This window comes from Calliopsis andreniformis, unplaced genomic scaffold, assembly GCF_051401765.1.
Source record: "Calliopsis andreniformis isolate RMS-2024a unplaced genomic scaffold, iyCalAndr_principal scaffold0001, whole genome shotgun sequence".
Taxonomy (NCBI): domain Eukaryota; kingdom Metazoa; phylum Arthropoda; class Insecta; order Hymenoptera; family Andrenidae; genus Calliopsis; species Calliopsis andreniformis.
The window spans coordinates 26,271,947-27,425,379 of record NW_027480422.1 but is presented as its reverse complement, the minus strand read 5'-3'; positions in this window follow the sequence as shown (position 1 = coordinate 27,425,379).

The window sequence follows — 1,153,433 nt, the reverse complement described above, 5'->3', positions numbered from 1 at the left end:
TGAATGTTATGGTCATTTCTACGTTCCGGGCAACATCGGTTTCGCTATAGGGCGTTGGTCCACCACATCGAATAGTTAGGGCCTTAGAAGTCAATGCCAGAAGAATAAAATTCAGTATATATACAACAGTTTTTCCATTGTATAGAATGAATAATTGCAAACAGTGTGGAAGTAATGGTCATTTCTACGTTCCGGGCAACCTAGGTTTCACACTAGGGCGTTGCTCCACCACATCGAATAGCTACGGCCTTAGAAGTCAACGCCTGAAGCATAAAATACAATAGAAATACAACAGCTTATCCATCGTATAAAACGAATAATTGCAATCAGTATGAAGGTTATGGTCATTTATACGTCCCGGGCAACCTAGGCTTCACCCTAGGGCGTTGATCCACCGGATCCAATAGTTAGGGCCTAAGAAGTCAACGCCAGAAGCATAAAATACAATTTAAATACAACAGTTTTTACATCCTATACCTGGAATAATTGCAACCAGTGTGAAATTTATGGTCACTTCTACATTCCGGGCAACCTAGGCTTCACTCTAGGGCGTTGCTCCACCAGATCGAATAGTTAGGGCCTAAGAAGTCAACGACAGAAGCATAAAATACAATATAAATACAACAGTTTTTATATCGTATAAAACGTATAATTACAACCAGAATGAAAGTTATGGTCATTTCTACGTTCCGGCCAACCTAGGCTTCACTCGAGGGCGTTGCTCCACCAGATCGAATAGTTAGGGCATAAGAAGTCAACGCCTGAAGCATAAAATACAATATAAGTACAACAGTTTTTCTATCGTATAAAACGAATAATTACAACCAGAATGAAAGTTATGGTCATTTCTACGTTCCGGCCAACCTAGGCTTCACTCGAGGGCGTTGCTCCACCAGATCCAATAGTTAGGGCCTAAGAAGACAACACCAGAAGCATAAAATACGAACTAAATACAACAGTTTTTCCATCGTATAACAGGAGTAATTGCAACCAGTGTGAAAGTGAATGTCATTTCTACATTCCGGGCAACCTAGGCTTCACTCTAGACCGTTGCTCCACCAGATCGAATAGCTAGTGGCTTAGAAGTAAACGCCAGAAGCATAAAATAAAATAAAAATACAACAGTTTTTCCAATGCATAACAGGAATAACTGCAACCAGAGTGAAAGATAAGGTCATTTCTACGTTCCGGGCAACCTGTGCTTCACACTATGGCGTTGGTCCACCACGCCGAATAGCTACGGCCTTAGAAGTCAACGCCAGAAGCATAAAATACAATATAAATACAACAGTTTTTCCATCGTATAACAGGAATAATTGCAATCAGTGTGAAAGATATGGTCATTTCTAAGTTCCGGGCAACCTAGGCTTCACTCAAGGGCGTTGCCCAACCACATCGAATAGCTACGGCCTTAGAAGACAACGGCATAGCTATAAAATACAATATAAATACAATAGTCTTTCCATCGTATAAAACGAATAATTGCAACCAGTATGATAGTTATGGTCATTTCTACGTTCCGGACAACGTAGGCTTCACCCTAGAGCGTTGCTCCACCAGACCGAATAGCTACGGCCTTCGAAGTCAACGCCTGAAGCATAAAATATAATATAAATACAACAGTTTTTCGATCGAATAACAGGAATAATTGCAACCAGTGTGAAAGATATGGTCATGTCTACGTTCCGGGCAACCTAGGCTTCACTCTAGGGCGTTGCTCCACCATGTCGAATAGTTAGGGCCTTAGAAAACTACTCCATACGCATAAAATACAATAAAAATGCAACAGTTTTTCCATCGTTTAACACGGATAATTGCAACCAGTGTGAAAGTAATGGTCATTTCTACGTTCCAGGCAACCTTGGCTTCACTCTTGGGCGTTGTTCCACCAGAGCGAATAGTTAGGGCCTAGGAAGTCAACGCCTGAAGCATAAAATACAATATAAATACAACAGTTTTTCCATCGTATAAAACGAAATATTACAACTCGAATGAATGTTATGGTCATTTCTACGTTCCGGGCAACATCGGTTTCGCTATAGGGCGTTGGTCCACCACATCGAATAGTTAGGGCCTTAGAAGTCAATGCCAGAAGAATAAAATTCAGTATATATACAACAGTTTTTCCATTGTATAGAATGAATAATTGCAAACAGTGTGGAAGTAATGGTCATTTCTACGTTCCGGGCAACCTAGGTTTCACACTAGGGCGTTGCTCCACCACATCGAATAGCTACGGCCTTAGAAGTCAACGCCTGAAGCATAAAATACAATAGAAATACAACAGCTTATCCATCGTATAAAACGAATAATTGCAATCAGTATGAAGGTTATGGTCATTTATACGTTCCAGGCAACCTAGGCTTCGCCCTAGGGCGTTGCTCCACCAGATCCAATAGTTAGAGCCTAAGAAGACAACACCAGAAGCATAAAATACGAACTAAATACAACAGTTTTTCCATCGTATAACAGGAATAATTGCACCAGTGTGAAAGTGAATGTCATTTCTACATTCCGGGCAACCTAGGCTTCACTCTAGACCGTTGCTCCACCAGATCGAATAGCTAGTGCCTTAGAAGTCAACGCCAGAAGCATAAAATAAAATAAAAATACAACAGTTTTTCCATCGTATAACAGGAATAACTGCAACCAGTATGATAGTTATGGTCATTTCTACGTTCCGGACAACGTAGGCTTCACCCTAGGGCGTTGCTCCACCAGATCGAATAGCTACGGCCTTCGAAGTCAACGCCTGAAGCATAAAATATAATATAAATACAACAGTTTTTCGATCGAATAACAGGAATAATTGCAACCAGTGTGAAAGATATGGTCATTTCTACGTTCCGGGCAACCTAGGCTTCACTATGGGACGTTGCTCTACCACATCGAATAGCTACGGCCTTAGGAGTCAACGCCAGAGGCACAAAATATAATATAAGTAAAACAGTTTTTCCATCGTATAAAACGAATAATTGCAATCAGTATGAAAGTTATGGTCATTTCTACGTGCCGGGCAACCTAGGCTTCACCCTAGGGCGTTGATCCACCGGATCCAATAGTTAGGGCCTAAGAAGTCAACGCCAGAAGCATAAAATACAATTTAAATACAACAGTTTTTACATCCTATACCTGGAATAATTGCAACCAGTGTGAAATTTATGGTCACTTCTACATTCCGGGCAACCTAGGCTTCACTCTAGGGCGTTGCTCCACCAGATCGAATAGTTAGGGCCTAAGAAGTCAACGACAGAAGCATAAAATACAATATAAATACAACAGTTTTTATATCGTATAAAACGTATAATTACAACCAGAATGAAAGTTATGGTCATTTCTACGTTCCGGCCAACCTAGGCTTCACTCGAGGGCGTTGCTCCACCAGATCGAATAGTTAGGGCATAAGAAGTCAACGCCTGAAGCATAAAATACAATATAAGTACAACAGTTTTTCTATCGTATAAAACGAATAATTACAACCAGAATGAAAGTTATGGTCATTTCTACGTTCCGGCCAACCTAGGCTTCACTCGAGGGCGTTGCTCCACCAGATCCAATAGTTAGGGCCTAAGAAGACAACACCAGAAGCATAAAATACGAACTAAATACAACAGTTTTTCCATCGTATAACAGGAATAATTGCAACCAGTGTGAAAGTGAATGTCATTTCTACATTCCGGGCAACCTAGGCTTCACTCTAGACCGTTGCTCCACCAGATCGAATAGCTAGTGGCTTAGAAGTCAACGCCAGAAGCATAAAATAAAATAAAAATACAACAGTTTTTCCATCGCATAACAGGAATAACTGCAACCAGAGTGAAAGATAAGGTCATTTCTACGTTCCGGGCAACCTGTGCTTCACACTAGGGCGTTGGTCCACCACGCCGAATAGCTACGGCCTTATAAGTCAACGCCAGAAGCATAAAATACAATATAAATACAACAGTTTTTCCATCGTATAACAGGAATAATTGCAATCAGTGTGAAAGATATGGTCATTTCTAAGTTCCGGGCAACCTAGGCTTCACTCAAGGGCGTTGCCCAACCACATCGAATAGCTACGGCCTTAGAAGACAACGGCATAGCTATAAAATACAATATAAATACAATAGTCTTTCCATCGTATAAAACGAATAATTGCAACCAGTATGATAGTTATGGTCATTTCTACGTTCCGGACAACGTAGGCTTCACCCTAGGGCGTTGCTCCACCAGACCGAATAGCTACGGCCTTCGAAGTCAACGCCTGAAGCATAAAATATAATATAAATACAACAGTTTTTCGATCGAATAACAGGAATAATTGCAACCAGTGTGAAAGATATGGTCATGTCTACGTTCCGGGCAACCTAGGCTTCACTCTAGGGCGTTGCTCCACCATGTCGAATAGTTAGGGCCTTAGAAAACTACTCCATACGCATAAAATACAATAAAAATGCAACAGTTTTTCCATCGTTTAACACGGATAATTGCAACCAGTGTGAAAGTAATGGTCATTTCTACGTTCCAGGCAACCTTGGCTTCACTCTTGGGCGTTGTTCCACCAGAGCGAATAGTTAGGGCCTAGGAAGTCAACGCCTGAAGCATAAAATACAATATAAATACAACAGTTTTTCCATCGTATAAAACGAAATATTACAACTCGAATGAATGTTATGGTCATTTCTACGTTCCGGGCAACATCGGTTTCGCTATAGGGCGTTGGTCCACCACATCGAATAGTTAGGGCCTTAGAAGTCAATGCCAGAAGAATAAAATTCAGTATATATACAACAGTTTTTCCATTGTATAGAATGAATAATTGCAAACAGTGTGGAAGTAATGGTCATTTCTACGTTCCGGGCAACCTAGGTTTCACACTAGGGCGTTGCTCCACCACATCGAATAGCTACGGCCTTAGAAGTCAACGCCTGAAGCATAAAATACAATAGAAATACAACAGCTTATCCATCGTATAAAACGAATAATTGCAATCAGTATGAAGGTTATGGTCATTTATACGTTCCAGGCAACCTAGGCTTCGCCCTAGGGCGTTGCTCCACCAGATCCAATAGTTAGGGCCTAAGAAGACAACACCAGAATCATAAAATACGAACTAAATACAACAGTTTTTCCATCGTATAACAGGAATAATTGCACCAGTGTGAAAGTGAATGTCATTTCTACATTCCGGGCAACCTAGGCTTCACTCTAGACCGTTGCTCCACCAGATCGAATAGCTAGTGCCTTAGAAGTCAACGCCAGAAGCATAAAATAAAATAAAAATACAACAGTTTTTCCATCGTATAACAGGAATAACTGCAACCAGTATGATAGTTATGGTCATTTCTACGTTCCGGACAACGTAGGCTTCACCCTAGGGCGTTGCTCCACCAGATCGAATAGCTACGGCCTTCGAAGTCAACGCCTGAAGCATAAAATATAATATAAATACAACAGTTTTTCGATCGAATAACAGGAATAATTGCAACCAGTGTGAAAGATATGGTCATTTCTACGTTCCGGGCAACCTAGGCTTCACTATGGGACGTTGCTCTACCACATCGAATAGCTACGGCCTTAGGAGTCAACGCCAGAGGCACAAAATATAATATAAGTAAAACAGTTTTTCCATCGTATAAAACGAATAATTGCAATCAGTATGAAAGTTATGGTCATTTCTACGTCCCGGGCAACCTAGGCTTCACCCTAGGGCGTTGATCCACCGGATCCAATAGTTAGGGCCTAAGAAGTCAACGCCAGAAGCATAAAATACAATTTAAATACAACAGTTTTTACATCCTATACCTGGAATAATTGCAACCAGTGTGAAATTTATGGTCACTCCTACATTCCGGGCAACCTAGGCTTCACTCTAGGGCGTTGCTCCACCAGATCGAATAGTTAGGGCCTAAGAAGTCAACGACAGAAGCATAAAATACAATATAAATACAACAGTTTTTATATCGTATAAAACGTATAATTACAACCAGAATGAAAGTTATGGTCATTTCTACGTTCCGGCCAACCTAGGCTTCACTCGAGGGCGTTGCTCCACCAGATCGAATAGTTAGGGCATAAGAAGTCAACGCCTGAAGCATAAAATACAATATAAGTACAACAGTTTTTCTATCGTATAAAACGAATAATTACAACCAGAATGAAAGTTATGGTCATTTCTACGTTCCGGCCAACCTAGGCTTCACTCGAGGGCGTTGCTCCACCAGATCCAATAGTTAGGGCCTAAGAAGACAACACCAGAAGCATAAAATACGAACTAAATACAACAGTTTTTCCATCGTATAACAGGAATAATTGCAACCAGTGTGAAAGTGAATGTCATTTCTACATTCCGGGCAACCTAGGCTTCACTCTAGACCGTTGCTCCACCAGATCGAATAGCTAGTGGCTTAGAAGTCAACGCCAGAAGCATAAAATAAAATAAAAATACAACAGTTTTTCCATCGCATAACAGGAATAACTGCAACCAGAGTGAAAGATAAGGTCATTTCTACGTTCCGGGCAACCTGTGCTTCACACTAGGGCGTTGGTCCACCACGCCGAATAGCTACGGCCTTATAAGTCAACGCCAGAAGCATAAAATACAATATAAATACAACAGTTTTTCCATCGTATAACAGGAATAATTGCAATCAGTGTGAAAGATATGGTCATTTCTAAATTCCGGGCAACCTAGGCTTCACTCAAGGGCGTTGCCCAACCACATCGAATAGCTACGGCCTTAGAAGACAACGGCATAGCTATAAAATACAATATAAATACAATAGTCTTTCCATCGTATAAAACGAATAATTGCAACCAGTATGATAGTTATGGTCATTTCTACGTTCCGGACAACGTAGGCTTCACCCTAGGGCGTTGCTCCACCAGACCGAATAGCTACGGCCTTCGAAGTCAACGCCTGAAGCATAAAATATAATATAAATACAACAGTTTTTCGATCGAATAACAGGAATAATTGCAACCAGTGTGAAAGATATGGTCATGTCTACGTTCCGGGCAACCTAGGCTTCACTCTAGGGCGTTGCTCCACCATGTCGAATAGTTAGGGCCTTAGAAAACTACTCCATACGCATAAAATACAATAAAAATGCAACAGTTTTTCCATCGTTTAACACGGATAATTGCAACCAGTGTGAAAGTAATGGTCATTTCTACGTTCCAGGCAACCTTGGCTTCACTCTTGGGCGTTGTTCCACCAGAGCGAATAGTTAGGGCCTAGGAAGTCAACGCCTGAAGCATAAAATACAATATAAATACAACAGTTTTTCCATCGTATAAAACGAAATATTACAACTCGAATGAATGTTATGGTCATTTCTACGTTCCGGGCAACATCGGTTTCGCTATAGGGCGTTGGTCCACCACATCGAATAGTTAGGGCCTTAGAAGTCAATGCCAGAAGAATAAAATTCAGTATATATACAACAGTTTTTCCATTGTATAGAATGAATAATTGCAAACAGTGTGGAAGTAATGGTCATTTCTACGTTCCGGGCAACCTAGGTTTCACACTAGGGCGTTGCTCCACCACATCGAATAGCTACGGCCTTAGAAGTCAACGCCTGAAGCATAAAATACAATAGAAATACAACAGCTTATCCATCGTATAAAACGAATAATTGCAATCAGTATGAAGGTTATGGTCATTTATACGTTCCAGGCAACCTAGGCTTCGCCCTAGGGCGTTGCTCCACCAGATCCAATAGTTAGGGCCTAAGAAGACAACACCAGAATCATAAAATACGAACTAAATACAACAGTTTTTCCATCGTATAACAGGAATAATTGCACCAGTGTGAAAGTGAATGTCATTTCTACATTCCGGGCAACCTAGGCTTCACTCTAGACCGTTGCTCCACCAGATCGAATAGCTAGTGCCTTAGAAGTCAACGCCAGAAGCATAAAATAAAATAAAAATACAACAGTTTTTCCATCGTATAACAGGAATAACTGCAACCAGTATGATAGTTATGGTCATTTCTACGTTCCGGACAACGTAGGCTTCACCCTAGGGCGTTGCTCCACCAGATCGAATAGCTACGGCCTTCGAAGTCAACGCCTGAAGCATAAAATATAATATAAATACAACAGTTTTTCGATCGAATAACAGGAATAATTGCAACCAGTGTGAAAGATATGGTCATTTCTACGTTCCGGGCAACCTAGGCTTCACTATGGGACGTTGCTCTACCACATCGAATAGCTACGGCCTTAGGAGTCAACGCCAGAGGCACAAAATATAATATAAGTAAAACAGTTTTTCCATCGTATAAAACGAATAATTGCAATCAGTATGAAAGTTATGGTCATTTCTACGTCCCGGGCAACCTAGGCTTCACCCTAGGGCGTTGATCCACCGGATCCAATAGTTAGGGCCTAAGAAGTCAACGCCAGAAGCATAAAATACAATTTAAATACAACAGTTTTTACATCCTATACCTGGAATAATTGCAACCAGTGTGAAATTTATGGTCACTTCTACATTCCGGGCAACCTAGGCTTCACTCTAGGGCGTTGCTCCACCAGATCGAATAGTTAGGGCCTAAGAAGTCAACGACAGAAGCATAAAATACAATATAAATACAACAGTTTTTATATCGTATAAAACGTATAATTACAACCAGAATGAAAGTTATGGTCATTTCTACGTTCCGGCCAACCTAGGCTTCACTCGAGGGCGTTGCTCCACCAGATCGAATAGTTAGGGCATAAGAAGTCAACGCCTGAAGCATAAAATACAATATAAGTACAACAGTTTTTCTATCGTATAAAACGAATAATTACAACCAGAATGAAAGTTATGGTCATTTCTACGTTCCGGCCAACCTAGGCTTCACTCGAGGGCGTTGCTCCACCAGATCCAATAGTTAGGGCCTAAGAAGACAACACCAGAAGCATAAAATACGAACTAAATACAACAGTTTTTCCATCGTATAACAGGAATAATTGCAACCAGTGTGAAAGTGAATGTCATTTCTACATTCCGGGCAACCTAGGCTTCACTCTAGACCGTTGCTCCACCAGATCGAATAGCTAGTGGCTTAGAAGTCAACGCCAGAAGCATAAAATAAAATAAAAATACAACAGTTTTTCCATCGCATAACAGGAATAACTGCAACCAGAGTGAAAGATAAGGTCATTTCTACGTTCCGGGCAACCTGTGCTTCACACTAGGGCGTTGGTCCACCACGCCGAATAGCTACGGCCTTATAAGTCAACGCCAGAAGCATAAAATACAATATAAATACAACAGTTTTTCCATCGTATAACAGGAATAATTGCAATCAGTGTGAAAGATATGGTCATTTCTAAGTTCCGGGCAACCTAGGCTTCACTCAAGGGCGTTGCCCAACCACATCGAATAGCTACGGCCTTAGAAGACAACGGCATAGCTATAAAATACAATATAAATACAATAGTCTTTCCATCGTATAAAACGAATAATTGCAACCAGTATGATAGTTATGGTCATTTCTACGTTCCGGACAACGTAGGCTTCACCCTAGGGCGTTGCTCCACCAGACCGAATAGCTACGGCCTTCGAAGTCAACGCCTGAAGCATAAAATATAATATAAATACAACAGTTTTTCGATCGAATAACAGGAATAATTGCAACCAGTGTGAAAGATATGGTCATGTCTACGTTCCGGGCAACCTAGGCTTCACTCTAGGGCGTTGCTCCACCATGTCGAATAGTTAGGGCCTTAGAAAACTACTCCATACGCATAAAATACAATAAAAATGCAACAGTTTTTCCATCGTTTAACACGGATAATTGCAACCAGTGTGAAAGTAATGGTCATTTCTACGTTCCAGGCAACCTTGGCTTCACTCTTGGGCGTTGTTCCACCAGAGCGAATAGTTAGGGCCTAGGAAGTCAACGCCTGAAGCATAAAATACAATATAAATACAACAGTTTTTCCATCGTATAAAACGAAATATTACAACTCGAATGAATGTTATGGTCATTTCTACGTTCCGGGCAACATCGGTTTCGCTATAGGGCGTTGGTCCACCACATCGAATAGTTAGGGCCTTAGAAGTCAATGCCAGAAGAATAAAATTCAGTATATATACAACAGTTTTTCCATTGTATAGAATGAATAATTGCAAACAGTGTGGAAGTAATGGTCATTTCTACGTTCCGGGCAACCTAGGTTTCACACTAGGGCGTTGCTCCACCACATCGAATAGCTACGGCCTTAGAAGTCAACGCCTGAAGCATAAAATACAATAGAAATACAACAGCTTATCCATCGTATAAAACGAATAATTGCAATCAGTATGAAGGTTATGGTCATTTATACGTTCCAGGCAACCTAGGCTTCGCCCTAGGGCGTTGCTCCACCAGATCCAATAGTTAGGGCCTAAGAAGACAACACCAGAAGCATAAAATACGAACTAAATACAACAGTTTTTCCATCGTATAACAGGAATAATTGCACCAGTGTGAAAGTGAATGTCATTTCTACATTCCGGGCAACCTAGGCTTCACTCTAGACCGTTGCTCCACCAGATCGAATAGCTAGTGCCTTAGAAGTCAACGCCAGAAGCATAAAATAAAATAAAAATACAACAGTTTTTCCATCGTATAACAGGAATAACTGCAACCAGTATGATAGTTATGGTCATTTCTACGTTCCGGACAACGTAGGCTTCACCCTAGGGCGTTGCTCCACCAGATCGAATAGCTACGGCCTTCGAAGTCAACGCCTGAAGCATAAAATATAATATAAATACAACAGTTTTTCGATCGAATAACAGGAATAATTGCAACCAGTGTGAAAGATATGGTCATTTCTACGTTCCGGGCAACCTAGGCTTCACTATGGGACGTTGCTCTACCACATCGAATAGCTACGGCCTTAGGAGTCAACGCCAGAGGCACAAAATATAATATAAGTAAAACAGTTTTTCCATCGTATAAAACGAATAATTGCAATCAGTATGAAAGTTATGGTCATTTCTACGTCCCGGGCAACCTAGGCTTCACCCTAGGGCGTTGATCCACCGGAACCAATAGTTAGGGCCTAAGAAGTCAACGCCAGAAGCATAAAATACAATTTAAATACAACAGTTTTTACATCCTATACCTGGAATAATTGCAACCAGTGTGAAATTTATGGTCACTTCTACATTCCGGGCAACCTAGGCTTCACTCTAGGGCGTTGCTCCACCAGATCGAATAGTTAGGGCCTAAGAAGTCAACGACAGAAGCATAAAATACAATATAAATACAACAGTTTTTATATCGTATAAAACGTATAATTACAACCAGAATGAAAGTTATGGTCATTTCTACGTTCCGGCCAACCTAGGCTTCACTCGAGGGCGCTGCTCCACCAGATCGAATAGTTAGGGCATAAGAAGTCAACGCCTGAAGCATAAAATACAATATAAGTACAACAGTTTTTCTATCGTATAAAACGAATAATTACAACCAGAATGAAAGTTATGGTCATTTCTACGTTCCGGCCAACCTAGGCTTCACTCGAGGGCGTTGCTCCACCAGATCCAATAGTTAGGGCCTAAGAAGACAACACCAGAAGCATAAAATACGAACTAAATACAACAGTTTTTCCATCGTATAACAGGAATAATTGCAACCAGTGTGAAAGTGAATGTCATTTCTACATTCCGGGCAACCTAGGCTTCACTCTAGACCGTTGCTCCACCAGATCGAATAGCTAGTGGCTTAGAAGTCAACGCCAGAAGCATAAAATAAAATAAAAATACAACAGTTTTTCCATCGCATAACAGGAATAACTGCAACCAGAGTGAAAGATAAGGTCATTTCTACGTTCCGGGCAACCTGTGCTTCACACTAGGGCGTTGGTCTACCACGCCGAATAGCTACGGCCTTATAAGTCAACGCCAGAAGCATAAAATACAATATAAATACAACAGTTTTTCCATCGTATAACAGGAATAATTGCAATCAGTGTGAAAGATATGGTCATTTCTAAGTTCCGGGCAACCTAGGCTTCACTCAAGGGCGTTGCCCAACCACATCGAATAGCTACGGCCTTAGAAGACAACGGCATAGCTATAAAATACAATATAAATACAATAGTCTTTCCATCGTATAAAACGAATAATTGCAACCAGTATGATAGTTATGGTCATTTCTACGTTCCGGACAACGTAGGCTTCACCCTAGGGCGTTGCTCCACCAGACCGAATAGCTACGGCCTTCGAAGTCAACGCCTGAAGCATAAAATATAATATAAACACAACAGTTTTTCGATCGAATAACAGGAATAATTGCAACCAGTGTGAAAGATATGGTCATTTCTACGTTCCGGGCAACCTAGGCTTCACTATGGGACGTTGTTCTACCACATCGAATAGCTACGGCCTTAGGAGTCAACGCCAGAGGCATAAAATATAATATAAGTAGAACAGTTTTTCCATCGTATAAAACGAATACTTGCAACCAGTAAGAAAGTTATGGTCATTGCTACGTTCCGGGTAACCTAGGCTTCACCCTAGCGCGTTGCTCCACCAGATCGAAAAGTTAGGGCCTAAGAAGTCAACGCCCGAAGCATAAAATACAATAAAAATACAAAAGTTTTTCCATCGTATAACAGGAATAATTGCAGCCGGTGTGAAAGTGATGGTCATTTCTACATTCCGGGCAACCTAGGCTTCACGCTATGGCGTTGCTCCACCACATCGAATAGCTACGGCCTCAGAAGTCAACCCCAGAAGCATAAAATACAATATAAACACAACAGTTTTTCAATCGTATAACAAGAATAATTGCAATCAGTGTGAAAGATATGGTCATTTTTACGTTGCGGGCAACCTAGGCTTCACTCTAGGACATTGCGTCACCACATCGAATAGCTACGGCCTTAGAAGTCAACGCCATAACTATAAAATACAATATAAATACAACAGTTTTTCCATTCTATAAAATGAATAAATGCAAACAGTGTGGAAGTAATGATCATTTCTACGTTCCGGGCAACCTAGGCTTCACTCTAGGGCGTTGCCCCACCACATCGACTAGCTACGGCCTTAGCAGTCTACGCCTGAAGAATAAAATATAATATACATGCAACAGTTTTTCCATCGTATAACAGGACTAATTGCAACCAGTATGAAGGATATGGTTATTTCTACGTTCCGGGAAACCTAGGCTTCACTCTAGGGCGTTACTCCACCACATCGAATAGCTACTGCCTTAGGAGTCAACGCCAGGGGCTTAAAATACAATATAAATACAACAGTTTTTCCATCGTATAAAATGAATAATTGCAACCAGTATGAAAGTTATGGTCATTTCTACGTTCCGGGCAACCTAGGCTTCAACCTAGGGCGTTGCTCCAGCAGATCCAATAGTTAGGACCTCAGAAGTCAATACCCGATGCATAAAATACAATAAAAATACAACAGTTTTTCCATCGTATTACAGGAATAATTGCAACCAGAGCGAAGGTGATGGTCACCTCTAAGTTCCGGGCAACCTGGGCTTCACTCTGGGGCGTCGTTCCACCAGATCGAATAGTTAGGGCGTAAGAAGTCTACGCGAGAAGTATAAAATACAATATAAGTACAACAGCTTTTCCATCGTATAACAGGAATAATTGCATCCAGTGTGTAAGATATGGTCATTTCTGCGTTCCGGGCAACCTAGGCTTCACTCTATGGCGTTGCTCCAGCAGATCCAATAGTTAGGACCACAGAAGTCAACGCCCGAAGCATAAAATACAATGAAAATACCACAGTTTTTCCATCGTATAACAGGAATAATTGCACACAGAGTGAAGGTGATGGTCATTTCTAAGGTCCGGGGAACCTAGGCTTCATTCTAGAGCGTTGCTCCACCAGATCGAACACATAGGGCCATAGATGTCAACGCCAGAAGCATAAAGTACAATAAAAAACCAGCAGTTTGTCCATCGTATAACAGGAATAATTGCAACCAGTGTGAAAGTAATGGTCATTTCTACGTTCCGGGCAGCCTAGGCTTCGCTCTAGGGCGATGCTCCACCACATCGAACAGTGAGGGCCTTAGAAGTCAACGCCAGAAGCATAAAATTCTATATAAATACAACAGTTTTTCCATCGTATAACAGGAAAAATTGCAACAAGCCTGAAGGTAATGGTCATTTCTACGTTCCGGGCAATCTCGGCTTCTCCCTAGGGTGTTGCTCCACCAGATCGAATAGTTAGGGCCTAAGAAGTCGACGCCAGAAGGATAAAATATAATAGAAATACAACAGCATTTCCATCGTATAACAGGAATAATTGCAACCAGTGTGAAAGATATGGTCATGTCTACGTTCCGGGCAACCCAGGCTTCACTCTAGGGCGTTGCTCCACCATGTCGAATAGTTAGGGCCTTAGAAAACTACTCCATACGCATAAAATACAATAAAAATGCAACAGTTCTTCCATCGTTTAACACGGATAATTGCAACCAGTGTGAAAGTAATGGTCATTTCTACGTTCCAGGCAACCTTGGCTTCACTCTTGGGCGTTGTTCCACCAGAGCGAATAGTTAGGGCCTAAGAAGTCAACGCCTGAAGCATAAAATACAATATAAATACAACAGTTTTTCCATCGTATAAAACGAAATATTACAACTCGAATGAATGTTATGGTCATTTCTACGTTCCGGGCAACATAGGTTTCGCTATAGGGCGTTGGTCCACCACATCGAATAGTTAGGGCCTTAGAAGTCAATGCCAGAAGAATAAAATACAGTATATATACAACAGTTTTTCCATTGTATCGAATGAATAATTGCAAACAGTGTGGAAGTAATGGTCATTTCTACGTTCCGGGCAACCTAGGTTTCACACTAGGGCGTTGCTCCACCACACCGAATAGCTACGGCCTTAGAAGTCAACGCCTGAAGCATAAAATACAATAGAAATACAACAGCTTATCCATCGTATAAAACGAATAATTGCAATCAGTATGAAGGTTATGGTCATTTATACGTTCCAGGCAACCTAGGCTTCACACTAGGGCGTTGCTCCACCAGATCCAATAGTTAGGGCCTTAGAAGACAACACCAGAAGCATAAAATACGAACTAAATACAACAGTTTTTCCATCGTATAACAGGAATAATTGCAACCAGTGTGAAAGTGAATGTCATTTCTACATTCCGGGCAACCTAGGCTTCACTATGGGACGTTGCTCTACCACATCGAATAGCTACGGCCTTAGGAGTCAACGCCAGAGACATAAAATATAATATAAGTAAAACAGTTTTTCCATCGTATAAAACGAATAATAGCAATCAGTATGAAAGTTATGGTCATTTCTACGTTCCGGGCAACCTAGGCTTCACCCTAGGGCGTTGATCCACCGGATCCAATAGTTAGGGCCTAAGAAGTCAACGCCAGAAGCATAAAATACAATTTAAATACAACAGTTTTTACATCCTATACCTGGAATAATTGCAACCAGTGTGAAATTTATGGTCACTTCTACATTCCGGGCAACCTAGGCTTCACTTTAGGGCGTTGCTCCACCAGATCGAATAGTTAGGGCCTAAGAAGTCAACGCCAGAAGCATAAAATACAATATAAATACAACAGTTTTTATATCGTATAAAACGAATAATTACAACCAGAATGAAAGTTATGGTCATTTCTACGTTTCGGCCAACCTAGGCTTCACTCGAGGGCGTTGCTCCACCAGATCGAATAGTTAGGGCATAAGAAGTCAACGCCTGAAGCATAAAATACAATATAAATACAACAGTTTTTATATCGTATAAAACGAATAATTACAACCAGAATGAAAGTTATGGTCATTTCTACGTTCCGGCCAACCTAGGCTTCACTCGAGGGCGTTGCTCCACCAGATCCAATAGTTAGGGCCTAAGAAGACAACACCAGAAGCATAAAATACGAACTAAATACAACAGTTTTTCCATCGTATAACAGGAATAATTGCAACCAGTGTGAAAATGAATGTCATTTCTACATTCCGGGCAACCTAGGCTTCACTCTAGACCGTTGCTCCACCAGATCGAATAGCTAGTGCCTTAGAAGTCAACGCCAGAAGCATAAAATAAAATAAAAATACAACAGTTTTTCCATCGTATAACAGGAATAACTGCAACCAGAGTGAAAGATAAGGTCATTTCTACGTTCCGGGCAACCTGTGCTTCACACTAGGGCGTTGGTCCACCACGCCGAATAGCTACGGCCTTAGAAGTCAACGCCAGAAGCATAAAATACAATATAAATACAACAGTTTTACCATCGTATAACAGGAATAATTGCAATCAGTGTGAAAGATATGGTCATTTCTAAGTTCCGGGCAACCTAGGCTTCACTCAAGGGCGTTGCCCAACCACATCGAATAGCTACGGCCTTAGAAGACAACGGCATAGCTATAAAATACAATATAAATACAATAGTCTTTCCATCGTATAAAACGAATAATTGCAACCAGTATGATTGTTATTGTCATTTCTACGTTCCGGACAACGTTGGCTTCACCCTAGGGCGTTGCTCCACCAGATCGAATAGCTACGGCCTTCGAAGTCAACGCCTGAAGCATAAAATATAATATAAATACAACAGTTTTTCGATCGAATAACAGGAATAATTGCAACCAGTGTGAAAGATATGGTCATTTCTACGTTCCGGGCAACCTAGGCTTCACTATGGGACGTTGTTCTACCACATCGAATAGCTACGGCCTTAGGAGTCAACGCCAGAGGCATAAAATATAATATAAGTAAAACAGTTTTTCCATCGTATAAAGCGAATAATTGCAATCAGTATGAAAGTTTTGGTCATTTCTACGTTCCGGGCAACCTAGGTATCGCTCTAGGGCGTTGGTCCACCACATCGGATAGTTAGGGCCTAAGAAGTCAACGCCAGATGCATAAAATACAATATATATACAGCAGTTTTTCCCTTGTATAACAGGAAACATTGCAACCAGTGTGAAAGGTATGGTCATTTCAACGTTCCGGGCAACCTAGGATTCACTCTATAGCGTTGCTCCACCAGGTCGAATAGCTAGGGCCTTAGAAAACAACTCCAGACGCATAAAATACAATAAAAATCCAACAATTTTCCCATCGTATAAAACGAATAATAGCAACCAGTGTGAAGGTAATGGTCATTTCTACGTTCCGGGCAACCTAGGATTCCCTCTAGGGCGTCGCTCCACCACATCGAATAGATGCGGCCTTAGAAGTCAACGCCTGCAGCATAAAATATGATATAAATACAACAGTTTTTCCATCGTATAACAGGAATAATTGCAACCAGTGTGAAAGATATGGTCACTTCTACGTTCCGGAAAACCTAGGCTTCACTCTAGGGCGTAGCTCCACCAGATAGAATAGCTAGGGACTTAGAATTCAACGCCAGAAGCATAAAATAAAATAGAAATACAACAGTTATTCCATCGTATAACAGGAATAATTACAACCAGTGTGAAAGTAATGGGCATTTCTACGTTCCATGCAACCTAGGCTTCACTCTAGGGCGTTGCTCCACCATGTCGAATAGTTAGGGCCTTAGAAAACTGCTCCATACGCATAAAATACAATAAAAATGCAAGAGTTTTTCCATCGTATAACACGGATAATTGCAACCAGTGTGAAAGTAATGGTCATTTCTACGTTCCAGGCAACCTTGGCTTCACTCTAGGGCGTTGTTCCACCAGAGCGAATAGTTAGGGCCTAAGAAGTCAACGCCCGAAGCATAAAATAAAATAAAAATACAACAGTTTTTCCATCGTATAACAGGAATAACTGCAACCAGTATGATAGTTATGGTCATTTCTACGTTCCGGACAACGTAGGCTTCACCCTAGGGCGTTGCTCCACCAGATCGAATAGCTACGGCCTTCGAAGTCAACGCCTGAAGCATAAAATATAATATAAATACAACAGTTTTTCGATCGAATAACAGGAATAATTGCAACCAGTGTGAAAGATATGGTCATTTCTACGTTCCGGGCAACCTAGGCTTCACTATGGGACGTTGCTCTACCACATCGAATAGCTACGGCCTTAGGAGTCAACGCCAGAGGCACAAAATATAATATAAGTAAAACAGTTTTTCCATCGTATAAAACGAATAATTGCAATCAGTATGAAAGTTATGGTCATTTCTACGTTCCGGGCAACCTAGGCTTCACCCTAGGGCGTTGGTCCACCGGATCCAATAGTTAGGGCCTAAGAAGTCAACGCCAGAAGCATAAAATACAATTTAAATACAACAGTTTTTACATCCTATACCTGGAATAATTGCAACCTGTGTGAAATTTATGGTCACTTCTACATTCCGGGCAACCTAGGCTTCACTCTAGGGCGTTGCTCCACCAGATCGAATAGTTAGGGCATAAGAAGTCAACGCCTGAAGCATAAAATACAATATAAATACAACAGTTTTTATATCGTATAAAACGAATAATTACAACCAGAATGAAAGTTATGGTCATTTCTACGTTCCGGCCAACCTAGGCTTCACTCGAGGGCGTTGCTCCACCAGATCCAATAGTTAGGGCCTAAGAAGACAACACCAGAAGCATAAAATACGAACTAAATACAAAAGTTTTTCCATCGTATAACAGGAATAACTGCAACCAGTATGATAGTTATGGTCATTTCTACGTTCCGGACAACGTAGGCTTCACCCTAGGGCGTTGCTCCACCAGATCGAATAGCTACGGCCTTCGAAGTCAACGCCTGAAGCATAAAATATAATATAAATACAACAGTTTTTCGATCGAATAGCAGGAATAATTGCAACCAGTGTGAAAGATATGGTCATTTCTACGTTCCGGGCAACCTAGGCTTCACTATGGGACGTTGCTCTACCACATCGAATAGCTACGGCCTTAGGAGTCAACGCCAGAGGCACAAAATATAATATAAGTAAAACAGTTTTTCCATCGTATAAAACGAATAATTGCAATCAGTATGAAAGTTATGGTCATTTCTACGTCCCGGGCAACCTAGGCTTCACCCTAGGGCGTTGATCCACCGGATCCAATAGTTAGGGCCTAAGAAGTCAACGCCAGAAGCATAAAATACAATTTAAATACAACAGTTTTTACATCCTATACCTGGAATAATTGCAACCAGTGTGAAATTTATGGTCACTTCTACATTCCGGGCAACCTAGGCTTCACTCTAGGGCGTTGCTCCACCAGATCGAATAGTTTGGGCCTAAGAAGTCAACGACAGAAGCATAAAATACAATATAAATACAACAGTTTTTCCATCGTATAACAGGAATAATTGCAATCAGTGTGAAAGATATGGTCATTTCTAAGTTCCGGGCAACCTAGGCTTCACTCAAGGGCGTTGCCCAACCACATCGAATAGCTACGGCCTTAGAAGACAACGGCATAGCTATAAAATACAATATAAATACAATAGTCTTTCCATCGTATAAAACGAATAATTGCAACCAGTATGATAGTTATGGTCATTTCTACGTTCCGGACAACGTAGGCTTCACCCTAGGGCGTTGCTCCACCAGACCGAATAGCTACGGCCTTCGAAGTCAACGCCTGAAGCATAAAATATAATATAAATACAACAGTTTTTCGATCGAATAACAGGAATAATTGCAACCAGTGTGAAAGATATGGTCATTTCTACGTTCCGGGCAACCTAGGCTTCACTATGGGACGTTGTTCTACCACATCGAATAGCTACGGCCTAAGGAGTCAACGCCAGAGGCATAAAATATAATATAAGTAGAACAGTTTTTCCATCGTATAAAACGAATACTTGCAACCAGTAAGAAAGTTATGGTCATTGCTACGTTCCGGGTAACCTAGGCTTCACCCTAGCGCGTTGCTCCACCAGATCGAAAAGTTAGGGCCTAAGAAGTCAACGCCCGAAGCATAAAATACAATAAAAATACAAAAGTTTTTCCATCGTATAACAGGAATAATTGCAGCCGGTGTGAAAGTGATGGTCATTTCTACATTCCGGGCAACCTAGGCTTCACGCTATGGCGTTGCTCCACCACATCGAATAGCTACGGCCTCAGAAGTCAACCCCAGAAGCATAAAATACAATATAAACACAACAGTTTTTCAATCGTATAACAAGAATAATTGCAATCAGTGTGAAAGATATGGTCATTTTTACGTTGCGGGCAACCTAGGCTTCACTCTAGGGCATTGCGTCACCACATCGAATAGCTACGGCCTTAGAAGTCAACGCCATAACTATAAAATACAATATAAATACAACAGTTTTTCCATTCTATAAAATGAATAAATGCAAACAGTGTGGAAGTAATGATCATTTCTACGTTCCGGGCAACCTAGGCTTCACTCTAGGGCGTTGCCCCACCACATCGAGTAGCTACGGCCTTAGCAGTCTACGCCTGAAGAATAAAATATAATATACATGCAACAGTTTTTCCATCGTATAACAGGACTAATTGCAACCAGTATGAAGGATATGGTTATTTCTACGTTCCGGGAAACCTAGGCTTCACTCTAGGGCGTTACTCCACCACATCGAATAGCTACTGCCTTAGGAGTCAACGCCAGGGGCTTAAAATACAATATAAATACAACAGTTTTTCCATCGTATAAAATGAATAATTGCAACCAGTATGAAAGTTATGGTCATTTCTACGTTCCGGGCAACCTAGGCTTCAACCTAGGGCGTTGCTCCAGCAGATCCAATAGTTAGGACCTCAGAAGTCAATACCCGATGCATAAAATACAATAAAAATACAACAGTTTTTCCATCGTATTACAGGAATAATTGCAACCAGAGCGAAGGTGATGGTCACCTCTAAGTTCCGGGCAACCTGGGCTTCACTCTGGGGCGTCGTTCCACCAGATCGAATAGTTAGGGCGTAAGAAGTCTACGCGAGAAGTATAAAATACAATATAAGTACAACAGCTTTTCCATCGTATAACAGGAATAATTGCATCCAGTGTGTAAGATATGGTCATTTCTGCGTTCCGGGCAACCTAGGCTTCACTCTATGGCGTTGCTCCAGCAGATCCAATAGTTAGGACCACAGAAGTCAACGCCCGAAGCATAAAATACAATAAAAATACCACAGTTTTTCCATCGTATAACAGGAATAATTGCACACAGAGTGAAGGTGATGGTCATTTCTAAGGTCCGGGGAACCTAGGCTTCATTCTAGAGCGTTGCTCCACCAGATCGAACACATAGGGCCATAGATGTCAACGCCAGAAGCATAAAGTACAATAAAAAACCAGCAGTTTGTCCATCGTATAACAGGAATAATTGCAACCAGTGTGAAAGTAATGGTCATTTCTACGTTCCGGGCAGCCTAGGCTTCGCTCTAGGGCGATGCTCCACCACATCGAACAGTGAGGGCCTTAGAAGTCAACGCCAGAAGCATAAAATTCTATATAAATACAACAGTTTTTCCATCGTATAACAGGAAAAATTGCAACAAGCCTGAAGGTAATGGTCATTTCTACGTTCCGGGCAATCTCGGCTTCTCCCTAGGGTGTTGCTCCACCAGATCGAATAGTTAGGGCCTAAGAAGTCGACGCCAGAAGGATAAAATACAATAGAAATACAACAGCTTTTCCATCGTATAACAGGAATAATTGCAACCAGTGTGAAAGATATGGTCATGTCTACGTTCCGGGCAACCCAGGCTTCACTCTAGGGCGTTGCTACACCATGTCGAATAGTTAGGGCCTTAGAAAACTACTCCATACGCATAAAATACAATAAAAATGCAACAGTTCTTCCATCGTTTAACACGGATAATTGCAACCAGTGTGAAAGTAATGGTCATTTCTACGTTCCAGGCAACCTTGGCTTCACTCTTGGGCGTTGTTCCACCAGAGCGAATAGTTAGGGCCTAAGAAGTCAACGCCTGAAGCATAAAATACAATATAAATACAACAGTTTTTCCATCGTATAAAACGAAATATTACAACTCGAATGAATGTTATGGTCATTTCTACGTTCCGGGCATCATAGGTTTCGCTATAGGGCGTTGGTCCACCACATCGAATAGTTAGGGCCTTAGAAGTCAATGCCAGAAGAATAAAATACAGTATATATACAACAGTTTTTCCATTGTATCGAATGAATAATTGCAAACAGTGTGGAAGTAATGGTCATTTCTACGTTCCGGGCAACCTAGGTTTCACACTAGGGCGTTGCTCCACCACACCGAATAGCTACGGCCTTAGAAGTCAACGCCTGAAGCATAAAATACAATAGAAATACAACAGCTTATCCATCGTATAAAACGAATAATAGCAATCAGTATGAAAGTTATGGTCATTTCTACGTTCCGGGCAACCTAGGCTTCACCCTAGGGCGTTGATCCACCGGATCCAATAGTTAGGGCCTAAGAAGTCAACGCCAGAAGCATAAAATACAATTTAAATACAACAGTTTTTACATTCTATACCTGGAATAATTGCAACCAGTGTGAAATTTATGGTCACTTCTACATTCCGGGCAACCTAGGCTTCACTTTAGGGCGTTGCTCCACCAGATCGAATAGATGCGGCCTTAGAAGTCAACGCCTGCAGCATAAAATATGATATAAATACAACAGTTTTTCCATCGTATAACAGGAATAATTGCAACCAGTGTGAAAGATATGGTCACTTCTACGTTCCGGAAAACCTAGGCTTCACTCTAGGGCGTAGCTCCACCAGATAGAATAGCTAGGGACTTAGAATTCAACGCCAGAAGCATAAAATAAAATAGAAATACAACAGTTATTCCATCGTATAACAGGAATAATTACAACCAGTGTGAAAGTAATGGGCATTTCTACGTTCCATGCAACCTAGGCTTCACTCTAGGGCGTTGCTCCACCATGTCGAATAGTTAGGGCCTTAGAAAACTGCTCCATACGCATAAAATACAATAAAAATGCAAGAGTTTTTCCATCGTATAACACGGATAATTGCAACCAGTGTGAAAGTAATGGTCATTTCTACGTTCCAGGCAACCTTGGCTTCACTCTAGGGCGTTGTTCCACCAGAGCGAATAGTTAGGGCCTAAGAAGTCAACGCCCGAAGCATAAAATAAAATAAAAATACAACAGTTTTTCCATCATATAACAGGAATAACTGCAACCAGTATGATAGTTATGGTCATTTCTACGTTCCGGACAACGTAGGCTTCACCCTAGGGCGTTGCTCCACCAGATCGAATAGCTACGGCCTTCGAAGTCAACGCCTGAAGCATAAAATATAATATAAATACAACAGTTTTTCGATCGAATAACAGGAATAATTGCAACCAGTGTGAAAGATATGGTCATTTCTACGTTCCGGGCAACCTAGGCTTCACTATGGGACGTTGCTCTACCACATCGAATAGCTACGGCCTTAGGAGTCAACGCCAGAGGCACAAAATATAATATAAGTAAAACAGTTTTTCCATCGTATAAAACGAATAATTGCAATCAGTAAGAAAGTTATGGTCATTTCTACGTTCCGGGCAACCTAGGCTTCACCCTAGGGCGTTGATCCACCGGATCCAATAGTTAGGGCCTAAGAAGTCAACGCCAGAAGCATAAAATACAATTTAAATACAACAGTTTTTACATCCTATACCTGGAATAATTGCAACCAGTGTGAAATTTATGGTCACTTCTACATTCCGGGCAACCTAGGCTTCACTCTAGGGCGTTGCTCCACCAGATCGAATAGTTAGGGCATAAGAAGTCAACGCCTGAAGCATAAAATACAATATAAATACAACAGTTTTTATATCGTATAAAACGAATAATTACAACCAGAATGAAAGTTATGGTCATTTCTACGTTCCGGCCAACCTAGGCTTCACTCGAGGGCGTTGCTCCACCAGATCCAATAGTTAGGGCCTAAGAAGACAACACCAGAAGCATAAAATACGAACTAAATACAACAGTTTTTCCATCGTATAACAGGAATAATTGCAACCAGTGTGAAAGTGAATGTCATTTCTACATTCCGGGCAACCTAGGCTTCACTCTAGACCGTTGCTCCACCAGATCGAATAGCTAGTGCCTTAGAAGTCAACGCCAGAAGCATAAAATAAAATAAAAATACAACAGTTTTTCCATCGCATAACAGGAATAACTGCAACCAGAGTGAAAGATAAGGTCACTTCTACGTTCCGGGCAACCTGTGCTTCACACTAGGGCGTTGGTCCACCACGCCGAATAGCTACGGCCTTAGAAGTCAACGCCAGAAGCATAAAATACAATATAAATACAACAGTTTTTCCATCGTATAACAGGAATAATTGCAATCAGTGTGAAAGATATGGTCATTTCTAAGTTCCGGGCAACCTAGGCTTCACTCAAGGGCGTTGCCCAACCACATCGAATAGCTACGGCCTTAGAAGACAACGGCATAGCTATAAAATACAATATAAATACAATAGTCTTTCCATCGTATAAAACGAATAATTGCAACCAGTATGATAGTTATGGTCATTTCTACGTTCCGGACAACGTAGGCTTCACCCTAGGGCGTTGCTCCACCAGACCGAATAGCTACGGCCTTCGAAGTCAACGCCTGAAGCATAAAATATAATATAAATACAACAGTTTTTCGATCGAATAACAGGAATAATTGCAACCAGTGTGAAAGATATGGTCATTTCTACGTTCCGGGCAACCTAGGCTTCACTATGGGACGTTGTTCTACCACATCGAATAGCTACGGCCTTAGGAGTCAACGCCAGAGGCATAAAATATAATATAAGTAGAACAGTTTTTCCATCGTATAAAACGAATACTTGCAACCAGTAAGAAAGTTATGGTCATTGCTACGTTCCGGGTAACCTAGGCTTCACCCTAGCGCGTTGCTCCACCAGATCGAAAAGTTAGGGCCTAAGAAGTCAACGCCCGAAGCATAAAATACAATAAAAACACAAAAGTTTTTCCATCGTATAACAGGAATAATTGCAGCCGGTGTGAAAGTGATGGTCATTTCTACATTCCGGGCAACCTAGGCTTCACGCTATGGCGTTGCTCCACCACATCGAATAGCTACGGCCTCAGAAGTCAACCCCAGAAGCATAAAATACAATATAAACGCAACAGTTTTTCAATCGTATAACAAGAATAATTGCAAACAGTGTGAAAGATATGGTCATTCTTACGTTGCGGGCAACCTAGGCTTCACTCTAGGGCATTGCGTCACCACATCGAATAGCTACGGCCTTAGAAGTCAACGCCATAACTATAAAATACAATATAAATACAACAGTTTTTCCATTCTATAAAATGAATAATTGCAAACAGTGTGGAAGTAATGATCATTTCTACGTTCCGGGCAACCTAGGCTTCACTCTAGGGCGTTGCCCCACCACATCGAGTAGCTACGGCCTTAGCAGTCTACGCCTGAAGAATAAAATATAATATACATGCAACAGTTTTTCCATCGTATAACAGGACTAATTGCAACCAGTATGAAGGATATGGTTATTTCTACGTTCCGGGAAACCTAGGCTTCACTCTAGTGCGTTACTCCACCACATCGAATAGCTACTGCCTTAGGAGTCAACGCCAGGGGCTTAAAATACAATATAAATACAACAGTTTTTCCATCGTATAAAATGAATAATTGCAACCAGTATGAAAGTTATGGTCATTTCTACGTTCCGGGCAACCTAGGCTTCAACCTAGGGCGTTGCTCCAGCAGATCCAGTAGTTAGGACCTCAGAAGTCAATACCCGATGCATAAAATACAATAAAAATACAACAGTTTTTCCATCGTATTACAGGAATAATTGCAACCAGAGCGAAGGTGATGGTCACCTCTAAGTTCCGGGCAACCTAGGCTTCACTCTGGGGCGTCGTTCCACCAGATCGAATAGCTAGTGCCTTAGAAGTCAACGCCAGAAGCATAAAATAAAATAAAAATACAACAGTTTTTCCATCGTATAACAGGAATAACTGCAACCAGAGTGAAAGATAAGGTCATTTCTACGTTCCGGGCAACCTAGGCTTCACTATGGGACGTTGCTCTACCAGATCCAATAGTTAGGGCCTAAGAAGACAACACCAGAAGCATAAAATACGAACTAAATACAACAGTTTTTCCATCGTATAACAGGAATAACTGCAACCAGTATGATAGTTATGGTCATTTCTACGTTCCGGACAACGTAGGCTTCACCCTAGGGCGTTGCTCCACCAGATCGAATAGCTACGGCCTTCGAAGTCAACGCCTGAAGCATAAAATATAATATAAATACAACAGTTTTTCGATCGAATAACAGGAATAATTGCAACCAGTGTGAAAGATATGGTCATTTCTACGTTCCGGGCAACCTAGGCTTCACTATGGGACGTTGCTCTACCACATCGAATAGCTACGGCCTTAGGAGTCAACGCCAGAGGCACAAAATATAATATAAGTAAAACAGTTTTTCCATCGTATAAAACGAATAATTGCAATCAGTATGAAAGTTATGGTCATTTCTACGTCCCGGGCAACCTAGGCTTCACCCTAGGGCGTTGATCCACCGGAACCAATAGTTAGGGCCTAAGAAGTCAACGCCAGAAGCATAAAATACAATTTAAATACAACAGTTTTTACATCCTATACCTGGAATAATTGCAACCAGTGTGAAATTTATGGTCACTTCTACATTCCGGGCAACCTAGGCTTCACTCTAGGGCGTTGCTCCACCAGATCGAATAGTTAGGGCCTAAGAAGTCAACGACAGAAGCATAAAATACAATATAAATACAACAGTTTTTATATCGTATAAAACGTATAATTACAACCAGAATGAAAGTTATGGTCATTTCTACGTTCCGGCCAACCTAGGCTTCACTCGAGGGCGCTGCTCCACCAGATCGAATAGTTAGGGCATAAGAAGTCAACGCCTGAAGCATAAAATACAATATAAGTACAACAGTTTTTCTATCGTATAAAACGAATAATTACAACCAGAATGAAAGTTATGGTCATTTCTACGTTCCGGCCAACCTAGGCTTCACTCGAGGGCGTTGCTCCACCAGATCCAATAGTTAGGGCCTAAGAAGACAACACCAGAAGCATAAAATACGAACTAAATACAACAGTTTTTCCATCGTATAACAGGAATAATTGCAACCAGTGTGAAAGTGAATGTCATTTCTACATTCCGGGCAACCTAGGCTTCACTCTAGACCGTTGCTCCACCAGATCGAATAGCTAGTGGCTTAGAAGTCAACGCCAGAAGCATAAAATAAAATAAAAATACAACAGTTTTTCCATCGCATAACAGGAATAACTGCAACCAGAGTGAAAGATAAGGTCATTTCTACGTTCCGGGCAACCTGTGCTTCACACTAGGGCGTTGGTCTACCACGCCGAATAGCTACGGCCTTATAAGTCAACGCCAGAAGCATAAAATACAATATAAATACAACAGTTTTTCCATCGTATAACAGGAATAATTGCAATCAGTGTGAAAGATATGGTCATTTCTAAGTTCCGGGCAACCTAGGCTTCACTCAAGGGCGTTGCCCAACCACATCGAATAGCTACGGCCTTAGAAGACAACGGCATAGCTATAAAATACAATATAAATACAATAGTCTTTCCATCGTATAAAACGAATAATTGCAACCAGTATGATAGTTATGGTCATTTCTACGTTCCGGACAACGTAGGCTTCACCCTAGGGCGTTGCTCCACCAGACCGAATAGCTACGGCCTTCGAAGTCAACGCCTGAAGCATAAAATATAATATAAACACAACAGTTTTTCGATCGAATAACAGGAATAATTGCAACCAGTGTGAAAGATATGGTCATTTCTACGTTCCGGGCAACCTAGGCTTCACTATGGGACGTTGTTCTACCACATCGAATAGCTACGGCCTTAGGAGTCAACGCCAGAGGCATAAAATATAATATAAGTAGAACAGTTTTTCCATCGTATAAAACGAATACTTGCAACCAGTAAGAAAGTTATGGTCATTGCTACGTTCCGGGTAACCTAGGCTTCACCCTAGCGCGTTGCTCCACCAGATCGAAAAGTTAGGGCCTAAGAAGTCAACGCCCGAAGCATAAAATACAATAAAAATACAAAAGTTTTTCCATCGTATAACAGGAATAATTGCAGCCGGTGTGAAAGTGATGGTCATTTCTACATTCCGGGCAACCTAGGCTTCACGCTATGGCGTTGCTCCACCACATCGAATAGCTACGGCCTCAGAAGTCAACCCCAGAAGCATAAAATACAATATAAACACAACAGTTTTTCAATCGTATAACAAGAATAATTGCAATCAGTGTGAAAGATATGGTCATTTTTACGTTGCGGGCAACCTAGGCTTCACTCTAGGACATTGCGTCACCACATCGAATAGCTACGGCCTTAGAAGTCAACGCCATAACTATAAAATACAATATAAATACAACAGTTTTTCCATTCTATAAAATGAATAAATGCAAACAGTGTGGAAGTAATGATCATTTCTACGTTCCGGGCAACCTAGGCTTCACTCTAGGGCGTTGCCCCACCACATCGACTAGCTACGGCCTTAGCAGTCTACGCCTGAAGAATAAAATATAATATACATGCAACAGTTTTTCCATCGTATAACAGGACTAATTGCAACCAGTATGAAGGATATGGTTATTTCTACGTTCCGGGAAACCTAGGCTTCACTCTAGGGCGTTACTCCACCACATCGAATAGCTACTGCCTTAGGAGTCAACGCCAGGGGCTTAAAATACAATATAAATACAACAGTTTTTCCATCGTATAAAATGAATAATTGCAACCAGTATGAAAGTTATGGTCATTTCTACGTTCCGGGCAACCTAGGCTTCAACCTAGGGCGTTGCTCCAGCAGATCCAATAGTTAGGACCTCAGAAGTCAATACCCGATGCATAAAATACAATAAAAATACAACAGTTTTTCCATCGTATTACAGGAATAATTGCAACCAGAGCGAAGGTGATGGTCACCTCTAAGTTCCGGGCAACCTGGGCTTCACTCTGGGGCGTCGTTCCACCAGATCGAATAGTTAGGGCGTAAGAAGTCTACGCGAGAAGTATAAAATACAATATAAGTACAACAGCTTTTCCATCGTATAACAGGAATAATTGCATCCAGTGTGTAAGATATGGTCATTTCTGCGTTCCGGGCAACCTAGGCTTCACTCTATGGCGTTGCTCCAGCAGATCCAATAGTTAGGACCACAGAAGTCAACGCCCGAAGCATAAAATACAATGAAAATACCACAGTTTTTCCATCGTATAACAGGAATAATTGCACACAGAGTGAAGGTGATGGTCATTTCTAAGGTCCGGGGAACCTAGGCTTCATTCTAGAGCGTTGCTCCACCAGATCGAACACATAGGGCCATAGATGTCAACGCCAGAAGCATAAAGTACAATAAAAAACCAGCAGTTTGTCCATCGTATAACAGGAATAATTGCAACCAGTGTGAAAGTAATGGTCATTTCTACGTTCCGGGCAGCCTAGGCTTCGCTCTAGGGCGATGCTCCACCACATCGAACAGTGAGGGCCTTAGAAGTCAACGCCAGAAGCATAAAATTCTATATAAATACAACAGTTTTTCCATCGTATAACAGGAAAAATTGCAACAAGCCTGAAGGTAATGGTCATTTCTACGTTCCGGGCAATCTCGGCTTCTCCCTAGGGTGTTGCTCCACCAGATCGAATAGTTAGGGCCTAAGAAGTCGACGCCAGAAGGATAAAATATAATAGAAATACAACAGCATTTCCATCGTATAACAGGAATAATTGCAACCAGTGTGAAAGATATGGTCATGTCTACGTTCCGGGCAACCCAGGCTTCACTCTAGGGCGTTGCTCCACCATGTCGAATAGTTAGGGCCTTAGAAAACTACTCCATACGCATAAAATACAATAAAAATGCAACAGTTCTTCCATCGTTTAACACGGATAATTGCAACCAGTGTGAAAGTAATGGTCATTTCTACGTTCCAGGCAACCTTGGCTTCACTCTTGGGCGTTGTTCCACCAGAGCGAATAGTTAGGGCCTAAGAAGTCAACGCCTGAAGCATAAAATACAATATAAATACAACAGTTTTTCCATCGTATAAAACGAAATATTACAACTCGAATGAATGTTATGGTCATTTCTACGTTCCGGGCAACATAGGTTTCGCTATAGGGCGTTGGTCCACCACATCGAATAGTTAGGGCCTTAGAAGTCAATGCCAGAAGAATAAAATACAGTATATATACAACAGTTTTTCCATTGTATCGAATGAATAATTGCAAACAGTGTGGAAGTAATGGTCATTTCTACGTTCCGGGCAACCTAGGTTTCACACTAGGGCGTTGCTCCACCACACCGAATAGCTACGGCCTTAGAAGTCAACGCCTGAAGCATAAAATACAATAGAAATACAACAGCTTATCCATCGTATAAAACGAATAATTGCAATCAGTATGAAGGTTATGGTCATTTATACGTTCCAGGCAACCTAGGCTTCACACTAGGGCGTTGCTCCACCAGATCCAATAGTTAGGGCCTTAGAAGACAACACCAGAAGCATAAAATACGAACTAAATACAACAGTTTTTCCATCGTATAACAGGAATAATTGCAACCAGTGTGAAAGTGAATGTCATTTCTACATTCCGGGCAACCTAGGCTTCACTATGGGACGTTGCTCTACCACATCGAATAGCTACGGCCTTAGGAGTCAACGCCAGAGACATAAAATATAATATAAGTAAAACAGTTTTTCCATCGTATAAAACGAATAATAGCAATCAGTATGAAAGTTATGGTCATTTCTACGTTCCGGGCAACCTAGGCTTCACCCTAGGGCGTTGATCCACCGGATCCAATAGTTAGGGCCTAAGAAGTCAACGCCAGAAGCATAAAATACAATTTAAATACAACAGTTTTTACATCCTATACCTGGAATAATTGCAACCAGTGTGAAATTTATGGTCACTTCTACATTCCGGGCAACCTAGGCTTCACTTTAGGGCGTTGCTCCACCAGATCGAATAGTTAGGGCCTAAGAAGTCAACGCCAGAAGCATAAAATACAATATAAATACAACAGTTTTTATATCGTATAAAACGAATAATTACAACCAGAATGAAAGTTATGGTCATTTCTACGTTCCGGCCAACCTAGGCTTCACTCGAGGGCGTTGCTCCACCAGATCGAATAGTTAGGGCATAAGAAGTCAACGCCTGAAGCATAAAATACAATATAAATACAACAGTTTTTATATCGTATAAAACGAATAATTACAACCAGAATGAAAGTTATGGTCATTTCTACGTTCCGGCCAACCTAGGCTTCACTCGAGGGCGTTGCTCCACCAGATCCAATAGTTAGGGCCTAAGAAGACAACACCAGAAGCATAAAATACGAACTAAATACAACAGTTTTTCCATCGTATAACAGGAATAATTGCAACCAGTGTGAAAATGAATGTCATTTCTACATTCCGGGCAACCTAGGCTTCACTCTAGACCGTTGCTCCACCAGATCGAATAGCTAGTGCCTTAGAAGTCAACGCCAGAAGCATAAAATAAAATAAAAATACAACAGTTTTTCCATCGTATAACAGGAATAACTGCAACCAGAGTGAAAGATAAGGTCATTTCTACGTTCCGGGCAACCTGTGCTTCACACTAGGGCGTTGGTCCACCACGCCGAATAGCTACGGCCTTAGAAGTCAACGCCAGAAGCATAAAATACAATATAAATACAACAGTTTTACCATCGTATAACAGGAATAATTGCAATCAGTGTGAAAGATATGGTCATTTCTAAGTTCCGGGCAACCTAGGCTTCACTCAAGGGCGTTGCCCAACCACATCGAATAGCTACGGCCTTAGAAGACAACGGCATAGCTATAAAATACAATATAAATACAATAGTCTTTCCATCGTATAAAACGAATAATTGCAACCAGTATGATTGTTATTGTCATTTCTACGTTCCGGACAACGTTGGCTTCACCCTAGGGCGTTGCTCCACCAGATCGAATAGCTACGGCCTTCGAAGTCAACGCCTGAAGCATAAAATATAATATAAATACAACAGTTTTTCGATCGAATAACAGGAATAATTGCAACCAGTGTGAAAGATATGGTCATTTCTACGTTCCGGGCAACCTAGGCTTCACTATGGGACGTTGTTCTACCACATCGAATAGCTACGGCCTTAGGAGTCAACGCCAGAGGCATAAAATATAATATAAGTAAAACAGTTTTTCCATCGTATAAAGCGAATAATTGCAATCAGTATGAAAGTTATGGTCATTTCTACGTTCCGGGCAACCTAGGTATCGCTCTAGGGCGTTGGTCCACCACATCGGATAGTTAGGGCCTAAGAAGTCAACGCCAGATGCATAAAATACAATATATATACAGCAGTTTTTCCCTTGTATAACAGGAAACATTGCAACCAGTGTGAAAGGTATGGTCATTTCAACGTTCCGGGCAACCTAGGATTCACTCTATAGCGTTGCTCCACCAGGTCGAATAGCTAGGGCCTTAGAAAACAACTCCAGACGCATAAAATACAATAAAAATCCAACAATTTTCCCATCGTATAAAACGAATAATAGCAACCAGTGTGAAGGTAATGGTCATTTCTACGTTCCGGGCAACCTAGGATTCCCTCTAGGGCGTCGCTCCACCACATCGAATAGATGCGGCCTTAGAAGTCAACGCCTGCAGCATAAAATATGATATAAATACAACAGTTTTTCCATCGTATAACAGGAATAATTGCAACCAGTGTGAAAGATATGGTCACTTCTACGTTCCGGAAAACCTAGGCTTCACTCTAGGGCGTAGCTCCACCAGATAGAATAGCTAGGGACTTAGAATTCAACGCCAGAAGCATAAAATAAAATAGAAATACAACAGTTATTCCATCGTATAACAGGAATAATTACAACCAGTGTGAAAGTAATGGGCATTTCTACGTTCCATGCAACCTAGGCTTCACTCTAGGGCGTTGCTCCACCATGTCGAATAGTTAGGGCCTTAGAAAACTGCTCCATACGCATAAAATACAATAAAAATGCAAGAGTTTTTCCATCGTATAACACGGATAATTGCAACCAGTGTGAAAGTAATGGTCATTTCTACGTTCCAGGCAACCTTGGCTTCACTCTAGGGCGTTGTTCCACCAGAGCGAATAGTTAGGGCCTAAGAAGTCAACGCCCGAAGCATAAAATAAAATAAAAATACAACAGTTTTTCCATCGTATAACAGGAATAACTGCAACCAGTATGATAGTTATGGTCATTTCTACGTTCCGGACAACGTAGGCTTCACCCTAGGGCGTTGCTCCACCAGATCGAATAGCTACGGCCTTCGAAGTCAACGCCTGAAGCATAAAATATAATATAAATACAACAGTTTTTCGATCGAATAACAGGAATAATTGCAACCAGTGTGAAAGATATGGTCATTTCTACGTTCCGGGCAACCTAGGCTTCACTATGGGACGTTGCTCTACCACATCGAATAGCTACGGCCTTAGGAGTCAACGCCAGAGGCACAAAATATAATATAAGTAAAACAGTTTTTCCATCGTATAAAACGAATAATTGCAATCAGTATGAAAGTTATGGTCATTTCTACGTTCCGGGCAACCTAGGCTTCACCCTAGGGCGTTGGTCCACCGGATCCAATAGTTAGGGCCTAAGAAGTCAACGCCAGAAGCATAAAATACAATTTAAATACAACAGTTTTTACATCCTATACCTGGAATAATTGCAACCAGTGTGAAATTTATGGTCACTTCTACATTCCGGGCAACCTAGGCTTCACTCTAGGGCGTTGCTCCACCAGATCGAATAGTTAGGGCATAAGAAGTCAACGCCTGAAGCATAAAATACAATATAAATACAACAGTTTTTATATCGTATAAAACGAATAATTACAACCAGAATGAAAGTTATGGTCATTTCTACGTTCCGGCCAACCTAGGCTTCACTCGAGGGCGTTGCTCCACCAGATCCAATAGTTAGGGCCTAAGAAGACAACACCAGAAGCATAAAATACGAACTAAATACAAAAGTTTTTCCATCGTATAACAGGAATAACTGCAACCAGTATGATAGTTATGGTCATTTCTACGTTCCGGACAACGTAGGCTTCACCCTAGGGCGTTGCTCCACCAGATCGAATAGCTACGGCCTTCGAAGTCAACGCCTGAAGCATAAAATATAATATAAATACAACAGTTTTTCGATCGAATAGCAGGAATAATTGCAACCAGTGTGAAAGATATGGTCATTTCTACGTTCCGGGCAACCTAGGCTTCACTATGGGACGTTGCTCTACCACATCGAATAGCTACGGCCTTAGGAGTCAACGCCAGAGGCACAAAATATAATATAAGTAAAACAGTTTTTCCATCGTATAAAACGAATAATTGCAATCAGTATGAAAGTTATGGTCATTTCTACGTCCCGGGCAACCTAGGCTTCACCCTAGGGCGTTGATCCACCGGATCCAATAGTTAGGGCCTAAGAAGTCAACGCCAGAAGCATAAAATACAATTTAAATACAACAGTTTTTACATCCTATACCTGGAATAATTGCAACCAGTGTGAAATTTATGGTCACTTCTACATTCCGGGCAACCTAGGCTTCACTCTAGGGCGTTGCTCCACCAGATCGAATAGTTTGGGCCTAAGAAGTCAACGACAGAAGCATAAAATACAATATAAATACAACAGTTTTTCCATCGTATAACAGGAATAATTGCAATCAGTGTGAAAGATATGGTCATTTCTAAGTTCCGGGCAACCTAGGCTTCACTCAAGGGCGTTGCCCAACCACATCGAATAGCTACGGCCTTAGAAGACAACGGCATAGCTATAAAATACAATATAAATACAATAGTCTTTCCATCGTATAAAACGAATAATTGCAACCAGTATGATAGTTATGGTCATTTCTACGTTCCGGAGAACGTAGGCTTCACCCTAGGGCGTTGCTCCACCAGACCGAATAGCTACGGCCTTCGAAGTCAACGCCTGAAGCATAAAATATAATATAAATACAACAGTTTTTCGATCGAATAACAGGAATAATTGCAACCAGTGTGAAAGATATGGTCATTTCTACGTTCCGGGCAACCTAGGCTTCACTATGGGACGTTGTTCTACCACATCGAATAGCTACGGCCTAAGGAGTCAACGCCAGAGGCATAAAATATAATATAAGTAGAACAGTTTTTCCATCGTATAAAACGAATACTTGCAACCAGTAAGAAAGTTATGGTCATTGCTACGTTCCGGGTAACCTAGGCTTCACCCTAGCGCGTTGCTCCACCAGATCGAAAAGTTAGGGCCTAAGAAGTCAACGCCCGAAGCATAAAATACAATAAAAATACAAAAGTTTTTCCATCGTATAACAGGAATAATTGCAGCCGGTGTGAAAGTGATGGTCATTTCTACATTCCGGGCAACCTAGGCTTCACGCTATGGCGTTGCTCCACCACATCGAATAGCTACGGCCTCAGAAGTCAACCCCAGAAGCATAAAATACAATATAAACACAACAGTTTTTCAATCGTATAACAAGAATAATTGCAATCAGTGTGAAAGATATGGTCATTTTTACGTTGCGGGCAACCTAGGCTTCACTCTAGGGCATTGCGTCACCACATCGAATAGCTACGGCCTTAGAAGTCAACGCCATAACTATAAAATACAATATAAATACAACAGTTTTTCCATTCTATAAAATGAATAAATGCAAACAGTGTGGAAGTAATGATCATTTCTACGTTCCGGGCAACCTAGGCTTCACTCTAGGGCGTTGCCCCACCACATCGAGTAGCTACGGCCTTAGCAGTCTACGCCTGAAGAATAAAATATAATATACATGCAACAGTTTTTCCATCGTATAACAGGACTAATTGCAACCAGTATGAAGGATATGGTTATTTCTACGTTCCGGGAAACCTAGGCTTCACTCTAGGGCGTTACTCCACCACATCGAATAGCTACTGCCTTAGGAGTCAACGCCAGGGGCTTAAAATACAATATAAATACAACAGTTTTTCCATCGTATAAAATGAATAATTGCAACCAGTATGAAAGTTATGGTCATTTCTACGTTCCGGGCAACCTAGGCTTCAACCTAGGGCGTTGCTCCAGCAGATCCAATAGTTAGGACCTCAGAAGTCAATACCCGATGCATAAAATACAATAAAAATACAACAGTTTTTCCATCGTATTACAGGAATAATTGCAACCAGAGCGAAGGTGATGGTCACCTCTAAGTTCCGGGCAACCTGGGCTTCACTCTGGGGCGTCGTTCCACCAGATCGAATAGTTAGGGCGTAAGAAGTCTACGCGAGAAGTATAAAATACAATATAAGTACAACAGCTTTTCCATCGTATAACAGGAATAATTGCATCCAGTGTGTAAGATATGGTCATTTCTGCGTTCCGGGCAACCTAGGCTTCACTCTATGGCGTTGCTCCAGCAGATCCAATAGTTAGGACCACAGAAGTCAACGCCCGAAGCATAAAATACAATAAAAATACCACAGTTTTTCCATCGTATAACAGGAATAATTGCACACAGAGTGAAGGTGATGGTCATTTCTAAGGTCCGGGGAACCTAGGCTTCATTCTAGAGCGTTGCTCCACCAGATCGAACACATAGGGCCATAGATGTCAACGCCAGAAGCATAAAGTACAATAAAAAACCAGCAGTTTGTCCATCGTATAACAGGAATAATTGCAACCAGTGTGAAAGTAATGGTCATTTCTACGTTCCGGGCAGCCTAGGCTTCGCTCTAGGGCGATGCTCCACCACATCGAACAGTGAGGGCCTTAGAAGTCAACGCCAGAAGCATAAAATTCTATATAAATACAACAGTTTTTCCATCGTATAACAGGAAAAATTGCAACAAGCCTGAAGGTAATGGTCATTTCTACGTTCCGGGCAATCTCGGCTTCTCCCTAGGGTGTTGCTCCACCAGATCGAATAGTTAGGGCCTAAGAAGTCGACGCCAGAAGGATAAAATACAATAGAAATACAACAGCTTTTCCATCGTATAACAGGAATAATTGCAACCAGTGTGAAAGATATGGTCATGTCTACGTTCCGGGCAACCCAGGCTTCACTCTAGGGCGTTGCTACACCATGTCGAATAGTTAGGGCCTTAGAAAACTACTCCATACGCATAAAATACAATAAAAATGCAACAGTTCTTCCATCGTTTAACACGGATAATTGCAACCAGTGTGAAAGTAATGGTCATTTCTACGTTCCAGGCAACCTTGGCTTCACTCTTGGGCGTTGTTCCACCAGAGCGAATAGTTAGGGCCTAAGAAGTCAACGCCTGAAGCATAAAATACAATATAAATACAACAGTTTTTCCATCGTATAAAACGAAATATTACAACTCGAATGAATGTTATGGTCATTTCTACGTTCCGGGCATCATAGGTTTCGCTATAGGGCGTTGGTCCACCACATCGAATAGTTAGGGCCTTAGAAGTCAATGCCAGAAGAATAAAATACAGTATATATACAACAGTTTTTCCATTGTATCGAATGAATAATTGCAAACAGTGTGGAAGTAATGGTCATTTCTACGTTCCGGGCAACCTAGGTTTCACACTAGGGCGTTGCTCCACCACACCGAATAGCTACGGCCTTAGAAGTCAACGCCTGAAGCATAAAATACAATAGAAATACAACAGCTTATCCATCGTATAAAACGAATAATAGCAATCAGTATGAAAGTTATGGTCATTTCTACGTTCCGGGCAACCTAGGCTTCACCCTAGGGCGTTGATCCACCGGATCCAATAGTTAGGGCCTAAGAAGTCAACGCCAGAAGCATAAAATACAATTTAAATACAACAGTTTTTACATTCTATACCTGGAATAATTGCAACCAGTGTGAAATTTATGGTCACTTCTACATTCCGGGCAACCTAGGCTTCACTTTAGGGCGTTGCTCCACCAGATCGAATAGATGCGGCCTTAGAAGTCAACGCCTGCAGCATAAAATATGATATAAATACAACAGTTTTTCCATCGTATAACAGGAATAATTGCAACCAGTGTGAAAGATATGGTCACTTCTACGTTCCGGAAAACCTAGGCTTCACTCTAGGGCGTAGCTCCACCAGATAGAATAGCTAGGGACTTAGAATTCAACGCCAGAAGCATAAAATAAAATAGAAATACAACAGTTATTCCATCGTATAACAGGAATAATTACAACCAGTGTGAAAGTAATGGGCATTTCTACGTTCCATGCAACCTAGGCTTCACTCTAGGGCGTTGTTCCACCAGAGCGAATAGTTAGGGCCTAAGAAGTCAACGCCCGAAGCATAAAATAAAATAAAAATACAACAGTTTTTCCATCGTATAACAGGAATAACTGCAACCAGTATGATAGTTATGGTCATTTCTACGTTCCGGACAACGTAGGCTTCACCCTAGGGCGTTGCTCCACCAGATCGAATAGCTACGGCCTTCGAAGTCAACGCCTAAAGCATAAAATATAATATAAATACAACAGTTTTTCGATCGAATAACAGGAATAATTGCAACCAGTGTGAAAGATATGGTCATTTCTACGTTCCGGGCAACCTAGGCTTCACTATGGGACGTTGTTCTACCACATCGAATAGCTACGGCCTTAGGAGTCAACGCCAGAGGCATAAAATATAATATAAGTAGAACAGTTTTTCCATCGTATAAAACGAATACTTGCAACCAGTAAGAAAGTTATGGTCATTGCTACGTTCCGGGTAACCTAGGCTTCACCCTAGCGCGTTGCTCCACCAGATCGAAAAGTTAGGGCCTAAGAAGTCAACGCCCGAAGCATAAAATACAATAAAAACACAAAAGTTTTTCCATCGTATAACAGGAATAATTGCAGCCGGTGTGAAAGTGATGGTCATTTCTACATTCCGGGCAACCTAGGCTTCACGCTATGGCGTTGCTCCACCACATCGAATAGCTACTGCCTTAGGAGTCAACGCCAGGGGCTTAAAATACAATATAAATACAACAGTTTTTATATCGTATAAAACGAATAATTACAACCAGAATGAAAGTTATGGTCATTTCTACGTTCCGGCCAACCTAGGCTTCACTCGAGGGCGTTCCTCCACCCGATCCAATAGTTAGGGCCTAAGAAGACAACACCAGAAGCATAAAATACGAACTAAATACAACAGTTTTTCCATCGTATAACAGGAATAATTGCAACCAGTGTGAAAATGAATGTCATTTCTACATTCCGGGCAACCTAGGCTTCACTCTAGACCGTTGCTCCACCAGATCGAATAGCTAGTGCCTTAGAAGTCAACGCCAGAAGCATAAAATAAAATAAAAATACAACAGTTTTTCCATCGTATAACAGGAATAACTGCAACCAGAGTGAAAGATAAGGTCATTTCTACGTTCCGGGCAACCTGTGCTTCACACTAGGGCGTTGGTCCACCACGCCGAATAGCTACGGCCTTAGAAGTCAACGCCAGAAGCATAAAATACAATATAAATACAACAGTTTTACCATCGTATAACAGGAATAATTGCAATCAGTGTGAAAGATATGGTCATTTCTAAGTTCCGGGCAACCTAGGCTTCACTCAAGGGCGTTGCCCAACCACATCGAATAGCTACGGCCTTAGAAGACAACGGCATAGCTATAAAATACAATATAAATACAATAGTCTTTCCATCGTATAAAACGAATAATTGCAACCAGTATGATTGTTATGGTCATTTCTACGTTCCGGACAACGTTGGCTTCACCCTAGGGCGTTGCTCCACCAGATCGAATAGCTACGGCCTTCGAAGTCAACGCCTGAAGCATAAAATATAATATAAATACAACAGTTTTTCGATCGAATAACAGGAATAATTGCAACCAGTGTGAAACATATGGTCATTTCTACGTTCCGGGCAACCTAGGCTTCACTATGGGACGTTGTTCTACCACATCGAATAGCTACGGCCTTAGGAGTCAACGCCAGAGGCATAAAATATAATATAAGTAAAACAGTTTTTCCATCGTATAAAACGAATAATTGCAATCAGTATGAAAGTTATGGTCATTTCTACGTTCCGGGCAACCTAGGTATCGCTCTAGGGCGTTGGTCCACCACATCGGATAGTTAGGGCCTAAGAAGTCAACGCCAGATGCATAAAATACAATATATATACAGCAGTTTTTCCCTTGTATAACAGGAAACATTGCAACCAGTGTGAAAGGTATGGTCATTTCAACGTTCCGGGCAACCTAGGATTCACTCTATAGCGTTGCTCCACCAGGTCGAATAGCTAGGGCCTTAGAAAACAACTCCAGACGCATAAAATACAATAAAAATCCAACAATTTTCCCATCGTATAAAACGAATAATAGCAAACAGTGTGAAGGTAATGGTCATTTCTACGTTCCGGGCAACCTAGGTTTCCCTCTAGGGCGTCGCTCCACCACATCGAATAGATGCGGCCTTAGAAGTCAACGCCTGCAGCATAAAATATGATATAACTACAACAGTTTTTCCATCGTATAACAGGAATAATTGCAACCAGTGTGAAAGATATGGTCACTTCTACGTTCCGGAAAACCTAGGCTTCACTCTAGGGCGTAGCTCCACCAGATAGAATAGCTAGGGACTTAGAATTCAACGCCAGAAGCATAAAATAAAATAGAAATACAACAGTTATTCCATCGTATAGCAGGAATAATTACAACCAGTGTGAAAGTAATGGGCATTTCTACGTTCCATGCAACCTAGGCTTCACTCTAGGGCGTTGCTCCACCATGTCGAATAGTTAGGGCCTTAGAAAACTGCTCCATACGCATAAAATACAATAAAAATGCAAGAGTTTTTCCATCGTATAACACGGATAATTGCAACCAGTGTGAAAGTAATGGTCATTTCTACGTTCCAGGCAACCTTGGCTTCACTCTAGGGCGTTGTTCCACCAGAGCGAATAGTTAGGGCCTAAAAAGTCAACGCCAGAAGCATAAAATACGATATATGTACAACAGTCTTTCCATCGTATAAAATGATTAATTGCAACCAGTGTGAAAGTAATGGCCATATCTACGTTCCGGCCATCCTAGACTTAACACTGAGGCATTGCTCCACCAGATCGAATACATACGGCCTTAGAAGTCAACGCCAGACGCATAAAGTACTATAAAAATCCAACAGTTTGTCCATCGTATAACAGGAAAAATTGCAACCAGTGTGAAAGTGATGGTCATTTCTACGTCCCGGCAACCTAGGTTTCGCTATAGGGCGTTGGTCCACCACATCGAATAATTAGGGCCTTAGAAGTCAATGCCAGAAGAATAAAATACAGTATATATACAACAGTTTTTCCATTGTATAGAATGAATAATTGCAAACAGTGTGGAAGTAATGGTCATTTCTACGTTCCGGGCAACCTAGGTTTCACACTAGGGCGCTGCTCCGCCACATCGAATAGCAACGGCCTTAGAAGTCAACGCCTGAAGCATAAAATACAATAAAAATACAACAGTTTTTTCATGGTATAACAGGAATAATTGCAGCAAGCCTGAAGGTAACGGTTATTTCTACGTTCCGGGCAATCTAGGCTTCCCTCTAGGGCGTTGCTCCACCAGATCGAATAGTTAGGGCCTAACAAGTCAACGGCAGAAGCATAAAATACAATAGATATACAACATCTTTTCCATCGTATAAAATGAATAATTGCAATCCCTATGAAAGTTATGGTCATTTATACGTTCCGGGCAACCTAGGCTTCACCTTAGGGCGTTGCTCCACCAGATCCAATAGTTAGGGCCTAAGAAGTCAACGCCAGAAGCATAAAATACAATAAAAATCCAACAGTTTGTCCATCGTATAACAGGAATAATTGCAACCAGTGTGAATGTAATGGTCACTTCTACGGTCCGGGCAACCTAGGTTTCGCTCTAGGGCTTTCCTCCACGAGGTCGAACAGTTAGGGCCTTAGAAAACAACTCCAGACGCATAAAATACAATAAAAATACAACAGTTTTTTCATCGTATAACAGGAATAATTGCCACAAGCCTGAAGGCAATGGTCACTTCTACGTTCCGGGCAATCTAGGCTACCCTCTAGGGCGTTGCTCCACCAGATCGAATAGTCAGGGCCTAAGAAGTCAAGGCCAGAAGCATAAAATACAATAGAAACACAACAGCATTTCCTTCGTACAAAACGAATAATTGCAATCAGTATCAATGTTATGGTCATTTATACGTTCCGGGCAACCTAGACTTCACGCTAGGGCGCTGCGCCACCAGATCCAATAGTTAGAGCCTAAGAAGTCAACGCCAGAAGCATAAAATACATAATAAATACAATACTTTTTCCATCGTATAACAGGAATAGTTGCAACCAGTGTGAAAGTGATGGTCATTTCTACATTCCGGGCAACCTAGGTTTCCTTCTAGGGCGTCGCTCCACCACATCGAATAGATGCGGCCTTAGAAGTCAACGCCTGCAGCATAAAATATGATATAACTACAACAGTTTTTCCATCGTATAACAGGAATAATTGCAACCAGTGTGAAAGATATGGTCACTTCTACGTTCCGGAAAACCTAGGCTTCACTCTAGGGCGTAGCTCCACCAGATAGAATAGCTAGGGACTTAGAATTCAACGCCAGAAGCATAAAATAAAATAGAAATACAACAGTTATTCCATCGTATAGCAGGAATAATTACAACCAGTGTGAAAGTAATGGGCATTTCTACGTTCCATGCAACCTAGGCTTCACTCTAGGGCGTTGCTCCACCATGTCGAATAGTTAGGGCCTTAGAAAACTGCTCTATACGCATAAAATACAATAAAAATGCAAGAGTTTTTCCATCGTATAACACGGATAATTGCAACCAGTGTGAAAGTAATGGTCATTTCTACGTTCCAGGCAACCTTGGCTTCACTCTAGGGCGTTGTTCCACCAGAGCGAATAGTTAGGGCCTAAAAAGTCAACGCCAGAAGCATAAAATACGATATATGTACAACAGTTTTTCCATCGTATAAAATGATTAATTGCAACCAGTGTGAAAGTAATGGCCATATCTACGTTCCGGCCATCCTAGACTTAACACTGAGGCATTGCTCCACCAGATCGAATACATACGGCCTTAGAAGTCAACGCCAGACGCATAAAGTACTATAAAAATCCAACAGTTTGTCCATCGTATAACAGGAATAATTGCAACCAGTGTGAAAGTGATGGTCATTTCTACGTCCCGGCAACCTAGGTTTCGCTATAGGGCGTTGGTCCACCACATCGAATAATTAGGGCCTTAGAAGTCAATGCCAGAAGAATAAAATACAGTATATATACAACAGTTTTTCCATTGTATAGAATGAATAATTGCAAACAGTGTGGAAGTAATGGTCATTTCTACGTTCCGGGCAACCTAGGTTTCACACTAGGGCGCTGCTCCGCCACATCGAATAGCAACGGCCTTAGAAGTCAACGCCTGAAGCATAAAATACAATAAAAATACAACAATTTTTTCATGGTATAACAGGAATAATTGCAGCAAGCCTGAAGGTAACGGTTATTTCTACGTTCCGGGCAATCTAGGCTTCCCTCTAGGGCGTTGCTCCACCAGATCGAATAGTTAGGGCCTAACAAGTCAACGGCAGAAGCATAAAATACAATAGATATACAACATCTTTTCCATCGTATAAAATGAATAATTGCAATCCCTATGAAAGTTATGGTCATTTATACGTTCCGGGCAACCTAGGCTTCACCTTAGGGCGTTGCTCCACCAGATCCAATAGTTAGGGCCTAAGAAGTCAACGCCAGAAGCATAAAATACAATAAAAATCCAACAGTTTGTCCATCGTATAACAGGAATAATTGCAACCAGTGTGAAAGTAATGGTCACTTCTACGTTCCGGGCAACCTAGGTTTCGCTCTAGGGCTTTCCTCCACGAGGTCGAACAGTTAGGGCCTTAGAAAACAACTCCAGACGCATAAAATACAATAAAAATACAACAGTTTTTTCATCGTATAACAGGAATAATTGCCACAAGCCTGAAGGCAATGGTCACTTCTACGTTCCGGGCAATCTAGGCTACCCTCTAGGGCGTTGCTCCACCAGATCGAATAGTCAGGGCCTAAGAAGTCAAGGCCAGAAGCATAAAATACAATAGAAACACAACAGCATTTCCTTCGTACAAAACGAATAATTGCAATCAGTATCAATGTTATGGTCATTTATACGTTCCGGGCAACCTAGACTTCACGCTAGGGCGCTGCGCCACCAGATCCAATAGTTAGAGCCTAAGAAGTCAACGCCAGAAGCATAAAATACATAATAAATACAATACTTTTTCCATCGTATAACAGGAATAGTTGCAACCAGTGTGAAAGTGATGGTCATTTCTACATTCCGGGCAATCTATGCTTCACCCTAGGGCGTTGCTGCACCAGATCGAATAGTTAGGGCCTAAGAAGTCAACGCCAGAAGCATAAAATACAATATAAGTACAGAAGTTTTTCCCTTGTATAACAGGAAAAATTGCAACCAGTGTGAAAGGTTTGGTCATTTCTACATTCCGGGCAACCTAGGCATCACTCTAGGGCGTTGCTCCACCACATCGAATAGTTGCGGCCTAAGATGTCAACGCCAGAAGCATAAAGTACAATATAAATACAACAGTTTTTCCATCGAATAAAACGAATAATTGCAACCAGTATGAAAGTAATGGACGTTTCTACGTTCCGGGCAACCTAGGCTTCACCCTAGGGCGTTCCTCCACCAGATCGAATAGTTAGGTCCTAAGAAGTCAACGCCAGGAGCACCAAATACAAAATAAATACAACAGTCTTTCCACCGTATAAAACGAATAATTGCAACCAGTGTGTAAGATATGGACATTACTACGTTCCGGGCAACCTAGGCTTCTCTCTAGGGCGTTGCTCCACCAGATCGAATAGCTATGGCCTTAGAAGTCAACGCTAGAAGCATTAAATACAACATAAATACAACAGCTTTTCCACCGTATAACAGGAATAATTGCAAACAGTGTGAAAGATATGGTCATTTCTACGATACGGGCAACCTAGGCTTCAGTCTAGGGCGTCGTTCCTCCAAATCGAATATTTAGGGCCTAAGAAGTCTACGCCAGAAGCATAAAATACAATACAAGTACAACAGCTTTTCCATCGTATAACAGGAATAATTGTAACCAGTGTGTAAGATATGGACATTAGTACATTCCGGGCAACCTAGGCTTCACTCTAGGGCGTTGCTCGGCCACATCGAACAGCTATGCCCTTAGAAGTCAACGCCAGAAGCATTAAATACAATATAAATACAACAGCTTTTCCACCGTATAAGAGGAATAATTGCAATCAGTATGAAGGTTATGGTCATTTCTACGTTCCGGGCAACCTAGGCTTCACTCTAGGGCGTTGCTCCTCCAGATACAATAGTTAGGACCTAAGAAGTCAACGCCAGAAGCATAAAATACAAAATAGTTCCAAGAGTTTTTCCATCGTATAACAGGAATAATTGCAACCATTGTGAAAGTGATGGTCATTTCTACGTTCGGGGCAACGTAGGATTCACTCCAGGGCGTTGTTCCGCCAGATCGAATAGTTAGGGAATAAGAAGTTAACGCCAGAAGCATAAACTGCAATATAAATACAACAGCTATTCCCTTGTATAACAGGAATAATAGCAACCAGAGTGAAGGTGATGGTCACATCTAAGTTCCGGGCAACCTAGGCTTCACCCTAGAGCGTTGCACCACCAGATCGAATAGTCAGGGCCTTAGAAAACAACTCCAGACGCATAAGACACAAGAAAAACACAACAGTTCTTTCATCGTATAACAGGAACAATTGCAACATGCCTGACGGTAATGGTCATTTCTACGTTCCGGGTAAGCTAGGCTTCTCTCTTGGGCGTTGCTCCACCAGATCGAATAGATAGGGCCTAAAAAGTCAACGCCAGAAGCATAAAATACAATAGGGATACAACAGTTTTTCGATCGTAGGACAGGAATAATTGCAACCAGTGTGAAAGGTATGGTCATTTCGACGATCAGGGCAACCTAGGCTTCACCCTAGGCGTTGCTCCACCAGATCCAATAGTTAGGGCCTAAGAAGTCAACGCCAGAAGCATAACGTACAATAAAAATCCAACAGTTATTCCATCGTATAACAGGAATAATTACAACCAGTGTGAAAGTAATTGGCATTTCTACGTTCCGGGCAACCTAGCCTTCACCCTAGGGCGTTGCTCCACCAGATCCAATAGTTAGGACCTAAGAAGTCAACGCCAGAAGCATAAAATACAAAATAGATACAACAGTTTTTCCATTGTATAAAACGAATAATTGCTACCAGTGTGAAAGGTATGGTCATTTCTACGTTCCAGGCAACCTAGGCTTCACACTAGGGCATTGCTCCACCACATCGAATAGCTACGGCCTTAGAAGTCAACGCCATATCTATAAAATACAATATAAATACAACAGTTTTTCCATTGTATAAAATGAATAATTGCAAACAGTCTGGAAGTAATGGTTATTTCTACGTTCCGGGCAACCTAGGCTCCACGCTATGGCGTTGCTCCACCACATCGAATAGCTACGGCCTTAGGAGTCAACGCCAGAGGCATAACATACAATATAAGTTCAACAGTTTTTCCATCGTATAAAACGAATAATTGCAATCAGTATGAAGGTTATGGTCATTTCTACGTTCCGGGCAACCTAGGCTTCACTGGAGGCGTTGCTCCACCAGATCCAATAGTTAGGGCCTAAGAAGTCAACGCCAGAAGCATAACGTACAATAAAAATCCAACAGTTTGTCCATCGTATAACAGGAATAATTGCAACCAGTGTGAAAGTAATGGTCATTTCTACGTTCCGGTCAACCTAGGTTTCGCTCTAGGGCGTTGCTCCACCACATCGAATAGTTAGGGCCTTAGAATGCAACTCCAGACGCATAAAATACAATAAAAATACAGCGGCTTTTTCATCGTACAACAGGAATAATTGCAACAAGCCGGAAGGTAATGGTCACTTCTACGTTCCGGGCAATCTAGGCTTCTCTCTAGAGCGTTGCTCCACCAGGTCGAATAGTTAGGACCTAAGAAGTCAACGCCAGAAGCATAAAATACAATAGAAATACAACAGTTTTTCCATCGTATAGCAGGAATAATTGCAAACAGTGTGGAAGTAATGGTCATTTCTACGTTGCGGGCATCCTAGGCTTCACTCTAGGGCATTGCTCTACCACATCGAATAGCTACGGCCTTAGAAGTCAACGCCATAACTATAAAAAACAATATAAATACAACAGTTATTCCATCATATAACAGGAATAATTGCATCCAGTGTGAAAGTAATGGGCATTTCTACGTTCCCTGCAACCTAGGCTTCACTCTAGGGCGTTGCTCCACCAGGTCGCATAGTTAGGGCCTTAGAAAACAACTCCAGACGCATAAAACACAGGAAAAATACAACAGTTCTTTCATCCTATAACAGGAACAATTGCAATATGCCTGAAGGTAATGGTCATTTCTACGTTCCGGGAAATCTAGGCTTCTCTCTAGGGCGTTGCTCCACCAGATCGAATAGTTAGGGCCTAAGAAGTCAACGCCAGAAGCATAAAATACAATAGAAATACAACAGTTTTTCCATCGATTAACAGGAATAATTGCAACCAGTGTGAAAGTAATGGTCATTTCTACGTTCAGGGCAAACTAGGTTTCGCTCTAGGGCGTTGCTCCACCACATCGAATAGTTACGGCCTTAGAATACAACTCCAGACGCATAAAATACAATAAAAATACAGCGGCCTTTTCATCGTACAACAGGAATAATTGCAACAAGCCAGAAGGTAATGGTCATTTCTACGTTCCGGCCAATCTAGGCTTCTCTCTAGAGCGTTGCTCCACCAGGTCGAATAGTTAGGGCCTAAGAAGTCAACGCCAGAAGCATAAAATAAAATAGAAATACAACAGTTTTTCCATTGTATAACAGGAATAATTGCAAACAGTGTGGAAGTAATGGGCATTTCTACGTTCCGTGCAACCTAGGCTTCACTCCAGGGCGTTGCTGCACCACATCGAATAGCTACGGCCTTAGAAGTCAACGCCAGAAGGTTAAAATACAATATAAATACAACAGATTTTCCATCGTATAATACGAATAATTGCAATCAGTATGAAAGTTATGGTCATTTCTACGTTCCGGGCAACTTGGGCTTCATCAGAGGGCGTTGCTCCACCAGATCCAATAGTTAGGACCTAAGAAGTCAACGCCAGAAGCATAAAAAACAAAATAGATACAACAGTCCTTCCATCGTATAACAGGAATAATTGCAACCAGTGTGAAAGTGATGGTCATTTCTACGTTCCGGGCAACCTAGGCTTCACTCTAGGGCTTTGTTCCACCAGATCGAATAGCTACGGCCTTAGGAGTCAACACCAGAGCCATAACATACAATATAAGTACAACAGTTTTTCCATTGTATAAAACGAATAATTGCAATCAGTATGAAGGTTATGGTCATTTCTACGTTCTGGGCAACCTAGGCGTCACTCTAGGGCGTTGCTCCTCCTGATACAATAGTTAGGGCCCAGGAAGTCGACGCGAGAAGCATAAAATACAATATAAATACAACAGTTTTTCCCTGGTATAACAGGAATAATTGCAACCAGTGTGAAAGGTATGGTCATATCTACGTTCCGGGCAACCTAGGCTTCACTCTAGGGCGCTGCTCCACCACATCGAATAGCTGCGGCCTTAGAAGTAAACGCCAGAAGCATAAAATACAATATAAATACAACAGCTTTCCATTGTATAAAATGTGTAATTGCAAACAGTGTGGAAGTAATGGTTATTTCTACGTTCCGGGCAACCTAGGCTTCACGCTAGGGCGTTGCTACACCACATCGAATAGCTACGGCCTTAGGAGTCAACGCCAGAGGCATAACATAGAATATAAGTGCAACAGTTTTTCCATCGTATAAAAGGAATAATTGCAAACAGTGTGAAAGTAAAGCTCATTTCTACGTTCCGGGCAACCTAGGTTTCGCTGTAGGGCGTTGCTCCACCAGATCGAATAGCTAGGGACTTAGAAGTCAACGCCAGAAGCATAAAATACAAAATAAATACCACAGTTTTTCCATCGTATAACAGGAATAATTGCAACCAGAGTGAAGGTGATGGTCATTTCTAAGTTCTGGGCAACCTAGGCTTCAATCTAGAGCGTTGCTCCACCAGATCGAATAGCTAGGGCCTTAGAAGTTAACGCCAGAGGCACAAAATAAAATAAAAATACAACAGTTATTCCATCGTATAACAGGAATAATTACAACCAGTGTGAAAGTAATGGTCATTTCTACGTTCCGTGCAACGTAGGCTTCACTCTAGGGCGTTCGTCCTCCAGGTCGAATAGATAGGGCCTTAGAAAACAACTCCAGACGCATAAAATACAATATAAATACAACAGTTTTTCCACGGTATAAAACGAATAATTGCAACCAGTATGAAAGTTATGGTCATTTCTACGTTCCGGGCAACCTAGGCTTCACCCTAGGGCGTTGCTCCACCAGATCGAATAGTTAGTTCCTAAGAAGTCAACGCCAGAAGCATAAAATACGATATATGTACAGCAGCCTTTCCATCGTATCAAACGAATAAGTGCAACCAGTGTAAAAGCAATATCCATTTCTACGTTCCGGGCATCCTATACTTAACTCTAGGGCGTTGCTCTACCAGATCGAATAGCTACGGCCTTAGAAGTCAACGCCGGAAGCATAAAATACAATAAAAATACAACAGTTTTTCCATCGTATAACAGGAATACTAGCAACCAGAGTGAAGGTGATGGTCACGTCTAAGTTCCGGGCAACCTAGGCTTCACTCTAGAGCGTTGCACCACCAGATCGAATAGCTAGGGCCTCAGAAGTCAACGCCAGAATCATAAAATAAAATATAAATGCAACAGTTATTCCATCGTATAACAGGAATAATTACAACCAATGTGAAAGTAATGGACATTTCTACGTTCCGTGTAACCTAGGCTTCACTCTAGGGCGTTGGTCCACCAGGTCGAATAGTTAGGGCCTGAGAAAACAACTCCAGACGCATAAAACACAATAAAAATACAACAGTTTTTCCATCGTATAACAGGAATAATTGCAACCATTGTGAAAGTAATGGTCATTTCTACGTTCCGAGCAACCTAGGTTTCGCTCTATGGCGTAGCTCCACCACATCGAATAGTTAGGGCCTTAGATGTCAATGCCAGAAGCATAAAATACAATATAAATGCAACAGCTTTTCCATTGTACAAAATGAATAATTGCATACCGTGAGGAAGTAATGGTCATTTCTACGTTCCGTGCAACCTAGGCTTCACTCTAGGGCGTTGCTCCACCAGATCGAATAGTCAGGACCTAAGAAGTCAACGCCAGAAGCATAAAATGCAATATAAATGAAACAGTTTTTCCCTCGTATAACAGAAGTAATTGCAACCAATGTGAAAGTAATGGACATTTCTACGTTCCGTGTAACCTAGGCTTCACTCTAGGGCGATGCTCCACCAGATCGAATAGCTATGGACTTAGAATTCAACGCCAGAAGAATAAAATACAACACAGGTACCACAGTTTATCCATCGTATAAAATGTATAATTGCAAGCAGTGTGAAGGTAATGGTCATTTCTACGTTCCGGGCAACCTAGGCTTCACTCTAGGGCGTTGCTCCTCCAGATCGAATGGTTAGGGCCTTAGATGTCAACGCCCGAAGCATAAAACACAAAATAAACACAACAGCTTTTCCATTGTATAAAACGAATAATTGCAACCAGTGTGAAAGTTATGGTCACTCCTACTTTCCGGGCTACCTAGGCTTAACTCCAGGGCGCTGCTCCTCCAGATCGAATAGTTAGGGACTTTGAATACAACTCCAGAAGCATAAAATACAATAAAAATGCAACAGTTTTTCCATCGTATAACAGGAAAGCTGCAACCAGTGTGAAAGTACTGGTCATTTCTATGTTCCGGGTGACCTAGGCTTCACTCTAGGGCATTGCTCCACCAGATCGAATAGCTAGGGACTTAGAATTTGACGCCTGAAGAACAAAATACAACATAAGTACAATAGTTTTTCCATCGTATAAAATGTATAATTGCAAGAAGTGTGAAGGTAATGGTCATTTCTACGATACGGGCAACCTAGGCTTCACTCTAGGGCGTTGGTCCACCAGATCCAATAGCTAGGGCCTGAGAAGTCAACGCCAGGAGCACCAAATACAAAATAAATACAACAGTTTTTCCATCGTATAAAACGAATAATTGCAACCAGTATGAAAGCTATGGTCATTTCTACGTTCCGGGCAACCTAGGCTTCACTCTAGGGCGTTGCTCAACCACATCGAATAGCTACGGCCCTAGAGCACAATGCCATAACTATAAAATACAATATAAATACAACAGTCTTTCCATCGTATAAAACGAATAATTTTAACCAGTCTGATAGTTATGGTCATTTCTACATTCCGGGCAAGCTAGGCTTCACCCTAGGGCGCTGCTCCACCAGATCGAATAGTTAGGGCCTTAGAAGTCATCGCCAGAAGCATAAAATACGATATATGTACAACAGTTTTTCCATCGTATAAAATGAATAATTGCAACCAGTGTGAAAGTAACGGCCATTTCTACGTTCCGGGCATCCTAGACTTAACACTGAGCCATTGCTCCGCAAGATCGAATACATAGGGCCTTAGAAGTCAACGCCAGAAGCATAAAGTACATTAAAAATCCAACAGTTTGTCCATCGTATAACAGGAATAGTTGCAACCAGTGTGAAAGTAATGGTCATTTCTTCGTTCCGAGCAACCTAGGATTCGCTCTATGGCGTAGCTCCACCACATCGAATAGTTAGGGCCTTAGATGTCAATGCCAGAAGCATAAAATACAATATAAATGCAACAGCTTTTCCATTGTATAAAATGAATAATTGCATACAGTGAGGAAGTAATGGTCATTTCTACGTTCCGTGCAACCGAGGCTTCACTCTAGGGCGTTGCTCCACCAGATCGAATAGTTAGGGCCTAAGAAGTCAGCGCCAGAAGCATAAAATGCAATATAAATGAAACAGTTTTTCCTCGTATAACAGAAGTAATTGCAACCAGTGTGAAAGCTATGGTCATTTCTATGTTCCGGGTAGCCTAGGCTTCACACTAGGGCGTTGCTCCACCAGACCGAATAGGTATGGACTTAGAATTCAACGCCAGAAGAATAAAATACAACACAGGTACCACAGTTTATCCATCGTATAAAATGTATAATTGCAAGCAGTGTGAAGGTAATGGTCATTTCTACGTTCCGGGCAACCTAGGCTTCACTCTAGAGCGTTGCTCCTCCAGATCGAATAGTTAGGGCCTTAGATGTCAACGCCCGAAGCATAAAACACAAAATAAACAGAACAGCTTTTCCATTGTATAAAACGAATAATTACAACCAGTGTGAAAGTTATGGTCATTCCTACTTTCCGGGCTACCTAGGCTTAACTCCAGGGCGCTGCTCCTCCAGATCGAATAGTTAGGGACTTTGAATACAACTCCAGAAGCATAAAATACAATAAAAATGCAACAGTTTTTCCATCGTATAAAACGAATAATTGCAACCAGTATGAAAGCTATGGTCATTTCTACGTTCCGGGCAACCTAGGCTTCACTCTAGGGCGTTGCTCAACCACATCGAATAGCTACGGCCCTAGAGCACAATGCCATAACTATAAAATACAATATAAATACAACAGTCTTTCCATCGTATAAAACGAATGATTTTAGCCAGTCTGATAGTTATGGTCATTTCTACGTTCCGGGCAAGCTAGGCTTCACCCTAGGGCGCTGCTCCACCAGATCGAATAGTTAGGTCCTAAGAAGTCATCGCCAGAAGCATAAAATACGATATATGTACAACAGTTTTTCCATCGCATAAAATGAATAATTGCAACCAGTGTGAAAGTAACGGCCATTTCTACGTTCTGGGCATCCTAGACTTAACACTGAGCCATTGCTCCGCCAGATCGAATACATAGGGCCTTAGAAGTCAACGCCAGAAGCATAAAGTACATTAAAAATCCAACAGTTTGTCCATCGTATAACAGGAATAATTACAACCAGTGTGAAAGTAATGGTCATTTCTACGTTCCGAGCAACCTAGGTTTCGCTCTATGGCGTAGCTCCACCACATCGAATAGTTAGGGCCTTAGATGTCAATGACAGAAGCATAAAATACAATATAAATGCAACAGCTTTTCCATTGTATAAAATGAATAATTGCATACAGTGAGGAAGTAATGGTCATTTCTACGTTCCGTGCAACCTAGGCTTCACTCTAGGGCGTTGCTCCACCAGATCGAATAGTTAGGGCCTAAGAAGTCAACGCCAGAAGCATAAAATGCAATATAAATGAAACAGTTTTTCCCTCGTATAACAGATGTAATTGCAACCAGTGTGAAAGCTATGGTCATTTCCACGTTCCGGGCAACCTAGGCTTCACTCTAGGGCGTTGCTCCACCACATCGAATAGTTAGGGCCTTAGAAGTCAATGCCAGAAGCATAAAATACAATATAAATACAACAGATTTTCCATCGTGTAAAAGGAATAATTGCGACCAGTGTGAAGGTAATGGTCATTTCTACGTTCCTGGCAAACTAGGCTTCACTCTAGGGCATTGTTCCACCAGATCGAATAGTTATGGCCTCAGAAGTCAACGCCAGAAGCATAAAATACAATATAAATACAACAGATTTTCCATCGTATAAAAGGAATAATTGCAACCAGTGTGAAAGTAAAGGTCATTTCTACGTTCCGGGCAACCTCAGTTACGCTGTAGGGCGTTGCTCCACCAGATCGAATAGCTAGGGACTTAGATGTCAACGCCCGAAGCATAAAACACAAAATAAATACAACAGTTTTTCCATCGTATAAAACGAATAATTGCAACCAGTATGAAAGCTATGGTCATTTCTACGTTCCGGGCAACCTAGGCTTCACTCTAGGGCGTTGCTCAACCACATCGCATAGCTACGGCCCTAGAGCACAATGCCATAACTATAAAATACAATATAAATACAACAGTCTTTCCATCGTATAAAACGAATAATTTTAACCAGTCTGATAGTTATGGTCATTTCTACGTTCCGGGCAAGCTAGGCTTCACCCTAGGGCGCTGCTCCACCAGATCGAATAGTTAGGGCCTAAGAAGTCATCGCCAGAAGCATAAAATACGATATATGTACAACAGTTTTTCCATCGTATAAAATGAATAATTGCAACCAGTGTGAAAGTAACGGCCATTTCTACGTTCCGGGCATCCTAGACTTAACACTGAGCCATTGCTCCGCCAGATCGAATACATAGGGCCTTAGAAGTCAACGCCAGAAGCATAAAACACAACACAAATACAACAGCTTTTCCATCGTATAACAGGTATAATTGCAACCAGTTTGAAAGGTATGGTCATTTCTACGTTGCGGGCATCCTAGCCTTCACTCTATGGCGTTGCTCCACCACATCGAATAGTTAGGGCCTTAGAAGTCAATGCCAGAAGCATAAAACACAATACAAATACAACAGCTTTTCCATCGTATAACAGGAATAATTGCAAGCAGTGTGAAAGACATGGTCATTTCTACGTTCCGGGCAACCTAGCCTTTTCTCTAGGGCGTTGCTCCACCACATCGAATAGCTACGGCCTTAGAAGTCAACGCCAGAGGCATAAAATACAAAATAAATACAACAGTTTTTCCATCGTATAACAAGAATAATTGCAACCAGTGTGAAAGTGATGGTCATTTCTACATTCCGGGCAACCTAGGCTTCACTCTAGGGCCATGCTCCACCAGATCGAATAGTTAGGGCCTAAGAAGTCAACGCCTGGAGCATAAAATATAATATAAATACAACAGTTTTTCCATCGTATAACAGGAATAATTGCAGCCAGAGTGAAGGTGATGGTCATTTCTACGTCCCGGCAACCTAGGCTTCACTCGAGGGCGTTGCTCCACGAGATCGAATAGCTAGGGACTTAGAAGTCAACTCTAGAAGCATAAAATAAAATAAAAATACAACAGTTTCTCCATCGTATAAAACGAATAATTGCAACCAGTATGAATGTTATGGTCATTTCTACGTTCCGGGAAGCCTAGGCTTCACTCTAGGGCGTTGGTCCACCAAATCCAATAGCTAGGGCCTAAGAAGTCAATGCCAGAAGCATAAAATGCCATATAAATACATCAGTTGCTCCACTGTATAATACGAATAATTGCAAACGGTGTGGAAGTAATGGTCATTTCTACGTTCCGGGCAACCTAGACTTCACCCTATGGCGTGGCTCCACCAGATCGAATAGTTAGGGCCTAAGAAGTCAATGCCAGAAGCATAAAATACGATATATGTATAACAGTTTTTCCATCGCATAAAATGAGTAATTGCAACCAGTGTGAAAGTAACGGCCATTTCTACGTTCCGGGAATCCTAGACTTAACACAGAGCCATTGCTCCACCAGATCGAATACATAGGGCCTTAGAAGTCAACGCCAGAAGCATAAAGTACATTATAAATCCAACAGTTTGTCCATCGTATAACAGGAATAATTGCAACCAGTGTGAAAGCTATGGTCATTTCTACGTTCCGGGCAACCTAGGCTTCACTCTAGGGCGTTGCTCCACCACATCGAATAGTTAGGGCCTTAGAAGTCAATGCCAGAAGCATAAAATGCAATATAAATACAACAGTTTTTCCACTGTATAATATGAATAATTGCAAAGAGTGTGGTAGCGATGATCATTTCTACGTTCCGGGCAACATAGGCTTCACTCTAGGGCGTTGCTCCACCACATCGAATAGCTACGGCCTTAGAAGTCAACGCCTGAAGCATAAAATATAATATAAATACCACAGTTTTTCCATCGCATAACAGGAATAATTGCAACCAGAGTGAAGGTGATGGTCATTTCTACGTCCCGGGCAACCTAGGCTTCACTCTATGGCGTTGCTCCACGAGATCGAATAGCTAGGGACTTAGAAGTCAACGCTAGAAGCATAAAATAAAATAAAGATACAAAAGTTTTTCCATCGTATAAAACGAATAATTGCAACCAGTATGAATGTTATGGTCACTTCTACGTTCCGGGCAACCTAGGCTTTACTCTAGGGCGTTGGTCCACCAGATCCAATAGCTGGGCCTAAGAAGTCAACGCCAGGAACACCAAATACATGATAAATACAACAGTTTATCCATCGTATAAAACGAATAATTGCTACCAGTATGAAAGCAATGGTCATTTCTACGTTCCGGGCAACCTAGGCTTCACTCTAGGGCGTTGCTCAACCACATCGAATAGCTATGGCCCTGGAACACAACGCCATAACTATAAAATACAATATAAATACAACAGTCTTTCCATCGTATAAAACGAATAATTGCAACCAGTGTGAAAGTTATGGTCATTTCAACGTTCCGGGCAACCTAGGCTTCACACTAGGTCATTGTTCCACCAGATCGAATAGTTACGGCCTAAGAAGTCAACGCCAGAAGCATAAAATACAATATAAATACAACAGCTTTTCCACCGTATATAATGTATATTTGCAAACAGTGTGAAAGTAAAGGTCATTTCTACGTTCCGGGCAACCTAGGTTTCGCTGTAGGGCGTTGCTCCACCAGATCGAATAGCTAGGGACTCAGAAGTCAACGCCAGAAGCATAAAATACAATAAAAATACAACAGTTTTTCCATCGTATAAAAGGAATAATTGCAACCAGTGTGAAGGTAATGGTCATTTCTACGTTCCGGGCAAACTAGGCTTCACTCTAGGGCATTGTTCCACCAGATCGAATAGTTAGGGCCTAACAAGTCAACGCCTGGAGCATAAAATATAATATAAATACAACAGTTTTTCCATCGTATAACAGGAATAATTGCAGCCAGAGTGAAGGTGATGGTCATTTCTACGTCCCGGCAACCTAGGCTTCACTCGAGGGCGTTGCTCCACGAGATCGAATAGCTAGGGACTTAGAAGTCAACTCTAGAAGCATAAAATAAAATAAAAATACAACAGTTTCTCCATCGTATAAAACGAGTAATTGCAACCAGTATGAATGTTATGGTCATTTCTACGTTCCGGGAAGCCTAGGCTTCACTCTAGGGCGTTGGTCCACCAAATCCAATAGCTAGGGCCTAAGAAGTCAATGCCAGAAGCATAAAATGCCATATAAATACATCAGTTGTTCCACTGTATAATACGAATAATTGCAAACGGTGTGGAAGTAATGGTCATTTCTACGTTCCGGGCAACCTAGACTTCACCCTATGGCGTGGCTCCACCAGATCGAATAGTTAGGGCCTAAGAAGTCAATGCCAGAAGCATAAAATACGATATATGTATAACAGTTTTTCCATCGCATAAAATGAGTAATTGCAACCAGTGTGAAAGTAACGGCCATTTCTACGTTCCGGGAATCCTAGACTTAACACAGAGCCATTGCTCCACCAGATCGAATACATAGGGCCTTAGAAGTCAACGCCAGAAGCATAAAGTACATTAAAAATCCAACAGTTTGTCCATCGTATAACAGGAATAATTACAACCAGTGTGAAAGTAATGGTCATTTCTACGTTCCGAGCAACCTAGGTTTCGCTCTATGGCGTAGCTCCACCACATCGAATAGTTAGGGCCTTAGATGTCAATGCCAGAAGCATAAAATACAATATAAATGCAACAGCTTTTCCATTGTATAAAATGAATAATTGCATACAGTGAGGAAGTAATGGTCATTTCTACGTTCCGGGCAACCTAGGCTTCACTCTAGGGCGTTGCTCCACCACATCGAATAGTTAGGGCCTTAGAAGTCAATGCCAGAAGCATAAAATACAATATAAATACAACAGATTTTCCATCGTATAAAAGGAATAATTGCGACCAGTGTGAAGGTAATGGTCATTTCTACGTTCCTGGCAAACTAGGCTTCACTCTAGGGCATTGTTCCACCAGATCGAATAGTTATGGCCTCAGAAGTCAACGCCAGAAGCATAAAATGCAATATAAATGAAACAGTTTTTCCCTCGTATAACAGATGTAATTGCAACCAGTGTGAAAGCTATGGTCATTTCCACGTTCCGGGCAACCTAGGCTTCACTCTAGGGCGTTGCTCCACCACATCGAATAGTTAGGGCCTTAGAAGTCAATGCCAGAAGCATAAAATACAATATAAATACAACAGATTTTCCATCGTATAAAAGGAATAATTGCGACCAGTGTGAAGGTAATGGTCATTTCTACGTTCCTGGCAAACTAGGCTTCACTCTAGGGCATTGTTCCACCAGATCGAATAGTTATGGCCTCAGAAGTAAACGCCAGAAGCATAAAATACAATATAAATACAACAGATTTTCCATCGTATAAAAGGAATAATTGCAACCAGTGTGAAAGTAAAGGTCATTTCTACGTTCCGGGCAACCTCAGTTACGCTGTAGGGCGTTGCTCCACCAGATCGAATAGCTAGGGACTTAGATGTCAACGCCCGAAGCATAAAACACAAAATAAATACAACAGTTTTTCCATCGTATAAAACGAATAATTGCAACCAGTATGAAAGCTATGGTCATTTCTACGTTCCGGGCAACCTAGGCTTCACTCTAGGGCGTTGCTCAACCACATCGAATAGCTACGGCCCTAGAGCACAATGCCATAACTATAAAATACAATATAAATACAACAGTCTTTCCATCGTATAAAACGAATAATTTTAACCAGTCTGATAGTTATGGTCATTTCTACGTTCCGGGCAAGCTAGGCTTCACCCTAGGGCGCTGCTCCACCAGATCGAATAGTTAGGGCCTAAGAAGTCATCGCCAGAAGCATAAAATACGATATATGTACAACAGTTTTTCCATCGTATAAAATGAATAATTGCAACCAGTGTGAAAGTAACGGCCATTTCTACGTTCCGGGCATCCTAGACTTAACACTGAGCCATTGCTCCGCCAGATTGAATACATAGGGCCTTAGAAGTCAACGCCAGAAGCATAAAACACAACACAAATACAACAGCTTTTCCATCGTATAACAGGTATAATTGCAACCAGTTTGAAAGGTATGGTCATTTCTACGTTGCGGGCATCCTAGCCTTCACTCTATGGCGTTGCTCCACCACATCGAATAGTTAGGGCCTTAGAAGTCAATGCCAGAAGCATAAAACACAATACAAATACAACAGCTTTTCCATCGTATAACAGGAATAATTGCAAGCAGTGTGAAAGACATGGTCATTTCTACGTTCCGGGCAACCTAGGCTTTTCTCTAGGGCGTTGCTCCACCACATCGAATAGCTACGGCCTTAGAAGTCAACGCCAGAGGCATAAAATACAAAATAAATACAACAGTTTTTCCATTGTATAACAAGAATAATTGCAACCAGTGTGAAAGTGATGGTCATTTCTACATTCCGGGCAACCTAGGCTTCACTCTAGGGCCATGCTCCACCAGATCGAATAGTTAGGGCCTAACAAGTCAACGCCTGGAGCATAAAATATAATATAAATACAACAGTTTTTCCATCGTATAACAGGAATAATTGCAGCCAGAGTGAAGGTGATGGTCATTTCTACGTCCCGGCAACCTAGGCTTCACTCGAGGGCGTTGCTCCACGAGATCGAATAGGTAGGGACTTAGAAGTCAACTCTAGAAGCATAAAATAAAATAAAAATACAACAGTTTCTCCATCGTATAAAACGAATAATTGCAACCAGTATGAATGTTATGGTCATTTCTACGTTCCGGGAAGCCTAGGCTTCACTCTAGGGCGTTGGTCCACCAAATCCAATAGCTAGGGCCTAAGAAGTCAATGCCAGAAGCATAAAATGCCATATAAATACATCAGTTGTTCCACTGTATAATACGAATAATTGCAAACGGTGTGGAAGTAATGGTCATTTCTACGTTCCGGGCAACCTAGACTTCACCCTATGGCGTGGCTCCACCAGATCGAATAGTTAGGGCCTAAGAAGTCAATGCCAGAAGCATAAAATACGATATATGTATAACAGTTTTTCCATCGCATAAAATGAGTAATTGCAACCAGTGTGAAAGTAACGGCCATTTCTACGTTCCGGGAATCCTAGACTTAACACAGAGCCATTGCTCCACCAGATCGAATACATAGGGCCTTAGAAGTCAACGCCAGAAGCATAAAGTACATTATAAATCCAACAGTTTGTCCATCGTATAACAGGAATAATAGCAACCAGTGTGAAAGCTATGGTCATTTCTACGTTCCGGGCAACCTAGGCTTCACTCTAGGGCGTTGCTCCACCACATCGAATAGTTAGGGCCTTAGAAGTCAATGCCAGTAGCATAAAATGCAATATAAATACAACAGTTTTTCCACTGTATAATATGAATAATTGCAAAGAGTGTGGTAGCGATGATCATTTCTACGTTCCGGGCAACATAGGCTTCACTCTAGGGCGTTGCTCCACCACATCGAATAGCTACGGCCTTAGAAGTCAACGCCTGAAGCATAAAATATAATATAAATACCACAGTTTTTCCATCGCATAACAGGAATAATTGCAACCAGAGTGAAGGTGATGGTCATTTCTACGTCCCGGGCAACCTAGGCTTCACTCTATGGCGTTGCTCCACGAGATCGAATAGCTAGGGACTTAGAAGTCAACGCTAGAAGCATAAAATAAAATAAAGATACAAAAGTTTTTCCATCGTATAAAACGAATAATTGCAACCAGTATGAATGTTATGGTCACTTCTACGTTCCGGGCAACCTAGGCTTTACTCTAGGGCGTTGGTCCACCAGATCCAATAGCTCGGCCTAAGAAGTCAACGCCAGGAACACCAAATACAAGATAAATACAACAGTTTATCCATCGTATAAAACGAATAATTGCTACCAGTATGAAAGCAATGGTCATTTCTACGTTCCGGGCAACCTAGGCTTCACTCTAGGGCGTTGCTCAACCACATCGAATAGCTATGGCCCTAGAACACAACGCCATAACTATAAAATACAATATAAATACAACAGTCTTTCCATCGTATAAAACGAATAATTGCAACCAGTGTGAAAGTTATGGTCATTTCAACGTTCCGGGCAACCTAGGCTTCACACTAGGTCATTGTTCCACCAGATCGAATAGTTAGGGCCTAAGAAGTCAACGCCAGAAGCATAAAATACAATATAAATACAACAGCTTTTCCACCGTATATAATGTATATTTGCAAACAGTGTGAAAGTAAAGGTCATTTCTACGTTCCGGGCAACCTAGGTTTCGCTGTAGGGCGTTGCTCCACCAGATCGAATAGCTAGGGACTCAGAAGTCAACGCCAGAAGCATAAAATACAATAAAAATACAACAGTTTTTCCATCGTATAAAAGGAATAATTGCAACCAGTGTGAAGGTAATGGTCATTTCTACGCTCCGGGCAAACTAGGCTTCACTCTAGGGCATTGTTCCACCAGATCGAATAGTTATGGCCTAAGAAGTCAACCCCAGAAGCATAAAATACAATATAAATACAACAGATTTTCCATCGTATAAAAGGAATAATTGCAACCAGTGTGAAAGTAAAGGTCATTTCTACGTTCCGGGCAACCTCAGTTCCGCTGTAGGGCGTTGCTCCACCAGATCGAATAGCTAGGGACTTAGATGTCAACGCCCGAAGCATAAAACACAAAATAAACAGAACAGCTTTTCCATTGTATAAAACGAATAATTGCAACCAGTGTGAAAGTTATGGTCATTCCTACTTTCCGGGCTACCTAGGCTTAACTCCAGGGCGCTGCTCCTCCAGATCGAATAGTTAGGGACTTTGAATACAACTCCAGAAGCATAAAATACAATAAAAATGCAACAGTTTTTCCATCGTATAACAGGAAAGCTGCAACCAGTGTGAAAGTACTGGTCATTTCTATGTTCCGGGTGACCTAGGCTTCACTCTAGGGCATTGCTCCACCAGATCGAATAGCTAGGGACTTAGAATTCGACGCCAAAAGAACAAAATACCACATAAGTACAATAGTTTTTCCATCGTATAAAATGTATAATTGCAAGAAGTGTGAAGGTAATGGTCATTTCTACGAAACGGGCAACCTAGGCTTCACTCTAGGGCGTTGGTCCACCAGATCCAATAGCTAGGGCCTAAGATGTCAACGCCAGGAACACCAAATACAAGATAAATACAACAGTTTTTCCATCGCATAAAACGAATAATTGCTACCAGTATGAAGGCAATGGTCATTTCTACGTTCCGGGCAACCTAGGCTTCACTCTAGGGCGTTGCTCCACCAGATCGAATAGCTAGGCCCTTAGAAGTCAACGCCCGAAACATGAAGTACAATAAAAATACAATAGTTTTTCCATTGTATAACGAGAATAATTGCAACCAGTGCGAAACTGATGGTCATTTCCTCGTTCCGGGCAACTTAGGCTTCACTCTAGGGCGTTGTTCCACCAGATCGAACTGTTAGGGCCTGAGAAGTCAACGCCAGAAGCATAAAATACAATATAAATGCAACAGTTTTTCCATCGTATATAACGAATAATTGCAACCAGTGTGAGAGTAATGGTCATTTCTACGTTGCGTGCAACATAGGCTTCACTCTAGGGCGTTGCTCCACCAGATCGAATAGTTAGGGCCTTAGAAGTTAACGCCCGAAGCATAAAATACAAAATTAATAGAACTGTTTTTCCATTGTATAAAACGAATAGTTGCAACCAGTGTAAAAAATATGGTCATTTCTACGTTCCGTGCAACCTAGGCTTCACTCTAGGGCGTTGCTCCACCACATCGAATGGCTACAGGTTTAGAAGTCAACGCCAGAGGCATAAAATACAATATAAATACTACAGTTTTTCCATCGTATACAATCAATGATTGCAAACATTGTGAAAGTAACGGTCATTTCTACGTTCCGGGCAACCTCGGCTTTACTCTAGGGCGTTGCTCCACCATATCGAATGGTTAGGGCCTAAGAAGTGGACGCCAGAAGCATAAAATACAACAAAAATACAACAGTTTTTCCATCGTATAACAGGAATAATTGCAAACAGTGTAAAAGTAATGGTCATTTCTTCGTTCCGTGCAACCTAGGCTATACACTCTGGCATTGTTCCACCAGATCAAATAGTTAGGGCCCAAGAAGTCAACGCCGGAAGAATAAAATACGATATGTGTATAACAGTTTTTCCATCGTATAAAACGAATAATTGCAACCAGTGTGAAAGCAATGGCCACTTCCACGTTCCGTGCAACATTGGCTTCACTCTTGGACGTTGGCCCAACAGATCGAATAGCTAGGACCTTAGAAGTCAAAGCCAAAAGCAGGAAATACAATAAAAATGCAACAGTTTTTCCATCGTGTAAAACGAATAATTGCAACCAGTGTGAACGTAATGGTCATATCTACGATCCGGGCAACCTAGGCTTCACTCTTGGACGTTGCCTCACGAGATTGAATAGCTAGGACCTTAGAAGTCAACGCCAGAATCATAAAATACAATATAAATACAACAGATGTTCCATAGTATAACAGGAATAGTTGCAAACAATGGGAAAGTGATGGTCATTTCTACGTTCCTGACAACCTACGTTTCACTCTAGGGCGTTGGTCCACCAGATCCAATAGTTAGGACCTTAGAAGTAAACGCCAGAAGCATAAAATACAATATAAATACAACAGATTTTCCATCGTATAACAGGAATAAGTGCAAACAGTGGGAAAGTGATGGTCATTTCTACGTTCCTGACAACCTACGCTTCACTCTAGGGCGTTGGTCCACCAGATCGAATAGTTAGGTCCTTAGAAGTCAACGCCCGAAGCATAAAATACAAAACAAATCGAACAGTTCTTCCATTGTATAAAACGAATAATTGCAGCCAGTGTGAAAGGTATGGTCACATCTGCGGTCCGTGCAACCTCGGCTTCACTCTAGGGCGTTGGTCCACCAGACCGAATAGTTTGGGCCTAAGAAATCAACGCCAGAAGCATAAAATACAATATAAATACAACAGCTTTTCCATCGTATAGCAGGAATAATTGCAACCAGAGTGAAAGTTATGGTCAGTTCTACGTTCCGGTCAACCTAGGCTTCACTCTAGGGCGTTGCTCCACCAGATAGAATCGTTAGGGCCTTAGATGTCAACGCCCGAAGAACAAAATACAATGAAAATGAAACGGTTTTTCCATTGTATGACACGAATAATTGCGACCCGTGTGAAAGTGATAGCCATTTCTACGTTCCAGGCAACCTAGGCTTCAGTGTAGGGTGTTGCTCTACCAAATCGAATAGATAGGGCCTTAAAAGTCTACGCCCGGAGCATAAAATACAATAAAAATACAACAGTTTTTCCATCGTATATAATGAGTAATAGCCATCAGTGTGAAAGTGATGGTCATTTCTACGTTCCGGGCAACCTAGGCTGCACTCTAGGGCGTTGTTCCGCCAGAACGAATTGTTAGGGCCTTAGAAGTCAACGCCAGAAGCGTAAAGTACAAAACAAATGCAACAGTTTTTTCATCGTATATAACGAATAATTGCAACCGATTTGAAAATGATGGTCATTTCTACGTTCCGGGCATCCTAGTCTTCACTCTAGGGCGTTGCTCCACCAGGTGGAATAGTTAGGGCCTTAGAAGTCAACGCCCGAAGCATAAAATACAATGAAAATGCAACGGTTTTTCCATCGTATAACACGAATAATTGCAACCAGTGTGAAAGTGATAGTCACTTCTAGGTTGCGGGCAGCCAGGGCTTCACTCTACGGTGTTGCTCCACCAGATCGAATAGCTAGGGCCTAAGAAGTCATCGCCAGAAGCATAAAACACAATATAAATACAACAGCTGTTCCATCGTATAAAGCGAATAATTGCAACCAATGTGAAAGTGACGGCCATTTCTACGTTCCGGCCATCCTAGATATAACTCTGAGGCGTTGCTCCACCAGATCGAATAGTTAGCGCCTAGGAAGTCAACACCAGGTGCATAAAATACAATAGGAATACAACAGTTTTTCCATCATATAACAGGAATAACTGCAACCAGTGTGAAGGTAATGGTCATTTCTGCGTTCCTGGCAACCTACCCTTCACTCTAGGGCGTTGCTCCACCATATCGAACAGTTAGGGCCTAAGAAGTCAACGCCAGAAGCATAAAACACAATAAAGATACAACAGTTTTTCCATCGCATGACAGGAGTAATTACAACCAGTGTGAAAGTGATGGTCATTTCTACGTTCCGGGTATCCTAGCCTTCACTCTAGGGCGTTGCTCCACCAGATCGAATAGTTAGGGCCTAAGAAGTCAACGCCAGAAGCATAAAATACAACGTAAATACAACAGTTTTTCCTTCGTATAAAACGAATAATTGCATCCAGTGTGAAAGTTATGGTCAGTTCTACGTTCCGGTAAACCTAGGCTTCACTCTAGGGCGTTGCTCCACCAGATAGAATCGTTAGGGCCTTAGATGTCAACGCCCGAAGAACAAAATACAATGAAAATGAAACGGTTTTTCCATTGTATGACACGAATAATTGCGACCCGGGTGAAAGTGATAGCCATTTCTACGTTCCAGGCAACCTAGGCTTCAGTGTAGGGTGTTGCTCTACCAAATCGAATAGATAGGGCCTTAAAAGTCTACGCCCGGAGCATAAAATACAATAAAAATACAACAGTTTTTCCGTCGTATATAATGAGTAATAGCCATCAGTGTGAAAGTGATGGTCATTTCTACGTTCCGGGCAACCTAGGCTGCACTCTAGGGCGTTGTTCCGCCAGAACGAATTGTTAGGGCCTTAGAAGTCAACGCCAGAAGCGTAAAGTACAAAACAAATGCAACAGTTTTTTCATTGTATATAACGAATAATTGCAACCGATTTGAAAATTATGGTCATTTCTACGTTCCGGGCATCCTAGTCTTCACTCTAGGGCGTTGCTCCACCAGGTGGAATGGTTAGGGCCTTAGAAGTCAACGCCCGAAGCATAAAATACAATAAAAATGCAACAGTTTTACCATCGTATAGCATGAGTAATTGCAACCAGTGTGAACGTGACGGTCATTTCTACGTTCCGGGCAACCTAGGCTTAACTTTAGGGCGTTGCTCCACCAGATCGAATAGCTAGGACCTTAGAAGTCAACGCCAGAAGCATAAAATACAATATAAATACAACAGTTTTTCCATCGTATAACAGGAATAATTGCAAACAGTGTAAAAGTAATGGTCATTTCTTCGTTCCGTGCAACCTAGGCTATACACTCTGGCATTGTTCCACCAGATCAAATAGTTAGGGCCCAAGAAGTCAACGCCGGAAGAATAAAATACGATATGTGTATAACAGTTTTTCCATCGTATAAAACGAATAATTGCAACCAGTGTGAAAGCAATGGCCACTTCCACGTTCCGTGCAACATAGGCTTCACTCTTGGACGTTGGCCCAACAGATCGAATAGCTAGGACCTTAGAAGTCAAAGCCAAAAGCAGGAAATACAATAAAAATGCAACAGTTTTTCCATCGTGTAAAACGAATAATTGCAACCAGTGTGAACGTAATGGTCATATCTACGATCCGGGCAACCTAGGCTTCACTCTTGGACGTTGCCTCACGAGATTGAATAGCTAGGACCTTAGAAGTCAACGCCAGAATCATGAAATACAATATAAATACAACAGATGTTCCATAGTATAACAGGAATAGTTGCAAACAATGGGAAAGTGATGGTCATTTCTACGTTCCTGACAACCTACGTTTCACTCTAGGGCGTTGGTCCACCAGATCCAATAGTTAGGACCTTAGAAGTCACCGCCAGAAGCATAAAATACAATATAAATACAACAGATTTTCCATCGTATAACAGGAATAATTGCAAACAGTGGGAAAGTGATGGTCATTTCTACGTTCCTGACAACCTACGCTTCACTCTAGGGCGTTGGTCCACCAGATCGAATAGTTAGGTCCTTAGAAGTCAACGCCCGAAGCATAAAATACAAAACAAATCGAACAGTTCTTCCATTGTATAAAACGAATAATTGCAGCCAGTGTGAAAGGTATGGTCACATCTGCGTTCCGTGCAACCTCGGCTTCACTCTGGGGCGTTGGTCCAACCAGACCGAATAGTTTGGGCCTAAGAAATCAACGCCAGAAGCATAAAATACAATATAAATACAACACCTTTTCCATCGCATAAAACCAATAATTTCAACCAGTGTGAAAGTTATGGTCATTTCTACGTTCCGTGCAACCTTGTTTTTACTCTAGGGCGTTGCTCCACCAGATCGAATTGTTAGGGCCTTGGAAGTCAACGCCCCAAGCATAAAATACAAAATTAATAGAACAGTTTTTCCATTGCATAAAACGAATAATTGCAACCAGTGTGACGATTATGGTCATTTCTACGTTCCGTGCAACATAGGCTTCACTCTAGGGCGTTGCTCCACAACATCGAATAGCTACGGCTTCAGAAGTCAACGCCATCAGCATAAAACACAATATAAATACAAGAGTTTTTCCATCGTATACAAAGAATGATTCCAAACATTGTGAAAGTAACGGTCATTTCTACGTTCCGGGCAACCTAGGCTTCACTCTAGGGCGTTGCTCCACCAGATCGAATAGCTAGGCCCTTAGAAGTCCACGCCCGAAACATGAAATACAATAAAAATACAATAGTTTTTCCATTGTATATCGAGAATAATTGCAACCAGTGCGAAAGTGATGGTCATTTTCACGTTCCGGGCGACTTAGGCTTCACTCTAGGGCGTTGTTCCACCAGATCGAACTGTTAGGGCCTAAGAAGTCAACGCCAGATGCATAAAATATAATATAAATACAACAGTTTTTCCATCGTATATAACGAATAATTGCAACCAGTGTGAAAGTAATGGCCATTTCTTCGTTCCGTGCAACATAGGCTTCACTCTAGAGCGTTGCTCCACCAGATCGAATAGTTAGGGCCTTAGAAGTTAACGCCCGAAGCATAAAATACAAAATTAATAGAACTGTTTTTCCATTGTATAAAACGAATAGTTGCAACCAGTGTGAAAAATATGGTCATTTCTACGTTCCGTGCAACCTAGGCTTCACTCTAGCGCGTTGCTCCAACACATCGAATGGCTACAGCTTTAGAAGTCAACGCCAGAGGCATAAAATACAATATAAATACTACAGTCTTTCCATCGTATACAATCAATGATTGCAAACATTGTGAAAGTAACGGTCATTTCTACGTTCCTGGCAACCTGGGCTTGACTCTAGGGCGTTGCTCCACCAAATGGAATAGTTAGGGCCTAAGAAGTGGACGCCAGAAGCATACAATGCAATAAAAATACAACAGTTTTTCCATCGTATAGCATGAGTAATTGCAACCAGTGTGAAAGTGATGGTCATTTCCACGTTCCGGGCAACCTGGGCTTCACTCTAGGGCGTTGTTCCACCAGATCGAATAGTTAGGGCCTAAGAAGTCAACGCCCGAAGCATAAAATACAATATAAATACAACAGCTTCTCCATCGTATATGATGTATATTTGCAAACAGTGTGAAAGTAAAGGTCATTTCTACGTTCCGGGCAGCATAGGCTTAACTGTAGGGCGTTGCTCCTCCAGATCGCATAGTTCTGTAGATAGAATTTCACGCCAGAAGCATAAAATACAATAAAAATAAAACAGTTTTTCCATCGTATAAAAGGAATAATTGCGACCAGTGTGAAAGTAATGGTCATTTCTACGTTCCGGGCAACCTAGGTTTCACTCTTGGGCGTTGCTCCACCACATCGAACAGCTACGGCCTTAGAAGTCAATTCCAGAAGCATAAAATGCAATATAAATACAACAGCTTTTCCATCGTATAGCAGGAATAATTGCAACCAGAGTGAAAGTTATGGTCAGTTCTACGTTCCGGTCAACCTAGGCTTCACTCTAGGGCGTTGCTCCACCAGATAGAATCGTTAGGGCCTTAGATGTCAACGCCCGAAGAACAAAATACAATGAAAATGAAACGGTTTTTCCATTGTATGACACGAATAATTGCGACCCGTGTGAAAGTGATAGCCATTTCTACGTTCGAGGCAACCTAGGATTCTGTGTAGGGTGTTGCTCTACCAAATCGAATAGATAGGGCCTTAAAAGTCTACGCCCGGAGCATAAAATACAATAAAAATACAACAGTTTTTCCATCGTATATAATGAGTAATAGCCATCAGTGTGAAAGTGATGGTCATTTCTACGTTCCGGGCAACCTAGGCTGCACTCTAGGGCGTTGTTCCGCCAGAACGAATTGTTAGGGCCTTAGAAGTCAACGCCAGAAGCGTAAAGTACAAAACAAATGCAACAGTTTTTTCATCGTATATAACGAATAATTGCAACCGATTTGAAAATTATGGTCATTTCTACGTTCCGGGCATCCTAGTCTTCACTCTAGGGCGTTGCTCCACCAGATCGAATAGGTAGAGCCATAGAAGTCAATGCCCGAAGCATAAAATACAATAAAGATATAAAAGTTTTTCCATCGTATAACAGGAATATTTGCAACCAGTGTGAAAGTAATGGTCATTTCTGCGTTCCGGGCATCCTAGGCTTCACTCTAGGGCGTTGCTCCACCAGATCGAATAGTTAGGGCCTTAGAAGTCAACGCCCGAAGTATAAAATAGAATATAAATACAACAGCTTTTCCATTGTATAAAACGAATAATTGCAACCAGTGTGAAAGTTATTCTCATTTCTACCATCCGGGCAACCTAGGCTTCACTGTAGGGCGTTGTTCCACCAGATCGAATAGCTAGGGCCTATGAAGTCAACGCCAGAAGCATAAAGTACGATATATGTACAATAGTTTTTCCAACGTCTAAAACGAATAATTGCAACCAGTGTGAAAGTAATGGCCATTTCTACGTTCCGGGCAACCTGGACTTAGCCCTAGCGCGTTGCTCCACCAGATCGAATAGTTAGGTACTTTGAATACAACGCCAGAAGCATAAAATACTGTAAAAGTGCAACAGTTTGTCCATCGTATAACAGGAATAACTGCAACCATGTGAAAGTACTGGTCACTTCTACGTTCCGGGCAACGTCGGTTTCACTCTTGGGCGTTGCGCCACCACATCGAATAGCTACGGCCTTAGAAGTCAACTCCAGAAGCATAAAAATCAATATAAACAAAACAGCTTTTCCATCGTATAAAATGAATGATTGCAAACAGTGTGAAAGTTATGGTCATTTCTACGTTCCGGGCAACCTGGTCTTAACCCTAACGCGTTGCTCCACCAGATCGAATAGTTAGGGACTTTGAATACTACGCCCGAAGCATAAAATGCAATAAAAATACAACAGCTTTTCCACCGTATAACAGGAATAATTGCAACCAGTGTGAAAGTGATGGTCATTTCTACGTTCCGAGAAACATAGGCTTCTCTCTAGGGCGTTCTTCCACCAGATCGAATAGTTAGGTCCTAAGAAGTCAACGCCAGAAGCATAAAATACAATATAAGTACAGCAGTTTTTCCATCGTATAAAACGAATAATAGCAACCTGTATGAAAGTTATGGTCATTTGTACGTTCCGGGCAACCTAGGCTTCACTCTAGGGCGTTGCTCCACCTGATCGAATAGCTAGGGCCTAAGAAGTCAACGCCAGAGGCATAAAATACAAAATAAATACAATAGTTTTTGCATCGTCTAAAACGAATAATTGCACGAGTGTGAAATGTATGGCCATTTCTACGTTCCGGGCAACCTAGGCTTCACTCTAGGGCGTTCCTCCACCAGATCGAATAGTTAGAGCCTAAGAAGTCAACGCCAGAAGCATAAAATACAATATAGCTTCAGCAGTTTTTCCATCGTATAAAACGAATAATAGCAACCTGTATGAAAGTTATTTTCATATCTACGTTCCGGGCAGCCTAGGCTTCACTCTAGGGCGTTGCTCCACCAGATCGAATAGCTAGGGCCTAAGAAGTCAACGCCAGAAGCATAAAATAAAATAAAAATACAGCCGTTATTCCATCGTATAATACGAATAATAGCAATCTGTATGAAAGTTATGGTCATTTCTACGTTTCGTGCAACCTAGGCTTCACTCTATGGCGTTGCTCCACCAGATCGAAGAGTTAGGACCTTAGAATTCAACGCCAGAAGCATAAAATACAAAATAAATACAACAGTCTTTCCATCGTATAACAGGAATAATTGCAAACAGTGTGAAAGTGATGGTCATTTCTACGTTCCTGGCAACCTACGCTTCACTCTAGGGCGTTGGTCCACCAGATCCAATAGTTGGGGCCTTAGAAGTCAACGCCAGAAGCATAAAATTCAATATAAATACAACAGTTTTTCCATTGTATAAAACGAATAATTGCAACCAGTGTGAAAGTTATGGTCATTTCTACGTCCGGGCAACATAGGCTTCACTCTTGGGCGTTACCCCAGCAGATCGAATAGCTACGGCCTTAGTAGTCAACGCCAGAATCACCAAATACAAAATAAATACAACAGTTTTTCCATCGTATAAAACGAATAATTGCAACCAGTGTGAAAGTAATAGTCATTTCCACGTACCGGGCAACCTAGGCTTCACTCAAGGGCGCTGGTCCATTAAATCCAATAGTTAGGGCTTAATAAGTCAACGCCAGAAGCATAAAATACAAAATAAATACAACAGTTTTTCCATCGTATATAAAGAATAATTGCAACCAGAGTGAAGGTGATGGACATTTCTACGTTCTGGGCAACCGAGGCTTCACCCTTGGACGTTGACCCACGAGATCGAATAGCTACGGCCTTAGAAGTCAACGCCAGAGGCATAAAACACAATATAAGTACAAAAGTTTTTCCATCGAATAAAACGAATAATAGCAACCTGTATGAAAGTTATGGTCATTTCTACGATGCGGGCTGCCTCCGTTTTGCAATAGGGCGCTGCTCCACCACATCGAATAGTTAGGGCCTAAGAAGTCAATGCCAGAAGAATAAAATACAATAAAAATACAACAGTTTTTCCATTTATAGCATGAATAATTGCAAACACTGCGAAAGTAATGGCCATTTCTACGTTTCGGCCCACCAATGCCTCACTCTAGGACACTGCTCCACCAGATTGTATAGCTAGGACTTTAGAAGTCAACACCCGAAGCATAAAATACAATATAAATACAGCAGTTTTTCCATTGTATAAATCGAATAATTGCAACCAGTGTGCAAGTTATGGTCATTTCTACGTTCCGGGCAACATAGGCTTCACTCTTGGACGATGCCCTACCAGATCGAATAGTCAGGACCTTAGAAGTCATGGCCAGAAGCAGAAAATGCAATATAAATACAACTGTTTTTCCATCGTATAAAATGAATAATTACAAACATTGTGAATATAACGGTCATTACTACGTTCTGGGCAACCTAGGCTTCACTCCAGGGCATTGCTCCACCAGATCGAAAAGTTAGGACCTTAGAAATCAGCGCCAGAAGCATAAAATACAATATAAATATAGCAGTTTTTCCATAGTATAAATCGAATAATTGCAACCAGTTCGAAAGTAATGGCCATTTCCACGTTTCGGGCAACCTAGGCTTCACTCTTGGACGTTGCCTCACGAGATCGGATAGATAGGACCTTACAAGACACCGCCAGAAGCATAAAATACAATATAAATACAACAGCTTTTCCATCGTATAACAGGAATAATTGCAACCAGTGTGAAAGAGATGGTTATTTCTACGTTCCGGGCAACCTAGGCTTCACTCTAGGGCATCGCTCCACCACATCGAATAGCTACGGCCTTAGGAGTCAACGCCAGAAGCATAAAATACAATATAAATACAACAGTTTTTCCATCGTATGGAATGATTAATTGCAATCATTGTGATTGTAACGGTCATTACTACGTTCCGGGCAACCTAGGCTTCACTATAGGGCGTTCCTCCACCAGATCGAATAGTTAGGGCCTAAGAAGTCAACGCCAGAAGCATAAAATACAATAAAAATACAAAAGTCTTTCCATCGTATAACAGGAATAATTGTAACCAGTATCAAGGTAATGGTCATTTCTACGTTCCGCGCAACGTAGGCTTCACTCTAGGGCGTTGCTCCACCAGATCGAATAGTTAGGACCTTAGAAATCAACGCCAGAGGCATAAAATACAAAATAAATACAACCGTTTTTCCATCGTATAAAAAGAATAATTGCAACCAGAGTGAAAGTAATGGCCATTTCTACGTTCCGGGAGACCTAGGCTTCACTCTGGAGCGTTGGTCCACCAGATCGAATAGTTAGGGCCTAAGAAGGCAACGCCAGAGGCATAAAATACAAAATAAATACAATAGCTTTTGCATCGTCTAAAACGAATAATTGCACGAGTATGAAATGTATGGCCATTTCTACGTTCCGGGCAACCTAGGCTTCACTCTCGGGAGTTGCTCCACCATATCGAATAGCTACGGCCTTAGAAGTCAACGCCAGAGTCATAAAATACAATATAAATACGCCAGCTATTCCATTATATAAAACGAGTAATTGCAACCAGTGTGAAAGTCATGGTCATTTCTTCGATCCGGGCAACATAGACTTCACGCTTGGACGTTGCCAGTCCAGATCGAATAGCTAGGACCTTAGAAGTCAAAGCCAGATGCAGAAAATACAATAAAAATGCAACAGTTTTTCCATCGTATAGCATGAATAATTGCAACCAGTGTGAAAGTTATGGTCATTTCTACGTTCCGTGCAACCTAGGCTTCACTCTAGGGCGTTGCTTCACCACATCGAATAGCTACGTCCTTAGAAGTCAACGCCAGAAGCATAAAATGCAATATAAATATAACAGTTTTTCCATCGTATACAATGAATGATAGCAAGCATTGTGAAAGTAACGGTCATTTCTACGTTCCGGGCAACCTAGGCTTCACCCTTGGACGTTGCCCCACCAGATCGAATAGCTAGGACCTTAGAAGTCAATGCCAGAAGCAGAAAATACAATAAAAATGCAACAGTTTTTCCATCGTATAGCATGAATAATTGCAACCAGTGCGAAAGTAATGGTCATATCTACGTACCGGACAACGTAGGCCCCATTCTAGGGCCTTGTTCCACCAGATCGAACAGTTAGGGCCTAAGAAGTCATCGCTCGAAGCACAAAATACAAAATAAATACAATAGCTCTTCCATCGTCTAAAACGAATAATTGCACGAGTGTGAAACGTATGGTCATTTCTACGTTCCGGTCATCCTAGGCTTCACTCTAGGGCGTAGCTCTACCAGATCCACTAGCTAGGGCCTTAGAACTAAACGCCCGAAACATAAAATACAATAAAAATACAACAGTTTTTCCATCGTATAAAACGAATAATTGCAACCAGTGTGAAAGTAATGGTCATTTCTACGCTCCGGGCAACCTTGGCTTCACTCTAGGGCGTTGCTCCACCAGATCGTATAGTGAGGGCCTAAGATGTCAACGCCAGAAGCATAAAATACAATAGAAATACAACAGTTTTTCCATCGCATTGCATGAATAATTGCAACCAGAGTGAATGTAATGATCATTTCTACGATTCGGGCAAGCTAGGCTTCACTCTAGGGCGTTGCTCCACCAGATCGTATAGTTAGGGCCTAAGAAGTCAAAACCGGAAGCATAAAATACAATAAAGGTATAACAGTTTTTCCATTGTATAACATTAATAATTGCAACCAGTCTGAAGGTGACGGACAATTCTACGTTGTGGGCAACCTAGGCTTCACTGTAGGGCGGTGTTCCACCAGTTCACATAGTTTGGGCCTAAGAAGTCAACGCCAGAAGCATAAAATACAATATAAATACAACAGCTTTTCCATCGTATAACAGGAATAATTGTAACCAGTATGAAGGTAATGGTCACTTCTACGTTCCGCGCAACGTAGGCTTCACTCTAGGGCGTTGCTCCACCAGATCGAATAGTTAGGACCTTAGAAATCAACGCCAGAAGCATAAAATACAAAATAAATACAACAGTTTGTCCATCGTATAAAACGAATAATTGCAAGCAGTGTGAAAGTAATGGTCATATCTACGATCCGGGCAACGTAGGCTTGACTCTAGCGCGTTGCTCCACCAGATCGAATAGTTAGGTACTTTGAATACAACGCCAGAAGCATAAAATACAGTAAAAGTGCAACAGTTTGTCCATCGTATAACAGGAATAACTGCAACCATGTGAAAGTACTGGTCACTTCTACGTTCCGGGCAACGTCGGTTTCACTCTTGGGCGTTGCGCCACCACATCGAATAGCTACGGCCTTAGAAGTCAACTCCAGAAGCATAAAAATCAATATAAATAAAACAGCTTTTCCATCGTATAAAATGAATGATTGCAAACAGTGTGAAAGTTATGGTCATTTCTACGTTCCGGGCAACCTGGTCTTAACCCTAACGCGTTGCTCCACCAGATCGAATAGTTAGGGACTTTGAATACTACGCCCGAAGCATAAAATGCAATAAAAATACAACAGCTTTTCCACCGTATAACAGGAATAATTGCAACCAGTGTGAAAGTGATGGTCATTTCTACGTTCCGAGAAACATAGGCTTCTCTCTAGGGCGTTCTTCCACCAGATCGAATAGTTAGGTCCTAAGAAGTCAACGCCAGAAGCATAAAATACAATATAAGTACAGCAGTTTTTCCATCGTATAATACGAATAATAGCAATCTGTATGAAAGTTATGGTCATTTCTACGTTTCGTGCAACCTAGGCTTCACTCTATGGCGTTGCTCCACCAGATCGAATAGTTAGGGTCTTTGAAGTCAACGCCCGAAGCATAAAATACAAAATGAATAGAACAGCTTTTCCATCGTATAAAATGAATAACTGCATCCAGTGTCAAAGATATGGTCATTTCTACGTTCCGGGCATCCTAGACTTAACTCTGAGGCATTGCTCCACCAGATCGAAGAGTTAGGACCTTAGAAATCAACGCCAGAAGCATAAAATACAAAATAAATACAACAGTCTTTCCATCGTATAACAGGAATAATTGCAAACAGTGTGAAAGTGATGGTCATTTCCACGTTCCTGGCAACCTACGCTTCACTCTAGGGCGTTGGTCCACCAGATCCAATAGTTGGGGCCTTAGAAGTCAACACCCGACGCATTAAATACAATAAAAGTACAACAGTTTTTCCATTGTATGAATAGAGTAATTGCAACCAGTGTGAAAGTAATGGCCATTCCTACGTTTCGGGCAACTTAGGCTTCACTCTAGGGCGCTGATCCATCAGATCCAATAGTTAGGGCTTAATAAGTCAACGCCAGAAGCATAAAATACAAAATAAATACAACAGTTTTTCCAGCGTATAAAACGCATAATTGCAACCAGTGTGAAAGTTATGGTCATTTCTACGATCCATGCAACCTAGGCTTCACTCTGGGGCGTTGCTCCAACACATCGAATAGCTACGGCCTTAGAAGTCAACGCTAGAAGCATAAAATACAGTAAAAGTAGATCAGTTTTTCCTTCGTATAACAGGAATAATTGCAACCAGAGTGAAAGTATTGGTCATTCCTACGTTCCGGGCTACTTAGGCTTCACTTTGGTGCGTTGGTCCACCAGATCGAATAGTTAGGGCCTAAGAAGTCAACGCCAGAAGCATAAAATACAATATAAATACAACAGTTTTTCCATTGTATAAAACGAATAATTGCAACCAGTGTGAAAGTTATGGTCATTTCTACGTCCGGGCAACATAGGCTTCACTCTTGGGCGTTACCCCAGCAGATCGAATAGCTACGGCCTTAGAAGTCAACGCCAGAATCACCAAATACAAAATAAATACAACAGTTTTTCCATCGTATAAAACGAATAATTGCAACCAGTGTGAAAGTAATAGTCATTTCCACGTACCGGGCAACCTAGGCTTCACTCAAGGGCGCTGGTCCATTAGATCCAATAGTTAGGGCTTAATAAGTCAACGCCAGAAGCATAAAATACAAAATAAATACAACAGTTTTTCCATCGTATATAAAGAATAATTGCAACCAGAGTGAAGGTGATGGACATTTCTACGTTCTGGGCAACCGAGGCTTCGCTCTAGGGCGTTGCTAAACCGGATCAAATAGCTAGGACCTTAGAAGTCAACGTCAGGAGCATAAAATACAATAAAAATACAACAGCTTTTCCATCGTATAACAGGAGTAATTGCAACCAGTGTGAAAGAGATGGTCCTTTCTACGTTCCGGGCAACCTAGGCTTCACCCTTGGCGTTGCCCAACCAGATCGAATAGCTAGGGCCTAAGAAGTCAACGCCCGAAGCATAAAATACAATAAAGGTACAACAGTTTTTCCATCGTATAACAGGAATAATTGCCACCAGAGTGAATGTGATGGTCATTTCTACGTTCCGGGCAACCTAGGCTTCACCCTTGGACGTTGACCCACGAGATCGAATAGCTACGGCCTTAGAAGTCAACGCCAGAGGCATAAAACACAATATAAGTACAGAAGTTTTTCCATCGAATAAAACGAATAATAGCAACCTGTATGAAAGTTATGGTCATTTCTACGATGCGGGCTGCCTCCGTTTTGCAATAGGGCGCTGCTCCACCACATCGAATAGTTAGGGCCTAAGAAGTCAATGCCAGAAGGATAAAATACAATAAAAATACAACAGTTTTTCCATTTATAGCATGAATAATTGCAAACACTGCGAAAGTAATGGCCATTTCTACGTTTCGGCCCACCAATGCCTCACTCTAGGACACTGCTCCACCAGATTGTATAGCTAGGACTTTAGAAGTCAACACCCGAAGCATAAAATACAATATAAATACAGCAGTTTTTCCATTGTATAAATCGAATAATTGCAACCAGTGTGCAAGTTATGGTCATTTCTACGTTCCGGGCAACATAGGCTTCACTCTTGGACGATGCCCTACCAGATCGAATAGTCAGGACCTTAGAAGTCATGGCCAGAAGCAGAAAATGCAATATAAATACAACTGTTTTTCCATCGTATAAAATGAATAATTACAAACATTGTGAATGTAACGGTCATTACTACGTTCTGGGCAACCTAGGCTTCACTCCAGGGCATTGCTCCACCAGATCGAAAAGTTAGGACCTTAGAAATCAGCGCCAGAAGCATAAAATACAATATAAATATAGCAGTTTTTCGATAGTATAAATCGAATAATTGCAACCAGTTCGAAAGTAATGGCCATTTCCACGTTTCGGGCAACCTAGGCTTCACTCTTGGACGTTGCCTCACGAGATCGGATAGATAGGACCTTACAAGACACCGCCAGAAGCATAAAATACAATATAAATACAACAGCTTTTCCATCGTATAACAGGAATAATTGCAACCAGTGTGAAAGAGATGGTTATTTCTACGTTCCGGGCAACCTGGGCTTCACTCTAGGACATCGCTCCACCACATCGAATAGCTACGGCCTTAGGAGTCAACGCCAGAAGCATAAAATACAATATAAATACAACAGTTTTTCCATCGTATGGAATGATTAATTGCAATCATTGTGATTGTAACGGTCATTACTACGTTCCGGGCAACCTAGGCTTCACTATAGGGCGTTCCTCCACCAGATCGAATAGTTAGGGCCTAAGAAGTCAACGCCAGAAGCATAAAATACAATAAAAATACAAAAGTCTTTCCATCGTATAACAGGAATAATTGTAACCAGTATGAAGGTAATGGTCATTTCTACGTTCCGCGCAACGTAGGCTTCACTCTAGGGCGTTGCTCCACCAGATCGAATAGTTAGGACCTTAGAAATCAACGCCAGAGGCATAAAATACAAAATAAATACAACCGTTTTTCCATCGTATAAAAAGAATAATTGCAACCAGAGTGAAGGTGATGGTCATTTCTACGTTCCGGGCAACCCAGGCTACACTCTAGGGCGTTGTTCCACCAGATCGAATAGTTAGGTCCTAAGAAGTCAACGGCAGAAGCATAAAATACAATATAAGTACAGCAGTTTTTCCATCGAATAAAACGAATAATAGCAACCTGTATGAAAGTTATGGTCATTTCTACGTTCCGGGCAACCTAGGCTTCACTCTAGGGCGTTCTTTCACCAGATGGTATAGTTAGGGCCTTAGAAGCCAACGCCCGAAGCATAAAATACAATAAAAATACATCAGTTTTTTCATCGTATAACAGGAATAATTGCATCCAGTGTGAAAGTAATGGCCATTTCTACGTTCCGGGAGACCTAGGCTTCACTCTGGAGCGTTGGTCCACCAGATCGAATAGTTAGGGCCTAAGAAGGCAACGCCAGAGGCATAAAATACAAAATAAATACAATAGCTCTTCCATCGTCTAAAACGAATAATTGCACGAGTGTGAAACGTATGGTCATTTCTACGTTCCGGTCATCCTAGGCTTCACTCTAGGGCGTAGCTCTACCAGATCCACTAGCTAGGGCCTTAGAACTAAACGCCCGAAACATAAAATACAATAAAAATACAACAGTTTTTCCATCGTATAAAACGAATAATTGCAACCAGTGTGAAAGTAATGGTCATTTCTAGGCTCCGGGCAACCTTGGCTTCACTCTAGGGCGTTGCTCCACCAGATCGTATAGTGAGGGCCTAAGATGTCAACGCCAGAAGCATAAAATACAATAGAAATACACCAGTTTTTCCATCGCATTGCATGAATAATTGCAACCAGAGTGAATGTAATGATCATTTCTACGATTCGGGCAAGCTAGGCTTCACTCTAGGGCGTTGCTCCACCAGATCGTATAGTTAGGGCCTAAGAAGTCAAAACCGGAAGCATAAAATACAATAAAGGTATAACAGTTTTTCCATTGTATAACATTAATAATTGCAACCAGTCTGAAGGTGACGGACAATTCTACGTTGTGGGCAACCTAGGCTTCACTGTAGGGCGGTGTTCCACCAGATCACATAGTTTGGGCCTAAGAAGTCAACGCCAGAAGCATAAAATACAATATAAATACAACAGCTTTTCCATCGTATAACAGGAATAATTGTAACCAGTATGAAGGTAATGGTCACTTCTACGTTCCGCGCAACGTAGGCTTCACTCTAGGGCGTTGCTCCACCAGATCGAATAGTTAGGACCTTAGAAATCAACGCCAGAAGCATAAAATACAAAATAAATACAACAGTTTGTCCATCGTATAAAACGAATAATTGCAAGCAGTGTGAAAGTAATGGTCATATCTACGATCCGGGCAACGTAGGCTTGACTCTAGGGCGTTGCTCCACGAGATCGAATAGCTAGGAGCTTAGAAGTCAACGCCAGAAGCGTAAAATACAATAAAAATACAACAGGTTTTCCATCGTATAGCATGAATAATTGCAACCAGTGTGAAAGTAATGGTCATTCCTACGTTTCGGGCAACCGATGCTTCACTCTAGGGCGTTGCTCCACCAGATCGAATAGCAAGGGCCTTAGAAGTCAACGCCAGAAGCATAAAATACAATAAAAATACAACAGTTTTTCCATGGTATACCATGAATAATTGCAACCAGTGTGAATGTAATGATCATTTCGACGTTTCGGCCATTCTAGACTTAACTCTGAGGCATTGCTCCACCAGATCGAAGAGTTAGGACCTTAGAAGTCAACGCCAGCGGCATAAACTCCAAAATAAATACAATATATTATCCATCGTCTAAAACGAATAATTGCACGAGTGTGAAAGGTATGGTCATTTCTACGTTCCGGCAACCTAGGCTTCACTCTAGGGCGTTGCTCCACCAGACCGAGTAGTTAGGGCCTTAGAAGTCAACGCCAGAAGCGTAAAATACGATATAAATACAACAGTTTTTCCGTCGTATAGCAGGAATAATTGCAAACAGTGTGAAAGTTATGGTCATTTCTACGTTCCTGTCAACCTATGCTTCACTCTAGGGCGTAGGTCCACCAGATCCAATAGTTAGGGCCTTAGAAGTTAACGCCAGACGCATTAAATACAATAAAAATACAACAGTTATTCCATCGTATAACAGGAATGGTTGCAACCAAAGTGAAGGTGATGGACATTTCTACGTTCCGGGCAACCTAGGCTTCACTCTAGGGCGTTGGTCCACCAGATCGAATAGCTAGGGCCTTAGAAGTCAACGCCATAAGCATAAAATACAATAAAAATACAAAAGTCTTTCCATCGTATAGCATGAATAATTGCAACCAGTGTGAAAGTAATGATCATTTCGACTTTTCGGCCATTCTAGACTTAACTCTGAGGCATTGCTCCACCAGATCGAAGAGTTAGGGCCTAAGAAGTCAACGCTAGAAGCATAAAAAACAATAAAAATACAACAGTATTTCCATCGTATAAAAAGAATAATTGCAACCAGTGAGAAAGTAATGGTCATTTCTACGTTCCGGACGACCTAGGCTTCACTCTGGGGCGTTGGTCCATCAGATCGAATAGTTAGGGCCTAAGAAGTCAACGCCAGAGGCATAAAATACAAAATAAATACAATAGTTTTTCCATCGTCTAAAACGTATAATTGCACGAGTGTGAAAGGTATGGTCATTTCTACGTTCCGGGCGACCTAGGCTTCACTCTAGGGCGTTGCTCCACCAGATCGAATAGATAGGGCCTTAGAAGTCAACGCCAGACGCATTAAATACAATAAAAATACAACAGTTACTCCATCGTATAAGAGGAATAATTGCAACCAGAGTGAAGGTGATGGACATTTCTACGTTCCGGGCAACCTAGGCTTCACTCTAGGGCGTTCTTCCATCAGATCGAATAGTTAGGGCCTAAGAAGTCAACGCCAGAAGCATAAAATACAATACAGGTACAGCAGTTTTTCCATCGTATGAAACGAATAATAGCAACCAGTGTGAAAGTTATGGTCATTTCTACTTTCCGGCAACGTAGGCTCCACTCTTGGACGTTGCCACACGAGATCGAATAGCTAGTGCCTTAGAAGTCAACGCCAGAAGCATAAAATACAATAAAAATGCAAAAGCTTTTACACCGTATAACAGGAATAATTGCAACCAGAGTGAAGGTGATGGTCATTTCTACGTTCCGGGCAACCTAGGCTTCACTCTAGGGCGTTGCTCCACCAGATCGAATAGCTAGTGCCTTAGAAGTCAACGCCAGAAGCATAAAATACAATAAAAATATAACAGCTTTTACACCGTATAACAGGAATAATTGCAACCAGAGTGAAGGTGATGGACATTTCTACGTTCCGGGCAACCTTGGCTTCACCCTTGGACGTTGACCCACGAGATCGAATAGCTACGGCCTTAGAAGTCAACGCCAGAGGCATAAAACACAATATAAGTACAGAAGTTTTTCCATCGAATAAAACGAATAATAGCAACCTGTATGAAAGTTATGGTCATTTCTACGATGCGGGCTGCCTCCGTTTTGCAATAGGGCGCTGCTCCACCACATCGAATAGTTAGGGCCTAAGAAGTCAATGCCAGAAGAATAAAATACAATAAAAATACAACAGTTTTTCCATTTATAGCATGAATAATTGCAAACACTGTGAAAGTAATGGCCATTTCTACGTTTCGGCCAACCAATGCCTCACTCTAGGACACTGCTCCACCAGATTGTATAGCTAGCACTTTAGAAGTCAACACAAGAAGCATAAAATACAATATAAATACAGCAGTTTTTCCATTGTATAAATCGAATAATTGCAACCAGTGTGCAAGTTATGGTCATTTCTACGTTCCGGGCAACATAGGCTTCACTCTTGGACGATGCCCTACCAGATCGAATAGTCAGGACCTTAGAAGTCATGGCCAGAAGCAGAAAATGCAATATAAATACAACAGTTTTTCCATCGTATAAAATGAATAATTACAAACATTGTGAATGTAACGGTCATTACTACGTTTTGGGCAACCTAGGCTTCACTCCAGGGCATTGCTCCACCAGATCGAAAAGTTAGGACCTTAGAAATCAGCGCCAGAAGCATAAAATACAATATAAATATAGCAGCTTTTCCATAGTATAAATCGAATAATTGCAACCAGTTCGAAAGTAATGGCCATTTCCACGTTTCGGGCAACCTGGGCTTCACTCTTGGACGTTGCCTCACGAGATCGGATAGATAGGACCTTACAAGACACCGCCAGAAGCATAAAATACAATATAAATACAACAGCTTTTCCATCGTATAACAGGAATAATTGCAACCAGTGTGAAAGGAATGGTCATTTCTACGTTCCGGGCAACATAGGCTGCTCTCTTGGACGTTGCTCCAAGAGATCGAATAGCTAGGACCTTAGAAGTCAACGCCAGAAGCATAGAACACAATATAAATACAACACTCTCTTCATTGTATTAAATGAATAATTGCAAACAGTGTGAAAGAAATGGTCATTTCTACGTTCCGGGCAACATAGGCTTCACTCTTGGACGTTGCCCACCAGATCGAAAAGTTAGGGCCTAAGAAGTCAACGCCAGAAGCATAAAATAAAATAAAATTACAACAGTTTTTCCATCGTATAACTGGAATAATTGCAACCAGTGTGAAAGTGATGGTCATTTCTACGTTCCAGGCAACCTAGGCATCACTCTAGGGCGCTGCTCTACCAGATCCAATAGCTAGGCCCTAAGAAGCCGACGCCAGGAGCATCAAATACAAAATAAATACAACAGTTTTTCCATCGTAAAACAGGAATAATTGCAGCCAGTGTGAAAGTAATGGTCATTTCTACGTTCTGGGCAACATAGGCTTCTATCTTGGACGTTGCTCCATGAGATCGAATAGCTAGGACCTTAGAAGTCAACGCCAGAAGCATAGAATACAATATAAATACAACAGTCTTTCCATTGTATAAAATGAATAATTGCAAACAGTGTGAAGGTAATGGTCACTTCTACGTTCCAGGCAACATAGGCTTCACACTTGGACGTTGCCCCACCAGATCGAAAAGTTAGGGCCTAAGAAGTCAACGCCAGAAGCATAAAATAAAATAAAATTACATCACTTTTTCCATCGTATAACAGGAATAATTGAATCCAGTGTGAAGGTGATGGTCATTTCTACGTTCCGGGCAACCTAGGCATCACTCTAGGGCGTTGCTCCACCAGATCCAATAGTTAGGGCCCAAGAAGCTGACGCCAGGAGCATCAAATACAAAATAAATACAACTGTTTTCCCATCGTAAAACAGGAATAATTGCAATGAGTGTGAATGTAATGGTCATTTCTACGTTCCGGGCAACCTAGGCTTCACTCTAGGGCGTTGCTCCACCAGGTCGAATAGTTAGGGCCTTCGAAAACAACGCCAGACGCATAAAATACAATAAAAATACAACAGCTATACCATCGTATTAAAGGTATACTTGCAACCAGTGTGAAAGTAATGGTCACTTCTACGTTCCAGGCAACATAGGCTTCACTCTTGGACGTTGCCCCAGCAGATCGAAAAGTTAGGGCCTAAGAAGTCAACGCCAGAAGCATAAAATAAAATAAAATTACAACAGTTTTTCCATCGTATAACTGGAATAATTGCCACCAGTGTGAAAGTGATGGTCATTTCTACGTTCCGGGCAACCTAGGCTTCACTCTAGGGCGTTGCTCCACCACATCGAATAGTTAGGGTCTTAGAAGTCAATGCCAGAAGCATAAAATTCAATATAAATACAACAGTTTTTCCACTGTATAATTTGAATAATTGCAAACAGTGTGGGAGTAACGGTCATTTCAACGTTCCGGGCAACCTAGGTTTCGCTCTAGGGCGTTGCTCCACCAGATCGAATAGCTAGGAACTTAGGAGTCAACGCCAGAAGCATTAAATACAATAAAAGTACAACAGTTTTTCCATCGTATAAAAGGAATAATAGCAACCAGTGTGAAAGTAATGGTCATTTCTTCGTTCCGGGCTACCTAGGTTTCACTCTTGGGCGTTGCTCCACCAGATCGAATAGTTAGGGCCATAGAAGTCAACGCCCGAAGCATAAAATACAAAATAAATAGAACAGTCTTTTCATTGTATAGATGGAATAATTGCAACCAGTGTGAAAGTTATGGTCATTTCTACGATCCGGGCAACCTTGGCTTAACTCCAGGGCGTTGCTCCACCAGATCGAATAGTTAGGGACTTTGAGTACAATGCCAGAAGTATAAAATACATTAAAAATGCAACAGTTTTTCCATTGTATTACAGGAATAACTGCAACCAGTGTGAAAGTACTGGTCATTACTACGTTCCGGGCAACCTAGGCTTCAGTCTAGGGCAGTGCTCCACCAGATCGAATAGTTAGGGCCTTAGAAGACAATGCCAGAAGCATAAAATACAATATAAATACAACAGTTTTTCCACTGTATAATATGAATAATTGCAAACAGTGTGGTAGTAATGGTCATTTCTACGTTCCGGGCAACCTAGGCTTCACTCTAGGGCGTTGCTCCACCACATCGAATGGCTACGGCCTTAGAAGTCAACGCCTGAAGCATAAAATATATATAAATACAACAGTTTTTCCATCGTATAACAGGAATAAATGCAACCAGAGTGAAGGTGATGGTCATTTCTACGTTCCGGGAAACCTAGGCTTCACTCTAGGGCGTTGGTCCACCAGATCGAATAGCTAGGGTCTTAGAAGTCAACGCCAGAAGCGTAAAATAAAATAAAAATACAACAGTTTTTCCATCCTATAAAACGAATAATTGCAACCAATATGAATGTTATGGTCATTTCTACGTTCCGGGCATCCTAGGCTTCACTCTAGGGCGTTGGTCCACCAGATCCAATAGCTAGGGCCTAAGAAGTCAACGCCAGGAGCACCAAATACATAATAAATACAACCGTTTTTCCATCGTATAAAACGAATAATTGCAACCAGTATGAAAGCTATGGTCATTTCTACGTTCCGGGCAACCTAGGCTTCACCCTGGGGCGTTGCTCAACCATATCGAATAGCTACGGCCCGAGAAGGCAACGCCATAACTATAAAATACAATATAAATACAACCGTCTTTCCATCGTATAAAACGGACAATAGCAACCAGAGTGAAAGTAATGGTCATTTCTACGTTCCGGGCAACCTAGGTTTCGCTCTAGGGCGTTGCTCCATCACGTCGAATTGTTAGGGCCTTAGAAGTCAACGCCAGAAGCATGAAATACAATATAAATACAACAGTTTTTCCATTGTATAAAATGAATAATTGCAAACAGTGTGAAAGTAATGGTCATTTCTACGCTCCGGGCAACCTAGGCTTCACTCTAGGGCGTTGCTCCACCAGGTCGAATAGTTAGGGCCTTCGAAAACAACGCCAGACGCATAAAATACAATAAAAATACAACAGCTATACCATCGTATTAAAGGTATACTTGCAACCAGTGTGAAAGTAATGGTCACTTCTACGTTCCAGGCAACATAGGCTTCACTCTTGGACGTTGCCCCAGCAGATCGAAAAGTTAGGGCCTAAGAAGTCAACGCCAGAAGCATAAAATTCAATATAAATACAACAGTTTTTCCACTGTATAATTTGAATAATTGCAAACAGTGTGGGAGTAACGGTCATTTCAACGTTCCGGGCAACCTAGGTTTCGCTCTAGGGCGTTGCTCCACCAGATCGAATAGCTAGGAACTTAGGAGTCAACGCCAGAAGCATTAAATACAATAAGAGTACAACAGTTTTTCCATCGTATAAAAGGAATAATAGCAACCAGTGTGAAAGTAATGGTCATTTCTTCGTTCCGGGCTACCTAGGTTTCACTCTTGGGCGTTGCTCCACCAGATCGAATAGTTAGGGCCATAGAAGTCAACGCCCGAAGCATAAAATACAAAATAAATAGAACAGTCTTTTCATTGTATAGATGGAATAATTGCAACCAGTGTGAAAGCTATGGTCATTTCTACGTTCCGGGCAACCTAGGCTTCACTCTAGGGCGTTGCTCCACCACATCGAATAGTTAGGGTCTTAGAAGTCAATGCCTGAAGCATAAAATACGATATAAATACAACAGTTTTTTCATCGTATAACAGGAATAATTGCAACAAGCCTGAAGGTAATGGTAATTTCTACGTTCCGGGCAACATAGGCTGATCTCTTGGACGTTGCTCCAAGAGATCGAATAGCTAGGACCTTAGAAGTCAACGCCAGAAGCATAGAACACAATATAAATACAACACTCTCTTCATTGTATTAAATGAATAATTGCAAACAGTGTGAAAGAAATGGTCATTTCTACGTTCCGGGCAACATAGGCTTCACTCTTGGACGTTGCCCACCAGATCGAAAAGTTAGGGCCTAAGAAGTCAACGCCAGAAGCATAAAATAAAATAAAATTACAACAGTTTTTCCATCGTATAACAGGAATAAATGCAACCAGAGTGAAGGTGATGGTCATTTCTACGTTCCGGGAAACCTAGGCTTCACTCTAGGGCGTTGGTCCACCAGATCGAATAGCTAGGGTCTTAGAAGTCAACGCCAGAAGCGTAAAATAAAATAAAAATGCAACAGTTTTTCCATCCTATAAAACGAATAATTGCAACCAATATGAATGTTATGGTCATTTCTACGTTCCGGGCATCCTAGGCTTCACTCTAGGGCGTTGGTCCACCAGATCCAATAGCTAGGGCCTAAGAAGTCAACGCCAGGAGCACCAAATACATAATAAATACAACCGTTTTTCCATCGTATAAAACGAATAATTGCAACCAGTATGAAAGCTATGGTCATTTCTACGTTCCGGGCAACCTAGGCTTCACCCTGGGGCGTTGCTCAACCATATCGAGTAGCTACGGCCCGAGAAGACAACGCCATAACTATAAAATACAATATAAATACAACCGTCTTTCCATAGTATAAAACGGACAATAGCAACCAGTCTGATAGTTACGGTCATTTCTACGTTCCGGGCAAGCTAGGCTCCACCCTAGGGCGTTGCTCGATCAGATCGAATAGTTAGGGCCTAAGAAGTCAATGCCAGAAGCATAAAATACGATATATGTACAACAGTTTTTCCATCGTATAGAATGAATAATTGGAACCAGTGTGAAAGTAATGGTCATTTCTACGTTCCGAGCAACCTAGGTTTCGCTCTATGGCGTTGCTCCACCACATCGAATAGTTAGGGCCTAAGAAGACAACGGCAGAAGCATAAAACACAATATAAAAACAACAGCTTTTCCATCGTATATAATGTATATTTGCAAACAGTGTGAAAGTAAAGGTCATTTCTATGTTCCGGGCAACCTAGGCTTCACTCTAGGGCGTTGTTCCACCAGATCGAATAGTTAGGGCCTAAGAAGTCAACGCCAGAAGCATAAAGTACAATATTAATACAACAGCTTTTCCATCCTATATAATGTATATTTGCAAACAGTGTGAAAGTAAAGGTCATTTCTACGTTCCGGGCAACCTAGGCTTCACTCTAGGGCGTTGCTCCACTAGATCGAATAGCTAGGGACTTAGAATTCAACGCCAGAAACATAAAATACAACTCAAGTACAACAGTTTTACCATCGTATAAAATGAATAATCGCAAACAGTGTGAAGGTAATGGTCACTTCCACGTTCCGGGCAACCTAGGCTTCACTCTAGGGCGTTGCTCCACCGGATCGAATAGTTAGGGCCTAAGAAGTCAAGGCCAGAAGCATAAAATACAATATAAGTAGAACAGTTTTTCCCTTGTATAACAGGAATAATTGCAACCAGTGTGTAAGCTATGGTCATTTCTACGTTCCGGGCTACCTAGGCTTCACTCTAGGGCGTTGCTCCACCACATCGAATAGTTAGGGACTTAGAAGTCAATGCCAGAAGCATAAAATACAATATAAATACAACAGTTTTTCCACTGTATAATATGAATAATTGCAAACAGTGTGGAAGTAATGGTCATTTCTACGTTCCGGGCAACCTAGGCTTCACTCTAGGGCGTTGCTCCACCACATCGAATACCTACGGCCTTAGAAGTCAACGCCTGAAGCATAGTATACAACCCAAGTACAACAGTTTTACCATCGTATAAAATGAATAATCGCAAACAGTGTGAAGGTAATGGCCATTACTACGTTCCGGGCAACCTAGGCTTCAGTCTAGGGCGTTGCTCCACCAGACCGAATAGTTAGGGACTCACAAGTCAACGCCCGAAGCATAAAATACAAAATAAAGAGAACAGTTTTTCCATTGTATAGAACGAATAATTGCAACCAGTGTGAAAGTTATGGTCATTTCTACGTTCCGAGCAACCTAGGCTTCGCTCTATGGCGTTGCTCCACCACATCGAATGGCTACGGCCTTAGAAGTCAACGCCTGAAGCATAAAATATATATAAATACAACAGTTTTTCCATCGTATAACAGGAATAAATGCAACCAGAGTAAAGGTGATGGTCATTTCTACGTTCCGGGAAACCTAGGCTTCACTCTAGGGCGTTGGTCCACCAGATCGAATAGCTAGGGCCTAAGAAGTCAACGCCAGGAGCACCAAATACATAATAAATACAACCGTTTTTCCATCGTATAAAACGAATAATTGCAACCAGTATGAAAGCTATGGTCATTTCTACGTTCCGGGCAACCTAGGCTTCACTCTGGGGCGTTGCTCAACCATATCGAATAGCTACGGCCCGAGAAGACAACGCCATAACTATAAAATACAATATAAATACAACCGTCTTTCCATCGTATAAAACGGACAATAGCAACCAGTCTGATAGTTATGGTCATTTCTACGTTCCGGGCAAGCTAGGCTTCACCCTAGGCCGTTGCTCGATCAGATCGAATAGTTAGGGCCTAAGAAGTCAACGCCAGAAGCATAAAATACGATATATGTACAACAGTTTTTCCATCGTATAGAATGAATAATTGGAACCAGTGTGAAAGTAATGGTCATTTCTACGTTCCGAGCAACCTAGGTTTCGCTCTATGGCGTTGCTCCACCACATCGAATAGTTAGGGCCTTAGAAGTCAATGCCTGAAGCATAAAATACGATATAAATACAACAGTTTTTTCATCGTATAACAGGAATAATTGCAACAAGCCTGAAGGTAATGGTAATTTCTACGTTTCGGGTAACCTAGGTTTCACTCTAGGGCGTTGCTCCACCAGATCGAATAGCTAGGGACTTAGAATTCAACGCCAGAAGAATAAAATACAACATAAGTATAACAGTTCTTCCATTGTATAAAATGTATAATTGCAAGCAGTGTGAAGGTAATGGTCATTTCTACGTTCCGGGCAACCTAGGCTTCACTCTAGAGCATTGCTGCTCGAGATCGAATAGTTAGGGCCTAAGAAGACAACGCCAGAAGCATAAAACACAATATAAAAACAACAGCTTCTCCATCGTATATAATGTATATTTGCAAACAGTGTGAAAGTAAGGGTCATTTCTATGTTCCGGGCAACCTAGGCTTCACTCTAGGGCGTTGTTCCACCAGATCGAATAGTTAGGGCCTAAGAAGTCAACGCCAGAAGCATAAAGTACAATATTAATACAACAGCTTTTCCATCCTATATAATGTATATTTGCAAAGAGTGTGAAAGTAAAGGTCATTTCTACGTTCCGGGCAACCTAGGCTTCACTCTAGGGCGTTGCTCCACCAGATAGAATAGCTAGGGACTTAGAATTCAACGCCAGAAAAATAAAATACAACTCAAGTACAACAGTTTTACCATGGTATAAAATGAATAATCGCAAACAGTGTGAAGGTAATGGCCACTTCCACGTTCCGGGCAACCTAGGCTTCACTCTAGGGCGTTGCTCCACCGGATCGAATAGTTAGGGCCTAAGAAGTCAAGGCCAGAAGCATAAAATACAATATAAGTAGAACAGTTTTTCCCTTGTATAACAGGAATAATTGCAACCAGTGTGTAAGCTATGGTCATTTCTACGTTCCGGGCTACCTAGGCTTCACTCTAGGGCGTTGCTCCACCACATCGAATAGTTAGGGACTTAGAAGTCAATGCCAGAAGCATAAAATACAATATAAATACAACAGTTTTTCCACTGTATAATATGAATAATTGCAAACAGTGTGGAAGTAATGGTCATTTCTACGTTCCGGGCAACCTAGGCTTCACTCTAGGGCGTTGCTCCACCACATCGAATACCTACGGCCTTAGAAGTCAACGCCTGAAGCATAGTATACAACCCAAGTACAACAGTTTTACCATCGTATAAAATGAATAATCGCAAACAGTGTGAAGGTAATGGCCATTACTACGTTCCGGGCAACCTAGGCTTCAGTCTAGGGCGTTGCTCCACCAGACCGAATAGTTAGGGACTTACAAGTCAACGCCCGAAGCATAAAATACAAAATAAAGAGAACAGTTTTTCCATTGTATAGAACGAATAATTGCAACCAGTGTGAAAGTTATGGTCATTTCTACGTTCCGAGCAACCTAGGTTTCGCTCTATGGCGTTGCTCCACCACATCGAATGGCTACGGCCTTAGAAGTCAACGCCTGAAGCATAAAATATATATAAATACAACAGTTTTTCCATCGTATAACAGGAATAAATGCAACCAGAGTAAAGGTGATGGTCATTTCTACGTTCCGGGAAACCTAGGCTTCACTCTAGGGCGTTGGTCCACCAGATCGAATAGCTAGGGTCTTAGAAGTCAACGCCAGAAGCGTAAAATAAAATAAAAATACAACAGTTTTTCCATCCTATAAAACGAATAATTGCAACCAATATGAATGTTATGGTCATTTCTACGTTCCGGGCATCCTAGGCTTCACTCTAGGGCGTTGGTCCACCAGATCCAATAACTAGGGCCTAAGAAGTCAACGCCAGGAGCACCAAATACATAATAAATACAACCGTTTTTCCATCGTATAAAACGAATAATTGCAACCAGTATGAAAGCTATGGTCATTTCTACGTTCCGGGCAACCTAGGCTTCACCCTGGGGCGTTGCTCAACCATATCGAATAGCTACGGCCCGAGAAGACAACGCCATAATTATAAAATACAATATAAATACAACCGTCTTTCCATCGTATAAAACGGACAATAGCAACCAGTCTGATAGTTATGGTCATTTCTACGTTCCGGGCAAGCTAGGCTTCACCCTAGGGCGTTGCTCGATCAGATCGAATAGTTAGGGCCTAAGAAGTCAATGCCAGAAGCATAAAATACGATATATGTACAACAGTTTTTCCATCGTATAGAATGAATAATTGGAACCAGTGTGAAAGTAATGGTCATTTCTACGTTCCGAGCAACCTAGGTTTCGCTCTATGGCGTTGCTCCACCACATCGAATAGTTAGGGCCTAAGAAGACAACGCCAGAAGCATAAAACACAATATAAAAACAACAGCTTTTCCATCGTATATAATGTATATTTGCAAACAGTGTGAAAGTAAAGGTCATTTCTATGTTCCGGGCAACCTAGGCTTCACTCTAGGGCGTTGTTCCACCAGATCGAATAGTTCGGGCCTAAGAAGTCAACGCCAGAAGCATAAAGTACAATATTAATTCAACAGCTTTTCCATCCTATATAATGTATATTTGCAAACAGTGTGAAAGTAAAGGTCATTTCTACGTTCCGGGCAACCTAGGCTTCACTCTAGGGCGTTGCTCCACCAGATCGAATAGCTAGGGACTTAGAATTCAACGCCAGAAAAATAAAATACAACTCAAGTACAACAGTTTTACCATCGTATAAAATGAATAATCGCAAACAGTGTGAAGGTAATGGTCACTTCCACGTTCCGGGCAACCTAGGCTTCACTCTAGGGCGTTGCTCCACCGGATCGAATAGTTAGGGCCTAAGAAGTCAAGGCCAGAAGCATAAAATACAATATAAGTAGAACTGTTTTTCCCTTGTATAACAGGAATAATTGCAACCAGTGTGTAAGCTATGGTCATTTCTACGTTCCGGGCTACCTAGGCTTCACTCTAGGGCGTTGCTCCACCACATCGAATAGTTAGGGACTTAGAAGTCAATGCCAGAAGCATAAAATACAATATAAATACAACAGTTTTTCCACTGTATAATATGAATAATTGCAAACAGTGTGGAAGTAATGGTCATTTCTACGTTCCGGGCAACCTAGGCTTCACTCTAGGGCGTTGCTCCACCACATCGAATACCTACGGCCTTAGAAGTCAACGCCTGAAGCATAGTATACAACCCAAGTACAACAGTTTTACCATCGTATAAAATGAATAATCGCAAACAGTGTGAAGGTAATGGCCATTACTACGTTCCGGGCAACCTAGGCTTCAGTCTAGGGCGTTGCTCCACCAGACCGAATAGTTAGGGACTTACAAGTCAACGCCCGAAGCATAAAATACAAAATAAAGAGAACAGTTTTTCCATTGTATAGAACGAATAATTGCAATCAGTGTGAAAGTTATGGTCATTTCTACGTTCCGAGCAACCTAGGTTTCGCTCTATGGCGTTGCTCCACCACATCGAATGGCTACGGCCTTAGAAGTCAACGCCTGAAGCATAAAATATATATAAATACAACAGTTTTTCCATCGTATAACAGGAATAAATGCAACCAGAGTAAAGGTGATGGTCATTTCTACGTTCCGGGAAACCTAGGCTTCACTCTAGGGCGTTGGTCCACCAGATCGAATAGCTAGGGTCTTAGAAGTCAACGCCTGAAGCATAAAACACAAATAAATACGACAGTTTTTCCATTGTATAACAGGAATAATTGCAACATGTCTGAAGGTAATGGTCATTTCTACGTTCCGGGCAACCTAGGCTTCACTCTAGCGCGTTGCTCCACAAGATCGAAAAGTTAGGACCTAAGAAGTCAACGCCAGAAGCATAAAAAAAAATAAAATTACAACAGTTTTTCCATTGTATAAAATGAATAATTGCAAACAGTGTGAAAGAAATGGTCATTTCTACGTTCCGGGCAACCTAGGCTTCACTCTTGGACGTTGCTCCAAGAGATCGAATAGCTAGGACCTTAGAAGTCAACGCCAGAAGCATAGAACACAATATAAATACAACAGTCTTTCCATTGTATAAAAGGTACAATTGCAACCAGTGTGAAAGTAATGGTCATTTCTACGTTCCGGGTAACATACGCCTCACTCCTGGACGTTGCTCCAAGAGATCGAATTGCTAGGACCTTAGAAGTCAACGCCAGAAGCAAAAAATACAATATAAATGCAATCGTTTTTCCATTGTATAAAATGAATAATTGCAAACAGTGTGAAAGTAATGGTCATTTCTACGTTCCGGGCTACCTAGGCATCACTCTAGGGCGTTGCTCCACCAGATCGAATAGATAGGGACTTAGAATTCAACGCCAGAAGCATAAAATACAATAAAAATCCAACAGTTTGTCCATGGTATAACAGGAATAATTGCAACCAGTGTGAAAGTAATAGTCATTTCTACGTTCGGGGCAACCTATTCATCACTCTAGGGCGTTGGTCCACCAGATCCAATAGTTAGGGCTTAAGAAGCCAACGCCAGGAGCATCAAATACAAAATAAATACAAAGGTTTCTCCATCGTAAAATAGGAATAATTGCAACCAGTGTGAAAGAAATGGTCATTTCTACGTTCCGGGCAACATAGGCTTCACTCTTGGACGTTGCTCCATGAGATCGAATAGCTAGGACCTTAGAAGTCAACTACAGAAGCATAGAATACAATATAAATACAACAGTCTTTCCATTGTATAAAATGAATAATTGCAAACAGTGTGAAAGTAATGGTCATTTCTACGTTCCGGGCAACCTAGGCTTCACTCTAGGGCGTTGCTCCACAAGGTCGAATAGTTAGGGCCTTAGAAAAACAACGCCAGACGCATAAAATACAATAAAATTACAACAGTTTTTCCATCGTATAAAAGGAATAATTGTAACCAGTGTGAATGTGATGGTCATTTCAACGCTCTGGGCTACCTAGGCATCACTCTAGGGCGTTGTTCCACCAGATCGAATGGCTAGGGACTTAGAATTCCACGCCAGAAGCATAAAAAGCATTAAAAATCCAACAGTTTGACCATGGTATAACAGGAATAATTGCAACCAGTGTCAAAGTGATGGTCATTTCTACGTTCCGTGCAACCTAGGCTTCACTCTGGGGCGTTGCTCCACCAGATCCAATAGTTAGGTCCAAAGAAGTCAACGCCAGAAGCATAAAATAAAATAGAAATACAACAGTTTTTCCATCGTATAAAACGAATAATTGCAACCAGTGTGAAAGTACAGGTGATTTCTACGTTCCGGGCAACCTAGGTTTCGCTGTAGGGCGTTGCTCCACCAGATCTAATAACTAGCGACTTTGAAGTCAACGCCAGAAGCATAAAATACAATAAAAATGCAACAGTTTTTCCATTGTATAAAAGGAATAATTGCAACCAATGTGAAAGTAATGGTCACTTCTACGTTCCAGGAAACATAGGCTTCACTCTTGGACGTTGCCCCACCAGATCGAAAAGTTAGGGCCTAAGAAGTCAACGCCAGAAGCATAAAATAAAATAAAATAACAACTGGTTTTCCATCGTATAAAAGGTACAATTGCAACCAGTGTGAAAGTAATGGTCATTTCTACGGTTGGGGCAACCTAGGCTTCACTCTAGGGCGATGCTCCACCAAATCGAATAGTTAGGGCCTTAGAAGTCACCGCCCGAAGCATAAAATACAATAAAGGTACAACAGTTTTTCCATCGCATAACAAGAATAATAGCAACCAGTGTGAAAAGAATGGTCTTTTCTACGTTCCGGGCAACCTAGGCTTCACTCTAGGGCGTTGCTACACCATACCGAATAGCTGGGGCCTTAGAAGTCAACGCCAGAAGGACAAAATAACATAAAAGTACAACAAATTTTCCATCTTATAGCATGAATAATTGCAACCAGTGTGACAGTAATGGTAATTCCTACCTTTCGGGCAACCTAGGCTTCACTCTAGGGCGCTACTCCACCAGATCGAATAGCTAGGGCCTTAGAAGTCAACGCCCGAAGCATAAAATGTAATAAAAATACAACAGTATTTCCACCGTATAAAACGAATAATTGCATCCAGTATGAAAGTTATGGGCATTCCTACGTTCCGGGCAACCTAGGCTACACCCTAGGGCGCTGCTCCACCAGATCGAATAGTTAGGTCCTTAGAAGTCAACGCCAGAAGCATAGAACACAATATAAATACAACAGTCTTTCCATTGTATAAAAGGTACAATTGCAACCAGTGTGAAAGTAATGGTCATTTCTACGTTCCGGGTAACATAGGCCTCACTCCTGGACGTTGCTCCAAGAGATCGAATTGCTAGGACCTTAGAAGTCAACGCCAGAAGCAAAAAATACAATATAAATGCAATAGTTTTTCCATTGTATAAAATGAATAATTGCAAACAGTGTGAAAGTAATGGTCATTTCTACGTTCCGGGCTACCTAGGCATCACTCTAGGGCGTTGCTCCACCAGATCGAATAGACAGGGACTTAGAATTCCACGCCAGAAGCATAAAATACAATGAAAATCCAACAGTTTGTCCATGGTATAACAGGAATAATTGCAACCAGTGTGAAAGTGATGGTCATTTCTACGTTCGGGGCAACCTATTCATCACTCTAGGGCGTTGGTCCACCAGATCCAATAGTTAGGGCTTAAGAAGCCAACACCAGGAGCATCAAATACAAAATAAATACAAAGGTTTTTCCATCGTAAAATAGGAATAATTGCAACCAGTGTGAAAGAAATGGTCATTTCCACGTTGCGGGCAACCTGTTCATCACTCTAGGGCGTTGGTCCACCAGATCCAATATTTAGGGCCTAAGAAGCCGACGCCAGGAGCATCAAATACAAAATAAATACAACAGCCTTTCCATCGTAAAACAGGAGTAATTGCAACCAGTTTGAAAGAAATGGTCATTTCTACGTTCCGGGCAACCTAGGCATCACTCTAGGGCGTTGCCCCACCAGATCCAATAGTTAGGGCCCAAGAAGCCGACGCCAGGAGCATCAAATACAAAATAAATACAACAGTTTATTCATCGTAAAACAGGAATAATTGCAATGAGTGTGAAAGTAATGGTCATTTCTACGTTCCGGGCAACATAGGCTTCACTCATGGACGATGCCCCACCAGATCGAAAAGTTAGGGCCTACGAAGTCAACGCCAGAAGCATAAAATACAATAAAAGTACATCAGCTTTTCCATCGTATAAAAGGTATAATTGCAACCAATGTGAAAGTAATGGTCACTTGTACGTTCCTGGCAACATAGGCTTCACTCTTGGACGTTGCCCCACCAGATCGAAAAGTTAGGGCCTAAGAAGTCAACGCCAGAAGCATAAAATAAAATAAAATTACAACAGTTTTTCCATCGTATAACTGGAATAATTGCAACCAGTGTGAAAGTGATGGTCATTTCTACGTTCCGGGCAACCTAGGCATCACTCTAGGGCGCTGCTCCACCAGATCCAATAGCTAGGACATAAGAAGCCGACGCCAGGAGCATCAAATACAAAATAAATACAACAGTTTTTCCATCGTATATAAGGAGTAACTGCAACCAGTGAGAAAGTGGTGGTCATTTCGACGTTCCGTGCAACCTAGGCTTCACTCTGGGGCGTTGCTCCACCAGATCCAATAGTTAGGGCCATAGAAGTCAACGCCAGAAACATAAAATAAAATATAAATTCAACAGTTTTTCCATCGTATAAAACGAATAATTGCAACCAGTGTGAAAGTACAGGTGATTTCTACGTTCCGGGCAACCTAGGTTTCGCTGTAGGGCGTTGCTCCACCAGATCCAATAACTAGCGACTTAGAAGTCAACGTCAGAAGCATAAAATACAATAAAAATGCAACAGTTTTTCCATTGTATAAAAGGAATAATTGCAACCAATGTGAAAGTAATGGTCACTTCTACGTTCCAGGCAACGTAGGCTTCACTCTTGGACGTTGCCCCACCAGATCGAAAAGTTAGGGCCTAAGAAGTCAACGCCAGAAGCATAAAATAAAATAAAATAACAACAGTTTTTCCATCGTATAAAAGGTACAATTGCAACCAGTGTGAAAGTAATGGTCATTTCTACGTTCCGGGTAACATAGGCCTCACTCTTGGACGTTGCTCCAAGAGATCGAATTGCTAGGACCTTAGAAGTCAACGCCAGAAGCAAAAGATACAATATAAATGCAATAGTTTTTCCATTGTATAAAATGAATAATTGCAAACAGTGTGAAAGTAATGGTCATTTCTACGTTCCGGGCAACCTAGGTTTCACTCTAGGGCGTTGCTCCACCAGGTCGAATAGTTAGGGCCTTTGAAAACAACGCCAGGCGCTTAAAATACAATAAAATTACAACAGCTTTTCCATCGTATAACAGGAATAATTGCAACCAGTGTGAGAGTGATGGTCATTTCAACGCTCTGGGCCACCTAGGCATCACTCTAGGTTGTTGCTCCACCAGATCGAAAAGTTAGGGCCTAAGAAGTCAACGCCAGAAGCATAAAACAAAATAAAATTACAACAGTTTTTCCATCGTATAACAGGAATAATTGCAACCAGTGTGAAAGTGATGGTCATTTCTACGTTCGGGGCAACCTATTCATCACTCTAGGGCGTTGGTCCACCAGATCCAATAGTTAGGGCTTAAGAAGCCAACACCAGGAGCATCAAATACAAAATAAATACAAAGGTTTTTCCATCGTAAAATAGGAATAATTGCAACCAGTGTGAAAGAAATGGTCATTTCCACGTTGCGGGCAACCTGTTCATCACTCTAGGGCGTTGGTCCACCAGATCCAATATTTAGGGCCTAAGAAGCCGACGCCAGGAGCATCAAATACAAAATAAATACAACAGCCTTTCCATCGTAAAACAGGAGTAATTGCAACCAGTTTGAAAGAAATGGTCATTTCTACGTTCCGGGCAACCTAGGCATCACTCTAGGGCGTTGCCCCACCAGATCCAATAGTTAGGGCCCAAGAAGCCGACGCCAGGAGCATCAAATACAAAATAAATACAACAGTTTATTCATCGTAAAACAGGAATAATTGCAATGAGTGTGAAAGTAATGGTCATTTCTACGTTCCGGGCAACATAGGCTTCACTCATGGACGATGCCCCACCAGATCGAAAAGTTAGGGCCTACGAAGTCAACGCCAGAAGCATAAAATACAATAAAAGTACATCAGCTTTTCCATCGTATAAAAGGTATAATTGCAACCAATGTGAAAGTAATGGTCACTTGTACGTTCCTGGCAACATAGGCTTCACTCTTGGACGTTGCCCCACCAGATCGAAAAGTTAGGGCCTAAGAAGTCCACGCCAGAAGCATAAAATAAAATAAAATTACAACAGTTTTTCCATCGTATAACTGGAATAATTGCAACCAGTGTGAAAGTGATGGTCATTTCTACGTTCCGGGCAACCTAGGCATCACTCTAGGGCGCTGCTCCACCAGATCCAATAGCTAGGACATAAGAAGCCGACGCCAGGAGCATCAAATACAAAATAAATACAACAGTTTTTCCATCGTATATCAGGAGTAACTGCAACCAGTGAGAAAGTGGTGGTCATTTCGACGTTCCGTGCAACCTAGGCTTCACTCTGGGGCGTTGCTCCACCAGATCCAATAGTTAGGGCCATAGAAGTCAACGCCAGAAACATAAAATAAAATATAAATTCAACAGTTTTTCCATCGTATAAAACGAATAATTGCAACCAGTGTGAAAGTAATGGTCACTTCTACGTTCCGGGCAACCTAGGTTTCGCTCTAGGGCGTTGCTCCACCACCTCGAATGGTTAGGGCCTTAGAAGTCATCGCCAGAAGCAGAAAATACAATATAAATACAACAGTTTTTCCACTGTATAAAATGAATAATTGCAAACAGTGTGAACGTAATGGTCAATTCTACGTTCCGGGCAACCTAGGCTTCACTCTAGGGCGTTGCTCCACCAGGTCGAATAGTTAGGGCCTTCGGAAACAACGCCAGACGCATAAAATACAATAAAAATACAACAACTTTTTCATCGTATAACAGGAATAATTGCAACCAGTGTGAAAGTGATGGTCATTTCTACGTTGCGGGCAACCTAGGCATCACTCTAGGGCGTTGGTCCACCAGATCCAATAGTTAGGGCCTAAGAAGCCGACGCCAGGAGCATCAAATACAAAATAAATACAACAGTTTTTCCATCGTAAAACAGGAATAATTGCAACCAGTGTGAAAGTAATGGTCATTTCTACGTTCCGGGCAACATAGGCCTCACTCTTGGACGTTGCTCCAAGAGATCGAATTGCTAGGACCTTAGAAGTCAACGCCAGAAGCATAAAATACAATATAAATAAAACAGTTTTTCCATTGTATAAAATGAATAATTGCAAACAGTGTGAAAGTAATGGTCATTTCTACGTTCCGGGCAACCTAGGCATCACTCTAGGGCGTTGCTCCACCAGGTCGAATAGTTAGGGCCTTCGAAAACAACGCCAGACGCATAAAATACAATAAAAATACAACAGCTATTAAATCGTATTAAAGGTATACTTGCAACCAGTGTGAAAGTAATGGTCACTTCTACGTTCCAGGCAACATAGGCTTCACTCTTGGACGTTGCCCCAGCAGATCGAAAAGTTAGGGCCTAAGAAGTCAACGCCAGAAGCATAAAATAAAATAAAATTACAACAGTTTTTCCATCGTATAACTGGAATAATTGCAACCAGTGTCAAAGTGATGGTCATTTCTACGTTCCGTGCAACATAGGCTTCACTCTGGGGCGTTGCTCCACCAGATCCAATAGTTAGGGCCAAAGAAGTCAACGCCAGAAGCATAAAATAAAATAGAAATACAACAGTTTTTCCATCGTATAAAACGAATAATTGCAACCAGTGTGAAAGTACAGGTGATTTCTACGTTCCGGGCAACCTAGGTTTCGCTGTAGGGCGTTGCTCCACCAGATCCAATAACTAGCGACTTAGAAGTCAACGCCAGAAGCATAAAATACAATAAAAATGCAACAGTTTTTCCATTGTATAAAAGGAATAATTGCAACCAATGTGAAAGTAATGGTCACTTCTACGTTCCAGGCAACATAGGCTTCACTCTTGGACGTTGCCCCACCAGATCGAAAAGTTAGGGCCTAAGAAGTCAACGCCAGAAGCATAAAATAAAATAAAATAACAACAGTTTTTCCATCGTATAAAAGGTACAATTGCAACCAGTGTGAAAGTAATGGTCATTTCTACGTTCCGGGTAACATAGGCCTCACTCTTGGACGTTGCTCCAAGAGATCGAATTGCTAGGACCTTAGAAGTCAACGCCAGAAGCAAAAGATACAATATAAATGCAATAGTTTTTCCATTGTATAAAATGAATAATTGCAAACAGTGTGAAAGTAATGGTCATTTCTACGTTCCGGGCTACCTAGGCATCACTCTAGGGCGTTGCTTCACCAGATCGAATAGATAGGGACTTAGAATTCAACGCCAGAAGCATAAAATACAATAAAAATCCAACAGTTTGTCCATGGTATAACAGGAATAATTGCAACCAGTGTGAAAGTAATAGTCATTTCTACGTTCGGGGCAACCTATTCATCACTCTAGGGCGTTGGTCCACCAGATCCAATAGTTAGGGCTTAAGAAGCCAACGCTAGGAGCATCAAATACAAAATAAATACAAAGGTTTTTCCATCGTAAAATATGAATAATCGCAACCAGTGTGAAAGAAATGGTCATTTCTACGTTCCGGGCAACATAGGCTTCACTCTTGGACGTTGCTCCAAGAGATCGAATTGCTAGGACCTTAGAAGTCAACGCCAGAAGCAAAAGATACAATATAAATGCAATAGTTTTTCCATTGTATAAAATGAATAATTGCAAACAGTGTGAAAGTAATGGTCATTTCTACGTTCCGGGCAACCTAGGCTTCACTCTAGGCCGCTGCTCCACCAGATCGAATAGCTAGGGCCTTAGAAGTCAACGCCCGAAGCATAAAATGTAATAAAAATACAACAGTATTTCCATCGTATAAAACGAATAATTGCATCCAGTATGAAAGTTATGGGCATTCCTACGTTCCGGGCAACCTAGGCTACACCCTAGGGCGCTGCTCCACCAGATCGAATAGTTAGGTCCTTAGAAGTCAACGCCAGAAGCATAGAACACAATATAAATACAACAGTCTTTCCATTGTATAAAAGGTACATTTGCAACCAGTGTGAAAGTAATGGTCATTTCTACGTTCCGGGTAACATAGGCCTCACTCCTGGACGTTGCTCCAAGAGATCGAATTGCTAGGACCTTAGAAGTCAACGCCAGAAGCAAAAAATACAATATAAATGCAATAGTTTTTCCATTGTATAAAATGAATAATTGCAAACAGTGTGAAAGTAATGGTCATTTCTACGTTCCGGGCTACCTAGGCATCACTCTAGGGCGTTGCTCCACCAGATCGAATAGATAGGGACTTAGAATTCAACGCCAGAAGCATAAAATACAATAAAAATCCAACAGTTTGTCCATGGTATAACAGGAATAATTGCAACCAGTGTGAAAGTAATAGTCATTTCTACGTTCGGGGCAACCTATTCATCACTCTAGGGCGTTGCTCCACCAGATCCAATAGTTAGGGCCAAAGAAGTCAACGCCAGAAGCATAAAATAAAATAGAAATACAACAGTTTTTCCATCGTATAAAACGAATAATTGCAACCAGTGTGAAAGTACAGGTGATTTCTACGTTCCGGGCAACCTAGGTTTCGCTGTAGGGCGTTGCTCCACCAGATCCAATAACTAGCGACTTAGAAGTCAACGTCAGAAGCATAAAATACAATAAAAATGCAACAGTTTTTCCATTGTATAAAAGGAATAATTGCAACCAATGTGAAAGTAATGGTCACTTCTACGTTCCAGGCAACATAGGCTTCACTCTTGGACGTTGCCCCACCAGATCGAAAAGTTAGGGCCTAAGAAGTCAACGCCAGAAGCATAAAATAAAATAAAATAACAACAGTTTTTCCATCGTATAAAAGGTACAATTGCAACCAGTGTGAAAGTAATGGTCATTTCTACGTTCCGGGTAACATAGGCCTCACTCTTGGACGTTGCTCCAAGAGATCGAATTGCTAGGACCTTAGAAGTCAACGCCAGAAGCAAAAGATACAATATGAATGCAATAGTTTTTCCATTGTATAAAATGAATAATTGCAAACAGTGTGAATGTAATGGTCATTTCTACGTTCCGGGCAACCTAGGTTTCACTCTAGGGCGTTGCTCCACCAGGTCGAATAGTTAGGGCCTTTGAAAACAACGCCAGACGCTTAAAATACAATAAAATTACAACAGCTTTTCCATCGTATAACAGGAATAATTGCAACCAGTGTGAGAGTGATGGTCATTTCAACGCTCTGGGCTACCTAGGCATCACTCTAGGGCGTTGCTCCACCAGGTCGAATAGCTAGGGACTTAGAATTCAACGCCAGTAGCATAAAATACAATAAAAATCCAACAGTTTGTCCATGGTATAACAGGAATAATTGCACCCAGTGTGAAAGTAATAGTCATTTCTACGTACGGGGGAACCTAGGCTTCAATCTAGGGCGTTGCTTCACCATGTGGAATAGTGAGAGCCTTAGAAAACAACGCCGGACGCATAAAATACAATAAAAATACAACAGCTTTTCCATCGTATAAAAGGTATAATTGCAACCAATGTGAAAGTAATGGTCACTTCTACGTTCCGGGCAACATAGGCTTCACTCTTGGACGTTGCCCCACCTGATCGAAAAGTTCGGGCCTAAGAAGTCAACGCCAGAAGCATAAAACAAAATAAAATTACAACAGTTTTTCCATCGTATAACAGGAATAATTGCAACCAGTGTGAAAGTGATGGTCATTTCTACGTTCGGGGCAACCTATTCATCACTCTAGGGCGTTGGTCCACCAGATCCAATAGTTAGGGCTTAAGAAGCCAACGCCAGGAGCATCAAATACAAAATAAATACAAAGGTTTTTCCATCGTAAAATAGGAATAATTGCAACCAGTGTGAAAGAAATGGTCATTTCTACGTTGCGGGCAACCTGTTCATCTCTCTAGGGCGTTGGTCCACCAGATCCAATATTTAGGGCCTAAGAAGCCGACGCCAGGAGCATCAAATACAAAATAAATACAACAGCCTTTCCATCGTAAAACAGGAATAATTGCAACCAGTTTGAAAGAAATGGTCATTTCTACGTTCCGGGCAACCTAGGCATCACTCTAGGGCGTTGCCCCACCAGATCCAATAGTTAGGGCCCAAGAAGCCGACGCCAGGAGCATCAAATACAAAATAAATACAACAGTTTATTCATCGTAAAACAGGAATAATTGCAATGAGTGTGAAAATAATGGTCATTTCTACGTTCCGGGCAACCTAGGCTTCACTCTTGAACGTTGCTCCATGAGATCGACTAGCTATGACCTTAGAAGTCAACTACAGAAGCATAGAACACAATATAAATACAACAGTCTTTCCATTGTATAAAATGAATAATTGCAAACAGTGTGAAAGTAATGGTCATTTCTACGTTCCGGGCAACCTAGGCTTCACTCTAGGTCGTTGCTCCACCAGATCGAAAAGTTAGGGCCTAAGAAGTCAACGCCAGAAACATAAAACAAAATAAAATTACAACAGTTTTTCCATCGTATAAAAGGTATAATTGCAAACAGTGTGAAAGTAATGGTCATTTCTACGTTCCGGGCAACATAGGCCTCACTCTTGGACGCTGCTCCAAGAGATCGAATTGCTAGGATCTTAGAAGTCAACGCCAGAAGCATAAAATACAATATAAATAAAACTGTTTTTCCATTGTATAAAATGAATAATTGCAAACAGTGTGAACGTAATGGTCAATTCTACGTTCCGGGCAACCTAGGCTTCACTCTAGGGCGTTGCTCCACCAGGTCGAATAGTTAGGGCCTTCGGAAACAACGCCAGACGCATAAAATACAATAAAAATACAACAACTTTTTCATCGTATAACAGGAATAATTGCAACCAGTGTGAAAGTGATGGTCATTTCTACGTTGCGGGCAACCTAGGCATCACTCTAGGGCGTTGGTCCACCAGATCCAATAGTTAGGGCCTAAGAAGCCGACGCCAGGAGCATCAAATACAAAATAAATACAACAGTTTTTCCATCGTAAAACAGGAATAATTGCAACCAGTGTGAAAGTAATGGTCATTTCTACGTTCCGGGCAACATAGGCCTCACTCTTGGACGTTGCTCCAAGAGATCGAATTGCTAGGGCCATAGAAGTCAACGCCAGAAGCATAAAATAAAATATAAATTCAACAGATTTTCCATCGTATAAAACGAATAATTGCAACCAGTGTGAAAGTAATGGTCATTTCTACGTTCCGGGCAACCTAGGTTTCGCTCTAGGGCGTTGCTCCACCACGCCGAATTGTTAGGGCCTTAGAAGTCAACGCCAGATGCATAAAATACAATATATATACAACAGTTTTTCCATTGTATAAAATGAATAATAACAAGCAGTGTGAAAGTAATGGTCATTTCTACGTTCCGGGCATCCTATGCTTCACTCTAGGGCGTTGCTCCATGAGATCGAATAGCTAGGACCTTAGAAGTCAACGCCAGGCGCATAAAATACAATAAAAATACAACAGCCTTTCCATTGTATAAAATGAATAATTGCAACCAGTGTGAAGGTAATGGTCACTTCTACGTTCCAGGCAACATAGGCTTCACACTTGGACGTTGCCCCACCAGATCGAAAAGTTAGGGCCTAAGAAGTCAACGCCAGAGGCATAAAATAAAATAAAATTACAACAGTTTTTCCATCGTATATCAGGAGTAACTGCAACCAGTGAGAAAGTGATGGTCATTTCGACGTTCCGTGCAACCTAGGCTTCACTCTGGGGCGTTGCTCCACCAGATCCAATAGTTAGGGCCATAGAAGTCAACGCCAGAAACATAAAATAAAATATAAATTCAACAGCTTTTCCATCGTATAAAACGAATAATTGCAACCAGTGTGAAAGTAATGGTCACTTCTACGTTCCGGGCAACCTAGCTTTCGCTCTAGGGCGTTGCTCCACCACCTCGAATGGTCAGGGCCTTAGAAGTCATCGCCAGAAGCAGAAAATACAATATAAATACAACAGTTTTTCCACTGTATAAAATGAATAATTGCAAACAGTGTGAACGTAATGGTCAATTCTACGTTCCGGGCAACCTAGGCATCACTCTAGGGCGTTGCTCCACCAGGTCGAATAGTTAGGGCCTTCGGAAACAACGCCAGACGCATAAAATACAATAAAAATACAACAACTTTTTCATCGTATAACAGGAATAATTGCAACCAGTGTGAAAGTGATGGTCATTTCAACGCTCTGGGCTACCTAGGCATCACTCTAGGGCGTTGCTCCACCAGGTCGAATAGCTAGGGACTTAGAATTCAACGCTAGTAGCATAAAATACAATAAAAATCCAACAGTTTGTCCATGGTATAACAGGAATAATTGCAACCAGTGTGAAAGTAATAGTCATTTCTACGTACGGGGCAACCTAGGCTTCAATCTAGGGCGTTGCTTCACCATGTGGAATAGTGAGAGCCTTAGAAAACAACGCCGGACGCATAAAATACAATAAAAATACAACAGCTTTTCCATCGTATAAAAGGTATAATTGCAACCAATGTGAAAGTAATGGTCACTTCTACGTTCCGGGCAACATAGGCTTCACTCTTGGACGTTGCCCCACCTGATCGAAAAGTTCGGGCCTAAGAAGTCAACGCCAGAAGCATAAAACAAAATAAAATTACAACAGTTTTTCCATCGTATAACAGGAATAATTGCAACCAGTGTGAAAGTGATGGTCATTTCTACGTTCGGGGCAACCTATTCATCACTCTAGGGCGTTGGTCCACCAGATCCAATAGTTAGGGCTTAAGAAGCCAACGCCAGGAGCATCAAATACAAAATAAATACAAAGGTTTTTCCATCGTAAAATAGGAATAATTGCAACCAGTGTGAAAGAAATGGTCATTTCTACGTTGCGGGCAGCCTGTTCATCTCTCTAGGGCGTTGGTCCACCAGATCCAATATTTAGGGCCTAAGAAGCCGACGCCAGGAGCATCAAATACAAAATAAATACAACAGCCTTTCCATCGTAAAACAGGAATAATTGCAACCAGTTTGAAAGAAATGGTCATTTCTACGTTCCGGGCAACCTAGGCATCACTCTAGGGCGTTGCCCCACCAGATCCAATAGTTAGGGCCCAAGAAGCCGACGCCAGGAGCATCAAATACAAAATAAATACAACAGTTTATTCATCGTAAAACAGGAATAATTGCAATGAGTGTGAAAATAATGGTCATTTCTACGTTCCGGGCAACATAGGCTTCACTCATGGACGATGCCCCACCAGATCGAAAAGTTAGGGCCTACGAAGTCAACGCCAGAAGCATAAAATACAATAAAAATACATCAGCTTTTCCATCGTATAAAAGGTATAATTGCAACCAATGTGAAAGTATTGGTCACTTGTACGTTCCTGGCAACATAGGCTTCACTCTTGGACGTTGCCCCACCAGATCGAACGGTTAGGGCCTTTGAAAACAACGCCAGACGCTTAAAACAAAATAAAATTACAACAGTTTTTCCATCGTATAACAGGAATAATTGCAACCAGTGTAAAAGTGATGGTCATTTCTACGTTCGGGGCAACCTATTCATCACTCTAGGGCGTTGGTCCACCAGATCCAATAGTTAGGGCTTAAGAAGCCAACGCCAGGAGCATCAAATACAAAATAAATACAAAGGTTTTTGCATCGTAAAATAGGAATAATTGCAACCAGTGTGAAAGAAATGGTCATTTCTACGTTCCGGGCAACATAGGCTTCACTCTTGAACGTTGCTCCATGAGATCGACTAGCTATGACCTTAGAAGTCAACTACAGAAGCATAGAACACAATATAAATACAACAGTCTTTCCATTGTATAAAATGAATAATTGCAAACAGTGTGAAAGTAATGGTCATTTCTACGTTCCGGGCAACCTAGGCTTCACTCTAGGTCGTTGCTCCACCAGATCGAAAAGTTAGGGCCTAAGAAGTCAACGCCAGAAGCATAAAACAAAATAAAATTACAACAGTTTTTCCATCGTATAAAAGGTATAATTGCAAACAGTGTGAAAGTAATGGTCATTTCTACGTTCCGGGCAACATAGGCCTCACTCTTGGACGCTGCTCCAAGAGATCGAATTGCTAGGATCTTAGAAGTCAACGCCAGAAGCATAAAATACAATATAAATAAAACTGTTTTTCCATTGTATAAAATGAATAATTGCAAACAGTGTGAACGTAATGGTCAATTCTACGTTCCGGGCAACCTAGGCTTCACTCTAGGGCGTTGCTCCACCAGGTCGAATAGTTAGGGCCTTCGGAAACAACGCCAGACGCATAAAATACAATAAAAATACAACAACTTTTTCATCGTATAACAGGAATAATTGCAACCAGTGTGAAAGTAATGGTCATATCTACGTTCCGAACAATCTATGCTTGAATCTAGGGCGTTGCTCCACCAGATCGGAGAGGTAGAGCCATAGAAGTCAATGCCCGAAGCATAAAATACGTTAAAGATATAACAGTTTTTCCATCGTATAACAGGAGTAAATGGAACCAGTGTGAAAGTAATGGTCATGTCTACGTTCCGGGCAACCTAGGTTTCGCTCTAGGGCGTTGCTCCACCACGCCGAATTGTTAGGGCCTTAGAAGTCAACGCCAGATGCATAAAATACAATATATATACAACAGTTTTTCCATTGTATAAAATGAATAATTACAAGCAGTGTGAAAGTAATGGTCATTTCTACGTTCCGGGCATCCTATGCTTCACTCTAGGGCGTTGCTCCATGAGATCGAATAGCTAGGACCTTAGAAGTCAACGCCAGGCGCATAAAATACAATAAAAATACAACAGTCTTTCCATTGTATAAAATGAATAATTGCAACCAGTGTGAAGGTAATGGTCACTTCTACGTTCCAGGCAACATAGGCTTCACACTTGGACGTTGCCGCACCAGATCGAAAAGTTAGGGCCTAAGAAGTCAACGCCAGAAGCATAAAATAAAATAAAATTACAACAGTTTTTCCATCGTATATCAGGAGTAACTGCAACCAGTGAGAAAGTGATGGTCATTTCGACGTTCCGTGCAACCTAGGCTTCACTCTGGGGCGTTGCTCCACCAGATCCAATAGTTAGGGCCATAGAAGTCAACGCCAGAAACATAAAATAAAATATAAATTCAACAGCTTTTCCATCGTATTAAAGGTATACTTGCAACCAGTGTGAAAGTAATGGTCATTTCTACGTTCCAGGCAACATAGGCTTCACTCTTGGACGTTGCCCCAGCAGATCGAAAAGTTAGGGCCTAAGAAGTCAACGCCAGAAGCATAAAATAAAATAAAATTACAACAGTTTTTCCATCGTATAACAGGAACAATTGCAACCAGTGTGAAAGTGATGGCCATTTCTACGTTGCGGGCAACCTATTCATCACTCTAGGGCGTTGGTCCACCAGATCCAATAGTTAGGGCCTAAGAAGCCGACGCCAGGAGCATCAAATACAAAATAAATACAACAGCCTTTCCATCGTAAAACAGGAATAATTGCAACCAGTGTGAAGGTAATGGTCATTTCTACGTTCCGGGCAACATAGGCCTCACTCTTGGACGTTGCTCCAAGAGATCGAATTGCTAGGACCTAAGAAGTCAACGCCAGAAGCATGAAACAAAATAAAATTACAACAGTTTTTCCATCGTATAACAGGAATAATTGCAACCAGTGTAAAAGTGATGGTCATTTCTACGTTCGGGGCAACCTATTCATCACTCTAGGGCGCTGCTCCACCAGATCCAATAGCTAGGACCTAAGAAGCCGACGCCAGGAGCATCAAATACAAAATAAATACAACAGTTTCTCCATCGTAAAACAGGAATAATTGCAACCAGTGTGAAAGTAATGGTCATTTCTACGTTCCGGGCAACATAGGCTTCTATCTTGGACGTTGCTCCATGAGATCGAATAGCTAGGACCTTAGAAGTCAACGCCAGAAGCATAGAATACAATATAAATACAACAGTCTTTCCATTGTATAAAATGAATAATTGCAAACAGTGTGAAGGTAATGGTCATTTCTACGTTCCGGGTAACCTAGGCTTCACTCTAGGGCGTTGCTCCACCAGGTCGAATAGTTAGGGCCTAAGAAGTCAACGCTAGAAGCATAAAATAAAATAAAATTACAACAGTTTTTCCATCGTATATCAGGAGTAACTGCAACCAGTGAGAAAGTGATGGTCATTTCGGCGGTCCGTGCAACCTAGGCTTCACTCAGGGGCGTTGCTCCACCAGATCCAATAGTTAGGGCCATAGAAGTCAACGCCAGAAACATAAAATAAAATATAAATTCAACAGTTTTTCCATCGTATAAAACGAATAATTGCAACCAGTGTGAAAGTAATGGTCACTTATACGTTCCGGGCAACCTAGGTTTCGCTCTAGGGCGTTGCTCCACCAGGTCGAATAGTTAGGGCCTTCGGAAACAACGCCAGACGCATAAAATACAATAAAAATACAACAACTTTTTCATCGTATAACAGGAATAATTGCAACCAGTGTGAAAGTGATGGTCATTTCTACGTTCCGGGCAACCTAGGCATCACTCTAGGGCGTTGGTCCACCAGATCCAATAGTTAGGGCCTAAGAAGCCGACGCCAGGAGCATCAAATACAAAATAAATACAACAGTTTTTCCATCGTAAAACAGGAATAATTGCAACCAGTGTGAAAGTAATGGTCATTTCTACGTTCCGGGCAACATAGGCCTCACTCTTGGACGTTGCTCCAAGAGATCGAATTGCTAGGACCTTAGAAGTCAACGCCAGAAGCATAAAATACAATATAAATAAAACAGTTTTTCCATTGTATAAAATGAATAATTGCATACAGTGTGAAAGTAATGGTCATTTCTACGTTCCGGGCAACCTAGGCTTCACTCTAGGGCGTTGCTCCACCAGGTCGAATAGTTAGGGCCTTCGAAAACAACGCCAGACGCATAAAATACAATAAAAATACAACAGATTTTCCATCGTATAAAAGGTATAATTGCAACCAATGTGAAAGTAATGGTCACTTCTACGTTCCAGGCAACATAGGCTTCACTCTTGGACGTTGCCCCACCAGATCGAAAAGTTAGGGCCTAAGAAGTCAACGCCAGAAGCATAAAATAAAATAAAATTACAACAGTTTTTCCATCGTATAACTGGAATAATTGCAACCAGTGTGAAAGTGATGGTCATTTCTACGTTCCGGGCAACCTAGGCATCACTCTAGGGCGCTGCTCCACCAGATCCAATAGCTAGGACCTAAGAAGCCGACGCCAGGAGCATCAAATGCAAAATAAATACAACAGTTTTTCCATCGTAAAACAGGAATAATTGCAACCAGAGTGAAAGTAATGGTCATTTCTACGTTCCGGGCAACATAGGCTTCACTCTTGGACGTTGCTCCATGAGATCGAATAGCTAGGACCTCAGAAGTCAACGCCAGATGCATAGAATACAATATAAATACAACAGTCTTTCCATTGTATAAAATGAATAATTGCAAACAGTGTGAAGGTAATGGTCATTTCTACGTTCCGGGTATCCTAGGCTTCACTCTAGGGCGTTGCTCCACCAGGTCGAATAGTTAGGGCCTAAGAAGTCAACGATAGAAGCATAAAATAGAATAAAATTACAACAGTTTTTCCATCGTATAACAGGAGTAACTGCAAGCAGTGAGAAAGTGATGGTCATTTCTACGTTCCGTGCAACCTAGGCTTCACTCTGGGGCGTTGCTCCACCAGGTCGAATCGTTAGGGCCTTCGAAAACAACGCCAGACGCATAAAATACAATAAAAATACAACAGCTATTCCATCGTATTAAAGGTATACTTGCAACCAGTGTGAAAGTAATGGTCACTTCTACGTTCCAGGCAACATAGGCTTCACTCTTGGACGTTGCCCCACCAGATCGAAAAGTTAGGGCCTAAGAAGTCAACCCCAGAAGCATAAAATAAAATAAAATAACAACAGTTTTTCCATCGTATAAAAGGTACAATTGCAACCAGTGTGAAAGTAATGGTCATTTCTACGTTCCGGGTAACATAGGCCTCACTCTTGGACGTTGCTCCAAGAGATCGAATTGCTAGGACCTTAGAAGTCAACGCCAGAAGCAAAAGATACAATATAAATGCAATAGTTTTTCCATTGTATAAAATGAATAATTGCAAACAGTGTGAAAGTAATGGTCATTTCTACGTTCCGGGCAACCTAGGTTTCACTCTATGGCGTTGCTCCACCAGGTCGAATGGTTAGGGCCTTAGATAACAACGCCAGACGCATAAAGTACAATGAAAATACAACAGCTTTTCCATCGTATAAAAGGTATAACTGCAACCAATGTGAAAGTAATGGTCACTTCTACGTTCCAGGCAACATAGGCTTCACTCATGGACGTTGCCCCACCAGATCGAAAAATTAGGGCCTAAGAAGTCAACGCCAGAAGCATAAAATAAAATAAAACTACAACAGTTTTTCCATCGTATAGCAGGAATAATTGCAACCAGTGTGAAGGTGATGGTCATTTCTACGTTCCGGGCAACCTAGGCATCACTCTAGGGCGTTGCTCCACCAGATCCAATAGTTAGGGCCCAAGAAGCCGACGCAAGGAGCATCAAATACAAAATAAATACAACAGTTTTTCCATCGTAAAACAGGAATAATTGCAATGAGTGTGAAGGTAATGTTCATTTCTACGTTCCGGGCAACATAGGCTTCACTCATGGACGATGCCCCACCAGATCGAAAAGTTAGGGCCTACGAAGTCAACGCCAGAAGCATAAAATACAATAAAAATACATCAGTTTTTCCTTCGTATAAAAGGTATAATTGCAACCAATGTGAAAGTAATGGTCACTTGTACGTTCCGGGCAACATAGGCTTCACTCTTGGACGTTGCCCCACCAGATCGAACGGTTAGGGCCTAAGAAGTCAACGCCAGAAGCATAAAATAAAATAAAATTACAACAGTTTTTCCATCGTATAACAGGAACAATTGCAACCAGTGTGAAAGTGATGGCCATTTCTACGTTGCATGCAACCTATTCATCACTCTAGGGCGTTGGTCCACCAGATCCAATAGATAGGGCCTAAGAAGCCGACGCCAGGAGCATCAAATACAAAATAAATACAACAGCCTTTCCATCGTAAAACAGGAATAATTGCAACCAGTTTGAAAGAAATGGTCATTTCTACGTTCCGGGCAACATAGGCCTCACTCTTGGACGTTGCTCCAAGAGATCGAATTGCTAGGACCTTAGAAGTCAACGCCAGAAGCATAAAATACAATATAAATAAAACAGTTTTTCCATTGTATAAAATGAATAATTGCAAACAGTGTGAAAGTAATGGTCATTTCTACGTTCCGGGCAACCTAGGCTTCACTCTAGGGCGTTGCTCCACCAGGTCGAATAGTTAGGGCCTTCGAAAACAACGCCAGGCGCATAAAATACAATAAAAATACAACAGATTTTCCATCGTATAAAAGGTATAATTGCAACCAATGTGAAAGTAATGGTCACTTCTACGTTCCAGGCAACATAGGCTTCACTCTTGGACGTTGCCCCACCAGATCGAAAAGTTAGGGCCTAAGAAGTCAACGCCAGAAGCATAAAATAAAATAAAATTACAACAGTTTTTCCATCGTATAACTGGAATAATTGCAATCAGTGTGAAAGTGATGGTCATTTCTACGTTCCGGGCAACCTAGGCATCACTCTAGGGCGCTGCTCCACCAGATCCAATAGCTAGGGCCTAAGAAGCCGACGCCAGGAGCATCAAATACAAAATAAATACAACAGTTTTTCCATCGTAAAACAGGAATAATTGCAACCAGAGTGAAAGTAATGGTCATTTCTACGTTTCGGGCAACATAGGCTTCACTCTTGGACGTTGCTCCATGAGATCGAATAGCTAGGACCTCAGAAGTCAACGCCAGATGCATAGAATACAATATAAATACAACAGTCTTTCCATTGTATAAAATGAATAGGTGCAAACAGTGTGAAGGTAATGGTCATTTCTACGTTCCGGGTATCCTAGGCTTCACTCTAGGGCGTTGCTCCACCAGGTCGAATAGTTAGGGCCTAAGAAGTCAACGATAGAAGCATAAAATAGAATAAAATTACAATAGTTTTTCCATCGTATAACAGGAGTAACTGCAAGCAGTGAGAAAGTGATGGTCATTTCTACGTTCCGTGCAACCTAGGCTTCACTCTGGGGCGTTGCTCCACCAGGTCGAATCGTTAGGGCCTTCGAACACAACGCCAGACGCATAAAATACAATAAAAATACAACAGCTATTCCATCGTATTAAAGGTATACTTGCAACCAGTGTGAAAGTAATGGTCACTTCTACGTTCCAGGCAACATACGCTTCACTCTTGGACGTTGCCCCAGCAGATCGAAAAGTTAGGGCCTAAGAAGTCAACGCTAGAAGCATAAAATAAAATAAAATTACAACAGTTTTTCCATCGTATATCAGGAGTAACTGCAACCAGTGAGAAAGTGATGGTCATTTCGGCGGTCCGTGCAACCTAGGCTTCACTCAGGGGCGTTGCTCCACCAGATCCAATAGTTAGGGCCATAGAAGTCAACGCCAGAAACATAAAATAAAATATAAATTCAACAGTTTTTCCATCGTATAAAACGGATAATTGCAACCAGTGTGAAAGTAATGGTCACTTCTACGTTCCAGGCAACATACGCTTCACTCTTGGACGTTGCCCCAGCAGATCGAAAAGTTAGGGCCTAAGAAGTCAACGCTAGAAGCATAAAATAAAATAAAATTACAACAGTTTTTCCATCGTATATCAGGAGTAACTGCAACCAGTGAGAAAGTGATGGTCATTTCGGCGGTCCGTGCAACCTAGGCTTCACTCAGGGGCGTTGCTCCACCAGATCCAATAGTTAGGGCCATAGAAGTCAACGCCAGAAACATAAAATAAAATATAAATTCAACAGTTTTTCCATCGTATAAAACGGATAATTGCAACCAGTGTGAAAGTAATGGTCACTTCTACGTTCCGGGCAACCTAGGTTTCGCTCTAGGGCGTTGCTCCACCACCTCGAATGGTTAGGGCCTTAGAAGTCATCGCCAGAAGCAGAAAATACAATATAAATACAACAGTTTTTCCACTGTATAAAATGAATAATTGCAAACAGTGTGAACGTAATGGTCAATTCTACGTTCCGGGCAAACTAGGCTTCACTCTAGGGCGTTGCTCCACCAGGTCGAATAGTTAGGGTCTTCGGAAACAACGCCAGACGCATAAAATACAATAAAAATACAACAACTTTTTCATCGTATAACAGGAATAATTGCAACCAGTGTGAAAGTGATGGTCATTTCTACGTTGCGGGCAACCTAGGCATCACTCTAGGGCGTTGGTCCACCAGATCCAATAGTTAGGGCCTAAGAAGCCGACGCCAGGAGCATCAAATACAAAATAAATACAACAGTTTTTCCATCGTAAAACAGGAATAATTGCAACCAGTGTGAAAGTAATGGTCATTTCTACGTTCCGGGCAACATAGGCCTCACTCTTGGACGTTGCTCCAAGAGATCGAATTGCTAGGACCTTAGAAGTCAACGCCAGAAGCATAAAATACAATATAAATAAAACAGTTTTTCCATTGTATAAAATGAATAATTGCAAACAGTGTGAAAGTAATGGTCATTTCAACGTTCCGGGCAACCTAGGCTTCACTCTAGGGCGTTGCTCCACCAGGTCGAATAGTTAGGGCCTAAGAAGTCAACGATAGAAGCATAAAATAGAATAAAATTACAACAGTTTTTCCATCGTATAACAGGAGTAACTGCAAGCAGTGAGAAAGTGATGGTCATTTCTACGTTCCGTGCAACCTAGGCTTCACTCTGGGGCGTTGCTCCACCAGGTCGAATCGTTAGGGCATTCGAAAACAACGCCAGACGCATAAAATACAATAAAAATACAACAGCTATTCCATCGTATTAAAGGTATACTTGCAACCAGTGTGAAAGTAATGGTCACTTCTACGTTCCAGGCAACATAGGCTTCACTCTTGGACGTTGCCCCAGCAGATCGAAAAGTTAGGGCCTAAGAAGTCAACGCCAGAAGCATAAAATAAAATAAAATTACAACAGTTTTTCCATCGTATAACTGGAATAATTGCAACCAGTGTCAAAGTGATGGTCAATTCTACGTTCCGTGCAACCTAGGCTTCACTCTGGGGCGTTGCTCCACCAGATCCAATAGTTAGGGCCAAAGAAGTCAACGCCAGAAGCATAAAATAAAATAGAAATACAACAGTTTTTCCATCGTATAACAGGAGTAACTGCAAGCAGTGAGAAAGTGATGGTCATTTCTACGTTCCGTGCAACCTAGGCTTCACTCTGGGGCGTTGCTCCACCAGGTCGAATCGTTAGGGCCTTCGAACACAACGCCAGACGCATAAAATACAATAAAAATACAACAGCTATTCCATCGTATTAAAGGTATACTTGCAACCAGTGTGAAAGTAATGGTCACTTCTACGTTCCAGGCAACATACGCTTCACTCTTGGACGTTGCCCCAGCAGATCGAAAAGTTAGGGCCTAAGAAGTCAACGCTAGAAGCATAAAATACAATAAAAATACATCAGTTTTTCCTTCGTATAAAAGGTATAATTGCAACCAATGTGAAAGTAATGGTCACTTGTACGTTCCGGGCAACATAGGCTTCACTCTTGGACGTTGCCCCACCAGATCGAACGGTTAGGGCCTAAGAAGTCAACGCCAGAAGCATAAAATAAAATAAAATTACAACAGTTTTTCCATCGTATAACAGGAACAATTGCAACCAGTGTGAAAGTGATGGCCATTTCTACGTTGCATGCAACCTATTCATCACTCTAGGGCGTTGGTCCACCAGATCCAATAGATAGGGCCTAAGAAGCCGACGCCAGGAGCATCAAATACAAAATAAATACAACAGCCTTTCCATCGTAAAACAGGAATAATTGCAACCAGTTTGAAAGAAATGGTCATTTCTACGTTCCGGGCAACATAGGCCTCACTCTTGGACGTTGCTCCAAGAGATCGAATTGCTAGGACCTTAGAAGTCAACGCCAGAAGCATAAAATACAATATAAATAAAACAGTTTTTCCATTGTATAAAATGAATAATTGCAAACAGTGTGAAAGTAATGGTCATTTCTACGTTCCGGGCAACCTAGGCTTCACTCTAGGGCGTTGCTCCACCAGGTCGAATAGTTAGGGCCTTCGAAAACAACGCCAGGCGCATAAAATACAATAAAAATACAACAGATTTTCCATCGTATAAAAGGTATAATTGCAACCAATGTGAAAGTAATGGTCACTTCTACGTTCCAGGCAACATAGGCTTCACTCTTGGACGTTGCCCCACCAGATCGAAAAGTTAGGGCCTAAGAAGTCAACGCCAGAAGCATAAAATAAAATAAAATTACAACAGTTTTTCCATCGTATAACTGGAATAATTGCAATCAGTGTGAAAGTGATGGTCATTTCTACGTTCCGGGCAACCTAGGCATCACTCTAGGGCGCTGCTCCACCAGATCCAATAGCTAGGGCCTAAGAAGCCGACGCCAGGAGCATCAAATACAAAATAAATACAACAGTTTTTCCATCGTAAAACAGGAATAATTGCAACCAGAGTGAAAGTAATGGTCATTTCTACGTTTCGGGCAACATAGGCTTCACTCTTGGACGTTGCTCCATGAGATCGAATAGCTAGGACCTCAGAAGTCAACGCCAGATGCATAGAATACAATATAAATACAACAGTCTTTCCATTGTATAAAATGAATAGGTGCAAACAGTGTGAAGGTAATGGTCATTTCTACGTTCCGGGTATCCTAGGCTTCACTCTAGGGCGTTGCTCCACCAGGTCGAATAGTTAGGGCCTAAGAAGTCAACGATAGAAGCATAAAATAGAATAAAATTACAATAGTTTTTCCATCGTATAACAGGAGTAACTGCAAGCAGTGAGAAAGTGATGGTCATTTCTACGTTCCGTGCAACCTAGGCTTCACTCTGGGGCGTTGCTCCACCAGGTCGAATCGTTAGGGCCTTCGAACACAACGCCAGACGCATAAAATACAATAAAAATACAACAGCTATTCCATCGTATTAAAGGTATACTTGCAACCAGTGTGAAAGTAATGGTCACTTCTACGTTCCAGGCAACATACGCTTCACTCTTGGACGTTGCCCCAGCAGATCGAAAAGTTAGGGCCTAAGAAGTCAACGCTAGAAGCATAAAATAAAATAAAATTACAACAGTTTTTCCATCGTATATCAGGAGTAACTGCAACCAGTGAGAAAGTGATGGTCATTTCGGCGGTCCGTGCAACCTAGGCTTCACTCAGGGGCGTTGCTCCACCAGATCCAATAGTTAGGGCCATAGAAGTCAACGCCAGAAACATAAAATAAAATATAAATTCAACAGTTTTTCCATCGTATAAAACGGATAATTGCAACCAGTGTGAAAGTAATGGTCACTTCTACGTTCCAGGCAACATACGCTTCACTCTTGGACGTTGCCCCAGCAGATCGAAAAGTTAGGGCCTAAGAAGTCAACGCTAGAAGCATAAAATAAAATAAAATTACAACAGTTTTTCCATCGTATATCAGGAGTAACTGCAACCAGTGAGAAAGTGATGGTCATTTCGGCGGTCCGTGCAACCTAGGCTTCACTCAGGGGCGTTGCTCCACCAGATCCAATAGTTAGGGCCATAGAAGTCAACGCCAGAAACATAAAATAAAATATAAATTCAACAGTTTTTCCATCGTATAAAACGGATAATTGCAACCAGTGTGAAAGTAATGGTCACTTCTACGTTCCGGGCAACCTAGGTTTCGCTCTAGGGCGTTGCTCCACCACCTCGAATGGTTAGGGCCTTAGAAGTCATCGCCAGAAGCAGAAAATACAATATAAATACAACAGTTTTTCCACTGTATAAAATGAATAATTGCAAACAGTGTGAACGTAATGGTCAATTCTACGTTCCGGGCAAACTAGGCTTCACTCTAGGGCGTTGCTCCACCAGGTCGAATAGTTAGGGTCTTCGGAAACAACGCCAGACGCATAAAATACAATAAAAATACAACAACTTTTTCATCGTATAACAGGAATAATTGCAACCAGTGTGAAAGTGATGGTCATTTCTACGTTGCGGGCAACCTAGGCATCACTCTAGGGCGTTGGTCCACCAGATCCAATAGTTAGGGCCTAAGAAGCCGACGCCAGGAGCATCAAATACAAAATAAATACAACAGTTTTTCCATCGTAAAACAGGAATAATTGCAACCAGTGTGAAAGTAATGGTCATTTCTACGTTCCGGGCAACATAGGCCTCACTCTTGGACGTTGCTCCAAGAGATCGAATTGCTAGGACCTTAGAAGTCAACGCCAGAAGCATAAAATACAATATAAATAAAACAGTTTTTCCATTGTATAAAATGAATAATTGCAAACAGTGTGAAAGTAATGGTCATTTCAACGTTCCGGGCAACCTAGGCTTCACTCTAGGGCGTTGCTCCACCAGGTCGAATAGTTAGGGCCTTCGAAAACAACGCCAGACGCATAAAATACAATAAAAATACAACAGATTTTCCATCGTATAAAAGGTATAATTGCAACCAATGTGAAAGTAATGGTCACTTCTACGTTCCAGGCAACATAGGCTTCACTCTTGGACGTTGCCCCACCAGATCGAAAAGTTAGGGCCTAAGAAGTCAACGCCAGAAGCATAAAATAAAATAAAATTACAACAGTTTTTCCATCGTATAACTGGAATAATTGCAACCAGTGTGAAAGTGATGGTCATTTCTACGTTCCGGGCAACCTAGGCATCACTCTAGGGCGCTGCTCCACCAGATCCAATAGCTAGGGCCTAAGAAGCCGACGCCAGGAGCATCAAATACAAAATAAATACAACAGTTTTTCCATCGTAAAACAGGAATAATTGCAACCAGAGTGAAAGTAATGGTCATTTCTACGTTCCGGGCAACATAGGCTTCACTCTTGGACGTTGCTCCATGAGATCGAATAGCTAGGACCTCAGAAGTCAACGCCAGATGCATAGAATACAATATAAATACAACAGTCTTTCCATTGTATAAAATGAATAATTGCAAACAGTGTGAAGGTAATGGTCACTTCTACGTTCCGGGTATCCTAGGCTTCACTCTAGGGCGTTGCTCCACCAGGTCGAATAGTTAGGGCCTAAGAAGTCAACGATAGAAGCATAAAATAGAATAAAATTACAACAGTTTTTCCATCGTATAACAGGAGTAACTGCAAGCAGTGAGAAAGTGATGGTCATTTCTACGTTCCGTGCAACCTAGGCTTCACTCTGGGGCGTTGCTCCACCAGGTCGAATCGTTAGGGCATTCGAAAACAACGCCAGACGCATAAAATACAATAAAAATACAACAGCTATTCCATCGTATTAAAGGTATACTTGCAACCAGTGTGAAAGTAATGGTCACTTCTACGTTCCAGGCAACATACGCTTCACTCTTGGACGTTGCCCCAGCAGATCGAAAAGTTAGGGCCTAAGAAGTCAACGCTAGAAGCATAAAATAAAATAAAATTACAACAGTTTTTCCATCGTATATCAGGAGTAACTGCAACCAGTGAGAAAGTGATGGTCATTTCGGCGGTCCGTGCAACCTAGGCTTCACTCAGGGGCGTTGCTCCACCAGATCCAATAGTTAGGGCCATAGAAGTCAACGCCAGAAACATAAAATAAAATATAAATTCAACAGTTTTTCCATCGTATAAAACGGATAATTGCAACCAGTGTGAAAGTAATGGTCACTTCTACGTTCCGGGCAACCTAGGTTTCGCTCTAGGGCGTTGCTCCACCACCTCGAATGGTTAGGGCCTTAGAAGTCATCGCCAGAAGCAGAAAATACAATATAAATACAACAGTTTTTCCACTGTATAAAATGAATAATTGCAAACAGTGTGAACGTAATGGTCAATTCTACGTTCCGGGCAAACTAGGCTTCACTCCAGGGCGTTGCTCCACCAGGTCGAATAGTTAGGGCCTTCGGAAACAACGCCAGACGCATAAAATACAATAAAAATACAACAACTTTTTCATCGTATAACAGGAATAATTGCAACCAGTGTGAAAGTGATGGTCATTTCTACGTTGCGGGCAACCTAGGCATCACTCTAGGGCGTTGGTCCACCAGATCCAATAGTTAGGGCCTAAGAAGCCGACGCCAGGAGCATCAAATACAAAATAAATACAACAGTTTTTCCATCGTAAAACAGGAATAATTGCAACCAGTGTGAAAGTAATGGTCATTTCTACGTTCCGGGCAACATAGGCCTCACTCTTGGACGTTGCTCCAAGAGATCGAATTGCTAGGACCTTAGAAGTCAACGCCAGAAGCATAAAATACAATATAAATAAAACAGTTTTTCCATTGTATAAAATGAATAATTGCAAACAGTGTGAAAGTAATGGTCATTTCAACGTTCCGGGCAACCTAGGCTTCACTCTAGGGCGTTGCTCCACCAGGTCGAATAGTTAGGGCCTAAGAAGTCAACGATAGAAGCATAAAATAGAATAAAATTACAACAGTTTTTCCATCGTATAACAGGAGTAACTGCAAGCAGTGAGAAAGTGATGGTCATTTCTACGTTCCGTGCAACCTAGGCTTCACTCTGGGGCGTTGCTCCACCAGGTCGAATCGTTAGGGCATTCGAAAACAACGCCAGACGCATAAAATACAATAAAAATACAACAGCTATTCCATCGTATTAAAGGTATACTTGCAACCAGTGTGAAAGTAATGGTCACTTCTACGTTCCAGGCAACATAGGCTTCACTCTTGGACGTTGCCCCAGCAGATCGAAAAGTTAGGGCCTAAGAAGTCAACGCCAGAAGCATAAAATAAAATAAAATTACAACAGTTTTTCCATCGTATAACTGGAATAATTGCAACCAGTGTCAAAGTGATGGTCAATTCTACGTTCCGTGCAACCTAGGCTTCACTCTGGGGCGTTGCTCCACCAGATCCAATAGTTAGGGCCAAAGAAGTCAACGCCAGAAGCATAAAATAAAATAGAAATACAACAGTTTTTCCATCGTATAAAACGAATAATTGCAACCAGTGTGAAAGTACAGGTGATTTCTACGTTCCGGGCAACCTAGGTTTCGCTGTAGGGCGTTGCTCCACCAGATCCAATAACTAGCGACTTAGAAGTCAACGCCAGAAGCATAAAATACAATAAAAATGCAACAGTTTTTCCATTGTATAAAAGGAATAATTGCAACCAATGTGAAAGTAATGGTCACTTCTACGTTCCAGGCAACATAGGCTTCACTCTTGGACGTTGCCCCACCAGATCGAAAAGTTAGGGCCTAAGAAGTCAACGCCAGAAGCATAAAATAAAATAAAATAACAACAGTTTTTCCATCGTATAAAAGGTACAATTGCAACCAGTGTGAAAGTAATGGTCATTTCTACGTTCCGGGTAACATAGGCCTCACTCTTGGACGTTGCTCCAAGAGATCGAATTGCTAGGACCTTAGAAGTCAACGCCAGAAGCAAAAGATACAATATAAATGCAATAGTTTTTCCATTGTATAAAATGAATAATTGCAAACAGTGTGAAAGTAATGGTCATTTCTACGTTCCGGGCAAAATAGGTTTCACTCTAGGGCGTTGCTCCACCAGGTCGAATGGTTAGGGCCTTAGATAACAACGCCAGACGCATAAAGTACAATAAAAATACAACAGCTTTTCCATCGTATAAAAGGTATAACTGCAACCAATGTGAAAGTAATGGTCACTTCTACGTTCCAGGCAACATAGGCTTCACTCATGGACGTTGCCCCACCAGATCGAAAAATTAGGGCCTAAGAAGTCAACGCCAGAAGCATAAAATAAAATTAAACTACAACAGTTTTTCCATCGTATAGCAGGAATAATTGCAACCAGTGTGAAGGTGATGGTCATTTCTACGTTCCGGGCAACCTAGGCATCACTCTAGGGCGTTGCTCCACCAGATCCAATAGTTAGGGCCCAAGAAGCCGACGCAAGGAGCATCAAATACAAAATAAATACAACAGTTTTTCCATCGTAAAACAGGAATAATTGCAATGAGTGTGAAAGTAATGTTCATTTCTACGTTCCGGGCAACATAGGCTTCACTCATGGACGATGCCCCACCAGATCGAAAAGTTAGGGCCTACGAAGTCAACGCCAGAGGCATAAAATACAATAAAAATACATCAGTTTTTCCATCGTATAAAAGGTATAATTGCAACCAATGTGAAAGTAATGGTCACTTGTACGTTCCGGGCAACATAGGCTTCACTCTTGGACGTTGCCCCACCAGATCGAACGGTTAGGGCCTAAGAAGTCAACGCCAGAAGCATAAAATAAAATAAAATTACAACAGTTTTTCCATCGTATAACAGGAACAATTGCAACCAGTGTGAAAGTGATGGCCATTTCTACGTTGCGGGCAACCTATTCATCACTCTAGGGCGTTGGTCCACCAGATCCAATAGATAGGGATTAAGAAGCCAACGCCAGGAGCATCAAATACAAAATAAATACAACAGCCTTTCCATCGTAAAACAGGAATAATTGCAACCAGTTTGAAAGAAATGGTCATTTCTACGTTCCGGGCAACATAGGCCTCGCTCTTGGACGTTGCTCCAAGAGATCGAATTGCTAGGACCTTAGAAGTCAACGCCAGAAGCATAAAATACAATATAAATAAAACAGTTTTTCCATTGTATGAAATGAATAATTGCAAACAGTGTGAAAGTAATGGTCATTTCTACGTTCCGGGCAACCTAGGCTTCACTCTAGGGCGTTGCTCCACCAGGTCGAATAGTTAGGGCCTTCGAAAACAACGCCAGGCGCATAAAATACAATAAAAATACAACAGATTTTCCATCGTATAAAAGGTATAATTGCAACCAGTGTGAAAGTGATGGTCATTTCTACGTTCCGCGCAACCTAGGCATCACTCTAGGGCGCTGCTCCACCAGATCCAATAGCTAGGGCCTAAGAAGCCGATGCCAGGAGCATCAAATACAAAATAAATACAACAGTTTTTCCATCGTAAAACAGGAATAATTGCAACCAGAGTGAAAGTAATGGTCATTTCTACGTTCCGGGCAACATAGGCTTCACTCTTGGACGTTGCTCCATGAGATCGAATAGCTAGGACCTCAGTAGTCAACGCCAGATGCATAGAATACAATATAAATACAACAGTCTTTCCATTGTATAAAATGAATAGTTGCAAACAGTGTGAAGGTAATGGTCATTTCTACGTTCCGGGTATCCTAGGCTTCACTCTAGGGCGTTGCTCCACCAGGTCGAATAGTTAGGGCCTAAAAAGTCAACGATAGAAGCATAAAATAGAATAAAATTACAACAGTTTTTCCATCGTATAACAGGAGTAACTGCAAGCAGTGAGAAAGTGATGGTCATTTCTACGTTCCGTGCAACCTAGGCTTCACTCTGGGGCGTTGCTCCACCAGGTCGAATCGTTAGGGCCTTCGAAAACAACGCCAGACGCATAAAATACAATAAAAATACAACAGCTATTCCATCGTATTAAAGGTATACTTGCAACCAGTGTGAAAGTAATGGTCACTTCTACGTTCCAGGCAACATAGGCTTCACTCTTGGACGTTGCCCCAGAAGATCGAAAAGTTAGGGCCTAAGAAGTCAACGCCAGAAGCATAAAATAAAATAAAATTACAACAGTTTTTCCATCGTATAACTGGAATAATTGCAACCAGTGTCAAAGTGATGGTCATTTCTACGTTCCGTGCAACCTATGCTTCACTCTGGGGCGTTGCTCCACCAGATCCAATAGTTAGGGCCAAAGAAGTCAACGCCAGAAGCATAAAATAAAATAGAAATACAACAGTTTTTCCATCGTATAAAACGAATAATTGCAACCAGTGTGAAAGTACAGGTGATTTCTACGTTCCGGGCAACCTAGGTTTCGCTGTAGGGCGTTGCTCCACCAGATCCAATAACTAGCGACTTAGAAGTCAACGCCAGAAGCATAAAATACAATAAAAATGCAACAGTTTTTCCATTGTATAAAAGGAATAATTGCAACCAATGTGAAAGTAATGGTCACTTCTACGTTCCAGGCAACATAGGCTTCACTCTTGGACGTTGCCCCACCAGATCGAAAAGTTAGGGCCTAAGAAGTCAACGCCAGAAGCATAAAATAAAATAAAATAACAACAGTTTTTCCATCGTATAAAAGGTACAATTGCAACCAGTGTGAAAGTAATGGTCATTTCTACGTTCCGGGTAACATAGGCCTCACTCTTGGACGTTGCTCCAAGAGATCGAATTGCTAGGACCTTAGAAGTCAACGCCAGAAGCAAAAGATACAATATAAATGCAATAGTTTTTCCATTGTATAAAATGAATAATTGCAAACAGTGTGAAAGTAATGGTCATTTCTACGTTCCGGGCAAAATAGGTTTCACTCTAGGGCGTTGCTCCACCAGGTCGAATGGTTAGGGCCTTAGATAACAACGCCAGACGCATAAAGTACAATAAAAATACAACAGCTTTTCCATCGTATAAAAGGTATAACTGCAACCAATGTGAAAGTAATGGTCACTTCTACGTTCCAGGCAACATAGGCTTCACTCATGGACGTTGCCCCACCAGATCGAAAAATTAGGGCCTAAGAAGTCAACGCCAGAAGCATAAAATAAAATAAAACTACAACAGTTTTTCCATCGTATAGCAGGAATAATTGCAACCAGTGTGAAGGTGATGGTCATTTCTACGTTCCGGGCAACCTAGGCATCACTCTAGGGCGTTGCTCCACCAGATCCAATAGTTAGGGCCCAAGAAGCCGACGCAAGGAGCATCAAATACAAAATAAATACAACAGTTTTTCCATCGTAAAACAGGAATAATTGCAATGAGTGTGAAAGTAATGGTCATTTCTAGGTTCCGGGCAACATAGGCTTCACTCATGGACGATGCCCCACCAGATCGAAAAGTTAGGGCCTACGAAGTCAACGCCAGAAGCATAAAATAAAATTAAACTACAACAGTTTTTCCATCGTATAGCAGGAATAATTGCAACCAGTGTGAAGGTGATGGTCATTTCTACGTTCCGGGCAACCTAGGCATCACTCTAGGGCGTTGCTCCACCAGATCCAATAGTTAGGGCCCAAGAAGCCGACGCAAGGAGCATCAAATACAAAATAAATACAACAGTTTTTCCATCGTAAAACAGGAATAATTGCAATGAGTGTGAAAGTAATGTTCATTTCTACGTTCCGGGCAACATAGGCTTCACTCATGGACGATGCCCCACCAGATCGAAAAGTTAGGGCCTACGAAGTCAACGCCAGAGGCATAAAATACAATAAAAATACATCAGTTTTTCCATCGTATAAAAGGTATAATTGCAACCAATGTGAAAGTAATGGTCACTTGTACGTTCCGGGCAACATAGGCTTCACTCTTGGACGTTGCCCCACCAGATCGAACGGTTAGGGCCTAAGAAGTCAACGCCAGAAGCATAAAATAAAATAAAATTACAACAGTTTTTCCATCGTATAACAGGAACAATTGCAACCAGTGTGAAAGTGATGGCCATTTCTACGTTGCGGGCAACCTATTCATCACTCTAGGGCGTTGGTCCACCAGATCCAATAGATAGGGATTAAGAAGCCAACGCCAGGAGCATCAAATACAAAATAAATACAACAGCCTTTCCATCGTAAAACAGGAATAATTGCAACCAGTTTGAAAGAAATGGTCATTTCTACGTTCCGGGCAACATAGGCCTCGCTCTTGGACGTTGCTCCAAGAGATCGAATTGCTAGGACCTTAGAAGTCAACGCCAGAAGCATAAAATACAATATAAATAAAACAGTTTTTCCATTGTATGAAATGAATAATTGCAAACAGTGTGAAAGTAATGGTCATTTCTACGTTCCGGGCAACCTAGGCTTCACTCTAGGGCGTTGCTCCACCAGGTCGAATAGTTAGGGCCTTCGAAAACAACGCCAGGCGCATAAAATACAATAAAAATACAACAGATTTTCCATCGTATAAAAGGTATAATTGCAACCAGTGTGAAAGTGATGGTCATTTCTACGTTCCGCGCAACCTAGGCATCACTCTAGGGCGCTGCTCCACCAGATCCAATAGCTAGGGCCTAAGAAGCCGACGCCAGGAGCATCAAATACAAAATAAATACAACAGTTTTTCCATCGTAAAACAGGAATAATTGCAACCAGAGTGAAAGTAATGGTCATTTCTACGTTCCGGGCAACATAGGCTTCACTCTTGGACGTTGCTCCATGAGATCGAATAGCTAGGACCTCAGTAGTCAACGCCAGATGCATAGAATACAATATAAATACAACAGTCTTTCCATTGTATAAAATGAATAGTTGCAAACAGTGTGAAGGTAATGGTCATTTCTACGTTCCGGGTATCCTAGGCTTCACTCTAGGGCGTTGCTCCACCAGGTCGAATAGTTAGGGCCTAAGAAGTCAACGATAGAAGCATAAAATAGAATAAAATTACAACAGTTTTTCCATCGTATAACAGGAGTAACTGCAAGCAGTGAGAAAGTGATGGTCATTTCTACGTTCCGTGCAACCTAGGCTTCACTCTGGGGCGTTGCTCCACCAGGTCGAATCGTTAGGGCCTTCGAAAACAACGCCAGACGCATAAAATACAATAAAAATACAACAGCTATTCCATCGTATTAAAGGTATACTTGCAACCAGTGTGAAAGTAATGGTCACTTCTACGTTCCAGGCAACATAGGCTTCACTCTTGGACGTTGCCCCAGAAGATCGAAAAGTTAGGGCCTAAGAAGTCAACGCCAGAAGCATAAAATAAAATAAAATTACAACAGTTTTTCCATCGTATAACTGGAATAATTGCAACCAGTGTCAAAGTGATGGTCATTTCTACGTTCCGTGCAACCTATGCTTCACTCTGGGGCGTTGCTCCACCAGATCCAATAGTTAGGGCCAAAGAAGTCAACGCCAGAAGCATAAAATAAAATAGAAATACAACAGTTTTTCCATCGTATAAAACGAATAATTGCAACCAGTGTGAAAGTACAGGTGATTTCTACGTTCCGGGCAACCTAGGTTTCGCTGTAGGGCGTTGCTCCACCAGATCCAATAACTAGCGACTTAGAAGTCAACGCCAGAAGCATAAAATACAATAAAAATGCAACAGTTTTTCCATTGTATAAAAGGAATAATTGCAACCAATGTGAAAGTAATGGTCACTTCTACGTTCCAGGCAACATAGGCTTCACTCTTGGACGTTGCCCCACCAGATCGAAAAGTTAGGGCCTAAGAAGTCAACGCCAGAAGCATAAAATAAAATAAAATAACAACAGTTTTTCCATCGTATAAAAGGTACAATTGCAACCAGTGTGAAAGTAATGGTCATTTCTACGTTCCGGGTAACATAGGCCTCACTCTTGGACGTTGCTCCAAGAGATCGAATTGCTAGGACCTTAGAAGTCAACGCCAGAAGCAAAAGATACAATATAAATGCAATAGTTTTTCCATTGTATAAAATGAATAATTGCAAACAGTGTGAAAGTAATGGTCATTTCTACGTTCCGGGCAAAATAGGTTTCACTCTAGGGCGTTGCTCCACCAGGTCGAATGGTTAGGGCCTTAGATAACAACGCCAGACGCATAAAGTACAATAAAAATACAACAGCTTTTCCATCGTATAAAAGGTATAACTGCAACCAATGTGAAAGTAATGGTCACTTCTACGTTCCAGGCAACATAGGCTTCACTCATGGACGTTGCCCCACCAGATCGAAAAATTAGGGCCTAAGAAGTCAACGCCAGAAGCATAAAATAAAATAAAACTACAACAGTTTTTCCATCGTATAGCAGGAATAATTGCAACCAGTGTGAAGGTGATGGTCATTTCTACGTTCCGGGCAACCTAGGCATCACTCTAGGGCGTTGCTCCACCAGATCCAATAGTTAGGGCCCAAGAAGCCGACGCAAGGAGCATCAAATACAAAATAAATACAACAGTTTTTCCATCGTAAAACAGGAATAATTGCAATGAGTGTGAAAGTAATGGTCATTTCTAGGTTCCGGGCAACATAGGCTTCACTCATGGACGATGCCCCACCAGATCGAAAAGTTAGGGCCTACGAAGTCAACGCCAGAAGCATAAAATACAATAAAAATACATCAGTTTTTCCATCGCATAACAGGAACAATTGCACCCAGTGTGATAGTGATGGCCATTTCTACGTTGCGGGCAACCTATTCATCACTCTAGGGCGTTGGTCCACCAGATCCAATAGATAGGGATTAAGAAGCCGACGCCAGGAGCATCAAATGCAAAATAAATACAACAGCCTTTCCATCGTAAAACAGGAATAATTGCAACCAGTGTGAAAGTAAAGGTCATTTCTACGCTCCGGGCATACTAGGCTTCACTCTACGGCGTTGCTCCACCAGATCGAAAATACAAGGGCCTAAGAAGTCAACGCCAGAAGCATAAAACAAAATAAAATTACAACAGTTTTTCCATCGTATAACAGGAATAATTGCAACCAGTGTGAAAGTGATGGTCATTTCTACGTTCCGGGAAACCTAGGCTTCACCCTAGGGCGTTGTTCCACCAGATCGTATAGTTAGGGCCTAAGAAGTCTACGCCAGAAGCATAAAATACATTATAAATACAACAGCTGTTCCATCGTATAACAGGAATCATTGCAACCAGTGTGTAAGATATGGTCATTTCTACGTCCCGGGCAACCTAGGCTTCACTCTAGAGCGTTGCGCGACCACATCGTGTAGCTATGGCCTTAGAAGTCAACGCCAGAAGCATTAAATACAATATAAATACAACAGCTTTTCCACCGTATAACAGGAATAATTGCAAACAGTGTGAAAGACATGGTCATTTCTACGTTCCGGGCAACCTAGGCTTCACTCTAGGGCGTTGCTCCACCAGACCGAATAGTCTGGGACTTACGAGTCAACGCCCGAAGCATAAAATGAAATAAAAATACAACAGTTTTTCCATCCTATAAAACGAATAATTGCAACCAGTATGAATGTTATGGTCATTTCTACGTTCCGGGCAACCTAGGCTTCACTCTAGGGCGTTGGTCCACCAGATCCAATAGCTAGGGCCTAAGAAGTCAACGACAGGAGCACCAAATACATAATAAATGCAACAGTTTTTCCATCGTATAAAACGAATAATTGCAACCAGTGTGAAAGCTATGGTCATTACTACGTTCCGGGCAACCTAGGCTTAACTCCAGGGCGTTTCTCCACCAGATCGAATAGTTAGGGACTTTGTATACAACGCCAGAAGCATAAAATACAATAAAAATGCAACAGTTTTTCCATTGTATAACAGGAATAACTGCAACCAGTGTGAAAGTACTGGTCATGTCTACGTTCCGGGTAGCATAGGCTTCACTCTAGGGCGTTGCTCCACCACATCGAATAGTTAGGGACTTAGAAGTCAATGCCAGAAGCATAAAATACAAGATAAATACAACAGTTTTTCCACTGTATAATATGAATAATTGCAAACAGTGTGGAAGTAATGGTCATTTCTACGTTCCGGGCAACCTAGGCTTCGCTTAAAGGCGTTGCTCCACCAGATCGAATAGCTAGGGTCTTAGAAGGCAACGACAGAAGCATAAAATACAATAAACATACAACAGTTTTTCCATCCTATAGAAGGAATAACTGCAACCAGTATGGAAGTAATGGTCATTCCTACGTTCCGGGCAACCTAGGCTTCGCTCTTGGGCGTCGCTCCATCACATCGAATAGCGGCGGCCTTAGAATTCAACTCCAGAAGCATAAACTACCATATAAATGCAACAGCTTTTCCATCGCATAAAATGAATGATTGCAAACAGTGTGAAAGTTATGGTCATTTTTACTTTCCGGGCAACCTAGGCTTAACTCCAGGGCGTTGCTCCACCAGACGGAATAGTTAGGGACTTTGAATACAACGCCAGTAGCATAAAATACAATAAGAATGCAACAGTTTTTCCATCGTATATCAGGATAGCAGCAACCAGTGTGAAAGTACTGGTCATTTCTACATTCCGGGTAACCTAGGCTTCACTCTAGGGCGTTCTTCCACCAGTTCGAATAGTTAGGGCCTAACAAGTCAACGCCAGAAGCATAAAATGCAATAGAAATACAACAGCTTTTCCATCGTATAAAACGCATAATTGCAACCAGTGTGAAAGATATGGTCATTTCTACGATACGGCCAACCTAGGCTTCAGTCTAGGGCGTTGCTCCACCAGACCGAATAGTTAGGGACTTACAAGTCAACGCCCGAAGTATAAAATACAAAATAAAGAGAACAGTTTTTCCATTGTATAGAACGAATAATTGCAACCAGTGTGAAAGTACAGGTCATTTCTACGTTCCGGGCAACCTAGGCTTCGCTTAAGGGCGTTGCTCCACCAGGTCCAATAGCTAGGGCCTAAGAAGCCAACGCCAGGAGCACCAAATACATAATAAATACAACCGTTTTTCCATCGTCTAAAACGAATGATTGCAACCAGTATGAAAGCTATGGTCATTTCTACGTTCCGGGCAACCTAGGCTTCACTCTAGGGCGTTGCTCCACCACATCGAATAGCTACTGCCTTAGAAGTCAACGCCTGAAGCAGAATATACAACCCAAGTACAACAGTTTTACCATCGTATAAAATGAATAATCGCAAACAGTGTGAAGGTAATGGCCATTACTACTTTCCGGGCAACCTAGGCTTCAGTCTAGGGCGTTGCTCCACCAGACCAAATAGTTAGGGACTTACAAGTCAACGCCCGAAGCAAAAAATACAAAATAAAGAGAACAGTTTTTCCATTGTATAGATCGAATAATTGCAACCAGTGTAATAGTTATGGTCAGTTCTACGTTCCGGGTAGCCTAGGCTTCACTCCAGGGCGTTGCTCCACCAGGTCGAATAGCTAGGGACTTAAAATTCAACGCCAGAATAATAAAATACAACTTAAGTACAACAGCTTTACCATCGTATAAAATGAATAAACGCAAACACTGTGAAGGTAATGGTCACTTCCACGTTCCGGGCAACCTAGGCTTCACTCTAGGGCGTTTCTCCACAATATCGAATGGTTAGGGCCTAAGAAGTCAACGCCAGAAGCATAAAATACAATATAAGTACAACAGTTTTTCCCTTGTATAACAGGAATAATTGCAACCAGTGTGTAAGCTATGTTCATTTCTACGTTCCGGGCAACCTAGGCTTTACTCTAGTGCGTTGCTCCACCACATCGAATAGTTAGGGCCTTAGAAGTCAATGCCAGAAGCATAAAATGCAATATAAATACAACAGTTTTTCCACTGTATAATATGAATAATTGCAAACAGTGTGGTAGTAATGGTCATTTCTACGTTCCGGGCAACCTAGGCTTCACTCTAGGGCGTTGCTCCACCACATCGAATAGCTACGGCCTTAGAAGTCAACGCCTGAAGCATAATATGCAACCCAAGTACAACAGTTTTACCATCGTATAAAATGAATAATCGCAAACAGTGTGAAGGTAATGGCCATTACTACGTTCCGGGCAACCTAGGCTTCAGTCTAGGGCGTTGCTCCACCAGACCGAATAGTTAGGGACTTACAAGTCAACGCCCGAAGCATAAAATACAAAATAAAGAGAACAGTTTTTCCATTGTATAGAACGAATAATTGCAACCAGTGTGAAAGTTATGGTCATTTCTACGTTCCAGGCAACCTTGGCTTAACTCTAGGGCGTTCCTCCACCGCATCGAATAGTTAGGGACTTTGAATACAAGGCCATAAGCATAAAATACAATAAAAATGCAACAGTTTTTCCATTGTATAACAGGAATAACTGCAACCAGTGTGAAAGTACTGGTCATTTCTACGTTCCGGGTAGCCTAGGCTTCACTCCAGGGCGTTGCTCCACCAGATCGAATAGCTAGGGACTTAGAATTCAACGCCAGAAGAATAAAATACAACTTAAGTACAACAGCTTTACCATCGTATAAAATGAATAATCGCAAACTGTGTGAAGGTAATGGTCACTTCCACGTTCCGGGCAACCTAGGCTTCACTCTAGGGCGTTGCTCCACCAGATCGAATAGTTAGGGCCTAAGAAGTCAAAGCCAGAAGCATAAAATACAATATAAGTACAACAGTTTTTCCCTTGTATAACAGGAATAATTGCAACCAGTGTGAAAGCTATGGTCATTTCTGCGTTCCGAGCAACCTAGGCTTCACTCTAGGTCGTTGCTCCACCACATCGAATAGTTAGAGCCTTAGAAGTCAATGCCAGAAGCATAAAATACAATATAAATACAACAGTTCTCCACTGTATAATATGAATAATTGCAAACAGTGTGGAAGTAATGGTCATTTCTACGTTCCGGGCAACCTAGGCTTCACTCTAGGGCGTTGCTCGACCACATCGAATAGCTATGGCCTTAGAAGTCAACGCCAGAAGCATTAAATACAATATAAATACAACAGCTTTACCACCGTATAACAGGAATAATTGCAAACAGTGTGAAAGGCATGGTCATTTCTACGTTCCGGGCAACCTAGGCTTCCTTCTAGGGCGTTACTCCACCACATCGAATAGCTATGCCCTTTGGAGTCAACGCCAGAGGCATAAAATACAAATAAATACAACAGTTTTTCCATCGTATAACAAGAATAATTGCAACCAGAGTGAAGGTGATGGTCATTTCTACGTTCCGGGCTACCTAGGCTCCACTCTAGGGCGTTGGTCCACCAGATCGAATAGCTAGGGACTTAGAAATCAACGCCAGAAGCATAAAATGAAATATAAATACAACAGTTTTTCCAACCTATAAAACGAATAGTTGCAACCAGTATGAATGTTATGGTCATTTCTACGTTCCGGGCAACCTAGGCTTCACTCCAGGGCGTTGCTCCACCAGATCGAATAGTTAGGGACTTAGAATTCAACGCCAGAAACATAAAATACAACATAGGTACAACAGTTTTTCCATCGTATAACAGGAATAATTGCAACCAGTGTGAATGTACAGGGTATTCCTACGTTCCGGGCAACCTAGGCTTCGCTTAAGGGCGTTGCCCCACCTGATCGAATAGCTAGGGACTTATAAGTCAACGCCGGAAGCATTAAATACAATAAAAATGCAACAGTTTTTCAATCGTATAAAAGGAATAATTGCAAACAGTGTGAAAGTAAAGGTCATTTCAACGTTCCGGGCAACCTTGGCTTAACTGTAGGTCGTTGCTCCACCAGATCGCATCGTTAGGGACTTAGAATTTAACGCCAGAAGCATAAAATACAATAAAAATGCAACAGTTTTTCCATCGTATAACAGGAAATCTGCAACCAGTGTGAAAGTACTGGTCATTTCTATGTTCCGGGCAACCTTGGCTTAACTCCAGGGCGTTGCTCCCCCAGATCGAATAGCTAGGGACTTAGAATTCAACGCCAGAAACATAAAGTACAACATAAGTACAACAGTTTTTCCATCGTATAAAATGAATAATTTCAAACAGTGTGAAAGTTATGGTCATTTATACGTTCCGGGCAATCTAGGCTTCACTCTAGGGCGTTGCTCCAACAGATCGAATAGTTAGGGCCTTAGAACTCAACGCCATAAGCATAAAATAAAATATAAATACAACAGCTTTTCCATCGTATATAACGTATATTTGCAAACAGTGTGAAAGTAAAGGTCATTTCTACGTTCCGGGTAACCTAGGCTTCACTCTAGGGCGTTGCTCCACCAGATCGAATAGCTAGGGACTTAGAATTCAACGCCAGAAGAATAAAATACAACATAAGTATAACAGTTTTTCCACCGTATAAAATGTATAATTGCAAGCAGTGTGAAGGTAATGGTCATTTCTACGTTCCGGGCAACCTAGGCTTTACTCTAGAGAACTGCTCCACCAGACAGAATAGCTGGGGACTTAGAATTCAACGCCAGAAGCATAAAATACAACATAAGTACAACAGTTTTTGCATCATATAAAATGAATAATTACAAACAGTGTGAAAGTAATGGTCATTTATACGTTCCGGGCAATCTAGGCTTCACTCTAGGGCGTTGCTCCACCAGATCGAATAGATAGGGCCTTAGAAGTCAACGCCATAAACATAAGATACAATATAAATACAACAGCTTTTCCATCGCATAAAATGAATGATTCCAAACAGTGTGAAAGTTATGGTCATTTCTACTTTCCGGGCAACCTAGGCTTAACTCCAGTGCGTTGCTCCGCCAGGTCGAAAAGCTAGGAACTTTGAATACAACGCCCGAAGCATAAAATACAATAAAAATGCAACAGTTTTTCATCGTATAACGGGAAAGCTGCAACCAGTGTGAAAGTACTGGTCATTTCTATGTTCCGGGTAACCTAGGCTTCACTCTAGGGCGTTGCTACACCAGATCGAATAGCTAGGGACTTAGAATTCATCGCCAGAAGAATAAAATTCAACATAAGTATAACAGTTTTTCCATCATATAAAATGTATATTTGCAAACTGTGTGAAAGTAAAGGACATTTCTACGTTCCGGGCAACATAGGCTTAACTGTAGGGCGTTGCTCCACCAGATCGCATAGTTAGGGACTTAGAATTCAACGCCGGAAGCATAAAAAACAACATAAGTACAACAGTTTTTCCATCGTGTAACAGGAATAATTGCAACCAGTGTGAAGGTAATGGTCTTTTCTACGTTCCGGGCAACCTAGGCTTCACTCCAGGGCGTTGCTCCGCCAGATCGAATAGTTAGGGACTTAGAATTCAACGCCGGAAGCATAAAAAACAACATAAGTACAACAGTTTTTCCATCGTGTAACAGGAGTAATTGCAACCAGTGTGAAAGTACAGGTCATTTCTACGTTCCGGGCAACCTAGGCTTCGCTTAAGGGCGTTGCTCCACCAGATCGAATAGCTGCGGCCTTAGAAGTCAACTCCAGAAGCATAAAATACAATATAAATACAACAGCTTTTCCATCGCATAAAATGAATGATTCCAAACAGTGTGAAAGTTATGGTCATTTCTACTTTCCGGGCAACCTAGGCTTAACTCCAGTGCGTTGCTCCACCAGGTCGAAAAGCTAGGAACTTTGAATACAACGCCAGAAGCATAAAATGCAATAAAAATGCAACAGTTTTTCCACCGTATAACGGGAAAGCTGCAACCAGTGTGAAAGTACTGGTCATTTATACGTTCCGGGCAACCTGGGCTTCTCTCTTGGGCGTTACTCCATCACATCGAATAGTTACGGTCTTAGAAGTCAACTCCAGAATCATAAAATACAATATAAATACAACAGCATTTCTATCGTATAAAATGTATAATGGCAAGCAGTGTGAAGGTAATGGTCATTTCCACGTTCGGGGCAACCTAGGCTTCACTCTAGTGCGTTCTTCCACCAGATCGAATAGTTAGGGACTTAGAAGTTAACGCCCGAAGCATGAAATACGAAATAAATAGAACAGTTTTTCCAGCGTGTCAAATGAATAATCGCAAACAGTGTGAAGGTAATGGTCATTTCTGCGTTCCGGGCAACCTAGGCTTCACTCTAGGGCGTTGCTCCACCAGGTCGATTAGTTAGGGCCTTAGAAGTCAACGCCCGAAGCATAAAATACAAAATAAATGGAACTGTTTTTCCATTGTATAAAACGAATAATTGAAACCAGTGTGAAAGTACAGGTCATTTCTACGATCCGGGCTACCTAGGATTCGCTTAAGGGCGTTGCTCCACCAGATCGAATAGCTAGGGACTTAGAAGTCAACGCCAGAAGCATAAAATACAATAAAAATACAACAGTTTTTCCATCCTATAAAAGGAATAATTGCAACCAGTTTGAAAGTACTGGTCATTTCTATGTTCCGGGTAACCTAGGCTTCACTCTAGAGCTTTGCTGCGCCAGATCGAATAGCTAGGGACTTAGAATTCAACGCCAGAAGAATAAAATACAACATAAGTATAACAGTTTATCCATCGTATAGTATGTATAATTGCAAGCAGTGTGAAGGTAATGGTCATTTCTACGTTCCGGGCAACCTAGGCTTAACTGTAGGGCGTTGCTCCACCAGATCGCATAGTTAGGGACTTAGAATTCAACGCCAGAAGCATAAAATGCAATAAAAATGCAACAGTTTTTCCGTCGTATAACAGGAATAACTGCAACCAGTGTGAAAGTACTGGTCATTTCTACGTTCCGGGCAACCTAGGCTTCACTCTAGGGCGTTACTCCACCACATGGAATAGCTAGGGACTTAGAATTCAACGCCAGAAGAATAAAATACAACTTAAGTACGACAGTTTTACCATCGTATAAAATGAATAATCGCAGACAGTGTGAAGGCAATGGTCGCTTCCACGTTCCGGGCAACCTAGGCTTCATTCTAGGGCGTTGCTCCACCAGATCGAATAGTTAGGGCCTAAGAAGTCAACGCCAGAAGCATAAAATACAATATAAGTACAACAGTTTTTCCCTTGTATAACAGGAATAATTGCAACCAGTGTGAAAGCTATGGTCATTTCTACGTTCCGGGCAACCTAGGCTTCACTCTAGGTCGTTGCTCCACCACATCGAATAGTTAGAGCCTTAGAAGTCAATGCCAGAAGCATAAAATACAATATAAATACAACAGTTCTCCACTGTATAATATGAATAATTGCAAACAGTGTGGAAGTAATGGTCATTTCTACGTTCCGGGCAACCTAGGCTTCACTCTAGGGCGTTGCTCGACCACATCGAATAGCTATGGCCTTAGAAGTCAACGCCAGAAGCATTAAATACAATATAAATACAACAGCTTTACCACCGTATAACAGGAATAATTGCAAACAGTGTGAAAGGCATGGTCATTTCTACGTTCCGGGCAACCTAGGCTTCCTTCTAGGGCGTTACTCCACCACATCGAATAGCTACGTCCTTTGGAGTCAACGCCAGAGGCATAAAATACAAATAAATACAACAGTTTTTCCATCGTATAACAAGAATAATTGCAACCAGAGTGAAGGTGATGGTCATTTCTACGTTCCGGGCAACCTAGGCTCCACTCTAGGGCGTTGGTCCACCAGATCGAATAGCTAGGGACTTAGAAATCAACGCCAGAAGCATAAAATGAAATATAAATACAACAGTTTTTCCAACCTATAAAACGAATAGTTGCAACCAGTATGAATGTTATGGTCATTTCTACGTTCCGGGCAACCTAGGCTTCACTCCAGGGCGTTGCTCCACCAGATCGAATAGTTAGGGACTTAGAATTCAAAGCCAGAAACATAAAATACAACATAGGTACAACAGTTTTTCCATCGTATAACAGGAATAATTGCAACCAGTGTGAATGTACAGGGCATTTCTACGTTCCGGGCAACCTAGGCTTCGCTTAAGGGCGTTGCCCCACCTGATCGAATAGCTAGGGACTTATAAGTCAACGCGGGAAGCATTAAATACAATAAAAATACAACAGTTTTTCCATCCTATAAAACGAATAATTGCAACCAGTTTGAAAGTAATGGTCATTTCTACGTTCCGGGCAACCTTGGCTTAACTCCAGGGCGTTGCTCCCCCAGATCGAATAGCTAGGGACTTAGAATTCAACGCCAGAAGCATAAAGTACAACATAAGTACAACAGTTTCTCCATCGTATAAAATGAATAATTTCAAACAGTGTGAAAGTTATGGTCATTTATACGTTCCGGGCAATCTAGGCTTCACTCTAGGGCGTTGCTCCAACAGATCGAATAGTTAGGGCCTTAGAACTCAACGCCATAAGCATAAAATAAAATATAAATACAACAGCTTTTCCATCGTATATAACGTATATTTGCAAACAGTGTGAAAGTAAAGGTCATTTCTATGTTCCGGGTAACCTAGGCTTCACTCTAGGGCGTTGCTACACCAGATCGAATAGCTAGGGACTTAGAATTCATCGCCAGAAGAATAAAATTCAACATAAGTATAACAGTTTTTCCATCATATAAAATGTATAATTGCAAGCAGTGTGAAGGTAATGGTCATTTCAACGTTCCGGGCAACCTAGGCTTAACTGTAGGGCGTTGCTCCACCAGATCGCATAGTTAGGGACTTAGAATTCAACGCCAGAAGCATAAAATGCAATAAAACTGCAACAGTTTTTCCGTCGTATAACAGGAATAACTGCAACCAGTGTGAATGTACTGGTCATTTCTACGTTCCGGGCAACCTAGGCTTCACTCTAGGGCGTTGCTTCACCAGATGGAACAGCCAGGGACTTAGAACTCAACGCCAGACGATTACAATACAACCTAAGTACAACAGTTTTACCATCGTATAAAATGAATAATCGCAAACAGTGTGAAGGTAATGGTCATTTCTACGTTCCGGGCAACCTAGGCTTAACAGTAGGGCGTTGCTCCACCAGATCGAATAGTTAGGGCCTTAGAAGTTAACGCCCGAAGCATGAAATACGAAAGAAATAGAACAGTTTTTCCAGCGTATCAAATGAATAATCGCAAACAGTGTGAAGGTAATGGTCATTTCTACGTTCCGGGCAACCTAGGCTTCACTCTAGGGCGTTGCTCCACCACATCGAATAGCTACTGCCTTAGAAGTCAACGCCTGAAGCAGAATATACAACCCAAGTACAACAGTTTTACCATCGTATAAAATGAATAATCGCAAACAGTGTGAAGGTAATGGCCATTACTACTTTCCGGGCAACCTAGGCTTCAGTCTAGGGCGTTGCTCCACCAGACCAAATAGTTAGGGACTTACAAGTCAACGCCCGAAGCAAAAAATACAAAATAAAGAGAACAGTTTTTCCATTGTATAGATCGAATAATTGCAACCAGTGTAATAGTTATGGTCAGTTCTACGTTCCGGGTAGCCTAGGCTTCACTCCAGGGCGTTGCACCACCAGGTCGAATAGCTAGGGACTTAAAATTCAACGCCAGAATAATAAAATACAACTTAAGTACAACAGCTTTACCATCGTATAAAATGAATAAACGCAAACACTGTGAAGGTAATGGTCACTTCCACGTTCCGGGCAACCTAGGCTTCACTCTAGGGCGTTTCTCCACAATATCGAATGGTTAGGGCCTAAGAAGTCAACGCCAGAAGCATAAAATACAATATAAGTACAACAGTTTTTCCCTTGTATAACAGGAATAATTGCAACCAGTGTGTAAGCTATGTTCATTTCTACGTTCCGGGCAACCTAGGCTTTACTCTAGTGCGTTGCTCCACCACATCGAATAGTTAGGGCCTTAGAAGTCAATGCCAGAAGCATAAAATGCAATATAAATACAACAGTTTTTCCACTGTATAATATGAATAATTGCAAACAGTGTGGTAGTAATGGTCATTTCTACGTTCCGGGCAACCTAGGCTTCACTCTAGGGCGTTGCTCCACCACATCGAATAGCTACGGCCTTAGAAGTCAACGCCTGAAGCATAATATGCAACCCAAGTACAACAGTTTTACCATCGTATAAAATGAATAATCGCAAACAGTGTGAAGGTAATGGCCATTACTACGTTCCGGGCAACCTAGGCTTCAGTCTAGGGCGTTGCTCCACCAGACCGAATAGTTAGGGACTTACAAGTCAACGCCCGAAGCATAAAATACAAAATAAAGAGAACAGTTTTTCCATTGTATAGAACGAATAATTGCAACCAGTGTGAAAGTTATGGTCATTTCTACGTTCCGGGCAACCTTGGCTTAACTCTAGGGCGTTCCTCCACCGCATCGAATAGTTAGGGACTTTGAATACAAGGCCATAAGCATAAAATACAATAAAAATGCAACAGTTTTTCCATTGTATAACAGGAATAACTGCAACCAGTGTGAAAGTACTGGTCATTTCTACGTTCCGGGTAGCCTAGGCTTCACTCCAGGGCGTTGCTCCACCAGATCGAATAGCTAGGGACTTAGAATTCAACGCCAGAAGAATAAAATACAACTTAAGTACAACAGCTTTACCATCGTATAAAATGAATAATCGCAAACTGTGTGAAGGTAATGGTCACTTCCACGTTCCGGGCAACCTAGGCTTCACTCCAGGGCGTTGCTCCACCACATCGAATAGTTAGAGCCTTAGAAGTCAATGCCAGAAGCATAAAATACAATATAAATACAACAGTTCTCCACTGTATAATATGAATAATTGCAAACAGTGTGGAAGTAATGGTCATTTCTACGTTCCGGGCAACCTAGGCTTCACTCTAGGGCGTTGCTCGACCACATCGAATAGCTATGGCCTTAGAAGTCAACGCCAGAAGCATTAAATACAATATAAATACAACAGCTTTACCACCGTATAACAGGAATAATTGCAAACAGTGTGAAAGGCATGGTCATTTCTACGTTCCGGGCAACCTAGGCTTCCTTCTAGGGCGTTACTCCACCACATCGAATAGCTATGCCCTTTGGAGTCAACGCCAGAGGCATAAAATACAAATAAATACAACAGTTTTTCCATCGTATAACAAGAATAATTGCAACCAGAGTGAAGGTGATGGTCATTTCTACGTTCCGGGCTACCTAGGCTCCACTCTAGGGCGTTGGTCCACCAGATCGAATAGCTAGGGACTTAGAAATCAACGCCAGAAGCATAAAATGAAATATAAATACAACAGTTTTTCCAACCTATAAAACGAATAGTTGCAACCAGTATGAATGTTATGGTCATTTCTACGTTCCGGGCAACCTAGGCTTCACTCCAGGGCGTTGCTCCACCAGATCGAATAGTTAGGGACTTAGAATTCAACGCCAGAAACATAAAATACAACATAGGTACAACAGTTTTTCCATCGTATAACAGGAATAATTGCAACCAGTGTGAATGTACAGGGTATTCCTACGTTCCGGGCAACCTAGGCTTCGCTTAAGGGCGTTGCCCCACCTGATCGAATAGCTAGGGACTTATAAGTCAACGCCGGAAGCATTAAATACAATAAAAATACAACAGTTTTTCAATCGTATAAAAGGAATAATTGCAAACAGTGTGAAAGTAAAGGTCATTTCAACGTTCCGGGCAACCTTGGCTTAACTGTAGGTCGTTGCTCCACCAGATCGCATCGTTAGGGACTTAGAATTCAACGCCAGAAGCATAAAATGCAATAAAACTGCAACAGTTTTTCCGTCGTATAACAGGAATAACTGCAACCAGTGTGAATGTACTGGTCATTTCTACGTTCCGGGCAACCTAGGCTTCACTCTAGGGCGTTGCTTCACCAGATGGAACAGCCAGGGACTTAGAACTCAACGCCAGACGATTACAATACAACCTAAGTACAACAGTTTTACCATCGTATAAAATGAATAATCGCAAACAGTGTGAAGGTAATGGTCATTTCTACGTTCCGGGCAACCTAGGCTTAACAGTAGGGCGTTGCTCCACCAGATCGAATAGTTAGGGCCTTAGAAGTTAACGCCCGAAGCATGAAATACGAAAGAAATAGAACAGTTTTTCCAGCGTATCAAATGAATAATCGCAAACAGTGTGAAGGTAATGGTCATTTCTACGTTCCGGGCAACCTAGGCTTCACTCTAGGGCGTTGCTCCACCACATCGAATAGCTACTGCCTTAGAAGTCAACGCCTGAAGCAGAATATACAACCCAAGTACAACAGTTTTACCATCGTATAAAATGAATAATCGCAAACAGTGTGAAGGTAATGGCCATTACTACTTTCCGGGCAACCTAGGCTTCAGTCTAGGGCGTTGCTCCACCAGACCAAATAGTTAGGGACTTACAAGTCAACGCCCGAAGCAAAAAATACAAAATAAAGAGAACAGTTTTTCCATTGTATAGATCGAATAATTGCAACCAGTGTAATAGTTATGGTCAGTTCTACGTTCCGGGTAGCCTAGGCTTCACTCCAGGGCGTTGCACCACCAGGTCGAATAGCTAGGGACTTAAAATTCAACGCCAGAATAATAAAATACAACTTAAGTACAACAGCTTTACCATCGTATAAAATGAATAAACGCAAACACTGTGAAGGTAATGGTCACTTCCACGTTCCGGGCAACCTAGGCTTCACTCTAGGGCGTTTCTCCACAATATCGAATGGTTAGGGCCTAAGAAGTCAACGCCAGAAGCATAAAATACAATATAAGTACAACAGTTTTTCCCTTGTATAACAGGAATAATTGCAACCAGTGTGTAAGCTATGTTCATTTCTACGTTCCGGGCAACCTAGGCTTTACTCTAGTGCGTTGCTCCACCACATCGAATAGTTAGGGCCTTAGAAGTCAATGCCAGAAGCATAAAATGCAATATAAATACAACAGTTTTTCCACTGTATAATATGAATAATTGCAAACAGTGTGGTAGTAATGGTCATTTCTACGTTCCGGGCAACCTAGGCTTCACTCTAGGGCGTTGCTCCACCACATCGAATAGCTACGGCCTTAGAAGTCAACGCCTGAAGCATAATATGCAACCCAAGTACAACAGTTTTACCATCGTATAAAATGAATAATCGCAAACAGTGTGAAGGTAATGGCCATTACTACGTTCCGGGCAACCTAGGCTTCAGTCTAGGGCGTTGCTCCACCAGACCGAATAGTTAGGGACTTACAAGTCAACGCCCGAAGCATAAAATACAAAATAAAGAGAACAGTTTTTCCATTGTATAGAACGAATAATTGCAACCAGTGTGAAAGTTATGGTCATTTCTACGTTCCGGGCAACCTTGGCTTAACTCTAGGGCGTTCCTCCACCGCATCGAATAGTTAGGGACTTTGAATACAAGGCCATAAGCATAAAATACAATAAAAATGCAACAGTTTTTCCATTGTATAACAGGAATAACTGCAACCAGTGTGAAAGTACTGGTCATTTCTACGTTCCGGGTAGCCTAGGCTTCACTCCAGGGCGTTGCTCCACCAGATCGAATAGCTAGGGACTTAGAATTCAACGCCAGAAGAATAAAATACAACTTAAGTACAACAGCTTTACCATCGTATAAAATGAATAATCGCAAACTGTGTGAAGGTAATGGTCACTTCCACGTTCCGGGCAACCTAGGCTTCACTCCAGGGCGTTGCTCCACCACATCGAATAGTTAGAGCCTTAGAAGTCAATGCCAGAAGCATAAAATACAATATAAATACAACAGTTCTCCACTGTATAATATGAATAATTGCAAACAGTGTGGAAGTAATGGTCATTTCTACGTTCCGGGCAACCTAGGCTTCACTCTAGGGCGTTGCTCGACCACATCGAATAGCTATGGCCTTAGAAGTCAACGCCAGAAGCATTAAATACAATATAAATACAACAGCTTTACCACCGTATAACAGGAATAATTGCAAACAGTGTGAAAGGCATGGTCATTTCTACGTTCCGGGCAACCTAGGCTTCCTTCTAGGGCGTTACTCCACCACATCGAATAGCTATGCCCTTTGGAGTCAACGCCAGAGGCATAAAATACAAATAAATACAACAGTTTTTCCATCGTATAACAAGAATAATTGCAACCAGAGTGAAGGTGATGGTCATTTCTACGTTCCGGGCTACCTAGGCTCCACTCTAGGGCGTTGGTCCACCAGATCGAATAGCTAGGGACTTAGAAATCAACGCCAGAAGCATAAAATGAAATATAAATACAACAGTTTTTCCAACCTATAAAACGAATAGTTGCAACCAGTATGAATGTTATGGTCATTTCTACGTTCCGGGCAACCTAGGCTTCACTCCAGGGCGTTGCTCCACCAGATCGAATAGTTAGGGACTTAGAATTCAACGCCAGAAACATAAAATACAACATAGGTACAACAGTTTTTCCATCGTATAACAGGAATAATTGCAACCAGTGTGAATGTACAGGGTATTCCTACGTTCCGGGCAACCTAGGCTTCGCTTAAGGGCGTTGCCCCACCTGATCGAATAGCTAGGGACTTATAAGTCAACGCCGGAAGCATTAAATACAATAAAAATACAACAGTTTTTCAATCGTATAAAAGGAATAATTGCAAACAGTGTGAAAGTAAAGGTCATTTCAACGTTCCGGGCAACCTTGGCTTAACTGTAGGTCGTTGCTCCACCAGATCGCATCGTTAGGGACTTAGAATTTAACGCCAGAAGCATAAAATACAATAAAAATGCAACAGTTTTTCCATCGTATAACAGGAAATCTGCAACCAGTGTGAAAGTACTGGTCATTTCTATGTTCCGGGCAACCTTGGCTTAACTCCAGGGCGTTGCTCCCCCAGATCGAATAGCTAGGGACTTAGAATTCAACGCCAGAAACATAAAGTACAACATAAGTACAACAGTTTTTCCATCGTATAAAATGAATAATTTCAAACAGTGTGAAAGTTATGGTCATTTATACGTTCCGGGCAATCTAGGCTTCACTCTAGGGCGTTGCTCCAACAGATCGAATGGTTAGGGCCTTAGAACTCAACGCCATAAGCATAAAATAAAATATAAATACAACAGCTTTTCCATCGTATATAACGTATATTTGCAAACAGTGTGAAAGTAAAGGTCATTTCTACGTTCCGGGTAACCTAGGCTTCACTCTAGGGCGTTGCTCCACCAGATCGAATAGCTAGGGACTTAGAATTCAACGCCAGAAGAATAAAATACAACATAAGTATAACAGTTTTTCCACCGTATAAAATGTATAATTGCAAGCAGTGTGAAGGTAATGGTCATTTCTACGTTCCGGGCAACCTAGGCTTTACTCTAGAGAACTGCTCCACCAGACAGAATAGCTGGGGACTTAGAATTCAACGCCAGAAGCATAAAATACAACATAAGTACAACAGTTTTTGCATCATATAAAATGAATAATTACAAACAGTGTGAAAGTAATGGTCATTTATACGTTCCGGGCAACCTAGGCTTAACTCCAGTGCGTTGCTCCGCCAGGTCGAAAAGCTAGGAACTTTGAATACAACGCCCGAAGCATAAAATACAATAAAAATGCAACAGTTTTTCATCGTATAACGGGAAAGCTGCAACCAGTGTGAAAGTACTGGTCATTTCTATGTTCCGGGTAACCTAGGCTTCACTCTAGGGCGTTGCTACACCAGATCGAATAGCTAGGGACTTAGAATTCATCGCCAGAAGAATAAAATTCAACATAAGTATAACAGTTTTTCCATCATATAAAATGTATATTTGCAAACTGTGTGAAAGTAAAGGACATTTCTACGTTCCGAGCAACATAGGCTTAACTGTAGGGCGTTGCTCCACCAGATCGCATAGTTAGGGACTTAGAATTCAACGCCGGAAGCATAAAAAACAACATAAGTACAACAGTTTTTCCATCGTGTAACAGGAATAATTGCAACCAGTGTGAAGGTAATGGTCTTTTCTACGTTCCGGGCAACCTAGGCTTCACTCCAGGGCGTTGCTCCGCCAGATCGAATAGTTAGGGACTTAGAATTCAACGCCGGAAGCATAAAAAACAACATAAGTACAACAGTTTTTCCATCGTGTAACAGGAGTAATTGCAACCAGTGTGAAAGTACAGGTCATTTCTACGTTCCGGGCAACCTAGGCTTCGCTTAAGGGCGTTGCTCCACCAGATCGAATAGCTGCGGCCGTAGAAGTCAACTCCAGAAGCATAAAATACAATATAAATACAACAGCTTTTCCATCGCATAAAATGAATGATTCCAAACAGTGTGAAAGTTATGGTCATTTCTACTTTCCGGGCAACCTAGGCTTAACTCCAGTGCGTTGCTCCACCAGGTCGAAAAGCTAGGAACTTTGAATACAACGCCAGAAGCATAAAATGCAATAAAAATGCAACAGTTTTTCCACCGTATAACGGGAAAGCTGCAACCAGTGTGAAAGTACTGGTCATTTCTATGTTCCGGGTAACCTAGGCTTCACTCTAGGGCGTTGCTCCACCAGATCGAATAGCTAGGGACTTAGAATTCAGCGCCAGAAGAATAAAATACAACTTAAGAATAACGGTTTTTCCATCGTATAAAATGTATAATTGCAAGCATTGTGAAGGTAATGGTCATTTCTACGTTTCCGGGCAACCTAGGCGTCACTCTAGAGCGTTGCTCCACCAGAACGAATAGTTAGGGCATAAGAAGTCAACGCCAGAAGCATAAAGTACAATATAAATACAACAGTTTTTCCATCGTATAACAGGAATAACTGCAACCAGTGTGAAAGGTATGGTCACATCTACGTTCCGGGTAACCTAGGCTTCACTCTAGGGCGTCGGTCCACCAGATTCAATTGTTAGGGACTAAGAATTCAACGCCAGAAGCATAAAGTACAACATAAGTACAACAGTTTTTCCATCGTATAAAATGAATAATTTCAAACAGTGTGAATGTAATGGTCATTTATACGTTCCGGGCAATCTAGGCTTCACTCTAGGGCGTTGCTCCACCAGATCGAATAGTTAGGGCCTTAGAAGTCAACGCCATAAGCATAAAATACAATATAAATACAACAGATTTTCCATCGTATATAATGTATATTTGCAAACAGTCTGAAAGTCAAGGTCATTTCTACGTCGCGGGCAACCTAGGCTTAACTGTAGGGCGTTGCTCCATCAGATCGCATAGTTAGGGACTTAGAATTCAACGCCAGAAGCATAAAATACAATAAAAATGCAACAGTTTTTCCGTCGAATAACAGGAATAACTGCAACCAGTGTGAAAGTACTGGTCATTTATACGTTCCGGGCAACCTGGGCTTCTCTCTTGGGCGTTACTCCATCACATCGAATAGTTACGGTCTTAGAAGTCAACTCCAGAATCATAAAATACAATATAAATACAACAGCATTTCTATCGTATAAAATGTATAATGGCAAGCAGTGTGAAGGTAATGGTCATTTCCACGTTCGGGGCAACCTAGGCTTCACTCTAGTGCGTTCTTCCACCAGATCGAATAGTTAGGGACTTAGAAGTTAACGCCCGAAGCATGAAATACGAAATAAATAGAACAGTTTTTCCAGCGTGTCAAATGAATAATCGCAAACAGTGTGAAGGTAATGGTCATTTCTGCGTTCCGGGCAACCTAGGCTTCACTCTAGGGCGTTGCTCCACCAGATCGATTAGTTAGGGCCTTAGAAGTCAACGCCCGAAGCATAAAATACAAAATAAATGGAACTGTTTTTCCATTGTATAAAACGAATAATTGAAACCAGTGTGAAAGTACAGGTCATTTCTACGATCCGGGCTACCTAGGATTCGCTTAAGGGCGTTGCTCCACCAGATCGAATAGCTAGGGACTTAGAAGTCAACGCCAGAAGCATAAAATACAATAAAAATACAACAGTTTTTCCATCCTATAAAAGGAATAATTGCAACCAGTTTGAAAGTACTGGTCATTTCTATGTTCCGGGTAACCTAGGCTTCACTCTAGAGCTTTGCTGCGCCAGATCGAATAGCTAGGGACTTAGAATTCAACGCCAGAAGAATAAAATACAACATAAGTATAACAGTTTATCCATCGTATAGTATGTATAATTGCAAGCAGTGTGAAGGTAATGGTCATTTCTACGTTCCGGGCAACCTAGGCTTAACTGTAGGGCGTTGCTCCACCAGATCGCATAGTTAGGGACTATGAATTCAACGCCAGAAGCATAAAATGCAATAAAAATGCAACAGTTTTTCCGTCGTATAACAGGAATAACTGCAACCAGTGTGAAAGTACTGGTCATTTCTACGTTCCGGGCAACCTAGGCTTCACTCTAGGGCGTTGCTCCACCACATGGAATAGCTAGGGACTTAGAATTCAACGCCAGAAGAATAAAATACAACTTAAGTACGACAGTTTTACCATCGTATAAAATGAATAATCGCAGACAGTGTGAAGGCAATGGTCGCTTCCACGTTCCGGGCAACCTAGGCTTCATTCTAGGGCGTTGCTCCACCAGATCGAATAGTTAGGGCCTAAGAAGTCAACGCCAGAAGCATAAAATACAATATAAGTACAACAGTTTTTCCCTTGTATAACAGGAATAATTGCAACCAGTGTGAAAGCTATGGTCATTTCTACGTTCCGGGCAACCTAGGCTTCACACTAGGTCGTTGCTCCACCACATCGAATAGTTAGAGCCTTAGAAGTCAATGCCAGAAGCATAAAATACAATATAAATACAACAGTTCTCCACTGTATAATATGAATAATTGCAAACAGTGTGGAAGTAATGGTCATTTCTACGTTCCGGGCAACCTAGGCTTCACTCTAGGGCGTTGCTCGACCACATCGAATAGCTATGGCCTTAGAAGTCAACGCCAGAAGCATTAAATACAATATAAATACAACAGCTTTACCACCGTATAACAGGAATAATTGCAAACAGTGTGAAAGGCATGGTCATTTCTACGTTCCGGGCAACCTAGGCTTCCTTCTAGGGCGTTACTCCACCACATCGAATAGCTACGTCCTTTGGAGTCAACGCCAGAGGCATAAAATACAAATAAATACAACAGTTTTTCCATCGTATAACAAGAATAATTGCAACCAGAGTGAAGGTGATGGTCATTTCTACGTTCCGGGCAACCTAGGCTCCACTCTAGGGCGTTGGTCCACCAGATCGAATAGCTAGGGACTTAGAAATCAACGCCAGAAGCATAAAATGAAATATAAATACAACAGTTTTTCCAACCTATAAAACGAATAGTTGCAACCAGTATGAATGTTATGGTCATTTCTACGTTCCGGGCAACCTAGGCTTCACTCCAGGGCGTTGCTCCACCAGATCGAATAGTTAGGGACTTAGAATTCAAAGCCAGAAACATAAAATACAACATAGGTACAACAGTTTTTCCATCGTATAACAGGAATAATTGCAACCAGTGTGAATGTACAGGGCATTTCTACGTTCCGGGCAACCTAGGCTTCGCTTAAGGGCGTTGCCCCACCTGATCGAATAGCTAGGGACTTATAAGTCAACGCGGGAAGCATTAAATACAATAAAAATACAACAGTTTTTCCATCCTATAAAACGAATAATTGCAACCAGTTTGAAAGTAATGGTCATTTCTACGTTCCGGGCAACCTTGGCTTAACTCCAGGGCGTTGCTCCCCCAGATCGAATAGCTAGGGACTTAGAATTCAACGCCAGAAGCATAAAGTACAACATAAGTACAACAGTTTCTCCATCGTATAAAATGAATAATTTCAAACAGTGTGAAAGTTATGGTCATTTATACGTTCCGGGCAATCTAGGCTTCACTCTAGGGCGTTGCTCCAACAGATCGAATAGTTAGGGCCTTAGAACTCAACGCCATAAGCATAAAATAAAATATAAATACAACAGCTTTTCCATCGTATATAACGTATATTTGCAAACAGTGTGAAAGTAAAGGTCATTTCTATGTTCCGGGTAACCTAGGCTTCACTCTAGGGCGTTGCTACACCAGATCGAATAGCTAGGGACTTAGAATTCATCGCCAGAAGAATAAAATTCAACATAAGTATAACAGTTTTTCCATCATATAAAATGTATAATTGCAAGCAGTGTGAAGGTAATGGTCATTTCAACGTTCCGGGCAACCTAGGCTTAACTGTAGGGCGTTGCTCCACCAGATCGCATAGTTAGGGACTTAGAATTCAACGCCAGAAGCATAAAATGCAATAAAACTGCAACAGTTTTTCCGTCGTATAACAGGAATAACTGCAACCAGTGTGAATGTACTGGTCATTTCTACGTTCCGGGCAACCTATGCTTCACTCTAGGGCGTTGCTTCACCAGATGGAACAGCCAGGGACTTAGAACTCAACGCCAGACGATTACAATACAACCTAAGTACAACAGTTTTACCATCGTATAAAATGAATAATCGCAAACAGTGTGAAGGTAATGGTCATTTCTACGTTCCGGGCAACCTAGGCTTAACAGTAGGGCGTTGCTCCACCAGATCGAATAGTTAGGGCCTTAGAAGTTAACGCCCGAAGCATGAAATACGAAAGAAATAGAACAGTTTTTCCAGCGTATCAAATGAATAATCGCAAACAGTGTGAAGGTAATGGTCATTTCTACGTTCCGGGCAACCTAGGCTTCACTCTAGGGCGTTGCTCCGCCAGATCGAATAGTTAGGGCCTTAGAAGTCAACGCCCGAAACATAAAATACAAAATAAATAGAACAGTTCTTACATTGTATAAAACGAATAATTGAAACCAGTGTGAAAGTTATGGTCATTTCTACGATCCGGGCTACCTAGGATTCGCTTAAGGGCGTTGCTCCACCAGATCGAATAGCTAGGGACTTAGAAGTCAACGCCAGAAGCATAAAATACAATAAAAATACAACAGTTTTTCCATCCTATAAAATGAATAATTGCAACCAGTTTGAAAGTAATGGTCATTTCTACGTTCCGGGCAACCTTGGCTTAACTCCAGGGCGTTGCTCCTCCAGATCTAATAGTTAGGGACCTTGAATACAACGCCAGAAGCATAAAATACAATAAAAATGCAACAGTTTTTCCATTGTATAACAGGAATAACTGCAACCAGTGTGAAGGTACTGGTCATTTCTATGTTCCGGGTAACCTAGGCTTCACTCTAGAGCTTTGCTGCACCAGATCGAATAGCTAGGGACTTAGAATTCAACGCCAGAAGAATAAAATGCAACATAAGTATAACAGTGTTCCCATCGTATAAAATGTATAATTGCAAGCAGTGTGAAGGTAATGGTCATTTCTACTTTCCGGGCAACCTAGGCTTTACTCTAGAGCACTGCTCCACAAGATCGAATAGTTAGGGCCTAAGAAGACAACGCCAGAAGCATAAAATACAATATAAATACAACAGCTTTTCCATCGTATATAATGTGTATTTGCAAACATTGTGAAAGGTATGGTCATATCTACGTTCCGGGTAACCTAGTCTTCACCCTAGGGCGTTGCTCCCCCAGATCGAATAGCTAGGGACTTAGAATTCAACGCCAGAAGCATAAAGTACAACATAAGTACAACAGTTTTTCCATCGTATAAAATGAATAATTTCAAACAGTGTGAAAGTAATGGTCATTTATACGTTCCGGGCAATCTAGGCTTCACTCTAGCGCGTTGCTCCAACAGATCGAATAGTTAGGGCCTTAGAACTCAACGCCATAAGCATAAAATAAAATATAAATACAACAGCTTTTCCATCGTATATAACGTATATTTGCAAACAGTGTGAAAGTAAAGGTCATTTCTACGTTCCGGGTAACCTAGGCTTCACTCTAGGGCGTTGCTCCACCTGATCGAATAGCTAGGGACTTAGAATTCAACGCCAGAAGAATAAAATACAACATAAGTATAACAGTTTTTCCACCGTATAAAATGTATAATTGCAAGCAGTGTGAAGGTAATGGTCATTTCTACTTTCCGGGCAACCTAGGCTTTACTCTAGAGAACTGCTCCACCAGATAGAATAGCTGGGGACTTAGAATTCAACGCCAGAAGCATAAAATACAACATAAGTACAACAGTTTTTGCATCATATAAAATGAATAATTACAAACAGTGTGAAAGTAATGGTCATTTATTCGTTCCGGGCAATCTAGGCTTCACTCTAGGGCGTTGCTCCACCAGATCGAATAGATAGGGCCCTAGAAGTCAACGCCATAAGCATAAGATACAATATAAATACAACAGCTTTTCCACCGTATATAATGTATATTTGCAAACAGTCCGAAACTAAAGGTCATTTCTACGTTCCGGGCACACTAGGCTTAACTGTAGGGCGTTGCACCACCAGATCGAATCGTTAGGGCCTTAGAAGAAACACCCGAGGCATGAAATACGAAATAAATAGAACAGTTTTTCCAGCGTATTAAGTGAGTAATCGCAAGCAGTGTGAAGATAATGGTCATTTCTACGTTCCGGTCAACCTTGGCTTAACTCGAGGGCGTTGCTCCACCAGATCGAATAGTTAGGGACATTGAATACAACGCCAGAAGCATAAAATACAATAAAAATGCAACAGTTTTTCCATTGTATAACACGGCGAACTGCACCCAGTGTGAAAGTACTGGTCATTTCTATGTTCCGGGTAACCTAGGCTTCACTCTAGGGCGTTGCTCCACCAGATCGTATAGCTAGGGACTTAGAATTCAACGCCAGAAGAATAAAATACAACATAAGTATAACAGTTTTTCCACCGTATAAAATGTATAATTGCAAGCAGTGTGAAGGTAATGGTCATTTCTACGTTCCGGGCAACCTAGGCTTTACTCTAGAGAACTGCTCCACCAGATAGAATAGCTGGGGACTTAGTATTCAACGCCAGAAGCATAAAATACAACATAAGTACAACAGTTTTTGCATCATATAATTGAATAATTACAAACAGTGTGAAAGTAATGGTCATTTATACGTTCCGGGCAATCTAGGCTTCACTCTAGGGCGTTGCTCCACCAGATCGAATAGATAGGGCCTTAGAAGTCAACGCCATAAGCATAAGATACAATATAAATACAACAGCTTTTCCACCGTATATAATGTATATTTGCAAACAGTCTGAAAGTAAAGGTCATTTCTACGTTCCGGGCAACCGAGGCTTAACTGTAGGGCGTTGCTTCACCAGATCGCATAGTTAGGGACTTAGAATTCAACGCCAGAAGCATAAAATGCAATAAAAATGCAACAGTTTTTCCGTCGTATAACAGGAATAACTGCAACCAGTGTGAAAGTACTGGTCATTTCTACGTTCCGTGCAACCTAGGCTTCACTCTAGGGCGTTGCTCCACCAGATGGAACAGCTAGGGACTTAGAACTCAACGCCAGAAGATTACAATACAACCTAAGTACAACAGTTTTACCATCGTATAAAATGAATAATCGCAAACAGTGTGAAGGTAATGGTTATTTCTACGTTCCGGGCAACCTAGGCTTGACTGTAGGGCGTTGCTCCACCAGATCGAATAGTTAGGGCCTTAGAAGTTAACGCCCGAAGCATGAAATACGAAATAAATAGAACAGTTTTTCCAGCGTATCAAATGAATAATCGCAAACAGTGTGAAGGTAATGGTCATTTCTACGTTCCGGGCAACCTAGGCTTCACTCTAGGGCGTTGCTCCACCAGATCGAATAGTTAGGGCCTTAGAAGTCAACGCCCGAAGCATAAAATACAAAATAAACAGAACAGTTCTTCCATTGTATAAAACGAATAATTGAAACCAGTGTGAAAGTTATGGTCATTTCTACGTTTCGGGCAACCTAGGCTTCACTCTAGGGCGTTGCTCCACCAGATCGAATAGTTAGGGCCTTAGAAGTCAACGCCCGAAGCATAAAATACAATGAAAATGCAACGGTTTTTCCATCGTATTACACGAATAATTGCAACCAGTGTGAAAGTGATAGTTACTTCTAGGTTCCGGGCAACCTAGGCTTCACTCTACGGTGTTGCTCCACCAGATCGAATAGCTAGGGCCTAAGAAGTCATCGCCAGAAGCATAAAGTACAACATAAGTACAACAGTTTTTCCATCGTATAAAATGAATAATTTCAAACAGTGTGAAGGTACTGGTCATTTCTATGTTCCGGGTAACCTAGGCTTCACTCTAGAGCTTTGCTGCACCAGATGGAATAGCTAGGGACTTAGAATTCAACGCCAGAAGAATAAAATGCAACATAAGTATAACAGTGTTCCCATCGTATAAAATGAATAATTTCAAACAGTGTGAAAGTAATGGTCATTTATACGTTCCGGGCAATCTAGGCTTCACTCTAGGGCGATGCTCTAACAGATCGAATAGTTAGGGCCTTAGAACTCAACGCCATAAGCATAAAATAAAATATAAGTACAACAGCTTTTCCATCGTATATAACGTATATTTGCAAACAGTGTGAAAGTAAAGGTCATTTCTACGTTCCGGGTAACCTAGGCTTCACTCTAGGGCGTTGCTCCACCAGATCGAATAGCTAGGGACTTAGAATTCAACGCCAGAAGAATAAAATACAACATAAGTATAACAGTTTTTCCACCGTATAAAATGTATAATTGCAAGCAGTGTGAAGGTAATGGTCATTTCTACCTTCCGGGCAACCTAGGCTTAACTCCAGTGCGTTGCTCCGCCAGGTCGAAAAGCTAGGAACTTTGAATACAACGCCAGAAGCATAAAATACAATAAAAATGCAACAGTTTTTCATCGTATAACGGGAAAGCTGCAACCAGTGAAAGTACTGGTCATTTCTATGTTCCGGGTAACCTAGGCTTCACTCTAGGGCGTTGCTACACCAGATCGAATAGCTAGGGACTTAGAATTCATCGCCAGAAGAATAAAATTCAACATAAGTATAACAGTTTTTCCATCATATAAATTCTATAATTGCAAGCAGTGTGAAGGTAATGGCCATTTCAACGTTCCGGGCAACCTAGGCTTAACTGTAGGGCGTTGCTCCACCAGATCGCATAGTTAGGGACTTAGAATTCAACGCCAGAAGCATAAAATGCAATAAAAATGCAACAGTTTTTCCGTCGTATAACAAGAATAACTGCAACCAGTGTGAAAGTTATGGTCATATCTACGTTCCGGGCAACCTAGTCTTCACTCTAGGGCGTTGGTCCGCCACATCGAATAGCTACGGCCTTAGAAGTCAACGCCAGAAGCATAAAATACAAAACAAATACAACAGTTTTTCCATCGTATAAAACGAATAATTGCAACCGGTGTGAAAGTTATGGTCATATCTAAGTTCCGGGCAACCTAGTCTTCACTCTAGGGCGTTGCTCTATAACATCGAATAGCCACGGCCTTAGAAGTCAACGCCAGAAGCATAAAATACAATATAAATACAACAGATTCTCCATGGTATAAGTGGAATAATCGCAACCAGTGTGAAAGTTGTAGTCATTTCTACGTTCCGGGCAAACTAGGCTTGACTCTAGGGCGTTGTTCCACCAGATCGAATAGTTAGGGCCTACGAAGTCGACGCCAGTAGAATAAAATACAATATAAATACAACGGTTTTTCCATCGTATAAAATGAATAATTGCAAACAGTGTTAAAAAGTGATGGCCATTTCTACGTTCCGGGAATCCTAGGTATAACTCTGAGGCGTTGCTCCACCAGATCGAATAGTTGGGGCCTAAGAAGTCAACACCAGGAGCATAAAATACAATTTAAATACAATAGCTTTTCCATCGTATAACAGGAATAACTAAAACCAGTGTGAAGGTCCTGGTCATTTCTACGTTCCGGGCAACCTAGGCTTCACTCTAGGGTGTTCCTCGACCAGATCGAATAGTTGGGGCCTTAGAAGTCTACGCCCGGAGCGTAAAATACAAAATAAATACAACAGCTTTTCCATCGTATAAAACGAATAGTTGCAACCAGTGTGAAAGTTATTGTCATTTCTACGTTCCGGGCAACCTAGGCTTGACTCTAGGGCGTTGCTCCACCAGATCGAATAGTTAGCGCCAACGGAGTGAACGCCAGAAGCATAAAATACAATATAAATACAACAGTTCTTCATTCGTATTAACGAATAATTGCATCCGGTGTGAACGGGCAACCTAGGCTTCACTCTAGGGCGTTGCCCCACAAGATCGAATAGTAAGGGCCTAAGAAGTCAACGCCGGAAACATAAAATACAATATAAGTACAACAGTTTTTCCATCGTATAAAACGAATAATTGCATCCAGTGTGAAAGTAATAGCCATTTCTACGTTCCGGCAACCTAGGCTTCACTCTAGGGCGTTGCTCCACCAGATCGAACAGTTAGTGCCTTAGAAGTCAACGCCCGAAGCATAAAGTACAATAAAGATACAACAGATTTTCCATCGTATAACAGGAGTAATAGCAACCAGTGTGAAAGTGATAGTCATTTCTACGTTCCGGGCAACCTATGCTTCACTCTAGGGCGTTGTTCCACCACATCGAATTGATAGGGCCTTGGAAGTCTACGCCAGAAGCATAAAATACAAAACAAATACAACAGTTTTTCCATCGTATAAAACGAATAATAGCAACGGGTGTGAAAGTTATGGCCATATCTACGTTCCGGGCAACCTAGGCTTGGCTCTAGGGCGTTGCTCCACCAGATCGAATAGTAAGGGCCTTAGAAGTCAACGCCCGAAGCATAAAATACAATAAAGATACAACAGTTTTTCCATCGTATAACGGGAGTAATTGCAACCAGTGTGAAAGTGATGGTCATTTCTACGTTCCGGGCAACCTAGGCTTCACTCTAGGGCGTTGCTCCACCAGATCGAATAGTTAGTGCCTTAGAAGTCAACGCTCGAAGCATAAAATAGAATAAAAATACAATAGTATTTCCATCGTATAAAATGAATAATTGCATCCAGTATGAAAGTAATGGCCATATCTACGTTCCGGGCAACCTAGGCTTGGCTCTAGGGCGTTGCTCCACCAGACAGAATAGTTAGGGCCTTAGAAGTCAACGCCCGAAGCTTAAAATACAATGAAAATGCAACGGTTTTTCCATCGTATTACACGAATAATTGCAACCAGTGTGAAAGTGATAGTTACTTCTAGGTTCCGGGCAACCTAGGCTTCACTCTACGGTGTTGCTCCACCAGATCGAATAGCTAGGGCCTAAGAAGTCATCGCCAGAAGCATAAAACAATATAAATACAACAGCTGTTCCATCGTATAAAGCGAATTATTGCAACCAGTGTGAAAGTGACGGCCATTTCTACGTTCCGGCCATCCTAGATATAACTCTGTGGAGTTGCTCCACCAGATCGAATAGTTAGGGCCTCAGAAGTCAACACCAGGTGCATAAAATACAATAAGAATACAACAGTTTTTCCATCAAATAACAGGAATAACTGCAACCAGTGTGAAGTTAATGGTCATTTCTACGTTCCGGGCAACCTGGGCTCCACACTAGGTCGTTGTTCCACCAGATCCAATAGTAAGGGACTAAGATGTCAACGCCAGAAGCATAAAATACAATAAAAATACAATAGTTTTTCCATCGTATAAAATGAATAATTGCAATCAGTGTGAAGGTAATCGTCATTTCTGCGTTCCGGGCAACCTAGGCTTCACTCTAGAGCGTTGCTACACCAGATCGAATAGCTAGGGCCATAGAAGTCTACGCCCGGAGCATAAAATGCAATAAAAATACAACTGTTTTTCCATCGTTTAAAATGAATAATTGCAATCAGTGTGAAGGTAATGGTCATTTCTACGTTCCGGGCAACCTAGGCTTCGCTCTAGGACGTTGCTCCACCTGAACGAATACCTAGGGCCTTAGAAGTCTACGCCCGGAGCATAAAATAAAATAAAAATACAACAGTATATCCATCGTATAAAATGAATAATTGCAATCAGTGTGAAGGTAATGGTCATTTCTACGTTCCCGGCAACCTAGGCATCGCTATAGGGCGTTGCTCCACCAGATCGAATAGTTAGGGCCTAAGAAGTCAACGCCAGAAGCATTAAACAGAATATAAATACAACAGCTATTCCATCGTATAAAACGAATATTTGCAACCAAATTGAAAGTGATAGTCATTTCTACGCTCCTGGCAACCTAGGATTCAATCTAGGGCGTTGTTCCACCAGACCGAACAGTAAGGGCCTAAGAAGTCAACGCCAGAAGCATAACATACTATATAAATACAACAGTTTTTCCATCGTATAACAGGAATAATTGCATCCAGTGTGAAAGTAATGGCCATTTCTACGTCCCAGGCAACCTAGGCTTCACTCTACGGCGTTGCTCCACCAGATCGAACAGTTAGGGCCTTAGAAGTCAACGCCCGAAGCATAAAATACAATATAAATACAACAGTTTTTGCATCGTATAATATGAATGAATTGCAAACAGTGTGAAAGTAATGGTCATTCCTACGTTCCGGGCAACCTATGTTTCGCTCTAGTGCGTTGCTCCACCAGATCGATTAGCTAGCGACTTAGAAGTCAACGCACGAAGCATGAAATACAATAAAGATACAACAGTTTTTCCATCGTATAACTGGAATGATTGCAACCACTGTGAAAGTGATAGTCATTTCTACGCTCCGGGCAACCTAGGCTTCAATCTAGGGCGTTGTTCAACCAGATCGAATAGTAAGGGCCTAAAAAGTCAACGCCAGAAGCATAAAGTACAATAAAGATACAACAGATTTTCCATCGTATAACGGGAGTAATTGCAACCAGTGTGAAAGTGATGGTCAGTTCTACGTTCCGGGCATCCTAGGCTTCACTCTAGGGCGCTGCTCCACCAGATCGAATAGTTAGTGCCTTAGAAGTCAACGCTCGAAGCATAAAATAGAATAAAAATACAATAGTATTTCCATCGTATAAAATGATTAATTGCATCCAGTATGAAAGTAATGGCCATATCTACGTTCCGGGCAACCTAGGCTTGGCTCTAGGGCTTTGCTCCGCCAGATCGAATAGTTAGGGCCTTAGAAGTCAACGCCCGAAGCATAAAATACAGAATAAGTACAACAGCTTTTCCATCGTATTAAACGAATAATTGCATCCAGTGTGAAAGTAATGGCCATATCTACGTTCCGGGCAACGTAGGCTTGGCTCTAGGGCGTTGCTCCACCAGACCGAATAGTTAGGGCCTTAGAAGTCAACGCACGAAGCATAAAATACAATAAAGATTCAATAGTTCTTCCATCGTATAACAGGAGTAATTGCAACCAGTGTGAAAGTGATGGTTATTTCTACGTTCCGGGCAACCTAGGCTTCACTCTAGGGCGTTGTTCCGCCAGAACGAATTGTTAGGGCCTTAGAAGTCAACGCCAGAAGCGTAAAGTACAAAACAAATGCAACAGTTTTTCCATCGTATAAAACGAGTAATTGCAACCGATGTGAAAATTATGGTCATTTCTACGTTCCGGCCACCTAGGCATCACTCTAGGGCGTTGGTGCACCAGATGGAAGAGTTAGGGCCTTAGAAGTCAACGCCCGAAGCATAAAATACAATGAAAATGCAACGGTTTTTCCATCGTATTTCACGAATAATTGCAACCAGTGTGAAAGTGATAGTCACTTCTAGGTTCCGGGCAACCTAGGCTTCACTCTACGGTGTTGCTCCACCAGATGGAATAGCTAGGGCCTAAGAAGTCATCGCCAGAAGCATAAAACAATATAAATACAACAGCTGTTCCATCGTATAAAGCGAATTATTGCAACCAGTGTGAAAGTGACGGCCATTTCTACGTTCCGGCCATCCTAGATATAACTCTGTGGCGTTGCTCCACCAGATCGAATAGTTAGGGCCTAAGAAGTCAACACCAGGTGCATAAAATACAATAAGAATATAACAGTTTTTCCATCAAATAACAGGAATAACTGCAACCAGTGTGAAGGTAATGGTCATTTCTACGTTCCGGGCAGCCTGGGCATCGCTATAGGGCGTTGCTCCACCAGATCGAATAGTTAGGGCCTAAGAAGTCAACGCCAGAAGCATAAAACAGAATATAAATACAACAGCTATTCCGTCGTATAAAACAAATATTTGCAACCAAATTGAAAGTGATAGTCATTTCTACGCTCCGGGCAACCTAGCATTCAATCTAGGGCGTTGTTCCACCAGACCGAACAGTAAGGGCCTAAGAAGTCAACGCCAGAAGCATAACATACTATATAAATACAACAGTTTTTCCATCGTATAACAGGAATAATTGCATCCAGTGGGAAAGTAATGGCCATTTCTACGTCCCAGGCAACCTAGGCTTCACTCTAGGGCGTTGCTCCACCAGATCGAATAGTTAGGGCCTTAGAAGTCAACGCCCGAAGCATAAAATACAATATAAATACAACAGTTTTTGCATCGTATAATATGAATGAATTGCAAACAGTGTGAAAGTAATGGTCATTCCTACGTTCCGGGCAACCTATGCTTCGCTCTAGTGCGTTGCTCCACCAGATCGATTAGCTAGCGACTTAGAAGTCAACGCACGAAGCATGAAATACAATAAAGATACAATAGTTTTTCCATCGTATAACTGGAATGACTGCAACCACTGTGAAAGTGATAGCCATTTCTACTTTCCGGGCAACCTAGGCTTCAATCTAGGGCGTTGTTCAACCAGACCGAATAGTAAGGGCCTAAGAAGTCAACGCCAGAAGCATAAAGTACAATAAAGATACAACAGATTTTCCATCGTATAGCAGGAGTAATTGCAACCAGTGTGAAAGTGATGGTCATTTCTACGTTCCGGGCCACATATGCTTCACTCTAGGGCGTTGTCCCACCACATCGAATTGTTAGGGCCTTGGAAGTCAACGCCAGAAGCATAAAATACAATACAAATACAACAGTTTTTCCATCGTATAAAACGAATAATAGCAACGGGTGTGCAAGTTATGGTTATTTCTACGTTCCCGTCAACCTAGGCTTCACTCGAGGGCGTTGCTCCACCAGATAGAATCGTTAGGGCCTTAGATGTCAACGCCCGAAGCATAAAATACAGAATAAGTACAACAGTTTTTCCATCGTATAAAACGAATAATTGCATCCAGTGTGAAAGTAACGGCCATATCTACGTTCCGGGAAACCTAGGCTTGGCTCTAGGGCGTTGCTCCACCAGATCGAATAGTTAGGGCCTTAGAAGTCAACGCCCGAAGCATAAAGTACAATAAAGATACAGCAGTTTTTCCATCGTATAACAGGAGTAATTGCAACCAGTGTGAAAGTGATGGTCATTTCTACGTTCCGGGCAACCTAGTCTTCGCTCTAGGACATTGCTCCACCTGAACGAATAGCTAGGGCCTTAGAAGTCTACGCCCGGAGCATAAAATGAAATAAAAATACAACAGTTTATCCATCGTATAAAATGAATAATTGCAATCAGTGTGAAGGTAATGGTCATTTCTACGTTCCGGGCAACCTAGGCATCGCTATAGGGCGTTGCTCCACCAGATCGAATAGTTAGGGCCCAAGAAGTCAACGCCAGAAGCATAAAACAGAATATAAATACAACAGCTATTCCATCGTATAAAACGAATATTTGCAGCCAAATTGAAAGTGATAGTCATTTCTACGCTCCGGGCAACCTAGGATTCAATCTAGGGCGTTGTTCCACCAGACCGAACAGTAAGGGCCTAAGAAGTCAACGCCAGAAGCATAACATACTATATAAATACAACAGTTTTTCCATCGTATAACAGGAATAATTGCATCCAGTGTGAAAGTAATGGCCATTTCTACGTCCCAGGCAACCTAGGCTTCACTCTAGGGCGGTGCTACACCAGATCGAATAGTTAGGGCCTTAGAAGTCAACGCCCGAAGCACAAAATACAATATAAATACAACAGTTTTTGCATCGTATAATATGAATGAATTGCAAACAGTGTGAAAGTAATGGTCATTCCTACGTTCCGGGCAACCTATGCTTCGCTCTAGTGCGTTGCTCCACCAGACCGATTAGCTAGCGACTTAGAAGTCAACGCACGAAGCATGAAATACAATAAAGATACAACAGTTTTTCCATCGTATAACTGGAATGAGTGCAACCACTGTGAAAGTGATAGTCATTTCTACGCTCCGGGCAACCTAGGCTTCAATCCAGGGCGTTGTTCAACCAGATCGAATAGTAAGGGCCTAAGAAGTCAACGCCAGAAGCATAAAGTACAATAAAGATACAACAGATTTTCCATCGTATAACAGGAGTAATTGCAACCAGTGTGAAAGTGATGGTCATTTCTACGTTCCGGGTAACCTATGCTTCACTCTAGGGCGTTGTTCCACCACATCGAATTGTTAGGGCCTTGGAAGTCAACGCCAGAAGCATAAAATACAAAACAAATACAACAGTTTTTCCATCGTATAAAACGAATAATAGCAACGGGTGTGAAAGTTATGGTCATTTCTAAGTTCCGGTCAACCTAGGCTTCACCCTAGGGCGTTGATCCACCAGATAGAATCGTTAGTGCCTTAGATGTCAACGCCCGAAGCATAAAATACAATGAAAATGCAACGGTTTTTCCATCGTATAACAGGAGTAATTGCAACCAGTGTGAAAATTATGGTCATTTCTACGTTCCGGGCCACCTAGGCTTCACTCTAGGGCGTTGCTCCACCAGATGGAATAGTTACGGCCTTAGAAGTCAACGCCCGAGGCATAAAATACAATGAAAATGCAACGGTTTTTCCATCGTATTACACGAATAATTGCAACCAGTGTGAAAGTGATAGTCACTTCTAGGTTCCGGGCAACCTAGGCTTCACTCTACGGTGTTGCTCCACCAGATCGAATAGCTAGGGTCTAAGAAGTCATCGTCAGAAGCATAAAACAATATAAATACAACAGCTATTCCATCGTATAAAGCGAATTATTGCAACCAGTGTGAAAGTGACGGCCATTTCTACGTTCCGGCCATCCTAGATTTAACTCTGTGGCGTTGCTCCACCAGATCGAATAGTTAGGGCCTAAGAAGTCAACACCAGGTGCATAAAATACAATATGAATACAACAGTTTTTCCATCAAATAACAGGAATAACTGCAACCAGCGTGAAGGTAATGGTCATTTCTACGTTCCGGGCAACCTGGGCTTCACTCTAGAGCTTTGCTGCACCAGATCGAATAGCTAGGGACTTAGAATTCAACGCCAGAAGAATAAAATACAACCTAAGTACAACAGTTTTACCATCGTATAAGATGAATAATCGCAAACAGTGTGAAGGTAATGGTCATTTCTACGTTCCGGGCAACCTAGGCTTCACTTTAGGGCGTTGCTCCACCAGATCGAATAGTTAGGGCCTTAGAAGTCAACGCCCGAAGCATAAAATACAAAATAAGTAGAACAGTTTTTCCATTGTATAAAACGAATAATTGAAACCAGTGTGAAAGTTATGATCTTTTCTACGTTCCGCGCAACCTGGGATTCACCCCAGGGCGTTGCTCCACCAGATCCAATAGTTAGGACCTAAGAAGTCAGCGCCAGAAGCATAAAATACAAAATAGATACAACATTTTTTCCATCGTATATAATGTATATTTGCAAACAGTGTGAAAGTAAAGGTCATTTCTACGTTCCGGGCAACATAGGCATAACTGTAGGGCGTTGCTCCACCAGATCGCATAGTTACTGACTTAGAATTTAACGCCAGAAGCATAAAATACAATAAAGATGCAACAGTTTTTCGGTCGAATAACAGGAATAACTGCAGCCAGTGTGAAAGTACTGGTCATTTCTACGTTCCGGGCAACCTAGGCTTCACTCTAGGGCGTTGCTCCACCAGATCGAACAGCTAGGGACTTAGAATTCAACGCCAGAAGAATAAAATACAACCTAAGTACAACAGTTTTACCATCGTATAAGATGAATAATCGCAAACAGTGTGAAGGTAATGGCCATTTCTATGTTCCGGCAACCTAGGCTCCACTCTAGCGCGTTGCCCCACCAGATTGAACAGTTAGGGCCTAACAAGTCAACGCCAGAAACATTAAATACAATATAAATACAACAGTTTTTCCATCGTATAACAGGAGTAATTGCAACCAGTGTGAAAGTACTGGTCATTTCGACGGTCCGGGCAACATAGGTTTCGCTCTGGGGCGTTGCTCCACCAGATCGAATAGTTAGTGCCTTAGAAGTCAACGCTCGAAGCATAAAATAGAATAAAAATACAATAGTATTTCCATCGTATAAAATGAATAATTGCATCCAGTATGAAAGTAATGGCCATATCTACGTTCCGGGCAACCTAGGCTTGGCTCTAGGGCGTTGCTCCACCAGACCGAATAGTTAGGGCCTTAGAAGTCAACGCCCGAAGCATAAAATACAATGAAAATGCAACGGTTTTTCCATCGTATTACACGAATAATTGCAACCAGTGTGAAAGTGATAGTTACTTCTAGGTTCCGGGCAACCTAGGCTTCACTCTACGGTGTTGCTCCACCAGATCGAATAGCTAGGGCCTAAGAAGTCATCGCCAGAAGCATAAAACAATATAAATACAACAGCTGTTCCATCGTATAAAGCGAATTATTGCAACCAGTGTGAAAGTGACGGCCATTTCTACGTTCCGGCCATCCTAGATATAACTCTGTGGAGTTGCTCCACCAGATCGAATAGTTAGGGCCTAAGAAGTCAACACCAGGTGCATAAAATACAATAAGAATACAACAGTTTTTCCATCAAATAACAGGAATAACTGCAACCAGTGTGAAGGTAATGGTCATTTCTACGTTCCGGGCAACCTGGGCTCCACACTAGGGCGTTGTTCCACCAGATCCAATAGTAAGGGACTAAGATGTCAACGCCAGAAGCATAAAATACAATAAAAATACAATAGTTTTTCCATCGTATAAAATGAATAATTGCAATCAGTGTGAAGGTAATCGTCATTTCTGCGTTCCGGGCAATCTAGGCTTCACTCTAGAGCGTTGCTACACCAGATCGAATAGCTAGGGCCATAGAAGTCTACGCCCGGAGCATAAAATGCAATAAAAATACAACTGTTTTTCCATCGTTTAAGATGAATAATTGCAATCAGTGTGAAGGTAATGGTCATTTCGACGTTCCGGGCAACCTAGGCTTCGCTCTAGGACGTTGCTCCACCTGAACGAATACCTAGGGCCTTAGAAGTCTACGCCCGGAGCATAAAATAAAATAAAAATACAACAGTTTATCCATCGTATAAAATGAATAATTGCAATCAGTGTGAAGGTAATGGTCATTTCTACGTTCCGGGCAACCTAGGCATCGCTATAGGGCGTTGCTCCACCAGATCGAATAGTTAGGGCCTAAGAAGTCAACGCCAGAAGCATAAAACAGAATATAAATACAACAGCTATTCCATCGTATAAAACGAATATTTGCAACCAAATTGAAAGTGATAGTCATTTCTACGCTCCTGGCAACCTAGGATTCAATCTAGGGCGTTGTTCCACCAGACCGAACAGAAAGGGCCTAAGAAGTCAACGCCAGAAGCATAACATACTATATAAATTAAACATTTTTTCCATCGTATAACTGGAATGATTGCAACCACTGTGAAAGTGATAGTCATATCTACGCTCCTGGCAACCTAGGATTCAATCTAGGGCGCTGCTCCACCAGACGGAACAGTAAGGGCCTTAGAAGTCAACGCCCGAAGCATAAAATACAATATAAATACAACAGTTTTTGCATCGTATAATATGAATGAATTGCAAACAGTGTGAAAGTAATGGTCATTCCTACGTTCCGGGCAACCTATGTTTCGCTCTAGTGCGTTGCTCCACCAGATCGATTAGCTAGCGACTTAGAAGTCAACGCACGAAGCATGAAATACAATAAAGATACAACAGTTTTTCCATCGTATAACTGGAATGATAGCAACCACTGTGAAAGTGATAGTCATTTCTACGCTCCGGGCAACCTAGGCTTCAATCTTGGGCGTTGTTCAACCAGATCGAATAGTAAGGGCCTAAGAAGTCAACGCCAGAAGCATAAAGTACAATAAAGATGCAACAGATTTTCCATCGTATAACAGGAGTAATTGCAACCAGTGTGATAGTGATGGTCATTTCTACGTTCCGGGCAACCTATGCTTCACTCTCGGGCGTTGTTCCACCACATCGAATTGTTAGGGCCTTGGAAGTCAACGCCAGAAGCATAAAATACAAAACAAATACAACAGTTTTTCCATCGTATAAAACGAATAATAGCAACGGGTGTGAAAGTTATGGTCATTTCTACGATCCGGTCAACCTAGGCTTCACTCTAGGGCGTTGCTGCACCAGATCGAATAGTTAGGGCCTTAGAAGTCAACGCCCGAAGCATAAAATACAGAATAAGTACAACAGTTTTTCCATCGTATAAAACGAATAATTGCATCCAGTGTGAAAGTAACGGCCATATCTACGTTCCGGGCAACCTAGGCTTGGCTCTAGGGCGTTGCTCCACCAGATCGAATAGTTAGTGCCTTAGAAGTCAACGCCCGAAGCATAAAATACAATAAAGATACAACAGTTTTTCCATCGTAGAACAGGAGTAATTGCAACCAGTGTGAAAGTGATGGTCATTTCTACGTTCCGGGCATCCTAGGCTTCACTCTAGGGCGTTGGTCCACCAGATCGAATAGCTAGGGACTTAGAATTCAACGCCAGAAGAATAAAATACAACCTAAGTACAACAGTTTTACCATCGTATAAGATGAATAATCGCAAACAGTGTGAAGGTAATGGCCATTTCTATGTTCCGGCTACCTAGGCTCCACTCTAGCGCGTTGCCCCACCAGATTGAACAGTTAGGGCCTAACAAGTCAACGCCAGAAACATTAAATACAATATAAATACAACAGTTTTTCCATCGTATAACAGGAGTAATTGCAACCAGTGTTAAAGTACTGGTCATTTCGACGGTCCGGGCAACATAGGTTTCGCTCTGGGGTGTTGCTCCACCAGATAGAATCGTTAGTGCCTTTGATGCCAACGCCCGAAGCATAAAATACAATGAAAATGCAACGGTTTTTCCATCGTATAACACGAATAATTGCAACCCGTGTGAAAGTGATAGTCATTTCTACGCTCGGGGCAACCTAGGCTTCAATCTAGGGCGTTGTTCCACAAGATCGAATAGTAAGGGCCTAAGTAGTCAACGCCTGAAACATAAAATACAATATAAACACAACAGTTTTTCCATCGTATAACAGGAATAATTGCAACCAGTGTGAAAGTTATGGTCACTTCTACGTTCCGGTCAACCTAGGCTTCACCCTAGGGCGTTGTTCCACCAGATCGAATAGTTAGGGCCTAAGAAGTCAACGCCAGAAGTATAAGACAGAATATAAATACAACAGCTGTACCATCGCATAAAACGAGTAATTGCAACCAATGAGAAAGTGATAGTCACTTCTACGCTCCGGGCAACCTAGGCTTCAATCTAGGGCGTTGTTCCACCAGATCGAACAGCTAGGGCCTTAGAAGTCAACGCCCAAAGCATAAAATACAATAAAAAGGCAACAGTTTTTCCATCGTATAAAACGAATAATTGCAACCGGTTTGAAAGTTAAGGTTATTTCTACGTGCCGGGCAACCTAGGATACACTCTAGGGCGTTGTTCCACCAGATCGAATTGTTAGGGCCTTACAAGTCAACGCCAGAAGCATAAAATGCAAAACAATTACAACAGTTTTTCCACCGTATAAAATGAATAATTGCAAACAGTGTGAAACTAATGGTCATTTCTACGTTCCGTGCAACCTAGGCTTGACTCTAGGGCGTTTCTGCACTAGATCGTATAGTTAGGGCCTTAGAGGTCAACGCACGAAGCATAAAATGCAATAAAGATAAAGCAGTTTTTCCATCGTATAAGTGGAATAATTGCAACCAGTGTGAAAGTGATGGACATTTCTACGTTCCGGGCAACCTATGCTCCACTCTAGGGCGTTGTTCCACCACATCCAATTGTTAGGGCCTTGGAAGTCAACGCCAGAAGCATAAAATACAAAACAAATACAACAGTTTTTCCATCGCATAAAACGAATAATAGCAACCGGTGTGAAAGTTAACGTCATTTCTAAGTTCCGGTCAACCTAGGCTTCACCCTAGGGCGTTGTTCCACCAGATAGAATCGTTAGTGCCGTAGATATCAACGCCCGAAACATAAAATACAATTAAAAATGCAACGGTTTTTCCATCGCATAACACGAATAATTGCAACCCGTGTGAAAGTGATAGTCATTTCTACGCTCGGGGCAACCTAGGCTTCAATCTAGGGCGTTGTTCCACCAGATCGAATAGTAAGGGCCTAAGAAGTCAACGCCAGAAACATAAAATGCAATATAAGTACAACAGTTTTTCCATCGTATAAAACGAATAATTGCCTCCAGTGTGAAAGTAATAGCCATTTCTACGTTCCGGCAACCTAGGCTTCACTCTAGGGCGTTGCTTCACCAGTCCGAATAGTTAGGGCCTTAGAAGTCAACGCCAGGAGCACAAAATACATTATAAACACAACAGTTTTCTCATGGTATAAAATGAATAGTTGCAAACAGTGTGAAGGTAATGGTCATTTCAACGTTCGGGGCAACCTAGGCTTCACTCTAGGGCGTTGTTCCACCAGATCGAATAGTTAGGGCCTAAGAAGTCAACGCCAGAAGTATAAGACAGAATATAAATACAACAGCTGTACCATCGTATAAAACGAGTAATTGCAACCAATGAGAAAGTGATAGTCACTTCTACGCTCCGGGCAACCTAGGTTTCAATCTAGGGCGTTGTTCCACCAGATCGAACAGCTAGGGCCTTAGAAGTCAACGCCCGAAGCATAAAATACAGAAAAGATACAACAGATCTTCCACCGTATAACAGGAATAATTGCATCCAGTGTGATAGTAATGGCCAATTCTACGTTCCGGCAACCTAGGCTTCACTGTAGGGCGTTGCTCCACCAGGTCGAATAGCTAGGGCCTTAGAAGCCTACGCCCGGACTATAAAATACAATAAAAATACAACAGTTTTTTCATCGTATAGAATGAATAATTGCAATCAGTGTGAAGGTAATGGTCATTTCTACGTTCCGGCAAACTAGGATTCACTCTGGGCCGTTGCTACCCCAGATCGAATAGTTAGGGCCCAAGAAGGGAACGCCAGAAGCATAAAATACAATATAAATACAACAGTTTTTGCATCGTATAATATGAATAATTGAAAACAGTGTGAAAGTTATGGCCATTCCTACGTTCCGGGCAACCTAGGCTTGACTCTAGGGCGTTGCTCCACTAGATCGAATAGTTAGGGCCTTAGAAGTCAACGCACGAAGCATAAAATACAATAAAAATACAACAGATATTCCATCGTATAAAACGAATAATTGCAACCAGTGTGAAATTTATGGTCATTTCTACGTTCCGGGCAACCTAGGCTTGACTCTAGGGCGTTGCTCCAACAGATCGAATAGCTAGGGCCTTAGAAGTCTACGCCCGGAGCATAAAATACACTAAAAATACAGCAGATACTCCATCGTATAAAACGAATAATTGCAACCATTGTGAAAGTTATGGTCATTTCTACGTTCCGGGCAACCTAGGCTTCACTCTAGGGAGTCGCTCCACCAGATCGAATAGCTAGGGCCTTAGAAGTCTACGCCCGGAGCATAAAATACAATAAAAATACAACAGTTTTTCCATCGTATAACAGGAATAATAGCACCCAGTGTGAAAGTTATCGTAATTTCTACGTTCCGGGCAACCTAGGCTTCACTCTAGGGCGTCGGTCCACCAGATCGACTAGTTAGGGCATAAGAAGTCATCGCCAGAAGCATAAAATACAAAATAAATGCAATAGTTTTTCCATCGTATAAAACGTATAATTGCAACCAGTGTGAAAATTATGGTCATTTCTACGTTCCGGGCAACCTAGGCTTGACTCTAGGGCGTTGCTCCACCAGATCGAATAGTTAGGGCCTTAGAACTCAACGCACGAAGCATAAAATACAATAAAGATACAACAGTTTTTCCATCGTATAACTGGAATAATTGCAACCAGTGCGAAAGTGATAGTCATTTCTACGTTCCCGGCAACCTAGGCTTCAATCTAGGGCGTTGCTCCACCAGATCGAATAGTTAGGGCCTTAGAAGTCTACGCCCGGAGCATAAAATACAATAAAAATACAACAGTATTTCCGTCGTATATCTGGAATAATTGCAACCAGTGCGAAAGTGGTAGTCATTTCTACGTTCCCGGCAACCTAGGCTTCAATCTAGGGCGTTGCTCCACCACATCGAATAGTTAGGGCCTTAGAAGTCTACGCCCGGAGCATAAAATACAATAAAAATACAACAGTTTTTCCATCGTATAAAACGAATAATTGCAACCGGTGTGAAAGTGATAGTCATTTCTGCGTTCCGGGCATCCAAGGCTTCACTCTAGGGCGTTGTTCCACCAGATCGAATAGTAATGGCCTTAGAAGTCAACGCCCGAAGCATTAAATACGGTAAAGATACAACAGACCTTCCATCGTATAACAGGAATAATTGCATCCAGTGTGATAGTAATGGCCATTTCTACGTTCCGGGCAACCTAGCCTTCACTCTAGGGCGTTGCTCCACCAGGTCGAATAGTTAGGGGCTTAGAAGTCAACGCCCGAAGCATAAAATGCAATAAAGGTACAACAGTTTTTCCATCGTATATAATGTATATTTGCAAACAGTGTGAAAGTAAAGGTAATTTCTACGTTCTGGGCAACCTAGGCTTCACTCTAGGGCGTTGTTCCACCAGATCGAATAGTTAGAGCCTAAGAAGTCAACGCCAGAAGCATAAAATACAAAATAAATGCAACAGATTTTCCATCCTATATAATGTATGTTTGCAAACAGTGTGAAAGTAAAGGTCATTTCTACGTTCTGGGCAACCTAGGCTTCACTCTAGGACGTTGTTCCACCAGACCGAATAGTTAGGGCCTCAGAAGTCAACGCCCGAAGCATAAAATACAATGAAAATACAACGGTTTTTCCATCGTATTACACGAATAATTGCAACCAGTGTGAAAGTGATAGTTACTTCTAGGTTCCGGGCAACCTAGGCTTCACTCTACGGTGTTGCTCCACCAGATCGAATAGCTAGGGCCTAAGAAGTCATCGCCAGAAGCATAAAACAATATAAATACAACAGCTGTTCCATCGTATAAAGCGAATTATTGCAACCAGTGTGAAAGTGACGGCCATTTCTACGTTCCGGCCATCCTAGATATAACTCTGTGGAGTTGCTCCACCAGATCGAATAGTTAGGGCCTAAGAAGTCAACACCAGGTGCATAAAATACAATAAGAATACAACAGTTTTTCCATCAAATAACAGGAATAACTGCAACCAGTGTGAAGGTAATGGTCATTTCTACGTTCCGGGCAACCTGGGCTCCACACTAGGGCGTTGTTCCACCAGATCCAATAGTAAGGGACTAAGATGTCAACGCCAGAAGCATAAAATACAATAAAAATACAATAGTTTTTCCATCGTATAAAATGAATAATTGCAATCAGTGTGAAGGTAATCGTCATTTCTGCGTTCCGGGCAATCTAGGCTTCACTCTAGAGCGTTGCTACACCAGATCGAATAGCTAGGGCCATAGAAGTCTACGCCCGGAGCATAAAATGCAATGAAAATACAACTGTTTTTCCATCGTTTAAGATGAATAATTGCAATCAGTGTGAAGGTAATGGTCATTTCTACGTTCCGGGCAACCTAGGCTTCGCTCTAGGACGTTGCTCCACCTGAACGAATACCTAGGGCCTTAGAAGTCTACGCCCGGAGCATAAAATAAAATAAAAATACAACAGTTTATCCATCGTATAAAATGAATAATTGCAATCAGTGTGAAGGTAATGGTCATTTCTACGTTCCGGGCAACCTAGGCATCGCTATAGGGCGTTGCTCCACCAGATCGAATAGTTAGGGCCTAAGAAGTCAACGCCAGAAGCATAAAACAGAATATAAATACAACAGCTATTCCATCGTATAAAACGAATATTTGCAACCAAATTGAAAGTGATAGTCATTTCTACGCTCCTGGCAACCTAGGATTCAATCTAGGGCGTTGTTCCACCAGACCGAACAGTAAGGGCCTAAGAAGTCAACGCCAGAAGCATAACATACTATATAAATTAAACATTTTTTCCATCGTATAACTGGAATGATTGCAACCACTGTGAAAGTGATAGTCATATCTACGCTCCTGGCAACCTAGGATTCAATCTAGGGCGTTGCTCCACCAGACGGAACAGTAAGGGCCTTAGAAGTCAACGCCCGAAGCATAAAATACAATATAAATACAACAGTTTTTGCATCGTATAATATGAATGAATTGCAAACAGTGTGAAAGTAATGGTCATTCCTACGTTCCGGGCAACCTATGTTTCGCTCTAGTGCGTTGCTCCACCAGATCGATTAGCTAGCGACTTAGAAGTCAACGGACGAAGCATGAAATACAATAAAGATACAACAGTTTTTCCATCGTATAACTGGAATGATTGCAACCACTGTGAAAGTGATGGTCATTTCTACGTTCCGGGCAACCTATGCTTCACTCTCGGGCGTTGTTCCACCACATCGAATTGTTAGGGCCTTGGAAGTCAACGCCAGAAGCATAAAATACAATATAAATACAACAGTTTTTCCATCGTATAAAACGAATAATTGCAACCAGTGTGAAAGTAATGGCCATTTCTACGTTCCGGGTATCCTAGACATAACTCTGAGGCATTGCGCCACCAGATCGCATACATTGGGCCTTAGAAGTCAACGCCAGAAGCATAAAGTACAAACAAAATCCAACAGTTTGTCCATCGTATAACAGGAATAATTGCAACAAGCGTGAAGGTAATGGTCATTTCTACGTTCCGGCAACCTAGGTTTTGCTCTAGGGCGTTGCTCCACCACATCGAATAGTTAGGGCCTTAGAAGTCAACGCCTGAAGCATAAAATACAATAAAAATGCAACAGTTTTTCCATTGTATAACAGGAATATCTGCAACCAGAGTGAAAGTACTGGTCATTTCTACGTTCCGGGCAACCTAGGCTTCACTCTTGGGCGTTGCTCCATCACATCGAATAGCTGCGGCCTTAGAAGTCAACTCCAGAAGCACAAAATACAATATAAATACAACAGCATTTCCATCGCATAAAATGAATGATTGCAAACAGTGTGAAAGTTATAGTCATTTCTACCTTCCGGGCAACCTAGACATAACTCTAGTGCGTTGCTCCACCAGATAGAATAGTTAGGGACTTTGAATACAGCGCCAGAAGCATAAAATACAATAAATATGCAACAGTTTTTCCATCGGATAGCAGGAAAGCTGCAACCAGTGTGAAAGTACTGGTCATTTCTATGTTCCGGGTAACCTAGGCTTCAATCTAGGGCGTTGCTCCACCAGATCCAATAGCTAGGGCCTAAGAAGACAACGCCAGATGCATAAAATACAATAAAAATGCAACAGTTTTTAAATCGTATAACAGGAAAGCTGCCACCAGTGTGAAACAACTGGTCATTTCTATGTTCCGGCCAAACTAGGCTTCACTCTAGGGCGTTGCTCCACCACATCGAATAGCTACGGAATTCGAAGTCAACGGCTGAAGCATAAAATATAATATAAATACTACAGTTTTTCCATCGTATAACAGGAATTATTGCAACCAGTGTGAAAGACATGGTCATTTCTATGTTCCGGGCAACCTAGGCTTCACTCTAGGGCGTTGCTCCACCAGATCCAAATGTTAGGGCCAAAGAAGTCAACGCCAGGAGCACCAAATACAGAATAAATACAACAGCTATTCCATCGTATAAAACGAACAATTACAACCAGTATGAAAGCTATGGTCATTTCTACGTTCCGGGTAACCTAGGCTTCACTCTAGGGCGTTGCTCAACCACATCGAATAGCTACGGCCCTAGAAGACAACGCCATAACTATATAATACAATATAGTTACAACAGTCTTTCCATCGTATAAAACGAATAATTGCAACCAGTCTGATAGTTATGACCATTCCTACGTTCCGGGCAACCTAGGCTTCACCCTAGGGTGTTGCTCAAACAGACCGAATAGTTAGGGCCTAAGAAGCCAACGCCAGAAGCATAAAATACGATATATGTACAACAGTTTTTCCATCGTATAAAATGAATAATTGCAAACAGTGTGGAAGTAATGGTCATTTCTACGTTCCGGGCAACCTAGGCTTCACTCTAGGGCGTTGCTCCACCTCATCGAATAGCTACGGCCTTAGAAGTCAACGCCAGAAGCATAAAATACGATATATATACAACAGTATTTCCATCGTATAAAATGAATAATTGCAACCAGTGTGAAAGAAATGGCCATTTCTACGTTCCGGGCATCCTAGACTTAACTCTAGGGCGTTGGTGTACCAGATGGAATAGCAACGGCCTTAGAAGTCAACGCCAGAAGCATAAAATACAATATAAATACAACAGTTTTCCCATCGTATAAAACGAATAATTGCAACCAGTATGAAAGTTATGGTCATTTCTACGTTCCGGGCAACCTAGACTTTAGCCTAGGGCGTTGTTCCACCAGATCAATTAGTTAGGACCTTAGAAGTCAACGCCCGAAGCATAAAATACAATAAAAATACAACAGTTTTTCCATCGTATAACAGGCATAATTGCAACCAGTGCGATAGTGATGGTCATTTCTACATTCCGGGCAACCTAGGCGACACTCTAGGGCGTTGCTCCACCACATCGAATAGCTACGGCCTTAGAAGACAACGCCTGAAGCATAAAATATAATATAAACACGACAGTTTTTCCATCGTATAACAGGAATAATTGCAACCGGTGTGAAAGGTATGGTCATTTTTACGTTCCGGGCAACCTAGGCTTCACTCTAGGGCGTTGGTCCACCAAATCCAATAGTTAGGGCCTTAGAACTCAACGCCAGAAGCATAAAATACAATATAAATGCAACAGTTTTTCCATCGTATAAAACGAATTATTGCAACCAGTATGAAAGTTATGGTCATTTCTACGTTCCGGGTAACCTAGGCTTCACTCTACGGCGTTGCTCCACCAGATCGAATAGTTAGGGCCTAAGAAGTCAACGCCAGAAGCATAAAATACAATATAAATACAACAGTTTTTCCATCGTATAAAACGAATAATTGTAACCCGAGTGAAGGTGATGGACATTTCTACGTTCCGGGCAACCTAGGCTTCACTCTAGGGCGTTGGTCCACAAGATCCAATAGTTAGGGCCTAAGAAGTCAACGCTTGGAGCACCAAATACAAAATAAATACAACAGTTTTTCTATCGTATAAAACGAATAATTGCAACCAGTATGAAAGCTATGGTCATTTCTACGTTCCGGGCAACCTAGGCTTCACTCTAGGGCGTTGCTCAACCACATGGAATAGCTACAACCCTAGAAGACAACGCCATAACTATAAAATACAATATAAATACAACAGTCTTTCCATCGTATAAAAGGAACAATTGCAACCAGTGTGAAAGTAATGGTCATTTCTACGTTCCGGGCAACCTAGGCTTCACTCTTGGGCGTTGCTCCATCACATCGAATAGCTGCGGCCTTAGAAGTCAACTCCAGAAGCACAAAATACAATATAAATACAACAGCATTTCCATCGCATAAAATGAATGATTGCAAACAGTGTGAAAGTTATAGTCATTTCTACCTTCCGGGCAACCTAGACATAACTCTAGTGCGTTGCTCCACCAGATAGAATAGTTAGGGACTTTGAATACAGCGCCAGAAGCATAAAATACAATAAATATGCAACAGTTTTTCCATCGGATAGCAGGAAAGCTGCAACCAGTGTGAAAGTACTGGTCATTTCTATGTTCCGGGTAACCTAGGCTTCAATCTAGGGCGTTGCTCCACCAGATCCAATAGCTAGGGCCTAAGAAGACAACGCCAGATGCATAAAATACAATAAAAATGCAACAGTTTTTAAATTGTATAACAGGAAAGCTGCCACCAGTGTGAAACAACTGGTCATTTCTATGTTCCGGCCAAACTAGGCTTCACTCTAGGGCGTTGCTCCACCACATCGAATAGCTACGGAATTCGAAGTCAACGGCTGAAGCATAAAATATAATATAAATACTACAGTTTTTCCATCGTCTAACAGGAATTATTGCAACCAGTGTGAAAGACATGGTCATTTCTACGTTCCGGGCAACCTAGGCTTCACTCTAGGGCGTTGCTCCACCAGATCCAAATGTTAGGGCCAAAGAAGTCAACGCCAGGAGCACCAAATACAGAATAAATACAACAGCTATTCCATCGTATAAAACGAACAATTACAACCAGTATGAAAGCTATGGTCATTTCTACGTTCCGGGTAACCTAGGCTTCACTCTAGGGCGTTGCTCAACCACATCGAATAGCTACGGCCCTAGAAGACAACGCCATAACTATATAATACAATATAGTTACAACAGTCTTTCCATCGTATAAAACGAATAATTGCAACCAGTCTGATAGTTATGACCATTCCTACGTTCCGGGCAACCTAGGCTTCACTCTAGGGCGTTGCTCCACCTCATCGAATAGCTACGGCCTTAGAAGTCAACGCCAGAAGCATAAAATACGATATATATACAACAGTATTTCCATCGTATAAAATGAATAATTGCAACCAGTGTGAAAGAAATGGCCATTTCTACGTTCCGGGCATCCTAGACTTAACTCTAGGGCGTTGGTCTACCAGATGGAATAGCAACGGCCTTAGAAGTCAACGCCAGAAGCATAAAATACAATATAAATACAACAGTTTTCCCATCGTATAAAACGAATAATTGCAACCAGTATGAAAGTTATGGTCATTCCTACGTTCCGGGCAACCTAGACTTTAGCCTAGGGCGTTGATCCACCAGATCAATTAGTTAGGACCTTAGAAGTCAACGCCCGAAGCATAAAATACAATAAAAATACAACAGTTTTTCCGTGGTACAACAGGCATACTTGCAACCAGTGCGATAGTGATGGTCATTTCTACATTCCGGGCAACCTAGGCGACACTCTAGGGCGTTGCTCCACCACATCGAATAGCTACGGCCTTAGAAGACAACGCCTGAAGCATAAAATATAATATAAACACGACAGTTTTTCCATCGTATAACAGGAATAATTGCAACCAGTGTGAAAGGCATCGTCATTTCTACGTTCCGGGCAACCTAGGCTTCACTCTAGGGTGTTGCTCCACCAGATCCAAATGTTAGGGCCAAAGAAGTCAACGCCAGGAGCACCAAATACAGAATAAATACAACAGTTATTCAATCGTATAAAACGAACAATTACAACCAGTATGAAAGCTATGGTCATTTCTACGTTCCGGGTAACCTAGGCTTCACTCTAGGGCGTTGCTCAAACACATCGAATAGCTACGGCCCTAGAAGACAACGCCATAACTATATAATAGAATATAATTACAACAGTCTTTCCATCGTATAAAACGAATAATTGCAACCAGTCTGATAGTTATGACCATTTCTACGTTCCGGGCAACCTAGGCTTCACCCTAGGGTGTTGCTCCAACAGACCGAATAGTTAGGGCCTAAGAAGCCAACGCCAGAAGCATAAAATACGATATATGTACAACAGTTTTTCCATCGTATAAAATGAATAATTGCAAACAGTGTGGAAGTAATGGTCATTTCTACGTTCCGGGCAACCTAGGCTTCACTATAGAGCGTTGCTCCACCACATCGAATAGCTACGGCCTTAGAAGTCAACGCCAGAAGCATTAAATACAATATAAATACAACAGCTTTTCCACCGTATAACAGGAATGATTGCTAACTGTGTGAAAGATACGGTCATTTCTATGTTCCGGACAACCTAGGCTTCACTCTAGAGCGTTGCTCCACCAGATCGAATAGCTGGGGGCTTAGGAAACAACTCCAGACGCATAAAATACATATAAATACAACAGTTTTTCCATCGTATAAAACGAATAATTGCAACCAGTATGAAAGTTATGGTCATTTCTACGTTCCGGGCAACCTAGGCTTCACTCTAGCGAGTTGCTCCACCAGGTCGAATAGTTAGGGCCTTAGAAAACAACTCCAGACGCATAAAATACAATATAAATACAACAGTATTTCCATCGTATAAGACGAATAATTGCAACCAGCATGAAAGTTATGGTCATTTCTACGTACCGGGCAACCTAGGCTTCACCCTAGGGCGTTGCTCCACCAGATCGAAAAGTTTGGGCCTAAGAAGTCAACGCCAGAAGCATAAAATACGATATATGTACAACAGTTTTTCCAACGTATAAAACGAATAATTGCAACCAGTGTGAAAGCAATGGCCATTTCTACGTTCCAGGCATCGTAGACTTAACACTGAAACATTGCTCCACCAGATCGAATACATAGGGCCTTAGAAGTCAACGCCAGAAGCATAAAGTACATTAAAAATCCAACAGTTTGTCCATCGTATAACAGGAATAATTGCAACCAGTGTGAAAGTGATGGTTATTTCTGCATTCCGGGCAACCTAGCCTTCACTCTAGGGCGTTACTCCTCCAGATAGAATAGTTAGGGCCCAGGATGTCAACGCCAGAAGCATAAAATACTATATAAATACATCAGTTTTTCCCTTGTATAACAGGAATAATTGCAACCAGTGTGAAAGTGATGGTCATTTCTACGTTCCGGGCAACCTAGGCTTCAGTCTAGGGCGTGGTTCCCCCAGATCGAATAGTTAGGGCCTAAGAAGCCTACGCCAGAAGCATAAAATACAATATAAATACCACAGTTTTTCCATCGTATAACAGGAATAATTGCAACCAGAGAGAAGGAGATGGTCATTTCTAAGTACCGGGCAACCTAGGCTTCACTATCGAGCGTTGCTCCACCAGATCGAATAGCTAGGACCTTAGAAGTCAATGCCAGAATCACAAAATAAAATAAATATACAACAGTTATTCCATCGTATAACAGGAATAATTACAACCAGTGTGAAGGTAATGGGCATTTCTACGTTCCGTGCAACCTAGGCTTCACTCTAGGGCGTTGGTCCACCAGGCCGAATAGTTAGGGCCTTAGAAAACAACTCCAGACGCATAAAACACAATATAAATACAACAGTTTTTCCACGGTATAAAACGAATAATTGCAACAGGTATGAAAGTTATGGTCATTTCTACGATACGGGCAACCTAGGCTTCACTCTAGGGCGTTTCTCCGCCACACCGAATAGCTACGGCCTTAGAAGTCAACGTCTGAATCATACAATATAACATAAATACAACAGTTTTTCCATCGTATAACAAGAATAATTGCAACCAGTGTGAAAGTGATGGTCATTTCTACATTCCGGGCAACCTAGGCTACACTCTAGGGCGTTGCTCCACCAGATCGAACAGTTAGGGCCTAAGAAGTCAACGCCAGAAGCATAAAATACAATATAAATACAACAGTTTTTCCATCGTATAAAACGAATAATTGCATCCAGTGTGCAAGTAATGGTCATTTCTACGATCCGGGGTACCTAGGCATCACTCTAGGGCGTCGTTCAACCAGAGCGAATAGTTAGGGCCTCAGAAGTCAACGCCAGAAGCATAAAATACAATACAAATACAACAGCTTTTCCATCGTATAACAGGAATAATTGCAACCAGTGTGAAAGGTATGGTCATTTCTACTTTCCGGGCAATCTAGGCTTCACTCTAGGGCGTTTCTCCACCACATCGAATAGCTGCGGCCTTAGAAGTCAACGCCAGAAGCATAAAACACAATATAGATAAAACAGTTTTTCAATCGTATAACAGGAATAATTGCAAACAGTGTGAAAGGTATGGTCATTTCTACGTTGCGGGCATACTAGGCTTCACTCTAGGGCATTGGTCCACCACATCGAATAGCTACGGCCTTAGAAGTCAACGCCATAACTATGAAAAACAATATAAATACAACAGTTTTTCCATTGTATAAAATGAATAATTGCAAACAGTGTGGAGGTAATGGTCATTTCTACTTTCCGGGCAACCTAGGCTTCACTCTAGGGCGTTTCTCCGCCACACCGAATAGATACGGCCTTAGAAGTCAACGTCTGAATCATACAATATAACATAAATACAACAGTTTTTGCATCGTATAACAGGAATAATTGCAACCAGTGTGAAAGCTATGGTCATATCTACGTTCCGGGCAGCCTTGGCTTCACTCTAGGGCATTGCTCCACCACATCCAATAGCTACGGCCTTAGAAGTCAACGCCATAACTATGAAAAACAATATAAATACAACAGTTTTTCCATTGTATAAAATGAATAATTGCAAACAGTGTGGAGGTAATGGTCATTTCTACTTTCCGGGCAACCTAGGCTTCACTCTAGGGCGTTTCTCCGCAACACCGAATAGCTACGGCCTTAGAAGTCAACGTCTGAAGCATACAATATAACATAAATACAACAGTTTTTCCATCGTATAACAGGAATAATTGCAACCAGTGTGAAAGGTATGGTCATCTCTACGTTCCGGGCAACCTAGGCTTCACTCTAGGGCATTGCTCCACCACATCGAATAGCTACGGCCTTAGAAGTCAACGCCATAACTATGAAAAACAATATAAATACAACAGCTTTTCCATCGTATAACAGGAATAATTGCAACCAGTGTGAAAGGTATGGTCATTTCTACGTTCCGGGCAACCTAGGCTTCACTCTAGGGCGTTGCTCCACCACATCGAATAGCTACGGCCTTAGAAGTCAACGCCTGAAGCATAAAATATAATAAAAGTACAACAGTTTTTCCATCGTATAACAGGAATAATTGCAACCAGTGTGAAAGACATAGTCATTTCTACGTTCCGGGCAACCTAGGCTTCACTCTAGGGCGTTGCTCCACCACTTCGAATAGCTACGGCCTTAGGAGTCAACGCCAGCGGCATAAAATACAAAATAAATACAACAGTTTTTCCATCGTATAACAAGAATAATTGCAACCAGTGTGAAAGTGATGGTCATTTCAGCATTCCGGGTAACCTAGGCTTCACTCTAGGGCCATGCTCCACCAGATCGAATAGTTAGGGCCTAAGAAGTCAACGCCAGAAGCATAAAATACAATATAAATACAACAGTTCTTCCCTTGTATAACAGGAATAATTGCAACCAGTGTGAAAGCTATGGTCATTTCTACGTTCCGGGCAACCTAGGCTTCACTCTAGGGCGTTGCTCCACCACATCGAATAGCTGCGGCCTTAGAAGTCAACGCCAGAAGCATAAAATACAATATAAATACAACACTCTTTCCATCGTACAACAGGAATAATTGCAACCAGTGTGAAAGACATGGTCATTTCTACGTTGCGGGCATCCTAGGCTTCACTCTAGGGCGTTTCTCCACCACAACGAATAGCTACTTCCTTAGAAGTCAACGTCTGAAGCATAAAATATAATATAAATACAACAGTTTTTCCATCGTATAAAACGTATAATTGCAACCAGTATGAATGTTATGGTCATTCCTACGTTCCGGGCAACCTAGGCTTCACTCTAGGGCGTTGGTCCACCAGATCGAATAGTTAGGGCCTAAGAAGTCAATGCCAGATGCATAAAATACGATATATGTACAACAGTTTTTCCATCGCATAAAATGAGTAAGTGCAACCAGTGTGAAAGGTATGGTCATTTCTACGTTCGGGCAACCTAGGCTTCACTCTAGGGCGCTGCTCCACCACATTGAATAGCTACGGCCTTAGAAGCCAACGCCAGAAGCATAAAATACAATATAAATACAACAGTTTTTCAATCGTATAACAGGAATAATTGCAAACAGTGTTAAAGATATGGTCATTTCTACGTTGCGGGCATCCTAGGCTTCACTCTAGGGCATTGCTCCACCACATCGAATAGCTACGGCCTTAGAAGTCAACGCCTGAAGCATAAAATATAATAAAAGTACAACAGTTTTTCCATCGTGTAACAGGAATAATTGCAACCAGTGTGAAAGACATGGTCGTTTCTACGTTCCGGGCAACCTAGGCTTCACTCTAGGGCGTTGCTCCACCACTTCGAATAGCTACGGCCTTAGGAGTCAACGCCAGCGGCATAAAATACAAAATAAATACAACAGTTTTTCCATCGTATAACAAGAATAATTGCAACCAGTGTGAAAGTGATGGTCATTTCTACATTCCGGGCAACCTAGGCTACACTCTAGGGCGTTGCTCCACCAGATCGAATAGTTAGGGCCTAAGAAGTCAACGCCAGAAGCATAAAATACAATATAAATACAACAGTTTTTCCATCGTGTAAAACGAATAATTGCATCCAGTGTGCAAGTAATGGTCATTTCTACGATCCGGGGTACCTAGGCATCACTCTAGGGCGTCGTTCAACCAGAGCGAATAGTTAGGGCCTCAGAAGTCAACGCCAGAAGCATAAAATACAATACAAATACAACAGCTTTTCCATCGTATAACAGGAATAATTGCAACCAGTGTGAAAGGTATGGTCATATCTACTTTCCGGGCAATCTAGGCTTCACTCTAGGGCGTTTCTCCACCACATCGAATAGCTGCGGCCTTAGAAGTCAACGCCAGAAGCATAAAACACAATATAGATATAACAGTTTTTCAATCGTATAACAGGAATAATTGCAAACAGTGTGAAAGGTATGGTCATTTCTACGTTGCGGGCATACTAGGCTTCACTCTAGGGCATTGGTCCACCACATCGAATAGCTACGGCCTTAGAAGTCAACGCCATAACTATGAAAAACAATATAAATACAACAGTTTTTCCATTGTATAAAATGAATAATTGCAAACAGTGTGGAGGTAATGGTCATTTCTACTTTCCGGGCAACCTAGGCTTCACTCTAGGGCGTTTCTCCGCCACACCGAATAGCTACGGCCTTAGAAGTCAACGTCTGAATCATACAATATAACATAAATACAACAGTTTTTCCATCGTATAACAAGAATAATTGCAACCAGTGTGAAAGTGATGGTCATTTCTACATTCCGGGCAACCTAGGCTACACTCTAGGGCGTTGCTCCACCAGATCGAACAGTTAGGGCCTAAGAAGTCAACGCCAGAAGCATAAAATACAATATAAATACAACAGTTTTTCCATCGTATAAAACGAATAATTGCATCCAGTGTGCAAGTAATGGTCATTTCTACGATCCGGGGTACCTAGGCATCACTCTAGGGCGTCGTTCAACCAGAGCGAATAGTTAGGGCCTCAGAAGTCAACGCCAGAAGCATAAAATACAATACAAATACAACAGCTTTTCCATCGTATAACAGGAATAATTGCAACCAGTGTGAAAGGTATGGTCATTTCTACTTTCCGGGCAATCTAGGCTTCACTCTAGGGCGTTTCTCCACCACATCGAATAGCTGCGGCCTTAGAAGTCAACGCCAGAAGCATAAAACACAATATAGATAAAACAGTTTTTCAATCGTATAACAGGAATAATTGCAAACAGTGTGAAAGGTATGGTCATTTCTACGTTGCGGGCATACTAGGCTTCACTCTAGGGCATTGGTCCACCACATCGAATAGCTACGGCCTTAGAAGTCAACGCCATAACTATGAAAAACAATATAAATACAACAGTTTTTCCATTGTATAAAATGAATAATTGCAAACAGTGTGGAGGTAATGGTCATTTCTACTTTCCGGGCATCCTAGGCTTCACTCTAGGGCGTTTCTCCGCCACACCGAATAGCTACGGCCTTAGAAGTCAACGTCTGAATCATACAATATAACATAAATACAACAGTTTTTCCATCGTATAACAGGAATAATTGCAACCAGTGTGAAAGCTATGGTCATATCTACGTTCCGGGCAGCCTAGGCTTCACTCTAGGGCGTTGCTGCACCACATCGCATAGTTAGGGCCTTAGAAGTCAATGCCAGAATCATAAAATACAATATAAATACAACAGCTTTTCAACTGTATAATATGAATAATTGCAACCAGTGTGAAAGGTATGGTCATTTCTACGTTCCGTGCAACCTTGGCTTCACTCTAGGGCATTGCTCCACCACATCGAATAGCTACGGCCTTAGAAGTCAACGCCATAACTATGAAAAACAATATAAATACAACAGTTTTTCCATTGTATAAAGTGAATAATTGCAAACAGTGTGGAGGTAATGGTCATTTCTACTTTCCGGGCAACCTAGGCTTCACTCTAGGGCGTTTCTCCGCAACACCGAATAGCTACGGCCTTAGAAGTCAACGTCTGAAGCATACAATATAACATAAATACAACAGTTTTTCCATCGTATAACAGGAATAATTGCAACCAGTGTGAAAGGTATGGTCATCCCTACGTTCCGGGCAACCTAGGCTTCACTCTAGGGCATTGCTCCACCACATCGAATAGCTACGGCCTTAGTAGTCAACGCCATAACTATGAAAAACAATATAAATACAACAGCTTTTCCATCGTATAACAGGAATAATTGCAACCAGTGTGAAAGGTATGGTCATTTCTACTTTCCGGGCAACCTAGGCTTCACTCTAGGGCCTTGCTGCACCACATCGAATAGTTAGGGCCTTAGAAGTCAATGCCAGAAGCATAAAATACAATATAAATCCAACAGTTTTTCAATCGTATAACAGGAATAATTGCAAACAGTGTTATAGATATGGTCATTTCTACGTTGCGGGCTTCCTAGGCTTCACTCTAGGGCATTGCTCCACCACATCGAATAGCTACGGCCTTAGAAGTCAACGCCTGAAGCATAAAATATAATAAAAGTACAACAGTTTTTCCATCGTATAACAGGAATAATTGCAACCAGTGTGAAAGACATGGTCATTTCTACGTTCCGGGCAACCTAGGCTTCACTCTAGGGCGTTGCTCCACCACTTCGAATAGCTACGGCCTTAGTAGTCAACGCCAGCGGCATAAAATACAAAATAAATACAACAGTTTTTCCATCGTATAACAAGAATAATTGCAACCAGTGTGAAAGTGATGGTCATTTCAGCATTCCGGGTAACCTAGGCTTCACTCTAGGGCCATGCTCCACCAGATCGAATAGTTAGGGCCTAAGAAGTCAACGCCAGAAGCATAAAATACAATATAAATACAACAGTTCTTCCCTTGTATAACAGGAATAATTGCAACCAGTGTGAAAGACATAGTCATTTCTACGTTCCGGGCAACCTAGGCTTCACTCTAGGGCGTTGCTCCACCACTTCGAATAGCTACGGCCTTAGGAGTCAACGCCAGCGGCATAAAATACAAAATAAATACAACAGTTTTTCCATCGTATAACAAGAATAATTGCAACCAGTGTGAAAGTGATGGTCATTTCAGCATTCCGGGTAACCTAGGCTTCACTCTAGGGCCATGCTCCACCAGATCGAATAGTTAGGGCCTAAGAAGTCAACGCCAGAAGCATAAAATACAATATAAATACAACAGTTCTTCCCTTGTATAACAGGAATAATTGCAACCAGTGTGAAAGCTATGGTCATTTCTACGTTCCGGGCAACCTAGGCTTCACTCTAGGGCGTTGCTCCACCACATCGAATAGCTGCGGCCTTAGAAGTCAACGCCAGAAGCATAAAATACAATATAAATACAACACTCTTTCCATCGTACAACAGGAATAATTGCAACCAGTGTGAAAGACATGGTCATTTCTACGTTGCGGGCATCCTAGGCTTCACTCTAGGGCGTTTCTCCACCACAACGAATAGCTACTTCCTTAGAAGTCAACGTCTGAAGCATAAAATATAATATAAATACAACAGTTTTTCCATCGTATAAAACGTATAATTGCAACCAGTATGAATGTTATGGTCATTCCTACGTTCCGGGCAACCTAGGCTTCACTCTAGGGCGTTGGTCCACCAGATCGAATAGTTAGGGCCTAAGAAGTCAATGCCAGATGCATAAAATACGATATATGTACAACAGTTTTTCCATCGCATAAAATGAGTAAGTGCAACCAGTGTGAAAGGTATGGTCATTTCTACGTTCGGGCAACCTAGGCTTCACTCTAGGGCGCTGCTCCACCACATTGAATAGCTGCGGCCTTAGAAGCCAACGCCAGAAGCATAAAATACAATATAAATACAACAGTTTTTCAATCGTATAACAGGAATAATTGCAAACAGTGTTAAAGACATGGTCGTTTCTACGTTCCGGGCAACCTAGGCTTCACTCTAGGGCGTTGCTCCACCACTTCGAATAGCTACGGCCTTAGGAGTCAACGCCAGCGGCATAAAATACAAAATAAATACAACAGTTTTTCCATCGTATAACAAGAATAATTGCAACCAGTGTGAAAGTGATGGTCATTTCTACATTCCGGGCAACCTAGGCTACACTCTAGGGCGTTGCTCCACCAGATCGAATAGTTAGGGCCTAAGAAGTCAACGCCAGAAGCATAAAATACAATATAAATACAACAGTTTTTCCATCGTGTAAAACGAATAATTGCATCCAGTGTGCAAGTAATGGTCATTTCTACGATCCGGGGTACCTAGGCATCACTCTAGGGCGTCGTTCAACCAGAGCGAATAGTTAGGGCCTCAGAAGTCAACGCCAGAAGCATAAAATACAATACAAATACAACAGCTTTTCCATCGTATAACAGGAATAATTGCAACCAGTGTGAAAGGTATGGTCATATCTACTTTCCGGGCAATCTAGGCTTCACTCTAGGGCGTTTCTCCACCACATCGAATAGCTGCGGCCTTAGAAGTCAACGCCAGAAGCATAAAACACAATATAGATATAACAGTTTTTCAATCGTATAACAGGAATAATTGCAAACAGTGTGAAAGGTATGGTCATTTCTACGTTGCGGGCATACTAGGCTTCACTCTAGGGCATTGGTCCACCACATCGAATAGCTACGGCCTTAGAAGTCAACGCCATAACTATGAAAAACAATATAAATACAACAGTTTTTCCATTGTATAAAATGAATAATTGCAAACAGTGTGGAGGTAATGGTCATTTCTACTTTCCGGGCAACCTAGGCTTCACTCTAGGGCGTTTCTCCGCCACACCGAATAGCTACGGCCTTAGAAGTCAACGTCTGAATCATACAATATAACATAAATACAACAGTTTTTCCATCGTATAACAAGAATAATTGCAACCAGTGTGAAAGTGATGGTCATTTCTACATTCCGGGCAACCTAGGCTACACTCTAGGGCGTTGCTCCACCAGATCGAACAGTTAGGGCCTAAGAAGTCAACGCCAGAAGCATAAAATACAATATAAATACAACAGTTTTTCCATCGTATAAAACGAATAATTGCATCCAGTGTGCAAGTAATGGTCATTTCTACGATCCGGGGTACCTAGGCATCACTCTAGGGCGTCGTTCAACCAGAGCGAATAGTTAGGGCCTCAGAAGTCAACGCCAGAAGCATAAAATACAATACAAATACAACAGCTTTTCCATCGTATAACAGGAATAATTGCAACCAGTGTGAAAGGTATGGTCATTTCTACTTTCCGGGCAATCTAGGCTTCACTCTAGGGCGTTTCTCCACCACATCGAATAGCTGCGGCCTTAGAAGTCAACGCCAGAAGCATAAAACACAATATAGATAAAACAGTTTTTCAATCGTATAACAGGAATAATTGCAAACAGTGTGAAAGGTATGGTCATTTCTACGTTGCGGGCATACTAGGCTTCACTCTAGGGCATTGGTCCACCACATCGAATAGCTACGGCCTTAGAAGTCAACGCCATAACTATGAAAAACAATATAAATACAACAGTTTTTCCATTGTATAAAATGAATAATTGCAAACAGTGTGGAGGTAATGGTCATTTCTACTTTCCGGGCATCCTAGGCTTCACTCTAGGGCGTTTCTCCGCCACACCGAATAGCTACGGCCTTAGAAGTCAACGTCTGAATCATACAATATAACATAAATACAACAGTTTTTCCATCGTATAACAGGAATAATTGCAACCAGTGTGAAAGCTATGGTCATATCTACGTTCCGGGCAGCCTAGGCTTCACTCTAGGGCGTTGCTGCACCACATCGCATAGTTAGGGCCTTAGAAGTCAATGCCAGAAGCATAAAATACAATATAAATACAACAGCTTTTCAACTGTATAATATGAATAATTGCAACCAGTGTGAAAGGTATGGTCATTTCTACGTTCCGTGCAACCTTGGCTTCACTCTAGGGCATTGCTCCACCACATCGAATAGCTACGGCCTTAGAAGTCAACGCCATAACTATGAAAAACAATATAAATACAACAGTTTTTCCATTGTATAAAGTGAATAATTGCAAACAGTGTGGAGGTAATGGTCATTTCTACTTTCCGGGCAACCTAGGCTTCACTCTAGGGCGTTTCTCCGCAACACCGAATAGCTACGGCCTTAGAAGTCAACGTCTGAAGCATACAATATAACATAAATACAACAGTTTTTCCATCGTATAACAGGAATAATTGCAACCAGTGTGAAAGGTATGGTCATCCCTACGTTCCGGGCAACCTAGGCTTCACTCTAGGGCATTGCTCCACCACATCGAATAGCTACGGCCTTAGTAGTCAACGCCATAACTATGAAAAACAATATAAATACAACAGCTTTTCCATCGTATAACAGGAATAATTGCAACCAGTGTGAAAGGTATGGTCATTTCTACTTTCCGGGCAACCTAGGCTTCACTCTAGGGCCTTGCTGCACCACATCGAATAGTTAGGGCCTTAGAAGTCAATGCCAGAAGCATAAAATACAATATAAATCCAACAGTTTTTCAATCGTATAACAGGAATAATTGCAAACAGTGTTATAGATATGGTCATTTCTACGTTGCGGGCTTCCTAGGCTTCACCCTAGGGCATTGCTCCACCACATCGAATAGCTACGGCCTTAGAAGTCAACGCCTGAAGCATAAAATATAATAAAAGTACAACAGTTTTTCCATCGTATAACAGGAATAATTGCAACCAGTGTGAAAGACATGGTCATTTCTACGTTCCGGGCAACCTAGGCTTCACTCTAGGGCGTTGCTCCACCACTTCGAATAGCTACGGCCTTAGTAGTCAACGCCAGCGGCATAAAATACAAAATAAATACAACAGTTTTTCCATCGTATAACAAGAATAATTGCAACCAGTGTGAAAGTGATGGTCATTTCAGCATTCCGGGTAACCTAGGCTTCACTCTAGGGCCATGCTCCACCAGATCGAATAGTTAGGGCCTAAGAAGTCAACGCCAGAAGCATAAAATACAATATAAATACAACAGTTCTTCCCTTGTATAACAGGAATAATTGCAACCAGTGTGAAAGGTATGGTCATTTCTACGTTCCGGGCAACCTAGGCTTCACTCTAGGGCGTTGCTCCACCACATCGAATAGCTGCGGCCTTAGAAGTCAACGCCAGAAGCATAAAATACAATATAAATACAACACTTTTTCCATCGTACAACAGGAATAATTGCAACCAGTGTGAAAGACATGGTCATTTCTACGTTCCGGGCAACCTAGGCTTCACTCTAGGGCGTTGCTCCACCAGATCGAATAGCTGCGGCCTTAGAAGCCTACGCCAGAAGCATAAAATACAATATAAATACCCACAGTTTTTCCATCGTATAACAGGAATAATTGCAACCAGAGTGAAGGGGATGGTCATTTCTCAGTTCCGGGCAACCTAGGCTTCACTATCGAGCGTTGCTCCACCAGATCGAATAGCTAGGACCTCAGAAGTCAACGCCAGAAGCACAAAATAAAATAAAAATACAACAGTTATTCCATCGTATAACAGGAATAATTACCACCAGTGTGAAAGTAATGAGCATTTCTACGTTCCGTGCAACCTAGGCTTCACTCTATGGCGTCATTCCACTTGATCGAATAGCTAGGGCCTAAGAAGTCTACGCCAGAAGCATAAAATACAATACAAATACAACAGCTTTTCCATCGTATAACAAGAATAATTGCAACCAGTGTGAAAGGTATGGTCATTTCTACGTTCCGGGCAACCTACGCTTCACTCTAGGGCGTTGCTCCACCACATCGAATAGCTGCGGCCTTAGAAGTCACCGCCAGAAGCATAAAATACAATATAAATAAAACAGTTTTTCAATCGTAAAACAGGAATAATTGCAAACAGTGTGAAAGCTATGGTCATTGCTACGTTCCGGGCAACCTAGGCTTCACTCTAGGGCGTTGCTCCACCACATCGAATATTTAGGGCCTTAGAAGTCAATGCCAGAAGCATAAAATGCCATATAAATACAACAGTTTTTCCACTGTATGATATGAATAATTGCAAACAGTGTGGAAGTAATGGTCATTTCTACGTTCCGCGCAACCTAGGCTTCACTCTAGGGCGTTGCTCCACCACATCGAATAGCTACGGCCCTAGAAGACAACGCCATAACTATAAAATACAATATAAATACAACAGTCTTTCCATCGTATAAAACGAATAATTGAAACCAGTCTGATAGTTATGGTCATTTCTACGTTCCGGGCAATCTAGGCTTCTCTCTAGGGCGTTGCTCCACCAGATCGAATAGTTAGGGCCTAAGAAGTCAACGCCAGAAGCATAAAATACAATATAAATACAACAGTTCTTCCCTTGTATAACAGGAATAATTGCAACCAGTGTGAAAGCTATGGTCATTTCTACGTTCCGGGCAACCTAGGCTTCACTCTAGGGCGTTGCTCCACCACATCGCATAGCTGCGGCCTTAGAAGTCAACGCCAGAAGCATAAAGTACAATATAAATACAACACTTTTTCCATCGTACAACAGGAATGATTGCAACCAGTGTGAAAGACATGGTCATTTCTACGTTCCGGGCAACCTAGGCTTCACTCCAGGGCGTTGCTCCACCACATCGAATAGCTGCGGCCTTAGAAGCCTACGCCAGAAGCATAAAATACAATATAAATACCACAGTTTTTCCATCGTATAACAGGAATAATTACAACCAGTGTGAAAGTAATGGGCATTTCTACGTTCCGTGCAACCTAGGCTTCACTCTAGGGCGTTGGTCCACTAGGCCGAATAGTTAGGGCCTTAGAATACAACTCCAGACGCATAAAATACAATATAAATACAACTGTCTTTCCACGGTATAAAACGAATAATTGCAACCAGTATGAAGGTTACGGTCATTTCTACGTTCCGGGAAACCTAGGCTTCACCCTAGGGCGTTGCTCCACCAGATCGAATAGTTAGGGCCTAAGAAGTCAACGCCAGAAGCATAAGATACAATACAAATACAACAGTTTTTCCATCGTATAACAGGAATAATTGCAACCAGTGTGAAAGTTATGGTCATTTCTACGTTCCGGGCAACCTAGGCTTCACTCTAGGGCGTTGCTCCACCAGATCGAATAGTTAGGGCACGAGAAGTTAACGCCAGAAGCATAAAGTACAATAAAAATACAACAGCTTTTCCATTGTATAAAAGGGATAATTGCAACCAGTGTGAAAGTTATGGTCATTTCTACGTTCCGGGCAACCTAGGCTTCACTCTAGGGCGTTGCTCCACCAGATCGAATAGTTAGGGCCTAAGAAGTCAACGCCAGAAGCATAAAATACGATATATGTACAACAGTTTTTCCATCGTATAAAACGAATAATTGCAACCAGTGTGAAGGTAATGGTCATTTCCACGTTCCAGGCAACCTCGGCTTCACTCTAGGGCGGTGCTCCATTAGGTCGAAGAGTTAGGGCCTAAGTAGTGAACGCAAGAAGCATAAAATACAATATAAATACAACAGATTTTCCATCGTATAACTGGAGTAATTGCAACCAGTGTGAAAGTAATTGGTCATTTCTACGTTCCGGGCAACCTAGGCTTCACTCTAGGGCGCTGTTCCACAAGATCGAATAGTTAGGGCCTAAGAAGTTAACGCCAGAAGCATAAAATACGGTATACGTACAACAGTTTTTCCATCGTATAAAACGAATAATTGCAACCAGTGTGAAAGTAATGGCCACTTCTACGTTCCGGGCAACCTAGGCTTCACCCTAGGGCGTTGCTCTACCAGATCGAATAGTTAGGGCCTGAGAAGTCAACGCCAGAAGCATAAAATACGATATATGTACAACAGTTTTTCCATCGTTTATCACGAATAATTGCAACCAGTGTGAAAGTAATGGTCACTTCTACGTTCCGGGCATCCTAGACTTAACTCTGTGGCATCGCTCCACCAGATCGAATACATAGGGCCTTAGAAGTCAACGCCAGAAGCATAAAGTACAATAAAAATCCAACAGTTTGTTCATCGTATAACAGGAATAATTGCAACCAGTGTGAAAGTAATTGTCATTTCCACGTTACGGGCAACCTAGGCTTCGCTCTAGGGTGTTGCACCACCACATCGAATAGTTAGGGCCTTAGAAGTGAATGCCAGATGCATAAAATACAATATAAGTAGAACAGTTTTTCCATTGTATAAAACGAATAATTGCAACCAGTATGGAAGCTATGGTCATTTCTACGTTCCGGGCAATCTAGGCTCCACTCTATGGCGTTGCTCAACCACATCGAAGAGTTAGGGCCTAAGAAGTCAACGCCAGAAACACCAAATACAAAATTAATGCAACAGTTTTTCCATCGTATAAAACGAATAATTGCAACCAGCATGAAAGTTATGGTCATTTCTACGTTCCGGGCAACCTAGCCTTCACCCTAGGGCGTTGCTCCATCTGATCGAATAGTTAGGGCCTAAGAAGTCAACGCCAGAAGCATAAAATACGATGTATGCACAACAGTTTTACCATCGTATAAAATGAATAATCGCAAACAGTGTGAAGGTAATGGTCATTTCTACGTTCCGGGCAACCTAGGCTTCACCCTAGGGCGTCGCTCCACCAGACCAAATAGTTAGGGCCATAGAAGTCAACGCCAGAAGCATAAAATACAAAATAAATAGAACGGTTTTTCCATTGTATAAAACGAATAATTGAAACCAGTGTGAAAGTTATGGTCATTTCCACGTTCCGGGCAACCTAGGCTTCACTACAGGGCGGTGCTCCACCAGATCAAATAGTTAGGGCCTAAGAAGTCAACGCCAGAAGCATAAAATACAATATTAATACAACAGCTTTTCCATCGTATGTAATGTACATTTGCAAACAGTGTGAAAGTAACGGTCATTTCTACGTTCCGGGCAACCTAGGCTTCACTCTAGGGCGTTGCTCCACCACATCGAATAGCTGCGGCCTTTGAAGTCAACGCCAGAAGCATAAAATACAATATAAACACAACAGTTTTTCACTTGTATAACAGGAATAATTGCAACCAGTGTGAAAGCTCTGGTCATCTCTACGTTCCGGGCAACCTAGGCTTCACTCTAGGGCGTTGCTCCACCACATCGAATAGCTGCGGCCTTTGAAGTCAACGCCAGAAGCATAAAATACAATATAAATACAACAGTTTTTCAATCGCATAACAGGAATAATTGCAAACAGTGTGAAAAATAAGGTCATTTCTACGTTGCGGGCATCCTAGGCTTCACTCTAGGGCATTGCTCCACCAGATCGAATACATAGGGCCTTAGAAGTCAACGCCAGAAGCATAAAGTACATTAAAAATCCAACAGTTTGTCCATCGATTAACAGGAATAATTGCCACCAGTGTGAAAGTGATGGTCATTTCTGCATTCCGGGTAACCTAGGATTCACTCTAGGGCGTTGCTCCGCCAGATCGAATAGTTAGGGCCTTAGAAGTCAACGCCCGAAGCATAAAATACAAAATAAATAGAACAGTTTTTCCATTGTATAAAACGAATAATTGCAACCAGTGTGAAAGTACTGATCATTTTTACATTCCGGGCAACCTAGGCCTCACTCTAGGGCGTTGCTCCACCAGATCGAATAGCTAGGGACTTAGAAGTCAACGCCAGAAGCATAAAATACAATGTAAGTACAACAGTTTTTCCATCGTATAAAATGAATAATTGCAAACAGTGTGGAAGTAATGGTCATTTCTACGTTCCGGGCAACCTAGGCTTCACTCTAGGGCGTTGTTCCACCAGATCGAATAGTTAGGGCCTAAGAAGTCAACGCCTGAAGCATAAAACACAATATAAATACAACTGTTTTTCCATTGTATAAAACGAATAATTGCAACCAGTATGAAACTTATGGTCATTTCTACGTTCTGGGCAACCTAGGCTCCACCCTAGGGCGTTGCTCCACCACATCGAATAGCTACGGACCTAGAACACATCGCCATAACTATAAAATACAATATAAATAGAACAGTCTTTCCGTCGTATAAAACGAGTAATTGCAACCAGTCTGATAGTTATGGTCATTTCCACGTTCCGGGCAACCTAGGCTTCACCCTAGGGCGCTGCTCCACCAGGTCCAATAGCTAGGGCCTAAGAAGTCAACGCCAGGAGCACCAAATACAAAATAAATACAACAGTTTTTCCATCGTATAAAGCGAATAATTGCAACCAGTATGAAAGCTATGGTCATTTCTACGTTCCGGGCAACCTAGGCTTCACTCTAGGGCGTTGCTCCACCAGATCGAATAGCTAGGTCCTAAGAAGTCAACGCCAGAAGCATAAAATACAATATAAATACAACAGCTTTTCCATCGTATAAAATGAATAATTGCAAACAGTGTGAAAGTAATGGTCATTTCTACGTTTCGGGCAACCTAGGCTTCACTCTAGGGCGTTGCTCCACCAGATCGAATAGTTAGGGCACGAGAAGTTAACGCCAGAAGCATAAAGTACAATAAAAATACAACAGCTTTTCCATTGTATAAAAGGGATAATTGCAACCAGTGTGAAAGTTATGGTCATTTCTACGTTCCGGGCAACCTAGGCTTCACTCTAGGGCGTTGCTCCACCAGATCGAATAGTTAGGGCCTAAGAAGTCAACGCCAGAAGCATAAAATACGATATATGTACAACAGTTTTTCCATCGTATAAAACGAATAATTGCAACCAGTGTGAAGGTAATGGTCATTTCCACGTTCCAGGCAACCTCGGCTTCACTCTAGGGCGGTGCTCCATTAGGTCGAAGAGTTAGGGCCTAAGTAGTGAACGCAAGAAGCATAAAATACAATATAAATACAACAGATTTTCCATCGTATAACTGGAGTAATTGCAACCAGTGTGAAAGTAATTGGTCATTTCTACGTTCCGGGCAACCTAGGCTTCACTCTAGGGCGCTGCTCCACAAGATCGAATAGTTAGGGCCTAAGAAGTTAACGCCAGAAGCATAAAATACAATGTAAGTACAACAGTTTTTCCATCGTATAAAATGAATAATTGCAAACAGTGTGGAAGTAATGGTCATTTCTACGTTCCGGGCAACCTAGGCTTCACTCTAGGGCGTTGCTCGGCCAAATCGAATAGATAGGGCCTTAGAAGTCAACGCCAGAAGCATAAAATACAAAATAAATACAACAGTTTTTCCATTGTATAGAACGAATAATTGCAACCAGTGTGAAAGTTATGGCCATTTCCACGTTCCGGGCAACCTAGGCTTCACCCTAGGGCGTTTCTCCACCTGATCGAATAGTTAGGCCCTAAGAAGTCAACGCCAGAAGCATAAAATACGATATATGTACAACAGTTTTAACATCGTATAAAATGAATAATCGCAAACAGTGTGAAGGTAATGGTATTTCTACGTTCCGGGCAACCTAGGCTTCACCCTAGGGCGTTGTTCCACCAGAGCGAATAGTTAGGGCCTAAGAAGTCAGCGCCTGAAGCATAAAGTACAATCAAAATCCAACAGTTTGTCCATCGTATAGCTGGAATAATTGCAACCAGAGTGAAAGTAATGGTCATTTCCACGTTTCGGGCGACCTAGGCTCCACTCTAGGGCGTTGCTCCACCAGATGGAATAGCTAGGGCCTTAGAAGTCAATGCCAGAAGCATAAAATACAAAATAAATACAACAGTTTTACCATCGTATAAAATGAATAATCGCAAACAGTGTGAAGGTAATGGTCATTTCTACGTTCCGGGCAACCTAGGCTTCACCCTAGGGCGTCGCTCCACCAGACCAAATAGTTAGGGCCATAGAAGTCAACGCCAGAAGCATAAAATACAAAATAAATAGAACGGTTTTTCCATTGTATAAAACGAATAATTGAAACCAGTGTGAAAGTTATGGTCATTTCCACGTTCCGGGCAACCTAGGCTTCACTACAGGGCGGTGCTCCACCAGATCAAATAGTTAGGGCCTAAGAAGTCAACGCCAGAAGCATAAAATACAATATTAATACAACAGCTTTTCCATCGTATGTAATGTACATTTGCAAACAGTGTGAAAGTAACGGTCATTTCTACGTTCCGGGCAACCTAGGCTTCACTCTAGGGCGTTGCTCCACCACATCGAATAGCTGCGGCCTTTGAAGTCAACGCCAGAAGCATAAAATACAATATAAATACAACAGTTTTTCACTTGTATAACAGGAATAATTGCAACCAGTGTGAAAGCTCTGGTCATCTCTACGTTCCGGGCAACCTAGGCTTCACTCTAGGGCGTTGCTCCACCACATCGAATAGCTGCGGCCTTTGAAGTCAACGCCAGAAGCATAAAATACAATATAAATACAACAGTTTTTCAATCGCATAACAGGAATAATTGCAAACAGTGTGAAAAATATGGTCATTTCTACGTTGCGGGCATCCTAGGCTTCACTCTAGGGCATTGCTCCACCAGATCGAATACATAGGGCCTTAGAAGTCAACGCCAGAAGCATAAAGTACATTAAAAATCCAACAGTTTGTCCATCGTATAACAGGAATAATTGCCACCAGTGTGAAAGTGATGGTCATTTCTGCATTCCGGGTAACCTAGGATTCACTCTAGGGCGTTGCTCCGCCAGATCGAATAGTTAGGGCCTTAGAAGTCAACGCCCGAAGCATAAAATACAAAATAAATAGAACAGTTTTTCCATTGTATAAAACGAATAATTGCAACCAGTGTGAAAGTACTGATCATTTTTACATTCCGGGCAACCTAGGCCTCACTCTAGGGCGTTGCTCCACCAGATCGAATAGTTAGGGCCTAAGAAGTCAACGCCTGAAGCATAAAACACAATATAAATACAACTGTTTTTCCATTGTATAAAACGAATAATTGCAACCAGTATGAAACTTATGGTCATTTCTACGTTCTGGGCAACCTAGGCTCCACCCTAGGGCGTTGCTCCACCACATCGAATAGCTACGGACCTAGAACACATCGCCATAACTATAAAATACAATATAAATAGAACAGTCTTTCCGTCGTATAAAACGAGTAATTGCAACCAGTCTGATAGTTATGGTCATTTCCACGTTCCGGGCAACCTAGGCTTCACCCTAGGGCGCTGCTCCACCAGGTCCAATAGCTAGGGCCTAAGAAGTCAACGCCAGGAGCACCAAATACAAAATAAATACAACAGTTTTTCCATCGTATAAAGCGAATAATTGCAACCAGTATGAAAGCTATGGTCATTTCTACGTTCCGGGCAACCTAGGCTTCACTCTAGGGCGTTGCTCCACCAGATCGAATAGCTAGGTCCTAAGAAGTCAACGCCAGAAGCATAAAATACAATATAAATACAACAGCTTTTCCATCGTATAAAATGAATAATTGCAAACAGTGTGAAAGTAATGGTCATTTCTACGTTTCGGGCAACCTAGGCTTCACTCTAGGGCGTTGCTCCACCAGATCGAATAGTTAGGGCACGAGAAGTTAACGCCAGAAGCATAAAGTACAATAAAAATACAACAGCTTTTCCATTGTATAAAAGGGATAATTGCAACCAGTGTGAAAGTTATGGTCATTTCTACGTTCCGGGCAACCTAGGCTTCACTCTAGGGCGTTGCTCCACCAGATCGAATAGTTAGGGCCTAAGAAGTCAACGCCAGAAGCATAAAATACGATATATGTACAACAGTTTTTCCATCGTATAAAACGAATAATTGCAACCAGTGTGAAGGTAATGGTCATTACCACGTTCCAGGCAACCTCGGCTTCACTCTAGGGCGGTGCTCCATTAGGTCGAAGAGTTAGGGCCTAAGTAGTGAACGCAAGAAGCATAAAATACAATATAAATACAACAGATTTTCCATCGTATAACTGGAGTAATTGCAACCAGTGTGAAAGTAATTGGTCGTTTCTACGTTCCGGGCAACCTAGGCTTCACTCTAGGGCGCTGCTCCACAAGATCGAATAGTTAGGGCCTAAGAAGTTAACGCCAGAAGCATAAAATACAATGTAAGTACAACAGTTTTTCCATCGTATAAAATGAATAATTGCAAACAGTGTGGAAGTAATGGTCATTTCTACGTTCCGGGCAACCTAGGCTTCACTCTAGGGCGTTGCTCGGCCAAATCGAATAGATAGGGCCTTAGAAGTCAACGCCAGAAGCATAAAATACAAAATAAATACAACAGTTTTTCCATTGTATAGAACGAATAATTGCAACCAGTGTGAAAGTTATGGCCATTTCCACGTTCCGGGCAACCTAGGCTTCACCCTAGGGCGTTTCTCCACCTGATCGAATAGTTAGGCCCTAAGAAGTCAACGCCAGAAGCATAAAATACGATATATGTACAACAGTTTTAACATCGTATAAAATGAATAATCGCAAACAGTGTGAAGGTAATGGTATTTCTACGTTCCGGGCAACCTAGGCTTCACCCTAGGGCGTTGTTCCACCAGAGCGAATAGTTAGGGCCTAAGAAGTCAGCGCCTGAAGCATAAAGTACAATCAAAATCCAACAGTTTGTCCATCGTATAGCTGGAATAATTGCAACCAGAGTGAAAGTAATGGTCATTTCCACGTTTCGGGCGACCTAGGCTCCACTCTAGGGCGTTGCTCCACCAGATGGAATAGCTAGGGCCTTAGAAGTCAATGCCAGAAGCATAAAATACAAAATAAATACAACAGTTTTACCATCGTATAAAATGAATAATCGCAAACAGTGTGAAGGTAATGGTCATTTCTACGTTCCGGGCAACCTAGGCTTCACTCTAGGGCGTTGGTCCACCAGATCCAATAGTTAGGGTCTAAGAAGTCAACGCCATAACTATAAAAAACAATATAAATACAACAGTTTCTCCATTGTATAAAATGAATAATCGCAAACCGTGTGAAGGTGATGGTCATTTCTACGTTCCGCGCAACCTAGGCTTCACCCTTGGTCGTTGCTCCACCTGATCGAATAGTTAGGGCCTAAGAAGTCAACGCCAGAAGCATAAAATACGATATATGTACAACAGTTTTTCCATCGCATAAAATGTGTAATTGCAACCAGTGTGGAGGTAATGGTCATTTGTACTTTCCGGGCAACCCAGGCTTCACTCTAGGGCGTTTCTCCACCACATCGAATAGCTGCGCCCTTAGAAGTCAACGCCTGAAGCATAAAATATAATATAAGTACAACAGTTTTTCCATCGTATAACAGGAATAATTGCAATCAGTGTGAAAGACATGGTCATTTCTACGTTCCGGGCAACCTAGGCTTCACTCTAGGGCGTTGCTCCACCACATCGAATAGCTACGGCCTTAGGAGTCAACGCCAGTGGCATAAAATACAAAATAAATACAACAGTTTTTCGATCGTATAACAAGAATAATTGCAACCAGTGTGAAAGCTATGGTCATTTCTACGTTCCGGGCAACCTAGGCTTCACTCTAGGACGTTGCTCCACCACATTGAATAGTTAGGGCCTTAGAAGTCAATGCCAGAAGCATAAAATGCAATATAAATGCAACAGTTTTTCAATCGTATAACAGGAATAATTGCAAACAGTGTGAAAAATATGGTCATTTCTACGTTGCGGGCATCCTAGGCTTCACTCTAGGGCATTGCTCCACCACATCGAATAGCTACAGCCTTAGAAGTCAACGCCATAACTATAAAAAACAATATAAATACAACAGTTTCTCCATTGTATAAAATGAATAATTGCAAACAGTGTGGATGTAATGGTCATTTCTACGTTCCGGCCAACCTAGGCTTCACTCTAGGGCGTTGCTCCACCACATGGAATAGCTACGGCCTTAGGAGTCAACGCCAGAGGCATAAAATATGATATAAGTACAACAGTTTTTCCATCGTATAACAAGAATAATTGCAACCAGTGTGAAATTCATGGTCATTTCTACATTCCGGGCAACCTAGGCTTAACTGTAGGGCGTTGCTCCACCAGATCGAATAGTTAGGGCCTAAGAAGTCAACGCCAGAAGCATAAAATACAATATAAATACAACAGTTTTTCCATCGTATACAATTAATGATTGCAAACATTGTGAAAGTAACGGTCATTTCTACGTTCCGGGCAACCTAGGCCTCACTTTAGGGCGATGCTCCACCGGATCGAATATTCAGGGCCTAAGAAGTCAACGCCAGAAGCATAAAATACAATAAAAATACAACAGTTTTTCCATAGTATAACAGGAATAATTGCAAACAGTGTGAAAGTAATGGTCATTTCTACGTTCCGGGCAATCTAGACTTCACTCTAGGGCGTTGCTCCACTGGATCGAATAGTTAGGGCCTAAGAAGTCAACGCCAGATGCATAAAATACAATATAAATACAACAGCTTTTCCATCGTATAGAACGAATAATTGAAACCGGTGTGAAGGTAATGGTCATTTCTACGTTCCGGGCAACCTAGGCTTCACTCTAGGGCGTTGTCCACCAGATGGAATAGCTAGGGCCTTAGAAGTGAACGCCCGAAACCTAAAATACAATAAAAATACAACAGTTCATCCATCGTATAACGGGAATTATTGCAACAAATGTGAAAGTGATGGTCATTACCACGTTCCGGGCAGCCTAGGCTTCACTCTAGGGCGTTGGTCCACCAGATCAAATAGTTAGGACCTAAGAAGTGTACGGCCGAAGCATAAAAGACAATATAAATCCAACAGCTTTTCCATCGTATATAATGTATATTTGCAAACAGTGTGAAAGTAACGGTCATTTCTACGTTCCGGGCAGCCAAGGCTTCACTCTAGGCCGGAGCTCCACCAGATCAAATAGTTAGGACCTAAGAAGTCAACGCCAGAAGCATGAAATACAATATAAATACAACAGCTTTTCCATCGTCTATAATGTATATTTGCAAACAGTGTGAAAGCAACGGTCATTTCTACGTTCCGGGCAAACTAGGCTTCACTCTAGGGCGTTGCTCCACCAGATCGAATAGTTAGGGACTTAGAATTCGACTCCAGAAGCATAAAATACAACATAAGTACAACAATTTTCCCATCGTATAACAGGAATAATTGCAACCACTGTGAAAGTACAGGTCATTTCTACGTTCCGGGCAAACTAGGCTTCACTCTAGGGCGTTGCACCACCAGATCGAATAGTTAGGGCCTTAGAAGTTAACGCCAGAAGCACCAAATACAAAATAAATACAACAGCTTTCCATCGTGTAACTAGAATAATTGCAACCAGTCTGAAAGTGATGGTCATTTCTACATTCCGGGCAACCTAGGCTTCACTCTAGGGCGTTGCTCCACCAGATCGAATAGCTAGGGCCTAAGAAGTCAACGCCAGAAGCATAAAGTACAATAAAAATCCAACAGTTTGTCCGTCGTATAACAGGAATAATTGCAACCAGTGTGAAAGTAATGATCATTTCTACGTTCCGAGCAACCTAGGTTTCGCTCTATGGCGTTGCTCCAGCAGGTCGAATAGTTGGGGCCTTAGAAAACAACTCCAGACGCATGAAATACAATAAAAATACAATAGTTTTACCTTCGTATAACTGGCATAATTGCAACCAGTGTGAAAGATATGGTCATTTCTACGTTCCCGGCAACCTAGGCTTCACTCTAGGGCGTTGGTCCACCACATCCAATAGTTAGGGCTTAAGAAGTCAACGCCAGAAGCACCAAATACAAAATAAATACAACATTTTTTTCATCGTATAACAGGGATCATTGCAACCAGTGTGAAAGATATGGTCATTTCTACGTTTCGGGCAACCTAGGCTTCACTCTAGGGCGTTGGTCCGCTACATCCAATAGATAGGGCCTAAGGAGTCAACGCCAGAAGCATAAAGTACAATAAAAATGCAACAGTTTTTCCATCGTATTAAACGAATAACTGCAACCAGTATGAAAGTTATGGTCATTTCTGCGTTCCGGGCAACCTAGGCATCACCCTAGGGCGTTGCTCCAACCGATCGAATAGCTAGGGCCGAAGAAGTCAACGCCAGAAGCATAAAATACGAAATATGTACAACAGTTTTACCATCGCATAAAATGAATAATCGCAAACAGAGTGAATGTAGTGGTCATTTCTACGTACCGGGCAAACTAGGCTTCACTCTAGAGCGTTGCTTCACCAGCTCGAATAGTTAGGGCCTTAGATGTCAACGCCCGAAGCATAAAATACAAAATAAATAGAACAGTTTTTCCATTGTATAAAATGAATAATTGCTACCAGTGTGAAAGTTATGGTCATTTCTACGTTTCACGCAACCTAGGCTTAACTCCAGGGCATTGCTCCACCAGATCGAATAGTTAGGGACTTTGAATACAACGCCAGAAGCATAAAATACAATAAAAATGCAACAGTTTTTCCATCGTATAACAGGAAAGCTGCCACCAGTGGGAAAGTACTGGTCATTTCTATGTTCCAGGCAAACTAGGCTTAACTCCAGGGCATTGCTCCACCAGATCGAATAGCTACGGCCTTAGAAGTCAACGCCTGAAGCATAAAATACGATAAAAATACAACAGTTTTTTCATCGTATATGATGTATATTTGCAAACAGTGTGAAAGTAAAGGTCGTTTCTACGTTCCGGGCTACCTAGGCTTAACTGTAGGGCGTTGCTCCACCAGATCGAATAGCTGGGGACTTCGAAGTCATCGCCAGAGGCATGAAGTACAATAAAAATGCAACAGTTTTTCAATCGTATAACAGGAATAACTGCAACCAGTGTGAAAGTACTGGTCATTTCTACGTTCCGGGCAACCTAGGCTTCACTCTAGGGCGTTGCTCCACCAGATCGAATAGTTAGGGACTTAGATGTCAACGCCCGAAGCATAAAATACAAAGTAAATAGAACAGTTTTTCCATTGTATAAATCGAATAATTGCTACCAGTGTGAAAGTTATGGTCATTTCTACGTTCCAGGCAACCTAGGCTTAACTCCAGGGCATTGCTCCACCAGATCGAATAGTTAGGGACTTTGAATACAACGCCAGAAGCATAAAATACAATAAAAATGCAACAGTTTTTCCATCGTATAACAGGAAAGCTGCAACCAGTGGGAAAGTACTGGTCATTTCTATGTTCCAGGCAAACTAGGCTTAACTCCAGGGCATTGCTCCACCAGATCGAATAGTTAGGGACTTTGAATACAACGCCAGAAGCTTAAAATGCAATAAAAATGCAACAGTTTTTCCATAGTATAACAGGCATAATTGCAACCAGTTTGAAAGTACAGGCCATTTCTACGTTCCGGGCAACCTAGGCTTCGCTCTAGGGCCTTGCTCCACCAGATCGAATAGCTAGGGACTTAGAAGTCAACGCAAGAGGCATAAAGTACAATAAAAATGCAACAGTTTTTCAATCGTATAACAGGAATAACTGCAACCAGTGTGAAAGTACTGGCCATTTCTATGTTCCCGGTAACCTAGGCTTCACTCTAGGGCGTTGCTACACCAGATCGAATAGCTAGGGACTTAGAAGTCAACGCCAGAAGAATAAAATGCAACATAAGTACCACAGTTTTTCCATCGTATAAAATGTATAATTGCAAGCAGTGTGAAGGTAATGGTCATTTCTACGTTCCGGGCAACATAGGCTTCACTCTAGTGCGTTGCTCCACCAGAACGAATGGTTAGGGCCTTAGATGTCAACGCCCGAAGCACAAGATACAAAATAAATAGAACAGTTTTTCCATTGTATAACAGGAATAACTGCAACCAGTGTGAAAGTACTGGTCATTTCTACGTTCGGGGTAACCTAGGCTTCACTGTAGGGCATTGCTCCACCAGATCGAATAGCTACGGCCTTAGAAGTCAACGCCTGAAGCATAAAATACGATAAAAATACAACAGTTTTTTCATCGTATATGATGTATATTTGCAAACAGTGTGAAAGTAAAGGTCGTTTCTACGTTCCGGGCTACCTAGGCTTAACTGTAGGGCGTTGCTCCACCAGATCGAATAGCTGGGGACTTCGAAGTCATCGCCAGAGGCATGAAGTACAATAAAAATGCAACAGTTTTTCAATCGTATAACAGGAATAACTGCAACCAGTGTGAAAGTACTGGTCATTTCTACGTTCCGGGCAACCTAGGCTTCACTCTAGGGCGTTGCTCCACCAGATCGAATAGTTAGGGACTTAGATGTCAACGCCCGAAGCATAAAATACAAAGTAAATAGAACAGTTTTTCCATTGTATAAATCGAATAATTGCTACCAGTGTGAAAGTTATGGTCATTTCTACGTTCCAGGCAACCTAGGCTTAACTCCAGGGCATTGCTCCACCAGATCGAATAGTTAGGGACTTTGAATACAACGCCAGAAGCATAAAATACAATAAAAATGCAACAGTTTTTCCATCGTATAACAGGAAAGCTGCAACCAGTGGGAAAGTACTGGTCATTTCTATGTTCCAGGCAAACTAGGCTTAACTCCAGGGCATTGCTCCACCAGATCGAATAGTTAGGGACTTTGAATACAACGCCAGAAGCTTAAAATGCAATAAAAATGCAACAGTTTTTCCATAGTATAACAGGCATAATTGCAACCAGTTTGAAAGTACAGGCCATTTCTACGTTCCGGGCAACCTAGGCTTCGCTCTAGGGCCTTGCTCCACCAGATCGAATAGCTAGGGACTTAGAAGTCAACGCAAGAGGCATAAAGTACAATAAAAATGCAACAGTTTTTCAATCGTATAACAGGAATAACTGCAACCAGTGTGAAAGTACTGGCCATTTCTATGTTCCCGGTAACCTAGGCTTCACTCTAGGGCGTTGCTACACCAGATCGAATAGCTAGGGACTTAGAAGTCAACGCCAGAAGAATAAAATGCAACATAAGTACCACAGTTTTTCCATCGTATAAAATGTATAATTGCAAGCAGTGTGAAGGTAATGGTCATTTCTACGTTCCGGGCAACATAGGCTTCACTCTAGTGCGTTGCTCCACCAGAACGAATGGTTAGGGCCTTAGATGTCAACGCCCGAAGCACAAGATACAAAATAAATAGAACAGTTTTTCCATTGTATAACAGGAATAACTGCAACCAGTGTGAAAGTACTGGTCATTTCTACGTTCGGGGTAACCTAGGCTTCACTGTAGGGCGTTGCTCCACCAGATCGAATAGCTAGGGACTTAGAAGTCAACGCCAGAAGAATAAAATGCAACATAAGTACCACAGTTTTTCCATCGTATAAAATGTATAATTGCAAGCAGTGTGAAGGTAATGGTCATTTCTACGTTCCGGGCAACATAGGCTTCACTCTAGTGCGTTGCTCCACCAGAACGAATGGTTAGGGCCTTAGATGTCAACGCCCGAAGCACAAGATACAAAATAAATAGAACAGTTTTTCCATTGTATAACAGGAATAACTGCAACCAGTGTGAAAGTAATGGTCATTTCTACGTTCCGGGCAACCTAGGCTTTACTCTGGAGCATCGGTCCACCAGATCGAATAGTTAGGGTCAAAGAAGGCAACGCCAGAAGCATAAAATACTATATAAATACAACAGCTTTTCCATCGTATAACAGGAATAATTGCAAACAGTGTGAAAGATATGGTCATTTCTACGCTCCGGGCAACCTAGGCTTCACTCTAGGGCGTTGCTCCACCAGACCGAATAGTTAGGGCCTAAGAAGTCAAAGCCAGAAGCATAAAATGCAATATAAATACAACAGTTTTTCCCTTGTATAAAATGAATAATTGCAACCAGTGTGAAAGCTATGGTCACTTCTACGTTCCGGGCAACCTAGTCTTCACTCCAGGGCGTTGGTCCACGAGATCCAATAGCTAGGGCCTAAGAAGTCAACGCCATAACTATAAAATACAATATAAATACAACAGTCTTTCCATCGTATAAAACGAATAATTGCAACCAGTCTGATAGTTATGATCATTTCTACGTTCCGGGCAACCTAGGCTTCACCCTAGGGCGTTGTTCCACCAGATCGAATAGTTAGGGCCTAAGAAGTCAACGCCAGAAGCATAAAATACAAAATAAATGGAACAGTTTTTCCATCGTATAGAACGAATAATTGCAACCAGTATGAAAGTTATGGTCATTTCTACGTTCCGGCCAACCTAGGCTTCACCCTAGGGCGTTGCCCCACCACATCGAATAGCTACGGCCCTAGAAGTCAACGCCTGAAGCATAAAATACAATAAAAATACAACAGTTTTTTCATCGTATATGATGTATATTTGCAAACAGTGTGAAAGTAATTGTCATTTCTACGTTCCGGGCAATCTAGACTTCAGTCTAGGGCGTTGCTCCACTGGATCGAATAGTTAGGGCCTAAGAAGTCAACGCCAGATGCATAAAATACAATATAAATACAACAGCTTTTCCATCGTATAAAACGAATAATTGCAACCGGTGTGAAGGTAATGGTCATTTCTGCGTTCCGGGCAACCTGGGTTTCACTCTTGGTCGTTGCTCCACCAAACCGGATAGCTATGGACTTAGAATTCAACGCCAGAAGAATAAAATGCAACATAAGTACCACAGTTTTTCCATCGTATAAAATGTATAATTGCAAGCAGTGTGGAAGTAATGGTCATTTCTACTTTCCGGGCAATCTAGGCTTCACTCTAGGGCGTTGCTCCACCACATCGAATAGCTACGGCGTTAGAAGTCAACGGCTGAAACATAAAATATAATATAAATACAACAGTTTTCCCATCGTATAACAGGAATAATTGCCACCAGTGTGAAGGTCATGGTCATTTCTGCATTCCGGTCAACCTAGGCTTCACTCTAGGGCGTTGCTCCTCCAGATAGAATAGCTACGGCCTTAGAAGTCAACGCCATAACTATAAAAAACAATATAAATACAACTGTTTTTCCATTGTATAAAATGAATAACTGCAAACAGTGTGGAAGTAATGGTCATTTCTACTTTCCGGGGAACCTAGGATTCACTCTATGGCGTTGCTCCACCACACCGAATAGCTACGGCCTTAGAAGTCAACGGCTGAAGCATAAAATATAATATAAATACAAGAGTTTTTCCATCGTGTAACTAGAATAATTGCAACCAGTCTGAAAGTGATGGTCATTACTACATTCCGGGCAACCTAGGCTTCACTCTAGGGCGTTGCTCCACCAGATCGAATAGTTAGGGCCTAAAAGGACAACGCCAGAAGCATAAAGTACAATAAAAATCCAACAGTTTGTCCGTCGTATAACAGGAATAATTGCAACCAGTGTGAAAGTAATGATCATTTCTACGTTCCAAGCAACCTAGGTTTCGCTCTATGGCGTTGCTCCTCCACATCGAATAGTTAGGGCCTTAGAAGTCAACGCCAGAAGCACCAAATACAAAATAAATACAACAATTTTTCCATCGTATAAAACGAATAATTGCAACCAGTGTGAAAGTAATGGCCATTTCTGCGTTCCGGCCAACCTAGGCATCACTGTAGAGCGTTGCCCCACCACATCGATTAGCTACGGCCTTAGAAGTCAACGCCTGAAGCATAAAATACAATAAAAATTGAACAGTTTCTTCATCGTATAACTGGAATAATTGCAACCAGAGTAAAAGTAATGGTCATTTCTACGCTTCGGGTAACCTAGGCTTCACTCTAGGGCGTTGCTCCACCAGATCGAATAGCTAGGGCCTTAGAAGTCAACGCCCGAATCCTAAAATACAATAAAAATACAACAGTTTATCCATCGTATAACGGGAATAATTGCAACCACTGTGAAAGAACAGGTCATTTCTACGTTCCGGGCAACATAGGCTTCGCTCAATGGCGTTGGTCCACCAGATCGAAAAGTAAGGGACTTAGAAGTCAACGCCAGAAGCATAAAATACAATAAAAATACAACAGTTTTTCCACCATATAACAGGAATAATAGCAACCAGAGGGAAGGTGATGGTCACTTCTAAGTTCCGGGCAACCTAGGCTTCACTCTTGAGGGTTGCACCACCAGATCGAATAGCTAGGGCCTGAGAAGTCAACGCAAGAAGCATAAAATAAAATATAAATACAACAGTTATTCCATCGTATAACAGGAATAATTACAACCAGTGTGAAAGTAATGGGCAGTTCTACGTTCCGTGCAACCTAGGCTTCACACTAGGAAGTTGCTCCACCAGGTCGAATAGTTGGGGCCATAGAAAACAGCTCCAAACGCATAAAATACAACAAAAATACAACAGTTTTACCATCGTATAACTGGCATAAATGTAACCAGTGTGAAAGATCTGGTCATTTCTACGTTCCGGGCAACCTAGGCTACACTCTAGGGTGTTGGTCCACCACATCCAATAGTTAGGGCCTAAGAAGTCAACGCCAGAAGCACCAAATACAAAATAAATACAACATTTTTTCCATTGTATAAAACGAATAATTGCAACCAGTGTGAAAGTAATGGTCATTTCTACGTTCCGGGCAACCTAGGCTTCACTCGAGGGCGTTGTTCCACCACATCGAATTGCTTCGGCCTTAGAAGTCAACGCCAGAAACCTAAAATACAATATAAATACAACAGCTTTTCCATCGTATAAAACGAATAATTGCAACCAGTGTGAAAGTAATGGCCATTTCTACGTTCCGGGCATCCTATACTTAACTCTGAGGCATTGCTCCACCAGATCTAATACATAGGGCCTTAAAAGTCAACGCCAGAAACATAAAATGCAATATAAATACAACAGCTTTACCATCGTATAAAACGAATAATTGCAACCAGTGTGAAAGTAATGGCCATTTCTACGTTCCGGGCATCCTATACTTAACTCTGAGGCATTGCTCCACCAGATCTAATACATAGGGCCTTAAAAGTCAACGCCCGAAGCATAAAATACAAGATAAATACAACAGTTTTTCCATTGTATAAAAGGAATAACTGCAACCAGTGTGAAAGTACTGGTAATTTCTACGTTCCGTGTAACCTAGGCTTCACTCTAGGGCGTTGCTCCACCAGATCGAATAGATAGGGACTTAGAATTCAACGCCCGAAGCATAAAATACAATATAAATACAACAGCTTTTCCATCGTATATGATGTATATTTGCAAAGAGTGTGAAAGTAAAGGTCATTTCTACGTTCCGGGCAACCTAGGCTTAACTGTAGGGCGTTGCTCCACCAGATCGAATAGCTAGGGACTTCGATGTCAACGCCAGAAGCATAAAATACAATAAAAATACAACAGTTCTTCCATCGTATAAAAGGAATAATTGCAACCAGTGTGAAAGTAATGGCCATTTCTACGTTCCGTGCAACCTAGACTTCACACTAGGAAGTTGCTCCACCAGGTCGAATAGTTGGGGCCATAGAAAACAGCTCCAAACGCATAAAATACAATAAAAATACAACAGTTTTACCATCGTATAACTGGCATAATTGTAACCAGTGTGAAAGATCTGGTCATTTCTACGTTCCGGGCAACCTAGGCTACACTCTAGGGCGTTGGTCCACCACATCCAATAGTTAGGGCCTAAGAAGTCAACGCCAGAAGCACCAAATACAAAATAAATACAACATTTTTTCCATTGTATAAAACGAATAATTGCAACCAGTGTGAAAGTAATGGTCATTTCTACGTTCCGGGCAACCTAGGCTTCACTCTAGGGCGTTGTCCCGCCACATCGAATTGCTTCGGCCTTAGAAGTCAACGCCAGAAACATAAAATACAATATAAATACAACAGCTTTTCCATCGTATAAAGCGAATAATTGCAACCAGTGTGAAAGTAATGGCCATTTCTACGTTCCGGGCATCCTATACTTAACTCTGAGGCATTGCTCCACCAGATCTAATACATAGGGCCTTAAAAGTCAACGCCCGAAGCATAAAATACAAAAAAATACAACAGTTTTTCCATTGTATAACAGGAGTAACTGCAACCAGTGTGAAAGTACTGGTCATTTCTACGTTCCGGGTAACCTAGGCTTCACTCTAGGGCGTTGCTCCACCAGATCGAATAGCTAGGGACTTAGAATTCAACGCCCGAATATTAAATACAACATAAGTACAACAGTTTTACCATCGTATCAGATGAATAATCGCAAGCAGTGTGAAGGTAATGGTCATTTCCACGTTCCGGGCAACTTAGGCTTCACTCTAGGGCGTTGCTTGACCAGATCGAATAGTTAGGGTCTAAGAAGTCAAAGCCAGCAGCATAAAATGCAATATAAATACAACAGTTTTTCCATTGTATAAAAGGCATAATTGCAACCAGTGTGAAAGTAATGGCCATTTCTGCGTTCCGGGCAACCTAGGCTTCACTCTAGGGCGTTGTTTCAACACATCGAATAGCAACGGCCGTAGGAGTCAACGCCAGAAGCATAAAATACAATATAAATACAACAGTTTTCCCATCGTATAAAACGAATAATTGCAACCAGTATGAAAGTTATGGTCATTTCTACGTTCCGGCCAACCTAGGCTTCACCCTAGGGCGTTGTTCCACCAGATCGAATAGTTAGGGCCTAAGAAGTCAACGCCAGAAGCATAAAATACAATATAAATACAACAGCTTTTCCATCGTATATGATGTATATTTGCAAGCAGTGTGAAAGTAAAGGTCATTTCTACGTTCCGGGCAACCTAGGCTTCACTACAGGGCGGTTCTCCACCAGATCGAATAGTTAGTGCCTTAGAAGTCAGCGCCCGAAACATAAAATACAATAAAGATGCAACAGTTTTTCCATCGTATAACAGGAATAATTGCAACCAGTGTGAAGGGGAAGGTCTAAACCACGTTCCGGGCAACCTAGGGTTCACTCTAGGGCGTTGCTCCACCAGATCGAATAGCTAGGGACTTAGAATTCGACGCCCGAAGCATAAAATACAATATAAATACAACAGCTTTTCCATCGTATATGATGTATATTTGCAAAGAGTGTGAAAGTAAAGGTTATTTCTACGTTCCGGGCAACCTAGGCTTAACTGTAGGGCGTTGCTCCACCAGATCGAATAGCCAGGGACTTCGAAGTCAACGCCAGAACATAAAATACAATAAAAATACAACAGTTCTTCCATCGTATAAAAGGAATAATTGCAACCAGTGTGAAAGTAATGTCCATTTCTACGTTCCGGGCATCCTATACTTAACTCTGAGGCATTGCTCCACCAGATCTAATACATAGGGCCTTAAAAGTCAACGCCCGAAGCATAAAATACAAAATAAATACAACAGTTTTTCCATTGTATAAAAGGAATAACTGCAACCAGTGTGAAAGTACTGGTCATTTCTACGTTCCGGGTAACCTAGGCTTCACTCTAGGGCGTTGCTCCACCAGATCGAATAGCTAGGGACTTAGAATTCAACGCCCGAAGCATAAAATACAATAGAAATACAACAGCTTTTCCATCGTATATGATGTATATTTGCAAAGAGTGTGAAAGAAAAGGTCATTTCTACGTTCCGGGCAACCTAGGCTTAACTGTAAGGCGTTGCTCTACCAGATCGAATAGCTAGGGACTTCGAAGTCAACGCCAGAAGCATAAAATACAATAAAAATACAACAGTTTTTCCATCGTATAAAAGGAATAATTGCAACCAGTGTGAAAGTAATTGCCATTTCTACGTTCCGTGCAACCTAGACTTCACACTAGGAAGTTGCTCCACCATGTCGAATAGTTGGGGCCATAGAAAACAGCTCCAAACGCATAAAATACAATAAAAATACAACAGTTTTACCATCGTATAACTGCCATAATTGTAACCAGTGTGAAAGATCTGGTCATTTCTACGTTCCGGGCAACCTAGGCTACACTCTAGGGCGTTGGTCCACCACATCCAATAGTTAGGGCCTAAGAAGTCAACGACAGAAGCACCAAATACAAAATAAATACAACAGTTTTTCCATTGTATAAAACGAATAATTGAAACCAGTGTGAAAGTAATGGCCATTTCTACGTTCCGGGCATCCTAGACTTACCTCTGAGGCATTGCTCCACCAGATCGAATACATAGGGCCTTAGAAGTCAACGCCAGAAGCATAAAGTTCAATCAAAATCTTACAGTTTGCCCATCGTATAACAGGAATAATTGCAACAAGCGTGAAGGTAATGGTCATTTCTACGTTCCGGGTAACCTAGGCTTCACTCTAGTGCGTTGCTCCACCAGATCGAATAGTTAGTGCCTTAGAAGTCAGCGCCAGAAGCATAAAATACATTATAAATAGAACAGTTTTTCCATCGTATAAAACGAATAATTGCAACCAGTGTGATAGTTATGGTCATTTCTACGTTCCGGCCTATCGAGGCTCCACCCTAAGGCGTTGTTCCACCAGATCGAATAGTTAGGGCCTAAGAAGTCAACGCCAGAAGTATAAAATACAATATAAATACAACAGCTTTTCCATAGTATATGATGTATATTTGCAAACAGTGTGAAAGTAAAGGCCATTTCCACGTTCCGGGCAACCTAGGCTTAACTGTAGGGCGTGGCTCCACCAGGTCGCATAGTTAGGGACTTAGGAGTAAACGCAAGAAGCATAAAATACAATAAAAATACAACAGTTTTTCCATCGAATAAATGGAATAATTGCAACCAGTGTGAAGGGAATGGTCATTTCTACTTCCCGGGCAACCTAGGTTTCACTCTAGGGCGTTGCTCCACCAGACCGAATAGCGAGGGACTTAGAAGTAAACGCCAGAAGCATAAAATACAATAAAAATACAACAGTTTTTCCATCGTGTAAAAGGAATAATTGCAACCAGTGTGAAAGTAATGGTCATTTCTATTTTCCGGGCAACCTAGGTTTCACTCTTGGGCGTTGCTCCACCACATCGAATAGCTACGGCCTAAGTAGTCAACTCCAGAAGCATAAAATACAATATAAATACAACAGCTTTTCCATCGTATAAAATGAATGATTGCAAACAGTGTGAAAGTTATGGTCATTTCTACGTTCCGGGCAACCTAGGCTTCACCGTAGGGCGTTGCTCCACCTGATCGAATAGTTAGGGACTTAGAACTCGACGCCACAAGCATAAAATACAACATAAGTACAACAGTTTCTCCATCGTATTACAGGAATAATTGCAACCAGTGTGAATGTACAGCTCATTTTTACGTTCCGGGCAACCTAGGCCTCGCTCAAGGGCGTTGCTCCACCAGACCGAATAGCAAGGGATTTAGAAGCCAATGCCAGAAGCATAAAATACAATAAAAATACATCAGTTTTTGCACCGTATAACAGGAAAGCTGCAACCAGTATGAAAGTACTGGTCATTTCTATGTTCCGGGTAACCTAGGCTTCGCTCTAGGTCGTTGCTCCACCAGATCGAATAGCTAGGGTCTTATAATTCAACGCCAGAAGAATAAAATACAACATAAGTACAACAGTTTATCCATCGTATAAAATGTATAATTGCAAGCAGTGTGAAGGTAATGGTCATTTCTACGTTCCGGGCAATCTAGGCTTCACTCTAGAGCGTTGCTCCACCAGACCAAACAGTTAGGGCCTGAGAAGTCAACGCCCGAAGCATAAAATACAAAATAAATAGAACAGTTTTTCCATGGTATAAGACGAATAATTGCAACCACTGTGAAAGTTATGGTCATATCAACGTTCCGGGCAACCTAGGTTTCACTCTTGGGCGTTGTTCCACCACATCGGATAGCTACGGCCTTAGAATTCAACGACAGAAGCATAAAATACAATAAAAATGAAAATGTTTTTCCATCGTATAACAGGAATAACTGCAACCAGTGTCAAAGTACAGGTCATTTCTACGTTCCGGGCATACTAGTGTTCACTACAGGGCGGTGCTCCACCAGATGGAATCGTTAGTGCCTTAGAAGTCAGCGCCCGAAGCATAAAATACAATAAAGATGCAACAGTTTTTCCATCGTATAACAGGAATAATTGCAACCAGTGTGAAAGTAATGGCCATTTCTGTTTTCCGGGCAACCTAGGCTTAACTGTAGGGCGTTGCTCCACCAGATCGCATAGTTAGGGACTTAGAAGTAAACGCAAGAAGCATAAAATACAATAAAAATAGAACAGTTTTTCCATTGTATAAAACGAATAATTGCAACCACTGTGAAAGTTATGGTCATTTCTACGTTCCGGGCAACCTAGGTTTCACTCTTGGGCGTCGTTCCACCACATCGGATAGCTACGGCCTTAGAATTCAACGACAGAAGCATAAAATACAATAAAAATGCAACAGTTTTTCCATCGTATAACAGGAATAACTGCAACCAGTGTGAAAGTACAGGTCATTTCTACGTTCCGGGCACACTAGTCTTCACTACAGAGCGGTGCTCCACCAGATCGAATCGTTAGTGCCTTAGAAGTCAGCGCCCGAAGCATAAAATACAATAAAGATGCAACAGTTTTTCCATCGTATAACAGGAATAATTGCAACCAGTGTGAAAGTAATGGCCATTTCTGTTTTCCGGGCAACCTAGGTTTCACTCTTGGGCGTTGCTCCACCAGATCGAATAGCTACGGCCTTAGTGGTCAACTCCAGAAGCATAAAATACAATATAAATACAACAGCTTTTCCATCGTATAAAATGAATGATTGCAAACAGTGTGAAAGTTATGGTCATTTCTACGTTCCGGGCAATCTAGGCTTCACTCTAGAGCGTTGCTCCACCAGATCGAATAGCTAGGGTCTTAGAATTCAACGCCAGAAGAATAAAATACAACATAAGTACAACAGTTTATCCATCGTATAAAATGTATAATTGCAAGCAGTGTGAAGGTAATGGTCATTTCTACGTTCCGGGCAATCTAGGCTTCACTCTAGAGCGTTGCTCCACCAGACCGAACAGTTAGGGCCTGAGAAGTCAACGCCCGAAGCATAAAATACAATAAAGATGCAACAGTTTTTCCACCGTATAACAGGAATAATTGCAACTAGTGTGAAAGTAATGGCCATTTCTGTTTTCCGGGCAACCTAGGCTTCACTCTAGGGCGTTGCCCCACCACAACGAATAGCTACGGCCTAAGAAGTCAACGCCCGAAGCATAAAATACAAAATAAATAGAACAGTTTTTCCATCGTATAAAACGATTAATTGCAACCAGTATGAAAGTTATGGTCATTTCTACGTTCCGGCCAACCCAGGCTTCACCCTAGGGCGTTGTTCCACCAGATCGAATAGCTAGGGCCTAAGAAGTCAACGGCAGAATCATAAAATACAATATAAATACAACAGCTTTTCCATCGTGTAAAAGGAATAATTGCAACCAGTGTGAATGTATAGCTCATTTTTACGTTCTGTGCAACCTAGGCTTCGCTCAAGGGCGTTGCTCCACCAGACCGAATAGCAAGGAATTTAGAAGTCAATGCCAGAAGCATAAAATACAATAAAAATACAACAGTTTTTCCATCGTATAACAGGAAAGCTGCAACCAGTATGGAAGTACTGGTCATTTCTATGTTCCGGGTAACCTAGGCTTCACTCTAGGGCGTTGCTCCACCAGATCTAATAGTTAGGGCCTAAGAAGTCAACGCCAGAAGCATAAAATACAATATAAATACAACAGCTTTTCCATAGTATATGATGTATATTTGCAAACAGTGTGAAAGTAAAGGCCATTTCTACGTTCCGGGCAACCTAGGCTTAACTGTAGGGCGTTGCTCCACCAGATCGCATAGTTAGGGACTTAGAAGTAAACGCAAGAAGCATAAAATACAATAAAAATACAACAGTTTTTCCATCGAATAAAAGGAATAATTGCAACCAGTGTGAAAGTACTGGTCATTTCTATGTTCCGGGTAACCTAGGCTTCACTCTAGGGCGTTGCTCCACCAGGTCGAATAGCTAGGGACTTAGAATTCAACGCCAGAAGAATAAAATACAACATAAGTACAACAGTTTTTCCATCGTATAAAATGTATAATTGCAAGCAGTGTGAAGGTACTGGTCATTTCTACGTTCCGTGCAATCTAGGCTTCACTCTAGAGCGTTGCTCCACCAGATCGAACAGTTAGGGCCTTAGAAGTCGACGCCCGAAGCATAAAATACAAAATAAATAGAACAGTTTTTCCATGGTATAAGACGAATAATTGCAACCACTGTGAAAGTTATGGTCATATCAACGTTCCGGGCAACCTAGGTTTCACTCTTGGGCGTTGTTCCACCACATCGGATAGCTACGGCCTTAGAATTCAACGACAGAAGCATAAAATGCAATAAAAATGCAAAAGTTTTTCCATCGTATAACAGGAATAACTGCAACCAGTGTCAAAGTACAGGTCATTTCTACGTTCCGAGCATACTAGTGTTCACTACAGGGCGGTGCTCCACCAGATCGAATCGTTAGTGCCTTAGAAGTCAGCGCCCGAAGCATAAAATACAATAAAGATGCAACAGTTTTTCCATCGTATAACAGGAATAATTGCAACCAGTGTGAAAGTAATGGCCATTTCTGTTTTCCGGGCAACCTAGGCTTAACTGTAGGGCGTTGCTCCACCAGACCGCATAGTTAGGGACTTAGAAGTAAACGCAAGAAGCATAAAATACAATAAAAATACAACAGTCTTTCCATCGAATAAAAGGAATAGTTGCAACCAGTGTGAAAGAAATGGTCATTTCTACTTTCCGGGCAACCTACGTTTCACTCTAGCGCGTTGCTCTACCAGATCGAATAGCGAGGGACTTAGAAGTAAACGCCAGAAGCATAAAATACAATTAAAATACAACAGTTTTTCCATCGTATAAAAGGAATAATTGCAACCAGTGTGAAAGTAATGGCCATTTCTGTTTTCCGGGCAACCTAGGTTTCACTCTTGGGCGTTGCTCCACCAGATCGAATAGCTACGGCCTTAGTGGTCAACTCCAGAAGCATAAAATACAATATAAATACAACAGCTTTTCCATCGTATAAAATGAATGATTGCAAACAGTGTGAAAGTTATGGTCATTTCTACGTTCCGGGCAATCTAGGCTTCACTCTAGAGCGTTGCTCCACCAGATCGAACAGTTAGGGCCTTAGAAGTCGACGCCCGAAGCATAAAATACAAAATAAATAGAACAGTTTTTTCATTGTATAAAACGAATAATTGCAACCACTGTGAAAGTTATGGTCATTTCTACGTTCCGGGCAACCTAGGTTTCACTCTTGGGCGTTGTTCCACCACATCGGATAGCTACGGCCTTAGAATTCAACGACAGAAGCATAGAATACAATATAAATACAACAGCTTTTCCATCGTATAAAATGAATGATTGCAAACAGTGTGAAAGTTATGGTCATTTCTACGTTCCGGGCAACCTAGGCTTCACTTTAGGGCGTTGCTCCACCAGATCGAATAGTTAGGGACTTAGAATTCGACGCCAGAAGCATAAAATACAACATAAGTAAAACAGTTTTTCCATCGTATTACAGGAATAATTGCAACCAGTGTGAATGTACAGCTCATTTTTACGTTCCGGGCAACCTAGGCTTCGCTCAAGGGCGTTGCTCCACCAGAACGAATAGCAAGGAATTTAGAAGTCAATGACAGAAGCATAAAATACAATAAAAAGACAACAGTTTTTCCATCGTATAACAGGAAAGCTGCAACCAGTATGAAAGTACTGGTCATTTCTATGTTCCGGGTAACCTAGGCTTCACTCTAGGTCGTTGCTCCACCAGATCGAATAGCTAGGGTCTTAGAATTCAACGCCAGAAGAATAAAATACAACATAAGTACAACAGTTTATCCATCGTATAAAATGTATAATTGCAAGCAGTGTGAAGGTAATGGTCATTTCTACGTTCCGGGCAATCTAGGCTTCACTCTAGAGCGTTGCTCCACCAGACCGAACAGTTAGGGCCTGAGAAGTCAACGCCCGAAGCATAAAATACAATAAAGATGCAACAGTTTTTCCACCGTATAACAGGAATAATTGCAACTAGTGTGAAAGTAATGGCCATTTCTGTTTTCCGGGCAACCTAGGCTTCACTCTAGGGCGTTGCCCCACCACAACGAATAGCTACGGCCTAAGAAGTCAACGCCCGAAGCATAAAATACAAAATAAATAGAACAGTTTTTCCATCGTATAAAACGATTAATTGCAACCAGTATGAAAGTTATGGTCATTTCTACGTTCCGGCCAACCCAGGCTTCACCCTAGGGCGTTGTTCCACCAGATCGAATAGCTAGGGCCTAAGAAGTCAACGGCAGAATCATAAAATACAATATAAATACAACAGCTTTTCCATCGTGTAAAAGGAATAATTGCAACCAGTGTGAAAGTAATGGTCTTTTCTATTTTCCGTGCAACCTAGGTCTCACTCTAGGGCGTTGCTCCACCACATCGAATAGCTACGGCATTAGTGGTCAACTCCAGAAGCCTAAAATACAATATAAATACAACAGCTTTTCCATCGTATAAAATGAATGATTGCAAACAGTGTGAAAGTTATGGTCATTTCTACGTTCCGGGCTACCTAGGCTTCACTTTAGGGCGTCGCTCCACCAGATCGATAGTCAGGGACTTACAATTCGACGCCAGAAGCATAAAATACAACATAAGTACAACAGTTTTTCCATCGTATTACAGGAATAATTGCAACCAGTGTGAATGTATAGCTCATTTTTACGTTCCGTGCAACCTAGGCTTCGCTCAAGGGCGTTGCTCCACCAGACCGAATAGCAAGGAATTTAGAAGTCAATGCCAGAAGCATAAAATACAATAAAAATACAACAGTTTTTCCATCGTATAACAGGAAAGCTGCAACCAGTATGGAAGTACTGGTCATTTCTATGTTCCGGGTAACCTAGGCTTCACTCTAGGGCGTTGCTCCACCAGATCGAATAGTTAGGGCCTAAGAAGTCAACGCCAGAAGCATAAAATACAATATAAATACAACAGCTTTTACATCGTATATGATGTATATTTGCATACAGTGCGAAAGTAAAGGTCATTTCTACGTTCCGGGCAACCTAGGCTTAACTGCAGGGCGTTGCTCCACCAGATCAAATAGTTAGGGCCTAAGAATTCAAGGCCAGGAGCATAAAATACAATATAAATACAACAGCTTTTCCATCGTATATAATGTATATTTGCAAACAGTGTGAAAGTAACGGTCATTTCTACGTCCCGGGCAGCCTAGACTTCACTCTAAGGCGTTGCTCCACCAGATCGAATAGCTAGGGCCTTAGAAGTCAACGCCCGAAGCATAAAATACAAAATTAATAGAACAGCTTTTCCATTGTATAAAACGGATAATTGCAACCAGTGTAAATGTTATGGTCATTTCTACGTACCGTGCAAGCTAGGCTTCACTCCAGGTCGTTGCTCCACCGCATCGAATAGTTAGGGCCTTAGAAGTCAACTCCAGAAGCATAAAATACAGTTTAAATACAACAGCTTTTCCATCCTATAAAACGAATAATTGCAACCAGTATGAAAGTTATGGTCATTTCAACGTACGGGGCAACCTAGGCTTCACTCTACGGCGTTGCTACACCAGATCGAAGAGGTAGGGCCATAGAAGTCAATGCCCGAAGCATAAAGTACAATAAAAATCCAACAGTTTGTTCATCGTATAACAGTAATAATTGCAACAAGAGTGAACGTAATGGTCATTTCTACGTTCTGGGCAACATAAGCTTCACTCTTGGACGTAGCCCCACGAGATCTAATAGCTAGGACCTTAGAAGTCAACGCCCGAAGCATAAAATACTATATAAATACAACAGTTTTTCCATCGTATACAATGAATAATTGCAAACATTGTGATAGTAACGGTCAATTCTGCGTTCCGGGCAACCTAGGCTTGACTCTAGGGCGTTGCTCCACCAGATCGAATAGTTAGGGCCTTAGAAGTCAACGACCGAAGCATAAAATACAATATAAATACAACAGTTCTTCCATCGTATAACAGGAATAATTGCAAACAGTGTGAAAGTGATGGTCATTTCTACGTTCCTGGCAACCTACGCTTCAGTCTATGGCGTCGGTCCACCTGATCCAATAGCTAGGGCCTTAGAAGTCAACGCCCGACGCATAAAATACAATAAAAATACAACAGTTTTTCCATCGTACAACAGGAATAATTGCAACCAGTGTGAATGTTATGGTCATTTCTACGTACCGTGCAACCTAGGCTTCTCTCCAGGGCGTTGCTCCACCGCATCGAATAGTTAGGGCCTTAGAAGTCAACTCCAGAAGCATAAAATACAGTTTGAATACAACAGCTTTTACATCCTATAAAACGAGTAATTGCAACCAGTGTGAATATAATGGCCATTTCAACGTTAGGGGCATCCTAGACTTAACCCTGAGGCATTGCCACACCAGATTGAATAGATAGGGCCTTAGAAGTCAACGCCAGAAGCATAAAGTACAATAAAAATCCATCAGTTTTTCCATCGTATAACAGGAATAATTGCAAACAGTGTGAAGGTAATGGTCATTTCTACGCTCCGGTCAACCTAGGCTTCGCTCTAGGGCGTTGCTCCACCACATCGAATAGTTAGGGCCTTAACAGTCAATGTCAGAAGAATAAAATACAATATAAATACAACAGTTTTTCCATCGTATAAAATGAATAATTGCATAAAGTGTGAAAGAATGGTCATTTCTACGTTCGGCGCAACCTAGGCTTCACTCTAGGGCGTTGCTCCAGCACATCGAACAGTTAGGGGCTTAAAAGTCAATGCCAGAAGAATAAAATACAATATAAATGCAACAGTTTTTCCATCGTATAAAATAAATAATTGCAAACAGTGTGAAATTAATGGTCATTTCTACGTTCCGGGCAACCTAGGCTTCACTCTAGGGCATTGCTCCAACAGACCGAATAGCTAGGGACTTAGAATTCAACGCAAGAAGCATATGATACAGTATAAACACAACAGTTTTTCCATCGTATAAAACGAATAATAGTACCAGTGTGAAAGTTATGGTCATTTCTACGTTCCGGGCAACCTAGGCTTCACTCTAGGGCGTTGCTCCACCAGATCGTATAGTTAGGGCCTTAGAAGTCAACGCCGGAAGCATGGAATACAATAAAAATGCAACAGTTTTTCCATCGTATGACAGGAATAATTGCAAACAGTGTGAAGGTAATGGTCATTTCTACATTCCGGTAAACCTAGGCTTCACTCTAGGGGGATGCTCCACCACATCCAATAGTTAGGGCCTTAAAAGTCAATGCCAGATGAATAAAATACAATATAAATGCAACAGTTTTTCCATCGTATAAAAAGAATAATTGCAAACAGTGTGAAAGTAATGGTCATTTCTACGTTCCGTGCAACCTAAGCTTCACTCTAGCTCGTTGCTCCACCAGATCGAATAACTAGAGACTTAGAATTCAACGCCAGATGCATAAAATACAATAAAAATCCAACAGTTTTTCCATGGTATAACAGGAGCAACTGCAACCAGTGTGAAAGTCTTGGTCATTTCTACATTCCGGGCAACCTATTCTTCACTCTAGGGCGTTGCTCCACCAGATTGAATAGTTAGGGCCTTAGAAGTCAACGCCAGAAGCATAAAATACAATATAAATGCAACAGTTTTTCCATCGTATAACAGGAACAATTGCAACCAGTATGAAAGTACTGGTCATTTCTACTTTCCGGGCAACCTAGGATTCGCTCCAGGGCGTTGCTCCGTCAGATCGAATAGCTGGGGACTTAGAAGTCAACGCCAGGAGCATTGAATACAATAAAAATACAACAGTTTTTCCATCGTATAAAAGGAATAATTGCAACCAGTGTGAAGGTAATGGTCATTTCTACGTTCCGGGCAATCTAGGCTTCACTCTAGAGCGTTGCTCCACTAGATCGAACAGTTAGGGCCTTAGAAGTCGACGCCCGAAGCATAAAATACAAAATAAATAGAACAGTTTTTCCATTGTATAAAACGAATAATTGCAACCACTGTGAAAGTTATGGTCATTTCTACGTTCCGGGCAACCTAGGTTTCACTCTTGGGCGTTGTTCCACCACATCGGATAGCTACGGCCTTAGAATTCAACGACAGAAGCATAAAATACAATAAAAATGCAACAGTTTTTCCATCGTATAACAGGAGTAACTGCAACCAGTGTGAAAGTACAAGTCATTTCTACATTCCGGGCAAACTCGGCCTCACTATAGGGCGTTGCTCCACCAGATCGAATAGCTACGAACTTAGAACTCAATGCCAGAAGAATAAAATACAATAAAACTACAACAGTTTTACCATCGTATAAAACGAATAATTGCAACCAGTATGCAAGTTATGGTCATTTCTACGTTCCGGGCAACCTAGGCTTCAGCCTAGGTCGTTGCTCTACAAGATCGAATAGTTAGGGCCTAAGAATTCAACGCCAGAAGCATAAAATACGATATATGTACAACAGTTTTTCCATCGTATATAACGAATAATTGCAACCAGTGTGAAAGTAATGGTCACTTCTACGTTCCGGGCATCCTAGATTTAACCCTGAGGCATCGCTCCACCAGATCGAATACATAGGGCCTTAGAAGTCAACGCCAGAAGCATAAAGTACAATAAAAATCCAACAGTTTGTTCATCGTATAACAGGAATAATTGCAACCAGTATGAAAGTTATGGTCATTTCTACGTTCGGAGTCAACCTAGCCTTCACTCTAGGGCGTTGCTCCACCAGATCGAAGAGTTAGGGACTTGGAATTCAACGCCAGTAGCATAAAATGCAATAAAAATGCAACAGTTTTTCCATCGTATAACAGGAGTAACTGCAACCAGTGTGAAAGTACTGATCATTTCTACATTCCGGGCAACCTATCCTTCACTCTAGGGCGTTGCTCCACCAGATCGAATAGTTAGGGCCTTAGAAGTCAACGCCAGAAGAATACAATACAACATAAGTACAACAGTTTTTCCATCGTATAAAATGAATAATTGCAAACAATGTGAATGTAATGGACATTTCTACGTATCGGGCAACATAGGCTTCACTCTTGGGCGTTGCTCCACCAGATCGCATAGCTAGGGACTTAGAATTCAACGCCAGAAGCATAAAATACAATAAAAATGCAACAGTTTTTCCATCGTATTGCAGGAGTAACTGCAACCAGTGTGAAAGTACAGGTCATTTCTAGATTCCGGGCAACCTATTCTTCACTCTAGTGCGTTGCTCCAACGAGATCGAATAGTTAGGGCCTTAGAAGTCAACGCCCGAAGCATTAAATACAAAATTAATAGAACAGTTTTTCCATTGCATGAAACGAATAATTCCAACCAGTGTGAATGTTATGGTCATATCTACGTTCCGTGCAACCTTGGCTTCACTCTGGGGCGTTGCTCCACCAGATCGAATAGCTACGGCCTTAGAAGTCAACGCCAGAAGCATAAAAAGCAATATAAATACAACAGCTTTTTCCATCGTATAAAATGAATAATTGCAAACATTGTGAAAGTAACGGTCATTTCTAAGTTCCTGGCAACCTAGGCTTCACTCTAGGGCTTTGCTCCACCAGATCGAATAGCTAGGGCCTTAGAAGTTAACGCCAGAAGCATAAAGTACAATAAAAATACAACAGATTTTCCATCGTATAACAGGAATAATTGCAAACAGTGTGAAAGTGATGGTCATTTCTACGTTCCGGGCAACATGGGCTTCACTTTTGGACGTTGCCCCACCAGATCGAATAGCTAGGACCTTAGAAATCAACGCCAGAAGCATAAAATACGATATACGTACAACAGTTTTTCCATCGTATAACAGGAATAATTGCAAACAGTGTGAAAGTTATGGTCATTTCTACGTTCCGGGCAGCCTAGGCTTCACCCTAGGGCGTTGCTCCACCAGATCGAATAGGTAGGGCCTTAGAAGTCAACGCCAGAAGCATAAAACACAATAAAAATCCAACATTTTGTCCATGGTATAACAGGAATAATTGCAACGATTGTGAAAGAAATGGTCATTTCTACGTTCCGCGCAGCCTTGGCTTGACTCCAGGGCGTTGCTCCACCAGATCGAATTGTTAGGGACTTTGAATACAACGCCAGAAGCATTAAATACAATAAAAATACAACAGTTCTTCCATCGTATAACAGGAATAATTGCAACAAGCCTGAAGGTAATGGTCATTTCTACGTTCCGGGCAATCTAGGGTTATCTCTACGGCGTTGCTCCACCAGTTCGAATAGTTAGGGCCTAACAAGTCAACGCCAGAAGCATAAAATAGAATAGAAATACAACAGCTTATCCATCGTATAAAACGAATAATTGCAATCAGTATGAAAGTTATGGTCATTTATACGTTCCGGGCAACCTAGGCTTCACCCTAGGGCGTTGCTCCAAGAGATCCAATAGTTAGGGCCTAAGAGGTCAACTCCAGAAGCATAAAATACAAAATAGATACAACAGTTTTTCCAGCGTATAAGAAGAATAATTGCAACCAGTGTGAAAGTTATGGTCATTTCTACGTTCCGGGCAGCCTAGGCTTCACTCTAGGTCGTTGCTCCACCAGGCCGAATAGTTAGGGCCTTAGATGTGAATGCCAGATGCATAAAACACAATATAAATAGAACAGTCTTTCCAGTGTATAAAACGAATAATTGCAACCAGTGTGAAAGTTATGGTCATTTCTACGTTCCGGGCATCCTAGGCTTCACTCTAGGTCGTTGCTCCACCAGGCCGAATAGTTAGGGATTTAGAAGTCAACGCCAGAAGTATAAAATACAATATAAATACAACAGTTTTACCATCGTATAACAGGAGTAATTGCAAACAGTGTGAAAGTTATGGCCATTTCTACGTTTCGTGCAACATAGGCTTCACTGTAGGGCGTTGCTCCACCACATCGAATAGCTACGGTCTTAGAAGTCAACGCCAGAAGCATAAAATACAATAAAAATTCAACAGTTTTTCCATCGTAAAACAGGAATAATTCCTAACACTGTGAAGGTAATGGACACTTCTACGCTCCCGTCAACCTAGGCTTCAGTCTATGGCGTCGGTCCACCTTATCCAATAGTCAGGGCCTTAGAAGTCAACGCCCGACGCATAAAATACAATAAAAATACAACAGTTTTTCCATCGTACAACAGGAATAATTGCAACCAGAGTGAAGGTGATGGATATTTCTACGTTCCGGGCAACCTAGGCTTCACTCTAGGGCGTTGCTCCACCACATCGAATAGTTAGGGCCTTAAAAGTGAATGCCAGAAGAATATAAAACGATATCAGTACAACAGTTTTTCCATCGTATAAAATGAATAATTGCAAGCAGTGTGAAAGTAATGGTCATTTCTACGTTCCGGGCAACCTAGGCATCACTCTAGGGCGTTGGTCCACCAGATCCATTAGTTGGGGCCTAAGAAGTCCACGCGAGAAGCACCAAATGCAAAATAAATACAACAGTTTTTCCATCGTAAAAAACGAATAATTGCAACCAGTATGCAAGTTATGGTCATTTCTACGTTCCGGGCAACCTAGGCTTCAGCCTAGGTCGTTGCTCCACCAGATCGAATAGCTAGGACCTTAGAAGTCAACGCCAGAAGCATAAAATACAATAAAAATACAACAGGTTTTCAATCGTATAGCATGAATAATTGCCACCAGTGTGGAGGCAATGGTCATTTGTACATTCCGGACAACCTAGGCTTCACTCTAGGGCGTTGGTCCACCAGATCCAATAGTTAGGACCTAAGAAGTCAACGCGAGAAGCATAAAATACACAATAGATACAACAGTTTTTCCGTCGTATACAAAGAGTAATTCCAACCAGTGTGAAAGTAATGGTCATTACTAAGTTTCGGTAAACATAGGCTTCACTCTTGGACGTTGCCCCACCAGATCGAATAGCTAGGACCTTAGAAATCAACGCCAGAAGCATAAAATACGATATACGTACAACAGTTTTTCCATCGTATAACAGGAATAATTGCAAACAGTGTGAAAGTAATGGTCATTTCTACGGCTCGGGCAACTGAGGCTTCACTCTATGGCGTTGTTCCACCAGATCGAATAGCTACGGCCTTAGAAGTCAACGCCAGAAGCATAAAATACAGTATAAATACAACAGTATTTCCATCGTATAAAATGAATAATTGCAAACAGTGTGAAAGTGATGGTCATTTCTAAGTTCCTGGCAACCTAGGCTTCACTCTAGGGCGTTGCTCCCCCACATCGAATAGTTAGAGCCTTAAAAGACAATGCCAGAAGAACAAAATACAATATAAATACAACAGTTTTTCCATCGTATAAAATGAATAATTGCAAACAGTGTGAAAGTAATGGTCATTTATGCGTTCCGGGCAACCTAGGCTTCACCCTAGGGCGTTGCTCCAACAGATCCAATAGTTAGGGCCTAAGAGGTCAACTCCAGAAGCATAAAATGCAATATAAATACAACAGCTTTTAGATCGTATAAAATGAATGACTGCAAACAGTGTGAAAGTTATGGTCATTTCTACTTTCCGGGCGACCTAGGCTTAACTCTAGGGCATGTCCCACCAGATCGAGTTGTTAGGGACTTTGAATTCAACGCCCGAATCATAAAATACAGTAAAGATGCGACCGTTCTTCCATCGTATAAAGCGAATAATTGAAACCAGTGTGAAAGTTATGGTCATTTCTACGTTCGGGGGAACCTTGGCTTAACTCCAGTGCGTTGCTCCACCAGATCGAATTGTTAGGGACTTTGAATACAACGCCAGAAGCATAAAATACAATATAAATACAACAGTTTTTCCACTGTATAATATGAATAATTGCAAACAGTGTGGAAGTAATGGTCATTTCTGCGGTCCGGGCAACCTATGCTTCACCCTAGGGCGTTGCTCCACCAGACCGAATAGTTAGGGTCTAAGAAGTCAACGCCAGAAGCATAAAATATAATATAAATACAACAGTTTTTCCATCGGATAAAAGGAATAATTGCAACCAGAGTGAAGGTGATGGTCATTTCTACGTTCGGGGCAACCCAGGCTTCACTCTAGGGCGTTGTTCCACCAGATCGAATAGCTAGGGCCTAAGAAGTCAACGCCAGAAGCATAAACACGATATATGTACAACAGTTTTTCCATCGTGTATCACGAATAATTGCAACCAGTATGAAAGTTATGGTCATTTCTACGTTCCGGGCATCCTAGATTTAACCCTGAGGCATCGCTCCACCAGATCGAATACATAGGGCCTTAGAAGTCAACGCCAGAAGCATAAAGTACAATAAAAATCCAACAGTTTGTTCATCGTATAACAGGAATAATTGCAACCAGTATGAAAGTTATGGTCATTTCTACGTTCGGAGTCAACCTAGCCTTCACTCTAGGGCGTTGCTCCACCAGATCGAAGAGTTAGGGACTTGGAATTCAACGCCAGTAGCATAAAATGCAATAAAAATGCAACAGTTTTTCCATCGTATAACAGGAGTAACTGCAACCAGTGTGAAAGTACTGATCATTTCTACATTCCGGGCAACCTATCCTTCACTCTAGGGCGTTGCTCCACCAGATCGAATAGTTAGGGCCTTAGAAGTCAACGCCAGAAGAATACAATACAACATAAGTACAACAGTTTTTCCATCGTATAAAATGAATAAATGCAAACAATGTGAATGTAATGGACATTTCTACGTATCGGGCAACATAGGCTTCACTCTTGGGCGTTGCTCCACCAGATCGCATAGCTAGGGACTTAGAATTCAACGCCAGAAGCATAAAATACAATAAAAATGCAACAGTTTTTCCATCGTATTGCAGGAGTAACTGCAACCAGTGTGAAAGTACAGGTCATTTCTAGATTCCGGGCAACCTATTCTTCACTCTAGTGCGTTGCTCCAACGAGATCGAATAGTTAGGGCCTTAGAAGTCAACGCCCGAAGCATTAAATACAAAATTAATAGAACAGTTTTTCCATTGCATGAAACGAATAATTCCAACCAGTGTGAATGTTATGGTCATATCTACGTTCCGTGCAACCTTGGCTTCACTCTGGGGCGTTGCTCCACCAGATCGAATAGCTACGGCCTTAGAAGTCAACGCCAGAAGCATAAAAAGCAATATAAATACAACAGCTTTTTCCATCGTATAAAATGAATAATTGCAAACATTGTGAAAGTAACGGTCATTTCTAAGTTCCTGGCAACCTAGGCTTCACTCTAGGGCTTTGCTCCACCAGATCGAATAGCTAGGGCCTTAGAAGTTAACGCCAGAAGCATAAAGTACAATAAAAATACAACAGATTTTCCATCGTATAACAGGAATAATTGCAAACAGTGTGAAAGTGATGGTCATTTCTACGTTCCGGGCAACATAGGCTTCACTTTTGGACGTTGCCCCACCAGATCGAATAGCTAGGACCTTAGAAATCAACGCCAGAAGCATAAAATACGATATACGTACAACAGTTTTTCCATCGTATAACAGGAATAATTGCAAACAGTGTGAAAGTTATGGTCATTTCTACGTTCCGGGCAGCCTAGGCTTCACCCTAGGGCGTTGCTCCACCAGATCGAATAGGTAGGGCCTTAGAAGTCAACGCCAGAAGCATAAAACACAATAAAAATCCAACATTTTGTCCATGGTATAACAGGAATAATTGCAACGATTGTGAAAGTAATGGTCATTTCTACGTTCCGCGCAGCCTTGGCTTGACTCCAGGGCGTTGCTCCACCAGATCGAATTGTTAGGGACTTTGAATACAACGCCAGAAGCATTAAATACAATAAAAATACAACAGTTCTTCCATCGTATAACAGGAATAATTGCAACAAGCCTGAAGGTAATGGTCATTTCTACGTTCCGGGCAATCTAGGGTTATCTCTACGGCGTTGCTCCACCAGTTCGAATAGTTAGGGCCTAACAAGTCAACGCCAGAAGCATAAAATAGAATAGAAATACAACAGCTTATCCATCGTATAAAACGAATAATTGCAATCAGTATGAAAGTTATGGTCATTTATACGTTCCGGGCAACCTAGGCTTCACCCTAGGGCGTTGCTCCAAGAGATCCAATAGTTAGGGCCTAAGAGGTCAACTCCAGAAGCATAAAATACAAAATAGATACAACAGTTTTTCCAGCGTATAAGAAGAATAATTGCAACCAGTGTGAAAGTTATGGTCATTTCTACGTTCCGGGCAGCCTAGGCTTCACTCTAGGTCGTTGCTCCACCAGGCCGAATAGTTAGGGCCTTAGATGTGAATGCCAGATGCATAAAACACAATATAAATAGAACAGTCTTTCCAGTGTATAAAACGAATAATTGCAATCAGTGTGAAAGTTATGGTCATTTCTACGTTCCGGGCATCCTAGGCTTCACTCTAGGTCGTTGCTCCACCAGGCCGAATAGTTAGGGATTTAGAAGTCAACGCCAGAAGTATAAAATACAATATAAATACAACAGTTTTACCATCGTATAACAGGAGTAATTGCAAACAGTGTGAAAGTTATGGCCATTTCTACGTTTCGTGCAACATAGGCTTCACTCTAGGGCGTTGCTCCACCACATCGAATAGCTACGGTCTTAGAAGTCAACGCCAGAAGCATAAAATACAATAAAAATTCAACAGTTTTTCCATCGTAAAACAGGAATAATTCCTAACACTGTGAAGGTAATGGACACTTCTACGCTCCCGTCAACCTAGGCTTCAGTCTATGGCGTCGGTCCACCTTATCCAATAGTCAGGGCCTTAGAAGTCAACGCCCGACGCATAAAATACAATAAAAATACAACAGTTTTTCCATCGTACAACAGGAATAATTGCAACCAGAGTGAAGGTGATGGATATTTCTACGTTCCGGGCAACCTAGGATTCACTCTAGGGCGTTGCTCCACCAGATCGAATAGTTAGGGCCTTAGAAGTCAACGCCCGAAGCATAAAATACAAAATTAATAGAACAGCTTTTCCATTGTATAAAACGGATAATTGCAACCAGTGTGAATGTTATGGTCATTTCTACGTACCGTGCAAGCTAGGCTTCACTCCAGGTCGTTGCTCCACCGCATCGAATAGTTAGGGCCTTAGAAGTCAACTCCAGAAGCATAAAATACAGTTTAAATACAACAGCTTTTCCATCCTATAAAACGAATAATTGCAACCAGTATGAAAGTTATGGTCATTTCAACGTACGGGGCAACCTAGGCTTCACTCTACGGCGTTGCTACACCAGATCGAAGAGGTAGGGCCATAGAAGTCAATGCCCGAAGCATAAAGTACAATAAAAATCCAACAGTTTGTTCATCGTATAACAGTAATAATTGCAACAAGAGTGAACGTAATGGTCATTTCTACGTTCTGGGCAACATAAGCTTCACTCGTGGACGTAGCCCCACGAGATCTAATAGCTAGGACCTTAGAAGTCAACGCCCGAAGCATAAAATACTATATAAATACAACAGTTTTTCCATCGTATACAATGAATAATTGCAAACATTGTGATAGTAACGGTCAATTCTGCGTCCCGGGCAACCTAGGCTTGACTCTAGGGCGTTGCTCCACCAGATGGAATAGTTAGGGCCTTTGAAGTCAACGCCCGAAGCATAAAATACAATATAAATACAACAGTTCTTCCATCGTATAACAGGAATAATTGCAAACAGTGTGAAAGTGATGGTCATTTCTACGTTCCTGGCAACCTACGCTTCAGTCTATGGCGTCGGTCCACCTGATCCAATAGCTAGGGCCTTAGAAGTCAACGCCCGACGCATAAAATACAATAAAAATACAACAGTTTTTCCATCGTACAACAGGAATAATTGCAACCAGTGTGAATGTTATGGTCATTTCTACGTACCGTGCAACCTAGGCTTCTCTCCAGGGCGTTGCTCCACCGCATCGAATAGTTAGGGCCTTAGAAGTCAACTCCAGAAGCATAAAATACAGTTTGAATACAACAGCTTTTACATCCTATAAAACGAATAATTGCAACCAGTGTGAATATAATGGCCATTTCAACGTTAGGGGCATCCTAGACTTAACCCTGAGGCACTGCCACACCAGATTGAATAGATAGGGCCTTAGAAGTCAACGCCAGAAGCATAAAGTACAATAAAAATCCATCAGTTTTTCCATCGTATAACAGGAATAATTGCAAACAGTGTGAAGGTAATGGTCATTTCTACGCTCCGGTCAACCTAGGCTTCGCTCTAGGGCGTTGCTCCACCACATCGAATAGTTAGGGCCTTAACAGTCAATGTCAGAAGAATAAAATACAATATAGATACAACAGTTTTTCCATCGTATAAAATGAATAATTGCATAAAGTGTGAAAGAATGGTCATTTCTACGTTCGGCGCAACCTAGGCTTCACTCTAGGGCGTTGCTCCAGCACATCGAACAGTTAGGGGCTTAAAAGTCAATGCCAGAAGAATAAAATACAATATAAATGCAACAGTTTTTCCATCGTATAAAATAAATAATTGCAAACAGTGTGAAATTAATGGTCATTTCTACGTTCCGGGCAACCTAGGCTTCACTCTAGGGCATTGCTCCAACAGACCGAATAGCTAGGGACTTAGAATTCAACGCAAGAAGCATATGATACAGTATAAACACAACAGTTTTTCCATCGTATAAAACGAATAATAGTACCAGTGTGAAAGTTATGGTCATTTCTACGTTCCGGGCAACCTAGGCTTCACTCTAGGGCGTTGCTCCACCAGATCGTATAGTTAGGGCCTTAGAAGTCAACGCCGGAAGCATGCAATACAATAAAAATGCAACAGTTTTTCCATCGTATGACAGGAATAATTGCAAACAGTGTGAAGGTAATGGTCATTTCTACGCTCCGGTAAACCTAGGCTTCACTCTAGGGCGTTGCTCCACCACATCCAATAGTTAGGGCCTTAAAAGTCAATGCCAGATGAATAAAACACAATATAAATACAACAGTTTTTCCATCGTATAAAAAGAATAATTGCAAACAGTGTGAAAGTAATGGTCATTTCTACGTTTCGGGTAACCTAGGCTTCACACTAGGGCGTTGCTCCACCAGATCGAATACCTAGGGACTTAGAATTCAACGCCAGAAGAATAAAATACAGGATACGTACAACAGCTTTTTCCATCGTATAAAATGAATAATTGCAAACAGTGTGAAGGCAATGGTCATTTCTACGTTCCGTGCAACCTAAGCTTCACTCTAGCTCGTTGCTCCACCAGATCGAATAGCTGGAGACTTAGAATTCAACGCCAGATGCATAAAATACAATAAAAATCCAACAGTTTTTCCATCGTATAGCAGGAATAATTGCAACCAGTATGAAAGTTATGGTCATTTCTGCGTTCCGGTCTACCTAGGCTTCACTCTAGGGCGTTGCTCCACCACATCGAATAGTTAGGGCCTTAAAAGTGAATGCCAGAAGAATATAATACAATATCAGTACAACAGTTTTTCCATCGTATAAAATGAATAATTGCAAGCAGTGTGAAAGTAATGGTCATTTCTACGTTCCGGGCAACCTAGGCATCACTCTAGGGCGTTGGTCCACCAGATCCATTAGTTGGGGCCTAAGAAGTCCACGCGAGAAGCACCAAATGCAAAATAAATACAACAGTTTTTCCATCGTAAAAAACGAATAATTGCAACCAGTATGAAAGTTATGGTCATTTCTACGTTCGGGGCAACCTAGCCTTCACTCTAGGGCGTTGCTCCACCAGATCGAAGAGTTAGGGACTTAGAATTCAACACCAGTAGCATAAAATGCAATAAAAATGCAACAGTTTTTCCATCGTATAACAGGAGTAATTGCAACCAGTGTGAAAGTTATGGCCATTTCTATGTTCCGTGCAACCTAGGCTTCACTCTAGGGCGTTGTTCCACCACATCGAATAGCTACGGCCATAGATGTCAACGCCAGAAGCATAAAATACGATATAAATACAACAGTTTTACCATCGTATAAAACGAATAATTGCAACCAGTATGCAAGTTATGGTCATTTCTACGTTCGGAGCAACCTAGCCTTCACTCTAGGGCGTTGCTCCACCAGATCGAAGAGTTAGGGACTTAGAATTCAACACCAGTAGCATAAAATGCAATAAAAATGCAACAGTTTTTCCATCGTATAACAGGAGTAACTGCAACCACTGTGAAAGTACTGATCATTTCTACATTCCGGGCAACCTATTCTTCACTCTAGGGCGTTGCTCCACCAGATCGAATAGCTAGGACCTTAGAAGTCAACGCCAGAAGCATAAAATACAATAAAAATACAACAGGTTTTCAATCGTATAGCATGAATAATTGCCACCAGTGTGGAGGCAATGGTCATTTGTACATTCCGGACAACCTAGGCTTCACTCTAGGGCGTTGGTCCACCAGATCCAATAGTTAGGACCTAAGAAGTCAACGCGAGAAGCATAAAATACACAATAGATACAACAGTTTTTCCGTCGTATACAAAGAATAATTCCAACCAGTGTGAAAGTAATGGTCATTACTAAGTTTCGGTAAACATAGGCTTCACTCTTGGACGTTGCCCCACCAGATCGAATAGCTAGGACCTTAGAAATCAACGCCAGAAGCATAAAATACGATATACGTACAACAGTTTTTCCATCGTATAACAGGAATAATTGCAAACAGTGTGAAAGTAATGGTCATTTCTACGGCTCGGGCAACTGAGGCTTCACTCTATGGCGTTGTTCCACCAGATCGAATAGCTACGGCCTTAGAAGTCAACGCCAGAAGCATAAAATACAGTATAAATACAACAGTATTTCCATCGTATAAAATGAATAATTGCAAACAGTGTGAAAGTGATGGTCATTTCTAAGTTCCTGGCAACCTAGGCTTCACTCTAGGGCGTTGCTCCCCCACATCGAATAGTTAGAGCCTTAAAAGACAATGCCAGAAGAACAAAATACAATATAAATACAACAGTTTTTCCATCGTATAAAATGAATAATTGCAAACAGTGTGAAAGTAATGGTCATTTATGCGTTCCGGGCAACCTAGGCTTCACCCTAGGGCGTTGCTCCAACAGATCCAATAGTTAGGGCCTAAGAGGTCAACTCCAGAAGCATAAAATGCAATATAAATACAACAGCTTTTAGATCGTATAAAATGAATGATTGCAAACAGTGTGAAAGTTATGGTCATTTCTACTTTCCGGGCGACCTAGGCTTAACTCTAGGGCATGTCCCACCAGATCGAGTTGTTAGGGACTTTGAATTCAACGCCCGAATCATAAAATACAGTAAAGATGCGACCGTTCTTCCATCGTATAAAGCGAATAATTGAAACCAGTGTGAAAGTTATGGTCATTTCTACGTTCGGGGGAACCTTGGCTTAACTCCAGGGCGTTGCTCCACCAGATCGAATTGTTAGGGACTTTGAATACAACGCCAGAAGCATAAAATACAATATAAATACAACAGTTTTTCCACTGTATAATATGAATAATTGCAAACAGTGTGGAAGTAATGGTCATTTCTGCGGTCCGGGCAACCTATGCTTCACCCTAGGGCGTTGCTCCACCAGACCGAATAGTTAGGGTCTAAGAAGTCAACGCCAGAAGCATAAAATATAATATAAATACAACAGTTTTTCCATCGGATAAAAGGAATAATTGCAACCAGAGTGAAGGTGATGGTCATTTCTACGTTCGGGGCAACCGAGGCTTCACTCTAGGGCGTTGTTCCACCAGATCGAGTAGCTAGGGCCTAAGAAGTCAACGCCAGAAGCATAAACACGATATATGTACAACAGTTTTTCCATCGTGTATCACGAATAATTGCAACCAGTATGAAAGTTATGGTCATTTCTACGTTCCGGGCAACCTCGGCTTGACTCCAGGTCGTTGCTCCACCACATCGAATAGTTAGGGCCTTAGAGGTCAACGCCCGAAGCATAAAATACAATAAAGATACAATAGTTTTTCCATCGTATAAAATGAATAATTGCAAACAGTGTGAAGGTACTGGTCATTTCTACATTCCGGATAACCTAGGCTTCACTCTAGCGCGTTGCTCCGCCAGATCGAACAGCTAGGGCCTTAGAAGTCAACGCCAGAAGCATAAAGGACAATAAAAATGCAACAGCTTTTCCATTGTATAAAACGAGTAATTGCAACCAGTGTGAATGTTATGGTCATTTCTACGTACCGTGCAAGCTAGGCTTCACTCTAGGGCGTTGCTCCACCAGATCGAAGAGGTAGGGCCATAGAAGTCAATGCCCGAAACATAAAGTACAATAAAAATCCAACAGTTTGTTCATCGTATAACAGGAATAATTGCAACCAGTGTGAAAGTAATTGTCATTTCTACGTTCCGGAGAGCCTAGGTTTCGCACTAGGGCGTTGCACCACCACATCGAATAGTTAGGGCCTTAGAAGTGAATGCCAGATGCATAAAATGCAATATAAATAGAACAGTCTTTCCATTGTATAAGACGAATAATTGCGACCAGTGTGAAAGTTATGGTCATTTCTACGTTCCGGGCAACCTAGGCTTCACTCTAGGTCGTTGCTCCACCAGACCGAATAGTTAGGGATTTAGAAGTCAACGCCAGAAGCATAAAATATAACATAAATACAACAGTTTTTCCATCGTATAACAGGAATAATTGCAACCAGTGTGAAAGTGATGGTCATTTCCACGTTCCGGGCCACTTAGGCTTCACTCTAGGGCGTTGGCCCACCAGATCCAATAGTTAGGGCCTAAGAAGTCAACGCCAGAAGCACCAAATACAAAATAAATACAACAGCTTTTCCATGGTATAAAACGAATAATTGCAACCAGTGTGAATGTAATGGTCACATCTACGTTCCGGGCAATCTAGGCTTGAATCTAGGGCTCCACCAGATCGAAGAGGTAGGGCCATAGAAGTCAATTCCCGAAGCATAAAATACGATAAAAGTATAACAGTTTTTCCATCGTATAACAGGAGTAATTGCAACAAGTGTGAAAGTGATGGTCATTTCTACGTTGCGGGCAACCTAGGCTTCACTCTAGGGCGTTGCTCCACCAGATCGTATAGTTAGGGCCTAAGAAGTCAACGCCTGAAGCATAAAATATAATAAAAATACAAAAGTTTTTTCATCGCATAACAGAAATAACTGCAACAAGAGTGAACGTAATGGTCATTTCTACGTTCTGGGCAACATAAGCTTCACTCTTGGACGTAGCCCCACGAGATCGAATAGCTAGGACCTTAGAAGTCAACGCCCGAAGCATAAAATACTATATAAATACAACAATTTTTCCATCGTATACAATGAATAATTGCAAACATTGTGACAGTAACGGTCATTTCTGCGTTCCGGGCCACCTAGGCTTGACTCTAGGACGTTGCTCCACCAGATCGAAATGTTAGGGCCTTAGAAGTCAACGCCCGAAGCATAAAATACAATATAAATACAACTGTTCTTCCATCGTATAACAGGAATAATTGCAAACAGTGTGAAAGTAATGTTCATTTCTACTCTCCGGGCAACCTAGGCTTCACTCTAGGGCAATGCTCCAACAGACCGAATAGCTAGGGACTTAGAATTCAACGCAAGAAGCATATAGTACAGTATAAATACAACAGTTTTTCCATCGTATGAAACGAATAATAGTACCAGTGTTAAAGTTATGGTCATTTCTACGTTCCGGGCAACCTAGGCTTCACTCTAGGGCGTTGCTCCACCAGATCGTATAGTTAGGGCCTTAGAAGTCAACGCCGGAAGCATGGAATACAATAAAAATGCAACAGTTTTTCCATCGTATGACAGGAATAATTGCAAACAGTGTGAAGGTAATGGTCATTTCTACGCTCCGGTCAACCTAGGCGTCACTCTGGGGCGTTGCTCCCGCACATCGAATAGTTAGGGCCTTAAAAGACAATGCTAGAAGAACAAAATACAATATAAATACAACAGTTTTTCCATCGTATAAAATATATAATTGCAAACAGTGTGAAAGTAATGGTCATTTCTACGTTCCGGGAAACCTAGGCTTCACTCTAGGGCGTTGCTCCACCACATCGAATAGTTAGGGCCTTAAAAGTCAAGGCCAGAAGAATAAAATACAATATAAATACAACAGCTTTTCCATCGTCTAAAACGAGTAATTGCAACCAGTGTGAATATAATGGCCATTTCAACGTTAGGGGCATCCTAGACTTAACCCTGAGGCATTGCCACACCAGATTGAATAGATAGGGCCTTAGAAGTCAACGCCAGAAGCATAAAGTACAATAAAAATCCATCAGTTTTTCCATCGTATAACAGGAATAATTGCAAACAGTGTGAAGGTAATGGTCATTTCTACGCTCCGGTCAACCTAGGCTTCGCTCTAGGGCGTTGCTCCACCACATCGAACAGTTAGGGCCTTAAAAGTCAATGCCAGAAGAATAAAATACAATATAAATGCAACAGTTTTTCCATCGTATAAAATAAATAATTGCAAACAGTGTGAAATTAATGGTCATTTCTACGTTCCGGGCAACCTAGGCTTCACTCTAGGGCATTGCTCCAACAGACCGAATAGCTAGGGACTTAGAATTCAACGCAAGAAGCATATAATACAGTATAAACACAACAGTTTTTCCATCGTATAAAACGAATAATAGTACCAGTGTGAAAGTTATGGTCATTTCTACGTTCCGGGCAACCTAGGCTTAACTCTAGGGCGTTGCTCCACCAGATCGTATAGTTAGGGCCTTAGAAGTCAACGCCGGAAGCATGGAATACAATAAAAATGCAACAGTTTTTCCATCGTATGACAGGAATAATTGCAAACAGTGTGAAGGTAATGGTCATTTCTACGTTCCGGTAAACCTAGGCTTCACTCTAGGGCGATGCTCCACCACATCCAATAGTTAGGGCCTTAAAAGTCAATGCCAGATGAATAAAATACAATATAAATGCAACAGTTTTTCCATCGTATAAAAAGAATAATTGCAAACAGTGTGAAAGTAATGGTCATTTCTACGTTCCGTGCAACCTAAGCTTCACTCTAGCTCGTTGCTCCACAAGATCGAATAACTAGAGACTTAGAACTCAACGCCAGATGCATAAAATACAATAAAAATCCAACAGTTTTTCCATGGTATAACAGGAGCAACTGCAACCAGTGTGAAAGTCTTGGTCATTTCTACATTCCGGGCAACCTATTCTTCACTCTAGGGCGTTGCTCCACCAGATTGAATAGTTAGGGCCTTAGAAGTCAACGCCAGAAGCATAAAATACAATATAAATGCAACAGTTTTTCCATCGTATAACAGGAACAATTGCAACCAGTATGAAAGTACTGGTCATTTCTACTTTCCGGGCAACCTAGGATTCGCTCCAGGGCGTTGCTCCGTCAGATCGAATAGCTGGGGACTTAGAAGTCAACGCCAGGAGCATTGAATACAATAAAAATACAACAGTTTTTCCATCGTATAAAAGGAATAATTGCAACCAGTGTGAAGGTAATGGTCATTTCTACGTTCCGGGCAATCTAGGCTTCACTCTAGAGCGTTGCTCCACCAGATCGAACAGTTAGGGCCTTAGAAGTCGACGCCCGAAGCATAAAATACAAAATAAATAGAACAGTTTTTCCATTGTATAAAACGAATAATTGCAACCACTGTGAAAGTTATGGTCATTTCTACGTTCCGGGCAACCTAGGCTTCACCCTAGGGCTTTGTTCCACCAGATCGAATAGTTAGGGCCTAAGAAGTCAACGCCAGAATCATAAAATACAATATAAATACAACAGCTTTTCCATCGTGTAAAAGGAATAATTGCAACCAGTGTGAAAGTAATGGTCATTTCTATTTTCCGGGCAACATAGGTTTCACTCTTGGGCGTTGCTCCACCACATCGAATAGCTACGGCCTTAGTGGTCAACTCCAGAAGCATAAAATACAATATAAATATAACAGCTTTTCCATCGTATAAAATGAATGATTGCAAACAGTGTGAAAGTTATGGTTATTTCTACGTTCCGGGCAATCTAGGCTTCACTCTAGAGCGTTGCTCCACCAGATCGAACAGTTAGGGCCTTAGAAGTCGACGCCCGAAGCATAAAATACAAAATAAATAGAACAGTTTTTCCATTGTATAAAACGAAGAATTGCAACCACTGTGAAAGTTATGGTCATTTCTACGTTCCGGGCAACCTAGGTTTCACTGTTGGGCGTTGTTCCACCACATCGGATAGCTACGGCCTTAGAATTCAACGACAGAAACATAAAATACAATAAAAATGCAACAGTTTTTCCATCGTATAACAGGAATAACTGCAACCAGTATGAAAGTTATGGTTATTTCTACGTTCCGGGCAATCTAGGCTTCACTCTAGAGCGTTGCTCCACCAGATCGAACAGTTAGGGCCTTAGAAGTCGACGCCCGAAGCATAAAATACAAAATAAATAGAACAGTTTTTCCATTGTATAAAACGAAGAATTGCAACCACTGTGAAAGTTATGGTCATTTCTACGTTCCGGGCAACCTAGGTTTCACTGTTGGGCGTTGTTCCACCACATCGGATAGCTACGGCCTTAGAATTCAACGACAGAAGCATAAAATAAAATAAAAATGCAAAAGTTTTTCCGACGTATAACAGGAGTAACTGCAACCAGTGTGAGAGTACAAGTCATTTCTACATTCCGGGCAACCTCGGCCTCACTATAGGGCGTTGCTCCACCAGATCGAATAGCTACGAACTTAGAACTCAATGCCAGAAGAATAAAATACAATAAAACTACAACAGTTTTTCCATCGTATAAAAGGAATAATTGCATCCCGTGTGAAAGTAATGGTCATTTCTACGTTCCGCGCAACCTAGGCTACACTCTTGGGTGTTGCTCCATCACATCGAATAGCTGAGGCCTTAGAAGTGAACTCCAGAAGCATAAAATACAATATAAATACAAGAGCTTTTCCATCGTATAAAATGAATGACTGCAAACAGTGTGAAAGTTATGGTTATTTCTACTTTCCCGGCGACCTAGGCTTCACTCTAGGGCGTTGCTCCACCAGATCGAATAGCTAGGGCCCTAGAAGTCAACGCCCGAAACCTAAAACACAATAAAAATACAACAGTTTTTCCATCGTATAACGGGAGTAATTGCAACAAACGTGAAGGTAATGGTCATTTCTACGTTCCGGGTAACCTAGGCTTCACTCTAGTGCGTTGCTCCACCAGATCGAATAGTTAGTGCCTTAGAAGTCAGCGCCAGAAGCATAAAATACAATATAAATAGAACAGTTTTTCCATCGTATAAAACGAATAATTGCAACCAGTGTGAAAGTAATGGTCATTTCTTTTTTCCGGGCAACCTAGGTTTCAGCCTAGGTCGTTGCTCTACAAGATCGAATAGTTAGGGCCTAAGAATTCAACGCCAGAAGCATAAAATACGATATATGTACAACAGTTTTTCCATCGTATATAACGAATAATTGCAACCAGTGTGAAAGTAATGGTCACTTCTACGTTCCGGGCATCCTAGATTTAACCCTGAGGCATCGCTCCACCAGATCGAATACATAGGGCCTTAGAAGTCAACGCCAGAAGCATAAAGTACAATAAAAATCCAACAGTTTGTTCATCGTATAACAGGAATAATTGCAACCAGTATGAAAGTTATGGTCATTTCTACGTTCGGAGTCAACCTAGCCTTCACTCTAGGGCGTTGCTCCACCAGATCGAAGAGTTAGGGACTTGGAATTCAACGCCAGTAGCATAAAATGCAATAAAAATGCAACAGTTTTTCCATCGTATAACAGGAGTAACTGCAACCAGTGTGAAAGTACTGATCATTTCTACATTCCGGGCAACCTATCCTTCACTCTAGGGCGTTGCTCCACCAGATCGAATAGTTAGGGCCTTAGAAGTCAACGCCAGAAGAATACAATACAACATAAGTACAACAGTTTTTCCATCGTATAAAATGAATAATTGCAAACAATGTGAATGTAATGGACATTTCTACGTATCGGGCAACATAGGCTTCACTCTTGGGCGTTGCTCCACCAGATCGCATAGCTAGGGACTTAGAATTCAACGCCAGAAGCATAAAATACAATAAAAATGCAACAGTTTTTCCATCGTATAAAATGAATAATTGCAAACATTGTGAAAGTAACGGTCATTTCTAAGTTCCTGGCAACCTAGGCTTCACTCTAGGGCTTTGCTCCACCAGATCGAATAGCTAGGGCCTTAGAAGTTAACGCCAGAAGCATAAAGTACAATAAAAATACAACAGATTTTCCATCGTATAACAGGAATAATTGCAAACAGTGTGAAAGTGATGGTCATTTCTACGTTCCGGGCAACATAGGCTTCACTTTTGGACGTTGCCCCACCAGATCGAATAGCTAGGACCTTAGAAATCAACGCCAGAAGCATAAAATACGATATACGTACAACAGTTTTTCCATCGTATAACAGGAATAATTGCAAACAGTGTGAAAGTTATGGTCATTTCTACGTTCCGGGCAGCCTAGGCTTCACCCTAGGGCGTTGCTCCACCAGATCGAATAGGTAGGGCCTTAGAAGTCAACGCCAGAAGCATAAAACACAATAAAAATCCAACATTTTGTCCATGGTATAACAGGAATAATTGCAACGATTGTGAAAGTAATGGTCATTTCTACGTTCCGCGCAGCCTTGGCTTGACTCCAGGGCGTTGCTCCACCAGATCGAATTGTTAGGGACTTTGAATACAACGCCAGAAGCATTAAATACAATAAAAATACAACAGTTCTTCCATCGTATAACAGGAATAATTGCAACAAGCCTGAAGGTAATGGTCATTTCTACGTTCCGGGCAATCTAGGGTTCTCTCTACGGCGTTGCTCCACCAGTTCGAATAGTTAGGGCCTAACAAGTCAACGCCAGAAGCATAAAATAGAATAGAAATACAACAGCTTATCCATCGTATAAAACGAATAATTGCAATCAGTATGAAAGTTATGGTCATTTATACGTTCCGGGCAACCTAGGCTTCACCCTAGGGCGTTGCTCCAAGAGATCCAATAGTTAGGGCCTAAGAGGTCAACTCCAGAAGCATAAAATACAAAATAGATACAACAGTTTTTCCAGCGTATAAGAAGAATAATTGCAACCAGTGTGAAAGTTATGGTCATTTCTACGTTCCGGGCAGCCTAGGCTTCACTCTAGGTCGTTGCTCCACCAGGCCGAATAGTTAGGGCCTTAGATGTGAATGCCAGATGCATAAAACACAATATAAATAGAACAGTCTTTCCAGTGTATAAAACGAATAATTGCAACCAGTGTGAAAGTTATGGTCATTTCTACGTTCCGGGCATCCTAGGCTTCACTCTACGGCGTTGCTCCACCAGTTCGAATAGTTAGGGCCTAACAAGTCAACGCCAGAAGCATAAAATAGAATAGAAATACAACAGCTTATCCATCGTATAAAACGAATAATTGCAATCAGTATGAAAGTTATGGTCATTTATACGTTCCGGGCAACCTAGGCTTCACCCTAGGGCGTTGCTCCAAGAGATCCAATAGTTAGGGCCTAAGAGGTCAACTCCAGAAGCATAAAATACAAAATAGATACAACAGTTTTTCCAGCGTATAAGAAGAATAATTGCAACCAGTGTGAAAGTTATGGTCATTTCTACGTTCCGGGCAGCCTAGGCTTCACTCTAGGTCGTTGCTCCACCAGGCCGAATAGTTAGGGCCTTAGATGTGAATGCCAGATGCATAAAACACAATATAAATAGAACAGTCTTTCCAGTGTATAAAACGAATAATTGCAACCAGTGTGAAAGTTATGGTCATTTCTACGTTCCGGGCATCCTAGGCTTCACTCTAGGTCGTTGCTCCACCAGGCCGAATAGTTAGGGATTTAGAAGTCAACGCCAGAAGTATAAAATACAATATAAATACAACAGTTTTACCATCGTATAACAGGAGTAATTGCAAACAGTGTGAAAGTTATGGCCATTTCTACGTTTCGTGCAACATAGGCTTCACTCTAGGCCGTTGCTCCACCACATCGAATAGCTACGGTCTTAGAAGTCAACGCCAGAAGCATACAATACAATAAAAATTCAACAGTTTTTCCATCGTATAACAGGAATAATTCCTAACACTGTGAAGGTAATGGTCACTTCTACGCTCCCGTCAACCTAGGCTTCAGTCTATGGCGTCGGTCCACCTTATCCAATCGTCAGGGCCTTAGAAGTCAACGCCCGAAACCTAAAACACAATAAAAATACAACAGTTTTTCCATCGTATAACGGGAGTAATTGCAACAAACGTGAAGGTAATGGTCATTTCTACGTTCCGGGTAACCTAGGCTTCACTCTAGTGCGTTGCTCCACCAGATCGAATAGTTAGTGCCTTAGAAGTCAGCGCCAGAAGCATAAAATACAATATAAATAGAACAGTTTTTCCATCGTATAAAACGAATAATTGCAACCAGTGTGAAAGTAATGGTCATTTCTTTTTTCCGGGCAACCTAGGTTTCACTCTTGGGCGTTGTTCCACCACATCGGATAGCTACGGCCTTAGAATTCAACGACAGAAGCATAAAATACAATAAAAATGCAACAGTTTTTCCATTGTATAACAGGAATAACAGCAACCAGTGTGATAGTACAGGTCATTTCTACGTTCCGGGCAACCTAGGCTTCACTACAGGGCGGTGGTCCACCAGATCGAATCGTTAGTGCCTTAGAAGTCAGCGCCCGAAGCATAAAATACAATAAAGATGCAACAGTTTTTCCATCGTATAACAGGAATAATTGCAACCAGTGTGAAAGTAATGGCCATTTCTGCGTTCCGGGCAACCTAGGCCTCACTATAGGTCGTTGCTCCACCAGATCGAATAGCTAGGGACTTAGAAGTCAGCGCCAGAAGCATAAAATACAAAATAAATAGAACAGTTTTTCCTTCGTATAAAACGAATAACTGCAACCAGTGTGAAAGTTATGGCCATTTCTATGTTCCGTGCAACCTAGGCTTCACTCTAGGGCGTTGTTCCACCACATCGAATAGCTACGGCCTAAGAAGTCAACGCCAAAAGCATAAAATAAAATAAAAATACAAAAGTTTTTCCAACGTATAACAGGAGTAACTGCAACCAGTGTGAGAGTACTGGTCATTTCTACATTCCGGGCAACCTAGGCCTCACTATAGGTCGTTGCTCCACCAGATCGAATAGCTAGGGACTTAGAAGTCAGCGCCAGAAGCATAAAATACAAAATAAATAGAACAGTTTTTCCTTCGTATAAAACGAATAACTGCAACCAGTGTGAAAGTTATGGCCATTTCTATGTTCCGTGCAACCTAGGCTTCACTCTAGGGCGTTGTTCCACCACATCGAATAGCTACGGCCTTAGATGTCAACGCCAGAAGCATAAAATACGATATAAATACAACAGTTTTACCATCGTATAAAACGAATAATTGCAACCAGTATGCAAGTTATGGTCATTTCTACGTTCCGGGCAACCTAGGCTTCAGCCTAGGTCGTTGCTCTACAAGATCGAATAGTTAGGGCCTAAGAATTCAACGCCAGAAGCATAAAATACGATATATGTACAACAGTTTTTCCATCGTATATAACGAATAATTGCAACCAGTGTGAAAGTAATGGTCACTTCTACGTTCCGGGCATCCTAGATTTAACCCTGAGGCATCGCTCCACCAGATCGAATACATAGGGCCTTAGAAGTCAACGCCAGAAGCATAAAGTACAATAAAAATCCAACAGTTTGTTCATCGTATAACAGGAATAATTGCAACCAGTATGAAAGTTATGGTCATTTCTACGTTCGGAGTCAACCTAGCCTTCACTCTAGGGCGTTGCTCCACCAGATCGAAGAGTTAGGGACTTGGAATTCAACGCCAGTAGCATAAAATGCAATAAAAATGCAACAGTTTTTCCATCGTATAACAGGAGTAACTGCAACCAGTGTGAAAGTACTGATCATTTCTACATTCCGGGCAACCTATCCTTCACTCTAGGGCGTTGCTCCACCAGATCGAATAGTTAGGGCCTTAGAAGTCAACGCCAGAAGAATACAATACAACATAAGTACAACAGTTTTTCCATCGTATAAAATGAATAATTGCAAACAATGTGAATGTAATGGACATTTCTACGTATCGGGCAACATAGGCTTCACTCTTGGGCGTTGCTCCACCAGATCGCATAGCTAGGGACTTAGAATTCAACGCCAGAAGCATAAAATACAATAAAAATGCAACAGTTTTTCCATCGTATAAAATGAATAATTGCAAACATTGTGAAAGTAACGGTCATTTCTAAGTTCCTGGCAACCTAGGCTTCACTCTAGGGCTTTGCTCCACCAGATCGAATAGCTAGGGCCTTAGAAGTTAACGCCAGAAGCATAAAGTACAATAAAAATACAACAGATTTTCCATCGTATAACAGGAATAATTGCAAACAGTGTGAAAGTGATGGTCATTTCTACGTTCCGGGCAACATAGGCTTCACTTTTGGACGTTGCCCCACCAGATCGAATAGCTAGGACCTTAGAAATCAACGCCAGAAGCATAAAATACGATATACGTACAACAGTTTTTCCATCGTATAACAGGAATAATTGCAAACAGTGTGAAAGTTATGGTCATTTCTACGTTCCGGGCAGCCTAGGCTTCACCCTAGGGCGTTGCTCCACCAGATCGAATAGGTAGGGCCTTAGAAGTCAACGCCAGAAGCATAAAACACAATAAAAATCCAACATTTTGTCCATGGTATAACAGGAATAATTGCAACGATTGTGAAAGTAATGGTCATTTCTACGTTCCGCGCAGCCTTGGCTTGACTCCAGGGCGTTGCTCCACCAGATCGAATTGTTAGGGACTTTGAATACAACGCCAGAAGCATTAAATACAATAAAAATACAACAGTTCTTCCATCGTATAACAGGAATAATTGCAACAAGCCTGAAGGTAATGGTCATTTCTACGTTCCGGGCAATCTAGGGTTCTCTCTACGGCGTTGCTCCACCAGTTCGAATAGTTAGGGCCTAACAAGTCAACGCCAGAAGCATAAAATAGAATAGAAATACAACAGCTTATCCATCGTATAAAACGAATAATTGCAATCAGTATGAAAGTTATGGTCATTTCTACGTTCCGGGCATCCTAGGCTTCACTCTACGGCGTTGCTCCACCAGTTCGAATAGTTAGGGCCTAACAAGTCAACGCCAGAAGCATAAAATAGAATAGAAATACAACAGCTTATCCATCGTATAAAACGAATAATTGCAATCAGTATGAAAGTTATGGTCATTTATACGTTCCGGGCAACCTAGGCTTCACCCTAGGGCGTTGCTCCAAGAGATCCAATAGTTAGGGCCTAAGAGGTCAACTCCAGAAGCATAAAATACAATATAGATACAACAGTTTTTCCAGCGTATAAGAAGAATAATTGCAACCAGTGTGAAAGTTATGGTCATTTCTACGTTCCGGGCATCCTAGGCTTCACTCTACGGCGTTGCTCCACCAGGCCGAATAGTTAGGGCCTTAGATGTGCATGCCAGATGCATAAAACACAATATAAATAGAACAGTCTTTCCAGTGTATAAAACGAATAATTGCAACCAGTGTGAAAGTTATGGTCATTTCTACGTTCCGGGCATCCTAGGCTTCACTCTAGGTCGTTGCTCCACCAGGCCGAATAGTTAGGGATTTAGAAGTCAACGCCAGAAGTATAAAATACAATATAAATACAACAGTTTTACCATCGTATAACAGGAGTAATTGCAAACAGTGTGAAAGTTATGGCCATTTCTACGTTTCGTGCAACATAGGCTTCACTCTAGGCCGTTGCTCCACCACATCGAATAGCTACGGTCTTAGAAGTCAACGCCAGAAGCATACAATACAATAAAAATTCAACAGTTTTTCCATCGTATAACAGGAATAATTCCTAACACTGTGAAGGTAATGGTCACTTCTACGCTCCCGTCAACCTAGGCTTCAGTCTATGGCGTCGGTCCACCTTATCCAATCGTCAGGGCCTTAGAAGTCAACGCCCGACGCATAAAATACAATAAAGATACAACAGTTTTTCCATCGTACAACAGGAATAATTGCAACCAGAGTGAAGGTGATGGATATTTCTACGTTCCGGGCAACCTAGGATTCACTCTAGGGCGTTGCTCCACCAGATCGAATAGTTAGGGCCTTAGAAGTCAACGCCCGAAGCATAAAATACAAAATTAATAGAACAGCTTTTCCATTGTATAAAACGGATAATTGCAACCAGTGTGAATGTTATGGTCATTTCTACGTACCGTGCAAGCTAGGCTTCACTCCAGGTCGTTGCTCCACCGCATCGAATAGTTAGGGCCTTAGAAGTCAACTCCTGAAGCATAAAATACAGTTTAAATACAACAGCTTTTCCATCCTATAAAACGAATAATTGCAACCAGTATGAAAGTTATGGTCATTTCAACGTACGGGGCAACCTAGGCTTCACTCTACGGCGTTGCTACACCAGATCGAAGAGGTAGGGCCATAGAAGTCAATGCCCGAAGCATAAAGTACAATAAAAATCCAACAGTTTGTTCATCGTATAACAGTAATAATTGCAACAAGAGTGAACGTAATGGTCATTTCTACGTTCTGGGCAACATAAGCTTCACTCTTGGACGTAGCCCCACGAGATCTAATAGCTAGGACCTTAGAAGTCAACGCCCGAAGCATAAAATACTATATAAATACAACAGTTTTTCCATCGTATACAATGAATAATTGCAAACATTGTGATAGTAACGGTCAATTCTGCGTTCCGGGCAACCTAGGCTTGACTCTAGGGCGTTGCTCCACCAGATCGAATAGTTAGGGCCTTAGAAGTCAACGCCCGACGCATAAAATACAATAAAAATACAACAGTTTTTCCATCGTACAACAGGAATAATTGCAACCAGTGTGAATGTAATGGTCATTTCTACGTACCGTGCAACCTAGGCTTCTCTCCAGGGCGTTGCTCCACCGCATCGAATAGTTAGGGCCTTAGAAGTCAACTCCAGAAGCATAAAATACAGTTTGAATACAACAGCTTTTACATCCTATAAAACGAATAATTGCAACCAGTGTGAATATAATGGCCATTTCAACGTTAGGGGCATCCTAGACTTAACCCTGAGGCATTGCCACACCAGATTGAATAGATAGGGCCTTAGAAGTCAACGCCAGAAGCATAAAGTACAATAAAAATCCATCAGTTTTTCCATCGTATAACAGGAATAATTGCAAACAGTGTGAAGGTAATGGTCATTTCTACGCTCCGGTCAACCTAGGCTTCGCTCTAGGGCGTTGCTCCACCACATCGAATAGTTAGGGCCTTAACAGTCAATGTCAGAAGAATAAAATACAATATAGATACAACAGTTTTTCCATCGTATAAAATGAATAATTGCATAAAGTGTGAAAGAATGGTCATTTCTACGTTCGGCGCAACCTAGGCTTCACTCTAGGGCGTTGCTCCAGCACATCGAACAGTTAGGGGCTTAAAAGTCAATGCCAGGAGAATAAAATACAATATAAATGCAACAGTTTTTCCATCGTATAAAATAAATAATTGCAAACAGTGTGAAATTAATGGTCATTTCTACGTTCCGGGCAACCTAGGCTTCACTCTAGGGCATTGCTCCAACAGACCGAATAGCTAGGGACTTAGAATTCAACGCAAGAAGCATATGATACAGTATAAACACAACAGTTTTTCCATCGTATAAAACGAATAATAGTACCAGTGTGAAAGTTATGGTCATTTCTACGTTCCGGGCAACCTAGGCTTCACTCTAGGGCGTTGCTCCACCAGATCGTATAGTTAGGGCCTTTGAAGTCAACGCCGGAAGCATGCAATACAATAAAAATGCAACAGTTTTTCCATCGTATGACAGGAATAATTGCAAACAGTGTGAAGGTAATGGTCATTTCTACGCTCCGGTAAACCTAGGCTTCACTCTAGGGCGTTGCTCCACCACATCCAATAGTTAGGGCCTTAAAAGTCAATGCCAGATGAATAAAATACAATATAAATACAACAGTTTTTCCATCGTATAAAAAGAATAATTGCAAACAGTGTGAAAGTAATGGTCATTTCTACGTTTCGGGTAACCTAGGCTTCACACTAGGGCGTTGCTCCACCAGATCGAATAGCTAGGGACTTAGAATTCAACGCCAGAAGAATAAAATACAGGATAAGTATAACAGCTTTTTCCATCGTATAAAATGAATAATTGCAAACAGTGTGAAGGCAATGGTCATTTCTACGTTCCGTGCAACCTAAGCTTCACTCTAGCTCGTTGCTCCACCAGATCGAATAGCTGGAGACTTAGAATTCAACGCCAGATGCATAAAATACAATAAAAATCCAACAGTTTTTCCATGGTATAACAGGAGCAACTGCAACCAGTGTGAAAGTCCTGGTCATTTCTACATTCCGGGCAACCTATTCTTCACTCTAGGGCGTTGCTCCACCAGATTGAATAGCTAGGGCCTTAGAAGTCAGCGCCAGAAGCATAAAATACAATATAAATGCAACAGTTTTTCCATCGTATAACAGGAACAATTGCAACCAGTATGAAAGTACTGGCCATTTCTACATTCCGGGCAACCTAGGATTCGCTCCAGGGCGTTGCTCCGTCAGATCGAATAGCTGGGGACTTAGAAGTCAACGCCAGGAGCATTGAATACAATAAAAATACAACAGTTTTTCCATCGTATAGCAGGAATAATTGCAACCAGTATGAAAGTTATGGTCATTTCTGCGTTCCGGTCTACCTAGGCTTCACTCTAGGGCGTTGCTCCACCACATCGAATAGTTAGGGCCTTAAAAGTGAATGCCAGAAGAATATAATACAATATCAGTACAACAGTTTTTCCATCGTATAAAATGAATAATTGCAAGCAGTGTGAAGGTAATGGTCATTTCTACGTTCCGGGCAACCTAGGCATCACTCTAGGGCGTTGGTCCACCAGATCCATTAGTTGGGGCCTAAGAAGTCCACGCGAGAAGCACCAAATGCAAAATAAATACAGCAGTTTTTCCATCGTAAAAAACGAATAATTGCAACCAGTATGAAAGTTATGGTCATTTCTACGTTCGGAGCAACCTAGCCTTCACTCTAGGGCGTTGCTCCACCAGATCGAAGAGTTAGGGACTTAGAATTCAACACCAGTAGCATAAAATGCAATAAAAATGCAACAGTTTTTCCATCGTATAACAGGAGGTATTGCAACCAGTGTGAAAGTTATGGCCATTTCTATGTTCCGTGCAACCTAGGCTTCACTCTAGGGCGTTGTTCCACCACATCGAATAGCTACGGCCATAGATGTCAACGCCAGAAGCATAAAATACGATATAAATACAACAGTTTTACCATCGTATAAAACGAATAATTGCAACCAGTATGCAAGTTATGGTCATTTCTACGTTCCGGGCAACCTAGGCTTCAGCCTAGGTCGTTGCTCTACCAGATCGAATAGTTAGGGCCTAAGAAGTCAACGCCAGAAGCATAAAATACGATATATGTACAACAGTTTGTTCATCGTATAACAGGAATAATTGCAACCAGTATGAAAGTTATGGTCATTTCTACGGTCGGAGCAACCTAGCCTTCACTCTAGGGCGTTGCTCCACCAGATCGAAGAGTTAGGGACTTAGAATTCAACACCAGTAGCATAAAATGCAATAAAAATGCAACAGTTTTTCCATCGTATAACAGGAGTAACTGCAACAAGTGTGAAAGTACTGATCATTTCTACATTCCGGGCAACCCTTTCTTCACTCTAGGGCGTTGCTCCACCAGATCGAATAGCTAGGACCTTAGAAGTCAACGCCAGAAGCATAAAATACAATAAAAATACAACAGGTTTTCAATCGTATAGCATGAATAATTGCCACCAGTGTGGAGGCAATGGTCATTTGTACATTCCGGACAACCTAGGCTTCACTCTAGGGCGTTGGTCCACCAGATCCAATAGTTAGGGCCTAAGAAGTCAACGCGAGAAGCATAAAATACACAATAGATACAACAGTTTTTCCGTCGTACACAAAGAATAATTCCAACCAGTGTGAAAGTAATGGTCATTACTAAGTTTCGGTAAACATAGGCTTCACTCTTGGACGTTGCCCCACCAGATCGAATAGCTAGGACCTTAGAAATCAACGCCAGAAGCATAAAATACAAAATTAATAGAACAGCTTTTCCATTGTATAAAACGGATAATTGCAACCAGTGTGAATGTTATGGTCATTTCTACGTACCGTGCAAGCTAGGCTTCACTCCAGGTCGTTGCTCCACCGCATCGAATAGTTAGGGCCTTAGAAGTCAACTCCAGAAGCATAAAATACAGTTTAAATACAACAGCTTTTCCATCCTATAAAACGAATAATTGCAACCAGTATGAAAGTTATGGTCATTTCAACGTACGGGGCAACCTAGGCTTCACTCTACGGCGTTGCTACACCAGATCGAAGAGGTAGGGCCATAGAAGTCAATGCCCGAAGCATAAAGTACAATAAGAATCCAACAGTTTGTTCATCGTATAACAGTAATAATTGCAACAAGAGTGAACGTAATGGTCATTTCTACGTTCTGGGCAACATAAGCTTCACTCTTGGACGTAGCCCCACGAGATCTAATAGCTAGGACCTTAGAAGTCAACGCCCGAAGCATAAAATACTATATAAATACAACAGTTTTTCCATCGTATACAATGAATAATTGCAAACATTGTGATAGTAATGGTCAATTCTGCGTTCCGGGCAACCTAGGCTTGACTCTAGGGCGTTGCTCCACCAGATCGAATAGTTAGGGCCTTAGAAGTCAACGCCCGAAGCATAAAATACAATATAAATACAACAGTTCTTCCATCGTATAACAGGAATAATTGCAAACAGTGTGAAAGTGATGGTCATTTCTACGTTCCTGGCAACCTACGCTTCATTCTATGGCGTCGGTCCACCTGATCCAATAGCTAGGGCCTTAGAAGTCAACGCCCGACGCATAAAATACAATAAAAATACAACAGTTTTTCCATCGTACAACAGGAATAATTGCAACCAGTGTGAATGTTATGGTCATTTCTACGTACCGTGCAACCTAGGCTTCTCTCCAGGGCGTTGCTCCACCGCATCGAATAGTTAGGGCCTTAGAAGTCAACTCCAGAAGCATAAAATACAGTTTGAATACAACAGCTTTTACATCCTATAAAACGAATAATTGCAACCAGTGTGAATATAATGGCCATTTCAACGTTAGGGGCATCCTAGACTTAACCCTGAGGCATTGCCACACCAGATTGAATAGATAGGGCCTTAGAAGTCAACGCCAGAAGCATAAAGTACAATAAAAATCCATCAGTTTTTCCATCGTATAACAGGAATAATTGCAAACAGTGTGAAGGTAATGGTCATTTCTACGCTCCGGTCAACCTAGGCTTCGCTCTAGGGCGTTGCTCCACCACATCGAATAGTTAGGGCCTTAACAGTCAATGTCAGAAGAATAAAATACAATATAGATACAACAGTTTTTCCATCGTATAAAATGAATAATTGCATAAAGTGTGAAAGAATGGTCATTTCTACGTTCGGCGCAACCTAGGCTTCACTCTAGGGCGTTGCTCCAGCACATCGAACAGTTAGGGGCTTAAAAGTCAATGCCAGAAGAATAAAATACAATATAAATGCAACAGTTTTTCCATCGTATAAAATAAATAATTGCAAACAGTGTGAAATTAATGGTCATTTCTACGTTCCGGGCAACCTAGGCTTCACTCTAGGGCATTGCTCCAACAGACCGAATAGCTAGGGACTTAGAATTCAACGCAAGAAGCATATGATACAGTATAAACACAACAGTTTTTCCATCGTATAAAACGAATTATAGTACCAGTGTGAAAGTTATGGTCATTTCTACGTTCCGGGCAACCTAGGCTTCACTCTAGGGCGTTGCTCCACCAGATCGTATAGTTAGGGCCTTAGAAGTCAACGCCGGAAGCATGCAATACAATAAAAATGCAACAGTTTTTCCATCGTATGACAGGAATAATTGCAAACAGTGTGAAGGTAATGGTCATTTCTACGCTCCGGTAAACCTAGGCTTCACTCTAGGGCGTTGCTCCACCACATCCAATAGTTAGGGCCTTAAAAGTCAATGCCAGATGAATAAAATACAATATAAATACAACAGTTTTTCCATCGTATAAAAAGAATAATTGCAAACAGTGTGAAAGTAATGGTCATTTCTACGTTTCGGGTAACCTAGGCTTCACACTAGGGCGTTGCTCCACCAGATCGAATAGCTAGGGACTTAGAATTCAACGCCAGAAGAATAAAATACAGGATAAGTACAACAGCTTTTTCCATCGTATAAAATGAATAATTGCAAACAGTGTGACGGCAATGGTCATTTCTACGTTCCGTGCAACCTAAGCTTCACTCTAGCTCGTTGCTCCACCAGATCGAATAGCTGGAGACTTAGAATTCAACGCCAGATGCATAAAATACAATAAAAATCCAACAGTTTTTCCATGGTATAACAGGAGCAACTGCAACCAGTGTGAAAGTCCTGGTCATTTCTACATTCCGGGCAACCTATTCTTCACTCTAGGGCGTTGCTCCACCAGATTGAATAGCTAGGGCCTTAGAAGTCAGCGCCAGAAGCATAAAATACAATATAAATGCAACAGTTTTTCCATCGTATAACAGGAACAATTGCAACCAGTATGAAAGTACTGGCCATTTCTACATTCCGGGCAACCTAGGATTCGCTCCAAGGCGTTGCTCCGTCAGATCGAATAGCTGGGGACTTAGAAGTCAACGCCAGGAGCATTGAATACAATAAAAATACAACAGTTTTTCCATCGTATAGCAGGAATAATTGCAACCAGTATGAAAGTTATGGTCATTTCTGCGTTCCGGTCTACCTAGGCTTCACTCTAGGGCGTTGCTCCACCACATCGAATAGTTAGGGCCTTAAAAGTGAATGCCAGAAGAATATAATACAATATCAGTACAACAGTTTTTCCATCGTATAAAATGAATAATTGCAAGCAGTGTGAAAGTAATGGTCATTTCTACGTTCCGGGCAACCTAGGCATCACTCTAGGGCGTTGGTCCACCAGATCCATTAGTTGGGGCCTAAGAAGTCCACGCGAGAAGCACCAAATGCAAAATAAATACAACAGTTTTTCCATCGTAAAAAACGAATAATTGCAACCAGTATGAAAGTTATGGTCATTTCTACGTTCGGAGCAACCTAGCCTTCACTCTAGGGCGTTGCTCCACCAGATCGAAGAGTTAGGGACTTAGAATTCAACACCAGTAGCATAAAATGCAATAAAAATGCAACAGTTTTTCCATCGTATAACAGGAGTAATTGCAACCAGTGTGAAAGTTATGGCCATTTCTATGTTCCGTGCAACCTAGGCTTCACTCTAGGGCGTTGTTCCACCACATCGAATAGCTACGGCCATAGATGTCAACGCCAGAAGCATAAAATACGATATAAATACAACAGTTTTACCATCGTATAAAACGAATAATTGCAACCAGTATGCAAGTTATGGTCATTTCTACGTTCCGGGCAACCCAGGCTTCAGCCTAGGTCGTTGCTCTACCAGATCGAATAGTTAGGGCCTAAGAAGTCAACGCCAGAAGCATAAAATACGATATATGTACAACAGTTTGTTCATCGTATAACAGGAATAATTGCAACCAGTATGAAAGTTATGGTCATTTCTACGGTCGGAGCAACCTAGCCTTCACTCTAGGGCGTTGCTCCACCAGATCGAAGAGTTAGGGACTTAGAATTCAACACCAGTAGCATAAAATGCGATAAAAATGCAACAGTTTTTCCATCGTATAACAGGAGTAACTGCAACAAGTGTGAAAGTACTGATCATTTCTACATTCCGGGCAACCTATTCTTCACTCTAGGGCGTTGCTCCACCAGATCGAATAGCTAGGACCTTAGAAGTCAACGCCAGAAGCATAAAATACAATAAAAATACAACAGGTTTTCAATCGTATAGCATGAATAATTGCCACCAGTGTGGAGGCAATGGTCATTTGTACATTCCGGACAACCTAGGCTTCACTCTAGGGCGTTGGTCCACCAGATCCAATAGTTAGGGCCTAAGAAGTCAACGCGAGAAGAATAAAATACACAATAGATACAACAGTTTTTCCGTCGTATACAAAGAATAATTCCAACCAGTGTGAAAGTAATGGTCATTACTAAGTTTCGGTAAACATAGGCTTCACTCTTGGACGTTGCCCCACCAGATCGAATAGCTAGGACCTTAGAAATCAACGCCAGAAGCATAAAATACGATATACGTACAACAGTTTTTCCATCGTATAACAGGAATAATTGCAAACAGTGTGAGAGTTATGGTCATTTCTACGTTCCGGGCAACCTAGGCTTCACTCTAGGGCGTTTGTCCACCAGACCGAATAGCTAGGACCTTAGGAGTCAACGCCAGAAGCATAAAATACAATAAAAATCCAACAGTTCTTCCATGGTATAACAGGAGTAACTGCAACCACTGTGAAAGTACTGGTCATTTCTACGTTCCGGGCAACCTATTCTTCACTCTAGGGCGTTGCTCCACCAGATTGAATAGGTAGGGCCATAGAAGTCAATGCCCGAAGAAAAGAATACAATATAAATACAACAGCTTTTCCATCGTATAAAATGAATAATTGCAAACAGTGTGAAAGTAATGGTCATTTCTACGGCTCGGGCAACTGAGGCTTCACTCTATGGCGTTGTTCCACCAGATCGAATAGCTACGGCCTTAGAAGGCAACGCCAGAAGCATAAAATACAGTATAAATACAACAGTATTTCCATCGTATAAAATGAATAATTGCAAACAGTGTGAAAGTGATGGTCATTTCTAAGTTCCTGGCAACCTAGGCTTCACTCTAGGGCGTTGCTCCCCCACATCGAATAGTTAGAGCCTTAAAAGACAATGCCAGAAGAACAAAATACAATATAAATACAACAGTTTTTCCATCGTATAAAATGAATAATTGCAAACAGTGTGAAAGTAATGGTCATTTATGCGTTCCGGGCAACCTAGGCTTCACCCTAGGGCGTTGCTCCAACAGATCCAATAGTTAGGGCCTAAGAGGTCAACTCCAGAAGCATAAAATGCAATATAAATACAACAGCTTTTAGATCGTATAAAATGAATGATTGCAAACAGTGTGAAAGTTATGGTCATTTCTACTTTCCGGGCGACCTAGGCTTAACTCTAGGGCATGTCCCACCAGATCGAGTTGTTAGGGACTTTGAATTCAACGCCCGAATCATAAAATACAGTAAAGATGCGACCGTTCTTCCATCGTATAAAGCGAATAATTGAAACCAGTGTGAAAGTTATGGTCATTTCTACGTTCGGGGGAACCTTGGCTTAACTCCAGGGCGTTGCTCCATCAGATCGAATTGTTAGGGACTTTGAATACAACGCCAGAAGCATAAAATACAATATAAATACAACAGTCTTTCCACTGTATAATATGAATAATTGCAAACAGTGTGGAAGTAATGGTCATTTCTGCGGTCCGGGCAACCTATGCTTCACCCTAGGGCGTTGCTCCACCAGACCGAATAGTTAGGGTCTAAGAAGTCAACGCCAGAAGCATAAAATATAATATAAATACAACAGTTTTTCCATCGGATAAAAGGAATAATTGCAACCAGAGTGAAGGTGATGGTCATTTCTACGTTCGGGGCAACCCAGGCTTCACTCTAGGGCGTTGTTCCACCAGATCGAATAGCTAGGGCCTAAGAAGTCAACGCCAGAAGCATAAACACGATATATGTACAACAGTTTTTCCATCGTGTATCACGAATAATTGCAACCAGTATGAAAGTTATGGTCATTTCTACGTTCCGGGCAACCTCGGCTTGACTCCAGGTCGTTGCTCCACCACATCGAATAGTTAGGGCCTTAGAGGTCAACGCCCGAAGCATAAAATACAATAAAGATACAATAGTTTTTCCATCGTATAAAATGAATAATTGCAAACAGTGTGAAGGTACTGGTCATTTCTACATTCCGGATAACCTAGGCTTCACTCTAGCGCGTTGCTCCGCCAGATCGAACAGTTAGGGGCTTAAAAGTCAATGCCAGAAGAATAAAATACAATATAAATACAACAGTTTTTCCATCGTATAAAATGAATAATTGCATAAAGTGTGAAAGAATGGTCATTTCTACGTTCGGCGCAACCTAGGCTTCACTCTAGGGCGTTGCTCCAGCACATCGAACAGTTAGGGGCTTAAAAGTCAATGCCAGAAGAATAAAATACAATATAAATGCAACAGTTTTTCCATCGTATAAAATAAATAATTGCAAACAGTGTGAAATTAATGGTCATTTCTACGTTCCGGGCAACCTAGGCTTCACTCTAGGGCATTGCTCCAACAGACCGAATAGCTAGGGACTTAGAATTCAACGCAAGAAGCATATAATACAGTATAAACACAACAGTTTTTCCATCGTATAAAACGAATAATAGTACCAGTGTGAAAGTTATGGTCATTTCTACGTTCCGGGCAACCTAGGCTTAACTCTAGGGCGTTGCTCCACCAGATCGTATAGTTAGGGCCTTAGAAGTCAACGCCGGAAGCATGGAATACAATAAAAATGCAACAGTTTTTCCATCGTATGACAGGAATAATTGCAAACAGTGTGAAGGTAATGGTCATTTCTACGTTCCGGTAAACCTAGGCTTCACTCTAGGGCGTTGCTCCACCACATCCAATAGTTAGGGCCTTAAAAGTCAATGCCAGATGAATAAAATACAATATAAATACAACAGTTTTTCCATCGTATAACAGGAATAGTTGCAAACAGTGTGAAAGTGATGGCCATTTCTACGTTCCGGGCAACCTTGGCTTCATTCTAGGGCGTTGTTCCACCAGATCGAACAGCTAGGGCCTAAGAAGTCAACGCCAGAAGCATAAAATACAATATAAATACAACAGTTTTTCCATCGTATAAAATCAATAATTGCAACCAGTGGGAAACTAATGGCCATTTCATCGTTACGTGCATCCTAGACTTAACTCTGAGGCATTGCTCCACCAGTTCGAATAGATAGGGCCTTATTAGACAACGCCAGAAGCATAAAGTACAATAAAAATCCATCAGTTTTTCTATTGTATAACAGGAATAATTGCGACCAGAGTGAAAGCGATGGTCATTTCTACGTTCCGGGCGACCTAGGCTACACTCTAGGGTGTTGCTCCACCAGATCGGATAGGTAGGGCCTTAGAAGTCAACGCCAGAGGCATAAAATACAAAATTAATAGCACAGCTTTCCATAGTATAAAACGAATGGTTGCAACAAGAGTGAAACTTATGGTCATTTCTACGTTCCGTGCAACATAGGCTGCACTCTAGGGCGTTGCTCCACCACATCGAATAGTCAGGGCCTTAAAAGTGAACGCCAGAAGAATAAAATACAATATAAATACAACAGTTTTTCCATCGTATAAAATGAATAATTGCAACCAGAGAGGAAGTGATGGTCATTTCTACGTTCCGGGCGGCCTATGCTACACTGCAGGGCGTTGCTCCACCAGATCGAATCGCTAGGGCCTTAGAAGTCAACGCCCGAAGCATAAAAGACAAAATTAATACAACAGTTTTTCCATTGTATAAAACGAATAGTTGCAACCAGAGTGAAACTTATGGTCATTTCAACGTTCCGTGCAACATAGGCTGCACTCTAGGGTGTTGCTCCACCACATCGATTAGCTACGGCCTTAGAAGTCAACGCCAGAAGCATAAAATACAATAAAAATACAGCAGTTTTTTCATCGTATATCAGGAATAATTGCAACAAGCGTAAAGGTAATGGTCATTTCTACGTTCCGGGCAATCTGGGCTTCCCTCCACGGCGTTGCTCTACCAGATCGAATAGTTAGGGCCTTAGAAGTCAACGCCAGAAGCATAAAATACAATACAAATACTACAGTTTTTCCATCGTATAAAACGGATAATTGCAACCAGTGTGAGAGTTATGGTCATTTCTACGTTTCGGGCAACCTAGGCTTTACTCTAGGGCGTTGCTACACCAGATCGAATAGTTACTGCCTTAGAAGTCAACGCCAGAAGCATAAAATACAACATAAATACAACAGTTTTTCCATCGTATAAAACGAATAATTAATAACAGTGTGGAAGTAATGGTCATTTCTACGTTCCGGGCAACCTAGGCATCACTCTAGGGCGTTGCTACACCGCATCGAATAGCTACGGCCTTAGAAGTCAACGCCAGAAGCATAAAATACAATATAAATACAACAGTTTTTCCATCGTATAACAGGAAAAATTGCAACCAGTGTGAAAGTAATGGTCATTTCTACGTTCCGGGCAGCCTAGGCTTCACCCTAGGACGTTGTTCCACCAGATCGAATAGTTCGGGCCTTAGGAGTCAACGCCCGAAGCATAAAATGCAATAAAAATACAACAGTTTTTCCATTGTATAAAATGAATAATTACAAACAGTGTGGAAGTAATTGTCATTTCTACGTTCCGGGCAACCTAGGCTTCACTCTAGGGCGTTGCTCGACCGCATCGAATAGCTACGGCCTTAGAAGTCAGCGCCTGAAGCATAAATTACAATGAAAGTACAGAAGTTTTTTCATCGAATAACAGGAAAAGTTTCAACAAGCGTAAAGGTAATGGTCATTTCTACGTTCCGGGCAACCTAGGCTTCAGCCTAGGGCGTTGCTCCACCAGATCCACCTGTTAGGGCCTACTAAGTCAACGCCAGAAGCATAATATACAATATAAATACAACAGTTTTTCCATCGTATAAAACGAGTAATTGCAACCAGTATGAAAGTTATGGTCATTTCTACGTTCCCGGCAACCTAGGCTATACCCTAGGTCGTTGATCCACCAGATACAATAGTTAGGGCCTAAGAAGTCCACGCCAGAAGCATAAAATACAAAATAAATACAACATTTTTTCCATCGTATAACAGGAATAATTGCAACCAGTGTGAAAGACATGGTCATTTCTACGCTCCGGGCAACCTACGCATCACTCTAGGGCGTTGCTCCACCACATCGAATAGTTACGGCCTTAGTAGTCAACGCCAGAAGCATAAAATACAATATAAATACAACAGTTTTTCCATCGTATAACAGGAATAATTGCAACCAGTGTGAAAGATATGGTCACTTCTACGTTCCGGGCAACCCAGGCTTCTCTCTAGTGCGTTGCTCCACCACATCGGAAAGCTGCGGCCTTAGAAGCCAACGCCAGAAGCATAAAACACAATATAAATATAACCGCTTTTCCATCGTGTAAATCGAATTATTGCAACCAGTATGAAAGTTATGGTCATTTCTACGTTCCGGGCAGCCTAGGCTTCACCCTAGGGCGTTGCTCCACCAGATCCACTAGTTAGGGCCTAAGAAGTCAACGCCAGAAGCATAAAATACAATAAAAATACAAGAGTTCTTCCATCGTATAGCATGAATAATTGCAACCGGAGTGAAAGTAATGGTCATTTCTACGTTTCGGGCAACCTAGGCTTCTCTCTAGGGCGTTGTTCCACCAGATCGAATAGCTATGGCCTTAGAAGTCAACGCCCGCAACATAAAATACAATATAAATACAACGGTTTTTCCATCGTATAACAGGAATAGTTGCAAACAGTGTGAATGTGATGGCCATTTCTACGTTCCGGGCAACCTTGGCTTCATTCTAGGGCGTTGTTCCACCAGATCGAACAGCTAGGGCCTAAGAAGTCAACGCCAGAAGCATAAAATACAATATAAATACAACAGATTTTCCATCGTATAAAACGAATAATTACTAACAGTGTGGAAGTAATGGCCATTTCTACGTTCCGGGCAACCTAGGCATCACTCTAGGGCGTTGCTACACCGCATCGAATAGCTACGGCCTTAGAAGTCAACGCCAGAAGCATAAAATACGATATAAATGCAACAGTTTTTCCATCGTATAAAACGGATAATTGCAACCAGTGTGAGAGTTATGGTCATTTCTACGTTTCGGGCAACCTAGGCTTTACTCTAGGGCGTTGCTACACCAGATCGAATAGTTACTGCCTTAGAAGTCAACGCCAGAAGCATAAAATACAACATAAATACAACAGTTTTTCCATCGTATAAAACGAATAATTAATAACAGTGTGGAAGTAATGGTCATTTCTACGTTCCGGGCAACCTAGGCATCACTCTAGGGCGTTGCTACACCGCATCGAATAGCTACGGCCTTAGAAATCAACGCCAGAAGCATAAAATACAATATAAATACAACAGTTTTTCCATCGTATAACAGGAAAAATTCAACCAGTGTGAAAGTAATGGTCATTTCTACGTTCCGGGCAGCCTAGGCTTCACCCTAGGACGTTGTTCCACCAGATCGAATAGTTCGGGCCTTAGGAGTCAACGCCCGAAGCATAAAATACAATAAAAATACAAGAGTTCTTCCATCGTATAGCATGAATAATTGCAACCGGAGTGAAAGTAATGGTCATTTCTACGTTTCGGGCAACCTAGGCTTCTCTCTAGGGCGTTGTTCCACCAGATCGAATAGCTATGGCCTTAGAAGTCAACGCCCGCAACATAAAATACAATATAAATACAACGGTTTTTCCATCGTATAACAGGAATAGTTGCAAACAGTGTGAATGTGATGGCCATTTCTACGTTCCGGGCAACCTTGGCTTCATTCTAGGGCGTTGTTCCACCAGATCGGACAGCTAGGGCCTAAGAAGTCAACGCCAGAAGCATAAAATACAATATAAATACAACAGATTTTCCATCGTATAAAACGAATAATTACTAACAGTGTGGAAGTAATGGCCATTTCTACGTTCCGGGCAACCTAGGCATCACTCTAGGGCGTTGCTACACCGCATCGAATAGCTACGGCCTTAGAAGTCAACGCCAGAAGCATAAAATACGATATAAATGCAACAGTTTTTCCATCGTATAAAACGGATAATTGCAACCAGTGTGAGAGTTATGGTCATTTCTACGTTTCGGGCAACCTAGGCTTTACTCTAGGGCGTTGCTACACCAGATCGAATAGTTACTGCCTTAGAAGTCAACGCCAGAAGCATAAAATACAACATAAATACAACAGTTTTTCCATCGTATAAAACGAATAATTAATAACAGTGTGGAAGTAATGGTCATTTCTACGTTCCGGGCAACCTAGGCATCACTCTAGGGCGTTGCTACACCGCATCGAATAGCTACGGCCTTAGAAATCAACGCCAGAAGCATAAAATACAATATAAATACAACAGTTTTTCCATCGTATAACAGGAAAAATTCAACCAGTGTGAAAGTAATGGTCATTTCTACGTTCCGGGCAGCCTAGGCTTCACCCTAGGACGTTGTTCCACCAGATCGAATAGTTCGGGCCTTAGGAGTCAACGCCCGAAGCATAAAATGCAATAAAAATACAACAGTTTTTCCATTGTATAAAATGAATAATTACAAACAGTGTGGAAGTAATTGTCATTTCTACGTTCCGGGCAACCTTGGCTTCATTCTAGGGCGTTGTTCCACCAGATCGAAAAGCTAGGGCCTAAGAAGTCAACGCCAGAAGCATAAAATACAATATAAATACAACAGTTTTTCCATCATATAAAACGAATAATAGCAACCAGTGTAAAAGTAATGGTCATTTCAACGTTCCGGGCAACCTAGGCTTCACCCTAGGACGTTGTTCCACCAGATCGAATAGTTCGGGCCTTAGGAGTCAACGCCCGAAGCATAAAATGCAATAAAAATACAACAGTTTTTCCATTGTATAAAATGAATAATTACAAACAGTGTGGAAGTAATTGTCATTTCTACGTTCCGGGCAACCTAGGCTTCACTCTAGGGCGTTGCTCGACCGCATCGAATAGCTACGGCCTTAGAAGTCAGCGCCTGAAGCATAAATTACAATGAAAGTACAGAAGTTTTTTCATCGAATAACAGGAAAAGTTTCAACAAGCGTAAAGGTAATGGTCATTTCTACGTTCCGGGCAACCTAGGCTTCAGCCTAGGGCGTTGCTCCACCAGATCCACCTGTTAGGGCCTACTAAGTCAACGCCAGAAGCATAATATACAATATAAATACAACAGTTTTTCCATCGTATAAAACGAATAATTGCAACCAGTATGAAAGTTATGGTCATTTCTACGTTCCCGGCAACCTAGGCTATACCCTAGGTCGTTGATCCACCAGATACAATAGTTAGGGCCTAAGAAGTCCACGCCAGAAGCATAAAATACAAAATAAATACAACATTTTTTCCATCGTATAACAGGAATAATTGCAACCAGTGTGAAAGACATGGTCATTTCTACGCTCCGGGCAACCTACGCATCACTCTAGGGCGTTGCTCCACCACATCGAATAGTTACGGCCTTAGTAGTCAACGCCAGAAGCATAAAATACAATATAAATACAACAGTTTTTCCATCGTATAACAGGAATAATTGCAACCAGTGTGAAAGATATGGTCACTTCTACGTTCCGGGCAACCCAGGCTTCTCTCTAGTGCGTTGCTCCACCACATCGGAAAGCTGCGGCCTTAGAAGCCAACGCCAGAAGCATAAAACACAATATAAATATAACCGCTTTTCCATCGTGTAAATCGAATTATTGCAACCAGTATGAAAGTTATGGTCATTTCTACGTTCCGGGCAGCCTAGGCTTCACCCTAGGGCGTTGCTCCACCAGATCCACTAGTTAGGGCCTAAGAAGTCAACGCCAGAAGCATAAAATACAATAAAAATACAAGAGTTCTTCCATCGTATAGCATGAATAATTGCAACCGGAGTGAAAGTAATGGTCATTTCTACGTTTCGGGCAACCTAGGCTTCTCTCTAGGGCGTTGTTCCACCAGATCGAATAGCTATGGCCTTAGAAGTCAACGCCCGCAACATAAAATACAATATAAATACAACGGTTTTTCCATCGTATAACAGGAATAGTTGCAAACAGTGTGAATGTGATGGCCATTTCTACGTTCCGGGCAACCTTGGCTTCATTCTAGGGCGTTGCTACACCAGATCGAATAGTTACGGCCTTAGAAGTCAACGCCAGAAGCATAAAATACAATATAAATACAACAGTTTTTCCATCGTATAAAACGAATAATTACTAACAGTGTGGAAGTAATGGCCATTTCTACGTTCCGGGCAACCTAGGCATCACTCTAGGGCGTTGCTACACCGCATCGAATAGCTACGGCCTTAGAAGTCAACGCCAGAAGCATAAAATACAATATAAATACAACAGTTTTTCCATCGTATAACAGGAAAAATTGCAACCAGTGTGAAAGTAATGGTCATTTCTACGTTCCGGGCAGCCTAGGCTTCACCCTAGGACGTTGTTCCACCAGATCGAATAGTTCGGGCCTTAGGAGTCAACGCACGAAGCATAAAATGCAATAAAAATACAACAGTTTTTCCATTGTATAAAATAAATAATTTCAAACAGTGTGGAAGTAATTGTCATTTCTACGTTCCGGGCAACCTAGGCTTCACTCTAGGGCGTTGCTCCACCGCATCGAATAGCTACGGCCTTAGAAGTCAACGCCTGAAGCATAAATTACAATGAAAGTACAGAAGTTTTTTCATCGAATAACAGGAAAAGTTTCAACAAGCGTAAAGGTAATGGTCATTTCTACGTTCCGGGCAACCTAGGCTTCAGCCTAGGGCGTTGCTACACCAGATCCACCTGTTAGAGCCTACTAAGTCAACGCCAGAAGCATAATATACAATATAAATACAACACTTTTTCCATCGTATAAAACGAATAATTGCAACCAGTATGAAAGTTATGGTCATTTCTACGTTCCCGGCCACCTAGGCTATACCCTAGGTCGCTGATCCACCAGATACAATAGTTAGGGCCTAAGAAGTCCGCGCCAGAAGCATAAAATACAAAATAAATACAACATTTTTTCCATCGTATAACAGGAATAATTGCAACCAGTGTGAAAGTAATGGTCATTTCTACGTTCCGGGCAACATAGGCCTCACTCTAGGGCGTTGCTCCACCAGATCGAATAGCTAGGCCCTTGGAAGTCAACGCCCGAAACATAAAATACAATATAAATGCAACAGTTTTTCCATCGTATAACAGGAGTAATTGCAACCAGTGTGAAAGACATGGTCATTTCTACGCTCCGGGCAACCTAGGCATCACTCTAGGGCGTTGCTCCACCACATCGAATAGTTACGGCCTTAGAAGTCAACGCCAGAAGCATAAAATACAATATAAGTACAACAGTTTTTCCATCGTATAACAGGAATAATTGCTACCAGTGTGAAAGATATGGTCATTTCTACGTTCCGGGCAACCCAGGCTTCTCTCTAGGGCGTTGCTCCACCACATCGGAAAGCTGCGGCCTTAGAAGTCAACGCCAGAAGCATAAAATACAATAAAAATACAAGAGTTTTTCCATCGTATAGCATGAATAATTGCAACCGGAGTGAAAGTAATGGTCATTTCTACGTTTCGGGCAACCTAGGCTTCTCTCTAGGGCGTTGTTCCACCAGATCGAATAGCTATGGCCTTAGAAGTCAACGCCCGCAACATAAAATACAATATAAATACAACAGCTTTTCCATCGTATAAAGCGAGTAATTGCAACCGGTGTGAAAGTAATGGCCATTTCTACGTCCCGGGCAACCTAGGCTTCAGCCTAGGGCGTTGCTCCACCAGATCCACCTGTTAGGGCCTACTAAGTCAACGCCAGAAGCATAATATACAATATAAATACAACAGTTTTTCCATCGTATAAAACGAATAATTGCAACAAGTATGAAAGTTATGGTCATTTCTACGTTCCCGGCAACCTAGGCTACACCCTAGGTCGTTGATCCACCAGATACAATAGTTAGGGCCTAAGAAGTCAACGCCAGAAGCATAAAATACACTATAAATACAACAGTTTTTCCAACATATAAAACGAATAATAGCAACCAGTGTGAAAGTTATGGTCATTGCTACGTTCCGTGCAACCCAGGCTCCACTCTAGGGCGTTGCTCCACCAAATCGAATAGCTAGGGCCTTAGAAGTCAATGCCAGAAGAATAAAATAAAATATAAATACAACAGGTTTTTCCATCGTATAAAATGAATAATTGCAAACAGTGTGAAAGTATTAGTTATTACTACGTTCCGGGCAACCTAGGCTTCATTCTAGGGCGTTGTTCCACCAGAGCGAACAGTTAGGGCCTAAGAAGACAACGCCAGAAGCATAAAATACAATACAAATTCAACAGTTTTTCCATCGTATAAAATGAATAATTGCAACCAGTGTGAAACTAATGGTCATTTCTACGTTCCGGGCAATCTAGACTTCACTCTAGGCCGTTGCTCCACCTGATGGAATAGTTAGGTCCTAAGAAGACAACGCCAGAAGCATAAAATACAATATAACTACAACAGTTTTTCCATCGTATAAAATCAATAATTGCAACCAGTGGGAAACTAATGGCCATTTCAACGTTACGTGCATCCTAGACTTAACTCTGAGGCATTGCTCCACCAGTTCGAATAGATAGGGCCTTATTAGTCAACGCCAGAAGCATAAAGTACAATAAAAATCCATCAGTTTTTCTATCGTATAACAGGAATAATTGCAACCAGAGTGAAAGTGATGGTCATTTCTACGTTCCGGGCGACCTAGGCTACACTCTAGGGTGTTGCTCCACCGGATCGGATAGGTAGGGCCTTAGAAGTCAACGCCAGAGGCATAAAATACAAAATTGATAGCACAGCTTTCCATTGTATAAAACGAATGGTTGCAACCAGAGTGAAACTTATGGTCATTTCTACGTTCCGTGCAACATAGGCTGCACTCTAGGGCGTTGCTCCACCACATCGAATAGTCAGGGCCTTAAAAGTGAACGCCAGAAGAATAAAATACAATATAAATACAACTGTTTTTCCATCGTATAAAATGAATAATTGCAACCAGAGAGGAAGTGATGGTCATTTCTACGTTCCGGGCGGCCTAGGCTACACTGCAGGGCGTTGCTCCACCAGATCGAATCGCTAGGGCCTTAGAAGTCAACGCCCGAAGCATAAAATACAAAATTAATACAACAGTTTTTCCATTGTATAAAACGAATAGTTGCAACCAGAGTGAAACTTATGGTCATTTCAACGTTCCGTGCAACATAGGCTGCACTCTAGGGTGTTGCTCCCCCACATCGATTAGCTACGGCCTTAGAAGTCAACGCCAGAAGCATAAAATACAATAAAAATACAGCAGTTTTTTCATCGTATATCAGGAATAATTGCAACAAGCGTAAAGGTAATGGTCATTTCTACGTTCCGGGCAATCTGGGCTTCCCTCGATGGCGTTGCTCTACCAGATCGAATAGTTAGGGCCTTAGAAGTCAACGCCAGAAGCATAAAATACAATATAAATACTACAGTTTCTCCATCGTATAAAACGGATAATTGCAACCAGTGTGAGAGTTATGGTCATTTCTACGTTTCGGGCAACCTAGGCTTTACTCTAGGGCGTTGCTACACCAGATCGAATAGTTACTGCCTTAGAAGTCAACGCCAGAAGCATAAAATACAATATAAATACAACAGTTTTTCCATCGTATAAAACGAATAATTACTAACAGTGTGGAAGTAATGGTCATTTCTACGTTCCGGGCAACCTAGGCATCACTCTAGGGCGTTGCTACACCGCATCGAATAGCTACGGCCTTAGAAGTCAACGCCAGAAGCATAAAATACAATATAAATACAACATTTTTTCCATCGTATAACAGGAATAATTGCAACCAGTGTGAAAGTAATGGTCATTTCTACGTTCCGGGCAACATAGGCCTCACTCTAGGGCGTTGCTCCACCAGATCGAACAGCTAGGCCCTTGGAAGTCAACGCCCGAAACATAAAATACAATATAAATGCAACAGTTTTTCCATCGTATAACAGGAATAATTGCAACCAGTGTGAAAGACATGGTCATTTCTACGCTCCGGGCAACCTAGGCATCACTCTAGGGCGTTGCTCCACCACATCGAATAGTTACGGCCTTAGAAGTCAACGCCAGAAGCATAAAATACGATATAAGTACAACAGTTTTTCCATCGTATAAAATCAATAATTGCAACCAGTGTGAAACTAATGGCCAATTCAACGTTACGTGCATCCTAGACTTAACTCTGAGGCATTGCTCCACCAGATCGAATAGATAGGGTCTTAGAAGTCAACGCCAGAAGCATAAAGTACAATAAAAATCCATCAGTTTTTCTATCGTATAACAGGAATAATTGCAACCAGAGTGAAAGTGATGGTCATTTCTACGTTCCGGGCGACCTAGGCTACACTCTAGGGTGTTGCTCCACCAGATCGGATAGCTAGGGCCTTAGAAGTCAACGCCAGAGGCATAAAATACAAAATTAATAGAACAGCTTTCCATTGTATAAAACGAATGATTGCAACCAGAGTGAAACTTATGGTCATTTCTACGTTCCGTGGAACATAGGCTGCACTCTAGGGCGTTGCTCCACCACATCGAACAGTCAGGGCCTTAAAAGTCAATGCCAGAAGAATAAAATACAATATCAATACAACAGTTTTTCCATCGTATAAAATGAATAGTTGCAACCAGAGTGAAAGTGACGGTCATTTCTACGTTCCGGGCGGCCTAGGCTGCACTGCAGGGCGTTGCTCCACCAGATCGAATCGCTAGGGCCTTAGAAGTCAACGCCAGAAGCATAAAATACAATATAAATACAACAGTTTTCCCTCGTATAAAACGAATAATTACTAACAGTGTGGAAGTAATGGTCATTTCTACGTTCCGGGCAACCTAGGCATCACTCTAGGGCGTTGCTACACCGCATCGAATAGCTACGGTCTTCGAAGTCAACGCCAGAAGCATAAAATACAATATAAATACAACAGTTTTTCCATCGTATAACAGGAATAATTGCAACCAGTGTGAAAGATATGGTCATTTCTACGTTCCGGGCAACCTACACTTCCCTCTAGAGCTTTGGTCCACCAGATCCAATAGTTAGGGCCCGAGAAGTCAACGCCCGAAGCATAAAATATAATAAAAATACAACAGTTTTTCCATCGTATAAAACGAATAATTACTAACAGTGTGGAAGTAATGGCCATTTCTACGTTCCGGGCAACCTAGGCATCACTCTAGGGCGTTGCTCCACCAGATCCACTAGTTAGGGCCTAAGAAGTCAACGCCAGAAGCATAAAATACAAAATAAATACAACAGTTTTTCCATCGTATAACAGGAATAATTGCAACCTGTGTGAAAGTAATGGTCATTTCTACGTTCCGGGCAACCTAGGTTTCGCTCTAGGGTGTTGCTCCACCAGATCGAATAGTTAGGGCCTAAGAAGTCAACGCCAGAAGCATAAAATACGATATAAGTACAACAGTTTTTCCATCATATAAAGCGGATAATTGCAACCAGTGTGAAAGTGATGGACATTTCCACGTTCCGGGCAACCTAGGCTTCACTCTAGGGCGTTGCTACACCGCATCGAATAGCTACGGCCTTAGAAGTCAACGCCAGAAGCATAAAAGACGATATAAATACAACAATTTTTACATTGTATGAAATAAATAATTACTAACAGTGAGGAAGTAATGGTCATTTCTACGTTCCGGGCAACCTAGGCTTCACTCTAGGGCGTTGCTCCACCAGATCGAATGGTTAGGTCCTTAAAAGACAATGCCAGAAGAATATAATACAATATAAATACAACAGATTTTCCAACGTATAAAATGAATAATTGCAAACAGTGTGATAGTAATGGTCATTTCTACGGCTCGGGCAACTGAGTCACCACTCTATGGCGTTGTTCTACCAGATCGAATAGCTACGGCCATAGAAGTCAACGCCAGAAGCATAAAATAAAATAAAAATACAACAGTTGTTCCATCGTATAACAGGAATAATTACAACCTGTGTGAAAGTAATGGGCATTTCTACGTTCCGTGCAAGTTAGGCTTCACTCTAGGGAGTTGCTCCACCAGATCGAGTAGTTAGGGCTTTAGACGTCAACGCCAGAAGCATAAAATAAAATAAAAATACAACACTTTTTCCTTCGCATACAATTAGTGATTGCAAACATTGTGAAAGTAACGGTCATTTCTAAGTTCCTGGCAACCTAGGCTTCACTCTAGGGCGATGCTCCACCGGAGCGAATATTTAGGGCCTAAGAAGTCAACGCCAGAAGCATAAAATACAATAAAAATACAACAGTTTTTCCATAGTATAACAGGAATAATTGCAAACAGTGTGAAAGTAATGGTCATTTCTACGTTCCGGGCAATCTAGACTTCACTCTAGGGCGTTGCTTCCACTGGATCGAATAGTTAGGGCCTTAGAAGTCAACGCCCGAAGCATAAAATATACAATTAATAGAACAGTTTTTCCATTGTATAAAACGAATGATTGCAACCAGAGTGAAACTTATGGCCATTTCAACGTTCCGTGCAACATAGGCTGCACTCTAGGGCGTTGCTCCACCACATCGATTAGCTACGGCCTTAGATGTCAACGCCAGAAGCATAAAATACAATATAAATACAACAGTTTTTCGATCGTATAAAATGAATAATTGCAAACAGTGTGAAAGTAATGGTCATTTCTACGTTCCGGGCAATCTAGACTTCACTCTAGGTCGTTGCTCCAACGAATCGAATAGTTAGGGCCTAGGAAGTCAACGCCACAAGCATAAAATACAATAAAAATACAGCAGTTTTTTCATCGTATATCAGGAATAATTGCAACAAGCGTAAAGGTAATGGTCATTTCTACGTTCCGGGCAATCTGGGCTTCCCTCGAGGGCGTTGCTCTACCAGATCGAATAGTTAGGGCCTTAGAAGTCAACGCCAGAAGCATAAAATACAATATAAATACTACAGTTTTTCCATCGTATAAAACGGATAATTGCAACCAGTGTGAGAGTTATGGTCATTTCTACGTTTCGGGCAACCTAGGCTTTACTCTAGGGCGTTGCTACACCAGATCGAATAGTTACGGCCTTAGAAGTCAACGCCAGAAGCATAAAATACAATATAAATACAACAGTTTTTCCATCGTATAAAACGAATAATTACTAACAGTGTGGAAGTAATGGCCATTTCTACGTTCCGGGCAACCTAGGCATCACTCTAGGGCGTTGCTACACCGCATCGAATAGCTACGGCCTTAGAAGTCAACGCCAGAAGCATAAAATACAATATAAATACAACAGTTTTTCCATCGTATAACAGGAAAAATTGCAACCACTGTGAAAGTAATGGTCATTTCTACGTTCCGGGCAGCCTAGGCTTCACCCTAGGACGTTGTTCCACCAGATCGAATAGTTCGGGCCTTAGGAGTCAACGCCCGAAGCATAAAATGCAATAAAAATACAACAGTTTTTCCATTGTATAAAATAAATAATTTCAAACAGTGTGGAAGTAATTGTCATTTCTACGTTCCGGGCAACCTAGGCTTCACTCTAGGGCGTTGCTCCACCGCATCGAATAGCTACGGCCTTAGAAGTCAACGCCTGAAGCATAAATTACAATGAAAGTACAGAAGTTTTTTCATCGAATAACAGGAAAAGTTTCAACAAGCGTAAAGGTAATGGTCATTTCTACGTTCCGGGCAACCTAGGCTTCAGCCTAGGGCGTTGCTACACCAGATCCACCTGTTAGAGCCTACTAAGTCAACGCCAGAAGCATAATATACAATATAAATACAACACTTTTTCCATCGTATAAAACGAATAATTGCAACCAGTATGAAAGTTATGGTCATTTCTACGTTCCCGGCCACCTAGGCTATACCCTAGGTCGCTGATCCACCAGATACAATAGTTAGGGCCTAAGAAGTCCACGCCAGAAGCATAAAATACAAAATAAATACAACATTTTTTCCATCGTATAACAGGAATAATTGCAACCAGTGTGAAAGTAATGGTCATTTCTACGTTCCGGGCAACATAGGCCTCACTCTAGGGCGTTGCTCCACCAGATCGAATAGCTAGGCCCTTGGAAGTCAACGCCCGAAACATAAAATACAATATAAATGCAACAGTTTTTCCATCGTATAACAGGAGTAATTGCAACCAGTGTGAAAGACATGGTCATTTCTACGCTCCGGGCAACCTAGGCATCACTCTAGGGCGTTGCTCCACCACATCGAATAGTTACGGCCTTAGAAGTCAACGCCAGAAGCATAAAATACAATATAAGTACAACAGTTTTTCCATCGTATAACAGGAATAATTGCTACCAGTGTGAAAGATATGGTCATTTCTACGTTCCGGGCAACCCAGGCTTCTCTCTAGGGCGTTGCTCCACCACATCGGAAAGCTGCGGCCTTAGAAGTCAACGCCAGAAGCATAAAATACAATAAAAATACAAGAGTTTTTCCATCGTATAGCATGAATAATTGCAACCGGAGTGAAAGTAATGGTCATTTCTACGTTTCGGGCAACCTAGGCTTCTCTCTAGGGCGTTGTTCCACCAGATCGAATAGCTATGGCCTTAGAAGTCAACGCCCGCAACATAAAATACAATATAAATACAACAGCTTTTCCATCGTATAAAGCGAGTAATTGCAACCGGTGTGAAAGTAATGGCCATTTCTACGTCCCGGGCAACCTAGGCTTCAGCCTAGGGCGTTGCTCCACCAGATCCACCTGTTAGGGCCTACTAAGTCAACGCCAGAAGCATAATATACAATATAAATACAACAGTTTTTCCATCGTATAAAACGAATAATTGCAACAAGTATGAAAGTTATGGTCATTTCTACGTTCCCGGCAACCTAGGCTACACCCTAGGTCGTTGATCCACCAGATACAATAGTTAGGGCCTAAGAAGTCAACGCCAGAAGCATAAAATACACTATAAATACAACAGTTTTTCCAACATATAAAACGAATAATAGCAACCAGTGTGAAAGTTATGGTCATTGCTACGTTCCGTGCAACCCAGGCTCCACTCTAGGGCGTTGCTCCACCAAATCGAATAGCTAGGGCCTTAGAAGTCAATGCCAGAAGAATAAAATAAAATATAAATACAACAGGTTTTTCCATCGTATAAAATGAATAATTGCAAACAGTGTGAAAGTATTAGTTATTACTACGTTCCGGGCAACCTAGGCTTCATTCTACGGCGTTGTTCCACCAGAGCGAACAGTTAGGGCCTAAGAAGACAACGCCAGAAGCATAAAATACAATACAAATTCAACAGTTTTTCCATCGTATAAAATGAATAATTGCAACCAGTGTGAAACTAATGGTCATTTCTACGTTCCGGGCAATCTAGACTTCACTCTAGGCCGTTGCTCCACCTGATGGAATAGTTAGGTCCTAAGAAGACAACGCCAGAAGCATAAAATACAATATAACTACAACAGTTTTTCCATCGTATAAAATCAATAATTGCAACCAGTGGGAAACTAATGGCCATTTCAACGTTACGTGCATCCTAGACTTAACTCTGAGGCATTGCTCCACCAGTTCGAATAGATAGGGCCTTATTAGTCAACGCCAGAAGCATAAAGCCCAATAAAAATCCATCAGTTTTTCTATCGTATAACAGGAATAATTGCAACCAGAGTGAAAGTGATGGTCATTTCTACGTTCCGGGCGACCTAGGCTACACTCTAGGGTGTTGCTCCACCGGATCGGATAGGTAGGGCCTTAGAAGTCAACGCCAGAAGCATAAAATACAATATAAATACAACAGTTTTTCCATCGTATAAAACGAATAATTACTAACAGTGTGGAAGTAATGGCCATTTCTACGTTCCGGGCAACCTAGGCATCACTCTAGGGCGTTGCTACACCGCATCGAATAGCTACGGCCTTAGAAGTCAACGCCAGAAGCATAAAATACAATATAAATACAACAGTTTTTCCATCGTATAACAGGAAAAATTGCAACCAGTGTGAAAGTAATGGTCATTTCTACGTTCCGGGCAGCCTAGGCTTCACCCTAGGACGTTGTTCCACCAGATCGAATAGTTCGGGCCTTAGGAGTCAACGCCCGAAGCATAAAATGCAATAAATATACAACAGTTTTTCCATTGTATAAAATAAATAATTTCAAACAGTGTGGAGGTAATTGTCATTTCTACGTTCCGGGCAACCTAGGCTTCACTCTAGGGCGTTGCTCCACCGCATCGAATAGCTACGGCCTTAGAAGTCAACGCCTGAAGCATAAATTGCAATGAAAGTACAGAAGTTTTTTCATCGAATAACAGGAAAAGTTTCAACAAGCGTAAAGGTAATGGTCATTTCTACGTTCCGGGCAACCTAGGCTTCAGCCTAGGGCGTTGCTACACCAGATCCACCTGTTAGAGCCTACTAAGTCAACGCCAGAAGCATAATATACAATATAAATACAACACTTTTTCCATCGTATAAAACGAATAATTGCAACCAGTATGAAAGTTATGGTCATTTCTACGTTCCCGGCCACCTAGGCTATACCCTAGGTCGCTGATCCACCAGATACAATAGTTAGGGCCTAAGAAGTCCACGCCAGAAGCATAAAATACAAAATAAATACAACATTTTTTCCATCGTATAACAGGAATAATTGCAACCAGTGTGAAAGACATGGTCATTTCTACGCTCCGGGCAACCTAGGCATCACTCTAGGGCGTTGCTCCACCACATCGAATAGTTACGGCCTTAGAAGTCAACGCCAGAAGCATAAAATACAATATAAGTACAACAGTTTTTCCATCGTATAACAGGAATAATTGCTACCAGTGTGAAAGATATGGTCATTTCTACGTTCCGGGCAACCCAGGCTTCTCTCTAGGGCGTTGCTCCACCACATCGGAAAGCTGCGGCCTTAGAAGTCAACGCCAGAAGCATAAAATACAATAAAAATACAAGAGTTTTTCCATCGTATAGCATGAATAATTGCAACCGGAGTGAAAGTAATGGTCATTTCTACGTTTCGGGCAACCTAGGCTTCTCTCTAGGGCGTTGTTCCACCAGATCGAATAGCTATGGCCTTAGAAGTCAACGCCCGCAACATAAAATACAATATAAATACAACAGCTTTTCCATCGTATAAAGCGAGTAATTGCAACCGGTGTGAAAGTAATGGCCATTTCTACGTCCCGGGCAACCTAGGCTTCAGCCTAGGGCGTTGCTCCACCAGATCCACCTGTTAGGGCCTACTAAGTCAACGCCAGAAGCATAATATACAATATAAATACAATAGTTTTTCCATCGTATAAAACGAATAATTGCAACAAGTATGAAAGTTATGGTCATTTCTACGTTCCCGGCAACCTAGGCTACACCCTAGGTCGTTGATCCACCAGATACAATAGTTAGGGCCTAAGAAGTCAACGCCAGAAGCATAAAATACACTATAAATACAACAGTTTTTCCAACATATAAAACGAATAATAGCAACCAGTGTGAAAGTTATGGTCATTGCTACGTTCCGTGCAACCCAGGCTCCACTCTAGGGCGTTGCTCCACCAAATCGAATAGCTAGGGCCTTAGAAGTCAATGCCAGAAGAATAAAATAAAATATAAATACAACAGGTTTTTCCATCGTATAAAATGAATAATTGCAAACAGTGTGAAAGTATTAGTTATTACTACGTTCCGGGCAACCTAGGCTTCATTCTAGGGCGTTGTTCCACCAGAGCGAACAGTTAGGGCCTAAGAAGACAACGCCAGAAGCATAAAATACAATACAAATTCAACAGTTTTTCCATCGTATAAAATGAATAATTGCAACCAGTGTGAAACTAATGGTCATTTCTACGTTCCGGGCAATCTAGACTTCACTCTAGGCCGTTGCTCCACCTGATGGAATAGTTAGGTCCTAAGAAGACAACGCCAGAAGCATAAAATACAATATAACTACAACAGTTTTTCCATCGTATAAAATCAATAATTGCAACCAGTGGGAAACTAATGGCCATTTCAACGTTACGTGCATCCTAGACTTAACTCTGAGGCATTGCTCCACCAGTTCGAATAGATAGGGCCTTATTAGTCAACGCCAGAAGCATAAAGTACAATAAAAATCCATCAGTTTTTCTATCGTATAACAGGAATAATTGCAACCAGAGTGAAAGTGATGGTCATTTCTACGTTCCGGGCGACCTAGGCTACACTCTAGGGTGTTGCTCCACCGGATCGGATAGGTAGGGCCTTAGAAGTAAACGCCAGAGGCATAAAATACAAAATTAATAGCACAGCTTTCCATTGTATAAAACGAATGGTTGCAACCAGAGTGAAACTTATGGTCATTTCTACGTTCCGTGGAACATAGGCTGCACTCTAGGGCGTTGCTCCACCACATCGAACAGTCAGGGCCTTAAAAGTCAATGCCAGAAGAATAAAATACAATATCAATACAACAGTTTTTCCATCGTATAAAATGAATAATTGCAACCAGAGTGAAAGTGACGGTCATTTCTACGTTCCGGGCGGCCTAGGCTGCACTGCAGGGCGTTGCTCCACCAGATCGAATCGCTAGGGCCTTAGAAGTCAACGCCAGAAGCATAAAATACAATATAAATACAACAGTTTTCCATCGTATAAAACGAATAATTACTAACAGTGTGGAAGTAATGGTCATTTCTACGTTCCGGGCAACCTAGGCATCACTCTAGGGCGTTGCTACACCGCATCGAATAGCTACGGTCTTCGAAGTCAACGCCAGAAGCATAAAATACAATATAAATACAACAGTTTTTCCATCGTATAACAGGAATAATTGCAACCAGTGTGAAAGATATGGTCATTTCTACGTTCCGGGCAACCTAGGTTTCGCTCTAGGGTGTTGCTCCACCAGATCGAATAGTTAGGGCCTAAGAAGTCAACGCCAGAAGCATAAAATACGATATAAGTACAACAGTTTTTCCATCATATAAAGCGGATAATTGCAACCAGTGTGAAAGTGATGGACATTTCCACGTTCCGGGCAACCTAGGCTTCACTCTAGGGCGTTGCTACACCGCATCGAATAGCTACGGCCTTAGAAGTCAACGCCAGAAGCATAAAAGACGATATAAATACAACAATTTTTACATTGTATGAAATAAATAATTACTAACAGTGAGGAAGTAATGGTCATTTCTACGTTCCGGGCAACCTAGGCTTCACTCTAGGGCGTTGCTCCACCAGATCGAATAGCTAGGGCCTTAGAAGTCAACGCCAGAAGCATAAAATACAATAAAAATACAGCAGTTTTTTCATCGTATAAGACGAGTAATTGCAACCAGTGTAAAAGTTATGGTCATTTCTACGATCCGGACAACCTAGGCTTTTCTCTAGGGCATTTCTACACCAGATCGAGTAGTTACGGCCTTAGAAGTCAGCGCCAGAAGCATAAAATACAGTATAAATACAACAGTCTTTCCATCGTATAGCAGGTGTAATTGTAACCAGTGTGAAAGTAATGGTCAGTTCTACGTTCCGGGCAACCTAGGCTTCACCCTAGGGCGTTGCTCCACCAGATCGAATCATTAGGTCCTTAGAAGTCAACGCCAGAAGCATAAAATACAATATAAATACAACAGTTTTTCCATCGTATAAAACGAATAATTACTAACAGTGTGGAAGTAATGGCCATTTCTACGTTCCGGGCAACCTAGGTTTCGCTCTAGGGTGTTGCTCCACCACATCGAATAGTGAGTGCCTTGGAAGTCAACGCCAGAAGCATAAAATACAATAAAAATACAATAGATTTTCAATCGTATAACGAGAATAATTGCAACCAGTGTGAAAGTGATGGTCATTTCTTCGTTCCGGGAAACCTAGGCATCACTCTAGGGCGTTGGAACAGCAGATCCAATAGTTAGGGCCTAAGAAGTCAACGCCAGAAGCACCAAATACAAAATAAGTACAACAGTTCTTCCATCGTATAAAACGTATACTTGCACGCAGTGTGAATCTAATGGTCATTTCCACGTTGCGGGCAGCATAGGCCTCATTCTTGGACGTTGCCCCACAAGATCGAACAGTTAGGGCCTAAGAACTCAACGCCAGAAGCATAAAATACACTATAAATACAACAGTTTTTCCAACATATAAAACGAATAATAGCAACCAGTGTGAAAGTGATGGGCATTTCTACGTTCCGGGAAACCTAGTCCTCACTCTAGGGCGGCGTTCCACCAGATCGAATAGTTAGGGCCTAAGAAGTCAACGCCAGAAGCATAAAATACGATATAAGTACAACAGTTTTTCCATCGTATAAAACGAATAATTGCAACCAGTGTGAAGGTAATAGTCAGTTCTACGCTCCGCTCAACATAGGCTTCACTCTAGGGCGTTGCTCCACCAGATCGTATTGTTAGGGCCTTAGAAGTCAACGCCAGAAGCATAAAATAAAATAAAAATACAACAGTTGTTCCATCGTATAACAGGAATGATTACAAACAGTGTGAAAGTAATGGTCATTTCTACGTTCCGGGCAATCTAGACTTCACTCTAGGGCGTTGCTCCACCGGATCGAATAGTTAGGGCCTTAGAAGTCAACGCCCGAAGCATAAAATATAAAATTTATAGAACAGCTTTTACATTGTATAAAACAAATGATTGCAACCAGAGTGAAACTTATGGCCATTTCAACGTTCCGTGCAACATAGGCTGCACTCTAGGGCGTTGCTCCACCACATCGATTAGCTACGGCCTTTGAAGTCAACGCCAGAAGCATAAAATACAATACAAATACAACAGTTTTTCCATCGTATAAAATGAATAATTGCAACCAGTGTGAAACTAATGGTCATTTCTACGTTCCGGGCAACCTAGGCTTCACTCTAGGGCGTTGCTCCACCAGATCGAATAGTTAGGTCCTTAAAAGACAATGCCAGAAGAATAAAATACAATATAAATACAACAGATTTTGCAACGTATAAAATGAATAATTGCAAACAGTGTGATAGTAATGGTCATTTCTACGGCTCGGGCAACTGAGTCACCACTCTATGGCGTTGTTCTACCAGATCGAATAGCTACGGCCATAGAAGTCAACGCCAGAAGCATAAAATAAAATAAAAATACAACAGTTGTTCCATCGTATAACAGGAATAATTACAACCTGTGTGAAAGTAATGGGCATTTCTACGTTCCGTGCAAGTTAGGCTTCACTCTAGGGAGTTGCTCCACCAGATCGAGTAGTTAGGGCTTTAGACGTCAACGCCAGAAGCATAAAATAAAATAAAAATACAACACTTTTTCCTTCGCATACAATTAGTGATTGCAAACATTGTGAAAGTAACGGTCATTTCTAAGTTCCTGGCAACCTAGGCTTCACTCTAGGGCGATGCTCCACCGGAGCGAATATTTAGGGCCTAAGAAGTCAACGCCAGAAGCATAAAATACAATAAAAATACAACAGTTTTTCCATAGTATAACAGGAATAATTGCAAACAGTGTGAAAGTAATGGTCATTTCTACGTTCCGGGCAATCTAGACTTCACTCTAGGGCGTTGCTTCCACCGGATCGAATAGTTAGGGCCTTAGAAGTCAACGCCCGAAGCATAAAATATACAATTAATAGAACAGTTTTTCCATTGTATAAAACGAATGATTGCAACCAGAGTGAAACTTATGGCCATTTCAACGTTCCGTGCAACATAGGCTGCACTCTAGGGCGTTGCTCCACCACATCGATTAGCTACGGCCTTAGATGTCAACGCCAGAAGCATAAAATACAATATAAATACAACAGCTTTTCCATCGTATACTATGAATGGTTGCAAACATTGTGAAAGTAACGGTCATTTCTACGTTCCGGGCAACCTAGACTTCACTCTAGGGCGACGCTCTACCGAATCGAATATTCAGGGCCTAAGAAGTCAACGCCAGAAGCATAAAATACAATAAAAATACAACAGTTTTTCCATCATATAAAACGAATAATAGCAACCAGTGTAAAAGTAATGATCATTTCTACGTTCCGGGCAACCTAGACTTCACTCTAGGGCGTTGCTCCACCAGATCGAATAGTTAGGTCCTTAAAAGACAATGCCAGAAGAATAAAATACAATATAAATACAACAGATTTTCCATTGTATGAAATAAATAATTACTAACAGTGAGGAAGTAATGGTCATTTCTACGTTCCGGGCAACCTAGGCTTCACTCTAGGGCGTTGCTCCACCAGATCGAATAGCTAGGGCCTTAGAAGTCAACGCCAGAAGCATTATGTACACTATAAATACTACAGTTTTTCCATCGTATAAAACGAATAATAGCAACCAGTGTGAAAGATATGGTCATTTCTACGATCCGGGCAGCCCAGGCTTCTCTCTAGGGCGTTGCTCCACCACATCGGAAAGCTGCGGCCTTAGAAGCCAACGCCAGAAGCATAAAATACAATATAAATACAACAGTTTTTCCATCGTATAAAACGAATAATTACTAACAGTGTGGAAGTAATGGCCATTTCTACGTTCCGGGCAACCTAGGCATCACTCTAGGGCGTTGCTCCACCAGATCCACTAGTTAGGGCCTAAGAAGTCAGCGCCAGAAGCATAAAATACAAAATAAATACAACAGTTTTTCCATCGTATAACAGGAATAATTGCAACCTGTGTGAAAGTAATGGTCATTTCTACGTTCTGGGCAACCTAGGTTTCGCTCTAGGGTGTTGCTCCACCACATCGAATAGTGAGTGCCTTGGAAGTCAACGCCAGAAGCATAAAATACAGTATAAATACAACAGCTTTTCCATTGTATAAAATGAATAATTACTAACAGTGTGGAAGTAATGGTCATTTCTACGTTCCGGGCAACCTAGGCTTCACTCTAGGGCGGTGCTCCACCGCATCGAATAGCTACGGCCTTAGAAGTCAACGCCTGAAGCATAAATTACAATAAAAATACAGCAGTTTTTTCATCGCATAAAAGGAATAATTGCAACAAGCGTAAAGGTAATGGTCATTTCTACGTTCCGGGCAATCTAGGCTTCACTCTAGGGCGTTGCTCTACCAGATCGAATAGTTAGGGCCTTAGAAGTCAACGCCAGAAGCATTATGTACACTATAAACACTACAGTTTTTCAATCGTATAAAACGAATAATAGCAACCAGTGTGAATGTTATGGTCATTTCTACGTTCCGGGCAAGCTAGGCTTTGCTCTAGGGCGTTGCTACACCAGATCGAATAGTTACGGCCTTAGAAGTCAACGCCAGAAGCATAAAATACAGAATAAATACAACAGCCTTTCCATCGTATAGCAGGTATAATTGCAACCAGTGTGAACGTAATGGTCATTTCTACCTTCCAGGCAGCCTAGGCTTCACACTATGGCGTTGCTCCACCAGATCGAATGGTTAGGGCCTTAGAAGTCAACGCCAGAAGCAGAAAATACAATATAAATACAACAGTTTTTCCATTGTATAAAAAGAATAGTTGCAAACAGTGTGAAAGTAATGGTCATTTCTACGTTCCGGGCAACGTAGGCTTCACTCTTGGACGTTGCCCCACCAGATCGAAAAGTTAGGGCCTAAGAAGTCAACGCTAGAAACATAAAATAAAATAAAATTGCAACAGTTTTTCCTTCGTATAACAGGAGTAACTGCAACCAGTGAGAAAGTGATGGTCATTTTTACGTTCCGTGCAACCTAGGCTTCACTCTAGGGCGTTGCTCTACCAGATCGAATAGCTAGGGCCTAAGAAGTCAACGCCAGAAGCATAAAATACAATAAAAATACAACAGTTTTTCCATCATATAAAACGAATAATAGCAACCAGTGTAAAAGTAATGATCATTTCTACGTTCCGGGCAACCTAGGCTTCACTCTAGGGCGTTGCTCCACCAGATCGAATAGTTAGGTCCTTAAAAGACAATGCCAGAAGAATAAAATACAATATAAATACAACAGATTTTCCATTGTATGAAATAAATAATTACTAACAGTGAGGAAGTAATGGTCATTTCTACGTTCCGGGCAACCTAGGCTTCACTCTAGGGCGTTGCTCCACCAGATCGAATAGTTAGGGCCTTAGAAGTCAACGCCAGAAGCATTATGTACACTATAAATACTACAGTTTTTCCATCGTATAAAACGAATAATAGCAACCAGTGTGAATGTTATGGTCATTTCTACGTTCCGGGCAAGCTAGGCTTTGCTCTAGGGCGTTGCTACACCAGATCGAATAGTTACGGCCTTAGAAGTCAACGCCAGAAGCATAAAATACAGAATAAATACAACAGCCTTTCCATCGTATAGCAGGTATAATTGCAACCAGTGTGAACGTAATGGTCATTTCTACCTTCCAGGCAGCCTAGGCTTCACACTATGGCGTGGCTCCACCAGATCGAATAGTTAGGGCCTTAGAAGTCAACGCCCGGAGCATAAAATGCAGTAAAAATACAACAGGATTTCCATCGTATAAAACGAATAATAGCAACCAGTGTGAATGTTATGGTCATTTCTACGTTCCGGGCAAGCTAGGCTTTACTCTAGGGCGTTGCTACACCAGATCGAATAGTTACGGCCTTAGAGGTCAACGCCAAAAGCATAAAATACAATGAAAGTACAGCAGTTTTTTCATCGAATAACAGGAAAAGTTTCAACAAGCGTAAAGGTAATGGTCATTTCTACGTTCCGGGCAATCTAGGCTTCACTCTAGGGCGTTGCTCTACCAGATCGAATAGTTAGGGCCTAAGAAGTCAACGCCAGAAGCATAAAATACAATATAAATCCAACAGCTTTTCCATCGTATAAGGCGAGTAATTGCAACCGGTGTGAAAGTAATGGTCATTTCTACGTCCCGGGCCACCTAGGCTTCAGCCTAGCGCGTTGCTCCACCAGATCCACTAGTTAGGGCCTACTAAGTCAACGACAGAAGCATAATATACAATATAAATACAACAGTTTTTCCATCGTATAAAACGAATAATTGCAACCAGTATGAAAGTTATGGTCATTTCTACGTTCCCGGCAACCTAGGCTACACCCTAGGTCGTTGATCCACCAGATACAATAGCTAGGGCCTAAGAAGTCCATGCCAGAAGCATAAAATACAAAATAAATACAACATTTTTTCCATCGTATAACAGGAATAATTGCAACCAGTGTGAAAGTAATGGTCATTTCTACGTTCCGGGGAACATAGGCCTCACTCTAGGGCGTTGCTCCACCACATCGAATAGCTACGGCCTCAGAAGTCACCGCCAGAACGAAAAAATATAATATAAATACAACAGTTTTTCCATCGTATAACAGGAATAATTGCAAACAGTGTGAAAGTGATGGTCATTTCTACGTTCCTGGCAACCTACACTTCACTCCAGAGCGTTGGTCCACCAGATCCAATAGTTAGCGCCTTAGAAGTCAACGCCCGAAGCATAAAATACAAAATAAATACAACATTTTTTCCATCGTATAACAGGAATAATTGCAACCAGTGTGAAAGATATGGTCATTTCTACGTTCCGGGCAACCTAGGTTTTGCTCTAGGGCGTTGCTCCACCACATCGAATAGTTAGGGCCTTAGAAGTCAACGCCAGAAGCATAAAATACAGTATAAATACAACAGTTTTTCCATCGTATAAAACGAATAAGTGCAACCAGTATGAAAGTTATGGTCATTTCTACGTTGCGGGCAGCATAGGATTCATTCTTGGACGTTACCCCACAAGATCGAACAGTTAGTGCCTAAGAAGTCAACGTCAGAAGCATAAAATACAAAATAAATACAACAGTTTTTCCATCATATAACAGGAATAATTGCAGCCTGTGTGAAAGTAATGGTCATTTCTACGTTCCGGGCAACCTAGGTTTCGCTCTAGGGTGTTGCTCCACCAGATCGAATAGTTAGGGCCTAAGAAGTCAACGCCAGAAGCATAAAATACGATATAAGTACAACAGTTTTTCCATCATATAAAGCGGATAATTGCAACCAGTGTGAAAGTGATGGACATTTCCACGTTCCGGGCAACCTAGGCTTCACTCTAGGGCGTTGCTACACCGCATCGAATAGCTACGGCCTTAGAAGTCAACGCCAGAAGCATAAAAGACAATATAAATACAACAGTTTTTCCATCGTATAACTTGAATAATTGCAACTAGTGTGAAAGATATGGTCATTTCTACGTTCCCGGCAACCCAGGCTTCACCCTAGGGCGTTGCTCCACCACATCGAAAAGCTACGGCCTTAGAAGCCAACGCCAGAAGCATAAAATACAATAAAAATACAACAATTTTTACATTGTATGAAATAAATAATTACTAACAGTGAGGAAGTAATGGTCATTTCTACGTTCCGGGCAACCTGGGCTTCACTCTAGGGCGTTGCTCCACCAGATCGAATAGCTAGGGCCTTAGAAGTCAACGCCAGAAGCATAAAATACAATAAAAATACAGCAGTTTTTTCATCGTATAAGACGAGTAATTGCAACCAGTGTAAAAGTTATGGTCATTTCTACGATCCGGACAACCTAGGCTTTTCTCTAGGGCATTGCTGCACCAGATCGAGTAGTTACGGCCTTAGAAGTCAGCGCCAGAAGCGTAAAATACAGTATAAATACAACAGTCTTTCCATCGTATAGCAGGTGTAATTGTAACCAGTGTGAAAGTAATGGTCAGTTCTACGTTCCGGGCAACCTAGGCTTCACCCTAGGGCGTTGCTCCACCAGATCGAATCATTAGGTCCTTAGAAGTCAACGCCCGGAGCATAAAATACAATAAAAATACAACAGCTTTTCCATCGTATAAAACGAATATTTGTAACCAGTGTGAAGGTTATGGTCATTTCTACGTTTCGGACAACGTAGGCTTCACCCTAGGGCGTTGCTCCAACAGATCGAATAGTAAGGGCCTTAGAAGTCAACGCCCGAAGCATAAAATACAATATAAATGCAACAGATTTTCCATCGTATAACAGGAATAATTGCAACCACTGTGAAAGATATGGTCATTTCTACGCTCCGGGCAACCTAGGCATCACTCTAGGGCGTTGCTCCACCACATCGAATAGTTACGGCCTTAGAAGTCAACGCCAGAAGCATAAAATACAATATAAATACAACAGCTTTTCCATCGTATAACAGGAATAATTGCAACCTGTCTGAAAGTAATGGTCATTTCTACGTTCTGGGCAACCTAGGTTTCGCTCTAGGGTGTTGCTCCACCACATCGAATAGTGAGTGCCTTGGAAGTCAACGCCAGAAGCATAAAATACAGTATAAATACAACAGCTTTTCCATTGTATAAAATGAATAATTACTAACAGTGTGGAAGTAATGGTCATTTCTACGTTCCGGGCAACCTAGGCTTCACTCTAGGGCGGTGCTCCACCGCATCGAATAGCTACGGCCTTAGAAGTCAACGCCTGAAGCATAAATTACAATAAAAATACAGCAGTTTTTTCATCGCATAAAAGGAATAATTGCAACAAGCGTAAAGGTAATGGTCATTTCTACGTTCCGGGCAATCTAGGCTTCACTCTAGGGCGTTGCTCTACCAGATCGAATAGTTAGGGCCTTAGAAGTCAACGCCAGAAGCATTATGTACACTATAAATACTACAGTTTTTCCATCGTATTAAACGAATAATTGCAACCAGTGTGAAAGATATGGTCATTTCTACGTTCCGGGCAACCTAGGTTTTGCTCTAGGGCGTTGCTGCACCACATCGAATAGTTAGTGCCTTAGAAGTCAACGCCAGAAGCATAAAATACAGTATAAATACAACAGTTTTTCCATCGTATAACAGGAATAGTTGCAACCAGTGTGAAAGATATGGTCACTTCTACGTTCCTGGTAACCTAGGCTTTACTCTAGGCCGTTGCTCCGCCACGTCGAATAGCTACGGCCTCAGAAGTCAACGCCAGAAGGAAAAAATATAATATAAATACAACAGTTTTTCCATCGTATAACAGGAATAATTGCAAACAGTGTGAAAGTGATGGTCATTTCTACGTTCCTGGCAACCTACACTTCACTCCAGAGCGTTGGTCCACCAGATCCAATAGTTAGGGCCTTAGAAGTCAACGCCCGGAGCATAAAATGCAAAATAAATACAACATTTTTTCCATCGTATAACAGGAATAATTGCAACCAGTGTGAAAGTAAAGGTCATTTCTACGTTCCGGGCAACATAGGCTTCACTGTAGGGCGTTGTTCCACCACAACGAATAGCTACGGCCTTAGAAGTCAACGCCAGAAGCATAAAATACAAAATAAATACAACAGTTTTTCCATCATATAAAACGAATAATAGCAACCAGTGTGAAAGTTATGGTCATTGCTACGTTCCGTGCAACCCAGGCTCCACTCTAGGGCGTTGCTCTACCAAATCGAATAGCTAGGGCCTTAGAAGTCAACGCCCGAAGCATAAAATGCTATATAAATACAACAGTTTTGCCATCATATAAAACGAATAATAGCAACCAGTGTGAAAGTGGTGGTCATTTCTACGTTCCGCGACACCTAGGCCTCACTCTAGGGCGTCGTTCCACCAGATCGAATAGTTAGGGCCTAAGAAGTCAACGCCAGAAGCATAAAATACGATACAAGTACAACAGCTTTTCCATCGTATAAAACAAACAATTGCAGCCAGTGTGAAATTAATGGTCATTTCTACGTTCCGGGCAATCTAGGCTTCACTCTAGGGCGTTGCTCTACCAGATCGAATAGTTAGGGCCTTAGAAGTCAACGCCAGAAGCATTAAGTACACTATAAATACTACAGTTTTTCCATCGTATAAAACGAATAATAGCAACCAGTGTGAATGTTATGGTCATTTCTACGTTCCGGGCAAGCTAGGCTTTGCTCTAGGGCGTTGCTACACCAGATCGAATAGTTACGGCCTTAGAAGTCAACGCCAGAAGCATAAAATGCAGTAAAAATACAACAGGTTTTCCATCGTATAAAACGAATAATAGCAACCAGTGTGAATGTTATGGTCATTTCTACGTTCTGGGCAAGCTAGGCTTTACTCTAGGGCGTTGCTACACCAGATCGAATAGTTACGGCCTTAGAAGTCAACGCCAGAAGCATAAAATACAGAATAAATACAACAGTCTTTCCATTGTATAAAACGAATAATTGCAGTCAGTGTGAAAATAATGGTCATTTCTACGTCCCGGGCAACCTAGGCTTCATTCTAGGGCGTTGTTCCACTAGATCGAACAGTCTGGGCCAAAGAAGTCAACGCCAGAAGTATAAAATACAGTACAAATACAACAGTTTTTCCATCATATAAACCGGATAATTGCAACCAGTGTGAAAGTGATGGACATTTCCACGTTCCGGGCAACCTAGGCTTCACTCTAGGGCGTTGATCCACCAGATCCAATAGTTAGGGCCTAAGAAGTCAACGCCGGAAGCACCAAATACAGTATAAATACAACAGCTTTTCCATCGTATAAGGCGAGTAATTGCAACCGGTGTGAAAGTAATGGTCATTTCTACGTCCCGGGCAACCTAGGCTTCAGCCTAGGGCGTTGCTCCACCAGATCCACTAGTTAGGGCCTACTAAGTCAACGCCAGAAGCATAATATACAGTATAAATACAACAGTTTTTCCATCGTATAAAACGAATAATTGCAACCAGTATGAAAGTTATGGTCATTTCTACGTTCCCGGCAACCTAGGCTACACCCTAGGTCGTTGATCCACCAGATACAATAGTTAGGGCCTTAGAAGTCAACGCCCGAAGCATAAACTACAATATAAATACAACAGTTTTTCCATCGTACAGCAGGAAAAATTGCAACCAGTGTGAAAGTAATGGTCATGTCTACGTTCCGGGCAGCCTAGGCTTCACCCTAGGACGTTGCTCCACCAGATCGAATAGTTCGGGCCTTAGAAGTCAACGCCCGAAGCATAAAATGCAATAAAAATACAACAGTTTTTCCATCGTATAAAATGAATAATTGCAACCAGTATGAAAGTTATGGTCATTTCTACGTTCCCGGCAACCTAGGCTACACCCTAGGTCGTTGATCCACCAGATACAATAGTTAGGGCCTAAGAAGTCCATGCCAGAAGCATAAAATACAAAATAAATACAACATTTTTTCCATCGTATAACAGGAATAATTGCAACCAGTGTGAAAGTGATGGTCATTTCTACGTTCCGGGCAACCTAGGCTTCACTCTAGGGCGTTGTTCCGCCAGAACGAATTGTTAGGGCCTTAGAAGTCAACGCCAGAAGCGTAAAATACAAAACAAATGCAACAGTTTTTCCATCGTATAAAACGAATAATTGCAACCGATGTGAAAATTATGGTCATTTCTACGTTCCGGGCAACCTAGGCTTCACTCTAGGGTGTTGCTCCACCAGATGGAATAGTTAGGGCCTTAGAAATCAACGCCCGAAGCATAAAATCCAATGAAAATGCAACGGTGTTTCCTTCGTATAACACGAATAATTGCAACCAGTGTGAAAGTGATAGTCACTTCTATGTTCCGTTCAACCTAGGCTTCACTCTAGGGTGTTGCTCCACCAGCTCGAATAGCTAGGGCCTAAGAAGTCATCGCCAGAAGCATAAAACGCAATATAAATACATCAGCTGTTGCATCGTATAAAGCGAAAAATTGCAACCTGTGTGAAAGTGACGGCCATTTCTACGTTCCGGCCATCCTAGATATAACTCTGATGCGTTGCTCCACCAGATAGAATAGTTAGGGCCTAGGAAGTCAACACCAAGTGCATAACATACAATAAGAATACAACAGTTTTTCCATCATATAACAGGAATAACTGCAAGCAGTGTGAAGGTAATGGTCATTTCTACATTCCGGGCCACCTAGGCTCCACTCTAGGGCGTTGTTCCACCAGATCCAATAGTAAGGGACTGAGAAGTCAACGCCAGAAGCATAAAATACAAAACAAGTACAACAGTTTTTCCTTCGTATAACACGAATAATTGCAACCGGTGTGAAAGTGATGGTCATTTCTACGTTCCTGGCAACCTAGGCTTGACTCTAGGGCGTTGCTCCACCAGAGCGAATAGTTAGGTCCTTAGTAGTCAACGCCCGAAGCCTAAAATACAATAAAAATACAATAGTTTTTCCATCGTATAAAATGAATAATTGCAATCAGTGTGAAGGTAATGGTCATTTCTACGTTCCGGGCAACCTAGGCTTCACTCTAGGGCGTTGCTCCAGCAGATCGAATAGTTAGGGCCTTAGACGTCAACGCCCGAACCATAAAATACAATAAAGATACAACAGTTTTTCCATCGTATAACAGGAGTAATTGCAACCAGTGTGAAAGTGATGGTCATTTCTAGGTTCCGGGCAACCTAGGCTTCACTCTGGGGCGTTGTTCCGCCAGAACGAATTGTTAGGGCCTTAGAAGTCAACGCCAGAAGCGTAAAATACAAAACAAATGCAACAGTTTTTCCATCGTATAAAACGAATAATTGCAACCGATGTGAAAATTATGGTCATTTCTACGTTCCGGGCAACCTAGGCTTCACTCTAGGGCGTTGCTCCACCAGATGGAATAGTTAGGGCCTTAGAAATCAACGCCCGAAGCATAAAATGCAATGAAAATGCAACGGTGTTTCCTTCGTATAACACGAATAATTGCAACCAGTGTGAAAGTGATAGTCACTTCTATGTTCCGTTCGACCTAGGCTTCACTCTAGGGTGTTGCTCCACCAGATCGAATAGCTAGGGCCTAAGAAGTCATCGCCAGAAGCATAAAACGCAATATAAATACATCAGCTGTTGCATCGTATAAAGCGAATAATTGCAACCTGTGTGAAAGTGACGGCCATTTCTACGTTCCGGCCATCCTAGATATAACTCTCATGCGTTGCTCCACCAGATCGAATAGTTAGGGCCTAGGAAGTCAACACCAGGTGCATAACATACAATAAGAATACAACAGTTTTTCCATCATATAACAGGAATAACTGCAACCAGTGTGAAGGTAATGGTCATTTCTACGTTCCGGGCAACCTAGCCTTCACTCTAGGGCGTTGCTCCACCAGGTCGAATAGTTAGGGCCTAAGAAGTCAACGCCAGAAGCATAAAATACAATGCAAATACAACAGTCTTTGCATCGCATTACAGGAGTAATTACAACCAGTGCGAAAGTGATGGCCATTTCTACGTTCGGGGCAACCTAGCCTTCACACTAGGGCGTTGCTCCACCAGATCGAATAGTTAGGGCCTAAGAAGTCAACGCCTGAAGCATAAAATACAATGTAAATACAACAGTTTTTCCATTGGATAATATGAATAATTGCAAACAGTGTGAAAGTAATGGTCATTTCTACGTTCCGTGCAACCTAGGCTTCACTCTAGGGTGTTGCTCCACCAGATCGAATAGCTAGGGCCTAAGAAGTCATCGCCAGAAGCATAAAACACAATATAAATACATCAGCTGTTGCATCGTATAAAGCGAATAATTGCAACCTGTGTGAAAGTGACGGCCATTTCTACGTTCCGGCCATCCTAGATATAACTCTGATGCGTTGCTCCACCAGATCGAATAGTTAGGGCCTATGAAGTCAACGCCAGAAGCATAAAATACAAAAGAAATTCAACAGTTTTTCCATCGTATAAAACGAATAATTGCAACCAGTGTGAAAGTGATAGCCATTTCTACGTTCCAGGCAACCTAGGCTTCACTGTAGGGTGTTGCTCTACCAAATCAAATAGATAGGGCCTTAGAAGTCTACGCCCGGAGCATAAAATACAATAAAAATACAACAGTTTTTCCATCGTATAAAATGAGTAATAGCCATCAGTGTGAAGGTAATGGTCATCTCTGCGTTCAGTTCAACCTAGGATTCACTCTAGGGCGTTGTTCCGCCAGAACGAATTGTTAGGGCCTTAGAAGTCAACGCCAGAAGCGTAAAATACAAAACAAATGCAACAGTTTTTCCATCGTATAAAACGAATAATTGCAACCGATGTGAAAATTATGGTCATTTCTACGTTCCGGGCAACCTAGGCTTCACTCTAGGGCGTTGCCCACCAGACGGAATAGTTAGGGCCTTAGAAGTCAACGCCCGAAGCATAAAATACAATAAAAATGCAATAGATTTTCCATCGTATAAAATGGATAATTGCAATCAGTGTGAAGGTAATGGTCATTTCTACGTTCCGGGCAACCTAGGCTTCACGCGAGGGCGTTGCTCCACCAGATCGAATAGTTAGGGCCTTAGAAGTCAACGCCCGAAGCATAAAATACAGAACAAATACAACAGTTTTTCCATAGTATAAAACGAATAATTGCATCCAGTGTGAAAGTAATGGCCATATCTACGTTCCGCGCAACCTAGGCTTGGCTCTAGGGCGTTGCTCCACCAGATCGAATAGTTAGGGCCTTAGAAGTCAACGACCGAAGCATAAAATACAGTAAGGATACAACAGTTTTTCCATCGTATAACAGGAGTAATTCCAACCAGTGTGAAAGTGATGGTCATTTCTACGTTCCGGGCAACCTAGGCTTCACTCTAGGGCGTTGTTCCGCCAGAACGAATTGTTAGGGCCTTGGAAGTCAACGCCAGAAGCATAAAATACAAAACAAATGCAACAGTTTTTCCATCGCATAAAACGAATAATTGCAACCGATGTGAAAATTATGGTCATTTCTACGTTCCGGGCAACCTAGGTTGCACTCTAGGGCGTTGCTCCACCAGACGGAATAGTTAGGGCCTTAAAAGTCAACGCCCGAAGCATAAAATACAATGAAAATGCAACGGTTTTTCCATCGTATGACACGAATAATTGCGACCCGTGTGAAAGTGATAGCCATTTCTACGTTCCAGGCAACCTAGGCTTCACTGTAGGGTGTTGCTCTACCAAATCGATTAGATAGGGCCTTAGAAGTCTACGCCCGGAGCATAAAATACAATAAAAGTACAACAGTTTTTCCATCGTATAAAATGAGTAATAGCCATCAGTGTGAAGGTAATGGTCATCTCTGCGTTCCGCTCAACCTAGGATTCACTCTAGGGCGTTGCTGCATCAGATCGAATAGTTAGGGCCTGAGAAGTCAACGCCCGAAGCATATAATACAATAAAAATACAACAGTTTTTCCATCGTATAATAGGAATAACTGCAACCCGTGTGAAGGTAATGGTCATTTCTAAGTTCCGGGCAACCTAGGCTCCACTCTAGGGCGTTGTTCCACCAGATCCAATAGTAAGGGCCTTAGAAGTCAACGCCCGAAGCATGCAACACAAAATAAATACAACAGTTTTTCCATCGTATAAAACGAATAATTGCAACCAGTGTGAAAGTTATGGTCATTTCTACGTTCCTGGCAACCTAGGCTTGACTCTAGGGCGTTGCTCCACAAGATCGAATAGTTAGGGCCTTAGAAGTCAACGCCCGAAGCATAAAATACAATAAAAATGCAATAGGTTTTCCATCGTATAAAATGGATAATTGCAACCAGTGTGAAAGTACTTGTCTTTTCTACGTTCCGGGTAACCTAGGCTTCACTCTAGGGCGTTGCTCCACCAGATCGAATAGTTAGGGCCTAAGATGTCAACGCCAGAAGCATAAAATACAATATAAATACAACAGTTTTTCCCTTGTATAACAGGTATAATTGCAACCAGTGTGAAAGCTATGGTCACTTCTACGTTCCGGGCAACCTAGGCTTCACTCTAGAGCGTTGCTCCACCACATCGACTAGTTAGGGCCTTACAAGTTAATGCCAGAAGCATAAAATACAATATAAATACAACAGTTTTTCCGCTGTATAATATGAATAATTGCATACAGTGTGAAAGTAATGGTCATTTCTACGTTCCGGGCAACCTAGGCTTGACTCTAGGGTGTTGCTCCACCACATCGAATAGCTACGGCCTTAGAAGTCAACGCCCGAAGCATAAAATATAATATAAATACAACAGTTTTTCCATCGTATGACAGGAATAACTGCAACCAGTGTGAAAGTACTGGACATTTCTACGTTACGGGCAACCTAGGCTTCACTGTAGTGCGTTATTCCACCACATCTAATAGCTACGGCCTTAGAAGTCAATGCCGGAAGCATAAAATACAATATAAATACAATAGTTTTTCCACTGTATAACAGGAATAATAGCAACCAGTCTGAAGGTGATGGTCATTTCTACGTTCCGGGCAACCTAGGCTTCACTCTAGGGCGTTGCTCCACCACATCGAATAGCTACGGCCTTAGAAGTCAACGCCTGAACCATAAAATACAATATAAATACAATAGTTTTTCCATCGTATAAAACGAATAATATTTCGAGTGTGAAAGGTATGGTCACTTCTACGCTCCGGGCAACCTAGGCTTCACTCTAGAGCGCTGCTCCACCAGATCGAATATCTAGGACCTAAGAACTCAACGCCAGGAGCATAAAATACAATATAAATACAACAGCTTTTCCATCGTGTAAAATGAATAATTGCAACCATTGTGAAAGTGATGGTCATTTCTACGTTCCGGGCAACCAAGGCTTCACTCTAGGGCGTAGCCCCACAACATCGAATTGCTACGGCCTTAGAAGTCAACGCCAGAAGAATAAAATACGATACAAATACAACAGTTTTTCCATCGTATAAAACGAATAATTGCAACCAGTGTGAAAGTAATGGACATTTCTACGTTCCAGGCAATCTAGGCTTCACTCTAGGGCGTTGGTCCACCCGATCCAATAGTTAGGGCCTAAGAAGTCGACGCCCGAAGCATAAAATGCACAAAAAATACAACAGTTTTTCTACCGTATAACAGGAATAATAGCAACCAGTCTGAAGGTGATGGTCATTTCAACGTTCCGGGCAACCTAGGCTTCACTCTAGGGCGTTGCTCTACCAGATCGAGTAGTTAGGGCCTAAGAAGCCAACGCCCGAAGCATAAAATACAATAAAAATGCAACAGTTTTTCCATCGTATATAATGAATAATTGCAAACAGTGTGAAAGTAATGGTCATTCCTACGTTCCGGGCAACCTAGGCTTCTCTATAGTGCGTTATTCCACCACATCTAATAGCTACGGCCTTAGAAGCCAACGCCAGAAGCATAAAATACAACAAAAATACAACAGTTTTTCCATCGTATAAAATGAATAATTGCAAGCAGTGTGAATGTAACGGTCATTTCTACGTTCCGGGCAAGCTAGGCTTCACTCTAGAGCGGTGCTCCACCATATCGAATAGCTAGGGACTTAGAAGTCAACGCCAGAAGTATAAAATCCGTTGTACGTACAACAGCTTTTCCATCGTATAACAGGAATAATTGCAAACAGTGTGAATGTTATGGTCAATTCTACGTTCCGGGCAACCTGGGCTCCACTCTAGGGCGTTGGTCCACCAGATCCAATAGTTAGGGCTTACGAAGTCAACGCCAGAAGCATAAAATACAAAATAAATACGACAGTTTTTCCATCGTATAATAAGAATAATTGCAACCAGTGTGATAGTAATGGTCATTTCTACGTTTCGGGCAACATAGGCTTCACTCTTGGACGTAGCCCCACGAGATCGGATAGCTAGGACCTTAGAAGTCAACGCCAGAAGCATAAAATACGAAATAAATACAACAGCTTTTCCATCGTATAAAATGAATAATTGCATCCAGTGTCAAAGATATGGTCATTTCTATGTTCCGGGCATCCTAGACTTAACTCTCAGGCATTGCTCCACCAGATCGAAGTGTTAGGACCTTAGAATTCAACGCCAGAAGCATAAAATACAGAATAAATACAACAGTCTTTCCATCGTATAACAGGAATAATTGCAACCAGTGTGAAAGAGATGGTCATTTCTACGTTCCGGGCAACTTAGGCTTCACTCTAGGGCGCTGGTCCATCAGATCCAATAGTTAGGGCTTAATAAGTCAACGCCAGAAGCATAAAATACAAAATAAATACAACAGTTTTTCCAGCGTATAAAAAGAATAATTGCAATCAGTGTGAAAGTAGTGGTCATTTCTACGTTTCGGGCAACATAGGCTTCACTCTTGGACGTTGACCCACGAGACCGAATAGCTACGGCCTTAGAAGTCAACGCCAGAAGCATAAAATACAATATAAGTACAGCAGTTTTTCCATCGAATAAAACGAATAATAGCAACCTGTATGAAAGTTATGGTCATTTCTACGTTCCGGGCTACCTCCGTCTTGCTATAGGGCGCTGCTCCACCACATCGAATAGTTAGGGCCTTAGAAGTCAACGCCCGAAGCATAAAATACAAAATAAATAGAACAGTTTTTCCTTTGTATAAAACGCATAATTGCAACCAGTGTGAAAGTTATGGTCATTTCTACGATCCATGCAACCTAGGCTTCACTCTGGGGCGTTGCTCCAACACATCGAATAGCTACGGCCTTAGAAGTCAACGCTAGAAGCATAAAATACAGTAAAAGTAGATCAGTTTTTCCTTCATATAACAGGAATAATTGTAACCAGAGTGAAAGTATTGGTCATTTCTACGTTCCGGGCGACCTAGGCTTCACTCTGGTGCGTTGGTCCACCAGATCGAATAGTTAGGGCCTAAGAAGTCAACGCCAGAAGCATAAAATACAATATAAATACAACAGTTTTGCCATTGTATAAAACGAATAACTGCAATCAGTGTGAAAGTTATGGTCATTTCTACGTTTCGGGCAACATAGGCTTCACTCTTGGACGTTGACCCACGAGACCGAATAGCTACGGCTTTAGAAGCATACTCCAGAAGCATAAAATACAATATAAATACAACAGCTTTTCCATCGTATAAAATGAATAATCGCAAACAGTCTGAAAGTAATGGTCGTTTCTACGTTCCGGGCAACCTAGGCTTCACTATTGGGCGTTGCTCCACCACACCGAATAGCTACGGCCTTAGAAGTCAACGCAAGAAGCATAAAGTCCAATAAAAATACAACAGTTTTTCCATCGTATAAAACGGATAATTGCAACTAGTGTGAAAGTTATTTTCATTTCTACGTTCCGGGCAACCTAGGCTTCACTCTAGGGCGTTGTTCCGCCAGAACGAATTGTTAGGGCCTTAGAAGTCAACGCCAGAAGCGTAAAATACAAAACAAATGCAACAGTTTTTCCATCGTATAAAACGAATAATTGCAACCGATGTGAAAATTATGGTCATTTCTACGTTCCGGGCAACCTAGGCTTCACTCTAGGGTGTTGCTCCACCAGATGGAATAGTTAGGGCCTTAGAAATCAACGCCCGAAGCATAAAATCCAATGAAAATGCAACGGTGTTTCCTTCGTATAACACGAATAATTGCAACCAGTGTGAAAGTGATAGTCACTTCTATGTTCCGTTCAACCTAGGCTTCACTCTAGGGTGTTGCTCCACCAGCTCGAATAGCTAGGGCCTAAGAAGTCATCGCCAGAAGCATAAAACGCAATATAAATACATCAGCTGTTGCATCGTATAAAGCGAAAAATTGCAACCTGTGTGAAAGTGACGGCCATTTCTACGTTCCGGCCATCCTAGATATAACTCTGATGCGTTGCTCCACCAGATAGAATAGTTAGGGCCTAGGAAGTCAACACCAAGTGCATAACATACAATAAGAATACAACAGTTTTTCCATCATATAACAGGAATAACTGCAAGCAGTGTGAAGGTAATGGTCATTTCTACATTCCGGGCCACCTAGGCTCCACTCTAGGGCGTTGTTCCACCAGATCCAATAGTAAGGGACTGAGAAGTCAACGCCAGAAGCATAAAATACAAAACAAGTACAACAGTTTTTCCTTCGTATAACACGAATAATTGCAACCGGTGTGAAAGTGATGGTCATTTCTACGTTCCTGGCAACCTAGGCTTGACTCTAGGGCGTTGCTCCACCAGAGCGAATAGTTAGGTCCTTAGTAGTCAACGCCCGAAGCCTAAAATACAATAAAAATACAATAGTTTTTCCATCGTATAAAATGAATAATTGCAATCAGTGTGAAGGTAATGGTCATTTCTACGTTCCGGGCAACCTAGGCTTCACTCTAGGGCGTTGCTCCAGCAGATCGAATAGTTAGGGCCTTAGACGTCAACGCCCGAACCATAAAATACAATAAAGATACAACAGTTTTTCCATCGTATAACAGGAGTAATTGCAACCAGTGTGAAAGTGATGGTCATTTCTAGGTTCCGGGCAACCTAGGCTTCACTCTGGGGCGTTGTTCCGCCAGAACGAATTGTTAGGGCCTTAGAAGTCAACGCCAGAAGCGTAAAATACAAAACAAATGCAACAGTTTTTCCATCGTATAAAACGAATAATTGCAACCGATGTGAAAATTATGGTCATTTCTACGTTCCGGGCAACCTAGGCTTCACTCTAGGGCGTTGCTCCACCAGATGGAATAGTTAGGGCCTTAGAAATCAACGCCCGAAGCATAAAATGCAATGAAAATGCAACGGTGTTTCCTTCGTATAACACGAATAATTGCAACCAGTGTGAAAGTGATAGTCACTTCTATGTTCCGTTCGACCTAGGCTTCACTCTAGGGTGTTGCTCCACCAGATCGAATAGCTAGGGCCTAAGAAGTCATCGCCAGAAGCATAAAACGCAATATAAATACATCAGCTGTTGCATCGTATAAAGCGAATAATTGCAACCTGTGTGAAAGTGACGGCCATTTCTACGTTCCGGCCATCCTAGATATAACTCTCATGCGTTGCTCCACCAGATCGAATAGTTAGGGCCTAGGAAGTCAACACCAGGTGCATAACATACAATAAGAATACAACAGTTTTTCCATCATATAACAGGAATAACTGCAACCAGTGTGAAGGTAATGGTCATTTCTACGTTCCGGGCAACCTAGCCTTCACTCTAGGGCGTTGCTCCACCAGGTCGAATAGTTAGGGCCTAAGAAGTCAACGCCAGAAGCATAAAATACAATGCAAATACAACAGTCTTTGCATCGCATTACAGGAGTAATTACAACCAGTGCGAAAGTGATGGCCATTTCTACGTTCGGGGCAACCTAGCCTTCACACTAGGGCGTTGCTCCACCAGATCGAATAGTTAGGGCCTAAGAAGTCAACGCCTGAAGCATAAAATACAATGTAAATACAACAGTTTTTCCATTGGATAATATGAATAATTGCAAACAGTGTGAAAGTAATGGTCATTTCTACGTTCCGTGCAACCTAGGCTTCACTCTAGGGTGTTGCTCCACCAGATCGAATAGCTAGGGCCTAAGAAGTCATCGCCAGAAGCATAAAACACAATATAAATACATCAGCTGTTGCATCGTATAAAGCGAATAATTGCAACCTGTGTGAAAGTGACGGCCATTTCTACGTTCCGGCCATCCTAGATATAACTCTGATGCGTTGCTCCACCAGATCGAATAGTTAGGGCCTATGAAGTCAACGCCAGAAGCATAAAATACAAAAGAAATTCAACAGTTTTTCCATCGTATAAAACGAATAATTGCAACCAGTGTGAAAGTGATAGCCATTTCTACGTTCCAGGCAACCTAGGCTTCACTGTAGGGTGTTGCTCTACCAAATCAAATAGATAGGGCCTTAGAAGTCTACGCCCGGAGCATAAAATACAATAAAAATACAACAGTTTTTCCATCGTATAAAATGAGTAATAGCCATCAGTGTGAAGGTAATGGTCATCTCTGCGTTCAGTTCAACCTAGGATTCACTCTAGGGCGTTGTTCCGCCAGAACGAATTGTTAGGGCCTTAGAAGTCAACGCCAGAAGCGTAAAATACAAAACAAATGCAACAGTTTTTCCATCGTATAAAACGAATAATTGCAACCGATGTGAAAATTATGGTCATTTCTACGTTCCGGGCAACCTAGGCTTCACTCTAGGGCGTTGCCCACCAGACGGAATAGTTAGGGCCTTAGAAGTCAACGCCCGAAGCATAAAATACAATAAAAATGCAATAGATTTTCCATCGTATAAAATGGATAATTGCAATCAGTGTGAAGGTAATGGTCATTTCTACGTTCCGGGCAACCTAGGCTTCACGCGAGGGCGTTGCTCCACCAGATCGAATAGTTAGGGCCTTAGAAGTCAACGCCCGAAGCATAAAATACAGAACAAATACAACAGTTTTTCCATAGTATAAAACGAATAATTGCATCCAGTGTGAAAGTAATGGCCATATCTACGTTCCGCGCAACCTAGGCTTGGCTCTAGGGCGTTGCTCCACCAGATCGAATAGTTAGGGCCTTAGAAGTCAACGACCGAAGCATAAAATACAGTAAGGATACAACAGTTTTTCCATCGTATAACAGGAGTAATTCCAACCAGTGTGAAAGTGATGGTCATTTCTACGTTCCGGGCAACCTAGGCTTCACTCTAGGGCGTTGTTCCGCCAGAACGAATTGTTAGGGCCTTGGAAGTCAACGCCAGAAGCATAAAATACAAAACAAATGCAACAGTTTTTCCATCGCATAAAACGAATAATTGCAACCGATGTGAAAATTATGGTCATTTCTACGTTCCGGGCAACCTAGGTTGCACTCTAGGGCGTTGCTCCACCAGACGGAATAGTTAGGGCCTTAAAAGTCAACGCCCGAAGCATAAAATACAATGAAAATGCAACGGTTTTTCCATCGTATGACACGAATAATTGCGACCCGTGTGAAAGTGATAGCCATTTCTACGTTCCAGGCAACCTAGGCTTCACTGTAGGGTGTTGCTCTACCAAATCGATTAGATAGGGCCTTAGAAGTCTACGCCCGGAGCATAAAATACAATAAAAGTACAACAGTTTTTCCATCGTATAAAATGAGTAATAGCCATCAGTGTGAAGGTAATGGTCATCTCTGCGTTCCGCTCAACCTAGGATTCACTCTAGGGCGTTGCTGCATCAGATCGAATAGTTAGGGCCTGAGAAGTCAACGCCCGAAGCATATAATACAATAAAAATACAACAGTTTTTCCATCGTATAATAGGAATAACTGCAACCCGTGTGAAGGTAATGGTCATTTCTAAGTTCCGGGCAACCTAGGCTCCACTCTAGGGCGTTGTTCCACCAGATCCAATAGTAAGGGCCTTAGAAGTCAACGCCCGAAGCATGCAACACAAAATAAATACAACAGTTTTTCCATCGTATAAAACGAATAATTGCAACCAGTGTGAAAGTTATGGTCATTTCTACGTTCCTGGCAACCTAGGCTTGACTCTAGGGCGTTGCTCCACAAGATCGAATAGTTAGGGCCTTAGAAGTCAACGCCCGAAGCATAAAATACAATAAAAATGCAATAGGTTTTCCATCGTATAAAATGGATAATTGCAACCAGTGTGAAAGTACTTGTCTTTTCTACGTTCCGGGTAACCTAGGCTTCACTCTAGGGCGTTGCTCCACCAGATCGAATAGTTAGGGCCTAAGATGTCAACGCCAGAAGCATAAAATACAATATAAATACAACAGTTTTTCCCTTGTATAACAGGTATAATTGCAACCAGTGTGAAAGCTATGGTCACTTCTACGTTCCGGGCAACCTAGGCTTCACTCTAGAGCGTTGCTCCACCACATCGACTAGTTAGGGCCTTACAAGTTAATGCCAGAAGCATAAAATACAATATAAATACAACAGTTTTTCCGCTGTATAATATGAATAATTGCATACAGTGTGAAAGTAATGGTCATTTCTACGTTCCGGGCAACCTAGGCTTGACTCTAGGGTGTTGCTCCACCACATCGAATAGCTACGGCCTTAGAAGTCAACGCCCGAAGCATAAAATATAATATAAATACAACAGTTTTTCCATCGTATGACAGGAATAACTGCAACCAGTGTGAAAGTACTGGACATTTCTACGTTACGGGCAACCTAGGCTTCACTGTAGTGCGTTATTCCACCACATCTAATAGCTACGGCCTTAGAAGTCAATGCCGGAAGCATAAAATACAATATAAATACAATAGTTTTTCCACTGTATAACAGGAATAATAGCAACCAGTCTGAAGGTGATGGTCATTTCTACGTTCCGGGCAACCTAGGCTTCACTCTAGGGCGTTGCTCCACCACATCGAATAGCTACGGCCTTAGAAGTCAACGCCTGAACCATAAAATACAATATAAATACAATAGTTTTTCCATCGTATAAAACGAATAATATTTCGAGTGTGAAAGGTATGGTCACTTCTACGCTCCGGGCAACCTAGGCTTCACTCTAGAGCGCTGCTCCACCAGATCGAATATCTAGGACCTAAGAACTCAACGCCAGGAGCATAAAATACAATATAAATACAACAGCTTTTCCATCGTGTAAAATGAATAATTGCAACCATTGTGAAAGTGATGGTCATTTCTACGTTCCGGGCAACCAAGGCTTCACTCTAGGGCGTAGCCCCACAACATCGAATTGCTACGGCCTTAGAAGTCAACGCCAGAAGAATAAAATACGATACAAATACAACAGTTTTTCCATCGTATAAAACGAATAATTGCAACCAGTGTGAAAGTAATGGACATTTCTACGTTCCAGGCAATCTAGGCTTCACTCTAGGGCGTTGGTCCACCCGATCCAATAGTTAGGGCCTAAGAAGTCGACGCCCGAAGCATAAAATGCACAAAAAATACAACAGTTTTTCTACCGTATAACAGGAATAATAGCAACCAGTCTGAAGGTGATGGTCATTTCAACGTTCCGGGCAACCTAGGCTTCACTCTAGGGCGTTGCTCTACCAGATCGAGTAGTTAGGGCCTAAGAAGCCAACGCCCGAAGCATAAAATACAATAAAAATGCAACAGTTTTTCCATCGTATATAATGAATAATTGCAAACAGTGTGAAAGTAATGGTCATTCCTACGTTCCGGGCAACCTAGGCTTCTCTATAGTGCGTTATTCCACCACATCTAATAGCTACGGCCTTAGAAGCCAACGCCAGAAGCATAAAATACAACAAAAATACAACAGTTTTTCCATCGTATAAAATGAATAATTGCAAGCAGTGTGAATGTAACGGTCATTTCTACGTTCCGGGCAAGCTAGGCTTCACTCTAGAGCGGTGCTCCACCATATCGAATAGCTAGGGACTTAGAAGTCAACGCCAGAAGTATAAAATCCGTTGTACGTACAACAGCTTTTCCATCGTATAACAGGAATAATTGCAAACAGTGTGAATGTTATGGTCAATTCTACGTTCCGGGCAACCTGGGCTCCACTCTAGGGCGTTGGTCCACCAGATCCAATAGTTAGGGCTTACGAAGTCAACGCCAGAAGCATAAAATACAAAATAAATACGACAGTTTTTCCATCGTATAATAAGAATAATTGCAACCAGTGTGATAGTAATGGTCATTTCTACGTTTCGGGCAACATAGGCTTCACTCTTGGACGTAGCCCCACGAGATCGGATAGCTAGGACCTTAGAAGTCAACGCCAGAAGCATAAAATACGAAATAAATACAACAGCTTTTCCATCGTATAAAATGAATAATTGCATCCAGTGTCAAAGATATGGTCATTTCTATGTTCCGGGCATCCTAGACTTAACTCTCAGGCATTGCTCCACCAGATCGAAGTGTTAGGACCTTAGAATTCAACGCCAGAAGCATAAAATACAGAATAAATACAACAGTCTTTCCATCGTATAACAGGAATAATTGCAACCAGTGTGAAAGAGATGGTCATTTCTACGTTCCGGGCAACTTAGGCTTCACTCTAGGGCGCTGGTCCATCAGATCCAATAGTTAGGGCTTAATAAGTCAACGCCAGAAGCATAAAATACAAAATAAATACAACAGTTTTTCCAGCGTATAAAAAGAATAATTGCAATCAGTGTGAAAGTAGTGGTCATTTCTACGTTTCGGGCAACATAGGCTTCACTCTTGGACGTTGACCCACGAGACCGAATAGCTACGGCCTTAGAAGTCAACGCCAGAAGCATAAAATACAATATAAGTACAGCAGTTTTTCCATCGAATAAAACGAATAATAGCAACCTGTATGAAAGTTATGGTCATTTCTACGTTCCGGGCTACCTCCGTCTTGCTATAGGGCGCTGCTCCACCACATCGAATAGTTAGGGCCTTAGAAGTCAACGCCCGAAGCATAAAATACAAAATAAATAGAACAGTTTTTCCTTTGTATAAAACGCATAATTGCAACCAGTGTGAAAGTTATGGTCATTTCTACGATCCATGCAACCTAGGCTTCACTCTGGGGCGTTGCTCCAACACATCGAATAGCTACGGCCTTAGAAGTCAACGCTAGAAGCATAAAATACAGTAAAAGTAGATCAGTTTTTCCTTCATATAACAGGAATAATTGTAACCAGAGTGAAAGTATTGGTCATTTCTACGTTCCGGGCGACCTAGGCTTCACTCTGGTGCGTTGGTCCACCAGATCGAATAGTTAGGGCCTAAGAAGTCAACGCCAGAAGCATAAAATACAATATAAATACAACAGTTTTGCCATTGTATAAAACGAATAACTGCAATCAGTGTGAAAGTTATGGTCATTTCTACGTTTCGGGCAACATAGGCTTCACTCTTGGACGTTGACCCACGAGACCGAATAGCTACGGCTTTAGAAGCATACTCCAGAAGCATAAAATACAATATAAATACAACAGCTTTTCCATCGTATAAAATGAATAATCGCAAACAGTCTGAAAGTAATGGTCGTTTCTACGTTCCGGGCAACCTAGGCTTCACTATTGGGCGTTGCTCCACCACACCGAATAGCTACGGCCTTAGAAGTCAACGCAAGAAGCATAAAGTCCAATAAAAATACAACAGTTTTTCCATCGTATAAAACGGATAATTGCAACTAGTGTGAAAGTTATTTTCATTTCTACGTTCCGGGCAACCTAGGCTTCACTCTGGGGCGTTGGTCCACCAGGTCGAATATTTAGGGCCTTTGAAGTCAGCGCCCGAAGCATAAAATACAATAAAGTTACAACAGTTTTTCCTTCGCATAACTGGAATAATTGCAACCAGTGTGAATGTAATGGTTATTTCTACGTTCCGGGCGACCTAGGCCTCACTCTAATGCGTTGCGCCACCAGATCGAATAGCTAGGGCCTTGGAAGTCAACGCCCGAAGCATAAAATGCAATATAAGTACAGCAGTTTTTCCATCGTATAAAACAGGTAATAGCAACCTGTATGAAAGTTATGGTCATTTCTACGACCCGGGCAACCTAGGCTTCACTCTAGGGCGTTGCTCCAGCAGATCGAACAATTAAGGCCTTAGAAGTCAACGCCAGAAGCATAAAATAGAATATAAATACAACAGTTTTTCCATCGTATATAATGTACATTTGCAAACAGTGTGAAAGTAAAGGTCATTTCTACGATCCGCGAAACCTAGGCTTCACTCTAGGGCGTTCCTCCACCAGATCGAATAGTTAGGGACTTAGAAGTCAACACCAGAAGCATAAAATACAATATAAGTACAGCAGTTTTTCCATTGTATAAAACGCATAATTGCAAACAGTGTGAAAGTAATGGTCATTTCTACGTTCCGGGCATCCTAGGCTTCACTCTGGGGCGTCGCTCCACCAGATCGAATAGTTAGGGCCTTAGAAGTCAACGCCCGAAGCATAAAATACAATATAAATACAACAGTTTTTCCATCGAATAAAACGAATAATAGCAACCTGTATGAAAGTTATGGTCATTTCTACGTTCCGGGCAACCTAGGCTTCACTCTAGGGCGTTCTTTCACCAGATCGTATAGTTAGGGCCTTAGAAGCCAACGCCCGAAGCATAAAATACAATATAAGTACAACAGTTTTTCCACCGTATAACAGGAATAATTGCAACCAGTGTGGAAGTGATGGTCATTATTACGTTCCGAGCAACCTAGGCTTCACTCTAGGGCGTTCTTCCACCAGATCGAATAGTTAGGTCCTAAGACGTCAACGGCAGAAGCATAAAATACAATAAAAATACATCAGTTTTTTCATCGTATAACAGGAATAATTGCATCCAGTGTGAAAGTAATGGCCACTTCTACGTTCCGGGAGACCTAGGCTTCACTCTAGGGCGTTCCTCCACCAGATCGAATAGTTAGGGCCTAGCAAGTCAACGCCATAAGCATAAAATACAATAAAAATACAACAGTCTTTCCATCTTTATAACAGGAATAATTGTAACCAGTATAAATGTAATGGTCATTTCTGCGTACCGCTCAACCTAGGCTTCACTCTAGGGCGTTGCTCCACCAGATCGAATAGTTAGGGCCTAAGAAGTCAATGCCAGAAGAATAAAATACAATAAAAATACAACAGTTTTTCCATTTATAGCATGAATAATTGCAAACACAGTGAAAGTAATGGCCATTTCTACGTTTCGGACCACCTAGGCCTCACTCTAGGACATTGCTCCACCAGATTGTATAGCTAGGACCATAGAAGTCAACGCCAGAAGCATAAAATACAATATAAATACATCAGTCTTTCCATCGTATAACAGGAATAATTGCAACCAGTATGAAGTTAATGGTCATTTCTACGTTTCGGGCAACATAGGCTTCATTCTTGGACGTTGCCCCACCAGATCGAATAGCTCGGACCTTAGAAGTCAACGACAGAAGCATAAAATACAATAAAAATACAACAGGTTTTCCATCGTATAGCATGAATAATTGTAACCAGTGTGAAAGTAATGGTCATTCCTACGTTTCGCGCAACCTAGGCTTCACTCTTGGACGTTGCCTCACGAGATCGAATACATAGGACCTTACAAGTCAACGCCAGAAGCATAAAATACAATACAAATACAACAGCTTTTCCATCGTATATCAGGAATAATTGCAACCAGTGTGAAAGAGATGGTCATTTCTACGTTCCGGGCAACCTAGGATTCACTCATGGCCGTTGCCCCACCAGATCGAATAGCTAGGGCCTTAGAAGTCAAAGCCAGAAGCACAGAATACAATAAAAATGCAACAGCTTTTCGATCGTATAAAATGAATAATTGCAAACATTGTGAATGTAACGGTCATTACTACGTTCCGGGCAACCTAGGCTTCACTCTAGGGCGTTGCTCCACAAGATCGAATAGTTAGGACCTTAGAAATCAACGCCAGAAGCATAAAATACAAAATAAATACAACAGTCTTTCCATCGTATAAAACGAATAATTGCAACCAGTGTGAAAGTTATGGCCATATCTACGATCCGGGCAACGTAGGCTTGAATCTAGGGCGTTCCTCCATGAGATCGAATAGCTAGGAGCTTAGAAGTCAACGCCAGAAGCATAAAATACAATAAAAATACAACAGGTTTTCCATCGTATAGCATGAATAATTGCAACCAGTGTGAAAGCAATGGTCATTCCTACGTTTCGGCCAACCTAGGCTTCACTCTAGGGCGTTGCTCCACCGGATCGAATAGTTAGGGTCTTAGAAGTAACGCCAGAAGCGTAAAATACAATATAAATGCAACAGTTTTTCCATTGTATTAAACGAATAGATGCAACCGGTGTGAAAGTTATGGTCATTTCTACGTTCCGGGCAGCATAGGCTTCACTCTTGGACGTTGCCCCACCAGATCCAATAGTTAGAGCCTAAGAAGTCAACGCCAGCAGCACCAAATACAAAATAAATACAACAGTTTTTCAATCGTATAAAACGAATAATTGCAACCAGTGTGAAAGTAATGGTCATATCTACGTTCGGGGCAACCTAGGCTTGACTCTAGGGCGTTGATCCACGAGATCTAATAGCTCGGACCTTAACAAGTCAACGACAGAATCATAAAATACAATAAAAATACAACAGGTTTTCCATCGTATAGCATGAATAATTGTAACCAGTGTGAAAGTAATGGTCATTCCTACGTTTCGGGTAACCAAGGCTTAACTCTAGGCGTTGCTCCACCAGATCGAATAGCTAGGGCCTTAGAAGTCAACGCCGGAGGCATAAAATGCAATAAAGATACAACAGTTTTTCCATCGTATAACAGGAATAATTGCAACCAGAGTGAAATTTATGGTCATTTCTACGTTCCGGGCAACCTAGGCTTCGCTCTAGGGCGCTGCTCAACCACGGCGAATAGTTAGGGCCTTAGGAGTCAACGCCAGAAGCATAAAATACAATAAAGATACAACAGTTTTTCCACCGTATAACAGGAATAATTGCAACCAGAGTGAAATTTATGGTCATTTCTACGTTCCGGGCAACCTAGGCTTCACTCTAGGGCGGTGCTCCACCAGATCGAATAGTCAGGGACTTAGAATTCAACGCCAGATGCATAAAATACAGTAAAACTGCAACAGCTTTTCCATCGTATAACAGGAATAACTGCAACCAGTTTGAAAGTACTGGTCATTTCTACGTTCCGGCAACCTAGGCTTCACTCCAGGGCGTTGCTCCACCAGATCGAATAGTTAGGGACTTAGAATTCAACGCCAGAAGCATAAAATACAACAAAAATGCAACAGTTTTTCCATCGTATAACAGGAATAATTGCAGCCAGTGTGTCAGTAATGCGAATTCCTACGTTTCGGGCAACCTAGGCTTCACTCTAGGGCGTTGCTCCACCAGATCGAATAGCTAGGGCCTTAGAAGTCAACGCCAGAAGAATAAAATAACATAAAAGTACAACAGATTTTCAATCGTATAACAGGAATAATTGCAAGCAGAGTGAAATTTATGGTCATTTGTACGTTCCGGGCAACCTAGGCTTCGCTCTAGGGCGTTGCTCCACCACGGCGAATAGTTAGGGCCTTAGGAGTCAACGCCAGAAGCATGTAATACAATAACGATACAACAGTTTTTCCACCGTATAACAGGAATAGTTGCAACCAGAGTGAAATTTATGGTCATTTCTACGTTCCGGGCAACCTAGGCTTCACTCTAGGGCGGTGCTCCACCAGATCGAATAGCTAGGGCCTTAGAAGTCAACGCCAGAAGAATAGAATAACATAAAAATACAACAGATTTTCCATCTTATAGCATGAATAATTGCAACCAGTGTGACAGTAATGTTAATTCCTACCTTTCGGGCAACCTAGGCTTCACTCTAGGGCACTGCTCCACCAGATCGAATAGCTAGGGCCTTAGAACTCAACGCCCGAAGCATAAAATGTAATAAAAATACAACAGTATTTCCATCGTATAAAACGAATAATTGGATCCAGTATGAAAGTTATGGACACTCCTACGTTCCGGGCAACCTAGGGTTCACCCTAGGGCGCTGCTCCACCAGATCGAATAGTTAGGTCCTTAGAAGTCAACGACCGAAGCATAAAATACAATAAAGATACAACAGTTTTTCCATCGTATAACAGGAATAATTGCAACCAGAGTGAAATTTATGGTCATTTCTACGTTCCGTGCAACCTAGGCTTCGCTCTAGGGCGTTGCTCAACCACGGCGAATAGTTAGGGCCTTAGGAGTCAACGCCAGAAGCATAAAATACAATAAAGATACAACAGTTTTTCCACCGTATAACAGGAATAATTGCAACCAGAGTGAAATTTATGGTCATTTCTACGTTCCGGGCAACCTAGGCTTCACTCTAGGGCGGTGCTCCACCAGATCGAATAGTCAGGGACTTAGAATTCAACGCCAGATGCATAAAATACAGTAAAACTGCAACAGCTTTTCCATCGTATAACAGGAATAACTGCAACCAGTTTGAAAGTACTGGTCATTTCTACGTTCCGGCAACCTAGGCTTCACTCCAGGGCGTTGCTCCACCAGATCGAATAGTTAGGGACTTAGAATTCATCGCCAGAAGCATAAGATACAACAAAAATGCAACAGTTTTTCCATCGTATAACAGGAATAATTGCAGCCAGTGTGTCAGTAATGTGAATTCCTACGTTTCGGGCAACCTAGGCTTCACTCTAGGGCGTTGCTCCACCAGATCGAATAGCTAGGGTCTTAGAAGTCAACGACCGAAGCATAAAATGTAATAAAAGTAGAACAGTTTTTCCATCGTATAAAACAAATAATTGCATCCAGCATGAAAGTTATGGACATTCCTACGTTCCAGGCAACCTAGACTTCACCCTAGGGCGCTGCTACATCAGATCGAATAGTTAGGTCCTTAGTAGTCAACGCCCGAAGCATAAAATACAATAAAAATACAACAGTTTTTCCATCGTATAACAGGAATAATTGCAACCAGAGTGACAGTAATGGTAATTCCAACGTTTCGGGCGCCCTAGGCTTCACTCTAGGGCGCTGCTCCACCAGATCGAATAGCTAGGTCCTTAGAAGTCAACGCCCGAAGCATAAAATGTAATAAAAATACAACAGTATTTCCATCGTATAAAACGAATAATTGCATCCAGTATGAAAGCTATGGACATTCCCCTGTTCCGGGCAACCTAGGCTTCACTCTAGGACGTGGCTCCACCAGATCGAATAGTTAGGGACTTAGAGGTCAACGCCCGAAGCATAAAATACAATATAAATACAACAGTTTTTCCATTGTATAAAACGAATAATTGCAACCAGTGTGAAAGTTATGGTCATTTCTACGTTTCGGGCAACATAGGCTTCACTCTTGGACGTTGACCCACGAGACCGAATAGCTACGGCCTTAGAAGGCAACGCCAGAAGCATAAAATACAATATAAATGCAACAGTTTTTCCATTGTATAAAACGAATAATTGCAACCAGTGTGAAAGTTATGGTCATTTCTACGTCCGGGCCACATAGGCTTCACTCTTGGACCTTACCGCAGCAGATCGAATAGCTACGGCCTTAGAAGTGAACGCCAGAATCACCAAATACAAAATAAATACAACAGTTGTTCTACCGTATAACAGGAATAATTGCAACCAGAGTGAAATTTATGGCCTTTTCTACGTTCCGGGCAACCTAGGCTTCACTCTAGGGCGTTGGTCCACCAGATCGAATAACTAGGGACTTAGAGTTCAACGCCAGAAAAATAAAATACAATAAAAATACAACAGTCTTTCCATCGTACAACAGGAATAATAGCAACCAGTGTGAAAATAATGGTCTTTTCTACGTTCCGGGCAACCCAAGCTTGACTCTAGGGCTTTGCTCCACCATACCGAATAGCTAGGGCCATAGAAATCAACGAGAGAAGAATAAAATACAATATGCATATAACAGCTTTTCCATCGTATATAATGTATATTTGCAAACAGTGTGAAAGTAATGGTCATTTCTACGTTCCGGGCAACATAGGCTGCACTCTTGGACGTTGCTCCAAGAGATCGAATAGCTAGGACCTTAGAAGTCAACGCCAGAAGCATAGAACACAAAATAAATACAACAGTCTTTCCATTGTATTATATGAATAATTGCAACCAATGTGAAAGTAATGGCCACTTCTACGTTCCGGGCAACATAGGCTTCACTCTTGGACGTTGCCCCACCAGATCGAAAAGTTAGGGCCTAGGAAGTCAACGCCAGGAGCATAAAACAAAATAAAATTACAACAGTTTTTCCATCGTGTAACAGGAATAATAGCAACCAGTGTGAAGGTACTGGTCATTTCTACGTTCCGGCAACCTAGGCTTCACTCCAGGGCGTTGCTCCACCAGATCGAATAGTTAGGGACTTAGAATTCAACGCCAGAAGCATAAAATACAACAAAAATGAAACAGTTTTTCAATCGTATAACAGGAATAATTGCAGCCAGTGTGTCAGTAATGTGAATTCCTACGCTTCGGGCAACCTAGGCTTCACTCTAGGGCGTTGCTCCACCAGATCGAATAGCTAGGGCCTTAGAAGTCAACGCCAGAAGAATAAAATAACATAAAAATACAACAGATTTTCCATCCTATAGCATGAATAATTGCAACCAGTGTGACAGTAATGGTAATTCCTACCTTTCGGGCACCCTAGGCTTCACTCTAGGGCGCTGCTCCACCAGATCGAATAGCTAGGGCCTTAGAAGTCAACGCCCGAAGCATAAAATGTAATAAAAATACAACAGTATTTCCATCGTATAAAACGATTAATTGCATCCAGTATGAAAGTTATGGACATTCCTACGTTCCGGGCAACCTAGGCTACACCCTAGGGCGCTGCTCCACCAGATCGAATAGTTAGGTCCTTAGAAGTCAACGACCGAAGCATAAAATACAATAAAGATACAACAGTTTTTCCATCGTATAACAGGAATAATTGCAACCAGAGTGAAATTTATGGTCATTTCTACGTTCCGGGCAACCTAGGCTTCGCTCTAGGGCGTTGCTCCAACACGGCGAATAGTTAGGGCCTTAGGAGTCAACGCCAGAAGCATAAAATACAATAAAGATACATCAGTTTTTCCACCGTACAACAGGAATAATTGCAACCAGAGTGAAATTTATGGTCATTTCTACGTTCCGGGCAACCTAGGCTTCACTCTAGGGCGGTGCTCCACCAGATCGAATAGTCAGGGACTTAGAATTCCACGCCACATGCATAAAATACAGTAAAACTGCAACAGCTATTCCACCGAATAACAGGAATAACTGCAACCAGTTTGAAAGTACTGGTCATTTCTACGTTCCGGCAACCTAGGCTTCACTCCAGGGCGTTGCTCTACCAGATCGAATAGTTAGGGACTTAGAATTCAACGCCAGAAGCATAAAATACAACAAAAATGCAACATCTATTCCATCGTATTAAAGGTATAATTGCAACCAGTGTGAAAGTAATGGTCATTTCTGCGTTCCGGGCAACATAGGCTTCACTCTTGGACGTTGCCCCACCATATCGAAAAGTTAGGGCCTAAGAAGTCAACGCCAGAAGCATAAAATAAAATAAAATAACAACAGTTTTTCCATCGTATAAAAGGTACAATTGCAACCAGTGTGAAAGTAATGGTCATTTCTACGTTCCGGGTAACATAGGCCTCACTCTTGGACGTTGCTCCAAGAGATCGAATTGCTAGGACCTTAGAAGTCAACGCCAGAAGCAAAAAATACAAAATAAATGCAATAGTTTTTCCATTGTATAAAATGAATAATTGCAAACAGTGTGAAAGTAATGGTCTTTTCTACGTTCCGGGCAACCTGGGTTTCACTCTAGGGCGTTGCTCCACCAGGTCGAATAGTTAGGACCTTAGATAACAACGCCAGACGCATAAAGTACAATAAAAATACAACAGCATTTCCATCGTATAACAGGAATAATTGCAACCAGAGTGAAATTTATGGTCATTTCTACGTTCCGGGCAACCTAGGCTTCGCTCTAGGGCGTTGCTCCAACACGGCGAATAGTTAGGGCCTTAGGAGTCAACGCCAGAAGCATAAAATACAATAAAGATACATCAGTTTTTCCACCGTACAACAGGAATAATTGCAACCAGAGTGAAATTTATGGTCATTTCTACGTTCCGGGCAACCTAGGCTTCACTCTAGGGCGGTGCTCCACCAGATCGAATAGTCAGGGACTTAGAATTCCACGCCACATGCATAAAATACAGTAAAACTGCAACAGCTATTCCACCGAATAACAGGAATAACTGCAACCAGTTTGAAAGTACTGGTCATTTCTACGTTCCGGCAACCTAGGCTTCACTCCAGGGCGTTGCTCTACCAGATCGAATAGTTAGGGACTTAGAATTCAACGCCAGAAGCATAAAATACAACAAAAATGCAACATCTATTCCATCGTATTAAAGGTATAATTGCAACCAGTGTGAAAGTAATGGTCATTTCTGCGTTCCGGGCAACATAGGCTTCACTCTTGGACGTTGCCCCACCATATCGAAAAGTTAGGGCCTAAGAAGTCAACGCCAGAAGCATAAAATAAAATAAAATAACAACAGTTTTTCCATCGTATAAAAGGTACAATTGCAACCAGTGTGAAAGTAATGGTCATTTCTACGTTCCGGGTAACATAGGCCTCACTCTTGGACGTTGCTCCAAGAGATCGAATTGCTAGGACCTTAGAAGTCAACGCCAGAAGCAAAAAATACAAAATAAATGCAATCGTTTTTCCATTGTATAAAATGAATAATTGCAAACAGTGTGAAAGTAATGGTCTTTTCTACGTTCCGGGCAACCTGGGTTTCACTCTAGGGCGTTGCTCCACCAGGTCGAATAGTTAGGACCTTAGATAACAACGCCAGACGCATAAAGTACAATAAAAATACAACAGCATTTCCATCGTATAAAAGGTATAATTGCAACCAATGTGAAAGTAATGGTCACTTCTACGTTCCAGGCAACATAGGCTTCACTCATGGACGTTGCCCCACCAGATCGAAAAATTAGGGCCTAAGAAGTCAACGCCAGAAGCATAAAATAAAATAAAACTACAACAGTTTTTCCATCGTATAACAGGAATAATTGCAACCAGTGTGAAGGTGATGGTCATTTCTACGTTCCGGGCAACCTAGGCATCACTCCAGAGCGTTGCTCCACCAGATCCAATAGTTAGGGCCCAAGAAGCCGACGCCAAGAGCATCAAATACAAAATAAATACAAAAGTTTTTCCATCGTAAAACAGGAATAATTGCAATGAGTGTGAAAGTAATGGTCATTTCTACGTTCCGGGCAACATAGGCTTCACTCTCGGACGTTGCCCCACCAGATCGAAAAGTTAGGGCCTAAGAAGTCAACGCCAGAAGCATAAAATACAATAAAAATACAACAGCTTTTCCATCGTATAAAAGGTATAATTGCAACCAATGTGAAAGTAATGGTCACTTCTTCGTTCCGGGCAACATAGGCTTCACTCTTGGACGTTGCCCCACCAGATCGAAAGGTTAGGGCCTAAGAAGTCAACGCCAGAAGCATAAAATAAAATAAAATTACAACAGTTTTTCCATCGTATAACAGGAACAATTGCAACCAGTGTGAAAGTGATGGTCATTTCTACGTTGCGGGCAACCTATTGATCACTGTAGGGCGTTGCTCCACCAGATCCAATAGTTAGGGCCTAAGAAGCCGACGCCAGGGGCATCAAATACAAAATAAATACAACAGCCTTTCCATCGTAAAACAGGAATAATTGCAACCAGTTTGAAAGAAATGGTCATTTCTACGTTCCGGGCAACATAGGCTGCACTCTAGGACGTTGCTCCAAGAGATCGAATAGCTAGGACCTTAGAAGTCAACGCCAGAAGCATAGAACACAAAATAAATACAACAGTCTTTCCATTGTATTAAATGAATAATTGCAACCAATGTGAAAGTAATGGCCACTTCTACGTTCCGGGCAACATAGGCTTCACTCTTGGACGTTGCCCCACCAGATCGAAAAGTTAGGGCCTAAGAAGTCAACGCCAGGAGCATAAAACAAAATAAAATTACAACAGTTTTTCCATCGTATAACAGGAATAATTGCAACTAGTGTGAAAGTGATGGTCATTTCTACGTTCGGGGCAACCTATTCATCACTCTAGGGCGTTGGTCCACCAGATCCAATAGTTAGGGCCTAAGAAGTCAACGCCAGAAACATAAAGCACAATAAAAATCCAGCAGCTTGTAGATCGTATAACAGGGATAATTGCAACCAGTGTGAAAGTAGTAGTCATGTCTACGTTCCGGGGAACGTAGGTTTCGCTCTTGGGAGTTGCTCCACCACGTCGAATAGTTAGGGCCATAGGAGTCAACGCCAGAAGCATAAAATAAAAGAAAATCACAACAGTTTTTCCATCGTATAACAGGAATAATTGCAACCAGTGTGAAAGTGATGGTCATTTCTACGTTCCGGGCAACCTAGGCTTCACTCTAGGGCGTTGGTCCACCAGATCCAAAAGTCAGGGCCTAAGAAGCCAACGCCAGAAGCATAAAATACGATATAAGTACAACAGTTTTTCCATCGTATAAAACGAATAATTGCAACCAGTCTGAAAGTAATGGACATTTCTACGCTCCGGGCATCCTAGGCTTCACTCTACGGCGTTGGCCCACCAGATCCAATAGGTAAGGCCTTAGGAATCAACGCCAGAAACATAAAATACAATATAAATACAACTGTTTTTCCGTTGTATAAAATGAATGATTGCAAACAGTGTGAAAGTAATGGTCATTTCAACGCCCTGGACTACCTAGGCATCACTCTAGGGCGTTGCTCCACCAGATCGAATAGCTAGGGACTTACAATTCAACGCCTGAAGCATAAAATACAATAAAAATCCAACAGTTTGTCCATGGTATAACAGGAATAATTGCAACCGGTGTGAAAGTAGTGGTCATTGATACGTCCCAGGCAACCTAGGTTTCGCTCTAGGGCGTTGCTTCACCACGTCAAATGGTTAGGGCCTTAGAAGTCAACGCCAGAATCATAAAATACAATATAAATGCAACAGTTTTTCCATCGTATAAAAGGTATAATTGCAACCAGTGTGAAAGTAATAGTCATTTCTACGTACGGGGCAACCTAGGCTTCACTCTAGGGCGTTGCTCCATCATGTCGAATAGTTAGAGCCTTAGAAAACAACGCCGGTCGCATAAAATACAATAAAAATACAACAGCTTTTCCATCGTATAAAAGGTATAATTGCAACCAATGTGAAAGTAATGGTCACTTCTACGTTCCAGGCAACATAGGTTTCACTCATGGACGTTGCCCTACCAGATCGAAAAATCAGGGCCTAAGAAGTCAACGCCAGAAGCATAAAATAAAATAAAACTACAACAGTTTTTCCATCGTATAACAGGAATAATTGCAACCAGTGTGAAAGTGATGGTCATTTCTACGTTCGGGGCAACCTATTCATCACTCTAGGGCGTTGGTCCACCAGATCCAATAGTTAGGGCCTAAGAAGCCAACGCCAGGAGCATCAAATACAAAATAAATACAAATGTTTTTCCATCGTAAAACAGGAATAATTGTAACCAGTGTGAAAGAAATGTTCATTTCTACGTTCCGGGCAACCTAGGCTTCACTCTAGGGCGTTGCTCCTCCAGGTCGATAAGTTAGGGTCTTAGAAAACAACGCCAGACGCATAAAATACAATAAAAATGCAACAGCTTGTAGATCGCATAACAGGGATAATTGCAACCAGTGTGAAAGTAATAGTCATATCTCCGTTCCGGGCAACCTAGGTTTCGCTCTTGGGCGTTGCTTCACCACGTCGAATAGTTAGGGCCATAGGAGTCAACGCCAGAAGCATAAAATAAAAGAAAATCACAACAGTTTTTCCATCGTATAACAGGAATAATTGCAACCAGTGTGAAAGTGATGGTCATTTCTACGTTCCGGGCAACCTAGGCTTCACTCTAGGGCGTTGGTCCTCCAGATCCAAAAGTCAGGGCCTAAGAAGCCAACGCCAGAAGCATAAAATACGATATAAGTACAACAGTTTTTCCATCGTATAAAACGAATAATTGCAACCAGTCTGAAAGTAACGGACATTTCTACGCTCCGGGCATCCTAGGCTTCACTCTACGGCGTTGGTCCACGAGATCCAATAGTTAGGGCCTTAGGAATCAACGCCAGAAGCATAAAATACAATATAAATACAACTGTTTTTCCGTTGTATAAAATGAATGATTGCAAACAGTGTGAAACTAATGGTCATTTCAACGCCCTGGACTACCTAGGTATCACTCTAGGGCGTTGCTCCACCAGATCGGATAGCTAGGGACTTAGAATTCAACGCCTGAAGCATAAAATACAATAAAAATCCAACAGTTTGTCCATGGTATAACAGGAATAATTGCAACCAGTGTGAAAGTAGTGGTCATTTATACGTCCAGGGCAACCTAGGTTTCGCTCTAGGGCGTTGGTTCACCACGTCGAATGGTTAGGGCCTTAGAAGTCAACGCCAGAAGCATAAAATACAATATAAATACAACAGTTTTTCCATCGTATAAAAGGTATAATTGCAACCAATGTGAAAGTAATGGCCACTTCTACGTTCCGGGCAACATAGGCTTCACTCTTGGACGTTGCCCCACCAGATCGAAAAGTTAGGGCCTAAGAAGTCAACGCCAGGAGCATAAAACATAATAAAATTACAACAGTTTTTCCATCGTATAACAGGAATAATTGCAACCAGTGTGAAAGTGATGGTCATTTCTACGTTCGGGGCAACCTATTCATCACTCTAGGGCGTTGGACCACCAGATCCAATAGTTAGGGCCTAAGATGCCAACGCCAGGAGCATCAAATACAAAATAAATACAAAGGTCTTTCCATCGTAAAACAGGAATAATTGCAACCAGTATGAAAGAAATGGTCATTTCTACGTTCCGGGCTACATAGGCATCACTCTTGGTCGTTGCTCCAAGAGATCGAATAGCTAGGACCTTAGAAGTCAACTACAGAAGCATAGAATCCAATATAAATACAACAGTCCTTCCATTGTATAAAATGAATAATTGCAAACAGTGTGAAAGTAATGGTCATTTCTACGTTCCGAGCAACCTAGGCTTCACTCTAGGGCGTTGCTCCTCCAGGTCGATAAGTTAGGGCCTTAGAAAACAACGCCAGACGCATAAAATACAATAAAAATGCAACAGCTTGTAGATCGCATATCAGGGATAATTGCAACGAGTGTGAAAGTAATAGTCATATCTACGTTCCGGGCAACCTAGGTTTCGCTCTTGGGCGTTGCTCCACCACGTCGAATAGTTAGGGCCATAGGAGTCAACGCCAGAAGCATAAAATACGATATAAGTACAACAGTTTTTCCACCGTATAAAGCGAATTATTGGAACCAGTCTGAAGGTAATGGCCATTTCTACGCTCCGGGCATCCTATGCTTCACTCTAGGGAGTTGGTCCACCAGATCCAATAGTTAGGGCCTAACAAGTCAACGCCAGAAACATAAAGTACAATAAAAATCCAGCAGCTTGTAGATCGTATAACAGGGATAATTGCAACCAGTGTGAAAGTAGTAGTCATGTCTACGTTCCGGGGAACCTAGGTTTCGCTCTTGGGAGTTGCTCCACCACGTCGAATAGTTAGGGCCATAGGAGTCAACGCCAGAAGCATAAAATAAAAGAAAATCACAACAGTTTTTCCATCGTATAACAGGAATAATTGCAACCAGTGTGAAAGTGATGGTCATTTCTACGTTCCGGGCAACCTAGGCTTCACTCTAGGGCGTTGGTCCACCAGATCCAAAAGTCAGGGCCTAAGAAGCCAACGCCAGAAGCATAAAATACGATATAAGTACAACAGTTTTTCCATCGTATAAAACGAATAATTGCAACCAGTCTGAAAGTAATGGACATTTCTACGCTCCGGGCATCCTAGGCTTCACTCTACGGCGTTGGCCCACCAGATCCAATAGGTAAGGCCTTAGGAATCAACGCCAGAAACATAAAATACAATATAAATACAACTGTTTTTCCGTTGTATAAAATGAATGATTGCAAACAGTGTGAAAGTAATGGTCATTTCAACGCCCTGGACTACCTAGGCATCACTCTAGGGCGTTGGTCCACCAGATCCAATAGTTAGGGCCTAAGAAGCCGACGCAAGGAGCATCAAATACAAAATAAATACAACAGCCTTTCCATCGTAAAACAGGAATAATTGCAACCAGTTTGAAAGAAATGGTCATTTCTACGTTCCGGGCAACCTAGGCGTCACTCTAGGGCGTTGCTCCAGCAGATCCAATAGTTAGGGCCTGAGAAGCCGACGCCAGGAGCATCAAATACAAAATAAATACAACAGTTTTTCCATCGTAAAACAGGAATAATTGCAATGAGTGTGAAAGTAATGGTCATTTCTACGTTCCGGGCAACATAGGCTTCACTCTTGGACGTTGCGCCACCAGATCGAAGAGTTAGGGCCTAAGAAGTCAACGCCAGAAGCATAAAATACAATAAAAATACAACAGCTTTTCCATCGTGTAAAAGGTATAATTGCAACCAATGTGAAAGTAATGGTCACTTCTACGTTCCGGGCAACATAGGCTTCACTCTTGGACGTTGCCCCACCAGATCGAAAGGTTAGGGCCTAAGAAGTCAACGCCAGAAGCATAAAATAAAATAAAATTACAACAGTTTTTCCATCGTATAACAGGAACAATTGCAACCAGTGTGAAAGTGATGGTCATTTCTACGTTGCGGGCAACCTATTCATCACTCTAGGGCGTTGGTCCACCAGATCCAATAGTTAGGGCCTAAGAAGCCGACGCCAGGAGCATCAAATACAAAATAAATACAACAGCCTTTCCATGGTAAAACAGGAATAATTGCAACCAGTTTGAAAGAAATGGTCATTTCTACGTTCCGGGCAACATAGGCTGCACTCTTGGACGTTGCTCCAAGAGATCGAATAGCTAGGACCTTAGAAGTCAACGCCAGAAGCATAGAATACAATATAAATACAACAGTCTTTCCATTGTATAAAATGAATAATTGCAAACAGTGTGAAAGTAATGGTCATTTCTACGTTCCGGGCAACCTTGGCTTCACTCTAGGGCGTTGCTCCACCAGGTCGATTAGTTAGGGCCTAAGAAGTCAACGCCAGGAGCATAAAACAAAATAAAATTACAACAGTTTTTCCATCGTATAACAGGAATAATTGCAACCAGTGTGAAAGTGATGGTCATTTCTACGTTCGGGGCAACCTATTCATCACTCTAGGGCGTTGGTCCACCAGATCCAATAGTTAGGGCCTAAGATGCCAACGCCAGGAGCATCAAATACAAAATAAATACAAAGGTCTTTCCATCGTAAAACAGGAATAATTGCAACCAGTATGAAAGAAATGGTCATTTCTACGTTCCGGGCAACATAGGCATCACTCTTGGCCGTTGCTCCAAGAGATCGAATAGCTAGGACCTTAGAAGTCAACTACAGAAGCATAGAATACAATATAAATACAACAGTCCTTCCATTGTATAAAATGAATAATTATAACTAGTGTGAAAGAAATGTTCATTTCTACGTTCCGGGCAACCTAGGCTTCACTCTAGGGCGTTGCTCCTCCAGGTCGATAAGTTAGGATCTTAGAAAACAACGCCAGACGCATAAAATACAATAAAAATGCAACAGCTTGTAGATCGCATAACAGGGATAATTGCAACCAGTGTGAAAGTAATAGTCATATCTACGTTCCGGGCAACCTAGGTTTCGCTCTTGGGCGTTGCTTCACCACGTCGAATAGTTAGGGCCATAGGAGTCAACGCCAGAAGCATAAAATACGATATAAGTACAACAGTTTTTCCACCGTATAAAACGAATTATTGGAACCAGTCTGAAGGTAATGGCCATTTCTACGCTCCGGGCAACCTATGCTTCACTCTAGGGCGTTGGTCCACCAGATCCAATAGTTAGGGCCTAAGAAGTCAACGCCAGAAACATAAAGTACAATAAAAATCCAGCAGCTTGTAGATCGTATAACAGGGATAATTGCAACCAGTGTGAAAGTAGTAGTCATATCTACGTTCCGGGAAACCTAGGTTTCGCTCTTGGGAGTTGCTCCACCACGTCGCATAGTTAGGGCCATAGGAGTCAACGCCAGAAGCATAAAATAAAAAAAAATCACAACAGTTTTTCCATCGTATAACAGGAATAATTGCAACCAGTGTGAAAGTGATGGTCATTTCTACGTTCCGGGCAACCTAGGCTTCACTCTAGGGCGTTGGTCCTCCAGATCCAAAAGTCAGGGCCTAAGAAGCCAACGCCAGAAGCATAAAATACGATATAAGTACAACAGTTTTTCCATCGTATAAAACGAATAATTGCAACCAGTCGGAAAGTAATGGACATTTCTACGCTCCGGGCATCCTAGGCTTCACTCTACGGCGTTGGTCCACGAGATCCAATAGTTAGGGCCTTAGGAATCAACGCCAGAAGCATAAAATACAATATAAATACAACTGTTTTTCCGTTGTATAAAATGAATGATTGCAAACAGTGTGAAACTAATGGTCATTTCAACGCCCTGGACTACCTAGGTATCACTCTAGGGCGTTGCTCCACCAGATCGGATAGCTAGGGACTTAGAATTCAACGCCTGAAGCATAAAATACAATAAAAATCCAACAGTTTGTTCATGGTATAACAGGAATAATTGCAACCAGTGTGAAAGTAGTGGTCATTTATACGTCCAGGGCAACCTAGGTTTCGCTCTAGGGCGTTGGTTCACCACGTCGAATGGTTAGGGCCTTAGAAGTCAACGCCAGAAGCATAAAATACAATATAAATACAACAGTTTTTCCATCGTATAAAAGGTATAATTGCAACCAATGTGAAAGTAATGGCCACTTCTACGTTCCGGGCAACATAGGCTTCACTCTTGGACGTTGCCCCACCAGATCGAAAAGTTAGGGCCTAAGAAGTCAACGCCAGGAGCATAAAACAAAATAAAATTACAACAGTTTTTCCATCGTATAACAGGAATAATTGCAACCAGTGTGAAAGTGATGGTCATTTCTACGTTCGGGACAACCTATTCATCACTCTAGGGCGTTGGACCACCAGATCCAATAGTTAGGGCCTAAGATGCCAACGCCAGGAGCATCAAATACAAAATAAATACAAAGGTCTTTCCATCGTAAAACAGGAATAATTGCAACCAGTATGAAAGAAATGGTCATTTCTACGTTCCGGGCAACATAGGCATCACTCTTGGTCGTTGCTCCAAGAGATCGAATAGCTAGGACCTTAGAAGTCAACTACAGAAGCATAGAATACAATATAAATACAACAGTCCTTCCATTGTATAAAATGAATAATTGCAAACAGTGTGAAAGTTATGGTCATTTCTACGTTCCGAGCAACCTAGGCTTCACTCTAGGGCGTTGCTCCTCCAGGTCGATAAGTTAGGGCCTTAGAAAACAACGCCAGACGCATAAAATACAATAAAAATGCAACAGCTTGTAGATCGCATATCAGGGATGATTGCAACCAGTGTGAAAGTAATAGTCATATCTACGTTCCGGGCAACCTAGGTTTCGCTCTTGGGCGTTGCTCCACCACGTCGAATAGTTAGGGCCATAGGAGTCAACGCCAGAAGCATAAAATACGATATAAGTACAACAGTTTTTCCACCGTATAAAGCGAATTATTGGAACTAGTCTGAAGGTAATGGCCATTTCTACGCTCCGGGCATCCTATGCTTCACTCTAGGGCGTTCGTCCACCAGATCCAATAGTTAGGGCCTAAGAAGTCAACGCCAGAAACATAAAGTACAATAAAAATCCAGCAGCTTGTAGATCGTATAACAGGGATAATTGCAACCAGTGTGAAAGTAGTAGTCATGTCTACGTTCCGGGGAACCTAGGTTTCGCTCTTGGGAGTTGCTCCACCACGTCGAATAGTTAGGGCCATAGGAGTCAACGCCAGAAGCATAAAATAAAAGAAAATCACAACAGTTTTTCCATCGTATAACAGGAATAATTGCAACCAGTGTGAAAGTGATGGTCATTTCTACGTTGCGGGCAACCTATTGATCACTCTAGGGCGTTGGTCCACCAGATCCAATAGTTAGGGCCTAAGAAGCCGACGCAAGGAGCATCAAATACAAAATAAATACAACAGCCTTTCCATCGTAAAACAGGAATAATTGCAACCAGATTGAAAGAAATGGTCATTTCTACGTTCCGGGCAACCTAGGCGTCACTCTAGGGCGTTGCTCCAGCAGATCCAATAGTTAGGGCCTAAGAAGCCGACGCCAGGAGCATCAAATACAAAATAAATACAACAGTTTTTCCATCGTAAAACAGGAATAATTGCAATGAGTGTGAAAGTAATGGTCATTTCTACGTTCCGGGCAACATAGGCTTCACTCTTGGACGTTGCGCCACCAGATCGAAGAGTTAGGGCCTAAGAAGTCAACGCCAGAAGCATAAAATACAATAAAAATACAACAGCTTTTCCATCGTGTAAAAGGTATAATTGCAACCAATGTGAAAGTAATGGTCACTTCTACGTTCCGGGCAACATAGGCTTCACTCTTGGACGTTGCCCCACCAGATCGAAAGGTTAGGGCCTAAGAAGTCAACGCCAGAAGCATAAAATAAAATAAAATTACAACAGTTTTTCCATCGTATAACAGGAACAATTGCAACCAGTGTGAAAGTGATGGTCATTTCTACGTTGCGGGCAACCTATTCATCACTCTAGGGCGTTGGTCCACCAGATCCAATAGTTAGGGCCTAAGAAGCCGACGCCAGGAGCATCAAATACAAAATAAATACAACAGCCTTTCCATCGTAAAACAGGAATAATTGCAACCAGTTTGAAAGAAATGGTCATTTCTACGTTCCGGGCAACATAGGCTGCACTCTTGGACGTTGCTCCAAGAGATCGAATAGCTAGGACCTTAGAAGTCAACGCCAGAAGCATAGAATACAATATAAATACTACAGTCTTTCCATTGTATAAAATGAATAATTGCAAACAGTGTGAAAGTAATGGTCATTTCTACGTTCCGGACAACCTTGGCTTCACTCTAGGGCGTTGCTCCACCAGGTCGATTAGTTAGGGCCTTTGAAAACAACGCCAGACGCTTAAAATACAATAAAATTACAACAGTTTTTCCATCGTATAACAGGAATAATGGCAACCAGTGTGAAAGTGATGGTCATTTCAACGCTTTGGGCTACCTAGGCATCACTGTAGGGCGTTGCTCCACCAGATCGAATAGCTAGGGACTTAGAATTCAACGCCAGAAGCATAAAATACAATAAAAATCCAACAGTTTGTCCATGGTATAACAGGAATAATTGCAACCAGTGCGAAAGTAATAGTCATTTCTACGTACGGGGCAACCTAGGCTTCAATCTAGGGCGTTGCTCCACCATGTCGAATAGTGAGAGCCTTAGAAAACAACGCCGGACGCATAAAATACAATAAAAATACAACAGCTTTTCCATCGTATAAAAGGTATAATTGCAACCAATGTGAAAGTAATGGTCACTTCTACGTTCCGGGCAACATAGGCTTCACTCTTGGACATTGCCCCACCAGATCGAAAAGTTAGGGCCTAAGAAGTCAACGCCAGAAGCATAAAACAAAATAAAATTGCAACAGTTTTTCCATCGTATAACAGGAATAATTGCAACCAGTGTGAAAGTGATGGTCATTTCTACGTTGCGGGCAACCTATTCATCACTCTACGGCGTTGGTCCACCAGATCCAATAGTTAGGGCCTAAGAAGCCGACGCCAGGAGCATCAAATACAAAATAAATACAACAGTTTTTCCATCGTAAAACAGGAATAATTGCAACCAGTGTGAAAGGAATGGTCATTTCTACGTTCCGGGCAACATAGGCTGCACTCTTGGACGTTGCTCCAAGAGATCGAAAACTAGGACCTTAGAAGTCAACGCCATAAGCATAGAACACAATATAAATACAACAGTCTTTCCGATGTATAAAATGAATAATTGCAAACAGCGTGAAAGTAATGGTCATTTCTACGTTCCGGGCAACCTAGGCTTCACTCTAGGGCGTTGCTCCACCAGGTCGAATAGTTAGGGCCTTTGAAAACAACGCCAGACGCTTAAAATACCATAAAATTACAACAGTTTTTCCATCGTATAACAGGAATAATTGCAACCAGTGTGAAAGTGATGGTCCTTTCAACGCTCTGGGCTACCCTAGGCATCACGCTAGGGCGTTGCTCCACCAGATCGAATAGCTAGGGACTTAGAATTCAACGCCAGAAGCATAAAATACAATAAAAATCCAACAGTTTGTCCATGGTATAAAAGGAATAATTGCAACCAGTGTGAATGTAATGGTCTTTTCTACGTCCCGGGCTACCTAGGTTTCGCTCTAGGGCGTTGCTTCAGCACGTCGAATGGTTAGGGCCTTAGAAGTCAACGCCAGAAGCAGAAAATACAATATAAATACAACAGTTTTTCCATTGTATAAAAAGAATAGTTGCAAACAGTGTGAAAGTAATGGTCATTTCTACGTTCCGGGCAACGTAGGCTTCACTCTTGGACGTTGCCCCACCAGATCGAAAAGTTAGGGCCTAAGAAGTCAACGCTAGAAACATAAAATAAAATAAAATTGCAACAGTTTTTCCTTCGTATAACAGGAGTAACTGCAACCAGTGAGAAAGTGATGGTCATTTTTACGTTCCGTGCAACCTAGGCTTCACTCTGGGGCGTTGCTCCACCAGATGCAATAGTTAGGGCCTAAGAAGTCAACGCCAGAAGCATAAAATACAATAAAAATCCAACAGTTTGTCCATCGTATAAAATGAATAATTGCAAACAGTGTGAAAGTAATGGTCATTTCTACGTTCCGGGCAACCTTGGCTTCACTCTAGGGCGTTGCTCCACCAGGTCGATTAGTTAGGGCCTTTGAAAACAACGCCAGACGCTTAAAATACAATAAAATTACAACAGTTTTTCCATCGTATAACAGGAATAATTGCAACCAGTGTGAAGGTGATGGTCATTTCTACGTTCGGGGCAACCTATTCATCACTCTAGGGCGGTGGTCTACCGGATCCATTAGTTAGTGCCTAAGAAGCCAACGCCAGGAGCATCAAATACAAAATAAATACAACAGTTTTTCCATCGTAAAACAGGAATAATTGCAACCAGTGTGAAAGAAATGGTCATTTCTACGTTCCGGGCAACATAGGCTTCACTCTTGGACGTTGCTCCAAGAGATCGAATAGCTAGGACCTTAGAAGTCAACTACAGAAGCATAGAATACAATATAAATACAACTGTCTTTCCATTGTATAAAATGAATAATTGCAAACAGTGTGAAAGTAATGGTCATTTCTACGTTCCGTGCAACATAGGCTTCACTCTGGGGCGTTGCGCCACCAGATCCAATAGTTAGGGCCAAAGAAGTAAACGCCAGAAGCATAAAATAAAATAGAAATACAGCAGTTTTTCCATCGTATAAAACGAATAATTGCAACCAGTGTGAAAGTAATGGTCATTTGTACGTTCCGCGCAACCTAGGCTTCACTATAGGGCGTTGCTCCACCAGGTCGAATAGTTAGGGGCCTTCGAAAACAACGCCAGACGCATAAAATACAATAAAAATGCAACAGTTTTATCACCGTATAACAGGAGTAACTGCAACCAGTGTGAAAGTGGTGTTCATTTCTACGTTCCGTGCAACCTAGGCTTCACTCTGGGGCGTTGCTCCACCAGATCCAATAGCTAGGGCCTAAGAAGCCGACGCCAGGAGCATCAAATACAAAATAAATACAACAGTTTTTCCATCGTAAAACAGGAATAATTGCAACCAGTGTGAAAGTAATGGTCATTTCTACGTTCCGGGCAACCTAGGATTCACCCTTGGGCTTTGCTCCACCAGATCCAATAGTTAGGGCCATAGGAGTCAACGCCAGAAGCATAAAAGAAAATATAAGTACAACAGTTTTTCCATCGTATAAAACGAATAATTGCAACCAGTGTGAAAGTAATGGTCATTTCTACGTTCCGGGCAACCTAGGCTTCACTCTAGGGCGTTGCTCCACCAGGTCGAATAGTTAGGGCCTTAGAAAACAACGCCGGACGCATAAAATACAATAAAAATACAACAGCTTTTCAATCGTATAAAAGGTATAATTGCAACCAATGTGAAAGTAATGGTCACTTCTACGTTCGGGGCAACATAGGCTTCACTCTTGGACGTTGCCCCACCAGATCGAAAAGTTACGGCCTAAGAAGTCAACGCCAGAAGCATAAAATAAAATAAAATTACAACAGTTTTTCCATCGTCTAACAGGAATAATTGCAACCAGTGTGAAAGTGATGGTCATTTCTACGTCCGGGGCAACCTATTCATCACTCTAGGGCGTTGGTCTACCAGATCCAATCGTTAGGGCCTAAGAAGCCAACGCCAGGAGCATCAAATACAATATAAATACAACAGTTTTTCCATCGTATAAAACAAATAATTGCAACCAGTGTGAAAGTAATGGTCATTTCTACGTTCCGGGCAACCGAGGCTTCACTCTAGGGCGCTGCTCCACCAGGTCGAATAGTTAGGGCCTTTGAAAATAACACCAGACGCTTGAAATACAATAAAATTACAACAGTTTTTCCATCGTATAAGAGGAATAATTGCAACCAGTGTGAAAGTGATGGTCCTTTCAACGCTCGGGGCTACCTAGGCATCACTCTAGGGCGTTGCTCCAGCAGATCGAATAGCTAGGGACTTAGAATTCAACGCCAGAAGCATAAAATACAATAAAAATCCAACAGTTTGTCCATGGTATAACAGGAATAATTGCAAACAGTGTGAAGGTAATGGTCATTTCTACGTTCCGGGCAACCTAGGCTTCAGTCTCGTGCGTGGCTCTACCAGGTCGAATAGTAAGGGCCTTAGAAAAGAACGCAAGACGCATAAAATACAATAAAAATGCAACAGTTTTATCACCGTATAACAGTAGTAACTGCAACCAGTGTGAAAGTGATGGTCATTTCTACGTTCCGGGCAACCTAGGCTTCACTCTAGGGCGTTGCTCCACCAGGTCGAATAGTTGGGGCCGTAGAAAACAACGCCAGACGCATAAAATACAATAAAAATACAACAGCTTTTCCATCGTATAAAAGGTATAATTGCAACCAATGTGAAAGTAATGGTCACTTCTACGTTCCGGGCAACATAGGCTTCACTCTTGGACGTTGCCCCACCAGATCGAAAAGTTAGGGCCTAAGAAGTCAACGCCAGAAGCATAAAATAAAATGAAATTGCAACAGTTTTTCCATCGTATAACAGGAAGAATTGCAACCAGTGTGAAAGTGATGGTCATTTCTACGTTGCGGGCAACCTATTCATCACTCTAGGGCGTTGGTCCACCAGATCCAATAGTTAGGGCCTAAGAAGCCGACGCCAGGAGCATCAAATACAAAATAAATACAACAGTTTTTCCATCGTATGACAGGAATAATTGCAACCAGTGTGAAAGGAATGGTCATTTCTACGTTCCGGGCAACATAGGCTGCACTCCTGGACGTTGCTCCAGGAGATCGAATAGCTAGGACCTTAGAAGTCAACGCCATAAGCATAGAACACAATATAAATACAACAGTCTTTCCGATGTATAAAATGAATAATTGCAAACAGTGTGAAAGTAATGGTCATTTCTACGTTCCGGGCATCCTAGGCTTCACTCTAGGGCGTTGCTCCACCAGGTCGAATAGTTAGGGCCTTTGAAAACAACGCCAGACGCTTAAAATACAATAAAATTACAACAGTTTTTCCATCGCATAACAGGAATAATTGCAACCAGTGTGAAAGTGATGGTCCTTTCAACGCTCTGGGCTACCTAGGCATCATGCTAGGGCGTTGCTCCACCAGATCGAATAGCTAGGGACTTAGAATTCAACGCCAGAAGCATAAAATACAATAAAAATCCAACAGTTTGTCCATGGTATAAAAGGAATAATTGCAACCAGTGTGAATGTAATGGTCATTTCTACGTTCCGGGCTACCTAGGTTTCGCTCTAGGTCGTTGCTTCAGCACGTCGAATGGTTAGGGCCTTAGAAGTCAACGCCAGAAGCAGAAAATACAATATAAGTACAACAGTTTTTCCATTGTATAAAAAGAATAGTTGCAAACAGTGTGAAAGTAATGGTCATTTCTACGTTCCGGGCAACGTAGGCTTCACTCTTGGACGTTGCCCCACCAGATCGAAAAGTTAGGGCCTAAGAAGTCAACGCTAGAAGCATAAAATAAAATAAAATTGCAACAGTTTTTCCTTCGTATAACAGGAGTAACTGCAACCAGTGAGAAAGTGATGGTCATTTTTACGTTCCGTGCAACCTAGGCTTCACTCTGGGGCGTTGCTCCACCAGATCCAATAGTTACGGCCTAAGAAGTCAACGCCAGAAGCATAAAATACAATAAAAATCCAACAGTTTGTCCATCGTCTAACAGGAATAATTGCAACCAGTGTGAAAGTGATGGTCATTTCTACGTCCGGGGCAACCTATTCATCACTCTAGGGCGTTGGTCCACCAGATCCAATAGTTAGGGCCTAAGAAGCCGACGCCAGGAGCATCAAATACAAAATAAATACAACAGTTTTTCCATCGTAAAACAGGAATAATTGCAACCAGTGTGAAAGGAATGGTCATTTCTGCGTTCCGGGCAACATAGGCTTCACTCTTGGACGTTGCTCCAAGAGATCGAATAGCTAGGACCTTAGAAGTCAACGCCATAAGCATAGAACACAATATAAATACAACAGTCTTTCCGATGTATAAAATGAATAATTGCAAACAGTGTGAAAGTAATGGTCATTTCTACGTTCCGGGCAACCTAGGCTTCACTCTAGGGCGTTGCTCCACCAGGTCGAATAGTTAGGGCCTTTGAAAACAACGCCAGACGCTTAATATACGATAAAATTACAACAGTTTTTCCATCGTGTAACAGGAATAATTGCAACCAGTGTGAAAGTGATGGTCCTTTCAACGCTCTGGGCTACCTAGGCATCACTGTAGGGCGTTGCTCCACCAGATCGAATAGCTAGGGACTTAGAATTCAACGCCAGAAGCATAAAATACAATAAAAATCCAACAGTTTGTCCATGGTATAACAGGAATAATTGCAACCAGTGTGAAAGTAATAGTCATTTCTACGTACGGGCCAACCTAGGCTTCACTCTAGGGCGTTGCTCCACCATGTCGAATAGTGAGAGCCTTAGAAAACAACGCCGGACGCATAAAATACAATAAAAATACAACAGCTTTTCCAGCGTATAAAAGGTATAATTGCAACCAATGTGAAAGTAATGGTCACTTCTACGTTCCGGGCAACATAGGCTTCACTCTTGGACGTTGCCACACCAGATCGAAAAGTTAGGGCCTAAGAAGTCAACGCCAGAAGCATAAAACAAAATAAAATTACAACAGTTTTTCCATCGTATAACAGGAATAATTGCAACCAGTGTAAAAGTGATGGTCATTTCTACGTTCGGGGCAACCTAATCATCACTCTAGGGCGTTGGTCCACCAGATCCAATAGTGAGGGCTTAAGAAGCCAACGCCAGGAGCATCGAATACAAAATAAATACAAAGGTTTTTCCATGGTAAAATAGGAATAATTGCAACCAGTGTGAAAGAAATGGTCATTTCTACGTTCCGGGCAACATAGGCTTCACTCTTGGACGTTGCTCCATGAGATCGAATAGCTAGGACCTTAGAAGTCAATTACAGAAGCATAGAATACAATATAAATACAACAGTCTTTCCATTGTATAAAATGAATAATTGCAAACAGTGTGAAAGTAATGGTCATTTCTACGTTCCGGGCAACCTAGGCTTCACTATAGGGCGTTGCTCCACCAGGTCGAATAGTTAGGGCCTTAGAAAACAACGCCAGACGCATAAAATACAATAAAATTAAATCAGTTTTTCCATCGTATAACAGGAATAATTGCAACCAGTGTGAATGTGATGGTCATTTCAACGCTCTGTGCTACCTAGGCATCACTCTAGGGCGTTGCTCCACCAGATCGAACAGCTAGGGACTTAGAATTCCACGCCACAAGCATAAAAAACAATAAAAATCCAACAGTTTGACCATGGTATAACAGGAATAATTGCAACCAGTGTCAAAGTGATGGTCATTTCTACGTTCCGTGCAACCTAGGCTTCACTCTGGGGCGTTGCTCCACCAGATCCAATAGTTAGGTCCAAAGAAGTCAACGCCAGAAGCATAAAATAAAATAGAAATACAACAATTTTTCCATCGTATAAAACGAATAACTGCAACCAGTGTGAAAGTAATGGTCATTTCTACGTTCCGGGCAACCTAGGTTTCGCTCTAGGGCGTTGCTCCAGCACGTAGAATGGTTAGGGCCTTAGAAGTCAACGCCAGAAGCATAAAATACAATATAAATACAACAGTTTTTCCATTGTATAAAATGAATAATTGCAAACAGTGTGAAAGTAATGGTCATTTCTACGTTCCGGGCAACCTAGGCTTCACTCTAGGGCGTTGCTCCACCAGATCGAAAAGTTAGGGCCTAAGAAGTCAACGCCAGAAGCATAAAATAAAATAAAATTACAGCAGTTTTTCCATCGTATAAAAGGTATAATTGCAACCAGTGTGAAAGTAATGGTCCTTTCTACGTTCCGTGCAACCTAGGCTTCACTCTGGGGCGTTGCTCCACCAGATCCAATAGTTAGGGCCAAAGAAGTAAACGCCAGAAGCATAAAATAAAATAGAAATACAGCAGTTTTTCCATCGTATAAAACGAATAATTGCAACCAGTGTGAAAGTAATGGTCATTTCTACGTTCCAGGCAACCTAGGTTTCGCTCTAGGGCGTTTCTCCACCACGTCGAATGGTTAGGGCCACAGAAGTCAACGCCGGAAGCATAAAATACAATATAAATACAACAGCTTTTCCATCGTATAAAATGAATGATTGCAAACAGTGTGAAAGTTATGGTCATTTCTACGTTCCGGGCAACCTAGGCTTAACTCCAGGGCGTTGCACCACCAGATCGAATAGCTAGGGACTTAGAATTCAACGCCAGAAGCATAAAATACAATATAAATACAACAGTTTTTCCACAGTATAATATGAATAATTGCAACCAGTATGAATGTTATGGTCATTTCTACGTTCCGGGCAACCTTGGCTTCACTCTAGGGCGTTGCTCCACCACATCGACTAGTTAGGGCCTTACAAGTCAATGCCAGAAGCATAAAATACAATATAAATACAACAGTTTTTCCGCTGTATAATATGAATAATTGCATACAATGTGAAAGTAATGGTCATTTCTACGTTCCGGGCAACCTTGGCTTCACTCTAGGGCGTTGCTCCACCAGGTCGATTAGTTAGGGCCTTTGAAAACAATGCCAGACGCTTAAAATACAATAAAATTACAACAGTTTTTCCATCGTATAACAGGAATAATTGCAACCAGTGTGAAGGTGATGGTCATTTCTACGTTCGGGGCAACCTATTCATCACTCTAGGGCGGTGGTCTACCGGATCCATTAGTTAGGGCCTAAGAAGCCAACGCCAGGAGAATCAAATACAAAATAAACACAACAGTTTTTCCATCGTAAAACAGGAATAATTGCAACCAGTGTGAAAGAAATGGTCATTTCTACGTTCCGGGCAACATAGGCTTCACTCTTGGACGTTGCTCCAAGAGATCGAATAGCTAGGACCTTAGAAGTCAACTACAGAAGCATAGAATACAATATAAATACAACTGTCTTTCCATTGTATAAAATGAATAATTGCAAACAGTGTGAAAGTAATGGTCATTTCTACGTTCCGTGCAACATAGGCTTCACTCTGGGGCGTTGCGCCACCAGATCCAATAGTTAGGGCCAAAGAAGTAAACGCCAGAAGCATAAAATAAAATAGAAATACAGCAGTTTTTCCATCGTATAAAACGAATAATTGCAACCAGTGTGAAAGTAATGGTCATTTGTATGTTCCGCGCAACCTAGGCTTCACTATAGGGCGTTGCTCCACCAGGTCGAATAGTTAGGGGCCTTCGAAAACAACGCCAGACGCATAAAATACAATAAAAATACAACAGCTTTTCAATCGTATAAAAGGTATAATTGCAACCAATGTGAAAGTAATGGTCACTTCTACGTTCGGGGCAACATAGGCTTCACTCTTGGACGTTGCCCCACCAGATCGAAAAGTTACGGCCTAAGAAGTCAACGCCAGAAGCATAAAATAAAATAAAATTACAACAGTTTTTCCATCGTCTAACAGGAATAATTGCAACCAGTGTGAAAGTGATGGTCATTTCTACGTCCGGGGCAACCTATTCATCACTCTAGGGCGTTGGTCTACCAGATCCAATCGTTAGGGCCTAAGAAGCCAACGCCAGGAGCATCAAATACAATATAAATACAACAGTTTTTCCATCGTATAAAACAAATAATTGCAACCAGTGTGAAAGTAATGGTCATTTCTACGTTCCGGGCAACCGAGGCTTCACTCTAGGGCGCTGCTCCACCAGGTCGAATAGTTAGGGCCTTTGAAAATAACACCAGACGCTTGAAATACAATAAAATTACAACAGTTTTTCCATCGTATAAGAGGAATAATTGCAACCAGTGTGAAAGTGATGGTCCTTTCAACGCTCGGGGCTACCTAGGCATCACTCTAGGGCGTTGCTCCAGCAGATCGAATAGCTAGGGACTTAGAATTCAACGCCAGAAGCATAAAATACAATAAAAATCCAACAGTTTGTCCATGGTATAACAGGAATAATTGCAAACAGTGTGAAGGTAATGGTCATTTCTACGTTCCGGGCAACCTAGGCTTCAGTCTCGTGCGTGGCTCTACCAGGTCGAATAGTAAGGGCCTTAGAAAAGAACGCAAGACGCATAAAATACAATAAAAATGCAACAGTTTTATCACCGTATAACAGTAGTAACTGCAACCAGTGTGAAAGTGATGGTCATTTCTACGTTCCGGGCAACCTAGGCTTCACTCTAGGGCGTTGCTCCACCAGGTCGAATAGTTGGGGCCGTAGAAAACAACGCCAGACGCATAAAATACAATAAAAATACAACAGCTTTTCCATCGTATAAAAGGTATAATTGCAACCAATGTGAAAGTAATGGTCACTTCTACGTTCCGGGCAACATAGGCTTCACTCTTGGACGTTGCCCCACCAGATCGAAAAGTTAGGGCCTAAGAAGTCAACGCCAGAAGCATAAAATAAAATGAAATTGCAACAGTTTTTCCATCGTATAACAGGAAGAATTGCAACCAGTGTGAAAGTGATGGTCATTTCTACGTTGCGGGCAACCTATTCATCACTCTAGGGCGTTGGTCCACCAGATCCAATAGTTAGGGCCTAAGAAGCCGACGCCAGGAGCATCAAATACAAAATAAATACAACAGTTTTTCCATCGTATGACAGGAATAATTGCAACCAGTGTGAAAGGAATGGTCATTTCTACGTTCCGGGCAACATAGGCTGCACTCCTGGACGTTGCTCCAGGAGATCGAATAGCTAGGACCTTAGAAGTCAACGCCATAAGCATAGAACACAATATAAATACAACAGTCTTTCCGATGTATAAAATGAATAATTGCAAACAGTGTGAAAGTAATGGTCATTTCTACGTTCCGGGCATCCTAGGCTTCACTCTAGGGCGTTGCTCCACCAGGTCGAATAGTTAGGGCCTTTGAAAACAACGCCAGACGCTTAAAATACAATAAAATTACAACAGTTTTTCCATCGCATAACAGGAATAATTGCAACCAGTGTGAAAGTGATGGTCCTTTCAACGCTCTGGGCTACCTAGGCATCATGCTAGGGCGTTGCTCCACCAGATCGAATAGCTAGGGTCTTAGAATTCAACGCCAGAAGCATAAAATACAATAAAAATCCAACAGTTTGTCCATGGTATAAAAGGAATAATTGCAACCAGTGTGAATGTAATGGTCATTTCTACGTTCCGGGCTACCTAGGTTTCGCACTAGGTCGTTGCTTCAGCACGTCGAATGGTTAGGGCCTTAGAAGTCAACGCCAGAAGCAGAAAATACAATATAAGTACAACAGTTTTTCCATTGTATAAAAAGAATAGTTGCAAACAGTGTGAAAGTAATGGTCATTTCTACGTTCCGGGCAACGTAGGCTTCACTCTTGGACGTTGCCCCACCAGATCGAAAAGTTAGGGCCTAAGAAGTCAACGCTAGAAGCATAAAATAAAATAAAATTGCAACAGTTTTTCCTTCGTATAACAGGAGTAACTGCAACCAGTGAGAAAGTGATGGTCATTTTTACGTTCCGTGCAACCTAGGCTTCACTCTGGGGCGTTGCTCCACCAGATCCAATAGTTACGGCCTAAGAAGTCAACGCCAGAAGCATAAAATACAATAAAAATCCAACAGTTTGTCCATCGTCTAACAGGAATAATTGCAACCAGTGTGAAAGTGATGGTCATTTCTACGTCCGGGGCAACCTATTCATCACTCTAGGGCGTTGGTCCACCAGATCCAATAGTTAGGGCCTAAGAAGCCGACGCCAGGAGCATCAAATACAAAATAAATACAACAGTTTTTCCATCGTAAAACAGGAATAATTGCAACCAGTGTGAAAGGAATGGTCATTTCTGCGTTCCGGGCAACATAGGCTTCACTCTTGGACGTTGCTCCAAGAGATCGAATAGCTAGGACCTTAGAAGTCAACGCCATAAGCATAGAACACAATATAAATACAACAGTCTTTCCGATGTATAAAATGAATAATTGCAAACAGTGTGAAAGTAATGGTCATTTCTACGTTCCGGGCAACCTAGGCTTCACTCTAGGGCGTTGCTCCACCAGGTCGAATAGTTAGGGGCCTTCGAAAACAACGCCAGACGCATAAAATACAATAAAAATACAACAGCTTTTCAATCGTATAAAAGGTATAATTGCAACCAATGTGAAAGTAATGGTCACTTCTACGTTCGGGGCAACATAGGCTTCACTCTTGGACGTTGCCCCACCAGATCGAAAAGTTACGGCCTAAGAAGTCAACGCCAGAAGCATAAAATAAAATAAAATTACAACAGTTTTTCCATCGTCTAACAGGAATAATTGCAACCAGTGTGAAAGTGATGGTCATTTCTACGTCCGGGGCAACCTATTCATCACTCTAGGGCGTTGGTCTACCAGATCCAATCGTTAGGGCCTAAGAAGCCAACGCCAGGAGCATCAAATACAATATAAATACAACAGTTTTTCCATCGTATAAAACAAATAATTGCAACCAGTGTGAAAGTAATGGTCATTTCTACGTTCCGGGCAACCGAGGCTTCACTCTAGGGCGCTGCTCCACCAGGTCGAATAGTTAGGGCCTTTGAAAATAACACCAGACGCTTGAAATACAATAAAATTACAACAGTTTTTCCATCGTATAAGAGGAATAATTGCAACCAGTGTGAAAGTGATGGTCCTTTCAACGCTCGGGGCTACCTAGGCATCACTCTAGGGCGTTGCTCCAGCAGATCGAATAGCTAGGGACTTAGAATTCAACGCCAGAAGCATAAAATACAATAAAAATCCAACAGTTTGTCCATGGTATAACAGGAATAATTGCAAACAGTGTGAAGGTAATGGTCATTTCTACGTTCCGGGCAACCTAGGCTTCAGTCTCGTGCGTGGCTCTACCAGGTCGAATAGTAAGGGCCTTAGAAAAGAACGCAAGACGCATAAAATACAATAAAAATGCAACAGTTTTATCACCGTATAACAGTAGTAACTGCAACCAGTGTGAAAGTGATGGTCATTTCTACGTTCCGGGCAACCTAGGCTTCACTCTAGGGCGTTGCTCCACCAGGTCGAATAGTTGGGGCCGTAGAAAACAACGCCAGACGCATAAAATACAATAAAAATACAACAGCTTTTCCATCGTATAAAAGGTATAATTGCAACCAATGTGAAAGTAATGGTCACTTCTACGTTCCGGGCAACATAGGCTTCACTCTTGGACGTTGCCCCACCAGATCGAAAAGTTAGGGCCTAAGAAGTCAACGCCAGAAGCATAAAATAAAATGAAATTGCAACAGTTTTTCCATCGTATAACAGGAAGAATTGCAACCAGTGTGAAAGTGATGGTCATTTCTACGTTGCGGGCAACCTATTCATCACTCTAGGGCGTTGGTCCACCAGATCCAATAGTTAGGGCCTAAGAAGCCGACGCCAGGAGCATCAAATACAAAATAAATACAACAGTTTTTCCATCGTATGACAGGAATAATTGCAACCAGTGTGAAAGGAATGGTCATTTCTACGTTCCGGGCAACATAGGCTGCACTCCTGGACGTTGCTCCAGGAGATCGAATAGCTAGGACCTTAGAAGTCAACGCCATAAGCATAGAACACAATATAAATACAACAGTCTTTCCGATGTATAAAATGAATAATTGCAAACAGTGTGAAAGTAATGGTCATTTCTACGTTCCGGGCATCCTAGGCTTCACTCTAGGGCGTTGCTCCACCAGGTCGAATAGTTAGGGCCTTTGAAAACAACGCCAGACGCTTAAAATACAATAAAATTACAACAGTTTTTCCATCGCATAACAGGAATAATTGCAACCAGTGTGAAAGTGATGGTCCTTTCAACGCTCTGGGCTACCTAGGCATCATGCTAGGGCGTTGCTCCACCAGATCGAATAGCTAGGGTCTTAGAATTCAACGCCAGAAGCATAAAATACAATAAAAATCCAACAGTTTGTCCATGGTATAAAAGGAATAATTGCAACCAGTGTGAATGTAATGGTCATTTCTACGTTCCGGGCTACCTAGGTTTCGCACTAGGTCGTTGCTTCAGCACGTCGAATGGTTAGGGCCTTAGAAGTCAACGCCAGAAGCAGAAAATACAATATAAGTACAACAGTTTTTCCATTGTATAAAAAGAATAGTTGCAAACAGTGTGAAAGTAATGGTCATTTCTACGTTCCGGGCAACGTAGGCTTCACTCTTGGACGTTGCCCCACCAGATCGAAAAGTTAGGGCCTAAGAAGTCAACGCTAGAAGCATAAAATAAAATAAAATTGCAACAGTTTTTCCTTCGTATAACAGGAGTAACTGCAACCAGTGAGAAAGTGATGGTCATTTTTACGTTCCGTGCAACCTAGGCTTCACTCTGGGGCGTTGCTCCACCAGATCCAATAGTTACGGCCTAAGAAGTCAACGCCAGAAGCATAAAATACAATAAAAATCCAACAGTTTGTCCATCGTCTAACAGGAATAATTGCAACCAGTGTGAAAGTGATGGTCATTTCTACGTCCGGGGCAACCTATTCATCACTCTAGGGCGTTGGTCCACCAGATCCAATAGTTAGGGCCTAAGAAGCCGACGCCAGGAGCATCAAATACAAAATAAATACAACAGTTTTTCCATCGTAAAACAGGAATAATTGCAACCAGTGTGAAAGGAATGGTCATTTCTGCGTTCCGGGCAACATAGGCTTCACTCTTGGACGTTGCTCCAAGAGATCGAATAGCTAGGACCTTAGAAGTCAACGCCATAAGCATAGAACACAATATAAATACAACAGTCTTTCCGATGTATAAAATGAATAATTGCAAACAGTGTGAAAGTAATGGTCATTTCTACGTTCCGGGCAACCTAGGCTTCACTCTAGGGCGTTGCTCCACCAGGTCGAATAGTTAGGGCCTTTGAAAACAACGCCAGACGCTTAATATACGATAAAATTACAACAGTTTTTCCATCGTGTAACAGGAATAATTGCAACCAGTGTGAAAGTGATGGTCCTTTCAACGCTCTGGGCTACCTAGGCATCACTGTAGGGCGTTGCTCCACCAGATCGAATAGCTAGGGACTTAGAATTCAACGCCAGAAGCATAAAATACAATAAAAATCCAACAGTTTGTCCATGGTATAACAGGAATAATTGCAACCAGTGTGAAAGTAATAGTCATTTCTACGTACGGGCCAACCTAGGCTTCACTCTAGGGCGTTGCTCCACCATGTCGAATAGTGAGAGCCTTAGAAAACAACGCCGGACGCATAAAATACAATAAAAATACAACAGCTTTTCCAGCGTATAAAAGGTATAATTGCAACCAATGTGAAAGTAATGGTCACTTCTACGTTCCGGGCAACATAGGCTTCACTCTTGGACGTTGCCACACCAGATCGAAAAGTTAGGGCCTAAGAAGTCAACGCCAGAAGCATAAAACAAAATAAAATTACAACAGTTTTTCCATCGTATAACAGGAATAATTGCAACCAGTGTAAAAGTGATGGTCATTTCTACGTTCGGGGCAACCTAATCATCACTCTAGGGCGTTGGTCCACCAGATCCAATAGTGAGGGCTTAAGAAGCCAACGCCAGGAGCATCGAATACAAAATAAATACAAAGGTTTTTCCATGGTAAAATAGGAATAATTGCAACCAGTGTGAAAGAAATGGTCATTTCTACGTTCCGGGCAACATAGGCTTCACTCTTGGACGTTGCTCCATGAGATCGAATAGCTAGGACCTTAGAAGTCAATTACAGAAGCATAGAATACAATATAAATACAACAGTCTTTCCATTGTATAAAATGAATAATTGCAAACAGTGTGAAAGTAATGGTCATTTCTACGTTCCGGGCAACCTAGGCTTCACTATAGGGCGTTGCTCCACCAGGTCGAATAGTTAGGGCCTTAGAAAACAACGCCAGACGCATAAAATACAATAAAATTAAATCAGTTTTTCCATCGTATAACAGGAATAATTGCAACCAGTGTGAATGTGATGGTCATTTCAACGCTCTGTGCTACCTAGGCATCACTCTAGGGCGTTGCTCCACCAGATCGAACAGCTAGGGACTTAGAATTCCACGCCACAAGCATAAAAAACAATAAAAATCCAACAGTTTGACCATGGTATAACAGGAATAATTGCAACCAGTGTCAAAGTGATGGTCATTTCTACGTTCCGTGCAACCTAGGCTTCACTCTGGGGCGTTGCTCCACCAGATCCAATAGTTAGGTCCAAAGAAGTCAACGCCAGAAGCATAAAATAAAATAGAAATACAACAATTTTTCCATCGTATAAAACGAATAACTGCAACCAGTGTGAAAGTAATGGTCATTTCTACGTTCCGGGCAACCTAGGTTTCGCTCTAGGGCGTTGCTCCAGCACGTAGAATGGTTAGGGCCTTAGAAGTCAACGCCAGAAGCATAAAATACAATATAAATACAACAGTTTTTCCATTGTATAAAATGAATAATTGCAAACAGTGTGAAAGTAATGGTCATTTCTACGTTCCGGGCAACCTAGGCTTCACTCTAGGGCGTTGCTCCACCAGATCGAAAAGTTAGGGCCTAAGAAGTCAACGCCAGAAGCATAAAATAAAATAAAATTACAGCAGTTTTTCCATCGTATAAAAGGTATAATTGCAACCAGTGTGAAAGTAATGGTCCTTTCTACGTTCCGTGCAACCTAGGCTTCACTCTGGGGCGTTGCTCCACCAGATCCAATAGTTAGGGCCAAAGAAGTAAACGCCAGAAGCATAAAATAAAATAGAAATACAGCAGTTTTTCCATCGTATAAAACGAATAAATGCAACCAGTGTGAAAGTAATGGTCATTTCTACGTTCCAGGCAACCTAGGTTTCGCTCTAGGGCGTTTCTCCACCACGTCGAATGGTTAGGGCCACAGAAGTCAACGCCGGAAGCATAAAATACAATATAAATACAACAGCTTTTCCATCGTATAAAATGAATGATTGCAAACAGTGTGAAAGTTATGGTCATTTCTACGTTCCGGGCAACCTAGGCTTAACTCCAGGGCGTTGCACCACCAGATCGAATAGCTAGGGACTTAGAATTCAACGCCAGAAGCATAAAATACAATATAAATACAACAGTTTTTCCACAGTATAATATGAATAATTGCAACCAGTATGAATGTTATGGTCATTTCTACGTTCCGGGCAACCTTGGCTTCACTCTAGGGCGTTGCTCCACCACATCGACTAGTTAGGGCCTTACAAGTCAATGCCAGAAGCATAAAATACAATATAAATACAACAGTTTTTCCGCTGTATAATATGAATAATTGCATACAATGTGAAAGTAATGGTCATTTCTACGTTCCGGGCAACCTAGGCTTGACTCTAGGGTGTTGCTCCACCACATCGAATAGCTACGGCCTTAGAAGTCAACGCCTGAAGCATAAAATATAATATAAATACAACAGTTTTTCCATCGTATAACAGGAATAATTGCAACCAGAGTGAAGGTGATGGTCATTTCTACGTTCCGGGCAACCTAGGCTTCACTCTAGGGCGTTCGTCCACCAGATCGAATGGCTAGGGACTTAGAAGTCAACGCCAGAAGCATAAAATGAAATAAAAATACAACAGTTTTTCCATCCTATTAAACGAATAATTGCAACCAGTATGAATGTTATGGTCATTTCTACGTTCCGGGCAACCTAGGCTTCACTCTAGGGCGTTGGTCCACCAGATCGAATGGCTACGGCCTTAGAAGTCAACTCCAGAAGCATAAAATACAATATAAATACAACAGCTTTTCCATCGTATAAAATGAATGATTGCAAACAGTGTGAAAGTTATGGTCATTTCTACGTTCCGGGCAACCTAGGCTTAACTCCAGGGCGTTGCACCACCAGATCGAATAGCTAGGGACTTAGAATTCAACGCCAGAAGAATAAAATACAAAATAAGTACAACAGTTTTTCCATCGTATAAAATGTATAATTGCAAGCAGTGTTAAGGCAATGGTCATTTCAACGTTCCGTGCAGCCTAGGCTTAACTCCAGGGCGTTGCTCCACCAGATCGAATAGTTGGGGACTTTGAATACAACGGCAGAAGCATAAAATACAATAAAAATGCAACAGTTTTTCCGCTGTATAATATGAATAATTGCAACCAGTGAGAAAGTGATTGTCATTTTTACGTTCCGTGCAAACTAGGCTTCACTCTGGGGCGTTGCTCCACCAGATGCAATAGTTAGGGCCTAAGAAGTCAACGCCAGAAGCATAAAATACAATAAAAATCCAACAGTTTGTCCATCGTATAAAATGAATAATTGCAAACAGTGTGAAAGTAATGGCCATTTCTACGTTCCGGGCAACCTTGGCTTCACTCTAGGGCGTTGCTCCACCAGGTCGATTAGTTAGGGCCTTTGAAAACAACGCCAGACGCTTAAAATACAATAAAATTACAACAGTTTTTCCATCGTATAAAAGGTATAATTGCAACCAATGTGAAAGTAATGGTCACTTCTACGTTCGGGGCAACATAGGCTTCACTCTTGGACGTTGCCCCACCAGATCGAAAAGTTACGGCCTAAGAAGTCAACGCCAGAAGCATAAAATAAAATAAAATTACAACAGTTTTTCCATCGTCTAACAGGAATAATTGCAACCAGTGTGAAAGTGATGGTCATTTCTACGTCCGGGGCAACCTATTCATCACTCTAGGGCGTTGGTCTACCAGATCCAATCGTTAGGGCCTAAGAAGCCAACGCCAGGAGCATCAAATACAATATAAATACAACAGTTTTTCCATCGTATAAAACAAATAATTGCAACCAGTGTGAAAGTAATGGTCATTTCTACGTTCCGGGCAACCGAGGCTTCACTCTAGGGCGCTGCTCCACCAGGTCGAATAGTTAGGGCCTTTGAAAATAACACCAGACGCTTGAAATACAATAAAATTACAACAGTTTTTCCATCGTATAAGAGGAATAATTGCAACCAGTGTGAAAGTGATGGTCCTTTCAACGCTCGGGGCTACCTAGGCATCACTCTAGGGCGTTGCTCCAGCAGATCGAATAGCTAGGGACTTAGAATTCAACGCCAGAAGCATAAAATACAATAAAAATCCAACAGTTTGTCCATGGTATAACAGGAATAATTGCAAACAGTGTGAAGGTAATGGTCATTTCTACGTTCCGGGCAACCTAGGCTTCAGTCTCGTGCGTGGCTCTACCAGGTCGTATAGTAAGGGCCTTAGAAAAGAACGCAAGACGCATAAAATACAATAAAAATGCAACAGTTTTATCACCGTATAACAGTAGTAACTGCAACCAGTGTGAAAGTGATGGTCATTTCTACGTTCCGGGCAACCTAGGCTTCACTCTAGGGCGTTGCTCCACCAGGTCGAATAGTTGGGGCCGTAGAAAACAACGCCAGACGCATAAAATACAATAAAAATACAACAGCTTTTCCATCGTATAAAAGGTATAATTGCAACCAATGTGAAAGTAATGGTCACTTCTACGTTCCGGGCAACATAGGCTTCACTCTTGGACGTTGCCCCACCAGATCGAAAAGTTAGGGCCTAAGAAGTCAACGCCAGAAGCATAAAATAAAATGAAATTGCAACTGTTTTTCCATCGTATAACAGGAAGAATTGCAACCAGTGTGAAAGTGATGGTCATTTCTACGTTGCGGGCAACCTATTCATCACTCTAGGGCGTTGGTCCACCAGATCCAATAGTTAGGGCCTAAGAAGCCGACGCCAGGAGCATCAAATACAAAATAAATACAACAGTTTTTCCATCGTATGACAGGAATAATTGCAACCAGTGTGAAAGGAATGGTCATTTCTACGTTCCGGGCAACATAGGCTGCACTCCTGGACGTTGCTCCAGGAGATCGAATAGCTAGGACCTTAGAAGTCAACGCCATAAGCATAGAACACAATATAAATACAACAGTCTTTCCGATGTATAAAATGAATAATTGCAAACAGTGTGAAAGTAATGGTCATTTCTACGTTCCGGGCAACCTAGGCTTCACTCTAGGGCGTTACTCCACCAGGTCGAATAGTTAGGGCCTTTGAAAACAACGCCAGACGCTTAATATACGATAAAATTACAACAGTTTTTCCATCGTGTAACAGGAATAATTGCAACCAGTGTGAAAGTGATGGTCCTTTCAACGCTCTGGGCTACCTAGGCATCACTGTAGGGCGTTGCTCCACCAGATCGAATAGCTAGGGACTTAGAATTCAACGCCAGAAGCATAAAATACAATAAAAATCCAACAGTTTGTCCATGGTATAACAGGAATAATTGCAACCAGTGTGAAAGTAATAGTCATTTCTACGTACGGGCCAACCTAGGCTTCACTCTAGGGCGTTGCTCCACCATGTCGAATAGTGAGAGCCTTAGAAAACAACGCCGGACGCATAAAATACAATAAAAATACAACAGCTTTTCCAGCGTATAAAAGGTATAATTGCAACCAATGTGAAAGTAATGGTCACTTCTACGTTCCGGGCAACATAGGCTTCACTCTTGGACGTTGCCACACCAGATCGAAAAGTTAGGGCCTAAGAAGTCAACGCCAGAAGCATAAAACAAAATAAAATTACAACAGTTTTTCCATCGTATAACAGGAATAATTGCAACCAGTGTAAAAGTGATGGTCATTTCTACGTTCGGGGCAACCTAATCATCACTCTAGGGCGTTGGTCCACCAGATCCAATAGTGTGGGCTTAAGAAGCCAACGCCAGGAGCATCGAATACAAAATAAATACAAAGGTTTTTCCATCGTAAAATAGGAATAATTGCAACCAGTGTGAAAGAAATGGTCATTTCTACGTTCCGCGCAACATAGGCTTCACTCTTGGACGTTGCTCCATGAGATCGAATAGCTAGGACCTTAGAAGTCAATTACAGAAGCATAGAATACAATATAAATACAACAGTCTTTCCATTGTATAAAATGAATAATTGCAAACAGTGTGAAAGTAATGGTCATTTCTACGTTCCGGGCAACCTAGGCTTCACTATGGGGCGTTGCTCCACCAGGTCGAATAGTTAGGGCCTTAGAAAACAACGCCAGACGCATAAAATACAATAAAATTAAATCAGTTTTTCCATCGTATAACAGGAATAATTGCAACCAGTGTGAATGTGATGGTCATTTCAACGCTCTGTGCTACCTAGGCATCACTCTAGGGCGTTGCTCCACCAGATCAAACAGCTAGGGACTTAGAATTCCACGCCACAAGCATAAAAAACAATAAAAATCCAACAGTTTGACCATGGTATAACAGGAATAATTGCAACCAGTGTCAAAGTGATGGTCATTTCTACGTTCCGTGCAACCTAGGCTTCACTCTGGGGCGTTGCTCCACCAGATCCAATAGTTAGGTCCAAAGAAGTCAACGCCAGAAGCATAAAATAAAATAGAAATACAACAATTTTTCCATCGTATAAAACGAATAACTGCAACCAGTGTGAAAGTAATGGTCATTTCTACGTTCCGGGCAACCTAGGTTTCGCTCTAGGTCGTTGCTCCAGCACGTAGAATGGTTAGGGCCTTAGAAGTCAACGCCAGAAGCATAAAATACAATATAAATACAACAGTTTTTCCATTGTATAAAATGAATAATTGCAAACAGTGTGAAAGTAATGGTCATTTCTACGTTCCGGGCAACCTGGGCTTCACTCTAGGGCGTTGCTCCACCAGATCGAAAAGTTAGGGCCTAAGAAGTCAACGCCAGAAGCATAAAATAAAATAAAATTACAGCAGTTTTTCCATCGTATAAAAGGTATAATTGCAACCAGTGTGAAAGTAATGGTCCTTTCTACGTTCCGTGCAACCTAGGCTTCACTCTGGGGCGTTGCTCCACCAGATCCAATAGTTAGGGCCAAAGAAGTAAACGCCAGAAGCATAAAATAAAATAGAAATACAGCAGTTTTTCCATCGTATAAAACGAATAATTGCAACCAGTGTGAAAGTAATGGTCATTTCTACGTTCCAGGCAACCTAGGTTTCGCTCTAGGGCGTTTCTCCACCACGTCGAATGGTTAGGGCCACAGAAGTCAACGCCAGAAGCATAAAATACAATATAAATACAACAGCTTTTCCATCGTATAAAATGAATGATTGCAAACAGTGTGAAAGTTATGGTCATTTCTACGTTCCGGGCAACCTAGGCTTAACTCCAGGGCGTTGCACCACCAGATCGAATAGCTAGGGACTTAGAATTCAACGCCAGAAGAATAAAATACAAAATAAGTACAACAGTTTTTCCATCGTATAAAATGTATAATTGCAAGCAGTGTTAAGGCAATGGTCATTTCTACGTTCCGTGCAGCCTAGGCTTAACTCCAGGGCGTTGCTCCACCAGATCGAATAGTTGGGGACTTTGAATACAACGGCAGAAGCATAAAATACAATAAAAATGCAACAGTTTTTGCCTTGTATAACATGAATAATTGCAACCAGTGTGAAAGCTATGGTCATTTCTACGTTCCGGGCAACCTAGGCTTCACTCTAGGGCGTTGCTCCACCACATCGAATAGTTAGGGTCTTAGAAGTCAATGCCAGAAGCATAAAATACAATATAAATACAACAGTTTTTCCACAGTATAATATGAATAATTGCAACCAGTATGAATGTTATGGTCATTTCTACGTTCCGGGCAACCTAGGCTTGACTCTAGGGTGTTGCTCCACCACATCGAATAGCTACGGCCTTAGAAGTCAACGCCTGAAGCATAAAATATAATATAAATACAACAGTTTTTCCATCGTATAACAGGAATAATTGCAACCAGAGTGAAGGTGATGGTCATTTCTACGTTCCGGGCAACCTAGGCTTCACTCTAGGGCGTTCGTCCACCAGATCGAATGGCTAGGGACTTAGAAGTCAACGCCAGAAGCATAAAATGAAATAAAAATACAACAGTTTTTCCATCCTATTAAACGAATAATTGCAACCAGTATGAATGTTATGGTCATTTCTACGTTCCGGGCAACCTAGGCTTCACTCTAGGGCGTTGGTCCACCAGATCGAATGGCTACGGCCTTAGAAGTCAACTCCAGAAGCATAAAATGCAATATAAATACAACAGCTTTTCCATCGTATAAAATGAATGATTGCAAACAGTGTGAAAGTTATGGTCATTTCTACGTTCCGGGCAACCTAGGCTTAACTCCAGGGCGTTGCACCACCAGATCGAATAGCTAGGGACTTAGAATTCAACGCCAGAAGAATAAAATACAAAATAAGTACAACAGTTTTTCCATCGTATAAAATGTATAATTGCAAGCAGTGTTAAGGCAATGGTCATTTCAACGTTCCGTGCAGCCTAGGCTTAACTCCAGGGCGTTGCTCCACCAGATCGAATAGTTGGGGACTTTGAATACAACGGCAGAAGCATAAAATACAATAAAAATGCAACAGTTTTTCGCTGTATAATATGAATAATTGCATACAGTGTGAAAGTAATGGACATTTCTACGTTCCGGGCAACCTAGGCTTCACTCTAGGGTGTTGCTCCACCACATCGAATAGCTACGGCCTTAGAAGTCAACGCCTGAAGCATAAAATATAATATAAATACAACAGTTTTTCCATCGTATAACAGGAATAATTGCAACCAGAGTGAAGGTGATGGTCATTTCTACGTTTCGGGCAACCTAGGCTTCACTCTAGGGCGTTGGTCCACCAGATCGAATGGCTAGGGACTTAGAAGTCAACGCCAGAAACATAAAATAAAATAAAAATACAACAGTTTTTCCATCCTATTAAACGAATAATTGCAACCAGTATGAATGTTATGGTCATTTCTACGTTCCGGGCAACCTAGGCTTCACTCTAGGGCGTTGCTCCACCAGGTCGAATAGTTAGGGCCTTTGAAAACAACGCCAGACGCTTAATATACGATAAAATTACAACAGTTTTTCCATCGTGTAACAGGAATAATTGCAACCAGTGTGAAAGTGATGGTCCTTTCAACGCTCTGGACTACCTAGGCATCACTGTAGGGCGTTTCTCCACCAGATCGAATAGCTAGGGACTTAGAATTCAACGCCAGAAGCATAAAATACAATAAAAATCCAACAGTTTGTCCATGGTATAACAGGAATAATTGCAACCAGTGTGAAAGTAATAGTCATTTCTACGTACGGGCCAACCTAGGCTTCACTCTAGGGCGTTGCTCCACCATGTCGAATAGTGAGAGCCTTAGAAAACAACGCCGGACGCATAAAATACAATAAAAATACAACAGCTTTTCCAGCGTATAAAAGGTATAATTGCAACCAATGTGAAAGTAATGGTCACTTCTACGTTCCGGGCAACATAGGCTTCACTCTTGGACGTTGCCACACCAGATCGAAAAGTTAGGGCCTAAGAAGTCAACGCCAGAAGCATAAAACAAAATAAAATTACAACAGTTTTTCCATCGTATAACAGGAATAATTGCAACCAGTGTAAAAGTGATGGTCATTTCTACGTTCGGGGCAACCTAATCATCACTCTAGGGCGTTGGTCCACCAGATCCAATAGTGAGGGCTTAAGAAGCCAACGCCAGGAGCATCGAATACAAAATAAATACAAAGGTTTTTCCATCGTAAAATAGGAATAATTGCAACCAGTGTGAAAGAAATGGTCATTTCTACGTTCCGGGCAACATAGGCTTCACTCTTGGACGTTGCTCCATGAGATCGAATAGCTAGGGCCTTAGAAGTCAATTACAGAAGCATAGAATACAATATAAATACAACAGTTTTTCCACTGTATAATATGAATAATTGCAACCAGTGTGAATGTGATGGTCATTTCAACGCTCTGTGCTACCTAGGCATCACTCTAGGGCGTTGCTCCACCAGATCGAACAGCTAGGGACTTAGAATTCCACGCCACAAGCATAAAAAACAATAAAAATCCAACAGTTTGACCATGGTATAACAGGAATAATTGCAACCAGTGTCAAAGTGATGGTCATTTCTACGTTCCGTGCAACCTAGGCTTCACTCTGGGGCGTTGCTCCACCAGATCCAATAGTTAGGTCCAAAGAAGTCAACGCCAGAAGCATAAAATAAAATAGAAATACAACAATTTTTCCATCGTATAAAACGAATAACTGCAACCAGTGTGAAAGTAATGGTCATTTCTAGGTTCCGGGCAACCTAGGTTTCGCTCTAGGGCGTTGCTCCACCACGTAGAATGGTTAGGGCCTTAGAAGTCAACGCCAGAAGCATAAAATACAATATAAATACAACAGTTTTTCCATTGTATAAAATGAATAATTGCAAACAGTGTGAAAGTAATGGTCATTTCTACGTTCCGGGCAACCTAGGCTTCACTCTAGGGCGTTGCTCCACCAGATCGAAAAGTTAGGGCCTAAGAAGTCAACGCCAGAAGCATAAAATAAAATAAAATTACAGCAGTTTTTCCATCGTATAAAAGGTATAATTGCAACCAGTGTGAAAGTAATGGTCCTTTCTACGTTCCGTGCAACCTAGGCTTCACTCTGGGGCGTTGCTCCTCCAGATCCAATAGTTAGGGCCAAAGAAGTAAACGCCAGAAGCATAAAATAAAATAGAAATACAGCAGTTTTTCCATCGTATAAAACGAATAATTGCAACCAGTGGGAAAGTAATGGTCATTTCTACGTTCCAGGCAACCTAGGTTTCGCTCTAGGGCGTTTCTCCACCACGTCGAATGGTTAGGGCCACAGAAGTCAACGCCAGATGCATAAAATACAATATAAATACAACAGCTTTTCCATCGTATAAAATGAATGATTGCAAACAGTGTGAAAGTTATGGTCATTTCTACGTTCCGGGCAACCTAGGCTTAACTCCAGGGCGTTGCACCACCAGATCGTATAGCTAGGGACTTAGAATTCAACGCCAGAAGAATAAAATACAAAATAAGTACAACAGTTTTTCCATCGTATAAAATGTATAATTGCAAGCAGTGTTAAGGCAATGGTCATTTCTACGTTCCGTGCAGCCTAGGCTTAACTCCAGGGCGTTGCTCCACCAGATCGAATAGTTGGGGACTTTGAATACAACGGCAGAAGCATAAAATACAATAAAAATGCAACAGTTTTTGCCTTGTATTACATGAATAATTGCAACCAGTGTGAAAGCTATGGTCATTTCTACGTTCCGGGCAACCTAGGCTTCACTCTAGGGCGTTGCTCCACCACATCGAATAGTTAGGGTCTTAGAAGTCAATGCCAGAAGCATAAAATACAATATAAATACAACAGTTTTTCCACAGTATAATATGAATAATTGCAACCAGTGTGAATGTTATGGTCATTTCTACGTTCCGGGCAACCTTGGCTTCACTCTAGGGCGTTGCTCCACCACATCGACTAGTTAGGGCCTTACAAGTCAATGCCAGAAGCATAAAATACAATATAAATACAACAGTTTTTCCGCTGTATAATATGAATAATTGCATACAATGTGAAAGTAATGGTCATTTCTACGTTCCGGGCAACCTAGGCTTGACTCTAGGGTGTTGCTCCACCACATCGAATAGCTACGGCCTTAGAAGTCAACGCCTGAAGCATAAAATATAATATAAATACAACAGTTTTTCCATTGTATAACAGGAATAATTGCAACCAGAGTGAAGGTGATGGTCATTTCTACGTTCCGGGCAACCTAGGCTTCACTCTAGGGCGTTCGTCCACCAGATCGAATGGCTAGGGACTTAGAAGTCAACGCCAGAAGCATAAAATAAAATAAAAATACAACAGTTTTTCCATCCTATTAAACGAATAATTGCAACCAGTATGAATGTTGTGGTCATTTCTACGTTCCGGGCAACCTAGGCTTCACTCTAGGGCGTTGGTCCACCAGATCGAACGGCTACGGCCTTAGAAGTCAACTCCAGAAGCATAAAATACAATATAAATACAACAGCTTTTCCATCGTATAAAATGAATGATTGCAAACAGTGTGAAAGTTATGGTCATTTCTACGTTCCGGGCAACCTAGGCTTAACTCCAGGGCGTTGCACCACCAGATCGAATAGCTAGGGACTTAGAATTCAACGCCAGAAGAATAAAATACAAAATAAGTACAACAGTTTTTCCATCGTATAAAATGTATAATTGCAAGCAGTGTTAAGGCAATGGTCATTTCTACGTTCCGTGCAGCCTAGGCTTAACTCCTGGGCGTTGCTCCACCAGATCGAATAGTTGGGGACTTTGAATACAACGGCAGAAGCATAAAATACAATAAAAATGCAACAGTTTTTGCCTTGTATAACAGGAATAACTGCAACCAGTGTGAAAGTACTTGTCTTTTCTACGTTCCGGGTAACCTAGGCTTCACTCTAGGGCGTTGCTCCACCAGATCGAATAGTTAGGGCCTAAGATGTCAACGCCAGAAGCATAAAATACAATATAAATACAACAGTTTTTCCCTTGTATAACAGGAATAATTGCAACCAGTGTGAAAGCTATGGTCACTTCTACGTACCGGGCAACGTAGGCTTCACTCTAGGGCGTTGCTCCACCACATCGACTAGTTAGGGCCTTACAAGTCAATGCCAGAAGCATAAAATACAATATAAATACAACAGTTTTTCCGCTGTATAATATGAATAATTGCATACAGTGTGAAAGTAATGGTCATTTCTACGTTCCGGGCAACCTAGGCTTGACTCTAGGGTGTTGCTCCACCACATCGAATAGCTACGGCCTTAGAAGTCAACGCCTGAAGCATAAAATATAATATAAATACAACAGTTTTTCCATCGTATAACAGGAATAATTGCAACCAGAGTGAAGGTGATGGTCATTTCTACGTTTCGGGCAACCTAGGCTTCACTCTAGGGCGTTGGTCCACCAGATCGAATGGCTAGGGACTTAGAAGTCAACGCCAGAAACATAAAATAAAATAAAAATACAACAGTTTTTCCATCCTATTAAACGAATAATTGCAACCAGTATGAATGTTATGGTCATTTCTACGTTCCGGGCAACCTAGGCTTCACTCTAGGGCGTTGCTCCACCAGATCGAATAGTTGGGGACTTTGAATACAACGGCAGAAGCATAAAATACAATAAAAATGCAACAGTTTTTGCCTTGTATAACATGAATAATTGCAACCAGTGTGAAAGCTATGGTCATTTCTACGTTCCGGGCAACCTAGGCTTCACTCTAGGGCGTTGCTTCACCACATCGGATAGTTAGGGTCTTAGAAGTCAATGCCAGAAGCATAAAATACAATATAAATACAACAGTTTTTCCACTGTATAATATGAATAATTGCAACCAGTATGAATGTTATGGTCATTTCTACGTTCCGGGCAACCTTGGCTTAACTCCAGGGCGTTGCTCCACCAGATCGAATAGTTGCGGACTCTGAATACAACGGCAGGAGCATAAAATACAATAAAAATGCAACAGTTTGTCCATTGTATAACAGGAATAACTGCAACCAGTGTGAAAGTACTTGTCTTTTCTACGTTCCGGGTAACCTAGGCTTCACTCTAGGGCGTTGCTCCACCAGATCGAATAGTTAGGGCCTAAGATGTCAACGCCAGAAGCATAAAATACAATATAAATACAACAGTTTTTCCCTTGTATAACAGGAATAATTGCAACCAGTGTGAAAGCTATGGTCACTTCTACGTACCGGGCAACCTAGGCTTCACTCTAGGGCGTTGCTCCACCACATCGACTAGTTAGGGCCTTACAAGTCAATGCCAGAAGCATAAAATACAATATAAATACAACAGTTTTTCCGCTGTATAATATGAATAATTGCATACAGTGTGAAAGTAATGGTCATTTCTACGTTCCGGGCAACCTAGGCTTGACTCTAGGGTGTTGCTCCACCACATCGAATAGCTACGGCCTTAGAAGTCAACGCCTGAAGCATAAAATATAATATAAATACAACAGTTTTTCCATCGTATAACAGGAATAATTGCAACCAGAGTGAAGGTGATGGTCATTTCTACGTTTCGGGCAACCTGGGCTTCACTCTAGGGCGTTGGTCCACCAGATCGAATGGCTAGGGACTTAGAAGTCAACGCCAGAAACATAAAATAAAATAAAAATACAACAGTTTTTCCATCCTATTAAACGAATAATTGCAACCAGTATGAATGTTATGGTCATTTCTACGTTCCGGGCAACCTAGGCTTCACTCTAGGGCGTTGGTCCACCAGATCGAATGGCTACGGCCTTAGAAGTCAACTCCAGAAGCATAAAATACAATATAAATACAACAGCTTTTCCATCGTATAAAATGAATGATTGCAAACAGTGTGAAAGTTATGGTCCTTTCTACGTTCCGGGCAACCTAGGCTTAACTCCAGGGCGTTGCACCACCAGATCGAATAGCTAGGGACTTAGAATTCAACGCCAGAAGAATAAAATACAAAATAAGTACAACAGTTTTTCCATCGTATAAAATGTATAATTGCAAGCAGTGTTAAGGCAATGGTCATTTCTACGTTCCGTGCAACCTAGGCTTAACTCCAGGGCGTTGCTCCACCAGATCGAATAGTTGGGGACTTTGAATACAACGGCAGAAGCATAAAATACAATAAAAATGCAACAGTTTTTGCCTTGTATAACATGAATAATTGCAACCAGTGTGAAAGCTATGGTCATTTCTACGTTCCGGGCAACCTAGGCTTCACTCTAGGGCGTTGCTTCACCACATCGGATAGTTAGGGTCTTAGAAGTCAATGCCAGAAGCATAAAATACAATATACATACAACAGTTTTTCCACTGTATAATATGAATAATTGCAACCAGTATGAATGTTATGGTCATTTCTACGTTCCGGGCAACCTTGGCTTAACTCCAGGGCGTTGCTCCACCAGATCGAATAGTTGCGGACTCTGAATACAACGGCAGAAGCATAAAATACAATAAAAATGCAACAGTTTTTCCATTGTATAACAGGAATAACTGCAACCAGTGTGAAAGTACTTGTCTTTTCTACGTTCCGGGTAACCTAGGCTTCACTCTAGGGCGTTGCTCCACCAGATCGAATAGTTAGGGCCTAAGATGTCAACGCCAGAAGCATAAAATACAATATAAATACAACAGTTTTTCCCTTGTATAACAGGTATAATTGCAACCAGTGTGAAAGCTATGGTCACTTCTACGTTCCGGGCAACCTAGGCTTCACTCTAGGGCGTTGCTCCACCACATCGACTAGTTAGGGCCTTACAAGTCAATGCCAGAAGCATAAAATACAATATAAATACAACAGTTTTTCCGCTGTATAATATGAATAATTGCATACAGTGTGAAAGTAATGGTCATTTCTACGTTCCGGGCAACCTAGGCTTGACTCTAGGGTGTTGCTCCACCACATCGAATAGCTACGGCCTTAGAAGTCAACGCCCGAAGCATAAAATATAATATAAATACAACAGTTTTTCCATCGTATAACAGGAATAATTGCAACCAGAGTGAAGGTGATGGTCATTTCTACGTTCCGGGCAACCTAGGCTTCACTCTAGGTCGTTGGTCCACCAGATCGAATGGCTAGGGACTTAGAAGTCAACGCCAGAAGCATAAAATAAAATAAAAATACAACAGTTTTTCCATCCTATTAAACGAATAATTGCAACCAGTATGAATGTTATGGTCATTTCTACGTTCCGGGCAACCTAGGCTTCACTCTAGGGCGTTGGTCCACCAGATCGAATGGCTACGGCCTTAGAAGTCAACTCCAGAAGCATAAAACACAATATAAATACAACAGCTTTTCCATCGTATAAAATGAATGATTGCAAACCGTGTGAAAGTTATGGTCATTTCTACGTTCTGGGCAACCTAGGCTTAACTCCAGGTCGTTGCTCCACCAGATCGAATAGTTAGGGACTTTGAATACAACGCCAGAAGCATAAAATACAATAAAAATGCAACAGTTTTTCCATCGTATAACAGGAAAGCTACAACCAGTGTAAAAGTACTGGTCATTTCTATGTTCCGGGTAACCTAGGCTTCACTCTAGGGCGCTGCACCACCAGATCGAATAGCTAGGGACTTAGAATTCAACGCCAGAAGAATAAAATACAAAATAAGTACAACAGTTTTTCCATCGTATAAAATGTATAATTGCAAGCAGTGTTAAGGCAATGGTCATTTCTACGTTCCGGGCAACCTAGGATTAACTCCATGGCGTTGCTCCACCAGATCGAATAGTTGGGGACTTAGAATTCAACGCCAGAAGAATAAAATACAACCCAAGTACAACAGTTTTACCATCGTATAAAATGAATAATCACAAACAGTGTGAAGGTAATGGCCATTACTACGTTCCGGGCAACCTAGGCTTCAGTCTAGGGCGTTGCTCCACGAGACCGAATAGTTAGGGACTTACAAGTCAACGCCCGAAGCATAAAATACAAAATAAAGAGAACAGTCTTTCCATTGTATAGAACGAATAATTGCAACCAGTGTGAAAGTTATGGTCATTTCTACGTTCCGGGCAACCTTGGCTTAACTCTAGGGCGTTCCTCCACCAGATCGAATAGTTAGGGACTTTGAATACAAGGCCATAAGCATAAAATACAATAAAAATGCAACAGTTTTTCCATTGTATAACAGGAATAACTGCAACCAGTGTGAAAGTACTGGTCATTTCTACGTTCCGGGTAGCCTAGGCTTCACTCTAGGGCGTTGCTCCACCAGATCGAAAAGCTAGGGACTTAGAAGTCAACACCAGAAAAATAAAATACAACTTAAGTACAACAGTTTTACCATCGTATAAAATGAATAATCGCAGACAGTGTGAAGGTAATGGTCGCTTCCACGTTCCGGGCAACCTAGGCTTCACTCTAGGGCGTTGCTCCACCAGATCGAACAACTAGGGTCTTAGAATTCAATGCCAGAAGAATAAAATACAACCGAAGTACAACAGTTTTAGCATCGTATAAAATGAATAATCACAAACAGTGTGAAGGTAATGGTCATTTCTACGTTCCGGGCAACCTAGGCTTCACTCCAGGCCGTTGCTTAACCAGATCGAATAGTTAGGGCCTTAGAAGTCAACGCCCGAAGCATAAAATACAAAATAAATACAACAGTTTTTCCATTGTATAAAACGAATAATTGAAACCAGTGTGAAAGTTATGATCTTTTCTACGTTCTGCGCAACCTGGGCTTCACCCCAGGGCGTTGCTCCACCCGATCCAATAGTTAGGGCCTAAGAAGCCGACGCCAGGAGCATCAAATACAAAATAATGACAACAGTTTTTCCGTCGTAAAACAGGAATAATTGCAACCAGTGTGAAAGGAATGGTCATTTCTACGTTCCGGGCAACATAGGCTGCACTCTTGGAAGTTGCTCCAAGAGATCGAATAGCTAGGACCTTAGAAGTCAACGCCATAAGCATAGAACACAATATAAATACAACAGTCTTTCCGATGTATAAAATGAATAATTGCAAACAGTGTGAAAGTAATGGTCATTTCTACGTTCCGGGCAACCTAGGCTTCACTCTAGGGCGTTGCTCCACCAGGTCGAATAGTTAGGGCCTTTGAAAACAACGCCAGACGCTTAAAATACCATAAAATTACAACAGTTTTTCCATCGTATAACAGGAATAATTGCAACCAGTGTGAAAGTGATGGTCCTTTCAACGCTCTGGGCTACCTAGGCATCACGCTAGGGCGTTGCTCCACCAGATCGAATAGCTAGGGACTTAGAATTCAACGCCAGAAGCATAAAATACAATAAAAATCCAACAGTTTGTCCATGGTATAAAAGGAATAATTGCAACCAGTGTGAATGTAATGGTCATTTCTACGTTCCGGGCTACCTAGGTTTCGCTCTAGGGCGTTGCTTCAGCACGTCGAATGGTTAGGGCCTTAGAAGTCAACGCCAGAAGCAGAAAATACAATATAAATACAACAGTTTTTCCATTGTATAAAAAGAATAGTTGCAAACAGTGTGAAAGTAATGGTCATTTCTACGTTCCGGGCAACGTAGGCTTCACTCTTGGACGTTGCCCCACCAGATCGAAAAGTTAGGGCCTAAGAAGTCAACGCTAGAAACATAAAATAAAATAAAATTGCAACAGTTTTTCCTTCGTATAACAGGAGTAACTGCAACCAGTGAGAAAGTGATGGTCATTTTTACGTTCCGTGCAACCTAGGCTTCACTCTGGGGCGTTGCTCCACCAGATGCAATAGTTAGGGCCTAAGAAGTCAACGCCAGAAGCATAAAATACAATAAAAATCCAACAGTTTGTCCATCGTATAAAATGAATAATTGCAAACAGTGTGAAAGTAATGGTCATTTCTACGTTCCGGGCAACCTAGGCTTCACTCTAGGGCGGTGCTCCACCAGGTCGAATAGTTACGGCCTTTGAAAACAACGCCAGACGCTTAAAATACAATAAAGTTACAACAGTTTTTCCATCGTATAACAGGAATAATTGCAACCAGTGTGAAGGTGATGGTCATTTCTACGTTCGGGGCAACCTATTCATCACTCTAGGGCGGGGGTCTACCGGATCCATTAGTTAGGGCCTAAGAAGCCAACGCCAGGAGCATCAAATACAAAATAAATACAACAGTTTTTCCATCGTAAAACAGGAATAATTGCAACCAGTGTGAAAGAAATGGTCATTTCTACGTTCCGGGCAACATAGGCTTCACTCTTGGACGTTGCTCCAAGAGATCGAATAGCTAGGACCTTAGAAGTCAACTACAGAAGCATAGAATACAATATAAATACAACTGTCTTTCCATTGTATAAAATGAATAATTGCAAACAGTGTGAAAGTAATGGTCATTTGTACGTTCCGCGCAACCTAGGCTTCACTCTAGGGCGTTGCTCCACCAGGTCGAATAGTTAGGGGCCTTCGAAAACAACGCCAGACGCATAAAATACAATAAAAATGCAACAGTTTTATCACCGTATAACAGGAGTAACTGCAACCAGTGTGAAAGTGGTGTTCATTTCTACGTTCCGTGCAACCTAGGCTTCACTCTAGGGCGTTGCTCCACCAGATCCAATAGCTAGGGCCTAAGATGTCAACGCCAGAAGCATAAAATACAATATAAATACAACAGTTTTTCCCTTGTATAACAGGTATAATTGCAACCAGTGTGAAAGCTATGGTCACTTCTACGTTCCGGGCAACCTAGGCTTCACTCTAGGGCGTTGCTCCACCACATCGACTAGTTAGGGCCTTACAAGTCAATGCCAGAAGCATAAAATACAATATAAATACAACAGTTTTTCCGCTATATAATATGAATAATTGCATACAGTGTGAAAGTAATGGTCATTTCTACGTTCCGGGCAACCTAGGCTTGACTCCAGGGTGTTGCTCCACCACATCGAATAGCTACGGCCTTAGAAGTCAACGCCCGAAGCATAAAATATAATATAAATACAACAGTTTTTCCATCGAATAACAGGAATAATTGCAACCAGAGTGAAGGTGATGGTCATTTCTACGTTCCGGGCAACCTAGGCTTCACTCTAGGTCGTTGGTCCACCAGATCGAATGGCTAGGGACTTAGAAGTCAACGCCAGAAGCATAAAATAAAATAAAAATACAACAGTCTTTCCATCCTATTAAACGAATAATTGCAACCAGTATGAATGTTATGGTCATTTCTACGTTCCGGGCAACCTAGGCTTCACTCTAGGGCGTTGGTCCACCAGATCGAATGGCTACGGCCTTAGAAGTCAACTCCAGAAGCATAAAACACAATATAAATACAACATCTTTTCCATCGTATAAAATGAATGATTGCAAACAGTGTGAAAGTTATGGTCATTTCTACGTTCTGGGCAACCTAGGCTTAACTCCAGGTCGTTGCTCCACCAGATCGAATAGTTAGGGACTTTGAATACAACGCCAGAAGCATAAAATACAATAAAAATGCAACAGTTTTTCCATCGTATAACAGGAAAGCTACAACCAGTGTAAAAGTACTGGTCATTTCTATGTTCCGGGTAACCTAGGCTTCACTCTAGGGCGCTGCACCACCAGATCGAATAGCTAGGGACTTAGAATTCAACGCCAGAAGAATAAAATACAAAATAAGTACAACAGTTTTTCCATCGTATAAAATGTATAATTGCAAGCAGTGTTAAGGCAATGGTCATTTCTACGTTCCGGGCAACCTAGGATTAACTCCATGGCGTTGCTCCACCAGATCGAATAGTTGGGGACTTAGAATTCAACGCCAGAAGAATAAAATACAACCCAAGTACAACAGTTTTACCATCGTATAAAATGAATAATCGCAAACAGTGTGAAGGTAATGGCCATTACTACGTTCCGGGCAACCTAGGCTTCAGTCTAGGGCGTTGCTCCACGAGACCGAATAGTTAGGGACTTACAAGTCAACGCCCGAAGCATAAAATACAAAATAAAGAGAACAGTCTTTCCATTGTATAGAACGAATAATTGCAACCAGTGTGAAAGTTATGGTCATTTCTACGTTCCGGGCAACCTTGGCTTAACTCTAGGGCGTTCCTCCACCAGATCGAATAGTTAGGGACTTTGAATACAAGGCCATAAGCATAAAATACAATAAAAATGCAACAGTTTTTCCATTGTATAACAGGAATAACTGCAACCAGTGTGAAAGTACTGGTCATTTCTACGTTCCGGGTAGCCTAGGCTTCACTCTAGGGCGTTGCTCCACCAGATCGAATAGCTAGGGACTTAGAAGTCAACACCAGAAAAATAAAATACAACTTAAGTACAACAGTTTTACCATCGTATAAAATGAATAATCGCAGACAGTGTGAAGGTAATGGTCGCTTCCACGTTCCGGGCAACCTAGGCTTCACTCTAGGGCGTAGCTCCACCAGATCGAACAACTAGGGTCTTAGAATTCAATGCCAGAAGAATAAAATACAACCTAAGTACAACAGTTTTAGCATCGTATAAAATGAATAATCGCAAACAGTGTGAAGGTAATGGTCATTTCTACGTTCCGGGCAACCTAGGCTTCACTCCAGGCCGTTGCTTAACCAGATCGAATAGTTAGGGCCTTAGAAGTCAACGCCCGAAGCATAAAATACAAAATAAATACAACAGTTTTTCCATTGTATAAAACGAATAATTGAAACCAGTGTGAAAGTTATGATCTTTTCTACGTTCTGCGCAACCTGGGCTTCACCCCAGGGCGTTGCTCCACCAGATCCAATAGTTAGGGCCTAAGAAGCCGACGCCAGGAGCATCAAATACAAAATAATGACAACAGTTTTTCCGTCGTAAAACAGGAATAATTGCAACCAGTGTGAAAGGAATTGTCATTTCTACGTTCCGGGCAACATAGGCTGCACTCTTGGACGTTGCTCCAAGAGATCGAATAGCTAGGACCTTAGAAGTCAACGCCATAAGCATAGAACACAATATAAATACAACAGTCTTTCCGATGTATAAAATGAATAATTGCAAACAGTGTGAAAGTAATGGTCATTTCTACGTTCCGGGCAACCTAGTCTTCACTCTAGGGCGTTGCTCCACCAGGTCGAATAGTTAGGGCCTTTGAAAACAACGCCAGACGCTTAAAATACCATAAAATTACAACAGTTTTTCCATCGTATAACAGGAATAATTGCAACCAGTGTGAAAGTGATGGTCCTTTCAACGCTCTGGGCTACCTAGGCATCACGCTAGGGCGTTGCTCCACCAGATCGAATAGCTAGGGACTTAGAATTGAACGCCAGAAGCATAAAATACAATAAAAATCCAACAGTTTGTCCATGGTATAAAAGGAATAATTGCAACCAGTGTGAATGTAATGGTCACTTCTACGTTCCGGGCTACCTAGGTTTCGCTCTAGGGCGTTGCTTCAGCACGTCGAATGGTTAGGGCCTTAGAAGTCAACGCCAGAAGCAGAAAATACAATATAAATACAACAGTTTTTCCATTGTATAAAAAGAATAGTTGCAAACAGTGTGAAAGTAATGGTCATTTCTACGTTCCGGGCAACGTAGGCTTCACTCTTGGACGTTGCCCCACCAGATCGAAAAGTTAGGGCCTAAGAAGTCAACGCTAGAAACATAAAATAAAATAAAATTGCAACAGTTTTTCCTTCGTATAACAGGAGTAACTGCAACCAGTGAGAAAGTGATGGTCATTTTTACGTTCCGTGCAACCTAGGCTTCACTCTGGGGCGTTGCTCCACCAGATGCAATAGTTAGGGCCTAAGAAGTCAACGCCAGAAGCATAAAATACAATAAAAATCGAACAGTTTGTCCATCGTATAAAATGAATAATTGCAAACAGTGTGAAAGTAATGGTCATTTCTACGTTCCGGGCAACCTAGGCTTCACTCTAGGGCGGTGCTCCACCAGGTCGAATAGTTACGGCCTTTGAAAACAACGCCAGACGCTTAAAATACAATAAAGTTACAACAGTTTTTCCATCGTATAACAGGAATAATTGCAACCAGTGTGAAGGTGATGGTCATTTCTACGTTCGGGGCAACCTATTCATCACTCTAGGGCGGTGGTCTACCGGATCCATTAGTTAGGGCCTAAGAAGCCAACGCCAGGAGCATCAAATACAAAATAAATACAACAGTTTTTCCATCGTAAAACAGGAATAATTGCAACCAGTGTGAAAGAAATGGTCATTTCTACGTTCCGGGCAACATAGGCTTCACTCTTGGACGTTGCTCCAAGAGATCGAATAGCTAGGACCTTAGAAGTCAACTACAGAAGCATAGAATACAATATAAATACAACTGTCTTTCCATTGTATAAAATGAATAATCGCAAACAGTGTGAAAGTAATGGTCATTTCTACGTTCCGTGCAACCTAGGCTTCACTCTGGGGCGTTGCTCCACCAGATCCAATAGTTAGGGCCAAAGAAGTAAACGCCAGAAGCATAAAATAAAATAGAAATACAGCAGTTTTTCCATCGTATAAAACGAATAATTGCAACCAGTGTGAAAGTAATGGTCATTTCTACGTTCCAGGCAACCTAGGTTTCGCTCTAGGGCGTTTCTCCACCACGTCGAATGGTTAGGGCCATAGAAGTCAACGCCAGAAGCATAAAATACAATATAAATACAACAGTTTTTCCATTGTATAAAATGAATAATTGCAAACAGTGTGAAAGTAATGGTCATTTGTACGTTCCGCGCAACCTAGGCTTTACTCTAGGGCGTTGCTCCACCAGGTCGAATAGTTAGTGGCCTTCGAAAACAACGCCAGACGCATAAAATACAATAAAAATGCAACAGTTTTATCACCTTATAACAGGAGTAACTGCAACCAGTGTGAAAGTGGTGTTCATTTCTACGTTCCGTGCAACCTAGGCTTCACTCTGGGGCGTTGCTCCACCAGATCCAATAGCTAGGGCCTAAGAAGCCGACGCCAGGAGCATCAAATACAAAATAAATACAACAGTTTTTCCATCGTAAAACAGGAATAATTGCAACCAGTGTGAAGGTAATGGTCACTTCTACGTTCGGGGCAACATAGGCTTCACTCTTGGACGTTGCCCCACCAGATCGAAAAGTTACGGCCTAAGAAGTCAACGCCAGAAGCATAAAATAAAATAAAATTACAACAGTTTTTCCATCGTCTAACAGGAATAATTGCAACCAGTGTGAAAGTGATGGTCATTTCTACGTCCGGGGCAACCTATTCATCACTCTAGGGCGTTGGTCTACCAGATCCAATCGTTAGGGCATAAGAAGCCAACGCCAGGAGCATCAAATACAATATAAATACAACAGTTTTTCCATCGTATAAAACAAATAATTGCAACCAGTGTGAAAGTAATGGTCATTTCTACGTTCCGGGCAACCGAGGCTTCACTCTAGGGCGCTGCTCCACCAGGTCGAATAGTTAGGGCCTTTGAAAACAACATCAGACGCTTAAAATACAATAAAATTACAACAGTTTTTCCATCGTATAAGAGGAATAATTGCAACCAGTGTGAAAGTGATGGTCCTTTCAACGCTCTGGGCTACCTAGGCATCACTCTAGGGCGTTGCTCCAGCAGATCGAATAGCTAGGGACTTAGAATTCAACGCCAGAAGCATAAAATACAATAAAAATCCAACAGTTTGTCCATGGTATAACAGGAATAATTGCAAACAGTGTGAAGGTAATGGTCATTTCTACGTTCCGGGCAACCTAGGCTTCAGTCTCGGGCGTGGCTCTACCAGGTCGAATAGTAAGGGCCTTAGAAAAGAACGCAAGACGCATAAAATACAATAAAAATGCAACAGTTTTATCACCGTATAACAGTAGTAACTGCAACCATTGTGAAAGTGATGGTCATTTCTACGTTCCGGGCAACCTAGGCTTCACTCTAGGGCGTTGCTCCACCAGGTCGAATAGTTGGGGCCGTAGAAAACAACGCCAGACGCATAAAATACAATAAAAATACAACAGCTTTTCCATCGTATAAAAGGTATAATTGCAACCAATGTGAAAGTAATGGTCACTTCTACGTTCCGGGCAACATAGGCTTCACTCTTGGACGTTGCCCCACCAGATCGAAAAGTTAGGGCCTAAGAAGTCAACGACAGAAGCATAAAATAAAATGAAATTGCAACAGTTTTTCCATCGTATAACAGGAAGAATTGCAACCAGTGTGAAAGTGATGGACATTTCTACGTTGCGGGCCACCTATTCATCACTCTAGGGCGTTGGTCCACCAGATCCAATAGTTAGGGCCTAAGAAGCCGACGCCAGGAGCATCAAATACAAAATAAATACAACAGTTTTTCCATCGTATGACAGGAATAATTGCAACCAGTGTGAAAGGAATTGTCATTTCTACGTTCCGGGCAACATAGGCTGCACTCTTGGACGTTGCTCCAAGAGATCGAATAGCTAGGACCTTAGAAGTCAACGCCATAAGCATAGAACACAATATAAATACAACAGTCTTTCCGATGTATAAAATGAATAATTGCAAACAGTGTGAAAGTAATGGTCATTTCTACGTTCCGGGCAACCTAGTCTTCACTCTAGGGCGTTGCTCCACCAGGTCGAATAGTTAGGGCCTTTGAAAACAACGCCAGACGCTTAAAATACCATAAAATTACAACAGTTTTTCCATCGTATAACAGGAATAATTGCAACCAGTGTGAAAGTGATGGTCCTTTCAACGCTCTGGGCTACCTAGGCATCACGCTAGGGCGTTGCTCCACCAGATCGAATAGCTAGGGACTTAGAATTGAACGCCAGAAGCATAAAATACAATAAAAATCCAACAGTTTGTCCATGGTATAAAAGGAATAATTGCAACCAGTGTGAATGTAATGGTCACTTCTACGTTCCGGGCTACCTAGGTTTCGCTCTAGGGCGTTGCTTCAGCACGTCGAATGGTTAGGGCCTTAGAAGTCAACGCCAGAAGCAGAAAATACAATATAAATACAACAGTTTTTCCATTGTATAAAAAGAATAGTTGCAAACAGTGTGAAAGTAATGGTCATTTCTACGTTCCGGGCAACGTAGGCTTCACTCTTGGACGTTGCCCCACCAGATCGAAAAGTTAGGGCCTAAGAAGTCAACGCTAGAAACATAAAATAAAATAAAATTGCAACAGTTTTTCCTTCGTATAACAGGAGTAACTGCAACCAGTGAGAAAGTGATGGTCATTTTTACGTTCCGTGCAACCTAGGCTTCACTCTGGGGCGTTGCTCCACCAGATGCAATAGTTAGGGCCTAAGAAGTCAACGCCAGAAGCATAAAATACAATAAAAATCGAACAGTTTGTCCATCGTATAAAATGAATAATTGCAAACAGTGTGAAAGTAATGGTCATTTCTACGTTCCGGGCAACCTAGGCTTCACTCTAGGGCGGTGCTCCACCAGGTCGAATAGTTACGGCCTTTGAAAACAACGCCAGACGCTTAAAATACAATAAAGTTACAACAGTTTTTCCATCGTATAACAGGAATAATTGCAACCAGTGTGAAGGTGATGGTCATTTCTACGTTCGGGGCAACCTATTCATCACTCTAGGGCGGTGGTCTACCGGATCCATTAGTTAGGGCCTAAGAAGCCAACGCCAGGAGCATCAAATACAAAATAAATACAACAGTTTTTCCATCGTAAAACAGGAATAATTGCAACCAGTGTGAAAGAAATGGTCATTTCTACGTTCCGGGCAACATAGGCTTCACTCTTGGACGTTGCTCCAAGAGATCGAATAGCTAGGACCTTAGAAGTCAACTACAGAAGCATAGAATACAATATAAATACAACTGTCTTTCCATTGTATAAAACGAATAATCGCAAACAGTGTGAAAGTAATGGTCATTTCTACGTTCCGTGCAACCTAGGCTTCACTCTGGGGCGTTGCTCCACCAGATCCAATAGTTAGGGCCAAAGAAGTAAACGCCAGAAGCATAAAATAAAATAGAAATACAGCAGTTTTTCCATCGTATAAAACGAATAATTGCAACCAGTGTGAAAGTAATGGTCATTTCTACGTTCCAGGCAACCTAGGTTTCGCTCTAGGGCGTTTCTCCACCACGTCGAATGGTTAGGGCCATAGAAGTCAACGCCAGAAGCATAAAATACAATATAAATACAACAGTTTTTCCATTGTATAAAATGAATAATTGCAAACAGTGTGAAAGTAATGGTCATTTGTACGTTCCGCGCAACCTAGGCTTCACTCTAGGGCTTTGCTCCACCAGGTCGAATAGTTAGTGGCCTTCGAAAACAACGCCAGACGCATAAAATACAATAAAAATGCAACAGTTTTATCACCTTATAACAGGAGTAACTGCAACCAGTGTGAAAGTGGTGTTCATTTCTACGTTCCGTGCAACCTAGGCTTCACTCTGGGGCGTTGCTCCACCAGATCCAATAGCTAGGGCCTAAGAAGCCGACGCCAGGAGCATCAAATACAAAATAAATACAACAGTTTTTCCATCGTAAAACAGGAATAATTGCAACCAGTGTGAAGGTAATGGTCACTTCTACGTTCGGGGCAACATAGGCTTCACTCTTGGACGTTGCCCCACCAGATCGAAAAGTTACGGCCTAAGAAGTCAACGCCAGAAGCATAAAATAAAATAAAATTACAACAGTTTTTCCATCGTCTAACAGGAATAATTGCAACCAGTGTGAAAGTGATGGTCATTTCTACGTCCGGGGCAACCTATTCATCACTCTAGGGCGTTGGTCTACCAGATCCAATCGTTAGGGCCTAAGAAGCCAACGCCAGGAGCATCAAATACAATATAAATACAACAGTTTTTCCATCGTATAAAACAAATAATTGCAACCAGTGTGAAAGTAATGGTCATTTCTACGTTCCGGGCAACCGAGGCTTCACTCTAGGGCGCTGCTCCACCAGGTCGAATAGTTAGGGCCTTTGAAAACAACACCAGACGCTTAAAATACAATAAAATTACAACAGTTTTTCCACCGTATAAGAGGAATAATTGCAACCAGTGTGAAAGTGATGGTCCTTTCAACGCTCTGGGCTACCTAGGCATCACTCTAGGGCGTTGCTCCAGCAGATCGAATAGCTAGGGACTTAGAATTCAACGCCAGAAGCATAAAATACAATAAAAATCCAACAGTTTGTCCATGGTATAACAGGAATAATTGCAAACAGTGTGAAGGTAATGGTCATTTCTACGTTCCGGGCAACCTAGGCTTCAGTCTCGGGCGTGGCTCTACCAGGTCGAATAGTAAGGGCCTTAGAAAAGAACGCAAGACGCATAAAATACAATAAAAATGCAACAGTTTTATCACCGTATAACAGTAGTAACTGCAACCATTGTGAAAGTGATGGTCATTTCTACGTTCCGGGCAACCTAGGCTTCACTCTAGGGCGTTGCTCCACCAGGTCGAATAGTTGGGGCCGTAGAAAACAACGCCAGACGCATAAAATACAATAAAAATACAACAGCTTTTCCATCGTATAAAAGGTATAATTGCAACCAATGTGAAAGTAATGGTCACTTCTACGTTCCGGGCAACATAGGCTTCACTCTTGGACGTTGCCCCACCAGATCGAAAAGTTAGGGCCTAAGAAGTCAACGCCAGAAGCATAAAATAAAATGAAATTGCAACAGTTTTTCCATCGTATAACAGGAAGAATTGCAACCAGTGTGAAAGTGATGGACATTTCTACGTTGCGGGCAACCTATTCATCACTCTAGGGCGTTGGTCCACCAGATCCAATAGTTAGGGCCTAAGAAGCCGACGCCAGGAGCATCAAATACAAAATAAATACAACAGTTTTTCCATCGTATGACAGGAATAATTGCAACCAGTGTGAAAGGAATGGTCATTTCTACGTTCCGGGCAACATAGGCTGCACTCCTGGACGTTGCTCCAGGAGATCGAATAGCTAGGACCTTAGAAGTCAACGCCATAAGCATAGAACACAATATAAATACAACAGTCTTTCCAATGTATAAAATGAATAATTGAAAACAGTGTGAAAGTAATGGTCATTTCTACGTTCCAGGCATCCCAGGCTTCACTCTAGGGCGTTGCTCCACCAGGTCGAATAGTTAGGGCCTTTGAAAACAACGCCAGACGCTTAAACTACAATAAAATTACAACAGTTTTTCCATCGCATAACAGGAATAATTGCAACCAGTGTGAAAGTGATGGTCCTTTCAACGCTCTGGGCTACCTAGGCATCACGCTAGGGCGTTGCTCCACCAGATCGAATAGCTAGGGACTTAGAATTCAACGCCAGAAGCATAAAATACAATAAAAATCCAACAGTTTGTCCATGGTATAAAAGGAATAATTGCAACCAGTGTGAATGTAATGGTCATTTCTACGTTCCGGGCTACCTAGGTTTCGCTCTAGGGCGTTGCTTCAGCACGTCGAATGGTTAGGGCCTTAGAAGTCAACGCCAGAAGCAGAAAATACAATATAAGTACAACAGTTTTTCCATTGTATAAAAAGAATAGTTGCAAACAGTGTGAAAGTAATGGTCATTTCTACGTTCCGGGCAACGTAGGCTTCACTCTTGGACGTTGCCCCACCAGATCGAAAAGTTAGGGCCTAAGAAGTCAACGCTAGAAGCATAAAATAAAATAAAATTGCAACAGTTTTTCCTTCGTATAACAGGAGTAACTGCAACCAGTGAGAAAGTGATGGTCATTTTTACGTTCCGTGCAACCTAGGCTTCACTCTGGGGCGTTGCTCCACCAGATCCAATAGTTACGGCCTAAGAAGTCAACGCCAGAAGCATAAAATACAACAAAAATCCAACAGTTTGTCCATCGTCTAACAGGAATAATTGCAACCAGTGTGAAAGTGATGGTCATTTCTACGTCCGGGGCAACCTATTCATCACTCTAGGGCGTTGGTCCACCAGATCCAATAGTTAGGGCCTAAGAAGCCGACGCCAGGAGCATCAAATACAAAATAAATACAACAGTTTTTCCATCGTAAAACAGGAATAATTGCAACCAGTGTGAAAGGAATGGTCATTTCTGCGTTCCGGGCAACATAGGCTTCACTCTTGGACGTTGCTCCAAGAGATCGAATAGCTAGGACCTTAGAAGTCAACGCCATAAGCATAGAACACAATATAAATACAACAGTCTTTCCGATGTATAAAATGAATAATTGCAAAGAGTGTGAAAGTAATGGTCATTTCTACGTACGGGCCAACCTAGGCTTCACTCCAGGACGTTGCTCCACCATGTCGAATAGTGAGAGCCTTAGAAAACAACGCCGGACGCATAAAATACAATAAAAATACAACAGCTTTTCCAGCGTATAAAAGGTATAATTGCAACCAATGCGAAAGTAATGGTCACTTCTACGTTCCGGGCAACATAGGCTTCACTCTTGGACGTTGCCACACCAGATCGAAAAGTTAGGGCCTAAGAAGTCAACGCCAGAAGCATAAAACAAAATAAAATTACAACAGTTTTTCCATCGTATAACAGGAATAATTGCAACCAGTGTAAAAGTGATGGTCATTTCTACGTTCGGGGCAACCTAATCATCACTCTAGGGCGTTGGTCCACCTGATCCAATAGTGAGGGCTTAAGAAGCCAACTCCAGGAGCATCGAATACAAAATAAATACAAAGGTTTTTCCATCGTAAAATAGGAATAATTGCAACCAGTGTGAAAGAAATGGTCATTTCTACGTTCCGGGCAACATAGGCTTCACTCTAGGACGTTGCTCCATGAGATCGAATAGCTAGGACCTTAGAAGTCAATTACAGAAGCATAGAATACAATATAAATACAACAGTCTTTCCATTGTATAAAATGAATAATTGCAAACAGTGTGAAAGTAATGGTCATTTCTACGTTCCGGGCAACCTAGGCTTCACTATAGGGCGTTGCTCCACCAGGTCGAATAGTTAGGGCCTTAGAAAACAACGCCAGACGCATAAAATACAATAAAATTAAATCAGTTTTTCGATCGTATAACAGGAATAATTGCAACCAGTGTGAATGTGATGGTCATTTCAACGCTCTGTGCTACCTAGGCATCACTCTAGGGCGTTGCTCCACCAGATCGAACAGCTAGGTCCAAAGAAGTCAACGCCAGAAGCATAAAATAAAATAGAAATACAACAATTTTTCCATCGTATAAAACGAATAATTGCAACCAGTGTGAAAGTAATGGTCATTTCTACGTTCCGGGCAACCTAGGTTTCGCTCTAGGGCGTTGCTCCACCACGTAGAATGGTTAGGGCCTTAGAAGTCAACGCCAGAAGCATAAAATACAATATAAATACAACAGTTTTTCCATTGTATAAAATGAGTAATTGCAAACAGTGTGAAAGTAATGGTCATTTCTACGTACGGGCCAACCTAGGCTTCACTCTAGGACGTTGCTCCACCATGTCGAATAGTGAGAGCCTTAGAAAACAACGCCGGACGCATAAAATACAATAAAAATACAACAGCTTTTCCAGCGTATAAAAGGTATAATTGCAACCAATGCGAAAGTAATGGTCCTTTCTACGTTCCGGGCAACATCGGCCTCACTCTTGGACGTTGCTCCAAGAGATCGAATTGCTAGGACCTTAGAAGTCAACGCCAGAAGCATAAAATACAATATAAATAAAACAGTCTTTCCATTGTATAAAATGAATAATTGCAAACAGTGTTAAAGTAATGGTCATTTCTACGTTCCGTGCAACCTAGGCTTCACTCTGGGGCGTTGCTCCACCAGATCCAATAGTTAGGGCCAAAGAAGTAAACGCCAGAAGCATAAAATAAAATAGAAATACAGCAGTTTTTCCATCGTATAAAACGAATAATTGCAACCAGTGTGAAAGTAATGGTCATTTCTACGTTCCAGGCAACCTAGGTTTCGCTCTAGGGCGTTTCTCCACCACGTCGAATGGTTAGGGCCATAGAAGTCAACGCCAGAAGCATAAAATACAATATAAATACAACAGCTTTTCCATCGTATAAAATGAATGATTGCAAACAGTGTGAAAGTTATGGTCATTTCTACGTTCCGGGCAACCTAGGCTTAACTCCAGGGCGTTGCACCACCAGATCGAATAGCTAGGGACTTAGAATTCAACGCCAGAAGAATAAAATACAAAATAAGTACAACAGTTTTTCCATCGTATAAAATGTATAATTGCAAGCAGTGTTAAGGCAATGGTCATTTCTACGTTCCGTGCAGCCTAGGCTTAACTCCAGGGCGTTGCTCCACCAGATCGAATAGTTGGTGACTTTGAATACAACGGCAGAAGCATAAAATACAATAAAAATGCAACAGTTTTTGCCTTGTATAAAATGAATAATTGCAACCAGTGTGAAAGCTATGGTCATTTCTACGTTCCGGGCAACCTAGGCTTCACTCTAGGGCGTTGCTCCACCACATCGAATAGTTAGGGTCTTAGAAGTCAATGCCAGAAGCATAAAATACAATATAAATACAACAGTTTTTCCACAGTATAATATGAATAATTGCAACCAGTATGAATGTTATGGTCATTTCTACGTTCCGTACAACCTTGGCTTCACTCTAGGGCGTTGCTCCACCACATCGACTAGTTAGGGCCTTACAAGTCAATGCCAGAAGCATAAAATACAATATAAATACAACAGTTTTTCCGCTGTATAATATGAATAATTGCATACAGTGTGAAAGTAATGGTCATTTCTACGTTCCGGGCAACCTAGGCTTGACTCTAGGGTGTTGCTCCACCACATCGAATAGCTACGGCCTTAGAAGTCAACGCCTGAAGCATAAAATATAATATAAATAGAACAGTTTTTCCATCGTATAACAGGAATAATTGCAACCAGAGTGAAGGTGATGGTCATTTCTACGTTCCGGGCAACCTAGGCTTCACTCTAGGGCGTTCGTCCACCAGATCGAATGGCTAGGGACTTAGAAGTCAACGCCAGAAGCATAAAATAAAATAAAAATACAACAGTTTTTCCATCCTATTAAACGAATAATTGCAACCAGTATGAATGTTATGGTCATTTCTACGTTCCGGGCAACCTAGGCTTCACTCTAGGGCGTTGATCCACCAGATCGAATGGCTACGGCCTTTGAAGTCAACTCCAGAAACATAAAATACAATATAAATACAACAGCTTTTCCATCGTCTAACAGGAATAATTGCAACCAGTGTGAAAGTGATGGTCATTTCTACGTCCGGGGCAACCTATTCATCACTCTAGGGCGTTGGTCCACCAGATCCAATAGTTAGGGCCTAAGAAGCCGACGCCAGGAGCATCAAATACAAAATAAATACAACAGTTTTTCCATCGTATGACAGGAATAATTGCAACCAGTGTGAAAGGAATGGTCATTTCTACGTTCCGGGCAACATAGGCTGCACTCCTGGACGTTGCTCCAGGAGATCGAATAGCTAGGACCTTAGAAGTCAACGCCATAAGCATAGAACACAATATAAATACAACAGTCTTTCCAATGTATAAAATGAATAATTGAAAACAGTGTGAAAGTAATGGTCATTTCTACGTTCCAGGCATCCCAGGCTTCACTCTAGGGCGTTGCTCCACCAGGTCGAATAGTTAGGGCCTTTGAAAACAACGCCAGACGCTTAAACTACAATAAAATTACAACAGTTTTTCCATCGCATAACAGGAATAATTGCAACCAGTGTGAAAGTGATGGTCCTTTCAACGCTCTGGGCTACCTAGGCATCACGCTAGGGCGTTGCTCCACCAGATCGAATAGCTAGGGACTTAGAATTCAACGCCAGAAGCATAAAATACAATAAAAATCCAACAGTTTGTCCATGGTATAAAAGGAATAATTGCAACCAGTGTGAATGTAATGGTCATTTCTACGTTCCGGGCTACCTAGGTTTCGCTCTAGGGCGTTGCTTCAGCACGTCGAATGGTTAGGGCCTTAGAAGTCAACGCCAGAAGCAGAAAATACAATATAAGTACAACAGTTTTTCCATTGTATAAAAAGAATAGTTGCAAACAGTGTGAAAGTAATGGTCATTTCTACGTTCCGGGCAACGTAGGCTTCACTCTTGGACGTTGCCCCACCAGATCGAAAAGTTAGGGCCTAAGAAGTCAACGCTAGAAGCATAAAATAAAATAAAATTGCAACAGTTTTTCCTTCGTATAACAGGAGTAACTGCAACCAGTGAGAAAGTGATGGTCATTTTTACGTTCCGTGCAACCTAGGCTTCACTCTGGGGCGTTGCTCCACCAGATCCAATAGTTACGGCCTAAGAAGTCAACGCCAGAAGCATAAAATACAACAAAAATCCAACAGTTTGTCCATCGTCTAACAGGAATAATTGCAACCAGTGTGAAAGTGATGGTCATTTCTACGTCCGGGGCAACCTATTCATCACTCTAGGGCGTTGGTCCACCAGATCCAATAGTTAGGGCCTAAGAAGCCGACGCCAGGAGCATCAAATACAAAATAAATACAACAGTTTTTCCATCGTAAAACAGGAATAATTGCAACCAGTGTGAAAGGAATGGTCATTTCTGCGTTCCGGGCAACATAGGCTTCACTCTTGGACGTTGCTCCAAGAGATCGAATAGCTAGGACCTTAGAAGTCAACGCCATAAGCATAGAACACAATATAAATACAACAGTCTTTCCGATGTATAAAATGAATAATTGCAAAGAGTGTGAAAGTAATGGTCATTTCTACGTACGGGCCAACCTAGGCTTCACTCCAGGACGTTGCTCCACCATGTCGAATAGTGAGAGCCTTAGAAAACAACGCCGGACGCATAAAATACAATAAAAATACAACAGCTTTTCCAGCGTATAAAAGGTATAATTGCAACCAATGCGAAAGTAATGGTCACTTCTACGTTCCGGGCAACATAGGCTTCACTCTTGGACGTTGCCACACCAGATCGAAAAGTTAGGGCCTAAGAAGTCAACGCCAGAAGCATAAAACAAAATAAAATTACAACAGTTTTTCCATCGTATAACAGGAATAATTGCAACCAGTGTAAAAGTGATGGTCATTTCTACGTTCGGGGCAACCTAATCATCACTCTAGGGCGTTGGTCCACCTGATCCAATAGTGAGGGCTTAAGAAGCCAACTCCAGGAGCATCGAATACAAAATAAATACAAAGGTTTTTCCATCGTAAAATAGGAATAATTGCAACCAGTGTGAAAGAAATGGTCATTTCTACGTTCCGGGCAACATAGGCTTCACTCTAGGACGTTGCTCCATGAGATCGAATAGCTAGGACCTTAGAAGTCAATTACAGAAGCATAGAATACAATATAAATACAACAGTCTTTCCATTGTATAAAATGAATAATTGCAAACAGTGTGAAAGTAATGGTCATTTCTACGTTCCGGGCAACCTAGGCTTCACTATAGGGCGTTGCTCCACCAGGTCGAATAGTTAGGGCCTTAGAAAACAACGCCAGACGCATAAAATACAATAAAATTAAATCAGTTTTTCGATCGTATAACAGGAATAATTGCAACCAGTGTGAATGTGATGGTCATTTCAACGCTCTGTGCTACCTAGGCATCACTCTAGGGCGTTGCTCCACCAGATCGAACAGCTAGGTCCAAAGAAGTCAACGCCAGAAGCATAAAATAAAATAGAAATACAACAATTTTTCCATCGTATAAAACGAATAATTGCAACCAGTGTGAAAGTAATGGTCATTTCTACGTTCCGGGCAACCTAGGTTTCGCTCTAGGGCGTTGCTCCACCACGTAGAATGGTTAGGGCCTTAGAAGTCAACGCCAGAAGCATAAAATACAATATAAATACAACAGTTTTTCCATTGTATAAAATGAGTAATTGCAAACAGTGTGAAAGTAATGGTCATTTCTACGTACGGGCCAACCTAGGCTTCACTCTAGGACGTTGCTCCACCATGTCGAATAGTGAGAGCCTTAGAAAACAACGCCGGACGCATAAAATACAATAAAAATACAACAGCTTTTCCAGCGTATAAAAGGTATAATTGCAACCAATGCGAAAGTAATGGTCCTTTCTACGTTCCGGGCAACATCGGCCTCACTCTTGGACGTTGCTCCAAGAGATCGAATTGCTAGGACCTTAGAAGTCAACGCCAGAAGCATAAAATACAATATAAATAAAACAGTCTTTCCATTGTATAAAATGAATAATTGCAAACAGTGTTAAAGTAATGGTCATTTCTACGTTCCGTGCAACCTAGGCTTCACTCTGGGGCGTTGCTCCACCAGATCCAATAGTTAGGGCCAAAGAAGTAAACGCCAGAAGCATAAAATAAAATAGAAATACAGCAGTTTTTCCATCGTATAAAACGAATAATTGCAACCAGTGTGAAAGTAATGGTCATTTCTACGTTCCAGGCAACCTAGGTTTCGCTCTAGGGCGTTTCTCCACCACGTCGAATGGTTAGGGCCATAGAAGTCAACGCCAGAAGCATAAAATACAATATAAATACAACAGCTTTTCCATCGTATAAAATGAATGATTGCAAACAGTGTGAAAGTTATGGTCATTTCTACGTTCCGGGCAACCTAGGCTTAACTCCAGGGCGTTGCACCACCAGATCGAATAGCTAGGGACTTAGAATTCAACGCCAGAAGAATAAAATACAAAATAAGTACAACAGTTTTTCCATCGTATAAAATGTATAATTGCAAGCAGTGTTAAGGCAATGGTCATTTCTACGTTCCGTGCAGCCTAGGCTTAACTCCAGGGCGTTGCTCCACCAGATCGAATAGTTGGTGACTTTGAATACAACGGCAGAAGCATAAAATACAATAAAAATGCAACAGTTTTTGCCTTGTATAAAATGAATAATTGCAACCAGTGTGAAAGCTATGGTCATTTCTACGTTCCGGGCAACCTAGGCTTCACTCTAGGGCGTTGCTCCACCACATCGAATAGTTAGGGTCTTAGAAGTCAATGCCAGAAGCATAAAATACAATATAAATACAACAGTTTTTCCACAGTATAATATGAATAATTGCAACCAGTATGAATGTTATGGTCATTTCTACGTTCCGTACAACCTTGGCTTCACTCTAGGGCGTTGCTCCACCACATCGACTAGTTAGGGCCTTACAAGTCAATGCCAGAAGCATAAAATACAATATAAATACAACAGTTTTTCCGCTGTATAATATGAATAATTGCATACAGTGTGAAAGTAATGGTCATTTCTACGTTCCGGGCAACCTAGGCTTGACTCTAGGGTGTTGCTCCACCACATCGAATAGCTACGGCCTTAGAAGTCAACGCCTGAAGCATAAAATATAATATAAATAGAACAGTTTTTCCATCGTATAACAGGAATAATTGCAACCAGAGTGAAGGTGATGGTCATTTCTACGTTCCGGGCAACCTAGGCTTCACTCTAGGGCGTTCGTCCACCAGATCGAATGGCTAGGGACTTAGAAGTCAACGCCAGAAGCATAAAATAAAATAAAAATACAACAGTTTTTCCATCCTATTAAACGAATAATTGCAACCAGTATGAATGTTATGGTCATTTCTACGTTCCGGGCAACCTAGGCTTCACTCTAGGGCGTTGATCCACCAGATCGAATGGCTACGGCCTTTGAAGTCAACTCCAGAAACATAAAATACAATATAAATACAACAGCTTTTCCATCGTATAAAATGAATGATTGCAAACAGTGTGAAAGTTATGGTCATTTCTACGTTCCGGGCAACCTAGGCTTAACTACAGGGCGTTGCTCCACCAGATCGAATAGTTAGGGCCTAAGATGTCAACGCCAGAAGCATAAAATACAATATAAATACAACAGTTTTTCCCTTGTATAACAGGAATAATTGCAACCAGTGTGAAAGCTATGGTCACTTCTACGTACCGGGCAACCAAGGCTTCACTCTAGGGCGTTGCTCCACCACATCGACTAGTTAGGGCCTTACAAGTCAATGCCAGAAGCATAAAATACAATATAAATACAACAGTTTTTCCGCTGTATAATATGAATAATTGCATACAGTGTGAAAGTAATGGTCATTTCTACGTTCCGGGCAACCTAGGCTTGACTCTAGGGTGTTGCTCCACCACATCGAATAGCTACGGCCTTAGAAGTCAACGCCTGAAGCATAAAATATAATATAAATACAACAGTTTTTCCATCGTATAACAGGAATAATTGCAACCAGAGTGAAGGTGATGGTCATTTCTACGTTTCGGGCAACCTAGGCTTCACTCTAGGGCGTTGGTCCACCAGATCGAATGGCTAGGGACTTAGAAGTCAACGCCAGAAACATAAAGTAAAATAAAAATACAACAGTTTTTCCATCCTATTAAACGAATAATTGCAACCAGTATGAATGTTATGGTCATTTCTACGTTCCGGGCAACCTAGGCTTCACTCTAGGGCGTTGGTCCACCAGATCGAATGGCTACGGCCTTAGAAGTCAACTCCAGAAGCATAAAACACAATATAAATACAACAGCTTTTCCATCGTATAAAATGAATGATTGCAAACAGTGTGAAAGTTATGGTCATTTCTACGTTCTGGGCAACCTAGGCTTAACTCCAGGTCGTTGCTCCACCAGATAGAATAGTTAGGGACTTTGAATACAACGCCAGAAGCATAAAATACAATAAAAATGCAACAGTTTTTCCATCGTATAACAGGAAAGCTACAACCAGTGTAAAAGTACTGGTCATTTCTATGTTCCGGGTAACCTAGGCTTCACTCTAGGGCGCTGCACCACCACATCGAATAGCTAGGGACTTAGAATTCAACGCCAGAAGAATAAAATACAAAATAAGTACAACAGTTTTTCCATCGTATAAAATGTATAATTGCAAGCAGTGTTAAGGCAATGGTCATTTCTACGTTCCGGGCAACCTAGGATTAACTCCATGGCGTTGCTCCACCAGGTCGAATAGTTGGGGACTTAGAATTCAACGCCAGAAGAATAAAATACAACCCAAGTACAACAGTTTTACCATCGTATAAAATGAATAATCGCAAACAGTGTGAAGGTAATGGCCATTACTACGTTCCGGGCAACCTAGGCTTCAGTCTAGGGCGTTGCTCCACGAGACCGAATAGTTAGGGACTTACAAGTCAACGCCCGAAGCATAAAATACAAAATAAGGAGAACAGTATTTCCATTGTATAGAACGAATAATTGCAACCAGTGTGAAAGTTATGGTCGTTTCTACGTTCCGGGCAACCTTGGCTTAACTCTAGGGCGTTCCACCACCAGATCGAATAGTTAGTGGCCTTCGAAAACAACGCCAGACGCATAAAATACAATAAAAATGCAACAGTTTTATCACCTTATAACAGGAGTAACTGCAACCAGTGTGAAAGTGGTGTTCATTTCTACGTTCCGTGCAACCTAGGCTTCACTCTGGGGCGTTGCTCCACCAGATCCAATAGCTAGGGCCTAAGAAGCCGACGCCAGGAGCATCAAATACAAAATAAATACAACAGTTTTTCCATCGTAAAACAGGAATAATTGCAACCAGTGTGAAGGTAATGGTCACTTCTACGTTCGGGGCAACATAGGCTTCACTCTTGGACGTTGCCCCACCAGATCGAAAAGTTACGGCCTAAGAAGTCAACGCCAGAAGCATAAAATAAAATAAAATTACAACAGTTTTTCCATCGTCTAACAGGAATAATTGCAACCAGTGTGAAAGTGATGGTCATTTCTACGTCCGGGGCAACCTATTCATCACTCTAGGGCGTTGGTCTACCAGATCCAATCGTTAGGGCCTAAGAAGCCAACGCCAGGAGCATCAAATACAATATAAATACAACAGTTTTTCCGTCGTATAAAACAAATAATTGCAACCAGTGTGAAAGTAATGGTCATTTCTACGTTCCGGGCAACCGAGGCTTCACTCTAGGGCGTTGCTCCACCAGGTCGAATAGTTAGGGCCTTTGAAAACAACACCAGACGCTTAAAATACAATAAAATTACAACAGTTTTTCCATCGTATAAGAGGAATAATTGCAACCAGTGTGAAAGTGATGGTCCTTTCAACGCTCTGGGCTACCTAGGCATCACTCTAGGGCGTTGCTCCAGCAGATCGAATAGCTAGGGACTTAGAATTCAACGCCAGAAGCATAAAATACAATAAAAATCCAACAGTTTGTCCATGGTATAACAGGAATAATTGCAAACAGTGTGAAGGTAATGGTCATTTCTACGTTCCGGGCAACCTAGGCTTCAGTCTCGGGCGTGGCTCTACCAGGTCGAATAGTAAGGGCCTTAGAAAAGAACGCAAGACGCATAAAATACAATAAAAATGCAACAGTTTTATCACCGTATAACAGTAGTAACTGCAACCATTGTGAAAGTGATGGTCATTTCTACGTTCCGGGCAACCTAGGCTTCACTCTAGGGCGTTGCTCCACCAGGTCGAATAGTTGGGGCCGTAGAAAACAACGCCAGACGCATAAAATACAATAAAAATACAACAGCTTTTCCATCGTATAAAAGGTATAATTGCAACCAATGTGAAAGTAATGGTCACTTCTACGTTCCGGGCAACATAGGCTTCACTCTTGGACGTTGCTCCACCAGATCGAAAAGTTAGGGCCTAAGAAGTCAACGCCAGAAGCATAAAATAAAATTAAATTGCAACAGTTTTTCCATCGTATAACAGGAAGAATTGCAACCAGTGTGAAAGTGATGGACATTTCTACGTTGCGGGCAACCTATTCATCACTCTAGGGCGTTGGTCCACCAGATCCAATAGTTAGGGCCTAAGAAGCCGACGCCAGGAGCATCAAATACAAAATAAATACAACAGTTTTTCCATCGTATGACAGGAATAATTGCAACCAGTGTGAAAGGAATGGTCATTTCTACGTTCCGGGCAACATAGGCTGCACTCCTGGACGTTGCTCCAGGAGATCGAATAGCTAGGACCTTAGAAGTCAACGCCATAAGCATAGAACACAATATAAATACAACAGTCTTTCCGATGTATAAAATGAATAATTGAAAACAGTGTGAAAGTAATGGTCATTTCTACGTTCCAGGCATCCCAGGCTTCACTCTAGGGCGTTGCTCCACCAGGTCGAATAGTTAGGGCCTTTGAAAACAACGCCAGACGCTTAAAATACAATAAAATTACAACAGTTTTTCCATCGCATAACAGGAATAATTGCAACCAGTGTGAAAGTGATGGTCCTTTCAACGCTCTGGGCTACCTAGGCATCACGCTAGGGCGTTGCTCCACCAGATCGAATAGCTAGGGACTTAGAATTCAACGCCAGAAGCATAAAATACAATAAAAATCCAACAGTTTGTCCATGGTATAAAAGGAATAATTGCAACCAGTGTGAATGTAATGGTCATTTCTACGTTCCGGGCTACCTAGGTTTCGCTCTAGGGCATTGCTTCAGCACGTCGAATGGTTAGGGCCTTAGAAGTCAACGCCAGAAGCAGAAAATACAATATAAGTACAACAGTTTTTCCATTGTATAAAAAGAATAGTTGCAAACAGTGTGAAAGTAATGGTCATTTCTACGTTCCGGGCAACGTAGGCTTCACTCTTGGACGTTGCCCCACCAGATCGAAAAGTTAGGGCCTAAGAAGTCAACGCTAGAAGCATAAAATAAAATAAAATTGCAACAGTTTTTCCTTCGTATAACAGGAGTAACTGCAACCAGTGAGAAAGTGATGGTCATTTTTACGTTCCGTCCAACCTAGGCTTCACTCTGGGGCGTTGCTCCACCAGATCCAATAGTTACGGCCTAAGAAGTCAACGCCAGAAGCATAAAATACAATAAAAATCCAACAGTTTGTCCATCGTCTAACAGGAATAATTGCAACCAGTGTGAAAGTGATGGTCATTTCTACGTCCGGGGCAACCTATTCATCACTCTAGGGCGTTGGTCCACCAGATCCAATAGTTAGGGCCTAAGAAGCCGACGCCAGGAGCATCAAATACAAAATAAATACAACAGTTTTTCCATCGTAAAACAGGAATAATTGCAACCAGTGTGAAAGGAATGGTCATTTCTGCGTTCCGGGCAACATAGGCTTCACTCTTGGACGTTGCTCCAAGAGATCGAATAGCTAGGACCTTAGAAGTCAACGCCATAAGCATAGAACACAATATAAATACAACAGTCTTTCCGATGTATAAAATGAATAATTGCAAACAGTGTGAAAGTAATGGTCATTTCTACGTACGGGCCAACCTAGGCTTCACTCTAGGACGTTGCTCCACCATGTCGAATAGTGAGAGCCTTAGAAAACAACGCCGGACGCATAAAATACAATAAAAATACAACATCTTTTCCAGCGTATAAAAGGTATAATTGCAACCAATGCGAAAGTAATGGTCACTTCTACGTTCCGGGCAACATAGGCTTCACTCTTGGACGTTGCCACACCAGATCGAAAAGTTAGGGCCTAAGAAGTCAACGCCAGAAGCATAAAACAAAATAAAATTACAACAGTTTTTCCATCGTATAACAGGAATAATTGCAACCAGTGTAAAAGTGATGGTCATTTCTACGTTCGGGGCAACCTAATCATCACTCTAGGGCGTTGCTCCACCAGGTCGAATAGTTAGGGCCTTAGAAAACAACGCCAGACGCATAAAATACAATAAAATTAAATCAGTTTTTCGATCGTATAACAGGAATAATTGCAACCAGTGTGAATGTGATGGTCATTTCAACGCTCTGTGCTACCTAGGCATCACTCTAGGGCGTTGCTCCACCAGATCGAACAGCTAGGGACTTAGAATTCCACGCCACAAGCATAAAAAACAATAAAAATCCAACAGTTTGACCATGGTATAACAGGAATAATTGCAACCAGTGTCAAAGTGATGGTCATTTCTACGTTCCGTGCAACCTAGGCTTCACTCTGGGGCGTTGCTCCACCAGATCCAATAGTTAGGTCCAAAGAAGTCAACGCCAGAAGCATAAAATAAAATAGAAATACAACAATTTTTCCATCGTATAAAACGAATAATTGCAACCAGTGTGAAAGTAATGGTCATTTCTACGTTCCGGGCAACCTAGGTTTCGCTCTAGGGCGTTGCTCCACCACGTAGAATGGTTAGGGCCTTAGAAGTCAACGCCAGAAGCATAAAATACAATATAAATACAACAGTTTTTCCATTGTATAAAATGAGTAATTGCAAACAGTGTGAAAGTAATGGTCATTTCTACGTACGGGCCAACCTAGGCTTCACTCTAGGACGTTGCTCCACCATGTCGAATAGTGAGAGCCTTAGAAAACAACGCCGGACGCATAAAATACAATAAAAATACAACAGCTTTTCCAGCGTATAAAAGGTATAATTGCAACCAATGCGAAAGTAATGGTCCTTTCTACGTTCCGGGCAACATCGGCCTCACTCTTGGACGTTGCTCCAAGAGATCGAATTGCTAGGACCTTAGAAGTCAACGCCAGAAGCATAAAATACAATATAAATAAAACAGTCTTTCCATTGTATAAAATGAATAATTGCAAACAGTGTTAAAGTAATGGTCATTTCTACGTTCCGTGCAACCTAGGCTTGACTCTAGGGTGTTGCTCCACCACATCGAATAGCTACGGCCTTAGAAGTCAACGCCTGAAGCATAAAATATAATATAAATAGAACAGTTTTTCCATCGTATAACAGGAATAATTGCAACCAGAGTGAAGGTGATGGTCATTTCTACGTTCCGGGCAACCTAGGCTTCACTCTAGGGCGTTCGTCCACCAGATCAAATGGCTAGGGACTTAGAAGTCAACGCCAGAAGCATAAAATAAAATAAAAATACAACAGTTTTTCCATCCTATTAAACGAATAATTGCAACCAGTATGAATGTTATGGTCATTTCTACGTTCCGGGCAACCTAGGCTTCACTCTAGGGCGTTGATCCACCAGATCGAATGGCTACGGCCTTTGAAGTCAACTCCAGAAACATAAAATACAATATAAATACAACAGCTTTTCCATCGTATAAAATGAATGATTGCAAACAGTGTGAAAGTTATGGTCATTTCTACGTTCCGGGCAACCTAGGCTTAACTCCAGGGCGTTGCACCACCAGATCGAAAAGCTAGGGACTTAGAATTCAACGCCAGAAGAATAAAATACAAAATAAGTACAACAGTTTTTCCATCGTATAACAGGAATAACTGCAACCAGTGTGAAAGTACTTGTCTTTTCTACGTTCCGGGTAACCTAAGCTTCACTCTAGGGCGTTGCTCCACCAGATCGAATAGTTAGGGCCTAAGATGTCAACGCCAGAAGCATAAAATACAATATAAATACAACAGTTTTTCCCTTGTATAACAGGAATAATTGCAACCAGTGTGAAAGCTATGGTCACTTCTACGTACCGGGCAACCTAGGCTTCACTCTAGGGCGTTGCTCCACCACATCGACTAGTTAGGGCCTTACAAGTCAATGCCAGAAGCATAAAATACAATATAAATACAACAGTTTTTCCGCTGTATAATATGAATAATTGCATACAGTGTGAAAGTAATGGTCATTTCTACGTTCCGGGCAACCTAGGCTTGACTCTAGGGTGTTGCTCCACCACATCGAATAGCTACGGCCTTAGAAGTCAACGCCTGAAGCATAAAATATAATATAAATACAACAGTTTTTCCATCGTATAACAGGAATAATTGCAACCAGAGTGAAGGTGATGGTCATTTCTACGTTTCGGGCAACCTAGGCTTCACTCTAGGGCGTTGGTCCACCAGATCGAATGGCTAGGGACTTAGAAGTCAACGCCAGAAACATAAAATAAAATAAAAATACAACAGTTTTTCCATCCTATTAAACGAATAATTGCAACCAGTATGAATGTTATGGTCATTTCTACGTTCCGGGCAACCTAGGCTTCACTCTAGGGCGTTGGTCCACCAGATCGAATGGCTACGGCCTTAGAAGTCAACTCCAGAAGCATAAAACACAATATAAATACAACAGCTTTTCCATCGTATAAAATGAATGATTGCAAACAGTGTGAAAGTTATGGTCATTTCTACGTTCTGGGCAACCTAGGCTTAACTCCAGGTCGTTGCTCCACCAGATCGAATAGTTAGGGACTTTGAATACAACGCCAGAAGCATAGAATACAATAAAAATGCAACAGTTTTTCCATCGTATAACAGGAAAGCTACAACCAGTGTAAAAGTACTGGTCATTTCTATGTTCCGGGTAACCTAGGCTTCACTCTAGGGCGCTGCACCACCAGATCGAATAGCTAGGGACTTAGAATTCAACGCCAGAAGAATAAAATACAAAATAAGTACAACAGTTTTTCCATCGTATAAAATGTATAATTGCAAGCAGTGTTAAGGCAATGGTCATTTCTACGTTCCGGGCAACCTAGGATTAACTCCATGGCGTTGCTCCACCAGGTCGAATAGTTGGGGACTTAGAATTCAACGCCAGAAGAATAAAATACAACCCAAGTACAACAGTTTTACCATCGTATAAAATGAATAATCGCAAACCGTGTGAAGGTAATGGCCATTACTACGTTCCGGGCAACCTAGGCTTCAGTTTAGGGCGTTGCTCCACGAGACCGAATTGTTAGGGACTTACAAGTCAACGCCCGAAGCATAAAATACAAAATAAAGAGAACAGTCTTTCCATTGTATAGAACGAATAATTGCAACCAGTGTGAAAGTTATGGTCGTTTCTACGTTCCGGGCAACCTTGGCTTAACTCTAGGGCGTTCCACCACCAGATCGAATAGTTAGGGACTTTGAATACAAGGCCATAAGCATAAAATACAATAAAAATGCAACAGTTTTTCCATTGTATAACAGGAATAACTGCAACCAGTGTGAAAGTACTGGTCATTTCTACGTTCCGGGTAGCCTAGGCTTCACTCTAGGGCGTTGCTCCACCAGATCGAATAGCTAGGGACTTAGAATTCAACGCCAGAAGCATATAATACAATAAAAATCCAACAGTTTGTCCATGGTATAACAGGAATAATTGCAACCAGTGTGAAAGTAATAGTCACTTCTACGTACGGGCCAACCTAGGCTTCACTCTAGGACGTTGCTCCACCATGTCGAATAGTGAGAGCCTTAGAAAACAACGCCGGACGCATAAAATACAATAAAAATACAACAGCTTTTCCAGCGTATAAAAGGTATAATTGCAACCAATGTGAAAGTAATGGTCACTTCTACGTTCCGGGCAACATAGGCTTCACTCTTGGACGTTGCCCCTCCAGATCGAAAAGTTAGGGCCTAAGAAGTCAACGCCAGAAGCATAAAATAAAATGAAATTGCAACAGTTTTTCCATCGTATAACAGGAAGAATTGCAACCAGTGTGAAAGTGATGGACATTTCTACGTTGCGGGCAACCTATTCATCACTCTAGGGCGTTGGTCCACCAGATCCAATAGTTAGGGCCTAAGAAGCCGACGCCAGGAGCATCAAATACAAAATAAATACAACAGTTTTTCCATCGTATGACAGGAATAATTGCAACCAGTGTGAAAGTGATGGTCATTTCTACGTCCGGGGCAACCTATTCATCACTCTAGGGCGTTGGTCCACCAGATCCAATAGTTAGGGCCTAAGAAGCCGACGCCAGGAGCATCAAATACAAAATAAATACAACAGTTTTTCCATCGTAAAACAGGAATAATTGCAACCAGTGTGAAAGGAATGGTCATTTCTGCGTTCCGGGCAACATAGGCTTCACTCTTGGACGTTGCTCCAAGAGATCGAATAGCTAGGACCTTAGAAGTCAACGCCATAAGCATAGAACACAATATAAATACAACAGTCTTTCCGATGTATAAAATGAATAATTGCAAACAGTGTGAAAGTAATGGTCATTTCTACGTACGGGCCAACCTAGGCTTCACTCTAGGACGTTGCTCCACCATGTCGAATAGTGAGAGCCTTAGAAAACAACGCCGGACGCATAAAATACAATAAAAATACAACAGCATTTCCAGCGTATAAAAGGTATAATTGCAACCAATGCGAAAGTAATGGTCACTTCTACGTTCCGGGCAACATAGGCTTCACTCTTGGACGTTGCCACACCAGATCGAAAAATTAGGGCCTAAGAAGTCAACGCCAGAAGCATAAAACAAAATAAAATTACAACAGTTTTTCCATCGTATAACAGGAATAATTGCAACCAGTGTAAAAGTAATGGTCATTTCTACGTTCGGGGCAACCTAATCATCACTCTAGGGCGTTGGTCCACCAGATCCAATAGTGAGGGCTTAAGAAGCCAACGCCAGGAGCATCGAATACAAAATAAATACAAAGGTTTTTCCATCGTAAAATAGGAATAATTGCAACCAGTGTGAAAGAAATGGTCATTTCTACGTTCCGGGCAACATAGGCTTCACTCTTGGACGTTGCTCCATGAGATCGAATAGCTAGGACCTTAGAAGTCAATTACAGAAGCATAGAATACAATATAAATACAACAGTCTTTCCATTGTATAAAATGAATAATTGCAAACAGTGTGAAAGTAATGGTCATTTCTACGTTCCGGGCAACCTAGGCTTCACTATAGGGCGTTGCTCCACCAGGTCGAATAGTTAGGGCCTTAGAAAACAACGCCAGACGCATAAAATACAATAAAATTAAATCAGTTTTTCGATCGTATAACAGGAATAATTGCAGCCAGTGTGAATGTGATGGTCATTTCAACGCTCTGTGCTACCTAGGCATCACTCTAGGGCGTTGCTCCACCAGATCGAACAGCTAGGGACTTAGAATTCCACGCCACAAGCATAAAAAACAATAAAAATCCAACAGTTTGACCATGGTATAACAGGAATAATTGCAACCAGTGTCAAAGTGATGGTCATTTCTACGTTCCGTGCAACCTAGGCTTCACTCTGGGGCGTTGCTCCACCAGATCCAATAGTTAGGTCCAAAGAAGTCAACGCCAGAAGCATAAAATAAAATAGAAATACAACAATTTTTCCATCGTATAAAACGAATAATTGGAACCAGTGTGAAAGTAATGGTCATTTCTACGTTCCGGGCAACCTAGGTTTCGCTCTACGGCGTTGCTCCACCACGTAGAATGGTTAGGGCCTTAGAAGTCAACGCCAGAAGCATAAAATACAATATAAATACAACAGTTTTTCCATTGTATAAAATGAATAATTGCAAACAGTGTGAAAGTAATGGTCATTTCTACGTTCCGGGCAACCTAGGCTTCACTCTAGGGCGTTGCTCCACCAGATCGAAAAGTTAGGGCCTAAGAAGTCAACGCCAGAAGCATAAAATAAAATAAAATTACAGCAGTTTTTCCATCGTATACAAGCTATAATTGCAACCAGTGTGAAAGTAATGGTCCTTTCTACGTTCCGGGCAACATAGGCCTCACTCTTGGACGTTGCTCCAAGAGATCGAATTGCTAGGACCTTAGAAGTCAACGCCAGAAGCATAAAATACAATATAAATAAAACAGTCTTTCCATTGTATAAAATGAATAATTGCAAACAGTGCGAAAGTAATGGTCATTTCTACGTTCCGTGCAACCTAGGCTTCACTCTGGGGCGTTGCTCCACCAGATCCAATAGTTAGGGCCAAAGAAGTAAACGCCAGAAGCATAAAATAAAATAGAAATACAGCAGTTTTTCCATCGTATAAAACGAATAATTGCAACCAGTGTGAAAGTAATGGTCATTTCTACGTTCCAGGCAACCTAGGTTTCGCTCTAGGGCGTTTCTCCACCACGTCGAATGGTTAGGGCCATAGAAGTCAACGCCAGAAGCATAAAATACAATATAAATACAACAGCTTTTCCATCGTATAAAATGAATGATTGCAAACAGTGTGAAAGTTATGGTCATTTCTACGTTCCGGGCAACCTAGGCTTAACTCCAGGGCGTTGCACCACCAGATCGAATAGCTAGGTACTTAGAATTCAACGCCAGAAGAATAAAATACGAAATAAGTACAACAGTTTTACCATCGTATAAAATGTATAATTGCAAGCAGTGTTAAGGCAATGGTCATTTCTACGTTCCGTGCAGCCTAGGCTTAACTCCAGGGCGTTGCTCCACCAGATCGAATAGTTGGTGACTTTGAATACAACGGCAGAAGCATAAAATACAATAAAAATGTAACAGTTTTTGCCTTGTATAACATGAATAATTGCAACCAGTGTGAAAGCTATGGTCATTTCTACGTTCCGGGCAACCTAGGCTTCACTCTAGGGCGTTGCTCCACCACATCGAATAGTTAGGGTCTTAGAAGTCAATGCCAGAAGCATAAAATACAATATAAATACAACAGTTTTTCCACAGTATAATATGAATAATTGCAACCAGTATGAATGTTATGGTCATTTCTACGTTCCGGACAACCTTGGCTTCACTCTAGGGCGTTGCTCCACCACATCGACTAGTTAGGGCCTTACAAGTCAATGCCAGAAGCATAAAATACAATATAAATACAACAGTTTTTCCGCTGTATAATATGAATAATTGCATACAGTGTGAAAGTAATGGTCATTTCTACGTTCCGGGCAACCTAGGCTTGACTCTAGGGTGTTGCTCCACCACATCGAATAGCTACGGCCTTAGAAGTCAACGCCTGAAGCATAAAATATAATATAAATAGAACAGTTTTTCCATCGTATAACAGGAATAATTGCAACCAGAGTGAAGGTGATGGTCATTTCTACGTTCCGGGCAACCTAGGCTTCACTCTAGGGCGTTCGTCCACCAGATCGAATGGCTAGGGACTTAGAAGTCAACGCCAGAAGCATAAAATAAAATAAAAATACAACAGTTTTTCCATCCTATTAAACGAATAATTGCAACCAGTATGAATGTTATGGTCATTTCTACGTTCCGGGCAACCTAGGCTTCACTCTAGGGCGTTGATCCACCAGATCGAATGGCTACGGCCTTAGAAGTCAACTCCAGAAGCATAAAATACAATATAAATACAACAGCTTTTCCATCGTATAAAATGAATGATTGCAAACAGTGTGAAAGTTATGGTCATTTCTACGTTCCGGGCAACCTAGGCTTAACTCCAGGGCGTTGCACCACCAGATCGAATAGCTAGGGACTTAGAATTCAACGCCAGAAGAATAAAATACAAAATAAGTACAACAGTTTTTCCATCGTATAAAATGTATAATTGCAAGCAGTGTTAAGGCAATGGTCATTTCTACGTTCCGTGCAGCCTAGGCTTAACTCCAGGGCGTTGCTCCACCAGATGGAATAGTTGGGGACTTTGAATACAACGGCAGAAGCATAAAATACAATAAAAATGCAACAGTTTTTGCCTTGTATAACATGAATAATTGCAACCAGTGTGAAAGCTATGGTCATTTCTACGTTCCGGGCAACCTAGGCTTCACTCTAGGGCGTTGCTCCACCACATCGAATAGTTAGGGTCTTAGAAGTCAATGCCAGAAGCATAAAATACAATATAAATACAACAGTTTTTCCACTGTATAATATGAATAATTGCAACCAGTATGAATGTTATGGTCATTTCTACGTTCCGGGCAACCTTGGCTTAACTCCAGGACGTTGCTCCACCAGATCGAATAGTTGCGGACTCTGAATACAACGGCAGAAGCATAAAATACAACAAAAATGCAACAGTTTTTCCATTGTATAACAGGAATAACTGCAACCAGTGTGAAAGTACTTGTCTTTTCTACGTTCCGGGTAACCTAGGCTTCACTCTAGGGCGTTGCTCCACCAGATCGAATAGTTAGGGCCTAAGATGTCAACGCCAGAAGCATAAAATACAATATAAATACAACAGTTTTTCCCTTGTATAACAGGAATAATTGCAACCAGTGTGAAAGCTATGGTCACTTCTACGTACCGGGCAACCTAGGCTTCACTCTAGGGCGTTGCTCCACCACATCGACTAGATAGGGCCTTACAAGTCAATGCCAGAAGCATAAAATACAATATAAATACAACAGTTTTTCCGCTGTATAATATGAATAATTGCATACAGTGTGAAAGTAATGGTCATTTCTACGTTGCGGGCAACCTAGGCTTGACTCTAGGGTGTTGCTCCACCACATCGAATAGCTACGGCCTTAGAAGTCAACGCCTGAAGCATAAAATATAATATAAATACAACAGTTTTTCCATCGTATAACAGGAATAATTGCAACCAGAGTGAAGGTGATGGTCATTTCTACGTTTCGGGCAACCTAGGCTTCACTCTAGGGCGTTGGTCCACCAGATCGAATGGCTAGGGACTTAGAAGTCAACGCCAGAAACATAAAATAAAATAAAAATACAACAGTTTTTCCATCCTATTAAACGAATAATTGCAACCAGTATGAATGTTATGGTCATTTCTACGTTCCGGGCAACCTAGGCTTCACTCTAGGGCGTTGGTCCACCAGATCGAATGGCTACGGCCTTAGAAGTCAACTCCAGAAGCATAAAATACAATATAAATACAACAGCTTTTCCATCGTATAAAATGAATGATTGCAAACAGTGTGAAAGTTATGGTCATTTCTACGTTCTGGGCAACCTAGGCTTAACTCCAGGTCGTTGCTCCACCAGATCGAATAGTTAGGGACTTTGAATACAAGGCCATAAGCATAAAATACAATAAAAATGCAACAGTTTTTCCATTGTATAACAGGAATAACTGCAACCAGTGTGAAAGTACTGGTCATTTCTACGTTCCGGGTAGCCTAGGCTTCACTCTAGGGCGTTGCTCCACCAGGTCGAATAGCTAGGGACTTAGAATTCAACGCCAGAAGCATAAAATACAATAAAAATCCAACAGTTTGTCCATGGTATAACAGGAATAATTGCAACCAGTGTGAAAGTAATAGTCATTTCTACGTACGGGCCAACCTAGGCTTCACTCTAGGACGTTGCTCCACCATGTCGAATAGTGAGAGCCTTAGAAAACAACGCCGGACGCATAAAATACAATAAAAATACAACAGCTTTTCCAGCGTATAAAAGGTATAATTGCAACCAATGTGAAAGTAATGGTCACTTCTACGTTCCGGGCAACATAGGCTTCACTCTTGGACGTTGCCACACCAGATCGAAAAGTTAGGGCCTAAGAAGTCAACGCCAGAAGCATAAAACAAAATAAAATTACATCAGTTTTTCCATCGTATAACAGGAATAATTGCAACCAGTGTAAAAGTGATGGTCATTTCTACGTTCGGGGCAACCTAATCATCACTCTAGGGCGTTGGTCCACCAGATCCAATAGTGAGGGCTTAAGAAGCCAACGCCAGGAGCATCGAATACAAAATAAATACAAAGGTTTTTCCATCGTAAAATAGGAATAATTGCAACCAGTGTGAAAGAAATGGTCATTTCTACGTTCCGGGCAACATAGGCTTCACTCTTGGACGTTGCTCCATTAGATCGAATAGCTAGGACCCTAGAAGTCAATTACAGAAGCATAGAATACAATATAAATACAACAGTCTTTCCATTGTATAAAATGAATAATTGCAAACAGTGTGAACGTAATGGTCATTTCTACGTTCCGGGCAACCTAGGCTTCACTATAGGGCGTTGCTCCACCAGGTCGAATAGTTAGGGCCTTAGAAAACAACGCCAGACGCATAAAATACAATAAAATTAAATCAGTTTTTCCATCGTATAACAGGAATAATTGCAACCAGTGTGAATGTGATGGTCATTTCAACGCTCTGTGCTACCTAGGCATCACTCTAGGGCGTTGCTCCACCAGATTGAACAGCTAGGGACTTAGTATTCCACGCCACAAGCATAAAAACCAATAAAAATCCAACAGTTTGACCATGGTATAACAGGAATAATTGCAACCAGTGTCAAAGTGATGGTCATTTCTACGTTCCGTGCAACCTAGGCTTCACTCTGGGGCGTTGCTCCACCAGATCCAATAGTTAGGTCCAAAGAAGTCAACGCCAGAAGCATAAAATAAAATAGAAATACAACAATTTTTCCATCGTATAAAACGAATAATTGCAACCAGTGTGAAAGTAATGGTCATTTCTACGTTCCGGGCAACCTAGGTTTCGCTCTAGGGCGTTGCTCCACCACGTAGAATGGTTAGGGCCTTAGAAGTCAACGCCAGAAGCATAAAATACAATATAAATACAACAGTTTTTCCATTGTATAAAATGAATAATTGCAAACAGTGTGAAAGTAATGGTCATTTCTACGTTCCGGGCAACCTAGGCTTCACTCTAGGGCGTTGCTCCACCAGATCGAAAAGTTAGGGCCTAAGAAGTCAACGCCAGAAGCATAAAATAAAATAAAATTACAGCAGTTTTTCCATCGTATACAAGCTATAATTGCAACCAGTGTGAAAGTAATAGTCATTTCTACGTTCCGTGCAACCTAGGCTTCACTCTGGGGCGTTGCTCCACCAGATCCAATAGTTAGGGCCAAAGAAGTAAACGCCAGAAGCATAAAATAAAATAGAAATACAGCAGTTTTTCCATCGTATAAAACGAATAATTGCAACCAGTGTGAAAGTAATGGTCATTTCTACGTTCCAGGCAACCTAGGTTTCGCTCTAGGGCGTTTCTCCACCACGTCGAATGGTTAGGGCCATAGAAGTCAACGCCAGAAGCATAAAATACAATATAAATACAACAGCTTTTCCATCGTATAAAATGAATGATTGCAAACAGTGTGAAAGTTATGGTCATTTCTACGTTCCGGGCAACCTAGGCTTAACTCCAGGGCGTTGCACCACCAGATCGAATAGCTAGGTACTTAGAATTCAACGCCAGAAGAATAAAATACGAAATAAGTACAACAGTTTTACCATCGTATAAAATGTATAATTGCAAGCAGTGTTAAGGCAATGGTCATTTCTACGTTCCGTGCAGCCTAGGCTTAACTCCAGGGCGTTGCTCCACCAGATCGAATAGTTGGTGACTTTGAATACAACGGCAGAAGCATAAAATACAATAAAAATGTAACAGTTTTTGCCTTGTATAACATGAATAATTGCAACCAGTGTGAAAGCTATGGTCATTTCTACGTTCCGGGCAACCTAGGCTTCACTCTAGGGCGTTGCTCCACCACATCGAATAGTTAGGGTCTTAGAAGTCAATGCCAGAAGCATAAAATACAATATAAATACAACAGTTTTTCCACAGTATAATATGAATAATTGCAACCAGTATGAATGTTATGGTCATTTCTACGTTCCGGACAACCTTGGCTTCACTCTAGGGCGTTGCTCCACCACATCGACTAGTTAGGGCCTTACAAGTCAATGCCAGAAGCATAAAATACAATATAAATACAACAGTTTTTCCGCTGTATAATATGAATAATTGCATACAGTGTGAAAGTAATGGTCATTTCTACGTTCCGGGCAACCTAGGCTTGACTCTAGGGTGTTGCTCCACCACATCGAATAGCTACGGCCTTAGAAGTCAACGCCTGAAGCATAAAATATAATATAAATAGAACAGTTTTTCCATCGTATAACAGGAATAATTGCAACCAGAGTGAAGGTGATGGTCATTTCTACGTTCCGGGCAACCTAGGCTTCACTCTAGGGCGTTCGTCCACCAGATCGAATGGCTAGGGACTTAGAAGTCAACGCCAGAAGCATAAAATAAAATAAAAATACAACAGTTTTTCCATCCTATTAAACGAATAATTGCAACCAGTATGAATGTTATGGTCATTTCTACGTTCCGGGCAACCTAGGCTTCACTCTAGGGCGTTGATCCACCAGATCGAATGGCTACGGCCTTAGAAGTCAACTCCAGAAGCATAAAATACAATATAAATACAACAGCTTTTCCATCGTATAAAATGAATGATTGCAAACAGTGTGAAAGTTATGGTCATTTCTACGTTCCGGGCAACCTAGGCTTAACTCCAGGGCGTTGCACCACCAGATCGAATAGCTAGGGACTTAGAATTCAACGCCAGAAGAATAAAATACAAAATAAGTACAACAGTTTTTCCATCGTATAAAATGTATAATTGCAAGCAGTGTTAAGGCAATGGTCATTTCTACGTTCCGTGCAGCCTAGGCTTAACTCCAGGGCGTTGCTCCACCAGATGGAATAGTTGGGGACTTTGAATACAACGGCAGAAGCATAAAATACAATAAAAATGCAACAGTTTTTGCCTTGTATAACATGAATAATTGCAACCAGTGTGAAAGCTATGGTCATTTCTACGTTCCGGGCAACCTAGGCTTCACTCTAGGGCGTTGCTCCACCACATCGAATAGTTAGGGTCTTAGAAGTCAATGCCAGAAGCATAAAATACAATATAAATACAACAGTTTTTCCACTGTATAATATGAATAATTGCAACCAGTATGAATGTTATGGTCATTTCTACGTTCCGGGTAACCTTGGCTTAACTCCAGGGCGTTGCTCCACCAGATCGAATAGTTGCGGACTCTGAATACAACGGCAGAAGCATAAAATACAACAAAAATGCAACAGTTTTTCCATTGTATAACAGGAATAACTGCAACCAGTGTGAAAGTACTTGTCTTTTCTACGTTCCGGGTAACCTAGGCTTCACTCTAGGGCGTTGCTCCACCAGATCGAATAGTTAGGGCCTAAGATGTCAACGCCAGAAGCATAAAATACAATATAAATACAACAGTTTTTCCCTTGTATAACAGGAATAATTGCAACCAGTGTGAAAGCTATGGTCACTTCTACGTACCGGGCAACCTAGGCTTCACTCTAGGGCGTTGCTCCACCACATCGACTAGTTAGGGGCTTACAAGTCAATGCCAGAAGCATAAAATACAATATAAATACAACAGTTTTTCCGCTGTATAATATGAATAATTGCATACAGTGTGAAAGTAATGGTCATTTCTACGTTCCGGGCAACCTAGGCTTGACTCTAGGGTGTTGCTCCACCACATCGAATAGCTACGGCCTTAGAAGTCAACGCCTGAAGCATAAAATATAATATAAATACAACAGTTTTTCCATCGTATAACAGGAATAATTGCAACAAGAGTGAAGGTGATGGTCATTTCTACGTTTCGGGCAACCTAGGCTTCACTCTAGGGCGTTGGTCCACCAGATCGAATGGCTAGGGACTTAGAAGTCAACGCCAGAAACATAAAATAAAATAAAAATACAACAGTTTTTCCATCCTATTAAACGAATAATTGCAACCAGTATGAATGTTATGGTCATTTCTACGTTCCGGGCAACCTAGGCTTCACTCTAGGGCGTTGGTCCACCAGATCGAATGGCTACGGCCTTAGAAGTCAACTCCAGAAGCATAAAATACAATATAAATACAACAGCTTTTCCATCGTATAAAATGAATGATTGCAAACAGTGTGAAAGTTATGGTCATTTCTACGTTCCGGGCAACCTAGGCTTAACTCCAGGGCGTTGCACCACCAGATCGAATAGCTAGGGACTTAGAATTCAACGCCAGAAGAATAAAATACAAAATAAGTACAACAGTTTTTCCATCGTATAGAATGTATAATTGCAAGCAGTGTTAAGGCAATGGTCATTTCTACGTTCCGTGCAACCTAGGCTTAACTCCAGGGCGTTGCTCCACCAGATCGAATAGTTGGGGACTTTGAATACAACGGCAGAAGCATAAAATACAATAAAAATGCAACAGTTTTTGCCTTGTATAACATGAATAATTGCAACCAGTGTGAAAGCTATGGTCATTTCTACGTTCCGGGCAACCTAGGCTTCACTCTAGGGCGTTGCTTCACCACATCGCATAGTTAGGGTCTTAGAAGTCAACGCCTGAAGCATAAAATACGATATATGTACAACAGCTTTTCCATCGTATAAAATGAATAATTGCAACCAGTGTGAAAGGAATGGTCATTTCTACGTTCCGTGCAACCTAGGTTTTGCTCTATGGCGTTGCTCCACCATATCGAATAGCTATGGCCTTAGAAGTCAACGCCCGAAACATAAAATACAATAAAAATACAACAGTTTTTCCATCGTATAACGGGAATAATTGCAACAAATGTGAACGTGATGGTCATTTCCACGTTCCGGGCAACCTAAGCTTCACCCTAGGGCGTTGTTCCACCAGATCGACTAGTTAGGGCCTAAGAAGTCAACGCCAGAAGCATAAAATACAATATAAATACAACAGCTTTTCCATCGCATATGATGTATATTTGCAAACAGTGTGAAAGTAAAGGTCATTTCTACGTTCCGGCAACCTAGGCTTCACTCTAGGGCGTTGCTCCACCAGATCGAATAGTTAGTGCCTTAGAAGTCAACGCCAGAAGCATAAAGTACAATCAAAATCCAACAGTTTGTCCATCGTATAAAAGTAATAATTGCATCAAACGTGAAGGTAATGGTCATATCTACGTTCCGGGTAACCTAGGCTTCACTCTCGTGCGTTGCTCCACCAGATCGAATGGTTAGTGCCTTAGAAGTCAACGCCAGAAGCATAAAGTACAATCAAAATCCAACAGTTTGTCATTCGTATAAAAGTAATAATTGCAACAAACGTGAAGGTAATGGTTATTTCTACGTTCCCGGAAACCTAGGCTTCACTACAGGGCTGTGCTCCACCAGATCGAATAGTTAGTGCCTAAGAAGTCAACGCCAGAAGCATAAAATACAATATAAATACAACAGCTTTTCCATCGTAAAACTGGAATAATTGCAACCAGTGTGAAAGTGATGGTCATTTCCACGTTCCGGGCAACATAGGCTTCACTCTAGGGGGTTCGTCCACCAGATCCGATAGTTAGGGCCGAAGTAGTCAACGCCAGAAGCATAAAATACAAAATAAATACAACAGTTTTTCCATCCTATAACACGAATAATTGCTACCAGTGTGGAAGTGATGGTCATTTCTACGTTCCCTGCAAACTAGGCTTAACTTTAGGGCGTTGCTCCACCAGATCGAATAGTTAGGGCCTAAGAAGTCATCGCCAGAAGCACCAAATACAAAATGAATACAACAGTTTTTCCATCGTATAAAACGAATAATTGCAACCAGTGTGAAAGTAATGGTCATTTATACGTTCCGGGCAACCTAGGCTTCACTCTAGGGCGTTGCCCCAACACATCGAATAAGTACGGCCTTAGAAGTCAACGAAAGAAGCATAAAACACAATATAAATAGAACAGGTTTTCCAGCGTATAAAACGAATAATTGCAACCAGTATAAAAGTTATGGTCATTTCGACATTTCGGCCAACCTCGGCTTCACCCTAGGGCGTTGCTCCAACAGATGCAATAGTTAGGGCCTCAGAAGTCAACGGCCGAAGCATAAAATACAATACAAGTACATCAGTTTTTCCATCGTATAACAGGAATAATTGCAACCAGAGTGAAGGTGATGGTCATTTCTACGGTTCGGGCAACCTACGCTTCACTCTAGGGCGTTGCTCCACCAGATCGAATAGCTAGTTCCTTAGAAGTCAACACCAGGATCATAAAATAAAATGAACTTACAACAGTTATTCCATCGCATAACAGGAATAATTACAACCAGTGTGAAAGTAATGGGCATTTCTACGTTCCATGCAACCTAGGCTTCACTCTAGGGCGTTGCTCCACCAGGTCGAATAGCTAGGACCTTAGAAGACAACACTAGAAGCATAAAATACAATAAAAATACAACAGTTTTTCCATTGTATAAAACGAATAATTGCAAACAGTGTGGTTGTAATGGTCATTTCTACGTTCCGGGCAACCTAGGCTTCACTCTAGGGCGATGCTACACCAGATCGAGTAGCTAGCGCCTTAGAAGTCAACGCCCGATACATAAAATACAAAAAATACAATAGTTTTTCCATCGTATAAAGGTAATAATTGCAACCAGTGTGAAAGTGATGGTCATTTCTACGTTCCGGGCAGCCCAGGCTTCACTCTAGGGCGTTCGTCCACCAGATCGAACAGTTAGGGCCTTAGAAGTCAACGCCAGAAGCATAAAACACAATATAAATACAACAGTTTTTCCATCGTACAAAAGCAATAATTGCAACCAGTATGAAAGTTATGGTCATTTCTACGTTCCGCGCAACCTTGGCTTCAGTCTAGGGCGTTTCTCCACCAGATCCACTAGTTAGAGCCTTAGAAGTCAACGCCCGAAGCATCAAGTACAATAAAAATACAACAGGCTTTCCAACGTATAACACTCATAATTGCAACCAGAGTGAAAGTGATGGACATTTCCACGTTCCGGGCAACTTAGGCTTCACTCTAGGGCGTTGCTCCACCAGATCGAATAGTTAGGGTCTTAGAAGTCTACGCCCGAAGCATAAAATACAACACAGATACAACAGTTTTTCCATCGTATAACAGCAATAATTGCAACCAGAGTGAAGGTGATGGTCATTTCTACGTTCCCGGCTACCTAGGCTTCACTCTAGGGCGTTGCTCCACCAGATCGAATACCTAGGGCCTCAGAAGTCAGCGCCCGAAACATAAAATACAATAGAAATAAAACAGTTTTTTTATCGTATAACGGGAATAATTGCAACCAGTCTGAAAGTGATGGCCATTTCTACGTTCCGGGCAACCTAGGCTTCACCCTAGGGCGTTGCTCCACCAGGCCGAATAGTTAGGGCCTAAGAAGTCAACGCCAGAAGCATAAAATACAATAAAAATACAACAGTTTTTCCATCGTATAGCATGAATAATTGCAACCAGAGTGAAAGTAATGGTCATTTCTACGTTTCGGGCGACCTAGACTTCACTCTAGGGCGTTGCTCCACCATATCGAATGGGTAGGGCCTTAGATGTCAACGCCCGAATCATAAAATATAATGAAAATACAACAGTTTTTCCATCGTATAACGGGAACAATTGCAACAAATGTGAACGTGATGGTCATTTCCACGTTCCGGGCAACCTAGGTTTCACTCTAGGGCGTTGGTCTACCAGATCGAATAGTTAGGGCGTAAGAAGTCAACGCCAGAAGCCTAAAATAGAATATAAATGCAACAGCTTTTCCATCGTATATAATGTATATTTGCAAACAGTGTGAAAGTAAAGGTCATTTCTACGTTCGGGGCAACCTAGGCTTAACTGTAGGGCGTTGCTCCACCAGATCGAATAGTTAGGGACTTAGAAGTCAACGCCCGAAGCATGAGATACAAGATAAATAGAACAGTTTTTCCATTGTATAGAACGAATAATTGCAACCAGTGTGAAAGTTATGGTCATATCTACGATCCGGGCAACCGGGGCTTAACTCGAGGGCGTTGCTCCACCAGAGCGAATAGTTAGGGACATTGAATACAACGCCTGTAGGATAAAAGACAATAAATACACAACAGTTTTTTCATCGTATAACAGGAACAATTCCAACAAGCCTGAACGTAATGGTCATTTCTACGTTCCGGGCAATCTAGGCTTCTCTCTAGGACGTTGCTCCACCAGTTCGAATAGTTAGGACCTAACAAGTCAACGCCAGAAGTATAAAATACAATAGAAATACAACAGCTTTTCCATCGTATAAAACGAATAATTGCAATCAGTATGAAAGTTATGGTCATTTATACGTTCCGGGCATCCTCGGCTTCACCCTAGGGCGTTGCTCCAACAGATCCAATAGTTAGGGCCTAAGAAGTCAACTCCAGAAGCATAAAATACAAAATAGATACAACAGATTTTCTATCGTAAAGCAGGAATTATCGCAACCTGTGTGAAGGTGATGGTCATTTCTACGTTCCTGGCAACCTAGGCTTCATTCTAGGGCGTTGCTCCTCCAGATCGAATTGTTAGGGCCTTAGATATCAATGCCAGAAGCATAAAATACAATATAAATACAACAGTTTCTCCACTGTATAATATGAATAATTGCAAACAGTGTGGAAGTAATGGTCATTTCTACGTTCCGGGCAACCTAGGCTTCACTCTAGGGCGTTGCCCCACCACATCCAATAGCTACGGCCTTAGAAGCCAACGCCTGAAGCATAAAATATAATATAAAAACAACAGTTTTTCCATCGTATAACAGGAATAATTGAAACCAGAGTGAAGGTGATGGTCATTTCTACGTTCCGCGCAACCTAGGCTTCACTCTAGGGCGTTGCTCCACCAGATCGAATAGCTAGGGACTTAGAAGTCAACGACAGAAGCCTAAAATAAAATAAAAATACAACAGTCTTTCCATCGTATAAAATGAATAATTGCAACCAGTGTGAAGGTAATGGTCATTTCTATGTTACGAGCAACCTAGGTTTCGCTCTATGGCGTTGCCCCACCACATCGAATAATTAGGGCCCTTGAAGTCAATGCCAGAAGCATAAAATACAATATAAATACAACAGCTTTTCCATCGTATATAATGTATATTTGCAATCAGTGTGAAAGTAAAGGTCATTTCTACGTTCCTGGCAACCTAGGCTCAACTGTAGGGCGTTGCTCCACCAGATCGAATAGTTAGGGACTTACAAGTCAACGCCCGAAGCATGAAATACAAAATAAATAGAACAGTTTTTCCATTGTATAGAACGAATAATTGCAACCAGTGTGAAAGTTATGGTCATATCTACGTTCCGGGCAACCGGGGCTTAACTCGGGGGCGTTGCTCCACCAGATCGAATAGTTAGGGACATTGAATACAACGCCTGAAGGATAAAAGACAATAAATATACAACAGTTTTTTCATCGTATAACAGGAATAATTGCAACAAGCCTGAAGGTAATGGTCATTTCTACGTTCCGGGCAATCTAGGCTTCTCTCTAGGGCGTTGCTCCACCAGTTCGAATAGTTAGGGCCTAACAAGTCACGGCAGAAGTATAAAATACAATAGAAATACAACAGCTTTTCCATCGTAGAAAACGAATAATTGCAATCAGTATGAAAGTTATGGCCATTTATACGTTCCGGGCATCCTCGGCTTCTCCCTAGGGCGTTGCTCCAACAGATCCAATAGTTAGGGCCTAATAAGTCAACTCCAGAAGCATAAAATACAAAATAGATACAACAGTTTTTCCATCGTATAGCAGGAATTATCGCAACCTGTGTGAAGGTGATGGTCATTTCTACGTTCCGGGCAACCTAGGCTTCACTCTAGGGCGTTGCTCCTCCAGATCGAATAGTTAGGGCCTTAGAAATCAATGCCAGAAGCATAAAATACAATATAAATGCAACAGTTTTTCCACTGTATAATATGAATAATTGCAAACAGTGTGGAAGTAATGGTCATTTCTACGTTCCGGGCAACCTAGGCTTCACCCTAGGGCGTTGCTCCACCAGGTCGAATAGTTAGGGCCCAAGAAGTCAACGCCTGAAGCATAAAATACGATATATGTACAACAGTTTTTCCATCGTATCAAATGAATAATTGCAACCAGTGTGAAAGTAATGGTCATTTCTACGTTCCGTGCAACCTAGGTTTTGCTCTATGGCGTTGCTCCACCATATCGAATAGCTAGGGCCTTAGAAGTCAACGCCCGAAACATAAAATACAATAAAAATACAACAGTTTTTCCATCGTATAACGGGAATAATTGCAACAAATGTGAGCGTGATGGTCATTTCCACGTTCCGGGTAACCTGGGCTTGACTCTAGGGCGTTGCTCCACCAGATCGAATAGTTAGTGCCTTAGAAGTCAACGCCAGAAGCATAAAGTACAATCAAAATCCAACAGTTTGTCATTCGTATAAAAGTAATAATTGCAACAAACGTGAAGGTAATGGTCATTTCTACGTTCCGGGTAACCTGGGCTTGACTCTAGGGCGTAGCTCCACCAGATCGAATAGTAAGTGCCTTAGAAGTCAGCGACCGAAGCATAAAATACAATAAAGACGCAACAGTTTTTCCATTGTATAACAGGAATAATTGCAACCAGTGTGAAGGTAATGGTTATTTCTACGTTCCCGGAAACCTAGGCTTCACTACAGGGCTGTGCTCCACCAGATCAAATAGTTAGTGCCTAAGAAGTCAACGCCAGAAGCATAAAATACAATATAAATACAACAGCTTTTCCATCGTAAAACTGGAATAATTGCAACCAGTGTGAAAGTGATGGTCATTTCCACGTTCCGGGCAACATAGGCTTCACTCTAGGGGGTTCGTCCACCAGATCCAATAGTTAGGGCCTAAGTAGTCAACGCCAGAAGCATAAAATACAAAATAAATACAACAGTTTTTCCATCGTATAACACGAATAATTGCTACCAGTGTGGAAGTGATGGTCATTTCTACGTTCCCTGCAAACTAGGCTTAACTTTAGGGCGTTGCTCCACCAGATCGAATAGTTAGGGCCTAAGAAGTCAACGCCAGAAGCACCAAATACAAAATGAATACAACAGTTTTTCCATCGTATAAAACGAATAATTGCAACCAGTGTGAAAGTAATGGTCATTTATACGTTCCGGCCAACCTCGGCTTCACCCTAGGGCGATGCTCCACCAGATCCAATAGTTAGGGCCTTAGAAGTCAACGCCCGAAGCATAAAATACAATACAAATACATCAGTATTTCCTTCGTATAAAACCAATAATTGCAACCAGTGTGAAAGTGATGGTCATTTCCACGTTCCGGGCAACATAGGCTTCACTCTAGGGGGTTCGCCCACCAGATCCAATAGTTAGGGCCTAAGTAGTCAACGCCAGAAGCATAAAATACAAAATAAATACAACAGTTTTTCCATCGTATAACGCGAATAATTGCTACCAGTGTGGAAGTTATGGTCATTTCTACGTTCCCTGCAAACTAGGCTTAACTTTAGGGCGTTGCTCCACCAGATCGAATAGTTAGGGCCTAAGAAGTCAACGCCAGAAGCACCAAATACAAAATAAATACAACTGTTTTTCCATCGTATAAAACGAATAATTGCAACCAGTGTGAAAGTAATGGTCATTTATACGTTCCGGGCAACCTAGGCTTCACTCTAGGGCGTTGCCCCAAAACATCGAATAAGTACGGCCTTAGAAGTCAACGCCAGAAGCATAAAACACAATACAAATACAACAGGTTTTCCATCGTATAAAACGAATAATTGCAACCAGTATAAAAGTTATGGTCATTTCGACGTTTCGGCCAACCTCGGCTTCACCCTAGGGCGTTGCTCCAACAGATGCAATAGTTGGGGCCTCAGAAGTCAACGGCCGAAGCATAAAATACAATACAAATACATCAGTTTTTCCATCGTATAACAGGAATAATTGCAACCAGAGTGAAGGTGATGGTCATTTCTACGGTTCGGGCAACCTACGCTTCACTCTAGGGCGTTGCTCCACCAGATCGAATAGCTAGTTCCTTAGAAGTCAACACCGGGATCATAAAATAAAATGAACTTACAACATTGATTCCATCGCATAACAGGAATAATTAAATCCAGTGTGAAAGTAATGGGCATTTCTACGTTCCGTGCAACCTAGGCTGCACTCTAGGGCGTTGCTCCACCAGGTCGAATAGCTAGGACCTTAGAAGACAACGCTAGAAGCATAAAATACAATAAAAATACAACAGTTTTTCCATTGTATAAAACGAATAATTGCAAACAGTGTGGTAGTAATGGTCATTTCTACGTTCCGGGCAACCTTGGCTTCAGTCTAGGGCGTTTCTCCACCAGATCCACTAGTTAGAGCCTTAGACGTCAACGCTCGAAGCATAAAATACAACACAAATACAACAGTTTTTCCATCGTATAACAGCAATAATTGCAACCAGAGTGAAGGTGATGGTCATTTCTACGTTCCGGGCTACCTAGGCTTCACTCTAGGGCGTTGCTCCACCAGGTCGAATAGTTAGGGCCTAAGAAGTCAACGCCAGAAGCATAAAATACAATAAAAATACAACAGTTTTTCCATCGTATAGCATGAATAATTGCAACCAGAGTGAAAGTAATGGTCATTTCTACGTTTCGGGCGACCTAGACTTCACTCTAGGGCGTTGCTCCACCATATCGAATAGCTAGGGCCTTAGATGTCAACGCCCGAATCATAAAATACAATAAAAGTACAACAGTTTTTCCATCGTATAACGGGAGCAATTGCAACAAATGTGAACGTGATGGTCATTTCCTCGTTCCGGGCAACCTAGGTTTCACTCTAGGGCGTTGGTCTACCAGATCGAATAGTTAGGGCCTAACAAGTCAACGCCAGAAGTATAAAATACAATAGAAGTACAACAGCTTTTCCATCGTATAAAACGAATAATTGCAATCAGTATGAAAGTTATGGTCATTTATACGTTCCGGGCATCCTCGGCTTCACCCTAGGGCGTTGCTCCAACAGATCCAATAGTTAGGACCTATGAAGTCATCTCCAGAAGCATAAAATACAAAATAGATACAACAGTTTTTCTATCGTATAGCAGGAATTATCGCAACCTGTGTGAAGGTGATCGTCATTTCTACGTTCCTGGCAACCTAGGCTTCATTCTAGGGCGTTGCTCCTCCAGAACGAATAGTTAGGGCCTTAGAAATCAATGCCAGAAGCATAAAATACAATATAAATACAACAGTTTTTCCACTGTATAATATGAGTAATTGCAAACAGTGTGGAAGTAATGGTCATTTCTACGTTCCGGGCAACCTAGGCTTCACTCTAGGGCGTTGCCCCACCACGTCGAATAACTACGGCCTTAGAAGACAACGCTTGAAGCATAAAATATAATATAAATACAAGAGTTTTTCCATCGTATAACAGGAATAATTGAAACCAGAGTGAAGGTGAAGGTCATTTCTACGTTCCGGGCAACCTAGGCTTCACTCTAGGGCGTTGGTCCACCAAATCCAATAGCTAGGGCCTAAGAAGTCAACGCCAGGAGCACCAAATACAAAATAAATACAACAGTTTTTCCATCGTATAAAACGAATAATTGCAACCAGTATGAAAGCTATGGTCACTTCCTCGTTCCGGACAACCTAGGCTTTACTCTAGGGCGTTGCTCAACCACATCGAATAGCTACGGCCCTAGAAGACAACGCCATAACTATAAAATACAATATAAATACAACAGTCTTTCCATCGTACAAAACGAATAATTGCAACCAGTCTGATAGTTATGGTCATTTCTACGTTCCGGGCAACCTAGGCTTCACCCTAGGGCGTTGCTCCACCAGGTCGAATAGCTAGTGCCTTAGAAGTCAACACCAGAAGCATAAAATACGATATATGTACAACACTCTTTCCATCGTATAAAATGAATAATTGCAACCAGTGTGAAAGTAATGGTCATTTCTATGTTCCGAGCAACCTAGGTTTCGCTCTATGGCGTTGCCCCACCACATCGAATAATTAGGGCCCTAGAAGTCAATGCCAGAAGCATAAAATACAATATAAATACAACAGTTTTTCCATGTATAAAATGAATAATTGCAAACAGTGAGGAAGTAATGGTCACTTCTACGTTCCGGGCAACCTAGGCTTCACCCTAGGGCGTTGCTCCAGCAGGTCGAATAGTTAGGGCCTAAGAAGTCAACACCAGAAGCATAAAATACGATATATGTACAACAGTTTTTCCATCGTATAAAATGAATAATTGCAACCAGTGTGAAAGTAATGGTCATTTCTACGCTCCGTGCAACCTAGGTTTTGCTCTATGGCGTTGCTCCACCATATCGAATAGCTAGGGCCTTAGAAGTCAACGCCCGAAACATAAAATACAATAAAAATACAACAGTTTTTCCATCGTATAACGGGAATAATTGCAACAAATGTGAACGTGATGGTCATTTCCACGTTCCGGGCAACCTAGGCTTCACTCTAGTGCGTTCCTCCACCAGATCGAATAGTTAGTGCCTTAGAAGTCAACGCCAGAAGCATAAAGTACAATCAAAATCCAAGAGTTTGTCATTCGTATAAAAGTAATAATTGCAACAAACGTGAAGGTAATGGTCATTTCTACGTTCCGGGTAACCTGGGCTTGACTCTAGGGCGTTGCTCCACCAGATCGAATAGTAAGTGCCTTAGAAGTCAGCGACCGAAGCATAAAATACAATAAAGACGCAACAGTTTTTCCATTGTATAACAGGAATAATTGCAACCAGTGTGAAGGTAATGGTTATTTCTACGTTCCCGGAAACCTAGGCTTCACTACAGGGCTGTGCTCCACCAGACCAAATAGTTAGTGCCTAAGAAGTCAATGCCAGAAGCATAAAATACAATATAAATACAACAGCTTTTCCATCGCAAAACTGGAATAATTGCAACCAGTGTGAAAGTGATGGTCATTTCCACGTTCCGGGCAACATAGGCTTCACTCTAGGGGGTTCGTCCACCAGATCCAATAGTTAGGGCCTAAGTAGTCAACGCCAGAAGCATAAAATACAAAATAAATACAACAGTTTTTCCATCGTATAACACGAATAATTGCTACCAGTGTGGAAGTGATGTTCATTTCTACGTTCCCTGCAAACTAGGCTTAACTTTAGGGCGTTGCTCCACCAGATCGAATAGTTAGGGCCTAAGAAGTCAACGCCAGAAGCACCAAATACAAAATGAATACAACAGTTTTTCCATCGTATAAAACGAATAATGGCAACCAGTGTGAAAGTAATGGTCATTTATACGATCCGGGCAACCTAGGCTTCACTCTAGGGCGTTGCCCCAACACATCGAATAAGTACGGCCTTAGAAGTCAACGCCAGAAGCATAAAACACAATATAAATACAACAGGTTTTCCATCGTATAAAACGAATAATTGCAACCAGTATAAAAGTTATGGTCATTTCGACGTTCCGGCCAACCTCGGCTTCACCCTAGGGCGTTGCTCCAACAGATGCAATAGTTAGGGCCTCAGAAGTCAACGGCCGAAGCATAAAATACAATACAAATACATCAGTTTTTCCATCGTATAACAGGAATAATTGCAACCAGAGTGAAGGTGATGGTCATTTCTACGGTTCGGGCAACCTACGCTTCACTATAGGGCGTTGCTCCACCAGATCGAATAGCTAGTTCCTTAGAAGTCAACACCAGGATCATAAAATAAAATGAACTTACAACAGTTATTCCATCGCATAACAGGAATAATTACAACCAGTGTGAAAGTAATGGGCATTTCTACGTTCCGTGCAACCTAGGCTTCACTCTAGGGCGTTGCTCCACCAGGTCGAATAGCAAGGACCTTAGAAGACAACGCTAGAAGCATAAAATACAATAAAAATACAACAGTTTTTCCATTGTATAAAACGAATAATTGCAAACAGTGTGGTAGTAATGGTCATTTCTACGTTCCGGGCAACCTAGGCTTCACTCTAGGGCGATGCTACACTAGATCGAGTAGCTAGCGCCTTAGAAGTCAACGCCCGATACATAAAATACAGAAAATACAATAGTTTTTCCATCGTATAAAGGTAATAATTGCAACCAGTGTGAAAGTGATGGTCATTTCTACGTTCCGGGCAGCCCAGGCTTCACTCTAGGGCGTTCGTCCACCAGATCCAATAGTTACGGCCTCAGAAGTCAACGCCAGATGCACCAGATACAAAATAAATACAACAGATTTTTGATCGTATAGCATGAATGACTGCAAGCAGTGTGAAAGTAATGGTCATTTCTACGTTCCGGGCAACCTAGGCTTCATTCTAGGGCGTTGTTCCACCAGATCGAACAGTTAGGGCCTTAGAAGTCAACGCCAGAAACATAAAACACAATATAAATACAACAGTTTTTCCACCGTACAAAAGCAATAATTGCAACCAGTATGAAAGTTATGGTCATTTCTACGTTCCGGGCAACCTTGGCTTCAGTCTAGGGCGTTTCCACACCAGATCCACTAGTTAGAGCCTTAGAAGTCAACGCCCGAAGCATAAAATACAATAAAAATACAACAGTCTTTCCAACGTACAACAGGAATAATTGCAACCAGAGTGAAAGTGATGGACATTTCCACGTTCCGGGCAACTTAGGCTTCACTCTAGGGCGTTGCTCCACCAGATCGAATAGTTAGGGTCTTAGAAGTCTACGCCCGAAGCATAAAATACAACACAGATACAACAGTTTTTCCATCGTATAACAGCAATAATTGCAACCAGAGTGAAGGTGATGGTCATTTCTACGTTCCCGGCTACCTAGGCTTCACTCTAGGGCGTTGCTCCACCAGATCGAATACCTAGGGCCTCAGAAGTCAGCGCCCGAAACATAAAATACAATAGAAATAAAACAGTTTTTTTATCGTATAACGGGAATAATTGCAACCAGTCTGAAAGTGATGGCCATTTCTACGTTCCGGGCAACCTAGGCTTCACCCTAGGGCGTTGCTCCACCAGGCCGAATAGTTAGGGCCTAAGAAGTCAACGCCAGAAGCATAAAATACAATAAAAATACAACAGTTTTTCCATCGTATAGCATGAATAATTGCAACCAGAGTGAAAGTAATGGTCATTTCTACGTTTCGGGCGACCTAGACTTCACTCTAGGGCGTTGCTCCACCATATCGAATGGGTAGGGCCTTAGATGTCAACGCCCGAATCATAAAATATAATGAAAATACAACAGTTTTTCCATCGTATAACGGGAACAATTGCAACAAATGTGAACGTGATGGTCATTTCCACGTTCCGGGCAACCTAGGTTTCACTCTAGGGCGTTGGTCTACCAGATCGAATAGTTAGGGCGTAAGAAGTCAACGCCAGAAGCCTAAAATAGAATATAAATGCAACAGCTTTTCCATCGTATATAATGTATATTTGCAAACAGTGTGAAAGTAAAGGTCATTTCTACGTTCGGGGCAACCTAGGCTTAACTGTAGGGCGTTGCTCCACCAGATCGAATAGTTAGGGACTTAGAAGTCAACGCCCGAAGCATGAGATACAAGATAAATAGAACAGTTTTTCCATTGTATAGAACGAATAATTGCAACCAGTGTGAAAGTTATGGTCATATCTACGATCCGGGCAACCGGGGCTTAACTCGAGGGCGTTGCTCCACCAGAGCGAATAGTTAGGGACATTGAATACAACGCCTGAAGGATAAAAGACAATAAATACACAACAGTTTTTTCATCGTATAACAGGAACAATTCCAACAAGCCTGAACGTAATGGTCATTTCTACGTTCCGGGCAATCTAGGCTTCTCTCTAGGACGTTGCTCCACCAGTTCGAATAGTTAGGACCTAACAAGTCAACGCCAGAAGTATAAAATACAATAGAAATACAACAGCTTTTCCATCGTATAAAACGAATAATTGCAATCAGTATGAAAGTTATGGTCATTTATACGTTCCGGGCATCCTCGGCTTCACCCTAGGGCGTTGCTCCAACAGATCCAATAGTTAGGGCCTAAGAAGTCAACTCCAGAAGCATAAAATACAAAATAGATACAACAGATTTTCTATCGTAAAGCAGGAATTATCGCAACCTGTGTGAAGGTGATGGTCATTTCTACGTTTCTGGCAACCTAGGCTTCATTCTAGGGCGTTGCTCCTCCAGATCGAATTGTTAGGGCCTTAGATATCAATGCCAGAAGCATAAAATACAATATAAATACAACAGTTTCTCCACTGTATAATATGAATAATTGCAAACAGTGTGGAAGTAATGGTCATTTCTACGTTCCGGGCAACCTAGGCTTCACTCTAGGGCGTTGCCCCACCACATCCAATAGCTACGGCCTTAGAAGCCAACGCCTGAAGCATAAAATATAATATAAAAACAACAGTTTTTCCATCGTATAACAGGAATAATTGAAACCAGAGTGAAGGTGATGGTCATTTCTACGTTCCGCGCAACCTAGGCTTCACTCTAGGGCGTTGCTCCACCAGATCGAATAGCTAGGGACTTAGAAGTCAACGACAGAAGCCTAAAATAAAATAAAAATACAACAGTCTTTCCATCGTATAAAATGAATAATTGCAACCAGTGTGAAGGTAATGGTCATTTCTATGTTACGAGCAACCTAGGTTTCGCTCTATGGCGTTGCCCCACCACATCGAATAATTAGGGCCCTTGAAGTCAATGCCAGAAGCATAAAATACAATATAAATACAACAGCTTTTCCATCGTATATAATGTATATTTGCAATCAGTGTGAAAGTAAAGGTCATTTCTACGTTCCTGGCAACCTAGGCTCAACTGTAGGGCGTTGCTCCACCAGATCGAATAGTTAGGGACTTACAAGTCAACGCCCGAAGCATGAAATACAAAATAAATAGAACAGTTTTTCCATTGTATAGAACGAATAATTGCAACCAGTGTGAAAGTTATGGTCATATCTACGTTCCGGGCAACCGGGGCTTAACTCGGGGGCGTTGCTCCACCAGATCGAATAGTTAGGGACATTGAATACAACGCCTGAAGGATAAAAGACAATAAATATACAACAGTTTTTTCATCGTATAACAGGAATAATTGCAACAAGCCTGAAGGTAATGGTCATTTCTACGTTCCGGGCAATCTAGGCTTCTCTCTAGGGCGTTGCTCCACCAGTTCGAATAGTTAGGGCCTAACAAGTCACGGCAGAAGTATAAAATACAATAGAAATACAACAGCTTTTCCATCGTAGAAAACGAATAATTGCAATCAGTATGAAAGTTATGGCCATTTATACGTTCCGGGCATCCTCGGCTTCTCCCTAGGGCGTTGCTCCAACAGATCCAATAGTTAGGGCCTAATAAGTCAACTCCAGAAGCATAAAATACAAAATAGATACAACAGTTTTTCCATCGTATAGCAGGAATTATCGCAACCTGTGTGAAGGTGATGGTCATTTCTACGTTCCGGGCAACCTAGGCTTCACTCTAGGGCGTTGCTCCTCCAGATCGAATAGTTAGGGCCTTAGAAATCAATGCCAGAAGCATAAAATACAATATAAATGCAACAGTTTTTCCACTGTATAATATGAATAATTGCAAACAGTGTGGAAGTAATGGTCATTTCTACGTTCCGGGCAACCTAGGCTTCACCCTAGGGCGTTGCTCCACCAGGTCGAATAGTTAGGGCCCAAGAAGTCAACGCCTGAAGCATAAAATACGATATATGTACAACAGTTTTTCCATCGTATCAAATGAATAATTGCAACCAGTGTGAAAGTAATGGTCATTTCTACGTTCCGTGCAACCTAGGTTTTGCTCTATGGCGTTGCTCCACCATATCGAATAGCTAGGGCCTTAGAAGTCAACGCCCGAAACATAAAATACAATAAAAATACAACAGTTTTTCCATCGTATAACGGGAATAATTGCAACAAATGTGAGCGTGATGGTCATTTCCACGTTCCGGGTAACCTGGGCTTGACTCTAGGGCGTTGCTCCACCAGATCGAATAGTTAGTGCCTTAGAAGTCAACGCCAGAAGCATAAAGTACAATCAAAATCCAACAGTTTGTCATTCGTATAAAAGTAATAATTGCAACAAACGTGAAGGTAATGGTCATTTCTACGTTCCGGGTAACCTGGGCTTGACTCTAGGGCGTTGCTCCACCAGATCGAATAGTAAGTGCCTTAGAAGTCAGCGACCGAAGCATAAAATACAATAAAGACGCAACAGTTTTTCCATTGTATAACAGGAATAATTGCAACCAGTGTGAAGGTAATGGTTATTTCTACGTTCCCGGAAACCTAGGCTTCACTACAGGGCTGTGCTCCACCAGATCAAATAGTTAGTGCCTAAGAAGTCAACGCCAGAAGCATAAAATACAATATAAATACAACAGCTTTTCCATCGTAAAACTGGAATAATTGCAACCAGTGTGAAAGTGATGGTCATTTCCACGTTCCGGGCAACATAGGCTTCAATCTAGGGGGTTCGTCCACCAGATCCAATAGTTAGGGCCTAAGTAGTCAACGCCAGAAGCATAAAATACAAAATAAATACAACAGTTTTTCCATCGTATAACACGAATAATTGCTACCAGTGTGGAAGTGATGGTCATTTCTACGTTCCCTGCAAACTAGGCTTAACTTTAGGGCGTTGCTCCACCAGATCGAATAGTTAGGGCCTAAGAAGTCAACGCCAGAAGCACCAAATACAAAATGAATACAACAGTTTTTCCATCGTATAAAACGAATAATTGCAACCAGTGTGAAAGTAATGGTCATTTATACGTTCCGGCCAACCTCGGCTTCACCCTAGGGCGATGCTCCACCAGATCCAATAGTTAGGGCCTTAGAAGTCAACGCCCGAAGCATAAAATACAATACAAATACATCAGTATTTCCTTCGTATAAAACCAATAATTGCAACCAGTGTGAAAGTGATGGTCATTTCCACGTTCCGGGCAACATAGGCTTCACTCTAGGGGGTTCGCCCACCAGATCCAATAGTTAGGGCCTAAGTAGTCAACGCCAGAAGCATAAAATACAAAATAAATACAACAGTTTTTCCATCGTATAACGCGAATAATTGCTACCAGTGTGGAAGTTATGGTCATTTCTACGTTCCCTGCAAACTAGGCTTAACTTTAGGGCGTTGCTCCACCAGATCGAATAGTTAGGGCCTAAGAAGTCAACGCCAGAAGCACCAAATACAAAATAAATACAACTGTTTTTCCATCGTATAAAACGAATAATTGCAACCAGTGTGAAAGTAACGGTCATTTATACGTTCCGGGCAACCTAGGCTTCACTCTAGGGCGTTGCCCCAAAACATCGAATAAGTACGGCCTTAGAAGTCAACGCCAGAAGCATAAAACACAATACAAATACAACAGGTTTTCCATCGTATAAAACGAATAATTGCAACCAGTATAAAAGTTATGGTCATTTCGACGTTTCGGCCAACCTCGGCTTCACCCTAGGGCGTTGCTCCAACAGATGCAATAGTTAGGGCCTCAGAAGTCAACGGCCGAAGCATAAAATACAATACAAATACATCAGTTTTTCCATCGTATAACAGGAATAATTGCAACCAGAGTGAAGGTGATGGTCATTTCTACGGTTCGGGCAACCTACGCTTCACTCTAGGGCGTTGCTCCACCAGATCGAATAGCTAGTTCCTTAGAAGTCAACACCAGGATCATAAAATAAAATGAACTTACAACATTGATTCCATCGCATAACAGGAATAATTAAATCCAGTGTGAAAGTAATGGGCATTTCTACGTTCCGTGCAACCTAGGCTGCACTCTAGGGCGTTGCTCCACCAGGTCGAATAGCTAGGACCTTAGAAGACAACGCTAGAAGCATAAAATACAATAAAAATACAACAGTTTTTCCATTGTATAAAACGAATAATTGCAAACAGTGTGGTAGTAATGGTCATTTCTACGTTCCGGGCAACCTTGGCTTGAGTCTAGGGCGTTTCTCCACCAGATCCACTAGTTAGAGCCTTAGACGTCAACGCTCGAAGCATAAAATACAACACAAATACAACAGTTTTTCCATCGTATAACAGCAATAATTGCAACCAGAGTGAAGGTGATGGTCATTTCTACGTTCCGGGCTACCTAGGCTTCACTCTAGGGCGTTGCTCCACCAGGTCGAATAGTTAGGGCCTAAGAAGTCAACGCCAGAAGCATAAAATACAATAAAAATACAACAGTTTTTCCATCGTATAGCATGAATAATTGCAACCAGAGTGAAAGTAATGGTCATTTCTACGTTTCGGGCGACCTAGACTTCACTCTAGGGCGTTGCTCCACCATATCGAATGGGTAGGGCCTTAGATGTCAACGCCCGAATCATAAAATATAATGAAAATACAACAGTTTTTCCATCGTATAACGGGAACAATTGCAACAAATGTGAACGTGATGGTCATTTCCACGTTCCGGGCAACCTAGGTTTCACTCTAGGGCGTTGGTCTACCAGATCGAATAGTTAGGGCGTAAGAAGTCAACGCCAGAAGCCTAAAATAGAATATAAATGCAACAGCTTTTCCATCGTATATAATGTATATTTGCAAACAGTGTGAAAGTAAAGGTCATTTCTACGTTCGGGGCAACCTAGGCTTAACTGTAGGGCGTTGCTCCACCAGATCGAATAGTTAGGGACTTAGAAGTCAACGCCCGAAGCATGAGATACAAGATAAATAGAACAGTTTTTCCATTGTATAGAACGAATAATTGCAACCAGTGTGAAAGTTATGGTCATATCTACGATCCGGGCAACCGGGGCTTAACTCGAGGGCGTTGCTCCACCAGAGCGAATAGTTAGGGACATTGAATACAACGCCTGAAGGATAAAAGACAATAAATACACAACAGTTTTTTCATCGTATAACAGGAACAATTCCAACAAGCCTGAACGTAATGGTCATTTCTACGTTCCGGGCAATCTAGGCTTCTCTCTAGGACGTTGCTCCACCAGTTCGAATAGTTAGGACCTAACAAGTCAACGCCAGAAGTATAAAATACAATAGAAATACAACAGCTTTTCCATCGTATAAAACGAATAATTGCAATCAGTATGAAAGTTATGGTCATTTATACGTTCCGGGCATCCTCGGCTTCACCCTAGGGCGTTGCTCCAACAGATCCAATAGTTAGGGCCTAAGAAGTCAACTCCAGAAGCATAAAATACAAAATAGATACAACAGATTTTCTATCGTAAAGCAGGAATTATCGCAACCTGTGTGAAGGTGATGGTCATTTCTACGTTCCTGGCAACCTAGGCTTCATTCTAGGGCGTTGCTCCTCCAGATCGAATTGTTAGGGCCTTAGATATCAATGCCAGAAGCATAAAATACAATATAAATACAACAGTTTCTCCACTGTATAATATGAATAATTGCAAACAGTGTGGAAGTAATGGTCATTTCTACGTTCCGGGCAACCTAGGCTTCACTCTAGGGCGTTGCCCCACCACATCCAATAGCTACGGCCTTAGAAGCCAACGCCTGAAGCATAAAATATAATATAAAAACAACAGTTTTTCCATCGTATAACAGGAATAATTGAAACCAGAGTGAAGGTGATGGTCATTTCTACGTTCCGCGCAACCTAGGCTTCACTCTAGGGCGTTGCTCCACCAGATCGAATAGCTAGGGACTTAGAAGTCAACGACAGAAGCCTAAAATAAAATAAAAATACAACAGTCTTTCCATCGTATAAAATGAATAATTGCAACCAGTGTGAAGGTAATGGTCATTTCTATGTTACGAGCAACCTAGGTTTCGCTCTATGGCGTTGCCCCACCACATCGAATAATTAGGGCCCTTGAAGTCAATGCCAGAAGCATAAAATACAATATAAATACAACAGCTTTTCCATCGTATATAATGTATATTTGCAATCAGTGTGAAAGTAAAGGTCATTTCTACGTTCCTGGCAACCTAGGCTCAACTGTAGGGCGTTGCTCCACCAGATCGAATAGTTAGGGACTTACAAGTCAACGCCCGAAGCATGAAATACAAAATAAATAGAACAGTTTTTCCATTGTATAGAACGAATAATTGCAACCAGTGTGAAAGTTATGGTCATATCTACGTTCCGGGCAACCGGGGCTTAACTCGGGGGCGTTGCTCCACCAGATCGAATAGTTAGGGACATTGAATACAACGCCTGAAGGATAAAAGACAATAAATATACAACAGTTTTTTCATCGTATAACAGGAATAATTGCAACAAGCCTGAAGGTAATGGTCATTTCTACGTTCCGGGCAATCTAGGCTTCTCTCTAGGGCGTTGCTCCACCAGTTCGAATAGTTAGGGCCTAACAAGTCACGGCAGAAGTATAAAATACAATAGAAATACAACAGCTTTTCCATCGTAGAAAACGAATAATTGCAATCAGTATGAAAGTTATGGCCATTTATACGTTCCGGGCATCCTCGGCTTCTCCCTAGGGCGTTGCTCCAACAGATCCAATAGTTAGGGCCTAATAAGTCAACTCCAGAAGCATAAAATACAAAATAGATACAACAGTTTTTCCATCGTATAGCAGGAATTATCGCAACCTGTGTGAAGGTGATGGTCATTTCTACGTTCCGGGCAACCTAGGCTTCACTCTAGGGCGTTGCTCCTCCAGATCGAATAGTTAGGGCCTTAGAAATCAATGCCAGAAGCATAAAATACAATATAAATGCAACAGTTTTTCCACTGTATAATATGAATAATTGCAAACAGTGTGGAAGTAATGGTCATTTCTACGTTCCGGGCAACCTAGGCTTCACCCTAGGGCGTTGCTCCACCAGGTCGAATAGTTAGGGCCCAAGAAGTCAACGCCTGAAGCATAAAATACGATATATGTACAACAGTTTTTCCATCGTATCAAATGAATAATTGCAACCAGCGTGAAAGTAATGGGCATTTCTACGTTCCGTGCAACCTAGGTTTTGCTCTATGGCGTTGCTCCACCATATCGAATAGCTAGGGCCTTAGAAGTCAACGCCCGAAACATAAAATACAATAAAAATACAACAGTTTTTCCATCGTATAACGGGAATAATTGCAACAAATGTGAGCGTGATGGTCATTTCCACGTTCCGGGTAACCTGGGCCTGACTCTAGGGCGTTGCTCCACCAGATCGAATAGTTAGTGCCTTAGAAGTCAACGCCAGAAGCATAAAGTACAATCAAAATCCAACAGTTTGTCATTCGTATAAAAGTAATAATTGCAACAAACGTGAAGGTAATGGTCATTTCTACGTTCCGGGTAACCTGGGCTTGACTCTAGGGCGTTGCTCCACCAGATCGAATAGTAAGTGCCTTAGAAGTCAGCGACCGAAGCATAAAATACAATAAAGACGCAACAGTTTTTCCATTGTATAACAGGAATAATTGCAACCAGTGTGAAGGTAATGGTTATTTCTACGTTCCCGGAAACCTAGGCTTCACTACAGGGCTGTGCTCCACCAGATCAAATAGTTAGTGCCTAAGAAGTCAACGCCAGAAGCATAAAATACAATATAAATACAACAGCTTTTCCATCGTAAAACTGGAATAATTGCAACCAGTGTGAAAGTGATGGTCATTTCCACGTTCCGGGCAACATAGGCTTCAATCTAGGGGGTTCGTCCACCAGATCCAATAGTTAGGGCCTAAGTAGTCAACGCCAGAAGCATAAAATACAAAATAAATACAACAGTTTTTCCATCGTATAACACGAATAATTGCTACCAGTGTGGAAGTGATGGTCATTTCTACGTTCCCTGCAAACTAGGCTTAACTTTAGGGCGTTGCTCCACCAGATCGAATAGTTAGGGCCTAAGAAGTCAACGCCAGAAGCACCAAATACAAAATGAATACAACAGTTTTTCCATCGTATAAAACGAATAATTGCAACCAGTGTGAAAGTAATGGTCATTTATACGTTCCGGCCAACCTCGGCTTCACCCTAGGGCGATGCTCCACCAGATCCAATAGTTAGGGCCTTAGAAGTCAACGCCCGAAGCATAAAATACAATACAAATACATCAGTATTTCCTTCGTATAAAACCAATAATTGCAACCAGTGTGAAAGTGATGGTCATTTCCACGTTCCGGGCAACATAGGCTTCACTCTAGGGGGTTCGCCCACCAGATCCAATAGTTAGGGCCTAAGTAGTCAACGCCAGAAGCATAAAATACAAAATAAATACAACAGTTTTTCCATCGTATAACGCGAATAATTGCTACCAGTGTGGAAGTTATGGTCATTTCTACGTTCCCTGCAAACTAGGCTTAACTTTAGGGCGTTGCTCCACCAGATCGAATAGTTAGGGCCTAAGAAGTCAACGCCAGAAGCACCAAATACAAAATAAATACAACTGTTTTTCCATCGTATAAAACGAATAATTGCAACCAGTGTGAAAGTAATGGTCATTTATACGTTCCGGGCAACCTAGGCTTCACTCTAGGGCGTTGCCCCAAAACATCGAATAAGTACGGCCTTAGAAGTCAACGCCAGAAGCATAAAACACAATACAAATACAACAGGTTTTCCATCGTATAAAACGAATAATTGCAACCAGTATAAAAGTTATGGTCATTTCGACGTTTCGGCCAACCTCGGCTTCACCCTAGGGCGTTGCTCCAACAGATGCAATAGTTAGGGCCTCAGAAGTCAACGGCCGAAGCATAAAATACAATACAAATACATCAGTTTTTCCATCGTATAACAGGAATAATTGCAACCAGAGTGAAGGTGATGGTCATTTCTACGGTTCGGGCAACCTACGCTTCACTCTAGGGCGTTGCTCCACCAGATCGAATAGATAGTTCCTTAGAAGTCAACACCAGGATCATAAAATAAAATGAACTTACAACATTGATTCCATCGCATAACAGGAATAATTACAACCAGTGTGAAAGTAATGGGCATTTCTACGTTCCGTGCAACCTAGGCTTCACTCTAGGGCGTTGCTCCACCAGGTCGAATAGCAAGGACCTTAGAAGACAACGCTAGAAGCATAAAATACAATAAAAATACAACAGTTTTTCCATTGTATAAAACGAATAATTGCAAACAGTGTGGTAGTAATGGTCATTTCTACGTTCCGGGCAACCTAGGCTTCACTCTAGGGCGATGCTACACTAGATCGAGTAGCTAGCGCCTTAGAAGTCAACGCCCGATACATAAAATACAGAAAATACAATAGTTTTTCCATCGTATAAAGGTAATAATTGCAACCAGTGTGAAAGTGATGGTCATTTCTACGTTCCGGGCAGCCCAGGCTTCACTCTAGGGCGTTCGTCCACCAGATCCAATAGTTACGGCCTCAGAAGTCAACGCCAGATGCACCAGATACAAAATAAATACAACAGATTTTTGATCGTATAGCATGAATGACTGCAAGCAGTGTGAAAGTAATGGTCATTTCTACGTTCCGGGCAACCTAGGCTTCATTCTAGGGCGTTGTTCCACCAGATCGAACAGTTAGGGCCTTAGAAGTCAACGCCAGAAACATAAAACACAATATAAATACAACAGTTTTTCCACCGTACAAAAGCAATAATTGCAACCAGTATGAAAGTTATGGTCATTTCTACGTTCCGGGCAACCTTGGCTTCAGTCTAGGGCGTTTCCACACCAGATCCACTAGTTAGAGCCTTAGAAGTCAACGCCCGAAGCATAAAATACAATAAAAATACAACAGTCTTTCCAACGTACAACAGGAATAATTGCAACCAGAGTGAAAGTGATGGACATTTCCACGTTCCGGGCAACTTAGGCTTCACTCTAGGGCGTTGCTCCACCAGATCGAATAGTTAGGGTCTTAGAAGTCTACGCCCGAAGCATAAAATACAACACAGATACAACAGTTTTTCCATCGTATAACAGCAATAATTGCAACCAGAGTGAAGGTGATGGTCATTTCTACGTTCCCGGCTACCTAGGCTTCACTCTAGGGCGTTGCTCCACCAGATCGAATACCTAGGGCCTCAGAAGTCAGCGCCCGAAACATAAAATACAATAGAAATAAAACAGTTTTTTTATCGTATAACGGGAATAATTGCAACCAGTCTGAAAGTGATGGCCATTTCTACGTTCCGGGCAACCTAGGCTTCACCCTAGGGCGTTGCTCCACCAGGCCGAATAGTTAGGGCCTAAGAAGTCAACGCCAGAAGCATAAAATACAATAAAAATACAACAGTTTTTCCATCGTATAGCATGAATAATTGCAACCAGAGTGAAAGTAATGGTCATTTCTACGTTTCGGGCGACCTAGACTTCACTCTAGGGCGTTGCTCCACCATATCGAATAGCTAGGGCCTTAGATGTCAACGCCCGAATCATAAAATACAATAAAAGTACAACAGTTTTTCCATCGTATAACGGGAGCAATTGCAACAAATGTGAACGTGATGGTCATTTCCTCGTTCCGGGCAACCTAGGTTTCACTCTAGGGCGTTGGTCTACCAGATCGAATAGTTAGGGCCTAACAAGTCAACGCCAGAAGTATAAAATACAATAGAAGTACAACAGCTTTTCCATCGTATAAAACGAATAATTGCAATCAGTATGAAAGTTATGGTCATTTATACGTTCCGGGCATCCTCGGCTTCACCCTAGGGCGTTGCTCCAACAGATCCAATAGTTAGGACCTATGAAGTCATCTCCAGAAGCATAAAATACAAAATAGATACAACAGTTTTTCTATCGTATAGCAGGAATTATCGCAACCTGTGTGAAGGTGATCGTCATTTCTACGTTCCTGGCAACCTAGGCTTCATTCTAGGGCGTTGCTCCTCCAGAACGAATAGTTAGGGCCTTAGAAATCAATGCCAGAAGCATAAAATACAATATAAATACAACAGTTTTTCCACTGTATAATATGAGTAATTGCAAACAGTGTGGAAGTAATGGTCATTTCTACTTTCCGGGCAACCTAGGCTTCACTCTAGGGCGTTGCCCCACCACGTCGAATAACTACGGCCTTAGAAGACAACGCTTGAAGCATAAAATATAATATAAATACAAGAGTTTTTCCATCGTATAACAGGAATAATTGAAACCAGAGTGAAGGTGAAGGTCATTTCTACGTTCCGGGCAACCTAGGCTTCACTCTAGGGCGTTGGTCCACCAAATCCAATAGCTAGGGCCTAAGAAGTCAACGCCAGGAGCACCAAATACAAAATAAATACAACAGTTTTTCCATCGTATAAAACGAATAATTGCAACCAGTATGAAAGCTATGGTCACTTCCTCGTTCCGGACAACCTAGGCTTTACTCTAGGGCGTTGCTCAACCACATCGAATAGCTACGGCCCTAGAAGACAACGCCATAACTCTAAAATACAATATAAATACAACAGTCTTTCCATCGTACAAAACGAATAATTGCAACCAGTCTGATAGTTATGGTCATTTCTACGTTCCGGGCAACCTAGGCTTCACCCTAGGGCGTTGCTCCACCAGGTCGAATAGCTAGTGCCTAAGAAGTCAACACCAGAAGCATAAAATACGATATATGTACAACACTCTTTCCATCGTATAAAATGAATAATTGCAACCAGTGTGAAAGTAATGGTCATTTCTATGTTCCGACCAACCTAGGTTTCGCTCTATGGCGTTGCCCCACCACATCGAATAATTAGGGCCCTAGAAGTCAATGCCAGAAGCATAAAATACAATATAAATACAACAGTTTTTCCATGTATAAAATGAATAATTGCAAACAGTGAGGAAGTAATGGTCACTTCTACGTTCCGGGCAACCTAGGCTTCACCCTAGGGCGTTGCTCCAGCAGGTCGAATAGTTAGGGCCTAAGAAGTCAACACCAGAAGCATAAAATACGATATATGTACAACAGTTTTTCCATCGTATAAAATGAATAATTGCAACCAGTGTGAAAGTAATGGTCATTTCTACGCTCCGTGCAACCTAGGTTTTGCTCTATGGCGTTGCTCCACCATATCGAATAGCTAGGGCCTTAGAAGTCAACGCCCGAAACATAAAATACAATAAAAATACAACAGTTTTTCCATCGTATAACGGGAATAATTGCAACAAATGTGAACGTGATGGTCATTTCCACGTTCCGGGCAACCTAGGCTTCACTCTAGTGCGTTCCTCCACCAGATCGAATAGTTAGTGCCTTAGAAGTCAACGCCAGAAGCATAAAGTACAATCAAAATCCAAGAGTTTGTCATTCGTATAAAAGTAATAATTGCAACAAACGTGAAGGTAATGGTCATTTCTACGTTCCGGGTAACCTGGGCTTGACTCTAGGGCGTTGCTCCACCAGATCGAATAGTAAGTGCCTTAGAAGTCAGCGACCGAAGCATAAAATACAATAAAGACGCAACAGTTTTTCCATTGTATAACAGGAATAATTGCAACCAGTGTGAAGGTAATGGTTATTTCTACGTTCCCGGAAACCTAGGCTTCACTACAGGGCTGTGCTCCACCAGACCAAATAGTTAGTGCCTAAGAAGTCAATGCCAGAAGCATAAAATACAATATAAATACAACAGCTTTTCCATCGCAAAACTGGAATAATTGCAACCAGTGTGAAAGTGATGGTCATTTCCACGTTCCGGGCAACATAGGCTTCACTCTAGGGGGTTCGTCCACCAGATCCAATAGTTAGGGCCTAAGTAGTCAACGCCAGAAGCATAAAATACAAAATAAATACAACAGTTTTTCCATCGTATAACACGAATAATTGCTACCAGTGTGGAAGTGATGGTCATTTCTACGTTCCCTGCAAACTAGGCTTAACTTTAGGGCGTTGCTCCACCAGATCGAATAGTTAGGGCCTAAGAAGTCAACGCCAGAAGCACCAAATACAAAATGAATACAACAGTTTTTCCATCGTATAAAACGAATAATGGCAACCAGTGTGAAAGTAATGGTCATTTATACGATCCGGGCAACCTAGGCTTCACTCTAGGGCGTTGCCCCAACACATCGAATAAGTACGGCCTTAGAAGTCAACGCCAGAAGCATAAAACACAATATAAATACAACAGGTTTTCCATCGTATAAAACGAATAATTGCAACCAGTATAAAAGTTATGGTCATTTCGACGTTCCGGCCAACCTCGGCTTCACCCTAGGGCGTTGCTCCAACAGATGCAATAGTTAGGGCCTCAGAAGTCAACGGCCGAAGCATAAAATACAATACAAATACATCAGTTTTTCCATCGTATAACAGGAATAATTGCAACCAGAGTGAAGGTGATGGTCATTTCTACGGTTCGGGCAACCTACGCTTCACTCTAGGGCGTTGCTCCACCAGATCGAATAGCTAGTTCCTTAGAAGTCAACACCAGGATCATAAAATAAAATGAACTTACAACAGTTATTCCATCGCATAACAGGAATAATTACAACCAGTGTGAAAGTAATGGGCATTTCTACGTTCCGTGCAACCTAGGCTTCACTCTAGGGCGTTGCTCCACCAGGTCGAATAGCAAGGACCTTAGAAGACAACGCTAGAAGCATAAAATACAATAAAAATACAACAGTTTTTCCATTGTATAAAACGAATAATTGCAAACAGTGTGGTAGTAATGGTCATTTCTACGTTCCGGGCAACCTAGGCTTCACTCTAGGGCGATGCTACACTAGATCGAGTAGCTAGCGCCTTAGAAGTCAACGCCCGATACATAAAATACAGAAAATACAATAGTTTTTCCATCGTATAAAGGTAATAATTGCAACCAGTGTGAAAGTGATGGTCATTTCTACGTTCCGGGCAGCCCAGGCTTCACTCTAGGGCGTTCGTCCACCAGATCCAATAGTTACGGCCTCAGAAGTCAACGCCAGATGCACCAGATACAAAATAAATACAACAGATTTTTGATCGTATAGCATGAATGACTGCAAGCAGTGTGAAAGTAATGGTCATTTCTACGTTCCGGGCAACCTAGGCTTCATTCTAGGGCGTTGTTCCACCAGATCGAACAGTTAGGGCCTTAGAAGTCAACGCCAGAAACATAAAACACAATATAAATACAACAGTTTTTCCACCGTACAAAAGCAATAATTGCAACCAGTATGAAAGTTATGGTCATTTCTACGTTCCGGGCAACCTTGGCTTCAGTCTAGGGCGTTTCCACACCAGATCCACTAGTTAGAGCCTTAGAAGTCAACGCCCGAAGCATAAAATACAATAAAAATACAACAGTCTTTCCAACGTACAACAGGAATAATTGCAACCAGAGTGAAAGTGATGGACATTTCCACGTTCCGGGCAACTTAGGCTTCACTCCAGGGCGTTGCTCCACCAGATCGAATAGTTAGGGTCTTAGAAGTCAACGCCGGAAGCCTAAAATACGAAATTAATACAACAGTTTTTCCATTGTATAAAACGAGTAATTGCAACCAGTGTGAAAGTTATGGTCACTTCTACATTCCGTGCAACCTAGGCTTCACTCTAGGGCGTTGCTACACCAGATTCAATAGCTAGGCCCTTAGGAGTCAATGCCCGAGACATAAAATACAATAAAAATACAACATTTTTTCCATCGTATATCGGGAATAATTGCAACCTGTATGAAAGTTATGGTCATTTCTTCGTTCCGGCCAACCTCGGCTTCACCCTAGGGCGATGCTCCACCAGATCCAATAGTTAGGGCCTTAGAAGTCAACGCCCGAATCATGAAATACAAAATCAATAGAACAGTATTTTCATTGTATAGAACGAATAATTGCAACCAGTGTTAAAGTTATGGTCATTTCTACGTTCCGGGCAACCTTGGCTTAACTCCAGGGCGTTCCCCCACCAGATCGAATAGCTAGGGACTTAGAATTCAACGCCAGAAGAATAAAATACAAAATAAGTACAACAGTTTTTCCATCGTATAGAATGTATAATTGCAAGCAGTGTTAAGGCAATGGTCATTTCTACGTTCCGTGCAACCTAGGCTTAACTCCAGGGCGTTGCTCCACCAGATCGAATAGTTGGGGACTTTGAATACAACGGCAGAAGCATAAAATACAATAAAAATGCAACAGTTTTTGCCTTGTATAACATGAATAATTGCAACCAGTGTGAAAGCTATGGTCATTTCTACGTTCCGGGCAACCTAGGCTTCACTCTAGGGCGTTGCACCACCACATCGACTAGTTAGGGCCTTACAAGTCAATGCCAGAAGCATAAAATACAATATAAATACAACAGTTTTTCCGCTGTATAATATGAATAATTGCATACAGTGTGAAAGTAATGGTCATTTCTACGTTCCGGGCAACCTAGGCTTGACTCTAGGGTGTTGCTCCACCACATCGAATAGCTACGGCATTAGAAGTCAACGCCCGAAGCATAAAATATAATATAAATACAACAGTTTTTCCATCGTATAACAGGAATAATTGCAACCAGAGTGAAGGTGATGGTCATTTCTACGTTCCGGGCAACCTAGGCTTCACTCTAGGTCGTTGGTCCACCAGATCGAATGGCTATTGACTTAGAAGTCAACGCCAGAAGCATAAAATAAAATAAAAATACAACAGTTTTTCCATCCTATTAAACGAATAATTGCAACCAGTATGAATGTTATGGTCATTTCTACGTTCCGGGCAACCTAGGCTTCACTCTAGGGCGTTGGTCCACCAGATCGAATGGCTACGGCCTTAGAAGTCAACTCCAGAAGCATAAAACACAATATAAATACAACAGCTTTTCCGTCGTATAAAATGAATGATTGCAAACAGTATGAAAGCTATGGTCACTTCTACGTTTCGGGCAACCTAGGCTTCACCCTAGGGCGTTGCTACACCAGGTCGAATAGTTAGGGCCTAAGAAGTCAACGCCTGAAGCATAAAATACGATATATGTACAACAGCTTTTCCATCGTATAAAATGAATAATTGCAACCAGTGTGAAAGGAATGGTCATTTCTACGTTCCGTGCAACCTAGGTTTTGCTCTATGGCGTTGCTCCACCATATCGAATAGCTATGGCCTTAGAAGTCAACGCCCGAAACATAAAATACAATAAAAATACAACAGTTTTTCCATCGTATAACGGGAATAATTGCAACAAATGTGAACGTGATGGTCATTTCCACGTTCCGGGCAACCTAAGCTTCACCCTAGGGCGTTGTTCCACCAGATCGACTAGTTAGGGCCTAAGAAGTCAACGCCAGAAGCATAAAATACAATATAAATACAACAGCTTTTCCATCGCATATGATGTATATTTGCAAACAGTGTGAAAGTAAAGGTCATTTCTACGTTCCGGGCAACCTAGGCTTCACTCTAGGGCGTTGCTCCACCAGATCGAATAGTTAGTGCCTTAGAAGTCAACGCCAGAAGCATAAAGTACAATCAAAATCCAACAGTTTGTCCATCGTATAAAAGTAATAATTGCATCAAACGTGAAGGTAATGGTCATATCTACGTTCCGGGTAACCTAGGCTTCACTCTCGTGCGTTGCTCCACCAGATCGAATAGTTAGTGCCTTAGAAGTCAACGCCAGAAGCATAAAGTACAATCAAAATCCAACAGTTTGTCATTCGTATAAAAGTAATAATTGCAACAAACGTGAAGGTAATGGTTATTTCTACGTTCCCGGAAACCTAGGCTTCACTACAGGGCTGTGCTCCACCAGATCGAATAGTTAGTGCCTAAGAAGTCAACGCCAGAAGCATAAAATACAATATAAATACAACAGCTTTTCCATCGTAAAACTGGAATAATTGCAACCAGTGTGAAAGTGATGGTCATTTCCACGTTCCGGGCAACATAGGCTTCACTCTAGGGGGTTCGTCCACCAGATCCGATAGTTAGGGCCGAAGTAGTCAACGCCAGAAGCATAAAATACAAAATAAATACAACAGTTTTTCCATCCTATAACACGAATAATTGCTACCAGTGTGGAAGTGATGGTCATTTCTACGTTCCCTGCAAACTAGGCTTAACTTTAGGGCGTTGCTCCACCAGATCGAATAGTTAGGGCCTAAGAAGTCATCGCCAGAAGCACCAAATACAAAATGAATACAACAGTTTTTCCATCGTATAAAACGAATAATTGCAACCAGTGTGAAAGTAATGGTCATTTATACGTTCCGGGCAACCTAGGCTTCACTCTAGGGCGTTGCCCCAACACATCGAATAAGTACGGCCTTAGAAGTCAACGAAAGAAGCATAAAACACAATATAAATACAACAGGTTTTCCACCGTATAAAACGAATAATTGCAACCAGTATAAAAGTTATGGTCATTTCGACATTTCGGCCAACCTCGGCTTCACCCTAGGGCGTTGCTCCAACAGATGCAATAGTTAGGGCCTCAGAAGTCAACGGCCGAAGCATAAAATACAATACAAGTACATCAGTTTTTCCATCGTATAACAGGAATAATTGCAACCAGAGTGAAGGTGATGGTCATTTCTACGGTTCGGGCAACCTACGCTTCACTCTAGGGCGTTGCTCCACCAGATCGAATAGCTAGTTCCTTAGAAGTCAACACCAGGATCATAAAATAAAATGAACTTACAACAGTTATTCCATCGCATAACAGGAATAATTACAACCAGTGTGAAAGTAATGGGCATTTCTACGTTCCATGCAACCTAGGCTTCACTCTAGGGCGTTGCTCCACCAGGTCGAATAGCTAGGACCTTAGAAGACAACACTAGAAGCATAAAATACAATAAAAATACAACAGTTTTTCCATTGTATAAAACGAATAATTGCAAACAGTGTGGTTGTAATGGTCATTTCTACGTTCCGGGCAACCTAGGCTTCACTCTAGGGCGATGCTACACCAGATCGAGTAGCTAGCGCCTTAGAAGTCAACGCCCGATACATAAAATACAAAAAATACAATAGTTTTTCCATCGTATAAAGGTAATAATTGCAACCAGTGTGAAAGTGATGGTCATTTCTACGTTCCGGGCAGCCCAGGCTTCACTCTAGGGCGTTCGTCCACCAGATCCAATAGTTACGGCCTCAGAAGTCAACGCCAGATGCACCAGATACAAAATAAATACAACAGATTTTTGATCGTATAGCATGAATGACTGCAAGCAGTGTGAAAGTAATGGTCATTTCTACGTTCCGGGCAACCTAGGCTTCATTCTAGGGCGTTGTTCCACCAGATCGAACAGTTAGGGCCTTAGAAGTCAACGCCAGAAGCATAAAACACAATATAAATACAACAGTTTTTCCATCGTACAAAAGCAATAATTGCAACCAGTATGAAAGTTATGGTCATTTCTACGTTCCGCGCAACCTTGGCTTCAGTCTAGGGCGTTTCTCCACCAGATCCACTAGTTAGAGCCTTAGAAGTCAACGCCCGAAGCATAAAGTACAATAAAAATACAACAGGCTTTCCAACGTATAACACTCATAATTGCAACCAGAGTGAAAGTGATGGACATTTCCACGTTCCGGGCAACTTAGGCTTCACTCTAGGGCGTTGCTCCACCAGATCGAATAGTTAGGGTCTTAGAAGTCAACGCCGGAAGCCTAAAATACGAAATTAATACAACAGTTTTTCCATTGTATAAAACGAGTAATTGCAACCAGTGTGAAAGTTATGGTCACTTCTACATTCCGTGCAAGCTAGGCTTCACTCTAGGGCGTTGCTCCACCAGATTCAATAGCTAGGCCCTTAGGAGTCAATGCCCGAGACATAAAATACAATAAAAATACAACATTTTTTCCATCGTATAACGGGAATAATTGCAACCAGTATGAAAGTTATGGTCATTTCTTCGTTCCGGCCAACCTCGGCTTCACCCTAGGGCGATGCTCCACCAGATCCAATAGTTAGGGCCTTAGAAGTCAACGCCCGAAGCATAAAATACAATACAAATACATCAGTATTTCCTTCGTATAAAACCAATAATTGCAACCAGTGTGAAAGTGATGGTCATTTCCACGTTCCGGGCAACATAGGCTTCACTCTAGGGGGTTCGTCCACCAGATCCAATAGTTAGGGCCTAAGTAGTCAACGCCAGAAGCATAAAATACAAAATAAATACAACAGCTTTTCCATCGTATAACACGAATAATTGCTACCAGTGTGGAAGTGATGGTCATTTCTACGTTCCCTGCAAACTAGGCTTAACTTTAGGGCGTTGCTCCACCAGATCGAATAGTTAGGGCCTAAGAAGTCAACGCCAGAAGCACCAAATACAAAATAAATACAACAGTTTTTCCATCGTATAAAACGAATAATTGCAACCTGTGAGAAAGTAATGGTCATTTATACGTTCCGGGCAACCTAGGCTTCACTCTAGGGCGTTGCCCCAACACATCGAATAAGTACGGCCTTAGAAGTCAACGCCAGAAGCATAAAACACAATATAAATACAACAGGTTTTCCATCGTATAAAACGAATAATTGCAACCAGTATAAAAGTTATGGTCATTTCGACGTTTCGGCCAACCTCGGCTTCACCCTAGGGCGTTGCTCCAACAGATGCAATAGTTAGGGCCTCAGAAGTCAACGGCCGAAGCATAAAATACAATACAAATACATCAGTTTTTCCATCGTATAACAGGAATAATTGCAACCAGAGTGAAGGTGATGGTCATTTCTACGGTTCGGGCAACCTACGCTTCACTCTAGGGCGTTGCTCCACCAGATCGAATAGCTAGTTCCTTAGAAGTCAACACCAGGATCATAAAATAAAATGAACTTACAACAGTTATTCCATCGCACAACAGGAATAATTACAACCAGTGTGAAAGTAATGGGCATTTCTACGTTCCGTGCAACCTAGGCTTCACTCTAGGGCGTTGCTCCACCAGGTCGAATAGCTAGGACCATAGAAGACAACGCTAGAAGCATAAAATACAATAAAAATACAACAGTTTTTCCATTGTATAAAACGAATAATTGCAAACAGTGTGGTAGTAATGGTCATTTCTACGTTCCGGGCAACCTAGGCTTCACTCTAGGGCGATGCTACACTAGATCGAGTAGCTAGCGCCTTAGAAGTCAACGCCCGATACATAAAATACAGAAAATACAATAGTTTTTCCATCGTATAAAGGTAATAATTGCAACCAGTGTGAAAGTGATGGTCATTTCTACGTTCCGGGCAGCCCAGGCTTCACTCTAGGGCGTTCGTCCACCAGATCCAATAGTTACGGCCTCAGAAGTCAACGCCAGATGCACCAGATACAAAATAAATACAACAGATTTTTGATCGTATAGCATGAATGACTGCAAGCAGTGTGAAAGTAATGGTCATTTCTACGTTCCGGGCAACCTAGGCTTCATTCTAGGGCGTTGTTCCACCAGATCGAACAGTTAGGGCCTTAGAAGTCAACGCCAGAAACATAAAACACAATATAAATACAACAGTTTTTCCACCGTACAAAAGCAATAATTGCAACCAGTATGAAAGTTATGGTCATTTCTACGTTCCGGGCAACCTTGGCTTCAGTCTAGGGCGTTTCCACACCAGATCCACTAGTTAGAGCCTTAGAAGTCAACGCCCGAAGCATAAAATACAATAAAAATACAACAGTCTTTCCAACGTACAACAGGAATAATTGCAACCAGAGTGAAAGTGATGGACATTTCCACGTTCCGGGCAACTTAGGCTTCACTCCAGGGCGTTGCTCCACCAGATCGAATAGTTAGGGTCTTAGAAGTCAACGCCGGAAGCCTAAAATACGAAATTAATACAACAGTTTTTCCATTGTATAAAACGAGTAATTGCAACCAGTGTGAAAGTTATGGTCACTTCTACATTCCGTGCAACCTAGGCTTCACTCTAGGGCGTTGCTACACCAGATTCAATAGCTAGGCCCTTAGGAGTCAATGCCCGAGACATAAAATACAATAAAAATACAACATTTTTTCCATCGTATAACGGGAATAATTGCAACCTGTATGAAAGTTATGGTCATTTCTTCGTTCCGGCCAACCTCGGCTTCACCCTAGGGCGATGCTCCACCAGATCCAATAGTTAGGGCCTTAGAAGTCAACGCCCGAATCATGAAATACAAAATCAATAGAACAGTATTTTCATTGTATAGAACGAATAATTGCAACCAGTGTTAAAGTTATGGTCATTTCTACGTTCCGGGCAACCTTGGCTTAACTCCAGGGCGTTCCCCCACCAGATCGAATAGTTAGGGACTTTGAATACAACGTCAGAAGCATAAAATACTATAAAAATGCAACAGTTTTTCCATTGTATAACAGGAATAACTGCAACCAGTGTGAAAGTACTGGACCTTTCTACGTTCCGGGTAACCTAGGCTTCACTCTAGGGCGTTGCTCCACCAGATCGAATAGCTAGGGACTTAGAATTCAACGCCTGAAGAATAAAATACAACATAAGTACAACAGTTTTACCATCGTATAAAATGAATAATCGCAAACAGTGTGAAGGTAATGGTCATTTCTACGTTTCGGGCAACCTAGGTTTCACACTAGGGCGTTTCTCCACCAGATCGAATAGTTAGGGACTTTGAATACAATGCCAGAAGCATAAAATACAATATAAATACAACAGTTTTTCCCTTGTATAACAGGAATAATTGCAACCAGTGTGAAAGCTATGGTCATTTCTACCTTCCGGGCAACCTGGGCGACACCAGGGGGCGTTGCTCCACCACATCCAATAGTTAGGACCTAAGAAGTCAACGCCAGAAGCATAAAATACAAAATAGATACAACAGTTATTCCCTTGTATAACAGGAATAATTGCAACCAGTGTGAAAGGTATGGTCATTTCTACGTTCCGGGCAACCTGGGCTTCAGTCTAGGGCGTGGTTTCCCCAGATCGAATAGTTAGGGCCTAAGAAGTCAACGCCAGAAGCATAAACTGCAATATAAATACAACAGTTTTTCAATCGTATGACAGGAATAATTGCAAACAGTGTGAAAGTAAAGGTCATTTCTACGTTCCGGGCATCCTAGGCTTCACTCTAGGGCATTGCACCACCACATCGAATAGCTACGGCCTTAGAAGTCAACGCCATAACTATAAAAAACAAGATAAATACAACAGTTTTAGCATTGTATAAAATGAATAATTGCAAACAGTGTGGATGTAATGGTCATTTCTACTTTCCGGGCAACCTAGGCTTCACTCTAGGGCGTTGCTCCACCACATCGAATAGTTAGGGCTTTAGAAGTCAATGCCAGAAGCATAAAATGCAGTATAAATACAACAGTTTTTCCACCGTATAATATGAATAATTGCAAACAGTGTGGAAGTAATGGTCATTTCTACGTTCCGGGCAACCTAGGCTTCACTCTAGGGCGTTGCTCAACCACATCGAATAGCTACGGCCCTAGAAGACAACGCCATAACTATAAAATACAATATAAATACAACAGCTTTTCCATCGTATATGATGTATATTTGGAAACAGTGTGAAAGTAAAGGTCATTTCTACGTTCGGGGCAACCTAGGCTTCACTCTAGTGCGCTGCTCCACCAGATCGAATAGTTAGGGCTTTAGAAGTCAACGCCAGAAGCATAAAATACAATATAAATACAACAGTTTTTCAATCGTATAACAGGAATAATTGCAACCAGTGTGAAGGTAATGGTCATTTCTACGTTCCGGGCAACCTAGGCTTCACTCTAGGGCGCTGATCCACCAGATGGAATAGTTAGGGCCTTAGAAGTGAACGCCGGCAGCATAAAGTACAGTATAGATAAATATGTTTTTCCATTGTATTGCAGGAATAATTGAATCTAGTTGGATAGTAATGGTCATTTCTACGTTCCGGGAAACCTTGGCTTCACTGAAGGGCGTTGCTCCACCAGATCGAATAGCTAGGGCCTCAGATGTCGACTCCAGAAGCATAAAATACAATAAAAACACAACAGTTTTTCCATCGTATAGCATGACTAATTGCAACCAGTGTGAAAGTAATGGTCATTTCTACGTTTCGGGCAACATAGGCTTCACTCTATTGCGTTGCTCCACCAGATCGAATAATTAGGGCCTTAGAAAGCAACGCCAGACGCATAAAATACAAAAAAATACAACAGTTCTTCCATCGTATAGCATGAATAATTGCAACCAGTGTGATAGTATTGGTCATTTCTACGTTTCGGGCAACCTAGGCTTCACTCTAGGGAGTTGCCCCACGAGATCGAATAGCTAGGACCTTAGGAGTCAACTCCAGAAGCATAAAATACAATAAAAATACAACAGTTTTTCCACCCTATGACAGGAATAATTGCAACCAGTGTGAAAGTAATGGACATTTCTACGTTCCGGCAACCTAGGCTTCACTCTATTGCGTTGCTCCACCAGATTGAATAGTTAGGGCCTTAGAAAACAACTCCAGACTCATAAAGTACAATATAAATACAACAGCTTTTCCATCGTATAAAATGAATAATTGCAACCAGTATGAAAGTTATGGTCATTTCTACGTTCCGGACAACCTAGGCTTCACCCTAGGCCGTTGCTCCACCAGATCGAAAAGTTAGGGCCTAAGAAGTCAACGCCAGAGGCATAAAAAACGATATATGTACAACAGTTTTTCCACCGTATAAAACGGATAATGGCAAGCAGTGTGAAAGCAATGGCCATTTCTACTTTCCGGGCATCCTAGTCTTAGCTCTAGGGCGTTGCTCTACCAGATCGAATAGCTACGGCCTTAGAAGTCAACGCCAGGAGCATTAAACACAATATAAATACAACAGCTTTTCCATCGCATACCAGGAATAATTGCAACCAGTGTGAAAGTAATGACCACTTCTACGTTCAGGGCAAACTGGACATAACTCTGAGGCATTGCACCACCAGATGGAATAGCGAGGGCCCTAGAAGACAACGCCAAAAGCATAAAATACAATAAAAATCTAACAGTTTTTCAGTCGTATAACAGGAATAATTGGATCAGTGTGACGGTAATGGTCATTTCTACGTCCCGGGCAACCTAGGCTGCACTCTAGTGCGTTGCTTCACCAGATCGAATAGCTAGGGCCTTAGAAGTCAACGCGAGAAGCATAAAATAAAATAAAAATAAAACAGTTTTTCCATCGTATAACAGGAATAATTGCATCCAGTGTGAAAGTGATGGTCATTTCTCCGTTCCGGCAACCAACGCTTCACTATAGGGCGTTGCTCCACCAGTTCGAATTGTTCGGGACTAAGAAGTCAACGCCAGAAGCAGAAAATACAAAATAAATACAACAGTTCTTCCATCGTATAAAACGAATAATTGCAACCAGTGTGAAAGTTATGGTCATTTCTACGTTCCGGGCAACCTAGGCTTCACTCTAGGTCGTTGCTCCACTAGATCGAATAGTTACGGCCTAAGAAGTCAACGCCAGAAGCATAAAATAAATTAAAATAACAACAGTTTTTCCATCGTATAACAGCAATAATTGCAACCAGTGTGAAAGTAATGGTCACTTCTACGTTCCGGGCAACATAGGCTTCACTCCTGGACGTTGCCCCACGAGATCGAATAGCTAGGACCTTAGAAGTCAACGCCAGAAGCATAAAATACAAACATAATACAACAGTTTTTCCATCGTACAGCATGAGTAATTGCAACCCGTGTGAAAGTAATGATCATTTCGACGTATCGGGCATCCTAGACTTAACTCTGAGGCATTGCTCCACCAGATCGAAGAGTTCGGGCCTCAGAAGTCAACGCCAGAAGCATAAAATACAATAAAACTCTAACAGTTTTTCCATCGTATAACAGGAATAATGGCAACCAGTGTGACGGTAATGGTCATTTCTAGGTTCCGGGCAACCTAGGCTTCACTCTAGGGCGTTGCTCCACCAGATCGAATAGTTAGGGCCTAAGAAGTCAACGCCAGAAGCATAAAATACAATATAAATACAACAGCTTTTCCATCGCATACCAGGAATAATTGCAACCAGTGTGAAAGTAATGACCACTTCTACGTTCCGGGCAAACTGGACATAACTCTGAGGCATTGCACCACCAGATGGAATAGCGAGGGCCCTAGAAGACAACGCCAGAAGCATGAAATACAATAAAAATCTAACAGTTTTTCAGTCGTATAACAGGAATAATTGGATCAGTGTGACGGTAATGGTCATTTCTACGTCCCGCGCAACCTAGGCTGCACTCTAGTGCGATGCTTCACCAGATCGAATAGCTAGGGCCTTAGAAGTCAACGCGAGAAGCATAAAATAAAATAAAAATAAAACAGTTTTTCCATCGCATAACAGGAATAATTGCAACCAGTGTGAAAGTGATGGTCATTTCTACATTCCGGCAACCTAGGCTTCACTCTAGGGCGTTACTCCACCAGATCGAATATTTACGGCCTTAGAAGTCAACGCCAGAAGCATAAAATACAATATAAATACTACAGATTTTCCATCGCATAAAACGAATAATTGCAACCAGTAAGAAAGTTACGGTCATTTCTACGTTCCGGGCAACCTAGGCTTCACCCTATGGCGTTGCTCCACCAGATCCAATAGATAGGTCCTTAGAAGTCAACTCCCGAAGCATAAAATACAATATAAATACAACAGCTTTTCCATCGCATAACAGGAATAATTGCAACCTGTGTGAAAGTGATGGTCATTTCTACATTCCGGGCAACCTAGGCTTCACTCTAGGGCGTTGCTCCACCAGATTGAATAGCTACGGCCTCAGAAGTCAACGCCAGGATCATAAAATACAATATAAATACAACAGTTTTTCCATCGTATAACAAGAATAATTGCAAACAGTGTGAAAGATATGGTCATTTCTACGTTGCGGGCAACCTAGGCTTCACTCTAGGGCAGTGCGCCACCACATCGTATAGCTACGGCCTTAGAAGTCAACGCCAAAACTATAAAATCCGATATAAATACAACAGTTTTTCCATTGTATAAAATGAATAATTGCAAACAGCATGGAAGCAATGATCATTTCTACGTTGCGGGAAACCGAGGCTTGACTCCAGGGCATTGCTCCGCCACATCGAATAGTTACGGCCTTAGAAGTCAACGCCATAACTATAAAATACAATGTAAATACAACAGTTTTTCCATTGTATAAAATGAATAATTGCAAACAGTGTGGAGGTCATGGTCGTTTCTACGTTCCGCGCACCCTAGGCTTCACTCTAGGGCGTTGCTCCGCCACATCGAATAGTTACGGCCTTAGGAGTCAACGCCATAACTATAAAATACAATATAAATACAACAGTTTTTCCATTGTATAAAATGAATAATTGCAAACAGTGTGGATGTAATGGTCATTTCTACGTTACGGGCAACCTAGGCTTCACTTTAGGGCGTTGCTCCACCACATCGAATAGCTACGGCCTTAGAAGACAACGCCTGAAGCATAAAATAGAATACAAATGCAACAGTTTTTCCATCGTATAACAGGAATAATTGCAACCAGTGTGAAAGATATGGTCATTTCTACGTTCCGGGCAACCTAGGCTTCACTCTAGGTCGTTGCTCCACCAGATCGAATAGTTACGGCCTAAGAAGTCAACGCCAGAAGCATAAAATAAATTAAAATTACAACAGTTTTTCCATCGTATAACAGCAATAATTGCAACCAGTGTGAAAGTAATGGTCACTTCTACGTTCCGGGCAACATAGGCTTCACTCTTGGACGTTGCCCCACGAGATCGAATAGCTAGGACCTTAGAAGTCAACGCCAGAAGCATAAAATACAATCATAATACAACAGTTTTTCCATCGTACAGCATGAGTAATTGCAACCCGTGTGAAAGTAATGATCATTTCGACGTATCGGGCATCCTAGACTTAACTCTGAGGCATTGCTCCACCAGATCGAAGAGTTAGGGCCTCAGAAGTCAACGCCAGAAGCATAAAATACAATAAAACTCTAACAGTTTTTCCATCGTATAACAGGAATAATGGCAACCAGTGTGACGGTAATGGTCATTTCTAGGTTCCGGGCAACCTAGGCTGCACTCTAGTGCGTTGCTTCACCAGATCGAACAGCTAGGGCCTTAGAAGTCAACGCCAGAAGCATAAAATAAAATAAAAATAAAACAGTCTTTCCATCCCATAACTGGAATAATTGCAACCAGTGTGAAAGTGATGGTCATTTCTACATTCCGGGCAACCTAGGCTTCACTCTAGGGCGTTACTCCACCAGATCGAATATTTACGGCCTTAGAAGTCAACGACAGATGCATAAAATACAATATAAATATAACAGTTTTTCCATCGTATAACAAGAATAATTGGAAACAGTGTGAAGGATATGGTCATTTCTACATTGCGGACAACCTAGGCTTCACTGTAGGGCATTGCGCCACCACATCGAATAGCTACGGCCTTAGAAGTCATCGCCATAACTATAAAATACAATATAAATACAACAGTTTTTCCATTGTATAAAATGAATAATTGCAAACAGTGTGGAAGTAATGACCATTTCTACGTTCCGGGCAACCTAGGCCTCACTCTAGGGTGTTGCTCCAGCAGATCCAATTGTTAGGACCTCAGAAGTCAATACCCGATGCATAAAATACAATAAAAATACAACAGTTTTTCCATCGTATAACAGGAATAATTGCAACCAGAGCGAAGGTGATGGTCATCTCTAAGTTCCGGGCAACCTATGCTTCACTCTGGTGCGTTGTTCCGTCAGATCGAATAGTTAGGGCCTAAGAAGTCTACGCCAGAAGTATAAAATACAATATAAGTACAACAGCTTTTCCATCGTATAACAGGAATAATTGCAACCAGTGTGTAAGATATGGTCATTTCTGCGTTCCAGGCAACCTAGGCTTCACTCTATGGCGTTGCTCCAGCAGATCCAATAGTTAGGACCACAGAAGACAACGCCCGAAGCATAAAATACAATAAAAATACCACAGTTTTTCCATCGTATAACAGGAATAATTGCAAACAGAGTGAAGGCGATGGTCATTTCTAAGGTCCGGGCAACCTAGGCTTCATTCTAGAACGTTGCTCCACCAGATCGAACACATAGGGCCATAGAAGTCAACGCCAGAAGCATAAAGTACAATAAAAAACCAGCAGTTTGTCCATCGTATAACAGGAATAATAGCAACCAGTGTGAAAGTAATGGTCATTTCTACGTTCCGGGCAGCCTAGGTTTCGCTCTAGGGCGATGCTCCACCACATCGAACAGTGGGGGCCTTAGAAGTCAACGCCAGAAGCAGAAAATTCCATATAACCACAACAGTTTTTCCATCGTATAACACGCAAAATTGCAACAAGCCTGAAGGTCATGGTCATTTCTACGTTCCGGGCAATCTAGGCTTCTCCCTAGGGCGTTGCTCCACCAGATCGAATAGTTAGGGCCTAAGAAGTCGACGCCAGTAGCATAAAATACAATAGAAATACAAGAGCTTTTCCATTGTATAACAGGAATAATTGCAACCAGTGTGAAAGATATGGTCATGTCTACGTTCCGGGCAACCTAGGCTTCACTCTAGGGCGTTGCTGCACCACATCGAATAGTTACGGCCAAAGAAGTCAACGCCAGAAGCATGATATACAATATAAATACAACAGTTTTACCCTTGTATAACAGGATTAATTGCAACCAGGGTGAAAGGTATGGTCATTTCTACGTTCCGGGCAACCTAGGCTTCACTCTAGGACGTTGCTCCAACACATCGAATAGCTACGGCCTCAGAAGTCAAAGGCAGAATCATAAAATACAATCTAAATACAACAGTTGTTCCATCGTATAACAGGAATAATTGCAAACAGTGTGAAAGATATGGTCATTTCTACGTTGCGGGCAACCTAGGCTTCACTTTAGGGCGTTGCTGCACCACATCGAATAGCTACGGCCTAAGAAGTCAACGCCAGAAGCATGATATACAATATAAATACAACAGTTTTACCCTTCTATAACAGGAATAATTGCAACCAGGGTGAAAGGTGTGGTCATTTCTACGTTCCGGGCAACCTAGGCTTCACTCTAGGGCGTTGCTCCACCAAATCGAATAGTTAGGGCCTAACTAGTCAACGGCAGAAGCATAAAATACGATAGATATACAACAGCTTTTCCATCGTATAAAATGAATAATTGCAATCCGTACGAATGTTATGGCCATTTATACGTTCCGGGCAACCTAGGCTTCACCCTAGGGCGTTGCTCCACCAGACCCAATAGTTAGGGCCTAAGAAGTCAACGCCAGAAGCATAAAATATAATAAAAATCCAACAGTTTGTCCATCGTATAACAGGAATAATTGCAACCAGTGTGAAAGTAATGGTCACTTCTACGTTCCGGGCAACCTAGGTTTCGCTCTAGGGCTTTCCTCCACGAGGTCGAACAGTTAGGGCCTTAGAAAACAACTCCAGACGCATAAAATACAATAAAAATACAACAGTTTTTTCATCGTGTAACAGGAATAATTGCAACAAGCCTGAAGGTAATGGTCACATCTACGATCCGGGCAACCTAGGCTCCACTCTAGGGCGTTGCTCCACCAGATCGAATAGTCAGGGCCTAGGAAGTCAACGCCAGAAGCATAAAATACAATAGAAATACAACAGCTTTTCCATGGTATAACAGGAATAACTGCAACCAGTGTGAAAGATAAGGTCATTTCTACGTTCCGGGCAACCTAGGCTTCACTCTAGGGCGTTGGTCCACCAGATCCAATAGTTGGGGCCTTAGACGTCAACGCCAGAAGCATAAAATGAACTTAAAATACAACAGTTATTCCATCGTGTAACAGGAATAATTACAACCAGTGTGAAAGTAATGGGCATTTCTACGTTCCGTGCAACCTAGCCTTCACTGTAGGGCGTTGCTCCACGAGGTCGAATAGTTTGGGCATTAGAAAACAGCTCCAGACGCATAAAATACAATAAAAATAAAACAGTTTTTTCATCGTGTAACAGGAATAATTGCAACAAGCCTGAAGGTAATGGTCACATCTACGATCCGGGCAACCTAGGCTTCACTCTAGGGCGTTGCTCAACCATGTCGAATAGTTAGGGCCTTAGAAAACAACTCCAGACGCATAAAGTATAATAAAATAAAACAGTTATTCAATCGTATATAAGGAATAATTACAACCAGTGTGAAAGTAATGGGCATTTCTACGTTCCATGCAACCTAGGCTTCACTCTAGGGCGTTGCTCCACCATGTCGAATAGTTAGGGCCTTAGAAAACTACTCCATTCGCATAAAATACAATAAAAATGCAACAGTTTTTCCATCGTATAACACAGATAATTGCAACCAGTGTGAAAGTAATGGTCATTTCTACGTTCCAGGCAACCTTGGCTTCACTCTAGGGCTTTGTTCCACCAGAGCGAATAGTTAGGGCCTAAGAAGTCAACGCCTGAAGCATAAAACACAATATAAATACAACAGTTTTTCCATCGTATAAAACGAAAAATTACAACTCGAATGAATGTTATGGCCATTTCTACGTTCCGGCCAACCTAGGCTTCACTCGAGGGCGTTGCTCCACCTGATCAAATAGTTAGGGCCTAAAAAGTCGACGCAAGAAGCATAAAATACGATATATGTACAACAGTTTTTCCATCGTATAAAATGAATAATTGCAACCAGTGTGAAAGTAATGGCCATATATACGTTCCGGGCATCCTAGACTTAACACTGAGGCATTGCTCCACCAGATTGAATACATACGGCCTTAGAAGTCACCGCCAGACGCATAAAGTACTATAAATATCCAACAGTTTGTCCATCGTATAACAGGAATAATTGCAACCAGTGTGAAAGTGATGGTCATTTCTACGTTCCGGGCAACCTAGGTTTCGCTATAGGGCGTTGGTCCACCACATCGAATAGTTAGGGCCTTAGAAGTCAATGCCAGAAGAATAAAATACAGTATATATACAACAGTTTTTCCATTGTATAGGATGAATAATTGCAAACAGTGTGGAAGTAATGGTCATTTCTACGTTCCACGTAACCTAGGTTTCACACTAGGGCGTTGCTACACCACGTCGAATAGCAACGGCGTTAGAAGTCAACGCCTGAAGCATAAAATACAATAAAAATACAACAGTTTTTTCATCGTATAACAGGAATAATTGCAGCAAGCCTGAAGGTAACGGTCATTTCTACGTTCCGGGCAATCTAGGCTTCCCTCTAGGGCGTTGCTCAACCAGATCGAATAGTTAGGGCCTAACAAGTCAACGGCAGAAGCATAAAGTACAATAGAAACACAACAGCTTTTCCAGCGTACAAAACGAATAATTGCAATCAGTATCAATGTTATGGTCATTTATACGTTCCGGGCAACCTAGGCTTCACGCTAGGGCGCTGCGCCACCAGATCCAATAGTTAGAGCCTAAGAAGTCAACGCCAGAAGCATAAAATACATAATAAATACAATACTTTTTCCATCGTATAACAGGAATAGTTGCAACCAGTGTGAAAGTGATGGTCATTTCTACATTCCGGGCAATCTATGCTTCACCCTAGGGCGTTGCTGCACCAGCTCGAATAGTTAGGGCCTAAGAAGTCAACGCCAGAAGCATAAAATACAATATAAGTACAGCAGTTTTTCCCTTGTATAACAGGAAAAATTGCAACCAGTGTGAAAGGTTTGGTCATTTCTACATTCCCGGCAACCTAGGCATCACTCTAGGGCGTTGCTCCACCAGATCGAATAGTTAGGGTCTAAGAAGTCAACGCCAGAAGCATAAAATACAATATATATACAGCAGTTTTTCCCTTGTATAACAGGAAACATTGCAACCAGCGTGAAAGGTATGGTCATTTCAACGTTCCGGGCAACCTAGGATTCACTCTATAGCGTTGCTCCACCAGGTCGAATAGCTAGGGCCTTAGAAAACAACTCCAGACGCATAAAATACAATAAAAATCCAACAATTTTCCCATCGTATAAAACGAATAATTGCAACCAGTGTGTAAGATATGGACATTACTACGTTCCGGGAAACCTCTAGGCTTCACCCTGGGGCGTTGCTCCACCAGATCGAATAGTTATGGCCTAAGAAGTCTACGCCAGAAGCATAAAATGCGATATATGTACAACACTTTTTGCACCGTTTAAAACAAATAATTGCAACCGGTGTGAAAAGAATGGCCATTTCTACGTTCCGAGCATCCTAAACTTTACTCTGAGGCATTGCTCCACCAGATCGAATACGCAGGGCCTTAGAAGTCAACGCCAGAAGCATAAAGTACAACAAAAATCCCACAGTTTGTCCATCGTATAACAGGAGTAATAGCAACCAGTGTGAAGGTAATGGTCATTTCTACGTTCCGGGCAACCTAGGTTTCTCTCTAGGGCGTCGCTCCACCACATCGAATAGATGCGGCCTTAGAAGTCAACGCCTGCAGCATAAAATATAATCTAAATACAACAGTTTTTCCATCGTATAGCAGGAATAATTGCAACCAGTGTGAAAGATAAGGTCACTTCTACGTTCCGGACAACCTAGGCTTCACTCTAGGGCGTTGCTCCACCAGATCGAATAGCTAGGGACTTAGAATTCAAAGCCAGAAGCATAAAATAAAATAGAAATACAACAGTTATTCAATCGTATATCAGGAATAATTACAACCAGTGTGAAAGTAATGGGCATTTCTACGTTCCATGCAACCTAGGCTTCACTCTAGGGCGTCGTTCCACCAAATAGAATATTTAGGGCCTAAGAAGTCTACGCCAGAAGCATAAAATACAATACAAGTACAACAGCTTTTCCATCGTATAACAGGAATAATTGTAACCAGTGTGTAAGATATGGACATTACTACGTTCCAGGCAACCTAGGCTTCACTCTAGGGCGTTGCTCGAACACATCGAATAGCTATGGCCTTAGAAGTCAACGCCAGAAGCATTAAATACAACATAAATACAACAGCTTTTCCATCGTATAAAACGAATAATTGCAACCAGTATGAAAGTTATGGTCATTTCTACGTTCCGGGCAACCTAGGCTTCACCCTAGGGCGTTGCTCCACCAGATCGAATAGTTAGGGACTTAGAATTCGACGCCAGAAGCATAAAATGCAACATAAGTACAACAGTTTTTCCATCGTATAACAGGAATAATTACAACCAGTGTGAAAGTACAGGTCATTTCTACGTTCCGGGGAACCTAGAGTACGCTCAAGGGCGTTGCTCCACCAGATCGAATAGCAAGGGACTTACAAGTCAACGCCAGACGCACAAAATATAATAAAAATACAACAGTTTTTCCATCGTATAAAATGTATAATTGCAAGCAATGTGAAGGCAACTGTCATTTCTACGTTCCGGGCAACCTAGGCTTCACTCTAGAGCGTTGCTCCACCAGATCGAATAGTTAGGGCCTTAGAAGTCAACGCCCGAAGCATAAAATACAAAATAAATAGAACAGTTTTTCCATTGTATAAAACGAATAATTGCAAGCAGTGTGTAAGTTATGGTCCTTTCTACGTTCCGGGCAACCTAGGCTTCACTCCAGGGCGTTGTTCCACCAGGTCGAATGGTTAGGGCATAAGAACTCAACGCCAGGAGCACCAAATACAAAATAAATACAACAGTCTTTCCATCGTATAAAACGAATAATTGCAACCAGTGTGTAAGATATGGACATTACTACGTTCCGGGCAACCTAGGCTTCACTCTAGGGCGTTGCTCGACCACATCGAATAGCTATGGCCTTTGAAGTCAACGCCAGAAGCATTAAATACAACATAAATACAACAGCTTTTCCACCGTAAAGCAGGAATAATTGCAAACAGTGTGAAAGATATGGTCATTTCTACGTTCCTGGCAACCTAGGCTTCACTCTAGAGAGTTGCTCCAACACATCGAGTAGCCACGGCCTTAGCAGTCAACGCCAGACGCATAAAATACAATATAAATACAATAGTTTTTCCATCGTATAAAACGAATAATTGCAACCAGTATGAAAGTTATGGTCATTTCTACGTTCCGGGCAACCTAGGCTTCACCGTAGGGCGTTGCTCCACCAGATCGAATAGTTAGGGACTTAGAATTCGACGCCAGAAGCATAAAATGCAACATAAGTACATCAGTTTTTCCATCGTATAACAGGAATAATTGCAACCAGTGTGAAAGTACAGGTCATTTCTACGTTCCTGGCAACCTAGACTTCGCTCAAGGGCGTTGCTCCACCAGATCGAATAGCAAGGGACTTAGAAGTCAACGCCAGAGGCATAAAATATAATAAAAATACAACAGTTTTTCCATCGTATAAAATGTATAATTGCAAGCAATGTGAAGGCAACTGTCATTTCTACGTTCCGGGCAACCTAGGCTTCACTCTAGAGCGTTGCTCCACCAGATCGAACTGTTAGGGCCTTAGAAGTTAACGCCCGAAGCATAAGATACAAAATAAATAGAACAGTTTTTCCATTGTACAAAACGAATAATTGCAACCAGTGTGAAAGTTATGGTCCTTTCTACGTTCCGGGCAACCTAGGCTTCACTCCAGGGCGTTATTCCACTAGGTCGAATGGTTAGGCCATAAGAAGTCAACGCCAGGAGCACCAAATACAAAATAAATACAACAGTCTTTCCATCGTATAAATGAATAATTGCAACCAGTGTGTAAGATATGGACATTACTACGTTCCGGGCAACCTAGGCTTCTCTCTAGGGCGTTGCTCCACCAGATCGAATAGCTATGGCCTTAGAAGTCAACGCCAGAAGCATTAAACACAACATAAATACAACAGATTTTCCACCGTATAACAGGAATAATTGCAAACAGTGTGAAAGATATGGTCATTTCTACGATACGGGCAACCTAGGCTTCACTCTAGGGCGTCGTTCCACCAAATCGAATATTTAGGGCCTAAGAAGTCTACGCCAGAAGCATAAAATACAATACAAGTACAACAGCTTTTCCATCGTATAACAGGAATAATTGCAACCAGTGTGTAAGGTATGGTCATTTCTACGTTCCGGGCATCCTAGGCTTCACTCTAGGGCATTGCTCCACCACATCGAAGGCTGCCGCCTTAGAAGTCAACGCCAGAGGCATAAAATACAAAATAAATATAACAGTTTTTCCATCGTATAACAAGAAAAATTGCCACCAGTGTGAAAGTGATGGTCATTTCTGGATTCCGGGGAACCTAGGCTTCACTCTAGGGCGTTGCTCCTACAGATAGAATAGTTAGGGCCCAGGAAGTCAACGCCTGAAGCATAAAATACAATATAAATACAACAGTTTTCCCCTTGTATAACAGGAATAATTGCAACCAGTGTGAAGGGTATGGTCATTTGTCCGTTCCGGGCAACCTAGGCTTCACTCTAGGGCGTTGCTCCACCACATCGAATAGCTGCGGCCTTAGAAGTCAACGCCAGATGCATAAAATACAATATAAATACAACAGTTTTTCCATCGTATAACAGGAATAATTGCAATCAGTGTGAAAGATATGGTCATTTCTACGTTGCGGGCATCCTAGGCATCACTCTAGGGCATTGCTCCACCACATCGAATAGTTACGGCCTTAGAAGTCAACGCCATAACTATAAAAAAAAATATAAATACAACAGTTTTTCCATTCTAGAAAATGAATAATTGCAAACAGTGTGGAGGTAATGGTCATTTCTACTTTCCGGGCAACCTAGGCTTCACTCTAGGGCGTTTCTCCACCATATCGAATAACTACGGCCTTAGAAGTCAACGCCTGAAGCATAACATATAATATAAGTACAACAGTTTTTCCATCGTATGACCGGAATAATTGCAACCAGTATGAAAGACATGGTCATTTCTACGTTCCGGGCAACCTAGGCTTCACTCAAGGGCGTTGCTCCACCACATCGAATAGCTAGGGACATAGAAGTCAACGCCATAACTATAAAATACAATATAAATACAACAGTCTTTCCATCGTATAAAACGAATAATTGCAACCAGTCTGATAGTTACGGTCATTTCTACGTTCCGGGCAACCTAGGCTCCACACTAGGGCGTTGCTCCACCAGATCGAATAGTTAGAGCCTAAGAAGTCAATGCCAGAAGCATAAAATAGGATATATGTACAACAGTTTTTCCATCGTATAAAATGAGTAATTGCAACCAGTGTGAAAGTTATGGTCATTTCTACGTTCAGGGCAACATAGGCTTCACTCTAGGGCATTGTTCCACCATATCGAATAGTTAGGGCCTAAGGAGTCAACGTCAGAAGCATAAAATACGATATAAATACAACAGCTTTTCCATTGTATAAAACGAATAATTGCAACCAGTGTGAAAGTTATGGTCATTTCTACGTTCCAGGCAACCTATGCTTAACTCCAGGGCATTGCTCCACCGGGTCGAATAGGTAGGGACATTGAATACAACGCCAGAAGCATAAAATACAATAAAAATGCAACAGTTTTTCAATCGTATAACAGGAAAGCTGCAACCAGTGTGAAAGTACTGGTCATTTCTATGTTCCGGGTAACTTAGGCTTCACTCTAGGGCATTGCTCCACCAGATCGAATAGCTACTGACTTAGAATTCAACGCCAGAAGAATAAAATACAACACAAGTAAAACAGTTTTTCCACCGTATAGAATGTATAATTGCAAGCAGTGTGAAGGTAATGGTCATTTCTACGTTCCGGGCAACCTAGGCTTCACTCTAGGGCGTTGCTCCACCACGTCGAATAGCTACGGCCTTAGAAGTCAACGGCTGAAGCATAAAGTATTATATAAATACAACAGTTTTTCCATCGTATATAATGTATATTTGCAAACAGTGTGAAAGTAAAGGTCATTTCTACGTTCCGCGCAACCTAGGATTCACTCTAGGGCGTTGATCCACCTGATCGAATAGCTAGGGACTTAGAAGTCAACACCAGAAGCATAAAATAAAATAAAAATACAACAGTTTTTCCATCGTATAAAAAGAATAATTGCAACCAGTATGAATGTTATGGTCATTTCTACGTACCGGGCAACCTAGGCTTCACTCTAGGGCGTTGCTCCAGCAGATCCAATAGTTAGGGCCTTAGAAGTCAATGCCAGAAGCATAAAATACAATATAAATACAACAGTTTTTCCATGTATAAAATGAATAATTGCAAACAGTGAGGAAGTAATGGTCATTTCTACTTTCCGGGCAACCTAGGCTTCACTCTAGGGCGTTGCTCCACCCCATCGAATAGGTACGGCCTTAGAAGTCGACGCCTGAAGCATAAAAGACAATAAAAATACAACAGTTTTTTCATCGTATAACAGGAATAATTGCAACAAGCCTGAAGGTAATGGTCATTTCTACGTTCCGGGCAATCTAGGCTTCTCTCTAGGGCGTTGCTCCACCAGTTCGAATAGCTAGGGCCTAACAAGTCAACGCCAGAAGCATAAAATACAATAGAAATACAACAGCTTTTCCATTGTATAAAACGAATAATTGCAATCAGTATGAAAGTTATGGTCATTTATTCGTTCCGGGCAACCTAGGCATCACCCTAGGGCGTTGCTCCAACAGATCCAATAGTTAGGGCCTAAGAAGTCTACGCCAGAAGTATAAAATACAAGACAAATACAACAGCTTTCCCATCGTATAACAGGAATAATTGCAACCAGTGTGTAAGATATGGACATTACTACGTTCCGGGCAACCTAGGCTTCACTCTAGAGAGTTGCTCCACCACATCGAGTAGCTACGGCCTTAGATGTCAACGCCAGAAGCATAAAATACAATATAAATACAACAGTTTTTCCCTTGTATAGCAGGAATAATTGCAACCAGTGTGAAAGGTATGGTCATTTCTACGTTCCGGGCAACCTAGGCTACACTCTAGGGCGTTGCTCCACCACATCGAATACATTGGGGCTTAGACGTCAACGCCAGAAGCATAAAGTACATTAAAAATCCAACAGTTTGTCCATCGTATAACAGGAATAATTGCCACCAGTGTGAAAGTGATGGTCATTTCTGGATTCCGAGCAACCTAGGCTTCGCTCTAGGGCGTCGCTCCTCCAGATAGAACAGTCAGGGCCCAGGAAGTCAACGCCTGAAGCATAAAATGCAATATAAATACAACAGTTTTTCCCTTGTATAACAGGAGTAATTGCAACCAGTGTGAGGGGTATGGTCATTTCTACGTTCCGGGCAACCTAGGCTTCACTCTAGGGCGTTGCTCCACCACATCGAATAGCTGCGGCCTTAGACGTCAACGCCAGAAGCATAAAATACAATAGAAATGCAACAGTTTTTCCATCGTATAACAGGAATAATTGCAACCAGTGTGAAAGATATGGTCATTTCTACGCTACGGGCAATCTAGGCTTCACTCTAGAGGGTTGCTCCAACACATCGAGTAGCTACGGCCTTAGAAGTCAACGCCAGACGCATAAAATAAAATATAAATACAATAGTTTTTCCATCGTATAAAACGAATAATTGCAACCAGTATGAAAGTTATGGTCATTTCTACGTTCCGGGCAGCCTAGGCTTCACCCTAGGGCGTTGCTCCACCAGATCCAATAGTTAGGACCTTAGAAGTCAGCGCCCGAAGCTTAAAATACAATAAAAATACAAAAGTTTTTCCATCGTATAACACGAATAATTGCCACCAGTGTGAAAGTGATGGTCATTTCTGCATTCCGGGCAACCTAGGCTTCACTCTAGGGCATTGCTCCACCGGGTCGAATAGGTAGGGACATTGAATACAACGCGAGAAGCATAAAATACAATAAAAATGCAACAGCTTTTCCATCGTATAAAACGAATAATTGCAATCAGTATGAAAGTTATGGTCATTTATTCGTTCCGGGCAACCTAGGCATCACGCTAGGGCGTTGCTCCAACAGATCGAATAGTTAGGGCGTAAGAAGTCAACGCCAGAAGCATAAAATACAATATAAATACAACAGTTTTTCCGTTGTATAAAACAAATAATTGCAACCTGTGTGAAAGTTATGGTCATTTCTACGTTCCAGGCAACCTATGCTTAACTCCAGGGCATTGCTCCACCGGGTCGAATAGGTAGGGACATTGAATACAACGCGAGAAGCATAAAATACAATAAAAATGCAACAGTTTTTCAATATTATAACAGGAAAGCTGCAACCAGTCTGAAAGTACTGGACATTTCTACATTCCGGGCAACCTAGGCTTCACTCTAGGGCGTTGCTCCACCAGATCGAATAGTTAGGGCGTAAGAAGTCAACGCCAGAAGCATAAAATACAATATAAATACAACAGTTTTTCCCTTGTATAACAGGAATAATTGCAAACAGTGTGGAAGTAATGGTCATTTCTACTTTCCGGGCAACCTAGGCTTCACTCTAGGGCGTTTCTCCACCATATCGAATAACTACGGCCTTAGAAGTCAACGCCTGAAGCATAAAATATAATATAAGTACAACAGTTTTTCCATCGTATAACAGGAATAATTGCAACCAGTGTGAAAGACATGGTCATTTCTACGTTCCGGGCAACCTAGGCTTCACTCTAGGGCGTTGCTCCACCACATCGAATAGCTAGGGACTTAGAAGTCAACGCCATAACTATAAAATACAATAAAAATACAACTGTCTTTCCATCGTATAAAACGAATAATTGCAACCAGTCTGATAGTTACGGTCATTTCTACGTTCCGGGCAACCTAGACTTCACTCTAGGGCGTTGCTCCAACAGATCCAATAGTTAGGGCCTTAGAAGTCAACGCCACAAGCATAAAATACAATATAAATACAACAGCTTTTCCATCCTATAAAATGTATATTTGCAAACAGTCTGAAAGTAGCGGTCATTTCTGCGTTCCGGGCAACCTAGGCTCAACTGTAGGGCGTTGCTCCACCAGATCGAATAGCAAGGGACTTAGAAGTCAACGCCAGAAGCATAAAATACAATATAGATGCAATAGTTTTGCCACTGTGTAAAACGAATAATTGCAACCAGTGTGAAAGTTATGGTCATTTCTACGTTCAGCGCAACATAGGCTTCACTCTAGGGCATTGGTCCACCATATCGAATAGTTAGGGCCTAAGAAGTCAACGTCAGAAGCATAAAATACAATATAAATACAACAGCTTTTCCATCGTATATAATGTATATTTGCAAACAGTGTGAAAGTAAAGGTCATTTCTACGGTCCGGGCAACCTAGGTTTCGCTGTAGGGCGTTTCTCCACCAGATCGAATAGCTAGGGACTTAGAAGTCAACGCTAGAAGCTTAAAATAAAATAAAAATTCAACAGTTTTTCCATCGTATAGAACGAATAATTGCAACCAGTATGCATGTTATGGTCATTTCTACGTTCCGGGCAACCTAGGCTTCACTCTAGGGCGTTGGTCCACCAGATCCAATAGCTAGGGCCTAAGAAGTCAACGCCAGGAGCACCAAATACAAAATAAATACAACAGTTTTTCCATCGTATAAAACGAATAATTGCAACCAGTATGAAAGCTATGGTCATTTCTACGTTCCGGGCAACCTAGGCTTCACTCTAGGGCGTTGCTCAACCACATCGAATAGCTACGGCCCTAGAAGACAACGCCATAACTATAAAATACAATATAAATACAACAGTCTTTCCATCGTATAAAACGAATAATTGGCACCAGTCTGATAGTTATGGTTATCTCTACGTTCCGGGCATCCTAGGCTTGACTCTAGGGCATTGCTCCACCACATCGAATAGCTGCGGCCTTAGATGTCTACGCCAGGAGCATAAAATACAATACAAATACAACAGCTTTTCCATCGTATACCAGGAATAATTGCAACCAGTGTGAAAGGTATGGTCATTTCTACGTTCCGGGCATCCTAGGCTTCACTCTAGGGCATTGCTCCACCACATCGAAGGCTGCCGCCTTAGAAGTCAACGCCAGAGGCATAAAATACAAAATAAATATAACAGTTTTTCCATCGTATAACAAGAAAAATTGCCACCAGTGTGAAAGTGATGGTCATTTCTGGATTCCGGGGAACCTAGGCTTCACTCTAGGGCGTTGCTCCTACAGATAGAATAGTTAGGGCCCAGGAAGTCAACGCCTGAAGCATAAAATACAATATAAATACAACAGTTTTCCCCTTGTATAACAGGAATAATTGCAACCAGTGTGAAGGGTATGGTCATTTGTCCGTTCCGGGCAACCTAGGCTTCACTCTAGGGCGTTGCTCCACCACATCGAATAGCTGCGGCCTTAGAAGTCAACGCCAGATGCATAAAATACAATATAAATACAACAGTTTTTCCATCGTATAACAGGAATAATTGCAATCAGTGTGAAAGATATGGTCATTTCTACGTTGCGGGCATCCTAGGCTTCACTCTAGGGCATTGCTCCACCACATCGAATAGTTACGGCCTTAGAAGTCACGCCATAACTATAAAAAAAAATATAAATACAACAGTTTTTCCATTCTAGAAAATGAATAATTGCAAACAGTGTGGAGGTAATGGTCATTTCTACTTTCCGGGCAACCTAGGCTTCACTCTAGGGCGTTTCTCCACCATATCGAATAACTACGTCCTTAGAAGTCAACGCCTGAAGCATAAAATATAATATAAGTACAACAGTTTTTCCATCGTATGACCGGAATAATTGCAACCAGTATGAAAGACATGGTCATTTCTACGTTCCGGGCAACCTAGGCTTCACTCAAGGGCGTTGCTCCACCACATCGAATAGCTAGGGACATAGAAGTCAACGCCATAACTATAAAATACAATATAAATACAACAGTCTTTCCATCGTATAAAACGAATAATTGCAACCAGTCTGATAGTTACGGTCATTTCTACGTTCCGGGCAACCTAGGCTCCACACTAGGGCGTTGCTCCACCAGATCGAATAGTTAGAGCCTAAGAAGTCAATGCCAGAAGCATAAAATAGGATATATGTACAACAGTTTTTCCATCGTATAAAATGAGTAATTGCAACCAGTGTGAAAGTTATGGTCATTTCTACGTTCAGGGCAACATAGGCTTCACTCTAGGGCATTGTTCCACCATATCGAATAGTTAGGGCCTAAGGAGTCAACGTCAGAAGCATAAAATACGATATAAATACAACAGCTTTTCCATTGTATAAAACGAATAATTGCAACCAGTGTGAAAGTTATGGTCATTTCTACGTTCCAGGCAACCTATGCTTAACTCCAGGGCATTGCTCCACCGGGTCGAATAGGTAGGGACATTGAATACAACGCCAGAAGCATAAAATACAATAAAAATGCAACAGTTTTTCAATCGTATAACAGGAAAGCTGCAACCAGTGTGAAAGTACTGGTCATTTCTATGTTCCGGGTAACTTAGGCTTCACTCTAGGGCATTGCTCCACCAGATCGAATAGCTAATGACTTAGAATTCAACGCCAGAAGAATAAAATACAACACAAGTAAAACAGTTTTTCCACCGTATAAAATGTATAATTGCAAGCAGTGTGAAGGTAATGGTCATTTCTACGTTCCGGGCAACCTAGGCTTCACTCTAGGGCGTTGCTCCACCACGTCGAATAGCTACGGCCTTAGAAGTCAACGGCTGAAGCATAAAGTATTATATAAATACAACAGTTTTTCCATCGTATATAATGTATATTTGCAAACAGTGTGAAAGTAAAGGTCATTTCTACGTTCCGCGCAACCTAGGCTTCACTCTAGGGCGTTGATCCACCTGATCGAATAGCTAGGGACTTAGAAGTCAACACCAGAAGCATAAAATAAAATAAAAATACAACAGTTTTTCCATCGTATAAAAAGAATAATTGCAACCAGTATGAATGTTATGGTCATTTCTACGTACCGGGCAACCTAGGCTTCACTCTAGGGCGTTGCTCCAGCAGATCCAATAGTTAGGGCCTTAGAAGTCAATGCCAGAAGCATAAAATACAATATAAATACAACAGTTTTTCCATGTATAAAATGAATAATTGCAAACAGTGAGGAAGTAATGGTCATTTCTACGTTCCGGGCAACCTAGGCTTCACTCTAGGGCGTTGCTCCACCCCATCGAATAGGTACGGCCTTAGAAGTCGACGCCTGAAGCATAAAAGACAATAAAAATACAACAGTTTTTTCATCGTATAACAGGAATAATTGCAACAAGCCTGAAGGTAATGGTCATTTCTACGTTCCGGGCAATCTAGGCTTCTCTCTAGGGCGTTGCTCCACCAGTTCGAATAGCTAGGGCCTAACAAGTCAACGCCAGAAGCATAAAATACAATAGAAATACAACAGCTTTTCCATTGTATAAAACGAATAATTGCAATCAGTATGAAAGTTATGGTCATTTATTCGTTCCGGGCAACCTAGGCATCACCCTAGGGCGTTGCTCCAACAGATCCAATAGTTAGGGCCTAAGAAATCTACGCCAGAAGTATAAAATACAAGACAAATACAACAGCTTTCCCATCGTATAACAGGAATAATTGCAACCAGTGTGTAAGATATGGACATTACTACGTTCCGGGCAACCTAGGCTTCACTCTAGAGAGTTGCTCCACCACATCGAGTAGCTACGGCCTTAGATGTCAACGCCAGAAGCATAAAATACAATATAAATACAACAGTTTTTCCCTTGTATAGCAGGAATAATTGCAACCAGTGTGAAAGGTATGGTCATTTCTACGTTCCGGGCAACCTAGGCTTCACTGTAGGGCGTTGCTCCACCACATCGAATACATTGGGGCTTAGACGTCAACGCCAGAAGCATAAAGTACATTAAAAATCCTACAGTTTGTCCATCGTATAACAGGAATAATTGCAACCAGAGTGAAGGTGATGGTCATTTCTACGTCCCGGGCAACCTAGGCTTCACTCTAGGGCGTTGCTGCACCAGATCGAATAGCTAGGGCCTAAGAAGTCAACGCCACAAGCATAAAATACAATATAAATACAACAGCTTTTCCATCCTATAAAATGTATATTTGCAAACAGTCTCAAAGTAGCGGTCATTTCTGCGTTCCGGGCAACCTAGGCTCAACTGTAGGGCGTTGCTCCACCAGATCGAATAGCAATTGACTTAGAAGTCAACGCCAGAAGCATAAAATACAATATAGATGCAACAGTTTTGCCACTGTGTAAAACGAATAATTGCAACCAGTGTGAAAGTTATGGTCCTTTCTACGTTCAGCGCAACATAGGCTTCACTCTAGGGCATTGTTCCACCATATCGAATAGTTAGGGCCTAAGAAGTCAACGTCAGAAGCATAAAATACAATATAAATACAACAGCTTTTCCATCATATATAATGTATATTTGCAAACAGTGTGAAAGTAAAGGTCATTTCTACGGTCCGGGCAACCTAGGTTTCGCTGTAGGGCGTTGCTCCACCTGATCGAATAGCTAGGGACTTAGAAGTCAACACCAGAAGCATAAAATACAATAAATATACAACAGTTTTTCCATCGTATAAAAGGAATAATTGCAACCAGTGTGAAAGTAATGGTCATTTCTACGTTCCGGGCAACCTAGGCTTAACTCTAGAGCGTTGTTTCACCAGATCGAATAGTTAGGGCCTTAGATGTCAACGCCCGAAGGATAAAATACAAAATATATAGAACAGTTTTTCCATTGTATAAAACAAATAATTGCAACCAGTGTGAAAGTTATGGTCATTTCTACGTTCCAGGCAACCTATGCTTAACTCCAGGGCATTGCTCCACCGGGTCGAATAGGTAGGGACATTGAATACAACGCGAGAAGCATAAAATACAATAAAAATGCAACAGTTTTTCAATCGTATAACAGGAAAGCTGCAACCAGTCCGAAAGTACTGGACATTTCTATGTTCCGGGTAACCTAGGCTTCACTCTAGGGCATTGCTCCACCAGATAGAATAGCTAGGGACTTAAAATTCAACGCCAGAAGAATAAAATACAACACAAGTACAACAGCTTTTCCATCGTATAAAATGTATAATTTCAAGCAGTGTGAAGGTAATGGTCATTTCTACGTTCCGGGCAACCTAGGCTTCACTCTAGGGCGTTGCTCCACCAGATCGAATAGATAGGGACTTAGAAGTCAACACCAGAAGCATAAAATACAATATAAATACAACAGTTTTTCCATGTATAAAATGAATAATTGCAACAAGCCTGAAGGTAAAGGTCATTTCTACGTTCCGGCAATCTAGGCTTCTCTCTAGGGCGTTGCTCCACCAGTTCGAATAGCTAGGGCCTAACAAGTCAACGCCAGAAGCATTAAATACAATGTAAATACAACATCTTTTCCACGGTATAACAGGAATAATTGCAAACAGTGTGAAAGATATGGTCATTTCTACGTTCCTGGCAACCTAGGCATCACTCTAGAGAGTTGCTCCACCACATCGAGTAGCTACGGCCTTAGAAGTCAACGCCAGACGCATAAAATAAAATATAAATACAATAGTTTTTCCATCGTATAAAACGAATAATTGCAACCAGTATGAAAGTTATGGTCATTTCTACGTTCCGGGCAGCCTAGGCTTCACCCTAGGGCGTTGCTCCACCAGATCCAATAGTTAGGACCTTAGAAGTCAGCGCCCGAAGCTTAAAATACAATAAAAATACAAAAGTTTTTCCATCGTATAACAGGAATAATTGCCACCAGTGTGAAAGTGATGGTCATTTCTGCATTCCGGGCAACCTAGGCTTCACTCTAGGGCGTTGCTCCTCCACATCGGATAGCTACGGCCTTAGAAGTCAACGCCTGAAGCATAAAATATAATATAAATACAGCAGTTTTTCCATCGTATACCAGGAATAATTGCAACCAGAGTGAAGGTGATGGTCATTTCTACGTCCCGTGCTACCTAGGCTTCACTCTAGGGCGTTGCTCCACCAGCTCGAATAGCTAGGAACTTAGAAGTCAACGCTAGGAGCGTAAAATAAAATAAAAATACAACAGTTTTTCAATCGTATAAAACGAATAATTGCAACCAGTATGCATGTTATGGTCATTTCTACGTTCCGGGCAACCTCGGCTTCACTCTTGGGCGTTGGTCCACCAGATCCAATAGCTAGGGCCTAAGCAGTCAACGCCAGGAGCACCAAATACAAAATAAATACAACAGTTTTTCCATCGCATAAAACGAATAATTGCAACCAGTATGAAAGCTATGGTCATTTCTACGTTCCGGGCAACCTAGGCTTCACTCTAGGGCGTTGCTCAACCACATCGAATAGCTACGGCCCTAGAAGACAACGCCATAACTATAACATACAATATAAATACAACAGTCTTTCCGTCGTATAAAACGAATAATTGCAACCAGTCTGATAGTTATGGTCATTTCTACGTTCCGGGCATCCTATACTTAACACTGAGGCATCGCTCCACCAGATCGAATACATAGGGCCTTAGAAGTCAACGCCTGAAGCATAAAATATAATATAAATACAACAGTCTTTCCATCGTATAACAGGAATTATTGCAACCAGAGTGAAGGTGATGGTCATTTCTACGTCCCGGGCAACCTAGGCTTCACTCTAGGGCATTGTTCCACCATATCGAATAGTTAGGGCCTAAGAAGTCAACGTCAGAAGCATAAAATACAATATAAATACAACAGCTTTTCCATCGTATATAATGTATATTTGCAAACAGTGTGAAAGTAAAGGTCATTTCTACGGTCCGGGCAACCTAGGTTTCGCTGTAGGGCGTTGCTCCACCTGATCGAATAGCTAGGGACTTAGAAGTCAACACCAGAAGCATAAAATACAATAAATATACAACAGTTTTTCCATCGTATAAAAGGAATAATTGCAACCAGTGTGAAAGTAATGGTCATTTCTACGTTCCGGGCAACCTAGGCTTAACTCTAGAGAGTTGTTTCACCAGATCGAATAGTTAGGGCCTTAGATGTCAACGCCCGAAGGATAAAATACAAAATAAATAGAACAGTTTTTCCGTTGTATAAAACAAATAATTGCAACCAGTGTGAAAGTTATGGTCATTTCTACGTTCCAGGCAACCTATGCTTAACTCCAGGGCATTGCTCCACCGGGTCGAATAGGTAGGGACATTGAATACAACGCGAGAAGCATAAAATACAATAAAAATGCAACAGTTTTTCAATCGTATAACAGGAAAGCTGCAACCAGTCTGAAAGTACTGGACATTTCTACATTCCGGGCAACCTAGGCTTCACTCTAGGGCGTTGCTCCACCAGATCGAATAGTTAGGGCGTAAGAAGTCAACGCCAGAAGCATAAAATACAATATAAATACAACAGTTTTTCCCTTGTATAACAGGAATAATTGCAAACAGTGTGGAAGTAATGGTCATTTCTACTTTCCGGGCAACCTAGGCTTCACTCTAGGGCGTTTCTCCACCATATCGAATAACTACGGCCTTAGAAGTCAACGCCTGAAGCATAAAATATAATATAAGTACAACAGTTTTTCCATCGTATAACAGGAATAATTGCTACCAGTGTGAAAGACATGGTCATTTCTACGTTCCGGGCAACCTAGGCTTCACTCTAGGGCGTTGCTCCACCACATCGAATAGCTAGGGACTTAGAAGTCAACGCCAGAAGCATAAAATACAATATAAATACAACAGCTTTTCCCTTGTATAGCAGGAATAATTGCAAGCAGTGTGAAAGGTATGGTCATTTCTACGTTCCGGGCAACCTAGGCTTCACTCTAGGGCGTTGCTCCACCAGATCGAATAGCTAGGGCCTTAGAAGTCAATGCCAGAAACATAAATTGCAATATGAATACAACAGTTTTTCCTCTGTATAATATGAATAATTGCAAACAGTGTGTACGTAATGGTCATTTCTACGTCCCGTGCTACCTAGGCTTCACTCTAGGGCGTTGCTCCACCACATCGAATAGCTACGGCCTTAGAAGTCAACGCTAGGAGCGTAAAATAAAATAAAAATACAACAGTTTTTCAATCGTATAAAACGAATAATTGCAACCAGTATGCATGTTATGGTCATTTCTACGTTCCGGGCAACCTCGGCTTCACTCTTGGGCGTTGGTCCACCAGATCCAATAGCTAGGGCCTAAGCAGTCAACGCCAGGAGCACCAAATACAAAATAAATACAACAGTTTTTCCATCGCATAAAACGAATAATTGCAACCAGTATGAAAGCTATGGTCATTTCTACGTTCCGGGCAACCTAGGCTTCACTCTAGGGCGTTGCTCAACCACATCGAATAGCTACGGCCCTAGAAGACAACGCCATAACTATAACATACAATATAAATACAACAGTCTTTCCGTCGTATAAAACGAATAATTGCAACCAGTCTGATAGTTATGGTCATTTCTACGTTCCGGGCATCCTATACTTAACACTGAGGCATCGCTCCACCAGATCGAATACATAGGGCCTTAGAAGTCAACGCCTGAAGCATAAAATATAATATAAATACAACAGTCTTTCCATCGTATAACAGGAATTATTGCAACCAGAGTGAAGGTGATGGTCATTTCTACGTCCCGGGCAACCTAGGCTTCACTCTAGGGCGTTGCTGCACCAGATCGAATAGCTAGGGCCTAAGAAGTCAACGCCACAAGCATAAAATACAATATAAATACAACAGCTTTTCCATCCTATAAAATGTATATTTGCAAACAGTCTGAAAGTAGCGGTCATTTCTGCGTTCCGGGCAACCTAGGCTCAACTGTAGGGCGTTGCTCCACCAGATCGAATAGCAAGGGACTTAGAAGTCAACGCCAGAAGCATAAAATACAATATAGATGCAACAGTTTTGCCACTGTGTAAAACGAATAATTGCAACCAGTGTGAAAGTTATGGTCATTTCTACGTTCAGCGCAACATAGGCTTCACTCTAGGGCATTGTTCCACCATATCGAATAGTTAGGGCCTAAGAAGTCAACGTCAGAAGCATAAAATACAATATAAATACAACAGCTTTTCCATCGTATATAATGTATATTTGCAAACAGTGTGAAAGTAAAGGTCATTTCTACGGTCCGGGCAACCTAGGTTTCGCTGTAGGGCGTTGCTCCACCTGATCGAATAGCTAGGGACTTAGAAGTCAACACCAGAAGCATAAAATACAATAAATATACAACAGTTTTTCCATCGTATAAAAGGAATAATTGCAACCAGTGTGAAAGTAATGGTCATTTCTACGTTCCGGGCAACCTAGGCTTAACTCTAGAGCGTTGTTTCACCAGATCGAATAGTTAGGGCCTTAGATGTCAATGCCCGAAGGATAAAATACAAAATAAATAGAACAGTTTTTCCGTTGTATAAAACAAATAATTGCAACCAGTGTGAAAGTTATGGTCATTTCTACGTTCCAGGCAACCTATGCTTAACTCCAGGGCATTGCTCCACCGGGTCGAATAGGTAGGGACATTGAATACAACGCGAGAAGCATAAAATACAATAAAAATGCAACAGTTTTTCAATCGTATAACAGGAAAGCTGCAACCAGTCTGAAAGTACTGGACATTTCTACATTCCGGGCAACCTAGGCTTCACTCTAGGGCGTTGCTCCACCAGATCGAATAGTTAGGGCGTAAGAAGTCAACGCCAGAAGCATAAAATACAATATAAATACAACAGTTTTTCCCTTGTATAACAGGAATAATTGCAAACAGTGTGGAAGTAATGGTCATTTCTACTTTCCGGGCAACCTAGGCTTCACTCTAGGGCGTTTCTCCACCATATCGAATAACTACGGCCTTAGAAGTCAACGCCTGAAGCATAAAATATAATATAAGTACAACAGTTTTTCCATCGTATAACAGGAATAATTGCAACCAGTGTGAAAGACATGGTCATTTCTACGTTCCGGGCAACCTAGGCTTCACTCTAGGGCGTTGCTCCACCACATCGAATAGCTAGGGACTTAGAAGTCAACGCCATAACTATAAAATACAATATAAATACAACAGTCTTTCCATCGTATAAAACGAATAATTGCAACCAGTCTGATAGTTACGGTCATTTCTACGTTCCGGGCAACCTACACTTCACTCTAGGGCGTTGCTCCAACAGATCCAATAGTTAGGGCCTTAGAAGTCAATGCCAGAAGCATAAAATACAATATAAATACAACAGTTTTTCCATGTATAAAATGAATAATTGCAAAGAGTGAGGAAGTAATGGTCATTTCTACGTTCCGGGCAACCTAGGCTTCACTCTAGGGCGTTGCTCCACCCCATCGAATTGCTACGGCCTTAGAAGTCAACGCCTGAAGCATAAAAGACAATAAAAATACAACAGCTTTTTCATCGTATAACAGGAATAATTGCAACAAGCCTGAAGGTAAAGGTCATTTCTACGTTCCGGCAATCTAGGCTTCTCTCTAGGGCGTTGCTCCACGAGTTCGAATAGCTAGGGCCTAACAAGTCAACGCCAGAAGCATAAAATACAATAGAAATACAACAGCTTTTCCATCGTATAAAACGAATAATTGCAATCAGTATGAAAGTTATGGTCATTTATTCGTTCCGGGCAACCTAGGCATCACGCTAGGGCGTTGCTCCAACAGATCCAATAGTTAGGGCCTAAGAAGTCTACGCCAGAAGCATTAAATACAATATAAATACAACATCTTTTCCACGGTATAACAGGAATAATTGCAAACAGTGTGAAAGATATGGTCATTTCTACGTTCCTGGCAACCTAGGCATCACTCTAGAGAGTTGCTCCACCACATCGAGTAGCTACGGCCTTAGAAGTCAACGCCAGAAGCATAAAATACAATATAAATACAACAGTTTTTCCCTTGTATAGCAGGAATAATTGCAAGCAGTGTGAAAGGTATGGTCATTTCTACGTTCCGGGCAACCTAGGCTTCACTCTAGGGCGTTGCTCCACCAGATCGAATAGCTAGGGCCTTAGAAGTCAATGCCAGAAACATAAATTGCAATATAAATACAACAGTTTTTCCTCTGTATAATATGAATAATTGCAAACAGTGTGTACGTAATGGTCATTTCTACGTTCCGGGCAACCTAGGCTTCACTCTAGGGCGTTGCTCCACCACATCGAATAGCTACGGCCTTAGAAGTCAACGCCTGAAGCATAAAATATAATATAAATACAACAGTTTTTCCATCGTATAACAGGAATAATTGCAACCAGAGTGAATGTGATGGTCATTTCTACGTTCCGCGCAACCTAGGCTTCACTCTAGGGCGTTGATCCACCTGATCGAATAGCTAGGGACTTAGAAGTCAACACCAGAAGCATAAAATAAAATAAAAATACAACAGTTTTTCCATCGTATAAAACGAATAATTGCAACCAGTATGAATGTTATGGTCATTTCTACGTTCCGGGCGACCTAGGCTTCACTCTAGGGCGCTGCTCCAGCAGATCCAATAGTTAGGGCCTTAGAAGTCAATGCCAGAAGCATAAAATACAATATAAATACAACAGTTTTTCCATGTATAAAATGAATAATTGCAAACAGTGAGGAAGTAATGGTCATTTCTACGTTCCGGGCAACCTAGGCTTCACGCTAGGGCGTTTCTCCACCATATCGAATAACTACGGCCTTAGAAGTCGACGCCTGAAGCATAAAATATAATATAAGTACAACAGTTTTTCCATCGTATAACAGGAATAATTGCAACCAGTGTGAAAGACATGGTCATTTCTACGTTCCGGGCAACCTAGGCTTCACTCTAGGGCGTTGCTCCACCACATCGAATAGCTAGGGACTTAGAAGTCAACGCCATAACTATAAAATACAATATAAATACAACAGTCTTTCCATCGTATAAAACGAATAATTGCAACCAGTCTGATAGTTACGGTCATTTCTACGTTCCGGGCAACCTAGGCTTCACTCTAGGGCGTTGCTCCACCACATCGAATAGCTAGGGACTTAGAAGTCAACGCCATAACTATAAAATACAATATAAATACAACAGTCTTTCCATCGTATAAAACGAATAATTGTAACCAGTCTGATAGTTACGGTCATTTCTACGTTCCGGGCAACCTAGACTTCACTCTAGGGCGTTGCTCCAACAGATCCAATAGTTACGGCCTTAGAAGTCAATGCCAGAAGCATAAAATACAATATAAATACAACAGTTTTTCCATGTATAAAATGAATAATTGCAAAGAGTGAGGAAGTAATGGTCATTTCTACGTTCCGAGCAACCTAGGCTTCACTCTAGGGCGTTGCTCCACCCCATCGAATTGCTACGGCCTTAGAAGTCAACGCCTGAAGCATAAAAGACAATAAAAATACAACAGCTTTTTCATCGTATAACAGGAATAATTGCAACAAGCCTGAAGGTAAAGGTCATTTCTACGTTCCGGCAATCTAGGCTTCTCTCTAGGGCGTTGCTCCACCAGTTCGAATAGCTAGGGCCTAACAAGTCAACGCCAGAAGCATAAAATACAATAGAAATACAACAGCTTTTCCATCGTATAAAACGAATAATTGCAATCAGTATGAAAGTTATGGTCATTTATTCGTTCCGGGCAACCTAGGCATCACGCTAGGGCGTTGCTCCAACAGATCCAATAGTTAGGGCCTAAGAAGTCTACGCCAGAAGCATTAAATACAATATAAATACAACATCTTTTCCACGGTATAACAGGAATAATTGCAAACAGTGTGAAAGATATGGTCATTTCTACGTTCCTGGCAACCTAGGCATCACTCTAGAGAGTTGCTCCACCACATCGAGTAGCTACGGCCTTAGAAGTCAACGCCAGAAGCATAAAATACAATATAAATACAACAGTTTTTCCCTTGTATAGCAGGAATAATTGCAACCAGTGTGAAAGGTATGGTCATTTCTACGTTCCGGGCAACCTAGGCTTCACTCTAGGGCGTTGCTCCACCACATCGGATAGCTGCGGCCTTAGAAGTCAACGCCAGAAGCATAAAATACAATATAAATACAACAGTTTTTCAATTGTATAACAGGAATAATTGCAAACAGTGTGAAAGATATGGTCATTTCTACGTTGCGGGCATCCTAGGCTTCACTCTAGGGCATTGCTCCACCACATCGAATAGCTACGGCCCTAGAAGACAACGCCATAACTATAAAATACAATATAAATACAACAGCCTTTCCATCGTATAAAACGAATAATTGCCACCAGTCTGATAGTTATGGTTATTTCTACGTTCCGGGCATCATAGGCTTCACTCTAGGGCATTGCTCCACCACATCGAATAGCTGCGGCCTTAGAAGTCTACGCCAGAAGCATAAAATACAATAGAAATACAACAGTTTTTCCATCGTAATACAGGAATAATTGCAACCAGTGTGAAAGATATGGTCATTTCTACGCTACGGGCAACCTAGGCTTCACTCTAGGGCGTCGTTCCACCAGATCGAATAGTTAGGGCCTAAGAAGTCTACGCCAGGAGCATAAAATACAATACAAATACAACAGCTTTTCCATCGTATACCAGGAATAATTGCAACCAGTGTGAAAGGTATGGTCATTTCTACGTTCCGGGCATCCTAGGCTTCACTGTAGGGCATTGCTCCACCACATCGAAGGCTGCGGCCTTAGAAGTCAACGCCAGAGGCATAAAATACAAAATAAATATAACAGTTTTTCCATCGTATAACAAGAAAAATTGCCACCAGTGTGAAAGTGATGGTCATTTCTGGATTCCGGGGAACCTAGGCTTCACTCTAGGGCGTTGCTCCTCCAGATAGAATAGTTAGGGCCCAGGAAGTCAACGCCTGAAGCATAAAATACAATATAAATACAACAGTTTTTCCCTTGTATAACAGGAATAATTGCAACCAGTGTGAAGGGTATGGTCATTTGTCCGTGCCGGGCAACCTAGGCTTCACTCTAGGGCGTTGCTCCACCACATCGAATAGCTGCGGCCTTAGAAGTCAACGCCAGAAGCACAAAATACAATAGAAATGCAACAGTTTTTCCATCGTATAACAGGAATAATTGCAACCAGTGTGAAAGATATGGTCATTTCTACGCTACGGGCAATCTAGGCTTCACTCTAGAGGGTTGCTCCAACACATCGAGTAGCTACGGCCTTAGAAGTCAACGCCAGAAGCACAAAATAAAATAAAAATACAACAGTTATTCCATCGTATAACAGGAATAATTACAACCAGTGTGAAAGTAATGGGCATTTCTACGTTCCGTGCAACCTAGGCTTCACTCTAGGGCGTTGCTCCACCAGATCGAATAGCTAGGGCCTTAGAAGTCAATGCCAGAAACATAAATTGCAATATAAATACAACAGTTTTTCCTCTGTATAATATGAATAATTGCAAACAGTGTGTACGTAATGGTCATTTCTACGTTCCGGGCAACCTAGGCTTCACTCTAGGGCGTTGCTCCACCACATCGAATAGCTACGGCCTTAGAAGTCAACGCCTGAAGCATAAAATATAATATAAATACAACAGTTTTTCCATCGTATAACAGGAATAATTGCAACCAGAGTGAATGTGATGGTCATTTCTACGTTCCGCGCAACCTAGGCTTCACTCTAGGGCGTTGATCCACCTGATCGAATAGCTAGGGACTTAGAAGTCAACACCAGAAGCATAAAATAAAATAAAAATACAACAGTTTTTCCATCGTATAAAACGAATAATTGCAACCAGTATGAATGTTATGGTCATTTCTACGTTCCGGGCAACCTAGGCTTCACTCTAGGGCGCTGCTCCAGCAGATCCAATAGTTAGGGCCTTAGAAGTCAATGCCAGAAGCATAAAATACAATATAAATACAGCAGTTTTTCCATGTATAAAATGAATAATTGCAAACAGTGAGGAAGTAATGGTCATTTCTACGTTCCGGGCAACTTAGGCTTCACTCTAGGGCGTTGCTCCACCCCATCGAATAGGTACGGCCTTAGAAGTCGACGCCTGAAGCATAAAAGACAATAAAAATACAACAGTTTTTTCATCGTATAACAGGAATAATTGCAACAAGCCTGAAGGTAATGGTCATTTCTACGTTCCGGGCAATCTAGGCTTCTCTCTAGGGCGTTGCTCCACCAGTTCGAATAGCTAGGGCCTAACAAGTCAACGCCAGAAGCATAAAATACAATAGAAATACAACAGCTTTTCCATGGTATAAAACGAATAATTGCAATCAGTATGAAAGTTATGGTCATTTATTCGTTCCGGGCAACCTAGGCATCACCCTAGGGCGTTGCTCCAACAGATCCAATAGTTAGGGCCTAAGAAGTCTACGCCAGAAGTATAAAATACAACACAAATACAACAGCTTTCCCATCGTATAACAGGAATAATTGCAACCAGTGTGTAAGATATGGACATTACTACGTTCCGGGCAACCTAGGCTTCACTCTAGAGAGTTGCTCCACCACATCGAGTAGCTACGGCCTTAGATGTCAACGCCAGAAGCATAAAATACAATATAAATACAACAGTTTTTCCCTTGTATAGCAGGAATAATTGCAACCAGTGTGAAAGGTATGGTCATTTCTACGTTCCGGGCAACCTAGGCTTCACTCTAGGCCGTTGCTCCACCACATCGAATAGCTGCGGCCTTAGAAGTCAACGCCAGAAGCATAAAATACAATAGAAATGCAACAGTTTTTCCATCGTATAACAGGAATAATTGCAACCAGTGTGAAAGATATGGTCATTTCTACGCTACGGGCAATCTAGGCTTCACTCTAGAGGGTTGCTCCAACACATCGAGTAGCTACGGCCTTAGAAGTCAACGCCAGACGCATAAAATAAAATATAAATACAATAGTTTTTCCATCGTATAAAACGAATAATTGCAACCAGTATGAAAGTTATGGTCATTTCTACGTTCCGGGCAGCCTAGGCTTCACCCTAGGGCGTTGCTCCACCAGACCCAATAGTTAGGACCTTAGAAGTCAGCGCCCGAAGCTTAAAATACAATAAAAATACAAAAGTTTTTCCATCGTATAACAGGAATAATTGCCACCAGTGTGAAAGTGATGGTCATTTCTGCATTCCGGGCAACCTAGGCTTCACTCTAGGGCGTTGCTCCTCCACATCGAATAGCTGCGGCCTTAGAAGTCAACGCCAGAAGCATAAAATGCAATATAAATACAACAGTTTTTCCACTGTATAATATGTATAATTGCAAACAGTGTGGAAGTAATGGTCATTTCTACGTTCCGGGCAACCTAGGCTTCACTCTAGGGCGTTGCTCCACCACATCGAATAGCTAGGGCCTTAGAAGTCAACGCCAGAAGCATAAAATAAAATATAAATACAACAGTTTTTCCATCGTATAAAACGAATAATTGCAACCAGTATGCATGCAATGGTCATTTCTACGTTCCGGGCAGCCTAGGCTTCACTCTAGGGTGTTGGTCCACCAGGTCGAATAGTTAGGGCCTAAGAAGTCAACGCCAGAAGCATAAAATACAATATAAATACAACAGTTTTTCCCTTGTATAACAGGAATAATTGCAACCAGTGTGAAAGCTATGGTCATTTCTACGTTCCGGGCAACTTAGGCTTCACTCTAGGGCGTTGCTCCACAACATCGAATAGTTAGGGCCTTAGAAGTCCATGCCAGAAGCATAAAATGCAATATAAATACAACAGTTTTTCCACTGTATAATATGTATAATTGCAAACAGTGTGGAAGTAATGGTCATTTCTACGTCCCGGGCAACCTAGGCTTCACTCTAGGGCGTTGCTCCACCACATCCAATAGCTACGGCCTTAGAAGTCAACGCCTGAAGCATAAAATATAATATAAATACAACAGTTTTTCCATCGTATAGCAGGAATGATTGCAACCAGAGTGAAGGTGATGGTCATTTCTACGTCCCGGGCAACCTAGGCTTCACTCTAGGGCGTTGCTCCACCAGATCGAATAGCTAGGAACTTAGAAGTCAACGCTAGGAGCGTAAAATAAAATAAAAGTACAACAGTTTTTCCGTCGTATAAAACGAATAATTGCAACCAGTATGCATGTTATGTTCATTTCTACGTTCGGGCAACCTAGGCTTCACTCTTGGGCGTTGGTCCACCAGATCCAATAGCTAGGGCCTAGGAAGTCAACGCCAGGAGCACCAAATACAAAATAAATACAACAGCTTTTGCATCGTATAAAACGAATAATTGCAACCAGTGTGAAAGGTATGGTCATTTCTACGTCCCGGGCATCCTAGGCTTCACTCTAGGGCATTGCTCCACCACATCGAATAGCTGCGGCCTTAGAAGTCAACGCCAGAGGCATAAAATACAAAATAAATACAACAGTTCTTCCATCGTATAACAAGATTAATTGCAACCGGTGTGAGAGTGATGGTCATTCCGACACTCCGGGCAACCGAGGCTTTACTCTAGAGCGTTGCTCCACCAGATCGAATAGTTAGGGCCAAAGGAGTCAACGCCAGAAGCATAAAATACGATATAAATCCAACAGTTTTTCCCTTGTATAACAGGAATAATTGCAAGCAGTGTGAAAGCTATGGTCATTTCTACGTTCCGGGCAACCTAGGCTACACTCGAAGGCGTTGCTCCACCACATCGAATAGTTAGGGCCCTAGAAGTCGATGCCAGAAGCATAAAATGCCCCTTAAATACAACAGTTTTTCCACTGCATAATATGAATAATTGCGACCAGTGTGTAAGATATGGACATTACTACGTTCCGGGCAACCTAGTCTTCACTCTAGGTCGTTGCCCAACCACATCGACTAGCTACGGCCCTAGAAGACAACGCCATAACTATAAAATACAATATAAATACAACAGTCTTTCCATCGTATAAAACGAATAATTGCAACCTTCTGATAGTTATGGTTATTTCTACGTTCCGGGCGATCTAGGCTTCTCTCTAGGGCGTTGGTACACCAGATCGAATAGTTACGGCCTAAGAAGTCAACGCCAGAAGCATAAAATACAATAGAAATACAACAGTTTTTCCATCGTATAACAGGAATAATTGCAACCAGTGTGAAAGATATGGTCATTTCTACGATACGGGCAACCTAGGCTTCACTCTAGGGCTTGCTCCACCACATCGAATAGTTAGGGCCTTAGAAGTCCATGCCAGAAGCATAAAATGCAATATAAATACAACAGTTTTTCCATCGTATAAAACGAATAATTGCAACCAGTGTGAAAGTTATTGTCATTTCTACGTTCCGGGCAACCTTGGCTTAACTCCAGGGCGTTGCTCCACCAGATCGAATAGCTAGGGACTTAGAAGTCAACAACAGAAGCATAAAATAAAATAAAAATACAACAGTTTTTCCATCGTATAAAACGAATAATTGCAACCAGTATGAATGTTATGGTCATTTCTACGTTCCGAGCAGCCTAGCTTTCGCTCTATGACGTTGCTCCACCACATCGAATAGTTAGGGCCTTAGAAGTCAATGCCAGAAGCATAAAATGCAATAGAAATACAACAGCTTTTCCATCGTATAAAACGAATAATTGCAATCAGTATGAAAGTTATGGTCATTTATACGTTCCGGGCAACATAAGCATCACCCTAGGGCGTTGCTCCAACAGATCCAATAGTTAGGGCCTATGGAGTCAACGCCAGGAGCACCAAATACAAAATAGATGCAGCAGTTTTTCCATCGTATAAAACGAATAATTGCAACCAGTCTGATAGTTATGGTCATTTCTACGTTCCGGGCAACCTTGGCTTTACTCTAGAGCATTGCTCCACCAGATCGAATAGTTAGTGCCTAAGAAGACAACGCCAGAAGCTTAAAATACAATATAAATACAACAGCTTTTACACCGTATATAATGTATACTTGCAAACAGTGTGAAAGTAAAGGCCATTTCTACGTTCCGGGCAACCTAGGCTTCACTCTAGGGAGTTGTTCCACCAGGTCGAATAGTTAGGGCCTAAGAAGTCAACGCCCGAAGCATAAAATACAAAATAAAGAGAACAGTTTTTCCACTGTATAAAACGAATAATTGAAACCAGTGTGAAAGTTATGGTCATTTCTACGTTCCGGGCAAACTAGGCAACACCCTAGGGCGTTGCTCCACCAGATCGAATAGTTTGGGCCTAAGAAGTCAACGCCAGAAGCATAAAATACGATATATGTACAACAGTTATTCCATCGTATAAAATGTATAATTGCAAGCAGTGTGAAGGTAATGGTCATTTCAACGTTCCGGGAAACCTAGGCTTTACTCTAGAGCATTGCTCCACCAGATCGAATAGTTAGGGCCTAAGAAGACAACGCCAGAAGCATAAAATACAATATAAACACAACAGCTTTTCCATCGTATATAATCGTATATTTGCAACCAGTGTGAAAACTATTGTCATTTCTACGTTCCGGGCAACCTAGGCTTCACTCTAGGGCGTTGCTCCACCACATCGAATAGTTAGGGCCTTAGAAGTCAATGCCAGAAGCATAAAATACAATATAAATACAACAGTTTTTCACTGTATAACATGAATAATTGCAAACAGTGTGGAAGTAATGGTCATTTCTACGTTCCGGGCAACCTAGGCTTAACTCTAGGGCATGTTCCACCAGATCGAATCGTTAGGGCCTGAGAAGTCAACGCCCGAAGCATAAAATACAGAATAAATAGAACAGTTTTTCCATTGTATAAAACGAATAATTGAAGCCAGTTTGAAAGTTATGATCTTTTCTACGTTCCGCGCAACCTAGGCTTCTCCCCAGGGCGTTGCTCCACCAGATCGAATAGCTAGGGACTTAGAAGTCAACGCCAGAAGCATAAAACACAATAAAAATACAACAGTCTTTCCATCGTATAAAAGGAATAATTGCAACCAGTGTGAAAGTAATGGTCATTTCTATGTTCCGGGCAACCTAGGCTTCACTCTTGGGCGTTGTTCCACCAGATCGAATAGTTAGGGACTTTGAATACAACGCCAGAAGCATAAAATACAGTAAAAATGCAACAGTTTTTCCATTGTACAACAGGAATAACTGCAACCAGTTTGAAAGTACTGGTCATTTCTACGTTCCGGGTAGCCTAGGCTTCACTCTAGGGAGCTGCTAAACCAGATCGAATAGCTGGGGACTTAGAGGTCAACGCCAGAAGCATAAAACACAATAAAAATACAACGGTCTTTCCATCGTATAAAAGGAATAATTGCAACCTGTGTGAAGGTAATGGTCATTTCCACATTCCGGGCAACCTAGGCTTCGCTCTAGGGCGTTGCTCCACCAGATCGTATAGTTAGGGCCTAAGAAGCCAACGCCAGAAGCATAAAATACAATATAAATACAACAGTTTTTCCCTTGTATAACAGGAATAATTTCAACCAGTGTGAAAGCTATGGTCATTTCAACGTTCCGGGCAACCTAGGCTTCACTCTAGGGCGTTGCTCCACCACATCGAATAGTTAGGGCCTTAGAAGTCAATGCCAGAAGCATAAAATGCAATATAAATATAACAGTTTTTCCACTGTATAATATGAATAATTGCAAACAGTGTGGAAGTAATGGTCATTTCTACGTTCCCGGCAACCTAGGCTTCACTCTAGTGCGTTGCTCCACCAGGTCGAATAGTTAGGGCCTAAGAAGTCAACGCCAGAAGCATAAAATACAATATAAATACAACAGTTTTTCCCTTGTATAACAGGAATAATTGCAACCAGTGTGAAAGCTATGGTCATTTCTACGTTCCGGGCAACTTAGGCTTCACGCCAGGGCGTTGCTCCACCACATCGAATAGTTAGGGCCTTAGAAGTCCATGCCAGAAGCATAAAATGCAATATAAATACAACAGTTTTTCCACTGTATAATATGTATAATTGCAAACAGTGTGGAAGTAATGGTCATTTCTACGTTCCGGGCAACCTAGGCTTCACTCTAGGGCGTTGCTCCACCACATCGAATAGCTACGGCCTTAGAAGTCAACGCCTGAAGCATAAAATATAATATAAATACAACAGTTTTTCCATCGTATAGCAGGAATGATTGCAACCAGAGTGAAGGTGATGGTCATTTCTACGTCCCGGGCTACCTAGGCTTCACTCTAGGGCGTTGCTCCACCAGATCGAATAGCTAGGAACCTAGAAGTCAACGCTAGGAGCGTAAAATAAAATAAAAATACAACAGTCTTTCCGTCGTATAAAACGAATAATTGCAACCAGTATGCATGTTATGGTCATTTCTACGTTCGGGCAACCTAGGCTTCACTCTTGGGCGTTGGTCCACCAGAACCAATAGCTAGGGCCTAAGAAGTCAACGCCAGGAGCACCAAATACAAAATAAATACAACAGCTTTTCCATCGTATAAAACGAATAATTGCAACCAGTCTGATAGTTATGGTCATTTCTACGTTCCGGGCAATCTAGGCTTCTCTCTACGGCGTTGCTCCACCAGATCGAATAGTGAGGGCCTATGAAGTCAACGCCAGAAGCATAAAATACAATAGAAATGCAACAGTTTTTCCATCGTATAACAGGAATAATTATAACAAGTGTGAAAGGTATGGTCATTTCTACGTCCCGGGCATCCTAGGCTTCACTCTAGGGCATTGCTCCACCACATCGAATAGCTGCGGCCTTAGAAGTCAACGCCAGAGGCATAAAATACAAAATAAATACAACAGTTTTTCCATCGTATAACAAGATTAATTGCAACCAGTGTGAGAGTGATGGTCACTCCGACATTCCGGGCAACCGAGGCTTTACTCTAGGGCGTTGCTCCACCAGATCGAATAGTTAGGGCCTAAGGAGTCAACGCCAGAAGCATAAAATACAATATAAATCCAACAGTTTTTCCCTTGTATAACAGGAATAATTGCAATCAGTGTGAAAGCTATGGTCATTTCTACGTTCCGGGCAACCTAGGCTACACTCGAGGGCGTTGCTCCACCACATCGAATAGTTAGGGCCCTAGAAGTCAATGCCAGAAGCATAAAATGCCACTTAAATACAACAGTTTTTCCACTGTATAATATGAATAATTGCGACCAGTGTGTAAGATATGGACATTACTGCGTTCCTGGCAACCTGGGCTTCACTCTAGGGCGTTGCTCAACCACATCGAATAGCTACGGCCCTAGAAGACAACGCCATAACTATAAAATACAATATAAATACAACAGTCTTTCCATCGTATAAAACGAATAATTGCAACCTTCTGATAGTTATGGTTATTTCTACGTTCCGGGCGAATTAGGCTTCACTCTAGGGCGTTGGTACACCAGATCGAATAGTTACGGCCTAAGAAGTCAACGCCAGAAGCATAAAATACAATAGAAATACAACAGTTTTTCCATCGTATAACAGGAATAATTGCAACCAGTGTGAAAGATATGGTCATTTCTACGATACGGGCAACCTAGGCTTCTCTCTACGGCGTTGCTCCACCAGATCGAATAGTTAGGGCCTAAGAAGTCAACGCCAGAAGCATTAAATACAATAGAAATGCAGCAGTTTTTTCATCGTATAACAGGAATAATTGCAACCAGTGTGAAAGGTATGGTCATTTCTACGTCCCGGGCATCCTAGGCTTCACTCTAGGGCATTGCTCCACCACATCGTATAGCTGCGGCCTTAGAAGTCAACGCCAGAGGCATAAAATACAAAATAAATACAACAGTTTTTCCATCGTATAACAAGATTAATTGCAATCAGTGTGAGAGTGATGGTCATTCCTACATTCCGGGCAACCGAGGCTTCACTCTAGGGCGTTGCTCCACAAGACCGAATAGTTAGGTCCTAAGGAGTCAACGCCAGAAGCATAAAATACAATATAAATCCAACAGTTTTTCCCTTGTATAACAGGAATAATTGCAAGCAGTGTGAAAGCTATGGTCATTTCTACGTTCCGGGCAACCTAGGCTACACTCGAGGGCGTTGCTCCACCACATCGAATAGTTACGGCCCTAGAAGTCAATGCCAGAAGCATAAAATGCCACTTAAATACAACAGTTTTTCCACTGTATAATATGAATAATTGCGACCAGTGTGTAAGATATGGACATTACTACGTTCCGGGCAACCTAGTCTTCACTCTAGGGCGTTGCTCAACCACATCGAATAGCTACGGCCTTAGAAGTCAACGCCTGAAGCATAAAATATAATATAAATACAACAGTTTTTCCATCGTATAACAGGAATAATTGCAACCAGAGTGAAGGGGATGGTCATTTCTACGTTCCGGGCAATCTAGGCTTCACTCTAGGGCGTTGCTCCACCAGATCGAATAGCTAGGGACTTAGAACTCCACGACAGAAGCCTAAAATAAAATAAAAATACAGCAGTTTTTCCATCGTATAAAACGAATAACTGCAACCAGTATGAATGTTATGGTCATTTCTACATCCCGGGCAATCTAGGCTTCACTCTAGGGCGTTGGTCCACCAAATCCAATAGCTAGGGCCTACGAAGTCATCGTCAGGGGCACCAAATACAAAATAAATACAACAGTTTTTCCATCGTATAAAACGAATAATTGCAACCAGTATGAAAGCTATGGTCACTTCTACGTTCCGGGTAGCCTAGGCTTCACTCTAGGGTGCTGCTCCACCAGATCGAATAGCTAGGGACTTAGAATTCAACGCCAGAAGAGTAAAATACAATCTAAGTACAACAGTTTTACGATCGTATAAAATGAATAATCGCAAACAGTGTGAAGGTAATGGTCATTTCCACATTCCGGGCAACCTAGGCTTCACTCTAGGGCGTTGCTCCTCCAGATCGTATAGTTAGGGCCTAAGAAGCCAACGCCAGAAGCATAAAACACAATATAAATACAACAGTTTTTCCCTTGTATAACAGGAATAATTTCAACCAGTGTGATAGCTATGGTCATTTCCACGTTCCGGGCAACCTAGGCTTCACTCTAGGGCGTTGCTCCACCAGATCGTATAGTTAGGGCCTAAGAAGGCAACGCCAGAAGCATAAAATACAATATGAATACAACAGTTTTTCCCTTGTATAACAGGAATAATTTCAACCAGTGTGAAAGCTATGGTCATTTCCACGTTCCGGGCAACCTAGACTTCACACTAGGGCGTTGCTCCTCCACATCGAATAGTTAGGGCCTTAGAAGTCAATGCCAGAAGCATAAAATGCAATATAAATACAACAGTTTTTCCACTGTATAATATGAATAATTGCAAACAGTGTGGATGTAATGGTCATTTCTACATTCCGGGCAAGCTAGACTTCACTCTAGGTCGTTGCTCCACCAGATCGAATAGCTAGGGCCTTAGAAGTCAACGCCCGAAACATAAAATACAATAAAAATACAACAGTTTTTCCTTCGTATAGCAGGAATAATTGCAACAAGCTTGAAGGTAATGGTCATTTCTACGTCCCGGGCAACATAGGCTTCACTCCTGGACGTTGTCCCACCAGATCGACTAGCTAGGACCTTAGAAGTCAAAGCCAGAAGCAGAAAATACAATAAAAATGCCACAGTTTTTCCATCGAATAGCATGAATAATTGCAACCAGTGTGAAAGTAATGGTCATTCCTACGTTCCGGGCAACCTAGGCTTAACTTTAGGGCTTTGCTCCACCAGATCGAATAGTTAGGGACTTAGAATTCAACGCCAGAAGCATAAAATACAATGAAAATACAGCAGTTTTTCCATCGTATAAAACGAATAATTGCAACCAGTGTGAAAGTACTTGTCATTTCTACGTTCCGGGCAACCTAGGCTTCACTTTTGGGCGTTGCTCCATCACATCGAATAGCTACGGCCTTAGAAGTCAACTCCAGAAGCATAAAATACAATATTAATACAACAGCTTTTCCATCGTATAAAATGAATTATTGCAAACAGTGTGAAAGTTATGGTCATTTCTACTTTCCGGGCAACCTAGGCTTAACTCTAGGGCATGTTCCACCAGATCGAATAGTTAGGGCCTGAGAAGTCAACGCCCGAAGCATAAAATACAAAATAAATAGAACAGTTTTTCCATTGTATAAAACGAATAATTGAAGCCAGTGTGAAAGTTATGATCTTTTCTACGTTCCGCGCAACCTAGGCTTCACCCCAGGGCGTTGCTCCACCAGATCGAATAGCTAGGGACTTAGAAGTCAACGCCAGAAGCATGAAACACAATAAAAATACAACAGTCTTTCCATCGTATAAAAGGAATAATTGCAACCAGTGTGAAAGTAATGGTCATTTCTATGTTCCGGGCAACCTAGGCTTCACTCTTGGGCGTTGCTCCACCAGATCGAATAGTTAGCGACTTTGAGTACAACGCCAGAAGCATAAAATACAGTAAAAATGCAACAGTTTTTCCATTGTACAACAGGAATAACTGCAACCAGTTTGAAAGAACTGGTCATTTCTACGTTCCGGGTAGCCTAGGCTTCACTCTAGGGAACTGCTAAACCAGATCGAATAGCTAGGGACTTAGAACTCCACAACAGAAGCCTAAAATAAAATAAAAATACAGCAGTTTTTCCATCGTATAAAACGAATAACTGCAACCAGTATGAATGTTATGGTCATTTCTACATCCCGGGCAATCTAGGCTTCACTCTAGGTCGTTTGTCCACCAAATCCAATAGCTAGGGCCTACGAAGTCATCGCCAGGGGCACCAAATACAAAATAAATACAACAGTTTTTCCATCGTATAAAACGAATAATTGCAACCAGTATGAAAGCTATGGTCACTTCTACGTTCCGGGTAGCGTAGGCTTCACTCTAGGGTGCTGCTCCACCAGATCGAATAGCTAGGGACTTAGAATTCAACGCCAGAAGAGTAAAATACAACATAAGTACAACAGTTTTACGATCGTATAAAATGAATAATCGCAAACAGTGTGATGGTAATGGTCATTTCCACATTCCGGGCAACCTAGGCTTCACTCTAGGGCGTTGCTCCACCAGATCGTATAGTTAGGGCCTAAGAAGCCAACGCCAGAAGCATAAAATACAATATAAATACAACAGTTTTTCCCTTGTATAGCAGGAATAATTTCAACCAGTGTGAAAGCTATGGTCATTTCCACGTTCCGGGCAACCTAGGCTTCACTCTAGGGCGTTGCTCCACCACATCGAATAGTCAGGGCCTTAGAAGTCAATGCCAGAAGCATAAAATGCAATATGAATACAACAGTTTTTCCACTGTATAATATGAATAATTGCAAACAGTGTGGAAGTAATGGTCATTTCTACGTTCCCGGCAACCTAGGCTTCACTCTAGGGCGTTCCTTCACCAGATCGAATAGCTAGGGCCTCAGAAGTCAACACCCGAATCATAAAATACAATAAAAATACAGCAGCTTTTCCTTCGTATAACAGGAGTAATTGCAACAAGCGTGAAGGTGAAGGACATTTCTACGTTCCGGGCAACCTAGGCTTCATTCTGGGACGTTGGTCCACCAGATCGAATAGCTAGGGCCTAAGGAGTCAACGCCAGAAGAAGAAAATACAATAAATATACAACAGTTTTTCCATCGTATAAAATGAATAATTGCAGCCAGTGTGAAAGTAGTGGTCATTTCTACGTTTCGGGCAACATAGGCTTCACTCTTGGACGATGCCTCACGCGATTGAATAGCCAGGACCTTAGAAGTCAACGCCAGAAGTATAAAATACAATATAAATACAACAGTTTTTCCCTTGTATAACAGGAATAATTTCAACCAGTGTGAAAGCTATGGTCATTTCCACGTTCCGGGCAACCTGGGCTTCACACTAGGGCGTTGCTCCACCACATCGAATAGTTAGGGCCTTAGAAGTCAATGCCAGAAGCATAAAATGCAATATAAATACAACCGTTTTTCCACTGTATAATATGAATAATTGCAAACAGTGTGGAAGTAATGGTCATTTCTACGTTCCGGGCAAGCTAGACTTCGCTCTAGGTCGTTGCTCCACCAGATCGAATAGCTAGGGCCTTAGAAGTCAACGCCCGAAACATAAAATACAATTAAAATACAACAGTTTTTCCTTCGTATAGCAGGAATAATTGCAACAAGCTTGAAGGTAATGGTCATTTCTACGTCCCGGCAACATAGGCTTCACTCCTGGACGTTGTCCCACCAGATCGACTAGCTAGGACCTTAGAAGTCAAAGCCAGAAGCAGAAAATACAATAAAAATGCCACAGTTTTTCCATCGAATAGCATGAATAATTGCAACCAGTGTGAAGGTAATGGTCATTCCTACGTTCCGGGCAACCTAGGCTTAACTTTAGGGCGTTGCTCCACCAGATCGAATAGTTAGGGACTTAGAATTCAACGCCAGAGGCATAAAATACAAAATAAATACAACAGTTTTTCCATCGTATAACAAGAATAATTGCAACCAGTGTGTAAGTGATGGTCATTTATACATTCCGGGCAACCTAGGCTTCACTCTAGGGCGTTGCTCTGCCAGATCGAATAGTTAGGGCCTAAGAAGTCAACGCCAGAAGAATAAAGTACAATATAAATACAACAGTTTTTCCATCGTATAACAGGAATAATTGCAACCAGTGTGAAAGATATGGTCATTTCTAGGTTCGGGGCAACATAGGCTTCAATCTAGGGCGTGGTTCCCACATATCGAATAGTTAGGGCCTAAGAAGCCTACGCCAGAAGCATAAAATACAATATAAATACCACACTTTTTCCATCATACAACAGGAATAATTGCAACCAGAGTGAAGGTGATGGTCATTTCTACGTTCCGGGCAACCTAGGCTTCACTCTAGAGCGTTGCTCCACCAGATCAAATAGCAAGGGCCTTAGAAGTCAACGCCAGAAGCATAAAATAAAATATAGATACAACAGTTATTCCATCGTATAACAGGAATAATTGCAACCAGTGTGAAAGTAATGAACATTTCTACGTTCCGGGCAACCTAGGTTTCGCTCTAGGGCGTTGCTCCACCACACCGAATAGTTAGGGCCTTAGAAATCAATTCCGGACGCATAAAATACAATAAAAATGCAGCAGTTTTTTAATCGTATAACAGGAATAATTGCAACAAGCCAGAAGGTAATGGTGACTTCTACGTTCCGGGCAATCTAGGCTTCACTCTAGAGCGTTGCTCCACCAGATCGAATAGCAAGGGCCATAGAAGTCAACGCCAGAAGCATAAAATAAAATATAAATACAACAGTTATTCCATCGTATAACACGAATAATAGCAACCAGTGTGAAAGTAATGGGCATTTCTAGGTTCCGTGCAACCTAGGCTTCATTCTAGGTCGTTGGTCCACCAGGTCGAAAGGTTAGGGCCTTAGAAAACAACTCCAGACGCATAAAGTACAATATAAATACAACAGATTTTACATCGAATAATACGAATAATTGCAATCAGTATGAGTGTTATGGTCATTTCTACGTTCCGGGCAACCTAGGCTTCACCGGAGGTCGTTGCTCCACCAGATCCAATAGTTAGGACCTAAGAAGTCAACGCCAGAAGCATAAAATACAAAATAGATAGAACAGTTTTTCCATCGTATAACAGGAAGAATTGCAACCAGTGTGAAAGACATGGTCATTTCTACGTTCCGGGCAAACTAGACTTCACTCTAGGGCGTTGCTCCACCACATCGAATAGCTACGGCCTTAAAAGTCAACGCCATAACTATAAAAAACAATATAAATACAACAGTTTTTCCATTGTATAAAACGAATAATTGCAAACAGTGTGGAGGTAATGGTCATTTCTACGTTCCGGGCAACCTAGACTTCACTCTAGGGCGTTGCTCCACCACATCGAATAGCTACGGCCTTAGACGTCAACGCCATAGCTATAAAAAACAATATAAATACAACAGTTTTTCCATTGTATAAAACGAATAATTGCAAACAGTGTGGAGGTAATGGTCATTTCTACTTTCCGGGCAACCTAGGCTTCACTCTAGGGCGTTGCTCCACCACATCGTATAGCTAGGGCCTTAGGAGTCAAAGCCAGAGGCATAACATGCAATATAAGTACAACAGTTTGTCCATCGTATAACAGGAATAATTGCAACCAGTGTGAAAGCTATGGTCATTTCTACGTTCCGGGCAACCTAGGCTTCACTCTAGGTCGTTGCCCAACCACATCGACTAGCTACGGCCCTAGAAGACAACGCCATAACTATAAAATACAATATAAATACAACAGTCTTTCCATCGTATAAAACGAATAATTGCAACCTTCTGATAGTTATGGTTATTTCTACGTTCCGGGCGATCTAGGCTTCTCTCTAGGGCGTTGGTACACCAGATCGAATAGTTACGGCCTAAGAAGTCAACGCCAGAAGCATAAAATACAATAGAAATACAACAGTTTTTCCATCGTATAACAGGAATAATTGCAACCAGTGTGAAAGATATGGTCATTTCTACGATACGGGCAACCTAGGCTTCACTCTAGGGCTTGCTCCACCACATCGAATAGTTAGGGCCTTAGAAGTCCATGCCAGAAGCATAAAATGCAATATAAATACAACAGTTTTTCCATCGTATAAAACGAATAATTGCAACCAGTGTGAAAGTTATTGTCATTTCTACGTTCCGGGCAACCTTGGCTTAACTCCAGGGCGTTGCTCCACCAGATCGAATAGCTAGGGACTTAGAAGTCAACAACAGAAGCATAAAATAAAATAAAAATACAACAGTTTTTCCATCGTATAAAACGAATAATTGCAACCAGTATGAATGTTATGGTCATTTCTACGTTCCGAGCAGCCTAGCTTTCGCTCTATGACGTTGCTCCACCACATCGAATAGTTAGGGCCTTAGAAGTCAATGCCAGAAGCATAAAATGCAATAGAAATACAACAGCTTTTCCATCGTATAAAACGAATAATTGCAATCAGTATGAAAGTTATGGTCATTTATACGTTCCGGGCAACATAAGCATCACCCTAGGGCGTTGCTCCAACAGATCCAATAGTTAGGGCCTATGGAGTCAACGCCAGGAGCACCAAATACAAAATAGATGCAGCAGTTTTTCCATCGTATAAAACGAATAATTGCAACCAGTCTGATAGTTATGGTCATTTCTACGTTCCGGGCAACCTTGGCTTTACTCTAGAGCATTGCTCCACCAGATCGAATAGTTAGTGCCTAAGAAGACAACGCCAGAAGCTTAAAATACAATATAAATACAACAGCTTTTACACCGTATATAATGTATACTTGCAAACAGTGTGAAAGTAAAGGCCATTTCTACGTTCCGGGCAACCTAGGCTTCACTCTAGGGAGTTGTTCCACCAGGTCGAATAGTTAGGGCCTAAGAAGTCAACGCCCGAAGCATAAAATACAAAATAAAGAGAACAGTTTTTCCACTGTATAAAACGAATAATTGAAACCAGTGTGAAAGTTATGGTCATTTCTACGTTCCGGGCAAACTAGGCAACACCCTAGGGCGTTGCTCCACCAGATCGAATAGTTTGGGCCTAAGAAGTCAACGCCAGAAGCATAAAATACGATATATGTACAACAGTTATTCCATCGTATAAAATGTATAATTGCAAGCAGTGTGAAGGTAATGGTCATTTCAACGTTCCGGGAAACCTAGGCTTTACTCTAGAGCATTGCTCCACCAGATCGAATAGTTAGGGCCTAAGAAGACAACGCCAGAAGCATAAAATACAATATAAACACAACAGCTTTTCCATCGTATATAATCGTATATTTGCAACCAGTGTGAAAACTATTGTCATTTCTACGTTCCGGGCAACCTAGGCTTCACTCTAGGGCGTTGCTCCACCACATCGAATAGTTAGGGCCTTAGAAGTCAATGCCAGAAGCATAAAATACAATATAAATACAACAGTTTTTCACTGTATAACATGAATAATTGCAAACAGTGTGGAAGTAATGGTCATTTCTACGTTCCGGGCAACCTAGGCTTAACTCTAGGGCATGTTCCACCAGATCGAATCGTTAGGGCCTGAGAAGTCAACGCCCGAAGCATAAAATACAGAATAAATAGAACAGTTTTTCCATTGTATAAAACGAATAATTGAAGCCAGTTTGAAAGTTATGATCTTTTCTACGTTCCGCGCAACCTAGGCTTCTCCCCAGGGCGTTGCTCCACCAGATCGAATAGCTAGGGACTTAGAAGTCAACGCCAGAAGCATAAAACACAATAAAAATACAACAGTCTTTCCATCGTATAAAAGGAATAATTGCAACCAGTGTGAAAGTAATGGTCATTTCTATGTTCCGGGCAACCTAGGCTTCACTCTTGGGCGTTGTTCCACCAGATCGAATAGTTAGGGACTTTGAATACAACGCCAGAAGCATAAAATACAGTAAAAATGCAACAGTTTTTCCATTGTACAACAGGAATAACTGCAACCAGTTTGAAAGTACTGGTCATTTCTACGTTCCGGGTAGCCTAGGCTTCACTCTAGGGAGCTGCTAAACCAGATCGAATAGCTGGGGACTTAGAGGTCAACGCCAGAAGCATAAAACACAATAAAAATACAACGGTCTTTCCATCGTATAAAAGGAATAATTGCAACCTGTGTGAAGGTAATGGTCATTTCCACATTCCGGGCAACCTAGGCTTCGCTCTAGGGCGTTGCTCCACCAGATCGTATAGTTAGGGCCTAAGAAGCCAACGCCAGAAGCATAAAATACAATATAAATACAACAGTTTTTCCCTTGTATAACAGGAATAATTTCAACCAGTGTGAAAGCTATGGTCATTTCAACGTTCCGGGCAACCTAGGCTTCACTCTAGGGCGTTGCTCCACCACATCGAATAGTTAGGGCCTTAGAAGTCAATGCCAGAAGCATAAAATGCAATATAAATATAACAGTTTTTCCACTGTATAATATGAATAATTGCAAACAGTGTGGAAGTAATGGTCATTTCTACGTTCCCGGCAACCTAGGCTTCACTCTAGTGCGTTGCTCCACCAGGTCGAATAGTTAGGGCCTAAGAAGTCAACGCCAGAAGCATAAAATACAATATAAATACAACAGTTTTTCCCTTGTATAACAGGAATAATTGCAACCAGTGTGAAAGCTATGGTCATTTCTACGTTCCGGGCAACTTAGGCTTCACGCCAGGGCGTTGCTCCACCACATCGAATAGTTAGGGCCTTAGAAGTCCATGCCAGAAGCATAAAATGCAATATAAATACAACAGTTTTTCCACTGTATAATATGTATAATTGCAAACAGTGTGGAAGTAATGGTCATTTCTACGTTCCGGGCAACCTAGGCTTCACTCTAGGGCGTTGCTCCACCACATCGAATAGCTACGGCCTTAGAAGTCAACGCCTGAAGCATAAAATATAATATAAATACAACAGTTTTTCCATCGTATAGCAGGAATGATTGCAACCAGAGTGAAGGTGATGGTCATTTCTACGTCCCGGGCTACCTAGGCTTCACTCTAGGGCGTTGCTCCACCAGATCGAATAGCTAGGAACCTAGAAGTCAACGCTAGGAGCGTAAAATAAAATAAAAATACAACAGTCTTTCCGTCGTATAAAACGAATAATTGCAACCAGTATGCATGTTATGGTCATTTCTACGTTCGGGCAACCTAGGCTTCACTCTTGGGCGTTGGTCCACCAGAACCAATAGCTAGGGCCTAAGAAGTCAACGCCAGGAGCACCAAATACAAAATAAATACAACAGCTTTTCCATCGTATAAAACGAATAATTGCAACCAGTCTGATAGTTATGGTCATTTCTACGTTCCGGGCAATCTAGGCTTCTCTCTACGGCGTTGCTCCACCAGATCGAATAGTGAGGGCCTATGAAGTCAACGCCAGAAGCATAAAATACAATAGAAATGCAACAGTTTTTCCATCGTATAACAGGAATAATTATAACAAGTGTGAAAGGTATGGTCATTTCTACGTCCCGGGCATCCTAGGCTTCACTCTAGGGCATTGCTCCACCACATCGAATAGCTGCGGCCTTAGAAGTCAACGCCAGAGGCATAAAATACAAAATAAATACAACAGTTTTTCCATCGTATAACAAGATTAATTGCAACCAGTGTGAGAGTGATGGTCACTCCGACATTCCGGGCAACCGAGGCTTTACTCTAGGGCGTTGCTCCACCAGATCGAATAGTTAGGGCCTAAGGAGTCAACGCCAGAAGCATAAAATACAATATAAATCCAACAGTTTTTCCCTTGTATAACAGGAATAATTGCAATCAGTGTGAAAGCTATGGTCATTTCTACGTTCCGGGCAACCTAGGCTACACTCGAGGGCGTTGCTCCACCACATCGAATAGTTAGGGCCCTAGAAGTCAATGCCAGAAGCATAAAATGCCACTTAAATACAACAGTTTTTCCACTGTATAATATGAATAATTGCGACCAGTGTGTAAGATATGGACATTACTGCGTTCCTGGCAACCTGGGCTTCACTCTAGGGCGTTGCTCAACCACATCGAATAGCTACGGCCCTAGAAGACAACGCCATAACTATAAAATACAATATAAATACAACAGTCTTTCCATCGTATAAAACGAATAATTGCAACCTTCTGATAGTTATGGTTATTTCTACGTTCCGGGCGAATTAGGCTTCACTCTAGGGCGTTGGTACACCAGATCGAATAGTTACGGCCTAAGAAGTCAACGCCAGAAGCATAAAATACAATAGAAATACAACAGTTTTTCCATCGTATAACAGGAATAATTGCAACCAGTGTGAAAGATATGGTCATTTCTACGATACGGGCAACCTAGGCTTCTCTCTACGGCGTTGCTCCACCAGATCGAATAGTTAGGGCCTAAGAAGTCAACGCCAGAAGCATTAAATACAATAGAAATGCAGCAGTTTTTTCATCGTATAACAGGAATAATTGCAACCAGTGTGAAAGGTATGGTCATTTCTACGTCCCGGGCATCCTAGGCTTCACTCTAGGGCATTGCTCCACCACATCGTATAGCTGCGGCCTTAGAAGTCAACGCCAGAGGCATAAAATACAAAATAAATACAACAGTTTTTCCATCGTATAACAAGATTAATTGCAACCAGTGTGAGAGTGATGGTCATTCCTACATTCCGGGCAACCGAGGCTTCACTCTAGGGCGTTGCTCCACAAGACCGAATAGTTAGGTCCTAAGGAGTCAACGCCAGAAGCATAAAATACAATATAAATCCAACAGTTTTTCCCTTGTATAACAGGAATAATTGCAAGCAGTGTGAAAGCTATGGTCATTTCTACGTTCCGGGCAACCTAGGCTACACTCGAGGGCGTTGCTCCACCACATCGAATAGTTACGGCCCTAGAAGTCAATGCCAGAAGCATAAAATGCCACTTAAATACAACAGTTTTTCCACTGTATAATATGAATAATTGCGACCAGTGTGTAAGATATGGACATTACTACGTTCCGGGCAACCTAGTCTTCACTCTAGGGCGTTGCTCAACCACATCGAATAGCTACGGCCTTAGAAGTCAACGCCTGAAGCATAAAATATAATATAAATACAACAGTTTTTCCATCGTATAACAGGAATAATTGCAACCAGAGTGAAGGGGATGGTCATTTCTACGTTCCGGGCAATCTAGGCTTCACTCTAGGGCGTTGCTCCACCAGATCGAATAGCTAGGGACTTAGAACTCCACGACAGAAGCCTAAAATAAAATAAAAATACAGCAGTTTTTCCATCGTATAAAACGAATAACTGCAACCAGTATGAATGTTATGGTCATTTCTACATCCCGGGCAATCTAGGCTTCACTCTAGGGCGTTGGTCCACCAAATCCAATAGCTAGGGCCTACGAAGTCATCGTCAGGGGCACCAAATACAAAATAAATACAACAGTTTTTCCATCGTATAAAACGAATAATTGCAACCAGTATGAAAGCTATGGTCACTTCTACGTTCCGGGTAGCCTAGGCTTCACTCTAGGGTGCTGCTCCACCAGATCGAATAGCTAGGGACTTAGAATTCAACGCCAGAAGAGTAAAATACAATCTAAGTACAACAGTTTTACGATCGTATAAAATGAATAATCGCAAACAGTGTGAAGGTAATGGTCATTTCCACATTCCGGGCAACCTAGGCTTCACTCTAGGGCGTTGCTCCTCCAGATCGTATAGTTAGGGCCTAAGAAGCCAACGCCAGAAGCATAAAATACAATATAAATACAACAGTTTTTCCCTTGTATAACAGGAATAATTTCAACCAGTGTGATAGCTATGGTCATTTCCACGTTCCGGGCAACCTAGGCTTCACTCTAGGGCGTTGCTCCACCAGATCGTATAGTTAGGGCCTAAGAAGGCAACGCCAGAAGCATAAAATACAATATGAATACAACAGTTTTTCCCTTGTATAACAGGAATAATTTCAACCAGTGTGAAAGCTATGGTCATTTCCACGTTCCGGGCAACCTAGGCTTCACACTAGGGCGTTGCTCCTCCACATCGAATAGTTAGGGCCTTAGAAGTCAATGCCAGAAGCATAAAATGCAATATAAATACAACAGTTTTTCCACTGTATAATATGAATAATTGCAAACAGTGTGGATGTAATGGTCATTTCTACATTCCGGGCAAGCTAGACTTCACTCTAGGTCGTTGCTCCACCAGATCGAATAGCTAGGGCCTTAGAAGTCAACGCCCGAAACATAAAATACAATAAAAATACAACAGTTTTTCCTTCGTATAGCAGGAATAATTGCAACAAGCTTGAAGGTAATGGTCATTTCTACGTCCCGGGCAACATAGGCTTCACTCCTGGACGTTGTCCCACCAGATCGACTAGCTAGGACCTTAGAAGTCAAAGCCAGAAGCAGAAAATACAATAAAAATGCCACAGTTTTTCCATCGAATAGCATGAATAATTGCAACCAGTGTGAAAGTAATGGTCATTCCTACGTTCCGGGCAACCTAGGCTTAACTTTAGGGCGTTGCTCCACCAGATCGAATAGTTAGGGACTTAGAATTCAACGCCAGAAGCATAAAATACAATGAAAATACAGCAGTTTTTCCATCGTATAAAACGAATAATTGCAACCAGTGTGAAAGTACTTGTCATTTCTACGTTCCGGGCAACCTAGGCTTCACTTTTGGGCGTTGCTCCATCACATCGAATAGCTACGGCCTTAGAAGTCAACTCCAGAAGCATAAAATACAATATTAATACAACAGCTTTTCCATCGTATAAAATGAATTATTGCAAACAGTGTGAAAGTTATGGTCATTTCTACTTTCCGGGCAACCTAGGCTTAACTCTAGGGCATGTTCCACCAGATCGAATAGTTAGGGCCTGAGAAGTCAACGCCCGAAGCATAAAATACAAAATAAATAGAACAGTTTTTCCATTGTATAAAACGAATAATTGAAGCCAGTGTGAAAGTTATGATCTTTTCTACGTTCCGCGCAACCTAGGCTTCACCCCAGGGCGTTGCTCCACCAGATCGAATAGCTAGGGACTTAGAAGTCAACGCCAGAAGCATGAAACACAATAAAAATACAACAGTCTTTCCATCGTATAAAAGGAATAATTGCAACCAGTGTGAAAGTAATGGTCATTTCTATGTTCCGGGCAACCTAGGCTTCACTCTTGGGCGTTGCTCCACCAGATCGAATAGTTAGCGACTTTGAGTACAACGCCAGAAGCATAAAATACAGTAAAAATGCAACAGTTTTTCCATTGTACAACAGGAATAACTGCAACCAGTTTGAAAGAACTGGTCATTTCTACGTTCCGGGTAGCCTAGGCTTCACTCTAGGGAACTGCTAAACCAGATCGAATAGCTAGGGACTTAGAACTCCACAACAGAAGCCTAAAATAAAATAAAAATACAGCAGTTTTTCCATCGTATAAAACGAATAACTGCAACCAGTATGAATGTTATGGTCATTTCTACATCCCGGGCAATCTAGGCTTCACTCTAGGGCGTTTGTCCACCAAATCCAATAGCTAGGGCCTACGAAGTCATCGCCAGGGGCACCAAATACAAAATAAATACAACAGTTTTTCCATCGTATAAAACGAATAATTGCAACCAGTATGAAAGCTATGGTCACTTCTACGTTCCGGGTAGCGTAGGCTTCACTCTAGGGTGCTGCTCCACCAGATCGAATAGCTAGGGACTTAGAATTCAACGCCAGAAGAGTAAAATACAACATAAGTACAACAGTTTTACGATCGTATAAAATGAATAATCGCAAACAGTGTGATGGTAATGGTCATTTCCACATTCCGGGCAACCTAGGCTTCACTCTAGGGCGTTGCTCCACCAGATCGTATAGTTAGGGCCTAAGAAGCCAACGCCAGAAGCATAAAATACAATATAAATACAACAGTTTTTCCCTTGTATAGCAGGAATAATTTCAACCAGTGTGAAAGCTATGGTCATTTCCACGTTCCGGGCAACCTAGGCTTCACTCTAGGGCGTTGCTCCACCACATCGAATAGTCAGGGCCTTAGAAGTCAATGCCAGAAGCATAAAATGCAATATGAATACAACAGTTTTTCCACTGTATAATATGAATAATTGCAAACAGTGTGGAAGTAATGGTCATTTCTACGTTCCCGGCAACCTAGGCTTCACTCTAGGGCGTTCCTTCACCAGATCGAATAGCTAGGGCCTCAGAAGTCAACACCCGAATCATAAAATACAATAAAAATACAGCAGCTTTTCCTTCGTATAACAGGAGTAATTGCAACAAGCGTGAAGGTGAAGGACATTTCTACGTTCCGGGCAACCTAGGCTTCATTCTGGGACGTTGGTCCACCAGATCGAATAGCTAGGGCCTAAGGAGTCAACGCCAGAAGAAGAAAATACAATAAAAATACAACAGTTTTTCCATCGTATAAAATGAATAATTGCAGCCAGTGTGAAAGTAGTGGTCATTTCTACGTTTCGGGCAACATAGGCTTCACTCTTGGACGATGCCTCACGCGATTGAATAGCCAGGACCTTAGAAGTCAACGCCAGAAGTATAAAATACAATATAAATACAACAGTTTTTCCCTTGTATAACAGGAATAATTTCAACCAGTGTGAAAGCTATGGTCATTTCCACGTTCCGGGCAACCTGGGCTTCACACTAGGGCGTTGCTCCACCACATCGAATAGTTAGGGCCTTAGAAGTCAATGCCAGAAGCATAAAATGCAATATAAATACAACCGTTTTTCCACTGTATAATATGAATAATTGCAAACAGTGTGGAAGTAATGGTCATTTCTACGTTCCGGGCAAGCTAGACTTCGCTCTAGGTCGTTGCTCCACCAGATCGAATAGCTAGGGCCTTAGAAGTCAACGCCCGAAACATAAAATACAATTAAAATACAACAGTTTTTCCTTCGTATAGCAGGAATAATTGCAACAAGCTTGAAGGTAATGGTCATTTCTACGTCCCGGCAACATAGGCTTCACTCCTGGACGTTGTCCCACCAGATCGACTAGCTAGGACCTTAGAAGTCAAAGCCAGAAGCAGAAAATACAATAAAAATGCCACAGTTTTTCCATCGAATAGCATGAATAATTGCAACCAGTGTGAAGGTAATGGTCATTCCTACGTTCCGGGCAACCTAGGCTTAACTTTAGGGCGTTGCTCCACCAGATCGAATAGTTAGGGACTTAGAATTCAACGCCAGAGGCATAAAATACAAAATAAATACAACAGTTTTTCCATCGTATAACAAGAATAATTGCAACCAGTGTGTAAGTGATGGTCATTTATACATTCCGGGCAACCTAGGCTTCACTCTAGGGCGTTGCTCTGCCAGATCGAATAGTTAGGGCCTAAGAAGTCAACGCCAGAAGAATAAAGTACAATATAAATACAACAGTTTTTCCATCGTATAACAGGAATAATTGCAACCAGTGTGAAAGATATGGTCATTTCTAGGTTCGGGGCAACATAGGCTTCAATCTAGGGCGTGGTTCCCACATATCGAATAGTTAGGGCCTAAGAAGCCTACGCCAGAAGCATAAAATACAATATAAATACCACACTTTTTCCATCATACAACAGGAATAATTGCAACCAGAGTGAAGGTGATGGTCATTTCTACGTTCCGGGCAACCTAGGCTTCACTCTAGAGCGTTGCTCCACCAGATCAAATAGCAAGGGCCTTAGAAGTCAACGCCAGAAGCATAAAATAAAATATAGATACAACAGTTATTCCATCGTATAACAGGAATAATTGCAACCAGTGTGAAAGTAATGAACATTTCTACGTTCCGGGCAACCTAGGTTTCGCTCTAGGGCGTTGCTCCACCACACCGAATAGTTAGGGCCTTAGAAATCAATTCCGGACGCATAAAATACAATAAAAATGCAGCAGTTTTTTAATCGTATAACAGGAATAATTGCAACAAGCCAGAAGGTAATGGTGACTTCTACGTTCCGGGCAATCTAGGCTTCACTCTAGAGCGTTGCTCCACCAGATCGAATAGCAAGGGCCATAGAAGTCAACGCCAGAAGCATAAAATAAAATATAAATACAACAGTTATTCCATCGTATAACACGAATAATAGCAACCAGTGTGAAAGTAATGGGCATTTCTAGGTTCCGTGCAACCTAGGCTTCATTCTAGGTCGTTGGTCCACCAGGTCGAAAGGTTAGGGCCTTAGAAAACAACTCCAGACGCATAAAGTACAATATAAATACAACAGATTTTACATCGAATAATACGAATAATTGCAATCAGTATGAGTGTTATGGTCATTTCTACGTTCCGGGCAACCTAGGCTTCACCGGAGGTCGTTGCTCCACCAGATCCAATAGTTAGGACCTAAGAAGTCAACGCCAGAAGCATAAAATACAAAATAGATAGAACAGTTTTTCCATCGTATAACAGGAAGAATTGCAACCAGTGTGAAAGACATGGTCATTTCTACGTTCCGGGCAAACTAGACTTCACTCTAGGGCGTTGCTCCACCACATCGAATAGCTACGGCCTTAAAAGTCAACGCCATAACTATAAAAAACAATATAAATACAACAGTTTTTCCATTGTATAAAACGAATAATTGCAAACAGTGTGGAGGTAATGGTCATTTCTACGTTCCGGGCAACCTAGACTTCACTCTAGGGCGTTGCTCCACCACATCGAATAGCTACGGCCTTAGACGTCAACGCCATAGCTATAAAAAACAATATAAATACAACAGTTTTTCCATTGTATAAAACGAATAATTGCAAACAGTGTGGAGGTAATGGTCATTTCTACTTTCCGGGCAACCTAGGCTTCACTCTAGGGCGTTGCTCCACCACATCGTATAGCTAGGGCCTTAGGAGTCAAAGCCAGAGGCATAACATGCAATATAAGTACAACAGTTTGTCCATCGTATAACAGGAATAATTGCAACCAGTGTGAAAGCTATGGTCATTTCTACGTTCCGGGCAACCTAGGCTTCACTATAGGGCGTTGCTCCACCACATCGAATAGTTAGCGCCTTAGAAGTCAATGCCAGAAGCATAAAATACAAAATAGATACAACAGTTTTACCATCGTATAACAGGAGTAATTGCAACCAGTGTGAAAGGTATGGTCATTTCTACGTTCCGGGCAACCTAGGCTTCAGTCTAGGGCATTGGTCCACCACATCGAATAGTTAGCGCCTTAGAAGTCAATGCCAGAAGCATAAAATACAAAATAGATACAACAGTTTTTCCATCGTATAACAGGAGTAATTGCAACCAGTGTGAAAGGTATGGTCATTTCTACGTTCCGGGCAACCTTGGCTTCAATCTAGGGCATTGCTCCACCACATCGAATAGCTACGGCCTTAGAAGTCAACGCCATAACTAGAAAATACAATATAAATACAACAGTTTTTCCATTGTATAAAATGAATAATTGCAATCAGTCTGATAGTTATGGTCATTTCTACGTTCCGGGCAACCTAGGCTTCACTCTAGGGCGTTGTTCCTCCAGATCGAATAGCTAGGGCCTAAGAAGTCTACACCAGAAGCATAATATACAATATAAATACAACAGTTTTTCCATCGTATAACAAGAATAATTGCAACCAGTGTGAAAGTGGTGGTCATTTCTACGTTCCGGGCAACCTAGGCTTCACTCTAGGTCGTTGCTCCACCACATCGAATATCTACGGCCTTAGAAGGCAACGCCTGAAGCATAAAATATAATATAAATACAACAGTTTTTCCATCGTATAACAGGTATAATTGTATCCAGAGTGAGGGTGATGGTCATTTCTACGTCCCGGGCAACCTAGGCTTCACTCTAGGGCGTTGCTCCACCAGATCGAATAGCTAGGGACTTAGAAGTCAATGCCAGAAGCATAAAATGCTATATAAATACAACAGTTTGTCCACTGTATAATATGAATAATTGCAAACAGTGTGGAAGTAATGGTCATTTCTACGTTCCAGCCAACCTCGGCTTCACTCTAGGGCGTTGCTCCACCACATCGAATATCTACGGCCTTAGAAGTCAACGTCTGAAGCATAAAATATAATATAAATACAACAGTTTTTCCATCGTATAACAGGAATAATTGCAACCAGTGTGAAAGACATGGTCATTTCTACGTTCCGGGCAAACTAGACTTCACTCTAGGGCGTTGCTCCACCACTTCGAATAGCTACGGCCTTAAAAGTCAACGCCATAACTATAAAAAACAATATAAATACAACAGTTTTTCCATTGTATAAAACGAATAATTGCAAACAGTGTGGAGGTAATGGTCATTTCTACGTTCCGGGCAACCTAGACTTCACTCTAGGGCGTTGCTCCACCACATCGAATAGCTACGGCCTTAGACGTCAACGCCGTAGCTATAAAAAACAATATAAATACAACAGTTTTTCCATTGTATAAAACGAATAATTGCAAACAGTGTGGAGGTAATGGTCATTTCTACTTTCCGGGCAACCTAGGCTTCACTCTAGGGCGTTGCTCCACCACATCGTATAGCTAGGGCCTTAGGAGTCAAAGCCAGAGGCATAACATGCAATATAAGTATAACAGTTTTTTCATCGTATAACAGGAATAATTGCAACCAGTGTGAAAGGTATGGTCATTTCTACGTTCCGGGCAACCTAGGCTTCACTCTAGGGCATTGCTCCACCACATCGAATAGCTACGGCCTTAGAAGTCAACGCCATGACTATAAAATACAATATAAGTGCAACAGGTTTTCCATTGTATAAAATGAATAATTGCAATCAGTATGAAGGTTATGGTCATTTCTACATTCCGGGCAACCTAGGCTTCACTCTAGGCGTTGCTCCACCAGGTCCAATAGTTAGGGCCTAAGAAGACAACGCTAGAAGCATAACGTACAATAAAAATCCAACAGTTTGTCCATCGTATAACAGGAATAATTGCAACCAGTGTGAAAGTAATGATCATTTCTACGTTCCGGGCAACCTAGGTTTCGCTCTAGGGCGTTGCTCCACCACACCGAATAGTTAAGGCTTTAGAAAACAATTCCAGACGCATAAAATACAATAAAAATACAGCATTCTTTTCATCGTATTACAGCAATAATTGCAACACGCCAGAAGGTAATGGTCGCTTCTACGTTCCGGGCAATCTAGGCTTCTCTCTAGGGCGTTGCTCCACCAGATCGAATAATTAGGGCCTAAGAAGTCAACGCCAGAAGCATAAAATACAATAGAAATACAGCAGTTTTTTCACCGTATAACAGGAATAATTGCAACAAGCCAGAAGGTAATGGTCACTTCTACGTTCCGGGCAATTTAGGCTTCTCTCTAGGGCGTTGCTCCACCAGATCGAATAGTTAGGGCCTAAGAAGCAAACGCCAGAAGCATAAAATACAATAGAAATACAACAGTTTTTACATCGTATAACAGGAATAATTGCAACCGGTGTGAAAGATATGGTCATTTCTACGTTCCGGGCAACTTACGCTTCACCCTAGGACGTTGCTCCACCACATCGGATAGCTACGGCCTAAGAAGTAAACGCCAGAAGCATAAAATACAATAGAAATAAAACAGTTTTTCCATCGTATAACAGCAGTAATTGCAACCAGTGTGAAAGACATGGTCATTTCTACGTTCTGGGCAAACTAGACTTCACTCTAGGGCGTTGCTCCACCACATCGAATAGCTACGGCCTTAAAAGTCAACGCCATAACTATAAAAAACAATATAAATACAACAGTTTTTGCATCGTATAACAAGAATAATTGCAACCAGTGTGAAAGTGATGGTCATTTCTACATTCCGGGCAACCTAGGCTTCACTCCAGGGCGTTGCTCCACCAGATCGTATAGTTAGGGCCTAAGAAGTGAACGCCAGAAGCATAAAATACAATATAAATACAACAGTTTTTCCGTGTATCACAGGAATAATTGCAACCACTGTGAAAGCTATGGCCATTTCTACGTTCCGGGCAACCTAGGCTTCACTCTAGGGCGTTTCTCCACCACATCGAATAGCTACGGCCCTAGAAGTCAACGCCTGAAGCATAAAATAAAATATAAATACAACAGTTTTTCCATCGCATAACAGGAATAATTGCAACCAGTGTGAAAGACATGGTCATTTCTACGTTCCGGGCAACCTAGGCTTCACCGTAGGGCGTTGCTCCAGCACATCGAATAGCTACGGCCTCAGAAGTCAACGCCATAACTATAAAAAACAATGTAAATACAACAGTTTTTCCATTGTATAAAACGAATAATTGCAAACAGTGTGGAGGCAATGGTCATTTCCACTTTTCGGGCAACCTAGGTTTCGCTCTAGGGCGTTGGTCCACCAGATCGAATAGCAAGGGCCTTAGAAGTCAACGCCAGAAGCATAAAATAAAATAAAAATACAGCAGTTTTTTCATCGTATAACAGGAATAATTACAACCAGTGTGAAAGTAATTGGCATTTGTAGGTTCCGTGCAACCTGGGCTTCACTCTTGGGCGTTGGTCCACCAGGTTGAATAGTTAGGGCCTTAGAAAACAACTCCAGACGCATAAAGTACGATATAAATACAACAGATTTTCCATCGAATAATACGAATAATTGCAATCAGTATGAGAGTTATGGTCATTTCTACGTTCCGGGCAACCTGGGCTTCACCGGAGGGCGTTGCTCCACCAGATCCAGTAGTTAGGACCTAAGAAGTCAACGCCAGAAGAATAAAATACAAAATAGATACAACAGTTTTTCCATCGTATAACAGGAATAATTGCAACCAGTGTGAAAGTGATGGTCATTTCTACGTTCCGGGCAACCTAGGCTTCACTCTAGGGCGCTGTTCCACCAGATCGAATAGCTACGGCCTTAGGAGTCAACGCCAGAGGCATAACATGCAATATAAGTACAACAGTTCTTCCATCGTATAAAACGAATAATTGCAATCAGTATGAAGGTTATGGTCATTTCTACGTTCCGGGCAACCTAGGCTTCACTCTAGGCGTTGCTCCACCAGATCCAATAGTTAGGGCCTAAGAAGTCAACGCCAGAAGCATAACGTACAATAAAAATCCAACAGTTTGTCCATCGTATAACAGGAATAATTGCAACCAGTGTGAAAGCTATGGTCATTTCTACGTTCCGGGCAACCTAGGCTTCACTCTAGGGCGTTGCTCCACCACATCGAATAGTTAGCGCCTTAGAAGTCAATGCCAGAAGCATAAAATACAAAATAGATACAACAGTTTTTCCATCGTATAACAGGAGTAATTGCAACCAGTGTGAAAGGTATGGTCATTTCTACGTTCCGGGCAACCTAGGCTTCAGTCTAGGGCATTGGTCCACCACATCGAATAGTTAGCGCCTTAGAAGTCAATGCCAGAAGCATAAAATACAAAATAGATACAACAGTTTTTCCATCGTATAACAGGAGTAATTGCAACCAGTGTGAAAGGTATGGTCATTTCTACGTTCCGGGCAACCTTGGCTTCAATCTAGGGCATTGCTCCACCACATCGAATAGCTACGGCCTTAGAAGTCAACGCCATAACTAGAAAATACAATATAAATACAACAGTTTTTCCATTGTATAAAATGAATAATTGCAATCAGTCTGATAGTTATGGTCATTTCTACGTTCCGGGCAACCTAGGCTTCACTCTAGGGCGTTATTCCTCCACATCGCATAGCTGCGGCCTTAGAAGTCAACGCCAGAAGCATAAAATACAATATAAATACAACAGTTTTTCAATCGTTTACAGGAATAATTGCAAACAGTGTGAAAGATATGGTCATTTCTACGTTCCGGGCAACCTAGGCTTCACCCTAGGGCGTTGCTCCACCAGATCCAATAGTTATGACGTTAGAAGTCAGCGCCCGAAGCTAGAAATACAATAAAAAAAAAAAGTTTTTCCATCGTATAACAGGAATAATTGCCACCAGTGTGAAAGTGATGGACATTTTTGCATTCCGGGCAACCTAGCCTTCACTCTAGGGCGTTGCCCCTCCAGATAGAGTAGTTAGGGCCCAGGAAGTCAACGCCAGAAGCATAAAATACAATATAAACACAACAGTTTTTCCCTTGTATAACAGGAATAATTGCAACCAGTGTGAAAGGTATGGTCATTTCTACGTTCCGGGCAACCTAGGCTTCAGTCTAGGGCGTTGCTCCACCACATCGCATAGCGGCGGCCTTAGAAGTCAACGCCAGAAGCATAAAATACAATATAAATACAACAGTTTTTCAGTCGTATAACAGGAATAATTGCAAACAGTGTGAAAGATATGGTCATTTCTACGTTCCGGGCAATCTAGGCTTCTCTCTAGGGAGTTGCTCCACCAGATCGAATAGTTAGGGCCTAAGAAGTCTACACCAGAAGCATAAAATACAATAGAAATGCAACAGTTTTTCCATCGTATAATATGAATAATTGCAACCAGTGTGAAAGTAATGGTCATTTCTGCGTTCCGGGCAATCTAGGCTTCACTCTATGGCGTTGCTCCACCACACCGAATAGCTACGGCCTTAGAAGTCAACGCCTGAAGCATAAAATATAATATAAATACAACTGTTTTTCCGTCGTATAACAGGAATAATTGCAACCAGAGTGAAGGCGATGGTCATTTCTTCGTTCCGGGCAACCTTGGCTTAACTCAAGGCCGTTGCTTCACCAGGACGAATAGTTAGGGACTTTGAATACAACGCCAGAAGCATAAAATACAATAAAAATGCAACTGTTTTTCCATCGTATAACAGGAAAGCTGCAACCAGTGTGAAAGTACTGGTCATTTCTATGTTCCGGGTAACCTAGGCTTCACTCTAGGACGTTGCTCCTCCAGATCGAATAGCTAGGGACTTAGAATTCAGCGCCAGAAGAATAAAATACAACATATGTACATCAGTTTTTCCATCGTATAAAATGTATAATTGCAACCAGTGTGAAAGACATGGTCATTTCTACGTTCCGCGCAACCTAGGCTTCACTCTAGGGCGTTGCTCCACCAGATCGAATAGCTAGGGACTTAGAATTCAGCGCCAGAAGAATATAGTACAACATATGTACAACAGTTTTTCCATCGTATAAAATGTATAATTGCAAGCAGTGTGAAGGTAATGGTCATTTCTACGTTCTGGGCAACCTAGGCTTCACTCTAGAGCGTTGCTCCACCAGATCGAATAGTTAGGGCCTTAGAAGTCATCGCCCGAAGCATAAAATACAAAATAAATAGAACAGTTTTTCCATTGTATAAAACGAAGAATTGCAACCAGTGAGAAAGTTATGGTCATTTCTACGTTCCGGGCGACCTAGGCTTCACTCTAGGGCATTGTTGCACCAGATCGAATAGTTAGGGCCTAAGTAGCCAACGCCAGATGCATAAAATACAATATAAATACAACAGCTTTTCCATCGTATAAAATGAATGATTGGAAACAGTGTGAAAGTTATGGTCATTTCTACGTTCCGGGCAACCTAGGCTTAACTGTAGGGCGTTGCTCCACCAGATCGAATCGTTAGGGCCTTAGAAGTCAACGCCAGAAGAATAAAAGACAACATAGGTACAACAGTTTTAGCATCGTATAAAATGAATAATCGCAAACAGTGTGAAGGTAATGGTCATTTCTACGTTCCGGGCAACCTAGGGTTCACTCTAGGTCGTTGGTCTACCAGATCCAATAGTTAGGGCGTAAGAAGTCTACGACAGAAGCACCAAATACAAAATAAGAACAACAGTTTTTCCATCGTATAAAACGAATAATTGCAAACAGTGTGGAAGCAATGGTCATTTCTACGTTCCGGGCAACCTAGGCTTCACTCTAGGGCGTTGCTCCACCACATCGAATATCTACGGCCTTAGAAGTCAACGCCTGAAGCATAAAATATAATATAAATACAACAGTTCTTCCGTAGTATAACAGGAATAATTGCAACCAGAGGGAAGGTGATGGTCATTTCTACGTCCCGCGCAGCCTAGGCTTCACTCTAGGGCGTTGCTCCACCAGATCGAATAGCTAGGGACTTAGAAGTCAACGCCAGCAGCATAAAATGCAATAGAAGTACAACAGTTTTTCCATCGTATAACATGTATAATTGCAACCAGTGTGAAAGTAATGGTCATTTCTATGTTCCGGGTAACCTAGGCTTCACTCTAGGACGTTGCTCCACCAGATAGAATAGCTAGGGACTTAGAATTCAGCGCGAGAAGAATAAAATACAACATATGTACAACGGTTTGTCCATCGTATAAAATGTATAATTGCAAGCAGTGTGAAGGTAATGGTCCATTCTACGTTCTGGGCAACCTAGGCTTCACTCTAGGGCGTTGCTCCACCACATCGAATAGCTAGGGCCTTAGATGTCAATGCCAGAAGCATAAAATGCAATATAAATACAACAGTTTGTCCATTGTATAGAACGAATAATTGCAAACAGTGTGGAAGTAATGGTCATTTCTACGTTCCGGGCAACCTAGGCTTCACTCTAGGGCGTTGCACCACCAGATCGAATAGCTAGGGCCTTAGAAGTCAACGCCAGAAGCATAAAATAAAATATAAATACAACAGTTCTTTCATCGTATTACAGGAACAATTGCAACATGCCTGAAGGTAATGGTCATTTCTACGTTCCGGGAAATCTAGGCTTCTCTCTAGGGCATTGCTCCACCAGATCGAATAGTTAGGGCCTAAGAAGTCAACGCCAGAAGCATAAAATGCAATATAAATACAACAGTTTGTCCACTGTATAATATGAATAATTTCAAACAGTGTGGAAGTAATGGTAATTTCTACGTTCCGGGCAACCTAGGCTTCTCTCTAGGGCATTGCTCCACCAGATCGAATAGCTAGGGACTTAGAAGTCAACGCCAGAAGCATAAAATACAATATAAATACAATAGTTTTTCCATCGTATAAAACGAATAATTGCACCCAGTATGAAAGTTATGGTCATTTCTACGTTCCGGGCAACCTAGGCTTCACCCTAGGGCGTTGCTCCACCAGATCCAATAGTTATGACGTTAGAAGTCAGCGCCCGAAGCTAGAAATACAATAAAAAAAAAAAGTTTTTCCATCGTACAACAGGAATAATTGCCACCAGTGTGAAAGTGATGGTCATTTTTGCATTCCGGGCAACCTAGCCTTCACTCTAGGGCGTTGCTCCTCCAGATAGAGTAGTTAGGGCCCAGGAAGTCAACGCCAGAAGCATAAAATACAATATAAACACAACAGTTTTTCCCTTGTATAACAGGAATAATTGCAACCAGTGTGAAAGGTATGGTCATTTCTACGTTCCGGGCAACCTAGGCTTCAGTCTAGGGCGTTGCTCCACCACATCGCATAGCTGCGGCCTTAGAAGTCAACGCCAGAAGCATAAAATACAATATAAATACAACAGTTTTTCAATCGTATAACAGGAATAATTGCAAACAGTGTGAAAGATATGGTCATTTCTATGTTCCGGGCAACCTAGACTTCACTCTAGGGCGTTGCTCCACCACATCGAATAGCTACGGCCTTAGAAGTCAACGGCATTACTATAAAAAACAATATAAATACAACAGTTTTACTATCGTATAAAACGAATAATTGCAACCAGTCTGATAGTTATGGTCATTTCTACGTTCCGGGCAATCTAGGCTTCTCTCTAGGGAGTTGCTCCACCAGATCGAATAGTTAGGGCCTAAGAAGTCTACGCCAGAAGCATAAAATACAATAGAAATGCAACAGTTTTTCCATCGTATAACATGAATAATTGCAACCAGTGTGAAAGTAATGGTCATTTCTGCGTTCCGGGCAATCTAGGCTTCACTCTATGGCGTTGCTCCACCACACCGAATAGCTACGGCCTTAGAAGTCAACGCCTGAAGCATAAAATATAATATAAATACAACTGTTTTTCCGTCGTATAACAGGAATAATTGCAACCAGAGTGAAGGCGATGGTCATTTCTTCGTTCCGGGCAACCTTGGCTTAACTCAAGGGCGTTGCTTCACCAGGTCGAATAGTTAGGGACTTTGAATACAACGCCAGAAGCATAAAATACATTAAAAATGCAACTGTTTTTCCATCGTATAACAGGAAAGCTGCAACCAGTGTGAAAGTACTGGTCATTTCTATGTTCCGGGTAACCTAGGCTTCACTCTAGGACGTTGCTCCTCCAGATCGAATAGCTAGGGACTTAGAATTCAGCGCCAGAAGAATAAAATACAACATATGTACAACAGTTTTTCCATCGTATAAAATGTATAATTGCAAGCAGTGTGAAGGTAATGGTCATTTCTACTTTCCGGGCATCCTAGGCTTCACTCTAGGGCGTTTCTCCACCACATCGAATAGCTACGGCCCTAGAAGTCAACGCCTGAAACATAAAATATAATATAAATACAACAGTTTTTCCATCGTATAACAGGAATAATTGCAACCAGTGTGAAAGACATGGTCATTTCTACGTTCCGGGCAACCTAGGCTTCACTCTAGGGCGTTGCTCCACCTCATCGAATGGCTACGGCCTTAGAAGTCAACACCATAACTATAAAAAACAATATAAATACAACAGCTTTTCCATTGTATAAAACGAATAATTGCAGACAGTGTGGAGGTAATGGTCATTTCTACTTTCCGGGCAACCTAGGCTTCACTCTAGGGCGTTGCTCCACCACATCGAATAGCTAGGGCCTTAGAAGTCAATGCCAGAAGCATAAAATGCAATATAAATACAACAGTTTGTCCACTGTATAATATGAATAATTGCAAACAGTGTGGAAGTAATGGTCATTTCTACGTTCCGGGCAACCTAGGCTACACTCTAGGGCGTTGCTCCACCACATCGAATATCTACGGCCTTAGAAGTCAACGCCTGAAGCATAAAATATAATATAAATACATCAGTTTTTCCATCGTATAAAATGAATGATTGCAAACAGTGTGAAAGTTATGGTCATTTCTACGTTCCGGGCACCTAGGCTTAACTGTAGGGCGTTGCTGCACCAGATAGCATAGTTAGGGCCTAAGAAGTCGACGCCAGAAGCATAAAATACAACATAAATACAACAGTTTTTCCATGGTATAAAACGAATAATTGCAACCAGTGTGGAAGATATGGTCATATCTACGTTCCGGGCAATCTAGGCTTCACTCTAGGGCGTTGCTCCACCAGATCGAATAGCTAGGGACTTAGAATTCAGCGCCAGAAGAATATAGTACATCATATGTACAACAGTTTTTCCATCGTATAAAATGTATAATTGCAAGCAGTGTGAAGGTAATGGTCATTTCTACGTTCTGGGCAACCTAGGCTTCACTCTAGACGGTTGCTCCACCAGATCGAATAGTTAGGGCCTTAGAAGTCAACGCCCGAAGCATAAAATACAAAATAAATAGAACAGTTTTTCCATTGTATAAAACGAATAATTGCAACCAGTGTGAAAGTTATGGTCATTTCTACGCTCCGGGCGACCTAGGCTTCACTCTAGGGCATTGTTGCACCAGATCGAATAGTTAGGGCCTAAGTAGCCAACGCCAGATGCATAAAATACAATATAAATACAACAACTTTTCCATCGTATAAAATGAATGATTGCAAACAGTGTGAAAGTTATGGTCATTTCTACGTTCCGGGCAACCTAGGCTTAACTGTAGGGCGTTGCTCCACCAGATCGAATCGTTAGGGCCTTAGAAGTCAACGCCAGAAGAATAAAAGACAACATAGGTACAACAGTTTTACCATCGTATAAAATGAATAATCGCAAACAGTGTGAAGGTAACGGTCATTTCTACGTTCCGGGCAACCTAGGGTTCACTCTAGGTCGTTGGTCTACCAGATCCAATAGTTAGGGCCTAAGAAGTCTACGACAGAAGCACCAAATACAAAATAAAAACAACAGTTTTTCCATCGTATAAAACGAATAATTGCAACCAGTGTGAAAGTAATGGCCATTTCTGCGTACCGGGAAACCTAGGCTGCACTCTAGGGCGTTGCCCCACCACATCGAATAGCTAGGGCCTTAGAAGTCAACGCCAGAAGCATAAAATACAATATAAATACAACAGTTTTCCCATCGAATAAAACGAATTATTGCAACCAGTTGAAAGTTATGGTCATTTCTACGTTCCGGGCAACCTAGGCTTCACCCTAGGTCGTTGTTCCACCAGATCGAATAGTGAGGGCCTAAGAAGTCAACGCCAGAAGCATAAAATCCAATATAAATACAACAGCTTTTCCATTGTATATGATGTATATTTGCAAACAGTGTGAAAGTAAAGGTCACTTCTACGTTCCGGGCAACGTAGGCTTAACTGTAGGGCGTTGCTCCACCAGATCGCATAGTTAGGGAATTAGAAATCAGCGCCGGAAGCATAAAATACAGTAAAAATACAACAGTTTTTCCATCGTATAAAACGAATAATTGCAACTAGCGTGAAAGTAATGGCCATTTCTGCGTTCCGGGCAACCTAGGCTTCACTCTAGGGCGTTGCCCCGCCACATCGATTAGCTACGGCCTTAGAAGTCAACGCCTGAAGCGTAAAATACAATAAAAATAGAACAGTTTTGTCATCGTATAACAGGAATAATTGCAACCAGAGTGAAAGTAATGGTCATTTCTACGTTTCTGGCGACCTAGGCTTCACTCTAGGGCGTTGTTCCACCAGATCGAATAGTTAGGGCCTAAGAAGTCAACGCCAGAAGCATAACATACAATATAAATACAACAGTTTTTCCCTTGTATAACAGGAATAATTGCGACCAGTGTGAAAGCTATGGTCATTTCTACGTTCAGGGCAACCTAGGCTTCACTCTAGGGCGTTGCTCCACCACATCGAATAGTTAGGGCCTTAGATGTCAATGCAAGAAGCATAAAATACAAAATAGATACAACAGTTTTTTCATCGTATAACAGGAATAATTGCAACCAGTGTGAAAGGTATGGTCATTTCTACGTTCCGGGCAACCTAGGCTTCACTCTAGGGCATTGCTCCACCACATCGAATAGCTACGGCGTTAGAAGTCAACGCCATAACTATAACATACAATATAAATACAACAGTCTTTCCATTGTATAAAATGAATAATTGCAAACAGTGTGAAAGTGCTGGTCATTACCACGTTCCTGGCAACCCAGGGTTCACTCTAGGGCGTTGGTCCGACACATCGAATAGCTTCGGCCTTAGAAGTCAACGCCAGAAGCATAAAATACAACATAAATACAACAGTTTTTCCATGGCATAAAACGAATAATTGCAACCAGTGTGGAAGATATGCTCATATCTACGTTCCGGGCAATCTAGGCTTCACTCTAGGGCGTTGCTCCACCAGATCGAATAGCTAGGGACTTAGAATTCAGCGCCAGAAGAATATAGTACAACATATGTCCAACAGTTTTTCCATCGTATAAAATGTATAATTGCAAGCAGTGTGAAGGTAATGGTCATTTCTACGTTCTGGGCAACCTAGGCTTCACTCTAGAGCGTTGCTCCACCAGATCGAATAGTTAGGGCCTTAGAAGTCAACGCCCGAAGCATAAAATACAAAATAAATAGAACAGCTTTTCCATTGTATAAAACGAATATTTGCAACCAGTGTGAAAGTTATGGTCATTTCTACGTTCCGGGCAACCTAGGCTTCACTCTAGGGCGTCGCCCCACCAGATCGAATAGCTAGGGACTTAGAATTCAGCGCCAGAAGAATATAATACAACATATGTACAACAGTTTTTCCATCGTATAAAATGTATAATTGCAAGCAGTGTGAAGGTAACGGTCATTTCTATGTTCTGGGCAACCTAGGCTTCACTCTAGAGCGTGGTTCCCCCATATCGAATAGTTAGGGCCTAAGAAGTCAACGCCAGAAGCATAAAATACAATATAAATAAACAGCTTTTCCATCGTATATGATGTATATTTGCAAACCGTGTGAAAGTAAAGGTCATTTCTACGTTCCGGGCAACGTAGGCTTAACTGTAGGGCGTTGCTCCACCAGATCGCATAGTTAGGGACTTAGAAATCAACGCTAGAAGCATAAAATACAATAAAAATACAACAGTTTTTCCACTGTATAATATGAATAATTGCAAACAGTGTGGAAGTAATGGTCATTTCTGCGTTCCGGGCAACCTAGGCTTCCCTCTAGGGCGTTGCCCCACCACATCGATTAGCTACGGCCTTAGAAGACAACGGCTGAAGCATAAAATACAATAAAAATGGAACAGTTTTTTCATCGTATGACGGGAATAATTGCAACAAATGTGAAAGTGATGGTCAGTACCACGTTCCTGGCAACCCAGGGTTCACTCTAGGTCGTTGGTCTACCACATCGAATAGCTACGGCCTTAGTAGTCAACGCCAGAACCATAAAATACAACATAAATACAACAGTTTTTCCATCGTATGAAACGAATAATTGCAACCAGTGTTTCAGATATGGTCATTTCTACGTTCCGGGCAACCCAGGCTTCACTCTAGAGAGTTGCTCCACCACATCGAATTGCTACGGCCGTAGAAGTCAACGCCAGAAGCATTAAATACAGTATAAATACTACAGCTTTTCCATCGTATAAAACGAATAATTGCAACCAGTATGAAAGTTATGGTCATTTCTACGTTCCGGGCAACGTAGGCTTCACTCTTTGGCGTTGCTCCACCAAAGAGAATAGCTGGGGACTTAGAATTCAACGCCAGAAGAATAGAATACAACATAAGTACAACAGTTTTTCGATCGTATAGAATGAATAATTACAAACAGTGTGAAAGTAATGGTCATTTATACGTTCCGGGCAATCTAGGCTTCACTCTAGGGCGTTGCTCCACCAGATCGAATAGCTTGGGATTTTGAATTCAACGCCAGAAGAATAAAATACCACATAAGTACAACAGTTTTTCCATCGTATAAAATGTATAATTGCAAGAAGTGTGAAGGTAATGGTCATTTCTACGTTCCGGGCAACCCAGGCTTCACCATAGAGCGTTGCTCAACCAGATCGAATAGCTAGGGCCTTAGAAGTCTAGGCCCAAAGTGTAAAATACAAAATAAATAGAACAGTTTTTCCATTGTATAAAACGAATAATTGCAACCAGTGTGAAAGTTATGGTCATTTCTACGTTCCGGGCAATCTAGGCTTCACTCTAGGGCGTTGTTCCACCAGATCGAATAGCTAGGGACTTAGAAGTCAACGCAAGAGGCATAAAATACAATAAAAATGCAACAGTTTTTCCATCGTATAACAGGAAAGCTACAACCAGTGTGAAAGTACTGGTCATTTCTATGTTCCGGGTAACCTCGGCTTCACTCTAGGGTGTCGCTCCACCAGATCGAATAGCTATGGACATAGAATTCAACGCCAGAAGAATAAAATACAACATAAGTACAACAGTTTTACCATCGTATAAAATGGATAACCGCAAACAGTGTGAAGGTAATGGTCATTTCTACGTTCTGCGCAACCTAGGCTTAACTCCAGGGCGTTGCTCCACCAGATCGAATAGCTAGGGACTTAGAAGTCAACGCAAGAGGCATAAAATACAATAAAAATGCAACAGTTTTTCCATCGTATAACAGGAATAACTGCAACCAGTGTGAAAGTACTGGTCATTTCTATGTTCCCTGTAACATAGGCTTCACTCTAGGGCGTTGCTCCACCAGATCGAATAGCTAGGGACTTAGAATTCAGCGCCAGAAGAATATAATACAACATATGTACAACAGTTTTTCCAACGTATAAAATGTATAATTGCAAGCAATGTGAAGGTAATGGTCATTTCTACGTTCTGGGCAACCTAGGCTTCACTCTAGAGCGTTGCTCCGCCAGATCGAATAGTTAGGGCCTTAGAAGTCAACGCCCGAAGCATAAAATACAAAATAAGTAGAACAGTTTTTCCATTGTATAAAACGAATAATTGCAACCAGTGTGAAAGTTATGGACATTTCTGCGTTCCGGGCAATCTAGGCTTCACTCTAGGGCGTTGTACCAACAGATCGAATAGTTAGGGCCTAAGAAGTCAACGCCAGAAGCATAAAATACAATATAAATACAACAGTTTTTCCACTGTATAATATGAATAATTGCAAGCAGTGTGGAAGTAATGGTAATTTCTGCGTTCCGGGCAATCTAGGCTTCACTCTAGGGCGTTGCTGCACCACAGCGAACAGCTACGGCCTTAGAAGTCAACGCCTGAAGCATAAAATATAATATAAATGCAACAGTTTTTCCATCGTATAACAGGAATAATTGCAACCAGAGTGAAGGTGATGGTCATTTCTACGTTCCGGGCAACCTTGGCTTAACTCCAGGGCGTTGCCCCTCCAGATCGAATAGTTAGGGACTTTGAATACAACGCCAGAAGCATAAAATACAATAAAAATGCAACTGTTTTTCCATCGTATAACAGGAAAGCTGCAACCAGTGTGAAAGTACTGGTCATTTCTATGTTCCGGGTAACCTAGGCTTCACTCTAGGGCGTTGCTCCACCAGATCGAATAGTTAGGGCCTTAGATGTCAACGCCCGAAGCATAAAATACAAGATAAATAGAACAGCTTTTCCATTGTATAAAACGGATAATTGCAACCAGTGTGAATGTTATGGTCATTTCTGCGTTCCGGGCAACCTAGGCATCACTCTAGGGCGTTGCCCCACCACATCGATTAGCTACGGACTTAGAAGTCAGCGGCTGAAGCATAAAATACAATAAAAATGCAACAGTTTTTTCATCGTATAACAGGAATAATTGCAACCAGAGTGAAAGTAATGGTCATTTCTACGTTTCGGGCGACCTAGGCTTCACTCTAGGGCGTTGCTCCACCAGATCGAATAGCTAGGGCCTTAGAAGTCAACGCCCGAAACCTAAAATACAATTAAAATACAATAGTTTTTCCATCGTATACCGGGAATAATTGCAACAAATGTGAAAGAGATGGTCATTACCTCGTTCCGGGCAACCTAGGGTTCACTCTAGAGCGTTGCTCCACCAGATCCAATAGTTAGGGCCTAAGAAATCTACGACAGAAGCACCAAATACAAAATAAATAGAACAGCTTTTCCAATGTATAAAACGAATAATTGCAACCAGTGTGAAAGATATGGTCACTGCTACGTTCCAGGCAATCTAGGCTTCACTCTAGGGCGTTGCTCCACCACATCGAATAGCTAGGGCCTAAGAAGTCAACGCCAGAAGCATAAAATACAATATAAATACAACAGTTTTTCCCTTGTTTAACAGGAATAATTGCAACCAGTGTTCAAGCTATGCTCATTTCTACGTTCCAGGCAACCTAGGCTTCACTCTAGGGCGTTGATCCACCACATCGAATAGCTAGGGCCTTAGAAGTCAATGCCAGAAGCATAAAATGCAATATAAATACAACAGTTTGTCCACTGTATAATATGAATAATTGCAAACAGTGTGGAAGTAATGGTCATTTCTACGTTCCGGGCAACCTAGGCTTCACTCTAGGGCGTTGCTCCACCACATCGAATATCTACGGCCTCTGACGTCAACGCCTGAGGCATAAAATATTATATAAATACAACAGTTTTTCCATCGTATAACAGGAATAATTGCAGCCAGAGTGAAGGTGATGGTCATTTCTACGTCCCGGGCAACCTAGGCTTCACTCTAGGGCGTTGCTCCACCAGATCGAATAGTTAGGGCCTAAGAAGTCAACGCCAAAAGCATAAAATACAATAGAAATACAACAGTTTTTCCATCGTATAACATGAATAATTGCAACCAGTGTGAAAGTAATTGTCATTTCTGCGTTCCGGGCAATCTAGGCTTCACTCTATGGCGTTGCTCCACCACACCGAATAGCTACGGCCTTAGAAGTCAACGCCTGAAGCATAAAATATAATATAAATACAACTGTTTTTCCATCGTATAACAGGAATAATTGCAACAAGTGTGAAAGCACTGGTCAATTCTATGTTCCGGGTAACCTAGGCTTCACTCTAGGGCGTTGCTCCACCAGATCGAATAGTTAGGGCCTTAGATTTCAACGCCCGAAGCATAAAATACAAAATAAATAGAACAGCTTTTCCATTGTATAAAACGGATAATTGCAACCAGAGTGAAGGTGATGGTCATTTCTACGTTCCGGGCAACCTTGGCTTAACTCCAGGGCGTTGCCCCTCCAGATCGAATAGTTAGGGACTTTGAATACAACGCCAGAAGCATAAAATACAATAAAAATGCAACTGTTTTTCCATCGTATAACAGGAAAGCTGCAACCAGTGTGAAAGTACTGGTCATTTCTATGTTCCGGGTAACCTAGGCTTCACTCTAGGGCGTTCCTCCACCAGATCGAATAGTTAGGGCCTAAGAAGTCAACGCCAAAAGCATAAAATACAATAGAAATACAACAGTTTTTCCATCGTATAACAGGAATAATTGCAACCAGTGTGAAAGACATGGTCATTTCTATGTTCCGGGCAACCTAGGCTTCACTCTAGGGCGTTGCTCCACCTCATCGAATGGCTACGGCCTTAGAAGTCAACACCATAACTATAAAAAACAATATAAATACAACAGCTTTTCCATTGTATAAAACGAATAATTGCAGACAGTGTGGAGGTAATGGTCATGTCTACTTTCCGGGCAACCTAGGCTTCACTCTAGGGCGTTGCTCCACCACATCGAATAGCTAGGGCCTTAGAAGTCAATGCCAGAAGCATAAAATGCAATATAAATACAACAGTTTGTCCACTGTATAATATGAATAATTGCAAACAGTGTGGAAGTAATGGTCATTTCTACGTTCCGGGCAACCTAGGCTACACTCTAGGGCGTTGCTCCACCACATCGAATATCTACGGCCTTAGAAGTCAACGCCTGAAGCATAAAATATAATATAAATACATCAGTTTTTCCATCGTATAACAGGAATAATTGCAACCAGAGTGAAGGTGATGGTCATTTCTACGTCCCGGGCAACCTAGGCTTCACTCTAGGGCGTTGCTCCACCAGATCGAATAGCTAGGGCCTAAGAAGTCAACGCCAGGAGCACCAAATACAAAATAAATACAACAGTTTTTCCATCGTATAAAACCAATAATTGCAACCAGTATGAAAGCTATGGTAATTTCTGCGTTCCGTGCAACCTAAGCTTCACTCTAGGGCGTTGCCCCACCACATCGATTAGCTACGGCCTTAGAAGTCAACTCCAGAAGCATAAAACACAATATAAATACAACAGCTTTTCCATCGTATAAAATGAATGATTGCAAACCGTGTGAAAGTTATGGTCATTTCTACGTTCCGGGCACCTAGGCTTAACTGTAGGGCGTTGCTGCACCAGATAGCATAGTTAGGGCCTAAGAAGTCGACGCCAGAAGCATAAAATACAATATAAATACAACAGCTTTTCCATCGTATATGATGTATATTTGCAAACAGTGTGAAAGTAAAGGTCATTTCTACGTTCCGGGCAACGTAGGCTTAACTGTAGGGCGTTGCTCCACCAGATCGCATAGTTAGGGAATTAGAAATCAACGCCGGAAGCATAAAATACAATAAAAATACTACAGTTTTTCCATCATATAAAACGAATAATTGCAACTAGCGTGAAAGTAATGGCCATTTCTGCGTTCCGGGCAACCTAGGCTTCACTCTAGGGCGTTTCCCCGCCACATCGATTAGCTACGGCCTTAGAAGTCAACGCCTGAAGCGTAAAATACAATAAAAATAGAACAGTTTTTTCATCGTATAACAGTAATAATTGCAACCAGAGTGAAAGTAATGGTCATTTCTACGTTTCTGGCGACCTAGGCTTCACTCTAGGGCGTTGTTCCACCAGATCGAATAGCTAGGGCCTTAGAAGTCAATGCCCGAAACCTAAAATACAATAAAAATACAACAGTTTTTCCATCGTATAACGGGAATAATTGCAACAAATGTGAAAGTGCTGGTCATTACCACGTTCCTGGCAACCCAGCGTTCACTCTAGGGCGTTGGTCCGCCACATCGAATAGCTTCGGCCTTAGAAGTCAACGCCAGAAGCATAAAATACAACATAAATACAACAGTTTTTCCATGGTATAAAACGATTAATTGCAACCAGTGTGGAAGATATGGTCATATCTACGTTCCGGGCAATCTAGGCTTCACTCTAGGGCGTTGCTCCACCAGATCGAATAGCTAGGGACTTAGAATTCAGCGCCAGAAGAATATAGTACATCATATGTACAACAGTTTTTCCATCGTATAAAATGTATAATTGCAAGCAGTGTGAAGGTAATGGTCATTTCTACGTTCTGGGCAACCTAGGCTTCACTCTAGACGGTTGCTCCACCAGATCGAATAGTTAGGGCCTTAGAAGTCAACGCCCGAAGCATAAAATACAAAATAAATAGAACAGTTTTTCCATTGTATAAAACGAATAATTGCAACCAGTGTGAAAGTTATGGTCATTTCTACGTTCCGGGCGACCTAGGCTTCACTCTAGGGCATTGTTGCACCAGATCGAATAGTTAGGGCCTAAGTAACCAACGCCAGATGCATAAAATACAATATAAATACAACAGCTTTTCCATCGTATAAAATGAATGATTGCAAACAGTGTGAAAGTTATGGTCATTTCTACGTTCCGGGCAACCTAGGCTTAACTGTAGGACGTTGCTCCACCAGATCGAATCGTTAGGGCCTTAGAAGTCAACGCCAGAAGAATAAAAGACAACATAGGTACAACAGTTTTACCATCGTATAAAATGAATAATCGCAAACAGTGTGAAGGTAACGGTCATTTCTACGTTCCGGGCAACCTAGGGTTCACTCTAGGTCGTTGGTCTACCAGATCCAATAGTTAGGGCCTAAGAAGTCTACGACAGAAGCACCAAATACAAAATAAAAACAACAGTTTTTCCATCGTATAAAACGAATAATTGCAACCAGTGTGAAAGTAATGGCCATTTCTGCGTACCGGGAAACCTAGGCTGCACTCTAGGGCGTTGCCCGACCACATCGAATAGCTACGGCCTTAGAAGTCAACGCCAGAAGCATAAAATACAATATAAATACAACAGTTTTCCCATCGAATAAAACGAATTATTGCAACCAGTTGAAAGTTATGGTCATTTCTACGTTCCGGGCAACCTAGGCTTCACCCTAGGTCGTTGTTCCACCAGATCGAATAGTGAGGGCCTAAGAAGTCAACGCCAGAAGCATAAAATCCAATATAAATACAACAGCTTTTCCATTGTATATGATGTATATTTGCAAACAGTGTGAAAGTAAAGGTCACTTCTACGTTCCGGGCAACGTAGGCTTAACTGTAGGGCGTTGCTCCACCAGATCGCATAGTTAGGGAATTAGAAATCAGCGCCGGAAGCATAAAATACAGTAAAAATACAACAGTTTTTCCATCGTATAAAACGAATAATTGCAACTAGCGTGAAAGTAATGGCCATTTCTGCGTTCCGGGCAACCTAGGCTTCACTCTAGGGCGTTGCCCCGCCACATCGATTAGCTACGGCCTTGGAAGTCAACGCCTGAAGCGTAAAATACAATAAAAATAGAACAGTTTTGTCATCGTATAACAGGAATAATTGCAACCAGAGTGAAAGTAATGGTCATTTCTACGTTTCTGGCGACCTAGGCTTCACTCTAGGGCGTTGTTCCACCAGATCGAATAGTTAGGGCCTAAGAAGTCAACGCCAGAAGCATAACATACAATATAAATACAACAGTTTTTCCCTTGTATAACAGGAATAATTGCGACCAGTGTGAAAGCTATGGTCATTTCTACGTTCAGGGCAACCTAGGCTTCACTCTAGGGCGTTGCTCCACCACATCGAATAGTTAGGGCCTTAGAAGTCAATGCAAGAAGCATAAAATACAAAATAGATACAACAGTTTTTTCATCGTATAACAGGAATAATTGCAACCAGTGTGAAAGGTATGGTCATTTCTACGTTCCGGGCAACCTAGGCTTCAGTCTAGGGCGTTGCTCCACCACATCGCATAGCTGCGGCCTTAGAAGTCAACGCCAGAAGCATAAAATACAATATAAATACAACAGTTTTTCAGTCGTATAACAGGAATAATTGCAAACAGTGTGAAAGATATGGTCATTTCTACGTTCCGGGCAATCTAGGCTTCTCTCTAGGGAGTTGCTCCACCAGATCGAATAGTTAGGGCCTAAGAAGTCTACACCAGAAGCATAAAATACAATAGAAATGCAACAGTTTTTCCATCGTATAACATGAATAATTGCAACCAGTGTGAAAGTAATGGTCATTTCTGCGTTCCGGGCAATCTAGGCTTCACTCTATGGCGTTGCTCCACCACACCGAATAGCTACGGCCTTAGAAGTCAACGCCTGAAGCATAAAATATAATATAAATACAACTGTTTTTCCGTCGTATAACAGGAATAATTGCAACCAGAGTGAAGGCGATGGTCATTTCTTCGTTCCGGGCAACCTTGGCTTAACTCAAGGCCGTTGCTTCACCAGGACGAATAGTTAGGGACTTTGAATACAACGCCAGAAGCATAAAATACAATAAAAATGCAACTGTTTTTCCATCGTATAACAGGAAAGCTGCAACCAGTGTGAAAGTACTGGTCATTTCTATGTTCCGGGTAACCTAGGCTTCACTCTAGGACGTTGCTCCTCCAGATCGAATAGCTAGGGACTTAGAATTCAGCGCCAGAAGAATAAAATACAACATATGTACATCAGTTTTTCCATCGTATAAAATGTATAATTGCAACCAGTGTGAAAGACATGGTCATTTCTACGTTCCGCGCAACCTAGGCTTCACTCTAGGGCGTTGCTCCACCAGATCGAATAGCTAGGGACTTAGAATTCAGCGCCAGAAGAATATAGTACAACATATGTACAACAGTTTTTCCATCGTATAAAATGTATAATTGCAAGCAGTGTGAAGGTAATGGTCATTTCTACGTTCTGGGCAACCTAGGCTTCACTCTAGAGCGTTGCTCCACCAGATCGAATAGTTAGGGCCTTAGAAGTCATCGCCCGAAGCATAAAATACAAAATAAATAGAACAGTTTTTCCATTGTATAAAACGAAGAATTGCAACCAGTGAGAAAGTTATGGTCATTTCTACGTTCCGGGCAACCTAGGCTTCACTCTAGGGCATTGCTCCACCACATCGAATAGCTACGGCGTTAGAAGTCAACGCCATAACTATAACATACAATATAAATACAACAGTCTTTCCATTGTATAAAATGAATAATTGCAAACCGTGTGAAAGTGCTGGTCATTACCACGTTCCTGGCAACCCAGGGTTCACTCTAGGGCGTTGGTCCGACACATCGAATAGCTTCGGCCTTAGAAGTCAACGCCAGAAGCATAAAATACAACATAAATACAACAGTTTTTCCATGGCATAAAACGAATAATTGCAACCAGTGTGGAAGATATGCTCATATCTACGTTCCGGGCAATCTAGGCTTCACTCTAGGGCGTTGCTCCACCAGATCGAATAGCTAGGGACTTAGAATTCAGCGCCAGAAGAATATAGTACAACATATGTCCAACAGTTTTTCCATCGTATAAAATGTATAATTGCAAGCAGTGTGAAGGTAATGGTCATTTCTACGTTCTGGGCAACCTAGGCTTCACTCTAGAGCGTTGCTCCACCAGATCGAATAGTTAGGGCCTTAGAAGTCAACGCCCGAAGCATAAAATACAAAATAAATAGAACAGCTTTTCCATTGTATAAAACGAATATTTGCAACCAGTGTGAAAGTTATGGTCATTTCTACGTTCCGGGCAACCTAGGCTTCACTCTAGGGCGTCGCCCCACCAGATCGAATAGCTAGGGACTTAGAATTCAGCGCCAGAAGAATATAATACAACATATGTACAACAGTTTTTCCATCGTATAAAATGTATAATTGCAAGCAGTGTGAAGGTAACGGTCATTTCTATGTTCTGGGCAACCTAGGCTTCACTCTAGAGCGTGGTTCCCCCATATCGAATAGTTAGGGCCTAAGAAGTCAACGCCAGAAGCATAAAATACAATATAAATAAACAGCTTTTCCATCGTATATGATGTATATTTGCAAACCGTGTGAAAGTAAAGGTCATTTCTACGTTCCGGGCAACGTAGGCTTAACTGTAGGGCGTTGCTCCACCAGATCGCATAGTTAGGGACTTAGAAATCAACGCTAGAAGCATAAAATACAATAAAAATACAACAGTTTTTCCACTGTATAATATGAATAATTGCAAACAGTGTGGAAGTAATGGTCATTTCTGCGTTCCGGGCAACCTAGGCTTCCCTCTAGGGCGTTGCCCCACCACATCGATTAGCTACGGCCTTAGAAGACAACGGCTGAAGCATAAAATACAATAAAAATGGAACAGTTTTTTCATCGTATGACGGGAATAATTGCAACAAATGTGAAAGTGATGGTCAGTACCACGTTCCTGGCAACCCAGGGTTCACTCTAGGTCGTTGGTCTACCACATCGAATAGCTACGGCCGTAGAAGTCAACGCCAGAAGCATTAAATACAGTATAAATACTACAGCTTTTCCATCGTATAAAACGAATAATTGCAACCAGTATGAAAGTTATGGTCATTTCTACGTTCCGGGCAACGTAGGCTTCACTCTTTGGCGTTGCTCCACCAAAGAGAATAGCTGGGGACTTAGAATTCAACGCCAGAAGAATAGAATACAACATAAGTACAACAGTTTTTCGATCGTATAGAATGAATAATTACAAACAGTGTGAAAGTAATGGTCATTTATACGTTCCGGGCAATCTAGGCTTCACTCTAGGGCGTTGCTCCACCAGATCGAATAGCTTGGGATTTTGAATTCAACGCCAGAAGAATAAAATACCACATAAGTACAACAGTTTTTCCATCGTATAAAATGTATAATTGCAAGAAGTGTGAAGGTAATGGTCATTTCTACGTTCCGGGCAACCCAGGCTTCACCATAGAGCGTTGCTCAACCAGATCGAATAGCTAGGGCCTTAGAAGTCTAGGCCCAAAGTGTAAAATACAAAATAAATAGAACAGTTTTTCCATTGTATAAAACGAATAATTGCAACCAGTGTGAAAGTTATGGTCATTTCTACGTTCCGGGCAATCTAGGCTTCACTCTAGGGCGTTGTTCCACCAGATCGAATAGCTAGGGACTTAGAAGTCAACGCAAGAGGCATAAAATACAATAAAAATGCAACAGTTTTTCCATCGTATAACAGGAAAGCTACAACCAGTGTGAAAGTACTGGTCATTTCTATGTTCCGGGTAACCTCGGCTTCACTCTAGGGTGTCGCTCCACCAGATCGAATAGCTATGGACATAGAATTCAACGCCAGAAGAATAAAATACAACATAAGTACAACAGTTTTACCATCGTATAAAATGGATAACCGCAAACAGTGTGAAGGTAATGGTCATTTCTACGTTCTGCGCAACCTAGGCTTAACTCCAGGGCGTTGCTCCACCAGATCGAATAGCTAGGGACTTAGAAGTCAACGCAAGAGGCATAAAATACAATAAAAATGCAACAGTTTTTCCATCGTATAACAGGAATAACTGCAACCAGTGTGAAAGTACTGGTCATTTCTATGTTCCCTGTAACATAGGCTTCACTCTAGGGCGTTGCTCCACCAGATCGAATAGCTAGGGACTTAGAATTCAGCGCCAGAAGAATATAATACAACATATGTACAACAGTTTTTCCAACGTATAAAATGTATAATTGCAAGCAATGTGAAGGTAATGGTCATTTCTACGTTCTGGGCAACCTAGGCTTCACTCTAGAGCGTTGCTCCGCCAGATCGAATAGTTAGGGCCTTAGAAGTCAACGCCCGAAGCATAAAATACAAAATAAGTAGAACAGTTTTTCCATTGTATAAAACGAATAATTGCAACCAGTGTGAAAGTTATGGACATTTCTGCGTTCCGGGCAATCTAGGCTTCACTCTAGGGCGTTGTACCAACAGATCGAATAGTTAGGGCCTAAGAAGTCAACGCCAGAAGCATAAAATACAATATAAATACAACAGCTTTTCCATCGTATATGATGTGTATATGCAAAGAGTGTGAAAGTAAAGGTTATTTCCACGTTCCGTACAACCTAGGCTTAACTCCAGGGTGTTGCTCCGCCAGATCGAATAGTTAGGGACTTTGAATACAACGCCAGAAGCATAAAATACAGTAAAAGTGCAACAGTTCTTCCATCGTATAACACGAAAGCTACAACCAGTGTGAAAGTACTGGTCATTTCTATGTTCCGGGTAACCTCGGCTTCACTCTAGGGCGTTCGTCCACCACATCGAATAGTTAGGGCCTTAGAAGTCAATGCCAGAAGCATAAAATACAATATAAATACAACAGTTTTTCCACTGTATAATATGAATAATTGCAAGCAGTGTGGAAGTAATGGTAATTTCTGCGTTCCGGGCAATCTAGGCTTCACTCTAGGGCGTTGCTGCACCACAGCGAACAGCTACGGCCTTAGAAGTCAACGCCTGAAGCATAAAATATAATATAAATGCAACAGTTTTTCCATCGTATAACAGGAATAATTGCAACCAGAGTGAAGGTGATGGTCATTTCTACGTTCCGGGCAACCTTGGCTTAACTCCAGGGCGTTGCCCCTCCAGATCGAATAGTTAGGGACTTTGAATACAACGCCAGAAGCATAAAATACAATAAAAATGCAACTGTTTTTCCATCGTATAACAGGAAAGCTGCAACCAGTGTGAAAGTACTGGTCATTTCTATGTTCCGGGTAACCTAGGCTTCACTCTAGGGCGTTGCTCCACCAGATCGAATAGTTAGGGCCTTAGATGTCAACGCCCGAAGCATAAAATACAAGATAAATAGAACAGCTTTTCCATTGTATAAAACGGATAATTGCAACCAGTGTGAATGTTATGGTCATTTCTGCGTTCCGGGCAACCTAGGCATCACTCTAGGGCGTTGCCCCACCACATCGATTAGCTACGGACTTAGAAGTCAGCGGCTGAAGCATAAAATACAATAAAAATGCAACAGTTTTTTCATCGTATAACAGGAATAATTGCAACCAGAGTGAAAGTAATGGTCATTTCTACGTTTCGGGCGACCTAGGCTTCACTCTAGGGCGTTGCTCCACCAGATCGAATAGCTAGGGCCTTAGAAGTCAACGCCCGAAACCTAAAATACAATTAAAATACAATAGTTTTTCCATCGTATACCGGGAATAATTGCAACAAATGTGAAAGAGATGGTCATTACCTCGTTCCGGGCAACCTAGGGTTCACTCTAGAGCGTTGCTCCACCAGATCCAATAGTTAGGGCCTAAGAAATCTACGACAGAAGCACCAAATACAAAATAAATAGAACAGCTTTTCCAATGTATAAAACGAATAATTGCAACCAGTGTGAAAGATATGGTCACTGCTACGTTCCAGGCAACCTAGGCTTCACTCTAGGGCGTTGCTCCACCACATCGAATAGCTAGGGCCTAAGAAGTCAACGCCAGAAGCATAAAATGCAATATAAATACAACAGTTTTTCCCTTGTTTAACAGGAATAATTGCAACCAGTGTTCAAGCTATGCTCATTTCTACGTTCCAGGCAACCTAGGCTTCACTCTAGGGCGTTGATCCACCACATCGAATAGCTAGGGCCTTAGAAGTCAATGCCAGAAGCATAAAATGCAATATAAATACAACAGTTTGTCCACTGTATAATATGAATAATTGCAAACAGTGTGGAAGTAATGGTCATTTCTACGTTCCGGGCAACCTAGGCTTCACTCTAGGGCGTTGCTCCACCACATCGAATATCTACGGCCTCTGAAGTCAACGCCTGAGGCATAAAATATTATATAAATACAACAGTTTTTCCATCGTATAACAGGAATAATTGCAGCCAGAGTGAAGGTGATGGTCATTTCTACGTCCCGGGCAACCTAGGCTTCACTCTAGGGCGTTGCTCCACCAGATCGAATAGTTAGGGCCTAAGAAGTCAACGCCAAAAGCATAAAATACAATAGAAATACAACAGTTTTTCCATCGTATAACATGAATAATTGCAACCAGTGTGAAAGTAATTGTCATTTCTGCGTTCCGGGCAATCTAGGCTTCACTCTATGGCGTTGCTCCACCACACCGAATAGCTACGGCCTTAGAAGTCAACGCCTGAAGCATAAAATATAATATAAATACAACTGTTTTTCCATCGTATAACAGGAATAATTGCAACAAGTGTGAAAGCACTGGTCAATTCTATGTTCCGGGTAACCTAGGCTTCACTCTAGGGCGTTGCTCCACCAGATCGAATAGTTAGGGCCTTAGATTTCAACGCCCGAAGCATAAAATACAAAATAAATAGAACAGCTTTTCCATTGTATAAAACGGATAATTGCAACCAGAGTGAAGGTGATGGTCATTTCTACGTTCCGGGCAACCTTGGCTTAACTCCAGGGCGTTGCCCCTCCAGATCGAATAGTTAGGGACTTTGAATACAACGCCAGAAGCATAAAATACAATAAAAATGCAACTGTTTTTCCATCGTATAACAGGAAAGCTGCAACCAGTGTGAAAGTACTGGTCATTTCTATGTTCCGGGTAACCTAGGCTTCACTCTAGGGCGTTCCTCCACCAGATCGAATAGTTAGGGCCTAAGAAGTCAACGCCAAAAGCATAAAATACAATAGAAATACAACAGTTTTTCCATCGTATAACAGGAATAATTGCAACCAGTGTGAAAGACATGGTCATTTCTATGTTCCGGGCAACCTAGGCTTCACTCTAGGGCGTTGCTCCACCTCATCGAATGGCTACGGCCTTAGAAGTCAACACCATAACTATAAAAAACAATATAAATACAACAGCTTTTCCATTGTATAAAACGAATAATTGCAGACAGTGTGGAGGTAATGGTCATTTCTACTTTCCGGGCAACCTAGGCTTCACTCTAGGGCGTTGCTCCACCACATCGAATAGCTAGGGCCTTAGAAGTCAATGCCAGAAGCATAAAATGCAATATAAATACAACAGTTTGTCCACTGTATAATATGAATAATTGTAAACAGTGTGGAAGTAATGGTCATTTCTACGTTCCGGGCAACCTAGGCTACACTCTAGGGCGTTGCTCCACCACATCGAATATCTACGGCCTTAGAAGTCAACGCCTGAAGCATAAAATATAATATAAATACATCAGTTTTTCCATCGTATAACAGGAATAATTGCAACCAGAGTGAAGGTGATGGTCATTTCTACGTCCCGGGCAACCTAGGCTTCACTCTAGGGCGTTGCTCCACCAGATCGAATAGCTAGGGCCTAAGAAGTCAACGCCAGGAGCACCAAATACAAAATAAATACAACAGTTTTTCCATCGTATAAAACCAATAATTGCAACCAGTATGAAAGCTATGGTAATTTCTGCGTTCCGTGCAACCTAAGCTTCACTCTAGGGCGTTGCCCCACCACATCGATTAGCTACGGCCTTAGAAGTCAACTCCAGAAGCATAAAACACAATATAAATACAACAGCTTTTCCATCGTATAAAATGAATGATTGCAAACCGTGTGAAAGTTATGGTCATTTCTACGTTCCGGGCACCTAGGCTTAACTGTAGGGCGTTGCTGCACCAGATAGCATAGTTAGGGCCTAAGAAGTCGACGCCAGAAGCATAAAATACAATATAAATACAACAGCTTTTCCATCGTATATGATGTATATTTGCAAACAGTGTGAAAGTAAAGGTCATTTCTACGTTCCGGGCAACGTAGGCTTAACTGTAGGGCGTTGCTCCACCAGATCGCATAGTTAGGGAATTAGAAATCAACGCCGGAAGCATAAAATACAATAAAAATACTACAGTTTTTCCATCATATAAAACGAATAATTGCAACTAGCGTGAAGGTAATGGCCATTTCTGCCTTCCGGGCAACCTAGGCTTCACTCTAGGGCGTTTCCCCGCCACATCGATTAGCTACGGCCTTAGAAGTCAACGCCTGAAGCGTAAAATACAATAAAAATAGAACAGTTTTTTCATCGTATAACAGTAATAATTGCAACCAGAGTGAAAGTAATGGTCATTTCTACGTTTCTGGCGACCTAGGCTTCACTCTAGGGCGTTGTTCCACCAGATCGAATAGCTAGGGCCTTAGAAGTCAATGCCCGAAACCTAAAATACAATAAAAATACAACAGTTTTTCCATCGTATAACGGGAATAATTGCAACAAATGTGAAAGTGCTGGTCATTACCACGTTCCTGGCAACCCAGCGTTCACTCTAGGGCGTTGGTCCGCCACATCGAATAGCTTCGGCCTTAGAAGTCAACGCCAGAAGCATAAAATACAACATAAATACAACAGTTTTTCCATGGTATAAAACGATTAATTGCAACCAGTGTGGAAGATATGGTCATATCTACGTTCCGGGCAATCTAGGCTTCACTCTAGGGCGTTGCTCCACCAGATCGAATAGCTAGGGACTTAGAATTCAGCGCCAGAAGAATATAGTACATCATATGTACAACAGTTTTTCCATCGTATAAAATGTATAATTGCAAGCAGTGTGAAGGTAATGGTCATTTCTACGTTCTGGGCAACCTAGGCTTCACTCTAGACGGTTGCTCCACCAGATCGAATAGTCAGGGCCTTAGAAGTCAACGCCCGAAGCATAAAATACAAAATAAATAGAACAGTTTTTCCATTGTATAAAACGAATAATTGCAACCAGTGTGAAAGTTATGGTCATTTCTACGTTCCGGGCGACCTAGGCTTCACTCTAGGGCATTGTTGCACCAGATCGAATAGTTAGGGCCTAAGTAGCCAACGCCAGATGCATAAAATACAATATAAATACAACAGCTTTTCCATCGTATAAAATGAATGATTGCAAACAGTGTGAAAGTTATGGTCATTTCTACGTTCCGGGCAACCTAGGCTTAACTGTAGGACGTTGCTCCACCAGATCGAATCGTTAGGGCCTTAGAAGTCAACGCCAGAAGAATAAAAGACAACATAGGTACAACAGTTTTACCATCGTATAAAATGAATAATCGCAAACAGTGTGAAGGTAACGGTCATTTCTACGTTCCGGGCAACCTAGGGTTCACTCTAGGTCGTTGGTCTACCAGATCCAATAGTTAGGGCCTAAGAAGTCTACGACAGAAGCACCAAATACAAAATAAAAACAACAGTTTTTCCATCGTATAAAACGAATAATTGCAACCAGTGTGAAAGTAATGGCCATTTCTGCGTACCGGGAAACCTAGGCTGCACTCTAGGGCGTTGCCCGACCACATCGAATAGCTACGGCCTTAGAAGTCAACGCCAGAAGCATAAAATACAATATAAATACAACAGTTTTCCCATCGAATAAAACGAATTATTGCAACCAGTTGAAAGTTATGGTCATTTCTACGTTCCGGGCAACCTAGGCTTCACCCTAGGTCGTTGTTCCACCAGATCGAATAGTGAGGGCCTAAGAAGTCAACGCCAGAAGCACAAAATAAGATGAAAATACAACAGTTATTCCATCGTGTAACAGAAATAATTACAACCGGTGTGAAAGTAATGGGCAATTCTACGTTCCGTGCAACCTAGGCTTCACTCTAGGCCGTTGGTCCATCAGGTCGAATAGTTAGGACCTTAGAAAACACCTCCAGACGCATAAAATACAGTATAAATACAACAGTTTTTCCACGGTATAAAACGAATAATTGCAACCAGTATGAAAGTTATGGACATTTCCACGTTCCGGGCAACCTAGGCTTCACCCTAGGGCGTTGCTCCATCAGATCGAATAGTTAGGGCCTTAGAAGTCAACGCCAGAAGCACAAAATAAGATGAAAATACAACAGTTATTCCATCGTGTAACAGAAATAATTACAACCGGTGTGAAAGTAATGGGCAATTCTACGTTCCGTGCAACCTAGGCTTCACTCTAGGCCGTTGGTCCATCAGGTCGAATAGTTAGGGCCTTAGAAATCAACTCCAGACGCATAAAATACAATATAAATACAATAGTTTTTCCACGGTACAAAACGAATAATTGCAACCAGTATGAAAGTTATGGTCATTTCTACGTTCCGGGCAACCTAGGCTTCACCCTAGGGCGCTGCTCCACCAGATCGAATAGCTAGGGACTTAGAATTCAACGCCAGAAGAACAAAATACAACATAAGTACAACAGTTTTTCCATCGTATGAAATGTATAATAGCAAGATGTGTGAAGGTAATGGTCATTTCTACGTTCCGGGCAACCTAGGCTTCGCTCCAGGGCCTTGCTCCACCAGATCGAATAGCTAGGGACTTAGAAGTCAACGCCAGAGGCATAAAATACAATTAAAATGCAACAGTTTTTCCATCGTATAACAGGAATAACTGCAACCAGTGTGAAAGTACTGGTCATTTCTATGTTCCCGGTAACCTAGGCTTCAGTCTAGGCCGTTGCTCCACCAGATCGAATAGCTAGGGACCTAGAATTCAGCTCCCGAAGCATAAAATACAAAATAAATAGAACAGTTTTTCCATTGTATAAAACGAATAATTGCAACCAGTGTGAAAGTTATGGTCATTTCGAAGTTCCGGGCAACCTGGGCTTCACTCTAGGGCATTGTTCCACCAGATCGAATAGTTTGGGCCTAAGAAGTCAACGCCAGAAGCATAAAATACAATATAAATACAACAGCTTTTCCATCGTATATAATGTATATTTGAAAACAGTGTGAAAGTAAAGGTCATTTCTACGTTCCGGGCAACCTAGGTTTCGCTGTAGGGCGTTGCTCCACCAGATCGAGTAGCTAGGTACTTAGAAGTCAACGCCCGAAGCATAAAATACAATAAAAATACAACAGTTTTTCATCGTATAACAGGAATAATTGCAACCAGCGTAAAAGTAAAGGCCATTGCTACGATCCGGGCAACCTAGGCTTCACTCGAGGGCGTTGCCCCACCACATCGAATAGCTACGGCCTTAGAAGTCAACGCCCGAAACATAAAATACAATAAAAATACAAAAGTTTTTCCATCGTATAACGGGAATAATTGCAACCAGTGTGAAAGTTATGGTCATTTCTACGTTCCGGGCAGCCTAGGCTTCACTCTAGGCCGTTGGTCCACCAGATCCAGTAGTTAGGGCCTAAGAAGTCAACGCCAGAAGCACCAAATACAAACTAAATACAACAGTTTTTCCATCGTATGAAACGAATAATTGCAACCAGTGTGAAAGTAATGGTCATTTCTACGTTCCGGACAACCTAGGCTTCACTCTACGACGTTGGTGCACCAGATCGAATATTTAGGGCCTAAGAAGTCAACGCGAGAAGCATAAAATACAAAACAAATACAACAGCTTTTCCATCGTATAACAGGAATAACTGCAACCAGTGTGAAAGTACAGGTCAGTTCTACGTTCCGTGCAACCTAGGCTCCACCCTAGGGCGTTGCTCCACCAGATCGAATAGCTACGGACTTAGAATTCAACGCCAGAAGCATAAAATACAATAAAAATACAATAGTTTTTCATCGTATAACAGGAATACTTGCAACCAGCGTAAAAGTAAAGGCCACTGCTACGATCCGGGCAACCTAGGCTTCACTCGAGGGCGTTGCCCCACCACATCGAATAGCTACGGCCTTAGAAGTCAACGCCAGAAGCATAAAATACAATATAAATACAGCAGCTTTTCCATCGTATAAAATGAATAATTGTAAACAGTGTGAAAGTAATGGTCATTTCTACGTTCCGGGCAACCTAGGCTCCACTCTAGAGCGTTGCTCCACCAGATCGAATGGCTAGGGCCTAAGAAGTCAACGCCCGATGCATAAAATACAATAAAAATACAAAAGTTTTTCCGTCGTATAACGGGAATAATTGCAACCAGTGTGAAAGTTATGGTCATTTCTACGTTCCGGGCAGCCTAGGCTTCACTCTAGGCCGTTGGTCCACCAGATCCAATAGTTAGGGCCTTAGAAGTCAACGCCCGAAGCATAAAATACAATACAAATACAACAGTTATTCCATCGTATAACAGGAATAATTACGACCAGTGTGATGGTAATTGTCATTTCTACGTTCCGGGCAACATAGGCTTCACTCTTGAACGTTGCCCCACGAGATTGAACAGCTAGGACCTTAGAAGTCAACGCCAGAAGCATAAAATACAATACAAATACAACAGTTATTCCATCGTATAACAGGAATAATTACGACCAGTGTGATGGTAATTGTCATTTCTACGTTCCGGGCAACATAGGCTTCACTCTTGAACGTTGCCCCACGAGATTGAACAGCTAGGACCTTAGAAGTCAACGCCAGAAGCATAAAATACAATAAAAATACAACAGTTTTTTCATGGTATAACAGGAATAATTGCAACCAGAGTGAAAGTCATGGTCATTTCTACGTTCCGGGCGACCAAGGCTTCACTCTGGGGCGTTGGTCCACCACATCGAAAAGTTACGGCCTAAGAAGTCAACGCCATTTGCATAAAATACAAAATAAGTACAATAGTTTTTCCATCGTCTAAAACGAATAATTGCACGAGTGTGAAAGGTATGGTCATTTCTACGTGCCGGGCAACCTAGGCTTCACTCTAGGGCGTTGCTCCACCACATCGAATAGCTAGGGCCTTCGACCTCAACGCCCGAAACATAAAATACAATAAAAATACAAAAGTTTTTCCATCGTATAAAACGAGTAATTGCAACCAGTGTGAAAGTAATGGTCATTTCTACGTTCCGGGAAACCTAGGCTTCACTCTACGGCGTTGCTGCACCAGATCGAATATTTAGGGCCTAAGAAGTCAACGCCAGAAGCATAAAATACAAAACAAATACAACAGTTTTTCCATCGTATAACAGGAATAACTGCAACCAGTGTGAATGTACTGGTCATTTCTACGTTCCGTGCAACCTAGGCTTCACCCTAGGGCGTTGCTCCACCAGATCGAATAGATACGGTCTTAGAAGTCAACGCCAGAAGCATAAAATACAATATAAATACAGCAGCTTTTCCATCGTATAACAGGAATAACTGCAACCAGTATGAAAGTAATGGTCATTTCTATGTTCCGGGCAACCTGGGCTCCACTCTAGGGCGTTTCTCCAACAAATTGAATAGCTAGGGCCTCAGAAGTCATCGCCCGAAGCATAAAATACAATAAAAATACAAAAGTTTTTCCATCGTATATCGGGAATAATTGCAACCAGTGTGAAAGTGATGGTCATTTCTACGTTCCGGGCAGCCTAGGCTTCTCTCTAGGCCGCTGGTCCACCAGATCCAGTAGTTAGGGCCTAAGAAGTCAACGCCAGAAGCACCAGATACAAAATATATACAACAGTTTTTCCATCGTATAAAACGAATAATTGCAATCAGTGTGAACGTAACGGTCATTTCTACGTTCCGGGCAACCTAGGCTTCACTCTACGGCGTTGGTGCACCAGATCGAACATTTAGGGCCTAAGAAGTCAACGCCAGAAGCATAAAATACAATAAAAATACAAAAGTTTTTCCGTCGTATAACGGGAATAATTGGAACCAGTATGAAAGTTATTGTCATTTCAACGTTCCGGGCAACCTAGGCTTCACCCTAGGGCGTTGCTCCACCAGATCCAATAGTTAGGGCCTTAGAAGTCAACGCCCGAAGCATAAAGTACAATACAAATACTACAGTTATTCCATCGTATAACAGGAATAATTACGACCAGTGTGAACGTAATGGGCATTTCCACGTTCCGTGCAATCTAGGCTTCACTCTAGGGCGTTGCTCCACCAGATCGAATAGCTAGGGCCTTTGACCTCAAAGCCCGAAACATAAAATACAATAAAAATACAAAAGTTTTTCCATCGTATAACGGGAATAATTGCAACCAGTGTGAAAGTTATGGTCATTTCTACGTTCCGGGCAGCCTAGGCTTCACTCTAGGCCGTTGGTCCACCAGATCCAGTAGTTAGGGCCTAAGAAGTCAACGCCAGAAGCACCAGATACAAAATAAATACAACAGTTTTTCCATCGTATAAACCGAATAATTGCACGAGTGTGAAAGGTATGGTCATTTCTACGTGCCGGGCAACCTAGTCTTCACTCTAGGGCGTTGCTCCACCAGATCGAATATTTAGGGCCGAAGAAGTCAACGCCAGAACCATAAAATACAAAACAAATACAACAGTTTTGCCATCGTATAACAGGAATAACTGCAACCAGTGAGAAAGTACTGGTCATTTCTACGTTCCGTGCAACCTAGGCTTCACCCTAGGGCGTTGCTCCACCAGATCGAATAGCTACGGACTTAGAATTCAACGCCAGAAGCATAAAATACAATAAAAATACAACAGTTTTTCATCGTATAACAGGAATAATTGCAACCAGCGTGAAAGTAAAGGCCATTGCTACGATCCGGGCAACCTAGGCTTCACTGGAGGGCGTTGCTCCACCACGTCGAATAGCTACGGCCTTAGAAGTCAACGCCAGAAGCATAAAATACAATAAAAACGCAACAGTTTTTCCATCGTATAGCATGAATAATTGCAACCAGTGTGAAAGTAATGGTCATTTCTACGTTCCGGGCGTCGTAGGCTTCTCACTAGGGCGTTGCTCCACCAGATCGAATAGATACGGTCTTAGAAGTCAACGCCAGAAGCATAAAATACAATATAAATACAGCAGCTTTTCCATTGTATAACAGGAATAACTGCAACCAGTATGAAAGTAATGGTCATTTCTACGTTTCGGGCAACCTAGGCTCCACCCTAGGGCGTTGCTCCACCAAATTGAATAGTTAGGGCCTCAGAAGTCAACGCCCGAAGCATAAAATACAATAAGAATACAACAGTTTTTTCATCGTACAACAGGAATAATTGCAACCAGAGTGAAAGTCATGGTCAGTTTTACGTTCCGGGCGACCAAGGCTTCACTCTGGGGCGTTGGTCCACCAGATCGAAAAGTTACGGCCTAAGAAGTCAACGCCAGAAGCATAAAATACAAAATAGGTACAATAGTTTTTCCATCGTCTAAAACGAATAATTGCACGAGTGTAAAAGGTATGGTCATTTCTACGTGCCGGGCAACCTAGGCTTCACTCTAGGGCGTTGCTCCACCAGATCGAATAGCTAGGGCCTTCGACGTCAACGCCCGAAACATAAAATACAATAAAGATACAAAAGTATTTCCATCGTATAACGGGAATAATTGCAACCAGTGTGAAAGTTATGGTCATTTCTACGTTCCGGGCAGCCAAGGCTTCACTCTAGGCCGTTGGTCTACCAGATCCAGTAGTTAGGGCCTAAGAAGTCAACGCCAGAAACATAAAATACAAAACAAATACAACAGTTTTTCCATCGTATAACAGGAATAACTGCAACCAGTGTGAAAGTACTGGTCATTTCTACGTTCCGTGCAACCTAGGCTTCACCCTAGGGCGTTGCTCCACCAGATCGAATAGCTACGGACTTAGAATTCAACGCCAGAAGCATAAAATACAATAAAAATACAACAGTTTTTCATCGTATAATAGGAATAATTGCAACCAGCGTGAAAGTAATGGCCATTTCTACGATTCGGGCAAACTAGGCTTCACTCGTGGGCGTTGCTCCACCACATCGAATAGCTACGGCCTTAGAATTCAACGCCAGAAGCATAAAATACATTATAAGTACAGCAGCTTTTCCATCGTATAACAGGAATAACTGCAACCAGTATGAAAGTAATGGTCATTTCTACGTTTCGGGCAACCTAGGCTCCACTCTAGGGCGTTGCTCCACCAAATTGAATAGCTAGGGCCTCAGAAGTCAACGCCAGAAGCATAAAATACAATATAAGTACAACAGTTTTCGCATCATATGAAACGAATAATTGCAATCAGTATGAAAGTTATGGTCTTTTCTACGTTCCGGGCAACCTAGGCTTCACTCTAGGGCGCTGCTCCACCAGATCGTATAGCTAGGACCTTAGAAGTCAAAGCCAGAAGCATAAAATACAATATAAATACAACAGTTTTTCCACCGTATTACAGGAATAATTCCAAACAGTGTGAAAGTAATGCTCATTTCTACATTCCTGGCAACATAGGCTTCGCTCTAGGGCGTTGCTCCACCACATTGAATAGCTACGGCCTTAGAAGTCAACGCCTGAAGCATAAAATGCAATAAAGATACAAAAGTTTTTTCATCGTATGAAACGAATAATTGCAACCAGTATGAAGGTTATGGTCATTTCTACGTGTCGGGCAACATAGGCTTCACTCTTGGACGTTGCCCCACGAGATCGAATAACTAGGACATTAGAAGTCAACGCCAGACGCATAAAATACAATAAAAATACAACATTTTTTCCATCGTATAGCATGAATAATTGCAACCAGAGTGAAAGTGATGGTCATTTCTACGTTCCTGGCAACCTAGGCTTAACTTTAGGGCGTTGCTCCACCAGATCGGATAGTTAGGTCCTAAGAAGTCAACACCAGAAGCATAAAATACAATAAAAATACAGCAGCTTTCCATCGTATAACAGGAGTAATTGAAACCCGTATGAAAGTGATGGGCATTTTTACGTTCAGGGCAACCTAGGCTTCACTCTAGGGCGTTGATCCACCATATCGAATAGCTACGGCCTTAGAAGTCAACGCGAGAAGCTTAAAATACATTAAAAATACAACAGTTTTTCCATCGTATGACAGGAATAATTGCAACCAGTGGGAAAGTAACAGACATTTCTACGTTCCGGGCAACCTAGGCTTCACTCTAGGGCGTTCCCCACCAGACCGAATAGCTAGGACCTTAGAAGTGTTCGCCAGAAGCATAAAATAGAATCAAAATACACAGTTTTTCCATCGTATAACAGGAATAATTGCAACCAGTGTGAAAGGTATGGTCATTTCTACGTGCCGGGCAACCTAGGCTCCACCCTAGGGCGTTGCTTCACCAGATCGAATATCTACGGACTTAGAATTCAACGCCAGAAGCATAAAATACAATAAAAATACAACAGTTTTTTCATGGTATAACAGGAATAATTGCAACCAGAGTGAAAGTCATGGTCATTTCTACGTTCCGGGCGACCAAGGCTTCACTCTGGGGCGTTGGTCCACCACATCGAAAAGTTACGGCCTAAGAAGTCAACGCCAGAAGCATAAAATACAAAATAAGTACAATAGTTTTTCCATCGTCTAAAACGAATAATTGCACGAGTGTGAAAGGTATGGTCATTTCTACGTGCCGGGCAACCTAGGCTTCACTCTAGGGCGTTGCTCCACCACATCGAATAGCTAGGGCCTTCGACCTCAACGCCCGAAACATAAAATACAATAAAAATACAAAAGTTTTTCCATCGTATAAAACGAGTAATTGCAACCAGTGTGAAAGTAATGGTCATTTCTACGTTCCGGGAAACCTAGGCTTCACTCTACGGCGTTGCTGCACCAGATCGAATATTTAGGGCCTAAGAAGTCAACGCCAGAAGCATAAAATACAAAACAAATACAACAGTTTTTCCATCGTATAACAGGAATAACTGCAACCAGTGTGAATGTACTGGTCATTTCTACGTTCCGTGCAACCTAGGCTTCACCCTAGGGCGTTGCTCCACCAGATCGAATAGATACGGTCTTAGAAGTCAACGCCAGAAGCATAAAATACAATATAAATACAGCAGCTTTTCCATCGTATAACAGGAATAACTGCAACCAGTATGAAAGTAATGGTCATTTCTATGTTCCGGGCAACCTGGGCTCCACTCTAGGGCGTTTCTCCAACAAATTGAATAGCTAGGGCCTCAGAAGTCATCGCCCGAAGCATAAAATACAATAAAAATACAAAAGTTTTTCCATCGTATATCGGGAATAATTGCAACCAGTGTGAAAGTGATGGTCATTTCTACGTTCCGGGCAGCCTAGGCTTCTCTCTAGGCCGCTGGTCCACCAGATCCAGTAGTTAGGGCCTAAGAAGTCAACGCCAGAAGCACCAGATACAAAATATATACAACAGTTTTTCCATCGTATAAAACGAATAATTGCAATCAGTGTGAACGTAACGGTCATTTCTACGTTCCGGGCAACCTAGGCTTCACTCTACGGCGTTGGTGCACCAGATCGAACATTTAGGGCCTAAGAAGTCAACGCCAGAAGCATAAAATACAATAAAAATACAAAAGTTTTTCCGTCGTATAACGGGAATAATTGGAACCAGTATGAAAGTTATTGTCATTTCAACGTTCCGGGCAACCTAGGCTTCACCCTAGGGCGTTGCTCCACCAGATCCAATAGTTAGGGCCTTAGAAGTCAACGACCGAAGCATAAAGTACAATACAAATACTACAGTTATTCCATCGTATAACAGGAATAATTACGACCAGTGTGAACGTAATGGGCATTTCCACGTTCCGTGCAATCTAGGCTTCACTCTAGGGCGTTGCTCCACCAGATCGAATAGCTAGGGCCTTTGACCTCAAAGCCCGAAACATAAAATACAATAAAAATACAAAAGTTTTTCCATCGTATAACGGGAATAATTGCAACCAGTGTGAAAGTTATGGTCATTTCTACGTTCCGGGCAGCCTAGGCTTCACTCTAGGCCGTTGGTCCACCAGATCCAGTAGTTAGGGCCTAAGAAGTCAACGCCAGAAGCACCAGATACAAAATAAATACAACAGTTTTTCCATCGTATAAACCGAATAATTGCACGAGTGTGAAAGGTATGGTCATTTCTACGTGCCGGGCAACCTAGTCTTCACTCTAGGGCGTTGCTCCACCAGATCGAATATTTAGGGCCGAAGAAGTCAACGCCAGAACCATAAAATACAAAACAAATACAACAGTTTTGCCATCGTATAACAGGAATAACTGCAACCAGTGAGAAAGTACTGGTCATTTCTACGTTCCGTGCAACCTAGGCTTCACCCTAGGGCGTTGCTCCACCAGATCGAATAGCTACGGACTTAGAATTCAACGCCAGAAGCATAAAATACAATAAAAATACAACAGTTTTTCATCGTATAACAGGAATAATTGCAACCAGCGTGAAAGTAAAGGCCATTGCTACGATCCGGGCAACCTAGGCTTCACTGGAGGGCGTTGCTCCACCACGTCGAATAGCTACGGCCTTAGAAGTCAACGCCAGAAGCATAAAATACAATAAAAACGCAACAGTTTTTCCATCGTATAGCATGAATAATTGCAACCAGTGTGAAAGTAATGGTCATTTCTACGTTCCGGGCGTCGTAGGCTTCTCACTAGGGCGTTGCTCCACCAGATCGAATAGATACGGTCTTAGAAGTCAACGCCAGAAGCATAAAATACAATATAAATACAGCAGCTTTTCCATTGTATAACAGGAATAACTGCAACCAGTATGAAAGTAATGGTCATTTCTACGTTTCGGGCAACCTAGGCTCCACCCTAGGGCGTTGCTCCACCAAATTGAATAGTTAGGGCCTCAGAAGTCAACGCCCGAAGCATAAAATACAATAAGAATACAACAGTTTTTTCATCGTACAACAGGAATAATTGCAACCAGAGTGAAAGTCATGGTCAGTTTTACGTTCCGGGCGACCAAGGCTTCACTCTGGGGCGTTGGTCCACCAGATCGAAAAGTTACGGCCTAAGAAGTCAACGCCAGAAGCATAAAATACAAAATAGGTACAATAGTTTTTCCATCGTCTAAAACGAATAATTGCACGAGTGTAAAAGGTATGGTCATTTCTACGTGCCGGGCAACCTAGGCTTCACTCTAGGGCGTTGCTCCACTAGATCGAATAGCTAGGGCCTTCGACGTCAACGCCCGAAACATAAAATACAATAAAGATACAAAAGTATTTCCATCGTATAACGGGAATAATTGCAACCAGTGTGAAAGTTATGGTCATTTCTACGTTCCGGGCAGCCAAGGCTTCACTCTAGGCCGTTGGTCTACCAGATCCAGTAGTTAGGGCCTAAGAAGTCAACGCCAGAAACATAAAATACAAAACAAATACAACAGTTTTTCCATCGTATAACAGGAATAACTGCAACCAGTGTGAAAGTACTGGTCATTTCTACGTTCCGTGCAACCTAGGCTTCACCCTAGGGCGTTGCTCCACCAGATCGAATAGCTACGGACTTAGAATTCAACGCCAGAAGCATAAAATACAATAAAAATACAACAGTTTTTCATCGTATAATAGGAATAATTGCAACCAGCGTGAAAGTAATGGCCATTTCTACGATTCGGGCAAACTAGGCTTCACTCGTGGGCGTTGCTCCACCACATCGAATAGCTACGGCCTTAGAATTCAACGCCAGAAGCATAAAATACATTATAAGTACAGCAGCTTTTCCATCGTATAACAGGAATAACTGCAACCAGTATGAAAGTAATGGTCATTTCTACGTTTCGGGCAACCTAGGCTCCACTCTAGGGCGTTGCTCCACCAAATTGAATAGCTAGGGCCTCAGAAGTCAACGCCAGAAGCATAAAATACAATATAAGTACAACAGTTTTCGCATCATATGAAACGAATAATTGCAATCAGTATGAAAGTTATGGTCTTTTCTACGTTCCGGGCAACCTAGGCTTCACTCTAGGGCGCTGCTCCACCAGATCGTATAGCTAGGACCTTAGAAGTCAAAGCCAGAAGCATAAAATACAATATAAATACAACAGTTTTTCCACCGTATTACAGGAATAATTCCAAACAGTGTGAAAGTAATGCTCATTTCTACATTCCTGGCAACATAGGCTTCGCTCTAGGGCGTTGCTCCACCACATTGAATAGCTACGGCCTTAGAAGTCAACGCCTGAAGCATAAAATGCAATAAAGATACAAAAGTTTTTTCATCGTATGAAACGAATAATTGCAACCAGTATGAAGGTTATGGTCATTTCTACGTGTCGGGCAACATAGGCTTCACTCTTGGACGTTGCCCCACGAGATCGAATAACTAGGACATTAGAAGTCAACGCCAGACGCATAAAATACAATAAAAATACAACATTTTTTCCATCGTATAGCATGAATAATTGCAACCAGAGTGAAAGTGATGGTCATTTCTACGTTCCTGGCAACCTAGGCTTAACTTTAGGGCGTTGCTCCACCAGATCGGATAGTTAGGTCCTAAGAAGTCAACACCAGAAGCATAAAATACAATAAAAATACAGCAGCTTTCCATCGTATAACAGGAGTAATTGAAACCCGTATGAAAGTGATGGGCATTTTTACGTTCAGGGCAACCTAGGCTTCACTCTAGGGCGTTGATCCACCATATCGAATAGCTACGGCCTTAGAAGTCAACGCGAGAAGCTTAAAATACATTAAAAATACAACAGTTTTTCCATCGTATGACAGGAATAATTGCAACCAGTGGGAAAGTAACAGACATTTCTACGTTCCGGGCAACCTAGGCTTCACTCTAGGGCGTTCCCCACCAGACCGAATAGCTAGGACCTTAGAAGTGTTCGCCAGAAGCATAAAATAGAATCAAAATACACAGTTTTTCCATCGTATAACAGGAATAATTGCAACCAGTGTGAAAGGTATGGTCATTTCTACGTGCCGGGCAACCTAGGCTCCACCCTAGGGCGTTGCTTCACCAGATCGAATATCTACGGACTTAGAATTCAACGCCAGAAGCATAAAATACAATAAAAATACAACAGTTTTTTCATGGTATAACAGGAATAATTGCAACCAGAGTGAAAGTCATGGTCATTTCTACGTTCCGGGCGACCAAGGCTTCACTCTGGGGCGTTGGTCCACCACATCGAAAACTTACGGCCTAAGAAGTCAACGCCAGAAGCATAAAATACAAAATAAGTACAATAGTTTTTCCATCGTCTAAAACGAATAATTGCACGAGTGTGAAAGGTATGGTCATTTCCACGTGCCGGGCAACCTAGGCTTCACTCTAGGCCGTAGGTCCACCAGATCCAGTAGCTAGGGCCTAAGAAGTCAACGCCAGAAGCACCAGATACAAAATAAATACAACAGTTTTTCCATCGTATAAACCGAATAATTGCACGAGTGTGAAAGGTATGGTCATTTCTACGTGCCGGGCAACCTAGTCTTCACTCTAGGGTGTTGCTCCACCAGATCGAATATTTAGGGCCTAAGAAGTCAACGCCAGAACCATAAAATACAAAACAAATACAACAGTTTTTCCATCGTATAACAGGAATAACTGCAACCAGTGTGAAAGTACTGGTCATTTCTACGTTCCGTGCAACCTAGGCTTCACCCTAGGGCGTTGCTCCACCAGATCGAATAGCTACTTACTTAGAATTCAACGCCAGAAGCATAAAATACAATAAAAATACAACAGTTTTTCATCGCATAACAGGAATAATTGCAACCAGCGTAAAAGTAAAGGCCATTGCTACGATCCGGGCAACCTAGGCTTCACTCGAGGGCGTTGCCCCACCACATCGAATAGCTACGGCCTTAGAAGTCAACGCCAGAAGCATAAAATACAATATAAATACAGCAGCTTTTCCATCGTATAAAATGAATAATTGTAAACAGTGTGAAAGTAATGGTCATTTCTACGTTCCGGGCAACCTAGGCTCCACTCTAGAGCGTTGCTCCACCAGATCGAATGGCTAGGGCCTAAGAAGTCAACGCCCGATGCATAAAATAAAATAAAAATACAAAAGTTTTTCCGTCGTATAACGGGAATAATTGGAACCAGCATGAAAGTTATTGTCATTTCTACGTTCCGGGCAACCTAGGCTTCACCCTAAGGCGTTGCTCCACCAGATCCAATAGTTAGGGCCTTAGAAGTCAACGCCCGAAGCATAAAATACAATACAAATACAACAGTTATTCCATCGTATAACAGGAATAATTACGACCAGTGTGAACGTTATGGGCATTTCCGCGTTCCGTGCAACCTACGCTTCACTCTAGGGTGTTGCACCACCAGGTCGAATAGTTTGGGCCTTAGAAAACAACTCCAGACGCATAAAATACAATAAAAATAGAACAGTTTTTCCATCGTATAAAAAGAATAATTGTAACCAGTGTGAAGGTAATTGTCATTTCTACGTTCCGGGCAACATAGGCTTCACTCTTGAACGTTGCCCCACGAGATTGAACAGCTAGGACCTTAGAAGTCAACGCCAGAAGCATAAAATACAATAAAAATACAACAGTTTTTTCATGGTATAACAGGAATAATTGCAACCAGAGTGAAAGTCATGGTCATTTCTACGTTCCGGGCGACCAAGGCTTCACTCTGGGGCGTTGGTCCACCACATCGAAAAGTTACGGCCTAAGAAGTCAACGCCATTTGCATAAAATACAAAATAAGTACAATAGTTTTTCCATCGTCTAAAACGAATAATTGCACGAGTGTGAAAGGTATGGTCATTTCTACGTGCCGGGCAACCTAGGCTTCACTCTAGGGCGTTGCTCCACCAGATCGAATAGCTAGGGCCTTCGACCTCAACGCCCGAAACATAAAATACAATAAAAATACAAAAGTTTTTCCATCGTATAACGGGAATAATTGCAACCAGTGTGAAAGTTATGGTCATTTCTACGTTCCGGGCAGCCTAGGCTTCACTCTAGGCCGTAGGTCCACCAGATCCAGTAGTTAGGGCCTAAGAAGTCAACGCCAGAAGCACCAGATACAAAATAAATACAACAGTTTTTCCATCGTATAAACCGAATAATTGCACGAGTGTGAAAGGTATGGTCATTTCTACGTGCCGGGCAACCTAGTCTTCACTCTAGGGTGTTGCTCCACCATATCGAATATTTAGGGCCTAAGAAGTCAACGCCAGAACCATAAAATACATAACAAATACAACAGTTTTTCCATCGTATAACAGGAATAACTGCAACCAGTGTGAATGTACTGGTCATTTCTACGTTCCGTGCAACCTAGGCTTCACCCTAGGGCGTTGCTCCACCAGATCGAATAGCTACGGACTTAGAATTCAATGCCAGAAGCATAAAATACAATAAAAATACAACAGTTTTTCATCGTATAACAGGAATAATTGCAACCAGCGTGAAAGTAAAGGCCATTGCTACGATCCGGGCAACCTAGGCTTCACTCGAGGGCGTTGCTCCACCACATCGAATAGCTACGGCCTTAGAAGTCAACGCCAGAAGCATAAAACACAATATAAATACAGCAGCTTTTCCATCGTATAAAATGAATAATTGTAAACAGTGTGAAAGTAATGGTCATTTCTACGTTCCGGGCAACCTAGGCTCCACTCTAGGGCGTTGACCCACGAGATCGAACAGCCTGGACCTTAGAAGTCAACGCCAGAAGCATAAAATACAATAAAAATACAACTGATTTACCATCGGACAAAACGAATAATTGCAACCAGTATGAAAGTTATTGTCATTTCTACGTTCCGGGCAACCTAGGCTTCACCCTAGGGCGTTGCTCCACCAGATCCAATAGTCATAGGCTTAGAAGTCAACGCCAGAACCATAAAATACAATATAAATACAACAGTTTTTCCATTGTATAACATGAGTAATTGCATCCAGTGTGAAAGATCTGGGTCATTTCTACGTTCCGGGCAACCTAGGCTTGATCCTAGGGCGTTGCTCCACCATATCGAATAGCTAGGGCCTTAGAAGTCAACGCCCGAAACATAAAATACAATGAAAATACAACAGTCTTTCCATCGTATAACAGGAGTAATTGCAACCAGTGTGAAGGTAATTCTCTTTTCTATGTTCCGGGCAACCTAGGCTTCACTCTAGGGCGTTGCGACACCAGATCGAATAGCTAGGGCCTTAGAAGGCAACGCCAGAAGCATAAAATATAATATAAATACAACAGTTTTTCCATCGTATAGCATGAATAATTCCAACCAGAGTGAAAGTAATGGTCATTTCTACGTTTCGGCCAACCTACGCTTCACTCTAGGGCGTTGCTCCACCACATCCAATATCTAGGACCTTAGAAGTCAACGCCAGAAGCATAAAATACAATATAAATACCACAGTTTTTCCATCGTATAAAATGAATTATTGCAACCAGTGTGAAAGTGATGGTCATTTCTACGTTCCGGGCAACCAAGGCTTCACTCTAGGGCGTTGCTCCACCAGATCGAATAGTTAGGGCCTAAGAAGTCAACGCCAGAAGCATAAAATACAATGAAAATACAACAGTCTTTCCATCCTACAACAGGAATAATTGCATCCAGTGTGAAGGTGATGCTCTTCTCTATGTTCCGCGCAACCTAGGCTTCACTCTAGGGCGGTGCTCCACCAGATCAAATAGCTAGGGCCTTAGAAGGCAACGCCAGAAGCACAAAATATAATATAAATACAACAGTTTTTCTATCGTATAGCATGAATAATTCCAACCAGAGTGAAAGTAATGGTCAATTCTACGTTTCGGCCGACCTAGGCTTCACTCTAGGGCGTTGCTCCACCAGATCCAATAGTTAGGGTCTAAGAAGTCAACGCCAGGAGCACCAAATACAAACCAAATACAACAGTTTTTCCATCGTATAAAACGAACAATTGCAACCAGTGTGAAGGTAATGGTCATTTCTACGTTCCTGGCACCTAGGCTTCACTCTAGTTCGTTTTTCCACCAGATCGAATAGTTAGGGCCTAAGAAGTCAATGCCAGAAGCATAAAATACAATATAAATTCAACAGTTTTTCCACGGTATTACAGGAATAATTGCAACCAGTGTGAAAGATATGGTCATTTCTATGTTCCGGGCAACCTAGGCTCCACTCTAGGGCGTTTCTCCCACAAATTGAATAGCTAGGGCCTCAGAAGTCATCGCCCGAAGCATAAAATACAATAAAAATACAACAGTTTTTCACAGTATATCAGGAATAATTGCAACCAGAGTGAAAGTCATGGTCATTTCTACGTTCCGGGCGACCAAGGCTTCACTGTGGGGCGTTGCTCCACCAGATCGAAAAGCTACGGCCTAAGAAGTCAACGCCAGGAGCATAAAATACAAAATAAATACAATAGTTTTTCCATCGTCTAAACCGAATAATTGCACGAGTGTGAAAGGTATGGTCATTTCTACGTGCCGGGCAACCTAGTCTTCACTCTAGGGCGTTGCTCCACCAGATCGAATAGTTAGGGCCTTCGAAGTCAACGCCCGAAACATAAAATCCAATAAAAATACAAAAGTTTTTCCATCGTATATCGGGAATAATTGCAACCAGTGTGAAAGTGATGGTCATTTCTACGTTCCGGGCAGCCTAGGCTTCTCTCTAGGCCGCTGGTCCACCAGATCCAGTAGTTAGGGCCTAAGAAGTCAACGCCAGAAGCACCAGATACAAAATAAATACAACAGTTTTTCCATCGTATAAAACGAATAATTGCAATCAGTGTGAAAGTAATGGTCATTTCTACGTTCCGGGCAACCTAGGCTCCACTCTAGAGCGTTGCTCCACCAGATCGAATGGCTAGGGCCTAAGAAGTCAACGCCCGATGCATAAAATAAAATAAAAATACAAAAGTTTTTCCGTCGTATAACGGGAATAATTGGAACCAGCATGAAAGTTATTGTCATTTCTACGTTCCGGGCAACCTAGGCTTCACCCTAAGGCGTTGCTCCACCAGATCCAATAGTTAGGGCCTTAGAAGTCAACGCCCGAAGCATAAAATACAATACAAATACAACAGTTATTCCATCGTATAACAGGAATAATTACGACCAGTGTGAACGTTATGGGCATTTCCGCGTTCCGTGCAACCTACGCTTCACTCTAGGGTGTTGCACCACCAGGTCGAATAGTTTGGGCCTTAGAAAACAACTCCAGACGCATAAAATACAATAAAAATAGAACAGTTTTTCCATCGTATAAAAAGAATAATTGTAACCAGTGTGAAGGTAATTGTCATTTCTACGTTCCGGGCAACATAGGCTTCACTCTTGAACGTTGCCCCACGAGATTGAACAGCTAGGACCTTAGAAGTCAACGCCAGAAGCATAAAATACAATAAAAATACAACAGTTTTTTCATGGTATAACAGGAATAATTGCAACCAGAGTGAAAGTCATGGTCATTTCTACGTTCCGGGCGACCAAGGCTTCACTCTGGGGCGTTGGTCCACCACATCGAAAAGTTACGGCCTAAGAAGTCAACGCCATTTGCATAAAATACAAAATAAGTACAATAGTTTTTCCATCGTCTAAAACGAATAATTGCACGAGTGTGAAAGGTATGGTCATTTCTACGTGCCGGGCAACCTAGGCTTCACTCTAGGGCGTTGCTCCACCAGATCGAATAGCTAGGGCCTTCGACCTCAACGCCCGAAACATAAAATACAATAAAAATACAAAAGTTTTTCCATCGTATAACGGGAATAATTGCAACCAGTGTGAAAGTTATGGTCATTTCTACGTTCCGGGCAGCCTAGGCTTCACTCTAGGCCGTAGGTCCACCAGATCCAGTAGTTAGGGCCTAAGAAGTCAACGCCAGAAGCACCAGATACAAAATAAATACAACAGTTTTTCCATCGTATAAACCGAATAATTGCACGAGTGTGAAAGGTATGGTCATTTCTACGTGCCGGGCAACCTAGTCTTCACTCTAGGGTGTTGCTCCACCATATCGAATATTTAGGGCCTAAGAAGTCAACGCCAGAACCATAAAATACATAACAAATACAACAGTTTTTCCATCGTATAACAGGAATAACTGCAACCAGTGTGAATGTACTGGTCATTTCTACGTTCCGTGCAACCTAGGCTTCACCCTAGGGCGTTGCTCCACCAGATCGAATAGCTACGGACTTAGAATTCAATGCCAGAAGCATAAAATACAATAAAAATACAACAGTTTTTCATCGTATAACAGGAATAATTGCAACCAGCGTGAAAGTAAAGGCCATTGCTACGATCCGGGCAACCTAGGCTTCACTCGAGGGCGTTGCTCCACCACATCGAATAGCTACGGCCTTAGAAGTCAACGCCAGAAGCATAAAACACAATATAAATACAGCAGCTTTTCCATCGTATAAAATGAATAATTGTAAACAGTGTGAAAGTAATGGTCATTTCTACGTTCCGGGCAACCTAGGCTCCACTCTAGGGCGTTGACCCACGAGATCGAACAGCCTGGACCTTAGAAGTCAACGCCAGAAGCATAAAATACAATAAAAATACAACTGATTTACCATCGGACAAAACGAATAATTGCAACCAGTATGAAAGTTATTGTCATTTCTACGTTCCGGGCAACCTAGGCTTCACCCTAGGGCGTTGCTCCACCAGATCCAATAGTCATAGGCTTAGAAGTCAACGCCAGAACCATAAAATACAATATAAATACAACAGTTTTTCCATTGTATAACATGAGTAATTGCATCCAGTGTGAAAGATCTGGGTCATTTCTACGTTCCGGGCAACCTAGGCTTGATCCTAGGGCGTTGCTCCACCATATCGAATAGCTAGGGCCTTAGAAGTCAACGCCCGAAACATAAAATACAATGAAAATACAACAGTCTTTCCATCGTATAACAGGAGTAATTGCAACCAGTGTGAAGGTAATTCTCTTTTCTATGTTCCGGGCAACCTAGGCTTCACTCTAGGGCGTTGCGACACCAGATCGAATAGCTAGGGCCTTAGAAGGCAACGCCAGAAGCATAAAATATAATATAAATACAACAGTTTTTCCATCGTATAGCATGAATAATTCCAACCAGAGTGAAAGTAATGGTCATTTCTACGTTTCGGCCAACCTACGCTTCACTCTAGGGCGTTGCTCCACCACATCCAATATCTAGGACCTTAGAAGTCAACGCCAGAAGCATAAAATACAATATAAATACCACAGTTTTTCCATCGTATAAAATGAATTATTGCAACCAGTGTGAAAGTGATGGTCATTTCTACGTTCCGGGCAACCAAGGCTTCACTCTAGGGCGTTGCTCCACCAGATCGAATAGTTAGGGCCTAAGAAGTCAACGCCAGAAGCATAAAATACAATGAAAATACAACAGTCTTTCCATCCTACAACAGGAATAATTGCATCCAGTGTGAAGGTGATGCTCTTCTCTATGTTCCGCGCAACCTAGGCTTCACTCTAGGGCGGTGCTCCACCAGATCAAATAGCTAGGGCCTTAGAAGGCAACGCCAGAAGCACAAAATATAATATAAATACAACAGTTTTTCTATCGTATAGCATGAATAATTCCAACCAGAGTGAAAGTAATGGTCAATTCTACGTTTCGGCCGACCTAGGCTTCACTCTAGGGCGTTGCTCCACCAGATCCAATAGTTAGGGTCTAAGAAGTCAACGCCAGGAGCACCAAATACAAACCAAATACAACAGTTTTTCCATCGTATAAAACGAACAATTGCAACCAGTGTGAAGGTAATGGTCATTTCTACGTTCCTGGCACCTAGGCTTCACTCTAGTTCGTTTTTCCACCAGATCGAATAGTTAGGGCCTAAGAAGTCAATGCCAGAAGCATAAAATACAATATAAATTCAACAGTTTTTCCACGGTATTACAGGAATAATTGCAACCAGTGTGAAAGATATGGTCATTTCTATGTTCCGGGCAACCTAGGCTCCACTCTAGGGCGTTTCTCCCACAAATTGAATAGCTAGGGCCTCAGAAGTCATCGCCCGAAGCATAAAATACAATAAAAATACAACAGTTTTTCACAGTATATCAGGAATAATTGCAACCAGAGTGAAAGTCATGGTCATTTCTACGTTCCGGGCGACCAAGGCTTCACTGTGGGGCGTTGCTCCACCAGATCGAAAAGCTACGGCCTAAGAAGTCAACGCCAGGAGCATAAAATACAAAATAAATACAATAGTTTTTCCATCGTCTAAACCGAATAATTGCACGAGTGTGAAAGGTATGGTCATTTCTACGTGCCGGGCAACCTAGTCTTCACTCTAGGGCGTTGCTCCACCAGATCGAATAGTTAGGGCCTTCGAAGTCAACGCCCGAAACATAAAATCCAATAAAAATACAAAAGTTTTTCCATCGTATATCGGGAATAATTGCAACCAGTGTGAAAGTGATGGTCATTTCTACGTTCCGGGCAGCCTAGGCTTCTCTCTAGGCCGCTGGTCCACCAGATCCAGTAGTTAGGGCCTAAGAAGTCAACGCCAGAAGCACCAGATACAAAATAAATACAACAGTTTTTCCATCGTATAAAACGAATAATTGCAATCAGTGTGAAAGTAATGGTCATTTCTACGTTCCGGGCAACCTAGGCTTCACTCTACGGCCTTGGCGCACCAGATAGAACATTTAGGGCCTAAGAAGTCAACGCCAGAAGCATAAAATACAATAAAAATACAAAAGTTTTTCCGTCGTATAACGGGAATAATTGGAACCAGTATGAAAGTTATGGTCATTTCAATGTTCCGGGCAACCTAGGCTTCACCCTAGGGCGTTGCTCCACCAGATCCAATAGTTAGGGCCTTAGAAGTCAACGCCCGAAGCATAAAGTACAATACAAATACTACAGTTATTCCATCGTATAACAGGAATAATTACGACCAGTGTGAACGTAATGGGCATTTCCACGTTCCGTGCAATCTAGGCTTCACTCTAGGGCGTTGCTCCACCAGATCGAATAGCTAGGGCCTTCGACCTCAAAGCCCGAAACATAAAATACAATAAAAATACAAAAGTTTTTCCATCGTATAACGGGAATAATTGCAACCAGTGTGAAAGTTATGGTCATTTCTACGTTCCGGGCAGCCTAGGCTTCACTCTAGGCCGTTGGTCCACCAGATCCAGTAGTTAGGGCCTAAGAAGTCAACGCCAGAAGCACCAGATACAAAATAAATACAGCAGTTTTTCCATCGTATAAACCGAATAATTGCACGAGTGTGAAAGGTATGGTCATTTCTACGTGCCGGGCAACCTAGTCTTCACTCTAGGGCGTTGCTCCACCAGATCGAATATTTAGGGCCGAAGAAGTCAACGCCAGAACCATAAAATACAAAACAAATACAACAGTTTTTCCATCGTATAACAGGAATAACTGCAACCAGTGTGAAAGTACTGGTCATTTCTACGTTCCGTGCAACCTAGGCTTCACCCTAGGGCGTTGCTCCACCAGATCGAATAGCTACGGACTTAGAATTCAACGCCAGAAGCATAAAATACAATAAAAATACAACAGTTTTGCCATCGTATAAAACGAATAATTGCAACCAGTATGAAAGTTATTGTCATTTCTACGTTCCGGGCAACCTAGGCTTCACCCTAGGGCGTTGCTCCACCAGATCCAATAGTCATTGGCTTAGAAGTCAACGCCCGAAGCATAAAATACAATAAAAACGCAACAGTTCTTCCAGCGTATAGCATGAATAATTGCAACCAGTGTGAAAGTAATGGTCATTTCTACGTTCCGGGCGTCGTAGGCTTCTCACTAGGGCGTTGCTCCACCAGATCGAATAGATACGGTCTTAGAAGTCAACGCCAGAAGCATAAAATACAATATAAATACAGCAGCTTTTCCATCGTATAACAGGAATAACTGCAACCAGTATGAAAGTAATGGTCATTTCTACGTTTCGGGCAACCTAGGCTCCACCCTAGGGCGTTGCTCCACCAAATTGAATAGTTAGGGCCACAGAAGTCAACGCCCGAAGCATAAAATACAATAAGAATACAACAGTTTTTTCATCGTATAACAGGAATAATTGCAACCAGAGTGAAAGTCATGGTCATTTTTACGTTCCGGGCGACCAAGGCTTCACTCTGGGGCGTTGCTCCACCAGATCGAAAAGCTACGGCCTAAGAAGTCAACGCCAGAAGCATAAAATACAAAATAAGTACAATAGTTTTTCCATCGTCTAAAACGAATAATTGCACGAGTGTAAAAGGTATGGTCATTTCTACGTGCCGGGCAACCTAGGCTTCACTCTAGGGCGTTGCTCCACCAGATCGAAAAGCTACGGCCACAGAAGTCAACGCCCGAAGCATAAAATACAATAAGAATACAACAGTTTTTTCATCGTATAACAGGAATAATTGCAACCAGTGTGAAAGTGATGGTCATCTCTACGTTCCGGGTAACCTAGGGTTCACTCTAGGGCGTTGCTCTACCAGATGGATGAGTTTGGGCCTTAGAAATTAACGCCAGAAGTTTAAAATACAAAATAAATACCAGTACCTTCAAACTGGTTGCAATTATTCCTGTTATACGATGGAAAAACAGTTGTATGTTTATTGTATCTTATGCTTCGTCCGTTGACTTCTAATGCCCTGGCTATTCGATCTGGTGGAGTAACGCTCTAGGGTGATGCCTAGGTTGCTCGAAACGTAGAAATGACCATTAGATTGACACTCGTTGCATCAGTTCCTGTCATACGTCTCGCAAACCTGCGGTATTTATTTTTAATTTTAATATTCTGGCGTTGATTTCTAAGGCCCAAACACATCCATCTGGTGAAGCAACGCCCTAGAGTGAACCCTAGGTTGCCCGGAACGTAGAAATGACCATTAGATTGACACTCGTTGCATCAGCTCCTGTCATACGTTCGCAAACCTGCCGTATTTATTTTTTATTTTAATCTGCTGGCGTTGATTTCTAAGACCCTAACTATTCGATCTGGCGGAGCAACGACCTGGAGTGAAGCCTAGGTTGCCCGAAGCGTAGAAATGACCATTACTTTCACTCTGGTTGCAATTATTCATGCTATACGATGGAAAAACTGTTGTATTTTTATTATATTTTATGCTTCTGGCGTTGTTTTCTAAGGCCCTAACTATTCGACCTGCTGGAGCAACGCCCTAGACGGAAGCATAGGCAGCACGGAACGTAGAAATGGCCATTGCTTTCACACAGGTTGCAATTATCCCTGTTATACGATGGTAAAACTGTTGTATTTTTAATGTATTTTAAGCTTCTGGCGTTGACTTCTGAGGCCCTAAGTATTGGATCTGGTGGAACAACGCCCTAGAGTGAAGCCTAGGTTGCACGGAACGTAGAAATGACCGTTACTTTCACACTGGTTGCAATTATCCCTGTTATACGATAGTAAAACTGTTGTATCTATTTTGTATTTTATGCTTCTGGCGTTGACTTCTTAGGTCCTAACTATTGGATCTGGTGGAGCAACGCCCTAGTGTGAAGCCTAGGTTGCCCGGAACGTAGAAATGACCATAACCTTCATACTGATTGCAATTATTCGTTTTATACGATGGAAAGACTGTTGTATTTATATTGTATTTTAACCTTCTGGCGTTGACTTCTAAGCCCCCAGCTATTCGATCTGGTGGAGCAACGCCCTCGAGTGAAGCCCAGGTTGCCCGGAACGTAGAAATGACCATTACTTTTACACTGTTTGCAATCATTCATATTATACGATGGAAGAACTGTTGTATTTATATAGTGTTTAATGCTTCTGGCGTTGCCTTCTTAGGCCCTATCATTTGGATCTGGTGGACCAACGCTATAGTGTGAAGCCTAGGTTGCCCGGAATGTAGAAATGACCATCACCTTCACACTGGTTGCAATTGTTCCTGTTATACGTTGGAAAAACTGTTGGATTTCTATTGTATTTTATTCTTCGGGCGTTGACTTCTAAGGCCCTGGCTATTGGATCTGGTGCAGCAACGCCCTAGAATGTAGCCTAGGTTGCCCGAAACGGAGAAATGACCATTACTTTCACACTGGTTGCAATTATTCCTGTTATACCATGGAAAAACTGTTGTATTTTTATTGTATTTTATGCGTCTGGCGTTGACTTCTAAGGCCCTAACTATTCGATCTGGTGGAGCAACGCCCTATAGTGAAGCCTGGGTTGCACGGAACGTGGAAGTGGCCATTACTTTCACACTGGCTGCAATTACTCCTGTTATACAATGGAAAAACTGTTGTAATTTTATTTTACTTTATGCTTCTGGTGTTGACTTCCTTGGACCCAACTTTTCGATCTGGTTGAGCAACGCCCTGTAGTGAAGCCTAGGTTGCACGGAACGTAGAAATGGCCATTACTTTCACGCTGGTTGCAATTATTCCTGTTATACGATGGAAAAACTGTTGTATTTTTATTGTATTTTATGCTTCTGTTGTTGTTTTCTAAGGCCCTAACTATTCGATCTGGTGTAGTAACGCCCTAGAGTGAAGCCTAGGTTGCACGGAACGTGGAAATGGTCATTAATTTCACACTGGTTGCTATTATTCGTTTTATACGATGGAAAAGCTGTTGAATTTATTTTGTATTTTATGGTTCGGGCGTTGACTTCTAAGGCCCTAGCTATTCGATCTGATGGAGCAACGCCCTAGAGTGAAGACCAGGTTGCCCGGAACGTAGAAATGACCATTACTTTCACACTGTTTGCAATCATTCATATTATACGATGGAAAAACTGTTGTATTTATATAGTGTTTAATGCTTCTGGCGTTGCCTTCTTAGGCCCTAACGTTTGCATCCGGTGGACCAACGCTATAGTGTGAAGCCTAGGTTGCCCGGAACGTAGAAATGACCATTACCTTCACAATGCTTGCAATTATTCCTGTTATACGATGGAAGAACTGTTGTATTTTTATTTTATTTTATGCTTCTGGCGTTGTCTTCTAAGGTCCTAGCTATTCCATCTGATGGAGCAACGCCCTAGAGTGAAGCCCAGGTTGCCCGGAACGTAGAAATGACCATTACTTTTACACTGTTTGCAATCATTCATATTATACGATGGAAGAACTGTTGTATTTATATAGTGTTTAATGCTTCTGGCGTTGCCTTCTTAGGCCCTATCATTTGGATCTGGTGGACCAACGCTATAGTGTGAAGCCTAGGTTGCCCGGAATGTAGAAATGACCATCACCTTCACACTGGTTGCAATTGTTCCTGTTATACGTTGGAAAAACTGTTGGATTTCTATTGTATTTTATGCTTCGGGCGTTGACTTCTAAGGCCCTGGCTATTGGATCTGGTGCAGCAACGCCCTAGAGTGTAGCCTAGGTTGCCCGAAACGTAGAAATGACCAATACTTTCACACTGGTTGCAATTATTTCTGTTATACCATGGAAAAACTGTTGTATTTTTATTGTATTTTATGCGTCTGGCGTTGACTTCTAAGGCCCTAACTATTCGATCTGGTGGAGCAACGCCCAAGAGTGAAGCCTGGGTTGCACGGAACGTGGAAACGGCCATTACTTTCACACTGGTTGCAATTATTCCTGCTTTACGATGGAAAAACTGTTGTATTTTTATTGTTTTTTATGCTTCTGTTGTTGTTTTCTAAGGCCCTAACTATTCGATCTGGTGTAGTAACGCCCTAGAGTGAAGCCTAGGTTGCACGGAACGTGGAAATGGCCATTAATTTCACACTGGTTGCTATTATTCGTTTTATACGATGTAAAAGCTGTTGAATTTATTTTGTATTTTATGCTTCTGGCGTTGAATTCATAGGCCCTAACTATTCGATCTGGTGCACCGACGACCTAGAGTGAAGCCTAGGTTGCCCGGAACGTAGAAATGACCATAACTTTCACACTGTTTTCAATTATACATATTATACGATGCAAAAACTGTTGTATTTATATTGTATTTTATGCTTCTGGCGTTGTCTTCTTGGGCCCTAACTATTCGATCTGGTGTAGCAACGCCCTAGAGTGAATCCTAGGTTGCCGGAACGTAGAAATGACCGTTACCTTCACACTGATTGCAATTACTCATTCTATACGATGGAAAAGCTGTTGTATCTTTATTGTATTTTATGCTCCGGGCGTAGACTTCTAAGGCCCTAGCTATTCGACCTGGCGGAGCAACGCCCTACAGTGAAGCCTAGGTTGCCCGGAACGTAGAATTTGCCATTACTATTACACTGGATGCAATTATTCCTGTTATACGATGGAAGATCTGTTGTATCTTTACTGTATTTTATGCTTAGCGCGTTGACTTCTAAGGCCCTTACTTTTCGATCTGGTGGAACAACGCCCTAGATTGAAGCCTAGCTTGCCCGGAACGTAGAAATGACTATCACTTTCACACTGGATGCAATTATTCATTTTATACATTGGAAAAACTGTTGCATTTTTATTGTATTTTATGCTCCGGGCGTAGACTGCTCAGGCCCTAACTATTCGATCTGGTGCAGCAACGCCCTAGAGTAAATCCTAGGTTGAACGGAACGTAGAAATGACCATTACTTTCACACCGTTTGCAATTATTCATTTTATACGATGCAGAAACCCTTGTATTTGTATTGTATTTTATGCTTCTGGCATTGACTTCTAAGGCCGTAGCTATTCGATGTGGTGGAGCAACTCCATAGTGTGAAGCCTAGGTTGCACGGAACGTAGAAATGACCATTACTTTCACACGTTTTGCAATTGTTCATATTATACGATGCACGAACTGTTGTATTTATATTGTATTTTATGATTCTGTCGTTGACTTCTTAGGCCCTAACTATTCGATCTGGTGGAGCAACGCCGTAGAGTGAATCCTAGGTTGCCCGGAACGTAGAAATGACTATCACTTTCACACGGGTTGCAAATATTCGTGTTATACGATGGAAAAACCGTTGCATTTTCATTGTATTTTATGCTTCGGGCGTTGACTTCTAAGGCCCTAACAATTCTACCTGGTGGAGCAACGCCCTAGAGTGCAGCCTAGATTGACCGGAACGTAGAAATGACCATATCTGTCACACCGGTTGCAATTATTCGTTTTATACGATGGAAAAACTGTTGTATTTGTTTTGTATTTTATGCTTCTGGCGCTGACTTCTTAGTCCCTTACTACTCGATCTGGTTGAACAACGCGCTAGATTGAAGCCTAGGATGCCCGGAATGGAGAAATGACTGTCACTTTCACACTGGTTGCAATTGTTCCAGTTATACGATGGAAAATCTGTTGTATCTTTATTGTATTTTATGCTTCGTGCGTTGACTTCTAAGGCCCTAACTATTCGATCTGGTGGAGCAACGCCCTAGAGTGAAGCCTAGGGTGCCCGGAACGTAGAAATGACCATAATTTTCACATCGGTTGCAATTATTCGTTTTATTCGATCGAAAAACTGTTGCATTTGTATTGTATTTTACGCTTCTGGCGTTGACTTCTATGGCCCTAACAATTCGATGTGGTGGAACAACGCCCTAGAGTGAAGCATAGGTTGCCCGGAACGTAGAAATGACCATCACTTTCACACTGGTTGCTATTACTCCTGTTATACGGTGGAAAAACAGTTGTATCTTTATTGTATTTTATGCTTCGGGCGTCGACTTCTAAGGCCCTAAGTATTCGATCTGGTGGAGCAACGCCCTAGAGCCAAGCCTAGTTTGCCCGGAACGTAGATATGGCCATTACATTCACACTGGATTCAATTATTCGTTTTATACGATGGAAAAACAGTTGTATTTATTCTGTATTTTATGCTTCGGGCGTTGACTTCTAAGGCCCTAACTATTCGATCTGGTGGAGCAACGCCCTAGAGTGAAGCCTAGGTTGCCCGTAACGTAGAAATGACCATTACCTTCACACTGGTTGCAGTTATTCCTGTTATACGATGGAAAAACTGTTGTATTTTTATTGTATTATATGCTTCGGGCGTTGACTTCTAAGGCCCTAACTATTCGATCTGGTGGAGCAACGCTATAGAGTGAAGCCTAGGTTGACCGGAACGTAGAAATGACCATAACTTTCACACCCGTTGCAATTATTTGTTTTATACGATGGAAAATCTGTTGTATCTTTATTGTACTTTATGCTTCGGGCGTTTACTTCTAAGGCACTAACTGTTCGATCTGGTGGAGCAACGCCCTAGAGTGAAGCCTAGGTTGCCGGAACGTAGAAATGACCATTACCTTCACACTGGTTGCAGTTACTCCTGTTATACGATGGAAAAACTGTTGTATTTTTATTGTATTATATGCTTCGGGCGTTGACTTCTAAGGCCCTAACTATCCGATCTGTTGCAGCAACGCCCTAGAGTGAATCCTAGCTTGCCCGGAACGCAGAAATGACCATTACCTTCGCACTGATTGCAATTATTCATTTTATACGGTGGAAAAACTGTTGTATTTTTATTGTATTTTATGCTTCGGGCGTTGACTTCTAAGGCCCTAACTATTCGATCTGGTGGAGCAACGCCGCAGAGTGAAGCCTAGGTTGCCAGGAACGTAGAAATGACCATAACCTTCACACTGGTTGCAATTATTCGTTTTATACGATGGAAAAACTGTTGTATTTATTTTGTATTTTATGCTTCGGGCGTTGACTTCTAAAGCCCTAGCTATTCGAACTGGTTGAGCAATGGCCTAGAGTGAAGCCTAGGTTGTCCGGAACGTAGATATGGCCGTTACTTTCACACTGGATGCAATTATTCGTTTTATACGATGGAAAAACTGTTGTATCTTTATTGTATTTTATGCTTCGGGCGTTGACTTCTTAGGCCCTGTCCATTCGATCTGGTGGTGCAACGCCCTAGAGTGAAGCCTAGGTTGCCCGGAACGTAGAAATGACCATTACCTTCACACTGATTTCAATTATTCATTTTATACGATGGAAAAGCTATTGTATTTTTATTGTATTTTATGCTTCGGGCGTTGACTTCTAAGGCCCTAACTATTCCATCTGGTGGTGCAACGCTCTAGAGTGAAGCCTAGGTCGCCCGGAACGTAGAAATGACCATAATTTTCACATCGGTTGCAATTATTCGTTTTATACGATGGAAAAACTGTTGCATTTGTATTGTATTTTACGCTTCTGGCGTTGTTTTCTAAGGCCCTAACTATTCGACCTGCTGGAGCAACGCCCTAGACGGAAGCATAGGCAGCACGGAACGTAGAAATGGCCATTGCTTTCACACAGGTTGCAATTATCCCTGTTATACGATGGTAAAACTGTTGTATTTTTAATGTATTTTAAGCTTCTGGCGTTGACTTCTGAGGCCCTAAGTATTGGATCTGGTGGAACAACGCCCTAGAGTGAAGCCTAGGTTGCACGGAACGTAGAAATGACCGTTACTTTCACACTGGTTGCAATTATCCCTGTTATACGATAGTAAAACTGTTGTATCTATTTTGTATTTTATGCTTCTGGCGTTGACTTCTTAGGTCCTAACTATTGGATCTGGTGGAGCAACGCCCTAGTGTGAAGCCTAGGTTGCCCGGAACGTAGAAATGACCATAACCTTCATACTGATTGCAATTATTCGTTTTATACGATGGAAAGACTGTTGTATTTATATTGTATTTTAACCTTCTGGCGTTGACTTCTAAGCCCCCAGCTATTCGATCTGGTGGAGCAACGCCCTCGAGTGAAGCCCAGGTTGCCCGGAACGTAGAAATGACCATTACTTTTACACTGTTTCCAATCATTCATATTATACGATGGAAGAACTGTTGTATTTATATAGTGTTTAATGCTTCTGGCGTTGCCTTCTTAGGCCCTATCATTTGGATCTGGTGGACCAACGCTATAGTGTGAAGCCTAGGTTGCCCGGAATGTAGAAATGACCATCACCTTCACACTGGTTGCAATTGTTCCTGTTATACGTTGGAAAAACTGTTGGATTTCTATTGTATTTTATTCTTCGGGCGTTGACTTCTAAGGCCCTGGCTATTGGATCTGGTGCAGCAACGCCCTAGAATGTAGCCTAGGTTGCCCGAAACGGAGAAATGACCATTACTTTCACACTGGTTGCAATTATTCCTGTTATACCATGGAAAAACTGTTGTATTTTTATTGTATTTTATGCGTCTGGCGTTGACTTCTAAGGCCCTAACTTTTCGATCTGGTGGAGCAGCGCCCTATAGTGAAGCCTGGGTTGCACGGAACGTGGAAGTGGCCATTACTTTCACACTGGCTGCAATTACTCCTGTTATACAATGGAAAAACTGTTGTAATTTTATTTTACTTTATGCTTCTGGTGTTGACTTCCTTGGACCTAACTTTTCGATCTGGTTGAGCAACGCCCTGTAGTGAAGCCTAGGTTGCACGGAACGTAGAAATGGCCATTACTTTCACGCTGGTTGCAATTATTCCTGTTATACGATGGAAAAACTGTTGTATTTTTATTGTATTTTATGCTTCTGTTGTTGTTTTCTAAGGCCCTAACTATTCGATCTGGTGTAGTAACGCCCTAGAGTGAAGCCTAGGTTGCACGGAACGTGGAAATGGTCATTAATTTCACACTGGTTGCTATTATTCGTTTTATACGATGGAAAAGCTGTTGAATTTATTTTGTATTTTATGGTTCGGGCGTTGACTTCTAAGGCCCTAGCTATTCGATCTGATGGAGCAACGCCCTAGAGTGAAGACCAGGTTGCCCGGAACGTAGAAATGACCATTACTTTCACACTGTTTGCAATCATTCATATTATACGATGGAAAAACTGTTGTATTTATATAGTGTTTAATGCTTCTGGCGTTGCCTTCTTAGGCCCTAACGTTTGGATCCGGTGGACCAACGCTATAGTGTGAAGCCTAGGTTGCCCGGAACGTAGAAATGACCATTACCTTCACAATGCTTGCAATTATTCCTGTTATACGATGGAAGAACTGTTGTATTTTTATTTTATTTTATGCTTCTGGCGTTGTCTTCTAAGGTCCTAGCTATTCCATCTGATGGAGCAACGCCCTAGAGTGAAGCCCAGGTTGCCCGGAACGTAGAAATGACCATTACTTTTACACTGTTTGCAATCATTCATATTATACGATGGAAGAACTGTTGTATTTATATAGTGTTTAATGCTTCTGGCGTTGCCTTCTTAGGCCCTATCATTTGGATCTGGTGGACCAACGCTATAGTGTGAAGCCTAGGTTGCCCGGAATGTAGAAATGACCATCACCTTCACACTGGTTGCAATTGTTCCTGTTATACGTTGGAAAAACTGTTGGATTTCTATTGTATTTTATGCTTCGGGCGTTGACTTCTAAGGCCCTGGCTATTGGATCTGGTGCAGCAACGCCCTAGAGTGTAGCCTAGGTTGCCCGAAACGTAGAAATGACCAATACTTTCACACTGGTTGCAATTATTTCTGTTATACCATGGAAAAACTGTTGTATTTTTATTGTATTTTATGCGTCTGGCGTTGACTTCTAAGGCCCTAACTATTCGATCTGGTGGAGCAACGCCCAAGAGTGAAGCCTGGGTTGCACGGAACGTGGAAACGGCCATTACTTTCACACTGGTTGCAATTATTCCTGCTTTACGATGGAAAAACTGTTGTATTTTTATTGTTTTTTATGCTTCTGTTGTTGTTTTCTAAGGCCCTAACTATTCGATCTGGTGTAGTAACGCCCTAGAGTGAAGCCTAGGTTGCACGGAACGTGGAAATGGCCATTAATTTCACACTGGTTGCTATTATTCGTTTTATACGATGTAAAAGCTGTTGAATTTATTTTGTATTTTATGCTTCTGGCGTTGAATTCATAGGCCCTAACTATTCGATCTGGTGCACCGACGACCTAGAGTGAAGCCTAGGTTGCCCGGAACGTAGAAATGACCATAACTTTCACACTGTTTTCAATTATACATATTATACGATGCAAAAACTGTTGTATTTATATTGTATTTTATGCTTCTGGCGTTGTCTTCTTGGGCCCTAACTATTCGATCTGGCGTAGCAACGCCCTAGAGTGAATCCTAGGTTGCCGGAACGTAGAAATGACCGTTACCTTCACACTGATTGCAATTACTCATTCTATACGATGGAAAAGCTGTTGTATCTTTATTGTATTTTATGCTCCGGGCGTAGACTTCTAAGGCCCTAGCTATTCGACCTGGCGGAGCAACGCCCTACAGTGAAGCCTAGGTTGCCCGGAACGTAGAATTTGCCATTACTATTACACTGGATGCAATTATTCCTGTTATACGATGGAAGATCTGTTGTATCTTTACTGTATTTTATGCTTAGGGCGTTGACTTCTAAGGCCCTTTCTTTTCGATCTGGTGGAACAACGCCCTAGATTGAAGCCTAGCTTGCCCGGAACGTAGAAATGACTATCACTTTCACACTGGATGCAATTATTCATTTTATACATTGGAAAAACTGTTGCATTTTTATTGTATTTTATGCTCCGGGCGTAGACTGCTCAGGCCCTAACTATTCGATCTGGTGCAGCAACGCCCTAGAGTAAATCCTAGGTTGAACGGAACGTAGAAATGACCATTACTTTCACACCGTTTGCAATTATTCATTTTATACGATGCAGAAACCCTTGTATTTGTATTGTATTTTATGCTTCTGGCATTGACTTCTAAGGCCGTAGCTATTCGATGTGGTGGAGCAACTCCATAGTGTGAAGCCTAGGTTGCACGGAACGTAGAAATGACCATTACTTTCACACGTTTTGCAATTGTTCATATTATACGATGCACGAACTGTTGTATTTATATTGTATTTTATGATTCTGTCGTTGACTTCTTAGGCCCTAACTATTCGATCTGGTGGAGCAACGCCGTAGAGTGAATCCTAGGTTGCCCGGAACGTAGAAATGACTATCACTTTCACACGGGTTGCAAATATTCGTGTTATACGATGGAAAAACCGTTGCATTTTCATTGTATTTTATGCTTCGGGCGTTGACTTCTAAGGCCCTAAAAATTCTACCTGGTGGAGCAACGCCCTAGAGTGCAGCCTAGATTGACCGGAACGTAGAAATGACCATATCTGTCACACCGGTTGCAATTATTCGTTTTATACGATGGAAAAACTGTTGTATTTGTTTTGTATTTTATGCGTCTGGCGCTGACTTCTTAGTCCCTTACTACTCGATCTGGTTGAACAACGCGCTAGATTGAAGCCTAGGATGCCCGGAATGGAGAAATGACTGTCACTTTCACACTGGTTGCAATTGTTCCAGTTATACGATGGAAAATCTGTTGTATCTTTATTGTATTTTATGCTTCGTGCGTTGACTTCTAAGGCCCTAACTATTCGATCTGGTGGAGCAACGCCCTAGAGTGAAGCCTAGGGTGCCCGGAACGTAGAAATGACCATAATTTTCACATCGGTTGCAATTATTCGTTTTATTCGATCGAAAAACTGTTGCATTTGTATTGTATTTTACGCTTCTGGCGTTGACTTCTATGGCCCTAACAATTCGATGTGGTGGAACAACGCCCTAGAGTGAAGCATAGGTTGCCCGGAACGTAGAAATGACCATCACTTTCACACTGGTTGCTATTACTCCTGTTATACGGTGGAAAAACTGTTGTATCTTTATTGTATTTTATGCTTCGGGCGTCGACTTCTAAGGCCCTAAGTATTCGATCTGGTGGAGCAACGCCCTAGAGCCAAGCCTAGTTTGCCCGGAACGTAGATATGGCCATTACATTCACACTGGATTCAATTATTCGTTTTATACGATGGAAAAACAGTTGTATTTATTCTGTATTTTATGCTTCGGGCGTTGACTTCTAAGGCCCTAACTATTCGATCTGGTGGAGCAACGCCCTAGAGTGAAGCCTAGGTTGCCCGTAACGTAGAAATGACCATTACCTTCACACAGGTTGCAGTTATTCCTGTTATACGATGGAAAAACTGTTGTATTTTTATTGTATTATATGCTTCGGGCGTTGACTTCTAAGGCCCTAACTATTCGATCTGGTGGAGCAACGCTATAGAGTGAAGCCTAGGTTGACCGGAACGTAGAAATGACCATAACTTTCACACCCGTTGCAATTATTTGTTTTATACGATGGAAAATCTGTTGTATCTTTATTGTACTTTATGCTTCGGGCGTTTACTTCTAAGGCACTAACTGTTCGATCTGGTGGAGCAACGCCCTAGAGTGAAGCCTAGGTTGCCGGAACGTAGAAATGACCATTACCTTCACACTGGTTGCAGTTACTCCTGTTATACGATGGAAAAACTGTTGTATTTTTATTGTATTATATGCTTCGGGCGTTGACTTCTAAGGCCCTAACTATCCGATCTGTTGCAGCAACGCCCTAGAGTGAATCCTAGCTTGCCCGGAACGCAGAAATGACCATTACCTTCGCACTGATTGCAATTATTCATTTTATACGGTGGAAAAACTGTTGTATTTTTATTGTATTTTATGCTTCGGGCGTTGACTTCTAAGGCCCTAACTATTCGATCTGGTGGAGCAACGCCGCAGAGTGAAGCCTAGGTTGCCAGGAACGTAGAAATGACCATAACCTTCACACTGGTTGCAATTATTCGTTTTATACGATGGAAAAACTGTTGTATTTATTTTGTATTTTATGCTTCGGGCGTTGACTTCTAAAGCCCTAGCTATTCGAACTGGTTGAGCAATGGCCTAGAGTGAAGCCTAGGTTGTCCGGAACGTAGATATGGCCGTTACTTTCACACTGGATGCAATTATTCGTTTTATACGATGGAAAAACTGTTGTATCTTTATTGTATTTTATGCTTCGGGCGCTGACTTCTTAGGCCCTGTCCATTCGATCTGGTGGTGCAACGCCCTAGAGTGAAGCCTAGGTTGCCCGGAACGTAGAAATGACCATTACCTTCACACTGATTGCAATTATTCATTTTATACGATGGAAAAGCTATTGTATTTTTATTGTATTTTATGCTTCGGGCGTTGACTTCTAAGGCCCTAACTATTCCATCTGGTGGTGCAACGCTCTAGAGTGAAGCCTAGGTCGCCCGGAACGTAGAAATGACCATAATTTTCACATCGGTTGCAATTATTCGTTTTATACGATGGAAAAACTGTTGCATTTGTTTCGTATTTTACGCTTCTGGCGTTGACTTCTAAGGCCTTAACAATTCGTCCTGGCGGAACAACGCCCTAGAGCGAAGCCTAGGTTGCACGGAAGGTCGAAATGACCATCACTTTCACACTGGTTGCAATTACTCCTGTTATAAAATGGAAAAACTGTTGTATCTTTATTGTATTTTATGCTTCGGGCGTTGTCTTCTGAGGCCCTAACCATTCGATCTGGTGGAGCAACGCCGTAGAGCCAAGCCTAGGTTGCCCGTAACGTAGATATGGCCATTACTTTCACACTGGATGGAATTATTCGTTTTATACGATGGAAAAACTGTTGTGCTTATTCTGTATTTTATGCTCCGGGCGTAGACTTCTAAGGCCCTAGCTATTCGGTTTGGTAGGGCAACACCCTACAGTGAAGCCTAGGTTGCCTGGAACGTAGAAATGCCTATCACATTCACACGGGTTGCAATTATTCGTGTTATACGATGGAAAAACCGTTGCATTTTCATTGTATTTTATGCTTCGGGCGTTGACATCTAAGGCCCTAACAATTCTATCTGGTGGAGCATCGCCCTCGAGTGAAGCCTAGGTTGACCGGAACGTAGAAATGACCATAACTTTCACACCCGTTGCTATTATTTGTTTTATACGATGGAAAAACTGATGTATCTTTATTGTATTTTATGCTTCGGGCGTTGACTTCTAAGGCCCTAACTATTCGGTCTGGTGGAGCAACGCCCTAGAGCCAAGCCTAGGTTGCCCGGAACGTAGATATGGCCATTACTTTCACACTGGATGCAATTATTCGTTTTATACGATGGAAAAGCTGTTGTACTTATTCTGTATTTTATGCTTCGGGCGTTGACTTCTAAGGCCCTAACTATTCGATCTGGAGGAGCAACGCCCTAGAGCCAAACCTAGGTTGCCCGGAACGTAGATATGGCCATTACTTTCATACTGGATGCAATTATTCATTTTATACGATGGAAATACTATTGTATTTTTATTCTATTTTATGCTTCGAGCGTTGACTTCTATGGCACTAACTATTCGATCTGGTGGAGCAACGCCCTAGAGTGAAGCCTAGGTTGCCCGGAACGTAGAAATGACCATCACTTTCACACTGGTTGCAATTACTCCTGTTATACGGTGGAAAAACTGTTGTATCTTTATTGTATTTTATGCTTCGGGCGTCGACTTCTAAGGCCCTAAGGATTCGATCTGGTGGAGCAACGCCCTAGAGCCTAGCCTAGTTTGCCCGGAACGTAGATATGGCCATTACATTCAAACTGGATGCAATTATTCGTTTTATACGATGGAAAAACAGTTGTATTTATTCTGTATTTTATGCTTCGGGCGTTGACTTCTAAGGCCCTAACTATTCGATCTGGTGGAGCAACGCCCTAGAGTGAAGCCTAGGTTGCCCGTAACGTAGAAATGACCATTACCTTCACACTGGTTGCAGTTATTCCTGTTATACGATGGAAAAACTGTTGTATTTTTATTGTATTATATGCTTCGGGCGTTGACTTCTAAGGCCCTAACTATTCGATCTGGTGGAGCAACGCTATAGAGTGAAGCCTAGGTTGACCGGAACGTAGAAATGACCATAACCTTCACACCCGTTGCAATTATTTGTTTTATACGATGGAAAAACTGTTGTATTTGTTTTGTATTTTATGCTTCTGGCGTTGACTTCCAAGGCCCTAACAATTCGATGTGGTGGAACAACGCCCTAGAGTGAAGCATAGGTTGCCCGGAATGTAGAAATGACCATCACTTTCACACTGGTTGCTATTACTCCTGTTATACGATGGAAAATCTGTTGTATCTTTATTGTACTTTATGCTTCGGGCGTTGACTTCTAAGGCACTAACTGTTCGATCTGGTGGAGCAACGCCCTAGAGTGAAGCCTAGGTTGCCGGAACGTAGAAATGACCATTACCTTCACACTGGTTGCAGTTACTCCTGTTATACGATGGAAAAACTGTTGTATTTTTATTGTATTATATGCTTCGGGCGTTGACTTCTAAGGCCCTAACTATCCGATCTGTTGCAGCAACGCCCTAGAGTGAATCCTAGCTTGCCCGGAACGCAGAAATGACCATTACCTTCACACTGATTGCAATTATTCATTTTATACGGTGGAAAAACTGTTGTATTTTTATTGTATTTTATGCTTCGGGCGTTGACTTCTAAGGCCCTAACTATTCGATCTGGTGGAGCAACGCCGCAGAGTGAAGCCTATGTTGCCAGGAACGTAGAAATGACCATAACCTTCACACTGGTTGCAATTATTCGTTTTATACGATGGAAAAACTGTTATATTTATTTTGTATTTTATGCTTCGGGCGTTGACTTCTAAAGCCCTAGCTATTCGAACTGGTTGAGCAATGGCCTAGAGTGAAGCCTAGGTTGTCCGGAACGTAGATATGGCCGTTACTTTCACACTGGATGCAATTATTCGTTTTATACGATGGAAAAACTGTTGTATCTTTATTGTATTTTATGCTTCGGGCGTTGACTTCTTAGGCCCTGACCATTCGATCTGGTGGTGCAACGCCCTAGAGTGAAGCCTAGGTTGCCCGGAACGTAGAAATGACCATTACCTTCACACTGATTGCAATTATTCATTTTATACGATGGAAAGCTATTGTATTTTTATTGTATTTTATGCTTCGGGCGTTGACTTCTAAGGCCCTAACTATTCCATCCGGTGGTGCAACGCTCTAGAGTGAAGCCTAGGTCGCCCGGAACGTAGAAATGACCATAACTTTCACACCCGTTGCAATTATTTGTTTTATACGATGGAAAATCTGTTGTATCTTTATTGTACTTTATGCTTCGGGCGTTTACTTCTAAGGCACTAACTGTTCGATCTGGTGGAGCAACGCCCTAGAGTGAAGCCTAGGTTGCCGGAACGTAGAAATGACCATTACCTTCACACTGGTTGCAGTTACTCCTGTTATACGATGGAAAAACTGTTGTATTTTTATTGTATTATATGCTTCGGGCGTTGACTTCTAAGGCCCTAACTATCCGATCTGTTGCAGCAACGCCCTAGAGTGAATCCTAGCTTGCCCGGAACGCAGAAATGACCATTACCTTCGCACTGATTGCAATTATTCATTTTATACGGTGGAAAAACTGTTGTATTTTTATTGTATTTTATGCTTCGGGCGTTGACTTCTAAGGCCCTAACTATTCGATCTGGTGGAGCAACGCCGCAGAGTGAAGCCTAGGTTGCCAGGAACGTAGAAATGACCATAACCTTCACACTGGTTGCAATTATTCGTTTTATACGATGGAAAAACTGTTGTATTTATTTTGTATTTTATGCTTCGGGCGTTGACTTCTAAAGCCCTAGCTATTCGAACTGGTTGAGCAATGGCCTAGAGTGAAGCCTAGGTTGTCCGGAACGTAGATATGGCCGTTACTTTCACACTGGATGCAATTATTCGTTTTATACGATGGAAAAACTGTTGTATCTTTATTGTATTTTATGCTTCGGGCGCTGACTTCTTAGGCCCTGTCCATTCGATCTGGTGGTGCAACGCCCTAGAGTGAAGCCTAGGTTGCCCGGAACGTAGAAATGACCATTACCTTCACACTGATTGCAATTATTCATTTTATACGATGGAAAAGCTATTGTATTTTTATTGTATTTTATGCTTCGGGCGTTGACTTCTAAGGCCCTAACTATTCCATCTGGTGGTGCAACGCTCTAGAGTGAAGCCTAGGTCGCCCGGAACGTAGAAATGACCATAATTTTCACATCGGTTGCAATTATTCGTTTTATACGATGGAAAAACTGTTGCATTTGTTTCGTATTTTACGCTTCTGGCGTTGACTTCTAAGGCCTTAACAATTCGTCCTGGCGGAACAACGCCCTAGAGCGAAGCCTAGGTTGCACGGAAGGTCGAAATGACCATCACTTTCACACTGGTTGCAATTACTCCTGTTATAAAATGGAAAAACTGTTGTATCTTTATTGTATTTTATGCTTCGGGCGTTGTCTTCTGAGGCCCTAACCATTCGATCTGGTGGAGCAACGCCGTAGAGCCAAGCCTAGGTTGCCCGTAACGTAGATATGGCCATTACTTTCACACTGGATGGAATTATTCGTTTTATACGATGGAAAAACTGTTGTGCTTATTCTGTATTTTATGCTCCGGGCGTAGACTTCTAAGGCCCTAGCTATTCGGTTTGGTAGGGCAACACCCTACAGTGAAGCCTAGGTTGCCTGGAACGTAGAAATGCCTATCACATTCACACGGGTTGCAATTATTCGTGTTATACGATGGAAAAACCGTTGCATTTTCATTGTATTTTATGCTTCGGGCGTTGACATCTAAGGCCCTAACAATTCTATCTGGTGGAGCAACGCCCTCGAGTGAAGCCTAGGTTGACCGGAACGTAGAAATGACCATAACTTTCACACCCGTTGCTATTATTTGTTTTATACGATGGAAAAACTGATGTATCTTTATTGTATTTTATGCTTCGGGCGTTGACTTCTAAGGCCCTAACTATTCGGTCTGGTGGAGCAACGCCCTAGAGCCAAGCCTAGGTTGCCCGGAACGTAGATATGGCCATTACTTTCACACTGGATGCAATTATTCGTTTTATACGATGGAAAAGCTGTTGTACTTATTCTGTATTTTATGCTTCGGGCGTTGACTTCTAAGGCCCTAACTATTCGATCTGGAGGAGCAACGCCCTAGAGCCAAACCTAGGTTGCCCGGAACGTAGATATGGCCATTACTTTCATACTGGATGCAATTATTCATTTTATACGATGGAAATACTATTGTATTTTTATTCTATTTTATGCTTCGAGCGTTGACTTCTATGGCACTAACTATTCGATCTGGTGGAGCAACGCCCTAGAGTGAAGCCTAGGTTGCCCGGAACGTAGAAATGACCATCACTTTCACACTGGTTGCAATTACTCCTGTTATACGATGGAAAAACTGTTGTATCTTTATTGTACTTTATGCTTTGGGCGTTGACTTCTGAGGCCCTAACTATTCGATCTGGTGGAGCAACGCCCTAGAGCCAAGCCTAGGTTGCCCGGAACGTAGATATGGCCGTTACTTTCACACTGGATGCAATTATTCGTTTTATACGATGGAAAAACTGTTGTATTTATTCTGTATTTTATGCTTCGGGCGTTGACATCTAAGGCCCTAACGATTCTATCTGGTGGAGCAACGCCCTCGAGTGAATCCTAGGTTGCCCGGAACGTAGAAATGACTATCACTTTCACACGGGTTGCAAATATTCGTGTTATACGATGGAAAAACCGTTGCATTTTCATTGTATTTTATGCTTCGGGCGTTGACTTCTAAGGCCCTAACAATTCTACCTGGTGGAGCAACGCCCTAGAGTGCAGCCTAGATTGACCGGAACGTAGAAATGACCATATCTGTCACACCGGTTGCAATTATTCGTTTTATACGATGGAAAAACTGTTGTATTTGTTTTGTATTTTATGCTTCTGGCGCTGACTTCTTAGTCCCTTACTACTCGATCTGGTTGAACAACGCGCTAGATTGAAGCCTAGGATGCCCGGAATGGAGAAATGACTGTCACTTTCACACTGGTTGCAATTGTTCCAGTTATACGATGGAAAATCTGTTGTATCTTTATTGTATTTTATGCTTCGTGCGTTGACTTCTAAGGCCCTAACTATTCGATCTGGTGGAGCAACGCCCTAGAGTGAAGCCTAGGGTGCCCGGAACGTAGAAATGACCATAAGTTTCACATCGGTTGCAATTATTCGTTTTATTCGATCGAAAAACTGTTGCATTTGTATTGTATTTTACGCTTCTGGCGTTGACTTCTATGGCCCTAACAATTCGATGTGGTGGAACAACGCCCTAGAGTGAAGCGTAGGTTGCCCGGAACGTAGAAATGACCATCACTTTCACACTGGTTGCTATGACTCCTGTTATACGGTGGAAAAACTGTTGTATCTTTATTGTATTTTATGCTTCGGGCGTCGACTTCTAAGGCCCTAAGGATTCGATCTGGTGGAGCAACGCCCTAGAGCCTAGCCTAGTTTGCCCGGAACGTAGATATGGCCATTACATTCAAACTGGATGCAATTATTCGTTTTATACGATGGAAAAACAGTTGTATTTATTCTGTATTTTATGCTTCGGGCGTTGACTTCTAAGGCCCTAACTATTCGATCTGGTGGAGCAACGCCCTAGAGTGAAGCCTAGGTTGCCCGTAACGTAGAAATGACCATTACCTTCACACTGGTTGCAGTTATTCCTGTTATACGATGGAAAAACTGTTGTATTTTTATTGTATTATATGCTTCGGGCGTTGACTTCTAAGGCCCTAACTATTCGATCTGGTGGAGCAACGCTATAGAGTGAAGCCTAGGTTGACCGGAACGTAGAAATGACCATAACTTTCACACCCGTTGCAATTATTTGTTTTATACGATGGAAAAACTGTTGTATTTGTTTTGTATTTTATGCTTCTGGCGTTGACTTCCAAGGCCCTAACAATTCGATGTGGTGGAACAACGCCCTAGAGTGAAGCATAGGTTGCCCGGAATGTAGAAATGACCATCACTTTCACACTGGTTGCTATTACTCCTGTTATACGATGGAAAATCTGTTGTATCTTTATTGTACTTTATGCTTCGGGCGTTGACTTCTAAGGCACTAACTGTTCGATCTGGTGGAGCAACGCCCTAGAGTGAAGCCTAGGTTGCCGGAACGTAGAAATGACCATTACCTTCACACTGATTGCAATTATTCATTTTATACGATGGAAAGCTATTGTATTTTTATTGTATTTTATGCTTCGGGCGTTGACTTCTAAGGCCCTAACTATTCCATCTGGTGGTGCAACGCTCTAGAGTGAAGCCTAGGTCGCCCGGAACGTAGAAATGACCATAATTTTCACATCGGTTGCAATTATTCGTTTTATACGATGGAAAAACTGTTGCATTTGTTTCGTATTTTACGCTTCTGGCGTTGACTTCTATGGCCCTAACAATTCGATGTGGTGGAACAACGCCCTAGAGTGAAGCATAGGTTGCCCGGAACGTAGAAATGACCATCACTTTCACACTGGTTGCTATTACTCCTGTTATACGGTGGAAAAACTGTTGTATCTTTATTGTATTTTATGCTTCGGGCGTCGACTTCTAAGGCCCTAAGTATTCGATCTGGTGGAGCAACGCCCTAGAGCCAAGCCTAGTTTGCCCGGAACGTAGATATGGCCATTACATTCACACTGGATGCAATTATTCGTTTTATACGATGGAAAATCTGTTGTACTTTTATTGTATTATATGCTTCGGGCGTTGACTTCTAAGGCCCTAACTATTCGATCTGGTGGAGCAACGCTATAGAGTGAAGCCTAGGTTGACCGGAACGTAGAAATGACCATAACTTTCACACCCGTTGCAATTATTTGTTTTATACGATGGAAAAACTGTTGTATTTGTTTTGTATTTTATGCTTCTGGCGTTGACTTCCAAGGCCCTAACAATTCGATGTGGTGGAACAACGCCCTAGAGTGAAGCATAGGTTGCCCGGAATGTAGAAATGACCATCACTTTCACACTGGTTGCTATTACTCCTGTTATACGATGGAAAATCTGTTGTATCTTTATTGTACTTTATGCTTCGGGCGTTGACTTCTAAGGCACTAACTGTTCGATCTGGTGGGGCAACGCGCTAGAGTGGAGCCTAGGTTGCCGGAACATAGAAATGGCAATTACCTTCACACCGGATGCAATTATTCGTTTTATACGATGGAAATACTGTTGGACTTATATTGTATTTTATGCTTCTGGCGTTGGCTTCTTAGGCCCTTACTATTCGATCTGATGGAACAACGCCCTAGATTGAAGCCTAGGTTGACCGGAACGTAGAAATGACCATAACTTTCACACCCGTTGCAATTAATTGTTTTATACGATGGAAAAACTGTTGTATTTGTTTTGTATTTTATGCTTCTGGCGTTGACTTCCAAGGCCCTAACAATTCGATGTGGTGGAACAACGCCCTAGAGTGAAGCATAGGTTGCCCGGAATGTAGAAATGACCATCACTTTCACACTGGTTGCTATTACTCCTGTTATACGATGGAAAATCTGTTGTATCTTTATTGTACTTTATGCTTTGGGCGTTGACTTCTAAGGCCCTAACTATTCGATCTGGTGGAGCAACGCCCTAGAGCCAAGCCTAGGTTGCCCGGAACGTAGATATGGCCGTTACTTTCACACTGGATGCAATTATTCGTTTTATACGATGGAAAAACTGTTGTATTTATTCTGTATTTTATGCTTCGGGCGTTGACATCTAAGGCCCTAACGATTCTATCTGGTGGAGCAACGCCCTCGAGTGAAGCCTAGGTTGACGGGAACGTAGAAATAACCATAACTTTCACACTCGTTGCTATTATTCGTTTTATACGATGGAAAAACTGTTGTACTTATATTGTGTTTTATGTTTCTGGCGTTGAGTTCTTAGGCCCTAACTATTCGATCTGGTGCAGCAACGCCCTAGAGTGAATCCTAGGTTGCCCGGAACGCAGAAATGACCATTACCTTCACACTGATTGCAATTATTCATTTTATACGGTTGAAAAACTATTGTATTTTTATTGTATTTTATGCTTCTGGCGTTAACTTCTAAGGCCCTAACACATCGATGTGGTGGAACAACGCCGTAGAGTGAAGCCTAGGTTGCACGGAACGTAGAAATGACCACCACCTTCACGCTGGTTGCAATTACTCCTGTTATACGATGGAAAAACTGTTGTATCTTTATTGTATTTTATGCTTCGGGCGTTGACTTCTATGGCCCTAACTATTCGATCTGGTGGAGCAACGCCCTAGAGTGAAGCCTAGGTTGCCCGGAACGTAGAAATGACCATAACCTTCACACCGGCTGAAATTATTCGCTTTATATAATGGAAAAACTGTTGTATCTTTATTGTATTTTATGCTTCGGGCGATGACTTCTAAGGCCCTAACTATTCGATCTGGTGGAGCAACGCCCTAGAGTGAAGCCTAGGTTGCCCGGAACGTAGAAATGACCATTACTTTCACACTGGATGCAATTATTCGTTTTATACGATGGAAAAACAGTTGTATTTATTCTGTATTTTATGCTTCGGGCGTTGACTTCTTAGGCCCTGACCATTCGATCTGGTGGAGCAACGCCCTAGAGTGAAGCCTAGGTTGCCCGGAACGTAGAAATGACCATTACCTTCACACTGATTGCAATTATTCATTTAATAAGATGGTAAAACTATTGTATTTTTATTGTATTTTATGCTTCGGGCGTTGACTTCTAAGGCCCTAACTATTCGATCTGGTGGAGCAACGCCCTAGAGTCAAGCCTAGGTTGTCAGGAACGTAGAAATGACCATAACTTTCACAGTGGTTGCAATTATTCGTTTTATACGATGGAGAAACTGTTGTATTTATTTTGTATTTTATGCTTCGGGCGTTGACTTCTAAGGCCCTAGCATTCCGATCTGGTTGAGCAACGCCCTAGAGCGAAGCATAGGTTGCCCGAAACGTAGGAATTCACATTACTGACACACTGGCTTCAATTATTCCTGTTATACGATTGAAAAACTGTTGCAATTTTGTTGTATTTCATGCTTCTGGCGTTGAATTCTAAGTCCCTAACTATTCGATCTGGTGGAGCAACGCCCTGGAGTGAAGCCTAGGTTGCCGGAACGTAGAAATGACCAGTACTTTCACACTGGTTGCAATTATTGCTGTTTTACGATGGAAAAACTGTTGTATTTATTTTGTATTTGATGGTCCTGGCGTTGGCTTCTTAGGACCTAACTATTGGATCTGGTGGACCAACGCCCTAGTGTGATGAATAGGTTGCCCCGAACGTAGAAATGACCATCACTTTCACACTGGTTGCAATTATTCCTGTTATACGATGGAAAAACTGTTGTAATTTTACTTTATTTTATGCTTCTGGGGTTGACTTCTTAGGCCCTAACTTTTCGATCTGGTGGGGCAACGTCCAAGAGTGAAGCCTATGTTGCCCGGAACGTAGAAGTGACCATTACTTTCACATTGGTTGCAATTATACCTTTTATACGATGGAAAAGCTGTTGTATTTTTATTGTATTTTATGCGACCGGCGTTGTTTTCTAAGGCTCTAACTATTCGACATGGTGGAGCAACGCCCTAGAGTGAAGCCTAGGTTGCCCCGTACGTAGAAATGACTATTACTTTCACAATGGTTGCAATTATTCCTGTTATACCATGAACAAACTGTTGGATTTTTATTGTATTTTATGATTCTGGCGTTGAATTCTAAGTCCCTAGCTATTCGATCTGGTGGAGCAACGCCCTAGAGTGATGCCTAGGTTGCCCGGAACGTAGAAATGACCATCACTTTGACACTGGTTGCAACTATTCCTGTTATACGATGGAAAAACTGTTGTGATTTTCTTGTATTTTATGCTTCTGGCGTTGACTCCTATGGCCCTAACTATTCGACGTGGTGGAGCAACTCTCAAGAGCGAAACCTAGGTTCCCCGGAACGTAGATATGACTACTACTTTCACACTGGTTGCAATTATCCCTGTTATACGATCTACAAGCTGCTGGATTTTTATTGTACTTTATGTTTCTGGCGTTGACTTCTTAGGCCCTAACTATTGGATCTGGTGGACCAACGCCCTAGGGTGAAGCATAGGATGCCCGGAGAGTAGAAATGGCCATTACCTTCAGACTGGTTCCAATAATTCGTTTTATACGGTGGAAAAACTGTTGCACTTATATCGTATTCTATGCTTCTGGCGTTGACTCCTATGGCCCTAACTATTCGACGTGGTGGAGCAACGCCCAAGAGCGAAACCTAGGTTGCCCGGAACGTAGATATGACTATTACTTTCACACTGGTTGCAATTATCCCTGTTATGCGATCTACAAGCTGTTGCATTTTTATTGTATTTTATGCGTCTGGCGTTGTTTTCTAAGGCCCTAACTTATCGACCTGGAGGAGCAACGCCCTAGAGTGAAGCCTAGGTTGCCCGGAACGTAGAAATGACCATTACTTTCACACTGGTTGCAATTATTCCTGTTATACGATGAAAAAGCTGTTGTATTTTTATTGTATTTTATGCGTCTGGCGTTGTTTTCGAAGGCCCTAACTATTCGACCTGGTGGAGCAACGCCCTAGAGTGAAGCCTAGGTTGCCCGGAACGTAGAAATGACCATTACTTTCACACTGTTTGCAATTATTCATTTTATACAATGGAAAAACTGTTGTATTTATATTGTATTTTATGCTTCTGGCGTTGACTTCTAAGGCCCTAACCATTCGACGTGGTGGAGCAACGCCCTAGAGTGAAGCCTAGGTTGCCCGGAACGTAGAAATGACCATTACTTTCACACTGTTTGCAATTATTCATTTAATACAATGGAAAGACTGTTGTATTTATATTGTGTTCGATGCTTCTGGCGTTGACTTCTAAGGTCCTAGCTGTTCGATCTCTTGGAGCAACGTCCAAGAGTGAAGCCTAGGTTGCCCGGAACGTAGAAATGACCATTACTTTCACACTGTTTGCAATTATTCATTTTATACAATGGAAAGACTGTTGTACTTACATTGTATTCTATGCTTCTGCAGTTGACTTCTAAGGTCCTAGCTATTCGATCTCTTGGAGCAACGTCCAAGAGTGAAGCCTATGTTGCCCGGAACGTAGAAATGACCATTTCTTTCACACTGGTTGCAATTATTCCTGTTTTACGATGGAAAAACCTTTGTATTTATTTTGTATTTGATGCTCCTGGCGTTGGCTTCTTAGGCCCTAACTATTGGATCTGGTGGACCAACGCCCTAGAGTGATGAATAGGTTGCCCCGAACGTAGAAATGACCATCACTTTCACACTGGTTGCAATTATTCCTGTTATACGATGGAAAAACTGTTGTAGTTTTATTCTATTTTATGCTTCTGGCGTTGACTTCTTAGGCCCTAATTTTTCGATCTGGTGGGGCAACGTCCATGAGTGAAGCCTATGTTGCCTGGAACGTAGAAGTGACCATTACTTTCACATTGGTTGCAATTATACCTTTTATACGATGGAAAAGCTGTTGCATTTTTATTGTACTTTATGCGTCTGGCGTTGTTATCTAAGGCCCTAACTATTCGACCTGGTGGAGCAACGCCCTAGAGTGAAACCTAGGTTGCCCGGAGCGTAGAAATGACCATTACTTTCACACTGTTTGCAATTATTCATTTTATACAATGGAAAAACTATTGCATTTATATTGTATTTTTTGCTTCTGGCGTTGACTTCTAAGGTCCTAGCAATTCGATCTCTTGGAGCAACGTCCATGAGTGAGGCCTATGTTACCCGGAACGTAGAAATGACCATTACTTTCACACTGGTTGCAATTGTACCTTTTATACGATGGAAAAACTGTTGTTATTTTATTTTATTTTATGCTTCTGGCGTTGACTTCTTAGGCCCTAAATTTTCGATATGGTGGGGCAACGTCCAAGAGTGAAGCCTATGTTGCCCGGAACGCAGAAATGACCATTACTTTCACACTGGTTGCAATTATACCTTTTATACGATGGAAAAACTGTTGTATTTATATTGTATTTTATGATTCTGGCGTTGACTTCTAAGGCCCTAACCATTTGACGTGGTGAAGCAACGCCCTAGTGCGAAACCTAGGTTGCCCGGGACGTATCAATGACCACTACTTTCACACTGGTTGCAATTATTCCTGTTATACCATGGACAAACTGTTGGATTTTTATTGTATTTTGTGCTTCAGGCGTTGAATTCTAAGTCCCTAGCTATTCGATCTGGTGGAGCAACGCCCTAGAGTGATGCCTAGGTAGTCCAGGCCGTTGAAATGACCATTACTTTCACACTGTTTGCAATCATTCATTTTATACAACGGAAAAACAGTTGTATTTATATTGTATTTTATGCTTCTGCCGCTGATTCCTAAGGCCCTAACTATTGGATCTGGTGGACCAACGCCGTAGAGTGAAGCCTAGGATGCCCGGATCGTAGAAATGTCCATTACTTTCAGAATGGTTGCAATTATTCGTGTTATACGATGGAAAAACCGTTGCATTTTCATTGTATTTTATGCTTCGGGCGTTGACTTCTCAGGCCCTAACTATTCGCTCCGATGCAGCAACGCCCTAGAGTGAATCCTAGGTTGAACGGAACGCAGAGATGACCATCACATTCACACTGATGGCAATTACTCATTCTATACGATGGAAAGACTGTTGTATTTTTATTGTATTTTATGCGCCGGGCGTAGACTTCTAGGGCTCTATCTATTCGATTTGGTAGAGCAACACCCTACAGTGAAGCCTAGGTTGCCTGGAACGTAGAAATGGCCATAATTTTCACATCGGTTGCAATTATTCGTTTTATACGATGGATAAACTGTTGCATTTGTTTTGTATTTTACGCTTCCGGCGTTGACTTCTAAGGCCCTAACAATTCGTTTTGGCGGAACAACGCCCTAGAGTGAAGCCTAGGTTGCCCGGAACGTAGAAATGACCATCACTTTCACACTGGTTGCAATTACTCCTGTTATACGATGGAAAAACTGCTGTATCTTTATTGTATTTTATGCTTCGGGCGTCGACTTCTAGGGCCCTAACTATTCGTTCTGGTGGAGCAACGCCCTAGAGTGAAGCCTAGGTTGCCCGGAACGTAGAAATGACCATTACCTTCACACTGGTTTCAGGTATTCCTATTATACGATGGAAAATCTGTTGTATTTTTATTGTATTATATGCTTCGGCCGTGGACTTCTCAGGCCCTAACTATTCGATCTGATGCAGCAACGCCCTAGAGTGAAGCCTAGGTTGCCCGGAACGTAGAAATGACCATAATTTTCACATCGGTTGCAATTATTCGTTTTATACGATGGAAAAACTGTTGCATTTGTTTTGTATTTTACGCTTCTGGCGTTGACTTCTAAGGCACTAACAATTCGTTCTGGCGGAACAACGCCCTAGAGTGAAGCCTAGGTTGCCCGGAACGTAGAAATGGCCATCACTTTCACACTGGTTGCAATTACTCCTGTTATACGATGGAAAAACCGTTGTATCTTTATTGTATTTTATGGTTCGGGCGTTGACTTCTAAGGCCCTAACTATTCGATCTGGTGGAGCAACGCCCTAGAGTGAAGCCTAGGTTGCCCGGAACGTAGAAATGGCCATTACCTTCACACTGATTGCAATTATCCATTTTATACGACGGAAAAACTATTGTATTTTTATTGTATTTTATGCTTCGGGCGTTGACTTCTAAGGCCCTAACTATTCGATCTGGTGGAGCAACGCCCTAGGGTCAAGCCTAGGTTGCCATGAATGTAGAAATGACCATAACCTTCACACTGGTTGCAATTATTCGTTTCATACGATGGAAAAACTGCTGTATTTATTCTGTATTTTATGCTTCGGGCGTTGACTTCTAAGGCCCTTACTATTGGATCTGGTGGAACAACGCCCTAGAGTGGAGCCTAGGTTGCCCGGAACGTAGGAATGTCCATTACCTTCACACTGGTTGCAGTTATTCCTGTTATACGATGGAAAAACTGCTGTATTTTTATTGTATTATATGCTTCGGGCGTTGACTTCTCAGGCCCTAACTATTCGCTCTGATGCAGCAACGCCCTAGAGTGAATCCTAGGTTGAACGGAACGCAGAGATGACCATCACATTCACACTGATGGCAATTACTCATTCTATACGATGGAAAGACTGTTGTATTTTTATTGTATTTTATGCTCCGGGCGTAGACTTCTAGGGCCCTATCTATTCGATTTGGTAGAGCAACACCCTACAGTGAAGCCTAGGTTGCCTGGAACATAGAAGTGGCCATAATTTTCACATCGGTTGCAATTATTCGTTTTATACGATGGAAAAACTGTTGCATTTGTTTTGTATTTTACGCTTCTGGCGTTGACTTCTAAGGCCCTAACAATTCGTTCTGACGGAACAACGCCCTAGAGTGAAGCGTAGGTTGCCCGGAACGTAGAAATGACCATCACTGTCACACTGGTTGCAATTACTCCTGTTATACGATGGAAAAACTGCTGTATCTTTATTGTATTTTATGCTTCGGGCGTTGACTTCTAAGGCCCTAACTATTCGTTTTGGTGGAGCAACGCCCTAGAGTGAAGCCTAGGTTGCCCGGAACGTAGAAATGACCATTACCTTCACACTGGTTGCAGGTATTCCTATTATACGATGGAAAAACTGTTGTATTTATATTGTATCTTATGTTTCTGGCGTAGACTTCTTAGGCCCTAATTATTCTATCTGGTGGCACAACGCCCTAGATTGAAGCCTAGGTTGCCCGGAATGTAGAAATGACCATTACTTTCACACTGTTTGCAATTATTCCTGTTATACGATGGAAAAACTGATGTATTTATATTTTATGTTATGCTTCTGGCCTTGACTTATTAGGCCCTAATTATTCGATCTGGAGGAACAACGCCCTAGGTTGAAGCCTAGGTTGCCCGGAACGTAGAAATGACCATTACTTTCACACTGTTTGCAATTATTCATTTTATACGATGCAAAAACTGTTGTATTTATAATGTATTTTATGCTTCTGGCGTCGACTTCTAAGGCCCTAGCTATTCGATCTGATGGAGCAACGCCCTAGAGTGAAGCCTAGGTTGCCCGGACCGTAGAAAAGACCAGTACTTTCACACTGGTTGTAGTTATTCCTGCTACACTATGAAAAACTGTTGTATTTTTATTGTATTTTATGCTCCTGGCGTTGACTACAAAGGCCGTAGCTATTGGATGTGGTGGAGCAACTCCCTAGAGTGAAGCCTAGCTTGCGCGGAACGAAGAAACGACCATTACTTTCACACTGGGTGCAATTATTCCTGTTATACGATGAAAAACTGTTGTATTTTTATTGTACTTTATGCATCTGGCGTTGAATTCTAAGTCCCTAGCTATTCGATCTGGGTGGAGCAATGCTTCAGTGTTAAGTCTATGATACCCGGAACGTAGAAATGGGCATTACTTTCACACTGGTTGCAATTATTCCTGTTTTACGATGGCAAAACTGTTGTATTTTTATTGTATTTTTTGCTTCTGGCGTTGAATTCTAAGTCCCTAGCTATTCGATGTGGTGGAGCAAAGCCCTAGAGCGATGCCTAGGTTCCCGGAACGCAGAAATGACCATTACTTTCACACTGGTTGCAATTATTCCTGTTACACGATGGAAAATCTGTTGTATTTATATTGTATTTTATGCTTCTGGCGTTGACTTCTTAGGCCCTAATTATACGTTCTGGTGGAACAACGCCCTCGAGTGAAGCCTAGGTTGCCCGGAACGCAGAAATGACAATAATTTTCACACCGGTTGCAATTATTCGTTTTATACGATGGAAAAACTATTGTACTTATATTGTATTTTATGCTTCGGGCGTTGACTTCTAACGCCCTAACTATTCGATCTGGTGGAGCAACGCCCTAGAGTGAAGCCTAGGTTGCACGGAACGTAGAAATGCCAATAACTTTCACACTGGTTGCAACTATTCGTTTTATACGATGGAAAAGCTGTTGTATTTATTTTGTATTTTATGCTCCGGGCGTAGACTTCTAAGGCCCCAACTATTCGATCTAGTTGAGGAACACCCTAGAGTGAAGCCTAGGTTGCCCGGAACGTAGAAATGACTACCAATTTCACACTGGTTGCAATTATTCCACTTATTCCATAGAGAAGCTGTTGTATTTATATTTTATTTTATGCTTCTGGCGTTGACTTCTTAGGCCCTAACTATTCGATCTGGTGGAGCAACTCCCTAGAGTGCAGGCTAGGTTGCCGGATCGTAGGAATGACCATAACTTTCATACTGTTTGAAATTTTGCATTCTATACGATGTAAAAACCGTTGTATTTATATCGTATTTTATTCTTCTGGCGTTGACTTCGATGGCCCTAACTATTCGATCTGATGGGGCAACGCCCTGGATTGAAGCCTAGGTAGCCCGGAACGTAGAAATGGGCATTAGCTTCACACCGGATGCAATTATTCGTTAATACGAGTGAAGAACTGTTGTATTTATATTGTATTTTATGGTTCTGGCGTTGACTCCGTAGGCGCTAACTATTCGATCTGGTATAACAACGCCCTAGAGTCAAGCCTAGGATGCATGGAACGTAGAATTGACTACCACTTTCACACTGGTTGCAATTATTCCACTAATACCATGGAGAAACTGTTGTATTTATATTGTATTTTATGCTTCTGGCCTTGACTTCTAAGGCCGTAGCTACTCCATGTGGTAGAGCAACGCCCTAAAGTGAAGCCTAGGTTTCCCGGAACGTAGAAATGGCCATTACATTCACACTGGATGCAATTATTCGTTTTATACGATGGAAAAACTGTTGTACTTATATTGTATTTTATGCTTCTGGCGTTGGCTTCTAAGGCCGTAGCTATTCGATGTGGTAGAGCAACGCCCTAGAGTGAAGACTAGGTTGCCCGGAACGTAGAAATGACAATAACTTTCACACTGGTTGCAACTATTCGGTTTATACGATGGAAAAGCTATTGTATTTATTTTGCAAATTATGCTCCGGTCGTAGACTTCTAAGGCCCCAACTATTCGATCTAGTTGAGGAACACCCTAGAGTGCAGCCTAGGTTGCCCGGAACGTAGAAATGACCAGGACCTTCACACTGGTTGTAGTTATTCCTGTTATACGATGGAAAAGCTGTTGTATTTAAATTGTATTTTATGCTCCTGGTGTTGACTTCTTAGGCCCCAACTATTCGATCTGGTGGAGCAACACCCTAGAGTGAAGCCTAGGTTGCCCGGAACGTAGAAATGACTATCACTTTCACCCTGGTTGCAATTATTCGTGTTATACGATGGAAAAACTGTTGCATTTTTATTGTATTTTATCCTTCGGGCGTTGACTTCTAAGGCCCTAACTATTCGATCTGATGCAGCAACGCCCTGGAGTGAAGCCTAGGTTGCCCGGAACGTAGAAATGACCATTACATTCACACTGTTTGCCATTATTCATTTTATACGATGGAGAAACCCTTGTATTTGTATTGCATTTTATGCTTCTGGCGTTGACTTCTAAGGCCCTAACCATTAGATATCGTGGAGCAACGCCCCAGAGTCAATCCTAGGTTGCCTGGAACGTAGCAATGACCATAACTTTCACACTGGTTGCAATTATTCGTTTTATACGCTGGAAAAACTGTTGTATTTATTTTGTATTTTATGCTTCTGGCATTGACTCCTTAGGTGCTAACTATTCGATCAGGTATAACAACGCCCTAGAGTCAAGCCTAGGTTGCCCGGAACGTAGAAATTACTACCACTTTCACACCGGTTGCAATTATTCCACTTATACCATGGAGAAACTGTTGTATTTTTATTGTATTTTATGCTTCTGGCGTTGAATTGTAAGTCCCCAGCTATTCGATCTGGGTGGAGCAACGCCCTAGGGTGAAGACTAGGTTGCCCGGAAAGTAGAAATGACCAGTACCTTCACACTGGTTGCAGTTATTCCTGTCACACTATGAAGAACTGTTGTATTTTTATTGTATTTTATGCTCCTGCCGTTGACTACTAAGGCCGTAGCTATTGGATGTGGTGGAGCAACTCCCTAGAGTGAAGTCTAGCTTGCCCGGAACGTAGAAACGACCATTCCTTTCACACTGGTTGCAATTATTCGTTAATACGAATGAAGAACTGTTGTATTTATATTGTATTTTATGGTTCTGGCGTTGACTCCGTAGGCGCTAACTATTCGATCTGGTATAACAACGCCCTAGAGTCAAGCCTAAGTTGCCCGGAACGTAGAATTGACTACCACTTTCACACTGGTTGCAATTATTCCACTTATACCATGGAGAAACTGTTGTATTTATATTGTATTTTATGCTTCTGGCCTTGTCTTCTAAGGCCGTAGCTATTCGATGTGGTAGAGCAACGCCCTAGAGTGAAGAGTAGGTTGCCCGGAACGTAGAAATGACAATACCTGTCACACTGGTTGCAGGTATTCCTATTATACGATGGAAAAACTGTTGTATTTATATTGTATCTTATGTTTCTGGCGTAGACTTCTTAGGCCCTAATTATTCTATCTGGTGGCACAACGCCCTAGATTGAAGCCTAGGTTGCCCGGAATGTAGAAATGACCATTACTTTCACACTGTTTGCAATTATTCCTGTTATACGATGGAAAAACTGATGTATTTATATTTTATGTTATGCTTCTGGCGTTAACTTATTAGGCCCTAATTATTCGATCTGGAGGAACAACGCCCTAGGTTGAAGCCTAGGTTGCCCGGAACGTAGAAATGACCATTACTTTCACACTGTTTGCAATTATTCATTTTATACGATGCAAAAACTGTTGTATTTATAATGTATTTTATGCTTCTGGCGTCGACTTCTAAGGCCCTAGCTATTCGATCTGATGGAGCAACGCCCTAGAGTGAAGCCTAGGTTGCCCGGACCGTAGAAAAGACCAGTACCTTCACACTGGTTGTAGTTATTCCTGCTACACTATGAAAAACTGTTGTATTTTTATTGTATTTTATGCTCCTGGCGTTGACTACAAAGGCCGTAGCTATTGGATGTGGTGGAGCAACTCCCTAGAGTGAAGCCTAGCTTGCGCGGAACGTAGAAACGACCATTACTTTCACACTGGGTGCAATTATTCCTGTTATACGATGAAAAACTGTTGTATTTTTATTGTACTTTATGCTTCTGGCGTTGAATTCTAAGTCCCTAGCTATTCGATCTGGGTGGAGCAATGCTTCAGTGTTAAGTCTATGATACCCGGAACATAGAAATGGGCATTACTTTCACACTGGTTGCAATTATTCCTGTTTTACGATGGCAAAACTGTTGTATTTTTATTGTATTTTTTGCTTCTGGCGTTGAATTCTAAGTCCCTAGCTATTCGATGTGGTGGAGCAAAGCCCTAGAGCGATGCCTAGGTTCCCGGAACGCAGAAATGACCATTACTTTCACACTGGTTGCAATTATTCCTGTTACACGATGGAAAATCTGTTGTATTTATATTGTATTTTATGCTTTTGGCGTTGACTTCTTAGGCCCTAATTATACGTTCTGGTGGAACAACGCCCTCGAGTGAAGCCTAGGTTGCCCGGAACGCAGAAATGACAATAATTTTCACACCGGTTGCAATTATTCGTTTTATACGATGGAAATACTGTTGTATTTGTTTTGTATTTTATGCTTCTGGCATTGACTTCTTAGGCCCTAACAATTCGATCTGGTGGAACAACGCCCTCGAGTGAAGCCTAGGTTTCCCGGAACGTAGAAATGGCCATTACATTCACACTGGATGCAATTATTCGTTTTATACGATGGAAAAACTATTGTACTTATATTGTATTTTATGCTTCGGGCGTTGACTTCTAACGCCCTAACTATTCGATCTGGTGGAGCAACGCCCTAGAGTGAAGCCTAGGTTGCACGGAACGTAGAAATGCCAATAACTTTCACACTGGTTGCAACTATTCGTTTTATACGCTGGAAAAGCTGTTGTATTTATTTTGTATTTTATGCTCCGGGCGTAGACTTCTAAGGCCCCAACTATTCGATCTAGTTGAGGAACACCCTAGAGTGAAGCCTAGGTTGCCCGGAACGTAGAAATGACTACCAATTTCACACTGGTTGCAATTATTCCACTTATTCCATAGAGAAGCTGTTGTATTTATATTTTATTTTATGCTTCTGGCGTTGACTTCTTAGGCCCTAACTATTCGATCTGGTGGAGCAACTCCCTAGAGTGCAGGCTAGGTTGCCGGATCGTAGGAATGACCATAACTTTCATACTGTTTGAAATTTTTCATTCTATACGATGTAAAAACCGTTGTATTTATATCGTATTTTATTCTTCTGGCGTTGACTTCGATGGCCCTAACTATTCGATCTGTTGGGGCAACTCCCTGAATTGAAGCCTAGGTAGCCCGGAACGTAGAAATGGGCATTAGCTTCACACCGGATGCAATTATTCGTTAATACGAGTGAAGAACTGTTGTATTTATATTGTATTTTATGGTTCTGGCGTTGACTCCGTAGGCGCTAACTATTCGATCTGGTATAACAACGCCCTAGAGTCAAGCTTAGGATGCATGGAACGTAGAATTGACTACCACTTTCACACTGGTTGCAATTATTCCACTAATACCATGGAGAACCTGTTGTATTTATATTGTATTTTATGCTTCTGGCCTTGACTTCTAAGGCCGTAGCTACTCCATGTGGTAGAGCAACGCCCTAGAGTGAAGCCTAGGTTTCCCGGAACGTAGAAATGGCCATTACATTCACACTGGATGCAATTATTCGTTTTATACGATGGAAAAACTGTTGTACTTATATTGTATTTTATGCTTCTGGCGTTGGCTTCTAAGGCCGTAGCTATTCGATGTGGTAGAGCAACGCCCTAGAGTGAAGACTAGGTTGCCCGGAACGTAGAAATGACAATAACTTTCACACTGGTTGCAACCATTCGTTTTATACGATGGAAAAGCTGTTGTATTTATTTTGCAAATTACGCTCCGGTCGTAGACTTCTAAGGCCCCAACTATTCGATCTAGTTGAGGAACACCCTAGAGTGCAGCCTAGGTTGCCCGGAACGTAGAAATGACCAGGACCTTCACACTGGTTGTAGTTATTCCTGTTATACGATGGAAAAGCTGTTGTATTTAAATTGTATTTTATGCTCCTGGTGTTGACTTCTTAGGCCCCAACTATTCGATCTGGTGGAGCAACACCCTAGAGTGAAGCCTAGGTTGCCCGGAACGTAGAAATGACTATCACTTTCACCCTGGATGCAATTATTCGTGTTATACGATGGAAAAACTGTTGCATTTTTATTGTATTTTATCCTTCGGGCGTTGACTTCTAAGGCCCTATCTATTCGATCTGATGCAGCAACGCCCTGGAGTGAAGCCTAGGTTGCCCGGAACGTAGAAATGACCATTACATTCACACTGTTTGCCATTATTCATTTTATACGATGGAGAAACCCTTGTATTTGTATTGCATTTTATGCTTCTGGCGTTGACTTCTAAGGCCCTAACCATTAGATATCGTGGAGCAACACCCCAGAGTCAATCCTAGGTTGCCTGGAACGTAGCAATGACCATAACTTTCACACTGGTTGCAATTATTCGTTTTGTACGCTGGAAAAACTGTTGTATTTATTTTGTATTTTATGCTTCTGGCATTGACTCCTTAGGTGCTAACTATTCGATCTGGTATAACAACGCCCTAGAGTCAAGCCTAGGTTGCCCGGAACGTAGAAATTACTACCACTTTCACACCGGTTGCAATTATTCCACTTATACCATGGAGAAACTGTTGTATTTTTATTGTATTTTATGCTTCTGGCGTTGAATTGTAAGTCCCCAGCTATTCGATCTGGGTGGAGCAACGCCCTAGGGTGAAGACTAGGTTGCCCGGAAAGTAGAAATGACCAGTACCTTCACACTGGTTGCAGTTATTCCTGTCACACTATGAAGAACTGTTGTATTTTTATTGTATTTTATGCTCCTGCCGTTGACTACTAAGGCCGTAGCTATTGGATGTGGTGGAGCAACTCCCTAGAGTGAAGTCTAGCTTGCCCGGAACGTAGAAACGACCATTCCTTTCACACTGGTTGCAATTATTCGTTAATACGAATGAAGAACTGTTGTATTTATATTGTATTTTATGGTTCTGGCGTTGACTCCGTAGGCGCTAACTATTCGATCTGGTATAACAACGCCCTAGAGTCAAGCCTAAGTTGCCCGGAACGTAGAATTGACTACCACTTTCACACTGGTTGCAATTATTCCACTTATACCATGGAGAAACTGTTGTATTTATATTGTATTTTATGCTTCTGGCCTTGTCTTCTAAGGCCGTAGCTATTCGATGTGGTAGAGCAACGCCCTAGAGTGAAGAGTAGGTTGCCCGGAACGTAGAAATGACAATACCTGTCACACTGGTTGCAGGTATTCCTATTATACGATGGAAAAACTGTTGTATTTATATTGTATCTTATGTTTCCGGCGTAGACTTCTTAGGCCCTAATTATTCTATCTGGTGGCACAACGCCCTAGATTGAAGCCTAGGTTGCCCGGAATGTAGAAATGACCATTACTTTCACACTGTTTGCAATTATTCCTGTTATACGATGGAAAAACTGATGTATTTATATTTTATGTTATGCTTCTGGCGTTAACTTATTAGGCCCTAATTATTCGATCTGGAGGAACAACGCCCTAGGTTGAAGCCTAGGTTGCCCGGAACGTAGAAATGACCATTACTTTCACACTGTTTGCAATTATTCATTTTATACGATGCAAAAACTGTTGTATTTATAATGTATTTTATGCTTCTGGCGTCGACTTCTAAGGCCCTAGCTATTCGATCTGATGGAGCAACGCCCTAGAGTGAAGCCTAGGTTGCCCGGACCGTAGAAAAGACCAGTACCTTCACACTGGTTGTAGTTATTCCTGCTACACTATGAAAAACTGTTGTATTTTTATTGTATTTTATGCTCCTGGCGTTGACTACAAAGGCCGTAGCTATTGGATGTGGTGGAGCAACTCCCTAGAGTGAAGCCTAGCTTGCGCGGAACGTAGAAACGACCATTACTTTCACACTGGGTGCAATTATTCCTGTTATACGATGAAAAACTGTTGTATTTTTATTGTACTTTATGCTTCTGGCGTTGAATTCTAAGTCCCTAGCTATTCGATCTGGGTGGAGCAATGCTTCAGTGTTAAGTCTATGATACCCGGAACATAGAAATGGGCATTACTTTCACACTGGTTGCAATTATTCCTGTTTTACGATGGCAAAACTGTTGTATTTTTATTGTATTTTTTGCTTCTGGCGTTGAATTCTAAGTCCCTAGCTATTCGATGTGGTGGAGCAAAGCCCTAGAGCGATGCCTAGGTTCCCGGAACGCAGAAATGACCATTACTTTCACACTGGTTGCAATTATTCCTGTTACACGATGGAAAATCTGTTGTATTTATATTGTATTTTATGCTTCTGGCGTTGACTTCTTAGGCCCTAATTATACGTTCTGGTGGAACAACGCCCTCGAGTGAAGCCTAGGTTGCCCGGAACGCAGAAATGACAATAATTTTCACACCGGTTGCAATTATTCGTTTTATACGATGGAAATACTGTTGTATTTGTTTTGTATTTTATGCTTCTGGCATTGACTTCTTAGGCCCTAACAATTCGATCTGGTGGAACAACGCCCTCGAGTGAAGCCTAGGTTTCCCGGAACGTAGAAATGGCCATTACATTCACACTGGATGCAATTATTCGTTTTATACGATGGAAAAACTATTGTACTTATATTGTATTTTATGCTTCGGGCGTTGACTTCTAACGCCCTAACTATTCGATCTGGTGGAGCAACGCCCTAGAGTGAAGCCTAGGTTGCACGGAACGTAGAAATGCCAATAACTTTCACACTGGTTGCAACTATTCGTTTTATACGCTGGAAAAGCTGTTGTATTTATTTTGTATTTTATGCTCCGGGCGTAGACTTCTAAGGCCCCAACTATTCGATCTAGTTGAGGAACACCCTAGAGTGAAGCCTAGGTTGCCCGGAACGTAGAAATGACTACCAATTTCACACTGGTTGCAATTATTCCACTTATTCCATAGAGAAGCTGTTGTATTTATATTTTATTTTATGCTTCTGGCGTTGACTTCTTAGGCCCTAACTATTCGATCTGGTGGAGCAACTCCCTAGAGTGCAGGCTAGGTTTCCGGATCGTAGGAATGACCATAACTTTCATACTGTTTGAAATTTTTCATTCTATACGATGTAAAAACCGTTGTATTTATATCGTATTTTATTCTTCTGGCGTTGACTTCGATGGCCCTAACTATTCGATCTGTTGGGGCAACTCCCTGAATTGAAGCCTAGGTAGCCCGGAACGTAGAAATGGGCATTAGCTTCACACCGGATGCAATTATTCGTTAATACGAGTGAAGAACTGTTGTATTTATATTGTATTTTATGGTTCTGGCGTTGACTCCGTAGGCGCTAACTATTCGATCTGGTATAACAACGCCCTAGAGTCAAGCTTAGGATGCATGGAACGTAGAATTGACTACCACTTTCACACTGGTTGCAATTATTCCACTAATACCATGGAGAACCTGTTGTATTTATATTGTATTTTATGCTTCTGGCCTTGACTTCTAAGGCCGTAGCTACTCCATGTGGTAGAGCAACGCCCTAGAGTGAAGCCTAGGTTTCCCGGAACGTAGAAATGGCCATTACATTCACACTGGATGCAATTATTCGTTTTATACGATGGAAAAACTGTTGTACTTATATTGTATTTTATGCTTCTGGCGTTGGCTTCTAAGGCCGTAGCTATTCGATGTGGTAGAGCAACGCCCTAGAGTGAAGACTAGGTTGCCCGGAACGTAGAAATGACAATAACTTTCACACTGGTTGCAACCATTCGTTTTATACGATGGAAAAGCTGTTGTATTTATTTTGCAAATTACGCTCCGGTCGTAGACTTCTAAGGCCCCAACTATTCGATCTAGTTGAGGAACACCCTAGAGTGCAGCCTAGGTTGCCCGGAACGTAGAAATGACCAGGACCTTCACACTGGTTGTAGTTATTCCTGTTATACGATGGAAAAGCTGTTGTATTTAAATTGTATTTTATGCTCCTGGTGTTGACTTCTTAGGCCCCAACTATTCGATCTGGTGGAGCAACACCCTAGAGTGAAGCCTAGGTTGCCCGGAACGTAGAAATGACTATCACTTTCACCCTGGATGCAATTATTCGTGTTATACGATGGAAAAACTGTTGCATTTTTATTGTATTTTATCCTTCGGGCGTTGACTTCTAAGGCCCTATCTATTCGATCTGATGCAGCAACGCCCTGGAGTGAAGCCTAGGTTGCCCGGAACGTAGAAATGACCATTACATTCACACTGTTTGCCATTATTCATTTTATACGATGGAGAAACCCTTGTATTTGTATTGCATTTTATGCTTCTGGCGTTGACTTCTAAGGCCCTAACCATTAGATATCGTGGAGCAACGCCCCAGAGTCAATCCTAGGTTGCCTGGAACGTAGCAATGACCATAACTTTCACACTGGTTGCAATTATTCGTTTTGTACGCTGGAAAAACTGTTGTATTTATTTTGTATTTTATGCTTCTGGCATTGACTCCTTAGGTGCTAACTATTCGATCTGGTATAACAACGCCCTAGAGTCAAGCCTAGGTTGCCCGGAACGTAGAAATTACTACCACTTTCACACCGGTTGCAATTATTCCACTTATACCATGGAGAAACTGTTGTATTTTTATTGTATTTTATGCTTCTGGCGTTGAATTGTAAGTCCCCAGCTATTCGATCTGGGTGGAGCAACGCCCTAGGGTGAAGACTAGGTTGCCCGGAAAGTAGAAATGACCAGTACCTTCACACTGGTTGCAGTTATTCCTGTCACACTATGAAGAACTGTTGTATTTTTATTGTATTTTATGCTCCTGCCGTTGACTACTAAGGCCGTAGCTATTGGATGTGGTGGAGCAACTCCCTAGAGTGAAGTCTAGCTTGCCCGGAACGTAGAAACGACCATTCCTTTCACACTGGTTGCAATTATTCGTTAATACGAATGAAGAACTGTTGTATTTATATTGTATTTTATGGTTCTGGCGTTGACTCCGTAGGCGCTAACTATTCGATCTGGTATAACAACGCCCTAGAGTCAAGCCTAAGTTGCCCGGAACGTAGAATTGACTACCACTTTCACACTGGTTGCAATTATTCCACTTATACCATGGAGAAACTGTTGTATTTATATTGTATTTTATGCTTCTGGCCTTGTCTTCTAAGGCCGTAGCTATTCGATGTGGTAGAGCAACGCCCTAGAGTGAAGAGTAGGTTGCCCGGAACGTAGAAATGACAATACCTGTCACACTGGTTGCAGGTATTCCTCTTATACGATGGAAAAACTGTTGTATTTATATTGTATCTTATGTTTCTGGCGTAGACTTCTTAGGCCCTAATTATTCTATCTGGTGGCACAACGCCCTAGATTGAAGCCTAGGTTGCCCGGAATGTAGAAATGACCATTACTTTCACACTGTTTGCAATTATTCCTGTTATACGATGGAAAAACTGATGTATTTATATTTTATGTTATGCTTCTGGCGTTAACTTATTAGGCCCTAATTATTCGATCTGGAGGAACAACGCCCTAGGTTGAAGCCTAGGTTGCCCGGAACGTAGAAATGACCATTACTTTCACACTGTTTGCAATTATTCATTTTATACGATGCAAAAACTGTTGTATTTATAATGTATTTTATGCTTCTGGCGTCGACTTCTAAGGCCCTAGCTATTCGATCTGATGGAGCAACGCCCTAGAGTGAAGCCTAGGTTGCCCGGACCGTAGAAAAGACCAGTACCTTCACACTGGTTGTAGTTATTCCTGCTACACTATGAAAAACTGTTGTATTTTTATTGTATTTTATGCTCCTGGCGTTGACAACAAAGGCCGTAGCTATTGGATGTGGTGGAGCAACTCCCTAGAGTGAAGCCTAGCTTGCGCGGAACGTAGAAACGACCATTACTTTCACACTGGGTGCAATTATTCCTGTTATACGATGAAAAACTGTTGTATTTTTATTGTACTTTATGCTTCTGGCGTTGAATTCTAAGTCCCTAGCTATTCGATCTGGGTGGAGCAATGCTTCAGTGTTAAGTCTATGATACCCGGAACGTAGAAATGGGCATTACTTTCACACTGGTTGCAATTATTCCTGTTTCACGATGGCAAAACTGTTGTATTTTTATTGTATTTTTTGCTTCTGGCGTTGAATTCTAAGTCCCTAGCTATTCGATGTGGTGGAGCAAAGCCCTAGAGCGATGCCTAGGTTCCCGGAACGCAGAAATGACCATTACTTTCACACTGGTTGCAATTATTCCTGTTACACGATGGAAAATCTGTTGTATTTATATTGTATTTTATGCTTCTGGCGTTGACTTCTTAGGCCCTAATTATACGTTCTGGTGGAACAACGCCCTCGAGTGAAGCCTAGGTTGCCCGGAACGCAGAAATGACAATAATTTTCACACCGGTTGCAATTATTCGTTTTATACGATGGAAATACTGTTGTATTTGTTTTGTATTTTATGCTTCTGGCATTGACTTCTTAGGCCCTAACAATTCGATCTGGTGGAACAACGCCCTCGAGTGAAGCCTAGGTTTCCCGGAACGTAGAAATGGCCATTACATTCACACTGGATGCAATTATTCGTTTTATACGATGGAAAAACTATTGTACTTATATTGTATTTTATGCTTCGGGCGTTGACTTCTAACGCCCTAACTATTCGATCTGGTGGAGCAACGCCCTAGAGTGAAGCCTAGGTTGCACGGAACGTAGAAATGCCAATAACTTTCACACTGGTTGCAACTATTCGTTTTATACGCTGGAAAAGCTGTTGTATTTATTTTGTATTTTATGCTCCGGGCGTAGACTTCTAAGGCCCCAACTATTCGATCTAGTTGAGGAACACCCTAGAGTGAAGCCTAGGTTGCCCGGAACGTAGAAATGACTACCAATTTCACACTGGTTGCAATTATTCCACTTATTCCATAGAGAAGCTGTTGTATTTATATTTTATTTTATGCTTCTGGCGTTGACTTCTTAGGCCCTAACTATTCGATCTGGTGGAGCAACTCCCTAGAGTGCAGGCTAGGTTGCCGGATCGTAGGAATGACCATAACTTTCATACTGTTTGAAATTTTTCATTCTATACGATGTAAAAACCGTTGTATTTATATCGTATTTTATTCTTCTGGCGTTGACTTCGATGGCCCTAACTATTCGATCTGTTGGGGCAACTCCCTGAATTGAAGCCTAGGTAGCCCGGAACGTAGAAATGGGCATTAGCTTCACACCGGATGCAATTATTCGTTAATACGAGTGAAGAACTGTTGTGTTTATATTGTATTTTATGGTTCTGGCGTTGACTCCGTAGGCGCTAACTATTCGATCTGGTATAACAACGCCCTAGAGTCAAGCTTAGGATGCATGGAACGTAGAATTGACTACCACTTTCACACTGGTTGCAATTATTCCACTAATACCATGGAGAAACTGTTGTATTTATATTGTATTTTATGCTTCTGGCCTTGACTTCTAAGGCCGTAGCTACTCCATGTGGTAGAGCAACGCCCTAGAGTGAAGCCTAGGTTTCCCGGAACGTAGAAATGGCCATTACATTCACACTGGATGCAATTATTCGTTTTATACGATGGAAAAACTGTTGTACTTATATTGTATTTTATGCTTCTGGCGTTGGCTTCTAAGGCCGTAGCTATTCGATGTGGTAGAGCAACGCCCTAGAGTGAAGACTAGGTTGCCCGGAACGTAGAAATGACAATAACTTTCACACTGGTTGCAACTATTCGTTTTATACGATGGAAAAGCTGTTGTATTTATTTTGCAAATTACGCTCCGGTCGTAGACTTCTAAGGCCCCAACTATTCGATCTAGTTGAGGAACACCCTAGAGTGCAGCCTAGGTTGCCCGGAACGTAGAAATGACCAGGACCTTCACACTGGTTGTAGTTATTCCTGTTATACGATGGAAAAGCTGTTGTATTTAAATTGTATTTTATGCTCCTGGTGTTGACTTCTTAGGCCCCAACTATTCGATCTGGTGGAGCAACACCCTAGAGTGAAGCCTAGGTTGCCCGGAACGTAGAAATGACTATCACTTTCACCCTGGATGCAATTATTCGTGTTATACGATGGAAAAACTGTTGCATTTTTATTGTATTTTATCCTTCGGGCGTTGACTTCTAAGGCCCTATCTATTCGATCTGATGCAGCAACGCCCTGGAGTGAAGCCTAGGTTGCCCGGAACGTAGAAATGACCATTACATTCACACTGTTTGCCATTATTCATTTTATACGATGGAGAAACCCTTGTATTTGTATTGCATTTTATGCTTCTGGCGTTGACTTCTAAGGCCCTAACCATTAGATATCGTGGAGCAACGCCCCAGAGTCAATCCTAGGTTGCCTGGAACGTAGCAATGACCATAACTTTCACACTGGTTGCAATTATTCGTTTTGTACGCTGGAAAAACTGTTGTATTTATTTTGTATTTTATGCTTCTGGCATTGACTCCTTAGGTGCTAACTATTCGATCTGGTATAACAACGCCCTAGAGTCAAGCCTAGGTTGCCCGGAACGTAGAAATTACTACCACTTTCACACCGGTTGCAATTATTCCACTTATACCATGGAGAAACTGTTGTATTTTTATTGTATTTTATGCTTCTGGCGTTGAATTGTAAGTCCCTAGCTATTCGATCTGGGTGGAGCAACGCCCTAGGGTGAAGACTAGGTTGCCCGGAAAGTAGAAATGACCAGTACCTTCACACTGGTTGCAGTTATTCCTGTTACACTATGAAGAACTGTTGTATTTTTATTGTATTTTATACTCCTGCCGTTGACTACTAAGGCCGTAGCTATTGGATGTGGTGGAGCAACTCCCTAGAGTGAAGTCTAGCTTGCCCGGAACGTAGAAGCGACCATTACTTTCACACTGGTTGCAATTATTCGTTAATACGAATGAAGAACTGTTGTATTTATATTGTATTTTATGGTTCTGGCGTTGACTCCGTAGGCGCTAACTATTCGATCTGGTATAACAACGCCCTAGAGTCAAGCCTAAGTTGCCCGGAACGTAGAATTGACTACCACTTTCACACTGGTTGCAATTATTCCACTTATACCATGGAGAAACTGTTGTATTTATATTGTATTTTATGCTTCTGGCCTTGACTTCTAAGGCCGTAGCTATTCGATGTGGTAGAGCAACGCCCTAGAGTGAAGAGTAGGTTGCCCGGAACGTAGAAATGACAATAACTTTCACACTGGTTGCAGGTATTCCTATTATACGATGGAAAAACTGTTGTAGTTATATTGTGTCTTATGTTTCTGGCGTAGACTTCTTAGGCCCTAATTATTCTATCTGGAGGAACAACGCCCTAGGTTGAAGCCTAGGTTGGCCGGAACGTAGAAATGACCATTACTTTCACACTGTTTGCAATTATTCATTTTATACGATGCAAAAACTATTGTATTTATAATGTATTTTATGCTTCTGGCGTCGACTTCTAAGGCCCTAGCTATTCGATCTGATGGAGCAACGCCCTAGAGTGAAGCCTAGGTTGCCCGGACCGTAGAAAAGACCAGTACCTTCACACTGGTTGTAGTTATTCCTGCTACACTATGAAAAACTGTTGTATTTTTATTGTATTTTATGCTCCTGGCGTTGACTACAAAGGCCGTAGCTATTGGATGTGGTCGAGCAACTCCCTAGAGTGAAGCCTAGCTTGCGCGGAACGTAGAAACGACCATTACTTTCACACTGGGTGCAATTATTCCTGTTATACGATGAAAAACTGTTGTATTTTTATTGTACTTTATGCTTCTGGCGTTGAATTCTAAGTCCCTAGCTATTCGATCTGGGTGGAGCAATGCTTCAGTGTTAAGTCTATGATACCCGGAACGTAGAAATGGGCATTACTTTCACACTGGTTGCAATTATTCCTGTTTTACGATGGCAAAACTGTTGTATTTTTATTGTATTTTTTGCTTCTGGCGTTGAATTCTAAGTCCCTAGCTATTCGATGTGGTGGAGCAAAGCCCTAGAGCGATGCCTAGGTTCCCGGAACGCAGAAATGACTATTACTTTCAGACTGGTTGCAATTGTTCCTGTTACACGATGGAAAATCTGTTGTATTTATATTGTATTTTATGCTTCTGGCGTTGACTTCTTAGGCCCTAATTATACGTTCTGGTGGAACAACGCCCTCGAGTGAAGCCTAGGTTGCCCGGAACGCAGAAATGACAATAATTTTCACACCGGTTGCAATTATTCGTTTTATACGATGGAAATACTGTTGTATTTGTTTTGTATTTTATGCTTCTGGCATTGACTTCTTAGGCCCTAACAATTCGATCTGGTGGAACAACGCCCTCGAGTGAAGCCTAGGTTTCCCGGAACGTAGAAATGGCCATTACATTCACACTGGATGCAATTATTCGTTTTATACGATGGAAAAACTATTGTACTTATATTGTATTTTATGCTTCGGGCGTTGACTTCTAACGCCCTAACTATTCGATCTGGTGGAGCAACGCCCTAGAGTGAAGCCTAGGTTGCACGGAACGTAGAAATGCCATTAACTTTCACACTGGTTGCAACTATTCGTTTTATACGATGGAAAAGCTGTTGTATTTATTTTGTATTTTATGCTCCGGGCGTACACTTCTAAGGCCCCAACTATTCGATCTAGTTGAGGAACACCCTAGAGTGAAGCCTAGGTTGCCCCGAACGTAGAAATGACTACCAATTTCACACTGGTTGCAATTATTCCACTTATTCCATAGAGAAGCTGTTGTATTTATATTTTATTTTATGCTTCTGGCGTTGACTTCTTAGGCACTAACTATTCGATCTGGTGGAGCAACTCCCTAGAGTGCAGGCTAGGTTGCCGGATCGTAGGAATGACCATAACTTTCATACTGTTTGAAATTTTTCATTCTATACGATGTAAAAACTGTTGTATTTATATCGTATTTTATTCTTCTGGCGTTGACTTCGATGGCCCTAACTATTCGATCTGGTGGGGCAACGCCCTGGATTGAAGCCTAGGTAGCCCGGAACGTAGAAATGGGCATTAGCTTCACACCGGATGCAATTATTCGTTAATACGAGTGAAGAACTGTTGTATTTATATTGTATTTTATGGTTCTGGCGTTGACTCCGTAGGCGCTAACTATTCGATCTGGTATAACAACGCCCTAGAGTCAAGCCTAGGATGCATGGAACGTAGAATTGACTACCACTTTCACACTGGTTGCAATTATTCCACTAATACCATGGAGAAACTGTTGTATTTATATTGTATTTTATGCTTCTGGCCTTGACTTCTAAGGCCGTAGCTACTCCATGTGGTAGAGCAACGCCCTAGAGTGAAGCCTAGGTTTCCCTGAACGTAGAAATGGCCATTACATTCACACTGGATGCAATTATTCGTTTTATACGATGGAAAAACTGTTGTACTTATATTGTATTTTATGCTTCTGGCGTTGGCTTCTAAGGCCGTAGCTATTCGATGTGGTAGAGCAACGCCCTAGAGTGAAGACTAGGTTGCCCGGAACGTAGAAATGACAATAACTTTCACACTGGTTGCAACTATTCGTTTTATACGATGGAAAAGCTGTTGTATTTATTTTGCAAATTACGCTCCGGTCGTAGACTTCTAAGGCCCCAACTATTCGATCTAGTTGAGGAACACCCTAGAGTGCAGCCTAGGTTGCCCGGAACGTAGAAATGACCAGGACCTTCACACTGGTTGTAGTTATTCCTGTTATACGATGGAAAAGCTGTTGTATTTAAATTGTATTTTATGCTCCTGGTGTTGACTTCTTAGGCCCCAACTATTCGATCTGGTGGAGCAACACCCTAGAGTGAAGCCTAGGTTGCCCGGAACGTAGAAATGACTATCACTTTCACCCTGGTTGCAATTATTCGTGTTATACGATGGAAAAACTGTTGCATTTTTATTGTATTTTATCCTTCGGGCCTTGACTTCTAAGGCCCTAACTATTCGATCTGATGCAGCAACGCCCTGGAGTGAAGCCTAGGTTGCCCGGAACGTAGAAATGAACATTACATTCACACTGTTTGCTATTATTCATTTTATACGATGGAGAAACCCTTGTATTTGTATTGCATTTTATGCTTCTGGCGTTGACTTCTAAGGCCCTAACCATTAGATATCGTGGAGCAACGCCCCAGAGTCAATCCTAGGTTGCCTGGAACGTAGCAATGACCATAACTTTCACACTGGTTGCAATTATTCCACTTATACCATGGAGAAACTGTTGTATTTTTATTGTATTTTATGCTTCTGGCGTTGAATTGTAAGTCCCTAGCTATTCGATCTGGGTGGAGCAACGCCCTAGGGTGAAGACTAGGTTGCCCGGAAAGTAGAAATGACCAGTACCTTCACACTGGTTGCAGTTATTCCTGTTACACTATGAAGAACTGTTGTATTTTTATTGTATTTTATGCTCCTGCCGTTGACTACTAAGGCCGTAGCTATTGGATGTGGTGGAGCAACTCCCTAGAGTGAAGTCTAGCTTGCCCGGAACGTAGAAACGACCATTACTTTCACACTGGTTGCAATTATTCGTTAATACGAATGAAGAACTGTTGTATTTATATTGTATTTTATGGTTCTGGCGTTGACTCCGTAGGCGCTAACTATTCGATCTGGTATAACAACGCCCTAGAGTCAAGCCTAAGTTGCCCGGAACGTAGAATTGACTACCACTTTCACACTGGTTGCAATTATTCCACTTATACCATGGAGAAACTGTTGTATTTATATTGTATTTTATGCTTCTGGCCTTGACTTCTAAGGCCGTAGCTATTCGATGTGGTAGAGCAACGCCCTAGAGTGAAGAGTAGGTTGCCCGGAACGTAGAAATGACAATAACTTTCACACTGGTTGCAACTATTCGTTTTATACAATGGAAAAGCTGTTGTATTTATTTTGTATTTTATGCTCCGGGCGTAGACTTCTTAGGCCCCAACTATTCGATCTAGTTGAGGATCACCCTAGAGTGAAGCCTAGGTTGCCCGGAAGGTAGAAATGACCAGGACCTTCACACTGGTTGCAGCTTTCCTGTTATACGATGGAAAAACTGTTGCATTTTTATTGTATTTTATGCTTCTGGCGTTGTATTCAGAGTCCCTAACTATTCGATCTGGTGGAGCAACGCCCTGGAGTTAAGCCCAGGTTGCCCGGAAAGTAGAAATGACCATAACTTCCACACTGGTTGCAATTATACGTTTTATACAATAGAAAAACTGTTCTATTTATTTTGTATTTTATGATTCGGGCGTTGACATCTAAGGCCCTAACTATTCGATCTGGTGGAGCAACGCCCTAGAGTGAAGCCTAGGTTGCCCGGAACGTAGAAATGACCATTACCTTCACACTGCTTGCAATTATACATTTCATACGATGGAAAGACTGTGATACCCATGTTGTATTTTATTCTTCTGGCGCTGAATTCTAAGTCCCTAGGTATTCGATCTGGTGGAGCAAGGCCCTAGAGCGAAGCCTAGGTTGCCCGGAACCTAGAAATGACCTGTACCTTCACACTGGATGCAATTATTCCTGTTATACTATGGAAAAACTGTTGCATTTTTATTGTATTTTATGCTTCTGGCGTTGACTTCTAAGTCCCTAACCATGCGATCTGGTGGAGCAACGCCCTACAGTTAAGCCTAGGTTGCCCGGAACGTAGAAATGACCTTTACTTTCACACTGTTTGCAAATATACATTATATACGATGGTAAAGCTGTTGCATTTATATTGTATTTTATGCTTCTGGCGTTGACTTCTTAGGCCCTAACTATTCGATCTGGTGAAGCAACGCTCTAGAGTGAAGCCTAGGTTGCCGGAACGTAGAAATGACCATTACACTCACACTGCTTGCAATTATACATTTTATACGATGGAAAAACTGTGGTACTTATGTTGTATTTTATTCTTCTGGCGTTGAATTCTAAGTCCATAGCTATTAGGTCTGGTGGAGCAACGCCCTACAGTGAAGCCTAGGTTACACGTAACATAGAAATGACCAGTACTTTTACACTGGTTGCAGCTTTCCTGTTATACGATGGAACAACTGTTGCATTTTTATTGTATTTTATGCTTCTGGCGTTGTATTCAAGGTCCCTAACTATTCGATCTGGTGGAGCACTTCCCCGGAGTTAAGCCTAGGTTGCCCGGAACTTAGAAATGACCATAACTTTCACACTGTTCGCAATCATTCATTTTATACGATGGAAAAGCTGTTGTATTTATATTGTATTTTATGCTTCTGACGTTGACTCCTTAGGCCCTGACTATTTGATCTGGTGGAGCACCGCCCTGTAGTGAAGCCTAGGCTGCCCGGTACGTAGAAATCACCGTTACTTTCACACTGTTTGCAAATATACATTATATACGATGGAAAAGCTGTTGTATTTATATTGTATTTTATGCTTCTGGCGTTGACTTCTTAGGCCCTAACTATTTGATCTGGTGGAGCACCGCCCTGTAGTGATGCCTAGGCTGCCCGGAACATAGAAAAGGCCATTACGTTCACACTGTTTGCAATTATTCCTGTTATACGATGGAAAAACTGTTGCATCTTTATTGTATTTTATGCTTCGGGCGCTGACTTCTAAGGCACTAACAATTAGATCTGGTATAGCAACGCCCTACAGTTGATCCTAGGTTGCCCGGAACGTAGAAATGACCTTTACTTTCACACTGTTTCCAAATATACATCATATACAATGGAAAAGCTGTTGTATTTATATTGTATTTTATGCTTCTGGCGTTGACTTCTTAGGCCCTAACAATTCGACCTGGTGGAGCAACGCCCTACAGTTAAGCCTAGGTTGCCGGGAACGTAGAAATGACCATAACATTCACACTGGTTGCAATTATTCGTTTTATACGATGGAAAAACTGTTGTACTTATATTGTATGTTATGCCTCTGACGTTGACTCCTAAGGCCGTAGCTATTCGATGTGGTGGAGCAACGCCCTAGCGTGGAGCCTAGGTTGCCCGGAACGTAGAAATAACCATTACATCCACACTGTCTGCAATTATTCATTTTATACAAGGGAATAACTGTTGAATTTATATTGCAGTTTATGCTTCTGGCGTTGACTTCTTAGGCCCTAGCTATTCGATCTCGAGGAACAACGCCGTAGAGTGAAGCCTAGGTTGCCCGGAACGTAGAAATGACAATAACCTTCATACTGAATGCAATTATTCGTTTTATACAATGGAAAAACTGTTGTACTTATATTCTATGTTATGCCTCTGGCGTTGACTTCTAAGGCCGCAGCTATACGATGTGGTGGAGCAGCGCCATAGAGTGAAGCCTAGGCTGCCCGGAACGTAGAAATGACCATACCTTTCACACTGGTTGCAATTATTCCTGTTATACAAGGGAAAAACTGTTGTATTTATATTGTATTTTATGCTTCTGGCGTTGACTTCCTGGGCCCTAGCTATTCTGTCTGGAGGAGCAACGACCTAGAGTGAACACTAGGTTGCCCGGAATGAAGAAATGACCATCACTTTCACACTGGTAGCAATTATTCCTGTTATACGATGGAAAAACATTTGTATTTTTATTGTATTTTAAGCTTCGGGCGCTGACTTCTAAGGTCCTAACTATTGGATCTGGGGGAACAACGTTCTAGACTGAAGCCTAGGTTGCCCGGAACGTAGAAATGACCATCACTTTCACACTGGTTGCAATTATTCTTGTTATACGATGGAAAAACTGTTGTATTTATTTTGTATTTTTTGCCTCTGGCGTTGACTCCTAAGGCCGTAGCTGTTCGATGTGGTGGAGCAACGCCCTAGGGTGAAGCCTAGGGTGCCCGGAACGTAGAAATGACCATGTCTTTCACACTGGTTGCAATTATTCCTGTTATACGATGGAAAAACTGTTGTATTTATATTATATTTTATGCCTCAGTCGTTGACTTCTTGGGCCGTAGCTATTCGATGTGGTGGAGAAACGCCCTAGAGTGAAGCCTAGGTTGCCCGGAACGTAGAAATGACCATAACCTTCATACTGATTGCAATTATTCGTTTTATACGATGGAAAAACTGTTGTACTTATATTGTATGTTATGCCTCTGGTGTTGACTCCTAAGGCCGTAGCTATTCGATCTGGTGGAACAAAGCCCTAGAGTGAAGCCTAGGTTGCCCGGAACGTAGAAATGGCTATCACTTTCACACTGGTTGCAATTATTCCTGTTATACGATGGAAAGACTGTTGTATCTATTTGTTTTTTATGCTTCTGGCGTTGACTTCTTAGGTCCTAACTATTGGATCTGGTGGAGCAACGCCCTCTGATGAAGCCCAGGTTGCCCGGAACGTAGAAATGACCATAACTTTCATACTGATTGCAATTATTCGTATTTTACGATGGAATATCTGTTGTATTTATATTGTATTTTAACCTTCTGGCGTTGACTTCTAAGGCCGTAGCTATTCGATGTGGTGCAGCAACGCCCTGGAGTGAAGCCTAGGTTGCCCTGATCGCAGAAATGACCATATCTTTCACACTGGTAGCAATTATTCCTGTTAATCGATGGAAAAACTGTTGTATCTCTACTGTATTTTATGCTTCTGGCGTTGACTTCTTAGGCCCTAACTATTCGGTCTGGTGGAGCAACGCACTAGAGAGAAGCCTAGATTTCCCGGAACGTAGAAATGACCATTACCTTCAGGCATGTTGCAATTGTTCCTGTTACACGATGAAAGAACTGTTGTATTTTTCTTGTGTTTTATGCGTCTGGAGTTGTTTTCTAAGGCCCTAACTATTCGACCTGGTGGACCAACGCCCTAGAGTGAAGCCTAGGTTGAACGGAACGTAGAGATGCCCATCACTTTCACACTGGTTGTAATTATTCCTGTTATACGATGGAATAACTGTTGTATTTATATTTTATTTTATGCTTCTGGCGTTGACTTCTAAGGCCCTAGCTATTCGATCTGGTGGTGCAACGCTCTAGGGTGAAGCCTAGGTTGCCCGGAACTTAGAAGTGACCATCACCTTCACTCTGGTTGCTATTATTCCTGTTATACGATGGAAAAACTGTTGTATTTTTATTGTATTTTATGCTTCGGGCGTTGACTTCTAAGGCCGTAGCTATTCGATCTGGTATAGCGACGCCCTAGAGTTAAGTCTAGGATGCGCGGAACGTAGAAATGGCCTTTGCATTCACACTGGTTGCAATTATTCGTATTATACGATGGAAAAACTGTTGTATTTATATTGTATTTCATGCTTCTGGTGTAGACTTCTTAGGCCCTAGCTATTCGATCTGGAGGAACAACGCCCTAGAGTGAAGCCTAGGTTGGCCGGAACGTAGAAATGACCATAACCTTCATACTGATTGCAATTATTCGTTTTATACGATGGAAAAACTGTTGTACCTATATTCTATGTTATGCCTCTGGCGTTGACTCCTAAGGCCGTAGCTATTCGATGTGGTGGAGCAACGCCCTAGCGTGAAGCCTAGGTTGCCCGGAACGTTGAAATCACCATTACTTCCACACTGTTTGCAATTACACATTTTACACAATGGAAAGACTGTTGCATTTATATTGCATTTTATGCTTCTGGCTTTGACTTCTAAGGCCGTAGCTATTCGATGTGGTGGAGCAACGCCATAGAGTGAAGCCTAGGTTGCCCGGAACGTAGAAATGACCATTACTTTCACACTGGTTGCAATTATTCTTTTCATACGATGGAAAAACTGTTGTATTTTTATTGCGTTTTATGCGTCTGGAGTTGTTTTCTCAGGCCCTAACTATTCGATCTGGTCGACCAACGCCCTAGAGTGAAGCCTAGGTTGCACGGAACGTAGAAATGCCCATTACTTTCCCACTGGTTGTAATTATTCCTGTTATACGATGGAATAACTGTTGTATTTATATTTTATTTTATGCTTCTGGCGTTGACTTCTAAGGCCCTAGCTATGCGATCTGGTGGTGCAACGCTCTAGAGTGAAGCCTGGGTTGCCCGGAACTTAGAAGTGACCATCACCTTCACTCTGGTTGCTATTATTCCTATTATACGATGGAAAAACTGTGGTATTTTTATTGTATTTTATGCTCCAGGTGTTGACTTCTGAGGTCCTAACTATTGGATATGCTGGAGGAGCGCCCTAGGGTGAAGCCTAGGGTGCCCGGAACGTAGAAATGACCATTACCTTCACACTGGTTGCTATTATTCCTGTTATACGATGGACAAACTGTTGGATATTTGTTGTACTTTATGCTTCTGGCGTTGACTTCTAAGGCCCTATATTTCGATCTGGTGGAGCAATGCCTCCGAGTTAAGTCTAGGATCCCCGGAACGTAGAAATAGCTATTCCTTTCACACTGGTTTCAATTATTCGTTTTATAAGATGGAAAAACTGTGGTACATATATCGTATTTATATGCTTCTGGCGTTGATTTCTTAGGCCCTAACTATTCGATCTGGTGGAGCAACGCCCTAGGGTGAAGCCTAGGTTGCCCGGAACGTAGAAATGACCATAACTTTCATACTGGTTGCAATTATTCGTTTTATACCGTGGAAAAACTGTTGTATTTATATTGTATTTTATGCGTCGGGAGTTGTCTTCTGAGGCCCTATCTATTCGACCTGGTGGACGAACGCCCTAGAGTGAAGCCTAGGTTGCACGGAACGTAGAAATGACCATTACCTTCACACTGGTTGTAATTATTCCTGTTATACGATGGAATAGCTGTTGTATTTTTATTTTATTTTGTGCTTCTGGCGTTAACTTCTAAGGCCCTAGGTATTCGATCTGGTGGAGCAATGCTCTAGAGTGAAGCCTAGGTTGCCCGGAACTTAGAAATGACCATCACCTTCACCCTGGTTGCAATTATTCATGTTATACGATGGAAAAACTGTGGTATTTATAATGTATTTTATGCTTCTGGCGTTGACCTCTAAGTCCCCAGCTATTCGATCAGGTGCAGCAGCGCACTGCAGCGAAACCTAGGTTGCTCGGAACTTAGAAATGACCTTTACTTTCACACTGTTTGCAAATATACATTATATACAATGGAAAATATGTCCTATTTATTTTGTATTTTATGCTTCGGGCGTTGACATCTAAGGCCCTAACTATTCGATCTGGTGAAGCAACGCCCTAGAGTGAAGCCTAGGTTGCCCGGAACGTAGAAATGACCATAACTTTCACACTGGTTTCAATTATTCGTTTTATACAATGGAAAAACTGTTCTATTTATTTTGTATTTTATGCTTCGGGCGTTGACTTCTATGGCCCTAACTATTCGATCTGGTGGAGCAACGCCCTAGAGTGAAGCCTAGGTTGCCCGGAACGTAGAAATGACCATTACCTTCACACTGTTTGCGAATATTCATTTTATACGATGGTAAAACTGTTGTATTTATTATGTATTTTATGCTTCTGGCATTGACTTCTAAGGCCCTAGCTATTCCATCTGGTGGAGCAACGCCCTAGTGTGGAGCCTAGGTCGCCCGAAACGTGGAAATGACCATTACTTTCACTCTGGTTGCAATTATTCCAGCTATACGCTGGACAAACTGTTGGATTTTGATTTTACTTTATACTTCTGGCGTTGACTTCTAAGGCCCTATGTATTCGATCTGGTTTAGCAATGCCTCAGAGTTAAGTCTAGGATGCCCGCAACGTAGAAATGTCTATTACTTTCACACTGGTTGCAATTATTCGTTTTATACGATGGAAGAACTGTTGTACATATATCGTATTTTATGCTTCTGGCGTTGACTTCTTAGGCCCTAACTATTCGATCAGGTGGAGCAACGCCCTAGGGTGAAGCCTAGGTTGCCCGGAACGTAGAAATGACCATAACTTTCACACTGGTTTCAATTATTCGATTTATACAATGGAAAAACTGTTGTATTTATTTTGTATTTGGTGCTTCTGGCGTTGACTTCTTAGTCCCTAGCTGTTAGATGTGGAGGACCAACGCCCTAGAGTGAAGCCTAGGTTGCCCGGAACGTATAAATGACCATATCTTTCAGACTGGTTGCAATTATTCCTGTTATACGATGAAAAAAATGTTGTATTTTTATTGTATTTTATGCTTCAGGCGTTGACTTCTAAGGCCCTAACTATTCGATGTGGTGGAGCAACGCTCTTGAGCGAAGCCTAGGTTGCCCGGAACGTAAAAATGAGCATCACTATCACACTTGTTGCAATTACTCATTTTATACGATGGAAAAACTGTTATATCTTTATCGTATTTTATGCTTCGGGCATTGATTTCTATGGCCCTACCTCTTCGAACTGGTGGAGCAACTCCCTAGAGTGTATCCTAGGTTGCCCGAAACGTAGAAATGACCATTACTTTCACACTGGTTGCAATTATTCATGCTATACGATGGAAAAACTGTTGTACTTTTACTGTATTTTATGCTTCTGGCGTTGACATCTAAGGTCCTAGCTATTCGATCTCGTGAGGCAACGTCCAAGAGTGAAGCCTATGTTGCCCGGAACGTAGAAATGTCCATCACCTTCACTCTGGTTGCAATTATTCCTGTTGTACGATGGAAAAACTGTCGTATTTTTATTGTATTTTATGCGTCGGGCGTTGACTTCTGAGGCCCTTGCTATTCGATCTGGTTGAGCAACGCCCTAGTGTGAAGCCTAGGATGCCCGAAACGTAGACATGTCCATTACCTTCACTCTGGCTGCAATTATTCATGCTATACGATGGAAAAACTGTTGTATTTTTATTGTATTTTATGCTTCTGGCGTAGACTTCTTAGCCCCTAACTATTCGATCTGGTGGAGCAACGCCCTAGAGTGAATCCTAGGTTGCCCGGAACGTAGAAATGTCCATCACCTTCACTCTGGTTGCAATTATTCCTTTTGTACGATGGAAAAACTGTCGTATTTTTATTGTATTTTATGCGTCGGGCGTTGACTTCTAAGGCCCTAACTATTGGATCTGGTGGAACACCGCCCTAGACTGCAGTGTAGGTTGCCAGAAACGGAGAAATGACCATCACTTTCACACTGTTTGCAATTATTCCTGTTATACGATGGAAGAACTGTTGTATATATATTGCATTTTATGCTTCGGGCGTTGACTTCTTAGGCCCTAACTATTCGATCTGGTGGAGCAACGCCCTAGGGTGAAGCCTAGGTTGCTCCGAACGTAGAAATGACCATAACTTTCATACTGGTTGCAATTATTCCTGTTATACGAAGAACAAACTGTTGGATTTTTATTGTACCTTATGCTTCTGGCGTTGACTTCTAAGGCCCTATGTATTCGATCTGGTGGAGCGATGCCTCAGGGTTAAGTCTAGGATGCCCGAAACGTAGAAGTGACCATTACTTTCACAATGGTTGCAATTATTCGTGATATACGATGGAAAAACTGTTGTACATATATCGTATTTTATGGTTCTGGCGTTGACTTCTTAGGCCCTAACTATTCGATCTGGTAGAGCAACGACCTAGGCTGAAGCCTAGGTTGCCCGGAACGTAGTAATGACCATAACTTGCATTCTGGTTGCAATTATTCGTTTTATACGATGGTAAAACTGTTGTATTTATATCGTGTTTTATGCTTCTGGCGTTGACATCTAAGGCCGTAGCTATTCGATGTGGTGGAACAACGCCCTAGAGTGAAGCCTAGGTTGCCCGGAACGTAGAAATGACCATAACTTTCACACTGCTTGCAATCATTCATTTTATACGATGGAAAAGCTGTTGTATTTATATTGTATTTTATGCTTCTGGAGTTGACTTCTAAGGCCGTAGCTACTCGATGTGGTGGAGCAACGCCCAAGAGTGAAACCTAGGTTGCCCGGAAAATAGAAATGACTATTTCTTTCACACTGGTTGCAATTATTCCTTTTATTTGATGGAAAAACAGTTGTATTTTTACTGTATTTTATGCTTCTTGCGTTTACTTCTAAGTCCCTAACTATGCGATCTGGTGGATCAACGCCCTACAATTAAGCCTAGGTTGCCCGGAACGTAGAAATGGCCTTTACTTTCACACTGTTTGCAAATATACATCAGATACTATGGAAAAGCTGTTGTATTTATATTGTATTTTATGATTCTGGCGTTGACTTCTTAGGCCCTAACTATTCGATCTTGTGGAGCAACGCCCTAGAGTCAAGCCTAGGTTGCCTGGAACGTAGATATGACCATTATTTTCCGACTGATTGCAATTATTCGTTTTATACAATGGAAAAGCTGTTCTATTAATTTTGTATTTTATGCTTCGGGCGTTGACTTCTAAGGCCCTAACTATTCGATCTGGTGGAGCAACGCCCTAGAGTGAAGGCTAGGTTCCCCAAAACGTAGAAATGACCATTACTTTCACACTGGTTGCAGTTGTTTGTTTTATACGATGGAAAAACTGTTGTACTTATATCGTATTTTATGCTTCTGGCGTTGACTTCTTAGGCCCTAACTATTCGATCTGGTGGAACGACGCCCTAGAGTGAGGCCTAGGTTTCCCGGAACGTAGAAATGACCATCACTTTCACACTGGCTGCTATTATTCGTTTTATATGATGGAAAAACTGTTGTATTTATATTGCGTTTTATGCTTCGGGCGCTGACTTCTAAGGCCCTAACTATTGGATCTGCTGTTCCAACGCCCTAGAGTGATGCCTAGGTTTCCCGGAACGTAGAAAAGACCATCACTTTCACACTGGTTGCTATTATTCGTTTTATACGATGGAAAAACTGTTGTATTTATTTTGTATTTGGTGCTTCTGGCGGTGACTTCTTAGGCCCTAACTATTGGATCTGGGGGAACAACGCCCTGGAGCGAAGCCTAGGTTGCCCGGAACGTAGAAATGACCATTATCTTCACAGTTGATGCAATTATTCCTGTTATACGATGGAAAAACTGTGGTATTTTTCTTGTATTTTAGGCTTCAGGCGTTTACTTCTAAGGCCGTAGCCATTCGATGTGGTGGAGCTACGCCCTAGAGTGAAGCCTAGGTTGCACGGAACGTAGAAATGACCATTACTTTCACGCTGGTTGCAATTATTCATGCTATACGATGGAAAAACTGTGGTATTTTTATTGTATTTTATGCTTCTGGCGTAGACTTCTTAGCCCCTAACTATTCGATCTGGTGGAGCAACGCCCTAGAGTGAATCCTAGGTTGCCCGGAACGTAGAAATGTCCATCACCTTCACTCTGGTTGCAATTATTCCTGTTGTACGATGGAAAAACTGTCGTATTTTTATTGTATTTTATGCGTCGGGCGTTGACTTCTAAGGCCCTAACTATTGGATCTGGTGGAACACCGCCCTAGACTGCAGTGTAGGTTGCCAGAAACGGAGAAATGACCATCACTTTCACACTGTTTGCAATTATTCCTGTTATACGATGGAAGAACTGTTTTATATATATTGTATTTTATGCTTCTGGCGTAGACTTCTTAGCCCCTAACTATTCGATCTGGTGGAGCAACGCCCTAGAGTGAAGCCTAGGTTGCTCCGAACGTAGAAATGACCATAACTTTCATACTGGTTGCAATTATTCCTGTTATACGATGAACAAACTGTTGGATTTTTATTGTACCTTATGCTTCTGGCGTTGACTTCTAAGGCCCTATGTATTCGATCTGGTGGAGCGATGCCTCAGGGTTAAGTCTAGGATGCCCGAAGCGTAGAAGTGACCATTACTTTCACACTGGTTGCAATTATTCGTGATATACGATGGAAAAACTGTTGTACATATATCGTATTTTATGGTTCTGGCGTTGACTTCTTAGGCCCTAACTATTCGATCTGGTAGAGCAACGACCTAGGCTGAAGCCTAGGTTGCCCGGAACGTAGAAATGACCATAACTTGCATTCTGGTTGCAATTATTCGTTTTATACGATGGTAAAACTGTTGTATTTATATCGTGTTTTATGCTTCTGGCGTTGACATCTAAGGCCGTAGCTATTCGATGTGGTGGAGCAACGCCCTAGAGTGAAGCCTAGGTTGCCCGGAACGTAGAAATGAGCATAACTTTCACACTGCTTGCAATCATTCATTTTATACGATGGAAAAGCTGTTGTATTTATATTGTATTTTATGCTTCTGGAGTTGACTTCTAAGGCCGTAGCTACTCGATGTGGTGGAGCAACGCCCAAGAGTGAAACCTAGGTTGCCCGGAAAATAGAAATGACCATTACTTTCACACTGGTTGCAATTATTCCTTTTATACGATGGAAAAACTGTTGTATTTTTATTGTATTTTATGCTTCTGGCGTTTACTTCTAAGTCCCTCGCTATTCGATCTGGTTGAGCAACGCCCTAGAGTGAAGCCTAGGTTGCCCGGAAAGTAGAAATGACTATTTCTTTCACACTGGTTGCAATTATTCCTTTTATTTGATGGAAAAACAGTTGTATTTTTACTGTATTTTATGCTTCTTGCGTTTACTTCTAAGTCCCTAACTATGCGATCTGGTGGATCAACGCCCTACAATTAAGCCTAGGTTGCCCGGAACGTAGAAATGGCCTTTACTTTCACACTGTTTGCAAATATACATCAGATACTATGGAAAAGCTGTTGTATTTATATTGTATTTTATGCTTCTGGCGTTGACCGCTTACGCCCTAACTATTCGATCAGGTTGAGCAGCGCCCTAGGGTGAAGCCTAGGTTGCCCGGAACGTAGAAATGACCATAACTTTCATACTGGTTGCAATTATTCGTTTTATACGATGGAAAAACTGTTGTATTAATTTTGTATTTGGTGCTTCTGGCGTTGACTTCTTATGCCCTAACTATTCGATCCGGTGGAGCAACGCCCTAGAGTGAAGCCTAGGTTGCCCGGAATGTAGAAATGGCCATCACTTTCACACTGGTTGCAATTATTCTTGTTATACGATGGAAAAACTGTTCTAGTTATTTTGTATTTTATGCTTCGGGCGTTGACTTCTATGGCCCTAACTATATGATCTGGTGGAGCAACGCCCTAGAGTGAAGCCTAGGTTGCCCGGAACGTAGAAATGACCATTACCTTCACACTGTTTGCGATTATTCATTTTATACGATGGTAAAACTGTTGTATTTATTTTGTATTTTATGCTTCTGGCATTGACTTCTAAGGCCCTAGCTGTTCCATCTGGTGGAGCAACGCCCTAGAGTGGAGCCTAGGTCGCCCGAAACGTGGAAATGACCATTACTTTCACTCTGGTTGCAATTATTCCAGCTATACGATGGACAAACTTTTGGATTTTGATTGTACTTTATACTTCTGGCGTTGACTTCTAAGGCCCTATGTATTCGATCTGGTGTAGCAATGCCTCAGAGTTAAGTCTAGGATGCCCGCAACGTAGAAATGTCTATTACTTTCACACTGGTTGCAATTATTCGTTTTGTACGATGGAAAAACTGTTGTACATATATCGTATTTTATGCTTCTGGCGTTGACTTCTTAGGCCCTAACTATTCGATCAGGTGGAGCAACGCCCTAGGGTGAAGCCTAGGTTGCACGGAACGTAGAAATGACCATAACTTTCATACTGGTTGCAATTATTCGTTTCATACGATGGAAAAACTGTTGTATTTATTTTGTATTTGGTGCTTCTGGCGTTGACTTCTAAGGCCCTAACTATTCGATGTGGTGGAGCAGCGCCCTTGAGCGAAGCCTAGGTTGCCCGGAACGTAAAAATGACCTGTACTTTCACACTGGTTGCAATTATTCCTGTTATACGATGGAAAAACTGTTGTACTTATGTTGTATTTTATGCTTCTGGCGTCGAATTCTAAGTCCCTAACTATTCGATCTGGTGGAGCAACGCCCTAGAGTGAAGCCTAGGTTGCCCGGAACGTAGAAATGACCATAACTTTCACACTGGTTTCAATTATTCGTTTTATACAATGGAAAAACTGTTCTATTTATTTTGTATTTTATGCTTCGGGCGTTGACTTCTAAGGCCGTAGCTATTCGATGTGGTGGAGCAACGCCCCAGAGTGAAGCCTAGGTTGCCCGGAACGTAGAAATGACCATTACTTCCTCACTGTTTGCAATTAGTCATTTTATACATGGAAAAACTGTTGTACATATATCGTATTTTATGCTCCTGGCGTTGACTTCTTAGGCCCTAACTCTTCGATCTGGTGGAGCAACGCCCTAGGGTGAAGCCTAGGTTGCCCGGAACGTAGAAATGACCATAACTATCAGACTGGTTGCAATTATTCGTTTTATACGATGGAAAGACTGTTGTATTTATATCGTATTTTATAGTTATGGCGTTGTCTTCTAGGGCCGTAGCTATTCGAGGTGGTTGAGCAACGCCCTAGAGTGAAGCCTAGGTGGCCCGGAACGTAGAAATGACCATAGTTTTCATACTGGTTGCATTTATTAGTTTTATACGATGGAAAAACTGTTGCATTTATTTTGTATTTGGTGCTCCTGGCGTTGACTTCTTAGGCCCTAGCTATTGGATCTGGTGGACCGACGCCCCGGAGTGTAGCCTAGGTTGCCCGGAACGTAGAAGTGACCATAGCTTTCACACTGGTTGCAATTATTCCTGTTATACAAGGGAAAAACTGTTGTATTTATATTGCATTTTATGCTTCTGGCTTTGACTTCTTAGGCCCTAACTATTCGATCTGGTGGAGCAACGCCCTAGAGTGAAGCCTAGGTCGCCCGAAACGTAGAAATGACCATTACTTTCACTCTGGTGGCAATTATTCCTGTTATACGATGAAAAAACTGTTGTATTTTTATTGTATTTTATGCTTCTGGCGTTGACTCCTAAGGCCCTAACTATTCGATCTGGTGGAGCAACGCCCTGGAGTTAAGCCTAGGTTGCCCGGAACGTAGAAATGACCAGAACTTTCACACTGTTTGCAATCATTCATTTTATACGATGGAAATGCTGTTGTATTTTTATTGTATTTTATGCTTCTGGCGTAGACTTCTTAGGCCCTAACTATTCGATCTGGTGGAGCAACACCCTAGAGTGAAGCCTAGGTTGCCCGGAACGTAGAAATGACCATTACCTTCACCCTGGTTGCAATTATTCCTGTTATACGATGGAGAAACTGTTGTACTTATGTTGTATTTTATGCTTCTGGCGTCGAATTCTAAGTACCTAACTATTCGATCTGGTGGAGCAACGCCCTAAACTGAAGCCTAGGTTGCCCGGAACGTAGAAATGACCATAGTTTTCATACTGGTTGCAATTATTAGTTTTATACGATGGAAAAACTGTTGCATTTATTTTGTATTTGGTGCTCCTGGCGTTGACTTCTTAGGCCCTAGCTATTGGATCTGGTGGACCAACGCCCTGGAGTGTAGCCTAGGTTGCCCGGAACGTAGAAGTGACCATAGCTTTCACACTGGTCGCAATTATTCCTGTTATACAAGGGAAAAACTGTTGTATTTATATTGCATTTTATGCTTCTGGCTTTAACTTCTTAGGCCCTAACTATACGATCTGGTGGAGCAACGCCCTAGAGTGAAGCCTAGGTTGCCCGGAACGCAGAAATGACCAGTACTTTCACACTGGTTGTGGTTATTCCTGTTATACAATGGAAAAATTGTTGTATTTATTTTGTATTTCATGCTTCGGGCGTTGACTTTTAAGGCCCTAACTATTCGATCTGGTGGAGCAACGCCCTAGAGCAAAACCTAGGTTGCCCGGATCGTAGAAATGACCATTACCTTCACGCTTGTTGCAATTATTCCTGTTATACGATGGACAAACTGTTGGATTTTGATTGTACTTTATTCTTCTGGCGTTGACTTCTAAGGCCCTATGTATTAGATCTGGTGGAGCAATGCCTCAGAGTTAGGTCTAGGATGCCCGGAACGTAGAAATGGCCATTACTTTCACACTGGTTGCAATTATTCATTTTACACGATGGAAAAACTGTTGTATTTATATTGTATTTTATGTTTCTGGTGTTGACTTCTAAGGGCGTAGCTATTCGATGTCGTGGAACAACGCCCTAGAGTGAAGCGTAGGTTCCCCGAACGTGGAAATGACCATTACCTTCACACTGCTTGCGATTATTCATTTTACACGATGGTAAAACTGTTGTGCTTATGTTGTATTTTATCCTTCGGGCGTTGAATTCTAACTCCCTAGCTATTCGATCTGGTGGAGCAACGCCCTAGAGTGAAGCCTAGGTTACCCGGATCGTAGAAATGACCAGTACTTTCACACTGGTTGCAGTTATTCCTGTTATACAATGGAAAAACTGTAGTATTTATTTTGTATTTTATGCTTCTGGAGTTGACTTCTCAGGCCGTAGCTATTCGATGTGGTGGAGCAACGCCCTACAGTTAAGCCTAGGTTGCCCGGAACGTAGAAATGACCTTTACTTTCACACTGTTTGCAAATATACATCATATACGATGGAAAAGCTGTTGTATTTATATTGTATTTTATGCTTCTGGCGTTGACTTCTTAGGCCCTAACTATTCGATCTGGTGGAACAACGCCCTAGGGTGAAGCCTAGGTTGCCCGGAACGTAGGAATGACCGTTACCTTCACACTGTTTGCGATTATTCATTTTGTACGATGGTAAAACTGTTGGATTTATTTTGTATTTTATGCTTCTGGCATTGACTTCTAAGGCCCTAGCAATTCCATCTGGTGGAGCAACGCCCTAGAGTGGAGCCTAGGTCGCCCGAAACGTAGAAATTACCATTACTTTCACTCTGGTTGCAATTATTCCAGCTATACGATGGACAAACTGTTGGATTCTGATTGTACTTTATGCTTCAGGCGTTGACTTCTTAGGCCCTAACCATTCGCTCTGGTGGAACAACGCCCTAGGGTGAAGCCTAGGTTGCCCGGAACGTAGAAATGACCATTACCTTCACACTGTTTGCGATTATTCATTTTATACGATGGTAAAACTGTTGTACATATATCGTATTTTATGCTTCTGGCGTTCACTTCTTAGACCCTAACTATTCGATCAGGTGGAGCAACGCCCTAGGGTGAAGCCTAGGTTGCCCGGAACGTAGAAATGACCATAACTTTCATACGGGTTGCAATTATTCGTTTTATACGATGGAAAAACTGTTGTATTAATTTTGTATTTGGTGCTTCAGGCGTTGACTTCTTAGGCCCTAACTATTCGCTCTGGTGGAACAACGCCCTAGGGTGAAGCCTAGGTTGCCCGGAACGTAGGAATGACCGTTACCTTCACACTGTTTGCGATTATTCATTTTATACGATGGTAAAACTGTTGTACATATATCGTGTTTTATGCTTCTGGCGTTGACTTCTTAGGCCCTAACTATTCGATCAGGCGGAGCAACGACCTAGGGTGAAACCTAGGTTGCCCGGAACGTAGAAATGACCATAGCTTTCATACTGGTTGCAATTATTCCTTTTATACAAGGGAAAAACTGTTGTATTTATATTGTATTTTATGCTTCTGGCGTTGACTTCCTGGGCCCAAACTGTTCGATCCGGTGGAGCAGCGCCCTAGAGTCAAGCCTAGGTTGCCCGGAACGTAGAAATGACCATAACTTTCATACTGGTTGCAATTATTCGTTTTATACAATGGAAAAACTGTTCTACTTATTTTGTATTTTATGCTTCGACCGTTGACTCCCAAGGCCCCAACTATTCGATCTGGTGGAGCAACGCCCTAGAGTGAAGCCTAGGTTGCTCGGAATATAGAAATGACCATCACCTTCACACGGTTTGCGATTATTCGTTTTATACGATGGTAAAACTGTTGTACATATATCGTATTTTATGCTTCTGGCGTTGACTTCTTAGGCCCTAACTATTCGATCAGGTGGAGCAACGCCCTAGGGTGAAGCCTAGGTTGCCCGGAACGTAGAAATGACCATAACTTTCATACTGGTTGCAATTATTCGTTTCATACGATGGAAAAACTGTTGTATTTATTTTGTATTTGGTGCTTCTGGCGTTGACTTCTAAGGCCGTAGCTATTCGATGTGGTGGAGCAACGCCCCAGAGTGAAGCCTAGGTTGCCCGGTACGTAGAAATGACCATTACTTCCTCACTGTTTGCAATTAGTCATTTTATACATGGAAAAACTGTTGTACATATATCGTATTTTATGCTCTTGGCGTTGACTTCTTAGGCCCTAGCTATTGGATCTGGTGGACCGACGCCCCGGAGTGTAGCCTAGGTTGCCCGGAACGTAGAAGTGACCATAGCTTTCACACTGGTTGCAATTATTCCTGCTATACAAGGGAAAAACTGTTGTATTTATATTGCATTTTATGCTTCTGGCTTTGACTTCTTAGGCCCTAACTATTCGATCTGGTGGAGCAACGCCCTAGAGTGAAGCCTAGGTCGCCCGAAGCGTAGAAATGACCATTACTTTCACTCTGGTGGCAATTATTCCTGTTATACGATGAAAAAACTGTTGTATTTTTATTGTATTTTATGCTTCTGGCGTTGACTTCTAAGGCACTAACTATTCGATCTGGTGGAACAACGCCCTGGAGTTAAGCCTAGGTTGCCCGGAACGTAGAAATGTCCAGAACTTTCACACTGGTTGCAATTATTCCTGTTATACGATGGAAAAACTGTTGTACTTATGTTGTATTTTATGCTTCTGGCGTCGAATTCTAAGTCCCTAAGTATTCGATCTGGTGGAGCAACGCCCTAGAGTGAAGCCTAGGTTGCCCGGAACGTAGAAATGACCATAACTTTCACACTGGTTTCAACTATTCGTTTTATACAATGGAAAAACTGTTCTATTTATTTTGTATTTTATGCTTCGGGCGTTGACTTCTAAGGCCGTAGCTATTCGATGTGGTGGAGCAACGCCCCAGAGTGAAGCCTAGGTTGCCCGGAACGTAGAAATGACCATTACTTCCTCACTGTTTGCAATTAGTCATTTTATACATGGAAAAACTGTTGTACATATATCGTATTTTATGCTCCTGGCGTTGACTTCTTAGGCCCTAACTCTTCGATCTGGTGGAGCAACGCCCTAGGGTGAAGCCTAGGTTGCCCGGAACGTAGAAATGACCATAACTATCAGACTGGTTGCAATTATTCGTTTTATACGATGGAAAGACTGTTGTATTTATATCGTATTTTATAGTTATGGCGTTGTCTTCTAGGGCCGTAGCTATTCGAGGTGGTTGAGCAACGCCCTAGAGTGAAGCCTAGGTGGCCCGGAACGTAGAAATGACCATAGTTTTCATACTGGTTGCATTTATTAGTTTTATACGATGGAAAAACTGTTGCATTTATTTTGTATTTGGTGCTCCTGGCGTTGACTTCTTAGGCCCTAGCTATTGGATCTGGTGGACCGACGCCCCGGAGTGTAGCCTAGGTTGCCCGGAACGTAGAAATGACCATTACTTTCACTCTGGTGGCAATTATTCCTGTTATACGATGAAAAAACTGTTGTATTTTTATTGTATTTTATGCTTCTGGCGTCGAATTCTAAGTCCCTAACTATTCGATCTGGTGGAGGAACGCCCTAGAGTGAAGCCTAGGTTGCCCGGAACGTAGAAATGACCATAACTTTCACACTGGTTTCAATTATTCGTTTTATACAATGGAAGAACTGTTCTATTTATTTTGTATTTTATGCTTCGGGCGTTGACTTCTAAGGCCGTAGCTATTCGATGTGGTGGAGCAACGCCCCAGAGTGAAGCCTAGGTTGCCCGGAACGTAGAAATGACCATTACTTCCTCACTGTTTGCAATTAGTCATTTTATACATGGAAAAACTGTTGTACATATATCGTATTTTATGCTCCTGGCGTTGACTTCTTAGGCCCTAACTCTTCGATCTGGTGGAGCAACGCCCTAGGGTGAAGCCTAGGTTGCCCGGAACGTAGAAATGACCATAACTATCAGACTGGTTGCAATTATTCGTTTTATACGATGGAAAGACTGTTGTATTTATATCGTATTTTATAGTTATGGCGTTGTCTTCTAGGGCCGTTGCTATTCGAGGTGGTTGAGCAACGCCCTAGAGTGAAGCCTAGGTTGCCCGGAACGTAGAAATGACCATAGTTTTCATACTGGTTGCAATTATTAGTTTTATACGATGGAAAAACTGTTGCATTTATTTTGTATTTGGTGCTCCTGGCGTTGACTTCTTAGGCCCTAGCTATTGGATCTGGTGGACCGACGCCCCGGAGTGTAGCCTAGGTTGCCCGGAACGTAGAAGTGACCATAGCTTTCACACTGGTTGCAATTATTCCTGTTATACAAGGGAAAAACTGTTGTATTTATATTGCATTTTATGCTTCTGGCTTTGACTTCTTAGGCCCTAACTATTCGATCTGGTGGAGCAACACCCTCGAGTGAAGCCTAGGTTGCCCGGAACGTAGAAATGACCATTACCTTCACCCTGGTTGCTATTATTCCTGTTATACGATGGAGAAACTGTTGTACTTATGTTGTATTTTATGCTTCTGGCGTCGAATTCTAAGTACCTAACTATTCGATCTGGTGGAGCAACGCCCTAAACTGAAGCCTAGGTTGCCCGGAACGTAGAAATGACCATAGTTTTCATACTGGTTGCAATTATTAGTTTTATACGATGGAAAAACTGTTGCATTTATTTTGTATTTGGTGCTCCTGGCGTTGACTTCTTAGGCCCTAGCTATTGGATCTGGTGGACCAACGCCCTGGAGTGTAGCCTAGGTTGCCCGGAACGTAGAAGTGACCATAGCTTTCACACTGGTCGCAATTATTCCTGTTATACAAGGGAAAAACTGTTGTATTTATATTGCATTTTATGCTTCTGGCTTTAACTTCTTAGGCCCTAACTATACGATCTGGTGGAGCAACGCCCTAGAGTGAAGCCTAGGTTGCCCGGAACGCAGAAATGACCAGTACTTTCACACTGGTTGTGGTTATTCCTGTTATACAATGGAAAAATTGTTGTATTTATTTTGTATTTCATGCTTCGGGCGTTGACTTTTAAGGCCCTAACTATTCGATCTGGTGGAGCAACGCCCTAGAGCAAAACCTAGGTTGCCCGGATCGTAGAAATGACCATTACCTTCACGCTTGTTGCAATTATTCCTGTTATACGATGGACAAACTGTTGGATTTTGATTGTACTTTATTCTTCTGGCGTTGACTTCTAAGGCCCTATGTATTAGATCTGGTGGAGCAATGCCTCAGAGTTAGGTCTAGGATGCCCGGAACGTAGAAATGGCCATTACTTTCACACTGGTTGCAATTATTCATTTTATACGATGGAAAAACTGTTGTATTTATATTGTATTTTATGTTTCTGGTGTTGACTTCTAAGGGCGTAGCTATTCGATGTGGTGGAACAACGCCCTAGAGTGAAGCGTAGGTTCCCCGAACGTGGAAATGACCTTTACTTTCACACTGTTTGCAAATATACATCATATACGATGGAAAAGCTGTTGTATTTATATTGTATTTTATGCTTCTGGCGTTGACTTCTTAGGCCCTAACTATTCGATCAGGTGGAGCAACGCCCTAGGGTGAAGCCTAGGTTGCCCGGAACGTAGAAATGACCATAACTTTCACACTGGTTTCAATTATTCGTTTTATACGATGGAAAAACTGTTGTATTTATTTTGTATTTTATGCTTCGGGCGTTGACTTCTAAGGCCGTAGCTATTCGATGTGGTGGAGCAACGCCCCAGAGTGAAGCCTAGGTTGCCCGGAACGTAGAAATGACCATTACTTCCTCACTGTTTGCAATTAGTCATTTTATACATGGAAAAACTGTTGTACATATATCGTATTTTATGCTCCTGGCGTTGACTTCTTAGGCCCTAGCTATTGGATCTGGTGGACCGACGCCCCGGAGTGTAGCCTAGGTTGCCCGGAACGTAGAAGTGACCATAGCTTTCACACTGGTTGCAATTATTCCTGCTATACAAGGGAAAAACTGTTGTATTTATATTGCATTTTATGCTTCTGGCTTTGACTTCTTAGGCCCTAACTATTCGATCTGGTGGAGCAACGCCCTAGACTGAAGCCTAGGTCGCCCGAAGCGTAGAAATGACCATTACTTTCACTCTGGTGGCAATTATTCCTGTTATACGATGAAAAAACTGTTGTATTTTTATTGTATTTTATGCTTCTGGCGTTGACTTCTAAGACCCTAACTATTCGATCTGGTGGAACAACGCACTGGAGTTAAGCCTAGGTGGCCCGGAACGTAGAAATGGCCAGAACTTTCACACTGTTTGCAATCATTCATTTTATACGATGGAAATGCTGTTGTATTTTTATTGTATTTTATGCTTCTGGCGTAGACTTCTTAGGCCCTAACTATTCGATCTGGTGGAGCAACACCCTAGAGTGAAGCCTAGGTTGCCCGGAACGTAGAAATGACCATTACCTTCACCCTGGTTGCAATTATTCCTGTTATACGATGGAGAAACTGTTGTACTTATGTTGTATTTTATGCTTCTGGCGTCGAATTCTAAGTACCTAACTATTCGATCTGGTGGAGCAACGCCCTAAACTGAAGCCTAGGTTGCCCGGAACGTAGAAATGACCATAGTTTTCATACTGGTTGCAATTATTAGTTTTATACGATGGAAAAACTGTTGCATTTATTTTGTATTTGGTGCTCCTGGCGTTGACTTCTTAGGCCCTAGCTATTGGATCTGGTGGACCAACGCCCTGGAGTGTAGCCTAGGTTGCCCGGAACGTAGAAGCGACCATAGCTTTCACACTGGTCGCAATTATTCCTGTTATACAAGGGAAAAACTGTTGTATTTATATTGCATTTTATGCTTCTGGCTTTAACTTCTTAGGCCCTAACTATTCGATCTGGTGGAGCAACGCCCTAGAGTGAAGCCTAGGTTGCCCGGAACGCAGAAATGACCAGTACTTTCACACTGGTTGTGGTTATTCCTGTTATACAATGGAAAAATTGTTGTATTTATTTTGTATTTCATGCTTCGGGCGTTGACTTTTAAGGCCCTAACTATTCGAACTGGTGGAGCAACGCCCTAGAGCAAAACCTAGGTTGCCCGGATCGTAGAAATGACCATTACCTTCACGCTTGTTGCAATTATTCCTGTTATACGATGGACAAACTGTTGGATTGTGATTGTACTTTATTCTTCTGGCGTTGACTTCTAAGGCCCTATGTATTAGATCTGGTGGAGCAATGCCTCAGAGTTAGGTCTAGGATGCCCGGAACGTAGAAATGGCCATTACTTTCACACTGGTTGCAATTATTCATTTTATACGATGGAAAAACTGTTGTATTTATATTGTATTTTATGTTTCTGGTGTTGACTTCTAAGTTCGTAGCTATTCGATGTGGTCGAACAACGCCCTAGAGTGAAGCGTAGGTTGCCCGGAACGTGGAAATGACCATTACCTTCACACTGCTTGCGATTATTCATTTTACACGATGGTAAAACTGTTCTATTTATTTTGTATTTTATTCTTCTGGCGTTGAATTCTAAGTCCCTAGCTATTCGATCTGGTGGAGCAACGCCCTAGAGTGAAGCGTAGGTTACCCGGAACATAGAAATGACCAGTACTTTCATACTGGTTGCAGCTTTCCTGTTATACGATGGAAAAACTGTTGTATTTTTATTGTATTTTATGCTTCTGGCGTTGACTTCCAAATTCCTTGCTGTTCGGTCTGGTGGAGCAACGCCCTTGAGCGAAGCCTAGGTTTCCCGGAACGTAAAAATGAGCTGTACATTCACACTGGTTGCAATTACTCCTGTAATACGATGGAAAAACTGTTGTACTTATGTTGTATTTTATGCTTCTGGCGTCGAATTCTAAGTCCCTAACTATTCGATCTGGTGGAGCAACGCCCTATGGTGAAGCCTAGGTTGGCCGGAACGTAGAAGTGACCATAACTTTCACACTGGTTTCAATTATTCGTTTTATACGATGGAAAAACTGTTCTATTTATTTTGTATTTTATGCTTCGGGCGTTGACTTCTAAGGCCGTAGCTATTCGATGTGGTGGAGCAACGCCCCAGAGTGAAGCCTAGGTTGCCCGGAACGTAGAAATGACCATTACTTCCTCACTGTTTGCAATTAGTCATTTTATACATGGAAAAACTGTTGTACATATATCGTATTTTATGCTCCTGGCGTTGACTTCTTAGGCCCTAGCTATTGGATCTGGTGGACCGACGCCCCGGAGTGTAGCCTAGGTTGCCCGGAACGTAGAAGTGACCATAGCTTTCACACTGGTTGCAATTATTCCTGCTATACAAGGGAAAAACTGTTGTATTTATATTGCATTTTATGCTTCTGGCTTTGGCTTCTTAGGCCCTAACTATTCGATCTGGTGGAGCAACGCCCTAGAGTGAAGCCTAGGTCGCCCGAAGCGTAGAAATGACCATTACTTTCACTCTGGTGGCAATTATTCCTGTTATACGATGAAAAAACTGTTGTATTTTTATTGTATTTTATGCTTCTGGCGTTGACTTCTAAGACCCTAACTATTCGATCTGGTGGAACAACGCCCTGGAGTTAAGCCTAGGTTGCCCGGAACGTAGAAATGACCAGAACTTTCACACTGTTTGCAATCATTCATTTTATACGATGGAAATGCTGTTGTATTTTTATTGTATTTTATGCTTCTGGCGTAGACTTCTTAGGCCCTAACTATTCGATCTGGTGGAGCAACACCCTAGAGTGAAGCCTAGGTTGCCCGGAACGTAGAAATGACCATTACCTTCACCCTGGTTGCAATTATTCCTGTTATACGATGGAGAAACTGTTGTACTTATGTTGTATTTTATGCTTCTGGCGTCGAGTTCTAAGTACCTAACTATTCGATCTGGTGGAGCAACGCCCTAAACTGAAGCCTAGGTTGCCCGGAACGTAGAAATGACCATAGTTTTCATACTGGTTGCAATTATTAGTTTTATACGATGGAAAAACTGTTGCATTTATTTTGTATTTGGTGCTCCTGGCGTCGACTTCTTAGGCCCTAGCTATTGGATCTGGTGGACCAACGCCCTGGAGTGTAGCCTAGGTTGCCCGGAACGTAGAAGTGACCATAGCTTTCACACTGGTCGCAATTATTCCTGTTATACAAGGGAAAAACTGTTGTATTTATATTGCATTTTATGCTTCTGGCTTTTACTTCTTAGGCCCTAACTATTCGATCTGGTGGAGCAACGCCCTAGAGTGAAGCCTAGGTTGCCCGGAACGCAGAAATGACCAGTACTTTCACACTGGTTGTGGTTATTCCTGTTATACAATGGAAAAATTGTTGTATTTATTTTGTATTTCATGCTTCGGGCGTTCACTTTTAAGGCCCTAACTATTCGATCTGGTGGAGCAACGCCCTAGAGCAAAACCTAGGTTGCCCGGATCGTAGAAATGACCATTACCTTCACGCTTGTTGCAATTATTCCTGTTATACGATGGACAAACTATTGGATTGTGATTGTACTTTATTCTTCTGGCGTTGACTTCTAAGGCCCTATGTATTAGATCTGGTGGAGCAATGCCTCAGAGTTAGGTCTAGGATGCCCGGAACGTAGAAATGGCCATTACTTTCACACTGGTTGCAATTATTCATTTTATACGATGGAAAAACTGTTGTATTTATATTGTATTTTATGTTTCTGGTGTTGACTTCTAAGGGCGTAGCTATTCGATGTGGTGGAACAACGCCCTAGAGTGAAGCGTAGGTTGCCCGGAACGTGGAAATGACCATTACCTTCACACTGCTTGCGATTATTCATTTTACACGATGGTAAAACTGTTCTATTTATTTTGTATTTTATTCTTCTGGCGTTGAATTCTAAGTCCCTAGCTATTCGATCTGGTGGAGCAACGCCCTAGAGTGAAGCCTAGGTTACCCGGAACATAGAAATGACCAGTACTTTCATACTGGTTGCAGCTTTCCTGTTATACGATGGAAAAACTGTTGTATTTTTATTGTATTTTATGCTTCTGGCGTTGACTTCCAAATTCCTTGCTGTTCGGTCTGGTGGAGCAACGCCCTTGAGCGAAGCCTAGGTTTCCCGGAACGTAAAAATGAGCTGTACATTCACACTGGTTGCAATTACTCCTGTAATACGATGGAAAAACTGTTGTACTTATGTTGTATTTTATGCTTCTGGCGTCGAATTCTAAGTCCCTAACTATTCGATCTGGTGGAGCAACGCCCTATGGTGAAGCCTAGGTTGGCCGGAACGTAGAAGTGACCATTTCTTTCACACTGGTTGCAATTATTCCTTCTATTCGATGGAAAAAGTGTTGTATTTTTATTGTGTTGTATGCTTCTTTCGTTTACTTCTAAGTCCCTAACTATGAGATCTGGTGGAGCAACGCCCTACAGTTAAGCCTAGGTTGCCCGGAACGTAGAAATGGCCTTTACTTTCACACTGTTTGCAAATATACATCATATACTATGGAAAAGCTGTTGTATTTATATTGTATTTTATGCTTCTGGCGTTGACTTCTTAGGCCCTAACTATTCGATCTGGTGGAACAACGCCCTAGGGTGGAGCCTAGATTGGCCGGAACGTAGAAATGACCATAACTTTCACAGTGGTTGCAATTATTCGTTTTATACAATGGAAAAACTGTTCTATTTATTTTGTATTTTATGCTCCGGGCGTCGACATCTAAGGCCCTAACTGTTCGATCTGGTGGAGCAACGCCCTTGAGCGAACCCTAGGTTGCCCGGAACGTAAAAATGAGCTGTACATTCACACTGGTTGCAATTACTCCTGTAATACGATGGAAAAACTGTTGTACTTATGTTGTATTTTATGCTTCTGGCGTCGAATTCTAAGTCCCTAACTATTCGATCTGGTGGAGCAACGCCCTATGGTGAAGCCTAGCTTGGCCGGAACGTAGAAGTGACCATTTCTTTCACACTGGTTGCAATTATTCCTTCTATTCGATGGAAAAAGTGTTGTATTTTTATTGTGTTGTATGCTTCTTTCGTTTACTTCTAAGTCCCTAACTATGAGATCTGGTGGAGCAACGCCCTACAGTTAAGCCTAGGTTGCCCGGAACGTAGAAATGGCCTTTACTTTCACACTGTTTGCAAATATACATCATATACTATGGAAAAGCTGTTGTATTTATATTGTATTTTATGCTTCTGGCGTTGACTTCTTAGGCCCTAATTATTGGATCTGGTGGAACAACGCCCTAGGGTGGAGCCTAGATTGGCCGGAACGTAGAAATGACCATAACTTTCACAGTGGTTGCAATTATTCGTTTTATACAATGGAAAAACTGTTGTATTTATTTTGTATTTTATGCTTCGGGCGTCGACTTCTAAGGCCCTAACTGTTCGATCTGGTGGAGCAACGCCCTTGAGCGAAGCCTAGGTTGCCCGGAACGTAAAAATGAGCTGTACATTCAGACTGGTTGCAATTATTCCTGTAATACGATGGAAAAACTGTTGTACTTATGTTGTATTTTATGCTTCTGGCGTCGAATTCTAAGTGCCTAACTATTCGATCTGGTGGAGCAACGTCCTAAAGTGAAGCCTAGGATGCCCGGAACGTAGAAATGACCATAACTTTCACACTATTTGCAAATATACATCATATACGATATAAAAGCTGTTGTATTTATATTGTATTTTATGCTTCAGGCGCTGACTTCTAAGGCACTAACTATTCGATCTGGGGGAGCAACGCACTAGAGTGAAGCCTAGGTTACCCGGAACGTAGAAATGACCATTACCTTCACGTTTGTTGCAATTATTCCTGTTATACGATGGGCAAACTGTTGGATTTTGATTGAACTTTATGCTTCTGGCGTTGACTTCTAAGGCCCTATGTATTCGATCTGGTGGAGCAATGCCTCAGAGTTAAGTCTAGGATGCCCGGAACGTAGAAATGGCCATTACTTTCACACTGGTTGCAATTATTCCTTTTATACGATGGAAAAACTGTTGTATTTTTACTGTATTTTATGTTTCTGGCGTTGATTTCCTAGGCCCTAACTATTTGATCTGGTGGAGCACCGCCCTGTAGTGAAGCCTAGGCTGCCCGGAACGTAGAAATGACCGTTACTTTCACACTGGTTGCAATTATTCGCTTTATACGATGGAAAAACTGTTGTATTTATTTTGTATTTGGTGCTCCTGGCGTTGACTTCTTAGGCCCTAGCTATTCGATGTGGTTGAGCAACGCCCTAGAGTGAAGCCTAGATTGCGCGGAACGTAGAAATGACCACAACTTTCATACTGGTTGCAATTATTCGTTTTATACGATGGAAAGACTGTTGTGTTTATTTTGTATTTGGTGCTTCTGGCGTTGACTTCTTAGGCCCTAACTATTTGATCAGGTGGAGCACCGCCCTGTAGTGAAGCCTAGGTTGCCCGGAACGTAGAAATGACCATAGCTTTCATACTGGTTGCAATTATTCCTTTTATACAAGGGAAAAACTGTTGTATTTATATTGTATTTTATGCTTCTGGCGTTGACTTCCTGGGCCCAAACTGTTCGATCCGGTGGAGCAGCGACCTAGAGTCAAGCCTAGGTTGCCCGGAACGTAGAAATGACCATAACTTTCATACTGGTTGCAATTATTCGTTTTATACAATGGAAAAACTGTTCTACTTATTTTGTATTTTATGCTTCGACCGTTGACTCCCAAGGCCCCACCTATTCGATCTGGTGGAGCAACGCCCTAGAGTGAAGCCTAGGTTGCTCGGAATATAGAAATGACCATCACCTTCACACGGTGTGCGATTATTCGTTTTATACGATGGTAAAACTGTTGTACATATATCGTATTTTATGCTTCTGGCGTGGACTTCTTAGGCCCTAACTATTCGATCAGGTGGAGCAACGCCCTAGGGTGAAGCCTAGGTTGCCCGGAACGTAGAAATGACCATAACTTTCATACTGGTTGCAATTATTCGTTTCATACGATGGAAAAACTGTTGTATTTATTTTGTATTTGGTGCTTCTGGCGTTGACTTCTAAGGCCGTAGCTATTCGATGTGGTGGAGCAACGCCCCAGAGTGAAGCCTAGGTTGCCCGGTACGTAGAAATGACCATTACTTCCTCACTGTTTGCAATTAGTCATTTTATACATGGAAAAACTGTTGTACATATATCGTATTTTATGCTCTTGGCGTTGACTTCTTAGGCCCTAGCTATTGGATCTGGTGGACCGACGCCCCGGAGTGTAGCCTAGGTTGCCCGGAACGTAGAAGTGACCATAGCTTTCACACTGGTTGCAATTATTCCTGCTATACAAGGGAAAAACTGTTGTATTTATATTGCATTTTATGCTTCTGGCTTTGACTTCTTAGGCCCTAACTATTCGATCTGGTGGAGCAACGCCCTAGAGTGAAGCCTAGGTCGCCCGAAGCGTAGAAATGACCATTACTTTCACTCTGGTGGCAATTATTCCTGTTATACGATGAAAAAACTGTTGTATTTTTATTGTATTTTATGCTTCTGGCGTTGACTTCTAAGGCACTAACTATTCGATCTGGTGGAACAACGCCCTGGAGTTAAGCCTAGGTTGCCCGGAACGTAGAAATGTCCAGAACTTTCACACTGGTTGCAATTATTCCTGTTATACGATGGAAAAACTGTTGTACTTATGTTGTATTTTATGCTTCTGGCGTCGAATTCTAAGTCCCTAAGTATTCGATCTGGTGGAGCAACGCCCTAGAGTGAAGCCTAGGTTGCCCGGAACGTAGAAATGACCATAACTTTCACACTGGTTTCAACTATTCGTTTTATACAATGGAAAAACTGTTCTATTTATTTTGTATTTTATGCTTCGGGCGTTGACTTCTAAGGCCGTAGCTATTCGATGTGGTGGAGCAACGCCCCAGAGTGAAGCCTAGGTTGCCCGGAACGTAGAAATGACCATTACTTCCTCACTGTTTGCAATTAGTCATTTTATACATGGAAAAACTGTTGTACATATATCGTATTTTATGCTCCTGGCGTTGACTTCTTAGGCCCTAACTCTTCGATCTGGTGGAGCAACGCCCTAGGGTGAAGCCTAGGTTGCCCGGAACGTAGAAATGACCATAACTATCAGACTGGTTGCAATTATTCGTTTTATACGATGGAAAGACTGTTGTATTTATATCGTATTTTATAGTTATGGCGTTGTCTTCTAGGGCCGTAGCTATTCGAGGTGGTTGAGCAACGCCCTAGAGTGAAGCCTACGTGGCCCGGAACGTAGAAATGACCATAGTTTTCATACTGGTTGCATTTATTAGTTTTATACGATGGAAAAACTGTTGCATTTATTTTGTATTTGGTGCTCCTGGCGTTGACTTCTTAGGCCCTAGCTATTGGATCTGGTGGACCGACGCCCCGGAGTGTAGCCTAGGTTGCCCGGAACGTAGAAATGACCATTACTTTCACTCTGGTGGCAATTATTCCTGTTATACGATGAAAAAACTGTTGTATTTTTATTGTATTTTATGCTTCTGGCGTCGAATTCTAAGTCCCTAACTATTCGATCTGGTGGAGGAACGCCCTAGAGTGAAGCCTAGGTTGCCCGGAACGTAGAAATGACCATAACTTTCACACTGGTTTCAATTATTCGTTTTATACAATGGAAGAACTGTTCTATTTATTTTGTATTTTATGCTTCGGGCGTTGACTTCTAAGGCCGTAGCTATTCGATGTGGTGGAGCAACGCCCCAGAGTGAAGCCTAGGTTGCCCGGAACGTAGAAATGACCATTACTTCCTCACTGTTTGCAATTAGTCATTTTATACATGGAAAAACTGTTGTACATATATCGTATTTTATGCTCCTGGCGTTGACTTCTTAGGCCCTAACTCTTCGATCTGGTGGAGCAACGCCCTAGGGTGAAGCCTAGGTTGCCCGGAACGTAGAAATGACCATAACTATCAGACTGGTTGCAATTATTCGTTTTATACGATGGAAAGACTGTTGTATTTATATCGTATTTTATAGTTATGGCGTTGTCTTCTAGGGCCGTAGCTATTCGAGGTGGTTGAGCAACGCCCTAGAGTGAAGCCTAGGTTGCCCGGAACGTAGAAATGACCATAGTTTTCATACTGGTTGCAATTATTAGTTTTATACGATGGAAAAACTGTTGCATTTATTTTGTATTTGGTGCTCCTGGCGTTGACTTCTTAGGCCCTAGCTATTGGATCTGGTGGACCGACGCCCCGGAGTGTAGCCTAGGTTGCCCGGAACGTAGAAGTGACCATAGCTTTCACACTGGTTGCAATCATTCCTGTTATACAAGGGAAAAACTGTTGTATTTATATTGCATTTTATGCTTCTGGCTTTGACTTCTTAGGCCCTAACTATTCGATCTGGTGGAGCAACACCCTCGAGTGAAGCCTAGGTTGCCCGGAACGTAGAAATGACCATTACCTTCACCCTGGTTGCTATTATTCCTGTTATACGATGGAGAAACTGTTGTACTTATGTTGTATTTTATGCTTCTGGCGTCGAATTCTAAGTACCTAACTATTCGATCTGGTGGAGCAACGCCCTAAACTGAAGCCTAGGTTGCCCGGAACGTAGAAATGACCATAGTTTTCATACTGGTTGCAATTATTAGTTTTATACGATGGAAAAACTGTTGCATTTATTTTGTATTTGGTGCTCCTGGCGTTGACTTCTTAGGCCCTAGCTATTGGATCTGGTGGACCAACGCCCTGGAGTGTAGCCTAGGTTGCCCGGAACGTAGAAGTGACCATAGCTTTCACACTGGTCGCAATTATTCCTGTTATACAAGGGAAAAACTGTTGTATTTATATTGCATTTTATGCTTCTGGCTTTAACTTCTTAGGCCCTAACTATACGATCTGGTGGAGCAACGCCCTAGAGTGAAGCCTAGGTTGCCCGGAACGCAGAAATGACCAGTACTTTCACACTGGTTGTGGTTATTCCTGTTATACAATGGAAAAATTGTTGTATTTATTTTGTATTTCATGCTTCGGGCGTTGACTTTTAAGGCCCTAACTATTCGATCTGGTGGAGCAACGCCCTAGAGCAAAACCTAGGTGGCCCGGATCGTAGAAATGACCATTACCTTCACGCTTGTTGCAATTATTCCTGTTATACGATGGACAAACTGTTGGATTTTGATTGTACTTTATTCTTCTGGCGTTGACTTCTAAGGCCCTATGTATTAGATCTGGTGGAGCAATGCCTCAGAGTTAGGTCTAGGATGCCCGGAACGTAGAAATGGCCATTACTTTCACACTGGTTGCAATTATTCATTTTATACGATGGAAAAACTGTTGTATTTATATTGTATTTTATGTTTCTGGTGTTGACTTCTAAGGGCGTAGCTATTCGATGTGGTGGAACAACGCCCTAGAGTGAAGCGTAGGTTCCCCGAACGTGGAAATGACCTTTACTTTCACACTGTTTGCAAATATACATCATATACGATGGAAAAGCTGTTGTATTTATATTGTATTTTATGCTTCTGGCGTTGACTTCTTAGGCCCTAACTATTCGATCAGGTGGAGCAACGCCCTAGGGTGAAGCCTAGGTTGCCCGGAACGTAGAAATGACCATAACTTTCACACTGGTTTCAATTATTCGTTTTATACGATGGAAAAACTGTTGTATTTATTTTGTATTTTATGCTTCGGGCGTTGACTTCTAAGGCCGTAGCTATTCGATGTGGTGGAGCAACGCCCCAGAGTGAAGCCTAGGTTGCCCGGAACGTAGAAATGACCATTACTTCCTCACTGTTTGCAATTAGTCATTTTATACATGGAAAAACTGTTGTACATATATCGTATTTTATGCTCCTGGCGTTGACTTCTTAGGCCCTAGCTATTGGATCTGGTGGACCGACGCCCCGGAGTGTAGCCTAGGTTGCCCGGAACGTAGAAGTGACCATAGCTTTCACACTGGTTGCAATTATTCCTGCTATACAAGGGAAAAACTGTTGTATTTATATTGCATTTTATGCTTCTGGCTTTGACTTCTTAGGCCCTAACTATTCGATCTGGTGGAGCAACGCCCTAGAGTGAAGCCTAGGTCGCCCGAAGCGTAGAAATGACCATTACTTTCACTCTGGTGGCAATTATTCCTGTTATACGATGAAAAAACTGTTGTATTTTTATTGTATTTTATGCTTCTGGCGTTGACTTCTAAGGCACTAACTATTCGATCTGGTGGACCGACGCCCCGGAGTGTAGCCTAGGTTGCCCGGAACGTAGAAATGACCATTACTTTCACTCTGGTGGCAATTATTCCTGTTATACGATGAAAAAACTGTTGTATTTTTATTGTATTTTATGCTTCTGGCGTCGAATTCTAAGTCCCTAACTATTCGATCTGGTGGAGGAACGCCCTAGAGTGAAGCCTAGGTTGCCCGGAACGTAGAAATGACCATAACTTTCACACTGGTTTCAATTATTCGTTTTATACAATGGAAGAACTGTTCTATTTATTTTGTATTTTATGCTTCGGGCGTTGACTTCTAAGGCCGTAGCTATTCGATGTGGTGGAGCAACGCCCCAGAGTGAAGCCTAGGTTGCCCGGAACGTAGAAATGACCATTACTTCCTCACTGTTTGCAATTAGTCATTTTATACATGGAAAAACTGTTGTACATATATCGTATTTTATGCTCCTGGCGTTGACTTCTTAGGCCCTAACTCTTCGATCTGGTGGAGCAACGCCCTAGGGTGAAGCCTAGGTTGCCCGGAACGTAGAAATGACCATAACTATCAGACTGGTTGCAATTATTCGTTTTATACGATGGAAAGACTGTTGTATTTATATCGTATTTTATAGTTATGGCGTTGTCTTCTAGGGCCGTAGCTATTCGAGGTGGTTGAGCAACGCCCTAGAGTGAAGCCTAGGTTGCCCGGAACGTAGAAATGACCATAGTTTTCATACTGGTTGCAATTATTAGTTTTATACGATGGAAAAACTGTTGCATTTATTTTGTATTTGGTGCTCCTGGCGTTGACTTCTTAGGCCCTAGCTATTGGATCTGGTGGACCGACGCCCCGGAGTGTAGCCTAGGTTGCCCGGAACGTAGAAGTGACCATAGCTTTCACACTGGTTGCAATCATTCCTGTTATACAAGGGAAAAACTGTTGTATTTATATTGCATTTTATGCTTCTGGCTTTGACTTCTTAGGCCCTAACTATTCGATCTGGTGGAGCAACACCCTCGAGTGAAGCCTAGGTTGCCCGGAACGTAGAAATGACCATTACCTTCACCCTGGTTGCTATTATTCCTGTTATACGATGGAGAAACTGTTGTACTTATGTTGTATTTTATGCTTCTGGCGTCGAATTCTAAGTACCTAACTATTCGATCTGGTGGAGCAACGCCCTAAACTGAAGCCTAGGTTGCCCGGAACGTAGAAATGACCATAGTTTTCATACTGGTTGCAATTATTAGTTTTATACGATGGAAAAACTGTTGCATTTATTTTGTATTTGGTGCTCCTGGCGTTGACTTCTTAGGCCCTAGCTATTGGATCTGGTGGACCAACGCCCTGGAGTGTAGCCTAGGTTGCCCGGAACGTAGAAGTGACCATAGCTTTCACACTGGTCGCAATTATTCCTGTTATACAAGGGAAAAACTGTTGTATTTATATTGCATTTTATGCTTCTGGCTTTAACTTCTTAGGCCCTAACTATACGATCTGGTGGAGCAACGCCCTAGAGTGAAGCCTAGGTTGCCCGGAACGCAGAAATGACCAGTACTTTCACACTGGTTGTGGTTATTCCTGTTATACAATGGAAAAATTGTTGTATTTATTTTGTATTTCATGCTTCGGGCGTTGACTTTTAAGGCCCTAACTATTCGATCTGGTGGAGCAACGCCCTAGAGCAAAACCTAGGTTGCCCGGATCGTAGAAATGACCATTACCTTCACGCTTGTTGCAATTATTCCTGTTATACGATGGACAAACTGTTGGATTTTGATTGTACTTTATTCTTCTGGCGTTGACTTCTAAGGCCCTATGTATTAGATCTGGTGGAGCAATGCCTCAGAGTTAGGTCTAGGATGCCCGGAACGTAGAAATGGCCATTACTTTCACACTGGTTGCAATTATTCATTTTATACGATGGAAAAACTGTTGTATTTATATTGTATTTTATGTTTCTGGTGTTGACTTCTAAGGGCGTAGCTATTCGATGTGGTGGAACAACGCCCTAGAGTGAAGCGTAGGTTCCCCGAACGTGGAAATGACCTTTACTTTCACACTGTTTGCAAATATACATCATATACGATGGAAAAGCTGTTGTATTTATATTGTATTTTATGCTTCTGGCGTTGACTTCTTAGGCCCTAACTATTCGATCAGGTGGAGCAACGCCCTAGGGTGAAGCCTAGGTTGCCCGGAACGTAGAAATGACCATAACTTTCACACTGGTTTCAATTATTCGTTTTATACGATGGAAAAACTGTTGTATTTATTTTGTATTTTATGCTTCGGGCGTTGACTTCTAAGGCCGTAGCTATTCGATGTGGTGGAGCAACGCCCCAGAGTGAAGCCTAGGTTGCCCGGAACGTAGAAATGACCATTACTTCCTCACTGTTTGCAATTAGTCATTTTATACATGGAAAAACTGTTGTACATATATCGTATTTTATGCTCCTGGCGTTGACTTCTTAGGCCCTAGCTATTGGATCTGGTGGACCGACGCCCCGGAGTGTAGCCTAGGTTGCCCGGAACGTAGAAGTGACCATAGCTTTCACACTGGTTGCAATTATTCCTGCTATACAAGGGAAAAACTGTTGTATTTATATTGCATTTTATGCTTCTGGCTTTGACTTCTTAGGCCCTAACTATTCGATCTGGTGGAGCAACGCCCTAGACTGAAGCCTAGGTCGCCCGAAGCGTAGAAATGACCATTACTTTCACTCTGGTGGCAATTATTCCTGTTATACGATGAAAAAACTGTTGTATTTTTATTGTATTTTATGCTTCTGGCGTTGACTTCTAAGACCCTAACTATTCGATCTGGTGGAACAACGCACTGGAGTTAAGCCTAGGTGGCCCGGAACGTAGAAATGGCCAGAACTTTCACACTGTTTGCAATCATTCATTTTATACGATGGAAATGCTGTTGTATTTTTATTGTATTTTATGCTTCTGGCGTAGACTTCTTAGGCCCTAACTATTCGATCTGGTGGAGCAACACCCTAGAGTGAAGCCTAGGTTGCCCGGAACGTAGAAATGACCATTACCTTCACCCTGGTTGCAATTATTCCTGTTATACGATGGAGAAACTGTTGTACTTATGTTGTATTTTATGCTTCTGGCGTCGAATTCTAAGTACCTAACTATTCGATCTGGTGGAGCAACGCCCTAAACTGAAGCCTAGGTTGCCCGGAACGTAGAAATGACCATAGTTTTCATACTGGTTGCAATTATTAGTTTTATACGATGGAAAAACTGTTGCATTTATTTTGTATTTGGTGCTCCTGGCGTTGACTTCTTAGGCCCTAGCTATTGGATCTGGTGGACCAACGCCCTGGAGTGTAGCCTAGGTTGCCCGGAACGTAGAAGCGACCATAGCTTTCACACTGGTCGCAATTATTCCTGTTATACAAGGGAAAAACTGTTGTATTTATATTGCATTTTATGCTTCTGGCTTTAACTTCTTAGGCCCTAACTATTCGATCTGGTGGAGCAACGCCCTAGAGTGAAGCCTAGGTTGCCCGGAACGCAGAAATGACCAGTACTTTCACACTGGTTGTGGTTATTCCTGTTATACAATGGAAAAATTGTTGTATTTATTTTGTATTTCATGCTTCGGGCGTTGACTTTTAAGGCCCTAACTATTCGATCTGGTGGAGCAACGCCCTAGAGCAAAACCTAGGTTGCCCGGATCGTAGAAATGACCATTACCTTCACGCTTGTTGCAATTATTCCTGTTATACGATGGACAAACTGTTGGATTGTGATTGTACTTTATTCTTCTGGCGTTGACTTCTAAGGCCCTATGTATTAGATCTGGTGGAGCAATGCCTCAGAGTTAGGTCTAGGATGCCCGGAACGTAGAAATGGCCATTACTTTCACACTGGTTGCAATTATTCATTTTATACGATGGAAAAACTGTTGTATTTATATTGTATTTTATGTTTCTGGTGTTGACTTCTAAGTTCGTAGCTATTCGATGTGGTCGAACAACGCCCTAGAGTGAAGCGTAGGTTGCCCGGAACGTGGAAATGACCATTACCTTCACACTGCTTGCGATTATTCATTTTACACGATGGTAAAACTGTTCTATTTATTTTGTATTTTATTCTTCTGGCGTTGAATTCTAAGTCCCTAGCTATTCGATCTGGTGGAGCAACGCCCTAGAGTGAAGCGTAGGTTACCCGGAACATAGAAATGACCAGTACTTTCATACTGGTTGCAGCTTTCCTGTTATACGATGGAAAAACTGTTGTATTTTTATTGTATTTTATGCTTCTGGCGTTGACTTCCAAATTCCTTGCTGTTCGGTCTGGTGGAGCAACGCCCTTGAGCGAAGCCTAGGTTTCCCGGAACGTAAAAATGAGCTGTACATTCACACTGGTTGCAATTACTCCTGTAATACGATGGAAAAACTGTTGTACTTATGTTGTATTTTATGCTTCTGGCGTCGAATTCTAAGTCCCTAACTATTCGATCTGGTGGAGCAACGCCCTATGGTGAAGCCTAGGTTGGCCGGAACGTAGAAGTGACCATAACTTTCACACTGGTTTCAATTATTCGTTTTATACGATGGAAAAACTGTTCTATTTATTTTGTATTTTATGCTTCGGGCGTTGACTTCTAAGGCCGTAGCTATTCGATGTGGTGGAGCAACGCCCCAGAGTGAAGCCTAGGTTGCCCGGAACGTAGAAATGACCATTACTTCCTCACTGTTTGCAATTAGTCATTTTATACATGGAAAAACTGTTGTACATATATCGTATTTTATGCTCCTGGCGTTGACTTCTTAGGCCCTAGCTATTGGATCTGGTGGACCGACGCCCCGGAGTGTAGCCTAGGTTGCCCGGAACGTAGAAGTGACCATAGCTTTCACACTGGTTGCAATTATTCCTGCTATACAAGGGAAAAACTGTTGTATTTATATTGCATTTTATGCTTCTGGCTTTGGCTTCTTAGGCCCTAACTATTCGATCTGGTGGAGCAACGCCCTAGAGTGAAGCCTAGGTCGCCCGAAGCGTAGAAATGACCATTACATTCACTCTGGTGGCAATTATTCCTGTTATACGATGAAAAAACTGTTGTATTTTTATTGTATTTTATGCTTCTGGCGTTGACTTCTAAGACCCTAACTATTCGATCTGGTGGAACAACGCCCTGGAGTTAAGCCTAGGTTGCCCGGAACGTAGAAATGACCAGAACTTTCACACTGTTTGCAATCATTCATTTTATACGATGGAAATGCTGTTGTATTTTTATTGTATTTTATGCTTCTGGCGTAGACTTCTTAGGCCCTAACTATTCGATCTGGTGGAGCAACACCCTAGAGTGAAGCCTAGGTTGCCCGGAACGTAGAAATGACCATTACCTTCACCCTGGTTGCAATTATTCCTGTTATACGATGGAGAAACTGTTGTACTTATGTTGTATTTTATGCTTCTGGCGTCGAGTTCTAAGTACCTAACTATTCGATCTGGTGGAGCAACGCCCTAAACTGAAGCCTAGGTTGCCCGGAACGTAGAAATGACCATAGTTTTCATACTGGTTGCAATTATTAGTTTTATACGATGGAAAAACTGTTGCATTTATTTTGTATTTGGTGCTCCTGGCGTCGACTTCTTAGGCCCTAGCTATTGGATCTGGTGGACCAACGCCCTGGAGTGTAGCCTAGGTTGCCCGGAACGTAGAAGTGACCATAGCTTTCACACTGGTCGCAATTATTCCTGTTATACAAGGGAAAAACTGTTGTATTTATATTGCATTTTATGCTTCTGGCTTTTACTTCTTAGGCCCTAACTATTCGATCTGGTGGAGCAACGCCCTAGAGTGAAGCCTAGGTTGCCCGGAACGCAGAAATGACCAGTACTTTCACACTGGTTGTGGTTATTCCTGTTATACAATGGAAAAATTGTTGTATTTATTTTGTATTTCATGCTTCGGGCGTTCACTTTTAAGGCCCTAACTATTCGATCTGGTGGAGCAACGCCCTAGAGCAAAACCTAGGTTGCCCGGATCGTAGAAATGACCATTACCTTCACGCTTGTTGCAATTATTCCTGTTATACGATGGACAAACTATTGGATTGTGATTGTACTTTATTCTTCTGGCGTTGACTTCTAAGGCCCTATGTATTAGATCTGGTGGAGCAATGCCTCAGAGTTAGGTCTAGGATGCCCGGAACGTAGAAATGGCCATTACTTTCACACTGGTTGCAATTATTCATTTTATACGATGGAAAAACTGTTGTATTTATATTGTATTTTATGTTTCTGGTGTTGACTTCTAAGGGCGTAGCTATTCGATGTGGTGGAACAACGCCCTAGAGTGAAGCGTAGGTTGCCCGGAACGTGGAAATGACCATTACCTTCACACTGCTTGCGATTATTCATTTTACACGATGGTAAAACTGTTCTATTTATTTTGTATTTTATTCTTCTGGCGTTGAATTCTAAGTCCCTAGCTATTCGATCTGGTGGAGCAACGCCCTAGAGTGAAGCCTAGGTTACCCGGAACATAGAAATGACCAGTACTTTCATACTGGTTGCAGCTTTCCTGTTATACGATGGAAAAACTGTTGTATTTTTATTGTATTTTATGCTTCTGGCGTTGACTTCCAAATTCCTTGCTGTTCGGTCTGGTGGAGCAACGCCCTTGAGCGAAGCCTAGGTTTCCCGGAACGTAAAAATGAGCTGTACATTCACACTGGTTGCAATTACTCCTGTAATACGATGGAAAAACTGTTGTACTTATGTTGTATTTTATGCTTCTGGCGTCGAATTCTAAGTCCCTAACTATTCGATCTGGTGGAGCAACGCCCTATGGTGAAGCCTAGGTTGGCCGGAACGTAGAAGTGACCATTTCTTTCACACTGGTTGCAATTATTCCTTCTATTCGATGGAAAAAGTGTTGTATTTTTATTGTGTTGCATGCTTCTTTCGTTTACTTCTAAGTCCCTAACTATGAGATCTGGTGGAGCAACGCCCTACAGTTAAGCCTAGGTTGCCCGGAACGTAGAAATGGCCTTTACTTTCACACTGTTTGCAAATATACATCATATACTATGGAAAAGCTGTTGTATTTATATTGTATTTTATGCTTCTGGCGTTGACTTCTTAGGCCCTAACTATTCGATCTGGTGGAACAACGCCCTAGGGTGGAGCCTAGATTGGCCGGAACGTAGAAATGACCATAACTTTCACAGTGGTTGCAATTATTCGTTTTATACAATGGAAAAACTGTTCTATTTATTTTGTATTTTATGCTTCGGGCGTCGACATCTAAGGCCCTAACTGTTCGATCTGGTGGAGCAACGCCCTTGAGCGAACCCTAGGTTGCCCGGAACGTAAAAATGAGCTGTACATTCACACTGGTTGCAATTACTCCTGTAATACGATGGAAAAACTGTTGTACTTATGTTGTATTTTATGCTTCTGGCGTCGAATTCTAAGTCCCTAACTATTCGATCTGGTGGAGCACCGCCCTGTAGTGAAGCCTAGGCTGCCCGGAACGTAGAAATGACCGTTACTTTCACACTGGTTGCAATTACTCATTTTATGCGATGGAAAAACTGTTGTACATATATCGTATTTTATGCTTCTGGCATTGACTTCTTAGGCCCTACCTATTCGATCTGGTGGAGCAACGCCCAGGGGTGTAGCCTAGGTTGCGCGGAACGTAGAAATGACCATTACTTGCACACTGGTTGCAATTATTCGCTTTATACGATGGAAAAACTGTTGTATTTATTTTGTATTTGGTGCTCCTGGCGTTGACTTCTTAGGCCCTAGCTATTCGATGTGGTTGAGCAACGCCCTAGAGTGAAGCCTAGATTGCGCGGAACGTAGAAATGACCACAACTTTCATACTGGTTGCAATTATTCGTTTTATACGATGGAAAGACTGTTGTGTTTATTTTGTATTTGGTGCTTCTGGCGTTGACTTCTTAGGCCCTAACTATTTGATCAGGTGGAGCACCGCCCTGTAGTGAAGCCTAGGTTGCCCGGAACGTGGAAATGACCATAACTTTCACACTGGTTGCAATTATTCCTTTTACACGATGGAAAAACTGTTGTATTTTTATTGTATTTTATGCTTCTGGCGTTTACTTCTAAGTCCCCCGCTATTCGATCTGGTGGAACAACGCCCTAGAGTGAAACCTAGGTTGCCCGGAAAGCAGAAATGACCATTTCTTTCACACTGGTTGCAATTATTCCTTTTATTCGATGGAAAAACTGTTGTATTTTTATTGTATTTTATGCTTCCTGCGTTTACTTCTAAGTCCCTAACTATGCGATCTGGTGGAGCAACGCCCTACAGTTAAGCCTAGGTTGCCCGGAACGTAGAAATGGCCTTTACTTTCACACTGTTTGCAAATTTACATCATATACTATGGAAAAGCTGTTGTATTTATATTGAATTTTATGCTTCTGGCGTTGACTTCATAGGCCCTAACTATTCGATCTGGTGGAACAACGCCCTAAAGTGAAGCCTAGGTTGCCCGGAACGTAGAAATGACCATAACTTTCACACTGTTTGCAATCATTCATTTTATACGATGGAAAAGCTGTTGTATTTATATTGTATTTTATGCTTCTGGAGTTGACTTCTAAGGCCGTAGCTATTCGATGTGGTGGAGCAACGCCCAAGAGTGAAACCTAGGTTGCCCGGAAAATAGAAATGACTATTACTTTCACACTGGTTGCAATTATTCCTTTTATACGATGAAAAACTGTTGTATTTTTATTGTATTTTATGCTTCTTGCGTTTACTTCTAAGTCCCTCGCTATTCGATCTGGTTGAGCAACGCCCTAGAGTGAAGCCTAGGTTGCCCGGAAAGGAGAAATGACCATTTCTTTCACACTGGTTACAATTATTCCTTTTATTTGATGGAAAAACTGTTGTATTTTTATTGTATTTTATGCTTCTTGCGTTGACTTCTAAGTCCCTAACTATTCGGTCTGGTGGAGCAACGCCCTAGAGCGAAACCTAAGTTGCCCGCAACGTAGAAATGACCATTACCTTCACCCTGGTTGCAATTATTCCTGTCATACGATGGAGAAACTGTTGTACTTATGTTGTATTTTATGCTTCTGGCGTCGAATTCTAAGTACCTAACTATTCGATCTGGTGGAGCAACGCCCTAAACTGAAGCCTAGGTTGCCCGGAACGTAGAAATGACCATAGTTTTCATACTGGTTGCAATTATTAGTTTTATACGATGGAAAAACTGTTGCATTTATTTTGTATTTGGTGCTCCTGGCGTTGACTTCTTAGGCCCTAGCTATTGGATCTGGTGGACCAACGCCCTGGAGTGTAGCCTAGGTTGCCCGGAACGTAGAAGTGACCATAGCTTTCACACTGGTCGCAATTATTCCTGTTATACAAGGGAAAAACTGTTGTATTTATATTGCATTTTATGCTTCTGGAGTTGACTTCTCAGACCGTAGCTATTCGATGTGGTGGAGCAACGCCCTACAGTTAAGCCTAGGTTGCCCGGAACGTAGAAATGACCTTTACTTTCACACTGTTTGCAAATATACATCATATACGATGGAAAAGCTGTTGTGTTTATATTGTATTTTATGCTTCTGGCGTTGACTTCTTAGGCCCTAACTATTCGATCTGGTGGAACAACGCCCTAGGGTGAAGCCTAGGTTGGCCAGAACGTAGAAATCACCATAACTTTCATACTGGTTCAATTATTCGTTTTATACGATGGGAAAACTGTTGTATTTATATTGTATTTTATGCTTCTGGCGTTGACTTCTAAGGCCGTAGCTATTCGGTGTGGTGGAACAACGCCCTAGAGTGAAGCCTAGGTAGCCCGGAACGTAGAAATGGCCATAACTTTCACACTGGTTGCAATTATTCGTTTTATACGATGGAAAAACTGTTCTATTTATTTTGTATTTTATGCCTCTGGCGCTGACTTCTAAGTCCCTAGCTTTTCGATCTGGTGGAGCAACGCCCTGTAGTGAGGCCTAGGTTGGCCGGAATGTAGAAATGACCAGTACTCTCACACTGGTTGCAGTTACTCCTGTTATACGTTGGAAAAGCTTTTGCATTTTCATTTTATTTTATGCTTCTGGCGTTGACTTCCTAGGCCGTAGCTATTCGATGTGGTGGGGCAACGCCCTAGACTGAAGCATAGGTTGCCCGGAACGCAGAAATGGCCATTACTTTCTTACTGGTTGCAATTATTCGTTTTATACGATGGAAAAACTGTTGTATTAATTTTGTATTTGGTGCTTCAGGCGTTGACTTCTTAGGCCCCAACTATTCGCTCTGGTGGAACAAAGCCCTAGGGTGAAGCCTAGGTTGCCCGGAACGTAGGAATGACCGTTACCTTCACACTGTTTGCGATTATTCATTTTATACGATGGTAAAACTGTTGTATTTATTTTGTATTTTATGCTTCTGGCATTGACTTCTAAGGCCCTAGCAATTCCATCTGGTGGAGCAACGCCCTAGAGTGGAGCCTAGGTCGCCCGAAACGTAGAAATTACCATTGCTTTCACTCTGGTTGCAATTATTCCAGCTATACGATGGACAAACTGTTGGATTCTGATTGTACTTTATGCTTCAGGCGTTGACTTCTTAGGCCCTAACTATTCGCTCTGGTGGAACAACGCCCTAGGGTGAAGCCTAGGTTGCCCGGAACGTAGAAATGACCATTACCTTCACACTGTTTGCGATTATTCATTTTATACGATGGTAAAACTGTTGTACATATATCGTATTTTATGCTTCTGGCGTTCACTTCTTAGACCCTAACTATTCGATCAGGTGGAGCAACGCCCTAGGGTGAAGCCTAGGTTGCCCGGAACGTAGAAATGACCATAACTTTCATACGGGTTGCAATTATTCGTTTTATACGATGGAAAAACTGTTGTATTAATTTTGTATTTGGTGCTTCAGGCGTTGACTTCTTAGGCCCTAACTATTCGCTCTGGTGGAACAACGCCCTAGGGTGAAGCCTAGGTTGCCCGGAACGTAGAAATGACCATACCATTCACACTGGTTGCAATAATTCCTGTTATACAAGGGAAAAACTGTTGTATTTATATTGTATTTTATGCTTCTGGCGTTGACTTCCTGGGACCTAACTATTCTATCTGGAGGAGCAGCGCCCTAGAGTGAAGCCAAGGTTGCCCGGAATGCAGAAATGACCATCACTTTCACACTGGTGGCAATTATTCCTGTTATACGATGGACAAACTGTTGGATTTTTAATGTACTTTATGCTTCTCGCGTTGACTTCTAAGGCCCTATGTATTCGATCTGGTGGAGCAATGCCTCAGTGTTAAGTCTAGGATGCCCGGAACGTAGAAATGTCCGTTACTTTCACACTGGTTGCAATTACTCATTTTATGCGATGGAAAAACTGTTGTACATATATCGTATTTTATGCTTCTGGCATTGACTTCTTAGGCCCTACCTATTCGATCTGGTGGAGCAACGCCCAGGGGTGTAGCCTAGGTTGCGCGGAACGTAGAAATGACCATAACTTTCATACTGGTTGCAATTATTCGTTTTATACGATGGAAAAACTGTTGTATTAATTTTGTATTTGGTGCTTCTAGCGTTGACTTCTTAGTCCCTAACTATTCGATGTGGTTGAGCAACGCCCTAGAGTGAAGCCTAGATTGCCCGGAACGTTGAAATGACCATAACTTTCATACTGGTTGCAATTATTCGTTGTATACGATGGAAAAACTGTTGTATTTATATTGTATTTTATGATTCAGCGTTGACTTCCTAGGCCCTAACTATTCGCTCTGGTGGAACAACGCCCTAGGGTGATGCCTAGGTTGCCCGGATCGTAGAAATGACCATTACTTGCACACTGGTTGCAATTATTCGTTTTATACGATGGAAAAACTGTTGTATTTATTTTGTATTTGGTGCTCCTGGCGTTGACTTCTTAGTCCCTAGCTATTGGATCTGGTGGACCAACGCCCTAGAGTGAAGCCTAGGTTGCCCGGAACGTAGAAATGACCATTACTTCCAGACTGTTTGCAATTATTCATATTATACAGTGGAAAAACTTGTGTATTTATATTGTATTTTATGCTTCTGGCATTGACTTGTAAGGCCCTACCTACTCGATGTGGTTGAGCAACGCCCTAGAGTGAAGCCTAGATTGCGCGGAACGTAGAAATGACCACAACTTTCATACTGGTTGCAATTATTCGTTTTATACGATGGAAAGACTGTTGTGTTTATTTTGTATTTGGTGCTTCTGGCGTTGACTTCTTAGGCCCTAACTGTTGGATGTGGTGGACCAAAACCCTAGAGTGAAGCATAGGTTGCCCGGAACGTAGAACTGACCGTTACTTTCACACTGTTTGCAAATGTACATTATATACCATGGAAAAGCTGTTGTATTTATATTGTATTTTATGCTTCTGGCGTTGACTTCTTAGGCCCTAACAACTTGATCAGGTGGAGCACCGCCCTGTAGTGAAGCCTAGGTTGCCCGGAACGTGGAAATGACCATAACTTTCACACTGGTTTCAATTATTCGTTTTATACAATGGAAAAACTGTTCTATTTATTTTGTATTTTATGCATCGGGCGTTGACTTCTATGGCCCTAACTATTCGATCTGGTGGAGCAACGCCCTAGAGTGAAGCCTAGGTTGCCCGGAACGTAGAAATGACCATTACCTTCACACTATTTGCGATTATTCATTTCATACGATGGTAAAACTGTTGTATTTATTTTGTATTTTATGCTTCTCGCATTGACTTCTAAGGCCCTAGCAATTCCATCTGGTGGAGCAACGCCCTAGAGTGGAGCCTAGGTCGCCCGAAACGTAGAAATTACCATTACTTTCACTCTGGTTGCAATTATTCCAGCTATACGATGGACAAACTGTTGGATTTTGATTGTACTTTATGCTTCAGGCGTTGACTTCTTAGGCCCTAACTATTCGCACTGGTGGAACAACGCCCTAGGGGGAAGCCTAGGTTGCCCGGAACGTAGAAATGACCATTACCTTCACACTGTTTGCGATTATTCGTTTCATACGATGGAAAAACTGTTGTATTTATTTTGTATTTGGTGCTTCTGGCGTTGATTTCTAAGGCCCTAACTATTCGATGTGGTGGAGCAGCGCCCTTGAGCGAAGCCTAGGTTGCCCGGAACGTAAAAATGACCTGTACTTTCACACTGGTTGCAATTATTCCTGTTATACGATGGAAAAACTGTTGTACTTATGTTGTATTTTATGCTTCTGGCGTCGAATTCTAAGTCCCTAACTATTCGATCTGGTGGAGCAACGCACTGGAGTGAAGCCTAGGTTGCCCGGAACGTAGAAATGACCATAACTTTCACACTGGTTTCAATTATTCGTTTTATACAGTGGAAAAACTGTTCTATTTATTTTATATTTTATGCTTCGGGCGTTGACTTCTAAGGCCGTAGCTATTCGATGTGGAGGAGCAACGCCCTGAGTGAAGCCTAGGTTGCCCGGAACGTAGAAATGACCATTACTTCCTCACTGTTTGCAATTAGTCATTTTATACATGGAAAAACTGTTGTACATATATCGTATTTTATGCTCCTGGCGTTGACTTCTTAGGCCCTAACTCTTCGATCTGGTGGAGCAACGCCCTAGGGTGAAGCTTAGGTTGCCCGGAACGTAGAAATGACCATAACTATCAGACTGGTTGCAATTATTCGTTTTATACGATGGAAAGACTGTTGTATTTATATCGTATTTTATAGTTATGGCGTTGTCTTCTAGGGCCGTAGCTATTCGAGGTGGTTGAGCAACGCCCTAGAGTGAAGCCTAGGTTGCCCGGAACGTAGAAATGACCATAGTTTTCATACTGGTTGCAATTATTAGTTTTATACGATGGAAAAACTGTTGCATTTATTTTGTATTTGGTGCTCCTGGCGTTGACTTCTTTGGCCCTAGCTATTGGATCTGGTGGACCGACGCCCCGGAGTGTAGCCTAGGTTGCCCGGAACGTAGAAGTGACCATAGCTTTCACCCTGGTTGCAATTATTCCTGTTATACAAGGGAAAAACTGTTGTATTTATATTGCATTTTATGCTTCTGGCTTTGACTTCTTAGGCCCTAACTATTCGATCTGGTGGAGCAACGCCCTAGAGTGAAGCCTAGGTCGCCCGAAACGTAGAAATGACCATTACTTTCACTCTGGTGGCAATTATTCCTGTTATACGATGAAAAAACTGTTGTATTTTTATTGTATTTTATGCTTCTGGCGTTGACTTCTAAGGCCCTAACTATTCGATCTGGTGGAGCAACGCCCTGGAGTTAAGCCTAGGTTGCCCGGAACGTAGAAATGACCAGAACTTTCACACTGTTTGCAATCATTCATTTTATACGATGGAAATGCTGTTGTATTTTTATTGTATTTTATGCTTCTGGCGTAGACTTCTTAGGCCCTAACTATTCGATCTGGTGGAGCAACACCCTAGAGTGAAGCCTAGGTTGCCCGGAACGTAAAAATGACCATTACCTTCACCCTGGTTGCAATTATTCCTGTTATACGATGGAGAAACTGTTGTACTTATGTTGTATTTTATGCTTCTGGCGTCGAATTCTAAGTACCTAACTATTCGATCTGGTGGAGCAACGCCCTAAACTGAAACCTAGGTTGCCCGGAACGTAGAAATGACCATAGTTTTCATACTGGTTGCAATTATTCGTTTTATACGATGGAAAAACTGTTGCATTTATTTTGTATTTGGTGCTCCTGGCGTTGACTTCTTAGGCCCTAGCTATTGGATCTGGTGGACCAACGCCCTGGAGTGTAGCCTAGGTTGCCCGTAACGTAGAAGTGACCATAGCTTTCACACTGGTCGCAATTATTCCTGTTATACAAGGGAAAAACTGTTGTATTTATATTGCATTTTATGCTTCTGGCTTTAACTTCTTAGGCCCTAACTATTCAATCTGGTGGAGCAACGCCCTAGAGTGAAGCCTAGGTTGCCCGGAACGCAGAAATGACCAGTACTTTCACACTGGTTGTGGTTATTCCTGTTATACAATGGAAAAATTGTTGTATTTATTTTGTATTTCATGCTTCGGGCGTTGACTTTTAAGGCCCTAACTATTCGATCTGGTGGAGCAACGCCCTAGAGCAAAACCTAGGTTGCCCGGATCGTAGAAATGACCATTACCTTCACGCTTGTTGCAATTATTCCTGTTATACGATGGACAAACTGTTGGATTTTGATTGTACTTTATTCTTCTGGCGTTGACTTCTAAGGCCCTATGTATTAGATCTGGAGGAGCAATGCCTCAGAGTTAGGTCTAGGATGCCCGGAACGTAGAAATGGCCATTACTTTCACACTGGTTGCAATTATTCATTTTATACGATGGAAAAACTGTTGTATTTATATTGTATTTTATGTTTCTGGTGTTGACTTCTAAGGGCGTAGCTATTCGATGTGGTGGAACAACGCCCTAGAGTGAAGCGTAGGTTGCCCGGAACGTGGAAATGACCATTACCTTCACACTGCTTGCGATTATTCATTTTACACGATGGTAAAACTGTTGTACTTATGTTGTATTTTATTCTTCGGGCGTTGAATTCTAACTCCCTAGCTATTCGATCTGGTGGAGCAACGCCCTAGAGTGAAGCCTAGGTTACCCGGAACGTAGAAATGACCAGTACTTTCACACTGGTTGCAGTTATTCCTGTTATACAATGGAAAAACTGTAGTATTTATTTTGTATTTTATGCTCCTGGAGTTGACTTCTCAGGCCGTAGCTATTCGATGTGGTGGGGCAACGCCCTAGACTGAAGCATAGGTTGCCCGGAACGCAGAAATGGCCATTACTTTCTTACTGGTTGCAATTATTCGTTTTATACGATGGAAAAACTGTTGTATTTATTTTGTATTTGGTGCTTCTGTCGTTGACTTCTTAGGCCCTAATTATTGGATCTGGTGGACCAACGCCCTAGAGTGAACCCTATGTTGCCCGGAACGTGGTCTAGACCATCACCCTCACACTGGTTGCAATTATTCCCGTTATACGATGGAAAAACTGTTGTACTTTTATTGTACTTTAGGTTTCGGACGTTGACTTCTAAGGCCCTAGCTATTCGATCTGGTGGAGCTACGCCCTAGTGTGAAGCCTAGGTCGCCCGAAACGTAGAAATGACCATTACTTTCACTCTGGTTGCAATTATTCCTTTGATACGATGAAAAAACTGTTCTATTTTTACTGTATTTTATACTTAAGGCGGTGACTTCTAAGGCCGTAGCTAATCGATGTGGTGGGGCAACGCCCTATAGTGAAGACTAAGTTGCCCGGAACGCAGAAATGGCCATTACTTTCACACTGGTTGCAATTATTAGTTTTATACGATGGAAAAACTGTTGTATTTTTATTGTATTTTATGCTTCTGGCGATGACTTCTTAGGCCCTAACTATTCGCTCTGGTGGAACAACGCCCTAGGGTGAAGCCTAGGTTGCCCGGAACGTAGGAATGACCGTTACCTTCACACTGTTTGCGATTATTCATTTTATACGATGGTAAAACTGTTGTACATATATCGTGTTTTATGCTTCTGGCGTTGACTTCTTAGGCCCTAACTATTCGATCAGGTGGAGCAACGACCTAGGGTGAAGCCTAGGTTGCCCGGAACGTAGGAATGACCATAGCTTTCATACTGGTTGCAATTATTCCTTTTATACAAGGGAAAAACTGTTGTATTAATTTTGTATTTGGTGCTTCAGGCGTTGACTTCTTAGGCCCTAACTATTCGCTCTGGTGGAACAACGCGCTAGAGTGAAGCCTAGGTTGCCCGGAACGTAGGAATGACCGTTACCTTCACACTGTTTGCGATTATTCATTTTATACGATGGTAAAACTGTTGTACATATATCGTGTTTTATGCTTCTGGCGTTGACTTCTTAGGCCCTAACTATTCGATCAGGTGGAGCAACGACCTAGGGTGAAGCCTAGGTTGCCCGGAACGTAGAAATGACCATAGCTTTCATACTGGTTGCAATTATTCCTTTTATACAAGGGAAAAACTGTTGTATTTATATTGTATTTTATGCTTCTGGCGTTGACTTCCTGGGCCCAAACTGTTCGATCCGGTGGAACAGCGCCCTAGTGTTAAGCCTAGGTTGCCCGGAACGTAGAAATGACCATTACTTTCATACTGGTTGCAATTATTCGTTTTATACAATGGAAAAACTGTTCTACTTATTTTGTATTTTATGCTTCGACCGCTGACTCCTAAGGCCCCAACTATTCGATCTGGTGGAGCAACGCCCTAGAGTGAAGCCTAGGTTGCTCGGAATATAGAAATGACCATCACCTTCACACGGTTTGCGATTATTCGTTTTATACGATGGTAAAACTGTTGTACATATATCGTATTTTATGCTTCTGGCGTTGACTTCTTAGGCCCTAACTATTCGATCAGGTGGAGCAACGCCCTAGGGTGAAGCCTAGGTTGCCCGGAACGTAGAAATGACCATAACTTTCATACTGGTTGCAATTATTCGTTTCATACGATGGAAAAACTGTTGTATTTATTTTGTATTTGGTGCTTCTGGCGTTGATTTCTAAGGCCCTAACTATTCGATGTGGTGGAGCAGCGCCCTTGAGCGAAGCCTAGGTTGCCCGGAACGTAAAAATGACCTGTACTTTCACACTGGTTGCAATTATTCCTGTTATACGATGGAAAAACTGTTGTACTTATGTTGTATTTTATGCTTCTGGCGTCGAATTCTAAGTCCCTAACTATTCGATCTGGTGGAGCAACGCACTGGAGTGAAGCCTAGGTTGCCCGGAACGTAGAAATGACCATAACTTTCACACTGGTTTCAATTATTCGTTTTATACAGTGGAAAAACTGTTCTATTTATTTTATATTTTATGCTTCGGGCGTTGACTTCTAAGGCCGTAGCTATTCGATGTGGAGGAGCAACGCCCTGAGTGAAGCCTAGGTTGCCCGGAACGTAGAAATGACCATTACTTCCTCACTGTTTGCAATTAGTCATTTTATACATGGAAAAACTGTTGTACATATATCGTATTTTATGCTCCTGGCGTTGACTTCTTAGGCCCTAACTCTTCGATCTGGTGGAGCAACGCCCTAGGGTGAAGCTTAGGTTGCCCGGAACGTAGAAATGACCATAACTATCAGACTGGTTGCAATTATTCGTTTTATACGATGGAAAGACTGTTGTATTTATATCGTATTTTATAGTTATGGCGTTGTCTTCTAGGGCCGTAGCTATTCGAGGTGGTTGAGCAACGCCCTAGAGTGAAGCCTAGGTTGCCCGGAACGTAGAAATGACCATAGTTTTCATACTGGTTGCAATTATTAGTTTTATACGATGGAAAAACTGTTGCATTTATTTTGTATTTGGTGCTCCTGGCGTTGACTTCTTTGGCCCTAGCTATTGGATCTGGTGGACCGACGCCCCGGAGTGTAGCCTAGGTTGCCCGGAACGTAGAAGTGACCATAGCTTTCACCCTGGTTGCAATTATTCCTGTTATACAAGGGAAAAACTGTTGTATTTATATTGCATTTTATGCTTCTGGCTTTGACTTCTTAGGCCCTAACTATTCGATCTGGTGGAGCAACGCCCTAGAGTGAAGCCTAGGTCGCCCGAAACGTAGAAATGACCATTACTTTCACTCTGGTGGCAATTATTCCTGTTATACGATGAAAAAACTGTTGTATTTTTATTGTATTTTATGCTTCTGGCGTTGACTTCTAAGGCCCTAACTATTCGATCTGGTGGAGCAACGCCCTGGAGTTAAGCCTAGGTTGCCCGGAACGTAGAAATGACCAGAACTTTCACACTGTTTGCAATCATTCATTTTATACGATGGAAATGCTGTTGTATTTTTATTGTATTTTATGCTTCTGGCGTAGACTTCTTAGGCCCTAACTATTCGATCTGGTGGAGCAACACCCTAGAGTGAAGCCTAGGTTGCCCGGAACGTAAAAATGACCATTACCTTCACCCTGGTTGCAATTATTCCTGTTATACGATGGAGAAACTGTTGTACTTATGTTGTATTTTATGCTTCTGGCGTCGAATTCTAAGTACCTAACTATTCGATCTGGTGGAGCAACGCCCTAAACTGAAACCTAGGTTGCCCGGAACGTAGAAATGACCATAGTTTTCATACTGGTTGCAATTATTCGTTTTATACGATGGAAAAACTGTTGCATTTATTTTGTATTTGGTGCTCCTGGCGTTGACTTCTTAGGCCCTAGCTATTGGATCTGGTGGACCAACGCCCTGGAGTGTAGCCTAGGTTGCCCGTAACGTAGAAGTGACCATAGCTTTCACACTGGTCGCAATTATTCCTGTTATACAAGGGAAAAACTGTTGTATTTATATTGCATTTTATGCTTCTGGCTTTAACTTCTTAGGCCCTAACTATTCAATCTGGTGGAGCAACGCCCTAGAGTGAAGCCTAGGTTGCCCGGAACGCAGAAATGACCAGTACTTTCACACTGGTTGTGGTTATTCCTGTTATACAATGGAAAAATTGTTGTATTTATTTTGTATTTCATGCTTCGGGCGTTGACTTTTAAGGCCCTAACTATTCGATCTGGTGGAGCAACGCCCTAGAGCAAAACCTAGGTTGCCCGGATCGTAGAAATGACCATTACCTTCACGCTTGTTGCAATTATTCCTGTTATACGATGGACAAACTGTTGGATTTTGATTGTACTTTATTCTTCTGGCGTTGACTTCTAAGGCCCTATGTATTAGATCTGGAGGAGCAATGCCTCAGAGTTAGGTCTAGGATGCCCGGAACGTAGAAATGGCCATTACTTTCACACTGGTTGCAATTATTCATTTTATACGATGGAAAAACTGTTGTATTTATATTGTATTTTATGTTTCTGGTGTTGACTTCTAAGGGCGTAGCTATTCGATGTGGTGGAACAACGCCCTAGAGTGAAGCGTAGGTTGCCCGGAACGTGGAAATGACCATTACCTTCACACTGCTTGCGATTATTCATTTTACACGATGGTAAAACTGTTGTACTTATGTTGTATTTTATTCTTCGGGCGTTGAATTCTAACTCCCTAGCTATTCGATCTGGTGGAGCAACGCCCTAGGGTGAAGCCTAGGTTACCCGGAACGTAGAAATGACCAGTACTTTCACACTGGTTGCAGTTATTCCTGTTATACAATGGAAAAACTGTAGTATTTATTTTGTATTTTATGCTCCTGGAGTTGACTTCTCAGGCCGTAGCTATTCGATGTGGTGGGGCAACGCCCTAGACTGAAGCATAGGTTGCCCGGAACGCAGAAATGGCCATTACTTTCTTACTGGTTGCAATTATTCGTTTTATACGATGGAAAAACTGTTGTATTTATTTTGTATTTGGTGCTTCTGTCGTTGACTTCTTAGGCCCTAATTATTGGATCTGGTGGACCAACGCCCTAGAGTGAACCCTATGTTGCCCGGAACGTGGTCTAGACCATCACCCTCACACTGGTTGCAATTATTCCCGTTATACGATGGAAAAACTGTTGTACTTTTATTGTACTTTAGGTTTCGGACGTTGACTTCTAAGGCCCTAGCTATTCGATCTGGTGGAGCTACGCCCTAGTGTGAAGCCTAGGTCGCCCGAAACGTAGAAATGACCATTACTTTCACTCTGGTTGCAATTATTCCTTTGATACGATGAAAAAACTGTTCTATTTTTACTGTATTTTATACTTAAGGCGGTGACTTCTAAGGCCGTAGCTAATCGATGTGGTGGGGCAACGCCCTATAGTGAAGACTAAGTTGCCCGGAACGCAGAAATGGCCATTACTTTCACACTGGTTGCAATTATTAGTTTTATACGATGGAAAAACTGTTGTATTTTTATTGTATTTTATGCTTCTGGCGATGACTTCTTAGGCCCTAACTATTCGCTCTGGTGGAACAACGCCCTAGGGTGAAGCCTAGGTTGCCCGGAACGTAGGAATGACCGTTACCTTCACACTGTTTGCGATTATTCATTTTATACGATGGTAAAACTGTTGTACATATATCGTGTTTTATGCTTCTGGCGTTGACTTCTTAGGCCCTAACTATTCGATCAGGTGGAGCAACGACCTAGGGTGAAGCCTAGGTTGCCCGGAACGTAGAAATGACCATAGCTTTCATACTGGTTGCAATTATTCCTTTTATACAAGGGAAAAACTGTTGTATTTATATTGTATTTTATGCTTCTGGCGTTGACTTCCTGGGCCCAAACTGTTCGATCCGGTGGAGCAGCGCCCTAGTGTTAAGCCTAGGTTGCCCGGAACGTAGAAATGACCATTACTTTCATACTGGTTGCAATTATTCGTTTTATACAATGGAAAAACTGTTCTACTTATTTTGTATTTTATGCTTCGACCGTTGACTCCTAAGGCCCCAACTATTCGATCTGGTGGAGCAACGCCCTAGAGTGAAGCCTAGGTTGCTCGGAATATAGAAATGACCATCACCTTCACACGGTTTGCGATTATTCGTTTTATACGGTGGTAAAACTGTTGTACATATATCGTATTTTATGCTTCTGGCGTTGACTTCTTAGGCCCTAACTATTCGATCAGGTGGAGCAACGCCCTAGGGTGAAGCCTAGGTTGCCCGGAACGTAGAAATGACCATAACTTTCATACTGGTTGCAATTATTCGTTTCATACGATGGAAAAACTGTTGTATTTATTTTGTAATTGGTGCTTCTGGCGTTGACTTCTAAGGCCGTAGCTATTCGATGTGGTGGGGCAACGCCCTAGAGAGAAGCCTAGGTTTCTCGGAACGCAGAAATGGCCATTACTTTCACACGGGTTGCAATTATTCGTTTTATACGATGGAAAAGCTGTTGTATTTATATTGTATTTTATGTTTCTGGCGTTGACTTCTAAGGCCGTAGCTATTCGATGTCGTGGAGCAACGCCCTGGAGTGAAGCCTAGGTTTCCCGGAACGTAGAAATGACCATAGCTTTCATACTGGTTGCAATTATTAGTTATATATGATGGAAAAACTGTTGCATTTATTTTGTATTTGGTGCTCCTGGCGTTGACTTCTTAGGCCCTAGCTATTGGATCTGGTGGACCAACGCCCTGGAGTGAAGCCTAGGTTGCCCGGAACGTAGAAGTGACCATAGCTTTCACACTGGTTGCAATTATTCCTGTTATACAAGGGAAAAACTGCTCTATTTTTATTTTATTTCATGCTTCTGGCGTTGACTTCTAAGGCCCTAGCTATTCGATCTGGTGGAGCAACGCCCTATGGTGAAGCCTAGGTTGCCCGGAACGTAGAAATGACCATTACCTTCACAATGTTTGCGATTATTCTTTTTATACCATGGTAAAACTGTTGTACATATATCGTATTTTACGCTTCTGGCGTTGACTTCTTAGGCCCTATCTATTCGAACAGGTGGAGCAACGCCCTAGGGTGAAGCCTAGGTCGCCCGAAACGTAGAAATTACCATTACTTTCACTCTGGTTGCAATTATTCCAGCTATACGATGGACAAACTGTTGGATTTTGATTGTACTTTATGCTTCAGGCGTTGACTTCTTAGGCCCTAACTATTCGCTCTGGTGGAACAACGCCCTAGGGGGAAGCCTAGGTTGCCCGGAAGGTAGAAATGACCATTACCTTCACACTGTTTGCGATTATTCGTTTCATACGATGGAAAAACTGTTGTATTTATTTTGTATTTGGTGCTTCTGGCGTTGATTTCTAAGGCCCTAACTATTCGATGTGGTGGAGCAGCGCCCTTGAGCGAAGCCTAGGTTGCCCGGAACGTAAAAATGACCTGTACTTTCACACTGGTTGCAATTATTCCTGTTATACGATGGAAAAACTGTTGTACTTATGTTGTATTTTATGCTTCTGGCGTCGAATTCTAAGTCCCTAACTATTCGATCTGGTGGAGCAACGCACTGGAGTGAAGCCTAGGTTGCCCGGAACGTAGAAATGACCATAACTTTCACACTGGTTTCAATTATTCGTTTTATACAGTGGAAAAACTGTTCTATTTATTTTATATTTTATGCTTCGGGCGTTGACTTCTAAGGCCGTAGCTATTCGATGTGGAGGAGCAACGCCCTGAGTGAAGCCTAGGTTGCCCGGAACGTAGAAATGACCATTACTTCCTCACTGTTTGCAATTAGTCATTTTATACATGGCAAAACTGTTGTACATATATCGTATTTTATGCTCCTGGCGTTGACTTCTTAGGCCCTAACTCTTCGATCTGGTGGAGCAACGCCCTAGGGTGAAGCTTAGGTTGCCCGGAACGTAGAAATGACCATAACTATCAGACTGGTTGCAATTATTCGTTTTATACGATGGAAAGACTGTTGTATTTATATCGTATTTTATAGTTCTGGCGTTGTCTTCTAGGGCCGTAGCTATTCGAGGTGGTTGAGCAACGCCCTAGAGTGAAGCCTAGGTTGCCCGGAACGTAGAAATGACCATAGTTTTCATACTGGTTGCAATTATTAGTTTTATACGATGGAAAAACTGTTGCATTTATTTTGTATTTGGTGCTCCTGGCGTTGACTTCTTTGGCCCTAACTATTGGATCTGGTGGACCGACGCCCCGGAGTGTAGCCTAGGTTGCCCGGAACGTAGAAGTGACCATAGCTTTCACCCTGGTTGCAATTATTCCTGTTATACAAGGGAAAAACTGTTGTATTTATATTGCATTTTATGCTTCTGGCTTTGACTTCTTAGGCCCTAACTATTCGATCTGGTGGAGCAACGCCCTAGAGTGAAGCCTAGGTCGCCCGAAACGTAGAAATGACCATTACTTTCACTCTGGTGGCAATTATTCCTGTTATACGATGAAAAAACTGTTGTATTTTTATTGTATTTTATGCTTCTGGCGTTGACTTCTAAGGCCCTAACTATTCGATCTGGTGGAGCAACGCCCAGGAGTTAAGCCTAGGTTGCCCGGAACGTAGAAATGACCAGAACTTTCACACTGTTTGCAATCATTCATTTTATACGATGGAAATGCTGTTGTATTTTTATTGTATTTTATGCTTCTGGCGTAGACTTCTTAGGCCCTAACTATTCGATCTGGTGGAGCAACACCCTAGAGTGAAGCCTAGGTTGCCCGGAACGTAAAAATGACCATTACCTTCACCCTGGTTGCAATTATTCCTGTTATACGATGGAGAAACTGTTGTACTTATGTTGTATTTTATGCTTCTGGCGTCGAATTCTAAGTACCTAACTATTCGATCTGGTGGAGCAACGCCCTAAACTGAAACCTAGGTTGCCCGGAACGTAGAAATGACCATAGTTTTCATACTGGTTGCAATTATTCGTTTTATACGATGGAAAAACTGTTGCATTTATTTTGTATTTGGTGCTCCTGGCGTTGACTTCTTAGGCCCTAGCTATTGGATCTGGTGGACCAACGCCCTGGAGTGTAGCCTAGGTTGCCCGTAACGTAGAAGTGACCATAGCTTTCACACTGGTCGCAATTATTCCTGTTATACAAGGGAAAAACTGTTGTATGTATATTGCATTTTATGCTTCTGGCTTTAACTTCTTAGGCCCTAACTATTCAATCTGGTGGAGCAACGCCCTAGAGTGAAGCCTAGGTTGCCCGGAACGCAGAAATGACCAGTACTTTCACACTGGTTGTGGTTATTCCTGTTATACAATGGAAAAATTGTTGTATTTATTTTGTATTTCATGCTTCGGGCGTTGACTTTTAAGGCCCTAACTATTCGATCTGGTGGAGCAACGCCCTAGAGCAAAACCTAGGTTGCCCGGATCGTAGAAATGACCATTACCTTCACGCTTGTTGCAATTATTCCTGTTATACGATGGACAAACTGTTGGATTTTGATTGTACTTTATTCTTCTGGCGTTGACTTCTAAGGCCCTATGTATTAGATCTGGAGGAGCAATGCCTCAGAGTTAGGTCTAGGATGCCCGGAACGTAGAAATGGCCATTACTTTCACACTGGTTGCAATTATTCATTTTATACGATGGAAAAACTGTTGTATTTATATTGTATTTTATGTTTCTGGTGTTGACTTCTAAGGGCGTAGCTATTCGATGTGGTGGAACAACGCCCTAGAGTGAAGCGTAGGTTGCCCGGAACGTGGAAATGACCATTACCTTCACACTGCTTGCGATTATTCATTTTACACGATGGTAAAACTGTTGTACTTATGTTGTATTTTATTCTTCGGGCGTTGAATTCTAACTCCCTAGCTATTCGATCTGGTGGAGCAACGCCCTAGAGTGAAGCCTAGGTTACCCGGAACGTAGAAATGACCAGTACTTTCACACTGGTTGCAGTTATTCCTGTTATACAATGGAAAAACTGTAGTATTTATTTTGTATTTTATGCTCCTGGAGTTGACTTCTCAGGCCGTAGCTATTCGATGTGGTGGGGCAACGCCCTAGACTGAAGCATAGGTTGCCCGGAACGCAGAAATGGCCATTACTTTCTTACTGGTTGCAATTATTCGTTTTATACGATGGAAAAACTGTTGTATTTATTTTGTATTTGGTGCTTCTGTCGTTGACTTCTTAGGCCCTAATTATTGGATCTGGTGGACCAACGCCCTAGAGTGAACCCTATGTTGCCCGGAACGTGGTCTAGACCATCACCCTCACACTGGTTGCAATTATTCCCGTTATACGATGGAAAAACTGTTGTACTTTTATTGTACTTTAGGTTTCGGACGTTGACTTCTAAGGCCCTAGCTATTCGATCTGGTGGAGCTACGCCCTAGTGTGAAGCCTAGGTCGCCCGAAACGTAGAAATGACCATTACTTTCACTCTGGTTGCAATTATTCCTTTGATACGATGAAAAAACTGTTCTATTTTTACTGTATTTTATACTTAAGGCGGTGACTTCTAAGGCCGTAGCTAATCGATGTGGTGGGGCAACGCCCTATAGTGAAGACTAAGTTGCCCGGAACGCAGAAATGGCCATTACTTTCACACTGGTTGCAATTATTAGTTTTATACGATGGAAAAACTGTTGTATTTATATTGTATTTTATGCTTCTGGCGTTGACTTCCTGGGCCCAAACTGTTCGATCCGGTGGAGCAGCGCCCTAGTGTTAAGCCTAGGTTGCCCGGAACGTAGAAATGACCATTACTTTCATACTCGTTGCAATTATTCGTTTTATACAATGGAAAAACTGTTCTACTTATTTTGTATTTTATGCTTCGACCGTTGACTCCTAAGGCCCCAACTATTCGATCTGGTGGAGCAACGCCCTAGAGTGAAGCCTAGGTTGCTCGGAATATAGAAATGACCATCACCTTCACACGGTTTGCGATTATTCGTTTTATACGGTGGTAAAACTGTTGTACATATATCGTATTTTATGCTTCTGGCGTTGACTTCTTAGGCCCTAACTATTCGATCAGGTGGAGCAACGCCCTAGGGTGAAGCCTAGGTTGCCCGGAACGTAGAAATGACCATAACTTTCATACTGGTTGCAATTATTCGTTTCATACGATGGAAAAACTGTTGTATTTATTTTGTAATTGGTGCTTCTGGCGTTGACTTCTAAGGCCGTAGCTATTCGATGTGGTGGGGCAACGCCCTAGAGTGAAGCCTAGGTTTCTCGGAACGCAGAAATGGCCATTACTTTCACACGGGTTGCAATTATTCGTTTTATACGATGGAAAAGCTGTTGTATTTATATTGTATTTTATGTTTCTGGCGTTGACTTCTAAGGCCGTAGCTATTCGATGTCGTGGAGCAACGCCCTGGAGTGAAGCCTAGGTTTCCCGGAACGTAGAAATGACCATAGCTTTCATACTGGTTGCAATTATTAGTTTTATATGATGGAAAAACTGTTGCATTTATTTTGTATTTGGTGCTCCTGGCGTTGACTTCTTAGGCCCTAGCTATTGGATCTGGTGGACCAACGCCCTGGAGTGAAGCCTAGGTTGCCCGGAACGTAGAAGTGACCATAGCTTTCACACTGGTTGCAATTATTCCTGTTATACAAGGGAAAAACTGCTCTATTTTTATTTTATTTCATGCTTCTGGCGTTGACTTCTAAGGCCCTAGCTATTCGATCTGGTGGAGCAACGCCCTATGGTGAAGCCTAGGTTGCCCGGAACGTAGAAATGACCATTACCTTCACAATGTTTGCGATTATTCTTTTTATACCATGGTAAAACTGTTGTACATATATCGTATTTTACGCTTCTGGCGTTGACTTCTTAGGCCCTATCTATTCGAACAGGTGGAGCAACGCCCTAGGGTGAAGCCTAGGTTGCCCGGAACGTAGAAATGACCATAACTTTCATACTGGTTGCAATTATTCGTTTTATACGATGGAAAAACTGTTGTATTTATTTTGTATTTGGTGCTTCTGGCGTTGACTTCTAAGGCCCTAACTATTCAGTGTGGTGGAGCAACGCCCTAGAGCAAAACCTAGGTTGCCCGGAACGTAGAAATGACCATTACCTTCAGGCTTGTTGCAATTATTCCTGTTATACGATGGACAAACTGTTGGATTTTGATTGTACTTTATTCTTCTGGCGTTGACTTCTAAGGCCCTATGTATTAGATCTGGCGGAGCAATGCCTCAGAGTTCAGTCTAGGATGCCCGGAACGTAGAAATGACCATTACTTTCAAACTGGTTGCAATTATTCGTTTTATACGATGGAAAAGCTGTTGTATTTATATTGTATTTTATGTTTCTGGCGTTGACTTCTAAGGCCGTAGCTATTCGATGTGGTGGAACAACGCCCTAGAGCGAAGCCTAGGTTGCCCGGAACGTAGAAATGGCCATAAATTTCACACTGGTTGCAAATATTCGTTTTATACGATGGAAAAACTGTTCTATTTATTTTGTATTTTATTCTTCTGGCGTTGAATTCTAAGTCCCTAGCTATTCGATCTGGTGGAGCAACGCCCTTGAGCGAAGCCTAGGTTGCCCGGAACGTAAAAATGAGCTGTACATTCACACTGGTTGCAATTATTCCTGTAATACGATGGAAAAACTGATGTACTTATGTTGTATTTTATGCTTCTGGCGTCGAATTCTAAGTCCCTAACTATTCGATCTGGTGGAGCAACGCCCTAAAGTGAAGCCTAGGTTGCCCGGAACGTAGAAATGACTATAACTTTCACACTGTTTGCAATCATTCATTTTATACGATGGAAAAGCTGTTGTATTTATATTGTATTTTATGCTTCTGGAGTTGACTACTAAGGCCGTAGCTATTCGATGTGGTGGAGCAACGCCCAAGAGTGAAACCTAGGATGCCCGCAACGTAGAAATGACCATATCTTTCACACTGTTTGCAATTATTCCTGTTATACGATTGAAAAACTGTTGTATTTATATTGAATTTTATGCTTCTGGCGTTGACTTCTAAGGCCGCAGCTATTCGATGTGGTGGAGCGACGCCCTAGAGTGAAGCCTAGGTTGCCCGGAACGTAGAAAAGACCATACCATTCACACTGGTTGCAATAATTCCTGTTATACAAGGGAAAAACTGTTGTATTTATATTGTCTTTTATGCTTCTGGCGTTGACTTCCTGGGCCCTAACTATTCTATCTGGAGGAGCAGCGCCCTAGAGTGAAGCCTAGGTTGCCCGGAATGCAGAAATGACCATCACTTTCACACTGGTTGCAATTATTCCTTTTATGCGATGGAAAAACTGTTGTATTTTTATTGTATTTTATGCTTCTTGCGTTTACTTCTAAGTCCCTAACTATGCGATCTGGTGGAGCAACGCCCTACAGTTAAGCCTAGGTTGCCCGGAACGTAGAAATGGCCTTTTCTTTCACACTGTTTGCAAATATACATCGTATACTATGGAAAAGCTGTTGTATTTATATTGTATTTTATGCTTCTGGCGTTGACTTCTTAGGCCCTAACTATGCGATCTGGTGGAACAACACCCTATGGTGAAGCCTAGGTTGGCCGGAACGTAGAAATGACCATAACTTTCATACTGGTTACAATTATTCGTTTTATACGATCGGAAAACTGTTTTATTTATACTGTATTTTATGCTTCTGGCGTTGACATCTAAGTCCCTCGCTATTCGATCTGGTGGAGCAACGCCCTAGAGTGAAACCTAGGTTGCCCGGAAAGTAGAAATGACCATTTCTTTCACACTGGTTGCAATTATTCCTTTTATACAATGGAAAAACTGTTCTATTTATTTTGTATTTTATGCTTCGGGCGTCGACTTCTAAGGCCCTAACTGTTCGATCTGGTGGAGCAACGCTCTAGAGTGAAGCCTAGATTGCACGGAACGTAGAAATGACCATTACCTTCACACTGCTTGCAATTATTCCTTTTATACGATGGAAAAACTGTTGTATTTTTATTGTATTTTATGCATCCTGCGTTTACTTCTAAGTCCCTAACTATGCGATCTGGTGGAGCAACGCCCTAGAGTGAAACCTAGGTTGCCCGGAAAGTAGAAATGACCATTACTTTCACACTGGTTGCAATTATTCCTTTTATACGATGGAAAAACTGTTGTATTTTTATTGTATTTTATGCTTCTGGCATTGACTTCTAAATCCCTTGCTATTTGGTCTGGTGGAGCAACGCCCTTGAGCGAAGCCTAGGTTGCCCGGAACGTAAAAATGAGCTGTACATTCACACTGGTTGCAATTATTCCTGTAATACGACGGAAAAACTGTTGTACTTATGTTGTATTTTATGCTTGTGGCGTCGAATTCTAAGTCCCTAACTATTCGATCAGGAGGAGCAACGCCCTAGGCTGAAGCCTAGGTTGCCCGGAACGTAGAAATGACCATAACTTTCACACTGTTTGCAATCATTCATTTTATACGATGGAAAAGCTGTTGTATTTATATTGTATTTTATGCTTCCCGAGTTGACTTCTAAGGCCGTAGCTATTCGATGTGGTGGGGCAACGCCCAAGAGTGAAACCTAGGTTGCCCGGAAAGTAGAAATGACCATTACTTTCACACTGGTTGCAATTATTCCTTTTATACGATGGAAAAACTGTTGTACTTTTATTGTATTTTATGCTTCTGGCGTTTACTTCTAAGTCCCTCGCTATTCGATCTGGTGGAGCAACGCCCTAGAGTGAAACCTAGGTTGCCCGGAAAGTAGAAATGACCATTACTTGCACACTGGTTGCAATTATTCCTTTTATACGATGGAAAAACTGTTGTATTTTTATTGTATTTTATGCTTCTTGCGTTTACTTCTAAGTCCCTAACTATGCGATCTGGTGGAGCAACGCCCTACAGTTAAGCCTAGGTTTCCCGGAACGTAGAAATGTCCTTTTCTTTCACACTGTTTGCAAATATACATCGTATACTATGGAAAAGCTGTTGTATTTATATTGTATTTTATGCTTCTGGCGTTGACTTCTTAGGCCCTAACTATGCGATCTGGTGGAACAACGCCCTATGGTGAAGCCTAGGTTGGCCGGAACGTAGAAATGACCATAACTTTCATACTGGTTGCAATTATTCGTTTTATACGATGGGAAAACTGTTGTATTTATATTGTATTTTATGCTTCTGGCGTTGACTTCTTAGGCCCTAACTATGCGATCTGGTGGAACAACGCCCTATGGTGAAGCCTAGGTTGGCCGGAACGTAGAAATGACCATAACTTTCATACTGGTTGCAATTATTCGTTTTATACGATGGAAAAACTGTTGTATTTATATTGTATTTTATGCTTCTGGCGTTGACAACTAAGTCCCTCGCTATTCGATCTGGTGGAGCGACGCCCTAGAGTGAAACGTAGGTTGCCCGGAAAGTAGAAATGACCATTTCTTTCACACTGGTTGCAATTATTCCTTTTATTCGATGGAAAGACTGTTGTATTTTTATTGTGTTGTATGCTTCTTGCGTTTACTTCTAAGTCCCTAACTATGCGATCTGGTGGAGCAACGCCCTACAGTTAAGCCTAGGTTGCCCGGAACGTAGAAATGACCATTACTTCCACACTGTTTGCAATTATTCATATTATACAGTGGAAAAACTTGTGTATTTATATTGTATTTTATGCTTCTGGCATTGACTTGTAAGGCCCTACCTACTCGATGTGGTTGAGCAACGCCCTAGAGTGAAGCCTAGATTGCGCGGAACGTAGAAATGACCACAACTTTCATACTGGTTGCAATTATTCGTTTTATACGATGGAAAGACTGTTGTGTTTATTTTGTATTTGGTGCTTCTGGCGTTGACTTCTTAGGCCCTAACTGTTGGATGTGGTGGACCAAAACCCTAGAGTGAAGCATAGGTTGCCCGGAACGTAGAACTGACCGTTACTTTCACACTGTTTGCAAATGTACATTATATACCATGGAAAAGCTGTTGTATTTATATTGTATTTTATGCTTCTGGCGTTGACTTCTTAGGCCCTAACTACTTGATCAGGTGGAGCACCGCCCTGTAGTGAAGCCTAGGTTGCCCGGAACGTGGAAATGACCATAACTTTCACACTGGTTTCAATTATTCGTTTTATACAATGGAAAAACTGTTCTATTTATTTTGTATTTTATGCATCGGGCGTTGACTTCTATGGCCCTAACTATTCGATCTGGTGGAGCAACGCCCTAGAGTGAAGCCTAGGTTGCCCGGAACGTAGAAATGACCATTACCTTCACACTATTTGCGATTATTCATTTCATACGATGGTAAAACTGTTGTATTTATTTTGTATTTTATGCTTCTCGCATTGACTTCTAAGGCCCAAGCAATTCCATCTGGTGGAGCAACGCCCTAGAGTGGAGCCTAGGTCGCCCGAAACGTAGAAATTACCATTACTTTCACTCTGGTTGCAATTATTCCAGCTATACGATGGACAAACTGTTGGATTTTGATTGTACTTTATGCTTCAGGCGTTGACTTCTTAGGCCCTAACTATTCGCTCTGGTGGAACAACGCCCTAGGGGGAAGCCTAGGTTGCCCGGAACGTAGAAATGACCATTACCTTCACACTGTTTGCGATTATTCGTTTCATACGATGGAAAAACTGTTGTATTTATTTTGTATTTGGTGCTTCTGGCGTTGATTTCTAAGGCCCTAACTATTCGATGTGGTGGAGCAGCGCCCTTGAGCGAAGCCTAGGTTGCCCGGAACGTAAAAATGACCTGTACTTTCACACTGGTTGCAATTATTCCTGTTATACGATGGAAAAACTGTTGTACTTATGTTGTATTTTATGCTTCTGGCGTCGAATTCTAAGTCCCTAACTATTCGATCTGGTGGAGCAACGCACTGGAGTGAAGCCTAGGTTGCCCGGAACGTAGAAATGACCATAACTTTCACACTGGTTTCAATTATTCGTTTTATACAGTGGAAAAACTGTTCTATTTATTTTATATTTTATGCTTCGGGCGTTGACTTCTAAGGCCGTAGCTATTCGATGTGGAGGAGCAACGCCCTGAGTGAAGCCTAGGTTGCCCGGAACGTAGAAATGACCATTACTTCCTCACTGTTTGCAATTAGTCATTTTATACATGGAAAAACTGTTGTACATATATCGTATTTTATGCTCCTGGCGTTGACTTCTTAGGCCCTAACTCTTCGATCTGGTGGAGCAACGCCCTAGGGTGAAGCTTAGGTTGCCCGGAACGTAGAAATGACCATAACTATCAGACTGGTTGCAATTATTCGTTTTATACGATGGAAAGACTGTTGTATTTATATCGTATTTTATAGTTATGGCGTTGTCTTCTAGGGCCGTAGCTATTCGAGGTGGTTGAGCAACGCCCTAGAGTGAAGCCTAGGTTGCCCGGAACGTAGAAATGACCATAGTTTTCATACTGGTTGCAATTATTAGTTTTATACGATGGAAAAACTGTTGCATTTATTTTGTATTTGGTGCTCCTGGCGTTGACTTCTTTGGCCCTAGCTATTGGATCTGGTGGACCGACGCCCCGGAGTGTAGCCTAGGTTGCCCGGAACGTAGAAGTGACCATAGCTTTCACCCTGGTTGCAATTATTCCTGTTATACAAGGGAAAAACTGTTGTATTTATATTGCATTTTATGCTTCTGGCTTTGACTTCTTAGGCCCTAACTATTCGATCTGGTGGAGCAACGCCCTAGAGTGAAGCCTAGGTCGCCCGAAACGTAGAAATGACCATTACTTTCACTCTGGTGGCAATTATTCCTGTTATACGATGAAAAAACTGTTGTATTTTTATTGTATTTTATGCTTCTGGCGTTGACTTCTAAGGCCCTAACTATTCGATCTGGTGGAGCAACGCCCTGGAGTTAAGCCTAGGTTGCCCGGAACGTAGAAATGACCAGAACTTTCACACTGTTTGCAATCATTCATTTTATACGATGGAAATGCTGTTGTATTTTTATTGTATTTTATGCTTCTGGCGTAGACTTCTTAGGCCCTAACTATTCGATCTGGTGGAGCAACACCCTAGAGTGAAGCCTAGGTTGCCCGGAACGTAAAAATGACCATTACCTTCACCCTGGTTGCAATTATTCCTGTTATACGATGGAGAAACTGTTGTACTTATGTTGTATTTTATGCTTCTGGCGTCGAATTCTAAGTACCTAACTATTCGATCTGGTGGAGCAACGCCCTAAACTGAAACCTAGGTTGCCCTGAACGTAGAAATGACCATAGTTTTCATACTGGTTGCAATTATTCGTTTTATACGATGGAAAAACTGTTGCATTTATTTTGTATTTGGTGCTCCTGGCGTTGACTTCTTAGGCCCTAGCTATTGGATCTGGTGGACCAACGCCCTGGAGTGTAGCCTAGGTTGCCCGTAACGTAGAAGTGACCATAGCTTTCACACTGGTCGAAATTATTCCTGTTATACAAGGGAAAAACTGTTGTATTTATATTGCATTTTATGCTTCTGGCTTTAACTTCTTAGGCCCTAACTATTCAATCTGGTGGAGCAACGCCCTAGAGTGAAGCCTAGGTTGCCCGGAACGCAGAAATGACCAGTACTTTCACACTGGTTGTGGTTATTCCTGTTATACAATGGAAAAATTGTTGTATTTATTTTGTATTTCATGCTTCGGGCGTTGACTTTTAAGGCCCTAACTATTCGATCTGGTGGAGCAACGCCCTAGAGCAAAACCTAGGTTGCCCGGATCGTAGAAATGACCATTACCTTCACGCTTGTTGCAATTATTCCTGTTATACGATGGACAAACTGTTGGATTTTGATTGTACTTTATTCTTCTGGCGTTGACTTCTAAGGCCCTATGTATTAGATCTGGAGGAGCAATGCCTCAGAGTTAGGTCTAGGATGCCCGGAACGTAGAAATGGCCATTACTTTCACACTGGTTGCAATTATTCATTTTATACGATGGAAAAACTGTTGTATTTATATTGTATTTTATGTTTCTGGTGTTGACTTCTAAGGGCGTAGCTATTCGATGTGGTGGAACAACGCCCTAGAGTGAAGCGTAGGTTGCCCGGAACGTGGAAATGACCATTACCTTCACACTGCTTGCGATTATTCATTTTACACGATGGTAAAACTGTTGTACTTATGTTGTATTTTATTTTTCGGGCGTTGAATTCTAACTCCCTAGCTATTCGATCTGGTGGAGCAACGCCCTAGAGTGAAGCCTAGGTTACCCGGAACGTAGAAATGACCAGTACTTTCACACTGGTTGCAGTTATTCCTGTTATACAATGGAAAAACTGTAGTATTTATTTTGTATTTTATGCTCCTGGAGTTGACTTCTCAGGCCGTAGCTATTCGATGTGGTGGGGCAACGCCCTAGACTGAAGCATAGGTTGCCCGGAACGCAGAAATGGCCATTACTTTCTTACTGGTTGCAATTATTCGTTTTATACGATGGAAAAACTGTTGTATTTATTTTGTATTTGGTGCTTCTGTCGTTGACTTCTTAGGCCCTAATTATTGGATCTGGTGGACCAACGCCCTAGAGTGAACCCTATGTTGCCCGGAACGTGGTCTAGACCATCACCCTCACACTGGTTGCAATTATTCCCGTTATACGATGGAAAAACTGTTGTACTTTTATTGTACTTTAGGTTTCGGACGTTGACTTCTAAGGCCCTAGCTATTCGATCTGGTGGAGCTACGCCCTAGTGTGAAGCCTAGGTCGCCCGAAACGTAGAAATGACCATTACTTTCACTCTGGTTGCAATTATTCCTTTGATACGATGAAAAAACTGTTCTATTTTTACTGTATTTTATACTTAAGGCGGTGACTTCTAAGGCCGTAGCTAATCGATGTGGTGGGGCAACGCCCTATAGTGAAGACTAAGTTGCCCGGAACGCAGAAATGGCCATTACTTTCACACTGGTTGCAATTATTAGTTTTATACGATGGAAAAACTGTTGTATTTTTATTGTATTTTATGCTTCTGGCGATGACTTCTTAGGCCCTAACTATTCGCTCTGGTGGAACAACGCCCTAGGGTGAAGCCTAGGTTGCCCGGAACGTAGGAATGACCGTTACCTTCACACTGTTTGCGATTATTCATTTTATACGATGGTAAAACTGTTGTACATATATCGTGTTTTATGCTTCTGGCGTTGACTTCTTAGGCCCTAACTATTCGATCAGGTGGAGCAACGACCTAGGGTGAAGCCTAGGTTGCCCGGAACGTAGAAATGACCATAGCTTTCATACTGGTTGCAATTATTCCTTTTATACAAGGGAAAAACTGTTGTATTAATTTTGTATTTGGTGCTTCAGGCGTTGACTTCTTAGGCCCTAACTATTCCCTCTGGTGGAACAACGCGCTAGAGTGAAGCCTAGGTTGCCCGGAACGTAGGAATGACCGTTACCTTCACACTGTTTGCGATTATTCATTTTATACGATGGTAAAACTGTTGTATTTATATTGCATTTTATGCTTCTGGCTTTGACTTCTTAGGCCCTAACTATTCGATCTGGTGGAGCAACGCCCTAGAGTGAAGCCTAGGTCGCCCGAAACGTAGAAATGACCATTACTTTCACTCTGGTGGCAATTATTCCTGTTATACGATGAAAAAACTGTTGTATTTTTATTGTATTTTATGCTTCTGGCGTTGACTTCTAAGGCCCTAACTATTCGATCTGGTGGAGCAACGCCCTGGAGTTAAGCCTAGGTTGCCCGGAACGTAGAAATGACCAGAACTTTCACACTGTTTGCAATCATTCATTTTATACGATGGAAATGCTGTTGTATTTTTATTGTATTTTATGCTTCTGGCGTAGACTTCTTAGGCCCTAACTATTCGATCTGGTGGAGCAACACCCTAGAGTGAAGCCTAGGTTGCCCGGAACGTAAAAATGACCATTACCTTCACCCTGTTTGCAATTATTCCTGTTATACGATGGAGAAACTGTTGTACTTATGTTGTATTTTATGCTTCTGGCGTCGAATTCTAAGTACCTAACTATTCGATCTGGTGGAGCAACGCCCTAAACTGAAACCTAGGTTGCCCGGAACGTAGAAATGACCATAGTTTTCATACTGGTTGCAATTATTCGTTTTATACGATGGAAAAACTGTTGCATTTATTTTGTATTTGGTGCTCCTGGCGTTGACTTCTTAGGCCCTAGCTATTGGATCTGGTGGACCAACGCCCTGGAGTGTAGCCTAGGTTGCCCGTAACGTAGAAGTGACCATAGCTTTCACACTGGTCGCAATTATTCCTGTTATACAAGGGAAAAACTGTTGTATTTATATTGCATTTTATGCTTCTGGCTTTAACTTCTTAGGCCCTAACTATTCAATCTGGTGGAGCAACGCCCTAGAGTGAAGCCTAGGTTGCCCGGAACGCAGAAATGACCAGTACTTTCACACTGGTTGTGGTTATTCCTGTTATACAATGGAAAAATTGTTGTATTTATTTTGTATTTCATGCTTCGGGCGTTGACTTTTAAGGCCCTAACTATTCGATCTGGTGGAGCAACGCCCTAGAGCAAAACCTAGGTTGCCCGGATCGTAGAAATGACCATTACCTTCACGCTTGTTGCAATTATTCCTGTTATACGATGGACAAACTGTTGGATTTTGATTGTACTTTATTCTTCTGGCGTTGACTTCTAAGGCCCTATGTATTAGATCTGGAGGAGCAATGCCTCAGAGTTAGGTCTAGGATGCCCGGAACGTAGAAATGGCCATTACTTTCACACTGGTTGCAATTATTCATTTTATATGATGGAAAAACTGTTGTATTTATATTGTATTTTATGTTTCTGGTGTTGACTTCTAAGGGCGTAGCTATTCGATGTGGTGGAACAACGCCCTAGAGTGAAGCGTAGGTTGCCCGGAACGTGGAAATGACCATTACCTTCACACTGCTTGCGATTATTCATTTTACACGATGGTAAAACTGTTGTACTTATGTTGTATTTTATTCTTCGGGCGTTGAATTCTAACTCCCTAGCTATTCGATCTGGTGGAGCAACGCCCTAGAGTGAAGCCTAGGTTACCCGGAACGTAGAAATGACCAGTACTTTCACACTGGTTGCTGTTATTCCTGTTATACAATGGAAAAACTGTAGTATTTATTTTGTATTTTATGCTCCTGGAGTTGACTTCTCAGGCCGTAGCTATTCGATGTGGTGGGGCAACGCCCTAGACTGAAGCATAGGTTGCCCGGAACGCAGAAATGGCCATTACTTTCTTACTGGTTGCAATTATTCGTTTTATACGATGGAAAAACTGTTGTATTTATTTTGTATTTGGTGCTTCTGTCGTTGACTTCTTAGGCCCTAATTATTGGATCTGGTGGACCAACGCCCTAGAGTGAACCCTATGTTGCCCGGAACGTGGTCTAGACCATCACCCTCACACTGGTTGCAATTATTCCCGTTATACGATGGAAAAACTGTTGTACTTTTATTGTACTTTAGGTTTCGGACGTTGACTTCTAAGGCCCTAGCTATTCGATCTGGTGGAGCTACGCCCTAGTGTGAAGCCTAGGTCGCCCGAAACGTAGAAATGACCATTACTTTCACTCTGGTTGCAATTATTCCTTTGATACGATGAAAAAACTGTTCTATTTTTACTGTATTTTATACTTAAGGCGGTGACTTCTAAGGCCGTAGCTAATCGATGTGGTGGGGCAACGCCCTATAGTGAAGACTAAGTTGCCCGGAACGCAGAAATGGCCATTACTTTCACACTGGTTGCAATTATTAGTTTTATACGATGGAAAAACTGTTGTATTTTTATTGTATTTTATGCTTCTGGCGATGACTTCTTAGGCCCTAACTATTCGCTCTGGTGGAACAACGCCCTAGGGTGAAGCCTAGGTTGCCCGGAACGTAGGAATGACCGTTACCTTCACACTGTTTGCGATTATTCATTTTATACGATGGTAAAACTGTTGTACATATATCGTGTTTTATGCTTCTGGCGTTGACTTCTTAGGCCCTAACTATTCGATCAGGTGGAGCAACGACCTAGGGTGAAGCCTAGGTTGCCCGGAACGTAGAAATGACCATAGCTTTCATACTGGTTGCAATTATTCCTTTTATACAAGGGAAAAACTGTTGTATTTATATTGTATTTTATGCTTCTGGCGTTGACTTCCTGGGCCCAAACTGTTCGATCCGGTGGAGCAGCGCCCTAGTGTTAAGCCTAGGTTGCCCGGAACGTAGAAATGACCATTACTTTCACTCTGGTTGCAATTATTCCTTTGATACGATGAAAAAACTGTTCTATTTTTACTGTATTTTATACTTAAGGCGGTGACTTCTAAGGCCGTAGCTAATCGATGTGGTGGGGCAACGCCCTATAGTGAAGACTAAGTTGCCCGGAACGCAGAAATGGCCATTACTTTCACACTGGTTGCAATTATTAGTTTTATACGATGGAAAAACTGTTGTATTTTTATTGTATTTTATGCTTCTGGCGATGACTTCTTAGGCCCTAACTATTCGCTCTGGTGGAACAACGCCCTAGGGTGAAGCCTAGGTTGCCCGGAACGTAGGAATGACCGTTACCTTCACACTGTTTGCGATTATTCATTTTATACGATGGTAAAACTGTTGTACATATATCGTGTTTTATGCTTCTGGCGTTGACTTCTTAGGCCCTAACTATTTGATCAGGTGGAGCAACGACCTAGGGTGAAGCCTAGGTTGCCCGGAACGTAGAAATGACCATAGCTTTCATACTGGTTGCAATTATTCCTTTTATACAAGGGAAAAACTGTTGTATTTATATTGTATTTTATGCTTCTGGCGTTGACTTCCTGGGCCCAAACTGTTCGATCCGGTGGAGCAGCGCCCTAGTGTTAAGCCTAGGTTGCCCGGAACGTAGAAATGACCATTACTTTCATACTGGTTGCAATTATTCGTTTTATACAATGGAAAAACTGTTCTACTTATTTTGTATTTTATGCTTCGACCGTTGACTCCTAAGGCCCCAACTATTCGATCTGGTGGAGCAACGCCCTAGAGTGAAGCCTAGGTTGCTCGGAATATAGAAATGACCATCACCTTCACACGGTTTGCGATTATTCGTTTTATACGGTGGTAAAACTGTTGTACATATATCGTATTTTATGCTTCTGGCGTTGACTTCTTAGGCCCTAACTATTCGATCAGGTGGAGCAACGCCCTAGGGTGAAGCCTAGGTTGCCCGGAACGTAGAAATGACCATTACCTTCACAATGTTTGCGATTATTCTTTTTATACCATGGTAAAACTGTTGTACATATATCGTATTTTACGCTTCTGGCGTTGACTTCTTAGGCCCTATCTATTCGAACAGGTGGAGCAACGACCTAGGGTGAAGCCTAGGTTGCCCGGAACGTAGAAATGACCATAACTTTCATACTGGTTGCAATTATTCGTTTTATACGATGGAAAAACTGTTGTATTTATTTTGTATTTGGTGCTTCTGGCGTTGACTTCTAAGGCCCTAACTATTCAGTGTGGTGGAGCAACGCCCTAGAGCAAAACCTAGGTTGCCCGGAACGTAGAAATGACCATTACCTTCAGGCTTGTTGCAATTATTCCTGTTATACGATGGACAAACTGTTGGATTTTGATTGTACTTTATTCTTCTGGCGTTGACTTCTAAGGCCCTATGTATTAGATCTGGCGGAGCAATGCCTCAGAGTTCAGTCTAGGATGCCCGGAACGTAGAAATGACCATTACTTTCAAACTGGTTGCAATTATTCGTTTTATACGATGGAAAAGCTGTTGTATTTATATTGTATTTTATGTTTCTGGCGTTGACTTCTAAGGCCGTAGCTATTCGATGTGGTGGAACAACGCCCTAGAGCGAAGCCTAGGTTGCCCGGAACGTAGAAATGGCCATAAATTTCACACTGGTTGCAAATATTCGTTTTATACGATGGAAAAACTGTTCTATTTATTTTGTATTTTATTCTTCTGGCGTTGAATTCTAAGTCCCTAGCTATTCGATCTGGTGGAGCAACGCCCTTGAGCGCAGCCTAGGTTGCCCGGAACGTAAAAATGAGCTGTACATTCACACTGGTTGCAATTATTCCTGTAATACGATGGAAAAACTGATGTACTTATGTTGTATTTTATGCTTCTGGCGTCGAATTCTAAGTCCCTAACTATTCGATCTGGTGGAGCAACGCCCTAAAGTGAAGCCTAGGTTGCCCGGAACGTAGAAATGACTATAACTTTCACACTGTTTGCAATCATTCATTTTATACGATGGAAAAGCTGTTGTATTTATATTGTATTTTATGCTTCTGGAGTTGACTACTAAGGCCGTAGCTATTCGATGTGGTGGAGCAACGCCCAAGAGTGAAACCTAGGATGCCCGCAACGTAGAAATGACCATATCTTTCACACTGTTTGCAATTATTCCTGTTATACGATTGAAAAACTGTTGTATTTATATTGAATTTTATGCTTCTGGCGTTGACTTCTAAGGCCGCAGCTATTCGATGTGGTGGAGCGACGCCCTAGAGTGAAGCCTAGGTTGCCCGGAACGTAGAAAAGACCATACCATTCACACTGGTTGCAATAATTCCTGTTATACAAGGGAAAAACTGTTGTATTTATATTGTCTTTTATGCTTCTGGCGTTGACTTCCTGTGCCCTAACTATTCTATCTGGAGGAGCAGCGCCCTAGAGTGAAGCCTAGGTTGCCCGGAATGCAGAAATGACCATCACTTTCACACTGGTTGCAATTATTCCTTTTATGCGATGGAAAAACTGTTGTATTTTTATTGTATTTTATGCTTCTTGCGTTTACTTCTAAGTCCCTAACTATGCGATCTGGTGGAGCAACGCCCTACAGTTAAGCCTAGGTTGCCCGGAACGTAGAAATGGCCTTTTCTTTCACACTGTTTGCAAATATACATCGTATACTATGGAAAAGCTGTTGTATTTATATTGTATTTTATGCTTCTGGCGTTGACTTCTTAGGCCCTAACTATGCGATCTGGTGGAACAACACCCTATGGTGAAGCCTAGGTTGGCCGGAACGTAGAAATGACCATAACTTTCATACTGGTTGCAATTATTCGTTTTATACGATGGGAAAACTGTTTTATTTATACTGTATTTTATGCTTCTGGCGTTGACATCTAAGTCCCTCGCTATTCGATCTGGTGGAGCAACGCCCTAGAGTGAAACCTAGGTTGCCCGGAAAGTAGAAATGACCATTTCTTTCACACTGGTTGCAATTATTCCTTTTATACAATGGAAAAACTGTTCTATTTATTTTGTATTTTATGCTTCGGGCGTCGACTTCTAAGGCCCTAACTGTTCGATCTGGTGGAGCAACGCTCTAGAGTGAAGCCTAGATTGCACGGAACGTAGAAATGACCATTACCTTCACACTGCTTGCAATTATTCCTTTTATACGATGGAAAAACTGTTGTATTTTTATTGTATTTTATGCATCCTGCGTTTACTTCTAAGTCCCTAACTATGCGATCTGGTGGAGCAACGCCCTAGAGTGAAACCTAGGTTGCCCGGAAAGTAGAAATGACCATTACTTTCACACTGGTTGCAATTATTCCTTTTATACGATGGAAAAACTGTTGTATTTTTATTGTATTTTATGCTTCTGGCATTGACTTCTAAATCCCTTGCTATTTGGTCTGGTGGAGCAACGCCCTTGAGCGAAGCCTAGGTTGCCCGGAACGTAAAAATGAGCTGTACATTCACACTGGTTGCAATTATTCCTGTAATACGACGGAAAAACTGTTGGACTTATGTTGTATTTTATGCTTGTGGCGTCGAATTCTAAGTCCCTAACTATTCGATCAGGAGGAGCAACGCCCTAGGCTGAAGCCTAGGTTGCCCGGAACGTAGAAATGACCATAACTTTCACACTGTTTGCAATCATTCATTTTATACGATGGAAAAGCTGTTGTATTTATATTGTATTTTATGCTTCCCGAGTTGACTTCTAAGGCCGTAGCTATTCGATGTGGTGGGGCAACGCCCAAGAGTGAAACCTAGGTTGCCCGGAAAGTAGAAATGACCATTACTTTCACACTGGTTGCAATTATTCCTTTTATACGATGGAAAAACTGTTGTACTTTTATTGTATTTTATGCTTCTGGCGTTTACTTCTAAGTCCCTCGCTATTCGATCTGGTGGAGCAACGCCCTAGAGTGAAACCTAGGTTGCCCGGAAAGTAGAAATGGCCATTAATTTCACACTGGTTGCAATTATTCCTTTTATACGATGGAAAAACTGTTGTATTTTTATTGTATTTTATGCTTCTTGCGTTTACTTCTAAGTCCCTAACTATGCGATCTGGTGGAGCAACGCCCTACAGTTAAGCCTAGGTTTCCCGGAACGTAGAAATGTCCTTTTCTTTCACACTGTTTGCAAATATACATCGTATACTATGGAAAAGCTGTTGTATTTATATTGTATTTTATTCTTCTGGCGTTGACTTCTTAGGCCCTAACTATGCGATCTGGTGGAACAACGCCCTATGGTGAAGCCTAGGTTGGCCGGAACGTAGAAATGACCATAACTTTCATACTGGTTGCAATTATTCGTTTTATACGATGGGAAAACTGTTGTATTTATATTGTATTTTATGCTTCTGGCGTTGACTTCTTAGGCCCTAACTATGCGATCTGGTGGAACAACGCCCTATGGTGAAGCCTAGGTTGGCCGGAACGTAGAAATGACCATAACTTTCATACTGGTTGCAATTATTCGTTTTATACGATGGAAAAACTGTTGTATTTATATTGTATTTTATGCTTCTGGCGTTGACATCTAAGTCCCTCGCTATTCGATCTGGTGGAGCGACGCCCTAGAGTGAAACGTAGGTTGCCCGGAAAGTAGAAATGACCATTTCTTTCACACTGGTTGCAATTATTCCTTTTATTCGATGGAAAGACTGTTGTATTTTTATTGTGTTGTATGCTTCTTGCGTTTACTTCTAAGTCCCTAACTATGCGATCTGGTGGAGCAACGCCCTACAGTTAAGCCTAGGTTGCCCGGAACGTAGAAATGGCCTTTACTTTCACACTGTTTGCAAATATACATCATATACTATGGAAAAGCTGTTGTATTTATATTGTATTTTATGCTTCTGGCGTTGACTTCTTAGGCCCTAACTATTCGATCTGGTGGAACAACGCCCTAGGGTGGAGCCTAGATAGGCCGGAACGTAGAAATGACCATAACTTTCACACTGGTTGCAATTATTCGTTTTAATACGATGGAAAAACTGTTCAATTTATATTGTATTTTATGCTTCTGGCGTTGACTTCTAAGGCCGTAGCTATTCGACGTGGTGGAACAACGCCCTAGAGCGAAGCCTAGGTTGCCCGGAACGTAGAAATGGCCATAAATTTCACACTGGTTGCAAATATTCGTTTTATACGATGGAAAAACTGTTCTATTTATTTTGTATTTTATTCTTCTGGCGTTGAATTCTAAGTCCCTAGCTATTCGATCTGGTGGAGCAACGCCCTTGAGCGAAGCCTAGGTTGCCCGGAACGTAAAAATGAGCTGTACATTCACACTGGTTGCAATTATTCCTGTAATACGATGGAAAAACTGATGTACTTATGTTGTATTTTATGCTTCTGGCGTCGAATTCTAAGTCCCTAACTATTCGATCTGGTGGAGCAACGCCCTAAAGTGAAGCCTAGGTTGCCCGGAACGTAGAAATGACTATAACTTTCACACTGTTTGCAATCATTCATTTTATACGATGGAAAAGCTGTTGTATTTATATTGTATTTTATGCTTCTGGAGTTGACTACTAAGGCCGTAGCTATTCGATGTGGTGGAGCAACGCCCAAGAGTGAAACCTAGGATGCCCGCAACGTAGAAATGACCATATCTTTCACACTGTTTGCAATTATTCCTGTTATACGATTGAAAAACTGTTGTATTTATATTGAATTTTATGCTTCTGGCGTTGACTTCTAAGGCCGCAGCTATTCGATGTGGTGGAGCGACGCCCTAGAGTGAAGCCTAGGTTGCCCGGAACGTAGAAAAGACCATACCATTCACACTGGTTGCAATAATTCCTGTTATACAAGGGAAAAACTGTTGTATTTATATTGTCTTTTATGCTTCTGGCGTTGACTTCCTGGGCCCTAACTATTCTATCTGGAGGAGCAGCGCCCTAGAGTGAAGCCTAGGTTGGCCGGAATGCAGAAATGACCATCACTTTCACACTGGTTGCAATTATTCCTTTTATGCGATGGAAAAACTGTTGTATTTTTATTGTATTTTATGCTTCTTGCGTTTACTTCTAAGTCCCTAACTATGCGATCTGGTGGAGCAACGCCCTACAGTTAAGCCTAGGTTGCCCGGAACGCAGAAATGGCCTTTTCTTTCACACTGTTTGCAAATATACATCGTATACTATGGAAAAGCTGTTGTATTTATATTGTATTTTATGCTTCTGGCGTTGACTTCTTAGGCCCTAACTATGCGATCTGGTGGAACAACACCCTATGGTGAAGCCTAGGTTGGCCGGAACGTAGAAATGACCATAACTTTCATACTGGTTGCAATTATTCGTTTTATACGATGGGAAAACTGTTTTATTTATATTGTATTTTATGCTTCTGGCGTTGACATCTAAGTCCCTCGCTATTCGATCTGGTGGAGCAACGCCCTAGAGTGAAACCTAGGTTGCCCGGAAAGTAGAAATGACCATTTCTTTCACACTGGTTGCAATTATTCCTTTTATACAATGGAAAAACTGTTCTATTTATTTTGTATTTTATGCTTCGGGCGTCGACTTCTAAGGCCCTAACTGTTCGATCTGGTGGAGCAACGCTCTAGAGTGAAGCCTAGATTGCACGGAACGTAGAAATGACCATTACCTTCACACTGCTTGCAATTATTCCTTTTATACGATGGAAAAACTGTTGTATTTTTATTGTATTTTATGCATCCTGCGTTTACTTCTAAGTCCCTAACTATGCGATCTGGTGGAGCAACGCCCTAGAGTGAAACCTAGGTTGCCCGGAAAGTAGAAATGACCATTACTTTCACACTGGTTGCAATTATTCTTTTTATACGATGGAAAAACTGTTGTATTTTTATTGTATTTTATGCTTCTGGCATTGACTTCTAAATCCCTTGCTATTTGGTCTGGTGGAGCAACGCCCTTGAGCGAAGCCTAGGTTGCCCGGAACGTAAAAATGAGCTGTACATTCACACTGGTTGCAATTATTCCTGTAATACGACGGAAAAACTGTTGTACTTATGTTGTATTTTATGCTTGTGGCGTCGAATTCTAAGTCCCTAACTATTCGATCAGGAGGAGCAACGCCCTAGGCTGAAGCCTAGGTTGCCCGGAACGTAGAAATGACCATAACTTTCACACTGTTTGCAATCATTCATTTTATACGATGGAAAAGCTGTTGTATTTATATTGTATTTTATGCTTCCCGAGTTGACTTCTAAGGCCGTAGCTATTCGATGTGGTGGAGCAACGCCCAAGAGTGAAACCTAGGTTGCCCGGAAAGTAGAAATGACCATTACTTTCACACTGGTTGCAATTATTCCTTTTATACGATGGAAAAACTCTTGTACTTTTATTGTATTTTATGCTTCTGGCGTTTACTTCTAAATCCCTCGCTATTCGATCTGGTGGAGCAACGCCCTAGAGTGAAACCTAGGTTGCCCGGAAAGTAGAAATGACCATTACTTTCACACTGGTTGCAATTATTCCTTTTATACGATGGAAAAACTGTTGTATTTTTATTGTATTTTATGCTTCTTGCGTTTACTTCTAAGTCCCTAACTATGCGATCTGGTGGAGCAACGCCCTACAGTTAAGCCTAGGTTTCCCGGAACGTAGAAATGTCCTTTTCTTTCACACTGTTTGCAAATATACATCGTATACTATGGAAAAGCTGTTGTATTTATATTGTATTTTATGCTTCTGGCGTTGACTTCTTAGGCCCTAACTATGCGATCTGGTGGAACAACGCCCTATGGTGAAGCCTAGGTTGGCCGGAACGTAGAAATGACCATAACTTTCATACTGGTTGCAATTATTCGTTTTATACGATGGGAAAACTGTTGTATTTATATTGTATTTTATGCTTCTGGCGTTGACTTCTTAGGCCCTAACTATGCGATCTGGTGGAACAACGCCCTATGGTGAAGCCTAGGTTGGCCGGAACGTAGAAATGACCATAACTTTCATACTGGTTGCAATTATTCGTTTTTACGATGGAAAAACTGTTGTATTTATATTGTATTTTATGCTTCTGGCGTTGACATGTAAGTCCCTCGCTATTCGATCTGGTGGAGCAACGCCCTAGAGTGAAACGTAGGTTGCCCGGAAAGTAGAAATGACCATTTCTTTCACACTGGTTGCAATTATTCCTTTTATTCGATGGAAAGACTGTTGTATTTTTATTGTGTTGTATGCTTCTTGCGTTTACTTCTAAGTCCCTAACTATGCGATCTGGTGGAGCAACGCCCTACAGTTAAGCCTAGGTTGCCCGGAACGTAGAAATGGCCTTTACTTTCACACAGTTTGCAAATATACATCATATACTATGGAAAAGCTGTTGTATTTATATTGTATTTTATGCTTCTGGCGTTGACTTCTTAGGCCCTAACTATTCGATCTGGTGGAACAACGCCCTAGGGTGGAGCCTAGATAGGCCGGAACGTAGAAATGACCATAACTTTCACACTGGTTGCAATTATTCGTTTTAATACGATGGAAAAACTGTTCAATTTATATTGTATTTTATGCTTCTGGCGTTGACTTCTAAGGCCGTAGCTATTCGATGTGGTGGAACAACGCCCTAGAGCGAAGCCTAGGTTGCCCCGAACGTAGAAATGGCCATAAATTTCACACTGGTTGCAAATATTCGTTTTATACGATGGAAAAACTGTTCTATTTATTTTGTATTTTATTCTTCTGGCGTTGAATTCTAAGTCCCTAGCTATTCGATCTGGTGGAGCAACGCCCTTGAGCGAAGCCTAGGTTGCCCGGAACGTAAAACTGAGCTGTACATTCACACTGGTTGCAATTATTCCTGTAATACGATGGAAAAACTGATGTACTTATGTTGTATTTTATGCTTCTGGCGTCGAATTCTAAGTCCCTAACTATTCGATCTGGTGGAGCAACGCCCTAGAGTGAAGCCTAGGTTGCCCGGAAAGCAGAAAAGACCATTTCTTTCACACTGGTTGCAATTATTCCTTTTATTCGATGGAAAAACTGTTGTATTTTTATTGTATTTTATGCTTCCTGCGTTTACTTCTGAGTCCCTAACTATGCGATCTGGTGGAGCAACGCCCTACAGTTAAGCCTAGGTTGCCCGGAACGTAGAAATGGCCTTTACTTTCACACTGTTTGCAAATATACATCATATACTATGGAAAAGCTGTTGTATTTATATTGAATTTTATGCTTCTGGCGTTGACTTCTTAGGCCCTAACTATTCGATCTGGTGGAACAACGCCCTAAAGTGAAGCCTAGGTTGCCCGGAACGTAGAAATGACCATAACTTTCACACTGTTTTCAATCATTCATTTTATACGATGGAAAAGCTGTTGTATTTATATTGTATTTTATGCTTCTGGAGTTGACTTCTAAGGCCGTAGCTATTCGATGTGGTGGAGCAACGCCCAAGAGTGAAACCTAGGTTGCCCGGAAAAAAGAAATGACCATTACTTTCACACTGGTTGCAATTATTCCTTTTATACGATGGAAAAACTGTTGTATTTTTATTGTATTTTATGCTTCTTGCGTTTACTTCTTAGTCCCTCGCTATTCGATCTGGTTGAGCAACGCCCTAGAGTGCAGCCTAGGTTGCCCGGAAAGTAGGAATGACCATTTCTTTCACACTGGTTACAATTATTCCTTTTATTTGATGGAAAAACTGTTGTATTTTTATTGTATTTTATGCTTCTTGCGTTGACTTCTAAGTCCCTAACTAATCGGTCTGGTGGAGTAACGCCCTAGAGCGAAACCTAGGTTGCCCGCAACGTAGAAATGACCATAACTTTCACACTGGTTGCAATTATTCCTGTTATACGATGGAAAAACTGTTGCATTTTTATTGTATTTTATTCTTCTGCCGTTAAATTCTAAGTCCCGAACTATGCGATCTGGTGGAGCAACGCCGTACAGATAAGCCTAGGTTGCCCGGAACGTAGAAATGACCTTTACTTTCACACTATTTGCAAATATACATCATATACGATATAAAAGCTGTTGTATTTATATTGTATTTTATGCTTCTGGCGCTGACTTCTAAGGCACTAACTATTCGATCTGGGGGAGCAACGCACTAGAGTAAAGCCTAGGTTACCCGGAACGTAGAAATGACCATTACCTTCACGTTTGTTGCAATTATTCCTGTTATACGATGGGCAAACTGTTGGATTTTGATTGAATGTTATGCTTCTGGCGTTGACTTCTAAGGCCCTATGTATTCGATCTGGTGGAGCAATGCCTCAGAGTTAAGTCTAGGATGCCCGGAACGTAGAAATGGCCATTACTTTCACACTGGTTGCAATTATTCCTTTTATACGATGGAAAAACTGTTGTATTTTTACTGTATTTTATGCTTCTGGCGTTGATTTCCTAGGCCCTAACTATTTGATCTGGTGGAGCACCGCCCTTTAGTGAAGCCTAGGCTGCCCGGAAAGTAGAAATGACCGTTACTCTCACACTGTTTGCAAATATACATTATATACGATAGAAAAGCTGTTGTATTTATATTGTATTTTATGCTTCTCGCGTTGACTTCTTAGGCCCTCACTATTTGATCTGGTGGAGAAACGCCCTGTAGTGAAGCCTAGGTAGCCCGGAACGTAGAAAAGACCATTACCTTCACACTGGTTGCAATTATTCCTGTTATACGATGGAAAAACTGTTGCATCTTTATTGTATTTTATGCTTCGGGCGCTGACTTCCTAGGCCCTAACTATTTGATCTGGTGGAGCACCGCCCTGTAGTGAAGCCTAGGCTGCCCGGAACGTAGAAATGACCGTTACTTTCACACTGTTTGCATATATACATTATATACGATGGAAAAGCTGTTTTATTTATATTGTATTTTATGCTTCTGGCGTTAAATTCTAAGTCCCGAACTATGCGATCTGGTGGAGCAACGCCCTGCAGTTAAGCCTAGGTTGCCGGGAAGGTAGAAATGACCATCACTTTCACACTGGTTGCAATTATTCTTGTTATACGATGGAAAAAATGTTGTATTTATTTTGTATTTTATGCCTCTGGCGTTGACTCCTAAGGCCGTAGCTATTCGATGTGGTGGAGCAACGCCCTAGAGTGAAGCCTAGGTTGCCCGGAATGCAGAAATGACCATCACTTTCACACTGGTGGCAATTGTTCCTGTTATACGATGGACAAACTGTTGGATTTTTAATGTACTTTATGCTTCTGGCGTTGACTTCTAAGGCCCTATGTATTCGATCTGGTGGAGCAATGCCTCAGTGTTAAGTCTAGGATGCCCGGAACGTAGGAATGTCCGTTACTTTCACACTGGTTGCAATTACTCATTTTATGCGAAGGAAAAACTGTTGTACATATATCGTATTTTATGCTTCTGGCGTTCACTTCTTAGACCCTAACTATTCGATCAGGTGGAGCAACGCCCTAGGGTGAAGCCTAGGTTGCCCGGAACGTAGAAATGACCATAACTTTCAAACGGGTTGCAATTATTCGTCTTATACGATGGAAAAACTGTTGTATTAATTTTGTATTTGGTGCTTCAGGCGTTGACTTCTTAGGCCCTAACTATTCGCTCTGGTGGAACAACGCCCTAGAGTGAAGCCTAGGTTGCCCGGAACGTAGGAATGACCGTTACCTTCACACTGTTTGCGATTATTCATTTTATACGATGGTAAAACTGTTGTACATATATCGTGTTTTATGCTTCTGGCGTTGACTTCTTAGGCCCTAACTATTCGATCAGGTGGAGCAACGACCTAGGGTGAAGCCTAGGTTGCCCGGAACCTAGAAATGACCATAACTTTCATACTGGTTGCAATTATTCCTTTTATACAAGGGAAAAACTGTTGTATTTATATTGTATTTTATGCTTCTGGCGTTGACTTCCTGGGCCCAAACTGTTCGATCCGGTGGAGCAGCGCCCTAGAGTCAAGCCTAGGTTGCCCGGAACGTAGAAATGACCATAACTTTCATACTGGTTGCAATTATTCGTTTTCTACAATGGAAAAGCTGTTCTACTTATTTTGTATTTTATGCTTCGACCGTTGACTCCTAAGGCCCCAACTATTCGATCTGGTGGAGCAACGCCCTAGAGTGAAGCCCAGGTTGCTCGGAATATAGAAATGACCATCACCTTCACACGGTTTGCGATTATTCGTTTTATACGATGGTAAAAATGTTGTACATATATCGTATTTTATGCTTCTGGCGTTGACTTCTTAGGCCCTAACTATTCGATCAGGTGGAGCAACGCCCTAGGGTGAAGCCTAGGTTGCCCGGAACGTAGAAATGACCATAACTTTCATACTGGTTGCAATTATTCGTTTCATACGATGGAAAAACTGTTGTATTTATTTTGTATTTGGTGCTTCTGGCGTTGACTTCTAAGGCCCTAACTATTCGATGTGGTGGAGCAGCGCCCTTGAGCGAAGCCTAGGTTGCCCGGAACGTAAAAATGACCTGTACTTTCACACTGGTTGCAATTATTCCTGTTATACGATGGAAAAACTGTTGTACTTATGTTGTATTTTATGCTTCTGGCGTCGAATTCTAAGTCCCTAACTATTCGATCTGGTGGAGCAACGCCCTAGAGTGAAGCCTAGGTTGCCCGGAACGTAGAAATGACCATAACTTTCACACTGGTTTCAATTATTCGTTTTATACAATGGAAAAACTGTTCTATTTATTTTGTATTTTATGCTTCGGGCGTTGACTTCTAAGGCCGTAGCTCTTCGATGTGGTGGAGCAACGCCCCAGAGTGAAGCCTAGGTTGCCCGGAACGTAGAAATGACCATTACTTCCTCACTGTTTGCAATTAGTCATTTTATACATGGAAAAACTGTTGTACATATATCGTATTTTATGCTCCTGGCGTTGACTTCTTAGGCCCTAACTCTTCGATCTGGTGGAGCAACGCCCTAGGGTGAAGCCTAGGTTGCCCGGAACGTAGAAATGACCATAACTATCAGACTGGTTGCAATTATTCGTTTTATACGATGGAAAGACTGTTGTATTTATATCGTGTTTTATAGTTATGGCGTTGTCTTCTAGGGCCGTAGCTATTCGAGGTGGTTGAGCAACGCCCTAGAGTGAAGCCTAGGTGGCCCGGAACGTAGAAATGACCATAGTTTTCATACTGGTTGCAATTATTAGTTTTATACGATGGAAAAACTGTTGCATTTATTTTGTATTTGGTGCTCCTGGCGTTGACTTCTTAGGCCCTAGCTATTGGATCTGGTGGACCGACGCCCCGGAGTGTAGCCTAGGTTGCCCGGAACGTAGAAGTGACCATAGCTTTCACACTGGTTGCAATTATTCCTGTTATACAAGGGAAAAACTGTTGTATTTATATTGCATTTTATGCTTCTGGCTTTGACTTCTTAGGCCCTAACTATTCGATCTGGTGGAGCAACGCCCTAGAGTGAAGCCTAGGTCGCCCGAAACGTAGAAATGACCATTACTTTCACTCTGGTGGCAATTATTCCTGTTATACGATGAAAAAACTGTTGTATTTTTATTGTATTTTATGCTTCTGGCGTTGACTTCTAAGGCCCTAACTATTCGATCTGGTGGAGCAACGCCCTGGAGTTAAGCCTAGGTTGCCCGGATCGTAGAAATGACCAGTACTTTCACACTGGTTGCAGTTACTCCTGTTATACGTTGTAAAAGCTTTTGCATTTTCATTTTATTTTATGCTTCTGGCGTTGACTTCTTAGGCCGTAGCTATTCGATGTGGTGGGGCAACGCCCTAGAGTGAAGCCTAGGTAGCCCGGAACGCAGAAATGGCCATTACTTTCTTACTGGTTGCAATTATTCGTTTTATACGATGGAAAAACTGTTGTATTAATTTTGTATTTGGTGCTTCAGGCGTTGACTTCTTAGGCCCTAACTATTCGCTCTGGTGGAACAACGCCCTAGGGTGAAGCCTAGGTTGCCCGGAACGGAGGAATGACCGTTACCTTCACACTGTTTGCGATTATTCATTTTGTACGATGGTAAAACTGTTGTACATATATCGTGTTTTATGCTTCTGGCGTTCACTTCTTAGACCCTAACTATTCGATCAGGTGGAGCAACGCCCTAGGGTGATGCCTAGGTTGCCCGGAACGTAGAAATGACCATAACTTTCATACGGGTTGCAATTATTCGTTTTATACGATGGAAAAACTGTTGTATTAATTTTGTATTTGGTGCTTCAGGCGTTGACTTCTTAGGCCCTAACTATTCGCTCTGGTGGAACAACGCCCTAGGGTGAAGCCTAGGTTGCCCGGAATGTAGGAATGACCGTTACCTTCACACTGTTTGCGATTATTCATTTTATACGATGGTAAAACTGTTGTACATATATCGTGTTTTATGCTTCTGGCGTTGACTTCTTAGGCCCTAACTATTCGATCAGGCGGGGCAACGACCTAGGGTGAAACCTAGGTTGCCCGGAACGTAGAAATGACCATAGCTTTCATACTGGTTGCAATTATTCCTTTTATACAAGGGAAAAACTGTTGTATTTATATTGTATTTTATGCTTCTGGCGTTGACTTCCTGGGCCCAAACTGTTCGATCCGGTGGAGCAGCGCCCTAGAGTCAAGCCTAGGTTGCCCGGAACGTAGAAATGACCATAACTTTCATACTGGTTGCAATTATTCGTTTTATACAATGGAAAAACTGTTCTACTTATTTTGCATTTTATGCTTCGACCGTTGTCTCCTAAGGCCCCAACTATTCGATCTGGTGGAGCAACGCCCTAGAGTGAAGCCTAGGTTGCTCGGAATATAGAAATGACCATCACCTTCACACGGTTTGCGATTATTCGTTTTATACGATGGTAAAACTGTTGTACATATATCGTATTTTATGCTTCTGGCGTTGACTTCTTAGGCCCTAACTATTCGATCAGGTGGAGCAACGCCCTAGGGTGAAGCCTAGGTTGCCCGGAACGTAGAAATGACCATAACTTTCATACTGGTTGCAATTATTCGTTTCATACGAAGGAAAAACTGTTGTATTTATTTTGTATTTGGTGCTTCTGGCGTTGACTTCTAAGGCCGTAGCTATTCGATGTGGTGGAGCAACGCCCCAGAGTGAAGCCTAGGTTGCCCGGTACGTAGAAATGACCATTACTTCCTCACTGTTTGCAATTAGTCATTTTATACATGGAAAAACTGTTGTACATATATCGTATTTTATGCTCCTGGCGTTGACTTCTTAGGCCCTAGCTATTGGATCTGGTGGACCGACGCCCCGGAGTGTAGCCTAGGTTGCCCGGAACGTAGAAGTGACCATAGCTTTCACACTGGTTGCAATTATTCCTGCTATACAAGGGAAAAACTGTTGTATTTATATTGCATTTTATGCTTCTGGCTTTGACTTCTTAGGCCCTAACTATTCGATCTGGTGGAGCAACGCCCTAGAGTGAAGCCTAGGTCGCCCGAAGCGTAGAAATGACCATTACTTTCACTCTGGTGGCAATTATTCCTGTTATACGATGAGAAAGCTGTTGTATTTTTATTGTATTTTATGCTTCTGGCGTTGACTTCTAAGGCCCTAACTATTCGATCTGGTGGAACAACGCCCTGGAGTTAAGCCTAGGTTGCCCGGAACGTAGAAATGACCAGAACTTTCACACTGGTTGCAATTATTCCTGTTATACGATGGAAAAACTGTTGTACTTATGTTGTATTTTATGCTTCTGGCGTCGAATTCTAAGTCCCTAAGTATTCGATCTGGTGGAGCAACGCCCTAGAGTGAAGCCTAGGTTGCCCGGAACGTAGAAATGACCATAACTTTCACACTGGTTTCAATTATTCGTTTTATACAATGGAAAAACTGTTCTATTTATTTTGTATTTTGTGCTTCGGGCGTTGACTTCTAAGGCCGTAGCTATTCGATGTGGTGGAGCAACGCCCCAGAGTGAAGCCTAGGTTGCCCGGAACGTAGAAATGACCATTACTTCCTCACTGTTTGCAATTAGTCATTTTATACATGGAAAAACTGTTGTACATATATCGTATTTTATGCTCCTGGCGTTGACTTCTTAGGCCCTAACTCTTCGATCTGGTGGAGCAACGCCCTAGGGTGAAGCCTAGGTTGCCCGGAACGTAGAAATGACCATAACTATCAGACTGGTTGCAATTATTCGTTTTATACGATGGAAAGACTGTTGTATTTATATCGTATTTTATAGTTATGGCGTTGTCTTCTAGGGCCGTAGCTATTCGAGGTGGTTGAGCAACGCCCTAGAGTGAAGCCTAGGTGGCCCGGAACGTAGAAATGACCATAGTTTTCATACTGGTTGCAATTATTAGTTTTATACGATGGAAAAACTGTTGCATTTATTTTGTATTTGGTGCTCCTGGCGTTGACTTCTTAGGCCCTAGCTATTGGATCTGGTGGACCGACGCCCCGGAGTGTAGCCTAGGTTGCCCGGAACGTAGAAATGACCATTACTTTCACTCTGGTGGCAATTATTCCTGTTATACGATGAAAAAACTGTTGTATTTTTATTGTATTTTATGCTTCTGGCGTTGACTTCTAAGGCCCTAACTATTCGATCTGGTGGAACAAAGCCCTGGAGTTAAGCCTAGGTTGCCCGGAACGTAGAAATTACCATTACTTTCACTCTGGTTGCAATTATTCCAGCTATACGATGGACAAACTGTTGGATTCTGATTGTACTTTATGCTTCAGGCGTTGACTTCTTAGGCCCTAACTATTCGCTCTGGTGGAACAACGCCCTAGGGTGAAGCCTAGGTTGCCCGGAACGTAGAAATGACCATTACCTTCACACTGTTTGCGATTATTCGTTTTATACGATGGTAAAACTGTTGTACATATATCGTATTTTATGCTTCTGGCGTTCACTTCTTAGCCCCTAACTATTCGATCAGGTGGAGCAACGCCCTAGGGTGAAGCCTAGGTTGCCCGGAACGTAGAAATGACCATAACTTTCATACGGGTTGCAATTATTCGTTTTATACGATGGAAAAACTGTTGTATTAATTTTGTATTTGGTGCTTCAGGCGCTGACTTCTTAGGCCCTAACTATTCGCTCTGGTGGAACAACGCCCTAGGGTGAAGCCTAGGTTGCATGGAACGTAGGAATGACCGTTACCTTCACACTGTTTGCGATTATTCATTTTATACGATGGTAAAACTGTTGTACATATATCGTGTTTTATGCTTCTGGCGTTGACTTCTTAGGCCCTAACTATTCGATCAGGCGGAGCAATGACCTAGGGTGAAACCTAGGTTGCCCGGAACGTAGAAATGACCATAGCTTTCATACTGGTTGCAATTATTCCTTTTATACAAGGGAAAAACTGTTGTATTTATATTGTATTTTATGCTTCTGGCGTTGACTTCCTGGGCCCAAACTGTTCGATCCGGTGGAGCTGCGCCCTAGAGTCAAGCCTAGGTTGCCCGGAACGTAGAAATGACCATAACTTTCATACTGGTTGCAATTATTCGTTTTATACAATGGAAAAACTGTTCTACTTATTTTGTATTTTATGCTTCGACCGTTGACTCCTAAGGCCCCAACTATTCGATCTGGTGGAGCAACGCCCTAGAGTGAAGCCTAGGTTGCTCGGAATATAGAAATGACCATCACCTTCACACGGTTTGCGATTATTCGTTTTATACGATGGTAAAACTGTTGTACATATATCGTATTTTATGCTTCTGGCGTTGACTTCTTAGGCCCTAACTATTCGATCAGGTGGAGCAACGCCCTAGGGTGAAGCCTAGGTTGCCCGGAACGTAGAAATGACCATAACTTTCATACTGGTTGCAATTATTCGTTTCATACGATGGAAAAACTGTTGTATTTATTTTGTATTTGGTGCTTCTGGCATTGACTTCTAAGGCCCTAACTATTCGATGTGGTGGAGCAGCGCCCTTGAGCGAAGCCTAGGTTGCCCGGAACGTAAAAATGACCTGTACTTTCACACTGGTTGCAATTATTCCTGTTATACGATGGAAAAACTGTTGTACTTATGTTGTATTTTATGCTTCTGGCGTCGAATTCTAAGTCCCTAACTATTCGATCTGGTGGAGCAACGCCCTAGAGTGAAGCCTAGGTTGCCCGGAACGTAGAAATGACCATAACTTTCACACTGGTTTCAATTATTCGTTTTATACGATGGAAAAACTGTTCTATTTATTTTGTATTTTATGCTTCGGGCGTTGACTTCTAAGGCCGTAGCTATTCGATGTGGTGCAGCAACGCCCCAGAGTGAAGCCTAGGTTGCCCGGAACGTAGAAATGACCATTACTTCCTCACTGTTTGCAATTAGTCATTTTATACATGGAAAAACTGTTGTACATATATCGTATTTTATGCTCCTGGCGTTGAGTTCTTAGGCCCTAGCTATTGGATCTGGTGGACCGACGCCCCGGAGTGTAGCCTAGGTTGCCCGGAACGTAGAAGTGACCATAGCTTTCACACTGGTTGCAATTATTCCTGCTATACAAGGGAAAAACTGTTGTATTTATATTGCATTTTATGCTTCTGGCTTTGACTTCTTAGGCCCTAACTATACGATCTCGTGGAGCAACGCCCTAGACTGAAGCCTAGGTCGCCCGAAGCGTAGAAATGACCATTACTTTCACTCTGGTGGCAATTATTCCTGTTATACGATGAAAAAACTGTTGTATTTTTATTGTATTTTATGCTTCTGGCGTTGACTTCTAAGACCCTAACTATTCGATCTGGTGGAACAACGCCCTGGAGTTAAGCCTAGGTTGCCCGGAACGTAGAAATGACCAGAACTTTCACACTGTTTGCAATCATTCATTTTATACGATGGAAATGCTGTTGTATTTTTATTGTATTTTATGCTTCTGGCGTAGACTTCTTAGGCCCTAACTATTCGATCTGGTGGAGCAACACCCTAGAGTGAAGCCTAGGTTGCCCGGAACGTAGAAATGACCATTACCTTCACCCTGGTTGCAATTATTCCTGTTATACGATGGAGAAACTGTTGTGCTTATGTTGTATTTTATGCTTCTGGCGTCGAATTCTAAGTACCTAACTATTCGATCTGGTGGAGCAACGCCCTAAACTGAAGCCTAGGTTGCCCGGAACGTAGAAATGACCATAGTTTTCATACTGGTTGCAATTATTAGTTTTATACGATGGAAAAATTGTTGCATTTATTTTGTATTTGGTGCTCCTGGCGTTGACTTCTTAGGCCCTAGCTATTGGATCTGGTGGACCAACGCCCTGGAGTGTAGCCTAGGTTGCCCGGAACGTAGAAGTGACCATAGCTTTCACACTGGTCGCAATTATTCCTGTTATACAAGGGAAAAACTGTTGTATTTATATTGCATTTTATGCTTCTGGCTTTAACTTCTTAGGCCCTAACTATTCGATCTGGTGGAGCAACGCCCTAGAGTGAAGCCTAGGTTGCCCGGAACGCAGAAATGACCAGTACTTTCACACTGGTTGTGGTTATTCCTGTTATACAATGGAAAAATTGTTGTATTTATTTTGTATTTCATGCTTCGGGCGTTGACTTTTAAGGCCCTAACTATTCGATCTGGTGGAGCAACGCCCTAGAGCAAAACCTAGGTTGCCCGGATCGTAGAAATGACCATTACCTTCACGCTTGTTGCAATTATTCCTGTTATACGATGGACAAACTGTTGGATTGTGATTGTACTTTATTCTTCTGGCGTTGACTTCTAAGGCCCTATGTATTAGATCTGGTGGAGCAATGCCTCAGAGTTAGGTCTAGGATGCCCGGAACGTAGAAATGGCCATTACTTTCACACTGGTTGCAATTATTCATTTTATACGATGGAAAAACTGTTGTATTTATATTGTATTTTATGTTTCTGGTGTTGACTTCTAAGGGCGTAGCTATTCGATGTGGTCGAACAACGCCCTAGAGTGAAGCGTAGGTTGCCCGGAACGTGGAAATGACCATTACCTTCACACTGCTTGCGATTATTCATTTTACACGATGGTAAAACTGTTCTATTTATTTTGTATTTTATTCTTCTGGCGTTGAATTCTAAGTCCCTAGCTATTCGATCTGGTGGAGCAACGCCCTAGAGTGAAGCCTAGGTTACCCGGAACATAGAAATGACCAGTACTTTCATACTGGTTGCAGCTTTCCTGTTATACGATGGAAAAACTGTTGTATTTTTATTGTATTTTATGCTTCTGGCGTTGACTTCCAAATTCCTTGCTGTTCGGTCTGGTGGAGCAACGCCCTTGAGCGAAGCCTAGGTTTCCCGGAACGTAAAAATGAGCTGTACATTCACACTGGTTGCAATTACTCCTGTAATACGATGGAAAAACTGTTGTACTTATGTTGTATTTTATGCTTCTGGCGTCGAATTCTAAGTCCCTAACTATTCGATCTGGTGGAGCAACGCCCTATGGTGAAGCCTAGGTTGGCCGGAACGTAGAAGTGACCATAACTTTCACACTGGTTTCAATTATTCGTTTTATACGATGGAAAAACTGTTCTATTTATTTTGTATTTTATGCTTCGGGCGTTGACTTCTAAGGCCGTAGCTATTCGATGTGGTGGAGCAACGCCCCAGAGTGAAGCCTAGGTTGCCCGGAACGTAGAAATGACCATTACTTCCTCACTGTTTGCAATTAGTCATTTTATACATGGAAAAACTGTTGTACATATATCGTATTTTATGCTCCTGGCGATGACTTCTTAGGCCCTAGCTATTGGATCTGGTGGACCGACGCCCCGGAGTGTAGCCTAGGTTGCCCGGAACGTAGAAGTGACCATAGCTTTCACACTGGTTGCAATTATTCCTGCTATACAAGGGAAAAACTGTTGTATTTATATTGCATTTTATGCTTCTGGCTTTGACTTCTTAGGCCCTAACTATTCGATCTGGTGGAGCAACGCCCTAGAGTGAAGCCTAGGTCGCCCGAAGCGTAGAAATGACCATTACTTTCACTCTGGTGGCAATTATTCCTGTTATACGATGAAAAAACTGTTGTATTTTTATTGTATTTTATGCTTCTGGCGTTGACTTCTAAGACCCTAACTATTCGATCTGGTGGAACAACGCCCTGGAGTTAAGCCTAGGTTGCCCGGAACGTAGAAATGACCAGAACTTTCACACTGTTTGCAATCATTCATTTTATACGATGGAAATGCTGTTGTATTTTTATTGTATTTTATGCTTCTGGCGTAGACTTCTTAGGCCCTAACTATTCGATCTGGTGGAGCAACACCCTAGAGTGAAGCCTAAGTTGCCCGGAACGTAGAAATGACCATTACCTTCACCCTGGTTGCAATTATTCCTGTTATACGATGGAGAAACTGTTGTACTTATGTTGTATTTTATGCTTCTGGCGTCGAATTCTAAGTACCTAACTATTCGATCTGGTGGAGCAACGCCCTAAACTGAAGCCTAGGTTGCCCGGAACGTAGAAATGACCATAGTTTTCATACTGGTTGCAATTATTAGTTTTATACGATGGAAAAACTGTTGCATTTATTTTGTATTTGGTGCTCCTGGCGTTGACTTCTTAGGCCCTAGCTATTGGATCTGGTGGACCAACGCCCTGGAGTGTAGCCTAGGTTGCCCGGAACGTAGAAGTGACCATAGCTTTCACACTGGTCGCAATTATTCCTGTTATACAAGGGAAAAACTGTTGTATTTATATTGCATTTTATGCTTCTGGCTTTAACTTCTTAGGCCCTAACTATTCGATCTGGTGGAGCAACGCCCTAGAGTGAAGCCTAGGTTGCCCGGATCGTAGAAATGACCATTACCTTCACGCTTGTTGCAATTATTCCTGTTATTCGATGGACAAACAGTTGGATTGTGATTGTACTTTATTCTTCTGGCGTTGACTTCTAAGGCCCTATGTATTAGATCTGGTGGAGCAATGCCTCAGAGTTAGGTCTAGGATGCCCGGAACGTAGAAATGGCCATTACTTTCACACTGGTTGCAATTATTCATTTTATACGATGGAAAAACTGTTGTATTTATATTGTATTTTATGTTTCTGGTGTTGACTTCTAAGGGCATAGTTATTCGATGTGGTGGAACAACGCCCTAGAGTGAAGCGTAGGTTGCCCGGAACGTCGAAATGACCATTACCTTCACACTGCTTGCGATTATTCATTTTACACGATGGTAAAACTGTTCTATTTATTTTGTATTTTATCCTTCTGGCGTTGAATTCTAAGTCCCTAGCTATTCGATCTGGTGGAGCAACGCCCTAGAGTGAAGCCTAGGTTACCCGGAACATAGAAATGACCAGTACTTTCATACTGGTTGCAGCTTTCCTGTTATACGATGGAAAAACTGTTGTATTTTTATTGTATTTTATGCTTCTGGCGTTGACTTCCAAATTCCTTGCTGTTCGGTCTGGTGGAGCAACGCCCTTGAGCGAAGCCTAGGTTTCCCGGAACGTAAAAATGAGCTGTACATTCACACTGGTTGCAATTACTCCTGTAATACGATGGAAAAACTGTTGTACTTATGTTGTATTTTATGCTTCTGGCGTCGAATTCTAAGTCCCTAACTATTCGATCTGGTGGAGCAACGCCCTATGGTGAAGCCTAGGTTGGCCGGAACGTAGAAGTGACCATTTCTTTCACACTGGTTGCAATTATTCCTTCTATTCGATGGAAAAAGTGTTGTATTTTTATTGTGTTGTATGCTTCTTTCGTTTACTTCTAAGTCCCTAACTATGAGATCTGGTGGAGCAACGCCCTACAGTTAAGCCTAGGTTGCCCGGAACGTAGAAATGGCCTTTACTTTCACACTGTTTGCAAATATACATCATATACTATGGAAAAGCTGTTGTATTTATATTGTATTTTATGCTTCTGGCGTTGACTTCTTAGGCCCTAACTATTCGATCTGGTGGAACAACGCCCTAGGGTGGAGCCTAGATTGGCCGGAACGTAGAAATGACCATAACTTTCACAGTGGTTGCAATTATTCGTTTTATACAATGGAAAAACTGTTCTATTTATTTTGTATTTTATGCTTCGGGCGTCGACATCTAAGGCCCTAACTGTTCGATCTGGTGGAGCAACGCCCTTGAGCGAAGCCTAGGTTGCCCGGAACATAAAAATGAGCTGTACATTCACACTGGTTGCAATTACTCCTGTAATACGATGGAAAAACTGTTGTACTTATGTTGTATTTTATGCTTCTGGCGTCGAATTCTAAGTCCCTAACTATTCGATCTGGTGGAGCAACGCCCTATGGTGAAGCCTAGGTTGGCCGGAACGTAGAAGTGACCATTTCTTTCACACTGGTTGCAATTATTCCTTCTATTCGATGGAAAAAGTGTTGTATTTTTATTGTGTTGTATGCTTCTTTCGTTTACTTCTAAGTCCCTAACTATGAGATCTGGTGGAGCAACGCCCTACAGTTAAGCCTAGGTTGCCCGGAACGTAGAAATGGCCTTTACTTTCACCCTGTTTGCAAATATACATCATATACTATGGAAAAGCTGTTGTATTTATATTGTATTTTATGCTTCTGGCGTTGACTTCTTAGGCCCTAACTATTCGATCTGGTGGAACAACGCCCTAGGGTGGAGCCTAGATTGGCCGGAACGTAGAAATGACCATAACTTTCACAGTGGTTGCAATTATTCGTTTTATACAATGGAAAAACTGTTCTATTTATTTTGTATTTTATGCTTCGGGCGTCGACTTCTAAGGCCCTAACTGTTCGATCTGGTGGAGCAACGCCCTTGAGCGAAGCCTAGGTTGCCCGGAACGTAAAAATGAGCTGTACATTCACACTGGTTGCAATTATTCCTGTAATACGATGGAAAAACTGTTGTACTTATGTTGTATTTTATGCTTCTGGCGTCGAATTCTAAGTGCCTAACTATTCGATCTGGTGGAGCAACGCCCTAAAGTGAAGCCTAGGATGCCCGGAACGTAGAAATGACCATAACTTTCACACTATTTGCAAATATACATCATATACGATATAAAAGCTGTTGTATTTATATTGTATTTTATGCTTCTGGCGCTGACTTCTAAGGCACTAACTATTCGATCTGGGGGAGCAACGCACTAGAGTGAAGCCTAGGTTACCCGGAACGTAGAAATGACCATTACCTTCACGTTTGTTGCAATTATTCCTGTTATACGATGGGCAAACTGTTGGATTTTGATTGAACTTTATGCTTCTGGCGTTGACTTCTAAGGCCCTATGTATTCGATCTGGTGGAGCAATGCCTCAGAGTTAAGTCTAGGATGCCCGGAACGTAGAAATGGCCATTACTTTCACACTGGTTGCAATTATTCCTTTTATACGATGGAAAAACTGTTGTATTTTTACTGTATTTTATGTTTCTGGCGTTGATTTCCTAGGCCCTAACTATTTGATCTGGTGGAGCACCGCCCTGTAGTGAAGCCTAGGCTGCCCGGAACGTAGAAATGACCGTTACTTTCACACTGGTTGCAATTACTCATTTTATGCGATGGAAAAACTGTTGTACATATATCGTATTTTATGCTTCTGGCATTGACTTCTTAGGCCCTACCTATTCGATCTGGTGGAGCAACGCCCAGGGGTGTAGCCTAGGTTGCGCGGAACGTAGAAATGACCATTACTTGCACACTGGTTGCAATTATTCGCTTTATACGATGGAAAAACTGTTGTATTTATTTTGTATTTGGTGCTCCTGGCGTTGACTTCTTAGGCCCTAGCTATTCGATGTGGTTGAGCAACGCCCTAGAGTGAAGCCTAGATTGCGCGGAACGTAGAAATGACCACAACTTTCATACTGGTTGCAATTATTCGTTTTATACGATGGAAAGACTGTTGTGTTTATTTTGTATTTGGTGCTTCTGGCGTTGACTTCTTAGGCCCTAACTATTTGATCAGGTGGAGCACCGCCCTGTAGTGAAGCCTAGGTTGCCCGGAACGTGGAAATGACCATAACTTTCACACTGGTTGCAATTATTCCTTTTACACGATGGAAAAACTGTTGTATTTTTATTGTATTTTATGCTTCTGGCGTTTACTTCTAAGTCCCCCGCTATTCGATCTGGTGGAACAACGCCCTAGAGTGAAACCTAGGTTGCCCGGAAAGCAGAAATGACCATTTCTTTCACACTGGTTGCAATTATTCCTTTTATTCGATGGAAAAACTGTTGTATTTTTATTGTATTTTATGCTTCCTGCGTTTACTTCTAAGTCCCTAACTATGCGATCTGGTGGAGCAACGCCCTACAGTTAAGCCTAGGTTGCCCGGAACGTATAAATGGCCTTTACTTTCACACTGTTTGCAAATTTACATCATATACTATGGAAAAGCTGTTGTATTTATATTGAATTTTATGCTTCTGGCGTTGACTTCTTAGGCCCTAACTATTCGATCTGGTGGAACAACGCCCTAAAGTGAAGCATAGGTTGCCCGGAACGTAGAAATGACCATAACTTTCACACTGTTTGCAATCATTCATTTTATACGATGGAAAAGCTGTTGTATTTATATTGTATTTTATGCTTCTGGAGTTGACTTCTAAGGCCGTAGCTATTCGATGTGGTGGAGCAACGCCCAAGAGTGAAACCTAGGTTGCCCGGAAAATAGAAATGACCATTACTTTCACACTGGTTGCAATTATTCCTTTTATACGATGAAAAACTGTTGTATTTTTATTGTATTTTATGCTTCTTGCGTTTACTTCTAAGTCCCTCGCTATTCGATCTGGTTGACCAACGCCCTAGAGTGAAGCCTAGGTTGCCCGGAAAGTAGAAATGACCATTTCTTTCACACTGGTTACAATTATTCCTTTTATTTGATGGAAAAACTGTTGTATTTTTATTGTATTTTATGCTTCTTGCGTTGACTTCTAAGTCCCTAACTATTCGGTCTGGTGGAGCAACGCCCTAGAGCGAAACCTAAGTTGCCCGCAACGTAGAAATGACCATAACTTTCACACTGGTTGCAATTATTCCTGTTATACGATGGAAAAACTGTTGCATTTTTATTGTATCTTATTCTTCTGCCGTTAAATTCTAAGTCCCGAACTATGCGATCTGGTGGAGCAACGCCGTACAGATAAGCCTAGGTTGCCCGGAACGTAGAAATGACCTTTACTTTCACACTGTTTGCAAATATACATCATATACGATATAAAAGCTGTTGTATTTATATTGCATTTTATGCTTCTGGCGCTGACTTCTAAGGCACTAACTATTCGATCTGGTGGAGCAACGCACTAGAGTGAAGCCTAGGTTACCCGGAACGTAGAAATGACCATTACCTTCACGTTTGTTGCAATTATTCCTGTTATACGATGGGCAAACTGTTGGATTTTGATTGAACTTTATGCTTCTGGCGTTGACTTCTAAGGCCCTATGTATTCGATCTGGTGGAGCAACGCCCTGGAGTTAAGCCTAGGTTGCCCGGGACGTAGAAATGACCAGAACTTTCACACTGTTTGCAATCATTCATTTTATACGATGGAAATGCTGTTGTATTTTTATTGTATTTTATGCTTCTGGCGTAGACCTCTTAGGCCCTAACTATTCGATCTGGTGGAGCAACACCCTAGAGTGAAGCCTAGGTTGCCCGGAACGTAGAAATGACCATTACCTTCACCCTGGTTGCAATTATTCCTGTCATACGATGGAGAAACTGTTGTACTTATGTTGTATTTTATGCTTCTGGCGTCGAATTCTAAGTACCTAACTATTCGATCTGGTGGAGCAACGCCCTAAACTGAAGCCTAGGTTGCCCGGAACGTAGAAATGACCATAGTTTTCATACTGGTTGCAATTATTAGTTTTATACGATGGAAAAACTGTTGCATTTATTTTGTATTTGGTGCTCCTGGCGTTGACTTCTTAGGCCCTAGCTATTGGATCTGGTGGACCAACGCCCTGGAGTGTAGCCTAGGTTGCCCGGAACGTAGAAGTGACCATAGCTTTCACACTGGTCGCAATTATTCCTGTTATACAAGGGAAAAACTGTTGTATTTATATTGCATTTTATGCTTCTGGAGTTGACTTCTCAGACCGTAGCTATTCGATGTGGTGGAGCAACGCCCTACAGTTAAGCCTAGGTTGCCCGGAACGTAGAAATGACCTTTACTTTCACACTGTTTGCAAATATACATCATATACGATGGAAAAGCTGTTGTATTTATATTGTATTTTATGCTTCTGGCGTTGACTTCTTAGGCCCTAACTATTCGATCTGGTGGAACAACGCCCCAGGGTGAAGCCTAGGTTGGCCAGAACGTAGAAATCACCATAACTTTCATACTGGTTCAATTATTCGTTTTATACGATGGGAAAACTGTTGTATTTATATTGTATTTTATGCTTCTGGCGTTGACTTCTAAGGCCGTAGCTATTGGATGTGGTGGAACAACGCCCTAGAGTGAAGCCTAGGTAGCCCGGAACGTAGAAATGGCCATAACTTTCAGACTGGTTGCAATTACTCGTTTTATACGATGGAAAAACTGTTCTATTTATTTTGTATTTTATGCCTCTGGCGCTGACTTCTAAGTCCCTAGCTTTTCGATCTGGTGGAGCAACGCCCTGTAGTGAGGCCTAGGTTGGCCGGAATGTAGAAATGACCAGTACTCTCACACTGGTTGCAGTTACTCCTGTTATACGTTGGAAAAGCTTTTGCATTTTCATTTTATTTTATGCTTCTGGCGTTGACTTCCTAGGCCGTAGCTATTCGATGTGGTGGGGCAACGCCCTAGACTGAAGCATAGGTTGCCCGGAACGCAGAAATGGCCATTACTTTCTTACTGGTTGCAATTATTCGTTTTATACGATGGAAAAACTGTTGTATTAATTTTGTATTTGGTGCTTCAGGCGTTGACTTCTTAGGCCCTAACTATTCGCTGTGGTGGAACAAAGCCCTAGGGTGAAGCCTAGGTTGCCCGGAACGTAGGAATGACCGTTACCTTCACACTGTTTGCGATTATTCATTTTATACGATGGTAAAACTGTTGTATTTATTTTGTATTTTATGCTTCTGGCATTGACTTCTAAGGCCCTAGCAATTCCATTAGGTGGAGCAACGCCCTAGAGTGGAGCCTAGGTCGCCCGAAACGTAGAAATTACCATTGCTTTCACTCTGGTTGCAATTATTCCAGCTATACGATGGACAAACTGTTGGATTCTGATTGTACTTTATGCTTCAGGCGTTGACTTCTTAGGCCCTAACTATTCGCTCTGGTGGAACAACGCCCTAGGGTGAAGCCTAGGTTGCCCGGAACGTAGAAATGACCATTACCTTCACACTGTTTGCGATTATTCATTTTATACGATGGTAAAACTGTTGTACATATATCGTATTTTATGCTTCTGGCGTTCACTTCTTAGACCCTAACTATTCGATCAGGTGGAGCAACGCCCTAGGGTGAAGCCTAGGTTGCCCGGAACGTAGAAATGACCATAACTTTCATACGGGTTGCAATTATTCGTTTTATACGATGGAAAAACTGTTGTATTAATTTTGTATTTGGTGCTTCAGGCGTTGACTTCCTAGGCCCTAACTATTCGCTCTGGTGGAACAACGCCCTAGGGTGAAGCCTAGGTTGCCCGGAACGCAGAAATGGCCATTACTTTCTTACTGGTTGCAATTATTCGTTTTATACGATGGAAAAACTGTTGTATTAATTTTGTATTTGGTGCTTCAGGCGTTGACTTCTTAGGCCCTAACTATTCGCTGTGGTGGAACAAAGCCCTAGGGTGAAGCCTAGGTTGCCCGGAACGTAGGAATGACCGTTACCTTCACACTGTTTGCGATTATTCATTTTATACGATGGTAAAACTGTTGTATTTATTTTGTATTTTATGCTTCTGGCATTGACTTCTAAGGCCCTAGCAATTCCATTAGGTGGAGCAACGCCCTAGAGTGGAGCCTAGGTCGCCCGAAACGTAGAAATTACCATTGCTTTCACTCTGGTTGCAATTATTCCAGCTATACGATGGACAAACTGTTGGATTCTGATTGTACTTTATGCTTCAGGCGTTGACTTCTTAGGCCCTAACTATTCGCTCTGGTGGAACAACGCCCTAGGGTGAAGCCTAGGTTGCCCGGAACGTAGAAATGACCATTACCTTCACACTGTTTGCGATTATTCATTTTATACGATGGTAAAACTGTTGTACATATATCGTATTTTATGCTTCTGGCGTTCACTTCTTAGACCCTAACTATTCGATCAGGTGGAGCAACGCCCTAGGGTGAAGCCTAGGTTGCCCGGAACGTAGAAATGACCATAACTTTCATACGGGTTGCAATTATTCGTTTTATACGATGGAAAAACTGTTGTATTAATTTTGTATTTGGTGCTTCAGGCGTTGACTTCCTAGGCCCTAACTATTCGCTCTGGTGGAACAACGCCCTAGGGTGAAGCCTAGGTTGCCCGGAACGTAGGAATGACCGTTACCTTCACACTGTTTGCGATTATTCATTTTATACGATGGTAAAACTGTTGTACATATATCGTGTTTTATGCTTCGGGCGTCGACATCTAAGGCCCTAACTGTTCGATCTGGTGGAGCAACGCCCTTGAGCGAAGCCTAGGTTGCCCGGAACGTAAAAATGAGCTGTACATTCACACTGGTTGCAATTATTCCTGTAATACGATGGAAAAACTGTTGTATTTTTATTGTATTTTATGCTTCTGGCGTTTACTTCTAAGTCCCCCGCTTTCGATCTGGTGGAACAACGCCCTAGAGTGAAACCTAGGTTGCCCGGAAAGCAGAAATGACCATTTCTTTCACACTGGTTGCAATTATTCCTTTTATTCGATGGAAAAACTGTTGTATTTTTATTGTATTTTATGCTTCCTGCGTTTACTTCTAAGTCCCGAACTATGCGATCTGGTGGAGCAACGCCGTACAGATAAGCCTAGGTTGCCCGGAACGTAGAAATGACCTTTACTTTCACACTGTTTGCAAATATACATCATATACGATATAAAAGCTGTTGTATTTATATTGCATTTTATGCTTCTGGCGCTGACTTCTAAGGCACTAACTATTCGATATGGTGGAGCAACGCACTAGAGTGAAGCCTAGGTTACCCGGAACGTAGAAATGACCATTACCTTCACGTTTGTTGCAATTATTCCTGTTATACGATGGGCAAACTGTTGGATTTTGATTGAACTTTATGCTTCTGGCGTTGACTTCTAAGGCCCTATGTATTCGATCTGGTGGAGCAACGCCCTGGAGTTAAGCCTAGGTTGCCCGGAACGTAGAAATGACCATTACCTTCACCCTGGTTGCAATTATTCCTGTCATACGATGGAGAAACTGTTGTACTTATGTTGTATTTTATGCTTCTGGCGTCGAATTCTAAGTACCTAACTATTCGATCTGGTGGAGCAACGCCCTAAACTGAAGCCTAGGTTGCCCGGAACGTAGAAATGACCATAGTTTTCATACTGGTTGCAATTATTAGTTTTATACGATGGAAAAACTGTTGCATTTATTTTGTATTTGGTGCTCCTGGCGTTGACTTCTTAGGCCCTAGCTACTGGATCTGGTGGACCAACGCCCTGGAGTGTAGCCTAGGTTGCCCGGAACGTAGAAGTGACCATAGCTTTCACACTGGTCGCAATTATTCCTGTTATACAAGGGAAAAACTGTTGTATTTATATTGCATTTTATGCTTCTGGAGTTGACTTCTCAGACCGTAGCTATTCGATGTGGTGGAGCAACGCCCTACAGTTAAGCCTAGGTTGCCCGGAACGTAGAAATGACCTTTACTTTCACACTGTTTGCAAATATACATCATATACGATGGAAAAGCTGTTGTATTTATATTGTATTTTATGCTTCTGGCGTTGACTTCTTAGGCACTAACTATTCGATCTGGTGGAACAACGCCCTAGGGTGAAGCCTAGGTTGGCCAGAACGTAGAAATCACCATAACTTTCATACTGGTTCAATTATTCGTTTTATACGATGGGAAAACTGTTGTATTTATATTGTATTTTATGCTTCTGGCGTTGACTTCTAAGGCCGTAGCTATTGGATGTGGTGGAACAACGCCCTAGAGTGAAGCCTAGGTAGCCCGGAACGTAGAAATGGCCATAACTTTCACACTGGTTGCAATTATTCGTTTTATACGATGGAAAAACTGTTCTATTTATTTTGTATTTTATGCCTCTGGCGCTGACTTCTAAGTCCCTAGCTTTTCGATCTGGTGGAGCAACGCCCTGTAGTGAGGCCTAGGTTGGCCGGAATGTAGAAATGACCAGTACTCTCACACTGGTTGCAGTTACTCCTGTTATACGTTGGAAAAGCTTTTGCATTTTCATTTTATTTTATGCTTCTGGCGTTGACTTCCTAGGCCGTAGCTATTCGATGTGGTGGGGCAACGCCCTAGACTGAAGCATAGGTTGCCCGGAACGCAGAAATGGCCATTACTTTCTTACTGGTTGCAATTATTCGTTTTATACGATGGAAAAACTGTTGTATTAATTTTGTATTTGGTGCTTCAGGCGTTGACTTCTTAGGCCCTAACTATTCGCTGTGGTGGAACAAAGCCCTAGGGTGAAGCCTAGGTTGCCCGGAACGTAGGAATGACCGTTACCTTCACACTGTTTGCAATTATTCCTGTTATACGATGGGCAAACTGTTGGATTTTGATTGAACTTTATGCTTCTGGCGTTGACTTCTAAGGCCCTATGTATTCGATCTGGTGGAGCAATGCCTCAGAGTTAAGTCTAGGATGCCCGGAACGTAGAAATGGCCATTACTTTCACACTGGTTGCAATTATTCCTTTTATACGATGGAAAAACTGTTGTATTTTTACTGTATTTTATGCTTCTGGCGTTGATTTCCTAGGCCCTAACTATTTGATCTGGTGGAACACCGCCCTTTAGTGAAGCCTAGGCTGCCCGGAAAGTAGAAATGACCGTTACTCTCACACTGTTTGCAAATATACATTATATACGATGGAAAAACTGTTGTACTTATATTATATTTATGCTTCAGGCGCTGACTTCTAAGGGCGTAGCTATTCGATATGGTGGAGAAACGCCCTAGAGTGAAGCCTAGGTTGCCCGGAAAGTAGAAATGACCATTACCTCCACACTGTTTGCAATTATTCATTTTATTCACTGGAGAAACTGTTGTATTTATATTGTTTTTTATAGTTATCGCGTCGACTTCTAAGGCCGTAGCTATTGGACGTGGTGGAGCAATGCCCTAGAGTGAAGCCTAGGATGCCCGCAACGTAGAAATGACCATATCTTTCACACTGTTTGCAATTATTCCTGTTATACGATTGAAAAACTGTTGTATTTATATTGTATTTTATGCTTCTGGCGTTGACTTCTAAGGCCGCAGCTATTCGATGTGGTGGAGCGACGCCCTAGAGTGAAGCCTAGGTTGCCCGGAACGTAGAAATGACCATACCATTCACACTGGTTGCAATAATTCCTGTTATACAAGGGAAAAACTGTTGTATTTATATTGTATTTTATGCTTCTGGCGTTGACTTCCTGGGACCTAACTATTCTATCTGGAGGAGCAGCGCCCTAGAGTGAAGCCTAGGTTGCCCGGAATGCAGAAATGACCATCACTTTCACACTGGTGGCAATTATTCCTGTTATACGATGGACAAACTGTTGGATTTTTAATGTACTTTATGCTTCTGGCGTTGACTTCTAAGGCCCTATGTATTCGATCTGGTGGAGCAATGCCTCAGTGTTAAGTCTAGGATGCCCGGAACGTAGAAATGTCCGTTACTTTCACACTGGTTGCAATTACTCATTTTATGCGATGGAAAAACTGTTGTACATATATCGTATTTTATGCTTCTGGCATTGACTTCTTAGGCCCTACCTATTCGATCTGGTGGAGCAACGCCCAGGGGTGTAGCCTAGGTTGCGCGGAACGTAGAAATGACCATAACTTTCATACTGGTTGCAATTATTCGTTTTATACGATGGAAAAACTGTTGTATTAATTTTGTATTTGGTGCTTCTAGCGTTGACTTCTTAGTCCCTAACTATTCGATGTGGTTGAGCAACGCCCTAGAGTGAAGCCTAGATTGCCCGGAACGTTGAAATGACCATAACTTTCATACTGGTTGCAATTATTCGTTGTATACGATGGAAAAACTGTTGTATTTATTTTGTATTTGGTGCTCCTGGCGTTGACTTCTTAGGCCCTAGCTATTGGATCTGGTGGACCAACGCCCTAGAGTGAAGCCTAGGTTGCCCGGAACGTAGAAATGACCATTACCTTCACACTATTTGCGATTATTCATTTTATACGATGGTAAAACTGTTGTATTTATTTTGTATTTTATGCTTCTCGCATTGACTTCTAAGGCCCTAGCAATTCCATCTGGTGGAGCAACGCCCTAGAGTGGAGCCTAGGTCGCCCGAAACGTAGAAATTACCATTACTTTCACTCTGGTTGCAATTATTCCAGCTATACGATGGACAAACTGTTGGATTTTGATTGTACTTTATGCTTCAGGCGTTGACTTCTTAGGCCCTAACTATTCGCTCTGGTGGAACAACGCCCTAGGGTGAAGCCTAGGTTGCCCGGAACGTAGAAATGACCATTACCTTCACACTGTTTGCGATTATTCATTTTATACGATGGTAAAACTGTTGTACATATATCGTATTTTATGCTTCTGGCGTTCACTTCTTAGACCCTAACTATTCGATCAGGTGGAGCAACGCCCTAGGGTGAAGCCTAGGTTGCCCGGAACGTAGAAATGACCGTTACCTTCACACTGTTTGCGATTATTCATTTTATACGATGGTAAAACTGTTGTACATATATCGTGTTTTATGCTTCTGGCGTTGACTTCTTAGGCCCTAACTATTCGATCAGGTGGAGCAACGACCTAGGGTGAAGCCTAGGTTGCCCGGAACGTAGAAATGACCATAGCTTTCATACTGGTTGCAATTATTCCTTTTATACAAGGGAAAAACTGTTGTATTTATATTGTATTTTATGCTTCTGGCGTTGACTTCCTGGGCCCAAACTGTTCGATCCGGTGGAGCAGCGCCCTAGTGTTAAGCCTAGGTTGCCCGGAACGTAGAAATGACCATTACTTTCATACTGGTTGCAATTATTCGTTTTATACAATGGAAAAACTGTTCTACTTATTTTGTATTTTATGCTTCGACCGCTGACTCCTAAGGCCCCAACTATTCGATCTGGTGGAGCAACGCCCTAGAGTGAAGCCTAGGTTGCTCGGAATATAGAAATGACCATCACCTTCACACGGTTTGCGATTATTCGTTTTATACGATGGTAAAACTGTTGTACATATATCGTATTTTATGCTTCTGGCGTTGACTTCTTAGGCCCTAACTATTCGATCAGGTGGAGCAACGCCCTGGAGTGAAGCCTAGGTTGCCCGGAACGTAGAAATGACCATAAGTTTCACACTGGTTTCAATTATTCGTTTTATACAGTGGAAAAACTGTTCTATTTATTTTATATTTTATGCTTCGGGCGTTGACTTCTAAGGCCGTAGCTATTCGATGTGGAGGAGCAACGCCCTGAGTGAAGCCTAGGTTGCCCGGAACGTAGAAATGACCATTACTTCCTCACTGTTTGCAATTAGTCATTTTATACATGGAAAAACTGTTGTACATATATCGTATTTTATGCTCCTGGCGTTGACTTCTTAGGCCCTAACTCTTCGATCTGGTGGAGCAACGCCCTAGGGTGAAGCTTAGGTTGCCCGGAACGTGGAAATGACCATAACTATCAGACTGGTTGCAATTATTCGTTTTATACGATGGAAAGACTGTTGTATTTATATCGTATTTTATAGTTATGGCGTTGTCTTCTAGGGCCGTAGCTATTCGAGGTGGTTGAGCAACGCCCTAGAGTGAAGCCTAGGTTGCCCGGAACGTAGAAATGACCATAGTTTTCATACTGGTTGCAATTATTAGTTTTATACGATGGAAAAACTGTTGCATTTATTTTGTATTTGGTGCTCCTGGCGTTGACTTCTTAGGCCCTAGCTATTGGATCTGGTGGACCGACGCCCCGGAGTGTAGCCTAGGTTGCCCGGAACGTAGAAGTGACCATAGCTTTCACCCTGGTTGCAATTATTCCTGTTATACAAGGGAAAAACTGTTGTATTTATATTGCATTTTATGCTTCTGGCTTTGACTTCTTAGGCCCTAACTATTCGATCTGGTGGAGCAACGCCCTAGAGTGAAGCCTAGGTCGCCCGAAACGTAGAAATGACCATTACTTTCACTCTGGTGGCAATTATTCCTGTTATACGATGGAAAAACTGTTGTATTTTTATTGTATTTTATGCTTCTGGCGTTGACTTCTAAGGCCCTAACTATTCGATCTGGTGGAGCAACGCCCTGGAGTTAAGCCTAGGTTGCCCGGAACGTAGAAATGACCAGAACTTTCACACTGTTTGCAATCATTCATTTTATACGATGGAAATGCTGTTGTATTTTTATTGTATTTTATGCTTCTGGCGTAGACTTCTTAGGCCCTAACTATTCGATCTGGTGGAGCAACACCCTAGAGTGAAGCCTAGGTTGCCCGGAACGTAGAAATGACCATTACCTTCACCCTGGTTGCAATTATTCCTGTTATACGATGGAGAAACTGTTGTACTTATGTTGTATTTTATGCTTCTGGCGTCGAATTCTAAGTACCTAACTATTCGATCTGGTGGAGCAACGCCCTAAACTGAAACCTAGGTTGCCCGGAACGTAGAAATGACCATAGTTTTCATACTGGTTGCAATTATTCGTTTTATACGATGGAAAAACTGTTGCATTTATTTTGTATTTGGTGCTCCTGGCGTTGACTTCTTAGGCCCTAGCTATTGGATCTGGTGGACCAACGCCCTGGAGTGTAGCCTAGGTTGCCCGTAACGTAGAAGTGACCATAGCTTTCACACTGGTCGCAATTATTCCTGTTATACAAGGGAAAAACTGTTGTATTTATATTGCATTTTATGCTTCTGGCTTTAACTTCTTAGGCCCTAACTATTCAATCTGGTGGGGCAACGCCCTAGAGTGAAGCCTAGGTTGCCCGGAACGCAGAAATGACCAGTACTTTCACACTGGTTGTGGTTATTCCTGTTATACAATGGAAAAATTGTTGTATTTATTTTGTATTTCATGCTTCGGGCGTTGACTTTTAAGGCCCTAACTATTCGATCTGGTGGAGCAACGCCCTAGAGCAAAACCTAGGTTGCCCGGATCGTAGAAATGACCATTACCTTCACGCTTGTTGCAATTATTCCTGTTATACGATGGACAAACTGTTGGATTTTGATTGTACTTTATTCTTCTGGCGTTGACTTCTAAGGCCCTATGTATTAGATCTGGAGGAGCAATGCCTCAGAGTTAGGTCTAGGATGCCCGGAACGTAGAAATGGCCATTACTTTCACACTGGTTGCAATTATTCATTTTATACGATGGAAAAACTGTTGTATTTATATTGTATTTTATGTTTCTGGTGTTGACTTCTAAGGGCGTAGCTATTCGATGTGGTGGAACAACGCCCTAGAGTGAAGCGTAGGTTGACCGGAACGTGGAAATGACCATTACCTTCACACTGCTTGCGATTATTCATTTTACACGATGGTAAAACTGTTGTACTTATGTTGTATTTTATTCTTCGGGCGTTGAATTCTAACTCCCTAGCTATTCGATCTGGTGGAGCAACGCCCTAGAGTGAAGCCTAGGTTACCCGGAACGTAGAAATGACCAGGACTTTCACACTGGTTGCAGTTATTCCTGTTATACAATGGAAAAACTGTAGTATTTATTTTGTATTTTATGATCCTGGAGTTGACTTCTCAGGCCGTAGCTATTCGATGTGGTGGGGCAACGCCCTAGACTGAAGCATAGGTTGCCCGGAACGCAGAAATGGCCATTACTTTCTTACTGGTTGCAATTATTCGTTTTATACGATGGAAAAACTGTTGTATTTATTTTGTATTTGGTGCTTCTGTCGTTGACTTCTTAGGCCCTAATTATTGGATCTGGTGGACCAACGCCCTAGAGTGAACCCTATGTTGCCCGGAACGTGGTCTAGACCATCACCCTCACACTGGTTGCAATTATTCCCGTTATACGATGGAAAAACTGTTGTACTTTTATTGTACTTTAGGTTTCGGGCGTTGACTTCTAAGGCCCTGGCTATTCGATCTGGTGGAGCTACGCCCTAGTGTGAAGCCTAGGTCGCCCGAAACGTAGAAATGACCATTACTTTCACTCTGGTTGCAATTATTCCTTTGATACGATGAAAAAACTGTTCTATTTTTATTGTATTTTATACTTAAGGCGGTGACTTCTAAGGCCGTAGCTAATCGATGTGGTGGGGCAACGCCCTATAGTGAAGACTAGGTTGCCCGGAACGCAGAAATGGCCATTACTTTCACACTGGTTGCAATTATTAGTTTTATACGATGGAAAAACTGTTGTATTTTTATTGTATTTTATGCTTCTGGCGATGACTTCTTAGGCCCTAACTATTCGCTCTGGTGGAACAACGCCCTAGGGTGAAGCCTAGGTTGCCCGGAACGTAGGAATGACCGTTACCTTCACACTGTTTGCGATTATTCATTTTATACGATGGTAAAACTGTTGTACATATATCGTGTTTTATGCTTCTGGCGTTGACTTCTTAGGCCCTAACTATTCGATCAGGTGGAGCAACGACCTAGGGTGAAGCCTAGGTTGCCCGGAACGTAGAAATGACCATAGCTTTCATACTGGTTGCAATTATTCCTTTTATACAAGGGAAAAACTGTTGTATTTATATTGTATTTTATGCTTCTGGCGTTGACTTCCTGGGCCCAAACTGTTCGATCCGGTGGAGCAGCGCCCTAGTGTTAAGCCTAGGTTGCCCGGAACGTAGAAATGACCATTACTTTCATACTGGTTGCAATTATTCGTTTTATACAATGGAAAAACTGTTCTACTTATTTTGTATTTTATGCTTCGACCGTTGACTCCTAAGGGCCCAACTATTCGATCTGGTGGAGCAACGCCCTAGAGTGAAGCCTAGGTTGCTCGGAATATAGAAATGACCATAACTTTCATACTGGTTGCAATTATTCGTTTCATACGATGGAAAAACTGTTGTATTTATTTTGTAATTGGTGCTTCTGGCCTTGACTTCTAAGGCCGTAGCTATTCGATGTGGTGGGGCAACGCCCTAGAGTGAAGCCTAGGTTTCTCGGAACGCAGAAATGGCCATTACTTTCACACGGGTTGCAATTATTCGTTTTATACGATGGAAAAGCTGTTGTATTTATATTGTATTTTATGTTTCTGGCGTTGACTTCTAAGGCCGTAGCTATTCGATGTCGTGGAGCAACGCCCTAGAGTGAAGCCTAGGTTGCCCGGAACGTAGAAATGACCATAGCTTTCATACTGGTTGCAATTATTAGTTTTATATGATGGAAAAACTGTTGCATTTATTTTGTATTTGGTGCTCCTGGCGTTGACTTCTTAGGCCCTAGCTATTGGATCTGGTGGACCAACGCCCTGGAGTGAAGCCTAGGTTGCCCGGAACGTAGAAGTGACCATAGCTTTCACACTGGTTGCAATTATTCCTGTTATACAAGGGAAAAACTGCTCTATTTTTATTTTATTTCATGCTTCTGGCGTTGACTTCTAAGGCCCTAGCTATTCGATCTGGTGGAGCAACGCCCTAGGGTGAAGCCTAGGTTGCCCGGAACGTAGAAATGACCATAACTTTCATACTGGTTGCAATTATTCGTTTTATACGATGGAAAAACTGTTGTATTTATTTTGTATTTGGTGCTTCTGGCGTTGACTTCTAAGGCCCTAACTATTCAGTGTGGTGGAGCAACGCCCTAGAGCAAAACCTAGGTTGCCCGGAACGTAGAAATGACCATTACCTTCAGGCTTGTTGCAATTATTCCTGTTATACGATGGACAAACTGTTGGATTTTGATTGTACTTTATTCTTCTGGCGTTGACTTCTAAGGCCCTATGTATTAGATCTGGCGGAGCAATGCCTCAGAGTTCAGTCTAGGATGCCCGGAACGTAGAAATGACCATTACTTTCAAACTGGTTGCAATTATTCGTTTTATACGATGGAAAAGCTGTTGTATTTATATTGTATTTTATGTTTCTGGCGTTGACTTCTAAGGCCGTAGCTATTCGATGTGGTGGGTCAACGCCCTAGAGTGAAGCCTAAGTTGCCCGGAACGTAGAAATGACCATTACTTTCACACTGGTTGCAATTATTCGTTTTATACAATGGAAAAACTGTTGTACATATATAGTATTTTACGCTTCTGGCGCTGACTTCTTAGGCCCTAACCATTCGATCAGGTGGAGCAACGCCCTAGGGTGAAGCCTAGGTTGCCCGGAACGTAGAAATGACCATAACTTTCATACTGGTTGCAATTATTCGTTTTATACGATGGAAAAGCTGTTGTATTTATATTGTATTTTATGCTTCGGTCGCTGACTTCTTAGGCCCTAACTATTCGATCTGGTGGAACAACGCCCTAGGGTGAAGCCTAGGTTTCCCGGAACGTGGAAGTGACCATTACCTTCACACTGCTTGCGATTATTCCTTTTATACGATGGAAAAACTGTTGTATTTTTATTGTGTTTTATGCTTCTGGCGTTGTATTCAAAGCCCCTAACTATTCGATCTGGTGCAGCAACGCCCTGGAGTTAAGGCTAGGTTGCCCGGAACGTAGAAATGACCATAACTTTCACACTGTATGCAATCATTCATTTTATACGATGGAAAAGAAGTGGTATTTATATTGTATTTTATGCTTCTAGAGTTGACTTCTAAGGACGTAGCTATTCGATGTGGTGGAGCAACGCCCAAGAGTGATACCTAGGATGCCCGGAACGTAGAAATGACCGTTACTTTCACACTCTTTGCAAATATACATCATATACGATGTAAAAGCTGTTGTATTTATATTGCATTTTATGCTTCTGGCGTTGACTTCTAAGGCCGTAGCTATTCGATGTTGTGGGGCAACGCCCTAGAGTGAAGCCTAGGTTTCTCGGAACGTAGAAATGGCCATTACTTTCACACGGGTTGCAATTATTCGTTTTATACGATGGAAAAGCTGTTGTATTTATATTGTATTTTATGTTTCTGGCGTTGACTTCTAAGGCCGTAGCTATTCGATGTCGTGGAGCAACGCCCTAGAGTGAAGCCTAGGTTGCCCGGAACGTAGAAATGACCATAGCTTTCATACTGGTTGCAATTATTAGTTTTATATGATGGAAAAACTGTTGCATTTATTTTGTATTTGGTGCTCCTGGCGTTGACTTCTTAGGCCCTAGCTATTGGATCTGGTGGACCAACGCCCTGGAGTGAAGCCTAGGTTGCCCGGAACGTAGAAGTGACCATAGCTTTCACACTGGTTGCAATTATTCCTGTTATACAAGGGAAAAACTGCTCTATTTTTATTTTATTTCATGCTTCTGGCGTTGACTTCTAAGGCCCTAGCTATTCGATCTGGTGGAGCAACGCCCTAGGGTGAAGCCTAGGTTGCCCGGAACGTAGAAATGGCCATTACCTTCACAATGTTTGCATTTATTCTTTCTATACCATGGTAAAACTGTTGTACATATATCGTATTTTACGCTTCTGGCGTTGACTTCTTAGGCCCTAACTATTCGAACAGGTGGAGCAACGCCCTAGGGTGAAGCCTAGGTTGCCCGGAACGTAGAAATGACCATAACTTTCATACTGGTTGCAATTATTCGTTTTATACGATGGAAAAACTGTTGTATTTATTTTGTATTTGGTGCTTCTGGCGTTGACTTCTAAGGCCCTAACTATTCAGTGTGGTGGAGCAACGCCCTAGAGCAAAACCTAGGTTGCCCGGAACGTAGAAATGACCATTACCTTCAGGCTTGTTGCAATTATTCCTGTTATACGATGGACAAACTGTTGGATTTTGATTGTACTTTATTCTTCTGGCGTTGACTTCTAAGGCCCTATGTATTAGATCTGGCGGAGCAATGCCTCAGAGTTCAGTCTAGGATGCCCGGAACGTAGAAATGACCATTACTTTCAAACTGGTTGCAATTATTCGTTTTATACGATGGAAAAGCTGTTGTATTTATATTGTATTTTATGCTTCTGGCGTTGACTTCTAAGGCCGTAGCTATTCGATGTGGTGGGTCAACGCCCTAGAGTGAAGCCTAAGTTGCCCGGAACGTAGAAATGACCATTACTTTCACACTGGTTGCAATTATTCGTTTTATACAATGGAAAAACTGTTGTACATATATAGTATTTTACGCTTCTGGCGTTGACTTCTTAGGCCCTAACCATTCGATCAGGTGGAGCAACGCCCTAGGGTGAAGCCTAGGTTGCCCGGAACGTAGAAATGACCATAACTTTCATACTGGTTGCAATTATTCGTTTTATACGATGGAAAAGCTGTTTAATTTATATTGTATTTTATGCTTCGGTCGCTGACTTCTTAGGCCCTAACTATTCGATCTGGTGGAACAACGCCCTAGGGTGAAGCCTAGGTTTCCCGGAACGTGGAAGTGACCATTACCTTCACACTGCTTGCGATTATTCCTTTTATACGATGGAAAAACTGTTGTATTTTTATTGTGTTTTATGCTTCTGGCGTTGTATTCAAAGCCCCTAACTATTCGATCTGGTGCAGCAACGCCCTGGAGTTAAGGCTAGGTTGGCCGGAACGTAGAAATGACCATAACTTTCACACTGTATGCAATCATTCATTTTATACGATGGAAAAGAAGTGGTATTTATATTGTATTTTATGCTTCTAGAGTTGACTTCTAAGGACGTAGCTATTCGATGTGGTGGAGCAACGCCCAAGAGTGAAACCTAGGATGCCCGGAACGTAGAAATGACCGTTACTTTCACACTCTTTGCAAATATACATCATATACGATGTAAAAGCTGTTGTATTTATATTGCATTTTATGCTTCTGGCGTTGACTTCTAAGGCCGTAGCTATTCGATGTGGTGGGGCAACGCCCTAGAGTGAAGCCTAGGTTTCTCGGAACGCAGAAATGTCCATTACTTTCACACGGGTTGCAATTATTCGTTTTATACGATGGAAAAGCTGTTGTATTTATATTGTATTTTATGTTTCTGGCGTTGACTTCTAAGGCCGTAGCTATTCGATGTCGTGGAGCAACGCCCTAGAGTGAAGCCTAGGTTGCCCGGAACGTAGAAATGACCATAGCTTTCATACTGGTTGCAATTATTAGTTTTATATGATGGAAAAACTGTTGCATTTATTTTGTATTTGGTGCTCCTGGCGTTGACTTCTTAGGCCCTAGCTATTGGATCTGGTGGACCAACGCCCTGGAGTGAAGCCTAGGTTGCCCGGAACGTAGAAGTGACCATAGCTTTCACACTGGTTGCAATTATTCCTGTTATACAAGGGAAAAACTGCTCTATTTTTATTTTATTTTATGCTTCTGGCGTTGACTTCTAAGGCCCTAGCTATGCGATCTGGTGGAGCAACGCCCTAGGGTGAAGCCTAGGTTGCCCGGAACGTAGAAATGACCATTACCTTCACAATGTTTGCGATTATTCTTTTTATACCATGGTAAAACTGTTGTACATATATCGTATTTTACGCTTCTGGCGTTGACTTCTTAGGCCCTAACTATTCGAACAGGTGGAGCAACGCCCTAGGGTGAAGCCTAGGTTGCCCGGAACGTAGAATTGACCATAACTTTCATACTGGTTGCAATTATTCGTTTTATACGATGGAAAAACTGTTGTATTTATTTTGTATTTGGTGCTTCTGGCGTTGACTTCTAAGGCCCTAACTATTCAGTGTGGTGGAGCAACGCCCTAGAGCAAAACCTAGGTTGCCCGGAACGTAGAAATGACCATTACCTTCAGGCTTGTTGCAATTATTCCTGTTATACGATGGACAAACTGTTGGATTTTGATTGTACTTTATTCTTCTGGCGTTGACTTCTAAGGCCCTATGTATTAGATCTGGCGGAGCAATGCCTCAGAGTTCAGTCTAGGATGCCCGGAACGTAGAAATGACCATTACCTTCACACTGTTTGCGATTATTCATTTTATACGATGGTAAAACTGTTGTACATATATCTTATTTTATGCTACTGGCGTTGACTTCTTAGGCCCTAACTATTCGATCAGGTGGAGTAACGCCCTTGAGCGAAGCCTAGGTTGCCCGGAACGTAGAAATGACCTGTACTTTCACACTGGTTGCAATTATTCCTGTTATACGATGGGAAAACTGTTGTACTTATGTTGTATTTTATGCTTCGGTCGCTGACTTCTTAGGCCCTAACTATTCGATCTGGTGGAACAACGCCCTAGGGTGAAGCCTAGGTTGCCCGGAACGTAGAAATGACCATAACTATCAGACTGGTTGCAATTATTCGTTTTATACGATGGAAAAACTGTTGCATTTTTATTGTAGTTTATGCTTCTGGCGTTGTATTCAAAGTCCCTAACTATTCGATCTGGTGGAGCAACGCCCTAGGGTGAAGCCTAGGTTGCCCGGAACGTAGAAATGACCATAGTTTTCATACTGGTTGCAATTATTAGTTTTATGCGATGGAAAAACTGTTGCATTTATTTTGTATTTGGTGCTCCTGGCGTTGACTTCTTAGGTCCTAACTGTTGGATGTGGTGGCCCAACGCCCTAGAGTGAAGCCTAGGTTGCCCGGAACGTAGAAATGACCATATCTTTCAGACTGGTTGCAATTATTCCTGTTATACGATGAAAAAGATATTGTATTCTTATTGTATTTTAGGCTTCAGGCGTTGACTTCTGAGGCCCTAACTATTCGGTGTGGTGGAGCAACGCCCTAGAGCAAAACCTAGGTTGCCCGGAACGTAGAAATGACCATTACCTACACGCATGTTGCAATTATTCCTGTTATACGATAGACAATATGTTGGATTTTGATTGTACTTTATGCTTCTGGCGTTGGCTTCTAAGGCCCTATGTATTCGATCTGCTGTAGCAATGCCTCAGAGTTAAGTGTAGGATGCGCGGAACGTAGAAATGGCCATTACTATCACACTGGTTGCAATTATTCGCTTTATACGATGGAAAAAGTGTTGTACATAAATCGTATTTTATTCTTCTGGCGTTGACTTCTTAGGACCTGACAATTCGATCTCGTGGAACAACGCCCTACAGTGAAGCCTAGGTTGCCCGGAACGTAGAAATGACCTTTACTTTCACACTGTTTGCAAATATACATTACATACGATGGAAAAGCTGTTGTATTTATATAGTATTTTATGCTTCTGGCGTTGTGTTCTTAGGCCCTAACTACTCTATCTGGTGGAACAACGCCCTAGAGTGAAGCCTGGGTTACCCGTAACATAGAAATGACCAGTGCTTTCACACTGGTTGCAACTTTCCTGTTATACGATGGAAAAACTGTTGAATTTTTATTGTAGTTTATGCTTCTGGCGTTGCATTCAACGTCCCTAACTATTGGATCTGGTGGAGCAACGCCCTGGAGTTAAGCCAAGGTTACCCGGAACGTAGAAATGACCAGTACTTTCACACTGGTCGCAGTTATTCCTGTTATACAATGGAAAAACTGTTGTATTTATTTTGTATTTTATGCTTCGGGCGTTGGCTTTTAAGGCCCTAACTATTCGATCTGGTGAAGCAACGCCCTAGAGCAAAGCGTAGGTTGCCCGGAACGTAGAAATGACCATTACCTTCAGGCTTGTTGCAATTATTCCTGTTATACGATGGACAAACTGTTGGATTTTGATTGTACTTTATTCTTCTGGCGTTGACTTCTAAGTCCCTATGTATTAGATCTGGTGGAGCAATGCCTAAGAGTTAAGTCTAGGATGCTCGGAACGTAGAAATGGCCATTACTTTCACACTGGTTGCAATTATTCGTTTTATACGATGGAAAAGCTGCTGCATTTATATTGTATTTTATGCTTCTGGAGTTGACTTCTTAGGCCCTAACTATTCGATCTGGTGGAACAACTCCCTAGAGTGAAGCCTAGGTTGCCCGGAACGTAGAAATGACCTTTACTTTCACACTGTTTGCAAGTATACATTATATACGATGGAAAAGCTGTTGTATTTATATTGTATTTTATGCTTCTGGCGTTGTCTTCGTAGGCACTAACTATTCGATCTTGTGGAGCAATGCTCTAGAGTAAAGCCTAGGTTGCCCGGAACGCAGAAATGACCATAACTATCAGACTGGTTGCAGTTACTCGTTTTATAGTATGGAAAGACTGTTGTATTTATATTGTATTTTATAGATATGGCGTTGTTTTCTAGGACCGTAGCTATTCGATGTGTTTGAGCAACTCCCTAGGGTGAAGCCTAGGTTGCCCGGAACGTAGAAATGACCAAGGCTTTCATGCTGGTTGCAATTATTCGTTTTTTACGATGGAAAAACTGTTGTATTTATTTTGTATTTGGTGCTCCTGGCGTTGACTTCTTAGGCCCTAACTATTGGATCTGTTGGATCAACGCCTTAGGGTGATGCCTAGGTTGCCCGGAACGTATAAATGACCATAACTTTCATACTGATTGCAATTATTCGTTTTATACGATGGAAAAGCTGTTGTATTTATATTGTATTTTATGCTTCTGGCGTTGACTTGTTAGGCCCTAGCTATTCGAATTGGTGGAGCAACGCCCTAGAGAGAAGCCTAGATTGCCCGGAACGTAGAAATGACCATTACCTTCAGGCTTGTTGCAATTATTCCTGTTATACGATGAAAAAACTGTTGTATTTTTATTGTATTTTATGCTTCAGGCGTGGACTTCTAAGGCGGTAGCTATTCTATGTGGTGGAGCAACGCCCTAGAGTGAAGCGTAGGTTGCCCGGAACGTAGAAATGACCATCACCTTCACTCTGGTTGCAATCATTCCTGTTATACGATGGAAAAACTGTTGTATTTATATTATACTTTATGCTTCAGGCGTTGACTTCTAAGGCCGTAGCTATGATACGTGGTGGAGCAACGCCCTAGAGTGAAGCCTAGGTTGCCCGGAACGCAGAAATGACCATTACTTCCACACTGTTTACAGTTATTCGTCTTATACGATGGAAAAACTGTTGTACTTGTATCGTATTTTATGCTTCTGGCGTTGGCTTCTTGGGCCCAAACTTTTGGATCTGGTGGACCAACGCCCTAGGGTGAAGCCTAGATTTCCCGGAACGTAGAAATGACCATCACTTTCACACTGGTTGCAATTATTCCTGTTATACGATGGAAAAACTGTTGTATCTATATTGTATTTTATGCTTCTAGCGTTGACTTCGTTGACCCTAACTATTGGATCTGGTGGAGCAACATCCCAGAGTGAAGCCTAGGTTGCACGGAACATAGTAATGACCATCACTTTCACACTGGTTGCAATTATTTCTGTTATACGATGGAAAATCTGTTGTGCTTATATCGTATTTTATGCTTCTGGCGTTGACTTCTCAGGCCCTAACTTTGCGACCTGGTGGGGCAACGTCCAAGAGTGAAGCCTATGTGGCCCGGAACGTAGAAATGACCATAGCTCTCATACTGGTTGCAATTGTTCGTTTTATAGGATGGAAAGACTGTTGTATTTATATTGTATATTATAGTTATGGCGTTGTCTCCTAGGGCCGTAGCTATTCGATGTGGTTGAGCAACGCCCTAGAGTGAAGCCTAGGTTGCCCGGAACATAGAAATGACCAGTACTTTCACACTGGTTGCAGCTTTCCTGTTATACGATGGAAAAACTGTTGCATGTCTATTGTATTTTATGCTTCTGGCGTTGTATTCAAAGTCCCTAACTATTCGATCTGGTGGAGCAATGCCCTGGAGTTAAGCCTAGGTTGCCTGGAACGTAGAAATGACCATAACTTTCACACTGGTTGCAATTATTCCTGTTAAACGATGGAAGAACTGTTGTATGTATATTATATTTTATGCTTCGGGCGTTGACTTCTAAGGCACTAGCTATTCTATCTGGAGGAACAACGCCCTAGAGTGAAGCCTAGGTTGCCCGGAACGTAGAAATGCCCATTACTTTCACACTGGTTGTAATTATTCCTGTTATACGATGGAATAACTGTTGTATTTATATTTTATTTTATGCTTCTTGCGTTGACTTCTCAGGACCTAGCTATTCGATCTGGTGGTGCAACTCTCTAGAGTGAAGCCTAGGTTGCCCGGAACTTAGAAGTGGCCATCACCTTCACTCTGGTTGCTATCATTCCTATTATACGGTGGAAAAACTGTTGTATTTTTATTGTATTTTATGCTTCGGGCGTTGACTTCTAAGGCCGTAGCTATTCGATCTGGTAGTGCAACGCCCTAGAGTTAAGTCTAGGATGCCCGGAACGTAGAAATGGCCATTGCTTTCACACTGGTTGCACTTATTCGTATGATACGATGGAAAAGCTGTTGTACATATATCGTATTTTATGCTTCTGGCGTTGACTTCTTAGGACCTAACTATTCGATCTGGTGGAGCAACGCCCTAGGGTGAAGCTCAGGTTGCCCGGTACGTAGAAATGACCATAACTTTCATGCTGGTTGCAATTATTCGTTTTATACCGTGGAAAAACTGTTGCATTTATCTTGTATTTTATGCGTCTGGAGTTGTTTTCTAAGGCCCTAACTATTCGACCTGGTGGATCAACGCCCTAGAGTGAAGCCTAGGTTGCACGGAACGTAGAAATGCCCATTACTTTCACACTGGTTGCCATTATTCCTGTTACACGATGGAAAAACTGTTGTATTTATTTTGTATTTTATGCCTCTGGCGTTGACTCCTAAGGCCGTAGCTATTCGATGTGGTGGAGCAACGCACTAGAGTGAAGCCTAGGTTGCCCGGAACGTAGAAATGACCATGTCTTTCAGACTGGTTGCAATTATTCCTGTTATACGACGGAAAAACTGTTGTATTTCTGTTGTATTTTATGCTTCTGGCGTTGACTTCTTAGGCCCTATCTATTTGATCTGGTGGAGCAACGCCCTAGAGAGAAGCCTAGATTGCCCGGGACGTAGAAATGACCATAACCATCAGACTGGTTGCAATTATTCGTTTTATACGATGGAAAGACTGTTGTATTTATATTGTATGTTATAGTTATGGCGTTGTCTTCTAGGGCCGTAGCTATTCGATGTGGTTGAGCAACGTCCTTGAGTGAAGCCTAGGTTGCCCGGAACGTAGAAATGACCACAGCTTTCATACTGGTTGCAATTATTCGTTTTATACGATGGAAAAACTGTAGCATTTATTTTGTATTTGGTGCTCCTGGCTTTGACTTCTTAGGCCGAAGCTATTGGATCTGGTGGACCAACGCCATAGAGTGAAGCCTAGGTTGCTCGGAACGTAGAAGGGACCATAACATGCATACTGGTTGCAATTATTCGTTTTATACGATGGAAAAACCGTTGTATTTTTATTTTGTTTTACGCTCCTAGCGTTGACTTCTAAGTCCCTAGCTATTCGATCTGGTGGAGGAACGCCCTAGAGTGAAGCCTAGGTTGCCCGGGACGTAGAAATGACCATTACCTTCACTCTGGTTGCAATTATTCCTGCTATACGATTGAAAAACTGTTGTATTTATATTATATTTTATGCTTCAGGCGTTGACTTCAAGGCCGTAGTTATTCGATCTGGAGGAGAAACGTCCTACAGTGAAGCCTAGGTTGCCCGAAACGTAGAAATGACCTTTACTTTCACACTGTTTGCAAATATACATTATATGCGATGGAAAAACTGTTGTATCTATTTTGTATTTTATGCTTCTGGCGTTCACTTCTAAGGCCCTATGTATTGGATCTGGTGGAGCAATGCCTCAGAGTTAAGTGTAGGATGCCCTGAACGTAGAAATGGCCATTCCTTTCACACTGGTTGCAATTATTCGTTTTATACGATGGTAAAACTGTTGTATTTATTTTGTATTTGGTGCTTCTGGCGTTGACTTCTTAGGCCCTAACTATTGGATGTGGTGGACCAACGCCCTAGAGTGAAGCCTAGCTTGCCCGGAACGTAGAAATGACCATATCTTTCACACTGGTTGCAATTATGCCAGTTATACGATGGTAAAACTGTTGTATTTTTATTGTATTTTATGCGACTGGAGTTGCTTTCTAAGGCCCCAACTATTCGACCTGGTGGAGCAACGCCCTAGAGTGAAGTCTAGGTTGCCCGGAACGTAGAAATGACCATTACCTTCACACTGTTTGCGATTATTCATTTTATACGATGGTAAAACTGTTGTACATATATCTTATTTTATGCTACTGGCGTTGACTTCTTAGGCCCTAACTATTCGATCAGGTGGAGTAACGCCCTTGAGCGAAGCCTAGGTTGCCCGGAACGTAGAAATGACCTGTACTTTCACACTGGTTGCAATTATTCCTGTTATACGATGGGAAAACTGTTGTACTTATGTTGTATTTTATGCTTCAGCCGTTGACTTCTAAGGCCGTAGCTACTCGATATGGTGGAGCAACGCCCTAGAGTGATGCCTAGGTTGCGCGGAACGTAGAAATGACCATGCCTTTCACACTGGTTGCATTTATTCCTGTTATACGATGGAAAAACTGTTGTATATATATTATATTTTATGCTTCAGCCGTTGACTTCTAAGGCCGTAGCTATTCGATATGGAGGAGCAACGCCCTAGAGTGAAGCCTAGGTTGCCCGGAACGTAGAAGTGACCATTACATCCACACTGTTTGCAATTATTCATATTATACAGTGGAAAAACTGTTGTATTTATATTGTATTTTATGCTCCTGGCATTGACTTGTAAGGCCCTAACTATTCGATGTGGTGGAGCAATGCCCTAGAGTGAAGCCTAGATTGGCCGGAACGTAGAAATGACCATACCTTTCACACTGGTTGCAATTATTCCTGTTATACAAGGGAAAAACCGTTGTATTTATTTTGTATTTTATGCTTCTGGCGCTAACTTCTAAGGCCCTATGTATTCGATCTGGTGGAGCAATGCCTCAGAGTTAAGTCTAGGATGCCCGGAACGTAGAAATGGCCATTACTTTCCCACTGGTTGGAATTATTCGTTTTATACGATGGAAAAACTGTTGTATTTATTTTGTATTTGGTGCTCCTGGCGTTGACTTCTAAGGCCCTAACTATTCGATGTGGAGGAGCAACGCCATAGTGCGAAACCTAGGTTGCTCGGAACGTAGAAGTGATCATTACTTTCACACTGGTTGCAATTATTCCTGTTATACGATGGACAAACCGTTGGATTTTTATTGTACTTTATGCTTCTGGCGTTGACTTCTTAGGCCCTAACTATTCGGTCTGGTGGAGCAACGCCCTAGAGTGAAGCCTAGGTTGCCCGGAATGTAGAAATGATCACCACTTTTAGACTGGTTGCAATTATTATTGTTATACGATGGAAAAACTGTTGTATTTATATTATATTTTATGATTCAGCCGTTGACTTCTAAGGCCGTAGCTATTCGATGTGGTGGAGCAACGCCCTAGAGTGAAGCCTAGGTTCCCCGGAAAGTAGAAATGACCATTACGACCACACTGTCTGCAATTATTCATTTTATACAATGGAAAAACTGTTGTATTTATATTGTATTTTATGCTTCTGGCGCTAACTTCTTAGGTCCTAACTATTGGGACTGGTGGAGCAATGCCTCAGAGTTAAGTCTAGGATGCCCGGAACGTAGAAATGACCATTACCTTCACACTGTTTGCCATTATTCATTTTATACGATGGTAAAACTGTTGTATTTTTATTGTACTTTATGCTTCTGGCGTTGACATCTAAGTCCCTTGCTTTTCGATCTGGTGGAGCAACGCCCTTGAGCGAAGCCTAGGTTGCCCGGAACGTAGAAATGACATGTACTTTCACACTGGTTGCACTTATTCCTGTTATACGATGGGAAAGCTGTTGTACTTATGTTGTATTTTATGCTTCTGGCGTCGAATTCTAAGTCCCTAACTATTCAATCTGGTGGAGCAACGCCCTAGAGTGGAGCCTAGGTTGCCCGGAATGTAGAAATGACCATCACTTTCACAGTGGTTGCAATTATTCTTGTTATACGGTGGAAAAACTGTTGTATTTATTTTGTATTTTATGCTTCTGGCGTTGACTTCTAAGGCCCTAACTATTCGATCTGGTGGAGCAACGCCCAAGAGTGATGCCTAGGTTGCCCGGAACGTAGAAATGACCATTACCTTCACACTGTTTGTGATAATTCATTTTATACGATGGTAAAACTGTTGTACTTATGTCGTATTTTATTCTTCTGGCGTTGAATTCTAAGTCCCGAGCTATTCGATCTGGTGGAGCGAAGCCCTAGAATGAAACCTAGGTTACCCGAAACGTAGAAATGACCAGTACTTTCACACTGGTTGCAGTTATTCCTGTTATACAATTGAAAAACTCTTGCATTTTTATTGTATTTTATGCTTCTGGCGTTGTATTCAAAGTCCCTAACTATGCGATCTGGTGGAGCAACGCCCTACAGTTAAGCCTAGGTTGCCCGGAACGTAGGAATGACCTTCACTTTCACACTCTTTTGAAAATATACATCATAGTCGATGGAAAAGCTGTTGTATTTATATTGTATTTTATGCTTCTGGCGTCGACTTCTTAGGCCCTAACTATTCGATCTGTTGGAACAACGCCCTAGAGTGAAGCCTAGGTTGCCCGGAACGTAGAAATGACCATTACCTTCACGCTGTTGCAATTATACATTTTATACGATGGAAAAACTGCTGTACTTATGTTGTAGTTTATCCTTCTGCCGTTGAATTCTAAGTCTCTAGCTAATCGATCAGGTGGAGCAACGCCCTAGAGTGGAGTCTAGGTTACCCGGAACATTTGAAATGTCCCGTACTTTCACACTGCTTGCAGCTTTCCTGTTATACGATGGAAAAACTGTTGCATTTGTATTGTATTTTATGCTTCTGGCGTTGTATTCAAAGTCCCTAACTATTCGATCTGGTGGACCACCTCCCTAGAGTGAAGCCTAGGTTGCCCGGAACGTAGAAATGACCATTATCTCGCACTGTTTGCGATTATTCATTTTATACGATGGTAAAACTGTTGTACAAATATCGTGTTTTATGCTTCTGGCATTGACTTCTTAGTCCCTAGTTATTCTGTCAGGTGGAGCATCGCCCTAGGGTGAAGCCTAGGTTGCCCGGAACGTAGAAATGACCATTACCTCGCACTGTTTGCAAATATACATTATATACCATGGAAAAGCTGTTGTATCTATTTTGTATTTTATGCTTCTGGCGCTGACTTCTTAGGTCCTAACTATTGGATCTGGTGGAGCAACGCCCTGCAGTGAAGCCTAGGTTGTCCGGAACGTAGAAATGACCATTACCTTCACACTGTTTGCAAATATACATTATATACCATGGAAAAGCTGTTGTATCTACTTTGTATTTTATGCTTCTGGCGCTGACTTCTTAAGTCCTAACTATTGGATCTGGTGGAGCAACGCCCAGGTGTGAAGCCTAGGTTGCCCGGAACGTAGAAATGACCATATCTTTCACACTGGTTGCAATTATGCCAGTTATACGATGGTAAAACTGTTGTATTTTTGTTGTATTTTATGCGACTGGAGTTGCTTTCTAAGGCCCCAACTATTCGACCTGGTGGAGCAACGCCCTAGAGTGAAGTCTAGGTTGCCCGGAACGTAGAAATGACCATTACCTTCACACTGTTTGCGATTATTCATTTTATACGATGGTAAAACTGTTGTACATATATCTTATTTTATGCTACTGGCGTTGACTTCTTAGGCCCTAACTATTCGATCAGGTGGAGTAACGCCCTTGAGCGAAGCCTAGGTTGCCCGGAACGTAGAAATGACCTGTACTTTCACACTGGTTGCAATTATTCCTGTTATACGATGGGAAAACTGTTGTACTTATGTTGTATTTTATGCTTCAGCCGTTGACTTCTAAGGCCGTAGCTACTCGATATGGTGGAGCAACGCCCTAGAGTGATGCCTAGGTTGCGCGGAACGTAGAAATGACCATGCCTTTCACACTGGTTGCATTTATTCCTGTTATACGATGGAAAAACTGTTGTATATATATTATATTTTATGCTTCAGCCGTTGACTTCTAAGGCCGTAGCTATTCGATATGGAGGAGCAACGCCCTAGAGTGAAGCCTAGGTTGCCCGGAACGTAGAAGTGACCATTACATCCACACTGTTTGCAATTATTCATATTATACAGTGGAAAAACTGTTGTATTTATATTGTATTTTATGCTCCTGGCATTGACTTGTAAGGCCCTAACTATTCGATGTGGTGGAGCAATGCCCTAGAGTGAAGCCTAGATTGGCCGGAACGTAGAAATGACCATACCTTTCACACTGGTTGCAATTATTCCTGTTATACAAGGGAAAAACCGTTGTATTTATTTTGTATTTTATGCTTCTGGCGCTAACTTCTAAGGCCCTATGTATTCGATCTGGTGGAGCAATGCCTCAGAGTTAAGTCTAGGATGCCCGGAACGTAGAAATGGCCATTACTTTCCCACTGGTTGGAATTATTCGTTTTATACGATGGAAAAACTGTTGTATTTATTTTGTATTTGGTGCTTCTGGCGTTGACTTCTAAGGCCCTAACTATTCGATGTGGAGGAGCAACGCCATAGTGCGAAACCTAGGTTGCTCGGAACGTAGAAGTGATCATTACTTTCACACTGGTTGCAATTATTCCTGTTATACGATGGACAAACCGTTGGATTTTTATTGTACTTTATGCTTCTGGCGTTGACTTCTTAGGCCCTAACTATTCGATCTGGTGGAGCAACGCCCTAGAGTGAAGCCTAGGTTGCCCGGAATGTAGAAATGATCACCACTTTTAGACTGGTTGCAATTATTATTGTTATACGATGGAAAAACTGTTGTATTTATATTATATTTTATGCTTCAGCCGTTGACTTCTAAGGCCGTAGCTATTCGATGTGGTGGAGCAACGCCCTAGAGTGAAGCCTAGGTTCCCCGGAAAGTAGAAATGACCATTACGACCACACTGTCTGCAATTATTCATTTTATACAATGGAAAAACTGTTGTATTTATATTGTATTTTATGCTTCTGGCGCTAACTTCTTAGGTCCTAACTATTGGGACTGGTGGAGCAATGCCTCAGAGTTAAGTCTAGGATGCCCGGAACGTAGAAATGACCATTACCTTCACACTGTTTGCCATTATTCATTTTATACGATGGTAAAACTGTTGTATTTTTATTGTACTTTATGCTTCTGGCGTTGACATCTAAGTCCCTTGCTTTTCGATCTGGTGGAGCAACGCCCTTGAGCGAAGCCTAGGTTGCCCGGAACGTAGAAATGACATGTACTTTCACACTGGTTGCACTTATTCCTGTTATACGATGGGAAAGCTGTTGTACTTATGTTGTATTTTATGCTTCTGGCGTCGAATTCTAAGTCCCTAACTATTCAATCTGGTGGAGCAACGCCCTAGAGTGGAGCCTAGGTTGCCCGGAATGTAGAAATGACCATCACTTTCACAGTGGTTGCAATTATTCTTGTTATACGGTGGAAAAACTGTTGTATTTATTTTGTATTTTATGCTTCTGGCGTTGACTTCTAAGGCCCTAACTATTCGATCTGGTGGAGCAACGCCCAAGAGTGATGCCTAGGTTGCCCGGAACGTAGAAATGACCATTACCTTCACACTGTTTGTGATAATTCATTTTATACGATGGTAAAACTGTTGTACTTATGTCGTATTTTATTCTTCTGGCGTTGAATTCTAAGTCCCGAGCTATTCGATCTGGTGGAGCGAAGCCCTAGAATGAAGCCTAGGTTACCCGAAACGTAGAAATGACCAGTACTTTCACACTGGTTGCAGTTATTCCTGTTATACAATTGAAAAACTCTTGCATTTTTATTGTATTTTATGCTTCTGGCGTTGTATTCAAAGTCCCTAACTATGCGATCTGGTGGAGCAACGCCCTACAGTTAAGCCTAGGTTGCCCGGAACGTAGGAATGACCTTCACTTTCACACTCTTTTGAAAATATACATCATAGTCGATGGAAAAGCTGTTGTATTTATATTGTATTTTATGCTTCTGGCGTCGACTTCTTAGGCCCTAACTATTCGATCCGTTGGAACAACGCCCTAGAGTGAAGCCTAGGTTGCCCGGAACGTAGAAATGACCATTACCTTCACGCTGTTGCAATTATACATTTTATACGATGGAAAAACTGCTGTACTTATGTTGTAGTTTATCCTTCTGCCGTTGAATTCTAAGTCTCTAGCTAATCGATCAGGTGGAGCAACGCCCTAGAGTGGAGTCTAGGTTACCCGGAACATTTGAAATGTCCCGTACTTTCACACTGCTTGCAGCTTTCCTGTTATACGATGGAAAAACTGTTGCATTTGTATTGTATTTTATGCTTCTGGCGTTGACTTCTTAGGCCCCAACTATTCGATCTGGTGGACCACCTCCCTAGAGTGAAGCCTAGGTTGCCCGGAACGTAGAAATGACCATTATCTCGCACTGTTTGCGATTATTCATTTTATACGATGGTAAAACTGTTGTACAAATATCGTGTTTTATGCTTCTGGCATTGACTTCTTAGTCCCTAGTTATTCTGTCAGGTGGAGCATCGCCCTAGGGTGAAGCCTAGGTTGCCCGGAACGTAGAAATGACCATTACCTCGCACTGTTTGCAAATATACATTATATACCATGGAAAAGCTGTTGTATCTATTTTGTATTTTATGCTTCTGGCGCTGACTTCTTAAGTCCTAACTATTGGATCTGGTGGAGCAACGCCCAGGTGTGAAGCCTAGGTTGCGCGGAACGTAGAAATGACCATAACTTTCACACTGGTTTCAATTATTCGTTTTATACGATGGAAAAACTGTTGCATTTTTATTGTATTTTATGCTTCTGGCGTTGACTTCTTAGGCCCTAACTATTCGATCTGGTGGAGCACCTCCCTAGAGTGAAGCCTAGGTTGCCCGGAACGTAGAAATGACCATTACCTCGCACTGTTTGCGATTATTCATTTTATACGATGGTAAAACTGTTGTACAAATATCGTGTTTTATGCTTCTGGCGTTGACTTCTTAGTCCCTAGCTATTCGGTCAGGTGGAGCATCGCCCTAGAGTGAAGCCTAGTTTGCCCGGAACGTAGAAATGACCGTTGCTTTCACCCTGTTTGCAAATATACATTATAGACGATGGAAAATCTGTTGTATTTATATTGTATTTCATGCTTCTGGCGTTGACTTCTTAGGCCCTAACTATTTGATCTGGTGGAGCAAAGCCATAGAGCGAAACATAGGTTGCTCGGAACGTAGAAATGACCATTACTTTCACACTGGTTGCAATTATTCCTGTTATACGATGGACAAACTGTTGGATTTTGATTGTACTTTATGCTTCTGGCGCTTACTTCTAAGGCCCTGTGTATTCGATCTCGTGGAGCAATGTCTCAGAGTTAAGTCTAGGATGCCCGGAACGTAGAAATGGGCATTACTTACACACTGGTTGCAATTATTCGTTTTATACGATGGAAAAACTGTTGTATTTATATTGTATTTTATGTTTCTGGCGTTGACTTCTAAGGACGCAGCTATTCGATGTGGTGGAACAACGCCCTTGAGCGAAGCCTAGGTTACCCGGAACGTAGAAATGACATGTACTTTCACACTGGTTGCACTTATTCCTGTTATACGATGGGAAAGCTGTTGTACTTATGTTGTATTTTATGCTTCTGGCTTCGAATTCTAAGTCCCTAACTATTCAGTCTGGTGGAGCAACGCCCTAGAGTGGAGCCTAGGTTGCCCGGAATGTAGAAATGACCATCACTTTCACAGTGGTTGCAATTATTCTTGTTATACGGTGGAAAAACTGTTGTATTTATTTTGTATTTTATGCTTATGGCGTTGAATTCTATGTCCCTAACTATGCGTTCTGGTGGAGCAACGCCCTACAGTTAAGTCTAGGTTGCCCGGAACGTAGAAATGACCTTTACTTTCACACTGTTTGCAAATTTACATTATATACGATGGAAAATCTGTTGTATTTATATTGTATTTTATGCTTCTGGCGTTGACTTCTAAGGCCCTAACTATTCGATCTGGTGGAGCAACGCCCAAGAGTGATGCCTAGGTTGCCCGGAACGTAGAAATGACCATTACCTTCACACTGTTTGTGATAATTCATTTTATACGATGGTAAAACTGTTGTACTTATGTCGTATTTTATTCTTCTGGCGTTGAATTCTAAGTCCCGAGCTATTCGATCTGGTGGAGCGAAGCCCTAGAATGAAGCCTAGGTTACCCGAAACGTAGAAATGACCAGTACTTTCACACTGGTTGCAGTTATTCCTGTTATACAATTGAAAAACTCTTGCATTTTTATTGTATTTTATGCTTCTGGCGTTGTATTCAAAGTCCCTAACTATGCGATCTGGTGGAGCAACGCCCTACAGTTAAGCCTAGGTTGCCCGGAACATAGAAAGGACAATAACTTTCACACTGGTTGCAATTACTCGTTTTATACAATGGAAAAACTGTACTATTTATTTTGTATTTTATGCTTCGGGCGTTGACATCTAAGGCCCTAACTATTCGATCTGGGGTAGCAACGCTCCAGAGTGAAGCCTATGTTGCCCTGAACGTAGAAATGACCATAACTTTCACACTGGTTGCAATTATTCGTTTTATACAATGGAAAAACTGTTCTATTTATTTTGAATTTTATGCTTCGGCCGTTTACTTCTAAGGCCCTAGCTATTCGATCTGGTGGAGCAACGCTCTAGAGTGAAGCTGAGGTTGCCCAGAACGTGGAAATGACCATTACCTTCACACTGCTTGCAATTATACATTTTATACGATGGAAAAACTGTTGTACGTATGTTGTATTTTATTCTTCTGGCACTGAATTCTAAGTCCCTAGCTATTCGATCAGGAGGAGCAACGCTCTAGAGTGAAGCCTAGGTTACCCGTAACATGGAAATGACCAGTACTTTCGCACTGGTTGCAGTTATTCCTGTTATACGATGGAAAAACTGTTGCATTTTTATTGTATTTTATGCTTCTGGCGTTGACTTCTAAGTCCCTAACTATGCGATCTGGTGGAGCAACGCCCTACAGTTAAGCCTAGGTTGCCGCGAAAGTAGAAATGACCATAACTTTCACACTGGTTGCAATTATTCGTTTTATACAATGGAAAAACTGTTCTAATTATTGTGTATTTTATGCTTCTGGCGTTGACTTCCAAGGCCCTAACTATTCGATCTGGTGGAGCAACGCTCTAGAGTGAAGCCTAGGTTGCCCAGAATGTAGAAATGACCATTACCTTCACACTGCTTGCAATTATACATTTCATACGATGGAAAAGCTGTTGTACTTATGCTGTATTTTATTCTTCTGGCGTTGAATTCTAAGTCCCTAACTATTCGATCTGGTGGAGCAATGCCCTAGAGTCAAGCCTAGGTTACCCGGAACATAGAAATGACCAGTACTTTCACACTGGTTGCAGCTTTCCTGTTATACGATGGAAAAACTGTTGCATTTTTACTGTATTTTATGCTTCTGGCGTTGTATTCAAAGTCCCTAACTATTCGATCTGGTGGAGCAATGCCCTGGAGTTAAGCCTAGGTTGCCTGGAACGTAGAAATGCCCATAACTTTCACACTGGTTGCAATTATTCGTTTTATACAATGGAAAAACTGTTCTATTTATTTTGTATTTTATGCTTCGGGCGTTGACATCTAAGGCCCTAGCTATTCGATCTGGTGGAGCAACGCCCTACAGCGAGACCTAGGTTGCCCGGGACGTAGAAATGACCTTTACTTTCACACTGTTTGCAAATATACATTATATACGATGGAAAAGCTGTTGTATTTATATTGTATTTTATGCTTCTGGCCTTGACTTCTTAGGCCCTAACTATTCGATCTGGTGGAACAATGCCCTAGAGTGAAGCCTATGTTGCCCTGAACGTAGAAATGACCATTACTCTCACACTGGTTGCAATTATTCCTGTTACACGATGGAAAAACTGTTCTATTTTTATTGTATTTTATGCTTCAGGCGTTGACTTCTTATGCCGTAGCTATTCGATGTGGTGGAGCAACGCCCTAGAGTGAAGCCTGGGTTGCCAGGAACGTAGAAATGACCATCACTTTCACACTGGTTGCAATTATTCCTGTTAAACGATGGAAGAACTGTTGTATGTATATTATATTTTATGCTTCGGGCGTTGACTTCTAAGGCACTAGCTATTCTATCTGGAGGAACAACGCCCTAGAGTGAAGCCTAGGTTGCCCGGAACGTAGAAATGCCCATTACTTTCACACTGGTTGTAATTATTCCTGTTATACGATGGAATAACTGTTGTATTTATATTTTATTTTATGCTTCTTGCGTTGACTTCTCAGGACCTAGCTATTCGATCTGGTGGTGCAACTCTCTAGAGTGAAGCCTAGGTTGCCCGGAACTTAGAAGTGGCCATCACCTTCACTCTGGTTGCTATCATTCCTGTTATACGGTGGAAAAACTGTTGTATTTTTATTGTATTTTATGCTTCGGGCGTTGACTTCTAAGGCCGTAGCTATTCGATCTGGTAGTGCAACGCCCTAGAGTTAAGTCTAGGATGCCCGGAACGTAGAAATGGCCATTGCTTTCACACTGGTTGCACTTATTCGTACGATACGATGGAAAAGCTGTTGTACATATATCGTATTTTATGCTTCTGGCGTTGACTTCTTAGGACCTAACTATTCGATCTGGTGGAGCAACGCCCTAGGGTGAAGCTCAGGTTGCCCGGTACGTAGAAATGACCATAACTTTCATGCTGGTTGCAATTATTCGTTTTATACCGTGGAAAAACTGTTGCATTTATCTTGTATTTTATGCGTCTGGAGTTGTTTTCTAAGGCCCTAACTATTCGACCTGGTGGATCAACGCCCTAGAGTGAAGCCTAGGTTGCACGGAACGTAGAAATGCCCATTACTTTCACACTGGTTGCCATTATTCCTGTTACACGATGGAAAAACTGTTGTATTTATTTTGTATTTTATGCCTCTGGCGTTGACTCCTAATGCCGTAGCTATTCGATGTGGTGGAGCAACGCACTAGAGTGAAGCCTAGGTTGCCCGGAACGTAGAAATGACCATGTCTTTCAGACTGGTTGCAATTATTCCTGTTATACGACGGAAAAACTGTTGTATTTCTGTTGTATTTTATGCTTCTGGCGTTGACTTCTTAGGCCCTATCTATTTGATCTGGTGGAGCAACGCCCTAGAGAGAAGCCTAGATTGCCCGGGACGTAGAAATGACCATAACCATCAGACTGGTTGCAATTATTCGTTTTATACGATGGAAAGACTGTTGTATTTATATTGTATGTTATAGTTATGGCGTTGTCTTCTAGGGCCGTAGCTATTCGATGTGGTTGAGCAACGTCCTTGAGTGAAGCCTAGGTTGCCCGGAACGTAGAAATGACCACAGCTTTCATACTGGTTGCAATTATTCGTTTTATACGATGGAAAAACTGTAGCATTTATTTTGTATTTGGTGCTCCTGGCTTTGACTTCTTAGGCCGAAGCTATTGGATCTGGTGGACCAACGCCATAGAGTGAAGCCTAGGTTGCCCGGAACGTAGAAGGGACCATAACATGCATACTGGTTGCAATTATTCGTTTTATACGATGGAAAAACCGTTGTATTTTTATTTTATTTTACGCTCCTAGCGTTGACTTCTAAGTCCCTAGCTATTCGATCTGGTGGAGGAACGCCCTAGAGTGAAGCCTAGGTTGCCCGGGACGTAGAAATAACCATCACCTTCACTCTGGTTGCAATTATTCCTGCTATACGATTGAAAAACTGTTGTATTTATATTATATTTTATGCTTCAGGCGTTGACTTCAAGGCCGTAGTTATTCGATCTGGAGGAGAAACGTCCTACAGTGAAGCCTAGGTTGCCCGAAACGTAGAAATGACCTTTACTTTCACACTGTTTGCAAATATACATTATATGCGATGGAAAAACTGTTGTATCTATTTTGTATTTTATGCTTCTGGCGTTCACTTCTAAGGCCCTATGTATTGGATCTGGTGGAGCAATGCCTCAGAGTTAAGTGTAGGATGCCCTGAACGTAGAAATGGCCATTCCTTTCACACTGGTTGCAATTATTCGTTTTATACGATGGTAAAACTGTTGTATTTATTTTGTATTTGGTGCTTCTGGCGTTGACTTCTTAGGCCCTAACTATTGGATGTGGTGGACCAACGCCCTAGAGTGAAGCCTAGCTTGCCCGGAACGTAGAAATGACCATATCTTTCACACTGGTTGCAATTATGCCAGTTATACGATGGTAAAACTGTTGTATTTTTATTGTATTTTATGCGACTGGAGTTGCTTTCTAAGGCCCCAACTATACGACCTGGTGGAGCAACGCCCTAGAGTGAAGTCTAGGTTGCCCGGAACGTAGAAATGACCATTACCTTCACACTGTTTGCGATTATTCATTTTATACGATGGTAAAACTGTTGTACATATATCTTATTTTATGCTACTGGCGTTGACTTCTTAGGCCCTAACTATTCGATCAGGTGGAGTAACGCCCTTGAGCGAAGCCTAGGTTGCCCGGAACGTAGAAATGACCTGTACTTTCACACTGGTTGCAATTATTCCTGTTATACGATGGGAAAACTGTTGTACTTATGTTGTATTTTATGCTTCAGCCGTTGACTTCTAAGGCTGTAGCTACTCGATATGGTGGAGCAACGCCCTAGAGTGATGCTTAGGTTGCGCGGAACGTAGAAATGACCATGCCTTTCACACTGGTTGCATTTATTCCTGTTATACGATGGAAAAACTGTTGTATATATATTATATTTTATGCTTCAGCCGTTGACTTCTAAGGCCGTAGCTATTCGATATGGAGGAGCAACGCCCTAGAGTGAAGCCTAGGTTGCCCGGAACGTAGAAGTGACCATTACATCCACACTGTTTGCAATTATTCATATTATACAGTGGAAAAACTGTTGTGTTTATATTGTATTTTATGCTCCTGGCATTGACTTGTAAGGCCCTAACTATTCGATGTGGTGGAGCAATGCCCTAGAGTGAAGCCTAGATTGGCCGGAACGTAGAAATGACCATACCTTTCACACTGGTTGCAATTATTCCTGTTATACAAGGGAAAAACCGTTGTATTTATATTGTATTTTATGCTTCTGGCGCTAACTTCTAAGGCCCTATGTATTCGATCTGGTGGAGCAATGCCTCAGAGTTAAGTCTAGGATGCCCGGAACGTAGAAATGGCCATTACTTTCCCACTGGTTGGAATTATTCGTTTTATACGATGGAAAAACTGTTGTATTTATTTTGTATTTGGTGCTTCTGGCGTTGACTTCTAAGGCCCTAACTATTCGATGTGGAGGAGCAACGCCATAGTGCGAAACCTAGGTTGCTCGGAACGTAGAAGTGATCATTACTTTCACACTGGTTGCAATTATTCCTGTTATACGATGGACAAACCGTTGGATTTTTATTGTACTTTATGCTTCTGGCGTTGACTTCTTAGGCCCTAACTATTCGATCTGGTGGAGCAACGCCCTAGAGTGAAGCCTAGGTTGCCCGGAATGTAGAAATGATCACCACTTTTAGACTGGTTGCAATTATTATTGTTATACGATGGAAAAACTGTTGTATTTATATTATATTTTATGCTTCAGCCGTTGACTTCTAAGGCCGTAGCTATTCGATGTGGTGGAGCAACGCCCTAGAGTGAAGCCTAGGTTCCCCGGAAAGTAGAAATGACCATTACGACCACACTGTCTGCAATTATTCATTTTATACAATGGAAAAACTGTTGTATTTATATTGTATTTTATGCTTCTGGCGCTAACTTCTTAGGTCCTAACTATTGGGACTGGTGGAGCAATGCCTCAGAGTTAAGTCTAGGATGCCCGGAACGTAGAAATGACCATTACCTTCACACTGTTTGCCATTATTCATTTTATACGATGGTAAAACTGTTGTATTTTTATTGTACTTTATGCTTCTGGCGTTGACATCTAAGTCCCTTGCTTTTCGATCTGGTGGAGCAACGCCCTTGAGCGAAGCCTAGGTTGCCCGGAACGTAGAAATGACATGTACTTTCACACTGGTTGCACTTATTCCTGTTATACGATGGGAAAGCTGTTGTACTTATGTTGTATTTTATGCTTCTGGCGTCGAATTCTAAGTCCCTAACTATTCAATCTGGTGGAGCAACGCCCTAGAGTGGAGCCTAGGTTGCCCGGAATGTAGAAATGACCATCACTTTCACAGTGGTTGCAATTATTCTTGTTATACGGTGGAAAAACTGTTGTATTTATTTTGTATTTTATGCTTCTGGCGTTGACTTCTAAGGCCCTAACTATTCGATCTGGTGGAGCAACGCCCAAGAGTGATGCCTAGGTTGCCCGGAACGTAGAAATGACCATTACCTTCACACTGTTTGTGATAATTCATTTTATACGATGGTAAAACTGTTGTACTTATGTCGTATTTTATTCTTCTGGCGTTGAATTCTAAGTCCCGAGCTATTCGATCTGGTGGAGCGAAGCCCTAGAATGAAGCCTAGGTTACCCGAAACGTAGAAATGACCAGTACTTTCACACTGGTTGCAGTTATTCCTGTTATACAATTGAAAAACTCTTGCATTTTTATTGTATTTTAAGCTTCTGGCGTTGTATTCAAAGTCCCTAACTATGCGATCTGGTGGAGCAACGCCCTACAGTTAAGCCTAGGTTGCCCGGAACGTAGGAATGACCTTCACTTTCACACTCTTTTGAAAATATACATCATAGTCGATGGAAAAGCTGTTGTATTTATATTGTATTTTATGCTTCTGGCGTCGACTTCTTAGGCCCTAACTATTCGATCTGTCGGAACAACGCCCTAGAGTGAAGCCTAGGTTGCCCGGAACGTAGAAATGACCATTACCTTCACGCTGTTGCAATTATACATTTTATACGATGGAAAAACTGCTGTACTTATGTTGTAGTTTATCCTTCTGCCGTTGAATTCTAAGTCTCTAGCTAATCGATCAGGTGGAGCAACGCCCTAGAGTGGAGTCTAGGTTACCCGGAACATTTGAAATGTCCCGTACTTTCACACTGCTTGCAGCTTTCCTGTTATACGATGGAAAAACTGTTGCATTTGTATTGTATTTTATGCTTCTGGCGTTGACTTCTTAGGCCCCAACTATTCGATCTGGTGGACCACCTCCCTAGAGTGAAGCCTAGGTTGCCCGGAACGTAGAAATGACCATTATCTCGCACTGTTTGCGATTATTCATTTTATACGATGGTAAAACTGTTGTACAAATATCGTGTTTTATGCTTCTGGCATTGACTTCTTAGTCCCTAGTTATTCTGTCAGGTGGAGCATCGCCCTAGGGTGAAGCCTAGGTTGCCCGGAACGTAGAAATGACCATTACCTCGCACTGTTTGCAAATATACATTATATACCATGGAAAAGCTGTTGTATCTATTTTGTATTTTATGCTTCTGGCGCTGACTTCTTAGGTCCTAACTATTGGATCTGGTGGAGCAACGCCCTGCAGTGAAGCCTAGGTTGTCCGGAACGTAGAAATGACCATTACCTTCACACTGTTTGCAAATATACATTATATACCATGGAAAAGCTGTTGTATCTATTTTGTATTTTATGCTTCTGGCGCTGACTTCTTAAGTCCTAACTATTGGATCTGGTGGAGCAACGCCCAGGTGTGAAGCCTAGGTTGCGCGGAACGTAGAAATGACCATAACTTTCACACTGGTTTCAATTATTCGTTTTATACGATGGAAAAACTGTTGCATTTTTATTGTATTTTATGCTTCTGGCGTTGACTTCTTAGGCCCTAACTATTCGATCTGGTGGAGCACCTCCCTAGAGTGAAGCCTAGGTTGCCCGGAACGTAGAAATGACCATTACCTCGCACTGTTTGCGATTATTCATTTTATACGATGGTAAAACTGTTGTACAAATATCGTGTTTTATGCTTCTGGCGTTGACTTCTTAGTCCCTAGCTATTCGGTCAGGTGGAGCATCGCCCTAGAGTGAAGCCTAGTATGCCCGGAACGTAGAAATGACCGTGGCTTTCACCCTGTTTGCAAATATACATTATAGACGATGGAAAATCTGTTGTATTTATATTGTATTTCATGCTTCTGGCGTTGACTTCTTAGGTCCTAACTATTTGATCTGGTGGAGCAAAGCCATAGAGCGAAACATAGGTTGCTCGGAACGTAGAAATGACCATTACTTTCACACTGGTTGCAATTATTCCTGTTATACGATGGACAAACTGTTGGATTTTGATTGTACTTTATGCTTCTGGCGCTTACTTCTAAGGCCCTGTGTATTCGATCTCGTGGAGCAATGTCTCAGAGTTAAGTCTAGGATGCCCGGAACGTAGAAATGGCCATTACTTACACACTGGTTGCAATTATTCGTTTTATACGATGGAAAAACTGTTGTATTTATATTGTATTTTATGTTTCTGGCGTTGACTTCTAAGGCCGCAGCTATTCGATGTGGTGGAACAACGCCCTTGAGCGAAGCCTAGGTTACCCGGAACGTAGAAATGACATGTACTTTCACACTGGTTGCACTTATTCCTGTTATACGATGGGAAAGCTGTTGTACTTATGTTGTATTTTATGCTTCTGGCTTCGAATTCTAAGTCCCTAACTATTCAGTCTGGTGGAGCAACGCCCTAGAGTGGAGCCTAGGTTGCCCGGAATGTAGAAATGACCATCACTTTCACAGTGGTTGCAATTATTCTTGTTATACTGTGGAAAAACTGTTGTATTTATTTTGTATTTTATGCTTATGGCGTTGAATTCTATGTCCCTAACTATGCGTTCTGGTGGAGCAACGCCCTACAGTTAAGTCTAGGTTGCCCGGAACGTAGAAATGACCTTTACTTTCACACTGTTTGCAAATTTACATTATATACGATGGAAAATCTGTTGTATTTATATTGTATTTTATGCTTCTGGCGTTGACTTCTAAGGCCCTAACTATTCGATCTGGTGGAGCAACGCCCAAGAGTGATGCCTAGGTTGCCCGGAACGTAGAAATGACCATTACCTTCACACTGTTTGTGATAATTCATTTTATACGATGGTAAAACTGTTGTACTTATGTCGTATTTTATTCTTCTGGCGTTGAATTCTAAGTCCCTAACTATTCAGTCTGGTGGAGCAACGCCCTAGAGTGGAGCCTAGGTTGCCCGGAATGTAGAAATGACCATCACTTTCACAGTGGTTGCAATTATTCTTGTTATACGGTGGAAAAACTGTTGTATTTATTTTGTATTTTATGCTTATGGCGTTGAATTCTATGTCCCTAACTATGCGTTCTGGTGGAGCAACGCCCTACAGTTAAGTCTAGGTTGCCCGGAACGTAGAAATGACCTTTACTTTCACACTGTTTGCAAATTTACATTATATACGATGGAAAATCTGTTGTATTTATATTGTATTTTATGCTTCTGGCGTTGACTTCTAAGGCCCTAACTATTCGATCTGGTGGAGCAACGCCCAAGAGTGATGCCTAGGTTGCCCGGAACGTAGAAATGACCATTACCTTCACACTGTTTGTGATAATTCATTTTATACGATGGTAAAACTGTTGTACTTATGTCGTATTTTATTCTTCTGGCGTTGAATTCTAAGTCCCGAGCTATTCGATCTGGTGGAGCGAAGCCCTAGAATGAAGCCTGGGTTACCCGAAACGTAGAAATGACCAGTACTTTCACACTGGTTGCAGTTATTCCTGTTATACAATTGAAAAACTCTTGCATTTTTATTGTATTTTATGCTTCTGGCGTTGTATTCAAAGTCCCTAACTATGCGATCTGGTGGAGCAACGCCCTACAGTTAAGCCTAGGTTGCCCGGAACGTAGGAATGACCTTTACTTTCACACTCTTTTGAAAATATACATCATAGTCGATGGAAAAGCTGTTGTATTTATATTGTATTTTATGCTTCTGGCGTCGACTTCTTAGGCCCTAACTATTCGATCTGTTGGAACAACGCCCTAGAGTGAAGCCTAGGTTGCCCGGTACGTAGAAATGACCATTACCTTCACGCTGTTGCAATTATACATTTTATGCGATGGAAAAACTGCTGTACTTATGTTGTAGTTTATCCTTCTGCCGTTGAATTCTAAGTCTCTAGCTAATCGATCACGTGGAGCAACGCCCTAGAGTGGAGTCTAGGTTACCCGGAACATAGAAATGTCCCGTACTTTCACACTGCTTGCAGCTTTCCTGTTATACGATGGAAAAACTGTTGCATTTGTATTGTATTTTATGCTTCTGGCGTTGACTTCTTAGGCCCCAACTATTCGATCTGGTGGACCACCTCCCTAGAGTGAAGCCTAGGTTGCCCGGAACGTAGAAATGACCATTATCTCGCACAGTTTGCGATTATTCATTTTATACGATGGTAAAACTGTTGTACAAATATCGTGTTTTATGCTTCTGGCATTGACTTCTTAGTCCCTAGCTATTCTGTCAGGTGGAGCATCGCCCTAGGGTGAAGCCTAGGTTGCCCGGAACGTAGAAATGACCATTACCTCGCACTGTTTGCAAATATACATTATATACCATGGAAAAGCTGTTGTACCTATTTTGTATTTTATGCTTCTGGCGCTGACTTCTTAGGTCCTAACTATTGGATCTGGTGGAGCAACGCCCTGCAGTGAAGCCTAGGTTGTCCGGAACGTAGAAATGACCATTACCTTCACACTGTTTGCAAATATACATTATATACCATGGAAAAGCTGTTGTATCTATTTTGTATTTTATGCTTCTGGCGCTGACTTCTTAAGTCCTAACTATTGGATCTGGTGGAGCAACGCCCAGGTGTGAAGCCTAGGTTGCGCGGAACGTAGAAATGACCATAACTTTCACACTGGTTTCAATTATTCGTTTTATACGATGGAAAAACTGTTGCATTTTTATTGTATTTTATGCTTCTGGCGTTGACTTCTTAGGCCCTAACTATTCGATCTGGTGGAGCACCTCCCTAGAGTGAAGCCTAGGTTGCCCGGAACGTAGAAATGACCATTACCTCGCACTGTTTGCGATTATTCATTTTATACGATGGTAAAACTGTTGTACAAATATCGTGTTTTATGCTTCTGGCGTTGACTTCTTAGTCCCTAGCTATTCGGTCAGGTGGAGCATCGCCCTAGGGTGAAGCCTAGGTTGCCCGTAACGTAGAAATGACCATAACTTTCATACTGGTTGCAATTATTCGTTATATACGATGGAAAAACTGTTGTATTTATTTTGTATTTGGTGCTTTTGGCGTTCACTTCTAAGGCCGTAGCTATTCGATGTGGTGGGACAACGCCCTAGGGTGAAGCCTAGGTTGCCGGGAACGTAGAAATGACCATAACCTTCACACTGGTTGCAATTATTCGTTTTATACGATGGAAAAACTGTTCTATTTATTTTGTATTTTATGCTTCTGGCGTTGTATTCAAAGTCCCTAACTATGCGATCTGGTGGAGCAACGCCCTACAGTATTTTATGCTTCTGGCGTCGACTTCTTAGGCCCTAACTATTCGATCTGTTGGAACAACGCCCTAGAGTGAAGCCTAGGTTGCCCGGAACGTAGAAATGACCATTACCTCACACTGTTTGCGATTATTCATTTTATACGATGGTAAAACTGTTGTACAAATATCGTGTTTTATGCTTCTGGCGTTGACTTCTTAGTCCCTAGCTATTCGGTCAGGTGGAGCATTGCCCTAGGGTGAAGCCTAGGTTGCCCGGAACGTAGAAATGACCATAAGTTTCATACTGGTTGCAATTATTCGTTTTATACGATGGAAAAACTGTTGTATTTATTTTGTATTTGGTGCTTCTGGCGTTGACTTCTAAGGCCGTAGCTATTCGATGTGGTGGGTCAACGCCCTAGGGTGAAGCCTAGGTTGCCGGGAACGTAGAAATGACCATAACTTTCACACTGGTTGCAATTATTCGTTTTATACGATGGAAAAACTGTTCTATTTATTTTGCATTTTATGCTTCTGGCGCTGACTTCTAAGTTCCTAGCTATTCGATCTGGTGGAGCAACGCCCTAGAGTGAGGCCTCGGTTGCCTGGAATGTAGAAATGACCAGTACTTTCACACTGTTTGCAAATATACATTATATACGATGGAAATGCTGTTGTATTTATATTGTATTTTATGCTTCTGGCGTTGACTTCTAAGGCCCTATGTATTCGATCTGGTGGAGGAATGCCTCAGAGTTAAGTCTAGGATGCCCGGAACGTAGAAATGGCCATTACTCTCCTACTGGTTGGAATTATTCGTTTTATACGATGGAAAAACTGTTGTATTTGTATTATATTTTATGTTTCTGGCGTTGACTTCTAAGGCCGCAGCTATTCGATGTGGTGGAGCAACGCCCTAGAGTGAAGCCTAGGTTCCCCGGAAAGTAGAAATGACCATTACGACCACACTGTCTGCAATTATTCATTTTATACAATGGAAAAACTGTTGTATTTATATTGTATTTTATGCTTCTGGCGCTAACTTCTTAGGTCCTAACTATTGGGACTGGTGGAGCAATGCCTCAGAGTTAAGTCTAGGATGCCCGGAACGTAGAAATGACCATTACCTTCACACTGTTTGCCATTATTCATTTTATACGATGGGAAAACTGTTGTACTTATGATGTATTTTATGCTTCAGACGTTGACTTCTAAGGCCGTAGCTATTCGATATGGTGGAGCAACGCCCTAGAGTGAAGCGTAGGTTGCGCGGAACGTAGTAATGACCATGCCTTTCACACTGGTTGCATTTATTCCTGTTATACGACGGAAAAACTGATGTATTTATATTATATTTTATGCTTCAGCCGTTGACTTCTAAGGCCGTAGCTATTCGATATGGTGGAGCAACGCCCTAGAGTGAAGCCCAGGTTGCCCGGAAAGTAGAAATGACCATTACTTCCACACTGTTTGCAATTATTCATTTTATACGATGGAAAAAGTGTTGTATTTTTATTGTATTTTATGCTTCTGGCGTTGACTTCTAAGTCCCTTGCTTTTCGATCTGGTGGAGCAACGCCATTGAGCGAAGCCTAGGTTACCCGGAACGTAGAAATGACCAGTACTTTCACACTGGTTGCAGTTATTCCTCTTATACGATGGAAAAACTGTTGTATTTATACTGTATTTTATGCTTCTGGCGTTGAATTCCTAGGCCCTAACTATTCGATCTGGTGGAGCAACGCCCTAGAGTGAAGCCTAGGTTGCCCGGAATGAAGAAATGACCATCGCCTTCACATTGGCGGCAATTATTCTTGTTATACAATGGAAAAACTGTTGTATTTATTTTGTATTTTATGCTTCAGCCGTTGACTTCTAAGGCCGTAGCTATTCGATGATGTGGAGCAATGCCCTAGAGTGAAGCCTAGGTTGCCCGGAAAGTAGAAATGACCATTATTTCCACACTGTATGCAATTATTCATTTTATGCAATGGAAAGACTGTTGTATTTATATTGTGTTTTATGCTTCTGGCGTTGACATCCTGGGCCCTAACTATTCTATCTGGAGGAGCAACGCCCTATAGTAAAGCCTAGGTTGCCCGGAATGCAGAAATGACCATCACTTTCACACTGGTGGCAATTATTCCTGTTATACGATGGAAAAACTTTTGTATTTTTATTTTTATTTTATGCTGCGGTCGTTGACTTCTAAGGTCCTAACTATTGGATCTGGTGGAGCAACGCCTTAGGGTGAGGCCTAGGTTGCCCGGAACGTAGAAATGACCATAACTTTCATACTGGTTGCAATTATTCCTCTTATACGGTGGAAAAGCTGTAGTATTTATATTGTATTTAATGCTTCTGGCGTTGACTTTTAAGGCCATAGCTATTCGATGTGGTCGAGCAACGGCCTAGAGTGAAGCCTAGGTTGCCCGGAATGAAGAAGTGACCATCACTTTCACACTGGTGGCAATTATTCTTGCTATACGATGGAAAAACTGTTGTATTTATTTTGTATTTTATGCTTCAGCCGTTGACTTCTAAGGCCGTAGCTATTCGATGTGGTGGAGCAACGCCCTAGAGTGAAGCCTAGGTTGCCCGGAAAGTAGAAATGACCATTACTTCCACACTGTTTGCAATTATTCATTTTATACAATGGAAAAACTGTTGTATTTATATTGTTTTTTATAGTTATGGGGTCGACTTCTAAGGCCGTAGCTATTCGATGTGGTGGAGCAATGCCCTAGAGTGAAGCCTAGGATGCCCGCAACGTAGAACTGACCATATCTTTCGCACTGTTTGCAATTATTCCTGTTATACGATTGAAAAACTGTTGTATTTATATTGTATTTTATGCTTCTGGCGTTGACTTCTAAGGCCGCAGCTATTCGATGTGGTCGAGCAACGCCCTAGAGTGAAGCCTAGGTTGCCCGAAACATAGAATTGACCATATCTTACGCACTGGCTGCAATTATTCCTGTTATACGATGGAAAACCTGTTGTATTTATATTGTATTTTATGCTTCTGGCATTGACTTCTAAGGCCCTAACTATTCGCTGTGGTGGAGCAACGCCATAGAGCGAAACCTAGGTTGACCGGAACGTAGAAATGACCATAACTTTCATACTGGTTGCAATTATTCATTTTATACGATGGAAAAACTGTTGTATTTATATTGTATTTTATGCCACTGGAGTTGGCTTCTAAGGCCGTAGCTTTTCGATGTGATGAAGCAACGCCCTAGGGTGAAGCCTGGGTTGCCCGGAACGTAGAAATGACCATTACTTCCACAGTGTTAGTAATTAGTCATTTTATACAATGGAAAAGCTGTTGTATTTATACTGTATTTTATGCTTCTGGCGATGACTTCCAAGGCACTCAGTATTCGATGTGGTGGAGCAACGCCCTAGAGCGAAACCTAGGTTGACCGGAACGTAGAAATGACCATTACTTTCACACAGGTTGAAATTATTCCTGTTATACGATGGAAAAACTGTTGTATTTATTTTGTATTTTATGCTTCTAGCGTTGACTTCTTAGGCCCTAACTAGTGGATCTGGCAGAGCAACGCCCTAGGGTGAAGCCTAGGTTTGCCCGGAACGTAGAAAAGACCATAACTTTCACACTGGTTGCAATTATTCGTTTTATACGATGGAAAAACTGTCGTATTTATATTGTATTTTATGCCTCGGGCATTGACTTTTAAGGCCCTAACTGTTCGATCTGGTGGAACAACGCCCTAGCAAGAAGCCTAGGTTGCCCGGAACGTAGGAATGACCATTACCTTTACACTGGTTGCTATTATTCGTTTTATATGATGGAAAAACTGTTGTATTTATATTGTATTTTATGCTTCTGGCGTTGACTTCTTAGGCCCTAGCTGTTCGATCTGGTGGAAGAACGCCCTAGAATGAAGCCAAGGTTGCCCGGAACGTACAAATGGCCATCACTTTCACACTGTTTGCAACTATTCCTGTTATACGGTGGAAAAGCTGTTGTATTTATATTGTATTTTATGTTTCGGGCGTTGACTTCTAAGACCCTAGCTATTCGGTCTGGTGGAGTAACGCCCTAGAGAGAAGCCCATGTTGCCCGGAACGTAGAAATGACCATTACTTTTACACTGGTTGCTATTATTCGTTTTATATGATTTAAAAACTGTTGTATTTTGATTGTATTTTATGCTTCTGGCGTTGACTTCTTAGGCCCTAGATATTCGATCCAGTGGAGCGTCGCCCTAGAGTGAAGCCTAGATTGCCCGGAGCGTAGAAATGACCATTACTTTCACACTGTTTGCAATTATTCAATTTATGCTATGAAAAAACTGTTGTATTTATATTGTATTTTACTCTTCTGGCATTGACTTTTAAGGACCTAACTATTCGATGTGGTGGCGCAACGCCCTAGAGTGAAGCCTAGGTTGCCCGGAACGTAGAAATGGCCATCACTTTCACACTGGTTGCAATTATTCCTGTTATACTATGGAAAAACTGTTGTATTTTTATTGTATTTTATGCTTCTGGCGTTGACTTCTTAGATCCTAAATATTCGGTCCGGTGGAGCATCGCCCTAGAGTGAAGCCTAGGTTGCCCGGAACGTAGAAATGACCGTTACTTTCACAATGTTTGCAATCATTAATTGTATGCGATGGAAAAAGTGTTGTATTTTTATTTTATTTTATGCTTCTGGCGTTGACGTCTAAGGCCCTAACTACTCGATCTGGTAGAGCAACGCCCTAGAGTGAAGCCTAGGTTTACCGGAGCGTAGAAATGACTATTATCGTCCACTGTTTGCAATTATTCCTGTTATGCGATGGAAAAACTGTTGGATTTTTATTGTACTTTATGCTTCTGGCGTTGACTTCTAAGGCCCTATCTATTCGATCTGGTGGAGCAATGCCTCAGAGTTAAGTCTAGGATGCCCGTAACGCTGAAATGGCCATTACTTTCACACTGGTTGCAATTATTCGTTTTATACGATGGAAAAGCTGTTGTATTTATATTGTATTTTATGCTTCTGGCGTTGACTTCTAAGGCCCTAACTATTCGATCTGGTGGAGCAACGCCCAAGAGTGATGCCTAGGTTGCCCGGAACGTAGAAATGACCATTACCTTCACACTGTTTGTGATAATTCATTTTATACGATGGTAAAACTGTTGTACTTATGTCGTATTTTATTCTTCTGGCGTTGAATTCTAAGTCTCTAGCTAATCGATCAGGTGGAGCAACGCCCTAGAGTGAAGCCTAGGTTGCCCGGTACGTAGAAATGACCATTACCTTCACGCTGTTGCAATTATACATTTTATGCGATGGAAAAACTGCTGTACTTATGTTGTAGTTTATCCTTCTGCCGTTGAATTCTAAGTCTCTAGCTAATCGATCAGGTGGAGCAACGCCCTAGAGTGGAGTCTAGGTTACCCGGAACATAGAAATGTCCCGTACTTTCACACTGCTTGCAGCTTTCCTGTTATACGATGGAAAAACTGTTGCATTTGTATTGTATTTTATGCTTCTGGCGTTGACTTCTTAGGCCCCAACTATTCGATCTGGTGGACCACCTCCCTAGAGTGAAGCCTAGGTTGCCCGGAACGTAGAAATGACCATTATCTCGCACAGTTTGCGATTATTCATTTTATACGATGGTAAAACTGTTGTACAAATATCGTGTTTTATGCTTCTGGCATTGACTTCTTAGTCCCTAGCTATTCTGTCAGGTGGAGCATTGCCCTAGAGTGAGGCCTAGGTTGCCCGGACCGTAGAAATGACCGTTACTTTCACAATGTTTGCAACCATTAATTGTATACGATGGAAAAACTGTTGTATTTATATTGTATTTTATGCTTCTGGCGTTGACTTCTATGGCCGTAGCTAATCGATGTGGTGGAGCAATGCCCTAGAGTGCCGCCTGTGTTGCACGGAACGTATAAATGACCATACGTTTCACTCTGGTTGCAATCATTCGTTTTATAAAATAGAAAAACTGTTCTATTAATTTTGTATTTTCTGCGTCTGGAGTTGTTTTCTAAGGCCCTAGCTATCCGACCTGGTGGAGCAACGCCCTAGAGTGAAGCCTAGGTTGCCCGGAACGTAGAAATGACCATTACCTTTACACTGGTTGCTATTATTCGTTTTATATGATGGAAAAACTGTTGTATTTATATTGTATTTTATGCTTCTGGCGTTGACTTCTTAGGCCCTAACTGTTCGATCTGGTAGAAGAACGACCTAGAATGTAGCCAAGGTTGCCCGGAATGTAGAAATGGCCATCACTTTCACTCTGGTTTCAATTATTCATGCTATACGATGGAAAAACAGTTGTATTTTTATTGTATTTTATGCTTCTGGTGTTGACTTCTTAGGCCCTAAATATTGTACCCCGTGGAGCATCGCCCTAGAGTGAGGCCTAGGTTGCCCGGAACGTAGAAATGACCGTTACTTTCACAATGTTTGCATACATTAATTGTATACGATGGAAAAACTGTTGTATTTATATTGTATTTTATGCTTCTGGCGTTGACTTCTAAGGCCCTAGCTGTTCGATCTGGTGGAGCAACGCCCTAGAGAGAAGCCTAGGATGCCCGAAACGTATAAATGACCATTACTTTCACTCTGGTTGCAATTATTCATGCTATACGATGGAAATACTGTTGTATTTTTATTGTATTTTATGCTTCTGGCGTTGACTTCTTAGGCCCTAAATATTCGATCCGGTGGAGCATCGCCCTAGAGTGAGGCCTAGGTTGCCCGGAACGTAGAAATGACCGTTACTTTCACAATGTTTGCAATCGTTAATTGTATACGATGGAAAAACTGTTGTATTTATATTGTATTTTATGCTTCTTGCGTTGGCTTGTAAGGCCGTAACTAATCGATGTGGTGGAGCAACGCCCTAGAGTGCAGCCTATGTTGCACGGAACGTGGAAATGACCATAAGTTTCACTCTGGTTGCAATCATTCGTTTTATACAATGGAAAAACTGTTCTATTAATTTTGTATTTTATGCTTCTGGCGTTGACTTCTTAGGCCCTAAATATTCGATCCGGTGGAGCATCGCCCTAGAGTGAAGCCTAGGTTGCCCGGAACGTAGAAATGACCATTGCTTTCACACTGTTCGCAATTATTCATTTTATACGATGGAAAAAGCTGTTGTACTTATGCTGTATTTTATGCTTCTGATGTTGAATTCTAAGTCCCTAGCTATTCGATCTGGTGGAGCAACGCCCTAGTGTGAAGCCTAGGTTACCCAGAACGTAGAAATGACCATTACTTTCACACTGTTTGCAATTATTCTTTTTATACGATGGAAAAACTGTTGCATTTTATTGTATTCCATGCTTCCGGCGTTGACTTCTAAGGCCCGAACTATTCGATCTGGTGGAGCAACACCGTAGAGTGAAGCCTAGGTTGCCCGGAACGTAGAAATGACCATATCTTTCACACTCGTGCTATTATTCGTTTTATACGATGGAAAAACTGTTGTATTTATACTGTATTATATGCTTCTTGCGTTGAATTCTAAGTCCCTAGCTATTCGGTCTGTTGGAGCAATGCCCTAGAGTGAAGCCTAGGTTGCCCGGAACGTAGAAATGATGATTACTTTCACACTGTTTGCAATTATTTATTTTATACGATGGAAAAGCTGTTGTATTTATATTGTATTTTATGCTTCTGGCATTGACTTCTAAGGCCCTAACTATTCGCTGTGGTGGAGCAACGCCATAGAGCGAAACCTAGGTTGACCGGAACGTAGAAATGACCATAACTTTCATACTGGTTGCAATTATTCATTTTATACGATGGAAAAACTGTTGTATTTATATTGTATTTTATGCCACTGGAGTTGGCTTCTAAGGCCGTAGCTTTTCGATGTGATGAAGCAACGCCCTAGGGTGAAGTCTGGGTTGCCCGGAACGTAGAAATGACCATTACTTCCACAGTGTTAGTAATTAGTCATTTTATACAATGGAAAAGCTGTTGTATTTATACTGTATTTTATGCTTCTGGCGATGACTTCCAAGGCAGTCAGTATTCGATGTGGTGGAGCAACGCACTAGAGCGAAACCTAGGTTGACCGGAACGTAGAAATGACCATTACTTTCACACAGGTTGCAATTATTCCTGTTATACGATGGAAAAACTGTTGTATTTATTTTGTATTTTATGCTTCTAGCGTTGACTTCTTAGGCCCTAACTAGTGGATCTGGCGGAGCAACGCCCTAGGGTGAAGCCTAGGTTTGCCCGGAACGTAGAAAAGACCATAACTTTCATACTCGTTGCAATTATTCGTTTTATATGATGGAAAAACTGTTGTATTTATATTGTATTTTATGCTTCTGGCGTTGACTTCTTAGGCCCTAGCTGTTCGATCTGGTTGAAGAACGCCCTAGAATGAAGCCAAGGTTGCCCGAAACGTACAAATGGCCATCACTTTCACACTGTTTGCAACTATTCCTGTTATACGGTGGAAAAGCTGTTGTATTTATATTGTATTTTATGTTTCGGGCGTTGACTTCTAAGACCCTAGCTATTCGGTCTGGTGGAGCAACGCCCTAGAGAGAAGCCCATGTTGCCCGGAACGTAGAAATGACCATTACTTTTACACTGGTTGCTATTATTCGTTTTATATGATTTAAAAACTGTTGTATTTTGATTGTATTTTATGCTTCTGGCGTTGACTTCTTAGGCCCTAGATATTCGATCCAGTGGAGCTTCGCCCTAGAGTGAAGCCTAGGTTGCCCGGAACGTAGAAATGACCGTTACTTTCACAATGTTTGCAATCATTAATTGTATGCGATGGAAAAAAGTGTTGTATTTTTATTTTATTTTATGCTTCTGGCGTTGACGTCTAAGGCCCTAACTACTCGATCTGGTAGAGCAACGCCCTAGAGTGAAGCCTAGGTTTACCGGAGCGTAGAAATGACTATTATCTTCACACTGTTTGCAATTATTCCTGTTATGCGATGGAAAAGCTGTTGGATTTTTATTGTACTTTATGCTTCTGGCGTTGACTTCTAAGGCCCTATCTATTCGATCTGGTGGAGCAATGCCTCAGAGTTAAGTCTAGGATGCCCGTAACGCTGAAATGGCCATTACTTTCACACTGGTTGCAATTATTCGTTTTATATGATGGAAAAGCTGTTGTATTTATATTGTATTTTATGCATCTGGCGTTGACTTCTTAGGCCCTAACTATTCGATCCAGTGGAGCAACGCCCTAGAGTGAAGTCTAGATTGCCCGGAGCGTAGAAATGACCATTACTTTCACACTGTTTGCAATTATTCAATTTATGCTATGAAAAAACTGTTGTATTTATATTGTATTTTACTCTTCTGGCATTGACTTTTAAGGCCCTAACTATTCGATGTGGTGGCGCAACGCCCTAGAGTGAAGCCTAGGTTGCCCGGAACGTAGAAATGGCCATCACTTTCACACTGGTTGCAATTATTCATTTTATACGATGGAAAAACAGTTGTATTTGTATTGTGTTTTATGCTTCTGGCGTTGCCTTCTTAGGCCCTAACAATTCGATCTGGTAAGGCAACGCCCTCGAGTGATGCCCAGATTGCCCGGAACGTAGAAATGACCATTACCTTTACGCTTGTTGCAATTATTCCTGATATACGATGAAAAAACTGCTGTATTTTTATTGTACTTTATGCTTGTGGCGTTGACTTCTTAGGCCCTAACTATTCGATCCGGTGGAGCAACGCCCTAGAGTGAAGTCTAGATTGCCCGGAACGTAGAAATGACCATTACTTTCACACTGTTTGCAATTATTCATTTTATACGATCGAAAAACTGTTGTATTTTTATTGTATTTTATGCTACGGGCGTTGACTTCTAAGGCCCTAACTATTCGATCCGGTGGAGCAACGCCCTAGAGAGAAGTCTAGATTGCCCAGAACGTAGAAATGACCATTACTTTCACACTGTTTGCAATTATTCCTGTTATACTATGGAAAAACTGTTGTATTTTTATTGTATTTTATGCTTCTGGCGTTGACTTCTTAGATCCTAAATATTCGGTCCGGTGGAGCATCGCCCTAGAGTGAAGCCTAGGTTGCCCGGAACGTAGAAATGACCGTTACTTTCACAATGTTTGCAATCATTAATTGTATGCGATGGAAAAAGTGTTGTATTTTTATTTTATTTTATGCTTCTGGCGTTGACGTCTAAGGCCCTAACTACTCGATCTGGTAGAGCAACGCCCTAGAGTGAAGCCTAGGTTTACCGGAGCGTAGAAATGACTATTATCTTCCACTGTTTGCAATTATTCCTGTTATGCGATGGAAAAACTGTTGGATTTTTATTGTACTTTATGTTTCTGGCGTTGACTTCTAAGGCCCTATCTATTCGATCTGGTGGAGCAATGCCGCAGAGTTAAGTCTAGGATGCCCGTAACGCTGAAATGGCCATTACTTTCACACTGGTTGCAATTATTCGTTTTATACGATGGAAAAGCTGTTGTATTTATATTGTATTTTATGCATCTGGCGTTGACTTCTTAGGCCCTAACTATTCGATCCAGTGGAGCAACGCCCTAGAGTGAAGTCTAGATTGCCCGGAACGTAGAAATGACCATTACTTTCACACTGTTTGCAATTATTCATTTTATACGATGAAAAAACTGTTGTATTTATATTGTATTTTACTCTTCTGGCATTGACTTTTAAGGCCCTAACTATTCGATGTGGTGGCGCAACGCCCTAGAGTGATGCCTAGGTTGCCCGGAACGTAGAAATGACCATTAGCTTCACACTGTTTGCAATTATTCATTTTATACGATGGAAAAACTGTTGTATTTATATTGTATTTTATGCTTCTGGCGTTGACTTCTTAGGCCCTAACTGTTCGATCCGGTAGAACAACGACCTAGAATGTAGCCAAGGTTGCCCGGAATGTAGAAATGGCCATCACTTTCACTCTGGTTTCAATTATTCATGCTATACGATGGAAAAACAGTTGTATTTTTATTGTATTTTATGCTTCTGGTGTTGACTTCTTAGGCCCTAAATATTGGACCCGGTGGAGCATCGCCCTAGAGTGAGGCCTAGGTTGCCCGGAACGTAGAAATGACCGTTACTTTCACAATGTTTGCATACATTAATTGTATACGATGGAAAAACTGTTGTATTTATATTGTATTTTATGCTTCTGGCGTTGACTTCTAAGGCCCTAGCTGTTCGATCTGGTGGAGCAACGCCCTAGAGAGAAGCCTAGGATGCCCGAAACGTATAAATGACCATTACTTTCACTCTGGTTGCAATTATTCATGCTATACGATGGAAATACTGTTGTATTTTTATTGTATTTTATGCTTCTGGCGTTGACTTCTTAGGCCCTAAATATTCGATCCGGTGGAGCATCGCCCTAGAGTGAGGCCTAGGTTGCCCGGAACGTAGAAATGACCGTTACTTTCACAATGTTTGCAATCGTTAATTGTATACGATGGAAAAACTGTTGTATTTATATTGTATTTTATGCTTCTGGCGTTGGCTTGTAAGGCCGTAACTAATCGATGTGGTGGAGCAACGCCCTAGAGTGCAGCCTATGTTGCACGGAACGTGGAAATGACCATAAGTTTCACTCTGGTTGCAATCATTCGTTTTATACAATGGAAAAACTGTTGTATTAATTTTGTATTTTATGCTTCTGGCGTTGACTTCTTAGGCCCTAAATATTCGATCCGGTGGAGCATCGCCCTAGAGTGAAGCCTAGGTTGCCCGGAACGTAGAAATGACCATTGCTTTCACACTGTTCGCAATTATTCATTTTATACGATGGAAAAAGCTGTTGTACTTATGCTGTATTTTATGCTTCTGGCGTTGAATTCTAAGTCCCTAGCTATTCGATCTGGTGGAGCAACGCCCTAGTGTGAAGCCTAGGTTACCCAGAACGTAGAAATGACCATTACTTTCACACTGTTTGCAATTATTCTTTTTATACGATGGAAAAACTGTTGCATTTTTATTGTATTCCATGCTTCCGGCGTTGACTTCTAAGGCCCGAACTATTCGATCTGGTGGAGCAACGCCGTCGAGTGAAGCCTAGGTTGCCCGGAACGTAGAAATGACCACATCTTTCACACTCGTGCTATTATTCGTTTTATACGATGGAAAAACTGTTGTATTTATACTGTATTATATGCTTCTTGCGTTGAATTCTAAGTCCCTAGCTATTCGGTCTGTTGGAGCAATGCCCTAGAGTGAAGCCTAGGTTGCCCGGAACGTAGAAATGATGATTACTTTCACACTGTTTGCAATTATTTATTTTATACGATGGAAAAACTGTTGCATTTATATTGTATTTTATGCTTCTGGCGTTGACTTCTAAGGCCCTAGCTATTGGATCTCGCGGAGCAACGCCCTAGAGTGAAGCCTAGGTTGCCCGGAACGTAGAAATGACCATAACTTTCACACTGGTTGCAATTATCCCTTTTATACGATGGAAAAGCTGTTGTATCTGTATTGTACTTTATGCTTCTGGCGTTAACTTCTTGGGCCCTAACTATTCGATCTGGTGGAGCAACGCCCTAGAGTGAAGCCTAGGTTGCCCGGAACGTAGAAATGACCATTACTTTTACACTGTTGGCAATTATTCATTTTATACGATGGAAAGGCTGTTGTATTTATATTGTATTTTATGCTTCTGGCGTTGACCTCTAAGGCCGTAGCTATTCGATCTGGTGGAGCAACGCCCTAGAGAGGTGCCTAGTTCGCCCGGGACGTGGAAATGGCCATCACTTTCACACTGGTTGCAATTATTCGCTTTATGCAATGGAAAAACTGTTCTATTAATTTTGTATTTAATGCTTCGGGCGTTGACTTCTAAGGCCCTAACTATTCGATCTCGTGAGGCAACGTCCAAGAGTGAAGCCCTATGTTGCCCGAAACGTAGAAATGACCATTACTTTCACACTGGTTCCAATTATTCTTTTCATACGATGGAAAAACTGTTGTATATTTATTGTATTTTATGGGGCTTGAGTTGTTTTCTAAGGCGTTAACTATCCGACCTGGTGGGGTGACGCCCTAGAGTGAAGCCTAGGTTGCACGGAACGTAGAAATGACCATCACTATCACACTTGTTGCAATTACTCCTGTTATACGATGGAAATACTGTTATATCATTAACGTATTTTATGCTTCGGGCATTGACTTCTATGGCCCTACCTCTCCGATCTGGTGGAGCAACGCCCTAGATTCAAGCCCAGATTGTTCGGAACGTAGATATGACCATTACTTTCACACTGGTTGCAATTAGTCGTTTTATACGATGGAAAAACTGTTGTATTTATTTTGTATTTGGTGCTTCTGGCGTTGACTTCTTAGGCCCTAACTATTGGATCTGGTGGACCAACGCCCTAGAGTGAAGCCTAGGTGGCCCGGAACGTGGAAATGACCATGACTTTCACACTGGCTGCAATTACTCCCGTTATACGATGGAAAAACTGTTGTATTTATATTGTATTCCATGCTTCCGGCGTTGACTTCTAAGGCCCGAACTATTCGATCTGGTGGAGCAACGCCGTAGAGTGAAGCCTAGGTTGCCCGGAACGTAGAAATGACCAGTACTTTCACACTGGTTGCAGCTTTCCTGTTATACGATGGAAAAACTGTTGCATGTTTATTGTATTTTATGCTTCTGGCGTTGTATTCAAAGTCCCTAACTATTCGATCTGGTGGAGCAATGCCCTGGAGTTAAGCCTAGGTTGCCTGGAACGTAGAAATGACCATAACTTTCACACTGGTTATAATTATTTGTTTTATACAATGGAAAAACTGTACTATTTATTTTGTATTTTATGCTTCGGGCGTTGATATCTAAGGCCCTAACTATTCGATCTGGGGTAGCAACGCTCCAGAGTGAAGCCTAGGTTGCCCGGAACATAGAAATGACCATTACCTTCACACTGCTTGCAATTATACATTTTATACGATGGAAAAGCTGTTGTACTTATGCTGTATTTTATTCTTCTGGCGTTGAATTCTAAGTCCCTAGCTATTCGATCTGGTGGAGCAATGCCCTGGAGTGATGCCTAGGTTACCCGGAACATAGAAATGACCAGTACTTTCACACTGGTTGCAGCTTTCCTGTTATACGATGGAAAAACAGTTGCATTGTTATTGTATTTTATGCCTTTGGCGTTGTATTCAAAGTCCCTAACTATTCGATCTGGCGGAGCAATGCCCTGGACTTAAGCCTAGGTTGCCTGGAACGTAGAAATGACCATAACATTCACACTGGTTGCAATTATTCGTTTTATACAATGGAAAAACTGTTCTATTTATTTTGTATTTTATGCTTCGGGCGTTGACATCTAAGGCCCTAACTATTCGATCTGGTGAAGCAACGGTCTAGAGTGATGCCTAGTTTGCGCGGAACGTAGAAATGGCCATTGCTTTCACACTGGTTGCAATTATTCCGTCTATACGATGGAAAAACTGTTGTATTTTATTGTATTTTATGCTTCCGGCGTTGACTTCTAAGTCCCTAGCTATTCGATCTGGTGGAGCAACGCCCTACAGCGAGACCTAGGTTGCCCGGGACGTAGAAATGACCTTTAGTTTCACACTGTTTGCAAATATACATTATATACGATGGAAAAGCTGTTGTATTTATATTGTATTTTATGCTTCTGGCGTTGACTTCTTAGGCCCTAACCATTCGATCTGGTGGAACATGGCCCTAGAGTGAAGCCTATGTTGCCCTGAACGTAGAAATGACCATAACTTTCACACTGGTTGCAATTATTCGTTTTATACAATGGAAAAACTGTTCTATTTATTTTGAATTTTATGCTTCGGCCGTTTACTTCTAAGGCCCTAGCTATTCGATCTGGTGGAGCAACGCTCTAGAGTGAAGCTGAGGTTGCCCAGAACGTGGAAATGACCATTACCTTCACACTGCTTGCAATTATACATTTTATACGATGGAAAAACTGTTGTACGTATGTTGTATTTTATTCTTCTGGCACTGAATTCTAAGTCCCTAGCTATTCGATCAGGGGGAGCAACGCTCTAGAGTGAAGCCTAGGTTACCCGTAACATGGAAATGACCAGTACTTTCGCACTGGTTGCAGTTATTCCTGTTATACGATGGAAAAACTGTTGCATTTTTATTGTATTTTATGCTTCTGGCGTTGACTTCTAAGTCCCTAACTATGCGATCTGGTGGAGCAACGCCCTACAGTTAAGCCTAGGTTGCCGCGAAAGTAGAAATGAGCATAACTTTCACACTGGTTGCAATTATTCGTTCTATACAATGGAAAAACTGTACTAATTATTGTGTATTTTATGCTTCTGGCGTTGACTTCTAAGGCCCTAACTATTCGATCTGGTGGAGCAACGCTCTAGAGTGAAGCCTAGGTTGCCCAGAATGTAGAAATGACCATTACCTTCACACTGCTTGCAATTATACATTTCATACGATGGAAAAGCTGTTGTACTTATCCTGTATTTTATTCTTCTGGCGTTGAATTCTAAGTCCCTAGCTATTCGATCTGGTGGAGCAATGCCCTAGAGTGAAGCCTAGGTTACCCGGAACATAGAAATGACCAGTACTTTCACACTGGTTGCAGCTTTCCTGTTATACGATGGAAAAACTGTTGCATTTTTACTGTATTTTATGCTTCTGGCGTTGTATTCAAAGTCCCTAACTATTCGATCTGGTGGAGCAATGCCCTGGAGTTAAGCCTAGGTTGCCTGGAACGTAGAAATGCCCATAACTTTCACACTGGTTGCAATTATTCGTTTTATACAATGGAAAAACTGTTCTATTTATTTTGTATTTTATGCTTCGGGCGTTGACATCTAAGGCCCTAGCTATTCGATCTGGTGGAGCAACGCCCTACAGCGAGACCTAGGTTGCCCGGGACGTAGGAATGACCTTTACTTTCACACTGTTTGCAAATATACATTATATACGATGGAAAAGCTGTTGTATTTATATTGTATTTTATGCTTCTGGCCTTGACTTCTTAGGCCCTAACTATTCGATCTGGTCGAACAATGCCCTAGAGTGAAGCCTATGTTGCCATGAACGTAGAAATGACCATTACTCTCACACTGGTTGCAATTATTCCTGTTACACGATGGAAAAACTGTTCTATTTTAATTGTATTTTATGCTTCAGGCGTTGACTTCTTATGCCGTAGCTATTCGATGTGGTGGAGCAACGCCCTAGAGTGAAGCCTAGGTTGCCAGGAACGTAGAAATGACCATCACTTTCACACTGGTTGCAATTATTCCTGTTAAACGATGGAAGAACTGTTGTATGTATATTATATTTTATGCTTCGGGCGTTGACTTCTAAGGCACTAGCTATTCTATCTGGAGGAACAACGCCCTAGAGTGAAGCCTAGTTTGCCCGGAACGTAGAAATGACCATCACTTTCACACTGGTTGCAATTATTCCTGTTATACTATGGAAAAACTGTTGTATTTTTATTGTATTTTATGCTTCTGGCGTTGACTTCTTAGATACTAAATATTCGGTCCGGTGGAGCATCGCCCTAGAGTGAAGCCTAGGTTGCCCGGAAGGTAGAAATGACCGTTACTTTCACAATGTTTGCAATCATTAATTGTATGCGATGGAAAAAGTGTTGTATTTTTATTTTATTTTATGCCTCTGGCGTTGACGTCTAAGGCCCTAACGACTCGATCTGGTAGAGCAACGCCCTAGAGTGAAGCCTAGGTTTACCGGAGCGTAGAAATGACTATTATCTTCACACTGTTTGCAATTATTCCTGTTATGCGATGGAAAAACTGTTGGATTTTTATTGTACTTTATGCTTCTGCCGTTGACGTCTAAGGCCCTAACGACTCGATCTGGTAGAGCAACGCCCTAGAGTGAAGCCTAGGTTTACCGGAGCGTAGAAATGACTATTATCTTCACACTGTTTGCAATTATTCCTGTTATGCGATGGAAAAACTGTTGGATTTTTATTGTACTTTATGCTTCTGGCGTTGACTTCTAAGGCCCTATCTATTCGATCTGGTGGAGCAATGCCTCAGAGTTAAGTCTAGGATGCCCGTAACGCTGAAATGGCCATTACTTTCACACTGGTTGCAATTATTCGTTTTATACGATGAAAAAACTGTTGTATTTATATTGTATTTTACTCTTCTGGCATTGACTTTTAAGGCCCTAACTATTCGATGTGGTGGCGCAACGCCCTAGAGTGATGCCTAGGTTGCCCGGAACGTAGAAATGACCATTAGCTTCACACTGTTTGCAATTATTCATTTTATACGATGGAAAAACTGTTGTATTTATATTGTATTTTATGCTTCTGGCGTTGACTTCTTAGGCCCTAACTGTTCGATCTGGTAGAACAACGCCCTAGAGTAAAGCCTAGGTTGCCCGGAACGTAGAAATTACCATAACTCTCACACTGGTTGCAATTATCCGTTTTATACGATGGAAAAGCTGTAGTATTTATATTGTACTTTATGCTTCTGGCGTTGACTTCTAACGCCCTATCTGTTCGATCTGGTGGAGCAATGCCTCAGAGTTAAGTCTAGGATGCACGTAACGTTGAAATGGCCATTAGTTTCAAACTGGTTGCAATTATTGATTTCATACGATGGAAAAGCTCTTGTATTTATATTGTATTTTATGGTTCTGGCGTTGTCTTCTTAGGATCTAACTATTCCATCTGGAGGAGCAACGCCCTAGAGTGAAGTATAGATTGCCCGGAACGTAGAAATGACCATTAGTTTCACACTGGTTGCAATTATTCATTTTATACGATGGAAAAACTGTTGTATTTATATTGTATTTTATGCTTCTGGCACTGACTCTTAAGGCCCTGACTATTCGATGTGGTGGAGCAACGCCCATGAGTGCAGCCTATGTTGCACGGAACGTAGAAATGACCATAAGTTTCACACTGGTTGCAATCATTCGTTTTATACAATGGAAAAACTGTTCTATTAATTTTGTATTTTATGCCCCTGGCGTTGACTTCTAAGGCCCTAGCTATCCGATCTGGTGGAGCAACACCCTAGAGTGTAGCCTAGGTCGCCCGGAACGTAGAAATGACCATCACTTTCACTCTGGTTGCAATTATTCCTGTTATACGATAGAAAAACTGATCGATTTTTATTGTACTTTATGCTTCTGGCGTTGACTTCTAAGGCCCTATCTATTCGAAGTGGTGGAGCAATGCCTCAGAGTTAAGTCTAGGATGCACGTAACGTTGAAATTGCTATTAGTTTCACACTGGTTGCAATTATTGATTTTATACGATGGAAAAGCTGTTGTATTTATATTGTATTTTATGCTTCGGGCGTTGACTTCTAAGGCCCTAACTATTCGATCCGGTGGAGCAACGCCCTAGAGTGAAGCCTAGATTGCCCGGAGCGTAGAAATGACCATTACTTTCACACTGTTTGCAATTATTCAATTTATACGATGAAAAAACTGTTGTATTTATGTTGTATTTTACTCTTCTGGCATTGACTTTTAAGGCCCTAACTATTCGATGTGGTGGCGCAACGCCCTAGAGTGAAGCCTAGGTTGCCCGGAACGTAGAAATGGCCATCACTTTCACACTGGTTGCAATTATTCATTTTATACGATGGAAAAACAGTTGTATTTGTATTGTGTTTTATGCTTCTGGCGTTGCCTTCTTAGGCCCTAACTATTCGATCCGGTGGAGCAACGCCCTAGAGAGAAGTCTAGATTGCCCAGAACGTAGAAATGACCATTACTTTCACACTGTTTGCAGTTATTCCTGTTATACTATGGAAAAACTGTTGTATTTTTATTGTATTTTATGCTTCTGGCGTTGACTTCTTAGATCCTAAATATTCGGTCCGGTGGAGCATCGCCCTAGAGTGAAGCCTAGGTTGCCCGGAACGTAGAAATGACCGTTACTTTCACAATGTTTGCAATCATTAATTGTATGCGATGGAAAAACTGTTGGATTTTTATTGTACTTTATGCTTCTGGCGTTGACTTCTAAGGCCCTATCTATTCGATCTGGTGGAGCAATGCCTCAGAGTTAAGTCTAGGATGCCCGTAACGCTGAAATGGCCATTACTTTCACACTGGTTGCAATTATTCGTTTTATACGATGGAAAAGCTGTTGTATTTATATTGTATTTTATGCATCTGGCGTTGACTTCTTAGGCCCTAACTATTCGATCCAGTGGAGCAACGCCCTAGAGTGAAGTCTAGATTGCCCGGAGCGTAGAAATGACCATTACTTTCACACTGTTTGCAATTATTCAATTTATACGATGAAAAAACTGTTGTATTTATATTGTATTTTACTCTTCTGGCATTGACTTTTAAGGCCCTAACTATTCGATGTGGTGGCGCAACGCCCTAGAGTGAAGCCTAGGTTGCCCGGAACGTAGAAATGGCCATTACTTTCACACTGGTTGCAATTATTCCGTTTATACGATGGAGAAAGTGTTGTACATAAATCGTATTTTATTCTTCTGGCGTTGACTTCTTAGGACCTGACAATTCGATCTCGTGGAACAACGCCCTACAGTGAAGCCTAGGTTGCCCGGAACGTAGAAATGACCTTTACTTTCACACTGTTTGCAAATATACATTACATACTATGGAAAAGCTGTTGTATTTATATAGTAATTTATGCTTCTGGGGTTGTGTTCTTAGGCCCTAACTACTCTATCTGGTGGAACAACGCCCTAGAGTGAAGCCTAGGTTACCCGTAACATAGAAATGACCAGTGCTTTCACACTGGTTGCAACTTTCCTGTTATACGATGGAAAAACTGTTGAATTTTTATTGTAGTTTATGCTTCTGGCGTTGTATTCAACGTCCCTAACTATTAGATCTGGTGGAGCAACGCCCTGGAGTTAAGCCAAGGTTACCCGGAACGTAGAAATGACCAGTACTTTCACACTGGTCGCAGTTATTCCTGTTATACAATGGAAAAACTGTTGTATTTATATTGTATTTTATGCTTCGGGCGTTGGCTTTTAAGGCCCTAACTATTCGATCTGGTGGAGCAACGCCCTAGAGCAAAACGTAGGTTGCCCGGAACGTAGAAATGACCATTACCTTCAGGCTTGTTGCAATTATTCCTGATATACGATGAAAAAACTGCTGTATTTTTATTGTACTTTATGCTTGTGGCGTTGACTTCTTAGGCCCTAACTATTCGATCCGGTGGAGCAACGCCCTAGAGTGAAGTCTAGATTGCCCGGAACGTAGAAATGACCATTACTTTCACACTGTTTGCAATTATTCATTTTATACGATCGAAAAACTGTTGTATTTTTATTGTATTTTATGCTTCGGGCGTTGACTTCTAAGGCCCTAACTATTCGATCCGGTGGAGCAACGCCCTAGAGTGAAGTCTAGATTGCCCAGAACGTAGAAATGACCATTACTTTCACACTGTTTGCAATTATTCCTGTTATACAATGGAAAAACTGTTGTATTTTTATTGTATTTTATGCTTCTGGCGTTGACTTCTTAGATACTAAATATTCGGTCCGGTGGAGCATCGCCCTAGAGTGAAGCCTAGGTTGCCCGGAAGGTAGAAATGACCGTTACTTTCACAATGTTTGCAATCATTAATTGTATGCGATGGAAAAAGTGTTGTATTTTTATTTTATTTTATGCCTCTGGCGTTGACGTCTAAGGCCCTAACGACTCGATCTGGTAGAGCAACGCCCTAGAGTGAAGCCTAGGTTTACCGGAGCGTAGAAATGACTATTATCTTCACACTGTTTGCAATTATTCCTGTTATGCGATGGAAAAACTGTTGGATTTTTATTGTACTTTATGCTTCTGGCGTTGACGTCTAAGGCCCTAACGACTCGATCTGGTAGAGCAACGCCCTAGAGTGAAGCCTAGGTTTACCGGAGCGTAGAAATGACTATTATCTTCACACTGTTTGCAATTATTCCTGTTATGCGATGGAAAAACTGTTGGATTTTTATTGTACTTTATGCTTCTGGCGTTGACTTCTAAGGCCCTATCTATTCGATCTGGTGGAGCAATGCCTCAGAGTTAAGTCTAGGATGCCCGTAACGCTGAAATGGCCATTACTTTCACACTGGTTGCAATTATTCGTTTTATACGATGAAAAAACTGTTGTATTTATATTGTATTTTACTCTTCTGGCATTGACTTTTAAGGCCCTAACTATTCGATGTGGTGGCGCAACGCCCTAGAGTGATGCCTAGGTTGCCCGGAACGTAGAAATGACCGTTTAGCTTCACACTGTTTGCAATTATTCATTTTATACGATGGAAAAACTGTTGTATTTATATTGTATTTTATGCTTCTGGCGTTGACTTCTTAGGCCCTAACTGTTCGATCTGGTAGAACAACGCCCTAGAGTAAAGCCTAGGTTGCCCGGAACGTAGAAATTACCATAACTCTCACACTGGTTGCAATTATCCGTTTTATACGGTGGAAAAGCTGTAGTATTTATATTGTACTTTATGCTTCTGGCGTTGACTTCTAACGCCCTGTCTGTTCGATCTGGTGGAGCAATGCCTCAGAGTTAAGTCTAGGATGCACGTAACGTTGAAATGGCCATTAGTTTCACACTGGTTGCAATTATTGATTTTATACGATGGAAAAGCTCTTGTATTTATATTGTATTTTATGGTTCTGGCGTTGTCTTCTTAGGACCTAACTATTCCATCTGGAGGAGCAACGCCCTAGAGTGAAGTATAGATTGCCCGGAACGTAGAAATGACCATTAGTTTCACACTGGTTGCAATTATTCATTTTATACGATGGAAAAACTGTTGTATTTATATTGTATTTTATGCTTCTGGCACTGACTCTTAAGGCCCTGACTATTCGATGTGGTGGAGCAACGCCCAAGAGTACAGCCTATGTTGCACGGAACGTAGAAATGACCATAAGTTTCACACTGGTTGCAATCATTCGTTTTATACAATGGAAAAACTGTTCTATTAATTTTGTATTTTATGCCCCTGGCGTTGACTCCTAAGGCCCTAGCTATCCGATCTGGTGGAGCAACACCCTAGAGTGTAGCCTAGGTCGCCCGGAACGTAGAAATGACCATCACTTTCACTCTGGTTGCAATTATTCCTGTTATACGATAGAAAAACTGATCGATTTTTATTGTACTTTATGCTTCTGGCGTTGACTTCTAAGGCCCTATCTATTCGAAGTGGTGGAGCAATGCCTCAGAGTTAAGTCTAGGATGCCCGTAACGCTGAAATGGCCATTACTTTCACACTGGTTGCAATTACTCGTTTTATATGATGGAAAAGCTGCTGTATTTATATTGTATTTTATGCATCTGGCGTTGACTTCTTAGGCCCTAACTATTCGATCCAGTGGAGCAACGCCCTAGAGTGAAGTCTAGATTGCCCGGAGCGTAGAAATGACAATTACTTTCACACTGTTTGCAATTATTCAATTTATACGATGAAAAAACTGTTGTATTTATGTTGTATTTTACTCTTCTGGCATTGACTTTTAAGGCCCTAACTATTCGATGTGGTGGCGCAACGCCCTAGAGTGAAGCCTAGGTTTACCGGAGCGTAGAAATGACTATTATCTTCACACTGTTTGCAATTATTCCTGTTATGCGATGGAAAAACTGTTGGATTTTTATTGTACTTTATGCTTCTGGCGTTGACGTCTAAGGCCCTAACGACTCGATCTGGTAGAGCAACGCCCTAGAGTGAAGCCTAGGTTTACCGGAGCGTAGAAATGACTATTATCTTCACACTGTTTGCAATTATTCCTGTTATGCGATGGAAAAACTGTTGGATTTTTATTGTACTTTATGCTTCTGGCGTTGACTTCTAAGGCCCTATCTATTCGATCTGGTGGAGCAATGCCTCAGAGTTAAGTCTAGGATGCCCGTAACGCTGAAATGGCCATTACTTTCACACTGGTTGCAATTATTCGTTTTATACGATGGAAAAGCTGTTGTATTTATATTGTATTTTATGCATCTGGCGTTGACTTCTTAGGCCCTAACTATTCGATCCAGTGGAGCAACGCCCTAGAGTGAAGTCTAGATTGCCCGGAGCGTAGAAATGACCATTACTTTCACACTGTTTGCAATTATTCAATTTATACGATGAAAAAACTGTTGTATTTATATTGTATTTTACTCTTCTGGCATTGACTTTTAAGGCCCTAACTATTCTATGTGGTGGCGCAACGCCCTAGAGTGAAGCCTAGGTGCCCGGAACGTAGAAATGGCCATTACTTTCACACTGGTTGCAATTATTCCGTTTATACGATGGAAAAAGTGTTGTACATAAATCGTATTTTATTCTTCTGGCGTTGACTTCTTAGGACCTGACAATTCGATCTCGTGGAACAACGCCCTACAGTGAAGCCTAGGTTGCCCGGAACGTAGAAATGACCTTTACTTTCACACTGTTTGCAAATATACATTACATACGATGGAAAAGCTGTTGTATTTATATAGTATTTTATGCTTCTGGGGTTGTGTTCTTAGGCCCTAACTACTCTATCTGGTGGAACAACGCCCTAGAGTGAAGCCTAGGTTACCCGTAACATAGAAATGACCAGTGCTTTCACACTGGTTGCAACTTTCCTGTTATACGATGGAAAAACTGTTGAATTTTTATTGTAGTTTATGCTTCTGGCGTTGTATTCAACGTCCCTAACTATTAGATCTGGTGGAGCAACGCCCTGGAGTTAAGCCAAGGTTACCCGGAACGTAGAAATGACCAGTACTTTCACACTGGTCGCAGTTATTCCTGTTATACAATGGAAAAACTGTTGTATTTATATTGTATTTTATGCTTCGGGCGTTGGCTTTTAAGGCCCTAACTATTCGATCTGGTGGAGCAACGCCCTAGAGCAAAACGTAGGTTGCCCGGAACGTAGAAATGACCATTACCTTCAGGCTTGTTGCAATTATTCCTGTTATACGATGGACAAACTGTTGGATTTTGATTGTACTTTATTCTTCTGGCGTTGACTTCTAAGTACCTATGTATTAGATCTGGTGGAGCAATGCCTAAGAGTTAAGTCTAGGATGCCCGGAACGTAGAAATGGCCATTACTTTCACACTGGTTGCAATTATTCGTTTTATACGATGGAAAGACTGTTGTATTTATATTGTATGTTATAGTTATGGCGTTGTCTTCTAGGGCCGTAGCTATTCGATGTGGTTGAGCAACGTCCTTGAGTGAAGCCTAGGTTGCCCGGGACGTAGAAATGACCACAGCTTTCATACTGGTTGCAATTATTCGTTTTATACGATGGAAAAACTGTTGCATTTATTTTGTATTTGGTGCTCCTGGCTTTGACTTCTTAGGCCGAAGCTATTGGATCTGGTGGACCAACGCCATAGAGTGAAGCCTAGGTTGCCCGGAACGTAGAAGTGACCATAACATGCATACTGGTTGCAATTATTCGTTTTATACGATGGAAAAACCGTTGTATTTTTATTTCGTTTTACGCTCCTAGCGTTGACTTCTAAGTCCCTAGCTATTCGATCTGGTGGAGGAACGCCCTAGAGTGAAGCCTAGGTTGCCCGGGACGTAGAAATGACCATATCTTTCACACTGGTTGCAATTATGCCAGTTATACGATGGTAAAACTGTTGTATTTTTATTGTATTTTATGCTTCTGGCGTTGACTTCTTAGGCCCTAACTGTTCGATCTGGTAGAACAACGTCCTAGAATGAAGCTAGGTTGTCCGGAATGTAGAAATGGCCATCACTTTCACACTGGTTGCAATTATTCATTTTATACGATGGAAAAACTGTTGTATTTGTATTGCGTTTTATGCTTCTGGCGTTGTCTTCTTAGGCCCTAACAATACGATCTGGTAAGGCAACGCCCTCGAGTGATGCCCAGATTGCCCGGAACGTAGAAATGACCATTACCTTTACGCTTGTTGCAATTATTCCTGATATACGATGAAAAAACTGCTGTATTTTTATTGTACTTTATGCTTGTGGCGTTGACTTCTTAGGCCCTAACTATTCGATCCGGTGGAGCAACGCCCTAGAGTGAAGTCTAGATTGCCCGGAACGTAGAAATGACCATTACTTTCACACTGTTTGCAGTTATTCCTGTTATACTATGGAAAAACTGTTGTATTTTTATTGTATTTTATGCTTCTGGCGTTGACTTCTTAGATCCTAAATATTCGGTCCGGTGGAGCATCGCCCTAGAGTGAAGCCTAGGTTGCCCGGAACGTAGAAATGACCGTTACTTTCACAATGTTTGCAATCATTAATTGTATGCGATGGAAAAACTGTTGGATTTTTATTGTACTTTATGCTTCTGGCGTTGACTTCTAAGGCCCTATCTATTCGATCTGGTGGAGCAATGCCTCAGAGTTAAGTCTAGGATGCCCGTAACGCTGAAATGGCCATTACTTTCACACTGGTTGCAATTATTCGTTTTATACGATGGAAAAGCTGTTGTATTTATATTGTATTTTATGCATCTGGCGTTGACTTCTTAGGCCCTAACTATTCGATCCAGTGGAGCAACGCCCTAGAGTGAAGTCTAGATTGCCCGGAGCGTAGAAATGACCATTACTTTCACACTGTTTGCAATTATTCAATTTATACGATGAAAAAACTGTTGTATTTATATTGTATTTTACTCTTCTGGCATTGACTTTTAAGGCCCTAACTATTCGATGTGGTGGCGCAACGCCCTAGAGTGAAGCCTAGGTTGCCGGAACGTAGAAATGGCCATTACTTTCACACTGGTTGCAATTATTCCGTTTATACGATGGAAAAAGTGTTGTACATAAATCGTATTTTATTCTTCTGGCGTTGACTTCTTAGGACCTGACAATTCGATCTCGTGGAACAACGCCCTACAGTGAAGCCTAGGTTGCCCGGAACGTAGAAATGACCTTTACTTTCACACTGTTTGCAAATATACATTACATACGATGGAAAAGCTGTTGTATTTATATAGTATTTTATGCTTCTGGGGTTGTGTTCTTAGGCCCTAACTACTCTATCTGGTGGAACAACGCCCTAGAGTGAAGCCTAGGTTACCCGTAACATAGAAATGACCAGTGCTTTCACACTGGTTGCAACTTTCCTGTTATACGATGGAAAAACTGTTGAATTTTTATTGTAGTTTATGCTTCTGGCGTTGTATTCAACGTCCCTAACTATTAGATCTGGTGGAGCAACGCCCTGGAGTTAAGCCAAGGTTACCCGGAACGTAGAAATGACCAGTACTTTCACACTGGTCGCAGTTATTCCTGTTATACAATGGAAAAACTGTTGTATTTATATTGTATTTTATGCTTCGGGCGTTGGCTTTTAAGGCCCTAACTATTCGATCTGGTGGAGCAACGCCCTAGAGCAAAACGTAGGTTGCCCGGAACGTAGAAATGACCATTACCTTCAGGCTTGTTGCAATTATTCCTGTTATACGATGGACAAACTGTTGGATTTTGATTGTACTTTATTCTTCTGGCGTTGACTTCTAAGTACCTATGTATTAGATCTGGTGGAGCAATGCCTAAGAGTTAAGTCTAGGATGCCCGGAACGTAGAAATGGCCATTACTTTCACACTGGTTGCAATTATTCGTTTTATACGATGGAAAGACTGTTGTATTTATATTGTATGTTATAGTTATGGCGTTGTCTTCTAGGGCCGTAGCTATTCGATGTGGTTGAGCAACGTCCTTGAGTGAAGCCTAGGTTGCCCGGGACGTAGAAATGACCACAGCTTTCATACTGGTTGCAATTATTCGTTTTATACGATGGAAAAACTGTTGCATTTATTTTGTATTTGGTGCTCCTGGCTTTGACTTCTTAGGCCGAAGCTATTGGATCTGGTGGACCAACGCCATAGAGTGAAGCCTAGGTTGCCCGGAACGTAGAAGTGACCATAACATGCATACTGGTTGCAATTATTCGTTTTATACGATGGAAAAACCGTTGTATTTTTATTTCGTTTTACGCTCCTAGCGTTGACTTCTAAGTCCCTAGCTATTCGATCTGGTGGAGGAACGCCCTAGAGTGAAGCCTAGGTTGCCCGGGACGTAGAAATGACCATATCTTTCACACTGGTTGCAATTATGCCAGTTATACGATGGTAAAACTGTTGTATTTTTATTGTATTTTATGCTTCTGGCGTTGACTTCTTAGGCCCTAACTGTTCGATCTGGTAGAACAACGTCCTAGAATGAAGCTAGGTTGTCCGGAATGTAGAAATGGCCATCACTTTCACACTGGTTGCAATTATTCATTTTATACGATGGAAAAACTGTTGTATTTGTATTGCGTTTTATGCTTCTGGCGTTGTCTTCTTAGGCCCTAACAATTCGATCTGGTAAGGCAACGCCCTCGAGTGATGCCCAGATTGCCCGGAACGTAGAAATGACCATTACCTTTACGCTTGTTGCAATTATTCCTGATATACGATGAAAAAACTGCTGTATTTTTATTGTACTTTATGCTTGTGGCGTTGACTTCTTAGGCCCTAACTATTCGATCCGGTGGAGCAACGCCCTAGAGTGAAGTCTAGATTGCCCGGCACGTAGAAATGACCATTACTTTCACACTGTTTGCAGTTATTCCTGTTATACTATGGAAAAACTGTTGTATTTTTATTGTATTTTATGCTTCTGGCGTTGACTTCTTAGATCCTAAATATTCGGTCCGGTGGAGCATCGCCCTAGAGTGAAGCCTAGGTTGCCCGGAACGTAGAAATGACCGTTACTTTCACAATGTTTGCAATCATTAATTGTATGCGATGGAAAAACTGTTGGATTTTTATTGTACTTTATGCTTCTGGCGTTGACTTCTAAGGCCCTATCTATTCGATCTGGTGGAGCAATGCCTCAGAGTTAAGTCTAGGATGCCCGTAACGCTGAAATGGCCATTACTTTCACACTGGTTGCAATTATTCGTTTTATACGATGGAAAAGCTGTTGTATTTATATTGTATTTTATGCATCTGGCGTTGACTTCTTAGGCCCTAACTATTCGATCCAGTGGAGCAACGCCCTAGAGTGAAGTCTAGATTGCCCGGAGCGTAGAAATGACCATTACTTTCACACTGTTTGCAATTATTCAATTTATACGATGAAAAAACTGTTGTATTTATATTGTATTTTACTCTTCTGGCATTGACTTTTAAGGCCCTAACTATTCGATGTGGTGGCGCAACGCCCTAGAGTGAAGCCTAGGTTGCCGGAACGTAGAAATGGCCATTACTTTCACACTGGTTGCAATTATTCCGTTTATACGATGGAAAAAGTGTTGTACATAAATCGTATTTTATTCTTCTGGCGTTGACTTCTTAGGACCTGACAATTCGATCTCGTGGAACAACGCCCTACAGTGAAGCCTAGGTTGCCCGGAACGTAGAAATGACCTTTACTTTCACACTGTTTGCAAATATACATTACATACGATGGAAAAGCTGTTGTATTTATATAGTATTTTATGCTTCTGGGGTTGTGTTCTTAGGCCCTAACTACTCTATCTGGTGGAACAACGCCCTAGAGTGAAGCCTAGGTTACCCGTAACATAGAAATGACCAGTGCTTTCACACTGGTTGCAACTTTCCTGTTATACGATGGAAAAACTGTTGAATTTTTATTGTAGTTTATGCTTCTGGCGTTGTATTCAACGTCCCTAACTATTAGATCTGGTGGAGCAACGCCCTGGAGTTAAGCCAAGGTTACCCGGAACGTAGAAATGACCAGTACTTTCACACTGGTCGCAGTTATTCCTGTTATACAATGGAAAAACTGTTGTATTTATATTGTATTTTATGCTTCGGGCGTTGGCTTTTAAGGCCCTAACTATTCGATCTGGTGGAGCAACGCCCTAGAGCAAAACGTAGGTTGCCCGGAACGTAGAAATGACCATTACCTTCAGGCTTGTTGCAATTATTCCTGTTATACGATGGACAAACTGTTGGATTTTGATTGTACTTTATTCTTCTGGCGTTGACTTCTAAGTACCTATGTATTAGATCTGGTGGAGCAATGCCTAAGAGTTAAGTCTAGGATGCCCGGAACGTAGAAATGGCCATTACTTTCACACTGGTTGCAATTATTCGTTTTATACGATGGAAAGACTGTTGTATTTATATTGTATGTTATAGTTATGGCGTTGTCTTCTAGGGCCGTAGCTATTCGATGTGGTTGAGCAACGTCCTTGAGTGAAGCCTAGGTTGCCCGGGACGTAGAAATGACCACAGCTTTCATACTGGTTGCAATTATTCGTTTTATACGATGGAAAAACTGTTGCATTTATTTTGTATTTGGTGCTCCTGGCTTTGACTTCTTAGGCCGAAGCTATTGGATCTGGTGGACCAACGCCATAGAGTGAAGCCTAGGTTGCCCGGAACGTAGAAGTGACCATAACATGCATACTGGTTGCAATTATTCGTTTTATACGATGGAAAAACCGTTGTATTTTTATTTCGTTTTACGCTCCTAGCGTTGACTTCTAAGTCCCTAGCTATTCGATCTGGTGGAGGAACGCCCTAGAGTGAAGCCTAGGTTGCCCGGGACGTAGAAATGACCATATCTTTCACACTGGTTGCAATTATGCCAGTTATACGATGGTAAAACTGTTGTATTTTTATTGTATTTTATGCTTCTGGCGTTGACTTCTTAGGCCCTAACTGTTCGATCTGGTAGAACAACGTCCTAGAATGAAGCTAGGTTGTCCGGAATGTAGAAATGGCCATCACTTTCACACTGGTTGCAATTATTCATTTTATACGATGGAAAAACTGTTGTATTTGTATTGCGTTTTATGCTTCTGGCGTTGTCTTCTTAGGCCCTAACAATTCGATCTGGTAAGGCAACGCCCTCGAGTGATGCCCAGATTGCCCGGAACGTAGAAATGACCATTACCTTTACGCTTGTTGCAATTATTCCTGATATACGATGAAAAAACTGCTGTATTTTTATTGTACTTTATGCTTGTGGCGTTGACTTCTTAGGCCCTAACTATTCGATCCGGTGGAGCAACGCCCTAGAGTGAAGTCTAGATTGCCCGGAACGTAGAAATGACCATTACTTTCACACTGTTTGCAGTTATTCCTGTTATACTATGGAAAAACTGTTGTATTTTTATTGTATTTTATGCTTCTGGCGTTGACTTCTTAGATCCTAAATATTCGGTCCGGTGGAGCATCGCCCTAGAGTGAAGCCTAGGTTGCCCGGAACGTAGAAATGACCGTTACTTTCACAATGTTTGCAATCATTAATTGTATGCGATGGAAAAACTGTTGGATTTTTATTGTACTTTATGCTTCTGGCGTTGACTTCTAAGGCCCTATCTATTCGATCTGGTGGAGCAATGCCTCAGAGTTAAGTCTAGGATGCCCGTAACGCTGAAATGGCCATTACTTTCACACTGGTTGCAATTATTCGTTTTATACGATGGAAAAGCTGTTGTATTTATATTGTATTTTATGCATCTGGCGTTGACTTCTTAGGCCCTAACTATTCGATCCAGTGGAGCAACGCCCTAGAGTGAAGTCTAGATTGCCCGGAGCGTAGAAATGACCATTACTTTCACACTGTTTGCAATTATTCAATTTATACGATGAAAAAACTGTTGTATTTATATTGTATTTTACTCTTCTGGCATTGACTTTTAAGGCCCTAACTATTCGATGTGGTGGCGCAACGCCCTAGAGTGAAGCCTAGGTTGCCGGAACGTAGAAATGGCCATTACTTTCACACTGGTTGCAATTATTCCGTTTATACGATGGAAAAAGTGTTGTACATAAATCGTATTTTATTCTTCTGGCGTTGACTTCTTAGGACCTGACAATTCGATCTCGTGGAACAACGCCCTACAGTGAAGCCTAGGTTGCCCGGAACGTAGAAATGACCTTTACTTTCACACTGTTTGCAAATATACATTACATACGATGGAAAAGCTGTTGTATTTATATAGTATTTTATGCTTCTGGGGTTGTGTTCTTAGGCCCTAACTACTCTATCTGGTGGAACAACGCCCTAGAGTGAAGCCTAGGTTACCCGTAACATAGAAATGACCAGTGCTTTCACACTGGTTGCAACTTTCCTGTTATACGATGGAAAAACTGTTGAATTTTTATTGTAGTTTATGCTTCTGGCGTTGTATTCAACGTCCCTAACTATTAGATCTGGTGGAGCAACGCCCTGGAGTTAAGCCAAGGTTACCCGGAACGTAGAAATGACCAGTACTTTCACACTGGTCGCAGTTATTCCTGTTATACAATGGAAAAACTGTTGTATTTATATTGTATTTTATGCTTCGGGCGTTGGCTTTTAAGGCCCTAACTATTCGATCTGGTGGAGCAACGCCCTAGAGCAAAACGTAGGTTGCCCGGAACGTAGAAATGACCATTACCTTCAGGCTTGTTGCAATTATTCCTGTTATACGATGGACAAACTGTTGGATTTTGATTGTACTTTATTCTTCTGGCGTTGACTTCTAAGTACCTATGTATTAGATCTGGTGGAGCAATGCCTAAGAGTTAAGTCTAGGATGCCCGGAACGTAGAAATGGCCATTACTTTCACACTGGTTGCAATTATTCGTTTTATACGATGGAAAGACTGTTGTATTTATATTGTATGTTATAGTTATGGCGTTGTCTTCTAGGGCCGTAGCTATTCGATGTGGTTGAGCAACGTCCTTGAGTGAAGCCTAGGTTGCCCGGGACGTAGAAATGACCACAGCTTTCATACTGGTTGCAATTATTCGTTTTATACGATGGAAAAACTGTTGCATTTATTTTGTATTTGGTGCTCCTGGCTTTGACTTCTTAGGCCGAAGCTATTGGATCTGGTGGACCAACGCCATAGAGTGAAGCCTAGGTTGCCCGGAACGTAGAAGTGACCATAACATGCATACTGGTTGCAATTATTCGTTTTATACGATGGAAAAACCGTTGTATTTTTATTTCGTTTTACGCTCCTAGCGTTGACTTCTAAGTCCCTAGCTATTCGATCTGGTGGAGGAACGCCCTAGAGTGAAGCCTAGGTTGCCCGGGACGTAGAAATGACCATATCTTTCACACTGGTTGCAATTATGCCAGTTATACGATGGTAAAACTGTTGTATTTTTATTGTATTTTATGCTTCTGGCGTTGACTTCTTAGGCCCTAACTGTTCGATCTGGTAGAACAACGTCCTAGAATGAAGCTAGGTTGTCCGGAATGTAGAAATGGCCATCACTTTCACACTGGTTGCAATTATTCATTTTATACGATGGAAAAACTGTTGTATTTGTATTGCGTTTTATGCTTCTGGCGTTGTCTTCTTAGGCCCTAACAATTCGATCTGGTAAGGCAACGCCCTCGAGTGATGCCCAGATTGCCCGGAACGTAGAAATGACCATTACCTTTACGCTTGTTGCAATTATTCCTGATATACGATGAAAAAACTGCTGTATTTTTATTGTACTTTATGCTTGTGGCGTTGACTTCTTAGGCCCTAACTATTCGATCCGGTGGAGCAACGCCCTAGAGTGAAGTCTAGATTGCCCGGAATGTAGAAATGACCATTACTTTCACACTGTTTGCAATTATTCATTTTATACGATCGAAAAACTGTTGTATTTTTATTGTATTTTATGCTTCGGGTGTTGACTTCTAAGGCCCTAACTATTCGATCCGGTGGAGCAACGCCCTAGAGTGAAGTCTAGATTGCCCAGAACGTAGAAATGACCATTACTTTCACACTGTTTGCAATTATTCCTGTTATACTATGGAAAAACTGTTGTATTTTTATTGTATTTTATGCTTCTGGCGTTGACTTCTTAGATACTAAATATTCGGTCCGGTGGAGCATCGCCCTAGAGTGAAGCCTAGGTTGCCCGGAAGGTAGAAATGACCGTTACTTTCACAATGTTTGCAATCATTAATTGTATGCGATGGAAAAAGTGTTGTATTTTTATTTTATTTTATGCCTCTGGCGTTGACGTCTAAGGCCCTAACGACTCGATCTGGTAGAGCAACGCCCTAGAGTGAAGCCTAGGTTTACCGGAGCGTAGAAATGACTATTATCTTCACACTGTTTGCAATTATTCCTGTTATGCGATGGAAAAACTGTTGGATTTTTATTGTACTTTATGCTTCTGGCGTTGACGTCTAAGGCCCTAACGACTCGATCTGGTAGAGCAACGCCCTAGAGTGAAGCCTAGGTTTACCGGAGCGTAGAAATGACTATTATCTTCACACTGTTTGCAATTATTCCTGTTATGCGATGGAAAAACTGTTGGATTTTTATTGTACTTTATGCTTCTGGCGTTGACTTCTAAGGCCCTATCTATTCGATCTGGTGGAGCAATGCCTCAGAGTTAAGTCTAGGATGCCCGTAACGCTGAAATGGCCATTACTTTCACACTGGTTGCAATTATTCGTTTTATACGATGAAAAAACTGTTGTATTTATATTGTATTTTACTCTTCTGGCATTGACTTTTAAGGCCCTAACTATTCGATGTGGTGGCGCAACGCCCTAGAGTGATGCCTAGGTTGCCCGGAACGTGGAAATGACCATTAGCTTCACACTGTTTGCAATTATTCATTTTATACGATGGAAAAACTGTTGTATTTATATTGTATTTTATGCTTCTGGCGTTGACTTCTTAGGCCCTAACTGTTCGATCTGGTAGAACAACGCCCTAGAGTAAAGCCTAGGTTGCCCGGAACGTAGAAATTACCATAACTCTCACACTGGTTGCAATTATCCGTTTTATACGATGGAAAAGCTGTAGTATTTATATTGTACTTTATGCTTCTGGCGTTGACTTCTAACGCCCTATCTGTTCGATCTGGTGGAGCAATGCCTCAGAGTTAAGTCTAGGATGCACGTAACGTTGAAATGGCCATTAGTTTCACACTGGTTGCAATTATTGATTTTATACGATGGAAAAGCTCTTGTATTTATATTGTATTTTATGGTTCTGGCGTTGTCTTCTTAGGACCTAACTATTCCATCTGGAGGAGCAACGCCCTAGAGTGAAGTATAGGTTGCCCGGAACGTAGAAATGACCATTAGTTTCACACTGGTTGCAATTATTCATTTTATACGATGGAAAAACTGTTGTATTTATATTGTATTTTATGCTTCTGGCACTGACTCTTAAGGCCCTGACTATTCGATGTGGTGGAGCAACGCCCAAGAGTGCAGCCTATGTTGCACGGAACGTAGAAATGACCATAAGTTTCACACTGGTTGCAATCATTCGTTTTATACAATGGAAAAACTGTTCTATTAATTTTGTATTTTATGCCCCTGGCGTTGACTCCTAAGGCCCTAGCTATCCGATCTGGTGGAGCAACACCCTAGAGTGTAGCCTAGGTCGCCCGGAACGTAGAAATGACCATCACTTTCACTCTGGTTGCAATTATTCCTGTTATACGATAGAAAAACTGATCGATTTTTATTGTACTTTATGCTTCTGGCGTTGACTTCTAAGGCCCTATCTATTCGAAGTGGTGGAGCAATGCCTCAGAGTTAAGTCTAGGATGCACGTAACGTTGAAATTGCTATTAGTTTCACACTGGTTGCAATTATTGATTTTATACGATGGAAAAGCTGTTGTATTTATATTCTATTTTATGCTTCGGGCGTTGACTTCTAAGGCCCTAACTATTCGATCCGGTGGAGCAACGCCCTAGAGTGAAGTCTAGATTGCCCAGAACGTAGAAATGACCATTACTTTCGCACTCTTTGCAATTATTCCTGTTATACTATGGAAAAACTGTTGTATTTTTATTGTATTTTATGCTTCTGGCGTTGACTTCTTAGATCCTAATTATTCGGTCAGGTGGAGCATCGCCCTAGAGTGAAGCCTAGGTTGCCCGGAACGTAGAAATGACCGTTACTTTCACAATGTTTGCAATCATTAATTGTATGCGATGGAAAAAAGTGTTGTATTTTTATTTTATTTTATGCTTCTGGCGTTGACGTCTAAGGCCCTAACTACTCGATCTGGTAGAGCAACGCCCTAGAGTGAAGCCTAGGTTTACCGGAGCGTAGAAATGACTATTATGTTCACACTGTTTGCAATTATTCCTGTTATGCGATGGAAAAACTGTTGGATTTTTATTGTACTTTATGCTTCTGGCGGTGACTTCTAAGGCCCTATCTATTCGATCTGGTGGAGCAATGCCTCAGAGTTAAGTCTAGGATGCCCGTAACGCTGAAATGGCCATTACTTTCACACTGGTTGCAATTATTCGTTTTATATGATGGAAAAGCTGCTGTATTTATATTGTATTTTATGCATCTGGCGTTGACTTCTTAGGCCCTAACTATTCGATCCAGTGGAGCAACGCCCTAGAGTGAAGTCTAGATTGCCCGGAGCGTAGAAATGACCATTACTTTCACACTGTTTGCAATTATTCAATTTATACGATGAAAAAACTGTTGTATTTATGTTGTATTTTACTCTTCTGGCATTGACTTTTAAGGCCCTAACTATTCGATGTGGTGGCGCAACGCCCTAGAGTGAAGCCTAGGTTGCCCGGAACGTAGAAATGGCCATCACTTTCACACTGGTTGCAATTATTCATTTTATACGATGGAAAAACAGTTGTATTTGTATTGTGTTTTATGCTTCTGGCGTTGCCTTCTTAGGCCCTAACTATTCGATCCGGTGGAGCAACGCCCTAGAGAGAAGTCTAGATTGCCCAGAACGTAGAAATGACCATTACTTTCACACTGTTTGCAGTTATTCCTGTTATACTATGGAAAAACTGTTGTATTTTTATTGTATTTTATGCTTCTGGCGTTGACTTCTTAGATCCTAAATATTCGGTCCGGTGGAGCATCGCCCTAGAGTGAAGCCTAGGTTGCCCGGAACGTAGAAATGACCGTTACTTTCACAATGTTTGCAATCATTAATTGTATGCGATGGAAAAACTGTTGGATTTTTATTGTACTTTATGCTTCTGGCGTTGACTTCTAAGGCCCTATCTATTCGATCTGGTGGAGCAATGCCTCAGAGTTAAGTCTAGGATGCCCGTAACGCTGAAATGGCCATTACTTTCACACTGGTTGCAATTATTCGTTTTATACGATGGAAAAGCTGTTGTATTTATATTGTATTTTATGCATCTGGCGTTGACTTCTTAGGCCCTAACTATTCGATCCAGTGGAGCAACGCCCTAGAGTGAAGTCTAGATTGCCCGGAGCGTAGAAATGACCATTACTTTCACACTGTTTGCAATTATTCAATTTATACGATGAAAAAACTGTTGTATTTATATTGTATTTTACTCTTCTGGCATTGACTTTTAAGGCCCTAACTATTCGATGTGGTGGCGCAACGCCCTAGAGTGAAGCCTAGGTTGCCCGGAACGTAGAAATGGCCATCACTTTCACACTGGTTGCAATTATTCATTTTATACGATGGAAAAACTGTTGGATTTTTATTGTACTTTATGCTTCTGGCGTTGACTTCTAAGGCCCTATCTATTCGATCTGGTGGAGCAATGCCTCAGAGTTAAGTCTAGGATGCCCGTAACGCTGAAATGGCCATTACTTTCACACTGGTTGCAATTATTCGTTTTATACGATGGAAAAGCTGTTGTATTTATATTGTATTTTATGCATCTGGCGTTGACTTCTTAGGCCCTAACTATTCGATCCAGTGGAGCAACGCCCTAGAGTGAAGTCTAGATTGCCCGGAGCGTAGAAATGACCATTACTTTCACACTGTTTGCAATTATTCAATTTATACGATGAAAAAACTGTTGTATTTATATTGTATTTTACTCTTCTGGCATTGACTTTTAAGGCCCTAACTATTCGATGTGGTGGCGCAACGCCCTAGAGTGAAGCCTAGGTTGCCCGGAACGTAGAAATGGCCATCACTTTCACACTGGTTGCAATTATTCATTTTATACGATGGAAAAACTGTTGGATTTTTATTGTACTTTATGCTTCTGGCGTTGACTTCTAAGGCCCTATCTATTCGATCTGGTGGAGCAATGCCTCAGAGTTAAGTCTAGGATGCCCGTAACGCTGAAATGGCCATTACTTTCACACTGGTTGCAATTATTCGTTTTATACGATGGAAAAGCTGTTGTATTTATATTGTATTTTATGCATCTGGCGTTGACTTCTTAGGCCCTAACTATTCGATCCAGTGGAGAAACGCCCTAGAGTGAAGTCTAGATTGCCCGGAACGTAGAAATGACCATTACTTTCACACTGGTTGCAATTATTGATTTTATACGATGGAAAAGCTGTTGTATTTATATTCTATTTTATGCTTCGGGCGTTGACTTCTAAGGCCCTAACTATTCGATCCGGTGGAGCAACGCCCTAGAGTGAAGTCTAGATTGCCCAGAACGTAGAAATGACCATTACTTTCGCACTCTTTGCAATTATTCCTGTTATACTATGGAAAAACTGTTGTATTTTTATTGTATTTTATGCTTCTGGCGTTGACTTCTTAGATCCTAATTATTCGATCAGGTGGAGCATCGCCCTAGAGTGAAGCCTAGGTTGCCCGGAACGTAGAAATGACCGTTACTTTCACAATGTTTGCAATCATTAATTGTATGCGATGGAAAAAAGTGTTGTATTTTTATTTTATTTTATGCTTCTGGCGTTGACGTCTAAGGCCCTAACTACTCGATCTGGTAGAGCAACGCCCTAGAGTGAAGCCTAGGTTTACCGGAGCGTAGAAATGACTATTATGTTCACACTGTTTGCAATTATTCCTGTTATGCGATGGAAAAACTGTTGGATTTTTATTGTACTTTATGCTTCTGGCGGTGACTTCTAAGGCCCTATCTATTCGATCTGGTGGAGCAATGCCTCAGAGTTAAGTCTAGGATGCCCGTAACGCTGAAATGGCCATTACTTTCACACTGGTTGCAATTATTCGTTTTATATGATGGAAAAGCTGCTGTATTTATATTGTATTTTATGCATCTGGCGTTGACTTCTTAGGCCCTAACTATTCGATCCAGTGGAGCAACGCCCTAGAGTGAAGTCTAGATTGCCCGGAGCGTAGAAATGACCATTACTTTCACACTGTTTGCAATTATTCAATTTATACGATGAAAAAACTGTTGTATTTATGTTGTATTTTACTCTTCTGGCATTGACTTTTAAGGCCCTAACTATTCGATGTGGTGGCGCAACGCCCTAGAGTGAAGCCTAGGTTGCCCGGAACGTAGAAATGGCCATCACTTTCACACTGGTTGCAATTATTCATTTTATACGATGGAAAAACAGTTGTATTTGTATTGTGTTTTATGCTTCTGGCGTTGCCTTCTTAGGCCCTAACTATTCGATCCGGTGGAGCAACGCCCTAGAGAGAAGTCTAGATTGCCCAGAACGTAGAAATGACCATTACTTTCACACTGTTTGCAGTTATTCCTGTTATACTATGGAAAAACTGTTGTATTTTTATTGTATTTTATGCTTCTGGCGTTGACTTCTTAGATCCTAAATATTCGGTCCGGTGGAGCATCGCCCTAGAGTGAAGCCTAGGTTGCCCGGAACGTAGAAATGACCGTTACTTTCACAATGTTTGCAATCATTAATTGTATGCGATGGAAAAACTGTTGGATTTTTATTGTACTTTATGCTTCTGGCGTTGACTTCTAAGGCCCTATCTATTCGATCTGGTGGAGCAATGCCTCAGAGTTAAGTCTAGGATGCCCGTAACGCTGAAATGGCCATTACTTTCACACTGGTTGCAATTATTCGTTTTATACGATGGAAAAGCTGTTGTATTTATATTGTATTTTATGCATCTGGCGTTGACTTCTTAGGCCCTAACTATTCGATCCAGTGGAGCAACGCCCTAGAGTGAAGTCTAGATTGCCCGGAGCGTAGAAATGACCATTACTTTCACACTGTTTGCAATTATTCAATTTATACGATGAAAAAACTGTTGTATTTATATTGTATTTTACTCTTCTGGCATTGACTTTTAAGGCCCTAACTATTCGATGTGGTGGCGCAACGCCCTAGAGTGAAGCCTAGGTTGCCCGGAACGTAGAAATGGCCATCACTTTCACACTGGTTGCAATTATTCATTTTATACGATGGAAAAACTGTTGGATTTTTATTGTACTTTATGCTTCTGGCGTTGACTTCTAAGGCCCTATCTATTCGATCTGGTGGAGCAATGCCTCAGAGTTAAGTCTAGGATGCCCGTAACGCTGAAATGGCCATTACTTTCACACTGGTTGCAATTATTCGTTTTATACGATGGAAAAGCTGTTGTATTTATATTGTATTTTATGCATCTGGCGTTGACTTCTTAGGCCCTAACTATTCGATCCAGTGGAGCAACGCTCTAGAGTGAAGTCTAGATTGCCCGGAGCGTAGAAATGACCATTACTTTCACACTGTTTGCAATTATTCAATTTATACGATGAAAAAACTGTTGTATTTATATTGTATTTTACTCTTCTGGCATTGACTTTTAAGGCCCTAACTATTCGATGTGGTGGCGCAACGCCCTAGAGTGAAGCCTAGGTTGCCCGGAACGTAGAAATGGCCATCACTTTCACACTGGTTGCAATTATTCATTTTATACGATGGAAAAACTGTTGGATTTTTATTGTACTTTATGCTTCTGGCGTTGACTTCTAAGGCCCTATCTATTCGATCTGGTGGAGCAATGCCTCAGAGTTAAGTCTAGGATGCCCGTAACGCTGAAATGGCCATTACTTTCACACTGGTTGCAATTATTCGTTTTATACGATGGAAAAGCTGTTGTATTTATATTGTATTTTATGCATCTGGCGTTGACTTCTTAGGCCCTAACTATTCGATCCAGTGGAGAAACGCCCTAGAGTGAAGTCTAGATTGCCCGGAACGTAGAAATGACCATTACTTTCACACTGTTTGCAATTATTCATTTTATACGATGAAAAAACTGTTGTATTTATATTGTATTTTACTCTTCTGGCATTGACTTTTAAGGCCCTAACTATTCGATGTGGTGGCGCAACGCCCTAGAGTGATGCCTAGATTGCCCGGAACGTAGAAATGACCATTAGTTTCACACTGGTTGCAATTATTCATTTCATACGATGGAAAAACTGTTGTATTTGTATTGTGTTTTATGCTTCTGGCGTTGTCTTCTTAGGCCCTAACTGTTCGATCTGGTGGAACAACGCCCTAGAATGAAGCCCATGTTGCCCGGAACGTAGAAATGACCATTACTTTTACACTGGTTGCTATTATTCGTTTTATATGATTTAAAAACTGTTGTATTTTGATTGTATTTTATGCTTCTGGCGTTGACTTCTTAGGCCCTAGATATTCGATCCGGTGGAGCGTCGCCCTAGAGTGAAGCCTAGGTTGCCCGGAACGTAGAAATGACCGTTACTTTCACAATGTTTGCAATCATTAATAGTATACGATGGAAAAACTGTTGTATTTTTATTGTATTTTATGCTTCTGGCGTTGACTTTTAAGGCCCTAACTATTCGATCTGGTGGAGCAACGCCCTAGAGTGAAGCCTAAGTTGCCCGGAACGTAGAAATGACCATTAGTTTCACACTGGTTGCAATTATTCATTTTATACGGTGGAAAAGCTGTTGTATTTATATTGTATTTTATGCTTCTGGCGTTGTCTTCTTAGGACCTAACTATTCCATTTGGTGGAGCAACGTCCTAGAGTGAAGCCTAGGTTGCCCGGAACGTAGAAATGGCCGTTACTTTCACAATGTTTGCAATCATTAATTGTGTACGATGGAAAAACTGTTGTATTTATATTGTATTTTATGCTTCTGGCATTGACTCTTAAGGCCCTGACTATTCGATGTGGTGGAGCAACGCCCTAGAGTGCAGCCTATGTTGCACGGAACGTAGAAATGACCATAAGTTTCACACTGGTTGCAATCATTCGTTTTATACAATGGAAAAACTGTTCTATTAATTTTGTATTTTATGCCCCTGGCGTTGACTTCTAAGGCCCTAGCTATCCGATCTGGTGGAGCAACACCCTAGGGTGTAGCCTAGGTCGCCCGGAACGTAGAAATGACCATCACTTTCACTCTGGTTGCAATTATTCCTGTTATACGATAGAAAAACTGATCGATTTTTATTGTACTTTATGCTTCTGGCGTTGACTTCTAAGGCCCTATCTATTCGAAGTGGTGGAGCAATGCCTCAGAGTTAAGTCTAGGATGCACGTAACGTTGAAATGGCCATTAGTTTCACACTGGTTGCAATTATTGATTTTATACGATGGAAAAGCTGTTGTATTTATATTGTATTTTATGCTTCTGGCGTCGACTTCTTAGGCCCTAAATATTCGATTTGGTGGAGCAACGCCCTAGAGTGAAGTCTAAATTGCCCGGAACGTAGAAATGACCATTACTATCACACTGTTTGCAATTATTCCTGTTATACTATGGAAAAACTGTTGTATTTTTATTGTATTTTATGCTTCTGGCGTTGACTTCTTAGGCCCTAAATATTCGATCCGGTAGAGCATTGCCCTAGAGTGAGGCCTAGGTTGCCCGGACCGTAGAAATGACCGTTACTTTCACAATGTTTGCAACCATTAATTGTATACGATGGAAAAACTGTTGTATTTATATTGTATTTTATGCTTCTGGCGTTGACTTCTATGGCCGTAGCTAATCGATGTGGTGGAGCAATGCCCTAGAGTGCAGCCTGTGTTGCACGGAACGTATAAATGACCATAAGTTTCACTCTGGTTGCAATCATTCGTTTTATAAAATGGAAAAACTGTTCTATTAATTTTGTATTTTATGCTTCGGGCGTTGACTTCTAAGGTCCTAGCTATTCGACCTGGTGCAGCAACGCCCTAGAGTGTAGCCTAGGTCGCCCGGAACGTAGAAATGACCATCACTTTCACTCTGGTTGCAATTATTCTTGTTATACAATGGGAAAACTGATGTATTTTTATTGTATTTTATGCGTCTGGAGTTGTTTTCTAAGGCCCTAGCTATCCGACCTGGTGGAGCAACGCCCTAGAGTGAAGCCTAGGTTGCCCGGAACGTAGAAATGACCATTACCTTTACACTGGTTGCTATTATTCGTTTTATATGATGGAAAAACTGTTGTATTTATATTGTATTTTATGCTTCTGGCGTTGACTTCTTAGGCCCTAACTGTTCGATCTGGTAGAACAACGACCTAGAATGTAGCCAAGGTTGCCCGGAATGTAGAAATGGCCATCACTTTCACTCTGGTTTCAATTATTCATGCTATACGATGGAAAAACAGTTGTATTTTTATTGTATTTTATGCTTCTGGCGTTGACTTCTTAGGCCCTAAATATTCGATCCGGTGGAGCATCGCCCTAGAGTGAGGCCTAGGTTGCCCGGAACGTAGAAATGACCGTTACTTTCACAATGTTTGCAATCGTTAATTGTATACGATGGAAAAACTGTTGTATTTATATTGTATTTTATGCTTCTGGCGTTGGCTTGTAAGGCCGTAACTAATCGATGTGGTGGAGCAACGCCCTAGAGTGCAGCCTATGTTGCACGGAACGTGGAAATGACCATAAGTTTCACTCTGGTTGCAATCATTCGTTTTATACAATGGAAAAACTGTTCTATTAATTTTGTATTTTATGCTTCTGGCGTTGACTTCTTAGGCCCTAAATATTCGATCCGGTGGAGCATCGCCCTAGAGTGAAGCCTAGGTTGCCCGGAACGTAGAAATGACCATTGCTTTCACACTGTTCGCAATTATTCATTTTATACGATGGAAAAAGCTGTTGTACTTATGCTGTATTTTATGCTTCTGGCGTTGAATTCTAAGTCCCTAGCTATTCGATCTGGTGGAGCAACGCCCTAGTGTGAAGCCTAGGTTACCCAGAACGTAGAAATGACCATTACTTTCACACTGTTTGCAATTATTCTTTTTATACGATGGAAAAACTGTTGCATTTTTATTGTATTCCATGCTTCCGGCGTTGACTTCTAAGGCCCGAACTATTCGATCTGGTGGAGCAACGCCGTAGAGTGAAGCCTAGGTTGCCCGGAACGTAGAAATGACCATATCTTTCACACTCGTGCTATTATTCGTTTTATACGATGGAAAAACTGTTGTATTTATACTGTATTATATGCTTCTTGCGTTGAATTCTAAGTCCCTAGCTATTCGGTCTGTTGGAGCAATGCCCTAGAGTGAAGCCTAGGTTGCCCGGAACGTAGAAATGATGATTACTTTCACACTGTTTGCAATTATTTATTTTATACGATGGAAAAACTGTTGCATTTATATTGTATTTTATGCTTCTGGCGTTGACTTTTAAGGCCCTAACTATTCGATCTGGTGGAGCAACGCCCTAGAGTGAAGCCTAAGTTGCCCGGAACGTAGAAATGACCATTAGTTTCACACTGGTTGCAATTATTCATTTTATACGGTGGAAAAACTGTTGTATTTTTACTGTATTTTATGCTTCTGGCGTTGACTTCTTAGGCCCTAAATATTCGATTCGGTGGAGCAACGCCCTAGAGTGAAGCCTAGGTTGCCCGGAACGTAGAAATGGCCGTTACTTTCACAATGTTTGCAATCATTAATTGTGTACGATGGAAAAACTGTTGTATTTATATTGTATTTTATGCTTCTGGCATTGACTCTTAAGGCCCTGACTATTCGATGTGGTGGAGCAACGCCCTAGAGTGCAGCCTATGTTGCACGGAACGTAGAAATGACCATAAGTTTCACACTGGTTGCAATCATTCGTTTTATACAATGGAAAAACTGTTCTATTAATTTTGTATTTTATGCCCCTGGCGTTGACTTCTAAGGCCCTAGCTATCCGATCTGGTGGAGCAACACCCTAGAGTGTAGCCTAGGTCGCCCGGAACGTAGAAATGACCATCACTTTCACTCTGGTTGCAATTATTCCTGTTATACGATAGAAAAACTGATCGATTTTTATTGTACTTTATGCTTCTGGCGTTGACTTCTAAGGCCCTATCTATTCGAAGTGGTGGAGCAATGCCTCAGAGTTAAGTCTAGGATGCACGTAACGTTGAAATGGCCATTAGTTTCACACTGGTTGCAATTATTGATTTTATACTATGGAAAAACTGTTGTATTTTTATTGTATTTTATGCTTCTGGCGTTGACTTCTTAGGCCCTAAATATTCGATCCGGCGGAGCATTGCCCTAGAGTGAGGCCTAGGTTGCCCGGACCGTAGAAATGACCGTTACTTTCACAATGTTTGCAACCATTAATTGTTTACGATGGAAAAACTGTTGTATTTATATTGTATTTTATGCTTCTGGCGTTGACTTCTATGGCCGTAGCTAATCGATGTGGTGGAGCAATGCCCTAGAGTGCAGCCTCTGTTGCACGGAACGTATAAATGAGCATAAGTTTCACTCTGGTTGCAATCATTCGTTTTATAAAATGGAAAAACTGTTCTATTAATTTTGTATTTTATGCTTCGGGCGTTGACTTCTAAGGTCCTAGCTATTCGACCTGGTGGAGCAACGCCCTAGAGTGTAGCCTAGGTCGCCCGGAACGTAGAAATGACCATCACTTTCACTCTGGTTGCAATAATTCTTGTTATACAATGGGAAAACTGATGTATTTTTATTGTATTTTATGCGTCTGGAGTTGTTTTCTAAGGCCCTAGCTATCCGACCTGGTGGAGCAACGCCCTAGAGTGAAGCCTAGGTTGCCCGGAATGTAGAAATGACCATTACCTTTACACTGGTTGCTATTATTCGTTTTATATGATGGAAAAACTGTTGTATTTATATTGTATTTTATGTTTCCGGCGTTGACTTCTAAGGCCCTAGCTGTTCGATCTGGTGGAGCAACGCCCTAGAGAGAAGCCTAGGATGCCCGAAACGTATAAATGACCATTACTTTCACTCTGGTTGCAATTATTCATGCTATACGATGGAAATACTGTTGTATTTTTATTGTATTTTATGCTTCTGGCGTTGACTTCTTAGGCCCTAAATATTCGATCCGGTGGAGCATCGCCCTAGAGTGAGGCCTAGGTTGCCCGGAACGTAGAAATGACCGTTACTTACACAATGTTTGCAATCGTTAATTGTATACGATGGAAAAACTGTTGTATTTATATCGTATTTTATGCTTCTGGCGTTGACTTCTAAGGCCGTAACTAATCGATGTGGTGGAGCAACGCCCTAGAGTGCAGCCTATGTTGCACGGAACGTAGAAATGACCACAAGTTTCACTCTGGTTGCAATCATTTGTTTTATACAATGGAAAAACTGTTCTATTAATTTTGTATTTTATGCTTCGGGCGTTGACTTCTAAGGCGCTAGCTATCCGATCTGGTGGAGCAACGCCCTAGAGTGTAGCCTAGGTCGCCCGGAACGTAGAAATGACCATCACTTTCACTCTGGTTGCAATTATTCCTGTTATACGATCTAAAAACTGATGTATTTTTATTGTATTTTATGCGTCTGGAGTTGTTTTCTAAGGCCCTAACTATCCGACCTGGTGTAGCAACGCCCTAGAGGGAAGCCTAGGTTGCACGGAACGTTGAAATGCCTATTACTTTCACACAGGTTGTAATTATTCCTGATATACGATGGAACAACTGTTGTATTTTTATTTTATTTTATGCTTCTGGCGTTGACTTCTAAGGCCGTAGCTAGTCGATGTGGTGTAGCAACGCCCTAGAGTGCATCATATGTTGCACGGAACGTAGAAATGACCATAAGTTTCACTCTGGTTGCAATCATTCGTTTTATACAATGGAAAACCTGTTCTATTAAATTTGTATTTTGTGCTTCGGGCGTTGACTTCTAAGGCCCTAGCTGTTCGATCTGGTGGAGCAACGCCCTAGAGAGAAGCCTAGGTTGCCCGGAACGTATAAATGACCATTACTTTCACTCTGGTTGCAATTATTCATGCTATACGATGGAAAAACTGTTGTATTTTTATAGTATTTTATGCTTCTGGCGTTGACTTCTAAGGCTGTAGCTATTCGATATGATGGAGCAACGATCTAGAGTGAAGCCTAGGTTGCCCGGAACGTAGAAATGACCATTACTTTCACACTGGTTGCAATTATCCCTTTTATACGATGGAAAAGCTGTTGCATTTTTATTGTCCTTTATGCTTCTGGCGTTGACTTCTAAGGCCCTAGCTATTCGATCTGGCGGAGCAACGCCCTAGAGTGAAGCCTAGGTTACCCGGAATGTAGAAATGACCAGTACCTTCACACTGTTTGCAATTATTCATTTTATACGATGGAAAAACTATTGTATCTTTATTGTATTTTATGCTTCGGGCGTTGACCTCTACGGCCCTAACTATTCGATGTGGTGGAGCAACGAGCTAGAGTGAAGCCTAGGTTGCCCGGAACGTAGAAATGACCATTGCTTTCACACTGTTTGCAATTATTCTTTTTATACGATGGAAGAACTGTTGTATTTATATTGTATTCTTTTCTTCGGGCATTGACTTCTATGGCCCTACCTATTCGGTCTGGTGGAGCAACGCCCTAGAGTCAAGCCTAGGTTGCACGGAACGTAGCAAAGATACATCATTTTCGCAGTGATTGCAACCATTCATTGTATACGATGGAAGATCTGTTGCATTTATATTGCATTTTATGCTTCTGGCGTTGACCTCTAAGGCCGTAGCTATTCGATCTGGTGGAGCAACGCCCTAGAGAGGTGCCTAGTTCGCCCGGGACGTGGAAATGGCCATCACTTTCACACTGGTTGCAATTATTCGCTTTATGCAATGGAAAAACTGTTCTATTAATTTTGTATTTAATGCTTCGGGCGTTGACTTCTAAGGCCCTAACTATTCGATCTCGTGAGGCAACGTCCAAGAGTGAAGCCCTATGTTGCCCGAAACGTAGAAATGACCATTACTTTCACACTGGTTGCAATTATTCTTTTCATACGATGGAAAAACTGTTGTATATTTATTGTATTTTATGCGTCTTGAGTTGTTTTCTAAGGCGTTAACTATCCGACCTGGTGGGGTGACGCCCTAGAGTGAAGCCTAGGTTGCACGGAACGTAGAAATGACCATCACTATCACACTTGTTGCAATTACTCCTGTTATACGATGGAAATACTGTTATATCATTAACGTATTTTATGCTTCGGTCATTGACTTCTATGGCCCTACCTCTCCGATCTGGTGGAGCAACGCCCTAGATTCAAGCCTAGATTGTTCGGAACGTAGATATGACCATTACTTTCACACTGGTTGCAATTATTCCCGTTATACGATGGAAAAACTGTTGTATTTATATTGTATTTTATGCTTCTGGCGTTGACTTTTAAGGCCCTAACTATTCGATGTGGTGGAGCAACGCCCTAGAGAGAAGCCTAGGATGCCCGAAACGTATAAATGACCATTACTTTCACTCTGGTTGCAATTATTCATGCTATACGATGGAAATACTGTTGTATTTTTATTGTATTTTATGCTTCTGGCGTTGACTTCTTAGGCCCTAAATATTCGATCCGGTGGAGCATCGCCCTAGAGTGAGGCCTAGGTTGCCCGGAACGTAGAAATGACCGTTACTTTCACAATGTTTGCAATCGTTAATTGTATACGATGGAAAAACTGTTGTATTTATATCGTATTTTATGCTTCTGGCGTTGACTTCTAAGGCCGTAACTAATCGATGTGGTGGAGCAACGCCCTAGAGTGCAGCCTATGTTGCACGGAACGTAGAAATGACCACAAGTTTCACTCTGGTTGCAATCATTTGTTTTATACAATGGAAAAACTGTTCTATTAATTTTGTATTTTATGCTTCGGGCGTTGACTTCTAAGGCGCTAGCTATCCGATCTGGTGGAGCAACGCCCTAGAGTGTAGCCTAGGTCGCCCGGAACGTAGAAATGACCATCACTTTCACTCTGGTTGCAATTATTCCTGTTATACGATGGAAAAACTGATGTATTTTTATTGTATTTTATGCGTCTGGAGTTGTTTTCTAAGGCCCTAACTATCCGACCTGGTGTAGCAACGCCCTAGAGGGAAGCCTAGGTTGCACGGAACGTTGAAATGCCTATTACTTTCACACAGGTTGTAATTATTCCTGATATACGATGGAACAACTGTTGTATTTTTATTTTATTTTATGCTTCTGGCGTTGACTTCTAAGGCCGTAGCTAGTCGATGTGGTGGAGCAACGCCCTAGAGTGCATCATATGTTGCACGGAACGTAGAAATGACCATAAGTTTCACTCTGGTTGCAATCATTCGTTTTATACAATGGAAAACCTGTTCTATTAATTTTGTATTTTGTGCTTCGGGCGTTGACTTCTAAGGCCCTAGCTGTTCGATCTGGTGGAGCAACGCCCTAGAGAGAAGCCTAGGTTGCCCGAAACGTATAAATGACCATTACTTTCACTCTGGTTGCAATTATTCATGCTATACGATGGAAAAACTGTTGTATTTTTATAGTATTTTATGCTTCTGGCGTTGACTTCTAAGGCTGTAGCTATTCGATATGATGGAGCAACGATCTAGAGTGAAGCCTAGGTTGCCCGGAACGTAGAAATGACCATTACTTTCACACTGGTTGCAATTATCCCTTTTATACGATGGAAAAGCTGTTGCATTTTTATTGTCCTTTATGCTTCTGGCGATGACTTCTAAGGCCCTAGCTATTCGATCTGGCGGAGCAACGCCCTAGAGTGAAGCCTAGGTTACCCGGAATGTAGAAATGACCAGTACCTTCACACTGTTTGCAATTATTCATTTTATACGATGGAAAAACTATTGTATCTTTATTGTATTTTATGCTTCGGGCGTTGACCTCTACGGCCCTAACTATTCGATGTGGTGGAGCAACGAGCTAGAGTGAAGCCTAGGTTGCCCGGAACGTAGAAATGACCATTGCTTTCACACTGTTTGCAATTATTCTTTTTATACGATGGAAGAACTGTTGTATTTATATTGTATTCTTTTCTTCGGGCATTGACTTCTATGGCCCTACCTATTCGATCTGGTGGAGCAACGCCCTAGAGTCAAGCCTAGGTTGCACGGAACGTAGCAAAGATACATCATTTTCGCAGTGATTGCAACCATTCATTGTATACGATGGAAGATCTGTTGCATTTATATTGCATTTTATGCTTCTGGCGTTGACCTCTAAGGCCGTAGCTATTCGATCTGGTGGAGCAACGCCCTAGAGAGGTGCCTAGTTCGCCCGGGACGTGGAAATGGCCATCACTTTCACACTGGTTGCAATTATTCGCTTTATGCAATGGAAAAACTGTTCTATTAATTTTGTATTTAATGCTTCGGGCGTTGACTTCTAAGGCCCTAACTATTCGATCTCGTGAGGCAACGTCCAAGAGTGAAGCCCTATGTTGCCCGAAACGTAGAAATGACCATTACTTTCACACTGGTTGCAATTATTCTTTCCATACGATGGAAAAACTGTTGTATATTTATTGTATTTTATGCGTCTTGAGCTGTTTTCTAAGGCGTTAACTATCCGACCTGGTGGGGTGACGCCCTAGAGTGAAGCCTAGGTTGCACGGAACGTAGAAATGACCATCACTATCACACTTGTTGCAATTACTCCTGTTATACGATGGAAATACTGTTATATCATTAACGTATTTTATGCTTCGGTCATTGACTTCTATGGCCCTACCTCTCCGATCTGGTGGAGCAACGCCCTAGATTCAAGCCTAGATTGTTCGGAACGTAGATATGACCATTACTTTCACACTGGTTGCAATTATTCCCGTTATACGATGGAAAAACTGTTGTATTTATATTGTATTTTATGCTTCTGGCGTTGACTTTTAAGGCCCTAACTATTCGATGTGGTGGAGCAACGCCCTAGAGTGAAGCCTAGGCTGACGGGAGCGTAGAAATGACCATTACCTTCACACTGTTAGGAATTATTCCTGTTATACGATGGAAAAACTGTTGGATTTTTATTGTATTTTATGCTTCTGGCGTTGACTTCTAAGGCTGTAGCTATTCGATATGATGGAGCAACGCCCTAGAGTGAAGCCTAGGTTGCCCGGAACGTAGAAATGACCATTACTTTCACACTGGTTGCAATTATCCCTTTTATACGATGGAAAAACTATTGTATCTTTATTGTATTTTATGCTTCGGGCGTTGACCTCTATGGCCCTAACTATTCGATGTGGTGGAGCAACGACCTGGAGTCAAGCCGAGGTTGCCCGGAACGTAGAAATGACCATAACTTTCACACTGGTTGCAATTATTCGTTTTATACAATGGAAAGACTGTTCTATTTATATTGTATTTTATGCATCTGGCATTCACTTCTAAGGCCCTAACTATTCGATGTGGTGGTGCAACGCCCTAGTGCGAAACCTAGGTTGTCCGGAACGTAGAAATGACAATTACTTTCACACTGGTTGCAATCATTCCTGTTATACGATGAACAAACTGTTGCATTTTTATTGTACTTTATGCTTCTGTCGTTGACTTCTAAGGCCCTATGTATTCGATCTGGTGGAGCGATGCCTCAGGGTTAAGTCTAGGATACCCGGAACGTAGAAGTTACCATTACTTTCACACTGGTTGCAATTGTTCCTGTTATACGATGGAAAAACTGTTGCATTTATATTGTATTTTATGCTTCTGGCGTTGACTTCTAAGGCCCTAACTATTCAATCTGGTGGAGCAACGCCCTAGAGTGAAGAATAGGCTGCCCGGAATGTAGAAATGACCAGTACTTTCACACTGGTTGCAGTTGCTCCTGTTATACCATGGAAAAACTGTTGGATTTTTATTGTATTTTATGCATCTGGCGTTGAGTTCTAAGTCTCTAGCTATTCGATCTGGTGGAGCAACGAGCTAGAGTGAAGCCTAGGTTGCCCGGAACGTAGAAATGACCATTGCTTTCACACTGTTTGCAATTATTCTTTTAATACGATGGAAGAACTGTTGTATTTATATTGTATTTTATTCATCTGGCGTTGACTCTTAAGGCCCTAACTATTGGATGTGGTGGAGCAACGCCCTAGAGTGAAGCCTAGGTTTACCGGAGCGTAGAAATGACCATTACCTTCACACTGTTTGCAATTATTCCAGTCATACGATGGAAAAACTGTTGTATTTATATTGTATTTTATGCTTCTGGCGTTGACTTCTAAGGCCGTAGCTATTCGATCTGGTGGAACAACGCCATAGAGTGAAGCCTCAGTTGCCCGAACCGTAGAAATGACCATTACCTTCACACTGTTTGCAATTATTCATTTTATACGATGGAAAAGCTGTTGTATTTATATTGTATTCTTTTGTTCGGGCATTGACTTCTATGGCCCTACCTATTCGATCTGGTGGAGCAACGCCCTAGAGTCAAGCCTAGGTTGCACGGAACGTAGCAAAGATATATCATTTTCGCAGTGATTGCAACCATTCATTTTATACGATGGAAGATCTGTTGCATTTATATTGCATTTTATGCTTCTGGCGTTGACTTCTAAGGACGTAGCTATTCGATCTGGTGGAATAACGCCATAGAGTGAAGCCTAAGTTGCCCGGGCCGTAGAAATGACCATTACTTTCACACTGGTTGCAGTTACTGCTGTTATACCATGGAAAAACTGTTGGATTTTCAATGTATTTTATGCTTCTGGCGTTGAATTCTAAGTCTCTAGCTATTCGATCTGGTCGAGCAACGAGCTAGAGTGAAGCCTAGGTTGCCCGGAACGTAGAAATGACCATTGTTTTCACACTGTTTGCAATTATTCCTGTTATACGATGGAAAAACTGTTGTACGCATATCGTATTTTATGCTTCTGGCGTTGATTTCTAAGGTCCTAACTATTCGATCTGGTGGAGCAACGCCCTAGAGTGTGGCCTAGGTTTACTGGAGCGTAGAAATGACCATTACTTTCACACTGTTTGCAATTATTCATTTTATACGATTGAAAAGCTGTTGTACTTATATTGTATTTTATGCTTCTCGCGTTGACTTCTAAGGCCCTAGCTATTGGATCTCGCGGAGCAACGCCCTAGAGTGAAGCCTAGGTAGCCCGGAACGTAGAAATGACCATAACTTTCACACTGGTTGCAATTATCCCTTTTATACGATGGAAAAGCTGTTGTATCTGTATTGTACTTTATGCTTCTGGCGTTAACTTCTTGGGCCCTAACTATTCGATCTGGTGGAGCAACGCCCTAGAGTGAAGCCTAGGTTGCCCGGAACGTAGAAATGACCATTACTTTCACACTGTTGGCAATTATTCATTTTATAGGATGGAAAGGCTGTTGTATTTATATTGTATTTTATGCTTCTGGCGCTGACCTCTAAGGCCGTAGCTATTCGATCTGGTGGATCAACGCCCTAGAGAGGTGCCTAGTTCGCCCGGGACGTGGAAATGGCCATCACTTTCACACTGGTTGCCATTATTCGCTTTATGCAATGGAAAAACTGTTCTATTAATTTTGTATTTAATGCTTCGGGCGTTGACTTCTAAGGCCCTAACTATTCGATCTCGTGAGGCAACGTCCAAGAGTGAAGCCCTATGTTGCCCGAAACGTAGAAATGACCATTACTTTCACACTGGTTGCAATTATTCTTTTCATACGATGGAAAAACTGTTGTATATTTATTGTATTTTATGCGTCTTGAGTTGTTTTCTAAGGCGTTAACTATCCGACCTGGTGGGGTGACGCCCTAGAGTGAAGCCTAGGTTGCACGGAACGTAGAAATGACCATCACTATCACACTTGTTGCAATTACTCCTGTTATACGATGGAAATACTGTTATATCATTAACGTATTTTATGCTTCGGGCATTGACTTCTATGGCCCTACCTCTCCGATCTGGTGGAGCAACGCCCTAGATTCAAGCCTAGATTGTTCGGAACGTAGATATGACCATTACTTTCACACTGGTTGCAATTAGTCGTTTTATACGATGGAAAAACTGTTGTATTTATTTTGTATTTGGTGCTTCTGGCGTTGACTTCTTAGGCCCTAACTATTGGATCTGGTGGACCAACGCCCTAGAGTGAAGCCTAGGTGGCCCGGAACGTGGAAATGACCATGACTTTCACACTGGTTGCAATTACTCCCGTTATACGATGGAAAAACTGTTGTATTTATATTGTATTTTATGCTTCTGGCGTTGACTTTTAAGGCCCTAACTATTCGATGTGGTGGAGCAACGCCCTAGAGTGAAGCCTAGGTTGACGGGAGCGTAGAAATGACCATTATCTTCACAGATGATGCAATTATTCCTGTTATACGATGGAAAAACTGTGGTATTTTTCTTGTATTTTAGGCTTCAGGCGTTTACTTCTAAGGCCGTAGCCATTCGATGTGGTGGAGCTACGCCCTAGAGTGAAGCCTAGGTTGTCCGGAACGTAGAAATGACCATTACTTTCACACTGTATGCTATTAATCATTTTATACGATGGAAAAACTGTTGTATTTTTATTGTATTTTATGCGTCTGGAGTTGTTTTCTAAGCCCCTAGCTATCCGACCTGGTGGAGCAACGCCCTAGATTCAAGCCTAGATTGCCCGAAACGTAGATATGACCATTACTTTCACCCTGGTTGCAATTATTCGTCTTATACGATGGAAAAACTGTTGTATTTATTTTGTATTTGGTGCTTCTGGCGTTGACTTCTTAGGCCCTAACTATTGGATCTGGTGGACCAACGCCCTAGAGTGAAGCCTAGGTGGCCCGGAACGTGGAAATGAACATCACTTTCACACTGGTTGCAATTATTCCCGTTATACGATGGAAGAACTGTTGTATTTATATTGTATTTTATGCTTCTGACGTTGACTTTTAAGGCCCTAACTATTCGATGTGGTGGAGCAACGCCCTAGAGTGAAGCCTGGGTTGACGCGAGCGTAGAAATGACCATTACCATCACACTGTTTGGAATTATTCCTGTTATACGATGGAAAACTGTTGGATTTTTATTGTATTTTATGCTTCTGGCGTTGACTTCTAAGGCCGTAGCTGTTCGATGTGGTGGAGCAACGCCCTAGAGTGAAGCCTAGGTTGCACGAAACGTAGAAATGACCATAATTTTCACACTGGATGCAATTATCCGTTCTATACGATGGAAAAACTGTTGTATTTATTTTGTATTTGGTGCTTCTGGCGGTGACTTCTTAGGTCCTCACTATTGGATCTGGTGGAACAACGACCTAGAGTGAAGCCTGGGTTGCCCGGAACGTAGAAATGACCATCACTTTCACACTTGTTGCAATTACTCCTGTTATACGATGGAAAAACTGTTATATCTTTATCGTATTTTATGCTTCGGGCATTGACTTCCATGGCCCTACCTCTTCGATCTGGTGGAGCAACGCCCTAGACTGAAGCCTAGGTTGCCCCGAACGTTGAAATGACCATAACTTTCGTACTGGTTGCAATTATTCGTTTTATACGATGGAAAAACTGTTGTATTTAAACTGTATTTTATGCTTCTGGCGTTGACTTCTAAGGCCCTAACTATTCGATGTGGTGGAGCAACGCCCTGGAGTGAAGCCTAGGTTGCACGGAACGTAGAAATGACCATAACTTTCACACTGGTTGCAATTATTCGTTTTATACAATGGAAAAGCTGTTCTATTAATTTTGTATTTTATGCTACGGGCGTTGACTTCTAAGGCCCTAACCATTGAATCTGGTGGACCAACGACCTAGAAAGAAGCCTAGGTTACCCGGAACGTAGAAATGACCATTACTTTCACACTGGTTGCAATTATACGTTTTATCCGATGCAAAAACTGTTGTATTTATTTTGTATTTGGTGCTTCTGGCGTTGACTTCGTAGGCCCCAGCTATTGGATCTGGTGGACCAACGCCCTAGAATGAAGCCTAGGTTGCCCGGAACGTGAAATGACCATATCTTTCACACTGGTTGCAATTATTCCTGTTATACGATGGAAAAACTGTTATATCTTTATCGTATATTATGCTTCGGGCATTGACTTCTATGGCCCTACCTCTTCGATCTGGTGGAGCATCGCCCTAGAGTGAAGCCTAGGTTGCCCCGTACGTTGAAATGACCATAACTCTCATACTGGTTGCAATTATTCGTTTTATACGATGGAAAAACTCTTGTATTTAAACTGTATTTTATGCTTCTGGCGTTGACTTCTAAGGCACTAACTATTCGATCTGGTGGAGCAACGCCCTAGAGTCAAGACTAGGTTGCCCGGAACGCAGAAATGACCGTTACTATCACAATGCTTGCAATTATTCATTGTATACGATGGAAAAACTGTTGTATTTATATAGTATTTTATGCTTCGGGCGTTGACTTCTAAGGCCCTGTGTATTCGATCTGGTGGAGCGATGCCTCAGAGTTAAGTCTAGGATGCCCGGAACGTAGCAGTGACCAATACTTTCACACTGGTTGCAATTATTCGTGATATACGATAGAGAAACTGTTGTACATATATCGTATTTTATGCTTCTGGCGTTGACTTCTTAGGCTCTAAATATTCGATCTGGTAGAGCAACGCCCTAGGGTGAAGCCTAGGTTGCCCGGAACGTAGAAGTGGCCATTACTTTCACACTGGATGCAATTATTCGTTTTATACGATGGAAAAACTGTTGTATTTATTTTGTATTTGGTGCTTCTGGCGGTGACTTCTTAGGCCCTAACTATTGGATCTGGTGGAACAACGCCCTAGAGTGAAGCCTAGGTTGCCCGGAACGTAGAAATGACCATCATTTTCACACTTGTTGCAATGACTCCTGTTATACGATGGAAAAACTGTTATATCTTTATCGTATATTATGCTTCGGGCATTGACTTCTATGGCCCTACCTCTTCGATCTGGTGGAGCATCGCCCTAGAGTGAAGCCTAGGTTGCCCCGTACGTTGAAATGACCATAACTCTCATACTGGTTGCAATTATTCGTTTTATACGATGGAAAAACTCTTGTATTTAAACTGTATTTTATGCTTCTGGCGTTGACTTCTAAGGCCCTAACTATTCGATGTGGTGGAGCAACGCCCTGGAGCGAAACCTAGGTTGCACGGACCGTAGAAATGACCATAACTTTCACACTGGTTGCAATTATACGTTTTATACGATGGAAAGACTCTTGTATTTATTTTGTACTTTATGCTTCTGGCGTTGATTTCTAAGGCCCTAAATATTCGATTTGGCGGAGCACCGCCCCAGAGTGAAGCCTAGGATGCGCGGAACATGGAAAAGACCATTACCTTCACACTGGTTGCAATTACTCCTGTTATACGATGTAAAAGCCGTTGCATCTTTGTTGTATTTTATGCTTCGGGCGCCGACGTCTAAGGCCCTAGCTATTCGATCTGTTGGAGCAACGCCCCGGAGCGAAGGCTAGGTTGCCCGGAACGTAGAAATGACCATTACCTTCACAGTAGATGCAATTATTCCAGTTATACGATGGAAAAACTGTGGTACTTTTCTTCTATTTTAGGATTCAGGCGTTTACTTCTAAGGCCGTAGCCATTCGATGTGGTGGAGCTACGCCCTAGAGTGAAGCCTAGGTTGTCCGGAACGTAGAAATGGCCATTACTTTCCCACTGTAAGCTATTATTCATTTTAGACGATGGCAAAGCTGATGTACTTATATTGTATTTAATTCTTCTGGCTTTGAATTCTAAGTCCCTAGCTACTCGATCTGGTGGAGCAACGCCCTAGAGTGGTGCCTAGGTTGCCCAGGACGTGGAAATGGCCATCGCTTTCACACTGGTTGCAATTATTCGTTTTATGCAATGGAAAAACTGTTCTATTCATTTTGTATTTAATGCTTCGGGCGTTGACTTCTAAGGCCCTAACTATTCGATCTGGTGGAGCAACGCCCTATAGTAAAGCCTAGGTAGCCCGGGACGTAGAAATGGCTACGACTTTCGCACTGGTTGCAATTATTCGTTTTAGACGATGGAAAAACTATTGTATTTATTTTGTATTTTATGCCTCTGGCGTTGACTTCCTAGGCCCTAACTATTCGATCAGGTGGACCAACGCCCCAGAGTGAAGCCTAGGTCGCCCGGAACGTAGAAATGACCATCACTATCAATCTGGTTGCAATTATTCCTGTTATACGATGGAAAAACAGATTTATCTTTATTGTATTTTATGCGTCGGGCGTTGACTTCTAAGGCCCTAGCTATTCGATTTGGTGGAGCAACGCCCTAGAGTGAAGCCTAGTTTGCACGGAACGTAGAAATGACCATCACTATCACACTTGTTGCAATTACTCCTGTTATACGATGGAAAAACTGTTATATCTTTAACGTATTTTATGCTTCGGGCATTGACTTCTAGGGCCCTACCTCTTCGATCTGGTGGAGCAACGCCCTAGAGTGAAGCCTAGGTTGCCCCGTACGTTGAAATGACCATAACTTTCATACTGGTTGCAATTACTCCTGTTATACGATAGAAATACTGTTATATCTTTAACGTATTTTATGCTTCGGGCATTGACTTCTATGGCCCTACCTCTCCGATCTGGTGGAGCAACGCCCTAGATTCAAGCCTAGATTGCCCGTAACGTAGATATGACCATTACTTTCACACTGGTTGCAATTATTCGTCTTATACGACGGAAAAGCTGTTGTATTTATTTTGTATTTGGTGCTTCTGGCGGTGACTTCTTAGGCCCTCAGTATTGGATCTGGTGGAACAACGACCTAGAGTGAAGCCTGGGTTGCCCGGAACGTAGAAATGACCATCACTTTCACACTTGTTGCAATTACTCCTGTTATACGATGGAAAAACTGTTATATCTTTATCGTATTTTATGCTTCGGGCATTGACTTCAATGGCCCTACCTCTTCGATCTGGTGGAGCAACGCCCTAGAGTGAAGCCTAGGTTTCCCCGAACGTTGAAATGACCATAACTTTCGTACTGGTTGCAATTATTCGTTTTATACGATGGAAAAACTGTTGTATTTAAACTGTATTTTATGCTTCAAGGCGGTGACTTCTAAGGCCCTAAATATTCGATGTGGTGGAGCAACGCCCTGGAGTGAAGCCTAGGTTGCACGGAACGTAGAAATGACCATAACTTTCACACTGGTTGCAATTATTCGTTTTATACAATGGAAAAGCTGTTCTATTAATTTTGTATTTTATGCTTCGGGCGTTGACTTCTGAGGCCCTAACTATTCGATCTGGTGGAGCAACTCCCTAGAGTCAAGACTAGGTTGCCCGGAACGCAGAAATGACCGTTACTATCACAATGCTTGCAATTATTCATTGGATACGATGGAAAAACTGTTGCATTTATATAGTAGTTTATGCTTCGGGCGTTGACTTCTAAGGCCCTATGTATTCGATCTGGTGGAGCGACGCCTCAGGGTTAAGTCTAGGATGCCCGGAACGTAGCAGTGACCACTACTTTCACACTGGTTGCAATTATTTGTGATATACGATAGAGAAACTGTTGTACATATATCGTATTGTATGCTTCTGGCGTTGACTTCTTAGGCCCTAACTATTCGATCTGGTAGAGCAACGCCCTAGGGTGAAGCCTAGGTTGCCCGGAACGTAGAAGTGGCCATTACTTTCACACAGTATGCAATTATTCGTTTTATACAATGGAAAAACTGTTGTATTTATTTTGTATTTGGTGCTTCTGGCGGTGACTTCTTAGGCCCTAACTATTGGATCTGGTGGAACAACGCCCTAGAGTGAAGCCTTGGTTGCCCGGAACGTAGAAATGACCATCATTTTCACACTTGTTGCAATGACTCCTGTTATACGATGGAAAAACTGTTATATCTTTATCGTATATTATGCTTCGGGCATTGACTTCTATGGCCCTACCTCTTCGATCTGGTGGAGCATCGCCCTAGAGTGAAGCCTAGGTTGCCCCGTACGTTCAAATGACCATAACTCTCATACTGGTTGCAATTATTCGATTTATACGATGGAAAATTCTTGTATTTAAACTGTATTTTATGCTTCTGGCGTTGACTTCTAACGCCCTAACTATTCGATGTGGTGGAGCAACGCCCTGGAGCGAAACCTAGGTTGCACGGACCGTAGAAATGACCATAACTTTCACACTGGTTGCAATTATTCATTTTATACAATTGAAAAGCTGTACTATTAATTTTGTATTTTATGCTTCGGGCGTTGACTTCTAAGACCCTAACTATTGGATCTGGTGGACCAACGCCCTAGGCTGAAGCGTAGGTTGCCAGGAACGTAGAAATGACCATCACTTTCACACTTTTTGCAATTATTCCTGTTATACGATGGAAGAGCTGTTGTATTTATATTGTATTTTATGCTTCGGGCGTTGACTTCTAAGGCCCTAACTATTCGATCTGGTGGAGCAACGCCCTAGAGTCAAGCCTAGGTTTCCCGGAACGCAGAAATGACCGTTACTATCACAATGTTTGCAATTATTCATTGTATACGATGGAAAAGCTGTTGTATTTATATAGTATTTTATGCTTCGGGCGTTTACTTCTAAGGCCCTAGCTATTCGATTTGGTGGAGCAACGCCCTGGAGTGTAGCCTAGGTTGCCCGGAACGTAGATATGACCATAACTTTCACACTGGTTGCAATTATACGTTTTATACGATGGAAAGACTGTTGTATTTGTTTTGTACTTTATGCTTCTGGCGTTGATTTCTAAGGTCCTAACTCTTCGATCTGGTGGAGCAACGCCCTAGAGTGGTGCCTAGGTTGCCCGGGACGTGGAAATGGCCATCGCTTTCACACTGGTTGCAATTATTCCCGTTATACGATGGAAGAACTGTTGTATTTATATTGTATTTTATGCTTCTGACGTTGACTTTTAAGGCCCTAACTATTCGATGTGGTGGAGCGACGCCCTAGAGTGAAGCCTGGGTTGACGGGAGCGTAGAAATGCCCATTACCATCACACTGTTTGGAATTATTCCTGTTATACGATGGAAAACTGTTGGATTTTTATTGTCTTTTATGCTTCTGGCGTTGACTTCTAAGGCCGTAGCTGTTCGATGTGTTGGAGCAACGCCCTAGAGTGAAGCCTAGGTTGCACGAAACGTAGAAGTGGCCATAATTTTCACACTGGATGCAATTATCCGTTTTATACGATGGAAAAACTGTTGTATTTATTTTGTATTTGGTGCTTCTGGCGGTGACTTCTTAGGCCCTCACTATTGGATCTGGTGGAACAACGACCTAGAGTGAAGCCTGGGTTGCCCGGAACGTAGAAATGACCATCACTTTCACACTTGTTGCAATTACTCCTGTTATACGATGGAAAAACTGTTATATCTTTATCGTATTTTATGCTTCGGGCATTGACTTCTATGGCCCTACCTCTTCGATCTGGTGGAGCAACGCCCTAGAGTGAAGCCTAGGTTGCCCCGAACGTTGAAATGACCATAACTTTCGTACTGGTTGCAATTATTCGTTTTATACGATGGACAAACTGTTGTATTTAAACTGTATTTTATGCTTCTGGCGTTGACTTCTAAGGCCCTAACTATTCGATGTGGTGGAGCAACGCCCTGGAGTGAAGCCTAGGTTGCACTGAACGTAGAAATGACCATAACTTTCACACCGGTTGCAATTATTCGTTTTATACAATGGAAAAGCTGTTCTATTAATTTTGTATTTTATGCTTCGGGCGTTGACTTCTAAGGCCCTAACTATTCGATCTGGTGGAGCAACTCCCTAGAGTGAATCCTAGGTTGCCCGGAACGTAGAATTATCCATCACCTTCACGCTGGTTGCAATTATTCCAGTTGTACGATGGAAAAACTGTTGTATTTTTATTGTATTTTATGCGTCGGGCGTTGACTTCTAAGGCCCTAACTATTGGATCAGGTGGACCAACGCCCTAGACTGAAGCGTAGGATGCCAGGAACATAGAAATGACCATCGCTTTCACACTGTTTGCAATTATTCCTCTTATACGATGGAAGAACTGTTGTATTTATATTGTATTTTATGTTTCGGGCGTTGACTTCTAAGGCCCTAACTATTCGATCTGGTGGAGCAACGCCCTAGATTCAAGACTAGGTTGCCCGGTACGCAGAAATGACCGTTACTATCACAATGTTTGCAATTATTCATTGTATACGATGGAAAAACTGTTGTATTTATATAGTATTTTATGCTTCGGGCGTTGACTTCTAAGGCCCTAGCTATTCGATTTGGTGGAGCAACGCCCTAGAGTGGAGCCTAGGTTGCCTGAAACGTAGAAATGTCCATTACTTTCACAGTGGTTGCAATTATTCATGCTATATGATGGAAAAGATGTTGTATTTTTATTGTATTTTATGCTTCTGGCGTTGACTTCTAAGTTCCTAGCTATACGATCTCGTGGGGCTACGTCCAAGAGTGAAGCCTATGTTGCCCGGAACGTAGAAATGACCATTACGTTCACTCTTGTTGCAATTAATTCTGTTATGCGATGAAAAAATTTTGTACTTTTATTGTATTTTATGCTTCAGGCGTTGACTTCTTAGGCCCTAACTATACGATCTGGTGGAACAAGCCCTAGAGTGAAGCCTAGGTTGCCCGCAACGTAGAAATGACCATGACTTTCACACTTGTTGCAATTACTCCTGTTATACGATGGAAAAACTGTTATACTTTTATCGTATTTTATGCTTTGGGCGTTGACTTCTATGGCCCTACCTCTTCGATCTGGTGGAGCAACGCCCTAGATTCAAGCCTAGATTGCCCGGAACGTGGATGTGACCATTACTTTCACACTGGTTGCAATTATTCGTTTTATACGATGGAAAAAATGTTGTATTTATTTTGTATTTGGTGCTTCTGGCGTTGACTTCTTAGGCCCTAACTATTGGATCTGGTGGACCAACGCCCTAGAGTGAAGCCTAGGTGGCCCGGAACGTGGAAATGACCATCACTTTCACACTGGTTGCAATTATTCCCGGGATACGAGTTAAAAATTGATGCATTTATATTGTATTTTATGCTTCTGGCATTGACTTTTAAGGCCCTAACTATTCGAAGTGGTGGACCAACGTCCTAGAGTGAAGCCTATGTTGCACGAAACGTAGAAATGGCCATAACTTTCACACTGTTTGCAATTACTCCTGATACACGATGGAAAAACTGTTGTATTTATATTGTATTTTATGCTTCGGGCGTTGACTTCTAAGGCCCTAACTATTCGATCTGGTGGAGCAACGCCCTAGAGTGAAGCCTAGGTTGCTTGGAACGTAGAAATGACCATCACCTTCACACTTGTTGCAATTACTCCTGTTATACGATGGAAAAACTGTTATATCTTTATCGTATTTTATGCTTCTGGCGTTGACTTCTTAGGCCCTAACTATTGGATCTGGTGGACCAATGCCATAGAGTGAAGCCTAGGTGGCCCGGAACGTGGAAATGACCATCACTTTCACACTGGTTGCAATGATTCCCCGTATACGATGGAAAAACTGTTGTATTTATATCGTATTTTATGCTTCGGGCATTGACTTCTATGGCCCTACCTCTTCGATATGGTGGAGCAACGCCCTCGAGTGAAGCCTAGGTTGCCCCGTACGTTGAAATGACCATAACTTTCATACTGGTTGCAATTACTCCTGTTATACGATGGAAATACTGTTATATCTTTAACGTATTTTATGCTTCGGGCATTGACTCCTATGGCCCTACCTCTTCGATCTGGTGGAGTAACGCCCTAGATTCAAGCCTAGATGGCCCAGAACGTAGATGTGACCATTACTTTCACACTGGTTGCAATTATTCGTTTTATACGATGGAAAAACTGTTGTATTTATTTTGTATTTGGTGCTTCTGGCGTTGACTTCTTAGGCCCTAACTATTGGATGTGGTGGACCAACGCCCTAGAGTGAAGCCTAAGTGGCCCGGAACGTGGAAATGACCATCACTTTCACACTGGTTGCAATTATTCCCGGTATACGATGGAAAAATTGTTGCATTTATGTTGTATTTTATGCTTCTGGCGTTGACTTCTAAGGCCCTAACTATTCGATGTGGTGGAGCAAAGCCCTAGAGTGAAGCCTAGGTTGACGGGAGCGTAGAAATGACCCTTACCTTCACAGTGTTTGGAATTATTCCTGTTATACGATGGAAAAACTGTTGGATTTTTATTGTATTTTATGCTTCTGGCGTTGACTTCTAAGGCCGTAGCTATTCGATATGGTGGAGCAACGCCCTAGAGTGAAGCCTATGTTGCACGAAACGTAGAAATGGCCATAACTTTCACACTGTTTGCAATTACTCCTGTTATACGATGGAAAATCTGTTGTATTTATTTTGTATTTTATGCTTCTTGCGTTCACTTCTTAGGCCCTAACTATTCGACCTGATGGAGCACCGCCCTAGAGTGAAGCCGAGGTTGCCCGGAACGTAGAAATGACCATTACCTTCATACTGGTTGCAATTATTCGTTTTATGTGGTGGAAAAACTGTTGTACATATATCGTATTTTATGCTTCTGACGTTGAGTTCTTAGGCCCTAACTATTCGATCTGGTGGAGCAACGCCCTAGAGTGAAGCCTAGGTTGCCCGGAACGTAGAAATGACCATAACTTTCACACTGGTTGCAATTATCCCTTTTATTCGATGGAAAAGCTGTTGTATTTTTATTGTATTTTATGCTTCAGGCGTTGACCTCTAAGGCCGTAGCTATTCGATGTGGTGGAGCAACGCCCTAGAGTGAAGCCTAGGTTGCCCGGAACGTAGAAATGGCCATTACTTTCACACTGGTTGCAATTATTCGTTTTATACGATGGAAATACTGTTGTACATATATCGTATTTTATGATTCGGGCGTTGACTTCTTAGGCCCTAACTATTCGATCTGCTGGACAAACGCCCCAGAGTGAAGCATAGGTTGCCCAGAACGTAGGAATGACCATTACTTTCACACTGTTTGCAATTATTCATTTTATACGATGGAAAAACTGTTCTATTTATTTTGTATTTTATGCTTCGGGCGTTGACTTCTAAGGACCTAACTATTCGATCTGGCGGAGCAACGCCCTACAGTGAAGCCTGGGTTACCCGGAATGTAGAAATGACGAGTACGTTCACACTGTTTGCAATTATTCATTTTATACGATGGAAAAACTATTGTACCTTTATTGTATTTTATGCTTCGGGCGTTGACTTCTAAGGCCCTAACTATTCGATCAGGTGGAGCAACGCCCTAGGGTGAAGCCTAGGTTGCCCGGAACGTAGAAATGACCATAACTTTCATACTGGTTGCAATTATTCGTTTTATCCGATGAAAAAGATGTTGTATTTTTATTGTATTTTATGATTCAGGCGTTGACTTCCAAGGCCCTAAATATTCGATGTGGTGGAGCAACGCCCTAGAGCAAAACCTAGGTTGCCCGGAACGTAGAAATGACCATTACCTTCACGCTTGTTGCAATTATTCCTGTTATACGATGGACAAACTGTTGGATTTTTAATGTACTTTATGCTTCTGGCGTTGACTTCTAACGCCCAATGTATTCGATCTGGTGCAGCAATGCCTCAGTGTTAAGTCTAGGATGCCCGGAACGTAGAAATGTCCGTTACTTTCACACTGGTTGCAATTACTCATTTTATGCGATGGAAAAACTGTTGTACATATATCGTATCTTATGCTTCGGGCATTGACTTCTATGGCCCTACCTCTTCGATCTGGTGGAGCAACGCCCTAGAGTGAAGCCTAGGTTGCCCCGAACGTTGAAATGACCATAACTTTCGTACTGGTTGCAATTATTCGTTTTATACGATGGACAAACTGTTGTATTTAAACTGTATTTTATGCTTCTGGCGTTGACTTCTAAGGCCCTAACTATTCGATGTGGTGGAGCAACGCCCTGGAGTGAAGCCTAGGTTGCACTGAACGTAGAAATGACCATAACTTTCACACCGGTTGCAATTATTCGTTTTATACAATGGAAAAGCTGTTCTATTAATTTTGTATTTTATGCTTCGGGCGTTGACTTCTAAGGCCCTAACTATTCGATCTGGTGGAGCAACTCCCTAGAGTGAATCCTAGGTTGCCCGGAACGTAGAATTATCCATCACCTTCACGCTGGTTGCAATTATTCCAGTTGTACGATGGAAAAACTGTTGTATTTTTATTGTATTTTATGCGTCGGGCGTTGACTTCTAAGGCCCTAACTATTGGATCAGGTGGACCAACGCCCTAGACTGAAGCGTAGGATGCCAGGAACATAGAAATGACCATCGCTTTCACACTGTTTGCAATTATTCCTCTTATACGATGGAAGAACTGTTGTATTTATATTGTATTTTATGTTTCGGGCGTTGACTTCTAAGGCCCTAACTATTCGATCTGGTGGAGCAACGCCCTAGATTCAAGACTAGGTTGCCCGGTACGCAGAAATGACCGTTACTATCACAATGTTTGCAATTATTCATTGTATACGATGGAAAAACTGTTGTATTTATATAGTATTTTATGCTTCGGGCGTTGACTTCTAAGGCCCTAGCTATTCGATTTGGTGGAGCAACGCCCTAGAGTGGAGCCTAGGTTGCCTGAAACGTAGAAATGTCCATTACTTTCACAGTGGTTGCAATTATTCATGCTATATGATGGAAAAGATGTTGTATTTTTATTGTATTTTATGCTTCTGGCGTTGACTTCTAAGTTCCTAGCTATACGATCTCGTGGGGCTACGTCCAAGAGTGAAGCCTATGTTGCCCGGAACGTAGAAATGACCATTACGTTCACTCTTGTTGCAATTAATTCTGTTATGCGATGAAAAAATTTTGTACTTTTATTGTATTTTATGCTTCAGGCGTTGACTTCTTAGGCCCTAACTATACGATCTGGTGGAACAAGCCCTAGAGTGAAGCCTAGGTTGCCCGCAACGTAGAAATGACCATGACTTTCACACTTGTTGCAATTACTCCTGTTATACGATGGAAAAACTGTTATATCTTTATCGTATTTTATGCTTCTGGCGTTGACTTCTTAGGCCCTAACTATTGGATCTGGTGGACCAATGCCATAGAGTGAAGCCTAGGTGGCCCGGAACGTGGAAATGACCATCACTTTCACACTGGTTGCAATGATTCCCCGTATACGATGGAAAAACTGTTGTATTTATATCGTATTTTATGCTTCGGGCATTGACTTCTATGGCCCTACCTCTTCGATATGGTGGAGCAACGCCCTCGAGTGAAGCCTAGGTTGCCCCGTACGTTGAAATGACCATAACTTTCATACTGGTTGCAATTACTCCTGTTATACGATGGAAATACTGTTATATCTTTAACGTATTTTATGCTTCGGGCATTGACTCCTATGGCCCTACCTCTTCGATCTGGTGGAGTAACGCCCTAGATTCAAGCCTAGATGGCCCAGAACGTAGATGTGACCATTACTTTCACACTGGTTGCAATTATTCGTTTTATACGATGGAAAAACTGTTGTATTTATTTTGTATTTGGTGCTTCTGGCGTTGACTTCTTAGGCCCTAACTATTGGATGTGGTGGACCAACGCCCTAGAGTGAAGCCTAAGTGGCCCGGAACGTGGAAATGACCATCACTTTCACACTGGTTGCAATTATTCCCGGTATACGATGGAAAAATTGTTGCATTTATGTTGTATTTTATGCTTCTGGCGTTGACTTCTAAGGCCCTAACTATTCGATGTGGTGGAGCAAAGCCCTAGAGTGAAGCCTAGGTTGACGGGAGCGTAGAAATGACCCTTACCTTCACAGTGTTTGGAATTATTCCTGTTATACGATGGAAAAACTGTTGGATTTTTATTGTATTTTATGCTTCTGGCGTTGACTTCTAAGGCCGTAGCTATTCGATATGGTGGAGCAACGCCCTAGAGTGAAGCCTATGTTGCACGAAACGTAGAAATGGCCATAACTTTCACACTGTTTGCAATTACTCCTGTTATACGACGGAAAATCTGTTGTATTTATTTTGTATTTTATGCTTCTTGCGTTCACTTCTTAGGCCCTAACTATTCGACCTGATGGAGCACCGCCCTAGAGTGAAGCCGAGGTTGCCCGGAACGTAGAAATGACCATTACCTTCATACTGGTTGCAATTATTCGTTTTATGTGGTGGAAAAACTGTTGTACATATATCGTATTTTATGCTTCTGACGTTGAGTTCTTAGGCCCTAACTATTCGATCTGGTGGAGCAACGCCCTAGAGTGAAGCCTAGGTTGCCCGGAACGTAGAAATGACCATAACTTTCACACTGGTTGCAATTATCCCTTTTATTCGATGGAAAAGCTGTTGTATTTTTATTGTATTTTATGCTTCAGGCGTTGACCTCTAAGGCCGTAGCTATTCGATGTGGTGGAGCAACGCCCTAGAGTGAAGCCTAGGTTGCCCGGAACGTAGAAATGGCCATTACTTTCACACTGGTTGCAATTATTCGTTTTATACGATGGAAATACTGTTGTACATATATCGTATTTTATGATTCGGGCGTTGACTTCTTAGGCCCTAACTATTCGATCTGCTGGACAAACGCCCCAGAGTGAAGCATAGGTTGCCCAGAACGTAGGAATGACCATTACTTTCACACTGTTTGCAATTATTCATTTTATACGATGGAAAAACTGTTCTATTTATTTTGTATTTTATGCTTCGGGCGTTGACTTCTAAGGACCTAACTATTCGATCTGGCGGAGCAACGCCCTACAGTGAAGCCTGGGTTACCCGGAATGTAGAAATGACGAGTACGTTCACACTGTTTGCAATTATTCATTTTATACGATGGAAAAACTATTGTACCTTTATTGTATTTTATGCTTCGGGCGTTGACTTCTAAGGCCCTAACTATTCGATCAGGTGGAGCAACGCCCTAGGGTGAAGCCTAGGTTGCCCGGAACGTAGAAATGACCATAACTTTCATACTGGTTGCAATTATTCGTTTTATCCGATGAAAAAGATGTTGTATTTTTATTGTATTTTATGATTCAGGCGTTGACTTCCAAGGCCCTAAATATTCGATGTGGTGGAGCAACGCCCTAGAGCAAAACCTAGGTTGCCCGGAACGTAGAAATGACCATTACCTTCACGCTTGTTGCAATTATTCCTGTTATACGATGGACAAACTGTTGGATTTTTAATGTACTTTATGCTTCTGGCGTTGACTTCTAACGCCCAATGTATTCGATCTGGTGCAGCAATGCCTCAGTGTTAAGTCTAGGATGCCCGGAACGTAGAAATGTCCGTTACTTTCACACTGGTTGCAATTACTCATTTTATGCGATGGAAAAACTGTTGTACATATATCGTATCTTATGCTTCTGGCATTGACTTCTTAGGCCCTAACTATTCGATCTGGTGGAGCAACGCCCTGTAGTGAAGCATAGGTTGCCCCGAACGTAGAAATGACCTGTACTTTCACACTGGTTGCAGTTATTCCTGTTATACGATGGAAAAACTGTTGCACCTTTACTGTATTTTATGCTTCGGGCGCTGACTTCGAAGGCACTATCTATTCGATCTGGTGGAGCACCGCCCTAGGGTGAAGCCTAGGTTGCCCGGAACGTAGAAATGACCATAACTTTCATACTGGTTGCAATTATTCGTTTTATACGATGAAAAAAATGTTGTATTTTTATTGTATTTTATGATTCAGGCGTTGACTTCCAAGGCCCTAAATATTCGATGTGGTGGAGCAACGCCCTAGAGCAAAACCTAGGTTGCCCGGAACGTAGAAATGACCATTACCTTCACGCTTGTTGCAATTATTCCTGTTATACGATGGACAAACTGTTGGATTTTGATTGTACTTTATGCTTCTGGCGTTGACTTCTAAGGCCCTATGTATTCGATCTGGTGGAGCAATGCCTCAGCGTTAAGTCTAGGATGCCCGGAACGTAGAAATGGCCATTACTTTCACACTGGGTGCAATTACTCGTTTTATACGATGGAAAAGCTATTGTATTTATATTGTATTTTATGCTTCTGGCGTTGACTTCTAAGGCCCTAACTATTCGATCTGGTGGAGCAACGCCCTAGAGTGAAGCCTAGGTTGCCCGGAACGTAGAAATGACCATTACCTTCACACTGTTTGCGATTATTCATTCTATACGATGGTAAAACTGTTGTATTAATTTTGTATTTGGTGCTTCTGGCGTTGACTTCATAGGCCCTAACTATTCGATGTGGTTGAGCAACGCCCTAGAGAGAAGCCTAGATTGCCCGGAACGTAGAAATGACCATAGCTTTCATACTGGTTGCAATTATTCGTTTTATACGATGGAAAAACTGTTGTATTTATTTTGTATTTGGTGCTCCTGGCGCTGACTTCTTAGGCCCTAGCTATTCGATCTGGTGGAGCAGCGCCCTAGGGTGAAGCCTAGGTTGCCCGGAACATGGAAATGACCATAACTGTCAGACTGGTTGCAATTACTCGTTTTATACGATGGAAAGACTGTTGTATTTATTTTGCATTTTATGCCTCTGGCGTTGACTCCTAAGGCCGTAGCTATCCGATGTGGTGGAGCAACGCCCTAGAGTGAAGCCTAGGTTGCCCGGAACGTAGAAATGACCATGTCTTTCACACTGGTTGCAATTATTCCTGTTTTACAAGTGAGAAACTGTTGTATTTATATTGTATTTTATGCTTCTGGCGTTGACTTCCTGGGCCCTAACTCTTCTATCTGAAGGAGCAACGCCCCAGAGTGAAGCCTAGGTTGCCCGGAATGCAGAAATGACCATCACTTTCACACTGGTGGCAATTATTCCTGTTATACGATGGACAAACTGTTGGATTTTTAATGTACTTTATGCTTCTGGCGTTGACTTCTAAGGCCCAATGTATTCGATCTGGTGCAGCAAAGCCTCAGTGTTAAGTCTAGGATGCCCGGTACGTAGAAATGTCCGTTACTTTCACACTGTTTGCAATTATTCGCTTTATACGATGGAAAAGCTGTTGTATTTATATTGTATTTTATGCTTCTGGCGTTGACTTCTAAGGCCCTAGCTATTCGATCTGGCGGAGCAGCGCCCTAGAGTGCAGCCTGGATTGCCCGGAACGTAGAAATGACCATAACTTTCATACTGGTTGCAATTATTCGTTTTATACGATGAAAAAAATGTTGTATTTTTATTGTATTTTATGATTCAGGCGTTGACTTCCAAGGCCCTAAATATTCGATGTGGTGGAGCAACGCCCTAGAGCAAAACCTAGGTTGCCCGGAACGTAGAAATGACCATTACCTTCACGCTTGTTGCAATTATTCCTGTTATACGATGGACAAACTGTTGGATTTTTAATGTACTTTATGCTTCTGGCGTTGACTTCTAAGGCCCAATGTATTCGATCTGGTGCAGCAATGCCTCAGTGTTAAGTCTAGGATGCCCGGTACGTAGAAATGTCCGTTACTTTCACACTGGATGCAATTACTCATTTTATGCGATGGAAAAACTGTTGTACATATATCGTATTTTATGCTTCTGGCATTGACTTCTTAGGCCCTAACTATTCGATCTGGTGGAGCAACGCCCAGGGGTGAAGCCTAGGTTGCGCGGAACGTAGAAATGACCATCACTTTCACACTGGTTTCAATTGCTCGTTTTATACAATGGAAAAACCGTTCTATTTATTTTGTATTTTATGCTTCGGGCGTTGACTTCTAAGGCCCCAACTATTCGATCTGGTGGAGCAACGCCCTAGAGTGAAGCCTAGGTTGCCCGGAATGTAGAATTGGCCATTACCTTCACACTGTTTGCGATTATTCATTTTATACGACGGTAAAACTGTTGTACATGTATCGTATTTTATGCTTCTGGCGTTGACTTCTTAGGCCCTAACTATTCGATCAGGTGGAGCAACGCCCTAGTGTGAAGCCTAGGTTGCCCGGAACGTAGAAATGACCATTGCCTTCACACTGTTTGCAAATATACATTATTTACGATGGAAAAGCTGTTGTACATATATCGTATTTTATGCTTCTGGCGCTGACTTCTTAGGCCCTAACTATTCGATCAGGTGGAGCAACGCCCTAGGGTGAAGCCTAGGATTCCCGGAATGTAGAAATGACCATAACTTTCACACTGGTTCCAATTACTCGTTTTATACGATTGAAAAACTATTGTATTTATATTGTATTTTATGCTTCTGGCGTTGACTTCTAAGGCCCTAACTATTCGATCTGGTGGAGCAACGCCCTGGAGTGAAGCCTAGATTGCCCGGAACGTAGAAATGACCATAGCTTTTATACTGGTTGCAATTATTCGTTTTATACGCTGGAAAAACTGTTGCATTTATTTTGTATTTGGTGCTCCTGGCGTTGACTTCTTAGGCCCTAGCTATTGGATCTGGTGGAGCAGCGCCCTAGGGTGAAGCCTGGGTTGCCCGGAACGTGGAAATGACCATCACCTTCACACTGGTTGCAATTATTCTTGTTATACGATCGAAAAACTGTTGTATTTATTTTGCATTTTATGCCTCTGGCGTTGACTCCTAAGGCCGTAGCTATTCGATGTGGTAGACCAACGCCCTAGAGTGAAGCCTAGGTTGCCCGCAACGTAGGAATGACCGTTACTTTCACACTGTTTGCAAATGTACATTACATACGATGGAAAAGCTGTTGTATTTATATTGTATTTTATGCTTCTGGCGTTGACTTCTTAGGCCCTAACTATTTGGTCTGGTGGAGCACCGCCCTGTAGTGAAGCGTAGGTTGCCGGAACGTAGAAATGACCATAACTTTCACACTGGTTTCAATTATTCGTTTTATACAATGGAAAAACTGTTCTACTTATTTTATATTTTATGCTTCGGGCGTTGACTTCTATGGCCCTAACTATTCGGTCTGGTGGAGCAACGCCATAGAGTGAAGCCTAGGTTGCCCGGAACGTAGAAATGACCATTACCTTCACACTGTTTGCGATTATTCATTTTATACGATGGTAAAACTGTTGTACATACATCGTATTTTATGCTTCTGGCGTTGACTTCTTAGGCCCTAACTATTCGATCAGGTGGAGCAACGCCCTAGTGTGAAGCCTAGGTCGCCCGGAACGTAGAAATGACCATAACTTTCATACTGGTTGCAATTATTCGTTTTACACGATGGAAAAACTGTTGTATTAATTTTGTATTTGGTGCTTCTGGCGTTGACTTCTTAGGCCCTAACTATTCGATGTGGTTGAGCAACGCCCTAGACTGAAGCCTAGATTGCCCGGAACGTAGAAATGACCATAGCTTTCATACTAGATGCAATTATTCGTTTTATACGATGGAAAAACTGTTGTATTTATTTTGTATTTGGTGCTCCTGGCGTTGACTTCTTAGGCCCTAGCTATTGGATCTGGTGGAGCAGCGCCCTAGGGTGAAGCCTAGGTTTCCTGGAACGTGGAAATGACCATAACTATCAGACTGGTTGCAATCACTCGTTTTATACGATGGAAAGACTGTTGTATTTATATTGTATTTTATAGTTATGGCGTTGTGTTCTAGGGCTGTAGCTATTGGATGTGGTTGAGCAACGCCCTAGAGTGAAGCCTAGGATGCCCGCAGCGTAGAAATGACCATATCTTTCACACTGTTTGCAATTATTCATATTATACAGTGGAAAAACAGTTGTATTTATATTGCATTTTATGCTTCTGGCATTGACTTCTAAGGCCCTAAATATTCGATGTGGTGGAGCAACGCCCTAGAGTGAAGCCTAGGTTGCCCGGAACGTAGAAATGACCATAGCTTTCACACTGGTTGCAATTATTCCTGTTATACAAGTGAAAAACTGTTGTATTTATATTGTATTTTATGCTTCTGGCGTTGACTTCTTAGGCCCTATCTATTCGATCTGGCGGAGCAACGCCCTAGAGTGTAGCCCAGGTTGCCCGGAATGTAGAAATGACCATCACTTTCACACCGGTTGCAATTATTCTTGTTATACGATCGAAAAACTGTTGTATTTATTTTGCTTTTTATGCCTCTGGCGTTGAATCCTAAGGCCGTAGCTATTCGATGTGGTGGAGAAACGCCCTAGAGTGAAGCGTAGGTTGCCCGGAAAGTAGAAATGACCATTACCTCCACACTGTTTGCAATTGTTCATTATATACGATGGAAAAGCTGTTGTATCTATTTTGTATTTTATGCTTCTGGCGCTGACTTCTTAGGTCCTAACTATTGGATCTGGTGGAGCAACGCCCTAGGGTGATGCCTAGATCGCCCAGAACGTAGAAATGACCATCACTTTCACTCTGGTTGCAATTATTCCTGCTATACGATGGAACAACTGTTGTATTTTTATTTTATTTTATGCTTCTGGCGTTGACGTCTAAGGCCCTAACTATTCGACCTGGTGGAGCAACGCCCTAGAGTGAAGCATGGGTTGACCGGAGCGTAGAAATGACTATTACCTTCACACTGTTTGCAATTATTCCTGTTATACGATGGAAAAACTTTTGGATTTTTATTGTACTGTATGCTTCTGGCGTTGGCTTCTAAGGCCCTATCTATTCGATCTGGTGGAGCAGTGCCTCAGAGTTAAGTCTAGGATGCCCGTAACGTTGAAATGGCCATTACTTTCACACTGGTTGCAATTATTCGTTTTAGACGATGGAAAAGCTGTTGTATTTATATTGTATTTTATGCTTCTGGCGTTGACTTCTAAGGCCGTATCTAATCGATGTGGTGGAGCAACGCCCTAGAGTGCATCCTATGTTGCACGGAACGTAGAAATGACCATAAGTTTCACTCTGGTTGCAATCATTCGTTTTATACAATGGAAAAACTGTTCTATTAATTTTGTATTTTGTGCTTCGGGCGTTGACTTCTAAGGCCCTAGCTATTCGATCTGGTGGAATAACGCCCTAGAGTGTAGCCTAGGTCGCCCGGAACGTAGAAATGACCATCACTTTCACTCTGGTTGCAATTATTCCTGTTACACGATGGAAAAACTGATATATTTTTATTGTATTTTATGCGTCTGGAGTCGTTTTCTATGGCCCTAACTATCCGACCTGGAGGAGCAACGCCCTAGAGTGAAGCCTAGGTTGCACGGAACGTAGAAATGCGAATTACTTTCACACAGGTTGTAATTATTCCTGTTATACGATGGCACAACTGTTGTATTTTTATTTTATTTTATGCTTCTGGCGTTGACTTCTAACGCCCTAACTATTCGATCTGGTGGAGCAACGCCCTAGAGTGAAGCCAAGGTTGCCCGTAACGTAGAAATGACCGTTACTTTCACAATGTTTGCAGTTATTCATTTTATATGATGGAAAAACTGTTGTATTTATTTTGTATTTGGTGCTTCTGTCGTTGACTTCTTAGGCCCTAACTATTGGATCTGGTGGAGCGCCGCCCTGTAGTGAAGCATAGGTTGCGCGGAACGTAGAAATGACCATTACTTTCACACTGGTTGCAATTATTCGTGATATACGATGGAAAAACTGTTGTATTTTTATTGTATTTTATGCTTCGGGCGTTGACTTCTAAGGCCCCAACTATTGGATCTGGTGGACCAACGCCCTAGACTGAAGCGTAGGTTGCCAGGAACGTAGAAATGACCATCACTTTCACACTGTTTGCAATTATTCCTGTTATACGATGGAAAAACTGTTGCATTTATATTGTATTTTATGCTTCTGGCGTTGACTTTTAAGGCCCTAACTATTCGATGTGGTGGAGCAACGCCCTAGAGTGATGCCTAGGTTGCCCGGAAGGTAGAAGTGGCCATTACTTTCACACTGGATGCAATTATTCGTTTTATACGATGGAAAAACTGTTGTATTTATTTTGTATTTTATGCTTCGGGCGTTGACTTCTAAGGCCCTAGCTATTCGATTTGGTGGAGCAACGCCCTAGAGTGGAGCCTAGGTTGTCTGAAACGTAGAAATGTCCATTACTTTCACAGTGTTTGCAATTATTCATGCTATACGATGGAAAAGGTGTTGTATTTTTATTGTATTTTATGCTTCTGGCGTTGACTTCTAAGTTCCTAGCTATTCGATCTCGTGGGGCTACGTCCAAGAGTGAAGCCTATGTTGCCCGGAACGTAGAAATGACCATTACGTTCATTCTTGTTGCAATTATTTCTGTTATGCGATGAAAAAACTTTTGTATTTTTATTGTATTTTATGCTTCAGGCGTTGACTTCATAGGCCCTAACTATACGATCTGGTGGAACAACGCCCTAGAGTGAAGCTTAGGTTGCCCGCAACGTAGAAATGACCCTGACTTTCACACTTGTTGCAATTACTCCTGTTATACGATGGAAAAACTGTTATACTTTTATCGTATTTTATGCTTCGGGCATTGACTTCTATGGCCCTACCTCTTCGATCTGGTGGAGCAACGCCCTAGATTCAAGCCTAGATTGCCCGGAACGTAGATATGACCATTACTTTCACACTGGTTGCAATTATTCGTTTTATACGATGGACAAACTGCTGTATTTATTTTGTATTTGGTGCTTCTGGCGCTGACTTCTTAGGCCCTAGCTATTGGATCTGGTGGACCAACGCCCTAGAGTGAGGACTAGGTGGCCCGGAACGTGGAAATGACCATCACTTTCACACTGGTTGCTATTATTCCCGGTATACGATGGAAAAACTGTTGCATTTATATTGTATTTTATGCTTCTGGCGTTGACTTTTAAGGCCCTAACTATTCGATGTGGTGGAGCAACGCCCTAGAGTGATGCCTAGGTTGCCCGGAAGGTAGAAATGACCATCACTTTCACACTTGTTGCAATTACTCCTGTTATACGATGGAAAAACTGTTATATCTTTAACGTAATTTATGCTTCGGGCATTGACTTCTATGGCCCTACCTCTTCGATCTGGTGGAGCAACGCCCTCGAGTGAAGCCTAGGTTGCCCCGTACGTTGAAATGACCATAACTTTCATACTGGTTGCAATTACTCCTGTTATACGATGGAAATACTGTTATATCTTTAACGTATTTTATGCTTCGGGCATTGACTTCTATGGCCCTACCTCTTCGATCTGATGGAGCAACGCCCTAGATGCAAGCCTAGATTGCCCGGAACGTAGATATGACCATTACTTTCACACTGGTTGCAATTATTCATTGTATACGATGGAAAAGCTGTTGTATTTATATAGTATTTTATGCTTCTGGCGTTGACTTCTAAGGCCCATACTATTCGATGTGGTGGATCAACGCCCTGGAGCAAAACCTAGGTTGCACGGACCGTAGAAATGACCATAACTTTCACACTGGTTGCAATTATTCATTTTATACAATGGAAAAGCTGTTCTATTAATTTTGTATTTTGTGCTTCGGGCGTTGACTTCTAAGGCCCTAGCTATTCGATCTGGTGGAATAACGCCCTAGAGTGTAGCCTAGGTCGCCCGGAACGTAGAAATGACCATCACTTTCACACTGGTTGCAATTATACGTTTTATACGATGGAAAGACTGTTGTATTTATTTTGTACTTTATGCTTCTGGCGTTGATTTCTAAGGTCCTAACTCTTCGATCTGGTGGAGCAAAGCCTCAGAGATAAGTCTGGGTCGCCCGGAACGTAGAAATGACCATTACCTTCACACTGGTTGCAATTATTCCAGCTATACGGTGGAAAAACAGTTGTACCTTCATTGTATTTTATGCTTCGGGCGCTGACTTCTAAGACCCTAACTATTCGATCTGGTGGAGCAACGCCCTAGAGTGAAGCCTAGATTGCCCCGAACGTAGAAATGACCATAACTTTCACACTGGTTGCAATTATTCGTTCTATACAATGGAAAAACTGTTCTATTTATTTTGTATTTTATGCGGCGGGCGTTGACTTCTAAGGCCCTAACTATTGAATCTGGTGGAGCAACGCCCTAGAAAGAAGCCTAGGTTACCCGGAACGTAGAAATGACCATTACTTTCACACTGGTTGCAATTATACGTTTTATACGATGCAAAGACTGTTGTATTTATTTTGTATTTGGTGCTTCTGGCGTTGACTTCGTAGGCCCCAGCTATTGGATCTGGTGGACCAACGCCCTAGAATGAAGCCTAGGTTGCCCGGAACGTGAAATGACCATATCTTTCACACTGGTTGCAATTATTCCTGTTATACGGTGAAAAACTGTTGTATTTGTGTTATATTTTATGCTTCTGGCGTTGACTTCTAAATCCCTAACAATTCGATGTGGTGGAGCAACGACCTAGAGTGAAGCCTAAGTTGCCCGGAACGTAGAAATGACCATAACTTTCACACTGGTTGCAATTATTCGTTTTATACGATGGAAAAACTGTTCTATATATTTTCTGTTTTATGCTTCGGGCGTTGACTTCTAAGGCACTAACGATTCGATCTGGACGAGCAACGCACTAGAGTGAAGAATAGGTTGCCCGGAACATAGACAAGACCATATCCTTCACACTGGTTGCAATTATTCCTGTTATACGATGGAAAAACTGTTGTATTTATATGGTATTTTATTTTTCTGGTGTTGGCTTCTAAATCCCTAACTATTCGGTCTGGTGGAGCAACGACCTAGAGTGAAGCCTAGGTTGCCCGGAACGTAGAAATGACCATAAGTTTCACACTGGTTGCAATTATTCGTTTTATACAATGGAAAGGCTGTTCTATTTCTATTGTATTTTATGCATCTGGCATTCACTTCTAAGGCCCTAACTATTCGTTGTGGTGGCGCAACGCCCAGTGCGAAACCTAGGTTGTCCGGAACGTAGAAATGACAATTACTTTCACACTGGTTGCAATTATTCCTGTTATACGATGAACAAACTGTTGGATTTTTATTGTACTTTATGCTTCGGGCATTAACTTCTATGGCCCTACCTCTTCGATCTGGTGGAGCAACGCCCTAGAGTGAAGCCTAGGTGGCCCGGAACGTGGAAATGTCCATCACTTTCACACTTGTTGCAATTACTCCTTTTATACGATGGAAATACTGTTATATCTTTAACGTATTTTATACTTCGGGCATTGACTTCTATGGCCCTACCTCTTCGATCTGGTGGTGCAACGCCCTAGTTTCAAGCCTAGATTGCCCGGAACGTAGATATGACCATTACTTTCACACTGGTTGCAATTATTCTTTTCATTCAATGGAAAAACTGTTGTATATTTATTGTATTTTATGCGTCTTGAGTTGATTTCTAAGGCGTTAACTATCCCACCTGGTGGGGTGACGCCCTAGAGTGAAGCCTAGGTTGCACGGAACGTAGAAATGACCATCACAATCACACTTGTTGCAATTACTCATTTTATACTATGGAAAAACTATTATATCTTTATTGTATTTTATGCTTCGGGCATTGACTTCTATGGACCTACCTCTTCGATCTGGTGGAGCAACGCCCTAGAGCCAAGCCTAGATTGCCCGGAACGTAGACATGACCATTACTTTCACACTGGTTGCAATTACTCCTGTTATACGATGGAAAAACTGTTATATCTTTAACGTATTTTATGCTTCGGGCATTGACTTCTATGGCCCTACCTCTTCGATCTGGTGGAGCAACGCCCTAGATTCAAACCTAGATTGCCCGGAACGTAGATATGACCATTACTTTCACACTGGTTGCAATTATTCGCTTTATACGATGGAAAAACTGTTGTATTTAAACTGTACTTTATGCTTCTGGCGTTGACATCTAAGGCCCAAACTATTCGATGTGGTGGATCAACGCCCTGGAGCAAAACCTAGGTTGCACGGACCGTAGAAATGACCATAACTTTCACACTGGTTGCAATTATTCGTGATATACGATGGAAAAACTGTTGTACATATACCGTATTTTATGCTTCTGGCGTTGACTTCTCAGGCCCTAACTGTTAGAACTGGTAGAGCAACGCCCTAGAATGAAGCCTAGGTTGCCCGGAACGTGAAATGACCATATCTTTCACACTGGTTGCAATTATTCCTGTTATACGGTGAAAAACTGTTGTATTTATGTTATATTTTATGCTTCTGGCGTTGACTTCGAAATCCCTAACAATTCGATGTGGTGGAGCAACGACCTAGAGTGAAGCCTAAGTTGCCCGGAACGTAGAAATGACCATAACTTTCACACTGGTTGCAATTATTCGTTTTATACGATGGAAAAACTGTTCCATATATTTTCTATTTTATGCTTCGGGCGTTGACTTCTAAGGCACTAACTATTCGATCTGGATGAGCAACGCACTAGAGTGAAGAATAGGTTGCCCGGAACATAGACAAGACCATATCCTTCACACTGGTTGCAATTATTCCTGTTATACGATGGAAAAACTGTTGTATTTATATGGTATTTTATTTTTCTGGTGTTGGCTTCTAAATCCCTAACTATTCGGTCTGGTGGAGCAACGACCTAGAGTGAAGCCTAGGTTGCCCGGAACGTAGAAATGACCATAAGTTTCACACTGGTTGCAATTATTCGTTTTATACAATGGAAAGGCTGTTCTATTTCTATTGTATTTTATGTATCTGGCATTCACTTCTAAGGCCCTAACTATTCGTTGTGGTGGCGCAACGCCCAGTGCGAAACCTAGGTTGTCCGGAACGTAGAAATGACAATTACTTTCACACTGGTTGCAATTATTCCTGTTATACGATGAACAAACTGTTGGATTTTTATTGTACTTTATGCTTCGGGCATTAACTTCTATGGCCCTACCTCTTCGATCTGGTGGAGCAACGCCCTAGAGTGAAGCCTAGGTGGCCCGGAACGTGGAAATGTCCATCACTTTCACACTTGTTGCAATTACTCCTTTTATACGATGGAAATACTGTTATATCTTTAACGTATTTTATGCTTCGGGCATTGACTCCTATGGCCCTACCTCTTCGATCTGGTGGTGCAACGCCCTAGTTTCAAGCCTAGATTGTTCGGAACGTAGATATGACCATTACTTTCACACTGGTTGCAATTATTCGTTTTATACGATGGAAAAACTGTTGTATTTATTTTGTATTTGGTGCTTCTGGCGTTGACTTCTTAGGCCCTAACTATTGGATCTGTTGGACCAACGCACTAGAGTGAAGCCTATGTGGCCCGGAACGTGGAAATGACCATGACTTTCACACTGGTTGCAATTATTCGTTTTATACGATGGAAAAACTGTTGTATTTAAACTGTATTTTATGCTTCTGGCGTTGACTTCTAAGGCCCTAACTATTCGATGCGGTGGAGCAACGCCCTGGAGCGAAACCAAGGTTGCACGGACCGTAGAAATGACCGTAGAAATGACCATAACTTTCACACTGGGTTGCAATTATTCATTTTATACAATTGAAAAGCTGTACTACTAATTTTGTATATTATGCTTCGGGCGTTGACTTCTAAGGCCCTAACTATTGGATCTGGTGGACCAACGCCCTAGACTGAAGCGTAGGTTGCCAGGAACGTAGAAATGACCATCACTTTCACACTGGTTGCAATTATTCCTGTTATACGATGGAAAAACTGTTGTATTTATATTGTATTTTATTTTTTTGGCGTTGACTTCTAAATCCCTAACTATTCGGTCTGGTGGAGGAACGACCTAGAGTGAAGCCTAGGTTGCCCGGAACGTAGAAATGACCATAACTTTCACACTGGTTGCAATTATTCGTTTTATACAATGGAAAGACTGTTCTATTTCTATTGTATTTTAAGCACCTGGCATTCACTTCTAAGGCCCTAACTATTCGATGTGGTGGTGCAACGACCAGTGCGAAACCTAGGTTGTCCGGAACGTAGAAATGACAATTACTTTCACACTGGTTGCAATTATTCCTGTTATACGATGAACAAACTGTTGGATTTTTATTGTACTTTATGCTTCGGGCATTAACTTCTATGGCCCTACCTCTTCGATCTGGTGGAGCAACGCCCTAGAGTGAAGCCTAGGTGGCCCGGAACGTGGAAATGTCCATCACTTTCACACTTGTTGCAATTACTCCTTTTATACGATGGAAATACTGTTATATCTTTAACGTATTTTATGCTTCGGGCATTGACTTCTATGGCCCTACCTCTTCGATCTGGTGGTGCAACGCCCTAGTTTCAAGCCTAGATTGTTCGGAACGTAGATATGACCATTACTTTCACACTGGTTGCAATTATTCGTTTTATACGATGGAAAAACTGTTGTATTTATTTTGTATTTGGTGCTTCTGGCGTTGACTTCTTAGGCCCTAACTATTGGATCTGTTGGACCAACGCACTAGAGTGAAGCCTATGTGGCCCGGAACGTGGAAATGACCATGACTTTCACACTGGTTGCAATTATTCGTTTTATACGATGGAAAAACTGTTGTATTTAAACTGTATTTTATGCTTCTGGCGTTGACTTCTAAGGCCCTAACTATTCGATGCGGTGGAGCAACGCCCTGGAGCGAAACCAAGGTTGCACGGACCGTAGAAATGACCGTAGAAATGACCATAACTTTCACACTGGTTGCAATTATTCATTTTATACAATTGAAAAGCTGTACTACTAATTTTGTATATTATGCTTCGGGCGTTGACTTCTAAGGCCCTAACTATTGGATCTGGTGGAGCAACGCCCTAGACTGAAGCGTAGGTTGCCAGGAACGTAGAAATGACCATCACTTTCACACTGTTTGCAATTATTCCTGTTATACGATGGAAAAACTGTTGTACATATATTGTATTTTATGCTTCTGGCGTTGACTTCTTTGGCCCTAACTATTCGATCTGGTAGAGCAACGCCCTAGGGTGAAGCCTAGGTTGCCCGCAACGTAGAAATGACCATCACTTTCACACTGGTTGGAATTATTCTTGGTATACGATCGAAAAACTGTTGTATTTATTTTGCATTTTATGCCTCTGGCGTTGACTCCTAAGGCCGTAGCTATTCGATGTGGTGGAGCAACGCCCTAGAGTGAAGCCTAGGTTGCCTGGAACGTAGAAATGACCATGTCTTTCACACTGGTTGCAATTATTCCTGTTATACGATGGAAAAACTGTTGCACTTATATAATATTTTATGCTTCAGGCGTTGACTTCTAAGGGCGTAGCTATTCGACGTGGTGGAGAAACGTCCTAGAGTGAAGCCTAGGTTGCCCGGAAAGTAGAAATGACCATTACCTCCACACTGTTTGCAGTTATTCATTTTATACAATCGGGAAACTGTTGTATTTATATTGTTTTTTATAGTTATGGCGTTGACTTCTAAGGCCGTAGCTAATCGATGTGGTGGAGCAATGCCCTAGAGTGAAGCCTAGGATGCCCGCAACGTAGAAATGACCATATTTTTCATACTGTTTGCAATTATTCCTGTTATACGATTGAAAAACTGTTGTATTTATATTGTATTTTATGCTTCTGGCGTTGACTTCTAAGGCCGCAGCTATTCGATGTGGTGGAGCAACGCCCTAGAGTGCATCCTATGTTGCACGGAACGTAGAAATGACCATAAGTTTCACTCTGGTTGCAATCATTCGTTTTATACAATGGAAAAACTGTTCTATTAATTTTGTATTTTGTGCTTCGGGCGTTGACTTCTAAGGCCCTAGCTATTCGATCTGGTGGAATAACGCCCTAGAGTGTAGCCTAGGTCGCCCGGAACGTAGAAATGACCATCACTTTCACTCTGGTTGCAATTATTCCTGTTACACGATGGAAAAACTGATATATTTTTATTGTATTTTATGCGTCTGGAGTCGTTTTCTATGGCCCTAACTATCCGACCTGGAGGAGCAACGCCCTAGAGTGAAGCCTAGGTTGCACGGAACGTAGAAATGCGAATTACTTTCACACAGGTTGTAATTATTCCTGTTATACGATGGCACAACTGTTGTATTTTTATTTTATTTTATGCTTCTGGCGTTGACTTCTAACGCCCTAACTATTCGATCTGGTGGAGCAACGCCCTAGAGTGAAGCCAAGGTTGCCCGTAACGTAGAAATGACCGTTACTTTCACAATGTTTGCAGTTATTCATTTTATATGATGGAAAAACTGTTGTATTTATTTTGTATTTGGTGCTTCTGTCGTTGACTTCTTAGGCCCTAACTATTGGATCTGGTGGAGCGCCGCCCTGTAGTGAAGCATAGGTTGCGCGGAACGTAGAAATGACCATTACTTTCACACTGGTTGCAATTATTCGTGATATACGATGGAAAAACTGTTGTATTTTTATTGTATTTTATGCTTCGGGCGTTGACTTCTAAGGCCCCAACTATTGGATCTGGTGGACCAACGCCCTAGACTGAAGCGTAGGTTGCCAGGAACGTAGAAATGACCATCACTTTCACACTGTTTGCAATTATTCCTGTTATACGATGGAAAAACTGTTGCATTTATATTGTATTTTATGCTTCTGGCGTTGACTTTTAAGGCCCTAACTATTCGATGTGGTGGAGCAACGCCCTAGAGTGATGCCTAGGTTGCCCGGAAGGTAGAAGTGGCCATTACTTTCACACTGGATGCAATTATTCGTTTTATACGATGGAAAAACTGTTGTATTTATTTTGTATTTTATGCTTCGGGCGTTGACTTCTAAGGCCCTAGCTATTCGATTTGGTGGAGCAACGCCCTAGAGTGGAGCCTAGGTTGTCTGAAACGTAGAAATGTCCATTACTTTCACAGTGTTTGCAATTATTCATGCTATACGATGGAAAAGGTGTTGTATTTTTATTGTATTTTATGCTTCTGGCGTTGACTTCTAAGTTCCTAGCTATTCGATCTCGTGGGGCTACGTCCAAGAGTGAAGCCTATGTTGCCCGGAACGTAGAAATGACCATTACGTTCATTCTTGTTGCAATTATTTCTGTTATGCGATGAAAAAACTTTTGTATTTTTATTGTATTTTATGCTTCAGGCGTTGACTTCATAGGCCCTAACTATACGATCTGGTGGAACAACGCCCTAGAGTGAAGCTTAGGTTGCCCGCAACGTAGAAATGACCCTGACTTTCACACTTGTTGCAATTACTCCTGTTATACGATGGAAAAACTGTTATACTTTTATCGTATTTTATGCTTCGGGCATTGACTTCTATGGCCCTACCTCTTCGATCTGGTGGAGCAACGCCCTAGATTCAAGCCTAGATTGCCCGGAACGTAGATATGACCATTACTTTCACACTGGTTGCAATTATTCGTTTTATACGATGGACAAACTGCTGTATTTATTTTGTATTTGGTGCTTCTGGCGCTGACTTCTTAGGCCCTAGCTATTGGATCTGGTGGACCAACGCCCTAGAGTGAGGACTAGGTGGCCCGGAACGTGGAAATGACCATCACTTTCACACTGGTTGCTATTATTCCCGGTATACGATGGAAAAACTGTTGCATTTATATTGTATTTTATGCTTCTGGCGTTGACTTTTAAGGCCCTAACTATTCGATGTGGTGGAGCAACGCCCTAGAGTGATGCCTAGGTTGCCCGGAAGGTAGAAATGACCATCACTTTCACACTTGTTGCAATTACTCCTGTTATACGATGGAAAAACTGTTATATCTTTAACGTAATTTATGCTTCGGGCATTGACTTCTATGGCCCTACCTCTTCGATCTGGTGGAGCAACGCCCTCGAGTGAAGCCTAGGTTGCCCCGTACGTTGAAATGACCATAACTTTCATACTGGTTGCAATTACTCCTGTTATACGATGGAAATACTGTTATATCTTTAACGTATTTTATGCTTCGGGCATTGACTTCTATGGCCCTACCTCTTCGATCTGATGGAGCAACGCCCTAGATGCAAGCCTAGATTGCCCGGAACGTAGATATGACCATTACTTTCACACTGGTTGCAATTATTCATTGTATACGATGGAAAAGCTGTTGTATTTATATAGTATTTTATGCTTCTGGCGTTGACTTCTAAGGCCCATACTATTCGATGTGGTGGATCAACGCCCTGGAGCAAAACCTAGGTTGCACGGACCGTAGAAATGACCATAACTTTCACACTGGTTGCAATTATTCATTTTATACAATGGAAAAGCTGTTCTATTAATTTTGTATTTTGTGCTTCGGGCGTTGACTTCTAAGGCCCTAGCTATTCGATCTGGTGGAATAACGCCCTAGAGTGTAGCCTAGGTCGCCCGGAACGTAGAAATGACCATCACTTTCACACTGGTTGCAATTATACGTTTTATACGATGGAAAGACTGTTGTATTTATTTTGTACTTTATGCTTCTGGCGTTGATTTCTAAGGTCCTAACTCTTCGATCTGGTGGAGCAAAGCCTCAGAGATAAGTCTGGGTCGCCCGGAACGTAGAAATGACCATTACCTTCACACTGGTTGCAATTATTCCAGCTATACGGTGGAAAAACAGTTGTACCTTCATTGTATTTTATGCTTCGGGCGCTGACTTCTAAGACCCTAACTATTCGATCTGGTGGAGCAACGCCCTAGAGTGAAGCCTAGATTGCCCCGAACGTAGAAATGACCATAACTTTCACACTGGTTGCAATTATTCGTTCTATACAATGGAAAAACTGTTCTATTTATTTTGTATTTTATGCGGCGGGCGTTGACTTCTAAGGCCCTAACTATTGAATCTGGTGGAGCAACGCCCTAGAAAGAAGCCTAGGTTACCCGGAACGTAGAAATGACCATTACTTTCACACTGGTTGCAATTATACGTTTTATACGATGCAAAGACTGTTGTATTTATTTTGTATTTGGTGCTTCTGGCGTTGACTTCGTAGGCCCCAGCTATTGGATCTGGTGGACCAACGCCCTAGAATGAAGCCTAGGTTGCCCGGAACGTGAAATGACCATATCTTTCACACTGGTTGCAATTATTCCTGTTATACGGTGAAAAACTGTTGTATTTGTGTTATATTTTATGCTTCTGGCGTTGACTTCTAAATCCCTAACAATTCGATGTGGTGGAGCAACGACCTAGAGTGAAGCCTAAGTTGCCCGGAACGTAGAAATGACCATAACTTTCACACTGGTTGCAATTATTCGTTTTATACGATGGAAAAACTGTTCTATATATTTTCTGTTTTATGCTTCGGGCGTTGACTTCTAAGGCACTAACGATTCGATCTGGACGAGCAACGCACTAGAGTGAAGAATAGGTTGCCCGGAACATAGACAAGACCATATCCTTCACACTGGTTGCAATTATTCCTGTTATACGATGGAAAAACTGTTGTATTTATATGGTATTTTATTTTTCTGGTGTTGGCTTCTAAATCCCTAACTATTCGGTCTGGTGGAGCAACGACCTAGAGTGAAGCCTAGGTTGCCCGGAACGTAGAAATGACCATAAGTTTCACACTGGTTGCAATTATTCGTTTTATACAATGGAAAGGCTGTTCTATTTCTATTGTATTTTATGCATCTGGCATTCACTTCTAAGGCCCTAACTATTCGTTGTGGTGGCGCAACGCCCAGTGCGAAACCTAGGTTGTCCGGAACGTAGAAATGACAATTACTTTCACACTGGTTGCAATTATTCCTGTTATACGATGAACAAACTGTTGGATTTTTATTGTACTTTATGCTTCGGGCATTAACTTCTATGGCCCTACCTCTTCGATCTGGTGGAGCAACGCCCTAGAGTGAAGCCTAGGTGGCCCGGAACGTGGAAATGTCCATCACTTTCACACTTGTTGCAATTACTCCTTTTATACGATGGAAATACTGTTATATCTTTAACGTATTTTATACTTCGGGCATTGACTTCTATGGCCCTACCTCTTCGATCTGGTGGTGCAACGCCCTAGTTTCAAGCCTAGATTGCCCGGAACGTAGATATGACCATTACTTTCACACTGGTTGCAATTATTCTTTTCATTCAATGGAAAAACTGTTGTATATTTATTGTATTTTATGCGTCTTGAGTTGATTTCTAAGGCGTTAACTATCCCACCTGGTGGGGTGACGCCCTAGAGTGAAGCCTAGGTTGCACGGAACGTAGAAATGACCATCACTATCACACTTGTTGCAATTACTCATTTTATACTATGGAAAAACTATTATATCTTTATTGTATTTTATGCTTCGGGCATTGACTTCTATGGACCTACCTCTTCGATCTGGTGGAGCAACGCCCTAGAGCCAAGCCTAGATTGCCCGGAACGTAGACATGACCATTACTTTCACACTGGTTGCAATTACTCCTGTTATACGATGGAAAAACTGTTATATCTTTAACGTATTTTATGCTTCGGGCATTGACTTCTATGGCCCTACCTCTTCGATCTGGTGGAGCAACGCCCTAGATTCAAACCTAGATTGCCCGGAACGTAGATATGACCATTACTTTCACACTGGTTGCAATTATTCGCTTTATACGATGGAAAAACTGTTGTATTTAAACTGTACTTTATGCTTCTGGCGTTGACATCTAAGGCCCAAACTATTCGATGTGGTGGATCAACGCCCTGGAGCAAAACCTAGGTTGCACGGACCGTAGAAATGACCATAACTTTCACACTGGTTGCAATTATTCGTGATATACGATGGAAAAACTGTTGTACATATACCGTATTTTATGCTTCTGGCGTTGACTTCTCAGGCCCTAACTGTTAGAACTGGTAGAGCAACGCCCTAGAATGAAGCCTAGGTTGCCCGGAACGTGAAATGACCATATCTTTCACACTGGTTGCAATTATTCCTGTTATACGGTGAAAAACTGTTGTATTTATGTTATATTTTATGCTTCTGGCGTTGACTTCGAAATCCCTAACAATTCGATGTGGTGGAGCAACGACCTAGAGTGAAGCCTAAGTTGCCCGGAACGTAGAAATGACCATAACTTTCACACTGGTTGCAATTATTCGTTTTATACGATGGAAAAACTGTTCCATATATTTTCTATTTTATGCTTCGGGCGTTGACTTCTAAGGCACTAACTATTCGATCTGGATGAGCAACGCACTAGAGTGAAGAATAGGTTGCCCGGAACATAGACAAGACCATATCCTTCACACTGGTTGCAATTATTCCTGTTATACGATGGAAAAACTGTTGTATTTATATGGTATTTTATTTTTCTGGTGTTGGCTTCTAAATCCCTAACTATTCGGTCTGGTGGAGCAACGACCTAGAGTGAAGCCTAGGTTGCCCGGAACGTAGAAATGACCATAAGTTTCACACTGGTTGCAATTATTCGTTTTATACAATGGAAAGGCTGTTCTATTTCTATTGTATTTTATGTATCTGGCATTCACTTCTAAGGCCCTAACTATTCGTTGTGGTGGCGCAACGCCCAGTGCGAAACCTAGGTTGTCCGGAACGTAGAAATGACAATTACTTTCACACTGGTTGCAATTATTCCTGTTATACGATGAACAAACTGTTGGATTTTTATTGTACTTTATGCTTCGGGCATTAACTTCTATGGCCCTACCTCTTCGATCTGGTGGAGCAACGCCCTAGAGTGAAGCCTAGGTGGCCCGGAACGTGGAAATGTCCATCACTTTCACACTTGTTGCAATTACTCCTTTTATACGATGGAAATACTGTTATATCTTTAACGTATTTTATGCTTCGGGCATTGACTCCTATGGCCCTACCTCTTCGATCTGGTGGTGCAACGCCCTAGTTTCAAGCCTAGATTGTTCGGAACGTAGATATGACCATTACTTTCACACTGGTTGCAATTATTCGTTTTATACGATGGAAAAACTGTTGTATTTATTTTGTATTTGGTGCTTCTGGCGTTGACTTCTTAGGCCCTAACTATTGGATCTGTTGGACCAACGCACTAGAGTGAAGCCTATGTGGCCCGGAACGTGGAAATGACCATGACTTTCACACTGGTTGCAATTATTCGTTTTATACGATGGAAAAACTGTTGTATTTAAACTGTATTTTATGCTTCTGGCGTTGACTTCTAAGGCCCTAACTATTCGATGCGGTGGAGCAACGCCCTGGAGCGAAACCAAGGTTGCACGGACCGTAGAAATGACCGTAGAAATGACCATAACTTTCACACTGGGTTGCAATTATTCATTTTATACAATTGAAAAGCTGTACTACTAATTTTGTATATTATGCTTCGGGCGTTGACTTCTAAGGCCCTAACTATTGGATCTGGTGGACCAACGCCCTAGACTGAAGCGTAGGTTGCCAGGAACGTAGAAATGACCATCACTTTCACACTGGTTGCAATTATTCCTGTTATACGATGGAAAAACTGTTGTATTTATATTGTATTTTATTTTTTTGGCGTTGACTTCTAAATCCCTAACTATTCGGTCTGGTGGAGGAACGACCTAGAGTGAAGCCTAGGTTGCCCGGAACGTAGAAATGACCATAACTTTCACACTGGTTGCAATTATTCGTTTTATACAATGGAAAGACTGTTCTATTTCTATTGTATTTTAAGCACCTGGCATTCACTTCTAAGGCCCTAACTATTCGATGTGGTGGTGCAACGACCAGTGCGAAACCTAGGTTGTCCGGAACGTAGAAATGACAATTACTTTCACACTGGTTGCAATTATTCCTGTTATACGATGAACAAACTGTTGGATTTTTATTGTACTTTATGCTTCGGGCATTAACTTCTATGGCCCTACCTCTTCGATCTGGTGGAGCAACGCCCTAGAGTGAAGCCTAGGTGGCCCGGAACGTGGAAATGTCCATCACTTTCACACTTGTTGCAATTACTCCTTTTATACGATGGAAATACTGTTATATCTTTAACGTATTTTATGCTTCGGGCATTGACTTCTATGGCCCTACCTCTTCGATCTGGTGGTGCAACGCCCTAGTTTCAAGCCTAGATTGTTCGGAACGTAGATATGACCATTACTTTCACACTGGTTGCAATTATTCGTTTTATACGATGGAAAAACTGTTGTATTTATTTTGTATTTGGTGCTTCTGGCGTTGACTTCTTAGGCCCTAACTATTGGATCTGTTGGACCAACGCACTAGAGTGAAGCCTATGTGGCCCGGAACGTGGAAATGACCATGACTTTCACACTGGTTGCAATTATTCGTTTTATACGATGGAAAAACTGTTGTATTTAAACTGTATTTTATGCTTCTGGCGTTGACTTCTAAGGCCCTAACTATTCGATGCGGTGGAGCAACGCCCTGGAGCGAAACCAAGGTTGCACGGACCGTAGAAATGACCGTAGAAATGACCATAACTTTCACACTGGTTGCAATTATTCATTTTATACAATTGAAAAGCTGTACTACTAATTTTGTATATTATGCTTCGGGCGTTGACTTCTAAGGCCCTAACTATTGGATCTGGTGGAGCAACGCCCTAGACTGAAGCGTAGGTTGCCAGGAACGTAGAAATGACCATCACTTTCACACTGTTTGCAATTATTCCTGTTATACGATGGAAAAACTGTTGTACATATATTGTATTTTATGCTTCTGGCGTTGACTTCTTTGGCCCTAACTATTCGATCTGGTAGAGCAACGCCCTAGGGTGAAGCCTAGGTTGCCCGCAACGTAGAAATGACCATCACTTTCACACTGGTTGGAATTATTCTTGGTATACGATCGAAAAACTGTTGTATTTATTTTGCATTTTATGCCTCTGGCGTTGACTCCTAAGGCCGTAGCTATTCGATGTGGTGGAGCAACGCCCTAGAGTGAAGCCTAGGTTGCCTGGAACGTAGAAATGACCATGTCTTTCACACTGGTTGCAATTATTCCTGTTATACGATGGAAAAACTGTTGCACTTATATAATATTTTATGCTTCAGGCGTTGACTTCTAAGGGCGTAGCTATTCGACGTGGTGGAGAAACGTCCTAGAGTGAAGCCTAGGTTGCCCGGAAAGTAGAAATGACCATTACCTCCACACTGTTTGCAGTTATTCATTTTATACAATCGAGAAACTGTTGTATTTATATTGTTTTTTATAGTTATGGCGTTGACTTCTAAGGCCGTAGCTAATCGATGTGGTGGAGCAATGCCCTAGAGTGAAGCCTAGGATGCCCGCAACGTAGAAATGACCATATTTTTCATACTGTTTGCAATTATTCCTGTTATACGATTGAAAAACTGTTGTATTTATATTGTATTTTATGCTTCTGGCGTTGACTTCTAAGGCCGCAGCTATTCGATGTGGTGGAGCAACGCCCTAGAGTGAAGCCTAGGTTGCCCGGAACGTAGAAATGACCATAGCTTTCACACTGGTTGCAATTATTCCTGTTATACAAGTGAAAAACTGTTGTATTTATATTGTATTTTATGCTTCTGGCGTTGACTTCCTGGGCCCTAACTATTCTATCTGGAGGAGCAACGCCCTAGAGTGAAGCCTAGGTTGCCCGGAATGCAGAAATGACCATCACTTTCACACTGGAGGCAATTATTCCTGTTATACGATGGACAAACTGTTGGATTTTTAATGTACTTTATGCTTCTGGCGTTGACTTCTAAGGCCCTATGTATTCGATCTGGTGGAGCAATGCCTCAGTGTTAAGTCTAGGATGCCCGGAACGTAGAAATGTCCGTTACTTTCACACTGGTTGCAATTACTCATTTTATGCGATGGAAAAACTGTTGTACATATATCGTATTTTATGCTTCTGGCATTGACTTCTTAGGCCCTAACTATTCGATCTGGTGGAGCAACGCCCAGGGGTGAAGCCTAGGTTGCCCGGAACGTAGAAATGACCATAAGTTTCACACTGGTTTCAATTATTCGTTTTATACAATGGAAAAACTGATCTATTTATTTTGTATTTTATGCTTCGGGCGTTGACTTCTAAGGACCTAACTATTCGATCTGGTGCAGCAAGGCCCTAGAGCGAAGCCTAGGTTGCCCGGAACATAGAAATGACCATTACCTTCACACTGTTTGCTATTATTCATTTTATACGATGGCAAAACTGTTGTAAATATATCGTATTTTATGCTTCTGACGTTGACTTCTTAGGCCCTAACTATTCGATCAGGTGCAGCAACGCCCTAGGGTGAAGCGTAGGTTGCCCGGAACGTGGAAATGACCATAACTTTCACACTGGTTTCAATTATTCGTTTTATACAATGGAAAAACTGTTCTATTTATTTTGTATTTTATGCTTCGGGCGTTGAATTCTATGGCCCTAACTATTCGATCTGGTGGAGCAACGACCTAGAGCGAAGCCTAGGTTGCCCGGAACGTAGAAATGACCATTACCTTCACACTGTTTGCGATTATTCATTTTATACGATGGTAAAACTGTTGTACATACATCGTATTTTATGCTTCTGGCGCTGACTTCTTAGGCCCTAACTATTCGATCAGGTGGAGCAACGCCCTAGGGTGAAGCCTAGGATGCCCGGAACGTAGAAATGACCATAACTTTCACACTGGTTGCAATTACTCGTTTTATACGATGGAAAAACTATTGTATTTATATTGTATTTTATGCTTCTGGCGTTGACTTCTAAGGCCCTAACTATTCGATCTGGTGGAGCACCGCCCTGTAGTGAAGCATAGGTTGCGCGGAACGTAGAAATGACCTGTACTTTCACACGGGTTGCAGTTATTCCGGTTATACGATGGAAAAACTGTTGCATTTTTATTGTATTTTATGCTTCTGGCATTGACTTCTAAGGCCCTAGCTATTCCATCTGGTGGAGCAACGCCCTAGAGTGGAGCCTAGGTCGCCCGAAACATAGAAATGACCATTACTTTCACTCTGGTTGCAATTATTCCAGCTATACGATGAACAAACTGTTGGATTTTGATTGTACTTTATACTTCTGGCGTTGACTTCTAAGGCCCTATGTATTCGATCTGGTGTAGCAATGCCTCAGAGTTAAGTCTAGGATGCACGCAACGTAGAAATGGCTATTACTTTCACACTGGTTGCAATTATTCGTTTTATACGATGGAAAAACTGTTGTACATATATCGTATTTTATGCTTCTGGCGTTGACTTCTTAGGGCCTAACTATTCGATCAGGTGGAGCAACGCCCTAGGGTGAAGGCTACGTTGCGCGGAACGTAGAAATGACCATAACTTTCACACTGGTTTCAATTATTCGTTTTATACAATGGAAAAACTGTTCTACTTATTTTGTATTTTATGCTTCGGCCGTTGACTCCTAACGCCCCAACTATTCGATCTGGTGGAGCAACGCCCTAGAGTGAAGCCTAGGTTGCCCGGAATATAGAAATGACCATCACCTTCACACGGTTTGCGATTATTCATTTTATACGATGGTAAAACTGTTGTACATATATCGTATTTTATGCTTCTGGCGTTGACTTCTTAGTCCCTAACTATTCGATCAGGTGGAATAACGCCCTAGTGTGAAGCCTAGGGTGCCCGAAACGTAGAAATGACCATAACTTGCATACTGGTTGCAATTATTCGTTTTATACGATGGAAAAACTGTCGTATTAATTTTGTATTTGGTGCTTCTGGCGTTGACTTCTTAGGCCCTAACTATTCGATGTGGTTGAGCAACGCCCTAGAGTGAAGCCTAGATTGCCCGGAACGTAGAAATGACTATAGCTTTCATACTGGTTGCAATTATTCGTTTTATACGATGGAAAAACTGTTGTATTTATTTTGTATTTGGTGCTCCTGGCGTTGACTTCATAGGCCCTAGCTATTGGATCTGGTGGAGCAGCGCCCTAGGGTGAAGCCTAGGTTGCCCGCAACGTAGGAATGACCGTTACTTTCACACTGTTTGCAAATGTACATTACATACGATGGAAAAGCTGTTGTATTTATATTGTATTTTATGCTTCTGGCGTTGACTTCTTAGGCCCTAACTATTTGGTCTGGTGGAGCACCTCCCTGTAGTGAAGCCTAGGTTGCCCGGAACGTAGAAATGACCATAACTTTCACACTGGTTTCAATTATTCGTTTTATACAATGGAAAAACTGTTCTATTTATTTTATATTTTATGCTTCGGGCGTTGACTTCTATGGCCCTAACTATTCGGTCTGGTGGAGCAACGCCCTAGAGTGAAGCCTAGGTTGCCCGGAACGCAGAAATGACCATTACCATCACACTGTTTGCGATTATTCATTTTATACGATGGTAAAACTGTTGTACATACATCGTATTTTATGCTTCTGGCGTTGACTTCTTAGGCCCTAACAATTCGATCAGGTGGTGCAACGCCCTAGTGTGAAGCTTAGATTGCCCGGAACGTAGAAATGACCATAGCTTTTATACTGGTTGCAATTATTCGTTTTATACGATGGAAAAACTGTTGCATTTATTTTGTATTTGGTGCTCCTGGCGTTGACTTCTTAGGCCCTAGCTATTGGATCTGGTGGAGCAGCGCCCTAGGGTGAAGCCTGGGTTGCCCGGAACGTGGAAATGACCATCACCTTCACACTGGTTGCAATTATTCTTGTTATACGATCGAAAAACTGTTGTATTTATTTTGCATTTTATGCCTCTGGCGTTGACTCCTAAGGCCGTAGCTATTCGATGTGGTGGACCAACGCCCTAGAGTGAAGCCTAGGTTGCCCGCAACGTAGGAATGACCGTTACTTTCACACTGTTTGCAAATGTACATTACATACGATGGAAAAGCTGTTGTATTTATATTGTATTTTATGCTTCTGGCGTTGACTTCCTAGGCCCTAACTATTTGGTCTGGTGGAGCACCGCCCTGTAGTGAAGCCTAGGTTGCCGGAACGTAGAAATGACCATAACTTTCACACTGGTTTCAATTATTCGTTTTATACAATGGAAAAACTGTTCTACTTATTTTATATTTTATGCTTCGGGCGTTGACTTCTATGGCCCTAACTATTCGGTCTGGTGGAGCAACGCCATAGAGTGAAGCCTAGGTTGCCCGGAACGTAGAAATGACCATTACCTTCACACTGTTTGCGATTATTCATTTTATACGATGGTAAAACTGTTGTACATACATCGTATTTTATGCTTCTGGCGTTGACTTCTTAGGCCCTAACTATTCGATCAGGTGGAGCAACGCCCTAGTGTGAAGCCTAGGTCGCCCGGAACGTAGAAATGACCATAACTTTCATACTGGTTGCAATTATTCGTTTTACACGATGGAAAAACTGTTGTATTAATTTTGTATTTGGTGCTTCTGGCGTTGACTTCTTAGGCCCTAACTATTCGATGTGGTTGAGCAACGCCCTAGACTGAAGCCTAGATTGCCCGGAACGTAGAAATGACCATAGCTTTCATACTAGATGCAATTATTCGTTTTATACGATGGAAAAACTGTTGTATTTATTTTGTATTTGGTGCTCCTGGCGTTGACTTCTTAGGCCCTAGCTATTGGATCTGGTGGAGCAGCGCCCTAGGGTGAAGCCTAGGTTTCCTGGAACGTGGAAATGACCATAACTATCAGACTGGTTGCAATCACTCGTTTTATACGATGGAAAGACTGTTGTATTTATATTGTATTTTATAGTTATGGCGTTGTGTTCTAGGGCCGTAGCTATTGGATGTGGTTGAGCAACGCCCTAGAGTGAAGCCTAGGATGCCCGCAGCGTAGAAATGACCATATCTTTCACACTGTTTGCAATTATTCATATTATACAGTGGAAAAACAGTTGTATTTATATTGCATTTTATGCTTCTGGCATTGACTTCTAAGGCCCTAAATATTCGATGTGTTGGAGCAACGCCCTAGAGTGAAGCCTAGGTTGCCCGGAACGTAGAAATGACCATAGCTTTCACACTGGTTGCAATTATTCCTGTTATACAAGTGAAAAACTGTTGTATTTATATTGTATTTTATGCTTCTGGCGTTGACTTCTTAGGCCCTATCTATTCGATCTGGCGGAGCAACGCCCTAGAGTGTAGCCCAGGTTGCCCGGAATGTAGAAATGACCATCACTTTCACACCGGTTGCAATTATTCTTGTTATACGATCGAAAAACTGTTGTATTTATTTTGCTTTTTATGCCTCTGGCGTTGAATCCTATGGCCGTAGCTATTCGAGGTGGTGGAGAAACGCCCTAGAGTGAAGCGTAGGTTGCCCGGAAAGTAGAAATGACCATTACCTCCACACTGTTTGCAATTATTCATTATATACGATGGAAAAGCTGTTGTATCTATTTTGTATTTTATGCTTCTGGCGCTGACTTCTTAGGTCCTAACTATTGGATCTGGTGGAGCAACGCCCTAGGGTGAAGCCTAGATCGCCCAGAACGTAGAAATGACCATCACTTTCACTCTGGTTGCAATTATTCCTGCTATACGATGGAACAACTGTTGTATTTTTATTTTATTTTATGCTTCTGGCGTTGACGTCTAAGGCCCTAACTATTCGACCTGGTGGAGCAACGCCCTAGAGTGAAGCATGGGTTGACCGGAGCGTAGAAATGACTATTACCTTCACACTGTTTGCAATTATTCCTGTTATACGATGGAAAAACTTTTGGATTTTTATTGTACTGTATGCTTCTGGCGTTGGCTTCTAAGGCCCTATCTATTCGATCTGGTGGAGCAGTGCCTCAGGGTTAAGTCTAGGATGCCCGTAACGTTGAAATGGCCATTACTTTCACACTGGTTGCAATTATTCGTTTTAGACGATGGAAAAGCTGTTGTATTTATATTGTATTTTATGCTTCTGGCGTTGACTTCTAAGGCCGTATCTAATCGATGTGGTGGAGCAACGCCCTAGAGTGCATCCTATGTTGCACGGAACGTAGAAATGACCATAAGTTTCACTCTGGTTGCAATCATTCGTTTTATACAATGGAAAAACTGTTCTATTAATTTTGTATTTTGTGCTTCGGGCGTTGACTTCTAAGGCCCTAGCTATTCGATCTGGTGGAATAACGCCCTAGAGTGTAGCCTAGGTCGCCCGGAACGTAGAAATGACCATCACTTTCACTCTGGTTGCAATTATTCCTGTTACACGATGGAAAAACTGATATATTTTTATTGTATTTTATGCGTCTGGAGTTGTTTTCTATGGCCCTAACTATCCGACCTGGAGGAGCAACGCCCTAGAGTGAAGCCTAGGTTGCACGGAACGTAGAAATGCCCATTACTTTCACACAGTTTGTAATTATTCCTGTTATACGATGGCACAACTGTTGTATTTTTATTTTATTTTATGCTTCTGGCGTTGACTTCTAACGCCCTAACTATTCGATCTGGTGGAGCAACGCCCTAGAGTGAAGCCAAGGTTGCCCGGAACGTAGAAATGACCGTTACTTTCACAATGTTTGCAGTTATTCATTTTATATGATGGAAAAACTGTTGTATTTATATTGTATTTTATGCTTCTGGCGTTGACTTCTAAGGCCCTAACTATTCGATCTGGTGGAGCAACGCCCTGGAGTGAAGTCTAGGTTGCGCGGAACGTAGAAATGACCATTACCTTCACACCGCTTGCAAATATACATTATATACGATGGAAAAGCTGTTGTATCTATTTTGTATTTTATGCTTCTGGCGCTGACTTCTTAGGTCCTAACTATTGGATCTGGTGGAGCAACGCCCAGGGGTGAAGGCTAGGTTGCGCGGAACGTAGAAATGACCATAACTTTCACACTGGTTTCAATTATTAGTTTTATACAGTGGAAAAACTGTTCTATTTATTTTGTATTTTATGCTTCGGGCGTTGACTTCTAAGGCCCTAACTATTCGATCTGGTGGAGCAACGCCCTAGAGTGAAGCCTAGGATGCCCGGAACGTAGAAATGGCCATAACTTTCACACTGGTTGCAATTACTCGTTTTATACGATGGAAAAACTATTGTATTTAACTTGTATTTTATGCTTCTGGCGTTGACTTCTAAGGCCCTAGCTATTCGATTTGGTGGAGCAACGCCCTAGAGTGGAGAATAGGTTGTCTGAAACGTAGAAATGACCGTTACGTTCATTCTTGTTGCAATTATTTCTGTTATGCGATGAAAAAACTTTTGTATTTTTATTGTATTTTATGCTTCATGCGTTGACTTCATAGGCCCTAACTATACGATCTGGTGGAACAACGCCCTAGAGTGAAGCTTAGGTTGCCCGCAACGTAGAAATGACCATGACTTTCACACTTGTTGCAATTACTCCTGTTATACGATGGAAAAACTGTTATACTTTTATCGTATTTTATGCTTCGGGCATTGACTTCTATGGCCCTACCTCTTCGATCTGGTGGAGCAACGCCCTAGATTCAAGCCTAGATTGCCCGGAACGTAGATATGACCATTACTTTCACACTGGTTGCAATTATTCGTTTTATACGATGGACAAACTGCTGTATTTATTTTGTATTTGGTGCTTCTGGCGCTGACTTCTTAGGCCCTAGCTATTGGATCTGGTGGACCAACGCCCTAGAGTGAGGACTAGGTGGCCCGGAACGTGGAAATGACCATCACTTTCACACTGGTTGCTATTATTCCCGGTATACGATGGAAAAACTGTTGCATTTATATTGTATTTTATGCTTCTGGCGTTGACTTTTAAGGCCCTAACTATTCGATGTGGTGGAGCAACGCCCTAGAGTGATGCCTAGGTTGCCCGGAAGGTAGAAATGACCATCACTTTCACACTTGTTGCAATTACTCCTGTTATACAATGGAAAAACTGTTATATCTTTAACGTAATTTATGCTTCGGGCATTGACTTCTATGGCCCTACCTCTTCGATCTGGTGGAGCAACGCCCTCGAGTGAAGCCTAGGTTGCCCCGTACGTTGAAATGACCATAACTTTCATACTGGTTGCAATTACTCCTGTTATACGATGGAAATACTGTTATATCTTTAACGTATTTTATGCTTCGGGCATTGACTTCTATGGCCCTACCTCTTCGATCTGGTGGAGCAACGCCCTAGATGCAAGCCTAGATTGCCCGGAACGTAGATATGACCATTACTTTCACACTGGTTGCAATTATTCATTGTATACGATGGAAAAGCTGTTGTATTTATATAGTATTTTATGCTTCTGGCGTTGACTTCTAAGGCCCAAACTATTCGATGTGGTGGATCAACGCCCTGGAGCAAAACCTAGGTTGCACGGACCGTAGAAATGACCATAACTTTCACACTGGTTGCAATTATTCATTTTATAATATGGAAAAGCTGTTCCATTTATTTTGTATTTTATGCTTCGGGCGTTGACTTCTAAGGCCCTAACTATTCGATCTGGTGGAGCAACAACCTAGCGTCAAGCCTAGGTTGCCCGGAACGCAGAAATGACCGTTACTATCACAATGTTTGCAATTATTCATTGTATACGATGGAAAAGCTGTTGTATTTATATAGTATTTTATGCTTCGGGCGTTGACTTCTAAGGCCCTAGCTATTCGATTTGGTGGAGCAACGCCCTAGAGTGTAGCCTAGGTTGCCCGGAACGTAGATATGACCATAACTTTCACACTGGTTGCAATTATACGTTTTATACGATGGAAAGACTGTTGTATTTATTTTGTACTTTATGCTTCTGGCGTTGATTTCTAAGGTCCTAACTCTTCGATCTGGTGGAGCAAAGCCTCAGAGATAAGTCTGGGTCGCCCGGAACGTAGAAATGACCATTACCTTCACACTGGTTGCAATTATTCCAGCTATACGGTGGAAAAACAGTTGTACCTTCATTGTATTTTATGCTTCGGGCGCTGACTTCTAAGACCCTAACTATTCGATCTGGTGGAGCAACGCCCTAGAGTGAAGCCTAGATTGCCCCGAACGTAGAAATGACCATAACTTTCACACTGGTTGCAATTATTCGTTCTATACAATGGAAAAACTGTTCTATTTATTTTGTGTTTTATGCGGCGGGCGTTGACTTCTAAGGCCCTAACTATTGAATCTGGTGGAGCAACGCCCTAGAAAGAAGCCTAAGTTACCCGGAACGTAGAAATGACCATTACTTTCACACTGGTTGCAATTATACGTTTTATACGATGCAAAGACTGTTGTATTTATTTTGTATTTGGTGCTTCTGGCGTTGACTTCGTAGGCCCCAGCTATTGGATCTGGTGGACCAACGGCCTAGAATGAAGCCTAGGTTGCCCGGAACGTGAAATGACCATATCTTTCACACTGGTTGCAATTATTCCTGTTATACGGTGAAAAACTGTTGTATTTGTGTTATATTTTATGCTTCTGGCGTTGACTTCTAAATCCCTAACAATTCGATGTGGTGGAGCAACGACCTAGAGTGAAGCCTAAGTTGCCCGGAACGTAGAAATGACCATAACTTTCACACTGGTTGCAATTATTCGTTTTATACGACGGAAAAACTGTTCTATATATTTTCTATTTTATGCTTCGGGCGTTGACTTCTAAGGCACTAACTATTCGATCTGGACGAGCAACGCACTAGAGTGAAGCCTAGGTGGCCCGGAACGTGGAAATGTCCATCACTTTCACACTTGTTGCAATTACTCCTTTTATACGATGGAAATACTGTTATATCTTTAACGTATTTTATGCTTCGGGCATTGACTTCTATGGCCCTACCTCTTCGATCTGGTGGTGCAACGCCCTAGTTTCAAGCCTAGATTGCCCGGAACGTAGATATGACCATTACTTTCACACTGGTTGCAATTATTCTTTTCATTCAATGGAAAAACTGTTGTATATTTATTGTATTTTATGCGTCTTGAGTTGTTTTCTAAGGCGTTAACTATCCCACCTGGTGGGGTGACGCCCTAGAGTGAAGCCTAGGTTGCACGGAACGTAGAAATGACCATCACTATCACACTTGTTGCAATTACTCATTTTATACTATGGAAAAACTATTATATCTTTATTGTATTTTATGCTTCGGGCATTGACTTCTATGGCCCTACCTCTTCGATCTGGTGGAGCAACGCCCTAGAGCCAAGCCTAGATTGCCCGGAACGTAGACATGACCATTACTTTCACACTGGTTGCAATTACTCCTGTTATACGATGGAAAAACTGTTATATCTTTAACGTATTTTATGCTTCGGGCATTGACTTCTATGGCCCTACCTCTTCGATCTGGTGGAGCAACGCCCTAGATTCAAACCTAGATTGCCCGGAACGTAGATATGACCATTACTTTCACACTGGTTGCAATTATTCGTTTTATACGATGGAAAAACTGTTGTATTTAAACTGTACTTTATGCTTCTGGCGTTGACATCTAAGGCCCAAACTATTCGATGTGGTGGATCAACGCCCTGGAGCAAAACCTAGGTTGCACGGACCGTAGAAATGACCATAACTTTCACACTGGTTGCAATTATTCGTGATATACGATGGAAAAACTGTTGTACATATACCGTATTTTATGCTTCTGGCGTTGACTTCTCAGGCCCTAACTGTTAGATCTGGTAGAGCAACGCCCTAGAATGAAGCCTAGGTTGCCCGGAACGTGAAATGACCATATCTTTCACACTGGTTGCAATTATTCCTGTCATACGGTGAAAAACTGTTGTATTTATGTTATATTTTATGCTTCTGGCGTTGATTTCGAAATCCCTAACAATTCGATGTGGTGGAGCAACGCACTAGAGTGAAGCCTAGGTTGCCCGGAACATAGACAAGACCATATCCTTCACACTGGTTGCAATTATTCCTGTTATACGATGGAAAAACTGTTGTATTTATATTGTATTTTATTTTATTGGCGTTGACTTCTCAATCCCTAACTATTCGGTCTGGTGGAGGAACGACCTAGAGTGAAGCCTAGGTTGCCCGGAACGTAGAAATGACCATAACTTTCACACTGGTTGCAATTATTCGTTTTATACAATGGAAAGACTGTTCTATTTCTATTGTATTTTATGCACCTGGCATTCACTTCTAAGGCCCTAACTATTCGATGTGGTGGTGCAACGACCAGTGCGAAACCTAGGTTGTCCGGAACGTAGAAATGACAATTACTTTCACACTGGTTGCAATTATTCCTGTTATACGATGAACAAACTGTTGGATTTTTATTGTACTTTATGCTTCGGGCATTAACTTCTATGGCCCTACCTCTTCGATCTGGTGGAGCAACGCCCTAGAGTGAAGCCTAGGTTGCCCGGAACGTAGAAATGACCATAGCTTTCACACTGGTTGCAATTATTCCTGTTATACAAGTGAAAAACTGTTGTATTTATATTGTTTTTTATAGTTATGGCGTTGACTTCTAAGGCCGTAGCTATTCGATGTGGTGGAGCAATGCCCTAGAGTGAAGCCTAGGATGCCCGCAACGTAGAAATGACCATATTTTTCATACTGTTTGCAATTATTCCTGTTATACGATTGAAAAACTGTTGTATTTATATTGTATTTTATGCTTCTGGCGTTGACTTCTAAGGCCGCAGCTATTCGATGTGGTGGAGCAACGCCCTAGAGTGAAGCCTAGGTTGCCCGGAACGTAGAAATGACCATAGCTTTCACACTGGTTGCAATTATTCCTGTTATACAAGTGAAAAACTGTTGTATTTATATTGTATTTTATGCTTCTGGCGTTGACTTCCTGGGCCCTAACTATTCTATCTGGAGGAGCAACGCCCTAGAGTGAAGCCTAGGTTGCCCGGAATGCAGAAATGACCATCACTTTCACACTGGAGGCAATTATTCCTGTTATACGATGGACAAACTGTTGGATTTTTAATGTACTTTATGCTTCTGGCGTTGACTTCTAAGGCCCTAAGTATTCGATCTGGTGGAGCAATGCCTCAGTGTTAAGTCTAGGATGCCCGGAACGTAGAAATGTCCGTTACTTTCACACTGGTTGCAATTACTCATTTTATGCGATGGAAAAACCGTTGTACATATATCGTATTTTATGCTTCTGGCATTGACTTCTTAGGCCCTAACTATTCGATCTGGTGGAGCAACGCCCAGGGGTGAAGCCTAGGTTGCCCGGAACGTAGAAATGACCATAAGTTTCACACTGGTTTCAATTATTCGTTTTATACAATGGAAAAACTGATCTATTTATTTTGTATTTTATGCTTCGGGCGTTGACTTCTAAGGCCCTAACTATTCGATCTGGTTTAGCAAGGCCCTAGAGCGAAGCCTAGGTTGCCCGGAACATAGAAATGACCATTACCTTCACACTGTTTGCTATTATTCATTTTATACGATGGCAAAACTGTTGTACATATATCGTATTTTATGCTTCTGACGTTGACTTCCTAGGCCCTAACTATTCGATCAGGTGCAGCAACGCCCTAGGGTGAAGCGTAGGTTGCCCGGAACGTGGAAATGACCATAACTTTCACACTGGTTTCAATTATTCGTTTTATACAATGGAAAAACTGTTCTATTTATTTTGTATTTTATGCTTCGGGCGTTGAATTCTATGGCCCTAACTATTCGATCTGGTGGAGCAACGACCTAGAGCGAAGCCTAGGTTGCCCGGAACGTAGAAATGACCATTACCTTCACACTGTTTGCGATTATTCATTTTATACGATGGTAAAACTGTTGTACATACATCGTATTTTATGCTTCTGGCGCTGACTTCTTAGGCCCTAACTATTCGATCAGGTGGAGCAACGCCCTAGGGTGAAGCCTAGGATGCCCGGAACGTAGAAATGACCATAACTTTCACACTGGTTGCAATTACTCGTTTTATACGATGGAAAAACTATTGTATTTATATTGTATTTTATGCTTCTGGCGTTGACTTCTAAGGCCCTAACTATTCGATCTGGTGGAGCAACGCCCTGGAGTGAAGCCTAGGTTGCGCGGAACGTAGAAATGACCATGTCTTTCACACTGGTTGCAATTATTGCTGTTATACGATGGAAAAACTGTTGTACTTATATTATATTTTATGCTTCAGGCGTTGACTTCTAAGGGCGTAGCTATTCGATGTGGTGGAGAAACGCCCTAGAGTGAAGCCTAGGTTGCCCGGAACGTGGAAATGACCATAACTATCAGACTGGTTGTAATTACTCGTTTTATACAATGGAGAAACTGTTGTATTTATATTGTTTTTTATAGTTATGGCGTTGACTTCTAAGGCCCTAACTATTCGATGTGGTGGAGCAACTTCCTAGAGTGAAGCCTAGGTTGCCCGGAACGTAGAAATGACCATAGCTTTCACACTGCTTGCAATTATTCCTGTTATACAAGTGAAAAACTGTTGTATTTATATTGTATTTTATGCTTCTGGCGTTGACTTCTTAGGCCCTATCTATTCGATCTGGCGGAGCAACGCCCTAGAGTGTAGCCTAGGTTGCCCGGAACGTAGATATGACCATTACTTTCACACTGGTTGCAATTATTCGTTTTATACGATGGAAAAACTGTTGTATTTAAACTGTACTTTATGCTTCTGGCGTTGACATCTAAGGCCCAAACTATTCGATGTGGTGGATCAACGCCCTGGAGCAAAACCTAGGTTGCACGGACCGTAGAAATGACCATAACTTTCACACTGGTTGCAATTATTCGTGATATACGATGGAAAAACTGTTGTACATATACCGTATTTTATGCTTCTGGCGTTGACTTCTCAGGCCCTAACTGTTAGATCTGGTAGAGCAACGCCCTAGAATGAAGCCTAGGTTGCCCGGAACGTGAAATGACCATATCTTTCACACTGGTTGCAATTATTCCTGTTATACGGTGAAAAACTGTTGTATTTATGTTATATTTTATGCTTCTGGCGTTGACTTCGAAATCCCTAACAATTCGATGTGGTGGAGCAACGACCTAGAGTGAAGCCTAAGTTGCCCGGAACGTAGAAATGACCATAACTTTCACACTGGTTGCAATTACTCGTTTTATACAATGGAAAAACTGTTCTATATATTTTCTATTTTATGCTTCGGGCGTTGACTTCTAAGGCACTAACTATTCGATCTGGACGAGCAACGCACTAGAGTGAAGCCTAGGTTGCCCGGAACATAGACAAGACCATATCCTTCACACTGGTTGCAATTATTCCTGTTATACGATGGAAAAACTGTGGTATTTATATTGTATTTTATTTTTTTGGCGTTGACTTCTAAATCCCTAACTATTCGGTCTGGTGGAGGAACGACCTAGAGTGAAGCCTAGGTTGCCCGGAACGTAGAAATGACCATAACTTTCACACTGGTTGCAATTATTCGTTTTATACAATGGAAAGACTGTTCTATTTCTATTGTATTTTATGCACCTGGCATTCACTTCTAAGGCCCTAACTATTCGATGTGGTGGTGCAACGACCAGTGCGAAACCTAGGTTGTCCGGAACGTAGAAATGACAATTACTTTCACACTGGTTGCAATTATTCCTGTTATATGATGAACAAACTGTTGGATTTTTATTGTACTTTATGCTTCGGGCATTAACTTCTATGGCCCTACCTCTTCGATCTGGTGGAGCAACGCCCTAGAGTGAAGCCTAGGTGGCCCGGAACGTGGAAATGTCCATCACTTTCACACTTGTTGCAATTACTCCTTTTATACGATGGAAATACTGTTATATCTTTAACGTATTTTATGCTTCGGGCATTAACTTCTATGGCCCTACCTCTTCGATCTGGTGGTGCAACGCCCTAGTTTCAAGCCTAGATTGTTCGGAACGCAGATATGACCATTACTTTCACACTGGTTGCAATTATTCGTTTTATACGATGGAAAAACTGTTGTATTTATTTTGTATTTGGTGCTTCTGGCGTTGACTTCTTAGGCCCTAACTATTGGATCTGTTGGACCAACGCACTAGAGTGAAGCCTATGTGGCCCGGAACGTGGAAATGACCATGACTTTCACACTGGTTGCAATTATTCGTTTTATACGATGGAAAAACTGTTGTATTTAAACTGTATTTTATGCTTCGGGCGTTGACATCTAAGGCCCCAACTATTCGATCAGTTGGAGCAACGCCCTAGAGTGAAGCCTAGGTTGCCCGGAATGTAGAATTGACCATTACCTTCACACTGTTTGCGATTATTCATTTTACACGACGGTAAAACTGTTGTACATATATCGTATTTTATGCTTCTGGCGTTGAATTCTAGGCCCTAACTATTCGATCAGGCGGAGCAACGCCCTAGGGTGATGCCTAGGTTGCCCGGAACGTAGAAATGACCATTGCCTTCACACTGTTTGCAAATATACATTATATACGATGGAAAAGCTGTTGTATCTATTTTGTATTTTATGCTTCTGGCGCTGACTTCTTAGGTCCTAACTATTGGATCTGGTGGAGCAACGCCCAGGGGTGAAGCCTAGGTTGCGCGGAACGTAGAAATGACCATAACTTTCACACTGGTTTCAATTATTCGTTTTATACAATGGAAAAACTGATCTATTTATTTTGTATTTTATGCTTCGGGCGTTGACTTCTAAGGCCCTAACTATTCGATCTGGTGCAGCAAGGCCCTAGAGTGAAGCCTAGGATGCCCGCAACGTAGAAATGACCATATTTTTCACACTGTTTGCAATTATTCCTGTTATACGATTGAAAAACTGTTGTATTTATACTGTATTTTATGCTTCAGGCGTTGACTTCTAAGGGCGTAGCTATTCGATGTGGTGGAGAAACGCCCTAGAGTGAAGCCTAGGTTGCCCGGAACGTGGAAATGACCATAACTATCAGTCTGGTTGCAATTACTCGTTTTATACGTTGGAGAAACTGTTGTATTTATATTGTTTTTTATAGTTATGGCGTTGACTTCTAAGGCCGTAGCTATTCAATGTGGTGGAGCAATGCCCTAGAGTGAAGCCTAGGATGCCCGCAACGTAGAAATGACCGTTACTTTCACAATGTTTGCAATTATTCATTTTATACGATGGAAAAACTGTTATACTTATATTGCTTTTTATGCTTCTGACGCTGACTCCTATGGCCGTAGCTATTCGATTTGGTGGAGCAGCGCCCTAGAGTGAAGCCAAGGTTGCACGGAACGTAGATATGACCATAACTTTCACACTGGTTGCAATTATTCGTTTCATGCAATGGAAGAACTGTTCTATTAATTTTGTATTTAATGCTTCGGGCGTTGTCTGCCAAGGCTCCGACTATTAGATCTGGTTGAGCAACGCCATAGTGTCAAGCCTATGTTGCCCGGAACGTAGATATGACCATTACTTTCACACTGGTTGCAATTATTCGTTTTATACGATGGAAAAACTGTTGCACTTATTTTGTATTTGGTGCTTCTGGCGTTGACTTCTTAGGCCCTAACTATTGGATCTGGTGGACCATCGCCCTAGAATGAAGCGTAGGCTGCTCCGAACGTAGAAATGACCATTACTTTCACTCTAGTTGCAATTATTCCCGTTATACGCTGGAAAAACTGTTGTATGTACATTGTATTTTATGCATCTGGCGTTGACTTCGAAGGCCCTAACTATTGGATCTGGTGGAGCAACGCCCTAGAGTGCAGCCAAGGTTGCCTGGAAAGTATAAATGACCATTACCTCCACACTGTTTGCAATTATTCATTTTATACAATGGAGAAACTGTTGTATTTATATTGTTTTTTATAGTTATGGCGTTGACTCCTAAGGCCGTAGCTATTCGATGTGGTGGAGCAATGCCCTAGAGTGAAGCCTAGGATGCCCGCAACGTAGAAATGACCATATTTTTCACACTGTTTGCAATTATTCCTGTTATACGATTGAAAAACCGTTGTATTTATATTGTATTTTATGCTTCTGGCGTAGACTTCTTAGGCCCTAACTATCCGATCTGGTGGAGCAACGCCCTAGAGTGAAGCCTAGGATGCCCGCAACGTAGAAATGACCATATTTTTCATACTGTTTGCAATTAATCCCGTTATACGATTGAAAAACTGTTGTATTTATATTGTATTTTATGCTTCTGGCGTTGACTTCTAAGGCCGCAGCTATTCGATGTGGTGGAGCAACGCCCTAGAGTGAAGCCTAGGTTGCCCGGGACGTAGAAATGACCATAGCTTTCACACTGGTTGCAATTATTCCTGTTATACAAGTGAAAAACTGTTGTATTTATATTGTATTTTATGCTTCTGGCGTTGACTTCCTGGGCCCTAACTATTCTATCTAGAGGAGCAACGCCCTAGAGTGAAGCCTAGGTTGCCCGGAATGCAGAAATGACCATCACTTTCACACTGGAGGCAATTATTCCTGTTATACGATGGACAAACTGTTGGATTTTTAATGTACTTTATGCTTCTGGCGTTGACTTCTAAGGCCCTATGTATTCGATCTGGTGGAGCAATGCCTCAGTGTTAAGTCTAGGATGCCCGGAACGTAGAAATGTCCGTTACTTTCACACTGGTTGCAATTACTCATTTTATGCGATGGAAAAACTGTTGTACATATATCGTATTTTATGCTTCTGGCATTGACTTCTTAGGCCCTAACTATTCGATCTGGTGGAGCAACGCCCAGGGGTGAAGCCTAGGTTGCCCGGAACGTAGAAATGACCATAAGTTTCACACTGGTTTCAATTATTCGTTTTATACAATGGAAAAACTGATCTATTCATTTTGTATTTTATGCTTCGGGCGTTGACTTCTAAGGCCCTAACTATTCGATCTGGTGCAGCAAGGCCCTAGAGCGAAGCCTAGGTTGCCCGGAACATAGAAATGACCATTACCTTCACACTGTTTGCGATTATTCATTTTATACGATGGCAAAACTGTTGTACATATATCGTATTTTATGCTTCTGACGTTGACTTCTTAGGCCCTAACTATTCGATCAGGTGCAGCAACGCCCTAGGGTGAAGCGTAGGTTGCCCGGAACGTGGAAATGACCATAACTTTCACACTGGTTTCAATTATTCGTTTTATACAATGGAAAAACTGTTCTATTTATTTTGTATTTTATGCTTCGGGCGTTGAATTCTATGGCCCTAACTATTCGATCTGGTGGAGCAACGTCCTAGAGCGAAGCCTAGGTTGCCCGGAACGTAGAAGTGACCATTACCTTCACACTGTTTGCGATTATTCATTTTATACGATGGTAAAACTGTTGTACATACATCGTATTTTATGCTTCTGGCGCTGACTTCTTAGGCCCTAACTATTCGATCAGGTGGAGAAACGCCCTAGGGTGAAGCCTGGGATGCCCGGAACGTAGAAATGACCATAACTTTCACACTGGTTGCAATTACTCGTTTTATACGATGGAAAAACTATTGTATTTATATTGTATTTTATGCTTCTGGCGTTGACTTCTAAGGCCCTAACTATTCGATCTGGTGGAGCAACGCCCTGGAGTGAAGCCTAGGTTGCGCGGAACGTAGAAATGACCATGTCTTTCACACTGGTTGCAATTATTCCTGTTATACGATGGAAAAACTGTTGTACTTATATTATATTTTATGCTTCAGGCGTTGACTTCTAAGGGCGTAGCTATTCGATGTGGTGGAGAAACGCCCTAGAGTGAAGCCTAGGTTGCCCGGAACGTGGAAATGACCATAACTATCAGACTGGTTGTAATTACTCGTTTTATACAATGGAGAAACTGTTGTATTTATATTGTTTTTTATAGTTATGGCGTTGACTTCTAAGGCCCTAACGATTCGATGTGGTGGAGCAACGTCCTAGAGTGAAGCCTAGGTTGCCCGGAACGTAGAAATGACCATAGCTTTCACACTGCTTGCAATTATTCCTGTTATACAAGTGAAAAACTGTTGTATTTATATTGTATTTTATGCTTCTGGCGTTGACTTCTTAGGCCCTATCTATTCGATCTGGCGGAGCAACGCCCTAGAGTGTAGGCTAGGTTGCCCGGAATGTAGAAATGACCATCACTTTCACACTGGTTGCAATTATTCTTGGTATACGATCGAAAAACTGTTGTATTTATTTTGCATTTTATGCCTCTGGCGTTGACTCCTAAGGCCGTAGCTATTCGATGTGGTGGAGCAACGCCCTAGAGTGAAGCCTAGGTTGCCTGGAACGTAGAAATGACCATGTCTTTCACACTGGTTGCAATTATTCCTGTTATACGATGGAAAAACTGTTGTACTTATATTATATTTTATGCTTCAGGCGTTGACTTCTAAGGGCGTAGCTATTCGATGTGGTGGAGAAACGCCCTAGAGTGAAGCCTAGGTTGCCCGGAACGTGGAAATGACCATAACTATCAGACTGGTTGCAATTACTCGTTTTATACAATGGAGAGACTGTTGTATTTATATTGTTTTTTATAGTTATGGCGTTGACTTCTAAGGCCGTAGCTATTCGATGTGGTGGAGCAATGCCCTAGAGTGAAGCCTAGGATGCCCGCAACGTAGAAATGACCATATTTTTCACACTGTTTGCAATTATTCCTGTTATACGATTGAAAAACTGTTGTATTTATACTGTATTTTATGCTTCGGGCGTTGACATCTAAGGCCCCAACTATTCGATCAGGTGGAGCAACGCCCTAGAGTGAAGCCTAGGTTGCCCGGAATGTAGAATTGACCATTACCTTCACACTGTTTGCGATTATTCATTTTACACGACGGTAAAACTGTTGTACATATATCGTATTTTATGCTTCTGGCGTTGAATTCTAGGCCCTAACTATTCGATCAGGCGGAGCAACGCCCTAGGGTGATGCCTAGGTTGCCCGGAACGTAGAAATGACCATTGCCTTCACACTGTTTGCAAATATACATTATATACGATGGAAAAGCTGTTGTATCTATTTTGTATTTTATGCTTCTGGCGCTGACTTCTTAGGTCCTAACTATTGGATCTGGTGGAGCAACGCCCAGGGGTGAAGCCTAGGTTGCGCGGAACGTAGAAATGACCATAACTTTCACACTGGTTTCAATTATTCGTTTTATACAATGGAAAAACTGATCTATTTATTTTGTATTTTATGCTTCGGGCGTTGACTTCTAAGGCCCTAACTATTCGATCTGGTGCAGCAAGGCCCTAGAGTGAAGCCTAGGATGCCCGCAACGTAGAAATGACCATATTTTTCACACTGTTTGCAATTATTCCTGTTATACGATTGAAAAACTGTTGTATTTATACTGTATTTTATGCTTCAGGCGTTGACTTCTAAGGGCGTAGCTATTCGATGTGGTGGAGAAACGCCCTAGAGTGAAGCCTAGGTTGCCCGGAACGTGGAAATGACCATAACTATCAGTCTGGTTGCAATTACTCGTTTTATACGTTGGAGAAACTGTTGTATTTATATTGTTTTTTATAGTTATGGCGTTGACTTCTAAGGCCGTAGCTATTCAATGTGGTGGAGCAATGCCCTAGAGTGAAGCCTAGGATGCCCGCAACGTAGAAATGACCGTTACTTTCACAATGTTTGCAATTATTCATTTTATACGATGGAAAAACTGTTATACTTATATTGCTTTTTATGCTTCTGACGCTGACTCCTATGGCCGTAGCTATTCGATTTGGTGGAGCAGCGCCCTAGAGTGAAGCCAAGGTTGCACGGAACGTAGATATGACCATAACTTTCACACTGGTTGCAATTATTCGTTTCATGCAATGGAAGAACTGTTCTATTAATTTTGTATTTAATGCTTCGGGCGTTGTCTGCCAAGGCTCCGACTATTAGATCTGGTTGAGCAACGCCATAGTGTCAAGCCTATGTTGCCCGGAACGTAGATATGACCATTACTTTCACACTGGTTGCAATTATTCGTTTTATACGATGGAAAAACTGTTGCACTTATTTTGTATTTGGTGCTTCTGGCGTTGACTTCTTAGGCCCTAACTATTGGATCTGGTGGACCATCGCCCTAGAATGAAGCCTAGGCTGCTCCGAACGTAGAAATGACCATTACTTTCACTCTTGTTGCAATTATTCCCGTTATACGCTGGAAAAACTGTTGTATGTACATTGTATTTTATGCATCTGGCGTTGACTTCGAAGGCCCTAACTATTGGATCTGGCGGAGCAACGCCCTAGAGTGCAGCCAAGGTTGCCTGGAAAGTATAAATGACCATTACCTCCACACTGTTTGCAATTATTCATTTTATACAATGGAGAAACTGTTGTATTTATATTGTTTTTTATAGTTATGGCGTTGACTCCTAAGGCCGTAGCTATTCGATGTGGTGGAGCAATGCCCTAGAGTGAAGCCTAGGATGCCCGCAACGTAGAAATGACCATATTTTTCACACTGTTTGCAATTATTCCTGTTATACGATTGAAAAACCGTTGTATTTATATTGTATTTTATGCTTCTGGCGTAGACTTCTTAGGCCCTAACTATTCGATCTGGTGGAGCAACGCCCTAGAGTGAAGCCTAGGTTGCCCGGAACGTAGAAATGACCATAACTTTCACACTGGTTGCAATTATCCCTTTTATACGATGGAAAAGCTGTTGTATTTTTATTGTACTTTATGCTTCTGGCGTTGACTTCTAAGGCCCTAGCTATTCGATTTGGCCGAGCAACGCCCTAGAGTGAAGCCCAGGTTGCCCGGAACGTAGAAATGACCATTACTTCCACACTGTTTGCAATTATTCATTTTATACGATGGAAAAACTGTGGTATTTTTATTGTATTTTATGCTTCAGGCGTTGACCTCTAAGGCCGTAGCTATTCGATGTGGTGGAGCAACGCCCTAGAGTGAAGCCTAGGTTGCCCGGAACGTAGAAATGGCCATTACTTTCACACTGGTTGCAATTATGCCTTTTATACGATGGAAAAGCTGTTGTATTTTTATTGTATTTTATGCTTCTGGCGTTGACTTCTAAGGCCCTAGCAATTCGATCTGGCGGAGCAGCGCCCTAGAGTGCAGCCTGGGTTGCCCGGAACGTAGAAATGACCATAACTATCACACTGGTTGCAATTATTCGTTTTATACAATGGAAAAACTGTTCTATTTATATTGTACTTCATGCATCTGGCATTCACTTCTAAGGCCCTAACTATTCGATGCGGTGGTGCAACGCCCTAGAGCGAAACCTAGGTTGCCCGTAACGTGGAAATGACAATTACTTTCACACTGGTTGCTATTATTCCTGTCATACGATGAACAAACTGTTGGATTTTTATTGTACTTTATGCTTCTGGCGTTGACTTCTAAGGCCCTAGATATTCGTTCTGGTGGAGCTGCGCCCTAGAGTGAAGCATAGGTTGCCCGACACGTAGAAATGACCATTACTTTCACACTGTTTGCAATTATTCATGCTATACCAAGGAAAACCTGTTGTATTTATACTGTATTTCAGGCATCTGGCGTTGACTTCTTAGGCCCTAACTATTCGATCTGGTGGAGCAACGCCCTAGAGTGAAGCCTAGATTGCCCGGAACACAGAAATGACGATAATTTTCACACTGGTTGCAATTATTCGTACTATACAATGGAAAAACTGTTGTATTTATTTTGTATTTTATGCTTCGGGCGTTGACTTCTAAGGCACTAACTATTCGATCTGGACGAGCAACGCGCTAGAGTGCAGCCTGGGTTGCCCGGAACGTAGAAATGACCATAACTATCACACTGGTTGCAATTATTCGTTTTATACAATGGAAAAACTGTTCTATCTATATTGTATTTTATGCATCTGGCATTCACTTCTAAGGCCCTAACTATGCGATGTGGTGGTGCAACTCCCTAGTGCGATACCTAGGTTGTTCGGAACGTAGAAATGACAATTACTTTCACACTGGTTGCAATTATTCCTGATATACGATGAACAAACTGTAGGATTTTTATTCTACTTTATTCTTCTGGCGCTGACTTCTAAGGCCCTATGTATTCGATCTGGTGGAGCGATGTCTCAGGGTTAAGTCTAGGATACCCGGAACGTAGAAATGACCATTACCTTCACACTGGTTGCAATTATTCCTGTTATACGATGGAAAAACTGTTGTATTTATGTTATATTTTATGCTTCAGGCGTTGACTTCTAAGGCCGTACCTATTCGATGTGGTGGAGCAACGCCCTAGAGTGAAGCCTAGGTTGCCCGGAACGTAGAAGTGGCCATTACTTTCACACAGGTTGCAATTATTCGTTTTATACGATGGAAAAACTGTTGTACATATATCGTATTTTATGCTTCTGGCGTTAACTTCTTAGGCCCTAACTATTCGATCTGGTGGCCCAACGCCCTAGAATAAAGCCTAGGTCGCCGCGGACGTAGAAATAACCATATCTTTCACACTGGATGCAATTATTCCTGTTATAAGGTAGAAAAACTGTTGTATTTATATTGTATCTTATGCTTGTGGCGTTGACTTCTAAGGTCCTAGCTATTCGATCTGGTGGAGCAACGCCCTGGAGTGAAGCCTAGGGTGCCCGGAACGTAGAAATGACCATAACTTTCACACTGTTTGCAATTATTCGTTTTATACAATGGAAAAACTGTTGCATTTATTTTGTATTTGGTGCTCCTGGCGTTGACTTCTTGTGCCCTAACTATTGGATCTGGTGGACCAACGCCCTAGAGTGAAGCCTCGGTTGCCCGGAACGTGGAAATGACCGTCACTTTGACACTGGTTGCAATTATTCCCGTTATACGCTGGAAAAACTGTTGTATTTTTACAGTATTTTATGCTTCGGGCGTTGACTTCTAAGGCCCCAACTATTCGATCTGGTGGAACAACGCCCTAGAGTGAAGCCTAGGTTGCCCGGAATGTAGAATTGACCATAACCTTCACACTGGTTGCAATTATTCCTGTTATACGATGGAAAAACTGTTGTACTTATATTATATTTTATGCTTCAGGCGTTGACTTCTAAGGGCGTAGCTATTCGATGTGGTGGAGAAACGCCCTAGAGAGAAGCCTAGGTTGCCCGGAAAGTAGAAATAACCCTTACCTCCACACTGTTTGCAATTATTCATTTTATACGATGGCAAAACTGTTGTACATATATCGTATTTTATGCCTCTGGCGTTGACTCCTAAGGCCGTAGCAATTCGATGTGGTGGAGCAACGCCCTAGAGTGAAGCCTAGGTTGCCTGGAGCGTAGAAATGACCATGTCTTTCACACTGGTTGCAATTATTCCTGTTATACGATGGAAAAACTGTTGTACTTATATAATATTTTATGCTTCAGGCGTTGACTTCTAAGGGCGTAGCTATTCGATGTGGTGGAGAAACGCCCTAGAGTGAAGCCTAGGTTGCCCGGAAAGTAGAAATGACCATTACCTCCACACTGTTTGCAATCATTCATTTTATACAATGGAGAAGCTGTTGTATTTATATTGTTTTTTATAGTAATGGCGTTGGCTTCTAAGGCCGTAGCTATTCGATGTGGTGGAGCAATGCCCTAGAGTGAAGCCTAGGATGCCCGCAACGTAGAAATAACCATATTTTTCACACTGTTTGCAATTATTCCTGTTATACGATTGAAAAACTGTTGTATTTATATTGTATTTTATGCTTCTGGCGTTGACTTCCTGGGCCCTAACTATTCTATCTGGAGGAGCAACGCCCTAGAGTGAAGCCTAGGTTGCCCGGAATGCAGAATTGACCATCACTTTCACACTGGTGGCAATTATTCCTGTTATACGATGGACAAACTGTTGGATTTTTAATGTACTTTATGCTTCTGGCGTTGACTTCTAAGGCCCTATGTATTCGATCTGGTGGAGCAATGCCTCAGTGTTAAGTCTAGGATGCCCGGAACGTAGAAATGTCCGTTACTTTCACACTGGTTGCAATTACTCATTTTATGCGATGGAAAAACTGTTGTACATATATCGTATTTTATGCTTCTGGCGTTGACTTCTAAGGCCGTAGCTATTCGATGTGGTGGAGCAATGCCCTAGAGTGAAGCCTAGGTTGCCCGAAACGTGGAAATGACCATTACTTTCACACTGGAGGCAATTATTCCTGTTATACGATGGACAAACTGTTGGATTTTTAATGTACTTTATGCTTCTGGCGTTGTCTTTTAAGGCCCTATGTATTGGGTCTGGTGGAGGAATGCCTCAGTGTTAAGTCTAGGATGCCCGGAACGTAGAAATGTCCGTTACTTTCACACTGGTTGCAATTACTCATTTTATGCGATGGAAAAGCTGTTGTACATATATCGTATTTTATGATTCTGGCATTGACTTCTTAGGCCCTAACTATTCGATCTGGTGGAGCAACGCCCAGGGGTGAAGCCTAGGATGCGCGGAACGTAGAAATGACCATAACTTTCACACTGGTTTCAATTGTTCGTTTTATACAGTGGAAAAACTGTTCTATTTATGTTGTATTTTATGCTTCGGGCGTTGACTTCTAAGGCCCCAACTATTCGATCTGGTGGAGCAACGCCCTAGAGTGAAGCCTAGGTTGCCCGGAATGTAGAATTGACCATAGCCTTCACACTGGTTGCAATTATTCCTGTTATACGATGGAAAAACTGTTGTACTTATATTATATTTTATGCTTCAGGCGTTGACTTCTAAGGGCGTAGCTATTCGATGTGGTGGAGAAACGCCCTAGAGTGAAGCCTAGGTTGCCCGGAAAGTAGAAATGACCCTTACCTCCACACTGTTTGCAATTATTCATTTTACACAATGGAGAAACTGTTGTATTTATATTGTTTTTTATAGTTATGGCGTTGACTTCTAAGGCCGTAGCTATTCGATGTGGTGGAGCAATGCCCTAGAGTGAAGTCTAGGATGCCCGCAACGTAGAAATGACCATATTTTTCACACTGTTTGCAATTATTCCTGTTATACGGTTGAGAAACTGTTGTATTTATATTGTATTTTATGCTTGTGGCGTTGACTTCTAAGGCCGCAGCTATTCGATGTGGTGGAGCAACGCCCTAGAGTGAAGCCTAGGTTGCCCGGAAAGTAGAAATGACCATAGCTTTCACACTGGTTGTAATAATTCCTGTTATACAAGTGAAAAACTGCTGTATTTATATTGTATTTTATGCTTCTGGCGTTGACTTCCTGGGCCCTAACTATTCTATCTGGAGGAGCAACGCCCTAGAGTGAAGCCTAGGTTGCCCGGAATGCAGAATTGACCATCACTTTCACACTGGTGGCAATTATTCCTGTTATACGATGGACAAACTGTTGGATTTTTAATGTACTTTATGCTTCTGGCGTTGACTTCTAAGGCCCTATGTATTCGATCTGGTGGAGCAATGCCTCAGTGTTAAGTCTAGGATGCCCGGAACGTAGAAATGTCCGTTACTTTCACACTGGTTGCAATTACTCATTTTATGCGATGGAAAAACTGTTGTACATATATCGTATTTTATGCTTCTGGCGTTGACTTCTAAGGCCGTAGCTATTCGATGTGGTGGAGCAATGCCCTAGAGTGAAGCCTAGGTTGCCCGAAACGTGGAAATGACCATTACTTTCACACTGGAGGCAATTATTCCTGTTATACGATGGACAAACTGTTGGATTTTTAATGTACTTTATGCTTCTGGCGTTGTCTTTTAAGGCCCTATGTATTGGGTCTGGTGGAGGAATGCCTCAGTGTTAAGTCTAGGATGCCCGGAACGTAGAAATGTCCGTTACTTTCACACTGGTTGCAATTACTCATTTTATGCGATGGAAAAGCTGTTGTACATATATCGTATTTTATGATTCTGGCATTGACTTCTTAGGCCCTAACTATTCGATCTGGTGGAGCAACGCCCAGGGGTGAAGCCTAGGATGCGCGGAACGTAGAAGTGACCATAACTTTCACACTGGTTTCAATTGTTCGTTTTATACAGTGGAAAAACTGTTCTATTTATGTTGTATTTTATGCTTCGGGCGTTGACTTCTAAGGCCCCAACTATTCGATCTGGTGGAGCAACGCCCTAGAGTGAAGCCTAGGTTGCCCGGAATGTAGAATTGACCATAGCCTTCACACTGGTTGCAATTATTCCTGTTATACGATGGAAAAACTGCTGTACTTATATTATATTTTATGCTTCAGGCGTTGACTTCTAAGGGCGTAGCTATTCGATGTGGTGGAGAAACGCCCTAGAGTGAAGCCTAGGTTGCCCGGAAAGTAGAAATGACCCTTACCTCCACACTGTTTGCAATTATTCATTTTACACAATGGAGAAACTGTTGTATTTATATTGTTTTTTATAGTTATGGCGTTGACTTCTAAGGCCGTAGCTATTCGATGTGGTGGAGCAATGCCCTAGAGTGAAGCCTAGGATGCCCGTAACGTAGAAATGACCATATTTTTCACACTGTTTGCAATTCTTCCTGTTATGCGATTGAAAAACTGTTGTATTTATTTTGTATTTGGTGCTTCTGGCGTTTACTTCTTATGCCCTAACTGTTAGATGTGGAGGGCCAACGCCCTAGAGTGAAGCCTAGGTTGCCCGGAACGTAAAAATGACCTGTACTTTCACACTGGTTGCAATTATTCCTGTTATACGATGGAAAAACTGTTGTACTTATGTTGTATTTTATGCTTCTGGCGTCGAATTCTAAGTCCCTAACTATTCGATCTGGTGGAGCAACGCCCTAGAGTCAAGCCTAGGTTGCCCGGAATGTAGAATTGACCATAACCTTCACGCTGGTTGCAATTATTCCTGTTATACGATGGAAAAACTGTTGTACTTATATTATATTTTATGCTTCAGGCGTTGACTTCTAAGGGCGTAGCTATTCGATGTGGTGGAGAAACGCCCTAGAGTGAAGCCTAGGTTGCCCGGAAAGTAGAAATGACCCTTACCTCCACACTGTTTGCAATTATTCATTTTACACAATGGAGAAACTGTTGTATTTATATTGTTTTTTTATAGTTATGGCGTTGACTTCTAAGGCCGTAGGTATTCGATGTGGTGGAGCAATGCCCTAGAGTGAAGCCTAGGATGCCCGAACCGTAGAAATGACCATATTTTTCACACTGTTTGCAATTCTTCCTGTTATACGATTGAAAAACTGTTGTATTTATTTTGTATTTGGTGCTTCTGGCGTTTACTTCTTATGCCCTAACTGTTAGATGTGGAGGGCCAACGCCCTCGAGTGAAGCCTAGGTTGCCCGGAACGTAAAAATAACCTGTACTTTCACACTGGTTGCAATTATTCCTGTTATACGATGGAAAAACTGTTGTACTTATGTTGTATTTTATGCTTCTGGCGTCGAATTCTAAGTCCCTAACTATTCGATCTGATGGAGCAACGCCCTAGAGTCAAGCCTAGGTTGCCCGGAATGTAGAAATGACCATCACTTTCACACTGGTTGCAATTATTCCTGTTATACGATGGAAAAACTGTTGTACTTATATTATATTTTATGCTTCAGGCGTTGACTTCTGAGGGCGTAGCTATTCGATATGGTGGAGAAACGCCCTAGAGTGAAGCCTAGGTTGCCCGGAAAGTAGAAATGACCCTTACCTCCACACTGTTTGCAATTATTCATTTTACACAATGGAGAAACTGTTGTATTTATATTGTTTTTTATAGTTATGGCGTTGACTTCTCAGGCCGTAGCTATTCGATGTGGTGGAGCAATGCCCTAGAGTGAAGCCTAGGATGCCCGCAACGTAGAAATGACCATATTTTTCACACTGTTTGCAATTATTCATATTATACAGTGGAACAACTGTTGTATTTATATGGCATTTTATGCTTCTGGCATTGACTTCTAAGGCCCTAGCTATTCGATGTGGTGGAGCCACGCCCTAGAGTGTAGCCTAGGTTGCCCGGAACGTAGAAATGACCATATCTTTCACACTGTTTGCAATTATTCCTGTTATACGATTCAAAAACTGTTGTATTTATATTGTATTTTATGCTTCTGGCGTTGACTTCTAAGGCCGCAGCTATTCGATGTGGTGGAACGACGCCCTAGAGTGCAGCCTAGGTTGCCCGTATCGTAGAAATGACCATATCTTTCACACTGGTTGCAATTATTCCTGTTATACGATGGTAAAACTGTTGTACATATATCGTATTTTATGCTTCTGGCGTTGACTTCTTAGGCCCTAACTATTCGATCAGGTGGAGCAACGCCCTAGGGTGAGGCCTAGATTGCCCGGAACGTAGAAATGACCATAGCTTTCATACTGGTTGCAATTATTCGCTTTATACGATTTAAGAACTGTTGTATTTATTTTGTATTTGGTGCTTCTGGCGTTTACTTCTTATGCCCTAACTGTTAGATGTGGAGGGCCAACGCCCTAGAGTGAAGCCTAGGTTGCCCGGAACGTAAAAATGACCTGTACTTTCACACTGGTTGCAATTATTCCTGTTATACGATGGAAAAACTGTTGTACTTATGTTGTATTTTATGCTTCTGGCGTCGAATTCTAAGTCCCTAACTATTCGATCTGGTGGAGCAACGCCCTAGAGTCAAGCCTAGGTTGCCCGGAATGTAGAAATGACCATCACTTTCACACTGGTTGCAATTATTCTTGTTCTACGATGGAAAAACTGTTGTATTTATTTTGTATTTTATGCTTCTGTCATTGACTTCTAAGGCCCTAGCTATTCCATCTGGTGGAGCAACGCCCTAGACTGGAGCCTAGGTCGCCCGACACGTAGAAGTGACCATTACTTTCACTCTGGTTGCAATTATTCCAGCTACACGATGGACAAACTGTTGGATTTTGATTGTACTTTATACTTCTGGCGTTGACTTCTAAGGCCCTCTGTATTCGATCTGGTGTAGCAATGCCTCAGAGTTAAGTCTAGGATGCCCGCAACGTAGAAATGGCTATTACTTTCACACTGGTTGCAATTACTCATTTTATGCGATGGAAAAGCTGTTGTACATATATCGTATTTTATGATTCTGGCATTGACTTCTTAGGCCCTAACTATTCGATCTGGTGGAGCAACGCCCAGGGGTGAAGCCTAGGTTGCGCGGAACGTAGAAATGACCATAACTTTCACACTGGTTTCAATTGTTCGTTTTATACAATGGAAAAACTGCTCTATTTATGTTGTATTTTATGCTTCGGGCGTTGACTTCTAAGGCCCCAACTATTCGATCTGGTGGAGCAACGCCCTAGACTGGAGCCTAGGTTGCCCGGAATGTAGAATTGACCATAACCTTCACACTGGTTGCAATTATTCCTGTTATACGATGGAAAAACTGTTGTACTTATATTATATTTTATGCTTCAGGCGTTGACTTCTAAGGGCGTAGCTATTCGATGTGGTGGAGAAACGCCCTAGAGTGAAGCCTAGGTTGCCCGGAAAGTAGAAATGACCCTTACCTCCACACTGTTTGCAATTATTCATTTTACACAATGGAGAAACTGTTGTATTTATATTGTTTTTTATAGTTATGGCGTTGACTTCTAAGGCCGTAGCTATTCGATGTGGTGGAGCAATGCCCTAGAGTGAAGCCTAGGATGCCCGTAACGTAGAAATGACCATATTTTTCACACTGTTTGCAATTCTTCCTGTTATACGATGGAAAAACTGTTGTACTTATGTTGTATTTTATGCTTCGGGCGTTGACTTCTAAGGCCCCAACTATTCGATCTGGTGGAGCAACGCCCTAGAGTCAAGCCTAGGTTGCCCGGAATGTAGAAATGACCATCACTTTCACACTGGTTGCAATTATTCCTGTTATACGATGGAAAAACTGTTGTACTTATATTATATTTTATGCTTCAGGCGTTGACTTCTAAGGGCGTAGCTATTCGATATGGTGGAGAAACGCCCTAGAGTGAAGCCTAGGTTGCCCGGAAAGTAGAAATGACCCTTACCTCCACACTGTTTGCAATTATTCATTTTACACAATGGAGAAACTGTTGTATTTATATTGTTTTTTATAGATATGGCGTTGACTTCTCAGGCCGTAGCTATTCGATGTGGTGGAGCAATGCCCTAGAGTGAAGCCTAGGATGCCCGCAACGTAGAAATGACCATATTTTTCACACTGTTTGCAATTCTTCCTGTTATACGATTGAAAAACTGTTGTATTTATATTGTATTTTATGCTTCTGGCGTTGACTTCTAAGGCCGCAGCTATTCGATGTGGTGGAGCAACGCCCTAGGGTGAAGCCTAGGTTGCCCGGAACGTAGAAATGACCATAACTTTCATACTGGTTGCAATTATTCGATTTATACGATGGAAAAACTGTTGTATTAATTTTGTATTTGGTGCTTCTGGCGTTGACTTCTTAGGCCCTAACTATTCGATGTGGTTGAGCAACGCCCTAGAGTGAAGCCTAGATTGCCCGGAACGTAGAAATGGCCATAGCTTTCATACTGGTTGCAATTATTCGCTTTATACGATTTAAAAACTGTTGTATTTATATTGTATTTTATGCTTCAGGCGTTGACTTCTTAGGCCCTAACTATTCGCTCTGGTGGAACAACGCCCTAGTGACAAGCCTAGGTTTCCCGGAATGTAGACATGACCATCACTTTCACACTGGTTGCAATTATTCTTGTTATACAATGGAAAAACTGTTGTATTTATTTTGTATTTTATGCTTCTGGCATTGACTTCTAAGGCCCTAGCTGTTCCATCTGGTGGAGCAACGCCGTAGAGTGGAGCCTAGGTTGCCCGAAACGTAGAAATGACCATTACTTTCACTCTGTTTGCAAATGTACATTATATACGATGGAAAAGCTGTTGTATTTATATTGTATTTTATGCTTCTGGCGTTGACTTCTTAGGCCCTAACTATTTGATCTTGTGGAGCAATGCCTCAGAGTTAAGTCTAGGATGCCCGCAACGTAGAAATGGCTATTACTTTCACACTTGTTGCAATTATTCGTTTTATACGATGGAAAAACTGTTGTACATATATCGTATTTTATGCTTCAGGCGTTGACTTCTAAGGCCGTAGCTATTCGATGTGGTGGAGAAACGCCCTAGAGTGGAGCCTAGGTTGCCCGGAACGTAGAAATGACCATACCTTTCACACTGGTTGCAATTACTCATTTTATGCGATGGAAAAACTGTTGTACATATATCGTATTTTATGCTTCAGGCATTGACTCCTTAGGCCCTAACTATTCGATCTGGTGGAGCAACGTCCTAGGGTGAAGCCTAGGTTGCCCGGAACGTAGAAGTGACCATAACTATCAAACTGGTTGCAATTATTCATTTTATACGATGGATAGAATGTTGTATTTATACTGTATTTTATAGTTATGGCGCTGTCTTCTCGGGCCGTAGCTATTCGATGTGGTTGAGCAACGCCCTAGTGTGAAGCCTAGGTTGCCCGGAACGTAGAGATGACCATATCTTTCACACTGTTTGCAATTATTCCTGTTATACGATTCAAAAACTGTTGTATTTATATTGTATTTTATGCTTCTGGCGTTGACTTCTAAGGCCGCAGCTATTCGATGTGGTGGAACGACGCCCTAGAGTGCAGCCTAGGTTGCCCGTATCGTAGAAATGACCATATCTTTCACACTGGTTGCAATTATTCCTGTTATACGATGGTAAAACTGTTGTACATATATCGTATTTTATGCTTCTGGCGTTGACTTCTTAGGCCCTAACTATTCGATCAGGTGGAGCAACGCCCTAGGGTGAGGCCTAGATTGCCCGGAACGTAGAAATGACCATAGCTTTCATACTGGTTGCAATTATTCGCTTTATACGATTTAAAAACTGTTGTATTTATTTTGTATTTGGTGCTTCTGGCGTTTAGTTCTTATGCCCTAGCTGTTAGATGTGGAGGGCCAACGCCCTAGAGTGAAGCCTAGGTTGCCCGGAACGTAAAAATGACCTGTACTTTCACACTGGTTGCAATTATTCCTGTTATACGATGGAGAAACTGTTGTACTTATGTTGTATTTTATGTTTCTGGCGTCGAATTCTAAGTCCCTAACTATTCGATCTGGTGGAGCAACGCCCTAGAGTCAAGCCTAGGTTGCCCGGAATGTAGAATTGACCATAACCTTCACACTGGTTGCAATTATTCCTGTTATACGATGGAAAAACTGTTGTACTTATATTATATTTTATGCTTCAGGCGTTGACTTCTAAGGGCGTAGCTATTCGATGTGGTGGAGAAACGCCCTAGAGTGAAGCCTAGGTTGCCCGGAAAGTAGAAATGACCCTTACCTCCACACTGTTTGCAATTATTCATTTTACACAATGGAGAAACTGTTGTATTTATATTGTTTTTTATAGTTATGGCGTTGACTTCTAAGGCCGTAGCTATTCGATGTGGTGGAGGAATGCCCTAGAGTGAAGCCTAGGATGCCCGCAACGTAGAAATGACCATATTTTTCACACTGTTTGCAATTCTTCCTGTTATACGATTGAAAAACTGTTGTATTTATATTGTATTTTATGCTTCTGGCGTTGACTTCTCAGGCCGCAGCTATTCGATGTGGTGGAGCAACGCCCAAGGGTGAAGCCTAGGTTGCCAGGAACGTAGAAATGACCATAACTTTCATACTGGTTGCAATTATTCGTTTTATACGATGGAAAAACTGTTATATTAATTTTGTATTTGGTGCTTCTGGCGTTGACTTCTTAGGCCCTAACTAATCGATGTGGTTGAGCAACGCCCTAGAGTGAAGCCTAGATTGCCCGGAACGTAGAAATGACCATAGCTTTCATACTGGTTGCAATTATTCGCTTTATACGATTTAAAAACTGTTGTATTTATTTTGTATTTGGTGCTTCTGGCGTTTACTTCTTAGGCCCTAACTATTTGATCAGGTGGAGCAACGTCATAGGGTGAAGCCTAGGTTGCGCGGTACGTAGAAATGACCATAACTTTCACACTGGTTTCAATTATTCGTTTTATACAATGGAAAAACTGTTCTACTTATTTTGTATTTTATGCTTCGACCGTTGACTCCTAAGGCCCCAACTATTCGATCTGGTGGAGCAACGCCCTAGAGTGAAGCCTAGGTTGCTCGGAACGTAGAAATGGCCATTACCTTCACACTGTTTGCGATTATTCATTTTATACGATGGTAAAACTGTTGTACATACATCGTATTTTATGCTTCTGGCGTTGACTTCTTAGGCCCTAACGATTCGATCAGGTGGAGCAACGCCCTAGGGTGAAGCCTAGGTTGCCCGGAACGTATAAATGACCATAACTTTCATACTGGTTGCAATTATTCGTTTTATACGATGGAAAAACTGTTGTATTAATTTTGTATTTGGTGCTTCTGGCGTTGACTTCTTAGGACCTAACCATTCGATGTGGTTGAGCAACGCCCTAGAGTGAAGCCTAGATTGCCCGGAACGTAGAAATGACCATAACTTTCATACTGGTTGCAATTATTCGTTTTATACGATGGAAAAAATGTTGTATTTATATTGTATTTTATGCTTCAGGCGTTGACTTCTTAGGCCCTAACTATTCGCTCTGGTGGAACAACGCCCTAGGGTGATGCCTAGGTTGCCCGGATCGTAGAAATGACCATATCTTTCACACTGTTTGCAATTATTCCTGTTATACGATTCAAAAACTGTTGTATTTATTTTGTATTTTATGCTTCTGTCATTGACTTCTAAGGCCCTAGCTATTCCATCTGGTGGAGCAACGCCCTAGACTGGAGCCTAGGTCGCCCGACACGTAGAAGTGACCATTACTTTCACTCTGGTTGCAATTATTCCAGCTACACGATGGACAAACTGTTGGATTTTGATTGTACTTTATACTTCTGGCGTTGACTTCTAAGGCCCTCTGTATTCGATCTGGTGTAGCAATGCCTCAGAGTTAAGTCTAGGATGCCCGCAACGTAGAAATGGCTATTACTTTCACACTGGTTGCAATTACTCATTTTATGCGATGGAAAAGCTGTTGTACATATATCGTATTTTATGATTCTGGCATTGACTTCTTAGGCCCTAACTATTCGATCTGGTGGAGCAACGCCCAGGGGTGAAGCCTAGGTTGCGCGGAACGTAGAAATGACCATAACTTTCACACTGGTTTCAATTGTTCGTTTTATACAATGGAAAAACTGCTCTATTTATGTTGTATTTTATGCTTCGGGCGTTGACTTCTAAGGCCCCAACTATTCGATCTGGTGGAGCAACGCCCTAGAGTGAAGCCTAGGTTGCCCGGAATGTAGAATTGACCATAACCTTCACACTGGTTGCAATTATTCCTGTTATACGATGGAAAAACTGTTGTACTTATATTATATTTTATGCTTCAGGCGTTGACTTCTAAGGGCGTAGCTATTCGATGTGGTGGAGAAACGCCCTAGAGTGAAGCCTAGGTTGCCCGGAAAGTAGAAATGACCCTTACCTCCACACTGTTTGCAATTATTCATTTTACACAATGGAGAAACTGTTGTATTTATATTGTTTTTTATAGTTATGGCGTTGACTTCTAAGGCCGTAGCTATTCGATGTGGTGGAGCAATGCCCTAGAGTGAAGCCTAGGATGCCCGTAACGTAGAAATGACCATATTTTTCACACTGTTTGCAATTCTTCCTGTTATACGATGGAAAAACTGTTGTACTTATGTTGTATTTTATGCTTCGGGCGTTGACTTCTAAGGCCCCAACTATTCGATCTGGTGGAGCAACGCCCTAGAGTCAAGCCTAGGTTGCCCGGAATGTAGAAATGACCATCACTTTCACACTGGTTGCAATTATTCCTGTTATACGATGGAAAAACTGTTGTACTTATATTATATTTTATGCTTCAGGCGTTGACTTCTAAGGGCGTAGCTATTCGATATGGTGGAGAAACGCCCTAGAGTGAAGCCTAGGTTGCCCGGAAAGCAGAAATGACCCTTACCTCCACACTGTTTGCAATTATTCATTTTACACAATGGAGAAACTGTTGTATTTATATTGTTTTTTATAGATATGGCGTTGACTTCTCAGGCCGTAGCTATTCGATGTGGTGGAGCAATGCCCTAGAGTGAAGCCTAGGATGCCCGCAACGTAGAAATGACCATATTTTTCACACTGTTTGCAATTCTTCCTGTTATACGATTGAAAAACTGTTGTATTTATATTGTATTTTATGCTTCTGGCGTTGACTTCTAAGGCCGCAGCTATTCGATGTGGTGGAGCAACGCCCTAGGGTGAAGCCTAGGTTGCCCGGAACGTAGAAATGACCATAACTTTCATACTGGTTGCAATTATTCGATTTATACGATGGAAAAACTGTTGTATTAATTTTGTATTTGGTGCTTCTGGCGTTGACTTCTTAGGCCCTAACTGTTAGATGTGGAGGACCAAGGCCCTAGAGTGAAGCCTAGGTTGCCCGGAACGTAGAAATGACCATACCTTTCAGACTGGTTGCAATTATTCCTGTTATACGATGAAAAAACTGTTGTACTTATGTTGTATTTTATGCTTCTGGCGTCGAATTCTAAGTCCCTAACTATTCGATCTGGTGGAGCAACGCCCTAGAGTGAAGCCTAGAGTGCCCGGAACGTAGAAATGACCATAACTTTCACACTGGTTTCAATTACCCGTTTTATACAATGGAAAAACTGTTCTATTTATTTTGTATTTTATGCTTCGGGCGTTGACTTCTATGGCCCTAACTATTCGATCTGGTGGAGCAACGCCCTAGAGTGAAGCCTAGGTTGCCCGGAACGTAGAAATGACCATAACTTTCATACTGGTTGCAATTATTCGTTTTATACGATGGAAAAAATGTTGTATTTATATTGTATTTTATGCTTCAGGCGTTGACTTCTTAGGCCCTAACTATTCGCTCTGGTGGAACAACGCCCTAGGGTGATGCCTAGGTTGCCCGGATCGTAGAAATGACCATATCTTTCACACTGTTTGCAATTATTCCTGTTATACGATTCAAAAACTGTTGTATTTATTTTGTATTTTATGCTTCTGTCATTGACTTCTAAGGCCCTAGCTATTCCATCTGGTGGAGCAACGCCCTAGACTGGAGCCTAGGTCGCCCGACACGTAGAAGTGACCATTACTTTCACTCTGGTTGCAATTATTCCAGCTACACGATGGACAAACTGTTGGATTTTGATTGTACTTTATACTTCTGGCGTTGACTTCTAAGGCCCTCTGTATTCGATCTGGTGTAGCAATGCCTCAGAGTTAAGTCTAGGATGCCCGCAACGTAGAAATGGCTATTACTTTCACACTGGTTGCAATTACTCATTTTATGCGATGGAAAAGCTGTTGTACATATATCGTATTTTATGATTCTGGCATTGACTTCTTAGGCCCTAACTATTCGATCTGGTGGAGCAACGCCCAGGGGTGAAGCCTAGGTTGCGCGGAACGTAGAAATGACCATAACTTTCACACTGGTTTCAATTGTTCGTTTTATACAATGGAAAAACTGCTCTATTTATGTTGTATTTTATGCTTCGGGCGTTGACTTCTAAGGCCCCAACTATTCGATCTGGTGGAGCAACGCCCTAGAGTGAAGCCTAGGTTGCCCGGAATGTAGAATTGACCATAACCTTCACACTGGTTGCAATTATTCCTGTTATACGATGGAAAAACTGTTGTACTTATATTATATTTTATGCTTCAGGCGTTGACTTCTAAGGGCGTAGCTATTCGATGTGGTGGAGAAACGCCCTAGAGTGAAGCCTAGGTTGCCCGGAAAGTAGAAATGACCCTTACCTCCACACTGTTTGCAATTATTCATTTTACACAATGGAGAAACTGTTGTATTTATATTGTTTTTTATAGTTATGGCGTTGACTTCTAAGGCCGTAGCTATTCGATGTGGTGGAGCAATGCCCTAGAGTGAAGCCTAGGATGCCCGTAACGTAGAAATGACCATATTTTTCACACTGTTTGCAATTCTTCCTGTTATACGATGGAAAAACTGTTGTACTTATGTTGTATTTTATGCTTCGGGCGTTGACTTCTAAGGCCCCAACTATTCGATCTGGTGGAGCAACGCCCTAGAGTCAAGCCTAGGTTGCCCGGAATGTAGAAATGACCATCACTTTCACACTGGTTGCAATTATTCCTGTTATACGATGGAAAAACTGTTGTACTTATATTATATTTTATGCTTCAGGCGTTGACTTCTAAGGGCGTAGCTATTCGATATGGTGGAGAAACGCCCTAGAGTGAAGCCTAGGTTGCCCGGAAAGCAGAAATGACCCTTACCTCCACACTGTTTGCAATTATTCATTTTACACAATGGAGAAACTGTTGTATTTATATTGTTTTTTATAGATATGGCGTTGACTTCTCAGGCCGTAGCTATTCGATGTGGTGGAGCAATGCCCTAGAGTGAAGCCTAGGATGCCCGCAACGTAGAAATGACCATATTTTTCACACTGTTTGCAATTCTTCCTGTTATACGATTGAAAAACTGTTGTATTTATATTGTATTTTATGCTTCTGGCGTTGACTTCTAAGGCCGCAGCTATTCGATGTGGTGGAGCAACGCCCTAGGGTGAAGCCTAGGTTGCCCGGAACGTAGAAATGACCATAACTTTCATACTGGTTGCAATTATTCGATTTATACGATGGAAAAACTGTTGTATTAATTTTGTATTTGGTGCTTCTGGCGTTGACTTCTTAGGCCCTAACTGTTAGATGTGGAGGACCAAGGCCCTAGAGTGAAGCCTAGGTTGCCCGGAACGTAGAAATGACCATACCTTTCAGACTGGTTGCAATTATTCCTGTTATACGATGAAAAAACTGTTGTACTTATGTTGTATTTTATGCTTCTGGCGTCGAATTCTAAGTCCCTAACTATTCGATCTGGTGGAGCAACGCCCTAGAGTGAAGCCTAGAGTGCCCGGAACGTAGAAATGACCATAACTTTCACACTGGTTTCAATTACCCGTTTTATACAATGGAAAAACTGTTCTATTTATTTTGTATTTTATGCTTCGGGCGTTGACTTCTATGGCCCTAACTATTCGATCTGGTGGAGCAACGCCCTAGAGTGAAGCCTAGGTTGCCCGGAACGTAGAAATGACCATAACTTTCATACTGGTTGCAATTATTCGTTTTATACGATGGAAAAACTGTTGTATTTATATTGTATTTTATGCTTCAGGCGTTGACTTCTTAGGCCCTAACTATTCGCTCTGGTGCCACAACGCCCTAGTGACAAGCCTAGGTTGCCCGGAATGTAGAAATGACCATCACTTTCACACTGGTTGCAATTATTCTTGTTATACAATGGAAAAACTGTTGTATTTATTTTGTATTTTATGCTTCTGGCATTGACTTCTAAGGCCCTAGCTATTCCATCTGGTGGAGCAACGCCGTAGAGTGGAGCCTAGGTCGCCCGAAACGTAGAAATGGCCATTACTTTCACTCAGTTTGCAAATGTACATTATATACGATGGAAAAGCTGTTGTATTTATATTGTATTTTATGCTTCTGGCGTTGACTTCTTAGGCCCTAACTATTTGATCTGGTGGACGAATGCCTCAGAGTTAAGTCTAGGATGCCCGCAACGTAGAAATGGCTATTACTTTCACACTTGTTGCAATTATTCGTTTTATACGATGGTAAAACTGTTGTATTTATTTTGTATTTTATGCTTCTGGCATTGACTTCTAAGGCATTAGCTATTCCATCTGGGGGAGCAACGCCCTAGAGTGGAGCCTAGGTCGCCCGAAACGTTGAAATGACCATTACCTTCACTCTGGTTGCAATTATTCCAGCTATACGATGGACAAACTGTTGGATTTTGATTGTACTTTATGCTTCTGGCGTTGACTTCTAAGGCCCTATGTATTCGATCTGGTGTAGCAATGCCTCAGAGTTAAGTCTAGGATGCCCGCAACGTAGAAATGTCTATTACTTTCACACTGGTTGCAATTATCCGTTTTATACGATGGAAAAACTGTTGTGCATATATCGTATTTTATACTTCTGGCGTTGACTTCTTAGGCCCTAACTATTCGATCAGGTGGAGCAACGCCCTAGGGTGAAGCCTAGGTTGCCCGGAACGTAGAAATGACCATAACTTTCATACTGGTTGCAATTATTCGTTTTATACGATGGAAAAACTGTTGTATTTATATTGTATTTTATGCTTCAGGCGTTGACTTCTTAGGCCCTAACTATTCGCTCTGGTGGAACAACGCCCTAGTGACAAGCCTAGGTTGCCCGGAATGTAGAAATGACCATCACTTTCACACTGGTTGCAATTATTCTTGTTATACAATGGAAAAACTGTTGTATTTATTTTGTATTTTATGCTTCTGGCATTGACTTCTAAGGCCCAAGCTATTCCATCTGGTGGAGCAACGCCGTAGAGTGGAGCCTAGGTCGCCCGAAACGTAGAAATGACCATTACTTTCACTCTGTTTGCAAATGTACATTATATACGATGGAAAAGCTGTTGTATTAATTTTGTATTTGGTGCTTCTGGCGTTGACTTCTTAGGCCCTAACTATTCGATGTGGTTGAGCAACGCCCTAGAGTGAAGCCTAGATTGCCCGGAACGTAGAAATGACCATAGCTTTCATACTGGTTGCAATTATTCGCTTTATACGATTTAAAAACTGTTGTATTTATTTTGTATTTGGTGCTTCTGGCGTTTACTTCTTATGCCCTAACTGTTAGATGTGGAGGGCCAACGCCCTAGAGTGAAGCCTAGGTTGCCCGGAACGTAAAAATGACCTGTACTTTCACACTGGTTGCAATTATTCCTGTTATACGATGGAAAAACTGTTGTACTTATGTTGTATTTTATGCTTCTGGCGTCGAATTCTAAGTCCCTAACTATTCGATCTGGTGGAGCAACGCCCTAGAGTCAAGCGTAGGTTGCCCGGAATGTAGAAATGACCATAGCTTTCACACTGGTTGCAATTATTCTTGTTTTACGATGGAAAAACTGTTGTATTTATTTTGTATTTTATGCTTCTGTCATTGACTTCTAAGGCCCTAGCTATTCCATCTGGTGGAGCAACGCCCTAGACTGGAGTCTAGGTCGCCCGAAACGTAGAAGTGACCATTACTTTCACTCTGGTTGCAATTATTCCAGCTACACGATGGACAAACTGTTGGATTTTGATTGTACTTTATACTTCTGGCGTTGACTTCTAAGGCCTTCTGTATTCGATCTGGTGTAGCAATGCCTCAGAGTTAAGTCTAGGATGCCCGCAACGTAGAAATGGCTATTACTTTCACACTGGTTGCAATTATTCGTTTTATACGATGGAAAAACTGTTGTACATATATCGTATTTTATGCTTCTGGCGTTGACTTCTTAGGCCCTAACTATTCGATCAGGTGGAGCAACGTCAAAGGGTGAAGCCTAGGTTGCGCGGAACGTAGAAATGGCCATTACCTTCACACTGGCTGCAATTATTCTTGTTATACGATGGAAAAACTGTTTTATTTATTTTGTATTTTATGCCTCTGGCGTTGACTCCTAAGGCCGTAGCTATTCGATGTGGTGGAGCAACGCCCTAGAGTGAAGCCTAGGTTGCCCGGATCGTAGAAATGACCATAGCTTTCATACTGGTTGCAATTATTCGTTTTATACGATGGAAAAGCTGTTGTATTTATTTTGTATTTGGTGCTCCTGGAGATGACTTCTTAGGCCCTAGCTATTGGATCTCGTGGACCAACGCCCTAGAGTGAAGCCTAGGTTGCCCGGAACGTAGGAATGACCATAACAATCATACTGGTTGCAATTATACGTTTTATACGATTCAAAAACTGTTGTATTTATATTGTATTTTATGCTTCTGGCGTTGACTTCTAAGGCCGCAGCTATTCGATGTGGTGGAGCAACGCCCTAGAGTGAAGCCTAGTTTGCGCGGAACGTAGAAATAACCATACCTTTCACACTGGTTGCAATTATTCCTGTTATACAAGGGAAAAACTGTTGTATTCATATTGTATTTTATGCTTCTGGCGTTGACTTCCTGGGCCCTAACTATTCTATCTGGAGGAGCAACGCCCTAGAGTGGTTCCTAGGTTGCCTGGAATGCAGAAATAACCATCACTTTCACACTGGTGGCAATTATTCCTGTTATACGATGGACAAACTGTTGGATTTTTAATGTACTTTATGCTTCTGGCGTTGACTTCTAAGGCCCTATGTATTCGATCTGGTGGAGCAATGTCTCAGTGTTAAGTCTAGGATACCCGGAACGCAGAAATGGCCATTACTTTCACACTGGTTGCAATTACTCATTTTATACGAAGGAAAAACTGTTGTACATATATCGTATTCTATGCATCTGGCATTGACTTCTTAGGCCCTAACTATTCGATATGGAGGAGCAACGCCCTAGAGTGAAGCCTAGGTTGCCCGGAACGTAGAAATGACCCTAACTATCAGACTGGTTGCAATTATTCCTGTTATACGATTCAAAAACTGTTGTATTTATATTGTATTCTATGCTTCTGGCGTTGACTTCTAAGGCCGCAGCTATTCGATGTGGTGGAACGACGCCACAGAGTGCAGCCTAGGTTGCCCGTATCGTAGAAATGACCATAGCTTTCATACTGGTTGCAATTATTCGTTTTATACGATGGAAAAGCTGTTGTATTTATTTTGTATTTGGTGCTCCTGGCGTTGACTTCTTAGGCCCTAGCTATTGGATCTCGTGGACCAACGCCCTAGAGTGAAGCCTAGGTTGCCCGGAACGTAGGAATGACCATAACAATCATACTGGTTGCAATTACACGTTTTATACGATGGAAAAACTGTTGCATTTGTATTTTATTTTATGCTTCTAGCGTTGACTTCTAAGTCGCTAGCTATTCGATCTGGTGGAGCAACGGCCCTGAGTGAAGCCTAGGTTGCCCGGGACGTAGAAATGACCATCACCTTCACTCTGGTTGCAATTATTCATTTTATACAATGGAAAAACTGTTGTATTCATATTGTTTTTTATAGTTATGGCGTTGGCTTCTGAGGCCTTAGCTATTCGATGTGGTGAAGCAATGCCCTAGAGTGAAGCCTAGGATGCCCGCAACGTAGAAATGACCATATCTTTCACACTGTTTGCAATTATTCCTGTTATACGATTCAAAAACTGTTGTATTTATATTGTATTTTATGCTTCTGGCGTTGACTTCTAAGGCCGCAGCTATTCGATGTGGTGGAGCAACGCCCTAGAGTGAAGCCTAGTTTGCGCGGAACGTAGAAATAACCATACCTTTCACACTGGTTGCAATTATTCCTGTTATACAAGGGAAAAACTGTTGTATTCATATTGTATTTTATGCTTCTGGCGTTGACTTCCTGGGCCCTAACTATTCTATCTGGAGGAGCAACGCCCTAGAGTGGATCCTAGGTTGCCTGGAATGCAGAAATAACCATCACTTTCACACTGGTGGCAATTATTCCTGTTATACGATGGACAAACTGTTGGATTTTTAATGTACTTTATGCTTCTGGCGTTGACTTCTAAGGCCCTATGTATTCGATCTGGTGGAGCAATGTCTCAGTGTTAAGTCTAGGATGCCCGGAACGCAGAAATGGCCATTACTTTCACACTGGTTGCAATTACTCATTTTATACGATGGAAAAACTGTCGTACATATATCGTATTCTATGCATCTGGCATTGACTTCTTAGGCCCTAACTATTCGATATGGTGGAGCAACGCCCTAGAGTGAAGCCTAGGTTGCCCGGAACGTAGAAATGACCCTAACTATCAGACTGGTTGCAATTATTCCTGTTATACGATTCAAAAACTGTTGTATTTATATTGTATTTTATGCTTCTGGCGTTGACTTCTAAGGCCGCAGCTATTCGATGTGGTGGAACGACGCCCTAGAGTGCAGCCTAGGTTGCCCGTATCGTAGAAATGACCATAGCTTTCATACTGGTTGCAATTATTCGTCTTATACGTTGGAAAAGCTGTTGTATTTATTTTGTATTTGGTGCTCCTGGCGTTGACTTCTTAGGCCCTAGCTATTGGATCTCGTGGAGCAACGGCCCTGAATGAAGCCTAGGTTGCCCGGGACGTAGAAATGACCATCACCTTCACTCTGGTTGCAATTATTCATTTTATACAATGGAAAAACTGTTGTATTCATATTGTTTTTTATAGTTATGGCGTTGGCTTCTGAGGCCTTAGCTATTCGATGTGGTGAAGCAATGCCCTAGAGTGAAGCCTAGGATGCCCGCAACGTAGAAATGACCATATCTTTCACACTGTTTGCAATTATTCCTGTTATACGATTCAAAAACTGTTGTATTTATATTGTATTTTATGCTTCTGGCGTTGACTTCTAAGGTCGGAGCTATTCGATGTGGTGGAGCAACGCCCTAGAGTGAAGCCTACTTTGCGCGGAACGTAGAAATGACCATACCTTTCACACTGGTTGCAATTATTCCTGTTATACAAGGGAAAAACTGTTGTATTCATATTGTATTTTATGCTTCTGGCGTTGACTTCCTGGGCCCTAACTATTCTATCTGGAGGAGCAACGCCCTAGAGTGGATCCTAGGTTGCCTGGAAAGCAGAAATAACCATCACTTTCACACTGGTGGCAATTATTCCTGTTATACGATGGACACACTGTTGGATTTTTAATGTACTTTATGCTTCTGGCGTTGACTTCTAAGGCCCTATGTATTCGATCTGGTGGAGCAATGTCTCAGTGTTAAGTCTAGGATGCCCGGAACGCAGAAATGGCCATTACTTTCACACTGGTTGCAATTACTCATTTTATACGATGGAAAAACTGTTGTACATATATCGTATTCTATGCATCTGGCATTGACTTCTTAGGCCCTAACTATTCGATATGGTGGAGCAACGCCCTAGAGTGAAGCCTAGGTTGCCCGGAACGTAGAAATGACCCTAACTATCAGACTGGTTGCAATTATTCGTTTTATTAGATGGAAAGACTGTTGTATTTATATTTTATTTTATAGTTATGGCGTTGTCTTCTAGGGCCGTAGCTATTCGATATGGTTGAGCAACGCCCTAGACTGAAGCATAGGTTGCCCGATACGTAGATATGACCATTACTTCCACACTGTTTGCAATTATTCGTATTATACAGTGGGACAACTGTTGTATTTTTATGGCATTTTATGTTTCTGGCATTGACTTCTAAAGCCCTAACTATTCGATGTGGTGGAGAAACGCCCTAGAGTGAAGCCTAGGCTGCCCGGAACGTAGAAGTGACCATAGCTTTCACACTGGTTGCATTTATTCCTGTTATACAAGGGAAAAACTGTTGCATTTATATTGTATTTTATGCTTCTGGCGTTGACTTCTTAGGCCCTAACTATTCGATCTGTTGGAGCATGGCCCTAGAGTGAAGCCTAGGTTGCCCGGAATGTAGAAATGACCATCACTTCCACACTGGTTGCAATTATTCTTGTTATACGATGGCAAAACTGTTGTATTTATTTTGTATTTTATGCCTCTTGCGTTGACTGCTAAGGCCGTAGCTATACGATGTGGTGGAGCAACGCCCTAGAGTGAAGCCTAGGTTGCCCGGAACGTAGAAATGACCATGTCTTTCACACTGGTTGCAATTATTCCTGTTATACGACGGAAAAACTGTTGTATTTATATTATATTGTATGCTTCAGACGTTGACTTCTAAGGCCGTAGCTATTCGATGTGGTGGAGAAACGCCCTAGAGTGAAGCCTAGGTTGCCCGGAAAGTACAAATGACCATACCTTTCACACTGGTTGCAATTATTCCTGTTATACGGTGGAGAAGCTGTTGTATTTATATTGTATTTTATAGTTATGGCGTTGTCTTCTAGGGCCGTAGCTATCCCATGTGGTTGAGCAACGCCCTAGTGTGAAGCCTAGGTTGCCCGGTACGTAGAAATGACCATTACTTCCACACTGTTTGCAATTATTCATATTATACAGTGGAACAGCTGTTATATTTATATGGCATTTTATGCTTCTGGCGTTGACTTCTAAGGCCGCAGCTATTCGATGTGGTGGAACGACGCCCTAGAGTGCAGCCTAGGTTGCCCGTATCGTAGAAATGACCATATCTTTCACACTGGTTGCAATTATTCCTGTTATACGATGGTAAAGCTGTTGTATTTATATTGTATTTTATGCTTCTGGCGTTGACTTGTTAGGCCCTAACTATTCGATCTGGTGGAGCAACGCCCTAGAGAGAAGCCTAGATTGCCCGGAACGTAGAAATGACCATAACTATCAGACTGGTTGCAATTATTCGTTTTATACGATGGAAAGACTGTTGTATTTATATTGTATTTTATAGTTATGGCGTTGTCTTCTATCGCCGTAGCTATTCGATGTGGTTGAGCAACGCCCTAGAGTGAAGCCTAGGTTGCCCGGATCGTAGAAATGACCATTACTTGCACACTGGATGCAATTATTCGTTTTATGCGATGGAAAAACTGTTGTATTTATTTTGTATTTGGTGCTCCTGTCGTTGACTTCTTAGGCCCTAACTATTCGATCTGGGGGAACCACGCCCTAGACTGAAGCCTAGGTTGCCCGGAACGTAGAAATGACCATCACTTTCACACTGGTTGCAATTATTCCTGTTATACGATGGAAAAACTGTTGTATTTATATTGTATTTTATGCTTCAGGCGTTGACTTCTTAGGCCCTAACTATTCGCTCTGGTGGAACAACGCCCTAGTGACAAGCCTAGGTTGCCCGGAATGTAGAAATGACCATCACTTTCACACTGGTTGCAATTATTCTTGTTATACAATGGAAAAACTGTTGTATTTATTTTGTATTTTATGCTTCTGGCATTGACTTCTAAGGCCCAAGCTATTCCATCTGGTGGAGCAACGCCGTAGAGTGGAGCCTAGGTCGCCCGAAACGTAGAAATGACCATTACTTTCACTCTGTTTGCAAATGTACATTATATACGATGGAAAAGCTGTTGTATTAATTTTGTATTTGGTGCTTCTGGCGTTGACTTCTTAGGCCCTAACTATTCGATGTGGTTGAGCAACGCCCTAGAGTGAAGCCTAGATTGCCCGGAACGTAGAAATGACCATAGCTTTCATACTGGTTGCAATTATTCGCTTTATACGATTTAAAAACTGTTGTATTTATTTTGTATTTGGTGCTTCTGGCGTTTACTTCTTATGCCCTAACTGTTAGATGTGGAGGGCCAACGCCCTAGAGTGAAGCCTAGGTTGCCCGGAACGTAAAAATGACCTGTACTTTCACACTGGTTGCAATTATTCCTGTTATACGATGGAAAAACTGTTGTACTTATGTTGTATTTTATGCTTCTGGCGTCGAATTCTAAGTCCCTAACTATTCGATCTGGTGGAGCAACGCCCTAGAGTCAAGCGTAGGTTGCCCGGAATGTAGAAATGACCATAGCTTTCACACTGGTTGCAATTATTCTTGTTTTACGATGGAAAAACTGTTGTATTTATTTTGTATTTTATGCTTCTGTCATTGACTTCTAAGGCCCTAGCTATTCCATCTGGTGGAGCAACGCCCTAGACTGGAGCCTAGGTCGCCCGAAACGTAGAAGTGACTTTCACTCTGGTTGCAATTATTCCAGCTACACGATGGACAAACTGTTGGATTTTGATTGTACTTTATACTTCTGGCGTTGACTTCTAAGGCCTTCTGTATTCGATCTGGTGTAGCAATGCCTCAGAGTTAAGTCTAGGATGCCCGCAACGTAGAAATGGCTATTACTTTCACACTGGTTGCAATTATTCGTTTTATACGATGGAAAAACTGTTGTACATATATCGTATTTTATGCTTCTGGCGTTGACTTCTTAGGCCCTAACTATTCGATCAGGTGGAGCAACGTCAAAGGGTGAAGCCTAGGTTGCGCGGAACGTAGAAATGGCCATTACCTTCACACTGGCTGCAATTATTCTTGTTATACGATGGAAAAACTGTTTTATTTATTTTGTATTTTATGCCTCTGGCGTTGACTCCTAAGGCCGTAGCTATTCGATGTGGTGGAGCAACGCCCTAGAGTGAAGCCTAGGTTGCCCGGATCGTAGAAATGACCATAGCTTTCATACTGGTTGCAATTATTCGTTTTATACGATGGAAAAGCTGTTGTATTTATTTTGTATTTGGTGCTCCTGGAGATGACTTCTTAGGCCCTAGCTATTGGATCTCGTGGACCAACGCCCTAGAGTGAAGCCTAGGTTGCCCGGAACGTAGGAATGACCATAACAATCATACTGGTTGCAATTATACGTTTTATACGATTCAAAAACTGTTGTATTTATATTGTATTTTATGCTTCTGGCGTTGACTTCTAAGGCCGCAGCTATTCGATGTGGTGGAGCAACGCCCTAGAGTGAAGCCTAGTTTGCGCGGAACGTAGAAATAACCATACCTTTCACACTGGTTGCAATTATTCCTGTTATACAAGGGAAAAACTGTTGTATTCATATTGTATTTTATGCTTCTGGCGTTGACTTCCTGGGCCCTAACTATTCTATCTGGAGGAGCAACGCCCTAGAGTGGTTCCTAGGTTGCCTGGAATGCAGAAATAACCATCACTTTCACACTGGTGGCAATTATTCCTGTTATACGATGGACAAACTGTTGGATTTTTAATGTACTTTATGCTTCTGGCGTTGACTTCTAAGGCCCTATGTATTCGATCTGGTGGAGCAATGTCTCAGTGTTAAGTCTAGGATACCCGGAACGCAGAAATGGCCATTACTTTCACACTGGTTGCAATTACTCATTTTATACGAAGGAAAAACTGTTGTACATATATCGTATTCTATGCATCTGGCATTGACTTCTTAGGCCCTAACTATTCGATATGGAGGAGCAACGCCCTAGAGTGAAGCCTAGGTTGCCCGGAACGTAGAAATGACCCTAACTATCAGACTGGTTGCAATTATTCCTGTTATACGATTCAAAAACTGTTGTATTTATATTGTATTCTATGCTTCTGGCGTTGACTTCTAAGGCCGCAGCTATTCGATGTGGTGGAACGACGCCACAGAGTGCAGCCTAGGTTGCCCGTATCGTAGAAATGACCATAGCTTTCATACTGGTTGCAATTATTCGTTTTATACGATGGAAAAGCTGTTGTATTTATTTTGTATTTGGTGCTCCTGGCGTTGACTTCTTAGGCCCTAGCTATTGGATCTCGTGGACCAACGCCCTAGAGTGAAGCCTAGGTTGCCCGGAACGTAGGAATGACCATAACAATCATACTGGTTGCAATTACACGTTTTATACGATGGAAAAACTGTTGCATTTGTATTTTATTTTATGCTTCTAGCGTTGACTTCTAAGTCCCTAGCTATTCGATCTGGTGGAGCAACGGCCCTGAGTGAAGCCTAGGTTGCCCGGGACGTAGAAATGACCATCACCTTCACTCTGGTTGCAATTATTCATTTTATACAATGGAAAAACTGTTGTATTCATATTGTTTTTTATAGTTATGGCGTTGGCTTCTGAGGCCTTAGCTATTCGATGTGGTGAAGCAATGCCCTAGAGTGAAGCCTAGGATGCCCGCAACGTAGAAATGACCATATCTTTCACACTGTTTGCAATTATTCCTGTTATACGATTCAAAAACTGTTGTATTTATATTGTATTTTATGCTTCTGGCGTTGACTTCTAAGGCCGCAGCTATTCGATGTGGTGGAGCAACGCCCTAGAGTGAAGCCTAGTTTGCGCGGAACGTAGAAATAACCATACCTTTCACACTGGTTGCAATTATTCCTGTTATACAAGGGAAAAACTGTTGTATTCATATTGTATTTTATGCTTCTGGCGTTGACTTCCTGGGCCCTAACTATTCTATCTGGAGGAGCAACGCCCTAGAGTGGATCCTAGGTTGCCTGGAATGCAGAAATAACCATCACTTTCACACTGGTGGCAATTATTCCTGTTATACGATGGACAAACTGTTGGATTTTTAATGTACTTTATGCTTCTGGCGTTGACTTCTAAGGCCCTATGTATTCGATCTGGTGGAGCAATGTCTCAGTGTTAAGTCTAGGATGCCCGGAACGCAGAAATGGCCATTACTTTCACACTGGTTGCAATTACTCATTTTATACGATGGAAAAACTGTCGTACATATATCGTATTCTATGCATCTGGCATTGACTTCTTAGGCCCTAACTATTCGATATGGTGGAGCAACGCCCTAGAGTGAAGCCTAGGTTGCCCGGAACGTAGAAATGACCCTAACTATCAGACTGGTTGCAATTATTCCTGTTATACGATTCAAAAACTGTTGTATTTATATTGTATTTTATGCTTCTGGCGTTGACTTCTAAGGCCGCAGCTATTCGATGTGGTGGAACGACGCCCTAGAGTGCAGCCTAGGTTGCCCGTATCGTAGAAATGACCATAGCTTTCATACTGGTTGCAATTATTCGTCTTATACGTTGGAAAAGCTGTTGTATTTATTTTGTATTTGGTGCTCCTGGCGTTGACTTCTTAGGCCCTAGCTATTGGATCTCGTGGAGCAACGGCCCTGAATGAAGCCTAGGTTGCCCGGGACGTAGAAATGACCATCACCTTCACTCTGGTTGCAATTATTCATTTTATACAATGGAAAAACTGTTGTATTCATATTGTTTTTTATAGTTATGGCGTTGGCTTCTGAGGCCTTAGCTATTCGATGTGGTGAAGCAATGCCCTAGAGTGAAGCCTAGGATGCCCGCAACGTAGAAATGACCATATCTTTCACACTGTTTGCAATTATTCCTGTTATACGATTCAAAAACTGTTGTATTTATATTGTATTTTATGCTTCTGGCGTTGACTTCTAAGGTCGGAGCTATTCGATGTGGTGGAGCAACGCCCTAGAGTGAAGCCTACTTTGCGCGGAACGTAGAAATGACCATACCTTTCACACTGGTTGCAATTATTCCTGTTATACAAGGGAAAAACTGTTGTATTCATATTGTATTTTATGCTTCTGGCGTTGACTTCCTGGGCCCTAACTATTCTATCTGGAGGAGCAACGCCCTAGAGTGGATCCTAGGTTGCCTGGAAAGCAGAAATAACCATCACTTTCACACTGGTGGCAATTATTCCTGTTATACGATGGACACACTGTTGGATTTTTAATGTACTTTATGCTTCTGGCGTTGACTTCTAAGGCCCTATGTATTCGATCTGGTGGAGCAATGTCTCAGTGTTAAGTCTAGGATGCCCGGAACGCAGAAATGGCCATTACTTTCACACTGGTTGCAATTACTCATTTTATACGATGGAAAAACTGTTGTACATATATCGTATTCTATGCATCTGGCATTGACTTCTTAGGCCCTAACTATTCGATATGGTGGAGCAACGCCCTAGAGTGAAGCCTAGGTTGCCCGGAACGTAGAAATGACCCTAACTATCAGACTGGTTGCAATTATTCGTTTTATTAGATGGAAAGACTGTTGTATTTATATTTTATTTTATAGTTATGGCGTTGTCTTCTAGGGCCGTAGCTATTCGATATGGTTGAGCAACGCCCTAGACTGAAGCATAGGTTGCCCGATACGTAGATATGACCATTACTTCCACACTGTTTGCAATTATTCGTATTATACTGTGGGACAACTGTTGTATTTTTATGGCATTTTATGTTTCTGGCATTGACTTCTAAAGCCCTAACTATTCGATGTGGTGGAGAAACGCCCTAGAGTGAAGCCTAGGCTGCCCGGAACGTAGAAGTGACCATAGCTTTCACACTGGTTGCATTTATTCCTGTTATACAAGGGAAAAACTGTTGCATTTATATTGTATTTTATGCTTCTGGCGTTGACTTCTTAGGCCCTAACTATTCGATCTGTTGGAGCATGGCCCTAGAGTGAAGCCTAGGTTGCCCGGAATGTAGAAATGACCATCACTTCCACACTGGTTGCAATTATTCTTGTTATACGATGGCAAAACTGTTGTATTTATTTTGTATTTTATGCCTCTTGCGTTGACTGCTAAGGCCGTAGCTATACGATGTGGTGGAGCAACGCCCTAGAGTGAAGCCTAGGTTGCCCGGAACGTAGAAATGACCATGTCTTTCACACTGGTTGCAATTATTCCTGTTATACGACGGAAAAACTGTTGTATTTATATTATATTGTATGCTTCAGACGTTGACTTCTAAGGCCGTAGCTATTCGATGTGGTGGAGAAACGCCCTAGAGTGAAGCCTAGGTTGCCCGGAAAGTACAAATGACCATACCTTTCACACTGGTTGCAATTATTCCTGTTATACGGTGGAGAAGCTGTTGTATTTATATTGTATTTTATAGTTATGGCGTTGTCTTCTAGGGCCGTAGCTATCCCATGTGGTTGAGCAACGCCCTAGTGTGAAGCCTAGGTTGCCCGGTACGTAGAAATGACCATTACTTCCACACTGTTTGCAATTATTCATATTATACAGTGGAACAGCTGTTATATTTATATGGCATTTTATGCTTCTGGCGTTGACTTCTAAGGCCGCAGCTATTCGATGTGGTGGAACGACGCCCTAGAGTGCAGCCTAGGTTGCCCGTATCGTAGAAATGACCATATCTTTCACACTGGTTGCAATTATTCCTGTTATACGATGGTAAAGCTGTTGTATTTATATTGTATTTTATGCTTCTGGCGTTGACTTGTTAGGCCCTAACTATTCGATCTGGTGGAGCAACGCCCTAGAGAGAAGCCTAGATTGCCCGGAACGTAGAAATGACCATAACTATCAGACTGGTTGCAATTATTCGTTTTATACGATGGAAAGACTGTTGTATTTATATTGTATTTTATAGTTATGGCGTTGTCTTCTATCGCCGTAGCTATTCGATGTGGTTGAGCAACGCCCTAGAGTGAAGCCTAGGTTGCCCGGATCGTAGAAATGACCATTACTTGCACACTGGATGCAATTATTCGTTTTATGCGATGGAAAAACTGTTGTATTTATTTTGTATTTGGTGCTCCTGTCGTTGACTTCTTAGGCCCTAACTATTCGATCTGGGGGAACCACGCCCTAGACTGAAGCCTAGGTTGCCCGGAACGTAGAAATGACCATCACTTTCACACTGGTTGCAATTATTCCTGTTATACGATGGAAAAAGTGTTGTATTTATATTGTATTTTATGCTTCTGACGTTGACTTCTAAGGCCGCGGCTATTCGATGTGGTGGAGCGACGCCCTAGAGTGAAGCCTAGGTTGCCCGGAATGTAGAATTGACCATAACCTTCACACTGGTTGCAATTATTCCTGTTATACGATGGAAAAACTGTTGTACTTATATTATATTTTATGCTTCAGGCGTTGACTTCTAAGGGCGTAGCTATTCGATGTGGTGGAGAAACGCCCTAGAGTGAAGCCTAGGTTGCCCGGAAAGTAGAAATGACCCTTACCTCCACACTGTTTGCAATTATTCATTTTACACAATGGAGAAACTGTTGTATTTATATTGTTTTTTTATAGTTATGGCGTTGACTTCTAAGGCCGTAGCTATTCGATGTGGTGGAGAAATGCCCTAGAGTGAAGCCTAGGATGCCCGTAACGTAGAAATGACCATATTTTTCACACTGTTTGCAATTCTTCCTGTTATACGATTGAAAAACTGTTGTATTTATTTTGTATTTGGTGCTTCTGGCGTTTACTTCTTATGCCCTAACTGTTAGATGTGGAGGGCCAACGCCCTAGAGTGAAGCCTAGGTTGCCCGGAACGTAAAAATAACCTGTACTTTCACACTGGTTGCAATTATTCCTGTTATACGATGGAAAAACTGTTGTACTTATGTTGTATTTTATGCTTCTGGCGTCGAATTCTAAGTCCCTAACTATTCGATCTGATGGAGCAACGCCCTAGAGTCAAGCCTAGGTTGCCCGGAATGTAGAAATGACCATCACTTTCACACTGGTTGCAATTATTCCTGTTATACGATGGAAAAACTGTTGTACTTATATTATATTTTATGCTTCAGGCGTTGACTTCTAAGGGCGTAGCTATTCGATATGGTGGAGAAACGCCCTAGAGTGAAGCCTAGGTTGCCCGGAAAGTAGAAATGACCCTTACCTCCACACTGTTTGCAATTATTCATTTTACACAATGGAGAAACTGTTGTATTTATATTGTTTTTTATAGTTATGGCGTTGACTTCTCAGGCCGTAGCTATTCGATGTGGTGGAGCAATGCCCTAGAGTGAAGCCTAGGATGCCCGCAACGTAGAAATGACCATATTTTTCACACTGTTTGCAATTCTTCCTGTTATACGATTGAAAAACTGTTGTATTTATATTGTATTTTATGCTTCTGGCGTTGACTTCTAAGGCCGCAGCTATTCGATGTGGTGGAGCAACGCCCTAGGGTGAAGCCTAGGTTGCCCGGAACGTAGAAATGACCATAACTTTCATACTGGTTGCAATTATTCGTTTTATACGATGGAAAAACTGTTGTATTAATTTTGTATTTGGTGCTTCTGGCGTTGACTTCTTAGGCCCTAACTATTCGATGTGGTTGAGCAACGCCCTAGAGTGAAGCCTAGATTGCCCGGAACGTAGAAATGACCATAGCTTTCATACTGGTTGCAATTATTCGCTTTATACGATTTAAAAACTGTTGTATTTATATTGTATTTTATGCTTCAGGCGTTGACTTCTTAGGCCCTAACTATTCGCTCTGGTGGAGCAACGTCCTAGGGTGAAGCCTAGGTTGCCCGGAACGTAGAAGTGACCATAACTATCAAACTGGTTGCAATTATTCATTTTATACGATGGATAGAATGTTGTATTTATACTGTATTTTATAGTTATGGCGCTGTCTTCTCGGTCCGTAGCTATTCGATGTGGTTGAGCAACGCCCTAGTGTGAAGCCTAGGTTGCCCGGAACGTAGAGATGACCATTACATCCACACTGTTTGCAATTATTCATATTATACAGTGGAACAACTGTTGTATTTATATGGCATTTTATGCTTCTGGCATTGACTTCTAAGGCCCTAGCTATTCGATGTGGTGGAGCCACGCCCTAGAGTGTAGCCTAGGTTGCCCGGAACGTAGAAATGACCATATCTTTCACACTGTTTGCAATTATTCCTGTTATACGATTCAAAAACTGTTGTATTTATATTGTATTTTATGCTTCTGGCGTTGACTTCTAAGGCCGCAGCTATTCGATGTGGTGGAACGACGCCCTAGAGTGCAGCCTAGGTTGCCCGTATCGTAGAAATGACCATATCTTTCACACTGGTTGCAATTATTCCTGTTATACGATGGTAAAACTGTTGTACATATATCGTGTTTTATGCTTCTGGCGTTGACTTCTTAGGCCCTAACTATTCGATCAGGTGGAGCAACGCCCTAGGGTGAGGCCTAGATTGCCCGGAACGTAGAAATGACCATAGCTTTCATACTGGTTGCAATTATTCGCTTTATACGATTTAAGAACTGTTGTATTTATTTTGTATTTGGTGCATCTGGCGTTTACTTCTTATGCCCTAACTGTTAGATGTGGAGGGCCAACGCCCTAGAGTGAAGCCTAGGTTGCCCGGAACGTAAAAATGACCTGTACTTTCACACTGGTTGCAATTATTCCTGTTATACGATGGAAAAACTGTTGTACTTATGTTGTATTTTATGCTTCTGGCGTCGAATTCTAAGTCCCTAACTATTCGATCTGGTGGAGCAACGCCCTAGAGTCAAGCCTAGGTTGCCCGGAATGTAGAAATGACCATCACTTTCACACTGGTTGCAATTATTCTTGTTCTACGATGGAAAAACTGTTGTATTTATTTTGTATTTTATGCTTCTGTCATTGACTTCTAAGGCCCTAGCTATTCCATCTGGTGGAGCAACGCCCTAGACTGGAGCCTAGGTCGCCCGACCCGTAGAAGTGACCATTACTTTCACTCTGGTTGCAATTATTCCAGCTACACGATGGACAAACTGTTGGATTTTGATTGTACTTTATACTTCTGGCGTTGACTTCTAAGGCCCTCTGTATTCGATCTGGTGTAGCAATGCCTCAGAGTTAAGTCTAGGATGCCCGCAACGTAGAAATGGCTATTACTTTCACACTGGTTGCAATTACTCATTTTATGCGATGGAAAAGCTGTTGTACATATATCGTATTTTATGATTCTGGCATTGACTTCTTAGGCCCTAACTATTCGATCTGGTGGAGCAACGCCCAGGGGTGAAGCCTAGGTTGCGCGGAACGTAGAAATGACCATAACTTTCACACTGGTTTCAATTGTTCGTTTTATACAATGGAAAAACTGCTCTATTTATGTTGTATTTTATGCTTCGGGCGTTGACTTCTAAGGCCCCAACTATTCGATCTGGTGGAGCAACGCCCTAGAGTGAAGCCTAGGTTGCCCGGAATGTAGAATTGACCATAACCTTCACACTGGTTGCAATTATTCCTGTTATACGATGGAAAAACTGTTGTACTTATATTATATTTTATGCTTCAGGCGTTGACTTCTAAGGGCGTAGCTATTCGATGTGGTGGAGAAACGCCCTAGAGTGAAGCCTAGGTTGCCCGGAAAGTAGAAATGACCCTTACCTCCACACTGTTTGCAATTATTCATTTTACACAATGGAGAAACTGTTGTATTTATATTGTTTTTTATAGTTATGGCGTTGACTTCTAAGGCCGTAGCTATTCGATGTGGTGGAGCAATGCCCTAGAGTGAAGCCTAGGATGCCCGTAACGTAGAAATGACCATATTTTTCACACTGTTTGCAATTCTTCCTGTTATACGATGGAAAAACTGTTGTACTTATGTTGTATTTTATGCTTCGGGCGTTGACTTCTAAGGCCCCAACTATTCGATCTGGTGGAGCAACGCCCTAGAGTCAAGCCTAGGTTGCCCGGAATGTAGAAATGACCATCACTTTCACACTGGTTGCAATTATTCCTGTTATACGATGGAAAAACTGTTGTACTTATATTATATTTTATGCTTCAGGCGTTGACTTCTAAGGGCGTAGCTATTCGATATGGTGGAGAAACGCCCTAGAGTGAAGCCTAGGTTGCCCGGAAAGTAGAAATGACCCTTACCTCCACACTGTTTGCAATTATTCATTTTACACAATGGAGAAACTGTTGTATTTATATTGTTTTTTATAGATATGGCGTTGACTTCTCAGGCCGTAGCTATTCGATGTGGTGGAGCAATGCCCTAGAGTGAAGCCTAGGATGCCCGCAACGTAGAAATGACCATATTTTTCACACTGTTTGCAATTCTTCCTGTTATACGATTGAAAAACTGTTGTATTTATATTGTATTTTATGCTTCTGGCGTTGACTTCTAAGGCCGCAGCTATTCGATGTGGTGGAGCAACGCCCTAGGGTGAAGCCTAGGTTGCCCGGAACGTAGAAATGACCATAACTTTCATACTGGTTGCAATTATTCGATTTATACGATGGAAAAACTGTTGTATTAATTTTGTATTTGGTGCTTCTGGCGTTGACTTCTTAGGCCCTAACTATTCGATGTGGTTGAGCAACGCCCTAGAGTGAAGCCTAGATTGCCCGGAACGTAGAAATGACCATAGCTTTCATACTGGTTGCAATTATTCGCTTTATACGATTTAAAAACTGTTGTATTTATATTGTATTTTATGCTTCAGGCGTTGACTTCTTAGGCCCTAACTATTCGCTCTGGTGGAACAACGCCCTAGTGACAAGCCTAGGTTTCCCGGAATGTAGACATGACCATCACTTTCACACTGGTTGCAATTATTCTTGTTATACAATGGAAAAACTGTTGTATTTATTTTGTATTTTATGCTTCTGGCATTGACTTCTAAGGCCCTAGCTGTTCCATCTGGTGGAGCAACGCCGTAGAGTGGAGCCTAGGTCGCCCGAAACGTAGAAATGACCATTACTTTCACTCTGTTTGCAAATGTACATTATATACGATGGAAAAGCTGTTGTATTTATATTGTATTTTATGCTTCTGGCGTTGACTTCTTAGGCCCTAACTATTTGATCTGGTGGAGCAATGCCTCAGAGTTAAGTCTAGGATGCCCGCAACGTAGAAATGGCTATTACTTTCACACTTGTTGCAATTATTCGTTTTATACGATGGAAAAACTGTTGTACATATATCGTATTTTATGCTTCAGGCGTTGACTTCTAAGGCCGTAGCTATTCGATGTGGTGGAGAAACGCCCTAGAGTGGAGCCTAGGTTGCCCGGAACGTAGAAATGACCATACCTTTCACACTGGTTGCAATTACTCATTTTATGCGATGGAAAAACTGTTGTACATATATCGTATTTTATGCTTCAGGCATTGACTCCTTAGGCCCTAACTATTCGATCTGGTGGAGCAACGTCCTAGGGTGAAGCCTAGGTTGCCCGGAACGTAGAAGTGACCATAACTATCAAACTGGTTGCAATTATTCATTTTATACGATGGATAGAATGTTGTATTTATACTGTATTTTATAGTTATGGCGCTGTCTTCTCGGGCCGTAGCTATTCGATGTGGTTGAGCAACGCCCTAGTGTGAAGCCTAGGTTGCCCGGAACGTAGAGATGACCATATCTTTCACACTGTTTGCAATTATTCCTGTTATACGATTCAAAAACTGTTGTATTTATATTGTATTTTATGCTTCTGGCGTTGACTTCTAAGGCCGCAGCTATTCGATGTGGTGGAACGACGCCCTAGAGTGCAGCCTAGGTTGCCCGTATCGTAGAAATGACCATATCTTTAACACTGGTTGCAATTATTCCTGTTATACGATGGTAAAACTGTTGTACATATATCGTATTTTATGCTTCTGGCGTTGACTTCTTAGGCCCTAACTATTCGATCAGGTGGAGCAACGCCCTAGGGTGAGGCCTAGATTGCCCGGAACGTAGATATGACCATAGCTTTCATACTGGTTGCAATTATTCGCTTTATACGATTTAAAAACTGTTGTATTTATTTTGTATTTGGTGCTTCTGGCGTTTAGTTCTTATGCCCTAGCTGTTAGATGTGGAGGGCCAACGCCCTAGAGTGAAGCCTAGGTTGCCCGGAACGTAAAAATGACCTGTACTTTCACACTGGTTGCAATTATTCCTGTTATACGATGGAAAAACTGTTGTACTTATGTTGTATTTTATGTTTCTGGCGTCGAATTCTAAGTCCCTAACTATTCGATCTGGTGGAGCAACGCCCTAGAGTCAAGCCTAGGTTGCCCGGAATGTAGAAATGACCATCACTTTCACACTGGTTGCAATTATTCTTGTTCTACGATGGAAAAACTGTTGTATTTATTTTGTATTTTATGCTTCTGTCATTGACTTCTAAGGCCCTAGCTATTCCATCTGGTGGAGCAACACCCTAGACTGGAGCCTAGGTCGCCCGAAACGTAGAAGTGACCATTACTTTCACTCTGGTTGCAATTATTCCAGCTACACGATGGACAAACTGTTGGATTTTGATTGTACTTTATACTTCTGGCGTTGACTTCTAAGGCCCTCTGTATTCGATCTGGTGTAGCAATGCCTCAGAGTTAAGTCTAGGATGCCCGCAACGTAGAAATGGCTATTACTTTCACACTGGTTGCAATTACTCATTTTATGCGATGGAAAAGCTGTTGTACATATATCGTATTTTATGATTCTGGCATTGACTTCTTAGGCCCTAACTATTCGATCTGGTGGAGCAACGCCCAGGGGTGAAGCCTAGGTTGCGCGGAACGTAGAAATGACCATAACTTTCACACTGGTTTCAATTGTTCGTTTTATACAATGGAAAAACTGTTCTATTTATGTTGTATTTTATTCTTCGGGCGTTGACTTCTAAGGCCCCAACTATTCGATCTGGTGGAGCAACGCCCTAGAGTGAAGCCTAGGCTGCCCGGAATGTAGATTTGACCATAACCTTCACACTGGTTGCAATTATTCCTGTTATACGATGGAAAAACTGTTGTACTTATATTATATTTTATGCTTCAGGCGTTGACTTCTAAGGGCGTAGCTATTCGATGTGGTGGAGAAACGCCCTAGAGTGAAGCCTAGGTTGCCCGGAAAGTAGAAATGACCCTTACCTCCACACTGTTTGCAATTATTCATTTTACACAATGGAGAAACTGTTGTATTTATATTGTTTTTTATAGTTATGGCGTTGACTTCTAAGGCCGTAGCTATTCGATGTGGTGGAGCAATGCCCTAGAGTGAAGCCTAGGATGCCCGCAACGTAGAAATGACCATATTTTTCACACTGTTTGCAATTCTTCCTGTTATACGATTGAAAAACTGTTGTATTTATATTGTATTTTATGCTTCTGGCGTTGACTTCTCAGGCCGCAGCTATTCGATGTGGTGGAGCAACGCCCAAGGGTGAAGCCTAGGTTGCCAGGAACGTAGAAATGACCATAACTTTCATACTGGTTGCAATTATTCGTTTTATACGATGGAAAAACTGTTATATTAATTTTGTATTTGGTGCTTCTGGCGTTGACTTCTTAGGCCCTAACTATTCGATGTGGTTGAGCAACGCCCTAGAGTGAAGCCTAGATTGCCCGGAACGTAGAAATGACCATAGCTTTCATACTGGTTGCAATTATTCGCTTTATACGATTTAAAAACTGTTGTATTTATTTTGTATTTGGTGCTTCTGGCGTTTACTTCTTAGGCCCTAACTATTTGATCAGGTGGAGCAACGTCATAGGGTGAAGCCTAGGTTGCGCGGAACGTAGAAATGACCATAACTTTCACACTGGTTTCAATTATTCGTTTTATACAATGGAAAAACTGTTCTACTTATTTTGTATTTTATGCTTCGACCGTTGACTCCTAAGGCCCCAACTATTCGATCTGGTGGAGCAACGCCCTAGAGTGAAGCCTAGGTTGCTCGGAACGTAGAAATGGCCATTACCTTCACACTGTTTGCGATTATTCATTTTATACGATGGTAAAACTGTTGTACATACGTCGTATTTTATGCTTCTGGCGTTGACTTCTTAGGCCCTAACGATTCGATCAGGTGGAGCAACGCCCTAGGGTGAAGCCTAGGTTGCCCGGAACGTATAAATGACCATAACTTTCATACTGGTTGCAATTATTCGTTTTATACGATGGAAAAACTGTTGTATTAATTTTGTATTTGGTGCTTCTGGCGTTGACTTCTTAGGACCTAACCATTCGATGTGGTTGAGCAACGCCCTAGAGTGAAGCCTAGATTGCCCGGAACGTAGAAATGACCATAACTTTCATACTGGTTGCAATTATTCGTTTTATACGATGGAAAAAATGTTGTATTTATATTGTATTTTATGCTTCAGGCGTTGACTTCTTAGGCCCTAACTATTCGCTCTGGTGGAACAACGCCCTAGGGTGATGCCTAGGTTGCCCGGATCGTAGAAATGACCATTACTTGCTCACTGGTTGCAATTATACGTTTTACACGATGGAAAAACTGTTGTATTTATTTTGTATTTGGCGCTCCTGGCGTTGACTTCTTAGGCCCTAACTAATGGATCTGGTGGACCAACAGCCTAGAGTGAAGCCTAGGTTGCCCGGAACGTAGAAATGACCATTACATCCACACTGTTTGCAATTATTCATATTATACAGATGAAAAACTGTTGTATTTATACTGTATTTTATGCTTCTGGCATGGACTTCTAAGGCCCTAACTATTCGATGTGGTTGAGCAACGCCCTAGAGTGAAGCCTAGATTGCCCGGAACGTAGAAATGACCATAGCTTTCATACTGGTTGCAATTATTCATTTTATACGATGGATAGAATGTTGTATTTATACTGTATTTTATAGTTATGGCGCTGTCTTCTCGGGCCGTAGCTATTCGATGTGGTTGAGCAACGCCCTAGTGTGAAGCCTAGGTTGCCCGGAACGTAGAAATGACCATTACATCCACACTGTTTGCGATTATTCATTTTATACGATGGTAAAACTGTTGTACATATATCGTATTTTATACTTCTGGCGTTGACTTCTTAGGCCCTAACTATTCGATCAGGTGGAGCAACGCCCTAGGGTGAAGCCTAGGTTTCCCGGAACGTAGAAATGACCATAACATTCATACTGGTTGCAATTATTCGTTTTATACGATGGAAAAACTGTTGTATTTATATTGTATTTTATGCTTCAGGCGTTGACTGCTTAGGCCCTAACTATTCGCTCTGGTGGAACAACGCCCTAGTGACAAGCCTAGGTTGCCCGGAATGTAGAAATGACCATCACTTTCACACTGGTTGCAATTATTCTTGTTATACAATGGAAAAACTGTTGTATTTATTTTGTATTTTATGCTTCTGGCATTGACTTCTAAGGCCCAAGCTATTCCATCTGGTGGAGCAACGCCGTAGAGTGGAGCCTAGGTCGCCCGAAACGTAGAAATGACCATTACTTTCACTCTGTTTGCAAATGTACATTATATACGATGGAAAAGCTGTTGTATTAATTTTGTATTTGGTGCTTCTGGCGTTGACTTCTTAGGCCCTAACTATTCGATGTGGTTGAGCAACGCCCTAGGGTGAGGCCTAGGTTGCCCGGAACGAAGAAATGACCATACCTTTCACACTGGTTGCAATTATTCCTGTTATACAAGGGAAAAACTGTTGTATTCATATTGTATTTTATGCTTCTGGCGTTGACTTCCTGGGCCCTAACTATTCTATCTGGAGGAGCAACGCCCTAGAGTGGATCCTAGGTTGCCTGGAATGCAGAAATAACCATCACTTTCACACTGGTGGCAATTATTCCTGTTATACGATGGACAAACTGTTGGATTTTTAATGTACTTTATGCTTCTGCCGTTGACTTCTAAGGCCCTATGTATTCGATCTGGTGGAGCAATGTCTCAGTGTTAAGTCTAGGATGCCCGGAACGCAGAAATGGCCATTACTTTCACACTGGTTGCAATTACTCATTTTATACGATGGAAAAACTGTTGTACATATATCGTATTCTATGCATCTGGCATTGACTTCTTAGGCCCTAACTATTCGATATGGTGGAGCAACGCCCTAGAGTGAAGCCTAGGTTGCCCGGAACGTAGAAATGACCCTAACTATCAGACTGGTTGCAATTATTCCTGTTATACGATTCAAAAACTGTTGTATTTATATTGTATTTTATGCTTCTGGCGTTGACTTCTAAGGCCGCAGCTATTCGATGTGGTGGAACGACGCCCTAGAGTGCAGCCTAGGTTGCCCGTATCGTAGAAATGACCATAGCTTTCATACTGGTTGCAATTATTCGTCTTATACGTTGGAAAAGCTGTTGTATTTATTTTGTATTTGCTGCTCCTGGCGTTGACTTCTTAGGCCCTAGCTATTGGATCTCGTGGAGCAACGGCCCTGAGTGAAGCCTAGGTTGCCCGGGACGTATAAATGACCATCACCTTCACTCTGGTTGCAATTATTCATTTTATACAATGGAAAAACTGTTGTATTCATATTGTTTTTTATAGTTATGGCGTTGGCTTCTGAGGCCTTAGCTATTCGATGTGGTGAAGCAATGCCCTAGAGTGAAGCCTAGGATGCCCGCAACGTAGAAATGACCATATCTTTCACACTGTTTGCAATTATTCCTGTTATACGATTCAAAAACTGTTGTATTTATATTGTATTTTATGCTTCTGGCGTTGACTTCTAAGGTCGGAGCTATTCGATGTGGTGGCGCAACGCCCTACAGTGAAGCCTACTTTGCGCGGAACGTAGAAATGACCATACCTTTCACACTGGTTGCAATTATTCCTGTTATACAAGGGAAAAACTGTTGTATTCATATTGTATTTTATGCTTCTGGCGTTGACTTCCTGGGCCCTAACTATTCTATCTGGAGGAGCAACGCCCTAGAGTGGATCCTAGGTTGCCTGGAAAGCAGAAATAACCATCACTTTCACACTGGTGGCAATTATTCCTGTTATACGATGGACACACTGTTGGATTTTTAATGTACTTTATACTTCTGGCGTTGACTTCTAAGGCCCTATGTATTCGATCTGGTGTAGCAATGCCTCAGAGTTAAGTCTAGGATGCCCGCAACGTAGAAATGTCTATTACTTTCACACTGGTTGCAATTATCCGTTTTATACGATGGAAAAACTGTTGTGCATATATCGTATTTTATACTTCTGGCGTTGACTTCTTAGGCCCTAACTATTCGATCAGGTGGAGCAACGCCCTAGAGTGGATCCTAGGTTGCCTGGAAAGCAGAAATAACCATCACTTTCACACTGGTGGCAATTATTCCTGTTATACGATGGACACACTGTTGGATTTTTAATGTACTTTATACTTCTGGCGTTGACTTCTAAGGCCCTATGTATTCGATCTGGTGTAGCAATGCCTCAGAGTTAAGTCTAGGATGCCCGCAACGTAGAAATGTCTATTACTTTCACACTGGTTGCAATTATCCGTTTTATACGATGGAAAAACTGTTGTGCATATATCGTATTTTATGCTTCAGGCGTTGACTTCTTAGGCCCTAACTATTCGCTCTGGTGGAACAACGCCCTAGTGACAAGCCTAGGTTGCCCGGAATGTAGAAATGACCATCACTTTCACACTGGTTGCAATTATTCTTGTTATACAATGGAAAAACTGTTGTATTTATTTTGTATTTTATGCTTCTGGCATTGACTTCTAAGGCCCAAGCTATTCCATCTGGTGGAGCAACGCCGTAGAGTGGAGCCTAGGTCGCCCGAAACGTAGAAATGACCATTACTTTCACTCTGTTTGCAAATGTACATTATATACGATGGAAAAGCTGTTGTATTAATTTTGTATTTGGTGCTTCTGGCGTTGACTTCTTAGGCCCTAACTATTCGATGTGGTTGAGCAACGCCCTAGAGTGAAGCCTAGATTGCCCGGAACGTAGAAATGACCATAGCTTTCATACTGGTTGCAATTATTCGCTTTATACGATTTAAAAACTGTTGTATTTATTTTGTATTTGGTGCTTCTGGCGTTTACTTCTTATGCCCTAACTGTTAGATGTGGAGGGCCAACGCCCTAGAGTGAAGCCTAGGTTGCCCGGAAAGTAAAAATGACCTGTACTTTCACACTGGTTGCAATTATTCCTGTTATACGATGGAAAAACTGTTGTACTTATGTTGTATTTTATGCTTCTGGCGTCGAATTCTAAGTCCCTAACTATTCGATCTGGTGGAGCAACGCCCTAGAGTGAAGCCTAGGGTGCCCGGAACGTAGAAATGACCATAACTATCAAACTGGTTGCAATTACTCGTTTTATACGATGGAAAGACTGTTGTATTTATATTGTATTTTATAGTTATGGCGTTGTCTTCTAGGGCCGTAGCTATTCGATGTGGTTGAGCAACGCCCTAGAGTGAAGCCTAGGTTGCCTGGAACGTATAAATGACCATAGCTTTCATACTGGTTGCAATTATTCGTTTTATACGATGGAAAAGCTGTTGTATTTATTTTGTATTTGGTGCTCCTGGAGATGACTTCTTAGGCCCTAGCTATTGGATCTCGTGGACCAACGCCCTAGAGTGAAGCCTAGGTTGCCCGGACAGTAGGAATGACCATAACAATCATACTGGTTGCAATTATACGTTTTATACGATTCAAAAACTGTTGTATTTATATTGTATTTTATGCTTCTGGCGTTGACTTCTAAGGCCGCAGCTATTCGATGTGGTGGAGCAACGCCCTAGAGTGAAGCCTAGTTTGCGCGGAACGTAGAAATAACCATACCTTTCACACTGGTTGCAATTATTCCTGTTATACAAGGGAAAAACTGTTGTATTCATATTGTATTTTATGCTTCTGGCGTTGACTTCCTGGGCCCTAACTATTCTATCTGGAGGAGCAACGCCCTAGAGTGGTTCCTAGGTTGCCTGGAATGCAGAAATAACCATCACTTTCACACTGGTGGCAATTATTCCTGTTATACGATGGACAAACTGTTGGATTTTTAATGTACTTTATGCTTCTGGCGTTGACTTCTAAGGCCCTATGTATTCGATCTGGTGGAGCAATGTCTCAGTGTTAAGTCTAGGATACCCGGAACGCAGAAATGGCCATTACTTTCACACTGGTTGCAATTACTCATTTTATACGAAGGAAAAACTGTTGTACATATATCGTATTCTATGCATCTGGCATTGACTTCTTAGGCCCTAACTATTCGATATGGAGGAGCAACGCCCTAGAGTGAAGCCTAGGTTGCCCGGAACGTAGAAATGACCCTAACTATCAGACTGGTTGCAATTATTCCTGTTATACGATTCAAAAACTGTTGTATTTATATTGTATTCTATGCTTCTGGCGTTGACTTCTAAGGCCGCAGCTATTCGATGTGGTGGAACGACGCCCTAGAGTGCAGCCTAGGTTGCCCGTATCCTAGAAATGACCATAGCTTTCATACTGGTTGCAATTATTCGTTTTATACGATGGAAAAGCTGTTGTATTTATTTTGTATTTGGTGCTCCTGGCGTTGACTTCTTAGGCCCTAGCTATTGGATCTCGTGGACCAACGCCCTAGAGTGAAGCCTAGGTTGCCCGGAACGTAGGAATGACCATAACAATCATACTGGTTGCAATTACACGTTTTATACGATGGAAAAACTGTTGCATTTGTATTTTATTTTATGCTTCTAGCGTTGACTTCTAAGTCCCTAGCTATTCGATCTGGTGGAGCAACGGCCCTGAGTGAAGCCTAGGTTGCCCGGGACGTAGAAATGACCATCACCTTCACTCTGGTTGCAATTATTCATTTTATACAATGGAAAAACTGTTGTATTCATATTGTTTTTTATAGTTATGGCGTTGGCTTCTGAGGCCTTAGCTATTCGATGTGGTGAAGCAATGCCCTAGAGTGAAGCCTAGGATGCCCGCAACGTAGAAATGACCATATCTTTCACACTGTTTGCAATTATTCCTGTTATACGATTCAAAAACTGTTGTATTTATATTGTATTTTATGCTTCTGGCGTTGACTTCTAAGGCCGCAGCTATTCGATGTGGTGGAGCAACGCCCTAGAGTGAAGCCTAGTTTGCGCGGAACGTAGAAATAACCATACCTTTCACACTGGTTGCAATTATTCCTGTTATACAAGGGAAAAACTGTTGTATTCATATTGTATTTTATGCTTATGGCGTTGTCTTCCTGGGCCCTAACTATTCTATCTGGAGGAGCAACGCCCTAGAGTGGATCCTAGGTTGCCTGGAATGCAGAAATAACCATCACTTTCACACTGGTGGCAATTATTCCTGTTATACGATGGACAAACTGTTGGATTTTTAATGTACTTTATGCTTCTGGCGTTGACTTCTAAGGCCCTATGTATTCGATCTGGTGGAGCAATGTCTCAGTGTTAAGTCTAGGATGCCCGGAACGCAGAAATGGCCATTACTTTCACACTGGTTGCAATTACTCATTTTATACGATGGAAAAACTGTTGTACATATATCGTATTCTATGCATCTGGCATTGACTTCTTAGGCCCTAACTATTCGATATGGTGGAGCAACGCCCTAGAGTGAAGCCTAGGTTGCCCGGAACGTAGAAATGACCCTAACTATCAGACTGGTTGCAATTATTCCTGTTATACGATTCAAAAACTGTTGTATTTATATTGTATTTTATGCTTCTGGCGTTGACTTCTAAGGCCGCAGCTATTCGATGTGGTGGAACGACGCCCTAGAGTGCAGCCTAGGTTGCCCGTATCGTAGAAATGACCATAGCTTTCATACTGGTTGCAATTATTCGTCTTATACGTTGGAAAAGCTGTTGTATTTATTTTGTATTTGGTGCTCCTGGCGTTGACTTCTTAGGCCCTAGCTATTGGATCTCGTGGAGCAACGGCCCTGAGTGAAGCCTAGGTTGCCCGGGACGTAGAAATGACCATCACCTTCACTCTGGTTGCAATTATTCATTTTATACAATGGAAAAACTGTTGTATTCATATTGTTTTTTATAGTTATGGCGTTGGCTTCTGAGGCCTTAGCTATTCGATGTGGTGAAGCAATGCCCTAGAGTGAAGCCTAGGATGCCCGCAACGTAGAAATGACCATATCTTTCACACTGTTTGCAATTATTCCTGTTATACGATTCAAAAACTGTTGTATTTATATTGTATTTTATGCTTCTGGCGTTGACTTCTAAGGTCGGAGCTATTCGATGTGGTGGAGCAACGCCCTAGAGTGAAGCCTACTTTGCGCGGAACGTAGAAATGACCATACCTTTCACACTGGTTGCAATTATTCCTGTTATACAAGGGAAAAACTGTTGTATTCATATTGTATTTTATGCTTCTGGCGTTGACTTCCTGGGCCCTAACTATTCTATCTGGAGGAGCAACGCCCTAGAGTGGATCCTAGGTTGCCTGGAAAGCAGAAATAACCATCACTTTCACACTGGTGGCAATTATTCCTGTTATGCGATGGACACACTGTTGGATTTTTAATGTACTTTATGCTTCTGGCGTTGACTTCTAAGGCCCTATGTATTCGATCTGGTGGAGCAATGTCTCAGTGTTAAGTCTAGGATGCCCGGAACGCAGAAATGGCCATTACTTTCACACTGGTTGCAATTACTCATTTTATACGATGGAAAAACTGTTGTACATATATCGTATTCTATGCATCTGGCATTGACTTCTTAGGCCCTAACTATTCGATATGGTGGAGCAACGCCCTAGAGTGAAGCCTAGGTTGCCCGGAACGTAGAAATGACCCTAACTATCAGACTGGTTGCAATTATTCGTTTTATTAGATGGAAAGACTGTTGTATTTATATTTTATTTTATAGTTATGGCGTTGTCTTCTAGGGCCGTAGCTATCCGATATGGTTGAGCAACGCCCTAGACTGAAGCATAGGTTGCCCGATACGTAGATATGACCATTACTTCCACACTGTTTGCAATTATTCGTATTATACAGTGGAACAACTGTTGTATTTTTATGGCATTTTATGTTTCTGGCATTGACTTCTAAAGCCCTAACTATTCGATGTGGTGGAGAAACGCCCTAGAGTGAAGCCTAGGCTGCCCGGAACGTAGAAGTGACCATAGCTTTCACACTGGTTGCATTTATTCCTGTTATACAAGGGAAAAACTGTTGCATTTATATTGTATTTTATGCTTCTGGCGTTGACTTCTTAGGCCCTAACTATTCGATCTGTTGGAGCATGGCCCTAGAGTGAAGCCTAGGTTGCCCGGAATGTAGAAATGACCATCACTTCCACACTGGTTGCAATTATTCTTGTTATACGATGGCAAAACTGTTGTATTTATTCTGTATTTTATGCCTCTTGCGTTGACTGCTAAGGCCGTAGCTATACGATGTGGTGGAGCAACGCCCTAGAGTGAAGCATAGGTTGCCCGGAACGTAGAAATGACCATGTCTTTCACACTGGTTGCAATTATTCCTGTTATACGACGGAAAAACTGTTGTATTTATATTATATTGTATGCTTCAGACGTTGACTTCTAAGGCCGTAGCTATTCGATGTGGTGGAGAAACGCCCTAGAGTGAAGCCTAGGTTGCCCGGAAAGTACAAATGACCATACCTTTCACACTGGTTGCAATTATTCCTGTTATACGGTGGAGAAGCTGTTGCATTTATATTGTATTTTATAGTTATGGCGTTGTCTTCTAGGGCCGTAGCTATCCCATGTGGTTGAGCAACGCCCTAGTGTGAAGCCTAGGTTGCCCGGTACGTAGAAATGACCATTACTTCCACACTGTTTGCAATTATTCATATTATACAGTGGAACAGCTGTTATATTTATATGGCATTTTATGCTTCTGGCGTTGACTTCTAAGGCCGCAGCTATTCGATGTGGTGGAACGACGCCCTAGAGTGCAGCCTAGGTTGCCCGTATCGTAGAAATGACCATATCTTTCACACTGGTTGCAATTATTCCTGTTATACGATGGTAAAGCTGTTGTATTTATATTGTATTTTATGCTTCTGGCGTTGACTTGTTAGGCCCTAACTATTCGATCTGGTGGAGCAACGCCCTAGAGAGAAGCCTAGATTGCCCGGAACGTAGAAATGACCATAACTATCAGACTGGTTGCAATTATTCGTTTTATACGATGGAAAGACTGTTGTATTTATATTGTATTTTATAGTTATGGCGTTGTCTTCTATCGCCGTAGCTATTCGATGTGGTTGAGCAACGCCCTAGAGTGAAGCCTAGGTTGCCCGGATCGTAGAAATGACCATTACTTGCACACTGGATGCAATTATTCGTTTTATGCGATGGAAAAACTGTTGTATTTATTTTGTATTTGGTGCTCCTGTCGTTGACTTCTTAGGCCCTAACTATTCGATCTGGGGGAAACACGCCCTAGACTGAAGCCTAGGTTGCCCGGAACGTAGAAATGACCATCACTTTCACACTGGTTGCAATTATTCCTGTTATACGATGGAAAAAGTGTTGTATTTATATTGTATTTTATGCTTCTGACGTTGACTTCTAAGGCCGCAGCTATTCGATGTGGTGGAGCGACGCCCTAGAGTGAAGCCTAGGTTGCCCGGAACGTAGAAATGACCATAGCTTTCACACTGGTTGCAATTATTCCTGTTATACTAGGGAAAAACTGTTGTATTTATATTGTATTTTATGCTTCTGGGGTTGACTTCTTAGGCCCTAACTATTCGATCTTGTGGAGCATGGCCCTAGAGTGAAGCCCAGGTTGCCCGGAATGCTGAAATGACCATCACTTTCACATTCGTTGCTATTATTCTTGTTATACGATGGAAAAACTGTTGTATTTATTTTGTATTTCATGCCTCTGGCATTGACTCATAAGGCCGTAGCTATTCGATGGGGTGGAACAACGCCCTAGAGTGAAGCCTAGGTTGCCGGGAACGTAGAAATGACCATGTCTTTCACACTGGTTGCAATTATTCCTGTTATACGATGGAAAAACTGTTGTATTTATATTATATTTTATGCTTCAGACGTTGACTCCTAAGGCCGTAGCTATTCGATGTGGTGGAGAAACGCCCTAGAGTGAAGCCTAGGTTGCCCGGAAAGTAGAAATGACCATTACCTCCACACTGTTTGCAATTATTCATTTTGTACAATGGAAATACTGTTGTATTTATACTGTTTTTTATGGTTATGGCGTCGACTTCTAAGGCCGTAGCTATTCCATCTGGTGGAACAACGCCCTAGGGTGAAGCCTAGGTTGCCCGTATCGTAGAAATGACCATATCTTTCACACTGTTTGCAATTATTCCTGTTATACGATGGAAAAACTGTTGTATTTCTATTGTATTTTATGCTTCTGGCGTTGACTTCTTAGGCCCTAACTATTCGATCTGGTGGAGCAACGCCCTAGGGTGAAGCCTCGGTTGCCCGGAATGTAGAAATGACCATACCTTTCACACTGGTTGCAATTATTCCTGTTATACAAGGGAAAAACTGTTGTATTTATATTGCATTTTATGCTTCTGGCGTTGACTTCCTGGGCCCTAACTATTCTATCTGGAGGAGCGACGCCCTAGAGTGAAGCCTAGGTTGCCCGGAATGCAGAAATGACCATCACTTTCCCACTGGTGGCAACTATTCCTGTTATACGATGGAGACTGTTGGATTTTTAATGTACTTTATGCTTCTGGCGTTGACTTCTAAGGTCCTATGTACTTGACCTGGTGGAGCAATGCCTCAGTGTTAAGTCTAGGATGCCCGGAACGTAGAAATGGTCGTTACTTTCACACTGGTTGCAATTACTCATTTTATACGATGGAAAAACTGTTGTACATATATCGTATTTTATGCTTCTGACGTTGACTTCTAAGGCCGCAGCTATTCGATGTGGTGGAGCGACGCCCTAGAGTGAAGCCTAGGTTGCCCGGAACGTAGAAATGACCATAGCTTTCACACTGGTTGCAATTATTCCTGTTATACTAGGGAAAAACTGTTGTATTTATATTGTATTTTATGCTTCTGGGGTTGACTTCTTAGGCCCTAACTATTCGATCTTGTGGAGCATGGCTCTAGAGTGAAGCCCAGGTTGCCCGGAATGCTGAAATGACCATCACTTTCACATTCGTTGCTATTATTCTTGTTATACGATGGAAAAACTGTTGTATTTATTTTGTATTTCATGCCTCTGGCATTGACTCCTAAGGCCGTAGCTATTCGATGTGGTGGAACAACGCCCTAGAGTGAAGCCTAGGTTGCCGGGAACGTAGAAATGACCATGTCTTTCACACTGGTTGCAATTATTCCTGTTATACGATGGAAAAACTGTTGTATTTATATTATATTTTATGCTTCAGACGTTGACTTCTAAGGCCGTAGCTATTCGATGTGGTGGAGAAACGCCCTAGAGTGAAGCCTAGGTTGCCCGGAAAGTAGAAATGACCATTACCTCCACACTGTTTGCAATTATTCATTTTGTACAATGGAAATACTGTTGTATTTATACTGTTTTTTATGGTTATGGCGTCGACTTCTAAGGCCGTAGCTATTCCATCTGGTGGAACAACGCCCTAGGGTGAAGCCTAGGTTGCCCGTATCGTAGAAATGACCATATCTTTCACACTGTATGCAATTATTCCTGTTATACGATGGAAAAACTGTTGTATTTCTATTGTATTTTATGCTTCTGGCGTTGACTTCTTAGGCCCTAACTATTCGATCTGGTGGAGCAACGCCCTAGGGTGAAGCCTCGGTTGCCCGGAATGTAGAAATGACCATACCTTTCACACTGGTTGCAATTATTCCTGTTATACAAGGGAAAAACTGTTGTATTTATATTGCATTTTATGCTTCTGGCGTTGACTTCCTGGGCCCTAACTATTCTATCTGGAGGAGCGACGCCCTAGAGTGAAGCCTAGGTTGCCCGGAATGCAGAAATGACCATCACTTTCCCACTGGTGGCAACTATTCCTGTTATACGATGGAGACTGTTGGATTTTTAATGTACTTTATGCTTCTGGCGTTGACTTCTAAGGTCCTATGTACTCGACCTGGTGGAGCAATGCCTCAGTGTTAAGTCTAGGATGCCCGGAACGTAGAAATGGCCGTTACCTTCACACTGGTTGCAATTACTCATTTTATACGATGGAAAAACTGTTGTACATATTTCGTATTTTATGCTTCTGGCATTGACTTCTTAGGCCCTAACTAATCGATCTGGTGGAGCAACGCCCTAGGGTGAAGCCTAGGTTGCCCGGAACGTAGAGATGACCATAACTTTCATACTGGTTGCAATTATTCGTTTTATACCGTGGAAAAACTGTTGTATTTATATTGTATTTTATGCGTCTGGAGTTGTTTTCTAAGGCCCTAACTATTCGACCTGGTGGACCAACGCCCTGGAGTGAAGCCTAGGTTGCACGGAACGTAGAAATGCCCATTACCTTCACACTGGTTGTAATTATTCCTTTTATACGATGTAATAACTGTTGTATTTTTATTTTATTTTGTGCTTCTGGCGTTGACTTCTAAGGTCCTAGCTATTCGATCTGGTGGAGCAACGCTCTAGAGTGAAGCCTAGGTTGCCCGGAACTTAGAAATGACCGTCACCTTCACTCTGGTTGCAATTATACCTGTTATACGACGGAAATACTGTGGTATTTATATTGTATTTTATGCTCCTGGCGTAGGCTTCTTAGGCCCTAATTATTCGATCTGGGGGAACCACGCCCTAGACTGAAGCCTAGGTTGCCCGGAACGTAGAAATGACCATCACTTTCACACTGGTTGCAATTATTCCTGTTATACGATGGAAAAACTGTTGTATTTATGTTGTATTTTATGCTTCTGGTGTAGACTTCTTAGGCCCTAGCAATTCGATCTGGAGGAACAACGCCCTAGAGTGAAGCCTGGGCTGCTCGGAATGTAGAAATGACCATCACTTTCACAATGGCTGCAATTATTCTTGTCATACGATGGAAAAACCGTTGTATTTATTTTGTATTTTATGCCTCTGGCGTTGACTCCTAAGGCCGTAGCTATTCGATGTGTTGGAGCAACGCCCTAGAGTGAAGCCTAGGTTACCCGGAACGTTGAAATGACCATGTCTTTCGCACTGGTTACAATTATGCGTGTTATACGATGGAAAAACTGTTGTATTTATATTATATTTTATGCTTCAGACGTTGACTTCTAAGGCAGTAGCTATTCGATGTGGTGGAGAAACGGCCTAGAGTGAAGCCTAGGTTGCCCGGAAAGTAAAAATGACCACTACCTCCACACTGTTTGCAATTATACATTTTATACAATGGAAAAACTGTTGTATTTATATTGTTCTCTATAGTTATGGCGTTGACTTCTAAGGCCGTAGCTATTCGATGTGGTGGAGCAATGCCCTAGAGTGAAGCCTAGGATGCCCGAAACGTAGAAATGACCATATCTTTCACACTGTTTGCAATTATTCCTGTTATACGATTGAAAAACTGTTGTATTTATATTGTATTTTTTGCTTCTGGCGTTGACTTCTAAGGCCGCAGCTATCCGATGTGGTGGAGCAACGCCCTAGAGTGAAGCCTAGGTTGCCCGGAACGTAGCAATAACCATACCTTTCACACTGGTTGCAATTATTCCTGTTATACAAGGGAAAAACTGTAGCATTTATATTTTATTTTATGCTTCTGGCGTTGACTTCCTGGGCCCTAGCTATTCTATCTGGAGGAGCAACGCCCTAGAGTGAAGCCTAGGTTGCCCGGAACGTAGAAATGACCATACCTTTCACACTGGTTGCAATTATTCCTGTTATACGATGGAAAAACTGATGTACTTTTATTGTATTTTATGCGTCTGGAGTTGTTTTCTAAGGCCCTAAATATTCGGTCCGGTGGAGCATCGCCCTAGAGTGAAGCCTAGGTTGCCCGGAACGTAGAAATGACCGCTACTTTCAAAATGTTCGCAATTATTCCTGTTATACGATTGAAAAACTGTTGTATTTATATTGTATTTTAGGCTTCTGGCGTTGACTTCTAAGGCCGCAGCTATCCGATGTGGTGGAGCAACGCCCTAGAGTGAAGCCTAGGTAACCCGGAACGTAGAAATGACCATGTCTTTCACACTGGTTGCAATTATGCGTGTTATACGATGGAAAAACTGTTGTATTTATATTATATTTTATGCTTCAGACGTTGACTTCTAAGGCAGTAGCTATTCGATGTGGTGGATAAACGGCCTAGAGTGAAGCCTAGGTTGCCCGGAAAGTAAAAATGACCACTACCTCCACACTGTTTGCAATTATACATTTTATACAATGGAAAAACTGTTGTATTTATATTGTTCTCTATAGTTATGGCGTTGACTTCTAAGGCCGTAGCTATTCGATGTGGTGGAGCAATGCCCTAGAGTGAAGCCTAGGTTGCCCGGAACGTAGAAATAACCATACCTTTCACACTGGTTGCAATTATTCCTGTTATACAAGGGAAAAACTGTTGCATATATATTTTATTTTATGCTTCTGTCGTTGACTTCCTGAGCCCTAACTATTCTATCTGGAGGAGCAACGCCCTAGAGTGAAGCCTAGGTTGCCCGGAACGTAGAAATGACCATACCTTTCACACTGGTTGCAATTATTCCTGTTATACGATGGAAAAACTGATATACTTTTATTGTATTTTATGCGTCTGGAGTTGTTTTCTAAGGCCCTAAATATTCGGACGGTGGAGCATCGCCCTAGAGTGAAGCCTAGGTTGCCCGGAACGTAGAAATGACAGCTACTTTCACAATGTTCGCAATTATTCCTGTTATACGATTGAAAAACTGTTGTATTTATATTGTATTTTAGGCTTCTGGCGTTGACTTCTAAGGCCGCAGCTATCCGATGTGGTGGAGCAACGCCCTAGAGTGAAGCCTAGGATGCCCGCGACTTAGAAATGACCATATCTTTCACACGGTTCGCAATTATTCCTGTTATACGATTGAAAAACTGTTGTATTTATATTGTATTTTAGGCTTCTGGCGTTGACTTCTAAGGCCGCAGCTATCCGATGTGGTGGAGCAACGCCCTAGAGTGAAGCCTAGGTTGCCCGGAACGTAGAAATGACCATACGTTTCACACTGGTTGCAATTATTCCTGTTATACAAGGGAAAAACTGTTGTATTTATATTGTACCTTATGCTTCTGGCGTTGACTTCCTGGGCCCTAGCTACTCTATCTGGAGGAGCAACGCCCTAGAGTGAAGCCTAGGTTGACCGGAATGCAGAAATGACCATCACTTTCACACTGGTGGCAATTATTCCTGTTATACGATGGACAAACTGTTGGATTTTTAATGTACTTTATGCTTCTGGCGTTGACTTCTAAGGCCCTATGTATTCGATCTAGTGGAGCAATGCCTCAGTGTTAAGTCTAGGATGCCCGGAACGTAGAAATGGCCGTTACTTTCACACTGGTTGCAATTACACATTTTATACGGTGGAAAAACTGTTGTATTTATATTGTATTTTATGCTTCTGGCGTTGACTTCCTGGGCCCTAACTATTCGATCTGGTGGAGGAACGCCCTAGGGTGAAGCCTAGGTTGCCCGGAACGTAGAAATGACCATAACTTTCATACTGGTAGCAATTATTCGTTTTATACCGTGGAAAAACTGTTGTATTTATATTGTATTTTATACGTCTGGAGTTGTTTTCTAAGGCCCTATCTATTCGACCTGGTGGAAAAACGCCCTAGAGTGAAACCTAGATTCCACGGAACGTAGAAATGCCCATTACTTGCACACTGGTTGTAATTATTCCTGTTATACGATGGAATAACTGTTGTATTTTTATTTTATTTTGTGCTTCTGGCGTTTACTTCTAAGGCCCTAGCTATTCGATCTGGTGGAGCAACGCTCTAGAGTGAAGCCTAGGTTGCCCGGTACTTAGAAATGACCAACACCTTCACTCTGGTTGCAATTATTCCTGTTATGCGATGGAAAAACTGTTGTATTTATTTTGTATTTTATGCCTCTGGCGTTGACTCCTAAGGCCGTAGCTATTCGATGTGGTGGAGCAACGCCCTAGAGTGAAGCCTAGGATGCCCGCGACTTAGAAATGACCATATCTTTCACACGGTTCGCAATTATTCCTGTTATACGATTGAAAAACTGTTGTATTTATATTGTATTTTAGGCTTCTGGCGTTGACTTCTAAGGCCGCAGCTATCCGATGTGGTGGAGCAACGCCCTAGAGTGAAGCCTAGGTTGCCCGGAACGTAGAAATGATCATACGTTTCACACTGGTTGCAATTATTCCTGTTATACAAGGGAAAAACTGTTGTATTTATATTGTATCTTATGCTTCTGGCGTTGACTTCCTGGGCCCTAGCTACTCTATCTGGAGGAGCAACGCCCTAGAGTGTATCCTAGGCTGACCGGAATGCAGAAATGACCATCACTTTCACACTGGTGGCAATTATTCCTGTTATACGATGGACAAACTGTTGGATTTTTAATGTACTTTATGCTTCTGGCGTTGACTTCTAAGGCCCTATGTATTCGAGCTAGTGGAGCAATGCCTCAGTGTTAAGTCTAGGATGCCCGGAACGTAGAAATGGCCGTTACTTTCACACTGGTTGCAATTACACATTTTATACGATGGAAAAACTGTTGTATTTATATTGTATTTTATGCTTCTGGCGTTGACTTCCTGGGCCCTAACTATTCGATCTGGTGGAGCAACGCCCTAGGGTGAAGCCTAGGTTGCCCGGAACGTAGAAATGACCATAACTTTCATACTGGTTGCAATTATTCGTTTTATACCGTGGAAAAACTGTTGTATTTATATTGTATTTTATGCGTCTGGAGTTGTTTTCTAAGGCCCTATCTATTCGACCTGGTGGAAAATCGCCCTAGAGTGAAGCCTAGATTGCAGGGAACGTAGAAATGCCCATTACTTTCACACTGGTTGTAATTATTCCTGTTATACGATGGAATAACTGTTGTATTTTTATTTTATTTTGTGCTTCTGGCGTTGACTTCTAAGGCCCTAGCTATTCGATCTGCTGGAGCAACGCTCTAGAGTGAAGCCTAGGTTGCCCGGAACTTAGAAATGACCAACACCTTCACTCTGGTTGCAATTATTCCTGTTATACGATGGAAAAACTGTTGCAGTTATATTTTATTTTATGCTTCTGGCGTTGACTTCCTGTGACCTAACTATTCTATCTGGAGGGGCAACGCCCTAGAGTGAAGTCTAGGTTGCGCGGAATGCAGAAATGACCATAACTTTCACACTGGTGGCAATTACTCCTGTTATACGATGGACAAACTGTTGGATTTTTAATGTACTTTATGCTTCTGGCGTTGACTTCTAAGGTCCTAGCTATTCGATCTGGTGGAGCAACGCTCTAGAGTGAAGCCTAGGTTGCCCGGAACTTAGAAATGACCGTCACCTTCACTCTGGTTGCAATTATACCTGTTATACGATGGAAATACTGTGGTATTTATATTGTATTTTATGCTCCTGGCGTACGCTTCTTAGGCCCTAATTATTCGATCTGGGGGAACCACGCCCTAGACTGAAGCCTAGGTTGCCCGGAACGTAGAAATGACCATCACTTTCACACTGGTTGCAATTATTCCTGTTATACGATGGAAAAACTGTTGTATTTATGTTGTATTTTATGCTTCTGGTGTAGACTTCTTAGGCCCTAGCAATTCGATCTGGAGGAACAACGCCCTAGAGTGAAGCCTGGGCTGCACGGAATGTAGAAATGACCATCACTTTCACAATGGCTGCAATTATTCTTGTCATACGATGGAAAAACCGTTGTATTTATTTTGTATTTTATGCCTCTGGCGTTGACACCTAAGGCCGTAGCTATTCGATGTGTTGGAGCAACGCCCTAGAGTGAAGCCTAGGTTACCCGGAACGTAGAAGTGACCATGTCTTTCACACTGGTTGCAATTATGCGTGTTATACGATGGAAAAACTGTTGTATTTATATTATATTTTATGCTTCAGACGTTGACTTCTAAGGCAGTAGCTATTCGATGTGGTGGAGAAACGGCCTAGAGTGAAGCCTAGGTTGCCCGGAAAGTAAAAATGACCACTACCTCCACACTGTTTGCAATTATACATTTTATACAATGGAAAAACTGTTGTATTTATATTGTTCTCTATAGTTATGGCGTTGACTTCTAAGGCCGTACCTATTCGACGTGGTGGAGCAATGCCATAGAGTGAAGCCTAGCATGCCCGCAACGTAGAAATGACCATATCTTTCACACTGTTTGCAATTATTCCTGTTATACGATTGAAAAACTGTTGCATTTATATTGTATTTTATGCTTCTGGCGTTGACTTCTAAGGCCGCAGCTATCCGATGTGGTGGAGCAACGCCCTAGAGTGAAGCCTAGGTTGCCCGGAACGTAGAAATAACCATACCTTTCACACTGGTTGCAATTATTCCTGTTATACAAGGGAAAAACTGTTGCATTTATATTTTATTTTATGCTTCTGGCGTTGACTTCCTGAGCCCTAACTATTCTATCTGGAGGAGCAACGCCCTAGAGTGAAGCCTAGGTTGCCCGGAATGCAGAAATGACCATAACTTTCACACTGGTGGCAATTACTCCTGTTATACGATGGACAAACTGTTGGATTTTTAATGTACTTTATGCTTCTGGCGTTGACTTCCTGGGCCCTAACTATTCTATCTGGAGGAGCAACGCCCTAGAGTGAAGCCTAGTTGCCCGGAATGCAGAAATGACCATAACTTTCACACTGGTGGCAATTACTCCTGTTATACGATGGACAAACTGTTGGATTTTTAATGTACTTTATGCTTCTGGCGTTGACTTCTAAGGTCTTAGCTATTCGATCTGGCGGAGCAACGCTCTAGAGTGAAGCCTAGGTTGCGCGGAACTTAGAAATGACCGTCACCTTCACTCTGGTTGCAATTATACCTGTTATACGATGGAAATACTGTGGTATTTATATTGTATTTTATGCTTCTGGCGTAGGCTTCTTAGGCCCTAATTATTCGATCTGGAGGAACCACGCCCTAGACTGAAGCCTAGGTTGCCCGGAACGTAGAAATGACCATCACTTTCACACTGGTTGCAATTATTCCTGTTATACGATGGAAAAACTGTTGTATTTATGTTGTATTTTATGCTTCTGGTGTAGACTTCTTAGGCCCTAGCAATTCGATCTGGAGGAACAACGCCCTAGAGTGAAGCCTAGGCTGCTCGGAATGTAGAAATGACCATCACTTTCACAATGGCTGCAATTATTCTTGTTATACGATGGAAAAACCGTTGTATTTATTTTGTATTTTATGCCTCTGGCGTTGACACCTAAGGCCGTAGCTATTCGATGTGTTGGAGCAACGCCCTAGAGTGAAGCCTAGGTTACCCGGAACGTAGAAATGACCATCACTTTCACAATGGCTGCAATTATTCTTGTCATACGATGGAAAAACCGTTGTATTTATTTTGTATTTTATGCTTCTGGCGTTGACTTCTAAGGCCGCAGCTATCCGATGTGGTGGAGCAACGCCCTAGAGTGTAGCCTAGGTTGCCCGGAAAGTAAAAATGACCACTACCTCCACACTGCTTGCAATTATTCATTTTATACAATCTAAAAACTGTTGTATTTATATTGTTCTCTATAGTTATGGCCTTGACTTCTAAGGCCGTAGCTATTCGATGTGGTGGAGCAATGCCCTAGAGTGAAGCCTAGGATGCCCGCAACGTAGAAATGACCATATCTTTCACACTGTTTGCAATTATTCCTGTTATACGATTGAAAAACTGTTGTATTTATATTGTATTTTATGCTTCTGGCGTTGACTTCTAAGGCCGCAGCTATCCCATGTGGTGGAGCAACGCCCTAGAGTGAAGCCTAGGTTGCCCGGAACGTAGAAATGACCATACGTTTCACACAGGTTGCAATTATTCCTGTTATACAAGGGAAAAACTGTTGCAGTTATATTTTATTTTATGCTTCTGGCGTTGACTTCCTGGGACCTAACTATTCTATCTGGAGGGGAACGCCCTAGAGTGAAGTCTAGGTTGCCCGGAATGCAGAAATGACCATAACTTTCACACTGGTGGCAATTACTCCTGTTATACGATGGACAAACTGTTGGATTTTTAATGTACTTTATGCTTCTGGCGTTGACTTCTAAGGTCCTAGCTATTCGCTCTGGTGGAGCAACGCTCTAGAGTGAAGCCTAGGTTGCCCGGAACTTAGAAATGACCATCACTTTCACAATGGCTGCAATTATTCTTGTCATACGATGGAAAAACCGTTGTATTTATTTTGTATTTTATGCCTCTGGCGTTGACACCTAAGGCCGTAGCTATTCGATGTGTTGGAGCAACGCCCTAGAGTCAAGCCTAGGTTACCCGGAACGTAGAAATGACCATGTCTTTCACACTGGTTGCAATTATGCGTATTATACGATGGAAAAACTGTTGTATTTATATTATATTTTATGCTTCAGACGTTGACTTCTAAGGCAGTAGCTATTCGATGTGGTGGAGAAACGGCCTAGAGTGAAGCCTAGGTTGCCCGGAAAGTAAAAATGACCACTACCTCCACACTGTTTGCAATTATACATTTTATACAATGGAAAAACTGTTGTATTTATATTGTTCTCTATAGTTATGGCGTTGACTTCTAAGGCCGTAGCTATTCGATGTGGTGGAGCAATGCCCTAGAGTGAAGCCTAGGATGCCCGCAACGTAGAAATGACCATACCTTTCACACTGGTTGCAATTATTCCTGCTATACGATGGACAAACTGTTGGATTTTTAATGTACTTTATGCTTCTGGCGTTGACTTCTATGGCACTATGTATTCGATCTGGTGGAGCAACGCCCTAGAGTGAAGCCTAGGTTTCCCGGAATGTAGAAATGACCATCACTCTCACACTGGTTGCAATTATTCTTGTTATACGATGGAAAAACTGTTGTATTTATTTTGTATTTTATGCCTCTGGCGTTGACTCCTAAGGCCGTAGCTATTCGATGTGGTGGAGCAACGCCCTAGAGTGAAGCCTAGGATGCCCGCAACGTAGAAATGACCATATCTTTCACACTGTTCGCAATTATTCCTGTTATACGATTGAAAAACTGTTGTATTTATATTGTATTTTAGGCTTCTGGCGTTGACTTCTAAGGCCGCAGCTATCCGATGTGGTGGAGCAACGCCCTAGAGTGAAGCCTAGGTTGCCCGGAACGTAGAAATGACCATACGTTTCACACTGGTTGCAATTATTCCTGTTATACAAGGGAAAAAGTGTTGTATTTATATTGTATCTTATGCTTCTGGCGTTGACTTCCTGGGCCCTAGCTACTCTATCTGGAGGAGCAACGCCCTAGAGTGAAGCCTAGGTTGACCGGAATGCAGAAATGACCATCACTTTCACACTGGTGGCAATTATTCCTGTTATACGATGGACAAACTGTTGGATTTTTAATGTACTTTATGCTTCTGGCGTTGACTTCTAAGGCCCTATGTATTCGATCTATTGGAGCAATGCCTCAGTGTTAAGTCTAGGATGCCCGGAACGTAGAAATGGCCGTTACTTTCACACTGGTTGCAATTACACATTTTATACGATGGAAAAACTGTTGTATTTATATTGTATTTTATGCTTCTGGCGTTGACTTCCTGGGCCCTAACTATTCGATCTGGTGGAGCAACGCCCTAGGCTGAAGCCTAGGTTGCCCGGAACGTATAAATGACCATAACTTTCATACTGGTTGCAATTATTCGTTTTATACCGTGGAAAAACTGTTGTATTTATATGGTATTTTATGCGTCTGGAGTTGTTTTCTAAGGCCCTATCTATTCGACCTGGTGGAAAAACGCCCTAGAGTGAAACCTAGATTGCACGGAACGTAGAAATGCCCATTACTTTCACACTGGTTATAATTATTCCTGTTATACCATGGAATAACTGTTGTATTTTTATTTTATTTTGTGCTTCTGGCGTTTACTTCTAAGGCCCTAGCTATTCGATCTGGTGGAGCAACGCTCTAGAGTGAAGCCTAGGGTGCCCGGAACTTAGAAATGACCAACACTTTCACTCTGGTTGCAATTATTCCTGTTATACGATGGAAAAACTGTTGTATTTATTTTGTATTTTATGCCTCTGGCGTTGACTCCTAAGGCCGTAGCTATTCGATGTGGTGGTGCAACGCCCTAGAGTGAAGCCTAGGATGCCCGCAACGTAGAAATGACCATATCTTTCACACTGTTCGCAATTATTCCTGTTATACGATTGAAAAACTGTTGTATTTATATTGTATTTTAGGCTTCTGGCGTTGACTTCTAAGGCCGCAGCTATCCGATGTGTTGGAGCAACGCCCTAGAGTGAAGCCTAGGTTGCCCGGAACGTAGAAATGACCATAACTTTCATACTGGTTGCAATTATTCGTTTTATACCGTGGAAAAACTGTTGTATTTATATTGTATTTTATGCGTCTGGAGTTGTTTTCTAAGGCCCTATCTATTCGACCTGGTGGAAAAACGCCCTAGAGTGAAGCCTAGATTGCACGGAACGTAGAAATGCCCATTACTTTCACACTGGTTGTAATTATTCCTGTTATACGATGGAATAACTGTTGTATTTTTATTTTATTTTGTGCTTCTGGCGTTGACTTCTAAGGCCCTAGCTATTCGATCTGGTGGAGCAACGCTCTAGAGTGAAGCCTAGGTTGCCCGGAACTTAGAAATGACCAACACCTTCACTCTGGTTGCAATTATTCCTGTTATACGATGGAAAAACTGTTGCAGTTATATTTTATTTTATGCTTCTGGCGTTGACTTCCTGGGACCTAACTATTCTATCTGGAGCGGCAACGCCCTAGAGTGAAGTCTAGGTTGCCCGGAATGCAGAAATGACCATAACTTTCACACTGGTGGCAATTACTCCTGTTATACGATGGACAAACTGTTGGATTTTTAATGTACTTTATGCTTCTGGCGTTGACTTCTAAGGTCCTAGCTATTCGATCTGGTGGAGCAACGCTCTAGAGTGAAGCCTAGGTTGCCCGGAACTTAGAAATGACCGTCACCTTCACTCTGGTTGCAATTATACCTGTTATACGATGGAAATACTGTGGTATTTATATTGTATTTTATGCTCCTGGCGTAGGCTTCTTAGGCCCTAATTATTCGATCTGGGGGAACCACGCCCTAGACTGAAGCCTAGGTTGCCGGGAACGTAGAAATGACCATCACTTTCACACTGGTTGCAATTATTCCTGTTATACGATGGAAAAACTGTTGTATTTATGTTGTATTTTATGCTTCTGGTGTAGACTTCTTAGGCCCTAGAAATTCGATCTGGAGGAACAACGCCCTAGAGTGAAGCCTGGGCTGCTCGGAATGTAGAAATGACCATCACTTTCACAATGGCTGCAATTATTCTTGTCATACGATGGAAAAACCGTTGTATTTATTTTGTATTTTATGCCTCTGGCGTTGACACCTAAGGCCGTAGCTATTCGATGTGTTGGAGCAACGCCCTAGAGTGAAGCCTAGGTTACCCGGAACGTAGAAATGACCATGTCTTTCACACTGGTTGCAATTATGCGTGTTATACGATGGAAAAACTGTTGTATTTATATTATATTTTATGCTTCAGACGTTGACTTCTAAGGCAGTAGCTATTCGATGTGGTGGAGAAACGGCCTAGAGTGAAGCCTAGGTTGCCCGGAAAGTAAAAATGACCACTACCTCCACACTGTTTGCATTTATACATTTTATACAATGGAAAAACTGTTGTATTTATATTGTTCTCTATAGTTATGGCGTTGACTTCTAAGGCCGTAGCTATTCGATGTGGTGGAGCAATGCCCTAGAGTGAAGCCTAGGATGCCCGCAACGTAGAAATGACCATATCTTTCACACTGTTTGCAATTATTCCTGTTATACGATTGAAAAACTGTTGCATTTATATTGTATTTTATGCTTCTGGCGTTGACTTCTAAGGCCGCAGCTATCCGATGTGGTGGAGCAACGCCCTAGAGTGAAGCCTAGGTTGCCCGGAACGTAGAAATAACCATACCTTTCACACTGGTTGCAATTATTCCTGTTATACAAGGGAAAAACTGTTGCATTTATATTTTATTTTATGCCTCTGGCGTTGACTTCCTGAGCCCTAACTATTCTATCTGGAGGAGCAACGCCCTAGAGTGAAGCCTAGGTTGCCCGGAACGTAGAAATGACCATACCTTTCACACTGGTTGCAATTATTCCTGTTATACGATGGAAAAACTGATGTACTTTTATTGTATTTTATGCGTCTGGAGTGGTTTTCTAAGGCCCTAAATATTCGGTCCGGTGGAGCATCGCCCTAGAGTGAAGCCTAGGTTGCCCGGAACGTAGAAATGACCGCTACTTTCACAATGTTCGCAATTATTCCTGTTATACGATTGAAAAACTGTTGTATTTATATTGTATTTTAGGCTTCTGGCGTTGACTTCTAAGGCCGCAGCTATCCGATGTGGTGGAGCAACGCCCTAGAGTGAAGCCTAGGTTGCCCGGAACGTAGAAATGACCATACCTTTCACACTGGTTGCAATTATTCCTGTTATACAAGGGAAAAACTGTTGTATTTATATTTTATTTTATGCTTCTGGCGTTGACTTCCTGGGCCCTAACTATTCTATCTGGAGGAGCAACGCCCTAGAGTGAAGCCTAGGTTGCCCGGAATGCAGAAATGACCATCACTTTCACACTGCTGGCAATTACTCCTGTTATACGATGGACAAACTGTTGGATTTTTAATGTACTTTATGCTTCTGGCGTTGACTTCTATGGCACTATGTATTCGATCTGGTGGAGCAACGCCCTAGAGTGAAGCCTAGGTTTCCCGGAATGTAGAAATGACCATCACTCTCACACTGGTTGCAATTATTCTTGTTATACGATGGAAAAACTGTTGTATTTATTTTGTATTTTATGCCTCTGGCGTTGACTTCTAAGGCCGCAGCTATCCGATGTGATGGAGCAACGCCCTAGAGTGAAGCCTAGGTTGCCCGGAACGTAGGAATGACCATACGTTTCAAACTGGTTGCAATTATTCCTGTTATACAAGGGAAAAAGTGTTGTATTTATATTGTATCTTATACTTCTGGCGTTGACTTCCTGGGCCCTAGCTACTCTATCTGGAGGAGCAACGCCCTAGAGTGAAGCCTAGGTTGACCGGAATGCAGAAATGACCATCACTTTCACACTGGTGGCAATTATTCCTGTTATACGATGGACAAACTGTTGGATTTTTAATGTACTTTATGCTTCTGGCGTTGACTTCTAAGGCCCTATGTATTCGATCTAGTGGAGCAATGCCTCAGTGTTAAATCTAGGATGCCCGGAACGTAGAAATGGCCGTTACTTTCACACTGGTTGCAATTACACATTTTATACGGTGGAAAAACTGTTGTATTTATATTGTATTTTATGCTTCTGGCGTTGAATTCCTGGGCCCTAATTATTCGATCTGGGGGAACCACGCCCTAGACTGAAGCCTAGGTTGCCCGGAACGTAGAAATGACCATAACTTTCATACTGGTTGCAATTATTCGTTTTATACCGTGGAAAAACCGTTGTATTTATATTGTATTTTATGCGTCTGGTGTAGACTTCTTAGGCCCTAGAAATTCGATCTGGAGGAACAACGCCCTAGAGTGAAGCCTGGGCTGCTCGGAATGTAGAAATGACCATCACTTTCACAATGGCTGCAATTATTCTTGTCATACGATGGAAAAACCGTTGTATTTATTTTGTATTTTATGCCTCTGGCGTTGACACCTAAGGCCGTAGCTATTCGATGTGTTGGAGCAACGCCCTAGAGTGAAGCCTAGGTTACCCGGAACGTAGAAATGACCATGTCTTTCACACTGGTTGCAATTATGCGTGTTATACGATGGAAAAACTGTTGTATTTATATTATATTTTATGCTTCAGACGTTGACTTCTAAGGCAGTAGCTATTCGATGTGGTGGAGAAACGGCCTAGAGTGAAACCTAGATTGCACGGAACGTAGAAATGCCCATTACTTGCACACTGGTTGTAATTATTCCTGTTATACGATGGAATAACTGTTGTATTTTTATTTTATATTGTGCTTCTGGCGTTTACTTCTAAGGCCCTAGCTATTCGATCTGGTGGAGCAACGCTCTAGAGTGAAGCCTAGGTTGCCCGGTACTTAGAAATGACCAACACCTTCACTCTGGTTGCAATTATTCCTGTTATACGATGGAAAAACTGTTGTATTTATTTTGTATTTTATGCCTCTGGCGTTGACTCCTAAGGCCGTAGCTATTCGATGTGGTGGTGCAACGCCCTAGAGTGAAGCCTAGGATGCCCGCAACGTAGAAATGACCATATCTTTCACACTGTTCGCAATTATTCCTGTTATACGATTGAAAAACTGTTGTATTTATATTGTATTTTAGGCTTCTGGCGTTGACTTCTAAGGCCGCAGCTATCCGATGTGGTGGAGCAACGCCCTAGAGTGAAGCCTAGGTTGCCCGGAACGTAGAAATGACCATACGTTTCACACTGGTTGCAATTATTCCTGTTATACAAGGGAAAAACTGTTGTACTTATATTGTATCTTATGCTTCAGGCGTTGACTTCCTGGGCCCTAGCTGCTCTATCTGGAGGAGCAACGCCCTAGAGCGAATCCTAGGCTGACCGGAATGCAGAAATGACCATCACTTTCACACTGGTGGCAATTATTCCTGTTATACGATGGACAAACTGTTGGATTTTTAATGTACTTTATGCTTCTGGCGTTGACTTCTAAGGCCCTATGTATTCGAGCTAGTGGAGCAATGCCTCAGTGTTAAGTCTAGGATGCCCGGAACGTAGAAATGGCCGTTACTTTCACACTGGTTGCAATTACACATTTTATACGATGGAAAAACTGTTGTATTTATATTGTATTTTATGCTTCTGGCGTTGACTTCCTGGGCCCTAACTATTCGATCTGGTGGAGCAACGCCCTAGGGTGAAGCCTAGGTTGCCCGGAACGTAGAAATGACCATAACTTTCATACTGGTTGCAATTATTCGTTTTATACCGTGGAAAAACTGTTGTATTTATATTGTATTTTATGCGTCTGGAGTTGTTTTCTAAGGCCCTATCTATTCGACCTGGTGGAAAAACGCCCTAGAGTGAAGCCTAGATTGCACGGAACGTAGAAATGCCCATTACTTTCACACTGGTTGTAATTATTCCTGTTATACGATGGAATAACTGTTGTATTTTTATTTTATTTTGTGCTTCTGGCGTTGACTTCTAAGGCCCTAGCTATTCGATCTGGTGGAGCAACGCTCTAGAGTGAAGCCTAGGTTGCCCGGAACTTAGAAATGACCAACACCTTCACTCTGGTTGCAATTATTCCTGTTATACGATGGAAAAACTGTTGCAGTTATATTTTATTTTATGCTTCTGGCGTTGACTTCCTGGGACCTAACTATTCTATCTGGAGGGGCAACGCCCTAGAGTGAAGTCTAGGTTGCCCGGAATGCAGAAATGACCATAACTTTCACACTGGTGGCAATTACTCCTGTTATACGATGGACAAACTGTTGGATTTTTAATGTACTTTATGCTTCTGGCGTTGACTTCTATGGTCCTAGCTATTCGATCTGGTGGAGCAACGCTCTAGAGTGAAGCCTAGGTTGCCCGGAACTTAGAAATGACCGTCACCTTCACTCTGGTTGCAATTATACCTGTTATACGATGGAAATACTGTGGTATTTATATTGTATTTTATGCTCCTGGCGTAGGCTTCTTAGGCCCTAATTATTCGATCTGGGGGAACCACGCCCTAGACTAAAGCCTAGGTTGCCCGGAACGTAGAAATGACCATCACTTTCACACTGGTTGCAATTATTCCTGTTATGCGATGGAAAAACTGTTGTATTTATTTTGTATTTTATGCCTCTGGCGTTGACTCCTAAGGCCGTAGCTATTCGATGTGGTGGAGCAACGCCCTAGAGTGAAGCCTAGGATGCCCGCGACTTAGAAATGACCATATCTTTCACACGGTTCGCAATTATTCCTGTTATACGATTGAAAAACTGTTGTATTTATATTGTATTTTAGGCTTCTGGCGTTGACTTCTAAGGCCGCAGCTATCCGATGTGGTGGAGCAACGCCCTAGAGTGAAGCCTAGGTTGCCCGGAACGTAGAAATGACCATACGTTTCACACTGGTTGCAATTATTCCTGTTATACAAGGGAAAAACTGTTGTATTTATATTGTATCTTATGCTTCTGGCGTTGACTTCCTGGGCCCTAGCTACTCTATCTGGAGGAGCAACGCCCTAGAGTGAAGCCTAGGTTGACCGGAATGCAGAAATGACCATCACTTTCACACTGGTGGCAATTATTCCTGTTATACGATGGACAAACTGTTGGATTTTTAATGTACTTTATGCTTCTGGCGTTGACTTCTAAGGCCCTATGTATTCGATCTAGTGGAGCAATGCCTCAGTGTTAAGTCTAGGATGCCCGGAACGTAGAAATGGCCGTTACTTTCACACTGGTTGCAATTACACATTTTATACGGTGGAAAAACTGTTGTATTTATATTGTATTTTATGCTTCTGGCGTTGACTTCCTGGGCCCTAACTATTCGATCTGGTGGAGGAACGCCCTAGGGTGAAGCCTAGGTTGCCCGGAACGTAGAAATGACCATAACTTTCATACTGGTTGCAATTATTCGTTTTATACCGTGGAAAAACTGTTGTATTTATATTGTATTTTATGCGTCTGGAGTTGTTTTCTAAGGCCCTATCTATTCGAGCTGGTGGAAAAACGCCCTAGAGTGAAACCTAGATTGCACGGAACGTAGAAATGCCCATTACTTGCACACTGGTTGTAATTATTCCTGTTATACGATGGAATAACTGTTGTATTTTTATTTTATTTTGTGCTTCTGGCGTTTACTTCTAAGGCCCTAGCTATTCGATCTGGTGGAGCAACGCTCTAGAGTGAAGCCTAGGTTGCCCGGTACTTAGAAATGACCAACACCTTCACTCTGGTTGCAACTATTCCTGTTATACGATGGAAAAACTGTTGTATTTATTTTGTATTTTATGCCTCTGGCGTTGACTCCTAAGGCCGTAGCTATTCGATGTGGTGGAGCAACGCCCTAGAGTGAAGCCTAGGATGCCCGCGACTTAGAAATGACCATATCTTTCACACGGTTCGCAATTATTCCTGTTATACGATTGAAAAACTGTTGTATTTATATTGTATTTTAGGCTTCTGGCGTTGACTTCTAAGGCCGCAGCTATCCGATGTGGTGGAGCAACGCCCTAGAGTGAAGCCTAGGTTGCCCGGAACGTAGAAATGACCATACGTTTCACACTGGTTGCAATTATTCCTGTTATACAAGGGAAAAACTGTTGTATTTATATTGTATCTTATGCTTCTGGCGTTGACTTCCTGGGCCCTAGCTACTCTATCTGGAGGAGCAACGCCCTAGAGTGAAGCCTAGGTTGACCGGAATGCAGAAATGACCATCACTTTCACACTGGTGGCAATTATTCCTCTTATACGATGGACAAACTATTGGATTTTTAATGTACTTTATGCTTCTGGCGTTGACATCTAAGGCCCTATGTATTCGATCTAGTGGAGCAATGCCTCAGTGTTAAGTCTAGGATGCCCGGAACGTAGAAATGGCCGTTACTTTCACACTGGTTGCAATTACACATTTTATACGGTGGAAAAACTGTTGTATTTATATTGTATTTTATGCTTCTGGCGTTGACTTCCTGGGCCCTAACTATTCGATCTGGTGGAGCAACGCCCTAGGGTGAAGCCTAGGTTGCCCGGAACGTAGAAATGACCATAACTTTCAAACTGGTTGCAATTATTCGTTTTATACCGTGGAAAAACTGTTGTTTTTATATTGTATTTTATGCGTCTGGAGTTGTTTTCTAAGGCCCTATCTATTCGACCTGGTGGAAAAACGCCCTAGAGTGAAGCCTAGATTGCACGGAACGTAGAAATGCCCATTACTTTCACACTGGTGGCAATTACTCCTGTTATACGATGGACAAACTGTTGGATTTTTAATGTACTTTATGCTTCTGGCGTTGACTTCTAAGGTCCTAGCTATTCGATCTGGTGGAGCAACGCTCTAGAGTGAAGCCTAGGTTGCCCGGAACTTAGAAATGACCGTCACCTTCACTCTGGTTGCAATTATACCTGTTATACGATGGAAATACTGTGGTATTTATATTGTATTTTATGCTCCTGGCGTACGCTTCTTAGGCCCTAATTATTCGATCTGGGGGAACCACGCCCTAGACTGAAGCCTAGGTTGCCCGGAACGTAGAAATGACCATCACTTTCACACTGGTTGCAATTATTCCTGTTATACGATGGAAAAACTGTTGTATTTATGTTGTATTTTATGCTTCTGGTGTAGACTTCTTAGGCCCTAGCAATTCGATCTGGAGGAACAACGCCCTAGAGTGAAGCCTGGGCTGCTCGGAATGTAGAAATGACCATCACTTTCACAATGGCTGCAATTATTCTTGTCATACGATGGAAAAACCGTTGTATTTATTTTGTATTTTATGCCTCTGGCGTTGACACCTAAGGCCGTAGCTATTCCATGTGTTGGAGCAACGCCCTAGAGTGAAGCCTAGGTTACCCGGAACGTAGAAATGACCATATCTTTCACACTGTTTGCAATTATTCCTGTTATACGATTGAAAAACTGTTGCATTTATATTGTATTTTATGCTTCTGGCGTTGACTTCTAAGGCCGCAGCTATCCGATGTGGTGGAGCAACGCCCTAGAGTGAAGCCTAGGTTGCCCGGAACGTAGAAATAACCATACCTCTCACACTGGTTGCAATTATTCCTGTTATACAAGGGAAAAACTGTTGCATTTATATTTTATTTTATGCTTCTGGCGTTGACTTCCTGAGCCCTAACTATTCTATCTGGAGGAGCAACGCCCTAGAGTGAAGCCTAGGTTGCCCGGAATGCAGAAATGACCATAACTTTCACACTGGTGGCAATTACTCCTGTTATACGATGGACAAACTGTTGGATTTTTAATGTACTTTATGCTTCTGGCGTTGACTTCCTGGGCCCTAACTATTCTATCTGGAGGAGCAACGCCCTAGAGTGAAGCCTAGTTGCCCGGAATGCAGAAATGACCATAACTTTCACACTGGTGGCAATTACTCCTGTTATACGATGGACAAACTGTTGGATTTTTAATGTACTTTATGCTTCTGGCGTTGACTTCTAAGGTCTTAGCTATTCGATCTGGCGGAGCAACGCTCTAGAGTGAAGCCTAGGTTGCGCGGAACTTAGAAATGACCGTCACCTTCACTCTGGTTGCAATTATACCTGTTATACGATGGAAATACTGTGGTATTTATATTGTATTTTATGCTTCTGGCGTAGGCTTCTTAGGCTCTAATTATTCGATCTGGGGGAACCACGCCCTAGACTGAAGCCTAGGTTGCCCGGAACGTAGAAATGACCATCACTTTCACACTGGTTGCAATTATTCCTGTTATACGATGGAAAAACTGTTGAATTTATGTTGTATTTTATGCTTCTGGTGTAGACTTCTTAGGCCCTAGCAATTCGATCTGGAGGAACAACGCCCTAGAGTGAAGCCTAGGCTGCTCGGAATGTAGAAATGACCATCACTTTCACAATGGCTGCAATTATTCTTGTTATACGATGGAAAAACCGTTGTATTTATTTTGTATTTTATGCCTCTGGCGTTGACTCCTAAGGCCGTAGCTATTCGATGTGTTGGAGCAACGCCCTAGAGTGAAGCCTAGGTTACCCGGAACGTAGAAATGACCATGTCTTTCACACTGGTTGCAATTATTCGTGTTATACGATGGAAAAACTGTTGTATTTATATTATATTTTATGCTTCAGACGTTGACTTCTAAGGCAGTAGCTATTCGATGTGGTGGAGAAACGGCCTAGAGTGAAGCCTAGGTTGCCCGGAAAGTAAAAATGACCACTACCTCCACACTGCTTGCAATTATTCATTTTATACAATCTAAAAACTGTTGTATTTATATTGTTCTCTATAGTTATGGCGTTGACTTCTAAGGCCGTACCTATTCGATGTTGTGGAGCAATGCCCTAGAGTGAAGCCTAGGATGCCCGCAACGTAGAAATGACCATATCTTTCACACTGTTTGCAATTATTCCTGTTATACGATTGAAAAACTGTTGTATTTATATTGTATTTTATGCTTCTGGCGTTGACTTCTAAGGCCGCAGCTATCCCATGTGGTGGAGCAACGCCCTAGAGTGAAGCCTAGGTTGCCCGGAACGTAGAAATGACCATACGTTTCACACAGGTTGCAATTATTCCTGTTATACAAGGGAAAAACTGTTGCAGTTATATTTTATTTTATGCTTCTGGCGTTGACTTCCTGGGACCTAACTATTCTATCTGGAGGAGCAACGCCCTAGAGTGAAGCCTAGGTTGCCCGGAACGTAGAAATGACCATACCTTTCACACTGGTTGCCATTATTCCTGTTATACGATGGAAAAACTGATGTACTTTTATTGTATTTTATGCGTCTGGAGTTGTTTTCTAAGGCCCTAAATATTCGGTCCGGTGGAGCATCGCCCTAGAGTGAAGCCTAGGTTGCCCGGAACGTAGAAATGACCGCTACTTTCACAATGTTCGCAATTATTCCTGTTATACGATTGAAAAACTGTTGTATTTATATTGTATTTTAGGCTTCTGGCGTTGACTTCTAAGGCCGCAGCTATCCGATGTGGTGGAGCAACGCCCTAGAGTGAAGCCTAGGTTGCCCGGAACGTAGAAATGACCATACGTTTCACACTGGTTGCAATTATTCCTGTTATACAAGGGAAAAACTGTTGTATTTATATTGTATCTTATGCTTCTGGCGTTGACTTCCTGGGCCCTAGCTACTCTATCTGGAGGAGCAACGCCCTAGAGTGAATCCTAGGCTGACCGGAATGCAGAAATGACCATCACTTTCACACTGGTGGCAATTATTCCTGTTATACGATGGACAAACTGTTGGATTTTTAATGTACTTTATGCTTCTGGCGTTGACTTCTAAGGCCCTATGTATTCGAGCTAGTGGAGCAATGCCTCAGTGTTAAGTCTAGGATGCCCGGAACGTAGAAATGGCCGTTACTTTCACACTGGTTGCAATTACACATTTTATACGATGGAAAAACTGTTGTATTTATATTGTATTTTATGCTTCTGGCGTTGACTTCCTGGGCCCTAACTATTCGATCTGGTGGAGCAACGCCCTAGGGTGAAGCCTAGCTTGCCCGGAACGTAGAAATGACCATAACTTTCAAACTGGTTGCAATTATTCGTTTTATACCGTGGAAAAACTGTTGTATTTATATTGTATTTTATGCGTCTGGAGTTGTTTTCTAAGGCCCTATCTATTCGACCTGGTGGAAAAACGCCCTAGAGTGAAGCCTAGATTGCACGGAACGTAGAAATGCCCATTACTTTCACACTGGTGGCAATTACTCCTGTTATACGATGGACAAACTGTTGGATTTTTAATGTACTTTATGCTTCTGGCGTTGACTTCTAAGGTCCTAGCTATTCGATCTGGTGGAGCAACGCTCTAGAGTGAAGCCTAGGTTGCCCGGAACTTAGAAATGACCGTCACCTTCACTCTGGTTGCAATTATACCTGTTATACGATGGAAATACTGTGGTATTTATATTGTATTTTATGCTCCTGGCGTACGCTTCTTAGGCCCTAATTATTCGATCTGGGGGAACCACGCCCTAGACTGAAGCCTAGGTTGCCCGGAACGTAGAAATGACCATCACTTTCACACTGGTTGCAATTATTCCTGTTATACGATGGAAAAACTGTTGTATTTATGTTGTATTTTATGCTTCTGGTGTAGACTTCTTAGGCCCTAGCAATTCGATCTGGAGGAACAACGCCCTAGAGTGAAGCCTGGGCTGCTCGGAATGTAGAAATGACCATCACTTTCACAATGGCTGCAATTATTCTTGTCATACGATGGAAAAACCGTTGTATTTATTTTGTATTTTATGCCTCTGGCGTTGACACCTAAGGCCGTAGCTATTCCATGTGTTGGAGCAACGCCCTAGAGTGAAGCCTAGGTTACCCGGAACGTAGAAATGACCATATCTTTCACACTGTTTGCAATTATTCCTGTTATACGATTGAAAAACTGTTGCATTTATATTGTATTTTATGCTTCTGGCGTTGACTTCTAAGGCCGCAGCTATCCGATGTGGTGGAGCAACGCCCTAGAGTGAAGCCTAGGTTGCCCGGAACGTAGAAATAACCATACCTCTCACACTGGTTGCAATTATTCCTGTTATACAAGGGAAAAACTGTTGCATTTATATTTTATTTTATGCTTCTGGCGTTGACTTCCTGAGCCCTAACTATTCTATCTGGAGGAGCAACGCCCTAGAGTGAAGCCTAGGTTGCCCGGAATGCAGAAATGACCATAACTTTCACACTGGTGGCAATTACTCCTGTTATACGATGGACAAACTGTTGGATTTTTAATGTACTTTATGCTTCTGGCGTTGACTTCCTGGGCCCTAACTATTCTATCTGGAGGAGCAACGCCCTAGAGTGAAGCCTAGTTGCCCGGAATGCAGAAATGACCATAACTTTCACACTGGTGGCAATTACTCCTGTTATACGATGGACAAACTGTTGGATTTTTAATGTACTTTATGCTTCTGGCGTTGACTTCTAAGGTCTTAGCTATTCGATCTGGCGGAGCAACGCTCTAGAGTGAAGCCTAGGTTGCGCGGAACTTAGAAATGACCGTCACCTTCACTCTGGTTGCAATTATACCTGTTATACGATGGAAATACTGTGGTATTTATATTGTATTTTATGCTTCTGGCGTAGGCTTCTTAGGCCCTAATTATTCGATCTGGGGGAACCACGCCCTAGACTGAAGCCTAGGTTGCCCGGAACGTAGAAATGACCATCACTTTCACACTGGTTGCAATTATTCCTGTTATACGATGGAAAAACTGTTGAATTTATGTTGTATTTTATGCTTCTGGTGTAGACTTCTTAGGCCCTAGCAATTCGATCTGGAGGAACAACGCCCTAGAGTGAAGCCTAGGCTGCTCGGAATGTAGAAATGACCATCACTTTCACAATGGCTGCAATTATTCTTGTTATACGATGGAAAAACCGTTGTATTTATTTTGTATTTTATGCCTCTGGCGTTGACTCCTAAGGCCGTAGCTATTCGATGTGTTGGAGCAACGCCCTAGAGTGAAGCCTAGGTTACCCGGAACGTAGAAATGACCATGTCTTTCACACTGGTTGCAATTATTCGTGTTATACGATGGAAAAACTGTTGTATTTATATTATATTTTATGCTTCAGACGTTGACTTCTAAGGCAGTAGCTATTCGATGTGGTGGAGAAACGGCCTAGAGTGAAGCCTAGGTTGCCCGGAAAGTAAAAATGACCACTACCTCCACACTGCTTGCAATTATTCATTTTATACAATCTAAAAACTGTTGTATTTATATTGTTCTCTATAGTTATGGCGTTGACTTCTAAGGCCGTAGCTATTCGATGTTGTGGAGCAATGCCCTAGAGTGAAGCCTAGGATGCCCGCAACGTAGAAATGACCATATCTTTCACACTGTTTGCAATTATTCCTGTTATACGATTGAAAAACTGTTGTATTTATATTGCATTTTATGCTTCTGGCGTTGACTTCTAAGGCCGCAGCTATCCCATGTGGTGGAGCAACGCCCTAGAGTGAAGCCTAGGTTGCCCGGAACGTAGAAATGACCATACGTTTCACACAGGTTGCAATTATTCCTGTTATACAAGGGAAAAACTGTTGCAGTTATATTTTATTTTATGCTTCTGGCGTTGACTTCCTGGGACCTAACTATTCTATCTGGAGGAGCAACGCCCTAGAGTGAAGCCTAGGTTGCCCGGAACGTAGAAATGACCATACCTTTCACACTGGTTGCCATTATTCCTGTTATACGATGGAAAAACTGATGTACTTTTATTGTATTTTATGCGTCTGGAGTTGTTTTCTAAGGCCCTAAATATTCGGTCCGGTGGAGCATCGCCCTAGAGTGAAGCCTAGGTTGCCCGGAACGTAGAAATGACCGCTACTTTCACAATGTTCGCAATTATTCCTGTTATACGATTGAAAAACTGTTGTATTTATATTGTATTTTAGGCTTCTGGCGTTGACTTCTAAGGCCGCAGCTATCCGATGTGGTGGAGCAACGCCCTAGAGTGAAGCCTAGGTTGCCCGGAACGTAGAAATGACCATACCTTTCACACTGGTTGCAATTATTCCTGTTATACAAGGGAAAAACTGTTGTATTTATATTTTATTTTATGCTTCTGGCGTTGACTTCCTGGGCCCTAACTATTCTATCTGGAGGAGCAACGCCCTAGAGTGAAGCCTAGGTTGCCCGGAATGCAGAAATGACCATCACTTTCACACTGCTGGCAATTACTCCTGTTATACGATGGACAAACTGTTGGATTTTTAATGTACTTTATGCTTCTGGCGTTGACTTCTATGGCACTATGTATTCGATCTGGTGGAGCAACGCCCTAGAGTGAAGCCTAGGTTTCCCGGAATGTAGAAATGACCATCACTCTCACACTGGTTGCAATTATTCTTGTTATACGATGGAAAAACTGTTGTATTTATTTTGTATTTTATGCCTCTGGCGTTGACTCCTAAGGCCGTAGCTATTCGATGTGGTGGAGCAACGCCCTAGAGTGAAGCCTAGGATGCCCGCAACGTAGAAATGACCATATCTTTCACACTGTTCGCAATTATTCCTGTTATACGATTGAAAAACTGTTGTATTTATATTGTATTTTAGGCTTCTGGCGTTGACTTCTAAGGCCGCAGCTATCCGATGTGGTGGAGCAACGCCCTAGAGTGAAGCCTAGGTTGCCCGGAACGTAGAAATGACCATACGTTTCACACTGGTTGCAATTATTCCCGTTATACAAGGGAAAAAGTGTTGTATTTATATTGTATCTTATGCTTCTGGCGTTGACTTCCTGGGCCCTAGCTACTCTATCTGGAGGAGCAACGCCCTAGAGTGAAGCCTAGGTTGACCGGAATGCAGAAATGACCATCACTTTCACACTGGTGGCAATTATTCCTGTTATACGGTGGACAAACTGTTGGATTTTTAATGTACTTTATGCTTCTGGCGTTGACTTCTAAGGCCCTATGTATTCGATCTAGTGGAGCAATGCCTCAGTGTTAAGTCTAGGATGCCCGGAACGTAGAAATGGCCGTTACTTTCACACTGGTTGCAATTACACATTTTATACGGTGGAAAAACTGTTGTATTTATATTGTATTTTATGCTTCTGGCGTTGACTTCCTGGGCCCTAACTATTCGATCTGGTGGAGGAACGCCCTAGGGTGAAGCCTAGGTTGCCCGGAACGTAGAAATGACCATAACTTTCATACTGGTTGCAATTATTCGTTTTATACCGTGGAAAAACTGTTGTATTTATATTGTATTTTATGCGTCTGGAGTTGCTTTCTAAGGCCCTATCTATTCGACCTGGTGGAAAAACGCCCTAGAGTGAAACCTAGATTGCACGGAACGTAGAAATGCCCATTACTTGCACACTGCTTGTAATTATTCCTGTTATACGATGGAATAACTGTTGTATTTATATTTTATTTTGTGCTTCTGGCGTTTACTTCTAAGGCCCTAGCTATTCGATCTGGTGGAGCAACGCTCTAGAGTGAAGCCTAGGTTGCCCGGAACTTAGAAATGACCAACACCTTCACTCTGGTTGCAATTATTCCTGTTATACGATGGAAAAACTGTTGTATTTATTTTGTATTTTATGCCTCTGGCGTTGACTCCTAAGGCCGTAGCTATTCGATGTGGTGGAGCAACGCCCTAGAGCGAAGCCTAGGATGCCCGCGACTTAGAAATGACCATATCTTTCACACGGTTCGCAATTATTCCTGTTATACGATTGAGAAACTGTTGTATTTATATTGTATTTTAGGCTTCTGGCGTTGACTTCTAAGGCCGCAGCTATCCGATGTGGTGGAGCAACGCCCTAGAGTGAAGCCTAGGTTGCCCGGAACGTAGAAATGACCATACGTTTCACACTGGTTGCAATTATTCCTGTTATACAAGGGAAAAACTGTTGTATTTATATTGTATCTTATGCTTCTGGCGTTGACTTCCTGGGCCCTAGCTACTCTATCTGGAGGAGCAACGCCCTAGAGTGAATCCTAGGCTGACCGGAATGCAGAAATGACCATCACTTTCACACTGGTGGCAATTATTCCTGTTATACGATGGACAAACTGTTGGATTTTTAATGTACTTTATGCTTCTGGCGTTGACTTCTAAGGCCCTATGTATTCGAGCTAGTGGAGCAATGCCTCAGTGTTAAGTCTAGGATGCCCGGAACGTAGAAATGGCCGTTACTTTCACACTGGTTGCAATTACACATTTTATACGATGGAAAAACTGTTGTATTTATATTGTATTTTATGCTTCTGGCGTTGACTTCCAGGGCCCTAACTATTCGATCTGGTGGAGCAACGCCCTAGGGTGAAGCCTAGGTTGCCCGGAACGTAGAAATGACCATAACTTTCATACTGGTTGCAATTATTCGTTTTATACCGTGGAAAAACTGTTGTATTTATATTGTATTTTATGCGTCTGGAGTTGTTTTCTAAGGCCCTATCTATTCGACCTGGTGGAAAAACGCCCTAGAGTGAAGCCTAGATTGCACGGAACGTAGAAATGCCCATTACTTTCACACTGGTTGTAATTATTCCTGTTATACGATGGAATAACTGTTGTATTTTTATTTTATTTTGTGCTTCTGGCGTTGACTTCTAAGGCCCTAGCTATTCGATCTGGTGGAGCAACGCTCTAGAGTGAAGCCTAGGTTGCCCGGAACTTAGAAATGACCAACACCTTCACTCTGGTTGCAATTATTCCTGTTATACGATGGAAAAACTGTTGCAGTTATATTTTATTTTATGCTTCTGGCGTTGACTTCCTGGGACCTAACTATTCTATCTGGAGGGGCAACGCCCTAGAGTGAAGTCTAGGTTGCCCGGAATGCAGAAATGACCATAACTTTCACACTGGTGGCAATTACTCCTGTTATACGGTGGACAAACTGTTGGATTTTTAATGTACTTTATGCTTCTGGCGTTGACTTCTAAGGTCCTAGCTATTCGATCTGGTGGAGCAACGCTCTAGAGTGAAGCCTAGGTTGCCCGGAACTTAGAAATGACCGTCACCTTCACTCTGGTTGCAATTATACCTGTTATACGATGGAAATACTGTGGTATTTATATTGTATTTTATGCTCCTGGCGTAGGCTTCTTAGGCCCTAATTATTCGATCTGGGGGAACCACGCCCTAGACTGAAGCCTAGGTTGCCCGGAACGTAGAAATGACCATCACTTTCACACTGGTTGCAATTATTCCTGTTATACGATGGAAAAACTGTTGTATTTATGTTGTATTTTATGCTTCTGGTGTAGACTTCTTAGGCCCTAGCAATTCGATCTGGAGGAACAACGCCCTAGAGTGAAGCCTGGGCTGCTCGGAATGTAGAAATGACCATCACTTTCACAATGGCTGCAATTATTCTTGTCATACGATGGAAAAACCGTTGTATTTATTTTGTATTTTATGCCTCTGGCGTTGACACCTAAGGCCGTAGCTATTCGATGTGTTGGAGCAACGCCCTAGAGTGAAGCCTAGGTTACCCGGAACGTAGAAATGACCATGTCTTTCACACTGGTTGCAATTATGCGTGTTATACGATGGAAAAACTGTTGTATTTATATTATATTTTATGCTTCAGACGTTGACTTCTAAGGCAGTAGCTATTCGATGTGGTGGAGAAACGGCCTAGAGTGAAGCCTAGGTTGCCCGGAAAGTAAAAATGACCACTACCTCCACACTGTTTGCATTTATACATTTTATACAATGGAAAAACTGTTGTATTTATATTGTTCTCTATAGTTATGGCGTTGACTTCTAAGGCCGTAGCTATTCGATGTGGTGGAGCTATGCCCTAGAGTGAAGCCTAGGATGCCCGCAACGTAGAAATGACCAACACCTTCACTCTGGTTGCAATTATTCCTGTTATACGATGGAAAAACTGTTGTATTTATTTTGTATTTTATGCCTCTGGCGTTGACTCCTAAGGCCGTAGCTATTCGATGTGGTGGAGCAACGCCCTAGAGTGAAGCCTAGGATGCCCGCGACTTAGAAATGACCATATCTTTCACACGGTTCGCAATTATTCCTGTTATACGATGGAAAAACTGATGTACTTTTATTGTATTTTATGCGTCTGGAGTTGTTTTCTAAGGCCCTAAATATTCGGTCCGGTGGAGCATCGCCCTAGAGTGAAGCCTAGGTTGCCCGGAACGTAGAAATGACCGCTACTTTCACAATGTTCGCAATTATTCCTGTTATACGATTGAAAAACTGTTGTATTTATATTGTATTTTAGGCTTCTGGCGTTGACTTCTAAGGCCGCAGCTATCCGATGTGGTGGAGCAACGCCCTAGAGTGAAGCCTAGGTTGCCCGGAACGTAGAAATGACCATACCTTTCACACTGGTTGCAATTATTCCTGTTATACAAGGGAAAAACTGTTGTATTTATATTTTATTTTATGCTTCTGGCGTTGACTTCCTGGGCCCTAACTATTCTATCTGGAGGAGCAACGCCCTAGAGTGAAGCCTAGGTTGCCCGGAATGCAGAAATGACCATCACTTTCACACTGCTGGCAATTACTCCTGTTATACGATGGACAAACTGTTGGATTTTTAATGTACTTTATGCTTCTGCCGTTGACTTCTATGGCACTATGTATTCGATCTGGTGGAGCAACGCCCTAGAGTGAAGCCTAGGTTTCCCGGAATGTAGAAATGACCATCACTCTCACACTGGTTGCAATTATTCTTGTTATACGATGGAAAAACTGTTGTATTTATTTTGTATTTTATGCCTCTGGCGTTGACTCCTAAGGCCGTAGCTATTCGATGTGGTGGAGCAACGCCCTAGAGTGAAGCCTAGGATGCCCGCAACGTAGAAATGACCATATCTTTCACACTGTTCGCAATTATTCCTGTTATACGATTGAAAAACTGTTGTATTTATATTGTATTTTAGGCTTCTGGCGTTGACTTCTAAGGCCGCAGCTATCCGATGTGGTGGAGCAACGCCCTAGAGTGAAGCCTAGGTTGCCCGGAACGTAGAAATGACCATACGTTTCACACTGGTTGCAATTATTCCTGTTATACAAGGGAAAAAGTGTTGTATTTATATTGTATCTTATGCTTCTGGCGTTGACTTCCTGGGCCCTAGCTACTCTATCTGGAGGAGCAACGCCCTAGAGTGAAGCCTAGGTTGACCGGAATGCAGAAATGACCATCACTTTCACACTGGTGGCAATTATTCCTGTTATACGGTGGACAAACTGTTGGATTTTTAATGTACTTTATGCTTCTGGCGTTGACTTCTAAGGCCCTATGTATTCGATCTAGTGGAGCAATGCCTCAGTGTTAAGTCTAGGATGCCCGGAACGTAGAAATGGCCGTTACTTTCACACTGGTTGCAATTACACATTTTATACGGTGGAAAAACTGTTGTATTTATATTGTATTTTATGCTTCTGGCGTTGACTTCCTGGGCCCTAACTATTCGATCTGGTGGAGGAACGCCCTAGGGTGAAGCCTAGGTTGCCCGGAACGTAGAAATGACCATAACTTTCATACTGGTTGCAATTATTCGTTTTATACCGTGGAAAAACTGTTGTATTTATATTGTATTTTATGCGTCTGGAGTTGTTTTCTAAGGCCCTATCTATTCGACCTGGTGGAAAAACGCCCTAGAGTGAAGCCTAGATTGCACGGAACGTAGAAATGCCCATTACTTTCACACTGGTTGTAATTATTCCTGTTATGCGATGGAATAACTGTTGTATTTTTATTTTATTTTGTGCTTCTGGCGTTGACTTCTAAGGCCCTAGCTATTCGATCTGGTGGAGCAACGCTCTAGAGTGAAGCCTAGGTTGCCCGGAACTTAGAAATGACCAACACCTTCACTCTGGTTGCAATTATTCCTGTTATACGATGGAAAAACTGTTGCAGTTATATTTTATTTTATGCTTCTGGCGTTGACTTCCTGGGACCTAACTATTCTATCTGGAGGGGCAACGCCCTAGAGTGAAGTCTAGGTTGCCCGGAATGCAGAAATGACCATAACTTTCACACTGGTGGCAATTACTCCTGTTATACGATGGACAAACTGTTGGATTTTTAATGTACTTTATGCTTCTGGCGTTGACTTCTAAGGTCCTATCTATTCGATCTGGTGGAGCAACGCTCTAGAGTGAAGCCTAGGTTGCCCGGAACTTAGAAATGACCGTCACCTTCACTCTGGTTGCAATTATACCTGTTATACGATGGAAATACTGTGGTATTTATATTGTATTTTATGCTCCTGGCGTAGGCTTCTTAGGCCCTAATTATTCGATCTGGGGGAACCACGCCCTAGACTGAAGCCTAGGTTGCCCGGAACGTAGAAATGACCATCACTTTCACACTGGTTGCAATTATTCCTGTTATACGATGAAAAAACTGTTGTATTTATGTTGTATTTTATGCTTCTGGTGTAGACTTCTTAGGCCCTAGCAATTCGATCTGGAGGAACAACGCCCTAGAGTGAAGCCTGGGCTGCTCGGAATGTAGAAATGACCATCACTTTCACAATGGCTGCAATTATTCTTGTCATACGATGGAAAAACCGTTGTATTTATTTTGTATTTTATGCCTCTGGCGTTGACACCTAAGGCCGTAGCTATTCGATGTGTTGGAGCAACGCCCTAGAGTGAAGCCTAGGTTACCCGGAACGTAGAAATGACCATGTCTTTCACACTGGTTGCAATTATGCGTGTTATACGATGGAAAAACTGTTGTATTTATATTATATTTTATGCTTCAGACGTTGACTTCTAAGGCAGTAGCTATTCGATGTGGTGGAGAAACGGCCTAGAGTGAAGCCTAGGTTGCCCGGAAAGTAAAAATGACCACTACCTCCACACTGTTTGCAATTATACATTTTATACAATGGAAAAACTGTTGTATTTATATTGTTCTCTATAGTTATGGCGTTGACTTCTAAGGCCGTAGCTATTCGATGTGGTGGAGCAATGCCCTAGAGTGAAGCCTAGGATGCCCGCAACGTAGAAATGACCATATCTTTCACACTGTTTGCAATTATTCCTGTTATACGATTGAAAAACTGTTGCATTTATATTGTATTTTATGCTTCTGGCGTTGATTTCTAAGGCCGCAGCTATCCGATGTGGTGGAGCAACGCCATAGAGTGAAGCCTAGGTTGCCCGGAACGTAGAAATAACCATACCTTTCACACTGGTTGCAATTATTCCTGTTATACAAGGGAAAAACTGTTGCATTTATATTTTATTTTATGCTTCTGGCGTTGACTTCCTGAGCCCTAACTATTCTATCTGGAGGAGCAACGCCCTAGAGTGAAGCCTAGGTTGCCCGGAATGCAGAAATGACCATAACTTTCACACTGGTGGCAATTACTCCTGTTATACGATGGACAAACTGTTGGATTTTTAATGTACTTTATGCTTCTGGCGTTGACTTCCTGGGCCCTAACTATTCTATCTGGAGGAGCAACGCCCTAGAGTGAAGCCTAGGTTGCCCGGAATGCAGAAATGACCATAACTTTCACACTGGTGGCAATTACTCCTGTTATACGATGGACAACCTGTTGGATTTTTAATGTACTTTATGCTTCTGGCGTTGACTTCTAAGGTCCTAGCTATTCGATCTGGCGGAGCAACGCTCTAGAGTGAAGCCTAGGTTGCCCGGAACTTAGAAATGACCGTCACCTTCACTCTGCTTGCAATTATACCTGTTATACGATGGAAATACTGTGGTATTTATATTGTATTTTATGCTTCTGGCGTAGGCTTCTTAGGCCCTAATTATTCGATCTGGGGGAACCACGCCCTAGACTGAAGCCTAGGTTGCCCGGAACGTAGAAATGACCATCACTTTCACACTGGTTGCAATTATTCCTGTTATACGATGGAAAAACTGTTGTATTTATGTTGTATTTTATGCTTCTGGTGTAGACTTCTTAGGCCCTAGCAATTCGATCTGGAGGAACAACGCCCTAGAGTGAAGCCTAGGCTGCTCGGAATGTAGAAATGACCATCACTTTCACAATGGCTGCAATTATTCTTGTTATACGATGGAAAAACCGTTGTATTTATTTTGTATTTTATGCCTCTGGCGTTGACTCCTAAGGCCGTAGCTATTCGATGTGTTGGAGCAACGCCCTAGAGTGAAGCCTAGGTTACCCGGAACGTAGAAATGACCATGTCTTTCACATTGGTTGCAATTATTCGTGTTATACGATGGAAAAACTGTTGTATTTATATTATATTTTATGCTTCAGACGTTGACTTCTAAGGCAGTAGCTATTCGATGTGGTGGAGAAACGGCCTAGAGTGAAGCCTAGGTTGCCCGGAAAGTAAAAATGACCACTACCTCCACACTGTTTGCAATTATTCATTTTATACAATGGAAAAACTGTTGTATTTATATTGTTCTCTATAGTTATGGCGCTGACTTCTAAGGCCGTAGCTATTCGATGTGGTGGAGCAATGCCCTAGAGTGAAGCCTAGGATGCCCGCAACGTAGAAATGACCATATCTTTCACACTGTTTGCAATTATTCCTGTTATACGATTGAAAAACTGTTGTATTTATATTGTATTTTATGCTTCTGGCGTTGACTTCTAAGGCCGCAGCTATCCCATGTGGTGGAGCAACGCCCTAGAGTGAAGCCTAGGTTGCCCGGAACGTAGAAATGACCATACGTTTCACACTGGTTGCAATTATTCCTGTTATACAAGGGAAAAACTGTTGCAGTTATATTTTATTTTATGCTTCTGGCGTTGACTTCCTGGGACCTAACTATTCTATCTGGAGGGGCAACGCCCTAGAGTGAAGTCTAGGTTGCCCGGAATGCAGAAATGACCATAACTTTCACACTGGTGGCAATTACTCCTGTTATACGATGGACAAACTGTTGGATTTTTAATGTACTTTATGCTTCTGGCGTTGACTTCTAAGGTCCTAGCTATTCGATCTGGTGGAGCAACGCTCTAGAGTGAAGCCTAGGTTGCCCGGAACTTAGAAATGACCATCACCTTCACTCTGGTTGCAATTATACCTGTTATACGATGGAAATACTGCGGTATTTATATTGTATTTTATGCTTCTGGCGTAGGCTTCTTAGGCCCTAGCAATTCGATCTGGAGGAACAACGCAGTAGAGTGAAGCCTAGGCTGCTCGGAATGTAGAAATGACCATCACTTTCACAATGGCTGCAATTATTCTTGTTATACGATGGAAAAACTGTTGTATTTATTTTGTATTTTATGCCTCTGGCGTTGACTCCTATGGCCGTAGCAATTCGATGTGTTGGAGCAACGCCCTAGAGTGAAGCCGAGGTTACCCGGAACGTAGAATTGACCATGTCTTTCACACTGGTTGCAATTATTCGTGTTATACGATGGAAAAACTGTTGTATTTATATTATATTTTATGCTTCTGGCGTTGACTTCCTGGGCCCTAACTATTCTATCTGGAGGAGCAACGCCCTAGAGTGAAGCCTAGGTGCCCGGAATGCAGAAATGACCATAACTTTCACACTGGTGGCAATTACTCCTGTTATACGATGGACAAACTGTTGGATTTTTAATGTACTTTATGCTTCTGGCGTTGACTTCTAAGGCCCTATGTATTCGATCTGGTGGAACAATGCCTCAGTGTTAAGTCTAGGATGCCCGGAACGTAGAAATGGCCGTTACTTTCACACTGGTTGCAATTACTCATTTTATACGATGAAAAAACTGTTGTACATATATCGTATTTCATGCTTCTGGCATTGACTTCTTAGGCCCTAACTATTCGATCTGGTGGAGCTACTCCCTAGGGTGAAGCCTAGGTTGCCCGGAACTTAGAAATGACCGTCACCTTCACTCTGGTTGCAATTATACCTGTTATACGATGGAAATACTGTGGTATTTATATTGTATTTTATGCTCCTGGCGTAGGCTTCTTAGGCCCTAATTATTCGATCTGGGGGAACCACGCCCTAGACTGAAGCCTAGGTTGCCCGGAACGTAGAAATGACCATCACTTTCACACTGGTTGCAATTATTCCTGTTATACGATGGAAAAACTGTTGTATTTATGTTGTATTTTATGCTTCTGGTGTAGACTTCTTAGGCCCTAGCAATTCGATCTGGAGGAACAACGCCCTAGAGTGAAGCCTGGGCTGCTCGGAATGTAGAAATGACCATCACTTTCACAATGGCTGCAATTATTCTTGTCATACGATGGAAAAACCGTTGTATTTATTTTGTATTTTATGCCTCTGGCGTTGACACCTAAGGCCGTAGCTATTCGAAGTGTTGGAGCAACGCCCTAGAGTGAAGCCTAGGTTACCCGGAACGTAGAAATGACCATGTCTTTCACACTGGTTGCAATTATGCGTGTTATACGATGGAAAAACTGTTGTATTTATATTATATTTTATGCTTCAGACGTTGACTTCTAAGGCAGTAGCTATTCGATGTGGTGGAGAAACGGCCTAGAGTGAAGCCTAGGTTGCCCGGAAAGTAAAAATGACCACTACCTCCACACTGTTTGCAATTATACATTTTATACAATGGAAAAACTGTTGTATTTATATTGTTCTCTATAGTTATGGCGTTGACTTCTAAGGCCGTAGCTATTCGATGTGGTGGAGCAATGCCCTAGAGTGAAGCCTAGGATGCCCGCAACGTAGAAATGACCATATCTTTCACACTGTTTGCAATTATTCCTGTTATACGATTGAAAAACTGTTGCATTTATATTGTATTTTATGCTTCTGGCGCTGATTTCTAAGGCCGCAGCTATCCGATGTGGTGGAGCAACGCCATAGAGTGAAGCCTAGGTTGCCCGGAACGTAGAAATAACCATACCTTTCACACTGGTTGCAATTATTCCTGTTATACAAGGGAAAAACTGTTGCATTTATATTTTATTTTATGTTTCTGGCGTTGACTTCCTGAGCCCTAACTATTCTATCTGGAGGAGCAACGCCCTAGAGTGAAGCCTAGGTTGCCCGGAATGCAGAAATGACCATAACTTTCACACTGGTGGCAATTACTCCTGTTATACGATGGACAAACTGTTGGATTTTTAATGTACTTTATGCTTCTGGCGTTGACTTCCTGGGCCCTAACTATTCTATCTGGAGGAGCAACGCCCTAGAGTGAAGCCTAGGTTGCCCGGAATGCAGAAATGACCATAACTTTCACACTGGTGGCAATTACTCCTGTTATACGATGGACAACCTGTTGGATTTTTAATGTACTTTATGCTTCTGGCGTTGACTTCTAAGGTCCTAGCTATTCGATCTGGCGGAGCAACGCTCTAGAGTGAAGCCTAGGTTGCCCGGAACTTAGAAATGACCGTCACCTTCACTCTGCTTGCAATTATACCTGTTATACGATGGAAATACTGTGGTATTTATATTGTATTTTATGCTTCTGGCGTAGGCTTCTTAGGCCCTAATTATTCGATCTGGGGGAACCACGCCCTAGACTGAAGCCTAGGTTGCCCGGAACGTAGAAATGACCATCACTTTCACACTGGTTGCAATTATTCCTGTTATACGATGGAAAAACTGTTGTATTTATGTTGTATTTTATGCTTCTGGTGTAGACTTCTTAGGCCCTAGCAATTCGATCTGGAGGAACAACGCCCTAGAGTGAAGCCTAGGCTGCTCGGAATGTAGAAATGACCATCACTTTCACAATGGCTGCAATTATTCTTGTTATACGATGGAAAAACCGTTGTATTTATTTTGTATTTTATGCCTCTGGCGTTGACTCCTAAGGCCGTAGCTATTCGATGTGTTGGAGCAACGCCCTAGAGTGAAGCCTAGGTTACCCGGAACGTAGAAATGACCATGTCTTTCACATTGGTTGCAATTATTCGTGTTATACGATGGAAAAACTGTTGTATTTATATTATATTTTATGCTTCAGACGTTGACTTCTAAGGCAGTAGCTATTCGATGTGGTGGAGAAACGGCCTAGAGTGAAGCCTAGGTTGCCCGGAAAGTAAAAATGACCACTACCTCCACACTGTTTGCAATTATTCATTTTATACAATGCAAAAACTGTTGTATTTATATTGTTCTCTATAGTTATGGCGTTGACTTCTAAGGCCGTAGCTATTCGATGTGGTGGAGCAATGCCCTAGAGTGAAGCCTAGGATGCCCGCAACGTAGAAATGACCATATCTTTCACACTGTTTGCAATTATTCCTGTTATACGATTGAAAAACTGTTGTATTTATATTGTATTTTATGCTTCTGGCGTTGACTTCTAAGGCCGCAGCTATCCCATGTGGTGGAGCAACGCCCTAGAGTGAAGCCTAGGTTGCCCGGAACGTAGAAATGACCATACGTTTCACACTGGTTGCAATTATTCCTGTTATACAAGGGAAAAACTGTTGCAGTTATATTTTATTTTATGCTTCTGGCGTTGACTTCCTGGGACCTAACTATTCTATCTGGAGGGGCAACGCCCTAGAGTGAAGTCTAGGTTGCCCGGAATGCAGAAATGACCATAACTTTCACACTGGTGGCAATTACTCCTGTTATACGATGGACAAACTGTTGGATTTTTAATGTACTTTATGCTTCTGGCGTTGACTTCTAAGGTCCTAGCTATTCGATCTGGTGGAGCAACGCTCTAGAGTGAAGCCTAGGTTGCCCGGAACTTAGAAATGACCATCACCTTCACTCTGGTTGCAATTATACCTGTTATACGATGGAAATACTGTGGTATTTATATTGTATTTTATGCTTCTGGCGTAGGCTTCTTAGGCCCTAGCAATTCGATCTGGAGGAACAACGCAGTAGAGTGAAGCCTAGGCTGCTCGGAATGTAGAAATGACCATCACTTTCACAATGGCTGCAATTATTCTTGTTATACGATGGAAAAACTGTTGTATTTATTTTGTATTTTATGCCTCTGGCGTTGACTCCTATGGCCGTAGCAATTCGATGTGTTGGAGCAACGCCCTAGAGTGAAGCCGAGGTTACCCGGAACGTTGAATTGACCATGTCTTTCACACTGGTTGCAATTATTCGTGTTATACGATGGAAAAACTGTTGTATTTATATTATATTTTATGCTTCTGGCGTTGACTTCCTGGGCCCTAACTATTCTATCTGGAGGAGCAACGCCCTAGAGTGAAGCCTAGGTGCCCGGAATGCAGAAATGACCATAACTTTCACACTGGTGGCAATTACTCCTGTTATACGATGGACAAACTGTTGGATTTTTAATGTACTTTACGCTTCTGGCGTTGACTTCTAAGGCCCTATGTATTCGATCTGGTGGAACAATGCCTCAGTGTTAAGTCTAGGATGCCCGGAACGTAGAAATGGCCGTTACTTTCACACTGGTTGCAATTACACATTTTATACGATGGAAAAACTGTTGTATTTATATTGTATTTTATGCTTCTGGCGTTGACTTCCTGGGCCCTAACTATTCGATCTGGTGGAGCAACGCCCTAGGGTGAAGCCTAGGTTGCCCGGAACGTAGAAATGACCATAACATTCATACTGGTTGCAATTATTCGTTTTATACCGTGGAAAAACTGTTGTATTTATATTGTATTTTATGCGTCTGGAGTTGTTTTCTAAGGCCCTAACTATCCGACCTGGTGTAGCAACGCCCTTGAGGGAAGCCTAGGTTGCACGGAACGTAGAAATGCCTATTACCTTCACACAGGTTGTAATTATTCCTGATATACGATGGAACAACTGTTGTATTTTTATTTTATTTTATGCTTCTGGCGTTGACGTCTAAGGCCCTAACTATTCGATCTGGTGGAGCAACGCCCTAGAGTGAAGCCTGGGTTGACCGGAGCGTAGAAATGACTATCACCTTCACACTGTTTGCAATTATTCCTGTTATACGACGGAAAAACTGTTGGATTTTTATTGTACTGTATGCTTCTGGCGTTGACTTCTAAGGCCCTATCTATCCCATCTGGTGGAACAATGCCTCAGAGATAAGTCTAGGATGCCCGTAACGTTGAAATGGCCATTACTTTCACACTGGTTGCAATTATTCGTTTTAGACGATGGAAAAGCTGTTGTATTTATATTGTATTTTATGCTTCTGGCGTTGACTTCTAAGGCCGTAGCTAATCGATGTGGTGGAGCAACGCCCTAGAGTGGATCCTATGTTGCACGGAACGTAGAAATGACCATAAGTTTCACTCTGGTTGCAATCATTCGTTTTATACAATGGAAAAACTGTTCTATTAATTTTATATTTTATGCTTCGGGCGTTGACTTCTAAGGCCCTAACTATTCGATCCGGTGGAGCAACGCCGTAGAGTGAAGTCTAGATTGCCCGGAACGTAGAAATGACCATTACTTTCACACTGTTTGCAATTATTCCTGATATACTATGGAAAAACTGTTGTATTTTTATTGTATTTTTTGCTTCTGGCGTTGACTTCTTAGGCCCTAAATATTCGGTCCGGTGGAGCATCGCTCTAGAGTGAAGCCTAGGTTTACCGGAGCGTAGAAATGACTATTACCTTCACACTGTTTGCAATTATTCCTGTTATGCGATGGAAAAACTGTTGGATTTTTATTGTACTTTATGCTTCTGGCGTTGACTTTTAAGGCCCTAACTATTCGGTGTGGTGGTGCAACGCCCTAGAGTGAAGCCTAGGTTGCCCGGAACGTAGAAATGACCATTAGTTTCACACTGTTTGCAATTATTCATTTTATGCGATGGAAAAACTGTTGTATTTATATTGTATTTTATGCTTCTGGCGTTGACTTCTAAGGCCCTAACTGTTCGATCTGGTAGAACAACGACCTAGAATGAAGCCAAGGTTGCCCGGAAAGTAGAAATGACCATAACTTTCATACTGGTTGCAATTATTCGTTTTATACGATGGAAAAACTGTTGTAATTATTTTGTATTTTATGCCTCTGGTGTTGACTCCTAAGGCCGTAGCTATTCGATGTGTTGGAGGAACGCCCTAGAGTGAAGCCTAGGTAGCCCGGAACGTAAAATTGACCATGTCTTTCACACTGGTTGCAATTATTCCTGTTATACAATGGAAAAACTGTTGTATTTATATTGTTTTTTATAGTTATGGCGTTGACTTCTAAGGCCGTAGCTATTCGATGTGGTGGAGCAATTCCCTAGAGTGGAGCCTAGGATGCCCGCAACGCAGAAATGACCATATCTTTCACACTGTTTGCAATTATTCCTGTTATACGATTGAAAAACTGTTGTATTTATATTGTATTTTAGGCTTCTGGCGTTGACTTCTAAGGCCGCAGCTATCCGATGTGGTGGAGCAACGCCCTCGAGTGAAGCCTAGGTTGCCCGGAACGTAGAAATGACCATACGTTTCACACTGGTTGCAATTATTCCTGTTATACAAGGGAAAAACTGTTGTATTTATATTGTATCTTATGCTTCTGGCGTTGACTTCCTGGGCCCTAGCTACTCTATCTGGAGGAACAACGCCCTAGAGTGAAGCCTAGGTTGACCGGAATGCAGAAATGACCATCACTTTCACACTGGTGGCAATTATTCCTGTTATACGATGGACAAACTGTTGGATTTTTAATGTACTTTATGCTTCTGGCGTTGACTTCTAAGGCCCTATGTATTCGAGCTAGTGGAGCAATGCATCAGTGTTAAGTCTAGGATGCCCGGAACGTAGAAATGGCCGTTACTTTCACACTGGTTGCAATTACACATTTTATACGATGGAAAAACTGTTGTATTTATATTGTATTTTATGCTTCTGGCGTTGACTTCCTGGGCCCTAACTATTCGATCTGGTGGAGCAACGCCCTAGGGTGAAGCCTAGGTTGCCCGGAACGTAGAAATGACAATAACTTTCATACTGGTTGCAATTATTCGTTTTATACCGTGGAAAAACTGTTGTATTTATATTGTATTTTATGCGTCTGGAGTTGTTTTCTAAGGCCCTATCTATTCGACCTGGTGGAAAAACGCCCTAGAGTGAAGCCTAGATTGCACGGAACGTAGAAATGCCCATTACTTTCACACTGGTTGTAATTATTCCTGTTATACGATGGAATAACTGTTGTATTTTTATTTTATTTTATGCTTCTGGCTTGACTTCTAAGGCCCTAGCTATTCGATCTGGTGGAGCAACGCTCTAGAGTGAAGCCTAGGTTGCCCGGAACTTAGAAATGACCAACACCTTCACTCTGGTTGCAATTATTCCTGTTATACGATGGAAAAACTGTTGTATTTATATTGTATTTTATGCTTCTGCTGTAGACTTCTTAGGCCCTAGCTATTCGATCTGGAGGAACAACGCCCTGGAGTGAAGCCTAGGTGGCTGGGAACGTAGAAATGGCCATTACTTTCACACTGGTTGCAATTATTCCTTTTATACGATGGAAAAACTGTTGTATTTTTATTGTATTTTAGGCTTCGGGCGTTGACTTCTAGGGCCCTAGCTATCCGATCTGGTGGAGCAACGCCCTAGAGTGTAGCCTAGGTCGCCCAGAACGTAGAAATGACCATCACTTTCACTCTGGTTGCAATTATTCCTGTTATACGATGGAAAAACTGATGTAGTTTTATTGTATTTTATGCATCTGGAGTTGTTTTCTAAGGCCCTAACTATCCGACCTGGTGTAGCAACGCCCTAGAGGGAAGCCTAGGTTGCACGGAACGTAGAAATGCCTATTACTTTCACACAGGTTCTAATTATTCCTGATATACGATGGAACAACTGTTGTATTTTTATTTTATTTTATGCTTCTGGCGTTGACGTCTAAGGCCCTAACTATTCGATCTGGTGGAGCAACGCCCTAGAGTGAAGCCTAGGTTGCCCGGAAAGTAGAAATGACCATTACTTCCACACTGTTTGCAATTATTCATTTTATACAATGGAAAAACTGTTGTATTTATATTGTATTTTACAGTTATGGCGTTGTCTTCTAGGGCCGTGGCTATTCGATGTGGTTGAGCAACGCCCTAGAGTGAAGCCTAGGTTGCCCGGAACGTAGAAATGACCATACCTTTCACACTGGTTGCAATTACTCCTGTTATACAAGGGAATAACTGTTGTATTTATATTGCAGTTTATGCTTCAGGCGTTGACTTCTAGGGCCGTAGCTATTCGATGTGGTGGAGAAACGCCCTAGAGTGAAGCCTAGGTTGCCCGGAATGTAGAAATGACCATTACCTCCACACTGTTTGCAATTATTCATTTTATACAATGGAAAAACCGTTGTATTTATATTGTTTTTTATAGTTATGGCGTTGACTTCTAAGGCCGTAACTATTCGATGTGGTGGAGCAATGCCCTAGAATGAAGCCTAGGATGCCCGCAACGTAGAAATGACCATATCTTTCACACTGTTTGCAATTATACCTGTTATACGATTGATAAACTGTTGTATTTATATTGTATTTTATGCCTCTGGCGTCGACTTCTAAGGCCCTAACTATTCGATCTGGTGGAGCAACGCACTAGAGTGAAGCCTAGGTTGCCCGGAACGCAGAAATGACCTTTACTTTCACACTGTTTCCAAATATACATCATATACGATGGAAAAGCTGTTGTATTTATATTGTATTTTATAGTTATGGCGTTGTCTTCTAGGGTCGTAGCTATTCGATGTGGTTGAGCAACGCCCTAGAGTGAAGACTAGGTTGCCCGGAACGTAGAAATGACCATTACTTCCACACTGTTTGCAATTATTCATACTATACAGTGGAAAAACTGTTGTATTTTTATTGTATTTTATGCGCCTGGAGTTGTTTTCTAAGGCCCTAACTATTCGATTGGTGGAGCACCACCGTAGAGCGAAACCTAGGTTGCCCGGAACGTTGAAATGACCATTACTTTCACACTGGTTGCAATTATTCCTTTTATACGACGGACAAACTGTTGGATTTTTATTGTTCTTTATGATTCTGTCGTTGACTTCTTAGGCCCTAACTACTGGATCTGGTGGAGCAACGCCTAGGGTGAAGCCTAGGTTGCCCGGAACGTAGAAATGTCCATAACCTTCATACTGATTGCAATTATTCGTTTTATACGATGGAAAAACTGTTGTACTTATATTGTATGTTATGCCTCTGGCGTTGGCTCCTAAGGCCGTAGCTATTCGATGTGGTGGAGCAACGCCTAGGGTGAAGCCTAGGTTGCCCGGAACGTAGAAATGACCATAACCTTCATACTTATTGCAAGTATTCGTTTTATACGAAGGAAAAACTGTTGTATTTATTTTGTATTTTATGCCTCTGGCGTTGACTCCTAAGGCCGTAGCTATTCGATGTGATGGAGCAACGCCCTAGAGTGAAGCCTAGGTTGCCCGGAACGTAGGAATGACCATGTCTTTCACACTGGTTGCAATCATTCCTGTTATACGATGGAAAAACTGTTGTATTTATATTATATTTTATGCTTCAGACGTTGACTTCTAAGGCCGTAGCTATTCGATGTGGTGGAGAAACGCCCTAGAGTGAAACCTAGGTTGCACGGAAAGTAGAAATGACCATTACCTCCACACTGTTTGCAATTATTCATTTTATACGATGGAAAAACTGTTGCATTTATATTGTTTTTTATAGTTATGCCGTTGACTTCTAAGGCCGTAGCTATTCGATGTGGTGGAGCAATGCCCTAGAGTGAAGCCTAGGATGCCCGCAACGTAGAAATGACCATACCTTTCACACTGGTTGCAATTATTCCTCTTATACGATGGAAAAGCTGTTGTATTTGTATTGTATTTTATGCTTCTGGCGTAGACTTCTTAGGCGCTAACTATTCGATATGGTGGAACGACGCCCTAGAGTGAAGCCTTGGTTGCCCGTATCGTAGAAATGACCATATATTTCACACTGGTTGCAATTATTCCTGTTATACGATGGTAAAACTGTTGTATTTCTATTGTATTTTATGCTTCTGGCGTTGACTTCTTAGGCCCTAACTATTCGATCTGGTGGAGCAACGCCTAGGGAGAAGCCTAGATTGCCCGGAACGTAGAAATGAACATTACCTTCTGGCTTGTTGCAATTATTCCTGTTATACGATGAAAAAACTGTTGTATTTTTATTGTATTTCATGCGTCTGGAGTTGTTTTCTAAGGCCCGAACTATTCGATGTGGTGGAGCAACGCCCTAGAGCGAAACCTAGGTTGCCAGGAACGTAGAAATGACCATTACTTTCACACTGGTTGCAATTGTTCCTGTTATACGATGGACAAACTGTTGGATTTTTATTGTACTTTATGCTTCTGGCGTTGACTTCTTAGGCCCTAACTATTGGATCTGGTGGAGCAACGCCTAGGGTGAAGGCTAGGTTGCCCGGAACGTAGAAATGACCACAACCATCATTCTGATTGCAACTATTCGTTTTATACGATGGAAAAACTGTTGTACTTATATTGTATGTTATGCCTCTGGCGTTAACTCCTAAGGCCGTAGCTATTCGATGTGGTGGAGCAACGCCCTAGCGTGAAGACTAGGTTGCCCGGAACGTAGGAATAACCATTACTTCCACACTGGTTGCAATTATTCTTGTTATACGATGGAAAAACTGTTGTATTTACTTTGTATTTTATGCCTCTGGCGTTGACTCCTAAGGCCGTAGCTATTCGATGTGGTGAAGCAACGCCCCAGAGTGAAGCCTAGGTTGGCCGGAACGTAGAAATGACCATGTCTTTCACACTGGTTGCAATTATTCCTGTTATACGATGGAAAAACTGTTGTATTTATATTATATTTTATGCTTCAGACGATGACTTCTAAGGCCGTAGGTATTCGATGTGGTGGAGAAACGCCCTAGAGTGAAGCCTAGGTTGCCCGGAAAGTAGAAATGACCTTTACCTCCACACTGTTTGCAATTATTCATTTTATAGAATGGAAAAACTGTTGTATTTATATTGTTTTTTATAGTTATGGCGTTGACTTCTAAGGCCATAGCTATTCTATGTGGTGGAGCAATGCCCTAGAGTGAAGCCTAGGATGCCCGCAAGGTAGAAATGACCATACCTTTCACACTGTTTGCAATTATTCCTGTTATACGATTGAAAAACTGTTGTATTTATATTGTATTTTATGCTTCTGGCGTTGACTTCTAAGGCGTTAACTATTCGATCTGTTGGAGCAACGCACTAGAGTGAAGCCTAGGTTGCACGGAAAGTAGAAATGACCATAACATTCATACCGGTTGCAATTATTCGTTGTATACCGTGGAAAAACTGTTGAATTTATATTGTATTTTATGCGTCTCGAGTTGTTTTCTAAGGCCCTAACTATTCGACCTGGTGGACCAACGCCCTAGAGTGAAGCCTAGGTTGCACGGAACGTAGAAATGACCATTACTTTCACACTGGTTGCAATTATTCCTGTTATACGATGGAAAAACTGTTGTATTTATATTATATTTTATGCCTCAGGCGTTGACTTCTAGGGCCGTAGCTATTCGATGTGGTGGAGAAACGCCCTAGAGTGGAGCCTAGGTAGCCCGGAAAGTAGAAATGACCATTACCTCCACACTGTTTGCAATTATTCATTTTATAGAATGGAAAAACTGTTGCTTGTATATTGTTTTTTATAGTCATGGCGTTGACTTCTAAGGCCGTATCTAGTCGATGTGGTGGAGCAATGCCCTAGAGTGAAGCCTAGGATGCCCGCAACGTAGAAATCACCATATCTTTCACACTGTTTGCAATTATTCCTGTTATACGATTGAAAAACTGTTGTACTTATATTGTACTTTATGCTTCTGGCGTTGACTTCTAAGGCCCTAACTATTCGATCTGGTGGAGCAACGCACTAGAGTGAAGCCTAGGTCGCCCGGAATGTAGTAATGACCATCACTTTCATACTGATTGCAAGTATTCGTTTTATACGAAGGAAAAACTGTTGTATTTCTACTGTATTTTATGCTTCTGGCGTTGACTCCTAAGACCGTAGCTATTCGATGTGGTGGAGAAACGCCCTAGAGTGAAGCCTAGGTTGCCCGGAAAGTAGAAATGACCATTACCTCCACACTGTTTGCAATTATTCATTTTATACGATGGAAAAACTGTTGCATTTATATTGTTTTTTATAGTTATGCCGTTGACTTCTAAGGCCGTAGCTATTCGATGTGGTGGAGCAATGCCCTAGAGTGAAGCCTAGGATGCCCTCAACGTAGAAGTGACCATACCTTTCACACTGGTTGCAATTATTCCTCTTATACGGTGGAAAAGCTGTTGTATTTGTATTGTATTTTATGCTTCTGGCGTAGACTTCTTAGGCGCTAACTATTCGATATGGTGGAACGACGCCCTAGAGTGAAGCCTTGGTTGCCCGTATCGTAGAAATGACCATATATTTCACACTGGTTGCAATAATTCCTGTTATACGATGGTAAAACTGTTGTATTTCTATTGTATTTTATGCTTCTGGCGTTGACTTCTTAGGCCCTAACTATTCGATCTGGTGGAGCAACGCCTAGAGACAAGCCTAGATTGCCCGGAACGTAGAAATGAACATTACCTTCTGGCTTGTTGCAATTATTCCTGTTATACGATGAAAAAACTGTTGGATTTTTATTGTACTTTATGCTTCTGGCGTTGACTTCTAAGGCCCTATCTATTCGATATGGTGGAGCAATGCCTCAGAGTTAAGTCTAGGATGCCCGTAACGCTGAAATGGCCATTACTTTCACACTGGTTGCAATTATTCGTCTTAGACGATGGAAATGCTGTTGTATTTATATTGTATTTTATGCATCTGGCGTTGACTTCTTAGGCCCTAACTATTCGATCCAGTGGAGCACCGCCCTAGAGTGAAGTCTAGATTGCCCGGAACGTAGAAATGACCATTACTTTCACACTGTTTGCAATTATTCATTTTATACGATGAAAAAACTGTTGTATCCTTATTGTATTTTATGCTTCTGGCGTTGAATTCCTAGGCCCTAACTGTTCGATCTGGTAGAACGACGACCTAGAATGAAGCCAAGGTTGCCCGGAATGTAGAAATGGCCATCACTTTCACACTGGTTTCAATTATTCATGCTATACGATGGAAAAACTGTTGTATTTTTATTGTATTTTATGCTTCTGGCGTTGACTTCTTAGGCCCTAAATATTCGATTCGGTGGTGCAACGCCCTAGAGTGAAGTCTAGATTGCCCGGACCGTACAAATGATCATTACTTTCACACTGTTTGCAATTATTCATGTTATACTATGGGAAAACTGTTGTATTTTTATTGTATTTTATGCTTCTGGCGTTGACTTCTAAGGCCGTAACTATTCGATCTGGTGTAGCAACGCCCTAGAGTAAAGCCTAGGTTGCCCGGAACGTAGAAATGACCATAACTCTCACACTGGTTGCAATTATCCGTTTTATACGATGGAAAAACTGTAGTATTTATATTGCATTTTATGCTTCTGGCGTTGACTTCTAAGGCCCTAACAATTCGATCTGGTACGGCAACGCCCTCGAGTGATGCCCAGATTGCCCGGAACGTAGAAATCACCATTACCTTTACGCTTGCTGCAATTATTCCTGATATACAATGAAAAAACTGCTGTATTTTTATTGTTCTTTATGCTTGTGGCGTTGACTTCTTAGGCTCTAACTATTCAATCCGGTGGAGCAACGCCCTAGAGTGAAGTCTAGATTGCCCGGAACGTAGAAATGACCATTACTTTCACACTGTTTGCAATTATTCATTTTATACGATCGAAAAGCTGTTGTATTTTTATTGTATTTTATGCTTCTGGCGTTGACTTCTTAGGCCCTGAATATTCGATCCGGTGGAGCGTCGCCCAAGAGTGAAGCCTAGGTTGCCCGGAACGTAGAAATGACCATGTCTTTCACACTGGTTGCAATTATTCCTGTTATAAGATTGAAAAACTGTTGTATTTATATTGTATTTTATGCTTCTGGCGTTGACTTCTAAGGCCGCAGCTATTCGATGTGGTGGAGCAACGCCCTAGAGTGAAGCCTAGGTTGCCCGGAACGTAGAAATGACCATAGCTTTCACACTGGTTCCAATTATTTCTGTTTTACAAGTGAAAAACTGTTGTATTTATATTGTATTTTATGCTTCTGCCGTTGACTTCCTGGGCCCTAACTATTCGATCAGGTGGAGCAACGCCCTAGGGTGAAGGCTAGGTTGCGCGGAGCGTAAAAATGACCATAACTTTCACACTGGTTTCAATTATTCGTTTTATACAATGGAAAAACTGTTCTACTTATTTTGTATTTTATGCTTCGGCCGTTGACTCCTAACGCCCCAACTACTCGATCTGGTGGAGCAACGCCCTAGAGTGAAGCCTAGGTTGCCCGGAATATAGAAATGACCATCACCTTCACACGGTTTGCGATTATTCATTTTATACGATGGTAAAACTGTTGTACATATATCGTATTTTATGCTTCGGGCGTTGACTTCTAAGGCCCTAACTATTCGATCTGGTGGAGCAACGCCCTAGGGTCAAGCCTAGGTTGCCAGGAGCGTAGAAATGACCATAACCTTCACACTGGTTGCAATTATTCGTTTTATACGATTGAAAAACTGTTGTATTTATTTTGTATTTGGTGCTCCTAGCGTTGACTTCTTAGGCCCTAGCTATTGGATCTGGTGGAGCAACGCCCAGGGGTGAAGCCTAGGTTGCGCGGAACGTAGAAATGACCATAACTTTCACACTGGTTTCAATTGCTCGTTTTATACAATGGAAAAACTGTTCTATTTATTTTGTATTTTATGCTTCGGGCGTTGACTTCTAAGGCCCCAACTATTCGATCTGGTAGAGCAACGCCCTAGAGTGAAGCCTAGGTTGCCCGGAATGTAGAATTGACCATTACCTTGACACTGTTTGCGATTATTCATTTTATACGACGGTAAAACTGTTGTACATATATCGTATTTTATGCTTCTGGCGTTGACTTCTTAGGCCCTAACTATTCGATCAGGTGGAGCAACGCCCTAGGGTGAAGCCTAGGTTGCCCGGAACGTAGAAATGACCATTGCCTTCACACTGTTTGCAAATATACATTATATACGATGGAAAAGCTGTTGTATCTATTTTGTATTTTATGCTTCTGGCGCTGACTTCTTAGGTCCTAACTATTGGATCTGGTGGAGCAACGCCCAGGGGTGAAGGCTAGGTTGCGCGGAGCGTAAAAATGACCATAACTTTCACACTGGTTTCAATTATTCGTTTTATACAATGGAAAAACTGTTCTACTTATTTTGTATTTTATGCTTCGGCCGTTGACTCCTAACGCCCCAACTACTCGATCTGGTGGAGCAACGCCCTAGAGTGAAGCCTAGGTTGCCCGGAATATAGAAATGACCATCACCTTCACACGGTTTGCGATTATTCATTTTATACGATGGTAAAACTGTTGTACATATATCGTATTTTATGCTTCGGGCGTTGACTTCTAAGGCCCTAACTATTCGATCTGGTGGAGCAACGCCCTAGGGTCAAGCCTAGGTTGCCAGGAGCGTAGAAATGACCATAACCTTCACACTGGTTGCAATTATTCGTTTTATACGATTGAAAAACTGTTGTATTTATTTTGTATTTGGTGCTCCTAGCGTTGACTTCTTAGGCCCTAGCTATTGGATCTGGTGGAGCAACGCCCAGGGGTGAAGCCTAGGTTGCGCGGAACGTAGAAATGACCATAACTTTCACACTGGTTTCAATTGCTCGTTTTATACAATGGAAAAACTGTTCTATTTATTTTGTATTTTATGCTTCGGGCGTTGACTTCTAAGGCCCCAACTATTCGATCTGGTAGAGCAACGCCCTAGAGTGAAGCCTAGGTTGCCCGGAATGTAGAATTGACCATTACCTTGACACTGTTTGCGATTATTCATTTTATACGACGGTAAAACTGTTGTACATATATCGTATTTTATGCTTCTGGCGTTGACTTCTTAGGCCCTAACTATTCGATCAGGTGGAGCAACGCCCTAGGGTGAAGCCTAGGTTGCCCGGAACGTAGAAATGACCATTGCCTTCACACTGTTTGCAAATATACATTATATACGATGGAAAAGCTGTTGTATCTATTTTGTATTTTATGCTTCTGGCGCTGACTTCTTAGGTCCTAACTATTGGATCTGGTGGAGCAACGCCCAGGGGTGAAGCCTAGGTTGCGCGGAACGTAGAAATGACCATAACTTTCACACTGGTTTCAATTATTCGTTTTATACAATGGAAAAACTGTTCTATTTATTTTGTATTTTATGCTTCGGGCGTTGACTTCTGAGGCCCTAACTATTCGATCTGGTGGAGCAACGCCCTAGAGTGAAGCCTAGGATGCCCGGAACGTAGAAATGACCATAACTTTCACACTGGTTGCAATTACTCGTTTTATGCGATGGAAAAACTATTGTATTTATATTGTATTTTATGCTTCTGGCGTTGACTTCTAAGGCCCTAACTATTCGATCTGGTGGAGAAACGCCCTGGAGTGAAGTCTAGGTTGCGCGGAACGTAGAAATGACCATTACCTTCACACTGCTTGCAAATATACATTATATACGATGGAAAAGCTGTTGTATCTATTTTGTATTTTATGCTTCTGGCGCTGACTTCTTAGGTCCTAACTATTGGATCTGGTGGAGCAACGCCCAGGGGTGAAGCCTAGGTTGCGCGGAACGTAGAAATGACCCTAACTTTCACACTGGTTTCAATTATTCGTTTTATACAATGGAAAAACTGTTCTATTTATTTTGTATTTTATGCTTCGGGCGTTGACTTTTATGGCCCTAACTATTCGATCTGGTGGAGCAACGCCCTAGAGTGAAGCCTAGGTTGCCCGGAACGTAGAAATGACCATTACCTTCACACCGTTTGCGATTATTCATTTTATACGATGTTAAAACTGTTGTATTTATTTTGTATTTTATGCTTCTGGCATTGACTTCTAAGGCCCTAGCTATTCCATCTGGTGGAGCAACGCCCTAGAGTGGAGCCTAGGTCGCCCGAAACGTGGAAATGACCGTTACTTTCTCTCTGGTTGCAATTATTCCAGCTATACGATGGACAAACTGTTGGATTTTGATTGTACTTTATGCTTCTGGCGTTGACTTCTTAGGCCCTATCTATTCGATCTGGCGGAGCAACGCCCCAGAGTGTAGCCTAGGTTGCCCGGAATGTAGAAATGACCATCACTTTCACACTGGTTGCAATTATTCTTGTTATACGATCGAAAAACTGTTGTTTTTATTTTGTATTTTATACCTCTGGCGTTGACTCCAAAGGCCGTAGCTATTCGACGTGGTGGAGCAACGCCCTAGAGTGAAGCCTAGGTTGCCTGGAACGTAGAAATGACCATGTCTTTCACACTGGTTGCAATTATTCCTGTTATACGGTGGAAAAACTGTTGTACTTATATAATATGTTATGCTTCAGGCGTTGACTTCTAAGGGCGTAGCTATTCTATGTGGTGGAGAAACGCCCTAGAGTGAAGCCTAGGTTGCCCGGAAAGTAGAAATGACCATTACCTCCACACTGTTTGCAATTATACATTTTATACAATCGAGAAACTGTTGTATTTATATTGTTTTTTATAGTTATGGCGCTGACTTCTAAGGCCGTAGCTATTCGATGTGGTGGAGCAATGCCCTAGAGTGAAGCCTAGGATGCCAGCAACGTAGAAATGACCATATTTTTCACACTGTTTGCAATTATTCCTGTTATACGATTGAAAAACTGTTGTATTTATATTGTATTTTATGCTTCTGGCGTTGACTTCTAAGGCCGCAGCTATTCGATGTGGTGGAGCAACGCCCTAGAGTGAAGCCTAGGTTGCCCGGAACGTAGAAATGACCATAGCTTTCACACTGGTTGCAAATATTCCTGTTATACAAGTGAAAAACTGTTGTATTTATATTGTATTTTAAGCTTCTGGCGTTGACTTCCTGGGCCCTAACTATTCTATCTGGAGGAGCAACTACCTAGAGTGAAGCCTAGGTTGCCCGGAATGCAGAAATGACCATCACTTTCACACTGGAGGCAATTATTCCTGTTATACGATGGACAAACTGTTGGATTTTTAATGTACTTTATGCTTCTGGCGTTGACTTCTAAGGCCCTATGTATTCGATCTGGTGGAGCAACGCCCTAGGGTGAAGCCTAGGTTGCCCGGAACATAGAAATGACCATTGCCTTCTCACTGTTTGCAAATATACATTATATAACATGGAAAAGCTGTTGTATCTATTTTGTATTTTATGCTTCTGGCGCTGACTTCTTAGGTCCTGACTATTGGATCTGGTGGAGCAACGCCCAGGGGTGAAGCCTAGGTTGCGCGGAACGTAGAAATGACCATAACTTTCACACTGGTTTCAATTATTCGTTTTATACAATGGAAAAACTGTTCTATTTATTTTGTATTTTATGCTTCGGGCGTTGACTTCTGAGGCCCTAACTATTCGATCTGGTGGAGCAACGCCCTAGAGTGAAGCCTAGGATGCCCGGAACGTAGAAATGACCATAACTTTCACACTGGTTGCAATTACTCGTTTTATGCGATGGAAAAACTATTGTATTTATATTGTATTTTATGCTTCTGGCGTTGACTTGTAAGGCCCTAACTATTCGATCTGGTGGAGCAACGCCCTGGAGTGAAGTCTAGGTTGCGCGGAACGTAGAAATGACCATTACCTTCACACTGCTTGCAAATATACATTATATACGATGGAAAAGCTGTTGTATCTATTTTGTATTTTATGCTTCTGGCGCTGACTTCTTAGGTCCTAACTATTGGATCTGGTGGAGCAACGCCCAGGGGTGAAGCCTAGGTTGCGCGGAACGTAGAAATGACCATAACTTTCACACTGGTTTCAATTATTCGTTTTATACAATGGAAAAACTGATCTATTTATTTTGTATTTTATGTTTCGGGCGTTGACTTCTAAGGCCCTATCTATTCGATCTGGCGGAGCAACGCCCTAGAGTGTAGCCTAGGTTGCACGGAATGTAGAAATGACCATCACTTTCACACTGGTTGCAATTATTCTTGTAATACGATCGATAAACTTTTGTATTTATTTTGTATTTTATGCCTCTGGCGTTGACTCCTAAGCCCGTAGCTATTCGATGTGGTGGAGCAACGCCCTAGAGTGAAGCCTAGGATGCCCGCAACGTAGAAATGACCATATTTTTCACACTGTTTGCAATTATTCCTGTTATACGATTGAAAAACTGTTGTATTTATACTGTATTTTATGCTTCTGGCGTTGACTTCTAAGGCCGCAGCTATTCGATGTGGTGGAGCAACGCCCTAGAGTGAAGCCTAGGTTGCACGGAACGTAGAAATGACCATAGCTTTCACACTGGTTGCAATTATTCCTGTTATACAAGTGAAATACTGTTGTATTTATATTGTATTTTATGCTTCTGGGGTTGACTTCCTGGGCCCTAACTATTCGATCCGGTGGAGCAACGCCGTAGAGTGAAGTCTAGATTGCCCGGAACGTAGAAATGACCATTACTTTCACACTGTTTGCAATTATTCCTGATATACTATGGAAAAACTGTTGTATTTTTATTGTATTTTTTGCTTCTGGCGTTGACTTCTTAGGCCCTAAATATTCGGTCCGGTGGAGCATCGCTCTAGAGTGAAGCCTAGGTTTACCGGAGCGTAGAAATGACTATTACCTTCACACTGTTTGCAATTATTCCTGTTATGCGATGGAAAAACTGTTGGATTTTTATTGTACTTTATGCTTCTGGCGTTGACTTTTAAGGCCCTAACTATTCGGTGTGGTGGTGCAACGCCCTAGAGTGAAGCCTAGGTTGCCCGGAACGTAGAAATGACCATTAGTTTCACACTGTTTGCAATTATTCATTTTATGCGATGGAAAAACTGTTGTATTTATATTGTATTTTATGCTTCTGGCGTTGACTTCTAAGGCCCTAACTGTTCGATCTGGTAGAACAACGACCTAGAATGAAGCCAAGGTTGCCCGGAAAGTAGAAATGACCATAACTTTCATACTGGTTGCAATTATTCGTTTTATACGATGGAAAAACTGTTGTAATTATTTTGTATTTTATGCCTCTGGTGTTGACTCCTAAGGCCGTAGCTATTCGATGTGTTGGAGGAACGCCCTAGAGTGAAGCCTAGGTAGCCCGGAACGTAAAATTGACCATGTCTTTCACACTGGTTGCAATTATTCCTGTTATACAATGGAAAAACTGTTGTATTTATATTGTTTTTTATAGTTATGGCGTTGACTTCTAAGGCCGTAGCTATTCGATGTGGTGGAGCAATTCCCTAGAGTGGAGCCTAGGATGCCCGCAACGCAGAAATGACCATATCTTTCACACTGTTTGCAATTATTCCTGTTATACGATTGAAAAACTGTTGTATTTATATTGTATTTTAGGCTTCTGGCGTTGACTTCTAAGGCCGCAGCTATCCGATGTGGTGGAGCAACGCCCTCGAGTGAAGCCTAGGTTGCCCGGAACGTAGAAATGACCATACGTTTCACACTGGTTGCAATTATTCCTGTTATACAAGGGAAAAACTGTTGTATTTATATTGTATCTTATGCTTCTGGCGTTGACTTCCTGGGCCCTAGCTACTCTATCTGGAGGAACAACGCCCTAGAGTGAAGCCTAGGTTGACCGGAATGCAGAAATGACCATCACTTTCACACTGGTGGCAATTATTCCTGTTATACGATGGACAAACTGTTGGATTTTTAATGTACTTTATGCTTCTGGCGTTGACTTCTAAGGCCCTATGTATTCGAGCTAGTGGAGCAATGCATCAGTGTTAAGTCTAGGATGCCCGGAACGTAGAAATGGCCGTTACTTTCACACTGGTTGCAATTACACATTTTATACGATGGAAAAACTGTTGTATTTATATTGTATTTTATGCTTCTGGCGTTGACTTCCTGGGCCCTAACTATTCGATCTGGTGGAGCAACGCCCTAGGGTGAAGCCTAGGTTGCCCGGAACGTAGAAATGACAATAACTTTCATACTGGTTGCAATTATTCGTTTTATACCGTGGAAAAACTGTTGTATTTATATTGTATTTTATGCGTCTGGAGTTGTTTTCTAAGGCCCTATCTATTCGACCTGGTGGAAAAACGCCCTAGAGTGAAGCCTAGATTGCACGGAACGTAGAAATGCCCATTACTTTCACACTGGTTGTAATTATTCCTGTTATACGATGGAATAACTGTTGTATTTTTATTTTATTTTATGCTTCTGGCTTGACTTCTAAGGCCCTAGCTATTCGATCTGGTGGAGCAACGCTCTAGAGTGAAGCCTAGGTTGCCCGGAACTTAGAAATGACCAACACCTTCACTCTGGTTGCAATTATTCCTGTTATACGATGGAAAAACTGTTGTATTTATATTGTATTTTATGCTTCTGCTGTAGACTTCTTAGGCCCTAGCTATTCGATCTGGAGGAACAACGCCCTGGAGTGAAGCCTAGGTGGCTGGGAACGTAGAAATGGCCATTACTTTCACACTGGTTGCAATTATTCCTTTTATACGATGGAAAAACTGTTGTATTTTTATTGTATTTTAGGCTTCGGGCGTTGACTTCTAGGGCCCTAGCTATCCGATCTGGTGGAGCAACGCCCTAGAGTGTAGCCTAGGTCGCCCAGAACGTAGAAATGACCATCACTTTCACTCTGGTTGCAATTATTCCTGTTATACGATGGAAAAACTGATGTAGTTTTATTGTATTTTATGCATCTGGAGTTGTTTTCTAAGGCCCTAACTATCCGACCTGGTGTAGCAACGCCCTAGAGGGAAGCCTAGGTTGCACGGAACGTAGAAATGCCTATTACTTTCACACAGGTTCTAATTATTCCTGATATACGATGGAACAACTGTTGTATTTTTATTTTATTTTATGCTTCTGGCGTTGACGTCTAAGGCCCTAACTATTCGATCTGGTGGAGCAACGCCCTAGAGTGAAGCCTAGGTTGCCCGGAAAGTAGAAATGACCATTACTTCCACACTGTTTGCAATTATTCATTTTATACAATGGAAAAACTGTTGTATTTATATTGTATTTTACAGTTATGGCGTTGTCTTCTAGGGCCGTGGCTATTCGATGTGGTTGAGCAACGCCCTAGAGTGAAGCCTAGGTTGCCCGGAACGTAGAAATGACCATACCTTTCACACTGGTTGCAATTACTCCTGTTATACAAGGGAATAACTGTTGTATTTATATTGCAGTTTATGCTTCAGGCGTTGACTTCTAGGGCCGTAGCTATTCGATGTGGTGGAGAAACGCCCTAGAGTGAAGCCTAGGTTGCCCGGAATGTAGAAATGACCATTACCTCCACACTGTTTGCAATTATTCATTTTATACAATGGAAAAACCGTTGTATTTATATTGTTTTTTATAGTTATGGCGTTGACTTCTAAGGCCGTAACTATTCGATGTGGTGGAGCAATGCCCTAGAATGAAGCCTAGGATGCCCGCAACGTAGAAATGACCATATCTTTCACACTGTTTGCAATTATACCTGTTATACGATTGAAAAACTGTTGTATTTATATTGTATTTTATGCCTCTGGCGTCGACTTCTAAGGCCCTAACTATTCGATCTGGTGGAGCAACGCACTAGAGTGAAGCCTAGGTTGCCCGGAACGCAGAAATGACCTTTACTTTCACACTGTTTCCAAATATACATCATATACGATGGAAAAGCTGTTGTATTTATATTGTATTTTATAGTTATGGCGTTGTCTTCTAGGGTCGTAGCTATTCGATGTGGTTGAGCAACGCCCTAGAGTGAAGACTAGGTTGCCCGGAACGTAGAAATGACCATTACTTCCACACTGTTTGCAATTATTCATACTATACAGTGGAAAAACTGTTGTATTTTTATTGTATTTTATGCGCCTGGAGTTGTTTTCTAAGGCCCTAACTATTCGATTGGTGGAGCACCACCGTAGAGCGAAACCTAGGTTGCCCGGAACGTTGAAATGACCATTACTTTCACACTGGTTGCAATTATTCCTTTTATACGACGGACAAACTGTTGGATTTTTATTGTTCTTTATGATTCTGTCGTTGACTTCTTAGGCCCTAACTACTGGATCTGGTGGAGCAACGCCTAGGGTGAAGCCTAGGTTGCCCGGAACGTAGAAATGTCCATAACCTTCATACTGATTGCAATTATTCGTTTTATACGATGGAAAAACTGTTGTACTTATATTGTATGTTATGCCTCTGGCGTTGGCTCCTAAGGCCGTAGCTATTCGATGTGGTGGAGCAACGCCTAGGGTGAAGCCTAGGTTGCCCGGAACGTAGAAATGACCATAACCTTCATACTTATTGCAAGTATTCGTTTTATACGAAGGAAAAACTGTTGTATTTATTTTGTATTTTATGCCTCTGGCGTTGACTCCTAAGGCCGTAGCTATTCGATGTGATGGAGCAACGCCCTAGAGTGAAGCCTAGGTTGCCCGGAACGTAGGAATGACCATGTCTTTCACACTGGTTGCAATCATTCCTGTTATACGATGGAAAAACTGTTGTATTTATATTATATTTTATGCTTCAGACGTTGACTTCTAAGGCCGTAGCTATTCGATGTGGTGGAGAAACGCCCTAGAGTGAAACCTAGGTTGCACGGAAAGTAGAAATGACCATTACCTCCACACTGTTTGCAATTATTCATTTTATACGATGGAAAAACTGTTGCATTTATATTGTTTTTTATAGTTATGCCGTTGACTTCTAAGGCCGTAGCTATTCGATGTGGTGGAGCAATGCCCTAGAGTGAAGCCTAGGATGCCCGCAACGTAGAAATGACCATACCTTTCACACTGGTTGCAATTATTCCTCTTATACGATGGAAAAGCTGTTGTATTTGTATTGTATTTTATGCTTCTGGCGTAGACTTCTTAGGCGCTAACTATTCGATATGGTGGAACGACGCCCTAGAGTGAAGCCTTGGTTGCCCGTATCGTAGAAATGACCATATATTTCACACTGGTTGCAATTATTCCTGTTATACGATGGTAAAACTGTTGTATTTCTATTGTATTTTATGCTTCTGGCGTTGACTTCTTAGGCCCTAACTATTCGATCTGGTGGAGCAACGCCTAGGGAGAAGCCTAGATTGCCCGGAACGTAGAAATGAACATTACCTTCTGGCTTGTTGCAATTATTCCTGTTATACGATGAAAAAACTGTTGTATTTTTATTGTATTTCATGCGTCTGGAGTTGTTTTCTAAGGCCCGAACTATTCGATGTGGTGGAGCAACGCCCTAGAGCGAAACCTAGGTTGCCAGGAACGTAGAAATGACCATTACTTTCACACTGGTTGCAATTGTTCCTGTTATACGATGGACAAACTGTTGGATTTTTATTGTACTTTATGCTTCTGGCGTTGACTTCTTAGGCCCTAACTATTGGATCTGGTGGAGCAACGCCTAGGGTGAAGGCTAGGTTGCCCGGAACGTAGAAATGACCACAACCATCATTCTGATTGCAACTATTCGTTTTATACGATGGAAAAACTGTTGTACTTATATTGTATGTTATGCCTCTGGCGTTAACTCCTAAGGCCGTAGCTATTCGATGTGGTGGAGCAACGCCCTAGCGTGAAGACTAGGTTGCCCGGAACGTAGGAATAACCATTACTTCCACACTGGTTGCAATTATTCTTGTTATACGATGGAAAAACTGTTGTATTTACTTTGTATTTTATGCCTCTGGCGTTGACTCCTAAGGCCGTAGCTATTCGATGTGGTGAAGCAACGCCCCAGAGTGAAGCCTAGGTTGGCCGGAACGTAGAAATGACCATGTCTTTCACACTGGTTGCAATTATTCCTGTTATACGATGGAAAAACTGTTGTATTTATATTATATTTTATGCTTCAGACGATGACTTCTAAGGCCGTAGGTATTCGATGTGGTGGAGAAACGCCCTAGAGTGAAGCCTAGGTTGCCCGGAAAGTAGAAATGACCTTTACCTCCACACTGTTTGCAATTATTCATTTTATAGAATGGAAAAACTGTTGTATTTATATTGTTTTTTATAGTTATGGCGTTGACTTCTAAGGCCATAGCTATTCTATGTGGTGGAGCAATGCCCTAGAGTGAAGCCTAGGATGCCCGCAAGGTAGAAATGACCATACCTTTCACACTGTTTGCAATTATTCCTGTTATACGATTGAAAAACTGTTGTATTTATATTGTATTTTATGCTTCTGGCGTTGACTTCTAAGGCGTTAACTATTCGATCTGTTGGAGCAACGCACTAGAGTGAAGCCTAGGTTGCACGGAAAGTAGAAATGACCATAACATTCATACCGGTTGCAATTATTCGTTGTATACCGTGGAAAAACTGTTGAATTTATATTGTATTTTATGCGTCTCGAGTTGTTTTCTAAGGCCCTAACTATTCGACCTGGTGGACCAACGCCCTAGAGTGAAGCCTAGGTTGCACGGAACGTAGAAATGACCATTACTTTCACACTGGTTGCAATTATTCCTGTTATACGATGGAAAAACTGTTGTATTTATATTATATTTTATGCCTCAGGCGTTGACTTCTAGGGCCGTAGCTATTCGATGTGGTGGAGAAACGCCCTAGAGTGGAGCCTAGGTAGCCCGGAAAGTAGAAATGACCATTACCTCCACACTGTTTGCAATTATTCATTTTATACAATGGAAAAACTGTTGCTTGTATATTGTTTTTTATAGTCATGGCGTTGACTTCTAAGGCCGTATCTAGTCGATGTGGTGGAGCAATGCCCTAGAGTGAAGCCTAGGATGCCCGCAACGTAGAAATGACCATACCTTTCACACTGTTTGCAATTATTCCTATTATACGATTGAAAAACTGTTGTACTTATATTGTACTTTATGCTTCTGGCGTTGACTTCTAAGGCCCTAACTATTCGATCTGGTGGAGCAACGCACTAGAGTGAAGCCTAGGTCGCCCGGAATGTAGTAATGACCATCACTTTCATACTGATTGCAAGTATTCGTTTTATACGAAGGAAAAACTGTTGTATTTCTACTGTATTTTATGCTTCTGGCGTTGACTCCTAAGACCGTAGCTATTCGATGTGGTGGAGAAACGCCCTAGAGTGAAGCCTAGGTTGCCCGGAAAGTAGAAATGACCATTACCTCCACACTGTTTGCAATTATTCATTTTATACGATGGAAAAACTGTTGCATTTATATTGTTTTTTATAGTTATGCCGTTGACTTCTAAGGCCGTAGCTATTCGATGTGGTGGAGCAATGCCCTAGAGTGAAGCCTAGGATGCCCTCAACGTAGAAGTGACCATACCTTTCACACTGGTTGCAATTATTCCTCTTATACGGTGGAAAAGCTGTTGTATTTGTATTGTATTTTATGCTTCTGGCGTAGACTTCTTAGGCGCTAACTATTCGATATGGTGGAACGACGCCCTAGAGTGAAGCCTTGGTTGCCCGTATCGTAGAAATGACCATATATTTCACACTGGTTGCAATAATTCCTGTTATACGATGGTAAAACTGTTGTATTTCTATTGTATTTTATGCTTCTGGCGTTGACTTCTTAGGCCCTAACTATTCGATCTGGTGGAGCAACGCCTAGAGACAAGCCTAGATTGCCCGGAACGTAGAAATGAACATTACCTTCTGGCTTGTTGCAATTATTCCTGTTATACGATGAAAAAACTGTTGGATTTTTATTGTACTTTATGCTTCTGGCGTTGACTTCTAAGGCCCTATCTATTCGATATGGTGGAGCAATGCCTCAGAGTTAAGTCTAGGATGCCCGTAACGCTGAAATGGCCATTACTTTCACACTGGTTGCAATTATTCGTCTTAGACGATGGAAATGCTGTTGTATTTATATTGTATTTTATGCATCTGGCGTTGACTTCTTAGGCCCTAACTATTCGATCCAGTGGAGCACCGCCCTAGAGTGAAGTCTAGATTGCCCGGAACGTAGAAATGACCATTACTTTCACACTGTTTGCAATTATTCATTTTATACGATGAAAAAACTGTTGTATCCTTATTGTATTTTATGCTTCTGGCGTTGAATTCCTAGGCCCTAACTGTTCGATCTGGTAGAACGACGACCTAGAATGAAGCCAAGGTTGCCCGGAATGTAGAAATGGCCATCACTTTCACACTGGTTTCAATTATTCATGCTATACGATGGAAAAACTGTTGTATTTTTATTGTATTTTATGCTTCTGGCGTTGACTTCTTAGGCCCTAAATATTCGATTCGGTGGTGCAACGCCCTAGAGTGAAGTCTAGATTGCCCGGACCGTACAAATGATCATTACTTTCACACTGTTTGCAATTATTCATGTTATACTATGGGAAAACTGTTGTATTTTTATTGTATTTTATGCTTCTGGCGTTGACTTCTAAGGCCGTAACTATTCGATCTGGTGTAGCAACGCCCTAGAGTAAAGCCTAGGTTGCCCGGAACGTAGAAATGACCATAACTCTCACACTGGTTGCAATTATCCGTTTTATACGATGGAAAAACTGTAGTATTTATATTGCATTTTATGCTTCTGGCGTTGACTTCTAAGGCCCTAACAATTCGATCTGGTAGGGCAACGCCCTCGAGTGATGCCCAGATTGCCCGGAACGTAGAAATCACCATTACCTTTACGCTTGCTGCAATTATTCCTGATATACGATGAAAAAACTGCTGTATTTTTATTGTTCTTTATGCTTGTGGCGTTGACTTCTTAGGCTCTAACTATTCAATCCGGTGGAGCAACGCCCTAGAGTGAAGTCTAGATTGCCCGGAACGTAGAAATGACCATTACTTTCACACTGTTTGCAATTATTCATTTTATACGATCGAAAAGCTGTTGTATTTTTATTGTATTTTATGCTTCTGGCGTTGACTTCTTAGGCCCTGAATATTCGATCCGGTGGAGCGTCGCCCAAGAGTGAAGCCTAGGTTGCCCGGAACGTAGAAATGACCATGTCTTTCACACTGGTTGCAATTATTCCTGTTATAAGATTGAAAAACTGTTGTATTTATATTGTATTTTATGCTTCTGGCGTTGACTTCTAAGGCCGCAGCTATTCGATGTGGTGGAGCAACGCCCTAGAGTGAAGCCTAGGTTGCCCGGAACGTAGAAATGACCATAGCTTTCACACTGGTTCCAATTATTTCTGTTTTACAAGTGAAAAACTGTTGTATTTATATTGTATTTTATGCTTCTGCCGTTGACTTCCTGGGCCCTAACTATTCGATCAGGTGGAGCAACGCCCTAGGGTGAAGGCTAGGTTGCGCGGAGCGTAAAAATGACCATAACTTTCACACTGGTTTCAATTATTCGTTTTATACAATGGAAAAACTGTTCTACTTATTTTGTATTTTATGCTTCGGCCGTTGACTCCTAACGCCCCAACTACTCGATCTGGTGGAGCAACGCCCTAGAGTGAAGCCTAGGTTGCCCGGAATATAGAAATGACCATCACCTTCACACGGTTTGCGATTATTCATTTTATACGATGGTAAAACTGTTGTACATATATCGTATTTTATGCTTCGGGCGTTGACTTCTAAGGCCCTAACTATTCGATCTGGTGGAGCAACGCCCTAGGGTCAAGCCTAGGTTGCCAGGAGCGTAGAAATGACCATAACCTTCACACTGGTTGCAATTATTCGTTTTATACGATTGAAAAACTGTTGTATTTATTTTGTATTTGGTGCTCCTAGCGTTGACTTCTTAGGCCCTAGCTATTGGATCTGGTGGAGCAACGCCCAGGGGTGAAGCCTAGGTTGCGCGGAACGTAGAAATGACCATAACTTTCACACTGGTTTCAATTGCTCGTTTTATACAATGGAAAAACTGTTCTATTTATTTTGTATTTCATGCTTCGGGCGTTGACTTCTAAGGCCCCAACTATTCGATCTGGTAGAGCAACGCCCTAGAGTGAAGCCTAGGTTGCCCGGAATGTAGAATTGACCATTACCTTGACACTGTTTGCGATTATTCATTTTATACGACGGTAAAACTGTTGTACATATATCGTATTTTATGCTTCTGGCGTTGACTTCTTAGGCCCTAACTATTCGATCAGGTGGAGCAACGCCCTAGGGTGAAGCCTAGGTTGCCCGGAACGTAGAAATGACCATTGCCTTCACACTGTTTGCAAATACACATTATATACGATGGAAAAGCTGTTGTATCTATTTTGTATTTTATGCTTCTGGCGCTGACTTCTTAGGTCCTAACTATTGGATCTGGTGGAGCAACGCCCAGGGGTGAAGCCTAGGTTGCGCGGAACGTAGAAATGACCATAACTTTCACACTGGTTTCAATTATTCGTTTTATACAATGGAAAAACTGTTCTATTTATTTTGTATTTTATGCTTCGGGCGTTGACTTCTGAGGCCCTAACTATTCGATCTGGTGGAGCAACGCCCTAGAGTGAAGCCTAGGATGCCCGGAACGTAGAAATGACCATAACTTTCACACTGGTTGCAATTACTCGTTTTATGCGATGGAAAAACTATTGTATTTATATTGTATTTTATGCTTCTGGCGTTGACTTCTAAGGCCCTAACTATTCGATCTGGTGGAGAAACGCCCTGGAGTGAAGTCTAGGTTGCGCGGAACGTAGAAATGACCATTACCTTCACACTGCTTGCAAATATACATTATATACGATGGAAAAGCTGTTGTATCTATTTTGTATTTTATGCTTCTGGCGCTGACTTCTTAGGTCCTAACTATTGGATCTGGTGGAGCAACGCCCAGGGGTGAAGCCTAGGTTGCGCGGAACGTAGAAATGACCCTAACTTTCACACTGGTTTCAATTATTCGTTTTATACAATGGAAAAACTGTTCTATTTATTTTGTATTTTATGCTTCGGGCGTTGACTTCTATGGCCCTAACTATTCGATCTGGTGGAGCAACGCCCTAGAGTGAAGCCTAGGTTGCCCGGAACGTAGAAATGACCATTAGCTTCACACCGTTTGCGATTATTCATTTTATACGATGTTAAAACTGTTGTATTTATTTTGTATTTTATGCTTCTGGCATTGACTTCTAAGGCCCTAGCTATTCCATCTGGTGGAGCAACGCCCTAGAGTGGAGCCTAGGTCGCCCGAAACGTGGAAATGACCGTTACTTTCTCTCTGGTTGCAATTATTCCAGCTATACGATGGACAAACTGTTGGATTTTGATTGTACTTTATGCTTCTGGCGTTGACTTCTTAGGCCCTATCTATTCGATCTGGCGGAGCAACGCCCCAGAGTGTAGCCTAGGTCGCCCAGAACGTAGAAATGACCATCACTTTCACTCTGGTTGCAATTATTCCTGTTATACGATGGAAAAACTGATGTAGTTTTATTGTATTTTATGCATCTGGAGTTGTTTTCTAAGGCCCTAACTATCCGACCTGGTGTAGCAACGCCCTAGAGGGAAGCCTAGGTTGCACGGAACGTAGAAATGCCTATTACTTTCACACAGGTTCTAATTATTCCTGATATACGATGGAACAACTGTTGTATTTTTATTTTATTTTATGCTTCTGGCGTTGACGTCTAAGGCCCTAACTATTCGATCTGGTGGAGCAACGCCCTAGAGTGAAGCCTAGGTTGCCCGGAAAGTAGAAATGACCATTACTTCCACACTGTTTGCAATTATTCATTTTATACAATGGAAAAACTGTTGTATTTATATTGTATTTTACAGTTATGGCGTTGTCTTCTAGGGCCGTGGCTATTCGATGTGGTTGAGCAACGCCCTGGAGTGAAGCCTAGGTTGCCCGGAACGTAGAAATGACCATACCTTTCACACTGGTTGCAATTACTCCTGTTATACAAGGGAATAACTGTTGTATTTATATTGCAGTTTATGCTTCAGGCGTTGACTTCTAGGGCCGTAGCTATTCGATGTGGTGGAGAAACGCCCTAGAGTGAAGCCTAGGTTGCCCGGAATGTAGAAATGACCATTACCTCCACACTGTTTGCAATTATTCATTTTATACAATGGAAAAACCGTTGTATTTATATTGTTTTTTATAGTTATGGCGTTGACTTCTAAGGCCGTAACTATTCGATGTGGTGGAGCAATGCCCTAGAATGAAGCCTAGGATGCCCGCAACGTAGAAATGACCATATCTTTCACACTGTTTGCAATTATACCTGTTATACGATTGAAAAACTGTTGTATTTATATTGTATTTTATGCCTCTGGCGTCGACTTCTAAGGCCCTAACTATTCGATCTGGTGGAGCAACGCACTAGAGTGAAGCCTAGGTTGCCCGGAACGCAGAAATGACCTTTACTTTCACACTGTTTCCAAATATACATCATATACGATGGAAAAGCTGTTGTATTTATATTGTATTTTATAGTTATGGCGTTGTCTTCTAGGGTCGTAGCTATTCGATGTGGTTGAGCAACGCCCTAGAGTGAAGACTAGGTTGCCCGGAACGTAGAAATGACCATTACTTCCACACTGTTTGCAATTATTCATACTATACAGTGGAAAAACTGTTGTATTTTTATTGTATTTTATGCGCCTGGAGTTGTTTTCTAAGGCCCTAACTATTCGATTGGTGGAGCACCACCGTAGAGCGAAACCTAGGTTGCCCGGAACGTTGAAATGACCATTACTTTCACACTGGTTGCAATTATTCCTTTTATACGACGGACAAACTGTTGGATTTTTATTGTTCTTTATGATTCTGTCGTTGACTTCTTAGGCCCTAACTACTGGATCTGGTGGAGCAACGCCTAGGGTGAAGCCTAGGTTGCCCGGAACGTAGAAATGTCCATAACCTTCATACTGATTGCAATTATTCGTTTTATACGATGGAAAAACTGTTGTACTTATATTGTATGTTATGCCTCTGGCGTTGGCTCCTAAGGCCGTAGCTATTCGATGTGGTGGAGCAACGCCTAGGGTGAAGCCTAGGTTGCCCGGAACGTAGAAATGACCATAACCTTCATACTTATTGCAAGTATTCGTTTTATACGAAGGAAAAACTGTTGTATTTATTTTGTATTTTATGCCTCTGGCGTTGACTCCTAAGGCCGTAGCTATTCGATGTGATGGAGCAACGCCCTAGAGTGAAGCCTAGGTTGCCCGGAACGTAGGAATGACCATGTCTTTCACACTGGTTGCAATCATTCCTGTTATACGATGGAAAAACTGTTGTATTTATATTATATTTTATGCTTCAGACGTTGACTTCTAAGGCCGTAGCTATTCGATGTGGTGGAGAAACGCCCTAGAGTGAAACCTAGGTTGCACGGAAAGTAGAAATGACCATTACCTCCACACTGTTTGCAATTATTCATTTTATACGATGGAAAAACTGTTGCATTTATATTGTTTTTTATAGTTATGCCGTTGACTTCTAAGGCCGTAGCTATTCGATGTGGTGGAGCAATGCCCTAGAGTGAAGCCTAGGATGCCCGCAACGTAGAAATGACCATACCTTTCACACTGGTTGCAATTATTCCTCTTATACGATGGAAAAGCTGTTGTATTTGTATTGTATTTTATGCTTCTGGCGTAGACTTCTTAGGCGCTAACTATTCGATATGGTGGAACGACGCCCTAGAGTGAAGCCTTGGTTGCCCGTATCGTAGAAATGACCATATATTTCACACTGGTTGCAATTATTCCTGTTATACGATGGTAAAACTGTTGTATTTCTATTGTATTTTATGCTTCTGGCGTTGACTTCTTAGGCCCTAACTATTCGATCTGGTGGAGCAACGCCTAGGGAGAAGCCTAGATTGCCCGGAACGTAGAAATGAACATTACCTTCTGGCTTGTTGCAATTATTCCTGTTATACGATGAAAAAACTGTTGTATTTTTATTGTATTTCATGCGTCTGGAGTTGTTTTCTAAGGCCCGAACTATTCGATGTGGTGGAGCAACGCCCTAGAGCGAAACCTAGGTTGCCAGGAACGTAGAAATGACCATTACTTTCACACTGGTTGCAATTGTTCCTGTTATACGATGGACAAACTGTTGGATTTTTATTGTACTTTATGCTTCTGGCGTTGACTTCTTAGGCCCTAACTATTGGATCTGGTGGAGCAACGCCTAGGGTGAAGGCTAGGTTGCCCGGAACGTAGAAATGACCACAACCATCATTCTGATTGCAACTATTCGTTTTATACGATGGAAAAACTGTTGTACTTATATTGTATGTTATGCCTCTGGCGTTAACTCCTAAGGCCGTAGCTATTCGATGTGGTGGAGCAACGCCCTAGCGTGAAGACTAGGTTGCCCGGAACGTAGGAATAACCATTACTTCCACACTGGTTGCAATTATTCTTGTTATACGATGGAAAAACTGTTGTATTTACTTTGTATTTTATGCCTCTGGCGTTGACTCCTAAGGCCGTAGCTATTCGATGTGGTGAAGCAACGCCCCAGAGTGAAGCCTAGGTTGGCCGGAACGTAGAAATGACCATGTCTTTCACACTGGTTGCAATTATTCCTGTTATACGATGGAAAAACTGTTGTATTTATATTATATTTTATGCTTCAGACGATGACTTCTAAGGCCGTAGGTATTCGATGTGGTGGAGAAACGCCCTAGAGTGAAGCCTAGGTTGCCCGGAAAGTAGAAATGACCTTTACCTCCACACTGTTTGCAATTATTCATTTTATAGAATGGAAAAACTGTTGTATTTATATTGTTTTTTATAGTTATGGCGTTGACTTCTAAGGCCATAGCTATTCTATGTGGTGGAGCAATGCCCTAGAGTGAAGCCTAGGATGCCCGCAAGGTAGAAATGACCATACCTTTCACACTGTTTGCAATTATTCCTGTTATACGATTGAAAAACTGTTGTATTTATATTGTATTTTATGCTTCTGGCGTTGACTTCTAAGGCGTTAACTATTCGATCTGTTGGAGCAACGCACTAGAGTGAAGCCTAGGTTGCACGGAAAGTAGAAATGACCATAACATTCATACCGGTTGCAATTATTCGTTGTATACCGTGGAAAAACTGTTGAATTTATATTGTATTTTATGCGTCTCGAGTTGTTTTCTAAGGCCCTAACTATTCGACCTGGTGGACCAACGCCCTAGAGTGAAGCCTAGGTTGCACGGAACGTAGAAATGACCATTACTTTCACACTGGTTGCAATTATTCCTGTTATACGATGGAAAAACTGTTGTATTTATATTATATTTTATGCCTCAGGCGTTGACTTCTAGGGCCGTAGCTATTCGATGTGGTGGAGAAACGCCCTAGAGTGGAGCCTAGGTAGCCCGGAAAGTAGAAATGACCATTACCTCCACACTGTTTGCAATTATTCATTTTATACAATGGAAAAACTGTTGCTTGTATATTGTTTTTTATAGTCATGGCGTTGACTTCTAAGGCCGTATCTAGTCGATGTGGTGGAGCAATGCCCTAGAGTGAAGCCTAGGATGCCCGCAACGTAGAAATGACCATACCTTTCACACTGTTTGCAATTATTCCTATTATACGATTGAAAAACTGTTGTACTTATATTGTACTTTATGCTTCTGGCGTTGACTTCTAAGGCCCTAACTATTCGATCTGGTGGAGCAACGCACTAGAGTGAAGCCTAGGTCGCCCGGAATGTAGTAATGACCATCACTTTCATACTGATTGCAAGTATTCGTTTTATACGAAGGAAAAACTGTTGTATTTCTACTGTATTTTATGCTTCTGGCGTTGACTCCTAAGACCGTAGCTATTCGATGTGGTGGAGAAACGCCCTAGAGTGAAGCCTAGGTTGCCCGGAAAGTAGAAATGACCATTACCTCCACACTGTTTGCAATTATTCATTTTATACGATGGAAAAACTGTTGCATTTATATTGTTTTTTATAGTTATGCCGTTGACTTCTAAGGCCGTAGCTATTCGATGTGGTGGAGCAATGCCCTAGAGTGAAGCCTAGGATGCCCTCAACGTAGAAGTGACCATACCTTTCACACTGGTTGCAATTATTCCTCTTATACGGTGGAAAAGCTGTTGTATTTGTATTGTATTTTATGCTTCTGGCGTAGACTTCTTAGGCGCTAACTATTCGATATGGTGGAACGACGCCCTAGAGTGAAGCCTTGGTTGCCCGTATCGTAGAAATGACCATATATTTCACACTGGTTGCAATAATTCCTGTTATACGATGGTAAAACTGTTGTATTTCTATTGTATTTTATGCTTCTGGCGTTGACTTCTTAGGCCCTAACTATTCGATCTGGTGGAGCAACGCCTAGAGACAAGCCTAGATTGCCCGGAACGTAGAAATGAACATTACCTTCTGGCTTGTTGCAATTATTCCTGTTATACGATGAAAAAACTGTTGGATTTTTATTGTACTTTATGCTTCTGGCGTTGACTTCTAAGGCCCTATCTATTCGATATGGTGGAGCAATGCCTCAGAGTTAAGTCTAGGATGCCCGTAACGCTGAAATGGCCATTACTTTCACACTGGTTGCAATTATTCGTCTTAGACGATGGAAATGCTGTTGTATTTATATTGTATTTTATGCATCTGGCGTTGACTTCTTAGGCCCTAACTATTCGATCCAGTGGAGCACCGCCCTAGAGTGAAGTCTAGATTGCCCGGAACGTAGAAATGACCATTACTTTCACACTGTTTGCAATTATTCATTTTATACGATGAAAAAACTGTTGTATCCTTATTGTATTTTATGCTTCTGGCGTTGAATTCCTAGGCCCTAACTGTTCGATCTGGTAGAACGACGACCTAGAATGAAGCCAAGGTTGCCCGGAATGTAGAAATGGCCATCACTTTCACACTGGTTTCAATTATTCATGCTATACGATGGAAAAACTGTTGTATTTTTATTGTATTTTATGCTTCTGGCGTTGACTTCTTAGGCCCTAAATATTCGATTCGGTGGTGCAACGCCCTAGAGTGAAGTCTAGATTGCCCGGACCGTACAAATGATCATTACTTTCACACTGTTTGCAATTATTCATGTTATACTATGGGAAAACTGTTGTATTTTTATTGTATTTTATGCTTCTGGCGTTGACTTCTAAGGCCGTAACTATTCGATCTGGTGTAGCAACGCCCTAGAGTAAAGCCTAGGTTGCCCGGAACGTAGAAATGACCATAACTCTCACACTGGTTGCAATTATCCGTTTTATACGATGGAAAAACTGTAGTATTTATATTGCATTTTATGCTTCTGGCGTTGACTTCTAAGGCCCTAACAATTCGATCTGGTAGGGCAACGCCCTCGAGTGATGCCCAGATTGCCCGGAACGTAGAAATCACCATTACCTTTACGCTTGCTGCAATTATTCCTGATATACGATGAAAAAACTGCTGTATTTTTATTGTTCTTTATGCTTGTGGCGTTGACTTCTTAGGCTCTAACTATTCAATCCGGTGGAGCAACGCCCTAGAGTGAAGTCTAGATTGCCCGGAACGTAGAAATGACCATTACTTTCACACTGTTTGCAATTATTCATTTTATACGATCGAAAAGCTGTTGTATTTTTATTGTATTTTATGCTTCTGGCGTTGACTTCTTAGGCCCTGAATATTCGATCCGGTGGAGCGTCGCCCAAGAGTGAAGCCTAGGTTGCCCGGAACGTAGAAATGACCATGTCTTTCACACTGGTTGCAATTATTCCTGTTATAAGATTGAAAAACTGTTGTATTTATATTGTATTTTATGCTTCTGGCGTTGACTTCTAAGGCCGCAGCTATTCGATGTGGTGGAGCAACGCCCTAGAGTGAAGCCTAGGTTGCCCGGAACGTAGAAATGACCATAGCTTTCACACTGGTTCCAATTATTTCTGTTTTACAAGTGAAAAACTGTTGTATTTATATTGTATTTTATGCTTCTGCCGTTGACTTCCTGGGCCCTAACTATTCGATCAGGTGGAGCAACGCCCTAGGGTGAAGGCTAGGTTGCGCGGAGCGTAAAAATGACCATAACTTTCACACTGGTTTCAATTATTCGTTTTATACAATGGAAAAACTGTTCTACTTATTTTGTATTTTATGCTTCGGCCGTTGACTCCTAACGCCCCAACTACTCGATCTGGTGGAGCAACGCCCTAGAGTGAAGCCTAGGTTGCCCGGAATATAGAAATGACCATCACCTTCACACGGTTTGCGATTATTCATTTTATACGATGGTAAAACTGTTGTACATATATCGTATTTTATGCTTCGGGCGTTGACTTCTAAGGCCCTAACTATTCGATCTGGTGGAGCAACGCCCTAGGGTCAAGCCTAGGTTGCCAGGAGCGTAGAAATGACCATAACCTTCACACTGGTTGCAATTATTCGTTTTATACGATTGAAAAACTGTTGTATTTATTTTGTATTTGGTGCTCCTAGCGTTGACTTCTTAGGCCCTAGCTATTGGATCTGGTGGAGCAACGCCCAGGGGTGAAGCCTAGGTTGCGCGGAACGTAGAAATGACCATAACTTTCACACTGGTTTCAATTGCTCGTTTTATACAATGGAAAAACTGTTCTATTTATTTTGTATTTCATGCTTCGGGCGTTGACTTCTAAGGCCCCAACTATTCGATCTGGTAGAGCAACGCCCTAGAGTGAAGCCTAGGTTGCCCGGAATGTAGAATTGACCATTACCTTGACACTGTTTGCGATTATTCATTTTATACGACGGTAAAACTGTTGTACATATATCGTATTTTATGCTTCTGGCGTTGACTTCTTAGGCCCTAACTATTCGATCAGGTGGAGCAACGCCCTAGGGTGAAGCCTAGGTTGCCCGGAACGTAGAAATGACCATTGCCTTCACACTGTTTGCAAATACACATTATATACGATGGAAAAGCTGTTGTATCTATTTTGTATTTTATGCTTCTGGCGCTGACTTCTTAGGTCCTAACTATTGGATCTGGTGGAGCAACGCCCAGGGGTGAAGCCTAGGTTGCGCGGAACGTAGAAATGACCATAACTTTCACACTGGTTTCAATTATTCGTTTTATACAATGGAAAAACTGTTCTATTTATTTTGTATTTTATGCTTCGGGCGTTGACTTCTGAGGCCCTAACTATTCGATCTGGTGGAGCAACGCCCTAGAGTGAAGCCTAGGATGCCCGGAACGTAGAAATGACCATAACTTTCACACTGGTTGCAATTACTCGTTTTATGCGATGGAAAAACTATTGTATTTATATTGTATTTTATGCTTCTGGCGTTGACTTCTAAGGCCCTAACTATTCGATCTGGTGGAGAAACGCCCTGGAGTGAAGTCTAGGTTGCGCGGAACGTAGAAATGACCATTACCTTCACACTGCTTGCAAATATACATTATATACGATGGAAAAGCTGTTGTATCTATTTTGTATTTTATGCTTCTGGCGCTGACTTCTTAGGTCCTAACTATTGGATCTGGTGGAGCAACGCCCAGGGGTGAAGCCTAGGTTGCGCGGAACGTAGAAATGACCCTAACTTTCACACTGGTTTCAATTATTCGTTTTATACAATGGAAAAACTGTTCTATTTATTTTGTATTTTATGCTTCGGGCGTTGACTTCTATGGCCCTAACTATTCGATCTGGTGGAGCAACGCCCTAGAGTGAAGCCTAGGTTGCCCGGAACGTAGAAATGACCATTAGCTTCACACCGTTTGCGATTATTCATTTTATACGATGTTAAAACTGTTGTATTTATTTTGTATTTTATGCTTCTGGCATTGACTTCTAAGGCCCTAGCTATTCCATCTGGTGGAGCAACGCCCTAGAGTGGAGCCTAGGTCGCCCGAAACGTGGAAATGACCGTTACTTTCTCTCTGGTTGCAATTATTCCAGCTATACGATGGACAAACTGTTGGATTTTGATTGTACTTTATGCTTCTGGCGTTGACTTCTTAGGCCCTATCTATTCGATCTGGCGGAGCAACGCCCCAGAGTGTAGCCTAGGTTGCCCGGAATGTAGAAATGACCATCACTTTCACACTGGTTGCAATTATTCTTGTTATACGATCGAAAAACTGTTGTTTTTATTTTGTATTTTATACCTCTGGCGTTGACTCCAAAGGCCGTAGCTATTCGACGTGGTGGTGCAACGCCCTAGAGTGAAGCCTAGGTTGCCTGGAACGTAGAAATGACCATGTCTTTCACACTGGTTGCAATTATTCCTGTTATACGGTGGAAAAACTGTTGTACTTATATAATATGTTATGCTTCAGGCGTTGACTTCTAAGGGCGTAGCTATTCTATGTGGTGGAGAAACGCCCTAGAGTGAAGCCTAGGTTGCCCGGAAAGTAGAAATGACCATTACCTCCACACTGTTTGCAATTATACATTTTATACAATCGAGAAACTGTTGTATTTATATTGTTTTTTATAGTTATGGCGCTGACTTCTAAGGCCGTAGCTATTCGATGTGGTGGAGCAATGCCCTAGAGTGAAGCCTAGGATGCCAGCAACGTAGAAATGACCATATTTTTCACACTGTTTGCAATTATTCCTGTTATACGATTGAAAAACTGTTGTATTTATATTGTATTTTATGCTTCTGGCGTTGACTTCTAAGGCCGCAGCTATTCGATGTGGTGGAGCAACGCCCTAGAGTGAAGCCTAGGTTGCCCGGAACGTAGAAATGACCATAGCTTTCACACTGGTTGCAAATATTCCTGTTATACAAGTGAAAAACTGTTGTATTTATATTGTATTTTAAGCTTCTGGCGTTGACTTCCTGGGCCCTAACTATTCTATCTGGAGGAGCAACTACCTAGAGTGAAGCCTAGGTTGCCCGGAATGCAGAAATGACCATCACTTTCACACTGGAGGCAATTATTCCTGTTATACGATGGACAAACTGTTGGATTTTTAATGTACTTTATGCTTCTGGCGTTGACTTCTAAGGCCCTATGTATTCGATCTGGTGGAGCAACGCCCTAGGGTGAAGCCTAGGTTGCCCGGAACATAGAAATGACCATTGCCTTCTCACTGTTTGCAAATATACATTATATAACATGGAAAAGCTGTTGTATCTATTTTGTATTTTATGCTTCTGGCGCTGACTTCTTAGGTCCTGACTATTGGATCTGGTGGAGCAACGCCCAGGGGTGAAGCCTAGGTTGCGCGGAACGTAGAAATGACCATAACTTTCACACTGGTTTCAATTATTCGTTTTATACAATGGAAAAACTGTTCTATTTATTTTGTATTTTATGCTTCGGGCGTTGACTTCTGAGGCCCTAACTATTCGATCTGGTGGAGCAACGCCCTAGAGTGAAGCCTAGGATGCCCGGAACGTAGAAATGACCATAACTTTCACACTGGTTGCAATTACTCGTTTTATGCGATGGAAAAACTATTGTATTTATATTGTATTTTATGCTTCTGGCGTTGACTTGTAAGGCCCTAACTATTCGATCTGGTGGAGCAACGCCCTGGAGTGAAGTCTAGGTTGCGCGGAACGTAGAAATGACCATTACCTTCACACTGCTTGCAAATATACATTATATACGATGGAAAAGCTGTTGTATCTATTTTGTATTTTATGCTTCTGGCGCTGACTTCTTAGGTCCTAACTATTGGATCTGGTGGAGCAACGCCCAGGGGTGAAGCCTAGGTTGCGCGGAACGTAGAAATGACCATAACTTTCACACTGGTTTCAATTATTCGTTTTATACAATGGAAAAACTGATCTATTTATTTTGTATTTTATGTTTCGGGCGTTGACTTCTAAGGCCCTATCTATTCGATCTGGCGGAGCAACGCCCTAGAGTGTAGCCTAGGTTGCACGGAATGTAGAAATGACCATCACTTTCACACTGGTTGCAATTATTCTTGTAATACGATCGATAAACTTTTGTATTTATTTTGTATTTTATGCCTCTGGCGTTGACTCCTAAGCCCGTAGCTATTCGATGTGGTGGAGCAACGCCCTAGAGTGAAGCCTAGGATGCCCGCAACGTAGAAATGACCATATTTTTCACACTGTTTGCAATTATTCCTGTTATACGATTGAAAAACTGTTGTATTTATACTGTATTTTATGCTTCTGGCGTTGACTTCTAAGGCCGCAGCTATTCGATGTGGTGGAGCAACGCCCTAGAGTGAAGCCTAGGTTGCACGGAACGTAGAAATGACCATAGCTTTCACACTGGTTGCAATTATTCCTGTTATACAAGTGAAATACTGTTGTATTTATATTGTATTTTATGCTTCTGGGGTTGACTTCCTGGGCCCTAACTATTCTATCTGGAGGAGCAACGCCCTAGAGAGAAGCCTAGGTTGCCCGGAATGCAGAAATGACCATCACTTTCACACTGGTGGCAATTATTCCTGTTATACGATGGACAAACTGTTGGATTTTTAATGTACTTTATGCTTCTGGCGTTGACTTCTAAGTCCCTATGTATTCGATCTGGTGGAGCAATGCCTCAGTGTTAAGTCTAGGATGCCCGGAACGTAGAGATGTCCGTTACTTGCACACTGGTTGCAATTACTCATTTTATGCGATGCAAAAACTGTTGTACACATATCGTATTTTATGCTTCTGGCATTGACTTCTTAGGCCCTAACTATTCGATCTGGTGGAGCAACGCCCAGGGGTGAAGCCTAGGTTGCCCGGAACGTAGAAATGACCATAACTTTCACACTGGTTTCAATTGTTCGTTTTATACAATGGAAAAACTGTTCTATTTATTTTGTATTTTATGCTTCGGGCGTTGACTTCTAAGGCCCCAACTATTCGATCTGGTGGAGCAACGCCCTAGAGTGAAGCCTAGGTTGCCCGGAATGTAGAATTGACCATTACCTTCACACTGTTTGCGATTATTCATTTTATACGACGGTAAAACTGTTGTACATATATCGTATTTTATGCTTCTGGCGTTGACTTCTTAGGCCCTAACTATTCGATCAGGTGGAGCAACGCCCTATGGTGAAGCCTAGGTTGCCCGGAACGTAGAAATGACCATTGCCTTCACACTGTTTGCAAATATACATTATATACGATGGAAAAGCTGTTGTATCTATTTTGTATTTTATGCTTCTGGCACTGACTTCTTAGGTCCTAACTATTGGATCTGGTGGAGCAACGCCCAGGGGTGAAGCCTAGGTTCCGCGGAACGTAGAAATGACCATAACTTTCACACTGGTTTCAAATATTCGTTTTATACAATGAAAAAACTCTTCTATTTATTTTGTATTTTATGCTTCGGGCGTTGACTTCTAAGGCCCTAACTATTCGATCTGGTGGAGCAACGCCCTAGAGTGAAGCCTAGGTTGCCCGGAACGTAGAAATGACCATTACCTTCACACCGTTTGCGATTATTCATTTTATACGATGTTAAAACTGTTGTATTTATTTTGTATTTTATGCTTCTGGCATTGACTTCTAAGGCCCTAGCTATTCCATCTGGTGGAGCAACGCCCTAGAGTGGAGCCTAGGTCGCCCGAAACGTGGAAATGACCGTTACTTTCTCTCTGGTTGCAATTATTCCAGCTATACGATGGACAAACTGTTGGATTTTGATTGTACTTTATGCTTCTGGCGTTGACTTCTTAGGCCCTATCTATTCGATCTGGCGGAGCAACGCCCCAGAGTGTAGCCTAGGTTGCCCGGAATGTAGAAATGACCATCACTTTCACACTGGTTGCAATTATTCTTGTTATACGATCGAAAAACTGTTGTTTTTATTTTGTATTTTATACCTCTGGCGTTGACTCCAAAGGCCGTAGCTATTCGACGTGGTGGAGCAACGCCCTAGAGTGAAGCCTAGGTTGCCTGGAACGTAGAAATGACCATGTCTTTCACACTGGTTGCAATTATTCCTGTTATACGGTGGAAAAACTGTTGTACTTATATAATATGTTATGCTTCAGGCGTTGACTTCTAAGGGCGTAGCTATTCTATGTGGTGGAGAAACGCCCTAGAGTGAAGCCTAGGTTGCCCGGAAAGTAGAAATGACCATTACCTCCACACTGTTTGCAATTATACATTTTATACAATCGAGAAACTGTTGTATTTATATTGTTTTTTATAGTTATGGCGCTGACTTCTAAGGCCGTAGCTATTCGATGTGGTGGAGCAATGCCCTAGAGTGAAGCCTAGGATGCCAGCAACGTAGAAATGACCATATTTTTCACACTGTTTGCAATTATTCCTGTTATACGATTGAAAAACTGTTGTATTTATATTGTATTTTATGCTTCTGGCGTTGACTTCTAAGGCCGCAGCTATTCGATGTGGTGGAGCAACGCCCTAGAGTGAAGCCTAGGTTGCCCGGAACGTAGAAATGACCATAGCTTTCACACTGGTTGCAAATATTCCTGTTATACAAGTGAAAAACTGTTGTATTTATATTGTATTTTAAGCTTCTGGCGTTGACTTCCTGGGCCCTAACTATTCTATCTGGAGGAGCAACTACCTAGAGTGAAGCCTAGGTTGCCCGGAATGCAGAAATGACCATCACTTTCACACTGGAGGCAATTATTCCTGTTATACGATGGACAAACTGTTGGATTTTTAATGTACTTTATGCTTCTGGCGTTGACTTCTAAGGCCCTATGTATTCGATCTGGTGGAGCAACGCCCTAGGGTGAAGCCTAGGTTGCCCGGAACATAGAAATGACCATTGCCTTCTCACTGTTTGCAAATATACATTATATAACATGGAAAAGCTGTTGTATCTATTTTGTATTTTATGCTTCTGGCGCTGACTTCTTAGGTCCTGACTATTGGATCTGGTGGAGCAACGCCCAGGGGTGAAGCCTAGGTTGCGCGGAACGTAGAAATGACCATAACTTTCACACTGGTTTCAATTATTCGTTTTATACAATGGAAAAACTGTTCTATTTATTTTGTATTTTATGCTTCGGGCGTTGACTTCTGAGGCCCTAACTATTCGATCTGGTGGAGCAACGCCCTAGAGTGAAGCCTAGGATGCCCGGAACGTAGAAATGACCATAACTTTCACACTGGTTGCAATTACTCGTTTTATGCGATGGAAAAACTATTGTATTTATATTGTATTTTATGCTTCTGGCGTTGACTTGTAAGGCCCTAACTATTCGATCTGGTGGAGCAACGCCCTGGAGTGAAGTCTAGGTTGCGCGGAACGTAGAAATGACCATTACCTTCACACTGCTTGCAAATATACATTATATACGATGGAAAAGCTGTTGTATCTATTTTGTATTTTATGCTTCTGGCGCTGACTTCTTAGGTCCTAACTATTGGATCTGGTGGAGCAACGCCCAGGGGTGAAGCCTAGGTTGCGCGGAACGTAGAAATGACCATAACTTTCACACTGGTTTCAATTATTCGTTTTATACAATGGAAAAACTGATCTATTTATTTTGTATTTTATGTTTCGGGCGTTGACTTCTAAGGCCCTATCTATTCGATCTGGCGGAGCAACGCCCTAGAGTGTAGCCTAGGTTGCACGGAATGTAGAAATGACCATCACTTTCACACTGGTTGCAATTATTCTTGTAATACGATCGATAAACTTTTGTATTTATTTTGTATTTTATGCCTCTGGCGTTGACTCCTAAGCCCGTAGCTATTCGATGTGGTGGAGCAACGCCCTAGAGTGAAGCCTAGGATGCCCGCAACGTAGAAATGACCATATTTTTCACACTGTTTGCAATTATTCCTGTTATACGATTGAAAAACTGTTGTATTTATACTGTATTTTATGCTTCTGGCGTTGACTTCTAAGGCCGCAGCTATTCGATGTGGTGGAGCAACGCCCTAGAGTGAAGCCTAGGTTGCACGGAACGTAGAAATGACCATAGCTTTCACACTGGTTGCAATTATTCCTGTTATACAAGTGAAATACTGTTGTATTTATATTGTATTTTATGCTTCTGGGGTTGACTTCCTGGGCCCTAACTATTCTATCTGGAGGAGCAACGCCCTAGAGAGAAGCCTAGGTTGCCCGGAATGCAGAAATGACCATCACTTTCACACTGGTGGCAATTATTCCTGTTATACGATGGACAAACTGTTGGATTTTTAATGTACTTTATGCTTCTGGCGTTGACTTCTAAGTCCCTATGTATTCGATCTGGTGGAGCAATGCCTCAGTGTTAAGTCTAGGATGCCCGGAACGTAGAGATGTCCGTTACTTGCACACTGGTTGCAATTACTCATTTTATGCGATGCAAAAACTGTTGTACACATATCGTATTTTATGCTTCTGGCATTGACTTCTTAGGCCCTAACTATTCGATCTGGTGGAGCAACGCCCAGGGGTGAAGCCTAGGTTGCCCGGAACGTAGAAATGACCATAACTTTCACACTGGTTTCAATTGTTCGTTTTATACAATGGAAAAACTGTTCTATTTATTTTGTATTTTATGCTTCGGGCGTTGACTTCTAAGGCCCCAACTATTCGATCTGGTGGAGCAACGCCCTAGAGTGAAGCCTAGGTTGCCCGGAATGTAGAATTGACCATTACCTTCACACTGTTTGCGATTATTCATTTTATACGACGGTAAAACTGTTGTACATATATCGTATTTTATGCTTCTGGCGTTGACTTCTTAGGCCCTAACTATTCGATCAGGTGGAGCAACGCCCTATGGTGAAGCCTAGGTTGCCCGGAACGTAGAAATGACCATTGCCTTCACACTGTTTGCAAATATACATTATATACGATGGAAAAGCTGTTGTATCTATTTTGTATTTTATGCTTCTGGCACTGACTTCTTAGGTCCTAACTATTGGATCTGGTGGAGCAACGCCCAGGGGTGAAGCCTAGGTTCCGCGGAACGTAGAAATGACCATAACTTTCACACTGGTTTCAAATATTCGTTTTATACAATGAAAAAACTGTTCTATTTATTTTGTATTTTATGCTTCGGGCGTTGACTTCTAAGGCCCTAACTATTCGATCTGGTGGAGCAACGCCCTAGAGTGAAGCCTAGGTTGCCCGGAACATAGAAATGACCATTACCTTCACACTGTTTGCGATTATACATTTTATACGATGGCAAAGCTGTTGTACATATATCGTATTTTATGCTTCTGGCGTTGACTTCTTAGGCCCTAACTATTCGATCAGGTGGAGCAACGCCCTAGGGTGAAGCGTAGGTTGCCCGGAACGTGGAAATGACCATAACTTTCACACTGGTTTCAATTATTCGTTTTATACAATGGAAAAACTGTTCTATTTATTTTGTATTTTATGCTTCGGGCGTTGACTTCTATGGCCCTAACTATTCGATCTGGTGGAGCAACGCCCTAGAGTGAAGCCTAGGTTGCCCGGAACGTAGAAATGACCATTACCTTCACACCGTTTGCGATTATTCATTTTATACGATGTTAAAACTGTTGTATTTATTTTGTATTTTATGCTTCTGGCATTGACTTCTAAGGCCCTAGCTATTCCATCTGGTGGAGCAACGCCCTGGAGTGGAGCCTAGGTCGCCCGAAACGTGGAAATGACCGTTACTTTCTCTCTGGTTGCAATTATTCCAGCTATACGATGGACAAACTGTTGGATTTTGATTGTACTTTATGCTTCTGGCGTTGACTTCTTAGGCCCTATCTATTCGATCTGGCGGAGCAACGCCCCAGAGTGTAGCCTAGGTTGCCCGGAATGTAGAAATGACCATCACTTTCACACTGGTTGCAATTATTCTTGTTATACGATCGAAAAACTGTTGTTTTTATTTTGTATTTTATACCTCTGGCGTTGACTCCAAAGGCCGTAGCTATTCGACGTGGTGGAGCAACGCCCTAGAGTGAAGCCTAGGTTGCCTGGAATGTAGAAATGACCATCACTTTCACACTGGTTGCAATTATTCCTGTTATACGATTGAAAAACTGTTGTATTTATATTGTATTTTATGCTTCTGGCGTTGACTTCTAAGGCCGCAGCTATTCGATGTGGTGGAGCAACGCCCTAGAGTGAAGCCTAGGTTGCCCGGAACGTAGAAATGACCATAGCTTTCACACTGGTTGCAAATATTCCTGTTATACAAGTGAAAAACTGTTGTATTTATATTGTATTTTAAGCTTCTGGCGTTGACTTCCTGGGCCCTAACTATTCTATCTGGAGGAGCAACTACCTAGAGTGAAGCCTAGGTTGCCCGGAATGCAGAAATGACCATCACTTTCACACTGGAGGCAATTATTCCTGTTATACGATGGACAAACTGTTGGATTTTTAATGTACTTTATGCTTCTGGCGTTGACTTCTAAGTCCCTATGTATTCGATCTGGTGGAGCAATGCCTCAGTGTTAAGTCTAGGATGCCCGGAACGTAGAGATGTCCGTTACTTGCACACTGGTTGCAATTACTCATTTTATGCGATGCAAAAACTGTTGTATACATATCGTATTTTATGCTTCTGGTATTGACTTCTTAGGCCCTAACTATTCGATCTGGTGGAGCAACGCCCAGGGGTGAAGCCTAGGTTGCCCGGAACGTAGAAATGACCATAACTTTCACACTGGTTTCAATTGTTCGTTTTATACAATGGAAAAACTGTTCTATTTATTTTGTATTTTATGCTTCGGGCGTTGACTTCTAAGGCCCCAACTATTCGATCTGGTGGAGCAACGCCCTAGAGTGAAGCCTAGGTTGCCCGGAATGTAGAATTGACCATTACCTTCACACTGTTTGCGATTATTCATTTTATACGACGGTAAAACTGTTGTACATATATCGTATTTTATGCTTCGGGCGTTGACTTCTATGGCCCTAACTATTCGATCTGGTGGAGCAACGCCCTAGAGTGAAGCCTAGGTTGCCCGGAACGTAGAAATGACCATTACCTTCACACCGTTTGCGATTATTCATTTTATACGATGTTAAAACTGTTGTATTTATTTTGTATTTTATGCTTCTGGCATTGACTTCTAAGGCCCTAGCTATTCCATCTGGTGGAGCAACGCCCTGGAGTGGAGCCTAGGTCGCCCGAAACGTGGAAATGACCGTTACTTTCTCTCTGGTTGCAATTATTCCAGCTATACGATGGACAAACTGTTGGATTTTGATTGTACTTTATGCTTCTGGCGTTGACTTCTTAGGCCCTATCTATTCGATCTGGCGGAGCAACGCCCCAGAGTGTAGCCTAGGTTGCCCGGAATGTAGAAATGACCATCACTTTCACACTGGTTGCAATTATTCTTGTTATACGATCGAAAAACTGTTGTTTTTATTTTGTATTTTATACCTCTGGCGTTGACTCCAAAGGCCGTAGCTATTCGACGTGGTGGAGCAACGCCCTAGAGTGAAGCCTAGGTTGCCTGGAATGTAGAAATGACCATCACTTTCACACTGGTTGCAATTATTCCTGTTATACGATTGAAAAACTGTTGTATTTATATTGTATTTTATGCTTCTGGCGTTGACTTCTAAGGCCGCAGCTATTCGATGTGGTGGAGCAACGCCCTAGAGTGAAGCCTAGGTTGCCCGGAACGTAGAAATGACCATAGCTTTCACACTGGTTGCAAATATTCCTGTTATACAAGTGAAAAACTGTTGTATTTATATTGTATTTTAAGCTTCTGGCGTTGACTTCCTGGGCCCTAACTATTCTATCTGGAGGAGCAACTACCTAGAGTGAAGCCTAGGTTGCCCGGAATGCAGAAATGACCATCACTTTCACACTGGAGGCAATTATTCCTGTTATACGATGGACAAACTGTTGGATTTTTAATGTACTTTATGCTTCTGGCGTTGACTTCTAAGTCCCTATGTATTCGATCTGGTGGAGCAATGCCTCAGTGTTAAGTCTAGGATGCCCGGAACGTAGAGATGTCCGTTACTTGCACACTGGTTGCAATTACTCATTTTATGCGATGCAAAAACTGTTGTATACATATCGTATTTTATGCTTCTGGTATTGACTTCTTAGGCCCTAACTATTCGATCTGGTGGAGCAACGCCCAGGGGTGAAGCCTAGGTTGCCCGGAACGTAGAAATGACCATAACTTTCACACTGGTTTCAATTGTTCGTTTTATACAATGGAAAAACTGTTCTATTTATTTTGTATTTTATGCTTCGGGCGTTGACTTCTAAGGCCCCAACTATTCGATCTGGTGGAGCAACGCCCTAGAGTGAAGCCTAGGTTGCCCGGAATGTAGAATTGACCATTACCTTCACACTGTTTGCGATTATTCATTTTATACGACGGTAAAACTGTTGTACATATATCGTATTTTATGCTTCGGGCGTTGACTTCTATGGCCCTAACTATTCGATCTGGTGGAGCAACGCCCTAGAGTGAAGCCTAGGTTGCCCGGAACGTAGAAATGACCATTACCTTCACACCGTTTGCGATTATTCATTTTATACGATGTTAAAACTGTTGTATTTATTTTGTATTTTATGCTTCTGGCATTGACTTCTAAGGCCCTAGCTATTCCATCTGGTGGAGCAACGCCCTAGAGTGGAGCCTAGGTCGCCCGAAACGTGGAAATGACCGTTACTTTCTCTCTGGTTGCAATTATTCCAGCTATACGATGGACAAACTGTTGGATTTTGATTGTACTTTATGCTTCTGGCGTTGACTTCTTAGGCCCTATCTATTCGATCTGGCGGAGCAACGCCCCAGAGTGTAGCCTAGGTTGCCCGGAATGTAGAAATGACCATCACTTTCACACTGGTTGCAATTATTCTTGTTATACGATCGAAAAACTGTTGTTTTTATTTTGTATTTTATACCTCTGGCGTTGACTCCAAAGGCCGTAGCTATTCGACGTGGTGGAGCAACGCCCTAGAGTGAAGCCTAGGTTGCCTGGAACGTAGAAATGACCATGTCTTTCACACTGTTTGCAATTATTCCTGTTATACGATTGAAAAACTGTTGTATTTATATTGTATTTTATGCTTCTGGCGTTGACTTCTAAGGCCGCAGCTATTCGATGTGGTGGAGCAACGCCCTAGAGTGAAGCCTAGGTTGCCCGGAACGTAGAAATGACCATAGCTTTCACACTGGTTGCAAATATTCCTGTTATACAAGTGAAAAACTGTTGTATTTATATTGTATTTTAAGCTTCTGGCGTTGACTTCCTGGGCCCTAACTATTCTATCTGGAGGAGCAACTACCTAGAGTGAAGCCTAGGTTGCCCGGAATGCAGAAATGACCATCACTTTCACACTGGAGGCAATTATTCCTGTTATACGATGGACAAACTGTTGGATTTTTAATGTACTTTATGCTTCTGGCGTTGACTTCTAAGGCCCTATGTATTCGATCTGGTGGAGCAACGCCCTAGGGTGAAGCCTAGGTTGCCCGGAACATAGAAATGACCATTGCCTTCTCACTGTTTGCAAATATACATTATATACCATGGAAAAGCTGTTGTATCTATTTTGTATTTTATGCTTCTGGCGCTGACTTCTTAGGTCCTAACTATTGGATCTGGTGGAGCAACGCCCAGGGGTGAAGCCTAGGTTGCGCGGAACGTAGAAATGACCATAACTTTCACACTGGTTGCAAATATACATTATATACGATGGAAAAGCTGTTGTATCTATTTTGTATTTTATGCTTCTGGCGCTGACTTCTTAGGTCCTAACTATTCGATCTGGTGGAGCAACGCCCTAGAGTGAAGCCTAGGTTGCCCGGAACGTAGAAATGACCATTACCTTCACACCGTTTGCGATTATTCATTTTATACGATGTTAAAACTGTTGTATTTATTTTGTATTTTATGCTTCTGGCATTGACTTCTAAGGCCCTAGCTATTCCATCTGGTGGAGCAACGCCCTAGAGTGGAGCCTAGGTCGCCCGAAACGTGGAAATGACCATTACTTTCTCTCTGGTTGCAATTATTCCAGCTATACGATGGACAAACTGTTGGATTTTGATTGTACTTTATGCTTCTGGCGTTGACTTCTTAGGCCCTATCTATTCGATCTGGCGGAGCAACGCCCCAGAGTGTAGCCTAGGTTGCCCGGAATGTAGAAATGACCATCACTTTCACACTGGTTGCAATTATTCTTGTTATACGATCGAAAAACTGTTGTTTTTATTTTGTATTTTATACCTCTGGCGTTGACTCCAAAGGCCGTAGCTATTCGACGTGGTGGAGCAACGCCGTAGAGTGAAGCCTAGGTTGCCTGGAACGTAGAAATGACCATGTCTTTCACACTGGTTGCAATTATTCCTGTTATACGATGGAAAAACTGTTGTACTTATATAATATGTTATGCTTCAGGCGTTGACTTCTAAGGGCGTAGCTATTCGATGTGGTGGAGAAACGCCCTGGAGTGAAGTCTAGGTTGCGCGGAACGTAGAAATGACCATTACCTTCACACTGCTTGCAAATATACATTATATACGATGGAAAAGCTGTTGTATCTATTTTGTATTTTATGCTTCTGGCACTGACTTCTTAGGTCCTAACTATTGGATCTGGTGGAGCAACGCCCAGGGGTGAAGCCTAGGTTCCGCGGAACGTAGAAATGACCATAACTTTCACACTGGTTTTAAATATTCGTTTTATACAATGAAAAAACTGTTCTATTTATTTTGTATTTTATGCTTCGGGCGTTGACTTCTAAGGCCCTAACTATTCGATCTGGTGGAGCAACGCCCTAGAGTGAAGCCTAGGTTGCCCGGAACATAGAAATGACCATTACCTTCACACTGTTTGCGATTATACATTTTATACGATGGCAAAGCTGTTGTACATATATCGTATTTTATGCTTCTGGCGTTGACTTCTTAGGCCCTAACTATTCGATCAGGTGGAGCAACGCCCTAGGGTGAAGCGTAGGTTGCCCGGAACGTGGAAATGACCATAACTTTCACACTGGTTTCAATTATTCGTTTTATACAATGGAAAAACTGTTCTATTTATTTTGTATTTTATGCTTCGGGCGTTGACTTCTATGGCCCTAACTATTCGATCTGGTGGAGCAACGCCCTAGAGTGAAGCCTAGGTTGCCCGGAACGTAGAAATGACCATTACCTTCACACCGTTTGCGATTATTCATTTTATACGATGTTAAAACTGTTGTATTTATTTTGTATTTTATGCTTCTGGCATTGACTTCTAAGGCCCTAGCTATTCCATCTGGTGGAGCAACGCCCTAGAGTGGAGCCTAGGTCGCCCGAAACGTGGAAATGACCGTTACTTTCTCTCTGGTTGCAATTATTCCAGCTATACGATGGACAAACTGTTGGATTTTGATTGTACTTTATGCTTCTGGCGTTGACTTCTTAGGCCCTATCTATTCGATCTGGCGGAGCAACGCCCCAGAGTGTAGCCTAGGTTGCCCGGAATGTAGAAATGACCATCACTTTCACACTGGTTGCAATTATTCTTGTTATACGATCGAAAAACTGTTGTTTTTATTTTGTATTTTATACCTCTGGCGTTGACTCCAAAGGCCGTAGCTATTCGACGTGGTGGAGCAACGCCCTAGAGTGAAGCCTAGGTTGCCTGGAATGTAGAAATGACCATCACTTTCACACTGGTTGCAATTATTCCTGTTATACAAGTGAAAAACTGTTGTATTTATATTGTATTTTATGCTTCTGGGGTTGACTTCCTGGGCCCTAACTATTCTATCTGGAGGAGCAACGCCCTAGAGAGAAGCCTAGGTTGCCCGGAATGCAGAAATGACCATCACTTTCACACTGGTGGCAATTATTCCTGTTATACGATGGACAAACTGTTGGATTTTTAATGTACTTTATGCTTCTGGCGTTGACTTCTAAGTCCCTATGTATTCGATCTGGTGGAGCAATGCCTCAGTGTTAAGTCTAGGATGCCCGGAACGTAGAGATGTCCGTTACTTGCACACTGGTTGCAATTACTCATTTTATGCGATGCAAAAACTGTTGTATACATATCGTATTTTATGCTTCTGGTATTGACTTCTTAGGCCCTAACTATTCGATCTGGTGGAGCAACGCCCAGGGGTGAAGCCTAGGTTGCCCGGAACGTAGAAATGACTATAACTTTCACACTGGTTTCAATTGTTCGTTTTATACAATGGAAAAACTGTTCTATTTATTTTGTATTTTATGCTTCGGGCGTTGACTTCTAAGGCCCCAACTATTCGATCTGGTGGAGCAACGCCCTAGAGTGAAGCCTAGGTTGCCCGGAATGTAGAATTGACCATTACCTTCACACTGTTTGCGATTATTCATTTTATACGACGGTAAAACTGTTGTACATATATCGTATTTTATGCTTCGGGCGTTGACTTCTATGGCCCTAACTATTCGATCTGGTGGAGCAACGCCCTAGAGTGAAGCCTAGGTTGCCCGGAACGTAGAAATGACCATTACCTTCACACCGTTTGCGATTATTCATTTTATACGATGTTAAAACTGTTGTATTTATTTTGTATTTTATGCTTCTGGCATTGACTTCTAAGGCCCTAGCTATTCCATCTGGTGGAGCAACGCCCTAGAGTGGAGCCTAGGTCGCCCGAAACGTGGAAATGACCGTTACTTTCTCTCTGGTTGCAATTATTCCAGCTATACGATGGACAAACTGTTGGATTTTGATTGTACTTTATGCTTCTGGCGTTGACTTCTTAGGCCCTATCTATTCGATCTGGCGGAGCAACGCCCCAGAGTGTAGCCTAGGTTGCCCGGAATGTAGAAATGACCATCACTTTCACACTGGTTGCAATTATTCTTGTTATACGATCGAAAAACTGTTGTTTTTATTTTGTATTTTATACCTCTGGCGTTGACTTCTAAGGCCGTAGCTATTCGATGTGGTGGAGCAATGCCCTAGAGTGAAGCCTAGGATGCCCGCAACGTAGAAATGACCATATTTTTCACACTGTTTGCAATTATTCCTGTTATACGTTTGAAAAGCTGTTGTATTTATATTGTATTTTATGCTTCTGGCGTTGACTTCTAAGGCCGCAGCTATTCGATGTGGTAGAGCAACGCCCTAGAGTGAAGCCTAGGATGCCCGGAACGTAGAAATGACCATGTCTTTCACACTGGTTGCAATTATTCCTGTTATACGATGGAAAAACTGTTGTACTTATATTATATTTTATGCTTCAGGCGTTGACTTCTAAGGGCGTAGCTATTCGATGTGGTGGAGAAACGCCCTAGAGTGAAGCCTAGGTTGCCCGGAAAGTATAAATGACCATTACCTCCACACTGTTTGCAATTATTCTTTTTATACAATGGAGAAACTGTTGTATTTATATTGTTTTTTATAGTTATGGCGTTGACTCCTAAGGCCGTAGCTATTCGATGTGGTGGAGCAATGCCCTAGAGTGAAGCCTAGGATGCCCGCAACGTAGAAATGACCATATTTTTCACACTGTTTGCAATTATTCCTGTTATACGATTGAAAAACCGTTGTATTTATATTGTATTTTATGCTTCTGGCGTTGACTTCTTAGGCCCTAACTATTCGATCTGGTGGAGCAACGCCCTAGAGAGAAGCCTAGGTTGCCCGGAACGTAGAAATGACCATAACTTTCACACTGGTTGCAATTATCCCTTTTATACGATGGAAAAGCTGTTGTATTTTTATTGTACTTTATGCTTCTGGCGTTAACTTCTCGTGCCCTAACTATTCGATCTGGTGGAGCAACGACCTGGAGTCAAGCCGAGGTTGCCCGGAACGTAGAAATGACCATAACTTTCACACTGGTTGCAATTATTCGTTTTATACGATGGAAAAGCTGTTGTATTTTTATTGTACTTTACGCTTCTGGCGTTAAGTTCTCGTGCCCTAACTATTCGATCTGGTGGAGCAACGCCCTATAGTAAAGCCTAGGTTGCCCGGAACGTAGAAATGACCATTACATCCACACTATTTGCAATTATACATTTTATACGATGGAAAATCTGTTGTATTTATATTGTATTTTATGCTTCTTGCGTTCACTACTTAGGCCCTAACTATTCGACCTGATGGAGCACCGCCCTAGAGTGAAGCAGAGGTTGCCTGGAACGTAGAAATGACCATTACCTTCACACTGGTTGCAATTATTCGTTTTATACGATGGAAAAACTGTTGTACATATATCGTATTTTATGCTTCTGGCGTTGACTTCTTAGGCCCTAACTATTCGATGTGGTGGAGCAACGCCCTAGAGTGAAGCCTAGGTTGCCCGGAACGTAGAAATGGCCATTACTTTCACACTGGTTGCAATTATTCGTTTTATACGGTGGAAAAACTGTTGTACATATATCGTATTTTATGATTCGGGCGTTGACTTCTTAGGCCCTAACTATTAGATCTGCTGGACCGACGCCCCAGAGTGAAGCCTAGGATGCCCGGAACGTAGGAATGACCATTACTTTCACACTGTTTGCAATTATTCATTTTATACGAAGGATAAACTGTTGTACTTATATTGTATTTTATGCTTCTGGCGTTGACTTCTAAGTCCCTAGCGATTCGATCTGGTGGAGCAACACCCTAGAGTGAGGCCTAGGTTGCCTGGAATGTAGAAATGACCAGTACTTTCACACTTTTTGCAATTATTCGTTTTACACAATGGAAAAACTGTTCTATTTATTTTGTCTTTTATGCTTCGGGCGTTGACTTCTAAGGCCCTAACTATTCGATCTGGCGGAGCAACGCCCTAGAGTGAAGCCTAGGTTGCCCGGAACGTAGGAATGACCATTACTTTCACACTGTTTGCAATTATTCATTTTATACGCTGGAAAAACTGTTGTATTTTTACTGTATTTTATATTTCGGGCGTCGACTTCTAAGGCCGTATCTATTCGATCTGGTGGAGCAACGCCCTAGAGTGGAGCCTGGGATGCCCGAAACGTAGACATGACCATTACTTTCTCTCTGGTTGCAATTATTCCAGCTATACGATGGACAAACTGTTGGATTTTGATTGTACTTTATGCTTCTGGCGTTGACTTCTTAGGCCCTATCTATTCGATCTGGCGGAGCAACGCCCCAGAGTGTAGCCTAGGTTGCCCGGAATGTAGAAATGACCATCACTTTCACACTGGTTGCAATTATTCTTGTTATACGATCGAAACACTGTTGTTTTTATTTTGTATTTTATAAATCTGGCGTTGACTCCAAAGGCCGTAGCTATTCGACGTGGTGGAGCAACGCCCTAGAGTGAAGCCTAGGTTGCCCGGAAAGTAGAAATGACCATTACCTCCACACTGTTTGCAATTATTCTTTTTATACAATGGAGAAACTGTTGTATTTATATTGTTTTTTATAGTTATGGCGTTGACTTCTAAGGCCGTAGCTATTCGATGTGGTGGAGCAATGCCCTAGAGTGAAGCCTAGGATGCCCGCAACGTAGAAATGACCATATTTTTCACACTGTTTGCAATTATTCCTGTTATACGTTTGAAAAGCTGTTGTATTTATATTGTATTTTATGCTTCTGGCGTTGACTTCTAAGGCCGCAGCTATTCGATGTGGTGGAGCAACGCCCTAGAGTGAAGCCTAGGATGCCCGGAACGTAGAAATGACCATGTCTTTCACACTGGTTGCAATTATTCCTGTTATACGATGGAAAAACTGTTGTACTTATATTATATTTTATGCTTCAGGCGTTGACTTCTAAGGGCGTAGCTATTCGATGTGGTGGAGAAACGCCCTAGACTGAAGCCTAGGTTGCCCGGAAAGTATAAATGACCATTACCTCCACACTGTTTGCAATTATTCTTTTTATACAATGGAGAAACTGTTGTATTTATATTGTTTTTTATAGTTATGGCGTTGACTCCTAAGGCCGTAGCTATTCGATGTGGTGGAGCAATGCCCTAGAGTGAAGCCTAGGATGACCGCAACGTAGAAATGACCATATTTTTCACACTGTTTGCAATTATTCCTGTTATACGATTGAAAAACCGTTGTATTTATATTGTATTTTATGCTTCTGGCGTTGACTTCTTAGGCTCTAACTATTCGATCTGGTGGAGCAACGCCCTAGAGAGAAGCCTAGGTTGCCCGGAACGTAGAAATGACCATAACTTTCACACTGGTTGCAATTATCCCTTTTATACGATGGAAAAGCTGTTGTATTTTTATTGTACTTTATGCTTCTGGCGTTAACTTCTCGTGCCCTAACTATTCGATCTGGTGGAGCAACGACCTGGAGTCAAGCCGAGGTTGCCCGGAACGTAGAAATGACCATAACTTTCACACTGGTTGCAATTATTCCTGTTATACGATGGAAAAACTGTTGTATTTTTATTGTACTTTACGCTTCTGGCGTTACGTTCTCGTGCCCTAACTATTCGATCTGGTGGAGCAACGCCCTATAGTAAAGCCTAGGTTGCCCGGAACGTAGAAATGACCATTACATCCACACTATTTGCAATTATACATTTTATACGATGGAAAATCTGTTGTATTTATATTGTATTTTATGCTTCTTGCGTTCACTACTTAGGCCCTAACTATTCGACCTGATGGAGCACCGCCCTAGAGTGAAGCAGAGGTTGCCTGGAACGTAGAAATGACCATTACCTTCACACTGGTTGCAATTATTCGTTTTATACGATGGAAAAACTGTTGTACATATATCGTATTTTATGCTTCTGGCGTTGACTTCTTAGGCCCTAACTATTCGATGTGGTGGAGCAACGCCCTAGAGTGAAGCCTAGGTTGCCCGGAACGTAGAAATGGCCATTACTTTCACACTGGTTGCAATTATTCGTTTTATACGGTGGAAAAACTGTTGTACATATATCGTATTTTATGATTCGGGCGTTGACTTCTTAGGCCCTAACTATTAGATCTGCTGGACCAACGCCCCAGAGTGAAGCCTAGGATGCCCGGAACGTAGGAATGACCATTACTTTCACACTGTTTGCAATTATTCATTTTATACGAAGGATAAACTGTTGTACTTATATTGTATTTTATGCTTCTGGCGTTGACTTCTAAGTCCCTAGCGATTCGATCTGGTGGAGCAACACCCTAGAGTGAGGCCTAGGTTGCCTGGAATGTAGAAATGACCAGTACTTTCACACTTTTTGCAATTATTCGTTTTACACAATGGAAAAACTGTTCTATTTATTTTGTCTTTTATGCTTCGGGCGTTGACTTCTAAGGCCCTAACTATTCGATCTGGCGGAGCAACGCCCTAGAGTGAAGCCTAGGTTGCCCGGAACGTAGGAATGACCATTACTTTCACACTGTTTGCAATTATTCATTTTATACGATGGAAAAGCTGTTGTATTTTTATTGTATTTTATATTTCGGGCGTCGACTTCTAAGGCCCTATCTAATCGATCTGGTGGAGCAACGCCCTAGAGTGAAGCCTGGGATGCCCGAAACGTAGACATGACCATTACTTTCACTCTGGTTGCAATTATTCATGCTATACGATGGAAGAACTGTTGTATTTTTATTGTATTTTATGCTTCTGGCGTTGACTTCTTAGTCCCTAACCATTCGATCTGGTGGAGCAACGCCCTAGAGTGAAGCCTAGGTTGCTCCGAACATAGAAATGACCATAGCTTTCATACTGGTTGCAATTATTCGTTTCATACGATGGAAAAACTGTTGTATTTATATTGTATTTTATGCTTCTGGCGTTGACTTCTTAGGCCCTAACTATTCGATCTGGTGGAACAGCGCCCTAGAGTGAAGCCTGAGTTGCCCTGAACGAAGAAATGACCATCACTTTCACACTGGTTGCAATTAATCGTTTTATACAATGAAAAAACTGTTCTATTAATTTTGTATTTTATGCTTCGGGCGTTGACTTCTAAGGCCCTAACTATTCGATCTGGTGGAGCAACGCCCTAGAGTGAAGCATAGGTTGCGCGGAACGTAGAAATGATCATAACTTTCACACTGGTTGCTATTATTCGTTTTATACGATGGAAAAACTGTTGTATTTATATTGCATTTAATGCTTCTGGCGTTGACTTCTTAGGCCCTAACAGTTCAATCTGGTATAGCAACGCCCTAGAGTGAAGCCAAGGTTTCCCGGAACGTAGAAATGACCGTTACTTTCACAATGTTTGCAATTATTCATTTTATACGATGGAAAAACTGTTGTACGTATATTGCTTTTTATGCTTCTGGCGTTGACTCCTATGGCCGTAGCTATTCGATTTGGTGGAGCAGCGCCCTAGAGTGAAGCCAAGGTTGCATGGAACGTAGATATGACCATAACTTTCACACTGGTTGCAATTATTAGTTTCATGCAATGGAAAAACTGTTCTATTAATTTTGTATTTAATGCTTCGGGCGTTGACTGCCAAGGCCCCGACTATTCGATCTGGTGGAGCAACGCCATAGTGTCAAGCCTAGGTTGCCCGGAACGTAGATATGACCATTACTTTCACACTGGTTGCAATTATTCTTTTTATACGATGGAAAAACTGTTGTATTTATATTGTATTTTATGCTTCTAGCGTTGACTTCATAGGCCCTATCCACTCGATCTGGTGGAGCAACGCCCTAGAGTGAAGCCTAGGATGCCCGAAACGTAGACATGACCATTACTTTCACTCTGGTTGCAATTATTCATGCTACACGATGGAAAAACTGTTGTATTCTTGTTGTATTTTATGCTTCTGGCGTTGACTGCTTAGGCACTAACCATCCGATCTGGTGGAGCAACGCCCTAGAGTGAGGCCTAGGTTGCTCCGAACGTTGAAATGACCATAGCTTTCATACTTTTTGCAATTATTCGTTTCATACGATGAAAAAACTGTTGTATTTATACTGTATTTTAGGCTTCTGGCGTTGACTTCTAAGGCCCTAACTATTCGATCTGGTGGAACAGCGCCCTAGAGTGAAGCCTGGGTTGCCCGGAACGTAGAAATGACCATAGCTTTCATACTGGTTGCAATTATTCGTTTCATACGATGGAAAAACTGTTGTATTTCTACTGTATTTTATGCTTCTGGCGTTGACTTCTAAGGCCCTAACTATTCGATCTGGTGGAATAGCGCCCTAGAATGAAGCCTAGGCTGCTCCGAACGTAGAAATGACCATTACTTTCACTCTGGTTGCAATTATTCCCGTTATACGCTGGAAAAACTGTTGTATTTTTACTGTATTTTATATTTCGGGCGTCGACTTCTAAGGCCCTATCTATTCGATCTGGTGGAGCAACGCCCTAGAGTGAAGCCTGGGATGCCCGAAACGTAGACATGACCATTACTTTCTCTTTGGTTGCAATTATTCCAGCTATACGATGGACAAACTGTTGGATTTTGATTGTACTTTATGCTTCTGGCGTTGACTTCTTAGGCCCTATCTATTCGATCTGGCGGAGCAACGCCCCAGAGTGTAGCCTAGGTTGCCCGGAATGTAGAAATGACCATCACTTTCACACTGGTTGCAATTATTCTTGTTATACGATCGAAAAACTGTTGTTTTTATTTTGTATTTTATAAATCTGGCGTTGACTCCAAAGGCCGTAGCTATTCGACGTGGTGGAGCAACGCCCTAGAGTGAAGCCTAGGTTGCCCGGAACGTAGAAATGACCATGTCTTTCACACTGGTTGCAATTATTCCTGTTATACGATGGAAAAACTGTTGTACTTATATTATATTTTATGCTTCAGGCGTTGACTTCTAAGGGCGTAGCTATTCGATGTGGTGGAGAAACGCCCTAGAGTGAAGCTTAGGTTGCCCGGAAAGTATAAATGACCATTACCTCCACACTGTTTGCAATTATTCTTTTTATACAATGGTGAAACTGTTGTATTTATATTGTTTTTTATAGTTATGGCGTTGACTCCTAAGGCCGTAGCTATTCGATGTGGTGGAGCAATGCCCTAGAGTGAAGCCTAGGATGCCCGCAACGTAGAAATGACCATATTTTTCACAGTGTTTGCAATTATTCCTGTTATACGATTGAAAAACCGTTGTATTTATATTGTATTTTATGCTTCTGACGTTGACTTCTTAGGCCCTAACTATTCGATCTGGTGGAGCAACGCCCTAGAGTGAAGCCTAGGTTGCCCGGAACGTAGAAATGACCATAACTTTCACACTGGTTGCAATTATCCCTTTTATACGATGGAAAAGCTGTTGTATTTTTATTGTACTTTATGCTTCTCGCGTTAACTTCTCGTGCCCTAACTATTCGATCTGGTGGAGCAACGCCCTAGCGTGAAGCCTAGGTTGCCCGGAACGTAGAAATGACCATTACTTTCACACTTTTTGCAATTATTCATTTTATACGATGGAAAAACTATTGTACCTTTATTGTATTTTATGCTTCGGGCGTTGACTTCTAAGGCCCTAACTAGTCGATCTGGTGGGGCAACGACCTGGAGTCAAGCCGAGGTTGCCCGGAACGTAGAAATGACCATAACTTTCACACTGGTTGCAATTATTCGTTTTATACGATGGAAAAGCTGTTGTATTTTTATTGTACTTTACGCTTCTGGCGTTAAGTTCTCGTGCCCTAACTATTCGATCTGTTGGAGCAACGCCCTATAGTAAAGCCTAGGTTGCCCGGAACGTAGAAATGACCATTACTTCCACACTATTTGCAATTATACATTTTATACGATGGAAAATCTGTTGTATTTATATTGTATTTTATGCTTCTTGCGTTCACTACTTAGGCCCTAACTATTCGACCTGATGGAGCACCGCCCTAGAATGAAGCAGAGGTTGCCTGGAACGTAGAAATGACCATTACCTTCACACTGGTTGCAATTATTCGTTTTATACGATGGAAAAACTGTTGTACATATATCGTATTTTATGCTTCTGGCGTTGACTTCTTAGGCCCTAACTATTCGATCTGGTGGAGCAACGACCTAGAGTGAAGCCTAGGTTGCCCGGAACGTAGAAATGACCATAACTTTCACACTGGTTGCAATTATCCCTTTTATACGATGGAAAAGCTGTTGAATTTTTATTGTACTTTATGCTTCTGGCGTTAACTTCTCGTGCCCTAACTATTCGATCTGGTGGAGCAACGCCCTAGAGTGAAGCCTAGGTTGCCCGGAACGTAGAAATGACCATTACTTTCACACTTTTTGCAATTATTCATTTTATACGATGGAAAAGCTGTTGTATTTATATTGTATTTTATGCTTCTGGCGTTGACTTCTAAGGCCCTAGCTATTCGATTTGGCCGAGCAACGCCCTAGAGTGAAGCCTAGGTTGCCCGGAACGTAGAAATGACCATTACTTCCACACTGTTTGCAATTATTCATTTTATACGATGGAAAATCTGTGGTATTTTTATTGTACTTTACGCTTCTGGCGTTAAGTTCTCGTGCCCTAACTATTCGATCTGGTGGAGAAGCGCCCTAGAGTAAAGCCTAGGTTGCCCCGAACGTAGAAATGACCATTTCTTCCACACTATTTGCAATTATTCCTTTTATACGATGGAAAAACTGTGGTATTTTTATTGTATTTTATGCTTCAGGCGTTGACCTCTAAGGCCGTAGCTATTCGATGCGGTGGAGCAACGCCCTAGAGTGAAGCCTAGGTTGCCCGGAACGTAGAAATGGCCATTACTTTCACACTGGTTGCAATTATTCGTTTTATACGATGGAAAAACTGTTGTACATATATCGTATTTTATGATTTGGGCGTTGACTTCTTAGGCCCTAACTATTCGATCTGCTGGACCAACGCCCCAGAGTGAAGCCTAGGTTGCCCGGAACGTAGGAATGACCATTACTTTCAAACTGTTTGCAATTATTCATTTTATACGATGGAAAAACTGTTGTACTTATAATGTATTTTATGCTTCTGGCGTTGACTTCTAAGGCCCTATCTAATCGATCTGGTGGAGCAACGCCCTAGAGTGAAGCCTGGGATGCCCGAAACGTAGACATGACCATTACTTTCACTCTGGTTGCAATTATTCATGCTATACGATGGAAGAACTGTTGTATTTTTATTGTATTTTATGCTTCTGGCGTTGACTTCTTAGTCCCTAACCATTCGATCTGGTGGAGCAACGCCCTAGAGTGAAGCCTAGGTTGCTCCGAACATAGAAATGACCATAGCTTTCATACTGGTTGCAATTATTCGTTTCATACGATGGAAAAACTGTTGTATTTATACTGTATTTTATGTTGCTGGCGTTGACTTCTAAGGCCCTAACTATTCGATCTGGTGGAGCAACACCCTAGAGTGAGGCCTAGGTTGCCTGGAATGTAGAAATGACCAGTACTTTCACACTTTTTGCAATTATTCGTTTTACACAATGGAAAAACTGTTCTATTTATTTTGTCTTTTATGCTTCGGGCGTTGACTTCTAAGGCCCTAACTATTCGATCTGGCGGAGCAACGCCCTAGAGTGAAGCCTAGGTTGCCCGGAACGTAGGAATGACCATTACTTTCACACTGTTTGCAATTATTCATTTTATACGCTGGAAAAACTGTTGTATTTTTACTGTATTTTATATTTCGGGCGTCGACTTCTAAGGCCGTATCTATTCGATCTGGTGGAGCAACGCCCTAGAGTGAAGCCTGGGATGCCCGAAACGTAGACATGACCATTACTTTCTCTCTGGTTGCAATTATTCCAGCTATACGATGGACAAACTGTTGGATTTTGATTGTACTTTATGCTTCTGGCGTTGACTTCTTAGGCCCTATCTATTCGATCTGGCGGAGCAACGCCCCAGAGTGTAGCCTAGGTTGCCCGGAATGTAGAAATGACCATCACTTTCACACTGGTTGCAATTATTCTTGTTATACGATCGAAAAACTGTTGTTTTTATTTTGTATTTTATAAATCTGGCGTTGACTCCAAAGGCCGTAGCTATTCGACGTGGTGGAGCAACGCCCTAGAGTGAAGCCTAGGTTGCCCGGAAAGTAGAAATGACCATTACCTCCACACTGTTTGCAATTATTCTTTTTATACAATGGAGAAACTGTTGTATTTATATTGTTTTTTATAGTTATGGCGTTGACTTCTAAGGCCGTAGCTATTCGATGTGGTGGAGCAATGCCCTAGAGTGAAGCCTAGGATGCCCGCAACGTAGAAATGACCATATTTTTCACACTGTTTGCAATTATTCCTGTTATACGTTTGAAAAGCTGTTGTATTTATATTGTATTTTATGCTTCTGGCGTTGACTTCTAAGGCCGCAGCTATTCGATGTGGTGGAGCAACGCCCTAGAGTGAAGCCTAGGATGCCCGGAACGTAGAAATGACCATGTCTTTCACACTGGTTGCAATTATTCCTGTTATACGATGGAAAAACTGTTGTACTTATATTATATTTTATGCTTCAGGCGTTGACTTCTAAGGGCGTAGCTATTCGATGTGGTGGAGAAACGCCCTAGAGTGAAGCCTAGGTTGCCCGGAAAGTATAAATGACCATTACCTCCACACTGTTTGCAATTATTCTTTTTATACAATGGAGAAACTGTTGTATTTATATTGTTTTTTATAGTTATGGCGTTGACTCCTAAGGCCGTAGCTATTCGATGTGGTGGAGCAATGCCCTAGAGTGAAGCCTAGGATGCCCGCAACGTAGAAATGACCATATTTTTCACACTGTTTGCAATTATTCCTGTTATACGATTGAAAAACCGTTGTATTTATATTGTATTTTATGCTTCTGGCGTTGACTTCTTAGGCCCTAACTATTCGATCTGGTGGAGCAACGCCCTAGAGAGAAGCCTAGGTTGCCCGGAACGTAGAAATGACCATAACTTTCACACTGGTTGCAATTATCCCTTTTATACGATGGAAAAGCTGTTGTATTTTTATTGTACTTTATGCTTCTGGCGTTAACTTCTCGTGCCCTAACTATTCGATCTGGTGGAGCAACGACCTGGAGTCAAGCCGAGGTTGCCCGGAACGTAGAAATGACCATAACTTTCACACTGGTTGCAATTATTCGTTTTATACGATGGAAAAGCTGTTGTATTTTTATTGTACTTTACGCTTCTGGCGTTAAGTTCTCGTGCCCTAACTATTCGATCTGGTGGAGCAACGCCCTATAGTAAAGCCTAGGTTGCCCGGAACGTAGAAATGACCATTACATCCACACTATTTGCAATTATACATTTTATACGATGGAAAATCTGTTGTATTTATATTGTATTTTATGCTTCTTGCGTTCACTACTTAGGCCCTAACTATTCGACCTGATGGAGCACCGCCCTAGAGTGAAGCAGAGGTTGCCTGGAACGTAGAAATGACCATTACCTTCACACTGGTTGCAATTATTCGTTTTATACGATGGAAAAACTGTTGTACATATATCGTATTTTATGCTTCTGGCGTTGACTTCTTAGGCCCTAACTATTCGATGTGGTGGAGCAACGCCCTAGAGTGAAGCCTAGGTTGCCCGGAACGTAGAAATGGCCATTACTTTCACACTGGTTGCAATTATTCGTTTTGTAAGGTGGAAAAACTGTTGTACATATATCGTATTTTATGATTCGGGCGTTGACTTCTTAGGCCCTAACTATTAGATCTGCTGGACCAACGCCCCAGAGTGAAGCCTAGGATGCCCGGAACGTAGGAATGACCATTACTTTCACACTGTTTGCAATTATTCATTTTATACGAAGGATAAACTGTTGTACTTATATTGTATTTTATGCTTCTGGCGTTGACTTCTAAGTCCCTAGCGATTCGATCTGGTGGAGCAACACCCTAGAGTGAGGCCTAGGTTGCCTGGAATGTAGAAATGACCAGTACTTTCACACTTTTTGCAATTATTCGTTTTACACAATGGAAAAACTGTTCTATTTATTTTGTCTTTTATGCTTCGGGCGTTGACTTCTAAGGCCCTAACTATTCGATCTGGCGGAGCAACGCCCTAGAGTGAAGCCTAGGTTGCCCGGAACGTAGGAATGACCATTACTTTCACACTGTTTGCAATTATTCATTTTATACGATGGAAAAGCTGTTGTATTTTTATTGTATTTTATATTTCGGGCGTCGACTTCTAAGGCCCTATCTAATCGATCTGGTGGAGCAACGCCCTAGAGTGAAGCCTGGGATGCCCGAAACGTAGACATGACCATTACTTTCACTCTGGTTGCAATTATTCATGCTATACGATGGAAGAACTGTTGTATTTTTATTGTATTTTATGCTTCTGGCGTTGACTTCTTAGTCCCTAACCATTCGATCTGGTGGAGCAACGCCCTAGAGTGAAGCCTAGGTTGCTCCGAACATAGAAATGACCATAGCTTTCATACTGGTTGCAATTATTCGTTTCATACGATGGAAAAACTGTTGTATTTATATTGTATTTTATGCTTCTGGCGTTGACTTCTTAGGCCCTAACTATTCGATCTGGTGGAACAGCGCCCTAGAGTGAAGCCTGAGTTGCCCTGAACGAAGAAATGACCATCACTTTCACACTGGTTGCAATTAATCGTTTTATACAATGAAAAAACTGTTCTATTAATTTTGTATTTTATGCTTCGGGCGTTGACTTCTAAGGCCCTAACTATTCGATCTGGTGGAGCAACGCCCTAGAGTGAAGCATAGGTTGCGCGGAACGTAGAAATGATCATAACTTTCACACTGGTTGCTATTATTCGTTTTATACGATGGAAAAACTGTTGTATTTATATTGCATTTAATGCTTCTGGCGTTGACTTCTTAGGCCCTAACAGTTCAATCTGGTATAGCAACGCCCTAGAGTGAAGCCAAGGTTTCCCGGAACGTAGAAATGACCGTTACTTTCACAATGTTTGCAATTATTCATTTTATACGATGGAAAAACTGTTGTACGTATATTGCTTTTTATGCTTCTGGCGTTGACTCCTATGGCCGTAGCTATTCGATTTGGTGGAGCAGCGCCCTAGAGTGAAGCCAAGGTTGCATGGAACGTAGATATGACCATAACTTTCACACTGGTTGCAATTATTAGTTTCATGCAATGGAAAAACTGTTCTATTAATTTTGTATTTAATGCTTCGGGCGTTGACTGCCAAGGCCCCGACTATTCGATCTGGTGGAGCAACGCCATAGTGTCAAGCCTAGGTTGCCCGGAACGTAGATATGACCATTACTTTCACACTGGTTGCAATTATTCTTTTTATACGATGGAAAAACTGTTGTATTTATATTGTATTTTATGCTTCTAGCGTTGACTTCATAGGCCCTATCCACTCGATCTGGTGGAGCAACGCCCTAGAGTGAAGCCTAGGATGCCCGAAACGTAGACATGACCATTACTTTCACTCTGGTTGCAATTATTCATGCTATACGATGGAAAAACTGTTGTATTCTTGTTGTATTTTATGCTTCTGGCGTTGACTGCTTAGGCACTAACCAACCGATCTGGTGGAGCAACGCCCTAGAGTGAGGCCTAGGTTGCTCCGAACGTTGAAATGACCATAGCTTTCATACTTTTTGCAATTATTCGTTTCATACGATGAAAAAACTGTTGTATTTATACTGTATTTTAGGCTTCTGGCGTTGACTTCTAAGGCCCTAACTATTCGATCTGGTGGAACAGCGCCCTAGAGTGAAGCCTGGGTTGCCCGGAACGTAGAAATGACCATAGCTTTCATACTGGTTGCAATTATTCGTTTCATACGATGGAAAAACTGTTGTATTTCTACTGTATTTTATGCTTCTGGCGTTGACTTCTAAGGCCCTAACTATTCGATCTGGTGGAATAGCGCCCTAGAATGAAGCCTAGGCTGCTCCGAACGTAGAAATGACCATTACTTTCACTCTGGTTGCAATTATTCCCGTTATACGCTGGAAAAACTGTTGTATTTTTACTGTATTTTATATTTCGGGCGTCGACTTCTAAGGCCCTATCTATTCGATCTGGTGGAGCAACGCCCTAGAGTGAAGCCTGGGATGCCCGAAACGTAGACATGACCATTACTTTCTCTCTGGTTGCAATTATTCCAGCTATACGATGGACAAACTGTTGGATTTTGATTGTACTTTATGCTTCTGGCGTTGACTTCTTAGGCCCTATCTATTCGATCTGGCGGAGCAACGCCCCAGAGTGTAGCCTAGGTTGCCCGGAATGTAGAAATGACCATCACTTTCACACTGGTTGCAATTATTCTTGTTATACGATCGAAAAACTGTTGTTTTTATTTTGTATTTTATAAATCTGGCGTTGTCTCCAAAGGCCGTAGCTATTCGACGTGGTGGAGCAACGCCCTAGAGTGAAGCCTAGGTTGCCCGGAACGTAGAAATGACCATGTCTTTCACACTGGTTGCAATTATTCCTGTTATACGATGGAAAAACTGTTGTACTTATATTATATTTTATGCTTCAGGCGTTGACTTCTAAGGGCGTAGCTATTCGATGTGGTGGAGAAACGCCCTAGAGTGAAGCCTAGGTTGCCCGGAAAGTATAAATGACCATTACCTCCACACTGTTTGCAATTATTCTTTTTATACAATGGTGAAACTGTTGTATTTATATTGTTTTTTATAGTTATGGCGTTGACTCCTAAGGCCGTAGCTATTCGATGTGGTGGAGCAACGACCTAGAGTGAAGCCTAGGTTGCCCGGAACGTAGAAATGACCATAACTTTCACACTGGTTGCAATTATCCCTTTTATACGATGGAAAAGCTGTTGAATTTTTATTGTACTTTATGCTTCTGGCGTTAACTTCTCGTGCCCTAACTATTCGATCTGGTGGAGCAACGCCCTAGAGTGAAGCCTAGGTTGCCCGGAACGTAGAAATGACCATTACTTTCACACTTTTTGCAATTATTCATTTTATACGATGGAAAAGCTGTTGTATTTATATTGTATTTTATGCTTCTGGCGTTGACTTCTAAGGCCCTAGCTATTCGATTTGGCCGAGCAACGCCCTAGAGTGAAGCCTAGGTTGCCCGGAACGTAGAAATGACCATTACTTCCACACTGTTTGCAATTATTCATTTTATACGATGGAAAAGCTGTGGTATTTTTATTGTACTTTACGCTTCTGGCGTTAAGTTCTCGTGCCCTAACTATTCGATCTGGTGGAGAAGCGCCCTAGAGTAAAGCCTAGGTTGCCCCGAACGTAGAAATGACCATTTCTACCACACTATTTGCAATTATTCATTTTATACGATGGAAAAACTGTGGTATTTTTATTGTATTTTATGCTTCAGGCGTTGACCTCTAAGGCCGTAGCTATTCGATGCGGTGGAGCAACGACCTAGAGTGAAGCCTAGGTTGGCCGGAACGTAGAAATGGCCATTACTTTCACACTGGTTGCAATTATTCGTTTTATACGATGGAAAAACTGTTGTACATATATCGTATTTTATGATTTGGGCGTTGACTTCTTAGGCCCTAACTATTCGATCTGCTGGACCAACGCCCCAGAGTGAAGCCTAGGTTGCCCGGAACGTAGGAATGACCATTACTTTCACACTGTTTGCAATTATTCATTTTATACGATGGAAAAACTGTTGTACTTATAATGTATTTTATGCTTCTGGCGTTGACTTCTAAGTCCCTAGCTATTCGATGTGCTGGACCAACGCCCCTGAGTGAAGCCTAGGTTGCCCGGAACGTAGGAATGACCATTACTTTCACACTGTTTGCAATTATTCATTTTATACGATGGAAAAGCTGTTGTATTTTTATTGTATTTTATATTTCGGGCGTCGACTTCTAAGGCCCTATCTAATCGATCTGGTGGAGCAACGCCCTAGAGTGAAGCCTGGGATGCCCGAAACGTAGACATGACCATTACTTTCACTCTGGTTGCAATTATTCATGCTATACGATGGAAGAACTGTTGTATTTTTATTGTATTTTATGCTTCTGGCGTTGACTTCTTAGTCGCTAACCATTCGATCTGGTGGAGCAACGCCCTAGAGTGAAGCCTAGGTTGCTCCGAACATAGAAATGACCATAGCTTTCATACTGGTTGCAATTATTCGTTTCATACGATGGAAAAACTGTTGTATTTATACTGTATTTTATGTTGCTGGCGTTGACTTCTAAGGCCCTAACTATTCGATCTGGTGGAACAGCGCCCTAGAGTGAAGCCAAGGTTGCACGGAACGTAGATATGACCATAACTTTCACACTGGTTGCAATTATTAGTTTCATGCAATGGAAAAACTGTTCTATTAATTTTGTATTTAATGCTTCGGGCGTTGACTGCCAAGGCCCCGACTATTCGATCTGGTGGAGCAACGCCATAGTGTCAAGCCTAGGTTGCCCGGAACGTAGATATGACCATTACTTTCACACTGGTTGCAATTATTCTTTTTATACGATGGAAAAACTGTTGTATTTATATTGTATTTTATGCTTCTAGCGTTGACTTCATAGGCCCTATCCACTCGATCTGGTAGAGCAACGCCCTAGAGTGAAGCCTAGGATGCCCGAAACGTAGACATGACCATTACTTTCACTCTGGTTGCAATTATTCATGCTATACGATGGAAAAACTGTTGTATTTTTATTGTATTTTATGCTTCTGGCGTTGACTTCTTAGGCACTAACCATCCGATCTGGTGGAGCAACGCCCTAGAGTGAGGCCTAGGTTGCTCCGAACGTTGAAATGACCATAGCTTTCATACTGGTTGCAATTATTCGTTTCATACGATGAAAAAACTGTTGTATTTATACTGTATTTTAGGCTTCTGGCGTTGACTTCTAAGGCCCTAACTATTCGATCTGGTGGAACAGCGCCCTAGAGTGAAGCCTGGGTTGCCCGGAACGTAGAAATGACCATAGCTTTCATACTGGTTGCAATTATTCGTTTCATACGATGGAAAAACTGTTGTATTTATACCGTATTTTATGCTTCTGGCGTTGACTTCTAAGGCCCTAACTATTCGATCTGGTGGAATAGCGCCCTAGAATGAAGGCTAGGCTGCTCCGAACGTAGAAATGACCATTACTTTCACTCTGGTTGCAATTATTCCCGTTATACGCTGGAAAAACTGTTGTATGTACATTGTATTTTATGCATCTGGCGTTGACTTCGAAGGCCCTAACTATTCGATCTGGTGGAGCAACGCCCTAGAGTGCAGCCAAGGTTGCCTGGAACGCAGAAATGACCGTTACTTTCACAATGTTTGCAATTATTCATTTTACACGATGGAAAGACTGTTGTATTTATATTGCTTTTTATGCTTCTGGCGTTGACTTCTATCGCCGTAGCTATTCGATATGGTGGAGCAACGCCCTAGAGTGAAGCCAAGGTTGCACGGAACGTAGATATGACCATAACTTTCACACTGGTTGCAATTATTCGTTTCTTGCAATGGAAAAACTGTTCTATTAATTTTGTATTTAATGCTTCGGGCGTTGACTTCTAAGGCCCCAACAATTCGGTCTGGTGGAGCAAGGCCCTAGAGTCAAGCCTAGGTTGCCCGGAACGTAGATATGACCATTACTTTCACACTGGCTGGAATTATTCGTTTTATACGATGGAAAAACTGTTGCATTTATTTTGAATTTGGTGCTTCTGGCGTTGACATCTTAGGCCCTAACTATTCGATCTGGTGGAGCAACGCCCTAGAGTGAAGCCTAGGTTGCTCCGAACGTACAAATGACCCTAACATTCATACTATTTGCAAATATTCGTTTTATACGATGGAGAAACTGTTGTATTTATACTATACTTTATGCGTCTGGCGTTGACTTATAAGGCCCTAACTATTCGATGTGGTGGAGCAACGCCCTGGAGCAAAACCTAGGTTGCACGGCACGTAGAAATGACCACAACATTCACACTGGTTGCAATTATTCGTTTTATACAATGGAAAAGCTGTTTTATTGATTTTGTATTTTATGCTTCGGGCGTTGACTTCTAAGGCCCTAACTATTCGATCTGGTGGAGCAACGCCCTAGTGTGAATCCTAGGTTGCCCGGAGCGTAGAAATGTCCATCACATTCACTCTGGTTGTAATTATTCCTGTTGTACGATGGAAAAACTGTCGTATTTTTATTGTATTTTATGCGTCGGGCGTTGACTTCTAAGGCCCTGACTATTTGATCTGGTGGAGCAACGCCCTAGAGTGAAGCCTAGATTGCCCGGAACGTAGAAATGACCATTACTTTCACACTGTTTGTAATTATTCATTTTATGCGATGGAAAAACTGTTGTATTTATATTGTATTTTATGCTTCTAGCGTTGACTTCATAGGCCCTATCCACTCGATCTGGTGGAGCAACGCCCTAGAGTGAGGCCTAGGTTGCTCCGAACGTAGAAATGACCATAGCTTTCATACTGGTTGCAATTATTCGTTTCATACGATGGAAAAACTGTTGTATTTATACTGTATTTTATGCTTCTGGCGTTGACTTGTAAGGCCCTAACTATTCGATCTGGTGGAGCAACGCCCTAGAGTGAAGCATAGGTTGCGCGGAACATAGAAATGATCACAACTTCCACCCTGGTTGCTATTATTCGTTTTATATGATGGAAAAACTGTTGTATTTATATTGTATTTTAAGCTTCTGGCGTTGACTTCTTAGGCCCTAACAGTTCGATCTGGTGTAGCATCGCCCTAGAGTGAAGCCAAGGTTGCCCGGAACGTAGAAATGACCGTTACTTTCACAATGTGTGCAATTATTCATTTTATACGATGGAAAAACTGTTATACTTATATTGCTTTTTATGCTTCTGACGCTGACTCCTATGGCCGTAGCTATTCGATTTGGTGGAGCAGCGCCCTAGAGTGAAGCCAAGGTTGCACGGAACGTAGATATGACCATAACTTTCACACTAGTTGCAATTATTCGTTTCATGCAATGGAAGAAGTGTTCTATTAATTTTGTATTTAATGCTTCGGGCGTTGTCTGCCAAGGCTCCGACTATTCGATCTGGTTGAGCAACGCCATAGTGTCAAGCCTATGTTGCCCGGAACGTAGATATGACCATTACTTTCACACTGGTTGCAATTATTCGTTTTATACGATGGAAAAACTGTTGCATTTATTATGTATTTGGTGCTTCTGGCGTTGACTTCTTAGGCCCTAACTATTGGATCTGGTGGACCAACGCCCTAGAATGAAGCCTAGGCTGCTCCGAACGTAGAAATGACCATTACTTTCACTCTGGTTGCAATTATTCCCGTTATACGCTGGAAAAACTGTTGTATGTACATTGTATTTTATGCATCTGGCGTTGACTTCGAAGGCCCTAACTATTCGATCTGGTGGAGCAACGCCCTAGAGTGCAGCGAAGGTTGCCTGGAACGCAGAAATGACCGTTACTTTCACAATGTTTGCAATTATTCATTTTACACGATGGAAAGACTGTTGTATTTATATTGCTTTTTATGCTTCTGGCGTTGACTTCTATGGCCGTAGCTATTCGATTTGGTGGAGCAACGCCCTAGAGTGAAGCCAAGGTTGCACGGAACGTAGATATGACCATAACTTTCACACTGGTTGCAATTATTCGTTTCTTGCAATGGAAAAACTGTTCTATTAATTTTGTATTTAATGCTTCGGGCGTTGACTTCTAAGGCCCCAACAATTCGATCTGTTGGAGCAAGGCCCTAGTGTCAAGCCTAGGTTGCCCGGAACGTAGATATGACCATTACTTTCACACTGTCTGCAATTATTCGTTTTATACGATGGAAAAACTGTTGCATTTATTTTGAATTTGGTGCTTCTGGCGTTGACATCTTAGGCCCTAACTATTGGAACTGGTGGACCAACGCCCTAGAGTGAAGCCTTGGTTGCCCAGATCGCAGAAATGACCATCCCTTTGACACTGGTTGCAATTATTCCCGTTATACGCTGGAAAAACTGTTGTATTTTTACTGTATTTTATGTTTCGGGCGTCGACTTCTAAGGCCCTAGCTATTCGATCTGGTTGAGCAACGCCCTAGAGTGAAGCCTAGGATGCCCGAAACGTAGACATGACCATTACTTTCACTCTGGCTGCAATTATTCATGCTATACGATAGAAAAACTGTTGTATTTTTATTGTATTTTATGCTTCTGGCGTAGACTTCTTAGGCCCTAACTATTCGATCTGGTGGAGCAACGCCCTAGAGTGAAGCCTAGGTTGCTCCGAACGTGCAAATGACCCTAACATACATACTGGTTGCAAATATTCGTTTTATACGATGGAGAAACTGTTGTATTTATACTGTACTTTATGCGTCTGGCGTTGACTTATAAGGCCCTAACTATTCGATTTGGTGGAGCAACGCCCTGGAGCAAAACCTAGGTTGCACGGCACGTAGAAATGACCACAACATTCACACTGGTTGCAATTATTCGTTTTATACAATTGAAAAGCTGTTTTATTGATTTTGTATTTTATGCTTCGGGCGTTGACTTCTAAGGCCCTAACTATTCGATCTGGTGGAGCAACGCCCTAGTGTGAATCCTAGGTTGCCCGGAGCGTAGAAATGTCCATCACCTTCACTCTGGTTGTAATTATTCCTGTTGTACGATGGAAAAACTGTCGCATTTTTATTGTATTTTATGCGTCGGGCGTTGACTTCTAAGGCCCTAACTATTTGATCTGGTGGAGCAACGCCCTAGAGTGAAGCCTAGATTGCCCGGAACGTAGAAATGACCATTACTTTCACACTGTTTGTAATTATTCATTTTATACGATGGAAAATCTGTTGTACTTATATTGTATTTTATGCTTCTGGAGTTGACTTCTTAGGCCCTAACAGTTCGATCTGGTGTAGCAACGCCCTAGAGTGAAGCCAAGGTTTCCCGGAACGTAGAAATGACCGTTACTTTCACAATGTTTGCAATTATTCATTTTATACGATGGAAAAACTGTTGTACGTATATTGCTTTTTATGCTTCTGGCGTTGACTCCTATGGCCGTAGCTATTCGATTTGGTGGAGCAGCGCCCTAGAGTGAAGCCAAGGTTGCACGGAACGTAGATACGACCATAACTTTCACACTGGTTGCAATTATTAGTTTCATTTAATGGAAAAACTGTTCTATTAATTTTGTATTTAATGCTTCGGGCGTTGACTGCCAAGGCCCCGACTATTCGATCTGGTGGAGCAACGCCATAGTGTCAAGCCTAGGTTGCCCGGAACGTAGATATGACCATTACTTTCACACAGGTTGCAATTATTCTTTTTATACGATGGAAAAACTGTTGTATTTATATTGTATTTTATGCTTCTAGCGTTGACTTCATAGGCCCTATCCACTCGATCTGGTGGAGCAACGCCCTAGAGTGAAGCCTAGGATGCCCGAAACGTAGACATGACCATTACTTTCACTCTGGTTGCAATTATTCATGCTATACGATGGAAAAACTGTTGTATTTTTATTGTATTTTATGCTTCTGGCGTTGACTTCTTAGGCACTAACCATCCGATCTGGTGGAGCAACGCCCTAGAGTGAGGCCTAGGTTGCTCCGAACGTTGAAATGACCATAGCTTTCATACTGGTTGCAATTATTCGTTTCATACGATGAAAAAACTGTTGTGTTTATACTGTATTTTAGGCTTCTGGCGTTGACTTCTAAGGCCCTAACTATTCGATCTGGTGGAACAGCGCCCTAGAGTGAAGCCTGGGTTGCCCGGAACGTAGAAATGACCATAGCTTTCATACTGGTTGCAATTATTCGTTTCATACGATGGAAAAACTGTTGTATTTATACCGTATTTTATGCTTCTGGCGTTGACTTCTAAGGCCCTAACTATTCGATCTGGTGGAATAGCGCCCTAGAATGAAGCCTAGGCTGCTCCGAACGTAGAAATGACCATTACTTTCACTCTGGTTGCAATTATTCCCGTTATACGCTGGAAAAACTGTTGTATGTACATTGTATTTTATGCATCTGGCGTTGACTTCGAAGGCCCTAACTATCCGATCTGGTCTAGCAACGCCCTAGAGTGCAGCCAAGGTTGCCTGGAACGCAGAAATGACCGTTACTTTCACAATGTTTGCAATTATTCATTTTACACGATGGAAAGACTGTTGTATTTATATTGTATTTTATGCTTCTAGCGTTGACTCCTATGGCCGTAGCTATTCGATTTGGTGGAGCAGCGCCCTAGAGTGAAGCCAAGGTTGCACGGAACGTAGATACGACCATAACTTTCACACTGGTTGCATTTATTAGTTTCATGCAATGGAAAAACTGTTCTATTAATTTTGTATTTAATGCTTCGGGCGTTGACTGCCAAGGCCCCGACTATTCGATCTGGTGGAGCAACGCCATAGTGTCCAGCCTAGGTTGCCCGGAACGTAGATATGACCATTACTTTCACACAGGTTGCAATTATTCTTTTTATACGATGGAAAAACTGTTGTATTTATATTGTATTTTATGCTTCTGGCGTTGACTTCTTAGGCACTAACCATCCGATCTGGTGGAGCAACGCCCTAGAGTGAGGCCTAGGTTGCTCCGAACGTTGAAATGACCATAGCTTTCATACTGGTTGCAATTATTCGTTTCATACGATGAAAAAACTGTTGTATTTATACTGTATTTTAGGCTTCTGGCGTTGACTTCTAAGGCCCTAACTATTCGATCTGGTGGAACAGCGCCCTAGAGTGAAGCCTGGGTTGCCCGGAACGTAGAAATGACCATAGCTTTCATACTGGTTGCAATTATTCGTTTCATACGATGGAAAAACTGTTGTATTTATACCGTATTTTATGCTTCTGGCGTTGACTTCTAAGGCCCTAACTATTCGATCTGGTGGAATAGCGCCCTAGAATGAAGCCTAGGCTGCTCCGAACGTAGAAATGACCATTACTTTCACTCTGGTTGCAATTATTCCCGTTATACGCTGGAAAAACTGTTGTATGTACATTGTATTTTATGCATCTGGCGTTGACTTCGAAGGCCCTAACTATTCGATCTGGTGGAGCAACGCCCTAGAGTGCAGCCAAGGTTGCCTGGAACGCAGAAATGACCGTTACTTTCACAATGTTTGCAATTATTCATTTTACACGATGGAAAGACTGTTGTATTTATATTGCTTTTTATGCTTCTGGCGTTGACTTCTATCGCCGTAGCTATTCGATTTGGTGGAGCAACGCCCTAGAGTGAAGCCAAGGTTGCACGGAACGTAGATATGACCATAACTTTCACACTGGTTGCAATTATTCGTTTCTTGCAATGGAAAAACTGTTCTATTAATTTTGTATTTAATGCTTCGGGCGTTGACTTTTAAGGCCCCAACAATTCGGTCTGGTGGAGCAAGGCCCTAGAGTCAAGCCTAGGTTGCCCGGAACGTAGATATGACCATTACTTTCACACTGGCTGGAATTATTCGTTTTATACGATGGAAAAACTGTTGCAATTATTTTGAATTTGGTGCTTCTGGCGTTGACATCTTAGGCCCTAACTATTCGATCTGGTGGAGCAACGCCCTAGAGTGAAGCGTAGGTTGCTCCGAACGTACAAATGACCCTAACATTCATACTGTTTGCAAATATTCGTTTTATACGATGGAGAAACTGTTGTATTTATACTATACTTTATGCGTCTGGCGTTGACTTATAAGGCCCTAACTATTCGATGTGGTGGAGCAACGCCCTGGAGCAAAACCTAGGTTGCACGGCACGTAGAAATGACCACAACATTCACACTGGTTGCAATTATTCGTTTTATACAATGGAAAAGCTGTTTTATTGATTTTGTATTTTATGCTTCGGGCGTTGACTTCTAAGGCCCTAACTATTCGATCTGGTGGAGCAACGCCCTAGTGTGAATCCTAGGTTGCCCGGAGCGTAGAAATGTCCATCACCTTCACTCTGGTTGCAATTATTCCTTTCATACGATGGAAAAACTGTTGTATTTATACTGTATTTTATGCTTCTGGCGTTGACTTCTAAGGCCCTAACTATTCGATCTGGTGGAACAGCGCCCTAGAGTGAAGCCTGGGTTGCCCGGAACGTAGAAATGACCATCACCTTCACACTGGTTGCAATTATTCGTTTTATACAATGGAAAAACTGTTGTATTAATTTTGTATTTTATGCTTCTGGCGTTGACTTCTAAGGCCCTAACTATTCGATCTGGTGGAACAGCGCCATAGAGTGAAGCCGGGGTTGCCCGGACCGTAGAAATGACCATCACTTTCACACTGGTTGCAATTATTCGTTTTATACAACGGAAAAACTGTTCTATTAATTTTGTATTTTATGTTTCGGGCGTTGACTTCTAAGGCCCTAACTATTCGATCTGGTGGAGCAACGCCCTAGAGTGAAGCATAGTTTGCGCGGAACATAGAAATGATCACAACTTTCACCCTGGTTGCTATTATTCGTTTTATATGATGGAAAAACTGTTGTATTTATATTGTATTTTAAGCTTCTGGCGTTGACTTCTTAGGCCCTAACAGTTCGATCTGGTGTAGCAACGCCCTAGAGTGAAGCCAAGGTTGCCCGGAACGTAGAAATGACCGTTACTTTCACAATGTTTGCAATTATTCATTTTATACGATGGAAAAACTGTTGTACTTATGTTGTATTTTATGCTTCTGGAGTTGACCTCTTAGGCCCTAACTATTCCATCTGGAGGGGCAACGCCCTAGACTGAAGCCTAGGTTGCCCGGAATGCAGATATGACCATCACTTTCACACTGGTGGCAATTATTCCTGTTATACGATGGACAAACTGTTGGATTTTTAATGTACTTTATGCTTCTGGCGTTGATTTCTAAGGCCCTATGTATTAGATCTGGTGGAACAATGCCTCAGTGTTAAGTCTAGGATGCCCGGAACGTAGAAATGTCCGTTACTTTCACACTGGTTGCAATTACTCATTTTATGCGATGGAAAGCTGTTGTACATATATCGTATTTTATGCTTCTGGCATTGACTTCTTAGGCCCTAACTATTCGATCTGGTGGAGCAACGCTCAGGGGTGAAGCCTAGGTTGCATGGAACGTAGAAATGACATTAACTTTCACACTGGTTTCAATTGTTCGTTTTATACAATGGAAAAACTGTTCTATTTATTTTGTATTTTATGCTTCGGGCGTTGACTTCTAAGGCCCCAACTATTCGACCAGGTGGAGCAACGCCCTAGTGTGAATCCTAGGTTGCCCGGAGCGTAGGAATGTCCATCACCTTCACTCTGGTTGTAATTATTCCTGTTATACGATGGACAAACTGTTGTGTTTTTACTGTATTTTATGTTTCGGGCGTCGACTTCTAAGGCCCTAGCTATTCGATCTGGTAGGGCAACGCCCTAGAGTGAAGCCCAGGATGCCCGAAACGTAGACATGACCATTACTTTCACTCTGACTGCAATTATTCATGCTATACGATGGAAAAACTGTTGTATTTTGATTGTATTTTATGCTTCTGGCGTTGACTTCTTAGGCACTAACCATCCGATCTGGTGGAGCAACGCCCTAGAGTGAGGCCTAGGTTGCTCCGAACGTAGAAATCACCATAGCTTTCATACTGGTTGCAATTATTCGTTTCACACGATGAAAATCTGTTGTATTTATACTGTATTTTAGGCTTCTGGCGTTGACTTCTAAGGCCCTAACTATTCGATCTGGTGGAACAGCGCCCTAGAGTGAAGCCTGGGTTGCCCGGAACGTAGAAATGACCATTACTTTCACACTGGTTGCAATTATTCGTCTTATACAATGGAAAAACTGTTCTATTAATTTTGCATTTTATGCTTCGGGCGTTGACTTCTGAGGCCCTAACTATTCGATCTGGTGGAGCAACGCCCTAGAGTGAAGCATAGGTTGCGCGGAACGTAGAAATGATCATAACTTTCACACTGGTAGCTATTATTCGTTTTATATGATGGAAAAACTGTTGTATTTATATTGTATTTTATGCTTCTGGCGTTGACTTCTTAGGCCCTAACCATTCGATCTGGTGGAGCATCGCCCTAGAGTGAAGCCTAGGTTGCTCCGAACGTAGAAATGACCATAGCTTTCATACTGGTTGCAATTATTCGTTTCATACGATGGAAAAACTGTTGTATTTATACTGTATTTTATGCTTCTGGCGTTGACTTCTAAGGCCCTAACTATTCGATCTGGTGGAACAGCGCCCTAGAGTGGAGCCTGGGTTGCCGGGAACGTAGAAATGACCATCACTTTCACACTGGTTGCAATTATTCGTTTTATACAATGGAAAAACTGTTGTATTAATTTTGTATTTTATGCTTCTGGCGTTGACTTGTAAGGCCCTAACTATTCGATCTGGTGGAACAGCGCCCTAGAGTGAAAGCGGGGTTGCCCGGAACGTAGAAATGACCATCACTTTCACACTGGTTGCAATTATTCGTTTTATATGATGGAAAAACTGTTGTATTTATATTGTATTTTAAGCTTCTGGCGTTGACTTCTTAGGCCCTAACAGTTCGATCTGGTGTAGCAACGCCCTAGAGTGAAGCCAAGGTTGCCCGGAACGTAGAAATGACCATTACTTTCACACTGTTAGCGATTATTCATTTTACACGACGGTAAAACTGTTGTACATATATCGTATTTTATGCTTCTGGCGTTGACTTCTAGGCCCTAAATATTCGATCAGGTGGAACAACGCCCTAGGGTGAAGCCTAGGTTGCCCCGAACGTAGAAATGACCATTGCCTTCACACTGTTTGCAAATATACATTATATACGATGGAAAAGCAGTTGTATTTATTTTGTATTTTATGCTTCTGGCGCTGACCTCTTAGGTCCTAACTGTTGGATCTGGTGGAGCAACGCCCAGGGGTGAAGCCTAGGTTGCGCGGAACGTAGAAATGACCATAACTTTCACACTGGTTTCAATTATTCGTTTTATACAATGGAAAAACTGATCTATTTATTTTGTATTTTATGCTTCGGGCGGTGACTTCTAAGACCCTAACTATTCGATCTGGTGGAGCAACGCCCTAGAGTGAAGCCTAGGTTGCCCGGAACATAGAAATGACCATTACCTTCACACTGTTTGCGATTATTCATTTTATACGATGGCAAAACTGTTGTACATATATCGCATTTTATGCCTCTGGCGTTGACTCCTAAGGCCGTAGCTATTCGATGTGGTGGAGCAACGCCCTAGAGTGAAGCCTAGGTTGCCCGGAAAGTAGAAATGACCATAGCTTTCACACTGGTTGCAATAATTCCTGTTATACAAGTGAAAAACTGCTGTATTTATATTGTATTTTATGCTTCTGGCGTTGACTTCCTGGGCCCTAACTATTCTATCTGGAGGAGCAACGCCCTAGAGTGAAGCCTAGGTTGCCCGGAATGCAGAATTGACCATCACTTTCACACTGGTGGCAATTATTCCTGTTATACGATGGACAAACTGTTGGATTTTTAATGTACTTTATGCTTCTGGCGTTGACTTCTAAGGCCCTATGTATTCGATCTGGTGGAGCAATGCCTCAGTGTTAAGTCTAGGATGTCCGGAACGTAGAAATGTCTGTTACTTTCACACTGGTTGCAATTACTCATTTTATGCGATGGAAAAACTGTTGTACATATATCGTATTTTATGCTTCTGGCATTGACTTCTTAGGCCCTAACTATTCGATCTGGTGGAGCAACGCCCAGGGGTGAAGCCTAGGTTGCGCGGAACGTAGAAATGACCATAACTTTCACACTGGTTTCAATTTTTCGTTTTATACAATGGAAAAACTGTTCTATTTATTTTGTATTTTATGCTTCGGGCGTTGACTTCTATGGCCCCAACTATTCGATCTGGTGGAGCAACGCCCTAGGGTGAAGCCTAGGTTGCGCGGAACGTAGAAATGACCATAACTTTCACACTGGTTTCAATTATTCGTTTTATACAATGGAAAAACTGATCTATTTATTTTGTATTTTATGCTTCGGGCGTTGACTTCTAAGACCCTAACTATTCGATCTGGTGGATCAACGCCCTAGAGTGAAGCCTAGGTTGCCCGGAACATAGAAATGACCATTACCTTCACACTGTTTGCGATTATTCATTTTATACGATGGCAAAACTGTTGTACATATATCGCATTTTATGCCTCTGGCGTTGACTCCTAAGGCCGTAGCTATTCGATGTGGTGGAGCAACGCCCTAGAGTGAAGCCTAGGTTGCCCGGAAAGTAGAAATGACCATAGCTTTCACACTGGTTGCAATAATTCCTGTTATACAAGTGAAAAACTGCTGTATTTATATTGTATTTTATGCTTCTGGCGTTGACTTCGTGGGCCCTAACTACTCTATCTGGAGGAGCAACGCCCTAGAGTGAAGCCTAGGTTGCCCGGAACGTAGAAATGACCATAGCTTTCACACTGGTTGCAATTATTCCTGTTATACAAGTGAAAAACTGTTGTATTTATATTGTGTTTTATGCTTCTGGCGTTGACATCTAAGGCCCTAACTATTCGATGTGGTGGAGCAACGCCCTAGAGTGAAGCCTAGATAGCCCGGAACGTAGAAATGACCATAGCTTTCATACTGGTTGCAATTATTCGTTTTATACGATGGAAAAACTGTTGTACATATATGGTATTTTATGCTTCTGGCATTGACATCTAAGGCCCTAACTATTCGATGTGGTTGAGCAACGCCCTAGAGTGAAGCCTAGATAGCCCGGAACGTAGAAATGACCATAGCTTTCACACTGGTTGCAATTACTCATTTTATGCGATGGAAAAACTGTTGTACATATATCGTATTTTATGCTTCTGGCATTGACATCTAAGGCCCTAACTATTCGATGTGGTTGAGCAACGCCCTAGAGTGAAGCCTAGATAGCCCGGAACTTAGAAATGACCATAGCTTTCATACTGGTTGCAATTATTCGTTTTATACGATGGAAAAACTGTTGTATTTATTTTGTATTTGGTGCTCCTGGCGTTGACTTCTTAGGCCCTAGCTATTGGATCTGGTGGAGCAGCGCCCTAGGGTGAAGCCTAGGTTGCCCGGGACGTGGGAATGACAATAACTATCAGACTGGTTGCAATTACTCGTTTTATACGATGGAAAGACTGTTGTATTTATATTGTATTTTATAGTTATGGCGTTGTGTTCTAGGGCAGTAGCTATTCGATGTGGTTGAATAACGACCTAGAGCGAAGCCTAGGGTGCCCGCAGCGTAGAAATGACCATATCTTTCACGCTGTTTGCAATTATTCATATTATACAGTGGAAAAACTGTTGTATTTATATTGCATTTTATGCTTCTCGCATTGACTTCTAAGGCCCTATCTATTCGATGTGGTGGAGCAACGTCCTAGAGTGAAGCCTAGGTTACCCGGAACGTAGAAATGACCATAGCTTTCACACAGGTTGCAATTATTCGTTTTATACGATGGAAAAACTGTTGTATTAATTTTGTATTTGGTGCTTCTGGCGTTGACCTCTTAGGACCTAACCATTCGATGTGGTTGAGCAACGCCCTAGAGTGAAGCCAAGGTTGCCCGGAACGTAGAAATGACCGTTACTTTCACAATGTTTGCAATTATTCATTTTATACGATGGAAAAACTGTTGTATTTATATTGTATTTTATGCTTCAGGCGTTGACTTCTTAGGCCCTAACTATTCGCTCTGGTGGAACAACGCCCTAGGGTGATGCCTAGGTTGCCCGGATCGTAGAAATGACCATTACTTGCTCACTGGTTGCAATTATACGTTTTACACGATGGAAAAACTGTTGTATTTATTTTGTATTTGGCGCTCCTGGCGTTGACTTCTTAGGCCCTAACTGATGGATCTGGTGGACCAACAGCCTAGAGTGAAGCCTAGGTTGGCCGGAACGTAGAAATGACCATACCTTTCAGACTGGTTGCAATTATTCCTGTTATACGATGAAAAAACTGTTGCACTTATGTTGTATTTTATGCTTCTGGCGTCGAATTCTAAGTCCCTAACTATTCGATCTGGTGGAGCAACGCCCTAGAGTGAAGCCTAGGGTGCCCGGAACGTAGAAATGACCATAACTTTCACACTGGTTTCAATTACTCGTTTTATACAATGGAAAAACTGTTCTATTTATTTTGTATTTTATGCTTCGGGCGTTGTCTTCTATGGCCCTAACTATTCGTTCTGGTGTAGCAACGCCCTAGAGTGAAGCCTAGGTTGCCCGGAACGTAGAAATGACCATAACTTTCATACTGGTTGCAATTATTCGTTTTATACGATGGAAAAACTGTTGTATTTATATTGTATTTTATGCTTCAGGCGTTGACTTCTTAGGCCCTAACTATTCGCTCTGGTGGAACAACGCCCTAGGGTGATGCCTAGGTTGCCCGGATCGTAGAAATGACCATTACTTGCTCACTGGTTGCAATTATACGTTTTACACGATGGAAAAACTGTTGTATTTATTTTGTATTTGGCGCTCCTGGCGTTGACTTCTTAGGCCCTAACTGATGGATCTGGTGGACCAACAGCCTAGAGTGAAGCCTAGGTTGGCCGGAACGTAGAAATGACCATTGCATCCACACTGTTTGCAATTATTCATATTATACAGATGAAAAACTGTTGTATTTATATTGTATTTTATGCTTCTGGCATGGACTTCTAAGGCCCTAACTATTCGATGTGGTTGAGCAACGCCCTAGAGTGAAGCCTAGATTGCCCGGAACGTAGAAATGACCATAGCTTTCATACTGGCTGCAATTATTCCTGTTATACGATGGAAAAACTGTTGTACTTATATTATATTTTATGCTTCAGGCGTTGACTTCTAAGGGCGTAGCTATTCGATGTGGTGCAGAAACGGCCTAGAGTGAAGCCTAGGTTGCCCGGAATATAGAAATGACCATCACCTTCACACGGTTTGCGATTATTCATTTTATACGATGGTAAAACTGTTGTACATATATCGTATTTTATGCTTCTGGCGTTGACTTCTTAGGCCCTAACTATGCGATCAGGTGCAGCTACGCCCTAGGGTGAGGCCTAGGTTGCCCGGAACGTAGAAATGACCATAACTTTCATACTGGTTGCAATTATTCGTTTTATACGATGGAAAAACTGTTATATTTATTTTGTATTTGGTGCTTCTGGCGTTGACTTCTTAGGCCCTAACTGTTAGATGTGGAGGACCAACGCCCTAGAGTGAAGCCTATGTTGCCCGGAACGTAGAAATGACCATACCTTTCAGACTGGTTGCAATTATTCCTGTTATACGATGAAAAAACTGTTGTACTTATGTTGTATTTTATGCTTCTGGCGTCGAATTCTAAGTCCCTAACTATTCGATCTGGTGGAGCAACGCCCTAGAGTGAAGCCTAGGGTGCCCGGAACGTAGAAATGACCATAACTTTCACACTGGTTTCAATTACTCGTTTTATACAATGGAAAAACTGTTCTATTTATTTTGTATTTTATGCTTCGGGCGTTGTCTTCTATGGCCCTAACTATTCGATCTGGTGGATCAACGCCCTAGAGTGAAGCCTAGGTTGCCCGGAACGTAGAAATGACCATAACTTTCATACTGGTTGCAATTATTCGTTTTATACGATGGAAAAACTGTTGTATTTATATTGTATTTTATGCTTCAGGCGTTGACTTCTTAGGCCCTAACTATTCGCTCTGGTGGAACAACGCCCTAGTGACAAGCCTAGGTTGCCCGGAATGTAGAAATGACCATCACTTTCACACTGGTTGCAATTATTCTTGTTATACAATGGAAAAACTGTTGTATTTATTTTGTATTTTATGCTTCTGGCATTGACTTCTAAGGCCCTAGCTATTCCATCTGGTGGAGCAACGCCGTAGAGTGGAGCCTAGGTCGCCCGAAACGTAGAAATGACCATTACTTTCACTCTGTTTGCAAATGTACATTATATACGATGGAGAAGCTGTTGTATTTATATTGTATTTTATGCTTCTGGCGTTGACTTCTTAGGCCCTAACTATTTGATCTGGTGGAGCAATGCCTCAGAGTTAAGTCTAGGATGCCCGCAACGTAGAAATGGCTATTACTTTCACACTTGTTGCAATTATTCGTTTTATACGATGGAAAAACTGTTGTACATATATCGTATTTTATGCTTCAGGCATTGACTCCTTAGGCCCTAACTATTCGATCTCGTGGAGCAACGTCCTAGGGTGAAGCCTAGGTTGCCCGGAACGTAGAAGTGCCCATAACTATCAAACTGGTTGCAATTATTCATTTTATACGATGGATAGAATGTTGTATTTATACTGTATTTTATAGTTATGGCGCTGTCTTCTCGGGCCGTAGCTATTCGATGTGGTTGAGCAACGCCCTAGTGTGAAGCCTAGGTTGCCCGGAACGTAGAAATGACCATTACATCCGCACTGTTTGCAATTATTCATATTATGCAGTGGAACAACTGTTGTATTTATATGGCATTTTATGCTTCTGGCATTGACTTCTAAGGCCGCAGCTATTCGATGTGGTGGAACGACGCCCTAGAGTGCAGCCTAGGTTGCCCGTATCGTAGAAATGACCATAACTATCACACTGGTTTTAATTATTCGTTTTATACAATGGAAAAACTGTTGTATTTATATTGTATTTTATGCTTCAGGCGTTGACTTCTTAGGCCCTAACTATTCGCTCTGGTGGGACAACGCCCTAGAGTGATGCCTAGGTTGCCCGGATCGTAGAAATGACCATTACTTGCACACTGGATGCAATTATTCGTTTTATACGATGGAAAAACTGTTGTATTTTTATTGTATTTTATGCTTCGGGCGTTGACTTCTTAGGCCCTAACTATTCGATCTGGTGGAGCAACGCCCTAGAGTGAAGCCTAGGTTGCACGGAACGTAGAAATGACCATTACTTCCTCACTGTTTGCAATTATTCATTTTATACAATGGAAATACTGTTGTATTTATATTGTTTTTTATAGTTATGGCGTTCACTTCTAAGGCCGTAGCTATTCGATCTGGTGGAGCAACGCCCTAGAGAGAAGCCTAGATTGCCCGGAACGGAGAAATGACCATAACTATCAGACTGGTTGCAATTATTCGTTTTATACGATGGAAAGACTGTTGTATTTATATTGTATTTTATAGTTATGGCGTTGTCTTCTAGGGCCGTAGCTATTCGATGTGGTGGAGCAACGCCCTAGAGTGAAGCCTAGGTTGCCCGTATCGTAGGAATGACCATATCTTTCACACTGTTTGCAATTATTCCTTTTATACGATGGAAAAACTGTTGTATTTATATTGTTTTTTATAGTTATGGCGTTGACTTCTAAGGCCGTAGCTATTCCATCTGGTGGAACGACGCCCTAGAGTGAAGCCTAGGTTGTCCGTATCGTAGAAATGACCATAACTTTCATACTGGTTGCAATTATTCGTTTTATACCGTGGAAACACTGTTGTATTTATATTGTATTTTATGCGTCTGGAGTTGTTTTCTAAGACCCTAACTATTCGACCTGGTGGACCAACGCCCTGGAGTGAAGCCTAGGTTGCACGGAACATAGAAATGCCCATTACTTTCACACTGGTTGTAATTATTACTTTTATACGATGTAATAACTGTTGTATTTTTATTTTATTGTGTGCTTCTGGCGTTGACTTCTAAGGTCCTAGCTATTCGAGCTGGTGGAGCAACGCTCTAGAGTGAAGCCTAGGTTGCCCGGAACTTAGAAATGACCATCACCTTCACTCTGGTTGCAATTATTCCTGTTATACGATGGAAATACTGTGGTATTTATATTGTATTTTATGCTTCTGGCGTAGGCTTCTTAGGCCCTAATTATTCGATCTGGGGGAACCACGCCCTAGAGTGAAGCCTAGGTTGCCCGGAACTTAGAAATGACCATCACCTTCACTCTGGTTGCAATTATTCCTGTTATACGATGGAAAAACTGTGGTATTTATATTGTATTTTATGCTTCTGGCGTAGGCTTCTTAGACCCTAACTATTCGATCTGGGGGAACCACACCCTAGACTGAAGCCTAGGTTGCCCGCAACGTAGAAATGACCATCACTTTCACACTGGTTGCAATTATTCATGTTATACAATGGAAAAACTGTTGTATTTATATTGTTTTTTATAGTTATGGCGTTGACTTCTAAGGCCGTAGCTATTCGATGTGGTGGAGCAATGCCCTAGAGTGAAGCCTAGGATGCCCGCAACGTAGAAGTGACCATATCTTTCACACTGTTTGCAATTATTCCTGTTATAAGATTGAAAAACTGTTGTATTCATATTGTATTTTATGCTTCTGGCGTTGACTTCTAAGGCCGCAGCTATCCGATGTGGTGGAGCAACGCCCTAGAGTGAAGCCTAGGTTGCCCGGAACGTAGAAATGACCATACCTTTCACACTGGTTGCAATTATTCCTGTTATACGAGGGAAATACTGTTGTATTTATATTTTATTTTATGCTTCTGGCGTAGGTTTCTTAGGCCCTAACTATTCGATCTGGGGGAACCACGCCCTAGACTGAAGCCTAGGTTGCCCGGAACGTAGAAATGACCATCACTTTCACACTGGTTGCAATTATTCCTGTTATACGATGAAAAAACTGTTGTATTTATGTTGTGTTTTATGCTTCTGGTGTAGACTTCTTAGGCCCTAGCAATTCGATCTGGAGGAACAACGCCCTAGAGAGAAGCCTAGGCTTCTCGGAATGTAGAAATGACCATCACTTTCACAATGGCTGCAATTATTCTTGTTATACGATGGAAAAACTGTTGTATTTATTTTGTATTTTATGCCTCTGGCGTTGACTCCTAAGGCCGTAGCTATTCGATGTGGTGGAGAAACGGCCTAGAGTGGAGCCTAGGTTGCCCGGAAAGTAGAAATGGCCACTACCTCCACACTGTTTGCAATTATTCATTTTATACAATGGAAAAACTGTTGTATTTATATTGTTCTCTATAGTTATGGCGCTGACTTCTAAGGCCGTAGCTATTCGATGTGGTGGAGCAATGCCCTAGAGTGAAGCCTAGGATGCCCGCAACGTAGAAATGACCATATCTTTCACACTGTTTGCAATTATTCCTGTTATACGATTGAAAAACTGTTGTATTTATATTGTATTTTATGCTTCTGGCGTTGACTTCTAAGGCCGCAGCTATCCGATGTGATGGAGCAACGCCCTAGAGTGTAGCCTAGTTTGCCCGGAACGTAGAAATAACCATACCTTTCACACTGGTTGCAATTATTCCTGTTATACAAGGGAAAAACTGTTGCATTTATATTTTATTTTATGCTTCTGGCGTTGACTTCCTGGGCCCTAACTATTCTATCTGGAGGAGCAACGCCCTAGAGTGAAGCCTAGGTTGCCCGGAATGCAGAAATGACCATAACTTTCACACTGGTGGCAATTACTCCTGTTATACGATGGACAAACTGTTGGATTTTTAATGTACTTTATGCTTCTGGCGTTGACTTCTAAGGTCCTAGCTATTCGATCTGGTGGAGCAACGCTCTAGAGTGAAGCCTAGGCTGCCCGGAACTTAGAAATGACCGTCACCTTCACTCTGGTTGCAATTATACCTGTTATACGATGGAAATACTGTGGTATTTATATTGTATTTTATGCTTCTGGCGTAGGCTTCTTAGGCCATAATTATTCGATCTGGGGGAACCACGCCCTAGACTGAAGCCTAGGTTGCCCGGAACGTAGAAATGACCATCACTTTCACACTGGTTGCATTTATTCCTGTTATACGATGGAAAAACTGTTGTATTTATGTTGTATTTTATGCTTCTGGTGTAGACTTCTTAGGCCCTAGCAATTCGATCTGGAGGAACAACGCCCTAGAGTGAAGCCTAGGCTGCTCGGAATGTAGAAATGACCATCACTTTCACAATGGCTGCAATTATTCTTGTTATACAATGGAAAAACTCTTGTATTTATTTTGTATTTTATGCCTCTGGCGTTGACTCCTAAGCCCGTAGCTATTCGATGTGTTGGAGCAACGCCCTAGAGTGAAGCCTAGGTTATCCGGAACGTAGAAATGACCATGTCTTTCACACTGGTTGCAATTATTCGTGTTATACGATGGAAAAACTGTTGTATTTATATTATATTTTATGCTTCAGACGTTGACTTCTAAGGCAGTAGCTATTCGATGTTGTGGAGAAACGGCCTAGAGTGAAGCCTAGGTTGCCCGGAAAGTAGAAATGGCCACTACCTCCACACTGTTTGCAATTATTCATTTTATACAATGGAAAAACTGTTGTATTTATATTGTTCTCTATAGTTATGGCGTTGACTTCTAAGGCCGTAGCTATTCGATGTGGTGGAGCAATGCCCTAGAGTGAAGCCTAGGATGCCCGCAACGTAAAAATGACCATATCTTTCACACTGTTTGCAATTATTCCTGTTATACGATTGAAAAACTGTTGTATTTATATTGTATTTTATGCTTCTGGCGTTGACTTCTAAGGCCGCAGCTATCCGATGTGGTGGAGCAACGCCCCAGAGTGAAGCCTAGGTTGCCCGGATCGTAGAAATAACCATCACTTTCACACTGGTGGCAATTATTCCTGTTATACGATGGACAAACTGTTGGATTTTTAATGTACTTTATGCTTCTGGCGTTGACTTCTAAGGCCCTATGTATTCGATCTGGTGGAGCAATGTTTCAGTGTCAAGTCTACGATGCCCGGAACGTAGAAAGGCCGTTACTTTCACACTGGTTGCAATTACTCATTTTATACGATGGAAAAACTGTTGTACATATATCGTATTTTATGCTTCTGGCATTGACTTCTTAGGCCCTAACTATTCGATCTGGTGGAGCAACGCCCTAGAGTGAAGTCTAGGTTGCCGGGAACGTAGAAATGACTATAACTATCAGACTGGTTGCAATTATTCGTTTTATGCGATGGAAAGACTGTTGTACTTATATTGTATTTTATAGTTATGGCGTTGTCTTCTAGGGCCGTAGCTATTCGATGTGGTTGCGCAACGCTCTAGAGTGAAGCCTAGGTTGCCCGGAACGTAGAAATGACCATTACTTCCACACTGTTTGCAATTATTCATATTATACAGTGGAAAAACTGTTGCATTTATATGGCATTTTATGCTTCTGGCATTGAGTTCTGAGGCCAAACTATTCGATGTGGTGGAGCAACGCCCTAGAGTGAAGCCAAGGTTGCCCGGAACGTAGAAATGACAATACCTTTCACACTGGTTGCAATTATTCCTGTTATACAAGGGAAAAACTGTTGTATATATATTGTTTTTTATGCTTCTGGAGTTGACTTCCTGGGCCCTAACTATTTTATCTGGAGGAGCAACGCCCTAGAGTGAAGCCTAGGTTGCCCGGAATGTAGAAATAACAATCACTTTCACACTCGTGGCAATTATTCCTGTTATACGATGGACAAACTGTTGGATTTTTAATGTACTATATGCTTCTGGCGTTGACGTCTAAGGCCCTATGTATTCCATCTGGTGAAGCAATGCCTCAGTGTTAAGTCTAGGATGCCTGGAACGTAGAAATGGCCGTTACTTTCACACTGGTTGCAATTATTCATATTATACAGTGGAACAACTGTTTTATTTATATGACATTTTATGATTCAGGCATTGACTTCTAAGGCCCTAACTATTCGATGTGGTGGAGCAACGCCCTAGAGTGAAGCCTAGGTTGACCGGAACGTAGAAATGACCCTAGCTTTCACACTGGTTGCAATTATTCCTGTTATACAAGGGAAAAACTGTTGTATTTATATTGTATTTTATGCTCTTGGCGTTGACTTCTTAGGCCCTAACTATTCGATCTGGTGGAGCATGGCCCTAGAGTAAAGCCTAGGATGCCCGGAATGCTGAAATGACCATCACTTTCACACTGGTTGCAATTATTCTTGTTATACGATGGGAAAACTGTTGTATTTATTTTGTATTTTATGCCTCTGGCGTTGACTCCTAAGGCCGTAGCTATTCGATGTGGTGGAGCAACGCCCTAGAGTGAAGCCTAGGTTGCCCGTATCGTAGGAATGACCATATCTTTCACACTGTTTGCAATTATTCCTTTTATACGATGGAAAAACTGTTGTATTTATATTGTTTTTTATAGTTATGGCGTTGACTTGTAAGGCCGTAGCTATTCCATCTGGTGGAACGACGCCCTAGAGTGAAGCCTAGGTTGTCCGTATCGTAGAAATGACCATAACTTTCATACTGGTTGCAATTATTCGTTTTATACCGTGGAAACACTGTTGTATTTATATTGTATTTTATGCGTCTGGAGTTGTTTTCTAAGACCCTAACTATTCGACCTGGTGGACCAACGCCCTGGAGTGAAGCCTAGGTTGCACGGAACATAGAAATGCCCATTACTTTCACACTGGTTGTAATTATTACTTTTATACGATGTAATAACTGTTGTATTTTTATTTTATTGTGTGCTTCTGGCGTTGACTTCTAAGGTACTAGCTATTCGAGCTGGTGGAGCAACGCTCTAGAGTGAAGCCTAGGTTGCCCGGAACTTAGAAATGACCATCACCTTCACTCTGGTTGCAATTATTCCTGTTATACGATGGAAATACTGTGGTATTTATATTGTATTTTATGCTTCTGGCGTAGGCTTCTTAGGCCCTAATTATTCGATCTGGGGGAACCACGCCCTAGAGTGAAGCCTAGGTTGCCCGGAACTTAGAAATGACCATCACCTTCACTCTGGTTGCAATTATTCCTGTTATACGATGGAAAAACTGTGGTATTTATATTGTATTTTATGCTTCTGGCGTAGGCTTCTTAGGCCCTAACTATTCGATCTGGGGGAACCACACCCTAGACTGAAGCCTAGGTTGCCCGCAACGTAGAAATGACCATCACTTTCACAATGGCTGCAATTATTCTTGTTATACGATGGAAAAACCGTTGTATTTATTTTGTATTTTATGCTTCTGGCGTTGACTCCTAAGGCCGTAGCTATTCGATGTGTTGGAGCAACGCCCTAGAGTGAAGCCTAGGTTACCCGGAACGTAGAAATGACCATGTCTCTCACACTGGTTGCAATTATTCGTGTTATACGATGGAAAAACTGTTGTATTTATATTATATTTTATGCTTCAGACGTTGACTTCTAAGGCAGTAGCTATTCGATGTGGTGGAGAAACGGCCTAGAGTGAAGCCTAGGTTGCCCGGAAAGTAAAAATGACCACTACCTCCACACTGTTTGCAATTATTCATTTTATACAATGGAAAAACTGTTGTATTTATATTGTTCTCTATAGTTATGGCGTTGACTTCTAAGGCCATAGCTATTCGATGTGGTGGAGCAATGCCCTAGAGTGAAGCCTAGGATGCCCGCAACGTAGAAATGACCATATCTTTCACACTGTTTGCAATTATTCCTGTTATACGATTGAAAAACTGTTGTATTTATATTGTATTTTATGCTTCTGGCGTTGACTTCTAAGGCCGCAGCTATCCGATGTGGTGGAGCAACGCCCTAGAGTGAAGCCTAGGTTGCCCGGAACGTAGCAATAACCATACCTTTCACACTGGTTGCAATTATTCCTGTTATACAAGGGAAAAACTGTTGCATTTATATTTTATTTTATGTTTCTGGCGTTGACTTCCTGGGCCCTAGCTATTCTATCTGCAGGAGCAACGCCCTAGAGTGAAGCCTAGGTTGCCCGGAATGCAGAAGTGACCATAACTTTCACACTGGTGGCAATTACTCCTGTTATACGATGGACAAACTGTTGGATTTTTAATGTACTTTATGCTTCTGGCGTTGACTTCTAAGGCCCTATGTATTCGATCTGGTGGAGCAATGCCTCAGTGTTAAGTCTAGGATTCCCGGAACGTAGAAATGGCCGTTACCTTCACACTGGTTGCAATTACTCATTTTATACGATGGAAAAACTGTTGTACATATTTCGTATTTTATGCTTCTGGCATTGACCTCTTAGGCCCTAACTATTCGATCTGGTGGAGCAACGCCCTAGGGTGAAGCCTAGGTTGCCCGGAACGTAGAGATGACCATAACTTTCATACTGGTTGCAATTATTCGTTTTATACCGTGGAAAAACTGTTGTATTTATATTGTATTTTATGCGTCTGGAGTTGTTTTCTAAGGCCCTAACTATTCGACCTGGTGGACCAACGCCCTGGAGTGAAGCCTAGGTTGCACGGAACGTAGAAATGCCCATTACTTTCACACTGGTTGTAATTATTCCTTTTATACGATGTAATAACTGTTGTATTTTTATTTTATTTTGTGCTTCTGGCGTTGACTTCTAAGGTCCTAGCTATTCGATCTGGCGGAGCAACGCTCTAGAGTGAAGCCTAGGTTGCCCGGAACTTAGAAATGACCATCACCTTCACTCTGGTTGCAATTATACCTGTTATACGATGGAAATACTGTGGTATTTATATTGTATTTTATGCTTCTGGCGTAGGCTTCTTAGGCCCTAATTATTCGATCTGGGGGAACCACGCCCTAGACTGAAGCCTAGGTTGCCCGGAACGTAGAAATGACCATCACTTTCACACTGGTTGCAATTATTCCTGTTATACGATGGAAAAACTGTTGTATTTATGCTGTATTTTATGCTTCTGGTGTAGACTTCTTAGGCCCTAGCAATTCGATCTGGAGGAACAACGCCCCAGAGTGAAGCCTAGGCTGCTCGGAATGTAGAAATGACCATCATTTTCACAATGGCTGCAATTATTCTTGTTATACGATGGAAAAACTGTTGTATTTATTTTGTATTTTATGCCTCTGGCGTTGACTCCTAAGGCCGTAGCTATTCGATGTGCTGGTGCAACGCCCTAGAGTGAAGCCGAGGTTACCCGGAACGTAGAATTGACCATGTCTTTCACACTGGTTGCAATTATTCGTGTTATACGATGGAAAAACTGTTGTACTTATATTATATTTTATGCTTCAGACGTTGACTTCTAAGGCAGTAGCTATTCGATGTGGTGGAGAAACGGCCTAGAGTGAAGCCTAGGTTGCCGGAAAGTAGAAATGACCACTACCTCCACACTGTTTGCAATTATTCATTTTATACAATGGAAAAACTGTTGTATTTATATTGTTCTTTATAGTTATGGCGTTGACTTCTAAGGCCGTAGCTATTCGATGTGGTGGAGCAATGCCCTAGAGTGAAGCCTAGGATGCCCGCAACGTAGAAATGACCATATCTTTCACACTGTTTGCAATTATTCCTGTTATACGATTGAAAAACTGTTGTATTTATATTGTATTTTATGCTTCTAGCGTTGACTTCTAAGGCCGCAGCTATCCGATGTGGTGGAGCAACGCCCTAGAGTCAAGCCTAGGTTGCCCGGAATGTAGAAATGACCATCACTTTCACACTGGTTGCAATTATTCCTGTTATACGATGGAAAAACTGTTGTATTTATATTGTATTTTATGCTTCTGGCGTTGACTTCCTGGGCCCTAACTATTCTATCTGGAGGAGCAACGCCCTAGAGTGAAGCCTAGGTTGCCCGGAATGCAGAAATGACCATAACTTTCACACTGGTGGCAATTACTCCTGTTATACCATGGACAAACTGTTGGATTTTTAATGTACTTTATGCTTCTGGCGTTGACTTCTAAGGCCCTAACTATTCGATCCGGTGGAGCAACGCCCTAGAGTGAAGTCTAGATTGCCCGGAACGTAGAAATGACCATTACTTTCACACTGTTTGCAATTATTCCTGTTATACGATGGAATAACTCTTGTATTTTTATTTTATTTTGTGCTTCTGGCGTTGACTTCTAAGGTCCTAGCTTTTCGATCGGGTGCAGCAACGCTCTAGAGTGAAGCCTAGGTTGCCCGGAACGTAGAAATGACCGTCACTTTCACACTGGTTGCAATTATTCCTGTTATACAGTGGAAAAACTGTTGTATTCATATTGCTTTTTATAGTTATGGCGTTGACTTCTAAGGCCGTAGCTATTCGATGTGGTGTAGCAATGCCCTGGAGTGAAGCCTAGGTTGCCCGGAACGTAGAAATGACCATACCTTTCACACTGGTTGCAATTATTCCTGATATACAAGGGAAAAACTGTTGTATTTATATTTTATTTTAAGCTTCTGTCGTTGACTTCCTGGGCCCTAACTATTCTATCTGGAGGAGCAACGCCCTAGTGTGAAGCCTAGGTTGCCCGGAACGTAGAAATGACCGTTACTTTCACAATGTTCGCAATTATTCCTGTTATACGATTGAAAAACTGTTGTATTTATATTGTATTTTAGGCTTCTGGCGTTGACTTCTAAGGCCGCAGCTACCCGATGTGGTGGAGCAACGCCCTAGAGTGAAGCCTAGGTTGCCCGGAACGTAGAAATGACCATACCTTTCACACTGGTTGCAATTATTCCTGTTATACAGGGGAAAAACTGTTGTATTTATATTTTATTTTATGCTTCTGGCGTTGACTTCCTGGGCCCTAACTATTCTATCTGGAGGAGCAACGCCCTAGAGTGAAGCCTAGGTGGCTGGGAACGTAGAAATGACCATTACTTTCACACTGGTTGCAATTATTCCTTTTATACGATGGAAAAGCTGTTGTATTTATATTGTATTTTATGCTTCTGGCGTTGACTTCTAAGGCCGTAGCTAATCGATGTGGTGGAGCAACGCCCTAGAGTGCATCCTATGTTGCACGGATCGTAGAAATGACCATAAGTTTCACTCTGGTTGCAATCACTCGTTTTATACAATGGTAAAACTGTTGTATTAATTTTGTATTTTATGGTTCGGGCGTTGACTTCTAAGGCCCTAACTATTCGATCCGGTGGAGCAACGCCCTAGAGTGAAGTCTAGATTGCCCGGAACGTAGAAATGACCATTACTTTCACACTGTTTGCAATTATTCCTGTTATACGATGGAATAACTCTTGTATTTTTATTTTATTTTGTGCTTCTGGCGTTGACTTCTAAGGTCCTAGCTTTTCGATCGGGTGGAGCAACGCTCTAGAGTGAAGCCTAGGTTGCCCGGAACTTAGAAATGGCCATCACCTTCACTCTGGTTGCAATTATTCCTGTTATACGATGGAAAAACTGTGGCATTTATTGTATTTTATGCTTCTGGCGTAGGCTTCTTAGGCCCTAACTATTCGATCTGGGGGAACCACGCCCCAGAGTGAAGCCTAGGTTGCCCGGAACGTAGAAATGACCGTCACTTTCACACTGGTTGCAATTATTCCTGTTATACAGTGGAAAAACTGTTGTATTCATATTGCTTTTTATAGTTATGGCGTTGACTTCTAAGGCCGTAGCTATTCGATGTGGTGGAGCAATGCCCTAGAGTGAAGCCTAGGATACCCGCAACGTAGAAATGACCATATCTTTCACACTGTTTGCAATTATTCCTGTTATACGATTGAAAAACTGTTGTATTTATATTGTATTTTATGCTTCTGGCGTTGACTTCTAAGGCCGCAGCTATCCGATGTGGTGGAGCAACGCCCTGGAGTGAAGCCTAGGTTGCCCGGAACGTAGAAATGACCATACCTTTCACACTGGTTGCAATTATTCCTGATATACAAGGGAAAAACTGTTGTATTTATATTTTATTTTAAGCTTCTGGCGTTGACTTCCTGGGCCCTAACTATTCTATCTGGAGGAGCAACGCCCTAGAGTGAAGCCTAGGTTGCCCGGAACGTAGAAATGACCATACCTTTCACACTGGTTGCAATTATTCCTGTTATACGATGGAAAAACTGATGTACTTTTATTGTATTTTATGCGTCTGGAGTTGTTTTCTAAGGCCCTAAATATTCGGTCCGGTGGAGCATCGCCCTAGAGTGAAGCCTAGGTTGCCCGGAACGTAGAAATGACCGTTACTTTCACAATGTTCGCAATTATTCCTGTTATACGATTGAAAAACTGTTGTATTTATATTGTATTTTAGGCTTCTGGCGTTGACTTCTAAGGCCGCAGCTACCCGATGTGGTGGAGCAACGCCCTAGAGTGAAGCCTAGGTTGCCTGGAACGTAGAAATGACCATAACTTTCATACTGGTTGCAATTATTCGTTTTATACCGTGGAAAAACTGTTGTATTTATATTGTATTTTATGCGTCTGGAGTTGTTTTCTAAGGCCCTAACTATTCGACCTGGTGGACCAACGCCCTGGAGTGAAGCCTAGGTTGCACGGAACGTAGAAATGCCCATTACTTTCACACTGGTTGTAATTATTCCTTTTATACGATGTAATAACTGTTGTATTTTTATTTTATTTTGTGCTTCTGGCGTTGACTTCTAAGGTCCTAGCTATTCGATCTGGCGGAGCAACGCTCTAGAGTGAAGCCTAGGTTGCCCGGAACTTAGAAATGACCATCACCTTCACTCTGGTTGCAATTATACCTGTTATACGATGGAAATACTGTGGTATTTATATTGTATTTTATGCTTCTGGCGTAGGCTTCTTAGGCCCTAATTATTCGATCTGGGGGAACCACGCCCTAGACTGAAGCCTAGGTTGCCCGGAACGTAGAAATGACCATCACTTTCACACTGGTTGCAATTATTCCTGTTATACGATGGAAAAACTGTTGTATTTATGCTGTATTTTATGCTTCTGGTGTAGACTTCTTAGGCCCTAGCAATTCGATCTGGAGGAACAACGCCCTAGAGTGAAGCCTAGGCTGCTCGGAATGTAGAAATGACCATCACTTTCACAACGGCTGCAATTATTCTTGTTATACGATGGAAAAACTGTTGTATTTATTTTGTATTTTATGCCTCTGGCGTTGACTCCTAAGGCCGTAGCTATTCGATGTGCTGGAGCAACGCCCTAGAGTGAAGCCGAGGTTACCCGGAACGTAGAATTGACCATGTCTTTCACACTGGTTGCAATTATTCGTGTTATACGATGGAAAAACTGTTGTACTTATATTATATTTTATGCTTCAGACGTTGACTTCTAAGGCAGTAGCTATTCGATGTGGTGGAGAAACGGCCTAGAGTGAAGCCTAGGTTGCCGGAAAGTAGAAATGACCACTACCTCCACACTGTTTGCAATTATTCATTTTATACAATGGAAAAACTGTTGTATTTATATTGTTCTTTATAGTTATGGCGTTGACTTCTAAGGCCGTAGCTATTCGATGTGGTGGAGCAATGCCCTAGAGTGAAGCCTAGGATGCCCGCAACGTAGAAATGACCATATCTTTCACACTGTTTGCAATTATTCCTGTTATACGATTGAAAAACTGTTGTATTTATATTGTATTTTATGCTTCTAGCGTTGACTTCTAAGGCCGCAGCTATCCGATGTGGTGGAGCAACGCCCTAGAGTCAAGCCTAGGTTGCCCGGGACGTAGAAATGACCATACCTTTCACTCTGGTTGCAATTATTCCTGTTATACAAGGGAAAAACTGTTGCATTTATATTTTATTTTATGCTTCTGGCGTTGACTTCCTGGGCCCTAACTATTCTATCTGGAGCAGCAACGCCCTAGAGTGAAGCCTAGGTTGCCCGGAATGCAGAAATGACCATAACTTTCACACTGGTGGCAATTACTCCTGTTATACGATGGACAAACTGTTGGATTTTTAATGTACTTTATGCTTCTGGCGTTGACTTCTAAGGCCCTATGTATTCGATCTGGTGGAGCAATGCCTCAGTGTTAAGTCTAGGATGCCCGGAACGTAGAAATGGCCGTTACTTTCACACTGGTTGCAATTACTCATTTTATACGATGGAAAAACTGTTGTACATATATCGTATTTCATGCTTCTGGCATTGACTTCTTAGGCCCTAACTATTCGATCTGGTGGAGCTACGCCCTAGGGTGAAGCCTAGGTTGCCCGGAACGTAGAAATGACCATAGCTATCAGACTGGTTGCAATTATTCGTTTTATACGATGGAAATACTGTTGTATTTATATTGTATTTTATAGTTATGGCGTTGTCTTCTAGGGCCGTAGCTATTCGATGTGGTGGAGCGACGCCCTCGAGTGAAGCCTAGGTTGCCCGGAACTTAGAAATGACCATCACCTTCACTCTGGTTGCAATTATTCCTGTTATACGATGGAAAAACTGTTGTATTTATATTGTATTTTATGCTTCTGGCGTTGACTTCTAAGGCCGCAGCTATCCGATGTGGTGGAGCAACGCCCTAGAGTGAAGCCTAGGTTGCCCGGAACGTAGAAATAGCCATACCTTTCACACTGGTTGCAATTACTCCTGTTATACAAGGGAAAAGCTGTTGCATTTATATTTTATTTTATGCTTCTGGCGTTGACTTCCTGGGCCCTAACTATTCTATCTGGAGGAGCAACGCCCTAGAGTGAAGCCTAGGTTGCACGGAATGCAGAAATGACCATAACTTTCACACTGGTGGCAATTACTCCTGTTATACCATGGACAAACTGTTGGATTTTTAATGTACTTTATGCTTCTGGCGTTGACTTCTAAGGCCCTAACTATTCGATCCGGTGGAGCAACGCCCTAGAGTGAAGTCTAGATTGCCCGGAACGTAGAAATGACCATTACTTTCACACTGTTTGCAATTATTCCTGTTATACGATGGAATAACTCTTGTATTTTTATTTTATTTTGTGCTTCTGGCGTTGACTTCTAAGGTCCTAGCTTTTCGATCGGGTGGAGCAACGCTCTAGAGTGAAGCCTAGGTTGCCCGGAACTTAGAAATGGCCATCACCTTCACTCTGGTTGCAATTATTCCTGTTATACGATGGAAAAACTGTGGCATTTATATTGTATTTTATGCTTCTGGCGTAGGCTTCTTAGGCCCTAACTATTCGATCTGGGGGAACCACGCCCCAGAGTGAAGCCTAGGTTGCCCGGAACTTAGAAATGACCATCACCTTCACTCTGGTTGCAATTATACCTGTTATACGATGGAAATACTGTGGTATTTATATTGTATTTTATGCTTCTGGCGTAGGCTTCTTAGGCCCTAATTATTCGATCTGGGGGAACCACGCCCTAGACTGAAGCCTAGGTTGCCCGGAACGTAGAAATGACCATCACTTTCACACTGGTTGCAATTATTCCTGTTATACGATGCAAAAACTGTTGTATTTATGCTGTATTTTATGCTTCTGGTGTAGACTTCTTAGGCCCTAGCAATTCGATCTGGAGGAACAACGCCCTAGAGTGAAGCCTAGGCTGCTCGGAATGTAGAAATGACCATCACTTTCACAATGGCTGCAATTATTCTTGTTATACGATGGAAAAACTGTTGTATTTATTTTGTATTTTATGCCTCTGGCGTTGACTCCTAAGGCCGTAGCTATTCGATGTGCTGGAGCAACGCCCTAGAGTGAAGCCGAGGTTACCCGGAACGTAGAATTGACCATGTCTTTCACACTGGTTGCAATTATTCGTGTTATACGATGGAAAAACTGTTGTACTTATATTATATTTTATGCTTCAGACGTTGACTTCTAAGGCAGTAGCTATTCGATGTGGTGGAGAAACGGCCTAGAGTGAAGCCTAGGTTGCCGGAAAGTAGAAATGACCACTACCTCCACACTGTTTGCAATTATTCATTTTATACAATGGAAAAACTGTTGTATTTATATTGTTCTTTATAGTTATGGCGTTGACTTCTAAGGCCGTAGCTATTCGATGTGGTGGAGCAATGCCCTAGAGTGAAGCCTAGGATGCCCGCAACGTAGAAATGACCATATCTTTCACACTGTTTGCAATTATTCCTGTTATACGATTGAAAAACTGTTGTATTTATATTGTATTTTATGCTTCTAGCGTTGACTTCTAAGGCCGCAGCTATCCGATGTGGTGGAGCAACGCCCTAGAGTCAAGCCTAGGTTGCCCGGGACGTAGAAATGACCATACCTTTCACACTGGTTGCAATTATTCCTGTTATACAAGGGAAAAACTGTTGCATTTATATTTTATTTTATGCTTCTGGCGTTGACTTCCTGGGCCCTAACTATTCTATCTGGAGCAGCAACGCCCTAGAGTGAAGCCTAGGTTGCCCGGAATGCAGAAATGACCATAACTTTCACACTGGTGGCAATTACTCCTGTTATACGATGGACAAACTGTTGGATTTTTAATGTACTTTATGCTTCTGGCGTTGACTTCTAAGGCCCTATGTATTCGATCTGGTGGAGCAATGCCTCAGTGTTAAGTCTAGGATGCCCGGAACGTAGAAATGGCCGTTACTTTCACACTGGTTGCAATTACTCATTTTATACGATGGAAAAACTGTTGTACATATATCGTATTTCATGCTTCTGGCATTGACTTCTTAGGCCCTAACTATTCGATCTGGTGGAGCTACGCCCTAGGGTGAAGCCTAGGTTGCCCGGAACGTAGAAATGACCATAGCTATCAGACTGGTTGCAATTATTCGTTTTATACGATGGAAATACTGTTGTATTTATATTGTATTTTATAGTTATGGCGTTGTCTTCTAGGGCCGTAGCTATTCGATGTGGTGGAGCGACGCCCTCGAGTGAAGCCTAGGTTGCCCGGAACTTAGAAATGACCATCACCTTCACTCTGGTTGCAATTATTCCTGTTATACGATGGAAAAACTGTTGTATTTATATTGTATTTTATGCTTCTGGCGTTGACTTCTAAGGCCGCAGCTATCCGATGTGGTGGAGCAACGCCCTAGAGTGAAGCCTAGGTTGCCCGGAACGTAGAAATAGCCATACCTTTCACACTGGTTGCAATTACTCCTGTTATACAAGGGAAAAGCTGTTGCATTTATATTTTATTTTATGCTTCTGGCGTTGACTTCCTGGGCCCTAACTATTCTATCTGGAGGAGCAACGCCCTAGAGTGAAGCCTAGGTTGCACGGAATGCAGAAATGACCATAACTTTCACACTGGTGGCAATTACTCCTGTTATACCATGGACAAACTGTTGGATTTTTAATGTACTTTATGCTTCTGGCGTTGACTTCTAAGGCCCTAACTATTCGATCCGGTGGAGCAACGCCCTAGAGTGAAGTCTAGATTGCCCGGAACGTAGAAATGACCATTACTTTCACACTGTTTGCAATTATTCCTGTTATACGATGGAATAACTCTTGTATTTTTATTTTATTTTGTGCTTCTGGCGTTGACTTCTAAGGTCCTAGCTTTTCGATCGGGTGGAGCAACGCTCTAGAGTGAAGCCTAGGTTGCCCGGAACTTAGAAATGGCCATCACCTTCACTCTGGTTGCAATTATTCCTGTTATACGATGGAAAAACTGTGGCATTTATATTGTATTTTATGCTTCTGGCGTAGGCTTCTTAGGCCCTAACTATTCGATCTGGGGGAACCACGCCCCAGAGTGAAGCCTAGGTTGCCCGGAACTTAGAAATGACCATCACCTTCACTCTGGTTGCAATTATACCTGTTATACGATGGAAATACTGTGGTATTTATATTGTATTTTATGCTTCTGGCGTAGGCTTCTTAGGCCCTAATTATTCGATCTGGGGGAACCACGCCCTAGACTGAAGCCTAGGTTGCCCGGAACGTAGAAATGACCATCACTTTCACACTGGTTGCAATTATTCCTGTTATACGATGCAAAAACTGTTGTATTTATGCTGTATTTTATGCTTCTGGTGTAGACTTCTTAGGCCCTAGCAATTCGATCTGGAGGAACAACGCCCTAGAGTGAAGCCTAGGCTGCTCGGAATGTAGAAATGACCATCACTTTCACAATGGCTGCAATTATTCTTGTTATACGATGGAAAAACTGTTGTATTTATTTTGTATTTTATGCCTCTGGCGTTGACTCCTAAGGCCGTAGCTATTCGATGTGCTGGAGCAACGCCCTAGAGTGAAGCCGAGGTTACCCGGAACGTAGAATTAACCATGTCTTTCGCACTGGTTGCAATTATTCGTGTTATACGATGGAAAAACTGTTGTACTTATATTATATTTTATGCTTCAGACGTTGACTTCTAAGGCAGTAGCTATTCGATGTGGTGGAGAAACGGCCTAGAGTGAAGCCTAGGTTGCCGGAAAGTAGAAATGACCACTACCTCCACACTGTTTGCAATTATTCATTTTATACAATGGAAAAACTGTTGTATTTATATTGTTCTTTATAGTTATGGCGTTGACTTCTAAGGCCGTAGCTATTCGATGTGGTGGAGCAATGCCCTAGAGTGAAGCCTAGGATGCCCGCAACGTAGAAATGACCATATCTTTCACACTGTTTGCAATTATTCCTGTTATACGATTGAAAAACTGTTGTATTTATATTGTATTTTATGCTTCTAGCGTTGACTTCTAAGGCCGCAGCTATCCGATGTGGTGGAGCAACGCCCTAGAGTCAAGCCTAGGTTGCCCGGGACGTAGAAATGACCATACCTTTCACACTGGTTGCAATTATTCCTGTTATACAAGGGAAAAACTGTTGCATTTATATTTTATTTTATGCTTCTGGCGTTGACTTCCTGGGCCCTAACTATTCTATCTGTAGGAGCAACGCCCTAGAGTGAAGCCTAGGTTGCCCGGAATGCAGAAATGACCATAACTTTCACACTCGTGGCAATTACTCCTGTTATACGATGGACAAACTGTTGGATTTTTAATGTACTTTATGCTTCTGGCGTTGACTTCTAAGGCCCTATGTATTCGATCTGGTGGAGCAATGCCTCAGTGTTAAGTCTAGGATGCCCGGAACGTAGAAATGGCCGTTACTTTCACACTGGTTGCAATTACTCATTTTATACGATGGAAAAACTGTTGTACATATATCGTATTTCATGCTTCTGGCATTGACTTCTAAGGCCGTAGCTATTCGATGTGGTGGAGCAACGCCCTAGAGTGAAGCCTAGGTTGCCCGGAACGTAGAAATGACCATTACTTTCACTCTGGTTGCAATTATTCATGCTATACGATGGAAAAACTGTTGTATTTTTATTGTATTTTATGCTTTTGGCGTTGACTTCTTAGGCCCTAAATATTCGATCCGGTGGAGCATCGCCCCAGAGTGAGGCCTAGGTTGCCCAGAACGTAGAAATGACCATAAGTTTCACTCTGGTTGCAATCATTCGTTTTATACAATGGAAAAACTGTTCTATTAATTTTGCATTTTATGCTTCGGGCGTTGACTTCTAAGGCCCTAGCTATCCGATCTGGTGGAGCAACGCCCTAGAGTGTAGCCTAGGTCGCAAGGAACGTAGAAATGACCATCACCTTCACTCTGGTTGCAATTATTCCTGTTATACGATGGAAAAACTGATGTATTTTTATTGTATTTTATGCGTCTGGAGTTGCTTTCTAAGGCTCTAACTATCCGACCTGGTGGAGCAACGCCCTAGAGTGAAGCCTAGGTTGCACGGAACGTAGAAATGCCCATTAATTTCACACAGGTTGTAATTATTCCTGTTATACGATGGAACAACTGTTGTATTTTTATTTTATTTTATGCTTCTGGCGTTGACTTCTATGGCACTATGTATTCGATCTGGTGGAGCAGCGCCCTAGAGTGAAGCCTAGGTTTCCCGGAATGTAGAAATGACCATCACTCTCACACTGGTTGCAATTATTCTTGTTATACGATGGAAAAACTGTTGTATTTATTTTGTATTTTATGCTTCTGGCGTTGACTTCTTAGGCCCTAACTATTCGATTTGGTGGAGTAACGCCCTAGGGTGAAGCCTAGGTTGCCCGTAACGTAGAAATGACCATAACTTTCATACTGGTTGCAATTATTCGTTTTATACCGTGGAAAAACTGTTGTATTTATATTGTATTTTATGAGTCTGGAGTTGTTTTCTAAGGCCCTAACTATTCGGCCGGGTGGACCAACGCCCTAGAGTGAAGCCTAGGTTGCACGGAGCGTAGAAATGCCCATTACTTTCACACAGGTTGTAATTATTCCTGTTATACGATGGAATAACTCTTGTATTTTTATTTTATTTTGTGCTTCTGGCGTTGACTTCTAAGGTCCTAGTTATTCGATCTGGTGGAGCAACGCTCTAGAGTGAAGCCTAGGTTGCCCGGAATGCAGAAATGACCATAACTTTCACACTGGTGGCAATTACTCCTGTTATACCATGGACAAACTGTTGGATTTTTAATGTACTTTATGCTTCTGGCGTTGACTTCTAAGGCCCTATGTATTCGATCTGGTGGAGCAATGCCTCAGTGTTAAGTCTAGGATGCCCGGAACGTAGAAATGGCCGTTACTTTCACACTGGTTGCAATTACTCATTTTATACGATGGAAAAACTGTTGTACATATATCGTATTTCATGCTTCTGGCATTGACTTCTTAGGCCCTAACTATTCGATCTGGTGGAGCTACGCCCTAGGGTGAAGCCTAGGTTGCCCGGAACGTAGAAATGACCATAGCTATCAGACTGGTTGCAATTATTCGTTTTATACGATGGAAATACTGTTGTATTTATATTGTATTTTATAGTTATGGCGTTGTCTTCTAGGGCCGTAGCTATTCGATGTGGTGGAGCGACGCCCTCGAGTGAAGCCTAGGTTGCCCGGAACTTAGAAATGACCATCACCTTCACTCTGGTTGCAATTATTCCTGTTATACGATGGAAAAACTGTTGTATTTATATTGTATTTTATGCTTCTGGCGTTGACTTCTAAGGCCGCAGCTATCCGATGTGGTGGAGCAACGCCCTAGAGTGAAGCCTAGGTTGCCCGGAACGTAGAAATAGCCATACCTTTCACACTGGTTGCAATTACTCCTGTTATACAAGGGAAAAGCTGTTGCATTTATATTTTATTTTATGCTTCTGGCGTTGACTTCCTGGGCCCTAACTATTCTATCTGGAGGAGCAACGCCCTAGAGTGAAGCCTAGGTTGCACGGAATGCAGAAATGACCATAACTTTCACACTGGTGGCAATTACTCCTGTTATACCATGGACAAACTGTTGGATTTTTAATGTACTTTATGCTTCTGGCGTTGACTTCTAAGGCCCTAACTATTCGATCCGGTGGAGCAACGCCCTAGAGTGAAGTCTAGATTGCCCGGAACGTAGAAATGACCATTACTTTCACACTGTCTGCAATTATTCCTGTTATACGATGGAATAACTCTTGTATTTTTATTTTATTTTGTGCTTCTGGCGTTGACTTCTAAGGTCCTAGCTTTTCGATAGGGTGGAGCAACGCTCTAGAGTGAAGCCTAGGTTGCCCGGAACTTAGAAATGGCCATCACCTTCACTCTGGTTGCAATTATTCCTGTTATACGATGGAAAAACTGTGGCATTTATATTGTATTTTATGCTTCTGGCGTAGGCTTCTTAGGCCCTAACTATTCGATCTGGGGGAACCACGCCCCAGAGTGAAGCCTAGGTTGCCCGGAACTTAGAAATGACCATCACCTTCACTCTGGTTGCAATTATACCTGTTATACGATGGAAATACTGTGGTATTTATATTGTATTTTATGCTTCTGGCGTAGGCTTCTTAGGCCCTAATTATTCGATCTGGGGGAACCACGCCCTAGACTGAAGCCTAGGTTGCCCGGAACGTAGAAATGACCATCACTTTCACACTGGTTGCAATTATTCCTGTTATACGATGGAAAAACTGTTGTATTTATGCTGTATTTTATGCTTCTGGTGTAGACTTCTTAGGCCCTAGCAATTCGATCTGGAGGAACAACGCCCTAGAGTGAAGCCTAGGCTGCTCGGAATGTAGAAATGACCATCACTTTCACAATGGCTGCAATTATTCTTGTTATACGATGGAAAAACTGTTGTATTTATTTTGTATTTTATGCCTCTGGCGTTGACTCCTAAGGCCGTAGCTATTCGATGTGCTGGAGCAACGCCCTAGAGTGAAGCCGAGGTTACCCGGAACGTAGAATTAACCATGTCTTTCGCACTGGTTGCAATTATTCGTGTTATACGATGGAAAAACTGTTGTACTTATATTATATTTTATGCTTCAGACGTTGACTTCTAAGGCAGTAGCTATTCGATGTGGTGGAGAAACGGCCTAGAGTGAAGCCTAGGTTGCCGGAAAGTAGAAATGACCACTACCTCCACACTGTTTGCAATTATTCATTTTATACAATGGAAAAACTGTTGTATTTATATTGTTCTTTATAGTTATGGCGTTGACTTCTAAGGCCGTATCTATTCGATGTGGTGGAGCAATGCCCTAGAGTGAAGCCTAGGATGCCCGCAACGTAGAAATGACCATATCTTTCACACTGTTTGCAATTATTCCTGTTATACGATTGAAAAACTGTTGTATTTATATTGTATTTTATGCTTCTAGCGTTGACTTCTAAGGCCGCAGCTATCCGATGTGGTGGAGCAACGCCCTAGAGTCAAGCCTAGGTTGCCCGGGACGTAGAAATGACCATACCTTTCACACTGGTTGCAATTATTCCTGTTATACAAGGGAAAAACTGTTGCATTTATATTTTATTTTATGCTTCTGGCGTTGACTTCCTGGGCCCTAACTATTCTATCTGGAGGAGCAACGCCCTAGAGTGAAGCCTAGGTTGCCCGGAATGCAGAAATGACCATAACTTTCACACTCGTGGCAATTACTCCTGTTATACGATGGACAAACTGTTGGATTTTTAATGTACTTTATGCTTCTGGCGTTGACTTCTAAGGCCCTATGTATTCGATCTGGTGGAGCAATGCCTCAGTGTTAAGTCTAGGATGCCCGGAACGTAGAAATGGCCGTTACTTTCACACTGGTTGCAATTACTCATTTTATACGATGGAAAAACTGTTGTACATATATCGTATTTCATGCTTCTGGCATTGACTTCTAAGGCCGTAGCTATTCGGTGTGGTGGAGCAACGCCCTAGAGTGAAGCCTAGGTTGCCCGGAACGTAGAAATGACCATTACTTTCACTCTGGTTGCAATTATTCATGCTATACGATGGAAAAACTGTTGTATTTTTATTGTATTTTATGCTTTTGGCGTTGACTTCTTAGGCCCTAAATATTCGATCCGGTGGAGCATCGCCCCAGAGTGAGGCCTAGGTTGCCCAGAACGTAGAAATGACCATAAGTTTCACTCTGGTTGCAATCATTCGTTTTATACAATGGAAAAACTGTTCTATTAATTTTGCATTTTATGCTTCGGGCGTTGACTTCTAAGGCCCTAGCTATCCGATCTGGTGGAGCAACGCCCTAGAGTGTAGCCTAGGTCGCAAGGAACGTAGAAATGACCATCACCTTCACTCTGGTTGCAATTATTCCTGTTATACGATGGAAAAACTGATGTATTTTTATTGTATTTTATGCGTCTGGAGTTGCTTTCTAAGGCTCTAACTATCCGACCTGGTGGAGCAGCGCCCTAGAGTGAAGCCTAGGTTTCCCGGAATGTAGAAATGACCATCACTCTCACACTGGTTGCAATTATTCTTGTTATACGATGGAAAAACTGTTGTATTTATTTTGTATTTTATGCTTCTGGCGTTGACTTCTTAGGCCCTAACTATTCGATTTGGTGGAGTAACGCCCTAGGGTGAAGCCTAGGTTGCCCGTAACGTAGAAATGACCATAACTTTCATACTGGTTGCAATTATTCGTTTTATACGATGGAATAACTCTTGTATTTTTATTTTATTTTGTGCTTCTGGCGTTGACTTCTAAGGTCTTAGCTATTCGATCTGGTGGAGCAACGCTCTAGAGTGAAGCCTAGGTTGCCCGGAACTTAGAAATGACCAACACCTTCACTCTGGTTGCAATTATTCCTGTTATACGATGGAAAAACTGTTGTATTTATATTGTATTTTTTCCTTCTGCTGTAGACTTCTTAGGCCCTAGCTATTCGATCTGGAGGAACAACGCCCTAGAGTGAAGCCTAGGTGGCTGGGAACGTAGAAATTACCATTACTTTCACACTGGTTGCAATTATTCCTTTTATACGATGGAAAAACTGTTGTATTTTTATTGTATTTTATGCTTCGGGCGTTGACTTCTAAGGCCCTAGCTATCCGATCTGGTGGAGCAACGCCCTAGAGTGTAGCCTAGGTCGCCCGGAACGTAGAAATTACCATCACTTTCACTCTGGTTGCAATTATTCCTGTTATACGATGGAAAAACTGATGTACTTTTATTGTATTTTATGCGTCTGGAGTTGTTTTCTAAGGCCCTAACTATCCGACCTGGTGTAGCAACGCCCTAGAGGGAAGCCTAGGTTGCCCGAAATGTAGAAATGACCATATCATTCACACTGTTTGCAATTATTCCTGTTATACGATTCAAAAACTGTTGCATTTATATTGTATTTTATGCTTCTGGCGTTGACTTCTAAGGCCGCAGCTATTCGATGTGGTGGAACGACGCCCTAGAGTGAAGCCTAGGTTTACCGGAGCGTAGAAATGACTATTACCTTCACACTGTTTGCAATTATTCCTGTTATGCGATGGAAAAACTGTTGGATTTTTATTGTACTTTATGCTTCTGGCGTTGACTTCTAAGGCCCTATCTATTCTATCTGGTGGAGCAATGCCTCAGAGTTAAGTCTAGGATGCCCGTAACGCTGAAATGGCCATTACTTCCACACTGGTTGCAATTATTCGTTTTAGACGATGGAAAAGCTGTTGTATTTATATTGTATTTTATGCATCTGGCGTTGATTTCTTAGGCCCTAACTATTCGATCCAGTGGAGCAACGCCCTAGAGTGAAGTCTAGATTGCCCGGAACGTAGAAACGACCATTACTTTCACACTGTCTGCAATTATTCATTTTATACGATGGAAATACTGTTGTATTTATATTGTATTTTATTCTTCTGGCGTTGGCTTTTAGGGCCCTAACTATTCGATGTGGTGGCGCAACGCCCTAGAGTGAAGCCTAGGTTTCCCGGAACGTAGAAATGACCATTAGTTTCACACTGTTTGCAATTATTCATTTTATACGATGGAAAAACTGTTGTATTTATATTGTATTTTATGCCTCTGGCGTTGACTTCCTAGGCCCTAACTGTACGATCTGGTAGAACAACGACCTAGAATGAAGCCAAGGTTACCCGGAATTTAGAAATGGCCATCACTTTCACACTGGTTTCAATTATTCATGCTATACGATGGAAAAACTGTTGTATTTTTATTGTATTTTATGCTTCTGGCGTTGACTTCTTAGGCCCTAAATATTCGGTCCGGTGGAGCATCGCCCTAGAGTGAGGCCTAAGTTGCCCGGAACGTAGAAATGACCGTTACTTTAACAATGTTTGCAATCATTAATTGTATACGATGGAAAAACTGTTGTATTTATATTGTATTTTATGCTTCTGGCGTTGACTTCTAAGGCCGTAGCTATTCGATCTGGTAGAACAACGCCATAGAGTGAAGCCTCAGTTGCCCGAGCAGTAGAAGTGACCATTACTTTCACACTGTTTGCAATTATTCATTTTATACGATAGAAAAACTGTTGTATTAATATTGTATTCTTTTATTCGGGCATTGACTTCTATGGCCCTACCTATTCGATCTGGTGGAGCAACGCCCGAGAGTCAAGCCTAGGTTGCACGGAACGTAGAAAAGATACATTATTTTCGCACTGATTGCAACTATTCATTTTATACGATGGAAGATCTGTCGCATTTATATTGTATTTTATGCTTCTGGCATTGACTTCTAAGGACGTAGCTATTCGATCTGGTGGAACGACGACCTAGAATGAAGCCAAGGTTGCCCGGAACGTAGAAGTGGCCATCACTTTCACACTGTTTGCAATTATTCCTGTTATACGGTGGAAAAACTGTTGTATTTTTATTGTATTTTATGCTTCTGGCGTTGACTTCTTAGGCCCTAAATATTCGATCCGGTGGAGCATCGCCCTAGAGTGAGGCCTAGGTTGCCCGAAACGTAGAAATGACCATTACCTCCACACTGTTTGCAATTATTCATTTTATACAGTGGAAAAACTGTTGTATTTATATTGTTTTTTATAGTTATCGCGTTGACTTCTAAGGCCGTAGCTATTCGATGTGGTGGAGCAATGCCCTAGAGTGAAGCCTAGGATGCTCGCAACGTAAAAATGACCATATCTTTCAGAATGTTTGCAATTATTCCTGTTATAAGATTGAAAAACTGTTGTATTTGTATTGTATTTTATGCTTCTGGCGTAGACTTCTTAGGCCCTAACTATTCGATCTGGTGGAACGACGCTCTAGCGTGAAGCCTAGGTTGCCCGGAACGTAGAAATGACCGTTACTTTCCCAATGTTTGCAATCATTAATTTAGTGCGATGGAAAAAGTGTTGTATTTTTATTTTATTTTATGCTTCTGGCGTTGACTTCTTAGGCCCTAACTATTCGATCCAGTGGAGCAACGCCCTAGAGTGAAGTCTAGATTGCCCGGAACGTAGAAATGACCATTACTTTCACAAAGTTTGCAATTATTCATTTTATACGATGGAAATACTGTTGTAGTTATATTGTATTTTATTCTTCTGGCGTTGACTTCTAAGGCCGTAGCTATTCGATGTGGTGGTGCAATGCCCTAGAGTGAAGCCTAGGATGCCCGCAACGTAGAAATGGCCATCACTTTCACTCTGGTTTCAATTATTCATGCTATACGATGGAAAAACTGTTGTATTTTTATTGTATTTTATGCTTCTGGCGTTGACTTCTAAGGCCCTAGCTATTCGATCTGGTGGAGCAACGCCCTAGAGTGAGGCCTATGTTGCCTGGAATGTAGAAATGACCAGTACTTTCACACTGGTTGCAATTATTCGTTTTATACAATGGAAAAACTGTTCTATTTATTTTGTCTTTTATGCTTCGGGCGTTGACTTCGAAGGCCCTAACTATTCGATCTGTCGGAGCAACGCCCTAGAGTGAAGCCTAGGTTACCCGGAATGTAGAAATGACCAGTACCTTCACACTGTTTGCTATTATTCATTTTATACGATTGAAAAGCTATTGTACCTTTATTGTATTTTATGCTTCGGGCGTTGACTTCTAAGGCCCTAACTATTCGATCCGGTGGAGCAACGACCTGGAGTCAAGCCGAGGTTGCCCGGAACGTAGAAATGACCATAACTTTCACACTGGTTGCAATTATCCGTTTTATACGATGGAAAAGCTGTTGTATTTTTATTGTACTTTAAGCTTTTGGCGTTAAGTTCTTGGGCCCTAACTATTCGATATGGTTGAGCAACGTCCCAGAGTGAAGCCTAGGTTGCCCGGAACGTAGAAATGACCATTACTTTCACACTGTTTGCAATTATTCATTTTATACGATGGAAAAGCTGTTGTATTTGTATTGTATGTTATGCTTCTGGCGTTGACTTCTAAGGCCCTAGCTATTCGATCTGGCGGAGCAGCGCCCTAGAGTGCAGCCTGGGTTGCCCGGAATGTAGAAATGACCATAACTATCACACTGGTTGCAATTATTCGTTTAAACAATGGAAAAACTGTTCTATTTATATTGTATTTTATGCATCTGGCATTCACTTCTAAGGCCCTAACTATTCGATGTGGTGGTGCAACGCCCTAGAGCGAAGCCTAGGTTGCCCGTAACGTGGAAATGACAATTACTTTCACACTGGTTGCAATTATTCCTGTTATACGATGAACAAACTGTTGGATTTTTATTGTACTTTATGCTTCTGGCGTTGACTTCTAAGGCCCTATGTATTCGATCTGGTGGAGCGATGCCTCAGAGTTAAGTCTAGGATGCGCGGAACGTAGAAGTGCCCATTACTTTCACTCTGGTTGCAATTATTCGTGATATACGAAGGAAAAACTGTTGTACATATATCGTATTTTATGCTTCTGGCGTTGACTTCTCAGGCCCTAACTATTCGATCTGGTAGAGCAACGGCCTGGGGTGAAGCCTAGGTTGCCCGGAACGTAGAAGTGGCCATTACTTTCACACTGGTTGCAATTATTCGTTTTATACGATGGAAAAACTGTTGTCCGTATATCGTATTTTATGCTTCTGGCGTTAGCTTCTTAGGCCCTAACTATTCGATCTTGTGGAACAGCGCCCTAGGGTGAAGCCTAGGTTGCCCGGACCGTAGAAATGACCATTACTTTCACACTGGTTGCAATTACTCCAGTTATACGATGGAAAATCTGTTGTATTTATATTGTATTTTATGCTTCTTGCGTTCACTACTTAGGCCCTATCTATTCGACCTGATGGAGCACCGCCCTAGAGTGAAGCCGAGGTTGCCCGGAACGTAGAAATGACCATAACTTTCACACTGGTTGCAATTATCCCTTTTATACAATGGAAAAGCTGTTGTATTTTTATTGTACTTTATGCTTCTGGCGTTGACTTCTAAGGCCCTAGCTATTCGATTTGGCCGAGCAACGCCCTAGAGTGAAGCCTAGGTTGCCCGGAACGTAGAAATGACCATTACTTCCACACTGTTTGCAATTATTCATTTTATACGATGGAAAAACTGTGGTATTTTTATTGTAGTTTATGCTTCAGGCGTTGACCTCTAAGGCCGTAGCTATTCGATGTGGTGGAGCAACGCCCTAGAGTGAAGCCTAGGTTGCCCGGAACGTAGAAATGGCCATTACTTTCACACTGGTTGCAATTTTTCGTTTTATACGATGGAAAAACTGTTGTACATATATCGTATTTTATGATTCGGGCGTTGACTTCTAAGGCCCTAACTATTCGATCTGCTGGACCAACGCCCCAGAGTGAAGCCTAAGTTGCCCGGAACGTAGGAATGACCATTACTTTCACACTGTTTGCAATTATTCATTTTATACGACGGAAAAACTGTTGTACTTATATTGTATTTTATGCTTCTGGCGTTGACTTCTAAGTCCCTAGCTATTCGATCTGGTGGAGCAACGCCCTAGAGTGAGGCCTAGGTTGCCTGGAATGTAGAAATGACCAGTACTTTCACACTGGTTGCAATTATTCGTTTTATACAATGGAAAAACTGTTCTATTTATATTGTATTTTATGCATCTGGCATTCACTTCTAAGGCCCTAACTATTCGATGTGGTGGTGCAACGCCCTAGCGCGAAGCCTAGGTTGCCCGTAACGTGGAAATGACAATTACTTTCACACTGGTTGCAATTATTCCTGTTATACGATGAACAAACTGTTGGATTTTTATTGTACTTTATGCTTCTGGCGTTGACTTCTAAGGCCCTATGTATTCGATCTGGTGGAGCGATGCCTCAGAGTTAAGTCTAGGATGCGCGGAACGTAGAAGTGCCCATTACTTTCACTCTGGTTGCAATTATTCGTGATATACGAAGGAAAAACTGTTGTACATATATCGTATTTTATGCTTCTGGCGTTGACTTCTCAGGCCCTAACTATTCGATCTGGTAGAGCAACGCCCTGGGGTGAAGCCTAGGTTGCCCGGAACGTAGAAGTGGCCATTACTTTCACACTGGTTGCAATTTTTCGTTTTATACGATGGAAAAACTGTTGTCCGTATATCGTATTTTATGCTTCTGGCGTTAGCTTCTTAGGCCCTAACTATTCGATCTTGTGGAACAGCGCCCTAGGGTGAAGCCTAGGTTGCCCGGACCGTAGAAATGACCATTACTTTCACACTGGTTGCAATTACTCCAGTTATACGATGGAAAATCTGTTGTATTTATATTGTATTTTATGCTTCTTGCGTTCACTACTTAGGCCCTATCTATTCGACCTGATGGAGCACCGCCCTAGAGTGAAGCCGAGGTTGCCCGGAACGTAGAAATGACCATAACTTTCACACTGGTTGCAATTATCCCTTTTATACAATGGAAAAGCTGTTGTATTTTTATTGTACTTTATGCTTCTGGCGTTGACTTCTAAGGCCCTAGCTATTCGATTTGGCCGAGCAACGCCCTAGAGTGAAGCCTAGGTTGCCCGGAACGTAGAAATGACCATTACTTCCACACTGTTTGCAATTATTCATTTTATACGATGGAAAAACTGTGGTATTTTTATTGTAGTTTATGCTTCAGGCGTTGACCTCTAAGGCCGTAGCTATTCGATGTGGTGGAGCAACGCCCTAGAGTGAAGCCTAGGTTGCCCGGAACGTAGAAATGGCCATTACTTTCACACTGGTTGCAATTTTTCGTTTTATACGATGGAAAAACTGTTGTACATATATCGTATTTTATGATTCGGGCGTTGACTTCTAAGGCCCTAACTATTCGATCTGCTGGACCAACGCCCCAGAGTGAAGCCTAAGTTGCCCGGAACGTAGGAATGACCATTACTTTCACACTGTTTGCAATTATTCATTTTATACGACGGAAAAACTGTTGTACTTATATTGTATTTTATGCTTCTGGCGTTGACTTCTAAGTCCCTAGCTATTCGATCTGGTGGAGCAACGCCCTAGAGTGAGGCCTAGGTTGCCTGGAATGTAGAAATGACCAGTACTTTCACACTGGTTGCAATTATTCGTTTTATACAATGGAAAAACTGTTCTATTTATTTCGTATTTTATGCTTCGGGCGTTGAATTCTAAGGCCCTAACTATTCGATCTGGCGGAGCAACGCCCTAGAGTGAAGCCAAGGTTACCCGGAATGTAGAAATGACCAGTACCTTCACAGTGTTTGCAATTATTCATTTTATACGATGGAAAAACTGTTGTACTTATATTGTATTTTATGCTTCTGGCGTTGACTTCTAAGTCCCTAGCTATTCGATCTGGTGGAGCAGCGCCCTAGAGTGCAGCCTGGGTTGCCCGGAACGTAGAAATGACCATAACTATCACACTGGTTGCAATTATTCGTTTTATACAATGGAAAAACTGTTCTATTTATATTGTATTTTATGCTTCTGGCGTTGACTTCTTAGGCCCTATCTATTCGATCTGGCGGAGCAACGCCCTAGAGTGTTGCCTAGGTTGCCCGGAATGTAGAAATGACCATCACCTTCACGCTGGCTGCAATTATTCTTGTTATACGATCGAAAAACTGTTGTATTTATTTTGCATTTTATGCCTCTGGCGTTGACTCCTAAGGCCGTAGCTATTCGATGTGGTGGAGCAACGCCCTAGAGTGAAGCCTAGGTTGCCTGGAACGTAGAAATGACCATGCCTTTCACACTGGAGGCAATTATTCCTGTTATACGATGGACAAACTGTTGAATTTTTAATGTACTTTATACTTCTGGGGTTGACTTCTAAGGCCCTATGTATTCGATCTGGTGTAGCAATGCCTCAGAGTTAAGTCTAGGATGCCCGCAACGTAGAAATGGCTATTACTTTCACACTGGTTGCAATTATTCGTTTTATACGATGGAAAAACTGTTGTACATATATCGTATTTTATGCTTCTGGCGTTGACTTCTTAGGCCCTAACTATTCGTTCAGGTGGAGCAACGCCCTAGGGTGAAGCCTAGGTTGCGCGGAACGTAGAAATGACCATATCTTTCACACTGTTTGCAATTATTCATATTATACAGTGGAAAAACAGTTGTATTTATATTGCATTTTATGCTTCTGGCATTGACTTCTGATGCCCTAACTATTCGATCTGGTGGAGCAGCGCCCTAGAGTGAAGCCTGGGTTGCCCGGAACGTAGAAATGACCATTACGTTCACACTGTTTGCGATTATTCATTTTATACGATGGTAAAACTGTTGTATTTATTTTATATTTTATGCTTCTGGCATTGACTTCTAAGGCCCTGGCTATTCCATCTGGTGGAGCAACGCCCTAGAGTGGAGCCTAGGTCGCCCGAATCGTGGAAATGACCATACCTTTCACTCTGGTTGCAATTATTCCAGCTATACGATGGACAAACTGTTGGATTTTGATTGTACTTTATGCTTCAGGCGTTGACTTCTTAGGCCCTAACAATTCGCTCTGGTGGAACAACGCCCTAGGGTGAAGCCTAGGTTGCCCGGAACGTAGAAATGACCATTACCTTCACACTGTTTGCGATTATTCATTTTATACGATGGTAAAACTGTTGTACATATATCGTATTTTATGCTTCTGGCGCTGACTTCTTAGGCCCTAACTATTCGATCAGGTGGAGCAACGCCCTAGGGTGAAGCCTAGGATGCCCGGAACGTAGAAATAACCATAACTTTCACACTGGTTGCAATTACTCGTTTTATACGATGGAAAAACTATTGTATTTATATTGTATTTTATGCTTCTGGCGTTGACTTCTAAGGGCGTAGCTATTCGATGTGGTGGAGAAACGCCCTAGAGTGAAGCCTAGGTTGCCCGGAAAGTAGAAATGACCATTACCTCCACACTGTTTGCAATTATTCATTTTATACAATGGAGAAACTGCTGTATTTATATTGTTTTTTATAGTTATGGCGTTGACTTCTAAGGCCGTAGCTATTCGATGTGGTGGAGCAATGCCCTAGAGTGAAGCCTAGGATGCCCGCAACGTAGAAATGACCATATTTTTCACACTGTTTGCAATTATTCCTGTTATACGATTGAAAAACTGTTGTATTTATATTGTATTTTATGCTTCTGGCGTTGACTTCTTAGGCCCTAACTATTCGATCTGGTGGAGCATCGCCCTAGAGTGTAGCCTAGGTTGCCCGGAATGTAGAAATGACCATCACTTTTACATTGGCTGCAATTATTCTTGTTATACGATGGAAAATCTGTTGTATTTATATTGTATTTTATGCTTCTGGCGCTGACTTCTAAGGCCCTATGTATTCGATCTGGTGGAACAATGCCTCAGTGTTAAGTCTAGGATGCCCGGAACGTTGAAATGTCCGTTACTTTCACACTGTTTGCAATTACTCATTTTATGCGATGGAAAAACTGTTGTACATATATCGTATTTTATGCTTCGGGCGTTGACTTCTATGGCCCTAACTATTCGATCTGGTGGAGCAACGCCCTAAAGTGGAGCCTAGGTCGCCCGAAACGTGGAAATGACCATTACTTTCACTCTGGTTGCAATTATTCCAGCTATACGATGGACAAACTGTTGGATTTTGATTGTACTTTATGCTTCAGGCGTTGACTTCTTAGGCCCTAACTATTCGCTATGGTGGAACAACGCCCTAGGGTGAAGCCTAGGTTGCCCGGAACGTAGAAATGACCATTACCTTCACACTGTTTGCGATTATTCATTTTAAACGATGGAAAAACTATTGTCTTTATATTGTATTTTATGTTTCTGGCGTTGACTTCTAAGGCCCTAACTATTCGATCTGGTGGAGCAACGCCCTGGAGTGTAGCCTAGGTTGCGCGGAACGTAGAAATGACCATTACCTTCACACTGCTTGCAAATATACAGTATATACGATGGAAAACCTGTTGTATCTATTTTGTATTTTATGCTTCTGGCGCTGACTTCTTAGGTCCTAACTATTGGATCTGGTGGAGCAACGCCCACGGGTGAAGTCTAGGTTGCGCGGAACGTAGAAATGACCATAAATTTTACACTGGCTTCAATTATTCGTTTTATACAGTGGAAAAACTGTTGTATTTATTTTGTATTTGGTGCTTCTGTCGTTGACTTCTTAGGCCCTAACTATTGGATCTGGTGGAGCACCGCCCTGTAGTGAAGCGTAAGTTGCCCGGAACGTAGAAAGGACCATTACTTTCACCCTGGTTGCAATTATTCCAGCTATACGATGGACAAACTGTTGGATTTTGATTGTACTTTATACTTCTGGCGTTGACTTCTAAGGCCCTATGTATTCGATCTGGTGTAGCAGTGCCTCAGCGTTAAGTCTAGGATGCCCGCAACGTAGAAATGGCTATTACTTTCAGACTGGTTGCAATTATTCGTTTTATACGATGGAAAAACTGTTGTACATATATCGTATTTTATGCTTCTGGCGTTGACTTCTTAGGCCCTAACTATTCGATCAGGTGGAGCAACGCCTTAGGGTGAAGCCTAGGTTGCCCGGAACGTAGAAATGACCATAACTTTCATACTGGTTGCAATTATTCGTTTTATACGATGGAAAAACTGTTCTATTTCTTTTGTATTTTATGCTTCGGGCGTTGACTCCTAAGGCCCCAACAATTCGATCTGGTGGAGCAGCGCCCTAGAGTGAAGCCTAGGTTGCCGGGAATGTATAATTGACCATTACCTTCACACTGTTTGCGATTATTCATTTTATACGACGGTAAAACTGTTGTTCATATATCGTATTTTATGCTTCTGGCGTTGACTTCTTAGGCCCTAACTAATGGATCTGGTGGAGCAACACCCTAGAGTGAAGCCTAGGTTGCCCGGAACGCAGAAATGACCATTACATCCACACTGTTTGCAATTATTCATATTATACAGATGAAAAACTGTTGTATTTATATTGTATTTTATGCTTCTGGCATTGACTTCTAAGGCCCTAACTATTCGATGTGGCTGAGCAACGCCATAGAGTGAAGCCTAGATTGCCCGGAACGTAGAAATGACCATAGCTTTCATACTGGTTGCAATTATTCGTTTTATACGATGGAAAAACTGTTGTATTTATTTTGTATTTGGTGCTCCTGGCGTTGACTTCTTAGGCCCTAGCTATTGGATCTGGTGGAGCAGCGCCCTAGGGTGAAGCCTAGGTTGCCCGGAACGTGGAAATGACCATAACTATCAGACTGGTTGCAATTACTCGTTTTATACGATGGAAAGACTGTTGTATTTATATTGTATTTTATAGTTATGGCGTTGTGTTCTAGGGCCGTAGCTATTCGATGTGGTTGAGCAACGCCCTAGAGTGAAGCCTAGGATGCCCGCAGCGTAGAAATGACCATATCTTTCACACTGTTTGCAATTATTCATATTATACAGTGGAAAAACTGTTGTATTTATATTGCATTTTATGCTTCTGGCATTGACTTCTAAGGCCCTAACTATTCGATGTGGTGGAGCAACGTCCTAGAGTGAAGCCTAGGTTGCCCGGAACGTAGAAATGACCATAGCTTTCACACTGGTTGCAATTATTCCTGTTATACATGTGAAAAACTGTTGTATATATATTGTATTTTTTGCTTCTGGCGTTGACTTCTTAGGCCCTAACTATTGCATCTGGTGGAGCAACGCCCTAGAGTGTAGCCTAGGTTGCCCGGAATGTAGAAATGACCATCACTTTCACACTGGCTGCAATTATTCTTGTTATACGATGGAAAAACTGTTGTATTTATTTTGTAATTTATGCCTCTGGCGTTGACTCCTAAGGCCGTAGCTATTCGATGTGGTGGAGCAACGCCCTAGAGTGAAGCCTAGGTTGCCCGGAACGTAGAAATGACCATGTCATTCACACTGGTTGCAATTATTCCTGTTATACGATGGAAAAACTGTTGTACATATATTATATCTTAAGCTTCAGGCGTTGACTTCTAAGGGCGTAGCTATTCGATGTGGTGCAGAAACGCCCTAGAGTGAAGCCTAGGTTGCCCGGAATATAGAAATGACCATCACCTTCACACGGTTTGCGATTATTCATTTTATACGATGGTAAAACTGTTGTACATATATCGTATTTTATGCTTCTGGCGTTGACTTCTTAGGCCCTAACTATTCGATCAGGTGGAGCAACGCCCTAGGGTGAGGCCTAGGTTGCCCGGAACGTAGAAATGACCATAACTTTCATACTGGTTGCAATTATTCGTTTTATACGATGAAAAAAATGTTGTATTTTTATTGTATTTTATGCTTCAGGCGTTGACTTCTAAGGCCCTAACTATTCGATGTGGTGGAGCAACGCCCTTGAGCGAAGCCTAGGTTGCCCGGAACGTAAAAATGACCTGTACTTTCACACTGGTTGCAATTATTCCTGCTATATGATGGAAAAACTGTTGTACTTATGTTGTATTTTATGCTTCTGGCGTCGAATTCTAAATCCCTAACTATTCGATCTGGTGGAGCAACGCCCTAGAGTGAAGCCTAGGTTGCCCGGAACGTAGAAATGACCGTTACTTTCACACTGTTTGCAAATGTACATTATATACGATGGAAAAACTGTTGTACTTATGTTGTATTTTATGCTTCTGGCGTCGAATTCTCAGTCCCTAACTATTCGATCTGGTGGAGCAACGCCCTAGAGTGAAGCCTAGGTTGCCCGGAACGTAGAAATGACCGTTACTTTCACACTGTTTGCAAATGTACATTATATACGATGGAAATGCTGTTGTATTTATATTGTATTTTATGCTTCTGGCGTTGACTTCTTAGGCCCTAACTATTCGATCTGGTGGAGCAACGCCCTAGGGTGAAGCCTAGGTTGCGCGGAACGTAGAAATGACCGTTACTTTCACACTGTTTGCAAATGTACATTATATACGATGGAAAAGCTGCTGTATTTATATTGTATTTTATGCTTCTGGCGTTGACTTCTTAGGCCCTAACTACTCGATCTGGTGGAGCAACGGCCTAGAGTGTAGCCTAGGTTGCCCGGAATGTAGAAATGACCATCACTTTTACATTGGCTGCAATTATTCTTGTTATACGATGGAAAATCTGTTGTATTTATTTTGTATTTTATGCCTCTGGCGTTGACTCCTAAGGCCGTAGCTATTCGATGTGGTGGAGCAACGCCCTAGAGTGAAGCCTAGGTTGCCCGGATCGTAGAAATGACCATTACTTGCTCACTGGTTGCAATTATTCGTTTTATACGATGGAAAAACTGTTGTATTTATTTTGTATTTGGCGCTCCTGGCGTTGACTTCTTAGGCCCTAACTAATGGATCTGGTGGAGCAACACCCTAGAGTGCAGCCTAGGTTGCCCGGAACGTAGAAATGACCATTACATCCACACTGTTTGCAATTATTCATATTATACAGATGAAAAACTGTTGTATTTATATTGTATTTTATGCTTCTGGCATTGACTTCTAAGGCCCTAACTATTCGATGTGGCTGAGCAATGCCATAGAGTGAAGCCTAGATTGCCCGGAACGTAGAAATGACCATAGCTTTCATACTGGTTGCAATTATTCGTTTTATACGATGGAAAAACTGTTGTATTTATCTTGTATTTGGTGCTCCTGGCGTTGACTTCTTAGGCCCTAGCTATTGGATCTGGTGGAGCAGCGCCCTAGGGTGAAGCCTAGGTTGCCCGGAACGTGGAAATGACCATAACTATCAGACTGGTTGCAATTACTCGTTTTATACGATGGAAAGACTGTTGTATTTATATTGTATTTTATACTTATGGCGTTGTGTTCTAGGGCCGTAGCTATTCGATGTGGTTGAGCAACGCCCTAGAGTGAAGCCTAGGATGCCCGCAGCGTAGAAATGACCATATCTTTCACACTGTTTGCAATTATTCATATTATACAGTGGAAAAACTGTTGTATTTATATTGCATTTTATGCTTCTGGCATTGACTTCTAAGGCCCTAACTATTCGATGTGGTGGAGCAACGTCCTAGAGTGAAGCCTAGGTTGCCCGGAACGTAGAAATGACCATAGCTTTCATACTGGTTGCAATTATTCGTTTTATACGATGGAAAAACTGTTGTATTAATTTTGTATTTGGTGCTTCTGGCGTTGACTTCTTAGGCCCTAACCATTCGATGTGGTTGAGCAGCGCCCTAGACTGAAGCCTAGATTGCCCGGAACGTAGAAATGACCATAACGTTCATACTGGTTGCAATTATTCGTTTTATACGATGGAAAAACTGTTGTATTTATATTGTATTTTATGCTTCAGGCGTTGACTTCTTAGGCCCTAACTATTCGCTCTGGTGGAACAACGCCCTAGGGTGATGCCTAGGTTGCCCGGATCGTAGAAATGACCATTACTTGTACACTGGTTGCAATTATTCGTTTTATACGATGGAAAAACTGTTGTATTTATTTTGTATTTGGCGCTCCTGGCGTTGACTTCTTAGGCCCTAACTAATGGATCTGGTGGACCAGCACCCTAGAGTGAAGCCTAGGTTGCCCGGAACGTAGAAATGACCATTACATCCACACTGTTTGCATTTATTCATATTATACAGATGAAAAACTGTTGTATTTATATTGTATTTTATGCTTCTGGCATTGACTTCTAAGGCCCTAACTATTCGATGTGGCTGAGCAACGCCATAGAGTGAAGCCTAGATTGCCCGGAACGTAGAAATGACCATAGCTTTCATACTGGTTGCAATTATTCGTTTTATACGATGGAAAAACTGTTGTATTTATTTTGTATTTGGTGCTCCTGGCGTTGACTTCTTAGGCCCTAGCTATTGGATCTGGTGGAGCAGCGCCCTAGGGTGAAGCCTAGGTTGCCAGGAACGTGGAAATGACCATAACTATCAGACTGGTTGCAATTACTCGTTTTATACGATGGAAAGACTGTTGTATTTATATTGTATTTTATAGTTATGGCGTTGTGTTCTAGGGCCGTAGCTATTCGATGTGGTTGAGCAACGCCCTAGAGTGAAGCCTAGGGTGCCCGCAGCGTAGAAATGACCATATCTTTCACACCGTTTGCAATTATTCATATTATACAGTGGAAAAACTGTTGTATTTATATTGCATTTTATGCTTCTCGCATTGACTTCTAAGGCCCTAACTATTCGATGTTGTGGAGCAACGTCCTAGAGTGAAGCCTAGGTTGCCCGGAACGTAGAAATGACCATAGCTTTCACACTGGTTGCAATTATTCCTGTTATACATATGAAAAACTGTTGTATTTATATTGTATTTTATGCTTCTGGAGTTGACTTCTTAGGCCCTAACTATTCGATCTGGTGGAGCAACGCCCTAGAGTGTAGCCTAGGTTGCCCGGAATGTAGAAATGACCATCACTTTTACATTGGCTGCAATTATTCTTGTTATACGATGGAAAATCTGTTGTATTTATTTTGTATTTTATGCCTCTGGCGTTGACTCCTAAGGCCGTAGCTATTCGATGTGGCGGAGCAACGCCCTAGAGTGAAGCCTAGGTTGCCCGAATCGTAGAAATGACCATTACTTGCTCACTGGTTGCAATTATTCGTTTTATACGATGGAAAAACTGTTGTATTTATTTTGTATTTGGCGCTCCTGGCGTTGACTTCTTAGGCCCTAACTAATGGATCTGGTGGAGCAACACCCTAGAGTGAAGCCTAGGTTGCCCGGAACGTAGAAATGACCATTACATCCACACTGTTTGCAATTATTCATATTATACAGATGAAAAACTGTTGTATTTATATTGTATTTTATGCTTCTGGCATTGACTTCTAAGGCCCTAACTATTCGATGAGGCTGAGCAACGCCATAGAGTGAAGCCTAGATTGCCCGGAACGTAGAAATGACCATAGCTTTCATACTGGTTGCAATTATTCGTTTTATACGATGGAAAAACTGTTGTATTTATTTTGTATTTGGTGCTCCTGGCGTTGACTTCTTAGGCCCTAGCTATTGGATCTGGTGGAGCAGCGCCCTAGGGTGAAGCCTAGGTTGCCCGGAACGTGGAAATGACCATAACTATCAGACTGGTTGCAATTACTCGTTTTATACGATGGAAAGACTGTTCTATTTATATTGTATTTTATAGTTATGGCGTTGTGTTCTAGGGCCGTAGCTATTCGATGTGGTTGAGCAACGCCCTAGAGTGAAGCCTAGGGTGCCCGCAGCGTAGAACTGACCATATCTTTCACACCGTTTGCAATTATTCATATTATACAGTGGAAAAACTGTTGTATTTATATTGCATTTTATGCTTCTCGCATTGACTTCTAAGGCCCTAACTATTCGATGTTGTGGAGCAACGTCCTAGAGTGAAGCCTAGGTTGCCCGGAATGTAGAAATGACCATCACTTTTACATTGGCTGCAATTATTCTTGTTATACGATGGAAAATCTGTTGTATTTATTTTGTATTTTATGCCTCTGGCGTTGACTCCTAAGGCCGTAGCTATTCGATGTGGTGGAGCAACGCCCTAGAGTGAAGCCTAGGTTGCCCGGATCGTAGAAATGACCATTACTTGCTCACTGGTTGCAATTATTCGTTTTATACGATGGAAAAACTGTTGTATTTATTTTGTATTTGGCGCTCCTGGCGTTGACTTCTTAGGCCCTAACTAATGGATCTGGTGGAGCAACACCCTAGAGTGCAGCCTAGGTTGCCCGGAACGTAGAAATGACCATTACATCCACACTGTTTGCAATTATTCATATTATACAGATGAAAAACTGTTGTATTTATATTGTATTTTATGCTTCTGGCATTGACTTCTAAGGCCCTAACTATTCGATGTGGCTGAGCAACGCCATAGAGTGAAGCCTAGATTGCGCGGAACGTAGAAATGACCATAGCTTTCATACTGGTTGCAATTATTCGTTTTATACGATGGAAAAACTGTTGTATTTATCTTGTATTTGGTGCTCCTGGCGTTGACTTCTTAGGCCCTAGCTATTGGATCTGGTGGAGCAGCGCCCTAGGGTGAAGCCTAGGTTGCCCGGAACGTGGAAATGACCATAACTATCAGACTGGTTGCAATTACTCGTTTTATACGATGGAAAGACTGTTGTATTTATATTGTATTTTATACTTATGGCGTTGTGTTCTAGGGCCGTAGCTATTCGATGTGGTTGAGCAACGCCCTAGAGTGAAGCCTAGGATGCCCGCAGCGTAGAAATGACCATATCTTTCACACTGTTTGCATTTATTCATATTATACAGTGGAAAAACTGTTGTATTTATATTGCATTTTATGCTTCTGGCATTGACTTCTAAGGCCCTAACTATTCGATGTGGTGGAGCAACGTCCTAGAGTGAAGCCTAGGTTGCCCGGAACGTAGAAATGACCATAGCTTTCATACTGGTTGCAATTATTCGTTTTATACGATGGAAAAACTGTTGTATTAATTTTGTATTTGGTGCTTCTGGCGTTGACTTCTTAGGCCCTAACCATTCGATGTGGTTGAGCAGCGCCCTAGACTGAAGCCTAGATTGCCCGGAACGTAGAAATGACCATAACTTTCATACTGGTTGCAATTATTCGTTTTATACGATGGAAAAACTGTTGTATTTATATTGTATTTTATGCTTCAGGCGTTGACTTCTTAGGCCCTAACTATTCGCTCTGGTGGAACAACGCCCTAGGGTGATGCCTAGGTTGCCCGGATCGTAGAAATGACCATTACTTGTACACTGCTTGCAATTATTCGTTTTATACGATGGAAAAACTGTTGTATTTATTTTGTATTTGGCGCTCCTGGCGTTGACTTCTTAGGCCCTAACTAATGGATCTGGTGGACCAGCACCCTAGAGTGAAGCCTAGGTTGCCCGGAACGTAGAAATGACCATTACATCCACACTGTTTGCATTTATTCATATTATACAGATGAAAAACTGTTGTATTTATATTGTATTTTATGCTTCTGGCATTGACTTCTAAGGCCCTAACTATTCGATGTGGCTGAGCAACGCCATAGAGTGAAGCCTAGATTGCCCGGAACGTAGAAATGACCATAGCTTTCATACTGGTTGCAATTATTCGTTTTATACGATGGAAAAACTGTTGTATTTATTTTGTATTTGGTGCTCCTGGCGTTGACTTCTTAGGCCCTAGCTATTGGATCTGGTGGAGCAGCGCCCTAGGGTGAAGCCTAGGTTGCCCGGAACGTGGAAATGACCATAACTATCAGACTGGTTGCAATTACTCGTTTTATACGATGGAAAGACTGTTGTATTTATATTGTATTTTATAGTTATGGCGTTGTGTTCTAGGGCCGTAGCTATTCGATGTGGTTGAGCAACGCCCTAGAGTGAAGCCTAGGGTGCCCGCAGCGTAGAAATGACCATATCTTTCACACCGTTTGCAATTATTCATATTATACAGTGGAAAAACTGTTGTATTTATATTGCATTTTATGCTTCTCGCATTGACTTCTAAGGCCCTAACTATGCGATGTTGTGGAGCAACGTCCTAGAGTGAAGCCTAGGTTGCCCGGAACGTAGAAATGACCATAGCTTTCACACTGGTTGCAATTATTCCTGTTATACATATGAAAAACTGTTGTATTTATATTGTATTTTATGCTTCTGGAGTTGACTTCTTAGGCCCTAACTATTCGATCTGGTGGAGCAACGCCCTAGAGTGTAGCCTAGGTTGCCCGGAATGTAGAAATGACCATCACTTTTACATTGGCTGCAATTATTCTTGTTATACGATGGAAAATCTGTTGTATTTATTTTGTATTTTATGCCTCTGGCGTTGACTCCTAAGGCCGTAGCTATTCGATGTGGCGGAGCAACGCCCTAGAGTGAAGCCTAGGTTGCCCGGATCGTAGAAATGACCATTACTTGCTCACTGGTTGCAATTATTCGTTTTATACGATGGAAAAACTGTTGTATTTATTTTGTATTTGGCGCTCCTGGCGTTGACTTCTTAGGCCCTAACTAATGGATCTGGTGGAGCAACACCCTAGAGTGAAGCCTAGGTTGCCCGGAACGTAGAAATGACCATTACATCCACACTGTTTGCAATTATTCATATTATACAGATGAAAAACTGTTGTATTTATATTGTATTTTATGCTTCTGGCATTGACTTCTAAGGCCCTAACTATTCGATGAGGCTGAGCAACGCCATAGAGTGAAGCCTAGATTGCCCGGAACGTAGAAATGACCATAGCTTTCATACTGGTTGCAATTATTCGTTTTATACGATGGAAAAACTGTTGTATTTATTTTGTATTTGGTGCTCCTGGCGTTGACTTCTTAGGCCCTAGCTATTGGATCTGGTGGAGCAGCGCCCTAGGGTGAAGCCTAGGTTGCCCGGAACGTGGAAATGACCATAACTATCAAACTGGTTGCAATTACTCGTTTTATACGATGGAAAGACTGTTCTATTTATATTGGATTTTATAGTTATGGCGTTGTGTTCTAGGGCCGTAGCTATTCGATGTGGTTGAGCAACGACCTAGAGTGAAGCCTAGGGTGCCCGCAGCGTAGAACTGACCATATCTTTCACACCGTTTGCAATTATTCATATTATACAGTGGAAAAACTGTTGTATTTATATTGCATTTTATGCTTCTGGCATTGACTTCTAAGGCCCTAACTATTCGATGTGGTGGAGCAACGTCCTAGAGTGAAGCCTAGGTTGCCCGGAACGTAGAAATGACCATAGCTTTCACACTGGTTGCAATTATTCCTGTTATACATGTGAAAAACTGTTGTATATATATTGTATTTTTTGCTTCTGGCGTTGACTTCTTAGGCCCTAACTATTGCATCTGGTGGAGCAACGCCCTAGAGTGTAGCCTAGGTTGCCCGGAATGTAGAAATGACCATCACTTTCACACTGGCTGCAATTATTCTTGTTATACGATGGAAAATCTGTTGTATTTATTTTGTATTTTATGCCTCTGGCGTTGACTCCTAAGGCCGTAGCTATTCGATGTGGTGGAGCAACGCCCTAGAGTGTAGCCTAGGTTGCCCGGAATGTAGAAATGACCATCACTTTCACACTGGCTGCAATTATTCTTGTTATACGATGGAAAAACTGTTGTATTTATTTTGTAATTTATGCCTCTGGCGTTGACTCCTAAGGTCGTAGCTATTCGATGTGGTTGAGCAACGCCCTAGAGTAAAGCCTAGGTTGCCCGGAACGTAGAAATGACCATGTCATTCACACTGGTTGCAATTATTCCTGTTATACGATGGGAAAACTGTTGTACATATATTATATCTTAAGCTTCAGGCGTTGACTTCTATGGGCGTAGCTATTCGATGTGGTGCAGAAACGCCCTAGAGTGAAGCCTAGGTTGCCCGGAATATAGAAATGACCATCACCTTCACACGGTTTGCGATTATTCATTTTATACGATGGTAAAACTGTTGTACATATATCGTATTTTATGCTTCTGGCGTTGACTTCTTAGGCCCTAACTATTCGATCAGGTGGAGCAACGCCCTAGGGTGAGGCCTAGGTTGCCCGGAACGTAGAAATGACCATAACTTTCATACTGGTTGCAATTATTCGTTTTATACGATGAAAAAAATGTTGTATTTTTATTGTATTTTATGCTTCAGGCGTTGACTTCTAAGGCCCTAACTATTCGATGTGGTGGAGCAACGCCCTTGAGCGAAGCCTAGGTTGCCCGGAACGTAAAAATGACCTGTACTTTCACACTGGTTGCAATTATTCCTGTTATACGATGGAAAAACTGTTGTACTTATGTTGTATTTTATGCTTCTGGCGTCGAATTCTAAGTCCCTAACTATTCGATCTGGTGGAGCAACGCCCTAGAGTGAAGCCTAGGTTGCCCGGAACGTAGAAATGCCCGTTACTTTCACACTGTTTGCAAATGTACATTATATACGATGGAAAAACTGTTGTACTTATGTTGTATTTTATGCTTCTGGCGTCGAATTCTCAGTCCCTAACTATTCGATCTGGTGGAGCAACGCCCTAGAGTGAAGCCTAGGTTGCCCGGAACGTAGAAATGACCGTTACTTTCACACTGTTTGCAAATGTACATTATATACGATGGAACTGCTGTTGTATTTATATTGTATTTTATGCTTCTGGCGTTGACTTCTTAGGCCCTAACTATTCGATCTGGTGGAGCAACGCCCTAGGGTGAAGCCTAGGTTGCGCGGAACGTAGAAATGACCGTTACTTTCACACTGTTTGCAAATGTACATTATATACGATGGAAAAGCTGCTGTATTTATATTGTATTTTATGCTTCTGGCGTTGACTTCTTAGGCCCTAACTATTCGATCTGGTGGAGCAACGCCCTAGAGTGTAGCCTAGGTTGCCCGGAATGTAGAAATGACCATCACTTGTACATTGGCTGCAATTATTCTTGTTATACGATGGAAAATCTGTTGTATTTATTTTGTATTTTATGCCTCTGGCGTTGACTCCTAAGGCCGTAGCTATTCGATGTGGTGGAGCAACGCCCTAGAGTGAAGCCTAGGTTGCCCGGAACGTGGAAATGACCATAACTATCAGACTGGTTGCAATTACTCGTTTTATACGATGGAAAGACTGTTGTATTTATATTGTATTTTATAGTTATGGCGTTGTGTTCTAGGGCCGTAGCTATTCGATGTGGTTGAGCAACGCCCTAGAGTGAAGCCTAGGATGCCCGCAGCGTAGAAATGACCATATCTTTCACACTGTTTGCAATTATTCATATTATACAGTGGAAAAACTGTTGTATTTATATTGCATTTTATGCTTCTGGCATTGACTTCTAAGGCCGTAGCTATTGGATGTGGTGGAACAATGCCCTAGAGTGAAGCCTAGGATGCCGGCAACGTAGAAATGACCATATCGTTCACACTGGTTGCAATTATTTCTGTTATACAAGGGAAAAACTGTTGTGTTTATATTGTATTTTATGCTTTTGGCGTTGACTTCTTAGGCCCTAACTATTCGATCTGGTGGAGCAACGCCCTAGAGTGAAGCCTAGGTTGCCCGGAACGTAGAAATGACCGTTACTTTCACACTGTTTGCAAATGTACATTATATACGATGGAAATGCTGTTGTATTTATATTGTATTTTATGCTTCTGGCGTTGACTTCTTAGGCCCTAACTATTCGATCTGGTGGAGCAACGCCCTATGGTGAAGCCTAGGTTGCGCGGAACGTAGAAATGACCGTTACTTTCACACTGTTTGCAAATGTACATTATATACGATGGAAAGGCTGCTGTATTTATATTGTATTTTATGCTTCTGGCGTTGACTTCTTAGGCCCTAACTATTCGATCTGGTGGAGCAACGCCCTAGAGTGTAGCCTAGGTTGCCCGGAACGTAGAAATGACCATACCTTTCACACTGGTTGCAATTATTCCTGTTATACAAGGGAAAAACTGTTGTATTTATATTTTATTTTATGCTTCTGGCGTTGACTTCCTGGGCCCTAACTAATCTATCTGGAGGAGCAACGCCCTAGAGTGAAGCCTAGGTTGCCCGGATCGTAGAAATGACCATTACTTGCTCACTGGTTGCAATTATTCGTTTTATACGATGGAAAAACTGTTGTATTTATTTTGTATTTGGCGCTCCTGGCGTTGACTTCTTAGGCCCTAACTAATGGATCTGGTGGAGCAACACCCTAGAGTGAAGCCTAGGTTGCCCGGAACGTAGAAATGACCATTACATCCACACTGTTTGCAATTATTCATATTATACAGATGAAAAACTGTTGTATTTATATTGTATTTTATGCTTCTGGCATTGACTTCTAAGGCCCTAACTATTCGATGTGGCTGAGCAACGCCATAGAGTGAAGCCTAGATTGCCCGGAACGTAGAAATGACCATAGCTTTCATACTGGTTGCAATTATTCGTTTTATACGATGGAAAAACTGTTGTATTTATTTTGTATTTGGTGCTCCTGGCGTTGACTTCTTAGGCCCTAGCTATTGGATCTGGTGGAGCAGCGCCCTAGGGCGAAGCCTAGGTTGCCCGGAACGTGGAAATGACCATAACTATCAGACTGGTTGCAATTACTCGTTTTATACGATGGAAAGACTGTTGTATTTATATTGTATTTTATAGTTATGGCGTTGTGTTCTAGGGCCGTAGCTATTCGATGTGGTTGAGCAACGCCCTAGAGTGAAGCCTAGGATGCCCGCAGCGTAGAAATGACCATATCTTTCACACTGTTTGCAATTATTCATATTATACAGTGGAAAAACTGTTGTATTTATATTGCATTTTATGCTTCTGGCATTGACTTCTAAGGCCCAAACTATTCGATGTGGTGGAGCAACGTCCTAGAGTGAAGCCTAGGTTGCCCGGAACGTAGAAATGACCATAGCTTTCACACTGGTTGCAATTATTCCTGTTATACATGTCAAAAACTGTTGTATATATATTGTATTTTTTGCTTCTGGCGTTGACTTCTTAGGCCCTAACTATTGCATCTGGTGGAGCAACGCCCTAGAGTGTAGCCTAGGTTGCCCGCAATGTAGAAATGACCATCACTTTCGCACTGGCTGCAATTATTCTTGTTATACGATGGTAAAACTGTTGTATTTATTTTGTAATTTATGCCTCTGGCGTTGACTCCTAAGGCCGTAGCTATTCGATGTGGTGGAGCAACGCCCTAGAGTAAAGCCTAGGTTGCCCGGAACGTAGAAATGACCATGTCATTCACACTGGTTGCAATTATTCCTGTTATACGATGGAAAAACTGTTGTACATATATTATATCTCAAGCTTCAGGCGTTGACTTCTAAGGGCGTAGCTATTCGATGTGGTGCAGAAACGCCCTAGAGTGAAGCCTAGGTTGCCCGGAATATAGAAATGACCATCACCTTCACACGGTTTGCGATTATTCATTTTATACGATGGTAAAACTGTTGTACATATATCGTATTTTATGCTTCTGGCGTTGACTTCTTAGGCCCTAACTATTCGATCAGGTGGAGCAACGCCCTAGGGTGAGGCCTAGGTTGCCCGGAACGTAGAAATGACCATAACTTTCATACTGGTTGCAATTATTCGTTTTATACGATGAAAAAAATGTTGTATTTTTATTGTATTTTATGCTTCAGGCGTTGACTTCTAAGGCCCTAACTATTCGATGTGGTGGAGCAACGCCCTTGAGCGAAGCCTAGGTTGCCCGGAACCTAAAAATGACCTGTACTTTCACACTGGTTGCAATTATTACTGTTATACGATGGAAAAACTGTTGTACTTATGTTGTATTTTATGCTTCTGGCGTCGAATTCTAAGTCCCTAACTATTCGATCTGGTGGAGCAACGCCCTAGAGTGAAGCCTAGGTTGCCCGGAACGTAGAAATGACCGTTACTTTCACACTGTTTGCAAATGTACATTATATACGATGGAAAAACTGTTGTACTTATGTTGTATTTTATGCTTCTGGCGTCGAATTCTCAGTCCCTAACTATTCGATCTGGTGGAGCAACGCCCTAGAGTGAAGCCTAGGTTGCCCGGAACGTAGAAATGACCGTTACTTTCACACTGTTTGCAAATGTACATTATATACGATGGAAATGCTGTTGTATTTATATTGTATTTTATGCTTCTGGCGTTGACTTCTTAGGCCCTAACTATTCGATCTGGTGGAACAACGCCCTAGGGTGAAGCCTAGGTTGCGCGGAACGTAGAAATGACCGTTACTTTCACACTGTTTGCAAATGTACATTATATACGATGGAAAAGCTGCTGTATTTATATTGTATTTTATGCTTCTGGCGTTGACTTCTTAGGCCCTAACCATTCGATCTGGTGGAGCAACGCCCTAGAGTGTAGCCTAGGTTGCCCGGAATGTAGAAATGACCATCACTTTTACATTGGCTGCAATTATTCTTGTTATACGATGGAAAATCTGTTGTATTTATTTTGTATTTTATGCCTCTGGCGTTGACTCCTAAGGCCGTAGCTATTCGATGTGGTGGAGCAACGCCCTAGAGTGAAGCCTAGGTTGCCCGGATCGTAGAAATGACCATTACTTGCTCACTGGTTGCAATTATTCGTTTTATACGATGGAAAAACTGTTGTATTTATTTTGTATTTGGCGCTCCTGGCGTTGACTTCTTAGGGCCTAACTAATGGATCTGGTGGACCAACACCCTAGAGTGAAGCCTAGGTTGCCCGGAACGTAGAAATGACCATTACATCCACACTGTTTGCAATTATTCATATTATACAGATGAAAAACTGTTGTATTTATATTGTATTTTATGCTTCTGGCATTGACTTCTAAGGCCCTAACTATTCCATGTGGCTGAGCAACGCCCTAGAGTGAAGCCTAGATTGCCCGGAACGTAGAAATGACCATAGCTTTCATACTGGTTGCAATTATTCGTTTTATACGATGGAAAAACTGTTGTATTTATTTTGTATTTGGTGCTCCTGGCGTTTACTTCTTAGGCCCTAGCTATTGGATCTGGTGGAGCAGCGCCCTAGGGTGAAGCCTAGGTTACCCGGAACGTGGAAATGACCATAACTATCAGACTGGTTGCAATTACTCATATTACACAGTGGAAAAACTGTTGTATTTATATTGCATTTTATGCTTCTGGCATTGACTTCTAAGGCCCTAACTATTCGATCAGGTGGAGCAACGCCCTAGGGTGAAGCCTAGGTTGCCCGGAACGTAAAAATGATCATTACATTCACTCTGGTTGCAATTATTCCAGCTATACGATGGACAAACTGTTGGATTTTGATTGTACTTTATACCTCTGGCGTTGACTTCTAAGGCCCTATGTATTCGATCTGGTGTAGCAATGCCTCAGAGTTAAGTCTAGGATGCCCGCAACGTAGAAATGGCTATGAATTTCACACTGGTTGCAATTATTTGTTTTATACGATGGAAAAACTGTTGTACATATATCGTATTTTATGCTTCTGGCGTTGGCTTCTTAGGCCCTAACTATTCGATCAGGTGGAGCAACGCCCTAGGGTGAAGCCTAGGTTGCCCGGAACGTAAAAATGACCTGTACTTTCACACTGGTTGCAATTATTCCTGTTATACGATGGAAAAACTGTTGTATTTATATTGTATTTTATGCTTCTGGCATTGACTTCTAAGTCCCTAGCTATTCGATCTGGTGGAGCAACGGCCTAGAGTGAAGCCTAGGTTGCCCGGGACGTAGGAATGACCATCACCTTCACTCTGGTTGCAATCATTCATTTTATACAATGGAAAGACTGTTGTATTTATATTGTTTTTTATAGTTATGGCGTTGACTTCTAAGGCCGTAGCTATTGGATGTGGTGGTACAATGCCCTAGAGTGAAGCCTAGGATGCCCGCAACGTAGAAATGACCATATCTTTCACACTGGTTGCAATTATTTCTGTTATACAAGGGAAAAACTGTTGTGTTTATATTGTATTTTATGCTTTTGGCGTTGACTTCTTAGGCCCTAACTATTCGATGTGGTGGAGCAACGTCCTAGAGTGAAGCCTAGGTTGCCCGGAACGTAGAAATGACCATAGCTTTCACACTGGTTGCAAATGTACATTATATACGATGGAAAAACTGTTGTACTTATGTTGTATTTTAAGCTTCTGGCGTCGAATTCTCAGTCCCTAACTATTCGATCTGGTGGAGCAACGCCCTAGAGTGAAGCCTAGGTTGCCCGGAACGTAGAAATGACCGTTACTTTCACACTGTTTGCAAATGTACATTATATACGATGGAAATGCTGTTGTATTTATATTGTATTTTATGCTTCTGGCGTTGACTTCTTAGGCCCTAACTATTCGATCTGGTGGAGCAACGCCCTAGGGTGAAGCCTAGGTTGCGCGGAACGTAGAAATGACCGTTACTTTCACACTGTTTGCAAATGTACATTATATACGATGGAAAAGCTGCTGTATTTATATTGTATTTTATGCTTCTGGCGTTGACTTCTTAGGCCCTAACTATTCGATGTGGTGGAGCAACGCCCTAGAGTGAAGCCTAGGTTGCCCGGATCGTAGAAATGACCATTACTTGCTCACTGGTTGCAATTATTCGTTTTATACGATGGAAAAACTGTTGTATTTATTTTGTATTTGGCGCTCCTGGCGTTGACTTCTTAGGGCCTAACTAATGGATCTGGTGGACCAACACCCTAGAGTGAAGCCTAGGTTGCCCGGAACGTAGAAATGACCATTACATCCACACTGTTTGCAATTATTCATATTATACAGATGAAAAACTGTTGTATTTATATTGTATTTTATGCTTCTGGCATTGACTTCTAAGGCCCTAACTATTCCATGTGCCTGAGCAACGCCCTAGAGTGAAGCCTAGATTGCCCGGAACGTAGAAATGATCATAGCTTTCATACTGGTTGCAATTATTCGTTTTATACGATGGAAAAACTGTTGTATTTATTTTGTATTTGGTGCTCCTGGCGTTTACTTCTTAGGCCCTAGCTATTGGATCTGGTGGAGCAGCGCCCTAGGGTGAAGCCTAGGTTACCCGGAACGTGGAAATGACCATAACTATCAGACTGGTTGCAATTACTCATATTACACAGTGGAAAAACTGTTGTATTTATATTGCATTTTATGCTTCTGGCATTGACTTCTAAGGCCCTAACTATTCGATCAGGTGGAGCAACGCCCTAGGGTGAAGCCTAGGTTGCCCGGAACGTAAAAATGATCATTACATTCACTCTGGTTGCAATTATTCCAGCTATACGATGGACAAACTGTTGGATTTTGATTGTACTTTATACCTCTGGCGTTGACTTCTAAGGCCCTATGTATTCGATCTGGTGTAGCAATGCCTCAGAGTTAAGTCTAGGATGCCCGCAACGTAGAAATGGCTATGAATTTCACACTGGTTGCAATTATTTGTTTTATACGATGGAAAAACTGTTGTACATATATCGTATTTTATGCTTCTGGCGTTGGCTTCTTAGGCCCTAACTATTCGATCAGGTGGAGCAACGCCCTAGGGTGAAGCCTAGGTTGCCCGGAACGTAAAAATGACCTGTACTTTCACACTGGTTGCAATTATTCCTGTTATACGATGGAAAAACTGTTGTATTTATATTGTATTTTATGCTTCTGGCATTGACTTCTAAGTCCCTAGCTATTCGATCTGGTGGAGCAACGGCCTAGAGTGAAGCCTAGGTTGCCCGGGACGTAGGAATGACCATCACCTTCACTCTGGTTGCAATCATTCATTTTATACAATGGAAAGACTGTTGTATTTATATTGTTTTTTATAGTTATGGCGTTGACTTCTAAGGCCGTAGCTATTGGATGTGGTGGAACAATGCCCTAGAGTGAAGCCTAGGATGCCCGCAACGTAGAAATGACCATATCTTTCACACTGGTTGCAATTATTTCTGTTATACAAGGGAAAAACTGTTGTGTTTATATTGTATTTTATGCTTTTGGCGTTGACTTCTTAGGCCCTAACTATTCGATGTGGTGGAGCAACGTCCTAGAGTGAAGCCTAGGTTGCCCGGAACGTAGAAATGACCATAGCTTTCACACTGGTTGCAATTATTCCTGTTATACATGTGAAAAACTGTTGTATATATATTGTATTTTTTGCTTCTGGCGTTGACTTCTTAGGCCCTAACTATTGCATCTGGTGGAACAACGCCCTAGAGTGTAGCCTAGGTTGCCCGGAATGTAGAAATGACCATCACTTTCACACTGGGTGCAATTATTCTTGTTATACGATGGAGAAACTGTTGTATTTATTTTGTATTTTAAGCCGCTGGCGTTGACTCCTAAGGCCGTAGCTATTCGAAGTGGTGGAGCAACGCCGTAGAGTGAAGTCTAGGTTGCCGGGAACGTAGAAATGACCATACCTTTCACACTGGTTGCAATTACTCATTTTATGCGATGGAAAAACTGTTGTACATATATCGTATTTTATGCTTCTGGCATTGACTCCTTAGGCCCTAGCTATTCGATCTGGTGGAGCAACGTCCTAGGGTGAAGCCTAGGTTGCCCGGAATGTAGAAATGAACATCACTTTCAACCTGGTTGCAATTATTCGTTTTATACGATGGATAGAATGTTGTATTTATACTGTATTTTATAGTTATGGCGCTGTCTTCTCGGGCCGTAGCTATTCGATGTGGTTGAGCAACGCCCTAGTGTGAAGCCTAGGTTGCCCGGAACGTAGAAATCACCATGTCTTTCACACTGGTTGCAATTATTCTTGTTATACGATGGAAAAACTGTTGTATTTATTTTGTATTTTATGCCGCTGGCGTTGACTCCTAAGGCCGTAGCTATTCGAAGTGGTGGAGCAACGCCCTAGAGTGAAACCTAGGTTGCCGGGAACGTAGAAAGGACCATGTCTTTCACACTGGTTTGAATTATTCCTGTTATACGATGGAAAAACTGTTGTACTTATATTATATTTTATGCTTCAGGCGTTGACTTCTAAGGCCGTAGCTATTCGATGTGGTGGAGAAACGCCCTAGAGTGGAGCCTAGGTTGCCCGGAACGTAGAAATGACCATACCTTTCATACTGTTTGCAATTACTCATTTTATGCGATGGAAAAACTGTTGTACATATATCGTATTTTATGCTGCTGGCATTGACTCCTTAGGCCCTAACTATTCGATCTGGTGGAGCAACGTCCTAGGGTGAAGCCTAGGTTGCCCGGAACGTAGAAATGACCATAACTATCAGACTGGTTGCAATTATTCGTTTTATACGATGGACAGAATGTTGTATTTATACTGTATTTTATAGTTATGGCGCTGTCTTCTCGGGCCGTAGCTATTCGATGTGGTTGAGCAACGCCCTAGTGTGAAGCCTAGGTTGCCCGGAACGTAGAAATGACCATGTCTTTCACACTGGTTGCAATTATTCCTGTTATACGATGGAAAAACTGTTGTATTTATATTATATTTTATGCTTCAGACGTTGACTTCTAAGGCCGTAGCTATTCGATGTGGTGGAGAAACGCCCTAGAGTGAAGCCTAGGTTGCCCGGAACGTAGAAATGACCATAACATTCATACTCGTTGCAATTATTCGTTTTATACGATGGAAAAACTGTTGTATTTTTATTTTATTTTATGCATCTAGCGTTGACTTCTAAGTCCCTAGCTATTAGATCTGGTGGAGCAACGGCCTAGAGTGAAGCCTAGGTTGCCCGGGACATAGGAATGACCATCACCTTCACTCCGGTTGCAACAATTCATTTTATACAATGGAAAGACTGTTGTATTTATATTGTTTTTTATAGTTATGGCGTTGACTTCTAAGGCCGTAGCTATTCGATGTGGTGGAGCAATGCCCTAGAGTGAAGCCTACGATTCCGGCAACATAGAAATGACCATATCTTTCACACTGGTTGCAATTATTTCTGTTATACAAGGGAAAAACTGTTGTATTTATACTGTATTTTATGCTTCTGGCGTTGACTCCTAAGGCCGCAGCTATTCGATGTGGTGGAGAAACGAACTAGCGTGAAGCCTAGATTGCCTGGAAAGTAGAAATGACCATTACCTCCACACTGTTTGCAATTATTCATTTTATACAATGGAGAAACTGTTGAATTTATATTGTTTTTTATAGTTATGGCGTTGACTTCTCAGGCCGTAGCTATTCTATGTGGTGGAGCAATGCCCTAGAGTGAAGCCTAGGATGCCCGCAACGTAGAAATGACCATATCTTTCACACTGTTTGCAATTATTCCGGTTATACGATAGAAAAACTGTTTTATTTATATTGTATTTTATGCTTCTGGCGTTGACTTCTAAGGCCGCAGCTATTCGATGTGGTGGAACGACGCCCTAGAGTGCAGCCTAGGTTGCCAGTATCGTAGAAATGACCATATCTTTCACACTGGTTGCAATTATTCCTGTTATACGATGGCAAAACTGTTGTATTTCTATTGCATTTTATGCTTCTGGCGTTGACTTGTTAGGCCCTAACTATACGATCTGGTGGAGCAACGGCCTAGAGAGAAGCCTAGATTGCCCGGAATGTAGAAATGACCATAACTATCAGACCTGTTGCAATTATTCGTTTTATACAATGGAAAAACAGTTGTATTTATATTGTATTTTATGCTTCAGGCGATGACTTCTTAGATCGTAACTATTCGCTCTGGTGGAACTCGCCCTAGAGTGATGCCTAGGTTGCCCGGATCGTAGAAATGACCATTACATGCACACTGGATGCAATTATTCGTTTAATACGATGGAAAAACTGTTGTATTTATTTTGTATTTGGTGCTCCTGGCGTTAATTTCTTAGGCCCTAACTATTGGATCTGGTGGACCAACGCCCTAGAGTGAAGCCTAGCTTGCCTGGAACGTAGAAATGACCATAGCTTTCACACTGGTTGCAATCATTTCTGTTAAACAAGGGAAAAACTGTTGTATTTATATTGTATTTTATGCTTCTGGCGTTGACTTCTTAGGCCCTAGCTATTGGATCTGGCGGACCAACGCCCTAGAGTGAAGCCTAGGTTGCCCGGAACGTAGAAATGACCATAACCTTCATACTGATTGCAATTGTTCGTTTTATACGATGGAAAAATTGTTGTGCTTATATTGTATGTTATGCCTCTGGCGTTGACTCCTAATGCCGTAGCTATTCGATGTGGTGGAGCAACGCCCTAGAGTAAAGCCTAGGTTGCACGGAACGTAGAAATGACCATTACTTCCACACTGTTTGCAATTATTCATATTATACAGTGCAAAAACTGTTGTATTTATATGGCATTTTATGCTTCTGGCGTTGACTTCTAAGGCCCTAGCTATTCGATGTGGTTGAGCAACGCCCTAGAGTGAAGCCTAGGTTGCCCGGAACGAAGAAATGACCATTACTTCAACACTGTTTGCAATTATTCATTTTATACAATGGAAAAACTGTTGTATTTATATTGTATTTTATGCTTCTGGCGTTGACTTCTTAGGCCCTAACTAATCGATCTGGTGGAGCAACGCCCTAGGGTGAAGCCTATGTTGCCCGGAACGTAGAACTGACCATAACTCTCATACTGGTTCCAATTATTCCTTTTATACCGTGGAAAAACTGTTGTATTTATATTGTATTTTATGCGTCTGGAGTTGTTTTCTAAGGCCCTAACTATTCGACCTGGTGGACCAACGCCCTAGAGTGAAGCCTAGGTTGCACGGAACCTAGAAATGACCATGTCTTTCACACTGGTTGCAATTATTCCTGTTATACGATGGAAAAACTGTTGTATTTATATTATATTTTATGCTTCAGACGTTGACTTCTAAGGCCGTAGCTATTCGATCTGGAGGAGCAACGCCCTGGAGTTAAGCCTAGGTTGCCCGGAGAGTAGAAATGACCATAACTTTCACACTGTTTGCAATTATTCGTTTTATACAATGGAAAAAATGTTCTATTTATTTTGTATTTTATGCTTCGGGCGTTGACATCTAAGGCCCTAACTATTCGGTCTGGTCGGACAATGCCCTAGAGTGAAGCCTAGGTTGCCCGGAACGTATAAATGACCATAGCTTTCATACTGGTTGCAATTATTCGTTTTACACGATTGAAAAGCTGTTGCATTTTTCTTTTATTTTATGCTTCTAGCGTTGACTTCTAAGTCCCTAGCTATTCGATCTGGTGGAGCAACGCCCTAGAGTGAAGCTTAGGTTGCCCGGGACGTAGAAATGACCATCACCTTCACTCTGGTTGCAATTATTCATTTTATGCAATGGAAGAACTGTTGTATTTATATTGTTTTTTATAGTTATGGCGTTGACTTCTAAGGCCGTAGCCATTCGATGTGGTGGAGCAACGCCCTAGAGTGAAGCCTATGTTTCCGGGAACATAAAAATGACCAGTACTTTCACACTGGTTGCAGTTATTCATGTTATACGATGGAAAAACTGTTGCATTTTTATTCTATTTTATGCCTCTGGCGTTGACTTCTAAGTCCCTAGCTATTCGATCTGGTGGAGCAAGTCCCTAGAGCGAAGCCTAGGTTGCCCGGAACGTAGAAATGACCTGTACTTTCACACTGGTTTTAATTATTCCTGTTATACGATGGAATAACTGTTGTATTTTTACTTTATTTTGTGCTTCTGGCGTTGACTTCTAAGGCCCTAGCTATTCGTTCTGGTGGAGCAACGCCAAAGAGTGAAGCCTAGGTTACCCGGAACGTAGAAATGACCAGTACTTTCACACTGGTTGCAATTATTCGTATTATACGATGGAAAAACTGTTGTATTTATATCGTATTTTATGCTCCTGGTGTAGACTTCTTAGGCCCTAGCTAATCGATCTGGAGGAACAACGTCCTAGAGTGAAGCCTAGGTTGCCGGGAACGTAGAAATGACCATAACTTTCACACTGGTTGCAATTATTCGTTTTACACAATGGAAAAACTGTTCTATTTATTTTGTATTTTATGCTTCGGGCGTTGACATCTAAGGCCCTAACTATTCGATCTGGTGAAGCAACGCTCTAGAGTGAAGCCTAGGTTGCCCGGAACGTAGAAATGACCATTGCCTTCACAGTCCTTGCAATTATACATTTTATACGATGGAAAAACTGTTGTATTTTTATTGTATTTTATAGTTCTGGCGTTGACTTCTAAGGCCCTAGCTATTCGATGTGGTTGAGCAACGCCCTAGAGTGAAGCCTACGTTGCCCGGAACGAAGAAATGACCATTACTTCAACACTGTTTGCAATTATTCATTTTATACAATGGAAAAACTGTTGTATTTATATTGTATTTTATAGTTCTGGCGCTGACTTCTAAGGCCGTAGCTATTCGATGTGGTTGAGCAACGCCCTAGAGTGAAGCCTAGGTTGCACGGAACGTAGAAATGACCATTACTTCCACACTGTTTGCAATTATTCATATTATACAGTGCAAAAACTGTTGTATTTATATGGCATTTTATGCTTCTGGCATTGACTTCTAAGGACCTAACTATTCGATGTGGTGGAGCAACGCCCTAGACTGAAGCCTAGGTTGCCCGGAACGCAGAAATGACCATAGCTTTCACACTGGTTGCTATTATTCCTGTTATACAAGGGAAAAACTGTTGTATTTATTTTGTATTTTATGCCTCTGGCGTTGACTCCTAAGGCCGGAGCTATTCGATGTGGTGGAGCAACGACCTAGAGTCAAGCCTAGGTTGCCCGGAACGTAGAAATGACCATGTCTTTCACACTGGTTGCAATTATTCCTGTTATACGATGGAAAAACTGTTGTATTTATATTATATTTTATGCTTCAGACGTTGACTTCTAAGGCCGTAGCCATTCGATGTGGTGGAGCAACGCCCTAGAGTGAAGCCTATGTTTCCGGGAACATAAAAATGACCAGTACTTTCACACTGGTTGCAGTTATTCATGTTATACGATGGAAAAACTGTTGCATTTTTATTCTATTTTATGCCTCTGGCGTTGACTTCTAAGTCCCTAGCTATTCGATCTGGTGGAGCAAGTCCCTAGAGCGAAGCCTAGGTTGCCCGGAACGTAGAAATGACCTGTACTTTCACACTGGTTTTAATTATTCCTGTTATACGATGGAATAACTGTTGTATTTTTACTTTATTTTGTGCTTCTGGCGTTGACTTCTAAGGCCCTAGCTATTCGTTCTGGTGGAGCAACGCCAAAGAGTGAAGCCTAGGTTACCCGGAACGTAGAAATGACCAGTACTTTCACACTGGTTGCAATTATTCGTATTATACGATGGAAAAACTGTTGTATTTATATTGTATTTTATGCTCCTGGTGTAGACTTCTTAGGCCCTAGCTAATCGATCTGGAGGAACAACGTCCTAGAGTGAAGCCTAGGTTGCCGGGAACGTAGAAATGACCATAACTTTCACACTGGTTGCAATTATTCGTTTTACACAATGGAAAAACTGTTCTATTTATTTTGTATTTTATGCTTCGGGCGTTGACATCTAAGGCCCTAACTATTCGATCTGGTGAAGCAACGCTCTAGAGTGAAGCCTAGGTTGCCCGGAACGTAGAAATGACCATTGCCTTCACAGTCCTTGCAATTATACATTTTATACGATGGAAAAACTGTTGTATTTTTATTGTATTTTATAGTTCTGGCGTTGACTTCTAAGGCCCTAGCTATTCGATGTGGTTGAGCAACGCCCTAGAGTGAAGCCTAGGTTGCCCGGAACGAAGAAATGACCATTACTTCAACACTGTTTGCAATTATTCATTTTATACAATGGAAAAACTGTTGTATTTATATTGTATTTTATAGTTCTGGCGTTGAGTTCTAAGGCCGTAGCTATTCGATGTGGTTGAGCAACGCCCTAGAGTGAAGCCTAGGTTACCCGGAACGTAGAAATGACCAGTACTTTCACACTGGTTGCAATTATTCGTATTATACGATGGAAAAACTGTTGTATTTATATTGTATTTTATGCTCCTGGTGTAGACTTCTTAGGCCCTAGCTAATCGATCTGGAGGAGCAACGTCCTAGAGTGAATCCTACGTTGCCCGGAACGTAGAAATGACCATCACCTTCACACTGGTTGCAATTATTCCTGTTATACAAGGGAAAAACTGTTGTATTTATTTTGTATTTTATGCCTCTGGCGTTGACTCCTAAGGCCGGAGCTATTCGATGTGGTGGAGCAACGACCTAGAGTCAAGCCCAGGTTGCCCGGAACGTAGAAATGACCATGTCTTTCACACTGGTTGCAATTATTCCTGTTATACGATGGAAAAACTGTTGTACTTATATTACATTTTATGCTTCAGACGTTGACTTCTAAGGCCGTAGCTATTCGATGTGGTGGAGAAACGCCCTAGAGTGAATCCGAGGTTGCCCGGAAAGTAGAAATGACCATTAACTCCACACTGTTTGCAATTATTCATTTTATACAATGGAAAAACTGTTGTATTTATATTGTTTTTTAAAGTTATGGCGTTGACTTCTAAGTCCGTAGCTATTCGATGTGGTGGAGCAATTCCCTAGTGTGAAGCCAAGGATGCCCGCAACGTAGAAATAACCATTACTTCCACACTGTTTGCAATTATTCATTTTATACAATGGAAAAACTGTTGTATTTATATTGTATTTTATAGATATGGCGTTGTCTTCTAAGGCCCTAACTATTCGATCTGGTGGATCAACGCCCTAGAGTGAAGCCTAGGTTGCCCGGAACGTAGAAATGATCATCACTTTCACACTGGTTGCAATTATTCCTGTTATATGATGGAAAAACTGTTGTATCTATTTTGTACTTTATGCTTCTGGCGCTGACTTCTTATGTCCTAACTATTGGATCTGGTGGAACAACGACCTAGGGTGAAGCCTAGGTTGCCCGGAACGTAGAAATGACCATAATTTTCATACGGATTGCAATTACTCGTTTTATACGATGGAAAAACTGTTGTATTTATATTGTATTTTCTGCGTCTGGCTTTTACTTCTAAGGGCCTAGCTATTCGATATGGTGGGGCAACGTCCAAGAGTGAAGCCTATGGGGCCTGGAACGCAGAAATGTCCATAACTTTCACACTGGTTGCAATCATTCCTGTTATACGATGGAAAAACTGTTGTATCCCTATTGTATTCTTTGCTTCTGGCGTTGACTTCTTAGGCCCTAACTATTCGATCTGGTGGAGCAACGCCCTAGAGAGAAGCCTAGATTTCCCGGAACGTAGAAATGACCATGTCTTTCACACTGGTTGCAATTATTTCTGTTATACGATGGAAAAACTGTTGTATTTATATTATATTTTATGCTTCAGGCGTTGACTTCTAAGGCCCTATCTATTCGATCCGGTGGAGCAACGCCCTAGAGTGAAGCCTAGGTGGCCCGGAACGTAGAAATGACCATTAGTTTCACACTGGTTGCAATTATTCATTTTATACGATGGAAAAACTGTTGTATTTATATTGTATTTTATGCTTCTGGCGTTGTCTTCTTAGGACCTAAGTATTCCATCTGGTGGAGCAGCGTCCTAGAGTGAAGCCTAGGTTGCCCGGAACGCAGAAATGACCATTACTTTCACACAGTTTGCAATTATTCATTTTATACGATGGAAAAACTGTTGTATTTGTATTGTATTTTATGCTTCTGGCGTTGTCTTCTTAGGCGCTAACTGTTCGATCTGGTGGAACAACGCCCTAGAATGAAGCCTAGGTTGCCCGGAACGTAGAAATGACCATTACCTTTACACTGGTTGCTATTATTCGTTTTATATGATGGAAAAACTGTTGTATTTTTATTGTATTCTATGCTTCTGGCGTTGACTTCTTAGGCCCTAAATATTCGATCCGGTGGAGCGTCGCCCTAGAGTGAAGCCTAGATTGCCCGGAACGTAGAAATGACCGTTACTTTCACAATGTTTGCAATCATTAATAGTATACGATGGAAAAACTGTTGTATTTATATTGTATTTTATGCTTCTGGCGTTGAATTCTAAGGCCGTAGCTAATCGATGTACTCGGGCAACGCCCTAGAGTGCAGCCTATGTTGCTCGGAACGTTGAAATGACCATAAGTTTCACTCTGGTTGCAATCATTCGTTTTATACAATGGAAAAACTGTTGTATTAATCTTATATTTAATGCTTCGGGCGTTGACTTCTAAGGCCCTAACTATTCGATCCGGTGGAGCGTCGCCCTAGAGTGAAGCCTAGATTGCCCGGAACGTAGAAATGACCGTTACTTTCACAATGTTTGCAATCATTAATAGTATACGATGGAAGAACTGTTGTATTTATATTGTATTTTATGCTTCTGGCGTTGACTTCTTAGGCCCTAAATATTCGATACCGTGGAGCATCGCCCTAGAGTGAAGCCTAGGTTGCGCGGAACGTAGAAATGACCGTTACTTTCACAATGTTTGCAATCATTAATTGTATGCGATGGAAAAAGTGTTGTATTTTTATTTTATTTTATGCTTCTGGCGTTGACGTCTAAGGCCCTAACTACACGATCTGGTTGAGCAACGCCCTAGAGTGAAGCCTAGGTTTACCGGAGCGTAGAAATGACTATTACCTTCACACTGTTTGCAATTATTCCTGTTATACGGTGGAAAAGCTGTTGTATTTATATTGTATTTAATGCTTCTCGCGTTGACTTCTAAGGCCATAGCTATTCGATGTGGTCGAGCAACGGCCTAGAGTGAAGCCTAGGTTGCCAGGAACGTAGAAATGACCATCACTTTCACACTGGTTGCAATTATTCCTGTTATATGATGGAAAAACTGTTGTATCTATTTTGTATTTTATGCTTCTGGCGCTGACTTCATATGTCCTAACTATTGGATCTGGTGGAGCAACGACCTAGGGTGAAGCCTAGGTTGCCCGGAACGTAGAAATGACCATAATTTTAATACGGATTGCAATTACTCGTTTTATACGATGGAAAAACTGTTGTATTTATATTGTATTTTCTGCGTCTGGCTTTGACTTCTAAGGTCCTAGCTATTCGATATGGTGGGGCGACGTCCAAGAGTGAAGCCTACGGGGCCTGGAACGCAGAAATGACCATAACTTTCAAACTGGTTGCAATTATTCCTGTTATACGATGGAAAAACTGTTGTATCCCTATTGTATTCTTTGCTTCTGGCGTTGACTTCTTAGGCCCTAGCTATTCGATCTGGTGGAGCAACGCCCTAGAGAGAAGCCTAGATTGCCCGGAACGTAGAAATGAGCATAACTATCAGACTGGTTGCAATTATTCGTTTTATACGATGGAAAGACTGTTGTATTTATATTGTATTTTATAGTCATGGCGTTGTCTTCTAGGGCCGTAGCTATTCGATGTGGTTGAGCAACGCCCTAGAGTGAAGCATATGTTGCGCGGAACGTAGAAATGACCATTACTTCCACACTGTTTGCAATTATTCGTATTATACAGTGGAACAACTGTTGTATTTATATGGCATTTTATGCTTCTGGCACTGACTTCTAAGGCTCTAACTAATCCATGTGGTGGAGCAACGCCCTAGAGTGAAGCCTAGGTTGCCCGGAACGTAGAAATGACCATAGCTTTCTCACTGGTTGCAATTATTCCTGTTATACAAGGGAAAAACTGTTGTATTTATATAGCATTTTATGCTTCTGGCGTTGACTTCTTAGGCCCTAACTATTGGATGTGGTGGAGCAACGCCCTGCAGTGAAGCCTAGGTTTCCCGGAACGTAGAAATGACAATTACCTTCACACTGTTTGCAAATATACATTATATACGATCGAAAATCTGTGGTATCTATTTTGTATTTTATGCTTCTGGCGCTGACTTCTCAGGTCCTGACTATTGGATCTGGTGGAGCAACGCCCAGGGGTGAAGCCTAGGTTGCGCGGAACGTGGAAATGACCATAACTTTCATACTGGTTGCAATTATTCGTTTTATACGATGGGAAAACTGTTGTATTTATATTGTATTTTATGCTTCTGGAGTTGATTTCTAAGGCCGGAGGTATTCGATGTGATGGAACAACGCCCAAGAGTGAAGCCTAGTTTGCCCGGAACGTAGAAATGGCCATTACTTTCACACTGGTTGCAATTATCCCTTTTATACGATGGAAAAACTGTTGCATTTTTATTGTATTTTATGCTTCTGGCGCTGACTTCTAAGTCCCTATATATGCGATCTGGTGGAGCAACGCCCTACAGTTAAGCCTAGGTTGCCCGGAACGTAGACATGACCTTTACTCTCACACTGTTTGCAAATATACATTATATACGATGGAAAAGCTGTTGCATTTATATTGTATTTTATGCTTCTGGCGTTGACTTCATAGGCCCTAACTATACGATCTGGTGGAACAACGCCCTAGGGTGAAGCCTAGGTTGCCCGGAACGTGGAAATGACCATAACTTTCATACTGGTTGCAATTATTCGTTTTATACGATGGGAAAACTGTTGTATTTATATTGTATTTTATGCTTCTGGAGTTGACTTCAAAGGCCGTAGCTGACCGATGAGGTGGAGCAACGCCCAAGAGTGAAGCCTAGGTTGCCCGCAACGTAGAAATGACCATAACTTTCACACTGGTTGCAATTATTCGTTTTATACAATGGAAAAACTGTTGTATTTATATTGTATTTTATGCTTCTGGCGTTGACTTTCTGGGCCCTAACTATTCTATCTGGAGGAGCAACTCCCTAGGGTGATGCCTAGGTTGCCCGGAATGCAGAAATGACCATCACTTTCACACTGGTGGCAATTATTCCTGTTATACGATGGACAAACTGTTGGATTTTTAATGTACTTTATGCTTCTGGCGTTGACTTCTAAGGCCCTATGTATTCGATCTGGTGGAGCAATGTCTCAGTGTTAAGTCTAGGATTCCCGGAACGTAGAAATGGCCGTTACTTTCACACTGGTTGCAATTACTCATTTTATGCGATGGAAAAACAGTTGTACATATATCGTATTTTATGCTTCTGGCATTGATTTCTTAGGCCCTAACTATTCGATCTGGTGGAGCAACGCCCTAGGGTGAAGTCTAGGTTACCCGGAACGTAGAAATGAGCATAACTATCAGACTGGTTGCAATTATTCGTTTTATACGATGGAAAGACTGTTGTATTTATATTGTATTTTATAGTCATGGCGTTGTCTTCTAGGGCCGTAGCTATTCGATGTGGTTGAGCAACGCCCTAGAGTGAAGCATATGTTGCGCGGAACGTAGAAATGACCATTACTTCCACACTGTTTGCAATTATTCGTATTATACAGTGGAACAACTGTTGTATTTATATGGCATTTTATGCTTCTGGCACTGACTTCTAAGGCTCTAACTAATCCATGTGGTGGAGCAACGCCCTAGAGTGAAGCCTAGGTTGCCCGGAACGTAGAAATGACCATAGCTTTCTCACTGGTTGCAATTATTCCTGTTATACAAGGGAAAAACTGTTGTATTTATATAGCATTTTATGCTTCTGGCGTTGACTTCTTAGGCCCTAACTATTGGATGTGGTGGAGCAACGCCCTGCAGTGAAGCCTAGGTTTCCCGGAACGTAGAAATGACAATTACCTTCACACTGTTTGCAAATATACATTATATACGATCGAAAATCTGTGGTATCTATTTTGTATTTTATGCTTCTGGCGCTGACTTCTCAGGTCCTGACTATTGGATCTGGTGGAGCAACGCCCAGGGGTGAAGCCTAGGTTGCGCGGAACGTGGAAATGACCATAACTTTCATACTGGTTGCAATTATTCGTTTTATACGATGGGAAAACTGTTGTATTTATATTGTATTTTATGCTTCTGGAGTTGATTTCTAAGGCCGGAGGTATTCGATGTGATGGAACAACGCCCAAGAGTGAAGCCTAGTTTGCCCGGAACGTAGAAATGGCCATTACTTTCACACTGCTTGCAATTATCCCTTTTATACGATGGAAAAACTGTTGCATTTTTATTGTATTTTATGCTTCTGGCGCTGACTTCTAAGTCCCTATATATGCGATCTGGTGGAGCAACGCCCTACAGTTAAGCCTAGGTTGCCCGGAACGTAGACATGACCTTTACTCTCACACTGTTTGCAAATATACATTATATACGATGGAAAAGCTGTTGCATTTATATTGTATTTTATGCTTCTGGCGTTGACTTCATAGGCCCTAACTATACGATCTGGTGGAACAACGCCCTAGGGTGAAGCCTAGGTTGCCCGGAACGTGGAAATGACCATAACTTTCATACTGGTTGCAATTATTCGTTTTATACGATGGGAAAACTGTTGTATTTATATTGTATTTTATGCTTCTGGAGTTGACTTCAAAGGCCGTAGCTGACCGATGAGGTGGAGCAACGCCCAAGAGTGAAGCCTAGGTTGCCCGCAACGTAGAAATGACCATAACTTTCACACTGGTTGCAATTATTCGTTTTATACAATGGAAAAACTGTTGTATTTATATTGTATTTTATGCTTCTGGCGTTGACTTTCTGGGCCCTAACTATTCTATCTGGAGGAGCAACTCCCTAGGGTGATGCCTAGGTTGCCCGGAATGCAGAAATGACCATCACTTTCACACTGGTGGCAATTATTCCTGTTATACGATGGACAAACTGTTGGATTTTTAATGTACTTTATGCTTCTGGCGTTGACTTCTAAGGCCCTATGTATTCGATCTGGTGGAGCAATGTCTCAGTGTTAAGTCTAGGATTCCCGGAACGTAGAAATGGCCGTTACTTTCACACTGGTTGCAATTACTCATTTTATGCGATGGAAAAACAGTTGTACATATATCGTATTTTATGCTTCTGGCATTGATTTCTTAGGCCCTAACTATTCGATCTGGTGGAGCAACGCCCTAGGGTGAAGTCTAGGTTACCCGGAACGTAGAAATGACCATAACTATCAGACTGGTTGCAATTATTCGTTTTATACGAAGCATAGACTGTTGTGTTTATATTGTATTTTATATTTATGGCGTTGTCTTCTAGGGCCGTAGCTATTCAATGTGGTTGAGCAACGCCCTAGAGTGAAGCCTAGGTTGCCCGGAACGTAGAAATGACCATTACTTCCACAATGTTTGCAGTTATTCGTATTATACAGTGGAACAACTGTTGCGTTTATATGGCATTTTATGCTTCTGGCGTTGACTTCTAAGGCCGCAGCTATTCGATGTGGTGGAGAAACGCCCTGGAGTGAAGCCTAGATTGCCCGGAAAGTAGAAATGACCATACCTTTCACACTGGTTGCAACTATTCCTGTTATACGATGGTAAAACTGTTGTATTTCTATTGTATTTTATGCTTCTGCCGTTGACTTGTTAGGCCCTAACTACTCGATCTGGTGGAGCAACGCGCTAGAGAGAAGCCTAGATTGCCCGGAACGTAGAAATGACCATAACTATCAGACTGGTTGCAATTATTCGTTTTATACGATGGAAAGACTGTTGTACATATATCGTATTTTATGCTTCTGGCGTTGACTTCTTAGGCCCTAACTATTCGATCTGGTGCAGCAACGCCCCATGGTGAAGCCTAGGTTGCCCTGAACGTAGAAATAACCATAACTTTCATACTGGTTGCAATTATTCGTTTTATACAATGGAAAAACTGTTGTATTCATATTGTATTTTATGCTTCAGGCGTTGACTTCTTAGGCCCTAACTATTCGCTCTGGTCGAACAATGCCCTAGAGTCATGCCTAGGTCGCCCGGATCGTAGAAATGACCATTACTTGCACACTGGATGCAGTTATCGTTTTATACGATGGAAAAACTGTTGTATTTATTTTGTATTTGGTGCTCCTGGCGTTGACTTCTTAGGCCCTAACTATTGGATCTGGTGGACCAACGCCCTAGTGTGAAGCCTAGGTTGCCCGGAACGTAGAAATGACCATAGCTTTCACACTGGTTGCAATTATTTCTGTTATACAAGGGAAAAACTGTTGTATTTATGTTGTATTTTATGCTTCTGGCGTCGACTTCTTAGGCCCTAACTATTCGATCTGGTGGAGCAACGCCCTAGAGTGAAGCCTAGGTTGCACGGAACGTAGAAATGACCATTACTTCCTCACTGTTTGCAATTATTCATTTTATACAATGGAAAAACTGTTGTATTTATATTGTAGTTTATGCTTCTCGCATTGACCTCTAAGGCCCTAACTATTCGATGTGGTGGAGCTACGCCATAGAGCGAAACCTAGGTTGCTCAGAACGTAGAAGTGACCATATCTTTCACACTGTTTGCAATTATTCCTGATATACGATTCAAGAACTGTTGTATTTAAATTGTATTTTATGCTTCTGGCGTTGACTTCTAAGGACGGAGCTATTGGATGTGGTTGAGCAACGCCATAGAGTGAAGCCTAGGTTGTCCGGAACGTAGAAATGACCATTACTTCCTCAATGTTTGCAATTATTCGTATTATACAGTGGAACAACTGTTGCATTTATATGGCATTTTATGCTTCTGGCGTTGACTTCTAAGGCCGCAGCTATTCGATGTGGTGGAGAAACGCCCTGGAGTGAAGCCTAGATTGCACGGAAAGTAGAAATGACCATACCTTTCACACTGGTTGCAATTATTCTTGTTATACGATGGAAAAACTGTTGTTTTTATTTTGTATTTTATGCCTCTGGCGTTGACTCCTAAGGCCGTAGCTATTCGATGTGGTGGATCAACGCCCTAGAGTGAAGCCTAGGTTTCCCGGAAAGTAGAAATGACCATTACTTCCACACTGTTTGCAATATCTCATTTTATACGATGGAAAAGCTGTTGTATTTATATTGTATTTTATGCTTCTGGAGTTGATTTCTAAGGCCGTAGGTATTCGATGTGATGGAACAACGCCCAAGAGTGAAGCCTAGTTTGCCCGGAACGTAGAAATGGCCATTACTTTCACACTGGTTGCAATTATTCCTTTTATTCGATGGAAAGACTGTTGCATTTTTATTGTATTTTATGCTTCTGGCGCTGACTTCTAAGTCCCTATATATGCGATCTGGTGGAGCAACGCCCTACAGTTAAGCCTAGGTTGCCCGGAACGTAGACATGACCTTTACTCTCACACTGTTTGCGAATATACATCATATACGATGGAAAAGCTGTTGTATTTATGTTGTATTTTATGCTTCTGGCGTTGTCTTCTTAGGCGCTAACTGTTCGATCTGGTGGAACAACGCCCTAGAATGAAGCCTAGGTTGCCCGGAACGTAGAAATGACCATTACCTTTACACTGGTTGCTATTATTCGTTTTATATGATGGAAAAACTGTTGTATTTTTATTGTATTCTATGCTTCTGGCGTTGACTTCTTAGGCCCTAAATATTCGATCCGGTGGAGCGTCGCCCTAGAGTGAAGCCTAGATTGCGCGGAACGTAGAAATGACCGTTACTTTCACAATGTTTGCAATCATTAATTGTATGCGATGGAAAAAGTGTTGTATTTTTATTTTATTTTATGCTTCTGGCGTTGACGTCTGAGGCCCTAACTACACGATCTGGTTGAGCAACGCCCTAGAGTGAAGCCTAGGTTTACCGGAGCGTAGAAATGACTATTACCTTCACACTGTTTGCAATTATTCCTGTTATACGGTGGAAAAGCTGTTGTATTTATATTGTATTTAATGCTTCTCGCGTTGACTTCTAAGGCCATAGCTATTCGATGTGGTCGAGCAACGGCCTAGAGTGAAGCCTAGGTTGCCAGGAACGTAGAAATGACCATCACTTTCACACTGGTTGCAATTATTCCTGTTATATGATGGAAAAACTGTTGTATCTATTTTGTATTTTATGCTTCTGGCGCTGACTTCATATGTCCTAACTATTGGATCTGGTGGAGCAACGACCTAGGGTGAAGCCTAGGTTGCGCGGAACGTAGAAATGACCATAATTTTAATACGGATTGCAATTACTCGTTTTATACGATGGAAAAACTGTTGTATTTATATTGTATTTTCTGCGTCTGGCGTTGACTTCTTAGGCCCTAGCTATTCGATCTGGTGGAGCAACGCCCTAGAGAGAAGCCTAGATTGCCCGGAATGTAGAAATGAGCATAACTATCAGACTGGTTGCAATTATTCGTTTTATACGATGGAAAGACTGTTGTATTTATATTGTATTTTATAGTCATGGCGTTGTCTTCTATGGCCGTAGCTATTCGATGTGGTTGAGCAACGCCCTAGAGTGAAGCATATGTTGCGCGGAACGTAGAAATGACCATTACTTCCACACTGTTTGCAATTATTCGTATTATACAGTGGAACAACTGTTGTATTTATATGGCATTTTATGCTTCTGGCACTGACTTCTAAGGCTCTAACTAATCCATGTGGTGGAGCAACGCCCTAGAGTGAAGCCTAGGTTGCCCGGAACGTAGAAATGACCATAGCTTTCTCACTGGTTGCAATTATTCCTGTTATACAAGGGAAAAACTGTTGTATTTATATAGCATTTTATGCTTCTGGCGTTGACTTCTTAGGCCCTAACTATTGGATGTGGTGGAGCAACGCCCTGCAGTGAAGCCTAGGTTTCCCGGAACGTAGAAATGACAATTACCTTCACACTGTTTGCAAATATACATTATATACGATCGAAAATCTGTGGTATCTATTTTGTATTTTATGCTTCTGGCGCTGACTTCTCAGGTCCTGACTATTGGATCTGGTGGAGCAACGCCCAGGGGTGAAGCCTAGGTTGCGCGGAACGTGGAAATGACCATAACTTTCATACTGGTTGCAATTATTCGTTTTATACGATGGGAAAACTGTTGTATTTATATTGTATTTTATGCTTCTGGAGTTGATTTCTAAGGCCGGAGGTATTCGATGTGATGGAACAACGCCCAAGAGTGAAGCCTAGTTTGCCCGGAACGTAGAAATGGCCATTACTTTCACACTGGTTGCAATTATCCCTTTTATACGATGGAAAAACTGTTGCATTTTTATTGTATTTTATGCTTCTGGCGCTGACTTCTAAGTCCCTATATATGCGATCTGGTGGAGCAACGCCCTACAGTTAAGCCTAGGTTGCCCGGAACGTAGACATGACCTTTACTCTCACACTGTTTGCAAATATACATTATATACGATGGAAAAGCTGTTGCATTTATATTGTATTTTATGCTTCTGGCGTTGACTTCATAGGCCCTAACTATACGATCTGGTGGAACAACGCCCTAGGGTGAAGCCTAGGTTGCCCGGAACGTGGAAATGACCATAACTTTCATACTGGTTGCAATTATTCGTTTTATACGATGGGAAAACTGTTGTATTTATATTGTATTTTATGCTTCTGGAGTTGACTTCAAAGGCCGTAGCTGACCGATGAGGTGGAGCAACGCCCAAGAGTGAAGCCTAGGTTGCCCGCAACGTAGATATGACCATAACTTTCACACTGGTTGCAATTATTCGTTTTATACAATGGAAAAACTGTTGTATTTATATTGTATTTTATGCTTCTGGCGTTGACTTCTTAGGCCCTAACTATTCGATCTGGTGGAGCAACGCCCTAGAGTGTAGCCTAGGTTGCCCGGAACGTAGATATGACCATAACTTTCACACTGGTTGCAATTATTCGTTTTATACAATGGAAAAACTGTTGTATTTATATTGTATTTTATGCTTCTGGCGCTGACTTCTAAGTCCCTATATATGCGATCTGATGGAGCAACGCCCTACAGTTAAGCCTAGGTTGCCCGGAACGTAGACATGACCTTTACTCTCACACTGTTTGCAAATATACATCATATACGATGCAAAAGCTGTTGTATTTATATTGTATTTTATGCTTCTGGCGTTGACTTCACAGGCCCTAACTATACGATCTGGTGGAACAACGCCCTAGGGTGAAGCCTAGGTTGCCCCGAACGTGGAAATGACCATAACTTTCATACTGGTTGCAATTATTCGTTTTATACGATTGGAAAACTGTTGTATTTATATTGTATTTTATGCTTCTGGAGTTGACTTCAAAGGCCGTAGCTGACCGATGAGGTGGAGCAACGCCCAAGAGTGAAACATAGGTTGCCCGGAACGTAGAAATGACCATAACTTTCACACTGGTTGCAATTATTCGTTTCATGCAATGGAAAAACTGTTGTATTTATATTATATTTTATGCTTCAGGCGTTGACTTCTAAGGGCGTAGCTATTCGATGTGGTGGAGAAACGCCCTAGAGTGAAGCCTAGGTTGTCCGGAAAGTAGAAATGGCCATTACCTCCACACTGTTTGCAATTATTCATTTTATACAATGGTAAATCTGTTGTATTTATATTGTTTTTTATAGTTGTGGCGTTGACTTCTAAGGCCGTAGCTATTCGATGTGGTGGAGCAATGCCCTCGAGTGAAGCCTAGGATGCCCGCAACGTAGAAATGACCATATTTTTCACACTGTTTGCAATTATTCCTGTTATAGGATTGAAAAACTGTTGTATTTATATTGTATTTTATGCTTCTGGCGTTGACTTCTAAGGCCGCAGCTATTCAATGTGGTGGAGCAACGCCCTAGAGTGAAGCCTAGGTTGGCCGGAACGTAGAAATGACCATACCTTTCACACTGGTTGCAATTATTAATGTTATACAAGGGAAAAACAGTTGTACTTATATTGTATTTTATGCTTCTGGCGTTGAGTTCTTAGGCCCTAACTATTCGATCTGGTGGAGCAACGCCCTAGAGTGTACCCTAGGTTGCACCGGAATGTAGAAATGACCATCACTTTCACACTGATTGCAATTATTCTTGTTATACGATGGAAAAACTGTTGTACATATATCGTATTTTATGCTTCTGGCGTTGACTTCTTAGGCCCTAACTATTCGATCAGGCGGAGCAACGCCCTAGGGTGAAGCCTAGGTTGCCCGGAACATAGAAATGACCATAACTATCAGACTGGTTGCAATTATTCGTTTTATACGATGCATAGACTGTTGTATTTATATTGTATTTTATAGTCATGGCGTTGTCTTCTAGGGCTGTAGCTATTCGATGTGGTTGAGCAACGCCCTAGAGTGAAGCATAGGTTGCGCGGAACGTAGAAATGACCATTACTTCCACACTGTTTGCAATTATTCGTATTATACAGTGGAAGAACTGTTGTATTTATATGGCATTTTATGCTTCTGGCACTGACTTCTAAGGCCCTAACTATTCCATGTGGTGGAGCAACGCCCTAGAGTGAAGCCTAGGTTGCCCGGAACGTGGAAATGACCATAGCTTTCACACTGGTTGCGATTATTCGTTTTATACGATGGAAAAACTGTTGTATTTATATTGTATTTTATGCTTCTGGCGTTCACTTGTTAGGCCCTAACTGTTCGATCTGGTGGAGCAACGCCCTAGAGAGAAGCCTAGATTGCCCGGAACGTAGAAATCACCATAGCTTTCACACTGGTTGCAATTATTCCTGTCATACAAGGGAAAAACTGTTGTATTTATTTTGTATTTTATGCTTCGGGCGTTGACTTCTAAGGCCCCAACTATTCGATCTGGTGGAGCATGGCCCTAGAGTGAAGCCTAGGTTGCCCGGAATGTAGAAATGACCATCACTATCACACTGGTTGCAATTATTCTTGTTATACGATGGAAAAACTGTTGTATTTATTTTGTATTTTATGCCTCTGGCGTTGACTCCTAAGGCCGTAGCTATTCGATGTGGTGGAGCAACGCCCTATAGTGAAGCCTAGGTTGCGCGGAACGTAGAAATGACCATGTCTTTCACACTGGTTGCAATTATTCCTGTTATACAAGGGAAAAACTGTTGTATTTATATTGTATTTTATGCTTCTGGCGTTGACTTCCTGGGCCCTAACTATTCTATCTGGAGGAGCAACTCCCTAGGGTGATGCCTAGGTTGCCCGGAATGCAGAAATGACCATCACTTTCACACTGGTGGCAATTATTCCTGTTATACGATGGACAAACTGTTGGATTTTTAATGTACTTTATGCTTCTGGCGTTGACTTCTAAGGCCCTATGTATTCGATCTGGTGGAGCAATGTCTCAGTGTTAAGTCTAGGATTCCCGGAACGTAGAAATGGCCGTTACTTTCACACTGGTTGCAATTACTCATTTTATGCGATGGAAAAACAGTTGTACATATATCGTATTTTATGCTTCTGGCATTGATTTCTTAGGCCCTAACTATTCGATCTGGTGGAGCAACGCCCTAGGGTGAAGTCTAGGTTGCCCGGAACGTAGAAATGACCATAACTATCAGACTGGTTGCAATTATTCGTTTTATACGAAGCATAGACTGTTGTGTTTATATTGTATTTTATATTTATGGCGTTGTCTTCTAGGGCCGTAGCTATTCAATGTGGTTGAGCAACGCCCTAGAGTGAAGCCTAGGTTGCCCGGAACGTAGAAATGACCATTACTTCCACAATGTTTGCAGTTATTCGTATTATACAGTGGAACAACTGTTGCGTTTATATGGCATTTTATGCTTCTGGCGTTGACTTCTAAGGCCGCAGCTATTCGATGTGGTGGAGAAACGCCCTGGAGTGAAGCCTAGATTGCCCGGAAAGTAGAAATGACCATACCTTTCACACTGGTTGCAATTATTCCTGTTATACGATGGAAAAGCTGTTGTATTTGTATTGTATTTTATGCTTCTGGCGTAGACTTCCTAGGCCCTAACTATTCGATCTGGTGGAACGACGCCCTAGGGTGCAGCCTAGGTTGCCGGTATCGTACAAATGACCATACCTTTCACACTGGTTGCAACTATTCCTGTTATACGATGGTAAAACTGTTGTATTTCTATTGTATTTTATGCTTCTGCCGTTGACTTGTTAGGCCCTAACTATTCGCTCTGGTGGAACAATGCCCTAGAGTCATGCCTAGGTCGCCCGGATCGTAGAAATGACCATTACTTGCTCACTGGATGCAGTTATCGTTTTATACGATGGAAAAACTGTTGTATTTATTTTGTATTTGGTGCTCCTGGCGTTGACTTCTTAGGCCCTAACTATTGGATCTGGTGGACCAACGCCCTAGTGTGAAGCCTAGGTTGCCCGGAACGTAGAAATGACCATAGCTTTCACACTGGTTGCAATTATTTCTGTTATACAAGGGAAAAACTGTTGTATTTATGTTGTATTTTACGCTTCTGGCGTCGACTTCTTAGGCCCTAACTATTCGATCTGGTGAAGCAACGCCCTAGAGTGAAGCCTAGGTTGCACGGAACGTAGAAATGACCATTACTTCCTCACTGTTTGCAATTATTCATTTTATACAATGGAAAAACTGTTGTATTTATATTGTAGTTTATGCTTCTCGCATTGACCTCTAAGGCCCTAACTATTCGATGTGGTGGAGCTACGCCATAGACCGAAACCTAGGTTGCTCAGAACGTAGAAGTGACCATATCTTTCACACTGTTTGCAATTATTCCTGATATACGATTCAAGAACTGTTGTATTTAAATTGTATTTTATGCTTCTGGCGTTGACTTCTAAGGACGGAGCTATTCGATGTGGTTGAGCAACGCCCTAGAGTGAAGCCTAGGTTGTCCGGAACGTAGAAATGACCATTACTTCCTCAATGTTTGCAATTATTCGTATTATACAGTGGAACAACTGTTGCATTTATATGGCATTTTATGCTTCTGGCGTTGACTTCTAAGGCCGCAGCTATTCGATGTGGTGGAGAAACGCCCTGGAGTGAAGCCTAGATTGCCCGGAAAGTAGAAATGACCATACCTTTCACACTGGTTGCAATTATTCCTGTTATACGATGGAAAAGCTGTTGTATTTGTATTGTATTTTATGCTTCTGGCGTAGACTTCCTAGGCCCTAACTATTCGATCTGGTGGAACGACGCCCTAGGGTGCAGCCTAGGTTGCCGGTATCGTAGAAATGACCATATCTTTCACACTGGTTGCAACTATTCCTGTTATACGATGGTAAAACTGTTGTATTTCTATTGTATTTTATGCTTCTGGCGTTGACTTGTTAGGCCCTAACTACTCGATCTGGTGGAGCAACGCGCTAGAGAGAAGCCTAGATTGCCGGGAACGTAGAATTGACCATAACTATCAGACTGGTTGTAATTATTCGTTTTATACGATGGAAAGACTGTTGTACATATATCGTATTTTATGCTTCTGGCGTTGACTTCTTAGGCCCTATCTATTCGATCTGGTGGAGCAACGCCCCATGGTGAAGCCTAGGTTGCCCTGAACGTAGAAATAACCATAACTTTCATACTGGTTGCAATTATTCGTTTTATACAATGGAAAAACTGTTGTATTTATATTGTATTTTATGCTTCAGCCGTTGACTTCTAAGGCCGTAGCTATTCGATGCGGTGGAGCACCGCCCTAGAGGGAAGCCTAGGTTGCCCGGAACGTAGAAATGACCATTACTTCCACACTGTTAGTAATTATTCATTTTATACAATGGAAAAGCTGTTGTATCTATACTGTATTTTATGCTTCTGGCGATGACTTCCAAGGCACTCAGTATTCGATGTGATGGAGCAACGCCCTAGAGCGAAACCTAGGTTGAGCGGAACGTAGAAATGACTATTACTCTCACACTGTTTGCAATTATTCATTTTATACGATCGAAAAACTGTTGTATTTATATTGTATTTTATTCTTCTGGCATTGACTTTTAAGGCCCTAACTATTCGATGTGGTGGCGCAACGCCCTAGAGTGAAGCCTAGGTTGACCGGAACGTAGTAATGACTAATACTTTCACACTGTTTGCAATTATTCATTTTATACGATGGAAAAACTGTTGTATTTATATTTTATTTTATTCTTCTGGCATTGACTTTTAAGGCCCTAACTGTTCGATCTGGTGGAACAACGCCCTAGAATAAAGCCTAGGTTGCCCGCAACGTAGAAATGACCATTACTTCCACACTGTTTGCAATTATTCATATTATACAGTGGAAAAACTGTTGTATTTATATTGTATTTTATGCTTCTGGCATTGTCATCTAAGGCCCTAACTATTCGATGTGGTGGAGCAACGCCCTAGAGTGAAGCCTAGGTTGCCCGGAACGTAGAAATGACCATCACCTTCACTCAGGTTGCAATTATTCCTGATATACGATGGAAAAACTGTTGTATTTATTTGTATTTTATGCCTCTGGCGTTGACTCCAAAGGGCGTAGCTATTCGATGTGGTGGAGTATCGCACTAGAGGGAAGCCTTGGTTGCCCGGAACGTAGAAATGACCATGTCTTTCACACTTTTTGCAATTATTCCTGTTATACGGTGGAAAAGCTGTTGTATTTATATTGTACTTTATGCTTCTGGCGTTGACTTCTTAGGCCCTAACTATTCGTTCTGGTGGAGCAGCGCTCTAGAGTGAAGCCTAGGTTGCCCGGAACGTAGAAATGACCATTACCTTCACAATGCTTGCAATTATACATTTTATACGATGGAAAAACTGTTATTCTTAAGTTGTATTTTATTCTTCTGGCGCTGAATTCTAAGTCCCTAGCTATTCGATCTGGTGGAGCAACGCCCTAGAGTGAAGCCTAGGTTGCCCGGAACGTAGAAATGACCATTACCTTCACACTGCTTGCAATTATACATTTTATATGATGGAAAAACTGTTATACTTATGTTGAATTTTATTCTTCTGGCGATGAATTCTAAGTCCCTAGCTATTCGATCTGGTGCAGCAACGCCCTAGAGTGAAGCCTAGGTTACCCGGAACATAGAAATGACCAGTACTTTCACACTGGTTGCAGCTTTCCCGTTATACGATGGAAAGCTGTTGCATTTTTATTGTATTTTAAGCTTCTGGCGTTGTATTCAAAGTTCCTAGCTTTTCGACCTGGTGGAGCAACGCACTGGAGTTAAGCCTAGGTTGCCCGGAAAGTAGAAATGACCATATCTTTCACACTGTTTGGAATCATTCATTTTATGCGATGGAAAAGCTGTTGTATTTATATTGCATTTTATGCTTCTGGAGTTGACTTCTAAGGCCGCAGCTATTCGATCTGGTGGAGCAACGCCCTTAAGCGAAGCCTAGGTTGCCCGGAACGTAGAAATGACCTGTACATTCACACTGGTTGCAATTATTCCTGTTATACGATGGAAAAACTGTTGTACCTATGTTGTATTTTATGTTTCTGGCGTTGACTTCTAAGGCCATAGCTATTCGATGTGGTCGCGCAACGCTCTAGAGTGAAGCCTAGGTTGCCCGGGACGTAGAAATGACCATATCTTACACACTGGTTGCAATGATTCCTGTTATACGATGGAATAGCTGTTGTATTTATATTGTATTTTATGCTTCTGGCGTAGACTTCTTAGGCCCTAACTATTCGATCTGGTAGAGCAACGCCCTAGAGTGAAGCCTAGGTTACCCGGATAGTAGAAATGACCAGTACTTTCACACTGGTTGCAGTTATTCCTGTTATACAATCGAAGAACTGATGCATTTTTATTGTATTTTATGCTTCTAGCGTTGTATTCAAAGTCCCTAACTATTCGATCTGGTGGAGCAACGTCCTGGAGTTAAGCCAAGGGTGCCCGGAACGTAGAAATGACCATAACTTTCACACTGGTTGCAATTATTCCTTCTATACAATGAAAAAACTGTTCTATCTATCTTGTATTTTATGCTTCGGGCGTTGACTTCTAAGGCCCTAACAATTCGATCTGGTGGACCAACGCCCTAGAGTGAAGCCTAGGTTTCCCGGAACGTAGAAATGACCATCACCTTCACTCTGGTTGCAATTATTCCTGTTATACGATGGAAAAATTGTTGTATTTATATTATATTTTATGCTTCAGGCGTTGACTTCTAAGGCCGTATCTATTCGATGTGGTGGAGCAACGCCCTAGAGTGAATCCTAGGTTGCCCGGAACGTAGAAATGACCATTACTTCCACACTGTTTGCAATTATTCATATTATACAGTGGAAAAACTGTTGTATTTATATTGTATTTTATGCTTCTGGCATTGTCATCTAAGGCCCTAACTATTCGATCTGGTGGAGAAACGCCCTGGAGTTAAGCCTAGGTTGCCCGGAACGTAGAAATGACCATAGCTTTCATACTGGTTGCAATTATTCGTTTTATACGATGGAAAAACTGATGCATTTATTATGTATTTGGTGCTCCTGTCGTTGACTTCTTAGGCCCTAGCTATTCGATCTGGTACAGCAACGCCCTAGAGTGAAGCCTAGGTTACCCGGATAGTAGAAATGACCAGTACTTTCACACTGGTTGCAGTTATTCCTGTTATACAATCGAAGAACTGATGCATTTTTATTGTATTTTATGCTTCTAGCGTTGTATTCAAAGTCCCTAACTATTCGATCTGGTGGAGCAACGTCCTGGAGTTAAGCCAAGGGTGCCCGGAACGTAGAAATGACCATAACTTTCACACTGGTTGCAATTATTCGTTCTATACAATGGAAAAACTGTTCTATTTATTTTGTATTTCATGCTTCGGTCGTTGACTTCTAAGGCCCTAACTATTCGATCTGGTGGAGCGACGCCCTACAGTTAAGAATAGGTTGCCCGGAACGTAGAAATGACCATTACCTTCACACTGCTTGCAATTATACATTTTACACAATGGAAGAACTGTTATACTTATGTTGTATTTTATTCTTCTGGCGTTGAATTCTAAGTCCCTAGCTATTCGATCTGGTGGAGCAACGCCCTAGAGTGAAACCTAGGTTACCCGAAACGTAGAAATTACCATTACCTTCAGGTTTCTTGCAATTATTCCTGTTATACGATGAAAAAACTGTTGTATTTATATCGTATTTTATTCTTCTGGCATTGACTTCTAAGGCCCTAACTATTCGATGTGGTGGAGCAACGCCATAGAGCGAAACCTAGGTTGCTCGGAACGTAGAAATGACCATTACTTTCACACTGGTTCCAATTATTCATTCTATACGATGGAAAAACTGTTGTACATATATCGTATTTTATGCTTCTGGTGTTGACGTCTTAGGCCCTAACTATTCGATCTGGTGGACCAACGTCCTGGAGTTAAGCCAAGGGTGCCCGGAACGTAGAAATGACCATAACTATCAGACTGGTTGCAATTATCCGTTTTATACGATGGAAAGACTGTTGTATTTATATTGTATTTTATAGTTATGGCGTTGTCTTCTCGGGCCGTAGCTATTCGATATGGTTGAGCAACGCCCTAGAGTGAAGCCTAGGTTGCCCGGAACGTAGAAATGACCTTAACATTCATATTGGATGCAATTATTCGTTTTATAGGATGGAAAAACTGTTGTATTTTTATTTTATTTTACGCTTCTGGCGTTGACTTCTAAGACCCTAGCTATTCGATCTGGTGGACCAACGCCCTAGAGTGAAGCCTAGTCTTCCCGGAACGTAGAAATGACCATCACCTTCACTCTGGTTGCATTTATTCCTGTTATACGATGGAAAAACTGTTGTATTTATATTATATTTTATGCTTCAGGCGTTGACTTCTAAGGCCGTAGCTATTCCATGTGGTGGAGCAACGCCCTAGAGTGAAGCCTAGGTTGCCCGGAACGTAGAAATGACCATTTCTTCCACACTGTTTGCAATTATTCATATTATACAGTGGAAAAACTGTTGTACTTATATTGTATTTTATGGTTCTGGCATTGTCTTCTAAGGCCCTAACTATTCGATGTGGTGGAGCAACGCCCTAGAGTGAAGCCTAGGTTGCCCGGAATGTAGAAATGACCAGTACTTTCACACAGGTTGCAGTTATGCCTGTTATACAATGGAAAAACTGTTGCATTTTTATTGTATTTTATGTTTCTGCCGTTGTATTCAAAGTCCCCAACTATTCGATCTGGTGGAGCAACGCCCTGGAGTTAAGCCTAGGTTGCCCGGAACGTAGAAATGACCATAACTTTCACACTGGTTGCAATTATTCCTTCTATACAATGAAAAAACTGTGATATCTATTTTGTATTTTATGCTTCGGGCGTTGACTTCTAAGGCCCTAACAATTCGATCTGGTGGAGCAACGCCCAACAGTGAAACCTAGGTTGGCCGGAACGTAGAAATGACCATTGCCTTAACACTGCTTGCAATTATACATTTTATACGATGGAAAAACTGTTGTACTTATTTTGTATTTTATTCTTCTGGCGTTGAATTCTAAGTCCCTAGCTATTCGATCTAGTGGTGCAGCGCCCTAGAGCGAAACCTAGGTTGCTCGGAACGTAGAAATGACCATTTCTTCCACACTGTTTGCAATTATTCATATTATACAGTGGAAAAACTGTTGTATTTATATTGTATTTTATGCTTCTGGCATTGTCTTCTGAGGCCCTAACTATTCGATGTGGTGGAGCAACGCCCTAGAGTGAAGCCTAGGTTGCCCAGAATGTAGAAATGACCAGTACTTTCACACTGGTTGCAGTTATGCCTGTTATACAATGGAAAAACTGTTGCATTTTTATTGTATTTTATGTTTCTGCCGTTGTATTCAAAGTCCCTAACTATGCGATCTGGTGGAGCAACGCCCTACAGTTAAGCCTATGTTGCCCGGAACGTAGAAATGTCCTTTACTTTCACACAGTTTGCAAATATACATTATATACGATGGAAAAAATGTAGTATCTATGTTGTATTTTATGCTTCTGGCGCTGACTTCTTAGGTCCTAACTATTGGATCTGGTGGAGCAACGCCCTGGGGTGAAGCCCAGGTTGCGCAGAGCGTAGAAAAGATCATAACTTTCACACTGGTTTCAATTATTCGTTTTATACAATGGAAAAACTGTTGTATTTATTTTGTATTTTATGCTTCGGGCGTTGACTTCTAAGGCCCTAACTATTCGATCTGGTTAAGCAACGGCCTGGAGTGAAGCCTAGGTTGCCCGGAACGTAGAAATGACCATTACCTTCACACTGTTTGCGATTATTCATTTTATACGATGCTAAAACTGTTGTACTTAGGTTGTATTTTATTCTTCTGGCATTGAATTCTAAGACCCTAGTTGTTCGATCTGGTGGAACAACGCCCTGGAGTGAAGCCTAGGTTGCCCGGAACGTGGAAGCGACCATAACCTTCACACTGTCTGCGATTATTCATTTTATACGATGGAAAAACTGTTGTATTTCTATTGCATTTTATGCTTCTGGCGTTGACTTGTTAGGCCCTAACTATTCGAACTGGTATAAGAACGCCATAGAGCGAAACCTAGGTTGCTCGGAACGTAGAAATGACCATTACTTTCACACTGGTTGCAATTATCCATTCTATACGATGGAAAAACTGTTGTACATATGTCGTATTTTATGCTTCTGGCGTTTACTTCTTAGGCCCTAACTATTCGATCTGGTGGAGCAACGCCCTAGAGTGAAGCCTAGGTTGCCCGGAACGTAGAAATGACCATAACATTCATACTGGTTGCATTTATTCGTTTTATAGGATGGAAAAACTGTTGTATTTTTATTTCATTTTATGCTTCTGGCGTTGACTTCTAAGACCCTAGCTATTCGATCTGGTGGACCAACGCCCTAGAGTGAAGCCTAGGTTTCCCGGAACGTAGAAATGACCATCACCTTCACTCTGGTTGCAATTATTCCTGTTATACGATGGAAAGACTGTTGTATTTATATTATATTTTATGCTTCAGGCGTTGACTTCTAAGGCCGTAGCTATTCGATGTGGTGGAGCAACGCCCTAGAGTGAAGCCTAGGTTGCCCGGAACGTACAAATGACCATAGCTTTCACACTGGTTGCAATTATTCATGTTATACAAGGGAAAAACTGTTGTACTTATATTGTATTTTATGCTTCTGGCGTTGACTTCTTATGCCCTAACTATTCGATCTCGAAGAGCAACGCCCTAGAGTGAAGCCTAGGTTGCCCCGAACGTGGAAATGACCAATACCTTCGCACTGTTTGCGATTATTCATTTTATACGATTGTAAAACTGTTGTACTTATGTTGTATTTTATTCTTCTGGCGTTGAATTCTACGTCCCTAGCTATTCGATCTGGTGGTGCAGCGCCCTAGAGTGAAGCCTAGGTTACCCGGAACATAGAAATGACCAGTACTTTTACACTGGTTGTAGCTTTCCTGTTATACGATGGAAAAACTGTTGCATTTTTATTGTATTTTATGCTTCTGGCGTAGTATTCAAAGTCCCTAACTATTCGATCTGGTGGAGCAACGCCCTAGAGTGAAGCCTATTTTGCCCGGAACGTGGAAATAACCATTACCTTCGCTCTGTTTGCGATTATTCATTTTATACGATGGTAAAACTGTTGTACTTATGTTGTATTTTATTCTTCTGGCGTTGAATTCTACGTCCCTAGCTAGTCGATCTGGTGGAGCAACGCCCTAGAGCGAAACCTAGGTTGCCCGGAACGTTGAAATGACCGTTACTCCCACACTGTTTGCAATTATTCATATCGTACAGGGGAAAAACTGTTGTATTTATATTGTATTTTATGCTTCTGGCATTGACTTCTAAGACCCTAACTATTCGATGTGGTGGAGCAACGCCCTAGAGTGAAGCCTAGGTTGCCCGGAACGTAGAAATGGCCATAGCTTTCACACTGGTTGCAATTATTCATGTTATACAAGGGAAAAACTGTTGTACTTATATTGTATTTTATGCTTCTGGCGTTGACTTCTTATGCCCTAGCTATTCGATGTTGTGGAGCAACGCCCTAGAGTGAAGCCTAGGTTGCCCGGAACGTGGAACTGACCATTACCTTCGCACTGTTTGCGATTATTCATTTTATACGATGGTAAAACTGTTGTACTTATGTTGTATTTTATTCTTCTGGCGTTGAATTCTACGTCCCTAGCTATTCGATCTGGTGGAGCAACGCCCTAGAGTGGAGCCTAGGTTACCCTGGACATAGAAATGACCAGTACTTTCACACTGGTTACAGCTTTCCTGTTATTCGATGGAGAAACTCGTGCATTTTTATTGTATTTTATGCTTCTGGCGTTGTATTCAAAGTCCCTAACTATTCGATCTGGTGGAGCCACGCCCTAGAGTGAAGCCTAGGTTACACGGAACATAGAAATGACCAGTACTTTCACACTGGTTGCAGCTTTCCTGTTATACGATGGAAAAGCTGTTGTATTTATATTGTATTTTATGCTTCTGGAGTTGACTTCTAAGGCCCTAGCTATTCGGTGTGGTGGACTAACGCCCAAGAGTGGAGCCTAGGTTGCCCGGAACGTAGAAATGACCATTACTTTCACACTGTTTGCAATTATTCCTGTTATAGGATGGAAAAACTGTTGCATTTTTATTGTATTTTATGCTTCTGGCGTTAAATTCTAGGTCCCTAACTATTCGATCTGGTGGAGCAACGCCCTACAGTTAAGCCTAGGTTGCCCGGACCGTAGAAATGACCAGTACTTTCACACTGGTTACAGCTTACCTGTTATTCGATGGAAAAACTCGTGCATTTTTATTGTATTTTATGCTTCTGGCGTTGTATTCAAAGTCCCTAACTATTCGATCTGGTGGAGCAACGCCCTGGAGTGAAGCCTAGGCTACCCGGAACATAGAAATGACCAGTACTTTCACACTGGTTGCAGTTATTCCTGTTATACAATGGAAAAACTGTTGCATTTTTATTGTATTGTATGCTTCTGGCGTTGTATTCAAAGTCCCTAACTATTCGATCTGGTGGAGCAACGCCCTAGGGTGAAGCCTAGCTTGCCCGGAACGTAGAAATGACCATGACTATCAGACTGGTTCCAATTATCCGTTTTATACGATGGAAAGAATGTTGTATTTATATTGTATTTTATAGTTATGGCGTTGCCTTCTAGGGCCGTAGCTATTGGATCTGGTGGAACAACGCCCTAGAGTGAGGCCTAGGGTGCCCGGAACGTAGAAATGACCATAACATTCATACTGGTTGCAATTATTCATTTTATACGATGGTAAAACTGTTGTACTTAAGTTGTATTTTATTTTTCTGGCGTTGACTTCTAAGTCCCTAGCCATTCGATCTGGTGGTGCAACGCCCTAGAGTGAAGCCTAGGCTACCCGGAACGTAGAAATGACCAGTACTTTCACACTGGTTGCAGTTATTCCTGTTATACAATGGAAAAACTGTTGCATTTTTATTGTATTTTATGCTTATGGCCTTGTATTCAAAGTCCCTAACTATTCGATCTGGTGGAGGAACGCCCTAGAGTTAAGCCAAGGTTGCCCAGAACGTAGAAATGACCATAACTTTCACACTGGTTGCAATTATTCGTTCTATACAATGGACAAACTGTTCTCTTTATTTTGTATTTTATGCTTCGGGCGTTGACTTGTAAGTCCCTAACTATTCGGTCTGGTGGAGCAACGCCCTAGACTGAAGCCTAGGTTGCCCGGAACGTAGTAATGGCCATTAACTTCACACTGTTTGCGATTATTCATTTTATACGATGGTAAAACTGTTGTACTTGGGTTGTATATTACGCTTCAGGCGTTGACTTCTAAGGCCGTAGCTGTTCGATGTGGTGGAGCAATGCCCTAGAGTGAAGCCTAGGTTGCCCGGAACGTAGAAGTGACCATTACTTCCACACTGTTTGCAATTATTCATATGATACAGTGGAAAAACTGTTGTATTTATATTGTATTTTATGCTTCTGGCATTGACTTCTAACGCCCTAACTATTCGATGTGGTGGAGGAACGCCTTAGAGTTAAGCCAAGGTTGCCCAGAACGTAGAAATGACCATAACTTTCACACTGGTTGCAATTATTCGTTCTATACAATGGAAATACTGTTCTATTTATTTTGTATTTTATGCTTCTGGCGTTAAATTCTAGGTCCCTAACTATTCGATCTGGTGGAGCAACGCCCTACAGTTAAGCCTAGGTTGCCCGGACCGTAGAAATGACCAGTACTTTCACACTGGTTACAGCTTACCTGTTATTCGATGGAAAAACTCGTGCATTTTTATTGTATTTTATGCTTCTGGCGTTGTATTCAAAGTCCCTAACTATTCGATCTGGTGGAGCAACGCCCTGGAGTGAAGCCTAGGCTACCCGGAACATAGAAATGACCAGTACTTTCACACTGGTTGCAGTTATTCCTGTTATACAATGGAAAAACTGTTGCATTTTTATTGTATTGTATGCTTCTGGCGTTGTATTCAAAGTCCCTAACTATTCGATCTGGTGGAGCAACGCCCTAGGGTGAAGCCTAGCTTGCCCGGAACGTAGAAATGACCATGACTATCAGACTGGTTCCAATTATCCGTATTATACGATGGAAAGAATGTTGTATTTATATTGTATTTTATAGTTATGGCGTTGTCTTCTAGGGCCGTAGCTATTGGATCTGGTGAAACAACGCCCTAGAGTGAGGCCTAGGGTGCCCGGAACGTAGAAATGACCATAACATTCATACTGGTTGCAATTATTCGTTCTATACAATGGACAAACTGTTCTCTTTATTTTGTATTTTATGGTTCGGGCGTTGACTTGTAAGTCCCTAACTATTCGGTCTGGTGGAGCAACGCCCTAGACTGAAGCCTAGGTTGCCCGGAACGTAGTAATGGCCATTAACTTCACACTGTTTGCGATTATTCATTTTATACGATGGTAAAACTGTTGTACTTGGGTTGTATATTACGCTTCAGGCGTTGACTTCTAAGGCCGTAGCTGTTCGATGTGGTGGAGCAACGCCCTAGAGTGAAGCCTAGGTTGCCCGGAACGTAGAAGTGACCATTACTTCCACACTGTTTGCAATTATTCATATGATACAGTGGAAAAACTGTTGTATTTATATTGTATTTTATGCTTCAGGCATTGACTTCTAACGCCCTAACTATTCGATGTGGTGGAGGAACGCCTTAGAGTTAAGCCAAGGTTGCCCAGAACGTAGAAATGACCATAACTTTCACACTGGTTGCAATTATTCGTTCTATACAATGGAAATACTGTTCTATTTATTTTGTATTTTATGCTTCGGGCGTTGACTCGTAAGTCCCTGACTATTCGGTCTGGCGGAGCAACGCCCTAGAGTGAAGCCTAGGTTGCCCGTGACGTAGAAATGACCATAACATTCATACTGGTTGCAATTATTCGTTTTATAGGATGGAAAAACTGTTGTATTTTTATTTCATTTTATGCTTCTGGCGTTGACTTCTAAGACCCTATCTATTCGATCTGGTGCACCAACGCCCTAGAGTGAAGCCTAGGTTTCCCGGAACGTAGAAATGACCATAGCTTTCACACTGGTTGCAATTATTCCTGTTATACAAGGGAAAAACTGTTGTACTTATATTGTATTTTATGCTTCTAGCGTTGACTTCTTAGGCCCAAGCTATTCGATCTGGTGGAGCAACGCCCTGGATTGAAGCCTAGGCTACCCGGAACGTAGACATGACCAGTACTTTCACACTGGTTGCAGTTATTCCTGTTATACAATGGAAAAACTGTTGCATTTTTATTGTATTTTATGCTTCTGGCGTTGTATACAAAGTCCCTAACTATTCGATCTGGTGGAGAAACGCCCTGGAGTTAAGCCTAGGTTGCCCGGAACGAAGAAATGACCATAGCTTTCATACTGGTTGCAATTATTCGTTTTATACGATGGAAAAACTGTTGCATTTATTATGTATTTGGTGCTCCTGTCGTTGACTTCTTAGGCCCTAGCTATTGGATCTGGTGGACCAACGCCCTAGAGTGAAGCCTAGGTTGCCCGGGACGTAGAAATGACCATAACATTCATACTGGTTGCAATTATTCGTTTTATAGGATGGAAAAACTGTTGTATCTTTATTTCATTTTATGCTTCTGGCGTTGACTTCTAAGACCCTAGCTATTCGATCTGGCGGACCAACGCCCTAGAGTGAAGCATAGGTTTCCCGGAACGTAGAAATGACTATCACCTTCACTCTGGTTGCAATTATTCCTGTTATACGATGGAAAAACTGTTGTATTTATATTATATTTTATGCTTCAGGCGTTGACTTCTAAGGCCGTAGCTATTCGATGTGGTGGAGCAACGCCCTAGAGTGAAGCCTAGATTGCCCGGAACGGAGAAATGACCATTACTTCCACACTGTTTGCAATTATTCATATTATACAGTGGAAGAACTGTTGTATTTATATTGTATTTTATGCTTCTGGCATTGTCATCTAAGGCCCTATCTATTCGATGTGGTGGAGCAACGCCCTAGAGTGAAGCCTAGGTTGCCCGGAACGTAGAAATGACCATAGCTTTCACACTGGTTGCAATTATTCCTGTTATACAAGGGAAAAACTGTTGTACTTATATTGTATTTTATGCTTCTAGCGTTGACTTCTTAGGCCCAAGCTATTCGATCTGGTGGAGCAACGCCCTGGATTGAAGCCTAGGCTACCCGGAACGTAGACATAACCAGTACTTTCACACTGGTTGCAGTTATTCCTGTTATACAATGGAAAAACTGTTGCATTTTTATTGTATTTTATGCTTCTGGCGTTGTATACAAAGTCCCTAACTATTCGATCTGGTGGAGAAACGCCCTGGAGTTAAGCCTAGGTTGCCCGGAACGTAGAAATGACCATAGCTTTCATACTGGTTGCAATTATTCGTTTTATACGATGGAAAAACTGTTGCATTTATTATGTATTTGGTGCTCCTGTCGTTGACTTCTTAGGCCCTAGCTATTGGATCTGGTGGAACAACGCCCTAGAGTGAAGCCTAGGTTGCCCGGAACGTAGAAATGACCATAACATTCATACTGGTTGCAATTATGCGTTTTATAGGATGGAAAAACTGTTGTATTTTTATTTCATTTTATGCTTCGGGCGTTGACTCGAAAGTCCCTGACTATTCGGTCTGGTGGTGCAACGCCCTAGAGTGAAGCCTAGGTTGCCCGGAACGTAGAAATGACCATCACCTTCACTCTGGTTGCAATTATTCCTGTTATACGATGGAAAAACTGTTGTATTTATATTATATTTTATGCTTCAGGCGTTGACTTCTAAGGCCGTAGCTATTCGATGTGGTGGATCAACGCCCTAGAGTGAAGCCTAGGTTGCCCGGAACGTAGAAATGACCATTACTTCCACACTGTTTGCAATTCTTCATATTATACAGTGGAAAAACTGTTGTATTTATATTGTATTTTATGCTTCTGGCATTGTCATCTAAGGCCCTAACTATTCGATGTGGTGGAGCAACGCCCTAGAGTGAAGCCTAGGTTGCCCGGAACGTAGAAATGACCATAACATTCATATTGGTTGCAATTATTCGTTTTATAGGATGGAAAAACTGTTGTATTTTTATTTTATTTTACGCTTCTGGCGTTGACTTCTAAGACCCTAGCTATTCGATCTGGTGGACCAACGCCCTAGAGTGAAGCCTAGGTTTCCCGGAACGTAGAAATGACCATCACCTTCACTCTGGTTGCATTTATTCCTGTTATACGATGGAAAAACTGTTGTATTTATATTATATTTTATGCTTCAGGCGTTGACTTCTAAGGCCGTAGCTATTCGATGTGGTGGAGCAACGCCCTAGAGTGAAGCCTAGGTTGCCCGGAACGTAGAAATGACCATTTCTTCCACACTGTTTGCAATTATTCATATTATACAGTGGAAAAACTGTTGTATTTATATTGTATTTTATGCTTCTGGCATTGTCTTCTAAGGCCCTAACTATTCGATGTGGTGGAGCAACGCCCTAGAGTGAAGCCTAGGTTGCCCGGAATGCAGAAATGACCAGTACTTTCACACTGGTTGCAGTTATGTCTGTTATACAATGGAAAAAGTGTTGCATTTTTATTGTATTTTATGTTTCTGCCGTTGTATTCAAAGTCCCTAACTATTCGATCTGGTGGAGCAACGCCCTAGGGTGAAGCCTAGCTTGCCCGGAACGTAGAAATGACCATGACTATCAGACTGGTTGCAATTATCCGTTTTATACGATGGAAAGAATGTTGCATTTATATTGTATTTTATAGTTATGGCGTTGTCTTCTAGGGCCGTAGCTATTGGATCTGGTGGAGCAACGCCCTAGAGTGAAGCCTAGGTTTCCCGGAACGTAGAAATGACCATCACCTTCACTCTGGTTGCAATTATTCCTGTTATACGATGGAAAAACTGTTGTATTTATATTATATTTTATGCTTCAGGCGTTGACTTCTAAGGCCGTAGCTATTCGATGTGGTGGAGCAACGCCCTAGAGTGAAGCCTAGATTGCCCGGAACGTAGAAATGACCATTACTTCCACACTGTTTGCAATTATTCATATTATACAGGGGAAAAACTGTTGTATTTATATTGTATTTTATGCTTCTGGCATTGTCATCTAAGGCCCTATCTATTCGATGTGGTGGAGCAACGCCCTAGAGTGAAGCCTAGGTTGCCCGGAACGTAGAAATGACCATAGCTTTCATACTGGTTGCAATTATTCGTTTTATACGATGGAAAAACTGTTGCATTTATTATGTATTTGGAGCTCCTGTCGTTGACTTCTTAGGCCCTAGCTATTGGATCTGGTGGACCAACGCCCTGGAGTGAAGCCTAGGTTCCCCGGAACGTAGAAATGACCATTACTTTCACACTGGTTGCAATTATTCATATTATACAGTGGAAAAACTGTTGTATTTATATTGTATTTTATTCTTCTACATTGACTTCAAAGACCCTAACTATTCGATCTGGTGGAGCAACGCCCTGGAGTGAAGCCTAGGTTGCCCGGAACGTGGAAGCGACCATTACCTTCACACTGTCTGCGATTATTCATTTTATACGATGGTAAAACTGTCGTACTTAAGTTGTATTTTATTCTCCTGGCGTTGAATTCTAAGTCCCTAGATATTCGATCTGGTGGAGCAACGCCCTGGAGTGATGCCTAGGCTACCCGGAACATAGAAATGACCAGTACTTTCACACTGGTTGCAGTTATTCCTGTTATACAATGGAAAAACTGTTGCATTTTTATTGTATTGTATGCTTCTGGCGTTGTATTCAAAGTCCCTAACTATTCGATCTGGTGGAGCAACGCCCTAGGGTGAAGCCTAGCTTGCCCGGAACGTAGAAATGACCATGACTATCAGACTGGTTGCAATTATCCGTTTTATACGATGGAAAGAATGTTGCATTTATATTGTATTTTATAGTTATGGCGTTGTCTTCTAGGGCCGTAGCTATTGGATCTGGTGGACCAACGCCCTAGAGTGAAGCCTAGGGTGCCCGGAACGTAGAAATGACCATAACATTCATACTGGTTGCAATTATTCGTTTTATAGGTTGGAAAAACTGTTGTATATATATTGTACTTTATAGTTATGGCGTTGTCTTCTAGCGCCGTAGCTATTCGATATGGTTGAGCAACGCCCTAGAGTGAAGCCTAGGCTGCCCGGAACGTAGAAATGACCATAGCTTTCATACTGGTTGCAATTATTCGTTTTATACGATGGAAAAACTGTTGTATTTCTATTGCATTTTATGCTTCTGGCGTTGACTTGTTAGGCCCTAACTATTCGAACTGGTATAAGAACGCCCTAGAGTGCAGCCTAGGTTGCCCGGAACGTAGTAATGGCCATTACCTTCACACTGTTTGCGATTATTCATTTTATACGATGGTAAAACTGTTGTACTTGGGTTGTATATTATGCTTCAGGCGTTGACTTCTAAGGCCGTAGCTATTCGATGTGGTGGAGCAACGCCCTAGACTGAAGCCTAGGTTGCCCGGAACGTAGAAATGACCAGTACTTTCACACTGGTTGCAGTTATTCCTGTTATACAATGGAAAAACTGTTGCATTTTTATTGTATTTTATGCTTATGGCCTTGTATTCAAAGTAACTAACTATTCGATCTGGTGGAGGAACGCCCTAGAGTTAAGCCAAGGTTGCCCGGAACGTAGAAATGACCATAACTTTCACACTGGTTGCAATCATTCGTTCTATACAATGGAAAAACTGTTCTCTTTATTTTGTATTTTATGCTTCGGGCGTTGACTTGTAAGTCCCTAACTATTCGGTCTGGTGGAGCAACGCCCTAGAGTGAAGCCTAGGTTGCCCGGAACGTAGTAATGGCCATTACCTTCACACTGTTTGCGATTATTCATTTTATACGATGGTAAAACTGTTGTACTTGGGTTGTATATTATGCTTCAGGCGTTGACTTCTAAGGCCGTAGCTATTCGATGTGGTGGAGCAACGCCCTAGACTGAAGCCTAGGTTGCCCGGAACGTAGAAATGACCATTACTTCCACACTGTTTGCAATTATTCATATGATACAGTGGAAAAACTGTTGTATTTATATTGTATTGTATGCTTCTGGCATTGACTTCTAAGGCCCTAACTATTCGATGTGGTGGAGCAACGCCCTAGAGTGAAGCCTAGGTTGCCCGGAACGTAGAAATGACCATAGCTTACACACTGGTTGCAATTATTCCTGTTATACAAGGGAAAAACTGTTGCATTTTTATTGTATTTTATGCTTCTGGCGTTGTATTCAAAGTCCCTAACTATTCGATCTGGTGGAGCAACGCCCTGGAGTTAAGCCAAGGTTGCCCGGAACGTAGAAATGACCATAACTTTTGCACTGGTTGCAATTATTCGTTCTATACAATGGAAATACTGTTCTATTTATTTTGTATTTTATGCTTCGGGCGTTGACTCGTAAGTCCCTGACTATTCGGTCTGGTGGAGCAACACCCTAGAGTGAAGCCTAGGTTGCCCGGGACGTAGTAGTGGCCATTGCCTTCACACTGTTTGCGATTATTCATTTTATACGATGGTAAAAGTGTTGTACTTGGGTTGTATTTTATGCCTCTGGCCTTGACTTCTAAGGCCCTAACTATTCGATGTGGTGGAGCAACGCCCTAGAGTGAAGCCTAGGTTGCCCGGAACGTAGAAGTGACCATTACTTCCACACTGTTTGTAATTATTCATATGATACAGTGGAAAAACTGTTGTATTTATATTGTATTTTATGCTTCTGGCATTGACTTCTAAGGCCCTAACTATTCGATGTGGTGGAGCAACGCTCTAGAGTGAAGCCTAGGTTGCCCGGAACGTAGAAATGACCATAGCTTACACACTGGTTGCAATTATTCCTGTTATACAAGGGAAAAACTGTTGTACTTATATTGTATTTTATGCTTCTGGCGTTGACTTCTAAGGCCATAGCTATTCGATGTGATCGAGCAACGCCCTAGAGTGAAGCCTAGGTTGCCCGGAACGTAGAAATGACCATATCTTACACACTGTTTGCAATGATTTCTGTTATACGATGGAGTAGCTGTTGTATTTATATTGTATTTTATGCTTCTGGCGTAGACTTCTTAGGCCTTAACTATTCGATCTGTTGGAGCAACGCCCTAGAGTGAAGCCTAGGTTGCCCGGAACGTGGAAGTGACCATTACCTTCACACTGTTTGCGATTATTCATTTTATACGATGGTAAAACTGTTGTACTTAAGTTGTATTTTATTTTTCTGGCGTTGACTTCTAAGTCCCTAGCCATTCGATCTGGTGGAGCAACGCCCTAGAGTGAAGCCTAGGCTACCCGGAACGTAGAAATGACCAGTACTTTCACACTGGTTGCAGTTATTCCTGTTATACAATGGAAAAACTGTTGCATTTTTATTGTATTTTATGCTTATGGCCTTGTATTCAAAGTCCCTAACTATTCGATCTGGTGGAGGAACGCCCTAGAGTTAAGCCAAGGTTGACGAGAACGTAGAAATGACCATAACTTTCACACTGGTTGCAATTATTCGTTCTATACAATGGAAAAACTGTTCTCTTTATTTTGCATTTTATGCTTCGGGCGTTGACTTGTAAGTCCCTAACTATTCGGTCTGGTGGAGCAACGCCCTAGACTGAAGCCTAGGTTGCCCGGAACGTAGTAATGGCCATTAACTTCACACTGTTTGCGATTATTCATTTTATACGATGGTAAAACTGTTGTACTTGGGTTGTATATTATGCTTCAGGCGTTGACTTCTAAGGCCGTAGCTGTTCGATGTGGTGGAGCAACGCCCTAGAGTGAAGCCTAGGTTGCCCGGAACGTAGAAGTGACCATTACTTCCACACTGTTTGCAATTATTCATATGATACTGTGGAAAAACTGTTGTAATTATATTGTATTTTATGCTTCTGGCATTGACTTCTAAGGCCCTAACTATTCGATGTGGTGGAGCAACGCCCTAGAGTGAAGCCTAGGTTGCCCGGAACGTAGAAATGACCATAGCTTACACACTGGTTGCAATTATTCCTGTTATACAAGGGAAAAACTGTTGTACTTATATTGTATTTTATGCTTCTGGCGTTGACTTCTTAGGCCCTAACTATTCGATCTGGTGGAGCAACGCCCTAGAGTGAAGCCTAGGTTGCCCGGAACGTGGAAGTGACCATTACCTTCACACTGTTTGCGTTTATTCATTTTATACGATGGTAATGCTGTTGTACTTAAGTTGTATTTTATTCTTCTGGCGTTGAATTTTAAGTCCGTAGCTATACGACCTGGTGGAGCATCGCCCTAGAGTCAAGCCTAGGTTGCCAGGAACGTAGAAATGAGCATCACCTTCACACCGGTTGCAATTATTCGTGTTATACGAAGGAAAAACTGTTGTACTTGTTTTGCATTTTATGCTTCTGGCGTTGACTTCTCAGTCCCTTACTATTGGATCTGGTGGAACAACGCCCTAGAGTGGAGCCTAGGTGGCCCGGTACGTAGAAGTGACTATCACTTTCACACTGGTTGCAATTATTCGTGTTATACGATGGAAAAACCGTTGCATTTTCATTGTATTTTATGCTTCGGGCGTTGACTTCTAAGGCCCTAACTATTCCGTCTGGTGGAGCAACGCCCTAGAGTGAAGCCTAGGTTGCCCGGAACGTAGAAATGACCATAATTTTCACATCGGTTTCAATTATTCGTTTTATACGATGGAAAAACTGTTGCATTTGTTTTGTATTTTACGCTTCTGGCGTTGACTTCTAAGAACCTAACAATTCGTTCTGGCGGAACAACGCCCTAGAGTGAAGCCTAGGTTGCCCGGAACGTAGAAATGACCATCACTGTCACACTGGTTGCAATTACTCCTGTTATACGATGGAAAAACTGTTGTATCTTTATTGTATTTTATGCTTCGGGCGTTGACTTCTAAGGCCCTAACTATTCGATCTGGTGGAGCAACGCCCTAGAGCCAAGCCTAGGTTGCCCGGAACGTAGATATGGCCATTACTTTCACACTGGATGCAATTATTCGTTTTATACGATGGAAAAACTGTTGTATTTATTCTGTATTTTATGCTTCGGGCGTTGACTTCTAAGGCCCCAAATATTCTATCTGGTGGAGCAACGCCCTAGAGTGAAGCCTAGGTTGCCCGGAACGTAGAAATGACCATTACCTTCACACTGATTGCAATTATTCATTTTATACGATGGAAAAACTGTTGTATTTTTATTGTATTTTATGCTTCGTGCGTTGACTTCTAAGGACCTAACTATTCGCTCTGGTGGAGCATCGCCCTAGAGTCAAGCCTACGTTGCCAGGAACGTAGAAATGAGCATCACCTTCACACCGGTTGCAATCATTCGTGTTATACGAAGGAAAAACTGTTGTACTTGTTTTGCATTTTATGCTTCTGGCGTTGACTTCTCAGTCCCTTACTATTGGATCTGGTGGAACAACGCCCTAGAGTGGAGCCTAGGTGGCCCGGTAAGTAGAAATGACCATTCCCTTCACACTGGTTGCAGTTATTCCTGTTATATGATGGAAAAACTGTTGTATTCTTATTGTATGTTATGCACCTGGTGTTGACTTCCTAGGCCCTAACTATTCGATCTGGTGGAGCAACGCATCAGGGTTATATCTAGGATGGCCGGAACGTAGAAATGACCATTACCTTCACACTGGTTGCAGTTATTCCTATTATACGATGGAAAAACTGTTGTATTTTTATTGTATTATATGCTTCGGGCGTTGACTTCTCAGGCCCTAACTATTCGACCTGATGCAGCAATGCCCTAAAGTGAATCCTAGGTTGAACGGAACGCAGAGATGACCATTATCTTCACACTGATGGCTATTACTCATTTTATACGATGGAAAAACTGTTGTATTTTTATTGTATTTTATGCTCCGGGCGTAGACTTCTAAGGCCCTATCTATTCGATTTGGTAGAGCAACACCCTACAGTGAAGCCTAGGTTGCTTGGAACGTAGAAATGACCATAACTTTAACACTAGTTGCAATTATTCGAATTATACGATAGAAAAACTGTTGAATTTATCTTGTATTTTATGCTTCTCGCGTTGACTTCATAGGCCCTAACTATTCGATCTGGTGGGCCAACGCCCTAGAGTGAAGCCTAGGTTGCCCGGAACGTAGGAATGACCATTAGCTTCACACTGGTTGCAATTATTCCTGTTATACGATGGAAGAACTGTTGTATTTTTATTGTATTTTATGCTTCTCGCGTTGACTTCTCAGGCCCGAACAATTCGATCTGTTGGACAAACGCCCTAGAGTGAAGCCTAGGTTGCACGGAACGTAGAAGTGACCATTACTTTCACACTGTTTGCAATTATTCAAATTATACGATGCAAAAACTGTTGTATTTACATTGTATTTTATGCTTCGGGCGTTGACTTCTAAGGCCCTAACTATTCGATCTGGTGGAGGAACGCCCTAGAGTCAAGCCTAAGTTGCCCGGAACGTAGAAATGACCATAACTTTCACACTGGTTGCAATTATTCGTTTTATACGATGTAAAAACTGTTGAATTTCTTTTGTATTTTATGCTTCTGGCGTTGACTTCATAGGCCCTAACTATTCGATCTGGTGGGCCAACGCCCTAGAGTGAAGCCTAGGTTGCCCGGAACGTAGGAATGACCATTAGCTTCACACTGGTTGCAATTATTCCTGTTATACGATGTAAGAACTGTTGTATTTTTATTGTATTTTATGCTTCTCGCGTTGACTTCTTAGGCCCGAACAATTCGATCTGGTGGACAAACGCCCTAGTGTGAGGCCTAGGTTAACACGGAACGTAGAAATGACCATTACTTTCACACTGTTTGCAATTATTCATATTATACAATGGAAAAACTGTTGTATTTACATTGTATTTTATGCTTCTGGCGTTGACTTCTTAGGCCCTAACTATTCGATCTGGTGGAGCAACGCCCTAGAGTGAAGGCTAGGTTGTCCGGAACGTAGAAATGACCATCACTTTCACACTGGTTGTAATTACTCCTGTAATGCGATGCAAAAACTGTTGTATTTGCATTGTATTTTATGCTTCTGGCGTTGACTTCTTAGGCCCTAACTATTCGATCTGGTGGAGCAACGCCCTAGAGTGAAAGCTAGGTTGGCCGGAACGTAGAAATGACCATTACCATCACACTGGTTGCTGTTATTCCTTTTATACGATGGAAAAACTGTTGTATTTTTATTGTATTATATGCTTCGGGCGTTGACTTCTCAGGCCCTAATTATTCGATCTGGTGCAGCAACGCCCTAGAGTGAATCCTAGGTTGAACGGAACGCAGAAATGACCATAACTTTCACACCGGTTGCAATTATTCGTTTTATACGATGGAAAAACTGTTGTATTTTTATTGTATTATATGCTTCGGGCGTTGACTTCTCAGGCCCTAATTATTCGATCTGGTGCAGCAACGCCCTAGAGTGAATCCTAGGTTGAACGGAACGCAGAAATGACCATTACCTTCACACTGCTGGTAATTACTCATTTTATACGATGGAAAAGCTGTTGTATTTTTATTGTATTTTATGCTTCTGGCGTTGACTTCTTAGGCCCTAACTATTCGATCTGGTGGAGCAACGCCCTAGAGTGAAGGCTAGGTTGCCCGGAACGTAGAAATGACCACAACTTTCACACTGGATGCAATTATTCGTTTTATACGATGGAAAAACTGTTGTATTTACATTGTATTTTATGCTTCTGGCGTTGACTTCATAGGCCCTAACTATTCGATCTGGTGGGCCAACGCCCTAGAGTGAAGCGTAGGTTGCACGGAACGTAGAAATGACCATTACCATCACACTGGTTGCTGTTATTCCTGTTATACGATGGAAAAACTGTTGTATTTTTATTGTATTATATGCTTCGGGCGTTGACTTCTCAGGCCCTAATTATTCGATCTGGTGCAGCAACGCCCTAGAGTGAATCCTATGTTGAACGGAACGCAGGAATGACCATTACCTTCACACTGATGGTAATTACTCATTTTATACGATGGAAAAACTGTTGTATTTTTATTGTATTTTATGCTCCGGGCGTAGACTTCTAAGGACCTAACTATTCGCTCTGGTGGAGCATCGCCCTAGAGTCAAGCCTACGTTGCCAGGAACGTAGAAATGAGCATCACCTTCACACCGGTTGCAATTATTCGTGTTATACGAAGGAAAAACTGTTGTACTTGTTTTGCATTTTATGCTTCTGGCGTTGACTTCTCAGTCCCTTACTATTGGATCTGGTGGAACAAGGCCCTAGAGTGGAGCCTAGGTGGCCCAGTACGTAGAAATGACCATTACCTTCACACTGGTTGCAGTTATTCCTGTTATATGATCGAAAAACTGTTGTATTCTTATTGTATTTTATGCACCTGGTGATGACTTCCTAGGCCCTAACTATTCGATCTGGTGGAGCAACGCCTCAGAGTTATATCTAGGATGGCCGGAACGTAGAAATGGCCGTCACTTTCACACTGGTTGCAATTACTCCTGTTATACGATGGAAAAACTGTTGTATCTTTATTGTATTTTATGCTTCGGGCGTTGACTTCTAATGTCCTAACTATTCGATCTGGTGGAGCAACGCCCTAGAGCCAAGCCTATGTTGCCAGGAACGTAGAAATGACCATCACCTTCACACCGGTTGCAATTATTCGTGTTATGCGAAGGAAAAACTGTTGTACTTGTTTTGTATTTTATGCTTCTGGCGTTGACTTCTCAGTCCCTTACTCTTGGATCTGGTGGAGCAACGCCTCAGAGTTATATCTAGGATGGCCGGAACGTAGAAATGGCCGTCACTTTCACACTGGTTGCAATTATTCGCTTTATACGATGCAACAGCTGATGTATTTATATTTTGTTTTATGCTTCTGGCGATGACTTCTTAGGCCCTATCTATTCGATCTGGTGGAGCAACACCCTAGAGTGAAGCCTAGGTTGCCCGGAACCTAGAAGTGACTATCACTTTCACACTGGTTGCAATTATTCGTGTTATACGATGGAAAAACCGTTGCATTTTCATTGTACTTTATGCTTCGGGCGTTTACTTCTAAGGCCCTAACTATTCCGTCTGGTGGAGCAACGCCCTAGAGTGAAGCCTAGGTTGCCCGGAACGTAGAAATGACCATAATTTTCACATCGGTTGCAATTATTCGTTTTATACGATGGAAAAACTGTTGCATTTGTTTTGTATTTTACGCTTCTGGCGTTGACTTCTAAGGCCCTAACAGTTCGTTCTGGCGGAACAACGCCCTAGAGTGAATCCTAGGTTGAACGGAACGCAGAGATGACTATTACCTTCACACTGATGGCTATTACTCATTTTATACGATGGAAAAACTGTTGTATTTTTATTGTATTTTATGCTCCGGGCGTAGACTTCTAAGGCCCTATCTATTCGATTTGGTAGAGCAACACCCTACAGTGAAGCCTAGGTTGCCTGGAACGTAGAAATGGCTATCACTTTCACACGGGTCGCAAATGTTCGTGTCATACGATGGAAAAACCGTTGCATTTTCATTGTATTTTATGCTTCGGGCGTTGACATCTAAGGCCCTAACGATTCTATCTGGTGGAGCAACGCCCTAGAGTGAAGTCTAGGTTGACCGGAACGTAGAACTGACCATAACTTTCACACTGGATGCAATTATTCGTTTTATACGATGGAAAAACTGTTGTATTTTTATTGTATTTTATGGTCCGGGCGTAGACTTCTAAGGCCCTATCTATTCGATTTGGCAGAGCAACACCCTACAGTGAAGCCTAGGTTGCCTGGAACGTAGAAATGGCTATCACTTTCACACTGGTTGCAATTATTCGTGTTATACGATGGAAAAACCGTTGCATTTTCATTGTATTTTATGCTTCGGGCGTTGACTTCTAAGGCCCTAACAGTTCGTTCTGGCGGAACAACGCCCTAGAGTGAATCCTAGGTTGAACGGAACGCAGAGATGACCATTACCTTCACACTGATGGTTATTACTCATTTTATACGATGGAAAAACTGTTGTATTTTTATTGTACTTTATGCTCCGGGCGTAGACTTCTAAGGCCCTAACTATTCGCTCTGGTGGAGCAACGCCATAGAGTCAAGCCTAGGTTGCCAGGAACGTTGAAATGACTATCCATTTCACACCGGTTGCAATTATACGTGTTATACGAAGGAAAAACTGTTGTACTTACTTTGTATTTTATGCTTCTGGCGTTGACTTCTCAGTCGCTTACTATTGGATCTGGTGGAACAACGCCCTACAGTGGAGCCTAGGTGGCCCGGAATGTAGAAATGACCATTACCTTCACACTGGTTGCAGTTATTCCTGTTATATGATGGAAAAACTGTTGTATTCTTATAGTATTTTATGCACCTGGTGTTGACTTCCTAGGCCCTAACTATTCGATATGGTGGAGCAACGCCTCAGAGTTATATCTAGGATGGCCGGAACGTAGAAATGGCCGTCACTTTCACACTGGTTGCAATTATTCGCTTTATACGATGCAACAGCTGATGTATTTATATTGTGTTTTATACTTCTGGCGATGACTTCTTAGGCCCTATCTATTCGATCTGGTGGAGCAACACCCTAGAGTGAAGCCTAGGTTGCCCGGAACCTAGAAGTGACTATCACTTTCACACTGGTCGCAATTATTCGTGTCATACGATGGAAAAACCGTTGCATTTTCATTGTATTTTATGCTTCGGGCGTTGACATCTAAGGCCCTAACGATTCTATCTGGTGGAGCAACGCCCTAGAGTGAAGCCTAGGTTGACCGGAACGTAGAACTGACCATAACTTTCACACTGGATGCAATTATTCGTTTTATACGATGGAAAAACTGTTGTATTTACATTGCATTTTATGCTTCTGGCGTTGACTTCTTAGGCCCTAACTATTCGACCTGGTGGACAAACGCCCTAGAGTGAAGCCTAGGCTGCACGGAACGTAGAAATGACCATTACTTTCTCACTGTTTGCAATTATTCATATTATACGATGCAAAAACTGTTGTATTTGCATTGTATTTTATGCTTCTGGCGTTGACTTCTTAGGCCCTAACTATTCGATCTGGTGGAGCAACGCCCTAGAGTGAAGGCTAGGTTGCACGGAACGTAGAAATGACCATTACCATCACACTGGTTGCTGTTATTCCTGTTATACGATGGAAAAACTGTTGTATTTTTATTGTATTATATGCTTCGGGCGTTGACTTCTCAGGCCCTAATTATTCGATCTGGTGCAGCAACGCGCTAGAGTGAATCCTATGTTGAACGGAACGCAGGAATGACCATTACCTTCACACTGATGGTAATTACTCATTTTATACGATGGAAAAACTGTTGTATTTTTATTGTATTTTATGCTCCGGGCGTAGACTTCTAAGGACCTAACTATTCGCTCTGGTGGAGCATCGCCCTAGAGTCAAGCCTACGTTGCCAGGAACGTAGAAATGAGCATCACCTTCACACCGGTTGCAATTATTCGTGTTATACGAAGGAAAAACTGTTGTACTTGTTTTGCATTTTATGCTTCTGGCGTTGACTTCTCAGTCCCTTACTATTGGATCTGGTGGAACAAGGCCCTAGAGTGGAGCCTAGGTGGCCCGGTACGTAGAAATGACCATTACCTTCACACTGGTTGCAGTTATTCCTGTTATATCATCGAAAAACTGTTGTATTCTTATTGTATTTTATGCACCTGGTGATGACTTCCTAGGCCCTAACTATTCGATCTGGTGGAGCAACGCCTCAGAGTTATATCTAGGATGGCCGGAACGTAGAAATGGCCGTCACTTTCACACTGGTTGCAATTACTCCTGTTATACGATGGAAAAACTGTTGTATCTTTATTGTATTTTATGCTTCGGGCGTTGACTTCTAATGTCCTAACTATTCGATCTGGTGGAGCAACGCCCTAGAGCCAAGCCTATGTTGCCAGGAACGTAGAAATGACCATCACCTTCACACCGGTTGCAATTATTCGTGTTATGCGAAGGAAAAACTGTTGTACTTGTTTTGTATTTTATGCTTCTGGCGTTGACTTCTCAGTCCCTTACTCTTGGATCTGGTGGAGCAACGCCTCAGAGTTATATCTAGGATGGCCGGAACGTAGAAATGGCCGTCACTTTCACACTGGTTGCAATTATTCGCTTTATACGATGCAACAGCTGATGTATTTATATTTTGTTTTATGCTTCTGGCGATGACTTCTTAGGCCCTATCTATTCGATCTGGTGGAGCAACACCCTAGAGTGAAGCCTAGGTTGCCCGGAACCTAGAAGTTACTATCACTTTCACACTGGTTGCAATTATTCGTTTTATACGATGGAAAAACCGTTGCATTTTCATTGTACTTTATGCTTCGGGCGTTGACTTCTAAGGCCCTAACTATTCCGTCTGGTGGAGCAACGCCCTAGAGTGAAGCCTAGGTTGCCCGGAACGTAGAAATGACCATAATTTTCACATCGGTTGCAATTATTCGTTTTATACGATGGAAAAACTGTTGCATTTGTTTTGTATTTTACGCTTCTGGCGTTGACTTCTAAGGCCCTAACAGTTCGTTCTGGCGGAACAACGCCCTAGAGTGAATCCTAGGTTGAACGGAACGCAGAGATGACTATTACCTTCACACTGATGGCTATTACTCATTTTATACGATGGAAAAACTGTTGTATTTTTATTGTATTTTATGCTCCGGGCGTAGACTTCTAAGGCCCTATCTATTCGATTTGGTAGAGCAACACCCTACAGTGAAGCCTAGGTTGCCTGGAACGTAGAAATGGCTATCACTTTCACACGGGTCGCAAATGTTCGTGTCATACGATGGAAAAACCGTTGCATTTTCATTGTATTTTATGCTTCGGGCGTTGACATCTAAGGCCCTAACGATTCTATCTGGTGGAGCAACGCCCTAGAGTGAAGCCTAGGTTGACAGGAACGTAGAACTGACCATAACTTTCACACTGGATGCAATTATTCGTTTTATACGATGGAAAAACTGTTGTATTTTTATTGTATTTTATGGTCCGGGCGTAGACTTCTAAGGCCCTATCTATTCGATTTGGTAGAGCAACACCCTACAGTGAAGCCTAGGTTGCCTGGAACGTAGAAATGGCTATCACTTTCACACTGGTTGCAATTATTCGTGTTATACGATGGAAAAACCGTTGCATTTTCATTGTATTTTATGCTTCGGGCGTTGACTTCTAAGGCCCTAACAGTTCGTTCTGGCGGAACAACGCCCTAGAGTGAATCCTAGGTTGAACGGAACGCAGAGATGACCATTACCTTCACACTGATGGCTATTACTCATTTTATACGATGGAAAAACTGTTGTATTTTTATTGTATTTTATGCTCCGGGCGTAGACTTCTAAGGCCCTATCTATTCGATTTGGTAGAGCAACACCCTACAGTGAAGCCTAGGTTGCCTGGAACGTAGAAATGGCTATCACTTTCACACGGGTCGCAAATATTCGTGTCATACGATGGAAAAACCGTTGCATTTTCATTGTATTTTATGCTTCGGGCGTTGACATCTAAGGCCCTAACGATTCTATCTGGTGGAGCAACGCCCTAGAGTGAAGCCTAGGTTGACCGGAACGTAGAACTGACCATAACTTTCACACTGGATGCAATTATTCGTTTTATACGATGGAAATACTGTTGTATTTTTATTGTATTTTATGCTCCGGGCGTAGACTTCTAAGGCCCTATCTATTCGATTTGGTAGAGCAACACCCTACAGTGAAGCCTAGGTTGCCTGGAACGTAGAAATGGCTATCACTTTCACACGGGTCGCAATTATTCGTGTCATACGATGGAAAAACCGTTGCATTTTCATTGTATTTTATGCTTCGGGCGTTGACATCTAAGGCCCTAACGATTCTATCTGGTGGAGCAACGCCCTAGAGTGAAGCCTAGGTTGACCGGAACGTAGAACTGACCATAACTTTCACACTGGATGCAATTATTCGTTTTATACGATGGAAAAACTGTTGTATTTTTATTGTATTATATGCTTCGGGCGTTGACTTCTCAGGCCCTAATTATTCGATCTGGTGCAGCAACGCCCTAGAGTGAGTCCTAGGTTGAACGGAACGCAGAAATGACCATAACTTTCACACTGGTTGCAATTATTCGTTTTATACGATGGAGAAACTGTTGTATTTATTTTGTATTTTATGCTTCTGGCGTTGACTTCATAGGCCCTAACTATTCGATCTGGTGGGCCAACGCCCTAGAGTGAAGCGTAGGTTGCCCGGAACGTAGGAATGACCATTAGCTTCACACTGGTTGCAATTATTCCTGTTATACGATGGAAGAACTGTTGTATTTTTATTGTATTTTGTGCTTCTCGCGTTGACTTCTTAGGCCCGAACAATTCGATCTGTTGGACAAAGGCCCTAGAGTGAAGCCTAGGTTGCACGGAACGTAGAAGTGACCATTACTTTCAAACTGTTTGCAATTATTCAAATTATACGATGCAAAAACTGTTGTATTTACATTGTATTTTATGCTTCTGGCGTTGACTTCTAAGGACCTAACTATTCGCTCTGGTGGAGCAACGCCATAGAGTCAAGCCTAGGTTGCCAGGAACGTTGAAATGACTATCCATTTCACACCGGTTGCAATTATACGTGTTATACGATGGAAAAACTGTTGTACTTGTTTTGTATTTTATGCTTCTGGCGTTGACTTCTCAGTCGCTTACTATTGGATCTGGTGGAACAACGCCCTACAGTGGAGCCTAGGTGGCCCGGAATGTAGAAATGACCATTACCTTCACACTGGTTGCAGTTATTCCTGTTATATGATGGAAAAACTGTTGTATTCTTATAGTATTTTATGCACCTGGTGTTGACTTCCTAGGCCCTAACTATTCGATCCGGTGGAGCAACGCCTCAGTGTTATATCTAGGATGGCCGGAACGTAGAAATGGCCGTCACTTTCACACTGGTTGCAATTATTCGCTTTATACGATGCAACAGCTGATGTATTTATATTGTGTTTTATACTTCTGGCGATGACTTCTTAGGCCCTATCTATTCGATCTGGTGGAGCAACACCCTAGAGTGAAGCCTAGGTTGCCCGGAACCTAGAAGTGACTATCACTTTCACACTGGTCGCAATTATTCGTGTCATACGATGGAAAAACCGTTGCATTTTCATTGTATTTTATGCTTCGGGCGTTGACATCAAGGCGCTAACGATTCTATCTGGTGGAGCAACGCCCTAGAGTGAAGCCTAGGTTGACCGGAACGTAGAACTGACCATAACTTTCACACTGGATGCAATTATTCGTTTTATACGATGGAAAAACTGTTGTATTTACATTGCATTTTATGCTTCTGGCGTTGACTTCTTAGGCCCTAACTATTCGACCTGGTGGACAAACGCCCTAGAGTGAAGCCTAGGCTGCACGGAACGTAGAAATGACCATTACTTTCTCACTGTTTGCAATTATTCATATTACACGATGCAAAAACTGTTGTATTTGCATTGTATTTTATGCTTCTGGCGTTGACTTCTTAGGCCCTAACTATTCGATCTGGTGGAGCAACGCCCTAGAGTGAAGGCTAGGTTGCACGGAACGTAGAAATGACCATTACCATCACACTGGTTGCTGTTATTCCTGTTATACGATGGAAAAACTGTTGTATTTTTATTGTATTATATGCTTCGGGCGTTGACTTCTCAGGCCCTAATTATTCGATCTGGTGCAGCAACGCCCTAGAGTGAATCCTATGTTGAACGGAACGCAGAAATGACCATTACCTTCACACTGATGGTAATTACTCATTTTATACGATGGAAAAACTGTTGTATTTTTATTGTATTTTATGCTCCGGGCGTAGACTTCTAAGGACCTAACTATTCGCTCTGGTGGAGCATCGCCCTAGAGTCAAGCCTACGTTGCCAGGAACGTAGAAATGAGCATCACCTTCACACCGGTTGCAATTATTCGTGTTATACGAAGGAAAAACTGTTGTACTTGTTTTGCATTTTATGCTTCTGGCGTTGACTTCTCAGTCCCTTACTATTGGATCTGGTGGAACAAGGCCCTAGAGTGGAGCCTAGGTGGCCCGGTACGTAGAAATGACCATTACCTTCACACTGGTTGCAGTTATTCCTGTTATATGATCGAAAAACTGTTGTATTCTTATTGTATTTTATGCACCTGGTGATGACTTCCTAGGCCCTAACTATTCGATCTGGTGGAGCAACGCCTCAGAGTTATATCTCGGATGGCCGGAACGTAGAAATGGCCGTCACTTTCACACTGGTTGCAATTACTCCTGTTATACGGTGGAAAAACTGTTGTATCTTTATTGTATTTTATGCTTCGGGCGTTGACTTCTAATGTCCTAACTATTCCATCTGGTGGAGCAACGCCCTAGAGCCAAGCCTATGTTGCCAGGAACGTAGAAATGACCATCACCTTCACACCGGTTGCAATTATTCGTGTTATGCGAAGGAAAAACTGTTGTACTTGTTTTGTATTTTATGCTTCTGGCGTTGACTTCTCAGTCCCTTACTCTTGGATCTGGTGGAGCAACGCCTCAGAGTTATATCTAGGATGGCCGGAACGTAGAAATGGCCGTCACTTTCACACTGGTTGCAATTATTCGCTTTATACGATGCAACAGCTGATGTATTTATATTTTGTTTTATGCTTCTGGCGATGACTTCTTAGGCCCTATCTATTCGATCTGGTGGAGCAACACCCTAGAGTGAAGCCTAGGTTGCCCGGAACCTAGAAGTGACTATCACTTTCACACTGGTTGCAATTATTCGTGTTATACGATGGAAAAACCGTTGCATTTTCATTGTACTTTATGCTTCGGGCGTTGACTTCTAAGGCCCTAACTATTCCGTCTGGTGGAGCAACGCCCTAGAGTGAAGCCTAGGTTGCCCGGAACGTAGAAATGACCATAATTTTCACATCGGTTGCAATTATTCGTTTTATACGATGGAAAAACTGTTGCATTTGTTTTGTATTTTACGCTTCTGGCGTTGACTTCTAAGGCCCTAACAGTTCGTTCTGGCGGAACAACGCCCTAGAGTGAATCCTAGGTTGAACGGAACGCAGAGATGACTATTACCTTCACACTGATGGCTATTACTCATTTTATACGATGGAAAAACTGTTGTATTTTTATTGTATTTTATGGTCAGGGCGTAGACTTCTAAGGCCCTATCTATTCGATTTGGTAGAGCAACACCCTACAGTGAAGCCTAGGTTGCCTGGAACGTAGAAATGGCTATCACTTTCACACGGGTCGCAATTATTCGTGTCATACGATGGAAAAACCGTTGCATTTTCATTGTATTTTATGCTTCGGGCGTTGACTTCTAATGCCCTAACTATTCCGTCTGGTGGAGCAACGCCCTAGAGTGAAGGCTAGGTTGCCCGGAACGTAGAAATGACGATTACCTTCACACTGGTTGCAGTTATTCCTGTTATATGATGGAAAAACTGTTGTATTTTTATTGTATTATATGCTTCGGGCGTTGACTTCTCAGGCCCTAACTATTCGACCTGATGCAGCAATGCCCTAAAGTGAATCCTAGGTTGAACGGAACGCAGAGATGACCATTACCTTCACACTGGTTGCAATTATTCCTGATATACGATGGAAGAACTGTTGTATTTTTATTGTATTTTATGCTTCTCGCGTTGACTTCTTAGGCCCGAACAATTCGATCTGTTGGACAAACGCCCTAGAGTGAAGCCTAGGTTGCACGGAACGTAGAAGTGACCATTACTTTCACACTGTTTGCAATTATTCAAATTATACGATGCAAAAACTGTTGTATTTACATTGTATTTTATGCTTCTGGCGTTGACTTCTAAGGACCTAACTATTCGCTCTGGTGGAGCAACGCCATAGAGTCAAGCCTAGGTTGCCAGGAACGTAGAAATGACCATCACTTTCACACTGGTTACAATTACTCCTGTTATACGATGGAAAAACTGTTGTACCTTTATTGTATTCTATGCTTCGGGCGTTGACTTCTAAGGCCCTAACACTTCGATCTGGTGGAGCAACGCCCTAGAGCCAAGCCTAGGTTGCCCCGAACGTAGATATGGCCACTACTTTCACACTGGATGCAATTATTCGTTTTGTACGATGGAAATACTGTTGTATTTTTATTGTATTTTATGCTCCGGGCGTAGACTTCTAAGGCCCTATCTATTCGATTTGGTAGAGCAACACCCTACAGTGAAGCCTAGGTTGCCTGGAACGTAGAAATGGCTATCACTTTCACACGGGTCGCAATTATTCGTGTCATACGATGGAAAAACCGTTGCATTTTCATTGTATTTTATGCTTCGGGCGTTGACATCTAAGGCCCTAACGATTCTATCTGGTGGAGCAACGCCCTAGAGTGAAGCCTAGGTTGACCGGAACGTAGAACTGACCATAACTTTCACACTGGATGCAATTATTCGTTTTATACGATGGAAAAACTGTTGTATTTTTATTGTATTATATGCTTCGGGCGTTGACTTCTCAGGCCCTAATTATTCGATCTGGTGCAGCAACGCCCTAGAGTGAGTCCTAGGTTGAACGGAACGCAGAAATGACCATAACTTTCACACTGGTTGCAATTATTCGTTTTATGCGATGGAGAAACTGTTGTATTTATTTTGTATTTTATGCTTCTGGCGTTGACTTCATAGGCCCTAACTATTCGATCTGGTGGGCCAACGCCCTAGAGTGAAGCGTAGGTTGCCCGGAACGTAGGAATGACCATTAGCTTCACACTGGTTGCAATTATTCCTGTTATACGATGGAAGAACTGTTGTATTTTTATTGTATTTTATGCTTCTCGCGTTGACTTCTTAGGCCCGAACAAGTCGATCTGTTGGACAAAGGCCCTAGAGTGAAGCCTAGGTTGCACGGAACGTAGAAGTGACCATTACTTTCAAACTGTTTGCAATTATTCAAATTATACGATGCAAAAACTGTTGCATTTACATTGTATTTTATGCTTCTGGCGTTGACTTCTAAGGACCTAACTATTCGCTCTGGTGGAGCAACGCCATAGAGTCAAGCCTAGGTTGCCAGGAACGTTGAAATGACTATCCATTTCACACCGGTTGCAATTATACGTGTTATACGAAGGAAAAACTGTTGTACTTGTTTTGTATTTTATGCTTCTGGCGTTGACTTCTCAGTCGCTTACTATTGGATCTGGTGGAACAACGCCCTACAGTGGAGCCTAGGTGGCCCGGAATGTAGAAATGACCATTACCTTCACACTGGTTGCAGTTATTCCTGTTATATGATGGAAAAACTGTTGTATTCTTATAGTATTTTATGCACCTGGTGTTGACTTCCTAGGCCCTAACTATTCGATCTGGTGGAGCAACGCCTCAGAGTTATATCTAGGATGGCCGGAACGTAGAAATGGCCGTCACTTTCACACTGGTTGCAATTATTCGCTTTATACGATGCAACAGCTGATGTATTTATATTGTGTTTTATACTTCTGGCGATGACTTCTTAGGCCCTATCTTTTCGATCTGGTGGAGCAACACCCTAGAGTGAAGCCTAGGTTGCCCGGAACCTAGAAGTGACTATCACTTTCACACTGGTCGCAATTATTCGTGTCATACGATGGAAAAACCGTTGCATTTTCATTGTATTTTATGCTTCGGGCGTTGACATCTAAGGCCCTAACGATTCTATCTGGTGGAGCAACGCCCTAGAGTGAAGCCTAGGTTGACCGGAACGTAGAACTGACCATAACTTTCACACTGGATGCAATTATTCGTTTTATACGATGGAAAAACTGTTGTATTTACATTGCATTTTATGCTTCTGGCGTTGACTTCTTAGGCCCTAACTATTCGACCTGGTGGACAAACGCCCTAGAGTGAAGCCTAGGCTGCACGGAACGTAGAAATGACCATTACTTTCTCACTGTTTGCAATTATTCATATTATACGATGCAAAAACTGTTGTATTTGCATTGTATTTTATGCTTCTGGCGTTGACTTCTTAGGCCCTAACTATTCGATCTGGTGGAGCAACGCCCTAGAGTGAAGGCTAGGTTGCACGGAACGTAGAAATGACCATTACCATCACACTGGTTACTGTTATTCCTGTTATACGATGGAAAAACTGTTGTATTTTTATTGTATTATATGCTTCGGGCGTTGACTTCTCAGGCCCTAATTATTCGATCTGGTGCAGCAACGCCCTAGAGTGAATCCTATGTTGAACGGAACGCAGGAATGACCATTACCTTCACACTGATGGTAATTACTCATTTTATACGATGGAAAAACTGTTGTATTTTTATTGTATTTTATGCTCCGGGCGTAGACTTCTAAGGACCTAACTATTCGCTCTGGTGGAGCATCGCCCTAGAGTCAAGCCTACGTTGCCAGGAACGTAGAAATGAGCATCACCTTCACACCGGTTGCAATTATTCGTGTTATACGAAGGAAAAACTGTTGTACTTGTTTTGCATTTTATGCTTCTGGCGTTGACTTCTCAGTCCCTTACTATTGGATCTGGTGGAACAAGGCCCTAGAGTGGAGCCTAGGTGGCCCGGTACGTAGAAATGACCATTACCTTCACACTGGTTGCAGTTATTCCTGTTATATGATCGAAAAACTGTTGTATTCTTATTGTATTTTATGCACCTGGTGATGACTTCCTAGGCCCTAACTATTCGATCTGGTGGAGCAACGCCTCAGAGTTATATCTAGGATGGCCGGAACGTAGAAATGGCCGTCACTTTCACACTGGTTGCAATTACTCCTGTTATACAATGGAAAAACTGTTGTATCTTTATTGTATTTTATGCTTCGGGCGTTGACTTCTAATGTCCTAACTATTCGATCTGGTGGAGCAACGCCCTAGAGCCAAGCCTATGTTGCCAGGAACGTAGAAATGACCATCACCTTCACACCGGTTGCAATTATTCGTGTTATGCGAAGGAAAAACTGTTGTACTTGTTTTGTATTTTATGCTTCTGGCGTTGACTTCTCAGTCCCTTACTCTTGGATCTGGTGGAGCAACGCCTCAGAGTTATATCTAGGATGGCCGGAACGTAGAAATGGCCGTCACTTTCACACTGGTTGCAATTATTCGCTTTATACGATGCAACAGCTGATGTATTTATATTTTGTTTTATGCTTCTGGCGATGACTTCTTAGGCCCTATCTATTCGATCTGGTGGAGCAACACCCTAGAGTGAAGCCTAGGTTGCCCGGAACCTAGAAGTGACTATCACTTTCACACTGGTTGCAATTATTCGTGTTATACGATGGAAAAACCGTTGCATTTTCATTGTACTTTATGCTTCGGGCGTTGACTTCTAAGGCCCTAACTATTCCGTCTGGTGGAGCAACGCCCTAGAGTGAAGCCTAGGTTGCCCGGAACGTAGAAATGACCATAATTTTCACATCGGTTGCAATTATTCGTTTTATACGATGGAAAAACTGTTGCATTTGTTTTGTATTTTACGCTTCTGGCGTTGACTTCTAAGGCCCTAACAGTTCGTTCTGGCGGAACAACGCCCTAGAGTGAAGCCTAGGTTGACCGGAACGTAGAACTGACCATAACTTTCACACTGGATGCAATTATTCGTTTTATACGATGGAAAAACTGTTGTATTTTTATTGTATTTTATGGTCCGGGCGTAGACTTCTAAGGCCCTATCTATTCGATTTGGTAGAGCAACACCCTACAGTGAAGCCTAGGTTGCCTGGAACGTAGAAATGGCTATCACTTTCACACTGGTTGCAATTATTCGTCTTATACGATGGAAAAACCGTTGCATTTTCATTGTATTTTATGCTTCGGGCGTTGACTTCTAAGGCCCTAACAGTTCGTTCTGGCGGAACAACGCCCTAGAGTGAATCCTAGGTTGAACGGAACGCAGAGATGACCATTACCTTCACACTGATGGCTATTACTCATTTTATACGATGGAAAAACTGTTGTATTTTTATTGTATTTTATGCTCCGGGCGTAGACTTCTAAGGCCCTATCTATTCGATTTGGTAGAGCAACACCCTACAGTGAAGCCTAGGTTGCCTGGAACGTAGAAATGGCTATCACTTTCACACGGGTCGCAAATATTCGTGTCATACGATGGAAAAACCGTTGCATTTTCATTGTATTTTATGCTTCGGGCGTTGACATCTAAGGCCCTAACGATTCTATCTGGTGGAGCAACGCCCTAGAGTGAAGCCTAGGTTGACCGGAACGTAGAAATGACCATAATTTTCACATCGGTTGCAATTATTCGTTTTATACGATGGAAAAACTGTTGCATTTGTTTTGTATTTTACGCTTCTGGCGTTGACTTCTAAGGCCCTAACAGTTCGTTCTGGCGGAACAACGCCCTAGAGTGAAGCCTAGGTTGACCGGAACGTAGAACTGACCATAACTTTCACACTGGATGCAATTATTCGTTTTATACGATGGAAAAACTGTTGTATTTTTATTGTATTTTATGGTCCGGGCGTAGACTTCTAAGGCCCTATCTATTCGGTTTGGTAGAGCAACACCCTACAGTGAAGCCTAGGTTGCCTGGAACGTAGAAATGGCTATCACTTTCACACTGGTTGCAATTATTCGTCTTATACGATGGAAAAACCGTTGCATTTTCATTGTATTTTATGCTTCGGGCGTTGACTTCTAAGGCCCTAACAGTTCGTTCTGGCGGAACAACGCCCTAGAGTGAATCCTAGGTTGAACGGAACGCAGAGATGACCATTACCTTCACACTGATGGCTATTACTCATTTTATACGATGGAAAAACTGTTGTATTTTTATTGTATTTTATGCTCCGGGCGTAGACTTCTAAGGCCCTATCTATTCGATTTGGTAGAGCAACACCCTACAGTGAAGCCTAGGTTGCCTGGAACGTAGAAATGGCTATCACCTTCACACGGGTCGCAAATATTCGTGTCATACGATGGAAAAACCGTTGCATTTTCATTGTATTTTATGCTTCGGGCGTTGACATCTAAGGCCCTAACGATTCTATCTGGTGGAGCAACGCCCTAGAGTGAAGCCTATGTTGACCGGAACGTAGAACTGACCATAACTTTCACACTGGATGCAATTATTCGTTTTATACGATGGAAATACTGTTGTATTTTTATTGTATTTTATGCTCCGGGCGTAGACTTCTAAGGCCCTATCTATTCGATTTGGTAGAGCAACACCCTACAGTGAAGCCTAGGTTGCCTGGAACGTAGAAATGGCTATCACTTTCACACGGGTCGCAATTATTCGTGTCATACGATGGAAAAACCGTTGCATTTTCATTGTATTTTATGCTTCGGGCGTTGACATCTAAGGCCCTAACGATTCTATCTGGTGGAGCAACGCCCTAGAGTGAAGCCTAGGTTGACCGGAACGTAGAACTGACCATAACTTTCACACTGGATGCAATTATTCGTTTTATACGATGGAAAAACTGTTGTATTTTTATTGTATTATATGCTTCGGGCGTTGACTTCTCAGGCCCTAATTATTCGATCTGGTGCAGCAACGCCCTAGAGTGAGTCCTAGGTTGAACGGAACGCAGAAATGACCATAACTTTCACACTGGTTGCAATTATTCGTTTTATACGATGGAGAAACTGTTGTATTTATTTTGTATTTTATGCTTCTGGCGTTGACTTCATAGGCCCTAACTATTCGATCTGGTGGGCCAACGCCCTAGAGTGAAGCGTAGGTTGCCCGGAACGTAGGAATGACCATTAGCTTCACACTGGTTGCAATTATTCCTGTTATACGATGGAAGAACTGTTGTATTTTTATTGTATTTTATGCTTCTCGCGTTGACTTCTTAGGCCCGAACAATTCGATCTGTTGGACAAAGGCCCTAGAGTGAAGCCTAGGTTGCACGGAACGTAGAAGTGACCATTACTTTCAAACTGTTTGCAATTATTCAAATTATACGATGCAAAAACTGTTGTATTTACATTGTATTTTATGCTTCTGGCGTTGACTTCTAAGGACCTAACTATTCGCTCTGGTGGAGCAACGCCATAGAGTCAAGCCTAGGTTGCCAGGAACGTTGAAATGACTATCCATTTCACACCGGTTGCAATTATACGTGTTATACGAAGGAAAAACTGTTGTACTTGTTTTGTATTTTATGCTTCTGGCGTTGACTTCTCAGTCGCTTACTATTGGATCTGGTGGAACAACGCCCTACAGTGGAGCCAAGGTGGCCCGGAATGTAGAAATGACCATTACCTTCACACTGGTTGCAGTTATTCCTGTTATATGATGGAAAAACTGTTGTATTCTTATAGTATTTTATGCACCTGGTGTTGACTTCCTAGGCCCTAACTATTCGATCTGGTGGAGCAACGCCTCAGAGTTATATCTAGGATGGCCGGAACGTAGAAATGGCCGTCACTTTCACACTGGTTGCAATTATTCGCTTTATACGATGCAACAGCTGATGTATTTATATTGTGTTTTATACTTCTGGCGATGACTTCTTAGGCCCTATCTATTCGATCTGGTGGAGCAACACCCTAGAGTGAAGCCTAGGTTGCCCGGAACCTAGAAGTGACTATCACTTTCACACTGGTCGCAATTATTCGTGTCATACGATGGAAAAACCGTTGCATTTTCATTGTATTTTATGCTTCGGGCGATGACATCTAAGGCCCTAACGATTCTATCTGGTGGAGCAACGCCCTAGAGTGAAGCCTAGGTTGACCGGAACGTAGAACTGACCATAACTTTCACACTGGATGCAATTATTCGTTTTATACGATGGAAAAACTGTTGTATTTACATTGCATTTTATGCTTCTGGCGTTGACTTCTTAGGCCCTAACTATTCGACCTGGTGGACAAACGCCCTAGAGTGAAGCCTAGGCTGCACGGAACGTAGAAATGACCATTACTTTCTCACTGTTTGCAATTATTCATATTATACGATGCAAAAACTGTTGTATTTGCATTGTATTTTATGCTTCTGGCGTTGACTTCTTAGGCCCTAACTATTCGATCTGGTGGAGCAACGCCCTAGAGTGAAGGCTAGGTTGCACGGAACGTAGAAATGACCATTACCATCACACTGGTTGCTGTTATTCCTGTTATACGATGGAAAAACTGTTGTATTTTTATTGTATTATATGCTTCGGGCGTTGACTTTTCAGGCCCTAATTATTCGATCTGGTGCAGCAACGCCCTAGAGTGAATCCTATGTTGAACGGAACGCAGAAATGACCATTACCTTCACACTGATGGTAATTACTCATTTTATACGATGGAAAAACTGTTGTATTTTTATTGTATTTTATGCTCCGGGCGTAGACTTCTAAGGACCTAACTATTCGCTCTGGTGGAGCATCGCCCTAGAGTCAAGCCTACGTTGCCAGGAACGTAGAAATGAGCATCACCTTCACACCGGTTGCAATTATTCGTGTTATACGAAGGAAAAACTGTTGTACTTGTTTTGCATTTTATGCTTCTGGCGTTGACTTCTCAGTCCCTTACTATTGGATCTGGTGGAACAAGGCCCTAGAGTGGAGCCTAGGTGGCCCGGTACGTAGAAATGACCATTACCTTCACACTGGTTGCAGTTATTCCTGTTATATGATCGAAAAACTGTTGTATTCTTATTGTATTTTATGCACCTGGTGATGACTTCCTAGGCCCTAACTATTCGATCTGGTGGAGCAACGCCTCAGAGTTATATCTAGGATGGCCGGAACGTAGAAATGGCCGTCACTTTCACACTGGTTGCAATTACTCCTGTTATACGATGGAAAAACTGTTGTATCTTTATTGTATTTTATGCTTCGGGCGTTGACTTCTAATGTCCTAACTATTCGATCTGGTGGAGCAACGCCCTAGAGCCAAGCCTATGTTGCCAGGAACGTAGAAATGACCATCACCTTCACACCGGTTGCAATTATTCGTGTTATGCGAAGGAAAAACTGTTGTACTTGTTTTGTATTTTATGCTTCTGGCGTTGACTTCTCAGTCCCTTACTCTTGGATCTGGTGGAGCAACGCCTCAGAGTTATATCTAGGATGGCCGGAACGTAGAAATGGCCGTCACTTTCACACTGGTTGCAATTATTCGCTTTATACGATGCAACAGCTGATGTATTTATATTTTGTTTTATGCTTCTGGCGATGACTTCTTAGGCCCTATCTATTCGATCTGGTGGAGCAACACCCTAGAGTGAAGCCTAGGTTGCCCGGAACCTAGAAGTGACTATCACTTTCACACTGGTTGCAATTATTCGTGTTATACGATGGAAAAACCGTTGCATTTTCATTGTACTTTATGCTTCGGGCGTTGACTTCTAAGGCCCTAACTATTCCGTCTGGTGGAGCAACGCCCTAGAGTGAAGGCTAGGTTGCCCGGAACGTAGAAATGACGATTACCTTCACACTGGTTGCAGTTATTCCTGTTATATGATGGAAAAACTGTTGTATTCTTATTGTATGTTATGCACCTGGTGTTGACTTCCTAGGCCCTAACTATTCGATCTGGTGGAGCAACGCATCAGGGTTATATCTAGGATGGCCGGAACGTAGAAATGACCATTACCTTCACACTGGTTGCAGTTATTCCTATTATACGATGGAAAAACTGTTGTATTTTTATTGTATTATATGCTTCGGGCGTTGACTTCTCAGGCCCTAACTATTCGACCTGATGCAGCAATGCCCTAAAGTGAATCCTAGGTTGAACGGAACGCAGAGATGACCATTACCTTCACACTGGTTGCAATTATTCCTGATATACGATGGAAGAACTGTTGTATTTTTATTGTATTTTATGCTTCTCGCGTTGACTTCTTAGGCCCGAACAATTCGATCTGTTGGACAAACGCCCTAGAGTGAAGCCTAGGTTGCACGGAACGTAGAAGTGACCATTACTTTCACACTGTTTGCAATTATTCAAATTATACGATGCAAAAACTGTTGTATTTACATTGTATTTTATGCTTCTGGCGTTGACTTCTAAGGACCTAACTATTCGCTCTGGTGGAGCAACGCCATAGAGTCAAGCCTAGGTTGCCAGGAACGTAGAAATGACCATCACTTTCACACTGGTTACAATTACTCCTGTTATACGATGGAAAAACTGTTGTACCTTTATTGTATTCTATGCTTCGGGCGTTGACTTCTAAGGCCCTAACACTTCGATCTGGTGGAGCAACGCCCTAGAGCCAAGCCTAGGTTGCCCGGAACGTAGGAATGACCATTAGCTTCACACTGGTTGCAATTATTCCTGTTATACGATGGAAGAACTGTTGTATTTTTATTGTATTTTATGCTTCTCGCGTTGACTTCTTAGGCCCGAACAATTCGATCTGGTGGACAAACGCCCTAGTGTGAAGCCTAGGTTGCACGGAACGTAGAAATGACCATTACTTTCACACTGTTTGCAATTATTCATATTATACAATGGAAAAACTGTTGTATTTACATTGTATTTTATGCTTCTGGCGTTGACTTCTTAGGCCCTAACTTTTCGATCTGGTGGAGCAACGCCCTAGAGTGAAGGCTAGGTTGTCCGGAACGTAGAAATGACCATCACTTTCACACTGGTTGTAATTACTCCTGTAATGCGATGCAAAAACTGTTGTATTTTTATTGTATTATATGCTTCGGGCGTTGACTTCTCAGGCCCTAACTATTCGACCTGATGCAGCAATGCCCTAAAGTGAATCCTAGGTTGAACGGAACACAGAGATGACCATTACCTTCACACTGATGGCTATTACTCATTTTATACGATGGAAAAACTGTTGTATTTTTATTGTATTTTATGCTCCGGGCGTAGACTTCTAAGGCCCTATCTATTCGATTTGGTAGAGCAACACCCTACAGTGAAGCCTAGGTTGCTTGGAACGTAGAAATGACCATAACCTTAACACTGGTTGCAATTATTCGAAATATACGATGGAAAAACTGTTGAATTTATCTTGTATTTTATGCTTCTGGCGTTGACTTCATAGGCCCTAACTATTCGATCTGGTGGGCCAACGCCCTAGAGTGAAGCCTAGGTTGCCCGGAACGTAGAAATGACCATTACCTTCACACTGGTTGCAATTATTCCTGTTATACAATGGAAGAACTGTTGTATTTTTATTGTATTTTATGCTTGTCGCGTTGACTTCTTAGGCCCTAACTATTCGACCTGGTGGACAAACGCCCTAGAGTGAATCCTAGGTTGCACGGAACGTAGAAATGAACATTACTTTCACACTGTTTGCAATTATTCATATTATACGATGCAAAAACTGTTGCATTTTCATTGTATTTTATGCTTCGGGCGTTGACTTCTAAGGCCCTATCTATTGCACCTGGTGGAGCAACGCCCTAGAGTGAACCCTAGGTTGCCCGGAACGTAGAAATGACCATCACTTTCACACTGGTTACAATTACTCCTGTTATACGATGGAAAAACTGTTGTACCTTTATTGTATTCTATGCTTCGAGCGTTGACTTCTAAGGCCCTAACACTTCCATCTGGTGGAGCAACGCCCTTGAGCCAAGCCTAGGTTGCCCCGAACGTAGATATGGCCACTACTTTCACACTGGATGCAATCATTCGTTTTACACGATGGAAAAACTGTTGTATTTATTCTCTATTTTATGCTTCGGGCGTTGACTTCTAAGGCCCTAACAATTCGATCTGGTGGAGGAACGCCCTAGAGTCAAGCCTAAGTTGCCCGGAACGTAGAAATGACCATAACATTCACACTGGTTGCAATTATTCGTTTTATACGATGGAAAAACTGTTGAATTTCTTTTGTATTTTATGCTTCTGGCGTTGACTTCATAGGCCCTAACTATTCGATCTGGTTGGCCAACGCCCTAGAGTGAAGCCTAGGTTGCCCTGAACGTAGGAATGACCATTAGCTTCACACTGGTTGCTATTATTCCTGTTATACGATGGAAGAACTGTTGTATTTTTATTGTATTTTATGCTTCGCGCGTTCACTTCTTAGGCCCGAACAATTCGATCTGGTGGACAAAGGCCCTAGTGTGAAGCCTAGGTTGCACGGAACGTAGAAATGACCATTACTTTCACACTGCTTGCAATTATTCATATTATACAATGGAAAATCTGTTGTATTTACATTGTATTTTATGCTTTTGGCGTTGACTTCTTAGGCCCTAACTATTCGATCTGGTGGAGCAACGCCCTAGAGTGAAGCCTAGGTTGCCCGGAACGTAGGAATGACCATCACTTTCACACTGGTTGTAATTACTCCTGTAATGCGATGCAAAAACTGTTGTATTTGCATTGTATTTTATGCTTCTGGCGTTGACTTCTTAGTCCCTAACTATTCGATCTGGTGGAGCAACGCCCTATAGTGAAGCCTAGGTTGCCCGGAACGTAGAAATGACCATAATTTTCACATCGGTTGCAATTATTCGTTTTATACGATGGAAAAACTGTTGCATTTGTTTTGTATTTTACGCTTCTGGCGTTGACTTCTAAGGCACTAACAATTCGTTCTGGAGGAACAACGCCCTAGAGTGAAGCCTAGGTTGCCCGGAACGTAGAAATGACCATCACTTTCACACTGGTTGCAATTACTCCTGTTATACGATGGAAGAACTATTGTATTTTTATTGTATTTTATGCTTCGGGCGTTGAGTTCTTACGCCCGAACAATTCGATCTGTTGGACAAACGCCCTAGAGTGAAGCCTAGGTTGCACGGAACGTAGAAGTGACCATTACTTTCACACTGTTTGCAATTATTCATATTATACGATGCAAAAACTGTTGTATTTACATTGTATTTTATGCTTCTGGCGTTGACTTCTTAGGCCCTAACTATTGGATCTGGTGGGCCAACGCCCTAGAGTGAAGCCTAGGTTGCCCTGAACGTAGGAATGACCATTAGCTTCACACTGGTTGCAATTATTCCTGTTAAACGATGGAAGCACTGTTGTATTTTTCTTGTATTTTATGCTTCTGGCGTTCACTTCTTAGTCCCTAACTATTCGATCGGGTGGAGCAACGCCCTAGAGTGAAGGATAGGTTGCCCAGAACGTAGAAATGATCATTACCTTCACAATGGTTGCAGTTATTCCTGTTATATGATGGAAAAACTGTTGTATTCTTATTTTATGTTATGCACCTGGTGCTGACTTCCTAGGCCCTAACTATTCGATCTGGTGGAGCAACGCATCAGAGGTATATCTAGGATGGCCGGAACGTAGAAATGGCCGTCACTTTCACACAGGTTGCAATTATTCGTGTTATACGAAGGAAAAACTGTTGTACTTGTTTTGTATTTTATGCTTCTGGCGTTGACTTCTCAGTCCCTTACTATTGGATCTGGTGGAACAACGCCCTATAGTGAAGCCTAGGTTGCACGGAACGTAGAAGTGACCATTACTTTCACACTGTTTGCAATTATTCATATTATACGATGCAAAAACTATTGTATTTACATTGTATTTTATGCTTCTGGCGTTGACTTCTTAGGCCCTAACTATTCGATCTGGTGGAGCAACGCCCTAGAGTGAAGCCTAGGTTGCCCGGAACGTAGAAATGACCATTACCATCACACTGATGGCAATTACTCATTTTATACGATGGAAAAACTGTTGTACTTATTTTGTATTTTATGCTTCGGGCGTTGACTTCTAAGGCCCTTACTATTGGATCTGGTGGAACAACGCCCTAGAGTGGAGCCTAGGTTGCCCGGAACGTAGAAATGACCATTACCATCACACTGGTTGCTGTTATTCCTGATATATGATGGAAAAACTGTTGTATTTTTATGCTATTATATGCTTCGGGCGTTGACCTCTCAGGCCCTAATTATTCGATATGGTGCAGCAACGCCCTAGAGTGAATCCTAGGTTGAACGGAACGCAGAAATGACCATTACCTTCACACTGATGGCAATTACTCATTTTATACGATGGAAAAACTGTTGTATTTTTATTGTATTTTATGCTCCGGGCGTAGACTTCTAAGGCCCTATCTATTCGATTTGGTAGAGCAACACCCTACAGTGAAGCCTAGGTTGCCTGTAACGTAGAAATGACCATAACTTTCACACTGGATGCAATTATTCGTTTTATACGATGGAAAAACTGTTGTATTTACATTGTATTTTATGCTTCTGGCGTTGACTTCTTAGGCCCTAACTATTCGATCTGGTGGAGCAACGCCCTAGAGTGATGGCTAGGTTGCCCGGAACGTAGAAATGACCATCACTTTCACACTGGTTGTAATTACTCCTGTCATGCGATGGAAAAACTGTTGTATCTTTATTGTGTTTCATGCTTCTGGCGTTGACTTCTTAGGCCCTGACCATTCGATCTGGTGGAGCAACGCCCTATAGTGAAGAATAGGTTGCCCGGAACGTAGAAATGGCCATTACTTTCACACTGGATGCAATTATTCGTTTTATACGATGGAAAAACTGTTGTATTTATTCTGTATTTTATGCTTCGGGCGTTGACTTCTAAGGCCCTAACTATTCGATCTGGTGGAGCAACGCCCTAGAGTGAAGGCTAGGTTGCCCGGAACGAAGAAATGACCATCATTTTCACAGTGGTTGTAATTACTCCTGTCATGCGATGGAAAAAGTGTTGTATCTTTATTGTGTTTTATGCTTCTGGCGTTGACTTCTTAGGCCCTGACCATTCGATCTGGTGGAGCAACGCCCTAGAGTGAAGCCTAGATTACCCGGAACGTAGAAATGACCATTACCTTCACACTGGTTGCAGTTATTCCTGTTATATGATGGAAAAGCTGTTGTATTCTTATTGTATTTTATGCACCTCATGTTGACTTCCTAGGCCCTAACTATTCGATTTGGTAGAGCAACACCCTACAGTGAAGCCTAGGTTGCCTGGAACGTAGAAATGGCCATAACTTTAACACTGGTTGCCATTATTCGAATTATACGATGGAAAAACTGTTGAATTTATTTTGTACTTTATGCTTCTGGCGTTGACTTCATAGGCACTATCTATACGATCTGGTGAAGGAACGCCCTAGAGTCAAGCCTAAGTTGCCCGGAACGTAGAAATGACCATAACTTTCAAACTGGTTGCAATTATTCGTTTTATACGATGGAAAAACAGTTGAATTTCTTTTGTATTTTATGCTTCGGGCGTTCACTTCTAAGGCCCTTACTATTGGATCTGGTGGAACAACGCCCTAGAGTGGAGCCTAGGTTGCCCGGAACGTAGAAATGACCAGTACGTTCACACTGATAGCAATTATCCATTTTATACGATGGAAAAACTATTGTATTTTTATTGTATTTTATGCTTCGGGCGTTGACTTCTAAGGCCCTAACTATTCGATATGGTGGAGCAACGCCCTAGAGTCAAGCCTAGGTTGCACGGAACGTAGAAATGACCATTACTTTCACACTGTTTGCAATTATTCATATTATACGATGCAAAAACTGTTGTATTTACATTGTATTTTATGCTTCTGGGGTTGACTTCTTAGGCCCTAGCTATTCGATCTGGTGGAGCAACGCCCTAGAGTGAAGGCTAGGTTGCCTGGAACGTAGAAATGACAATAACTTTCACACTGGATGCAATTATTGGTTTTATACGATGGAAATACTGTTGTATTTACATTGTATTTTATGCTTCGGGCGTTGACATCTAAGGCCCTAACGATTCTATCTGGTGGAGCAACGCCCTAGAGTGAAGCCTAGATTGACCGGAACGTACACTGACCATAACTTTCACACTGGATGCAATTATTCGTTTTATACGACGGAAAAACTGTTGTATTTATTCTGTATTTTACGCTTCGGGCGCTGACTTCTAAGGCCCTAAGTATTCGATCTGGTGGAGCAACGCCCTAGAGTGAAGCCTAGGTTGCCCCGAACGTAGAAATGAACATTAACTTCACACTGATTGCAATTATCCATTTTATACGATGGAAAAACTATTGTATTTTTATTGTATCTTATGCTTCGGGCGTTGACTTCTAAGACCCTAATTATTCGATCTGATGGAGCAACGCCCTAGAGTCTAGTCTAGGTTGCCAGGGACGTAGAAATGACCATAACTTTCACACTGGTTGCAATTATTCGTTTTATACGATGGAAAAACTGTTGTACTTATTTTGCATTTTATGCTTCGGGCGTTGACTTCTAAGGCCCTAGCTAATCGATCTGGTTGAGCAACGCCCTAGAGCGAAGCATAGGTTGCCCGGAACGTAGAAATGACCATTACCTTCACACTGGTTGCAGTTATTCCTGTTATACGATGGAAAAACTGTTGTATTTACATTGTATTTTATGCTTCTGGCGTTGACTTCTTAGGCCCTAAGTATTCGATCTGGTGGAGCAACGCCCTAGAGTCAAGCCTAGGTTGCCCGGAACTTAGAAATGACCATCACTTTCACACTGGTTGTAATTACTCCTGTCACATGATGGAAAAACTGTTGTATCTTTATTGTGTTTTATTCTTCTGGCGTTGACTTCTTAGGCCCTGACCATTCGATCTGGTGGAGCAACGCCATAGAGTGAAGGCTAGGTTGCCCGGAACTTAGAAATGACCATCACTTTCACACTGGTTGTAATTACTCCTGTCGCGCGATGGAAAAACTGTTGTATCTTTAGTGTTTTATTCTTCTGGCGTTGACTTCTTAGGCCCTGACCATTCGATCTGGTGGAGCAACGCCCTAGAGTGTCGCCTAGGTTGCCCGGAACGTAGAAATGACAATTACCTTCACACTGGTTGCAGTTATTCCTGTTATACGATGGAAAAACTGTTGTATTTTTATTGTATTATATGCTTCGGGCGTTGACTTCTCAGGCCCTGACTATTCGATCTGGTGCAGCATCGCCCTAGAGTGAATCCTAGGTTGTGCGGAACGCAGAAATGACCATTACTTTCACACTGATGGCAATTACTCATTTTATACGATGGAAAAACTGTTCTATTTTTATTGTATTTTATGCTCCGGGCGTAGACTTCTAAGGCCCTAGCTATTCGATTTGGTAGAGCAACACCCTACAGTGAAGCCTAGGTTGCCTGGAACGTAGAAATGGCTATCACTTTCACACGGGTTGCCATTATTCGTGTTATACGATGGAAAAACTGTTGTATTTATTTTGCATTTTATGCTTCGGGCGTTGACTTCTAAGGCCCTAGCTAATCGATCTGGTTGAGCAACGCCCTAGAGCGAAGCATAGGTTGCCCGGAACGTAGAAATGACCATTACCTTCACACTGGTTGCAGTTATTCCTGTTACACGATGGAAAAACTGTTGTATTTACATTGTATTTTATGCTTCTGGCGTTGACTTCTTAGGCCCTAAGTATTCGATCTGGCGGAGCAACGCCATAGAGTGAAGGCTAGGTTGCCCGGAACTTAGAAATGACCATCACTTTCACACTGGTTGTAATTACTCCTGTCACGCGATGGAAAAACTGTTGTATCTTTAGTGTTTTATTCTTCTGGCGTTGACTTCTTAGGCCCTGACCATTCGATCTGGTGGAGCAACGCCCTAGAATGTAGCCTAGGTTGCCCGGAACGTAGAAATGACAATTACCTTCACACTGGTTGCAGTTATTCCTGTTATACGATGGAAAAACTGTTGTATTTTTATTGTATTATATGCTTCGGGCGTTGACTTCTCAGGCCCTAACTATTCGATCTGGTGCAGCATCGCCCTAGAGTGAATCCTAGGTTGTGCGGAACGCTGAAATGACCATTACTTTCACACTGATGGCAATTACTCATTTTATACGATGGAAAAACTGTTCTATTTTTATTGTATTTTATGCTCCGGTCGTAGACTTCTAAGGCCCTAGCTATTCGATTTGGTAGAGCAACACCCTACAGTGAAGCCTAGGTTGCCTGGAACGTAGAAATGGCTATCACTTTCACACGGGTTGCCATTATTCGTGTTATACGATGGAAAAACCGTTGCATTTTCATTGTATTTTATGCTTCGGGCGATGACATCTAAGGCCCTAACGATTCGAACTGGTGGAGCAACGCCCTAGAGCGAAGACTAGGTTGACCGGGACGTGGAAATGACCATAACTTTCACACCCGTTGCTATTATTCGTTTTATACGATGGAAAAACTGTTGTATTTGTTTTGTATTTTATGCTTCTGGCGTTCACATCCAAGGCCCTAACAATTCGATGTGGTGGAACAACGCCCTAGAGTGAAGCATAGGTTGCCCGGAACGTTGAAAGGACCATCACTTTCACACTGGTTGCAATTACTCCTGTTATACTATGGAAAATCTGTTGTATCTTTATTGTATTTTATGCTTCGGGCGTTGACTTCTATGGCCCTAACTGTTCGATCTGGTGGAGCAACACCCTAGAGTGAAGCATAGGTTGCCCGGAACGTAGAAATGGCCATTACTTTCACACTGGATGCAACTCTTCGTTTTATACGATGGAAAAATCGTTGTATTTATATTGTACGTTATGCTTCTGGCGTTGACTTCTTAGGCCCTTTCTATTCGATCTGGTGGAACAACGTCCTAGAGTGAAGCCTAGGTTGCCCGGAACGTAGAAATGACAATTATCTTCACACTGGTTGCAGTTATTCCTGTTATACGATGGAAAAACTGTTGTATTTTTATTGTATTATATGCTTCGGGCGTTGACTTCTCAGGCCCTAACTATTCGATCTGGTGCAGCATCGCCCTAGAGTGAATCCTAGGTTGTGCGGAACGCAGAAATGACCATTACTTTCACACTGATGGCAATTACTCATTTTATACGATGGAAAAACTGTTCTATTTTTATTGTATTTTATGCTCCGGTCGTAGACTTCTAAGGCCCTAGCTATTCGATTTGGTAGAGCAACACCCTACAGTGAAGCCTAGGTTGCCTGGAACGTAGAAATGGCTATCACTTTCACACGGGTTGCCATTATTCGTGTTATACGATGGAAAAACCGTTGCATTTTCATTGTATTTTATGCTTCGGGCGATGACATCTAAGGCCCTAACGATTCGATCTGGTGGAGCAACGCCCTAGAGCGAAGATTAGGTTGACCGGGACGTAGAAATGACCATAACTTTCACACCCGTTGCTATTATTCGTTTTATACGATGGAAAAACTGTTGTATTTGTTTTGTATTTTTTGCTTCTGGCGTTCACATCCAAGGCCCTAACAATTCGATGTGGTGGAAAAACGCCCTAGAGTGAAGCATAGGTTGCCCGGAACGTAGAAATGACCATCACTTTCACACTGGTTGCAATTACTCCTGTTATACTATGGAAAATCTGTTGTATCTTTATTGTATTTTATGCTTCGGGCGTTGACTTCTATGGCCCTAACTGTTCGATCTGGTGGAGCAACACCCTAGAGTGAAGCATAGGTTGCCCGGAACGTAGAAATGGCCATTACTTTCACACTGGATGCAACTCTTCGTTTTATACGATGGAAAAATCGTTGTATTTATATTGTACGTTATGCTTCTGGCGTTGACTTCTTAGGCCCTTTCTATTCGATCTGGTGGAACAACGTCCTAGAGTGAAGCCTAGGTTGCGCGGAACCTAGAATTGACTATCACTTTCACACTGGTTGCAATTATTCGTGTTATACGATGGAAAAACCGTTGCATTTTCATTGTATTTTATGCTTCGGGCGTTGACTTCTAAGGCCCTATCTATTCGATCTGGTGGAGCAACGCCCTAGAGTGAATCCTAGGTTGCCCGGAACGCAGAAATGACCATTACCTTCCCACTGATTGCAATTATTCGTCTTATACGATGGAAAAACTGTTGTATTTATTTTGTATTTTATGTTTCTCGCGTTGACTTCTAATGCCCTAACAATTGGATCTGGTGGCACAACGCCATAGAGTGAAGCCTAGGTTGCCCGGAACGTAGAAATGACCATTACCTTCACACTGATTGCAATTATCCATTTTATACGATGGAAAAGCTATTGTATTTTTATTGTATCTTATGCTTCGGGCGTTGACTTCTAAGACCCTAACTATTCGATCTGATGGAGCAACGCCCTAGAGTCAAGCCTAGGTTGCCAGGAACGTAGAAATGACCATAACTTTCACACTGGTTGCAATTATTCGTTTTATACGATGGAAAAACTGTTGTATTTATTTTGTATTTTATGCTTGGGTCGTTGACTTCTAAGGCCCTAGATAATCGATCTGGTTGAGCAACGCCCTAGAGCGAAGCATAGGTTGCCCGGAACGTAGAAATGACCATTACTTTCACACTGGTTGCAATTATTCCTGTTACACGGTGGAAATTCTGTTGTATTTATATTGTATTTTATGCTTCTGGCGTTGACTTCTTAGGCCCTAATTATACGTTTTGGTGGAACAACGCCCTCGAGTGAAGCCTAGGTTGCGCGGAACGCAGAAATGACAATAATTTTCACACCGGTTGCAATTATTCGTTTTATACGATGGAAATACTGTTGTATTTGTTTTGTATTTTATGCTTCTGGCATTGACTTCTTAGGCCCTAACAATTCGATCTGGTGGAACAACGCCCTAGAGTGAAGCCTAGGTTTCCCGGAACGTAGAAATGGCCATTACATTCACACTGATAGCAATTATCCATTTTATACGATGGAAAAACTATTGTATTTTTATTGTATTTTATGCTTCGGGCGTTGACTTCTAAGGCCCTAGCTATTCGATATGGTGGAGCAACGCCCTAGACTCAAGCCTAGGTTGCCCCGAACGTAGAAATGACCATCACTCTCACACTGGTTGTAATTACTCCTGTAGTGCGATGGAAAAACTGCTGTATCTTTATTGTGTTTTATGCTTCTGGCGTTGACTTCTTAGGTCCTGACCATTCGATCTGGTGGAGCAACGCCCTAGTGTGAAGCCTAGGCTGCCCAGAACGTAGAAATGAACATTACCTTCACACTGATTGCAATCATTCATTTTATACGATGGAAAAACTATTGTGTTTTTATTGTATTTTATGCTTCGGGCGTTGACTTCTCAGGCCCTAATTATTCGATCTGGTGCAGGAACGCCCTAGAGTGAATCCTAGGTTGAACGGAACGCAGAAATGACCATTACCTTCACACTGATGGCAATTACTCATTTTATACGATGGAAAAACTGTTGTATTTTTATTGTATTTTATGCTCCGGGCGTAGACTTCTAAGGCCCTATCTATTCGATTTGGTAGAGCAACGCCCTAGAGTGAAGCCTAGGTTGCCCGGAACGTAGAAATGACCAGTACCTTCACACTGGATGCAATTATTCGTTTTATACGATGGAAAAACTGTTGTATTTACATTGTATTTTATGCTTCTGGCGTTGACTTCTTAGGCCCTAACTATTCGATCTGGTGGAGCAACGCCCTAGAGTGATGGCTAGGTTGCCCGGAACGTAGAAATGACCATCACTTTCACACTGGTTGTAATTACTCCTGTCATGCGATGGAAAAACTGTTGTATCTTTATTGTGTTTCATGCTTCTGGCGTTGACTTCTTAGGCCCTGACCATTCGATCTGGTGGAGCAACGCCCTATAGTGAAGAATAGGTTGCCCGGAACGTAGAAATGGCCATTACTTTCACACTGGATGCAATTATTCGTTTTATACGATGGAAAAACTGTTGTATTTATTCTGTATTTTATGCTTCGGGCGTTGACTTCTAAGGCCCTAACTATTCGATCTGGTGGAGCAACGCCCTAGAGTGAAGGCTAGGTTGCCCGGAACGAAGAAATGACCATCATTTTCACAGTGGTTGTAATTACTCCTGTCATGCGATGGAAAAAGTGTTGTATCTTTATTGTGTTTTATGCTTCTGGCGTTGACTTCTTAGGCCCTGACCATTCGATCTGGTGGAGCAACGCCCTAGAGTGAAGCCTAGATTACCCGGAACGTAGAAATGACCATTACCTTCACACTGGTTGCAGTTATTCCTGTTATATGATGGAAAAGCTGTTGTATTCTTATTGTATTTTATGCACCTCATGTTGACTTCCTAGGCCCTAACTATTCGATTTGGTAGAGCAACACCCTACAGTGAAGCCTAGGTTGCCTGGAACGTAGAAATGGCCATAACTTTAACACTGGTTGCCATTATTCGAATTATACGATGGAAAAACTGTTGAATTTATTTTGTATTTTATGCTTCTGGCGTTGACTTCATAGGCACTATCTATACGATCTGGTGAAGGAACGCCCTAGAGTCAAGCCTAAGTTGCCCGGAACGTAGAAATGACCATAACTTTCAAACTGGTTGCAATTATTCGTTTTATACGATGGAAAAACAGTTGAATTTCTTTTGTATTTTATGCTTCGGGCGTTCACTTCTAAGGCCCTTACTATTGGATCTGGTGGAACAACGCCCTAGAGTGGAGCCTAGGTTGCCCGGAACGTAGAAATGACCAGTACGTTCACACTGATAGCAATTATCCATTTTATACGATGGAAAAACTATTGTATTTTTATTGTATTTTATGCTTCGGGCGTTGACTTCTAAGGCCCTAACTATTCGATATGGTGGAGCAACGCCCTAGAGTCAAGCCTAGGTTGCACGGAACGTAGAAATGACCATTACTTTCACACTGTTTGCAATTATTCATATTATACGATGCAAAAACTGTTGTATTTACATTGTATTTTATGCTTCTGGGGTTGACTTCTTAGGCCCTAGCTATTCGATCTGGTGGAGCAACGCCCTAGAGTGAAGGCTAGGTTGCCTGGAACGTAGAAATGACAATAACTTTCACACTGGATGCAATTATTGGTTTTATACGATGGAAATACTGTTGTATTTACATTGTATTTTATGCTTCGGGCGTGGACATCTAAGGCCCTAACGATTCTATCTGGTGGAGCAACGCCCTAGAGTGAAGCCTAGATTGACCGGAACGTACACTGACCATAACTTTCACACTGGATGCAATTATTCGTTTTATACGACGGAAAAACTGTTGTATTTATTCTGTATTTTACGCTTCGGGCGCTGACTTCTAAGGCCCTAAGTATTCGATCTGGTGGAGCAACGCCCTAGAGTGAAGCCTAGGTTGCCCGGAACGTAGAAATGAACATTAACTTCACACTGATTGCAATTATCCATTTTATACGATGGAAAAACTATTGTATTTTTATTGTATCTTATGCTTCGGGCGTTGACTTCTAAGACCCTAATTATTCGATCTGATGGAGCAACGCCCTAGAGTCTAGTCTAGGTTGCCAGGGACGTAGAAATGACCATAACTTTCACACTGGTTGCAATTATTCGTTTTATACGATGGAAAAACTGTTGTACTTATTTTGCATTTTATGCTTCGGGCGTTGACTTCTAAGGCCCTAGCTAATCGATCTGGTTGAGCAACGCCCTAGAGCGAAGCATAGGTTGCCCGGAACGTAGAAATGACCATTACCTTCACACTGGTTGCAGTTATTCCTGTTATACGATGGAAAAACTGTTGTATTTACATTGTATTTTATGCTTCTGGCGTTGACTTCTTAGGCCCTAAGTATTCGATCTGGTGGAGCAACGCCCTAGAGTCAAGCCTAGGTTGCCCGGAACTTAGAAATGACCATCACTTTCACACTGGTTGTAATTACTCCTGTCACGCGATGGAAAAACTGTTGTATCTTTATTGTGTTTTATTCTTCTGGCGTTGACTTCTTAGGCCCTGACCATTCGATCTGGTGGAGCAACGCCATAGAGTGAAGGCTAGGTTGCCCGGAACTTAGAAATGACCATCACTTTCACACTGGTTGTAATTACTCCTGTCACGCGATGGAAAAACTGTTGTATCTTTAGTGTTTTATTCTTCTGGCGTTGACTTCTTAGGCCCTGACCATTCGATCTGGTGGAGCAACGCCCTAGAGAGTCGCCTAGGTTGCCCGGAACGTAGAAATGACAATTACCTTCACACTGGTTGCAGTTATTCCTGTTATACGATGGAAAAACTGTTGTATTTTTATTGTATTATATGCTTCGGGCGTTGACTTCTCAGGCCCTGACTATTCGATCTGGTGCAGCATCGCCCTAGAGTGAATCCTAGGTTGTGCGGAACGCAGAAATGACCATTACTTTCACACTGATGGCAATTACTCATTTTATACGATGGAAAAACTGTTCTATTTTTATTGTATTTTATGCTCCGGGCGTAGACTTCTAAGGCCCTAGCTATTCGATTTGGTAGAGCAACACCCTACAGTGAAGCCTAGGTTGCCTGGAACGTAGAAATGGCTATCACTTTCACACGGGTTGCCATTATTCGTGTTATACGATGGAAAAACTGTTGTATTTATTTTGCATTTTATGCTTCGGGCGTTGACTTCTAAGGCCCTAGCTAATCGATCTGGTTGAGCAACGCCCTAGAGCGAAGCATAGGTTGCCCGGAACGTAGAAATGACCATTACCTTCACACTGGTTGCAGTTATTCCTGTTATACGATGGAAAAACTGTTGTATTTACATTGTATTTTATGCTTCTGGCGTTGACTTCTTAGGCCCTAAGTATTCGATCTGGCGGAGCAACGCCATAGAGTGAAGGCTAGGTTGCCCGGAACTTAGAAATGACCATCACTTTCACACTGGTTGTAATTACTCCTGTCACGCGATGGAAAAACTGTTGTATCTTTAGTGTTTTATTCTTCTGGCGTTGACTTCTTAGGCCCTGACCATTCGATCTGGTGGAGCAACGCCCTAGAGTGTAGCCTAGGTTGCCCGGAACGTAGAAATGACAATTACCTTCACACTGGTTGCAGTTATTCCTGTTATACGATGGAAAAACTGTTGTATTTTTATTGTATTATATGCTTCGGGCGTTGACTTCTCAGGCCCTAACTATTCGATCTGGTGCAGCATCGCCCTAGAGTGAATCCTAGGTTGTGCGGAACGCAGAAATGACCATTACTTTCACACTGATGGCAATTACTCATTTTATACGATGGAAAAACTGTTCTATTTTTATTGTATTTTATGCTCCGGTCGTAGACTTCTAAGGCCCTAGCTATTCGATTTGGTAGAGCAACACCCTACAGTGAAGCCTAGGTTGCCTGGAACGTAGAAATGGCTATCACTTTCACACGGGTTGCCATTATTCGTGTTATACGATGGAAAAACCGTTGCATTTTCATTGTATTTTATGCTTCGGGCGATGACATCTAAGGCCCTAACGATTCGAACTGGTGGAGCAACGCCCTAGAGCGAAGACTAGGTTGACCGGGACGTGGAAATGACCATAACTTTCACACCCGTTGCTATTATTCGTTTTATACGATGGAAAAACTGTTGTATTTGTTTTGTATTTTATGCTTCTGGCGTTCACATCCAAGGCCCTAACAATTCGATGTGGTGGAACAACGCCCTAGAGTGAAGCATAGGTTGCCCGGAACGTTGAAAGGACCATCACTTTCACACTGGTTGCAATTACTCCTGTTATACTATGGAAAATCTGTTGTATCTTTATTGTATTTTATGCTTCGGGCGTTGACTTCTATGGCCCTAACTGTTCGATCTGGTGGAGCAACACCCTAGAGTGAAGCATAGGTTGCCCGGAACGTAGAAATGGCCATTACTTTCACACTGGATGCAACTCTTCGTTTTATACGATGGAAAAATCGTTGTATTTATATTGTACGTTATGCTTCTGGCGTTGACTTCTTAGGCCCTTTCTATTCGATCTGGTGGAACAACGTCCTAGAGTGAAGCCTAGGTTGCCCGGAACGTAGAAATGACAATTACCTTCACACTGGTTGCAGTTATTCCTGTTATACGATGGAAAAACTGTTGTATTTTTATTGTATTATATGCTTCGGGCGTTGACTTCTCAGGCCCTAACTATTCGATCTGGTGCAGCATCGCCCTAGAGTGAATCCTAGGTTGTGCGGAACGCAGAAATGACCATTACTTTCACACTGATGGCAATTACTCATTTTATACGATGGAAAAACTGTTCTATTTTTATTGTATTTTATGCTCCGGTCGTAGACTTCTAAGGCCCTAGCTATTCGATTTGGTAGAGCAACACCCTACAGTGAAGCCTAGGTTGCCTGGAACGTAGAAATGGCTATCACTTTCACACGGGTTGCCATTATTCGTGTTATACGATGGAAAAACCGTTGCATTTTCATTGTATTTTATGCTTCGGGCGATGACATCTAAGGCCCTAACGATTCGATCTGGTGGAGCAACGCCCTAGAGCGAAGATTAGGTTGACCGGGACGTAGAAATGACCATAACTTTCACACCCGTTGCTATTATTCGTTTTATACGATGGAAAAACTGTTGTATTTGTTTTGTATTTTTTGCTTCTGGCGTTCACATCCAAGGCCCTAACAATTCGATGTGGTGGAAAAACGCCCTAGAGTGAAGCATAGGTTGCCCGGAACGTAGAAATGACCATCACTTTCACACTGGTTGCAATTACTCCTGTTATACTATGGAAAATCTGTTGTATCTTTATTGTATTTTATGCTTCGGGCGTTGACTTCTATGGCCCTAACTGTTCGATCTGGTGGAGCAACACCCTAGAGTGAAGCATAGGTTGCCCGGAACGCAGAAATGACCATTACCTTCACACTGATTGCAATTATCCATTTTATACGATGGAAAAACTATTGTATTTTTATTGTATCTTATGCTTCGGGCGTTGACTTCTAAGACCCTAACTATTCGATCTGATGGAGCAACGCCCTAGAGTCAAGCCTAGGTTGCCAGGAACGTAGAAATGACCATAACTTTCACACTGGTTGCAATTATTCGTTTTATACGATGGAAAAACTGTTGTATTTATTTTGTATTTTATGCTTGGGTCGTTGACTTCTAAGGCCCTAGATAATCGATCTGGTTGAGCAACGCCCTAGAGCGAAGCATAGGTTGCCCGGAACGTAGAAATGACCATTACTTTCACACTGGTTGCAATTATTCCTGTTACACGGTGGAAATTCTGTTGTATTTATATTGTATTTTATGCTTCTGGCGTTGACTTCTTAGGCCCTAATTATACGTTCTGGTGGAACAACGCCCTCGAGTGAAGCCTAGGTTGCGCGGAACGCAGAAATGACAATAATTTTCACACCGGTTGCAATTATTCGTTTTATACGATGGAAATACTGTTGTATTTGTTTTGTATTTTATGCTTCTGGCATTGACTTCTTAGGCCCTAACAATTCGATCTGGTGGAACAACGCCCTAGAGTGAAGCCTAGGTTTCCCGGAACGTAGAAATGGCCATTACATTCACACTGATAGCAATTATCCATTTTATACGATGGAAAAACTATTGTATTTTTATTGTATTTTATGCTTCGGGCGTTGACTTCTAAGGCCCTAGCTATTCGATATGGTGGAGCAACGCCCTAGACTCAAGCCTAGGTTGCCCCGAACGTAGAAATGACCATCACTCTCACACTGGTTGTAATTACTCCTGTAGTGCGATGGAAAAAATGCTGTATCTTTATTGTGTTTTATGCTTCTGGCGTTGACTTCTTAGGTCCTGACCATTCGATCTGGTGGAGCAACGCCCTAGTGTGAAGCCTAGGCTGCCCAGAACGTAGAAATGAACATTACCTTCACACTGATTGCAATCATTCATTTTATACGATGGAAAAACTATTGTGTTTTTATTGTATTTTATGCTTCGGGCGTTGACTTCTCAGGCCCTAATTATTCGATCTGGTGCAGCAACGCCCTAGAGTGAATCCTAGGTTGAACGGAACGCAGAAATGACCATTACCTTCACACTGATGGCAATTACTCATTTTATACGATGGAAAAACTGTTGTATTTTTATTGTATTTTATGCTCCGGGCGTAGACTTCTAAGGCCCTATCTATTCGATTTGGTAGAGCAACGCCCTAGAGTGAAGCCTAGGTTGCCCGGAACGTAGAAATGACCAGTACCTTCACACTGATTGCAATTATCCATTTTAGACGATGGAAAAACTATTGTATTTTTATTGTATTTTATGCTTCGGGCGTTGACTTCTAAGGCCCTAACCATTCGATTTGGTAGAGCAACGCCCTACAGTGAAGCCTAGGATGCCTGGAACGTAGAAATGACCATAACTTTCACACTGGATGCAATTATTCGTTTTATACGATGGAAAAACTGTTGTATTTATTCTGTATTTTATGCTTCTGGCGTTGACTTCTTAGGCCCTAACTATTCGATCTGGTGGAGCAACGCCCTAGAGTGAAGGCTAGGTTGCCTGGAACGTAGAAATGACAATAACTTTCACACTGGATGCAATTATTGGTTTTATACGATGGAAAAACTGTTGTATTTACATTGTATTTTATGCTTCGGGCGTTGACATCTAAGGCCCTAACGGTTCTATCTGGTGGAGCAACGCCCTAGAGTGAAGCCTAGATTGACCGGAACGTAGCACTGACCATAACTTTCACACTGGATGCAATTATTCGTTTTATACGACGGAAAAACTGTTGTATTTATTCTGTATTTTACGCTTCGGGCGCTGACTTCTAAGGCCCTAAGTATTCGATCTGGTGGAGCAACGCCCTAGAGTGAAGCCTAGGTTGCCCGGAACGTAGGAATGAACATTAACTTCACACTGATTGCAATTATCCATTTTATACGATGGAAAAACTATTGTATTTTTATTGTATCTTATGCTTCGGGCGTTGACTTCTAAGACCCTAACTATTCGATCTGATGGAGCAACGCCCTAGAGTCAAGTCTAGGTTGCCAGGAACGTAGAAATGACCATAACTTTCACACTGGTTGCAATTATTCGTTTTATACGATGGAAAAACTGTTGTATTTACATTGTATTTTATGCTTCTGGCGTTGACTTCTTAGGCCCTAAGTATTCGATCTGGTGGAGCAACGCCCTAGAGTCAAGCCTAGGTTGCCCGGAACTTAGAAATGACCATCACTTTCACACTGGTTGTAATTACTCCTGTCACGCGATGGAAAAACTGTTGTATCTTTATTGTGTTTTATTCTTCTGGCGTTGACTTCTTAGGCCCTGACCATTCGATCTGGTGGAGCAACGCCCTAGAGTGTAGCCTAGGTAGCCTGGAACGTAGAAATGGCTATCACTTTCACACGGGTTGCCATTATTCGTGTTATACGATGGAAAAACTGTTGTATTTACATTGTATTTTATGCTTCTGGCGTTGACTTCTTAGGCCCTAAGTATTCGATCTGGCGGAGCAACGCCATGGAGTGAAGGCTAGGTTGCCCGGAACTTAGAAATGACCATCACTTTCACACTGGTTGTAATTACTCCTGTCACGTGGTGGAAAAACTGTTGTATCTTTATTGTGTTTTATTCTTCTGGCGTTGACTTCTTAGGCCCTGACCATTCGATCTGGTGGAGCAACGCCCTAGAGTGTAGCCTAGGTTGCCCGGAACGTAGAAATGACCATTACTTTCACACTGATGGCAATTACTCATTTTATACGATGGAAAAACTGTTCTATTTTTATTGTATTTTATGCCCCGGGCGTAGACTTCTAAGGCCCTAGCTATTCGATTTGGTAGAGCAACACCCTACAGTGAAGCCTAGGTTGCCTGGAACGTAGAAATGGCTATCACTTTCACACGGGTTGCCATTATTCGTGTTATACGATGGAAAAACCGTTGCATTTTCATTGTATTTTATGCTTCGGGCGATGACATCTAAGGCCCTAACGATTCGATCTGGTGGAGCAACGCCCTAGAGCGAAGACTAGGTTGACCGGGACGTAGAAATGACCATAACTTTCACACCCGTTGCTATTATTCGTTTTATACGATGGAAAAACTGTTGTATTTGTTTTGTATTTTATGCTTCTGGCGTTCACATCCAAGGCCCTAACAATTCGATGTGGTGGAACAACGCCGTAGAGTGAAGCATAGGTTGCCCGGAACGTAGAAATGACCATCACTTTCACACTGGTTGCAATTACTCCTGTTATACTATGGAAAATCTGTTGTATCTTTATTGTATTTTATGCTTCGGGCGTTGACTTCTATGGCCCTAACTGTTCGATCTGGTGGAGCAACACCCTAGAGTGAAGCATAGGTTGCCCGGAACGTAGAAATGGCCATTACTTTCACACTGGATGCAACTCTTCGTTTTATACGATGGAAAAATCGTTGTATTTATATTGTACGTTATGCTTCTGGCGTTGACTTCTTAGGCCCTTTCTATTCGATCTGGTGGAACAACGCCCTCGAGTGAAGCCTAGGTTGCACGGAACCCAGAAATGACAATAATTTTCACACCGGTTGCAATTATTCGTTTTATACGATGGAAATACTGTTGTATTTGTTTTGTATTTTATGCTTCTGGCATTGACTTCTTAGGCCCTAACAATTCGATCTGGTGGAACAACGCCCTAGAGTGAAGCCTAGGTTTCCCGGAACGTAGAAATGGCCATTACATTCACACTGATAGCAATTATCCATTTTATACGATGGAAAAACTATTGTATTTTTATTGTATTTTATGCTTCGGGCGTTGACTTCTAAGGCCCTAACTATTCGATATGGTGGAGCAACGCCCTAGAGTCAAGCCTAGGTTGCACGGAACGTAGAAATGACCATTACTTTCACACTGTTTGCAATTATTCATATTATACGATGCAAAAACTGTTGTATTTACATTGTATTTTATGCTTCTGGGGTTGACTTCTTAGGCCCTAACTATTCGATCTGGTGGAGCAACGCCCTAGAGTGATGGCTAGGTTGCCCCGAACGTAGAAATGACCATCACTCACACACTGGTTGTAATTACTCCTGTAGTGCGATGGAAAAACTGCTGTATCTTTATTGTGTTTTATGCTTCTGGCGTTGACTTCTTAGGTCCTGACCATTCGATCTGGTGGAGCAACGCCCTAGTGTGAAGCCTAGGCTGCCCGGAACGTAGAAATGAACATTACCTTCACACTGATTGCAATTATTCATTTTATACGATGGAAAAACTATTGTGTTTTTATTGTATTTTATGCTTCGGGCGTTGACTTCTCAGGCCCTAATTATTCGATCTGGTGCAGCAACGCCCTAGAGTGAATCCTCGTTTGAACGGAACGCAGAAATGACCATTACCTTCACACTGATGGCAATTACTCATTTTATACGATGGAAAAACTGTTGTATTTTTATTGTATTTTATGCTCCGGGCGTAGACTTCTAAGGCCCTATCTATTCGATTTGGTAGAGCAACACCCTACAGTGAAGCCTAGGTTGCCTGGAACGTAGAAATGACCATAACTTTCACACTGGATGCAATTATTCGTTTTATACGATGGAAAAACAGTTGAATTTCTTTTGTATTTTATGCTTCTGGCGTTGACTTCATAGGCCGTAACTATTCGATCTGGTGGGCCAACGCCGTAGAGTGAAGCCTAGGTTGCCCGGAACGTAGGAATGACCATTAGCTTCACACTGGTTGCAATTATTCCTGTTATACGATGGAAGAACTGTTGTATTTTTATTGTATTTTATGCTTCTCGCGTTGACTTCTTAGGCCTGAACAATTCGATCTGGTGGACAAACGCCCTAGAGTCAAGCCTAGGTTGCCAGGAACGTAGAAATGGCTATCACTTTCACACTGGTTGCAATTATTCGTGTTACACGAAGGAAAAACTGTTGTACTTGTTTTGTATTTTATGCTTCTGGCGTTGACTTCTCAGTCCCTTACTCTTGGATCTGGTGGAACAACGCCCCAGAGTGGAGCCTAGGTGGCCCGGAACGTAGAAATGACCATTACCTTCACACTGGTTGCAGTTATTCCTGTTATATGATGGAAAAACTGTTGTATTCTTATTGTATTTTATGCACCTGGTGTTGACTTCCTAGGCCCTAACTATTCGATCTGGCGGAGCAACGCCTCAGAGTTATATCTAGAATGGCCGGAACGTAGAAATGGCCGTCACTTTCACACTTGTTGCAATTATTCGCATTATACGATGGAACAGCTATTGTTTTTATATTGTGTTTTATGCTTCTGGCAATGACTTCTTAGTCCCTAGCTATTCGATCTGGTGGAGCAACACCCTAGAGTGAAGCCTAGGTTGCCCGGAACCTAGAAGTGACTACCACTTCCACACTGGTTGCAATTATTCGTTTTATACGATGGAAAAACCGTTGCACTTTCATTGTATTTTATGCTTCGGGCGTTGACTTCTAAGGCCCTAACTATTCCATCTGGTGGAGCAACGCCCTAGAGTGAAGCCTAGGTTGCCCGGAACGCAGAAATGACCATAATTTTCACATCGGTTGCAATTATTCGTTTTATACGATGGAAAAACTGTTGCATTTGTTTTGTATTTTACGCTTCTGGCGTTGACTTCTAAGGCCCTAACTATTCGATCTGGTGGAGCAACGCCCTAGAGTGATGCCTAGGTTGCCCGGAACGTAGAAATGACGATTACCTTCACACTGATTGCAATTATCCATTTTATACGACGGAAAAACTATTGTATTTTTATTGTATTTTATGCTTCGGGCGTTGCCTTCTAAGGACCTAACTATTCGATCTGGTGGAGCAACGCCCTAGGGTCAAGCCTAGGTTGCCCGGAACGTAGAAATGACCTTTACTTTCACACTGCTTGCAATTATACATTTTATACGATGGCAGAGCTGCTATACTTATGATGTATTTTATGCTTCTGGCGTTGACTTCTAAGGCCCTAACTATTCGAGCTGGTGGAGGAACACCCTAGACTGAAGCCTAGGTTGCCCGGAACGTAGAAATGACCTGTACTTTCACACTGGTTGCAATTATTACTGTTATATGATGGAAAAACTGTTGTATTCTTATTGTATTTTATGCACCTGGTGTTGACTTCCTAGGCCCTAACTATTCGATCTGGCGGAGCAACGCCTCAGAGTTATATCTAGAATGGCCGGAACGTAGAAATGGCCGTCACTTTCACACTTGTTGCAATTATTCGCATTATACGATGGAACAGCTATTGTTTTTATATTGTGTTTTATGCTTCTGGCAATGACTTCTTAGTCCCTAGCTATTCGATCTGGTGGAGCAACACCCTAGAGTGAAGCCTAGGTTGCCCGGAACCTAGAAGTGACTACCACTTCCACACTGGTTGCAATTATTCGTTTTATACGATGGAAAAACCGTTGCACTTTCATTGTATTTTATGCTTCGGGCGTTGACTTCTAAGGCCCTAACTATTCCATCTGGTGGAGCAACGCCCTAGAGTGAAGCCTAGGTTGCCCGGAACGCAGAAATGACCATAATTTTCACATCGGTTGCAATTATTCGTTTTATACGATGGAAAAACTGTTGCATTTGTTTTGTATTTTACGCTTCTGGCGTTGACTTCTAAGGCCCTAACTATTCGATCTGGTGGAGCAACGCCCTAGAGTGATGCCTAGGTTGCCCGGAACGTAGAAATGACGATTACCTTCACACTGATTGCAATTATCCATTTTATACGACGGAAAAACTATTGTATTTTTATTGTATTTTATGCTTCGGGCGTTGCCTTCTAAGGACCTAACTATTCGATCTGGTGGAGCAACGCCCTAGGGTCAAGCCTAGGTTGCCCGGAACGTAGAAATGACCTTTACTTTCACACTGCTTGCAATTATACATTTTATACGATGGCAGAGCTGCTATACTTATGATGTATTTTATGCTTCTGGCGTTGACTTCTAAGGCCCTAACTATTCGAGCTGGTGGAGGAACACCCTAGACTGAAGCCTAGGTTGCCCGGAACGTAGAAATGACCTGTACTTTCACACTGGTTGCAATTATTACTGTTATACGATGGAAAAACTGTTGCATTTTTATTGTATTTTATGCTTCTGGCGTTAAATTCTAAGTACCGAACTATGCGATCTGGAGGAGCAACGCCCTACAGTTAAGCCTATGTTGCCTGGAACGTAGAAATGACCTTTACTTTCACACTGTTTGCAAATATACATCATATACGATGGAAAAGCTGTAGTATTTATATTGTATTTTATGCTTATGGCGTTGACTTCTTAGGCCCTAACTATTCGATCTGGTGGAGCACCGCCCTAGAGTGAAGCCTAGGTTGCCCGGAACGTAGAAATGACCAGTACTATCACACTGGTTGCAGTTATTCCTGTTATACGGTGGAAAATCTGTCGCATTTTTATTGTATTTTATGTTGCTGGCGTTGACTTCTAAGTCCCTAGCTATTCGATCTGGTGGAGCAAGGCCCTAGAGCGATGCCTAGGTTGCCCGGAACGTAGAAATGACCATTACTTTCACACTTGTTGCAATGATTCCTGTTATACGATGGAAAAACTGTTGCATTTTTATTGTATTTTATACTCGTGGCGTTGTATTCAAAGTCCCTAACTGTTCGATCTGGTGGAGCAACGCCCTGGAGTTAGGCCTAGGCTGCCCGGAACGTAGAAATGACCATAACTTTCACACTGTTTGCAATCATTCATTTTATACGATGGAAAAACTGTTGTATTTTTATTGTATTTTATGCGTCTGGAGTTGTTTTCTAAGGCACTAACTACTCGACCTGGTGGAGCAACGCCCTAGAGTGAAGCCTAGGTTGCTCGGAACGTAGAAATGCCCATTACTTTCACCCTGGTTGTAATTATACCTGTTATACGATAGAATAACTGTTGTATTAATTCTGTATTTTATGCTTCGGGCTATGACTTCTAAGGCCCTAGCTATTCGGTTTGGTGGAGCACCGCCCTGTAGTGAAGCCTAGGTTGCCCGGAACGTGGATTAGACCATTACCTTCACACTGGTTGCAATCATTCCTGTTATACGATGGAAAAACTGATGCATCTTTATTGTATTTTATGCTTCTGGCGTTAATTTCTAAGTCCCTAGTTATGCGATCTGGTGGAACAAAGCCCTAGAGTGAAGCCTAGGTTGACCGGAACGTAGGAGTGACCTTTACTTTCACACTGCTTGCAATTATACATTTTATACGATGGCAGAACTGCTATACTTATGTTGTGTTTTATGCTTCTGGCGTTGACTTCTAAGGCCCTAACTATTCGATCTGGAGGAGGAACGCCCTAGAGTGAAGCCTAGGTTGCCCGGAACGTAGAAATGACCTATACCTTCACACTGTTTGCAGATATACATTATATACGATGGTAAAGCTGTTGTATTTATATTGGATTTTATGCTTCTGGCGTTGACTTCTTAGGCCCTAACTATTAGATCTGGTGGAAGAACGCCCTAGAGTGAACCCTAGGTTGCCCGGAACGTAGAAATGACCTTTACCTACACACTGTTTGCAAATATATATTATATACGATGGAAAAGCTGTTGTATTTATATTGTATTTTATGCTTCTGGCGTTGTCTTCCTAGGCCCTAAATATTCGATCTGGTGGAGCAATGCTCTAGAGTAAAGCCTAGGTTGCCCGGAAGGTAGAAATGACCATTACATTCACACTGCTTGCAATTATACATTTTATATGATGGAAACACTGTTATAATTATGTTGTATTTTATTCTTCTGGCGTTGAATTCTAAGTCCGTAGCAGTTCGATCTGGTGGAGCAACGCCCTAGAGTGAAGCCTAGGTTACCCGGAACATAGAAATGACCAGTACTTTCACACTGGTTGCAGCTTTCCTGTTATACGATGGAAAAACTGTTGCATTTTTATTGTATTTTATGCTTCTGGCGTCAAATTTTAAGTCCCTAGCTATTCGATCTGGTGGAACAACGCCCTAGAGTGAAGCCTAGGTTGCCCGGAACGTAGAAATGACCATAACTTTCACACTGGTTGCAATTATTCGTTTCATACAATGGAATATCTGTTGTATTAATTTTGTATTTTATGCTTCGGGCAATGACTTCTATGGCCCTAGCTATTCGATTTGGTGGAGCAACGACCTAGAGTGAAGCCTAGGTTGCCGGTAACGTAGAAATGACCATATCTTTCACACTGGTTGCAATTATTCGTTTTATACGATGGAAAAACTGTTTTATTAATTTTGTATTTTATGCTTCTGGCGTTGACTTCTAAGGCCGTAGCTATACGATGTGGTGGAGCAACGGCCTACAGTGACGCCTAGGATGCCCGGAACGTAGAAATGACCTTTACTTTCACACTGGTTGCAGTTATCCCTGTTATACGATGGAAAAACTGTTCTATTTATTTTGTATTTCATGCTTCGGGCGTTAACTTCTAAGGCGCTAACTATTCGATCTGGTGGAACAACGCCCTACAGTTAAGCCTAGGTTGACCGGAACGTAGAAATGACCATTACATTCACACTGCTTGCAATTATACATTTTATATGATGGAAACACTGTTATAATTATGTTTGAATTTTATTCTTCTGGCGTTGAATTCTAAGTCCCTAGCTGTTCGATCTGGTGGAGCAACGCTCTAGAGTGAAGCCTAGGTTACCCGGAACATAGAAATGACCAGTACTTTCACACTGGTTGCAGCTTTCCTGTTATACGATGGAAAAACTGTTGCATTTTTATTGTATTTTATGCTTCTGACGTTAAATTCTATGTACCGAACTATGCGATCTGGAGGAGCAGCGCCCTACAGTTAAGCCTATGTTGCCCGGAACGTAGAAATGACCTTTACTTTCACACTGTTTGCTAATATACATCCTATACGATGCAAAAGCTGTTGTATTTATATCGTATTTTGTGCTTCTGGCGTTGACTTCTTAGGCCCTAACTATTCGATCTGGTGGAGCACCGCCCTAGAGTGAAGCCTAGATTGCCCGGAACGTAGAAATGACCAGTACTTTCACTCTGGTTGCAGTTATTCCTGTTATACAATGGAGCAACTGTTGCATTTTTATTGTATTTTATGCTTCTGGCGTTAAATTCTAAGTACCGAACTATGCGATCTGGAGGAGCAACGCCCTACAGTTAAGCCTATGTTGCCCGGAACGTAGAAATGACCTTTACTTTCACACTGTTTGCAAATATACATCACATACGATGGAAAAGCTGTAGTATTTATATTGTATTTTATGCTTCTGGCGTTGAATTCTAAGTCCCTAGCTGTTCGATCTGGTGGAGCAACGCCCTACAGTTAAGCCTAGGTTACCCGGAACCTAGAAATGACCTTAACTTTCACACTGTTTGCAAATATACATTATATAGGATGGAAAAGCTGTTGTATTTATATTGTATTTTATGCTTCTGACGGTGACTTCTCAGGCCCTAACTATTCGATCTGGTGGAACAACGCCCTAGAGTGAAGCCTAGGTTGCCCGGAACGTAGAAATGACCATAACTTTCACACTGGTTGCAATTATTCGTTTCATACAGTGGAATAACTGTTCTATTTATTTTGTTCTTTATGCTTCGCGCGTTGACTTCTAAGGCCCTAACTATTCGATCTGGTGGAGCAACGCTCTTGAGTGAAGCCTAGGTTGCCCGAAACGTAGAAATGACCATTACTTTCACACTGGTTGCAATTATTCTTTTTATACGATGGAAAAACTGTTGTATTTTTACTGTATTTTATGCGTCGGGAGTTGTTTTCTAAGGTCCTAACTACTCGACCTGGTGGAGCAACGCCCTAGAGTGAAGCCTAGGTTGCTCGGAACGTAGAAATGCCCATTACTTTCACCCTGATTGTAATTATACCTGTTATACGATGGAATAACTGTTGTATTAATTCTGTATTTTATGCTTCGGGCTATGACTTCTAAGGCCCTAGCTATTCGGTTTGGTGGAGCAACGACCTAGAGTGAAGCCTAGGTTGCCCGTAACGTAGAAATGACCATATCTTTCACACTGGTTGCAATTATTCGTTTTATACGATGGAGAAACTGTTGTATTAATTTTGTATTTTATGCTTCGTGCGTTGACTTCTAAGGCCCTAACTATTCGATCTGGTGGAGCAACGCCCTACAGTTAAGCCTAGGTTGCCCGGAACGTAGAAATGACCTTTACCTTCACACTGTTTTCTAATATACATTATATACGGTGGAAAAACTGTTGTATTTTTATTGTATTTTATGCTTCTGGCGTTGACTTCTAAGTCCCTAGCTATTCGATCTGGTGGATCAACGCCCTTAGGCGAAGCCTAGGTTGCCCGGAACATAGAAATGACCTGTACTTTCACACTGGTTGCAATCATTCCTGTTATACGATGGAAAAACTGTTGTACTTATGTTGTATTTTATGTTTCTGGCGTTGAATTATAAGTCCCTAACTATTCGATCTGGTGGAGCAACGCCCTAGAGTGAAGCCTAGGTTATCCGGAACATAGAAATGACCAGTACTTTCACACTGGCTGCAGCTTTCCTGTTATACGATGGAAAAACTGTTGCATTTTTATTGTATTTTATGCTTCTGGCGTCAAATTTTAAGTCCCTAGCTATGCGATCTGGTGGAGCAACGCCCTACAGTTAAGCCTAGGTTACCCGGAACCTAGAAATGATCTTGACTTTCACACTGTTTGCAAATATACATTATATACGATGGAAAAGCTGTTGTATTTATATCGTATTTTATGCTTCTGACGTTGACTTCTTAGGCCCTAACTATTCGATCTGGTGGAACAACGCCCTAGAGTGAAGCCTAGGTTGCCCGGAACGTAGAAATGACCATAACTTTCACACTGGTTGCAATTATTCGTTTCATACAATGGAAAAACTGTTCTATTTATTTTGTATTTTATGCTTCGTGCGTTGACTTCAAAGGCCCTAACTATTCGATCTGGTGGAGCAACGATCTTGAGTGAAGCCTAGGTCGCCCGAAACGTAGAAATGACCATTACTTTCACACTGCTTGCAATTATTCTTTTTATACGATGGAAAAACTGTTGTATTTTTATTGTATTTTATGCGTCTGGAGTTGTTTTCTAAGGCCCTAACTACTCGACCTGGTGCAGCAACGCCCTAGAGTGAAGCCTATGTTGCACGCAACGTAGAAATGACCATCACTTTCGCACTGGTTGCAATTATTCTCGTTATACAATGGAAAAACTATTGTATTTTTATTGTATTTCATGTTTCGGTCGTTGTCTTCTAAGGGCCTAGCTATTCGATCTGGTGGAGCAACGCCCTAGAGTGAAGCCTAGGTTGCCCGGACCGTAGAAATGACCATTACTTTCACACTGGTTGCAATTATTCGTTATATACGATGGAAAAACTATTGTATTTATATTGTATTTTATGCTTCTGGCGTTGACTTCTTAGGCCCTAACAGTTCGATCTGGTGGAACAACGCCCTAGAGTGAAGCCTAGGTTGCACGGTACGTAGAAATGAACATATTCTTCACACTAGTTGCAACTATTCGTTTTATACAATGGAAAAACAGTTCTATTAATTTTGTATATTATGCTTCGGGCGTTAACTTCTAAGGCCCTAACTATTCGATCTGGTGGAGCAGCGCCCTAGAGTGAAGCCTATGTTGCACGCAACGTAGAAATGACCATCACTTTCGCACTGGTTGCAATTATTCTCGTTATACAATGGAAAAACTATTGTATTTTTATTGTATTTCATGTTTCGGTCGTTGTCTTCTAAGGGCCTAGCTATTCGATCTGGTGGAGCAA